Source organism: Buteo buteo, chromosome 11, assembly GCF_964188355.1.
Source record: "Buteo buteo chromosome 11, bButBut1.hap1.1, whole genome shotgun sequence".
Classification (NCBI taxonomy): domain Eukaryota; kingdom Metazoa; phylum Chordata; class Aves; order Accipitriformes; family Accipitridae; genus Buteo; species Buteo buteo.
The window spans coordinates 4,172,449-5,325,881 of NC_134181.1; the positions used below are offsets into that span (position 1 = coordinate 4,172,449).

Genomic DNA, 1,153,433 nt, shown 5'->3' on the forward strand with positions numbered 1-1,153,433 from the left:
GGTAACATTACATGGTCTCTCTAGTTCTTGTTCTTGCCATGTGGGCAAATAGCTCAGATCTGGAAGAGAACACTGCATTTCTGTTGCTAATTATGGGAGGGAGCTGAGCCTAGTAGACCTAGAGTTGGTTCAGAGCCTTTACCTCTGTCAAAAGTTGTTTTTGCGGTAAAGCTGCTTCCTGGAACCTCGGGGAAGATGTTAGATCCCCAAAACGGACCTTCCCCAATTACTGTTGGGAAAAGCAGTCTGTTTTGCTTGCAACCACAAGTCCAGGATCACTTCAGCTCTTGGTAACATCCTCCGTCAAGTCCTTGCGCTTTCCTGCACCTCAGGTCCCTCTCTTGGCTATATATCTTCCTTTGAACTTAGGCTGAGCCACAGAAAGAGAAAATGAACCTGTAACCTCATGGAGCCAAAGAGGAGATACTCTGCCACACACAATTTCTTACAACTTTCTCAAAACCTCTTAGCTATGTCCTTGTCTTGCCTTTTGAACTAATGTCCTACCTTAGGTCCTTATGTCTCCATCACACACTAAATGCCAAAGGACCTCTACCTCTTCATGTGAAGACTGTAGGCTTTTTTCTCTTTTCTAAAGCACTCTCCCTGCAAAAAAAAAAAAAAATAAAAAAAAAATTACAAGTCCAGAGCATTTCAGTAATCTTCACATGAAGGTCACTTGTAAGTGTATCAAAGCAGACCATTTTGTTTGCACAAGGCTTTAAGCATATGCTTAACCTTAAATGAGTAAGTCCCATAGAAGGAGGTCTCATATGCTTAAATTTACAGATGGGCGGTTGGGTTTTGCTGGTTTGGGATCTTGGACCACAAAGCACACAAAGGAGATCTGCCAGGCTTCAGATGAACCACAAGGGCAAATTTCATCTCCTTAGAAATGTGCAGCTGATTTGATACAGATTTTCTGGTGCACATATCAAAGAAAGAGTTGTGCACTGGGCTAGCATGTGTCTCCACGCGGGAAATAAAGGGAGAAAAATGGAACAAATGTAAGAAAACAATGAATGGGGTTTCAATCTATGAAAGATTCCCTACATTTGGTAAAGAGACTCTGCCTGTTTGCTAGTAGTGAGAACTGGGGAATGCAGGAGTTTTGTTGCTGTCCTGTGACTGCTTCAGACAAATCCCCCTAAACTGCTACAACTACCAGCCTGAGTAGTTTGCTGTCAACTTCTTTCACCTCCTTGGAGAAAATGGGTTCGTTTAGCCTTCTGGGAGAAATAGTTAGGCAGAAGTGATTCCAGATGGGAGAGGATAGGATGGCTTTTGTATTCATAACATCTGCATGGCATATATGGCATAGGACAATCCAAAGGGCTTAGGGAATTAGGTGACAAGTTGTGTGGCTCTCTGAGGTTGCTGTTGAAATCAAAGAGTAAATAAAAAAGCTGGCTTTGAGGCCTCTCATCCATTTGGAGCGTCTCTGCTGTAGGCATATGACATGCTGCATTGCTCCTTGCATAAAGGAGTCACAGACACACGCTCTCAGTAGCATAACTTCAGATGACATGGCCCAATCAGCAGGATGTTTCCATCAGCCTCTCTTCTTGTCCCAGAGGAGATAGGGTGTAACTTTGTGCCTACCTGGACCACTTAATCTAGGGAATAAAGTAAAACAGTGTTTGTGGGAGAATTTAAGTGGCAAAATGGAAAAGTGCTCAGAGCAAGAATGTGAAGATGCGGTGTTTCTGTGAGCTGTCATAAACCAGGATTCTCTATCCTTCCCCAGACAGGACCTTGATAGCAATCAATAACTAGAAAAATGAAGCCAATTGTTGGCAGCAGGATTTAATATCCCTTCGATATGGTACTTCATTTTATTTCTGTGTCTGGCTGTCATCTGCTGGGACAAGATCTGGGAGAAATGAAACAAAATCCAATTTTTGTTGAGTCTTCCACAGTAGAAGCAAGTCTGGTTTGCACCATGAGATGAGTTTGTACACTCCGCAGAATAACTGCTCTGTCCTCTGTTTGTCCCCTATCCCCAAATTCTTGGATTCCTCTAAAAGGTTAAATACAGTTCTGCTTTGACCTGGAAAACAAGATATGTCTAACGGATTTTTAAGGATTAACTTTTCCAAGGTGCATTATTTAACTCATTACTTCAGTGCTCAGCTGAACTGTCAGATTTGGTCTCTATTGTGACACTTGGAATAATCTCCAATTAGACACAACAGATTCTGCTGGGAAACCAGACATAAATCAGGTAGTGCTGAGCACTGAAGTTAAATGGGCAGACTAAGCAAAACATATGCTTAAGGGTCCCCTGCCACTCTGCATGACTAGACATGATGAGATTTGCTGGGAGGTATGTGATGTGGGCCAGCAGTGAAGTGTAGGTGTCAAATTCTTGGCACACTTGCCTCGCAATGCGAGGAGACACCAAGCAAATACCTCAGCTTTGTACAAAGGCAGGGACTGCCTTAAGGGCAAACACCAGCAGTGCCCAGCTTTCTGCTGGCTCCGTGGAAAAGAGCTGCCTCCTTCTGCAAAGTCACAACAATTTCCTTGCATTGGTGAGAGATTGGCATTATCAGTACTAGAGCAAGACGTGGCACAGAAGCATCTGCTTGTTCAAAGCAAAACAAGATCTGAGAATCTATAGTTCCTCTGCTCAGAAATGATACCGTGAGTTATTCTGGCTGCACAGGGGCTTCAAAGCAGTGCTTACTGCATGTAGGGAGGGATGAAGCATCCAAAATTGAGGCTGGTTTACAAAGCTGTGCAGGACCTTTTTGTTCCAAGTGTTTAATGGGACAATCCCTGCTTAATCCTAGACTCTGCTGTAATTTTCAGATTACCAGTTGAGACTGCCTATTCTGAGACTTCCAGGACTTCATGCTACAGGTTGGGGTTTTTTTTCTGTAATTTTGTATTCAGCCCTCATGTGAAATGCCACTGTAGGAATAAGTAACGGATTACTTGCCTTATAGCACTGGGCAATCCCAGCTGCCCTCCCACTCAGTCCTGCAGACCTGTACCTGGAGGTCTCTTCTCATGGCGCAAGTGAGCAACAGAGCAAGTAAGCGCACACTTATCCAACAACTGGTATTGGAGGTACAAGACTTATTCCTCTGACTAGTTTTAAACATGAGTCCTCACCTTAAAATAAGTATTATTTCCTAGTCTCAAAGAAGTCCTGCTACTGCAGACACTAATACTAATGAATGCCACTAGTCCTCATCAGTGTCAACAACAGCTTTACCTGGAATTGAGAAAGATGATAAACAGGTATTTTCATGTTTCATTTACAAACTCTTCTCTCCCCCCATCAGGAAAATGTATGTTTAGTAAATACCTCTGATGACATGAAGCACTTTTTATTGTTTGAGTTAAACGAATGTCATAGACTTAATTAGTTACACATTTCCCTAGGAGGAAATGGGAAGCCATTAAAACTACTGCATTAAAATATCCCTCAATTACTGCTTCTTTGCAGATGATTTCAATCTGGTTCATCTGCTGTTTCCTGTTGAGTCGTTTCAGCAGAGAGGTTTGAGGAGCAGCACAGGGTGAACTCCTGCACCAGAGAATTGCCATCTGCAAGTCCGGCTGTCCTGCCGCGCGTGCCCACATCTCCCTGGACTGGGAGCCCTTCCCCTCCTGGTCCTCCCCATATCACCCCTTCCAACAAGGACTGTCACTCCATGCTCCCTCCATCCCTTCTTGCCTCCTAGCTTGAGACCTATAATTCAGTATCTCAGTTCCCCAGTCCTAGGTAGTTCCCCAACTTGCCCCAGTCTGTACCATTCCTCTGCCTCCAGAGGGAAAACCGCACCTATTTCCAAAACACCAATCCTCTGGACACCTTGCGTGCCCACATCCCTGCAATTCTGGCCCTCTGGAGTGCTGGTGCTTTCCTGTCACCTACAACTCAACAGGTAGCATTCAGCCTGTCAACTTACAGTATCGTCTCCATAACAAGAGCATGCAAAGAATAGAAAAGGCATGAAGAAAGAGGATGAGCAGAGAGAAAGCCTTTTAATTTGTGCGAGTTCAAAGCAATATGCTCAGAGGATAATGAGTATGATGTACTGCTCAGTTCAGTTCAGGGCCATGTTGAAATAAGCTGATCCATTCAATTAATGAATATACTTAAAACAAGGAATAGAGGGATAAAAATCACTGAGGTGCAATTATTTCGACAGCTGTTGCAAATAAGGTATTGTAATTTCTCATGGAAGGATTGTGCTGAGCTAATTGTAATGTAGCAATTCCACAAACAGGCTCTTTTCGGGGACTCTTGTGCCTTGATTGTAAGGGCTGGAATTGGTCCTTCACTGTGACACTGTTCAGGGACTTCTGAGACCTCATCAAAAGCTGAAAAGTGTTGCATTATACCAGCATATATAAAATGGGGCAAGAACTACCATTGCAGTTTGGATTAGTGAGCTGAGACAGGATCTTAGCATCAGACTGTTTGCTTGACCTCCTGATCGTATTGCTGTCGGACACACAAAAGGTACGTCCAGGCAGACACAAACGTGGCCTACACCATCCCAGGGATGGTGGATGCTGTAGTACCTCCATGGTGTCATGGGCTGACAAATGAACAAGCACAAGGGCTTGTGTATCTTTTTAGTCAAAGGTGATCACTGAAATTCTTTAACTCTCTGCTACTGCAGATTGAAAACAGCATATCTGGAGAATCAAACTCTTCCTCAAAACAATTACCCATGATTTATGTCATCTCTAGCTTTTAATCTTTTTCATAAGTCAAAACACATATTTTTCTCTTTTTTTCCAGAGTACCCTAGATTGTTAGACAAAGTTCAGAATAAATCCTTAAATTCCCTGAAATCCACCTGTTCTGAGATTCTAGCTTTAACCTCCAAACCAGACTTGCTTTTTTGCAAGTATAAACTGTAAGCTTCTGCAGTGAGGGCCTAGAAGTCAGGGCTCAAACTTTCTTGAGAAATTTGGCATTTGGGGATGAATATAGAGGGAAGTGTTCATTTTGAGTGAGGTCTGATTTTGTTTGGAAATTAAAACTATTTACACAAGCTCTTTGCAGCTTAACAGCTATGGTTAAATCTCTTGTAACCCCACACAGCATTATCACACCTGTTTGAGTAAGGGACTGGAAGCTGCAAACTCACATTTTCTAATTTCAGAAACTTGTTTGCTTTCTTATTTGATAGCATCCTATCTTTTCTGATGCTTAATTTCTTCCACTTCCAGTTACAATTGACTTTTCCATTACTTCAGGACTATCAAATATTGCAAAAGATGAATGACGTAGAAATAGATGTTTGGTACTTTGTTAATACTACTCAGCAGTAACAATCCAAAAAGCATTCTAAAGACTTTAAAAGCCACTCAGAAAAATAGATAACATTCATTTAATTTATTTTAGTGATGCTGTTAGTGTCATCCTCAAATGTCATAGCATTTTCTCTTAAAAGCAATTGAGGATCTGACTGCAATTCTGTTAGCCATTTCGCTACAACTGTTGATTTAACTTGAAAGGATGAGTGTTTTTATTGTGCAGAAAATGTCACAATAGAAACAGCCTTGCTCCAAAATACAAGGACCCTCCACCTTCTGAAAGCATGGCATGGCACTGCATGCCATGGGACCGGCCTGGGGGGTCAGAGCCCCTTTCGAATTAGACTGAGAGATGTCTTTGCTGAGACATTTAAGAGTGTCTTAGTCATTTTTTAAGAATGCAACTGTTCCAATCAAAATAAAGAGGTTTTCTAAACGAAGATACTGCAATGTTCATGTGTATGATGCTTTCGTAACAGGAAGAAGATGTACAGTCTTTGCTGCTTGAATACAGTTGCCCACATAATGACTTGTGAAAACATCTTGATATGCAAACTGAGATTAAGGAGCTATCTGAAAACCCCTGCTTCCAAATGGCAATTGATACATAAAGCCCCATGGTGTGAGACTAGGTCCTCAGCAACATCTGGGTCCTTAACCACAACTCAGCTCTCCAGATTGGTTCCTGTTTTGCTGCCCTACTTGCTAGTGTAGACACTATGAGGTACCTGGGACACCATCTATTTTTCTGCCTTTTACAGCATTGATTCATGTCAGCTAAAAGCTTTGCACTGACTTTCACATCCCATTGACAACCTCTGATTCAGATTTGTTTCCACAGACATAAACTGCATGTTCTACAGAAGAAAATGGGACAGATGAAAGGCAATGGGATTTTTACTTTTGTCACATACTGATTCTTCTAAATATATACCTGATATTGATGTACTGCCATTTTTAATACTGAATATCCATCTGAGAATAGAAGACACTACACAGACATTACGAGACCTCTTAACATCAGCTGGATATATGAACTGCTTAAAACAAAGGACTTGTCCCAGAAGCTCACATGGCCTCCCCTACATTAAAAGAAAAAATCTATCAACATTTCAATGATAGACAGAAGCAGTACACACACAGTAGTTAAAGCTGCTGCATTAACACAATATCATAAAAAATTACTTAGGATAAATTTCTACAACAGCCTTTACCCTTCCTCACGAAGCAGTCACACTACAGCTGAAATGAAAGGACTGTTCTTCTGATGATCACGCAGTGATATTCCACAGCTGAGTGTTGCAGACATGGTCATGTTAAGCAATCTTTCTTCAGACATATAAACAGTTGGTACAAATGAAGGGGAATTACTGAACAGGTTTGTAATTAGCCAGACTAAGCACTACAGGTTAAGGGCACACATATTCCTTCAACTGATGATGTAAACAAGCACTCAATTATATTTAAAGCATAATCGGAAAAAAATCATGATGTACGCTGCATACAGGAAAAGCACTTCAGAAAGAGCTTGTATGAAACAAAATATTTACTAAGTCTTGAAGAAACCTACTTGTGGGAGATGTCTGACTTCCAGCATCACCAAGGAAATACCCTCTTACAAGCTTCTTGGAGCTGGTGGGGACTTTCCAAGAATATTCTTAAAGTTAGTCCTAGCCTAACATATCTGCTCTTCAAACTAATGCTCCTCTGCTTCTCCCAGGTTCCCTCATTGCCCTGTGCAGCCAGCAAGGAAACTCTGCCTCAGAACTTCACCTCTGAGTACAACATGGAAGCAGCTGGTAGGGACACATTGAAACCTGCATGCAAAAAACCAACAAAGGTGGCAAACATGCTGTGCTGCCATGAAAGAGACCTAATTATATGCTTTTTCATCTGCAATTCACCTTACAGATGAAACAAGAAGGTATCTAGTCCAAAAGTGCTGATGAAAGAGGAAGGTAAAACACAGCTAGAAGAATATCCTTCTTTGCAGTACTACCATGATAAAAGTGGAAAATCAAGAAACCAATTTGATACCCTCTGTACCTGCCCTACTAGCCTGACACATCATGTGAGCTGTCACTAATGGAAAATTCAGTTTATACCAATAGGCAGGCATTTGGGCACACATTTGTTAGCCCACACTGCAGTTTTAAAGCAAAGTTTTAGCAGCTTAGGGGACAGAGAAATAAAAAGAAGTGGAAAATATGTTGCTTTAGAAGCTGAGCATTTAGAGAACTGTTCGCAACAAAGTGCAGAAATAAACAACTTCTTGTAGATACTGCCCTCATGCTGCCTTTTAATTGAATTACATAGATCAAGAAGTGCTACAGGGAAGAGAAAAACAAACCAGTAAGGAATTTAAATGAGTTTTAGGAAGGAATTAGGAAAGTTGCAATCAAGCCAGGACACAGTTATAAATATCACAGATCTGAGTACAACAATATAATGGATTTTCACATATATTGCTTGCAACAGCTCTTACAGATGCCTGTGCAGCTCACCCTCCTCGAGCCAGACCCCACGTTCTTTACTCCTTTCTCATATGTTACGGATGTCATTACAGATCCCTCTTGCGTGAGCCCCCAGTCCTGTCATAACATCTGTATGTGTGGATAACACCTACATATGTAACTCCAGCCAGGATTGCCCAGGATGTCTGGCTTTTACATGAACCACTGAGACCTTCTCATTTGGGACCAATAATTCTTCTTATTAGACCTGAACACACATTCTTAAAAGACTCTCTCTTCAAAGAGGGCTGGCTGGCCCCAGGAATAAATCATTTGGTTATAAGCAGGCACTTCTGAACATTTTACCCATGGTGAAAGCACTATGCTATGTTTTCTAGTAAACTATTCACTGTTATGACAAACTTCATTAGTCTCAAGGTCAGCTCCCTCTCCCCATGCCTTTCCACCTTGCCTAGCTGTTTCATTCAACAGCTTCTTCTGCTTGTCACATTGAGTGTAATGATCTAAAAGACAAATAGCCACTTTACCTGCCCAGTGCCATGAGGCCTGAGCTTTAACTGGAGATCTCAGATCCTACCAGATAAGAAATAATTATAATTATCATCTTCAGAAGAGTCCAAAACCCAAAAAGCAAAATTTGAGTTCCACTGAAGTCAACGGGAGCTTTGCCAGAGACTTCAACACTGGCAGGATTTCATCCAACATTTCTTTAACATTAGATTTAATTAGTGGTCGGTAATGAGGCCCTCTTAAAATTCTCCACATCTGGGGAAAGAGAAACATGATTAGATTAGAGTGTACAGTTATAATTCACAAATTGGATTGTTAGAACTAGTTTTCCTCTGCTTTTTTTACCCTTCTTTGCCAGGAATAACACAATTAAACTCAGCGTCTCCACACATAATTCAGTCAGGAATGACTAAAGCAAGGTGGTGTTGAAGAAACCTGCTGCGGACTACTGAAATGGAGGCCTGATTTAGGGTTCCCATTTCAGATTTGATGAAAGTCAGATTACTTCACAGATGGTACTTTACAGAAGATTACAAATTAACCACAACTCATCCAAGAACATGTCTTCAGATGGAAAACAAATCAAGAGGAAATTAGTCAAAATGTAAACACCTCTTTTCTTCCATCAGGTTAACCAACACAGACCATTTTTCTTGCCAACAGTGTCCTCACCTGAATCAAATGAGGTTGTGCTCCTGGGAAATGAGCACCCCTCAGAAAAGCTGTGAGCACACCAGAAATGTGTCTCTGGTCTCAAGACAGGACCCACAGAAGCCAAAGTCGTGACACACACTCTGCAATACCCTGGCACACCACTGCCCAAATCATGGACTGGCTTAGCCCTAATAGCGAAGCTAGTTCAGCCTTATATTCATTTATCACAACATTGAATTCCCATTTGATTTACTGAGTCTGCCAGACCTCTCCTCTGAAGACCTCCAGGTATTAGAAACTGAATAAAGGACATCATCTCACTTATTTGCTGACACTGAGCTACAATAAAAATGTAAAAACACACGCCCACAAGCAGACTTTGCATTGGAGTTACAGCAGTGGTTGTTGCAGAAAAGGGATTCTGGTGAGAACCCACCTAGTGGGTTCGCAGGTCCATGCAGGGATGTCCATGCACTGGGGAAGGAATAAATAACAGTAGAGTGGGGTGGCGTGGCTGGTATGAAAGATGCTAATGGGATAAACTCAACAAGAAGGTTGCACGCATTCAAAGAAGAGGGAAAATGGTGACAAACTGAGGAAGTTCAGAAATCTGGCACGTAATTTTCATATTTCTTGGAAAGAAAATACAAACAAACAAGTTTGTTTATATTTGAGGATTCCATAAGAAGCTGTTTCTTTGATTTCCTAAGCAAGAATTTTCTTGGTCATGCCAAACTCCTCTAATATTCCAGGTCAGAGAAGAAAAAAACTGGAAGCTGAGCTCGACATAATACTGCGACATAAAAACAAAGTCAGACACTAGCTGTAATAATGTCTGGAAATGTGGATTTTATTTCCATTTGCTTTCCTGAGTAAGTGCTCCCTGGTTTTCATTAACACTTGGAAGAAATCATGCCGACTCCAAACCGATTAGAAGGGGAAGCCAGTAAATGTAACATGGATTATGGGATCATTGTCTGGATTAAGCTGACCAGACAATGGCTACAACCTTCACTTTCACAAAATACAATAGTTTCCATTTGTGAATGCAAACGAGTGAACAGCTCATTACATATAGTTACAGCTATATTATTTTATCCAGGACTATTTTTTCTTTCACTTCTTAGAGGATTACTACTTTTGCTTAGAATAATAAGCAGTAAAAATGAGCAGGCTGCAAACCCCAGTGATCTGGATGGATTTACCTCCAACCTGCTTCAAAACAGCTAATGTTCATGATCCCTGGTCACAAATGACAGTGATAACAAACCATGGCCAGAAGTCTACTGCGGTCCTGGGAAGGACCGACACTCACAGACTTCCATACCCACAGGATGCAGAAGGATGACTGTATAGGTAGTCTTCCTCATTGAAAATTCACATTAAGATTGTTTCTGCCCTTCAAACATCCTTTGCTATATCTGTGGGGGTGTGGAAAGGTGGTATTTGTTTCACTATACAGCCTAGAACGAGAAGTATTGAGTTTCTAACCTGCTTTTGCTCAGTTAAAACCAAAATGAGGAATGACATTCAGCATAACCATAAGATCAAATGTCATAAATAGCCCGGTGCCTTAATTCTGCCCTGAAGGTATCATATTTTCATCCTCATCAAGGTATAATTGTGCATATCCACCAATGTCACATCCACGGGGAAAAAAGTCGACTTTGCATTTTACACACAATCTGAGATGCTGTCAGTGATGCTAAAGAAAATTTCTGTCACTGTGTAGGCTATTTACCACAATCAGGCTTCCAAACAATGTACATCAGTCTGTTATTGGCAGCAGCTGAAATCTCACTAAAACCACAGAATAGTGGTTGACCTTGCATAAGCCTTTTTCTGCTTAGGAAGTACTTATCAAGAATAAGTTTGCAATGAAAAAGACTCATTTCAATTCTCCAAAACACTTCTGGAAATATGCAACCTTCAGAAATCAAAGTGATACTTTATGCTTTGAGACTGATGAGCAGCTAAGCAAATGTTATTCTAATATTTCATGTTGTTACTAGAAGGAGGCACTCTGGTACGCAGACTTCCTTGAATTCTTGACTGCAGTGGTAAATCTGGGGACTTGATCCTTAGATACACCACAAATCACATCAAACTGTTCAGGACAAATAGAAACATACTTCTGAGAAAGCTCCCCCATATATATATATATATATACACACACACATATATATATAAAGTTTCTTCCTGTATAAAACTGATACATATTCATAAACCTTAAACCATTCACTCGGGTAATGTTGAATATATAGCCTGTATGTATTACAGCCTTTCTCTTTCCCAGAACCTGGAACACCCCAAGGAGCTGTATATATAATTTTACTGATTTGATAATATTATATTATAGAAATGTATTCTGTCACTGTCTGGCCAGGCTGTGTGATCCAGAGGTAGTGAATCTCTGCAGAGCCTATTTCTGTTCCAAGCAGAGGAACAGAGCTGTTAAAAATTAAGTGCTGTCGGTGTACCAGCCTTTTTTCAGGATCCAGGTCTGAGAACAAAGATGTTTCCCTCCAGCAGCAGGGCAGCGGGTCTGAAACTTGAACAATTGCTTCATTTTCTACAGGCCTTTTTCACTCCAGTGTAAGAGCATGCCTCTCTTTCCAATTCTTTTTAACTCCTCGGAGAGAGCAATCACCTCTTCTAATGGAAGTAATGCCAAAACTCCTGGGAGCACAAGCACGGCCCAAAAGAATATAAATCCTTCTCCCACTTTCTCTCTTAATCTCCACTAAATCCTCTTACATTATGCTGAATTAGATAACAGGGAGGGCATTAATATTTCTGCAGATAAGAAATAAGCTGCCCTGAGTTAAACAGCCCCTATTATTTATATCCAATCCATGTGAGCAACGATCATGGTTTAGAAGATGCTGGCTTCCCTGGCTTTTTTTTTTCTTTTTTTTTTAGAATCCATTTGCATATTTCAAATAAACTTGTGAAGCTGGGGATAGGAGTTATTAGAGTAATGGGAAAAGCCTGATGGAACAAAGCTGATCCAGAACATGGATTGAGGAATATTATATAACTATAAAATGTTTCCCAAAAGCAAGTGAATAGTGCCCTGAATCTGCGGAGATGACATCACCACCTCCTAAGAACTTAATTCCCACAGATCCATTGTATCTTATTATTATTTACAGGGAAAGCAAAACAAAATTCATGTAGCAATTCAGCAGGAACTGTTGACAAAACAATTACCAAATAAACCACCTGAATCTGCATTTCTGAGGTACAGGTCTGCTTGTTCGGCAGTTAAATTAATAGCCAGTTGAAAGCTCAGTGCTCAAATGATTCAACAGAATATTCATTTGCCATCAGTAAACACATACAACAGGAGTTAGATGAGAAATTCCTTTTACCTATTGGAATTACCAAGACCTGGGCAAACTACCTGTAATAATTTATCTGATGAATGAAACTTTTTCTCCTTGGCAGAGACCACATGTTGTAATTTCTCTGAATGTCCTTATTATTTTTAATTGTTTGTTCTATCATTGTCTCAGCAAATGAAGGGAAATGGATTGTTAGGAAATAAGTACCTGTGGTTATTCAGTCTGTATGTTTAGTCACAAAAAAGTGCATATTCTTCTGTTCCTGAATAGAAATCTATTCCTCCCCTGCAATATTTGCTGTTTTCTTGCAAACCAGAACAGTTTTGCAAGTAAGCATAAAGAAGAAAGAGTAACAAGCAAAACAAGGGTTTCCCAGTCAGATTATTGCATAGTTTTATTTCTGTTCAGCTAGCCACTACACTGGGTAGTCCTGCTGACATGTTTAATTTCAAACTGTGACTTGCATCCACTACTCTCAGTCTACCTCACATATCCAGATTGTTCTTTCCCTCAGCCATCCTCATTGTCAAAGAAATGAACCTGCAAATTTCCTGTTATCCTGCAATTTCAATAAACTCAATATAAATCCAGCTGCAAAGATTTCACAGCATCAGGCAGGGAGATCATGTTAATAATTTACATCTACAGTGTTTAAGCCTTATAAATCTCTGCAGGACTGATTATGTGCTCAGCTCTGGCTTCAAACATTGCTATGCAAGGGAGCATCAAGTCAGACGAGCAGAGGAAAGGTGTCTTTCCTCTCCTCCTCCCAAACACTGCCCTCTCCCCTCCCTGGCCATATAATTGATTTTAGTCTGAGCCCTGGAGAAGCTTTTTGTGTGCCCAGGTGAAGAAATAGCCTGACAGACTGCTCCCTGTGTCTAATCCTGCAAATCAGGACCAATAATCGTCTTAACTGTTCAGCAGATCTATTTTTAATGAGTGCCACCCACTATCTGACTTTCGGCTCCTGGTTCCAGATGTGAAGCTATTGGCTGGTGGCTAATACTGGACTTTCACTGGGACCGTATAATCCGTCGGGATTATTCAGTGAGATGCTTCCCTTCTTCTTACATAACCAAGGGGACCTTTCTTATTTATCGTCAGAATCAAGTGTTTTCTAAATTCAGGCCAGAAAAGCTGTTCACTAAACTCACCCTCTGTACACTGGTATTTATCCATTTATAAATACAATATAGTGAACTTGGATAACTAGGCTCTTAATTTTAGGGCTTTCAGCTTTTCAGTAATTGTCACACTTAAATCTCAAATAATAATATATTTAACCTTTCACTAGATTCAATCATAGCCCAAACCTTATGTAATTCTTCAGGATATGATTCATAGTACAATTACATTGGATGACAACTGCATTTTGAAAGATACACACATAGACATTAATGTTGTCTGCCAGAATATCAATTTTCTTTGAAACATACAAACTCACACTGCCTTCCTTTGACTGAAGGAAGAAATCTGTCAATGTTTTTAAAGTTCAATATGAAATACCTCCGTTGCAACAAGAACTGAGTGGGAAGATTTTTCCTGTTCCCTGAAGAACTGTAAGATTTTGGAAATGTTTCATGTTGTGCATCAGGACAATCTATCAACACTTTGAAAATCATCAAGGAACAGAAATCAGATTTCCTGTCATCGGTTCTGTGCAGTCGAAAAGTTTCATTCCTGTAATTTGAAAACATTTTATTCCTATTTGAAGCATTTACATTTTTGAGCTTGAGATATTACCTAAAATATTGAAATGAAAAATTAATGCCTTCTAGAAAAACATCAATTTCCTTATTTTGAAAACTATTTTTAAAATCATTAAAAATTAAGCCAAGAAACTCCTTTAAAAATTTGTCATTTACCAAAAGAAAAATTCTATTAATTTCCAGGTAAGAATTTCTCAGTCCGTGGATTCAGTTACCTGTATGATAGTGTCCAAATTAAAATAGTCAACTTGGGTAAGAGGCAGAGAGAACTGCTATACCTTGTATTGTATATGCATTGTATTACCAGTGCAAAGTCCAGTGGAAAACAGGGAACAGTGGAGGGCAGCTGGCTGTGTTATCTCTTTAATGAAGTAGACATATGTTTCTACCCAGGAATCTTACAAAAATTAAATATTCCTCATGGTTTAATTAAGGAAACTACTGCTAGATGATTTTATTTTATGGAAACTGGAAGTTTACAGAGACAAAAGCTGTCCCTTTTTTGACTGTAATATTTTTGGCTTTTCCTGTTACTCTCTAAAATCTCAATCTAAAAAGGTGGGATCTTTTCTTTACAACCTTTCTAAAAGAAACTATTTTTTTAACACACACACACTCAATAGATAGTCAGAAGTGTAAGAACCAAGGGATCTCACAAACAAAAGCATTAATGAAATATATGTGTCTGGGTTTGACTTGTAATTGAAAACAGAAAGCATTTTGGTGATTTCTCGACTACACCTATACTCTGTCTTTCCTTCACACATTCCTTCCCATTCTGTCCTGCCAAGTATTTCTGCCGTGACCCGCACATCGCTGATGCCAGCCACAGAAAAGAGCCTGCAGAAGTTTGACACATGCCCTGCACATCCAGAGTCGCTGTGAAAGCTTCCTAACTCAGTCGGTGGGTTCAGCCAGCCAGCCGGGGGACACAGACAGAATGGGTGATTGCAAAAATGTGTTTCCTAGGAAACGAGAAAATCCTGAAAATGCAATATCGCTTGATGAAAACAGTTCATTCAGTGATTTAACTACTTCCTCTAGATTTAATTTGGTTTCAATGAGTTGTTTTTTTGTTTGTTTTTTTTTTTTTAATTTTGACTCTTTAGGTAGAATCCCCCCTCATTTTACTTTTATCCACATTCTTAAAACTACGTCACAGATCTTTCATAGGACTTGGGCAAAGATACAACAAAGGTTGCTGGCAGCACTGGAAACTGACCTTTGATCTCTTGACCTTCTAGACCAGTGCTTTAACCTTTCTTTAGGTGATTAACTTAAGATTTTTTTTTTTTTTCATAAATTCTGTGGTTTTGTTTGAAGGGTCAGGCTTTGTCATTATCATGTTTCAACGCAAGGACTGCAAGGGATTTCAAACCTATGGTGTGTACGTTCCAGCTACCACAAATTAGTCATCCACCTAAATGCAATGAGATTGCTCTCTGTGCTTTGTCCTTGATTGTCTCTGTATTACAGAGCTGGAGATTTTTTTAACTCAACTCGTGCATTTTAAAAAATATTTGGTTAATTTTGAAAGGTCAAGTAAAACGTTTTCCCATGCTTTGCATTTAATGTCATTTGAACAAAGGCCGAACAAACAATTATGAGATGCAGGAAGAGATTATGGGTATGCAATCAGTGCCTGCTTAGCAAGTCTGGCTTGGGAAGAGCTGGAAGCAGACGCCACGACTCTTGTTGTTACAGTGCTGTCTGAACGAGCTATCACATACAATATCCTTTGTTACTTTAGGACAATCCCCAGTGGACTGAATCACTACATCACTGTAATCTGATTTAAAATGAGAAATAGCCATAAACATCTGCTGCATCACCGTCCAGTTTGGCTTTACTAAACTGGGTGTATCGCAATGAAGAAGCCACCATCTGTTGCTGAGGTCTTGCCCTTTCCATCTTCTGTGCCTCTATTAACAACCTCTAAGAATAAGAAAATCCATAGAATGACTCGGAAGTAGAGCAGGACTGAGACCAGAGCTCAGGGGAAGATGTCACATTGCATGGTAGGTCAAAACATCCATGCAGTCACTCACAGCTACCCACATACTCCCGCATAAATCCATGAGTGTACTTGGAGAAGCTCTGGCTGTGGAGTCATCCCACAAACATCTGTGCTATTTGCTACACTTCCTCCTCCAAAGGATCGTGGCAATATGGGTCATATTTGGAGGAAGCTAATTGACTTTCCTGAGCTAAGAAGTGGATGAGAGAAGACTGACTGTGAATCCATACTATGAAATTGGAATAAAAGCAACCCCAGTTGCTGTATATATTGGTACGCTCATATAATCTTCTCGCTTATTTTTCTTCTGTGAAAGAACATAAACTCTAAGAGATCCATCAGCAGCTTTTTCTGGCTGCTTCCAGCTATGCTGTTATAAATATCATAGATCTGGAGAATGCACAGTATTTCCTGACCTTCCCAGTCAGGCTCCAACTCATGGAAACTCATGGGTGAGAGCAGCAAGTAGCAATATAGACCACTTTTGGTGTTATGGAAGACCCTTTGCTCTGACGGGCCAAAGATTTTCCCCAGCATTTTAGTTCAGCTTCAAACATTCATTCTGGATCCCAGAGTTTTCATTTTCCAGCAACTTTTGCCAATGATAGACCTCAAAAATTAATCAGGGGCATTACATTGTAAAAAGAAAAACAACCCAGAGAAACTCCTCCGCAAATTGTCTTCTAAAAAAACCTGTTATCTATACACTGAATTAAAAATAAAACACATGCATGATAGAAAAAAGAGAGGAAGGAATGAGTCGCCTTCACTGTTTGGCTTCTTGTGTATTGGCTGTGTTGTGCAGAATATATTATTGAACCCCCCCCAACATTTCACTTTCATGGACCTAAGGGCCTTAGGATTTCGGCAGACAGCTCTCACACAGTTGTTTCAGTCTTAAAATCTCTCTGCTAAGTAAATTTATGTAATCTAGTGACAGATTGGACTCTTACTGTGTAGACAGAAGAAATAATCAAGTGCAGGACAGAAAATCCCAGACACCCATATGACTTTACTGCCGATAAACCAGTCGGTTTCTTGAATTACACAGAACATGTCAACAAATAGCAATAATGTAGTGAACTATGGCACAGAACAGCTTGATCCCTGTTCTGACACAGTGTGTGGCTTGTCCAGCTCGGGTCTAATCTTTCATCTTTGTGGTCAGAGAAAAAGAAAATGTAAATTTGGCACAAGTCTTGTGGAAAGATTTGGGGGGGGGAACAGACATGTGTTTCATCTCTATTTCATCTCTCATTGTATATTTCTTTGGTAGTTAAGTGGGATCAGGTGTGGAAGGAAGACATTTTTCCTTCTAGTTTTTCAGAGGCTGATTGTTTCTAAAATAAGGTCTGTTTACATAAGTTCCAGCTCTCTGACCTGTGACACACAAGTTACCACATCCATAGCACAGGCAAGGCCAGCTCTGTGCCGGGAAAGGCTGCTGCAGCATCTTGATACCAAACTCCCTTCCCATTGAGGAAGTCATGGAGATGGGACTCTGCTCCCTGCTATATACTTTCTCTTAATTACGGTGAAACCCAGACCACAATGTTTATATGTTTCAAATGTCACCTTACAGAAATCCCTCCTGTGTTAGTTAGCACAGGCTCCCCAAATGCTGTGGAAGACATCTGTCTTGTGTAGAAGATTAAATACAGGAATGGTAATGTTGTGCAGTTCAACCTCCTTCTGACAGGGGGCCACCCCCAGAGAAGCTGCCTCTCTTCCCGATCATACATACAAGAACAGAATTGAAGCTGATCTTAGCAGACCGATCCGTGATGAACATTTCAGCCCAAGACCCTGAAGTCTTGACTTTGCTGAAGTAGGTAACAAAGCTCTCAAGAGCTTAATGAAGCCAAATCTCATCCCAGTTCACTGTTTTCCAAGTCTAGGGCTATAACCCTTGTCCATGATACTTGTAAACAAGAGACAGTTTCCCACAACTAAAACATTTAGCCATTAGAGCTAACAGACTGGACTTACCTAGGTAACTTTCCTCCTCTTCTAGATAAGTGTGTGAAATAACAGATGAGCAGATACTTCTGCTGTTCACATTTACAAACAAACTGGCATTCGTCATGTTGTCCGCCCCTGCCTTACAGTCACTGCTCTAAGTGAGAAAAGCATGTTCATCTAGTCCAAAGCCTCCAGCGTGTTTGGATGGATGGAAAGAAAGGGGTCAAAAAAAAAAAAAAAGCAACCAATCTTTGGTCCAAGGGTTTGGGACATGCTGATACAGGTGTGATCCTTAATGTCTTGTGACAAATCACGGGCTCCAGCTGTCCTCCAGGAGATGAGAGGGAAGTCAGTGCCTGTGCAGCAGGTACTTTGCACCTGATAGACACTGTTCCCTAAAGAAAGAAACTGAAAATGTTTTCTTCTGGCCACCACTGACTTTGTGTTAACATCTACCTTCCTCCCCATGTCCTGTCTGCTTTTTGGCTTTTATTTTGCAATGTTGCTGTGTTGAGCCTGGATGGCTGTAGGCTTTTGCTGCCTTAGGCAAACATTAGTAGATCTCACCCTTGTTTCTATCCAAACTAGTTTTTTAATACTTTTTAACTGGGTTATTTAGCATAATGTCACAGAACTACCTTTTCAGCTATGAAATAACAAATATTTTAACAGATTTTGTCTCCCTTGGCTTGTTTTTCATTCCCTGATCAGCACTGCCTTGCTCAGTGCCTTATGGAAAGGATGTTGCAGAAAGGTTACTGCATTCCTCAGACACTTTCAATGTTCTTTTTTTTTTGCTCTCATTTTTCTCCAACCCATGTGATTTTTTTTCCTCCTCTTCTTCTCATTTTACTTTGTTCCCTTTGATTTTCTGTCGTCTTTACCTTTCTCCTTTGTCTTGAGCTACAGGTGCCCTGTAATACCCCCAGTCCTTCCAGCTGCTTTTGTTTTTCAAATCCCTGCAGCTGCAGCCAGGAAAAAAGCAGGAGGGATGAGAGTCCTGCAGTCATGTGCTGGGAAGCAAGAGGGAAGCCAGGAGCCAGAGGTGGGCAATCTGACCGAGGACTGTGACGGACAACAGCCTTGAGAAATGAACACAGTGTGAACATAATTTGAAAACATAGCTAAAAATTATAACCAGAGAAACTGAGGGGGCTGAGGGTGAAAACTCCCATTTAATTTCAGTGCCTTCTGGACTCCTCACTCCTTTAAGATCCCTTCAAATTGAGTTAAATCTTGTGGTCCTCAGACAGGCAACTTTCCCGCTGACTGGTATTAAGTATCCTGCTCACACACGTCCTGAAGGACGCATCAGGGCCTGTTTCCACAATGAAGAAATGACTTATTCCAAACTGACACACCAGATGGACATACAGATCTCCAAAGATATTAATTCCAACACCCCTCCTCTGGTTTGTTTGAGGCGACTACAGTAATGAAAATAAATGCCTTGGGCCTGACAGAAAGCAGGCGTTTGATTACATTAACAGCTAGTTTTCCAGCCAAAAGTGGTAACAAATTAAATAGCCATCTGAGATGTTAAATAATAAACTCATGTACTCTGGCACAAATTGCCATCTGCGGCTTGTTCACTGAGGGTTCAGTCTTCAAAGGCACCGAGCGCCTTAGCCCAGATCCAGCAAAGCATGTGAGTGAGTGGTTAGTTTTAGACACATGTAGTAGCAACGAAGCCCAAGAAACAATGCCCATAATGAACATTAAGTCTGTACTAACTACTTCACTACAATAAAGCCGGATAATTCAACTGAATGTTTAATATATATGAACATTTAATGCATATGTGAACAACCACCTCCTTAAGTAAAGCAAGCGGTGAGTCACTTCAAATTTACACTATTAGAAATAATATCCTGCAGTAGATACAGATAGCCTGTATTACTTTACAACAGTTAATATTTAAACCTGAAGCAATAAAATTATGGTAATTCAGAGAAAAGATTGGACATGAACTTTTAACATGAGTATCTTAGCAGACCGCACAAGCGATGTTTCTTGTAAAGGGTGATTTCATATTTCTGTGGTTCACAAACTCCCGTGTAAACATTTGCTCTGCACAGCAATGTAGTTGCAGAAATGTCAGTTCTGAAACCTAAAATACTACAGGTTACTACCCAGGTGTTCAAGATCTCTCCATGGGAGGTAACTTTGTGTGAAAATGTTTCAGCTAAAGCCATTGCTGCTAAATAAAGGAAAACCCCAGAAATCACCAGCTCCACAGGTGTAAACTACCTGCCCAAGCTGCAAGTAGCATTTTTATTGCAGCATCATTGTATAGAATATATGCTTTAAGGTCTCACAGCAGCAATACACAAGATTAAGCCATGTAGCCGTATTTTCAATTTTATTTTCCACTCTTTGGTGCTTTCCCCTCTTTCTTTAAGTTTCAGGCCCAGCAAGTTGGTGGTTTTGAGAATTTTAGCCCATATTAAATAAAAAAATGAAAAAAAAAAATTAAACACTGAGACTTCATGGTTGCAATGAAAAGATTAAAAATGTAGCCTACATGTGCCTTTCAGAATCAAACAGGGGGTACAAGTAAGAGAAGATTTTTATTTTTTATAAACCAGTAAAGAGAATATCTTTATTTTTTATAAACCAGTAATAATATAGGAAGCTTAATTTGTGATTTAACAGCAGGTGTTGGCAATACTGTTAAGCACCTGCTCTATCCATATGAAATCCTGTTGGCTCATTTGACTTGCTCACTTAAATTTAAGTACATGAACAACTATGTTCCTAAACAAGAGCTGCTGGCAGGAAATTTCCCAACAAGACTGAATTTTAAGTTAATTGATCTCCAAACTTCTCCAACAAAATTCCCTGCTCTACTTGCCTACACAGTCAAATTGAAACAAATTCTGTATTAGAAAGAAAAGCAATTGTAGATGATTTTGATCATTGTTTCAAGCACTGAAGAGGGAATTGCAAACAACTTCCAATAGTTCCAATACTGAAAAAATGTTCTTTATATTGTTAATGTGTTCCTTCTACTTTTAAAATTGAGTGTGGTCTAGCTGAACTGCCTTGTGAGAGTGCAAACATGACATGGCACAGACATGCAAGGGGATAACAATTTTGTCCAGTAAGTGCCCATGGCAGATGCTCAATTCCCCAGGAAACTGTGATATCAAGTGGGACAAGGGACCACGCTGATTGCTCATTGCCTGAGTGTCCATGTGTGCTCCTGCAACACACTGTGTCTACTGAAGATGCAATTAATGAAGAGTTATTAGTCATCTTGCTGCTGTACCCACTTCTGTCGTCCTGACTTTGCACTTGCATTAAATAGCACCTTATTCTGAGGTCCCTCTTTCTGCTGTATTTCCAAATGAAGCACTGACTTGATGACTGTTGAGGAGTGTGTTTCATGGCAAGTCCACACCAGTTGCCTGCTCCTTCACTCCTCACCAAAGAAGATCTGCTTCTAGTTTCTGCGAGCAAAGATTTCCATATTTGCAAACATCCATTTCTGTTTGAGCCCAGGGACAGCTGACCCCAGCAGACTTGTGCAGAGGAAGGCTGGCAGCTGAATTACCATGTCATGCAACACATGAAATCTTCCTTTGACTACTGGGATGGGCCAAAGTCCCCTTGGCTCACTGATAAATCCACATGAAATATAGAACTGTCTTATGCGTCAGAACATCTTGGGAGTTCCTTTGTACCAATTAATACTATAATGCTAAAATATATTTATAGTACTTTCATTATAAAGGCTTTAACAACCTGACCTGTTTGTCTGTATATTACTCAGGTCGTTCAGTTTTATTTTACTAACTTTCTGCACTTATCGGTATCTTGATTGTCTTCTGCTACTTCATCATGTGCTTTATGGTGTCATTAAGAAAACAAACTAGTAAGACCTACTAACTTTGATGTCATCCCCTCTGGCTTTATATTTAATTTCCCTAGAATTAAATATAGTGTTTAATTTCTTTGAAATATTGAGAAGATGCCTTGAGGCAGACTATGGGACAAAAATTGTCTTTGTTATAAAAAAATACCACAGTGACTATGCTGCATGTTTATATCACCAGGCAGATAGATGATACCAGGAAATGCTGGTCCTGCAATTTCTCATGATCCCATGGGAAGGGCACTCAGCACAATTTAATTTTTTCTATGCTGTTGCATTTTTTTTAATAGATGGCCACCAGTTCCAGATGTCTATAAAAATTAGAGCATCTGAGTAATTCAGTACTCCCAAGTACTAGCACTGTGTAAGCAAAACAGATGGCCAGTCCTACAGCCTTGGACGTACATTCTCCTGACGTTTGAGATGGAAACTGCAGTGCAGGAAAAGTGAGGTATTGGGCTTTTTATTAGCTTTATCGGGTGACTGACATTTTGCTGGAAGACAGTCAGGCTATTTCTGGTTGCCATGTGTGCTGCTGCTCATACCTAAAATGGAGATGAAATTGTGGAAAGATGTGAAAACTGTCATGATGCAGCAGACAACAGAAGGATGAAAGTCACTGATCTAGACAGATTACGACAGAATCACATATTTTTAATTTAATATTGAAGGACATTTCTATCAGCATTGGCAACGAGTGGACACATTCCGCTCCATGACAAAAAAACCAATTGGCTCTACACAAAGAAGTGGTATTATACAAGTAGCAACAAATGATAGTAAATATATAAAAAGAGATATTATGGGCTTCTTCCATCTAAATGTCTAGATGAAAAGCTGTAGACAGGTATACATATAAAGAAATAGTATCTAGACTGGCAACCATTTGTCAAGGTTTTAGTGCCCTGGTACCTCTCATTAAATGCAGGCCTAGAGCCAAATTTTCTCCTAACTTTCATATTATTGAAATGAAAATGACAGAAGAATAAATTCAGCCCTGCCTTGGCTTTGTGATTTAGCATCTCTGATCAGTAACAAGTGATTCACAAAACCTTTCAACATCTCTGCAGAAAGAAAACCTAAAATTGTGGCTGCACTGGTTTATTCCATGATTCAGTAAATATGTCTCTATTTCCAACTTAGTTATATTACAAGAATAACCTATTCTCTGATGTATTACTAGAAGCACACACATTTGGATAATTTTCATATCCTAAACTTAACAAGAATCAGATAAAAAGTTGCTGCCATGATATTTGTATCTTTCTGTCCACACAGCAGGGCTCACTTGGGATCTTTGCAAAGATGCTGAGCTAGATGAGTAAAAGCACCTATCTCGTGAGGTGGCTCAATTTTGCAAGGCAGGTCTGTGTTTGTTATTGATCCTCCTTATTGCTGCCTTTCACCTTGTATTTAACTTATATCTTCAGCTCACTGAAGTATTTGCTTTCTCTGGGAAACCAGGTCATATTCTACATGTGAACTGGTCATACCATGTACTGCTGGAGGCAGTGCAATGTTTATATGTGGAAAGAATAATTTTTTTTTTCCTGAAAATAACAAAGGTATTGTGATATTTATCTTATTCCTCAAAAAATGTTGCATTGATAATATAAAGTACTGCAGCAGACTGACATAGTAACAGTAACTCCATATTAACATTCCTATCTGGCATGTTAGTCCCATTTCCTTTAATAATGTAACAGGACTAAAATTTGTGTTAAGTCACCTTGAGGCAGAGTGACATCTACACAAGTTATTTGCATGAAACTCTGGTTTCTAATTTTTGAAGTCTTCTGCTGGTTTTAACTCATATTCACTCTAAAAATTGTACACTTTAAATGAAAAGCTTTAGAAGTTAAATTCCTCTGCTCTATTTCCAGAAAGGATGACTGACTCAATTTGCCCCAGTGCTCACATTGAGTTGTGAGTTGTGTTGACATATGAAATGAATGAATGATGCTTTATGTCGTCTTCCATATACGATGCTTGGCAACAATATGCAGGTTAATGTTTTCAAGGCTGGGAAAGTGAGAAGTAAGAGTACCCCTGAGAATGCTTCCAGGTACAGTCACAACATACATTTGCAATAGGACCGGGGTCAATTAATTTTATAAAGACCATTTACAGTCCAGGCATTTTCCTGCCAGCTATTCTGTGTTCAAAAATTACTACATCTATTCCTAACCGCAATAATACATTATGCAAGCCAATCCCTGCTTTGCAGACTCAGCATATTACTGGGTTGCCTGAAGCATTGCAAACACTATGCAAACCCCTCAAGGGTTTGATCCTTTCCTAAGTCGGTACCAAAATTTCCATTATTTCTGAATGTGCAGGATAAAGCTCTAGTTTTGTGATTGTGGACCCCCAGTCAGAGTGCTATGCAAGCTGCTGCACAACACCACATGTTCTCATCTTTACAATCTGAACTATTTTGGTATCTGTAGCCCAGGGTTGTAAAGAACATTATAGCATGTCTCCTGAAATAAAGGGGAGAGCAATAAAGCTGACAGGAGAGCTGGAAAACATCACTCAGGAGAAAAGAGTGGAACTGGGAATGTTTAGTCCAGACACTGAAAGAAGTTATAACATCTCAAGGTGAAAGACAGCAATAAGGAGCATCAACAACAAACACAGTCCTGCCTTGCAAAGTTGAGCCACCTCATGAGATGGTAGCCTTAAGCTACCCAAGATGATTTTGTTGACTGCTCTTCTCTTTGCAGTTCTCCATATCCACTGGCGATGGGCAAGAAAGAGTGGGCTTGAATTGCAGAAGGGGGTTTGAAAACTAGAAAAAAACCAACTATCTGTCTGCTGTTAGAGAGAGTTCAGCACCAGCAGCACAGGAATGGATCAACATGGGATGTTCTCAATTTGCCATTATGGCAAGAGAGGGGGAATGGACAGCAGGGGATCAACTTAGGCAAGTATCTGTTAGAAATGGGATAGAAATGGTTTAAGACTGCTTTAGGATCAGGCTTATGTGGCCTCTAGAAATTCCTTCCCTCCCTACTTTTTATTACTTTGTGTTAAGTATAGATGAAAGATTTCTGCAGTCCCTCTAGGCATAGATGATTCTGCAACTGCTCAAAGGCAACAGTATTTCTCCCAAGAAAAGTCTCACCCAGCAACAGTGGACATAGAGGTTGTGTTAACTATTTCTGTGTTCCTCAAGGAAATAATTTATGTGAAGCGCAGCATTAAGTACCTCCTCCCTCGGTTTCGTAACAAAAATGGTTGTGGTAAAAGCAAACTGTTAGGTAGTCAGAGGTCTGTGGGACAGTCTGAACTGAAAATGCTTTACCATAAGACTTACCTCCTACTTATTCCAATCCACAAATAAACCTGATGTTTATAAACCTCCACAGTCACACTGTCCTCCATCCTAATGAAAACAACTACAGTACCTGCACATTTTTCCCCAGCATGTGTATTTTTTGCCAGTGTGTAGTTTATGATCTGCATACTTGCCAGACTGCTGGTGTTTCAAAATTTATCATCACATTCGTCTTGTTCTCTCCCTCTGAGGTACTCACATTAGGCTGAAATTATAATCTAGGTATTTTGTTTTGCTCTATTATGTCACTTATTTTAGAAAGATGTCCAAAGAAGGAGAGAAAAAAAAAAAGAAAAAATTTTTTTTTTTTATTTGGAGCACATCACTGGAGCAGACAATGTACTCTGGATCTACCTGCTTCATCCTTTCTGTTTTACAATTTCATTATTTACTCTTGATATAATGCATGAATAGACACAACAAAACCCAATGGGAGATGTATAGCAGTAAGAAAACTAACCACTGAGCAAACTTGCAGCGAGAGGAATGAATGCTTTGGGTGGCCACAAGCTAGTGGGATTGACACAAGACCAATGGAATCAGTTTTGTGACCCTGTTACACAGATCAGAATAGATGCTACAGACCCTTTTGGTTATAAAACTCTCCCTGGTATTCATGTACACACAGAGGTATAGAGACAGGTATTTCTCAGTTCTGTTAATGGAGCAAGCTGAAGTTTCTCAGCTGGTCCTTCAGAATAGACTTATTAAGCGCAGAGCAGTATGGATGCCTGAAATAGTACTAATCCTGAGAGACAGTCAATTACTCTGTATTGTAAGTACTTACATTCTAGTATGCTGCAAGAATACCATGTATTTGAGAGGAAAAGTGTTGGCTGAATCATGCTTTGCAGAAGCCTGTTGACAGGTAAGAGGGTGGCATAATCAGGTAACAGATGTAATTATACACCTCAGAGTACGCTGTAGTCACATGAATCCTTCATTCAAAAACTACAGTAAGTGTTGCCTGTGGATATACTGAACTGCAAATGAATGCCTGGGCACCCTTATAATTCCTCGTCATTGAAACAAATGCTTCTATATTTAATTATGGCAGAGAACTGTCAGAAGAACATGTCAGACACAGAGAAAGGTAAGGTTTTGTTTCTTTTTGCTTAATGAGCACTCTGTTGCCAGTGTCAGGTATACAGAAAACCGATCCAGAGATCAGCTCCACAGACAATATGGGTCAGCAGAAGTTAACAAGTAACCTGAAGATGGCTCACTGCCCTGTAAAGACAGGCTGTAACTGAGCAGTTTTAGTACTTAACAGTGCAGTCACAGGTTGTCTTGTTCCCTGCTTATACAGCTAGAGTTTGCTTGTACATCTGCTTTTCCTTTTTCCTTTACAGATCTTACCTTAAGCGGACAATGAGGGTTAAAAATGTAAGCCCTTCCCTGATTTCAAATGAAAATTAGCACTAAGAATTAAAACATATTCTTAAGTTATTGCAAAGGCTGAGTATTAAAGCTACCATGTAAATGGACTGCAGTGCTGCTCAGAACTCTGAATTCAGACCAGAAACTAGGTTTCATTATATCACTTACTGTAAAAGAGATATGACAGTTGTAGCAGTTTGATGAACTTGTCAAACAGAGTAATTTAATTAATTAACTTCTGACTTGCTCACTATTCTGCTGTTCCTGAGACTACTAGCATCATTAGAAATCTCTGAGCACTAGAAATCATAATAAATGCTCCAGTAAAGTTTACTTCTCTGAACACTTAGAAAACCCCACTTAAGAGGACGGCAGCTTGACTAATAGCCACACTTGGAACAACCACCTCTCTCTGAAGTATCTTATTATTGCAGTCCTTCTTGGATTGAACAACAGCTTTAGATAAGCAGAGATTATAAAATTTTCTAGTGGCCTACACAGCAATTAACTTGCTTCTAGCCCTCAAAATGATAATATACCAGATGACACTTTTTTTATTAAAGAAGTTATTGAATTTGTTTTAAAATTTAAAACCTGTGACCAATTTGTCCTGAGTCTTAAAGACAGACAGCTACAAAAGCTACACAATAAAAACCACTGGGAATGTTCTGAAATTCCTGAAAATGTTTTTTTGTTTTGATCAGTGCTGGATAACGTGGGCACAGCACCAGTCCTGGAGGTGCTGGCTCACACCTGCAGTGATCACAACATGCTCAGAGCATCTCCACAGAGGTCCCTGGTAAGGATGGGGCAAGAGGAGCACACCAAAAAGTGTCTCTTCAACCTAGTGAAGCCCTAGGCTACTGCTAACTGTGGTGGGAAGGGGGTCTGGAAGGTGAAATATCTTCTTCCACACATTTTGGGCAGCAGGGTGGGAAATGGCAGGAACACAGGTACAAAGTGAGACCATGCTCTGGTCAAGAAAACCCGTCCAAGAAGCACCACAAAGTCACTTCCAGTTTCTCAGTGGTCCTGAAGTCAATAAAAGTTTTCTGTTGGCTTTAGTGGGCTTATGCTTTAAAAAATACACATATTTGTAACACATTCACATACATAACATGTACATTGTCTCATAATCTTACACACTAAGGCTTGCATGACTAAAATTCCTTACAGTTAAACAAACATCACCTAGTAGTATAATCTCTAAAATGTTGTGATTATTTTGCTAAGCAAGTCTGTAGCTGCTAGACCCAGGCTCGTGACAGTCTGAGAGATGGGCAGAAGTACATGTTCCTTTTCATTCTTTTCAGACTCAAATATAATCCTGAAGATATTAAAATATTCATTATACTAAATATTTAAATTCTTCCACCCTGCTGGCCTGGATACTTCTACATTCACAAAAAAAAGAGAGAAAAAAAAGAGAGTTCTAACATATACAAAAAGCATATATAAAAAGCTAAACAGAAAAAAATGTGTGTTCAGCAAACAGAGATGAGTATTTGAGAAATAACGGCTTTAGTCGAACGGTGGTAAAGCATTCCCTGTGAAATAGAGATGAATATATTGCAAAGGCATGACAAGAAGAAATTACCTTTCTCACTGTTCAGTGGCACACAGAGAACCAAGGGTCAGGGTCAGGTCATTTTACAGACCTTAAGGGTTAGATTTAAAATTTAGACCCAGATTTGATTCTAGAGCTCTTCAAACTTCAGGGTCATAAAGTCACATGCCAGAGGCTTGCTGTATTTTATTAACAACACATACTTTTCTTTCTTGGAATATCCAAATGTGGGGACGGAAGGCATTAGTTAAACTCACAAACAGGCAACGGGCCAGTCACATTTGGGTTTGACTAGAGGGCAGACGTATTGAAAATATAAAGCTACAGATTCTAAGGTGAGATAGTTTCCTTTTTTTTTTTTTTTTTTTAACAACTTATTCACACAAAGTAGAGGGGGGAGAAAGATGTGAGACAAGGCATTAAAACCAGATGCTACTGGAGAACCCAGATACAGAAAGGCCTCCTTGATGGGAATTTCCAAGCCAGACACTGGTGACTGCCGTGTCCCATGAGCAGGCTTCAAACCTGGCTTCAGATAACTTGCAGGGTTTCAGACCGGGGATTACTTGCTTATGAAGGGAACTGGCCCTCTCTCAACCAAGAAGGATATTCTCAAGTCTTGATGGGTGACGCTTTAACAGGGAACACTTACTTTAAGAGATATGTTTTAAGAACCACCAGTTTGAGTCCAAAATCACCTCTTCTTTTTAGATACTTATTAACTGAGACATCCAGTTCGCCTCTCACACTTGAGTTTTACTGGTCAGCCTTTATGTTTTCCAGAAACATGTGAGCCAGAATTATCCACAAATCCATGAAAAGATGTTGATGTCGGTATGCTGAATATAGAAAACACATGAGCAAACATCTTCCAGATATGTTATTAAAACTAAAGTAGTAAAGTTTATCCAACTCTGAAAACACAAAGACACAAAAAAGCCAAGCAAATAAAAGGCTAGTTTAACCTTGGCAGTTTTACTTTCAAATGCAAACCCAAAGCAGTCAAAACAAATGGAGCATTTCCTTCATTTCCAGTCATGTGGCTGATGCTGAATTAATATATAGGTCGCATTTGAAAGTCTTTGCTCCAACATTAGGCTTTTGAATACAATTTTTTATTCCTTATTTCTTTCTCCCATTCTCTTTTTGATAATCCTGGGGTATATGAGGTACTTTAATGCTTTAGATCTTCAAGGTTTTATTCACCTTGATACAGCTGCAACCACAGCACCAGGTCATTTTATTGCCATACCAAAAATTTGTAGTATTACTCATTATGCTGCGATAAGCAACAAGAATTCAGAGCTCATAGGGAAGAATTAATCAAGAGTAAACCATTTTCCAGAATGGTTTAGAAATACAGTTCTTAGAATTTGAACTCACTGGGATCACATTGACCTGAGTTATGAAATTTCAGAGATCATTTCATTTTTAAGATTTTATATGGTTCTTGGTATTTTTATTACAAGCTTTTAAATCTAAATATTCAGCAATTTTAAAACTCATGTATTTTATGAAATGTTTAGAGTACAAAATTTATGCAACATTATAAAATGTATAAAATATGCATATTGACACAGTAACTTTGAATATGGTGATTTTTTTTTTCCTCTGCACAGCCCTGTGGTGCCATGTGCTTCACATTTGCACCCATATTGCATCAGAGCACCCATGCTCTCAGTGTGAGCAAAGAACTGCGGCAAGGAGGGAAGACTGACCTTTGTACCGGAGTGAACACTATTCATGCCTACATGAAGATTTTCGTTCTTTTGCTTAATTAGGTCTGCTGGAATTGATTTTGCTCTGACCAGTAGGGCGTAGGCAGGAAATCAGCTTTTGCCAAACAACAGACTGATCTTTGAAAAAGCTGATGGGATAAGTAGTATCCTGAAAAGCAACTCTGATTGTGGCAAGTGGCTGCACGTTCAGCTCTGACCCTACTGAAACATGATGGCAGGAACCTGAACCACAGGACATGGCTTTGTTTCTCAACACAGCTAATTAGTATAAACAACACCACAAAAAAAAACCCAGAGGGGCAAGAAGTGATTCTCACTTTTGCATTAAAAAAAGTGATTCCCACCCTTACACTTTGTGATGGGTTTGAACTGGATGGGTCATGTGCATGTTTTGAAGCCAGAAATGCTCTGCAGAGAGGCATGTGAAAGGCGCATCTCATTTCTGGGTCCCCATTGGACTTGGGCACGGGGTGAAGAAGCAGAAGCAAAGCACTGGGCTCCTCAGGAGACTTAAGAACTTAAGTAGCTACAGAGGGCAGCTACCTCCACACGGGGATGGAAACTGACTGTGGATTTTTAGGACTGTAATTCCATTATCTACCATCCACCCGCCCCAGTCTCATTTTCAGTATCAGTATCATCCTTTCTTACTCTGGCTCTGCCTGTTGCACAGACTGCAGGAGCACTTCCACTTTCCTTGATCCAGGTATTCCCTGTGGCTGCACTGTGATCCCACACTGCAGCAAGATATTGCAATGTGGGGGACTGCTCCTTGTGCCATGGCTCCTGAGGAAGGAAACCTGCATGGGCAGGAGGTACAACATGTACTACACAGGGTTTGTGGTCTGGAGAGTGAGGGGATGAGGATCCTGGAGTGCACCATAGACCACTCCAGTAGGCAAGGAAAGGTGCAACCTCTGCACCTCTATCCTCTACGGAAAAAATGGGAATAAGAGTTCCTTACTCCTCCTGAGATTGCAAAGGTACTTGCATTAAAGCTGGCGAGATACTCAGATCCTGTGATAACAGACCCATACTTAGACTGGAAAAATTTCATTTCTAGACAGCAATCTCTCTTTACTTCCTTTTCTAGCAAAGACAAGCTTTAGCTTTTACAGTCAGTTTGTTCACTAGGACTTTCTCCGCAATTTTCAAAACCTCTCCACGCTCTGCCCCAGAGATACTTAACACAGGAAAACACAAGGGGTGAGGAGCCGTGTTACACAACTCTCTTTCCTCACCTTTCATTAGACAAAATGCTTAATATGAGTACAATCTGCCAATGTCACCCACATGACAGTGCTCTGCATCTGTGTGGCCATATGATTGCTTAATCTGCCTGTTTCATAAGACAATTACTGAATGAGACATTAATATTAGCCATAAGCCGTAGCCTCACCAATTGCAGCGGCTGGTGTTTTGCTAGCGCATCTAAACTAGTCAAGTTCAGACATAATTTTGCAAGTAACTTTGAACTCTTCATTGAACATGGAAGTTGAAAGGACAAAATTAGGACTGACCTGAAATCTGCTGCTTGTGAGCTCCGAGTCCACAGTCAGTACAGCCCTTTTGATTGTTAGCACCAGAGAAGCTGGTGTGAATAATCCATCAGCCATTTAAATAACTTCCCCCTGATTTCTCCAGCTAATAAAAAAGCATTAATTCTCTCAAAATAATTGTATTGAAATATAAAAGTGTTGTGGAGTATGTTAAATCTCTTTACAGGAAATTATAACACTGAAATGTTATGCAGAAAATGATTTCTGCATTTTGCAAATCAGTCCTGCAGAAATGTTAAAGAAAAAACTCCCCATTCCTGTCTAGTAAGAGCCCAAAGATTTCTTAAAGGAGCCAAAGAAGTGATTTTGCCTCCTACATTTCTCAAAATCAGGTATGATTTGTCATTCATAATTTGTCACATGTCTATATCCTACAGTGGGTATGCATATATTTATTTATTTACACACATAAATATGTTCAACACAAGTAATAAGAATTAAGAAAATAAAGTTATGCAGCATTACACAGTAGAAGTAAACAACAATTCTTATAAAACATGCATGAAAGTGATCCATACAAAAATGGTTGTGAGGAAATGTTCTTTATACATCATCTTCTGCATATACACTGCATGAAAATAAAATGCTTTTGAAATGACATAAATATGACTATTTGTCATATTCCTCTCTCAGTAAATAACCGATCGTTGCCAATGCAGGAAAAAAATACTTTCATTCCTAACAATATGCTTCCTTCTACATTTTCTTTGGATGTATTTTGTGACTGCTACCAAACCCCAGTGCTACTCTCCTGCAAACCAAGCGGCCGTGACCCGACACCTCGCGATGCTGTTGCACTGACAGGGTGTGAAGGAAGAGCCAGCCTCAGGTTGCAGCACTGTTGGGGGCCACAAAGGCAGGCAGGAGGGACGCAAGGGCAAGGCAGGAGAGCAAGATCATCTGCTGGGCAAACAACACCAAACAGGCCGATTTCAAAACAAACACGATACCACTGAAGAGATGGGCTCTTTGATGACAGACTTCTACACCTCCTCTCCTGGAATGATTCTTTCCATGACTGAGTCACTACTTTGAATGATGATCTCTCACTGCTCATGACCCAAGAGAAGACCTTAATCGAACCACTGCTGTTTGATTAAACCATTAATAAGATATTTGAGAGCAGCAGGACTGTATATTAAAAGGAGGATAAACAGCCTTTGGGAAGAGAGGTATTTTCCTTCACAAAATGTCAGAGAACAGTTCCAGAAACTGAGCAAAACCAAGACTTGCCAATGAAGAAAACTAATCCTCTGTCACAAAACTCTACTGATTCCAAACAAAAATGACAAATTACAGCATAGAATGTTCTAACAGGTGTCTGAGGTGACCCCAAATTTCTGGCCTTCTCTCCTCTTGTTGTCTGCCAAAGAGACAAGAGCTAACTCTTGCCAGAGAAGGTACCTATCCACAGCTGGCATAACCCAAGTGTGGAGAGCTGCTGCGGCTCAGTGGCTGATTGCCTCCCAAACCCTTTGGAAATATTCCCACTTGGTTCCTGCTGGATAAATCACTGGATTCGGTCATTTTAGGAGCCCAACTTTCCCCCTCTGAAAGAGTAGGGTGTCTGTCATGGGTCAAATGACCCAGAACAACTTTAATAACAGGTAAGTAAGAAACAGCTTTTCCTTAAAACAGTAAGATTAGCAACAATGGAACCAAACTGCAAAAGGATGAAGCAATAAAAAAGATTGACAGTAGCATCCTCTTTAGATGCTATCAATGACAGCATTAAAGGCAGAGATACAGACAATAAAGGTTCAGTCACAAATGTGATGATTCCATTTGTTTTGCAATAACATTATTTTGCACGAGTGAACAATTTTTAAAAGAACATTAAATATACAATTTAATCAAAATGTGTCAATACAATAAATACATTTCAACATCCCTGGCCTGATTTTCTACTCTCTTAAATCTCTCTTAGCTAGTGTAATCCCATGGAATACAATAGCTTCGTTCTTGAGGGGATAAAATCAGATGCAGAAATGAAGTTACAACTGGAAATTATTCCAAAAAGTCACAACATAACTTGCTCCCCTGTGCAAGGTGTCAGACAAAGTCAGAAACTGGCAGAAATCATGTGTCTAAATTTCTGTCTAGGTAAGAAGACAAATGAATATGGAAAAATTAAAGGTCATGTTAATCAGCTATAGACAACACCATCTGAAATACTCCCAGATAGAAGTGACCAAGAAATTAATACCCAAAATCCAGAAATATCCAAGCAAAAAGTCATGGTTCACTATTCTTCAATATGTGCCTTCTTTTTACTTCCAGCATGGGCCAGACTCTGCAATTTCAAATACACGAGTGGACTTATTCATATAGGTAGTAAAGCATTGATGTCGCTCAAAAAACTAAATTCTAAATGCCAGGGAGTCAAAGGCACTGAAAGTTTATTCACTGAAGCAGGCTGAGAAAAAATAAAATATTTTTAATCCCCATCATTTCCATACCCAGCATGATTACAACACAAACATTGATCTGGCAGAACAATATGAAATAGAAGTTTTACAAGATCTTGCCTTTTACAAGATCTGTGAAACTGGCTTTCTTAAATGAAGAATGTATCATTCTGTAGCTAGTTTGCATGAGAGTTCAATCTCTGATCAGACTGCAGTTCATTTATTCATGCAGCATGAATTCCTTAAAATGAGCACATTACCTACCAGCATAAAGAAGGGAAAAATTCAGCAGTGAACACCAGTGTAAAAAACAAATACTGGTGTCACTAGCGTAAACCCAGTATTTCCTGCTCTGCTATGGAGAGAGTTTGATGTGGGAGAAGCAAAGTGCAACTTATACAATAACATAATTTTGGACTGCAGGATGAGTGCTGCTGCACCAAATTTTATCATGCATTTTTCTCTATATATCAAAAGCAAACTTCCCTAATACCTGATTGCTTTAGGTTGTTTGGATCAAACTCCCTGTATATTGCTTTAATTGGTTTATTGTAGTGCTGTCTTGGACAAGTTCAGAAGTACCGAGTCCCCCTCTTCTCATAAATTTTACAGAGTTTCCTCCAAAACTTATTTTCTTATTATTTCTTTGTTGAGGAGCTCCTAGAGTTTCCTAGTAGAAGTAGCCTCTTACGTACTAGGTCTTGTGCAGACACATACTGAGTGATAGATCATCTCCCAAAGGCTTTAGTTCTACGGAGAGAAGAAACATCATCAGTCTACCAAAGCACAAAGGGTCCGAACTTCATGTAGGTGCATGGCTGGGGGAGCAGCAGCCTCAGGAAGCAAAAAGAAGGTTAAGCCCAAACATGTTATTTGATATCCGCAGGTAACAAAGGAAAGATATGGCATAGATTAAGCACTGAAGGATTAAAATTAGGTTTCCCTGAACCCACCCAATAGGACAAATAAACAGCATAGCAGGTAACTGCTTTAAGAAGATGAAACTAGGGCAATAGCATCATGTACTCTCAAAGCTAATCTATCCACAAATGAATCCAGCTTTTTTTCCTCTTGTCTTTATTTGAAACAAATGCTACAAGGAACAGCAATAAAATCACCTTCCTGTCAATTATGTATTGAACTGCAAGGCAACTAACAGAGGAGGTTATGTTTTCTGCATAAAAATGATCGAACGTAATAAAAAAAACTTGCTTTGGAAATTTTTTTGAGTAATGTCATGAAAATATTAATAATAAGCCAACTGGCACTTTTGGGGGCTTTCTCATGAATGAAAATGAGTTAGTCATGAGACTGTATTTTTGAAGAGCCTACCTTCATACTAAAAGATGATATAACTCTTAGTAAAATCAAAAGGATGGATAGGTTTTATTTGCGTCTTTAAGTCAGCCTAAATAAACTTAACTGTAGCCAAGTACATCTAGAGAAAAGAAGGAAAACATTTGCTGATATTGTGACATGTCCCCCACAGCCTCGTCCTATTAAGGGCATGATAAAGACAGTCTTGAATTCAGGAACATGCAGGGCAGTGGGGCTGGGTGAGATGGTCACAAGCACTTTGCTATGCTAACAACACTAAACAGGCCATTAGTAAATCAGCATTCTGTATTCTGGGCATGCTCGGGATCACTAATTAAAAACTGATTTCAAAAACTTGAATTTAATGGGAATACAAGGAAATGGGAATGCTTTTATCTCCATATTGCTCCTCCAACCAAAAGAGTTTGCCCCTTATAACAACTTCACTCCAGCTTCCATACACTGGGAACATAAAATCAAAACACTTATTGAACAAACACTAAGTGTTGCACATAATTTTGTATTAGAGTTGTAAATGTAATAAAATTAAAATCTTTTTAAAACAAGGTATTTTGAAGACTACTTAATCTTTTATGAAGGTGTGTGGCTTCTGATTACATAACTGCAATCTGCTCTTATTACAAAGACACCCTAGGAGAAATACATGGTGTGAATCTAACAGGAAAAAACTTCAGAAAAGCAAAGAATTATCAGTGGAATTTATTATTAAAAGATGAAGTTCAAACATATAACCATTAGCCAGTTAAGTCCATTGTAAATAGATTCTGGAAGGGACTACAATTCAAAGGACTCATTAGCTTAACATCTGCTAATATCAGCCAAAGACTCTTCTACTGTCTCAAGTGAATTTAAAATAAAGATATGAATGATACTAACACTTCTTCTCTACAGACTTTTCCGCATATGATCTAAAGCTCAGCATTACTTTTTGTAATCTAAAACATTTAGTGTTGGCCTTGGCCTGAAAACATATGGTCCATCTTTTCTTGAACAAGTGCTAACAGATTTTTCTTGTCATGTCCATATGAACATTCTCTACTCACAATTAACAGGACAACACCCAGCATGACTGAAATGAACAGAATAATACTGGGACAGAGGTGAACAGGATTTGGCCCTTAAATTATATATATCAGGCAACTGGCCAGTTAATGACAATTATGGGAATTCACTCAAGAGTCAGTAAAACCAGAGACCTAATTTTCCCTTGAAAATGGTAAATGTTTCCATATGATACTGAAGTCCAAACAAACCCGCAGTGCCTGGCTTAGTCTGTTGCATCTATTTCAAGGGTGAGCTTTCTGAGACAACAACCATCTGTTTGTCCTGTGTTTTTACCAAACAAGAGGGTGTTCAAGTCTTTTTCTTGGATTCTTAAGCTCTGCTGAAACACCACTAATGACCAAGTAATAGCAGAAACAATCTTGTCTCAGATACCAGAGAGCCAGCATTGATTTCCAGACAATATCCATGTAACAAAACATTGGGGTTTTGCTGGAAATCAGAGCCATAATATAGCAAAAACATCAGAGAAAGTATATGGCAAGGTGGACGCGCTGCAGAGATCATTGTATTCCAATACCCTGAAACAATTCTTGCTTTGAGTTGGAATATAAATTATGAGACAATATCAGTTTATGTGAAAATAACAACACTTCTGTACCAGTAAAATAATTATCAACCCTACCAGAATGTGAATCTGGAATCTACTAGTCCTTCCAAAGCTCTGCAGCCAGCCAAAATATGTTGGAATACGAAGCTTCACAAAGCTGCTTCTTAAAATTAAGATGTCATCCTAAAACCAGGAGAACATGATACCACTTTTTTTTTTCCAATCAGCTTTAGTTTTTTCCTTCTCATATCACTGGTAATGAAGAACTTGCAGTCCCAGCTATGACCTCCGTGCCCTTGGGTCCCTTTTAGCTCTCATTCATCACCAAACTCTGCCTGAACTTAGTGACCAATTCTGTTGACAATGCACAAAAAGGGAGATGATTTAGCTGCTTTTCTGCTAGCAGGGTTGCTTCCCCAAAGCTGGAGAAGAGCAGCATCGTCAGTACCAGCAGCAGTTCTGCCTCTGAGTTCAAGTAGGGAATCGGAGGTGCTGAGTAAAGCAGCACAATTTTTTCCTTAGTCATTGTACAGAGTAGACTGTGCTTTCAACTGATGCCCTCTGCTAAACTTGTGTTTAGGTCACATCACCTCAAGTACTCTCCCTGTCCTTATCTGCTGATGTGTTTACAGATGAAAGAAGTAAGCATCTGCATTGCTTTTGCAATCTTTTGCAGTAGCATACAATCAGCAGGGCTCAGAGGAGAATACAAGCAATAATACACTACACTGTCACCTGATGAATAAAGATGGGCTATACTGCCTGGATCCATCAATGTGGACTGATACACTGAGATGACTCCTGAGAGGAAAACATGCTGGTGAAAGTTCCTCTGAAAAGGACAATTACTGCAGTAGTAGTACAAAATGGCAGCATGAACAAACCCCAGCAACAATCAGAGTGTGGAAGGTTATGAAAACTCATTAGGTATATGATTAGGAACCAGGCAGTTGAAGGAGCCCGTCAGGAATGATATGAGGGAAAGCTTACTGATACTTCTGCTGACTCTATTACTTTATGAGCTTATGACAATTTGGGTTGTTTCATTCTAATCAAAATCTTTTCCTATTTCTAATCCCTTCAGCAGATTAAATATTGCTAGAAGTAAAATCATCACCCACGCACAAAGCCTGGACTCATCCGTTGAGTTTAGTTATCTATTTGAGGTCATTAAAGTTGAAAGACAGTCCGTTTCAGCCAGCTATATACCCAGTAGAGAAGGACAAGCAACAGGAGAGAGTCAGCCTTTCTGAGATCTCTGTGACCCTCTAAGTTTCTTGTTTTCTGCTATCCAAATAAATAGTCTGGAATGAATACATTTCAAATTAGTCTCCTTTGTAAGCGAGATGGATCTATGCCAAGTGCTGCCATTTACTTAAGTCCTTCTACAAGGCTGTTAAAAAGGGAAGTTCTGAACAGCGACATCTTGGAGACAGAATTCATCCTGGGCACAGTCTGTGAAGAAAATGTATGCACTAATGTAAAATTACCAGGGACTTAAAGTTTCTGCAGCCCACGTCTAAACCAAGGAATTTTTACTGATGGTAAAAACACTTCAACTAAATATGATGACAATTTCTGCTTACCACAAGAAAAGGGGTGCATGGAGACATGTTTGTTGTGTTTTTTTCACATGAAATGGTTAAAATGAACTACAGGAATTCTGACTTCAATACATGAAGAAATATTACAGCCACAATGAACCTTCAAATTCTCTTTTGTCTCTCGCTTGCTGCCATACTTTTACGTGTAACACAACTGCCTGGTTATTTCCCAAGCAAGCAGTAAGAGACCAAGTGGTAATTAAGTTACCTCACTCAAACGTCAGGTGTATTTTGAGCCACAGTAATATCTCAGCATCTCACATACCTTCCATGTCCTGTTTAATTATCAAAGGAGCAATGAAAAGGAGCACGGGAATGAGGTGTACTTGAATATGAATTATTGAAAGGGACTAGGAAGAAAGCACTGCAGAAACAGGAGTATCTGTCATTTAAGCTCCATGTAAGAGGTTTTAAAGCACAAATGAGAGCAGTGAATGTGAAAATGCTTTGACTGGTATTTGTACTGCTTAATAGAGAGTAGGGGGTGTTTGAGTTCCCACACAACTTACCTCTCCACAGCATGGGGAGGTCCAATACTGGGGGAATCCCCAACAGTACCCAACACGTGCAGCTGGCTTCTACACGGCTACCTCCTCTCATCACAGCTTCAGGAGGCATCTCAGTGAAGGACTGGGGGATACTGGTATTTTCCAACACCTCCTCTCCATCTGACCGGCCCTTCCGGACCATTACTTTTACAGTTTACAGCAGTGCATCTTGCCCTTACTTGACCCAAGGGTAAAAATCATTCTCTCAAACAACATTCTCTCCTGCTTACATCAAGGGCTTGCACTCATCCAGCCCAACTGCTGGCTGCTAACACCTGGCAGGACAAAACTTCTGGGCAGACGAGCACCTTCGCTGGAAAAGCTCTCCTTCCTTCAGGAGCCTAAGTGACCTTTTTATTTAAGACATTTTCTATTGTCTAGCCCAAGCATTCAGACTGAAATTTTGTGTCTTAACCTAAATCATTCAAAGCAGTATTTCCTTTCGCTTCATGTTAACACCCATTCAATAACTGTGGATGGTTGTCATGTCACTGATAATATTTTAAGTTCTTTTTTTTTTTCCTTTGTTTCATAAGACAAAACTTTGTTGTCTTTAAATGACTTTGCCAACCCCACTCCTTTCAAATCTGCAAATCTTCTTCAAACAATGAAATCCAAAGCCACAGGAACTGAAAACTTAACACTACTTCCATTTAATCCATGATCCATAGCATCATCTTCTTAAATATCTCTACAAGCATCTTTTGATTAGTTTGGTGAATGGAATACATGAATGGAGTAATTATATGTTTTGCTTTTTGCTACCCAATCGTATTATAAAACTAAACAGCATTTCTGCTTTCCAGACACTTGCTTTTCATTGCATTCATCTCTCTTCCTACTTCAAGGCTGTTTTGCTTTCGATTAGTCCCCCATAGTGGACATATTAGTCTGTTTTTCCTCAGGTTCAGCCTAATTTTATTAATGCCTACCATTTTCTCTAATCTCTCTAGCTCCGTCTCTGTCTATCTATCCTGCCAGACATTTCCCTTGATTTTATCATTAATTAATGCATCTTTGTAGTGTTTACAACAAAAGCTGGGTTATAAATGTGATTCACATATCCATTTGTTGCCCAGCCACTGAGAGTCATACCTTTTCCGAATCAGTATGCTGATAATTTTAAAATTATAGTGAATGAAACACTTTCTGATTATTTTTCCCCTCCAGTCTTTCAGCACTCACAGCAGATAAGTCCTCCTGACTTTGTAGGATAGGAGGAGGTAGGGAATACAGATTGAGAACAGAGTGATCAGTTTGCAAAAGGTAATGGCCCAGAATGTCAGCTTCAGGCTGGGAAGCTCACAAGGGGCACTTACGCCTTCCTAATCCTTGGCCATTGCACGCCAAGCCAGGTCTCTAGTGTACCTTAAAGCAATCCCAAAGTTCCTCTACATGAAGGGCTGATGAAGCAGCCAGAGATCAGAGAAAAGTGGAAAATACTTACCTATTGACAGCAGGACAGGAACTTGAGCAATCCTATAGGTTTTGCAGTACTGAAGCTTTTCACCGCTGAAGCCTTGCAGCCCTGTATGCTGAAAGGGGTCTCTCCCTGGGCTGCTAATGTGAATTTCCAAACAGACGGGGGAAAAAGTTTGTAGGGAGGAAAGTGCAAACCAAGGGCTTACTTTTGAAAACAGCTCTGCAGCTCTGAATTCACTTTTGAAATATGAACCTGAAGAGTAGGTGTTGTCAGATGGACTGAAAGATGGGTCTGATGAAGGAGTTTGAGGGAAGAGCTTGGTTTCTCACCTGATGGTGGGCTTTTAAAAAGTGTTCAGTGTCGGCCTAATAAAGTTGTCCCCAAAGCAGATGTGGAACTCCCAGAACAAGCACGAGGAGGAAAAATTCTCTCCTTTCCTCTCAAAGGGAAAAGTGAAACAGCTATTCTGAGCCCAGTGGATGGGGATCTTCCCACGGGTTTGCAGAGACCATGATGCAAGCAGATAGTCTACTAGTTTCATACTAGTATGATCAAATTATAGTACCTTTGTGTTTTAGCCTGAATGAGGCTAACATTTCATTGATTAAAATAGATACAAATCTCAACGAGGAACTAGCTAAGTTATTAAGAAGACTTAAGGGTACTTTTTAACAGTTGGGTGGGACTATATGCACAACAACATCTTTTATGTATATTGCTTTTTAACACAAGGTCTCAAGACTTGGGAATAATTATAATTGGAATGATTCTTTTATTTTGATATTTAATGCATCATAAATGGAGAACTGGATTTGTATGGTAATTCGTTTGAACTATATGGTATTAGAAAAAACAAGATGAAGTAATCAATCTCAACAGTAACAACTATAGAAAAATTCTCAGACCTTCCTTCACTAGTTTTAAATGATTCGAGAAATAATTCCTAACAGGAGAGGGAAAAAAAATCAACAACATTCAGTATTCAAACCCACCTCACCTGCTTAGCAATTCACATTTTAATCTGGCAGTTCGTCACAGTAGCTAATGTAATTTTAACACTGTTTCTATTTGAAAACTGAAAGCATTGCTGTATTTTATTCTTAGGCTATGTAACTTTAGATAATCAGTCTTACTAGTAACTTATCCACCTATTAAAACAGTCTTTGCCAGCATAGTTGGTTGAAGATCAACTTTTTAATACCTCCTGTCCTTCTCCCCAAATGGGAGCTTGCTGTCATAGCTTAGTATCATAAGCAGCATTCTCCTTACAAGACCACGGTAGTTATATTTATTTGATTTATGACTAGGAAACCAAGGCACAGAGATATTAAGTGATATGCCTGGGATGACAAAGATTTTTACAACGGTGAGAGATAAACAAAGAACTTCTGGACTGTAACCACAATATTACCTTTTCTCTTTCAGTTTTGCTTCACCTGGTGGCAGATATTTTAGTGTGCACAGTATGTCAGGTGTGTGCCTATGTATACAGAGAGATACTCCCTACCCTGTGATCTCCATAATCAATGGTACTTACAGACATGTATACCCCGCATAAGCATTCTCCTCAGCACGCAACAACAGTTTTCATGCTACTTGAAACATCTGGTTAAGTGTTTCTTCAGTTTTTCTTCCTAGCAAATTCGCAACACCTTCTTCTGCCCATTTCCCTCTTCAAATTCTGCAATGGGTGTTGTTTTTCCCTAACGCATGGTGGCACAGATACAATTGCTCTGTTACCTATCAATGTGCAGATACCCTTCAGATAGCTTCTCTTTGAAGCAAAGCTTTCTCTTTCTTCATCGTGTCTCTTGTCACCAACTGTAGAAATGCATGAAAATGGAAAAAAAAACCCCAACCTTGGCACTCAAATGGCAGTCAAATATCATGTTTTAGAGGGTCTTCGGAAATTGTAGAAGTTATATCTGTATAGAGGTACCCAATGCTATATATTGGGTATTTGTGGTATGTTAGTGATTCTGAGGTGGATCACTGAAATGACTCTTTTAATATCAGTCATGAAAATGGTGTGATTCATAAATGCTTTGGACTTTTGACATGAAAAGCACTTGGTAAGAAAAATATTTATATGGTTTCCAATTTTTATCTCACCAAAGGTTTTACATTGTCGAGATGGTTTCAACTTTGATAGAAACATCAAAATGCACAGTCCAACTCTGCCTGCAGAGTAGAAGAGAAAATGGAAGTTTGCACTCTTGAAGGAAACTTCTCTTTACCAGCAACAGCATCATGCTGATTATCACCAGGGACTCTGTTTTAATTCCCTCAGTTGCTAGGCTCACAGTGAGGTCAAAAATGCAGACCAAATTTTTTTCTGATGTGCATGCAGTTAGACAGATGTCCCCTTTGGTTTGGAAAGGAAGGTTGCATGTGTTTCCCCTAAAAAGTTTTGGCACCTCCTAATGGACCAGTGCTCAGAGATGGTTGAAAAACTTCTTCCTGAAATGCTTAAGTTGTGTGTGGTGCTCAGAGTGAGACTGATCACCAGAACTGCAATCAGGAGGGAATTATTCTACAGATCAGGTTATGAAAGACTTGAGATTGTCTTCCACTAAAGCATGACTCTCACATTACCTGGGCATATCTCATTTAATCAGTCTCTTGCTCTGTGGAGAGATAATAGCACTCAGCTCTAAGCCGTGGCATTCAAGCTCTCTGTTTCCTCTGCCCATGACACACAACATTTTAATCCCCTAAACCCTTTGAAACCTAAGTGATTCAGCCCTTATGCAAAATTGATTTGGATTGACATAGAAATGTTTATCCATTTGAAATTAGTTTCCTTGGGTACTGTCCATTAACAGGTATAATTTTCTAGAAAGTCCAGAGGAAATGAGAACAGAAAAATTGGGGAAACTTATCTGAAGTTAAATCCTAGATTCAGTCTTCATGCATGGAGAAGAGTGAAAGGACACAGAAATTTGTGTGTTACATATCATGAACCTTATTTTACATTTACATAGCAAAGAAATGCTCTGAATAGTCCATTTGCTTTAGTGGCATTTTGCCTACTGAGAAGTGGCCCTATTTGGCTTTCATCAAACTCAACAGAGAAAAAAGAAACAACTTTTACAAAGACAGGAATGGAAATAAGGAATAAAACACTGCCAACAATATATGACTCAGTCTTCTAAGACAGTTTGTGGCACATCGGGAGCATGGATCACAACTGGGGTTTCTAAGGGCTGGGATGAACTAGCAATGTATTATAAAAGTGCTTAACAAATCAAGGGTACCCATTGCCTGATTTACCACATATTCCTGGGCAATTGCAGCATTATTCTACTGGAATCAATAATGCTGCAACTCGGAAAGACTTGAATAATGAAGAGGTGAATCTAGCCCTTTACTGTCAATTTAATTATCCATACAAACTAGGCATTTGGCAAGAAAGGGTATTTCTATTGCTCCATAAAGACAAATTATGAGGAAATAAACAGGAACATGAAGCTAACATTGTTGGACTGAATAAAATGTTGGCATAAATCCTGAAAGTTTACCTTGCAATATATAATGTCATAATTAAACTAAGAAAAGAAGGGCAAGCTATTCTTTATGCCCAACGAGTAATATAAGGATCTGAAAAGATGTGGAATTTCCATGTAACAAAACTATGTAAATCCAATTACCTCCAGAAGTGTTAACCACCTGTGAACACAATGGAAGCATTTAAACTAATTTTTGAGTGTTAAAATGCTCTTTTCAATCCCATGTCAATTATTTTGCAAATAAATGAAAAATTATTTATCGTAAGAGTTCACATGGCACAAACATAAAGAACGTGGGAGACGCCAGGACTATACATTGGCTGAGGCTTAGAAAAGAATTAGCCCTCACAGACAAAGGCCGTATACTCAATTGATAAAGAAACAGCATCCAATAATTTTGTGATGAAATTGCACCAACTGAAGATTCAGCACTGGGCTAATTTCTAAGCCAATGAATAAAGACAGTACAGGTTTTTAAAATTAATTTCTTTCATTCTTATTTTTTTCTCCTCTTTTTCAGTGCATTCATATTTCCTTAAATACTTATTTTGATTTACACTTTTGTTTTCTCTCTGACTTTAAAAGCCTGAAATGCGTCTTCTGTTATAGATGCCAGGCAAAGTAATTACCTTTGTATTATATTTAAGCATTACAAAAAGCCCAGTTGGGAAGGAAGGAAGATTGACAACAGTGCCTTTATTAAATTACATGCCTGCTCCCTGCAGAATGATTGGAAGACCTGCAAGCACATACAATTTGAATGTACAGTCTACCCCTTTGAGAGATTGCCCATTATATATAGACATCATTAGTCTTGAATGTATATACATACACATACATATATAATCAGAGTTTTGTCTTCAGCTCTTTTTTGCTGTTCTGACAGAGAAATACTGCCCGGTAAGTAGTGCATGATCAACCCAGAAATGCAGGACCAACCTAGTAGAGCCCAAGCCACCTTCCTTGGGTTTCTCAGCATAAGAACATCTCCATAGGGTCAGGGTCTGTGCAGCCCCCATGTACATCATCTATCAAAAATATAGGAAAAACCAGAACAGGGCAAGCATATACGTTGTGGTATTTCCACTAAAATATCTCCCTGCTGCCCAGCAATATGTGGGTTACTGATTTTCTGTGACAGATGTTGGATCTGCCTGGTGGACCTTCCTTGCATAAATTTGCTCACTCCTTTTCTGAATACCTTACACTTTTGGCCACCACGACATCATGTGCCAATAAGTTCTGCAGTTTTATTATGTGCTTGGTGAAAAAAGTGCTTGCTGGTTCTGTATATCAATGTTCTGTATATATCTGCTGCTTGATACAGGATTCTGGCATAGTTGCAGAGAACAAAATACAGATGAAATCACAGGTAAGCAAGCTATTAAAGCCAGTGACATTCACTGGCTTTCCCATTTCCTACAGCATTTAACTATTATCAATACCTTAATACTAGCCCTGCAAATGATTTCATTATTGAACTATCTAAGAAAAATCTGCTCACTGTAATGGATGTCTCTTACCAGATTCTCCTCTGCATGTCACAGGTACATGACGATAACTGCACTGTCACACCCACAAGGTTTCAAGCCAGCCTAGTAGATCTCTGCTGTGTGCATTTGAATTTGAGTTCAGTAAGAGTTACACTATCAATTACCATACAGCCTAGATGATTGAGGCTTTAACCTTAGTTTACATACGGCTAGGCTTAGTCCAGCTGAGAGAGCTGTACCACAGTGTGTAATTGCTATGTCCCTGGAGCCATCTGAGTAAGAACTACCTCTTCTGCTCAGCGTTCTTCTCAGCAGTGGCATGTTGCCCTTGTACAAAGGGGATGTGAGAGGCAAGTCTAAAACAAATTACAGTAGAATGGAAAAACAACAAAAGGGAGGAAACAATAGGAAGGAGACAGGAATGTCATTCATGTCAATAAATAAACGAAGCATATGGAAACTGCATTTAAGGCATAAAGGGCATGTAAAAGAAGTTGATGTGACCAGATGGCTAAGGAGCAAGGAGAGTGCAATACTAGGAACTGTAAGGGAAATAGAGAACAAGAAAAGAGAATAAAGATTATGAACTTCCTACTGAATAGGGCAAATCCAAAGGGAATTTAACAGGAAGACTAGAGCAGTAGTTATGAAAAACAAAAAAAAAGTGAAAAAAACATGTCAGCAGAGGTTCGACTTGAGCCAGGAAACATGCCTTTCCCACCTGGGGAGAGATTTCAATTTGTGGTGTCAGCTTTAATAGTTCTAGATACTCCACTACTAAGGAGGATCTCATACAGACATGGTAGTAGGGTCCAGAAGAACAGAAGGCAGAGACTGGCCAAAGTGGAAGGACAGCTTTGGGGGTAAGTTACACGTTTAAGATCCGCAGAGCTGGCTTCAGGGCCTGGCTTCCTCAGACACCATATAAAGTAGTTCTCTTTTCTGTACCTTCATATCCTGTTAATAAAATTGAGATAAAAATATTTCTATCCTTACTCTGTTTCATTTATGAAGACAGATGACTCTTAAGGACTGACTGACAGATACTTGTAAGGTTCTAGCTGGCAATGAGGTCCTGATGTAGCTACAGACACTGCCACAGATCCCCAAAAAGCAAATATTAGGGTGCCTCATACTGGAGGTGAAGTCTCAAATGTTAAAATATATGTATTTCTTGATAAATAAGTGTAACACTCAAATTACTTAATTATGTACAATATTTACTCATTGTTTTGGATTTACTCATCTTCCTGCCAGGTGGTTTCAGAAATATAACCTTTAGCAACACCACACAAGGGCTTCACAAGGTAAGTAGGAAATGCTAATTGGTTTTATCCTTTTGTGAAACAATCCATCCAAAGTTAATTAGAACAGGTTTGCTTTTTCTTTGCAAAAATAATCCATAAGAAAGACTGATAGGCAGAGCAAACTGCATCTTGCACAAAGGTGGTAGGATTTAAGTGATTTTGAGCTATGCTCCCAGAACTCAGTTGCCTTCAGGCATCTGTCTGGTCTTTCTCTGTGGATGGCATAATTAGAACTTGAGTGAAAACCCCAGTGGTGAAGTCTGATAAGAAGTTAATCTTCGGGGCTCCACGTGGGCCAAGAGAGATGTGCCAAAAAGTCCAATTAGCAAAGCTTCCCATCCTAGGCTGTGCCATAGCATTGCTCAGCACTGATAAACAGCTGCAGCATCCGCTTCCGAGGTGCGTCAGCTCAGCAGTGCACAAGTCCCACGAGGGACCCTTACACGGGCAAGTAGCACAGTGCAAGCAAAGGGTACCACCTGCACCTTGTACCCACGTGCAAATGGCAGAAAAGCAGCTCTGTGATCCAAGCTCACAAACACTTCTCCACACGACCTTCATACTCACGGTGGGACATGTAAATCCTACAGATTCACATACCTCTTTAGTAATAGGATTCAGGTTCAGTGCTTTCAGCCACGCTGGGTATGAACATAAGCTAAGGCATTTCTTGCTGCATTTGGGAGTACCACAGAGGGTACTTGTCAATAGGATCTGATCGTAGGTTTCTTGAACCCTCTGACTGAGGCCAAGCAAGCAGAATAGGGGTCAAATCCATGTCATCCCAATTTTAGACTGAGGCAGTCCAAGACCTGCTGGCAGTACAGAATCCACAAGCATTACAGCAAGCTCACCCCCACCACAGCCATGTATGAGACAAGTGAGAAAAGGAGTATGTTTGATTTCCCATCATCTGTAAAGAAGAAAGGAAAAAGTTCCTGGCTGTTGGAAGAGCACTGCAGATCTGGAAAAGAGAGTGCTCAGCACCTATTCTTTGCAAGCCAGAGACCCTTTCTTTTATGGGAGGAAAGCACTTCCCTAATAGCCAAAGGAATGGTGAGGTCCAGCATCCATGGACCCAACAAACTTCCCTCTCTGTCTAGGGATACTTAAGAGCAAATCCCAGTTTCAAGAGGGATGCAGGACATGGAAACTGCTCCTGAGGAATTTGACTGGTGTCTCCAGAGCAAGCAACTGTGGTATGACTACAACCGAAGGAGTTAATAGACATTGAAATTGTTTTATTAAGTAGGTTTGCCAGAATTTACTTATTATTAAACCTCATTAGTCGGAGACTGTCCTTGTACTCCATGTTCTTACCCAGTTGCTGCCTGCTGCCTGCTGAATAGACGGAGGGATGCTGGAGAGATTATTTCTAAGCCCTTCCCCCTTCCCTCTCCCCTCCTCTTCCAGGACCACACTGACAGTCCCAAGGGAAACAGAGGAGAGACAGGGAGAGGGCAGGATCCACCAGCTCTCACTCAGCATATTTCTCCAGGAAGCTCCAGGAGTCCAGAAGAGGAGCTGCCACTTTGGACACTGTCTCCTTTGCAAAGGATCTATTAGTACAACATATATTACATGAACACATATGAATATTTTCCCTTTCCAGGAAGGAAGGATAGAAAGAGAAAGAGGAAAGAGACTGCGATCTCCAGAGTGCTATAGTGATTTTTCATGTAATCAATACTGTAAAATATCCCCAGGTCTTTCTGCTGGATTGTAACTCAGAAGACAGCTGATCTGTTGCGGCATGTGTACTTCACCTGCGGGGAAGCCAGGCACAGGGCAGCAGCCCGTGGCATGGTGGTAAGTAACTTCGGGGAAGTTTCCTTGCAATTTTTGCAGTTCACTGACTTGGGGTAATAAGTGATGCCTTTGAATCTTTAGACATTATGAACAAAACCAGGGGTTTGCTCCTGAAAGGGGGAAGTGAAGTGGGGGCATCTTTCAACTGCTTTCCCCCCTGAGCCGGTAAAATACTTTGCTTTCTGTTTTCTCCAGGGTGGGCAAATGTTCCCTATATCTTCTCAGTAATTCACAGTGACATAAGACCGGGTTGATAAGAATAGTCGTCATTTACAGAGCACTTTACCTCTTAAGGCATTTTACAAACAGCTACTAGCTAATCCTCGCATTACCCCTGAGAGGCAGGCAAAACAGGCGTGCAGTGAAAGGAAGAGGAATTGCAATCTGAGCATTCAAGTTAAAGCAATTAGGAACTTTGCATCCAGCTGATGGCAGGTAATTGACCACTCTAACTCTAATAAGTATTAAGCAGCTTAGTTGAGTTAGCATGTATTTAAGGGTTTATAGAAATAAGAAAGCAAAGCGACAACCACCGGAAAATACAACGATAGAACGATGACCGAGATCTGCTCAGAGAAGAGACTGATCTGTTCACATTTGGATTTGCAGGCATCTGACCCTTTGCGATAATTATGAATGAGGCTTTAGCTCTCCTCTGTGTCTGTGTGTTGCCAGACAACCAATGAGGCTGCAAAGCAAATCGCATTTACAGGCTGCAGATTTCAGGAAGAAGCACAGAGGTGACTTTTACTTACAAAACAGTCACTCGTTAATTTTGTGATTTAGAAAAGTAGCCTGAAACACCTTTTCTCTTGCAATAACCTCTACTATGTTTTTTCCTCCTTCCTGTATCTTTTGGCTGACAGATAACCTTGCTCTGATGCCATTTCGGATGTCCCAGTGAGAACTTTTAGAGATGCCTATTCTCTCCAGAGGCAGTGACCAAGACTACAGTAACGTTAGCTACAATTCTTGTAATTCCTTGACTCACTTCTTTCCTGTCTCCGTTGAAACCCCTTCTGTCAAAGGGGTCCATTACCAGAGAGCCAGGAGGATTTACCATCCTGATCAAGTCTCTGCAGTCGATCTAAAGACAGAGATCATGATAAATGTTGGAGGCATCAAGTACCTGCTACCTTGGAGTACTTTAGATGAATTTCCCCTGACCAGACTGAGCAAACTTAAGTTTTGCAGCAGCTATGAAGAAATAATTCAGCTGTGTGATGATTACGATGAAGACACCCACGAGTTCTTCTTTGACAGGAACCCCAATGCTTTTGGGATGATTGTCAGCTTTCTAGCAGCAGGGAAGCTGATGCTCTTAAGCGACATGTGTGCCTTGTCTTTTCAGGAGGAGCTGAGATACTGGGGGATTGAGGAATCCAACCTGGAGAACTGCTGCTTTCGAAAACTATTTCAAAAACTGCAGGAGTTGGCCGAGGTACGCAAAGAAGAGGAGCTTTGGAGGAGCAAAGAAGCTACATGTGTCTTGGATGAGAAAACCAAATTTGGACAGTTTATGAACAGACTCAGAGATATGGTAGAAAATCCCCAGTCAGGACTCCCAGGCAAAGTCTTTGCTTGTCTCTCCATTCTCTTTGTGGCCACCACAGCTATAAGCCTTTGTGTTAGCACAATGCCAGACTTAAGAGCTGAAGAAGACAGGGTAAGTAAGTCCTTTTTAACTGGTCAAACTACAGAATTAAAAGAAATTTGTCTGTCTTGCTAGGCATACATCATCAAAAAGATAAAAAAGATACAGAAAAACCATAGTGATGAGGTTCAAAACTGTTGCTGGTAATGAAATGGTCTATAACAGAAAATGCAACAATGGCTTAAATTAGTTCTATCATTTTCAAAGTGATATTCAATTAAGAATAATGTGAACAAACTACTTTACTAATTGTTAGCTAAAATACAAGAAAGATGTTCTGGACAGAATAGATATTGGAGCTCTCTAATACAGCATTGTTTTTCCTTCTTAAGAAGCAGTTGCTACTCACTGTAAGTTATATTAACTTGTTAGCACCGAGACTCTCAAACTGACATTGTGGAGTTTTCTCTTCAACGTGCTTTACTCTCTAGTTACAAGCAATCTCTCATTTGGACACATCAGCTAAAGAAATATTTTCCTCTGACACCTTTACTTTTAAAATAGCCAGGTATCTTCCCTTGTGATAATGCAGTCAAATCTTCAAAGAGGAAGAAATATTCATTAGTTTTTATAATGCTATAATGTTACATTTCAATAGTTGCATAAAGATTAAAGGATGAGAGACAGATGAAGTATTTACACAGATACTGATACTTAAAAGCTGCGCTTCCAAAGATCATAATTCTAAGCTAACAGAATTCGGTGTTTGCCCATATATATATATGTACATATTGTAGGAGTAATGCCAAATACTAGCAGAACTACTAACTGCATTTCAACCTTTTTCAAGTAAGTAAGTCACCCACATTAATTCAGGGCAAATAAATCAAGCCTATATCACACATGAAGGATCTTCTCTATAACATTGTTGTGAATATTTCAGCATTATAAAGATTTGTTATCCTAATAATAAAACAGAGGAAAGCAACAATCCAAAGTTATTTCAGATGTAGTAATGCCCAAATTCATCAAATAACCCTGACTAATGTCTTTAATAAATCCTGCACTTTATTTGCAAACTGCCCTTCTGAAAGTGTTGAGGAAATCCAGGTCAAAAAAACTCCCTGCCCCAACCACTGCTATAAGATAAGACATTCCTCAGAGTATTGTATATTGACAAATAAAGTAATTTTTACATTTATAGCACAGCATGGCATGCACAATACAAAAATCTGTGTATATTTTATTGCTCAGGCAGTAAGTCACAGCAGCACAGTTGTGGTGAAGATATATCATGATATTGATGTCTCTGAATAAAACTAAGGACTGCACAGAAGGTTGAAATTTAAGATCATTCCTTGTTCCATTTAACCCCTTGAATATTAACTTACATTTGCATAGGAAGACTATTACCTTTCAGTAATAAGTCTGGTGCTTCTGCAGCCTTCCACAGCTATTACTTTTGGCAGGAAAAAACTGTAACACTGTTCCAATGCTTCTTCCAAGGAAGTGCTTTAAATATAGAACATCCTTCTTACAGCTAGATGTAAAAACATTACAAACTCTGCTGTAGCAAGTGCTTCCTACTAACTTTGTTAATGGAAGTAGCCCAATGCATTTTACCGTAATATCCCAACCACTGCAGAAAAAGCTTTTATAAATACTTTTCATGCAAAAGAACAAGCACATAATGTTTCAGAGCTCAGCTAGATGTTCTATGTTGTGTGTTTTAAAAATAATTAACCATATGTTAGAAAGGGAAGCATGTTGAGGGTTACAAGTATATCTGGTAGCTGCGGTGTAGCTGCTGTTCCTGGATTTCCTATAAAACACAGTCGACATTACTCCTTAAAGATTTGCGTATATATCACTACTTTAAAAACAAGCAAACTGGATTGAAACAAACTCAAAAGATGGAATGTTTAAAGTGCAGAGAGGATGAAGGATGAACTTGAGCAAAGGACCACATTTGTCCAAATATTTGGAAACTTTACATAATTTTCACTTACAGCACCAGTCTAATGCACTTTGTCATTGTGTCCCAGAAGCACAGGACAGAGTATTAAGAGTCCTATTATTTGAATCATTTAAAATTATGCTAGAGAAAACATAGAGCAATAGATGAGACAAAATACTCATGCCTTGTGGAAAAGCAGAGAATATGAAGTACTAAATAGTAGTTTTTCCATGGCTAGGGATGGAAAATTCCCTAAATTTCCATCCCTAAAGTCTTAGCCTGCAACACCTAAGATTTTCTTACTGGGATCCGAAAAGAGCATTTTAGCTAGAACTGGACAAATAAGTCAGAGAACTTAACTGACTAAAAATACTACTTCATGGTTGCGGCTGAGTCATACCCAGGCAAATTGCAACTCTACGTTGATTCATAACTCAAAATTGTTCACTGGCTGACCTCTGAAAGTGATTCCAAGATGGGGCCACATTTACCAGCAACCTGGGACAGGCATGCAGAATCTGAAATTTTGGATTTGGGGGCTGAACATAAAGATCACATGATATCTGTTTGCTGAGTGACAGAAAACAGTCAAATTCCTTCAATAAAGTTTCTGAACAACCTGTAATTCCACACCCGAATTCAAAGATGCCCCGTCCTGAGGTTTATTCATTTCTGAGTTAAAGCTTGGCAAAATGTCTATGGTAAATGTGCTTACAAGTACTGCAAGGATCCATTTTCCAATGTCACTAACACTGGAAATTGAATTTATCCATTCTGAAATACAAATAAAAAAGGCTTTACCTCTGCTGCATAGGTACCACCCTAGGGTCCTTTTTCTCATCATCACAGCCACATTAAGAGAGTGAGAACTGGCTGGACTCCAGCTCAAGGAGAAGGATCAGAGTCAAAAAAAAAAAAAAAAAAAGGAAAAATAATACAAGGTGACTTCCACTTCTCTCAGAGGCTTGGCTGATCCCACCCTGCAGGCACATGAAATCACTTGTCCTTTTAGCAGTTGCTAAACCAGGTCTGCTTAGAAGGGAGGATAGCTGCCCGGGCAGGCAGAAGAGCAAACAGGACTCCTCACCATTCGAGGGAAAGTGAAAACTCCAGTCTCTGGGAGAGGGATGGCAAGGAGCCAAGGCAAGAGCATCTGCATCAGGGAAGCCCAGTCACCCTGGCAACCAGAGGGGAGGGAAGGAGCCATCTCTATGGGCGGCAGAAAAGGGAGGGGAGGGCTAGCCTAAAGATAGCAATACAGCCAAAAGTAAAATAAAGAATGAGTTATTAAAATTGATACCATGCACACACTCTAGAATATGTCAAATCACATTTAGGAACCTCCTCGTTAGAGATACGGAAGAAAAACACAGATAGATGGGCAAACAATTCTGTAACTATGTATCACATAAGCACCTGCTGTGAATCCCAACCCAGAGCAAACAGCCCGGGGTGGAGGAGGCCAAAAGTTCAGGAAAACTCTAGAGCAGTAAATGTATAGCTCTAGTGATGTCAAGTTTAACTCTGACTATGAAACAGATATACAAAAGAATTTATCACACATGATGCTAAGGAAAGAGGACTCATTAGTAACCAATTATGTTATTTGGGCATAAAACAACTGAAATGTCACATCCTCCAATGGCAATACATCCTTATCTAGGATATTTGCATCTGTTCTTTATGGAGACCAAACTATCTTCAGTAAGGAAGCAAATGTGCTATCACCAAAATGTAGTAATCAAGGCACGTGTGTATGTTGAGATAGAAAAAAAGCATATTTGAGGTGAGGAACTCTGTTTATTATTGATCTGAACGGATAGCCGGAGAGTCCCAGTCCCACATAGGAGTTACCGTCAGGAGCCAAGAGGTATAACTGAAATAGTCACTGCTCAGCACATCTAACCCAAAGAAAAAAACATGATTACACCAGAGAACTACAGAATAAAACCACTGCAGAAGAGCTTGGACAGGGAGACTGCTTTGAAGCACTCTTGGGATTTTCCTTAGGAAGAGATATTTCTTTTAATGAGTCCCTAATTGGCATCCTCTAGAGAAATGACTCAGCAGAAAGGATAGAGCAAGGTCTTTTCTTCAGGAAGGCAAGCAAATTAAGGTTAGGAGGGGAAAGAAGAAAAAGAAACCCCAGACATTTCCATTCCCTGTCCCTCAGCACTGGTAACAACCAAATAATTTTCTCCCGGTGTAGACGGCTCCCAAAAATCACACTTAGGTGACATTGTAGGTAAGTGTGGTTTAAAAGAGAAGGAAATGTCTATTCTCTGTTCTCCCTCTCTTCTCTGGTGGTCAGCGAGTAGTCAGACCTTGTAACTACTATTTTTGTATTTGCTCTTAACTGACCTTGAGAAGCTTGCGATTGCTTTATGTATTGTATATAACCTAATGAAACATAACCAACATAAGCTGCAATCAGTATTGTCAGATCTAATGATTTTGTCTTGAAACTTAGAATCTTCATTTTTTTTAAAGCTGCCGTTCCTGGGGTCTTTTGATTATGTGAAAATCTAATTCCTTTTAAAAGAGTAAATTTTTAGGCTCTGGTTGCACTGAGAATCCAGAAAACATGCACGGAGGAAAAAAACCCAGTACCTAATATAGAGAACCATTTTGAAATTATTTTTTCATTCTACACTATTATTCTAGAGGTCCTGACATGTTTTTCAATGTTTGATGTTGCTGATGTTGTCTGTATGATACTAATACCAGCATATTTGGCTTGTACACTAGAGGAAACTGCTGAGAAACACATTTTCTTTAAAAGTGGAGTAAACTTACTTTACAGGGGAAAAAACAATTTATTGGTCTTACTGTGAAGAGAAAGAAAATCAAACAAGATATTTGTTTGATCAAGGTTACCATTGTCACAGCTGAATGTGTTAATTATAAAAATTCCCATTGACTTGTATCCACCCAGTTCAGAATGTGAAGATATGCTTGCAAGAGGTATATCCTCAGTATTGAAGCTATTAAATCCATTACAAAAGCATTAGAAAGTAAAGCTCCAACCCTGCCCATAACCAGCAGATAACACTAAATACCTCTACTGCACTTATTAAAGATGAACTGAAAGAACTTGGGAGTGACTGGAGATAATAATCCATATGGAGGGTGTCAATGAGAGGAGTGTAAACCTAGTTCTGCTGCTCACATAGTGTGCAAAGATAAGACTCTTCATCAAAGTGTAATTTGGCCAACCATTAGAAGCAATCACCTTTGGTAAATTGAATATGACAGCCAGATTTTGAGAGATGCTGCTGGCTACCATTTTTATAGCTTTTAAATAAGGGGGCCTAAATATTGATCAAAAAAGAATTTTCTAACTGATTATTAGCCAGGGCAAAATAATTCCTGCTGAAAAATATCTTTTTCAATGACTAGTACAGAGTACTACTAATGAAGTGGGGCACTATTGAGAATCTACCTGAAAAGCAGGGGTATTTCACAGTTACTTGGTGTTCAAACTTACCTTCCAACACAAGCATACATGACACAAAGCATGGTCCAGAATGACTTGCTCTATTGCAAAGGGATTAATGAAATCCTGACATTCAGAACCACTTCTAATGCTCATTCAAAAGTGTAAAACTATACAGGTGTATGTGTACATGCCTATCTATAAATATATTGGTATATACATATGACCTGCAATTACTTGGAACAAAATAAAGCTGGATGTGCATTAGTTTTATCCCATCTGCTCAGTACATTTTTCTGGGTTCTTATCAGGATGCTTACTGGGGACACTCACTCGCTCCTAAATTATCTAGTCATCTAGTACAATTCTGATTTCTTCTAATCATTTTGATCAGCGATGAAAGTATTGCAGCATTTTAAAGTAGGAAAATGTGCTGAAGCACCAAAAACCTCCCAGCCTGCTAGGTGTACTCAGCACAGTAGAATCCAGTGAATTGACTTGCTTCGTGGATTGGATGAGTTACACTAGTAACAATTGAAGAAAGATATAAAATAAGAAGGCGCAAAACAACAGAAAACAGAATATTTAAGCCTAGGATTGTGATATATAGAGAAATTATTGCTTTATGGGATCTGCCTGTTCTGAGGTTTGCATATCTGTTCAGTAACGTCAAAAGCTTTGACCTTGAAATTGCACCATTATGTTAAGACTCTGATTTCATAGTTCCACATTATAAGTAACTGTTTTCCAAGCATCCGCAAACGGAATTGCATATTTCAGCATTAAATCTAATATGTACAACATTGATGAAGTTCACATTACTTAAGCCCTGCTCTACATAACCAAAGAGGGGCACCAGCGGGGGGTGGACGCTGCTGAACATCTGTGTCTCAGCTTACGCTCGCTGCCACAGAAAACCATTTTCTTTAGAAAGTCTGGACACTCCAGTGACTAAATGGATTCTGCATGGTTTTCAAAAGCTGGCTCTGCCAGTACAAGGTCCGATGTTCAGAAAGCACAATTAGACATTATTAGTTTGCCTTATGTTCATCCAATTTTGGCTGTATCCCAACAGCACTAAGTCTCCTGGCTTTGCACACTATCCTGGGGGGACACCCAGCTGTTCTAGCTGCTCTGCAACGGGCAGTCAATCAACTGCTATTCAATGTGCCAGCACATGTGTTCCTCACTGGGAATCACGCTTTCTTTTCCCTTTTGCTGCTTTCAAGTTTGTAATACTTACAACAGGAAAAAAATCCTGTTCACTTTCCTCACTTGACTCATCTCAAGCACAGATGATTACCTAATAAATGCCTTCTTTGGGAAGATGGGTAATTCCTCTGAGGGAGGCACTCTATCTTTGGAAAACGCTATTTGAAATCAGTGCATCCTCCAAGTTTGTAGCAATAATGCAACAAGTATTAAAAATAAATAACAATCCAAATTTGGATGTGCTTTAGAAATTCCTCTTTAAATATGATGGAAATCTTTGAGGACTCCTCAGTCTACTGCTGCAGTCGAATTCACAATCTGGTATTTTAATTCTAAACAAATCTAATTGCTAATTTCATTGCAGCATCAGGGCTATGAACTGCATATTTTGTGTTTATTCCCACAGTGTCAGCATCTCCTATTAGCACTAGTATTTTCCTTATAACAGATTCAACGACATTTGGGACCCTGCTGTACACCCTGTACTACACAGGTACAATAACAAGTAGTTTCTGCTCCAAAGAACTTAGAACGCAGTGAGGAAAGAAGCAGAGAAGAAACTGTAACAGGGTAAATGATTTGACCAGCAGCAAAATTGGAAATTGAAGGATATCCTTCTAAGTCCCAGACCTTGTCATTTTGACTATATTGTTCTTCACAGTTACAAAATTAAGTCTGTTAAATTTCTTATTAGAAAAACAAGAAAAAGATAATACTTCCACATCTTTCTACTAACACAAACACTCTGGGGTCACCAATTGGTTTAAATCAAATTCAGATTCTTCAGACTGATTCTCACGGTGTTTGCAGAATAAGGACCCAAGCTAACAAGTTAACTGAAATATTTTAGTTACACTTCTACCCCAGAGGAGATAATTATGTGTTGGATACAGAGATAATAATTTCCTTCTATGTTCTTTCTACTGTCCACATTAATATAATCCCAATATTTGTTTAGTTGCCTCAAATATACTAGCTGTAGCAATTGTTTTCATGAGTCCAGGCTTCTTTCCCATAAAGCAAAGTGAGTGGGAAGTCGTTCTGTGATCAGAATACGCAGCACTCCTTTAACAAGCTCATCATTCTGTAAATCAGGTTACAGTCTCTTTCTCAGCAGGCTGTAAACCTTTTGATTTTATTGCATCAGTCTGTAACCATAAATCCAAGTACTGAAGTGATCCATAACATAGGGTTTTCAAATTCTCCCTAACCATGATGTGATTCAGCAGAACATGGTTTAATTATTCAAATAATAGCAGCAATGCGGTCACAGTGATTCAGCAGTACCTGCTGCACTGCAGCTGGATCCCACAGCTCCAGGTACGCAGGGAACATAGACTGGCACAATGCTTCCTAACTGAGTCATCGTTTTACAGCCAAAAGGGATTTCTCCCCTGCATCTGTTCATTTCCTGCTGCAGACTGGGATAAGAACAGCCAGGAGCCGGTTAGGTATCTCGGTTCCCTACGCTGAGGTCTTGGTCTGCCTCTGCTCCTGCCTAACCACTCTCTAGACTTGTAGCCTCAGCCTGCAGACCCACCGCCTTGGATTTGTGGGCAGGCAAGAGCAAGAGCCGAAGCTTGGTTTTGCACTGTCACGTTAGCTCGCATTTTTTTTCCAAAGAGGGAATTGCCCAGGAAGAAGCTGTAGACCAGGATGCGCTGCCCATGTATAAAACCCTGAGAAGCGCAAAAGGCTGGAAAACAGCACCCTGTCCAGAAAATGTCAACCTTGGGCTTAGAGAGGAAAATTCCTGTGAGTTTTGCTTCTAAATCCTCCACATAGAGGGCTGAATATTTTTTCTCTGAGTGGACCAAAAGTCCAGACTGCAAGAAGAGCAGTCGTGCTGAGATAAGCCTCTCTACTAAGTGTTGGATAGCACTGGCAGGCAGAAGGCAGGTCAATAGCCACCATACAGACTGATCCCATCTGCTACCACTTCAGTGGACATGGGCCTCTGCCCACAAAACACTGTCCAGATCAGAGGGAAGGATCTGAGCAGTAACTGGCTGTACTCGAACGTGCCAGACAAAATCTGGACCTGCCAGGGTAGGTTTAGCAGATGTGAATTGCGACCTTGCATCAGCCACGGAGCCAGGCATGTTTCTGGTGTGAGAGATGATGTTCTGGCAGCCTACCCTTTGACTGCAGAGTGCTAAGCAGGTCCGGGTCCTATGTTTAAAGAAAATCTCCTTTAGAATTCCAATAGGAGTCTGAATCAAGAAGAGTCAAGCATATGGCTTTGTGAGTTCCTTCCCTGCTTTGTTTTGAGACTGTTTAGTATGGGTGACTGAACACCAAACCAGCCTTTACTTGGAAGCAATCACTACTGCATCTAGGGTGGATCTAGCTGGGAAGAGGTTTCAGATCCTTTCTGTCCATCACTCATTTGTTTTATGATGATGAGCCAGCTGGTTTCCTTAAATTTACCCTGGGAATAACAGTGTTTGCTTACAGCGGTTCAGTCATGGCTTCTAGCTGTGTTCAAGGACTTTTATCAACTTGGCTTCACAAATAATATTAGTTGTTTTTCTCGTAAGTATGCTGTATAAGCAACGTATATACATATTGCTGATGTACATGTTGATTTCCACTCTAAAGCTTTGAAAATATTAATATCTGTAGGGATGACATGATTCTGACATAATCCATATACTGAACTAGCAGCACCTATTAGCAAAGTGTTCTACAAGCATTGGTGCAACTTTTGCCATTTGAAATAGATTATTTGACACAAGAAACACTTAAAATCACTAACATCATCATGAACAGTGTTAACTGGCAAGCATAGAAAGGAGATCATGAGAAATGCTGCAGGTTTGCTTGTCCTGCACCTCAGACTCCACCCTATTTATAGATTGTGTGAAATCCCAAATTACACACCACAGAAAACAGGTTCAGATTATTGCCAATGAAATTCCACTTAGAGTCAGTCACACCAAGGGCAGAAAGTTGGTACCTATCCAACTCCTATCCCAATACAGCTGCAATGCTGCACTTCTAATATAATGGGAATAACAGGATTTCTTTCCCCATTTTTCCTCAGATGAAGAGAAACTTTGCATGTGTCCCTCTGATGTTTTCAGGTAGTTTCAGTTCCCTTTTTTACACTCCAGAAATTGCTTCAAAAAGATCTGTTTTGGTTTTTTTTTGTTTTTAAGTATCAGTAACAAAACATGAAGAGTCCATGGCCACAATACAGAGTAGGTGGGGATCTGACACCCCTTTCCAGAAAAGTGCCAAACTTCACTAGCCTGTTGGTAAGTAGTCCACCACTACCTTGCCATCAAAATTGTGCCACTGATTTCCACAGTGCTCTGCAGAGGATTAGAAAGATCTGTTCTGGTTGATACTGGTGAGCGGACCAGAGGTAAAACCTGACACCCTTTCTGTCAATGTGCAACACAGCCTTCAGCTGCTAACAGGCCACACAGACTCAGGTTCAAATGTTCAGAATCCTCAGACAGTTTTGTAAGAGGAGCACACCAAAGTGTGTGATTTGCAAAACACAGATTATCACTCTGTTTTGTGTTTGCTTCAGCATTTATGGAAAAACACCTTACAATGGACTAAAGGGTAAATATCCACTGCAAAAGGTATTGGGGTGAATCTTTGGCAGAGGCAAATTAATTGGCAGATCAGGTAATGATTCAGAACAAGTTTTCCAGATCATATTTTAATTACAGTGTGTCTCAGAGTTCAACCAAGTGGGACACAAATTATTAGCACAGAGCACACCCTGAAGGCATAAGAATAGTTCCTTGTGTTCTCATCCACTTATCCAGAAATAATAAATTTTTTCCTTGTCTAGAAAATGTAACAAAGTGAGTTGCATCTGGATAGACAAGATATATATTCCACAGGGGAAATTCTGATTCAGTCTCTGTGGGCATCATTACAATTATTGATGCATGTAAAGATACTGTTTTCACTAGATGAGATTTATATCTCTTGTAAGATAGGTTAGTGCAGCATAACTCTGAGATCTGACTTTTTTTATTATCCTAGATATCATTACACTTTAACTAATGTTTCCTGGTAAACTAAGAGGGCGCTTGGTCAGCAAGTTTATCTTATTTGTCTTGTGAGTGGCACGTATCTCAAGTTCATTTAGTTTGAATTCACTGTTAGTGAGTAAGTTTCTTTTCTGTAAACTCACCTGTGCAATTGAGGTTTGAGATTTGGCTGCCATACACTACCCTGGCCAGTCCTGGCCTTAGAGGTGCTAAATTCCTGAACCTCAGATCCTTTTGAAAAAAGTTACTCCAAGAAAGCTGCAGTAACACCTTCCAGAGTCACACAATTTCTCACTATAGAAATATTACATTCTAAGCATTGTCCCTACATAGATCCAACTTGCTTATACTTTCTTAAAGAGTGCACAATAAAAAAGCAAAATTTATTGAATTCTTGATCATAAACTGGATATAAATTTGACAATATAACCTACAACTCACCCACACTTTAAAACTGCAGTCTCAGTCCCTTCCACCTCAAAAAGGAAAAAGGCCAGAGAAAGGCAACAAGGATGGAATGACTTCACACAAGGACTAAGGCAGGCAGAATTCCTCAGGATAGGAACGAGCTACAACAGCAGCTGCAACAGAGGTCTACAAAATTGCAAATGGCAGGAAATGAGTAAATGACAATCAAGTAGCCAGCGTCCCTTCCAGTGACAGAGCTTAGGGGTGTCAGATGAAACTACTGGGAACCTAGTTCAAAGCAAAGAGGTGAGTCTTCATGCAATAGGCAGCAGACAAAAGGATGGCCAAACTTTGTAGAAAAGCAATTCAGTTTTCTTACACAAACACCACCTTCAGCTCAGGAAGCTCTGGAGTGGAAAATAGAAGCCAGAAGATTTGCTTTGGGCATCTCTTTTCTCAGGGTGTTGGAATAGGGCACTGGGCTAACTGGACTCAGTACTGCTGTTCTTATATTTTATTATGAGTCTATTTTTTTATATCTAAAGAGAAGTTAATAGAAGTATCCTAAAATAAGGAATTTTCCTGTAACACTATAAACATTCCACCACATAAGAGAACGCAGAAAATGAGCCATTGCCTTGTACAGCAGAAGGCAATAATGAAAAGGAAGCCTTAATTGCTTCTTATCTCTGGTGGTACAGAAGTTTGAAGCAGCCACTTTGCTTCTTTCAGGTGGTTTATAAATTTAAGAAATCACTCAATATTTCAGGCATCAGGCTCAGTACATAACTTTTTACATACAAAATATTGTTTCCTTCACTGGTGAGCCAAATGCTTTTTCCATATGTAAGATCAATACCAGGCACTCATTTTATATCATATGTTGTAGATTTTCAGCTAGAGACAAGATCCATAAATCCTGATAAATTCTTGCATTGTTCAAAAGTAAATCTGCAGGATGAATAAAGTATAAAGAGTTAGATACTCACTCACCACTGGCTTTGTGATAACTGTTCTCCCGCCAGAGTTGATGATAGTTTGAGTACTGATTGACGCTATGGTAGTGTAAAACATATCAGAGAGTTTTGTTGAAAAAGCCCACCCAAAATATCTTACGGTCAGTTATAAATAAAACCTCATCTTCCCCTCATGTTCACAGTCAACACCATACTGGCTTGGAACTTTTATAGGCTCCACTACACCATGGCAGTTCAGGTGCAAAAATGCAGACAGAAGAAAAGTCAGTGACAAACTTGACTCAAAGATCTGAAAATAAAAGCTCAGAATTCTCCTCTAGTTAACAGCGAGGTCAAGAAAGGGAGTTGTTTGTTGTGTTTTGTGTTGACAGGCACTGATCACTAGAATTTCCAGAATGTGTTTGCTTTGTTCAGAAAGAGGAAATATATAGAAGCTGTTGTGGCACAGAAATTTCCTTTATTGGCCATTTCTGAAAAAAAAAACCTTTAATGGATCAGAGTATTTGGGCCACAATTTGGCAGTTCACTGAAAGTAACTAACATCTAACAGGAATTTGGTGACAGCAGGAAATTTGAAATCTACCACTGACACAGAGGCAATGGTATTTTGATAAGAACATAGTATTTGAATTCAGTATGTTATTCTGCCTGCTCTTTGGACAACAGTTGTAAGTGGAACATAAAGCACTCTGAGGTCTAATAATCATCAAAAATACTGGGAGAAACAGAAATTGGCTTTGGTACTTATTATTTCCTCTTTTTCCCTTTTAGTCTAATATTTGCTGCTTTTGAACAGGATGTTCAGAAGGATCACGAATCTTCAAAGAGACTAACATTAGAGAGGGATATTCCATATAAACCATATCACATATATTACATAATATATACAAATATTCCTAGTACATAAAACATTCACATACAAACTCACTGGATGAAATCTATCTCCCAGTGTGAAATCAATAATCGTGTTCTCATTAAATATCATAGAGCCAGGGTCTTACACTCTCTTTTCAGACACTGGTGACAGAGAAATAAAGACAGGCAGAGAAAGAGGCTTGGAAGTTTCTGGCAGATGTTTTATATGGACTGACTAAATCATGGTACATATAGACTATCTAATGGAGTGAAATGGCCCTGCTGTGAGATGGTAGCCCAGCTGCGTTATTTCTAGGGCTTGAGTTAGTCATCTCCATACAGAACTGCTGTGCTGCACAGGTAAATCAGTTCCCTCCCAGAGAAACGGGGCTGGTTTTGCTGCATGCCTTCACGTAGCGTAGGTATGTTTGGAGCAAACACAGAAAAAGAATTCTGTCTCTTCTGACAAAAATGAAGCACAGAATTCTCTGCATTAGTCACAGTGTCAGAGACTGTGATATTGTCACTCTTGTTTGCTGCAGCAGAAAAAGGGACTATGGTTTGAATCATATGCAAACATTTCTGCAATGTCTTTTGCAAAGTACATAAAAAAGACAAAGTGTGCTAACAGGGGAGCACTCCCCATCCTTTACATCCACAACTATGCACAAAGGAAAAATAAAATGCACAGTAACATTCCTGAAAAGTTTGATTTGAAGGATGCTCTTCTGTAAAATGAAATACACATATAGGAAGCTGACTGCACAAGTTGCTTTTTCTAAATATATATAACTTTCCATGGGGAATACTAAGGCAACTGAGGATGGTGAGAAGAAAAAAATCTCCCAACCAGTCCTTACAATGCTACACCTTGAAATTTCACACTCAATTCAAAAGACACCCCAGATCTCAATGGCTAAAACTTCCAGCAAAGAGAATTTCTTTTCTTGTATTTTCCAAGGAAGGAATAGTGAAAGCTACATGATGATCTGAGAGCAGTCACCTGTAAATGTATAATGGTAAATAAGTAACAGATGTACTGGAAATTCAGCCCAGTTAATAAAAAATAAAATAAATCTTGATGGGAACAATGAATAATTCACAGGCCACACCACTAGAATGACCACAGGCAGGTCTGTGCAGAGTCCAGGCTGCACTGTACAAATAATTTACAACTCAGAAAAAGTGAACACTGCATAACACAACTGCTGATTGCAAGCAATCTCATCGAGCCAAGTCAACAGCTCTGCAAACATCAATGCACTCTAGGCACTGGCATGGCAATGACTTCAAAAGGAGCTAAAACCTGATCCTGTGTGTGTAACTCTAGCAGGGCCAAGTCTTCATTACCTTTTGCAATATTTACTTTAAGAGATAAATTATGATCTTGAAAGTCTACTGTGCAGAAAGAGGAAAAATCCCCAAATGGTGCTACAGAGCTAAATTGTTCTGAGGGTTAGAGAGGGTAAAACTTATACATAAAGGATATGTTACCATTTTACCTGGGGAGCCTCAGAGAGCCAATGATATAAACACTGCCTGAACAACAAGACTTGTTACTCCCAAGAATAGCAGTAATTCTATCACAAGGGACACTCTAAAAAACCAACATCCCATTGCAATGCAGAGGGTATTGCAATGCAGAGGGTAACTGAACATTGGTAGCAAGTTTAATTAGTAGTTGGAGTTTGTGTTCCCTATGGTGTTTTTAATCAATATTGCTCGTGAAATTTGGCTGGGAATGGATAAGACTGTATGAGGAACTGTTCCTTGAAATTGCTTAATTTCACAGACAGGCCATCAGGAAAGATGCATACAGCAGCCCTGACTTTATTCTACAGAGGTTACAAAAAAGCCTTTCATGAAGCAAGGGTCTGCAGTTATTCCTGAATAACACATGGCCACTCTGCTCTCCCAAAAGGATGTTCTTTCTCTGCACAGATCCTCCATCATCCCTAATTCTGCTTGATCTTCTGCAGTTGTGAAAATCTCAGAGATGCAAATCCCTGTTCAGCCAGAATAAAAGGAGAAGACTCTTTAACCTTGCTAAGCCTTCAGGTACCAAAGTTGTAGCTGGAAAGAGCTATTTGCTAAATACTAATTTTCAAGCAGCTTAATAATCTAAAACGAAATTACCGCCTTCTACATTCAGGTTTTCCGGAACATACAGTGGCAACCCATATTCTGAGTCCAGCCTGGAATTTCAAAGGGTTGCGAGACCAGCCAATCCTGTCCTCTGATTCCCAGTTATAGCTAAGATTTCTCATCTTCACCAAAAATTCAAACCCCGTACACTTCATATGCCAGTGTTTTGATAATGTGCTCAGCAAAGAAAAGCACACAGGGCTACTTCAACGTCAGCCAAAGTCCATGAAAGACTCCAGTTCACTTGAACTGGTTTTGGATTAGAACTGCAAGCCAAATATTTGCACCGATGCAAGAACTTAATGTAAATAGCAGCATGCCACTGTGAAAATACCATACAAGTACCAGTTAGGTGGAATTCTTCAATAAACTTATTCACAATGCTTAAAAGCAAAAAAAACCCAGCATTAGTCCAATCACAAGACCAGGTTTCTTAAGAACCTATTAATTCTCTGTACAGGTACAGGAATGTATTTATCAATAGGATAGACAGGGTGTGTAAGAAAGCAGTGACACCAGTATTTAAAAATGATGTGTTCTGTTCAGGGGGAGATGTCCAGCTGCTAAGCAGTACATGCTGCTTTCACTGTTATTTCTTATCTTCTATGAGGCAAAAAATGGTGGCGGGACCTGGTTTGTTTTCTGCCAGCTGGAATACAGTAAGCAGACACTTGTGCATATGAAGGAGGCAGTATGTACACCTGTAACTGATGTGTCCATCTGTTAGCTCGCTCTTTGGATGGACGTAACGTAGTGGCTGCCCATCACTAAAGGACAAAGCTCAACGTAGTCTCTTGCTTACCCAAATAATTATGAGTCAGTTTACATTTGCCTCTTCGTTTCACTGGAATAGGCCAAAAGAAGTTTCATTTTTTAAGCTCAGCTCAGGAAAACAAAAAAATGTGAATCCAAGGTAGTTCAACTAAAGTAATCCCTTTGATAACAAACCTGAGAAAATGCTGCTTGTAGCAAGTGGCCTCAACACTGGGAGAGGATTCTTCATGGCAAGTTTCACCTACTGGGTGGATATTTATTTTCCTTTAGATTAAAACATTTGCAGGTACAGAAAGAAACAAGATTTATATATGGTATAACTGAGCCAAGGATCCAGATGACTTAATGAATATCTCTGAACCACTTTTAATTGCACCAGAGTACACAGCATTTGTGGAAGCACCATGCATTGAACAGCACCAGAAGTTTACAGCGACATTCAAACATTAATCTTTCTTTTGAAGATAAACTGATTTTTGTACAGGCTTATAAACCACTCAAGTTTAAATTAATTTCTATTTGAGATCAGAAAGTGGGACTTATTTGGGACTTACAGGCTGCATGCCAAGACTTTATACTGAGACGAGTTTCATTCATTTACACTGGAAGAAACAACATAATAAAAATAAGCAGGTAGCTATATCTGTTCATTCAGATATTTCACATGCTCATTATTGTCTATACCCCATTGAAAGATGTCTGCCATACGACTACCTGCTAGCTGGGATTTGTTTATTTCTGATACCAGTGACTCAAGCAGATACATATTGCTTCTTAGTGTTTTTGGATGCTGGTTCACAGACTGTTCTTTTATTTAATTCTCTTTTTGTTTTGTGTCAGGGCGAGTGTTCCCAGAAGTGCTATTACATCTTCGTCATAGAGACCATCTGTGTGGCTTGGTTTTCCCTGGAGTTCTGCCTCCGATTCATTCAGGCAAGGAGCAAGTGTCAGTTCTTCAAAGGACCCCTAAATATCATTGACTTTGTGGCTATTTCACCCTATTACGTTTCCCTCATCTTCTCAGAAGATGACTCAAACGAGGAGGATGACAGGCCAAGCAGCAACACATATTTGGAGAAGGTTGGTTTGGTGCTACGGGTTTTACGTGCCTTGAGGATCTTGTATGTAATGCGCCTTGCCCGACATTCCTTGGGCTTGCAGACTTTGGGCCTCACAGTTCGGAGATGCACACGGGAATTTGGCCTGCTTTTACTCTTCTTGTGCGTGGCTGTCACTCTGTTTTCTCCTTTGGTCTATCTTGCCGAGAATGAATCTGGGAAGGTGCTTGAATTTACAAGCATACCTGCTTCTTACTGGTGGGCTATCATTTCAATGACCACTGTGGGGTACGGAGATATGGTACCACGGAGCGTCCCAGGCCAGATGGTGGCTCTCAGCAGCATCCTCAGTGGGATTCTCATCATGTCTTTTCCTGCAACATCAATATTCCACACTTTCTCCCATTCCTACTCGGAGTTGAGAAAGGAACATGAACGACTACAGTCTCGGCTAAACGGAGTAAAAAATGCCAATCAGTCTGGTGAAAGTGACACCTTCAATGAGACAGACAGCTTGATCCTGGAGGATCAAGCATCACCAATCAAATACATTTACACAGGGAACTAAGCCTCGTTGTAAAGCATTCCCAAGAACAGGAATAGAAATATACACTTATGTACGTCAACATAACACACAAAGCCAAGCAACAACATAGGTTATGACACTATTCTTTTCTGCCAGCATAGGTATAATAAGCAGTCAAGCCAACACAGCAAGCTCCAACACATAATGGAACTGGAGGTTTTGAGAATGTCAAAAGTCAGAGTTTATTCAATAATATATATTAATTCTTCTCTATGACTAATAAGAAGAAACTTTGTCTCTGCCAGTCATGTATCTTGCTGAATACCTAATATTGAACAAGTAACAAACAAAACAGCTGCTTGTTATTTTATTTGCCTTTGAGTTCCCAATGATCTTGCAATTAATATCTTCAGCCAAGCATTAGAATGCATTCTTTCAGGGCTATGCACCAGTGTTGTTTATACAATGCTCATCTACCAGGCATACAGAAGAAGCCTCGATACAAATCTGAATTCTGTATCTAAAGCCACTACTAAGCTTAAAATAAAAGCACTGTATGTGAAAGCTTTTGAAGTTCGCCTGTAGCCAGACAATCAATCTATAAATAACAAATTGCACTGCTATTGTATAAAATACATAGTCTTTACAAGAGAATTTGCTTGAAACGCAGTTGCGGTCTGCAAACTGTAAACATTTCATACTAGATAGCAAAAATTTTCAAACTTCTTTTTCATATACTTATTTAAAATAATAATGAGGAATAAAAAAACCTAAGCTTATTGACCATACTAAAAAGAGTTGGTGTTATCTTTTTCACTGAATGGTGATGGCTCCTCTGGAAGAAAGATGAAAAATTATTGAAAGTTAGTTATTGAAAATGAGATGATAGCTCAGGAGTATCCAAAGGTACAAATAGTAAAGAATGAGGTGAATGATTGCCAAAGAGGCAGTGGGAGTAATTTCCTAATGCAAATGGAAGGTGTCCCTTTGGGGATATCCAAGTATACCCAGAAGAAAGTGATAGGACTACACAGAAGTCAACAATGCTACTTCATGGGAGAGTCTAGATGATCTTTTACAAGTTCTTTTACCTTTACCTGTGAATGCAGTTAGTGAAAACCAACACGAAGACATGAAGGCCAGCTCTGTGCAAACCCCTGTGTGTTGAGGGCCTGCGTCAGCTCATGTCAGGTCCTCAGTTTGTAAGCAGTCCTGCTGCTACCCACAGAACTTTGACACGCTGAACGTTGGGCATGTATTTAAGTACTGAGATGAATCAAGGCCTAAATTATTTTTTAATCAGATTTTCAGTGACCTTGTGATGGAGCAAAGCTCCGTGAAGGGACCATTCAGTTCCAGTTTTCAGCAGGCACCATTCTTGCCCAGTACGGTGCAGTTTGGAGCCCAGGGGGTACTTTCAGGCGTCGTGACCCGTCTCCCACGTGGACGTACAAACACAGTCACTTGCAGAGTTATGCAACTTCATGCAGGCATTCGGGAGTTTCGGGTTTTAGATACTATCCTCACTGCGCTGCATAGCTTAAGTACAGAAAAGCACAGTTGTTGGCACAATTTGGATCACGTGACCCAAATTAATCTCTTGGATTTATCTTGCTATTGACCCTATGATTTAAACCAGAGAAACTGTAGCGGATTACAGATGGGATGTTCCAACATAACCGGAAGAATTCGACACTAGATGACAGGCATTTATATTTGCCACATAAAGGGTGGAATTTCTGCTGGTTTATGCATAGATCTATCTGATTTTTTATTTTAATTTTTCGCAATTAGCATTTATTTTTTGCCAGCAATTCTCTACAGTAGGACTACTTAGATGGTACACCAGACAAAATCCAACCCCAAACTCGACCATGACCCAGACCTCTCCAGGGTCCTACACGTGGTAATGCCACCTGCATTTCTCTGGGAGAGTCTGTATTTCTTTACAGTTACTCCAGTTTCTTAGGAAAAACAATTGCACACTGCCACAATACCCAGCACAGTCCACTTCTGCCCCTCTGGCCTGCCAGAGCGAAAGACAGTGCTTGCTCCCTGCTGACTGATGCCTGCTAGAACACGTGTCCTGATGCAGAAAAGCCACATCTTTTAGAAGATATTTCTCCCCACAGACACATACTTTGGAAATACAAACAATTAGGTAGTGCAACTGATTTGCTGCTTCTAATTAACAGTCTTCTTGCAAGTTCAGGAGTTAGTTGAACAGGGTCCCACAGAAAATTAGCCCAGCCACATTGTTCTAAACATGTAGATAGCTGGAAAAATATTGCAGCTTTTACTGCCCAAGTACTTATAACACCAACAGGTTCTGTGATGTAGGCGGGGTTGTGGATGTAACATGCACCCAAATTCACAGCAGTCGAGACCTTGACTCACTCAAGCATTTAAGTTTGTGTAAGTTCTTCCAAAACACAATGCAAGAATGTGCTGAAACATGGAGGTAAAGCAAACAAACAAAAAAATCACCAATGTCCAAGAGTGCGGTAAGTGCTTGTACTTTCAGCAGAAGCAGGACCATAACATATATTTCTGTTTCTAACTTCATCTCCTCCTATAGCTGGGTCTGGGCTGCACCAGCTTTCATAGAAAATGTCCTTCATGATTCATTGTGTTACTAGGGAGGGAGAAAATATGTTGAGAGGAACATTTAGTTCCTGTGTAACTCAACTGAGTAACAAATTCAGAACACTCAGTTACAATTAGCAGATATTGTTGTTGCCAAGATCATATCATTTCATAACTAGACTTAATTAAAAGAGCATTTTAGGGGCCTGGCATCCAGCTTCTCTTAATTCAAAGCCTTTTCCCTGAATCTAAATCCTGGAAGCAGCAAAGGAACAGCACCCATTATCCAGAGAAAACGATGTTGTTCAGCCCTCACCAAGGCATTACATCTCTTTTTAAGCTTCTAATTGCTACTCTGATATAGCAACAACTCCTACTGTATAATGAAGGGACCCACAAAACTCCACACCATGCTGTTTTGTTTGGGGATGTTGATAGATATCCTGCTCTGCAAACCAGCTACGGACACCAGCCAGTATGACAGAGTCACATGAAAATGCAATACAGGACCCTTCCAATTACTGGTCTGACTTGGAACCAAAACACAGTGAATAGGTTTTGATCACGGGCTAAATGCAAATTTTCTATGATGTTGAAATTGCACTGAGGGGCTAAGACTTTTGCTTTGACCTAACTCTCATTTCTTCAGAGATTCTGCAGATTGTTTCAAATTCTCATGGCAGCCCTTTTACCTCCCAGCTATTCTCCAGCTGCTTCTCCTCTTTGATTTTCATCAGTTCCTCCGGTAGAGAAGCATCACATAAGATGGACATACTATTATTTCAGTAATGAACACCCATTAGTTTCATAGGCTCAGTATTTTATTATTTCAACATACTGTTATGTCTCCTGAAACTTGCCTTTCATGTGTCTTTGGCAATCTGAAGTTTCTATCCAGTCATTAGTATTCATAATATAATTAAAGTTACCAGGTTTATTATTTAAGTCACATAAATTCATTTGAGGGAAAAGTACATTATTTTAGGGGTAAATTGCAAAACAATTCCCTAAGCGTACTGGATATCCTATGCAAAAATTATAGCAGAATTATTTAAAACTTTTATTGGTCCATATTTTTTATTTCAAACATGCCCAAATAGTATTCTGCAGTTATTTTGAACAATTAAGCACATCTGCTGATAGAAATTACACTCAGCATGCCCCCTCTGATTTTATTCCTAATGAAAGATTTTTTCCCTTTTTTTTTGTTCAGAAAATTATTTTAATACATTGCAGTGATCTATAAATAATGATGAAAACCTGGAAGGTCAAGGAAATGAAAAGTACAGCACATTCCCTGAAGGAGCATTAGAAAGTTTTTACTTCTACAAGTAATAAATTATTAGCCACATGTTAAAGTTAAAACTGATAAAGTCTGATATAACACTCACTTTTCCTAAATGGAAACTGGTTTCAGCATGGTAAATAGCTAGATATTCTAGCACATTTTACTGAAAGTGTTAAATTCCTTCCTGTGAACTACTTTGCTTCTGTAGCAATGGCATGGCACAATACCTGGCAAAGCCCTAAGAAACGGGACAAGGTTTTGAATATATCAGGTGCTCACAGTGTGCACAATGGATTCTCTGCTGGCCTCTGACATGGGGCATTAAACTGGATTCTCCCAGCAGGTGAAGCACAGAGACTGAGCTGAATACTCCTTTTTCCTTGCAGGACACCAGCATTTAGCTAAACCAAGGTCTGCAGAACTCCCCGACTAGTTTGGGCAAACCGATTGTTGCATGTGGGGTGCAGATCTTATTAGGAAGCTTCAGTTCTTAATTTGCAATATTAGGATGAAACCTAACACTCTATTTTTTTTTTTCTGGATGACGAAAATGATAGTCATAATGAAAAGATGATGAAGAGAAAGAACTAAGGCATTTCCCTTCCCCCTGTGCTCCTGTCTGTACTATTTTACTTCTTATAGAAGCTAGTACTCAAAAACTTATTTTCCGCAAAGTTTAATGTTCTTGTAGTTCCTTTAAGCCAGTATCTGATCTCTGTGAAAAGCTCACACGGAGGGGGAAAAAAGCTAACCCAAAGCTACTTCACTTTAAGAGAGATCTGCATTCAGAATAGTACCAAGGAAACTCATGTAAAATCAAGGCCTGGATCATCAGCACCAAGTAGAAGTGCTTAAGGAACACCTTAGCTGAATATTACAGTAGATTCAGCAAGAGGGATAAAAATCCAACTCAAATTTCATTATTTCCATACTTGATTCCTGCCATAACTTCACCAGTTATAAAAATCATGCATATGTCTAAAAGGAAAGGGCTGTAGAAGGCTCTTCAGCTGTTTCTCTTCTGAAAGTTATAGTCTGTTATATCACCAGTAATAAGTACCATAACTAAGTAATAAAACATAATCATCCCGAAACAACACTTAAAATTTAAAATCTTAAATGAAAAGGTCTACTGCTTCATACCTGACAATTTTGTTTAAAAAAAATCCTTTAGGACTTAACGTATTAGTGTAGAACTCCATACATGCATATAATAAAGTCATAACATCTTCCAAAATTTCCTGATTGCCAGTTCTAGCATTCAGCCAAATATTAGTTACTCAGACACTAGCTATGACTCAACAGGTTTTATCTTGCCTTCTTCAAAATAATTTCATCAGCTTTCAAGAAACCGTGACTATTCTCAGCAAGAGCAAATGGAGTGATACAGAATTTTTCTTCTGCCTGAAGATAAAGCAGATAAGGTACAATTTATATTGACCTTGCAGGGCAATAAAGCCCTCACAACGCTTCTGTGAGAATCCAATGACGTTTCACTTCATTTCAGACAAACAGCATGATCATTTGCTGATGTTCCACCATTTGCCTTTAACTCCACATCCAGGTCCACATCACTTCCCACGCAGACAGGACGCAGACCAAGTACCTTCCTAGTTCCACAGCTTCTTTTGTTTTCACCTGCCCACTTTGGAACCCCACATCAGGAATTGTTCCTTTGCTATACAAAAAGCCAACCCATTAAAGAATTTTCTTATTAAAATTCATAACCTTAAAGGTACCGTGTGACAAATACTAAAGATAATTGGATTGCAGTCATGAACAGAAAATACTAATAAAACAAAGGACATGCTTTTATGTCCTTCAATCAACAGGTCTTGTACTGTCCTTTAAGTGTCTTACATCGTCTTTTAAGAAAATATCCATTAAAATTTTCTAATTAAAATTTCACTTGCAAATCACTGTTCTTGAAATATCCTCACCAGAACAACAAAGCAGGTAACAATCATAAAACTTTATGCCTTGGGGATCTACTTCTCCAAATTATTAAGTTTTCATTAGTCTGATGTTTTACTTTTACCTAGCTATCCTGAAGCTTTCCTAACTGCCTAGTTCCACACCAAATTAGTTAGAGCTGTTGTAACTCTGAGAGACTTTTATATGAGAATTTCACAAAAATAATCTCAGCTCAAAGACAACAAACACCAGGAAATATCAAAGCTTCAGAGGGACAAAAGATCTATGAGCTACTTGTGATTAAAGAAAAAAAAATTATTACACAGTTCAGCAAAGATACTGCAGGATTTAGTACAGTCATTTCCAGAGTTGATAAAGATAATGCTATCAGCTCATTAAGGTGTAAGTATGCATGCTTAAACAAATTAAACTAATTTCATACCAATACAAAGATACCTAAGGGAAATTGAAGGTCAAATAGATTTATGCCATAAGTGGTTCAGAGATTGTGAAATGTTCTAACAGAATTTAAAACTGCATTTTGTCTACAGAATTTTGCATTTCTGAATAAAACTGTAAGCAAGGGTCCATTCCTCAGAGTTATTACACAAGTGGCATTAAAAAAAACCCCAACCCAAACCAACAAAAACCACAGAAATGCATTTCAAGAGCAAGAATATTGGAGGGAACACTACACAGAACGAAAGATAAATCAGTTCCAAATTATTTCCCAAAAGAGCAAAATATGTCAGTAGAATAGGTTTGCTGGTCTTTAATCACTGTTTGTTGAAATAACAGCAAATTAAAGGCCCATTTTTGCAGGTTGGGATATTTGGGTGAGCTGCAAAGTGCCTCTGGCTTTGTGAAAGTTTATAGAGTTTGAATCACCCAGTATACTGAAAACTCTAAGTGCAACTAAATATTATGATAGTGAAATTTTATACTTGACTATACTTTATTTCATTGAAGTAACGTAGGTTCTGACTGGTTTTAGAAAAGACCTCTATGTTTCACTCTGCTTGCTTCTGTGTCTGAGCTTGGGATACCAAAGAAAAAAAGAAAAGCAGCCTAGATGTGGTGTAGATCAGTATCGCTCTTAAAATCCATAGATTTAATCCAACTTACCACAGCTGAGAATAAGGCTGTAAGTACTTCTGCATTGCTGCAATATGTTCACTGTCATTCTCGTCCTTCATCAAGTGATTCTGAAATGTAAAAAAATCAATCAGAAAGCTGAAGAGAAAGATCAACCTCCCTTTTACCACCAGCCATGATCAACACTCCAGGCTTCACAAGTTTTGTTGGACTGTGATCCCTGCAACCTGTTGACAAGAACTGCAAACCCAGACACAAACACAAGCCTTTGTATTTCCATTCTTAGCTATACTTCTACCACTGCCTGTTGTAGTTTTATATATATGTCAATCTTCCTAAAAACACTGACCGTGCACTCTCTGAAAAGGCTACACTGAAAGCTCCCAAACACCCGCATTTCCAAAAGGGAGGGAGTTTCATAAGACCTTCAAAGATTTCCAGTGTGGCTGATTCTGGGTAGGAAACTGGAAGAAAAGTGATGAAATTCTTGATTCACCCCATTTCCAATAGAGAGAAGAGGGGCCACCAAAGGGTCTCTAATATCAAGGAATATCCCAACCTGTAACCCACTATTAGACAATTGTGTTCCTGTGCATGGGAGAGAATACACTCCAATTATAACTACAAGGAGGTGCTGAGCCTGCTCCTTAAGGGCATGCTCATTTGAGAGAAAAGCTGGCATAGTCATAGCTGTTTGCTCAACTCTGGCTAAAAAGCAGCACTGAGGACTGCCAATATTTATGCGATTCTCTCATTTTATTCAGAGAGCAAGAACAACCAGCCAAAAATCTTAGGGCACCCTGAACATAACAAGACAGCAATAGCACTCATTTCTCCTAACTGCTTTTCTGCTGAATAATGAAGCTTGTATTAGTTTTGGAAGTTTTCCTCTTCCAAGACGTGGTGGGTAAGTCAAGTGGCTTTTAAGCTGAAGACTCTGCACAGAGCTTAACCCTGCCAAAATTTATGTATGGGAATTGTCCCAAGGAACTGCATTTGCAGACTGAGTCTCATGAGATAGCAGGGAAGCAGGTCTAGAGGAACAAGTCCTAATGGAGGTTTTTCCTCAGGGAACCTGTGGGTTTGCCTATAAGAAATTACTCCAATTTCCACAGCTCACTGGCTGCCACAGGTACAGTTTCCTCTTTCTTTCTTTCCTTCCATTCATGCCTTTTGTGCTGCATGGGGGCAATCCATTATTTATTCATGGGCTTTAGGAGGATCACTAAATACGCTGTGCCATGGCAGACAGTTTTTCAGCTAGCATGTCCCCAGCTGTGACCTGCAGTTGCACATCTGAGGAGTGAAGTGTATCTTTGTAACATTGCATTGGCCTCCCTCCCAATGCAGTCACTCGGTGTACTTCTACTGACTGAAGAAAATTATTGAAGAAGCATCTTATCAACATACGTGCCAAATGTCCAGATGAGTGTAACTAAATCTGCAGGAACATCGCTCTGGTGTTGAGCCAATATTAAGACATCAGTGTTCAGGATTTTCTCCCACTCTTCCAGTCCATCAAGGAAGTGAAGCGCATATGGACAGATGATGTGCTCGCTCTTCAGGGGCTGCGTTCCAGCTCTGTTCCAGCCAGATCTGAGCCTAAGACTAGGGGCCAAACAGGACCCCCACAGTCAAGTCACTGTGCTGGTCCCCTTCTTATTTAACATCTTCTCGATTTTGTTACTGCCTTCTGAGACAAACACTTTGTACTATCACAAGACAGCTTTAAGATATACTTCTAATACTGTTATACAAATTAGTAAGTTGAAAAAAGGAAAATGCTCCAGTGATTCAGCTCTTCTTGTCTCTGGGACCTCTCTCTCTTCAATGTATGAACTACCAAATCAGAATTCATTTAACCTGACACTGGTGGCTCACAGAGAGGCCTCCAGCCTACGAAACCCCACAGCAGACCATGAGTACCCTGCCTCTAAATGTTGCTTTCCAAGCCAAAACATCATCCCATTTATAATTAACAGTGATGATTTACATCATACAAAGACAATTCAGCATGATTAAGTCTCCGCCTGCCCCCAACTTTCTGATAGTTAAGACCCCACCTCAAAAACACTTTGTAAAGGCCCGACATCGAATCCTGGGCAGCCCTGGATGCTCTCCCAGAGGTCCTCACACCTTCTGTCTGACAGCCATCTAGTGGTACCTGCACTACTTAGCAAGGTAAAGGAGCAGCTAACTCAGTGCTCAGGCAGATGGGTCCTCCCTTTCCTGTTAGAGCTAGAAGCTGTTCTGGGAGGATGGAATTTATACTATACACTTCCGTCACTTTATTTATTTGCCATTATCCTATAAAAAATTACTGTGTATTTCTACACATTAAACTCATCACTAACAATGCTGTTAATGGCTGTCAACTTTTTATGCTTGCCAACTGCACTCTCCAATGCATCCTGCCTCTGAGGTGAGATGAGATAATGGGTAACAGGGCTAGCACTGCTGCTTCCTTCAAACAAATGCTGGTGCAAGACCTCCCTCCTTCTTGCAGCCAGGCCTCTCTTCCCCTCTACAGGGAAACTATGCACAAGGTATTCCTGCTTTCTTCCAGCCCAACAGATGATTGCTCCAGGACACATACAAGGTATACAAGTGGTTCAACCACGGACACAGACAGTGAAGATACCACTCTAGCCTCTCTAAAAGTCTTGCCGAAAGGTTTTCATTATGAAATGCACACAGGAGTGATTCTTACGGTTGCCTTTAGCTGCTGCATGCTCCTCCTCGGTGCCCCTCTTATTCCTCCCCTGCTTTCAAGCATGCATCTTGTGCAACTCAGAAGTTGTCAGATTCCCTCTGCAGACTAAGCTCCTTGCTACAGTAATTTCCAGTTGACTGAAAGGACTTCCTGCCCACCATAACAAATACAACCTGAGCTTTCCTAGTTTCTTCCTCAGTTACCGATTGCATCCTTTCATATTCTAAATGCTCAGATTTACACCACCTGGCCAGAATCACCTAGAGATCTTTGTCATGCTTTTGTCTTCACATATCCCCTTCTGTAATTGCCTCTTACTTGAGCCTCGGTCTGCACTGTCCCCAGCAGAAGCAATGAGAGCTAGAACAAATCTACAAGATATTTTGCATGACAAAGTAACAGAAACCCATGTAATGCTGAGCACATTTCTAAGCTCAGTAGACCGTTGCACTCATTCCTAACTATAGACATTGTTCACTAGTTTTGAGACTTTACAGGTGCTGCATTGCCTTGAGGTTCTGAGAACTGTGAAATTAACAGTAAAATATCTTGGGTAGCTTAGCATGAAGGCAAAAAGATTGCAAATTAACATTAAGTTTTATTCAGGTTTACCCAGAAGGCAGGAATGTATTCTGGTGTTAAGGGTAGAAAAAAAGGAAAAAGAAGATTTAAAAGAGTCAGCATGAGTATTCAGAGTCAGTTGTGATTATTCCATATATTACAAGCAACCCAAAGAAAACTTCCTGCCTCCAGTGTTTGCCTTTAGCTGTACACGTAGGGGTTAATTCATAGTAAATAGATTGATATAGTTCAGGGGAACATCTCATTGCCAAAAGCATGATTTGACCCCAGAATACAGTAGCTAGTCAAACTACTATCCAAGTGGCATCAGGCAGATTACTCAGCCTAGGGTACCTATGAGAAAGAAATGTCATAAACAGGATTTGAAGGAACCTGAGTTCTGGTCAGCTACAAAGATAAAGATATTGGCAGATCTCAGCATACTGGACTTCAAGCTTGCTCTTCCTCTACCTTCAATACATTCAAGGCCTAACTTAATTAAACCTCTCAGTTTATCTCAGTAGAGATGCCTTGTAGAGCACTTCCATGCAACACTTTCCTCCAGCACTCAGAAGGGATACATGAAACCCTACAACCAATAAATAATGCAAGAGAAACTAGTTCTAACTTTAAAGATTGACAGAGAACACCCCCCACCCCCGCTTATTTCCTCCAGCATAAATTCTCTACAGAAAAGAAGATACTTTTCCTTCTGTCTACCAGCATGCTGACCACCCAGCCCGAGGTGTCTCAACTTCCCATGCTGTTCCTAGCAATTTATAATGACCCCAGCTGGCCCTAATCCCCCAGCCTGATTAATTAACACAGAGATGTTTCTTCACTTGCTGTGGCTCTGTGTCTCTTTGTAAAGTCCTGCGAGCAACCAAAAGGAAGAAGAGAAAGAGAAAAGCTTTAACTGGCATTCCTCCAAACATATTTCTTTACATGGAAGATAATATCCTTAGGGAGGAAATATGACACAGTAAGTTTCCCAGGATGTAGTGCAGCAAAAGAATGTTGTGCTATTCACTCTCTGAAAAATTCACTTTCAGCGTTTTTGCCCCTGTTAAAAAAGGCAGTGGGTTTTGTCATAGACTTTATACTAGCTCCTTTCACAGTTCAGAGGTATCAATCACAGAGAGGTCTCAGGACTGGCCCTCCTTCACAATGAATTCACACCGAAAGAAGTAAATAGACTTGATTACTGATGTGTACCTTTCCAGAATGGAAGCTCCAACTAATAGCTCAGAAGCTACCTGGGAGCTCCTGGTGAAACAAATTACTTCTTTTTTTAATGAATCAGAGCAAGTCGACCAAATTACAGAAGTATTAAAAATCAGGCTAGTATTTTGTCATTTACAAATACAATGTGTGCAAGCATACAGAAAAGCAAACAAATTACTCCCTATCCCTCTGAAACTTGAAAGGTGGGTGGAAAGAAAACATAACAAAATGAATTGATCTTTAGACCTCAGTCTTTTCTCTGCAGATAAATCTCTGTTGAAATTAAACACAAGTAAACCAGATTAAAAAATCTAACCACAAAACCAAAAGAGCATTCAAATTAGTAATATAAGAGCAATAGGAAAATAGGGAATATTGAAAATGAATTTGCATCTTTATATTAGCAAAAGATTAAATGACATGTTTAAAAGATTTAAAAGATTTAAATTCCTTCATCATGTTTTTATATTACATTAAATTCATTTAATCTATAATGCTCATATTAAACAAACCTAAATGGTTTGGTTTTACACTGCGTAGTGTGATATCCAATGCTATTTGAAGTACAGTGTAAAATTCTTAAAACAATTAGTCTTGAACACAGTGGTTATTACTGTACTGTACTATGTTACACTGATAAACACCTACAAATGTGGTTCGATTGAACTGGAAGCCCAAACCCATGATTTTGATCATCCAGTCTGGCCTATAGACTTTTCCTTCACATTAAGCCACTGAAATGACTGAATTGAAGTCTGTCACAGGGTTACTTATCGCTAACTGTCTGTAGGTCCAGCAACATTGTATACTGAGTGTATTACCTGTAGAGAAAATTAAGATGTCTGCTCAAAAGATTTCACAGTCGATGCAAAAGGTAAAGGAGGGAGAGTGATTTATTATGAACATTTTCCATGTGTCTTAGTGGTTCCACATTTTTATGTAATGTTCTTATTTTCAGCCATCTATTTTTAAAACATCTCAGAAGGATGTGCTAGTAAGTGAGTCAGTGGGAAGACTTGAAGGAGGCAAATTAAAAAGAGAAAAATGAAGCACAGTGGACAAGGTTAAGAAGGCATGTCCACGCACAGGGAATTAGGCTGGAACACGTACAGTGTAGAAGAGCTGTCTCAGTGCCATAAAAGCATGTTTTGAAATGTGGCTTTAATTGTAGTCCTAAAGCTTGTCAGCACCAGGTCTCACTGATTTTCACTGTTCTACTGACTTATCTGTGATGTACTGTCAAGTCTGCATTTTGTGTGGCATGCACCCAACAATAAAAATGTCACTATTTGCCCTCCAACATGACAGCAGTAAACATGCAGTAAGGTTAACAGTAGAAGCAGTACGTTCATTAATACTATTTAACAAGTAGATTTTCCCTACTTCAAGAACAGTGCAAAATCATTAATTACGTTATTGACAACATGTGAAGATTCAAAACCTGGGCGAGTATGAGACAAGATTTTCCACAAATTCTAGTAGAAAACCAAAGCCAACTCCTGACTAAAAGTTACAAAGTTCAATTCCGACCCAATTCTCTACTTCTCTGACCGTTACATATTAATGTACTGAAAAAGCCCCTCAGCTGTTTAAGCTATCACATACTAGGCATGAAGCAGCACAGCAGGTCCATGAAGAGTAGCTTAAAGCGTACATCTCAGTCTGATCAGACATTTTGCTCTTGGCCTGGCAGTTTATAAACTTACTTCAAGTTATCTTTTTGCCAGCTTTTATGATTGCTGCTGTGGAACCTGGAGTCTTAGGATGATTTTTTTATGTGGAAAATGAGCTGAAAGTAGCAGATTAGGAATACGTATTTTTTGAACTAGCATAATACTGCTGACAGGTCTTTAAGAGAAATTGTTAATATGACATTTTTGTCTCAAACTGTCCTTTTTTAAAAAAAAAATTCCTCATATCAGCAACAAATATTAATGACATTTTGCAGATTTTTCTCTATTTACAGATTTTTTTTCCTTTTTACCAAACAGCTGTTTTTCTTCCCAAGACAATTAAAATTGTTGATTTATGTGAAGCTAGATCACATCTTTAGACATAAACACCACCTGTAATTAACAGGTTTTCTTTTCTTACTTTTATCCTGATGAAATGGAACGGTAGACCTTTGGTCTGCTCTCAGAGAGTACAAAATGAAACCCAGTAAGAACTGACCATTTATGATAAGGATGCCTGAAATAACTGAGAATACTGTGATTAGAGAGTTCACTGGAAAAAAAAAAAGAGGACAAAAACCCAAACAACCGACATTTCAATTTTTTTTCTGTAACAACAGAATTTTAACATAAACTTTTAGCTGGCAGCAGTAAAACATGAATTGTTTCTTAGGCTGAATTATCACTACATGTTTCATAAGGATTAAGTAGTATGTTGTTATTAGAGTAGTCAGTGATTCAGTATGCCAGAAGATTGGAAGATTAAACAAAAGCTAATCTCTAGAAAAGTAGGACACAATCCTTTGTTTCTTTTTCAGGAAAAAGAATTCACAGCTTGCAGGTTCTCAAAAGCTGGCTTGTCCCTTGCTGTCTCGGTAAGCCAAAGTTCTCAACAGCCATACTTTCCCACCCACCCCTCACAGAGGAATGCAGCTTCCAACAACTGTGTATTACAGAACATTAGGGATCAGGAAGCACCATTGTTGTTCATTTTATTGACAGCTTAGCACGAATAATAATGATTTTTTCTATAAATCAAGCAACTCTTTTGTTGTACTGGTGGTCAGAATTTGACACAACTTGAAAAGGCTGACAAGTCAGATTGCTGCAAAGTTTGAAGAGGTATTCAGCAAACCGCTGATAAACAAAATGCTGTGAAAAGTGTTTACATGTATTTTAAAGAAAACTGTTGGCAGATTCAACATTTATTTTAACTTGAATGCACAGTATAAAGCATATTTCAAGTTCTTGTCACTGACTTATCAGCTGTAGGATCCATCTTCTAAGAGAACAACGAGATCAGTTTGACATATCATGTTCTACCTAAAATCCCTTACTACAAGGGATTGTCACTTTCACATAACTGTAAGTGCTGCCAACCTTTAATTATTTTCAAAAGAGAATAACAATCAGAGTTTTGGATGCAAAACCTGAAATCAAATTATTCCAGGTTATAAGCAATGCCTCTTTATTCTTTTCTTGTGTTTCCATGACAGTCTGTAAATCTAATCCAAAGCAGATGCATGTTCAAGTCTTAGCTTTTGGCATTCTCTTTCTAAATGTAGAAACAATGTACTATTGACATATTGATGAAAAAGGTTATATCCAGTTCTTGACTAGGCAGTAATGTCACATTCTTCAAAAGAACAATGAAATAGATAAATGTTCATTTAGCATAATATTTAAATAATGTCAATTTTTTATATGAGAAAGATGGTGAATTTAGAGCCAATCTCCTAATACAATTCTACATCACGGTTGCCTTTTATACTTAAGTATTACATTTTCAGCAGCACCTTCACCCAAGTTCTCTGTTGGAAATATCAGTGGCATTCAGGACTGACAAACAGGTAAAAGAGAACAATGATAGATACTGTTCTTGGTAACATAAGACACAAACAGAGAGCAACTGATATGCCTCCTACACAATACTTAAGATTTTCAAAGGTGGCTGAGGTTCTGGACATTTTAAAGAGATTTTCAGTATTTAAGGGACCTTTGACAGCTATCAACAAAAAATCTGGAAGTTTAGCACTCAGCTCATGCAGAAAATTATGAAAATGGTCTAGAATAGCTTTGAAATGTCCAAATATCTTCAGTAGCTCTGGATAATATTTAGTATCATGCTGTATGACAGAGAAATGCCACATATCAAGTAGATCTCTTGTATACTTCTATTAAATATTCTCCTGCACTGGAAGAAACTTCCCATCCAAGTGCAGGAGATTGGCCAGGAATGGCAGTAGCACAGATATCGCAGCTCCTAGGAGGACTTATCCAGGGGAGAGTGAAGCTTTAAAACATTTGCAATTCATACCTGAATGATCTCTTACTTTCCCTCTGGGCTCCCTCTGCAGTCATGTTCTGCTGAGAGTCCCAATTAAACAGATGCAGCTGCTAAAATTAGTTATCTTAAGAGCGATGCATCGGTTCCTGCCTCTCCTTGGGATCAAAGGCACTTCAGTGGGAGCGACTCTCTGACAGCTGGAAAGGTCACCTAGGAAGTGTCTGCTCATCTGCTCTGGGGTCAGATCTTTCCCGTGGCAAGGTCTGGACCCAGCAGTTGGTAGCAGGCACTTTTTACCTTCAAGGAAGTTCTGACGCGGATGCAGTGATCTGCTAAGAAATTGGCAGCAGCAGGACCGGGGTCTTAGGTCTGCATAGTACATCCCCTTCAGTTGGGCTATGTAGGAAAATGTAAGAACCAACTTTGACTTTCTGAATTAATTAATTTTAATATTTCTTGTCAGTCTTGCAGCACACAACCGTCTATCCTTTGAGACTGAAGCTCAGCATAGACTGACAAGCCACAGATAGTGGTAATCTGCAGGAGAAAAATGTTAAGACTACTTATCAGAACTGAAGTACATGAAATATTCATCTCAACAGGATTAGGCAAATTACAACAAGCTTAAAAGTCCCTGTTCCTTTTACCTCTGTTTTGGTTTGCTCTCCATCTCCTACGTATCCCACTTATGGTACCTGACTTGCCTCGTACCTCTTCTCAAGAAACATGAACCAAATCAGTGTTCAGTGAACCCATGGGAGCCCTCTTACTGATTCATAGTTTCAAGTGAGGTCCATGTGTTAAGCATCATTGCATAAACATGTAAGAGTGTGAGCTAGCTTTAAACTCAGGATACTCAAGGCTAAGGACTAGTATGGAATGTTTATTAATCAGATCATATATTCACTTACTAGTTTGTTCTGTTTCCACAAGTTCCTCTACCAGTCCCTTATAATTAGAGTAACTATTCCTCAGTAATGAATAAAGTTTCTAGAGTTTCAGATCTCACAGTAAAAAATTAACTGTTATCAGTGTTACAATATTTAGCACCCGCTGCAAGTCACTCATGGCTAGTTATCAGCTCTTCTGTGGCTCCCTAATGATTTTCTTAGAGAGGGAGAGGCAAGGACGAACTATATTCGATCCACAGTGAGGTGATTTAGCTCATGCTGGCAGGCAGATCTGGCAAATGTTTCTCTTGAGTGACATTTCTGATGGACATTGCTACAGTGACACTTGCCAGAGCAGCATCTGTAAAAGAGTAAGGGATGAGCACATCTACACCCATGTTCTGCGCAGGCAAGCTGAAAAAAAGCTGTAAGGAAGAACTTAGCAGACGTTACTGTTTGCAAACAGCCACTTTGGAGGATTAATAGTTTCTGTAGCCTGAATAAAATGGCAGAGTTGGGTTTTTTCCCACTGGAAAATAACTTTCCTAACAGACCCAAAATCAGAAGGCAGAGGATCTATTCAATTTTACATGCATCATTCTAATTTCAGTGAATGTTCCACTTTGAAATCAAAGGTATGAACAGCATCATTTTCAGGGTATTTTGGCCAAAATGCATCTGCGTCTATTTGATAGGTAGGGCCTAGAGTCCTTCCACACAAAACATATCTCAAAAACCACAGTCAGAAATTTTTATTCACATTCAGAGGTATGTATTCCCAAAATAGTGTATGTGCATTGATTTGTGGAAAACCCAAGGAAATATCCATCATATCCTCAGCTGATGTAAACCAGCATTACTCTACTGAAATAAACAAAACCAGCTTCTAACAGAATCAGCTAATAATTTCTTAAATGAACTGTATGAGATTGCCTCTGTGCAGTTCATTTCTAAGGGACAAGAAAGATGAAACAATGATGTCTCATTTTTAACAGGCTACAAAATGAACCTGAAGCACCTATCAAAATTACTAAACAGCGATGACTTACAACTTGGCAGCTGACCTCATTCTGTGATTCAGGTATGGTTACCTGCCTGCTCAGTTACTTAAATTTTCATTGAATAATCATTTTGTTTGACACCAATTCCATTGTATTTTATTATTCTAGGCTAACCATTCACTTGAATAAAGAAGCTGAAAAATTGACTATTAAGGTCAAGACTTCTGGGGTGATGTAACAAAGCATTTTGTTAACTAAACACACCTCAAGACTTAGAGTTATGGTCACAATTCTTAGTTTTCCTGAGACAACTGGAAATTAAAAGAATGCAGAATCTGGAGAATTTTATGATCTTTTTACTAAACATAAATTAGACACAAAAAATAATTTTCTACATACTGATTTACAGTTACCTGAAAATTCAGCCTTGAAAACAGGGATAATTCTTTCAGAGACATACTAATTGTTCTTTCTCAAATCAGCTTGTTTCCCCATATATAAAACTGTTCCTTGGTGGACAGTTTTTTACACTGAAAACATTGCTGATTTGGAATCTACTTTTGTATCTCTATATAGTTTAATGCCGTAAGAAGTTTTTCTGTTTACATCCAAAGTTGTAGTGACTGGTTGGGATCTTAAAACATAGTAGGACAGCTATCCATCAGGAACACCTAGCATAGCCTGGAGAAGAGAAAAATATCATGGGCAAAACCAGTAACACAGCCCTCCCCCCAAAACCAAACGCAATCTTACACAACTAGTAGCTTTTAGAGTAGGTCTGACCAGTGAGAGAAATCCCACCAATAAGCCATATCCACATGGAAGGAAATGGTAAAGTTGGAGGATGCCTTGTCCAGTGCTCCCATTTAGCTAGGTAATTGGGGTCCCAAATTATCATCATTTCCACTAATATCTTGTATCCTTGGTATGAGAAAGGCTGAACTACTGTTTATGACTGTTACCCAGGGTGAGGTGCATTAATAAGGCTCAGAGTAAAAGGGCATTAGAAATCAAGAAACCTGACTTTTATTCTTTGCATTTGTCAGAGGTCTTAACAACAGGGTTATTCTGCACTCAGTCTACTAAATGGACATAGAAAGAATTACAGTTCCCTAGTTGTGAATGATTGATTACTCTCCTTGACTTCTAATTTTGCCTGAGTAAATATTTCAGGTTCTGGTCTTGAGGCTGTAAAATAAATCATAATATAATTATACCTTGCCAGTGTTTCAGAGGAAAAAAGTACATGATTTTATTATTTCTGCTAAGCAGTCTTATAATAACAGAAGCCTGAGGTTTACCAGCAAGACAAACAAACTTCTTCTATCCATGCATTTTGTTCCAGATTAAAATGGCTAAACCCAGAATTTAAAACTGACCTACTTCATTCTGGAAGTTGAGCAGGCTAGTGCTTATAGACACCAGGATCATGCAGCAGGACAAGCACTTGTACATTTGGAAGGCAGCTAGTTTCAAGCTATCAAATACATCAAGCCAAACAGTGTGCACTGAAGCATTGTATCTACTGTCAATGGATATAAATTGCTTTATTTTACATAATGAAAGTGCAATTTGTAAAGCCAGTGTTTTGAACTCAAGACAGTGAATTTATGTTGTAAGCTACCTGATTTTTGGCTGTCAAGCTAAAAACCTGTCTGGAGAGGATGGAAGTCAAAGGCTGAGATTCACTTAAATTCTAAAGCAAGATTGCCGTGACAGATTGGAAGTAAACTGTGTGACAGAACAGAAAAACACTTAATAGTATGTGATAATTCTGTATGTTTGTAGTTGGGAGTGTAATTTCCTTGCAACCTCATCACTGTCTAGCTCCAGAGATGCCTGTCTCTTCCCTTCCTTTTCTTAGGCACATAGGTAATAACTCTCCTCCAGTGCATAAATAGGAGTTGGCCTCAGTCAGCATGCAGAAGCAGAAAAGTGCAATTTGGAAAGGCTGAATTAGCTCCAACACTTTTGATTTACCCAAGCAAAAGCATGAAGACCGGATCCTGATTTCATCCTCAGATGCAAGAGGCAGACACTTCTTTTGGACACTTTCCTACCCATCCTCTTGCTAGAAAAACTGGGCCTTATTCAACAGCCATGATGGATAATAATCTAGCTGTTTGGGTTAATGCATACTCACTCAGACAGAACAGGACTCTACTTGGCAGTAACCATGACCCAGACCCATAACAGCACTTGATGTCACCAGTCATCTAAATTTACTGTGATAAATGGAGTATTTTAGTGGATCCCTAATGATTTCTATTACGAGAGTATAAAAGGCAGAGACCTGAAAAACCTAAACCACACATCTCATTGCTATCTGAATGATAATAGCTCTGCTGCCTGTTTGCCTAGCAGGCAGGGTGAGCTGCACAGAGTAGAACATGGCAAGCTCTCACTGCATTTCTTTTCTGTAACCTATTTTTATCAAGCAACACTTGATCTGGGACACATTCATGTTACACCTGGCATATTATCAGAAAGCAAAGGCAACTGCAGCTTAAAGAAGCTGGAGTCCATGCTTGCCCTGGACAGCAAGTAGTCTCTCAATATGGATTACTTTCAGCCTTCCAGTCTTTTAAATTTTCTTCTCTTTTGAAAAGTTCTGAATTATCTACCAGTATCTTTTTTAGCAATGGAAACTCATTTTAACCACTCTGCTTCCTAATCTCATTGTAATTGTAGCATTCAAGAATGAAAGGGTCTCAAATTACATTAAACTCATCAGAAGACGCTCTGGGAAATGCTATGTTTTAAACATCAGATAGCAACCTGAGCCATAAATTCAGAACAATGGACTAACTATATAAGGAAAAGAGAGTTAATTTAAAATTACCTGATTTAAAAAGACACTCAGCTATAGTCTTCCCATAATCACCAGACTAATTCTTCAAGGACTCAGCTCAGTTAAAGCATGTCATCTACCTAGTGTGATTCCTACTATACTTCATTTCTTGCTCATTTCAAAGATATGGGATTGTTAGACGAGCTCTGTGAGTTTTTTATTATCTACCATCAATGCTTCAAGAGGGGAAGGTATGCTAAAATTAAGGGTATGAAGCCCACATCCCTCACAATCACAAGAGATTGAATATCTCAGTTGATGCAAGGCAGGGGCACATCAGCATGATCATTGTGGGAGAGAAAGTGAACTCTTGCCTCTGTGCTGCAGGGAGTCTCATTTCTAGCTGCACTTAGAACTTATCAGAAGACATCACCTGGTGCTGGCAAGGTCAAGAAGATCATGCTGATCACGACAACAGACCTTGCTCTGCACTGGCATTAGCTCAATTGAAATGTCCTGGAAGGAACACAAAAGTTTAGGAAAAGCACAATCTCTCAAAAAAAAATAGGATCCAAATGTACTCAAAGCTCTAAAGCTCAAGTCTAATATCTGTTATACGAATATCTAAATTCATATATAAAATAATGTGTTTGGCCAAATCCAGACACCTGGTGAAAACACTTCAGAGTTTTGGCTTAGGTTGCATCCAGTTTGAAAATGTATATACTTAAAAATAACCTTTCACAAAAGTAAAGGAAAAAGAAGAAAATTCCCAACAATACTAATTTTGAATGCAATGAATTTCAAAGAACTACACAGTCATATACTGGGAGACTGAAATTTACTCACAGTGGGTTGAAAACAGAACCTAAGAAGGACATTGATGGAGCAGAGCTTCATGACAAGACCTTGCTTAAGGTTGAGTTTCTCTCTGCATGTTTAATTCACTGTAGTGCACTCCAAAAAATTCCTACTCATTCAAGGCTCTTAAAACTCAAATGATCTCTGAAACTGGTGGCTGGCCTCCATATTCAAATGATTTCCCAAATATCAATTCAATTCTCTCCTGTTTGCTTCAGAACTTCCTGTTTTGACAAAGACTGCCAGTTTCAGAGCACCAACAATGATGTAGTAGATTTTCATCATCTAAACCACAAATAGAATTGATCATGTGGTGGTCAGACTGCTACAGTCATGCTGGATTAGAAGACTGCTATGATTCACTATGGGTACCTATTCAATTAATTAAAAATTCTACACTATGTATCTACACAGATTTAAAGCTAAGTGGCCGTTGATGTGTGAATAGGTTTAACCTGAAGTTAACATTAAATAAAAAACAAAGGTAAATGACACAGCATTTGAATGGACAGTAATGCCAAGAAATAAAAGTTTACTACATGGAAAAGGAATTTTAGAACAAAATCTTTTATTAAAAAGCTATTGACTATTTGAGGATATTGAAAAAAGATTTCATACAAGCCACTGCTAGGTAATGTAATTTTGTAGAAGAGCCAGAGTGAATTGAAAGAGTTCATATAATGGTCAATGGAAGATTAAAATAATGAAATTTTGACCCCGCAAGATATTTTAAAGCATATGATTGGGATAAGGCAATCCCATTATCTGGTTCATCATCTGACATTATTGAGGAAAGTAGCCAAGAACATTTCAGAGAGTGGATTAGATGCTGTGAGTAAGGACCTCGGTGGCTGTGAAAAAAGACCAGGGTGTGGAAATCCATCCCTTAGCCTTTGCAGCAAGTCAGAAAGCTGAAAATAACATAGTTTGAGTGACACCGAAACTCTTGCATACATGGAAGGATGGGAAATAGATGAAGATCCCTAATGATTTCCTTAATCATTTCCTGAGAACTTGACATTCTATAAAAGCACTGGAACCCACGATGATGAGAATATCTCTCTAGCAACAACCATCAATAAAAGCATGTGGAATAAATAATAAATGCTAGATCCCATAAGCAATCAGACATTCAGAAGTATTCTTTTTCCCTTATGGGAACTATTAATACAATAAAAAATTCAAAATGGCATTACACAAACAGAATTTTGCAAACATGCCTGCTGCAGAGACCAATCCTATTGACTGTGGAGGATTCCCAAGGCGAGACACAAATGTATTCCTCCCAGATCAGTATTCAGGAACACTCTGGACCAAAAGTCTTCATACTAGATGAATCTGAGGCCCATGATACTGAGCACAAATTCTGCTATTGAATGAAGGCTCCTTCTAGAGAATATCCCATTGAAGAGAAAAATTTTGTCCCAAACTGATGACTTTATTGCGATTGAAAGCAGTCTTTTAATAACAAGAAAGATTTTTTATGACAACACATTTCTGGTTCACAACCCAGGCTACTCAAGTGCTAAAGGAAAATTACTTGTCGACTAATTCCTTCTTTACACTCAACATTTATGAGAGAAAACAGAATCATGATTCAAATACCGAGAAAAAGGAATTTCATGACAACCACCGGAACTATCTATGCTGCCTTGAAAGAGAAAGTCTGGGACATCACGTCATCCTTCTTGTTTTTCTTGCTAGTAAAGCACCAATGTTAACTCTACCACACTAGTCACTTCTATTTAGCTTTGTGTTTCAGATAAGAATTACCACCTCATTTATATATCTGTGACTAGCATTGACAAAATATCATCCTTTTCAATGCACATGCAAAGTCTGCAGCAAGCAGCATTGATCATTCCATTATCACTCTGTTATGCTTAATTTCCTCTTCATCTTTCAAGTCAAACTCCATCTCAGACTACATCAATAGTGGTGGCAACACACTGATTGATTACCCTTGCCTTTGGCAGGCATGCATGCTGCAGGTACATTGTAAGATTGCTTTTGTGTTACCCCAGCACAACCGAGCTCTCCTAAACTATTCAAAGAATCAAATTAACAAGTGCATTGCGATCTTTAAGCACTCTGACAGGACTTTGTAACAAGCAATTAACTGATGCAACCAGACAGTTTGACAAAGCACTAGAAATCTCTGCCAAGAGGAGGACTCTGCTGCAAGTATAAACCGGCTTCAACATCCACCCGGGCAGCTCCTTGCCTCAGTTCTGCCCTAGACAGTAACAGACAGGGCTCACGTGATTTTACCCATTCCTAGTCAGCCAAAGGAGACAGCATGACTGCACTATGGAAAAGCAGGGATAGTCATGCAGTATTCTCCACTCGGAATAAATGAAGGCAGAGCAGAAAATTGAATGCAAGAAACTTTGTGAAATGAAGCAACTCCTTCATCCTTCTAGAGCAAAGGAGCTTTTGGGAAGTAATGACCCTAGAGTTCCTTCTGAGAGTAGCAGTACTTTCCTGATGAAATCAATGGTTACCATTGGCTTTGATTTAAAGGATGAAAGAATCGCTTTTCCTCTTCCTTCTCCTTTTGAGAGCCAGCCAAACCACCAGCACTTGCCTCATCCATAGCCCAGCCAAAAGGTCCCATTGTCCTATGGCCCCAGAAGTTAAATTACTGAACACAGTGGATATTGGGATTATAAGAAATGCCAATTAAAAAAACCAAAACCTCATCAGTCCATCTTTTCTGATACCTGAAGATCCTTTGAACCTTTGGCATTTCCAAACATACCCAGGATGTTATCAGTAGCTTGATTTCATAGTTTATCAACAGAATATCTTGCAAACTGTCCTGCATACCAGAAGTCCATAGATAGGCAACCCTGCAAGCAGAACAGAAACTGAACAGCAGGTCAGCAACACAACCTGGTGACCCTTTCTTGTCTTGCTTTGTGAAGCTTTTGTCCCTTTACAGTTAGCTGTGCTAGCTAAGGCCCAAAGCAGAGGAAGTTTGCTTCCCGCAGAAGGACAGCTATTACCCATAGATGCTGCTTTCAAAGCTGTATTGTAATCTGCAAGCCAGTGGCAAATAAGGGAAACTGCTCTATTCCAAGATCAACCAACTCAAACAAGAATATTCCACAAGTTCCTTGCCACCAGAGCAGAACCCGCACTTGCAGACTGTAATGAAGAAATAAGTCCTCTTTAATCACCATCATTTTTAAACATTTTTAGAACATTTTAACCAATTTTCTTAGGACATCAGCACCTAGTAATTGCGGTATTACTCAGATTAGTACGTATAAAAACACAATGGGCAAATTGCTAACAGTATTTCATCCATCATTTACCACCCTAAGCGCATCTCTTCAGTGCCTGCCTTTTCTTTATTTGGCCTATCTCCACAGTATACGCTTAAGTTAACAAAGCATTTGAGAAAATTAATTAACAAGAGAACTTTTGCTCCATTTTTTCTGGCAAGATCAATTTAGTAATTTGCAGTAATAATTACAGGCGCTCTGAGTCTACTACTGTTTGTGTTCCCTAGATACTACTGGTGCAGATCTGAACAGAAGTGGTAACTAAACCAGGCAGCATACATTATTAACTCTAGTTAATGCACCGGTTTAATTTCAACAGTCTTTGATTATGGAAAGTGCAGTAAAATAACCACTATCTTTAGATGGAGTTTTATTCATGGCTGGCTGAATAATGAAATCACAATGTGCATAAATAACATGTTGACAAGTATTGATTCACAAGTATTTATCGCATTGTTTCTAGGATTGTTTTCCAGTTCCAATTTATTTTCAAAATGTGCCTCCTCTCAGTTTCCATCGTTCTCTCACTTATATGACTATGCATTACTGACCCTGCTCAAGTTATGTATTTTGACATCTGAAAGTAGTAAACTTATAGCAAATAACTTTAACTCTTCCCCTGGCAGTCATGCATGCACACACAATTTTTGAAACAATACATCACTTTAAGTTTTTGAGCTCATGTAGCTTTAGAACAGGGAAATGAAAGATGACCTCTTCATGTCCCTTTCAAGTTATGCTTCTAATGGATTTCTTCTATAGCTTAAGATACAGTAAAAGTGTTTCTAAGATAATGTAACCAAAACTATAAGAGTTGAATTTTACTGCCATGCAGTTAGGGTGCTGTTAAAGTTTAATTTCATTTCTTCTAAAACTTGCTGGTTGTTTCTTCCAAATGGGCTATGACTATGTGATCCTTTCAATAACTTTCTGCTTGGCATAGGCTTCACATTTTTGCATGGAGCTAGACAATACTACATTCATGCAACAGGAGATTATAGCAGTAGTCCTGCATATACTTTTATAGCTTGATATTGTGTATTGTTATGCATTTTACTGCATAAATAAGCACTCGCTACTGATTATCAAAGGAAATGTATGGAAATGTATTACATCGAAGAACTAAAAATAATCATGTACTATCAATGCAGTCTAAAAATAGGCAGTGTTTTGACACCCAAGAACAGATATGTTCTCTCACATGCACCAGGTGTAACTCTCATTTATCACAAGCTCTGAATGTCTTTACACAGTTTATAACAACATAAAGAAAGAACTAGTTCTTTTCAATATTAGCCACTCATATTACTGATATAAGGGGAAAACAGATCAAGATGTTAAAACCCAGTCTTCATCATATCTGGCAAAGAAATATCCCTATAACATATTCCTAGCACACGTCACAGATATAACAACACACTGAATCCAGCATGAAGAACACAGCTTCCCATAGGAAATGCTTACTTAGAAACAGAAACAGAAGAAATTTGGATCAGTGGACATTTTTTCACAGCCATGTTTAACCGCTTTCCCTGCACTGAGTTTTATTTATCTTAGCAGGGACATAAGTCCAATGTTAGGACCTATCCGCTGTTAAGTTCACATGAGGAGACCTTGTTGCATTATGATAAACAGAGACAGAACAGCACTGACACAATCTGAAACTAAGATAGAAATTGATGATGTGTGGTAGCATAAAAGACTAACAGGATCTTTAAATGTATGTGTGTGGGACTAATAAGTAGGAGTAAGAAAAGTTATTTTACAGCACAGCTGAGGCAGACTGGAGGACTGTGTGCAGTCTGGTAGCCACATTTGAAAAGGATATTGAAAAATCATGAAGAGATGGATGAGCTGTGTCTGGTACCCGGGGTTCTGTCTGACTGTTGCATGGCAACAAGGGGTGCATGCTTTTGGCCCAGCTCTGGTTCTCAAAGGAGCGCCTTTAAAGGGAACAGGTCTGCCAGCTGCAATCTTTCCTACAAACCCTCCTCCATCATCTGACTTAGTACATGGATTGTCACAGTCAGGCTCAGGAAAATGGTGAAAAGTTTTCATACCTCCTGCAGATAAAGGGAACGGGCCCAAAAAAGAGACAATCTAGGAATGTTATGCTGATATGAGATATTGCCTATAATTAAAGCAGATTTTTTTTTCTTTGAAGCACTTCATGTTGCCAGTTATGATGTGTGTGAAGAAGTACTTATTTTTCACCAGTGGGATTTCTAGTTTGTCTGTGATAACAATTTTCTGTATTTTTTTCTACTGGAGACACTTCAAGCTTTTCCTGAGGAAGAGTAGGGACTAAAACTAATGATGTTTTTTTCCCTAGTATTAGAAGAAAAAAAATACCCAGTCTCCTTTGTGCTATCAGTTTTTGCTGTATGGTAGAACAAACGATACATATGTGGGTTCCACACCACATTTACAACTTGGGGAAATCTAAATCTCAAGGCTTAAATTTTACAGTACCATTCTGACATTTTTTAAACACACAATCTTCCCTTCCTGTGGCAGGGTAACAAGAGTACACCCTCCACCCCATTCCTTACCCCCTGATTCTAAGGATGAAAAAATAAATCAGTCTTCCACACTGAGGCAACTGATATGGTTAGTGTCTAGTGCCAGCAGCTTGCAGACTCAAAAATCCAGTCAGACTCCAGAAGCTACGTGATTGCCCCCAAACAAGACATGTTTTACTAAAAAAAATGATGCTTATGTCCCCAGATGTATTGTGTCTTTCTGCCCCACTATCTATTGAACACGATCCATGTGAGCCTCAAATCCCACCAGGGTTACTGGAGAGATCCCTTTTACTTCAGTGGTTTCTGGTGTGGATTCTTGTGAGCAAACTGCCTCTTCCTTTTCCAATTCCTACTCATTCTCACCCCAACCTAATCTAAGCTGGCTAAAGGGTAGAGAGTGCACAACCATTAAATGATGAGGATCTTGCCTTCACTTTATTAATGCCTCCCTTAGGAGTGCTAAGCACAGACTGGGAGAAGATGATCACATTATCAGAAGCTCTATTCCTCAAAGAAACAAGTCTTGAGAGTTTGTTTACATCAGATGTAGTGACTGAATTTCACTTGACATGTCACAAGCATCCAGTGTGTTGGCCACAGAATAAAGTGAATAATTTAGCAGGGAACTGCTGTATGCCAAACAAACAGGTTGTAAAACAGTTCTGCACAAAATCTGGGGAACCAGCTGTCTAGATCTGAGGCACAAAATAGTATTTATTGCTTATGCATCATGCTGAATTGCTAACAACATGGCCCAAAATTAGGAAAAGGATGATGAACATGGAGGAGTTCTTTTTTGTTGTCCATTGTCAAAAACTCTTTTAGCACATGGACAATCACAAGGAACTGCAGGCATTACTTTTAAGGTTGCTAACAACTAAAGAAGTGTATACTAAAGCAGATATATTCATGTTGCAAACAGGAATATCATAGTCTACCTACAACAGATGAGACAACTGCACATTTTTGTGTGATGAGAGCAGTGGTACACAGTTTGGGCAGGAAATGAAGAAGTCATTCTAATGAGTAATTTGGGAAGCTAAATGTAGACCCATATTTGCCTGGACGTTGCAGTTAGAAAACCTTCCCTTTCCTATCATGATACCAAACAAACAAATGTTGGTTTAATTCATTCCTCAGTGGGTGGATTTTGCAAAAGAGCTCAGCATTAACCTAACTGTGATCGTGCCAGCATCAACAGGAATTCAACACCAGATTCAGCCAGAGTAGGAATTGGCTATCACTGCCCGAAGATGTCCAGTGTCATAGATTTACATGTTCTGCAAAGCCTTTATAATTACCCCATTATTCAGAGTGGCTGCACAACCATGTATTTGCCCCCTTTTCTGGTCTGACTTCTCTGCTGGCTTCCACAGTTGTCCATTTGTTTTCCAGGTGGCACCTCTGTCCGTTTACAAATGACGCCTTTCTCCTGGCTTTAAAGAGTTGGAATTGGAAGGAAACATTTCAAATTTCAATGAGAAAAAATTTCAACTGTCCTTAATTTTAGTGTCGGATATGTAGTTGTAAATTTGTGATTGATTTGCCAAACTTCTTTTAACTCAATAACAGAGGGAAAAAAACATCTTAGTGGAGCAGACACTGAGAATAATTACTGTTCTCCTCTACACATGAAGTATTTATAATTAAATATATCCAGCTTTGTCTATTCGAAGCAGCAGAAATGCCAATGAATTCTTTAAGAAATGTTAAAGGAAATGTAATCTTTTAAATTTTCAGCTAACTCTGGGTAGATTGTCAACATTCAAAAAGTAAGACATACTTAAACTTAACTGCGCTTCCAGAAGAAGGCAAGAAATAAAATAAAGGAACGTTTCATTATTGTGCATAAAAACCTAAAACTGGGAAATAAATAATTATGTTATCTTTGTGGAAAGAAATGAAGACTTCAGCAAAAAAGTTGTACATGGAGATATATTAAACAGAGAAAACATCTGTAATTCAAACAATGTATACTCATTAAAGCAGAGAAGCTCTTTTAATAGAATGCAAATATAATGAATGGAGTTAGAAGATATGAGAATAGCAGTATTGATTTCTCTCAGAAAACTCTAACAATTAACAATGATAGCAATTTTTCAGGAAAAAAAAGGTGAAGTAATCTTACCATGTAGTTACAGTCATTGTTCGGATATAGTTTACAGCACTCAAGCCTTACCAGTCATTGGATGGAAATTCCCCCCTTGCCCTACTGGAGTCTGTAACCTCCAAAGTGCTTTGTTTCCCATAACCCCACAAGAGTAAACCAACATAATTTGTGTCCCTTACTGAGGTTGCTATTATAACTTTGTCTTAATTTTTTGCTCTTCAAACTTTCCAGCTGAGACTAAATTTTATTCCCTCTTTTGTAGCCCAAACATCTCTGGGAGCACTTTTAGTATTTAAACCAGAAACTGGCCAACATTTAATTAGTGTCTGGCACACTCTATAACCTACAGTGTCTTCCCTGAGGAAACGACTGTAGTTTTGCAGGCTGTGTTTTTGTCACCTTCTGTGTGACACTGACCTAGCCCTGCAAAACAAACGTGCTTCAATCCTGCAATGTCCTGAGGTGCTCAGCACCTGCAATTCCACATGACAGCTGTGGATAATCAGTAATGTGCAGGATCAGCCTCTTAGTACACATTAATTTTTTTTGGCAAAGAAGTAGACAGGGCTAATTAACAGGATAAAAGACACAGGCTTATCTGTCTATGAGTTAAACCATAAAATAACTCCATTGTACTATACCCTTATGAACCTTCAAGTAATTCCCTGGCTTGATTGATTAGACTCGAAATGCAAAGACTGCAAAAACAGCATTCAGTTGTTCTGTTTGTTATAATTTCAATTTAAAGCTGCAAGTAAACTAGCTTGCCGCCCAAGTGCAATTCCAGTTCCTCTAGCTCAGAAAAACTCCTGCAAAACTAAATACGTTATTTAGCACTTACTGCCTATCCTTTGCTTAATTTGGGAGCATGAAGAGTGAGACCGCATGCTCAAAGTCATGTTCAAAATGGTTTGTCTACATCTTCAAAACCAACAAATAATTCTTCTCCCTGAAGTACAATCTACTAAACAGCTTGATCTGTCTCTGCTCTGAAGGTGCTTCATCAGGAAATTCCAGAATTCAAGACACAGGAAGATTACTTCCAGTGAACCCAGACACAAGTTTCATATCTCACTGGCTCCTTGCAAATCCTAAGTTAGGATGACAATGGCTACTCAAGTACCTCTGAAAGCAGCACATCAGTGACTTTAACAGAGGTAGTGATCTGTACTAAAAAACATCAAGAACAACCACCTGCACCACAGCCAGACCCAGCAAGGTACAAAACATTTTACTGGCATCTCTACCTGGAGAAGAAACCAAATCTCCATTAAGAACTTCTCTCTTTCTGCACTGCAAATCTGCTTGAATTTCAGCCAACATTACTACTAATTACTTGATGGAAAAATCCAATCATTTACATTTAATTAGCACAACAAAATTATTCCTCATATCTGGCATGCTTGCTCTTTTCGGGAACTGTAATGAGATGCCCTCTGGAATGCTTATAATTGAAGGAGAAAATGGACTTCAAGTTTCTAAAAATGAAGGTCTTCAGGCACTATAGGCCATAAATGTCAATGTATGTGAGAAGAAAATATTTCATTTTGGTGCATAGTCCACAATGCACATAGCTACGATGAAAGATTCATATCTCTACATTAACGTTTTACCTGTAAGGTACTGGCACGCACAGAGCTCATTCCCTTCCACTAAAGTTGGACTCCATGATTCTTTCACAGAAAAATCAGCTGGTATTTGGTGCTAAGGGGCAACAAATCAGGGATGGACCTGAAATTGGCATGAAAAGAGAGAGACTGTTATCTCTAGAACTGTCCAAAGAAGATCGACATTGCAATACTTTGTGTTAGCAGAGTATGGCCCTTCCTTTTCTCCTCATACTGCCTTAGCTGCAGCAGCACTGAGGCAAGGAGCAGCTCAGACAACTTCACACTAACGAAGACTTTCTCTTTTCAGTAGGAATTCCTCCTGGTCCTTTGGCACTCAACTGAAACAATTCCACAGCCCGGTTTTTCTGTCCTGTGCAGATGCCCATCAGAAATAATGGGATTCTGGATTCAGTGGTCCTTATGAAAATTTTATCAAGGCAGAGTTAGAATTGGAAGGTGCAGTTTTAAAGTAAAGTCTCTTTTTGAGGCCCACCTTTCCTTACATCTCTCATCTTGCAGTCTTTTCTCATGCTTAATTTAAAAAGTCACCATACATAAAATACCAAAATTCAAATAGCTTTATAAAGTTACTACACTTTTTTGCTCTTGTATAATCATACATTTCTCTTGGTGAATTTAATTATTGCATTTAATGGACTGCTACCAAATGAACCGTACACATGCTGATCACATAGATGATGTACATGTTTTTATAAATGTACTGATCATGGATTCTTTGACCAACATCTCCAAAGACTGAATCTACCAGAGGACAGATGGCCATGTGAAACAAAACATATCTTAGCAGTTTCTTTTAAGGCTCACCTGTCGACAATGAAAGTATCTATATTTAGTTGACTTTTCTCCTAGTAAAACGTCTGGGTTTGTACATATGACTTGTTCTTTTCCTTAGAGAACTATAGAGTCCACTAAAGGTAACAAACTATAATCTTATAATCTCTTTATTGTCCTTTTATAGGTCATTCCTTGAGCACAGTTCCGCTTGTCCTGGCCCTGGAGATGCCAGTGAGCAATACCATACATTACCATACATTACCATGCAGTTATTATTAGGCCACTGATATTGCCATGCATTGTCACACTTTGGTATTGTTTCTGATTGCTTTCTGCTGCTGAAAGCTTAGTAAATCTAAAGGAAGAACAGTGTAAAATCCTTCTCCTTCCAGAACCTCAGCAGGAGTTTTTGGCTTTGTGGTCATTGGCCATCAGCAAGCCTTTCCCTTTGGGAAAGTATAGATTAGAAAAGCTTTTCTCCTCTCAGTCACAGAGGGTTTAGTAGCAATGTTAAGGAAATAACATTCTGAGGTGCCTGTGTACAAGAATGAAGTGGGAGAGCGAGGAGGAATGAGACAGTGAAAGGGTAATGTATGAAATATGATAACATCCCTCATATCTCTGTCTCTTACCTTGTTCACCTTCCTCTGGCCCGATCTCCTAAAATGAAATCTGTCTACTCTTAATGAATCCCTGCTTGTCTTTCTTTTCTCTCATGTGGCCCAAAAGACCTGAAGCACCCAGGGAAGTACTCCTTGATCCATTCTGATGGCAAGTAACAGCAAACTAATGAAAGAATGAAAATACAAAATATAGGATAAATTACCAGAGGGGAATAACTACTGCAAAAATAACTTCATTTTGTAACAGGAGTTAACGTCATGTGAGAACTACTCATACAAAAGCTATTTGGTTTAATTGCTGAAGAATAATGTGAAAAAAGCACAGTGAATTGTTGCTGTTTTAATACAAATCACTCACATTTATTCTAGAGCTGGTTTTGCTGTTTCTATAATTTGTGCTTTATCCAGTTAAATATTCACATGAGTTGTGATACTGAACATTTACTTTTCCCTTGACAGTTATTTTCTAAGCACAGTTCTTTGTTTAATATGTTCTGGCCTCATGTATATTTGACAGCCTCTAAGGAGTGTTATTCCTCTGGAAGTAATAAATGAGTTCTATTTGTTATATTTTCTCAAGAATTTCTGCCACAAGCAACTCAGGCTGCAACTGAGATATTATATTCATTCTCAAGATTTCATCGTAAGTCTTTGGCTTGAATAAAAAACACGTATCTGTGATTTTACGTGCTGAGTATCTTAAGATCCATAAACTCAGCACACTCCAATGAGGCAAGAGTTGCAACAGTTTGAGTGCACAATCATTGTACGAATAACACTCAGAACTACCACAGTTATCTGAAAGTCATCAGGGAGCCCAAATAAGATCTGATACTCAAAGCAATTAAAGTATAGTTGCTATTTATTGCCTCACAGAATACACAGACATAATAATATCTTCTTTTCTAGACTGTTACCACTGAGCTAATGCACCAGAATTCTACTAGGTCCTCTGGAAGAGCTGCTATTTAAAAAAGCTGTAAATAGAGGACCGCAACTCTCTGAGGTCATTACAGAATCAACAACAGTGGTTTTGGTAAGAACAGGGTCTTTTGCAAAAACAACCATCTTTGAAAAAATTGCCTTTGGGAAATTTTATTCTGCCTTTTTAAACTTATATTTCATTAGATGCTTCCCAATCCCTGTGTTGTGATTACTGGGGAGAAAGCCTAACAACAAATATACAATTAATTCTGCAGCATTAACTACTTAAGGTGATTTTGGCATTAACTGGCACAAAAAATAAGATGTTAAATTGATAGACTTTTTTTCAAGTTGTTGAGCTCTAATCTTATGTCACCAAAGGAAACAGGAACTAAATCAGACCTAAAGACACCAGTACCAGAAATCTCTATCATGATTCCACAAAGGCAAAGTTCATTTCAAGTTCTCTGGAAAACTGAAGATGTGCCTTCTTTTGTACAAAGCCTGACCATGACTTACTGCTATATGAGGTCTAATCATTCTGCATTGGAACTACATATCCCTGCATTTTAAAGGAGTTTCATTAACTGTTTGTAGATTTATCATTGTAAATGCCCCTTGATTTTAAGGAAAACAACAGGCTCTTTGTAAATTTTAAAGGTCCTCCTCTGTATACTTTAAATTAAGACTTTGTAACTAAAAAGCTAGCAAGAGAATTCAGCCTTCTACAGCTCCATTCATTTTAGTAATCTCTGAACATTACTGTGAAAGGATCATTAATCCTACCAGTCCTCCTTGCATAGCATTTTCTTTCAGTCCAGTCTCAAAAAGGAGACAAAACCCTGCAAATTTTAAGTTAAGTCATTGTGTAACTATGCCAAAGTCAGTTATTGTTTAGCTATGCCATGCTTGGAAACAAATGAATAACAAAAATGTTTTATCCTGACATGAAAAAAAATTTCTAAAGTTATGAGAACAAGCATGCAGCCATTTGACACTTAGTGAAAACCTTAATGGCCTGAGGAATCATTTTGTTAGTCAGATCCGACTCCCTGCATAACAAGGACTGTTATACCAGTTTAGTAGACACACATTTTAAGTGATATGTCAAAACCTTCTAGGGCTCATCTGTACCCTAAAATGGAACATGGTATTGGGATGTTTGTGCTAGAAGAGGCACCAGCTGAATCTATGAAGTGCCTTATCTATATTTGCCACAATTGGTAACAGTATGGTCACAAAGTGGTGAAGTCAAATCAGTAATGTCTCAATCTCAAGGTCAAGCTGCAACAAAACCATCTACAAGAAAAAAAGCTGGTGAATCAGGCCAATCCATAATTTTTTCTTGTTAAATGATGGAGAACCAATAAAGGCACATGCATTGTCACTTGCTGAAACCTGGAGGACTGCTGCAGGGAGTAGGCTTTGGACCATATGTCTTCTCCTGGCAGGTAGCTAGACTGTGGGATGTAGCCCTGACACCCTGGTCAGGAGGCTAGGAGAGACAGAAATGGCCTCCAATAGCTTCACATATCAAGCAGTTTCCTGAGAGCTTCCCCCTTTTCTGCACTACCTAAGGACAGCAAATACTAAGAAGATAACGGGACACAGCAACTTAGTTTTACCAGAAGAACATGTAACAGAATAAAGATCACCCCCAGCTCGGAGCGAGAAGGCACAAGCATACACCTCAGACCTCTCCTGCTCTGTGCACATCTCTCCCTGCTGTGTTTGTATCTGCTAAACTCTTTGCAGAAAGCCACACCTGCCTGACCAAGCAACACACAGTGCACACGAGAGAGTCCACGTCAGTGAGCACCGTGTCGTCTCCCTGCACAGCCATATGTTCAAAAGCATGTCGGGGAAGACACGGTCCCCGGACAGACACTGCTATGCCGCATCCTTTGGGGTCTGGAGCAGCCGGGCAGCAGCCACAGCCCGACCCTGTAAGCACCGCTATCTGCCATGAGACTCACACCAGCGTTGGGGAGAGCCAAGAGATCTGCACTTTGACGTGCACCAAGAGACCAGATATGACAACCTTTCCAAAACAATAGTTTATCTGACTCAAAATAGCATTATAAAAACAACCACCTTCCGTAAACACATCAAACAAATAAATGGGAGTTAATTTCTTAGCATTTTTCAGAACTAGAAGCTGTATTTACTTTTCAACAAACAACAAAATTTCCCCACGCTGGCACTAAATAGTTTTTTTATTACTACTGCAGTGCTCCAACACGCACATTAATAATGCAAATGCCCCGCATCTCACATTCGTTACTAGTTATGGGATAAGGCAGAGTGTGTCAGCACATCGTATCAGCTTTCAGGCGAAATGAGACATTTGAGAATCATCTGGTGCTAATGGGAAACGTTCTTCATTTACAAATTCATATTCAATGTTTTTGTTAACTTCTGTTTAGATCTCATCCCAGTATACAATAACCAAGCTGTGTAAACATCGACTCATTTCACAAATGAAAACTACAAATGAGTAGTTTTGGTCTAAAAACCCTATAAATGTACACTTAGGAAATGCTTATCCTGTGTCCATCCCCAGCACAAAAATCCAGCCTATGAAGCTTTCAGTATCTTAAAGACCATGTCACTAATCTGCAGCAGACATTAATCTAATGCATGCAACTTTGTTATTTGTACTTTCTTTCATGAAGACAATATGCCACAATAATATACTCCCTTTAATCATCAATCCACTTATATAACGTTCCTGACTTCCAGCACTAATCTGTAATGCCGCCCTTCCTCCAGTGAGCCTCCCTCGGAAGCCAGATTACCTGCAAATGTCTGCTGGCTGGGTTTAACTGCTTACTCCCTTTTAAATTAAACGATAAAGAAGGGGAAGGCCTCTTCAGGCAGCACCGTTTCTCAGGCTAGAAAAATACATTTGTAATCTCCCCAACTCGCAAAGCTGTTTTTTAAGAGCATGAGCAAAACTATTAAATCTGTGCGTGAGGAAAGCCTTCATTCTGAGTGTAAGATTGCATGCAAGGGGGGGGGGGGGGGGGGGGAGAAAGGTGTTTCAACACCTTCCCATCCCACACAGCCGTGCCAGCGCTCCGTTTACATGAGACTTCACCTCCTACGCTGAGTTAGCACCCGCAGGGGAGGCCCACGAGGTCCTCACACCAACGACAGCCGTGATGGCGGTGGAGGGGGAACAGGCCAGAGGCCGGCTCGGCAGCCTCGGGGGGGATGAGTGGGAACCCGCACCCAGCCGAGGGACACCCTCCCTGCCACGGCGGTGGGTGCGGGCAGCCCGGTGACGGGGCTTTCCGTGGGTTTTCCGTGGGTTTTCCCGCCTTTCGCCCGGCGTTGCGCCGTCCCCACCCTCTCCCCTCAGGCCCCGGGGAGGGGACGGACTACATTTCCCAGAATGCTGCGGGGGGAACCCGCCTCTCCTCGCGAGGAAGCGTCGGCGGAAGTGGCGAGGCGCGGCCCGGAAGCGCCGCTGCCGTGGAGACGGGAACCGGGACCTGGACCCACCATGGCCGAGACCGACCCGAAGACCGTGCAGGATCTCACCGCCGTGGTGAGGCCGCCGGGACCGGGCCAACCGCCTCGGGGGTGGGGGGGGGGAAGCGGGGAGCGGGGCCGCAGAGCCGCCTCCCTGAGGAGAGGCCCCGGCGGGAAGGGGTAGAAGCCTCCGGCCTCGGCCCGTCGGCGGGCCCTGGCGTTACCTCCCGGGGCCCAGCTTGGGTAACCCGCGTCTGCCTGCTGTTGGAGCGGCTGCTGCGCTTGTGGTGTCGCCTGGCCCTTTTCCCCGGGTCGTCGTGTAAACTGGTTCCACTGTAGAGTTGTTTCTGCCGAGTCCCTGAGGGACGGCTCGGCTCAGAGCAGGCCTCCCTTGGGCAAGGAGGAGTTATTTGTGTCCCGGAGGGATATGCTGAAGAGCAAGGGTTCGGGAGTGCGGAGAGGAAGGCTGTTATTCTGATGGGGAAAGTGTCACTGTGTGATTAACATAGGACGCTGGAAGCAGCTGTTGTGGGTTTAGTCCTGGTTGTGCAATGCAGGTGTTTTCTAGATCTTAAAGTTGTTTACTGTGAGCTTTGGTTCTTCTGTGTGTACATTCATATAGATGTGAAAATGTGATACTTAAATATGGAATTATACTGCGGAGTTTGTGCAGGGTTGAGCTCAGCAGTGAAAGAAAACATTGTGATTACCTCATTACATGAGACTAAATACTGTAACAGCCTCTTTAATGAAAACAAAACAGACTTCTTTTTTTCCTTTCTATTAGGTGCAGACATTGCTTCAGCAAATGCAGGACAAATTTCAGACCATGTCTGACCAAATAATTGGAAGAAATATCCTTTCTTAAGGGCAGATAGGTGCTATACACTACAGAATCATAAGTATTTAAAAGTATATTTATCAATGGGATTTGTAAGATAAATTTAAAGTGACCAGAAGAGTTTGAGCAAAGCTGCAATAAAAAGCAAACAAACAAAAAATCCCAACCACTACTAGATTGCAGTCATAGTCCTTAACTCCAGTGAACTTGATGACATGAGCTGTCGCATAGATGACCTGGAGAAGAACATAGCAGACCTCATGACACAAGCGGGAGTGGAAGAATTGGAAGGCGAGAACAAGACCCCTGCTACTAACAAGAGTTAAAGTGAGACAATTGCTTGCTAGCCTTGAAACAAATCCTCAGGTCACTTGAAAATACCAACTTTAAAGTAAATGGACTTTTTCCTTTGATTTGTGAGGTAGTCTGAAATTCATGCAGAGCAGAACTCATATATATATATATAGTATTGTACTCTCTCTATATAGAATTATATATGGTGTTATAATACAAGAGGCCTTAAGAAGCTCTTCTCAGCGGGCTCCTACTAGCCTTTTCAGCAAGGATGTTTTCCTCATCAGTATTGGGAAGAAAGTTATTTTCTTCATGTCTAGGTAGCTTTGAGGAAGTGCAATAGCTGTATTCATCCTCTGGTTCTCTGAGTGTGATCTGAAATAATGACTGTCTTTGCAGCATGGGAAGGAGAAGAGATGGGAAAAAATACCAGCAGCAAACCGAGCTGTTCTCTTTTTTTTTTTCTCATCATATTTGAGTGTTCTGAAAAGGAGCGTAATCTCATGTACATTACCAAAATCAGCTCCGATTTCCATAGCTGGCAAGTTAGTGTGAGCACGGTGCCAATCTTCCATCTTCCGCTGCATCCTCTAGACTTCAGCTCCCACTAAGCTCCTAAAGATTGTAGACTTGCTGCTGTGCACAGGGGCTAATGAGTGAGCTACTGTAAATTCCTCCTGTGTAAGTTAGGAGCTTGCTGGGAGTATGTGACTCACATACTACTGCAAAGCAGCAGGTCCTGACTCGACAGTGTAAGACAACACTCAGACATGAGGCAGGGCGTATTCTAGGGCAATGCTCCCTGGAAAAAGAAATTTCTTATTGAAAGGTTAAATGTGATATATATTCTTCTTATGTAACTTCTTAATTGATAACCTGCCCCTATATTATACAAAAAAATTGGAGAAGTAGATGTTTCATCTACTTGGCAAGCGGCAGTTCAAAATCTAGTACAAAACCATGTAAATAAATTCAGGTGATCAGGTAGGACCACACACAGCGTTTACAACAATTGCTAAAGGCATTTCAGAAGATGGGGGCAATGCAAGAGTGCCAAAACTGTTACAGCATAAACAAGGTGTGTGTGTGTGGTGCTTAAGTATGATATGTAAGCACTAAGATTTCACTTAAGTTTGTATAGAGCTTGATTTTTGTAATCCATGGAAAGCAACTGGTAAGTTAAGTACAGGATGTATCACGTTAGATTCACGTTTTTTTCTCAGGTGACTAAGACAGACATGTCTCAGCCTCTCTTAGGCTTGAAATTCTGAGGTCACGTCTAGAGTGCTATGCAGCCTGTGTAATAGGCATGTGTGTTTGAAACAGGTATACATCTTGCTTGTTAAAGTACCTATTTTTTGTGATACTTTGACAGAAATACAAATTATTATGGGTGTCATTGCCCCCTGTGCCAGTTCCCTTAGCCTGAACCTCACAAATGAAAATTTCTGATGAGTATGATTCTCTTAATTCTTCTCAGTAACATTTTTTATTCTTATTATTTTTCCCCAACAGATTGCCAATAGCTTAAGATGAATCCTGGAAGACTTCTTTTTTTTTTTTTTTTTTTTTTTTCCTACAAGTCCTTGGAATTACAGAACAGCTTTTTGCAACTACTGTGTGTAAAAGCATTTTTATATTGTTACAGAGCTTGCATTCCTAATGTATATTGTATAGTTAGGGATAGATTAGTTTATATTTTGATTTGTGTACTGTAATTTCACTTTTTGAATTCTTGTTACGAGGATCAATTAGTTGTGTTATTAAAACACTGATCTTATGGTTCTCAACTACTGGGTGTATTTTTTTGTGAAGTCACTTTCTCTTTCTTATACTTTTTCTAGACGTTTCATTTTTGATAGCTAAACATCTAGTGACTCCCATTAAATCAATCTTAACTTGTCTAACGTAACTTTGTAGAGTGAAGCACAAAGTTGAAACTTTTCATTAATCTTAGCTCTGACCATCAGTCACTCAACTAGTTGAGGATTACGTGCAGTTTTCTCGTAAATGTAATAAGATGATTTTGGAAACGTAAGGCACTGAATATCAAAATCATATCCCCTACTCCTGGTATTACCTTACCTGTGTGTTCCTAGAACATAAACCAGTAAATAGAGATTTAACATTAGAGATGTTTGTACACAGTTGAGCAACCACTGCCATTAAAATCTGTTACATTTAGACAGACAAGGAACTATTAACTATGAAAAATCTCACTATGGGATTTAAGTTTTTTAACACTGTAAAACTCTACTTTGAAACTGCCGATGTGTCATTTAGCATCACCTTTGAACAATAATTATGATTAAAATAGCAACGCTGGACAGAACAGGGATGGAATTGTGGGAGTGTCTGTATGTGGTCTTTCAGTTTAAATCACCAGCTCGTTGTACAAAACAGTTTGCTAACAAAGCAATGTTATACTGAGTAACAAAAAAGGAGAGAATCCAGTTAGAATTGTAAAGCCTTTCTTCTCTTTGAATAACAACTAGCCGGAACTCTTCAAAATACTTGGTTTGGAGAGGTGTTTGTTTTTCTAATCACATCCACGTTTATGGCCCTGGAGTGTAATGGACTACGTTACAGTATTTGGGCAATGAAAAGTGTATTTAGAAGAGTCTGTACTATGTCATGTGTGAAGAAAAATGACCACTGTCGGATATTACTGACAATCGTTGCAATGCTCCTCAAACTTGAAATACAAGTTTAAGAAAGCACTAGTAGCAGTCAGCAGTTATATGTGGACCATACTTAAGACTGCTCTTTGAATGCCACCAAATTAGCACCTGTGTATTATGAAGGCAATATGACAGGTCATTTTTCAAAACTGAGGGGAAATTGTAATAAAGGCTTGTAATAATAGGGGAATTTTGTGAACATAGGAAATATACCAATACACCTTGTAATACTAGCCTTAGGCTCTTTGTAATGTCATTTAAAAAATCTAATAAAGTATTATGTGGTAACAAATAGTCAGGTCATATATATTAAAGCAAAATTTAGCATAAGTATATCATTATATGTGAGATTGTATTTAGTTATAAGTTATAGAAAGAGTTTAGCACAGCTGCGGCTTATAGAACATAGTCTAGATATACTAGAATATAGTCTGTATTATAAAAGGGTGAGCATGATTCATGCCCTGTAAAATCTGGATTTTACTAGGTAATTACAATATAGACCAAATTCATAGGAAAATATATTAAAGTGGAGGATCATTTTGTATGATGTTTATACAAGTATAAATTCTCATCTGGCCGCCTTCCGCCTGTGGGAGAAATGGTCATTCTTGAATTTGCTTGTGCTGTCCTATATACAGCAGTAGTAGGCCTGCTTTCCTGAAGTTTATTGTGTCAGAATAACTTACTGGAAAATTATTTCAGCTTTAAGAAGCAGATAGATTGTCCAAGTCATCGGAAAGATTGTAATCACTTTTCAGTAGAGATAGTCTTCCATCATAAATTTAACACTTAACTGATTTTGTAAAGTAATAATCCAATTCAAAACAAGCCTTTCAGACGGGAAGGTATTACTTGTAGCTCTTTAAACTCTGCATATTTTTGAGAAATATGTTTTATTCTTACTCAGAACCAGTGGTGGAGCTTCTACATATAACCAGCACATGCAAACCAAAGTACAATCCCTTCTGGCCATGTTTTCTTGAAGTGCAGTTAGTGTAATTGACAAAGAAAGCACAAGAGGACTGTTCTTAAGTGTTACTTTATATGGATTTGATAAGACTTTACAAAATAATAGTGCTTTTTTTTTTTCTGAATATGTTGGTTCACATCTTACCTGACAAATATTTGTCCCTTCCAGTGGGCTGCCTCAGTTGCAAAGAAGAAGATCAAGCTCTTGAATAGGGACTGTCTTCCTTATTAGAATATGAAGAAAGCTGTTGCATATATTCATTTAAATCAAACTACGTGCTCTGTTCTGTTCAGGACTGTCATTTGAGACTGCAGGTTGTGTTTTTTAGTTATTTAACTCTATGCTAAAGTCTGTTTAAGCACTTTCTACTCTTAAGAGAAATTTTCTGCTACCTGTCATCATGGTAACATACATTTGGATTTTATCGTTGATGTATTTACCTCCTACAGTGTATTTTCACAAACAGTTACAGATTAAATGCACCCTACTCTGGTTTCCTGGTACAAGCAGGTGTGGTGGATGCTGCATTTTCCAGTTTGCAATTCAAAGCTAGTGTTGACTTTGAGCAGACCTGTCTGCTCTGCCTGTGTGAGTGAGCACGGGTATCATCTGCTCACGTCTGCCTCCTGCCTACCTGCAAGCGGGGAAAGGGTTTCTGGTATGATAGGTGCTATCTCAGAGGAGGTGAGATGGAAAATGTGCTCTCTTGAACTTGCCGCTTCCTTCATTCTTTCCGGTCCTAGCCCAAGCAGCAACTAAGGGGACAGCAAAGCTACTTTCTGTAAGTGAGCGTGAGGTATGGAATTACACAGAGCAAGTAAAGAGTCTCTGGGTCCTGCATTTATGGGAAAAAGGAAGAACAGCTAAGGATGGAGAAGACAGAACCCCCCCCTGCTCCTGCTAAGTTCCTCAAGCTCTCCACTGTCTCTGCTCTCACCTTGCCACTTCTGCTCCAGATTTCCATTACCACCATCCTCTTCAACCCCTGCTTCTTTTCCACTCTGACTCTTCAGAGCTGTTACTGAGGAAAAAGCCACTGTTTCCAAACTGTTTCCAGGTAACTACTGAGTATAGACACTCACAAAAGATTTACATTGGGAACAGCAAATAGAATCATTTATTTTCTATGACAGGAATTATGAGTGACACCATGCAAGTCTTCAACCACAATTTTCATAGCCAAGCATTAATAACAGTATTGTTTTCTGAATGCTAGACTTAAGACCTAACAATCCAGAAACAAGCTGAAGATCTCTGGAGATCTTTGTGTGGCCTATGTATTTTACACTGGGCAACAGAAATAAATTTGAAACTCCTGTCTCATCTCTTCTAGTGTCTTAATTCCTATCTTTATAGCAGGAATGATACTCTGTCAGTAGAGAGGAACAGTGTCATAATAAATCCATGTTTTGAAACACTTAGGCCCACTGATGAGTGATCCAGAATTATGGTATGCTTAAGAGGATTTTTCATTTAATCTCTGCCCTAAAGACAACGTACGGTAAATAAGACTGCACACAGATAGCTCTTCAACTAATACCATCTGGTCCATGCACTAAATGAAGCTGGTTATAGGCCAGAGCAACCCACTAAACTATGACACTCGCTGTCTGCAAGAGCTAGTTTCCATGCCTTCCTTTCCCCGAGTTGAACCCAGGTCTCCCAGGTGCCCAGCAAGTGCCATCGCTGCATTGCTGCCTGCTTTGGGATGGAGCTCATGAGAAATTACTTGGACTTCATCTTGCAATTCTCGCGGTCACTTGTTGGCAGGGGAGACAGGGAACATTTGTGCATATTCATGTTATCTGGCCACCTCTCAACTTACTGTCTCAACACTCCCAGTAAAGTACCGTTGGTTCCTTTCCTTCGATGAGTGAGGCATGGGGAATTGGTTTGCCTGAGATTACTATAGAAATCAGTAAGAGACCTAACCCGCCTGTCTTCCAAACCCTGGGGGAGTGCTGAAGTCATTCAGGGGTTCTTCCTCCAAACTTGAAAGCTCATGAAATTAATTCCTTCATGCTGTAAATACATTTGACAGAGCGCCTTCAGAAAGAAAATAATGTTGATTCTGTATGGTTTTGCTGTGAAGCACCTGTAACCAAGGCCAGAGACGCTGTCCATCCTCTCGCTAAAATTACACCTGAGTCTGCAGTTTTTCTGGAGGTATTCACATGGAATTATTTAATGAAGCTCTTCACTTTTCCTCAAGATGGTAACTTTCTAGCGGAGAGTGCCTTCTAGTGGGCACGCTGTCACTAATAGAAGGAACACTACTTGGATTAATTATTTGGTTACCTTTAATGTACAAGTTCAGATGTTAGGACTTTAATGAGCCACATGCTGTTTTGAAATGCGGTTATTACACAAGACACTGAGGCTTTGTTTACAATTAAGAAAATTAATAGGATACACAAAGCCCTTCCTGAGCTTTAAGCCTTACTGTGTTTTGAAAAGACCTGATGCTCGCTGAGTTTTTTTTTTCTGACTCCAATGTGGAGTTAATGAAATTAGATCATTAGGAAAATAAAGCATGGGAATAGAAACTTTACGTCTTATAAATACTCTGAGATAAGAAAGATTAAACAGGAATTGTCTCTCTGAAAACTGCACATGTATTAATAGAAAGTGTTCTTTTATGTCATTTTGCTACAGACCTGACATTTTTATTTATGAGGCTTTTGTAGTCAGATACATATTTAAAAATTTCTTCAGTTTACAAAGCTGTAGAATATACAATCCTTGCTCAAAAGATTAAATCCTGTTTGAAATAGCACCTGGAGAAGTGATGGAATTAAGTGTTTTTCAAGTCTCAGATTCATAGGTGTTCATCTGACAAGCCTGGGTGGAAGACCTGTGACCCTGTTGTGCAAGCCCTCATACGGATATGGAAAATATCCTGAAAAGTGGAGGCAAAAGAGACAAGAAAAATTACTTAAGGCTTCACAGCACATCAGTGGCTGAGCCAGGCCTTCGATTTAAATCTTTCTTAAGCGACCTGCAAAAAACATTTGAGACAGACTAGTTAGCACTTGCCTGTCCCAAAACAGGTAGGCAGGCAGGTGTACTTGCAAAATAAGGATCTGCTCCTTCACATCTGAATTCCCTTAAGAGTTTAGATCAGAAAAAAACACGTGCTGCATAGTCTGCTTGTCTTCAGCAAAAGGTATCCCAAATTTTGATGCAGCATAGTGTTCTGTTATATGTCAGTGTCAAGTGGAGAAATGTTTGTCCAAATGCATCTCACAGGCATGTAGGAATGTCATCAGCTCAGGCTAGGTGGATTACTGACAAAGACCTGTCTGCTATTCTGCCAGCTGACACTCCCAGTTGCTTGGGCTCAAAGTAATTCACCTCCAGGGCACCTCAGTTTTTACTTACATTTCTTCTAGGTCCAATTTCTCCTTCTCTAAGAATATATGAATTTCCCAATGGATAAAAGTTTCTGATTCCCACACAGCTCTAATAAATATTTCACTTATTTCTGTTGCAGACACGTTATGTTTTGAAGACCAGATCCCTGGCTCTTTAAAGCATATTAGGGAAGCTTTTTGCATTTTAACCAGCACCACCACACTGGACGAAATCACTGAATTCACTGTTCTCTATCTACTGGCATAGAAATATCAGTTCCTTAGGAGCCACACAGGAAGGTTTCCAGGAAATTTTTGTTTGTTCATTTATTTTTGCATGCACTTTGAGAAGTCAGGAGGCCAAGGATATCCAGGACAGAAATTGTGTCGTCTGGGAAAATTAAAGCAACAGATAACACAGAGGAAAAAGAGACAAACTTTAAGACACGAGGTTAGCTGCTAGTTTCTAGGCATTTAAGACCCCATGTGTGAAGACTGTGTGTAATGAAGTGTCCACCATGGCCTGAGCTCTGACATATGACACATCACAGTGGCAATAACGAAAGAGCATTCGTTAGCTCCCCAAGAGGCTGCTCAACAGCAGAACAGCAATTCATTTAGTTTGCCAACTGCTATAAAACAGGAGAAGTTTTGTATCATACAACAGGTGCCCAATTCAGTTAAGACTGTAAGAGGCTGAACCTCAGGCAAATCCTCTCTTCAAAACATGTTCACTCTAAAAAGTATTCTTTAGAGCTAGAAGGCAATAAGAAAATCTCAAAGAGCACTGCAATAGCTAAATATCTAAGGCCCCAAAGTGCAAATGTTACTGATCTTTGCAAACAGATTGATTCTGCAAGGATTTTGTTCACTCCTTAAGTACCAGAAAGAAGACCCTTCACGGCTCATCACCAGATCTTTAAGGAAAAAGTATGCGAATTTCTTCCTGGCTCTACAGAGCAGTCAATTTTTAATGCAAATGACTGGTCATCAAAGATATAACAACCTGAGTGCTGGCTTGCCTAAATTCATGCTGAGAAATGCAAGTACAGGACCTCACTCATGTTATTATCTTAAAAAAAAATAACTAGTTCTAACAACTGAAAGAGTGATTGTTAATGAATGCTAATATGCTAAAAGGGGGGAAAACCCAAACAAAAACCTTACACTTTTTTTCAGTGAAGCCAGCCCTCCTGCTGTTGATGCACAAAACATATTATAAATCAGACCAAATCTTAAAAAAGTAATGGGACTGCAAATGTTAAAATTAATGACAAATGCAATCGACATTTATTAGAAGGGACATCACTGGGATCTCCAACAAATTAGGCAAAAAATTTAATCAGGTTCTTATCAGAGGGTTACAAATAGATGTGTCATTTTAATAAATTCGACAAGTGTACCGTGCAACTGAGAATTGGGTGCATCTTAAAAGACAATTAACCATAGATCCTTGAACAGGATTCACTGCTCTAGAAATTCTTTGCAAGTACTTTTTCCAAATTATTAGTGTTACCCTGTTGTATGAGAAGGTATAGAATTGTGCTCTTCTTCACAAGTAGCCCCAATTCTCATCTTTTTAACTGAACATTTTAATAAAAAATATATTCAGAACCAGTACAGAATCCATAACCGAGAGCTCTTGAATTCTTTGAATGTTGCCGGTGGCAGTGGAGGAGATGACTGGGGTACCTTTAATAATCTGGTTTTAAATATTCTTAATTTTATTTTTATACAAGGTCTTCACATTAGCATTTTTCTTCTTTCAGGTTAGAACCACTTCTAAATAAAAATCATGACAGCAGTTTAAGACTTTACTACAGAGCAACTGTGGAAGTGAATATGACCATAAAGTTTTAATTCCTTCACAGAGATTCCAGACACGATCAAGACCTTCCCCCTACATCCCCACTGAAGACACTCTTTGGGATTCAAGGTGATTGATGAGTTAGATTATTAGTGCCACTCATTAGCAAGAAATGTAGTAAATTGAAGCCCTTGAAGGAAAGGTCTGTTACTTGCACAAAAACCCTCTTGTTTAAATTCCATTTTGAGCACTTCTAAAACAACAGGCAACAGTAAACAATATTTAGCAGAATGACACCATCTGCCTTTTTTTTTTTTTTTTTTGCATCATCTTTCCAGTGTTTTAAGCAAGGATTTGGTTATAAATACTGACAATTGGCACTATAAATTATGATTTTCTGCTCTCTGAGTAGTGAAGAGCAAAAACAAATAAAGTGCAGATTTAAATCTCAGTTTTCACACATTATTGAGCTTGTGAGATGTGTTTCCAGATTAACCAGCTCCTGCCTCATGTTCATGGGAGGGGATATGGACACTGCTGAAGCACATTCACTGAGGTTTGTAGTTGGTTCTGCATTCGGTTGGGCCACCTGGAACTGGGGATAGGGTTCTGCTTCATGGAGATAACCACAAGATGAATGGCTGAAGGAGTGGAGCAAGACAAACCAGTCACCTTTGCATCTTTATTTGGGGGCCCTTTATGTCCCAGTGCTGTTCCTTCCAAGGCTCAGACTAGCAGAAGTGTCCTTTGCTTCCAAACACTGCAAAATTTATAGGAGCTCTGTGTTATTCCAGTGATACAAGACAACAAACAGAATGGAAATTTCTACCGTCTTTACACATTTGTAGCCTCATTGATCCAGAGCGTTTTAGGAAATCCTGCTTCGCCCCCCCGAAAGCACTGAACAAAATCACTGTTTCACACATCATACAAAATTAAAAACAAATTTATTGAACCTGAGGCGTATTTAAAAATCAGGAGGCTTTTCATGCCGTAAGTTATTTTAAAACATCTTTGAAACTACTCCATAGACTGAAGTTAAACAATTAAAATGCATAATCACATTTAAAAAGCAGCACCAAAAATGTAAGTCATTTTGTCACAGACACTGCTCCAGCATGGTTTGATTATTTAACGTTATGCTCTAAAACCAATTTATACCCTATACCCTTGATCTCTATTTCAATTTCAGGATGTTAATGCATGCACCATTGCTGTATTAGCTGATAGGGCAGAACAAATACTTCAGGAAAAGTCATGATTAGAATTTGAAATCTCTTTCAGCCATGTTTAATACCCAAATGTACTCACCTCGCTGGCTTTTCCTGCAGATTTTTCCCACTGCAACCCCCTGTTTTATGCCTGGAAAGAATGATTATTTAACATCAGTAACAGGTGAACGTAGAGCTCTACAGGGAGGACATAGGTGCAGTCACTCCTGCCATGAATGCTAAAATTATCAGGCATCAACTAAATCTCTACAAGCTGAAGTGTTACACAAACAGCCTGTCTCTCTGGGCAGGGAGAGCAAGCAGCCGCCATGTACCACGCTACAGAAATCTTAGGATCCAAATAGCTGAGACTGAAGGTGCCAGAGGCTATTTGCTCATTTTCCTCTTTGCATTACCTGCACCTCCAGTTTCTGCAAACTTTCCTCTATTCTTTGCACTGACTTTGTTTCACCGCGTACAACCCTGCAATGAGAAGATATTAGGGGGTTGGATCATGGAAGCACACCACATGTTTTGAAGCCTCTAACATGGCCCCGAGTTCCATTCATTCACTACTGACGGAAACAAGACGCTAGATAAACAAGGAGACAGAATCACTGTTGCAGGATAAATGATTTTGTATTCCGAGCACTAGCAAAGAAATGAGTGAAATTTGAGGGGAAGCTTATTTATAGGAATTTAGCCAGCAGGCAACGTTAACACAGGGGCTACCATCCCCTGTATTATTAATGCTTTGTTAATTGCATGCATACAGCCAGTAAAGTGATTCATTACCTTTTCTTGTTCAAGACATATTGTGGATAAATATAGTCCACTATTGGAATATGCATTCCCAAGCATCTCAGACTAACTGCTTGTCTAGCAGAAGGGTATACACCTGTGCTCTTTGCGGAAGGCACAGGGGGCAACTGGTCGCATCCTCCCCAAATTCCTCCAGGAAAGGAGGGATATTGCAGATGATTGCTCAAAAGGCACAGGGAGATAGAGGAGATGTAGGGCACGTGCATCTGTATCTCAAAAAAACCAGTTGGCATAGATCCAAGTCTTTGTCCCTTCAGATGAATGTGTAGATACGATTCAGTGCCAGTTACCCACAGGGCAGCTGCCATTTCAGGTAGCAGAGGGACTTGCACTGGAACTGGGATTTACAAGGCTGGTGCCTGCCTTGGAGAAGGCAGAAATGTAGTGCAATGCTTCATAGTGGCACAGCGAAGACTGTACCAACCTTTTCTAAGTCTGCAACAGGGCTGTCTCAAAAACCCTGCTAAATAAGCCTGGTTCCTATAAAAAGAAGTAGATAATTTGAAGGAGACAGCTTTGCCTGGAACTAAGTGAACATTTATTTTCACTGCATACTCCAAATTCACTCTTAAAGATCTGCCTGGTATTTGTGTAATGAATCTTCATTCTGAGGACAGAAATCTTTCATTTTTGGTATCACTTAGTCTTTTTCTTACTGCTTTACAGCTTGTCTCAGAAAAGGATGGAAATCTCTCCCTGTAGCAACCTCTTAAAAACCACGGAAACAAGTGGGTCATTCGTGATAGCAACACCCATACATTTTCCAAGGAAGGTTTACTAAGCAAAGGGACTGTGACACTTTGCAAAAAGTCCTGCAGTTTCTCTTGTGTGAGATAGGAAAGGATGGTGAAAGTAGAGAGTTGTCCTTCAAGTGCCCTTGCCTAAACAAAATGAACAGCTTGACTGCCTATCATTAGCAGGCAGAACACCTCTGCAGGAGGCACACGGCTTGAAACCCAGAGAATTCTGCATGATTACAGCTAAGTAACTCCACAAAAATCAAGCAGAAAGTTTTCCTGAGGGAATTAATCTATGAAAAAAATGTTTACACTAAGGTTAGCATGTATTAACTGAGTCTGAGTAGAAAAAATGTTATTTGGAGATAAACAGGGAGTTTCAGCTCTCAGAAGGAGAATGGGTCGAGGGCGCATGCTCTCACTGCAAGGACACAGATGATATATGCTTCACCTCAGGGTACTGCAAACAGTATCTCCAACTTCAAGGTGATGGGCAAACACACACTCACAGCATAGCATAAATATATAATTACGGGACATTTTCTTTAAAGATGGGAAAGGCTATATGCCATGCAATGCAAGTCTACTTGAAAACTGTCTGTTTCTGTTAAATAGGAAACTGGAACTGCTAACCGCAATTACACCATATCAAGGTTTTTCTAGCTCTGTTTTCTACAATTCTGTCTTTAGAATCAGAAAAAACTAGCAAGTACGTTGAGATATCAGCTATCTCCCAGTCTGCTCCAGAGCATAACTATGCTATGAAGTCTGACAGATTTAGTTTAACTGTTCTTACAGATGCTCCGTGATAGAAATTTTAGTGAGGTTTTGTGATTCTGGAGCACTCCCACTTGACCATCCTCTTAGGCCAGCCTCAAGGATGATGCTTAACCTGTAATTCTTTGGGCTTTGGATGATGTATGCCAAGGTGGAAGACCAGAAACAGTGAGAACAGGTCAAGCAGGTCAACTTTTTTAGGATAAACAAGGCTCTTGTACTTCTGTAGGAGGAGATCCTACAGGTTAAGCTTCATCACAAACTAAATACACACAGTATAATTCCTCAGAATTATTGCACAAATGTCACTAGAATTTTTATTTAACTAAGGAATTTGGATCCATGACTAAAAATCCTCTAATCTTCACCAAAATATCTATTGCTATTTAAACATCAGCCCATCTTACTTGTTACAATGACCGTTTGTTAAATCCTAGTCTTATGGTAATGATAACCTATTAGATTCCCACTGTTCTCTAGCGCATAGAACTGAATTGTCAACTGAGTGGCAAAAATCTTACTAACAGAGGAAATACTTCTATAGGTTCAATAGCAGAAATATGTTTTTTTCTGAGCAGACATCTTTGGACTGGTGCTACATTTCTTTTACAGAAGCTTATTACAGCTGAAGTTTTGCTGCAGCATGAAATTAGTCCAGGTTTCTGAGAGTCCATGTAAGCTGGCTGGCTCGAAAACACATAAATCTTCTACTTTAGCCATTGCTTTGACTTCACCACTTTTTCAGGTATAGTTCTTGGAACTTATTAGTTTCTGAAAAGATCACATCAGTGAGCAGACATGTAGGCCAGACCCAACCTAGCCCCTGAATTTTGGTGAGGTTCAGAGCCAAACTTCCTTGTCACCACAGCCTTTAGCAAGATAGTTCAACAACCTACGAATCTACAGTTGCTACACTGGAGTCAGAGCCTCATGATGGCAGCAAGAACAATCCCTTGATTTTTCCTGTACCAAAGAGCAGGAACAGATTTATTGCCTGAGGGGAAGGAGAGAAGCAGCACTAAAGCATTTACAACTGTCAAGCCTAGAGCCCCTGGGATAGAAAACCTCCCAGGTTATATGGAAAGAGCAAATCTCATCCATTTTCCCCTTTAGATGACAGGTGAGTGTAGCCTTTTAAAAACACCCAGGAAAGTATTATTTAATTCATTAGCTATAGAAAACCTCAGTGTTTGAGTTAAGAATCAATCTCCATTTACTGTAGGATTCTGGCCCACCAAGAAGATTTCATATTCCTTTCCTCTCTCGGAACAGCCATGTTCTGTGTATGTTTGTCAGTATAACTGGGAAGCTTTCGAGTAAGTGGCATATACAATAAACATTCACAAACAGCTAGGAGTGCAAGAGCTATACAACTGCAAAAGAGCCTAAAAGCTGATGGAAATATATGTGATTTGGATAAAGATTAGACATTTTCTATGAGACCTGTCAAATAGTCTTCAAAATGACACAAAACCATACAGGAAAGCGGTTGGAATAATGTGATTTCAAAATTGCTTGTGTGACTATTCTGTACTACTGATGCTAAGTTATTGTCCATTATTTATCGTCAGTGTATTCAGCTCTAGACAGAACATACAGGAGGACTCAGACCGAACTGAAGGAATGGAGAGTGCTGTCTTAAATGAATAGTCAGCAGAGAGCACTAGGATAAATCGATAAATGTACAAGATCATTCCACATTTCTGAGGAAGGTACAAACCTACATTGTCAGGCTGATTCAGTAGATGGCACTCTACTCTCTGTAATGAAGCCATGCTTCAGCACAGTGTTAAGGGAAGAATCAGGTTCTGGATGAGAAGTACAGCTGAGATCCTTACTCCTTGTAGTCATTAGATGATCAGATACCGTGGCAGTAAGTGCCACTGATAGGCCTTAACAGATGGCAGGATCCAGGGTGCTTTTCAACTCCAGGCTTGATAGCCCAATGACCCAGTTGTAGATTGGGTATTGACAATCTGCCTCCCCAAATTCCTGTGAAGTTAAAATTGGGCATAATGGCATTGTTAATTTTCTGTCCTGAACTCCTTGGTCATTTCAGTGCCACTTCCCAACCCAGCAGCGAATTGTATTCCAGGCTGCGCTGGATGATTTCTGGATGTGTAAGTGTAACACTTGGTAATCCACTAGGGATGAAGAGACGTCTCAGACAGTAAAGATATTTTTCTTAGGCTTAGGGGAGGCACTTTACAAGTTACACAATTAAGCAAATGAAGACATAGTCCTTCAGTTTTCCACAGCCACTCTCCTTCATGGTGTGCTTCTCTTTCTTTGCTAAGGGAAGTCATTCTCTGACCTCAGCCTAAAAGGATAGACAGACCCATTTCAATAGTAGCACCTTTTGTGCTTTGACCTCTTGTTGCAGTACGGGGTCAGACTGCAACCAAATTCCCCATGGTGTTAAAACTGGACAGAGTGGTGTCCTTTACTTCACGTCTTAAGTCACTGCTAATAGCAGTATTCCAACCCAGTATATAGGCTGCATATCAACTATGGATAAAACTATGTGGGTGTACATGTACAGCATTTTAGGGATATAATGGGGGTGGGAAGGTACTGCAAAATAGAACACAAGCAGTACAACAATCAGAAGGTATTTTACCATAAATTTGGTGACTGGAAAATGAAATGAGTCAGAAACTTAGCAATGAGATTGTGTTGGTGACCAGATCTGAAGCAGCATCTCTAGCCCACTTTGTCCTACAAAAATAGATATAGAAGATTTCAGACTTTTTTCCAAGCAAAGCAGAATCTGTAGCATCTCTGCGTTCTTCTGCAAAAATCCTATTCTCTTTTATTATTCCAGCACAAATCAGAAACCGCTCATTTCAATAAGGCAGAATCAGAATGGTGTAAGGAAGTAAATATTTCTGTTCCTGAGGGCTGGCACCATGAGTGAGGTGGGATGGATGGGTTCATTACTGATGTCCTCCACCTCCTCCCCTCAGCTCAGGTGACAGTTTGGAATTTTGAAGACCCATAACTCTAGGGATGGTGAGGCAGGGAATCTACAGATGAAAGCCACAGATCACACTGTTACTGCACTCTTGGATGAAAATAACAACCTTCTCTCTTCTTATATTCACTTGAATTTTAAACCCCATCTTGACAAACACAGGATAAGCACAATTTCTGATTACAGTGAAAGTCAAATTTTTGTTGTACTTTTATACCTGTGCTGTTTCACTCTTATAAGAGAATACGTGGTTGAGACAGATGATGTTCCACCCATCATGCTACTTCCATCTCCCCAGGCAAAAAGAGGAAAGATTCAGTGTTCTCCTGCTGAGAAGTCATCCCTGTCCCTCAGTGTTTTGGTGTTTCAGAACAAAAGAACCCCAAGCCTCCACCTTAGTTTTGAATAGTGATTTTTCAAAATGAACTCATTCTGCCATGATTCTTCTCATGACACTTTCAATGTTTCTTCCACATCAGCAACTTTCTAATAGTAGCAGAGAAGCAAAGAAGAGCTCCATAAAATAGTATTAAACAAGGAGGCTCATTGGTAATTAAAGTGGGAATGGAGATAAAGGAACACTGGGTAAAGCCTGCTGGAATGCCTCTTTGGGATATTTCAAAAAGTTTTTTGAAATAACATTTCTGTCTTTCTAGAGCTAATTATACATTTGCTGCACACTAAGCAGAAGGCTAAATTAATTGGAAGAACAAAGGTAATTTGTTGTGGGTTGGAACGAGGCCATGGATGCTTGTTTCCCTTGTGGGAGAAGAACTGATGACCTATCCTAGGTTTGTCATCAACAAAAGATGGGATGCAGGACCAGAACATGCATCCCACCCAGCCCATCGTGTAGCAGAACTACCCTCCAGCCTCCTCTTCAACCCTAGCTGTGCCAGCCACTGTGATTACTGACTGGGTAGCAGCAGGTGGAAAGTCCCTCTGCCTCTCCTTCCAGCCTCCCTCCATTCTTTCACCATCTGGCAGTAGACTGCTTCAGTAAGAGCTGCCAAATTCAACATGCCAATATTAATCACCAAAGTCACGATGGAGTATTTGTGAGGCCCATACTCACGTTCTGCCTGTCAAATAGATCATCTCCTTTGTGCTGGTTCTTCATAAACAGCTGGAGATTTTTAAACACCTTATTAAAATAGAATAGATCATCAGCAGCTGGAGCATTTCGAAGATGAATAGGCTTTATGCCAGTAAATATGGTACTTGCCAAAAAACAGGTGGCAACTATAACTACAACGCTCTGCAAGACTGCTGCCCTTCCTGCTGTATATATTGATTTGGACAGGCTTTACCATGTGGGACAGGTATTGAATACCTACCTCCTTTTCCCAGGTTGTCAAAACTTGCAAATATAAAACACGTATTCTCAACCTTCCAGAATGTCTGCTTAAATATGAAGCAATTCAGTAGTTCCTTTTTTCTGATGAGAAAAAAAAAAGTATGATCAAAAAAAATTTGCTGAACATTTGCAGAAAATCAATTTCTCTAAGGTACGAGAGAGCCTATATTGCCAAACCTGGAAGCTGTTCAAAAATATACATACATTTCAGTTTGAGGTATTAGTGCTTTTTTGGCAAAACATACACATGGACTCAGTGTCTTTAAACTCAATTTTATTCCCCCATGAGAAGGATTTAATTGGCTTCAAATAAGAAATCACTGTTTTACATAGTACAATCTTTCACTTAATACCCAAGAATCCATGTCATGTATTTAAATTACAAGTAAAATACTTACTAATGAACTAATGTTTTGCAAACACCCACAGAAATATTTGAACTTAACCACTTTCCTTTTAAACAGGACATGGTGTAGAGGGGGAGGTAGCTTGCTTGGGTAACCACAGTGTTGGCAAGAGAACAGGGCTGTTAAACAGAATTGTGGCCCTTCCTTTTACTCCTAGCATTTCCCTCTAATTCACTGTTTAACTTCGGGAAAGACACTTAACCTCTACACGCCTCAGTTCACCCGTCTGCAAAATAGCAGATAAGTCACCTAATTCACAGGGATGTTATGGAGATTAATTAACTAACGTCTGGAAAATGTCTCAAGATCCTTCTGTGAAAGGCATTATAAGGGCAAGGGATAGTAGTATAACCATATGCAAAAGGTTTTATCACTTGGCACAAGACAGTTTGGTTTTATCTTCTTTCCCTCTGCAACATTGCTGAGTATTTTTACAGGGACCATTGACTAACAGCAGACTCACGCAGCTTTGCAGAGTACCATTATCTTAAGTCAAAGGACATGTTGTTTCAACCTAAGTGAAATTGTATTTAGTCAGCTCCCGATACCGCTTCAAGATCCCCAATGAGATCAGAGCCCTGGGAAGCTAGGTGCTGTACACACAGTCCTTGAAAAACAGTCCTTGAATATGTAAGAAAGCTGCATCTATTTAACACAAGAGATCTTCTTAAGCTAATTTAATTGAACTGACAAATGCGCTATGTGGGCTGTCTTTAACAGCGGTGTATTTTCACGGCCAGCTCCAGGTAGAGGCAGAGCAGGCGGGTGCCTTGAGCAGCAGACTGCTGTGAGTAACAAAACGGCCATAGGCTTCTTGCCAACTTTGCCTGTGCCGGATCCAGGAAAAACCTGACTGGTTATTGCCGCTTCCTGACAAAAGAAGAGTTCAGATGGGCTGTGGTGTTAGTTACTGACCCCTCCTACCCCAAAAATCAGTGGCGGCAGGCTCCCACCGCTGCCCTTGCTTTTCATGTGCCGTTCTGAATATGCTGTGTCACTCCAACTGAAAGAACAGATTGCAGCTCTCTGACATGAGTTTGAGTCAACCAGTTGATGTGAAGTCAGACCTTACATTAATCCAACTTTGCAGTACCCACAGTCACTGCTCTTTGGTGCTTGCCACGTGAATAGGAAAATAAAAAGGCAGAGCAGAACAGGGGCAAAGTGGGGAAATGATATGCCTTTCAATAGCATAGTCAAAAATAATTCCCAGAATCCCTCGTGCCTAGTGTCCTAACTCCCAGATATAGCTGGTTCCCAACACGTATTAGTGATTTGTCTTGGTCTGCCTGCTTTTCCATCAACACTTTCTTGTATTATCTGATAGAGCTTTTACCCAGCGAACCTGAATTCCACCATGTCGTCTTCTCCACTGAGCTCTGCATGCAGCTTGACATGCTCCACTCCCCTTCACTTGTTACCTGCTCTAAGAGCCAATTTTAAAATAGAAAAGTATCTATCACAAGCATGTTGCTTTCAACTGTAGCACAGCACGTTGCACTACATTTTTATATTAGGAAGAGAACCAGGAAACTTTGTTTTAAAGCAGCTGTTTATCTTCCTGAGCTGTTCTGATTCAGTTTCCTCTTCGAACAGCAGACCTGGAAGGGCAAGGGAGTGGGGAGAAAGAAAGGTTTGGCCACAATTTAAAGTCATTTGTTCCTGTCAGAATTTATATGAGCTAAATCTCAAGCCTGGACAAGCCTTAATAACTATCATATTTAAAGTTCAGCTTTACAGGGGAAGACTGTGTGGCCCAAGGGGATAAGTAATAGAATATAGAATCGTTCACCTTTCGTATGCCCATTCATACCCAATCCAGCAAGGACAGGCTGGTGCTGGCCTTTCAGAGGCATACATGACATGAATTTAGCAGTCTCTAGCTAATCCCGTTGGACTAAACTACTGCTAATTGGTGTCCTTGCTGGATAAAGTCACTCAGTAGGTCACTGACAAAGTCAAAAGAGCTAGCTTTACTGCTAGTTCTGTGCTGGAGGGATGGGAATCCTCTACTTTCTGATGATAAACTGACCCACCCAAACAATTTTTCATGTTCCTATACCTACTTTATCTTTACAATCACACAAGGTTTGTTTCAAGAGAATGCACCCTATTAAGACAGTAGTCTAAAAATAAGAAAGAGCAATGTGTGGGCAGATGGGTTTTCTGTGGAGTGAGGAGCACTGTGGATAGTAAAGACAAGAAACAGAGCCAAAGATTCTTCTCCATTGAGGTGTCACAGGTCACAAGTGGAAACATCTTCACAGAAAACTTGGGAATGGCTTTAGCATATTTTTACCACTGCAGACTGCTAAGAAATGACTGATAGCAGAGCAAGGCAATAATCTGCCAATTACCTCCTCAGAAATTGGCCATTAACAAAGACTTGTCTCCCGTTATCAGCCTCTCCTAAGTTAAGAGCTTCTCTGCTCAAGATTACAATATTATATGTTCTTGTTCCAGAACAGAGGAGAGCTAACACAAGCAGTAGGCCTTTACCAGAAATATTTCTATTTTAGTTGATAGAGGCCAGTGCTTTCTGCGTGGAAGGTCCCAGAGTTGGTCCCTGCTGACCTGTTACTGTGAGGTTTATGATCAAGAGGCATGAACAATACTGCTAAGAAATCCCCCTTGCTGAAATCACTTCTGACCCTAAAGCAGAATTCAAAGCTGGCGTGTTCAGCAGTAACCTATTTCTTGTTAGTGGTTCAGTCACGCAAGATATCCACAGCAGCAGTCAGTGTTCCCTGTGGAACTTAATGGAAGAGGCAGTCAGCATAGACAGGTGTCTTTTCAAGAAGGGAGTGAGGTAGAGCAGAAGAGAGAACAAGAAAAGGGGGAAAAAGGTAGTTAGGAATAAGTTCAGTTGGGCTAATTCACGCGTAATCTAGTGTGAAGCTGTTCAGCCCAATAACCTTTTGTGGTATCTCTCTAGAGCAAGAAATCTCATTAAAAAATCTCATTTAAAACAAGATCTGAGAGAGAGACCAATCTGGTGAGAAAACAAGAGCAAGAGGATCCTCCCATAACAGCTGTAGCTAGAGAAGACATATTTTTCCAGCACTAGAAGCTGACAGCTTTCTCCAGCACTAGATTTGTTTTGGCAAAAGGACAAACACAAGGAAAAGGTCTCACATTCTGCGTCGAGTCTTTAACCCCTCTCCCCGTGTCCCTAGCTTCTGCAGGTCAGGCGGTACAGAAATAGATCAGGTGAATCCTGACAGCAGCTTCCACACGCAAGTTGACCTCACTGCACCACAATCGGGACACAGCCCCAGCCCAGAAATGCATAGGCTTGTTATTTCTTATTGATGACCAGAGAGGTCCCTGTTCTTCAGTGCTGCCAACCATTCTGGTCAAGGGATAGCAGGAAAGTCTGAGGTCTGCAGACCGCTGAACCTTGTTATTCATTACAGCCGTGAGACTGTCAGAGGGTATCAGTCACACAAAAACTTGCCCATTTTATTAGTCTGCTGATTGGAACCCTTACTTGAGGGGACCCCCTTTGTATGTCCCCATGTAATACGCTTCAGGTAGAAGCTGGGACCTTGTGAAGAGCTTTAATCTATAATGTGCTTACTATTAGTGCGAGTCCACAGTGAAGAATATGTGTGCATGAAAGATAACATAGGGGAAAAGAATATTTCCTTACTTTTTAAAATCAATCTCATCAGTTGTTTTGAATTTTGTAACGTGAAGCTGAGGCCAACTTACAATTGGTAACACCAGGTTCGCACAGAAGAGAGAAAGAAACAGCTCTAAAATTAGAAGACTAAATCTTGGATTTAAAAGCATCACAAATGTTGGTCTTGTAAACACCCTCATCAAGAGAAATACAAGTGTGCTTGCCATGTAATTGCATATTCAAAAATAATATGGAGAGAACATTTTGTAAAGAAATGCAAATTTGGCACTCATGAAAGGTCCTGTCTGGATGGCCTATAGAATGAAGCTGCTCTGCTGACTCACTAAGGAGATAGGGCAGTAAGGCAGGTCAGTCCCCCTTCAGTTCTGCTCACAATGGAACAAAATCAGTGCAAATAGCCCCTCATTTACACTCCGTGTTCCTGTAGTTCATTCCTCTTGCCCCAGAGGTTTCCAGCATTTCCTTACACCATAAAAGACAACAGATCTGTACGGATACAAGTTCACTGATGGTTCTTAGCCATATCGCCTCAAGAGATAGCTTGTCAATGAAAGACAGAAAACTACTTGCTGTCATAACTTCATTTCCTTAGACCTCCAGGCTACATGACATGCAGACAAAATCCTTGCTATGCCTCTCTTTTACTAGTAACTCCGTATTTTTCCAAATCCTTTTCACCCTGAAGAAAAATGAATACAGATAGGGAAAGATATTTCAAGATGAGGGAACAAAAGGGGCTAAAATAACCCCAATTTTCAAACACTTCATGGGTCTGGTGTAGGCTAAATCTACCTCCAAATAGCTCTAGGGTTTCTGGGACATTCAAGATCCAAATATGAACTTAAGTAACAGTCACTCCTGTCTCTTCAAACTGGAATACATTTCAACTATTATGAAACCAAGATGCCACTATTCCAATGATCTAAGCCCAGACACTCCTACAGTGGGTGCTTGACCTTCAGACCCAAATGTTGCAAATTTGAATTATCTTCAGTTTTCTCACACTTACATATAACGGTGATTAGGGGATGGATCTACAGAGCTGCTGCTAAGCACTGAACAGAGGCATACTAGGATGTTTCTCAGACAACTTTACTCTGCAGCTTCGGTGTCTCAAAAGGGCATTTGCTAAAATAAACCAAAACATCACAATTTTAAACCTCTGCTCATGGCTTCCACACAGGTCTAGGATCTGCACAGAGCTACCAGATGGTGTCATGTGCACTTACTGAGCTGCAACTCAGGGACCAGACCAAATTGGCTTAAAAAGCAATAGAAGAAAAACCCTGCATGTGGTGTAAATAATAGATTTGCAACTCTTGCAGCACATTCACATGCAGACATATTCTTCAGATAAAATCTGAATCTCTGCTATTATCAAAGGATATTGAGCAGTACATTATGGAGCTTAAAAATAGACCCAGAGAGTGTTTGTACCAGTTACTGTAACTTTAATCTGCAAGAAACTTTTTTACTGAGGCATAAATAGTGCCTGTCAAGAGCATAATACAAATCCCATCTGGTAAACCTTAGCGTTTAGATCCCTTTTGAATATATGACCTCATTTACAGTGTGTAAGACCCAAAGCGAGTCCTGATGAACAATGTGTTCCATGTTAAACTTGAGCACTATTCTTCCAGACTCATTCTAGTGAAATATTGGTTTATCAAGGGAAACTACAAAAAAGGGATGGATGCATTACATGCTCATTGACTTTATTCAGATACTTTGCTGGATACATTTTCAGTACGAGCGAGATGGAAGCAGGGTGGAAAGCAGTATGCTTTGAAAAGGCACTTTGAAAATACTTCAGTGGGCACTTTCTAATGAGATTCATGTGATAAGATCACTTGTAACGCTGTCTCTGCAGCTGTGTCAGCCAGAAGCGATAGGGAGTGATAACTGCAGCAATGGAGGTCTCCAAGTGTTTCCAGAAGGAATTCTCCATTTTATCGCTTCCCGTGTGATATTATGTGCTTGTAATAGTGCCCAAAGACTTCAAAGTAGCTGCCCCAAGGGTCTGCTGTGCTAAATTCTCTAGATTTACCTAGGAAGAGACACGCCCTGAAAAGCTCAAGTCTTATTTTGCCTTGCTAGAACAACACACAGTATCTGTCTTGGGAACGGTAACACAGGGTGAATAAAGATTTTACTGGTGTGAATAAGAGTTGACCATCTTTTTAAACAAAACAGCAAGGTTATATGTAGCTGAGAGAGTTTAGCAGAAACTACCACGATTAATCAGGGTACAAAGACGGGGCATTCTCCTGCCTCCAGTAGAGGTTAACACCATCCAATTATGACAGAGAGCATCCTGGGGAGTTCAGCCACCTCACCCTTAAGGCTTTTCCATTCAGACAAATAAAACCAGCTTCCCATTCTGCAATACAGACACTTGAAGCAAAATTTATGAGTGATGTTCAGCCAGGGTGTTTGCTTTGCACTAACAACCAATGTGCTTACATCCTAGCTCAGATCAAATGTAGTACAGAGTCTATGCACTCCCTCAGAGGATTAATCATCAGAACAGGGCTGGATGAGAACCTCAAAGGTCATTCAGTCTATCTTCCTGCCTAAGGCAGGCTCAGCTACACAAACTATTCTTGACAGACATTTCTCTAATCTGTTCCTGAAAGCCTCTAAGGATAAGGACTTCACCACCCCCAAGGAAATCTCTTCCATGCTTAACCACCCTTGCAATTCCAAAGTTTCTCCTAGTAAGTAAAATCTCCCCTGGTTTAAGTGACAAAACAGTGCAAAATGAGGTCAGAGAGACCTTCTTGTCTCCGTCTTGCACATTTCATTGCGATGATTTTTTCAGTTTGTTTTTTTTTTTTATGCTAGACCACATGGCCACGACGTATTTGATAGATCCCTGTATCTTGTCTGTCCAAGACATCAGCCAAGTGATAGGACTGTCATGACAAACTTCTTTCCAGTTGTGACTTTATCTTTCAGATTGTAATGGAACAATAGAAAAAAAGTATGAAGTAGTGCCTGTAAACAGAGTGCATCTATGAACTGAAATGAATTTGAATGTTCTCTTAATCCGATTGTTAATTGGGCCCTTTTCACTTTTAAAGAGTTCACTATGTTTCTGCCTGATTTTGCTGTGACACAGGCAGAAGAGAGCATTGATTCAAAAGAGATTCTTTCGGCAATCATGGTTATACACACTCAGTTTTTAAAGACAGGCTTTTTGTAAGGTTTTTCTTGACTTGAACCAGCATCAATTCCATCCACAAATCTCTCTCAAATCTCAAGTCAATGATATAATCTTATATTGGGCCAAAATGAGGGCCTTAAGACAATTTCTTCTTTGGATGTTCAGAGTATTTCAGAGGCACTTGCCACTTGGCCAAGATGTACAGATTTTAATGGTCAGAAAGCAGCCCAGAAGAATTAAATTAAGGCCAGAGCAACTAGATAAGAGCCCAGAAAAGGGAACTCACTGCAAGAATACACTGAGTAGCAGGACCATGCAGAGAAGTACCCGAAGCCAGCCAAGAAATGCAAGGAATTCTGAAGACCCTCCCCAGCTCTGCCACTAAGGAACAGGTCAGAAGGCCACGCCTGCAAAAGCAAGTGAAAACAGTCCAGAGGGAGATTTTGCATTTGCTAAATAGAAAATGACAGCGAGTCCCCCACCAGGCACAGGTTTACAAGCTTTCACTTCTCCTTAGCGCTCTTCCCCTTCAAGGAGAATTCAACTCAACCGCAGGACTCCCAGAACTGGAGCAGCAGGACATCCAGAAGATGGTGCTCTTGGGTAAAGCACAACTTCTGGACAACAGAAGTTTAAGATCCCCTTGGCTTTCATGGTATAGCAAGGATTCCTGCATATTTTGTTCTTAATTCACAGAGGAAGCCCGTGTAATAATCACTAAGCAGCAGAAAGGAAGGCGTAAGGAAGCAGACAGATTAATGGAAATAGCACCGTGCCATTGAGAAATGCCCCTCACCCCTTGCGAGTATATACACACAAACTATAAAATAGCAAAAATAAACAATTTTGTCCGCAGTTTGAACAAGATCTATTCAAGATCAAGAGACTACTTGGAGTCCTCCTCTAAAACCCAGAGCAGAAAATATGGCAGAAATTGTGTGGGGAAGGGAAACAAATAAAACATGGAGACCATGTCTAGCAATTCCCTCAGTCATCACATAATCTTTCCTGGGATACTCAACAGGGACTTGGGTGTGCAGAAAGCACCACCTCTGACTATTCCTCACAAAGGAGGACGGGTTACTCCCAAGGAACCAGGCAAGGAAGCAGCTGCATTATGAAGCCTCATGAGTCAGTATTATTTAGCCAGTGTTTCATTTTTAAATGCATCTATCAAATAAACAACATTTTCTCTCAAGGATCTCTAAGTATTTTACATAAGAAAATAAATATAATTATCTACATAACAGAGATTGAAATGGAATTATTTTCACGGCCAAGGAAATCTGTTTTCCTTCCCTTAGCAAAACAACTATTGTACTGTGGAGATGATGCATTAGAGTAAGCTATTGTGCCTTGTTCCTAGATTTCAACACAATATATGCACACTCCAGAAAGAAAAGAAAGTATATGTTTATGTATATAGATATCTGAAAGCTTGATTCGCAGGAGATCTAGCTGTGCTTGTATCTGAGGCATAGTGAAATCAAAAGCAGACAGAAGACTTAACGGATATTAAGGTAAGCTCCAAGTGACTGATTTCCAAGGCCAGAGACTGAATCTGTGACAGCGCCAAGGGTAGGGCACCTCTTGCATTCAGCTGAACCCTCACTGCCACCTTCTTCAAGCCCTTTGTTTTCAAACAGGCAACCACTTCAGCCAGCCTTATCGTTGGCATGCAATGAAGATCAGGCTGCCTTTTTGCTAGAATTGGGCCACCCAGTGAGATGCTGAAAGCAGAATTGCTCTTTCTATTGATCTAAAAAGAAGTGAATAACTCTATTTCTTTGGGTTTTGGGTTGGTTTTTTGGGGTTTTTTTGCATGTCGTTGGGGTTTGGGTTTTGGGGGGTTTGCTTTTTGTTTGTTTTTTTGTTGTTGTTTTTTTTTTTAAAGAATAACCTTGTACCTCAGTCCTGGGCTGGAAGAAAAAGACTTCACCAAAAAGAAATTAAGACCAGACCAGCAGGCTCAGAAACCTCTATTCCCTAAACTGAGAGTCAATTAGTTATAATCAATTAAATAAAATTAAGGAAAACAAAGTCACATGGGCCTGGGAAAGGAAAAATGATAAATGAACTACCATTGTAGTCACTTGGGGGGAAAAAATGTCACCATCAAGGAGAAAAAAAATGGAAGCAATTAAAAAAGTTAAAGACTTTCCTTATTGCAGGGAGACAAGGGAATGTGCCAAACCCCAAAGGTTTTCATCAAGACTTTTCAATTCATTTCATTTTTGTCTCCTTGATGGCAGTTTCTGGTGGGCTGTGGGAAGTACTTAAGCCATAGGGCCCAGAGCTTTGCAGAGTGCCCTACTTTGCAAACCCAAGCGTAGCTTCCATCGCTTGTGCTAACACAGGCCAGATGCTTACAGCTGACTTCAACCCAAATGTTTTGTCCCCATTACATTTTAAGATCCCCCTCCATGGGCAAAGAACAATCCTAGAGTCTACACAACTGTCAACTTGAGCATATGAATATCCACTGCCAAGAAAATAACTAATTAGACTCTATGACTGCTCTACTAGCTGCATTTAGCAGATTCCAGATACGACCCAGAGAGAAAATCTTTTAGATGAATCATGCAGATTACAGTAAAAACAAACTCAGAAAAGTCCAAACTGCCCAGGACATAGGGCATCTTCTTGATGATACCTTTGAAGCCTGCACTGTCTGGATTTGAGTCCAGACAAATCTGACAAGTCTAGTATTAATACATCTCACTTTTAACGTAGATGGAGCTTCCATGACACACTGCCAACAAGAATGTCAATGAATAGCAGCCTTGGTGGTAGGTTTCAAAATCAATATAATCAGCACAGTGTTCTATTCACAGCTTATAAATTGCTGTCACAGTGGCTAACTTCACAGTCTGATCAGTTCCAGAAGCCTTGTTAAAACTGTCCATGAAGTTTGCTGGACACAGTTTTGTCAAAAGGTATTCTGCCTGCAGCTTAACACAGGCATACTATTCAGTCTCTGCCCAGAAACTCCCCACATGGCAATAGCAGAGAGGCCACAGAAGAGAAAGAAAACATGCTGACAAAATTTCAAGAGATAAGGTAGATACTGAAGTGGTGTATTTGGAAACATAAGTTGTTTCCCCTACCCCCCAGAGAGGCATTCTTAAAGGCCGTGAATTTGGGAATCTTCAAACCAAAGCAAAAGGTAGAAAAATAAAGCAAATACTATGTAGTGTTTTCTACTCACCAGTTCACATTAACACCACAGACTTCCAGACATCTAAAAGGCACATGAAGACTGAAACAGGCTATTTTTCACCACAGGACAATCCTACGCCTCCCACAAGGCATATATCCTTTCAACGCAAATTCACATCATTATCAACCAACTAATTTAGTCTTTCACTGTCAGGTAATTAGGTGAAGATCTCACCACCCACTTTCAGTAAGCTCAAATATTACTTCAGGATTCCTGTGCTATGCATCTTGGATCTGAATTTCACAGTATTTCCTAATCTTTCAGTCACTACTCTAGAAGTATCTCATTTTTCAAACAATTTGAATAAATCAATTCTTGGCATAGCTCACTTGATTTCAGTTGAGTTATACCTTTCAGTTTCAAACTTGTCAACATAGTCTTAAAGTTTTGAAGAATAAAGTGCAGTTCTTCCCACAGACAATCCCTTAAGGCCATTATGTTTCATCATGACCCTTATTGGTGAAATGTCATTTATTAAAATATTTTTCCTCTACTGTATGCTTTATCCTGCTACTGTTAAGATCTTGAGAAATCAAACCACCACCAAAATAAGGTGGAAAAGTGTTATTGCAAATCTACAGAGAGGGAAGTAGACACAGACATTAAGTGATTTGCCTGAGACAGTTGAAGAAAACTGTATCAGGGCTGGGAAATGAAGTGATGCCCCTTGGCTCTTCTTTCAGTACTTTATTCTTGGGATCACTCTTATCTTTCTCAGCTTCAATAGCCTGGAAAGACAACATTTAAGTGCCTTGGGTGGTGTCATCTTCTTTCATTTAGCCCTGCAGCTCCTACAGCAATGACAAGCTCAGAAAGCATGAGTCACTTTCATGGACAAAGCAAGTTTTTGCTTTTTAACAAGAACACTTGCCTTAATAATAAGTTCAGTTTCTTTCTTCCCAAATTATTTCAGGAATTTTAAACCACAGAGATTAACCCATTATTCTTTGGATTTTCTCTTTTCTTCACAGTGTTGTTGTGAAACAGATTAAATCTGTTGTCAAACTCATGGTGCCAAAACACCAAATTGCTACAGCTATGTACTTTATTAGGTAACTTGGTATTTCTGCTGAAAGACATAGGCCATATAGGAAATATCTAGTATTAAACATATATATGTATAAAATATCAATATAGTTTAGATTCTTAGTATATTAATTTGGAACTGAACTGGTCTTTTCTTCATTTCTGTAGATAGAAATCCTTGGAGAAGTTCTATAGAAGTACAAAAGCAGCTTGCTGGAAAAAGGAATCACAGATCACTATCACCTGTCTGTCATCTTTCCTTCCCTAAAGGACTGTAAACATACAGAGTCCTTATTGGTGATATTCTACTCTAAATGCAGAAACATGTCCTCACTTTCTTTCTCCCTGCTGATTTGTTTACAGGCATCTCTCACCTGCAAGAGATGGACAAATACTACCCCTTTTGTACTTAACTAAGTGGAAAGATAGAAAATGTCTGCCATACAACCTGACTAGAAAGCTGAAAACCATACTTCCCATTTTCACCACTTTCATCTCACTTCTGCACTACCTCCTATGGGCCATCACATATCTACTGTGAATTTTCTTGTACACATCTGCCTGAACTTTCTCAATTTTTTTCTGGAATATTTTGCTGCATTCAGAATGGGAGTCACATGGGTGAACTTTGCTCAGATCCTTCTGCATCTATTATCTCATGTAACATCACGAACATTAGTGACAGACTCTACACACGCTTTAAACATCAGCTGTCACTGTTAAGAATACTAAATCAGATGAAAAACCAGATCTTGCTAGATTTTTACCACCTCTTTTCTATACTATCCCCCCACTTGCTCATAGATCTGTAGCAAGATAGTTATATTTAAAGATAAACCTCCACAATTTCTCCTATAATGACCCCCCCCCAAAAAACCCCAAACAACCAAACAACAACAAAAAAACCCCAAGTTCTCATTACTTCAAGCTGTATTGCTGCTCATTTTCAGTGTGCCAGAAATATCTGCTATTGAGGTCTGACAGGCCTGTTTTTATTATGGACAAAAAGACATCTACATTTCAGCCTTCCATTGCATCTATAGTCACTATACAGGTAGACTCAAAGGCCTCTTTCACAGAGGGACAGTATCTTTTCAACAGGAATGCAGGACATTTTCTTTCCTGCTGAGTATTACCAACCTTCCCGAGTTACTCATACCATCTAGCTACAGATAATTAACTTCAAGTGTACCATATTGAATGTTTGAAGCCAAACCCATGGCCTTCGGTAAGCAAACCTTCCGACCCCTGTCCCTGCAGGCAGTGACGGATGCTCCTTACGGAGTGATGCTAAGGATCAGGCTTTGCAGAGAGATGGAGCTGCAAACTGCTGTTTTTCCATCACATGGGGGCCAGACTTGTCAAAACATTCTCCTCTGTTTATGCTCACAGGAAAAGCTCATATACATCCTCCTACTCTCATCTAAGGCATCAACTTCAGCACTGTCTTTTAGTCACTACATGCTTGTAAGCCTGCATTCTTATAGTCTTACTTGCTTATAAAAAAAGAGAGGTACTAAGATATCTGCTTTTCCTACAGTGTACACCTCCAAGGAGGCTTTGAAGCATTCTCAGAAGGGATGCCAGAACTGGGCATGAGACGAAAATATTTGAAAGCTCAGTGGAACTGCCTTCTACCTCAAATGCTGGCTTGATTAACTTACTGGGAGCCCTTTCTCACCACTGACTTTGCAAAGAGTATGAAGACCTTCAGTGTCTCCTTAGGGTGAGATCCGGCTCCTCTACTCCACTCACCTGAGTTGGGTGTCAAGCCTAAGGTAGTCATCTGCACTGCCGTCAGCAAGGGACGCAGAGGAGCCTCCAGGGAGCAAGTCATACACTCTCTTAGCAGGGAATAATCACCTTCTGGGCAAGCCCGTCTTTCCATTTGCTTATAGAGAGCCAGCTTAAAGAAGACACCTATTTGAGGACAAGTGAAGTTAGCTGAATGACTCCACCCTTAACTTCACTTTCATAGAGCATCCTATATATAGTTAACACCTTTCTGCAGTGTGGACACATGATACTGTACACTGACACTGTATAAAGATCTGTTTTTCCAAGGGAGTAATTGAGGTAAAATAAAAATCCATGTTCTTTACCTGGCTTTTCCCACTGATTACGTATGTCACCCTGGGCAAGTCACTTTATTTCTCTTAGCTTAGTTTCTCCAGTGTTTCATATAAGTGGAAGTAATAAGAGAGCCTCACAACAGCAGTACCCAGTGTAAAATTAATATCTACAGAGAACATTCAATCCTCCCATGAAAAAGGCAAGATCAAGACAAGGCATCACTTACATGGATATTTTTAAAGAAGCAAAGGCATCTCATTCCATTTGACAGGTATCACAGATTCAGATGAAGTTACTGTGGATTCCAGCACAGTACTTTTCTATAATTATGTAAATTACTCTGGTTACAGCCACTGGATATATTCACATAAATGACCCTGATTTTTCAGAAACACTCCTCATTTTCAGGTGTAATTTTGCATGCACAATAAACTGTAGATTTCAGAGAAGCACTTTAAACATCTAAATATCAGACTGTGCCTACAAATTGTTTAGACAGACATTTTAATACTGTAATTTGTTAGTGCAATTACTTAAGTAGGGAAGACTGTGTGCAAGGAGGCAGTAAATAATTAAGACCACCAAACTACAGCCTAGGGCACCATTTTAAAATCTTTTATCTAATATCTAATTTGGCAAGTGGAGGGAAAAGGTGCTTAAGGAGAACACACATAGACAACCAGCACATAAGCCTCCCATTGCACCATACAATCTAGTTTCACTTATTGCTGAAGATAATTTTTGAATGCTCTGATTCTAAAGTTATCAAAATTGGCTATTGTAAGTAGTTGATGCTGCTTGGCGTTTCAAAGCCTCATCAAGTTTTTAAAAACACAGATGGCTGTTCTACAATAAAAAAGAATCTACCTGCAGTGATGCGTTTACACCAGAATAATCAGGCTGTAACAAGAGAAAGAACAAGCCATATATTCAATATGGAAAGTTACATTCATGAACTCTAGTGCTGTCAGTATAAACAGGTGCTATGCTGCAAGTGTAAAGCCTCATTAATGCATCATTTAATAAAATGTCCCATTTTCATATATTTCAGGTCTTTTTACATCTTCCATAAAGATTTGCTTTTCCAAGTTACTCATCTCAACCCAATGATGTGATAGATCTCAAATCTCAGAAATGGTTCTGACTACAGCAGTTGACAACATAAAACGCCATACAAAAGAAATACTAAAACCTTTATGTATGTGATTAAGGCTACTCAGAATGCTCCATCTATAGCCCCGAAAATAAAAAGCTTCTTGCTGCTTGAAAATGTTGCTCTGGCAGCATTTTAACTCAACAACATTGTAGGAAAAACAAGAGACAAAAAGCCTTCAACAATCCCCCTTGCAGAAAACCCATTAAACACAACAAATTTCACAATGTCAAATCAGTAGCTTGCAGCTTTTTCGCAGGCTCAGTATTTGTAGTGGGGAAACTGTCCAAGCCAACAGAGCATGGTATGAAAGGGACAGAAAAACCTTGCAGAATCAATGCGGGAGAAATCCTGGAGCCAAAGAAAATGAGAGGCAGTAGGGTGGAGATAAAATAACCGTTTGGAAAGTCAATTCTCTGTGGCCAGTGGAGAAATCCCTTTAGAGTCAGCAAGCTGACAAAACACTGTCTTCTCCACCAAGAGGAGGTGGGCAGTGTCGTCTCTGCCTGCGTATGGGCACACTAACAGACCTTCAGACTCAGAACATGAGGAGGAAAAAGATGACTGGGTTGCTCTGATGCTGTTTCTGGGAAGCAACTGATCTATCCCCCAAAAAGTGAATTGCGGCTTTAAAACCTTAATTTTTCCTCGCCTCGTCAGGTTAAATTAAGCTTCTGAACTGCTTCTGGATGTCTCAGCTTGAAAAGCTTATACCCTGTAAAGCTCAAGAACTCTGGATTTTGAGATGCAAGATCCCCAAGGATTTCAGGTCTTTAAACAGGAATTTTCCCAAGTCTTCACCTTCTGTATTTTCCACAAAATCTTTGTAGCAAGATGATCAGTAACTTTCTGTAAGTATATTTTGATTTTACAAGGCTTAGATTTAATCGCTTGGTAGAAAATTCAAACTTAAATCCTGCTTCCGGATCATCTCCATTTTCCTGTGGAGCTGCAATACCTGAACAGCTCTTCAGTTGTTTCTTGCTTTGTCTTTCTACATTCCCCTTGGTGGGCTAGGGCTCCACACAGGCCTGACGCATGGCAAAGTTGGACGTCTATAAATTCTCACTGCCATCATGCCTCTTTTCCCACCAAAATCAGAAGCAAAATTCCCCTGACTTCATGTAGGAGTTATACTAAAGACATCTTCAAATTCAGAGAAAGGCAAAAATGACCAATCCAAGGAAACTGAAATACTTCAGAGATAAGTTCAAAATGTAGTGCAATAAGCAGACACCTATCTTGGCAAGATAGTGTAGAAAGTCTATAGATGTAATTGGAGTAGCAGATATTTCTGTTGTATCTGCATAAAAATGCTCTTTAACTTGTTATCAACAGTAATTGTTTCTTTATGAGACTTCATAAATCTAAGTTACCTATACTGCCTTGTCTAGATTCACTGATGTCTGATAATGCTGCTGGACTTACGTTGCAGCCTTTTCCACCGTAAGGTTATCCACTTGGCTTCCTTCTCCCTGCTCAACTGCCTATTTTTGCAGAAGTGTTAACAGAAAATATCACTGATGCCACCATATCTCTATCAAGTTTCACTGAAAATAGCTAATAGGATCAAAAGTTATTAGAATAACAAAGAAGAGACAGTGAATTCATAAATCTTGTTCCTTTAAGAAACCAAAATAAAAGAAATAATATGCTGTATTAAATAAAAAAAATCCTGTACCAGAAATTGATTATTTCACCTGTTGATGATAATGATTGATGATAACATGTATTTTAAGAAGTGCCTTTCAGTCAATTTCCTTGTGGGGGTGGATTCTCATTGCTTAAAGTTACAATGTTAAGCTGTGGTGTCCCAATAATTAAGAGAGCAGCTCCTAATTTAATGAGCTAAGAATCTGTCATTGAAATGAGGATAAATAGATGGATCAAAAAGAAGGTATCTTTTGTTTAAACAGAGATCATGATCATCTAGCAGGTACAGTAGAAATATTCTGGCACTCATTACAGCTGGACACATATTTGTTTGAAGTCATGTTGCATAGCTCCCTCTAGGATACGAGAATTTTCCTTCTATTAACTCCTTGTGTGCTGCACTCTTATAAATAACCAGAGATTGATGTTTTAAACTTTCTTATAATAAAAATTGTGAAGACTTCTAAACACAAGCATATCATTAACTCATACCTTAATACTTAATTGAAGAGTCAGTTAAATAATGCTATATTAAGAGGGGGGGAAAAGCCAGAGAGTTATTTGCAAAGTATTCAGAGATCTTAAAGTGACATCTAAAGTGGTATTGCATTACTACAAATTTTGCTAGCCAAATCCACACCCACCATCTGATGAATGAAACTTACAGTAACATGGATAGTGTTGCTTAACCGTCACACTACCTAGTTGTTGTCACATTTTGTACAGTGTGCTTGTCATGTTTCTCTATCTTAAAGTATACTATTCCCTTTTATTCTCACATCTCAAGGTAAAAATAAACAGAATTCATCTACCACTCACATAACCTTTTCTTCTCTCTTAGATCAGGTGTCCTTGGAATGTTAGCATCTACTCACAGTAGCTAATGAAAATATCTTCAGGCAGTTTGTTGGGTTTGGGGATGAGGGGGTGGGGAAGGATGTTTGGGTTTTTTTGTTGGTGGTGGTGGTTTTTCTTTGGTTGGGTTTTTTAGCATCATTTATTTAGGGTTATCTGCTTGTCCTCAAAATAAGCCAGGAACATTCTACATTGAAGTTACCAACCTTTTCTTGATAATGATCCAGGACAAATTCCTGCACAGCTTTTCCATTTGCTTCCTTCATTTCATTAAACAAAAAAAAGGGGCATCTTTAACACAACTGAAGCCAGTCCATAGCTGGCTGTTCTATGTGTTCTAATGTCTAGGAGACTCAGAATCAAGGCACATCATGTTAACAAAACCTCATGAGAGAATCATTAGCCCCAAGGAGCCTGCCATATCAGAGGAAAAACATGCAGAGGAGGGGGGAGGTGGACACACTACAGAAAGATATAACATGCTTGAAGGAGAAAACAACACGATGCAAGAGCTTTAGGGTCCCTACAAATATTTCTGGGAAATTCTTTTTTTGCTAGACAATCCATGAACAGTTTGTATCTATATTCCACCTTGTAAGAATTGTTTCAGTCTTAAAGCACCAGAAATGTTTCACACCATTTCCTCTGCAGGGACTTTCTGTCATGTCACTACAGACTGAAAAGGAAAAGAGAGGCAAGTATGTGTTATGCAGAAACCATTACTTTAGGTAAAGTAGCAGTTCTGTTTTAGTGTGAACCATTCATATTTTTCAAATAGAAGAAAAGATGTTTCCTTAAAAATAAGGCTCTTAAAAACAGATAGCTGACATACACTTTGGTTCAGTGTGTGACATTTCTTGGCAAATAGAGATAATTTTTACCTTTTAGCTGAAGTATTTGGGGATGGGGGGAAGGCAATGAAGTGTCCTTAACCCTGATAAATCTTTCAAGTAACAGTAGCACAAGCAGAGCTGCAGACAGACTTCAGCACAAAGACGAGGCCCACAACCAGAACAATTCTTGCTAAAGTACAATCTTTGATAATGACTATTAAGAGCAAATAAAACAAACACAACAGGAAAGGTTAACACCTCCTTTGCTAGCATTTTCCTAAGGTTTATTCTTTTGTGCAAAATGCTTAAATCATGCTGAATGCTATTTTTACTTTAAATATAATCAGGGAGAATGAGAAACTAATATTCCCAAATTGCAATTATGAAAGAAAGTATGTAACGTTTTAGGTGCTTCATTTAGAGAACTCTCCAGGTTAATTACATGATTTTTCTAATGAAGATATTTCCATGAATACTTAGGATTGTTGCATTCATCTCATTTGGTAATGAATAGATTGATACGCAGATGATTTCAGCATTTCATTAAAATAGCTGCAGAATAAATGCTGAAATTCATTCAAGTGAATTGAGGATGCTAGTTCCAATTATGCTGCTTCCCAAGTTTAATTAATAAGTTGTATTGTTACAATTAATCATCGTCAGATGGTTACTAAAAGTGAGTTTTTATGATCTGAATGCTTTCTAAATGTGCACTGAGATACATCTATATCATTCAAGTCCACATGCAGTAAATCAAGCAATATTTACAATAATATCTAAGTACATGGTATAGCAGCCATGAAGCTGCTGTGAAACTCTTTATGTTGAACCTATGCTAACCTGCTTTTTGGAACAGCTTTATCTAGATGCCCACCTTAATGATGTCATTTACTGTAATAAGAAGTTGTGTGTAAAATAAGCAGGACTGGGGCCCCAGGATCATCTCCTGCCAGAGCAGGACCATAGAAAATGGAATGCAAAGTTTGAAAGATCAAGGGGTACAATAACTGAATGACCTTTGTATTAGGTTGCTGAGCTTGCCCATATACATGAATGAGCAAAGGAACAAAGACAGGCAGACAACCCCAGTATCTCATCAGAGCACAGGGAACACCTTGACCCTGCTCCCCCCTGGGCTATCAGAGGACAGTCAGGCCATGATCCACGTGTCTTACTCACTATGTCAATCAGCAGTAGAGATTCTCACTGGTCACAGGTAAGCAGGTGTCTGTTCAGTACACTTATGTGGCCATGCCCTGCACCTCATCACAGCAAACACTCCTGGCTTTTGTTCAGTTCCATTTCCATTTATCTTCCTGGGTGAGGGGCTCTCAGATCTGTGCTTACATGGAAGACTGAGTGTCAGCCACTAAGGATAGGGCCATGGGTAGTACAGGTCCATTTGCTTCAGATACCAGCAACTAGAAGGACTAGACCACATGCACATCGTGTGGGTGTGCATGTTGTGTGTGTATTTGCTACTGAGCATCAAGCTAGATCCGCAAATGGGATAAGAGGCTTGAGAGCCAAGTATTGGAGTCACCATAAGTCTTGGCTGGATACTGGAGAAAACAGGTGATCTAAGGGTAGCCAGTGACGTGCATTTGCACATCTGTGTGCGTTTCTCTCTCTGCATGGGGCAACAGGGAGATCAGAGGATCCAGGGGCTAGCTACTGGATAGACTGTCTAAGATCAAGTACTGAAGGGATCTATATCATACCTAGGTATATGTTTTCCACTAACAGGCTTTCATCCGCATCAGTGGTGCTGCTTGTGTTGATCAGGGGTGGCCAGCCAAGCCACATGCATGTGCATTTGCATGCATGTCTGGTGGGAAAACAGGCTCAGCATCACTCCTGGCTGGACCTGGCGACACAGAGCCCCTATTAGGCTACTGCATTTGGCAACTCCTAACACCAGTTATTTCAACAGGCCCTGCTCAAAACAGATCTAATTGTGTCTAGGGAAGCAGGCAAAACTTGTATGGATATGGATAGTATTTGTTAAAGGAAACCAGGAACTCTCTCCAACAGGTTTCTTTTCTATTATTTTCTCCATATGCATGAGGAAGTAGAGAATTTGCAAACTCCTCCCAGCATCTGCCAAGAGTCCTGGCTAATCAACCATGCACAGAGCCTGGCCATTTCCAGGCACCTCCACAACTGCTGCTTCTGGCCTTCTATCTTTCTTAAAACCAGCTCTTCTCACTGTTTCTTACCTGTCCAATTTCTCCCCTCCCTTTAATTTATGTCATAGCCATAAGAGTAGTGAAAGCACTTCAGAATACAGTTTACCATGATACCCATTACTTTTCTAGAACTGGAGCAGTAAAAGTTGTACTGTCACTCTCAGTTGAGGGCTTATTTCTAACTGTAAAACAAGTGACCTTCTTTTGACCTGCTAAGAAAGCATTTGGTTTTCTACTTTACCTGGTCATTCTACAGCTTTCAAACTCCCCATCCTTTATGGTGTATTAAAAGAAAACCTCCTTTTGACACTGCATCTGAAAATGAGTTTTAAGAACTTTTCGCTGATAATAAACCAAGGACCTGATCTAAGGGCCAGAGATGTCAATAGAAAGACTTCCATTTGCACATTTCAGTGGGCTTTAGATCACAACTTTGGTTTTTCATGTGTACTTTTGTCACAGTTCCACATAACTGAGGGACTTGCATTGTGAAGAAACAACAGTATCAAAATCAGAAGTAAAAATAAAATTTGTTGAATTTTTCTTATTTACGAGTTGAATCTCCAAGAGTATTACAATTGAAGGAGGTTATTTCAGATTCCCTTCCTTTTTTATTTCCAATTACAGTTAAGATATTAAATAACACCAAACTACAGGCTCTTCCCCAAAGATCAAAGATAAATTGCTTTCATTAGATTCTGATTGGTTGAATACAAAAACTGTGTAATGTTTACACATACCTTGATCTGCAAAGAACACCGAGGTTTCATTTCTGCACCAGAATGATACAGGGTTATCTAATAATGTTCCTTGAAACGATGTAGTGTGTTCTTCATTTCAAAACTGCCATAATTTGAGAGCTCCTGGTCCTGTAATTGCTTGAAGGATGATCTGTTAGCACTGTGTTGTTTTGACATGCTATTTATTTTGGAATGGACTTGGAAAAGCAAAGGTAACTTGAATAACTAAGCCAAAGATATTATCTAATAATGATTTTTGTTTGAAGGTTTAGGCCAAATTAATTTTAACACCACAGTGATTTATTTTGGGATGCCTTTGTGCTGCATGTAATCATATTATTACTATAAAAAATTATTTGGTGATGAAAAATATATCTATTTCTAATAAATCAAACTATCATTGGCAACTTTTCATTCTGGTCAGAAATTACTTATATATATAATTTAAATGTTCTTAATTCTTGCCTCAAAACTGACTATTGAAAAAGAAATGGAGACTACACAAGGGTTACTGCTTTCATAGTTGTGAAAATAAAAAAGTTACATAGGAAAAATATTGATTCTTTTATGCAAAACTTTAAAAAGGAGGAAGAGAAGAAAAAAATCCCTCCCACCCTTTCCCCAAGCTTGGCTGTGTATACACATTTTTATCTACCTTCTTGTTAAACTGCTCAAGAGGCTGAGATTTTTGGCCCATGTATCATGACTCCTGACAATACTTTGCAAACCATGATGTAATCATCATCTTAAGATCTCCACAGAAATGCTGCCTGGCTAACTGGTGTGCAAAACAAGATTTTTACTCTTGCAATCCTCACAATTCCCTTTGATCTCTTCTGGAATCCTCACATCAGACAAGTTAAAAGTGACCCAGCCAAAGTGAGGCTCTGCTGCATGACATGATACTCCAGTCCTTCATCGCTTCTACAGTCTTTTAGAAGTAAACGCTTGCTTTAAAGTTGTTAGCATATAATTTAGGCTCCCATTATCAGATTTACTACTGGAACAGACCAAATATGTATCTGGTTTTGATATTTAAACAGGTCTGCTAAAGGTCAAGCTACAATATTTTAGAACAACTTTAATATATTCCAAAGATCTGACTGTAAGAGAATTCCTTGGCTAAAGTATCCCTACCACGATTTCTAGATTTAAATGTTCATTTACAGGAGCTTCTGGATGAAGCATTAAGTAAGGGTTGAGGAGGCAGAAGACATTACACTTCAATAAGACCTCAGTTTAAACAACTATTCAGTCATAAAAAAAAATAAAAACAATAAGGACTTCATTTCTAAGAGGTATCTTTTAAGACAGTCAGGAAACAAGTGTTCTGCAGAATACACACCACACTTGGTCTTGCCTAGGCACTTTTTTAGATACACAAAGTATAGGTAGTTTGGCAACAAAGCAAGCTTGCTTTAAATATTTTTCACCGAGGAAGGGAACTTAACAGTACAAAGTTTGATGGTATTGCCTCATTCAAGAAATATAGCTTCTTCTCCCTAATAAGCAAGGGCAGTCCAGCAAACCCACCATTGACCAAGATGACTGGTCTTTAATAACCACTTCTCTACATTTTATACTAGGTATTGGTGACCTAAGATGCACAGTCAAGTTCCAGAAACATTCAATCAAGTCCAGGAAGAGTAGCACCTTGATCATACCAAAACGATATAAACTGAGAATTTACTTTCTACAGCAGTTCCTGCAGGTCATTTATGCTAAAATGCGTTCCAAACCATTAGTATAGTATATGAGAGGAGACCTACATTTCTGGGAAGCTCTATTATAAAAAATAATAATAAAAAGTGATCATTTTGTGATGGCTCTCCACATTAATTGGTTGATGTGGAAAAGGATGTGCAATCAAACCACATCACAGCACTATGATTTTTTAATTAAACAATAAATTAACAGTGTGGAGATCAATACTCAATTCCATTTGAAAATGCCAGATGGGTTTGAATTCAGAAAAGGTCACACACATTGTAGATTAGCTCTCCTGAAATAATTAGTAAAAGAAGATGCAGTCTAGCCTCTTAATTTGGAGCACATTTTGAAAAATGTGAGTAATTACTTATTTTCAGTATTAGGAAATTAATACAAAGATTATTGAAAGGCTGGAAATTTTACAACAGCTTGAAAAATGTGAACTGAGGGTTGCAAGATGGATGCTACGTTCAAAGGAAAAATGTAAAGCTAGCTGGGCAGAAGTGGGAGAGGGATGAGGTGTTTGCACTTTTGTTCTTTAAAAGAGCTATCCGGCATAGATGTGCAATTTCAAGCCCTATAGAATTTCTTCTTTTCAGAAATGAATAGCCAATATCAAGCTTATGTATTTAAGCAAAAGAATAGGCAAATAGAAAAATGGCAGGAAGGAAGCTAAATAAAATTATAAACAAATACCACCCATGGGATCTCAGGTGATCCGGCTACCTTATTTTTATAAATATTGAGATTGAAAAAGCAATTCTCCTAGATGCTACAGTGTTTGATATGCTATATTTTACTACATATATAATGGCTACAAGGAAAATCATACTACCAACATCAGTTTTCCCATCTACCTGCGTGAACAGCATTCTAACAAGGCTGAGATCCAAACTAAAGATAATTTGATCCAGAGACACCAAAAGCACCAGGGAAAACTTATACCAGATAAAAATTTACTCAGGTGTCTTCTGACCATCAAAACTGTGTGTGGCACTGTGCAGTTTGGACTGATTTTTTGATTGCTTGTGGACAGCTAAGCCCACCTCTTCCTGAAATAGGTCAAGCAATCCCAAGCCCTGCAGGAGTGCTCTTAGGGAGATTAGAATGAGCCACAGCAGTAGGCAGGTGCAGCACTCGGGTAGTGCTACAGGCGGGAAATAGATGAGCATCCATCCCATGACAGTCAAACCTACCTAGTGAGTTTTCCCTTATTCAACAGCCAGTTCAACATTATTGCTCTCTTCTTCAAAATCCTGAGCAAGTCAGCAAGTCACTCTTTTAAAGGGGGAAAAGGGGAGAGACCCAAACCATCTACCCCAAGTACCCAAGTTTGGATTCCAGTTCCCTGGAAGAGAGATAGGTTCCTATATTAGGCATTTCAGAGCATAAGCTTAACTTCAGAGTCCTGCTCTCTATTTATCATATTAGGAGATTAGTTTCTCTAAGCTTCTAATATATATTACTAAAATTAGGCAGTACTAATCTCTCTGCCTTTCCCCATTCTCCCAACTTTTCCCTGCTAAGGTCTCATATTACTTAAGCCTCATGGATTACAGACAAGAAAGAGGGTCTCATCCTAGTGAAAGGTTCCCTAGCATAACTGACAGAAAAAGAGATGCCTAATTATTTTAAGCAGCTGTATTAATGGGACTACACTCCAGGATACAGGCAGACTTCTGAAGCTCAAGCTAACCTGGGAGGACTTCAATTTACTCATATTAAGAACCTAGCTCAGAAATGCTGAACATAGATTAGCTTTGTTACTTGAGATTCCTTGTGTTATTGATGAAGAAGATACTATGTTCTTCAACAGAGCTTAATAAGGGTAATAAATGGAAATGGACTCCCTGTAGAGGATTTCTTGTGTCCCAGCAAGCTAGAACTTGCTTGAACCATTCTCTCAAAATGAGTATGAGCCTGCAATTGTCAGGAAACAGTCCCTGCAGATAATTAGAGAAGTATCAAGCTGGAATCACTCCTCAAAATGGGAATGACTAACTTAGCAATAACTCCATCATTAGTACCCTGGTAGCCGCAGGTCCTAATTACATCTAATATTTTGTAGTCTATTAAGTATCTGATGCAGTGTTGAAAGAAAAGTGCAAAGAAGGACACTGAAGCCAATGAGCAAACACACAAATGAAGCATGCATCTTTTATGAAAGCTTTTTTTCCTTCCCCTTTACAAAGCAAACTCTGTTCTACAACAGATTGGAAGATTGATTTCACACAGCAGCTGATGCCTTTTTTTTTTTTTCCCTCTTTTCTTTTCAAAAAGAAGTGCTATTTGACCAAGAAACAGGTGCCAGTCTAACACCTTTGGCAGAATAAGTACTCTTGCTCTCTCTTGTACCCTTTAATGGCCTGAAAAGAAAACACAACTCTCAGGTAGGAGAAAACTGGAAGGAAAATGCATGCACTCACCTAGAAGGAACACAGACTTCAGTCTAAAAAAATGTGTACTATAATTCCAGTTCTTTAATTTTTACTGATATAACTAGGGCTTGAAAGAAAACACATTTTTCCATGTGGCATCTTATCACAGTACCTGAAGGAGATGAAACCTTTCTTAAATGGAATTAGCATTTAGGAAAAACAGCAAAAATCCTTGCATTCAGGTTCTAACAAACTAGCAGAACTAGACACCTCTCTGTCAATTACAAAAAACACAGGCTTTTTCCCCTCACCTTCACTCTATTCAGTGGTATTTAATGGAAAAATCTGTGTTGGAAATTGCTGCACCTTTAAAGATAATTAAAAAACCGTAAGTAGCTGAGCAAACAGGAATGTTTGGGAAGGGGTAGAAGGAATCTCTGCACCTCACTCAGGCTAGTAACATCAGCACATGCCAAACAAGAATCTGAAATAGGGATATGTCAGATGATACATTTCAGCTCAAGCTCTTGAAAGGCCAGTTTTCCCTTAGAATTCTGTTTCTAGGTAACTGAATCCCTGTGACACACAGCTTTCCACATTCTCACAGAGGACACCGACGTGAGCAGCACAGAGACCACTGCTATCAATAGGTAATGCTATATCTTTATCTTTTTATAAAATGTCACAAAAATGTAACATTACATTGTCACCTATGACTGGGGGTAGAATAGAGCTGAGGCCGGGCTGCGTGTGTTCGAATGGTTGTGTGTGCGCTGCAGTAAACCATTACATTTCTGTAAAACCATTTCACAGGGCTGGAAGGCAGCAACCTCAAGACCTGCAAAAGCATTCTTGGTTGAGGTGAACTGTCCTGTCACAAGGATTAGCCTGAAAGTTGTGAATGCCTGGCAGACTTTGAGCTATTGCCATCTGCAGAATGAAGGGACTGATGAGAAGCATTTCAGAAGCTAGCAGTCACTTTGGTGATGCCAAAGTCTTGTAGTAGCAGCTTCCTAGAAGGGATGACAGTTCTTACAGCTACTCAAAAACAGACTAGCATAAGGACTGGCCCGTAAACGGCAGATAGGGCAAGTTAGAGGAGGTTAGCTAATTGTAGGTTTTAGTGGCTGACTGATACCACCCAATAGCGTGCAGAGAGCAGCATCAATTCGGCTATAACAGCAGAACTTGCTGCATCAAATCTGAGGCTGTCCCTGCAGCAAAGGGCCATGACAATCTCGTGTGAAAGGGAACTAAGCAGCTGAGCTGCTTCCTAGCAAGCTGATAGAGGAAGAAGACAACATTGCCAAGAAATTCCTTGTGAACCATGGAAGCAGACACAGACAGAGTGGAAGGGAGTGAGGATGAGTAACACGCAGCGGCTGCCAGTCTGACAGACGTGAAGCTCAGAGCAGGCCAGGACATTGGGAACGTGATAGTTCTCCAGCCTCCCTGTTCATGCTGCCGCTCACCCACTCCCCTTGGGTGCCTTTGAAGATTAATTCCAAGCCCAGCAGTGGTACTCATGCCAGATGCAATACCATTTTAGAAGCCCTCTTCCATGAGGCATCCTATGTTCTCCATAGAGGCCTCAGGACAGATGATATCAGTGGTTGATAAGCCTCACTTAAGAGCCCCCAAATATCATCATGAATTGAAATCCCATTCTGAATAAAATCCTTTGGAGGAGAACAGGAAGACGTATACAGACTATCTATATTTTTAAGACTTACAGCACACTACTTTTCTACTTTTTCTAAACCTTTTTAGCTTAAAATGAAAATAGCCAACAAAAAGAAGTACATTTCAACCAGGAGGAAGTGCCAGGAGGCATTACAGCATTTGATTGCCTTCATCTAAGCACCCTCAACGAGCTCTATAATTGTTCAACACAAGGCAGTTCCTGTCCTACTCTCAAGACAGTATCTCTTTTAATACTCATTTCTCAGAGAGATGCATCAAGGCACAAAGTAGTAAAATAGTAAGCCAAAGATCAAACTATTCAAGCACCGCTTGGACCAAATACCAGAGACCTACTTCCTGACAAGTAACAGAAGAATAAAGGTGGTAAGTTACATGAAATGTTTGAAACATACTAAAAGTGAATATTACTAGCAAAGAAGTAAGCTTGGGAAGAACCACCAATCCTTATGTCTTTCCTTCAAAATTATTCTTCATATGTGGATCTAGTTGAAAACTGATATACCAGGAAAAAAACCCTGTAAGCTTTTAATCTCAGTATAAAGACTCCATTGCAATCTATCCAAATTGTAGATTTCATAAGCTTGAGGTAAATGTTTGCTGAGAAATTATAATGCCTTTAAAAATGCATCAGAACTGGGTGAAAGAAATTCAATGATTTATTGATGAAAATTATGTCCATCAAAAAACAATTACTTTGCACTCAAGTCTACATAAAAACCCCAGGAAGCCATCCCTGTTTCTCACAATCAGGTGGTTAGATCTATTTTTAAATACAGACAATAAGGGGAATTGAATTTATCTTAAGGTTCTTGACATTCACTTTAAAGTTTTAAGGCTCTAGCAGTAACAAAATCTTAGCTTGTCTCATCAGTGATGCCCTCTATCTCCTATGAACTGCACCAAACATTTGGTTGTTGGAATACCAGATGATGGCTGGAAGAAAAGCTGAAAAGTAGGGTGGCACTTCAGCCCAAGTGGAATAGACAGATTGGCTGAAATAATAAAGCTGCTAAGCTAAATATGGCTTTGAAGAAGCTCTCAGCTTTAGTCTAGTCCTGCTATCAGTACTCACTGCTGCTGCATGTCCCTGAGAAGAGAGGCCTAGATGAAACACAGCACGGGATGGAGATATCTGACACAAAGGGAATTTGACAGTGAATGAGTTGACCGATCACTGTATTATTCAGCTCATAACGCTTAAATTTTTTCAGAGTCAACACAGACTGCGAAACATGCCTGCCATTTTGGTTAAGCACTGAGACAGCCAACTTCGGTGTCCTTCTGTGCTGCAGAAACCCTGCTGCTCTCCAGGCCATATTCCCAGTATGTGAACCAGTTCATTTACTGTTTTGTCCTGCAGCCCTCCCATTCCTGCAGGACAACACTAACACTACAATAAGATGACAAGTCTTTAGATGAGCAAGATTCCTCAAATAGCTGTGTATATATGAATTCTGTGTATTAACTGTACTTGTACCACCCAGCTTTAAAGTGACAGTTCAACATCTAGCTTTCAGAAATCTGTTACAATACACGTTGTTTTCTTCAGTTGGACCCAGGAGCTGCTGGGTACACAGATTTAAGAACAAACAAACAAAACAAAAAACCCAATGAGCAAGTCTACGGAATTAACTAAGAAAAAATTTACCTTTCATTTTATTCTTGCAGCAAGTTATAAAACTTAACAACTCAAACCCTTTTAAAACTACTAGAACAGTGAAAGGTACCTTTAAAGTGCTCTTGTAGTGAAAGCCTAGATTAGGTTCTAGAATTTTCAGCTCAGTCACAGCCTGTGAGACATGTTTCTACCTCTTCCGCTGTTTTATTGCTCAAGTTTGTATTTTTCCACGACAGATATCCCTGTTGTGGCCAGATTTCTGTCTGAATATTCCCATGATTCTGCTGCAAGGATGACAGAGATCTTGTGACACCTGTGGAAAACTAGCGTACCTCATGCATCACTAAGGAAAAAATGTTTCACTGCTGACATGGATTAGAACACTGATTCCCACCCACAAAACTACTGGGGAAGGGAAGAAAAGCTGCAGGAGGGGATCAAAAATCTTTGAATTAAAAGAAGACGTCTTCCACTTTCTGTTTGAAAATGTCACTTAGGAGAGCTTCAAAAATCTTGCTGAAGTCAAGACAGGATATCTATTGTTTTTCCTGTAGCCACAAGTGTTTTCTCTATCAAAGAAATAAACTAGATTTGTCAGGAACAAATTTCAAAACAATCTGTGTTGGTTCTTACTCATCTCTCTTTTCTACTTTCGCAATCGTTTGGTAACTTTTTCAGTACCTTTCTGGGAACTGGAACGAGGCTGAGTTCCTCTCCATTTCCCCTAGCCCTCTGAGTAATGTCCCCTTTTCTAGTGTTTCTAGCACCTCATCCATTCCAAACAACCAGTTCTCAGACAATCACTAGCACTGAATAAAAGCCATCTCAAATAACAGTTCTGTCATACCTGTCTTTAGGATTTCTAAATTATATAAATATTCTATAGCCTGTTCTTTGCCTGCTTTAGGTAGAGGAATTCTGGCAATCTCATTGTAAGTCACCTTCTTTGTGAAGGATGATGCAATATAAAAATGCATAAACAAGAAAGTTTATTTGTATCAGTTTATAAGCCTGCTTTTTTTTTCAGTAGCAAGCCAACATTTTCTTTGCTATTTCTAGTATTACTTATATACTTCTATGATAATCAAACTAATATTATGTATCTACCATATTTACAATGGACTATATCTTTCCAATTGCTATAGAAGTCAAAGTGACAGAATTAGAACAAGCTATTTACATCAAAGGCTTTAAATTGCTGACATCCTCCTCAGACTTTTGAGATACTAACACATTGCCATGCCCTTTTCTTCACACACTGATCCAGTTATACATGAAGCATGCATTGTCCCCTGCAATTATTTCACTCATAGGCAGAGTTTACTAACTTGGCAAATAGCACCAACATCCACGCTGCTTTAAAAGAAATTCAGAACAAAACCTTAGGAAGTTGATATCTATAAAAGGATAGTTGGGTGAGTGGTTTACTTTGTGTCTTCAAATTATCCAGTAAAGGGTTTGATGAACACAGATGCAGAAGCTACTGCTGAGATATATCTGGCCAGGGTTCAAGTTTGCTCTGTTTTGTTCTTCTAACTACAGGAACCAATGTGATAGTTAAATAAAGTTCCCAACAATAAACAACTACATTCTCAGTCCGGAGAGATTATTTATTGGAAAACAAACGTGAATTCAAAACGGTTTCAACTTCTCAAAGCCAATTCATATACTACCGTAACCATTAAATGCACAGAGTATAACAGATTTATTGTTTGTAATTTGTGTTTTCCAGCTCCGGGGTTTAATGTGATATTGTGTATGCATCACTATAAATGAAATGACCATTTTTTAACTCATGTGAACTCAGGGCATGGAAAGGTGCTGCTCTGGCAACTGCAGAAACCCTTTTTCTGTTTATGCTAACAAATACAATACTGAAAGCAACTCTCATTTCTCATGGGTTGACTATCCCTTCTCACTCCACCTTAAACAGTGGTTTAACACCAAAGCTGTCAGAGCTTTCCATTCTTTCCTTTTCTCCCATTAGAACTTAAATTCATGAAGATCAACAACTTTTCTTTTTAAAAATTTATACCAATTTCTTGAGTACTTCAACGCTGCAATGGAGTATCTGGCCAAAACATCCAATAACGCCACAGTTAAGGAGATAAATTCAACTCCCTGTTGGACCAGACTGAACCCAGAACCTCTGTCTTCCATATATCAATGGAAGGTCCAGACTATGGAGCTACAGAGTATTCAGATTTCTGTCTTTCTCAAAAAAAGAAGAGACACCTCATTTTGGTCAGAGCAGAACAGTTGTTTTTTTAAAAACACTTTTTACAAGAGAAGAAAGCTACTTCCTGCCCAGGAACAAAAGCAGCTGCCAGAGGCTAGTGTTCACACAACCATTTACAGCCAGCTTGCCTGTTCATAACCATGCTGGGTGCAGACCACATCAGCTACTACCAAACGTGGTGACGAGCCTCAGGCAACTGAATCAAGACCAACAAACTCATTTCAGATGGTCTAATCAGAGGTTAATGGCAACTTCACAGCCTTTCCAATGCATTCATCTGCAACTATAAATTAGTGATTCCAAGGATCAAGGATTCCAGTTGTACCCACATTTCTTCCACCTCTGGGCAGGGTTTACACAGGCAAAGCACAACATATGTCGCTGATACATATCATATGAAAAAATTGATGAGAGAAGGTGCAAGAGCAACATGTGAAGCTAGTCATATAACAGTATGTCACACACTTCATGTACAGAAAGGGAATTACTGCAACTTTGGTATTTATAAAAGGACTTTCCTTTCATGGTGATATCGGATCTTCTGTTTAGAAGTTGGGTTCTAGACAATATTAGCAGCATTTGATTCTTCTTAATCCTAAACCTCTGAAGTTGTAAAAAGTATATATATTTTAATCAGTATGTTAAGTTAGGGAGTATTTTCTGCTGAAACTATGGAATCATTCCACTAGCTTTCCTTATTCAGCTATACAGTGACTGCTATTACAGTAATGCCATTTTGTCAATTGCCCTTTCATCTTTTTTATTTTCTTAACATGGATCCATTTTTAAACCTATCATAGGTTTTATGACACACCACTTCAATGTGTCATTTATACTCTTCCCACTTGAGTTTCAGCCTTTGTCCAAGACTCCAAAGCTACATGATGGTCTGTTCAGTCTTAGAGCAAAGCAAAATAATCCCATTTCATTTCCACAGGAGCAATCCATTTTACTTTGAAATGTAAATAATTCTAAGTGTTAGAAAAATGTGAAAAAATTTCCTCACACAAATTTTCTATTTAATAGCTTACAAAAGAGAGTTTTGTCCCACTGCCACTGAACTTTAAAAATCCTGGTTTCAGCTCAGCAGAATGGATAACATGCATTTAAATCCTGCTGATCAATATGGGACTTACGTGCTTTGTCAGATCAAGATCTATGCAAATACAAAAAAGTTATTGGTACCTCCCTATGCTTCACATTAAAAAACCCCTGTAAGTCCAATCCACAGACAAGCATAAAGATAACTAGCACACCACAGACAACCCTAGAACATATATATATATATATGAAATCATTCACATGAGCCAGTATTTTGTGGATTGGTGTGGTTTTGTGTTATGCTGTAGCAACTGCAGGGCAAAGTCATTTATTTCATCACATAGCAACAAATGTGCTTACAGCTAGCTGCAATTATCCTTGGGGAGCAACAGAAGCCCCAACTGATCTCAATTAAACCAGCATCAATTCAGAAGAACCCTAATGAATCCAGGCTGTAAGTGGAGATGGCATTTAGTCATTTTGATACTGGTAGTGCATTAATAAAACTCAAACATTCTCTCAAGTTAATAATTTAATAAAATTCCAGAACAGTTTTTGACCAAAAAAGCTGATTTAAAACATATTTGTTCTTAAAACACAGTTTTAGTTGGAGCTAGAAAATCAACAGTTTAAGATGATTCCGACATGTTCCAAAAAGCCACTCAAGCGTAATGGTATTAATAAAACAAATGCTACTGTTATTCTGGAAACATCACAAAGTAGTTTTGGGAGCCTTTGTTTTCCCACAACATATTTTTGCTTTTAGTCCCAATCACTATTTACTGTCATTGGCACTCAGATATGGAAATACAAGCCTAGCAGAGATTATTTTACAGAAAAATCAGAACATGCACCACATTATTTACCCAGGTTGGCACCCAGTTCTGTGTTACATACATAATAAATTCAGAAAATGTCTTCACTATAAAGCAAGTTGAATGATCTTTAAAATCAAGTCAGATTATTGGCTGGAAAGGTTTTTGTTATTGCTCCTGTGAAGAGAAATACTGTAACATTTTATTGCTTTTTCAACAGCTGAAGAAGGTCCTGTTCCCTTTGCACTTTCTAGTGTATTATTTTTCAGATTTTATGAGGCATTTCATTATATGAATTATGGGTGGTAGATCTAACCTTGTTGCAATTTAAATTGACCAGTCATGGGTCAACATTTGCAAAAAACGCTGAGCATCTGAAGTTTATATAAATTTTTGAAGTGAGTTATAAAATAATAAAATTAGTCAAGAACAGCAGCATTTTTAAATTCAGGTTGAAAGAAAGATAAAGTGGAAAATATATCGGGATTGATGCTACTGTACCTAATAAAATTTTAATTTCTTCTCTCCACATGCATCACCTTTTGTTTAATTTTGAATCAATTGCTAAGTTCATGAAAAACTCAATGGATCTGCAACTACACTACCTGATCTGAAAAATGCTCAAAGCTTATTATATGTGGGGAAAAAAACCCCCAGCAAATCAGAAACTGTTCTGTATAACACCCCCATAAACAATACATTCATATTTTACATATCAAAAGTCAACTAAAAATGTTCCAGTACATGTTCAGAACTTATTTTGACAAAACTCTGACATTTTAGATCAAACCTCATATATTCATTTGTCTATCTATATGAGGATGTATCTACCACATCATTATAAATGGGGGTTACTCTAATGAAAAGCTCAGGGATTCCACCTTCCCACCCCTACTTGCTTCTCCCCAAGCAACCAACCACCACTATTACACAGATCCAATCTAAAAAGCCAGCTAAGATAGTGGGTATATTTCAATTATTTTGATAAGCTTTAGATCAGAATTGTGTATGCACATTCATACCAGAAAACACTTTTATTACAGGATTTATGAATGAGCACCATTCTATTTTTAGAGGAAGGCATGAGGTATGAAGGGAAGGCAGTCAAAAGATGGTTTCGAGAACCTTTAAAATAAGGTATTTTCCTACTACTGATCTCAATCAGTTCTTTTATTAATGATTATTAGATAATAAAAACAACTTGCTTGGCAGAGTTAAGGTATTAAATTAATTTTTTTTAATACACTATCATTAGTTGATTCAGCAGTAGGATCTCTTGGAAAAAATCCATTATATAAACTACTAAACTTGTTTCAGTGGCTACCCTGATACCAAATAAAAACCCATACTGAAACAATTAGTGCTTGTAAGCTCATTATACAATTCATAATAGAGAAGGTAAACTTTCTACAGACACCTACTGGGAGCCGTTAACAAGACAAGTACACCTCTAGGGGATAAATAAGAGAGGGTTTTTTCACCTTATTACCTCTGGCAAGGATGTGATGTAATCCTAATTCCCAGAAAGACAAATCCTCAGAATAGGAAAAACCAAATGCCATCCTAGCTGTTTCTGAGTATTCTTTTATTTACACCATAGATAATGAAAAAGCTAGAGACATTTGTCACATTAACCTATTACCCAGGCTAACTTTAATATGAAAGGAAATTATTTTTACAGCAGATGAAATAATTATTTCTCCTAGACTTTATTAATATTGAAATTAAGCATAAGGTCATAGGTTTTGTCTCTGCTCCCTGATTTCAGAACTGTCTAATCTCTACCCGAAAACAAAAGCAATCATTTCTGGCACACATCACACTCTACTATCACCCTGTCAACTTCAGCTTTCAAAGTTTTTTATGCAACACCAGGTCAAAAATTTGATAAGCTTTTCACCTCTAAAAGCCCAAATATTAGTTCTCAGTAAAGTGAGAATTGAGAAAGTATCTTCATTTTACAGGAGAGAACATTTATTAGTCACTATGATAATATAGAGAATCAATTCTCCAAAAAGCTGTTGACAGTAATGTTTCGAGTATAGCAGAAAATCACAACTTCCAGGATTATGCTCAGACCACCAAACACTTTTTCATGAAAAGTAAAAAAAAAAAGAGTTAATGTAATCTAATTCAGTAGCATGTCATTAATAACAACTAGTCTGTGATTTGGCACTGATATGACTCTTTTGCAGCTGTTGCTCTTACCAGGCAAATGACGCAATACTACTTAGAAAAATGTTCCATGAGAAACATGCCCTATAAATAAGTATTGCTCCTTCAAGTAATGCATCAAATTAATGCTCAGAACACTATGATGCCACCATCACTAAATAAATTTTCCTCTGAAATTTATTTTAATGTGCGTAGTAGAAGGTTAGCTAAAGAAAAACACCTACTTAAAATATAAAGCAATTATTAGGACAATAGCACAGATTTGTAGATTGGTGTGTTGGTTTTTTTTAATAAAACACTTTTTTTTTTATTAAAGCTTTATTCTTGCAGAAGTGTAAAAGCCCTGGAAAAACCTGGGGAGCTGAATACAGGAAATGTCTAATCATTTTTCAATATAGAATATTCTTAAACTGATTACTATGCTAAATCACAGTGGGTGGCTGAACATTTAACAATGTTGAGTCATTTGGATGCAAGTTTGTGAAATTACCTTTGAACTTTTCATAATCACACAAACAGGGAAGAAAAATACTCTAGACACAGGTCATCCGATTAGCATTGACTATTTTCTTCAGAAAAGATTTGTCTGGTTTCAGCACCATATTACAACTATAGTTCCTTCAGTCTGACTGTGCCACTGACTTGGAGCCACATTGGGAAACTGATCTGCCTTTAAATAATCCATTGTTCTGACTCCACAAAGCAGTAGGAGGCAGTGTTTTTATCCTGAACTTAGGATAAAATACCCCAATCATCCTACAGGATCCTTAAACTGGACTATCCATTCTGCCTGAGCCATCATGGATGTGGAGTGCTGATATTGATTTATAAACAGCTATGAGATCCAGCCGTATGTACCAACCATAGCTAATTCTAACAATAACCTAACATTTCAACTAATAATAGCCTAATTTCAAAAAATATGGAATTAAGTTTGGAAGTTACAATTCATTTTTATGACTGTCATCCATAAGCTAACTTCAGAAAGTTCAGGTTTTTTTTTTTACTTGATAAAAGCCAACAAAGTAACCATAGATTTATTTACACACATCACTTTGCATACAACAAACTAAAACATGGTTTGGGACCTTTGAATGAGAAGGCAGAACCATGGAAGAAGTTTACAGAACAGAGTGGGTTTTCATTTCCTCATTTTCCCCTGTATGCAGAAGAGAGTGCAATACACAGATGCAAAATGTGCACGAAAAAGCAGATTTAAACTGGCAGAGTAGTACTATGCAGCCAAACGAAAAATCTCGTCATTATTACAATGTGAGGCTCTGAACATCTGTACAGTGCAATATGATGCTCCTCAGTATCAGACAGTAGGAATATAGATACAATAAGGCTTGATAATCCACAGGGGCTAAGTAATTTGAAAGGTTTTCCCATTCCTTGGGGCAATAAGTGTAAAGTGGTGCTTCAGTACAGTTCAAAAACTACTGTTAGCATAAATAAAGCATCGGCACATTGAGGTGAAGGCAGATGGAAAATTCCATCATGTTTGAAGGGAGATGGGACAAAACAAAGAAAACTGCTTCCATCTTAAAGCTGGAAAAGTTTAACAGCTAGACCAGAAAAAAACCCACTGCTTAAATAAGAAAACTAGTTTTTATTTGCTCATTTGGAGCTCTCCTAGGCCAGCCATCTTGTAAAGAGCTGCCTTTCTTCTACAGATCTGTTGGAACACCGCCACAGAATTAGGAGGCTTAGATTTGTTGGGTCAGTTCTGTCTCCTGTTGTTTCTTCCATCATTCAAGGATGTCACACAGTACTTGGCGCTCAGGTTCTTTATAATCAAACCTCCTCTCAACAAGACCCCAAAATTTGGAAGGGACAAGGGAAAGAATGTCTCTATATGAAGGAAATAACATTTCTAAAAGGGAAGATAAAGCCAAACTACTTTCAGCATCAAGCATTAGGAATGCCAAAGCATTTGGGACCAAACCTCAATTACAAGATTTCATATAAATCTGAATCACAGGAAAAGCTTTCATCAGAATCTAAGTGACGTCTACTTCCTGGGAGATATATCCCTCAGAAAAGTTCTCCAAAGTGTAACTGGAGTGAGATCAAAGAGAGAAACTCTTTTCCTTAAAACTGGAAGAGTTACTTGCAGCAGAGGAGTCAAGGGTAAACATTAAATGAAGTTTGCTTCTTATCTGAGTAATATAGCTTTTAGCTATGTTCACTGCCAGGCCTGCAACACCAAACAGACAAGTTTAGGGGTAAATAAAAGTGAGTAAATGGCCACTTCCTAACCTCACCAAGTCTGTAGGAACAGTCTAGTATGTCACATTTCAAAGTCTTTCCAAATAAATACAAAATGGTTGAGCACCATGTGCTGACTGTGCTGAAATCCAGAATAAAGCATTAATAACTGCACTTCTTAGCTGTTGTCAAAAGAGCCAGGAAATTTTCTATAAGCGAACAGCTTTAAAAAGTGATTAATATGAAGCTGATCCAGGAATAAACACATCCCTTTGTCTTCCTCATCATAATTCTGGGGTGAAAAGTCCAAAAATTGCTAAGTCAAAACTTTGCCCATATTGAGTTTTCAGGAACTCATTTGCCCCATGTCTATCAGACTTGATATTGATTTAGTAGAATAACCAGTATTTCATTCAAAAAAGAGGCAGAACCAGTCCCTTTACAACTCTGAAACAATAAAGAATATCAAAGGTGAAAACCTCTACTTTGCTTCTGGTCTGTGAAAATAAGTTGGGATTGAATACCTACTGAATACTAACTTGCTCCAGGTAAGAAATCCAAAACAAATAAATACAAGTGGAATGTTATCCACAGCATAAGAATTTCAAGTAATTCATAAATCTGGGCATCAGCCCAGATATTAATTGCAAATAGCACAATTCAAGAGGAGAAACATTATGAAACATGCAAATATGTGAGTAGCAAATGTGTAATGAAGAACAGCCTTCAGAGTAGCTTATTGTGTCTCAGTGAAGCTACAGGCTGATAGAAACAAGTCCGCATTTGAGAAATGGACAACTTTTCACTTTAAAAAAGCCCCCAAGATCCTCCATTGAGATGAGAAAACAGTTTTCTTATTCCCCTTACTATGTGTTGAATGTCTCTGAAGTGTAGTGCTTGGAGTTCAGTGAGCTGCAGTTTCTCTCCCCAAATGCTGACACTGTGCAAATTTCTTTTAAAAACTCTCTCAGAAGTTTCTTTGCAAAAACCAGAAAATAGCAGCCACTTCTACTTTGAAATACATATTTTTATCCTTGGTAGAAGACCAGTAGGTTGACAAGCAAGACCTTGTTTTCACTATGCACACTTCCTTATTTTGCTTTTTGCTTGTTTAAAATGGTACCTCCAAAAGGACAAAGAGTATGTCTCAAATACAGATTAGGCATATTACAGCTGAATCAAAGTTAGCTCTTCTTTGCAGTGACTTTAGAGTTTAGCCCAAAATACGCTCCAGTGCTATTTGATTTTTATAACATCCTTTCCAGGATTTCTGAATTTAAGTCAAGTTCATCAAAAAGTGGGAAAACTTTCCATTCTTTTTACAAGACCTCACAACTCAAAACACATCAAAAGAAGCTGCGCTGTACACATGAAAAATTGGGAAGGGGGTTCTTATGTTCAGGTGATAGAGTCAAGCATTTAACTGTGTTTGGAAATAAACTGATAGTGGAGCATCACATCATTCAAGTACTAAACGATAATGCAAAAAGAAAGTGTTTATAAGTGAGTCCTCCAATTTTAAATCAGTAGTACAATATGTACTAACCTGGCAATGAACTCTGGTATTTATGGGTAATTGCTTTGTGAAAAAATCAAAGCATATTTGCATCGATCGCGGGTGCCGTATGGGGAGCACAATTCATTTCAAGAGATAACAGCAGCAAGTAGTTGGAAAGAAGAATTTTAGTCTGCTCCAGTGGAAAAAGAACAAATAACTATAAGTAGTAGAGTAATGCAGGAAGCAATTTGCAAATGCCTTTATGATAAAGTATTGCAAATTAATTCTTTCTATACTTACATTTGTAATGTCTGTTTAAAAATTTTCTAATAGATATTGGTTTGTCTGAAAATATTTATGAACCCTGAAGCTGCAAGAATGTTATTTCATTTGAAATACATTTTAAAAATGTGCTTTTCAACTTTCGCTTTTCTTTAAAGACTCGGCAAGCCAAAGTGTAAAACAGAGACCTTTTGAACTCAATTAAAAAAAAACAAACCACACAGAAAAGCCTGACACCATAAATGGGTAGTTTGGCCAAAATTCATAGTTTGGAATTTACCCACAGATGTTGACAATTAATTAGAAATATCAATTAATACTTCCAGATTTTCCCCTCCTTATGCATGAGAACATGTAAGACTTGCAAGATAAATGACTAAATTCATGATTATTTTATTATGCTACATGATCTTTATTCATCTCGCTCTAGCATAGGTAAAATCCTTAAAGTCCTTACAGAGGATACATTGCTTTAATGCTCTCACTGTTTGAAGAGATGCACCTTTGGGCAGCAGGAACAGAGCAAAGGAGACAATTTATGGAATTACGAGCAGCTTGACCCAAAATGACCATGGACACATTGCTCCCACAAACTGGAAACATAATTCTAAAGCCAGGTAGTAAGGTTCCCAGAGCTCTTTTCCCTCCTGCATAAACCAGCATTAAAATCTCTGTCAAACCCCTTATGCAGAGGGGTTCAGACCACCAGACATCAGAAGCTCTGCTAGTAAGAAAACTGGAGATTTGGGTGTCCTGGATAGAAAAAGTTTGCAAACCTTGACCAAATAACTCAAGTACATACAGTCTAAGTGTACTGTGTCCAAGCTTCTGCTTTATATCCAAATCACTGGCCTGAAATCCAGCAGGATTTCAGCAGTGCACAGACTTCCTCATGTTGGTAAAAAAAAAAATTGACCTTGTGCCTATGCATTAAGGCTATGCTGTGTGCTTTAAAACTAGCACATCTTAACTTGAGTAATCTTGACTTGGCAATCTCAGCATCCTCTAACACTTTCATTAGCCTGAAGAGTCACTTCAAACTCTGTATGCTAAAGACAGATGAATCTGTGTGGTGTCTTGGGGGTTGCACTAGATGACCTTTAAAGGTCCCTTCCAACCCAAACTATTCTATGATTCTATGATTCAAGAGTTTCTTTTTAAAATTACTAGAACAGCACATGCAAGTCTTGGAATGCTAGACAAGAATAGGAAATTGAGTACTCAATAAAAAGTGCTGTAGCAAGGCTGCTAGCATTCATGCTAAGTTCGTGCTGGAAAACATTCAGCTTTCTCAAGTGGAAAGTAACAGACTGCCCAGAGAAAAATAATACATCTTTTAGGTATTTTATTTGCAAATGCTGATAAGTGACTGATTAATCTAATATTAGGAAACAAGGTTTTCCTCTGTCTTGTGTTCCATATTTTGGTATTTGCTTTTACTCTACAGAAGGATTGCACATGATTGATTTATTTTTTTTCCTCTATCCTGAAGCCCACTGATGATGGTACAACAAAGTACTTCTGCAGACACTAGGTAGAATACTTCACCAAGTCAGTTTTCTACTGTCACAGCTGATGGGACATGTTTTACAGTTATATTAACTAAAATACTCCTTCAGAGGCCTTTGCCATTTGCAGACATTGACCCACCCATTAAGGCTACTCAAAGCATGAATACTGACTTGCCAGTTGCATACCAGTCAAGAAACAGCAGCATATCTTTTATTCCAATGCAATTACCATAAAAGTGGGGTTTTTTCCCCTAACAGTCTGAATGGTTTTGATTAAATGCTATTTACTAACTAAGCACTTTTTCACTGGATTGTGGCAGGTTTTCAGTGCTGCTACATCTGTGGAATGTTTTCAAGTTATTCTCTTAAGTAAACATAAGACTATAAAATGTAAATATAAACATAACAGTTCTATAACAGTAAAAGCATAATTTGAATAAATAGGGAAGCTAATGAAACACCATTACATGTAAAAGACTATCATCTCCCTCTATGCACTAAGCAGTGAACTTGCAACTGCAAATTCAGATGTAAAAGAATTCATTTGGCTCAACTCTTTTGGTTTTTATGAGAGTCACAAAAAATTTGTTCCCATACTTTAGCCATTAAAGCTACCTTGCAATTTTCTTATTGCTATTACCTTTTCAGCCTTGACTTACCAATTGAGAGCCAATATAGAAAGTGAACCATTTACCTGTAAACTAACAGGACAGTGGAAACAAGCAATCAGTAATCGGAACTGCAAAATTAGTACAAGGGTAGCAAAATATTTTTTAAGGTGAACAGTTAATAGGTTCTTCAGTATGGTCAAACATTATCTGTCATTGATGGGACTTTTTTTTCCAGAACATAAAACCAATGAAGTAGCAGTGTCTGACATAAAAAAAATAAAGCCACATATACATACTTTTTTTAATAAGCCATCATTTAGATCGAGGAGATCAATGCTCACTCTGATTTGAGTGCAACAGTTCCATTTGCCTATCCTTTAACATATAAAGACCATAAAGTTTGAGTCAAAGTTACTTTTGAACCTTCCTCCCTTAAATAAAAATTCAGCGTTCTCTACTTTAGCTCTAGTTGTCTAGTTACAAGCAAAGCTGAAAAGTGACATCTACAAACCTATACAGCATTATAAATTATACCTCTAATAATTCTGGTATTCTTCAGGCCTAAGATCAGTCTGGTCTAGGGTTTTGATACTTCTGTTTATGTTTTCCTAGATAGAAAACATTAATCCACACAGTGTAGTAAAAATGCATTGGAATATTCTCCTTACAGGAAATGATAAATATGTGAAGAGAGCATCAGAAGAACAAGACATCTCACTTTGTTACAAAACTTTCAGGATTCTGTGTTATCATGTTCTGATTGTGCTTAGAAGGCAAAGTGGTAGAAATCTACTCTTACGGGGACATTGGGGACTGTTTGGGCAGGGGGGGAGCCCAAACAGAAAACACTGCTACTTCCAGTTAGACAAAGCAATTTAAATCTGTAGAAATAATTAGACATGAAGTACTAAATATAACTATTTCTGCTATTGTTTTCATAGGTTTTATCACAGTGATAAATTTGGAGAGAGATAAGTGTACTCAAACAGGTTTTTTAAGTGTAACTGTGATTGTCAATTAAAGAAAAGATAATATTGTCAACAAAAGACAACTGAATCTTTTAAATGGCTCTTTGCATATGTTTACCTAGAGTGCTGAAGAATCTGAGACTAGATTTTCCTCATTTGGGTGCTTTACTGTTAAACCAAAATGTAAATTCTAATATGTACTTACCATTTCTTCTGTTGCTCTTTCTCTCACTTTCATTTCAAGACAGAACCATTCTCTACTAATCCCTTAGCTTCCTTTTTTACTGTTTTAGATAATTCCACTCTCCCTTTAAGTGCAGGCATACATACACACATAAGAAAACCTCAGGAAAGGAAAATGTATTGTGCTGCCTGAAGTCATCTATCACATAACAACCATAAAATGTATTGCTCTAAAAGGTAATAAATGAAGCTTTGCTTTACAAAGCAGCAGCGAAGAAAAACCAGGAGCTATAAACAGTGGAATCTTTGCTACCTCATTCTCTTTGCAGCCTTGATACATTAAGACAAATTTAAAGATACTGCTTTATTACTGACTTCTCAAACATGAAATGTTTGTGTGTAAAACAGGGAAAGGGCCTTAACTTTCTGAAAAGTAGAACAACAAATCAAAACCAAAAATGACCACCTTCTTTCTGCACCGAGACACTAAAATCTTTCCAAAACAAGAGAGCCTGGGCCTCTACTATCACAGAAGTTAAAATGCTCATACATGGTGCTGCAATGAAAATCTGAGTTCCCCAACTCAGACACCAGGATTTCAGGTTGCAGACCCAGAATTTGCAATTGCATTGAGGTTCTTGTACCCAACTGCAATCCCCTGGGTTCTCACAGGTACCCAAGAGCCATAAGACAGCCTATTAACAGATCAGGACCACCTTTTACCACTAATCTAAGAGGAGTGGCTGCTTCAGGGACAGGCAGATTTTTGGAGGCAGCAACCTACTCAGCCAGTGCAACTTCAGGATGTCTGGCCTTAGGAACTGATCCTATAGCTACTTAAGAAGCAGGTCAGGAATAGGCTGACTTTTAGACAGATTAAGGAAAAAGTACAATTTCCTCATCAAGCTGAGCAGAAATTAAAAACTTTCTCTCTTCTTTCTGGCTATTTTGTTAGGAAGAAAGTTTTGCCTGCCTCCACCTCAGTTATGACAGGAGGTTTCCATTCCAAATAAGTCATTGACTTCAACACATGTGTGTTGTCCTATCAAGTAAAACTATTCCTACCTGCTCTAAGAATTGTTAGGAATTGTCTCTTACTGAGAAGGTGCAAGTTAATGTGAGGTCAGTTAAGTAACCTTTCTCAAATCTATACTATGAACTAAACTCAAATGAAAGCACAGTTTACTGAAAGTATAATAAAGAATGAGCAGCGAATAATCTACTGATGGGTAGCGTAACACCATAGTCACAAATCATCAGCCACATGGTACAGTGAAATGCACAAAATAAGGAATAACCTACACACCAATAATGTACCCAATTAACTTAGACTAGGAACAGAAACTTGCATTATCGTTTGGCCTTAATGTTTATCTCCCATTGTTTTAGAATTAAGAAAAGTCAGTTTCAATGCACTAAACCATATTACTTCTTGAGAATTCACTTATTGTGTGGTTTTGCTTAGTGGTCCTACAGTTTCTCAAGAGAAACTTAATTAAACAATAGTGATAAACTGGCAGAGTTTTACAAGCTAACGAATGACTGCCTTTCTGGTGATTAAATGCAGGTGCCATTGGTTCTAAGAAGCATAATAATCGGAGAAAAAAATGTTTATTTTTTCATAAACTTCTGCCGATTCTTCATGAACACCACACCAGTACAGGGGATACTTACGTTCACTTTTAAGATTTCTGGGCACCTTTTGTGACAGCATACTTTCCTGAAGAGGCATATCAGAAATGAAGAAATTGTGTAGTCTCCAAGTCTCACCTGGGGCAGTTAGAGGCATTTCCCAGGTTGGTACTGATGTACAGTTTAGATTCTACAGAAAACAAACATATATTCTTAGCTTGGAAGACCCATCCTAGTAAGTCAGACTGTTCAGACATGTTTGCAAAAACCAGAAGTACACAGTCACAACTTTGCTTTTAGAGATGATCATAAGAATGCAAGGATATAATCTTTTCAAAAAGATTCACAGAGACTAACTGCAAAGAATAAGAGTGGGCCATTAAGTATTGATTACAAAGAGAATCTCTTTCAACTTTTGACTAAAAGGAATAAATTTCTTTTTGAAAAGGTCTGAATATTGGTTCAGAGGAAACAAACTGTAGCCAATGCAGTATGGCTCTTGGACGGACTTCCCATTAGTTGGAAAGCAAGGAGATCTGTAAGACTGGTAGCTATATTTTTTCATAGGAAAACAATTACTGTAACAGTTGTTTCTCCTCTTTTTATGCTTAGGTGACGAAAGTGGAGTATTTAGGTGGTTTTTTTCCTAACTTAATACCACTATTTCTACCCATTACATCTTCTCTTGTGAGATTACTATACTCGGGGCGGGGGGGGGGAGATTATAGCTCTCTTGGTCCAGTACTAAAGCACTTTATGTAAATTGAATACAAGACAGCTTTTGTATTAGGTATAGCACTTTCTACAAAATTAGAGCAATCATGAGGCAAGCCTTTTATAACTCACTTGACTTCATTTCCCTAGGTCTATCAGGGATATTATTATTTTTATTTGCTTTTTAATCTCCTGAATGTTATGATCATTGAAGCAACTGCTCTCAGAAACTCTTAGTAACCAGCCCTTTTGGAGAAAGGTCTTGTGAACATTGCAAATTATGCTAAATCAAGGGATAGTTTATTTCCTCCTATTCCAAACCTCCATAAGAAACATAACTGTATCTGCATTTCCAATACCTGCTCCTTTGCATTTTAAAGCCTAATGGGACTTAAGCTGGCAGTGGATACGTGATTTTTATGACTGAATCAGATCTGTCTTAAGAAAATTTCACTTTTCCCAGGAGACATCATCTAAGCTTCACCTGGAAAATGTTGTGCTTTATTCACATAGACTTCCCATTCTTTCCCCCGCCCCAATCAGAAGCGGTTCCTGACCTGAATCCTAGCAGACCAACCACCATTTACTGCCACTTCATCATTCCCTGATGATGTAATTTTTTCATAGAAGTATAATGAACTAAATGTAAGAACTGAAGAATAAACAGCTCATGATAGCTTAAACAGACTCAAATGACAGTTCTGAATATATGACCATCCTTTGACTCAAAAATAAATCATCAGTTAACTTTGATACTGGCTATTTGAAAACAAAAAGAATGGAAAAAAATTATTTTTTTTTTTTTAACTTGGTGATGATTTTGTTTAAAGAGGTTCACTCAGCTGTGCTTTTCTCCTGAAAGTCTTGAACTGGAGATTGTTCTTTTTGTGCAGCCATACTTAAGCTGAATCAACAGTCAATGATAAAATTGTATACACCAGTTCATATTTCCCCATCACTTCCATTAGCAGACTGTGCTTTTTCCAGTCAGAAGTAGTTCTACTTCAGTGTGACCTCATTTCAGCCGAAAACTAGGGAAATATATATATTTTTTTTTTATCCAAAGTACACATTAGAAACTTAAAAAATTGGAAATTCAACTGATGAATACAGTAGCTACTAACTTGAAGGTGCAGACTGGTGGCATTTTCACCCAATCTCCCCTGTCTTTTTATTATATGCAAAATAATTTGCAAAACAAAGAGCTCCATAGGATAGAAGATATGTGAAATAAAAAGGATTTTTTAACTAGCATTTTCTATGCTATATTTAGCTTCATCAAGTCTGAGGAAGTCTAATGTGAAGAAGACATCTTGATGAAACAGTATCAATGCACATTCTTCACTTGATCTATAACCAAACTCATTTAAAGTAAACCTGAAAGCGTTACAGCCATTTTGGTGCCTAACATGCTTGGCCACATAAGAGCTATTCCCTTGCTGGTGTGATTATCACTGCATTAATGGCAAGGATTACAGCAAGTACAGACAGAGAAGCTTTGTCAGTCATACATGAAAAGGGCACATGGGAGTTCTGAAGTCACTTAGCTTGGGTTTCCTTCACAATGCTTAATATCTTATTGTTGCATACACTTAATTCACTCCAGACATGCTAAATGTTCACTGGCAACAATTATGACAAACCTGGAAATCTATGTTTAAAAGTTTAACCTGATGACACAGCAAGATATGAGCTCATCCTTTTTATTAGGTCAAGAACAAGATATTTTCAGAGACTTTAATAATCAAAATATATGGTTTAGTATTAGGTTTAGGTTCAGTGATTTTAAAATATTAAGTACTGAAGTACATGGTATTAAACACCATGATAAAATGTTCAGACCTGAGGTTTAGAAGTGAGAAAGCCTCCAAAATGGTGATAAAAGACTAAAGACAGAAAAAGCAATGGCTTTCTAACACTGATGTCAGATGGATTTGCTAAGTGTTCTTCATCTCTCATCATTAGTTGTTCCAGCCACCCTTTTCATCTTTTCACTCTAGCCTTACTCTTGTTGTCCTGCATGCCTTGCTTTTTCCTTTCAACCTTATTCTGTTTAGCAATGTCACTTGATCTCTTCCTGCTTGACTTTTTTTTTTTTTAATACCTTTGCCCTTGTATACATCCAAGAAGCGAATTTCACCCCAAAATAGCACAAACACCTGAGGAGCCTATATGAGAGCGTAAGAGACTCTGGGTTTTAGCCCTGGTCAAAGCCCCCAACAATTTCCATTGTGAAACCAATTTTCATCCCAATTCTTCTCCAAATTTGCTACTTAGAGTTTCCTATAAAAGCTAATATGTCAGGCATTTTGAGTCAAGAGAAACATTTGATTTCCATATTATATTTTAAAATATATAGTATAAAAATTAACACACTTGGAAAAACCCTAGAAGTTCTCTTTCAGAAATGTTTTGACATTTATTGAAATGACTCATTTTGACTTCTCTTTCACAACTACATTTTACTGAAGTTGGTATGGACTTGTGGAAAGTTTCCATTTTGGCAAAACTACTTCCTTCTGAGGAAATGTTCTGTTGGAAAGGTTTCAAGTAGCGATAATTGCACTGTACATGCCACTTTCCCTTTGCTCCTCAAGCTACCTACTTGGAAACTGAATAGCCCCCAACCTCACTGAGGGTCCTAAATATCATGCTGATAAATAAATGACCATTTTATAACAATACAAGATTAATGGCCAATGAGATGCGTATGAAACCAGTTCAAGAGTGATGCTTTTACAGGAATGTGTATTAAAAGAGCCTACACAAAACTGGACTATAGTGGTAGAAAAACAGGCACTGTGCAAATCTAGAGTCATAAGTTCTTTCCCCAAAGTAACATCTGAAATAAAACTGCATGAAGGAACACATACATCCATAATTTTGCTGAAACACAGGATTCCCAGTTTCATCCTTGTATTTCAAATGAAAGCAATTAAAGTTCGAACTGCTTATTCAAGCTTAAATATGAGTGTTTGAAGCATTTAAAATTTTAAAAAAAGTACTTAACTAGAAGTAGTTTTAAAAACTGCTAAGCAAGTCCTGAGTTCCCATGTCTCTATAAGAATAGCTTATAGACAATATGCTGTCTTCATTATATGTTGTTGATAAATACCACAGATAAAATTAGCAAGGGAGCTAGCCTTTGCTTTAAAATAATAATATCATAGAACTACAATTTAAATAAACAAAAAGCCAGAGGTAATAGGTTGTTTGCTCTATTGTCTATTCTGAAAACAACAATTTTCCATTTTTAAATCAACAGTACCTCTTAATCTAATAGAAAAATGCCTCTGGATAAATGCATTTATCACATCACATAACATAAATATCATAGTCTGCAATGTACTGTAGTCTCTCTGAACTCTCAACTGCAAACACGTAGTAAATAGAAAACATTTTTACAGGAACTAATGCCTGTCATAGCAAGAAGGATTTTACACTAGATTTATATTTTTCAGAAAGTTCCTTTAATGCAATTGTGTAGAGAAGCTTCTTATTTTATATTGTTATTAAGATGCACTTAACTGGATGAGTCATGTCTTCCCTCAGACATGACATTAACAGCCTCAAAATTCTTCTCTTACTACAGAAACTAGCTTTGTAAGGCTGTTGCATGCTGCCTTCTCCCATTCTTTCAAAAGCCTAGAGAGAGCAAAAACCCCAAATCATAGTGCAACAGAAGAAGTATTAGTCAAAATAAGAGTTACAGCAGATACTTTTACAGCCCTCTTACTTCTTGGCTACAGTCAATGCCCTGAAGTCAATGTCTTGATTATCAAGACTTCTGACCTACACAGGGATTAGTGTGATGAGTCAGCTTGTGCTTCTACAACAGATGTGATGTTGCTCTGTACCAGGCCTTCTTTAGGACTTTGGCATCACTAATCATTATATGCCATTTACAAAAGCAACAGAAAAAAATGCACTAGGAACTTAAGTCCAGAATATTGCTTCGGTTTTGCTTCAAGTATTTTTCAATGTCCCACAGTTTCTTCAATCCTGTTTTGTATTTCCAGCTGCAATTCTAAAATAAATTAATCTTAGGATATCATCATAGTGCCACATATTTACAGTTGTCTTTCATAGCATTTGGATTTCCTCTCATGTGGTGCAGACTGCAGAAGGTACTAACCTCTTTTACTTACCTATGTGTATCTAATACATAGTCTGGACGTGATCTGAAAAGATTGATGGTGATTTCAGATTAATTTACGCATGACTTTCATCTCTGAAACAGCCCTTGGCCTCTTTTCTCTTTGCTCTCTTTGGACAAGGATGAAGTCAGAATCTCCTGTTTCTTCTTTGATTGGTTTTGAACTGGAACAATTTTAAGCTTTGACAAGAAGGGGGGGGGGGGGGGAAGATGTCCTTTAAAGTAATAATTCTGTACTTCATAAGGATCAAACTCTTAAGATTCCTGCCTGAAAAAGGGAGGAACACCACAGGAAAGAATTGAGGTAATGAACATTTCTGTCACTCACCTTAAACTCATTTTACTTCTACATTTTATTAGATGCTGCCTTGCTCTCCTCCTTAAACACAAATGACAGATTATATTAGATGCATAAATTATATGGATTATATTTCTGTCACCAGTAAATTAGCTGTTAAATTTAGTTTGCATGATGCTATTGACAGGGCCCTGATTTAAGAACCTTTTTTCTTTTTAGTCATTTTTCCCACCTTTTTGTCTTTCCTCTTTTGTCAAAATCTCCATCACATTTTGGAAGAACCCAGTAAAAGTTGCAAATACGTGTCACAGACTTAGAAGGACAGAGAGGCTATGTTTCTCTTAAAAAGGTGGGGAAAAGAAGGCTTGTAAATGAGCACATAAATTAAGTAAATATTACATAAGCATACTGGTCAATAAACGCAGCTCTCCATTCAGTTAAATGTTTTAGGAGACTTATTTTCTTACTTTTTGTCCAGAATTTTTCTAAGCCTAACAAGTGTTTCTGTTCCAAGTAGGACTCAGACAACTGATATATTTAAAGAATTGTTGAGATTTAAGCTTTTTCGTTGGCTCCTTAATTTGATTTTGTTTCCAGACCTCAGGAAACTAGGAAACCTTTTCTACAGATCATGGGCAGCTGAAAAGTTACAGCATGGTTCATTCAAGATCCGTAGTTGCAAAGTTCTGCCATGTTAAGCGCAAGCAAGTCTCAGCAGGATGCATTAGCTTCAGCAAAAGGTGTGATCCGGATTGATTTTTACTGGGGCTTGAACTTTCAAAGTTCAACAAATATGTACTCATTATCCCCCATGGTTAAATGTCACAAATGCAATAAGTATTTTTTTAGGAGACTTGGTGATTTGTATAACACTTCTCAATTTATTATGGTTCATGAAGTACTTTAAGAAGAACACAGCCAGAACATCCCACCCAGAATTACAGAAACATGGTTCTGTCATCATCCCCACCCAACTGGACAGCACAGCTATGCCTCAAGCTGCCATTTTAATAAGTTATCAGGAAGAAGACAAGCTCTCATCTGAAGAGGCATGCAATGCCAGATGTCTGGTAATGAGCAGTTTGCTCAAGTCCAGCAACCTGCAATAACACATGGTTCAAAAACTTACAGATTCAGCTCACTCTACATTCTGGTATTTTCACGCCAAATCCTCAAATCACCTCCCCTTTAATTAGATTGTTGTTGTGGAATCCCCAGGAAGTTATTGACATCATTGAGCTTTTCTGATCCTATTATACTTGTGAGCTAATAGAGTATCTATACACATAAAATTATAACCAAAAAGATAAGTCTGAAGATTAACAGTTTCTCCGGGGGTTCACTTTATCAAAAGTCTTAAGTATTTGATCACAGTAAATTCAAGCAATTGAGAAACAGGCATTGCACACAGCTCTTTCTTTACTTGCACAGAAATATTTATTCTTTCAGGACTGGTTCCTGCATTACTGCATAACCTTAAGACAACTGTGGTCTACAGGTTCCATGAATAAATAGATGTTTTAATGTCTCGTTGAACTCTGGCTCCAACATGCAATAATAATCTCAATCTACTTCATAAGAGGGCTACTACTAGAAACTGCCACGTATTGTCAAAAAGTTCACAGTGCTGGTGTTTCTGAACAACAAGAGTTACCAACTGGTCATTTCACTTCTGGGTGATATTTAGAACTATTTGTGTTGCCTCTGGTTTACCTAAGAAGGGAAATTCTGTGGCATGGCACAGCAGGAAAACAACCAAGGAATTCCCTTAGTAACACAACATACCAAAACTTGAACTTTACTTTCAGAATCATAATGAAGGATCTGTGCTCCAGGGCTCTTCTTGCAAGAAAGGGCAAAAATGCATTATGAAGCAGTTAACTAGAATAAACACTGGAGGTTGAAAAGGAGTCTGTTTTTAAAAGCTTTTAAATGGACATACCAAGAAATCTGTTCTAAAGGTTTGCTCAAGAAGTATTTATTACAAAAGGTTCAAAGGTTGGAACCTCAATGTGTTTTTAGCATGAAATAAGTGCAATAAATTTTAAAACAAAATAGCCCAAGTACTGTTGTTTTGTCAATGCTTCCACAGATATAAGTATTCTATAGACTACATGATATTTGGCATGCTCAACTGTATAACAGTCATCTCAACACTCTTCTAGCTTTTATGTTTCTTTTTTTATCAGGAGTTCTGCTTGAACTCTGAACCAGCCGATAGATTGTTTTGTGCCTGCACAGAAAAACAGGGGTAAAATAGGGCTCACAAGTGCTAATTAAGACTTTCCCCTCATTTAGCTTCCTGATCCTTTAACATGCTTTACAGTATAAATAGAAACCAACACACTGTAGTAACCACCCAAAGAATCACTGGCATTTAACCCCTGCAACACAACAACAACAGTCATCTTACTAGGGATATGTACCACTTTCAGGGTTTTGGATTTTTTTAGGGCTAGTCAGATTTTGTTTAGAGGCAGTTCATTAGCAGAATCAAATTATATTTGTCAGAGAGCTAACTAAAATTATCAAAACAGATGTATAGACAGACATTTCTTAAAACCCTCAAATTTCCACATTGACTTTAATCTTCTTACAGTAGCAATTTATATGAAGGTTAAAAATAAAGCATACATAAATATGTCTTTTGAGTCAGACTCAAGCTTTTGCATTCCCCATTTATGCAAACATGAATTCCAAGGGGCCTCACCTACCAGGAAGCTTTAAAGAATTTGGCCCCAACAGTTAATCTTAAATACCATAAATTAAAGAGGAAAGCCAAAAGAGAAGAAAAGATACATTTCTTTTCTTGTATGCCTACGTGGTTTACTGTTACTGTGGACCGAAGCAAGCTTACAAGAAAGTGTTTAAATTTACTAAAATTCATAAGAGACCACCCCCCACCCCCCTGTTACAAATTCTCATCTTTTAGGATTTAAAAAGTAAGTTCTAATCCTGGCTCTGCCAATAATCTTCTGGATGACCTTGAGCAAATCACTTCGCTTCTGTTCTTTCAGCCTAGCTGTAAAGCTGGATTAATTCTTACCCACTCATAGTGGTGTAAAATAAATGATTGTCATGCAGTATTCTGAAGCACTGCAACATGCAAGAGATAAGCAAGACATACGCTAGGCTTTGCATGAACTTTGCAAAGATAAGCTTAGAAACAACTATCTATGAAGTTTGAAGGGAAACTATCAATATTATTCAAAAAGGTTTTCATTTTACATTCCAAATGAAACTCAGCCTGAAACTCAGCCTATTTTTATTAAAAGCATTTAAGACAATACGTACATCTTTGATTTGTGTCAATAGGAATAATTAAAAAACCCCCTAATTACCTTTTTCCTTTTTTTTTCTTCCTTTCATGACATAAGGCTCTAGACTTAACTAGAAGCATGCATTGCTTCAGCCTTGTTTCAGTAGCATCCAAAAATCTTAACAAAACATTGACATAGCTCAGTTTTGCAAGACTGGTCATGCAAAATCTGACCACTATCTCATTGCACCTTGTAGCTTAGAAAGAGGCCAAATAGTGCAGGATGATGGCACAAATGCCTTCTAATCTCAGTCATTTTTCTAGCCAGTAACCAATTAATTTATATTTTGAAATACAGTTACACACTTGTTTTGCAAAATATTCCTATTAAATACAAAGCTATATTACCTAGTGTTCCCAATAAGAATTTTAATTAAACTGTCAGCTTTTTGAAGCCAGTTATCTAAAGCCTGTTCTTCTTACTGGTCTCTTATTACAGCTGGATTTTGTTTTCATTAGTTTCTTTCTTGTGGTGGCTTTATTCTGTGCTCTCATTACAGTGAAGATTCATAGATCAAAATGACACTTTTGCAGGAAACTCCCAATTCAGCCAACACCGTGTTTGCTTATAAAAGATACAAACCTGCTTATCAGGAACTTATTTCCTCTGCATAAATGAACACAGAAGAATCACAACGACCTACAGCAGTGAAATTATTAAGTGTCAATCGTTTGCATGGGCTGAGAAAAAACTGTTCCAAAGGATTACAGGGCCTCATCCTTCAAGTACTTATCCAGGGGAATAAAGTCCATGCCCAGACAGATGTTTGCAGGAATACAGCTTTTTACGACTTTAAGGTAATCATATTCTGGCTTAGCTATTTGTTTGTTTCTAATTAAGAAAGCAGTTGACACGTGTACCAGAAAACCAAACCCAAATTTCCTGCATGCACGGATTATATAGCTTGAAACAACAAGTTTATCTTCTCACATCTCAGCATGCAGAACTGCTCACATGCTAGAGATTCCGATTCCAATAATCAAGGAACTGTCATTTCATTAGAAGTCCTCTCTTAGCAAGACTTCATTCTCATTGACTGCATTTTAATATCTATTCTCTTAACACACTGATAGTATATCCATGGCAGGACACACTTAAGATAGTCGGGGGTACACCTGTGATAGTTTATTGAAGGAGATTAAAAAAACATTTGTAAGGTGAAGAACCTCAATAATCAGGCATCATAACAATTGCATCAAAAGGTCTTAAGACTAACACAGTCATGTTCCCAGATGAGTTAACAAGATCTCCTCAGTCCCTAAATTAATATATCATTTATTTAAAAGTTCTTTAATGTGATATTTTCTGTACAAGTCTTTGGGACTAATTGAACACAAGCTTCACATACTTCTTGAAAGTATTCTAAAATCTCAAGCAACAGTATCTCAAGGGAACAGAGCAAAGCCATCATCAGGATTGCTCTTCTGGCTGGCACTGAGCTGAGTTACAAGTTTACTGACCTTAGCAGCACGCACTCACTCCTCCTCTGCCAAGTGTTACTGTCCTCCCACATGTGCTGATAGAAGTGCTTGTGTAATTGCTTTCTACTCTAGTCATGTCAAGTGATCCTGCTTCCCCCCTCCCCTTTTTTTGTAAGAAGGATTTGCTATTAAAAGCGGACAACAGTTAGTTGAAATAGACTTTTTGAAAGCCACAAAATCCTAAAGCATTCTGTGGCTCTTCATTAAATATTCTCATGCCTAAGAAAAAAGGAACTACAACAATAACAAAAAGGATCAAATTAAAGATTCACTAGGTCTTCTGCTAAACAAGTAATTTTTAGAAGGTGGACATCCAGCAAGAATGAAACTAACAAAGTGAAGCATGGTAGATTGAATACAAGATAGGTATGAAAAAGCAAAGCTCTTGCATAAGAGCTCCATGAGTTTGTCTATGGGAATTGGACAAAAACTCCACGTTACTGACAATCACATACAAGCCCTTCACAGACTGCTTTGCTGGCATCCTCTATTCTGTCAAAATACGGTCCTAAATCTAAGGGGAAAGTCTTTGGGTGATGTGTTCAATGCAGCCTTTCTTCCCTCTCTAGTTAAACGCAATTGGTCTTAGTATTTCAATTGAAAGATATTCAAGACAGGCCCTATCTCCACATACACATATAAAGCAGTAGAATTACATTATTCAAGCTATTCATCCTGCACATGTTGTACAAGCTTTTGCTACCTTCAAACTGTAGAACAGGAAAATAACATATTTCCATCAGTTTCTGCTCACCAATTCAGTGGCCTTCCCCATCTGTACGTCCATTCTAGAAGAATGTTTCCTTTAAATTAAAAGTTTTATAGCACAGCTATCCATCAGCAAAGACTAGCTTGCCTGCAGCCCATTGCTGGTTTCCTATGAGTGGTAAAGAAAGCTCAAGCTTATAGCGATAAATATGCATTTATTCCCTAGCAAAGCCAAACAGTACTACATTTCAGTCAGTCACTAAGAGGAACAGCACTGAAAGACATCTGAGTCCATTCTCTCAACCTGAGAAGTTATATAATGCCTACATACACCAAAAAATGTGGGAAAAATGCAAATTCAGTCACAAACAAAAGAGGTCAAAATAAACAAATATAAGGATACCACACCATAGACTCACAGGATACCTACATGAGGTTAAGTATATACTTGTAGTCAGAAACAGACCTACTTTCAGAACTGCTGAGTTTATTTCTGTCCTATCCCAACATACTATTGTTAAAAATCAACTTAACTACATTTATCATGACCTGCTTATTACAAGGCCCTACATTTGATTATATAATCAGAAAAAGTTTGTTTCTCATCAATTTGTACATATTCTTCAGCAGGTCACATGCACAGAATTAGCTTTTCATGACAGAACACTTTTCACGACAGAACACTTTTCACGTAGGCATGCCTCAGGCGTGGCAATAACTGGAACAATTAATCCCTTAAAGAAGTGTCAGAGGGATATTTAGTGTGCTATTCATAATTATCAAGATGAGGTAATTAGTCTTCCCCCCCACCCCATATTTGCTGTTATTCTATAGAGCATAATAAACAAGAGATCATTTTAAGTGTGAAAAGGTTACAAACATGTATGAAGGAGCAACATTGGAGGCTTCATTATTGCAGAACATTGGAACAAGAAGGTGGTTTCAAAAGGCATCAAATGACAGGCTGGTAATAAAACATTATTGACTTGCTTCTTCAGAAAGCAAGCTGAACTCTGTTTTAGCAAATTAAATGACTGTGGACACAAGAGTAAGTCCTGTGTTAATTCTTGGCCCCGACCTGATGTTAGGCTCATGTGGGAACAGGAATCAGACAATATAGTAAAATGCCAAACTGGGATTTAAGTTTGCATTGGTTTTAGCTATCTATAGCTTAATTGTACTTTCAATTAATTGGCATTTCTAAAGCATTTCTGTTCACTTGGCATCAATGGCTCGAAAACTGTGAAAGTCACTAGAAATCTATGTATACTGTCAGTACACGTGGCCTCTTGCAAGCTGCTTAAACTAGCTCTTTTGTAAAAGTAGAACTTATTAATTTTCCATTTAAAGCTTATCTGTAGTAAGCTGCCGAAGACAATGACAGGTTTCTAGTGATCACTAGTGTCTAGCAATATTTCCACCTGAATTCAGTGTATTTTAAAATAAACATTTTCGGAAGAAGCCAGCTTTCATTTAACTTTATGGCACACAGTCATGCATTAATCCCTAAGCAATGTCCTAGAAGATCTCAAAAGTATGAAAAATGTATTTCTGACATACTATGTGTCTAACTGCTTTTATGGTGACTCTCCAGTGTAAGCATCATAAACCACTGAATACCTAACAAGTAATTTATAGCCAATAAATGTATGTGTTGACCTGCAGCACAAACTTACCTTTTGTCCAAGTTCGCTTGCCAAAGCACTGAAATAGTGCTCAAAATGGTTAAAAAAAATAAATAATTTAAATACAACTGGCTTTACAAGTACCATACAAGGAAACCTGTATTTTTCAGTTATATGAGTTTACTTTGAAGAAAAGAACATGGTTTTGGTTTTTTTTGTTCTTTAGATGTGTCCTTGGGCTTGAGTAAAAGCAGTCCGTGTGTCAGAGAGTTACTATAATACCCTCTTTTTTTTATATTAATGTATTTAATGGTGCCTAGCAGTGCAAAAAGAATAAAGAACAGTACACATGTGTGAATTGTTTATTTCTGTATGGCATCCAGACCATCTTAACACATTTCAGCCTGGGCCACCTCATATCTCAAGCACAGCTCTCCTTGAGGCCACTTTCCATAGTAACCATCATAAGCGTCAAGGAAAATGACATATCATAGTCCCACACTAAGTGAAAGAAATACTTCTGTTGTTGTTACCATGATCTGATATATTGCTAGAATGAGCATCAACACTAATAAAATATTTAACAGCCTAGATTTAACTTGGCTTGCTATAGGGTGCAATGAAGCTTTTGACTTGATTAAATATTCCACTTCAGTGTGGGATGCAGGTTTAGCATTTTTTAATTCTTCCCCAGAGCACCATGCCAGGTTTTCATATAATTAAGTGGGTACACTCCAGACTGTTTACAACTGGGATCCCTGATGAGACTACTGTCTGAAAACTTTATGTTCTTTTCAAAACTACATACAGGCTGTCAAGTTTCTTGATCGTTTCCCTTGTAGTGGCTGTTTCAGAAAAAGTTTTAAGCAATTTATGATTAAGGAAGCCAAATAGATGTGCTGCCCCCCCCCTTTTAATTTTTTTTATTATTTTTACTTTCTTACTTTATTCTCTGCTATGGGTTTATGGGTCTTAATTACAGGAAAAATTGAGAAAAAGCTGAAACAGAATTAGCTTAATGTGAGGCATAGAAATGACTCCATTTACAATATATTAATCTGTGGAATAATTAAAAAGCAAAGGAGAAACCTTTAGCTCATTTAAAAAAAGTGTGACTGACAAAGCTATAGGAAAAGAATTATATTTGATACATTAAAAACACACTAAATCTGAAATACTGTCATCAAATACCTGCGACTGCGAGGAAATAATCTAATAGCATATGAAACAGTTCTCATTTTTTTTTTTTTTTGCACAAATTTAATAAGATGGAACAGCTCCTTTATTTACAGGTCTTCATGCTTTACCAGTCTGCTACCGCCTGTCACATCTTGTTAGGATGCAAGTAAAAAAATCAAATGGGAAAGGGGTTTCAAATAAATACTTCATTAAGAAAAGCACAACAGTAGACAAGGTAGGAAGTTTGTATACAAAGCAAGTCCTACAGTTAGAAAATAAGACATTACTACCTACATTGTCTTTATTCAGTGACACAGATGACCCAACCAGCCAACATTAAGTGAATTTGTCTGCTCCTACACATCTCTTCCTTAGCATCCATGAGAAAATACAATAACCATGGAATAAATTGCACTTCAAGTTGCAGGTGATGAATTCACAGCCAAAGAAAGGAAAACAGAAGAAGAATGTAACAAACATTTCCAATAAGCAGTAACAAAACATCCATGAAAGAATTACAAGACTGAGCCTTCTTTCTTCTTTTGTTTCACACAAATAATTACACACCTTGAATGCCACTTCCAAAGATCTTTAGCAATTCCAGAGGTACACTGCTTCCTAACAAGGATCTTAAATTTCCATGTGCTGATCCCAGCCAGAATATCATGTAGGTAACAGATTCAGCTGATCTTCCTACAACCTATCTGTAGCGCAGACATTTGCTTAAGTATTTTGAAGATAAAAAGTACAATTCTAGTAATTATAAAAATGTCATACAATTAATTGTTAGTCTGCAACTTAATCTTTAAGTGTTTTCTTGTCCTGAATATTATACAAAGTATTACAGTTCATATTTTTTTAAATTCCTGTACTAATCTTTGTTAATCCATACAAATTCAACTTAAACTGGTGATAAAAGCTTTACTTTGAAGAAAACATCAAATAGTACAGCAATTAGTATGTAAAATAAGATTATTTCACTCTTTCAGCCTCTAGTTCTTATATTATTCATCACTCATAACCAGAGCATATAAGCACATTGATCCACGCACATCAAAGCTAGGTGACTCCAGGTACATGTAAATACTACATATGCAGGAATGAAGATCACTCAGTTATCAATGCAAACACCTAGCACACACCGTATTACCATGAATTCATAAAGTACACATTCAGCGTTACCTCATGATCAGTTACAAGCATGTGAATGTGCACATCTGCATTTAAAATCCTGCACCATAACTGCAGTGTAAAGCTCAGAAAAGTCATTAGCACCAGTCTCTAACCATTGTAAAAAGACCAAAAACACTATACACCCTCAGTACTACACTCAATTACAAGGGCAGAGATATAGCAGCACACCAAGAGACACAAAAATCACAGTTTCTTCCTAAGAGGTGAATTCCCCCCAAATCCTTTCAATTTCTAATTTTGTTATGCTGTAAATTGAGGTTGTGGCCTTGACTTATTTTTTCTATCCTTTGGAGATTTCACCAGCCACCAGTACAGTATTTGCAAAACGCCATCTGCAGCATCAGACAAGTCTCCCTAAGATTCTTCTCCCTCTTGTATAACTATATTTACTATCACGTTAAATGAAATACACCTCTGCACAGCAGAGGTTTTAATGTTCCAGTTTGTGGGTAATTTCTTTTGGGTCAGTAATCAATAGAAGTTTAAATGAAAACTATGAACTATACTCCAGCTGCATTTAGATCTCTAAGTAATGGCATAACAGCACTTTCATACATGTTAGTATAAAATTCAGAAAATATTCCTCCCCCAATACCCTTCTAAAACTGGACACAGACATCTAAATTTCAATTTCTGCTCACAAGCCTCAGGACTGTACATTAACTGCATCAGTTGCAGGCAGTGAGGCTTAAAAATTCAGGCCTAGGAATAAGGATTACATCATAGCCAAAAAGTCTGAAGGAGCTCCCTGCATCAAGTATGTATTACATTTGAGCCTTAGCCCTTGCAGTGATTGACACAGAAGTGCCTGGTTTTCACCATTATTTTAATGGCAACACAGTGCTCCTAAATATTGTTCACTGCAAAGCAGAGAGTGCAGGCCTTAAGGTAAAAATTGTTCTGGCAACTATGCAGCAGAAAGGGTACTAGGGACAAGCCACTGACATCTGCCTTTCTGAACTACTGTAGTGAGCTTCTCTGATGGGGAAAAATTGGCTCAAGCCTGGTAATAAAATTATTTGCAACTCTTGGAAGTAAGCACACTGAAGCGCTTTTTATCTCCAAGATGCATTTTATCAGTACATAAACTAGAACAAGATCCATTTTTGGCAGGGAAAATAAATCTACTAAGCAAGAATGATTTAAAGGTTTGGTAACAACTGCTTCAGTGCCCGCTGGGCCCTGGCTGATGGGTCCATACCTCCAGTACTGCTCAAGTTCAGCAACTTTCACTGGCTTCCTGACACAGCCTCCTCTGCAGCTTAGGGGAAGCTCTTCCCACCATCTGTGAGGCCTGACTGTGGCCTATTCATAATAATTATGAATGTTACATGAAGTATCTGCCCTGTGATCTGAAGGCATAAGGGGAATAAACGCTAGCTAGTTTGCTTGGGTTACACTGACAACAGACACCAGGATCTCTCTACAGTCAATGGAGAGAGATGAACACATTTAGCTACCTTCTGGAAGAACCTCTCTCCTCCCATCAACTATGGGAGCAAACCTAGTGACATCACCAGAAGAACAGAAGCTAATCTATATGTATTTCCCACTCACCAGTAATAGCTCCTTTCCAAACATAATTTTAACAGGCTAGATTAACTGGCTGACAAAGCATTGTTTTGGGTTTTTTTTTTGTTTTTGTTTTTTTTTTAATTCCACAGTCATACCAACCTTAAGAAACTAAACAAATAGTATGTAGTAAATGCACAGAAACAATAGAAATGGCCAAAATAAGCATCACTGTTTCCTCACTGGCGATTCATACATGCATAACAGTGGGAATAATGTGGAGACACCTCAATGGTAATCGAGCTTTTAGAGGCCTTTAGAGTTGGTGACAGATTAATAGGTTGGTATCATAAGTTTTGACATCCTTGCAATTTTGGTATTCTTAGTTTTATACACAAACTAAACACTGTAAACACTTCAATGCATCAGCTATAGCATTACACATGTGATTAGTCTGCTGGTAGCTTTGCAAAATAAGACCATGTGTGTATTTCCATGTCACAGAGCAAGCCAGTGTGCAACAAGAGAACCGAGTCCAAGCACCAGAACTATTCCAACAGATAATTTTCAAAAATAATTTCCTCAAGGAAACTCCAACAACATTAAAAATCAGGTCTTTTGAAGACAATAATATAAAAGCATTATTTTCATTGCCACTAGTATAAAAGCAAAAGATTTTAAAATACTTTGTTTCCTGAATATTAAGTTCCATGCTGGGTAAAGCAATTATCACATCTCTCAATTTCCCAATCCTTGCGTTATTTTAATAAAACTAATGAATGTTTTTAGCATACAAGAGACTGAATAAATTTGCATAGGATTATAACAGCCAGCCTACACTCATCCCTGTAGACTTAAATACTAACTGTAAAAGAAGTAACATTTACACAGTAAATAACTTTGTTGCATCCTGAACTCCTCCTCATCTGATCTCATAAATCCTTTAACTCAGCAAATGCCTGAAGCTGAATTGGAGGGGGCTAGAAAAAACACTCTAATCACAGAGAAAGAGAGAGCAAGAGAGAGACTGGTCATCCAGGACAAGGCCAAGGTCACTCATGGACAACATAACACTTTACACATAATCCAGTTACAAGAAATCAGGCCTCTACTTCAATAAAAAACTCGGATTGTCAGTGCTTCAGGTCGTTTATTCCCTTAAGTACTGCAGAGCTCAAACTCATTGGGCTGTATTGAGCTATTCATCTAATCTTTTATGATGAAGAAAAAAAAGAGAAAGCAATGAAAACTAGAAAGTTCACATAGTATGCTATACTGTTCACAATCTAAGTTAGAGCACAGGTCAGTTCAGCCCAACATCTATAACCCTGTCATGACAGATGAAAAAAAAGTTATACGTCCTCCCCTGAAGAATCACAAATATTTCATTAAATTTCTCATTCAACTTCTGTGACTAAGCACATAAATAAAATACAAATTACTTTTCGTATTCCCTCCGTATTTGAATCATGCAACTTCCCCTTCCTGACAACCTCTGTTCCTCTTCCTCCTTGCTCTGTTCCATTATGTTTAAAAATCTAATAATTTTTACTGCAAGCAGGAAACCAGGCAGATAGCTTCTTACTCTTACATACACAGCCTTATTTCTGCAGGCTAGGAGGTAATTTATTTAAGAACTTACTGCTTTGACATCCAAATTCATGCAAGTGTAAAAATCTGGCTCAGCAATCAAGGAGAAAAATTACAAACATCAGTTTAGAAATAACTATTATAAGGAAGAATTTGCTACTATACTGTATGATTTGTGCTATAAGCATAAAAGTTTCATGCAGAAAAGATTAGCTTCATATGCTGTCCTGTAGGATTCTGTCCATCTTACATTAAAGCCAGCCATAATTAAAAGTATCTGCTTAAATCTTTGGCCTCATTTTCCTCTAATGTGCCATCTGAGCCTTAACAAGAATTAATATCAAGGAACTGAATGAACTGTGTAAATACTAATAGTATTATCTAGAAACTGAATCATCAGTTAAGACTTCTTCAAGTGAGAAAAAGACAAAATGAGGAAAAAAGGAAAAGGCTATTTGTAAAGGGGGGGGAATGACACAACTTTGGCTAACATTCACCTTTTATTTTTCATACTAAAACATAAGTTTGAGTTTTGTTGCTGTTTCTCATGAGCTCAACATAAATAGGGGGGAAAAGAGCAGCTTGAAGCCTGTACGCTGCCAATCTCTGTGCTAATTATAAGGATTCTGTGGTAATAAGGGTGAAGTACCTTTACATATAAACCCATGTACTATATTCCACTTTTATTTACTATCAAACCCTGTAAGAGCAAAATCAAGCATTGGACAATAAAGCAAATCAGGTCAACGTTCATAAGAACATTGGCAACTTCCAACATTGTACTTAAGACTCATGAATGCAAATAAAAAAGTATCACGTTCATTTTAACTATACACTGAAATCTTAAAGACGTTTCTTAAAATCTCCAAGGCCATTTATTTTACTTTTTTAAAAAGGATAAAACATTTGAGTCTGAGAAATAGGCTTAGTCCACTGACAGTTATAAATAAAGCTGGTAGAAAAAGATATATAAACCAGAGTTTTATTACAAAAGTTCTGATTCTACAGACACCTAAATAAAAATCCTTAGCTTCATAACCATTATTTCAGAGAACTACTCAATATAGAAAGATTAATCACTTGAAACAAATATTACCATGATCTGATCTCAAAGACAGACACCTATTCTGTTCAGTGCTTCATCTCATTACCTAGCAAACAACCCACTGCAGGCAAATTAAACAAGCACTTGAAGATCTGAAGAATCAGGAACAAAACACTGAACCCAGCTAGCCTTACAACAGAGGTCTAACAAAATTGTTCACTTGAGAGCATAGAATTTATTCTATAGCCTTTGTGTGCAAGCCTCATGTGCTTATAGCCAGATAATTCTATAAAACAATATCATATTTATCTAAAATTAAGATTAAACACTGCCTACAACTCTGACAATTGAACATTGCTATCTAATTTTAAACAGCCATCTTTGGGAGTTGTAACAAAACAAGCCTCAGAATTGCCATATAGAATTGACTATCTGGAGGGTCTACATAATCGAAGAGCTAGTATGAAAGCTGAAAAGATCCTACTTTTCAACTAAGTAACTACAGCAGATTTTCTTTTTCCAATACCTTACGAGATTTATGAAATCTTCAAAATGGGATACTCTTTCATTTAAAGTGATTTTACAAACTCTTTTCCAAGCTATTACAAAACACATTTAGAGCTTGCAACACAGCTTACCGCTGCGCCATGACACTATAAGCACTGCTAATTCACCAACCTTGAAAGAAAAACAGGGGAAGAGGCCTTTTATCATCTCTCGGCTTTTTTTCCTAATATCAACCTGAAAAGGGCTGTTTTTCAATTAAACAAATAGGTCTTTTTAATAATTTCTAGTAGATATTAAAAAAATCCCTTTGGTTTGAGAACTATGCTTAAAAAAAAAAGAAAATTTGTGTATACACCCCATTATTACACACACACAAAAAAATCTTAGTCATGATATCTTTATGATAGGTGGGGAGTAATGTTTCCTTATAAATCTCCCTAGGATAAACACTGTGCAGGCACAAACATAGACTTTATTGGAAATGCATGGCTCCATCTTGTTTCCTTTGAAGTTAATTGAAGTTCTGCTACTCTTTTTAATAGTAGTACAATCTGTTCCTCATTTAAGATTCTTGTCCTACATATACTTACATGGCACTCTACACAGAAGTGCAAATACTAAAAAATCCCCAAACAAAACCCCAGCCACAGGACTATATTCACATCTGGCATAAATCAGTTTATCTTCATTACAGTGAAACTATTAAGCAGAGAATCCAGGACATGCATTTTATTTTTATTCACCATTTTAACTGACTAAAGGCGGGGGGGGGGAGAAGGATCAGATTGACTTTCCATCTTTTATATGCTTCTCTTTTTGCTTGGAGATAGAAGTTACAATTACTGAAGTGTAATTAGTATCTTTCAATCTTCAGTTTTCTGATAACATTCAGTTTTCAACAAGGCAAAAAAAAAAATAGACTTCATAAGAATATAAGAAATTAACTTCCAAAGTTTAGCAAGGTCTTCCTTATTTCAGGGAAAGTAAGTTCTTGGACCTGAATAACTTGCTTATCTGCCTTGGGAACGGTGCATAGGAAGCATCAGGCAGAAGCAAGTGGTGGCTGCTCCCTACAGGACAGGGAGCCAAGGAGAACATAGCCCCACCATACCTAAGCAAGGTGAGGAGAGCAGGCCCAGGCAGCAGCCAGGTTCAACCAAGAGTTCAGATCGACAAGCAGCTCTGTGATGTAAGGTCAAGCCAGGAACATGAGTCTGGATTGGGCCCAATAATAGAAACCAGAGCCAGACACAGCCCAGTAATTGGTAGGCATGTCCATAGTGGCAAGGCAGATACAAATTCAGGCCAGGAAGCAAGTCTACAGCTTAGGATCAGAGACACCCACAGCCAGGCACAGGCATGGCCATAGCTGAACTGGAGACTCACACTCCTACAGCACAGCTCAGGAAAGGACTGAAACCCTGCAGGCTGAGCTGAAATGGGGCTCCTGGGCCCATGGGAGGGTGTGAGAGAAGGCTCAGGTGAGGCTGGTTAGGGCCATTAAAGTCTATTAGTGCCCTCAGGTCCTGACAGAAAGAGATGTGTTTTCATTTTTCAAGCAGCAGCTGAAGCAGATAATAGTTTTCCCTAGGGGGAAAAAAAGAAGCAGTAGAAGATTTCAAAAGAAATGTCTTACTTTTCAAAGCCTTAGAACTTACACCACAATGTGTTTTTGTCGATGAACAATACAGGTGGCTAGTTTTTATGGCCTGTGGGTTATGCAAGAGAACTATGTTACTGTAAGAATCATAACCAAGGCCAATCTGAGAGGGCTGTCAAAATGAAAAGAATAGAAGCGATTTCTATGTAGGATTTTAAAAGGATTTGATCCTGAGAAATGCTGACCATTTCCTGAGAGGCCGTAAGCCTTCAACTTCCATCACCACTCTCACTGTACTAACATCTCAATCTTGGGCTTCTTGAAATTTCCATGAGTCTCTCAATCATATAGAAACTGAACAGGTGCATAAGGCTTTCTACTAATATTTTTGTAAATGCCTTAATGCTTTGATTTAATTCATTTACACAGAGTTACAGGAGTGTCTTAACACACTAAAGAGACATTGATGTGTCTTCCTGTGCATATCCATGTGCATAAGAGTATCTAGTTTTTTTGGCCCATGAATTGAAAACAGCTCTTTTGTCCTGATGGTTTCAGAAGCTAATGTGCACTAACCAAAACTGCCACAAAGACTAATTAGGCTTATGGAGACTTTTAGCACAATTTTTAGGCTTATGTTAACCAAATCTGCAGCCTGGGTTGTAAAGAAGTTTATTATATAATCATATATATATGACAAACTAATACAGCAGATTAAAGATCATTATTAAATATATAGAAGGAAAAGTTCAATTTCTAGCTACCCTTTATTGAAAAAAACCCAAGTCTGTCCACCTCTTGTTATGAGGCACTGCTAAAAATGTTTTATTTTGGTTTTCAAATGGAAAAAGTTGTACTTGGCTAATGGATACCCATTTAAAACTGCAGCATTGCTGTCTATAAACAGTGCATATACAAATATCATCATGTTATTTGGCGAAAATTCTTACTTACCCATTCCTCTGTCTCTGAAAATATTAGCTTGGGAATCTGACATAGACAGAAGCTTTCTTTGACAGCCTGTTTCCTGCAGAGGTGAAGCTGAAGGACTAACCAGGCAACTTTTGAGGGCTTTCACTTTTGCTGAAAACAAAGTTATAAAGCTGTTAAGGGAATTTGTGAAACTTAATTCATTGCCTGGGGTATTCAAATGTTTTTAAAAAGTATTTTTCATATATTGTAATGTTTCTGAGTCATGCTTTCTCTCTCTTGAGGGTATCTTAGCTTGTGATCCTCAGTTCCCCACGGCTACACTGCTCACATAGCTCTTCCCCCCCCCCCCCCGCCCCCTCCCCCGGGAAGCTCTAACATAGAGTAATTAGGCAGTGCTCTGTTTTTATGTTTGTCTCTTCACTGGTAGAGAGGGCTTGATTCCCTCCTCAATTCTTATTTTGAATGTCGAGAATCAAGAATTCCCTGTGCTTCTGAAGGTCAGGACAATTGGTGCTCAATTCTAATCTCACGGATATCAATCCAACCTATGTGTTTTGCTTGGTTTAATGGGCATGTAACCGTAGCAATGACACGGGATGTCAAAAGGAGGTAAATACGTCTTTGCAAGACTGAACTGGGAGCAGTATGTATAAGTTTAGCTGCATTCATGAATAGTCCCTACGCACTTCAGAGGACTTTGGGCTCACGACTGGAGTTTTTTGCTACAGGTCCCGAAGGGCACACTACTTCCAGCACTGTGTCCTCAAATTGCACAATCAAATTTGTGCGGTTCCCTGCACTTACTTCAGAGCAATGCCAGCAAGCCTGGCCTGGGTTTCTGGGGACTGTGCAGTAACCCCTGTACCCTCACTGCTCAGCCGCTCAAACTGACAGCTGGCTGGCTTCCAGGAGCCCAAACCTGCCGACCTCCTAAGACCATGGCGACAAACCTTTTTGGATGCCACTGCTATCTTTGACGCCATCCGAACTCTCTCAGAGCCACGGCCTAGACCACCCTCACCTCAGGCCTCTCCCTCAGGTGCAGGTGAGCTGTGAGGGGAAACAGTGGTGGGTAGGGGGAAAATGGGAGCGACAGGTGAGAAAGATACAGGGGCCAGCGGATTGTACAGTGAAGGCTAAGGGAAAGCGCACTCAGGGAACCACGAAGAAGCGTCGCGAACGCCTCCGGCCGCAGCGGCCACCCCGGCAGGAGGCACAGGAACCTTTTCGCTGCGCGCCACGCTCAAGATGGCGGCCGACACCCCCCACCCCTAACTCCGCCACACTCTCCTCGCTTTCGATAGGCGAGGAGCGCTGTCAGTCCGCGATGCCAGCCAATCAGCCCGCCCGCCGCGGCCCCGGAGGCGGTGCTGCGGCCTGGCCCCGGCGGAGGGTGTTGCGCGGCTGTCGCAAGAGGTGAGGGGCGGAATGAGCCGCCTGGGCCCGTGTCTGAGCCCGCGGCCGCTCCTGCGTGGGCCCTGGGCGGCGCCGCGGGGCTTGCGTCGCGTCTCGGTGGCGGCCGGCCTGCGCCGGGGCCCGGCGGGCTCCGGCACCGCCTCCGTGGCGGGCATGGAGGAGCTGCTGAGTCGCTCCGTACCGCCGCTGCCGCCCTACGAGACCAAGGAGAAAGCGCCTCCCCCGGCGGAGCTACGCGGCGCGGAGTTCGTGCGCTACTACCGCGCCCTGGGGGTCGGGCAGCCCAGGGCCGAGCTCCTCACCCGCTTGGCCCGCGATTTCGGCGTGGACCACGGCCGGGTGGCGGAGTTCAGCGCCAAGGTGCTGCAGGCCCGGGAGCAGCAGAGGGAGCTGGGGGCCCTGCTGCAGGCCGAGGACCGGCTCCGTTACTACCTCAACCCCCAGTACCGGGGTCTCTTCCAGCACCTGGGCCGCCTGGAGGGCGGGCTGCGCTTCCTGGTGGAGCTGAGGGGCGACCTGGTGGAGGGGCTGGCGACCAAGGCGGTGGACGGGCCTCATGTCAAGGTGAGGGCTGGGCTGGGGGTGGGTGGCTCCGAGGGGATGCGATTTGGGGCTTGCCACTCGTGGAGCCCCTCCACGTTGGGCTGGAGAGCGTCCCATGGACCCCATTCTCTGTGGGGGTCTCCACAGTGGCACACGAGTGAATCCCTTCCCACAGGCCGCGGCAGCAGCGGGAGATGGCTTTGCTGACAGCTCAGGAAGGGAGCGGCCCATGGTGTGAAGCAACGGGCTTTCCGCAGTGAAGTGGGAGAGGGAGGCTGGGCTGCGGGCTGCGAAGGGCAGGCGTTAGGGCAGCGGAGGAATTGCCACACTGACGCAGCGTGGCGTAACGCAGCCGATGTTGGGGCTGCCAAGCTGCGTCGGGAGCTCACTGCAGGAGTGACGTGTGGTGGTGTGACTCCTGAATCCAATATAGGGCCACAAGTGACGTAGCAGCCGTGTCGTGCTAATGATGAAGAGTATCAACAGGAGAAAGGAGTTGTCATGACTTAGCTCAGTCGTGTATAGAAAAGAGGTGACGTGGAACATCCCCAGTGGCTACATGGTGCAGCGAGGTGACGTGGTTGTGGAGGAAGGAATGATGTAGCAGATGATAGTGGCAGGAGGTGACAGGACTTCCTGGAAGGCAATGAAGAAAGATGGCAAGTTGGTCAGATGCGCTGACCATAACTTGTTTGTCGATGTTCAGATCCAAATTAAGGTTGACAAGAAGAGGATGTTTTGGTGTCAGTGCTGTCAGTTAACCAGGGTTATCACATAACTGAAGTAGCAACAGCCTTGGTAAGATTCTGTAGCGTTCGCTACATATCAAGGTGCCACGCTTAGATCACTGGTCGGCCCGGACCAGGGAAAGAGACAGATAACACACACAGTGTGAGCGCCAACTTCCCCCTTTTATTGCGCAGTTAATTCCTTTTATACTAACAAGCGGAGGCGGGATTACAGGTACATCACAAGGCTGCGACTAACCCTCTAACTTTCCGTGACATCGCGAGATCTTCCGAACGCCGAACCCTACAAGATTCCACATCCAGTTGGATCATCTTAAGTAAAAGCAGACTGAATTTGCAAAATTAGCAGGCTAGAAATGTGTAAAACAGCTGAATGTACATGCGTCAAATAATACAGTATGTTCAGAAACATACTAAACCCACTTGAAAGTGGGAAAATACTGTCTGCAAAACTAAAGCTTCAATAAAAGGGCTGTCGTAAGCATTCTGTTATGTCTTCTTAAAATATTTTTTTAAACGTTTGGGTTCATCATATGACTGGGCTTAGTTCTGCATATCTGTTCTTGTAGTCTTTTTTGCACTTGTTGATCAGTTTTATTTTTCAAATGTGACACATTCTAAAAATGTGAGTTGGTGATAAACAGCATATAAGCGAGGAAAGATTAAGCTTGAACTGGTTTGCATTGGTTTTTGTTTGTAACTGCATTGGCTGTAAGAATTTACTCTGGATACTGTTTCTTTTCAGTTTGGAGTTTCATTTAGGTCATGCTCACCTGTTTTCCACAGCAACCAAGACCTAGAACTATGTGCCATGACAGTATTCTTGCTAGCGTGTCTGTCTGGGAAAGGTGTTATGTCTTGCTTCTGAGATAAGTGTCTTGCTTGGCCTTTAAAATCTATTTGCTTCTGTTGCAAGTAAGCGTCAGAATACGAGCACCCAAGGGAGTACCAACCTGCAGGAAGTCTTGACAGTCTCTGCAATGGAGCTGATCACTAGCTGGTGCAAGTGGTTTGCGAGGAAGCGGTGTGAGGGCATGTGTATTTGATTTGATACCTTAAGCCATAGGTGTGAGATACTGTAGTACCTGTTCTAAGGCTAAATGTCAAGAACATAGAAAACTATATGGCAGAATATTCAGGTTATAGATTGGGGGGGGGGCAGGGGGTTTGTTAAAAGTTTTTTTTTCTTTTTAATAAAGAATTTGAGTCTTGAGTAGAGAACTGTTCTCATGATACAACATGTATTTTGGGATTGTGTAGTGGACAATTTCAGAATGGTTCTTTGCTGGTTTCCCTAACTGCAGGAAAGAGACGAAAAAAGGTATAGAAAAGCTCTGGAACTTGGGATGGATCTTAACACGCCAAGATTCACTATTACATATGATGAATTCTTGTCTGCTTGAATTCCTTAAGGTATTATTTTAAAACAAGAAGATGCAAATTACCAGGTGATTGTTTCTCCATTGGTTTCACTGTTCCTGAATCATTAACAAAATAGATGATGCGCTGCAAACTGGTGCAGTATTGTCTTCAGTTATTCCCAAATATACACACCTTCATAGTGCCCTCAGTTGTCTCTCATAAATCACCTCTTAAGTTGAATTGATGCTTAAAGTAAATGAAGAAATGCGAACGGCTAACTTAGTCTGATTTTATGTACTGTGTGACATGTGCCTAGTGGCACTGCACTCCAAAACATGTCTCATTATTAGGAAGATTCTGAAAGCTGAAGTTGCCAAACTATTTTAGCAGTGTCCATTAAATCAGAAGTCATAGTGCACTGGCTGTCAGGATCTAATGTAAGGCAAATTGGGTTTAAAAAGCCAACTTATAAGAAATTGAGAAGAATGGTGACTACCTTCCTGGAAGAATTCTGTAGATCTTGAACATAAACCCCGAACAGCGCATTGGAAATACTTAAAATGACAGATTGTGCAAAGAGAAGTAACATGCTGCAAATAAAGTTTAGTTTATATTTAAGTTAGTTATTAGAAGGCAGAATCATCACCTAGAGCAAGACAGAAAAATTATAGGTATCCTCAGTGATAAGTTGTTATGACATAGTAAATGTCTGTCTGTGGATGTGTGAAAGATGATGAATACTCTTGACACAAGTTTCTTGATAATCAGATGGCAAAAATTTAGTGGTAAACTGTATTTTTGAAGCTATGCAGCCTTTTTTTCCAAAGAGTCCACCAAAAATATGTGGAGGACATATGGTGAAGAGAAATTTTTCTTCATAATCTGTCCCAGAGGTGGGTTTTCTTTTCTATTAAATATATGAATCAATTATTACTATCTTAAGCCTCATGGATAATGTTAAGACAACCATTTCAAAAAAATGATACTGGCACATAATACGTTGTTTGAAAAGTTAAATTACAGTAAAGCTGGGCGTAATTCTTTTCCATGATGCTGTTTGAATTTTTTTCCTCTCTCTCTTACGTTCTTTTCATGTGTTCTGTTCCTTCCTTCCACCAAAGGACATGCACGTTTTTCACTGTCTTTATAAATGAGTTGAATTTCTGATGAGCTCTTGCAGTGCACAGAGTGAAATTTGCTGAGAATCTGTTTCCTGAGTGTACTTCTTCCTCTTCCTGTTCAGAACCCTCTCACCTGCAGTACTTCTTTTTCTGTGCCAGCATTTTCCTTTTGAGATTTTTTTATATTTTGCTTGCTTATTCAGTTTCAGGATTTGAAATACGGATTCTGGTGAAAAATTCACAACATTATTATTTCAGGTAGCAAATCATTCAACTATTGCTTTTAAAATATTCTTCATCTTTCCATATGATTTAGAAAAAGTCAGTGCAAGGTTCAAGTTGCTGGCAAAAGATAATGAAAAAGATAGCATTTTTGTCAGATTGATTTATAAATAAACCTGCTTCCATAATTAAGCAGTAGTTGGAGTGTTATCTGTAATCTTGTTGTTTTTATATTGGTCTACTAGAAAAAAAAGAAATACCATAATTGTTTTGGGTATTTTTCCCCTCATAGCAGCCACTTCTAAACACAGTAAGCACCTAAAGTTGGACTTTTCCTTGAATTGTTTTTTTTTCTTAAAGCTTTCTCACATATTTGAACACTGACCTTTGAATAATTGGGGAAAATGGTTTTAAATTTTAGTAGAGGAATTGGAAATGGTAGTATAGGTTTTAAGGGAGAATATTTTGTGTGTAGGCTGTACATGGCTTTTTGGGGAGGGGAAATATTTGTGGTGATAGATGTCTTACCTACATACCTCCACAGAAGGATGTATTTATTTCACCCAGTTGTACTGCCTTGAAAGAACTGTGGTCTCATTGATGAGGATCCATCAATGAGAATATCTGTTCACTCAGGTGAAACAGTGGCTATATGGAGAACCTGAATATCGAAACAGTTTACTTCAAAGAGCTAAGAAGCCCTTAACTAGAGAAACAAATGAAAGTTAAAGGTTTTTCTGTGAAAAAAGTGTTTGGTATTTACCTATCAAAAGTCTTGTATAGCCATTTTATTATTGTAGGTATGATTTAAATTCTAACATACGTAAAGACAAATGTGCAACAAGGATTTTATAACTTTTGTGTGTTTGTATCTGCACTGACAAGGAAATGTGGAAATAAAATTAAGTGGATCTTCCTGATGCTGGAGTGAAATTACAGAATGCATTATATGGCCTACTGGGATTTTGGTTTTGCCCAAACTGTCTAAAATATTTCTTAGACAGTCCTTAGTTTTTACTTTGCATTTTGAAAGACCTATTGAAACAGGAATTACCCACTGCTGTGTTGTAAATATAAAATATTTTTCTGTTTCCTCAAAACCTATCAACACAGAAGCAGCTTGGACTGTTAGATATTGGTTGATGAAGCATTTCTATTTTGTGTTTGTTCAACAGATTACAGTAAAATAACATATACAGGTGATTAAGTCACTTGAAAATGCTTGTGTACACTTATTGTCTAAATGGGCAAAAATGGGGGGGAGGGGGAGTGAAATAAAAATGTGGGGCTTTTTTAGGAATAAGACATAAACCAATATAAAATACAAGAGCCGGGGAAGTTTTCAGCACTACTATTACCACTGCACTAGTTACTATTAGCAATAAAAAATCAGAAAACCAATCCCCTTTTATTTGTGTCACTCTGTTGAATCCTGTTTTGCTGATGGGTATATTTTTCAGTATCTCACTAGGGGTATCCTGTATGTATATTTTGAAGCTAATTTGTAAAAAAAACAAACCAAAAACCCAAACCAAAAACAAAGACACCTTTAAACACTTGGCAATATCAGAGTAGGTCTATAAGTCAGTATGCCCAAATGAAGCATATCAGGTTAAAAACGTCAAACATTCCATAGCCATAGAAAAACTTGACTCTTGTGGAGCTGGCAGAGTACTCCTCTTGTAGCCCTGTCAGATATCTAACCAGCAACTAAGAATAACCGAGGCATCTGTTTGATATGCATGGAGTGTTACTTAATGCTGTTTCATATTATGTTTATCTGTACATACCTGCGTATGAATTTTCATTGTAAGGGGTATTTTATTTTTTAGTAGTTTGAGAGGGAAATTGAAATAGTTCCCTCATCGGAGAGGCAGTTTTTCTTAATAAAAAAAATTAATTTAAGTTTTTCATAAGAGTTTTCCCATTTGTTGCCCAATAAATAGGGACCTGATGTGAAGATGAAAAAGCCTGTAATTTGCTGTCCTGTAGCAGGAACATGGAATGAAAATAAAATAAAAATCACAATTTATTATACTCAGCTAATAGAAACTGAAGTATAGCTGGTAATTTTAAATACTAATTTGAGTATGTCTTGTTGCTAAAATTTAAAGTTGGGATGCTGAATAATAAATGTGTGCTTTTTTTTTTCTTTTTAATGAAATGTTGGAGATGTAATTTTATGACTAGAAAGGCCTCTGAAATGAAAGTAAGAATTGCCACTAAATTTACAAAATAAGAGAACCTAACTTTAGACTGTCATTGTTGAAGTCAAGCCTTTCAGAAACTTAGCGTATACTATGATATTAAACACAACTCAGAATTTTGCACAGATGACTCAAATCAAACACAGCTTTGGATAGTATAAAGTGTTTTATGTCTTTCTGCACTAAGAAATTTTGTCAACATACACAACTGCAGTTGGACTAGATTATTGTTGTAGGTCGCTTCCAGCTGGAACTATGCTAATTCTTTGGCCTGTATGCTGCCCTGTTGTATTATAAAGCATTATTATTTACGACTGACAGATTATTTGATTTGCGTTGTAATTTCCCATGAACAATATTTCTTTCTTCCAAAATCATTACTGAAAGCACATCTGCTCACTTTCTTCTTTGGTGACAATTGCACTGCTTTTATACAGCTGTATCTTGGACCTAAAGTAGCTCTATAAAGCGTTCTGCATCTTGAAAAGTAGCCTTCGGTTCAATTGGGCATCATTATGTCCCATCGTATGGAGGAGCGTGCTTGCTAAACCTGTAGGTGCTTCAAAGAAGCAAAATGCACGATTCCTATGTTTTCCACTTTTACCAGTTTCTGTGTAGTATCACTGGCTTTCTCCCAAGTCACTCGTTGCCATATGAGCCATGTTACTGCCAATAGATGCAGAGCAGTGTGTTCAAAATAATGAGTCGCAAGGAGTGCAGCCGTCAGCAGTTTTCCCTCCTAGCTGCTAGACTGTGGCTTGAAATGTTGTTCCAAAAAGCAGATGGATGACAAGAGAGCCATAGGAATCTGTTAGTTTGACCCCAGATCTGACAATTCTAGCTTATATTTCTGGTTTACAGTGTGCCCTTACAAAAGAAAAGAAAACAAACAATCCTGAAATATTTGGAGACTTTCACTACACCAAGGGATATTTGACCAAAATGATTTATGGTTATTTTCTAAAAACTTCAGAGCTGTGCAGAAAAGGATTCACAAGGGAAGTACCTTAAAGCCAGAATAAGCAAAACAGTCAGAATATACTTGTTTAGGACACTTAGACCTCTGCAGTCCAAGAGGAAAAATGTATTGGGGGAGGAAAAAAAAAAAAAAAAAAAGACCAATCTGTGTATGAGAGAGTACTTGAACTAAAATTCAGCTTTTCCCAATAAAACTGTTGCTGATGCAAGCCTTGTTGAGGTTGCAGGCCAGTACCTGCTCAGTTGTACTGCCCAGGAGTTGCAACTCCTGCATGACTTAGCTGTGCCAGAAAGAGCCCTTTTTGTAGCTGGGGTTATGCAGACAGTTCTGGGCTCTTTGGTACAGCTTGTTTTACCTGCTGCTTCCTCTTTAATCCACTAGCCCAGAAGCCTCAGCAAAACCAGTTTTGCCAGTATAGATTACAGTTACTCTAAATAACACTTGACTGATGTATTGTCAGAGTGCATCAAGTGTTGAGGTGCCCTGAACCAACGGTAATTATGCATTTTTCACAGTAATGTCCTGTTACAGAAATAGTCTGCTCTTTTGGGGTAGTAAGGCAGCACAGGTTTAACATATGTGTCTGGTAAGCCCCCCAAGTCGTCAAACTTGCTATAAATGCGCAGTAGATGCATTTATTAGGCAGGGGAAGGTGTATTGCTAATGTCCCTCTTAACTATCCTAGCTGCAAAGTTTTGACATACCTAATCTGGTCCTTTTTAATGTCATCTCTTATGTTACTTCTTCCCCCTGCCCCAGCTACTGTTGTGAGGATAGTGTTACCTTGAGACAGACAAGGCAGGAAAATTTTAGTCAAAGTATCAGTGAAAAATTGTGAAGACTGTCCATTCCTAGGGTGGATTTCATTTAATGTGATCCTTTATTTTTCTCAGTTCTTCAGTGGTACTTGTTTCAGATAGTCACATATGTGTATTTTTTTCAGAGGTTTCTGTTTATGCTGGTGCCATGCATTATGTGTCTTCCATTGTTTTCCAGTGGAGATTGCTTACCCTATAAATGTACTTAAGGTGGATTTTTTTATTATTATTATTTCAGTTTCATATTAATTTAAAACCTTTTTTTTTTACTAGCATATGCAGGCTTTATTCAGCCTTGTAGTACAAGTGCAGGTGCAAGTACAATTTGGCAGAAGACTTTCAGCAGTGTTTATTATATAACTGAAAGAGCTCTACTGAGAAAGACCAACAAAAAAATAATTTACAAATCTTGGGAGAGTTGACCTCACAGGAGAGTTCATGGATACTCCCTGTATTTGGAACGATGCAATTGACATTTTCAGTATTTGAAGTATATGTCAATTTATGCTTCAGTAAGTGAGCTGCTCTTATGTATTGGAGGATGCTACTGAAAAAATATAGAAAGATAGCATAAAATTTTCACACATGATGGAGATGTACATGAGTGGCTGTTTTCTTCTAGAACATTTCTATAGTAGCCATTTCTGCATAAACAAAGGTAGATGCCAAACAAAAACCTGCCTATGTATTTCACTAGCACAACTTAGTAAGTGTAGGAGTAGTTAGGAAAAATGGAAACTGAAGGAAAAATTAACTCTGCACTTTAGGTATGGAAAAGAGCCAGGATTTGTTATGAATTTACCTTGCAAACTCCATGACTGTGGTCATTACCATCAACTTTACCCTAGGAGTTGTTAGGGGAGGAGTTAATTTAATTCTAAATTTGGGTGGATTGGTGTAGATTGAAGTATCTGATCTCAGTTGGCTGCAAGCATAGTCAGAGTTTCAAAATTTTAGTTTTACTAGTATGGTGAATTAAAGAATAAAGCTGTCCTTTTTTTTCAATCTTGGAATACTTCTGGGAGTTACTTTGGCCAACAGGAACCTTCTTTGATGTGTGTCTCTTGACAAGTGCCTCTACAACTTTCATCTTTGTTAGGTTACAATAGGAAATATTTTTGCCTTTTTATGACAGTCCTGAGACTACATCTGACTTTTGGACAAATGTTTTAAGTAGTAAGTGTTTTCTGGATAGATTTATATCTTTTTTCTGTCGTTTTGCTTAAATGTAGCAAGCTAAAGTCCCTTGCAGCATAATTATTGTCTATTTTATGTACAGCAGTGGCTATTTAATACAGGTCTGAATAGAAGGTGGAGAGTTTTTGTTTTTAAATAAATGGTTATTAAGTTAGTTTCAGGTAAGCCTATGTTTCTGATCAAGCTGTTGCTAAGTTGGTGCTGGTATCACACTGTGACCCATGGATGAAGCAAATGTAAGAAAGAAAAATAAACTCTAGAATCCCTTTAAGGAATATTCATGCTGTGCTGAGTTCAAGAATACTTTCTAAACTCAAAGAATTTTAGACAGGAAAATCTTTAATAATATAGGCAGCAGGAAATTAGTAGGTAATATAAAATTCATTATTACAATGAGTGTTTCTGGAAGTATTTGATGTTGTAGCTGGCTTTAATTCTGTATTGTACTGTTCCAAATCTGTTGTGATTTTTGAGCTCTGTAGTCTTATGCTGCTGCTTTTGTTTTTCTGGCTCAAAATTTTCATACTTATAGAGAAGAAAAATTCTAGAAAGCCTATCTGCATCCTGTTGAAAGACACTAATTTTCTAATTTATCATCCTGACTGGGCATGTGCAGCTCCTGTGCCGAGTTGTACAATCCACGCTAAAGTCCAAACTGAAGCATTTTTGTAGTTTACTGAAGCTGAAACGTGCCTGTATGGGTTCCAGTCACCTTCAGTACATATGTTATGTGCCTTGGAGATCTGTCAAAAGTAGAAAGTTCCATGTGTTAATCATGGTGCAGAATGTACAGGAGTAAATAGCTGTTCTGTATCTTTCTCATAAAGAGCAATAGAAAAAATGTTTAATATAGTAGAGATGACTAATAAAATATGGTAAGGACCTGGATAATTTTAATTTGGTGAGTTGTTTTCTTATATTAATAAGCTAGTACTAATAGTCTTCCTAAGGCATGAACTGCTGAATCGTCAGAAGAGATTCAGATGTAGAAAACTATGGTGAAATTCAAGTCCTTATTTTCATCAAATTTCCCATAATTTTTTTCATGGTATTTAAGTCTGAGCACCTGTGCAGCAGTGGCCTTATTGTCAAGACTGCTCAAATACTTCTACTTATTGTCTGCTTTTCATCTACATTGTTTTGCATTATCTTCCATTTGCTTGTCTGCAGTTTACTATAGACAGTATCTTTAAACATTTTCATTGTTCTAGTCCTGTGTGAGGAAAGCTGTACTATTATGTGGTTAATCTTCTCAAACAGGTGCATTAGTTTCCTTGAACTTCCTAGTGTTGTAGTTTGAAATGATCAAGTTTATCTTTACTCACATTTGTATGTTCTACCTAGCATATTTAGCAGATAAGTCCATCTTTCTTCTGTTTGCAGGAAATGAATGGAGTTCTAAAGAACATGCTTTCAGAGTGGTTCTCGACAGGGTTCCTGAACTTGGAACGGGTCACTTGGCAATCACCTTGTGAAGTACTCCAGAAAATTAGTGAGTAAGTGCTCAGAGTTGCTAAGGCTAGTTGATGAAAAGGTGATGAAATGCTTATGACTGCACAGATCCACTATTTTCAAGATGCTTTTCAATACTGAACCATAGGCAAAGTATAATTAAAGAATAGTTGAATTTAACACACTAAAAAACACATTTTAAAACCTGAATTAAGTAAATGGTAAAGGGGATCATTTGTCCCATAATTTGACCCTTTAGCTCACATACTGCACTCGTAGACTGCTGTCTCTTCTCGGTTATCTTCCCACATTCCCAGAGGTGCTGCTGTTACTTTTGCTACAAACCCAGATTCTTGCAGCACTGCCTTCTTGCACTCCCTTTCCTCCTACAGGTGCTGCTGCTGCTGCTGCCTCCATCGCCATTGCCACCTTCTTCTCCCCTCAGTCTACACCAGCAGTGTGGGTGGGGAATAAGTATTTAAGTCTGATGCAGCATGGGGTGCCCAACACTCAAGAGCATGTTTTACTTCTAAGGTAGTGAGGCTCCCTTTCCTGGCTGGAACTGGTGAGATGCACAGAAGTCACTTGTAAACTATACGTGAAGAGAGCACCTTGGTTTTTTATAAACATTCCTTAAAGTCTACAACATTTATTTCTGAATTTCTGTCAAATTCAAAGTTCTAGTGATCAAGTTGGAAATGACTGAATCAAGGTTATGTTGTGTGGCATTTTGTCATATAAAAAGCTTGGGAAAAAAATCTCCAGAGAGTTCTGAAAGTACATAACTTAAATGTTGATAAGGCAAAGAAAAGAGATCTTGTACAAGCTAAATTTTCAAAATAAAAATAATGAGTAATATTTTACTTAATCTTCAAGGTATTTTGGCAAAGACACTAGACTTTCAATATGCAATAGAGGAAATGTATTTTGAATGATTGGTTGAAGACATGGTCATGTGAGTGCTAACAAACTGCTTTGTTGCTTGGGAAAACTAATTCCTTAGAGGTGTGTTCAGACTCATTCAATGACTTAGTCATCTGAATCGGATATCCGATACTGAACAGAAAATGCAAGTGAAATCTCAGATATGTAATAAGTATATCCCAAAGAAAACTAGAAAGAGCGGCTATGCAGTATGCCTTTACTATCTGCTTTGTCACAGTTTGTTGATGAATTTTATTTTTTTCACTTACAGCCTGATTCTCCTTTTTTGATTGGAGAGTTTTGTCACTGACACCAATGGGAAAAGTACTGTGCTTGTAGGGTTGGCAGCTGACCTCTATTTTTAAATGAAAAAAAAAATAATTTTACCCTTTTTATTTTCTCATTGAGTTCTGAAGCTGTGCATCCTGTTAGAAACTGGGTTGATATGAAGCGTCGAGTTGGGTCATACAGAAGATGCTACTTTTTTTCTCACTGTGCAATCCCAGGAGAACCGTTGATAGTCTTGCATGTTGCACTAACCAGTGATATCTCCAGCAGCATCCAGGTACAGTCACTGATGCATTTAGCACACAACAAAGTGCTCAAATTGCAGTGTACTTATTTTAAAATCTGTAATTCCTTATAATTTGGGAATATTTGTGTTTTTCATTTTTTTAAGAGATAAGAGAACTGGCACTTAAAGATTGCAGGGATATCTGTATATCACCTGTATTATGTAAGTTGAAATTCTGGGGTTTTGCTCAAGTGCAAGAAGAAAAAGAAAAGATAAGAAATATATAAGAAAAGATAGCAAATGTGATTAAAACTTCAAAGCTGTTGTGATTACTTCTGAAAATTGTAAACCCCGTTAAAATTATTTCCTGCACTTGCTAATGGATAAGCATCTCTTCTTTCTACTTTTTGATTAGATTTTTGTTATTTTTCACAGAGGGTAGTGAATAAAACAGTGGGGAAAAGTGTTAACACATTTGAAAGTTAAAAAGAAAGGCCACCTCCCCCATAATGGTGATAATAACTACTACTTTTTCTTTATTCTTATATTCCCAGGCCATAGTGAAAGAAGTGCCGCCTTTAGAAACAGAAGATACAGACAAAATTACAACAGCAATTTTCTACTCAATCAGTTTGACTCAGCAGGGCCTGCAAGGTGTGGAACTTGGGACTTACCTCATCAAGCGGGTTGTAAAAGAGCTACAGGTAGGTGTGGCAGGGTGTACTTAAGATGCTGTTTGGCAAATGTGCTCCCCTTACATTTCTGTTTTAGGTTCCATTTTGTGTCATTGCTCAAGGCAAGGAGCTGCTAGGTCTTCCCTTACACTCCTAGCTTCTTACCAGTTCAACCTTTGAAGATGTGCAAAAAGTTGGAAGACCATTTTCTGCTATTGGTTAATGGCTGCCAGATGTAGGTGGTATTACATAGTTGACATGTACTGCATGAATTATTTGTGTTTGCCTAATCATGTGTATAGGTTGCCTGAAAGTCAAATTAGTACAGTTGTATTGAAGCTACCTTTAATATAGCTGTATTTTGCAATGTAGTGTATAATCTAATTCACTACTGTCTCTCAGTTGAGTGGGTGGGGCATTGTTAATGCATGCTAACAGGCTCCCTTCCAGGCCCCTGATCAACATTTTCTCTCTTGAATGTACCTGGCTGTTCCTTTTTCAAAATCTTACGGCTGCTCCAGTAACAAAGATAATTCCTTTACATTAATTAATTTGTTTTCTTGTTTGTTATATTGAATTGCCACTGGTTATGTATGCAGTTTGCATGCTTGCCTTGAATATGTCAATTTAAAAAAAAAAATTCTTTGCCTGAGCATTTCCTGCAGTATAGTAAAGAAAATGTCTTTAACATTTGAAAGTCACAGGAATCAGTTGCTTTATGCAAGTCAGTTCTATGAATTTATATAATATCATTGCATGCTATGGGATTATTGTTGATAGTTTTAGGACTTCTTCTTGTAGAACCTTCTTCCAAGCAACTGGAAAAAGGAATGAAAATTAATTAATTTGTACATGGAGTGGTGTGAAAGAGACAGTCACATTCCTGTGTTGAGTACATTATTTTATTTAGTAGTCTTTGCTACTTAAATTATTAACAAAGCTCTCACTTAAAAGTAATGATCACTACTTGTGTTTATATTCATTGTTCCAACATCTGGATTAGTAACAATGGCTGGAAAATTGTCTGTGATTTAGAACTTCAGTTCTACTTGCAAAAATAACTTAAAATTGGATGCACCAAATTTCTTACTACTACAAAATGATTGATTAGTCAACTACTGAATCATAGCTGGCTGCCCTGAAGTTTTTTATTTTATTTTATTTTTAATGGATATTTTGGCTGAGTTTTGTTGCTTGTTGCTTTCGGAATGGCTTTTAGATTAATTGTCTAAAGTGCAGTAGTCCAGGTATAATTAGGCTGTGCCATCTGTCTGATCTTGACTGAGGGGAAATTGGAATAAATTCATGCAGTTATCTGCTTCCACATCTGAAAAATAATTTCTGGATAATTGAGTTGCTCTCATAAAATAATCCTATTGACAACATATTTGTCCATCACTAAATTGCTTACAACACTAGAAAAGTTATGAGTGAAGTTATAAAGGAAAATAGACATACCATACTTAGATAACCTATATGCAATTTCTAAAATTTGATGTGTCCAACAGAAGAATGTGTTTCTTATTTATACTTACAATAAAGTTTCTATGTTTCAATGTTGTAAAATCCAGCCCTTCAGTGTTCATCAAATACACGATGAATAGGAAACACTTGGCTGAGATGCCTTTAAATACATTCTAATAATAAAATTATTGCCTCAAGCTTAAATAACTTACTTGATATTGACAGCTAAGTGCTTTCCATACAGTGCCAAAGATGGAGGTCTTCCTCCCTACTTAAATTTCATACACTGCTGTAAGATGTTATGAAAAATGTGCTGTTATTAGTAAGGTTTTATATGGTGAATTGGACACGCGCTTACTTGACTATGGAGTTGTAGCAAAACCTGAACTGCCTCTGTATATTTATTCTATATCTATCTATATATATTAAAGGTACAACAACCTCCATGTATTGTCTACACCGTTCCTTTTCTTGTTGATAAACCTTGTTGGGGTACCATTGTAGGGCTAAAAAAGATGCAAAGGATAATCCAGGAGTGTTTATCCATGATGGATGTAGTTCTCGAATAGTTTTTCTTCCACTCTTTGATGTTGTTATTTCTTTTCTCTTCTTCCTGCTTTCTTCCCACTCCATCATGCTTTCTTCCTTTTCATTCCAAAGTATTGTTCTTGAATTTGTTGTCTTGAATTCTGCAAGAGCCATCTCCCATTACGTATTTTGCATCTGTGAAGTGACCCTGAATCATCATACTGTTGTTATCAGAATTATTTGATGCACTTCTGTAATGCCTGCTCATTCAGCTTTTGTTGTAAATGTTGTGACTTCTCTGGGGTCTTCATGTGTCAGTGGAGAGAAGCCCTGTGTATTTGTCATGGTCTAACCCTAGCCAGCAACTAAGTACCACACAGCCGCTCATTTGTTCCCCCTGGTTGGGATGGGGGAGGGAATCAGAAGAGTGGAAGTGAGAAAACTCATGGACTGAGATAAAGACAGTTTAATAGGTAAAGCAAAAGCTGCACACGCAAGCAAAGCAAAACAAGGAATTCATTCCCCACTTCGCATGGGCAGGCAGGTGTTCAGCCATCTCCAGGAAAGCAGGACTCCATCACACCTAACGGTTACTTGGGAAGACAAATGCCATCACTCTGAACATCCCCCCCTTCCTTCTTCTTCCCCCAGCTTTCTATGCTGAGCATGATGTCATATGGTCTGGAATATTCCTTGGGTCAGTTGGGGTCAGTTGTCCCGGCTGTGTCCCCTCCCAAATTCTTGTGCACCCCCAGCCTACTTGCTGGTGGCGTGGGGCGAGAAACAGAAAAGGCCTTGGCTCTGTGTGAGCACTGCTCAGCAGTAACTAAAACATCCCTGAATTATCAACACTGTTTGTAGCACAAATCCAAAATATAGCCCCTTACTAGCTACTGGGAAGAAAACTAACTCTATCCCAGCCAAAACCAGCACAGTATTTCAGCTTCAGAATACTTATACTGTGAAATTTCTACAAAGTTAGATTTTTCAGGGCAAAGGCAGGGCGTATGATGATGAGTAATACTCTTGGCAGCCTGTTTTACCCTGTTTTACCTGTCTCCCAAAATTCTGGAAGTCCTACTTCAGTGCATTAATTGTACATGTGTTCTCTTTCTCTCTGGTCAGGTGTAAGCAAAGGACTTCCCAAGGTTGTCTGTGTTCAGATTGGACATAATTCTTTGGAGCAGCATTATAGTCACTTACTTTAAAAGGGACAAATGGTATAGCAGTAGTGCTGAGTTGACTTGGTGACAGTAGCTGAAACAGTATAGCCTCAGCAAAAAAATCTTGGGTCAAAAATTACATCTCATTAAGCAGGCTTCCAGCAGCCTTCGTAAAAATGGATAGTTGAGATCTCTGATAGGAAGAGGATTTTTTTATACAACCTTTGTATGGCTGTGCAATAAATCTTTATTTAAAGTGCTGCTAAATCACCAAGTGTTCCAGGTTACATAAGTTGAGACTTGCTTCAACTTAACTGATAATAAAATGCTTTGGGAAGAGACCATTTGAAGGGGTTGAGGATTTTGTTTTTCATTATATTCGAATTGTTGATGATTAATACAGTTTTATAACTTGCCATTTGTTTGAGTTAACTTTTGTGGACATATGTTTGATCTGCAGAACACTGTTTGATTTGTATTCTCCCAAGGCACTGCAAACTCTTTAAAACTTTTTTTATCCTCTAGTAAAAATCCTTTATCTGAGTTTGCCTTAACTTAACCTGCTCTGACACTTCTACTTTTAAGTGCCATTGTAACCTCAAAACTGAATTCTCAGCTGTCATTCTTCATAAGGAAGACTCCAAATTGGACCTGTCATGAATGTGTATCATTAGATCAGAAAAAGACATGCACTAAGTTAGAAACAGGCTAATAGCCACTCTTTTTTTCCACCATTGAAGCCTTTATTTGGCAAGATTTTTAAAAACTGTACTGAAACATTGATCTAGCAGGTATCTACACTATAAAGTTATGTCTATAAATTCAGTTAGTACCAGATTCCTTAAAATCTCATTAATGGACAATTAAGACAGAGCTTAATTTTTTAGAAATCTTCTTGCTAATTTGCCTGAACTGATCACATGCACTGCTAGACATGAACATGTGTAGGGTAGCATTTCTCACCTTCAAAGAATGCCAAGTACAGATTCTTTCATGAATGTATTTCTTGCAAATGGGTTTTTATTAGGACTGTTAGGAAAACTGCAGCAGTAGAGGCTCTGGCGAAGATTACAACCCTCAATGTTAAGCACTGTTAGTTTGAGGCACTGCATAGAAGTTAATGGCCCCTGCTTTTGAGTCTTTTACTAATTTAAGCAGATGGAGGACGTATGAAGTTGAGTCACAGAAATGGGTCCTCAGTTTCATCTCTTTATATGTTAGCAGTTTTAATCCTTAATCTCTACCTAGACATTATGATTTGGCATTTGCCACAGGTATTGTAACATAATTGGGTAAAGGGGAGGGATGTAGTGGAGATCAGAATAGGACCTTAGGGGTGTAGCTTGTGTCGCATACAAAGGGCATTCTGGGAGAAAGTGTGCTGCTCTAAATAGGAGATTTTTCTTTTTTTGGTAGTTGCTTGACAAAAGTTTGCTACACAAATAATATAGAAGGGGTTTGTAAACAGGCTTCTATTTTATCTGAGCATATCCTGTTTGGATTATTTTGGGTAAGCAGTGGGATGAATTCATTAGTCCACTGATACCACTTTGGTCCCAGGTCTGCCTGTACAAATCTGAGAATAGGCTACCTATGTATTCTGTGTAGTCTCTTGGTTATATTAATGTATATAAAGCAGGGAGCAGACAACAGAAATAATCTCATGTATTTCTTAAATTTAAGCTTGTGTTGTTCCCAGAAATGAATTGCATTTTGAAACAATTTCAGACAACTAGTAAGAAAACAAAGAAACCCCAAATAGGGTGCTGGAAAAAAGCAGGCAGATGCATTTCTAGCAAGCTGGGAGGTGCTGGTGAATGCATAGACAGATAGATTTCTCATTAGACAGACATTTAATTCAGAATGTGTTTATAGCCACTCTAAATGGTCTGTAGCTCCACAGAAGGTACATCATAGCAATTCGGTCTGCAGATGACAGACACAGATAACTGTGGTGAAGCCTTTGAGAAAACTGCTTAGAATTTTATAGCCTGTGGCATTTGGGGGAGAAAACTGATAGCTACTATGTGACTCAATAGAATGCTTAACAATTGGTGGCAGATTTTAGCTTTCTGGTTGGGCTGTTGATAATTGCTACCTTAATTTGATCTAGGTGACCTGGGGAGATCATAATTTCCAAAACAGGCTTTGCTTTCATTGATGAAAAATGTGACCTTGTACTACAGCTTTCAGAGTGCAAGACAGTTTCAGAGGAGATATGGATAATAGGAGAAATCTGCACTCTTCTGCAATGAAAAAAACCACCAACCCCAAACCCTAAGAGACAACCAAACCCAGAAATCTACCCCAAAACAAAATGAGCAGCTGTTTCTTAATGGTGTATGGGTTTCTGACAAGAAAATAAACATTAATGGATCTCCACCAACAGCCTTAGAAACTAGCACATCAATTTAGCAGCAACATAAATGTGCACACTTTGCTGCATCTATTTATTTTTTTACAAGAAATGGCCGCCTCAGATAAGCTCCTAAACTCAAGCATTTATCAGATATGTAGTAGTCTGTACTGTAGTTTCAAAATGGGGTCACTTTCCCGTGTCTTATCTGTCCTAAGAAGTAAAAAATATGCACAATTTCCCATTTTGTATTTATTAATAGATTAGGAGCTACTAACTTGCTGATAAATTTCTTGCATTGGGCTTAGTGAACAGGTCACTCCTGAAAGTGAATGATAAACAAAGTGCACTCAACATCACAAGGAAGCAAAATGTCAGTTACTTAATTAGGAACTTTGCAGTGGTTATTATTAATACACAAATATGGGAAGAAGTCATTCATTCTCACTTCTGTCATTGTGGATGGTGCTTAGGTACCCTCTTGGCTTTGCAAGCTGGGAGATGAGATTGGAATTGTTAACCTAGGAAGCAACGGGCATGGCTCAGCTCCTGTGTGCAAAGCCCTGATTGTTAGCTCTGTTCAGTAGCAAAATAGTATTTTCAAACACTGTGCTTGCTTAACAGAGATGGTTTAGAAGACTTCCAGACTTGACTTTGTGGTAAGCAGCCTTTTCTTTTGGTCCAACCAGTTTTTCCTTTTACCAGAAAGAAGAGTTTCTGCTTCTCAAATTTCAGCATTATCTTCCTTCTTCCACTCTCAGGTTTTAGCCCCAAATATCTGTGAAGAATTCATGAAAGAGACCTAAGCAATATGTTTTCAAAGGCACTGTCTTATATAGGATGAGTAATACAGTTAGAAAAAAGGAAAACCTGTAAGGAATGTAGTCCTATCTCCAGGTCAAAAAGAAACACATCCTGTACTCTTTGAATCCCTACCTAGAGGAAAATAGCCTCTGACAACCTTTTCCTCTTTTTTTTTTTCCTTTCTCTTTTTTTTTTTTTTTTTTTTTTTTCTTTCTCTTCTTTTTCACCCCCGCTGCACAATAGTAACATCTGTAATCCCTCTAGGGGCACATCTAGGATTTCTCAATGATAGGTCATTAATTTGAAAACTTATACCGATTTTCCCTGTCTCTTGTGTTCTCTGTATTATGAACTAAAGAGGAACTTTAAAGCACAACAGGAATGAAGACCTAGAAGAATGAAACCCCATTTTGAAATCCAGTCTCTTTTGGGGGAAACTTGCTGCTGCTTAAGGATGCTGACGTGAAAAGGGTACTTCTCATTATAGATTACAGGTTTGTGTTTCTGTACCTTAAGGTTCGTTTGCAGGTCTGTCACATCATAGACAGTTGCTGAGTTGTCATCCATCATTATTATGTGGACAGGCAGAAGAGCACTGGGTCATTGAATCTTCAGAAGGGAGTTGTGGCCCTCCCTTCTGGGCAGAAATTCATCTAGCTGCAGTAAGAGCTGACATGCAAAAACTCAAATGACTTAACAGCAGACTGTCTCAGCAGCTAAGCTACAGCTGGTCACAGTAGAGTCACCACTGGTCAGCTTTCAGTGCACTGACGGAGAAATGAAGGTAGCAAGTGATGCTGCTCGTTCCCATCTTGACAAAACTGAAAGTTATCAGCTTTTTCTCCAGGAAGAAGTATCTTGAAGTATTTTTCCAGTGGCCTTTAAAAATTCACTTCTGTGCCACCTTTCTCCCTCCTCCTTCTCCAGGGGTTCTGTGGTTTTGTGCAAGTAGTGTTGTCTTTGGTGGGAGCTAGTGTTGAATCAAGGAAGTGTGGCTGACAAGGGGGCAACTGAGTATAACTCTACCACACTAATTAAGATCCTGCTGCTTTAAAGAAAAGTGGATTCCGCGTGCCATGATGAGATATACTCCTTGACTGAGAAACACTACAAGGAGGCAGATGAAAGGTGACCAAAGGAAGTTTAGTGAGTGCATTTGATTCTGTATTCAAATTTCAGAAGTTATTTTGAATTGATTTGTGGATAAATAGTCTTTATATCCATGGGCAAGTATTTAGCATGGCACTGGGAAGGAAAAGATTTCTGAAGTCTGTAGAGTTGCTTTGCTTTGTTCTCATTTTTGCCCTTTTTCTGCCCCCAAATATTTTTTTTTAATTTACTGTGGTCATTGCTCTCTTTTTCAAAAGCACAGGGGAAACTTTTATAAAAAGGCTGAACTGTCTACTCCAAGAAACATTCTTTTAATTAAAACATATTTTCTATATCCGTGCCTTTTGTAGCCATGGTCTGCAGTAGAAGCACAACCCTAATAAACTATTTTGTTTTATAAATGCTGTACTCTGTAAAATTGTACAAAGAGGTGCTAAGATAGCAGCAGAAATTGCCTTCCACAGACATCTCTTTCCGTAGATTTACAAAGAGTATTTTTTCTTTTATGAAATGCATATGCGATGAAATCTGATAGTTGTATTTCACAAATCTTGTTACAGACTTATGCTTCAGAATTACTCTTCAAATAAAATATCATCATGTCCTTTAGTGGAGACTTGAAAAAGTCATAGGAGATCAATGCTTTACTAGTATTGCACTACCTGACCATGGTAGCTATAGCAGTTGAGAATATGACATAGTCAGGATCTCCTGGGTGCTCTGATTACAAAAATGGTTGGTTTGTTCAGTAAGATACAGAAATGAGTGGTTTTATAAAATAAATTGTTTTTTTCTTTATCCAGTTCTCTAAGGAGATGAAATGGGGTGTTTCTTTGTAACTTGTTCTGCCTCTCTTGTCCCTGTCTGGTCCCAAAAGAATTCTTTGGCTTATGTATCTGTGTAACAGTCGAAAGAACTTCGGATGAGGGGAGCAAGTGAGGTTATCCAGTTTTTGCAGTTATAAGTCGCAAAACTGAAGAGGTGGTAGATTGGAGCTGGCTGGTGTATCGTAGTGCCAGAAGCCAGCAGAACAGCAGTAAGCTATTTGGGAAGCTCTGTGTGGGAAGGAAAAAGATGTTGTAAATAACCAGCTGAATATTATTCCAGTTATCAAAGTTATTAGAAATGGTGCTTGGCTCCAGTCTGTAACAGAGGTATGCCAGGCCTGCGTTCCCTGGCTTCTGCATCCTCCTGAAACAGAATGCAGATGGCAGCGTTGTGTGGAGCACAGCGGTACCTGAGGATGCAGCAGTGCAGGTGCAATTCAAACAACCTAGCAGCACGCGTTCCATTAACATTTGCTAGTGTAAGATAGTATCTGAGCCATGATGACTTTTTAATGGTTATCTCGGTAACACTCAAAGTAGAAAAAAATGCATTTTGTAGTCATTTAAAGGCAATTTTCTGTTGACATTAAGATGCTTCTGTAATGTTGATAAATGTCTTGATTCTCACCGCTTCTTCCTATATGAACAATAATTAAAACAACACTGTGGTGGTTTCAGTTCAGCTCAGTCTTCTCTCTGTTCCTTGCCCCCCTACTCCTTCAGCAGGGTTGACTGATGTAATTTTTGTTAATTCCAAGTGACAGTGAGTTTAACAGCCTTCCCTATTCTTCACATTGGCATGCCCCAAAACTAACACACGGTTTTCCTTATGTATGTTTTGGTTTATGTGATTACATAGTTAACAGTTTTTACTCATAAATTAGCAGGAGTAGAGAAGTTTTATTTTGTTAAAGCAAGTATTAAACTGTGTGATTAATTTTTTTTACTGCAAGTATGTATTTCTTATCTTGCTATTTTATCAATGTAGTTTATAGTTTGGGAATAGCATGGAAAGTAGCTAGCCTGTATTAAGAACCTCTTTTATAACTTCAGGAAATACTTCTGTCCACTAAAGTCTAGAAATCTTACCTCTCCTGATTTTACAATAGACTAAAATAATTAACTGCCCTTGATTTAAAAAAAAAAAAAAGTTACATATGAAAAATAAATTATATTTAAAAGGTTTTGAAAACTTGGATGTTTATTTTTTAAAAAAATTATTCCTCAGAATAACTTCTTTATGGCATGCGATTGTATTTTTTTATTTCTGCCTATAAAATGATATACCAGAACGTAGTGTTGGTAAGTACTGCGTAAGTAGTTTTATATATATTGTGTGTGTGGACTGTAATTCAGGGTTAAAATTTTCTTTGTGCTTCAAGTGCACCTATTACTGGCAGGGTGATTTTTTTATTTCTTTTTTTGTCTATGTGTATCAGTTAATTCTCAGAATCGCTGGTCTTTGCTTGACATCAAGTAAAGGGTATCAGTTGTTCTTTCACTCAAACTTCTCATTGTCAATCATGACAAAACTCATGAATTTTTTTTCTCTCCTTTTGTCTGCAGAAAGAACTTCCTCAGATAAAAGCTTTTTCTACTCTTTCACCTATCCCAGGATTCACAAAATGGCTTGTTGGTCTCCTCTCCTCACAAACAAAAGAACTGGAAAGAAATGAACTTTTTACAGAATCAGAATGGCAAGAAATCTCTGAGATCACAGGAGACTCTACTACTGAAACACTAAAGAAACTCTTAAATAACAATGAGTGGGTGAGATCAGAAAAATTAGTTGAAGTGTTTCATTTACCATTTATGAGACTCTGTGCCTGGTATTTGTATGGAGAGAAACATCGTGGCTATGCTCTTAATCCAGTAGCAAATTTTCATCTTCAGAATGGCTCTGTGATGTGGCGGATAAACTGGATGGCGGACACAAGCCCTCGGGGCATTGCTGCTTCTTGTGGCATGATGGTAAACTACCGATATTTCTTAGAGGATACAGCTAGCAATAGTGCAGCATACCTGGGGACTAAACAAATTAAAGCCTCAGAGCAGGTTCTTTCCTTGGTGTCTCAATTCCAGCAAAATAGCAAGCTTTAATAAAATATTACAAAAACTAAGAACAAGTGTTCCTCACCTATAAAGAGCTGTAATATTTTTCAGTGTCTCTATTTAAATGAGAATGTCCCTTGTAAAACAAATTTACTCAGCAAAATACAATGCAAAGTTATCTGGATTATCAGTTGTCTTGCTTACATTGCCATATATTCAAAACCTGATTGGCTGTGATTGAGTCACTGCGAGTTCTAGACATCTGTTTTGTGGAAATGGTTTGGAGGGATGTATTAAAGGGTGAGTAAACTTCTCTAAATCATTTACAACTCAGTGGTAACTTGAACGGAAAATGCTTGAGCTGTACCATTATTATATTATAGTAAATATATTATTATATTATAATAAACCTGTATAAACTTGGAAAGGAGCTGCTCTTCTTTGTCATAATACTACTGTAGATTGTTCAGTACCAAAGTACCTGGAAAGAAGTACTGAATGAAGGTAAATTTTTGGTCAAATATATTAGCAAAACAGTAATGTACAATTTTATTTCAATAATATCTGTCTTTTTCACCCTCAAAAACTCTCATGTAAAACCTCTTGGCATTTTCCTTTTTCAAACCCACTAAAAATGTCACTGAACCCTTGCTTTGCTGGAGCATGGAAAAGCCTTGCATTAATGTGGTTGAAAAATCAGGATCTCTCAGTGCAGCAGGTATGTAGTATTATATTTGCACTTTTGTCTGCTAAAATATAATAAGCAAAAAGGAAGTGTTCAAATAGGAGAGGGGAATAAGAGAGACTGATACTTAGGCATCAGTTGAGAAGTTTCCAAATATGTATATTATACTTTGGCTCTGGTAATTTTTTTAAGTTGATAAAGAGGTTTTTTAATAAAGAGGTAGGTGTGACCTGTCAATCAATAAAATATACTTTCTCAATAAATCATATCTTGTGTATTTGAGCATGTACCTTCCTTCATTTAACAGCCCTCCTTGATAACGGTATCACCACAGCAGAAGAACCATCTTAACGGAATTTCATGGTGTTTTGTAATTTCTGATGTATTCCGTGTCTGGCCAAATTCCAGTCCTGTTTCAAGAAGAGAATTATACAGAGGAATTGAAAGTGATAGAGGTCCTGCTTGTGTATGGAAGCAGAAGTGAAGAAAGCCCTAAGTGTCCAGTTAGCCTTTCTCCTAGAATGAAATTATGTAATTGGACACGCTTTTTTTGTATACATTATTAGAAGAAAATCTCATCCTCCAAGCTGGTAACCTGTTACGGAAATCTACTATACATATCTTCCAAGCAGAGAAAGGCTTGACTTAACTTCTTTTCATGGTAGATTTTGCAACACTGATGGTTAAAGGACAGGGTACGTTCACTGCCTGTTATTCCCTTGGGAGCAAACACATTTTTATACAGCAGCTGGTCATCAGTGGCAGTGATGCCACGTTAGCTGTGGCAAATCCCTGATGCCATGTTGCCTTCATTATGTTTTTTAAGAATAGTTCCAAAAAAAGGGCACCCTATTTAGTCAACAGTTTTCTCATACATCAACAGGTTAAAGTTAACTTACTGATTTTAATCAGATAAAATTAAAAAAAAAATAAAAATCCTATCATCGCCTTGCAAGGAAGATGCGTCCAGCAATTTTTCAGTGCCCAAAACCACTAAGGAAAAGTTGAGTTCCCCTTGAATTGTGGTGGTGGCATTCTGGTGCATCTGCCAGGGGCAATATGGTGTAAACCAAAATCTAAGTCGTTTGGGGTTGTGGTTTTTGTTTTGTTTTGTTTTTTTTTTGCACCTTCTCTGGATAGCTTGCTGAATGTTCACTAGGAAACGCTGTAGAAGTATAAAGAAACCTGAAGATTATTTGATTATACTTACTTTATTCTCAACTGTATTTGATTATACTTACTTTATTCTCAACTGAGGAGCTAAGGACTGAGGATTGGAAACTTCTAGTGAGAGACTTTGAACAACCAACTCCATCCTGGCCAACCTGAGGAAATAACTTCAGAGTGATTGTCAGTTTTTGCTTGTGGATCAGTAGTTACAGTAAGTATTCTGTACAACCACGTGTATGTATAGTCTATATAGTACTTCATATGGAAGGTTTTAAAATTGAAGTCTATGGTTCACACTCAAGAAATACTGAAAGATGATCACAGTTATGGAACAATTACATGTCCAGAGGAGACTTCAGGCTGGAAAGGAGACAGGGGTTGAAGGCAGCTGGCCAGTTGGAGTCAAATCTGTATAATCTTTTGGATTAATTAGCACATATCTTCTCCTGGCATGGCATTATTACATGAAGAACCTGGTTGCCACTTCTATTCCAAATGCCACATTTTTAAGGGTTTACAATAATTTCGTATGTTCGTTGTGCAACTTCTAGATCTAGAACATGAACATTAGGGAGTACACAGTGTGTGTGTGTGTGGGGGGTGTATATATATACATACACACACACTATATATATATATATAGCAACTTGGGTGAAAAGCTTACTAGAAAGTAGCTATCTACAGTTTAGAATATCAGACTGAACAAACCACTTGCACATTGCTTTCTCTTTTCTATGTAATGTGCGTTTTGCTAGTCATGTTTTTATACAGAGCCTTAGGGTGAACATACACACATGCTGTAGCAGTACAGAAATTTTCACCCTGCAAATTACTACAGAACACACTACTTCAGTGGTCAGAAGATGGCTTCATTCTCCTGTTTGGTTTTCTAAGCTTTGTGAACTCCTTTAGAATTCAGGTTCCAAGGTGAAATTTAGCTGCTTATGTAAGTACAAGCCATTCTTGGCTGGGAGGAATAGAGAAAGAGAACCCTCTCTGTTATGTTAAGCTCATCAAGTTTGAGGAAACCAGCTCACTTCAAATGAAAGAGTTCTGAAAATGCAATAATTTTGAAAGATGTTTTTATTTTGAAACAGGAGGAACTATGAGGGCAATTAAATGTGTATCCACCTGGCCATAGCACAAAGAGTTAACTCGTGCTTTATTGCAGATAGAAATACAACATAATCCTATATTCTTAACAGCTGGACTCAAAGGGTAAGTTTTTTCCACTTGTAGCCCCAAACAAATGTATGAGAATTGGTTCAGTGACAGGAAGTGATAGTGGCTTATAAGGAAGAAAACCAAAGCTGCTAGAACTCATTAACTCAATTATTTCCCTAGACCTCTGACTTCTTATATCTAATACAGACACCACAGATATATAGATCTGCCCTCAGCTTAAGGGAAGCAGGCATATATGGTTTTTTTCTCCCTACCAATCTTAAAATCGGGAAGATAGATATTGGGATTCGGGCATGTCAAACCAGCCATAGGATTTTCTCTCAAATTCAAACCTGTACCCTGTGGTGCCAGGACTGATGGCTCAGCTGCTTACCAATGTAGTTTAGCTGGCATGTCGTGAACAGGTCTACCTCTTCTGTCTCACCTCACACATATGCCACATTTCTCTAGACGTGGAATTACCAGTCACTCCTGCATTAGCAATCAGTTTAATTTACTCATATTCACAGGAACTGTTCAAACTGTTTGAGATGTGGGGCTGAGAGGCAGATTACAGGCAAAGATGTAGCAGCATCTTACTGGAGCTATTATGGATGAGTACATTTGTTATGTGACATCTGTTCCCCATCAGAACCCTAGCACCTGCAGAGTTTCTTCCTTTTCAACAGTTGTTATGGTTTTGTTTATTGGTTGTGTTTTGCTTTCTGAGGTCACTTCATCTGTTATATTGATAAGTTAGCAATGTGAGGCCAAAAATTCCTACAGTGAGTTCTGTATCAGAATCACAGTACAAAATTAAGTGCAAAAGGATCATTTGAAGATGAAGGTGGGACAGTCTGCTCATGAAAGCCATCAGCTGTTAAGTGCTGTTAGTTTTCTTTCATTGGTCATTGACTCTTAAGTGCCTAGTAGTGCCTGGATTTTCCAACGTGGTACTAATGAGTGATTTTAGCATGAACGATGCTGAAGAGAAAAAAATAAATATTCACCATCTGTACTACTTACTAGGGCAATAACTATGTTACTAGAGAAGGATCTTATTCTATCAAAGTGAGTCATCACAACTCAGAAAGAAGGGAGAACTGATTTCTTTTTCTCCCCCTCAGTGTGTAAAAATTGTTATGCCACTTCTGAAGAGCATGCACATAATGTTAAAGAAGAGGTAACTGCCTGTCCTTTAAGGAAGATGAAATAGTAAAAGTTCTCAAAGTCATTGTTTCCTGTTACTATAGTAATGTGTTTCAAACAATGTATTTTAAGATTAGTTTAGGGTATGTAATGCTGCACTGTGTTTCACTTTGAAGTGCCAAGGCTGAATCCTGAGTAAATTTTCCCTTCTGTGGATTGTTCTTTGGATAAAAAGCCAATAAATACTTTCCCATTTTTCTTAATGGCTTCTCAGGTGATTTTATTTCATAGCAAATACTGTTTTATTGCTAGCAATCGAGAAGTCTTGCAGCCATGTGTAGGTCATGTTACAAAGCGCGCTGCACTGCACAGTGGGCTCTGACCGGTCCTGCATGAAAGCTGTCGTCGTACATCACAACAGAAGCTGGCACAGCTTGTGTACATCAGCTCCATGCTACAGCCCTTCCCCTTACCATCCTAAATATTTGAAGCTTCTTAAATGTACCTCTTGGGAGTCAACTGTTTTGCAACTGTTATATTAGCAAAAGTATACCTATAGTTATTGGGCTTAAGCTGTCAGAAGCAATGATATTGATAGCTATAGAATAATACCCAAAGGTAAGTCTTATGGGTGGAAAACTGGCATCAATAAAAGGCCAATAACTTAAAATCTATCACTTCTTCCATTGTTTGGTTCTAAAATTTGAGTGCTTGTTTTTTAACTAGTGCTGCTGAAATGAACGTGACACTGTAGGTCATGATGTAACACTGAGGCAGTAAACAGCAGTACAAAATGTGAAGTATCTGGACCATTACATAGGACTATTGCCTGTAGGACTTTTAAATCAGAGTTTATTTCAGCCCTTAAAGCATTGGGAGGGTCAGGGACTGCTTTGTTTTCTACCATCATTTATTTTCTCGGCTGCCCTACTCCGTGCAGTCGGTAGCAAACAAAATATTCCTAAGTTATAGTGCCATTCATCCTTCATAGAAACACACCTGACTGCAACTCCTGCTAGAAACCCCTCCACAATGAAGTAATGTGATTGCCTAGTTAAAAGCACAGGTTTTGTCAGTAGGCTTTGCCAACAGCCCTGGCCCTTTGACCTCCAATCCTGACTTTTTCGGGACACCTTCCATTACCATGTGTCTAGAAAGAAAAAGCGGTGGCTCACTTCCTCAAGTAAGCAGTGGTAGCTGCTCTGCTGTTAGGTGCAGCATATAAAAGCATCACAGTTTCACAGCTGCATCCTGCTTTTGAAAGCAAATCAATAGAAATGATGTTACTTTGTCACTTATGCTTGTTTTATAATCAACTTACAGCATTTTTCTTGTCACAGGAGTAGGGCCTCTCTTTGTACAAGTTGTATGGAGTTGAGTAGGACCTGTGTTCTACGATGTGCCCTGGCTGGGTAATGAGACGCCAAAATATTGCTGGAATGGAGGATATTCAGTATATTTGCAGATGCTGACCCATCACAAAGTCCTTTTAAAAGAAAGGAGTAAGTGCTTCTTAGATCAGACAAACTTTACAGGTATGTCACTGTAGTTTATTGTAGTTATTGACTGTCATAACCTACAAAACACACCTCCTGTGGTCTCCTTGTGGAAGTGAGTACAAAGGACTATTAAACCGGATAGAGTAAGGTAATGGTAGTCTGATTCTTCAGCCTCTTAATAAGGAAAGTTCCCAAGGAAGGGAGAGATCAGGGTTATGGTCAGCATGCCAGGAGCAGTTTACACATTTTTAGCATTGTTTTCTTTAGAAAATAAGAAACAAGCAATCACATTTTTCAACAAATTTGATAGAACAGCAGATATCCCAAAGATACTCATTGCCAAACACAACAAAGATCAGATGGAAGAAAAAAGACTACGTTAATATCACTCAGAGGTGAAAGCCCCAAACGTTTCTCAAGGAAGTGTGCTGACCACTCGGATGTTGTATAGATGTTTGTCACCATTTAGTACGTCTCTTTAAAAGAGGACTCGTAAATGGACCTAAAGGGACGTCCTATGTCATAAGCCTGTTCAGATGTGTTCCTGTACTTATTCAAGTTACTGTCTGTTGATTGGTATTTTTCCACATGCAGCTGCTATAAATCTTCCATCAAGGCATCGATGATGTGGTACACAGGGTGCTAAGGCAAGCTCGTGCTTTGAAGCGTCACATGCAAGCTAGATGCTTATCGTTAGGGTACTAAGCATAGTGTAAGTGGGTTAGATTCAAGGCACTTTGTAGTCAGACTTATGTTTTGGTTTTTACTGAGGACACCCGAAACTTTAGGAAAAAATCACTTATTACCACATTATATCTAATAAATGAACGCATACTCATTCCTCTTAAAATAAATCTGTACCAGGACTGATAAGTACTTGGAGAATGCTGAGATACAGCAATATGTAATCTGACATGCTGGATAAGTTATTAAACCTTATACTCAGATTGTAGCTGAAAGCCCGAGGACAGCTTAACGTGGGACTCTGTCTTCCAGTCACTGATTTCAACAGTGGGTTATTATGGCAGTGCCTGGAAGCCATTACCCACCTGATAAGCCTTGCAGCAGAGGGTAGTTCACGCAACACATGTCAAACCCTGCTAAAGTTGTCATGGTTCACTGGCTTCTTTGGATTCAATACCAGCCCAGGCGACTCATTAGCTACTACTGGAAAGAGCTTGGGCCCGTTTCCTGAGATTCTCTTAATTCCCTCAGTGGTGCAGGCCTGGAAGAACAGCTTCTGGCATTTTAGCCAACTTTTCTCTTGTTATCAACACGTGTTAAAGTCTGGTATCAGCTCCAGATGCTTGCTGTCTGTGGAGACTGATTAAGGTGAGGCTCAGAAGTTCCCTTTTAATTTGGTTTGCTAAATGCTGGAATCTGCTGATCTTGTTTAAGTGCTACAGTTGTTGAAGTCAATGGGAGATTTGTTTTCTTAAGAAGTGTGGGATTTGGGTTGTATTGATTGTTTTGTCACAATGACAAATGTAAACTCAAGATCTATATGCTGCCAAGGTTATAATGAACGTGCAAATACAAATTTTTATTTTTTTTAAAGGAGTTGCATTCATTTTCCATGTAACTATTTCTGGAGAGCAGTAACTCCCAGCAGGATGCATTAGCTCACTGCAATAGCTCACCTATTGAAAAATAGAAAAAGGTTGTATTGCGTTTTTGTGTTATGTATAATAGTTATCAATATCCATCTCTTTCTCTTTATCATCTCTTAATTGTGGGTAGAATTGACAATTGTAATCTCTGAAAGGCAGCACCTGCAACTACTAGCTGAAAGAGATAAAACTAGGCAGGCATTGGGTCGGTAGGATTGTCAGGAAATAAAAGATACTCTGCTTCCATTTTTAAGAAATGGCAATCAGAAAAGCAATTTTTACTACAATTGTTTAAACTAATATTCCCCTTTCTTTGAAAGAATGGGAAGTACAAAAAAAATTAAGGCAACTCATTTTCTGAAACAGATATGAAAAGTTCTCCCCCAAATGTGATTTTTAAACCAGACAACTCATGAACCCAATTACTGAGGATTAGACTGGAATCATTTACTGAATCTTAACCGGAGTCAGAATTTGGGAGTGTTGGGGGGAGGGGTGGAGAAAGGGAAAGAATGAGAATTAAAATGACCTAGGTTGTTTCTGCTTAATTACAAAAAAAGGAAATGATGCAAGAACTGTAAATAGTGAAAAAATCATTAAGTTACTACAGTCTGTATCTAAGTATATACTTAGATAAACTTTATGTCCTAGAATGGTATTTAAAAAGCAATTTAAATATTTAAGATAAGTTTGCTTAAATTTTTTAAATAAATGTTGTTGTGTTTTTTTTCAAAGAATATTATCCTGACAAGATGGCCTTGAAAGTTCATATACTTACTGCAAGTAAAGCTCTCGTAACAAGTTATGTTAAAGCAAAGAGGATGGCTTTAGGGAAAGGGTAAAGTTTTAATTGGATTTTTGAATAGTCATCTTTTGAGTTCTAACCAAACTTCAGATAGTTCTATGTTTGAAATAGGTATTACACCCTAGATCTTTGATCTCGTACTCAAAATCTGAAGCTCTGTGCTTTATTTATGGCACACTACTCAAGCCTTTCTTTAACATGACAGTTGCAGATTTTGTCATGAGATGCACGTCACTGCGGTGCTTGATATGGTTGTTAGCTCTGCTGCAGTAGAAGCGGAGTAACTGCTACAGAGCCATGCCTGACAGAAGTATCCCACTAATTCTGAGAGCCCAACATGAGATGACTGCAACTTGCTTCTAGCTAGTACTTTTGTAGCACATTATTTGTGCAAAGTGGAGTTTCTGTTTGCTGACTGTAGTCTACACTGCTTGACAACTTCATGAACTGGGACTCAGCTGTCTCTTGCTTGACACCCAAAAATAATGGGAAGAAAACTCAACTGTGCCTGTGAAAGCCTGGATTGGGGCTAGTTCTTCAGAATCTTAGAGCAAATATGGGAAGAGGCCCCAGTAGACTTCAGCTCTGTGGGTGGACTGGAGCTCTCTGCTTCTCAGCTGCCCATTGACCCCCTTGCAGCACTGCTCTCCTTCCTGCTTTGCTTTGGTGAGCCTTCCCCTGCTTTTTTCTTTTGGTGACCAGCAGCAGAACGGGTGTCACAGGAGACGGTTTGCTTGCATCCAGTTGACAAGGCCAGTGCTGCACCCTGCTCTGGGCGCCAGGGGCACGGCTGTAGGAGAAATCCTTACTCAGACCCTGCAATCTCAAGCAATGGAGTGTGCTGGGTACAGCTAAATGCTTCAGAGAATTTAGCTGTCTGATTATTTTTCCCCTGAGCCTGTGCAAGCGAAGATTTTTGGAGGCTTAAAATCAGGACAGATTTGTCCGTCTTTCACAGGAACAAGGTGATCTCCCAGTTTCATCCCCAGAGCACTAGGTAGGGGAGAAAGTGCAAAAGCATCTCTGTGAAATAGCGGTAATATACACTTGAGCAAAATGATACCTATTCTTTGTAACACTGTTCTGAAAGAAACATCTAGGGCTTTTCTCCTTGCTGAAAATTTTTACCAACAAACAGTTACAGTGGTGTAAGAGTTGCACAGGAACTTTCAAGCTGAATGGACCAATTCAGCTTGGACACAGGCAAATAATGTACAGTATTTTTAAAATTATTATTTTAATAATAATTAAAATGGGCTAGCCTAATTAGGGACATCTGTCCACTGTTTCCATCCAACGTTTTCCCAGTCAGCCTGTGGAAGCATGCTTGACAGATACCTGGTGGAAAAACAAAGGTTATATTTGATTATAAGAAATTATTCTGTGAGTCAGAGCAGCATAGGTGTATTTCTCTGTTTTTCATTATGCATCTGATTAAGATAAGATCACTCAGAAAATTCATAAAAACAAAAAAGGCTATGGTTGTAGACTCCAGTTATACAGTTTGATCAGGAGCCTGTGAAATGTTAGGTGAGAAAGAGCATTAACAGAATGAATGATGTAGGAGTGAACGCTTTTAAAACAGAACAAGGTTGTTCTCACTTCTACATAGATTTATCATTTCTTTTCCGGAAGGAAATGTCTCTGAGGATTTGAGTATATTCAGGCTGAAACAAGTGGCTGAGAGAGGGAGTATTGAAAGAACAGGTTTTTGGTATAAAATACATTGAAGTAAGATATCATGTGAGCACTTTGCACTTCCCTGTAGTGCTCCCTTCTATGCTTAGGCCATTGTTAATGTAATGGGATTTATTAAGAGGAATTTATTTACAATGTTGGCACTTCTCTTGCTGTTTCTCCTCCCTCCCTAATGCAGTGTGTATATACTACCAGTATGTATTTGATAGGCTTTGATGCGTACATAATAGAAAAGTAGGAGGAAAGAAACCACTCATATTGTCTTGTTTGTAGAAAAGGTCTTAATGAGAATAACCCAGTGTTTGAGATGAAGACATGTTTGGGTCTGTTTCTTGAAGTAATCAAGCCATTTTCTTTCTTTAGCCCCTACTAAGCTCTAGGGTGGTTACAGGTTTATATGATGAAAAGAAATATTAGAAAAGAGAGTGAACAAAGTCTTCTCTATTAGCAAGTTCCACTTTTCCTCAGTGAGCTTATTTATTGGCATATCAGTGAGTATCATTTCCCATAGTAAAGCTTATAAAAGTGAATGAGAAAAGAACAATAATTAGATAATCTCTCTGACTTTTATAGGATTAAAAACTTCCTGCCCACAGATAGACAGCTGAAATACTGGCTCTGTTGAAATCAACATCGAAACTCCTAATGACTTTCATGTAGCCAATAGTGATTTGTCTGTCTGCTTGCTCATTCGGTCTATCTTGATTTATCTCAGGTTTGCTCTTCCTTTGTGTGCTTATTGCTCTTGATGCAGCCTATCAAGCCATGCAACCCCCTATGATAGCTCTGTGGAGATATATTTAATTTGATTTGCTGCTGTCCCCAGGAGTTTATTCTCTGTCAAACAGCTGCCTGTTGCAGTGAAACCTCAATATAGAAGAGCATAATGGTTTATGGATGGAGCATTTAACAACCACCACTGAATGACATATGTCTGAAAAATATGTTCAAAACATAGTCATGGCATATGTAAAGGCCATTGTTCTGAAACAGTTATAAGGATACATCTACAGATGCAACACAGGAGAGAATTACCTGACAAATGTATTCGAGAGTTTACAAACACCTCTGCTATTTGAATGTTTCCGTACTGTACATTTTAGTCCATTACTTCTGATCAGGTTCTTAATACAAGAATAAGGTAGCTTCAGTATTCATTCCTGTGCTTTGTTACTCTGCCATTCTTAATCTTTCTCCATCACTGCTTATTGCTCTCTCTTCCCTCTACCTCAAAGGAGAAAAAAAAGATTAAATAAATGTCTACTGAGGATGACTGAAAAAATCTATGTTAACAGGGAATTAACTGAGGTTGCTAAAGCAAAAAAGACACAGAAAGGCACATGATTTGCATGTGTTAATGGGAATAAGGAAACTAAAAAATAGAAAGTGCCTGTGCTCCATCACTGCCAGAGCAGTCATTTGTAGCTGCCCTGACACTGATCTACTGCCACTGGCTTTATGCCAGAGTACATCCAGTAAGTGAAGTCCTGCCCTTGGTGAAAGTGCTTTGATATTAATTTCAGTAGGGCTTGGATTTTATGGACTGATTTTAACAGTGATTCATTCCTACTGGTCCTATTTGTATGTTGCTTCTCACACACTCTCAGTATCATACAGATGAGCAGTAAAACTGAAACTGGAAACACTGGAATGTCATGTTAGAATGACATTTTCAACTGGGCCTAAAAATGTTACCTTAAACCCTAATGAACTTTCATGAGAGCTAGATGCCACATTCCCTAACAACTTGCCCTCCCGTCCTCTTTCGTCGAGGTGCTATCCACCCGCATTACTCCTCATCACTTCAGGCAGTTACTTCCCCCTAAGACCTTCCAGCTCAATGGCTGTCAGGAATATTCACGAGCATATTTCAGGGCTCTGAAGACCTCGCTGGCATTTAAGTTTGAGGCAAACCAGTTCATTGTGAGAAAAACGTATCGCAGATGGCATGTCAGAGGGGGTACCAACCTCTGGCAAGAGGATACCAGCATGCAGCTGGGGGTTCAGCTAATAACCTCTTCAGCCAGCACAGCTAGAACAGGGAAAAGTTGTGCGAACAAGCCCTTGGAATTGTCCTCTGAAAATCTTGACTCCATGGATCAAATCTTGACTTCACGTAGAGCAGAGGAGACGGTCTGTGTCTACTAGGATCCTTTTGAAATTAAGCGGAGTGTCACGTACATGGAGTCCAATTCAAGTTTGCCTTGCCTGATGGATTCCTACCAGTGTAGTTCTATCGCTATTTGGCCCCAAGTCCTTACTACTCCCCTCCAGCTGACTGACCACTTGGATTTCTGAAGTCTGTATTCATCCAGGTCCTTATATGCTGAGGAATTACCAATACAAAGCTTAGGTATTCACACATGTACAGGTCTGTTCGCTTTTAGGAGCATGCAAACAAAGTCAGGCTTGATTTCTAAATCCCACCATCATCTCACAGACTGTGCAGCCAGTACATTAAGTATGGTCCAAAAGTCCTCAGGAGCCACTACCAAAAGGACATTTTTCACAACTATCCTTCAGTGCCAGAGCCATGCTTTTGGGGCAGATATTTACTTAAATGTTTTTGGTGAATCCCAGTTCTTAAAAGTCCAGAATTCTAACAGATACTCTTAAAAAAAACCCAAAAAAACAACAAAACAACTGAGTTTATTTTTAAAGAGAAATCTTCTTTCTCAGATAACCCATGACAAGAGGTTTGTAGTTTTGTTGCCTGGTGAGTAAGTAATGCACTTAATGGCAGCTCCATGCTAATCATTGCATGAAAAAATTAGCCTGGAAAGTTATGGGGGTTTACAGAGATGTATCTCCAGTTTAGATTCTGTTAGTTTTCTTTATAGGAGTCATCAATATTTGTCCTCAAAGTGTTTTGGTTTTGGGGACTAACTACTAGTGTCTACCATCATAAGCACAAATTTGTCATCAGAATTTCATGGGGGTGAGGAAGATAAAAATCACGCTTCCTTGCATGCTGCCAATCAAGTGACTGACACTTACATTGCAGTCTCAGCTGAGCTCTTCACATGAAACTATGGCATATTACTGCAAACCTCCAGGGAATTGCCCTTTTTAAGGAGAAAAAAGAAAGGAAAAATGATATTTACCTTCTCTCACTAGGGTATGTCTGTACACAGCAAGAAAATTTCATAAGCTTGTTCTGTGAGTGACAGACTATCCTAGAGTGGTCGCACATGTTCTAGCAATAAGAGGCGCCCAGACATCTTGAGGGGAAAACCTGCAGAATAACTAGTCCAAGTAAATCAGAAAATAGTCATAATCAGTAATAAGATTAAAGTCCTGATCCAGAGCTTCTTTCCTAATTTCCATAGGAAATACTGTTACAACATTGTATCAACAGTGTAGCAAATACCCATGCCAGAACACAGGAGTAGATGAATAATTAATAACAACAACAACAACAATTTATTTAGTTATTTTTAATTTTTACAAAATTATTATTATTTTAAATGTATGTGGATGTCCCAGCTGTCAAGTCCCCCTCATGTCTCCTGGGGTCGTCTTAGGCTGGTGACCATGTGCAGGTTTCGAACATACCTTTTTTTAACTCTTTTGGAGCCCTGATAAGCTGCTAATCTGAGTGGCATGAACACAGGCTGTTCTGAGCCCTGCTGTGTGCTGCTCCCCGTGGTGCCTCCGCATCCAGATATTCCCATTTGTTCTCCATTCACACCAATATTCACCTTTCCTCTGCAGTTCTCTGGTTCTCCCCCAAGTCTCAAAGAGCCTGTCTTAGTTGAAATCCTCAAAAGATGTCTACAGATTGTTACGGAGTTTGTTGTCTCTGTGGAAGGCTTTACAATTCTCTCATATGCGCAGTTTTTTGCTGTGCACTGTCAAATACTGCACTGCTAGTCTTACACCTAGCTTTAGTAATTGTTTTATACAATATTTCTGACATTAAATCTTTTCTGTGTAAGAGTAATGGAGTATCGTCTTCTGGAAAATTATTGACTATATTTAATCAGTTTTATGGGATATATGTACCCCCCTGAATAACGAGACTGTGGTTTGTGTGTTTTCAGTTGTGTTTGGTGCCTTGGGTTTCAGGTGTTTTTCTGCTTCTCAGAGAGTACAGAAGCTTCAGGATATAGCAAAGGGGTCTTAGGAACATTTCAAAATAAGAACAAAGTTATCGATGAAGGAGAGTAAGCAAAAGGTGGTTGTAGGAGAAAACTGGATTAAAGTGAAACTTATCACAGGTCTCACTTCTGCTGGGTCAGTATCAGTCTGCCCTGGATCTTCTCGTGTCCTTGAAGTTTTTCTTGAGGAATTTGAAATGTTGTTTTTTCTGTGCTCAAACAAGAAATGTATTTATGTATTTTTAAACACGGTGTTGTTTTGTCTGAATGTATTGTTCTCTGAGTAGAACATTGCTGTGCATTTCAAATGGGCAAACAATCCAATTAGAGAAGCACAAGGAGGTCTGATAAATACTGCTTGAAGTGGAAAATGAAAAATGTCTGGAGGCACCAACAAAGCATATATTTTGAATGCTAACAAAAAAAACATTTAATGCTTTATGGTAAACCCATCCACATCTCTAAGATTCTGGAGAGGACATGAGTACATGTTCAGGTTTTGTATGTTTATTGCAGATTATTATAGGAGTGATCTGGGTTATATTTTGAAGCCTTTCTTATGAATACAGAAATGTGGAAGAATGTAATATGTTTAGTTTGTAAAAATACCAGCTATAGAGTGAAAATCAGAGGAACCTTTAGAGGAATTAGCACTACCTTTTCATTCAGTGGGACTTTTCCAGCTTACCCTGACTAGGATATAACTCAATATGTGTAAAAAACATATTAAGACACATGAAGATATGAAATAAAGCAGCATGAAGATTGTTTTTGCAATCCTTCTTTAAGTGGCTTGGGGTTACTCTTTTATAAGAAAAAGAATTTATCTTGAAATTTGTCCAAAGGGATGGGGAGCAGCTGAGCATGGAAATCATCAGAAGGGAACACGTAAAGCTAAAAATTCCAGACCTTCATTTTTCTTACTAACTTCACCCTCATGAGTCCAAGTAAGTCTGCTTCGCCACTTATTTCTATGCCATGACAGTACTTTATTGGTAGCTATATATACTAAAACACACACACTACCTGTTTGTAGGTTTTTTTGTCCAGTAGCGCCTGTAATTCTTTCTAATCTACTTATGGGATTTAACCAAAGTATTAACATGAGCCAGAAGGCATAACGTTGTTATTCTGTCATAGAATAACATAAATATGCGTTAATATCGGTAATGTCTATGCTTCATACTTCAGCTTTTCTATACTTTACCGTTTCCTTCCTTTCCATTCTTTGTTTTCACTTTGGAAGTATGTCAGTTCTCTCCATCTCTGTTTATTTATATGATCAATAATTCAACACGAGATATTTCCCAAACAAACCCCTGAAAGAGGTCTAGGTGAGACTAAACTAAAGAGTCAAGGGCTCTTTCAGAGTCTTCATTTTATCAGCTCCGGTGCAACAAGCTATGTAAGTGTGTGCTGAGCCTTAAGCCTATGAGTGGTCCTATTTCTTTGACTTAATTACTGATGTTCCCTGATTAATTAGGACTACAGGTTGTATTGACATTGTATCAAATTATATCAGACAAATTCAGCCTCCATTGTCTACGCTCCAAGCTGGGCAGATGTCAGCTAGCTCCATTTTGGAAACCGTGCAGGCGTATTAATGAAACGATAGGTTGAGGCTCATAAGCTTTGCTGATGAGCTAACTTGGGTACAAGGCTGGACCCATGTGTTTAAATGGTTTCATGGTCACCCTAGTATAGCATTAGGCTGCTGGCAAATTAGAAGGGTTCTAGACTGGTAGGAACTAAGGCTTCTGATCCATGCCTTTTTAAACCACATTCAGAGGCAGAAAATACATTTCTGCTTCATTTCAATACCTCTGCAAAGGATTTACTATTATCCTTGTTTGCAGTAGACAAACATAACCAAAGATTCTAAGGTTTGATTTGGCAATTGAGCTTATAAAATAACAAACATAATCCTTCCATCCGCCACTGAACAGCTGGTGCAAACTTATTAAATGGCAACCTCATTTTGCATTGACTTCTATTGGGCTTTTAGCTATTCTGCTCTCTGCATAGTGTGCTCACTCCACATGTTCATCTTGCTTTTCCGTTTTTCCACTAGCCTTTCCTCTATTTACTTATTATTTGCATTTCAGTACCTACTGTTTTGTATGATGCTTGATGCTTTGCTTCATGTAATATTACCTTTGTTCTAATGAGTGCTATCGCCCCAAATGCTGTCATCATCCTTGACTTCTCACTCTATGATATTTCTGAACTACTTTTCAAATCAACACTTTGTAACCTTTTCTAATTGCACTCCCTCCCCTTCCACTCTGTGTTTGAAAACTTCTCATATTCTCATTGTGGCACACCTCTTCATTGCTGTCTGTCTTCCCATCTGCTCGCTTTTCTTTGAGACCTCAACCTATTCCATCCACATTTTTATACAGATAATCTTTGTTAGTGTTATTGGTCCTCTGTGAACCAGCAGATATTTAGAGAGCCTTGGTGTTCAGCTTTCCCCAGATGAGATATAAGCAACACAGAATAACGTTATTTGGATATTTCACTTAAACTGTGCATAGGACCAGTAAGCTCCTGGGAAGAGATAGTCACACACAGAGTGTGTGCAATCACTTCAGTAATCAACCCAGATATGAATACCTGGCTCCCACGTGACAAAAGTTTAGCCTAACTTGGGGAAGAGTTTACCTCATACTGCATACTTTATCGTGCCCCATGCAATTTTAGCCATAATACTTACATTAATTTACTACTTGACTAAACAGTTCTTTCATATATTAGGATGAAATTAAAAGAAAGTGTAGAAGTGCTGTTTAATGGGTTTCCTGTAGCGGTGTAAGTGTGGGTGCAAGTGTCTCGCTAAATACATAAACATAGATAATCCTTGCTTTCTCTCTTCTTCTAGGCAACATTTTTTCCTTTATAACTCATCCCTGGAGAAAGGTTCATGAGTGAAAAATCATTGCTAACTTCATTTTTTGCCTTCACTGTGAATTTCTTTCCTGGAGCAATAATAAGAAATAATGGGTGTAATGCTTTCCTGCAGAACCCATAGTATGTAACAAATTGTCTTGTTTTATTTGTTGTTGCCATATTTAATTTATGTGTATTAATTTTTCTCCTTGGCTTATCTATTTTATTTTAAGTTCAGAGGGCCTTCTAAACTAGGGAAGCTAAGATTCAGGTTTCAAGTCTCCCACTTCCTTCCTGGATTAACTTCAGCAGTTCCTATTTTTTTCTGAGCAATCCCCAATAAGCAGTTATAGATGTCCAGCTTAATAAACAGATTGTAAAGCAAAATCAGAGGCAACAACTTAAACTGGCATAAGAAGAGAGGTGTTTTCTTGGTGTCCCCAAAAAGCAGACCAGCTGAGCCACAGAAATCAGTGTCTTGTTAGTCTTAATCCCTGTATGTCTCAGTTTACCTTTTGTAAAATGGTCGTAATATATAATTCACGAAGAAGGAATGTTCAGTCTATTTAAAGCTTGTGAAACATTGCACGGCTCTAAGTGGATTGCGTTTGATGGGTGCTAAGTTAAATGATGATATTATTTTCTGTCATTATGAGATGGTTCTGCTTAAAACAGATTTGGAAAAAATGGCTGGATGGGCAGATTCTTTTGTCATATCTAAGCAAAGTTAGCAAAGCCGAGGATAAAAAAATTTCCTCAGTTACATCATTGTGACCCTGTTTTCTTCATTAGTTCATTAGAAGAAGAGGCGTTTGTAAGTGTATATGGTATGAATAATAACCTAGTGTTCACTTTCTGGTCTGTAGGTCCAACTTATTTTGACAAGTGAAGAGCGTCATTAATTAAGGGTGGGAAAATGGAGATTAGAGAATCTTAAATCTGCACTGTCTGGGTCAGGCTTGCTGGGGCCTGGTCTGTGCAGATATTCTGTGTCCACTTGGACAGAAGCTTGGATGGACAGAGGGACAACGCCGACTACCCCATCCTTCTAAGTCTTTGAGAGTGGGTCCAGGTGGATAATGCAGTCACAGAACGCAATTCATCCTCATTCCGGGCTGAAGTGGCACTCAGGTGTGAGACTGATCCTTTGGGCTCTGTCTCAGTAGCACAGGAAACACCTCACTGGCCTTTATCTCCTGCTAGACACCCAAACCATTCCACCATGCTGCTGGGATCTAGGCTTACCTCTTGCCCAGTCTGGTAAATGTCGAAACACAGAGGAGATTTTTTATGTATGTTAAAGAAAACAGGGTTTGCGGGAATATAAATTATCCTTTGTGAGCTCTCTCAGAGCTCTTAAAAGAAAAAAAAAAGGTAAATAACATATTAAAATGTTGGTTTAAAAAAGTCTTTCCAGTATCTCTTTAGATCTGAAGAAAATATATCTGTTGTCATTTTCTTTTCTGCTCCTTTGGGTTTTTTGAAAATGTACAGCTGCTTACTCAACAGAGGTAATGAATTTGAGGACAGTTATTCTTGATTATGCTGCAAATAATTGAAGACCTTTCTTCCCATGGTATTCTTAAAGGTTCAGTTTTACAGAATCACTATAAATACAGAATCACTGCTTGGGCATTTCATCCAGCAAAAAGAACTCCCATTTCATAGACATATTAAGCAGCGAAATGTAGTTTTAGGAGCATAAGCATGGGAATGATGACTGCTGAGTTCTTTGGCTTACAGGGGCAGGTTGGCATGGGGGTGTTTGTTTCCTCAATTCTTTCAGGCTAATATGTGCTGAGTGATTTTTCAGAAATAATTGAATCTCTTTTGGCTCCTTTGCAAAATGGGTAGCATTCTGTTCTTACTCATATAAATGCTGTTTGATGGTACACTGAGATCCTGGAATGAAAGCTGCTACATAACTTCAAAACATTGTTGTTAAGCTAAAAGTGAAGCAGCATCATGAAGTATGGATTCAGCTACTAAAGCTGGAGGCTGAAAAAATACAAAGGAGTTTTACTCTGGTATTCTAGATCTAGATGAGTTGTTAGGGCCCTAGCAGTTTGTTCCAAACCAGACAATATTCCAGTGCCTCATCCCCAGCAGATCCCCAAGAAAGCAGGGCAGCAGTTTAAGCAGGAGAATTTGAGGTCTTCATCTGCAGCATAGTATTTAGTATAGATGGTAATTTATTTCTTTTTCTTTGGCTTTCATTCCAGATGGGAAAGTTTTGCCCAGCCAGCTCAGTTTGGCTTTCCAGGTAGTTCTCACATTGCATTCTTTTGATGGCGGTAAATTGTAGTGCAATTGTAGCTTACGCTATATGAGATTACTATTATATTTTGCAATCTTTTGATTTCTACATTTCTTCTCATAGCTGCAAACCAAAAAAAGACTGTATTTCTTTTCTTGGGAAGAATTAAACATGCATTTTACTGTATTGTTATTAAATGCCACTTCTGTTATTCCACTTGTACTAGGCAAAGAATGGACCCTTTTAAAAATAATAATAATAAAAACTAACTTACCCTTGCATCCAACCTATGGGTAATCTATCCTTTACCTTACCAAAAATATTTGTAATAATCTTTAAAAAATTTACACATCCCACCAGTATTCTCTTCTGAACCGAAGCTACACTTTTTTCTTGTCACCTATACATATTTAATACACTTTGGGACTTACAAAACAATATGTCTTAGGCCAACAAGCACACAGCTGTTCAAAGCAGGTTTTAAATTATGTTCTTGGCCTGTAGCTAACAGTACGCTTATAATATACAAAAGTAACAGTAAATAAAAGGTGAAGAAATAACCAGGAAATATAATCAAGAAAGAAGAAAATAATCTCCCTTAATAAAAAGGAGATTGCATTACATAGTCATGACTCCAAGTGCCATTAGGATGTTGGGTCTCCGTTATCTATAGTACCTGAAATATTTAATTTGCAGCTATGAACCATCTTTAACACACAAAAAGGCAGGGCTCATGCAAAAGTAACTTGGAAGTAGTCAAATGCCCCAACTTTCAGCCTCTCTTTATTGTCTGAGATATGATTGCTGTATTTTAGAATATATTTTTCACACTGTCAGATCCCTTATTGGCTTTGTTGTGCAACTTTAACTATGTCTTCTTTCCTCCTCCTTTTTTTTGGGTCTATAACAAATTCAGGGCTGGTGAGTTGCCATTAAGGGAAAGACTGCAGTGTCATAAAGAAAACCACTGTGAAGTCAGGGACTCTGTCATAAGATATTAATGACAAGGGTAGGTATAAAATCAGGAGATTCAAATCAATGAAGCCATCTTATAGGATGAATATTGGTACTGTATTTTCCAAGGATGTGTTATCAAGCCCTTCATTTGCACAGCCACGAAGAGCTGCATGCTTACTGAAGTGCTTCATTAAATTCCCACCTGTGGCATCAATATACATGTATTCATCGGCAAGATACAGCTCTGAACAGTAAAACATTCTCACGGGGACCTGGAATTTCTATTGTACTATGATATTCCAGATTTTACAAGCTTAAGTAAATTTGAAGTTAGACATCTTTTGCAGAACCGGTAAGGAACACGTGCATAGGAAATAAAGAATAAAATTTCATGCTGCAACACTGAGGCAGACTTACATGATTTGGTGCAACAACTGTGCTAGTTTGTCCTGAGGATCCACAGGCTGGCCTCTAAACTGACATAATATGCCTCATTTCTGTTGATGTCACTTGAATTACGATGGCTTACTCAAGCTGAGGATCTGATCCTGTAAGTTAGAGGAAAGATTATTCCCCTTTGGTGACTTAGAGCCAAAACAGAATAGAACTGTGACAGTGGGAAACTGAATTAGTCATAGGTGATAATTCAGGAGCACCGGCCTGAAGCTCTGCTCAGGGCACAAGAGGGGATTAGGCGAGATGCTCCCTAGTTCAGGGCATGAACATAAGTCTTTATGCAAGTTACGCTGCTGGGAAATAAAGCTATGCTAGCAATGTTGTATGCTTTTAACCTTCAGAACATTTATGTGAGAAAGCAGGAGGAATGAAAACGTGTAAATGTACCTGTCAGAAACCTTGATCAGTTGGGGAGGTTTATAATATGCTTGTAAAAATATACTATGGTCTATGGCTTTTATGTGGTAGTTCTTGGGATGGAATCACAATTTTTTAAATAACTGATACTTAAGTCATAGGAGAGCGAGTCATAAAGAAAATTGTACTGAGATATTTTTCTCATGTTAAAAGGCTTTGTAACTTTAACAAATGAAATGTTTCAGCCTCCATCAGGCAACCTCTTATTCTGTACATATTTATTCATATACTTAACCTTGGACTCTGTGAATTGTCCCATTAACGGCCCCCCGATGCCCTGCCTTAATATCCCCTAGTTAAACTGGGTAACAGCAAGGAACCCTGGAAAGAGATCAGGATGCTATTGCACTAAGTGCTGTACAGCCACACAATAAAAAAGACAGTCTCTGCCCCAAAAGTCTTGCAGGTAAAGCCAAGTGAAAACAGATGGATACAGAGAAGCAGGCTCAGAGAGAGTAGAGAAAGTGCCAAGGTGTTTTGGTCAGTCTGAAATGCAAAACTCTAGCCAGGCCTGACTTTTGGCAGGCTTAATGTTACTGAGGGCTTTAAAAGAAGACAAATAAGTTGTTTCAGAGGTACTCGAAGAGTACATGCCTTAAGGGTGAATCAGGGAGAGGATAAATGAAAGTTCCCTCTGGAAAACTTAAGCCAGTGGGATGAAAATTATGCATATCCACAAATCTTTGCAGGACTGGTGCCTATGTGTTCAGGGTGATTTTTCACACGTTTCTTGTTATGCATTTGGCTTGTACAGTCAAATCTTATATGCTTAGCTCTGTGGAGCAAAATAATTAAAGATTAATAAACAGATTCAGCACAAGCAAATTCTGATTTTGAATAGGCTGAGTTCTTCAGCTTGGAAAAATGTAAGAACAGATATATAGGAGCTATGTGTGAATAATATCCATAAGACTGGTATTGCTTAAAGGCAAATATAGCTTTCACTATTTATGACTCTTGGATGGTTGCTTTGGTTTTTTAAAAAAAATGGTATTTCCTTAATTTCTTTCTTTTTCTTCATATTCTCCCTATGCTTGGTTGAGGAATTGCCACCATTAATATTTCATAACCTCCAGAGGACGTGCTAAAAACATGGAAATGTAGAAACAAATCACCCTTTGGTATTCATACAATATTGCAGAGTGTAGTTCTCAAGGCTGTGCAAAGAAAGGATTAGACTTTACGGGGGAAAAAACCTAGCAGTAAAAATGTGTCTAGCAAAACACATTGAGAGTTTTTAAACAGTTTAAACAATTTTATCACATCCTGTAGTGACTTATTAACAGTGTCTTCAACCTTTATATATTCCAATAACAACCCGATGTCTTCATCTTATCTTATGGAACTATAATTGGCTGAATCCAGGTACCAGTGCCTGGAGGCCATACAGTCTTATAGACTTTAATGGCTCATTAGGTATTTATTCACTTTAACTTAAACAGCTCAGCCATTTGTGGAAAATGAGCCTTTAAAATAGAACTAGGTTTTTTTTTTACCTAAGTGTAGTGTATAACCTGAACTGCCACTGAATTTAAATTTCCAAATCTGCCAGTTTAATTTGGCCTTGCTGTCTTCCCTTTTCAAAATGGGTTATAGCTTTGTAATAACTTCTTATACTGAAGAAGTATGCTGATGGTACTTATATCTGCTTGAATTAAACAGAATGATTCCTTTAGTTAAAATACAAACCAACCCCCACTCAATGTGTGGTTAATGTATTTCAATAACTCATGCTGACAGGTGTCATCTCTACAGGCTATCTCTAGCCTTTAATCATCAGAAAGCAGAGACTGGAGGGGTCCTAATTAGTCTGAATTTTAGCCAGGGTGGTGGGTGGTTCTACTTCACTGTTCAAAATAGCACAAGCCTCAACACACACGGTGCACCTTGGGTTATGTCCAAAAAACATAAGCCTGTGAGAGAGAGCGACTGTAAAAGATGACCAAGGATGGGGAGAACGTGATGGTGAGTTGCCTTTAGTGGTTCCAGCTAAAGCCTGCACTTTGCCTGTTGGACAGTTGTCACACAACAGGCAAACCTCGTCTCCTCTTTTGCTTACGGATCTGGAAGGCCTGACACAGAGAAAAATGTGGTTCGTGGGCAGGATTTCACAGCTCTGTGCAGGAGACCACAGAAGGATGCTGGGCTCATGGCACTCCATGCCTGATGAACCACAGTCCTCTCTGTGAAAATGTAACTGTCGTACAGCAGGTAGGGGCGGGCTGGCTTGCTAAAACTGAACTCATCCCTATCCAGGAGTGGTTTGGGAGAACAACTCTGCTGGATACACGCTCTCTCTTTTCTCCCCATTCGTGCAGACTCTCTCTGCACACGGTGAAGGTGACTGAGAGTCAGATCCTTCCGTACTGTTTGGAGTCTCTGGGTTTTTCCTGAAAAAATATAGTTAGTTCAATGAAAATGTACCATAGCCATAATGTTGTTGAATGGGTTTGTTGCAAATTACTGTGCAAGGACACATGCTCCTGGGCTTAAAGAAAGTTCATTTCTGTAATGTGGTTAGCTTTATGTAGCAGTCACTGATTGTTTCTCTGTGCGTGCAAGTTTTGCTGAAGTAGACTCTTGTCCTTCACTGCCCAATGCTGCCATGCTAGGGGCAATGACAACATGGAAAAAGAGAATTATGGGAAGGACACCATTGAATTTATTGCTGCATTACGCTTTTTGGATCATCAGGGTCTCTGTAGGAAGGATGAGGAAGGCTACGGAGAGTTCTTGCCCCCTAAGATGTTGGCTCTGGTAGATTAGTGATAATGACACATGAAAATTCTGTTCTAGAGGCAAGCTACCCAATTTTCCATTCTAGTAGGTCTATTTCCTTCAGACACCTATATCATTAGGCTCAGGCTTCACAACCTAAGAGAAATTTTATGAATGCATAACATAATCATAACTGGAAGTTGCTTTTAAGCGGCCATTTTTTCATGTTTCCTTTGTTTGTTCATTTCCATCATTTATATGGTTTGAAAATTTCCATGTTTGCTCTATTTTGTTGAGAAAGATGCTATATATTTTGCTGGGGGAGGGCTTGGATTGGTTTTGTAAAGGGGAAAATATAAAGCTCTTAAAATGCTTAGGAATCAAAATGGTATCTTTAATATGAACAGATTGTGATGGACTATGCATGCTTCAGACTCATGCAGGCGTGGAGGTGGGGGCTAAAATACAGCATTGTCAGAGTTGTGGTCTAAGGAGCGAACAGGATGAAACCGAGGAAAAGCAGGTGTTGCTTGTTCCTCCCTCTAGAATTAAAGGAGCAGTAAAATACTGAAGGATTCTGTCTCTTCCAAAGCGATCATTAAGGTTAGTTAGTTACTTTAATTCACTTAGAGTGGTGCTTAAGGACAATTTGTTCCTGATTCCCCCCTGCCAGCTGAAGCAAATGGTTTTATTTCCTTTTCCTCCCTTTTACCTGGTGAGACCACAAAAGGCATTGTGAAGAGGGACTGGCCGGAGACAGGAGCCTGTTTACTCATGCCATGTCTGCTTTTCATTATCCCATGCCTGTTTTCTGCATGCTGAACAGTATCTACAACTTTTAACACCCAATTTAAATTGATTGCAAATAAGTGGCACAGGAATACATAAGCAGTGAACTCTCTTTCATGGCAGGGGAACAGCAGAGACGGTAGCTTGGTGACCCTTTCTTTTAAGCTTCTATAACCTCTGCTGCTCTGAGGCTGCCTCCATTGATCAGCACCTTTGACAAATGAGTCCATTATTGTCTATACGAACTGTTTCTATGAATCATTCTTGAAAAAGCAATATATCTACAAAATTATCCCCTGGACAGCTTTTAAGACAGTCCCTCTCCCCCAATAACATGGTTACACTTAGAAAAGGTGCCTTGATGTTTAATTACTGCAGATAACTGGGATGATGTCCGTTACCTATGCTCTTGAAAAGATAACAGTGCTAGCATCGTCAGGACTGAACGTAGCTATGATGCACAGAAAATGCTGCTATATCCTCTACCCTATCAGAAAGACTCTACCCCACGTCACACAGTGAAAAGAGGGGCCACAGTCCCTTAACCTCTTCTCTTTCCCTCCCAGTACATGCGTCCCAAGAAACATTATTAGGATAATGGTTCTTCTGGGGCAAGATAGTTACTACTAAATCAACATTACTTCCTAATGAATCGCAGTTTTCCGGGGAGCTCTTGAGCTGGGCCTAGCTCTGCTTAATTTAAAGTAGCTGTGTTGACATAATATATTTAGACTTCTGTAATGTGTTTGACTTAGTACTGCACAACATTCTGATTAAAAACAATTATCGCTATACAAAATCGGTGTTGTACATATTAAACGGCTCCCAAACTGTCTCGATGATACCTTGCGGAAGGGAGCTCTAAAGCAGGAATTGGCACTCAGGGGAAGTTTCCAGTTCCTCTGGGGTCTCGCCACGGGTTTGGCACAGAAACTCCAACAAAGGTCTGCCGGCGTAAATGAGGCAAAGGGCTGATTTCAGTAGCAAGGCGGGGTTGTGTGGTGGGTGGAAGTCGACCAACGTCTGCTTTCAATGTAGCAAGACCCAGGCTCGTCGTTTAGGCTACGCTTCCCCAGTAAGGGCTGCATAATAGAAGTGAATTAATCTGAGAAGCTGTGGAGGACATTGCGCCTACCCAACTGCTTGTGGCCGCTCAGAGTAACGCGGTAGCTGGGGAGGCTGACGCCTGACTATAGAGACAAGTAGGATGTGGCAGGTTGTACTGCCTTACTAATGGCAGAACTAACGTTCTGGCAGAGGAACACCATGTCAGCTTTTGGAAACTGCACCTCTTTTTTTTTTTTTTTTTTTTTTTTTTAAAGCTTCTGTACAGGGTGTCAGTGTGCGGGTGCTGGCAGCGGGGGCTGGAGGGGCTCTGTGAGGAGAGGTGGGGCTGCCCCGCCCTGGACAGAGCCGGTTCTGGCCGGTTCCAGCCGGTTCCGGGTGGTTCCAGGCGGTTCCGCAGCTGCCTCAGCACAGGGCACAGCTGAGCTCGTCAGCGAGGGTGGTGGTTCCTCTGTGGAAGCTCGTTTAAGAAAGGGGCAAAACTCTGCCTGGGGGTGAGGGGAAAAAAGTGTGAGAGAGAAGCGTGAACCCCGGGGGCGGAGGAGGAGGAGGAGGAGGAGGAGGAGGAAGAAGGGCCGCAGGCACCACAGCAGCAATTCCCTGCAGCCCCCGGAGGACCCCACACAGAGCAGGTGGGTTTGTCCTGAAGGAACCTGGAGAGGACTCAGGCTGGAGCAGGGGAAAGTGTGAGGAGGAGGGAACCTCCGAGAGCAGCCATTAGGTCCTGACCGTAACCCCCTGTTCCCAACCCCCGTGCCGCTCGGGGAGAGGAGGCAGAGGAGTTGGGGAGGAAGGCGTGAAGCTGAGCCTGGGGAAAAGCGGGAGGGAGGGAAGGTGTGGTTTTCATTTTGTCTTCTTCTCACCATCCAAATCTATTTTAATTGGCAATTAATTAAATTAGTTTTCCCCCAGTCAAATCTGCTTTGCCTGTGACGGTAATCGGTAAGCGATCTCCCTGTCTTTATCTTGACCCACAAGCTTTTGTGTCCGATTTTCTCTCCCAGTAGTGTTGAGGTGGGGGAGTGAGAGAGTGGCTGGGTGGGTGTCAGGATGCAGCCCAAGGTCAACCCACCACAACTTCCTTTCTGAAAGGGTTCAGAATACACATATAAGAATCTGATGTGGAAAACTCAAGGTAATCAATGTATTAATCTGGTTGAAATGAAGGTTTTGATGTACTTTGATTAAACCCTATGTGAGGGAACAGCTTGTATGAGGCACAGCAGACATTTCCTTAATTTAACAAGAAAAGTCAGGATAAGATCCAGTTAACTTTGCTTAAACTATAGTGACTTATTCAAATTGAAGATCTGACCTATAGGTCAGTGGAAAAATAATTGACCTGTGTTGACTTTGAGCCAAAATACAGTAACTTAGCAACTGAAAGCAGGATGGGACCCAGTGGCAGACAACTGGAGCCAGCAGAAATTCAGGTCAGACTTCAGGTGCTAAAATTTCACACAGAAAGTAACCAAACATTGGGATGATTTGCAGAGAGCTATAGAAGAGTTTTCATTATTTCATTTTATTATCTTTCTAAAAATCTGTTCTAACTCCTACCACAAAATGTGATCAGGATGCAGGAGTTACCAAGTGACATATTTTGACCTGGATTATACTGGAAGTCAAATAGATAAACGTAGTATTCTCTTCTGGTATAAAAATTCCATGAGGCTGAGTGAGATCACAGCCTGCAATGATAGCGTTTGCTGTCTCCTAGCACCACAAATGATTAGAAGCAGAATTATAGCACGGTGATTTCATGTCAGAGGACGATGCCTTATTACTGTTTGATTTACTTAGTAATGTAAGTACATGGAATCAGAGCAGGGGAAACTGCTTTAGAATTAATTTTTTCGTTAGCTCAGTTATTTTTGTTTTGTTCTATCTTTATGGTGACCTTCATCTGAGTGTAAGGAATCCTATAAAACAGGTATGTGACGGATTTCTTTAAGTTATGATTCACCCAAATATGGCATTAGTGAAACAGCAATCTGCCAAGGGGACAAAGGAGATTCAAAGGACTTGGCAACAAACTGATGATGTAAATTAACATAGAATGGATTCTTTTTGTAATTTCCATGAAGATGGTAATAGCTACTGTTGATTATTAGGTGGCCACTGTCAAGTCACATTCATGTACTCAAGTGGGAATTTATACCATTTAATTTTCCCAAGTATAAGGGAAATCTGGTCTAATTTAGGAATACAGGTTCTCTCTACAGTCCAATGGAAAGAATTAAGCCTCTCCAAAGATGATCATCCCATCATAAGATAAGTTCCTGAGACAGGTGGGCTAGCATAACTTCTAGAAATATCTGTATTACTACGTATCATTAGAAGTATTCTAAACAGGTGCCTAACTTTTAGGCTCCAACAGAAAAAATGTTCAGTGCTGACTTGAACAGCCCTGCCTCGCTACCTGTGGTTTCTTATTCCATGCTGCCCATTTAGTAGTGCCAGCTGTTCGTGGAGCTGTGACATGTATCACTGGGGAACTGTCCTACTCCCTGCTGCAAGGGCATGACAGGAGGATGGTGAGATGGTGGGAAGTAATTAGAGCAAGAAGACGAGTAGGCGGGAGTTGCTGCCCAGGAAATATTTAACTTTCCATTAAGGCTAAATCATTATTTTTCATGGGCACTTAAATTCACATAAAAATACGTTCTTTGTTATTGTATGGTTTCTGTCATATTAACCCCTGAGTACCCCACCCTCAAAGGTAACACTATTGTATTCTATGCAGCAATATGACATACCACATCTTCAGTGAATGCGTTGCCCTTGGGTACACCAGAGGTTAGTTGCGCAGTATTTCTGGATGTTTGATTACCATGTTGAGTTAATTAATGGGCTGTATGCGATCTCTATTAATTAGACCATGCACAAGCCTTGATAAAGTGTATGTCCTTATAGTACAGCATAATAGTTTCACAAATCCCCTACAAACTGTGGTTAATTACAAGCTCATCATGAGTTCAGGATTTAAGGGAAGGAAAAAAAAGACAAAATACTTTTTTTTTTAATGGTTGTAAAATGGTTCTAAGAAAAATCTTCCATGAAGAGAAAGTAAGGATGCTTTTTTGAAGATGAAATGATTTGGTGGAAAGAAACATTTTTTCTTTTAGACAGATAGCTTAACAGATTTCCTCTAACTGCATCATATGTGGGAGGAACAAGCTTAAGAAGGAAAAAAAGACAGGGGGGACACATTGCTTCAGTGGAAGGGAAGCAAGAGAGTAGCCTATAGTTACTGTTTCTTTAAATTTGGTAGTCAGCTCTGCTCAGCAGTGTAAATTCCCCTTTCGAAATGCTGTGAGAGCACACCTGCAATTCTCACATCACAAGTTCCCATCATAGAAAACCTTACTTCACTCCTACAATTAAGATTTCATCTTGGCTGTCCTTGGTTTCAACCCATTTGGCTGCTACACTCTCATGGCTGCTCAGAAGCAAAACCATAAGACCACGCTTGATAGCAGTGTACTGCCTACGCTCTCCAGGCAGAAGATCACGTATATATAGGTTTGGTAAGGCAGCTACTGCTTCTCTGCCAGCTCTAAAGGGTCAAATTCAAGAGTAAGTAAGCAAATTAAACAGAGCTAATTGACTGCCTGCAGTAGGCAATCAGTAGCTGCCGAGCGATTTGTATGTACAATTCTAATGCCCTATTGACACATTTCTGAAAATGCACCTTCAAAAAACCCCAACTAATTAACTTTTCACTGATAGTGTGTGTTCCTTTATTTTGCTGTACCTGCCATTTGAGCTGTAAAGCAGGATTATCAGTTCAATCTCCAGTGTGTGCCAATTTGGCTTTTGGATTTGTGTGCTCCCACAAAGTCCTTATGATTGGTGTGGGGTCCAAAGAGCAGCTTCCTAGCGAACATAATTATTTATGTTGCATCTATAGAAACTTCCACATTTTTTCTGTTTGTATTGATCCAAACCCTGCAGTTCTTTGCCCTTATTTTAGCACAGCTGCCCTTACAGTCTACAAGAGTTTAGGTTGAACGCAGAGAAGGACTTTGTCCCACTGAGTTCTGTAAAATTCTTAAAAAAAAAAGGGTAATACTAAATATAATAGTTAATATATTTATTATATGCACATATGTATGTTATATAGAATAATTAATAAAATTAGAATTGAAATTTGTTGAGCTATGTGGAACTTCCTGCATTTAAATTACAGTTTTGCTCTTTCCTCAGTTATCTGAAGAACAGAGTCCTTCTGCAACATTAATAATTGCATGTTTACACTGATTCACCGCAGCATCATTTGACCTCTTCAACTATTCCTCTGCATAGGATGAAGGCTTATTGCATGGAAACACCAATGCAATGGTAAACTCAAATATAAACTTTAAAATATTGTCAAAGCAGATTAGTGAGTATTTATTCAGTTATTGTCTATCCAAGTCATTTTGCAGGACATGAAAAGCAATCAGCTTCATTTTAGGAGTGCTGTTTCACTTACCAAGCACCTTGATTAAGACATGCAAATGCAACTCTGGCTGTCTTTCAAATGGTGGCTGATCATAACTCTTTTAATCTAAGACCTCATTTAAAATTACTACAGGAAATGTAATAGTTGCTGGAGAAAAAGTAGCATGTGCTACCCAGACAAAGCACTTGTCTGGGTAGACAAACAGCTTTCAAAAAGAAAAAGAGGAGAAACCCAGAAAGAAAAGCAGAAAAAAGGAAGAATAAGAAAAAAAAAAAAAACCACCTCAGTAGGAGCTGAGATTACTCTATATTTCTTATAACAAAGCAGGAAGAATGATTCTCAGCACTGTTGAATCAAACCATCATAAAAGAAGTTTTAGTGCATTGTAAAAGCAAGATAAACTTTTCCATTTCCTTGTAGCAACAAGCAACAGTCTTGCAACACAACAAATTTCTCTGGCTTTAACTTCCTTTTCTTAAACTTAAGTGGAGTGTGGCCAGCGGCAGGACATATACCTAAGTAAACTACCCGCTCACAAAAGACAGGGGACTTTATTCCTCTGTAAACCCAGCTGGAACACAGAGATTTCTTACTTTTTCCCGTGCTAGATAGGTGGCAACTAACAACAGAGATTTAGTATTCACCTGTACCTTGCAGCACAAGGAAGGACAGCGAAAAAGAGATGGATGTAAATGTTGAGGGGTTAATTTTGAGGCGGCTGAAAGCAGGTGAGGGAGGTGGAGAAGAAGAGCACACACCGGTAGATGGCTCTGTTAGACACCAGACTGTCCTGCAGCTCCTGCACCTCTCCCCACTGAACCTGCCTTTTGTCTCCAGCAAACCTTGTAGCACAAAACGAATGCACAGACCTTTGCCTTTTCATTTGGGCACCAGTGGCAAGCGTAGGTGTCTTTTTATTATTACTCGTCCCCCCCCCCCCGATCACAACATGTAATTATGAAACTACCATGACAACAGAAACTTTCACAGTTAAACCCTGGGACGCAGAATAAAACAGCCCTTGGTAAAGCTGCTAGGCTGAGTGAGGACTAATAGCTGATGTAGAGAGTTCTACTGAATTATTGGTTGCACATCTATTCAGATAAAATTTAACAAGGCCAATTAAAGCCTTTTGTTTAACGCAAGGTTACTTCACAAATGGTATTTCCAATTTCAGAATTTTTGTTGTTTTGTTTTTTGCAAAGAGCACAATATGGGATTGATGAGTCTTGTTATTTTGCCTATAAAGAGAGGTCTTAAATGCTTACAAATGCCTGCCAAGTGCAGCCATTCAGTTCTACACCACAGAACTAGATGAGTTTTGCTTGAGTTATAAAATGCATTAATTTAAGATTATACCCCTGTATGCTGTGGAACATATGTAGGTGCAGCACAAAGCTGACAATTTGTCAGGCCCTTCTCCAAGCCCTTTTCATGAAGAATGAGATCCCATTTGGATCAATTACAAGCAAATAGACATTATACACTCAAAATCATGCCTTTGTTGCTTAACAGTGCAAAATATTGTTGGTATAATTATTTTTGTGCAGTCCTCTTGCCCTGTGGCATCGATCCAAATGTGATTCCAACTCTACCTGGCTGTAACCCAAGACCACTCCACATAAGGCCCTCAGGGTCCTAATTCTCTCATTCAACTAACTATGACCAGTGTGTCTGTGTTTTTGATTCAACGTACAATGGTACGTGCAGGGAAATCCAAACATTTTTCTGGTTGTCAGTGGCCTTCTGCAAAAATTGCTACAAACCTCTTGTACAATACAAGTTCTTCATAGATTTCTCCTATGTATTTGATACACTTTTAAGTTCTATATTCCTGAATGTCTTTATGTGACACTATTTCTCTACTTTGGCCCCTGATATTTTTGGAGCCATTATATCATTCTGATTTTAAACTCCTGATACATCAGTTGCATTACACGCAAGCAGCCATGCATACAAATAAAGTAGGTTCCCAAACCACCTTTATTAACTGGGGCACCAAATCCATTTTGAGTAGCACAATTCAGAAGGGAGATGGAGCATATGACATATAAGCAGAGGGTGGGAGAACTGGGTTTGTTTACCCTGGAGAGGAGAAGGCTGAGGGAATTCCAGCCTTCCAATGCATAAAGGAGGGTTATAAACAAGTCAGAGTCGATTCTTCTCAGAAGTGTACAACAGAACAGCAAGACACAACAGTTACAAATTTTAACATGAAAATTTCCAACTAGATACGAGGAAAAAAACCTCTTCACAGTGAGGATTTTTAAGCACTGGGACAGGGGCCAAAAAAGTCAAAAAGAGAGGGGCCAACATTTCCATTTTGGACATTTTCAGAATTTGGCTGGACAAGGCCCTTGGCAGCCTTACACAACTCCAGACCAACCCTGCTTGGAGCAGAAGCTTGGATTAGATGACCTCCTGAGGTCCCTTCCATAGAATTTCTCCACAATTCCATGAACAACATCTCTCCTGGCTTGTTTTTTTCACTTCACTTCATAAGGAAGGGGTTCCTAATTGATTTTTCTAGAAGTTTGGGGTGAAGAAAGCTAGGAAAAAATTCCTTGAATTAGAAGGACTTGGAATTTTTGATGCTATTTAGATCTTTGGGAGGGAGGAGGAAAGGAGGCAAAATCTAGGTCTAGGGCTTAGAATAGCTCATTTTTCTACAAAGTGTGTTATCATTATAAAAAATTTTCTTTATGTCAGAGAAGCAATGATGTTTAACTGTGGCACTCATTCTCATGTCCTCATGTTGGACACAAGCTATTGAATGTGTTGTAGATACTTCCAGTCTAACAAGACTCCATTCTTGCTTCCTGGAATTCTCAAACCCTTATCCATACTTTTATGCCTTTAAAAATCGAGTGGAAAACAAGTCTGATGTCTTATGCTAGACCATACTACTGAGCTGAGGGGTACAGCTTTCTGTATCCTGAAGTCTGGTAACAGGTTCCTTCCATTCTTGTCCTAGCAAGATCAACTCTGGACCCCTCAGATGGTACAAACTGACAAATCAGTCTTTGACTAAAGCTAAGGCTAACAGACCCCTGATTCAGGGACGTCTGCTGTACTTTGGTGTGTGTAACAGATCCCACAGAGCTTCTCTGATGTTTTCTAAAGTGTTGGAGAGAGGTGGAGTTGGGCACTGTGGTTGTAGGAAAACCAGAGCTTTGGAGATTTATGCTTCAGTATACATCTTTAGAGGACACAGAGGAAGTACTTTTTACATTTACCTGCAACCTGTTACAGCAACATGGAGGATACTTTCTCTCTTATCAGACATTACAAACAGATAATCGAGTCCAAATTTCCTCAGAAATAACTTGCAAGAAACAGCTCTTCATGCTACATAACATAAACAATTGCTAAAATATGCAGATCAGGAAAACTAATGATGTGTAATACTATAATGTTTTAAATGTCTTCATTTAGTTTATAAGCACTCCCAAAAAAAGCCTCTTAAGGAGCCAAACATCAATAATGTGAGCCTGTGCTAGCTGAGTAATTACCTCTTGGTGCTGAATTCTTAAATATTAATTTGCTATATGCTATTCATCATGTGCAACACTGTAATCTGTGAAGGCAAGGCACAATCAAAGCTTCAAAGTAAAAGGAGACAGTAGCTTTTTCAGCCAAGGTTCAGAGTTGCCAGTTCTTCAGACTTGTGCCTCTCACACTTCTTGCCAGACATGCCTATGATGTAGTTTCCAGTGCCTGTTTTCATGGCAAATACACATCCTGAGATGTCATCATTACTTACTCTTCAAAGCACTACTGTAGCTTAGTTGCAGAAACCAGCTTGATGTAATGGTTGGTACGGAGAAGGTGTGAATGTCGGAGACTATTACAAGTTTACCAATTTGCTCCTAAATTACTGCAGCATTACTTTTATTTCCATGTGAGGTGGCCAAAGAAATACTCATGGCTTTATTTTTGCCCTTAGCAAAGAAGTGCAGTTCCTGTTGTTAGTGGGGTCAGTGAATATCTTTGCAGAACAACTTCTATGTAATCAAATCAGGGTATATTTGCATTGCAAAGTGCAGTGTAGTAAAGACACCCAAGCTAAGTTCAAATGAATGAGGTCAGATACTAAAGGCACTTCAGCTGCAGTAGTATACAACAACTAATTTACTCTGTCTTATAGACTGTAAGGAAAACCCCCAAGTATTTAACTTTGAATCCTGAAATGTCGTATTTAAAATGGATCTAACATTATATCTCATGCTTTTACACTAGGAAAACTTCACTTCTTGGACTTCAGCTCTTCCTTGTCCTATGAGAGAGGCGGTCTGTACCTAAAACAGGTAAACAGAGGGAAAACTGATGTATTTCATATGCCTTGAAAATAGATAAAATTGATTTGGAGAATTTTCTCCTAGGTTAGGCAGGCTGTATTGGTTGGGTAGGCAGTCTTTTCATGCAAAGCTATGTTCTGCTTCTATGGTTATGGTCATGCTGTGGTCATGCTGTGGTCGTGTTGTAGTCATACTTTATTATGGTTATGCTGTGGTCACTATTGCTAGCTGTAGCACCAGGTTAACATATTTCTGACTTGAAAGAGCGGGAAACTTCAGCACTGATGGAAGTCTCTAGTTCTACTATTAAGAAGATTGCTACAAGTACACCAGTGTGCCTAACAGACAATGCCAATAAACACTGGGGTGGAAAAAAAAATATTCTGCTTTTCCTACTTATTTGGTGTAGGATTCTTGATAAGTGACTTCAACCACTTGGGGCCTCCAGGGTCTAATTTAAGTGGCAAGTCTCCACAGACCCTGTGAAGTTACAATACTTAGTTGCAGAAATAGGAATAAAAATCACTCCTTTTTCATTGTGCTTCATGTTAAAATGTGTTCTTTTCACAGGAGAGATCCATCAGGGTGGGTGTTTTCCCTCATTTGGAAAGCAATGGACACCCAAAATTTGGCAGAGAGAATGTTGTCTCCTTTTTTCTCTTTCACAATGGTTTATCCAGTAGTAAAATAAGGATAATTCCACTTACACTCTCACAGGAGTGCTGTGGAGCACAGGAGTTTTCCAAGGTCCTTCATAAATTTCCTGCAGAGTTTTACACTGGGTCTATCAGCCAAGCCATAAATCCATGGGCGAGTATTATATGTTTGCAACTGTCTGAAAGGCTATGCCTCGCTTCCCCTTCTGGGTATTATGAAGTTGAGGGTGTTTTTAATCCTATGAGAGGACAAAACTCTAGGTAAAATATACTGGAAAAAAATATCTCTATATGGGTTCAGTTTTAACCTCTGTGGACTTTCAGCCAAAAATCAGAACATGTCTGTCCACATTTGCTTGTGCATTCCCTGTCTGCTCACGCTTCCTATCACAGCCGCCTTCAACCTGAGCCAGGGAGAGTATCCCAAGAGCATGTACGTGTGTGTGTGCTACACATACATACTCTTATTAGGGAGCAGCTAGTGGAGAAGTAATCATGTTCTAGTTCATCAGTTCTTCAAAGAGCAAAGTCTCTTGGGAACGAAGATTGCGAAGTGAGACAGGCTACTCAGACCTGAACTTTCACCGGCTGATCACAGAGAGACACACGATGTGCTCCTTGGGCTGATCCTTCAGGGAAGCACATTTTACAATCCTGCATTATGCAGTTTGGAAGTTGTTTACCTTTTTTAACATAAAATTCTTGAATGATACTTAATCACACCAAAGAGCTTTCTTTTCCTCAGACAAATTATGTATTTACATACAATTCTCTAATTGCTTACAACATGTTGTCTTCCAAATGTAACACCTGCTTGGGGATGCTGCTAATTTAGATATAACAAGATAAACAGTAGACTTCTGCATTTTATAAGGCAGGAGAAAAGTGATTTTAAAAATATAATTAATTAAGGTTACATAATAATAAGGATAAAAATAATGATTTTTTCATATTTCATAGCAGCTTCTATAGAAAGTGATTTATTTTTCTATTGATTAAGGGCATCTTTCTAGGAAAATTTGGCTTCAGTATATGACAGAAATGAAAAGAAAAATCATGCCTCCTATTTAAAAATTAGGATATTCTAAAGACACGCAGCTTTGCAGCAAAAAAGGGTATATTATTTGGCATATGCAAATCAAGGAGGAAGAACTCTTACTCTGAGAAATTGGCTGCAGTTCAGTGCAGGTGCATTACCTTTCTGCAGAGTGGCATCTGCACTTCAGAATCCTACTTCAGAGGTGAGATTTTGTCCTGGGCTTTGCAAAGGCACTGCGTAAAGTTGTTGATTTAGGGCTGGAAGGGTCTTTGCATCCTGCTTCAGTGCTCTTGTAGAAGCAGACATCTATGTCTTTGCTGAGTGACAGTATTGTGATGATTCCCTCAGCATGTGCTTGATTTCTGCGTCTGCCACTGTCATTTCACATCCTTGAGTCTTTCTATATAGCTGCCACTATGCCCACCAGAGCTAAGATGGAACATACTGAGTGTTCTCTGTCTCTTCTTTTTGCTTTCTTTCGCTTTCCCGGGTCTTACTGCAGAGATCTCTCCAAAACCTTTTTCTTCCATTTGTGGCCGCCTGCACAGTACAGTGGGGACTAAATTTTCTTTGACCATGGGGGCTTCAAAGGCAAGGTTAGGTAATTGTTGATAGGTAGAGCTGTGTCTGTCCTAGTGGAAGTCTTGCTGTTCATAGCTGCTTCCTTTATTGACAAAAATGAGTTTGTGTTACATTTAGTCTGCTTGCCTTGTTCTGCTCTGTGCGTCATAAACTAAAAGGTCTGTTTGGTTGTGGCTGCAAAAATGTTGGTTGAGATAGAGCACAGGGAAATGACCTGGGCTGAGAAAAGCATTTTGATTTTCACTAACCATGTCTTGAATATTGTCCGAGACCATTCATAGAAAATAATTGTATAGGGATTTTGTGTCGTTTTTTATTGCTGCCACTCAGTTTCATTTGCTGTTTTTTATTCCTCACTAGGACATAGCATTTCTTTTCTGAAGATCTAAAAGTGCTTCACAAATTACTGTTTTCTCAAACTTATATGCAGTTAAACATAGTTTGTTTCCTTTTAAAAAATGGAGGCAAAATAGGATGCCTCCTTTGTCCACTGTGTCCAGGCAGATGGGTTCTTGCCTACAAGCTTGGTTTTGGTTCATTCAGTGAGTTTCTGAGTTGCAGCAAGCCCAGTTCCCTATGGCTTCAGAAATGTTTTTCCTTTTTCTCTGTTGCCTGATTAACAGCTCTTCACATTCTTACCATGAGCCACAGGTTCTCAGCTATGCTGCAAATCTCCTGCCTACCACCCTTGAAACCCCAAAGAATTCTCAGCTGCCCATCAGAATCCAGCTATGTCCATTCCCTCCCATGCCCCATACTTCACCTGAGTTCTTTTTGAAAGAAATATAACACAACCTGATAACCAAACAAATCCATCACAGAAAGGGGTTTAACTGATCTTCGTGGACTTGCATATGAGTCCGAACCAGAACTCAGGTCCTGTCCATGCTTTTAGCATCTGGTTTCACTATGGAGCATTCCTGCTTCTGTAAAGATGGCTCTATTAATTTAGTGCAGTGCCTTTGATAACTGTGCTGTGACAAATTGTAACCATGCCACACAATGCAGTGCTCTCTGATTTCTGTGGCCTGAGAATATTTACAGAATTGTATAAATTCACTTCAGATTTTTTTTCCTGAGGAACATATTTCATTTTACATTTGAGTCTTACTAAATCCTAAATGAGCATATATGGAAGGGACGGGAGGGGGGTGTGAAATAATAGAACCTTTTCCTTCATACTTGAAGTCCATTCTGTCTTGCAAGCAAGCAAATAGCTTTGCCACCTGCAGCTGTTTGCAAGCCAAAATGAAATGAGCTGATGTCCTCTATCCTATTCCAAGCATACAGGTGTCCAGTGTATGAAAAGTGTTATTGCCATTGGCATCATTGTTAATTGTGTCAGTACAGAAACCAAATGGCTCTGTTTGGAAATTGCCCTTTACACTGAACTGGGGCATGCTGGCTGGCAGTATGGAAGAGCTTTGTCACAAGGCTGTACCTCGTTAGCAAGGAAACAGGATTTCAGTCTTTAATGTTTGTAGTCCAACACTGGCACCCAGAATATGATTCAAAGTTTGCTAAATCACTGTGGTCTCTTTAGTGAATGCAAAGACCTTTAAACAAGGTCTTGAAGTCCTTTTTAGAATGGATACAGAACTTAAATTGCAAGGTACACCAGACTTCCTCTATCCTCACCCATCTTCTTGTCTCTGATAGCACTGTTACCCACATTTTCTTAGAATCATAGAATGGTTTGTGTTGGAAGGGACCTTTAAAGGTCATCCAGTCCAACCCCCCTGCCATAAGCAGGGACATCTTCAACCAGATCGGGTTGCTCAGAGCTCAAACCAACCTGACGGTGAATGTTTCCAGGGATGGGGCATCTACCACCTCTCTGGGCAACCTGGGCCAGTGTTTTACCACCCTCATCATAAAAAATTTCTTCCTTACATCTAGGCAGCAGAACCTGTTGGAATTTTGCTGTGGCAAAAATGTAGTGCTGTGGAAACAAAATCTTTTCATGGGAATGTATTTGCTAGTTTTGACAGGAAGAATATCTCAAATCTAAGGTAGAATTTCATTAGTGTATTAGCCTAGTCACAAAAGGAAACAAGGCAGCAGTCGGGGCACTCCTTTGCCTGCTTCATCCATCAATCAGGATTCCTCTGATTGTGAGGGCAGGAGGTTACTGTATTGACAGAACACAAAGCTTTATTCATATGTGCTTAATTCATGAGCATATTCACATACCCAGACAACTTGCCTTGCCTCTCTTTCGTTGTACGCAAGAATCTAAGCATTTTCAAAATTTGAAACACTTTCAAAGGGCAATGAAACTGTTCCCCTCAGCATTCCTGCCCCCTGCCCCACCCCAAAAGTCTTGGACTTTTTTACTACTGTTATTATTTTTTTTGAAACCTAAGGGTAATTACTGATTTCAGCTCTGAAAGCCAGGTTTTTGAAGTCTTATTCTTGTAACTCTTCTAATACTGTTATTAAATCTGGTGAAATGTGATCATAATTTTAGCTTCTGTGTCAAAGTATTGGCTATTTTACTCTTATTATTGGCTTCTGAGCACCACTGGAGAGCCAATACAGACTCAGCTGAGAGTCAGCCGAGATCCCCTCCACCTGATTGTTGGTCCAGATCAGAGGTGAGCGTGAGAGAACTGGAAAGTAAAGTCTGTGCAACAGCAAGGGAGTCAACAAAATAAGAAAGCCTGGCTGAAGCCAGAGGGAAAAAATAACAGCGATGCAAATCAAAGCAGATAGGCAGGTGAAAAACACACACTGAGGCAGTGGAGTTAATAGGGACTCAGAAAAATCATGTTACCATTTGGTTGGAAACCCCATCAAATGTACTTGGCAGAAGAAATTTATTTAGATATAACTTCAGAAAATCCCACAAAGGATCCATTCTGACATGTGAATGCTTCGCATTATCTACGAACACACAGGTGGCTTTTGGATGCAACATGCTGCATAACAGATGCCTTTTCCTGTGTCTCAGGAGCCGCTCATTGTGCATTCATTTTGAGCCAAAACACTTTGACAATGCAAAAGATTTGAGAAAGGCTGCTTGGCTGATGCTTATGTTGTGAAGCGAGCATTTGAAACAGAAAATCTGGATTGTTTTCATTGGTCATTAGAGGATAGTTTAACTAGCTTACTGCTTACTGCTTTTATTCCCATAAAACTGCTTAAAATAATTGCGGAGACTGAACCATTGCAAAATAACCCTTGTTTATATGTATGTATATTGACATCACTGTCCAATTTGGTCTTTGGTACAAATTTCATTAGCACAGAATGCATAAACACAAGGCTGAAACAGCAGTCAATACTTCACTAATATGCCATAAAGTGCTATATCATACATTTACATAAATGATTAAAACTTCTGCTTTGCTAATGCATGCAAACTTGGTGCAGTGCAGATAACAATGCTATACACACAGCATTTATTAGCACTGTCTTTGGCATTACTAAAGTTCAGAGATAGGGCTCAAGAAACTGCAGAACCATGGAGCCACTAAGTAAGAACTCTTGCCTGCAATGAGGGAGTTCTACTCAAAGAAATGTAGTTGGGTTTTTTCCCTCTTAGGGATGACAGTGATTGTGAAAACAAGTCAACCCCCTTGTCAGCTGTTATCAGTTTCTGGGCTCTAAGACTGCTAGGTTTTAGTTACTTGTAACAATTCTTTTGGAAGAACACTTCTGTGGCTATTTCAGTGCTTTAAATGTGTAAGGGAATTGACTGTTGTGCTCCTGGTCCACAGAGAAGTCTGTAACTTAAACTTTCCCATCTATGATATGGAAATATTGTAGTGATTATTGTGGCCTCATGGTCCTATAGCTTGGGTGACACAGGTGGGAATAGATCACATGGGACATTATCAAATGTACCCAGAACTACAGTTCTTTGCATGTATTTCATCAGGATTTGCATTAGCTCCTCAAAAGAAAAGGAGTTTTTCCATCTGTGTGCAGGGTCCCCATCCCCCAAAATTCACAACCTCCCTCTGAAGTATTTGTAAACACTTCAATATTTTCATAGCTGTGCTACTGCTTGTCCAGTCTTTTGCAGAAATACATTCTTATTTCCCATTTCTGGAGTGATGTTTGCTTATTTTCTTTCAACTGTCCTGGCCTTCAGGAAATTGAGACAGAAGGGCTAAGACCCTCTGCAAGAGATTTTGTTTCACAGTGCTATGGTACTCTTTATTGCTGAATGATGAATACCAATTTAATTATACTTGGGAGCCCTGGTTGTGTTTTCTTTTGTTATGTCAGAAGTGTGGAAATTAGTTTCAGCTACTGTTAAAAAATTGCTACAATACTACTATAAAATACAGAATTTCCACTGTATCTGGCTTGTTCTACAGGCCTTCTAAATTGAACTCAATTAAGTTGCATGTCTCCTTTATTGTCAAAGATATAAAACTGCTACAGTCACATGTGGGATGTGGGAATGCATTAAATCAGGACATTTGTCACTATCTCTAAACCGTTTCCTAAGGTGCCCTTTGCTGAAACTCCTTTTGAATCAGTGCGAATGACTGCAGGTATAATAAATACATCTTCATCTATATTTAAGATATTTATTATGGAATGGAAGCAAGGGTATGCCATAAGATGAAGAAGAGTTTTGCCACTCTAGGACTTGTGAGCAGTGTTTGTGTGCATAGATGAATAAATGAGTATGATCACTATAAAATTTCTTCTGTAACACGGGTGGGGAACCTTCATATAGACACATTTTGCTTGAGTTTGGTCTTTCTGTAGAAATATTATAGACATATTCTTCTGGCTTCAGCTGGTGCATTTCCAGAGATTTCAGTGAAGCTTCATCACTTAAGATTGGTAGAAAATTTGACCTTGTTTTGGAGAAAACAAAATAAAGCAAAACATGGAAGAACCTAATGCAAAATTCCTTTAAGTTCTCAGGAAGTCTCAGTGACCTCCATGGGCACTTCATGAAGCACTAAAATTATTCATAATATCTGCTTTTGAGTAATTTTATCTCTGTTATTGCTGGTTCTTTCCCCACCCCCCTTAAACTTTACTAAGCAACAGTGGTATTGAAGTAATATTTCCTAAAATACGTGCTCTAGCTGACAAAATGTCAGCATACTGTTAAGCAAAAAAGAAGAAAAAGAAAATGTATTTATTTTTTCCTGAAGTGGAATGAGATGAAAAGCCCTATTGTCAGACACCTATCAGAGAAGGCAATTAAGAAGCAGCAGTATACTATTCACATTCAGAGCATAATTCAATAAATACATACTGCATATTCACATTCCACAACTAGTAATTACAAACAGATGCAATCAACAGGTCTTTTTCAACATTTTTACAAACCTATTTGAACTGTTAAGAAACCTCAAACAGGAGTTAATTCAAAAGTATGCCCACACCACACCCTCTCTGCTCAAATGTCTGTGCTTTTAGCACTCCCCCCCCCCCCCCCAAATAAATAAACAAACAAACAGAAATATGTGGGCAGGAAGGATTTATATAAGGAAAGAATTGAAAATTCAGTATTATTTCAATTCTAGGAGAGTAATAGATAGAGAAATAGAAATGTGTGGGCAGGAAGGATTTATATAAGGAGAATTGAAAATTCAGTATGATTTCAATTCTAGGAAAGTGCCCCAAATGTCAGCTTTTAAAACAGACTGGGCCTAGATTCTCAGTCCTCGTCGCTTCCCCTTGTGATATGTAAACTGCAGCACAGTGGTTGCCTTTAGGGAGGATGTAGTTACTCTGTGATGTAAAGGTGGCAAGTCAGAAGCAGTCCCTGCAGCTGAGGTGCTCTTTAGCCAAAATACCCAGGGGAAGAAAGTGTTGAGGAAGAAGATAGATACATGCAAAAGGAGGTTTCCTTCTTCTTCCTCTTGGGTGTAAAGATGTCATTCAGAAATGCCACCTTTGCTTGATGGGGGGGAGTGGCAATGCCTATTCAAAACTAAATATTATTTTCATACGTTTTAACAGCTGTTGAAACACAACTAACACTTGCAGTTCCACCCACAGGTTTTCTTCTGCACCCTTGGACGACATCAAACAAGAAACTGTGATTACCAGACATGGTGTTTGTCTCTCTGAGTGGTGTAGCAGTTTATGTCACAAGAGGTATAATCTAAAACATGGGGGAAGTTTTTGAATGAACAGCAAATATTTCTGTGAGTAAGCTCAGAGCATGACATTAATGGACTGTATATACTTCAAATAGATGACATGGTATGAAAATGCCCTGCACAATATCAACATAGTTATCACTTAATGTTCCAAATATAAAGCAATCATGTACCCTGTAATGCCATTCTGTTTTCCTGCCTCAAGAATAGGATATCATAGCATTGTCTATCAGCACGGTGAGCAGATCTCTCATGGACAGTGAGAAATCTCAGATCCCTCATTATGAGAAGAAGGTGAAAGATGTCCTGGTGACCCTGAGCACAGCGGGAGGGAATGATCTGGAGGGATTCAGATTTTGTTACAGTTTTCCATCACCTAGTTCTGAAAGTTTTTAACTTCCTTATTGTTTTCTTGGTTCCAAAAAGAGCAGGGAATTTTCCTCCCCTCTACGACTTCATTTGCTGCAGAACTGATAAAACTTTGTAGCTAATAAAAGAGAGGTCTATGGAACATAGATGGATAAGGCACTAGTAGAGCCATCAGGAGCTCTAACACTGATTTATGGGACAAGTGACCTGGGGCCACGTGCAGTAAACAGCTTGAGCATTGTTCACAATCTTTAAATTACATCCCCAAACTATACCAGCTGAATACTGTAATCACCAGGCTATGTTTTCTAGTGCTCCCATTTCTGGCTTAATGAATCTTGAATTCCTCTCTGCACAGGGGCCAGCTTTAACAGGACAGTTGGAGGGTAGTATTCATTTTGTGACAGTCTTTCCTCCTCTTGAATCTCCTCTTTCAGATTTCAGATCCTTTCCCAGTCCCTAGGATATAGCTGTTCTGGGAAAACTCATTGGACTAAATTTCTGAGAGAAATGGCTAGGGGAGAGCACACCAATACAATCAAAGGGATTGTTGGTGGACATCTAAGTTCTGCATCTGATCATGCTTAGTTGCAAGTGGGAGCTGTTCCTAGGACAGGGGCTGGAAATCTTTCACGGTAGCATGCAAGACTATCTTTTTATTTTTCCCAAATTATAGGTAAGGATGGTGTTAGAAACTTACAGGAGCTGGCACATAACGTATCTCAAAGGGATAAGCTACTACCAATCAAGTGATGGGCAGTATCATCACCCTCTCTGCAAGGCAGAAGCTGTCTTGTTGCCAGGTTTCACCGAATTAAAAATTTTGCTGAATGCTGTGTTTGTATTCATATGTGTAAATTTTTCAGCCTGAGCTAGGAGCAAGAAATACATTCCTCTTAAAAAAAAGATGATTCTGCATCATATGCTATGAAATATAATCTTTACGTAGTCAAGGAAATTTTGAGTATCGTATTACCTCTGGGAAGGATGGTCCTAAAGGACAGGGAGAGGGAGCATGAGTATGCTTTGTACTTAGGTACCTATATTCTGATTCAGCCTTATTTTATAATCTTCAATAATTGGATATAGTTTTTCTCCATGTCTTGGATGCTCATTTACCTTTGGAAAGGATTTTGTGATCAATGGGTAGAACATGTTTATTAAACACGAATTATCACTTTATTTAGTTGATGATTGAGCTGAGGGCCTCCTACAGGTTTATAGCAGAGCATAAACCAAGGCAAAGAGAAAGAAACAATCATTCAGCTGAATTAAAAATAAAAAGAGGCATGATTTACTCTAGCTGTATGAAATGCACGTAATTTTCATTATTTCTGGTAACAGAGAAAGAACACTTACTTTCTTCATATCTTTAAAATATACCAGTCCCAGGGTCTCCTGTAGCCTTCTTTACCCCAACCATCCCAAAGTGCTTTCCATATTGAGACAGTGCAGGGGAATCATTTTGCTGAGAGGAATTTCCCAATAAGACAGAAGGTGGCAATTGCTCATCGTGAGCAGGACTGTTCTGGAGCATGGGAGGCAGGTGGGATGGCCCTGAATCCCAGAGCTACCCAAGGGCAAAACTGGGCCTATTTTAAAAAAGGAACAGTTTGGGAGTTCTTTGATCTTCTCTAAAGAGACCGTTGCAGGTTTGATACTGATTTCTTTCTGGGTGATATTCACCAGACCAGCTAGAAGGATGAGAGAGCCTCCAGGGTGCCCGTGGTGATGGCACATGGTCTGACTTCAAAATGGAGCACCAGATCAGCTATATAGGAGGCAAAATTCCCACTGATTTGAATTGCGACAGGACAGGTCCCAAAGGCTTTTTATATAAAATGTTTCTGAAATGAGCATCAATCCTGTTCTCCTCACACTGGCTGTGTGGCCACTGAACCGTCAGCCTTTAATTTGCTGTAGCTCATCTTTTCTCGTCAGATCTGCACTTTCATCCAGCACACTGAAGTTTTCTCATTTCACTTTGTTTCCCTAAATGCAGCCAGTCATAAGCTCATTGATTCAGACATACTTTTTTAAGGAACCCCCTACCTATGCTGCTTCTGTATTCAGCTAGACACAAGGGTCAGTAGTTTTCCACACCACCATTTCTTTCTCATCTCTTGCTCTGCTTCTTCAAGCCTGGACCAATTTTTCATTAAGGAGAGCTCAGCAGTACAATGAACACATGTGGCAGCAAAAGCAGAATGGCTTTTTCCATTTCCTACTGCCATATGATTTTTTATTTTGAAATCTAAGCACAACATGCGGCATGCTGTTCTTCAACTCAATGAATTGGTAACTTGCTTCTCTGTATGTTGTCACTAGCAATCATGAACTGGGGAAAGGCAATCTTTCCCAGTACTGTTCCTTCCTAGGCAAGGGTAATAGCGGCTTTGCCTTCTAGATGAAAGATTATTCATAACCTGCTACTCAGACAGTCTCATATGGTGATTTTCTTTGGAGAATACAAAAAAGTTAAAATTTGCACCATCAGGATCCTGTCTAAACACTGCAGCTTATTTCATGCCTCTAAGTCAGAACTGCATTAATCAAAATACTTGCCATAGAATTTCTAACTACCGCTTTACTGGCTAATCTGGGTTGCTCCCTGAAATGTCCATGTGAGGGTTAAATGAAAGATTGAGCAAAAGGGCTTAATTTGTCTTTGCAGGTTTTATTTTTCCTTGTGTGAGGATGGTGAATGCTACATTCTTAATTGGGAACGTTTCTTTCAAGTAATCAAGTGCCTCATTTGCAATCAGAGGGACTGGAGTTTGAAGAGACTCTACAGGTATGGCCAGATGATCAGAAGCACTTGCATTCACAAGCAATGCTGCCCATCTGCTGAGGGTGGTAATTTTCAGCTAATGATTGGTTATGTCTTAACACACGCTAACTTGGTCTCTTGTGATCATCTGTCCACATTATTCCTCTTGCTGGAGGTCCAGTGTTGAAGGCTTAATTAAGTCCTAAGTCTCTTAAATATTAGGGAAGGAGTTCTGCTTCCTTCTACAGTCTTTCTACTTCACAGCCCACAGCGCTGTAGACAGAGAACAAGGCATCCTTAGTGCAAGTACGACACTGGGTTATGGTAAATGGCCATGTTCAAATTCTAGCATAAGAGGGAGACACATCAAGAGGTGATCTACAATGGAATGAAGCATAGAATTAATAGTATTGTGGAAATGCCGAGCTGTACCAGGCTAGGAGGAAGCCCACAGGCAGAGCCTGAAAATCTTAACAGGAAGAATAGTGATTTCAAAGCACCTCTCATGTACTTTGCTCAGGCCTCCTGGAGAATCCTCTTCCAGAAGTAGATGCTGCCATGGGAACAGAAAGAAAGAGCCCTTTAATATTCTGTGCATTAAGTAGACTTGCTATCAATATGCTTTTAGGATGGTAGCGTTTCTGAGTTTAATGATTAAAGATGCAAAAGTACGGTTTGGTTTTGTACTTCCCAATGAAAATTAGACCCTCCAGAGATTATGGATAAATGACTAGATATCCCAGAACATAATTTGAGCAAGTTCCAGACCACTGACCAGAAGAAAATTCAACTACTGAACACAAAGACATGTTTGCAGTCATGAACACTATCTGACAGGGTAACTAGATTATGTCAGATTTTGCTTACAGGCAGCTGAAAGTAAATAAACCTGAAAAATTACTTTACAGCGTATGACTGTAGGTGGTGAAAAATACCACTCATGAAGAATTATGATCCAAGCCAGAATTACCTTTATGTCCCTAATCTGCTCTCAAGGCTTCCTTTTTGTCTTTAAAATAAAAAAAAGCTACAACCTTAATATTTCTTACATGTCAGCTCAGACCCCCTTGGGTTAATGCATTCCGCAGTCTTGTTGTTTACTTCTCATTAAGCTAAATGTTTTATGCAAATCATCTGACATAAAGCCAGACGACCAATCTAGAAAGGCTGTAATTCCATCTGATGAGTTCATTCAACTGAAATCTGTACTTAATTTCCATAATTATACTACCCTATTCTCATAATGTGAACTGATTGCTGCAAAAACACAAAATAACTAAAATGCATTCAGATTTAAAATATGAAAATGATATGTCCCTTTGGGCACAAGAGTAATGTTTTACAAACAGTTTTTCTATGTTCTTTTTTTTCTCCCACAAAATATCTCTTTATTTAAGGCTGTGCCACCCTAATTTAAAGACTATTAAAATGATAAGAGCTATTTCTAATGCAGTTTTGTCTTGATAGTGAAAAAACATGGAAAAGAAGAAAGGAGGAGGGGAAAAGAAAAACCAGAAAAAAAACTACACCAGGGTATTAACAATTATATTAATGTATTATGCTCAGAAGCCTGAAGATTGCTATCTTCCTTGTCATGGAGCTTAAACTTAGAACAAACTGGCTGTGTTGTTGCTGACAAGTCTAAGTATCTTCTTAATTATAGAATCAGCCAAATTAAGTTACTACCGCACCAATCAGGCTGGAAAAGAGATAGTGTAGCTGCTTTTCACGTGGCTTGAAGAAGCTGACAAGGGTCTGAGCTTTCTTCTGGGAAACTCATGCCGTTCAAAACTCATGCCCGAACATCTTGTTTGGTTGCTCAGAACCAGAAAGGAAAGCTGTGCTGCTAGCTTTGAATTGGATTTATTGTGGTATTTAAAGGAATCTAGTCTAACAAACAGTGATATCTATTCAGCATGCTTCATCCAACAGGTTCCTAAAGTATTCCAAGGTTTGAGCTCAGTGTAACTCCCCTAAAAACTAAGTCACTGAGTAACCAGAAGGCCAGGCTTTTTATCTTTTTTTCTGTCTGGTTCTATAACCACAGTCGGCTTATTGAGAGCAACAGTTACAAAAAGTTGTACTTAAAAAAGTGGAGCAATACTCAGAAAACCTGGTTCAAAGGGCAGGGTGCAAAAGAGGCACTTAAAGCGGTTGAATAGCATTAACCAGATGGTGTTACCAACCTCTGATGGTGCACAGCCTTCACCATTAGCGATCCACGAACAGCCTGCAAAATTAAACTTGTGGCTGCTACCCATAGAGTAAAAGCAAACTAATTACTCCATCTCACACATGCTGTGTAGAAAGGTACTCTGATATTCAGAAATGTATGCTTCTGTTCAATACAAATCATTTTCTTATCTTTCCGTCTCCTGTGTAGAACTAAATCATTTTCTCCTTGGATTACTCAGAAAGGTAGTGGCTAGAGTCACTGACTCCCTCTCTCAGGTTCTGCCAGTTACCCATGTACTGTGTTGTCTTCCTTCTCCAGTGGCAACTGAGGGTCCTTGAGTATATCACAATTTGTGACTGCCCATTTGTCTGTCATCTAGGATTTGTGTTACCAAGTCAATTTTTTTTATCTAGGTAGACATCCTTGACTGGCAATGTCTCATTAGGAAGCAACGCTACAGCAATTCAGCTCTACTAATGATAATTGTAATACTGTGCTTTGAAACCCAGCCTCCTTCTCTGTGGGGGGAAAAGTGGAAATTGCAGCAGTCTTATTTCTATTATGTTTTTAATCACTCTTGTCTCAGATATTTCTTCTTCATCTAAACTTCTTTTGTGCGTGGTAGCTGGTTTTAGGATTTGCTTGAACTCTGTGTGCTCTTAATTTGCAAGGAGCTGAAAAATGTAGTTCAGTTTTTTGAAAACTTCTGGAGGCTTGAGTGTGAAGTAGACAGTTATATATGATGGATGGTGAAACCAGTTAAATATGCCACACCGCTGTGAGTCTGTGCAATAATATTGCTGCAGGAATTCTATAGGATGCAGATAATTCTGCTGTTACCATGATGACCTTTCTGGGGAAAAAAGAGAGAGAATCACATTATAGCTTTCTAATAAAAATAAGAAGTAATCCTGTTAAATTCAAGCTCATCCAGCTAAATCACTTTAGCTTTCTCATATCCCTAGTTTAAATATCCTCAGCCGCCTTTCTTGAAATGAGAAACACTTGCAGATAAACAGCATCAGCCATTGTTACGTGGGGAGATGGATGGCAACCCATCTGTCATCCTTGCCCAATGATGTTGAAATATGCAGACTTACATCCTTTGGTCAGAGAGAAGTTCATAGGGCACCTGCATTTGGGAAGTGATTAAAGAACTGGGGCAAACATGGTACTTCTGTGAAGTTGCCTGAGTCTCCATTTAATGATGTGTTCTAAGAAGATACGTGTAGTTCAACAGAGCTCCTTGCTGGGACACTTGCTGTTTATGCTTCAGAAGAAAGAGTGTCACTTACTTAATTGTCAGCATCACTTCCTGGAGCAACTGGTTATTCTGGAAGAATGAATTCTCGCTTATTCAATTAGTTTAATGGACTGGAAGTGTCTAAACCCAAATGCTCACTCCAGCTAACTGAAAAGCTTTCTGTACTGAATACAAAGGTTGTTCATAGCCTTACGGATTATTAAGTTTATACTTTTTAATCAGAACTCAGAAGAAAATATTGTTCCATAAGCCAAGTCTTATGAATTTTACAGTTGAGAGAAGTCCCTTTAAGAAACTAAATTGCATTTTACTTATATGCAGGAAAGGCTAATGAAGCCAATTTGAAAAAGGTGTCATTTGTTCTGAAAAGTGTCGGCCATTGTAGATTCCTTCATCTATTGGAGAGAATGACCTAATTTTACACAAGATGAGCCTAGTTCTGGATCCAGCAGTTTGGATTTGCATGCACTGAATGAATCTACTTTTACCAGGCTTATTTGCATGAAGCAATTTGGATGCAGTTTGGTCATAAAAAGACTCTTGTCTGTATTTCACTGGAGTTTTCTAAGTGGTAAAGCATAGCAATTACTTAATGAGGAATATAAGAATATTTTTTTAGTGTCTATGGCTCCCAGGAATTTACCTGGGATTGATCTCAGTATGTTACTGCAACAGTGTTCACCAATTCTCTCCTCCTTTCCTATTCCTGCCACTCAAAATTACATTAAAACAAATGGATCGGGTTTATATTACATAAAATTTCCATGGGTTGCAGCACTGATTTGCATACCAGTTGAGCAGACTTAACAATTAATAGTATTTTTATTGTAGTTATAAGTACTACCACTTTAATTGACTACACAAATATCACCACTTTTATTTTTATCTTGAATTCTCTTTTAATGAGATACCTGTGTGCATCACAGAACTTGTTGGTTTGTGCATCTGAGGAATGGAGTAAACTAACCTGCTGTGAGCACTCTATTGCCATTGCTATTCTCCTTCAAGTATCTTGTAACTTGTTTACAGCTACCTTTGTACACCGTTCTACAGGCTGTAACACAGGCACGCCCAAGGTTGTTTCGCTAGTACAACTTCTCAGCATATTGATACAAAATCTAGCAGATAGAGCATTATAGCTGCAGATGGCTGTTGCTGGAAATACCTTTTCCTTGTTCAGCCAATTTGCAAAGCGCCCAGTTAAAGTAATATCCAACAATTACTAACAGAAAATGTGGTTCTTAAGGCTTAGCTGCAGATCTTCTAAGTATCACACCTTGGGAGCAGAGGGAGTTGAAGAGTCATCAAGAAAATGACTCAGAAAAGGATTTTCAGAATGACTGTTCACTGCCTTCAAGACAGCAGTTCCCTAAGCAGAGCCTTCCCACTGAGGATGCCTTGAGCTATTCTCAACCCAGTATTAACCTACGATGATAAAAGACCCAAACCCAATTGGCTTATGGAGACATGCAAGCAAGTTACTTCATTTTCTTGGCCCCAATTCAGCAAAGCAGTTAAGCATGTGCTTCTGCCTCATTAGAGTCCAATGGTGCTTTAAACCCATCCCTTAAAAAGGAGTTTTAATGTTGTTTGCACCAGGTGGAACGAAAATAGTTTGGTTGAAATAAGCAACTAAAGAGAGACTTGAGGGATAGCAGGGGAACACTCTATATAGAGAAAACGTTTAGTATGAAAATAAGTATTTATGAACATGTGCAAATATTATTGCATTGTACATGAAGCACCTCTGGTAACAGCTTAATATTTTTCCAGGCTAAAGGGAAATGCAATAGTAGAATCCTCCCATTGCTAGAAGATCTTTCTGGGAGAATTGGATAAGGGTGCAGAAGGAGGGGGAAAATAGAGCTGCCTCTGGGGAAAGGAATTAAATTGAGGGGTGTAGATGAACATCTGCTTTGCAGACTCACACCAATTTTACAGACCCCCAAATTAATTGAAGCGATTCAGGGAAGCTTAAACTATTGGAAGGCTTTACTCTTGGTCTAAAAGTTTTCATTGAAATATCCTCCCTGAATACTGGATGAATAATTGGAGTTCATATACTGGCTACTAATTGAATGGCTAGTCAAAATCTATGACTGCAGCTCCTCCTAACAAAAAATATGTTCTGGAGTGTGATTCAACTCCCATTATCTACCATGTCCATAGATTCAGCCCTCCTAATCTTCAGAGAAACAATTGTGCAGAACAAATATTGACACATCGTGTACATGTTGCCATCCCCATTGCTCTGTTTTTTTGCATTCCATTTAAAAAATAAACTTGATTTTCATTTTTCTCTAAACCTCATATGATAATCCATGCATGTTTACTTTACAAAGAAGCTGTCTAATTAGTAGACTTCTAATTAAGTTCATATACAAAATGGTTATATTAGGTCAACATTTCAAGCAATAGGCTCTTTGGAGCTCCCAGAATTACCTGTGGCCCTCAGTGGCATCTCCATTTGCATGAAGCAAACAGGGTTTTAAAGTACTAAGTTCATGTGCCTTTGCCTAATAGATTTAATAACAAATCTTGCACTGTTGTTACAAGTTTAGCCCAAAGAATCGTGATCAGGTTAAGCTGCCCAAGATCCTTGGGATGGTTATGAGACATCAAGATCATCGCTGGGGTCTCAGTCTGGCTGTAACTGACCAAACTAACCCCATGCATATGATCTTGCAAGCTTATGTAGGTGAAGTTAAACATCTGCCCACAAGTCATAATCATGGATGCTCTCCTACTAGCTCAAGAATAAAATTAGAATTAGTAGTTATTTTTATACTACTAGTACAGCACAAAGAGCGATACCCTGAGTAGTACCTTTTCTCGGTAGAGCACAGCACCAAGTGGATATGGTAGATTAGGTCTTGAAAAAGCACTGTTGACACATCCTTGTGGTGCAATCCGTGTTAATACCTGATCTTGCCTATTCACCCTGCTTGAGTGAAATACCTTGCTAGCAGTTTCCTAGTGTCAGGACTTACTCAGTCTTCACTGCCTGGAGCTATACATTATGCTGCATTGTGCAGAGTAAAGAAATAAATCCGTTATCTACCTAGTCTCAGTGTTGACAGTATGGACATACGTAGTGAGTGCTGAATTTGGTTGTTAATCCTTCATATGCAATTAATTTCTCTTCCAAGTATATGTCCGGTTTCTCCTTGAGTCTATGTAAAATCCTGGCAACTGTAGCATCCTTTTGCAAATATTTTCCCAGATCTGCTACCTGTAGTGGTAGAAATTACCTCTTTTCAGTAGTTTTGAACATGCCCCCACCTTACTTCACTTGATGCCCCCACTCTTGCATGAATGAGATAGTGAACAGTTAATAAAATGTTACTCCCTCTCCATCCTTTCAGAATTTTGTACACTTCTCTCATACCCCACCAAATGATTCTTCTCCTAGGTTGAATAGTCCCAATTTACTCTATTATTGCTTTTATGGAGAGTTATTGCACAGCCTAGTTTCCACTTTCTGAAATTTTTCCACCGCTAGTATATTCCTTTTGAGATGAGAGAACCAGCCCTGTGCACAGTATTCAAGGTCTTTTTATAATGCCTCTTTATATGGTGGTGCATCTTATTGTGTCCTCCCTTTTCTCTAGGCCTGAGACGTTCAGGTCTCTTTGACCTCCCCTTCAATGGCTTTTAGACTAGCTTTGTGAGAGTTTGGCTTTATTGAGTAATCTTTTTGTTTCCTCCTTTTTTTCTTTGACTTTTATAGGCATCTCAAGAATATTCCAGAAATATGGTTATGTCTCTTTAAACAATTTGTCTGTATGCTTTTTGTGTTGTGTACCCTGTAACAAATAACTACAAATCAACAGGAACCATAAAATAATCACTTGTCCACCATTCAGAGAAGCCAGCAATTCACCTCTTCTTTGTGAATTGCTAAGGAGCACAGTTACTTGGAAACCAGCTGTGTCTCTGGAGATTTTCCTATTGTTTATATTCACTGAAGGCCAAAAAATTCATGAAAATATGAAACTTCTTTTGTTATCAGCCTGAGTCTTGGATCTCTTCCTCCTGCTAGTCAGTCCTTGTCATGGATGCAATCCAATGCCATCTAAATTCCAGCTCATCTAAATTTGCAACACCAGCAATGGCAGATGCATTGTGGGAACATCCACCTTCATCTTAATTGGTCGTTTCTGGAGATTTAGCTGCCAGGAGGGCCAACAGTTGTGCCCCAAAAGGTAAAACAAAAATGCATTACCCACTTTTCAGGAGTAGTCTCCAGATTACCTTTGTTATGGTTCTCTGTGATGCTTCATTCACTTTTTGTGAAAGAATGTTCACCTGTGAGACCGTAATGACCAGGTTATTAGAAGCCAGAAATATTTTACTTTGATTCTTTGGAGAGATGACAAGCTCCCTGCGTAATCGGAATGGCTTGAGCAATCAGCCTCAGCAGGAGCTTATTTTCTAGTTCTAGTCCATTTGTAATCCGTATAATATTTCACTGTACTTTCACTAAAGACATATGTTCACTTTTATATATATTTTATAGGGACTTTACATTATGGTTTCTTAGATGAGAGTCTTAATGTGAGATCATGCATACATTACCCACACACAAATAAATTATACATGTTCTATTAATTCTACTTTTTCTTCATCACCTATCATGTATGAACCGATATACCAAAAATATACATTAAATGGCTTGCAGTGCTGCCTGGGATATTCTCACTTTTCTGATACGTTACTTATTTCTATTTATTGGACTAGAATGAAGATTAAAATTGGAAAAGATATTTTCATAGTTTTTCTACTTGGGAAGAGAAATCAGAATGAACTGATTACTGCATCAATGGATACATAGATTTAGTGTTAGCTTGTAGGAGACAGTGGTTGGAATGAGAAATTATTTTGGTTGGTAGCTTACATTTATGATGGATTATAAAATACAGTGATTTACTATTTAATGCAGGGGGAAGAACTGTGGCATTCTTAAGCTTTGATTCAGGGAGGGAATAAAATATTCACAATTTCAGCACACAAGTGGCCCATGTTATTCTAAGAAAAGTCCTCATAAGTTGTAAGTCAGGCACCAGTCTTAGTTGTAGGTAAGCCTTTGTAGTAACCATGGTATCATTGACTTTTTAATAGCAGCTGCTGGAGTAAGGACAATCAGGAATTAAAGATGCTAAAGTGAATAATCTGTTGAATGACTGGATAATTAAGTACCCCTTTTCCGAACATAACCTTCTAGAGGACTTTGAAACATTAGAAGGACTTGCTGCAAAAAGGGGAACCGCAGAAAGAGCTTGTAGTTGTGATGAACAGCCTGTAGTAGTTCTCCCTGTAAACACAAATGAGAATCTTGTTTTTCCAATGCTTAGGTAAAAAAAAAAAAAAAAAAAAAGGTAGATGTCCATAGATTCCAGGTCAGCATTTCCTCCCAGAGCAATGCTCTCATACCAGTAGTTGTAGCCATCTATAAAATGTGACAAGTGCAGAATGACTGTCTCTTCCCAGTAAATGCATTTCAAGATGTTAATTAGAATTCATTAGTGAAGAGCAGTTACACTGCAAATATATATCCTCTCAGTGTGTGTTCTGGGGTTTGGATCAAGAACATTGAGGAAAATGGCATGATTTTGATGCCTGACTATTCTGCATACTGGACTGAAGGCTGGTAGAATACTTTTCATTTTCCACTTCCACCATCCCTCTTGAATACTTATTTAAGTTCTGAAAAGAACTTTCATTAAAATTGAGTTCAGTCCTTTTTCAGACTTCATTTCTTGTGAGTCTTCCACCAAGCAATTTTAATCAAAATAGCCAACCTAAGAGTAATTTTAACAGAAGGCACATTTGTAACTGTCAGTGTTCATTCCAGAAACCTTGATCTAAATGTTAAATTTTGGGAAACACAAATATACTACAAATTTTATGTATGCAGCTGAAACAATTTATATTCTTAATACTGAATATTTGTAAATGAGCACCCAGCCAATAACTATTCAAGTAAATTTATTGGCACTGAAATAATGTCAGAAACTTATGAGCTGTTCATGTACAATTCAGCAGAAAGAAAGAGGTGAAATAACTTATAACTGTAGCTTGAATTTTCTGTACCAAGACATTCTCTCTTGCTCCCTCTTTTCTCCTCTATCTTGTTCTCTCTCTCCCCCGCCTCCCTCCCCCATTAGTAGCAAAATGATGAATCCTTTTTGGAGAGATTTTCTCAATGCCAGGGTGCTGAATATGTGTGATAATATGCTGAGACATTACTAGTAAGAAACCAAGCTGACTCCTTAGATCTGATTCCTTAGTGTTGCAACCAAATTGGGTTGTGTGTCTGGTGTAAAGTAGCTTATTTTCACCCTCTCCCTCTAGAGATGTGTTAGATTATGATGGGAAGGGAAATCCAACTGAGAAGGGGCTTCCTCCAGGGAGGTGCTTCATGTTTGCCACTTCATTTTCAACATGGCTTAGAGAAATAGGACTGTGGTTTAGAAAAATATGGTGTGGTCAAACCTCTCCTTCAGGCCAGTTGCCTAGATAAGCTCTAGGTGGCGTGGAGCCAGCACGGTGCTGGCAGACTTAAAACCAGCCAAAGTTCAGGAAATTTCAAACACAACTTAAAGCCACCTTTACTCATCACCTCCTATGCTGCAGTGTATTTTTCTCAGCAACAGCTGAGGCTCACATTTCTTCATAAGTTACTTCCAATAAGAGACATTTTGATCTGAATTGATTGTCATCAGTTCCCAAAGCAGTCCTTGAAATAAAGGCCCTCCTCATGCATTCATTCATGGTTGGCAGCACCCACGCAAGCCCTAACAGCACTCCTCTCCTATTCATCTGCTCTGTGGCATGGCACTGTGGATCTAATCCAAATGCACTGCCACAATTGTTTTCAGGAATAAGCTCATACAATAGTTAAGTAAATAGGAAAAAATGCATTTCTAAGATGGGTTAAAATGCTGTAGATATAAAGTGCATTCCCTTCCTGTAATACCATTCAATAAGAAAACAGCCTTCCAATATATTCCATTGTACTGAATGCAGTACAATGTAGTCGTATACACTGCAGTCCTCATGCACCTACATCCTTTTCCCTGACCTCATTATCTGGATGGCAGCATTCTAGAATTAAATTTTCAGCCTTAGAGAAATAGACTGTACTTCTTACAGTGAGCATTCCTTTCCAGTAGAATTGTTGAACACCTTTTCTTTCTTTTTTTTGTGCAGTAGTAGCTACGATCAGTCTATTCACATCTGTTCATCCAATGGCCCTAATTTAAAAGGGCCCATCTCCTTGTCAGTAGATAGTATTCCCCTTAAATACTCAAGTCTTTTAAAAGAATAACTGTGTCAATAAGGCCCATAAAATAAACTGGTGTCAAATGCAACATGGAATCTAATGGCTTTATTCCAAGCTGCAGGGCAAGGTCATTCGCAGATGAGTGGATTAGTCACACCAAGGTGCAAGCAAACCTACATATTTTCTTAAATTTCTATAAAACCCATGCTTAAATCAATTTTTAAATACACCACTTTTTCCCCAAAGGGTGAAGATAGATGTCATTCAGCCCTGATGCGATTTTTGGATGTTCTACTTCCCCTATTTGTTAGCAAAAATAGAAAAGCAGATCAACTGTGAGTGGAGAAAAGCTATTGTGTTGCGTCCCTTTCGAAGGAAGCAAGCTGAAAGAAAGAAATGAATGGCACCTATGATAGTCTCCTATTGGACTCAAGTGTCTAAGAGCAAGGTTTGAATAGTGTCTGCAGGGAGAAGGATTCTTGTCTCCCCAGACTTTAGCCCTGCCTCTCCGCCAAAGAGAGAGCATCTGAGAGCAGTTAACATTTAACGCAGCAGGAGTGGAAGCTAGCTTCTTATAGCAGACAAGAAGATCTTTAATAGGAAAACCAGACTTTTCTGAGGAGAAGGTTGCAGAAGACCTTGTATAGTGTCTAAAGGTGAAGAAAAAGATACAGCTTTCGACGTTTATGCCAAAATAGGTGTTTGGTTGAAAAATTTATTCTTGGAAAAATATGGCATGATGGCACTAAACCATCACACTTGTTACATACTCCACTTTCAAGTACAGATATTGCAGATATTTTAAAAGAACATGGAAGTTAACATAGCCTTGGAAACTGGCATACTGCAAGAAGTCATGAGGCGAAGAAAAGTTGCCTGGTTTTGACTCATTTGCAGAGCGTTTGCAGAGGATGCAGTGTAATATCAAGAACACAGGTGCCAATCCCAGTGTAGGGTGACTGACTTCCTCTTCTTAATGTATCTATGGAAGCAGAAGAGGCATCCGAAATACCCAGGTATAACCCAAGAGGTTTTGGCTGCTAGAGCAGTGTCCACTACCTAAAGGGACCTATGTTTACAACCTTTGGAAAAAAGAAGATAGGCTGGATGGAAGTACCTTGTTAGTTAGATCTGACCTGTGACTGCACCTGGCCTATACTGATTTAAATTTTCCATCTCTAGTATGAAAGATCATGGATTTCTCCCATGCTGCTTTTTCTGAGGAGTGTTTTGCTAAAACACTCTCTGTAAAGAAACATCCAGACTGAATCTGAAAAAAATTATTTTAATTTTTTGGGCCTCTATTCCATTCTCTTATCTTCCTGTCTTTCACTCCACTAGATTAAAAAACTACAGGACATGGCATTTTTATCTTCTTCTTCGTCCTCAAGACACCTTTTTTTCTTTTTTATGATAAGCTAAATGGAGTGAGCTTTTAAGCACCTTATTGTAAAGCATCTATTTGAATGCAAGAATTTCTCTATCAGACTCTTGAGTGTTCAGTGAGGAGATAAAAATCACATTTCTGTTTCTACTCACATTGCCTCTGTTTATATAAAGATTTCATTAGTTCTTTTTGGTACAGCGTCATCCTGGAAACTCATCCATTCAGCTCCATATCCACTCTGAGCAGCGAATCTTTTCGGAGTAATTTCTTTCCAGGCTATAAATCCTTTGTATGATAGGCATGGCCAGCATTCCTTGTGTTTAGCTATGTCCAGTTGCATTTGGCTGTGTGTAAGTGTCCTTTGCTTGAATTCCCCCAATTTACCAAGCAGTTCTGTTCAGGTTTCTTACCAATTTTTCTCTCAAGCAATAGTTACAGCAGCCACCAATTTTCTCAATAGTGATTTTATATTTAATTCTGGATCACTGATGAAAAGATTGAATTCTAGTAAGCAGCGATGCACTAAAAGTCCATTTTTCCACGACAACTTTCCTTGAAAATAGGTTTGTAAAATCTGCCATATGGCTGGTTATTAATCCAATTAATGTTTAGCTTAAGAAGGTACAATGCTAAATTTAAACAGAATATTGTGCATTACAATACTCTAACATTACATTTATAGGAATATAAGTGCATTACCACCATAAACTGCACTTGTTATTTTACCAGGGTATGAAATTAGGTTAGTTTGGCAAAACTTTCTTCCACAGAACCATGGTGACTTGCAGTCCCTTTAAATTCTGTATCAGATTAGTTCCTTTTCAGATTTTTTTTTATTGTAAGCTAACAAGCCTTTGCTAAGCCATTTCACACTTTTACACATTTCCAAAATTTTTCAGTGGTTTACTTGAGAACAGTCCTAAGCCTGTTCTTATCGAACTCTTGAAAGATATCCATGCTTTCTGATCTTTGATTTTCTGATAGACTCTATTGAACATGCTCTTGGAAAGAATTTAATAATCCTTATAACTAGAAAGCACTTCCATGTTTCTTTCACTATGGCATAAAAAACTTACAAAAGTAGAATTTAGGTAGAAAGCCAGTCACTTGCTGTTGAACCCTGCTTGCACTTGTGGGTTTTGTTTTCTTTCTCTTTCAGGACCAACTAAAATGCAAATATAAGAATTTGTTTTGCTGAAAGAACCCTTCTGTCTCTCAGGCTTTCTTCCTGCATGTAAAATTCCACAATACTTGGTTTAGAAAGACTTTTGGGGTATGCTAATTTCAGTAAATTCAGTATATATGTAGTGTTTGAGCTGAAGTCAGCTGGGCACTGGGAATTTAAAAGAGAAGCCACAGGAACCAAACAGTTTGGGAAGGAGAAAAAAAAAAATCTCCTTTGAAAAGCAGAGTTCTTTTCCTGGTTTTCCCTGGATACATTTAATAAGAGGAAAAAGACTCTTGCAGTGACACCTAATTGCTTTTGTTCCTGTATATTACCTCTGCAAAACATTAAAAGTTGCAGATCTTTTTCTTGATTTGAGGACAGTTGTGAACCACTTTTCACTGGCAAAAAGACAAAGGATCACAGGCCCTGCTATGCAAAAAAAAAAAAATAAAAAAAAAAAATTCTGTATTTCCTGGCACAGTATTTTTTCATATTTCTGGACATATACTCATTTCATACATCATGTTACCTCCATCATCTGTAGGACTTGCACCACTGAGTCAAAAAATGCCCCATATTGGATGGTCGCCCTTCAGGTGACAAGATGTGGCAGAAGACGGACTCGCCAGGTGCAATAGTCATCTCATTTGAGCAAATTGATAAGAAAATACTCACAGTTCCCCTGATAACAGGGTGCATTTCTTCCTAAAGTTGAATATGATCTTGTTATTAAAGTCTTCTTTACACCTTGGTCTACGTGACAATTTTTTCAAGTTTTAATATTGGTCTAGAATTGAAAGGAAAACAATGTTTACTTTCTAATTGTCCTACTTATTTTTAGTTTGATCTCATTTATTTAGCATTAAAATGAAATCTTTCCAAAGCAACTGCTCCATAAACCAAAGTGACAGCACTTAACACTGCTCCAGCACATATGTCTGTCACTCAAATAGACAGCCGTCTGTAAACACATATAAGCAACTTCATTCTTCCATCAGAAACCTTGCTGTTCCCAAGTCAAAACAGAAACATGGGTAGAATATAATTGTTTTGAGAACTTGTTCCACAGTTTCTGTGCTGCGATACTGGCCTAATTTCACTGGGGAAGAATAGAAGTTTTATGGAGCTGGGAAAACCAGTGTTCAAAAATTACTTATAATTTATATGTGCCAAATGGTACTTCTGGCACCTTAATTATTCCTTGTTTCATTATCCCTGGATTCATGTTAGCAGACTGAATCATAGCTTTCACTTTTTCTCACTCTAAGATAATATAGGGAGAGGCAAAGCAGCTGCTGTTTGCAGCAGTATCTGTCACGGGGGAGACTCCTGAGCAGTGCCTAGGGGAGTCCTTTGAAGAAGGTCTGTATGATGTGCTGGTCTCTTTGAGGAGTTGTGGAATACTTTGAAAGTCAGTTTAATGATGCTCACTATTTTGTGGGAATGAATCACCTGAAATTCAGCAGCAATAATACCTATATTCATAATGATGTCATTCTGCAATATGTCTCAGAAAATGGACTACAGGCAAAAGACAAGGCATACAGGAACACTCTGCCAAAGCCAAGCAAAGAAAACACAGGACCATCACTTTTACCAGCCATTGCTTTTTTTTTCTGGTAGTGAGTGAGCATCATCCATGTGGGCTCAGAGTTCCTCTCTAGTTTGTAATCATATTCTGCGTACAGTGACTCTACATTTTACATATTTGGGAGGAGAGGGACACAGCCATTGCAATTACAAAATCATCAGCCTGATGTGATCTCTGTCCCATTTTTCTGACATGTCAGTGCTTTATGAGTCAAACCACAAGATTCGGTTTTAAAAGCCAGAGCCTGGGGTAGACACAACCACCATGTGCATAACAGGAATGGGAGCAAGACAAGATCTCAGTGTGTGGGTCCCTCATGGTGCCAAGGTACTTGCATCAAATCTTCCCCTTGCATTGGTCCAGGAACTCAGAATATAGTTCATTAGACTGGAATGACTGTGCTTTGGGAAAAAAAAAAAAGAAATTCATTTTGAAATTCAGAGTTAGTGAACAACTTTGTCAACCAGATTCTGTTCTGGTTCAACAAGATGTGTTAGGTATGCTCCAGGAACTGTGAAGTGTGGTTCTTTAGATCATCATGGCCTTGCCCAGCTTCCACATGTATTAGTCTGCTGTGCTGCTTTGTAGGTAGTTCAGTGAGAGTTTTCTAGAGACTCATTACATTTCTGTGGCACTATATAAAAAATTCCACTCCTGGCTGTCATAACTCAGCTCAATTTAAACTGAATAACACCTAACTATAGACAGAGTGGCATACTGTACTTAACCAGATCTGGCATTGCATGATGGCATTTGTAATGAATGCCTCTTTTCCTTCATCGCTCACTCCTAAATTCTTTCCTTCTCTAAACATTCTTTTTATTTGCAAAATTGAGTTGAAATGTCAGTGCTTCATGCTGACATGCTTCAGTTTCTGATGGATTCATTTCTTCTGTGCTTCTCTGTGTTTCTTTTCATTTGTTCTATATAAGAAAAAGGGAATAACTAAATTAGATTTCTAGGGTTACCATCTTGTGTGTAATTTATATTTTGAAGGACCTTACATAGTGCTAAATGGGAATAACTCTTTGTGCTGTTTGAAAAGGTTCTCTCATACAACTTTTTATGATTGTTTCCTTTGGTGGTTGTTGGGATTTCTTTGGCAATTACTTTTTCTTTTTTTCTAAAAAAGCACGTTAGCCAAATATACTAATTTTTGTTGAATACTTTCACTTTCCTGTCAATAAAACACATTCCACCTTTTTAAAAGGAGCCCAAAACCTAGTTAGAATAATGAGAAACAAGAAGAAGTCATTTTTTAAAAAGAAATTCTTAACTGCCTTACAGCATAGACATAGCTATGCAGTCTCATTTCAATAACGGTCCTTGAAACCATCCAATGAAAGGTGCTCTAAGAGGGCAGATTATAAAGAAGTTGCAGTTTGCAAGGCCATATTGACACCAAGTGTTAATTCACTGTGTGAAGAGTTGGGACCTCAGTAAAATGAGATGAAAGCCAGTCCTTATAATTTCCCTTGTACTTTCTTAGTTAGGTCCAGATTCTAGCATTTATTTTTCAATAGCATCTTATGCACATCTCGGAGTGTATTGCCAATATCATTCTTTCGCTATCAGAAATTATCCAGGCTTTCTTCTATCCACAATTTAGTTTCATGTTGCAGTTGCAGGAGGCACTGATTCTATGTGATTTACATAAGATGGTTTGGGGTTTTTTTTCCAGCCTGTACTCAAAATTCTCCCATTGTTAATCAATAGGTAATAGCAAGGACGAAGCATGCAAAGTATTCCTCAAGTTCCTTCAGTAGTCTTAAGTGATTCTGCCCTCCATTTTCATTAATGCATTTAAAAACTGTAAATTTTAGACATAATAGGTAGAAGAGAATATTTTCCTCATTTGCTCTGGTCTGTCACATACAAATGATTTATTTGTAGTTGGACAGTTCCATTTCTAAGAGGGTAAAAAATATCGATTACATTATGCATTTCCCTTTTAAGTAGAGGGACAATTTAGATTACAGAAATCCCCAAGACTTTGTATTATGGATGTGTGACCTGGTGAAGAAGATAAAATATGAACCAGACTTTTCCTGGAATGTGAGATGAGTCTGGAAGAACAGGTTTAAAACTGCTCAGAGATCTTGCAAGTACTCACTCTATACAATCCTCTATTTCCTCCTTCTGTGAAGGGCAATGGACCTATTTTTGGGAGCTGCTTAGCACTTGCAACCTTCTTTGTATTCCCTGGGTTTTGAAGCTGAAAGGTGAAATTCACCTATATACTGAAAGCCAGCACTTTTTTCATCCTATTTAATGGGGGAAAAAAGGAAGAAAAAAAAAAGTCAGATTAACTTTTCAGTAATGTGTATTAGAAATACCACAAGGAAATATGCTTCTTGGTATTAAGGTAGAAAGTTACAATTTAAAAATCTTTTTATGAGCTTTCCAGCCAAGCTGAGTATCCCCAAGATGTCTGCCTAGTTTATACACAGTTTAAACTTTTATAAACCGTAATTATAAGGATTTCATTTATATAATACCGTATACTCCCATCTCACTTTGCAGAGACCAAAGACAAGGCACCCTTGCTAATAAACTTACTGCCCAAACGAGCAGGTAACAAGGTTGGATGCAGCTTGTTGATGAAAGGTATTAGCAGTTTCTCCCATTGCATGACATTTTGCATGCACCTTTTTAAGGCTATGCCAGTTACAGGAATTACATTTCCCTTAATCCCCTGGATAGATTCAGGTCTGAATAACCCATAATATGTAGATGCTCCTGCAAACTGAATCCTGTCTTTCCTTGAAATTTGTCCTTCATTAGGCTATGTGCTGTTGTTATACCCAGCAACCAAGTAAACTGACACACAGCCAACTTGTCATGATTTTTAAATTATAATTACTCTCTTCTTGTGTTAACTGAGCCCTACAATCTTCACTCACATCAGTAGTCTTCCTCCTTGGACCCAGGAGCAGTGTCAAGCATTTCACTGTCCTAGCAGAAAAATGCTGGAGAATCTGACTTGTGCCTGCTAAAAAATGACACTTTCACTATTCTTTCCTACACAAGAAGAACACAAAGATGTGTCATTTTCATTTGCTGCTTAAATTACTTAAAATTTCATTTAGACAATTTAAAAAGGTGCAAAAATGTAATCAAGAGCTGCCAACCCAAACTAAATTATTCAGATTCTCGATTGGAAGGGGGATGTGAAAAAATAAGATTTGTTAATGTTTCTAGTTTGTGTTGTCTTGCTGTGGCAATTATACTTTCAAATATGATGTGCCTGGATACGCAAGGACTATGTGCATAACTGATTGATTAGAGAAACTGTGAATGTGCTACCTGTGCTGTGCTAATTTGAGGCAGACAGAAGGCTCCAGAATGGCCCCAGACTGGGGTTCTCATGGCATGTGCCTGGACCTAGGGGGAAGATCAGCTCTGACAGATTTGCATATATTTTTATTAGCTTATACTAGGGAGGTTGTGACAGGAAGGAAGTTCTTGCTGGTAGTAAACCAGTTGTACATCTTGAGACAATTTTTTAAATTTTATTTCATGACTTGTCATGAAGGTATGGGCTCTGCCTTGGACCTCTTTGCCTCTTGTCCTTCAAGCAAGCATACCAAGAACACCAAAAGGGCTTTACAAATTCTAGAGCTAGGTCTGATTAGAAGAGAGCCTAGACTCACGAGCTTTTAAAAACAGAGAAAAATTCCAAGTGAGACAGAGTAGCAATGTAAACAACTCTTCCCCCTCCATACATACCCTGTGGCTTTGCATCAGCTGCCATTCTTTTCAGGTTTGCTGTCAGCCCAGCAATCTCAAGTAGCTTCCTGGGCTGCCACAATCTCAATACACTTTCATACCGCGAGAATTTTTTCCTTTCCACTGCATCTAAAGCTTGTTTTGAGTCTCCTCTCTCCTTTTCTCAGACATCTGCTTTGGCATACATTGCAGGGTCCCTGCTGGCTGTAACTCTTATTCCCTGCCCACAACATCCTGCAGTGCCGTATATTGTTTCCGTGGGCATTATGGTTTCCTCTCAAAGAAGATGCAGTGGTCTCCCCATGCTGTATGCAGTAGCCATGACAAGGTAAAAAAGAAGGCCTTCTTTTCTGTGGTCCAACCACAAACCCTTTAAAAGAATATTGCACATAGTATAAGCAGTTGCTGTGAGCAGATGCATTAAATCATGACACAGTCTTCTGCGAGCCATGTTCAACGTCAAGATCAAAAGTTCATGTGTTACACAATCAAAAGGAAATGATGGGGTTTAGAGGACTTCCAGCACAGCAATTGAAATTTGGCTGAGTGGTCACCAATATTTTGAGATGCAGTTTGCCAGGAAGAGAAGGAAGAAAGAAAGGAAGAAGCTGTTTTTCTAATAAAGCTCCAGAAAAGGTGACACAGTGAAGTATGGCTTAGAAGTGGCCTTGCTTAGAAGTAGCTGGAAAAAGGTACTGTGTGGGGATGGTTTCTGTCTACCCTTCCACCTATTCTGAGGCTTTCACTCTCCTTCCCTTCACTGATGGGGAGCTGCACTTGCTTTCCTTTTCTCCATCATGCAATCACTGCATACATTTCTTTTCTCATGGGTGCCATTTCAGTGCCAGGCCTACCTCACATTTTGTTCTTAAAAAGGTGTATAAATCCTGGCTAAATATCACAGGTTACATCCCTCTCAAGCTTGGTGAGAATGTGAAACTGGAATACACGCTCTCACATTAAAAGTGTCTTCCTCTTCTTTTATATGTATTCCAGGATGCGTTGCAAGGAGCAGTCACGTGTGCTTCTGCCCAAACTAATCAACACATAGGGACAGAGTTTCTTGGATGCTGAGGGGAGCTAAACACCCAGCTCCTCCACAGTAATTTACCTATTTAACACCACTGCTACAGCTCAGGCTGTCTCCGTTTAGTCTTTTCATAATTGTTCCTCAGAATGTTCTTCCAAATGAATATCTCCTGTGGCTTGCATTGAAGACAAGTAACACCTGATTATTTGGCTTTCTATTTGTGAAGGGCCAAATTCAGCTGTTTTGCAAGTGGGTACAATTCTGGAGGTGTTGCTACAGTTCCATTCACTGTCACAAAAAGGAAATTTAGCCCATCATCTCTTTCCTTAGAGAGAAATCACATCCTGGCTTTTGTTCCTCCTTGATGGATTTATTTCCTTTCCTGCCATGTGTCCTGGCAGGTGAGAAGCAGGATTAGGTTATAATGAATACAAATGGATTTACATATTGAGGCTGCTGGACACAGATAGACTCTGCTTTTCCACCTGGCTTTTCAAGCTGCCAAAGGGACTGCAAATGCCGGTTCTGGTTTGTCTCACCACTTTGACCATCCATCCTGGAGGCAGCAGTCATTGAAGGGGTGATGCCACACTTTCAGCTGCCTTGGTTCTGCCAGAGAACTGTGGCTTGTCCCTTATCATTATTGTTAATGTCTGTTTGGGGGGATTTAGCATATCATTTTACACTGTGGTTTTTCCCTTCTCTCAAACTGTCAGGGATCCTCTTAATAGAAATGGAAAGTTAATTTCTGCTTCAGAAGTTGCTTTGAAATAGACAATATACTGCAGTCTGACTTTTGGTATAGCATCTTTCCTACATACTGACTCCACATCTCTTCAGTGATTTCAATATTACAAAAAACAATGGATAATATAGTTTATCCACCCCCCTTTCCTCCCTCCCCAAATCTCTTAAAAGTTAGAAAATAGCCTAAGGAGTTCATTCCTCATACCCACCATTTAGAATCATTATCATCAAATCTTTTACAGCCTGGACATTATCTCGTCTTAGCATCACTTACCAAGATGTAAACCACTGGGGGGTTAATAGTGTAGAAGAATGTCTTGCCTACCAGAGCTCATGGACAGACTAGTTAAATGACTCAGTTATATTCTCCGTAAAAAGAGATTTTCATGCATTACTCCCAGCACACTGAAACATGAATGTGTCTCACTGTCTACATCTTAAGGTGTCCTTGAGAAAGTTACCTATGACAGGAATGATTTGTTCTATGAGCTTCAAAAATTCACATCCAGGAAAAAAGACAGAAGCAATGGCAACAACGAATACACACTTGGTATTGAGACAGCAGATACAGTAAATGAGACTTATTTTCACATATGCACTATTTTCAAGTAGGTAAAGCTGAGAACTCAGAAATGGAGAGTTGCCCTTTCAGATATTACTATTTCTTTCTTAGCCCTTAGTACTTCAGTGGCTAGCCTCAGTTTCTCTGCCAGGTGGCAGCAACAGCAATTTTGCAATTTTTAAAGGTGAACTTGGAGATGGGTCCTTCACAAGACTCCTTAAGAGTACTTGATGGTATGTCCATAAGGAGCATCTTTACTGGTACTTCTCAGTACCCAGTACTTAGCTCGTTCTAACTAATTTAAAAGACCCAGAAACACTGTGATAGTTCCCAGCACTTTTCTTTCCTTGCAATGTAAGTGAGGATTTTTAAGGTGGCTGTTTATGTATAGGAGAGACAGAAGTGATGGGGAAAGCAAAAGGAACCAAACAAATCCCAGAATTCAAATTCTGCTTGATGTAAAATCATTGTGGATTGGGAAAGCAATATAAAAGGATGTCCTGAAATCAGAGCTGGCTTTTAGGCATGCAGAAATGAGGATATATTGTAGTATGCATTTCTAAAGTGAGACAAATGAAAGAGCAAATCAAATACTTGGCTGAATCATGGGGGAAATTCTGTAGTGTGCATGACTGTCATTGCACAATGGGTGGGCAGCCCTCAATCAAAGCAGTCAATTCCAGTCAATGCATTGGAAAGAATATTATGGCACTTGAAAAAAGAGGAACATGAGAGTAAAGCATTGACATTGTTGCCTTCAGCTTTAAAAGAATGAGTTATGAGGACTAGTTTAAAACCTTAACCTCAGAAAAAAAAGTTGAATAAGGGAATCTAATTAAAGAGCTCAAACTCTATAATGGTAGAGCTAATGTCAGCATTATTCATAACTCAATGCAGAAAATTTGACAAAAGAGCACAAATGGAATTTAAATTGAAATAAAGACACGAGGGAGCATCTTCTCTGTCTGAAAGTAATAAATGTTTGGAGCAAACTATCTGGCAAGGTTTAGGAGGTGATGACACCAAGGGCATTTTCAAGAAGCGCCTAAATTTTGCTCTGTGGAAACAAGGTATTAATATGGATGAGCTCAGATAAGCCAAATAGCCAATTCTCATTCTCATACATTTGCTGCCAGCACCAGCAGCTGCTTGATCTCTAATGAGCAGGAGATTGGCAATGGCAAATGGTGTCCTCTTTCAGGCTGATGGCATGAGTAAGACCCTATAAAGGATAAAGACATGTTTACCTTGGATTCATGTTTGATGGCTTCTTTACTGTAATCTTTATGAAAATGCTTTTCTTCCTGGGGATATACTCTTGTCATGTCCATATGTATGCCCCTGAAATATTTTACAGCCAAGGAAAAAAATTGTTAATTTCTTTCACTTGCCACACAGCTAAAATAAGCCATTTGTTGCTATTTGTTCATAAAATGTAATAAAAATGAAGAAGGAAAAGGGAGGACAATGGTTTGGAGTCAGCTTTACAAAAAGATATTTTAAAGATCAGATTTTACCTTTTGCTGGCCCTTACTATCACCTTTTCTCACACATCAGACTTCATCATTGATCCCAGATGAAATGCTGCTCATATTGGCATTTGAGCTGTCTCTTGAAATGCATACCTCTTTCATGGTTTAGTATTTCCCCGCTGTCTCTAGCCTGAATCCTGTTCTGGTTTTGGGTTTTTTTTCTTTTTTTTTCCCCAAACTCAGGCCACAGCTAAAATTTTATGAGTCTCACAGAGGAGTTTAATTCCATATAATGACATGATAGCAGTTGCTTTGACAGCTCTTTGAAGATTCAGTATAAACACATGTGTTCTGAAGGAATTGCACAGTTTCATTTTCATCCATAAATCCAGTGGAAAATAAAAATCTTTAATCAACCATCACTGGTCATTATGAGTTTCCAAGAGAAAAGGACTGTGTGGACCACAAGCAGATCTCCCTTGTATTTTAAGGTGCACATTGCTGCTTCTGGTTATACCTTGAGAAGATATTTCTGGTGACTCTGATGACTGTTTCTGGGTATAGAGTCCGAATTGTGTTCACTGAAAGTGTAAACCTATGTCTTTATGCAAATTTCTATAGAAATATTCCCAAAAGTCAGCTGTTGTTGGTATGAAGAAAGGCTATCTACTGATTAGCACAATGCAGCATGAAACAGGTTTTGGGGGTTCCATTCTTGATTTTGCCACCTAACTGTTTTGTAACTGTGGATTATTTATGGATTTAGGGACAAACGTCAAAGCCTGGTAAATTTACTTGATGTCTTTCAGTCTATTTCAGAAGGCTCTGAGAATGGGGCCTGTTTCCATTTGGTTGAATTGATCTTTTTTACACAGATCCAGATTAATCAAATTCTTTCTATAAACTTATTCTGGATTTCATTCAAAAGCATTAATTCAATGCCTTGAATTTCTCGTCTTTTTTTAAAGCACCCTTGCATGCTCCATTAAATATTAGACTGTCTAGAGGAAGTTTCATAAGAATCAACAAAATGCTTATTTGGGGGGAATTTAGGCATTTGCAATGGTAGTTTTTCTGACAAAAATTCACATACAAGTAGAATACACGTGGTTGTTTTCTCAGCTGCCATAAAAATCATCATTACATCCATCTCTGTGTGTATCAACATTATTTGTTTCAAATAGGCCAATTCTGAACCTATTTTCAAGTCCAGACTCATCTGACATCCATATTGTTTGCATGCAACACATGGACTACCATACTGCATGCACTTTATGACCAAGCTGCAGCCAGACTAACATGCTGCCACAAAGCAGAGTTGCTGCAGGCCACAGTGTCCTTGTGCTTAAGTCTTTCCATGAGCCCGTTCTTAATCTTCTAGTATAGAAACAGCCACGAATCTGTAGATACCAAATATATGATCTCCCACAACTCCTGTAAGAAATTAAGGTAGATTTTAATTGGGTCCTCAAGAAGCTGTATGTAATTGCACATCTTGTCGGTATCAGCTAAATTGCATTTATTATGGTGCTTTCAAATTATGTTCTACAGTTCTGCTCTTTTGGAGAAGTTCCCCACAGCCCTAAACACCAAGTTAAATTGTATCTTTGTCATCCAAGTCCTTAGAGGTTGTATGCAATTTCACTACTTTTATAAATGTGGTCCTTTATGAAATCCTTTAGATTGCTCAATAGAGTGGGAGACAAGATTGTGTAAGAAACAACTATTTTTTTAAAAATTGCTCTTTTAAAGTAATTAACTCCCTGCAAGCTGTCTTTGCTGGGCAGGCAAAATGTGTAGAAGTCTAGCTTTCAAAGAAAACAAATTAAGAACCTGTAGAAAATAAAATGTTGCTAACAGAAGCTCCAAACACAATAGAAGAACAACTTCTTATGACTGATTTCTACTTTTAACAGATTTCTGCTTTCAGTTTGCAAGAGTGGAACTGTCAGTTCAACTAGTGCAATACTTTCAATTTAATCACCTCAATTTATTCACATTGACCAGAAACAGAAGCACAGGGTTCTTTAATTAAATAATAGTCCCACAGAATGCAGGAAAAAAGTGAGATCCATAGGGGATTATTATTCCACCTTTCCTTCTTTCAATAAGGACTTTCAAAACCCTCGAGTCACTTATGGTCCTTTCCTATTAATGAAATGATTAATAGAACATCCTAATTACTCTTTAACAAGGCAAGCCATACTTCCCTCTGAGCCAAGGGGAAGAGCAAAGCAAGGATTATTCTAAAAAATTTGGTCAAACAACTGAGAGGTAAAGAGAGGAAGATTAAAACAAACAAACAAAAACCCCAAAACCCAAATTGCATTAAACTCAGGTATCAGATCCTTTAAACTGTTCCTTTGCAAATGCCACATGAAGGCAATGATTTCATGCAACCACTTGTATTTCTGCAGGTCAATATGAATTATATTGAGGAATTAAATTTTAGCATTTACTGGAAATTATGAAATTTCCCTGTTCTTTCACCTCCATTTTATTTGTTCATTTTCTTATTAAAGTCAGACTATATGACTACTCAAACCTGTGAGCAGTGAATTTGAGCTTTAAAATGATGTTCTGACAACCTTAGGGAACATTTACCTACCATATTGTAGAGCCAAAAGTTTGACCTCTAGAAGTTGTAAGAAGACGTAAGCTTGCTCTACCTCACCTACCAGAAGTTGTTACTGTATTAACATATCACTGAGTCCAAGCTAATAAACCTGCCACATGCTCAGGTATTAAATGTGCCTTTAGTCATGTCAAAGGGTTCCATACTCTGCAAATGCTTTCACTACAGCCAGTGGATCTAATTGCTACAGCTGTAAATCAGCCCAGCTTCAGGGCAGTCACTGGTACTCTGGCAATTTATATCAGCTGAGGCTTTGATTCATTATATCAGGAATCACAAGCTTGGTAACAGAGGGCTGTGTAAGAGTTCTTGCAAAGTACCTTTTGCTGCTTGAAGCCTGGAGATCTCCAAGCACAGTCCTGTCCATCCCATGGGTAGCGAAACTCATGCCATGCTACCATTAGCCTCCTCAGAGTTTATAGTGCGGTATCACCCTGTGCCGTGATCTTGCAATATTAGCTATGATGGGCTGTGCTGGATCAATTGTTGAAACTCAATACCAAGATTTTGAAAAGCACCTAACTCTCCTGAGTGCCTCAGAGACTAAGAGTAGAGTGTTCTGGGATATACAAGGTAGGACTGCACAGATCTGTAGATCCAAGAAAGTTATAGAGACACCTAGAAGCTGTGATGTGCTAGGCTGAGTGTAGAAATTAGGAGACTTAAGGAATCAGGCAAATTCTCTCACTGACTCGCTGTGTAATTTTGGGGCAAGTCACTTAACCCCTTCTACCTGCTTTTGTCATCCGTTGACTGGTAGTTAATAGCATTAAATAAAAAATTCTGGTACAAAGAGTATTATTTAAAATAACACAAGGGAAGAGCAAGTTAGCTCATGCATTTCATGTATTTTATTCCTGGGTGGTGCCCTACAAAAATATCATGTCTAATAGGCAGTCTGTCTCCAGCAGTCACAAATTACTACAGTTAGAATGGATTATAAATCTCAAGTAAAGCCTAGTCAATTCTACAAGTGATATATTTCTTTTATTACTGACCCTTTATTGCTTCTCTCTCTCACATACATCCATCTTTTTCTCTTGGGCAGAGGGGGTGTCATGCTGCATTAATATTCTTCTCAGCAGCATTTCTAGTCAGCCCCATTTTCTTTCCTTCTTGCATCAGGAAACTTGAATCTCTCTCTCGTTCTCTCTTTTTTTTTTCCTGCTAGTGCTTGCTTGGCTATGTAACAAAATATAGGGATATGAAAGGTATTTTAAAAAGGCAAGCTGGGAAATTCTGACATTTAGAAACCCCATCTTTTCCCAGAACACAACTATTAATTTACTATCACTATTTTTTAAGGGGGAGGGAGGGTATAGAAGGTCCAGTCATTTAATTTTGCATCAGAAAGACAAACCTTTTAAATTAGGGAACACTGATTTAATTGGTCTGGGTTGAAATTACAAGAATGAAATCATTTGCTGTTTCTAAATAAACATTCCTAGAAACATTTAATTCCCTGAAAAGTTTTCCTTTTCCAGTTTTCATCTTGACTCACCTTGGGGAAAAAGAGTTGAATCATGTCTAGGTGTTGCAGAGCAGTACCAGTGTCCAAGTCTATTAGCTGCTCATAGTGCTTGAAGGAGTGAGTTTCAAGGGAGCCGAGTATGAGTCCAAATCTAAGCATTGAAGATCTAGGATGTGATGGCCTTTCTGGTAGCTGTGGTCATGAACAATAAGCTCTGAGTCAGTTATGCATAGTTGTTTAACAGCCAGGTTGGACACTACACCTTCAAGCCTCAGCAATCAGAAAACTGCTAAATTAAATCCACTTAGACACTGAAAAAATGTGTGGAGTCCGATCTCTACCACATAGCAGAGAAATGGGATAGATAAAGCCCCTCATGCCAGGTGCAGGATGTCGAGGGACAATATAGACTCTTTATACTACACAAGAAAATTTCGAGCTGCTCATATTAACAGACAGGGAAGTTCTGCAGATCTCTAAGTCCACGCTATTTTGATGTCTCAATGTAAAAATCTCTTGAAACAAATATATGAAACATGCTACGCTGGAGAGAGACAAATCTCTCTTCCACCCTCAGGGACTGAATGCAACTTACAACTGCTGAGTGAATAATTAGTGGTAATTAGCACTAGAAATTGATGCCTTTGGAGATAGTCTGCCAAGTTTTTAAGCACTTTAATACTAATGGATTTTTTTTTTTCCCTGGGATAAATCTTTATAGAGGAAGCAAGTGCAAATTGATTTTTAAAGAGCCTGTCCAATGTTGAATTTATCTTACAAAAACATTGGGTTTAAAAACAATTACATTTACCTTCACTGTATTTTAATGCTTTTTCCAGGGGGTTCATTTCTCCTTAAATATTTTTGCTGTCACTTTTTGTCTAGTTTCTTGGAAAATGAGTAGATGGAGTACATTTGCATCTTTAGAAGGTGTTAGGATAAAATATGACACCATGTCAAGCTATTTAGTTCCTAAATCATTCTTCAGTTATGAAATACTATTCTGCTTTAGTGATAATGGCAATATAATGACACTTTGAATCCTAAGAGTAAAGTTCGCTGAGCAGAGTAGAAGCAAAGACCTAAGTGTTAAGAAAATTGTGCATGCAATTTCATGCCTTCTCTGTCCAAACAGTTGTTGACTGAACTCAGAATCCTTATTTTGATTTTTCAGATCCTTCCAGCTAAAATCAAGTAGTAAGAAAATAGGAGTTGGAACAAGGACTTGAAACCATCCCTCTAACTCATATAGCATATGGGATTTGGGCATTTCCATGTAACCAGAGCTTTAGAGTTAGCACGCTGACAGGTCAAGGAGTGGCAGATCAGGCTCTTATTGCACTGCTGGCTTTTTGCAGGGATAGGGATGCAGTTAGGTGCAGAGTCTGGTTCCAGTTGCTTACCTAATGAATTAGACTGAAAAGTCAAAGATAAATGCAATATCTTGATTTGCAGAAGTTTTGGGCACCTTGACTTCTCCCTGAAGTTTCTGAGAAAGATGTATGTTAAAGACCTCAAAACTCTCATCGGAGAAAGCTTAGAGGTTTTTGCAGGCACTTGAGATGAAAAACTCTAAAATAGCATAGAAAGAAAGCTGTCTTATTATATTATATGGTAGCCAGGAGTCAGAGCATTGAATCAGTGCAGTAGTTTCTTTGTTGTTATTACAAGCAATACACTGAGGGATTTCTGGAGAAATCAGAGCTGAAAGGAAGGTTTGAAACATATACATGCTAAATATTAAGTACATTAATTACTACAAAAGTGTGTAACTTTTATAACAGGTGGTATATGGATGCCAGGTTCAGTGAAGTAGTCTGCTGTAGTTTTTTTAATGCTGCTCAAATTGTGCAGACAACATACAAATCAAATTAATTTCCTGCAGCAAGAAAGAAGGACCAATTTTTATTTACAGGGGAAAATGGTTCTTTTTCACTGCCATCTTGAGACATCAGAATATTTGTTCATGGCAGTATAAATATGAGAGTTACAAAACGAACAAAGGCAGACAACAGCCTCTTTGCTACTCCCTCCCTTCCACTTTTAGAATAGACATATTTTCTTATAGGTCGTGATCCAAAACCAGCTCAAATCCATTAAATACCGCCAGTGATTTCCATAGCCTTTGGATAAAGCTCTCTTTGCAAATGACTGCTTACTCCACAAGAGTAGATAATTCTCTGACCCCAGAGGGGACCTGTGTGGACAGGTTGCATTTGCAATTGCTTTAATGACAAATTGAACTTTTGTTCATGAAGTGCATAAAAGGGAGACAACCCACAGAATTTACCTTGTGGACTATAGCAATGTTGGATTAAAATCTGTCACCAAAGTCCACAGACCATTCTTTACAACCTAGTTTCTAAGCCCACTGCATTTATAAATTGGAGTTTCTTTGGATAAACATGCGTTTTGGTGTTTGTTTTCTAGATGAATATATTGTGCACCACAGTCTGGGTTTCCATCCCAAATCACAAGCAGGTGGACCATAATGTGCCTGTGACAGAACAATGAGACAGGGCAAGTAGGTGAGGCATGGAGGAAATATAAATGATGTATAGCTGGCCCAGGCTGTGTGTCATCACTAGGCAAAGGCTAGCATCGGAAAATTCCATTCAGAACCCTCTGTGCACATTTTCACCCAGAAACACAAACATTTCTCAAGTGGAGAGGCCTTTGAAAGTCTTCAGATTTATAAAAAGGTTTAATTCTGACATACATTGAGATTCTGTATATTTTTAGTTCCTGAAACACCATAATCCTTTGTAAGAATGTGTGTAGTTTTGAGTTGTGTGTATACTTCAGAATAGCACTTGGGCAACTTAGGCAAATAATGCCTTCCTTTCCTGTCTTATTTATTTTCCCTCTTAAAACCTGTGTACAAACAGAAATGACTTGCTTTTACTGTGAATAAAAATTAATTAATGTAGAAGATGGTTTACCCAAATAATCCCTTCTTCAGACTGTACACAGATAGTAACAATACAAAGCCTCTGCATACATACCTTATTCATCTTTGCTGTTTATTATCAGGAGATATTTCAGACATACAGTTGTGAAGATGTGCGTTTACATTTGTTTGGGCCCAGGTTCTGTAAGTTGTTTAGTCTTGAACAAAACATTGAAGGAGACAAAGAGTGGATATTGAATTATTTTTGTTTATGCCAGCTAACACCAGAGGCTTTTGGGATCACAAATATGTTGTTTGTTGATATTAGGAAATTCACCACTTTATCAAAATTTTGAGTTTACAGTCTTCTTGAGAGTATCAGTTTTCCCTGTTTTCCAGTGAAAAATTGTACTGAGATCCAATACTCTTTGCTCACACCTTTCCTTCTGCCGCACCCCTCCTCCTTCCCCATTCAGTAATGCCCTTTGCTCTCCAGGTATATTAAGTACAGCATGATTTCTCTAGAGATTATTTTCTCCTTTTTTATTGCTTTTGACTCTTTATTACTGCTCATTAGAATGTTATTAACTTGGCCTCAGTTATGGCAATATTCAACACCTGCTTCATATAACAAGCACATTTCCTTTCCCTTCCCTAGTATTGCACACCTGGGCCTTGAATTATTCCCTTTGGCTGAGTTGAAAGAAGGAGCGTGTGAGAGTAGGTCCTTGATTTTTCTGAGGTAAGAGGCTTTTAATTTGTGGCTCAACATGGATCCTGTTATTATTGATTCTGCAGTATGTTTTTCATCCTGACTGTATGTAGTGACTGACACTGACAATTATTTTGGAAGAGCAGTGACATGAGTGGTATTTCAGTGGGAAAGAAAGAGGCAGGATTTAGTCTGTTTTTAACTGAACTAGATTGTTTGCTGAAAAATCTCCATGGTGAGAGCATAGACATGTACAGACCTGGCTGTGGCTTGACTGGAGTATGCAATGTACCAGAGGCCAGCAGTCCTCTGGAGCTCTAGCGATGTTTTACTTCCAGCACTGTTATCAGCAGGTCAGAAACAGAGGGTCACCAACTTTTTTTACTCAGAGAAGGCTAAGCAAAAGCCAGGCTTTCCCTCTTTATAAGTAATGTTTCTGAACCTGAGGCTATTAAATGCTAGTGAAGCAGAGACCTATAAGAGAAAAGAAAAAGCATGGAAGAAAGGGAAAGCATCAGATGAGATTATCCTCTGATAACGTATTTTATCTGAAAACTGAGGAAAGCTGCATTGTTTGGGACTGTATGGCAGAGAAATTCTTTCCCACCTCTCTGGTGATGGTTACAACTTACAAATAAAGGCCACAGGTGTTTTCTCTTCAGGGTTGATGTTTTTCCCTTTATTTAGTCTGGGTTTTTCAGTTTTCAAAAATGGAATGAAATCACAGCAATATCCCATGGAGGGGAGAGTGAGGGCAAGGAACAGGGACAGGATATAAATGTATCTATAGAATTTAAATTTTGTTTTTACCAAATCATGAAGTACCAGAGCTTCTGCACCTCATGCACTGATAATCCTGAACCAGGGCTGTGGGAATAGTCAGCATCTGCAAGGAAATAAGAAGCTATTGAAATTCTATTTTTACCAGTGTGAGACACAAGGCAATTGGAGAGTGAAGGTGTAATAAAGAATAAGTTTCATAGCCCCTTTTATCCATTAAAATTAGCCATTTACTTAAATAGATTTTGGATCAGGTCTGAACTCCAGTATGTAGGAAACTCATATGTCTTTCTTTTTCAAATACAGTTCTTATGTGCCAAAATTCTTTAAATCTGAAAAAAGCTGTACTTCTTCCCAGGCTTTCTGCTATTTTTTTTTAAAGAAAAAATTGAATCAAATTCAAATATGCAAATAATGAATTGCTAAATGTACGGTTTGATATTGTAAAAGTAGAAAAATAAATGAATTTGCCTACCTTCTAAAAGGGTCCTGTTGTCAAAAGAAAGTTTACCAGTTTACCAGTTCCTTGGTAAACTGGAAAAGTATCATTTGAAGTTACTGTAGTTTATCTGCTATGAATTAGGTTACCTTTAAGTAATTATAAGACTCTTAACTAATTAACTTTTTCTAATTGAAAAATTATTTTGAATTGAAAAATAAAGCATATTTTCTGGGAAATATAGCCACCAAACATGTATATTTTTTAGCATTCAGAGTAGAATTGTTGAGGTTTATTCAAGAAAAATTAGCAAAAAGTGATCATTGTCGGATGTCTTTGTGCCATTTTGTACCCAATTGCAGAATTTCTCTTAATAGTAAAAGGATATGAAATGTGATCTGTTTCTAAAATTGAAATAGGGAAAAATCCAGAGGTTCCAAAATGAAGTGCCACTGTGGAATGATTCAGGCAATCTGACTTCGCTTGCGTCAAGAATTCTGCGAAATGTTGAACTTAACGTCATCACTTCTTTTAAAGCCTTTACCAAGTAGGCAGAGTGCCTTTACAACAATCAGCAATACTGTATCTTGATATCCTTACAAAGACCTTAAGTAGAACCCATACATCTTTTGTGGTTATAACAAGCCTTTGAAATCAAGGGGATGCTCCTTTAGTTTGTCCCATTTTCAGAAGAGTTGAGTTTTCAGAACTCGGCTGAATCTACTGATGATTAGGTAACTCTGAAAATCAGCATCCTGGAAAAACTGCTATAAGGAGGAGGACTACCTAATCTCCTTTTGCTGATATATAGCTTGTTTTCTGGAAGGGGAGTTGATGGAGTTTACTGCTTGTCTGTTGATGTCATAGGAATGGAAACACCATGTGTTAAAATACATGATCTCTTTGCGTATATATGCATGTAAATATAGGAATTGATTGAAAGTAGTGAACATGTATACGTGGTATCCAGTAGACAGAATTGTAAATTTTATAGCAAGTTACCAGGCAGCTTTTAAACATTCCACTATTTGTGGATGCGTTCATTTTCTAGACACTGTAAGATGATAAAAAGATCAGGATTTTTCTTTATAGCCTCAACTCTTTGACCCAATCTGGCTGTATATCTCGATGTCTGCAAGTGTGCAAAGATTCAAGGCAGAATATTTTCATCCTAGGTCAACTTTCTCCAGTACCTAATGCATACAAAGGAGGCCTTTAGGAGATTTCACACACACTGGAGAGTGATATTGGAAAGTATATGCTTATGACAGCTCTAAATGTAACATTTGTCACTGAGAATCATTCCCAGCTGTACACTATTTTCTGTTGCATTTCAAAGGAAAGGAAGGAAAGGAAATTCTCAAATGACCAGCCCAAGATGGCACTAATGGTTTCCTCTCCCCTGAGTTTCATGAGAGCAACCGCTGTTGACATTACCTATGTAACTGTGTTAGCCATAAGTATTAATCAATATTTGTCCATCTGAACTAAAAAGGAATTAATAGCGGCCTTTAAAATAGAAATCTGTCTCCCATTAAATACCTTTTTTTATTTTATTTTTGTCATCCGCTGATAGTAATGGGTATTTAAGTACATGGTTTTCTTTGCTTTTCTTACCACCCATCTTTTGCCCCCATTCATTCACAATAACGTGATTAGTCGCAACAATAGCTGGAGTAACTGATTGTGCTGCTGGAATTGAGGCTATACCAATTCTTCTGTAATGAGCTTTTTTTTTTTTTTTTTCCTCAAGGCTATAAGTCGGCCATGAAATAGCTAAGAATGAGGCAGCAGAAGGTCACAATTCGAGAAAACTTTTTATTTTTAAAGAAAGATTGATACAATGGAATTGATTGTTTTGAAGTTAAAATGAGGCAACGGGCAGATTTTTGTTTGTTTCTTCTTTTGAATGAATTTTGTATCTCAGCCTAATAATGGCTTTTTTCTCCTCAGAAAAGAAAAAGTTACTTTTTCAGCCTGAAGTGCTGTAATGCAGATTACTTTAAAAATAAAATGGATGTCTGTGGAAGTAAATCTTTTCGGGAGTGATGAATGGAATTATAATGTGATATTATTAAAAAGTACATTTGGAAGCAGGAGAGATGTCTGTATTTAAACATAGTTACACAGCCAGCAATTTGGCAGGGCAAGGCTCTGAAACTCCAGAAGCCTTAGGAATGTGTTTTAGCTGACTCTTTCAGCATCTTTAGAAACCTCTGATTCCCATGCTCTCCCTTTAGAGAGGAAATGCAAAGTTTACTCATTTAGACCTTGGTAGAGCAGCCGCAGGTGTACAATGCTGGGTTGGTTTTGTACTTTCATGATGCAAGGGAGGTTACATGGTCTCTAAACCCTGGTCCTGATCAGTAGGGCTGGAGTGTGTGAGGTGGATTACTATTAGTGGTTACAGCCACATGTGGTGCTCTGTGGTATTACAGCCTTTGTCTTTTTGTCCATCTTTAAATGCAACTTTTGTAATGCTTTAGTGAAGCCTATAGCTGTAAAAGTTACCAGCTGTTTGCACCAGCTACGTATTCATGGGCAAGCAGAGGAATTGCAGGGGCAGAGCAAGCATGTTATGAGCTGGTCAGTTCTCAACAACGCATACTGAGAGGTTCGTGAAGGGAAGGTTAAGGATAATTGTGTGTCTCAGCATGGTTGAATCCTGCTCAGGTGCCCAGTAAAACAGGATTGATGATTTTTTACTCTCTTGAGCATGAACAAAATTCTTGAAGGAGTAAAAATATCAAAGGCAACTTTCGATTTGGAATCAGGCTTTTCTCCATGACTAAACTGGCCAACAATGTGATGATAATTAGACGAAGAATAAGTTGCACTTAAAAAATTGCTTGGTATTTCCTTTAGCAAAAGAACTTGTCATGGACACATTGTGAAAATAAAGGATCTAATCTGATAAGTATCATCTATTTTAGTCATAGGAAAAATACAGCAATTGGACAATAAAACACGTGTCCACACCATGAAATTTGCCTGAGTGGTACATGAAAGGCTGAATTTACCTAAATATTGGTTAAGAAAAAAGAAAGAACATTAAATTTGTGTTTTGTAATGCTTGCAGTCCAGGCTGAATAATAAACAGCTGTCATTCTAAAATACGTCTAGGACATGAGAGGCATATTTTATATCTATTCAGTTAGAATTGTATTAGCACTTTTAACTGTGTGCTTGGATCACATATTGACAGATGGATTTGTATTTGATTGGGAAAATTATTCCTGATTTTCATGAAGACACTTTCTGTACCTTATGTCATGTCACATCAGAGGAACAAAAGGACAACCAACTGACTGCTGTTTATTATTTTTGTATTGTTCTTGATGCATAACCCACTTCTTTTTTGGGGGAGTGTGTGAGATAAAGTGGTATGTATTATTTTTAATTGGTTTCAGTAATTAACGTATATCATAAAATCATCCTGTTTTTCCTTACTGTCCTATTATGAAATCCTAGTTTAGGGGAAGCCTTTGGGAGTGACGCTTACTGAAAGGAGATGGGAATTTTATCTAAGGCATCCTGAACTGAATATCTTGCCTAGAGATGCAGCAAGCCTCTCGCCTTCAATTTAAACACCAGTGAACATCTCCCAAGCCTGTCAGACCCAAAAACCCAAGTACTCCAGAGTGCTGGTTATATTCCACATTAGGCAATGCATGTACTATGGGGCTAATTACAAAATCTGCAGACTAAAGTGAATGACAGTTATGTGTCATGGGAAAGAGAAAAGAACATGACACATGCAAAAAATTAACTTAGAAAACCAAAAAGGGGGGTAAAATATGAAATAAAATATACTGGAAACATGACTGTTCAGAAATTTCCCAAAAATGAATCCTTTCTTCTTGCAAAAAGTGTTATCTGATTTTTTTTTTTTTTTTTACTCTTGGAAGATTTTTTCTGTGAGCCAGTTATCTGCCTTTTTTGAAATCCACATGAAAACTGTTTTCCACATATAAACTTTGACTATTAATACCATGATGTGAATCTGTGTTACCACTAATGACACATCCTAATGCAGAGATCAACTTCCAACTTAAGAAAATGGAGAAGTGATTTAGAGAGAGCTGAGCTACCCAGTACACTGAGCTTTGTGCCTCTGTGCTACCGAGGAGCTCCTGGTTTCTTAAGACCTATTGATTTAGACATTATTCTAAGTTGTGATGTGCTGGATATGTCCCACAAATGGGAATATTTTGCAGTCCCACTTAGTTTTATCACATCCAGGAGTGTTTTTTTTAGAAGGCCCAGCTGAAATATTTGAGATAAAAAGGATGGTTTGCTGTAAGTTGGAATACTGGTGATTTTCTGTTTTTCCTTGGAAAGGAAAGGACTTAGTACCTTTTAGGACAGCTGGTTTGTTGGCTGGTACATTGATGCCAAAATATAAAAGTAAATAACAATCTATCTATCTTCATTTTAAGATGCATTTTTGCTTTCTCACTTGTATTAGTTATGGTGTTTTCCCAAACAACAGGAGATCTCCAGAAGACCACATCCTTCTAACTACTGCCCCTGTGCCTGATGGTGTCTGAATTTCCTTGTTCTTATCTTGAGAATACTTACTTTCAAAGATCATTTTTTATATCAGAGATGGGTCATGCAGAAAGCCCTAATGATCTTTTCTGAGGTCAGACTTTAGTCCACCCCATCCTCTGCTTTGTGGGTATTCCGGACTATAGAAATGACTCTTCAGACTTCTGGGTGTTGAGAGCATCAGGTGACATACAGCTGATCCATTTTTCCATTCAGAAAACCTGTTTTGTCTATGCAGGGCCGTGTCCCGCGTGTTCCCCCCCCCCCAATAATTCAATGGGAAATAATTGGTTTTCTGCATAAAATACCTGCGTATTTCTGAAACAAGCAAAATACTTTACAGACCAGAAGGCTTTGCTAATCAGTGTGTAATGTGCAATATAAAAGCATTTGCCAGCTTTTGCTCCTGGAAAACCTGAAGGCAGACAGAATTATGCCATAACTATAGGGCCTGAACAATTTTCTTTATTTTTTTCTTTTTTAATATATTTTCCTTAAGTTTCACATTATACAGACATGCAGAACAAACCAGGGAAAATGGCTGGAAGCCTAAATCACCAATGGAGAGAAATATTAGTTCTATTTATTCTGTAAAAAAAAAAAAATAGATGAAGAAGGAACACCTTAAAGATTACATTGTTAACATCTTATTTTTCTCACTGTTCTTCTATTTCCCTTCTGATTCCACAAAGAAATCTGTTTATTGGTTTTGGGTTTTTTTTTTTTGGTTGGCTTTGGTTTTTAGCCTGGAATATATATCTGTACATAGCTTCACGTACTGTGTTCACACACAGACAAATCCCACCCCTCCTCCCAGGTACCATTTCTATATCCTTAACAGCATAGTTCATAAAATTAATTTCTACTCCTATATGTGTATTTTCTAATGCTATTTACTGCAGTGATCATAGTACAATAACGCTTTCCCAATAGAAATGTTTATGGCAAACCATATTATTGTTACAGAAACAATCACTCTGTTTTGATTTGTATGAAGAATTGACACATTTCCTGCAGACTTTATTTTCATTTCCCTTAGATATCATGAAAGTCAAATCAAATCAAATCACCCCCAATTTATTACAGCATTTAATACCAACACAGCAGCAACACCCGCTACTCACTTGTTTGAAACTGCTTTTTAAAAAGGCAGTAACGTCTCTCCCCCCACCCTCCGCCCCTTCCTCCTTTGAATAAAGCAGCAACCATAAAAGAAACAAGGATTCTAGTACAGGAGGCTGATTTGAACAGCTCCTTAGTCTGCTGCCTGAAAATTGGATCTCCAGCACATTGAAGGGAATTGGAGTCTTCCCAATGCCATTGTGTGCTCTGGGTCAGACCTGAATTTTCTGGAATATGCTGTCTCTGGCAAGCAGGCAGGCTAGATTTGCATGGGAGAGTTTCATTTACTGTGCCTTAACCATATTGTTTGTCAAGCTTAATATTTTTTCCTACATTTTGATATGTTTGAAGTGTTTATCAGACAAACTTACAAATTAAATTTTATCAGTCTTTCAAATGCCAAGACCTTTTGTGTTTTCTCTGCACATGTATACAGAATAAAATTACTGCAGCAAGCAATGCTGGGAGACTAGCCAGAATATAGCTCTGATTAATACTTTGAACCCATTCCTAGATTAAATATATATATATATGAAAACATTTAATAATAACCTTTTTCTGGGCTGAGATGATGTGCTTAGCATTTTACTCTCATCTGTTTGGGGGCTACTGGTTTGATTTCTGAGGTTAGTTTTTGAATGCTGCATTTCTCAAGCCACACAGATATGGACATTATTTTAGTTGATGAGCTGCAGGAAAATGTATTTGCAGCTGTACTAGAATGGTTATAGCAGTAACACAGGTTATTATTCACGTGGTCAGGTGTTGATGTGGTAAACATGACTATAAGTTACCGTGCAGTAATCCTTTTTGTCAATGCAGTTAGCTTGGAGACATTAAAGACTCCCTGCAAAAATAATACGTAGCATTTCACAGCAGCTAATCTAACTTGTGTGACTTGTATCAGCACTACAGCTCATCTTAGCTTGCTTTCTAGCTGAAATGCTTTGTTGTATTATGACTTTATAGTAAGGCAACCAAGAGAGGAAACCTCATGATCTGTATGTACTTTACGAACAGTATGTAGCTGGTTGAGGGAACTTGCTGGCACAGGAAATCACGTGTCATTGGATGGATTTAAACGGAAGATTATGTTAACATATGAGAACATCTTTATAGCAGAAAAGATAACATTTCATGTAGCATAGTTTAAGCAGGGAACCTGCAAGTACAGTGGATTACCGAGGTGAGCAAGTGTTGTCTCAACACAAGGTCAAGGTGGAGACACTTTCCATCTCTGCATCATGAATCAGAGGCCATTTTTAGAACTGGAATATTCGATGTGACAGACTGTTATCAGAATGACAGGGCAGCAAGGCCATCACTTGGAATATACTATTGCACAACAGGGTTTCTTTTATAAGATATTCTGGCTAAGCAGTGTTGTTATCCTTTAATAAAGCATGCTGATTAATGTCACATAGTAGGAATGTTAGTGCATAACTGTCTGTACATCCAGCTGTAACCCAGGTGACTTGGAGATGCCTAGTGCTGGCAGCATGCAAACTTTACAACTTCTATTCTGCAACTTTTGAAATGTTAAAATATTAGACAAATCCAACTAACACAAGGAGCTCACAGATTTAATATGAAACCTGAAACACTTGCAAGAAAGAAACCTTAACAATATTACTTCTTCACTGATAAGATCCCCAAATCCCTTTCAGTTGAAAAATTACAGAGGATTTAAAAGGCTTCATGCTCCAGGTTATAAATTGACAGTGAGCCAGTCACAGTGAGAAGTTCTGTCTTACAGGGACACTGAACCACTATTACTTCAAGCTTTCTAATTCTCTGCAACCTAAGTCTTGACAGATGACTGCAAAGAGAAGCCAGAAATGTCACTCGTTCCACCCCCTATCATGGTTTAGTTATTTACTTAAATGCTTCCTACACCATCCTCCCAGAGAGATGGCAGAATAATGAAAATGGAAAGGAAATCTGTCTTGAAAGCCCAGTGAGCTCCTCCTGAGAATCTTCTCCACTGAAGCGCAAGGGTGATTCCTAAGGGAGAAAACCCATCTGGTTGCTACATTGCTTGGGAAACCACAGAAAAGAGGGTGTTCTGCCTGCTGGGCTGGAGTAGCACAGGCTTTGGGATAGGCAGGCAGAGAGTATAGTCAATGCTATAGGCTGAAGTCAGTCTAAAACTCAGCAGCCACTAAAGGACACAGTCCCATTAAGAGTTTCTGGTGGACCTCTTCTGCCCATTAGAGCTTGTGCATTTATGTGGCGATGTCATTTCACTGAAAACCAACCCTGATCTGTTGTGGTGGTGGTTTTATGAGTGCTAGTGCCAGCAAAAGGGGGAAAACAAGAATGTATGGCTAGCAGCAGGGAACAGAAGATTTCTGCTGGGGGTTGCACAGATGGAGGTTAGGTTCCTTTGTGCAAGTGCACCCACTGACTACTCCGGCAGAATTGCCTTAGACAAGGTATTTTCTCCCAGTTGCTTAGACTGTGAATTGTGCCATTCAGTTACACTGCACAGAACCCAAAGGGCTTTGAGCTAACAATAAACAAATTTCATTGGCATTTTCATATTAATGGGCAAAATCTGTAGTAAAGGCAGAGGAAGTTTCTAGGAATAAATAGTTGCTGTAGCTAACTTTCATGCAAGTCTCCTTTTCAGCTCATTCATTTCAGGTCCCAACAGGTTTAATAACAGAGCAGGTCTCTTAAAAGAATTTTTGCAGATATGTAGACTTTTAAAATTCTTTTCAGGCCCTTTATTCCCTGAAATAACATCATCCCCCAACCAGATTAAATGAGTCCATCAGCTGCAGACCCTAAGCAAGAGCTCAGGTGGAGGTAAGCTGTAGTCATTACACTGAAATGAAAGCAGCTGTGCTGACTTGCACCAGCTGAGAATCTAGTGAGGTGCGTTGAAATGGTTTCTTTAATTTAAGCAGTATCTGGGATAGAAAAAAAATCACTTCCCTGGAGACAGCCTAGAAACTCATGCTAGCATCATTTCTCGCTGTAAGTGCAGGGAGCTATCCTATACTGCATCCCAGTTGCAGTCCCTAAAGCACAGCAAGATCTTCAGGCAAGGTCTCTGGTGTGTTGAGTCAACACATCAGAACTCATGGGTATCTTCAAGAAAGCATAACTTAATGATGCAAAACTTCTAAGTTCTGCTTTTATGAAAAAGGGAATGCTATTTTAATGAGTGCCTGTGTCTCATATACCTAGTTTCTGCCATGTTTTTTTTTTTTTTCTATTGATATTAGTTACACTCTAACTGCCTTCTTAAGCTCATTCTTATTGTAAGTCCATCAGGATGGTTTTATTCACAAATGTTTTGCATTTAGCTATTTTGTATGTATATAAAAAACAAACGTAGGCCTCCCCTAAGGAAAATAAGAGCATTATTTTGTCTAACATTTTTTTTCCACATGGTTTACTACCCACGTGCAACAGCTCAGCTGACTCATAGTTTCAACACTTTCATAAGGATTTTCAGCACAGCCCACATGTGTAAGTGCTTTCCAGACCTTAATCAAAGCCTCTTAAGAAGTGTTTTCCCCTAATGGAAAAGAGAAAACACATGGATCAGCCACCTGAAATCTATTAATTTTTTCTGGAGGGTAATGCTTCTGGAGTAGTTAACAGGCTGCATATAAGAAACGAGGTTATGGGTATTGTAGCAGGATGGAAGTACTACAAACCTAGAGTGAAATGCTTAGCTAGTAATTCTTCTCCTAAAGACATAATTTCTTTAAGAAGTGTCTGTGCTGTTCTTGGACTTAACACTTCTGTTTCCTGCTACTGGAGGAGGTATCAGATGAAAAAGCAGGTGTTTAGGGAATGGATTTCCTACCTAGCTCTCCGTTAGAGGTGAGTGAGATGCTAACTCATAACCTTTACAGATTGTCAGGTCTGTAGTTAATACCAAAATCAGAAAACTGAAATTGGGAGTGAGTGGCAAAATACAGATTAGCCCTTTAACTGTCTGGGTTTTTTTCTTCTCATTTCCCTCAGCTTTTTCTGATTTTTTTTTTTTTTTTTTGAACTTGGGAGTACAGAAGATAAAGTTATTTATGGATAATTCATGAACTAGAGACTGAATGTTTGGATTAAAGGTTTAAGATTTTTCTAAACAATTTAATGAAATGAGCAAATAATATATAGGTATTTTTCTTCCACATGCCAATCATTCTCAAACTGTGTTAGCATCTTAAGTTTTTTTTACATGTTAATGACATCTCATTATTCCATTAATGGTCTGCAGCAGGATTATCTGTATTTATTTTCTATTAGTGCTTATGCATCTTAGTATGCCTGAACAAGTATTGGAAAGTTAAACTTCATCTTTCCTTGGAAACATGGGAGAACTGAAGCTTCTTACAGACACTTTCTCAATATGCATATTTAAATGTTAAATTCTAATTTTTATTTGCTTTCTACTCCTGTAAGCTTTATTCTTTTAATTTTCCAATCACTTCAGAAGTTAGTGGGAATAAGAGCTGCCCTGGTATCTAACAGCAATCTCCAGGACAGAGTTTTTAAAGTGACATGAATGGTTACACCTCCACTAATGAGTAGAGCTCTGCTTGCTTATACTGGTTAAGAATCTGGCTCCACAGCTTCAGTGAAACTTTAAATATCTTGCAAGTCCTTAGAATCTGCTGAAGTAGGTTATCTTTATTAGTTACGTCTGTAGAATATTTCTATTAGGAAAAGGTGGAATAAAGTCACTAAGTTTGACTTAGGCAGTAAAAAATGTAGCATTTTTCAGTTCTCTTTTGCATTTATTGCTGAAGAAGGCTCTGGAATCCTAGCTTGGCAGCAGTGTGGTGTTTTCCCTTGTGATCTCCTGAAAGAGCCCTTTCCTGACTCAGTGCAAGATTTGACAAGATCAAAGAGCTTCTGGAATAGTTGTGTGGATTGAAGTCAGTGTAATCCATGTGAAAATATTTTTTAAGTTGTGAGTGAATATCTATTCAGAAGCAATTGTGCTAACACATCGGGCACGTGGAGGTATTGAATATATCAAGTGTGACCACTTCAACTTGGCAATACTAATTAATGCTTAAAGATCGTCACGCAAAGAAATCTGAGCCAGGCAGTGACCTGATCTGTCCTGTTGTCACTAAAGCAAAGTAACTTGTCACTTTAGAAAATAAGGGGCTGGTGGTTTTTCCAAGACTTTAAAGTAATAATGGAATATGACATTTGATAAATGGTTCCCCTGCACATTGTTTCTCTTTCTTTCATGCTTTTATCACTGTTACTTGCTGTCGTAGTTGTTTTTCCATTCCATAAGGATAAATCTTTTTGTGTAATACAAATTAAAACCTGTACAATAATTTAAACTTCTCTTAAGCAAGTGGAGACGTAGTCCAGAGAAAAGGTTTTTTCTCTTGGCTGTTTCTATGTTTGGAGGAGGGTACTACCTTTTGGTTTATGAGGAAATCTTCTGCTTGAGGCAGGAACTGAAGCCAGTGTTGGATGAGTTGTCTAGTCCAAAGCAGTGCATTTCAGTAGTAATTTCTTCATCTTTACTGATTACAAATTGTTTGTTGGATTAAATAAAAATTGCTGCTTTTGATATATGGAGTCTTGTATGGGTCGAGACTGCACTACTGGAAACTTCTCTCTTGTGTTGTATTGCAAGCATTGCAATAGGTAGAGAGACTTGCATTGGTTCACTACTGGTTTTGCCGGAAGTGGAGGAAAGGTGGGGTTCTACACTAAGAAGCTTTAGCTGTTAAGTAGGCTTTCACCTTGATTTGCAAAAGCCCAAGCCTGGTGATGTCCCTGTTTGTGCTGGATCCTATGTGCTAGGTCTTTGAAAGAATACTAATATATGTGGTCAAGATGAGCCATATGTCCCGCAGGTGAATTACATTATTGACCTTGAGCAAGAACACAGACTTTCAGGTAAAGGCTTCTTCAGTAAATTGTTCACATATGACTTATTTTTAGGCTTTTATAAAAATAGGTACATGACTGGTATGATTCAGTGGTACTGTTACAGGAAATCAGTAGAACACAATATTTTCAATTCCTTTAAAATATTTCTCAGATTGACCTTCTTTCCCTTCCCTGTGTTACACAGTACACTTCCTACAAGCTAACTAGATAGTAAATTTACTTTGGCCCAGCTGATTTGTGGTATTTCTACTTTGTGTGTTAGCTGTGAGGTTCCTGTGATGCCTTGGAAAAGCACACACCTTATTTCTTCTGTACATTTATCAAATTAAGCCTGACATGAAGTCATTGGGTTTGACAAAAGATTTATGGTGGTTTCAGTTGGCTTTGCATTAGCCCCATGATATTCTTTGATAAAGTGTTGAAAAGAATTGGTTAAAGAGACTTTTTTTTAAGGCCTTCTGTCCCATCAGGTTTGTAAACCAGTTCATAGAATATTTGCAGCCCAACCCATCTAACCTGTATTAAATTTATGAATGTAGTATAATACTTTATTGGCTTTCTTTCCAACTTCTGTAAAGCAAGTTCTATAGATTTTTTTTACCTATTGCTAGCCCTGCTCCCCATCTTGGCACTTGACTACATGAGTTGCTGTTCCCCAGCCTTCACTTTCCTGCTTCTGCTCACATTTGTCTCCAAAAATGGTTTGAAGCCTTGGAGAAATGCATTTAAAGTAGGATTTTGACCATAATGAAAAGGAACAAGAGGTTGTAGAGAGAGGGATGGAAATGAGACAAATATAACAGACGTGGAGAAGAATATGCTTGTTCATATTTAAGTCCTTAACCTTTGGTGACCCTTCTGAAGGAGTGGTCAGCATCATTGTTCTGAGAAAAGATTCACCATGATTCTGACTCTGACCTATGAGACCTTTAAAGCTGAAGTTTGTCTAAGAATAAAATCAGAGATATTAATATTAAACTTCTTTTTAAAGTGTAATCCAGGATGCTTTGACCTTTAGCTTAGAGTAGCCAGATTGGGCCAGTTAATAGGTGATTGTAATAATGCAGCAGCCGGGGAAAAAAAAAACCAAAAAACACCACCCCCCCATCACCAAAAACCACCACCCCAAAACCAAAAACCCACAAACCACCAACAAAAACCCCTAAACAAACCAAAAAAAACCCAAACACCTTTTGATCTTGAATGTAGACTTTGGGTGCAAAAGCTACCCATCAGTGAGCTCTTAATATTGACTGCAGTGCTTACAAAATTTCTGTGGTGTAAAACTACCTCTGTAACCCCATAGAACGTCAAGATTCAGTCTGATGGAGAAGTCATTCTTTCACTAGTGCTTGGGTTAAAGAAGGTCTAAATTTGCTTTCTCTATAAGAATGTCAGAGTTGGATCAAGGCAAGCTGATGTATTTTCTGGTGTCTGTCATATTTCTGATAATGTTTTGATCCAGTCTGTTGATAATTTACCTCCAAGTAAATACATCCTTCCCTGTAGCATTATATCATATCAGAAAATACTAGGGCTTGCATTTTCATGTGACCCTGACTTGTACCGTAGTTGTGTCCAGTATCTGATTAGGGGGATAGATAATTTGGTTTGGTGGTGACTAAGAGCTACCTCTCCATCATGAGGGTTGGGTGATGTTTTATTGGGTCTCGGTAGAAATTTTGACAGAATGGAAATAAATGTTACTGTGGAGGTGTTGGCTGTGCCAGAATTTACAATGCAAATCTAGTAGTCTAATTAGCCAACTGTTCTGCATGTCTAGTTTTTTCCCCAGTTTTGTTTCCTTCATCTGCCTACTTATCTATAGGTGTTTTGCTGCAGCATCAGGAACATGTCAAAAAAGAAGCTGCATCAAACCAAAACAAATTCTGCCATGAAAATTTGCAAAACTTTTGGTTTATGCTGAGTCAGATTATAAAGTTGTCTTCTGAATGTTGATTTCTTTACTTTCAAAATGATAGAACTGTAAACTGTGTCCTACAAGTGAGCACCTTCTGTATCTAACAATGGTTTCAAAGAGAGATGGCAAAATAGAAGTGCACGACAGAGCTACCTGAGGTGGTTCTTTGTGATACAGTAACAGAGCAGGAATAAATATGTAGTCAACATAGAAATTAAGAAAAATTATTTCCTGGGGAAAAAAAAAAAAAGTTGCCACTCTGTCACTACACCACACATGCATCAGCCAAGACACTGTTTTCAAGAATATCTAGAGGATCTAATGTTAGACTTGCCCCTCTCCCAGCTGAATTCATAAGGCAGACTTCCTTCCTCACAATCCCTGGATAGGAAAGCATACTAGAAAATATACAGGAAAATACCTGTAACTCTGTTCCCTTGGTGCAACATTTGAGTAACTTTTCTTGACTACAGTGGAAAACAATCTCAGATTTATTGTAGGTTTCAAAAGCACTCACCACATAGCTTTGCAGCATTCACCTTTTCAGTATCAGTAATCAGTTGCACCACAAATTTATTGGTCCATTTTACGTTTCTCTTTCTTTGGCTCTGTTTTACATTACCGCATTGCATTTACTGAGAAATGATTTTTACCCATCAGTTTGCAGAAGGTCCCACACAAGTTGTAAATAAAGAGCAGGCCATAGGGCACTGTGGAATAATTCTACCTTTACCTCCCGAGTAAGGAAGCCAACCTAATTAATGACTTCCTTCCAACTGGGGAGGTTCGGAATAGTAATTTGGATACTGGCAAACCAGGGATTTATTGTCAATTCAGAAGACCATGAGTGCCAACTCTGCAGTTCTCTACATCTCAACTTACAACTGGGATCAATACTGCACTTGCAGTTTCCACTTGTATATTTTATTTATGGAGCACATATTTTGAAACTTTTTTCCCCTGTTGTTTTTAAAGAGTTACTGCCACTACCTACTTTGATTTAGGCTAGCCAGAATTTATTTTGCTTTCTTTTGAAAGTGAGACAACAACTGCTAGTGATAACAGGATGCGTGTTTACACACTTTACTTGTGTGTAGCTAGAGGTAACAGTACATGTAAATCTGTCAATCTGTCAGTTTGAATTTCATTTAACATAATTTCTCCTTCAACCTCCCCTGGCAGTGCTATTGCCATGAACACATATCATGGCCAGCAGAATGGAATAAAGTCTTTGGTATGTGTGCTAATTATGCTTTGGATATATCTGGAAAATTCCACTGAGCTTTCTATGGGTAACTGCAATGAATGGTACAGAGGTATATTTAAGCCAAGGTCACAGATCTGAATATCCCTTTCCTCTGGAGCTGAGGTCAGCATCTCTGTTCAAATGCTCCAGCTCTTTCTGTGATGTGCTGACACTTACAGGTTATGCTTGATGTTATATTTACTGAGGAAGTATACGTTAAATGATCCCTAAAATGGGAAGCACTACTTCCAAATCCTCTATGTGCATTTTGTGTGTATGTGATATATATATATAGTGTACAGAGATATGCTTTGGGTAGACGCTGGAGGTATCTAGGTTCATGGTGCTCCTTTTGAGTTACAGATGCAGTATCACAGTAAAAAGATAACATAGTCTAATGGGCAAGGGGATGAGATAATGCTTTTTTTTTTTTAATGTCTAGCATAAAAATCCCTGGTTAACTATATATAAGCAATGGGAAAACCAGGGAATTTTAATATAGAAGCCAAATGATGTAAACTGTCTAGTCAAATAGCAGAATGACACTTTTATTCAAAGAGGGAAAATACTTTAAATTTTGTCTCACTTATATTACCTAGCTGTACTTTCTCAATAGTGTCACTGAAGCCTAAGTATGTGAGTAGGGATCAAGCTGGAATCATCTACCAGTTTGTCTTTATGGGGGCTCTTCTTCCTGTTTTGTGGGTAGAGGGTACTTTAGAGTCCATCTTTAATAGCTGTCACACACCAAGCAGTAAACCTTAGCATTCTGTCTGTCTGCTCAGCTGCCTTCGCTGATGGTTTGCCAATGTAAGATGAAAATTAAAGTGTGTACTGTATACAGAAAGATTAGATAACTCTATTCACTGTAACAACTTCTCAGGACAGATAAGGTTTGGCTGTAGTCTTCCAGTAAATCACAGAAGCCTATTCGCTCAGGAGCAGGAGTCCCAGCTACCAAACTCATTTCATATTTACTGCTGAACAGACACAAAAAAAGAATCAACGTAGGCTAGATTTCAAGCAGTAAGACAGAAATGAACCTGTAAACGACTCCATTATTTGTCCCCTTAAGTCTTCCATGAGAATCATTTGGAGGACCTAAAATTATTTAACAGTATCTCTGTTTTCCACTTCTCAACCTTAATTTAGCCTTAAAAAAAAAAAAAGGCAATTAAAAATTATCTAGTTAACCCTTTTGCAGAAGGGTTTCTTGCATTTTAAGTTAGTTGCATTACCATAGTGTATCTGTGTGGGGGCTTGTATTCCCTGGTTATTGTTCTCTATTAAAAACCTGTGGATTTTGAGGGGTTTTCTTGACCAGGCAAAGTGTAATAACAAGTGAACAAAATGGAAAGCAGGCAGTTTCCTTTTTCATCCTTTGCAGTTAATGCATTCACATTCTCTGGATTTCGTGCTTTACTCGTGACAATGACTGTTCAGGCTAGTCACAATATCCCTAGATCTCAGGCCTTCAAGAAAAACAGCTAGAAAATTTTAATTAAATCCCTCTTTTTACCACCAGACAAAATGGTCTGCCGCCCCCCCCCCCCCAAGTATTTTTTGTTTTCTGTTCTATAAACCACAGACTATCAGCTTAGCTGTTGCCTAAAAGCTAATGTGATGGAAGCCTGGCTATAGATTTGATATATTGCAGGAAGGCTGCATTCATGAATTGTGAATAAGAGCAACAATTTTTAAAATATATATTGTCAAAGCCGTTTTCTCTCCAATAACATTGCACATAAAATGTTACAAGTGTAATGGCTATTTTACTTGCAGTTAAAAAGTGCATGCAATTGTAATATATCAGCCGTTGTTAAAATGACATCTGGGAATATATGAGGGTTTTTTCTTGTCCTGTTTCAGACTTTATGACCGGTATTTCCTGTTAAAGGTATTAGGATTAAAGAATTATTAGAGACAGGACAGCACCTACATACGTGCATGTGTGTATAAATATATATACCTGTGAGTGTATATATCTATATTTGTTCTTGGCAGATCTTAGTACCTGTGTTTAATGTACATTACTGTCTATTGAATGACACAGTAATTTCTCTGTAGTTCAAATAATGGACTTTACTGTATACTTTCATTTGCATCTGTCAAATACTGAGTGACCATAGTTGGCCTATGGTTATCCTGAGTAGCTGTTTGTTTACAAATCTCATTGAATTAAATAGTTGATACTTGTTACTCCTCCAAAGATCACAAAACTGTAGGGATGATATTGATTCAACTCTTCCAGTAAAGTCAGTTGCAGTAAAATTAATTCTTCAACTGCACTTCAAAGGTATTCTAATACAGGTTGTTAAAAGCTCTAAAGATCTGACAAAGAAATTCAAAGTGACTTATAAAGAAGGATTTCTCAATTATAAGCAGACAGCATGCAATCCTTGATCAGTTGAGGACAAATGCAAAGCTTTCCTTTTGCTGAGGCCAGGATTTCATCCACAATATGGGATTTTTGAAAAGTTCTCGTCATAGATGTTTGAAGTCTTTAGTAGGAATACCAATGTTGAAAATCCCTCTTAATATGCTGTGCATATGGCACACACAGCATCATGTTCCTTCTACCCATCCTTGAATAAGTCATTGCTTAAAGTTAATGCCTTATTTCTACAGTTTCTTCTTGATCCTACATAGGAGTCTGTACTTGCAGAATACACACCAGCGTTTCTGAAAGGATCTATGTTAGCTACTTCTACTTTGGACCAAGGTTTTAGAAGGCAAATCCTTGAGAGTAGGAAAGTACATTTGTTCATTTAGAAATCTGTAAAGCTCCTCACTTTAGTTTTAGGACTAGTGTCTGACACTGAGAGATGTGGTCTGGGACTATTGGGTTACCTGGAAGATGTTTCTCCGAACTTTTCCTGCTTGACTGGCAATCCTGGACTAGCAAACACAGTTTCTTGCATAAGATGACTGCAACTCCTTTCCGTGATCTGGGATGGAAATGCAACTGAGCTTCCATAATCAACCTTATTTCAAACCCTAGAAATGAGAAAGCTAAAGCAAGAATCTGTTAGGGAAGTTAATATAGTTGAATATTCCTGCTTACTCTGAAGTGGCTGCTTTGTCCTTCTGCCTGCATTGCCTGAATGCTTTGATGCTGCAGCATGCACTTTATCAAGCTCTATTCTGAACTGATTACCTCATTAGGTTTAATGTTTGATTAGTGAGTCACTAAATACTATATAAGTCAGAACAGAAACTGTATCCAGTTCTCCTTTTTTTTCCCAGTAATAATCTAAAAACCACTCAGAGTACACATGATATACCTTTGTCATGGGCAGGACAGAGGGAATGATAGTTTCTAAAAATCAATACAAGCCAAATATTTTATAAGACAATATGTCATCCAGTATTTGTGGGCTGAAATTGCTAATCTAAGGACGTTGTTATTAAATTTCTAATACGATATTTGACAATAAGTTGTAAGTAGACCTTTACACTTTTAGTCTCTGGTGAGTGCCTTTTCTGGTTGTGTCAAACTGAAAAAGTCAACTTTCATAGGATTCAGTCCTAAGAGAGAAGTAGCAGAGTTTGACATAATACCGAGTCAGGGATATGCCTCAAGACAGTTTATCATTGACAGCATTCTTGAGGTTTAATTGTTCTTCACCCTCTTCTTCAGCGCCCCACCTTCCTGCCCCCCTCCCCCCTGAACTGGTTTTCCTCAAAATAGTTTAATACCAGCCATTTTAATATAATCATGCTGAAATGATGGAAAAATTGAGCAAAGCTATGATCAAAGTCCCGTGAGATTTTTTTTTTTCTCCCAAGCAGACTGTAGGCTACTTTTGATAATATAATTGCATGTGCTTCTGTCAAAAGGAGAAGTTGCTATTGTTTTGTGTGATGTTATTTTAATGGTGCCACTTAAAAATTAAATTCTGTTGCTGAAACAGTAGCTGTGAATAGTATTTCCTATGCTCCAATATGTCTACCAAAGATGTACCTCTTGGGAAGTGATCAGCAGTTAACCTTGAACAGTATGCTTGTTTAAACTGTAGATGGCAAGCTCAAGAAGAATGATCCACTAAATCCAAATGTAATAAAAACAAATGTGTGCTGATGCCAACTAATGTGCATGGTGGCATGTAACTGTATGCATATATATTGCGGATGGGTAAAGGTTCCTCTGCCCCTGCTTTCTGTGGTGAAGGAAAAGCAAGGAGCCTCTGACAGGATCAAAGGTGCCGTGTGCCTGATTTCATCTTGTTGAGCAGTAGTGGCATCTTGTGCTGGGCTATCTTTCACTAGCGGGGCAGCCCTTTAGAGCAGGGGAGAGATTAAACACTCTAACAAATGTGACTAATCCATAAGGTGAGAGAGAAGGGTATATGCCGTCCCATTATTCAAATGCTATTTCCTCTTCCTAAATAGCCACAGTGGCTTTTTCTGGATCATTTGCAGTTGCTTCACTGTCCACAGTGTTGTCCATTTCTGTCACTATGTTACAGTCGGTGCATGTTTCCCCAGAAGCAGTGCAACCAAAATTGTTTGTACCCACCCACTTGGTTTTCTTACTTCAGTGGGAATAGGAACAGCAAAATCTGTTTGCTAGTGGGTTGGATAGTGAGTCTCAGTATGAGCATTAATAAAACATGTGCAAAGTGCTAGCTCAGGTCACAGAAAACTCTGGCAATGAAAAGAGTATATTGCCTTGCTGTAGGGGTAGTTGCTGGCTTGGAGAGAAAATTCCATACAGTAATAAACATTCTGAAAAGTTGTTATTGTGTTACTCGCATAAAAGCGAAGCCTGCGAACAACTTTTGTTTGTCATTGCATTGAGAAAAAAAGAATAGAAGACTCTTGTTCCTGGGCAATTGGGAGGCAATAGGTAATTTGTGGAGGTGACAGAAGAGTTGATGCAGATGAAGCTATGCAGGAGGGGAGCAGGGAAGAAGCATGCCTCAAATTCACAAACAGCAGAGGATCTGAAGAAAAGTGTTATAGCTGGATGTGGCAGGATGTCTATTGGCTTTGTAATTCTGCATAGCAGTCTTTTTCTCTGACTACCCTCTAGCATTTTATACTGATTCTTCGGCTACCCTCAGAAATGTCTTGCTTATAGGATCAGTGCTCTCCAGCATTTAGTAATGAAGTAAAACCCCCAATCTGTGTATTTAACTATGTGTCCTAGAGCAGCTGAAGATAAATGTCAGAAGTTCAAAGGTTCCTATCAAAGGCTCAGTCATAGTGATGGCAATGGCAGATTCAGCAAGTATCACACCAGGCTGGTAAAGGGGGAAACCCAAAGCTATGGCTTTGCAGTATATCCTAAAATGAGGTGTGAGAGTTGTGAGGGAAGCAGAGAAAGAATCTTTGTTTAAAAGGAATTTGGCCTAAACCAGTGTTTTGCCACTGACTCAGTTTCACTTGGAAAAAAACACATTGAAGTGTCTTGAGAGTTATTCTTAGAGTTTTAGTTTGTTGTTAAAATAACAGTAAATCCCTTGCTGCTATGGTTGTAAGGAATATTTTCAAAAACTATATGACCAAAGCTGAGGCATTTTCTGAATGTCTGATGAGTATGAATGGCTTCATCTGTTTTGGTGAAAATACCAGGTAATAGTCAACTTCCCCCTGGTTTTAACTTTTTTAGTCTTTACAGAAAAGCATATACTGAGTCATCTTTGTAGTTACCTGAAATTTCTGAATTTTAAGAAAACATGAGGAATCGCAGCACTTTACAGTTTTACTATGAATACAACCTCATTTTGGTATGTGTTTGTCCTTCCTTTAGTCTGCTGTTTCTCCAAAGAGATTTTTCAAGTCTTATGAGATTGTCCAGTCTCACTCACTTGAAAAATTCCAGGTGTTCATGGAGTCTTATGTAGCATGCACTATCTTTTGTTAAACATCAGAGAATTTCCTGTGATTATGCTTTCATGCTGTTGCCTTGCATGGTCACAGGTCTCATCTTAAAGGTCAGGTATACTCCCTTGCTTCAGTCCTTTCCCCCAGTTGAAGCTCCGACTGCATGCTCATCTTTTTCTCATGAAAACTGTTGTTTATTTATTCCAGACCACTAAAAGATGAAAGCTATGGGTAAAAAAAGGAATAATTCAGTATCCTTGTTAATGTTGTGCTCATGGTGACAGAAGGTCCAGGCAATGGAGGCAGGGGGGTGAAATTGGTGATAATTTAATCCTCTCTTTTCATTGTAGGAAAGATGTTATAATTTTACAAGAACTGGCTTCATAAAAAGGAGGAAAAAGTTTGAGTAGGTGAGGGATGCAAAATTGCTCTACCTACCACCAGGAGGCAAAGCAGAGATGAGTAGGACATTTCCATGGGGAATCCTTCCAGCAGTAGCAAGTAATGCCAGAAAAAAATAGCCACAAAAAATTCAAAAGTAGGTTCTGGTCAAAAAGGAGTAAACACATACTTATGATTGAATGCATGTCTCCAGGAAGATGTGGTTGGGAAAGCATATGAATTGCAGATAAATACTAGAAGAGGATGTAAGGTATATAAGAAAATTGTGATGCTGAGCTAGTAGAAAAGATATTACTAAATATAACTGGGTACAAATATGATGCTGATGCTCTTACTTTACATATTTCATAGACATCACATGGGGAAATGACACACAGTGGGATAACTGCTGGGTATTTGACAGTCTTATGTTGCATCTTGCTTAAACAAAAAATCCTGTTACAGTCTGCAGGTAAAGGCTGTGCAAAGGGAGCAAGAATTGCAGGAGACATAGCTTGTAATTATGCACCTGGCCCATAAACAGCTGCTTCCTTAGGGGGAAAGAAGAGAGTCATAAACCCAAACTATCTTTCCTTTGGTCTTTTTAAGTTTTGGTGAGGCCTGAATCAAAACTTACTCTTGCTTCCCTATAAATCCCAATGACTTCAGTTTAGTATGCATAGGTGAAAGAGAGAGTAGGTCCACCAGTACTCCTGTTTGTCTTCTGTTCTCTCACTTCCCTCGGGTGGTAATTTCTAATATTTGGAACAACTGCTACTGCTTAACCTGTGCTGCTTTTGACAGATCTAGATGGCAGATAAGACAACTTCATCTTGATGGGGCCAGAGGAGCTTTAAAATCCACTGTAATAGCCCTCTGGGGTTGGCAGGAAAGATGCTCCGGGGCTTGGCGGCTGCGTGTGGTGACTGTGAAGGACATGGGTAGCTAACTGTTCTGTTTTGTCCTGGTTTCAGTCAAGTGGATGAAGTAGCTAGGGTTGGTAAGGAACTTTCTGAATCTATTCCGTTATGTCAGAGCCCTTCTGGACAGTAAAAGTGAAGTAGCAAGAGCAGGGAGGGTGGAGAACTGCCTTGCTCTGTGGGAGGAGAGGGCAGCGTGAAGATTAAAGAGCATCTTGAGACCCTTGTAGCTGTGCATGAGGCCCTGTGACAGATGAACAGTCTTAGGGCTGTCCAGCAGAAAGTAATGTTGGCTCTTGCAGGCTTTTGGGGGGGAGGACTTCCTTATTCTGAGGGACTTCTTGGAGGGATGCTAATTAATTGAAAGGTGAGTTTGCCAGCAATCCACCAAAGGAGCTGTTAATGTTGTTTGTAACTGATTAGGTCTATCTGTACTGTTTCTGCTCTCCCTATATGTTTGGGATTTTTCTGCTAGATTTCTGCAGGCTTCCTGAGCATTAAAGCAGCAGTTTGGTAGGGATATGTTATGGTGCCTGAGCTAGAGAGCAGCAAACTGGCAGCACCAATGTTCTTACTCCCTAGCTGAGGCTGCTGTACAGAGTAGGTGAAGTCAACAGTAATGTCATAAAAATATTACAAATGCACGTTTCTTGGAACCATTCTGTTGCCTTGATACTAACTTTTTTCTTGATCTAATGACAGGTGGCTGCACGGCAGCACTCAAATATTCATTTCGATATCTTCTTTCTCATGAAGACTTTTTTAACATCAAAGATTCTTTTTCTGATGCATGCTCAGATTCCAGATTACTACCTTAATCCTTTCCTTTATCATTCTTGAGTGCTAGGGAGTAACAGCCACTCTTAAGAGACTTGGCCACAAGGGACTGGGATTAATAGAGTCATATTGTTAGGAAGTTCTGCTGAGCTCTGGAGGCTGAATATTTCTCATAGTCCTTCTGGCACTGTGTGGCAAACACAACCTAAAGCAGGGGCTGTCTCTTAATTGAGATTAATTTTTATTTTTGTCACCTTCACTTGTTGCTTTTTTAACATTGGTAACTACAATGGAGCAAAGGCATTTCAAGATAAATTCTTCTTGAAGTTCCTTTAAGTTCTTGCTTGATGGGAAGTTTGGGCTCTGGGAAAAAGCCAGGGAGATGAGTGAAAGAATCTAAATTGGACTGAAAACACTGCTGATGAGAAAAGAGAGCTAAGAGCCTTTAATTAAGGAAAGGACTTATATTTTGAAAATTTATAATGACAGCTGAATAAGCAATTCTTTCATATCTACCTTAAGAAGCTGAGTGGTAAAGGAAGACACAGGTATTGTGTTGAACAGTGTCTTAATAGTACATGGTCTTTTAATATGAATGCTTCTGCGTTGTTAGTATTGTGATGTCACATTACAGCTTTCCACTCCAGAAAAACAGAACTTTTGGTGCCTGACAATGCAAATTGTATTCTCAAAAAAACCCAAAACAACTTTTAGGAGTAATCAGAAAGAAATATAATCCCAGACTTTTTTTCTTAACACCCCTCTAAATAACAAAACCAACCAACCAAAAGAAAACAAAGAAAAGGCTGGACAATATAAACAGAAAAGTACATCTAAGACACCTGCACTGGATATCTCTGCCTTATTTTTTCTATTGCCATAGGTTATGGTTTAAAAAAATCACCAAAATAAATTTGTGGAAAAAGACCAGTATTTTCACAGAAATTTCCATATGAGTGGACTGGTTTTCTTCAAAAATAATCTGATGGCTAACAAGATATTTTGACTGTCTTACTACCTGAAGTTAAGACTGTTTTATCAAGGCTGTTTTCTTGTTTGATTTTACTATTGATCTTTTTTTTATACAAAGTTTATAACTAACATGATGTTGCTCTTACATTAAACAGTAGCTGAATTTTTTGTGTGGATTACTGTGCAATCGGTGATGCAGGCTAATGCAGCTATATTCTGGTCCTGAAAAATGATGAGGTCAAGCAGCATGCAAGGGAATCCTTCTTTTAAAATTCTGAATTGCAATACTAACTGGTCAGGTCTGCAAAAGGATATAGAACAAGTACTGTTAAAGGTGGGGTTTTGGTTGCTTGTTTTCAGGACTCTACAAACTCTGCTGTAGAGATGTTTGCTTAAGGTCAGCTGGGGGAAGGGAAGGACAGGGAACAATATTTCAAATCTCTCTTGCATTGCAGGGAGCATTGATCAGAATACTGAGTGTGAACTTGATAATTTTGGTAGACTTCCGAATGGGACATTACACATTGAAAGGCTTTTCAGTCTCCTAGTTTGATGGATGACTGAGGAGTACTTGTATGAGACTGAGCACACTGGTAGTGCACAAAGATGAGGACAGACAAAGAGGAAGAAATTGTGTTCTTCAGTTTTTTTTCTTTTTGGAAAAAAAGAAAAAATCTAGTACTTCAGTTAAATTATATTTCAAATATTATTTTGAATTGGTCCTGGCTTTGGCAAGAAATACAGGCTACAGCTAACTGACACTTAAAATACAGATTGGTAAAAGTTTGGATGCTACAGGAGGAAGGATGATCCAACTTATTTTCTTATCCATTTTTCCAAAGCATCTACCATTTGCTGGTAATGGAAAGAGTTCCTGGATTATATGAATTTTCTAAGCAGCTATACAAGAGAAGACCCATCTCATAAAATTGAAAAAAAATATTATTTTTCTGCAACTTTTTTCTTTTGGGTGTGTGGGTGGGTTCATTTCATCCTCTTCCCCTTTTTCATTTTGATACATTGGAGGAGAAATAAAGGGCAAGGAAAATAACATAAATATTGAAAAATCAAACACTTCAAAGGCTTTCCATGGAAAAATAGTTCTTTTTCATCTTGCTGTAAGTAAGGGACTGAGCCGGTATGAAGCTGGCTGTTTCTTGCTTTACTCTGAATCCCTGTCATGGGATCAGGAGCTAATGGCTCTTCTTTACCTATTGAGATAGTGGCATATTCTATTTACTGTTGTCCCTTGTACAGCTAGGGCAGAAGGGAATGAGAGAGGATGGGATAATCTCTTGGAAGGCAGCGTTTAACACCTGTCTGGTAGGAGATAATTGCTGCATTCCTGGGGGATTAGTGCAGTGGAACTTTATTATAGTGTAGTGAAACTGTACCCAGCTATCTCTTACCAGATGGATGCCAGACTATTTTGTTGCAGAAGACACGGAGTACAGAATGAGAGATGCATGAATAAAGCATGTTTGTGCAGATGAAATGTGGTTTGTGCCATCCTCTCTGCTTCAAAATGGATAGAGATTTTTCTTGCTGCTGTCCTACTTCAGAACTGTTTGAGGAGCACTTGGGAATGACTAAAGCGATGTCTATATTGCAGTCAGAGGAGTGATTGTATAGGAGGCACAACTATCTGTCATCTAGCCTGCTGAGCAACAAAAGCAGTGTTTCATAGCAGTGTGGCTTTTGGATAGGTAGCCCAAAAAAGCAACCTCAATTAGAAGTCTGGGTCATTGTGCTTGTGTTGCTTTCCACTGAGCAAGCAAAGTTAAAGACAGCTTGGGAAACATTCACTGCTTCTCTGGCCAGTTCCTGCCGAAATCCTTGGGGATTTGTTGATACAGTGAGCTACGGGCCAGTGTACCTGATCCACTCGGGGAAAAATGACTATTCATCATCCATACCCAAAGTAATATCCTGGGGGTGTCTCTTACTTCTGCTATGTAGACATAGCTTGGCATTTTTCCACTGACTGTCCTACTTTTCAGTGGTACCTTTTAATGTCTATTGATCTTGTGGTTTACAAATAAAAATAATTATTTTCAAATGCATACCAGGAAACGGGAGCTTTCCTATAAGAAGGAAAGGCCCTTGACATCTGATGCTGCAAATTGGAGGGTGCTTGTGCATTTTCAGTAATTGTAGTTTGCTTATAGTTGGATCCTCAGCATGGAGTTCGAATTGTGTTAGATAATATACTAAGAAGCAAATAAAACATGCAAAAGAGAAAGGGAAAGAAGATGAAAATTTAGCAAAGGGAAATTCAGGAGTTGGCATATGCTCTGTAACCTACAAATATGCTCTGCTAGATGGTCTGAATGCCAGTTCCTTGCATCAGCAGGAAGTACAAGTTGATAGCTTCCTAATTCTGCTGTTCATTTGCTTTTTATTTAAGTCTGTTCTGCACATGGGTTATGAAATACTGTATTGCTTTTTCTGTAAGTCTGAATGTAGAATTGCATCACTTGCTACTACACAGCATACAGGGTATAAGTCTCCTGGGGAATTCTGAGCCCTTAGTCTGATTATTTAATCATACTGTGATATAAAGGAAAATATTTTGTAATTTTACTGTCTGCCCTGTAACATCTCCATGCTTTAAAATTGGGTGCCCCAAATGAGAAACTACTTTAGACCTTGCTTTGCAGTTCTCTTATTGTCATACTTAATGAACTTCACTATATATAACAGTCTGCGAACTGAAAGTTAGAGAGGTTTGTGATAGCAGCAGATTCCGGGGGAGAGGAAAAATTGTTTACTAGTTTTCTGAAGAATAAACCCAGAGCAACACAATACTTGGTGTGTAGCATTTTAATTTAGCAGTGAAACAAAACTCTGGTAAGGTTTACAATTTCCAGTGTAGCTGTGTGACTATTGTCAATATAGAGCACTAATAGTACTGTGCAAGAGTAGTTGTCTTTACCTGCTAAAAGAAACACAGGAATTAAACTTCTGTGTTAATTCATCCTGTGAGGAGCAAGGAGTTGGACTTGATGATCCTTACAGGTCCCTTCCAACTTGGTATATTCTATGGTGTTGACTGGCTAATTGCAATAGAAGATGACAGTCTAGTCTTGTGGACTTTGTCCTGAACTTGATCTGCTATTTATTTTTTATTATACACAGACTTGTACCATTTTGCAGTGATCCTTGTTGGATGAAGTTATGGCCTCTGAAACATAACGAAAAATCTGAACGCAAATCTCTTACTGTAATAACATCTCAAGTTGAAAAATCTTTAGATATTGGGTAATATGTATATATAATTTCTAATGCCATCTCAAATGAAACTGCAAATAATTGTTGAAAATGTCTCAAGAATAGTAATTCTAATTCATCTTCATCCTGGGATCTTTTGAAATTTGTCTTTTATCTTGCTGATGTGTCAGGAATTACCTCGTGTTTAGCAGGCAAGGTAAGTCATGACCCAACGTACTGTCATGGCCTGAAAACACCTGATGTTAGAATAAAGACTTAATCACGGTGGGGAGGCGAAAAATGAACTGTTTATGTTACAGTTGCTTTGCTGTCACACAGTGTGAATAGTGTTAATAGAGAGGGGACCATAACTATCAAAGGTGTTTTCAGCTAATGCATCCTACTTTGCATTTGTAATAGGCAAGGAATATGCAATAAAAAATGCTTATTGCATCATGACTAAATATAGCTTCTTTAAGTGCTTCAACTTAGTTTCTCATTATCACATGGGCATAAATGGAGAAAAGCCTTATGCCTTTATAAGCTTTGAATATGTTGGCTTTTTTTTTAAACACACCTATCATGTTGGAAACATTCAGCACTAGCACTAATTTTCCATGAAACCAAATGATCAGAAAATAGTGAATGATCTAGTAATCAGAATCAGCAAGTGGAGTTTAATTCATTTGCCTGTAGAGTGCTTGCCAACACTGTCATGTAGAGCTCACTGCTGTTCCAAGAGCCACTTGTGCTTATAATAATTAGAGTTCCAATGATCTGGAACTGCTTGATTCAGCTAAAGTTTTGGCAGGTGGTTGATACACTGAAGCATATTTAAACACTGTGCTAGCCTTGAAAAAGTCACTTCAAATTATTTGCATGCCTGTAATACTGTTACAGTCACGAAAAAAAAGGGGGGGGGGGATCTATCAGCTATGGATGTGTAGTTATCATCTTCTGTCACATAAAACACACCAATTTCTGATTTGGGGGGGATAAATGGATTGGGAAAGCTCAATTGATCAGTTGCATTAAAATTTTTACTATTATAAATTAAATTGTTCCTCTATTTATTTTGATATATGATAGCTCGTGCATTTAGCACTATCAGTAAGCCTTCATAACTGCAATAGTGCCTGATGAGCAGGTCTAGATGTGGAATTACCAGAAAAAGGATGAAATGTATATACTTCCTCTTCTAATACCAAAAAAGCCATGAAAAGCTTATAATAAATCGTCGATTTCTTTTTTGAACCTTCACAAATTTGTAAAGCCTTATTTATCAGGAAATGTCAAATTTGCCACCAGATGTCAGTTAAGACTTAAGGAGCTACTGTTTTCCTGGACTGCTAAACCCAAAGGTACTAATGAGAAAATTTAGTCTGTATCTGTTCCAAACAAATGCTAATGGAATTTTCAGAAGTATTTTTTTACCTGAATGTTAGAATATCTTTTAGATGAAGTCTAGGATAACACATTTTTTCACATGCTCACTGACCATTAGCTGACTATGCCACTGTGTCTGTGTGAGGCTCTCTCACACAAGCTTTGAGGATTTGCTTGATCTTCTACTTTTTTTTTTTTTTTTTTTTTTTTTGTGCTAGTTTGGGGAAAAGATGAATGCAGAGCTACTGCTCTGAATGTGTAGCTTGGAACCCATCGAAGTTTTACCTAGGGAAGTTAGATAGGCTCTGAGCATGATGAATTTCACATAGAGTCTAGGAGTTTAATACACATGAACTCACTATCTGCTCAAAGTTCCTGGAAGTTTGTGTTCAGATAATATTGTTTGGGCTCTTTGTGTTCAAATTCCATATTCCAGGGTTAATAAAATATTCCTTATATGGGAAACCATTGTGATGAGCTAAATGCAACTGTGTTTCTTTTAAGATAGAAATGTTAGTGCTCGTTATGGAGGAGTAGTTGGTATAAGATGTGGAAAGGGGAGGAAACAGTTGGAAAGGAGCTGAGATGAAATGAGGACTGATGGCTTTTTTACTGATCGCTTACTGACTCTTTTGACATGATCATAAACTTTCTTTTGTTATCACATGGAGTACCTGCATAAAAATGGCTGCTAACAACTATTGACTTAAGAATTGGGGTTTGCAGCCTTAAAGGATCTACCTCCTTCTTGTCAAATTATGTACACCATTCCCTGTGATCAATTCTACTACATCAAATCATGGTACTGTTTCATTTGCTGTCAGCAGCCTTTTGTGATATGTTGTTTATTTGTCGCATGTTCTCTGGGGGGAGAGAACTCCAAGTGCTTTGCGTTTCTCGTCTGATTCATTTGTTAGCAGCAGTAGATACTTGTTTAGGAGAAAGATAGGCAGAAAAGAAAATGAAATAAGCTGGCTTGTTTTATTTTAGGGAGTTTTTTGTATGTTGTTTTTTTGGTTGGATTTTTTGTTGTTGTTTTGGTTTAAGCTCTCAAAACTCAATACTAAGCCAATGTGAAAGCAACTCACATTACTATGTTTCCACCAAGGAAAAAAAAAAAAAATTACAGGCAGTTTTTCGTAACAAATGTTGAACTGCTGAAAGCCAAAAAGCAGTACAAATAAGAACTTGCTATGCAAAGATGCCTGTTTTGTTGCTTTTTGATATTTGAGTCATGACATAATGTCTGCTTTGTGAACTGGTACTGTCCACACTCATTTTATTAAGTTCCAGTAGGAATGTTTCTTGCGCCCATTAGCAATATATCTTTAGTAAAATCTGTCCTGATCTACTAATCACAACCTGTCACCTTGTAGAAGTCCTCACCACTGAAAACTTCATATTGCATTGTGCAGGTGACACTTGTTAAATACTAATTGGCAGCAGCATATAAACACCTTCTGGCCATGTGAGAAGTCTGCACCCAATTTTGCTGCAATGCAAAGCTTTGCGAAACAACATGTCTTGCTCCCGTCAATAACTAGGACAAGTCAAAGAGTAGATGTAGATCATAACAAGAGGTACTGCTTTTCATGAATTAACTGCATGGAAAAATTAAGTTCAGAAAAGAGCCCTGTGAATGACTCGGACTCTGGGACTCCAGTCCTAATGTTCAGTCTTTCATTTATGAGAAGACGTATGGGGAAGAGACACCTGACAGTAGCCAGTTTGTTAATCTTTGCTGGAAAAGGTATAATGAGATCCTGTGACTGGGGCTGGAAGTAGATAAAGTCAGACATATTTCAGAATGGATGACTTTCTAAAGGTTGTGTTAAAGCTCCAGCTTGGAGTAAATCAATTCAGTGTTTTAAGCAGTAATAACTGTGGTTCTGCGGTGGAGAAGCTCTAGGCTCCTGACAAATTCTCCATTGAGCTGCACTTCAGACTTTTCTCTGTAAACTGAGCATAGCATCATCTCTTGGATGTCAGGCTGTGGATTAACTGCTGAAGTTGGATACAGAAATGGCAATGCTGACTCTTTAGGAACCAGTTTTCCTTGGAAATTAATGCAGCCTCCTATGTGCAGCACGTTATTTGCCATATAAACTTAGATGCTCAAGTCAGTGGTGATGTAGGAGTTGCACTTTGCCAGACTCAGCAGTGATGCCGATCTCTATCTTTTCCCTTTTCCTCACTATGTCTTTCCTGCGTGTCTTTCTACTCAAATTTTTGCATTGTCGATGTTTTTCCCTTTGTCTAACCCTTTGTCCTAACCCTTCCCTCCCTCACTGGCCTGGATAATAGAGAGTTGACAGAGATGTGAAGTTAAGTACAGTAAAGGTCGTGAAGTACTTACACAGCTTCTATTGTGATAGTGTGTAAGTACCTGAGAGTGATAGATAGATAAGCACAGGCACAAGACCTCGTGACATACATACTTATTCTTGGTATCAGTAACATCTAAGCTTCATTCTTTACAAAGCCTGGTTGTATAACACAGTAGTTTCCTCAGTCTTTTATCCATTTTGACTCTAGTACTCTCTGAAAAAGAAGTCACTTATTCTCTGTCGGTGTCATACCCCCAAAGGAAGAAAATGTAAATCGTGTTTCAGTCTTTTCAGTAATAACATAGAAGTTGCCTAGTAAGACCCTGAAACGAAGTTTGAAAATGGATTCTTTGTAGATGTGTGCGATGATTTTTGTGCACATAAATGTCAGGTTCCACGTTACATGAACTGATTTGTGATTTTGCAAATAAAGCACCAATGGGCTTTCCAATGTGCAGAAAGAGGGCCGAAATCTCATCTTCTGCTATGATTCATCTCAGCCTTAATATTCAAATGTGAATGCATACAAACCATTTCATGCACTTAGTGCAACAAAATTGGAAATCAAATGTGCATATAGAAAGCTGCACATGCACAAATAGTCTGAACCAGATCTCTGAATATTCAGCCCTTAATGTGTAACATTTAATCACTAAATACTGAGTTTAAATAGAGCTCTTCTGATGATGAAATGATTAATAAAGTGGTCTGAAATGTAGTTCAGAGCCTCTCTCCAGGGAGTCTTGCTTTGCCAATTTTGGCAAGATGGTCTCCTACAGCAACAGAATCAGAAATGCCAATTGCAATTGAAGTCTTTAATTACATTTCCTGCTTTATTTCAAGGTAACAAGCATTTGGGTTTTTTTCCTCTTCTTTGAATTTTGGTAGTGCTGAAAATGTGTATAGGCTTCCCGTGAACCCTTGGCCTTCTGAAAATAATAATAACAGATGAATACAAAGAAAAAATAAGTCCCTTCCAGAAACAACTATAGTGTTTTGCAAGCCTTTTCAAAGTTCTGTCAGGCCTTGTCAGGCATGCTACAAGTTTACTGAAATATAATCTTCAAATTTCACTTCATGTTAAAGGAAGATTTGAGCAAGTAGAATGGTACAGCAGAGAAGAATAGTATGTGCATGGGCTCTTCAACCCTCACAGCATGATCCACGTCTGAAATCATAAATCATGAAGAAAGGGCAGGAGGAGACAAACAGCTAAGCCATTTCTTAGCAAGATAACTTCTTTAGTTCTTGTAAAAGGTTAATGCTACCATCATCCTTGTCGACACAGAGGAACACAGAAGGGCCACTGAAAGGATGGGTGATGTTACCAGGAACAGACCAGAAGAGTAGAGAAAATAACTAATACTGAGCATCAGGAAAACATTGCAGCCTGGTCACCAGATGCTGAGTGTACGCTGCTTGTAGTACTGCCTGCAGGTAGTATTCTGGCCTGGTATCTAGACTATGCTTTGACGCACTTAGTCATAATGTCATGTTTATGCCAAATCATTCTGATGAAGCGATTCGGGATTTGTGCAGCCCTGGAAAAAAAATAGTACAGTAAAAGGCAAGAGACATCTCCCCAAACTGTTTTTCCTTCTGTTGCCCATTTAAGCAATACATAATTAAATTAGTTTAGTTACAGTTGCTTTTTGCAGTGAAGTTTTTTGCACGTCTAACCATTATTTTTTTTTACTGTCCTAATGATTTAAAAAGATCAGCGGGGAAAAAATAAAGCAAGTTGTAGTTTTGACAGTGAGTAGACTTTCAATATTGAATGTCTTCTCCTCAGTGGACATCAGTTGGCTTGATGGACGTCAATGGTGCTTACACGTGGACCTGCTTGATAGATTGCAGCAAGGACCATACTAGCCTTTGCTTGGTATTAAAATCCTGCAAGTTGCATCCTTTTGTTTCCTTTGTGGAGAACTGAAGAGGAAGAAAGCAGAAATAAGCCTTTGTTCTGACCTTGCTTTCCCCTGTTTTCTTCTGGTGTATATGAGCTGCCACAGAATCTCTCTACTTCGGAGACATCTGTCATATCTTGTCTTCAGCAGTGGATTTGCTAGTGTTTGTAAGTAGTTGCTCTTCTCCTTCAGATCTGCTTCTGGTCATACTGTTTCCTCTGGAGATTAATACGATTCACTATGGGCGTTACCAAGTATAGACCACAATATCTGTAACTGGCTACTGTGATGATTAGCCTTTCAGATGGGTTTATTTCTACTTTTCCTGCTGAAATAAAGCAAGCGAGGCCGAGGCTTTGGCCTGAAGACCTACTGTTTGACACTCTTTGCATTTTATTTTTAAACACAGTTTATTATTATGCTAGATGTCATTCTGACAGATTGTTGGTACATAAAGCTAATGTATGTCTTCCTGAAGAACTCCTGTTAACTTTTGTATTCCAATTGGCCATGGCTCTCAAACTGAAGATGTGAATTGTTTCCTTAAGGAAATGCAATGAAAAGCATCACTTCTGTGAGGGTTTTGTTTGTTTGCAATAAAGCTGATGGCAATGTTTCTTATACATAGCAGGGTCAAATTCCTCCTTCATGTGTCTCCACCTCAGAGATGTTACAGCAGAATTCTCCTTCAGGCTGTGTTGTCAAAAGATCTCCTCTCCTATTGGAGAACCAAAGTTGCCCAATTTTCAGAATATATCAACACAGCAAGGACACTTTGGACACGAAGTATCTGTGGAAACATCTGGAGTTTCTAAAAGTTTGTTCACTTTTGAATCCATAAATCGTAGCTTATCTCTTTAGAAAATCTTGTCTTGGCAACAGTGCTGACTGTTAAAGTCCATGTTTGAACATCATAAAAATTAAGCTCTATTAACTTTAGTCTAATGAAGTCGATAACTGTTTTTTACATCAGAGATTCCTGTAAGTATATGCTCATTTTAAACATCTCATTTAGAAATATAAATTACGAATTTCAATAAACTATAAGTGTTCTTTTGCAGGATTCTCATAATGTAATGGTTTTGCTTTTAAAATAATTTTTCATTTCCAATTTACTGTTGTTCTATAATTTCTACTTTTCAAGAAACTATCTTTGAAGTTTAAACAATTTTTTAGGTAGAACGTAAACTTCTTGATTTTTAGATCATGGGGAGAAAAAGTGCAAATCTATTTTCAAAAGAAAAGTCTAACATGGAGGGAAAATTAATTTTTGAGTCCTTAACAGGCTTTTAAAACTCCTTTTAAACTCTACCATGTCTGAAAACAACTGTGAAAAATTACTTAGTGCCCCTTTAAGCATGAATTTGTATAACCAGTCTTCTAGCAGGTGATGTGGAGAATATGTTTTCTTCTGTGGACTTGAAATATAAAAACATTTCTATCCTTTTTTTGAGCAGGATTCTAGCTTTTTATTTATTTATTTTTTATGCATTGGTTTATGCCTTGGTTTTGGCTTCATTGAGATGCCAACTGCAGCAGAGGCCCTGGAGTGCTTTGTCTGTGTTTTGTTGGTGCTTGTTTTACAAAAACTGCCTCTTGCATGACAAAGATGATTTGGGTTAAGGCTATGGAAATTCTGTCCCTGGAGAGGTGGTCACTGGAGAAAGTCTTTCTTTATTCTAAGCATATGTGTTTGCTATACATGGCTTCATGTGGATAAACCACTTTACTGACTTTAACACTTCCCCTGAAAAACCCTCTTTGCATTCTCACCAGGGAAATAATTAGTGACTGCAGGGGGACATGGTAGTACCTGAAGTACTACATCCAGCAATATCTAAGTTGCTGCTTTCTCATCCTCGCTTTATTCTGCCAAAGGGTGATGCAGCACTTCAGTGTCAGAATAATCCTTGATGTGCCTTGCCGCTGCTGTTTCTTTTGCAGCTGTGAGAGGGAGTGTGGGGTGGTTGGAAAGCTAAAGCCCAGGCAGCACACAGCGTTGTCCATGCTGTGCTGTCAGTGGCTGGGTGCCCAGCAGGTGACTTGGCTGGGTTGACTGAATTTGTGTTAATGAAATCTTCTCCTTTCTCTCTTGTGCACACGTGCTACTCTTTTGTGTGTGGGAACATTGCTTACTGCCTCTTTAACATCTAATAAGGAATTTCTCATTTTCAAATGGGAATTTCCTTTGGAGGTGAATGAAAACATAGCTACTAGCTTCTTTCTTTCTTGATGATGCAGTAAAGAAATATTAATCAGACAGCAAGGGCTATTTTTATTTGCTCATGTTCTCCTTTCCCTAGAGTTTGTTGTGCCTCGCTTGTGCTGTATGGATAATTATTCTTCAAACTGAAATGAAAAACCAACTTTATTTAAGGAATTTTCTTCACGTGAACACAATACTCCATCCCAAGGCAACAGTTACAGATTCAGATGTAACTGTGACTTAATGGAAAAGGGAAAGAAAGAGGCTGTAGGTTGTAAGATAAACTTAGAGTGCTGGTTGCAAAAATGAATGTTTTATAGCTTTTTTCATAATTTTCCTAAATTCTTATATTCGTACTTAGCTTGAATGCTCACATGCTTTCTCTGTAATGTCTCTGGAACATACAGCCTTTCCTAACTATCCTTGCAGCTAATGCTCTCAAGAAAGTTTGTATATAAGCTGCAGCACCGTCCCTTTCTTTTCCCTTAGTGCTCATGCCTGAATCCATTCTTTTGCAAAGATTTCTTTCCTTATCTGTCCCTTGGACCATGTCACTGCTCTCTTTACATTCCTTCTTTGCCTCTTTCTTTATCACATCAAATCAAATCTCTCAGGTTCACTTTTAAAGCTATTTGCAGCCTCTCATTGACTTAACCCTTATCTCAAGGCTGGTATCAAAAGTCAGCTCCCCTATCTGATCACCCTTGGATGCCAGCCCTTATATCCTAGCTGTCAGATATTATGAGCAAACAACTTTGTGCTTTTCCCTCATCTCCCTCATCCTTGGGAAAAGATTCCTGTGCCTGCAGCAAAGCCACATCTTGGTTCTCTTTCCAATTCCTCTTTAAAACAAATCTCTCTTCTAAAACTCTATTTTGTTACAATGCCTTCAAAACTCCTGCGTGGTTAGCTGCTGCTGCTGAGACAGACCGTTGGCATGTGATGTGGGTTTAGTACTGGCTTGCTGTTTATTTCTGTTTCTATATCTGTCTAAATTCATCTGTTATCTCATGTATTAGATTCTTGGCATGGGCCATCTTTTTCTTTTGTGTCTGTATAGACTCTAATTGGCCCTAAGCTATACAGAAATGCAAATAATGTATGCATGTAATACAAACAAAGGTTTATCCTTTTCATGCTATCCTTAAACTCATGTTCCTTAAATATCTGTAACCTTAGAAGGTAAGGATGTTCTTTCCAGCATGAAATTTCTCATGTTTCTTATACAGAGATGTTGAATTTCACTGTTTCAAGTACTTAATTGCTTTTAGTTCCATTTGAAAACATGAGTAGAAAACATTTCATCCACACTGTGTTGGGAAGTTAAATCTGAGCAGCTTTTCTTGGTTTTGCTTTGTTTATTTTCAGGGTGTATAGAGGCAGACAGAAACTGTTAGACAAGTACAGGGGTGAGAAAAGCTACCTCCCTTTCACCATCACGGGCCATGCGGTTGCACACAAATAATGGAAATGATCTGGCTGAACACTGACCCAACGACAACAAAAAATAGCAAGTAAAATGAGCAATGGCCATGTAAGCTCTCTGCTGTGACTTGCCAGGAGGTCGTGTGACTGGCACAGGGATGGGGTGGAAGCAGAGCACCAGCCAGAAGGCAGGGGCTGGCTATCTCTCAGCACCAGCCAGCCCTTGGGTTACAGCTATCATGGATTGCAGCCGCAAACCACAATGCTAAAAATTAGAGAAAATGGGAACAGCGGAGGTACAACAAACAAAAATAGTGGGGTTATGATCTGGATGGTATATCCACCATTTCAGCATTCCCACAATGAAAACTAGCTGGAAATGTCCATCAGCATTTCATTATCACTTCTGTCTTTTTGACAGAGCAAGGTTACTTGAGAAAGAGCGATATTTCCAGAATTTGTACGTGTGCATGGTCATGGCCTAAGAACATGTTCAGTACAGTATGAGTTTTGATACCAAAACCAAAAAGATTGTACGAGCAGGACTGGGTTAATTTCAAATGGGAAACCGTTTTAACAGATGAGCAACAACACTTGTGGGAGCTTGAGAAGGTGAAAAGAAAGAATGTTTGAACGGAGGTTGTTGCAGTCTTTTTTATGGGAGAAACTGTTGTGGTTTTTTTTTTTATTTTGGTTGCATATGGAGGTCATCCAAAACAAATTATAAATTAATATTGAGTCTGTAAAAGTGTCTCAGTCTTGATAGGAAAAAGGTTGAGAACAGTTCTGAAAACTTGAGAAAAGTTTAGTTTGACGCTCTTTAAAAGTTTTATTCTTCTGAATAACAGCTCATGTAATACTTTTTTTTTTTTAATGAAACTGTAACAACTGGAAAACAAAATCAATTCATATTTCAAACTGAATAGTGTGAGTTTGGAACTGAATGGCTATGAGTTTGGAGGCTAATGGAAGTATAAGAAAAATTGTTTGGCCTTCATTAGGAGATGTTAAGAAGAACCTTTCTTCTGATCACAGTGGAACACTTCTGGGGAATTGTACAAAGCTGATACAAAACCAGCGCCTATCAGACCTCAGACTACTGCAAAGAAGAGGGAAATTAGGATGCCCCTATGTAACTTTAGACTTAGACTAGCTCTCAAAAGGTCATCCTGTCCATAGTCTTTCCCCATTAGGGTCAAGTATACTTTCAAGATCTGTCAGACTCTGCCTCTTCCAGAGGCAGATTGTTTCAGTACATTGGTTAGTCTGAGAGGGTATTTATTACCTCACGTGACTTTTCCTTTTTTTCAGTTTAATTCTACTACTTTGTCATAGACATGGATAGAACATTTCCCTCCCCAGCTTTTATATATTTAAAGATCACCATCAGTTTCCTCTTCTGTTTTTTTGGGTTTGTGGTGGTGGTGTTTTGTTTTTGGGTTTTGTTTGTTTGTTTGTTTTTCTTCTTCGGGCTTCACAGCCGCATTTGCCCTCTGAGGAAAGATGGGATGTATTTTTGAGACCTCTGAGCCTCATTGGAAGTTAGTATAGATGATTGTTCTGGTCTTCCTTCATCTTCTGAGCTTGTATAAGACTTCACTCCCTCTTTTCTACTCTGAAGACGTACACATACTTAATATGCAGCTTCACAGAAAACTTCTGTGTCTTTACTGAAATCTAAAGCTTTAATGAGGTAAAAAAAAAAAAAAATTAAAAAAGAGAGAAAAGAAAGTTTGATTTCCATATGCAAAATCAAGGACTCTTCCAAGTCCTGCAATCCTAGATGGAAAAGGATTTCATTGAGGAGAAGAGCTTCTGCAGCAGAGGGACAAATGGGTGATTGAATATTTAGTTAGGAATTCAATCACTGTATAGATTCTCAGTAGGCCTTAATTATACTCTTCCATGCATGATCCTGCAAGCCTTATGCAAGCAAATTTTCATTAAAGTTGAAGAGATTTTTTTATTGCTTGAGAATTACAAATTTAGTCTGTTGGCATGCATTGATTTGCTTGTTTAATTTTTGTGTGGTTTAGGTATATATCTAATACTTAACTTTTTTAAGCTCTGTGTTTCAAACACTGAGACCTGCCCAACTTCTATGAGGTAAATAAGGACAAAACTGTGCTTTTCAGAGCAGTGAGGTAGAAAGAATTAATATCTGGCTATTGCTGCTGATCATTAGACTTTGTGTCTTCAGAAAAAAAATGCTTGAAAGTATATGACTTTCTAGTTTTGCCAGAAAATTCCTCTCATAGAAGAAGGCAGTAAAGCAGATAGAGAAAAATAGTGGGCAAGATTCTGCATAGGTATAAAGGCAACAAAATCTTAACAGGAAGGTAAATCAGATTGCCGAGCTGGAACAGTATGTTGTATGATGTTGAAAAGTTCTTGCTGGTCTTCATACAGAAAGTATGAAGTAGTGGCAAATCTTGCTAAATATTCAACCTCATGGGGACCACAAGCCAAGGGCAGAAGTTTCCTGACATGAATATCTGCATGAAGCTAGTTGACAAGCCTTCCTTTGCATTCTTGTATAAGGCTGGGAAAAAGTATTTGGAAAATATCTTTTCAAAGATAGAATACTAGAACTCCTGAATATTCTGTATTTTAGCATAGCTTCATTCCTCCCCCACCCCCCCGCCCCCAATATAGAGGTGGCCTTATTTTCTGAAAATGCTGAGGAAAAAATTATAAAAATTCACTGTCTCTACTTTCCATACTGATGGAGGGGAATATTTTTGCTAATCTGTATACAAATAGGAAAGTTTAGCTTGTATGAGAGAGATGACATTTTTAGACTGAATTTTCAAATCTTCACTCTCAGTGAATTGGCTGTAGGATGGCAGGGTGTGCATTCAGGACTCGAGATGAAGTGTTGCGTTTGAGATGATTCTGTTTCTGCTTTCTGATTTGGATATTGCATTTGACAGTACAGGAGAAGCAGTAACAAATGATATTGAAGTTTGTGGTGGTCTGGTTAAAATTCACTGCCTGTGCTATGGAACGAGTTACACATCCTGTAGCATTTGCAATTGAAATAATTTGGAAATTATTCACATAAGTAATATCCAAATAATTTTGTATAATTGAATGTATTCAGTAAGGTTGTGATTAGAACTGGGTAATTTGCAAAGGATGAAGAACAGAAAGACGGATAAAGGTTTATCTGTGAGATGCGTGATCCTCTTACAGCATTCACTTCAGAGAAATGAACCTAAGGATGGGGCAAGGGAAGAAAAGTATCTGGTCAGGCAAAGTACATGTCTGGCTGCCCTTGAGTAACAAGCGTTGGTCAAATAACTCTGTGGCTCTGGCACCTTGATTCTGCATTGCTAGCCAGATATGGTTCTGCTTTTGTGCCAGCACTTGGAGCTTGTGAAGAACACTTTTATTCCCCCAAGTTTGTGAGGTGCCCCATCGCTTGCCTTACCTAAATATTGTCTGCTCCAAGGAAACCTGTTAGTTTAATTAGCATTGAATCAGCAACTGGTGTTTTTTTCTTGGGACTGGGACTTGAACCAATTAGAGCTAATTGCTATTCTGCCCTATGGAAGCAGAAACACTGCCTGTGAGTCCCTGGTTTATTAAATCAAGCTTCCAGATACTGTTTGATTAGGAGACATACATATGTTCGCTATCTACTAAGAGACATACTGTAAAGTTTGCTATCTCCTATATTTTTTTTTCCCCTTGGTTGTTAACTTCTGTTCATTGCATTGTTTTTCTTTTCTTGAAATAGATGTTTTCACAGGCATAAAAAAAATTAGACATTTAAAAAATGAAATACACCAATTATATATCTAGAGAGGGAACTGCTTGTTTGTTCACTGGTCCTGAGTTTGCAGTTTTTACTAATATTTTACAGCTTAATTCTACTGATTCATCCCCTCTGAGAACAAAAGTATCCTGTGAAGGAAAAAAAAATCTTCCTGTGTTTGTTTTTAATTGGTTGTAGGTTTAGATCTTTAAGGACAACAGAACAAGTATTTCTTATATACCAAGAAGAAAATACTTCTTTACCATTAGGTCAAACCTCAAAGGGCAGGATAAAAACTTGATGTTTCCTTGTGGTTTCTTTTCCCATTGTTTCTTACGTTACCTTTCTAATCTCTGGTAAGCTTTTTGTAGGGCCAACAGCTACCTCTATCACAAAATGACATGACATTTCCTAGGCTCTCATGAGAGCTTGTATGTAGAGATTTAAACCATGGCATGGGGCTTCAGGCACAAATGGGCATGCAAAATGGTACATAGAAACACCTGACTACTTTCAAATATCTTCAATATTGCTTAGGTCAGAACTGTTTGGTGCGCCACATAGAAAGTCACGGCTACTTAACCTGTATTTTAATATTTTACGCATTTTCATTTGGAATAAGTCAGAGTCTGTTATACATTCTCAAAAGATCCTACGTCTCCAGGTTGGGCAGCAAAAGACTTAACGGTATAAATTTCTTGCAAGATTCCCCTGTATTCAGTCACTGTAAGGTGTGTGTGCCTGTGCAATAGGAAAAAGGACATTTAGTCACCACTTGGGTTGGAGTAGAAGGGCAGCAGCAGCTGAGGGGGGAAATGGGAGGAGACAAGAGGTGAAGCCCTGTGGTGTTCAGGCTGGTGTATTCCCTCATGCCCAAAGCAGAGCAAGGTGCATCCTTCACGCACTATAATACAGCCTGCATGTATAGTAACTAACCTAGGAAGCCCAGCCTAGCAGGGGGCTGCTCACAGAAGTGGTTTTGGTTTAGTGCATCACTATAACTCAGTCTTTACAGTACCTTTCTGTTGTAACTACTACTTGAAAGGCACTGGAAATAGGTGTCTGATTTTTCTCACTGGTCTTTCTTGAGGGCTGTTTATTAATCCAACTCTTACTCTCAAACCTTGGGAGACATTAGGCTCTGACTGAAACCTTGTATTGTATTTACTCATTCCTCAGAAAAGGTCCTGATCGACTGTAAGATCAGGCTAGCTCTGACAGATCTGCTTTATTTATGGTTATAGTCATTGACAATTACTTTGGTAACTATAACTACAGACTAATTAGGAAGAAGCACTATTAAAATGCTAAATTGATAAGGGAACTAGAATTCTTTTAGCTTGTCAAATTGGTCCATTAAATCTGTGTGTGTTGTACCTGTAATTGCAAAGCTCCAATTATCATACACTTAGTGAAAGGAGTGATAAGGTTTTCTGGAGTGGGAAGTGATAAGAGATAAAAGTGAAAAGTTGCCTAATAATAAGTTTTACTAAAAGCTATCAATTGCAAATGTATACTTCTGATAAGAACCAGAAGCCAAGAATTTTAAATCCTGGTATCTCCAAGCAAACAAAATGAGGGAACGTAGAAGTTGGAAGGAAATGTCATCACCTCGTTCATACAGGTGTTTTAAACGATGTAGGATCCTCTAGTCTTCATGGCCTACTCATATTCCTCCTGGTAGGTGCTGTATTGGTGTCCATGCAGCACTGACATCAAGAGACCGTGGCCTTTGGAGAAGTTTAGTACTTAATGTTATCTAGGATAGAGTCGTCTTCTTCCGTAAAACCATTGGAGAATGAAGGATCTGACCGAAGGTGACGTACTTATTCCTTGCTGGGGATCGTTTTTGACTGTAATCATCCGTGGGAGACAGCTAGCTCATAGGGATGGTTATAGTTTGTTTTGAAAATGGTGCTGCCTTACAGGTTCTCTTGAAAGTCTTTGGGGTAAGATGGAGAGGAATGACCAAAATACAGGTATGAATTCAGGCACTGACGAAGGCTGGAGCTTATGTAGACAAGGGAATTAGAGGTGCTTCTATTTCTGCCATAATTCACAATGGTGGAAAGTTGAATAAAGGTATAGCCTGTCTCAGTACCTTTCTGTTGATCTGAATCTTTGAAGTAGGAGCTGGAGAGGTTTTTAGAAAGCCTGGAATCAATTTGTGAAGCGGTATAAAGGTGAAAGATTGTGTGAGGGACCCATAATTTTGGGAAATACATAAAAGGAGGGGAAGGGTGGCCTTAAGAGCAGGCAAGATAGAAAGGATTGTTGTTGTTAGGCAGAACTTACTTCACAGAAAAACAATACTGAACTGACTGCTATTTGTGAGAAGGGGGCAAGAAAAAGAATCATTATTTTCTGAGAACCCAAGAGGCTTTACCCATTTTAAAACCAATTCTGTGCAAAATAAAGGCAAGCGAGCATATGTATTCTAAATGGCACTTCAACCTCTCTCCAAAAAAAGTCATCAGTGTTAAAATAGGTGTCATTACTCCGTGGTGTTGCTTTCTTTCTTTTATTTTCTGTTGGCGGATTGAAAATGACAAGCCTGATTTCTAATTGGCTTTAGAGATATTGTTTGCGAAGTTTTGCATATAAAGGGAAGGAAGCTGAATTTTTCTGCTTGTGTCAAAAGAGAAAAAATGAGGAACTATACAGACAAGACAAGAAAAGGGTGATCATTTCTGCACTTAGAATGGCTTTGGAAATTTGACTTTAAATGAAAGAATGTTTTCTTTTGAATGGTTGAGATAAAACCATAAAAAGGTTTTGCCTCTGAGAAAATCAAAATGTTTGTTTCAAGTGAAGGAAGGCTGACAGTCAGGTGGTTAAAATTACACTTCTAATGATTTCTTAAGCTGAATTGTATTCATTCAACCAGTGGCAGTCATGCATGATACTGGGGGTTTATAGGCAGTTGGAAGGAGGAGCAGCGAGCTGGGGAAGAAGAGAGGAAAAACATGCAGTCAGATTCTTGTGTTTTCAAGATGTAAAAAGAAATCAGTGTACCATTTCTCCAAGTTTTGTTTTCAGAACCTTGTTCTGAAAGGGATTTATTTTTTTGGAAACTTTTAAATTTTGTAATAAGGCTTAAGAAGGAGGAAGAAAGCAACAGTGGCCTCATGCAGAAGGTGTAATAGATGGCAACAAATGAGTCTGCTGTGTCAGAGACGGAGGAATGTTCACGCTAACGTTGTCAATTACGGTAATTGCCTTAGACTTTGGTCCTGAAAACCATGTTTGTTAAAATGTAGGGTCTATCTATGAGCTGTAGAGCTGAGGATTTTAAGGGGACAGTCTCTCATCCAAGCTCTTCTGTATTTGAGCCCGTTGGTGTGCTGCCTGGGTCTCCTTGTGACTGCTTTCCCTCTTCAGTGTCAAATGCTGAGAGATGTAAAGCACTTTATCCATTTCCTGCAGAAACTGGTGCAAAGGAGAAAAAATACTTAGTTGAATTCACTCTGGAGTATGCATGTTTGAACTGGTACTGACCATCACTGCTGTGGTAGCAGATGTAAGCGGTTTGAGAGGAGATTTAACAAGACAATCACCATTTAGTTGTTTCAGGGTGATTTTTTGATTGGCACATCAGAACAGTCATTTAGAAAGTAATCTGGCTTCATAATAGGACTGCTTCAATAGCAGTGGTCCTAAAATTATAGTTCAGCTGTCTCAATATTTATCTCCCTGTTCTTGTAAACATATACCATCTTTTCAAAGGTTATTAGTAACAAAACAGATTAAGAATTATTAGATGATGAAAACAGTGAAACCTTAAACTTAATTATATTTCCTTAAATGGTGGGAAGATCTGGTCATGTTGTGATTTATGTTCGACAGACTGCTAACATCCTATCTGACAGGACAAAGGGGAAGGCAATTACTCAAATTTAAAAATTTTATGATACCTTTTCTGTATCTTGAAGCATAGCAAATGATTTTTAGGACAATCTAATATCAAATTAATAAATGAAGAACTTAGGCACTGACAGAAGGGATGGATGGGTGGTAAGAACTGGCTGAAGATTTTTGGCTGTGTGGACATGATCTGAAAGGACACACTTTCCAACCCCAAAGACTGTGTCCAGATCCATGCTCCCCAAGGAGCAAATTGGTATTGGAGAAAGGTACAAGCTATAGCTGTTCCAATATTGTCTTGATAGGAAGCTTTCCACATGAAATAAGCTTGCTGAACTTCAGTGTGAACAGAAATAACTAAGCAATATCCTTCTGCAAAGGAAAGCAGCAGCTTTCACTCTGGTTACATCAGGAATGTGCTAGCACTTTTCGTTTATGCAAGTATATATGCTGAAACAGCCCAAGTAATTTCTATGAGGTATTGTAAAATAAGATGTCTCGTTATTCCCTTCCTCACTGTGGCGCCTCAATGCCTCAAAAGTTTTTGGGATCTATGAATGCTGGCTACTCACCCACTTCTCGTTCATTGTGGAAAGCAGTTTGTTTATTTATGTGTTTATATGTTTGGAGATTCTGTGGGATAAAATACAAGAACTTCATAATAAAAATAATAATACCTGAGAGGCCACAAGTATCACTGGGGACTTTGATTTTTATTAGCTAACATTTATTAAGTGTGAATTAAAAACCAAGCACTGCATCAAACAAAAGTCTGCAGTGACACTTGCAACAAACACTTCTATGGGATAAACTAATCTGTCTTGGCCAATTTTAAAATTAAAAAAGCTTATGTTTAAATCCAGGCACTTTGTTTGTACTTTTTTGAACAATACTTTTTTTGCTTGGGAAGTGAAAGATGACTTTTGATCACGTAAAGAGGTTTCTTCAGGGAAATCAAACATTCTTGGAAGACTACAAAATCCTTTCTCTGAAGTGCAGCTGCAAAAGGAGAGCTTCAGACTCCTGTGTCATGTTAAATGTTCACAGCAGGAAGAGAGCCAGGTACTTGAACTGACATGATGGATTCCCCCTTCACCTGCTGCCTCTATCTCATTAAACTGCAGTGATTAAAGAGTTATCAAAATTTAATACTTCAAAATGACTGCACAAAAGCAACTTCTCCTTATGAGAAGCTGACTTTATATACTGTCACCCACATACACAGAATTTCTTCCACAAATTTCTTCCTCTCAACACCCCCTCCCTCCCTACACATTCAGTCCTTAAATTTATGAGGAAGTGGTGAAACCTTTAGCCAGCAAGAGCCACTCCTGAGAACAAATATGGGCTCTAAATTATTTGAGCCCATCAGGCATATTGGTTATTAAACCTCATCTGGTGCAAGAGGGCAGATGGATGTGCTGTGTCATTGCCAGCTGTATTAATTGCATGCTAAAGATTTTCAATTTTTTAGGTAGAAATATAGATTGGAATTATACCAGGATTATTCAGGTGACTCTGACAAGCTGTAGCTTGAGAGATGTATTGAAACAAATTAGGAGCAGCTTAGTTTGATCAGGCATTGAATGTTATCACCTTGCTGCTTTTTTTCTCCCTTCTGTGCAGACCATGCGCAGTTAAGATTAGTCCAACAGAATACAGACATCAGAATTTGGTGCTAAACCAACTAATTCTTAGCATTTTTCCACCAGTAGATCCCAGTGAAGTAGATCTGCCTCCACCCTCACTGCTCAAGAGGAAATGCTAAGAAGCCAAGTGACTTGCCCAAAGCCACTTGGAGAGAAGTGGTAGTGTTACATACAGAGTCTGTTTATCTTGAATCCCAACACATTGTAATGTTTACTAAGCTATGCTGCTTCCCCATATATAACCCACTGACATGAAAAAGTACCTTAAGAGAATGGTGCCTGGCCTGAGGATCAGTGCAGATCGTGCCAGCTAGTGGCATGGCCCCTGGACAATGTTGTTTGCTCATGCCAGTGAGGGCAGCTTGGAGCTCTCTCTGCATCAAGCTGCAGAAGCAAGGGGATGAAAATATGGGGGGGGGGAAAGCTTTGGAGCCTCCAATTCGTCAAGTCTGCCTGCAGCTGACATACTGTGAATTTTTTCCTGGATAGCAATAGAGCCTGTGAATTATGATCTAGCGTCTGGCAAAATTCAGCTATACAACATGGGTACTGATAAAGCTGAGAGTCACTGTAGGATGGGGTCCCTCAGTGCTGCTCCTTGTGCACTGCAGTTTCACCCTTTTGAGGTTGGATGCCTTCTGTGTTTAGTATATAGCGTTTTCATTAACTAAGTTCCTGGTGGCAAATAATAAAAGAACAACCTTTGTGTAAGAAGAGGAAAAACTTCCTGCAGAAATCCAAAAGTAAAAAATATTACAGTACTGCTCTTTTAGGCAGCAAAAGCATCAGTATTCAGCAATTCGCAATATTAGTAATGGATGTAAAATATTCAGGGAAATATTTTAAGGTGCAATTTAACAAGGTCTATGTTATATTGCAGGAATTACTGTAAAGGAGACCCATATTTAAATGAAGTTTTTAAAATTAGTGCTCTTCAAGCTACTAGCACCACAATATACTTATTTGTTTTGTGAGTGTGCTAGGAACCTCACTCAGGCAGTGGGGGTGGGGGGGAGGGATGTGCAAAGATCTCTGGCCTTAAAAGCTTGTAGCCTGCGTATAGGAAAAGAAACAACACATCAGTACAGGCAAACGATGGGGACAAGGGAACAAGGCAGCAGCGTGGGTTAGCCTGACAGACAGTGGTGTCAGTATGTGGCTGCTCAGCTACTTGCAAACTGTCTGAGGCATTACAGAGAGGAAACTCCAGAGAAAGGGTGGTAGTGCTACGCTTTCGTTTCAATCGGGGCTGATCCGGCTATCAGAAGTGATGTTAAATACAGTAAAGTCTGAACCATGTCAGTCATCTTAAAGTTGCATTAATGCCTGTATTAACTACTTGATATGGGTCTGCTTATACTCTAGTTTATACCCCAGTGTAACAAATCCAAATTTATATGCACATTTTCACACATGTACTAACTATATATTCTCACAGCTTAATTTTAAGGAGAAGGAAACAATTGCACAATACATTTTAGTTTCTTGAGCGTTGGGGGAAGGAAGGTTATTTAATAAAACTTAGTCAATCTGTGTTCCATCCTCCATCACAGACTTTGTTTAGCAACTCACTCTTATGTCAGACAAGGAGGATCATACCTCTGCTTTTATATAGGTCATTTACTTACTGAAAGGTTATGTTTAGTTCTTAATTTCCTTTTCAGTTTATTAGCATGTCCCCTTGGCTGCCTCTTTGTGTTACATATGCCAAAATGTTATGGCCAGAGCAAATAAAGGTTAATTTAGGAGGGGCAGTGACTGTTGCAGCACTGAGCTTGCGAGTCAAAAGTTCCTAATATAATTTTCAGAGCATAAGAGTGTGTGAAAGACAAAGTAGTTAACTATGATGCTGGTCAGGGATAGCACAAGAGAGCAATGGCTGGGGGATACCTCTAGGACATATGTATCATACAAAAGCTGGTGATATGGTTATTTTTTTTGACCTGGTGGAGATGGAAACCCTCCCCACCTTCATTACCATATGTCAGCTTACATTAGAAAGTGCAGATGATAGCAGAGACACAAACAGTGGGAATGGAGTTCATTCTATTATTCCTCTCATACAAATAACATGAGTCTAAACAGCTTGCACAAGTATTAATAAGCAGCGGAAGGCAAGAAACATTGGGGAAGCAATAGTTACATCTATAATAAGAATATAAGAGATGACAAGTTTATTTCCAGGCAAGGTCTACAACTGTTTTCAGGATCTGCTATCTCTGTGTCACATGGTGGTTTATTATTCTTCTTCTAATTGATTGAAATTATTTGTGGTGCAGGCTTAAGTGGCCACTAGGACAACATGCCCATCCCCTGGAGCTCATAGTCAAGGGGCCTGACCTTGTGTACACTCAGTCCAATTCAGTTCACTTGCTGCAACTGCAAAGATGAAGAGTTTGATTTGTTTATGCATAGACATCTTTAACACTACTCTGGAAGCATAGAGGACTTTGAACATGAATATAAAGGACCTTGTACACCACATTACACCAATATGCAGATTCTTTTACCCTTGAAGAAATGTAGCTAGTGACAGCTTGTGAAGCTTCTAAAGGCCAGCATTTTCTTCTATAGTATGAGTGAAAGATGATTACAAATGGCGGCCAAGATGGTTACCAAGAGGTTTGTGTGGATGTAATGCTCCAGTTGCTAAGTATGTTGCCTGCTTGTGTTGTAATTTGTTTTACTCTGACCCAAACTGAAGATGCTGCTGTTAACTGGATATCCCAATGATCTCAGAGCTGTTGACTCTAGATATGAGAGTTGTAGCTCTTCTGTGCAATAAGGAGCTGCACAGAAGCAGGAATGATAATGATGGCATGAATATGCAAGTAGCTCTCAATGCCAGCATCATCATCACAGATGTTCTTATACATCTGGGGTCCATGCACAATTCATTCATTTTGCACATGTTCCCACTCAACCAGCTACTCTGAATATTTTCACCCAATGGGGGATGGCTGATTGTTCAGCCTTTATGATATTTTCCTCAAGTTTACTCTAGTAACATCTGTGTACACTCATTACAGACCTGGCGCTTGTTCTGAGTCAGTACTAATTTTCTCTTCTGGTGACAGGCAATGCTCTCTTTTTCTATCCCATTGAACACGTAGAATAAAGCAACCAATGCCATCAGATACTGTCAGGCTACATTCATTCCACCGCAACCCTGAAGTGTTAAGTTGTCTTATCGCTTCTGTGATAAGCTGTGGAGCACTGGCAAAGCTGATGACAGCACCTATTCTACCAAGAGTACTAGGCTGTACTTGGGCTGGTGTTGCCCTCAAACTTGGTTGGCCAGTTGGACACAACGCAACGGTGTCAGAGCATTTTCTTAGCTCTGAGTGTGTGAGACGCTCCACCAATATACCAGTCAGAGTTTGCACCACTTCCTCCATTTCTAGCATAGCAAAAAAAGATGAAAACAGCCTGTTAGTCAAATGGTTACAGAACTCTTCTGGGCTGTCTGGTGGAATCAATCCCATTTTGGGTAAGGAAGGCCTAGAACCCTGTTTCCCTTTTTTGAGAGTCGATGAGTGATTTACCTGTAAGGTAGTTGTCCAAAAATTGTCTGCTGCTTCTACCATACTATATGGAGAAGTGAACATAATAGCTGTCTGCTCAGCGTGACCTTATCCTGCCCATGTTTAAGTTTTGAAGTACCTCCAATCACGTTATAGGAGCCTATGACATCTTGCAGTTGAGAAGTCAGGTGCCAAACAAACTGCGATGTTTGTAAGCTCTGCCAATGACTGTAAGTAAAAGATTTGCAGCATTTACTTGGATGGTTACTAAGGTACCTGTCTTCCTCTTGGGCAACATAGAAATAGTTTAAATGAAGGAGCTGAACAGCTTTGAGAATTCCCTATTCCTAGGAGCAGGATTGGGGTGAAGTTATTGAGTATATAGTGCAGTTTAGTTAACAAAATACATTTGTAGTAGTTCGGGTGTTTGGAAAGGAGATTGTTCTTGGCTTGCTTGTTAGTGGTGTGTGCTTTCCATGAGCAATAATTGAGATTAAACATTCTCTAGGGAAGTAAGTAATTTATTTTGTAGTAAACTGATATCTGTTGGTATTTTAATGTTGCTTACATTATTTATATGTAGATTTGCATCCATGAACTGGAAAATATAATCTTTTATTTTATAAGAAAAGTAATTTAATGTTAAAAATTTAATAAAATATTAATTACATATGAAAAGGCTTATGTAGCACAGAACACGTACTGTATATTATTAAAAATTGTTCATGCTGAATAAATTGCTTTGCAAAGGAAATGGGACTACATTAGTACAAAATAAAAGCAACGGAAGTTGGCTATTCTGTTTGGTAGATTGGCAGGTATGGTTAAGCAAGTTGCACATCTGGACGCGTCTCCTGTACCTGAACAGAGCAAAGCAGGAGAGAAATTGGTGTTTTGCAGCTACCTGTCCTTGTTTCTGAAAAGGATCTGCTGGCTAAAAGCTTCCCAACTGCAATGCATTGTATTACTGCAATACATAATAATTTTATGTCTTTTTTTTTTTCCTCTCCTGTTGGGAGATTTTGGGCTTCCACAGTGCAGTTTTCCAGTTCATCAGAACCCTAATGATTCAAGCAACAGTGTAATTGGGCGAAGAGTTGGATTAATGTTGTGACAATTAATTTAAGACTGTAATTCTTCTCAGGCAAAGGACAAGCTCGGTGGGCGTTGGGGAGAATGGTTAAATTGTGTTGGGGAGATCATTTTGTTTCATTGACAATACTAATATTCTCTATTAGCAACAGATTTCATTGCAAGCCATCAGCACATGATTACCCCTGGATTGTACATTAATTTCTGTGTTGAGTCTTGGCCTCACTTAATGTTTTATGTGCTGAACCAAATGACATCTGAAACAAGGAACTGCTTGCTTAGGTGGATAATCCCCTGGTAGTAAATGCAATACATCTGAAAGTTGTTTGAATAATGTGCATGCTCTCTCAGGCAGAAAAACCTACCTGACTTTCATATGGTTGAGAAAAGTCATGCCTTTTAACTTTGCATTGCTTTTGGTCAAGATGATTTATTCTGAGGAAATACTCTTACGTCATGCACTCTAACCTTTGCAAAGCTGCTTCCGTTACATGTTCATAGCCTCTTCTACAGGAATGGTAGTTCTCCTTCTAATGTGCTCTGTGGCTTTATAAACGGTAAGGTCACATCTTTGCAGGATTTGCGACAAAGATGAAAGTTCTCTCCAAGCCTCTTTCCTGAGAGCTAAATCCACCACAAAACCAGGGCTTTCAAGATTTTTCTAAGCTGAGAAATGTTGAGCACTCTGATAAAGATCATACATTTTTCATTGCAGCAATGGCAAAAAGACATATTTATTTAATTCACAGACATTCTGCATACATTTGGGACTGTCCTGCAAGTCCCATCACTTCTCTATAACCACTGTAATACTGAGCTAATTTAGAGTAGTTTTTGTTCTTCTTGGGTAAGCTACATGTTTCTGTGGGCTGGTTGTTGAGTGATTAATAATTAATACTGTGTACATTTCCTCTGAATATCTCAAAGCTAATGATTTTTGCAACGTCCGTGAGTGCTTTAAATTATCAACTGTCATTTAAAGCTTGTGCATACAAAGCAATTGTAAAAATTATGGAATGAGGCCCGAATGCTTGGGCTGTAGCTAACTATATTGTAATAACATCCTCCACCAAGTAATACAATAATGTACATATTCGGTATGTGTAGCAGTCATTGCGTGCCCATTCCTCATGTTTTCCTTATCTTTCAAAGGGCCTTTATGTCAAAGACCCTCTTCGGTGCATGCAGTGATGCATACATTTAAATTCACTGTAGTGAAATGATTTGCCTAGTATTTCTTTGTACACTTGATGGTAAAATCACAGTGCACTACTTAGTATGATTCAGGATGATTCCTGCTTCGTTGTCTCTCAAAACTATCGATATATTTCATCTATATTTCCTCCTTGTCTCTCTGAGCATCCAAGAACAGTGATGAATTCCACTCTTACGAATACTCTGTCATCTGGCAACACAAACACAAAAAATATAACTTTAACTACATAGAACATTATGAGTTTGAGGAGACTGCTGTTACATGTCACTAGCTGCCCACAAACTATGTGCAGGGCAGCTGTGATGGAAACAGCATATGCCCTTTTAGAGCTGAAGTTCAGCTTCAGTATGGCTATAACAATACTGAGTCACTGCAGACGGAAACAGGAATTCCTTCATTCTAATGTGTTCTCATGAACATATTAAATTAATATATACCTCTGAATCAAGATGTTCAGATATTTTCTCATAGGAATGCTATTGGGACTCTATGTGCCTGTCATAACATTGATCCAGGCAGTCTGCTCCAATGGATTTGTTAAACAGGTTTTTACATCAGGACATAAAATCAGGAATTTATGGCTTGCCATAAGGCATACAAAGTGAGATTTCAAATCCCTGTGGTGCACAGCGCATCAAGCATCAGGAATGTCACTATTCCTTGTAGCATCTATTACTCCAACCTGCTGCTAAAATGCAATTCTAGGCTGTGCTTCATGTATTTCAGGAGCTAGGATAAGACAGGAAGATGGATAAATTCCTGTGGGGTGATGGCACAGAGGTGGTAAAGCCTGTCATTCTCCAAAACTTTTTGTAATTTTATCTCTGAACATGACCCTTTCCAAAACCACTTTTGATAACTCTGACTGTTCAGATGCCCCAAACCAGGACAAATTAAGTAGAAGTGAAAAGTCAAAGCACACTTAACACATTATGAAAATCAAAGTGATGGATTTTATAAAGCACAACAGGTAAGTGACTGATTATCAGTCCGAAATGAACTTTTTCATGCCAACAAACTTCTGCAAGCTCCATTTGTATATAGCGCCTGATGTTAATTGCTGCTAGGAATACTACTTGGTCTCTCCTCCAGTACCTCTCTGCTGAAGGGTCCATTTCAGTTCTGAAGAGCATTTTTTGTCCCCTGTATAGCCATCAGCAGTTACCTAGCAAGCCCTTGCAGGGTTTCAAAAGCTTCCACCAAGACTTTACAATTTCCTTTCATCTACTCGTGATCTCTAATCCTAGTGTTCTCAGTGACTGTAGCAATTATCAGCAAAGAGACACGGAGTATGGTTGTGCTTTAACTGTCATATAAAAATACCCGAACTTTAAAACCAGCAATGTGCTGCACAGCAGGTAGTGTTAACACAAGCTTTCAACACAATAGGCACTTCTCCAGGTGGGTTGTAGTCTAAGTGAACCTTTTGTTCTCTTCAAAGAGGTAGAGAATCTAGTGGTAGCGATACTTCAGGGTTGACAGGCATAAACTTACTTGTGCAGATTTTAATTACATGTAATCTGTGTTTCTCTGTGAGTCAAAGCACCAAATCCACTTTCACATGTATTCAACGAGCCCTTGAGTTGACTCCTGTTTTGCTGGATGAATTTCAGCCTTGTTTCATTTTCATTTCATGCACCGGTGTACAAATTTCCTATCAGCTTCTTGCCAGAGTAATGCATGTGTTATGCTAGGAAACTGGATGTCAGGGTAGTAAAAAAAACAAAATACTTTTTCATTGGCTGGGCTTTGGGAATGGATAGGGAACTGTAAAGTCTGTTACATCCTGGCCTCCATTTCATACCCTTCTCATGTAAATAGTGACCGCAATCGAATAGTTACCTGCTGACTGCTTGATACCTGGTATGAGGAGGAATAATAGCACTTACTACACTGACAGTTGACAAGTCCTGTGCCTTTTACAGATATGATCATCACTGTCCTTGTAACCACTTATCAATACAAGATGCCAGGGATGCCAGTATATATAGTATGCTATGTATACTTATACAGTCAGACTGCTCGAGGAAATTGCTACTCAGTCTCTCTCCCATTGCATCCCATCTCAAGCTTTCAGTCTCCAGTTCTTCCACATGATCCAATGTAACTCTGGAATGGGGTGGTGGACAGCAATAGGGATGCTGGTTGGGTGCTGTCTGAGCCTCATCTAGCCTTCTGCTTCTCAGCCTTCTGGGCTCTTGCAGTAACAGAAATTTTCTTGCTTTCAAGATGCCCATCCCCTCCCTTCTACACTGACAACCCATCTTTCAAGTGGAGGAGAACAGACCTTGAATGGAGCGAGTGCTGGATTTTGTGCCATCTTCTTAAGTGAGTGATGGTCAGTGACTGCGACAGTTGGCTTCCTTTAGATCAGGGCTTCTATCCAAGTGTTAGCTGCCATCCTGCTGAACAGAGAGAGCAGGATCTACCCTCACTCCAGACTGGGAATACATTTTCCCTGCTATATTTATTCTTCCAACTGCATTCGCTAAAAAGGCACAAGGAATTGCAGCTTTGCCCTCTGAACTTTAGCTCCAACCTCCCACATTAATGGAGAACATGGATTAAAAATGTTTTGGGGTTTTTTTGGTGGGTTTTTTTTTTCACCATTATGTAACTTCTCTCTCCATCTTATTTATTTTGGCGTTGATAAAAACTCAGGAGAGGCTGCTGTATCACTGTGTTATTATTTGGCTCAGTTTCAAGAGAAACCTAGTTGATTGAGGTTTCTGTGCTAAAGGCAGCTGGTCTGCCCTGCTCAGAGGAATTTCAAAATAGCCTGCCAGCCTTTGTATGGGTCTATGCTCTGCCTCCCAGACTCCAAGGCCATATTCCAATTGCTCCTTCAGAAGGGCTGATTTAAGAATGAGGATAGGCATGCCAAAAAGGCATTTTTGGCAAAAGGCAAAAAGGCATCTTTTTTAGCTTGCTAGCTAAAATCAGCAGGTCTGATGCTGCTTTACTGCTTTCTGACTATGTGTCACAGAGTAGCTTGCTCCAAGAAGTATCAAATATTTCCTTGGTATAGCTAACAGGCTGTTTTGTACAACGCAGGGAATAAAGAGGACTGAGTTCAAGCAGGAATACAGGAGACAGAGAAGAGGGTAAGGTTACCAGTTAAGCTGAATCCTATCACCCTTGCCTATTCCTATAGTGTAAGCTACAACATATAGCCAGAATGCCCAAAGTCTAGGGCCATAAGCAACAACTAGTTATGCTACATGCTACTGGTTACTGTTGGCTGCTGCCTGCTGCATACTACTACTACTAGCTTTTGCAGTGCAACTCATCCTTTTTTTGTTGAACTGATGGTTTTGTATAACTTTTTTAATATTTATACCTTGAGATGGAGCAGGAGGGTAGCTGTAGGACAGAACTGACATAATGAAAGATCAATCAGAACTTTACTGAGCCGCATTTGAATGTCTAAGAGAGCTTGTGACGGATTGGTGGCTTTCATGTGTCTGGTGAAGCTGCATAAAATCAAAACTTTGTTCCAGATACCATCCATTTGAAAATGGGAATTCATCCACTTCTCAATCTGTTGGAGCAGTCACTTCAATGCTGCTTTCAGTAAACAGACAGGAGGAGAGAAAGAGAAACTCTGGGAAGTAATGTGCTGGCAGAGGCTGAGAGCCAACATTCCACACCTTATTCCTCAAATTGCTGTTTGCAAAAGTTTGGTCCAAGTAACTTCAACAGGTAGCCCTATGGGTAGAGAAATTAATGAAACCTGCTAACCTGCTTTCCCATGTATTTGCGTCGATGGTTCATTGATCTAGAACCACCACCCCCCCCTTTTTTTTTTACCCCCCTTTAAAGGTTGCAGTGTGGCCACACCCCTGATCAGACATCAGAGCCCACTTGGAGCAAATTCTTGGGGTGCTTTAAATGGTACTGTCAAGGTTTCGCTCTCATTGGAGGTGAGAGAAGCCTTAAGAGTGGATGACCTAGTGTCCAATAAAGGTCTGGCTCACAGTGCAGCATTTTTCTCAGTGGATAACCTATATAACCTCTCTCTTCTCTATGTGCTTCTTCTTTTCATAAAGCTTGCAGGAATTTTGTATCTTTGAGACCTTTCTCCCATCAAATTTGATTGAAACTTGATGGACAGGCTTAAAAGCTGTTTGGTGGAAGAAAGACAAAGTTGTACAGGCACTCGTATATCTTATTCTCTGATAAGATACCAGGCTAAAATCTATAAATCATAAAAAAGCCACCCTAACTTTTGCAAGTTAGTCTTTGTCACAAGGGGGAAGAAGGGATAAATTTATTTGTTTATTTTCTGGATAATGTTTCAGACATCATTATTCTTGGAACCCTGTAGTTTGCCACATCAAGTGAAGCATCAGTTTCTAGACACCCTGCTGACCACACAAGGAAGAATGCCAAGTCCTTCCCAAACCCAGGACCTTCACGCAGCAAACAGATGTGCTGCCTGCAGTTCTGAGCCACTGAGTATAAAGGTTGGATCAGTTTCTAGGAAATTAACATTATTTAGCTTTTAGCAGAGAAATCCCATCCCTGGTACTCTTTTAATAATTTTTCTAGTAGACTCTGTTTCATTTGAATACATTCCACAGTGTCACATCTAATTTTTGTATCTGTATAGAATCCATTGCAGAGGATCAAACAGCAGAGGCTGAAAAAGCAAACATGTGAGCATGGGTGATATGGCACAGAAGTGTAGTCTCCTTACTCCACTGGCTACTGCTCTGAGCACAACAAAGAAAATCACTTTCAAAATACAATACAATGATTGTCTGAAGCCTATTCAAACCAATGCAGGACAAACTTCAGAAGGGCCTGAGGTTCTGTTTGGCTCAGATAAGCTTCAGAAAGCATCCAACTGTTTTGATGATTATCAGAAACTCTTGCATCTGTCTGACTATGCTGGAAAACTTGTAAGAAGCTTCCAGCTTTCTTATGAGATTTTTGCTACTACCTGCTTTGGGCCAGATGCGCCTCTGGAAAGGCCTCAGTAGTAAAGAAGAATGGCGCACTAGAAAGAACTAAAATGAACAGAAGCATTCGGTCTCCAAGGAATATGGCCCTTCATTTTCTGATTCCAGCTGGGAAGAGATGATAGAAAACTATGTAGAAAGAGGAACAGCCATTGCCTTTTAGATCTCAGTAACAGCAATAATATCTCCACTCTTCCTTCTGGTTGCAAGACTCTTCATCTTTTTGGGTCAGTTGTATATCTCATGCAGACCAGAGCAGAGAGTACAATCTCTTCCTGCCATCTCTATAAATATAGGTGGAACAAAACACAGATGCTGGCTGGCATTCTTACAAAATACTGCAATATGAGTATGTGGCGTTAATTTAATTGCTCTCTGTTTCTTCCCTTGACTCTGGTCATCTTCATGAGATTCTTAGTCCCATGCAGCTGACTACTCTTGTGTTGATCCTGCCTTTTTGCTATTTACCACCACCCTTTAGAGGAATTGACAAGGTAGTAGAAGTCTAAGTGTTAGAAAGGAACATCCTTTTAAGAAAGTACACACAAATATCCTTATCTCATCATGAAGATTCTGAACATCAGGCAGCATTTGTCTGTGGGAATTGGACATACGCACATTCTTGAGTCAGTGGGAGAGAAAAAGTATTCTCCAAAGAAATTGTAAACATTTGAAAGTAGCTTTTATCTTTCAAGGCTTTTCTATTCACTGAATTCCAAAATAGTTCTTTCGTTAGTTAAGTTTGTTACTAGGCTTCCTAGCTTAGTGAAGTTAGATACTTAAGAAAAAAGGAAAACAGTGAGTTGTCCCTACTGTCTTTCACATGGCATCTCTGTGCTTTATGAAACAGTTCTGATGACTGGATTATCTTTATCTTGTATGTAGCACATCACGTGTGTGGTAATGTATTTTACAGCTGTAAGGCTACCACGGTAAGTCCTGGCCTTCTGCTGTACAACTTGGGTGTAAGACCTATCCAAATGCCTCATGCTGCTCTCTCTGAAGTTGATAACCACACTACCCTAGGAATTTTGGTGTTACACTGTGAAACTGGAAGTTTTACCAAAACTTGGCCTGCTCTGAATAATAACAGACCTTTGTTCCCCATTTCTGAAAGATCCACAAGATCTGAGTTGCGGATCCACAGGTGGCGAGAGTGTTCTTTTAAAACAAATGCATCTAAATGGGGAGTTTGGGATGCTGACTTCCTAAAAACCTTTAGAATAACTTGCTTTCTTAAATGGTTTGAAAAAAAATTGTGAGGATCCATTAACGTTAAAAACTTTATGCTAAAGCTCAAACATTTTGCTTTTTAAAAAAAACCCCAGTAGTTAGCATATTATATTATATGTGGTGAAGCTTTAAATAAGCCTAGATCTGAGAAAGAAGTTAGTTATATGTAGGTATGAAACTGAGATGGGTTTGCATTTGGGAGTTTCTCTAGCCTTGCTTGAGAAGGACCTGATTCTAGAGGCAGCATTTGCACTGTAGGCTGAAAAATGCATTTTGAGACGTAAATCCCTAAAACATAATGGACATCAGACCACAAAAACAGTACAAGAGCTATGTGAGTGAATTCTGAAGGAAGCACTCAATGGATAAACCCCTAGTTTTCATCAAAAGTCATTCATTATGGTTACTTTCATGTTTCCATTGTATCACTCCTTACTCCAGAAAGAAACCACTTCCATACTCACATCTAGGTTTGACTGCAGTGAAGTCAAGGTGGTTCTTTCTTTGAGCTGTCGAAATTGGGGTCCGGTTGCCTATATCCTGTTCTTCTGGTGCCAGCTGAACTGCAGCAAGGGCTATAAGTTTGCAAGCTCTCCTTGGTTGTCATCAGTTTAAAATTTTCAGTCTCTTTTTGCAAAGAAAAGACTGTAAGACTGTCAAGTATCTTTTAGATTCAAAATGATAAATTGTATTTCTTCTGGTTTTATTCTTTCTAAATCTGAAGGGCCCTTGGCCACAGCTTCATCCCGTCTTTCCCGCAAGACCCACTGATTAAGTCAGTGGGAATAGTCAGGGTTCAAAGAAAAAAATGCCATTTCTAGGTAAAAAAGAATGACTCGAGTAGGAGGATTCCATGTTAATGCTTTTCTATCACTATTTGAATATATTTTGGGTATGTGAATTTCTGTATCTTATTCTCTTTGGTGATCTGCAATAATATATTGCATTTTTTAAAAGAAGCTTTTTTGCCCTTTTTTTTTTTTAGATTATATGCTTGCTTCAGAGCTGTGGCTGAATTAATTCTTAATGTTATCAGGGTTAAAGCATCATCTTTATTTGAATGGCAAGGGAAAACCTCAGGGTTATTCTTTTTATATACAAAAAATATCTCCAGCAATAACATTCACCAGTGGTTTCCATGTTATCTGTGATACTTTAAGTAACTTTTGTGCAAAGGGATATGTTGCTATACCTCTAATTTTGTACCACACAATGGAATATTATTCCTTATTACTTCTATTGTCTGCATTGCATTACTGGAAGATGACAAACAGATCTGGTTTTCACTCTGTTATATTCTGGGCAAACACATGACAAGTCACTTGGAGACTTTACAGTGTAAAAGTGATAAGAGGTAGATTAATAAAGAGGAAGGCTAAGGTGAAGAATGGTAACATGAACGGACACATGCTTGTGAGTAATAATTGCATTTTTAGCATTGCTAATGCTAAAGCTGACTGTTTTTTATTTTTAGCAACTGTAATAGGGATTTCTGTAGAAGTTACAGTAATGCCATCCTCAAAAATTCAGTTAGGGATTTTCTGCTAGCTCGCTCACAAGGACTGTTTATTTTATTTTTTATTTTTAGCTCTGCAACACATCCTTTATCAACTCGGACTGGAATTAACTGCCAGAAATAAAAATTCTAATTTAGATTCTTAATTACCTGCCTTCAGGTATGCTCATGGATCATTGCAGATTTTCCTTAGCCTCTGATGATTGTGTCATAATTTTGGACTGGCAGTATGTTAAACAAGTGTATTCAGCCACAGAGGTTTACTGAAGCAGTTGCCTTGGGGACAGGTCCCCAAGCTGCCACCTATGTCTGTAACCTCAAAGGCACTTGAATTGTTGCAGATCTATGGACGAGAACAGATATGTGCCCGCATAAGAATTTAGTCAAGGGGATACCCTAATCATGATGCTTAAATGAAGAAGTGCTTTGTAGGTTTTGTTCTGTTAGTGCAGAAGAGAGGCTTTTTCATAACTAGCACGTCACCATGTTCAATTATATCAACTCACTAACCAGTTATGCCCATTCATAACTCTGCTGATAGGTAGATAACATTCTACGCTGCTGTCCCTCAAGGGAAAGCTGTTTAATCAGCCTGTCATTTGGGAGACAAATCCGGCTAATTTTGTCCATGCTGATAGCCTCCTTATCTTTAATGGGACAATTTGTGTTGATAATAATCTGGAAGTTTTTTCTGTTTCACCAAGAGAAAGATTGCAACAGCTATTCAGACCTTAGTCCATTTAGTTAACTACAGTAGTACAGTACGTTACAGTTTCTCTTTCATTTTACTGGCAAACTTCTGTTTGGATATATTTAATTTACACGCTAATTCTAGTAATTAATTTTCAGCAATCCAGCAAAACTCTTGAATTAAGAGGATCTTAAATATATTGCTGCAAGCTAGCTGGTAATGCTAGTCACCTGGCAACAAGAACAAATAGTGTGAGAGAAAGAACTGTGCTGGTGGTGGTGCAGCTGAAGAAAGGTCCTTTCTATAGACCAGTGAATTCTCTTTTTGTTTTTCCTAAGAACCAGTCAGATTTGGTGTGTGATGTTGGATGAAGGGTTTATGTGTATTTTATGTCTATTCAAATTTGGCAAAATATTTAATTGAGATACTGCTTTTTTTGGTTTGCTTTATCAAAACAAATCCAACAGATTTTTTTTCTTTCTGTTTTTTTTTTCTTTTTCTTTAGAGTTGACTCATTAGCTGGTATATCTCTGCTTCTACACTACTATGGTTTGTGCTGGCTCCAATAAGAGTATCTGAAAAGTAAAAGGTTGGGGTGCAGGTTTGCTTTGTTGAGAAATTGTATGAAGCTACAGTGAGATGGGTTACTGTATTTCCTTATATCTTACATACCCTGCAAGTGCTAAGTTTTATGGGGTAATCGGTGAAGAAGATGTTCCTGTTTCATAATTGCTGTATGGCACTTCATGAAACTGTAATAGGCTACACAGGATTTTTGTACTAATTTAGTGAAGTACCTTTTAAAACAAGACAGTTGATTAAACCATGTCAGTTTAAATGAAAGCTCATAATGAGGGTCCAAGGTTTAGGATGTACTATTGGATGGTTATTAAATATAATCCAGCCTTGTAGCCCAACCAGGAGTGAGGCAGCCCTGAGGAAATAATGCTCACAAGGACAGATTTCCTCCCAGTCTCTACAGAAAGTCAGCATCCAACGTGCCGAGATGGCTACCCATCATGCTGAACAGCACTCTCTGCTTTTGCTCTGACTCAGCTGTAAGATAACTACATGATGTCTGATTGAATTGTTGTCGGGGTGGGTGAGTTTAGTTTGGCACAGAATAGGAGCAGAGTGAGGTTGCGTGCTGTGCAATGACTATATGCATACCTCTAATCTCTTTGTTCAGCTGTTGTCTTTTTAAAAACTCTCTAGGACTGGAATTAGTGTACTGGGGAGCTGTTTATGATGAGGCTTCCTGACCTTGCTACAATACAGTAATTGTACAGAATAATATTTTACTTGCAAATGCTTCCCCATTGAATTACTTGGCTAAATTCAAATTAAGCCACTGTTCAGTGTGAACGAGAATGACAGAATTTAACCATCAGAGAAAAAAAAAAATCCACCACAATTTAAATTGTACTCCCTACCACTTCCCCACTTTTTTGCAGGAAAATCAGCTTCCCTTGTTGCCAAGAATAGCATGCTCTGTGATATTCCAGGTGAAACACGTACTGTATGAGTCAGCCTGAGTTTGCCTTTGAACGAAAAGGTTCATTAAAGTGTACAAAGTGGTGCTAAATTTCAAACAAAACCCAAGGAATGAAACAGGGCAAATCTTCAGTTTTGATGAGTTCCACTTTGAATTTTGGGTGCATCTATAGAGCCTTGGGTATAGGAAACCAGGCAAAAATGAAGGGTACCAGATTAATATGAATCCATTCTTTAATAAGCTTCCCTTAGAGAAGTAATCTTAAAGTAACGTCACCTAATTTAAAAGTTAATCCAAAGGCCATTGGAGTTGATTGGTGTTTTTTCCATTGACTTTAGCAGGCTGAAGTGTCTGAATGTCTCAGTTTAATCTGAAAATGTGCTTCAGTGAAGCAAGCCATGTCTGCTAATACATGCCAAGTAGCTTTTACCTTGTTAATATAATGAAATATTCAATTTGAACAATAGTTTTGTTTAATTGAGCAGTTATCTGATAATCTGCACTTGCTTAATGGGGTAAATGTGTGAGGCAGGTGCAAAAAACACCCTTCAGTAAATTAAACTAATACAACATTCAATGAACTAATGAGGTGCTGCGGGAGTTGCATTTCAACTAAAAATCTATGAGGATAGAAGCAACTTATGAAAGTTGTTTGTTAGTTTTTCCTGCTTTCGATGGAAGTGAGAATCAGTCAAACGCTCCTTAAACACATGACTGAGTTGGAAATGAAAGCTGAAAATATGTTTTAATGAAGATATAACACTTTCTCTTCCAACTGTATTTGGCAGTCCTACTTCTTAACAACCTGCCTGGCCTCACTTAGGTTCCACATAGAGCGACTTGGATTTTCTCATAACACTTTATGAAAGGGCCAACTGTAGAGAATGACCAACATATGTCTCAATTCCTACAGGCACAGTAGAGACTAGCTTTGTGTCTGAGAAAACCATTAGGTTTATAGACCTTAAGAATGAATAACTCCTGATATGCTTGCAATAAGCTAAGGGGGATCGATCTTTAATGGTTTTCCAGATACGTTGAGAGTTATTCAGCAATTTGAAACTCCAGAGGCTGTAGCTGAAGCAGCCAAGAACAGATTTGATTGTCAGCTTTGCGGAGGTCCAATGAGGATATAGATCATTTGTGAGAGTAGCATGTTACAAATGGGCTATTGAAGAGAAGCAAAGCAATAGAGACTAGATGTACCAAAGGGAGTGCCATCGGCAGGACTTCTGTGAACCTGGAACAAAGTTTTTTGAAGTTTTTGAGACTCTTTCCTATTAATTTAATGCATGTTAAACCAGCTGTCATCTCTCTTTCATGGTGGTCTAACAATGCATTAATGAATTGTAATTGCACCTCTTGAATTGCGATTACAGTAACGTTAGTTTATCACCAACGTCTATCTCTTTCTGCATCTTTCACAGGAACAGCCAAGGTGAGGCAGAATTTCTCTTGGGCCTTCTGTTTTCCTTATTTTGTAAAATGGGGAAAAATTCTTCCGTTTTGTTAAAATTTGTGACGTGTTGTTATATGTGCTAAAACATCACAGAGATCTAACAAACAGTAAACAGAATTAACAAAATTAACGACAATAAACCCCCTTCAAATAGGAAGGCCTTACTGAGAGAGAGGGACGGCCTAGTAGTATCGTAGAACTCAGGTTACTGATTTTGATTGCTCTGGTGTTTTGCTAGGGAACAGATCCCCAAATAGTAGTAAACTGATATTCCTGTCTGGTCTCGTCATCTTGGTATGCCTCTAGATATCAAGCCTGTAAGTTTTGATTACAGGTTTGTTCCCAAAATAAAGTAGAATTAATCTTTTACGGGGAATCTAATGAGGGGCTTTCCTCAGAAAGGTTACAAACGTCTTCTAAACCCTCAAAATGATAGGGGCATCATTCTTTACGAGAGTAATTACTAATCATGGGATTAATGAGTTAGGAATTTGCTGTTATTTTGTTAACCTGAATGCTTATACATGACATAGGATTATTCTTGACAGGCGAACCTGTAATTTAGCATATCACTTTCATTTTCTTGTTATAAAAATAATGCTTTATACCAGGAGGAAATTATTTGTCATACTGAATGTGTCAAAATATTTGGAAAGTTGCCCAGAACATGACTTAACCAAACACCATACAACATTAGTTTTAACGTAAATTACATTAGTTGCTCTACAAATTACAGTGATTTTATTTCCCATAGCTCTACTGGTTTGTCCCAAGGAGCATGTCAGCATGAAGATTGTGTTTTGATGATGCAGTAGACAAGCTGTACAGAGGTACACAAAAGCTGTGCTTTTGAAGAGGATCAGAATTTTGGCTGAAAATGGTTCCCACCCCATGTTGTGCATAAGCCTATCTCCAAACTCACTGAAATTAAAGGAGAAACTTCTGACTTTATATGGATTCAATGGCCACTAACTTTCTGAAAATAGCTCAAACCCCTACTTTTTTTCTGAAATCCAGGGCAGAACTCCCAAAGTCTTCGTTATGGCTATTGTTTTAGACTCTGGAGGTTTTTTTCAGCTTGCATGTAGAAACAAACTCAAGAATGAATGAGAAGTTCATGCAGTCATCAACATCTCACGGCATATGCTGTTCTGTTTAAAGATTCAGTGTTGCATTGTATTGTAGTCTTTTGTTATTTCTACAAGTGCAGCTATTTCTCTCACCAATTTTTTAATGTCAGATGGGCGTTTGTATTGTTATGCTTAGAATCAACATTTAGTCTTTCTTAATATGTTACATGACAAAAATAGTTTAAAATATCGATCAGTTTTGGCGTAGTCATTGTGGCAAAGTATTTTAGAGATACCTGCAAACAGTCTACGAAAATAGGTGTTTCAGAGGAAGCATAATTCTCTTTGATGAAGTGCTTATTTTAAAGCAAAGACGTTATCTGTATTGCAACCTTGTATGCTTTGGAGTTTTGCATAATTTCTAGCAATCTCAGTGTCTGAATTCTTCTCCATTACGTATTCTGCTGGTTAATTTATGAAGTGTGAGGAATAAAGCTGGTTAAAAATAAATTTACTTTGGTGATACTTAATCTTTTTCCACAATACGTGCTGTAATTAACATATTAATCTGTAACAAATGCTAAAAGTTTCTTCTTAATCGCTTTGCCATACATTTCATTTGACATTTCAGTTATAATTCACTGGCTTGCCCTATGAGTATAAAGCGACAAAAAAATTCAGTGAAATCAGACATATTCATACAAAGAATCTGATTTTTGTATAAGATTAATTTGATTTTTGTGAAAAGACTCTGTAGTTGGGAAGAATGTGACTTACATGCACAAAAATACCATTTGCTAAATGCCAAGAGGAGGGAACAGAATAAGAACTTGGAAATGATTATGTAACATTTTAGATACACTCTGAGCTATCTCAGTATAAGTTAAGTGAAAAGCATTACAGAGGCACGTTAAGTTGCATCTTTATGGGGAATAAAAAGCTTACAAATCACAAAACCTGCTACACTCTGGAAATGAATGTATAAATATGCTGGCATCATACCGTGCTGTGGGTCAAATTCCTCTCTCAGCACAACAGCCCTACTCAGTTTAACTTTGGGAATAGTTTGAAGAACTTTAATAAGATTGATTGAGTGATTTGTTTTGTTTCAGTGACAGCAATATTTGGGATTTTAGTTTTTCCTTTCAGCGTTGGGAATTAAATACGGCAGTACTGAGCTTAATCTGTGAGAGTTATAGAAGCAAGGTGATTACAAAAATGTCTCATTTAGTTTCATCAGTGTTGTGTTGTATCAGCTCTTCTCTCTAACGGCTGAGAGCATTTTGGTAGACAAATTATTATGGTTATTTTATTGTTTGTATTGGAGTAGTAACTTAATGTGCTAGTCATGGACAGTGTTCCACAGTGATAGACATAGCAATATAAGATCATGAGCTGGGCCCTGCCTCAAGTAGTTTATAATCTACTATAAAACAACAGTAGGAAAACTTATGTTAGAGTACTGAGGTGGTACTTATGGCATAACATTCCACATGTTATACCTAACTAAGCAAACTAATTAATCTATTTATTAGTTTTGAATCGATTTCCCCAAAGCCTCTATAGTAGATGTTCCAATTATCGCAGAAGCAAAACCCCTTTTTCCTCAGATTGCAGGAAGACTGTTTCATTAAATAGGAGCAACTGAGGGCTAAGGTACCAAATTCCCTATTGCTGTTTCTGCAGGAAAGTAAGTCCCAAACTCTGGATTCTTAAAATTACTGTTCATCTGTGATCGCATCCTGGTAGCCAGCAATTACATTTTCATCAGTAAATGATCCATAAGTAAAAGTTGTGATCCTGGGCTGGAGGAGTAGGGGTATGTAGGAAAAGAGTGTGGTTCCAGATCCTGTCAGACCATTGACCTGAGAATTGAAAATTACAGCACAATATGAATTAGTTCTGTTCGTGGCTCCTCTGTCATCCTTCTCTCCATTTCTCCTGCCTACTCAACTTCTCTTCATGTTGTATTTGTGTGTTTGAATTTTCCTCCCCAAATGAAGCCATTTGCATTTAAATTTGATAAACTTTGGAGTATTTCTGTATTTTATTAGCGCACTGATAACCCTTTTTTCCAAAGTGTTTATTAGTTACCTGTCTAACTTGGTGTCATTTTTACAGTTTATGCCCAGACAAGCCCTTTATGGCCCACTTAACGTATGAATGCACTTGGAGCAGGTTTATTCAGCTAATGTCCTCCCTTCTTACTGTAATTGAATGCTGGATGGGAAAATGCACATGGGCTGTCCGTAGCTCACCAGAAGAGTTCAGTGCTCTGTGTGTTCTCCTGAAACACTCTTCCCTGAGGAGCTCTACTTGTGGGCGCCTGGTGAAGGTGGCACCTGAATGCCAGACAGTGGCATATCTGGGTGGACATCAAGCAGTATCTGCAACATAAACCCTTCAACAACAGCTTCAATAATCTATGCTGCTGCGTAGGAATTATTAGTCAGAAGCCTTGCTAAATTTAAGATGTATGACATCTACCGCTCTATCCATTAGGCAAGTTACCTTGCCAGAGATGGAAACCAGACAAGCTTGACATGATAGGGTCTTGAAAAATGTCAGCCATTTCTTGTCAATTATTTATTCCCCAGGCACTGACAAATTAATTCTCTAATAATTTGTTCTAGTATTTTTCTGGGCACTGAAGTTAAACTAGCTTGTCTCCAGTTGTCTGTATCTTCCTTTCCACCTCTTTGTGAAGTTAGGTATGGTATTTGCCCTTCTCATTCTTCTGGGGCCTCCCCTCTTCTTTGAAAGCAAGCCTGCTTATGGGAACAGAGTTAATCATCCCATTTTGGCTTAGAGTTACTGCTGTGGCATGACTGGCATTTGATTCAGCACTTCTCTGATATTAGCATTTGAGAGCATACAGAAGAAACTGCTTGCTCTCTTTTCCTAGTTAGTATTCAAGGAATGACTGGAGCAGAATAGACAGAGATGTCCAGGCTTAGCAGGATTATAATTAGAAGAGAACAAAGAAACTGAGAACAAAGGTGAAAAATAAAAGGGAGGGGTGAGAAAGAAAAAAAGACCTACAGTGTCAAAGAGTAATAAGAAGTGGATCTCTTGATTTAAATCACTGATGTGTTTTTAGGTCACTTTTAGATTAAAGTCTTACTGTCTCTCCCCCTTTTTTTGTCTTAAACAGAAAAATGAAGCTTTACTGCGTGAAGTTGCTAAAAAATACTAACATTGGGATTTCCTTCTGCCAGGACATCAAGGTATGTTGCATATGCCTGTATATATGTGTATTTTATAAATAAATAAATATGTGTGTAAATGTATATACACTCACCAAAATATGATAGTTGCTTATGATAGTGCTAAGCATCCAACCTATGTAGCAATACATTTTACTTGGGATACTGGCTGTAGTTCATGGCAGTGACTGCACGTGAGATCTCAATGTTCCTGAATTGTAGTTTAGTTGCTGAAAGAAAAATTCATTGCAGCTTAGCACTGGACAGCTGGTACAACCCTTCTTTGGCAGTATGTTGTTACAAATCTCCAGTAATATTCTGGTTAGAAGATGGCTGCCAATGTACTCGGCATCAGACCAGAGACCAGAAAAACCTAGGTTTTTAAGTCCTCATCTCTTATGTAATATAACACTTTGTGATAAGTGATTTGGCTCTCTGTGCTTCTGAGGAAAAAAGTTATTCTGTAACTAGTGTATTTGTACCCAAATGCATTCTAGTGGATTCACCGCTGAAATTCTGCTTTGTTCTTACACTAAGAACACTAAACTGCTGGTTTGGATGGGGTTTGTTTTGATTTTTTTCTTTTTTGTTTAATGACCCATTTTCTAGACAAAATGAAGCAAATAGCTGCTTCCTATTTTCCAACCTGTTTCATGTGGGTGCAGTAGACAGACTCATTCTTTTAAAACATAGCTGTTGTGGTGGTTTGGGGTTTTTTTAATAGTTGTTAAGAATTCCAAGACCTTTGCTATTCTCCCTTTTTTCACTTACAGTACACTGCATTTATCAGTTGAAGGCCACTTGTTCACTATGGTTTAGAGGGAATATGCTGTATGTTTTCAAAAATCCCTATTAAAAAGAAAAAGGGTAACCTTCAAAAGGATTTTGGAAGAGGAGAGTAATGTATATATATAAATTATCCACTTATTCTCTCATCTGTGGTCTGCTATTGATTTCTGTTTGAATGCAGAAGGGGTAGATTTAGTTATGTCAGGTGTTTCTGTTCTTTACTTAATGACATCACATGATTTTACTGTAAGCAGTGTAGAGGACCATCTAAGAGCAATCTCCCAGATTTACTTTTGAAATATGCATCATACATCTTCCAACAGGAGATGCTCAAACAGCTTTGGAGACCTGCAATGCCTGAACTCCGCTCTGGCATTTGCATGATGCTTTTGGGTTATTGGCAGAGACGTTTTTGTCAGGCTAATAACATGCCCTTTTGTGTCTGGCAGGGATGAACCCCACTGAAAGAGCAGGACTGGTTATGGTGAAGTTTTAGGAAAGGTGGCTAATCTGAGATGAGCACAGGAAGGAAAGACATCATGCCAGAAGTCTGGATGTTTAGGAGTAAGTTAGCTGGTGGATAGAGCAGGGCATCAGGCGGAGTTGAAGGCAGGTCACAAGTCATAGAAATGAAGCCTCAAACAGCAGCCTCCCACTGGGGATTGGTAATAGGGTCTGCAAGAAGGGCTGTTCCTTTCTAGGTAGAGCAGGGCTGTAAAGTCAAAAATGCAAAGGTGGAAGCGTGTCACTTGCCACACAAAAGGGAGAGGCTGGAGGTGCTGCTGGGCCAAATCAGAGACTGATATCTAGTCCAAGGTGTGCTCTGCCTGCACAGCCGAGTGGCCCTTCCCCAGCAGCGGGGGCCCGCTGTCCAGGGCAGGGTGATGTTTGGGGCCTGAGCAGCGTGTTTGTTTGGGTTCCCTCTGCTCCTTGGGGTCCCAGAAAGAGCAGTTGTTTTGCATTCAACTTTCCTGAACCATCTGCATTTCTGCGCACTCCTGTCACACATCCTTTATTACTAAATTGTAGAGCCCTCCCTCATTTAACCGTTGTTCAGTACAGAAGACGATCTGTGCCTCTGTACTAGGTGCCCTTCTTTGTACATGTCTTATTCTGCTAAATCCCTCTGGTGAAAAACAAAGCAGGGAACCAACCTGCAAATCAAAGAGGAGAAGATAAAGGATTGATGACAGAATGTCACACTATGGGCATAGATATGAATTATGAGATTATGACCGTAAAGACAAAAATACCTGAAGGAATGAGGTCTGGTTATTGAATAATGGGGTAGTGCCAAAGGTTTTCATGTAGCTGGAGCAACTCGTACCCTTGGGGGGAAGTGCTATAGTGTCTCCTGGGTGGAGAGAGAAAATGAATAAAAATTCTAATGTGATCTGGTTCACAAAAAAAAAAAAAAAAAAAAGATGAAAGTTGCACATTACACAGAAATACAGTGAAAACTGGATGTCATTGAAAGTACGGAGAGGAGAAATATCATTATGTAACTCCTGGGAGGGAAAAACAAAAAGCCATTATCCTATTGGATGTGTTCAACAGCTGCTAAAATATATACCAGATGATCAGAGATGAGTATATTATAGTATTGCATATGCTTTCAGGTGCTGGTGATAGACTAGGGAATTTATGAAAAGGTTGCTCTATCATCAACAAAAAGAAGCTATAATAAAAAAGGCCAGAGAACTGAATGGACAAGCTTTTAAGGAAATTAAGGGCAAATTTATCAGCATATTTGTGTAATGAGTTTGGAGTGAGGGGAGAATAAAATGAAGTAACTGAAATCTGGAGCAGGGGGAGGATTTGTCAGCATGAAGGCATGGTCTGCCCTTTTACACGGTTATACTCTGCACAGTACCTGTATCACTAGGCAACATTATCATGGGGCTTCAGGCAAGTTAATTCTCATCACCCTCTTAATTCTCATCTCAAAGACATTGCAGAAAGCCTTCAGGCTGTTTGTGAGAACGTTTTTACTTTATTAGGAACTTGAACCAGGGGTGGCAGGATTCTCTGAAGTAGTGAATCTCGATATGAGGGTGCTCCGCAGGGATTGCTAAAAGGCAGCTCTCAAGTGGAATCAACAGTTTAAAAAACCCACCCGTCTATCTGACTATACCAAACTGGAGGATGCTGGACAAATGAAAAGCCAACATGTCACTATAAAAATCGGAGTTCTGAAGGCAGAGGAAGATGAAACGAACAAAATATTCTTGCAGGTGATGCAGCATTTGTATGTGGTCTTTGAAGGATATTTTTTAACACTGAGTAATATAAACATAGTTCTACGTTATCTCTTTGATGCATCTGGAAAGCATACACATGAAACTCAACAATTTGTCACACATATATTTATATTGAAGCAGGCCACAGATTTGTAGGTTGCTTAACGTAATAGAAGAAAGTGAAAATGTAGCAAGAGCAGAATTTTATAACAGAGAATTACATCAACAAAGAGTGTAGTTACTAGCAGAAAATAGGAAGTGTGTGGCATTTATAGGTGAAGACAAGTAAGTATCCAAGGTAATTTGAAAAAATACTGATGTGAGGATTGTAATATCTAATATATTTTTCTTAGAGAAAGCTCTTAAATGTGAAAAAACTGATGTCTGGGGCAATTTCATATCTAACATAAATTGCTATACCTCCAATGTTTCAGAAGAACTATGACATCCTATACCAGCTAAAGAATCTGTCTACATTTGTACTGAAAGTAGCATCTGAAAAGAAAAATAAGACATCCCGGTATTCAAACACAATGAAATCAAAGAACTGTTATGATCAAATATTTAGAAATTTAAACTTGTTGCATAAGTATAGCTCATTAAAACAGTGATTAAAAAACTCTTTCATAGACACTGTTGTAGGATCTGAAATTGATCTGATTTCCTAATTTTTCACAAATTTTTGTTAACTTTTATTACTTTAACCAAACACTTTTATCAGATTGCATTAAAAATGAAAAAAACCACCTTAATTACCCATTTTTTTTTCCCAGAAAAATGAAATTATAATCAATGTTATCAGTGACTGCAAAAATACACGCATACTCATGTATAAGCCCTAATGTCACTGTACTGTATTCTGCAATGTTAAAAATCTGGCAAAAGTTTCTGGCAGCACGGCAAAACTATCAAAGATGTTGCCATTTTCACAAAACATTCAGTATTCAAGGAAAAGCCGTTTATCATAGAAAACACATTGTATAACAAAGTTGCAACCTCTAATTAATACAGGAGATTTTCACTGTGCATTGAATCCCAAATTTGGAATTATCAGAGAGAAAGGTAATTAAGGATAAAGCTGCTGGAGATAAGTAACTCTTCAGCCATCTTCTGGGTGACATATGAAAGCGTCTAAAAACTACTGTGAGCAATTAATCTTCTATAACTCACATAATATGCAGATTAAGAACAGATCTAGTACTGAGCTAGGCAACACATCCTGAAGTTTTGAATCTGTACATATAGTCAGCACCACATTTCAAGTTTTGCCTTAGTGGGTCTTCCATAAAAGGTTAGTTCTGTAGACAAGAAAAATAACATATGCTGTTAAATTGTTTATTAGCACAAGAACTTCACACAGTGGAAGAAATGATTGTTTATTGAAACAAGACCTTCAAGGGACTCTTTAATTATAAAACAGCTTGGTATTTTAAAGAAAATGACACAGACAACACAAAGAACAATTTACTGTGGGTAGCAGGTTGAGTATAGCTTGGGGCCTATTAATCAGTCGTGCATAACAAGTATCCTATAAAGAAATTGGAATAAACATACAGAAAACACTGCTTCTGCAAGAGGATTCAAAGAAACATTGTTAGGTTTTAAAATGTACTTAACAGTTGCATCATATTACATTAAGGGAAGCAAAAGCAGTATCCGTCTCACAACAACAGATGAATAAAATGAAGACGTCAGTTCTCCGGCTTTCGAATGCTCTAACAGCAAAATAATTGCAAGTTTGGAAGAAATTTGAGTATGTTAGCTACGTAACATCACCAGCTGCAGGCATTGGTACTGAGACACCAAGCAAAGCTTTGAAGCAGATGGGTTTTTTGCTGGGCATCTCCGATTTCAAAGCCAGAGAGATAGGAACAGAGAATTTTGTCTTGAAGTTTTCTAGAAAGTAAACACAGACCATAGCTGTTATCTTAAAAACCATACACCTGTCAATATGCATAAATGCTTAGTGGAAAGAGGATGTTTCCCCATCAAAATTGCGCACAGTGATGTAACAAAAAGAAACATGGAGGATGGTGGAGTTTTCCAGGTGTGAGCTATTGGTGTGGATTATCTAAATTGCTGTTAGTGCAGGGCCCGACAAGGTTATTCAGCGGGCTGTGGTAAACTCTGTGGTCAGCCTGGCAGAAGCATGAGGTAACTCTTGCTACTTTTGGGAGACACCAGAGGAGCTTTCCTTTACTCCAGAACACTATACTGAAAAATCAAAGTCTTCTGAAAAGCATTATCTGCCTGATAATCTTGCCCAAACACAAGACATTGTGCTACACATTGAAAAAAGGGCAGTAAAATTTAGTGCTTTCTTTTTTTAGTGAAGGAGACAAACAGAACAGTGCGGAGGTATGATGACAAGCATATTATTGGACAGATTAGATTACACAAGGTAACTGGCATGAGGCCTCTCAAGATATTCAAGGAAATCAAGAGCTACAAATATTTCAGATGTTTTTCAATCTAGTTTTACAGCATTGATGTTGGTTTCTTTCGTCCCTTGAATTGTAGCTTAGCTATGATTATTTTTGTACCTCGCATGTAATTGTGTCTGGTTTGGCTGTGATAACACTTAGGTTTTCTTGCCCTTCTATCTTCCCGCTGGCTGAGTAGCAGGGCAGCTATTATTTAAGCCAGCAGAATTGGGGTCTGGTTCACTTGTGATTCCCAGTTAGGTAGATAATATTCCAATTAGTATCCTTAAGGGTATAGCGTTTGGTGGCCAACATTAACACAAGAGGTTAGATGGTACATTGGAGTCTCTCCACAAAGTATATAGACTACACTAAAGAGATTTCCCACATTGCAGTGGGTGGTAATGGATGTAGAAAGCAATGATCTAACATTTTGCAGTGGTAGGATGCATTTCTTCTGGAAATATTTTTGCTATAGCCATCAATAAGCTGGACAGCTAGTCTAATATAGTCAACAGTAAGAAATTGGCCACTGCAAAGGGCAGTTTGTCCTATCCTAAAATAAATTAGATGAAGTGACTCACACTGACTGCAAAGGAAGGCTAGATAATTAGCTCAGATTCAATTCTTGGGTTTTAGTTGTCTGAAGTTAAGTTGGGCTGAAAGCCTCTCAGATATTTTTCTGGAAGGGAACAGAGGCATAGAAAAGCTTCTAACAACAGCTGTCTGTTGATTATCCACGTTCACTGGAAAACAGTGCTAACACATTGAGCAAGTTGTGAGATTCTGTGGTTTAAGTGCTGGCAGGTAAATGCTAAAAATACCATTTCTGCCTGCAATTATACATCCTTCAATAAATCAAACCAGACTAATGCACACATCAACGTGTGTAAAATGTGTAACTGTAGGGGATAATAGCATGCATAGTAAGTTATGTGGCCAAATGTAGAAATAAGTAAGCAGTCATCTTGGTCCTTTCAGACGCAACAGTTGGTCCTTTTTCAAGGCCTTGCAGAATTTTGGAGGTAGCGACCAGTCTGCTGGCAGTGGTGCTTACCCTCTGTCAGGCTAGAATTTTAGCCACTCTTGTTTGCAACATCTCCAAATTAGATGCATTTTACCTCATTAATCACTGCTAGGAAATATCACATTTTATTCACCCTGAACCCAGAGTCTGATCCCCATCGTTAACTGCCATCTGCTACTTTGTGATAAAGTTATCCTCAGGCTTCCCCTATCTGAGTCAGGTAAGAATGTCAAAATGGCATTATTAAAATTGGAAAACTGTTTTGTCATTAGCATGCCTACAATAAGAGACTATGTAAAATTAGGTGGGTTAGACTGTTTGCAATCTGCAGTTTTGTTAGTCAGAGACTGCAGTGACAGACGCTCCTGACTTTCAGTCTTTTGCAGACCTGTTGCTGAGGCCAAATCCATGTCCAGAACTGCCAGGAAGGGTGACACTAGGCCTTGTAGTCTGAGATCTAGACAGACAAAACAAACCAAAGAGGCTGGTAGCACTGTGCTGTGTATCCTTGTAGCCTATTATATACGGTGTTATCATTGGTAGTGACAGATCATATGCCACATTGCTTCATTTAAGCCCAAGGAATTTTCTTGACTCCTCTTGCCTTAGCTGCAGAGCAGTTGGGTAGCTAAGACTAGTAGCAAAAAAAAAAAAAAGGTTATGTGGTTATTGCTTAATGATGGGTCTCGTTCACTAACCTTCATCCTTGCAGTTAGACTTGTTTCATTGAATTTTGCGATCTAATGCCTACCTACAGCATGTCTGGTAACGTTGAGTGATACATATGTGGCAAAAGCCAAGCAAAGAGCCTCCAGTGAGCAAAAAATTGTACTATAATGTGAAATTGCTGACCATCAGGAAAGAAAAATGTTGACAGGCAACAAAATAAAAATTACCATAAGTCAACCCCAAAGCAGCACCATCGACACTGATCTCCTGGCAGGAGCGTGGGGTGCTACCAACACGCCTCAACCCCAAATTCTTCCCTGAGGCATCCATGGCTAACAGCACCAGAAAACCATGGGTGGTGACCCGTCGGGGGGAGAAACCTCAAATAACAGGGACAGATATTAGGTATCATAGTCTCTATAGTACAGTTTTAATTGCATTATTAATTCTTTGTCCTTTAATCAAACAACTTGTTTTGTTGTGCAGGTGACATTTTAACTGGTCTAGTAATGTCTTTTGCTTGATTTTATTTGGAGTAGCAATAAATTCTTGCATTCTTGTATGAGCTGGTTTTCTTTTTTGCCTATAGAAAGTTTTTAATATAACAGCTAGGAGGGCCTTCCTGAGTCCTTTTTTTAATGTCTCCTGCTACTGCAAACATGTACCATCTCTTTTTAATAAGCTTGCACAATCTCACCTAGAAGTAGTTAGGGTTTATGAGGTTTTTCTGAGCATCTTAGTAAAGAGAGGTTGTTTTGTTTTTTGTTTTTTTGTTTTTTTTTTCCAAAATGTTCATTTGTAACCACGAGCTGTCTTATAACAGGAGTGGGATACAGCTTGTCCCTGAAAGGCCTGAGTATGTCCACCGAGCTTCTGAGGTCTCTCCTCAGTTGTCGGAAGTTAGGCACCAACATATGTGGCAGGATCAGGTCCCTGGGCAAGGTAAGTGAACACGTGTAGTGAGTCTACGCAGTGTTTTGAGGGTTTAGCATCGATGCTCTCTTGCAGCTATGACTCCTGAGAGTTACCGAAGATTAGATCTCATCTAGATATATAGCTCCAACACACTGAAACTTCCTTAATAAATTTTAGGATAGACTTTAGTGCGGAATTACAGTGTAGGTCTCCAGCCATTAAAAAATGAATTATCGTTACTGACGTAACTTAGCAGCAGAGCACCCTGACAGCAATGGCCTGAGCTAATTCCCCCAAAGATTAGTCTCTGTTCCTGGAAGATAAGTGCTCTAGCCTTGTTTCCTTATGTTGGATTTTTATATAGTACCTTGTGTAGCACTGCACCATTTTCATTTGCATGTACTGTACAGGACTGTATCGACAATATCAGAAAAGGTATTATATCACACCTAATTTGGAAAGACTTGGTGAAGGTTATCTCTGCCTGAAGCAAAGATACTACTAGGCTGAATATAAAGCTGTTAAAGTAATTTCTAATGAATAATGTATTAAACAATTTTACTTCCCCTCCCCCTCTCTGTGCATGAATTGTTTGAGATTTCTTTTAAGAAAAAAGGAACTATTTAATAATGAAACTAGAATAATGTTGAATACATAAGTTAGTTACAGGTGGCAGATCCATAGACAGACTTCAGTGCATTTAGATACTTTAAATACTTAAACTAATAGCTACTATTCTTTGCTGGTAAGTTTTGATTTTTAGGTCATTTATGAGTGAGATGTTACAGGCATCTGGCACTCCAGTTTCAAGCTATTTTGACTGGATGCCCAATCACCTGTTGTTATTTTTCCTCCCAAAATAGCTAAAGATGATTCATAGGATCTCATGTTTTGTACCCTTTACTTTTCAGCTTGAAGATGAAATTTAGTTTTTACCAACAAGCTGAAGTGCTCATTGCTCTGATAGTCATTCTCTTTTTATTATTTGTATTTTTAAAGCTGACAGAACCAAAACACAAAATGGGCAAGAGGTGAATTTTTTTCCAAAATATGACCCTTCGTGTATGATGATCTCTGTAACACTCAGCTACCTGTTTACAGGAAGATAAGTACAAGAGGTTCAAAGAGAGAAAATGTCTATGGAGAATATTTGTGAAAGTCCTCAAGAATGCGCTACCTTTGGAGAAATTCAGTGACATGTAGGAGTAGTCTCTAACGTTCCTGTTTTTATGGTAAGTCTTTTCTTTATCTTTTCATTATGCCATTTTACCATCAGTGATGATGTGGTCACCTGAGGTTTTCGTGTCCTGGCAAGTGACAGCTGTGGACTGACTGGTCAGCCAGATCTCTTTCATGCTTAGGTACAGGCTGAGCTGGGTGGCATTGAATCTGCAAGGCAACATGTTCCCTTTCCAGAATTCAGTTCTCTGGAAATGTTTTAGATTCTTTGAATTTCTTTTTGAGGAAAAAATAATAAAAAAGAGAGAAAAGAACTTCATCTGTGAAAAGGGAGAAGCTTATCTCTGCTCATTATTTTGTCAAGCTTGTTGAGATGTAACAACCTCATTGATAGCAAGTTGCTGTAATTTTCTTGAGGAAAGCCAGGAAGGTAACGGCCTTCAAAGAAGTAGGTAAATATATTTTTATGATATCTTCCAATTCTAGTAGTGTCAGCTTTGTTTCATTAGTGGCAGTTTCACAGCAGTCTTTCCTCCTTTACGTTGTTCTTTTTTTCTTTTTTTAAAAAAGCAAATTCAAAATTGCTAATGGCACCTCTCCTTGGATGTGTGTGGTATATTTCATAAAGATGAGGTAGATTCAATTAACATAATATGCAGACAAAGCCATAATGTTTGAGCCCCATGCACACAGGGGATGCATGCTAAAACTTCTGGCGTTTTTTTAATAAACAGAAAGGCGAATCATTTGTGCAGGGCTGATATCAAAAGAGAAGGACTTAATGCACAATTTAATTGAACATTTGTTCTTAACTTTACTCAGGGACATTTGACATGACATTCTTACCATATTTGGCAGGAAATCCCACTGATTTCACAGATGCAACCAGTTGCGTGTATCCAGAACTAGATGGTTTAGGGAGATAGTGGAAGATGATTGCATATTGTACAATCTCCCAGGCTCTCAGGGGCAATTAGAAATGCAAACCTGTTACCCTGGCAACTGCAAAATTTGACAGAACTTGAAACCTCTGATCTCTTTAGGTAAGACAGCATCATTTATAAATTTTCCTCGTTCATCTTACTATAGTTGTGATGTTGAATCGCATTAGATAGCTTCTTTTCTGCTGAAAAGACCTCATATTACTGTAGAGCTAATATATAAAAGCAATTGTACAGAATAGAGGTTCCAAAATTTCACTCCATGGACTACTGGTGAACTGTTGAGTGCCAATTGGCTGCAAGATGGCGGTTCACTCCTTGCGTTTCCAGCTGTTGATATGTCACCAAAAGGCAGCTAAACACATTGTATGTTCTCCTAATAGCTCCAGAGAAAAATAAAACCAATGGCAAACATCTAAACTGCTAATACCAAGCTTGTTCTCTCATAGGTTCTCTCTTCCCCATCCTCTCTTTTGTTGTGGTCACACACTCTCAATTTTATTGAATTTGGAGGCTTGGTTGCACTCGACCACAATAAAGTCATCTTTGCATAGCTGCGTATTTTTGTTGTAAAATTGGAAGTGGGGAATTCTGCCTTGGATGGAGCTGGATTCTCTCTGGAATTCAACACTGCTGAGATTAATACCAAAGAACCTGTTTTAGTTGTGGTGTCTTTATTTTTTCTTTAGGTTTATGGCAAGTTTAGAGACAGCAGCAGAAAAAAAGAGTCCCTAAAATGATTTTTGAGGACTAGAGAGAAATAAAGGTGATAAGTAACATGTAAAGATGACTGACAACGAACTCAGTTACTACATAGAAATAATTTAGTGGGGGAAAAGCACAGCAGGTACAAAAAGGTGCTTTTGCTAATAAAAGAGATAACAGGAACTAAGTTCTATTTAAACACAGAGAAATTGGCTGTAAAATAAAAAAATTTAACCATAAGACAACCACTGTGCATAGGGAAGCTCTAGGTTCCTTGCCTTTTTGAACCATTTAAGGAAATCTGAATTTCCTTTTTTGTGGATGGTTGATATTAGTTATTTAAGTCAATACAGGAGTGATATTACAGGGGTTTTCTTATAAAAAGATCTGACAAGATGAATTTATATTCAAAACCTTAGTATGAAAATGTACTTTGCTCTTCCTCTAATTTAAAAAAAAATAATTATAAAAATTATTCCCAGTTAATACTCAACATCGCTGTAATATTTTTATACAGTTGATTGGCCTACTTTAGAGTATATTTTTATGAGGCTGATATGGAAGAGTTCACTGAAAAAAATCGAAATGTTGGCATTTTTGCATATCCCTGAGCTTGAAAAGGGCCTGTGTTCTCTTTACTTCCTTGAAGCAGCTCCTGTATTAGGAAGCAGTTTCTTAAACATCAGCTAACCTCTGAGTATCCTAGGTGAGATTTGAGAAATGTCAGGATCATTCACCACCACTTAACTAGAGTCTATCTCAGATTGTTAGTCTTGGCTTACCCTCAAATAACTATTAAAAACTCAGCCAGCCATAAAACACTTATTCTCCTAATTAGTGTTTTGGATTCTACTCATCCTCTTTTCCTTTCAACTTTCAGCAAATTTGGCATTTGTGCCCAGCACTGGTTCATAACATTAGGAATAAATGCTTCTATGCAGAGAACTGCCCTATTGCCTGATTTTTCCTCCCTGATGGGGAAAGTATTGCCTCCAAACTAAGGCGCCAGTTACGTCATTGGCTCTGTGATACAGCTGCTGACTTCACTTACTCTTCTTAATAACTAGCGCTAACTAATGACTTGGCTGCTATTAAGCTCTGGCTGGCATTAAATGGCAAACTCAGTGAAACGGCTCCACATGCCTGCAGCTATCTAAACCCCTGTAATCTTAAAACTAGATTATACTTTTATCTTCAGAAAGAATTTTCATGTAATGACGTTTATTATTCTTGCAGATGTCAGTGAAAGAGCTGAAGGATTTCATCCCAGCTGCATCATGGTTTCATTTACTCTTTAGAAAAATACACTTTGGGGATTTAATCTAGTAGCTTTTTCCAGAAGCATCAAGCTTTCTTGTGTACAGATTCAGAGATGGAAAATTCTGTTTTAAGGTTTGGTTTTGGGTTTTTTTGGTTTTGTTTTTTTTTTCATTTGGGGTTCTGTGCTTGTGATATATCAGCTAATTAGTTTTTAGGCAAATTAATCTTCAAGTGACACTAGAAGGTGGGAAGTTAATTCTCACTCATTCCTTGTTTCTTTATGACTATCTAATTATTCATGAATGTTGTAGGGGTTATGTTCTAGAAAGGCAACTCAGCATGGGGTTAAGCAGTGCCCAAACAGAGGAAGAAGGGTAAAAAATTTACATATTTGACAGGCATACAGCTGCTTTGAGATTTTCATTTCTGTCCTGTTGGTGTTGTGAATTATTAATCAAACAATGATTACCTGTACAATCCTCTGAATTTCCAAAGAGCTTTATTAATATGAACTAAGACACCTGTCATGTGCTCAAGAGAAGTTATGATCTTGGAGCCAAATTTTTCCTTGCATTATGCTTATGCAACTTGCTTATGAATCAAGGAGTTCAGCGTGCAGGAAGAAGCATAATTTTGTTGTGAATTAAATAGGACAAGGAAAGACTTGTGATACAGGTTGGGATAAGGCCTTTTGAGAACAGAGGAAGAAATACTGGCTCAGGTGGTCATAAAGAATCTGTGCAACACAGAAAAAAAGTGAAAAGAAAATTCTGCAGGTACCATGGTTTAAAGGACAAAACTGAAAGTGGATAAAAATAAGAAGAAAAGAATTTAAAATAAAGTCTTGGGAAGAGCTAGGAGATATAGAAAAAGTTGGGGAAGAAATAAAGTAAATGAGGCAAAAAAATTGTAAAGTCTTACAAAAGTACAGTTGAATTTCAGGGATATCTAATACAAGAAGTAAACATTTCTGGAGGATAAGTGATGTCATCAGATCATGAAAAAAGGAAGATAGGCTTAGCTGAAATGTCTGAAGACTCTCTGGAAAGAAGAAAGATGAAGCCAGGCAGGTAGGATTGGGAAAGGTTTGCATTATTTTATCTTTTTAATTTGCAGTTGCTAGAGTTGTATTTGATCTGTGAGGAGTAGAGATGGTCAAATGTGTGCAGCGACTAGCAGAAATAAGGCCCACAACAACACAGGTTCAATATTTACAGTCAGAATGGGGAGGGGAGAAATGCCTCAATATAAAATAACATTTCCCCCAAAGGTAACAGTAAAATAACCTTACTAATTTAGGCAAAAATGTGTGATGTATTTGGTTTCTTTGAACTTTTCCAGAGAAATTTTTTACTTTTCTAAAACCAAAAAGTATATTTTAAATTCTGTTCCACTTCAACCCTGGAGTTCTTCAACACTGAAAGAGCAAATGTAAAAAATGTTTTCCCCTCTTTTCTTCCCTTTTGACCTTTTTGGAGAAGAAAAGGAATCTGTGGCCAGTGGTGAGACACCAAAGAGATGAGATGTGTAAGAAAGAGACACCAAAGTTAGCAAAAGGATCTAAAACTCAAAACCCAGCTTTTATCTGAATGCAAACCAGAACAGAGCAACATTTGAAACAGAGAAAACTCAGCAAGACAGATTAAAATGACAGATCTCTCGCCATTTTCATGCAGGGCCCTTGAGGTCTTTCTCAGTCCAATAAATTTGAGTGCATTTCTTGTTTGCAGCATGTTCTACTTTAAGTCCCTCCGGGACATGGCGCTTTCTTCTTTCCATCACTTCTAAAGCTTGACTCTGCATCTGCTCCCTACCAAGATCAACAGACTTGCGTTGCAGGTTTCTTGTTTTCTGCCTGTTTTTTCCACCTTTTACTCCAGAATCTGCATTGATTTCTGCACTTTCAGTTGCTTTACAAGACGTAACAACTTCTGTTTGTGCCAGAGGGTCTCACCTCGGCCCGGGCCACATGGATGTAAATACAAAGCCTTCCTTCCATCTGCCCCCACGGCAGCCTTTTTAGCAGAACATAGCATACAAACCAAACAGATGCTATCCATCTTAGAAACGTTTCCCCTTCCACTACCTCCCACTTCCGTCCTGCCCTCACTTTTTACGCTACTATGAAAGAAGTTAAAATATTTTGTTAAGGGGGGGGAAGGACCCTATTAATAAAACTTTCCATTCTTGCTTGGTCAAAAATCCACTGTTCATTAAATGATTTATACTGTGATAGTTTTGAAGCTGGTTTTAACTGTAAAGATACTGAAGAATAGCCATGTACTGATCACTGTAAAGAAGCAGATGAGTTTGCCCATCTCGGTTTCAAACAAAGGATGTAGGCATTAACAACATATTTGGCTGTTGGTTCAGAGAACAGAGGAGACAACTGGATTTTCAGTGATGACAGAATAAAAGTTGAGGATCCAGACACAGGAGATAGTATTAACTAAAATAGGTGAGGAGGTAATTAGCCTTCAAACTTGTCAATGTTTCTAAGAACTGTAGATAAGACTACAGAAACAAAACAATAAGTACTAGCTTTCTCTGTGTAATTTTATTACAATCCATCCCAGGTAGAATTTAGTTTTCAAATGGTGTATATCCAGCCAATTTCACTACATCCTCCTCCTCTTGTTAAAATCAAAGCAATATATCTTTCTCAAAAAAAAAAGCATAATATCTTGATGATTTCTTAAGAGATCTCTTTTCACAGTTATAGGTATGTTAGAAAGGAAATTGATGTATCTTCCTTTCTTCTTTGCGTGTTCTTGGTACCACAAGCTGTGCACAGCATGCTTTCAATTAATTTAAACTAACTTTCCATCTGCTCCAACAAATGTAGGATTTGAGTGAAAGACAGTATGATGGAGTGACATGAAATACGCTAATAGCAAACACTAATGTGAAAGCCAGTCTTCTGTGGAAAATGTAATATCCATAGTGCACTCTTTCTACTCTATATTAAAGGCTCACTTTAGTGAAAAATGATTATTGTTTTCAATATTTGCCTAATCAAGATGGGAAACGAAAGCTGTAGAGATGGAGATAGAGATTTACATTTTACAGAGCATGGTAATGTGAAGAACAGGATGTATCAGATCGATTCCTTTTTAATTGCCACTTTCATCAAGCTTTATGTTATAGAATTATTTCATTATGTTTCTACACTTAAAACAAAAGAACACAAATGTTGAATACAATTAGAACTTGGAAGGCTTTGGCTTTTTTATCAGTTTGATCAGAATACTGTGTATTTTGCAAATACTCTATTTTTCCCCAACAAATTAATGTTCCAACAAAGGTATTTAAATTACAAAAGCCAAGTCCATAGTGAACCAGCTACAATGGCTACATTCAAGTAATGAAACACACTAAATTATAGTAACTATATACAACAAAAGCCTCTTGCCACTAAATGTATGCACTTTACAGACATTGCTGTAGTCCTTTGTGTGGGGGTTTTGGTGGGGGGTTTTTGTGTTCTTGGGATTTTTTTGGGGGGGTCGGGTTTGTTTTTTGGGGTTTTTTTAGTATAAAGTAGAAACCTAACTGTGATTCTGGCACCAGCCTTTCAAGCAATAACCGTTTAAAGCCGTGTGGTAATTAAATTCTACCTGCAGCCCAATCTTGTTCCCAATTGAACCCTTGAGAATATGGTTATGGCCCTTTTCCCCAATTTAAATTAGCATGTGAATTTGCAAAGTGGAATTTATTTTGGACCCTGGTTCCTCGTCCCCATATTTCTTCTATTAAGTACTGTACTTTTAAGCCTGGTTTGACCACTTCAACTGATCAAATAAATGCAAATCAAAATTCTAGACTTGGTGAGATGCACAGGGAAGCCTGGTGGCAGCATTACTGTGAACAATAGCAAATAAAATATAATAAGCTTATTCTTGATAATTTGTACCTCAAACTCAATGCCACTTGCACTTAAAAGTAGAGTTCTGTAGAGGATAATTCTCCATAATCTTGTGCAGATCCATGGAAAGTGATGTCATATTTTCATGACAATTATATACCCGAGTCCAAACTTGCAAGACAGATACTTCTCAACTGCTGCAGTCTGTACTGCAGTCTATAGCTGCCACCTCTTTCTAGGTTAAAATTCCTCAAGCACTGACAGGTTTTTGGTTTGTGGGGATTTTTTTTGTTTGGTTGGTTTTTTTTAAGACACGCCTGGAAGGCCTTCATTCTTGGCAAGGCTTGAGCGAAAGCTGAATTGCAGGTGTCCTCATAACCTACCTGTAGATCAAACAGTATAAAAGTTACCCAGTGGATGTAGGAGAGGGTCCTTCAAAGTAAGAAAATAAACACTGCATTTCTTTCTTTCCCTGGGACTATATAAGCATTTAGCACCTAATGTCTAGCATTTCACAGCAGTGCGCCCTCATCACCAATTTATGGCAATTTGGGGGGAGACATCGCTTGCTGGAGCTGTTCCATTCCATTCTGCAGAAAATTAAAGATTTCCCAGGGCACGATATGTGAGTAGAAGCTGTTTAACTTCCTTTAGTTTCTTTTTAGTTTGCCACCAACAGACCCAACCAAAGAGAAGTCTGTTGATCGGATAGCTACTTTTCTTCACTGGATATGCTTTAGATGTAGCAATGGTTTCAAAGATAGAAAGATATGAGACAGGAAATGTTTATAATACTTTTGTCTGACCAGCTGAGACAGGTAAGTAAGAAAAAAATGGTCATTCTTTTGGACATACAGGAAAATCATTCTTCATTGATATTTAGCAAGGGTCCTGCATGTCCAAAAGCTTGTCTGTTTTCCCTATTATGTCATACGGTCTAATAAAAAGCATTAACTTTCCCTACAGACCTTTCCTCCCTACTATTCCACAGGACATTTATACACCTACAGCAGATAATGTCCTCAAGAATTTATATGCTCAACCTGAAACCCTGGTAAGAGATGTAATTAGACAGGCTTAATTAGAGCTAGCATGACAAAATATATGTCAGTAAACCTGCACAATTCTGCCCAGAAAGGCATTTTCAAAGGGCTCTGACTGCAGTGTTAGTCATGCTCATTTTTCAGGTAGCTTATACAACAGTATAATATTTAACCACCATTAAATGTTTTTCCAGTTGGGACTGTTTCATGCGTAACTCGGCCATTTAATCAATCTATCTCATTCATTGTTAGATTACAACTGGTGTGACTGCAGAGAAGTGAGGAGAAAGGAGAAAATGAGATGCTCCATTAGAAAACACCATCCGGAAGTGACAGATTAAGCTATTTGAAATGAAGGCAATCATGAATGATTTTGGGGATATTTTACTTTGCGCATAAATTGGATCATTGGCTGAAAAATAATCACTCGGTCCATCAAAGATATAACCCAGAAATGAGGTGGAGATAGAAGTTAACAGAGGATGAGTAATAGAGGTAAGAGATCAAGCATGCAGCAAGGCAGGGATGATAATACAAGTTATTTAACAGAGGAAACAATGGTAACTAATGGTAATTAGCAGTAAAGCAAGCACATTTTCCCCTCATAAATCTCGTGTTGGTGTCAGTGTGACTTGACTGAATGTAGATTCAGGAGAGAACATGGATCTGAAATGCTAAAAAGAAAGCAGGAAAGAATTATTAGAGTATCACTTGTTGGGGAAGGGGGGGAAGTCCAAGAAGATTAGGGGAAGGAAAATCAGAGAGGAATGTATCAGGAAAAATGTGCAGTCTACTGGTATATGTGTTTCTAGGTCTTTCCTGTGCCCAGCAGAATAAAAGTCCCTTATGAATGTAACTCTAAAGATCAAGCTATATATTTTTAGTCCATAGGGTCCAAATTACACATTGATAGTCATTATTGAAGGAAAGATGTCTCTGTTCTAGGACTAATTGCACTCCCAAATACAATCCCTTACATCTCTTACAAGACGAAAATCATGTCCTTAAAACTATTCCTGGTTTATTATATGTGTCAGCCAGAATTTGTTATCATGTTATACACAATGTGGTATCTGCAGACATTCACTGTAACATGTGGGTAAGCGTTAAGTTGACAGAGATGAAGCAGTATTTTATTAAAAAATCTCCCTCTTAGAAGTACAGGAAAAAAGATTTCTTCTCTCTCGCATATGAACATGTATGCCTGTACGTGCAACGGCTATACCTAAGGCCTAACATCAGCAGAGGAGAACTCTTCTAGATTATCCTCATGTTTCATAGCCATAACAGCTCCCTGCTGAACGTTGTTTCTAGCTGTGATGGAAGACAGACTTTACTTAAGTGCGGTTTCAGCATTTCTTGCATTGTTAATGCAATGATATAGTTTTTCTCTGGAATAGGAGAAAACATCCTGAGTAATAGCTCAGATGTTACTTTCAATTGTATTTTGGGGCATGATAAAGAATAACATATATTTATAATTTAGCCTGCCTGTTTATAAGGCAAATTACCTGGATCCATTATCTGGCTTTTCTGCTTGTTTCTTAGAAGCCTAATTTGAAATAAACCATACATATATGGTGTATATACATTTATATATGGGGGGTGTGTGCATACCTGTCAATTATTATTTGAGCAATCTCCATAAGTGGAAAATATTTTCAGACACAAATTATTCTGTGTAGCATAAAAGAGACAATAATTCAGCTATCAAGTATTCAATATTATTCACTCAGTCATGTGGTGGCAAATTATCTCTCTCACGTCCCCATCCTTAGGAATGCTCATTACTTGAAATAATTTTGTGTCCCAGTCCTGAAGGATAGGATTTAAGATTAAATACAGCTGTTTGTGACTAGAAAGACATGTCAATCTTGAAGCTTCTAGATTCAATTCAGAAGTTAAATTTGTCTAGTATTATCATAAAATGGAAATGCACCATCCTACTGTCAAAGTAGTTAAATATTCAGAAGTAAGACCATGGCTAATAGGACATTAATCATTAACCATTATTCAGAGACAGTTTGGATTAGGCTGGAGGAATTCTAAAAAGTATAAATGAGCTCTGAAAAAGCCAGCTGAGTTTGGGTGGCAAAGCTATCAAGTGGACAGGAAGAAAAAACTAATCTGTAGCTAGAGAAGACTTGCACAAGTGACAAACCCATGGACTATAATGAATGAACAACTCTCTGGCTGACTGATTTACTTGGCTGTTAATAAAGAGTTCTCTCTCTAGACTTGTCCACCGTTGCAGCACACCGCTGGTCTCCTGGGAGTCATTCATTGACAGACTTTGGTCTGTCCTTACGGGAGCAGGCTGGAGAGGCCACTGTATTTCAGCATAATTCCTTCTTCTGTTTGAGAATGCCTTCTTGAACGGCTTCTTACAGGGAGAGTACACTGCCTTACAAGATGATTGCAGGGGCTGCACGGATTTTGTGAAGGTATTGCACGGATTTTGTGAAGGTATATACAAAAGCATTCAAATCACAGACCTTGCGTCAGCTCCTGATGAGTGCGTGGAACTTCTCCAGAGTAGGAGAGAGTTGTTCTGCATTAATGCAATCCAGAAAATGTGTTCCTTCAGAGCTGCCATAGTGTATATAGGAATAAGAGCTGGGTTGGTTTTTTTTTAGGGCTGCACATCGTTCCTGGGCCACTAAATGAATATAGATGTCTTTTAGTTTTATAGTAGGCTATTGATAATACAAATTTATTTATAACGTAGGTAATGGTTTAAAACATGTAACACTCTAAATACTTTTAGATGTTAAGTTTTAGCTTCACAGACTAAAAATATTGACTATAATTATTAAATGTTTAAGGTATTCCACTCTTACAAGAAAGGCTTGTACTATTTACCTTTTTCTTTGTTCAGCTTAATTTCTTTCTTTTTTTTTTTTTTGTTAAAAAGCAAATCTTTCTTACATGATTATAATACCTTAGAGGCTTATATAAATTGTCATCTCAATTCACATTCAAGGAAAACAGAATTGAGGTTTTTCTAGAATCCTTTTAAAATGCTAAGTTATTTGTGTACTCCAGTTCTTCATATTCTCATTTTCGTCTTGGTTTGTGACGACTGGTTTTAAATTCATAAACAGGCTTCCAAGGCTCATGGTAGGTCTTAGATAAGGTGCAAAAATGATGCTAAAATATGCAGTGATAATTGAGTGTCGATTCAAGAACATGTTCCCCATTGAACAGGTGCCTGTTGTTTCCTGTGAACTTGAGGTTATTGTTAATACACTGTTAACAGGTTCCCAGGAGTTTCCATGCAGTTCATTTCACACTTGGACGTTGCAATATTTGCAACAATTCACGGAGTTCAGAAATGTCCAGGAGACTTTGGCAGGGACAGCCAAGCAAAATGCTAATAAGGAAAACAGAACAGAAGCCCGAGCCAGGATTCAACTGTTGCCAGACTCCATCAGCACTACACAATGTTGACATGAAGAAAAGAGTTCTTTCATCTCTTACAGCCATAAACCAAGGGGGATTTTATTTATTTATTAACAGAGAAATAACAGAATGAAATACAAGGGAAGGCTTGAAAGAAGCCCATTGTGTTAGGCCAGTGACATCTCTCTCAAATGAATGAGTATCTGTGAATGGGTTTTGCTTCATAACACAGCTATATAACATAATGATCCAACAGTCAGATCAGTGTTTGTCATCCTGCAGAGTAATTTACAATTCTACAAAGTGCAAGGAAAATACCAGTGAATCAAAGCTGATCTGATTTATAGTCTTATGCTTTGGTGTAAATGCACCAGTTGTATAAATGCATACAAGGTGTAAAGCAATAGAGAGTCAGCCAATTGGACTTCCAAAACCTTAGGTCAGTCAAACATCAGATGCTAAGAATGTCTCAGACCTATGCTTTTCTGCTGGTTGGAACAGTAAACAGTACCGTTGTGTTACCTAAAGAAAGACTGACCTCCAAAGGGCGGAAACCAGAGTAGGCTGGCTTGTGAAGTTCCCACCGAGATAGATATGTAACAAGACCCAGACTTCTAAGAAAACAGCTCATAAGCACCAACAGCACCATCAAATTTTAGTTTTGCTTTTAATCTGAAGCCCATCCTGCGTTTGGGTGCAAACAACTATTTTTAGCAAATCTCTGCAACAGGGCCCTCTGCTACTTAACTGTTTGTGCGATGCCAGTACTATCAAAAGTGAGTGGCAAGTTTTCATGGTCTTGACTCATGTGACCTCCTACTTCTAAACAGGTTAACTTTTGGATCGAGTGCTTAAAAAAAAAAAAAAGAGGCCAGTGGGCTTCTTCAATGGTGTTTCCTTAGAGATTTGGCACATCCTTCTTTCATCTCAATTACAAGAAAGGCAGCAAAGTACTTTTCATGGAAGTCTGGTTTATAACTGGTAAATGTCTTCTGACTCACATGAAATTGGACAGCTTGTAAGAACGGTTCTTGACACAGCAGCCTTTGGTGAGAACAAACTAACGGGGATCTCCCACAGGGAAAAAATGCTACATGACTGAGGAGCTAAGCAGGCTGAGAATTTTATGTTATTAAGTCGTAGGGTATTTCAAATTTATTTGCATAAAGGAAAGATGCAGAGTGCCAAGGGTGGGCCTCTATAGAAACAAAATAGAGTTGACTGTGTTATAGGGGGGTAAGTAATATATGAATCTATTCTCTCATTATGTTTTTTTTTTAAGAGTGTTTTTCCAGACTTTTGTGAAGACCAACATCAGAAAACATTTTTTCCCCCCAGATTTCCTTTGAAACTAAAATAAAAAAAAAGAACCCTGAGCAAAACCCTAAAGTAGCAGAAAATCCATCTGCTAGGCTAATGAAGATGACTGGTACAAGTCCGTGCTGCCTACTGTCCCCACTTCCATCTCTTTAAAGGTATTTGAATTGCCCCAATTCCCATATTAATTAGTCTGTAGTACAGTTTAATTGCATTGTACTATTTTTTCCCAATGAACTGAGCTTTTAATGAGTATTCACTCTTTAATAACCAATTAAAAAAAAAGCCTATTATTTTGTGTGTGATAATGAAACTCGTCACCTTAGCTGCTTATATTTATATATACACACAAATATTTTAATACTTTGATTTGAACAATAAATCTATTACTTCCATGTATCTATCTTTGCTATAAGTGAGTTATACCTTCACTAAATAACAGCATTTAAATGCACATACTGCCTCCCTCTCTTATTTAGCCTAAGCAGGACAAGAGACAAAAAAAGAGCTGTAGTAGCAAGAGGACTTTTGTTTAAATTTCAAGAACGAACGAAGTGAAGAAATCAAGCCTTGGATTGTGTCCACTCAACTTCAGAAGGCAGAGTTGTGTACAGCACACATTTTCATCGGCTTCAGGTACCCAGTGCCCATTTGCTACAGAACAAAGTACACAGTGCCAAGGAACAGAAATTAAGAGTGTGAGAAAGTACTGCAGCTCACAAGTTGTATAAATGATGACAGACAACTACAATTAAAAGTAGGTTTATCATGGAACTGATAAAAGAGTAAGTCCTGATGGCTCTTTAATAAGGTGCCAAGCTAGAGCATCAGTGCAAGAATGATGACTGGATGTCAATGGCACAGAAACCAGATGATGAGAACTGTCTTAATTTGAGTGAGAAAGAGGGGGGAAAAAACCAACCAACCAAAAAAAAAAAACCCCTTCCACATAATACTTGTTTTATTCGCTTGGGCGGGTGGTCCACTCATCTTGTACAAATGCCGACTGGCAGCCCAGCAGTACGTGGGGCCTGACATGCCCATCAGGACTGGCAAAAGGTATCATGTCTGGCAGGAGTCTGGGGCAGAGTCTGACAATTGCTCAGCTGCCACGTACCCCCAGGGCTACCTAACCTCCCCGGCCCTGGGTCCGGGTGGCTGAGGTGGTGTTCCCTCCTCTGGGAAGGGTTCAGCTCTCAGGCTGGTGACTGCCTGAGGTTCTGGCATGAGGTACCTCTGCACCCCGGCTCTTTGGTCATCATGCCGAGGTGGCTGCGCTTGCCAGGAGGGTAAGTCTCCAACTGGCTGTGCTGCTAGGATGGTTTTGAACTGTGCCCTCTGACTCTGTATTTCTGTTGTTCTATTGCAGTTCTCCCCCTATCACTGAAACGGAGTGAGAGGAGGGCGCTTTGAGGTCTGATGGGACCAAAGACATGAGAGAACACAGCTTGATGGGTACACATGGGTCAAAATCCTGCAGTCAGCTCTGCACTAAGCTCTGCAGCAGCTGCACTAAGCCCTTGGCAGGGCTGATGATATAGGGTTTTTGCCCAGCTCAAAGAATTTCTCTCTAAAGCCGTTACTGTTTCGACTTCTCTGTGCAGGATCCAAGAGCAAGCCATTTTTGTATGGATTAATGCAGGTTTTGCCATTAGTAACAATGGCAAAACTTGCCAGGCACCGTGACTGGGCTTTCCGACACTGATCTAGTTCTTACATGATGTAGCTAATAGTCACAGCTTCCACATGTAAATTTTATTGCGCCAAAAAAATTTAAATCTTTCCTTTCTACTTACTGTCTCGTAACGAGGGTTATTTGAATTACTACAATATATCGTTTCTACTTTGCTTTATCTGTGGGTTCTGTCACGTTCTTTACGATCCCCATATGAATTAAATATCCCCCATCTTGTTCTTTTTTTTTTTTTTTTTTTTTTTCTTCCTAGCAATCCAGTATATGAAAGGCTGAGTATCTGTTAATTGGGGCACCTGTTCTCTAGAGGTTTTGCTGGTTTTGCTCAATATGAAAGATGATGACAATTAAGTTACCTTGGAGATACAGGAAATGTTTCAGTGTGTATTAGCTCATGATGACTTTTAAAAAAAGAAATAGTTTATAGGTATATAATTATTTTATCAGCTGGGGGAAATTTCAGGTCTTAGGCTTCTGGCTTTTTAGTGATGCCGGTGAGAATTAGGTATTCAAATCCCACCAACGGCTAACTCCCTTGGTACTAGCCAAGTCAATAATACATGCTGTAACCCCAAGGCAGGTTATAATCCCTGTTTTATTATAATCCCTGTTTTACGGCTACTTGGAAGGTGTCTTACAGCACTGTTGCTTTGCTGCAGCTGATCAAATAGCACAAAGAATGAGACACAGCTGATGTGATTATTTATTTATTTATTTGTGTACAAAGAGGCACTATTTGATTTGCTGTCATTTCCAAGTGCAGGCTAGACTTGTTATCTTACCACTGAACCCAGCAGATCAGTTACAGCAGGGGTGAAGTTGGCAAGATAACAGGAATGGCAGAATTAGCCCAGTAACTTGTTCCCAAGTGGCTGCTGGCATGAAGCAAGGTAACAGGTGTAAACAACGATGGACACCTTCATAAAAGCTACAATTTAAAAAAACTGTTGGTGACGTGAAGATTTAATCCAGTCCATAAGCACTGTCTACTTATGTTCCATTATCCTTCTGTTAAAAAAATGTGGGGTCAGTTTGAAAAGACAACCCTGTGAGAGTTTTGTTTTGTTTTTTTGTTTTTTCTTTAAATGTATCACAAAAAGCTGTTTATGAACATCCCCCTTCCCAAATCAATTTCTCCACTATTGTAACTGTATTTCAGAAAACTGTTTGCAAGCAATTCATTAATTATATGTGTCCAGCTATATTTTACATTCTGATTTTTCAGTATGCCTTGCAGGAAAGAAGTAAACACTTTTGCTTTTCTTGTTTTGGACAGTTAATCATAAAAAGTACATCCAGCCACAGCAATGATGCTGAGTATCCCACAATTGTGTGTGGAAAACAGTAAGTTGCAAAATGAGTCATAAGTAATAAAATAATGTTGACGTGTACCAGACTGGAGTAACTTACTTGCTGCTATAACTGCAGGAGCAGCGAAAGGTCATCAGCCACGGGGAGGTGGATGAGTAGAGTCCGGCCAGAGGTGTGGTGGTTGAGGAAGAGCATCCCAATAGTTTTACAGCAGGAGCAATGACCCTTGCTTTGTTTCTGCAGGTAAGGAGGTTGTACTGAAGCCAGAAGGGACTGTTCTGATTTACTATTGCTGGAGAAAAAACGTAACTGGATTGAACTGTGCAAAGTTACCACGTAAGAGTAGACTGCAATCCAGAATGTGTGGTGTTAGATGAGACAGAAGAAGGTTGAAAGGGCAACAGAAAACTTCTACCTGACTAAAAACCATTCAGCGTTTTCTCTCTCTGTTAACATTTCCTTGCTTATGATTTAACTTTGTACTGTTTCAAACACCTCTTTTAAGGTACAAGGCACAGCATTAGTTTAGGACAATGTTCTCAACTGAGACGAAAGGAGGTGATGCTTTTTTGCTGTGGCTTTCAGGTAATGACCTTTTGCCCAATTACACCAGAAGTTTCACGTATGCTCTTTCATCCTCTACTTATTACGGACCACATTAAAAAGCCCCCTTTAGATTCAAAGTCTGATAAAGCATCAGCAACAGGAAAAAGCTGGAGGTGGGTCTCGGTGAAAGCAAGTTGCTGTGGCTTGTACTCAAATGTTTCCTTCAAGTGCTGCCCTCCCTCTCCCAGCTTTCTCTATTCTCAGATGTAGTAAAAGGCTATTTTCAGAGATATTCTATCTTTATGTGTCTCTGTCACTTTAGATAACTTCCTAGAAGATCTAAAAAAACAACTCACAGGAATGTCAGAAAGCCAACAGGCTCAAGCTTTGTGCTGGAAAAAGAATTCCCTGGTAAAAAGGCAATAATGCCATAGTGCTATGGTGCAAATTTGCTGCAGGATTTTCATTCTGCCTAGCCTATTCTTTTTTTCTGCCCTGGACTCTGGGCCAGAATTATTATTTTTTTTATTTATGTCACCTACTGGGCCCTTCTGCAATGTCTGGGAGCAGCTGGCAGCACAGGGAAAGCATACCCCACTTCCTTTCTCCTCATAATCACAGATTATGAGGGCTTAGTAAAAAAAGAAAATAGTATCTTACAAACCTGAATTCCAGCATGCTAAAGCGATAAGCCTTGTCAATGAAGTCTGCAGTTCCTGGTACAGAAGGGCATTAAAGCAGTGGAAACTTATTTGGGGTAGCCTGGCCCAGAGCAGTTTGAAGGCAAGAAGGGCTCTAAATTTTGGAGTAAGATTTTCTGAATCAGGGCAACAAGCAGACCACATCTGCGTACACATTTTAAGGAGGAGTTAAGCACAGGGAGGGAGTGCATCAGACCAACTACAGACTATGGCAGTACTAGCTGTTAAAAGCCATCTTGTAATTGGTCATGACGGCAGGGACAGAAACGCAGTCCTGTAGCATCCCACGGTGGTCCTTGCTGATTGACGTTTGTTCAGCCTGTTTCTGCGTCGTTCACAACGTTCACTTTTTGTGGCCGTCTGTTCTATATAAGCTGAACTGATGGCAGTAGGTGAGGAAGGTGGCCAGGTGAAGGAGAAAGGAAGTGCAACAAAAATCCATTAAAGCTCCTGCACCCAGTCCAGCCCAGGGACATCTGAGCCAGGTTTGGCTCAATGCAACTCTTTGTAAGGAAAGTGGGGCTTTAGAAGGTAAATCGTTGCTGCCACGTGAAGGGGTGCTAAATAATCTGCTACTGCTTTCTTGTGTGGTCAAACCTTATTTGCCTCTCTAACTTCCAGATTCTCATTCTATAACCATGGCACGGTGATGACGAAGGCTGCAATTTATCTCTTTTTACTTAGAGCAGCGTGGGAGTTTCTTGTGTTTAGCTCAGGCTATTCCAGCCCTTTGGCAGTCTCAAGGTCATTTTGTAGTCTTCTGCTCCTGCTGTATTGCATCAGGAAGGTCTACACCCAGACAAAAGGTAAAAGCCCATACATCCTTTATTTGAGCATTTCACAAATAAATTACAAGTTTCTTTGCAACCACGTCATAAATCAAAACGTTTATTTACACCTCAGAAACAGCAAGCAATTCAGCAACTAGGGCCCAAAGGAACGATTAAGTGGAAAAGTAGCTGAATTAAGTATCTTTAAAATCAAACAAAATATTTTCCTCCTTGCTTGAACTTTAGAAAAAGAACGAAAAATCATAAAAAAATATCTTGGTGGTAACTTAAAGAGACAGAGTCTGTTATGGGGCAAATGTGATTTTACAGGAGGGTTCTGTCTGAAATGGCAGTAACACCACAGCTTGTTTGTGCTGAATTCACCATCACAGTCCACCAGACGTGCTCTTATTCTACAATCCCAGGCAGCGTGTGTACATACGCATGTACATACACATACTCTGTCTTTAGGCTACATTCATTAACCCCAAGCCATCAAATACAGTCATTTGCTGATGCGGAGGAGGAGTGTAATGTTCAAAGGGTGGATGAAACTCCCAAAAAGCTGTCCCACTGAAAGCACAGTAATGCAGAATTCTGGCTATAAACCCTTCCTTTTCCACTACTGGTGACCTGCTGACACATAGACAACTAAAAATGAGTCAGTAGACAATTATGCATATCTTCAAATGATATAATTGCGTTAAGAGGGGACAGCTAAAGGTAGCATAAATACAGCATGAGAGTTGGGATAAGCCTGGATTTTAGTGTGTGGGGTTTTTGCCTTTTTTCTTCTATGTAAATCAGACTAGTTTGGCATACGTAACCCGTGCTGTCCCTTAACTCGTGTGTTCATCCATAATTCATGGAATTAAACTGCTTATTCCAAGTCCCCATGTTGTATTAGTCTCCCTCCACCTGCATATATTATATACATATATATTTATATGTGTATGTGTATATCTCTATATATCTACATATATACACACACATAGCAATTGTGCAACTAGTAACTTTCCACTGAGAGCGTATGAGTGTATCCATTTCATTTGGACAAATATAAATCAACTAGCATATCTTGATGTGAGGCAAGAGAACAGTGTAGTCAATGGGTTATGTGTTTTACACAGTAAATTAGTCAGCTATATCTGCTTTAAATAGAATAGTTATGATAATTACTAATGTATTTTGCATGTTAATTCTACAGATTCTAGATCACAGAGTTAATTGAAAGAAAATAATTGCTATTTTAGTTATTTTTCTTTTTGTTAGTGTTGGACAGTGTACCTCTCAGACAACAGAGTTTCTAGGGATGCAATAAAAGGAAGATAGGATCAGAGTTTTTTCCTTAGACTTGGTGTTCTCAAGCTGATGTGACTTTAATATGATTTATCTTGTGGTTGTTTTTTTTTTTTTTTAGTTAAGACATTATTAAATCCATTCGGAAAGAAACTTAGCATTTAGAAAAAGAGTGATGTAAAATTATTTGTGTACGAAATTCTGCTATGTTTCAAGTGGCTGAGTGTATTCGTAGCAATTGAGAAGAAAATTGGCAGCTTTCTCAGTATTTCAGACAGGAGGTCTTTGCAAAGGAAAGACCAATGATGTAAAAGTTGTTAATATAACAGATGTCTGTCTTTTTGTAGTGATAAAACCTTTAAGCTAGGGCCCTACAAACTGATTGTAAGTCCATAATTTAATAAATGAGGTTTGTATTATGGTAATCCTTAACTTAAATGACTATGCATGAGACCAGGACGAATTATTTGACTACAGGCCACAGCCATTTCAAATAAAGACTAAACCAAATTATGCTGGGTGCCTTAGAGACACGTTAAAGTGGTCAGCAAAGTCAGTCAGTCATCTGTGGGAGGCACCTAAGCTGTAGGTTTCTCTGTATGCCACAGAAGACAGACTTTTGATAACATATAAGCACTCAACAATCCTGTGACAAATATTGCTGCTTTACTGTTCACAGCAGACCAGTAAAAGCAAAATGTGGAGAGGTTTAGATGAAAAATTTCATCTAAATATGATTAACTGAATCTCAAACAATTCTAGTAATGGAGTTGCTTTTCGATTTACACCAGTGTAAACGTGATGAGAACAGGGCTCAGAAAGTGTATTAGCCAGTGTTCCACTCTTACCTAATTTTCCTCGGTACCCAGTAGGAAATTCAGCTCATTTCCCTTTGTTTTAATCTTCAGACCTACAGTTACTGAACGAAAAGTACATTAATAAATGCACAAAGGCATACTGTAAAAGCACACACATGAGGTGTACAGACAAGGGCTCAATTAGCAAGTACACCACAAATGAGACCTTGGTCTTGCTAATAAACTCCTCTCACTGATTGTTATACCTAATTTGTGTTTGTTTTAACAGCAGATACTTTTTTCAAGTGAAATGATTTTTGCACAAGAAGTTTTGTGCATGTCACAAAATGAAAATCAACAAGTTCACTGCCTTTCTGACTCTAGACAGCTTTATATATCTATAAACATAGACTGAAATAAACGGTTTGTAGTGACCAAAATAGCTAGGTAGAAGTAAGTGCTATGTTATAAAAACAGCAAGCTTGGCTGAACAAATGTTAAACATAATTAACTATTAAAAAACCGACAACCAATTTTGTAACTTCTCTACTTTTTTCATTATATTGTAGAAAAACTAACAAATGATTGTTGCTCCTTTGTTTCAGGAAATGGGCATCATTTTTTGAGCCAGAGCCGACAATCTTATTCAGGTGAGAAAACTCAGATTCTAATATGGTTCCTCACTTGTATAATGCTACAGAAGGTGCCACAATCTTGTGTTAAATGGGGTTTGTTCTCAGGTACAGAGAGGGAGAAACATTAACATGGCAGCTTCATCTTCTCTTTGCATGCTTAGGTGGGCCAGTGATTAGCTCCGTCTGAAGCCTAGAGACCCGCAGTAAAGGCTGGGAGGCTTTAATCTAGGTGTAGAAGTGAAGTGATAATGGTGAATAAAGGCCTTGATGTGTCTTGATTCAGAGTTTCAGCCATGATGCTGACCTCTCTACATGTCAAAAGGTTGCAGTATTATCCAAGATCTCTTGTCCTTGGGCACAAAGGGGTAGAAAGAGTCTTCCCATTGTTAGTGTAGTTCCAGGCAGAAAAGATTTTTCTTTGTTCCTCATTTTGGATGCCCTTGGAATGATCCACAAAGTCCTATGTGAGCCTTGGTTTAAAGGAGAAAAGGGTAGCTTTATCTGGTACGTGATAGAAATGACACTAATGTCAGTGGGTATCTTTCCACAGGTGGTTTTTGCTGGATAAAGAGAGGAAGAAAGAAAGTAGAAAAAGAGTATTTGTTGGGAAGGATATTATAATTTCTTTTATTCATGATAGAGGCTTTGTCGATCAAAGCATAGGGTGCGGTTTATCTTTGGGTGCGTTTGGATGTGTTCATTAAATATACATGTTGAAAATCCAGTGGTGTTATGCATTTGTTGATTTTTTTTTTTCCTTTTGAAAAATTTGCCTGAAAATTATATATATTTTTTTTTAAAAGACATGATTGTTGATGATAAAGCAGCAGCATAGGATTTTTACAAGGCATGGGCAGAGAAAGAGAACCAGAAGCATGCCCACGTTAATGTTTGAGATCAGGCACTTTCCTGCTGAAATGCCTGCAGCTGCCTAACAGCCCACTCCTGAAGCCCTTGCTCAACAGAAACTCCCACTCACCTCAAAGTACCACTTTGGTAATTGAAATACCTAGAGCGTGCTGCGAGAGAAAGAAGGGTAGTGGGAGATTTTACTTGGTCAGGACTGCAGGAGTTAATCTGGAAGAGAAAAATGGGTTCCTGTCTGAAGGCAGCTTGTATCTTACCAAGAAATCTACAACATTAGGAAAGTTCACGACACAAACTAATTTTTCCTCTGTTGCTGTTGTTATTACTCCTTTTGATTTAAAAAAAAAAAAAAAAAAAAAAAAGACCTGTTTCATATTTGGTACAATACAGGAAGTCAGAGAAAAGCTATTGTACAGCAATTTTTAACTACCAACACACATTTAATATCTAGTGTAGCATTATGGAAAACTAAATGTATGTTTGGACTTTTTAATGCTTCCAAAAAGCTTTACCATTGAAACATATATGTGGCGTGGAAGATATGCTCATAATCTCACTGTAGACATATAGACGTACGGTATGACTCATAAGTACTGTAAAAATGCTAACTAAAGAATGCAGCTGCAAAGTTCTATTGCATAAGGAAGCTTTCTTGTTTAAACTTTAAATAAGCAAGTTTATTAAAATATTCTAAGACACTTACCTTACCCTAGTTACTGGCAAGCTCTAATAAAAGCCACAGTCTGTCACTAGTATACTTTTGTGTTACTTTTATAAAAATTTGGTGTGAGCTTTGATGGATCATTTACAATTTATTAACAAGATGATCATCTTGAAACAGTTAGAAAGGGTTTTTTTTTTTAACCTTACATGCTCACAGAATAAAAAAGGATTGATATTGATATGTAACGAACACCCTTTTTTTCCATGTCTGCAAACAAGTGTGGTAAGTTTACACACACAAAGAAATGCTCTTGTTACTCTTAACTGGAAACTCTGTGTACATGTGTATGTATGTATATATATATTCAAAACTATATATATGTGTGTGTGTGAATATATTTATAGAACAGGGCATCTGTTTTCCTCCTTGCGCTTACGTATGTCATGACAACTGCAGAGAGGCTGAGAGAGAGACCAGTGCTTCCAAGAAATACTTTGCTTTTGCTGTTCTAATCAGCTTCTCCTGCGCAGACCTCTACCTACTTAACTGTGTCTGCAGAGCTGACGAAAGACTGAAATTTTGCAGACTGCCCCAGCAAATAGTTATCTGCAGGAACATAAAGGAAGCTGACTTGAGCCCCTCTGAAATCAGGCCCAGCGCTCCCACTGCTGGAAATGGTGACCCATGCAGTGTCGGTCGCAGCTGGCTGCTCCCGGCTTTCTCGCAAATCCGAGCTTTGCGGAACCTCCCGGCGCTGCTCCCGCTGAAATGGGGAGCCAAGCGCCGGGCTCCTGCTGGATCGTAAATTCCATTTGGGGCATAAGGAAAGCAGTTCAGATCAGAAACGAGCCGGGGGGACTTGCATTTCTTGTTTGCCGAACCTGAGGTACAAGAAGTGACGCCGCAGAGGCCCGGACCTGCTTTATTTGTGTCGACAAAGCGGCTGTTGTAGTGGTATGATTGCAATAGGCTCTCTCCTTCTGGCCACACTATAAACAGCAAATACAGTAGGTTTAGCCATGGTAGAATAGTTACAATTCATCTGTGGCTGTGTTATTCTGCTTTGTCCCTTGCCCACTCCAGATGAATATTTTATAAAAGCTAAACCTGTTGTATAACTCTTCTCTCTATATAAATATATATATATACATACACTCATACATATACAAATACTAACCCACAGACAAAATATTTTCTGAACAGTTGAATAGCAACAAGTCAACAGATAGAAAAAAATGGAGTCAATCTGTTTTCTGCTCCCCCAAGGTCCAGTTTAGATGTCGTGGTCTTTTGACATTCAGAGATAATTCGCATAAACCTTGCGTCTTGCAAGAGGAATCCATTAATAAACAGGAGTTAGGGTAGAGGCTGTCAAACACCAATGTATAGTTGGACAGATTAAGTGAGGTTGCAAATTAAACTGAATCTGGAGCAACTGAGGCCTAGTAGTGAAGAACAGTAACTGTAAACTGCAATCTTCAGATCTGACGTTTTCTTTTTTCTCGTTGCCATGGCAACTTGGTAGTACAGCTTCAAATGTCAGGAGCTCTTACAGACCTAAATGATGGGAAATGTGTGTCATTATTACTATGCAGATCACAGTATCTTTTAACTTTTTGGTTTTTTTCCTAATCAAATTACTGATTGAGTGCATGCACATTTGTCAGTAATTAAATATAAATTATCCAGGTTCAGAAGCAATTATTTGTGGAGACAGAAATCTCCAAGAGGAAACCCCAAAATGTCACCTAGGATATTCAGAGACCTTTGTAGTGCAATTCAGGAGGATGTAGTGCGGAGGTCTGAGCATAAATCTCGAGCCAGGACCTGACTGTCTCCATTTGACACCTTGATCATTTGTGTTAGTGCAAGAGTGCAAGTAAAATTCCAATGAGTCACTCCCTTGCGTGCACACACACTGACAAGCTAAGAGCAAACAAACAGTATCTTTTTAAAAATAACACATTTACAGTGCCTTATAGTTTGCGACTATACCAGGGAATAAAAGAGCTGGCATGTCATATTAATGTTGTTACAGAAACATAAATCTTATGCAGACTAACATCTAACTTTTTTTTTTTTTTTTAATATAAAATAAAAGTGAAGGTGGCACAACTTGACTGATTTTACCTGTTTTAGCCCTGCCTTCCTGGAGATGGCTGAACACCTGCCTGCCGATGGCAAGTAAGTGGTGAATGAATTCTTTATTTTGCTTTGCTTGTGTGTGCAGCTTTTGCTTTACCTATTAAACTGTCTTTATCTCAACCCATGAGTTTTTTCCCTTTTCCCCTTCTGATTCTCCTCCCCATCCTGCTGGGGGAGGGAGTGAGCGAGCAGCAGTGTGGTGCTCACCAGCCTACTGGGGTTAAGCCTCAACGATGCTTTGAAGGAGTCAAGCTCTCTACCCTGGGAGGAGAAAACTGCTGTATCAAAACCCCAAAATGCAAGTCGAACGTATGCATCAAAACTCACAAACACTCAGGAAATGTTTGTTTGATATATATTGCATTTGTACAGTTACATGATGCAATATATCAATAGTTTTGTCACAACCACAGATGCATGCAGCGTAAACAGTAACGTAATAGTCGTTAAGAGATGCTGGCTTGTGTTCTTTACTCACTTTTAATTATCTGCTTTTCTTTTGGGACAAATCAAGTTTAATATAACTATTGATAAGGCTCTTTCTTTTACTTTATCTGTTTCTTTCTTGTTATTATCTTGGTGTTATTTGAATTGACTTCAATATTAAACTCTTCCAGCTAGAGGCCTGTCCAGATGGGCTACGCAGCAAGGCAGGCACCCAGATAGCACGCAACAGCCCGACCTTCCCCCTGCAGCATGACCTCAGTTCTGTTAAACAAAGGTAAGTAAAGGCAATTAAGCAAGTGTAAGAAGCCATAGAGGGACCGATGGATGGGGCTTACCGAAGTGAGAAGTATCACTGAGATGTCCAAATAAGATAAAATCGGGAATTGCTTGCATATGGTTTCTTAGCATGCTGTTTAAAGAAAAGGGCTGGCCACAAAATTAGGATCCAGACTTACATATAGGAAAGTTGTGATCATGACTGCCAAAGTCTGGCTATAGCTGGATTAGGGATTCCAGCTAGGACTACATTCTCTTAAGCAACTTGATTTCCTGGGGCAGTGAAAAGCAAGAGTTCAGGACTCTGATCTCAGACCATCTGAAGAATAGCATTTCCAGATCACAATGAAGCTTAGTATCATTAAAGTGCATTTGTTCAGTCCTGACTCAAAGGAAACAAGCTTTTGAATTGGCAAAGCTACTCTGAATCTTGAGGAGATCCCTGGAGCTCTTCCTGCTAAGGACAGGCACTTGTATATGATGAATGAACAGCAGCTGTAGCACTGAATTTCTGTACAATCCATAGGCTAAAACTTCACCAGAGGAATCTGTCAGCACAAAATTTATAAATATCACACAAATTCAAGCAGTTAGTGACTCCTTCACAAACAGCTTGTAAATAAAGGGCTATATATGTTGATTTATGTGCAGACCTAGTAAAAAGCTTGTATATTTTACGTCATATTGACAGATATAATGAATGTTACTACCTTATCATACACCTTGCCTTTTCTGAGCAAACTATATGTTAAAACTAGTTAGTTCAGCTTTAATTATGAATATGCTTTTTCCTATGCTAGTTTTTATCTGTCGAAGGCTAGCTTCTCTCTCTCACAATATAAGCATGCTTTTTGATTCTCCCTGTTACCCCACCTGCCTCTTCAAGCACCCACCACAGCTCTTCTCCCTTTCATCTTAAAGGTCTACATTACCTGCCTAGACTTTCTTTCTACTGAAATTGCTTCTCAACTTCTGCAACCTATCACCTGCCTTTGACCCATTTAATCACATGGCTGGAAATCTGGTGCTTTCCTTGGCTCCCGTGACTCCTCCTGTCATTTTACTATGATTTCTCTAATCACTTGTCCAGCATGCCCTTCTGTCTCCTTCCCTCCATCCCAGGTTTCTGGGGAAACATTTTTTTTTCCCCCACTTTAATTTCTTCCCCTCCTCCATGACACCATTCATACATGTTCAGCAATCACTTCAGTGCTGACAGTTCAGAGATCTTATTCCCTTTACCTGCTTTTCCATTTAGACCGAAATGTCGACCTCTAGCTGTGATACCTTCTTCGATGTTTAGCTGACAGCTCTGCCCAGCTAAAACTGAGTTCTTAAATCTTTCCCGTAAAGCACTCCCTTCTGGTTCTTCCTTTGATTGCTCAGGACAGCACTATCATCCTGCCTCTCATTCAAGCCTAAAACCAGAAACAAACTGGAGAAGGTTTTTGTCATAGAATCTTCTTTCTAGGTCTGTATATTTAGGTTATGTCTTTAGAAGATTCTTTTTCACACATCATCCCAAAGGGCTTTTTCTAGCCATTCAAACAGCTAAATCTCCTGCCCAGGCTCTCCTCAGTTAACAGTTTTGCAACATCTTTTCACAGCCCTTGACAAATTCAAGCTACTGTGCTCATATCCTGCCAGTCTTTTGCTGTACGGAGCGTTTTCCTAGTCTGCCACTTTGACAAAACCTCTGTTACTCTGACTCCTTCATGGCCCCTTCCCTACTGCACATATTTTTCTGCATTATCTCTACGTGATCTGTTTTTCCTGTCATTCATAGCCCATGATGGCAGCTTTCATTCACATGTTTTCAAAGAAACCTGTTTGGGCTTTTTCCCAGGCTTTCCTATGTAATAGGAGGAGCTCCCTGCAAAGATCTGTAAAATGCTGTCTCCTTAACATCTGCTTTTGCTGACACATCTACAAAAATCTTGGCATTGGCAAAGGGTGCCAAGACTACTATGAATTCAGCTCAGCCCTTTCACCAGCCTCCACCAAAGTTGTGTTAAGAGAATGATCTTATTCCAAACATTGTTTGGAAGGATAGTATATACCCCTCTCCTCATTAATGATGACTTGACCCTTTTGTAGATTTCCAAAGGAGTAGTTTTTGGCTTTTAAAATCAGATTCAACATTCAAAATTATGTGCCGTAAAATTTCAGTAGATGATGATAATCTTTGGTAGTTCTAGTGAGAATACTCACGTTCGTATCTGTCTTTGTTCTTTCTGTTGCACACAAAGTTGATACAAAATCGCTTATGTCCAGTAGAGAAGTTAGTCTAACTTTTAGTTTCTATGGTTAGTATCAAAGTTTATTAGTTACAAATTTAATTTCTAAAAATACTCTGATATAGTCATATAAGGTGTTATTGGACAAGCATTCTGGCCAGTAACTCCCTTAATACAAAATCTACAGAAATCAAGAACAACCAAAGTATTGTGCAGAAAACTCAATGATGGATGTAAGCAGATCTGCTGCAATCAACGGAACTGCTCTATTATAAATTCTTCGGGGATCTGATAAGCATCTGGCCCATATTTAAAATCTCTCTGTTCTCCCAGCTGGATTTCCAATGTTCATTGTTGTTTTCTGTATAGGAATTGTAGTTTTCTTGTTTGCTTTTTTTTTCTTCTTTATTCTCCCCATAAAGAAGGACCAAATGAAAGTTCCAGAAACACACACACACTGCTAAATTATTAGGGTCTACTTCAGTCCCACCTCTAAACAGCTAACCTAAAGACTACTGACTTCTAGTGTTTATCCACTGACTTCATCAGGGTTGTGTTGATATATTGGGGTTTTTTTGGACCCATTCTTACGTATTTTATATCATGCATGATTTAAAGTTTGCAGCTGGCAACAGCACATAAAAGACGTTAGTATTTAAGGAATAATGTGAGCATAAAATGTGCACATAATGTGTGCAGGGAGCACATTTGCTGATCCATGCTAACTATCTCTTTTAGGAACTTAACGCCCTGGTAAGCCTGTGCCTGGCAGGTTTAGATCTGTACACTAATGATCATTATGCCTAGTAATTATTTTATTTTCTTTGTATTGGCTATTAAGAACAACACAGTCTATATAGCTGGTCGCAGCACTCAAGAATTGTTACACACCATGTGTTGTTCTAAAGGTGATTCCTGTCTGCCTACAATGAGTAATTTGCTGCATACGGTTCCAGGCACGAAAGCCACGAAGGCGGTGTGTGCATCCTTGTTCTTACGTGGTCACCCCCCACCTTTCCCTTAAGGTATCTATCTGGGGAATACAGAAGCAGCATAAAGCTAGCATAGCTATATATAACTTCTTTCTCCAGAAATCACTCTTACTGCACTCTCTAATGTGATCTTCATCATTTTTATCTCACAGTCCTCCTCTGCTCTACCTCTTCGCCACTTGAGAGATACATTCAGCCACATTCCTTTTAAGATAACAGTCAAATAGTGAGATAACAGTGAAATAGGCAGGGCTATTTTTAAGTGCTTGCTGTCTGAATTATTACCATTAAGGTTAATGGGTCTCAGATAAGAAAGCACAGCCCGTTATCATAAACAGATGGTGTCTGTTGGCATTAGTACTTTGGCGTTGGAAGATGATGTTTGCTTTTGCTGGTCAAGAAAACTGACAACCACTGTACATGTTTATCTGGGTCTAATGTACTAATAGTATAGAGTGTAATAACTCTATAGGAATATAGGTCTAAGTACGCAGTTTAGGGTAGGAAGATTCATGATGTAGAAACTTAAATGGAACAAAACCCCTGTTCTACTCCCACTAAAGTCTATTGATGTTGACTGTATTTGGAAGGTCGAGTTGTTGATGATGTTGGTGGCAAACTCCACAGGACAGATCTGAATTGTCATCTAGTCATGGGGGTTTGGATGCTGAATTGGTTCAGAAAAGGTGCAAGCCACCTAATACACACTAAATGTTTATAATATTGACTTCTTCAATTACTATAGCTACCTGTCTATTTCACAGTGGAGTAATTTAAGGCTTATTCCTTATGCTGATTTACATGATAGAAGAAAATGGAGAAAAAAAAAATTGCACGTAACTCTTTAAGACAAAGATTTCATAATGCCCTGTCCTAGGAAAAAGACAACTGATAGCAGTTAGCCTCATTTACTACGGTTCAGGTTGCCAAAAGCTTATATTCCAGCAGAACCCTTCTAATCAGCCAATAAACAGTCTTGTTTGCAAAATGACTTCTGATCTCAGAAAATGTTTTGGCATTTCCCAAGCGCTTTAGCTTTCCCTGTTGCAGCCTTAGCTTTCTCTGAACATATTTACTTATTAGTGACTCAATTCCCTGCTTATTTTAAAGAAACAGGTCTAAGCTGAGTAATTCAAAGCCTTTGAACGATGTGTTCCTTATGAGACCAAACTCACCCCCCATTACACAGACTGTGCTTCCTCTAGTGCAGTTAAAACCTCATAAAAATTAAAGGCATTTAAGTTTCATGCTGACCCTCTGTACAGGAATGAACTTTACCCAAGATGCATTCATCCTCTAATTCCCATTTAACACAGAGGAGAAAGTTAACACAGCTGGAGTTTGGAGTTCAACTCATGCATGCTCCATTTCTTTCAGATTTCTTTCAATTACCCTCTCATCAGAAATATTACATTAATCTTTGCATAATTAAAAGTCTACATGGCATCATGGACTTTTTCAAAACCTCAGTAATGTTAAAGAAGTAATATGAAAATGGTAGAAGAGATCAGAACCATGTTTCTGATTAGGCAGCTAATCAACATCCAGGTACTTCTTTCCTGGATTTACCATCTATAAAAGGACATTAATTAGATACACAGTTATTAGTTTGACCTTCACGCAGAACTTGGAAAAACATAAATGGTTTTCATGTACATCACTGGCTGATTTGTCATGGGTAAGCTTTCAACACCAAAAGCGTCACAGTCTTTGTACCATATGCCTATATTATAATATTTTGCACTTTTGTATAAAATAATCATTTAATAGCTATGCTCTTCTGTGACCTCTTCAGTGGTCCAAAGCACTGGCTGGGCTTTGCTGCAAGTGCCAAAATCTAGTGGTCAATGGTTTTTGACTACCCTGGTATTGTTTTCTCAAAAAAAGAAGGGAAACTTTTTGCCCCAAATCTCACTGAATTTGAAAGACTGAAACAGCTATTCCCAGACAGATGTGTGTCCTTATTCATGCAATTAATTAAGAAATTCAGTTTTAGCATCAGGAATAGCAGTAGGTATGCTTGTGACTAGAACAAATTAGTGATCTCACTGAACTTTAGTACATTGTGGAAAAGTTTATAAGGAAGAGAGAAGTAAATGACTTTATCCTGAAAATTTTCAGCTTATAACATCATGTATAATTTGTTTCCCATTTATGTGAGGAAATGATTTCAAAGTTCTTAATGATAGGAAAAACACAGCATGCATGAGTAGTCTGTTTGTGAAATGAGTGTCTCATAACTCTACTTGAAGCTCCAGTAGGGTCTCATATACCAATATCAATATTTAACTTCAGGAGCTAAAATGCCAGCGTGTACTATGTAATTGGCCAAAATTGGCAAGACAGTGGAGAAAGATGCCAGTCCAAACTAATCAGCTTACACAGGGGAATAAGTTGCTCAGGCTGAAGTCATTTTCAAAGGGTCTCTGTTTGACACTAGCAGATGATGTTTCCAAGAGTGTCTCTCACACTGCTAACTTATTTATTATAAGACTTTACTGGCAGATCTGAAACAGTGCTGATTAATGTCAAAGTGCTCTTATTCTTCTGACTCCTGGCAGGGGCTTTGCTCATCGCTGAATCCTTGTTTCTGCTTCACCTCTTCCTTGTCATGTACCCACATATACTCACTATGTCACGGGCTGGTTTTACAAAGTGCAAAACATACGTGCATATACGCAGCACCATCTGAGAGAAAAGTTCCTCGGATCAACTGAAAGACTAGCTGTGTCTGCTTAGAAATTCAGAAACATGTACTACCCAGTCCAGTGCGCTGCTACATTTATCAAATAAAGCATCTTCTAATAAAATTCCTGTTCACTAGGGATATGAAGTGTCTTACTGGGGGGTGGTGGTAGTTTCTAGGGTAAAGCAGCTAAGATGTCCTAGATTTTTATTTTTGTTTCAGTGATATGAATTTTAGCTGGATACTTTGCCAAAGCAATGTCACCTTCATTTGACCAATAGGAAATAAATGATTCCTTTCTATTCCAGTTTTTTCAAAACAATTGCAGAGGTGACTGCCTGCAATCTTGAGGTATATTTTCTCATGCTCTAATCTGATAAATTTAGCTGAATAGTTGAAAATATTCAGCAAGTGAAATGAATAAGTACAGTTTTGAAATAGTAGCATTGAACAAGTCTCCTAATTTTTCATATTTATGCTGAAAATTAAATGCATCAACTGTAACAGCTAGTCAACCTTTTAAAGCAATGTATAACTGCTTAAGCAGTCAGATCTCATCTTCCACAGCAGTACAGTATAGTTTACTATCAGTTTACAGCAAGTAAAACATGAACATAAGTAGTCCAGACACATTCAGATCTGTAGGTATACACTAATCCCAGCTTGAAATACTGAAAGAATCATCTGAAAAAAACTCTTATTAAGTAAGAATAAAAATGAGAAGCAAGTATTATGCTTAGAAGCCACAGAAAAGGAAAAAATTAAATTAGAAAATTGCCAGGTTTGGCTATGTTGGTATCAACCTATTTCAATATTTTTCAAGAAAAACTCAATAAGCATGACAGCTTACATAAATAATGACCGACAACGTATACAAATTAAGTGTATGGGTAAAGTAAGGCTTTAAGATGTAGTCTGAAATACTTCAAACATCAATGGCATTTTAAAGGACTTCATAACTATCAGCTGTCTAGTAGAGCAGCAAAAGCAACATCATCTAACCTTTAGGCACAACAAATCTCCCCCATTCATCTTTAATATCACATCTAAAGCCGAATAGCAAGCTGTCTGCATGGAGAGCACATTTTGAGGGGTTTGGATGCTACAGAGTGGGGAAAAACCCAAGGACAGAGACAGTTAAAAGAAACAAAAATCCCATGGTGTATAGCGGCCATTAATGACAGAAAAAATATTTGAACTGGTCATCTATTCAGTTCTAGTTTTTAGTTATAGTCCACTCCAGAACAATTCAGATGATAACTATCTGAAGTAATATATTTATGTGATTTTAAGAGGTTGTTCAGAAAAGAAATACAAAATATTATATATCAACAGTTACTGTTGAGAACTGTTGAGAAAATGAAAATATAAAATGTTCATTTGAATTCACAACACCGAATGGTCTATCAAACCAATCTCTTTAAATGTTCATTTCATGTCTACAGAATGACCATCAGGAACAATATTACAGCTCTTAGGGAAGGAGCTGTATTTGCTAGTAACGTTTTTTTCTCTTTTGCATTCCAAACACGCATCTTCTAAACTGTCGTATTTTTTCATGTCTATACTTCTGGAACATGTTTGGATGGTTTAAAATGTGCGTAAAATGCCATTTCCCACCTAATTGACTCAATAAAATGTAATGTCATTAAGTACATTTTAAATATGCTGATGTACAATTTGAGGGTATTTCTATTTGTCATGTCTATATGACTAGGTATATAAACATCCTGTCTCCAATTATGTACATACATATGGACTTCTGTGCCATTTCAAGCCCCATTAACTTTAGGTGGGCTCCCAAAGCCAACTGCACAACAAATTGCAGACTGAATACACCTGCAGAGAAATTAGAAGACTGGACACAGAGGTCTGTGTTAAAAGTGAGATTCAAATCAAGACTGTCTCAATTTGAATGCAATCGCTTAACCCCCAAACCATCCTTTCCTTACTAGAGTCTAATCAACCAAAATCTTTGAGGAGACAAATAACAATGGTATTTTTCTCATACACGCGTTCGAGAGAGCATCTATATTCACTGATGATTTAGCAGTAACAACAATAATGTTAATATGGACAAAAGCATCTGTAACAAAGGTAAGTATTAGAAGTAATAGTGGATGTTGCTGCTGTTGTTGTTATTGGTTTTAGGAAGTGAGATTTATATCACCGGAACTCACTAAATGTCAGTAATTTCCATTTACTTGGGTAGCATCATTTAGCTGCCACTTTAAGAACCCACATGCTATGTGCTCTAATGCAAGAATGTAACTTAAATTAGAATAGTGCAACCCCCCCCCACCCCCAACAGACCACCTTTCACAGCCAAACTCTCCCCATCTTGGTAGTTTTTGAAATTCTAGCCAATATTGATTTAATTAACCACCGCTCTGAAAAGTAGAAAATTGCTATAGAAGATTAAAATATGCTAAGACAACCTAAAGGGTAAAAAAACAAAACAAAACAAAAAGGTATTGTTTTTAGCAAATTCACCTATTGGGAATGGTTCCTCTGAAGCTTCCTCTTTGGAACTATATGGAACAGGGATGAACTTTTTATTTTTTTCTTGGGAAAACCAAAAATCCTACTGTAAAAACTAAAGAGTAGTTGAACCCTGAAAAAAATATACTATCTGATTGTCTAAAACTAAGCCAAGTAACTCACATAAAGGCTGAAAACTGTGAATCTGCAGGTAACAAATCTGTACTTGTAATGGAAAGAGCAATGACCTTAAAGGTCTTTTCCATTTGAAACCTGCTATGATTTGTTTTAGTCTTACGCCATTCAAGAATGCATTGCTTCAGTCTTCAGACATTTGATGTTCCTGCACAAATAACATGGGATATACAAGAGACACAGATGCTTCTGTTGCTTTGAAAAATGAACTAGGTGAAAGATAACACTGCAGTTTTAACTCGGGCTGTCTGTGTTCAGGCACATTCAAATCCACCAATTTAATATAATTTGAATTTTTGTAGTAGTTTAATACCAAACACATAATTTTCCAGGGAAAAAGAAAAGACATTTTGTCTATTGACCCTGTAGCTTCATTCCTCAAATCAGAAAAACATCATGGTGGGGGACAGCAGGTATTAAACCAGGAAAAGTTAGTGGAAATTAATAGGAAGTTAAATTCAAGGGTATCTCCAAGGCTTCTTTGCAATCGCAGTACAGACATCTGTGTGCGTCTCTGTTTTTCAACACACCTGAGGCCTTTCACCCTCAGTTTAACAAATTAATTTCAATGTAGAGACCTCCAGCTTATTTAATTTCTTCATAGCAGTATTTCCCCCCAGTCTTTTACCTTACTTTCTGTTCATAATAATGGAATAGTTTACTTATTGAAGCTCAAGTCAACTTACAACTTTGTAGTCCACTGGCCAGGTTAATAAAAAAAAAGTTTATCAATGTTTTACAGTCAAGTAAGATATAATTTTTTTTTTCCCAACATGAAATGTTTAAAGTCCAGTCTTTTTCTGACAAGGAAATTTAACTAAAATATTACTGCTAGTGTGACTGAGCTACTAATGGAATTGCTCTGAATTCTGCTTGTTCAGGATAACTACTGTGCCTTTGGTTCTTCTTTTAGTCCCTTGATTCAACACATTTGAATCTAACTTGGTTTTTTATGTTAGTAGAATATAAAAGGAAATATGAAATGCAATTATCATTGTATGATTATGCAATTAAGTTAAATAATTATTGTAAAAAGTCCAGAATTCAAATACTCCTTTAAATAATAATAATATAAATAATTTGTAATTGATATAAAGCCTAGTTCTGCCAGCTAAAGTAGTTCTTTCTCAGTCTCCCATAGGGCCTGGGGCAGGTTTTATTGCCAACTTCATTATGACAATATACACAAATTTGGTTTTATCTTGATCTTTTACTTTTTTAGCTTGTTTTGTTTTTTTCAGTCACCTGTATGTAACTTAGGAATTAAAAGTTCTTTGATGTATGCCTTTGATTTGGCTTGTTCTGACCAAGTTCCTTATGGAAACTTACTCTGCCATGTCATTGCCAGTGGGCAAAAAGAATGGCTTTACTGACCTCAGTATATCTTGAGAAGAGATTGCTGTTAAATGTTTGTTAAACATATATGTACAATAATTTGTTGTGAAATTGATGATACTTAAACAAAATTTTCAAGGATAGCTATTCTCCCTTTTAGGTATTGGTTCTCCCTTTTAGGTATTGTTCAACTGATACCTAAATGAAATACCAGCTACCAATTTGTAGGTTGCAATACAGGCTGCATTTTTTCCCTCTCTCTCCGTCCCTCATCGTTATGCAATGTTGTAGATAGTCTCTTACAAAAAATGTTCAGAATCCTTCCAGAGAGAACTTGTTTAAAATTCTAGTGTTGTTGAGCATATCACTTTGGTTATATTCATTCTGAACAGAGCTATTTTAGCTGTGTCAGTTCAAAACATGAGATGACTGAGACAATACAGCAGTAAGGGACAACATGGACAATCAACCCAGCACCAGACATGCTGCATGACACGCTTTCTCTTTCTCCCACTTTCTCTCTTCCTCAAGTAACTGATTTCTGTAGTCCTTCTCCCTGACGAGGAACACAGATCTATTTTTTGTTCTGTTCCTTTTCCTCAATCTGAATTACTAAATTCTAAATTATATCTGAACATTTTGGTCCTATCTTGTCTCCAGCAGTGGCTAGGAAAAGCTGGCAGAGGAGAAGATGCCACTACACTAGGTCTCATCTTGAACATGGTGGTGTCTGCATTAATGACAGATAAGAACCTTCTTTCCAATATTTGTTAGCATTAACTATTACAACTTTGGAAAGTCCCCTACCTGTCCACTATGCATCTTTCCAGCTTGACTTCAGCCGTTCCCGGTGGTAATGAGTTAGGTTAAGTACAAAATATGCAAAGATACTCCTTTTTTCAATCAACTCTATATTCACCATCTTTCAATTCCACCAAACACCTTACTGTTTTGTTGTGGAAAACCAGCAATATGCCCATATACATTGGCATGTTACATTTTCTATTTCTGGCTGACAAGAACTCCTAAATTTTTCTTGTTCCAAGTATATCTACCTTTCCAAAGGCTTCTGGGCAACTCTGTAGTCTGTATCTCATTATCCCTCAATATACTGAACACAGTAGGGCAGCTACAAAATAGGCGAAACTGCTGCTTTTTGCATGCATTACAGTTTTAATCAGGCTCTTCAGTTCTTTGCTCAGATACTTCAGAAATCTACCACATATGACTTCTTCCATGATTTGCAAAGGAGGCACATATTCTAAGTATAGATAATAATTGCACCATTTAAATGATAATACCAAGATGTTTTGTATGGGGAGGAGGTTCATGCAGGGCATTTTTACCACGAACAGCTCTTTCATAGGGCTATCTATCCTCACGCCAGATGTCAAATACAAAAAGAAATACTTTGGCATGAATAACAAAGTTCATTTGACTGAAGGATTTACCTCCTAGGAACAAGAACCTCATAAAACATAAACATTGGGAGCAAAGTGAGCCACGTAAGGGCTTTTGCAAAAATTAAACCCATAACTTGCCACTAGAAATGGGATATTTCATCTGTTCAATAAGCACTAAAGTTCTCTTTGTTTTTATGGCATCGTAATCTTTGATTACTCTGATAAATATTTGGACTATACAAAACATTGCAATGAAACTAATCGCAGTTATAAAAAAACTGTGTGAAAATGAATTGGGAATGCAATGATACCAGCACATTTTAGAGAAGTTCAAATACAGAACCACATTATTTTAACTGGCTGCCGGCCCCATTCTTTTATGTCTCCATATAGTCATTTATACCTGAGGAAAATGGTTATGAAAGTTGTTATGCTTGCTGGCTTTGCAGAAGCATGATTAGGTATCTGTACCAGACATGGAATACCAGCCACACTCTGTGTGACTGGGTGAACCCAAACCACACAACTGAGGAGTAGCAAACGTTAGCAAAAAACCACGGTCCTGTGTTGAGGATTAGGTCTCTCTATGCTGAAGTCTATTTGTGGAAATCATGCTCTCACTCACAACAACTGTGTATAAAACAGCCTCTATCCCAAGAGGGAGATCTTTCCTTCCCCTTCCTTTCAACTCACCCACTACTTCCCTTTGCTTTGGTTTTATTGCTCAGACAACAGACAGGAACATCATACTGCTGGCGGATTATGCGCATAGTAATCTTACTCCACGCTTTGTTTAAAATTACAACTCTCTCCATACTTATTACGGTACTCTGAATGAATGTAAGGTTGCAGGAAGGCTCTAGGCATGTCTCTATTGTTTCACAGTGTAAAAGGCTATTCAGTGCTATTTATTCTTTTACAGTAGGAGAGGGAATCCCTCTGCCATTCAGAGCACCACGCACCATTCAGATGCCAGGGGCCTATATTCTGCCCACAGCTGAGCTGGGGAAGATCTGTAGTCAAGAAGAGCAACTCAGGAAGAGCTTTCCAATACCTAGAACTGCTTTTCATAATTCAATGCGAGAAAAACGATTGGACTCCTTTTGGGGGCGAGAAAAAAGCAACATGATTACTTTCAAAAGCAAAAAAGCTTTTCTCTACCTCATTGTATTCTGAGCAGGTGCATTAATGTAAATAAAGTTCAAGTGCAAATCACGTCAGATAAGAAAGTAATTCCAGTGGTGAAAGTCATGCTTAGTATAGCACTAGCAACATTTATGAAGTGGTAACAAGAATATATTTGAATCAGTGGGCTGCATATTTATATCACTGATGCGATAGTGTCACGTACTGTCAAATATTTTTAACATATTACTTCTAACAGATGAAGTCTGCGTTTGGTTCCAGCAGACTAAACCCAGAATAACTGAACCAAAGCCAATGGACATACTTCAGATATCACTGATTGGAACAAAGAACGTGAATTTCCACTTAGCATTTATATAGTCCTTTTCATCTTCAAAGAGCATCACAAACATTAGCTAGTTCTAATTCTCTCACAATGACCTTCATGCTAGCCTTTTGGGATGAAAGTAATATACTATAAGAAAAAACTTGACAAGATGTGTAATCAAGCATACACCAAGCCTCAGATGTGTAAACTAGTCTCTGCCTTGACCTCTATCTCTGCCTCATGGTAGGTTTTATCTCATCAAGAATGTAAGGCCTTTCACCATGGCTCAAGTATTAATTCACCATACAATGTATTTTACTAACAGAAGATGACGGTAATAATCCTTGAATAACAGATTTACTATCAAAGTTATAGGATACAGCTATTCCTCTCTAACAGATAAGGAACAATAATACTGCATCAAAAAATTTGCTGGAAGCTGTCCCAGGACAAGCCAGGGACACATCTAGGTTAGATGGTGGGATTCCATGGCTTTGAATTCCTACTCTTCAGTCATACTCAGATGGTTTTTTTACTCATTCAAATTAGGAATTTTGTAAGTCTCTCTTAGAAAGCTTTCTCAGAAGCAGCAGAACCTTCCTTTATATATCAGGTCTCTCTGCCCTCCTACCCAGACTTGCAATTTCATTATCAATTCTGGGTGGCTCTAATCCCAGAATCTTGAATAAGTTCCTCACGTTCCAGTTGCTTGTGCACTTTATACAGAGGAATAGATTGAAGCAGACAGTACTCATTTTCATGGTGACCCAGAACAGCTATTGTTACAAGAACACCTTTAATCTCCTGTTTCTGTTTTTGAATTGAATTCAAGTGGGGAGAGATGAAAGAAAGCGTCTCACAAATCTGCTACTACAGCTGGTACTTCTTGGTTTATCATATGCTAGCTCTAATTCTCTTTGATCCTTCTTAAAATTATTGCTTCTATTTCTTAATTTGACAACCAGGCATTTGTTGCTATTTTTTGACTATGGAAAAAACCTCCCCTCCCTCTTTCTTCTAGCTACTTCCTCAGGAAAAAAGAACCCCAAACTTACTGCATTATGATATCAACGTATGAATTTAACTTCTCCCTTGGTAGGTTTTCTTATGCAGCGTACAAACGAGCAGCTAAATAATACTTCATTACTTAGAGTTCAGGAAAAGACTTACAAAATAAACTGAAGAGTGAAAGAAGGATAAGGGTCATGCTGATATGAAGGGCATCAGTTGCACTGCAGTCCATTTTGGATTTCTTGCAGGAACACACTTGTAATTTCAGTTCTGTGTTGTTAGTCAGAGGCGGTTTTCCAGAATCTGTCACTGAGATTGGGATGTTGTAATTGGCCTTTTTCAGGTTTTGAAGCAGGACAACCTGGGCATGAGTATCTGCAAAAGATAAGGTAAGAATTAGCCAAATAGCGGTGGTTTGGAAGGGAAGAGGAATCTGCAAACAATATTAGACGTGCCACAGTTACTCATGGAAATAAGAAAATGAGAACGCTCTAAGGAAAAGATTAAAGAATTGAACTGGAGGTAAGAAAAGGCATTATGGAAATTCTTTCATGGGCTGAGAGCTAATTGCGAACTTATTCCAAACCCCACCAAAAGAAAGACTTTTAAGAGCCCCTTTTATTTAAATACATGACTTGGTCTGCAAATTATTGGCAGAATTTGCTTGTGTAAACTAATATACTAATGAAATGCTAAGACAAGTCATCCACAAAGCAACACAAGAGGGAAGAATATAGCTATTTACCAAAGGAAAAAACCCTTCTTGCAAGGAATACAGAAAAAGCTGCTTAACTGCTTCCCCCGTTTGACTGAGAAGGCAGGGAAGGGAAGTAATGCCCCTTCAAATCCACAGATCTCCTCCACCTGAGCAACAGTGGGTCATAACACCTATTGGTACCCAGGTGAGTGTGCTAACTCTTTTAGGGGGTTTAACAGAGTGGTGGTTTGATGTTTGGAGAACAGCAAAGAAAATGACGACTCCATTTTGTCCTGCAGGCAGCTGCAGGCAGCTACAGGCACCACATCCATCTTTAGCTTTTCTAAGGGGAATATGAAATGAACTGCTAAAAGATTTGATAGTGACAGAGATAAATAATACATGCTAGAAAACAAATAGAAATAATCTACATTAAAAGGAAATGGAGTACTTTGTGCCCACAGTTTGCCATACGAACCTTCTGCAATTGCATAGCATGTGCTTTGTTCCTCTTACCAATAGTGTTTGGTCCCAGTGAATTTGGGTATTTTATTTGTGAAGAGTTCAAATACTTAAAATCAGGAAGTTTTTCAAGTAGGTTGCTAAAGCCCATGCAAAAGTTTCATGCTGTCCTATAGCAAAGCCTTGTGCATCTCATGCAAACAAATTCCATGTCATGAAATATAGTAAACTTTACAGAACTATAAGTCATTAGTAGCTTTTCTTTAATGCAAAGCTAAAAGAAAAAAGTTTGGTCAATGTAATAAGAAGAGGGAAAAAGTTCAGATTTCAGAGAAAATGCAAACAGAATATTAGTATGTCCCACCAGACAGCTGGTCCGAGCAAAACCAGCACAGTGTAAAGCAGCAGCAATGGGTCCATCCTGCAAGAATTTAATGCACAACTGCTCCTGAATTCACATAATGGACAGCCTCGGGGTGAGCGTACTGGGATCTAGAGGCGGGAGGACTCAATGCATAAGAAAAAAAAGTAATAGACTTACCGTTAAGTTTGGTGATTCTCCACAATTTTTCTGGGCCAGATTGCTTACTCAGTTCAAACTTGAATGGGTCTGTGTTGGGATGAAGGTCTTTGTCTGACGCTCCTAGTACCACTACCCTGAGATCTTTTGCATCGTCACAAACTTTGGCCAGTGTTGGATAAAGGGATGGGACATTGTCATTGACATCCTCCAAGGTGATGTGTAAAGTTCCTGTACCTGTAGCGGGAGGGTTACCTATATGAAAAAAACCAAACACATGTTTATTAAATCATACTTCCATAAACACTTGCTCTTATCTGTACATGCACGCTTGCAAGGGGAAATAATTTTTATAGTTCTTACCTCTGTTATATGAAAATTATTCCTTTAAAAAAACTGATGAGTCACTATTGTAAATTCATTGCTGTATTTTCAGAATGCAGCCTGTCTGATTCTATACAGTATGCATGATTATTCTAAGGAAACCTCTGGGAGAGGGATATTTTGAAGTTAAAATGAGATTAGGATATGAATAGATATCTGGAAAAGAATCTGTTCATAAACATATACTGAGAGAAACATAGTAGGAAACATCCCCTAGACAGACAACATGGTATTAAAAGAATCAAGAGCAAGACAAGTAAGAGGAAAAATGACAGCAGAGAGGAATCAATTTGTATAGTGGGTGCCCATAAACAGAACAGGACCAGATCATTCCTTAACAACCCTTAGGGCCACATTTAGTTATGTCAGCAGAAGTGAAACCTGTCAACGGGCAACTCTGGAAAATGAGATACAGAGCCACCCTGTGTTAGCGGTGGAGTTTCAAGCTTTCTCCAATTATTTGCCAGCCTGCCTGAGCCCTGACCTGAAAGAACCAGCTTCAGAGGTGAGGATGTTGTTTATTCACCGTGGTACCGCTACAAGCCTTTGCGCCAAGGCTGTGACTGACAAACCAGCCGTGGCGCGGGAAGTGTTTGTAATGGAGACGTCTGCCCACTGGGAGCCGGACTGAGACTAGCACCTCATTTCACAGAGGTCAGAGAGGAGCTGACAAGTGGTAATAATTTTCAGTCACTACAGATGTGTGCCATGGATGAGCCAGTAACCTACTGCTTTCAGTCTAAAGCTCAATATCTTAGTATAGATCCTTTTGCCATCCCATTTTAACCAATCTCAAAGTTTTCTAAATGCTCGTTACTTCCTTCGTTGCATCGTGTACTTAATAATTTCTCATTTGAAATGCTGTACTTCTGGGTTGTTCGTGTTACTCGTTTTTCTGGTTTAGTACACAAGATCTACGATCTCTGCACTTCCCTTAGCTATAAACCCTTAGCAGGTAGAAAGGATTCAAGAGGTTGCACTTAACCTGTAAAGCACTAGTGCAATGTGTCATGGTAGTTTTAAGTTTAGCACTGAAAGAGGTACACTTTAGCATAATTACCCTGCCTATAGCAGCCCAATAAACTATGGAATTATTGCTACACTGTGAGTGCATCCTAAGGGAGAAGTAAACACCCTGTGGTCTGGATCTGATAAACTACTAACTGTAGCAGAATGCAATTAGTCCTTTCAATAACAAATGTTACTAATGGTGACACTTCATCTGTTTCATGCACACATAAATGCGTAACAAAGGCAGAATTTTATTGGTTCTTTAGCATTCCCCCCCCCCCCCCCCCCCGTCTTGCACTTTGTCATCAGAAGGGTTAGGGTTGAGTTCTTTTTAATGAAAAAGAAATTATTTTTCACTTTTTATTGGACTAATTGAATTTGCAGAAAGACTCCAATACATTTTTTGTTCTTGATATATTATTAAGTAAAGTCATACGGCAGAATGGATGAAAAGACATTCGAGTATTTGAAATATGATCATAAAAGCCAGCCTTTCATGCACTTAATTAAACTGCTGTCTTTAATTTTGAATGCATTATTTCCACACTGGACTGATAATGTCTTATGCACTGCCCTTCTTATCTTTCTCTGAAGTCAGTAATATTAAAATCTGCCTTTTGAAATTAAGAAGCCAACAGCATTATGAATGTACTGTTATTTTGTCAAACGCAGACACGGTTGCATTTTCTCTGCCATGCAAATGTTTCACTCTCTTTGTACGGCTTATGGGCCAGTCAACTATTATGCACAAGCAGAGAGAAAGGAAATCGCTTCTGTCCATTTCAATGACTTATTCTCTGGTTGGTTTATTTATAATGTTTTAAACAAAATCTTTTGGTGATTTATGAAGACCTCCAAAAGAAAAGAAAGCAAATGTCAAGGTCATAAACTGAAGCTTGTTAACACACATGTCATTAAAAAATACATCAAAAAATGAATCAAGGGAAAATGGCCACAACATATCCATTGGAAATATATGACTTTCATAAAGTTGACAATATGATGCCTTTGAAATAATTCAGAATTCTCAGGATCTCCAGACAGCTTTGGTTTTGAAATGAAAGATTTCCATAGCATATTTTAATTCGGAAATAAAACTTCTCTTAATTTGTATTGTAAAACCTTGCAGCTGAAAGCAGAATTAATGCATAAACCAAGACATAAAGGGCTCTGTCCAACAACCCTTGGGAGCAGCTTTTCAAAAGAGCTCCACTCCCATTTTTGTCACTGAACTGGCCATTCCTCTGGAGGCTGAATACTTTAAACCTTTAGGTGCATTTAGAGCCATTTGGGATAGAGATAATTTCAAATTCCTGCTAAGGCTCCCACAAGCAGCATAGCTGTGAATATACTAGGACAAACTTATGAACGAAACAGCAGTACTCACGTGTGTAAAAGCTACTAAAACAGAGACTGAAGGATGGTTAATTTTATGTGGAAAGAAAGTGAAAGCTTGGTGTTGAATCCTGACTTTAATAGGGCAAGACTGAGAACCTTAACAAGTAATCTTCAATGAGACCAAAACGCAAGTAAGATCTTTCAAGTTAGTTAAGGTCTGTGGGACTGGAACTTTGATCAGCAACACTAAAAAAGTACAGGTTCATTTTAGAACATGCTGCAATTGGAAATGTGTGATACACTTATCTGAATTGGATCAGGACTGGTAATGTCTTCGTATCCTGGCGTTGGACTGCATACAAAGCTTCTAATAGCAGTCATCAGTTAGGCAATAGCTACTGCTGTTGTAAGATGCAACAAGTGAAAAATAGACTAACAAAAGTAGTTCTTAGTTCTGAGTTAGAGTGCCATAGAAAGATTAGGATGAGGTCTATTGTCTGGGAACAAGAACCTGTAATGCGAGGGACTGTTACCGGAAGATGTAGATGTTAAATTGGATTTTAGTGCTATCAGCATAAATGACAATGTTGCTACCTTTAGTTAAAAAAAAATACTTCCAAAAGAAATATTATAGAAATAGATATTTTGTATACTTCTGTATACTTGAATTTTAATGAAAAGCCATGCACAATCACATTAGAATTATTAGCATAAAGTCTTAAATTATAAACCCTCTGTAGGAACACACAGCCAAAAAACTTTAAAACTGGCATTCAGTTTTGGTCCAAAAAGTTCCTGTAGGAACAATGATGGGATTTAGACATCTAACTACTCAAATAAGACTGCCAATCAGGTAGTTAGTTTCTTAAAAGATACCAGTTATGCACAATGATGGCCATGGACTAAGATGACATTTCTCTTAAGTATCAAGACTTGCATAAAATGGCATATCTAACAAGCAATCATATGGTTGAATGGCTGATGATGCATTTAATCTGAGCATAATACTTTTATGGACATGAAGAGCCATTTCATGTTCCACTTTCTAGTTTTTCTACAGAAATGTGATGCTGTTGTGTACAGATTTCTAATATGGCTGAGCTGTGCTCCGTGAAATTAAAGACAGTATCTGCACTGCTTTGAAACTGAATTAAGACCTTCCTAATCAGTTCACATTGAAATACCAACAGCTTTCATTTATTTGACACTAGAGCAAAAATACAGGGTTAGGAATCATCACACAGCAGGTGAGATTTTCTGATATGTCTTACACAATAGGCCACCAAACACCCCTAAAAAGTCAGTGAAAGTTGAGAACTTAAGTTTTAGGGGTATCCAAAGAAAAACTCATAATGTGACTGAGGCTTGCCTACACAGCATCCTATTTCTTTGCATGATGTAAACACACCTGCGCTTCTATCTTGTCTTCTTACTGTTTGTTAGCATCATAAAAGACGGACAGAAGGATCCACGCTGCATGAATAAGTCCACAGTCACGTCTCAATGTCTCACCATACCTTGTGCAGGCATATCTACAGAAGCTTTAAAATAGTCAATGCAGATGCTAATAACAATGTAGCCTCAAATTATTAATATGGAAGTTGTTTTATTATGTTTTAACTCAAAGTCTGATTTTCATGGAGCATTTTGAGTTCATATATTTTTTTCACTTAATGCTAAGGAAGCCTTGGGGAATACAACGCTGGCTACACTGGTATCTGGGCTGTGTCAATCTGCTATTTTCACATTCAGTAGTGTTTTTCTCCACTAACTGAGCTCTGTCAACAACAGCAATAGTAGGAGAAACAATTTAGGCACTTCATTGTTGGAATGAAAACAGTTATCATGTTTAGACACTCTATTCTCTTCTAGGAGTACAGCTGAGCATAAGCCTAGTTAAAAGTAGCCATCCATCTACACTAAATTGCCCGTGTGTACTTACAGAAGCTGGTCAGAAACATTGTTCTAAACTGATAGAACATTTTCAAGATAGAAGAGTCATTTAAATGCGTCTCAAAGTGAAAAAAAAAGTCATGAAGATTTAATCCTTTTCTTCCAGCTTTCCCTTTCCAATTTGCAGCAAATCTCAAGAATAAGCTAAGTGACCGTCATTACATTTTCCAAGCATTCAAAAACATATTCAGATCTTAGAAAATGAACAGATTTGGACATTTGGGATTACAGTGAGTTTAGCTTGTCCTTGAAAATGAAGATGCATGTTCCTTAAAGCAGTGGAAAGGCCCTTAAAAACATATCCAAGCAAAACAATTGCTTGAACATTGCTGCTTAAAACATAAAATCATATTCATTGGTCAACACACTGCCCAAGATCAAAAAATTAAACTGATATTGTCCATCCTACCTTGAGCTTTCCGAGTTCTGAAATTTTTAAATCCCTTTTTGGAATAACTGAGGTGTATTTATTTTTTTATTCTTTTAGAATTGGGTACTTAAAATATTTTTATTTAAAGATTCAAAGGATATTATAAACTAAACAAATTGGATATAATAAGAATATTCATTCACGTAAATAAAATTTAATTCAATTTGTGAAAACCAACAGGAAAATCCTCAAGAAATATTTTCCCTTCTAGTTTGATTCTTTTTTTTAGTTCAACACCAAACTTGACTTGTTCTAGAATAGAACAAGTTGCACAAGGGAGAAAAGCATTATCAGACACAAAAAAGTACACTTCCACATGCTGTGTGAAAATGGGCTTTAAATAAATCAGATGTAAGTCAGTTTACTTGTAAATAATATATTTTTTTAGTGGCATGGCTAAGGAACAAAGCATTGATAATCAACTAACAAGAAAAATGCCAGACACGCAAATAGAAAAGTGTTAAGACTGGGAGGCAATGAGACTACGTGTTTTCACTTATATTTAGAAAGTTCACCTAATAGTATCTAAAGCTAAACATAGGAAATCATCTTTATTTAGAGCTCTAATGGTTTTTATCTTGGTCATTACAGCCAAGGAATATTTATGTAAATGCCTTTACATAACAAAATCTAATTAGAAACAAATATGAAAAATGGGCATTTAATTTGAACTGTTATATTTCGGTTGTTTTTTGTTTTTTTTTTGGTTTTTTTTTGTTTGTTTTTAAAGATTGTCAGAGACCTTGGATTCTGGCAATAGTTATCAAATTTCCAAAGAAGAAAAGTCAGCCATTCTAGAGAATCCAGCTGCCACACAGATCTAAGCCACAGTATTGCTGGAAGCCAGAACAGTTTTTAGGAAGAATGGAGCACGAACTGTCCCTTTTCACATGCTCATTATGAATGGTAAAAAGACTTCTGTAGTCATTTCTTCTTATTAAATTAAGCTCCCAGCACCATCAAATTAATACATATTATCTATGCCCTTCTATGCCATGATGCAGAAATTACAAGGCCATTTAATCCCTAGAGCAAGCAACAGGGTGTCCATTGCTATATAGATTCCCTTCTCAAGCTGACAGAGTGAAAATTAATTTCTTCTAAATTTTACTAGAATATTTATGGTTTACCATTTAGCAGCAGTTTTTAATCTACTTCCACTATCACTTACGTAACCCAGAAAGCTCAATTCCAACTTTTTTTCCTCGCTTCTACTTTTTTGCTGGCTAACAAAGTTACACAGATACAAAATGAGTGAGCAATTACAGTAAGAACAATTCTTCTTCATATTTGAGCAGGGAAAAAAAAAGCCTTTGAGAATGTGCATTTCTTAATTTCTGGCACAATTACCCTTCCTCTGAGCCATCATGAATAAAGCCTTATCTCTTAAACTTCTCTAACCTATGGCTGAATCATAGTCATATTAAGGTCAGTTTGGAACTGCAGTGATGACTACAGAATTTCCTTCATTTTATTCCCACGTAACTAACTGCAAAATGTAGGACCACCTAGGATCTCTCCTTGGATATGGATTTTTCACCAATTTCTCTATTTTCAGCTTTGTATTTGCCTGAAAGAGAATACAGCAAGAAAGGAGGAGAATAAAGAATGAAAAGAGCGTTGCAGAAGTTCCCAAATTGTTTGGAGGGAGCTATGCAGCCAGACTCTGCAGTACGTGGTTAGGCTAAGTAACATGTTGTCTCTTTAAATTACTATACTTCAAATATGGACTGTGAGAAATAATGCTTCATGCTTTCTAGCGATACTGCTAGGGAAATCTAAACACAAATATCTGTCTCCTCCCTCATGGTTCTTTTTTTCTCCCTCCATATGCTGTTTTTTGGATCAGAAAGTGTGTGCACACTAGGTGATTCGGCAGCAGGTACCCTCACCGCAGGCATAAATCCCATTCAGACAGGCATATTCTATTACATTTTGTAAGCTGAACTCTATTAATGGTTCAACCAAAGTAAATGGAACCAGTAGCGTGGGAAGATACCCAGATTTGAGTGTGCTGCTCAGAATCTGACATATTTGAAAACTGTTTTCATAAATGCCATATGCTGACATTTTGTATAAAAGAGGTCCCGAGTTTCCCATGAGATGAAATTTCCTATGCATTTTCTGTATGTATTGGCATACAGATATTTTTCAAAATTTAGAAAATAAATAGTCTTAAAAAGTTACAATCCTTCATTCATTCACTCAAATAATATATGCAGATCCTATTTTTGAGTAATTACATTTCAAAAGAGCACAGCTCTTTCAGCGTATCAAATTGCTACTGACATATGCCATCCATCTTAAATACTGTTTTCAGCATTCTAATTTCTTTTTCTAATCATGAGTCTGTGATGACAAATTAAAACAATATTTTGTGTGCAATTCATATTTTACTGAAATTTAAAATGGCAAGAAAAGGATGAGTATTCAATTTATTTTCTCTTCTCAATTAATACAGCAATTAAGATAAGGGGTATAAAACTGGCTTAATTGGGTTGCCATGGCAACTAATTGCTGGATTTCTTCAAAAATAGCATGTTTTAGGTGGAATCAATCTGTGGTAATTTAATTATGTACATCATGAAGCAAGAAGACAGGTTAGATACATGTAAGGAAAAGTTCTAATTGCAAATTGTTACACATCTCTTTGTTACTCCAGTTTTTTCTAGATGTTGTCTGTTACTGTTCATTACGCATAGTACAGAATGATAGTTTTTCTTTTTAATGATTAGGAGTATTGAGACTTGCACAATAAATGAGATTTGGAATTGCTTGGGCGTAGTTCAGCTGGTCCTTGGAAACAAGGAAAAAAGTGAAAATTAGACTTTGTCTCACTTCTTCCTCATTTTGCTTTGCATGTGCAACAGGGAAATTGAAATAGTGCCACTCAGTAAGCTTATTTATCTTTATGCAACTGGCTACAGTCATAGAAGCAATACCCAGGTTGATTTTTTTTTTTTTTTAAATTGGCCAGTGTAGCTCAAGGCAAACACTGAAATCACCCCAATCTAGAATCACACCTTTATATAGTCCTCCATATCTCTTAACCTTTACCTTGCTCAAATACACCTGCTCCATTAAATAGAGGTTACTGCTCCTGATGTTCATTTCCTGCAGCTCAGCCCCCCTTGTCGGACAACCTGCCTGCGACGGTGGATGGCTGCCACGCAAATGCTTATAACGTCGGACACCGGGGAGGGTGATGTCATGTAGGGAGCAAACCACTTTCAGAAAAGAAAACCAGTTGTTTTCACTCGCACAGTATTGCTGTAAGAAACAGTGCTTACTGTGATTTAGAGCATTTAAAGCTACGTCAGTTAAAATTTTGAACCCATAACTCCATCTCTGAGTATCTTTAACATCTGGAAGAGATGCCACCTTTTTAATGACATTTTTCCTCCTCTATGTTTAATGTAGTGGAAGTACTTACAGTCCTAATTTTTGTCTCGGTAGTTCCCTGGTGATGAGAAGAGCAGGGGAGGAAGGTGACACACTTACACTAGATGAGAGTATCTGTCTCAGCGAGAGAACATTGCTACCTGGCTTTGTGTGGGTGGTACTCCGCCAGGGTGGCATGAGAAAAGTGAAGTCAATAACTGCTTTTAACCAAATCAGCAAGACTGGGTATTAGTATTTCATCACTTGTCACCAGGAGCTGACAAACTTGAACAGCATAGGTGGTTTTTCCATGTATCAGCCAAACAAAGGTAACCAAAGTTTTTCTTCTCGAGATAGAAAAAGTTATGCAATGGGGACATTAACTAGGGTATCATGCCCCTCCGCAATGACATGAGTGATTATTGCATAACTAAGGTAAATTTGGATATATTTTATTATTCATCTCTCCTAAAGGAAAGGGAGAAACCAATTTTAGCTTTTTTAGATTTCACACATTTTCCAGATACTCTTTAGCTTCACCTCAAAAATATTCATGTTTTTCTCCTCCCTTACTTCTTCTAAATTATGACTCAAACTCTCAGAATACAGGGGAAAAAAGACCCTTCCTGGAGAGTTTTTAGCATGACTGACCTTATGAGAAAAACATACAGGTATTCTGCTTTACAGTAGTCATCCCAAATACTCCAGTGTATAGTAGAATCTGTAGGATGACACTACAACATGGTCATGCAGCAAATTTGAAAGGTCTATTCCAAGCAGATTTCTCAAACTCAAATGATTTCTTGTCTGTATTTAACATATGTGTGTTTTACAGATATATTCCAAATAATTGCACTGTATGCTGTTGATATGCATTGGTTTTAGTAATTAGAATGCTAAATTCAGGAAATAAAATGATCACGATTATTGGCACTTTTGTTATTTGAATGAAACCTCTGATGTTCCCCAAGTTTGCATACACCAGACTTTGTCCCATTATGAGCTCATTCTCTGATTAAACACAGTTCATGTCACTTTAACGTGTTAACTCTGCTTTATGGTATTTCCTACCAGTGTTTAATTCCTTCTTTAATAGACCGTGGACTCTATGTCCACACAAGTCTTTAATAAAAAGTTTTCAAATTCTAAAGACACTGTCTTGACGTTTACTGAAATCAAAAGTACAGAGACAATTAGGATATTCATTCAAAAAAGTCCTTTTAAAAGTGAAATTTCCCCTAATAGAAGGTCAAACTTTATAAATTTAATACTGTGTCCACCAAATTTGCTCTTACACATTGTTTCAATTCTATTTGGGAAGGTACAGGAGCTGTTTAGATTAGAAATAACATAATTCATACTTAACTACCTTCCTCTGCAGTTAATTTGATAATGCTGAAAAAATAATATCATAAAGTTCAAAAAGGATATCATAAACTAAATTGTTTCCTGAAGTGGAATGACTCCATTTTCTATGGTCCATTCACGGTTACTATCCTACTGGTAAAGAACAGTTTTGTGATTTACTGAAAAAAGATAAAGATGTGATGGATTTATATAAAGAACTACCAAGCATGAAGCTCCTGGTTTTCCTTCTGACAGAAATTTTCAACATTTTACAAATAAGAAAAATGCCCTGGCACTTGTCCCCAGCACTGAAGCGTAATAACAAGAAGCCAGTGCCTGCTGAATCCAATGACAGATTCTCTATTGACATCAGTGAAAGCGTATGAAAAAAGCATCACCGCGAGTTTTGTTTTCAGCTGTCTCCGCTCTCCACCCAAGAGAGCACATGAACCTAAGGTCATTTTAAAAAGAAGTGATCGTGGAATATGATGGGACAACAGTAGCTTTTCTGTAATTACATAAATTCTATATGCTATGAATACTAATAGAAGATATGATTGTTTACGGGTTTAGTGTATGTCTAAGGTCCTTTAGCAAGGTCTAAGGTCCAACTTTTTATTTGATTTGAGAACCTCACCTTATTATAAATACTGATAAAAATCAGCGCACAACTCACATACACCCTTCCACAGTAAGCATCATGTTTGCAATCCCTTATACTGACAATTAACAATGTTAACACTGCTGAAACTCCTGCTGGTGCTGTCAGAAACTGAACTTGGGGGAAGATGGGTTAGGTGGTGTTGACGTGGCCCCACAGACGCACAGACCTCTAACTGAGCTGGCCTGTCTAGGAAGCCTCGCAAGCACCGGTGTGGTGCTGGGCCTGGACTGAGGTGCTCTGCGCTATGGCTGGAGCTGTGCTGGGTACCAATTCACACTGCTCTACTGTGCAGTGGACATTACCTGAGCTCTTCCCTGTTCCTCGGTTAAGAAAAGGAAAGTGTATGGCAGCTCTGACTTCCTCAGCACATGTGCCAACACATCTCAGATTTGACTTAGAGATAAGATGATAGGCCAAAGGAAATAACAACCTACACTGAATGCTTGAAAAAGTATCTCTGATTAAGTATGGGGTTTTTTTCCCCTCTCCGTTTTCAGCCCAAGTCTGTTAGCCCAAGCAAATGACTTGCTCTATCAGAAATGCCTCTGAATTTTCAATTTACCAGCCTATCTCATTTGGCAATTCTTAATCCTGCCTTTGGCTGCCCTCTCATGAAGAAGTCCTAACCATATTCACTGGTATTAGATTGGCTACACTTATTAACCTGAAGAAAGAGATTTGCAGTTTGTGGACCGTGCTGTTTTAATAAGAATGCCCTGATTTTCTTTCCTTTTTAAGTAAACAGAACCTTCTTTTAAAGTCTTGAAAGAATTCTGCATTCATTTCATACTATTCCACTGAATCTGCTTGTCACCTAACATCATATTTGTTTTCAAGATGGACATTAGCTATGATGGCTAGAAAAATGAAGTGGGTTTCACAGCCTTGCTAGTTAGCATTATCAGTGGCCTGGAAATAAGTTGGGGAACCACTTCCAGGGATATTATCAGTCCCAGTCCTAACTGCAAGGGACAAGGCAGACCCCCAAACCTACCTGTTGAAATCAGTTCTAAAACTTCCTTGGCTGCTTTAGCCACAGGGTCTAGACTGAGACTTCAGACTGGCAGCACCTATGTGCAAAGATAGCTTTTTCCCCTCTGTGGATGGAAGCAATAAAACCGCAGGTGAACTGAAGCTTGCCTGTCTTCTGGCAGGCCTGCCCGAAGCGAAGCGATGCTCTCCAGCAGAGCCCGGCACCGCTCTCCTGGCCAGGCGCGACCAGAGGCGAGTACCGGCATGCGACCGAGGTTGAGGCTGGGGCTCCAGAGGAGCTCCTAGTCCTCTCCACTCCCACAAATTCCACTCAAACATATTTATATAGAGCAGCAGATAATTTTTCCAGTTACCAACCTGCCTCTAAGTTTAATGTGTTTCACAAGCTGTTTGGTAATTAATCCAGGGGTGATACAGACCACAAGGTTAATATCGGCTATTTAAGTTCCGCTATTTATTGCCACTTCCACATGTGGCTGAGCTACATACAGTGAAGTAGTACAATACTCCTGAATGATCATTATTAACACCTTAGCATGACAGTACTAAATGCACACATGTGGTTTCTAATTACTTCATTCAAAGAAGTCAATAATGTTGGAGTAGATTAGCTCCCATGCTAACAGTACTGCAGAATTACAAATAAACACAGTAACAGCCACTTGCATTAGATGCTCAGTACCTCAACTGAACAGGATTCCTTTTCTCTAACCCACATTAAATATCTTCTTTTGCTCTGCTGTTCAGCACACAGATGCCTTTCCCTTGTTTTTCCAGAATGGAAAAAAATCTGGGAGTTAAGAGGGGTCACCTAGGAGTGAGATTCTTGGCTTAGAATAGATGAGCAACGCGTGTTACTGCCCTAAGTACAACGTAAAGGTATACCCCCAAATCCACTTTCGTTCAGACTGGTTTCCACAGCTGGAAACATTCAGCTTCTTGTTCCATCTATTCTCTTTGAGGATATTTGACTCTACCTCTAAAACATATGCAACTTTATCCTTTTGATAATCCCTCAATAATATTATCCTGACTTTTTACTTTCATTGTAAGATGACATTTCCCAGTGTACCACATTTTAGGATGCATTTAAAAAAATCTTTATCCAATAGCAAATAAAAGACAGAAACAAGTTTAGTGCTACATTTTCCCATGGAAATTTCCTGAGAAAAATACATATATGAATATATAAGTAAATCATCATCTCAGCAGAATTTTTTTTCTTCTATACTTAAGGCAATATTTTCTTTTTCTGTCAGGCCCTGCAAATGTTCCCTGAGTCATGTGGTTACAAAAATGTAGAATTACCCTTCTAAAAAGAACATTTTACAATTCATCACCAGGACTAAACCAGCTGCAGCTATGAAAAAGTGTTAGCATATTAGCTGTTATATTACAGACAAATCTTTTATTTATTTTGTGCCTTTAGCTCTGGAGATTTGGAATGTTCAGGATTTTCTCTTTCTTTCTCTGCTCCAAAGTCACTCACTGAATTTTCACTAGACAGTTTAATTTTGATTATATTTGACAGAAGGAACTTTCATCCACACACTATGTAAAAAATATTGCATTTTAACAAGGGGGTTTACTTATGTTTTTATTGCCATTGTTTTGAATAGGATAGAATTCAGCATATCAGGGATGAGTTGTTATTAGTATTTAGGTGTCTTAGGCTTACTAACTGCTCAAATATTATGGAGAAATTACCAATGATAAAAGATGATTTATTACTTTCCAAGAATGTGCATAGACTATTTGCACCTACCATTAAGATCGCAGTGTAGGAATAAATGTGTGAGATGCAACCTTAAATCAAAGCTGTTCCAAGTTTGAAGCTTTAAGCTAATTCCCCTATTTTCTGTTTGTCGCAATGGTCTCTAATAGCTTTAGGTGGCCACCTCACAAATTGCTGAAGCATATGCTTAACTTTACACATGCACCTTTCTGAACAGAAGATTTCAAGCAGGAAAAAAGTCATATACTTTAATGAATATGATCCATAATAGTTACTCACCGCTATCTATTGCCAGAAAGAGAGCAGTGTATATGTTATTCTGAACATAAGGAGATTCCCGATCCAGGATAGCCGTGGTGCCAATGGTACCATTGGTAGGGTTTATTTCTAGCCAGCCTGCTGGATCCTTGTAAACCGAATACCTAAATAAAAAGATAGAAGTTGTTAAAAAATGATATATCTAGACGTAAACCAATGACATTACTACAAAAGAATATGTCTTTGCATTGACTGGCTTTCATGCGGTGAATCTCTTAATACTTAAAAACCACAATGTAAACCTTGTGCCTTCCCTTTGAGATAGTTCATTATGGTTAGGCTTATTTGACAGAGGGAGAAATAGAGAGAGGTTTGAGGCAATTTCTTTGGATACATAAGTCCCAAAGCTGAGTATGGAAATCAATATTTAAAACATTATGTAGGACTCATTTCCTGCTGCTGTGTTATGCAGCCAGAGCACCTGAACACTTTCAATTATTGCATTGTTGATGCAACGTTTCTGCATCAACACCACTATTTACAGACTTCATGAACCCTCTCAACAAGCCTCCTTTTTCCTGACTCAAAATTCTGGTAGGAGTGTTATATTTTTTTAGTTATTTTCTGATGGTTTTTCCTTTTTTTTTTCCTTACAATTAGTTAATTTGGGTGAGGTTGGAAATGTAATAAATTATAGGGTATGGTAGCAAAAAGAGAGTTAGACCATGGATTCATTAGGTCTAATGGGAGCTGGTTACATGTAGACCAGGTTTGCAAACTTTTGTTCTGCAGCCTGTGATCCATAGTTTCCTGCTTCTAATGATTTCAAACAGAGGCTCAGAATCTTGGAACAATTCAACCACACACATATTCTCTAAGTAAAGATTCAAAATGCTGTCTGTCAAGATCCCTCAATACAAAATTTGCTGTTGTGCTTTCTTTGCATTAATTAGCACAAATATTTAGACCTTGATACTGGAAATATTTAGGGAGATTGTGGAGTTTATGCACTAAGAAATACCCTATTTGACAGAAGTAATAAATATAAGAATGTTCACAATTAGGGCCTAATTCTATACTAAGTTAAATATATTAAGTAATATAACAACACAGAGCTGAATTAACTGGTACCAATTCCTTCTCAAATGAAATGCGTTAAATTTTAAACCAGAACTTCAATCATATAATCAATACTTACTATAATAACCCGCTTATCTTTTTTTTGTAGTGAATTGTTATAGGTCATAAACAGCCATACAATCTTCTATAGACATTCTAAATTATAAGTAATTGAATGAAACCTGTTATTGTTTAATGAGTATGCACCTAGCCAGTGCCTCACAGTGGCATTCATCTGAAAGGTGTCCTATGTGATAACGCTGCTAAAAATAATTTATCAGTGCAACTATTTCCTGAGGGAATAATCAAAAAAACCAGATTGTAAGTAAAATGAAATAAAAGGGCAGTTGCTAGAAGAGGAAAGAAGAAATTGCAAGCCAACAAAGAAAGACATGGTCTCATTGAATGCTTATTTCAGAAGCTCGCTTTGGTGTCTTGTGCCCTCGGGGAAGCAGAAAAATAACTTGTGGTTAGTCGCTAGATCCCTCTAGCAGACTGTTAAGGGATGTCCTTTATCATAGCTAACAACGAGGGGACAACGGGTGGCTGTTCTACCCAGCTGCCTCTGACCCCCCAAGTCCTTGGTTCAGACCTCTCAGTCCCACATAACTTGTGCTTTTTCCCTGTCCGGTTATTCTGATCAGGCAGAGTTTGAGAACTTTGGATTTTTGCTGGGATCTCAGAAAAGCTAGGCAGAGCCACAGCTCTAAGCTGTTAGATGTCCGAGATGGCCAACATTAGCATAATTCATTATTCATGCAGCAAATTTTATTGTGTTTGAGCAGTAGGTCTGATCATTGGCCAAAGGTAAAAGAAAAACAAAAGCAAGTAATATAGTGCATGGCTCAAGCTTAAATTCCGTCATTAAGACGGCACTGTAAAAAACATTGAATGAACTGAAGAATGGATCTCTTCTGTCCCTCACCCCAGGAACTTCCCCTCCAACATTTGAAATAATGCCATGGGAAGGTGTCATTAAGCAAAGATTTATTTTTTTTCCCCCCATGTAAATTAGGATTGAAACAGATTTGACTTATAATAGCCTTTGAATAATAAATTTTGGGTATGGACACCATACTGTTCAGCAGGAAGAAAACTTAATTGTTAAAAAGGGAAAAAGTTCTGGGCAAATTGGTTTCCTCGTGCATAAATGAGGCAGTGCACATACGGGTACCCAAGGCTGAGAAATACAGGACAGAAACACAGACATATTTTCGCAGCCCACAGATCAGATATCCATTATAACTGGATTAGCTGGAGGCAGAGCAAGACTTGAATTCATGCCTCAGAAAGCACAGGGCTCCAGAATTCCTGTGAATTTGCCACGTGACCCACAGGTACATTTAAATAAACTAGTCTATAGATTGACCTTATTACAAAAGAACAAGAGTCCAAGGAAAAAATACTGAGTTTTGTCTTTGAAAAACTAGATCACTTTTAGCAGAAAGCCTTCTCTTAATTAGTCAGAGAAATACCTCTCACCAAAAAAATCATCAGTTCCCTCAAAATTTCTTTGGGGTACGTCCAGGGGAAATGATATTATCCTACAGACAATGAACATGGCTAATTTCAGAGGTGGTAACAGATGACACTGTCCACGACTGCTGTTCTTTACCAAGACTTTGCTTCAGGCTTGAAAAATGCAACCTCCTCAGGGCTGCTGAACCAGATTGACTTTTCCATGGTACACAGGAACACACGGGTGTTCAGGCAGCCAGTTTCAGGATCAAAACTTCAATAGATACAGCCATGAAAAATTCCACAGTTTTATGAGCTATTACTATGTTAAAATAAAGGACAAATTTGGAAACCAGAACCTTTTGGAACTTATGAGAAAAAGGGTCAAATACTGAAAACACTTGGCTTATTCATGCTCCCACAAAAGTCACTCAGAGTTTCACCACCGCCTTCCCCAGGAGAAGAAATTATCACGTAGGAAATAGGTGGAAGAGAAACGAAGGCAAAAGCTAGCCCATAGTGAGACATTCCATCAACCCAACGTGTCCTTCCACTTAATAACCATTTAAACATTAATCAATACTTAAGCTTTATCTCCCGTAAAAATGATTTACTAGAATAGTAACAATGCAGATCATTATTTCATTTCACTTCTTTGTTTCTTTTTTTATTGTTGTTTTTATAACTTTGCAACAAAGGTATGCAGAAAAATATGAAACAAGGGCAGCCTAAACAATTCCTAGTCTATTGTTAAACTGCAAATTCTCAATTAACCCTGAAACAATTTAAGAAGATTCAACACTTCTAAAGTAATGAGAATTTAAAATGGATTGTATTATCTTCCCTGATTGCTCTACAAAGCACTGTTGGCTGTGCAAATAAAAAACTGAATTGTATAACCTGTGATTTGGCACAGGATATTGTAAAAGTAGTACTTTGTCTTTCCCACCACATTTTTTACTTATTGTAAGAGTATATTGCAGTACAGTTAAGATGATTGTTCTTTGTTCATTTTTTTGAGGGCTCTGCTAGCAAACGGTTTAGAATAGACTCATTAAGAAAAGCACTATAAAAAAAATAGAAGTACAGAATACAAAGCTTCACTTCCTACTTTTGACTTTAGTGGGATCTGCTGATTGCACAGCAGTTTTGAAAATCAGACTGTTTTTTTAGGTGGTTAAACATGAACTTATGTGCCTATGTGTACCTACTCAGTTTTGAAAATCATAAGCACATTGATATATCTGTATGGATGTATACAGGACTACGTTCTCTGGTGTGCCAATGACTGTTTATTTTGGGCTTATTCTACATTGCAGTAGTGAAATTTACTGCTGCTTTGTGGGGATTATTTATTTCATTGGGTTTTTTTAAATTTTAAACTGTGCCACCAGCTTACAGTTCCCAAGGGCTTATAGGACAACAAGGCACGGGCAAGTGGGTGTAAGCTATTGTGATTGTGACCTCCTTGCACTAGGTTCACGTCCTTGCACTATCTATAAGCCAGGTATTGCAAAGGAAATAGAAAAAACAATTCCCTTAGACTGGAAATCGTCTGCTGCAAAGTTTAAGTATACGCCTTAAATACAGATGTACAAACAGATGCAGAGAGGCTATAGATGCAGAACAAGAGAACACAAATCAAAATATGCACTTGGCCTATTTGGTGCAGAACTAAAATAAAGTAGCAAATATACAGAAATAGTTTAAAATTTACAAATGGCATCTTTCCCTTCCTGTAACAAAGGAAAATAATTCAGATAATACCTCCTGGGGTTGCTAGCAGACCTACGTGGTGCCAGTGGCTGGCAGCTTGATTAGCACAGAAGATCATTACACAGAACAGTGGTGATAACATGGACATAGAAATCTAATCAGAGCCACAACCTTGCACTAGCCACAAAAAGAATTTCACAGCCGACAGTGCAATAGCCCAGGGTGTCATAGGAGAGCAGCCAGGCATCTAGGCACAGAGTCAGATGCTGCTCTTGGCAAGGACTTCCAGAGCTTGGTAGCTGCCAGCCTTTTCCCATGTGGAGTCAAGGGGTCTCGGCTCTTATGCTTTAACAGAAAAAGAAGGAAGGCAAAATGAAGCGGTGCCAAATCTGTGCTGAATGACACATCTGCGCCCGTTTGCTGTGCAGCGCTGACAGGAGTTAAGGTGAGTGATCTGGATAGGCTTGTCAGGGTTGCGGTTCTCAGCCTTGCACGTCCGGAGACTGCTCAAGTCGTGTTGTACAGAGACTGTGTGACCAGAAAGATGCAACAGAAAAGAAGTGGTACAGTGGCATTGGCTCCATGAAAAGTCTGTCTGATTCTGCAGTTAGGCTTTGCTATGATAATGCATGACAGGGCGAGAGACTGTAGGCAGCAAGTTGACGCTGGGGTGGACTAGTGAGCAAGGCTGGTCTGGCTGAATTAGGACTTGGAGAACTGGACTTGGAGTCCCAGCTCTGTCACAAAGGAATTAGGGAAGCCTTTTAATGCATGCTATGCCCCCAGCTCAGCTTTAAAATGGTGAGGATGTATTTCTGCCTTGAAAAGCTGTTAAAAGGATAAAATCTGTAAATCATTGCAAAAGGACTGAGAACACATAGCAAAGCAATGAGGGACATCAAAAGTACTGAGACAGACAGAATAGAAAAGAATAATTTGTATAGCTTTCTAGAGATACAGGAGATATTTACTGACATTTTCCAACTGTATGGTTGCTCATTGCCTTATTTTTTTTTTAACTATGTTTGAAATAGACTTAAACCCTGATGAGTAAAAATTCATATTCTCTGTGATGCATACATACATATGTGTGTGTGTGTACACCTCCTGGTCTTGGGTGAAACTGAAAGTGTCAAAATATTGACAGTAACTATTTTCATAGTGTTTCAATCTGACTGGCAGGAGTCAGCATCAGAAATACAACAAAGTTTATTCATACATTAGATTTCCAAATCATATTTGTTGCTTTTATGGATCCTGGTCCCACTGACATAAGTGAAAAAACATCAGTTGAATAGACCCAATATTTCATCTAAGAAGTATAGCTACACATTTGTATTTTGAATGAAAAGCATTCACGTTATCCACATTTCTGAATCCATAGCAGTTTGCCTAAAATTAGGTAACATATTGAAGTTACCATATCTGTCTTGCACCTGCTGGGACTGCACCATATAATGGCAGTCTCTGAAATTTTTCTATGAGCTCTTCATGAACTATTCAAGTAAAATAATCAGTGGGGAAGGTAACTTTGTATTGTCTGTGCCTAAGAGCCCAGCGTGAGAACTCCCTTTTGCCTCTGAGTGAAAAAAATCTCTAAATACAGACGTACGTAATCTTTAAATCAAGCCAAGATGAATTTCATCTCATTATATCAAGTCCACCTGAAAAATCAAGAGCGACTACCTCTGGAAAAGATTCACAGGTATTTGGGAGAGACCGGTGTAGCAATTACAGCATAAATATCCGCGCCTATGCAAACAATGGTGGTTCTGAGGGAAAGACAAAAACTCTTCCCAAAATATAAGTGTAACATTAAAAATCTCGATTAAAACTTCATTGTGCTTCATATACTTTATGTATGGATGACATAATGTAGAGCTTTAGAGATCAACCTGCTTCCCATCATGCTCCATCTTTTCCACTGTGCTATCGTTACGTTTTGCCTGCACTAATTATGGCAGCATATGGCACCCGAAAGAGTAGGAAGGAAACCTTATTGCAATGCAGCAATTCTCCAGCTGAAATATACTCCAGACTCATTAATGATGTCACACCGCAATTTTTCTGCTATTTGACTATATGATAACAAAGGTATTCCTGCTCCCATACTGTTCTAGGTTATAAGCTTTGGGAGAGCAACTTACGTTTCACATAGGTATATTCACAGCCTTGCACAGTGGTCTCTAATTGCCAACCCATGCTGAATGCAAACAGTAATAGTAATACTCTAACATATACTACATCTAACGTTCTGTAACTATATTTGGTTTTGTAAAGATATTTTTAATGCAACCTCTAAGCTTTTTTTTTTTTTTTTTTAAAATGTTTGTGTCATTAAAGCCATTGGAAGAATGTCTTTGGAGCAGTTGTGGGCTGTCACTTTTTTCAGATATTGAAAAACAATGTTGATGAATAAAATGTATTAATTTCAAGGTTGCAAGTGAATATATAGGTTTGCTTTCTGTTTTATACCCAGATATAAAGCTACTGCCTAAAATCTGCTGCTGCAGCCCCTAAACACTATGTTGTACGGGTCAGTAACATGTAATCCGTGTTTAGTGTGACAAAGCATGTCCTAACAACAGAAAGGAGGCATTATTAGGGATCACTGAAGTCACCATATTAACAAAAAATTCTGGCAATGACATAGAGACGTTGCCAGTAAGACTAGTGTTTACCTTATCACATTAGCTTAAAGCATAGTACCAGTAGGCAGTTCTGTGGAAAACCAGTTATTCAAAAGGGCTTTTCTTTCCCATTTGGACACCCAAATACAGTTTTCTTTCTTCATGACCCTTGAAGAGCTCTGCAATTTCTACTGAGATCCATATGACAGGATGTTTTCACACCCTTCTGTATGAGGTAAACTGGTAGCTGGCTGTTCAATTTGGAAATGCCTGGATCAGAGCCTGCACGCGAGCATTACGCTGTTGCGCATCCATTTCAACAGCCAGCGATGGTCTGTAGTCCGACAAAGTGCCGATGCCCACCACTCACCTCCGGTGCAGTTGGCGCTGGTTTGCCCTCGCAGCTGCGTGCCTTCTTTGCAACTCCTTTTAAATGAGCGCATGCAGTTAGCACGGCAGCGTTGTCAGAACTATAAAATTACTATTACGGGCACAAGATCATGACAATTTCAACATAAGTCTGCTGTTGCTTAGAGTGTTCTGTTATGCAGGCATAACTGAGTAATAACTCAAAGCTAAGCCTTTTTTTCGTCATTTATTAGCAATTCAAATATCACTGCCTGAAATAACAAAAGTATGTCAACGGATAAACGGCTGCGTTAGGAGAGAGGGGCAAAAACTGGTCGGTACTGTTTTTCGTACATACGCAAGCTACGTTGCTGTTGGCAAGCGGGTATGCAACACTACCCTGGCGCTTGCTAAATCCCCTGTTCCACATTGCTTTCCACACACTGCTCTGTACCTGAGCATGTGGGCCTTGTGCTTCCTGAGGGAATGCATCAGGCAATTTCACTCTATTTATAGATGTAATGACTGCTCAGTGTGCTGTTTGCAATAGGTCTATGGTCTGCACACAGGAGACTTGGCTACTAGGTGATTCAGGTATACATGTGACATTTCAGGATCCAGAATAATAGTTTGGCAGTTTGGGGGAACTGGGAGTATTAAGTATTCATAACAGAGCTAATGAAGATCCCTGTTGAATAATGGCAATAGGTTTGACATCCAACGTATAGGACACTCATAAGATGATATAACAACACATGCAGTCCTACCAAGTCAGCCAGTTGAACTGGTTCTTTAGTTGTAGCGTTTTTCTTTTCACCCCTGTAATATGAATCAACAGAAAAAAAAATCCTGCATTAAGCTGAGTGCTGTCAATAACAGCCTGTTACTAGTACTAGCTAATTTAAAGCTACCCCAGATATCTATCCACCGTGCTGTGGACACAACCTAAAAAAGCATTTCCATTGCAGGTAAGGATTAAAAAGGAACTGGAGGATTTCATATCACAGGGAAAAGAGAAGCATAACTGCTTCATCACAGAATGTTATTGAGACAAAATGTAAGCATTTATTCATCAAAAAAGCTACAGGTTTTAAGAGAAATGGTAAAGAACAGTAAAGGCAACAGTACTGATAGCTCATGAAAGGGCTTTTCCAGATCTTTTCCGGTCACTTGTATAAGCGTACATGTTAATTACCGATCCTCAAGGCTTTCAGAAACTGTCTTCCCTATGTCTAACTTTTTGTGATTTCACAAAATGGTCACTGACAGTTTTAAAGACCTGTTTTGAATCTTAAACCTAACTACATCTGGCCAAAACCTTGGCGTACGCATATCCCTTGTAAACACGTTCTATTAACACAGGAGTTAAGAAGCCCCCAACAGTCTTCAAAAGACGCTCTTAAAAAGTCAGAAAGGAAATCTAAACTGTCATCTGTTTGTACCTTCCATTCCCCATATTTGACTTACACACTACAGTTGGCAAACTAAGCGTAGTTAGCCATCTTCTCACGTTAAATATATGACCATACAAAATGCATGGTTTTGAATTTGGATTGAAATGCCGTTACTAAAAGCGTGGCTATATGCTAAATGTGCAGTAGGCTATAAAATATCTCCTGCAGTGCTATCCTGCAGAGATTTGGACATGCTCAAATTACTTTGGCTAGATTCTTTAAAATAAAAGAATTTAAAATACATAAAGGAAATTTAACTGAAATATACTACTATTAGTCAGAATAAACATACCATTAACAAAATCTAAAACCTGAAATAAATCACATTTTCTGGTGACATTACTGAGAAAGGTATTAGGTCAGATGCATTTTTAAACTTACTGAAGATAGAGGATTTATGCAATAGCCATTTTTCAGCTTCATGGAACAGATTTATGGGCTTGCAGACTGTCTGTATTTTCACAGGCTGGAAATGTCAACTTAGAGTACAATTTAAAAAAATAAATTAAAATCCCCATCAGTGTTCTGCCACAAGTCACTCTGTGCATTTTTGGTCACCGAAAATTCATGTTTCTTTTTGATAAACTGGACATATTCCAGGGTGAATTCATCAGCTACGCACTAGTGCATAGCTTAGCTCTGCAGGTCGGGCATGACAATCTTTGTAGTAACTCACTGCAGCAGGTTGGGGGTTTTTTTCCTGGGTGATTCTGAAGTATCTTTCAAGCTTCTAGGAGTTTATGTACGAACATAAGCATGCACATACTTTATTCTAACCCTATCTGAATAGGCATCATACTTCTCTGGCTTTAATGCCAATCTGGCCCATGAAATAACGTAAAAATCCCCTCCCAAGTGTACGCGTATCTGTTAGGATGTACAGTGGGCAGGATATATACACTACTAAATTCAGTGGAGCCGCACAAGACTGATATACGTTGCTTTTTAAGGCTTAAGGTTTATACACATTCATGTTTTGGTCAGATGTTTGTTGTTAATATCAGTTTTCCATTGATTCGGTCTCAAGAAAAATTCATTCCAGCTTGTTCTAAAGCAATATGTACTTATAGAGATCAGAGCAGGAATGCTGTGGTACAACAGGGCTGAGCATACGACTGAAGAAGATCAGCAATTTTTACTAGAACTCCTCTGTGCTGTATAAACACAGAATATTCTCTTGAACAAGCTTCCATTTAAGCCGCCTTCTTTCAGCCACACTTTCAGTTTATGAGTAATATATAGATATTTACGGCAAGAAAAGGAGACTGCCCAATCCTTTGGAGGACAACTTGTCTCTGCTACAGCCTTTCCTGGTCAGTACCTGTTTTATATCAATAAGTCACAGGAAAGTCTGCTGAAAATGTAAACCAGATTTTTCAAAAATATTTCAGCTTTTTTTCTTTTTAGGATTGAAAGTGTACTTTTTTTGATACAACATATTTAAAAAGGCAGACAAAATAATAGAATGGAAACTCTAGACACTACTTGTTCTATACCAATATGCCATTATACTTAGAAACACTGTAACATTCTATTTCCAGTTTACAAAAGTAAAATTCCAATTTAAAATTATAATTAAAAAAAAATTCAGCTAGGAAAAAAAAAATTAAATCCCCTCCCCCTAAAGTATATTACCTACAAGCAATGAATCTTGGCAGGAACGTTTTTACTTAAACCCAAAACAAACAAACAAAAAGAACAAAAAACTTGCTGACTTCAATCTGTTTTGCAGTTAACCTGGTTGCAATGTAAATATTGTTTTATATGGGTGGGAGGAGATTATAATGCTGAGATATCTCTATTTGTGGAATTTTCTCTTGGCTTCACTCAGAGCCAAGCGCAGACCCAGCAGACAGAATTAAGTAGCATACCTCTCACAGAAATGGTTTTTGTCTCTTTCAAGTAAAAATGAAGCTTTGCCAATACAGGCAAATTGGAGCATGTGGGCCAGCATAAAAGGTCAAACGAGAGTGCTTCAGCTGCTCATCCTTACCGCTAAAGACAGATCGATATATACCCAACGGTGTCTCCTGCTACTCACTGCATCAGAGGGAGCACAGCGGAAATTAGGGGCAGTGTTATAAAAAGAAACGTCGGTGCTATTCTGCATCAGACTTAGAAGGCAAAGAGCTCCTTTGCTCAGCCACTGGTGACCAAGCATTTTTCAGGCTGGGGCTCTAATCTTGTAAATTTTAGCACTGGAAGTGGTTCCTGTGCCCTAAGGCCCTGAGTTTGCAGGGCTGCGGCCACACCACAGACGGTATTTGCTTCTGTTTCCATCTGCAGGGCGCTTTTGAAATTATGCACCCCACCTCACCATCTGAGCAAAAAGATTCATCATTTCAGCTTTATTTTGCTTGTCACATCAGTGATTTAGCAGGTTGGCTTTCATCGCAATTCTCTATCTACAATGATATGATCAAAACAGAATGAAAAATTAGATGAAATTCTATTTCTAGTCCCCTGCCACTGAAAAATATCAGATGAGAAAATAGTTGACAAATTAGTTATTTGTGTGGAGAAACAATAGGAGTAAAACCCTTGGTAAACATGAAGAAAATAAGAGGAGAGTCATTGCAACTAGAATAATTAAAAAGCCAAACACAAAACCTGCAGCAATTAATCAAATGAAAATACTAAAATTGTAATAATGAGGCAGTTAAATAAAATGTTATGAAAAGGAAAATATTTTTTGGTATTATTGTACAGTCTTTCAAACATTTCTTTGTACTAAGATTTAATTTTCTTTTTTTTTTTTTCCTTCAAGGCAAAAACATTCCAGAAGCTGAGGTGTAACAAAAAAAAAAAAAGCACAAACTCATTTATGTATTTTTTAATCAGAAGTGATTTGGGCTATGGTTAAATGAACCCAGAGGCTATAACTATCTGAATTATTCCTAAAGCTAGGGAATAATACACCATATCTGGGACTAACACACTAGTATAATCAGGTTGTTACTGTTAGAATAATTGTCGACACATGCAAATCAGTAAAAGTTTTTTCATTGTAGCAATTGTGCCTCAAAAGCTAATCAAGGTGAGATGAGCTGGAGGTTCTTTTATAAGCTTCCTAGAGAAGGTTTTGGCAGTAAAACTCTATCAAGTTTCTGCACATGCCAGTTCTTTGCAACTGTGCTTCCAGCAAAAGCAGCTTCTCCCCCTGCAAATCCCTTTGCTGCTTTCTCTTTCAAGCAGGGGTCCTGGTAGCTCTTGAAAAAATAGGAAATTTTTTATAAGAGCCCAGCAGATTCACTACTAAAATGTCACTGTTGAACACAGCCACGAAAGAACATGTTTCTACAGATTCAGTGCGAGTGTCTTTTTTTCTAAGGGATGGGCAAAAAAGAGGTGAGAAGTAGCTCACTACTGTGAAGCCTTAGTCTACCCGGATCAATACAAATCCTGTTGGACTGCGGATCCTACTGCCAGGAACCGGCTGATCTCAGCCAGGGATTACTTCTGCCAGCTGCCACAAAACCTCAGTTTTGCCCTGGCTAATACTAAAATCACAAAGAGAACCCCTCACGTGGAAGCACTCCCCCAAAAAAGCAGGGCAGGGGAGCTGCGAGTCTCCAGTCTCGGCTCCAGCGCAGGTTTGTGACCTGAGCCTGCGCGGTACGAACGTCGTCACGCGATCCAGGCCTGGCCCCTATTAACATCTATTAACTTTGGGACTCGCCTCAGAAGGAAGGAAGGGAATTAATGTTTCTGCAAATTAATTTCCAAAAGGAAACTGTAACAAATTGGTGAACATGCTGAATAATCATTTCAGCAGTTTATGTCCTGTGCCAATCTAAGGCCTTTGCAATATTGATGCCTTTCAAAGCAGAGGTTAGTGCAGCAGGTGTCCCCGCTGCACTACTTCAACTGTTTCCTTCACACTCATTCGCCTCTTTTGTTGCCTTTTTTTCATCAAAACTTTTCAAAGAATTACAGTGCAGTATAAATCTAGAAGACACTGGGACTAGGTTATCCCAGAGATGGGGAATTAACTCCTTGTCACTCTGAAAATTATTAAAAAGAAAGTCTAGAACTATCATAGGCCATTCCTCCTCTTGCCAGAGGAGCAAGAAATACCAAGGAGAACATTTTTTGAATTGGTTCCTGCAGATTTAGCAGAATGACTTTCTTTGATACGAAACATGCACAATTTTCCCATTAATTACCGATGTTCATGGGGAAGCGAAGAGTGTTCTCAAATGACACAAATGGAAAGAATGGTGTCTAAATCTGAACATACACATGTGGGATCTCTGGGACCACAGCTTCCAGCTATCCTGAAGGCATTCCAAATTATTAATAGCATGACTTTCCTCTCTGTTATCCCTTACTACATGTAGCAATTTTTACCTCTTCGCTGCTTAGTGAAACCGCTAGGAAAGAATGCTGAAACTATGAATTTCATATGAATTAAAACTGAAATGCTCCCTTGATTTATGTGGAGGAACTACACCGGAATTTGAAAGAGGGAAAAAATGTGACGTATTTTTGTCATACTTGCTAGTAAAGAAAATAATTACCTCTAGCAGAAGATTAAATTATGATCCTCAAGGTGAAAGATGATGCTTTTGTCAGTGTTTTTCTTTTTGTAAAGACTGCAACTTTTACTAGGGAAAAATGTGCCCAGTATTTATGAACTATAGGTTTGGGGTTTTTTTTAATTAATACCTGGAAAAAATAAGGGGCGGGGGGAAGAACTACAGCAGAAGTCAGGAAGTACATATTAGCCAAAACAGTGCAATTCCAAGTAAAGGAATCTTACGTATTGTTAGCAGAGTTGAAAGAGACTATAAACATTGCTGAATGGACAGTTACTTAAAAGTTAATGAGACCTTGAAAATGTAGCAGCTCAGTGAAATCTGTTCTACCACAGAAATCTGGATTACAGCCACAAAAAGCAAAAATATTAACCAGACAGACATTTTGTTAGAAAATAAGTTCCAGACCCATAAACCTCAACCTTGAAATCACCAGGCAACATTAAAGTTGTAAAAGAGATGCCATGAAGGAAATGTCTACTCAGTATGTCAAGTCAAGGTCAGAAAAAATAAAGTGAAAGGTTCTGAGCAATGAAGAACAAGAGGCTGAGTCTCTGTCTTGGATAAAGCAGGAAATACTCATCCCTTAAAAAGGAAAGTGAAGTATCTGCTATGAATATCATATAACTACAGTAAAGGACAGACCCGGTGATTCACAGAAAAGATACCACATCAATCATGTGGCAATTTTCTTATTCCTAAGTAACAAAAGTTTCATTATAAAGGCCAAATACTTCAAACAAAGTTACTTGAGACCTGAGTCCTAATTCCATGAAATTTTTCTTCAAGAAAAAAAAAAGTAATTAGGGCTTCCCTGGCTATATCAGGTATTTCAGCCAAAAAATTAGCATAAAAGTATATTTACTGTGATAAATCAGCATAAGTGTTTTCACTACCTTTTTTCTTAGCTTAGCAACAGAAGACAAAGAAAAAAGGGACTAGCATAAGAAAGGACAAAATTTAACACACAATAAATTGACCGTGCAATAAGGAGCAATTCAGAAAGGAAATCTGTGAAGAAGCTGATACTGCCAGAAAAGTAATCGAAGCAGTTTCCTGTGCTGACAGAGCTGGGGCATTCCTGAGTTGACTGAACTCGCACAGGACTTATTTCTAAGATTCAGCTATTTCTAAGGCGAGCGCCGTAACACAAGAGATGATAGGAGAGCAATAATGTTCTGCTGACTTCGAAAAACCTCTGAGTTTCTTGGCAGGTTGCAGTTAGGGGCCTGACAGGAAAAGCAGTCCCGTTCCTGCTCGTTCCCTCTCCTTTCCCCATCGAGCACGCAACGCTTTCCCCCCAGCTCTCTTTAAACTGCACGTATGTGACAGTTAGCATAAAATATGCAGCTGGGGCAGGTTTCCCTCTCCAGAAGCTCACTTTGGTGAGATACCGGTTGCTAATCCTATGATTATAAGAGTGTATTTTCACTTATTTAACAGGCGTAATTTTGAGTGGCAAAGATCCACGCTGGAACCCAGATTTCACAGAAGGAAAATACTGATCCTGGGAGTTGAGCTGAACCTCATCCAGGCAAAAAACCTGGCTTGAATCTTGTTTTTTCTCACATTAGAGCACTGCCTGAGCCATTATTTGTAGTCTCCGCTGAACGTGGAGCGCATCCCCAGAAGTGTATTTCACGTTACCAGTTCACGGTAACAACTGAATTAATAACTGACATCTCTTGGAGAGGATTTGTTCAAGAGGGAGAGCTGCGCGAACCGCAGCAGTCTGCAGCATCGCCCCTCGGCCTCTCCTGTCACCCTAGAGAGCCACGCGCTGCTATCGCTGCCACAGCCCGCGGGCTCCCATCGACCCAGGCCAGCCGCTCGTCCCCGTTCCGCCGACCTGAGCGTACACATGCACGCGTTGCCCGTTCCGTTTGTGTTTCTGTACCTCTGGGATGGCTGCCTGTGGGTAGAGCTTTATCAGCAAGGCCGGACGGTTTCGCTGACCCAGCTCCTGTACCCACCATGGCATCGATGCCGGTTCTAAACGCCACCACATCCCTGAAGCAGGGAGCTCGGCAGAAACAACGGCGGTGTGCTGGAAATTCAAGTTCCTGCTGGTGGATCGCACTGGGAGGGGGAGTTGGGGAATGAAAGGCTTATCCTGGCTCAAGCCCTTCATATGCACTTCCCAAACGCTACCTCTAGGGAGGAGATATTTGAAGCTCCAAATCTAGTCAAAGTATTTTAGAATGAAAGAGAATCAAATCGGAATGATTTTGGTCACAGTTGGGTGCCAACCGATGAGTGAGTTAGAAGTTAGTTAACTCCTTGTTCCCTATTTAATCTACTAAGCACCTATTATGAAGGCTGAATTCTCTAAAGGTCAGTGCAAGAGTAGGAAATAAGGATGTGGGTTTTTTAAAAGAAAAGAGTTAGACTTTTATTGCCTTCTTTTTAGTACCCTACATTTTCCTATATTTCCTCTAAATTTCTAGTGTTTCTTCATGAAAAATATTTTATCCACACACAAGTGCATGCAAATAAATTTGTCCAAGAAGGATTTCTCAAGGAAATTCTATGAGTTATTCACACAGATGAGAGAATTACTCTGTGCAGACATTACTTTTGGAAAATCAGAGGCACTTATGTAAAAACTTGCACTGAATTGATGTCCTAGTAAAAAACATATCCTTACAATTGCACAGCATCAGATCATGTTTTCAGTTGCATATTACAATACATAAACATGACAATGTTAATTTTGTGTCAATGTGTCTGTGAAAAATACATGCAAGGCTGTCTAATATTTGATTAATAATCTGATTTTATCCAGAAGAACTGGAAATTCTCATAGGGTTTTATAAATCAGTGAAGAGCCAACAAATTACTAACTTTGTTTCCATAGAAATAGAACTCAACTAATTCCATAAAACATGTCACTCTGGTATTATTATTGCAGCAATTAAGATGTTTTTCCTTTTAGTTCTTTAGTTTAGCTTTGTTTAAAAATAGCTGTATTTGTAGTAGCAAAATAGACTGTCTTGATGCTTTTGTATAGTTATGTAGCCCAGAGGAATTAACACCCACTGAGTAAAAATACTTGCCCACCTTCTAGCATTCAATAACAAAGAAGGAAAGGGTAGGTAAGAAATTCAGTGGCATGTGTGATAACGTGAGTATGTAACATTCAAGAAAAATTCACACTACAATCCAATCCGATAATATGAAGAAAAAGGCACATTTATTCCTGGCTAATAATACCACAAATTAAGTTTTCATTTTTTCCAGCTGATTTTGAATACACTATGCACTTCATGAGTGCAGTTCATACAGAAGAAACTTAATTAATTCTCTTTCTTTTTGTAATAATAGGCAATCTCTTATCTGAGGTTTATTTGACTGAGTACACTGAACTATACAAAAGACATGCAACCACTTTCTGTCCTAAATGTTGGACCTATGTGTGATATCATGTCACATCTTTTTCTTTATTTCAGGCCAGTTTCTTTTGTTTGCCTAACTCAGTACCTTTAGTGACCATGACAAATGAAAAGGGAAGTGTGATTTACCTTTCCCAATCTCTATGAATCAGATTCTCGGGCATTCAAGCTGTCCAAATGCACTTTAAAACCCATGGACTTCCCTCTTTCTTGTCTGGCCCTTATCACTTTTCAAGATTGTGTACAACCATGTCTTAGTTGTTTTATTTATAATGTCATCAAGTCTAGGTTGTTACATTTGTTACAGGTTGCTGTGCTGAATTTCTACCCTCCTTCCCCTCTCTCTGCCTTCAAGGGATGTTAGAAAAATGAAATACTACTTTTCACTTGTTGAACAAAAACATTAAAAGTCAGATTCCACACTCAGTTATATTTACTCAGGGGATATTCATTGTAACATCTCTCGTCTGACCGATGTTACTGCAAAACAAATCTGGTCCTGTACATGTAAATATTAATAGAGAATGCTGATGGAAATTAAAGTCTGCTAGATATTCTGAAAAGCGTGTCACAAGGTATAGCAGGATTGAGAAAATGGCCCTTTCATATATATTTCTAACATATAATATATGACCTATGAAAAAACCCTGTGTTTTCCAAAGAGATAGAAAATTAAAGGATATTCTTTACAGAGAAAATTATCCTTTATTTGCTGAAAGGCGAGTCCGTGCTGAACACTTATCAGTAATATTCCTTTGGAAGTTAGAAAGCATCTTTTTTTGTTAGGGTACATATCCTGTGTGCATCTGAATGCTTGCTCTGATATACTGCCTACCAGAAATCTACTCTATACAGCACAATTTTTGTATCATGTTCATCATCTTAATAGCCAAGCCCCTTTCAGATGTACATTAAGCAACATGACAAATGCGTGTCATTTAAGAAATCTGCTGGCCAATGATGGAAAATGTGAAGAAGTTAGAGGAAAAAGCTCCACATAAGTATTCGTTTATGACACAAAAAGAGCTTTTATTAGATGTTATGGGATTAAGTACTGAAAAGAGAGGAAATGGAAGAATTACAGTTGTTTGTTTAACCTTAATTTGCCACACTGACACTTGCTGATAAACTTTGTATCTAGGTCTTGCTTGACTGCAGTGTGGCACCAATGAGGCAAATACTTTACCAACATTCTTCCACTACTGGGTCATTTATAGTTTTATTTCCTGCTTGATACCTATCGCATTCAGTGCACACAATATATAATGCTCTGTAAATCAAAGGTATTTAATCTTCTCCTAAGCTTCTTATAACTATTATGTTCTCGTTACTCTATGCTATTTAACCCTGGATTGGATGCCCAAGAGTTAAACTTCTCATGCACTTTTCCCTTGTCATTAGGGATCTGAATGTTTTGCCAGCCACCTTCAATGTGTGTCCATAGTATCACTGTGGGATGAATTTTAATGTTTCAATTTGACAGACAAAAAAATGAAAAACTAAAAGTATCTGCTGGTTTTTTCCTGAAATAACAGAAGCTGAAATGAAAATCTCACCTAACGGCAAAAGAAGGACTCGTTCAAAGGATTACAGTTATACAATGATTAAAGCTATTATGGGCTTTTTCTTCTTTTTTTCCTTGTACTTAAAAACCTAAACTCTGTAACAGTTTCCATGAGTCAAACTAACTTAACACAACTGACAAGGAGATATGCAAAACTGAGACAGTGTTGTTTTCTTTCTCTACTAAAATGTGTTTTAAGCACTAGTTAATAACTTTAGAAGCTTCCAGGGCCAGAAGCAACTTTTGAGTGCTTCATTTTGAAGCTGCAAACCTTGTGCCCTACCAATACAAAAATTTCTTCGTTTAGCCCTGAAGCATTATCAGATAAACTCTGTGGCTGCATTTGGTTTTTTATGTATAAAATGCTACCAGTGACCCAGGGCTGAATCTCCAGAGAGATTGGGCCTTAGGCAGGTACAATTCTATTGGAAATTTCCCATTTGAAAGCAAAAAGAGGAAAAGTTATCCTGACAGGCCCATTAAAATAGGTAAATGTGTAAAAATTCTCCAGGGTTTGGACTATTCAATGAAATCTGGGTGAGACAGGTTAGTATCTCCAAGGCAATGCTATGCTAAGTACTGCCCAATGGAGCTGCCCCAAGGGATCACCTGGATACTAATTATCTAGCTATATGTAGAGTAGGCATGCATGTCTCTGTAGGCATATTTACCTAGAGCATAATGGTCATAAAATTAGGAAGAAGTCAGTCCCTAGCAATTCACATTTGAACCAAGAATGAATCTGCAGGCTTACTGCTGCTTAACAAAGTGCATAATTTCACTCTTACTCAGAAACTATTCTACAGAAATTGGCATCCTTATTACTAAGTTAATAGAAAAATCCCAATTGAACTCCACAAGACTTTTTTCCTATTATAGTAACATTGCAGAGCTCCATTTAGTAAAAATGAGTGCTTAAACCTTCTGACAATTTCTTTACTGAACTTAAATTCCACTCCAAGAATAACCGTCTGTGAGTCTGAAAGAAGATGGGCTTCTTTATGCCTTGAAATGCACAGACTAGGAATGTCTTGTGGTTGAGCAGTGGCTGTAAACATACGACAGAAGTTCTGTGTATTTGGGAGAGCTTCTGCTCCGAGATGAAATCCTACACCCAGTTTCAGTGGGAATTTTGCCACTGAACTTAGCGTGTCCATGGTTTATTCTGTCCTTATTTGGAGATGGCAAATTAATGAAATATAGCCACAATATTAGCACCTCATATCTTCATAGCAGGGCAAAAAGCTATGAAAGAATTACAGCATTTCCCTTTTCCAATCAGGACGTGAATGCCAGACACCCCCTGCTCTGGTGTCATCTGAGATCTATACCTGCTTTAAAGACGTAAGTGCTGAACTCCACAAGAACAACAAGAATGGCTTAATTATATACTTCCACTCAATGAGAGGATTCTGACCTAGATGCATTACCAGTCTTCCTGGAAAATGATTGAGTGCTTGGTTTTTCAGCTTTTGCCTTCGTATAAAATAACACCGGTCACTGGAGCTACAATCTTACATACTACCAGTCCAAATAAATTTCTGTCAAAGCACCGCTGAAAGTTGTAATTACAAACAGATGTGCACGCGCGATCTAACTTGGCTGAGTGGAACTCAAGAATTCAATGGCTTTAAAATATTAACAGAAATTCATGCCACCCCCTTCCCTGTCAACTTGCCTCCTCACACAGTGTCCTCAAACTTGATAGCTAACTTATTATAATCAAGATACTCTCTACTTCTTCCAGAGGCAAAATCCTGCCTTTTCTGAAACTAGAAGAGAACAGTAATGACAAAGTGAGTTATTGTCATGATGTGACTTCCACTGCAAGCATAACTTGTGACTGATATATCCTATTGTTATATTTCTCAAGAAGATCTGCAATATTGTTTAGTCAGTGACATGAAAAATGTGCCCTATAATTTCACAGTTCACAGCCTTTCATTCTGGGTGCTGACATGGTTGAAATCATAATGTGGCATAATATTGTTATGCAGGATAAAGACAGAGGGTCTAATTAAACTCCCCTTAAATGTTACATTCATCCTTATTAATCAAGAATTTGGGAGTCCTCAGGTAATATCAAGGGAAGTTAAAATTGGTTTCTATGGCTTATTTGATTACATGGAAAGACAGATTCTCAGTTCTATCATCTATAGCTTTTATATCAACATATTAAGTATGACTTGTGCCAACAGATGGAAAATTTTAGGAATATGATCTTCTGACAAGTATTGTCAGGAGTGATAAAGTCTGGCTTCAGGTAGCTGGGTTCCCTGCAAAACTGTGAATCACTGGATTGAGAATTCCTGGGACCCCTGCTTCAGGTAGTCTTTAATAATTTAATTCAGACACTTCTGCTATTTCAGAGACTAATCAAAGAGAAAGGGATTAATCTTTTTTTCTCAGGAAGGAGACACTGTTCTTCAGCAGAACTGCCTCATTCTGTCTGGGTGAAAATTTGCTTTCTGCTCTATCTTCTTTTCTACTAGGGGAGGATAAGGAAAAAATAGGTGCTACAGCTACCTGCTTATGTACATTAATCTTTCCCCCAAACCTTGGCAACTGCTAGGAGTAAAACAAGCAGTAAAACAAGACGTTAGCATAGATAAGACAAAGTAAGCATGGGAGTTCCCGCACCTCTCTGCAAGGCAAAAGCCGGCATAGCAAAGTTTAGCACCAACTGCTTAGATGGGATTGCCCTTAAGCACTAAAAATTAAGATATACAAAAGCAGACAAGGAGACAAGAGGCCTAACATCTGCCCCAACACAGAGACAGAGAACATCAGTAAGAAGAGGGCAAAAAGAAACAACGGGGGAAACTTAAAGGTGTTCACCATTAGGAAAAACACTAGAAGCAACTGAGAAATCAAGGACTCCTAGGGACTCTTCGAGGTGCTAAAAGGGAGGTGTTGACAGGTTGGCTGTAAATTAAGCAAGCCAGGAAATGCCTATGAGTAATAACAGCACTGAATAACAGATTTGGGCAAGCAGACTAGCAACATCTGTTCACTACTCTGAGGAAAAGAAGGTCTTGTAATAGTATAGGTCTGATATTGAGGCTGACAGAGTTGAAAGTGGCTTTCCTGAACGGTCAGCATTAGATACTGTCCACAGCTTTTTTAGGACCTGGCTTCCAGATTTGGCAGATGTTTTAATTCTCTCAGCACTGGGATTTTACTCCAGTCATTTATTCTCTTCAGTCTCATCTCAGTAGTTCCCACCAGAGACTTTTTTTTTTACCAGCTGCTTCCTCCATGTTAATTCAGACTCAGTGATATATCTGCACAGTGCTGGCCAGCTACAAATCATCTTCTGAACACGAAAAATGGGGCCTGATTTTACTCTTAAGCCATTATCACGCTTCCAGAGTTACATCAGTGTGGTCATGGGTATGAGAGGAGAATAAAGGAGGTACAGTACCACTCCAGAAACAATTTTCCTTCTTTCCCATCTTGCTGTAGGCCTAAAGAGTTTGCTGTATGGGGAAAGAGGGATTTGTTTACTCTCTTTAGTGAACAAAAAGTGGAAATCAGTTTGGTCAAACAATGACCAAACCCCCCAAAAGACAATGCATTTTTTCATTAATTTTTCCCTTCAGATATTAATATTATGATAGTAACATATATATATATATCACAGTGATTACGTACACAGACAGCATTACCACATTCAAGAAACAGTTTCAGTAAAAAGACTGTTGTGTAGAATACTGTTGAGCTAATGGTTGACTAGCGAGTACCTCCAGTTATAGGTGGTAGTTGTGTAGCATGAGGGAATTGGCCAAGTTCATTCTTTCAGAAGTGATTAAATCTCTCCTTTTCTGGCATTGCCTGCTGGATACACCAATACACTCGGCTCTCTGGAGTTCGGTTTCTGTGTTTCAAAATTTTGCAGGAAAGACAGAAGAGGAAAAACTTTTTGCTTCAAGCAGATTCCCTCACTACTTGGCTTTCCTTCTAACTTAAAAGAGAGAAAGGAAAAGAAAAACAATGTGCACTGTCCAATATACAGCAACTTCAGATCTAGAGATGCGCTACAAATTCCCAGTGGCTGGGTTCAGGCAGGCTGTAAATAAAACTGCAGAGCCAACTTGAGATGCTCTTGGGTGTAACTTACAGTGAAAAACTCTGGTGCTGCATGCTGAGAGCATGGCTCAGCCATTCATTTATAACAATACAACTATTCTTCTGTCTGCACAAGGAAAACAAATCTCCTGTTGTTAGGAATCAAAGACAAGTACTTCAGACTCTAGGAGACATAGTTAACAATGACTAAGTGTGTTACTTCATAAGCATTCACTCTTTAAGACTTTCTATCCCTCTCATTATACAATACCCCTGTAAGTGATTGTAGTGTAACCCAAAAAGCAAGTTTATTGACCTCCACCTGCAGCAAAAGTGCTTTAAAATGGCTTGATGTGCAACAAAGTATGCAAAATTGATTCCTTAAGTGTTTGTGAGGAATGTGATTTGAAGCCTTATCCTTGTTCAGAGGGGGTTCAAGATCTCTGAAAAAATCCTGGCAAGAGACATGAAAAAGGCTTTTTGAATTGTCTTTACAATTCATGGCTTATATATTCACTGCATGTAAGGGTGGTGACTGGCAGCAAAGAGAAATAACAGAATTAAACTTGCTTTTTTCCAGCGAATCCTCCTTAGTTTTCTCAAGTATTTGAGATTTGGAAGAAACTCACTGAACCATAAATCCCACTTCAGTGTAATCGCAGCACTACTTCACAGAATTTTAGGCAGTCATCTTTTTTTTGACAAAGAGTATGCAGATCGTGGTTGCCACCAGTAAGAGTTTGGAACATTTCCACTGACTTCCACCAACTCCAGAGACATCGACCCTAAAGTTATGATGATGTAATCTAAAGCAAAACATGGCCCAGCAGGGAAAGTTCCCATTCCCAGAGTCAATGGCCAGTCCATTGTCCAGTGGTTCTTGGTAAAATGACAAATAAACAAACACGATCGCTTTTAATTCAGTGTCAGGTTCAGCCTTATCATCCCCGTGGCCTGATGGTCAAGGATGAATCCTCATTAATAGATACACTTAATTTGCAGTATAGAAAAATGCATTTTATGTAAAGAGAAACAGAGTCTATCTACCTTTCAGATAGACCAGTAGCTGTTATTTGGAAATGATGATGATAATAAATATGACTTTGCCCCCATTTCCAGACTAGCAGAGCTGTCAGACCCACAGCCAGTACGATGGCAGTGCTCTAGCATTTGAATGTCCACACTGTGGGATAACAGGCAGATGGGTAGCTGGATCCATCACAGGCTATTCTAATCTGAAACGATTGATCTCAAATGGAGATTTACTGGTTTCATATTTGTGTAATGCCACTAACTTAATGATACGGGGATATAAGGAGACTGGAATCAAATAAAAGGATGCAAACTTCCAAGCAAGAAATTGGCTTTCAAATTTCTACAGTTGAGACTTCAGCACTAAGACAATATACCTATGCCTCCAAAAGCCACTTATACTATGCGGGGTCAGCTGGATTCAGGTGCAGATAAAATAAAATTACACACGCACATGCACACAAACATACATCTTATTTACGTATATTGCTTCAGATATTTTTGGCAGTCTTTCATATTCCCATGAAACTCGCTGCAGTTTGGGTTCTAAGTTTTCCAGCTTCAAATACTGCATTTTAATTCTACTTAATGAATTAGATATGCTTTAGAGCTATAATAAACTTTTCTTGTGAAGATATTTCTGAAGCATTTTGTCACATTGCTTACTGCGAATAAATACCACCATAATATATTTACATAAATAATTTAAAATCCAAGAGCACAGTAGGTAATAAAAATATATTGCCATGATAAGCCATGAAACCAGAGAACAATGTTGCTTTAATTAAAAATTACAAATACACTGCAGTAAACAACTTATTTACACGTAGTTAAAAGTCTAACTATTGAATATCCTGGACTTATTGAATCCAAAAAAGGGAAAAATACTGAAACCAATCTCTTCACACAGACAAATATTGAGGACCGTAACTGTGTTTAATTAAGATCTACTGTTAATAATGGATTTCAGAGAGTGAGGTGGTTCTTTTAATTTCCCAAGGTAGAAAATGTTATTAAATTTGGCCTTTAACTTCTCATTGACATGTACACTTGAAACTTCTGATTAAAATTTCAGAGGTTGGGAAGAAGCACCCAAAATTAAACTCTTAAATCTGGCACAAAAATAACAATGATCCCTGATTAAGAAATCAAATTTCAGAAACTTCATTACTGTTCTATTAATAAATTGTTGGGTTATAATTAAAATGGGGCCTGCTGGATTTCTTTCATTTTTTAATTCTAAAAAAGTTGGAAACTGTAGAGGGAATTAAATACTTAAAAAAAAAAAAAAGAAAAATAGGTTAATGAATCTAAGAAATGGAGATCCAACTTCAACAGCTTCCTTTTCTTTCTGGGAGTGATCACAGCCGAACAAATATCTTACACCCAAAGGTATGTGTTCAGGAAAAACCACTGGTTCTGTCTGCTCCTTCCTTTCTACAACATCCATAGTCCAAAGCTCACTACGTTCATTGCAGACTTTTCATAAAAAATCACAGATCTGGGTATAGTTGTGAAAGTTAGTGTTAACCTAGTTATAAACAGGTACAATTTAGAGTAAGATTAAACTTGATGACTACATTATTTAGCTGCTCAATATGAGCATTCGGTTCTTATTTCCAGGATGATGTTTCTACCTCTACCTTGAGTTTCTTTGAAACGTTAACAGCGGTAGATCAGAGAAGAGCTGACACCATGAAAGTTCACCGCTAATCGTGTGCAGACAAATAGCTAGAGCTCAAGGTACGTGCTTTTGAGTCTCATGAACACTTGGAGTCATATTTTTTTCAGTGTAATACATTTTTGCCAGCTTGTTTGAGCTTTTAAATGAAATTCTCAGCCTGCAAAAACACTTCAAGCTGAAGAATAAGAAAGAAAATTGCTTCGAAAGTACAGCTGTCTTCAGGAATTTTTACAAAGTAAGCTACGTTTTTCAAAAAGATAAGTAATTTGAATCTGATTCAGATATGCAACGTTCAAAGAATAAATTCAGCCTAGATGTGGACAATGGCACAAATGGTTTCTATACACTATTCATGGTTCTTGAAATGCATTTATGATGCTATATCTAGTAGAGTAACTAAATTTCCTGATTACAAATAATCATCAGCCCCTCCTACAAGATTTATATAGAAAACTATCTAAAAATATCCCTGCAGTTAGACATATCTCAGTTGTTATAGGTTGAAAATAAAAGAAAGTAACATTACTAATTCTCTGTTGTTCTTTTGTTTGTATCCGTCTGCACATTTTGAACAGATACATACTTCATTGGGGGTGATGTACATTGATCACACAGCACACACAATACAAATCTGGCATTCACTGCTTCTTGCGGACACAAAAGTTGCTTGTGGTCATTGATATTTAGTGTAGTATCTTGTTTAAAAGTCTGTATTGTGCCTGCTTGGCCTTTATTTTACCAGTATAATCAGAGTAAGGACTCTGATAATACTATTTATAGCAGCTTAGCCTGAGAACCATGTAGTTTGGTATGCATTCTCTACAAAAGTCCTGGACCTAGGCCCAAACTCTAAATACACACCTGCCTGTAGGAACTTATGAGAAAATGTTTCGGCCAGACCCAGACTAGTGAGTAGCTTTGGTCTTTATACATGCCATTTTACACTATCCTTAATTGCAGATGCTGTTCTCATAATACTAGTCTTCCTTTTTCACTGCTAGTAGCTATATGTTTCAATAATACCTGTCAGTGTTAAAAGCATCTTTTGAAAATGCTATTTTATACTTCCCTGTTATTTTAGCAAAAGGAGATACAGGTAGTCAGATTAACCTTTCTTGAATCATTCCACCATTTCCCAGATTTCCATTACCTTTGCATTATTTTCTTCTAACCTACACAGCCACTGCCTTTTACATAGTTTCCATATATGATCATGCTTCATTCCCAACCCAATCTAGCTTATTTCTGCTCTTCTTTTCTGCACAAGCAGGGTAAGAAAAGAAAAATCCTGCTTTCTGCTACAAACCTCCCAGGTTTTGGCCATGCAGATATGGTAAAACTTCTGGGAAAATTCTATTTAGATTATGAGCTAGTTATAGTTAAGATTTGAGAGTTCCTTTGCAGCAGCTGTGAGATGTGGTGGACTGCAAAAAGTCTTTATGTTACTTAACTGGTTACACACAAACCATAAAGCTAACTTACGGTTTTCAGTGACTCATTGGTACGTCCTATAATTTCCGTGTCAATATGGTTAGGAAAAATTCACCAAAATCAGTAGGTCAAGGGAAAAAATTCAGATAATAGTTTCTGGGTTGCTGGTTTTGATAACCAAATCCTTCTATTTTCTTGGCTTTTCTCTTTTAGCATCACAAAATCAACTGTTACATTAATTAATATGACTTTTCTTATCTCCCATGAAAATACACAAAGTTATGGAGAACTTCAATAATTTTGTTTCTTAAACTCAGTCCCAATCCCAAAGGGAATAAATATCTTTTCCCTACACAAGCCAGGTTCTGAATAATGCTGCTGAGGGTCATGTTGCTGTATCTGACAAGCAATAGAAACTCCATAGGTTTTCCAGCCATAGACATAAATTTGTGTGACCACAGTGAACGAAATAGGGAATCTTTGGAGCAAAAACAAAAATTCACAATAAAAATGCATTCTGTGAATACATACAATTAGAAAACAAGGGGAATGACCTATGCTAAGAATCATCCTTCAGATAAACTGATATTTCAATGGCAGAACTCAAAGGCATTTTTGATAGAGAAAACCTGAAAAATTTGTACTCCATTACCTAGGTGTTTTAGAGGTGATGCAGAGAATTGGAACTTTCAATTATCTGCCTTGCCTTTTTCCTCCTTCCTTGGAGATCAGCACGCTCACCTGCTTAAATTCACCCTCTCACCATTCGAATCCAAGGCTGTCACTGCAGTCCTTTGCAATGGCATGCTTACTAACATTTGTTACTGACAAGAGAACGTCTTCAAGATCAGTAGCTTGCTTTTTTTGTAGAACAGTATGTATGTCAAACCCTCCTTAAAAAGAGCGCAATCACTGCTAAACAAACCTGTGATAGTAAAGAAATCTACGTCTATGGTATAGATTGACAGCGCACATCGTTCAGGCAAAGCTTTGAAGTCATTCTCACAAAAGTGTTTATGCCCTTTTATATACATTGATATCTATGGGAAATTAGACTCACAAGTAAGAACAAAAACTTAAACACAGATGTAGATTTTAGTTGTAGTGCCTAACCTGCAATTCTCAAATGCTGAGAAAAGCTGTCTGGAAAGTCAATTTACTATTAGAATAGAAAGTGGTTGATCTTTCATTTTTCAACACATCTAAAACCAAAACACCAGATCAGGTGGATCAAAGTATAAGATGATGGCACCACTTAATACCTAGGTTTGCTCTTTGTGACATGGCACATGTGTGGGATTATATTATCATAGCGCAGGAATAATAATTTACTTCCTTCTCTCTAGGCAAGGCCAGGTCTTAGTTTACTGTAGCTTCAGTGTTTCACTGGGAAATATTTTTTCACCCCTTGAACGTGGATGTATGGTCATTATTTCACTAAGAGAAGTTATAAACAATCATAAACTGACTTAAACTGTATGTAAAGCAGATAAATTATTTCTATACACATTTTCAATTTTTACACGTTTTCTCTGGCTCTACATGAAAGAAGAGGAATAAACGAGCAGGTCAAAAGTAATTTTGAAACACTATGCAAAGCTATGTCTATTGCTTGTCGATTGTTCTACTGCAGTAATTTCATAGCCTGGAAAACTACTGCCCACAGTCCAATGCAGTTCTTTGTCTTCATCAGACTGAATCTCTTCATTGCAGGAAAAAGCAAATGGCCACTTCTTATTATGTAGAGCCCAGACTAATTTAATTCTGTACTGGCAGGCAAATTCTCAGGCACAAAAGACACACTCACTTTCTGATGGATGAAAATTAGAGGGTACTGCACTCACCTGATAGTCTGATGTTGCAGAGTATCTGGATCAGTGGCATTTACTGTTAACACAACACTGCCAATAGGGATGTTTTCTTGTTTTGTCACTGTCATTGGGTTTGGGTGGAAAACTGGGCCTTCATTCACATCCTCAACAGTGATCTGAACCGTCGCCGTGGAACTGGGGCCATAGGCTATGTCTGGAATCAACGGGTCTTCGTTTTCTACTTTGATCAGCAGCGTGTGAAACGCTGAAATCTCATAGTCTAAAGGCTGTAAAACATATCATAAAATCAGAGTGCAAGGCGCAAAGACAGTACCTAACACTTTTTCCTTGTACCCCACTGCAAACTTGCAGAAGATAGAATTAGCCAGAAAGGCACAATGGCATTCATTGCGTTTGATACTTGGTCAGAGTTTAGCATTAGGCACAATGGTAGTTATAAAATTCATTGAAGATAATGAACATAATGGAGTTAATGAAAGATGGAGATGTCCCTCTATCCAAGAGCATATACTTTTTTGCCACAGCTCATACATATAATTTAATTCTCATATATACATGCTTATTTATGATGTAACATGCATTTAGCTAACAAATCAGTCATACTTAATAGCTACTTATGATAAGTAACATAAGGCTAATTTCTCAACTCCTACTTGAAATCAAAAGCACCACCATGGAAATACGTGCCATTTGTCTTAAGAATTGAAAATGCCTCTTCTGAAGTCAATCAGAGAAAATTCTGGTACAGGCAGAAACCGGGGCTATTTTCTTTTTTTTTATTAAAGTGTGAGATATAGGATTATCTTCATACAAAGACAGGCAATAAATTTTTTCATGAGACTTTAGAAATGTGGGACCAGACACCTCTCCAGTTCAGTCTGAAGCCACGTCCCTTACTTCCCTGGTATTTGCATCTGTGTTCGCTAACCGAGAACAAAATGGGGCCCTTGAACTCTAATCGTACCCTCAGTCACAAACAAAACTTTGTTGTAAAGTCTCACTATTAATTGTGATGCTTTCTGCAAAACTAGCTGTTATTTAAGCACAATGGCAATGTAGTTAGCAACAGGCAGGTCCTTATGACTAAAGAAGTAAGGTTACTGAGACAGAAGAAGGGGTTATGCATGTTGTTTGGACAAGAGCTGGTAGCCATCTATATATTTTTGAGTAATTTATCCTTGCTGTGCCGCCTTTTATGCAGTAAATCCAGTGAGTGCACCTTACGGTACTAATACAGTACAACAGAAAATTGTTCTTACTTTGACAACAGAGAGCATTCCCTCGTTAGTCTGGGGATTGGTATGGATTTCAAAACTCTGCCCTGGATTTCCATTAATAATGGTGTAGACAGCTCTCCATGCTCCGGTCGCTGGGTCATCTCGGTCACCAACAGTTAAGTTTACTATTACACCTGTGACTCCCTCCTTTACTGTGGCTTGAAACTAGAAAAAAAAATGTAGAGGAAATTGTTACTATTTTCAATTAATGACCACACACACACATGCAATATCCAAGCCGACGTTAATTATTTACCACAACAGGAGAAAGATGTAATCCTTGACTGAAACTGAATGTTATAGGCTCTAAATAATACATTCTCACTTATGAAATATAAGGTAGCACATTACAGCTGCTCTCATTTAACAGATGGCAGATAAGCAGCGATGTGATAGGAATCAAGCTCTGGATGGTTCTGATCACAAGACGACGGTTCATCTCGTGTTACTGGAAAAGTGAATCCTGAAAGAATATGCATGTAGTGTTCCATAGGTGCATATGCTATCAGAAAAGGAACTATACTCATAGCTAAGCAGAAGAGGAAGCTGACTAGTATAGCCCATTCTTGCCCTCCAATGTACTGTTATTTACAAATAATGCAATTTTGCATTTCAGACTAGTATTTTCATAAATTACCCCACCCATATTAATTTTTCACTACACTGTCATAAATACATAAAACATTTTTCACAAAAAGTGTTCCCATACCATTTTTTGGAGGGGTTGCTCTAAAAGACTTAAAAATAATTGGACCTCATGCTACCACTTTGTCTGCATAACTAAAAGTCAGTGTTACTTTCTTTTTTCAGTGGAAGAATTTTTTATGACCTTGTGAAGTTTATTGCACTGCTGTACTATTCAGCTAGCCAAGCCCTATGAGAAAATTCTAATTTACTATCCAGACAAACAGTGTATAACATCATTCTTATTTATGTAGGAAAAACATTAAGCAAACCATTGAAAAAGCTTGTAAGGGTCAGACTTAATAATACTCCTCACCTTTCAAGTACTTGAGGCTGACGTGCTAAAAGCACCGTATATAAGAGTGATAAGATAATACCTGCTTTATAGGTGGATAAACCAGAATGATAACATACCTAATCCTGAGAAGTGCTGAACATCAGCAGTACCATTATAGATCATTAGGAAATCTTAGCATTTCTAGGGATTAAGCCTTCAAAAGTCCAAAATTACAAACTTTAATGACACAAATAGGGTTTGCCGTACGTGCACTGCTTAAAAGCTACATTGTCAGTGACAATATATCACTCAAGGGCAAAAATCCCTCAAGTGACTTCAAGACCTGAATAGACTAAATGTCTTTTGCTCTGTCTTATAGTCATAACACTACAGAAGATTTTGTGAGAATATTGAATCCAGAAAATGGCATTTTATTAATATATGGATTTCACAATCTGGACAAATAGTAGGTAAAATGGATTTCCTCATAGTAAAATACAGAGGAGACAACCATGTCTTTTCCAGTGTTCAGGTATCTTTTTTTCCATTTCATCCAATAGATTTGACTATGTTTCCAACCCCTTTTTCAATTTAGCTGTGTAATTTGAGTGAATGCATTCTGTTCAAGCTATCCAGCCTCAAACCTGATTTTATAAAAGGATGACATTAATGATTGGCTATTTCTATCTTCTTCGGTATATTTAACAAAGAATTTAAAGATTCCTTTGATTTTGATAGTTAATATGTAACAGGTTGTGATTGAGCTCTGTTTCAGACAGATCATTAAGCTCATTTGCAGTTTAATTAACTCCAAATGATAATATAACAATATTTTTGCTTGCTTTGAAACCAATCAAAAGAAAAGCTCTATTAAGAATCTTGGAAATAACAGAGGAATAATTACCAAGATTGTATTCCTTCCTGCTCAGCAAAATGCTGTCACTGGAAAGCACGCTTGGACATCTCTTACTCCAACTGAAAATAAGTGATTAGCCTGATTGATACTTTTGTATTATTTCATTTGTCTCAGCTTGAGCATGTATGGAATGAGACATCAGAACCATAAGAGCCTGAATTTTTCCAGCAAGTCTTCAGTACCAAACAATTCCTATTTAGCTATGTAAAAAGGTGACTAGACTTCAAGGAACCTAATCCTAAAGAATCTAACCCTTAGATTTGACTGGGCATCTGCTCCTAATTCATATTGATCCTTCTGAAAAATCTTTTCCTTAATCCACTAGTCTGATTCAATTAAGTGTTCAATACTCCCTGGATCACCTTGGGAACAGTAACACCTGTTAGGGTAAAATATGTAAAGATCTGGCTATTTTATTCAGATACATAATTGTGAAGCCAGTGAGACAAATTCATTACGCTTCCCCCACCAGTGCCAGACTATGATAGAAAAGGTTGCCATGATGTGCCAGCTAGTTCAAAAAATATTGCATGTCAGTTTAAGGATATCTAATTCAAGGATATCTCAGCTAGGGTTGGCTTTCTTCTGCATTCCTATTTTGTCCTTATTTAGGAAAGGCTCTCAGTAGCTTCAATTGCAGCGAGTTAGTAGTGCAGAAGGGGCACACAGACTTGCTGGGGGCATAAAACTGCAGAGCTTCTGACACCAGCACATCAAGGAAATGACGTCTACGGGCAAAGGCTGTGCCGAGCCAAATAATTCCAAGCATAGCGGTACACTCACTCCTAGCATTTTCTGCATTTTAGAAATGACCATATAAACACAGAGGATATTTGAAGCTGTCTAGAACATTGGACTAAAATCTGTTCAAGATGGATGAAAAGGCAGAATGATCAAATCACAGAAGTTGTCACATGGGTCTACTCTAAATTTATAATGTGAAAAGTATAATAAATCACAGATTTGTGATTGCAAAAGACAAACATCTACTGTGAAATAGAGAGGCCCAGAAAAATATAACATATATTATCTAGAAGGTGAACTCTTTTGCCTGTCAAGCCACCTCTATATAAAGAATAGACTTCCTAGTATTTGGAAAAATCTGTTATATTTATACTGGGCCTCTTTCAAAAACAGAAGTAAAGAAGGGAATTTAAAAACTATGAAAAGACAAAAATAGGAATTAGATTTGGAAATAGAGAAAAGATAACCACAGATTAATCATATTTCAAAATGAAAGGTTTGCATTCTCAAAGCACGGTGCTTAACTGGGAGAGTCTGATCCAATGCTCTAAAATAAAACCCCATAGTGGCTAACATAAATAATTGGATCACAAGTTAATTGATTTTACTCTTTTTAAATATCTGCACATCCCCTAAGCACCACTATAAATTAAGAATAAAATAGATGAGTTCAGTACTTTATTTAAACTGCTATCATCTAGACCCACATTAAAAAGAATAACTTGGAAGACAAATACCCTGGCCCAGAGTTGCATTTGGCTGGAAGGAGTTCATTTACTACTACTGAGTATTTGAAAACGTAAGGTTAACTTGCTCCGTGGAGTGATATGCCATATTGTCATTTATTGTGCTTATCATGCATACAGCCTAGAAATTTTGGTAATTCTGTCATATTTAGAGTTTTAGAAACATAGCAAAAAAAAAAAAAAAGACCTAATGCCCCTTTTTCTGCACCCTAAAGCTTATAAAAAAAATACAGAAAGACAGACAACAGACTGATAGCAACTTAGAAGGAAACAATGAGTGATCAGCAGCCAGCATTCTGTGCTTAATCATCAGGTTTTTGTAGGCAAATGAGACTTTTAATGGGGAACTGAAAGACATCAAGGAAATATAGTGATGGATGTAGATGAAGAGTTCCTCCAAGAGTGTGAGGGTAGCTTGTGAGGAAGCACAAACGGACTTGAAAAACTAATGAGTGAGCAATGTTTGCTGTCACGATGGACTGACGGGAGGTAGATATTGACCACTGGACATTCTTGTGAGAGATCACAAAGACGGTTCCACTAGGCATGGAGGTCCCTGTGAGTGGATATGTTTCTTAAAACAAAGCAGTCAGTAAAGGCATGGCAAGCAGATGAGCAACATTCACAATAGCTGTGTTAGAATACAGCCTATGTAACACCACCCAGGGTAGCTCTGAGCAGAAAAGAGAATCTCAGTTCAGCACTCAAACTCTAGTCCTCTCTTCCCTGGATCTTGCAAGCCTGCTCCAAACAATGTGCAAAGCTTGAGAAGATAAAATGAAAAATTAGGGTTCTAAGCTGGCAGGCATTTTGTCTTACCAAGTATAGGACATTCAAGATGGCAGGTATCTACTGAGAATAATTAGGCCTGCATCAAAGGCTAGTTAAAGGGAAAAGTCAAATGGGGAAACAAATTGAACCATAGCTTAATTGTAGCAGCTGTTTCCTGGCAGCGCCACGATATAAAGTAACACAGCCAAATCCTGCTCCACACTGAGCTCTGTGGCGAACTGGTGGGACACTACAGTGACAGCTCTCACTGAACGGCAAAATGGCTCTGTACTGTCTCAAGAAAAAACAATCTTATCAGATTTCTGCCATGGGGCAGATGCATGAAAAGATCACTTTGTAAAATGTTATCACCTGAGAATCCAGGCAGTAACCCCGTCTCAGCCTCAAAGAAAACTGGAAATGGTACCTAACCTGTATGAAAATTGGATTCTTACCTGACAGCCTTATTTAAAGCTTCTGTACTAAGTAAGATTTTATTTACTGGCTTCTCAGAGTACGGAGAAACAAATGAACTTAACTGCATCAGAATCACCTGAATGTCTACTGTCCAGCAACAGCATGAGCATGCAGTAATAACCTTAATACCTTTACGAAGCCACTGAAAAACTCTCTCAGAGTGGGGTACCAATATACTCAAATTAAAGAGCTGCCGCAAGCAGCAAACATGATCCAAGATAAACGTGTCTGGGGTTGGTGATCGCTACCCCATAGCTCATTAAGATTCTGCATGCTGTGATTCCCAGTCAAGAACAAACAAATTAAAACTGCATGTCAGTTTGCATTTATCAGAGCGATATTCCAGTTGAAGGTATTCTATGCTACTATCACGTGTTTGTTTCCTCATCTGTATATCGTAAATGATGAAAAATAATGGGATATATTAATTCACACACCTGTCTCAGAAATTCCCCAGGGAAACTGTATTATTGTATTTGTCCTCTTCCACTGAAGTCCACTGCTTTTGCAACCATATTTTGTCTATCTGCTTTCTTGAAAATATGAAGACAGGCTTATAAAATCTCTCGTAATCTGCTTGCTCTGTGTCTTTTACTTTGCACATTGTCATTCAGTATGTGTGCACCTGAGTGGCAAATATTTATTTGTTAAGGAAACAATGTCTTTTCCATGCCTCTGTATCTGGAATATCTCCAAGGACAAACGAATTTTTGGAGTCATCACAAAGGTCTGCATTCTCAAGCAATCGGGACTGAGAATCTCATAAATGTCAGTAATGGACATTTCTTGTGGGACACAAAGCCCAGTTTGCCAGCTGAGAATAAATCATGTTATCTGGCGCTTGGAGCTCATCAGACTTCACAAACTAGGCAGGCGAAGTACTAGGTGGAAATATTTAGCGTAACATCTGTGCATTGAGTAAAGTGAAACTGATGGTTCTTCAGTCACCTTTTATCTCGGTACAACGACCAAATGTGCTGGCCTGCTATGGGGGGGGCCCCAGCAGGCTGAAAAACAGGACCTGACCAACTACAGTTTATACCAAACTCTCCATATGAGCAATTTAATTGCCAATTTTGTGGTCAGGGCAAATTGTTACTTGGTATTACATTCTCCCTAATCTCGTCTACAGATTTTGAAGGTATTTTCCCTCTTAAAACTGAGCATAGCTTTTACTATATGGGCACAAATAGCTGCTGTATTTCACTACAGAGATAGCTGTATTAACGTAATGGATTAAGTTGATGTAAGCTGTACATGAAGCAACATATGAAGCACTTTGGAAGCCATTTAAATGAAAGACACTATGTAAATATAAAGCATTATCGTAGTATGACAAGGATTTGATGGTGTAAACTAGATGCAAAACACAAATTAATGCTATGAGTCACCTAAACAGTCTGTAGTAATTGTCATTGTCTTACTGCCATAATGCTGGCTCGTAGGCACTATATTATTTCTTAACTTAAAGTGTTTCTTTCAGCTTATTCTATATTTTTTTCTAAGTACCTAATATTCTTCCATCTCCCTGGTGAAATTACAGAAAGAATTCAATTGTAGCTTAAAAAAATCTTTCTGAATATATGAAATTGACCATAATAATTTTGGATGCATTTTCACTTTTTACTTTTGAATGACTTTCACAGGCTATGTATTGTAAATGCCCTGTGATCTTTCAAGGCACACACCAGGTACTTTACAAAATAAAAGTGCTGCTCAGTAACGAAAGATGGAATGAGTATTTTTGCCCACTATATGCTGCAGCCTGCAACAAATCCAAAAGATTAATTAGCTAAATGGAAGGCCAAAGATTAACTTCTGCTCTCTGTAACATAGCTATAATTTCTGTAGGCTCTATAAATCTGTGCCTTTTTACTGAAAAAACACAAAGATGCTTAATATCACTGATATCAATCACGAATGATCAAAAAAAGGCAAGTTTTGACATGACTATCTCGTTTTGGTGTCATCAGTCCGCTTGGAAAAAATACTTCTAAGGAATACTAGTAATGCAACAAAGAAATAAGAAAGCATTGATCAGGTTGTTTCCCCATGCTGCAGGTGCAAGTTCCTCTGTGAGCAGTTTTCCACTGTGATGAAGCCAAGCTACCTCTGGGATTCAGTGGGACCACTTCAAGAACTCTTTAGGTATTAGGATTCGTGATTGAGCAGGGCAGGGAGACTGCAAAACCGACAAGGTAAAATGGATGGATAGATAACCTGCTGAGTGCCGCAAGAGTTGCCTGTAAGGTTGCCAGAGTGGCAATGTGCAGAGTCCTTCCATCCCTCTTGCAGACACCATAAATCTTTGAAAACTTAGGAAGATCTACAGATTAAGATCCTCATAAGACTCACAAATGAATTTAAAGACCTTTTCTTTCTGCTTCTTTCCCACAGCAGTGCTGAAGCCCCATTCAGAGCTGATGTTGTATTCCTATCCTCTCATTTATGTGCTTGCAGAAAACTAAAAAGCCATTCAGGGACTGTAAATAAGTGATAGTGAAGGATACTTGAAAATAGCCACTTGTTTGGAACCGTTTTGAAGACTTTTGTTTACACTAGACTTTGACTCTTTCTCAGCCCAGCTCACGGCCTCACTGAGTGAAGGCAAAAAGATAATTCTAACATGTATTAATCATATGTTGAATGCCTGCTTCAAAGCCTGTTACCTCCAGGGCATACCTCAAATGTAGTATAGTTGTCTGAAGATTCAGAAGGAAGACAAACATACTCTCTTTTTTTCCAGAATATATAAATAATTTAGAAAAGATTAATTCTTTTTTCACTTTTCCATCCATAAATGCAAGGTGAATTCAATTACTTCCAGAATAAATCAAGTACACACAAATACAATGGATACTTCTAGAATGATAGTCGTATTGTAGAAAAACAAATACTCTTTCTCCAGGTGAGCAGAGGACAGTGAAAGGTCACTATAATATTTACTACACTTAAGGTACTTTTGAGAAAAACTCAAAGAAATAATGATGTTATTTTCTTATCTATCAAAAATTCTTTCCCCCCAGGTAGAACAAACCTTATGTTTAAAACAATAGCAACACAGAAAATGACGATCTGACCAAGCCTGAAAGAGGAAACTACACCTATTCACCTGTTACAACATCAGTGTTGCCTAGGGACCAGGGAGATATCTGCTTTTCACTTTTATGAGACCACTTGCACTGTATTCAACCAACCCTGCTACGTATTATTTCTTCCTCAGTGCACTTCCCATCAGGAGCAGTGTTAAGCCTATCTTCTTTCTAAGATGCTGGATGCCTTCTTTAAATAGAATGAACTTTAAATAGAATAGACTTAGCTGGATTTTTTTTTTTTCTTTTTCATCCACTGCATTTTAGGAGCAGAAAGTTTTACAGGCTTTTCCCCCCCATGAATCCACAAAGTTCTCACTTATGCTAATGACAGGCACAAGGGAAGGGAAGGATGCCTTGTTAAATGCTCCTCTTTCATTTTCAGCAGAGACTTTTTCATACCCCAACCAACTTTTCTGATGCTGAAGATTAACTTCTGAACAGATATGGTGGAGTTTACTGATACTACCTTACCAACAGAAAAATGTGTGGAAGCCACCTACTCATATTACAAAGAATTTACGCAAACTCTCCTATGCCACTAAGACTGCTTTACATGCCAGTCCCAGTTACAGGTGGGATGCATTTGCTCCATGGGTCAGAACCGTAAGCAACAAATTCCTCCTAGTAGTTCCCAGACAGTCACATTTTTGAGGTTTGTCTGGACAGGGAATGTGTCTAGAAAAGATTTCCTCTTTAATTGTTGAAGTCGCTGCCTGTACCATTTAGGTTTCTTAACAGCAGGACAGATGAATTCACTCTCTGAGCATCAGAGTGGTAGATAAAAGGGGAATTTTATCACAACAGAAAGATTGCTTTGATACCTTAACTGTAACATGCATATGCAGAGACCAGTTAATTTGCTAGAAAGTCTAGGAGATTTAGAGGAATGAAGGAGAAACTACTCTAGTGGGTTTGGTCTCCTCCCAGGTATAAATAAATGCAATGTGCCCTCTGTACTGATGGGGAGGGAGCTGGGTAGTGACAAGAGCTTCAGCAGATGAAAGCTACTAATGATTTTTAAATTATTGTCATGTTTACATTAGGAAGTAGAGAAGAGATTTTGTGACTTCTCTTTAGGAAGGTAACTTCCAGGATTTCTTTTCATAAGTGTATAAAGACTGTATTTTAGTGCTATACAAAAGCAAACTAATGGAAGAAGTTAAAAAAAAAAAAAAAGAATGCTTTATTCTAAATAGGTCAAAGAACAAAAATTTCCTAGATAAAATTCTAGAGGGATCTTGTTCATCTATATAACTACTACTACAGTTACAAATGAATGTTCTATGAAATCCTAATTTCATGATTTATTACATTTTTATTAACTCAAGTCTGTTCACTCCCCTATTCTATTATTTGAGGTCTTAGCAATGAATAAGATTTTCCTGAATACTTTACCAAACATATGCTTAGAACTGACATGAGCTATGACTGTGCACAGATTTGATGAAAAAATAAAAAGCCAAGAAATCCATTCTGACAAGCAAGGGTTTATACATGTCTTGGTGTGGAAAAAGAAAAAATAAAAAGCCCTTTAAGATGATGCTCTTATTACTCAGGAAATCATTACCTAAAATGATGTAGCCTGTTCTGGAGGTGATTTTTCTGTGTGTTTCTCCTGCCTTACATGAACACCTAACAGAAAATGCATTCAGTTTTCTTCAATGCACATAGTCTAATTTAAATGAGTTCTGTAATGCTGTTGGCTATTTTAAGCATTTTGGATAGTCATCTCCAGTGACTCAGCATCAACGTTGTCAACTTGAAGTTGAGCACAATTTTCTGAAAAAGCACCAATTCTAGGTTTAAAGAACCTAAGAGATAAGATTATTATTAACTTCATTGGCAAGCAGCTCCAATAGTTATTTGTTCTCTGTTTAAAATTATGATGGTGATTACCTCTTAACTGTATATAAATAAGGAAATAATAAATTAGTCTATGAAGCTCTTGCATACAGACACCAACTTCATAGCGACTGTCACAATGTTGTGGAACCCAGCTAGTTCAACATCAGGTTTAAAATGTAGGTTAAATACAATTTGATTATGAAATGGTAGATGGAACTGAGTCACAATTTAGCAGTATTTCCAAATAAGAGAGCACTCTCTAAGGAAATAACAGATTAACGTAGGGCTTTTCAAATCCTTTACACGTTTTTCAGAACATCATGAAAACACTCTGTTTTGGTACCTTAATATTGCAAGACTGAACCATATTCTTACCAGGTTAAGAAGCCAACAAAAGAAGCCAACAAGTCTTTGCAGAGAGGTGGAAATTACAATGTCAATGAGACTTTCTCCATGGCAGAATATTTGGGCTCTTTGATCAAAAGAAGCATATGCATCCAAATGAGAAATCTTGCTTTTTCTGCCCTGAGAGGACATTGTTTCCAAAGACAATAGTTATTCACCGTGCCAGTTTACAGCTGATCACGACCCATGCTGCCAACAACAGATGTTTTGACAGTGGTTAAGCTTCTTCGCATGGTCTTTGGTGAGCAGTGCCTAGCAGCACCATTGGAAGCATTCAAAGCAACTTGTATCTCTAGAATATTTTAGCAATGAATTTCATCAATTCCCCAAACTTCTGGCATTTTAGGTTGTGCCAACTGATGGGGATGAGATGCCCTAGATTTACAAGCCGCTCCAGCTGAGAGCTGTCTGAATTTAGACCAGTTTGAAAACTCTTTTTTGGAAGCAGATAAGAACTCTGCAAGGTTTCACACTGTTCCAGTGGAGGCAGGAGGTACAGATGGAAGTTTACAGGCAGTATTATCTGCAGCGATACAGAATTTGTCTGAATTTAAAAAATGAAATCTCTAGCCAGCATTTTGTTTTCTGTGGAAAACTGGGTGGGGAAAGGAGAATTTGGCCTCAACAGTCCATATGTCAATTCGTCCGAACACAGTTAAGTCTTCCAAGTCTGCCAACAAAGTGATGAAGTCTACTGCATGTACTTTCTACTACTGGATATATATGATTTTTTTTCCTCAAATTATCTAGCCTACATCCTCTTTGCACAACATTCACTGAGCATAAACATTACTGCTATATCAAAAAGTTATGATACAAGAAGAATCATTTAGAAATCATAGACATAGGTGAACTTTCATGATTAATAGTCGCTTTCCTTTTCTGTTTTCCTCCCATAGCAGAAAAATCTTTATCATATCCTGAACATCCAGTTAAGCACAGAGCTCTCATTACCCTGACAGGGAACAACAAGGTCCTGGGGTCTCCAACCCTATTAGCACAGAAAAATTCTTCTCCCAAGGTCAAGAAGAAAGAATAACAGAAATAAATGCAACCTAATGACTACGTGGTGATCTGAGCCTCCCCATATAGCACTGTGATGGAAGCTTTCAAAAGGCAGTTTGAGAGGAGTTCACTTGCAGCTGGGGTGGTCTGCTTTGAAAACACATGAGATTTAAGCATATATTGAGACATACAGTGCTGAACAGTGATTGAACATGCAGCAACAAATGTATGGTTTGGCACTGCACAGAAGTGGCAAAGGTCAGGAAAAAGCAAAGCTACGCTAAATAGATTTATTGCTTTCTGCTTTCAGGATACACATGGTCTCCATCTCCCACTACCCAGCTCCTTTTGCCAACGCTTGTTTCATCTTTTCTTGAAAGAAAAATATTTGTGATAAATGAAAATGAAACATTCCTTCATCCTGGTCACAGCTAATGCTACGGTATGCTTGGAAATCCTTGAGCAGCAGCTTAAGTCCTCCAATTCCAAGCAGGCCAAATTTCAAGTGCAAATAAAGGCAACTCCCAGGAAATACAGGTGACACCAATAAGATAAAGAAGCATTTGGTATTATCATTAGTTTATATCAAAAAAGCTTTTCCACAGGGTTGAATGCTTATTAAATCAGCACATGTATGAAGAAAATTAGTTTGTTAGGCAGCTGTGCTATTCCTCTCTCTTAAGATTGCCTCCCCCTCTTCTGTAGCAAATCTCTACATAATATGCCAATACATCTGCATCAAAATTGCCACACTGAACTCTTCCTAAGGAGAGTAAGCAAGTACACCAGCAATTAATTGGATCCTAACACACATTACTAGATAGAGATTTTTCAACTGAGCTTGCCAGTTCTAGGGGAAATCATCTAAAGGGACAATAAATACCACTTTATTTCTATACACAGCATTATGATATACTGTAAGCAGCCACCCTTTCTCCCCTTGGAAGGGAGAAAAATGCTGCGCTTGCAGGTAGCTTGAAACATACTATTTCTTGCTTCTGAGTAAGCTCACAATTAGAGTAGAAACATGAAGAACAATTTCAGCGGAGCTGTAAACTCCAACAGGAAGGAAAAAATCTATTTGAGGTTAGAACAAAATCTTTTTTAATCTGGCTAATACTGCTTTTGTGCTGATGCTGATCATTATATTTATTACTAAACAGCAGGACGTTCCAAAGCGTTGACACCTAACTTCACTTACTAGAAAAGCAATCACTTTCAGGTATTCAGCTTGATGATTAATATGTAGATACCTAATTTTTAGTGAATTAAACCATGTTGTATCAATTTGGTGGTCTTCAGGATTTATAATCAAACCCTGATGACATCTGATTAATGCCCACATAGGCTCCCTGAACCTTACAATATTCTTGTTCCTTGGGAGCTCAGATCACAGCAGGCTGATTACCCCCCTGATTATCCTGAGTAACTGGGGTCAGAGGTTAGCTAGTACCACAGAACACATTTAATTCAATCAGTTCAGTTAGTGAAGCAGTTGGGGAAAAAAAATTATTGCAATTGCTGTAACACTGCATTAGAAAATTTGCTCAGGATTTCTGTGCTCCAACTGATGAGCATTTTTGCTTAATTCTAATTTAATATTCTGCTGGGGTTTGCAACTTCAATTACTTGTGATATTTTCACTCATAAAGTCAGGGGCATTGAGCTTGGAGGGGGAAAGGAAAACCAGAGGAAGAACTGCCTGTATTAACCTGTATAATAACCTTTTCTCACAGACACACACACACACACACACACACACACTTTCTTAGCTCGGTTGTGGTTTTCCTGGTTACACACTTCAGCCATGGCTCAGAAAAGTCCTCTTAGTTCTCTCCATTTGTCCCTTTTGCCACTGCCAGATTTTGGCTCTTCTTTTACTTTTGGTAGATTTCTAATATTGTTTAGCTGAGTACCACTTCATTTGTCTTACAAGCAAAGAGACTTTGATCGCTTATGATACAGCACAGTCCTACATTCAGACAGCCCAGCACCCTTGTGTACGCTCGGATGGAGTTTGGGCAAGCTCGTTAAAGATAACGGCACTGTACTTCAGTCACCTGAAGCACCAAGTACTGTGTCTGGGATGAAATATAAAAAAGGACCTCTTCCTACTCCCTGAAAGCCTCAAGGCACTTCTCACGTGAATACAAACGCCCAGCAGCTCAGTTTGACTCCTGCTGGTTAGGTTTGCATCCTACATAACAATCCCGAGTCTGCTGATACACGGCTACTCTTTGGTGGGAGTCCTGAGGCTACGGCCACAGCCACTGCCTCTGCCTCCTGACCCAAGATGGGTTGGTTACCACAGTTTCAGTGGACTAATGATGATGGAGAACTTTCACGGCACTTCAAAAGGAGTCAGTGCACATCACCAGTCAAGACGTGGGGCCGCAGCTGCACAGTCTACACCAGCCACAATAATGTAAACTGCTTTCTGCTACCTATGGGCCCCAAGTGCTGTCCCAATCGTTCAGTGCTAACAGCAGCCTAGAAAACACAGAATGATACAGTAACTGTGTATCTCTGTACTATGGTATTGCCACTGCTAGTAACACACCATGTTTGGAGTTTGCAAGGCCTCAAACCTCAGGATGGAGGTTTGCCAGGCTTGCTCTGCTTGAACTTTCCTTGCCCTGCCTGCAGCTTTGTTTCACTTGGTTTCGCTGTAACAGTATTTAGCTAATTAATTTTTACTCTTTTATGTTGGGACGGTACTACCAAAGTTTCATAACTCTCACACAGTGATGTAGTACAGAGAAATAAGGGCCTTGTATAACAAAAGATGTTTTGAGCAGTGGTGACACGGGACACAATACGGCGAAGTACAGTCACGGGATAACGAGATATGAAGCACAGACTTGGCACTGGACACCCCGTGGCTATAAACAACTCACTAATGTTTAGTGAAAGAAATGCAGACCTGGAGCTGGATGAAACTGATTTTAGAGGCAACAAAGAAAAAGTATCTAACAAACGTAAAAGTCATCATATATAGTAAATTTGGATGTAGCCTGGAGCTTCAGACCAATGAAGAGAAACATGTAAAAGCATGTTAGCAAATACATAAAAATGACCCCAAATGATCCTAAAGGGAGGAAGAAGAAATGACCAACACGAGCATCACGCTTGTCCTGGCAAAGGACTCCAGGTGCTGACAACTTCCCATAATGTTCCTACCACAAACACTGGAATGAAACCACCAACTTTATGACCCAGAGGAACCAGGAAATGTTGAGAATAACAGCAGGAAAAGGGTAGAAGCCAAGAAGGATGTGTACAACAATTTTATAACTGTCATAGTATCATAATTGAATTTTTTTCTGAATAGAAGAATTATTATTTTTTTCTGCAGTAATTCAATCTGGATTAATAGTGATTCTTGGATTAGGATGGACTTGGATTAGTTTTCAATTTTACTAATAACAAATTCTTGGCTTTGTATGTATGGTAGGCTTCCTCTTTGCCCATCAATAAGATTTTTGAGTGTAGCAATACAACACCAAGGTTAGCCATTATTTGCAATGCTTCTTTAGAAATTAAGGCAACTTTCCTGAGTAGGATTCTTTATTAAAGGAAACGAAGTCTTACACCTCCATTTTCCCTGCAAGCAGCAGAAAGTTGCAATTTAATCTTCTGCTTGCCCACGGAGAGGATCCATTTTCCATGTTCCTTTGGGGTTCTTTGGAATGAAAAATACTATATGGTTATAAAACATTCTCTTAATGAAACTCACTCTGAACTAACTCTGGAATTGATGAAACTCCTCCTAAGCCCCTGTGTACATTTGCCCACGGCACAAAGTCTGACACAGCTGTCAGATTCCCTTACCTTAAGAGAAACCCAAAATAGGAACTGCAGGATAATTGCATGTCAGAAGTTAGGTGTATTAGCAGAGAGATGTGGAGAAGATCACAGTGTGCCTAAATGGGACATACAGCTCCCCATCCAGTGCTTATAGACTCTCATTTGTGTATGAAATATCCTCAGCTTGTTCTATAACAAAACCCAAAACAAATAAAAACACCCAAATGATATCATCAAATGCTCCATATTAAACACAAGCCCACATGTATAGAAGAAAACAAACAGCGGCAAAACCCCATCATATCAAAACGCTCAAAATATATACACTCTTCTCCTCCTGTGGCGAGGGTGAAAAAAGAAGAAACCATATATAGCAGATGTTAGTTTTGTCACTTACTCTGCTACTGGAAAAGAATCGTGGACAATAAAGGCAATTTAATGTTGCGAAAACAGCAAAACTGTGTTGAGATGTGTAAAAAGTAGTACTGTGTGCAAGACAGAAGCAGGAATTCTCCCATCTGCTCAGCACTGGGGAGCCCCAGCTGCATTATAGCACCCGATTCCTGCCCACAGTGTGGAAGGCAAAGAGCAATTGGAGCGGCAGATGTCTAAAGCTCATGGTCTTGAACAAATCTGCATAGCAAATGCACACAGGACCGTTGTAGAGAAAAGGATTGTCTTTGCGTCACCTTCATAGTCGACAAGGCCAAGAAGTGATGGGCTTCAGTGGAGGCAAGGGAAGTTCTCATCAGAGATGAGGCAAAACTTGCTACTAGCAGGGTAGCCGAAGTACTGTAGTAGATTGCTGGGAGATCACAGAGACTGTATCTTCAAAGCTCTTGAAGGAAAAATAAGCAAATACTGGAAATTATACAAATAGGAGGGAGGGACTTGAGGATATCTTGAGAACTCCTCCCCTGCAGGTTTCATGGTAAGCCCAAATCCAAGAGTCTATGCAGAACAGAAAGGGGAACTAAACACTTTTGCATAGTTTTCTAACATTTTTAAGGTCCATGGTGCTCATCAACTTCCATGAAGCTCACTGGATTGCCAAAAAAAATAAAAATAATTCTGTGCCCAAAAACAAGTGATAGGAAGAATCTTCCTAACTGAGATTCCAGTCTCAAATGTCCCATCATACAAGACTCTTCATTACACTGGATTTGGTGCTGACAGCTAGAATATGGGGTGTAACTGCAAAATCACATTTGCCCTCCCTACTGCAGATAAAAGATGAAAATTATGCCTCTGGCATTTGCTTTCCTAGCTGGTCATATTCTCTTTTGGCAACAAAAACGTAAGGAAAGAGGAGAGGAAAATAATTATCATCTCAGCTTGGGGAAGGATTAAAAGGGAACAAGAACGGCAGAACTAGATATCCAAATTTAATGGTTTTGAGACTGTCTGCAACATGGCCACTGTAAAAAAATACCTGCTCCAGTTACAACTCCTCCATTCTTACTAGTGAATTAACAACCCTTTCCTAGTAGTCCCACAGGGGCAAACTGCTCCTGCCACTGCAGAGAAGGTTTCTGAAGAAAAATCATGCTTTTTTACAAATCTCAACCATTACTTCATCATTTTCCTGAATTGCCTGGCAAAGAGGTATTTAACAGCCTGCATTTAAATTCCGGAGCAGCTATGAAATGAAGAAAGCAGATTGATTCACATTCTGTTTCACTACTCTCTTCGCCAAAGTGATTTTTATCAGAGAAAAAAAAAAACAACTAAAAAACCACAATCTGAGCCTGAGAATTCTGTTGTCAACTTCAAACCATTGAAAATTTTTACAGCTTGCTTACAATACAAACCCTTAGAAAAAGGGTTTACAGAAGAAATGCTGCCAGAACGCCTAGGGCATATTATCCACTCATTCCTCACATGGAATTAGAGCAAAATATCACCCTTACATTGCCCACAAACCTTGCCAACAAATAAGAATGGCGATAGGCTGAGCGCGCACTGTCTGGGATTTTTATACTCATTTTTTTCCATGGCAACGTGTCTGTTTCATGCGCTTTTAAGCCTCCATAATTTTATTCCATCTAATCTCGGCATTGTCTTGTTTTGTTTGTTTATCACTTCCAGGGAGCACCTGCCATGCTCCTAGGCTGCTGCAAGACAAATAAACACATCTTCAGGAGTGGTTGAGGCCAGCAGACGTGTTCCTTAGCTGCAAGTTTCACTACAATTACAGCCAACCTTCTCACCTCTCCCACTCACCAGTCATTATTTGTCCCTTCTTTGGTTTTTCCCAACTTGTTGCAAAGAAATTGCATAGCCTCCACTAGCATCGTAAATGCCAACCAAAAAGATTAAAAGCAGCTGTGTGCCACCTCATTCTGTCAGAGAGAACAGATAGTGTCCTCAGAGTCCACCTGCCAATCTTCAACATAGATGGCAAGGGAGTTTTCCAATCGGATCCTGGGTGTTCCAGTGCCTAGGTTTTGCTGAATAGCCTTGAAAAGATGGGATTTAAATTGTATTGAGGATATTAGTCTAAAGTGAATGAAGTGGAGAGTATACTTCTCGTTTATATCCCCAGAGTGATAAATGTGAGAGCGTAATTTTTTTTTTTTCTAAGGCAAAGAAAATGGGAAACCAACACGGATTTCAGACACATGAGAAATAGCTTATGAATTTAGATGATAGTTCAGCAGAAATAAATTGTACATCTGTTCATTCATTTTAATAAAGCAGGGAAATGACACACTGCTGGAGCCCTTTGAGAACGCTGGTATTTTTAAATTATGATCCTGTAATAGTAGCGTTAACATTTGTAATGCTGCCCATACTTTATGAATTTAAGAAAAATAAATTTATGGAATAAGTGAGCTTCACCCTATAGTCTGGGCTCTGGACGTTTAAAAGTAAATAAGGTGCTTCCTGAATACTTACAAATTAGTCCAGGAAAGACTTTACAATACCTTTACTATGTAACACAGACAACCCTCTGTGTGTTGACAAACCATGCTTATTATTTCTGAATAAATAATTCAGATGTGCAACATGTAGCTGAATGCATTTATTTCTGCTGACTAGTACCTAGCGTTTGCATTTATAGGCAGCTACAGTCTAGTACTTCCCTTTAAAGCAGTCCTTTAAAGAAACAAACTAGAGGCTTTTCTTGGCTGTACATATACATGGAAACACGTACTACCTTCTGCTGAATTCAGGCAGGAATATTACCTTTCTCTTGCATCTCCCGTAACACAAAAATGAGAAATGGAAAAAGTTATGAGCTGAATACAATTGCTTCATTGCTTCTATTTTACCATTATTTACAAAGACGACATACAAATTTAAGAAATAAACAAGTGAGACTGCTGGGGATGTCACATTTTAAAAGCTTATGTTTTGATTTTCCAAACTGATCACCATAGGAAATAATAAATTAAGAATTCAATAATAGCTGTCATGTTTCCTTTAAAAGCACAATTAGTAAGATCATTAAAATTCCCTTTTAATCGATTGCATTAAAGCAATTACTACTTAAGAGAATCTAAAACTGATTATTTGCTCACATACTGCCTCATTGATCAACTGAGATAATCCTCATTCAAGAAAAGGGAAAACAGGCAAACCTGACATCCTTGAAAAGTGGTGAAGTTCAGCTGAAATCAGATGTCAGAATCTGAAACCTCTTTTTGTAATCCACCCTACACTGTTTCCCACTAACATGCCAAATGAGGCAAGAGTGCATGCTTAAATATTTAAACTTCCTAAAAGAAAGACTTCACAGAGGCTATGCTGGAACCCAATAATGCTAAAAGAGGTACCTTACTGCTAACATCTATATCTCTATCTACCAGCATGCGGGTGTGTTCCTGTGCTCTGTATTGCTCGCTCCAGTTCCAGCAGGCAGTCCAAAAACAATCTCAACAGGCAGTCTAGGTAAACAAGACTTATTGTACTTTGGTTCTCTCATGAATACAGAATAACCGAAGAAAAGAAATACCTCTGGGACACAGAAGAACCCTAGGCGAACACTTACCATTGACAGAAACGGTACAGATTTATTGATTGGAACTGCATTTTAATCATATGGCTGGAGGAAAGAAAACAGTTCCTAGAGACTGCCAGTCAGCCCCAGCATGGGGCATGATAAAACTGTTTCTGCCGTTAATATCAGGCAGTGGCTACGTTAGAGTAAAAGGACATTAAAGAGTTCAACATCTGCAGGCAAAGTTGAATTTATTTACTCATGGCTTCAATTATTATTTAAGATGGAAAACTTGAAAAGGTCAGAGCTACTAACTTAGAAAGCATGCCCTTCATTGTCTTCAAACATACACTTTTTTCTTAGCTTAGTTCAACACTGAATCAATTAATCAGGTACAATGTTCTCTGTTTTCAAATGCTAGTTGTGTTATTTTCAAGTAGACAAGTAAAACCAAACCAAATTTCAGTTTTGTTTTAATCCATATTAGAAAATGCAATTTTAGGACAATAAAACCTCTGGTGCTCTGTATAGGTAGGCAAACATCTGTGGGCCTGTGTTTCTATGTATATAGATACGCATATGTATAAAATCCAGATTTACATTATAGTCTAATCCTGCAATCACATCTCCATGGAGCACTCTGGATGGGAGCCGTAGCTTGGATACAAGCAGCTAAGAATATCAATACTATAGATAAATCTTTTTCCTTGATATTATTTCAGCAAAAGACAACTGTTGGTTTAGATTTAAGCTTATTTAGCAGGATTGATTTTTCTTATGTATCTTTTGAAAGTTTCTCACATAACTCCTTAGATTTTTCAAACTTTTTTTGAACTAAAAGATTGCTTTCAACCCTTTAAACTTGTTGAGGACAGCAGCACTCTCCGTACCATCAGTCTTCTAAATGAAGAAAAATCATTGATCTAAGAACATCTGACAGTACTACATAACGTATGGGCACTGCTGGCCTCAGTGACTGAAGGCGGTCAAAACAAATGAGCTGAGGAGGAAGATGTAAAGCATAAAAAAAAATAATGAGATGATGTGTGGAAGCAGACAGTGATGGTACTCGATTTATAGAAGGCAGGCAAAGAGCGTACATGGACTTTTGTGAGCCATAAGCAAACAGTCAGTTTAAGTCGTGAAAACAGAAAGCTGGTTCCCAAGGGAAGCAGGCAGTGAGGGGGTGAAGAAGAGTTCACTGGGGGACAGCATCAAGGAATGGAAAAAGGAAGATCTTCCAGAAATAATACCGAAGGAGCCAAATTGTGGGGACAGATAGAGGATCATAAGATGACAAAGGTCAGAAACAGAGCTTTTTATGAAATACTAGAAGAGTTTTCCATATAAGAAGACAGTGGGGAAAGTGATGAAAATAAGAACAGAGAGGGGACATCAGACTCAGCAAAAAGGAGTCAGTGGATACATCACTGAAATTAGTCTTGGTAGATCTGGAGCAGGAACTCGACACAGGAGCAGAGAGGCATTCAAGGGATGCTAGACCTTCAGGGTCCGAGTCAAATGGCAGACTCAAGGAGTTTGGAGAGGAAGGAAAAATGAAAGTTAATTATTAAAATTCAGAAAAGGCTCCTTACAGGCTGCTGACTAAATAGTAGGCTTGAAAGGGAGAAAACCTAAAAGATAAGAGTTTTCTCTTTAGTTGGTTGGTTTGGGGGGGGGGGGGGTTGTTTTGGTTTTAAAAAAGAGAATGATGAAGCAGGCAGAAGGGATTTTGAAGGATGATGCAAAAAGACAGTGATAAATTTCAGCACCGGGCAAATTAAATATCAAGAAGACTAGACAAGTAAGTAGCTGGAAGAAATCTTCCACAATATGCAGAGAAGTGAACAAAAAGATCTTTGTAAAAGCTGCATCAAGCTAAGTGGAAGAGAAGAACAGGAGTTAGAACACAAACTCAAAAGGACCGGCCATAGAGCAACAGTGTCGGAGGGAAACATAGGGCCAGGTAACCGACTGGGATTCAGGGTTTTTTCATAATGGGGTCAAAGTCTAGAATGGGAAAGTGAGGATAACGTCAATACTGTGTAGTGTTGGGATTATACTTCTTGTGACATATGGTCTGAGAACACAGGGAAAAACATTTCTAAAAACAAATAAATATTAAGTGACTGTTAGACAGCCGGCTGGAGAAAGGGCTACCCTTTAAGCAAATAAGCATCTGGGACTCTAAGGCAAACAAGTCCTGGAAATAAGCCAAAGTAGAAAGTACAAGGGTATGAATAAATTACACTCCTGAACCATTTTCCTCAACAGAGACTATAACTGCAAAGAGTTCTGTACAAAACCCCTAATCTGTTTTTTTCTTAAACGTATCAACACCGTTTTCATTCCAGTAAGTTCAAGAGATGATCAGCCCTATAGAATTTTATTGCTTTCCAAATGAGTCTCTTTCATAGGCACTTACTAACAATTTTACTTGAATAAATGTACAGCTCCTTTTAGCATGTTGATTTTTATCGGTTCACTATTTTAATGTTTCAGAGCAGAAGGAAAAAAGATATTTTGTCTAAATAATCCTGGCATTTTGATTCGTATGCACAGATGGTTAGCAAATTTTGTAGTAGCCAAATCAGTTTTAGTGTTGCTGACAAAAATCTTAAAATCTCACTTGTGAGTGAAGAAATTGATAAACTGATCACAAAACTCATTCCACTCTAGTGGAATGACCTAAGCAGTCGTATAACTATTATTTTTGTATGAATACACTTCAGCTTTATAAATCCCTTCTGCACATATAAACTGCAACTATGATACCAGCTCACACATATTGTGTAATTGCTGTTAAATAGGGTTTTGTCTGGTGCAAATTGAATACGTTAAGATCTATAGTCTGTTATCTTGTTTAATCCTACTTTAAAAATAGAACTCCTACAGATGCTAGAGGCATATTAACAGTGTGGGTTTCTTAACTCATGGGATTAAAGTGATATTTTGCTACACATCTAACAATTCCTCTATTTATTACTCCTCAAATCAGCTGTGCTGTATCAGACAAGGAGATTTAGAGTTCTTGGTATTTCTGTTAAGATTCCACATGTGAGGAACTGTAACCCTTTATGTACATAAAATAAAAGTCACTTAAAGGTACAGAAAATTTGTGCTGGCTGCACCACGAAGATAATACCTGGTCATCTATTCCCCACTACCTGCCCACCAATTTTCATACTGTCTAGGCTGAATGAGATAATGAGGATTTAGGAGCCACTCTGCAATGAATAGCATGTATGGAAACCACAGTGTTTCCACATAGAGTTTAGGATTCCAGTCAACTGGATGTTACATAGTCAAATGGGGTCTCCTAATACAGAATCCAAAAGTTAATTTGAGGAAAGAGATTGATGCATTCTTTCATATCTTGATCTGAAAATAATTGTGTGAAGTTTCTTTGAAGTCTCGGTGTCACCTGCCTGCACTCAATGTTGAAGGTGGAACTCCTTGGACAGTTAACAAGGTACGACATGCCATAAACCACTCTTGGAGAAGAGTGAAATGAAAGGAAATTTCCATGGAGCGCTCGAGCAGCACATTCAGAGGAAAAAAAAAATTAATTTCTCAGGCAAGAGACTCCAATTTTAAAATTTATGTTAAAATTGAAATCTCTAGAAAGCAGTCCTAATTTGATGTGAAGGCAACTGCAAAATTCCAGCTGGAGAGAAAAGTTTAATTGGAAAATCACATAGCCATTCCTAGCAATGACTGCTAATAATTATGTTTATACAGCTTCCCTGAATAAGTGGTCCAAGACTAGGTCTGGAGACATTACATTATCTTTGTTTAGCTTGTGCTTCTCTCAAGAGCCTTTGTTTGAGCCTTCCATGCTCTTTAATTTCTCCTATCTGGTTACTTACCCAAACGTATTTGTGCTAGATGTAGTCAAAACTCTTACTGCTACTGTTTGCTTTGTAATTCAGACCTTAATATCTATGGTAAAGTTCACACTTCATAGACCACATTGAGGAAGTGTATTAACCTTCACTTCTTGTAGAAGAGAGCAATAAATTGTGGGTTTATGGCTTTTTTGTTGCTCGCAGTGTTTGGATATTTGCTGTTAGCAGAAGCAGATGGAAGAAGTCTTCAGAGGATAGTCAGCACTGGAATGGTTTTGTGGTGAGAATTTACCAGCTGTAGTGAGAATTGCTGTTATTACCACCGAGTTGCTGCTGACCTTCCAAGCATAACCAAAGGGTTACAAAAGGCAAGGACTCGCACAGAAGCTTTCATCAGGACTGCTCAGATCAGCTGATCATAACAAATCAAGGAAGCTAAACAAAGGGCAGGAAAGGAACACAGAAAATGAGGAGGGAAAAAAAAAAAAGAAAAGAAAAGGACTGGCAAAACCACAAGTTTACTATGTGAGCTGACTTGGAGAGCAAGAATGCTGGGAAAAAATCAGATCTGGAGAAGCAGTGAAGTGCCTTTGTGTTCCTCCCCAATTTCAGAGTGTTTGAATGATCATTTCTATTCATAGAACCTTTCCTGTACTTATACAAGTGTTTCTCAGCTGCTTTCAGATTATAAAGCAGGCACTCTGTTGTTTTATGTACCACTGAAATGTGTTTATCTGGAGATTAAATAGACAACTTCATGTATTTCATGACCTTGGTGGAGAGAAACAAAGCAATGAACTCACCCCTCACAAGAAAGATAAATGTAGAAGTCTGCTGCCTACCGCTATGCAGTGTATCCAGCTCTAATTATGTGATAAGTGGATGGACTCAGTGTTAAACATATTTTGCAAAAGTTCTTGAACAAAGTGCTTACACTGGTTATGCAGATAGCTTGCTGAATGCCACATGAATACAAATTATTATGCACACAGTATGAATCTGGATGCGTACAGGAAACACTGGTCTTCCAAACCCTGGTTTTTGCTGAACAGTCCTCTATTTCAGTCAATGTACAGAATAAGCACATTTGCTTTTCTTTCTCTCTAAAATTATTCTATTCTTGTAATGCTATAGCAGAGTATGTGTTTTTAAGGTCATTGGTAATTCAATCCCGAGTGGTGCTGAACATTTGTCATCACATGAGAAACCTCAAACTAGATAATTTTGTTAAGAACTGACACACCACAGTGAAGAAGAAGAAAAAAAATAACAAAAAGGTGATTTCATTATCCAGATAGCCAGACTGTTTAAGTAAGTCTTCCAGATGTCCTTAGTTTGGTACCACCACAACACAACCCAGAAATATTAACAAACATTCTTCTTGATCACAGGCATTTTTCTAAGTTATTTCAAAGTGGTTAAGTTTAGAAGATAGATAGACATTTGGGATCCTGGTTGCACTGAGAGTCAAAGCAATCTATGCTCCTAAACCCAGCTTTTTAAACGCCAGTGGGAATGAAATGTCCTTACACCTATTTTTTAAAGTCAAATAAGCTCTTCTTTTTTTATCTTTGACATCTAAAATTATTGCCCGGGGGGTGGGGGGGAGGTCTAAATGCCTATGTTATTTAGATACTTAGATTCCTAAAGTGCTTATGTGATTTTGAAAATCCGTTCTGCAGCTCATGACAACTAAGAAAGCTCTGAATGCCTTGGACTTTAACACAACTGAGAGTAGTGACCAATTATTAACTGTGAAGAAGTAGCAGAGTTAATACAACTTTACTGAAAATTTCAAATATTGTGTCATTTTTGCAGTGAGAACAGAATGGTCACAGCCTTCATTCAGAAATTAAAATATTTATCACTATTTAGATGTTTGTTTCCTTTCACATGGATTTAATAAATAGCTTTTCATCTGACTGATACTCTCTAAATTAAAATAGATACTTTGCAAATGGATTCTAGCAGAAACACATATACATCTACATCTTTGCCTCAGATAAACATGAAAGAACACAACTCAGTTATGGGACAACTTGATCTCTTCTGTTTTCACCAAAACTGCTCGGTTAATATTTGTGGGGAAAACCATGAGTATCACAGGCTTAACACTGGAGTTATTTATTTCAAGAAATAGACAATATATCCTGAGTTGCAAAGTTGTCTTCTTCATGCAAGGTCCTGATTATACAAGAATAAAAAAGATATTAAGGGCATCATCTGTCCTCCATATCTATGAGGATAACAGAAGATGTAATGATTTTAAGTTCTAGCAAAGGAATTTCAGATCAGGCTATGCAGAAATTTTCATTGTTAAGATTTGTTCAGGAACAGACTGAGGAGCCTTTTGATTTTCGATCTCTGAATGTTTTAAGAACAGGTGAGACAGATATCTTACAAGGATGACATAGGAATAGCAATCCTGCCTTGATCCCGTTTCCTCTATTTTCCATGACCAGAGAAATTATCTCTAAATTCTGCCTTTCGCATGTGACAAATATACCAGGTAATGTCTTTCATTTGTTTTCAAGGAAGCTTTTGGGCACCTGGAACTTCAGATATGTCAAGTGTGTTAGTGAACTGCTACCAGAGTATGAAGTGGAAGTAAAGCTGAGTGAAAAAGTCAGTGCAAATGTTTACCTAGCGTAGGGGTTTCTGAAGGGTAAGATATGCTTCAGGAGCCTTGCTAGCTGTATTTACAGCTCTAGAAAAAACCAAGGATGTCCAAAGAGCTCATCTCTGGTGATCCCTAGCCATCATGAAGCTGTATCTATATGCCAAAGTTTACTAACAGCTGTAGAGGCTTTGTCCTGCTCTGTTGAGTTTCTGTACGAATTCTGCTTTCTCTGCATGTAAGTTGTCTCACAGTCCAAGAATGGGAGCCAAATGGAAATTCCAATATGCATTTTGTTCATGTGATTTTGCTAAAATGGTTTTATCCATTCCAGAAAACTATTTCTCGTGACGAAGCAGTACTGGAGACAGTTTGCTCCAATTTGAACAGGCTGCTACAATTTAAGACTGGTTCCCATAATATTTAGGCTGTAGTACAGCTCTATTTCTTAACTATTAGCCTGGCAATGGCTTCTTCTCATCTGTCCAGATCTGCTTATTGCTGCTTAAGTACCTCAGCTCAGTCGTCTGGCCTTCCAATATCCAGCGTGAGAGAATGGTACTTGAAATGAGAAAAAGCCAACTCGGCTTGTTCTCACCAGCTTGCTGAGCCACGCTGGCAGCTCCTGCTGGTCTTTTGCCTCTGTTCAGTCTGATTTACACACTGACTTCCCTCCCAACAGGAACGTGGAAGAGGGCTGGTACCCTGGCCGTGCTCCTGAACCGCGTTAGTCAAAGGACAGCACTCTTTTGCTCGGTGTTGTGCACAACTATGGTCCTCACTAGCGATTTCTCCGAGTCAGATGTAAGGGTCTAGAGAAGGGAGTTGCAAGGGAACTCATTTACCATTGACAGAATTGTTAGTGTCCAAAGGTAGGGTCCAGCTCACTGGCAAGACCCACTGAGAAAGGAATAAGGTTAATTAGGAGCCCCAAAGGGCAACATTTTCCTTGTAAGACAAGATAAGAAGGACCGGGGTTGACTTTCAGATCACAGAAAAAGGGGAGGTGAGATTTGTTGCTGTTTTTAAACGTGCAAACTGAATGGACAGATCTAGTCTCTGTTGATAAGGTGTGTCTGGCATGGAAAATAACAATATCACATCTAAGAGAGAAATTTTTGTAAAAGCAGTATGGAAGAGAGAGCCAGGAGGAACCTTAAAAGTGCTTTTAGCTCAGTATTTGGTCCTCAATGTGATTTAGCCAATACCAAGAATCAAGACAGGGACTCTCAAAGCTACAAGTATGTTTCTCAAAAGCCTGAGCTGAAAAATAAATCTCTCCAGATGGTGTTCTGAAAGTCTCATATCCTCTTTGAACCACGAGCAGACGAAGATACATATTGTACTCCAGGGGCTGTTTTACCCCAGTGGGTAGCACAACTGAATCAGAATACAGTGCTGGAAGTCATCATAAATCATGGTGACAAGCAACCTATTCACTTACAGGTCTCTATAGGAATTGATGAATCATTTATTAAAGCACACGTTAGTCATTTATTACTCTTTTATAAACCATTTTTCAGTAGGTATTCAAAATGTGAGCAAATCATATTTTTCACTTAGGACTCACAGCACTAGTATATCTCAAATTTCACTGTGGTGATGTTTTGTCGAATTACACAAATTTTATTCTGTTCACAGGAGGCAAGCTTCTTTGTTTAACTTGAAAATTCATTTCTAGGAACATATATTCAAAAAATCTAAACTAGGAAAAATATTTTCCTAAATCTTACTCTCCCTGGTGTGACAGAATTCTTTCTATTTTACATTGCTTTGTCCCAGAAATGGATGAAATTGAAGGTGAGGATGGAAGTGACAGAAAAAGGAATCATCTCAAGAATGAGACTGTTCCCTGGCCAAATGAAGTCTCTTTCTTATGTGCAAGTGAGAGCACTCTGACAAGTCCCACTACTTTTCAGTGCACAACTAGGGATGTGCTGCTGTCCCAAACCTGTGGTGAAGGACAGATGTGAGAACTAGGTGGACTGTAGAAAAATCATCCCCTTAAGTGACATCCCTGCATTCTTCTCTCAAGTGCCTGACAGCATTTACTAAGGAAAGATAATATATCCGATATTAAGAAAAAATAATATATTACTAAAGAAGAGCAATGAAAGATTCTTCCTTGGGAACAGATATTTTAAAAAATCAGGGCAGAAGCCAGAAGAGGGAGGCAAACATACTGAGTGCAAAACCATCTTTGAGCATATACTGTGCATTCAGGAATGCCATAAGACCAGAAGTAGGATTTGGTGGAGAATTTTTTTGGAGGAGGAAGAATAGACAGGAAGGGGTCAAATACCTATCACTGTCATGTTGAAACAATGTTTTTTCCTCCACTGGGTCTTAGGGAAGATCTGGGCAGAACCATGCCTACAGGAACAGATAGAAGTATTTGCCAGCTTGTGGCTTCCAGCAGATGCAACATTGCTAATTTTTCATCACACTTCAACCACAGTGACATTAACTATAGACTAAAGTCACTGTTTTGCAGGCGTACAACACTGCAGTAGTCTGTCACCAATTGTTAAAGTGACACAAGAAAATACTTCTTATTTTTCTTAATGTGCTAGGTATAAAAACAATACTCAGTACCATTAGCATTCACTCAGTCTAACTCATTCCCACACAGTTTGAATATCCTGCAGTACACAGACTAGGTATCAGATTTTCCAGAATGATCAATTCCTGCTCCTTGCTTTGCTTCATTTCTTACTTTCACGTAAGTAATCTCTTGCTGCTGAACAAAATTTGAGCCTAAGGCCTTAACTTGCTGGAAAGGAAACGCCAAATTGCTCTTTGTGATACAAAATACATGGTGTATTCAGTAATAATTCACAAAATTAATTTAAAAATTCTTTCATATTATAGAAATAGGGTTGTAAATTCTAAAGAGAGGCCACTAACTTTACAAGTATCTCTATTTTCATTCTCTATAATTTAAATCTGGCACAATATCCCAGCCATTGTGACCTTTTAAAAGGTAGACCTTGTTACCTCACCTAGGATTTTTGGAGATCTCTTAAAACATTGCTCTTTTAGGCATTAAAGATGAAATTATTTAAACCCCTGGAGGGAACAGGGTACTGTTTGCACGTCTGAAGGGATTTTTGCACTGCTTGGAGCCTATTATGAACAGTAAGGGTAAGTATATATGTGAAATAGAACAAGGCAGATATTTCGGAGGTGTGTAGAGTGATGGGGCAGTAACAAAATAATTAACTGGGCTGAATTCCACAAAGCAGTGTCTCATACATTAACCCATCAAAGTACCTGACACATACTTATAACCTCAAGGGCTTAAACTATTCTGAAGTTAATGGAAGTGCTGTGTTGGATCACAGCCAGGTTGCTCAGCTTCTTCTGTGATTATGCCCTGACACACCATCAATGATTTTTTCCCTGAGCACAAAGGCCACAACTGCATCAGAATGGCATGGGTGTGGTAAGCAGGGGAAAAAAATAGCAGGTGGAAGAACAGATTCACTACCTCTTCCAGCAAGATCTACATAAACCCAGTAGAGCCGACTGCAAAACTGTGTACAGCAACAAAAGAGCACTTAGACTTTTCTGAAGATATCAAATAAAGCCCGTTAATGAGCATTTTGAATAGGCGTGTAAGGACCTGACCTCCAAGGAATACATATAGAGTAAATAGGAGAACACAGAAGTGTATCATTGCTTAGGGGTACATCCATAAACTTGTTTCTGAAGGAAAAAAAAAGGAAGAGATTGGTCAAGTGTCAAAAGATAAAACTCATCTTCAATGGACAGAGACATGCTCACACATGGCTAAGATTGCCTTGCACTGAGGAATCAAAGAAATATCTGTTAACACATGTAAGACTTCTTGGAAACAGAAATACATAGAAATATAAAATTTTTCCACTTTGGAGAAAGCTATGAAAAAATCATTAAACTTCTGTCTGGGCATTAATATTACTGAAATCACATACAACTTTATTTTTATATATATATATATATATATATATATATATATATATATATATAAAACAATGCATTCTACATTCTACAAAACACCATTTAGTGCTGTCCTGGTTTTGGCTGGGATAGAGTTAATTGTCTTCCTAGTCCCTAATATAGTCCTGTGTTTTGGATTTAGTATGAGAAGAATGTTGATAACACGCTGATGTTTTAGTTGTTGCTAAGCAGTGCTTATCCCAAGTCAAGGATTTTTCAGTTTCCCATGCTCTGCCAGCAAGGACATGCGCAAGAAGCTGGGAGGGGACACAGCCAGGACAGCCGACCCAACCTAGCCAAAGGGATATTCCATACCATAGGATGTCATGCTCAGTATATAAACTGGGGGGAGCTGGTCAGGAGCCCTGGGATGGCTGCTCAGGGACCAACTGGGCATCAGTCAGTGGGTAGAATGGGTGATGAGCAATTGCACTGTGCATCACTTGTCTTTTCTTGGGTTTTATTTCTCTCTTTTTTTTTTTGTTACCTTCCTTTTTATTACAATTTTTGTTATTATTTTATTTTAGTTATTAAACTGTTCTTATCTCAACCCACAAGTTTTACTTTTTTTTCCGATTCTCCTGCCCATCCTACCAGGGGGTGGGGGGAAGGAGTGAGTGAGCGAGCGGCTGCGTGGTGCTTAGCTGTTGTCTGAGGTTAAACCATGACAAGTGCACAGTCTGGGGTACCCAGTGTTGTACCTATACAGCATCCAGACTTTTGAACAAATCCAGCTCTCACAAATTCATTGGCTTTTACTGTGTCAGATCAGGAATGAATTTGGCCCCTGTGGTTATAGATGAAGAGAACACGTTGAAAAGTTAGCTTAACTGAGCTACATCAACAACATACAACAAGTAAAGGCAGAGCTATTTTAGGTAGAAATTATACTGTCAGAAGAAAACATAGGCCAGTAAATAAGCATTTGTTTTATAAAAGGGAAAAATGCATTGAAAAAAGTATCTTTAAAGAGAAGGAAGGTAGCTGGGAAAACATGTCAATACCATAAGAACCCAATCCTAAAGCAGCCAATCTCAAAGAAAATAAAAGAGGTACTCTGAAATCAAACCTTCAGGTTTACTGAATTTGAGCTTTCTACTTCAAAAGTTATCTTGTAGAATATGTCTCTTTCTTTCAAGCCCTACTCCAATCAATAGTATTGCAGCATGTGGTATGTGACTGGTATTTAAATACAATAACTAAGTAGTTTAAGCAGTAAGCCAAATAAAGTGGCATTAGCTCTATTAATAGCCACTGTCCCTCCTCTTACACTACTTATTTTTAATAGAGCATATGTTTCTAAAGGGGCCTGACACCATATGTCTAAAGACTGATTTTTCCTGCCTTATTCATGGAATAAGAATATCACTTAGCAAGGCAGAGAGAAGATTTCTGAGGTCATTAACTTCTCTAAATAGCAAAAGGTTCAAAACCATGCCACAATGTACTATAAAAAGAGAGATGTCTCTACAGGAAAATTTGTATGTCATATAAAGTGCAAGAAAAACCTGCAAGACCAGCCTTTTCAACAAAAGCTACATAACGTTGTCTCTTCACACCTGCTATTTTATTTCTATACTGAAACCACCAGACTTCCAAGGGTACAGAGTACCTTTCACTATCACTGGCTGAACTGAATTTATAAACATTTCTGAATTTCCACACAAATAGAGACTAACAGTACATTTGGGGCTAAGCAGGCACCCAAGTTTTTTTAACATGCTTGCCTAAATTACCAAACCATTAAGTCAAACAGGACTTATAATTACAGAAAGATTTTTTTTTTTAAAAAAAGAAAGCTCAAAGTTTGGAAATTCAAGTAGGTAGGACTCAATGACATGAATTGCTATCAGTATTGATTAATACAATCACTTCCTATTTCTAAATACACTGACTTGTCCTTTTACATTGTTATGTTCCAGAGGGCTAAAAAAATACAATGTTTTAAATATATTTTAACTATTGATTGTCGGGAAACAGCTTTCAGAGTATTAAAAGCCTGATCTAAAGGGTAATTCTAAGGGAATTAATAGTTTGATCAAAGCCACTTAGTTATCACTTATGTACGTGAAAGGTTTGGAACAGGCTCTCCATGGTACTTTTTAGGTGACTGAAATGCTCTTGCCAAAGCATTTTACTCAAGTAATTATAGCTATTGCCACCGATTAGTGAAAAATAATATTCCTGTTAGCAAAATTGTCATTGTTTCTTATTCTTCTTCACTTTTCTTCAAAAAAACACCTCCATCCTTTTTCAATCTGGTATCCAGTTTGCATTTATAAAAGAAATAATTATTCAAGTAAAATTGCAGTAATTTGTTTCAAAATAATCTGTTGTCAAATTGCTAAAATTAGGCCAGAAAAAAAATTTTTAAAAAAGGTAAAAACATACCTTAAGGAGAAAACCAAGACTTTTATAGCAATAGGCTTTCTTTTTCTTCTTCTAAAATTACCTTAAAATCAACATCCCTCATGCTTACTTCGCATCTTTCGGGAATATTCCTTAAACTCTGCAGAGCCTCAGGAAACTTTTACAGCAAAAAGCAAACTAGCTGTTATTAGGTAAAACTTTTGACACTCTCTAATTGTCTCCAGACACCAGTGGCAAAAATAAAAAAAAATTTTTAAAAAATCAGACTAATAATAAATGTAGGGGGGGAAGGGAGCAGTGTGAGAAGGGCAGGATATTTAGTAGATGCTTTGCCTGAAACCAGAAACTTTGCTGTAGCACTATTACACTCTCCTGCAGGCAGTGAATATCTTTTGGTTTGGGTTGGGGATTTTTCGACTTTTCAGCCTTCTTCAGTGGAATTCAACTTGCAGGGAAAAAAACCTTTCCTTGCAAAATCCACCTGCAGGTTAAATTTAAAGCTTTTAGGACTAGAGCTTTCATTACAGAACTCTCAAGCCAGGACAAAACATGTTGCTTTCATCCATGTTGCTGACCATCAAAAGCCCTAAGCTAGAACATAGGCAAGAGGGAATTCTCTATTTTCCCCCATAGGAGCAAAAGGAGAAAGTTACCCCTAGCAAACTTATTTTACAGGTTTTCATCCTGCTAGCAAACCTCTGAATGATATCTCTCAACACAAATGTTTACCTTGTGGATGCATTTTGTTTTGGAAATGATGCATACAAATTTATTAACGTAAAAGAAGAAAAGAGCAGCTCCAGGAAAGTCTGTCACATTGAGCTAAAAAGATGCCTTTAAGTATTTTCTTCCATTAAGGAACATTTTCATATTTAGAAACAAGTTAATTACAATTACATGTACCATTTTGTAGAAGACAGATGGCAAACTCTTACCTCCTTCTTGGTAAATTCTGGTGGATGGTCATTTTTGTCATCAATAAGAATAGTGGCAGTTGCTGTGCCAGTTAGTCCCACATCAAGACCACCCATATCCTTAGCTTCTATAACTAGCTCATATTTTGGGGTTTCCATAGTCTGAAAAAAATAACAGAAAAGGAAAGGTTTAAAAAAAGAAAAGACAACAGATTACATACTACTTTTGATTCACATTAAAATAGTAAATTTAAAAAAAATCTAAACATTAATTTGGCCTAATAAAACACAGCATAGAAAGAGATCTGTTATCAGTGTTTTACCAAAACAGAAGCACAGCTTTCTATAAGCTTCAGCTGCTACAATGGAAACCTCATTTGGAATACAAGTGAATATTGGTAAACAGTACATAATCTACCCTGTTATTTAAGGAGATTAGGAAAGAAATTAAAATATACCTGCTCTTTAAGAGTAAGCTCTCACTTCAGTGCACCAATATTTAGCAGCTTGCTTCATCAGTGTTATGATGGGTACATAATTAAATACTAATGTCACAATCTACATATAAATTCACTTTATTTTATTAAATCACATTCATTCTGTGTATTAGCATTTAGAATGGTAATCTAAGTTTGCTTCACTGTAAGAAACAAGAAAGCAGTTTCTAAAATGGGCAACGAATGCCAGTTATTGCACAAAGCAAAAGTGTATAGTAACATTAATGATTTACATCTATAATGTCCGATTCCTGTGTCATGATTACTTACCTGCCAGCCTACCTATTGTGGAACCGGACAGCATAGGTCCATAGCAAAACCTACCCTTAATTTCCCTCCCCCGAAAGACAGTCATAACTTGGAAAAAAAATTGTGGCCACCATTCTGCAGTGGGAATACGACAGCATTTCTAATTCACCTCTCTTGCATCAGGCATGAAAGCACATCTGTTTGCAAGCTGGACAACAGGGTAGTAATACATCCCATCAAAGGCAGCTATTATCAGCATCAGAACCTGCTCCCATGGAATTTGTAGAGAATTTTGACACGGATTTCACTGGAGACAAGACTGGGCACCTAATTAAAATGAATATTTTCCCCATTTGTCTGGCTGCCTTATATGGAACCATCTGCCCGAAGACCATATGTGCTGCATCATCAATGGAGGACACAGATGGGAAAGTGCTGCAGTCACCTTTAAAACTATATGGTAAGAATATCATGTATGCTCAGGAATGTTTTTTCAAACCTTCCTTGAAAAGTAAGTCTGGATCTCAGGGGCAAAGTGACATAACAATGCCTGAAAAGGTGGCTCAGACCAGCTCTATCAGCCAACTGCGATTACAAGAATGAAGGCTACACATCTTTGACATCACTCATCCTATGTCCTTTATCTAACACTTTTCCAGAGAATTAACATGGAGGGAGACAACTGGTGTTACACAACTTCATACAGCAACACAGTGATCTCTGTTTACCACCCATGCGCTGCCTTATAAAGCAGAATCAAGGAAGTTGAAGTAGGGCTTGTCCCATAGCAGAGAACATAAAATCATAGAATAGTTTGTGTTGGAAGGGACCTTTAAAGGTCATCAAGTCCAACCCCCCTGCCACGAGCAGGGACATCTTCAACCAGACCAGGTTGCTCAGAGCTCCATCCAACCTGACCCTGAATGTTTCCAGGGATGCGGCATCTACCTGGGCAACCTGCTCCAGCGGTTCACCACCCTCATTGTAAAAAATGTCTTCCTTATCCAGTCTGAATCTCCCCTCTTTTAGTTTAAAACCATTAGCCCTTGTCCTATCGCAACACGCTCTATTAAAAGTTAATCTTAAGCCCCCTTTAGGTACTGAAAGGCTGCAATAAGGTCTTCCCTGGAGCCTTCTCTTCTCCGGGCTGAATAACCCCAACTCCCTCAGCTTTTCCTTATAGGAGAGGTGTTCCATCCCTTTGACCATTTTTGTGGCCCTCCTCTGGACCCGCCCCAACAGGTCCATGTCTTTCCTGTACTGGGGACCCCAGAAGTGGATGCAGTACTCCAGAGGTGGAGTAGAGGGGCAGAATCCCCTCCCTGGACCTGCTGGTCACGCTTCTTTTGATGCAGCCCAGGATACGGTTGGCTTTCTGGGCTGCGAGTGCACATTGCCGGCTCACGTCCAGTTTTTCATCCACCAGTACTCCCAAGTCCTTCTCTGCAGGCCTGCTGCCAATCCATTCATGCCCCAGCCTGTATCTCGCCATGTAAAATTTTAAATTGCTTATTTCTCATCTCTAGCTTAGCAAAGCAACCTCTCGGGTCACACAATCTTCTATGTTGCTAAGTGATTTGAAAGCGTTTACTATACAGTGCATTTTCGCATTGTGCATTTTCCTGGGTACATCACAACACCTTTCTTGGAGCACGTGCAAGAAGGAGATCCCAATTCCTTAGTACTTAGCTCTTGAAGCATTTTTAGGCCATGAGAGAAGCAACCATATCAGTTGCTCATCAGAAGCAATATATTTGCATGCAAAATCAATGAGTCAAGCCAGAAGATATATTTAGTTCTAAAAAACATATGGACTACTAGAAAATCAGATGCCACTGCCACATAGGGAATCCTAAGAAATGTATTTCCTTAAGTCTTACAACATTATTTCATGAAATTCATCTCAGAAGGCAGCAAACCAAGAACAGTATTTCGATTTATAACATCATATAAATATACGCAAAGAAATATTACTGACATGTCTCCAACAAAAATTCAGATTACAGAGTGGAACAAAATTCACAGTTTTCATATACTTATTTTTTTAAATTTATTTGATGTATTCAAACCTGAATGCAGCTTCTCTCCCCTCCCCTAGATGCAACTTTTTCATTATTTTGATTAGGAAGTTGTTATTCTTGTATGGAAAACTTGCAAAGCCATTTATCACTTCATGTTTATAAGCCTCTTTGCTCAGAAAGAGGCCCATTTTTACTTACAAATTGGCCTTTTTTCCTTTGAAAACTGTCCCATTTTCTATTGAAAGCAAGCCCATTTATGCTAGAAATTGTGTCTACTGCAGCAGAAATTTCTGTGACAAGAGTCCAATGTTTAAGCTCACAACGGAATGTGAAAACATTGAATTTTGAGTAGTATTTCATATCATTATGAATACTTCACACTTTCCTGCTATGCAGCACTTTCTACATCTAGTTCTGTCACCAAATATTTGCTTTGTTAGAGAAAGCAACTCCTAACAGATCCAAACCCGAGAGCAGAGGCATGTTCCCATCAGATGCTCTCTTTACACTAGGAGATTGCATGTAAAGAACTTTTTTGCATTTCTCATACTCCTGGCCCAGTTAATTCAGGCACTAGCAGCAATTATTTGTGTCTGTGTGATTTATCACACTACCGGTAAATCCTGGGACACGGGAGTGGGGATCTGTGGCCGGAGCATGGGTCCCTGTGCTCTTCCTAAGCCCGTTCCTCAGCTGACGAGGCTGGGGAGGGCCAGGGTCTGGGCTGGGGACATCCCCCTGGATCTGCCAGTGCCAGCTATCGTGGCAATTCCTCATCTTTTCCCTCTTGGCAGGGCTCAGGCCTTTTACCCCAGTGCAGTCTCTCCCTGCGTTTGCTCCCATCTTGTGAGAAACGGCTGTTCCTGGAGGAGGACGGTGAAGGAGAAAAGCAGCCTTTCTTCACCTTCTCCATCCCTGCTACACCGGGCAGGTTTGGGATAAATGCAGCCCCCACTCTTGGTAGCATTTTGGGACCCCACAGTTGCTCAGACTGGTGTCCCACCGTGACATTGCCTGTCACTAAACCCAGGCCCCCCGCTTCTGGAAGCAGTGACCTAGCCCCTGAAGCATACTCTCGCAAAACCAATCCAATTAATACCGTTTGGATAGCGAGCTGCTAGCAATATAAATATGCAACGAGTCTCAACAAAGTGGATCTACAGCTAAAAAGGATAATAGATGATTTTAATAAATGAACATTAAGTCGCTGTTTGTGCGGCTTATTATTTATCAACTGTGACTTTGTGGAGTGTAACACTGTTGAGAGGGTTTGTATAATTACAGCAGGAGAACCATTCCTTTCCCCATAAATTTTCACTCCAGTCATTTAGCCACGGCAGGGGTGACACTGGCAAATTGTTTGGTTTGCCAAGGAGGTGAACTGTGTCTTGAGTGTTTTTCTTTGAAGGTCCACCCACTGCCGTTCTCACCAGTGTTAACATTCCTATCAGATTTCACTCCCCTGCCGCCTCGACATAACTGGTTCAGCACTAGTAAGCAACGAGAGGCCAGAATGGCACTTTTTCAGATTTCAGATTCCTGACAAAGCCAGCAGGATCTAATCACAACAGAGGGAAATAAAACAGTTTGGTGTAGATACACACAGGTGGAACAAACCAAGTGATTACTTTTAGGTGGTGCTGAATGAAACCAGATAATGATGGTTTTCTGCTGAGTTTTGATCTTTTAATATTTCCTACACATACAATAAAAAACTATCAGTGACTTAAGAGAAGCAAGCCATGGCTAGTATTTCACAACACCAGCAGTAACAGCCCAAGTCTTGGTATAAGCTATCACTTGCAGGCTGTAAGGCATTCACAGGCCATTTAAATTCAGCTGGGATTGACAGCATCCTCAGTACAGTAGGACTCAAAAAGTAACATGGAAACAAGTGGAACTACTTGCATGATTACAAGAAAGGCTTAGAAGCCTTAGGTGGACATGTTTGAAAATACCAGTGGTCAACTCCTGAATTTCCACTTATGTACATGGACTCTCAGAGCCTTGGTATTGCTAGAACAACAACAAATCCCCTCTCTGAAACTTCAGACGCCCAAAGCTTTTAGAAGCGTGACCAATGTGTCTCCCCTTGTTTATTTATCTGGTAAGGAAGTGCAGTCACTCAGGAAGCTGAGGTTTTCACCGCAGCCTGGCTTTTTTCCCCATCTATCTTTAGGCATCCGAATTAAGTGTCTGCTCTTTGGAGCATCACTGCCATGAAGTCAAAGGAGAGAAGCCATTTCTGTATTTGTCTGCACTGATGATCTCAAGAGATCAGTGCTCCTTAGTGCACATACCTTGGTGCGTGACTAAAGCTGGTTTAAGATCTTAATGACTTGATAAAGATCGCAAAAAGTAGCACCAAAGTGAGGAACAGAAATCCCATTCTGGCACTGTATTAAAGAAGTGTATCCGAGCAGTGAGTGATTAATTGTTTATCTAGATTCAATGGCCCTGGTAACTTTACCTTTGGTTGTGGGAGGAGGGAGGGGAAAATTTACTTTTACTTAACTTCTGAAGTTCAAAAATTTCAGTCAGACTTTTTATTTGAATATAAAGAAAAACAGAACAAGTAAAGCAGATTCACAAGAAAGAAGAGCATGAGAAAACTCCTGTAACAAAAACCTCTTTTTGCCATTGATACCTGAAGCAGTTATGACTAAATCTAATCTATAAAGTTGGCATATAGATTGCACACGTATGAAAAGCACTTCATTCTGGCTGAAAATTGAACTCCTGATCACTGTTAGTGTCAGTCAGATACAATGTACAATGGGAAACCTATTTACTAAAATCATGCTTTCTGTTTTTTCCAATATAACTATCTAGTTATTTTCAGGAGATAATAAATTTTCTGGAAGGACACACTATGGGGTATTTGTGACACTGAAGCTAAACTAAGAAGAATTTGGATCAAGGCCTAATCTTCTTTGTAACATGTGTAGATGGACTGGGTTCAGAATTTTAGGCTGCTTTAGTCTTTTAGTTAATCTGTAATTCAAAGATGTTTAAACAGGAGTTCAACATATTTTCTTGTCAATCTTTACAACACTGTTTTTACCACCAGTATTTAAACTATACGTAGGGGGGCTGCAAAAGAATAATTTTGGCAAATGTCATTTTTCCCTTTTGCATTTATTCACATAATCAGCTTGCTACCCAACTCAGTATATTTTGTAGCTTCTCTTTTAGTGAATTTTAGGATCCTGCTAAGGATTTCAGGCTGTGAAACCCTGCCTCCCATCGGCACCCAGCTAAACGCTGCAGATAGGCACCGAAATCTGGAAAAAACCAGGACTCTTCAGTGTTTCCTCCCGGCTGGGTGTCCCCCCTGAAGTGTCTTTAGCCAGGTCTTCACCCAGTGCTCTGCAATCATTGTAAAACACCTGTGAATTGCATGTCCAGAAAAGGGCACACTTAGTATCACAACACCCAAGCCTTTGTTTGGTGCTTCAGTGCTTCATCTAAAAAAAACCCCAAAACTGGGGAGAATAGAAACTCCCGAATATGTACTCAGTTGCTAAGATCAAAACAAACACTGTTTGGGAAGCAAATGCTGTACAGAACGGTCAAAACTCTTGCAAGGGTTTTAAGTATCCTTTTAGGCTATCTTAATATTTGTTACCAATAGAGAGTTTTTTTACTGTTTCATGGATATTAGTATTTTCTACAACAATGCACCCATGTCTCAACACTTCTATTTATAATTCTGTTTATAAACTATGTATTCATGCATAATACTATATCAATAGTGTGCTACAATATCATAATTGTTACTAATTCCTTTCTAATATAAAGCTAACCAAAAAGAAAAATTGGGATTTAAATAATTTCAGTTCATGTTAAATAAATGCTTGTGTTCATTTAAGATGATAATTGCATACAGTATGCACTGAATATGTCCTATTAAGACATAATCAATGTTCTTGTTGAGTAACAATATCAACAGTCAATCTAACATTGTTCCAGAGCAGGCTGTCAGGATTTTGACAAATGTAGAATAAAAAAAGTGAAGCAGTGTGACTATTAACAGCTCTAACAGACATAATGCTTTTATAATTATAATATCAGCATTTATTTTAAATGCCAATTGGTGCTGTGTAAAAAGGGCAATATACACAGAGCCTTTGCATTCAGAGCTTGAATTACAGTTTGATGAATACAAAAACCCAAACAATTTTGTAACGTAAATCCTCTTTAGCTCACCAATTTCCAATTTTTTGTATCATAAAGGAAGGTCTACAGTTTAATCACTGTAATAATGTACTTCTGTTATGAAGAAAATCAATATCTATTTACTACCCACAGGAGACATATAGTTCATAAGTATATCTGGAAGCAAAAGGAAGACTAAATTTTCTCCTTCAGCAGTTGCTGTTAAAAAAGGAAAGAAATTGCTCCAAAGTGCTTATTACAAATAGCTTTCCTGGCCAGAGATATTTTTTTCCTATCAAGAGGAAATCTGTAATTATTTAATATATAGGATGTATAGGATCAAGACTTTAATTCTTCATAATGCTGACATAACTATAGGGCTGATATACATGCATATGTTTGTTATATTTTACATGGAAATACAGGAACTGTATGTGCATGTTTCCAATATTTTGTGTAAAATCAGTTTTGATTGATATGCAAATTAGGATTTAGAGTTGCCATTGAATTCGTATCATTTTGGAGAATTCTGCCAACCATGATGGGGAGACAAGCTTTCCTTCGAGAAATATTAGAAATCTGCAGAGAAAAACTATTTGTTTACTGCTCACTCACTGTACAGACGTGCATCTCGGCTCTTCTATATAAGCACCACAATATTTGTGCAGACATTAACTTCATTTAAGGGAGCGTCCTTACATTGAGAATGTTATTAATAAGGAATTTCTCCTTGGGTAGAGATCACCAATTTCTAGGACAGGACAGTGATTGAAGCTCCATTTAGTCTGAGATATTTCCATTTAAATTATTATTGTTAGTTAGGCTTTTACCAAAATCAAGCCCTGGGAAGAGAGCAAATATTCAGTACTCTAAAGAAAATCCTTAATTATCATAAAAGATATAACACCATTGAAGTTAGTACCCCTACACTGGTTTTTAACAGCCAAAGATATTTCCCTGAGTATAATTTGTTTGGAACAGCATGGCATGTTGATCTGCAACAGCTACTCACTAGATGCTCATGGTTTGGGAAAAGAAACATTTTCCATGTCCGCTGTGCTAGAAGTATAAAGTACTATAATAAATTTGAATAGCAATGGAGAATAAGAATCACAATGTCCCAAGGAAAATACTTGCTGTCAAATGTCATTAAATCAAACTTTTTTTTTTTTTTTTTTTTTAAACACAAGCTATGTTTCAGCTTTCCTTCTGGACAAATGTATGTAATTTCTTTTTTTTTCAGGAAAAAAATTCAGTTGTTCCTCATAATTAAATAGTACTGCAGAAACCTTTCATTCCAGTGTGAAAGCATCAATTATTATGTAACTTCTCTTGCTGATTTTAGAACATTTAATCACTCTATTATTATTACATACTCGGAGGTGTCAGAAATACAACTACCACACTCATCTCACATAAACCTTCTGTCAACAGCAGACAATAGCTATAGTGAGCGTCTACTCCCCAGTCCTAGGTCTGAAGAAAGAGAACGACATTATAGTCTATATGCAGCTATAGGTCCTGATATATGCAAACGTTCCCTTTGCATTTACATGTCACTAAGACTGTCGTTACTGCTATGCCCTTCCAAAGATCGTCCTGAGTTTAAAGAACACGTATAATCATGCTTGCTAGATCTGAGTTCCTCCAAGCGCTGTGTTATATGGTAGTCCAGCTCGCTACCTCAAAGCTCACTGGAGTTTGCAAACCCTTCCTGCAGTCACAGACATACCCTTTAGGAGGTGAAGCGTGTAATTCAGAAGGATGTGGGTTTGGAGGCTAAGGCAGCTGTAAGCTCTTTTGGGAATAGATACACACAAACATAACTTGGCCATGAAGCCTGCCCAGGTTGGAGCATCCTGTCCATTATCCATAATTCTCCACAGCTCTGACTTTTCACAAAGTGACATGCTGCCCTGACACATCTTCCCATGTGCTGCATATTCCTAATGTCAGTATTTCCTCTTTCATGGTGCTTGCATCAAAAAGAACCCTCAACCCTTCTTGTACACGAGGTGCTTAGTATTCTGCCAGCCTGGTCCTTTAACATAGTACCAAAACATTGCTGAAACCATGGCGCTACATCTATTCCTTATTGACTATATAGCTACCAGTGTTTATATTCCGATTTTTGATGCTGGATAGAAAACACTGTATGTTATTCACATTAATTAATTGCACCCAGATAAAAACTATTGATGGAGCAGGTGGCAAACAGTTTCCCTGGTGCTTAACACTTTCCAAGCCTTAACACATTGAACACTGTAACAACACTAATAAGCAAATCCTTCCAAGGACTTTTTCATTAAAATCAGAGCACATGATCAGAAATGTTAACAGTCTGATTGATGGGTGTAGGAGCCACCATTCTGCCCGGTCCCGATTAATACACTTGTAAGGGAATACTGAAACTACCATACGTTCTGCCAATTTATGCTTATTTTTACAATGGTAACAGTTTGAACAGAGCATATCAGAAGAGCTTTGTCCCAGAATAAATAAAAGGCTGCATCAGCCCACCCTGCTGAGTGAGAGAAGGTAAGATTCAGTTCTCCTGCCTGAACAGGACATTCAACTTGGTTGTCTCGACTGCTTCAGAAAGTACTAAACCTCAAGCTAGCTGTCAGGAGCACACAAGATAAGAACTCCCTTCTGGATTACAGATATTTCTTTCAGCAAAGATTTTTTTTTTTTTCAAATCACTATGTTTCTGTAACAAATGTTCATTTCAACAAATCAATATATTTCCATAAAAACTGTTCTGTAATACCCAATCGTCTCTCTTTGCAGTGTTAATTATATATTTCATTTTAACAGTCACAATTTGCAATTCAAATAATCTGCAGACCAAAAGATATTTGCGGAAAAAATATTCAAATAATTTTCAGCCATTAACATATTAGAGTTGTACAATCTGTTTGCAGACAATTTGTGAAGAGAAAGAAGGGCAAAGTTGTTCTAATAAATTATTAGTTGCAAATTATCGAATCATTCTTAGTCCCTGCAGTACGTAGAAATGAGTCTATTTAAATCCAAAAACATAAATGGAGAAACAACTTTCTCCAACACAGTAACCTACCACGGTTATCAGTAGAGACAGCTTTCCAAATATCTCTGTATTAAAATACCTCTGCCAAGAGAATTCCCTAAGTAAATGAAGGGTGTAAAGGTCACACAATAAGGATCAGTACACCAAGATGAGTGAAGGTGTTCTCCTGTAACTTTAAGAGAGAAAAAAATCATAAGCAACCCCCAAAGTATTCAAGCCTGAAAAGATCCTCAGCCCAGCATAAATCAGCACAGACCCACTGACTTTAAATGGGCTACCCAAGTTTATTTACACATTTATTAAGCTATAACTTACCATGTTTATGAATGAGCATGCATCTATGCTTTCATGCTACAATGTAAGATGCTTCTGTCTCTTGTAAAACTGTAGGGGTTCCCATAAATTTGCATTTAAAACAAAGCAGAACCAAGTGCCAAAGGCTGCCTTCCAAATCATCATGGCATCAAGAGCATGAGAGCCCAAAACCCACGCTTTGGAAGAAAGTTCCCAAATTCTTCAAAACAGGAGGATGAAGATAATATTTCCTGCCTTGTTGCAGGTATAATCACATTAGAATTAGGAAAACCTTGTTCATCAGTAATCGCAAGAGGGTGTCTGTGCCTGCGCTTGTACAACACAGGCTCTGGAAACTAATGAGAAGTTCTAGGCATTTAACCCAGTGGGGAGGGGGATCAATCCACAGTATTAATATTTCATACAAAAGCAGTAACATGCAGCTGGTCAGCACTCCCCTCTCTTTACTGGAAACAGATTGCTTTCCTAAATTGTGTGGACAGCAGCCAATGGCAGTTATCAGTGATCTCATTGATAAATGCTCATTATACCTGCAGCCCTGAAACGGAATCCTTCACTGAGCAAAGAAACAAAAGGCTCCGTCAACCATGCTTATCTCTGCTTGAATTTGCTCCTCCTTGAGTCTGAATCAGGCTCAACAAGCCCTGAAGTGTTTTCTGCAGGCTTTGGAGGAGGATACTGAACAGTTCCAAAAGGTAAACATGGCTTTTCATGAAAGTGTGTGTCCCAGAAAAGGCATCTCCAGAGCAGAGGAGAAAAAAGAAAAAAAAAAAAAAAAAGCTGAGTTTTATCTTCTTAAGCTGCCAAGAAGTGGGTCTGAACAAGGCAGAGGGAAAACCTGACGCAGTTCAACCCAAGCTTATTCCCAACACCTCTCTTTCCTCACAAAATCAGCTCTGAACAAGCAACAAACCAAGACCATAGCTTAAATCCTGGACACTGTAGGCCTCTCTACTCCCAGACTGCACTTATTAGCACACATTTTTGAAGGATTGCAGGAAACAAAATGAAACCTAATGCTGATTATTTTATTATCTGCCACCATCAAGCAATCTATCATCTTACCAGAGCTGAATTTAGATTGATCAAGTTTATACCACTGAGACCTGACTGGATGCCAATGCAACACTTCTACTAATCGACCTCGTCATTCCAAGACATCACAGAGCCATACAGTGCCTTTCTTCACCTTTTCATCAAACATCAAATCCTAGATGGACGTTCAGGCATGTCAAATGCATTTAAATGCATCCAGCTGACAGTAGCAGTCCCAGAGAAAGCTGCTTGACCACAGGCCCGCGCAGGACTTGCATATACTGTTGCTTCCTTGCTGATCAGGAAAGTCCTTTTGAAGTTAACTTTCCCGCTGTTTACGCTTACTAAGCTCCAGTTTGCATCACTGAGAGTGTGGCAACTGGATTTCTTTCAGCTGAAATTCAACTGGAGAATGTGCTTTGGGTGCCACCCAATTCTTTCCAGCCATCAGCGTGATTCAGTCTGGGGGACCAGACCAGAGGTGTCTGAAGTGAAAAATTGCAGTGTACGACATGGATGTCAGGTCCTCAGCCTGAACTATTTTGCTCTACAGATCTGCTTCTACTGGTCTACTCTACCTACTAATCCAGAAATAGCCTTGCAGTCCACAATAAGCGAGTCAGCTGTAGAGTTTACAGTCTCTAATTAGTGACAGCAACCTCTTACCACAGCCCAGGCAAGGATACAACAGCAGGGACAAGAACCAATAGAAGCCCCAAAGTCCCAAAGGCGCAAGACCAGGATGAACCATGTGATAAACCATCTGACAGTACTCGATGCAAAGGCTTTTCAAGTAGGTGCTTCATCCTTACCCCCAAACAGCATCTCTAGATCTACAAAAGCTTAGCATTATTCCTGTGCCCAGTTTATTCTGAAGAATGTGAACAAGGCCATTTGTTCGCCGAGGTCTGTGACTGATCACTGGGAAACAGGTTTCTCGAGGATCTTTGCACAGCAGCTGAAAATGAAAGTTTTCCTTGAGTTTCAATTTATAATCATCTAAACCAATATTCTCTGCCTAGGTAATAAAAGATAATAAGTTTTATGATACCTCCCTAATGCCAAGTCTTTACATAATCTGTTATCAGATGAATCAAAATGAAGCTTACTGGGTTAACGTCAGAAATCACATTCTCACAAATTAGGTGCACTTAGATTATATTTCCCTCCATAAACATTCCAATTCCCACAACGGAAAGCAATGTTATAAAGGTCAGGACGGAAATTGTGTTTCTGCTGTGTAATCTGCTTTGCAAATTTGTACTGGTGGTCAAAATGCCCAGAAAACTCAATTACTGACTTGCTATGACAACCAAACATCAGAAGGCCTAGGCAGACAGAGGTTATTTCTAAAATTAGTACCCTAATGCAAAAAGCATATTCTATGTCTCCAGATGTACAACCTTTGCCTGATGTTTATATTGTTAAATATTAATGGAAGCACTGTCTATTATTTCAGGCATGTTATCAGGAACATAATATTCTAGTTAAACAGGTGCATTCGAAGTTGGAGTTGGAGGGGAAAAAGACCCTCCATGTCCGTTTGAACCACTTACCGTTTAAACTTGGTACTCTGATCAAAATAGTCACCAAATGTTACTTTTAATCACTATTATAATTTTTCCTGTAATTTTTTATGCAAATCTTATTTTAGAGTTTAGTGTTCTATTGCCAGTAATAATTCCAGGTAGCTTTTGAAATAAAGGACCCTGCTGAGAGTGTAATGAATCAGTAAATGATACTAGCTTTGCTCATGGACAAAAACAATTCTAGTGGCTGCATTTATACTCTCATTGGGTTATACCCGCAGAATATAAATTGATCTAATTCTAAATCATCCAAGGGAAAATGATGTAAAATGGATTTCAATTACACGATTGCTGTTTTACCAAAAAGCTTATCACACTATGGGGTGAAAAATCAACGCCTCCATAGGATTTACTTTCTGATAAAAGAAGTAACAATGGAATTTTCCATTTAAAAATTTCTCCAGTCAATTTCATTCTTTTCTTACTTAATCCGACATATCTTTTTATCAGCTTCCTTTCATGATAAAAAATAATTAAATGCCTTATTTGGAGTTCCTATACTTTCTGCTTTGGTTAATAAGTTCTATTTTTGCTAAACTTTCATAATCCTACTCAAATCTTCTAAGAGCATCCGCCAACAAAACAGCTCCCTCCTCCCCACCCCCCTAAAGTCAGGCTTCATTTTCTTGCAACCAAACCAAGATTTCTAGGTCATTTTCACTTTTAGACTTAGTCTGTCACTGCCTTGTGCAGATTTTGCACTGTAGTACAGTTGCTTTTAGTGAACAATGAGGGACGTTAACCTGCTACAGGTTGCTCCTCTTATAAGTTTATGTCTCTGCACTAGAACTGTACACAGCTTCTTTCTGTAAATCAGTCTTCCAAAGATTTTTAAATTCACTATAAAAGAAAGAATAATTCATTTGTTTTATTAGCAGTACCAAGATAGAATCTACTAATAATACGAACATAGTGTGGTGACCTAGAAGAAAACCAATAGAAAATAAACATAAAAAAGTAAGTGTGGGAAGATCATGCATGAAGAATAATTTTCCTTTCAAGGATTTTGGAAGATTCAATAAATGCATAGCTCTTTGGATAAATAGAAAATCTCACAAAAAGGCATAATCATCAGAACGCTGGCAGATACTTGACATAAAATATAGGACACATTGCTCACATAATAAGAAATAATACTGAGGTATAAACTTCTCTTCTGTACAATCCAGCAGCTGTATGTTCTTTTCAAGGTTTAGCAGCATAGTTTTCTGGCCCAAAATCTTGCTCAAGACTTTGTCTCAGTGAAATAAATTTTGCTTTATAGGAAATACATTATATTTTTATTCATTGCAACGCCATAGTATTTGTTAAAAAAATTGCCTGAAGTAATAGCATTCTCAAAAAGTATTTGGCTAATTTTGTCTGCTTTCCCCTATGAAGCATCACCATAAAGTATTTATGTTGGGTTCCTGAGGATCTGTTATCCTGGTCTTCCTGTTCAAGGAAATACTCTGCCACCAGAAGGTCTGAGATGTGGCAGATCTGGGAGGCTTATGATCATCTGCAGCAAGAGATCAGCAAAGTTAATGGGAAAGTTCTCTGCACCTTCAACAGGTTTGAGTGAAGCATTCTTATGGGAAGCAGACTGTACAACTATCTTCTCAGGTGGAAACACTCAGTGATGCAGTCTTCATTTTAATCATATGATCATTTTAATCATATGATCACTTTAATCAGGACAGTGCACTAGCAAAGGTCCAAAGAAATCTTCCGCGCTCTGCTTTAATAATGAAATGTCAGTTAACGTTTTATAATATTGCCTTGTTGTAACTGTTTTATATCATATATGAAGTAACTTAGTAAAATGTATAGAACTAGTACAAACGAAGTTATAGTGAGCTAAGACTGCACAGTATATTTTGTAGTAAGTATGGTACCAAAATATCCTTCATTCACGCTACTCAATGCCAAACATTTCTGGGGGCCTGTTGCTCTACAAAGCGGTTTTATAGACAACTTTTTTCAGGAGAATTCCCAAAACACATTGCAAAGAAAAAAGAATAATTGCTAATTTTCAGAGTTAAGACAGACAGAAAGATAAGAGTTAATGACTGAGAGAAATCCAGTGTTTTGTATTAAGGAAGGACAAACTGCAATTAAGTGCGTAACATCTGTCACCATGGAGAAACAGAGGGGAGGTGAATACGTGAGGTAGGATATGAGTGGATGTGGGGGTGAGCAGAGGTCAGGGAACTGTGATGGAGCGAGTCTGTAAAGAGTTTTGAAACCTTGAAGTCCAATTTCCAGGCAGTTCTTGTAGACTAAAAGCAGTAAACCCAACAATGGGAAGAATGGTATGAGAGGCACTGCTAGCAGGAAGAGAAGTGGGAGGGAAGAATACTTGAGTCCCTTGAAGAACTGGGAAGAGACATCCATAACATTATTAAACAAACTTTTCAAACCTAGAAAGTAGCCAAGTAGCACGGATGTCTGAAGGGACCCACGCATCCTTGCATTCCCCACCATGGCATTTTAGCATAGCTCATATAGCAGAAGACAGATACAGAACTATAGTACAGACAAATTCTGGCTGTGGCCCAAATGCTTTGATAAGCAAGTTTGCCCACAAGCAAGGCAAGAGCTTTTAATAGCATGAAACAAACTGGGTCAAAATCCTCTCAGTGCAGTGCATCTTAGACACACATAAATAAATATAATTTTGTATTACTGTCTGACATCTCATAAAGATTTGCGATTATGCCAAATAAATGACTGAGGCACCTTTTCAACTCTCTACAGATTAGAATTTTCTGTGTCTAGAATGTGTCCCAGGGGAATGTTTGAAACTCACAATTCGTATTTCAGGATGTCCTTCAACAGCGGTTGGACCAACAAAACATTTGATACTGACCTCCCTCAGATCAAGATCTAATTCCTGACATTTCTCCAAGTCAGAGATTATGTGTCATTTTGGAATGCCCTGCAACCTTTACCAAATCTAAGAAACTCTTATGCACATAAATAATTTATATGCACATATCTCCTACTGAAACTAACAAATGAGTCAGAGTTGCAGGATCAGGTTCATGTCCCGGAACTACTTCAAAACATTTTTGTAAAAAGGAAATCAAAGTGGGCACGGCAACTGTAAATCTAATGGGATTTAAATATAATTAATATTGAATACTAAAAATTAGGGTGTATAATCATAATGACAATTCAAGCTTAAGAAGAGTAGCACAGTAATGAAAGCATTAAGAGCAATACCCTTTCTCTTTCTCTCTCAATGGAAGTGTTTGAAACTATGATTTAATACAAATCCACTATTTGAAATGAGATTAACAAATATTAGTCTCGTTAGAAATTTTAATATTATTTGGATAAACTTTATTGAGAGAGGAAGAAAAGGAACAGAGAAATTTCAAATTCACAAGAAAAGTGCAGAATAGAATTAAATTTTCTGCTGCCTTAAAAGCCTATTGAGGTCACTTTAAGTTAAACAGATTTCTAGAGGTAGAAAATGCTGAGTTAACATTACAATAAACAGAACTGATTGGAAGGGAGCCTACAAGTAAAACAATTAGCTTAATAAACAGATGGAGAAGACACTTTCAAAATTATTGCCTTTGTCAAACATTCAGCATCTTAAACCTGGTAAGACCCTGTTTATCGAAGCAGGAATACAATTACTGGGGAAAATGTAAAATAAAATTTATACTAGATATGCGTGAACTTATTAAAGCAGAACTATGGTACACAAAGGGAAGTAAAGCAGAATAAAAAAAAATATCAGCATCTATATTTCTCTTTCTGGAAATTCAAAGGCTGACAACGGATTAGCAAGGCAAAATGCAGTTATTTCCCAGTATTCTCCCTCTCCCTGAGCTTTGCCTTCTCTGCATCTATCCCTGTTTCAAAAATATTTCAGGCACTGAATGAGAAACTTGCACATTCAGCTGTGTTTCCTGTCAGGAAGGATATCACGAAGGGAGACAAAATCGAGCAAGGTTATCTCTCCATGGGAGTGAAACTGTCTGCATTTCTTCAGGCTTGACGAGAAAATGCTGAATGAAATGCCTGACTCTCAACTAATAATGATATATACAACATGTTTAAAAACTGTCTGTAAGGTCTGAGTGTGCCCTGGAGCATGGTGTGTCCCAGGATGGATGTGTTACACTTTGTTGGGACTTAGAAATGCGATGAACTCGGCTATTAAGATCAAGAAAAAGAAAATCTTTCCTTAATAAACAGTTAGGTCGGCTGTTTGCACAATCCCAGTGCCTCAGGGTGCGGACCACGAGAACAGTGCCATAGGACCTCACTCACACTGCGGCCAGAAGATTGCTCTGGCTGAGTCTAGTCTGGAGGCATACTAAAACATATAAAGTGCCAGTGGAGCTTTGCCTGGGACAAGTTACGTTATTTGCTTAAATATGTTTTTCTGAAGTCGGACCTACAAGAGGGTGTCAGAGGATAATGAGTTCAGACTCCACTGATTTCCCTGGACCTAAGGTTTTGCCCTGATGTAGGACAGGGTAGGTAAAATGGATTTATAATACCCACAGAGTTTATCAGATGCATTCTCTTTTTCGGTGTATTCTGATTCCAGGTGGTGAAGAACAGCACCAAACAGAACCCATTTTAGTAGGCATTCAGATCGTTCATCATCTTGAGTAGACCACTGAGCCATACCCACACAGAGATAACTAACTCCTCATTATTTAGTCCATGGTGCATAATTCACAATGGAAATTTTCCCTTACAATACATAGGAGAGGAGCACTTTAAAGGAAAATACTACAGCACAAAGAAAGGAAAATATACAGTTTTTAAGGTGATTTCCAAATAATAGCAAATCATAGAGTATTTTTTGATCAGTCCTGGAAGAATGAAGGGTTATGTTCAGTTTAATCAATATTTTTGAGATATGATTCCACAGAATCTAAGCATTTTAACCAGAATTTTATACAGCTGAGACATTCCTCCATCAATATTCAAACTAGACAGTTGATCATATCTGTTAGATGGCATATAACTTTTTCCAAAACAGCCCTACGTTAAAAGGGCATCAAATTCTGCCCTTGAAGTTTATTTACAGATGCCCTGTTTACCAGAGGTCAATATATTTGGTCCTGACAGCGTCCAGAATAGCACTGGACAATTATTGTGAAGAAAAATATATCTCTTCACCTGCAGGGATTAAAAGAAATACTACGGTATCTTTGACTTCAATGTAACTGGTAGCATTTTTGGCAGCAATCCCAGAAACAATTGGCTACTAATAAAGGCACCTCTGAATATAACGCTCTCTTCAAGGGAAACTATTGCAGCGTGCGGTGAGGACTCAGCCAGGATGGCTTCAATTCCACTTGGGAAGCTAAATCCAGCAGGCACCTACTTCTACCTTCTCACGTATGCACTGTTGGTAGAAATTGCTCATGGGCTGCTAGTGTAAGGTATCCAGCACCTTGTAAATTCATTCACTCATTTCCCCACATGTACAAGTTACCAGGAAATGCAATTTGCTCATGATTATAAAATGAGTTCTCTTGATTACAGGCTAAAAAGGAACAGGAGAAAGCCTATAAAGAAATCCACGCTTACAGTGAACTGTACTTCAATAACTCCCATGTAGGCAGCTGTACGGGTTCACGTCAATGAACATATTTAAGAAATAACCAGTATTAGTTAATTAACTCTAAAAAGAGAGCAAGGGTTTCATCCTTACAAGTGCCTTTTTTAACAGGACTTCTTTATCCAAGCCTTGAACTAAAGTAAGGATTCCACTATTAAACAACATACTATTTAAATCTATGACAGAGCAATACGCTACTTTTACTGTGCATAGCCTTCGATTTAGCATGCAGCGTAATAACCGGAAGTAATGAAATGTGTCTTTACATGACAATCCTGATGTCCACCACAAACATCCATGAACTGGCTCCAGCAACACCCCATAGACAGGTTAATTGAAACAATGATAAATGACATGACTGAGGTCGTGCTGAGAATCACTCATGGACTTAGAAGTAGATTGAGAGAGTTCCAGTTCTTAGTCCGTAACTCTAACCACTTCCTCTCTCTTGGTTGTAAATGAAAAAGATTAAGACTCCTTTCTTATTTTTATAATGACTTGCACAATTTCCTTGCTTCAGATGGCTGAGGTACACATCCCTCATGTTACTCCCTTGACTTACTTACTGACCAGCTTGCCTGTCTGGCTGAAAATCTGAACTCTGGAACTCTGAACCACAAATATAACATTATGATAAAAGAAAACAGCATGCGTCCTCCTAATTTCTGCTGGTCATGGTTTCTGCAATTCAATGGTTTTCTTTTTTGAATATTATAATCTTTACTGAGTGTTTCAGTAAAATCAAAGTTTAATTGCTTTAGGAGGCAGCAGGAATGGCAGGGTTTCAGATCAGGTCAGCTGCTGACTGCTTGTTACTGAGTGACTCTAATTGGTATATTTGCCTCAGATTTTTAAAGGCAATAAGCTTTGGGGATATTTGCATAGCTAGTTTGGTTTAGGTATATCCTTGCTTATTAGATCTTCTAGGGAATCAACATTCATATGCTCATTTTCCTGAGACTAACTTTAAATTCTCTAAGCCTTTGGGAAGTAGTTTGTTTCTACCATTTAATTGCTATCTTTTATTTGATGTGACAGGGCTCTCTGATGATCACATAAAGTTTGATATATAAGTGTTCAGAGATGGATGGAACATTTTTTTTGATCTGTTGTTTTTACCTGGAGGATAATGCCTGAGCTTCACTGTACTGGGAGGGAACACCCCCCCCCCCAAAAAAAAAAAAAAAAAAAAAAAAACCAAAAATTGAAAAATTGAAAGAAAATTAAAAATTGAAAGAAACCGAAATTCTTTGGCCACTTGCCCTAAATTTCTCAATGGCCAAGTGACACATTACTATTTTCTAAAGAAGTAATAAAAATACTCTAATACTAAAGAGATCATCACACACGCTTGAAAAATATTGTGTGTGTGTCAACCTTTGAAGGCCTAAGGAAAGATCTCTGTTATTCATGCCATTGCAAGCTCTGCATAACTTCCAATTCTTTATACAGAAAGCTTAATGGCCATGGATTATTTGCCTCATTGGTTATGGTGCTAGGAAATAAAACAATGGAAAATATTCATTATAATGGTCTTCTATATTGAACTTCCACTTGGTTGAAGTATTAAAACAAGCAGCAAGGAAAATTAAATCTCAGAAAAAAATGGCAGGAGCATTTACGAATGCAAAAGACAAACTAAAGGCTCTATTTCTCTTGGTTTGCAGTGGTTATACTGTGAGTGCTCTTCACTGTCGGCTTAATCCTCTATCTACGCAACAGCTTTTCATTCACTTCCATGACTAGGTGGCAGCCTAATAACAGAAATTGGGGGCATGTGGGAGGTAGGCTCAAAAAAAAGAAAAAAAACACACCAAATGATTGGAGAAAATAAAAAAGGGACTCATTGTCGTAATCAGTATTTCAAGAAGAATGACACTGGGTTGCACATTATATTTTTTCATGTGTACTTACAGAATTACAATATATGTTTTACTACTAAAATTACTGGTTTATGATTAGGTTAACTTCCGTCCAGCAGTTTGTGTTGGCAAATTTGAAGGCATTAATGATCAGAAAGTTCAAACCACTCTGACTAAAGAGTAATCTCAGAAAAAAATATTAATGGAACAAAAGCTGTGTCTTAGGCCTATTATGTTGCAAATTTAGCTTTAATCTCTTTGGCAGTTAGCATAGATTATGAAAGACAACACAAGGGCAAAATTAAATGGCAAGCCTTGATTTGGAAACACTTGAAACAATGTCTCTGATGGATTTCTTCCTAGGATATTCACAGGATCTTCAGAAAGCAGACAGACCAGATCTTCTGGGGGCAGGGGGAGCACCTAGCCTTTTCCATTTCATACAGCTATATATGCCAACCACAGCCAGAGAGACATGATTACTCTTTCCTTTTGGGTAAGGCTGGTGGAAGTATAACAATTTCCCACTTTTTGCCACTGGTTTATCCCGGTAGGAAATTGTGCCAAGTTCTGCACTCTGACTGTCAACCGATGACCAGCTGCTAAGCAAGGCAGTCACCTCTCTGCCACATACATCTGCCCGGATGAAGGGGTAAAATGTTATCTTGTGCGTGTTAGATGTGTGGACAAAGATCTGGTAAAAAACCCACCACCAACAAATATAGGAGAATCCTTATTGCTATGCTCACTTTTGCAACTACAAGTCAAAACCAGTGCAGTGGGTACCAACACCATTTTGCAGTAAGTTTCTAAATGGTATCGTTATAAAATCAGCGCAAAAGGCTTCTTTATCAATATATAGTCTTCAGTTCGGTACAGTCACATATTTGAAATGAGGTAATTTCATTAACCAGTTAGAGCCATCTTACGGGCATGATGAGTTTTGCTTTCTTAAAAACACAGGCAAAAGGCAGGACAGTGCTCTTTTTGTCTTATCCCCAAAGAACAATAAAATCGAGGCTCTAATCCTCTAAAACAAGAAGCAAATTTTAAAGGCAAAAGTCACTTCACTCTGCAAACCTGTCACCTGCACTGTTATGTTACCAAAAATGCTTCTACCACCTACTCAGGCCTCAGAGTGATACACACAGTAATTTTTATTCATATCTGCAATTTGTCTAGGCACTACTTTTATCTTGTTCCAATAGAAATCAGTGTAAAGCTGCATCTCATCCACCCATAAAAGGATTACAAACAGTCACAGTCTTAGATACCATGGCTTCCCATTCGAAATGAAGAAGGTGAAAGTATCAACTCCCCTACATGTCAAAAAGTAGTGTGTTAAAGCCAGGAGTGTTTGAATGTCACAAAAAGAAAAAAGAGGGATCTCTCAAGAGCAACACACATGCCTTTCTTGTGGCCTGCAAGACCTTTATTCAGAACTAATCAGCCACTTGTAGACTTGAAAATGGGGCAAGCTTTCATATAGATAGGAAGAATCAAGCGTCACTAAGCAAAATGAAACAAGAGCAGATTCCCAGTAGCAATCAGCCCTGATGCTGGACCGACAACGTGCAAAAACCATGTGAGAAGTCCATATCCTGAAATAGTTGGCTCATTACTGCTTTTTGACCATCCTTGCTCTGCAAGCACAAATTATACAATAGGCATTAACCAGCAAGATTTAGTTTCAGTATCTCAGCTGGTATGATCTTGCACAGCCTAAAAGGAAGCATTGAAATCGCACTACGCCAGAGGAGGATCCAGCCCTCCTGTTCCCGTCTTCGGGAGCTGCTGTTCCTTCAGGAGGCAGGAATAGCAGCTCCAATAACACCACCAGATCCAATAATCAGAGTCCTCTCTGTGAGGACAAGAGCAGGCACTTGGCAGCAAGTTGTTTATAACCATTTCAAGCACCGGGGTTTATTTATGACAACTGTGGTAAATGAACTCTTTAAAAACTAGTCCACTGTGGCAGCAAACTTGCACATCTGTTTTATTACCTCCTTCAGTCTTTTCTACGTTAGTAGAGGTTTTCTTTTTTTCACTTGTACTATGTAGATTAGGTAATAAAGCCAAGCCTAAACTCCAATATAGGAAATTAAGATACATAATTTTTAGAAACATCTGCAATATATTGACAAAACCAATATCAACGTATCATTTAAAACAGTACAGAAATATTAATTTATGGTATTATTTTATTATGAATAAAAATGGTAGGTTTATCAGTTGATTATAGTTTGCTGTGTGGAATGAATAGTCTCAAACAGGCAGAATGATCCCTAAAAACCTGAAATTATGCTTAACTAAACAACTAAGTACAGGCTTTTAATGAATGCGTGTGAAAACTGTACATTAGATATAGCTGGATATTCACAGTTTATTAGCCAAATATTCACCAATTACTTTTTTTGCACCTAACGGCTAGTGCTTTCTTCTGTCAATAAGGCATGGCTGTAATTCAGAAATACTGCCGTAGGTCAACACTGAACTGAATCCTCATCACTCAGTATAACTGATAAATAAGTCCATTGAAAATATAATACCTTAAGCCCTGGTTAGTACATTTGACGACCACCTCATTAATAGTACAGCAAATATGCTTCAGGGATTTACGGTGGCAAGAACCAATGATTACATCCTTTTTTTAGATTTAAGGGTGGCAAGAAAGTGCCATCAGAGATCTAGGAAGAGTGATAGGGATTTAGTCTTGCTTGCTTCTTCCGGAGGATAAGGTTACTTCTTTCCCAGCACTTTTACATTCCATCTTTAAAATAAATTAATATTTTTAAAGGCCAAACTTGTGTTTTCATTTTTCACTTTGACAGCTCCTGAAACGCAGATAGATTTTGTATCATATAGAATACTTCCCCCATGTTAGTCTAGTCTTCTTTTGTTCTAGTGCCATACAACAAACCACTGACTTTTCAAATGACCCTGCAAAAACGCAAGATCAGAAAACAAAGCTATGCCAGCTGGACAGGAACATCACTTTCTCATCTTGAGGAAGCTGCTTTTTGTTCTTTTTTTTTATTCCTTTCCGGCAGTCCTTTTTAATCTATTCTAGCAAGAGGTTTAACAACTTGGGATCCTTTTGCAAAATCCTGCTGAAATTTATAATAGTGAAAATTCTTAGCGCTTCTGTTCAGAGGTGACACATGAAAACAAGCTGCTTGCTTCACCTAAGTCCTTTCACTTTTTCCTATTTGGTAGTTGTTTCTGAAGGTATTGCTGTGCCAAAAGGAAACACCAAACACTGAGATTTAAGTACAAATAAAATTAGCTGAATCTGGCACAATCTGCAAATACAGATTCCAGGAAATGAACCTATCATATAAGTCAAAACGGGTAGCCTTGTTTTGTAGGTGCCTATTACCTCAAAGATAACAAGTGTCATTATGTGCATCAGCCCAGAGAAGCTTGAAAATACCGCCCACATAATAGCTTTGATATTTTGAAGAGACCACCATTATTTTATTTGCCATTGAAAAGGATATCTTGTTTTCAGTTTGTAAAAGATCATGCAGTTTTAAAAGCATTTTTGCCTTCCAACTGCCTGGATGACCCTCGTGTGCCCAGGGGAAGCTTTAAGAACTGATGAAAGATAACACAACCCTGTTGAGGTATTCCACTTGTTTTTCTAGAGCTGTAGGTAAGGATTCTGCTTCCCAAAAGATCAAAAATTTGTTTATAAGAAACTTGTTTATATAGTGCATACCAAAGTGCAATAGATGCGACAGGTTTATCTAATACATACGTTAAAGCATTAGCACAAGTGTGCTGACTATGCAGAACATACAATTTCTTGGTCTAGAAACTTGCTCTAAGTACCGTAATTTTGATTTTAAATTAGCTATTAAATTATAATATGTGGTTTACTAAACAGTAATTAAAATTTAATTTTTATTAATGCTGTGAATATTAATCCATCCCAGGTTCGTTTGTTTTATATAATTCTTATACAGCATGCATTACTGCTCTTCTAAAATATTTTTGTGTAACATTTCCTCCAAGAAGGACTGGAAAAGGCCCCTGTATGTAACCAACAGTTCTCAGTGTGATTTATTTTTGAGAAACTAACACCATATGGGCTCTAACAGCATACACTATAATGGTATTGGGCACCAGCTTATTTTTCTGTGCTGTTTTGTAGACACTGAGGACATGAGGTGAATGTAAAACCTGACTGTAAGGTATCAAAGTGATGGAGTATTAGTCAGTAAAAGAGAAAACTTCTCAAACTGATGATTGACTAGGGATGTGTTTTCCTACAGATATTTTACATTGTATAATGAAGCCATAATATGAGCATACATTATCCTGTGTCTTCATTAGAAATTTAAACAAGCTGTAACAACACAAAGTATAGGCCACAATGTGCACAGCAGAGCTCAGTGGGTGTTTTATTATCATCTTAAATAGAAGCAGAATTGGACTTGACACTGCAAACTTTGATTCACCTGCATCAGGACAACTGTATGACACTAATTCTGACATTAAGTAACTCTCAGAATATAAATTAGTAGTGGAACAGTATTTTCCAACTCTTTCAATTTATTCTAAAGCAACAGGCATGTCATGACGAGATAGAAATTAATTAAAAAATTCCAAAAATATCAGGCCAGTATCTGATGTATCAATTGCAAAGTCATTCAGTCACATTCTGTAGCTAAAAGGCTAGAATTTTATATTGCCAGATTAAACAGAAAACACAAATCAATTGCTGTAAGATGCAACACGGAAAAAATTATGTAGCAGCAGGAGAAAAATGAAGCACAAAGTATTTAAATGTTTCCCCAGGTCACAGAGCAAATTTGTGTCAGCAGATGATTCTAGTATCCTCACTCCCAGGACAAAGCTATAATTGCAAATCTATGCTTCTTGGAATAGCTTCTGATTCCTAATACAAAACAGCTTTTTATTTAGCAAAGACATTCAGTCCTTTACCCTACCTTACATGGAGATTAAAATGAGGCATGGATATTGGCAGCCTAGGTTTATATTTGGGAATAGGAGGATGAGGAGGAAAAGAGCTTTTTAAGGTAACATATATTTACTCTAGTGAACACACAGCTCAGATACTAACTTGAAACTACAAACAAAACAAAGGAAAAGTCTCTTTTAGCAATGGGCACCTTTTCAACTGCTGTTGAACGTTGTGCTTGGAAACACAGAATTACAATAGAGGTGACCCAGGTAGAATTCAGCAGGGAAGACTGACATGATGCACAGACGTCAAGGTTGAAACTCTCTTGATACATGTCTGTAACTTTACAACTTTAACACAGGAAAATAAATAAATCGAACAGGATTGCCTCTCTCATGGACTTCTTGTGTAGATAACCTGCACATATATGGGCAGACCTGTCTGTTGCCATCGAAGTATAGTAGACACTTTTGGTTTTTTTTTTTTTAATTTCCTTTTTTATTCCTCCTGCAGGAACACTTGGGTAATGAGGGGCTATTTGGCTTAGACTAATAACAGTCTTTTCGACAAGTGATCTCATACTTTGGCAGTGACAATAAGTGAACGGGCAGTTCCAGATATATTAACAATTTTTGAGACTGGAACTGATTGAAAAGTCTGTCTACCCTGACTTCTATGACAGGCCAGATGACGTTCCCAGTTCATGCAAAGCTGAGTGCTTCGGATTGTATTTGCTTTTCAAGTTCTTCAATTCTGTCAACTGTCATCACATAATGTGCAACAGGCACTCTGTTTTCTTCTTGAGGAAAAAAAATCCCACATTTGTATAAAACTCAAGCATTAAGAGTTAAAGAGATTCACAAAATAGACTGAACTATAACTGAAAATATCAAACTTAAGTCCCTTATGCTTTAAAAATAACATTCCCTTTCATATTTGTGCATCTGAATTTTAAAAACCTGCCACCTCATTCCATCAATCTCCTTCCCCTATTTTCTCACCTTCTACCTGAACTCGGTAATAACTGTCACTGTCTCCTCTGATAACAAATTCCTCTGATTTACTTTCTCTTAATTCATTTACTTTTAAAAAGGGCACAATAAACAATAAAGGCCACCTAAAGACCAAAACCGAGGATAATGAAAATTCAGTCACCAGCAGTGCAAACTGCAGTCTATCACTGACCTAATGATGAAAGGCTGTTTAAATGTGGTAAACCTCTTGTTAGGAGCTAAAGTTAAGATTAAATAAATATAAAGTCTGCCTCATTTAGGTCATTTGGTCTATCATTTAGTTTAAGTTATGAGCGAAATAAATTAAACATTTAATGATGTATGCTGTCAGGGATTCCTTATACGTTATATATAACCATGCACTCCTCACGCTGCAAACACAAGTCTTAACCCTGCACTCATCAGATTAGTCCATATTTCGCATTAACTTTCAGGGGAAGAAGCTCAGATTCAGTTTCAGTAACATCTGCATACAGGCAAAGCGCTTTGCTTGACAGTATAGTACAGCCAGTGGCTTCCACAGCAGCACCTTTTGCACCACTACAAAAGGATGATTTTTTTATATACCATCTCAGTTACAAACACTTTGCAGTAGAACTGGACATCAAACTACCACTAAACTGCATTGGCTTACAGAGCCTTCAAGGCAGAACCTGACACTGATTATTGATCCTGGCCTGAATATTGTTCCTGTCTCTGCTGGCACTGTTGCTATTTTTGGAAAGAGCTGCTTTTCCGCTCGAAGACCTCCCGATGAGTCTGATTCACCAAAACACCCTGAGGCACACCTAACAACAACGGAGCCCAGCACAAAAAGCCATCCCAGAGTGTGCTATTATGTGGCAAAGGGCAGCAGAGGAAGAGATGTTGGTTGGTGTCCTAAGGACTAGGGCCATTAATACAGCCCTCCATTGGAGCTAATCAGCCCTGCCTGTCAGCAGAGCTAATTAGTGGCACTCCACCAATGTGTTGATGTAGCTATGCTGTTTCCAGTCCCAGCACTAACTTGCTCGTTGCTAGCTCAAAGCTGCATGATGCTTCGGCTGAATCTCCACTACTCTGTGTTCCCCCTAAGTTGTCTATTTGACTAGAATATAACTGTCAACTCACAGAAATCAAACCATTTTTTTTTCTTTTCTTTTCTCTCTCTTGCCTTTCTAAATATTTTTGGCCCAGTGAGGCTTTACAAAAGGTAACTAAACAAGCTGATTTTAAGTGGACAAAAATGTACTCAAGAAAAATAAAAGCAGCACCACTAGCAGCTTCTCAAAACCCACATACAACCACAGGCTAGAAATTCATCTCCTGAGGCTACTGTGTAATGCAACCTTATCTCAGGCTGTCCTGACTTACTAAGCTTCCCAGCAGAAGTCAACTTCAGCTTACTATTTTAGATCATTCCACCAACACACTTCCCGCTCTGCCACTGCTCCTGCTGTGTAGCTGTGACTCAATTAGGAAGTGCCACTTACCATTACTGGTGTCTTAGTGGCTCTCCAAATTAGCTGCAGCTGCATTAGGCAGTATCTAATGTCAGGGACTGTCAGTCACTACTTTATTGCTTCATGGATTCAGGATTTCTTGTTGGTAAAAGTCACCTGCTGCAATATACTTCAAACAAATAAAAATATGCTTGAACTAAGAAACAGGAAAAAGACGTAGAAAAATAGGGAGTAAGTTAATATTTTTCCCTCCTACCAGCAGATACCAATCTACCATGGTCAGATTAGCTTCCATTCTTGACTGTTGTTTATTATCACTTTGCTACTTAAACAGGGGGAAAAAACCATCCCTGTAATATAAAGCATGGATGGAAAAACTGGCTGCTACAAGGATAAGAAGACTGACTGATGTCAATGCCCGTATATACATGGGGCATCCAGAACTTGTGAGAAATTATAACACCTCCAGGAAGAGAAGGGTAGTCAAAGCAAGAAATACCTTTTCTCCCTTTCTGGTTTATGCCCCTATTAGTTGGAAGAAGTTGGTAAGAAAAAAGCTAATCCTTTGTTTTCTAAGAGTTCTCTTTTAAGAACAAGACCTGGGACTAAGGGCAAAGAGCCACAGGGCTCTCTTAAAAATGCATAATAAAGAAAAAAAAAAAAAAAAAGCAGACATTACAGAGAGGTTTGAGCACTTGTGCAAATACACAAAAGTTCTCAGAATTACCAAAAGCACAAGACGAACACTGTGCAACCTTCCATGCAGTTTACCTGCTATAATTCTGTGCTTACAAGCCGCCATTCTGTAGATCATCGCTAAGATCTCTCAAAAGACAAACTATAAGCTTTCCCTTGGTGCTACAAGGTACTGGCTTCCTACCATAAAAAATTCTGTCAGACTGGAAGGCAATTACACATAAATTATTTTAGTGGAACACAAGCCAAACCTGAAGTCTGACATTCAGGAAAGTGTGTGGGGGAGATCACAGGGGGGACAGGACTTAAAACTAGTGCATTAACTTACTGAACTTTCTACCGCTTACTCTTACGTCCCTCTCTATTTAAATGATTTTCTATTGAATTGCTCAGCAGTGCCTCCCCATTATGGTCTGAATATGTATAGACACAGCAGGTGGTTTAAAAATAGCTGCAAGTGTCTCTGAAAAAAATATGTAGAATGTATTACGTTGTTTAGGGAGAATTTTAATGACACCTACAGCAATTTACAGTTGACAAATTTTTATGTTTCAGTGGTGCAGAAATACCCAAAATGAATTATCTTGTTTATCGCTGGGAAAAGGACAGTAATGAAACATGCTAATCTGGGAAAGCAAAATTAAATTCCAGTCAAGGCAGTATTCAAACAGGTGCCATTCGAATTACATTTGTTACACCTTGGAATAACATTCTCCAATATTAAAGGCAGAAAGGTATCACAGGTTCATCCAAATAGATTTAAGTAAGCTCTGCACAAGACTACTGCTGCAAAAAGCCTGGATGCATGCTTCAGACTGCCTGCATTGCATCTCAGTAGGCTTTGCACATTACATGGTAAAAGGAATTTTCTCCATGGGATATCAAGGAATAGCTGTGACCCCAAATAAAAAGCCACACATTCCCCAAACTAGATCCTCTACTTAAATTGGTTTCCTACAAATATATATCATAATAATAATGACCTCCTCCTAAAATACATTTTATGACATAAAAAAAAAAGCCTCTTCTACAATAATTTATATTCTCACAGTAGTCTTAATGCTGTTTTGGAGTATTTCTGTATGTACTTCTAATGCTACCATTTGCTAGCAGTAAATTATAAAGACTATTTTACTTCTAAGCTCTTTGATTAGGAACTCACAGGTTTAATTCCAAGGAATTGTAGTACTAAACTGTCTTATGAGAAAGTGATGTGTCACTCTGTTGAGACACATTTATTGCTTTGGATCCACAGTCCCTCCTGTGGCCACCAATCATCGTTTCTAATTATCACTTCAAATCATACAAAGTATATCCCCTGCTATGCACAGAAGACAGGTGGGTGAGTGGAGATGTATTATAAAAACAGGCCTCCAGGGAATGAGAATCACACTATGCTATTTTTCTTGGTTTTCAAAAAGTAGTGCTGTTAGTTACAGCCCCTCTTCTAGAATAACTTAAAAGCTTTAGGGCCATCGCTATGACATGACTAACCACCTACCAGCAAGAGGTGGTTGTTAACCACAGAAAGAAGAAAGTATGTGTTCCAAAGTAGTAAAAAAAGTAGAAGAGCGCCAATTACTACAGGATGACATACATGACAAAATGCCTCCAGGACAACACAGTTTTATATCTATAAAGTAATCCTGAAAAAATGTTGAGAGTATAACAGCTCACATAACACCTTTGGAGTCTGAAATGAGGATCTCTGTATCTAAAGGACAGAGCAGAATTCACTGTTTGGCACAAGACTAAACATATTTGACAAAGCCAAGCTAGGAAATTAGGAAATACAAGATAACTCTAGCTAAGAAACAAGCAGAAGCTTCTTCTGTATCAGGATGTATTACTGTCTACTATAATCCAATTTATTAACTCTCATTTAGTATGGAGACCAGGGTCTTATGCTTTCTCCTGGCCACATGAGGCAATACTCGGTGTATTTGGGAAGGTGTTTCAGTATCCTCTTTCAACACCCTCTTCAGCCTCCCCTAAAATCAGGCCTTCCAGGATGCTACAACTATTGTCCACCACACCGAGAAAGTACAGGGTTTCACTTGGATCTGTATTTCCCATTGGCTTTGCTTCTCCTATATGCTTATCATAATTTCTCAAAGGAAGGATTAAGGAGTTTTTCCATCATATTCATACAATGATGTGATATATCGGGGTCCTGGTTCAAGACTGAGATTCCTACACGCTAGTAGTAATAACAGTAAAGCAGTCCCAAACGTGGAAGAATGACCTATGACAAGGTCCAGGTAAAACACGGCAATAACAACTGCAATAAAAGCACCATTTAGATACGCCTCTCAGCCATGATGGAGATTTAGACTGGCCAACATGATTTGCCTTTGCTAGTCATCAGTTAAAAGAGAGTGCCTTCTGAAGGTGTCTCCTATTGCTCAGCTGGAGACATTAGCTTGACTAATGAAGCTATGCTGCTGGGTTTGAGCCCTTTAGGAAGACGCATTTGAATACAGCACAGCTGGCTAGGATGGAGCAGCTAAGCTCCCTGCAGTAGTATGTCTGGAAAGGTTTCTTAGTTTAATAGTGGTGAATAGTGCACAGAGCTGACATGAATTAAATCTTACATTGCTCTTATTTAATTTATTAATTTGTATATAAAGCCTCATCACAAAAGTGCTAGAAAGTTTTTTGCCTGAAATGCTATAGTAGTGCAATACAAGAAAAGCTGCATGGATCTTTTATGTAATCAAAGCTATTCTCCTACCTACACCGAAAAGGGCAAGCAAGCCATTTCTCAGCAAAGACACAGGAGGATGTATAAAGAACTGTCTCAGCTGTAGACATGATAACAACAATATTACAGGTCAATAGTATGCTATATCTTCAACAGACAGTTACAAAACCAGTCTTTTAATCTACGAGTTTAATACTAAAGAGAAAAGGGAGGCAGATGATGAGCAGGAAAAAATGAACAAATAGTATTCTCCTTTTTATAGGTCAGGGATGGAGACAGGATAAGAAACTAAGGTTATTTCAATATTTCTTTGAAAATCCTTCCTAGTCCCAGTTCCTCCACCCTTTTTTAAGGATAGAATTAAAACCCCAAGACCTTCTGGGTGGGAAGCAAAAAAAAAAGGCAAAAGAGGAAAAGCATGCTGTTTCAGAGAGAGTTTCTACTGGACCCTCAAGGGGAAAATCACCAAACAAAGTCCAGGAGTCTAATCTGGAAAGCAAACTGAATCCATCAAAATGAATTTGGATAGGGGATGGATATGGTTCAGAGAAGCAGGTGCTCTTTGCACCAAGGATGCACCATCTTTACCCAAGGATGTGACAGGCTCCCAAGTCAGCCAAGCATCGAGGTAGTGACAAAGTCATCAATCTCTGGACTGTATCATATTAGAATACTAACTGTAGTGGCTAGGATGTGTGGTGGGTGGGTAGTTAGAGGCTTTTCATTTTTAAAAGCGAAAATTCAGCTTTTGTGGGGGAAACTAAAGCTAAAAAAAGCTCAAAAACAGAAGTTCTACCCCTGAGCGCTCTTGGTGGGGATCAATTTTCACTCTCCCTCCAGCAACTTTCACTGCCTTCTCAATCTGTAACAAACTCACACAGACCTCCTAGGAATTCTCTTTCTCTCCATAATCACTGAGGCTTGGCTGGAGATCCGCTCCCTGCTCCTTTTGGGTGTCTCCTGTTGTTTCCTGTGCAAGAGGCTCTCGGCTTGCTGTCTTTCTCTTATGCCTGCACTGCTCATACCTCTGTTCCCACATGAACACACTTTGTTGTTCTCCCCAGAGGAAGAAAAAAACCTCCTGTCACTGCTCTCCTCCTGCAGCTGCATTTCTCCACCTCTCATTCCCTGGATCACAACGTGCAGAAAACAAGACAAGGCAATCAGACAGCATCCCTTCCAGCTGCCAACCTACCTCATTAACAAATCAGACTGTTCCCACCCAAGAATAAGCAAATACAGCAGAAATACCTCCTGTCCCAAGGGGTTACTATGAAGAACCTTAAGAATGCTGCAACAAGGAACAAAGAATGAGAGAAAAGAGCAAAAAAAGTCAGTGTTGGGGTGAAAAGCAAAGTGTGTTAAAGCTGATCAGCAGTCATGAAGCCACCAGTGATCTTTCCGAGTTCTTTTCAAGTACAGCTTAATGTGCTGATCACGTTTACTTTCACCATGTGGTGGCAGGAAATAAGTATTCCATTCATTTCAAGAAACATTTTTCCATTTTTACTACAGGAAACTACCAGGTCCTCCAAAGTATAAGACACAATCTTTTTTCCCATTATAACCAGTTTGTAGGTTTATTATTAAACAGACTTTTGATCAGAAAACACTGGTCTTTCAAGACCATCATTTTTAATTGGAAAGCACCAGTTTCAATGAAAAGTATCAAGAAAAAATTTCAACACCAATATGGTCTCATTAAACACAGACTGCGGTTCAAGTCCTCGTATGGAAGGTACAGAGAGAGCTTACCAGGTGAATATTTTAACCATGTGACTGTTGACTGTTATGCTGATTCAGATAATCATTGAAAACTAAATAGGACAGGAAAGGAGGTGTGCTCTGTCCTAGCCTAATTAAACTTTTCCTAACATTTCTAATCTAAAATTTCTTCTTTTTTCCCCAATTAAACTTCTGTCTTTAAAGCTTCCAGTAAGGTTCACAAGCTTAAAAGCTGTCGTAGGAACCCCTGCATTCTGATGAGGTTCTTGAAATCTCACACCCTATAACACATAAGAGTCCAACATAAATCACACATTAAGTCACTATACTGCCAGATGGAAACCATTTGTATAGTGCTTGGAAGACAAGGACCTTCATTTCATTTGAGCATTGCTTCTTATTAGTTACAGGTCATTCAGTCACAAGATGTTTCTAACACCTAACACAAACCAATTATGACAGCACATTCTGTGCAAGGATGAAAGTGTTACAGTCTCGCTGAGTGGCAAGCATTGCTAAAGGGGCTCTGATTAATATGCAATTCAGCCTGATTTGGTTTGTGCATAGCAGAGCAGCCCTTGTTTCGGCGTGCTGAAAGTAGGATGCAGAATCTCCTGAGCAGTTCTTATTTTTGAAAGAGACACAAGTGTGCAGCACTCCTGAAAGGGAGAACACAGACGGACTCTATTCCGTTTGATGTGCTGTCTTATGTCTGTTTTTACTGCATTTAAAAATTCCATTTCATTATGTTCATAAAAGCTGAATCTATCACACTGCTGAGTCTAACAGCTGGGTTGCATATAGATATTGATACCCACAGGCAAAACTCTTTTATAGGACATCTCGTGGGATCAGATAGAAAAGCTCCAAATGTTTCAACTAAGCAGTAGTTGGGATGACAAATAAATATTTGAGACATACAGACATGTACTCAGACTTTCCACTTTTGATTTCTAAATAAAGTCTATAAAATATGTAGCTATGCCTAGAATCAAATGCCTTGTACCACACACACTGAAACTTATTACCTGTCCTTTACAGCAATACCATCATCTGTTTAAGCAGACAACTTAATCTACATCTGTATCCGAGATACAGAAGATTAGGCTTAATATTTATTACCCCTCCTAACCCACATCTAAAGCAACCACAACTGTTGATGCCTACTGCACAAGGAACTGTTTGTGTGGGATTTCTAACCCAGCTAAAGCAGGAGCTAAAATTGCACAAAAAGCATTCTCCTGTGAGTTTTCAAGCCCAGTTTCCTAGTTATGGAAACGCATTTTCAAAATGGTGGCCCAACTTCTGCAGGTGCAATTTTTACTGTCAGACAAATGGAAAATATACTCAAAAGTATATAGCTTTTCATTGCAGTTGACTTATTGCATTGCCTAAGTACAAAGCTGAACTGTAACAGTATAAAATAATGCAAGAAGTCACTAATTTCTTCCCATATTAATCACAACGTTCCACATCTGTAAGTCATTTAAAAAAGATGAACATTCACAGGGTCTGATTTAGAAAAAATGTGTAAGTATATCTATGTTCAGTTTTACTTGTGTAATTTTTCTTTTATTTTAACAGTGATTTAAGTAAATTTTATTAATTCAAATTTCCTAGCTGATTTTGGCCTAGACATTCAATATTTCCATGCTCCACCCTTCATCTTCACCATCTATGAAACTGGTGTAATAATAATTACTTTTGCTCTCAGAGGCACTGAAAGGTATTCTCACTGTGGGGCAAGCAGCTGGGAAGTCTTGAATGAGAGGGGCCACAAACAGAATTAATTTGGAAGCAGACAGTCACCAATGTTGAAAGGTAGTTGCGATTTCAGCTTAGCTGCTCTTTTTGCCCTTTTCTGTTAGCTTTAGTGGTTATTTCTTTCATAATGGATTGCTGCAGCAAAAGACTGGAAATGAGTAATAAGAGTAATTTGCTGTTTTCATTGCAAGACAACACAAGTTATATTTTCAGTGTCTAACAAAGAGTATTGCAGGGAGAGCACATGCAGAGATCTGGCCATAAGCGAATCCAAGGGAAGGTTAAAGGAAAATGCCAAGCCTACAAGTAGCTCACTCATTCAAAAAGAGACAAGCAGCAAAGTTCAAAACCTTGTGAGGGTGAGGGCAGGGGAAAGCGTGACTCCAGGCGATGCGATTGCATGGTGAGGGCACCGAGGAGGTCACGGCTGGAGCAGAGGGGAAAATGACTGTACATACAAGGCTAACAAGGTTGGGTAAGGCCCCAGAGAGGGTCTAAACAACTGGGACTATTTTCAATTAAGTGCTGTTGCAGAGCACTGGAAGTTGATGAAAGTGTCACCGTCCTGCCTCCCTCGCAGTAATCAAAAAGTCAGATTTCCCTTCCCAGTCAGATCCCAATCTGGTTTCAAGATGCATTTTTAACCTGTGTAAATTTAGGCTGCATTTCAGCTGCCACATCCCTGGCAGTTCAGTTACCACTGAAAGACACTCAGAAAACGCAAAACCCACCAGGACAGCACGGCATAAACACTCCTTTGAACACCAACATAGTTACAGCTGACACCAATGGAAGCACCGTACAGCTTTCAGGGGAAAGAATCAACTGGATTGGGCACGTAACTGAGACCTCATACCAGAAAGTGGAACTGAACGTAGTATTTTTTAGCATTATCGTCCTCAACCATCCAGAGCTTACACTGCTGTGGGGTCCCTGTTTAGAGGCTTTTTTTTCTCCCCCACCCCCTTTAGTGGCCGAATACCTGCAAGTGTGTTATTTCTCACATTTCAGCTCAAGAACAGTAGCCCAGACTTATTTCTGTTGTTACTCACTCTACTCTCCTGATCCTTAACCTCTATGCTTGGGTGTTTAAAAACAGCGGCAGAATGAATCTGTGCTTTTTGTTGAGCTCACATCTAGGAATAGGAGCCACTTCACAAACCAAATGTTTTGGCACGCTTGTAACTAATGATGTGACAGTTATTTTAATTTTGTATAAAATTTTGCCTGTTGCAATTAAGTACCTTTAAAATATACAGCTAATGACACAAGTATTACTGATGAAAAGAATATGCACAACTTTAGCTCAATTAAAGCATTTTTACATTGTTAATACATTAAAAATCAGTATTAATGAATAAGATATAACGTATCTAGATGAAAGTCAAATATTCTGATTCAGGCCCAGGCATCAGTTTAAAGCAAATGAGCAGTGTCTAATGTGATGAAATGTGTGCTTCGTACAGCTAGTGACTGACTCTGTCTTCCACTTGAAATGCCTCTGTAATGTAGGGTCAGCACAGACAATGGTCATGCAAGAAAGGTGAGCAGCATCTTATTACTAGCATTTGTGGTTCTAGGTCATGCAAATTGTTTCAAGGACATTAAAACTATTTCTAGACTAATGTATGAGAAAGTCAAAACACCCTTTGGAAAACTCTATGTTCATCATAAAATCTATCTTTAACTCATTTTCGTTCACTGTGAAACATTTCAAACTTCATTCTTGTGTTAAAAATATTACAAAACTGGATTAATTTAACAACAGTTGAAAGATGTCGTCCATAAAAGCCTCTACATGGTCCAAACATACATTTTGTAAATATTTTACTGAGCAGCTTAAATTGAGGTTACGCTGAAGTAATATTGGAAGTCAGACCCTCAAATGGTAAACTGGTTTTATACATTTACTAAATACCGGTAGGTAAAACAAGTACCTGTAAGTAAAACAAGTGCTATGATCATATCGTTGTATGAATAAAGTAGATTTTTTCTGTTCACAGGCTAGATTTTTATTCCATTGCACTAGTGTAAATCCAATTTAAATGGTGTTAAAAGACTTAAAATGTTTAAAGCGCATGTGAAAACATGAATTATGTAAAATACCCCCTAGATGGAGCAAGTTAGCAAGGGCCACGCACACACAGGCACAGGCATGCAACTGTGCTGCCACACTCAGCTTCACAAACAATTACTTCATAACCAAATTTTAATGAAGGACAATCATTTTGCAGTCCTTAAGCACATGACTGATCATATTTAGTGTTGGTCATCTAGAAAAACCGTCAGTACATTTCTGTGCTGAAAATGGGATACAGATTCTTAACTCAACAGGTCTACAATCTTTGCATAAAATAAGCTCCAAACCAACATGGGGTTTTTAACTCATTAGCACTGTGGTGTTAGCTTTCCCAAATGCTCTTTTACTACAAAGCTCCAAGATGAATGAAGGTTCAAACAGATGCCCAGGTATCACCTTCAGTTGTAACATTTAAAAGTTCTTAGGACAGATTATCATTTTCAACATCGATAGTGCTTAGCTCTAGGGAAACAAAAAAAAAATAATCATGGCTGTAAGGAAAGCAATTAGATTTATTTGTCAATTATAAAAATAGGTTTAGGAGCCACCAGGGAATATAAATTCTTAATGCCCCATAAAACTCTGCTAATAACTATAGATACCCATGATTTTGACCTTTCTATTATTTAGACTTATTTTTCCTTCTGTTTATATGGCCTGATAAAATTAATGATGCTTCACCCTATAGCTAAACTTCCCATGCTTAAAATGACTTCTAAAAATGATTTTGCCTCCTGTGTTTTGTTTGTTGTACAGACCAAAGTTAACAAGAAATCAAACGGCCCAGTTAAAATCAGGCCATGCAGAAAAGTTTTTGGAAGGTAGGAAGTATCTGGGACAGATCAAGAATTCTCTTTTTTTAATGCAGTTAAATAAAATCCCTTCATAAGCATACCCATCTAACATTCTCGAAGAAGTAGAAGGTTTATATGAAAAGCCTCGTGAGAATTTACAAGCTTGTAAAGCATTTCTTCTTAACTTGCCTCTGGTTTTTTTTCAAAAAAATACTACAAATACAGCATACAGTCTCAGATGGCAAAAGGCTTAAAAATAGTAGCTGAGTATTTTCATGAAATGGGTATTGTTTTCCAACATTTAAGTTCAGGGAATGAGCCTTTCTGACATGCTAATTAACAGAATGAAATAAGAAAAGCAGCAGTTTCCATGGGGCGGAATATTTATTTCTGAAATGAAGGATATACAGTAACCCATAAAGAAGTACGATAGCAAATATGAATCAGCAGAACACTGGATATGAGAAAACCATTTTATATAAGAATCCACCTACACATGCCCTGGTTGTGAATGCTAAGAGCCATGAACTAACACCTAAAATCTGCTTCTCCGTTCCTCTGCCCAAGACCCATTAACTTCAGCAACCACGTGCACGGAAACCCTGTCACCTGCACTCACGCGGCATCACGCTGCCTGCGCCTGAGGCTCTCAGTCAGCAAATGGAACAACTGATTACAAGCCTACTATAAATTTAATGCAAATAACCTCTGCTGAATGCCAACATCCTTCTTCCTCTGGAAAGCTGTAACCTACGCCTTGTCTTCACCAGAGAGAGAAAAATGGGGTTTTGACTTGTTTTAATTATTAGAACAAATGGGGCAAAATTTTACTCATGACAAGCACTTGTGGTTTTCACCTAGGTCAGGAGTGTAAGAACAGGCTCTGCCACCACCTTTAACTAGGTATGCTCAAAACTTGCTTCTGCAAAACTTAAAGCTTTTTTCTTCTAAATTCTTCTCTTGTATTACCTACATGGGGATAACAGCACACCAGCTTGTCCTCCATTAATGCCCTAGAAAACTAGGTGTATTCCTTACATAACGAGTTCTTTGTTCAGTGTAAGAATTATTCAGACTACACTGTCCAATATTTACACATTTCACCCCTTTGTTTCAGTCTTGTTTCACAAATCTGGAATCTGACTAAAATTTCAGGTACACATGTGTATTCTATACTGTAATAACACTAATCTTACACTATGCATTTGTTTGCATAACTACCACCATCTTGAGTCCAGGCTTATACAGCCAGCTAAAAACTTGGATTTGGGATTTCACTATAATTGACTTAATGGTTAGTTGTCTTGAATACATTTTCTTATTTTACCTTAAAACACCCTGATGTGTTTTACACATTATCTTAATCTTACTGATTTAGTAAATTTGAAGGAATACTCTTGTGTAACTACTGCATGAGCACACCTGATTTCCAGTATTTGCAACATTCAAAACACATTTGCAACGACCAAAACTATTCCTTTTGTAAATAACGGGGCTTTCTGAACTTGAGCAGCAATTATGATGAGCAGCATATATACAGCATAAACAAACATAATAGAAGTGTATAATTATATAAAATATGATCTAGAATCTGTGCATATTGTTAAATAATAGGGATCACTTTCATTGTGCATACTGTGTTTTAATTTAAGGTCACACAACCACAATGGCTCAAGTCTAGGAAGAATATAAACCCTGAATCTAGGACGAAAATAAACCTGTTCTGACAGTCAAATTACATTTCAGTCTAAGATTCACAGTTCAAGACCTCAGTCCAAAATAAGACTTTCCCTGTGCACAACAGTCCTTTTGTATATGTTCCACAGAAAATGACATTACTATCTTCCATATAAGAGCAACTCTTCATCCACTCAAATAGCTCTTCCCAGTACCTGAGGATACCGAATTGCTCATTAACGTATAATAAGGGACTTGCAGACTGCTCCTACAGCGGTGGGATCTCTATAAGGGGACGCAGGTCGAAAGTACTCTTACCTGTGTGTTTAAGGCTGTAACGTAATATAGTCATACCCTCCATATATGTTGTTTACAAAGAAATTGCATACAAAGAAATAGTAACAAAAAAGAAGGTTCTGATCTGTCAGGGCCTGGATCCATTTGATCTAAACCTATGTGCTCTTTAACAAATTTCCATTTTGTTGACGAAGCAAAAATTTGAAAGGCTTCAGCTGGGAGTAAAATAAACACACTTTACTCATGAAAGTTGTCTTTAAGCCTGTGATCTAAGTGCTCAGTCTGCTTTTTCTAGGTAAACGTTTTTCAAATCTTTTCTATTATTTCCTTATCTGCTAACATGTGTGTAAAAGGAACAGGTCAAGTGAACTCCAGGCTACCAAAGTGGGGCATCTTCAGATGAAACACCTATTTGAATTTGTGAGAACCTATCATTCTGCATATCAATAGCTGATTAGCTAAGAAAATGGATTTTCCTGTGATTAAAGGGGATGTAATAAAATGTATTGCTGTCTTCCTCTTTCTATTAGCTCATTTGCTACCCTTCATATCCTTTGTATTTGTAATGCATGTCTTTAAGGAACATTTTCATGTAAATGATGTTTTAAAAATATTACTTCCCCTCTGCTGATACCTGGAATATTGATAGGATCACTCTATTGCCGTTTCCTTTTCATGAGATAGCTAAGATTAAACCAATGCAATTGAATCTGACACTCTGATTGTCTAAGATGAGGTTCTTGAATCTTTCTTTCACCAACTATGTGGGAAACAGTCCAATTTCAAAGGTGTTGCGCATTCCCACCTCTTGGCAAAGTCAGTACTTTTGAATCTCTGAGCCGTTTTTTTTCAATAATTAAATATGGAGGAAAACATCTAATTTTACCCATCTGGATTGGAAATTTTGCCTCCAGTCTCTAGTGTTCAGCATCCTATTGCCACATTGTCTCACCCACGTGAGGTATATATTCGCTATATCCATCGAGTTTCACTTTGATTGGGTTAACTTCCTCTTTGCTAGGGTGGGAAAAATGACCACCAAGCAAGGGCTTTACACGGGCCAGAGATTTTGTGTAGCTTCTGGAAGAATGTGTCTTTGGCTTACTGTCAGGCTTGGACATGCCCGCTGTGGTGATCAAACTACCAGCCCACTCTTACAACAATAGCTGAAGGAATATTCAATGCTATTAAATAAATTAAGTACATTTTAACACAAAAATTGAAGAATTTAATTTTTTTTTCAATAAAAACATCAGAGGCTTCCCAGCAGGGCTATCTTCTCTTGAAGCTTAAACTATGAATGTCAATACAAATCTTTGCAGGGTGCCTTGGAACTAGAACCTCTTTGAGGATAAAGAAACACAATATTCTCTCCATCAGTGAATAGGGTCAGCATGCAGCAAAGCACTTGCCAAAAGGTTTCTGTTTCCACTGAATCACTCATTATGTCCCATACATTTTTAGAAGCTTGAAGTATTATTTATCTGCTGGTTTTGTTTATATAACTCGGGCAAATACCTATTCCAGGCACTAGCCTTACCAGGTTTTTACTTTCCATTAATATCACCATCACTTTTTTCACTATACTGGGAGCTGGTTTGCCGATAATAAGAGGAGGTGTGGAAAGAATTCCTTAATACAAGCCTCACAAATATTTATATTGAAAAAAATCATGCCTAGACTTCAGAAAAGCTTGCACCTTGATTAAGTTCAAAGTCTGGGACTAAAACCAAAGTATTTGCTAGTGTCCATTTAGAGTGAGCAGATATGAACAAGTGTAGTAAGTCTATGAACAAATCTAGAAACATGATTTTTGAGCTAACTGCCTGGAGCAATTTCTGAAGCAATTTTCTACAGTGAAGAAGCTTGGATGACTCACAAAATCTAAAACAATGTGGATAAAATAACATTTAAACCCCTTTCTTGTTTCTATTCTTCTGCCATGCTTATATAGGTTGATTTGCATTTTTTTGTGAAGCACTCAATTTATATCTTTTAGAAGACTTCAAAAGTCTGATGCTATCTAGAGAGAGAGAGGGAAGTTTGTGCTAACTTTAAATAGCACCTTATTGTATGAACATCTGGATATTCAGAAATGAACTGTTCTTCACAAAAGTCATCAGGGTTCTTCAGAAATAGCGCGGATGCTTTTCACCTGTTTACTTTTCCATTACATCCACTGATATTCCCCATACATCTGAGTAATGCTGCTATCTACTGATACATTTATGTCATACATTCCTTAAAATGACTTATGTTAATAGGTCTTTTAAAATATATATTCCTTTTTGATTACTTGTTCTATGTTTTTGAAACCTTAAACACAAAGTTATGCATGAAGATTCAAAACAAAGTCTTTTTAATTCCATGCTGTAAAAATTGTCCATTTACTTCAAAATACATCTTTAAGAAACACTTCTAAATGTGCGAAATGAAAGATTTTTGAACCCTGAAAATGATATTTTCTGACTGGTACATTGTTCATGAATGGCTTTTTGTTGTTGTTAAAGCACAAACATAGAAGTTGTTGTTCTTTCCCTGTGCTACTTCAAAGTAAACTTGTGAACATACATTTAGAAGGTAATTTCATAGTTTAATCTTTGATAGAAAACGTTCCTGGATATTTTTCTTTATCCAGTTTCATTCCATTACTCAAAAATATAATACACGCAAGTGAAGTAGCCAAAATTCCAACTCAACAGATTATTTTTTGTGCTTCATTGTCTTCTACAAATTTCCCTATCCCTGTTTCTTTTCTCTGACTGTTTTCCCCATAGTTTTGCTCTGATGTATTCCAGCGTGGTAAGTTGACCTATGTTTTATTGTTGCAGTAATACATTTCTAACTCCTCTTGGATCCTTTATATTTTTTCTTTACCCTCACTGATGTTGAAAACTTTTAAAAATACATTATTTTCTTAAATATATGTTGTTCATTGAAAGAGAGAAATTCATCAGAAGGTGAGAGCCACTGAAAAGATATTATTTATCAGACTAGAACTTTAGAATAAAAAGGAAAATAAATAGAAGCAGATGAGAAAATAGCTTTAAGATAAATAGTTTGAAGCCAATCTTTTTTATTCTGTCATCATCCATCCTGTTATTATTTCAAGACATAAATTTCTAATGTACCAGCTACAACAATATTCTGTTGCCAAACACACAAGGATTAGCAAAGGAATAAATCAGGGTGCCACCAGCGCAGGAGTCTGGTCCTCCCAAGGAGACAATAATACATATGAAAGTGTTTCCAGAGATGGATTACCCAGGAAAAGGTAGACGTTAGACAGGCTGTTTGAGTTTTTTCCTACTGCGGGAAAGGACTGAACAAAGAGATAAATCTTAGTTGTGCTTTTCTTGGCCAGTATCTACCAACATCAGCATGCAACTTACTGTAGAATTTTGGAAAAGCAGAAATGGATGGCTCTGCATTAGCTAGGTCCCAGCCTAGCAACTTGAAAAGAGTACTCAACAGCAAAAAAAATGGAATAGGAACAGCAACTAGACATGCTGCTCTTAATTCATGTTACTTAAGAACCAGATAGATGCAGACAGTAGCAAGAGAAGTGTTCATGAATCTTTTACAAGTAGACAAAACCCAAAGCCATGAATTATGCGACTGGTTGAGGCTCTTCGGAGATGAAGCATTGTCTTTTATCTGGCAAGGATGTTGTTATTCTTTTCTGCTACGACAGAGATTGCTATTAGATAATATAATCCGTGTACCACAGAAATAAAATCTTCGTGCTCTTCAGGGTTTGATCTACACTGAGCTAAAAGCCGAAAGGAAGAAGAAACTCCTAGAACTATTTTCAACTGAATTCACGTGACTGAGATTTGGAATGCACATAATTGTACCTCTCCAGATGTTTGCACAATAGTACAAAAGCCACACAGCTGTATTCCAGAGAGAGGAAATGACCATGGAAAAACAGAATTTGTCCTGGGGTCTTTTTTCCCCCCAACTTTTCCCATGCTGGTTTTTTGCAGTAGTTGGTGAAAGTAGTCACTTACTCCCCATGTCTGTGAGGAGAGGGCTCACACCACCTAATGTTTTTAAGCATAGTCTGGCTTGCCATGTATCAGTGGAGAGAACCAAGCATTTGTAATGGACTATGCAACATGCCTAATATCCAAACTGCCCTTTCCTCACTGAGTGTACAGGAGCACATCTTGCTCAAGAGCCTAAATGAGGTACTGTGAATCCCTTCACAAATTCTTGAACAACTTGTATTTGCTACTTGTTTTTCCTCCACTCATTATTTTCTCCTAGAATTCTTACAAGAGCAAATATTCATTTCTTAACCTTTACCTCCTATATGCAACAGATTCCCTTTTGCCTACAAGTCTTAAATCAGCCATCATATCTTTGAGTGGTTACCGTTATGCCCATATATGAATAGGAAATATATATGCAAAATGTTACAACACACTTTTTCAGTTTTCCCCAATATTTATAACTGAGTGAAGAATATGTTTAAAATGATATAAAATATTCTAGTATGTTTTCCACAGTGCATTGTATGATTTGTTTTAAAGATACTGTCTATTATTTTCTGAGATGGGCTGTACAGAAAATAGGAAAGTGTTTCAAAAGTTACCTTTCTCACTAGTATTTATTGAAACTTAGAATATTCTGTTTGATCCATTACATTTATCAGTAATAGTCTGAATTATACTATATAATTTATCTTCCCTGGATAGGACTGGAAAAGACAGGCTTTGCTGCAACTAAAGCACAAGGCATCTTCTGCTTATCCGTTTCCTCAAAATGTCATCTAAATTCTTAATTTATATTCCAAAATCTGTGTCAGTTTTCTGTCTTCCATCTTAATGAAACAAAAATTACATACTTCTTTCCATCATTTCAGGGATGAAAAAAAGAAAAACGTATCTTGCTTTATCTATCGGAAATGAATATCCTCAGTTTAATTTAAATCCCATCTCTTCAAGTAGGAGTAACTTACCAAGTCGCTAGGATCAAATCATCAAACCCCTTTGCCTCCCCAAAATAACATTGACATGTCAGATCATGTAATCAAATCCTCTTTGCTTCATATGGAGGCTGATAAACTAAATATGATATATGAACTAGAGGGAAAAAATAACAAGCTGATACACTGATGCTAGTGGAAAGTGCCTAACAAGACAGGAATTTCTATTAAAACTTTTTGAACCCGGGTATTCGTTATTCTGCTCCTTTCACCTGGAAGGAGACAAGACCTGCTTTACAGCTGAAAAGAAATTCCGCTCATTTACACAGCCTTAAATCTTGATTTTGTTTTTTAAAGATTACTTGCTCCCTCAAATCAAGTTGTGAGCCACCAGTTTTGTGGCTGCTTTAGTAAAAGCTTGGTTTAATTGTATCTAAACCTTTGCATGTGATGTGATTGGCCTTTCATACTAAGATATGACAGCCACAACACAATCATATGAAATTTCGTGCCCCATTTTCCAATTAAAGGCAAGCCAGTTATAAAATGTCTTTCATAGAACATTCAATGCAAAAAAAAAAGAAAAATGTATATATACATATATGTACTTATATAGATTTACATCTATCTAAATCTACACGTACTTAAGCAGTTCACAATTACTAGTTCAAGGATCCCTGTCAGCCAATAAATCTTGAGTCCTCCCTATTTCCAGTGTACCCAAAGAATTGAATTTTAAAGAATCCCTGTTACCTGAAGACAGTTCTTAGGAAAAACTCACCCACCCCTTCACAAATTAGGCAAGATGGAAAATCTACTGCAGGCCTGAGGCTATTGCTAGTGGAATTTTCTACTATATAAGAAACAAATTCCTTTTCTTATTCTCTGGGGAAGAAGGGCCATGTTGGCGGTGATGACATAGTGCTGAGGGCATTTTGCAGAAGGTGGAAAGTGCCCTCAGCTATGTCATTCTCTACTTGGGAGGAAATAATGCACTTTACAGAGCCAGAGCCATGTACAGTGAATTCAGAGAGGCAGTGCAATCTGAGATCTGAGATCCATTACAACTGCTGCCCAGTGAGGTAAAAGTGTTTTGCCAGCCTTATCTGCAGTTCTGCTGCTGGATGAAATGGAGTGTAACTCTTGAAGCTTTCTTCAGGTTGTTTGTTTGTTTGTTTTGGGGGTGGGGGACATTGAAAATTTTGGTGCAGCATTGTTAAATATTGGGTTTCTAAATAAGCTTCCAGACATTACACACGCTTGAAAGAAGGACCAATTTATATCACTAAAAACTATGTACATAAGTGACAGTAAGTTGTGGAGCTAGAGGTGGGGATTACCAAAAGCAGCTGAGCTAAGGAATGGCTCACCACAGCTGAAAAAGAAAGGCTTTACTCTTCCTGTCCCTCTGCTCGGCCACATGGTTCCATCCCAGTGACAGTCTGGGTTGGCACCAGGCTTGTCTCTGAGTCGATTCAACTCAGCAGCTCAGCAAGTTTCACTTGCTGGGTCAGCCTCTTGCTAGGTCAGTAAACTAGACACATGGATGGAGACACCTAGCATGAAAGATGGGAGTAGGAAAGCATTCCTCTTGAAGCATAAGGCTGCCACCACACAAGTGTCTGGGGAGAAGTCACGTTACCCTTTTGTAATTGGGACCCGACTGATCAGCACGCCCTGCCTCACCACTAGCTCTTGCTGCAAGCACAGCCAGACCCAAATGAACTCAGAACAGTTTGTAAAACTTTCTGATTGAACTTAGACTTTCCCAGTTCTCGTAGAAAAAACAGGCTTGAAAAAATAATCTATTTTGAAGTGCTGGAATTTTCTAACTGAACTACACTGCTCGCTTCTCTGAACCTCTTACAAGCATCTCTTTAACCACATTGCTAAAAGCAACGTTTTTGCCTATTGTTATCTGAAAGTGCTACCTTTAAAAGTGGAGTGACGACCATGTACAGAACCTGGTGATTATTTTTCCTTTAAGGCAGGAACATGATGCCTTAATGTTACAATTAGGCTATGGTGAGAAGTCAAGAGTCCAGCAAAAAGCCCTGCTATCTCTAATTCCCCTGCTCAGCTGCACAGCTGCCTTGGACCTGCTGCAAATTCTGCCGCAAAAATCAATGGAGACAACTTTCCAGTTACCTCAAGAAAGCCTAAATCAGACCTTTATTACCATCAGCACAGATTTTACTGTCTTTCTCTTGTATTCTCAAACATTTAATCACATTAGTGGAAAGCTCTGGACTTCCACATATTAGAGATACACTTTTGACAAATTCCCCTGAAAAACCCTCTCATTTCAGCACTTACCACCTATCACTCATGGTTCATTTTAAAGGCAAAAATCCTCTAGGGAAACTGTGATCTCCCTTCCGTTCGTCTCTTCCGTAAGTTTTGTATTTTATCAAGGATACATTAATGAAAGTACACAGAGATGATTCAGAATTTTCTAAGACAAGAGCAATTAGGGTAAAGAAAGATAATGCAGTCAACAGGATTTCTGTCACTTCTCACGGATGAAAGAGCATTGCATGAAAACATCGCAGCAACATTCTTCCTTAAGTCAATCTTTCTGCCAAAGATTTTCATGCATGCAGTAAAGTACCAATGCTAAGGTAAATGTCAAAGTAGCAACTGCTTCAATCTTGTAATTTTTCTAATAAACCCACATATTCTTGTTACTGCTATGCAGACCTTTTTCCTCTCTAATGTGCGACTTCCACTGAATTGTTACCTTGATAGCTATTTAGAGTTGCATTCCTGTACCTTCTGGTGCTTCACTGTCTGGTGACGGCTGAATCAGGTGTCAAAAAAGCATTATGCCAAACCAGAGATAATTCAGAAATGAGATAATAAGCCAAACACTTACATTCGATCCCTTGTAGGCTAGGTCACTCTGTTTCAGCCCAGAACGCCACCATCTGTGATGGCCGTGGCATGACGACCATTGTCACAGAGGATATTTAGATTAAGTTATAAATAGGAAAATCTCCTATTGTAAGCAGTCTGAAAGCTGAAAATGAAAGCATATTGGAAGAAAATTTAATTAGGATGTTTTAGTTCATCAAAGGACTGTGGAATGAGTGTGAATGAACTTCCAGGGCTACAGAGACTTGTAACCTCTCATAAGAATATGGCTCCATAAATTTCCTTCAACATTTTTAAAGGAAATTCAGCTGTAAAAAAAAAATTGTGATAAACCTAAATTGAGCCGAAGCAGCATATCTAATTTTTACAGTCTAGTAACCGCTAATATCAAATATTCATTTCTCCCAACAAGCAGGTAACTATAGCAACAAACACAACATTGCTGTATGCAAAGATGCTGAGGAACAAAAAAAAAAAAAAAAAAAAAAAAAAGGTTAAAATCTTTACGTTTATCTCAGGTTTTTTAATTTTTTAACCTTCTTTAGAATTACCAGTACAGCTGTCAACTATTTAAAATATCTGCAAATCATTAATTTAGTAAAATATTATGGAGACACTGAACAGCTTCTATACACACACACTAGAAGAATCCCATTCCTCTCTGAAAACTGCAATCAAAAATAATTTCCAATTAAAATACTTTCTGACAAGAAGAAGAAAATTAATTTAAATTTTAGCTCTAGGACGAAAGGAGAACGAGCAACGTCATGTTTCATTTTCTTCAGCCTGTCACTTCAATTCTCTTTTGAGGAGGACTTATTTTCAGATGATATAATTACAATCCTGAAACGGCAGTTTTAAATATACATGACAGATGTTTACTAAATTGAAATACATTTGCAATAAAATTTACTTCCCCTCCTCTTCACTCCAGAAGCAAAGGCCAGATTCTAGGGCCTCTTTTCTGTTGTAGTCTCTTAAAGCTGAAATATTTTCATGAACGACAGTGAAATTATCCCCCATTTCAAAGAGTGTAACTCTCCTCCCCTACCAGCACTACCATGCATTTCATCTGTAGCGTATACAGTGCGCGGCCTGCCTAAGTGTACTTTCAAACTTTATGCAAGGCAACATCCTAGTATAAATGCTACAAAGAAAAATTAAGGTGGCAAGGATATTCAATTCTTACACTGAAAATAACATCTCATCTAGGGCAGGTTGTGGTCCAGTATTCTAAAAACCATTAAATGAGCAGTGTCAGGCAACATGGGCTGAAGTAATCATACGCTGCATGTCAAAAAACTAAAGTCAACATTCATAAATACTGCTCCATGGTACCATCAACCTACAAGGCAGAATTCATATTTTAGATGGAGGTATCTATTTAAAGATAGTAGTATAATATGGCAGAAACTTAAAGTGTTTACAAATCACTTTTCTGAGTGAGCAATATCTTCCCTTAAGAGTGATTTATATATGGTCTTGAAGGAGTCAACTTATACTCATTCTGCAGGGAGAATGATGCTTTATGGATTTCCTCTCAAGGAAATTGAGTTTGCCTTCAAAAAAAAATAAAAAAAATCCATGACACAAACCAGATCAAATTAAAGATGTCAAAAGCAAACTGTAAAAAGTCATCAGCAAAAACTGAATTATTTGCATAAAAGGCAGCATTCTGATCACTGACAGAGAATTCAGTGATCTTCCAGAAAGGAAAAATCAATCATTTAGGGAACTTTCATAGCCATATCAAAAAAGTATATAACATATATAAAGAAAAGGCTAGCCTTTCTGTGGTAAATTGAACTTTAATTCTACAGTAATGAACCACAGGATTGAATGACTTCATTTATGCTTTAGATTTTGAGCTTCTGAAATGTTTATATATACATAATAAGGATGTAATATCCAACATTTACAACTAAAAAAAGATTCAAAGGCTGTCACTAGTCTCTCTGGGATGTTCCAGCTATATTTTAATTACAATTTCAATTTTTGCACTTTGCCCAATATATAAAAATTGAAAACAAATAGGCTAAAAGTTACATGAATGTATTACAAGTGAAACACTAGTGGATTCTCTAGGCCAAAAGAGAAGCAGAAGAGAATGTGATTAAGATGACTTTATATTTATACATGCTTAATTCAACAATTTATGCATCTCCAGGTCTCTTCAAAGGGATATTTCTTCAGGATATTTCTGTGTATTTACCTGTGTTTATCTGTTCCAAGAACTAAAAGGTATAATTCAATCAAATATACCAACATTATTCACACTCTGCCTTCTCAGATTGCCTTTTAATTGATTTACTGAGTATATAAACAGAAAACTAAAAACTAGTTATTCATGTAGCCTAAGAGGGGTTTGTTTGGGTTTTTTTTAAACCTTGAATAGAGTTTTATATAACTTAATGGTACAGACTGAGGACTATGGGGTGTTAACACAACTAAATACAGAAATGCTACCTAATGCTTTACAGAAGCCAAAAGAATACAATGACACTGAGAGTAAAAGCTGAACCCACCCTCCCAACACACATTTTAATTCATGTTATTGTAATTAGATACTCCAGCACAAAGGATAGGTACAATTAGACAGAATTTGGAGAGAAAGAATTTTCTCTTTGATGGTATTAAGATAAAATCTCCTACAAAACAGCATATTTTAAATAATTTTTGCTACATACACTCTAAAAATAGAAAGTCATTAGAAAACAAGAAAGATAAAAGAAAGTGAAAATAAATGAGAGAGATGAACCTGTTATCTGATTGGCATTTGGGGAATCAAAAGTAATATCGCATTGATGCCAGAGGAATTATCCCACAATAACAGCTCTGGGAAATCTGAATTATGCTAGTGGAACACTAAAAATAACCATATATGTATTTGACAATACCATTTTATGTTGAAGAAAGAAGGGCTAAGCAATCTGGACCCACAGTTTTATAGCTAGATTCTTTTTTCCTTTTTGGTATTAAACATTAATCCAAGGGTTTCATTTTCTTTGTTTTCTCTTGAGAAAATGACTAGTGTGTAATCCTAATTTCTGGCACTAGGTAATTCTCTCCCTTGCCAAGGTGTTAACAGAGCATACAGATGAATATATGTTTGGTGAATTTCCAACAATATTAAGGCTATGTGTTCATTACACTCACAAGTACATAAGTATATATTTGATACTGCTCTTGACTAAAGGTAGAGTTGTTGACCACTCAGTTTCCAGAGCTTTATTGTATTTTGAGAAAAGAAAGAATAGTGATTGATTTTCATATTAAAGCACACAAAACTTTCTATCCTGAAGTATATCTGGGGGAACTCTTGTAGAGTCCCAAGTACTCTGAGCTGCAACTCTGCTGTAGCTAAGCAATTGTTCCTGTAGTGACTTTGAAGTAATTCCATTTACTTTTCAGCACTAACTCTACATGAGTCACGCTGGTTGTAAACTGGCTACTTCCAGATGTTTTCCTTTTTGCTCTCTTAAGCACTGAGCATTCTGAAAGTACTGATACTTGATGCAAAAATCAAAATTTTACGATAGAAAACTCAAAAAGTTTTTTCAAGGATTAACTGCAATACATCCTTACTACTTCTATAACAAGGAGTTAATCTTATCCAGACAGCAAAATCTGTTTGGAAACTTGGGTTATTTGCAAGAAAAAGAGGATGTATTGGGATTAATCAATAGAGACTTACTTCAACCTTTTATAGTCATATTCCTTGGCCCTAAGAAAGGATTGAAAAACATGGGTAGTGAGAATTTTTCAGATTTTTCTCACCTTTTGGCCCTTCCAATCCTCCTTCTCCTGAACTGAAACCATTGCCTCAGGTATCTACAAAATGCATGGTATGTCTCCAACCTGGAATTTCAAAGTTTTACTATTTTCCATTGTAGCTGAACTTTAGTGACCATTGGGCCCTTCATACTAGCAGAATGTGCAAGCATTTAGTAATTAACCAGCTCTCCCTGCAAAATCTGCCACTTGAAGGTATTTTGTTATGAGTACACCACTTCTTTTCCCCTCTCAGTCATTTGTCACAGTGGGATTTTAACATCAAACATCCATAGACCTAATATTCCTTTCAATTTTTTTACAAAATGAAACTCTAGCCAAAAAAAGATAACATTTGACTTATCAGCCTCTATTCAAAGTATATGGGCAGCTGATACCGTGCTTTGTGTCACTCTTAGTAAGTGTCTTGAAGATGACATTTTTTTAAATCTCTCTTCAATACATCAGTGTCAGAGAAACTCGTGATGTTTAGATGAGTGACACGTCTAGAGGATCAGCAAAATACCTGCCACAGGAGCTAGTGATACCAAAATCCTAAGAGAGAGACAATATAAATATTTCTCAGTGCAGCTACAGAGAACTGCAAGTTCGAAAAATCATATTCACATCTTCTTGTGGAAAATACAGAGCTTTTCCAGAAAGTGAGCTATTATAGAAGTATATATTTTAAAATGCTTAGAGTCATCAATAGTTGAGAATCACGTGGTTTTCATATTATGGTGGATAACGTACTAGAGGAACGAAGAGCCAGTAACCTATCTAAGAAATAAATCCAAGATCCTCATGAAGAGCTGGCAATGCTCTATTTCTTCTCTCAGTATCAGAAGGAAACACAGAGAAAGCAAGTGGAAAAAGATTCCTTTGAGAAATGGCTTGGGATTTCATGTGGTTCAGCCACACAGAGGGGGGAAACAGGTCCTTGCAGAACCTCTGCCTGTTAAGTGGTCATTATTTATCCCACCTGCGATCTACAGTTTAAAAAGCTTAAGAAGTATGTATAGCAATTATCCCGGTTTATATTGGATGAAATTGTAAAGGAGCACGCACACATAGATGTCACCAGCAGAGCTGGCAGGATGATAATCTGGAGTCTGCAATGGCTAGGGGTTTCTACCTACAAAGTTGTTGTCGACAAACCAGAGTTTAGGACTGGGAAGGAAAACCTGCTGTGGGCTCAACCATCCACACACAGGAGCTGCTGCGAGAATTTGAAGGGAGCTCCAGCAGCCCCTGGGGTTTTGCAGCTTGTCATGCTCAGTGCAGAGTGGGAAAGGTAAATGCAAGACACAGAGTGTAAGCAGTAGCTTATTCAGTGAGCCTGTCATTTACAAAGAAAGCAAATGTGTTTGTGCACCCAGTGGTTTTATTTTTTCCAGAGGTAGGATTGTTACACGTTGTGCTTAGTGTTTTGAAGAAAAGCCATTCAGTGATTTATCTGCCTTGTGATCTTGATATTATATTCACTCTCCAGAAAGAGTCAGCAACATTGTGCTGAAATGGTTGCCTGTGAGGTTCCTGATGCAATATGTTCACCCTGCACAGATTTTTATAGAAAAGAAAATCTGGTCCCTATTATTGTCAGATTATTTTTTTTTTTTAAACAAAATCTATCAAATTATGTGTTGAATTAAATGAAAGTAGAAACTGATATAACAACATAATGAAAGATTTGCAGAAATTCTGCCACTACAGCTTGATGTAGATCAGACCTTTTTTTTTTTTTTTTAAATGAATAATTTTTCTAATGTTCTGGCAATGGGAATCTTTACTATTCCTAACCTGTATGATACTACTTATATTTTGACATATAATTTTTACTTTCATTTACCTCTTTTGCACAGCCTCTTTCAAGATTTAAGAATGGGTTAATGAGCTTTCTCATCAAAAAAATAATAGGAATCAAATGGTACATCTAGCAAAGTAAGCTTCTTTCTCACTGCAGCCATTTAAGCCCAAATGCTGGGAAGTTCATCGTAAACAACTTCAAATATGAGTTTACATCTCACTAACAAGCACCTTCCATCTCTCTGTCCATTTGTTCATAAGCTAGCGTTATAAATGGGAGATTTCTTCTCCTCATTTTCTACTTTTCTACTATTTGAGATACAATGGACTATGGAATAATCTCTGAGAAGAGACCAAAGACCCACCACTTTTTTTCACTGGCTGAAGACCCACTGCTCCTCACATTTACAGACATCAGAAACCAGAGTATAAGGAACGCATTAATCAAGGGAAAAGGATGAATGCCTTGTTTATCTTGTATTTTAAGCAGAAAAGAAATAGGAGCTATTGCCATATCTGTCACTAAAAAACCCCAAACTGTAGAAATTGTGGTCCAGCTATGGAACTTATTATATTGCAAAACAAGTTCAAGGTGTGCAAGTGGGAATTTTGTCAGAGAAGACAAGACAAAATGATACAATTATTTCAACTCAGAGCTGATATGCTCCAAGGTATACGTTTTCCCACAATCACTGTAAATATGAATATTTTAGAGGTTAATATGAAGATCAAATGTGGAATGCATTTGCTGCAAAGATTAATATCTTTTCATTAAAAATGAGAGTGCACTGTTGGTTCAGCATTTGCATTTAGATCAAGTAATAAGTATATTGACTGCTTAAGACACATATCTCCAAAATGGAAAATAGGGATAAAGAGGGTAGTGTCTATATGTAGAAATGGACAAGCTTTTTCTATTTCCTCCTGCTACCCCTTCAGAGAACTTAAGCCCTATCAACAAGAACACTGTGATTTACTTATCACAGCAGAACCGGTTGCATACTGTAAAGAACATTTATGCAAGCATTCATTCCTTTTTGCGAACAGTGTATTGGTGAACACGTATCGGTGGGCTGCTGTTGACTTGAAAAATTGCTAGCCACTGTACAGACATTCATCACCGTATGGACAGGAATGGGTATTTGCTAGTTGTTATACGCTGCTTTTTGTTGCAGTTGTTTATAGCTTAGAGCTATCCCGTTAAGCGGGAGGCTCAGCCAGCTATTACGTTATTACAAACGGTCCACATAAACATGAGCAGGATGGGCTAATGTAACTCCAGGTTTCTCATCATTTATGGCATGAGGCTTTCAGCTCCATGTTTCCAAGTAATAAAGAGAGGGACAGGTATATATGATTCAAACAATGGTAGATTGATGCACCAAGATTGGTTCAAATGGTTACAGAATATAGCACTTGCTTACTGAAATGGTGGCATGGCTTGCGCAGGCACATGGAGCGTCAGTCTCAGTGGAGAACACGCATTTTATTTAACTGAATCTAGCCCAGGGTTTCTCAGAATCACAGAATACTTGAATTGCGTTTCTTGAGGTGTTTAGAAACATATGTGACAGCATATAGTCCAGTATGTAGCAGATACCTCGAACTGCTTGTTAACTTTAATTCAAATTAAGCACAGCAGTTCCTATCAAAAGCAAAAGCATATTACTCCTCAAACTGTGAGAAGTAAAGTAAATATTTCACTTAAGCAACTGTGGTGGCAGCTTTCTTATAGTACTTTAGTCACATAAAATTTATACAAATCATAGAGCTGCTTTCCTGCAGAGCAGAGGAGTCTGTAACACTAGCAAAACAGCATTGTGGGTAAGCAGAAAAACTGATTACTGATCCATAAAGGAAATTTAAGAGTTGATTCTACAAGAGTACAAGCATTTTCTCCTCCTATGCACATGAGGAACATTATTTTTCTTTCACTGCAGGGAAGTGTCACTTTGAAGTGGACTTTCCATCCCCAAACCACAAAATTCAGGACATTTCCTCAAGGTTTCTTTCCTCTTTTTTTCTTCTTCTCTCTCCCCCCCCTTCCCCCCCCCCCCCTTTTTTTTTTTCTTCTCTTTTCCTGTTGTGCTCTATTTCAGGTCATTTAGACCATACACTTTGATGGAGGGCATCCTTCTCCTCTGAATTTATGAATTAAAATGTATTCTCCAATGGATAGCTGGAGGTATAATTTGCCCCCTAACACTCTTCAATCTTTATTGCTGACACATTCAAGGATGCCTAACTCCCACAAGAAAAAAAACCACATTAATCTTCAAAAATACGTCCTTACCTGCCTTCTGAAAATGAAAATGGATGTTCTTTGAGAAATTATCTGAGTTTTGCTTTAAACCCTGAGGATCACACACTTTTGGAAACAATTTTGAATCTGGAAAATTTATAAATAAAAATACACTGGTATATAAATACAAATCCTGCATAGTGCTAAGTATTTCCTTGGAGGCATGAAGCACTCAACTTCCGTCAGCAGATGTCAATAGAAATCAAAAGCACTCAGCAGCTTGCTGGATATAATCTGGGGGATTCCTACATATGCTTCTTCTGCATACTGGAGAGAATGGCTTTTTTGCTTAATGCTTTTGTAGGCAATACTATACTATGGAAGGAGCTCCAAAGCAGACACTATCACGCATCCCTGTTTAATCAAACACACATTCAATTATTACCAAATCTAAAAAAGTACAATAGCTAGGTTGGGGATCTCAAAGTGGACAGGCAACTCAAAGGAAAGACCTAAGATGACTTTTCTGTTTCTAGACAGCGCAAGAAAGAAAACAACTCTAAAGAGAGAGCCATGCCTTACACATTGCACATTCCTTCTGCTGCCTTATGCACAGAAGAGCTTTGGAATAGCCTTTGAAGGAGAGGTCACTTAACACAGCAGGGAGCATTCCCATCTCCATACTCTCAATTTAGCAAGACACCTAATAAATGCCAGTCACAGAAATTTTGAAGGCTTGTAGGAATTTAACAAATTTGTCTTCATTTTAAGCTGATCCTGTGTAGCTAAAAGAACAAGCAGACACACAATTGAGGTTCACCAGAGACAAGTTAATTCTTTCCTTTTTCCTTTCTTTTAAATTTTTTTTTTATTTTGACAGCATCTACTTAGAATTTACTTTTAATTCTAAAGTATTACCAGAAGAAAAAAAAGTTTTACTTGTTTTTCATCTCCTTAAAATTAACCTAGATGTTTACTTATGCATGCTAAGATTCTCCCACTTATATTCAATTGGATATAAAACCTGAGCTCTCTAGATGGCCAAACTTTATTTTACTTTAGGGCAAATGCCTGTATTTTGACTCTTTGCACTGAAACAAGAATTTCTGAGCCTATGCCATAGCAACTTTTCAGAAAATGCTGAAACATGGAAAAATAATACAGACTGTACAGTATGTGCAAAACCTGCCAGATGCTTTGTATCACCACGTCTCAGTATCTCCCACTGGGCAACAGCCCCAGTCTCCTGTTCCCTCTGATGCACGAACATGAAGTGATACCTAAAATTATTAAAAAAAAAAAAAAAAGACCAAACCCAAAACAATAACCCAAACTATTCATATTTTATTAATTTGTCATAAATGAAATGGAAAGTTTCCCAAAAGCATCAAGATCCAAGTAGTGGTAAAACTTACTAAAAGAGATGGAAAATATGAGTAATTTTAATCAGTGTTTTAATATGCTTTAAAAGAGTTCATATCAACCTCCGGTGCATATACATATGATTAATGAGAAATAGTTTTCTCCCTTCTCCATATCCATCCTAGAGAATTTTTACTTTAATTTAGCTTTTTAATTGGTGTCTAGGGCTAATACAGTTTTAAATAGTACACCTACAAGGAACAACTAAGAATAATCCACTTTTGACTGGTACTCCCTTTTAAGATTCAAATAGAAAATAAATAGAGCTAGCAAAAGACAGAAAAATCACAGGCAATTGACCCAAATTAAGGTAAAATCTAGGAGAAGCCGCTAGTTTGAATTGGCAGTCAGGAATAATCAGATTCACCAGGACCAAGTTGTGCACTTTCTGGAGCTGTGGAATTCCCCAGCAGAAATGTACCTTCCTCCCCGCCCCCCCATATATATACTGCGTGTACCTTCGTGAGCTACACCTGGTTACCTGCAAATACTGCTGACTCAAATGCCAGTCATCAAAACAGATCCGCTGAGTTGTTCCACATTCATTCTTTTCTCCAAGCAATGGAAAACATTACAGAAAAACTTGCTGTTCTCTATGCACCTCTACTATAATACATTCTCCACTGAGATGCCAACAATGAAGGGTAAGAACTGAGGAGCTAAAAGCATTCCTCTCTCCTGTTCACAAATACTCTTTCATGCGGTCTTTGTCCAACCACCATTCAATGCCTCTATCTACATTTTTTGTCCTCTGATGTGACACAGCTACTAGCAAGGTTTTCAGGGGAAAGATTGTTTCTTTGTCCCATGTTTCTACAATGCACTTCATAGAAGATTGTGATAAATGGCCAAAACATTTAAGATCTACAAAGGTTCACTAGAGAAAATATAATAACAATAAGGCACTAATATCAGCTGATATCCTACAGAGGAGTGGCAAACAGTACTCCCTCCTGCCCACCACCTTTCCAGCATCCTGAAAGTCATTTCTTCAAGCCTGGTGATATGCAGGTACCTTATTCCCTAAGCAGTAGCTACACAGACATTTCCTTCTCCACATGTTACTCCTGTCCCTCTCCACCCGAGGCAGACAATTCTTTTACAATAATTCAATTTCACGAGCAACATAGAAATACATAAGAGTCATTTATATAGTATCAAGATTATGTTGGGACCCAGAGTTGTTCAGAAGAGGATGATTAGGCTGCTTGTCCCCAAAAGCTGCTATTACGGTTAAAAATAGAAGTTATGCATCTTTGACCATGAATGGCTAACTCCACAGATCTAAAAAAAGGGAGGCATGAGTACCAGTTTCTAAAGAAGACATACATAAGCAGGGAGGAGGACAAGAGGCTGAACCCACCAAGATGACAGAGAGCACAACACAGAGCACCTTGTGAAGAAATGGAAAACATAGTTTTTCCCAAGCCTTTCACCTGACAAGATAATATTAGACTTGACTTTATCTGCAGATAATGCTTGTTATTAGCGTTAAAATTTTACACAGCCCTACATTTGGCTCATAAAACATACAGCATTTGCAGCAACACCAAAAATTACTTTGCAGTTTCAACAAGACTGCAGCTTGCCATGTCACCTTCAAAGTCAAGGTATTGAATCGACTATTATTAAAAATCATGAGGAATTCAGATCTTGCTTTCAGGATATACTACCCAGCCATAATACCCATTCGATTGAGACCACACTTCTTGTATGGAGATAGCATCATTATTTCATGAATCACCAGTGACCTTTGGAAGATACTAGGAAAAAGCAGGCATGTTCATTCCCTTCCATTGATTTTCTAATTTTGAGTAAATCGGTTTTATCTGGGGAATGGTTATCTATTAGGAATAAAAACACCTAAACTGACTTCAGAAAACAGTATAAAGCTTTTGAACTGAAACAATGAATTTAGAAGGGAAACTTGAGGCAAAAATGTAGTGATTATAAGAATTTTAACTTGGGCGTGATTCTGTGGCCAGCCACACAAGTATGAAAAAATTGGAATCTCTTGAAACTGAAAAGACAGAACTACAGGCCCAGACCTTAGTTTAACTGGAATATGTGTCTGGTTTACCCAGTCAATGTCTAATGTTGGAAAAGCCTGCAGAAGGACTACTCACCTAAAATGGGAAGTGGTATGGGCATAATTTTCATCTGGTTAAAATGAGAAATAATGTTCTGAATATTGAGACCACTGGCCAGTCCTGAATCTAACCAACTTAGAAGACAAGTTCAGTATATCAACACATACCTGAAACAGCCTGCAGAAAAATTACTTGGTCATCTGCAGGATGCACACAGGTCTACGTAATCGAAGAAAATGGTGATTTATAGAGTAACTGTTTAGGGTCATCATTGTATTGGTGCCCAGATCTCTCATATTCTGATAACTAAACCTTTGTCTTAACAGATTGGTTCTACTTTATTATCTTCTGAACATAAAATGATCATACCTAAGGTTACTTTGCTATCAGTTTACACTCTCATAATGTTAATGATCTATAATACACATAGATTTTGGCATTATGGTAATTCACCTTAAAACCACATGCAGTCTACCTGCCCCTTTACTATTCCTTTTTTGTATTTTCATTTTTTGCCTATGGGGTACCAAGTTAATTAGTCCAGTAAGTCCACTTAATAAAAAGAAAATTCTAGAAAATTATTTAAAGCACCAGACTGTAACAACCTCATAGCAAGGTATATGCACAATTCAGTTTGGGTTTTTTTCACTTCCAAATGGTCAGTTGGCAACTCTAAGTTGAATTCAACTTATTCCTGAGATCTTTGCTCTCACCATCTAACACTAAATATCTTGCCCAGAAATTATGTATTACTAGATTTATAAATATTGATCAGAGTATATAACTTCTTATGCCCAAATAAGAAATAAACAAAAATCTTAGAAGACTCCTCAAAGTTGAAAATCTGAATCCCCACCCCTGCAATACTCTGAACCTCTTTTTACATTACAGAAGATTATAGACACAAACACTAAAATGTCAGGCTGGCGATAGGAAAATGTTCACTTACCTCACGATCCAACAGTGTAGGTGACACCACTGTAACAATATCTCCCTTTTCTGGGTCAATATAGAACATATTTGGAGATGGTTTGGTAGGCGTCTGTTTGAGGATGTTATACCGCAGGAGAGCATTGTCTGTGCTAGAGTCGTCAGCGTCAAATGCTGTCATACGCATCACAGTCGTTCCTAAGGGAAAGGTGGACAGACAACAGAATGCAGTTAGCAAGAACGTGTAAAATTATGCTGCCTTCACACGTGAGAACCAGGTGGGTACAATACATAATTATCTCATCAAGACCGCTAAGTAGTTTCACCTGATACTTGGTTTGTACTTGTATTTGCATTATTTTTACTTGCTACTGAGCCAAAAACAAAAGACTAGTGTATCTGGTTTGCAGCAGACATACGACTCTAGCATAAGTTTCCCGTATTTGAATGCTTTGTTCCCATCCATATTAATTACATTTCACTAAATGAACTACGCAGGTATCTTTTTCACTTTAAATTCTACAGGTAGAAAGTCTTCAGGATATTATCATGAACATGACAATTCTGAAATAAAAGAAAGATCTCTATTTTCACTTTAAAGTCTTGCACAGTTTCAGAGTTGGTTAGACATTATAATTTCTGTCAATAAGAAATTTTGTAATGATTAAAGCCTACATTATTCTAGTGTCAATTTGTACAAATTTATGGGCTTATTACATCAGCCTCAATTAAAAAAAAACAACAACACACTCCATTGCCAGGCTATCCTTTGAGCGATGAAGGTTTTTTTAACATGAAAATCCTACAGCATACAGTTCTGCTAGAGAGTGCAATAAGGTAAACACTTTTGACTGCACAGATTCCTAAAGGATGTACAGAGGAAAAACCTCACTCCTCTTTTACCTCACACTTAATACAGGGAGGACCGAGATGCTGCTAATTCTCTACTTAGCTAGTGGAACACATACTCCTGCAGCACAGGATCCAGTCTTTTCCTCTCCCTTAGATGGGCACACCAGAGGCTGACATAGCCTACAAAATTCTGTCATAGCATTTTTATTTGCTTTGTACGGTACATTGAGAACTCAAGAAAGGAAGTAATACGGCACCTGGGCTGAACCGTGAGATATTCAGCACTAGACCATTACAGTTCCTTAGTCAGTTCATTTATGGGTATAAATGTAAGCATTATTTTTTAAAAAATCTACTAAAAATAATACCACAGAAAACTAAAGTATTTCTGGTAATATTGACCTGAAGAAAGAATAAAATCCTACCAAATAACAAGTCATGATCAAATCAACAAACTAGTTTCAATGGTGGATCAAAGTTAAGTAACAAATTAAAGCAAAGGATATTAGCAAACTTTATACAAATAAGAAATCTAGGAAGGTATCCATTCTTTTGCCTAAACAATCCCAACTAAAACAATTTATCGGATTCCATCAATTATCAATTCTATACTTTACATTACGTAGCTTAGCACTGAAACCATATTATCTAATGCATGAATCACAATGTCAAAGTTAGTTATAATTCTTTGTTAGAGATTAATTCTTATGTGGTGGCTAACCCTTTCTTTTCCCCCCATAGGCTTTCAGTGGGCAAGTATTATTTTCAAATATGATAATAAAAAATATTTCAAATACAACATTTTCATTTCTTAACAGGTCTGTAGGACCGAATGATCTGTTCTTAGCATCCACACAGCCTTTCGTGGCAAAATAACTATAAGTGATTGAAACCTGGTACAGACAAGGCCTAAAACATTGCATTGGAAGTGCCTGAAGAACAGAAATACCTATCATTGATGTACAATGATAAACAGAGAGTTTATATTCTTTGTGAAGGTCTTGAAGCGCAGCTCACTTAAAACATAAATAAAAACGAAATATTGTGGTAAAAGTAAAAACAAACCCAGCTTCATTTATAGCTTGACATAACAACTGCCTGGTTCACTGTTAAACAAACAGAACTGGCTTGTTTAGATATGTTTCTTTTTTTCTTTTGCTGTACTTCCCAGACTACAAAGTATTGCCTCTTGTTGTGGTGACCTTGAATATAAGCTCTCAAAGGTTTTGCTTCATTGATACTTCAGGCAGAGTGACCCCCATGAGAAAAATAACAGAGATCTGACAGCATGTTGGTTTTATTCACCAGTGATTAAAGGTCAGACAGCTCAAGAAGAAGCTTACCACTGGATATCATGCCATGTTTTCCAATACTACACGATGATGCTAGCCCTGATATTTTCACCTACTTTGTTTGGGACTTTGTCAGGAGAAAAAAGAAAAAAAGAGCAGCTTTCTGTTTTGAAGAATGAAGATTCACCCTCTTTTCACAAGTACAACACATTGTGCTATTTTTTAGATGTTTATCGTCGTTCAAGAATATTATTTATAATCATGTTAGATAACGTGTTTCATTAAGGTCTCCTAAGTCACAAGATTTCAGTGAAATAAGTAAGAATTAAGGCAAATCTTCAAGGGATCATACAGAGTGCCCAAGTACAAGTGAAATCCAATGGGTTTTGGTACACAACTCTTGCCTGAAGAATGCAATTTAATAAGATTCTATACTCAAGTACATTATACTATGTTTTAATGAATATACTGTTGTTACCATTATTCATCTATTAGAGGAATTGATGCTCAGCAGAGATTTAGAAACTGATTAAAACATATACTCAGGTAGAAATCCTATTTATACAGTTGTCCTAGACAGTTCTACTCTCATATTTCTGATGATAAGAATGTGGAAGGCACTTGTAGATTTTAAGATCTGATGTAAATCCCCAAATCTCTAGTTACTCTGGCATAAAACTGGCTTAATACAATGGCTGAATCTGATTCTGATTTGCCAGCTGCAGTTTTTTAACCTTTCAACTCACTGGACATTATCTTGTTCTGTGCAATCATTCCTCTGGTGCATAAAGATAAGAAATTCCAGCAACTCAGAAGAGCAGAGTTTTACATTCATTTTGCATAGAGATGCTAGCTCCAGGAGGAAAACTGTAGACAATTAGATCCATTTTTTCCCTATGTTGCTTCTGTCAAAAGTTTTGAGATACTGGTTTCTCAGTACCATCAAAGTGGCATTTACGTTTAAGTAAAAGTTATTCTATTCTCACAAGTTCACGTAACAGATGTAAAAATGCACATAAAATTTGGGGTTGTCTTTAGATATCATTATGCATTAGTACAGTCTATATACGGTTGTACCTGTTTCCTGTTCATGAACATCAACACAGAAAACTACGCCTCTTCAAGCATCACCTATATGCTTGCATCACTACAACAACCAGAGGAGCTGCTGAATGCTGCAGCTGAAAAGAAGCCCTTGCACTGGTTTGAAAGTTGGTGCCAGGCTTCTGCAGCCGTGCTGAGAATGGCTTGTCCTCAGAAAGATACCCTTTACGCTCTTGTGCTCACAAGCAGGGTTAAAAACTAACCATAGTTCAATGCTGTGCATTCATTTCGAAGCACAGTGGTACCTACTCTATATTCTATTCCATTAAAACAAAACAAACAAAACCCGCCACATACGCAAAAAGCTAGAATGGGCTAGCATTTGTGGGTGATGCCTCAAAAATCGCAACAGCTTTAAACCAGCAGCTAAAATAGATTCCAAGGACCTTTTGGAGAAGTCCTATAGCTATATTTCCAGGGAAGAAATTTCCTATCCTAGTTGAGGTGTTCACAGAGAGAACACACATGACCACAGGTTTGGGATTGGACCACCACAAAAGATGAATTTTATAGAGATCTCCTTCCTAAAAATACAGTGACACAATTTTATTTTAAAAGGCTCTACAGCATACATCCAGTCCAAAAAGAGTTTAATTCAAGATGCACACTTCCTCAGTATTACTCCTTCATCATAAAGTTTTATTCTTCATAAAAGATTCATTTCCCCAGACCCATAAACTGACTACTTCTAATTCAGTGTCATTTTATAAATACTTCCATTCCTGGCGTCAATCAAATGCAGCTGGCTTTCAAACCACAAAACAACAGCTTGCTACATTATCATGTTAAACAATATATATTAACTTATCAAGCTGAGGAAGAAATGTCTGCAAAATCAGCAACTTTATAGTTCTGCCGATGATGCACAGATACTCATTGAGGCAGTCTCTCTCAGTAAAGGTATAGTTATGCCTTGATGTATTTCAATATTCATGGTTTATTTGTCACACCTCTGGGCAGTTTCACTATTACCGTAATCACTCAAAACCTCTACTTGCACCTCGCAGAGTTCCTCATTGATCAGACATATATCCTGCTAGCCAGGTCATTGCTCCAGAGGCTGCAGCTATCAATCTGTTGATTGCCCATTTGGCTTTAAGTTGGCTTGAAAATATTGGCAAAAAACTCCCCTTAGGCATTAAGAAATAAAACACAATGCTTGCACAATTTTGTGGTGATTGGAGCAGATGGTTTCTTGGGAAAAAGCTATTTGGCATTTTGTTATTTACTTCTTAATAACCTTTCTATTTCCTTCCTTCTTTGTTTTCCTTTTTTTTTTTTTTTTTTGGTGCCTTTTTCTCTGTCAAGATGCCAAGAGAACATCGGGAACAGTTCAGCTGATGGATGAGATTACTACTAATTCCCTATCCCTTCTATTTATTTATTTATTTATTGTATTCAGGTGCCAGGTTTACAAAAAAGGACTGGAATATAATGGAAGTGAGGCCTACTTACAGCTTGATGAAATATGAACAATTGTCTTAAGCCTGCAGCCTTAAAAGACAACTCTGATTTTGAATACTAACATTAAAATATTATCCCAGTTTAAGGACTGAACAGTTTTAACTTTGAGAGCTACAGTTATCAGAAACTTCACAGTGGAGTTTTCTCATGTTATTTTCACTCTTTTTGTGAGTCTCCGCTGTACGTTGAGCATGTTAAATGTTTTCTACCTGTGCTATAGAAAGGGAAGGGTCTCCTTGCCTAATTAACATGACTATATTGCTGAGTTTTATTTCCAGCTTCTCAAGTTTAGATGTACCTCCGTACACTGATAATAATCAGTTGCACAAAATGGTATACTTTCAAAAAGTAAAGCTATTTTAACCCAAGAAGGAGAACAAAAAAGAAAAATGGAATAAAAAAGTCATGAGGGTTACCTATATCTCTAGAGCACATTACATTTATTACTACAGAAAAAAAAAGACACCAACTTCCAGAAAACGGAGCAAAGGAGGATACCCTCCTGACTACTATAATCATCATAACTAATTACATGTTTGACTGTCTTTTTGTACTTTAAAGACAATAAGCCCCAGGGAAGCAAAACAAATATAAAAAGAAAGGTCTATTATGGTTCCAATCAAGTGCATTTGAATTGCAACTACAGTTATTAACTTATGTGTGTTATTAAAAACTTGAAGGCCTTGCTCAATAGAGAAGACATTTAGTAAGAATTAATGAGTTCAGGCTTTGAGTATGTCTTATATTTGTATAGGGCAATAATTTTCTACCCTGCAGGACTTTTTCACATTGTCTCTTTAGATGTCTGGCAAATTCAGGACATGTGTATACTTTTTAAGCTAGAGTTTAGATGGCATCACTGATGAGTATACTGGGCATGCCAACATATTGCAGTCAGCAGGAGTGGAGAGATGCACTGCTGAACTATCAATTGTGGAATGAATAATAAACAAACCTCTATTGATACACAAAAGAAACTTCAGTAATGTTAAGCAGAGATGAAGAACTATTAAGAATTGCTACTATCTATAGAGACTTAACGCAGTCAGAAAGCATATAAATTGAGTAAGAAATAATAGGACACTCCTAGTTGACTATTATGACAAAACAGTAAAGATGTATGGGCAGGTTAACCTTTAGCACTATTAGTATTTAACCTTTTTTCTCATGAGTAACACAGCTGTTTTGGTAAAATAAATTATTCACTCCTGGGATATTTTGAGAATGAGTTATATACAGTACTGTCCCTAGCCATACTCATGTTGGGTAGCGTGTCACATGACTGAAACCAATGTTGAGTTTTGAGGTATCTGCTGTTCCAGGTGAGACCTTGATAAATGAAATGTCAGTAAATGAACTTGCATTAGTTGAAGTTAAGCAGCATGGATGCTACTTTTGTATATTGTGCTTTGTCTCTAGTGCCATGAATGGTTCTTTCTTTAGGGTAAAATTGTTGGGTGAAAACACTGAAAATTGTTAGCCCCACCGAGGATTCCCAAATCATGCATATATTATCAGTACATACCAGGTTATGGGATTTTGTAGTAGCATATGTAATACTGAAACTTATGCTCTACTTTGTGCAGATACAAGAAATTATAAAGCATATAAGAGCAGCATTATTTATCCTTTCATAATACTAAAATCCCCATCACGGATCTTGTGTTGTACAAAATATGACGCTCGTGGTCCCCGATTGGGATAACTTACATTTTAGACACTGTGCAGCCTTCCCTCACAAAAAAAATTGCTTGTAGTCTTTGCATTTGTCTGACAGACTACAGATAGCATGAAATAGGCCATTCCATGAGGAGTAAAATCAATGAAGTCTCATTTCCTATCTCGTATTGTCCAAAGGTTCATCTCCTGGATGGATAAGATGATGTCTTAGAGGGGCTAAAGTCAGTCATTCCCTTAGCAAGACCATTAAAAGGATCTTTTTTGCCTGTTTTGTTTTCATGAGACTTATATGAATTTAAGATACTCCTTCAGACAACTTTATCCCTATGAGAAAATTGGTGGAAACTGAGTGATGAGTTCAAAAGTTTTGAGGGACTGACTGCCAGAAAGACGGGTAGAAACACATGATAAAAGCTAACTTATTCAGATGGCTTCTTATTTTTATGTGCCAGTTTCTTTTTATCATGTATCTATATTCAAACTCAAAACCAAAAACTATTCCCAAGCAGTCAGTCTATCAATGGAAAGCAATAGGCTGGTTTTTCTCTATGCCAAGTGTACTACTTATTAAGATTTCCCCTCATCTGAACATATACAGGTATAGAACCAACAACAGAAACCTTGATATGCAATGACATAGCTATTAAAGGCTTTTATGTAAGAGGAACAGGGCTGGTTGGTGGAAATGTTCTCCTCTATTTCAGAGTACATGTCAAACTCCTCAACTTTTAAAAAGATATTAACTTCTCACATTCACATTTCACAGGGTTCCTGAGAAAGAAAGTGCTGTGATGTGTTCCTGAACCAAGTTTGCCCTTTCTTAAATGTGAAACCAAACCTCCAGATAACAGGAACAAGGAAAATAGGAGAGGAATAGTGACTCCTCTGCTGCTGTTAGAAGCTCCTCACCAAATTCTACCTATGACAACTCCATCTTCCCTTAAACAGTTCCCCCAGTGCTACTCAACATCATTGTTACCCCTTCAGGAAAGAAGTCTTCCTCATTCAGACATGGGTAAGTCATCACACTTTCTGTGTTCACTTACAGCCTCTTCAGAGGGACTGGGAATTACAAATTTATTGAAAGATGACTTAGAACAATAGAGCTGTAGATGAAAAAAAAAAATGTCCTTCCTCCGGATATGAACAGGCTGCAGATTTAAGCAAACCAGCAAAGATTTTTTTCTTAACTAGGATTCTGCTTAAGTTCTGGATCTGTGGTAAAAAAGTTGTGCTCTCATGTCTGCTTCCCTTTTGACCAGTGAAGTCTATTAAGAAAAGGCATGAATTACTTCTTGGATCATGACCATAAGCTATAAAAAGTCCCACTGTTCTAATATTCTAACTGCCAATTCATAACATAATCTTATATGTCAGATAACATAATTCATAAAGCAATATATAACACATTGTCTTGAAGTAAATGGTTTAATGTAAATGATGATATGCATTGAACACCGCACAGCAGGCGAATATGACAGAACAGTGATTTATGTGTGAAAGAACAGCTATTCAACATACAAAGAGTAAGATTCAGCCCTAGGCACACTCAGAAAACACAGAGGCCCCACATTCTCTCTGGAGTTTGGCTAGCACTAGAAGTCAATCAGAAAAATTACAGGAAATAAAGACTAGATGAGACATTAAAACATTGTTAAATTCACCTCCCTAAAAACAATGCAGAACCATTCTTGAAAAGATACAGAACACTAGCTGCTTTTCTGAAAACCTAAGTGGAGAAATTTCCACAATCCCTATATAACTTACCACCATGACAAGTACATTTGGCAAACACCTTCCAGAAAGCTCGCTCAAATCCTGAGAAGAGATAGGTCAATGCCTAAAATAGCCAGGTAAACTCTAGACCATCACTGCACCAGTGGAGATGGAGGATGCTAAACTCTTTCCTCACCTTTTATAAAACTACCAGAGGTAAAAAGTCCAAGACTTAACACCTCTTGGCTAGTGGGACTTGCTCATTTGCTCAGCCCTTTGATCTGAGCCGTTTGACAGCTGAAACATTTTGTCAGAGATGCTTACAACTCACATGATTCACCATGCTGTTTTCCCAGTTCCCATGTAAAATTGGAATTGCCTGCAATCATTCAAATTTGATTTCAGACGTATACAAGCTGTTTAAATGCAGATGCAAACTTTATAGTCAAGAACAGCCAAGCAGAGAGCTTACTAAAAATATACATTCTGCACTTATCTCTGTTTTATAATCCAAATGTTTTCTTTTAGCTTTTCTCTACCTTTTCTTTAATAGTTTCCCATTCTTCTACTCTTCCCTGTTTATCTGGCCACAGCAATACAAATTGCTAATAGACAGCAATTTTTAAAGTAATACGAGTATATAAAGCCTGATGTAAATTTCATATCCAGAAATACCCATGAGAAATTACCTTTTGAATGTGGTAGAAAGCTTCCCCTAAACCTCAAGACAGAAGATAAACCAGACAAAATTAGATTAATCATTTAACTTTCTCCCCCCAAAAAAGAAGTTAATATCCAGATTCTCCTAGCCTCTAAGCAGGGAGGCATTCTCAATCAAGATAAATGAAGAAAAGAAAATAGATGTTTCAGAGACTTCACTTAGGTTAGTAAAAAAGGATTGTCAATTATTTGCATTCTGAACGTCTGGGAGAGAACTGGCCATCTTTCACTTCAAAGCCACTTTCACCTTGTCTCCATCCAGCCCTGTCAAGAAGAGTTAGTATTCTGAATATTTACAGGAACAGCAACAAGAACAAGTATAGACTCTTCTCTTAGCCCTTATTAAACAAAACATAGCTGGGAACCAAGTCCACATTCAGCTATCCATCAAGCCATGAAAGCCTCTGAATTTGGAGACCTGGCAGCACTTACCAGCCCTTGGACCCAGGTAAATATCCTGGCCGTATTCTAGCCCACAACTCTTTCACAGCACCATTGCCCTTTGGAAGGGAAACTTGGGTGCAGTGGTAGAGAGGAAGCAGCAGTGTGTTTTAAGTGGTCCACCAGTATGGACTACTGGAGACCCTGGAATGTGAGGGCATACCTTAGCTGAGAAAGAATCAAGGTAGCACTTCGGACTGCCTTTTTTTTTTTTTTTTTTTAAATGTAGAAATCCCATGCCAATAACATCTCCAACATAGAGATGTTTGTCAGTCATATTGTCTTTTTAAGCTAGGACTGTCTGTAAGACAGGAGCGAAACTAGTTAAATAAAATTCATGGAAATGAAAGACATCAATGCCAAATGTAGGTTTTAAATCAGTGGTATATTAAAATCTAATAACACTTTGAGAATGAAAAGGAAATGAGAAGAATATTTTTCCTTTCACTCCAACAACAAATTATTTCAAAATGAAAAAAAAAAAAAGCAATGTAATGTATTGACAGTAAGTGTCTATTTTTTAAAACACCGTAAAAATACAGTCTGTGTGGAATGGGTAATAAAAAACCCAAGCTCTGTGTGCTTACTCTGCATTAGGACCTGTTCAAGAACAACAACAAAATGCAGAGAATTTTCTAAGAAGGTAATGTTTTTAAAGGTTTCAATAGTCTTTTTATCAGGGCCACACTTCATAGATGGAAGATCTCATTCTTTAAATTACCTACTTTTGAAAAAGAATTGACTGGCTTCTTAAAAATATCTTATAAGAAAGGCAGCAATTATACTCCCCTGTTGCAGCAGGCCTTAATCAAAAACACGTCATTACAGAAATTACTTTAGACTATTCTTCTATGTCCAAGCAGGGTACACTGGCATATTTCCTGATTAAAAGGTAATAATATTACATTTTAATAAGATCTCTTAGTGCAAGCTCAATCTTCCCTGATTGGAAATGCTTTTTGAGACAGTGGGCCAGAATTTCTGTTGATCTAAATCAGCACAGCACTACTAAAGCAAAGATTTATATTAGGTGAGGCTATGGAATACAGGAATGACCTTGAAGGCCTATATTAGGTATACACAGCATTATGTTGCCTTTATTCCCTTTTTACCTTCCTAATTTCTCACTTCAGTATATGTGAAATGAAAGAGAAAAGCAAAACAATGATCTGTGCGTTTTTTGTGCCTCTTCTGTATTAGAACCTTTTCCTTGTTGCTACCAGCAACTTATATAAGTATCAATTTTTTCATATGGATATAGGATAACGACAATATACACTGTATCAGTAACTGCACCTTACAAGCCCTCATCTTTATTCTGTGCCTCTTTAAGTAATATGAACTGGTTGTGCATAAATCTCACGTTACAAAGTGGGGATATAATTGAAACACCGATCCTTGTTATCCATGATTCTGTCACTGTGATTCTCATCATCTACATCAAAATTAATCCATAGAAGCCAAGGGTGCTTCAATATTATAAAAGTAGCGCTAATGAAAGAAGAATCAGACCTCATAATGAGGAGTTAAATCTTCTTACATAGTTTCTAGCTTCATCTGTAGGAACCAGAGCACACACTTATCCTAATGTATCATTTCATCTTTGTATTGATTTCATAGTCAAGTCCTAGCCATTTGATCTATTAAACATCTGAAAGTTTTTATCTGAGGGATAAGTGTTTCCATCTTAATACAGGATCTTTTTAGGTGAGTTTTGTTTTTCTTTCCTCCCTCCTGCAGATGAACTGCTGGATAAATTATTTGGTTGGTCTCCCAGCATCTGCTCTGTTGAAGTCATTAAAATTCATCCTGCCCAGACTATATTTCATAATGAACTTCTTCACTGCTAGACCCAATAAATGAATTAGGCAACTACTGCCTGTTCTTCGTCCAGAGAACGGCATTAAGTCCATTGCACTTTTCTAGATAAATCACATCAAAGATGCAGTAATTCCTGTTAAAACTACAAAGAGAAGTGGAACATTTGATTGTAAGGTCTCAAACTTAGTCTTGAACAAATCCTTATAGATGGTCACAAGGCATGTCTTGGGAAGATACCCTTTCCCTCCAAAAGGATTCATTCTTCCCCCATACATTCCTCTGAACCAAGTTTAATAGCTTCCCACAGTAAAGGAGACCACAGTGAGGAAGGATAAACACAATCGGTTATTCTGGAAACCTACACTTTGAATTGGTTAGCCTTTAAATCAAGTCCATAGCCTGAACACATTCCCTAGTAGCATTCTAGAATAATAAAAGATGTAACAGTTTTCAGCCATTTCCCCATCTTGAGATTGAAATATCTGCATAGAGAAATCTTTGCAGCCCTACTCAAAATCTTTTTTTTTGGTTAAATTATATTTTAAAGCCACTGATACCTGAATTTAATAAATGATTCAGGTGCTGAAAGAGTATGCTTTATGATTTTAAAGCAGGTCTTTGAAACTATCTTATAAATCACAGGTTTCAAAAACTCTATCCGTATATGTAACAAGAATACAGTTTAGAGTGTGTGGTATACATTTTCAGTAGGGCCCTTGATATTCTTTCCTGAATTAAGTCATTAATTAAGTCACTAAGTTCAGCAAGCTTGGGGTTAGACAGTGTGATTAATTTTACTCAGTTACAAGCATTTTAGGCTCAGATATCTAGTCTTTTAAGTTTCTTACTAGTCACTGGGAAGGGACTGGCAATTTTGGATGCACTTCATCCCATTCTAAGCTAAATATTTAAGAAAGGTGAGATGAAACATCTTTAGAAGTGATTCATTCCGGAGGAAATCTAACTCAGAAAAGATATCAAACTCCCAGGTGCTTAAAATAGGTGATACCACTCCTATAATTCTGCCCATCTGTACAGACGTGGAAAAGAGGGTTAGGTTAAAAAGCTTCTCCTGTGCTTTTGTTCTAGTATCACACGCTCCAAAAGACTTTCTCTTTTCTGCTTCATGACTACTTACAGCTGAAGGGAAAGCACGCTTGTGGGAAGTGCATTAGAAGCCTGCCCCAGCTCTGTGCTGGACAGCTTTACAGTCTGCACTGACACTTGACCCTTGAAAAGTGGAGGTCTGCAAGGATTAACAGCAGGCCATGATATCACTGTTCTTACTCTCTTAGAATTAATGCATCATGTTAGGAAAGGACCTTAAGCAGCAAATCAAGTTGTTTTAACTTTGTGTGTAATTGATTTAATATTGAAAGGGCTACATTATGTCCCTGCAGAGAAAATATGGGTATGGAAAAGGCTCTGTATGTCATAAAACATCTAAATATTGACTGTGGAACTCCTTAATGTAAAATTAATAATTAAGCACAGAACAGCTCACGATAGATCACTGTCAGCAGTTGGAAACTTAGAGATCATAAAGATTTGTAGAGCTGTGTGCAAATATAGTGTCATTAAGTCACGGGCGTGTTCAAGTATATTTATACACAGGCATATATTCTTTCTTAGGCCCAAAGAAAACAAGCATCAGTCGGTGCTATATTGTGTCAAGAAGGAAGACCCAGATTTTAAATGGTAATGCACTTCTACCTTTCCACCAAGTACTTCTACACAGCCCTCAACTTGAACACACTTAAAATTCAAGAAGGTCACATGGCTTGCAGTGAACTGATTTCAACTACTAAAACCTCCTAATTCACTGAGCCCTTTTCCCTTAACGTCTCTCCATCACGTCTGGGTTAGCTGAGGCCAAAAGTGGGTTTGTTCCTCCACTCTCCAAGCTGGCTGGCAGGGATCTAAATAAAGTCCAGAAGCTGTAAACCATATCTGAAGAGTGCTGATAGGTTCTCATTCTGCCATGGCTTTCGTTGCTCTCTGGTTTTGAAGCTGAGCTTCTCGTCTTACAGAGAACTTCATACGAACCGGGCAACGTGGTCTTTGGTGTGGAGGTGGCTCAAGTGTGGGGCAGCTTGGAGTGCAAATGGATGAAGCTGTATCTGTCTTTGGGTATCCATTTTGACTATTTTTTTCTTATTTTCCCATACTGTGGTCCTTTCTGGGCTGAAGGCCACCAGAAATGGGCATAGCATTATACAGCCAACTAGTTCAGTCACCTCTGTACCCGTTCTTGCACAAAGTAGAAGATCATTTTCTGTCCCCAAAAAACCATCTGATTTCAGTTAGGACAATTTTTGTAGGCAAGGATATCAAATATCCACTAGTAGTTCAGTCCTATTGTATTCAATGGCATACATCAGATGTATAAAGAATAACAACTTTTTACTTTTCAAATTCAGGACTTCAATGAAATACTGCCTCTTGGGGTAAAGGTGGGTCTGGCCTTTGTAAAGGATGTATTGAATGGAGCCATAACAGGTGAATGTCCATTCCACCCACCTTCTTTCCTTTTTAGAAGTAAATGAAAAAACAAATGGGACCTGGGAGCAGACAGAATTGGCCCTGTCTTGGGTTCCCTGTTGACTTTCGCCCTCACAATTTCCAGTGTTGAAAATGTCAATAGCAATATACCACCATGTTTAAAGGCAATCTATAAATACAGTTTGTCAAATACATGCATAAATCTTCGCCCTGCTTCAGCTCTTTTACAATTTTGAGTGGACCCCTGGTGCAAGATATATGGAAGAATGACAATTCCAAAAAATATCAACCTTCAGGATACAACCTCTAAGCGTTTGAGTGGATTTCTTCCATGGAAAACTTTAGTCAGAAAAAACAAATAAGAAATATTTTATTTTATACTCCTTTTTCTCCTGTGATTTATTCATTTGTTTTTCCACTAACTTATATGAAATCCTACTCTATGGCTGTGAGCTGTAAATCTCCCTGCTAGTCAACAAAGTCAAGGTCAGTACTGAGTCATAGTTTTTGTCTCCATGGTGTCTGCTAATATCTTTCCCTGACACTACCATACGCTTCACAATTGGATGAGATCATCAGTATGTTATTACACATGATATTTATATAAACTCAAGGGAAGAGGACCACAGAGTCCCTACTACAGCTATACTGTAAATTCCTTGACTTTTGGCAAGACCAGTGACTTCCAACGCCCCCCCAAAAAAATTAACACCTGCTAAAGAAAAAAAACAAAACAAAACAAACCTGAAACCAAAAACACAACAACAAAAAAAAACCCCCAAACTTATCAACTTTGATGTCTTTAAATTATAATTATTTTATGTCTGTTTATCTACAGAAAAATACCTATGACAGTTATAAGTGAGCCACAATGATTTTTATCTATGGATTACATGTCAAATTTGAAAAACTGTAGCTTAAATCATACATTCATGACAGATCTTGAAAGTCTAAGAGGAGATAGCTATTCCAATGAAATGTACCAATATCAAATGAAGTTATTCTGTATTTTTCTTACATTACCAGAAACATGCATTAGATAGCTGCAGACTCTTTTGTTCAGGGAATTCACTTAGCTTTTTATTCAAATGCACTACTTTAAAGAGAGAACAGTGTGTAATTTCATTCACTTGCATGCCACTTATGAAATAACCCATTGATACTAATCCCAGCAGCATTCTGTTAAGCATATTGTACTTTCTATGCCTATAACAACCAGAACTGATAATGATCTTCTTTGCACTAAATATATCTGTTGACACAGTGCAACTAAGAATTAAACCAAATGGGTAATTTGCTAAAGCAAATAGAAGGCAGCGTATTTTACAAGTTTCCAAGTTACATGGTAATGACGCAGAATACCAACAAAAGTTTAAAAAATAAAGAACAGTTATGTATACCCATGCAAGCATTGACTTTTAAAGGTACACAACTGATGACAAATTGGTTATGTTGTCAAAAGCACAGAAATACAGGTGCTAATACCTCAGCTTTTTGCATGGTGCTAAGAGTGTAATGTTCTCAAAGAAATTTAGCTCTGAAAATATCAGACATGTGATTTCTTCCATATATATTTTCTGAATTCTTCAGACTATTCCTGGTTAATAAAACTCCATTTATATTAAAATATACATAAATACTTGCCCCAAATAGAATATATTTAATAATACATATTAAGACTTTGTAGAGTAACACTTACTTCTCTATATTGAATACCAGGGATATTTTCTGTCCTTGAAGCGATCGTTGTTTGAGTCTAAGTTTCACTTGAAACTTCTAGATGCATTCAGATCTCTTGTTAAAAAAATCCCAGAATGAAAAATCTCCTCTAATGTTCCACATAGTTTTTGCATTTAATAAATAAGCAACTTGTGCATTACGTTACTGCCTTCATAGAATGCCATTCTTTCAGTTTCATGTGCCGTGAAACATTGTAGTCTACTAACCAGTGTTTTATTTGCTGGAATCAAAAACAGCAGCAAAAAATAAAATGGGAGTCTATACACTTCCTTCAGTGAAAGTGGAGGCTCCCAGAAACTGGTCCTATGCAAACTGCACTGTAGGCTGATTTCCTTCCACTTAGCTCCAACTTTGTCATGAATTGTTAAGTGTCCTTTAGACTTTCAGTTCATGAAGAAAGCTGCTTTTGTTCATGAAAAGTGACAATTAAAAAATGGTTATTTTGCTGGCAAGCAATAATGCTAGAGGATTTCTATCATTTACACTGACGCCTTGCATACAAAGATAACACAAAGCAGTTGCTAGCTGAATAACTAAGCCGCCTATATCTGACTGGAATAGGTTCATCCTGGTGTGTGGTTCACACAGTCTGAGCCCAAATTCTCTTTTTCCCCCTACCCTTGGCTGGGAATCTGCTGGTGGTAGTGGGGCAGGAAATAAGATAGTTTTGTTAGAAGCAACATTCACACCTGGGTTCTGTACTAAATAAAATGAAAAGTGCTGCCATTCTCTGTTTAGACTTTGTCCATAAATCAATTCTTTCTATTGCAAAATTAGTAGGTAGCAGAAGCTGCAGAAAAGCGCTGCTGAAGTTTTTATTCCAATTTAGCACTCTTAGCAGCAGTTCATAATATCATTCAGTTGTATCCCACTTGCAAAATGACCCAGTTACACTCATTTCAGAGGGGTTTTATCACATTTACCTGTAGAAAATAAATTGATAAATGTTCTGTTGGCATATCAGTTATGGAATCTGCTGCGTATACTACTTGAGCTCCACATATAGCCACTTCCTGCTGCTTTCAAAACAATAATATTCCTGTGTACAGGACAAAAGTTATATCATGAATAATTCAATGTAATTGAATGTACTCTTACAGTTTGTTTCAAAAAATCTTCTCTATAAACTAATGCTTTGTTCACCAATTGCCAAGGTCTGGGCACTGGAAAAAAATGCCCCTGAGCTGTTCTATGCAGGACATCAAGAAGGCATCGCTACTTCGGGATTTGAATGGAAAAGCTATAAAGTGGCAGTGGTACAGTAGTTGGAAGGCAATTAGCAAGAAGTAGTTAAAATTTTTCTTTCGCTATTTGTGTGCATGTTTCTAAAGCAGTGAGATCTATGTATAAATCTACAAATTAGATTATAAATTAAGCATGCTACAGATGTTTATAAACCATAATTAAAATCAACCCACTGACCCTCAATTAAACATTTATGAAAGATTTATTCAAAACTGGTTAACCATTTATAAGGCATTTCTATAGAAACAGAGTATAAGTGATGACTTTCAATTTTCCAGGCAAACTTTACAAAGTACTTTCATTTTATCTTCTGTCCTAGTTACTGCATGTGGAGACACCGCAATTCTGGATATGTGGTAATTTCTTGCAAGTTTGGACTTTGCGATATTGGAATGACACTATGAATAATAGCACAGGAGCATTACAGGCTCATAAAAGCAAATGAATGCTTTAAGAACTGACAGTACATATATTTTTAAAACTGCAATCTGTTTAAATGTACTGCTCTGAAGCAAAGATGTATTTTAATATATGTATAATTATAACTGCCTGTGTGTTTTTGTTTGACATAGTTTCATTTTGAATAGTACTATTTAAATATGTAAGGTAGCTAATTTTATCTATTATATACACACATATACTCAGTATCACATATACACAATAGATGTATAGATATAGGAAAAAGTAATAAATAGACTTTAATGAAGTTCCTTTTAGTTTATATCAGTGCAAATGAATTTCAAACTTGGTTTCTTTTAATTGATGTTTTCATCTGCTGAATTATCCACGTTGATTTGGCTTGACTCAAATAACAAAAGAACCCCTCATGAAATAAGAAGCCTAGCGTCATCTCTTAGCTGCTGTAGCCAATGGCCCTCCCGTATACTTTGCTTCCTGCGCATCTCTAAGCTGCTCAGCAGCTAACTCATCCCAGAAACTCATAGAGCCCCACAGCAGAATGTACCTCCCCAGTGCTCATTCTTCCTACAAAGTGCAATATGCTTCCTTTGCTGTTCTTTACACTTCAGACACTCATTTATTTAGTATTCTATCATCAATAACAGCAAATATAACTGCCCAGTGATGGAAAAAGCAGTTGCAGAATTTGAAGGTAACGCTGTAAGATCTCCTTTCATGCTCTTTTGATGCATGCTGATAGCGCTCTGGACATGGTGGGGTAACGACATCACCCATGGCATACATAATCCTCAACTATTCTGCTGAATGCCAGCTCCAAATTACTTTTTTGTTTATTCTTTCTGATGCAGACTTTGGGAACAAGACCGGGACCTCAAATTAATTTCACACTGGTTACCAGTAAGGCATCAAAGCTTTTCACTATTGACACATTGAACTATTGATATGGTTTTGCACCAGTGAGCTTAAAGATGGAAGATTACACCATCCATCACATTTCTGAGAAGTTCAGGTCCTTATGATCTTGTTTTCTGAAGTAGAAGTATTATCTTCACCCAAAGGCACTGGTCAAGACCTGAACTCTTACCTCATCAGCCAACTATGGTGTCTAAAATTACATATGCTTTTTAAAAGTAATCAATGGAGATATAGCATTCATATAGTTCGTGTTTTGCTACATGCATCAAAAGCCATTAGTATTAATGAAAAATAATATATGTTGAGAAATACACCATAATTATTATACAGGAGGAACAAAATATCATTTCTGCTCCTGCTCTGAAAAGACTTTCATTAAAATCCCTGGAAACTGAAAAGTGACATTACAATAAACATATCTGTTATTGAAAAAGTCTGTATTTTTGCAACTCTACTGTATGAAACTGGTTATATTGATTCTTTACAAGGTTTATTCAATTAGAATATTTGAAAAATATACAAATGTGTAAGGCAAACTGCCATAAATAATTACCAAATTTAAGACATTGACTTTTCTCTTCAGAGGCACCTTAGAAAGTATCACAAGTAAAATTTCCATTTAATGTTTCAATTCCCAAACATAGTAACAGAGAAGTAATTACAGAATACTAACCAGTGCTAGAATTTAAAGAGAGATAAAAAAATTCTGATTTCCCCAATTTGTTTCATGTAGGTAAACATACAAAACCTAAACAAAAGAAGATTTAAAGATTCCTCTCCCTCTGTAAGAAAACAGCTTCATTTGCATAATCTCCTACAAGTCTAATTTTCGTTTATGATATTTTGGAATGTTTTCCTGATCAGTGAATTCCCTACAGCAATACAAAAAGTTCTACACTCAGTAATGAAACACTTTTTTAAACCACAAAATGAGGACTTGCAGTACAAATATCCCTGGCATCCTGCCGTAAGATAAAACTACTTAATTCCTTCCTTTAAACAGAATCTCTATAATCAGTAACAGATTTATCCTTTTGTAATAGAGCAAGTGAGAGTTTTCATGAGAGGGGGATACTTGTGCTTACAACTAACCAACTTAAAAAGTTGTTTAGACTGGCTGAAACCATGAAAGCAACTCATTTGCAATCTCTATGCTTCCTGTCCTTAATGGAACAGACAAAAGGACTTGGGACAGAAATCAAAGACAAGACAAAGGTGGCCAGTTAATTTCATCCCGAGCAGCAGTGTATGTGAAGCACGACCCCAGCAACTACTTCACTAACTTGTGCTGCTAACAAAGTCTATTACCCATCTGGCTCCAGTGGTAGATTCTTGCGTAGTGTTGTGATGTTCAGGCTTAGGCAATTCATAAGGGGGCACGGCATCAGACCTGATGCTAGAAGATGACTTAAGATTTGCCCATTATCCTTCCCTCCTCCATACTAGATATTATTTACTCACTGACAAGGGAGGGAATCATGCGGAAAAGGGCTATTTGAAGGGCCCTAGAGTTATGATAGAAGTGAGTGACCTCTGAGTCTACCAAGAATCCTTGTGATGGCAGTGTCACAGGAAAAGATGCTGACACGGAGATGTCATTCAGATTCAGTACCCTAACAGCTTCAGCGTTGCCCTTAAAGAAAGACTGTCAGTAAGGCAAGTGCAATTAGTACAGCAAGAAGAGCTCTTATAATTATGCCCAAGCCCTCCTATGTTAGAGTCAGAGGGTACTACAGAAATATGCTTAAGAGAGATGAAACTAAATGGAAATATGAGCAGGCAAACTTAAAAGGACAGTCTAGGAAATCTATTACTGTTGATTCTGAAAACCAAAATTATTTATCTTTGCATAATTTTCAGAGGCTGTTTCATCACTCAGAAAATGAGTGAATGAAAAGCTGTTGATGGTGATCAATTCAAGGGGCATGCACAGAGTCATACTGCTTTATAAACCGCTGCACTTTAATGTACTGCACAACTGGTTAGTGCTCTCTTATTGTACTGCTGGAGAGTTACATAAAATGAAAAATGTTTATTTTGCTATGTACAACCTATGCAGAGTAAGCCAGAGGTTTTAGAAGGAAATACAGACCTCTTGAAATATATCAGCACAAGACCACCATAAAATAAAACTGTCATCATTTTTCCTGCCCTTGGATATACTGAAGGAGTATTGCTTTGGCAGGTTTGAACCTTCTTCAAATATTAAGTAACCATAGAATTTTAAGCTCCTAAATTTAAATGCACATTAGCAAGCAAGCTGGTTCCCAAGTACTGTCCACATAAATATTTCCAGGATAGTGGCACTTCTCCTGTTAGGTATAAGTCTCTCCCTGAATGGAGGATGACTTAGGAGAGGTGCTGACATAGGATCAAGTTGTTTGAAAGATAGGCTATATTTTACTATACATACAATCCTATTAATGCAGAAGAATTATTAAATAAATGTTACCACTGCTGACAGCAGTAATATTAACATGATGAGCAGATCATTATTTATTTAGTTTCCACATTTCCAATTTGTTCTATTTATTTCACAACTACACAGGCTTGAAAAGACTTCTTAAAATGAATCATAGAAATGAGAGCATCAGAAAACCAATTAGATCATCAAGTTCAAGTCTATATCATTATGCTGTTACTTTCTTGTTCTCTCCAGGTTACGTATGTGGGAACATTAGCATTTTCTTTCAAAGGCATTTCCAATAAACTTTTTTTGCTGACATTAAGTCTAGATTTTCCTTTCCTTCCTTCTATCCCTCCACAGCAAGCAGCAGTGACCAATAGGTAGTACATTTATAAATAGTCTGAGACTCACTAGAAATGTGGCAGCCCCACAGCACAGTATAGATTATGCTTTATTCTCAGCTTCTACTTGAAACCATAAACAATGTTTCTTTTTCTCTGTACTGTTCTTTTTCAGATCAATGATTTTCAGCTGCATTTTAATTACAAAACCATAAAACAATCTATTCTCCTTATGTATACACAATGCAAGCTGCTCCAAGAAACTTGTGTAAGAAATGAGGCTCATTCTGAACATATCAACTGAAAAAGCTGATTCAGCTTTTCTTCCAAACGCAGAAGAAATGGACGTGAATCTCATTTATATGAAACTAATGCTAAAGGTCTTTCAGGAATGAAGGCGGAGATGAAGATGCAGTATGTCTTTGCATTTCCCCAGTCAAAGGAACAAGCAAAACTTACCAAAAGCAAGCTCCATGCAGGCAGGTGCCCCGCTGGCTGCTCTTGTGGCATTCCACAATCTCTGTGTTGCCTGCTTATATGATTAAAACATTCCTTGCACAGATAGTAACAGTGATAGCTATTCCAGAGAGGAGTCTTTGGCTGTTAAATTCAATTAAGAACTCTGAACCCAAGACCAGGTAACTCATCTACAGTATGTGTAGGATCTGAAATTCCCATTGAATTCCAAAGCAAACAAAAGAACTTTCTTTGCAGAAAAATGGTATTGTTTTTAACTGACTGAATAACTTGAAGAAAACAGGAAAGCTTTGGGGCACATATCTCTTACTTCAAGGGTACCTTTCAAGAGGGCTTGGTGCCCCAAAGGTAGTCTGCTGTTTCCAATTCTGTTGGACGCATGAAAAAAATATTTTCCCGTACAAGCATATGCTGCTTACACTCTTAGATCGTCACAACCACAGACTACTACTGTACAAAAGAGGTTTATACTGACATCTTTAGCCAGACATGTCCTGTCCTTCAACCGTAAGCCAGGCACAATATATCATCTATGGTCATTCAGTCCTATCATCAAATCTCAGTAGTAAAATAATTTCTGAATGTTTCTGGTTCATGTTAAACAATTGCATGCTCGTGCTGCAGGGAAGATAGGACGGGCAGCCCAAATCCAGCCAGAAAAGAGTCTTTGACTGCAAGACAGTTCCTACCCAGCTTGTGATCGAGGCAGTTCCCTCTCAGCATGAGTCCTCCAGTCATGCAGCAGCATGAAAGGAGAGGCTAATACTCTGCCAACCAGTAGGTCGTGCCAAATTGTTGGTCTTCATTTCCCCTATGCAGCGAAAATTTTGGTATACACATAAGCATCACACTGCACAGAACTCTGTAGAGTTTCTGTGGATAAAACCACTGAAGTTAAATTTTGCTGTAAATATATAACACAAGCTGATGGAAATAATTGACTGGCTACTCCTTTTTGTACTCTTCCTGTTTAGCTCTTTTCTCAAGACTCATTTAATGGGGAAATTTAACTGCATCTGCATGAAAAATCACAGAGTTTAGGGCAGAAATAAATATTTTACTAATGTCAGTCTTTTTTGTTTGTAAATTTAAGAGGACTAGTACTGTGTGTTTCAGAGAGGAAATCTACAGAATGCCATATGTGATAAATTTCTGAAGATCAAAATTGACTAATCTTTTTTGTTACATTTCCTACTTTGTCCTTGGAAAAACTGCCTCTATAATAAAACATATATAGTTTTTCTGAGGCTGATTAACTAGCTTGTTTCCAGTAAAATTACTTTGCCTTGAGAGGAACATTAAGATTTCTTTAATGCAATCTTCATCCATTACCATTGATTATGGCTTCATTAAATATGAAAATGAGGATTTACTCTGTGCAACAGATATCACTTTGTGCATAAGCGAGTAAAGATTTTCCTCTGCATGCTTCACTCAGAGAGAAGCGTGAGCAAATATTTTATTTATGTACTATTTTGAAGGAAGAAGTTGCCTGTGGCAAAAAACAAAACACAACTCACTGGCAAAATACTCTTCTCTGGCAAGGATGGAGCAACAATATGAAAGTCTGGGGCACAAACCACTCACAACCTAGCCACCCCCTGTGGCACCAAGAGGTTAAGTTCAATAAATATTCATTAGTGAGATAAGTTGATGAATCACACAAATCCTTACTTGTGACTGAATCAATAAATTTACGAAAAGGCTGGTTGAAGACAAAAAGATATTTCAGTCAGTGCAAAGCTAACTGTCCAGTGAGTTTGATAATAAGAATAGATCTCTGGCAGGTGCAATGGCTTCATCTAAAACATGCATAAAATAGCCATAATTTAAGGGAAAACAGCAGAGGAATTACATATTAATGTGCTAATAGCACTTGAGCAGCACTAAAGATTTTTTAATTATCTTTCTTGCCAAATCTTTTCTGGAAATGTCTAATTTAATTCTGTCTTTGACAAAAAAGAAGGATTTTAAGAATATTCTAGTACTGAGAAAACATCAGCGGTTTAATTAATACACTGCTCTAAAAATCAGTATTTAGTACATGAAGCTTTGAAATGTTAAATTCCAGGTATATAGGCAACAGTTCTGCCTTGCTATCTGTGTTGCCAAGCATCAGGTGAGCAGGTCTTGTACTGTCTTCTCTAAACCAGTTCACTCCCATGGTGTAATGAGATATTTTGAAGATCACATTCAAATTCTACCTCTACAACTTTTGCACGCATTGTAAGTAGACAAATTCACCAAATATGTGCTGTAAAGGGTATTCCCAGTTTCCACATTTATCAAGGAGATTTTTCAAAAGGGCTGATCTGTAACCTCAGGGATCAATTTGGACAAAAGCACATCAGATCAATAAAGTAAGGAAGAAAAAGCAAAGCAAGAGAGGAAATAGAGAGAAATAGGAAGGCAATACTTTTAAGAGGCAATGCATACAACCCCTTGCAAACAAGGGCTATACTCCCGAGTAGACAATCTCACTCTTGGCTTCCCTCTAAATCAGTAAAAAGTGCATTTTTAATACTCATGCAGCTTGTTATCTTCGCATCAAAGTGCCAGACACTGATTTCTCTCTTAGGGCCAAACACATTTCCATTGGTACACATTCAACTGTTCTCAGCAGCTTGTTACGGGGAAATACACTAAAATAAATTAGAAAATGTGCCTACCTCTTACAAGAATAATCCTTTACATGATACAACACTGACATAAACACCAACATTTGAGCAAAGACACTCAGTCACTGTACTGCAAAGACTTCAGCTCTCCCCAGCAGGGAGGCCAATTTCTTCATGCTTTGATCCAAGCCTAACCAAACCCCATGGAAATATTTCCATAGAGATCAGTGAGATCTAGCTGAGTCCATAGGAAGCAGTGATACCAGAGTATTGTGTCCCGTGTCATGCATTTGTAATTAATATTCACAAATTCCCGGTGAGGGAAGTAAATTCACCCATGATGCATGTCCCTGCTGCAGGTAGTCCAGCAATCGCTCAAAGGTGACTCAGTGGGAGGTAGATTGTAAATAAGAGTTTTGTCTCAATTTAAATGTTATGTATTTTGTCCTGGGCTCTTTACAGGACTTGCTAGCATAGGCAGAGTACATTTCAGTTTACCTCTAATGTAAAAAGCTAAAATTTTGCCCTCAGTACCTTATGGCATGAAGAAACTATAGAAACTTGAAAGCATAGAGCAAGTAGTTAATTTCTAATATAAGTGCTATAATTTCAACGCCATATAATAAACTGTGCTTGAAAGAAAGTGAAATCATTCTGTCAAAAAGAATACAGATTGTCAATCAACAGCATTTCTTTGAAAACAGACTAGCATAAATAAGCATAGCAAAAAAAGCATTCCATCAAGAGGACTGTCTGTGATTAAAAATCTTACAATGGTATCTTTTAAATTCCTTTAAATTCAGAAAAAGAGGGACCCTAGAGAACACTGAATACAAACACCAGCAGGCAAAATGTACTCACATATTCTCAAAGCTTTAGACTAGTCCAGCTCTACCGTTTTCAAAGGAATTACAATAAGAGTGAAGAAAGACTGTAAGAATCAAGCTCCAGAGCACTGTGTAAAGATTTAAGAAGTGATAATCAGAAGCCCTCCATCTATAATTGTGCATGGGAAACACTTCTCTTTGTTAGCTATTTGACATCTAAACCACATGGAAGGCCGCTATTCTTTTTCCTTAAAGTATTCCACTAGAAAGGTGAAAAACAGACACAAAAAAGTAGAGAGAATTTTTCTTGTGGTAAGCTTATACTCTCTTAGAGCGGTCTCTGTTTTCTGTATAACTTTTGATCAGTACAAAGTAAGAGCCAAATAATCAACAGCTTACAACAGCATCAATATTAAAGTCAGAGCAGGGCACGCCTGCATTTACTACAGTGGAAACAGAACCCTAATGAGAGACATGAAACATTAAAATGTGCTACCTAAAACACACAATAAAAACAAAAGAAATTTCATCACAAAAGTGAAATGCCAAATAAGTTATCAATTTCCTGAACTATCCAAAATTCTGCTTTTGCTGTATCAAAGAATTAGACAGATACAGAATGAGGAATGGATTTACTGGGTTCATTGATGTAAGATTATCTCTTTGTATTTCTTATGCGGATTCACAAAAGCTAGTTTCTTTGAATATAGTGTAAACTTGGCAAAACATACAACCACATTCTTAATTTATAATAGCTTTAGTGGAGCATTGAAAAGCAGCTGCTTAAGTATTTATTTGTTTATGATGATTTTTAATACTTTTTGTTTATTACCATCAGGGATATCCTTTTACAACTTGCTCGTATCTACCATGAATCAACAATGATTAGCATTAAAAGCTGTACAATATTTATCACACCAATGTGTTGACTGCCTAAGGGAAGAAGCTAAAGAAAATAACGATTTCAATCTTAAGAGCAGATAACACAAGATTTAAATATATTTGGCCAAATATTTTTTCTCCATAAAGGTTCACTTCTATGAAGTTCTCTTCATAGTGACTATGATCAGAGCAGCTCTTATCTGACAAATAACGACAGAACAAATGTAAAAATGATAGTCCTGAGCTAAATATAGCATTGAAATGGGAACAAAGGGATCTTTGCAACTCTGCTAAACATCCAGTGTGACCTCAAAAAAAGTATAATCTTTTTCATTATTGATATGGTTCCCTATTTGTAAAATATGGTCAACACATATGAGGACAATAGAGATGGTAGGCTGTAAACCAGCATGTAGACTTAATTAAGTAATTTTTAAAAATACTTTTGATAATCAACTCAAAAGGTAAATAAACTAAAAATAACTACAGATCCGCACTTTGAATAATATGGCAAAAAATGCACGTAGTTGCATAGTATCCAGTATAATTGGCTGAATTATTTAAAAGATTTTTTTTTTCTAATGAAATAGTCAGACATCTGAAGGAGGAAGTAACAATACTTTGACTTGCAAATTGGCCCATCTGAAATAATTTCAAAGAGCTGAATTTTCACACCATACTGAAATCTTCCCTTAGAAAGGCAAACTCTCTAAAGCATATTGTACTGGGGCTCCCAACTTCACTGCTTTTGCAAGCATGCCCAGTTCTAAAAGTGGTCAGTGGGACTAGTTCTATACAGTAAGACTTTACAGGAAGAATTTTCACTGACATCAAATGAGGTTCCCAGGACGGTGTGTTAATATGAACGAGGCTTTGGTTACAAAACCTATTAAAGATGAAGACAGTCAAGAACATATTTTCCTTTAATGTCACATTTTATTTTGAGGTTCTTCTGATTTTTCTAAGGTAGTATACTTCAATAACCACGTAAACTCTACAAGCTTTTCCTTAAAGCTTTTCAAATACCACTTAGAAATTCTATCAATGTATTTACATTTATTGTATACCAAAAATAAAACCTGTTTATACTATGAAGATAGAGGTAGATGAAAATGACCTGAGGGAGATCCTGTATTAACTGTCAGAAATCAAGACCTGATTCAGAAATACAACTATAGTAAACCTAAACGCTCTTTGTAATAAACACACTGAAAGCGTAAATAGCTTATACATAAGCATGAGATAACTTTAACACTTACTTTACCAAAAGAACCCAAGACCAAAATAAAATAAATGTACATGCATTTTAAAGATCACAGTCTGAGAGTATCTCTTATCTCCACTTCTTCAGCTAAAGCAGGAGAAATAACAGCAATGAACAAGTACACATTAAGTGTATCATAACTTATCATCAACTGAAAGAAACCACAAAGGTTTCAAGAAAATTTACTGATCAGCTGGAGACTTGAGAGATCAAGGTAACAATGAATTTTAAGTGAAAACAACATAGTTGGATTTGAGCTTCATTTTCTCATTTGCACTTCAATAAAAGTACAGTTTTCTTAAGAATACTTTTTCTTAACAAAGGAAAAAAAAGGTATGTCCAGTTATATAATCCTGCTAGATGCTGCATTCTTAATGAAATATTGAGATGCTCAGGACTATACCTCAGATGTCAGTAACTGGTAGTCTGAAATAGCGCTAACAGTAAGTACATAAAAAGGAGCATTTAAACATGCAGTCACCATTGAAGTGACCATGACACATCACTTCTTCAAAATTAGAAGTCTCCAAATGTGGGAAAACACCTCTTTTGGCAGGTTTAGTTTGACTGAAAGAGCAGTCAGATAACGTGGTGGAAGCTGGGTGCCATGACCACCAAAGCTTCCAAAATCAAAGGTATAATTCAAATGTTTCAGTGTTACCAGCCACTCTTTCATAAGAGATTTTAGCCAGTTTCCTGTAGAATACCTATCTCTGATCAGAAAAGCCACGAACAATTACCATATCAATCAAGTGTAATAAACCACATTTTTTATGAAGTCTCAAGATCTCTCTTCAAAACACTTAGCTTGTGCCTGTTCACCTCTTGTACTTTGTGTTTCTCACCTGACCAAAGAGCAGCTAAGTGAACACAACACTGATAGAAAGTCCATATCCTTTCTCAGCTTTAATTAGGGTCCACTACTGAAAACTGTCACTCATGTTGATCTGTTATCTTCAAACCTCCATGGTGAATGCTTTGTTTCTGGTGCTCTCCTCCTGGGCACAAATCCCCCAAGATTATCCCCAACTATCAGAAAAGGAACCCACAGAAAGGAAAACCATTTTGTATTAAAGCAGCTTGAGAAACCAATGGAGAAAAAAGAGAAGGAGTTATTGGAATGACTAATAGCACAGCAGGTGTTATATTAAAAAAGGTGTAGTATAAAATGAGATAATAAAAAACAGGTTAGTAGAAATTCATCCCCAGTGAATCATAATTTTAAAATATTTGTAGAAACAAATGGAATTACAATATAAAATTCCAATTATTTAGAATTGAGGTGAGTATCTTCCTGCCTTACATATTTACCAAAGAACTATAGAGACGCTGAAAAAGCTTTTTAAAAATATAAAGTAATGAGAAAATTATTTTTCTCATAATAAAATCCTTGACAAACAAGTTATAACTGCATATCAAAAAAACCACCTATTAAAACTTCCTAACTGGCAAAACTTCATGCAAATGCACTGAAAGCTAACCTTGTAAGAGGTATAGAAAATCCCATTGCTGCTAGGAGATTCCAGTTAGAAATTTGTGCAGAAAAGCTAGTAATGAGAAAGTGTTGACTTCATGCTTTGTTCTTAACAGTTCGCACACTCTCACATACCGACTAACATTAGAACACATAGTTTCATGTTTCTTTTATTTTTATGGGAGTAAACATTTTGTGGCAGCTTTTTCACTATTTCATACGACTGGAAGTTTATTTGCGGTATTGCTGAATTTTGAATTGATAGCAAAACTTACATTGCTAGACACAACCTACATTTGGGAATGAAACTTTCTTAATTCTTTTGAGTTATTGGTTGTTGCAGAAGATCACAATATCAGGAAGCAAAAGTTCATTTATCCTAGTACAGTAAGAAATGGAGAAAAAGCCTTTTTCTTTTTGGTATGTACTATCTGTATCTTCCTCTCAAAGGCTGCAAGTATTTGTTGTGAAACCTATCCTAGAGTTCAAGGCTGCTAATTAAGGTGTGAATAGTTAAGTAGCTCAAATCAGTAACAGTTCTTACAGCCTTTTTGCAGCCTTTCACTCTACTATAACAGGTTCTCCTGTGTCCTCTTTAAAACAGTTATCAATTGGTCAACACAGAGTCAAAATTTCCAATTTGCTGCCATCTTCCATGGCTTCTTGCCATCAGCGATTAGCACATTATTCTTAAAATGACGGTTCCCTATTACTCTTTATACAATCCATGTGATTGTCAGCTGGCTAAATGTGATGAAGAATTTATTTCTGAATGCATTGCTTGCATGCAATCATTTACGTTATTGGCATATCACCTGGCTATATGTCATTTAAAAATGGCAGGTGTGAATGGCTGTAATTTATTAATTCTTTCTGCAACTCAGCTGTCAAAATATCAACCTAAAATTATATTGTTAAAAATAAAAAATATATATCCAATAAGAAAGAATTACTTTTTTTCCGTAAGGACTAGAGACAGCAACCACATTTAGCCTTAAACAATTTATCCAGTCTTAAAATTGTTGTTGAAGTGGCACTAAGAAAGCCCTAGGAAAGCATGAAGTAAAACATCAGTCTCAAGACAATGATTTTATCCAGTGAACTCCATATATCAGTCTGTTTCTCTATTGCACCAGGTAACAGCTGCTGAGTCAGAGAGGGACCTAAAGAATATAGCATCGGTCCCCACTCACACATCCACAAAGTTCTGCTGTTGGAGTGCTATAGAAGCAGGGCTCTTAACTCATTTGGCAAGTACTGTAAAAATGATTAAAGATCACAGGAAAATGTCAAGAAGGAATGTCTCTTGGCAAAGCATCTAACGTAAACTCAACATAACCCTAAGAGTCATCTTGAAATGCCAGAGAAAGATCTGGATATGAATCCTTTGTTTGAGATCCATGTCTCTATTTTGGCACAGTGGCTACATCCCAGCTTAGTAATGACCGAATTAATATAATCAAATCGTAGCCATGGAAAAGTTAAACATACAGTCTAACATAATAACCCATACTCCTGTTAAAGTCAAGGAGAGCGAGACTCCCTTTCATCGTGTAGTTCATCTGCTGCCCTAAAACCTCTTTGAGGATAATGAGTAGTCCTCAAGAGCAGATAGTAACTAATTTTTTATTTAGCTGGAATTCAGGGACATTAGTGTCATAATAATTCTGTTCTGAGTCAGGTTTCCACCATCCACAATGCCAGGCAAGCCCGACCTTCACACCACCTGCCCTCGCTTAATTTGATCCCCATGCCTAGGGCCGACCATCCTGATTCCCTCTAATCGCTTGCTAGATCACCTCTATTTCTCTCTCACATAACAATGAAGTCAATCTTGTGAGGTGCAAGGCAACCTCAGCAAAAAGCTGAGCTCCTTTCCTTCCACAGAGTGAAATGGATGCACTTCAGCATCTTGAAGGATCTCAGCCTTCCGAGGAAAATGAGAAAATTGGAGGAAAATAAATTGCTGGGATTTGAGACCATAAAGCCTCCTCAGTGGCAAAAGCAATGAAAAGATGTCACTCAACAGCAGGACATGGCTTTAGACTTTGCTGATAATTTAGATATCAGTGAACTTTGTCTGTTTACAAATCCTAAAAGAAATAGACACTAAATTCCATTAGCAATCTGGCAGCTTGAGGTTTAGTTTCAATTGAGAAAAAACCCCAAAATTAAAACAAACAGGGGAAAAAAAGGGGGGGGTGGGGGAACACCCCACCCCCAAAATACAACCCCTAAGGACAAAAGCCCTGAAATTGTGATCAAAATTTAAACCCAGAAATCAGACTGCTCCTTAACGAGATCTGCATATACAGCACCAAAGGACTGATTTATTAAGGGACCTGTGTCTTGTTGAAGGTGTGGCCCATAGCTAGATCTTCTAAACGGAATAAAAAGATCTCTTCCTAACCCTGCAGCGTCCTTCAGCTGTGTCTGTCTTATTGTTTTGATATATCACAATTACTTAGAAAGGTAGCAGAGGCTGTGCCAAAACCAAAATAACATCTGTACAGTAAGTCGTGAAAGTGATACGCCAAAAGCCACACAAACCTCCAGTACTCACAGAAAGAAAGCACAGCATAAGACAAGCTGCAAAACCTTCGCAGAAATCAGTCAGCACTGGGTTCTGCAGGAATACTGAAGGAAAGAAATGAAACTACACTTGGTCTCTACTCAAAGAATGAAAGTGAGATTCAAACTGTTTGGCAAATGGTATTCTGTGTGAAAAAAAGCACCAGAAGCTAACAATCTTACTACAAGGGGGAGAAAAAAGCAATGACTCATTTTTATATAAACAGTCATTCTGCACTTAAAATTTATCTTTGCATACATTATATAAAGCTACATATGCATCTTCCACTCCAAAAAGACTTGATCTTTCCACAATCATCCACTGTGATTGCTGGAAGTTTTTACTCCCATTCTTAATACCTGGAGCAGGGCGTTGTCACTAACTGATGCCTGCAACTACTTCTTGTAGCATCAGATAAACGTGGATTTGTTCTTGAAAGTTCTACTTCAGAAGGTGAGTTTTACCTCTACTGCAAGCACACTGCGTGAAGGGTTTGCACTAAGCTCACAGGGTAAAATAGCTCCTATTGTATATAAGGGGTTCATATCCCTGCCTAGTAATCTTACCCAAACTAGGTAAAGGCATAAGATTCCCTAAAATCAATAAGAGATGCATCTGAGAAAACAGTACGGACATTTGTATATTGTACATATTTTATTACTATACTCAACTCACATTGCTTTACTTGTTTGTCAGGACATCATTAGCATCAAGTTCTGAATATTATAATTAAAACTGGTTCAGAGAGTGATAGCTCTCCCTGAAGAAGAAATCTGAAAGCAATTCATAATCAGAAAGCCAGAGTCCATAAGCACGTATAATGAGGCATAGAAAGTTTCAATGCCATAGCTGCTACAAACTTTGCAGCAAAGTTTTAACTAGTTTGCACGCAGCAAGCTGTTGTGAGCTTGATTAAAATATAAGTGAAGTGCAAGTTTGCCATCTCTTTGAGTTGTCTTTTCAATGATTATACTGTGCAACCAATTCTCCAAAGAAAACATAAGTTGTTTAGACAAGGTTGCTGCTTCAAGAGACATTAATGTTGTCCAAAAAGTTTACTAAGTCAATCACAGATATCTCGTGATCAACAGGCTAATGAAATCTGGAGCAAAACATAGCTTAGACCACACAAAGGACCACTGAGATACACAGGTACAGGATTTAACCAGCTGACTTCAAGTGAGAGTCAAAACATCAGTGTTAGAGCAGATGTGTTTTTTCCCTTGCTAAACTAACACAGAACGCAAATAGAGAAAGAACTATTAAAATAGCTTTTATTATTTGACCACACTATTTTAAGGTATGTTAAATGCATGACTTGGGAAGAAAGCTGTTACAGTAAAACTGAAATAGTTTAGCAGTAATTTCAGAATCTCAAATCATGCATCCTAAGCAGACCGTGGAAAATTATCATTGTACTATTAAAAATAAAACATGCTCCAAAATTATTTGAGCGCTATGGATGAAATGCAGCTTTCAAAATAAACATACATCCTGAAATGATATCCTTAAATCTGAAAAGCTGTAAAAAGCTCTGACAATCCTTGATATTAAAGGTGTTTCTTGTGAGTCTAGATGATTTTGTGATTTATCTTTATTTTCCTACTGTAGTTCCAAGTCCAATCTAAAATTTCATGCCAAAATATTAAGTAATTAAGAAATGATTACACCACACTGCTGCTGAATTTCTCTGTCCTTCAGATAACTGCTAATTTAGCACCAAAAAGAGCACTGGTCCTAAAGGCTGTGGTTTTATCTTGATTTACAAAGTCTTGGAAGGAAAGTACAGTATGGTGCTGTGACAGAGCATGATGGTTCACTGTTTTTCCCTGCTACTAACACTGAACAAAGAACATTTCTATAGGATCGGAAATAAGGGCAAAATATTTTAGGAGCTGTGCTTCCATCAAACAACATCTATGCACTCTCCTTGGCATAAATGGTAACTCACATTATAACTTGGCAATCAGGGTATTACAGCTGTAGTTTGCAGAAAAAATAGACTCTTCCAGTGCTGGAGGAATACAAGAGGAAGGCACTCCACGGCTGGACTGCTGATGGTGTTGGGGGAGAAAAGGCTTGTAATACCTGCTGCTCTGAGCTGAACTGAGAGAACATTCCAAACAGGGAATGGACCATAGTTCTCTCTCGTTTCTATCAAAACCAGCTAAATAATGGATCCAGCCTGCTGTTGGAGACAATGTGGACTCAAAGCATGGACCTGGAGCACTCTACTAGCTCTAATGAATATGATCCATGGAGTGAGTGATATTGCTTTGGAAAAAAAACTTGTTATGATCATAAATTTTCGGTAAGTTCTCTACTGTAGCATTTGGCAATTGCCTAAGTGTTTGAATTACTCCCCAATTAACGAGTTTGCAGGGAACTACCAGCCAGTATTTTCTGTCATTTAATAGTTTCTCCTCTTAGTCCCTTTCTTTTTTTCATACTCTCCAACATACAGTTGTGTTTGTTATACGTTTAACTTGATATGTATCATTTTAACTTTTATTTAATTGCTTTTTGACTCTCAGTTACCACAGTGCCCTTTTTCATGTAATAACAGACAGCAAGGAATGACAGAAAAACTGAATTTTCAAGGGTTACTGCAATTTTTTTCTCTTGTAAATCTATTCCTTATGATAAAAGAAGCAGTATACATCTGTTCTGCAATAGAGAACTCATTATCTTTTCGGGCTTCTATTAGCTACAAGCTGTGCAACATATCTTTTTTTAAAAAGGATGGTCATTTGCAAGTGAAGTAGGGGATCTGTTGTATACATCCAGCAAGAGATTTCCTTTGTCATTTATACAGTTGGAATGTAACCCTAAAGTTAAGAAATTAAGGAAAACCAAGAAACATAATGAAACTTTAAAGCTTGTTGACTAAGTGGAATATGTTGCAAGAATACTGGAAAAAGACTAGCATATCCTTTTGAATACATACTTTCCAAGGGAGGGAAAAACCCCAAAACCAAAATAAACTAGCATGGTTGGGTCAATTCCTATGAGCATGGAAATCACGTACCATCACAGCAGCAATCTACCAAACTCCACTGGCAATGTATAGTGCTATGCCAGCAGTCCAGAAGGTAAAGCATTTCTTCTACTTTATGAGACATCTTAACAACTCAAAGACTATATCAGATTAATAAATGCATTTGGCATCCAAGATCCTCTGCAGAAAATAAAAGCAGAGAATGTACTACATTTAAATATATATGTTAAAAAAGCAACAAAACCCAAACAGCTAAAAAGCTTATAGAAAGCTTTAGTTGTCTGCAATTCACTAGCTACCATCAAGAAAAAAGGGTTAATGAGACACAGGAATTAAAAGTATGTTTGTATAGGGGAATCCCATAACCATAAATGTATAGACATCCCTCTTTTTTGCTATTCTTTTTCATTTCTCACTTATAGTTTAACTGAGGCATTAAAAAACATATAAAGTTTTAAGACTAGGGCTTTTCAGTATATTTAATGTACTGGAATGATGTCACCTTCAGTAGTTCTTGAATATCATTAGTAGGTGTCTCCCAGCCTCTCTAGAGGTCTATTTCACAAGATGTTTTAATTATTCCTAAACTATTCTTAACAGAAATTAGCACATCAAAGCAATGAGAAACCAATGAGAAAAAATTCCCTTTGTAGAAGTCCTCAAGTTCATGTATTGAGCCTGTGCGATTATAAAAGGTACCATTTCTGTAAAAGTGTTGTAAAAAGAGGACATAGAGAGAGAGTGATAAAGTAATTTTTTTCCCTAGCTCCTAAAAATTCAATTAAATGAAAGATTTCTTCAAAACTCTCAATGTTTTACAGATTGGTTGCTGCAATGTAGTTTTTCAAAGTACATACTTATTCAAAAGCAACATCAAACTGGCTTGTTAGCTTAATCCAGCTTCTCTTCAAGTCAATGGTTAAGCTACCAAAAAAAAAAAAAAAAAAAAAAAAGAAAAAGTCTCACTTAGGAAGTCCTAAGAAGCAGCCTGAATTTGGTTCTCTCAGTGCCTGGCTCTGTTCTTTATAGTAATGGGCCAGATCCATCCCCACTCATAATTAGTGTCATCAGGTTTGAATTCAATCTTTAACAAGACCTTTGTCCACACCACAGCAGAAGAACTTGGACCCCCGGTATATTGATTTTTAAACGAATTCCAGGACGAGTTAACATATTTAAAACTAAGAAATGAGAAATAGTCAATTATAATCAACCATTTGATAATTCCATTCCATAAAATAGAGCTCCCAATAACTCCTCTTATCCAATGCCATAGCTGAAAGTCTTGTTAACGGAGATCTCAAGGAAAAGGAGTTCCAGATCATTGGGCATTTTATGTCACTTTAATGTTTAGGGAGGCAGCTGAGGAAATATATTAGCTTATGCTTATGTTCCTGTATTCATAATAGACAGAGTTTATGAAGGACCAAGTTTCTTTTCTAATAGATGCCTGCAATATTATTTCCATGGTATAACATATAATTAAATTCAAATATTCATTCTATTACGCATTTTAACTTTAGGTTGAATCAACTACAGAGGTACATTTGCTGGCTTGTTTTGCCAAGCTAACTGTCTGCAGGAAAGATTAACAGGGGAGACAGGCTGTGAAACAGCTTCATTCCGGGACTTGTGGATTTTAAGATTAGATTGGTGATTTCTTTTTATGCAAAATGTAAACATATTTGCAATTATTTCTGAGAAAGCCAAGTACCCATAAGTTATGATTAATATGACATGCTACTATATGGAGACATATAGTTGCATTTTTCTTTTTACTTGACACTCAAATTAGTCTATGGTAAAAATTGTCACTAATCATGTCATCTGAATGAACTGAGATTAGCAGGACTGGTAAATGACTGCATCCTTACTCACACTCTTTTGAAAGAAAAAAACCCAAATGGTTAAACCATAATGTTTTTCCTCTCATGAGAAGGAACTGGAGTTTGATGGCTGATGGCTATTTAGCAATCATCATTGCTTTTAAGTCTGACATACACATTAATGAAAGAAATTTGTGTGTTTAGAATTACTTTTACTCCGTGGCTCTTGACTGAGACTGATAGATAAAAATGACAGCAGTACCAACAACAAAATAATATCATCATATAATGGACTTGTAGGAAGATTTGTTATTGTCTGCTGTTAAATTCACTAACTTAAAGTTGAGCCATCTCTCCAGAGAAGACTGCATTAAGTTCCACCTTCCCAATTCGTGCAAACTCTCACAGCCCAGTGTGCAACAAAGTTGGGAAGGCCACCCAGCTGCTTCCTGGGTAGGACAGAACATCAGATGTGACAATGCCTGGGACAACACAGACCACAACAAGGACAACTCCTACAAGTGCACTTTCTCTTGAGTAGCGAAGGGAAAAAAATAATCTATGCTGGTTAGACTATGGGGTTTTCACCTACCAACTTTTGCTAGCACCATAATAAATGCACTTAGAATAACAATCAGAATTACAGTATCAAACCCCACAAGCATTGCAAAGCTACGTTTAAAATTCCATCCTGGGACAGTAATTGTAACCTCACAGAAAAACTCATAGTGAGGGCTCTTCAGGGAAGAAATGTCCTTTAAGTTTCCTTCCATTCCATTTCCCATTATTCAGTGCTGGATTAGTGTTAAAGACGATCAAGACTGCTTTCAAAACTAGTAATGCTGCAAAATAATAAGAAAGAAAATCTGTTTCTTTTTAAGTCTCTTGGACCTGATAGTCCTTCTATCTGGAGTAGCCAGATGAGAACGCCCTTCCGGAAAGCCCTTTCATCTTATCTTCCTGAAAATGAACTTCCCTGGCCAAGCGTCACCAGAGGATTCTGCTGCAGCAGTGCTGCATAGAGAGAGAACAAGGCTTTGCCAGGGCAATCTTGGGTCTCCTGTCTACAAGATCAGATATTTCTTCCATCCCCTATAACTTCTTGGGGTTTTTTTCCATTTAATAGCCTATCCAACCACAGCTACTCTCTTTTATTCCAGACTTAGACTTCTGTAGAATCAAAAAGACAATAGCCTTTGGAAAGCAAATTGAAGAGGACAGGCAGAGCAGATTAAGTCACAAATGTTAAGTTAGAGAACTTTAAGAATCTTGGTTTGAATTTTATGTGAGTGTAAAGGACAGCATTAACAACGTAATTTTTTTAAGAGGCTGATCCAGAAACAGTGCCAAACTGCCCTCAGATTACTAATTATCATCACAAAATTTTTTCACACTGGCAATGATAGTGCAAAGTTATCAAAGAACTCCTGAATTTAAGCTAGCCACCAACATCCAAACCAAAATTATCTTTATTTTAAGATAGTACACCAGCATGCAGTGTATGCCAACCCTTGCTACTTTATCTCTGTCCACTTTCCAATTTCTACTGCATGTCTGAATCTTTCCCAAATATCCAGTATCCATCAGATCCATACTCTGGCTCCTTCTTCAGCCTCCTCTGCTTCCCCCAGCTTTAGATCTTTGCTTACCTCTTTAGAGTTTTACAAAATGGAAACTGTTTGGACAGTCCTGGACCTACAAATTACACTGTGAGTTAAGAAACTGTTACACTGCATTGCTTTCAATATTCTACTGGGTTACAATTCTGGCTGAAAATGAATGAATGAATAGGTATCACGTTAACAGTTCCTTGAGCTTTCTTGTTGGAAGAAATTGGGACAGCTAATTTTATAGGGTACTTTGCCTTGTTGCCCATAGAACTCCCAAATAACCAAGTATACAAGGAGAAGCCTGTTACTCAATATAAATTAATTACATTATCAACTCAGTTGTTATTGAGTGCTTTTATTGTGCCACCTCTAGAGAACTGTTATTTGTAAAAAGGTATTGTTGACAGAGAAGACAACTTGGGTTAGTACTTAAGTTACATTTCCAGTCTGCTATGAACTCACCTGTAGCAAATAACAGAAAAAGGTTTGTAAAAAGCAAGAACTGTGTGCTTAACTTAAAGCAAATGAATAATGTGTACCACTGGCTTTAGGAGGGCTATAGCCCCTAATGCTAAGCAGTAAACTCAACTAATGTTAAACAGTAAAAGAAAGTTGTTTGGTTTGGTTTTTTTTTTTTCCAAAATCCACTCTCAGTCCCTGGTTTATTCACTGTTCATCCTCTTTCCCTTCACATCACCTGCCTTTTGCAATAAATGAGATGTGTCCTACAGGACACAATTTGCAACCACATAAACAGAAAAGGAAATGACGTAATGTGTATATGGAATGAAGACAGCTAACGCTGAACAACCAACCTTCATCGTGGCATTTCCTAGCTTTTCTTTTGAACTGTGATAATAAAAACCTTCAATACCTAATTCAGAAAGACTTTGTGAGATTAATTAATATATGCAAAAGAAACAGAACAGACTCGAACCTTTCTAATTTCACGGTATATAAAACAGAAGTAATACAGATGATTATCTCACAGGAAGAAAATCAAGACCTGTTCTGCAAAAATGTTAGTAATTCTGCAATATTTCTACTAGAGACATACGTATTGAAGGTTACAACACCAAGAAAAATAGAAGCTACATGCTCATCTGGAAACTGGATCTCTATGCTGTGTTATATATTCCGCTTATTTTCTTAGTATTTACCATTTCTTTTAATTTTCTTTCACCTTCCTTTGCTCTGCATAACAGGTGGGTATAATGTCAACAACAATAAAAAAAATGGAGTAAAATCACCATTTTCGATGTACTGCATTTGACATATTGGGATACTCATATAAAGGTAATCTTACAGAAAGAGAAACCTTAATTTTGACTTTTAGCTTTTCATTGCAGAATTGGGTGATTTTTTTTTTTATGGTAGAACATTCATGTCTTTTACCATAGTTTTGTATTTAAAGTAAAAGAAGAATATCTGTCAAAACCAAACTTAAACTGAAAGTATACACAAGTTTACAGTAAGTGGAAAAAAGATCAAATCAAAACCAAATCTAATCTGCTTGAAGACAGACTGTTAAGTACATGCAATTACAGAATGTTTTTTCATTGGTGAAACAAAAAAAGAGTAGTCACAATTATAAGATCAATTATCTTAATGACATGAAAGAATTCAAAGAAATTTATAGGTGAATAGAAATATTTCTCACAGTTGAGCCAACACTGGCTTTTTTCCCATTTAAACTTAAAAAAATATTTTATACATGTAACATTCTAAACCCAAACATGTCATTCAACATCAAAACAAAAATATTTGTTTCTCTTTTTTCCCTGTTTTAAGTTAAAATTAATCCTCAAATTTGATAAAAAAAAAATGTGCAAAGTTTGTGTGCCAAAACTGCAAATTTGAGATCCTGTCTGCTGTATACACAGATAGTGCGTCATGACTGATCACAGCTTCCAGTAAACAAGCAAATAAGTGAGCAAACCAAAGATGAATGAAGAGCAAATAGAGAGAATTTGAACTTTTACTTTCCATTTCTTTGTTTCACTTTTCTGTAGCCCAATATGATCGTTACTAGAATTAGGTATCTACGATGTAGTAGCACATTATTTAAAAGTCTGCATAACCAACTGAATGCTTACCCTTACTAAACGTGTATGACTGACATCCATACGGTGAAAACCAATTTCACGACAAACGTTGATTTGACTTAAGGAGTTGCCTGCTTTTAGCCCGATGACATTCAGCTTAAAGACATTTAGTTATCTAGGGTGACACTTAGTTCTTTGATGACTAGACATTTAACGTAGTTTTCACGGATCCCACTAGCTCACTAGGGGATTAATCACCCTTTAGGGACACCTACTTCTTCCCACTAACTCTAGAGGGAAGTAGAGGACCAAGCTATAATACACATCTCATTCATTAGATGAATCCTCTCACTTCACAGCTACGTCTATTTTTCTGCCTTATTTTGAAGCTGGTTGCAGAGGTATGTTGATGCATGACCCAGGCTCTTCCACATTTTAAATTCTTGCGCTTTTTTTTTTGTGGATATTAACTGTACTTGGAAGTGTGATGCAATTTTTTAAACATTTTTAAGATTGAAATTTAGAGGTTTGAGTTTGACAGCAAAGCTACCAATGTATTCACCAGAAGCAGTATTTCACCTTGGAGTAAAAGAAATTTTTAAAGAAAAATAAACCCCAAACATCTCTGAGCAGCCTTTATATCTCAACATTGCTTCTATTAAAACAATAATGTGTGCCAACATGATCATTTGTGTTTTGGTTACTATTTAAAAAAAACAGAAAGCATTAGTAACTCATATAATAGCACATATAAAGTATTACATCTTTCTCCAATAATTAAAGGGAATTATTAATTCCCTGTATCTTTTTGCAAAATTCTGCATGCCTCATATATTAAAAATTATAAAGATAATACTAGATTCAACATTATCCAGCATTTAACAAACAATTTACGTAATGTAAATATTAATGTAGCCTTTAGTATTTTAGGACTAAGGAATTCTGAATGCTATGCATTTCATTACTTCTAATATTGCAGTTAGTTACTTACTGCATGATACTAGGGAGATTCTCAGCTGGGTTGATAGTATGTATTAGTAAAATAAAATATAACATGAACTTTTTAAAACTCTGAACATTCTTCTAGAACTACTTAAGTATCCCCTCAATGATCCTTTTTCTATAGACCTTATTTTCATTGTTAAAAGATTTGGGACTATTCATTGCAGCTCTCCCAGCTGCGTTTTGGTTTATAAATCTCAAGGGTTTATGACTTCTGTCCATAGGGTAACATGATTGATAGCAGAGAAACAATGAAACTTTTTTTCCCCCCCTGTACTGAGCACTGCTTTTTAGACAGAAATAGCAATGGTAAAGCATGAATTTAATATGGAAGTATTCTCTTGAAGACTGCAGTGTTAAATATTTTTCTTTCCAGTGTTGGGTTCATAAAGTTATTCATAACAGAAAACTGTATTTGAAGCAAATACAACACACTGACTTCTTTCAGCTTTGAAATACACAATTTTCAAAAAAAAAATCAGTATATGTGCATGGGTGTCAAAAAAGAAAATGAGGTTTTAGTGTCAATCTCATTAGCTTCCATCACCGTACTGGCATTTTCCATTCCTAGCATGGCCTTGAGGCAGTTTTTCTGTCCCTATGTGAACCCTTGCTTCAGACACAGCTGACCATCCTGCCAAACAGTTGCACATGATGTGTGAACTCTTAGGCACCAAGAGAAACTGCAGCATCTAAAAGGTTTCACACTGGTTTCTTGCATTTCCCTAATGAACACAAAGAACATGCCCAAGAAATTTCATGACTGAGCCTTACACAGTTAACTTTATGATTTGTCTAGTATGTGAAATCGTCAGGCAGCGTTACTTATCACACTTAGCTTTGTATATCCAGAGATGACCTCAAAACCAGGAGATTAAAATGAATTAATAAACAGGAGTATTAAAATCAATTTAATTCTTTAGTCTCTTGGGCAAATTAGGGTTGTATTTTTAAGCTTTTCCCTGCAACTTAGAAGCGTGGAAAGTTTTTATTCTGATGTATTCTCTTCCTTATAGAACTAAACTTATAAGAAAAATATGGATTAACTTGCAGCTCTCTATTATATCATAAATTTTGGCAATATTTGTGTTTCCTGACAGTGCACTGAATTTCCGAGATGACTAAATAGGAAGTAATGAATAACAACTGAAAAACAGTCATCTTAGAACATAAGGGAGGAGGTTATGGTTGCTTCATCTCACCGCAAAGTAGAAACTTCAGAGCTCATTTAATCTTTTAAAAGGAAACTGCTCCAGGAGTTTAAATAGCGCATAGGCTTTTTGCTGACCTGTGGCAGAAGGATAGATTTCATCAATGAAAAGCATCTGCCTCCCAACTCTATTAACTGGAGCAAACTGTTAACAACTTTTATGAGCAAAGGAGCCCATGAGTATGGTCAAATCAAACATTCATTCAGAATGTGAATAATAATAATAATAATAATAAATAATAATAATAATAGTAAGAAACCTTCTGGCATTTGTATGGCCTTTATTCCATCCAAATAAGCTATATTCTATCTAAAATCAAGTCTGCCTTTTAGAAACTATTCAGGGAATCTGATTTAAACTGTTTCTATGTCCTGAAGGAGTTCTCCATGACAGTCTTTACAATGATCTAACTACAAAGTTGGCCCTGCTTTGAGAGAGGGGCTGGACCAGACAACCTCCAGAGGTCCTTCGTCCTTCATTTTTCTGTGACTATGGACGAAACCATCTTTTACAATTATTCATTCCAAATGACACGTCACAGCTTGACCTCACTTACAAACTCCTCCCTGAGTGCTTTTCCAATCTACACCAGCAAGTGCTTGTTCTCAAATATATACTACTTCACTATATAATGTACATATAAAGTAGTCAATATTTTCTCATTAACAGAAAATATACTCCAAACTCCAGTGCAGTCAAATTTCCCTACCTGCTTTCTATTAAACCTACACACAGCCAGTGCTCCTGCTGTCAAGCATCTCTGTTAACATCCCAAATAGTAAATGAATTTGTGTGGCCTATAAAGAAGTAAATTCCATGCTTCATAATAATTTTAAAAACTGATGCAGATAATGCAGAGTTACTTCTCTAACTGTGAAAGGAATCTTCAAAATTTGGAATACAAGCCATTTTATGTAACTATAATAAATATTAAATCTCAACCACACAGAGGGAATTTATGAATTAAGATGTAAATATATATATACATACTCCAGGTACATGATGAATACATACGAGCATCATCATTCACCTTTTAAAGCCTACAAAAAACATCTCCATAGCAACTTGCAGTTGCCAACTGTGGCAGTCTTTTTGAACCATGAAAAAAATTAATTAGCAAGCAAGAGTTTATGTTCTTGAAAATTAACTCAAAAAGTCAAAAGTAGGGAGTAATAAGTTCTGTATCCTATGCCAGTGGTCTCCCAGATTGGTCTGAAAAGCTCAAGTGATATGCTTAAAAGTAAAATTATAAAGCTATAGGTGCTTAGCATACTTCAGAAAAATTAGGAACCAGTATCTCAGACCACCTTTCATGGGACCCACTCCCAATGGTGATTTGCAATAAAAAAACCCGCATATGTGTATACACGAGTAAGAATGCATTTCAAAAAGTGCCATCTACCAACACATAGAAATATACATTGCTTGGCAGCTTATGGGCAATAAAATTCTTACCATGTCATAGATATTACCGATAAAGTTACAATTTTCATCAAAGCTGGGACTGTCAAAGCCGCTTAATATATCCAAGTTGCTCACTCGCAAAATTCATTACACATATTTAAAAAACAGCCCCAATTTGTAGCCTTTAAGAAATTAAACAAACCTAAAGTTAAAAAAAAGATCTTCTGGGTTTTGCAGTTTAACACACAAGAAAATACACAGCATATGCAATGCAAAAGAGTTTAACAGCGCTGCAAGGCAAAATTGTTTCAATTCCTGACTTACACACATTTAAGCCTCTGCCCTTATAACTCAGAAAAACTTTGCGACTGTTCCTCAGCAAGGACCATGACAGAAGCAATGCAGGGTCAGAGAGCTGAGGAAACATGCGGCTCTGGTAGATATAAGGCATCCCAGATTTGCTACAGCCAAGGGAAGAAAAGATACTACACAGAGGTCAGAAAGAAGCCACAAAACAAAGTCTGCTTGGAACTGTACAAACATAGCAACCATAAGAAGCCCCATCAAATCCTCTCAGCAATCAATCATTACAAGCATTTAAGTAATAGTCTCTCCACAGCTGCGGTGAGTGGAGAGTGCTTACTTTTTCAGTTTTTTGTTTTTTATTGCCCCCGGGGAAAAAAAAAAATCAGCAAAAATAATACAACATTTTTTTCCAGTTTTCTTTCCTTCAGCAGCTATTTTCAACTGGAAATTTTTTCAGTTGCAATTTTTGACCGGGACTCTCATTTTTTAAAAACATCTCCACCTTTGCACTATAAAGCAATCATATCCTTGGGAAAGATGTTAATTTTTTAGCTACTGGGTAAGAGCAAATGCCAACTAAATGGCAGAAGTTGTACCAAGTCTGCAGGGGATCTGTAAATGCATCTATGGATGAATCCTAAATGGATCCACGGACTAAATCCTGCCATTTGCCCTGAAGTTATTTAGAAGTAAACCAACCAGTTCTAGTTCTCTTAGAAATTTGACATAAATTAGAATTTGGGGGATACAGCATGCAGAGTTGGAAAGCAAGCGCAATTCTCCGCTGGCACATTACCTTCAGTTTACAGTTGTCTTTGGCCCAGGATTACAAAGAATGAAACACAAAAGCTTATAATTAATTTGCACACCTTTAAACCAAAAGTGAGCAGAAATGAGGATTCCCCACCCCGGAAAAGCTTTGTACCCCTTCCTTTCATGCACTAATAAAAATAAAGACAACAGTCTCAGCTGCAAAGTGACATATTCCACCAGGAAAACTGTCAAGGAGAGGAGACTTTAAGGACATCCAATGGCAATCACAACAACTACGTCTGCTGCCAAGACTCTATCAAGCAGCCATGTTCTGCTATCTCTTGTACTCTGAAGACCTGTCAGATCAGTCAGGGGAAAAAAAGTGTGCTTTAGTGCAGACTTAAGAAAACAAAATAAACTGAGCAAACATCTGTGAACAAAACTGCAAAAAGTTTTAATGGAGCACAAGTCCTTGCTTCTTAGCATCAAGCCATTAAAATTCCTGGCAGCAGCACACACTCTCCTGGCTTGCCAATGGCCCACTTTCATGCAGCCTATTTTTGTTTAGAAAAAAACTTCAGAAAATCCTGAATATTAAATCTTTCTTGAAGCTATAATGATCATGGAGATTAGCTCTGATCAGCAGTTTTAGGCCATATGTAAATTTGGTATCCCTAGGCAGAGTAGCAAACCATGAAATACCCTTCTTTTTCCCTTTGGCTAGCAGTAATAAGGAGACTGCTCTACAGACCCTCATTAAATATTGGTCCACACCATCTACTTAGCATTCAACAGGTTGTAATTCCTGGACCATGCCAGGGACTAGCCTACAGCTAAGGTATACCAGATTTGCAAGAGAAAACATAATTTAAGCATTGAAATCAGCTACAATAACAAAGAAACCTTTACCTCATTCAGTTTCTCTTAATTAACACTTTACGTTTTCCACTTCTTTGGCTGCCGCAGTCCAAGCAAATTTAGTAGTATTTAAGCAGCTTCACCACTACCCATAGACATGCTTATGAAAATGCTAAAATACATGAGTTAAGGAAGATATTTTTCCTCTACTCTAGCACACGTTGTTTAAAACCCTCAGGACAGGCCAAAGTAATACAAGGATGTACCAGTCACGAGAAAATATAACACCACTTTTTATGCAACATTATATTTAATATAGAGCCGTGGTGGGAATGAACAAACTCCCTGTTACAGCCCGTGCAGTACAGCATATCTCCCTGGATGAGGTCTGAGAAAACAATCCTTGCCTTTAACAGAAAATTTGATTTAGTTTCATTTAGGAAAGAGATTTCTACATTCAGCAGCAAATCATAGAGAATAAAGGTTCCTCAACAAATGGCTCCCAAACCGTAGTGCTTTGCAGGAGGTGGTAGAATCAGCGGCTCTGAATGGCTCCGTGCAGGGGCTTCTTTGAGCATAGTATGGACTTACCTGGTCACACTGGTCTGAAGTGTGTGCTGATAATACTGTAACTGATTTTTTTAATCTATATAGTGATTGAGGAAAACATTCTGAATTTTTATGTCCTTCCCCTACACTTTCCAGTTATGAGTAACTACTTGTAAAGGAACTGACAGACAAATTGTAATCTAGAAACCAGGAAGAGGGGAAAACTAACACATTTGCTTGCTTGCTTCCAAAAGGGTTCTTCAGTTTGAAGAAAAGAAGAAGAAAAAAAAAAAAGATAAAAAAGAGAAATGAGTTAAAACTTTATTCAATAGCAATGAAGCCTGAAGCTGATAATTTCAACCTTCTTGGATACAACTGTAGCAATGAGAAAATAAGAGCCTGAAGGATGGATAAACCATACTATCTTAACTAGCAAAAGCAAACTTTCAAAATATGAAATCAGAAAGGAAAAGCTATACTATTAACTTTTTCCCTGGCTAAGAAAATATGTTCAAATGTTCAATTCTTTAGTTCTTATTTAGTAAGCCTGCAGCATATACCAAGCCTGCTGAAAGTGTAACCTCCCAAAATTAAACTGCCAAATAAGCAAGATTACAATGAGCCCAAGAGGCATGTCTATCTTTTTGTCTTACAATTATTCTGAGTACTGTAGGTTTTTGTTAAAAGAAACTATGACAAAGTCCAGCTTAAAATCAAGAAGGCAAAACTGTTTAAATTAAAAACCAAGAAGTTTGCAAAACAATGCTTGCAAGTGTGTCCAAACAGTAATATATGCAATTTCATGATCCATTACACTGTCTGTTAAAAAATGCTAATGTGCCTCTACTGATTTTGTTTTCCATAGCTGTGACCCTTCTCTGCTACAGTTGGAAACAGAGCTCCTATGCCAAGTCCTGGCCAACCAGATATCTGGGGATCACTTATCCCATCCGCTCAAAAAGTTGACATAACAAGAACAGTATTGCTCATCGCATCTTTGTTAAATCTATCATAAATTTTGCTTCCTAAACTAAATTTTTTTTCACTAACATTGTTTAGCTTGCTCCTACACAGCAGTGATGATAGGCAGTGCAAAATCCATAGACATTTCAGTATCTCAGTATATGTCCCTTAACGTAATTACATTCTTTTAGTGTCATTTATATTTTTGGTTGATACGACTATTTATTCAATGTCTGGCCACTCTTTGATTACAAGAAATTCTCATAGTGGTTTTATGGTATGAGCTTTCTCTCCAATAGAATTTGTCTGAGTAGTCCTCAAACTTATTCATATAACTATTCCAGAATTTGTCAGATGAAAACCTTAAACCGCTTTTATTTACTTGCTGCTGGGTACTAGCGTTGTTATATCTGAGTGTAAGGTAGATCCTGGATACCAAATATCTAGATACCATTTTTCTGGCTTAAAACAATGAACTGATGTTTCTTAGTGGAAGAATCCAAAGCAAGTTCAACTGAAACAGATCAGCAGGATGCTTCCTCATCTTACATTCACCCTGGCTTCACTCCAGGGCTTGATCAAAACCAGCCCAATCCTGCAAACGTTTACAATCCTTCTGACTGTAGCACTTAAATAGCCTGTGGGAGTAAGAACCTATTCTTGCATATAGAAAGGAACTCTATATTGTTTAACAGTTTGATTTGCTATTATATGCTACTGCATAAGTTTTATTTTAATATCATGCAACTGCTGTGATTGCATTTTTATAATTGGTGCTCTACCCCAGAGGAGAACTTTTTGAAGAGTAAAAAATGCTACCTAGGTGCTGAATCAGAGAATTTACTGAGAGCACTTCGGGTAGTAGTACTTAGCTACGAAGCTTCCCAGCAAAGGTGCTGCAGGTGCTAAAGAATTCAAACTGCAAGATCAATGATGTTAATTAATGGTTCATGCAACATAACATAAAAGAAAATTAAAGTAGTGAATTAAATTTTGAAAGAAAAGTCCTGGACGGAATCCAGCTGAAATGCTGATGCCCTTCTGAAATTTGTGCGTATTCTACCAACAGATTCAGACCTACATTATCTCCATATTCTGAATCAGAGGTGTGGTGATGTAGCAAGAATGATTTTTGCTATGCTAAATAGTAAGGGTTGCAAATTTCATCTCCAAAGTCTCAGATTTGGAGTACATGGGGTTTTACCTATAACAAGCTTGCATGAATTTCACTGACATTCATACACCCATTGATTTCACAACATGCTAATCTCAGGTGACACAACGAATTGTCATTTAACAGGAAAACACAAAGAGATCTTTCATTAACACTCCCTTTAACTTAAATGTTTCAGATACCTTCCAAACTTCTCAGATACACCACAGGAGCACAGGTTTGATGGCAAGAAATGACAGATGAAAAACTTTTAAATAACTACCTCTTTAGAAATTAAAAACTGCTTTAAAGAAAGATACCATATTTATAATTGCCATTGGTAAAAGAGAATAATGATTCAACAGGATTTTTTTAATCAAGCATCATGGAATTCAGATTGTAAAAACATACAGAGACACTGGCAATGTTTTCAAAGCCCAAAGGAGTTGTATGTCACTATAGATGAGAGACTACAGCTTGGAGCAACAAAAAGAAAAGTAAAAAAGGTTTGACCAACTGATTTTGCAGTTGGAGGTTTTCTTGGTTGTTTTGTTTTGGGTTTTTTCTTTTGCCCCTGCTCAATCTGGGAAAAACATGTATCTTGATATTGCAGAGGGAGGCAAGTGTAATCTGTCCTTTTAAAGCCTAAAGCAGCGAGGCCAAGAAATACTGTTTGCCTGTGTACTTAAAATTACACCCTCAAGTAGGCTGGAAGAAAATTCATAATGCAAATTCATTGAAGGAGTAATCATATGACCCCATGGACAAACCCTGCAGTGTACCACAAATTATTTCATTAATTAAAGTAGCTCTGTCTTAAGGAGTATCTCTCAATTTCAAAACCATGTTAAAAATAAATTTCCCCACCAACATTCCAAACAATGCTTCTGACAATTAAAATGAAAAGATATTAAAAGTAGAATGTGCTCTTTACTTTTAAAGTAAACATCATATTCTGCTTTCCTCTTAGAGATTCCACAAAGGAAACTGATAAATTTCACCCAGTAGTGTCCATCTCGTTTCTTTGCGGTACTACATGCACTGTCATAATGTTTGCATGGCAAATATTGCTACAGAAGCTTATTTTATTCAAAACTGCATTTTTTTATAACATTTCTATTTCTAAAACAATTTTTAAATGTTTCTACTACTCTTAAGATCATATTTCACCAACACTAAACTTTAGAATAGAACATTCTGTATAAGCATACTGTGAAAGAGCAGATTTGGAGCTGGGACAGAACTGTCCAAGAAAACATACATTAACTTCACCAACATAATTATTCGCACAAACCTACAGTACTATTCATTGTTAAAGTACACATAGTTTGTAAGCCTAATAAGTAAGGATTGTGGAAAAATCAGTTAAAATGTTTTAACCAAATTATTTTCTAATTTTAGTTTTAAATCAACATTTATTTTGCTTTCATAGTGTTGATTTGTTGTACAAAACTGAAAACCTGAAACTGAAGTTATAGTTTCCATCTGAAAATTACAATATCCCTCAAGTTTTGGTTTTCCTTTTTACTGGAAAACCATCAAGAAAATATTTTCCATTCATTTTTGTCTACATTGCTGGGAGACAAAGAGGCAGTCCAACTACTTCTAACACAATACAATCAACAGAATTTTTTTCCAAACTTGAACTACAGAAAATCTAGTCCCAAACCCCCGATATTGCAGTTTGATGAAAGTCAGAGGTGCCTCTACTAATGCTGTGAAAACTGAGATGCCTAACCTTCCAGGCCACAAACTGCGAGAAATCATGTTGTCCCTGAATGACAGCATTCCCATTTTCTACATGAAGAATGTATGCACTGCAAGTAAATGAAAAGAATATTCTCGTTCCTGTCAGAAAACATAAGATCCTGGCTCCACGGTTTTTGTTCTCAACTATTCACCTGTAAAAGAAGGCAGGCCATTCATTTGTACTGATACTAGATTAAGGTGGTGATGATAATAATAAAGGCTTTATTTGATAAACAGCCATGAAAATTAGTGATAGGGAAACATCTATATTCAAATATTTCATTAGCTATATGAGAACAGTGAGATTATCAGTCATAATTATTTTTACTCTTATTAGCTACAAACCATCACTGCTGAAAAGAATTTGGAAGTTGATTTGGTGTTATGAACTAAAAGGGAGTCGATACCTATTTCTGAAAGCTATTTGGAAAGTAGGCGCTACACCTTGGTGTACTGACATGGCCAGTTAGTTGAAAACTTGAGAAGTGAGAGAATATTGTAGCAACACTTATGCATCAGTGTGTATCATACATTGTCTTTGACTGACTGACTATGGTGGCATATGCAATTCCAGGTAATAAAGGCATTTATACTTTTGGTCAATAATAGGGAAGGAGTCGACAATTCTGGAATCAGATTCAGACACAACCGTGGTAGCAGGTCACCCAAAACAAGAGCTGAAATACTTAAGGAAGGAACAGTTATATTTATCACAGTGCTGCCAGGTAAGTTCATACATTTGAAGACTACATTAACCATTCCCTAACTCTTACTTTTCTTACACTGTGACTTGACCTACAGTGGTTTAGAGATATAAAGGTAATAAGAATCAAAACAAATATTCTTAGCAGAAAAACATGAAGAAAACTTATTAGAGCTATTATGGTACCAAAATATGTAGTTCTGTTGCACTTCCCTTACTACTGAAACATTTTGAAAGATTAGGTGAATTTCTCCAGAATTTTTATGTAGAGAAAGTCAGAATAACAATTCATAATGTTAAAAGTCAACCACAGAAAACAGCTGCACTTTGACTTTTTCTTATCAGTTGCTTTGAAATTACTTTAAAGTTGAATTAATTGAGATTAATTCCATTTTCTTCAAGGACAATTTTGCTTTTACTGTAATTGAAAAACAGAGCCAAATTTCAAACTCTCAAAATATTTTTCCAATAGACCGTCATTATCTGTTATCCCAGTCATTCATAATTAGAAAACAGACACAAATATCTATTATGCAGCGGCTTCAGATGTTTTATTTCTGGCATCTGTTTAACATGTTTTTAATTCTGGCATCTGTTTAATATATACATTTGGTGTTCAATAGAATCTCCTCTGCAGCAGCAGTTGCTACAAGTGAATGGTTTCTAAATTCTACCACGCTATCTTTTGCACATTTTTCCTTTTTTTTTTTTTTTTTTAAGAAAAAGTATTCCTGAAAAACGTTGGAAACCACTGGTGAATGTATTCAGAATTAGAACACAGTGCACCTATCCAACTGGTTCTCAGCTACTTCAAGTGAATATAATTGTGTTTTTTAGCCATGAGACACCTTCAGAGTAATCCTCTGTGTTTTGGCCAACACAGTGGTCATCATGTATTAAACCTTGGAGAAGTTACAGTGCTTCTTAAAACAGCAAAGGGAATTAAAACTCATGTTCTTGACTGGTAAGTGATCCTTAAAGGTTTTGTTGTTGCTGTTATTGGTTTTGTTTGTTTGTTTGTTTTCCCCTTCTAGGTTTAGAGTTTTATAAAATAGTCTTAGAACCATGTAAAAACTGTAGGCTATCCTTTTGATAACAATTGCAGTAATGATAACCATGTTTTAGTGCTGTATGCTTAAATCATAATACTGATGAGCTATATTTGTATTCCAAAAAATCACTGTCTTGAATATGTTTCTGTTAATATTTTCTCAGATCCACATTTAAAAGACATTTCTACTGGGAGTTTCCAACATATACCTGCAGAAGATGGATGGAAGGTAAGAAAACCATACCACTCTGAGATTTCACCTTCAAACTATCACATCTCTCATGTGTGATTCTAACTCAGTCATGCCATCTTTGCATATCTTGTATACAAGCTGACAGCAACTTTTTTTCCCCCCTGCAAGAAGCCCAATAATAGGCTTTTTAACTTTACCAGAATATTCTTGGGGTACAAATGTGTCATTTAAAAAAAAAAAAAAAAAAGTCTTTCTTGTTTTCAAGCATGTTAGTGGTGCTCACTAGCAGGCTTCATTTCTAAAAAGAAATGTAATTTCCCATCTATTTTTGGTGGACAGCCATGGAAAACTGCTACACAGAAATAAGCTTTAACTTAGTGCAACTATACATGCAAATGAATAGCTGCATGCAAAGGTAGACATTTTCTGTACTTAAAAGACATAATCTGAATGAAGAAGACAAGGATTTACTTTTTCTAGAAGTTTTGCTCAACATACGTAAGCCAAGTGAGCTATTTTGAATATTTCTATACAGAAAAAAACCCTTATCATACTATAAAAAAAATAGATTACCTATCATTATTTCTTCCGTTTACTTTTTACTGTTCAGTCATTTTCACTAAGGTTTTCTTTCCTATTGCAATTGCTTTCGGTCTTTCAAATGTAATGCACAACTACCCTTTGACTTCACGGGAGTAGAGACTGCAATTTAAACCCCAAGCACTATATTTAATGGTGGGAAAAGGAAGACTGTGAAGGCATGAAATAAAAGGAGAAATGGGAGAAAAAAGCAAAGAAAACATGAACCCACAGTTTAAAAATAACATTTCTCTTCTCTTTCTCTTTGTTTTTAAAGATGCTATCTATGAGATGATATCTTTCAAACAATATTGGGAAAAATAATTAACCTGCAAGGGAATAAACAAACCTGCCATTCTGCAATGATGAGGTTTTTATTCAGCTACATATCTCTTTCACAATAAAGGTAGTATGGATTTGTCTATTGACTGATCCTGGCTTTGCATACTAAGGCAAACAAATCCTGCCTGCCCTGACAATTTATAGGCTTTTTTCTGCTTAGCACTTGGAGTAGTGGCCACACCATAGCATTACTGTCAGAGGAAATGATGTCCCATTGTTATAATACCTGGTAGCACAACTCCAGGATTTACATCCAGTTGAGTGTGAGGACAAGGAAGGGGGTGTAGGGCTTCAACTACTGTATCTACTGCCATCAGTCTCCAAATCATATAATAAATTTATGGCACATGATTGCAGGTTGTGAGGATTTATCACCCTTTTCATGCACTTTAAAGGGCTTGAATGAAATACAGCAGCGTGGATGCTGACAGTCCGCTGACTTAAAGCACAACTCGCCACATAGCCTGCAGGGTTGCTGACCTGCAAATAGGCGATGGGAAGGCAATATCCAGAAATGGTAATTTAGAAGTATATCAATACAAACTGAGGTTTTATACCACTAATAAAGCCTATCAAGGGGGCTGCAGCATCCTCCTCCTCTGCAGTATGGCACACAGTGATGCATGTTTTCCTGGCACTACAGTATCTTTCAATTAATTGATTATATGGATGAGGTTGCCTCATGTGTCCAAACTACCTGAACTCTTAAAGCTCATCCCTCTCTTTTCTGAGAGGACAGAAGTGGATGCATAAAACAGGTGCAAAAGCCCAGGAGCAAAAGCCACTAGTAAATTTATTAATGCATAAATTTCCCTTTGCAAAGAATTACATACCAAATTACACAGACTCACTTGAGACCTTGTTTTTCAGTAGCCAGCAAGGACTCCAATATTTTTTTTTTTTAAATTGATTTGTTCTTTAATTAAGAAACATGCTTATTTTTATTTAATGAACTTGGGCTATAATGTAAAAAGAGACAAAAGAGCTAACCATCATCGTTTTCCCTGTTCTGTGCATGGAGGTATGAATACTACATGAAATGCCCAGGGCAGAGAGACCATACTGCTTTTATAACCTTTAACATTATGCATTAATGCTGATCCGGCCATAAGACTAATTTTTGGTATATCATTGTGTGTAACTACAGAAAAGCAGATGAAAGCTCATTTTAGCAGGAGGCACAGTGAGCAAACAAATCAGTTGTGCAGTAAGAAGAAGAAAGTGAAAGGGAATTTTCTGTCTGGGGATGAAGAAGAGGGTGGCTCATCATTTCTAGTCCTCACAAACAGGCCAGTAATTCTGACCTGTGCACCTAAGCTGATCTGGAGCCTTTTCTGAGTCTAACCTATTTCAGCTGAAAATCAAGAATAATTGAACCCTGGAGTGAACTGCAGACTTCTGCTTCCAGACGCTCATATCACATACTCAGTTTGAGTGAACTGCTAATTGCTACACATAGGATTATTTTAATTTGCTCAAAATGTACTGGTTTAACCATACTTGCATGGCTGGGCACCTGCTAATTACTGGATAATACTCTAATAGGTTATTCATCTCAACTTCTTCCAAAAACCACAGACAGATTAGCTGGATGTACATCTTTGTGATAATACAATACGTTATTAATAAATACATATCTTTTCTTTTCATCATGTACATACACAGGAACTAGAACATATCAGGATCCCTACGCCCTACTAAAGGATCAGATAAGTATTTCCATGTCTGTATATGTTCACCTCTGTAATTTATATATATCATATATATGTAATATATATATGCATAAAAATATACAGATATACATACACACAATACCAGTATACATATACAGCTATATTTTATCCCACACAGATTTGAAAACAAATTCCTACTGGGATATACAAAGCAGCTGTACATAATCAGCCAACTGGCTTCTGCTTGGCTTCTGTTTGAAATTACAATATTGACATTGCAGATGTCTCTACCTAGTTCACATCCATTACATTTGCAGGGTAGATTACAAAAAACTTCAAGGCAGCAAGCACATTTTTGCTGAAATGCAGATGATTAATTGCAAGAAAAGATTGCTGAAAGCTTGCCATCAACAATTTTTAAAGTATGCACAAACTACACACATTCATACACGGAGAACATAAAAAGTGCTCTGCTGAGTTATACCCAAAGCCTAGCATCCCATCTCCAGCAGTGGAGGACTAGGGAAAAGGTATGTGAAAAAGGCTTGTTTTTCCAAGGATAGACTTTTCAGTATTCTTTAGCTTCCTTTAACGCAGGGGCTTCCTAGGCCACAGTCAAGTACTATTATGCTGAATAACCATAAGTCACCTATGAATTTTTCTCCCTGGATTTATCAGATTCCTTGGACCAATTTATACTTTTGTTTTCCACAACAGCTCACAGCAATAAGTTTCATAATTAAACATGTAACATTTGACATTTCAAACCTCCTCTAAAATCAAAGTATTGCTTCGAGAGACATTGCTCTGAATCAAAAAAGCTCAGGCTCAAACATTTAATTTTGAGATAGTTTTGAGGTGGATTTATGGAGACATTTCAGCTTTGTAGTTCAGATCTATATATACTTCTAAGTTTTCTACTGCTGATTTTTAAAAATATGAATATTTTAATATGAAATAATGAGCACACTCATTACATACCTTTAGCAGCCAACAGGCAGAAAGTGAAAATGAATTGATAGGTTTTCAAAAACTGCTAAAGCACCATCCACAAGAGAGGTTGTAATAAGCACTTAAATTTTCAGCAATTCTTTTAGTCAGAGCTCTGGTTTACACACAGGATATAAAGCTAAACCATATCTTTACAAGTTGCTTGTTTGTTTTTAAACAAAAAGAAAAAATAAAAAAAATCAGGATGAAATCTTCTTTTGCTTAGCTTGAGAGAAAAAAAAAATTAATATGGATCATACCAGTATAATAAATACAAGATGGGAGAAATACATTCCTCAGGGTTAGCAGATCATGCCCACCCAACTGGGACCAAGACAGGGTCTAGCAGGCAGTCTATTAAGGATTTAATTTATGATGTAGTGAGAGTCCTATAATTAAAATTCACAACCAAGTGCAATATTTTACTTTCTAGTATTAAAAATGCATCAGTATTCCCATATCATACGAAGCATTTCTACAATGCATGTATGCAAGCTGCCATCATAGGAAAAGTAAATCTTTGTTTCTTATTTTCCTTGCCCAGCGGTAATATTAATTGTTTTAAAGCTGAATATCCCAAAGAGTTCATCATAATTACCTTATTACAAGAAATGTCAAAAAACATTCATAAGTACTTTGTTTTCCTTATACATTGTAAGCAGAAAACCGTTTCTGCTACTGTCCTGAACTCATTTTTTTCATTGTTTTAAGACCATCATTAGTGTCAGCAGTATTTCAGTCATGTGCCTTTACTTAAAAGTACACTTTGAGACCCATCAAAATGTACCTCTCTGCTTCGATTACATTTTTCTGCAATTCTTATCCAAACATTCCACATTTTATTCTCATTATGGTCATGAACTCTATCTACACTCAAACTGGTTTTCAAGTATTTGCCCCAGACTACTTTGATTAGGAAGCATTTTGCTTGGTGAAATAGTTTTACACAGTGGTTGCATTCCACTAAAGCAATCGCAGATTTTCTGTGTGGAAGTCCCAAAAGCTTTGTAAATCTCCCCATCGTACTTTGAGTAAAACTCAGCACAGTAAGAATCATCAGCACAATAAATGTATGCAACCCACATCCTACTTCAGACCTAGACCATCAAACGGACACTTAGTGCTTGCTCTAAAGGGGTGTTGATGTTGACACCATTTTTGGTTTTCATGCTATTTAGGATTTGATATCCTGAATGACCCCTCCAATTTAATCTTCCAGGAACTGTATTCTTATTTTTAAAATATGTGCAATGCATTAAAAAAACCATGAACACCCGTATGTAAATGCAGAACACAGTAACTTCTGAGACAGAAAAGATTGAAGAATCATCTTAACATTGATGCAGGCAGAATCAGAAGCCACTGGGAAGTTTCAGATGCTACTTTTACCTAGATAAAACCAAACTATATCTTTTCTTATCTCTTCTGATGGTTCTTTGTGATTTTTTTTTTAATTTTATTTTTTTTATTTTAATCCTTTGGTTAAAAGAAAACTCCTAAAAGCACCCTTGTATTTTCCTCCATGTTATTGGATTTAGAGGTCAAAAGGAAGAAGTAGGCCTAGAGAGTTCACCAGAGTCAATGCAATTTTATTCATTTTACAGATTTGGTCACCTTCTTATTCCATAAACTAGCAGGGATTACAACTAACAAAACAAAGCAAAAATAAAGCACAGTCCAGAAAATACTACCATAATATTTGAAATGTATCAAAGATGACAACAAGTGCATATCAGACCGAGATGCCTTATCTATCCTTGCCACTTTGCTAGGCCAGCCTGCCCACAGTTTACCTTTCCTGGTATATTTTAATTCTCATCTATCATATCCAATCTCATTTCTATTAATTCATGTACTAATCTTCTTGTTGTCGTTAGGTTAAGTATAAAACAACCCCCTGTCCTGGCAGGTTGGTCTTGATAAGAAGCCGCCATCTTTAGAACCAGTTTTCATTTCTCTGAATCATAGCCATGCACTATTATACAATGCACAGCTATCAATAATACTTAGTGCTTCAGACCCTTCCTCATGCTTTATCTATTTTTACAAATTATTATTTTATGATACTGAACAACCCTGTAGGCTACTCTTCTTAATTCCTTCTGTTTCCTCTCTAAATGTCTTCAAATGTCCTTTTATTTCTAGCAATTATTTATAGACATTTATCAGTCCTGGTTCGGGGTTGCTTGGCTGGAATGCAATGTATTCAGGCTATTGTGCATCATGGAAAACAAGTTCCTTTTTTTAAATGCAATTTTCAAGCAATTTTCCCAACCACTGCAGTTAAGATTTTACCCCACTGGGCTTGCAGCACATTGTTACAAGTCACATAATGTCAAATGTGCTTAAAATAATTTCTGTTAAATGCCTCCAGCAAGTGAAATGAAATGGTTGCCAAGTTCATTTAACCAGCCTTCACTTTCCAACCTTCAAAGAGTGAGACACCCAAATGTTTCTGCCTACCTATGTAAACCACGAGATTACAGTCACTCCCATTAATGTACTCAGGTAAGTCCGCAGCAGGACACAGATCCTAAACCCTAGAGTTGGCAGCTGGATAGATCAGAAATCTGTAGGAAATAAACTGGGTCATAACTTAGAAAACAAAACCGTGAGAAATCAGCAGTACAGTTAACACAAAACCCATTACAGTCAGTAGAAAAACTGCCATAGGTGTCACTGAATCAGGCTCAACTATCATTTTTCTGGTGTGTATATATGCTGACTTTAGTCTCATACAGAAATTAGAGACTTTATAAATAAAAAACATGCAAACTATTTCTCTACTGGTCTTTTTTTTTTTTTTTTTGATATAAATAGCCTCCAAATTTGCAGTTTGTCCAGGAAAAGACCTCCTAATAGAAATCTGAAAACATCTGTGGTCACCTTCACACACACACAAAAGGTGAATAGCCTTAGTAATACAGAAAATGTTATTAAAACATCACCAAAACATATCCTCACTGGGACTATGAACAAGAGATTCCTTAATTAGTCATAGACGGATTAAATAAATACAACAATTACACACTATCTCCATGTTTTCTTTTGTTTTCTTCTACTTGTTCCTATCTCCAATGGCAGACAAAAGAGGGTCCTTAAAAGGGGCTTGGCACATCATTTCACTGTAATTTCTGTGTGTTTCCCCAATTAAGGAACTAAACCTTCAAATCATTAAGGAAAAAAGTAATTTTGGAAAGCAATAAAAAGCTGGAACATGTGCCTTACAGCAACATCAAGGAAGCCCAAGATAAACATTCACTTAAATATTAAAATTAAGATTTATATATTTAAATTTGTGATGCTGTCCTCAAGATTTATTTATTAGTAAACCTCTGATATTTCTGATGAATAATAGACAATGTGCAAGTGCAATGTTAGAGTCAATAAATAAGTGGAAAGTCACTAGAAAATTCCATTGGGTTTGTGACTACTAAAATTATGGCCCCACAGGAAAACACACAGGAACACAGCTATGAATGATTTAAAGCAAGATAATATCATCTGAATCCCTTAACAAGGCCTCAAAATCCTTCAGGCAAGCTTCACAGTCCAGTATAACTATATCTTTCTCTACATAATTATACATCTCTCATCATTGAATTACTGGAATCCACGGACATTTACACTTTGACCCAGTGATCATGAAGACAGATCCAAGATACCTATCAGACCATTTTTTATTTTTCAGCAGAAGACTATTTCACTGGAGGGGTTTGATTCAGAGCTTGAATGAAGACTAAGGTGGTTGTGGTAGGGAACAAGGTTGTGCATATAATGCAAAACCTTTCTTTTGGAACTTCAAAAAAGAAATACAACAATACAGTTTTAATACAAAAAGAAGGAATCAGGAATCATACATACAAACACACGCACATAAAGTTTTCTATCCAGCTGTGCAGTGCAACTATTGATTGGGAGCAGCAAGACAGCAAAACCTGATGAATAATTTCAAGATATATGCCATAAAATTTGAAGAACTATGGAAAACAGATGTAAACAATGTGAAATCTTGGTTGACTGGAAGCCATCTGCATAGAGAACTATGACAGATTCTAGCTAACATTGATTCTACAGGTTCACTTTTGCACAAAATAATTTTGCAAGTATTGGTGTTCTTGACACCAGGAAAAATGAGGTTATGAAGTTTAATGGGATGAATACCTGGGGGAAAGAGGGAAAGGATAAGAAAAAGAAAAGTTGAGAAAAATTATTCAAACTTTGATTAACAGGTAAGACAATCAAAATGCCAAATGCTACATGGATAAATACCAAAGTGCAGCAAGAGAAAATGGATGAAAACAATTACAGAAGAATTCACTGGAAGTTGGACTGAAAAACACATCCACTGAATCAGAAGCACAAACTTGAATATATGTAGTCAAAAAAATGAAAAGCAAGGATAGTTTATAGATGAGGAAAAATAGGGAACTGCCAGTTAAAAAAAAATAAAAATCCTTGCAGAGAAAAGAAACTTGGTATAGCGTTTGAGTAAAGAACATATAGCAGATAACAGTTAAATATTGTCCCATAGCCTGGAATTAACAAAGCTAAACATTAGAATAAATATTTTGGGGGAAGGGCATGTGGTACATAAGAAGTGTAAACTTCTGCTTGGATGGAGAGAGTCAAGGCCACTGAAAGATTTGCATGAACTTGCAGCTCATATCCAGAGTTCATATACTACCAGCAGGATTAAACTTAAACACTGCAGAGTTTGAGCTGTTTGACACCACTTTCTTTTACTGAAATACTGGATTTATGGGCTTTGAATCTACTAAACCTACACCATCCTACTCAGTGGTCTAGGAATGTGTATCTAAATGGGCATGACAAGTAGATGCGGTAGTTTAAATGAAAATGTAATAAAGTAGGTCCCTTAAGCCGATCAGACAGTCACACTGCTACATACTATTGACTGTGCAAAGGAATCTCTGACTTTTGTTAGCAATATATTCTTAGTTAATTATGAAACTGGTTACAACAAAGGGGGAATGGGAAGTGGGGCAGTCTAAGGAAGTTTCTTTTGAATTCTGAATAAACGATCAATATCTGAAATAATTTAAGAATGCACTAGAGACCTACAACAGGAAAAGAGTGTTCCACTTGCAGCCATACTCACAAATATGAAACACATTTCTCATGTGAATGAAAAGATTGTCAATTGGTTCATTACATGCTTGTCACAAGGTAAACGAACATTTACCTGAAAACTCCTTTTAATCTGATGAAGGAGCAGCTCATAATGCATTTCATGCCTACAGCTTTTCAAACAATAGCAACTATATGTAAAAATGCAAAACTCACTAAAAAGGTTACATGATTTCTAGAAACTACATAAATAATAAAATAAGGACAAAGAATAACTTCTAGTCCTATCAATATGTAATACAAGGAAGCGAAAGGTAATGTCTATCCTTGTTCAGAGTAAACAAAGCACATGTCACCACATTAAGCTTCAATGAATATTAAATATTCATAAAAATATACTTGATTCCAGCTCTCATCTCAAAATATTTCAGTATGCCTATACAGCCAAAACCTTATGTCTGTACTCACAGCTTCAACTGTATAAGGAGGATAAGGCCTTGTGTTCAATGATGTATAGAAAGATGTACAAATATATAACGCACAACTCTGATCTCAGTTAAATCACTGTCACTCCACTGATATTAATAGGAGCTTCTACTGTTTTAGATTTCTTTCACCAAGATCCAGGTTAACTCCATAACATAATCTGATCATACAATTACCACTTACAAATGCAGTGGAGATACCTCTCAAGTGGAATGCAGCAAATGTTTAATAACTCACAACAAAATTGCACAACAGCTGATGACAACAGTTGAAGAAAACTAATTCAGCCTTCACCTGCGGAAAAGTTTAGCTAGGATGGTTGTACCCAAATTGAAATTTGGAACAATATCTTATTCTTACAGAATTTCATCATCAAAGTCAACAGTGAATTTAATCAGAACATTTTCATTACTAACTTTAATTCTCAAAGTGTGTTTTTATTTTGCTGCAATTGTTGTATCTGCATTTACACAAGTAACATTGTTCAGTATTTCAATCTGCCCTACAAGATTAGCATATTCATAATGCACTTTCCATTTATTCCTATTATTTACCTAGCCTTATGCTATATAAAGATATAAAAATGAGCCTTCCAGCAGCTAATCTTACAGGCAAAAAGGTGGAATTCCAACTCTGAGCAGAAACTGTACATGTTATTTGGTCTGAATCTTAATCATATCCTAGGGGTTGTCTTTGTTGATTCCAGGTATGAATAAAAAAGTGTAAACCTAAATCGAAGCTTTCATTCCAAACTATGTTATTTTACTTTTTCTTTTTTCTTTTTAACTGCAGAGACTTGACTGTTTTTCAGAAATCATTACCTGCTGTCCTAAAGGGCTGCTCCCACATATTTATGCAGGGGAAGGATTCAGTGAGCCACAAAATTTTTTCTTTCAGCAAGAAAAGTTGTACAATGTGATAATAATGCAGTTATCAACACAGAATTTGTTCAGACATTACTTATAGAGATACAACTGGCATGGACTTACCTGTAGGGGATCCCTCCATGACATGACCAACGTAGGGTCCTTCTTTGAACATTGGCCTGTTATCATTTTGATCAATAACAGAAATATCTAGGCGGACTGGACCATCAATGGTTTTTCCACTTATATCTGTGACCTCAACTTCAAGCTGTATGAACAAAAAGAGAGGAGTAAACTCATTAGCTCACTATCACAGTGAGCAAACTGTAAGAAAAAAATAGCTCAGATCAGCGTTGCTGCAAACAGACTCTGCCAAGGATACCACTTGCAGCCCATTCTTTTGGACTAGGCTCAGAGCAGATTTTCAATCCAAGCAAAAGAGACAGACAGATGTACATTCAAATGAAGATACCCCTCGGCAGCTTGAAAATGCCATATTTTCTGAAGAATGAAATGTCTAGAGTATAAGAAAAAAAGACCTTCTGTAAATCTGATACTAAACTTTTGAAGATTTGGTTAGAATTTGTTCCTTTACTTTTTTCAAGCACATTTAAATTGGACACATATAGAACTATCATAATATTATTGACATATCTCCTAATGCTCAGTTAAAAGCCTTTTTTTTTTTTTTCCAAAAAATAAAGGCAAGAATGCATTAGACATATTAAATACATTTTCTCAATGATGATGGCATGAAATTATGTTAGGCAATTTTGACAGTTCTCCAGCTTTTCTAATAAGGTACGGAAGGACAGAACAACATATGCAGTCTTATATAAGCAGGTATATATACATATGCACGCTCACATCCCAGTGTATGAAAGCACCTGTTAGACATAAAGCCGACATATGCAGCTGAAGATTTGTTTGGACTTCCTTTACTTCCCCAAACTGGAAAGATCATACTGTATATCTCAGTCCTCCAATCCACTTGCAATGGAAAGTCACGAGTTACCAAAACTTAATCAGTCATTAGGGCAAACGATGCCAAAACTTTTCAGATAATGGAAAAGGTCAATTTACATTGCAACTGCATGTTATACCTGCAGTTCTCTCCCCTCACCAAGATATCAGTAAAATACAGCAATAAACATATTGGAGACACAGCTATCATTTTCACCTACCCTACCCATCCCGGGACTCCACTCTTTAATGGAGTTAAGCCAGCCAGAAAATGAAACTGAGCACAGACATTAATATCACTCTCCTCCAGTTTTTCCCCAAGAAAGTGGTAACAGAAGGGGCTGGAAGTCTCTCAGCATTTTGTTTATTCTGTTAATTTATTCTTCATTGCCATGTCTTATACCTATAAGTTATTTAAAAGTTAGTGATAAATCCTGCTGGGAAAGAATTAGGTCAGAATTCTAATTCCTTATTAAAATGGATGGCTTATTATCACATCTCTCTGTACTTTGTTATGCTTATAAATACATTCCACTGTTATAATTCAATGTACTAGGTGTGAGTAGGAGTATTTGTTATCAGTAAACTATCTACTCACATACACGATTTGTAAATAGTGTCACAGTCCATTTTAACATCTACTCACTGCTTATCCTCACTTGTTTAGCACTTGCTCTTGCAAGCCTTTCCCAAGCCTTATTTTTTACTATATATAGAGAAAGATAAGATATATAGCTTAACAGCTTAAAAGCAGACAAATACTCTGATGCGAAGACAACTGATTCATGTGCCATTGGCACAGCTGAAGCTTTATGGGGGCACATGCCCCAGGGCTTGTTTAACTCTGTACTCTAAAGTCAACATAGTAATCTTAGGATTGCATATGATGTGATGGGGACTAGGAAGGAAAATGCAGTCTTATTACTGAACTACAATAAAGCTAGATACAGTTTTAGATACAGTTGGAAACTGCTGACAAAAAGAATCACAGAATAGTTTGGGTTGGAAGGGACCTTTAAAGGTCATCAAGTCCAACCCCCTTGCCACGAGCAGGGACATCTCCAACCAGATCGGGTTGCTCAGAGCTCCATCCAACCTGACCCTGAATGTTTCCAGGGATGGGGCATCTACCACCTCTCTGGGCAACCTGCTCCACCGTTTCACCACCCTCATCGTAAAAAATGTCTTCCTTATATCTAGTCTGAATCTCCCCTCTTTTAGTTTAAAACCATTACCCCTTGTCCTATCACAACAGGCCCTGCTAAAAAGTTAGTCCCCATCTTTCTTATCAGTCCCCCTTAAGCGCTGGAAGGCTGCAATAAGGTCTCCCTGGAGCCTTCTCTTCTCCAGGCTGAACAACCCCAACTCTCTCAGCCTTTCCTCATTGGAGAGGTGCTCCAGCCCTCTGATCATTTTTGTCGCCCTCCTCTGGACCCGCTCCAACAGGTCCATGTCTTTCCTGTGCTGAGGGCTCCAGAGCTGGACTCTTTATCTTAGTAAATGTTGACTCATCAAAAGTATGTTAATTGCTTTGGGAAATGGAAGAATAGCAATATTTCTCTGTGAAATTCCAGCAAATTCATTTTCAAATTCAAGATAATTTTTTCTTAATCTATCTCTCAATATTAAGTGACTATATTGCTCACTGGAAAGAACAAAGGTTTTGCTAAATTTAAAAAAACTACTTCAGCTGCTTTATCAAAATTGTAAGTCGTCTAAAGCAAAGGCTGATGTAACACTAGGGGTTTTTTTCCCAGACTTGCACAAATTAAGGAAGAGAATAGGAGATTCTTATTAATGTCTGAAATAGATTTCCTTTATCATTGCCAAGTCCACTGCATCTGAGACCAAGTGGTCAAAAAAGTAGGCATGACAGGTCTGTAGGAACAGTTACACAATCTCTGCTTCATTTTATTAAGACGACAGAGGACTTTATTTTATTAGTCTTTGTACAATAATTTCCAGGCTTGTCCTAAGCATTATGGGTTAACTCACCAGCTCCTTTTAAACCCACTCTTCTACAATGTTTTAAAAATAAAAGCCTGCAGCACCGAAATTATGACCATTTATCTTTACACAACTAGTATATGAAAGAAACTGTCTTATATCTTTTCTTGCCCAACCAAAAAAACCCCACCAAAAAAATCCATAAAGCCCCACTGCCCACAAAACAAAAAAAACAACCAAGCTAAGAATCAACAAAACAGCAAAAAAAGTATAATGTTACTTAAAAAACTGAATGCATGCGAGAGAAAGCATTCAAGTAAAAGAGAGTATTGGCACAAAAAACACATTACTTTGAACAGGCTGTAAATAAAAACAGGTGGAAAATTAGATTGTGCCTAACTATCAGAAGAGTGAGACTTCAGTCTTTCAATAAAGAAGAAAGGCAGGAAAACCTATCTGGTTTTAATGTAAAACTTGACGGATGTATGAAAGATACTGCATTCATTCTTTTGATAGCAAGAGATTGTAATTGAACATTCAGAAAGTATCAAAGTTCCTACCTGATTATAACAACATAGCTCTAAGAAAAAGCAGTGAGCATAAAGACAGATTTGGACAAATTGACCAAAAAAAAATAATCTTCAGAGCTGTGTAGCTATTTATTATGTGAAAACCTGGTAAGATTGACTATGCTTTCAATGTTGCAACTTAAAAGTTATGGAATTATGCTCGTAATGATGAAGTTATGTTCATCATAATCTAACCAATCATATTTTCAGGAACACTTGAGGCTAATTCCTAATTTCATTTTTGACAAAAGTATACATGCAAACTACGAAGGATAATCAAGGGTTTATGAGAACTGTTACACTTCATAACACAAGTCTCCATGATAGGATACAAGGCAGACTTTGGCTATTGCTTCTAATACAGCTGAGAAACACTGATAAAATTAAGCACACCAATAAAACAGGGAAAAGCAATATAAAACTGAAAACGGCAGGCAGTAATAGATTTTAGCCTGTTTGTCTAGACTAACTCTTGTTCAATACTCTCTCTTCTCAAAAGGGAACTTCTTGACATCCCATCCAAATTCCCTCACCATATCTGCAGTGAGGATCTTTCCTGTCACCCCAAATATAATGATATTACAAGAAGTTTAGTAAGCTTATTCAAAGCTGCACAAACCTGTTTTAAGCACTCTGCTTTATTTTATACAGTCTTGATTCCCTTCCACCCTGCAGTCAGCAACAACATTTACAGGAAAAGATAACCGGTCTCATTCTTACCATTACTTAAAGAAATTTCAAAGGTTTCTCTTCAGAGAACGGTTGTTTTCATTCAATTATTGTGTTTGGTGAAACGATTCGGGATAGCCACCTTCCTTCTCTGCATATAAATGTCTATTTTTACTTTGCAGCCAGCCAGCCAGCCAATTGCCCCCACAAAATTACATCATAAATTTAAAGTTTTTTCAGAAGTAAATCTGGAATATCATTTAGTCATTAATTACCTACGAAGACTAATACAGGTTCTTTAGTCATTAACTGCCTTCTAATTTTAATTTCCAATTTGTTGCTGATAAGAATGTTTCTGAGCCCAGCAGTGATACTGGTGGAACCTTTGAGAAACCATGTATAAGAAAGGGCAAAATGCTGCATGGGTGGTTTGTCTTCATCTCCACCCATGAGCTTTTCATCCCGTTGTTCCAACCCCCCCACGGCAGGAAAAGCAGAGAAGTAAAATGTGACCAAGACAGAGGAAAGCTGCGTCGTCCTGGAACTGGGGTACACTCAAATGTCTGAAAGGAGCACTGTACCATTACAAAAAACTGCTACACCACCACCTGCCCCGATCGCAGTTATTTTGGGGCATCTATAGGTACAGACCACTGCTGGCTTGCTTTATTCCTAGCTTGATTAGAATTATTATTGTGAACACTTGTTAGGTTTATTTATCATCAATTTTTGAGTGCGGATTGACAGTAAAGAAAGGCAACGGACTTACAGATCTTTCATGTAGGCAATTTCCTGGTAAGAAAAAAAAACATTTGGCCATCTCTGGGTCATTAAAAGCAGTAAAGAAATTCCCTGTATAGTAAAGGTTTTAGTAAAAATTTGATGCAATTACCTAAAACAACTCAGAGAAGACAATAATTCAGACTCACAGAAATAAATTAAATTTTCCTGGTTTAAGAATGTGAATAAAACATTAGCTAATTTTTATATGGCACAAGAAGAGGTGGAGGGAGAGGATATAAACCCAAAATACACTGTTTCTAATAGGTATACATAATTCTATCTCAAACTACTTGATGACAGGGTATCGATTACCTCAGCAAGGTTGTACAGATGATGGCAAAAAATGGCACCATTACCTGCAATGGGAGAATTTAGCCTCACATTCAGAGTTAGAGTCTAGGTGGGAAGGGATTAATTAGCCATTCCAAATACTCCTATGAACATCTTACAGAGGTTTTATCCTGCTAGTGCATCCACTTCAAAAATTAGATTCTGATTCCTTAAAAAGTTATACAATTTATTACTCTATTGGTTTCTTATCTAGCAATAGTCATGTAACCTTTTATTAATGTGTCATTTCACAACACTTTCACAAGCGAAATATAAGTAGTTTCCATCTGAAAGGATCGTTGCAGTATGAAGACAGCAAACGTCTCCTTTCAGTTAATGTTCAGTACATGGACTTTTGAAAGCCTAAAGCACTACCTTGGTGATTACAGGTATCGTTGTATTCTTCTGTACATTTCATACCTATGAAGACTAGAGGTGAAGCAGCAGTGTCTTGGCTTTTATTTTAAGAATGGTGTCTATCTTTATTAGACGTGTTTTATCTCTAACACGTTTTGTTGGAAAAACACTATTGGAAGAAAACGTAGAGCATTAGAGAGTTTCCTGAATGCAGACTTTCTTTTACCATAAGCTGTAAAACATTTTACATACTATGCAACTGCTATAGGTCTTCTGATTCATTCTTCTCCTAACAAGGATCTATACAATGTCTGGAAAGCCATTAGATTTAGAAATGAAAAGATTATTTTGAATTCCTACTGGATCTTTGTAATCATCAGCTTATCATGAGGAAGTCCTCACTCCAAGTGTTCCTAAACTCTGTCCTACTTCTTTTCTTCGCAAAATGTAATTTTTTTTTTTCAAACAACCTTCAAATGCTAGTTATCTCATGCCTTTCTTCAGAAAGGAATCATTTGAAAAGTGATGCAATTCATAGAAAAGCACGACATAGCGATCCAGTCTTGCTATGGGCTTATGTAAAACCAGGCAATGTTTTAGGCAATATTCCTAGTTAAAATAACCAAAATGTAGTTCATTAAAATAACCAGAAAGTTTCATACTATTACTACAGTACAGATGGCTAGTCCTAGCATAAATATATATAAGCCTGCCATACTACACAAAAAGCACCGAAGTTCCTATGACAGAAAATACAGACTTAATTCCAAACCAGTAATCTCTATAAAGCCTTTAAAGAATTTCAGGACTCTATAGATTTCACTAAGAAAACTAATTAAACCAGGAACTGAACCTTCTGTGAATGCTTAAATTTTTCTCTGTAAACCATGGTAAGTTGGGCAACACATAGACTGTAAGTGTATATGGTCTACAACTGAAGAAAGCAACACTGTAGGAATTAACAGTGGGCAAAGATACCAAACCAAACATTCAAATGATTTCATTCTTTTAGCCATTTTTTTAACCTTGGTTAACAAAAGAAGACTAGAGATCAAAACCAATATACCAAAAAAGCATTTTCTTTCACAACAAGCGTAGGGGATCCTTCTGCATATACAATATATGACTTAAATACTGCTCACTTTAGTCCATTCTCCAAATTAAGCATCAGGTTTTATAACATCAGATGATTTCTATGGTTGTGCTGTTATCCAATTCTACTCAGCAAGTTTGAACCACTGAAATCCAAATTAAAAAGGGAAAGCTAAATTAAAAAATAAGGCTTATATGTGAGTGGGACATTCCCCAAGCTAGCTTTAAGTAGTACTCACCTAGGTAGCAGCATATATTTTGCAATGGCCCAAAGTACAAATGTTCTGCACCCCAAATTAGGTGAAAGACTGAAGAGCTTTAGCAAAGACCTCACTAAAATAAAGGTTTGCACTGACCTATCTTTACAATCCTAGAATTACCCTGCAGTTATTTCATAGTTCCTATTTTCTTAGCACAACTACCTCTTAACTGTATGCATTAATTGAACAAAAATTTCAAAACCCCTAAGATTTCTGTCTCCCAAAAGAATGACAAAGGATGAATTCTTCATTAGGTAAGAGTCACTTTGTCGCCTTTGATCACCTCAAGTGCAAGGCTTTGTAGACACATTAATAGAAGTTATGTGAAAAGGAAGAGGAATTTAATATTATAAACAAAGATGTTCTTTTCTCACTAGTTTTAAAGGTAGTAGTCTTAATATTTTTAATCATTAGTCACATAAGTAGACTGAAAGGTCAACGTCAACGTCATAATATTAATATTCTGGTTTGTGAAGTGAAACATCGCAAGTTCTTCCAAGCAAGTAGCAAGGAATAAATATTTAACTGGTACTTTTTATATGATTTAACTTTTTTAAATTTCCTGGAAATTAAGCCTAATTAAGCAAAAAAACCCAGTAACAGTATGAATGTATAATTACTGATCCTACTAGACTTGGAAGAAAGGAGGATTTAATTTATGCACTCACACTAGTACAGACCTCTTCACTGGGTTAGTAAGAGGAAAACAAGCTGGAGTGACTGGTCTGATGCTTGGTAACAAGACCATACATCAAAAGAAGAGCAAGAGAAAATGTGTTTAATGAAACTAATTGTGCTGTAATTTATGTTTGAAGCTAAATGTCATTGGACAGCAAAACTGGGGTATTTTGGGGAATGGGAGAGAGTCAAGGAGTGGAGAGAGAAGCCATAAGAGCAAAGTAATAGAAAAAGATAATGTGAGGAAAGAGGGAATGATGATGAATAGCCTTAACCTTTCCTAGAAGGCCTTGGCTAAGCTGAGTCAAATTCAGTAATACTCTACAGAACCGACCTGACTGTTGTCCCATGGTCTAACAGGAGGCTGTCCAGTAGCGCTCTGGTGGCAGGAGGTGTCTCGTGCCCACCTAATGCAGTTCTGACTGGTCCCTGCAACTGCATCCTTCCCAGCTGCAGCTGCCATGACATCATTCCTAAATAGACCTGTCAAGTCTAACAACTCTATTCTTTCTTTTTGAGAGAAAGAAGTACAAACTGCATAGGAACATTTACCTTTTCAAAGCTGAATTTTCATTTGAAACTGTCAAGAGAGGTGTTTATCTATATGTGGCTATAAGTCGTAACAAGATTCCATGTTATTTCAAATGTTTTTTCTTTAAACAAAACCAGCTCACGTCAGGAAGGTTGCCTTAATTAAATTACAACTCTCTGTATATTTTCCACATTAATTTTTGTGCAGTAAATCTTTCTATTGTGAATATCTACTGTTCATCCTTCCTTTGAACTGGGAAGTGCAAGAAAATTTTCTTTGCCAGTTCACATTGACTAAGCGCCAACCTCCAAAAGCACATTGCACCTGCACCTCTTGTTGGCTTGAGATAACATCAGAAATTGTCCATCTCTCTGAAAAACCTGGCACTGGCAATCCAGAAAAGCCATTACATCTTGGGGGAAGGATCTCCCTCAGTGTGAGTATAAAAACAAATCTTAAATGATTAAACTAGTGATAACACTACCTGGAGTTTTCCAGGTTCTTTATCCTGTACTGGCAGTACTACAGTCTGTCTTCTAGCATCATCATGCCTCTTGATTTGCAGTTCACTTTACAGAACATGCCTAGAAGATGCCATCAGTGAAATACGCTCATTGCTGCAAAATGAAGCAAAAATACTATACATTTAATATTTTTTATTTTAATATATTAAATTCCTCCATAGCACTAAACTAAACAATTATGAATTCACTATCTAATTGAATGTATATACTGTAATGCTATTAGTGTCACAGTGAACGTATTTTCTTCCACAGCTGTGTGTCTCTGAATCACAATATTTGCTAAAAAGGCGCTGTTTTCCTGAAGAACTTAAGTCCTGAAAATTTTTCTCTGCTGTGAGTATGAAATGGTCCTTTTCCTGTGAACAAGATCACAGAGCAGGAAAACAGAAAAAATTATAGAGAATGATGGCATAAGCCTCAGAGAAAAGAATACATTAAATACATACTCATAGAAAGCCTATACCAAAATGAACTCTGCCTTTTCTGCAGGACAAGGGTAAATCTAATTTCAAAAATTATTTTAAGGTTTTCAACTCATTAAAAAAACCAAAATAAATAATTTGGGATTTTTTAGAAGCTTTCTTGTGTCAACAGAAAAAATAAACCTGCAAAATAGGTAACTTAATCTCATCTTTTTTACCACTTATTCCTGAGGGTAGTTTTTAAACATTAAAAACTAAGCTGGTCATCAAGTTGTAAATGGTATTTTCAGTTATTTGTGTCAGTTTGGAGCAGACAAGATTTACTCTTGTACGTTCTTGTGACTATTATTTTAAGATTTCATATTTTTAAGATTTAAATATTTATAAGAAGTAATTCTTTGCACATGCCAGATTCAGATACTCACAGAATATTTAGTTTTATATATAAAATCAAACACTAGTAACTAGCAATTTTTCTAAGCTTCAAGTCCATCTTATGCCCTAGATCCACCCCTCATAAAATCCAGTCCCTCTGATAAATGTCACTGTCTGGGGACACTATACTCCGAACAATCAGGTTGCACAGGAGAAAAGTGGGTTTAACCGGTTAGTTATACGAAAGTCACAGCGAACAAAGGAATTGGGAGCAGAGAATGGAAGACACTTGCGTTATGACAAAACTCTCTCTTCTGTTGTGCAGGAAACCTCCGCCACACTGCACGCAGCAGGGCACGTCAGGGTGGGCAGGCGATAGGTGCTCCGAGGTCCTGCCACCCTGGCAGAGCTTCCCCGTGGGCGCTGGGCGCACGTGCAACTGCTGCTGCACCTGCGGACTATGGAAACGCGAGCAATATAAGGACTTTCAAAAAGGCTCAAAATCACCACTCCTATTTTAGAGGTGGACATAAAGGAGGCATGAGGTACTCAAACTGATCGTAACGATCCCGATTAATTATGATAGAACTCGTGGAACCAACTGACACAATATAGCAGACTGTTTCAAATGAAAATCCATTACATAAATAAGATGGGCAAAAGATGGGAGAAAAAACAGAGATGAAATGACTTCACCAAAGCTGTACACCAGACAAATTTTAAATCAAGCTTGAATCTAGGTTTTTTGATCTCCCAATACAAGACTGATAGCTAAATTCCAGCTCTTGCTGAGCAAGTGATGTAAAATTAGATTTACAAAGGTTATGAAGCTACCAACATGCACACAGTGTGATTTTTCAAAGTGCCTTACAAGACTGGATAATATATCCTATTAAAATCAAAACACCTTCAAAAGAGCTTTGAAAACCTGATTGTCCTCAGCATCTCATTTTTCCCCCCATTAAGCACTATTCTACAGCTGTAGACACACAAAACCACAACTGAAAATAATTTTCTGCATCCTTACAACAGAAAGCTGCATATTTCTAAGGCTCTTTCATACGGCTACAAAAATAGAATTAAAATTACTTCTGAAGCATGCTTCCTGTTAAATATTATCTATGAGTTTTGAAATTAGAATGCCCATTCCAAAAATAACCTCAGTGAAGAAATGAGAAGTAAAGGACATCCCTCAAATCTGTGGAGCAATACAGCTCTTCAGATGAAGCCACGTGTACTTCACACAGACCAAAAGTATTACGCATGATCATATAAGTACTAATTAAAATCTTCCATATCACAAGAGAACACATGTTGTGCCCCTCAGAAAGAGAGGGGGAGTTGGGGAGAGAAAGAAGATATCAGGATTCACCAAAGCAATCAAGACTAATCACCACCAAAAAAATTAAATTAAAGAAAATCAAAAAGAGAGGAAGTAGGACTGAAATAAAGAAGACATAAGCTGTGCCAGAATTCTTAGGCTCTATGCTGCACCACAAAAAGCAACAGACACTTACAAAAGAAAAAATGAAAAATGGCTTTGCACTTTTAAATAGCTCCTAGCAGTATTCAAGCACTGCTCACGGTTCTTACTGCTTGAAAATAACTCCAAATGGCATGTAGGAAGTGGCAAGTTTAACAAATTTCATCTCACAGAAGGATTCAAGAAGCAACAGGGTCAGAGAGAGCCCATAACTAATCAGACCAACAACAAAAATCCAAGATCTAAAAATGCATCAGTGACAAGAAAACTGACTTATTTAGGCATAAGAAATAAAGGTCAGTGTAAATGTCAGGTATATATCACACACATGCATATTTTCCTTTGTTATTATTGCTTAACATATCTGTTCCTACAAATGAGTAGGAAAAGGTCTTAGAAGTCAAGGATCACTCAAGCTTATACCAGTCTAGTACAGCTGTAACCAACCAGGTTTCTCTATTTTAAAGCAACAAAACAAGCGATTACAAGAGCACTTGTACAGAGGACACTACAAGCCGGACTGGAGGGCATGCAGCATACTGCTGCCTTGCTGCCCAAGTTTCTGGCTCTGTAAGCATTCCTGGGATGACATCTCATCCTCTTTACACTGTCACTTTTCGAGCAATGAGCTGCAGCCAGGAGTCTTTCAAAGCCCCATCCAAGATGGGAGTAAGCATGCTTGGGATCTAAGTGTTGATAAAGAGAAATAGTTGATAATCTGGAAGCCAGCTTTTCCTAGTGGACTTTCTGAGAAATTTGTTTATTCTGTTAATAATTGCTTTCCTCTTCAAAATCTGAAACAATATCAGCATAATTTATATACTGTATTTGCCATACCCTCATAAGATGCAGTTCTGTTGTCCTTTTAAATTTCACCTTTTTAAAGGTTAGTCTGTAAAAGTCAGATAGAGAACTAGATGAGATTTATTTGTATCTGCTTTATAGGATTTAGATGACCGTACCGCAAACCATAAGGGCTGCCTGTTAAGAAACCCATTCAAACTGCAGAGCTGCCAACCCCCCATCGCTGAGAGTCTTTGCTGTGAAGCATTGTGTTATGGTACAAAACATCCGTCATTCCCTTTTCCCAGCACATAGCATGCCATGATGATAAAATTCTTGTGTCCTGTTAATGTACCTAGACAGTCACTTTCAGATTTATTTATTTATTTATTTTTCTGCTGCTGCTAAACCTAATTCTAACTTCTTTCTCAATCTCTGGCAGCCTCTCATGTACTCAGTGCACCTGTATTACTAACCAGAAGCTGCCTGTTTGACCACAGAGCTGAACTACCTTCCATGGAGCACCCCCTGCTTCCTCAACATATTCTTCTCCAGTAAAGGTTTTACACTTTGTTGACTCTGTTTGCCAAGCCAAAGATAACGTATTTCAATGCTGATGATAAAAGGTTTGGGTGCTGGAAATGCCATCTACATGATTCGCTACCTACTGTGTGTTTGGTTATATATGTCGGTAAAAGCGAGTTTATCAATCTTCCTCAAAATTGTCATAAAAGGTTGTAAACTGTTAGATTAGGAAGGCTGAATTTTGACATCTGATTGGCTAAATATATCATGGAAGTATTCACAGTTACCACTTTGCTTTCATTTCCCTCCTGTATTCTTTGCCTGGCCTTAGCAGTTACAATGATATACGAGCACTGGAGGTAACAAAGCACTGTTTATCTTTTCCTGTTACTCTGAACTAAATGAGTTTTTGCTGATTTTGTCTACAGTCAGCTTTATTGAATTTTACATTATGCCTGGTTGTTTTTTTCCAAAAGGATGTCTATGGCAAATACTTTTATAATTCAGACAACTGATCTTCCTGGTAACAACATCTAAATGGATTAGCACATCCCAGATCGCAAACATTTAGCAGCTTCTCTGTTTCAGTGTAACAGCGTAGTTGGTTTTTCTACTTTGAAAACAATGGCAAGGTATATATTTCCTACGTAGATAAAAGGAAATATCTGAATGCTTTCTGTGTAATTGTAGTGGAAAAAGTCTGCACACACGTATAGAATGGAAAGATATGCCAAGAGCAGCCTGATCTCAAATAAAATGTTGTTTCTAATTACCTGTTTTCTCTCTCTAAAACTAATCTTTGTAACTCTTAACATGTTGGACCATCTCTCTACATTAATTGTCAATAAAGAAAGATTTAGTCAATGAGCCTCAAATTAGCTAAATTAACACAGTAATAGTCTCTTCTGAGTAGTCAAACAGTTCTAATGTGGCTCCCAAAGGATTAACAAGGGTCTGCTACATAGTGACACATCAAAAGACAGAATTTATTTCATTTTCTTTTATTTTTATTGCTTACATTTAGCCCAGAAACTTTCTGAAATGCTTCATTGGTCTTCAGCTCTGATGAGAGCATTACCTGTTAAAACTATTAATCTTAAGGTATAATTAGCAGTTCTAGTGTCTCTCACTGGATATTTTTTTCTTTTCTTTTTTTTTTGAGATATCAGTCAGCTCTAAATTACCACATTAAGCATGTTACTAAAGAGATCTCCTCAGTATACTATATGGTCCATCACCACTTTCCCTTAATTCTGAACTCTCACTTGATATTTTACAACATACAACAGCAGCAGTTCCTGTGCTTCTTTTTCATAAAGTTAGATCTCAAACCACATCTACAGACTTCTGACTTACTGATTTTTCACTATCTTTCAGGACTTTATCTGTGCTACATTTCTACACCTATTTTGTTTCTGGAGATAAAGCAGACCTCTCTTTTTCTCTCCCTCATGCTTCTGCTAAACTGCAAATTATGACAACCCCATGTGAGCAATTTCCTGATTGCCAAGACTCACAATGTAACTGTCATCTCTTGTCTTTTTTTTTTACCCTTTTCAAAGCCTTTGATAATTTACAAGTTGTAACAAAAATGATTTTGAGTCCAAAAATACAACTAAACCATTTTTTTTTTTTCAAGGAAAATTATTATGTTGCAGATCTCTACTTTTTCACTGCTTGCATCAAGTTGTATCGGTTGCATCAACTGGAAAAAAAAATGCACAGAAAAAGTAAACTTTATGTATTTGGCAACAAAGGAAAAATTGGAAACTCAAAGTTATTGCAGCAAAAATAAAGTCTGGATATAGTCAGTCACAAAATGCATTAAATGTCACTTGCACCAAAAATTGCAAATGAAAAAGGCCTTTTTGAACTCCAACAGTCATCGAGACTCTTCTTCATGCACCTGCAAAATAAATGATCATAAAAGGAATAACTTCCAGAACTCATCACAGCAAGCTGTTGCAGTAAAATTTGCTTCTCCCATTGCAAAGCTGTAACTGAAAAAATGAGAAAAACATCTTTGTAATCACAGAGATAATCACTAACAGAACACCAGGAGTGAATTAAAGTCATAACAGAAATAAAATATGCCCTATTACAAACTAATAGTAATTAAAGAAAGGCAACTGTAACTTCAAACAGGTTTACCATGATAAGACTGAAAATTTAACATACAGTAGAAACAAATAGGCAAAGCAGGGGAAATCTTGCATCGTTTTGACCTGTTAAAATCTCCTGAGGCATAGCATTTTTTTTCAAACCTTAAATGACCTAGAACAGAAAGTCCTTGAACAGACCCTCTGAAGTTTATGCTCCAAAGCATCACAGTGACTTCCTGAATAGACTAGACTATTCAACCTTCACGTATCTAGTCCCAAAGTGGCATTGCACTCACAAGTAATGGAAATTCATCCTGTGGTATTTTACTCCATTATACTTCCCTTGAGCCTAGCTGTGTCAATTAAGGGACTTCACATCACAGTACAGATCCTTTCTAAAAATAATAGGCCTGCATATATTAAAATCTGAACTTTCATTAAGAAATAGGGAGGTATTGTAATAATGCAGTATGATTTTCATGAAATTTATTTAATTACAGCTTGAAGTGTCACTATTGTTACCAACGTAATTCCTAGTAGCCCCAGTGATTACAAAGAGTATCTTGTTGCACAGGTTCCTGCCTAAAAAGAGAAAAACAAGATTGCACCTAGTTTTATTCTTCACCAAATTCTGGTGTCATCCGTGACTAGGTCTAGTCCTGTCTCCGTTCCATTGCTCCTGTCTCCTCCTAGTTTTTAAGTTGATATATGCAGCGCGCATAAAGATTGGACTTTACAGTTCAGTAAAATAACAATTAGTTGCAAATTGCATAAAAGTTCTTCTTCACTCAGTTCTGCTATATCACCAAAAAGTGTTGTTCTCCTTCAACTTGGCAAGGTCACTTTTCATCAATATATTGCTGGTTCAAATATAAGATAATTTCTTTTATTTGGAGTAACCTATTTATAAATCCATCACTATTAAGTAACTTGCTAGCTCAATGCAAAACACATACAGAAGCTCAGTCCAGTCGATACAAAGAGTTTGATTTTTGAGCTCAAATCAGTAGCAATCCATCAACCATAGAGAGCCTATCAAAAAGATTAAAACTATTCTGTTTATAACTGAGGTGTCTTACAGAACTAAAGGTTTGTTACTATGACACCAAGTAAATTCTATGGTATCTGAGCAACAAAAAGCACCTAAAACTGTATAGCAACCATATATATAAGTAGTACAGTACCTTAAGAAATATGGAAGCAACAAACAATAGATCACTGTAATATGATCACTTGCCATATAAAAATTGTTCCGTGAACACAGATGCTGAAGACACAAATGAAAAAAAATGTTGCATGAACTGATATCATAGAGCTAAGTTTATCATTTGGGAGAAACCCCTTCATAACGAATGCAGAGTCAGCTGCAAAAAGCCAACTTAAAATCATTAGGTCTACTTAGGAAAGCAGAAAGATACCCAAATATTTTCTCAGATGTAAAGTAGACCAAGAATAATTATTTTAGAGGCTCTGTGTTGGTTTCATTTTATATCAAAGGAGGCAGTGAAAATGAAAGGAAACATACTAAAATCTCTAGTAGGCTGTAAATTTTTCTGTATGTTGAATGTTTTACAAATATGATTGTGTCTCACCTTCTTTCAAAACCAGGGCTGCAGGATCACATAACTGTTCAATAGATGGCACTCTATGTTCTTCTACAAATAGCTTATATGCACCATTAAATGGAGACAGCTGAGAGAGAGAGAGATGAGTGGACTGAGTTTAGTCACCTGCCCTAATTTTACTACAGACACCACTTAAAAAGAATTACTCTTTATCAGAAGATAAATGAGCTTCACACTAGAGCAATTCAAAGAAAGTGGAAGTTTTAACCACAGAAAACATGCCTGACAGAAACGCATTTTAAGTAATCAGACCTTCACCTTTCTCACTAAAAGGTCAAAAAATAAGCATGTCTGTGGATTGCCTCTTCAGCAAGGAACCAAAATTGTACAACAGCAACATTTTCCTGCAGAAAAAAAAGGACATTCAGAGATAGATGCACGGTCTGTTTAGTAGAATGTTGGGAAAAACCTTATAAAAATGCATACTAAACACAATATTCATAGCTCATCAAATCCTGACATGTTCTGGAATATGCTAGTAACAAACTATGTCGCTTCAACTGGGTTTGACAGCAGGTAAATTATATTGTGTAAGAGTTTAACTAAAATGAAGTTGCTCACCAAAAATATCTTGATGTAGATAGGGTTTTCAACTTTAGAAAAGTGTTCTATTACTAATGAAACAAGAGAGAAGAAAAGGGACATTGAGATTATTTTTCTGCTTTATGTTCTGCTTTACCTAGCAGATCAGAGAGAACAGAACTGAATAAACGTATGAAAACTTTTTTTTTTAACCTTCTGTCTGAAGAGGTTCATTTTCAGAACCACATTTCTCTTTTAAAATTATCCATCAAATGCTGTGATTAAACACATTTCCGCTTTCAGCTTTTGAATACAGTGTTGAATAGCCATGCTAACTGATCACTCACATAACATTGCTGGTACACTCTGACTCGACCTCCCTTACAAACATTTACAGGGCTGGAATAAGTAATTTCCAGCTCAAAGCTTCATAGCAGCATATAGTAGTATGATTATCCTTCCAACAGCGTGAGTACTATTTTAATCTAGAAATATTCATATCAATACCAAATTTCTTAAACTCATATTATTAGAAAACAGATGCATGAACAGCCACTACTGCCATCACAGCAAACCTTGTGGTCGCTGTACAAATAAGTGTTTGATTTGCTGTATTTCAAGATTCACATCATACAGCTAGTATGGGCTTCTTTATACTGTTTAATACTTGTTTAATAATATTTAGTAAGTAATAGATGTAGTTAGAGAATTTAATAGAAACAACCCAGTAACCTAGAAATGGGCTTACAGTGAAACCTGTAACGCAAAAACCTATTTGCAGTTGCCAACAGTTGTGAAGGCCCAATTTTTACCCAAAAATGGTTTTATCAGCGATTTTGTTGCTGAAGTGTCTTAAACCTTCAGTCTTTTCTGGAAGAATGCAAACTATTTTTCTGTGATCTTGTTTTTATATCTGCTCTAGTTTTGTAAGCTGATCACAAGAAATAAGATTAGTGAATGATATCATACTTGGTCAGCCTGCAGGTATGGAGCTAATTTTTTTTTAGAAAAGTCCTTCCCACAGAGAGAAACTTAGTATCAGTGTTCATTTTTGTCAAGTCACACGGCATACATGGCTGTTTTCCTTCCTGTCATAATGAAACTGTTATTTGTATAAGTAAGTTAACATCTGAAGATCAAAAGGCCAAATAAAAAATGTATCATAATACAAGAATGAAAAATATAGGGGAATTCTCCATTTACCAAGGTGACAATCAATACAATAGCCTAAGAAATATTTTTCTAATTATCATCCAACCTTCACATCACCTATTCTGTGACTTCAAAGAAATTTCACTGTTCTCTTACCAAGACAGGTTTCTGTACATACATGTTCCCTCAAGTAAATTTTACTCCAAATCTGTGTATAATTATCAGTAACATTTCTTAGACTTATTTTTTGTTCCTTCCACCAACAACCACAAAAGCTCATTTACCTTATGCAGAATGTAATTAGTAGGTATCGTATTTATTTGACAGTTTTCTCATTTTCTCAATTCTGTGTAATTTGACAGGGACCATTACAGATCCGTAACTAGTCTTTGAGAATGACTTTCACAAGGTTAGTTCACTTATTAATTGACCCTTGGTAATGGTAATTTAAGAAGCATATTAATCTCATCTGTCAGTTCTAACACATACTAGATGTATAAAATAATTTGTCTTTTGCAAGGAGCCTTGCAACAGAAATGAAGTGTCTAAATTTTTAATTAATATGCATTTTCTTTCAACAAATGAGATTGGAGTGGAAGGAGACTTCTTTTCAGTGGTTTTCTTTATTCTGCTTTAAAGCTTCTGCATTTTATTATTATGAAGATAAACAGTATTTCACCAGTCAATAAAGCCTATGATCTAAATAATCTTCTACAAAGGACGTTCTGGTATTCTCAACACAGATCCCTGAAACTTAAAAATGTGTGAACAAAGCATTCAGAACTTCGACAGCAGTGTCTTATTATTACATTTTCAGATTAAAGGTTTCTGGAATTCAAGGAGATTTAATTCACTAAGAATATTAAACAAAAGATTACTATTCAGAAATTGAAAAACTTCAACCAGTATCAGATGCTTGAAGTTGTAATCTTTTTAAATCTGGTTTTCTAATGCATCATAGGTTGAGCAGAGCCTGCAGTTTATGTCTAAAAAAGAGGTATACAAAATTCTTAATCCAAAGTACTAGTAAGGGCCATGTGTAAGTTCTCCTCCTTTACTCCATTCCTTGACTAAATAACAGGACCAGTTACCAGCACGGGGAAGAGACAGAGCTGTGTAAAGAAGCAGTTGTGCCCTTAGTTTGCGATCATCTGTACTTCATACACACAGCTCCCCGCATAAACACTCCAAAAGGACGTCAGCATTTACTGATGAATGCGCGCAGTTCTCATTAAGGTTAGCACAGGTTTGAGGTGGAACAGAAATCCTCTGGTCTGTATTTAAAAGCAGAGGAGTCAAGAGAGTACAAGGTAAAAGCTGAGGTCCTCCTCCACCCCCCTTCTACTTTTCCTTTTGTGTTCAAAGAATGAAGAGACCTTCTGAAAGGTAACTTCACAAAGAATAGACCCTTATGCTGTTAACCCAGGGAGGCTATACTAAGAAAGTAGATCAGGCCAATATTTCTGCATTAGCCTACAACCTCTTACAGACTCGGCTATCTTTTACTTCATGCTGGCAGCAGACTTCTACTGTTAACATATGGCAACAATGCAAAATCCTACTAGCTCTACAGGGTATAAAGCCCTTACTAGCATCAGAGATTCTACTATATAGACACCTTGCAAAATTAACCATGCAGAACAGACTGCCATACAATGATTACAGTGGGTCCACAGCACACTCGTGGAGGGCCTTCAGGAAAAGGAAAGTCTGGAGACTGCTGAGGGTGGGTAACTGCCCTGGACGACTGCATTCAGCCCTCCGGATGAGGGTGGGAGACCAAATGCTACGGGAATCCATCTCACAGTGCTTGTGTTTTCTACCACAGAAAGCTCCTGTGGATTAGGAATGGGAAGTAAATGTAGAGAACGCTATACTAATTCCTCATATCTCTCCACATGTGACTTATTCCCCACTAATAACAAATATCTGTTATTTAGATTAATCCAGCCCTAAAGTGGAGTAACAGATATAAGACAAAAATGCTACCAACCGTATTGACAAATGCTACCTTGCTTAAACTCCCACAAGTTCCACGTGCATTCAGATCAGGCCAACAACTTAAGAAGTAACTGTTCATGAAATGAAACAAATATCTTGTATAAATGCATTATAGAAGATACAAGCAGTAATACGATGATCCCCTGTTTGCTGAAGCTTATCCCACTGGAATATTCAAGCTACTAATAACTTTGATGATTAAAAACTAAAGGCAGCTAGACCAAAACCATGCCTTTGTCTTTACAGAATTTTACAGGTATGTGAATATCCATTTCCTCATAGCCTTCATGCCGGATTTTGTTGGCATGTATTTCAGATACTTAAAAAAATGGTAACCATCTTATTTATTGGCTGTAACGTCAGTGTCTCCCCCGCTGTTATAGTCTACCATGTAAACAGGTATTCAAGCAATTTTTTAAAAACACAAATTACCCACTTGACAGACTACAGTGTCTCCTTCAGAATCATTAATGTCAATCATGTGAGTACAAGTTTTAAGTGCTGTTGAAATGCATGCTACTTAAACAATTGATCGTCGTATGGAACCACTTCAAGCTTAATACAGCCCATGAGCATACCCAGTATTAGCAACTCAGTTACTACAATAGAGTAAGAACTTACTATAAAAAAAAAAGCCTGCTTTTTCACTCACTATTAATACAAGTAACTCAGTTTCTTAATTTTTAACCTTCTGACTTTTGAAAAGCTGTGATTTTTAAGATCACAGATGTTAGTGTACACAAGGAATGATCCTTCAAGAAAGGATATGGACCCTGTATGCAGATGTCAGAAGTCAGGGAAATTACATCAGACTGTAAAATTGGTAATAAAATTATCTCGTCTTACTGCTTGTGATTCCTAGAATTCAGTGACATCATGCATTGATTTTTGCCAGCTGAATACGTGCATTTCATTTGAGGATCTGAATCTAAAATGATTCTGAAGACTTGCTAGTGTCAAAGAACTCTGTACAGAGACAACAAGCTTTCCACTCTGTCACAGTGTATGCTCCTACCGGTTTATAATACAGCAGCAAAGATCAGAGATGACCTGGACCGAGTATTGCACTTTGCCACCGTTATTACAAGATTGGCTAACTACATTGTAATCAGCAACAACTCTGTTGCTGAAAGAGTTATTGACAGCTGGAGACTCCCGACTGTTATTCACTGTTTTCAATAGCAAGCAGAGAAACTAACCAAATTCCAAATTGTCAAACCAAACACATTCTTAAAGCTTTACTTTAGAACTTCTCAGTCCCTAACTTCCATCCAAAATCTTCACCTAAGTTACTCTAGATCAATGTCTGCAACAAAGAAATGAAAAATTGACAAGTGAAAGGAAATGAGGACTCTTGGACTTTCCGTGAAAACACTTCCATATATTGCAAGGTTTCCGAGTAACAAAACCCCATATTTTGCTGTTTGTTCATTTTTATACTCTGTTGTGGCCTATTTTCTGATGATCACTTGTCTTCTATATTTGACAGGAAACCCGTATGTCCAAATGACTTTCTTCACTTCCTATTAGGGAGAACAGCAAAAATATTCTCACACACACACATAAAAAGAACATAAACAGCAATACATTAAGTGTTTAATTTCTGGTTTGGATAAAGTATGAACCTTTTAATACCAGAAGCAAAATCTCTTTCTTGAAAATAGGCTGCTTCTGAAACTCAGAAGAGATGAATGCCCTATTTAATACTTTTTAAAAAGCTGAATTACTTCATGGGTGGTCATCATCTTGGCAGTTCTCACATAATTGTAGGAAAACTTCACACACAGTTTTGCAGACCTATGGGGATTTTATTGCATTTTATGGAACACTTCAATAATATGAAAGGAATCCATGTTTGCAAACTAGTATTTATCTTTAATAAGAGAACGAATAATTATTCACAGTGGTGTGATAAATGGTGTTAGAATCCAAGCAACGGGAGCACAGCGATCAGGATGGGCCAACAGGAGACCCATGGAGCCAAAAGCGAGCGATGAGGACCTGACATCCGTGCTCTGCACCTCTTGCACTAGCTCCCCTCTGATGAAGAGCTCCAGTATGATAAGTGTGCTCCCAAGCATAACTTTCAGTTTGCTTTCATTCAAAAGGAGTCCAGATCATACCTCCAAGCCTACTGCACAATCTGAAGCAAAACCTAGTAAGAGGGGACAACTGAAGGATTCATTTCAAAAGGTCCCTCCCAATCTAAAACCGAAAGCTAATGTAGAGGCACCCTCAGATCAACTTCGCAGTCCAACCTACTTAGCCACTCTGCAACCTGTGCGCTTCAAAGTCTCGTGCAACTTGTCACCAGATGTACCTTCAAAATCAATTCAGTTCTGGATGATGCCTATTACTGACCTTGTTTACTTATATTAAAAACACACTTATGGTATGAAACATTTGCATCCTGTCTGAACAGCAGGTATGCAGGAACCCTCATACATAAAGTTGTTTGTCCTTCATGGAGATGAAACTGCAGTCGAAAATAGGCTGTTATGTAGAGAGGGCTTAATTTATGCCTCCCTATATGAGATGGAATGAAAGCAGCCCACAGAAGAATTTGAATATTGAGCTTTATCTGTGTGCAAGTCAGAATTCAAGCTTTTAATGTTCATTTTGCTTTCCTGTTTTTCAAATTGTCCAGGAGAAAAAAAAGTAATAATTGAGCACTTTTTCATATGAAATATGCAATCTGAATAGCCATTAGCTGACAAAAAAAAAAAAAAAGAAAGAGGAAAAAGCAGGTAACACAACCGTGTAAATCTTTGATGAGAATGGAAGCTTCAGGAAGGTGTAAAAGTCAGCATGGAATATACCTAGATTAAATGGAATACTCAATTATGCTGTTTGAAAATGAAGTGGGCATAAATTTGATATGTCTGCCGCTGCAAACCTGTAGGTTGCTTGGTAATGGACATTGACAAATAAGTCTAAAAATCATTGAAATCTTTTCCACAGGTTGCAGGATAAGGCTGATTCAAGATAGCTGTGTAATGACGAGTTTAAGAGCAGTTTTCCCTTTTATAGGAAGATGGGAATGCTATGCAGATATGCAGAGATAAAACACGAATAGGGCAGAGGATAGGATAAGCAGGGGGAAGGGACAGATTTGTAAAAACCCAACCATGACTTTCTAATGAGCCAAGCCAATTTTGTAAACTAAGCTTTAAAATGTAAATTGCCCTCATTCCTTCAGTAAACTGTCAGCACAGAATTTAAAAATGTGAAAGGCAACATTTCTAAAGGCTGCTGACTAAAATCTATGCTCTCTATTTTCACATTATTTCACTTTATTGCTGCTTATTATTTCTATTATGGTAATAGTGGGAATAAATCAGGATCCTTACTGGGATGAGCAGCATATAAACTAAACTACATGGTTAGAGACAGGCCCTGCTCCAATAAGCTTGAAATCTAAATTTAAAGATACCCTTGTGACTGCAAGGAAGACATCACAGTGCTATTATTTCAAATTAAAATACAATCTCTGTGCCTAATTTTGTAGTAATGTCTCAGAAACAACCAATGCTGCACTGCCTGGACACTGTGCCATGATCTAAGCTGAGAGGAACGAATGGTAAAGTCTTAATACTATCAACTAAGTCCTTTGTAAAACTCATGGATAGGTTTTTCTAGACCTTGATAGATCCTTACTTAAGTATTTCAACATCCACATAGGAAGCACTAAAGGCCAGTTAGCCAAAAGTGAACCATCCACGTAATAAGAGAGACATACTTACAGGTCATCAGTTATTGAAAGAGCTGAAGAGAACTTGGAAGTAGCATCACTCTACCATGGCTTCAGAAAGCCAAAGCTAGCACAAAGCTCAAAATCCAAAGATTACTTCACCTAGAAAAATGTCTGTGAGGTTAGCTGTAAATGCACCAGTGGCCAGACATCACAAAAGCAAAGCAATAATTAAAGGCACAGGATGATAGCAGCACAAGAACAAATAATTAAACACAAGTACATTTAGGATGAACATACTGGGAAATTTCCAGTCAGAGCAATGAGAGTCTGGATGAGTTTTTCAATGGGAATTTGAGTGTACAAAAATCAGATTGAAGATGGAGCTGGATCAGTTCATGCAATGAATTGTAATGACATAGATCATCATGTTTGAGACCCTTTCCAGTTCCTTTTCTAAGACTCATGATCAATCTGGTGGTGTTCTCACTCTTTCTGTACTTCCCCTTCCCTTTAGCAGAGAGGTGCTAAAACACAGCAAAATGCGAAGTGACATTGTTTTCCTTTCCATTAATAAAAATATGATGGTTTTATTCATGTTACATTTGAAGAAAAAAAAAAACCCACACTATTTTTCAACACATTCTGGCCACTGTGGCCAATGACTTTCTGCAGTCTGCTCTAGACACCTCTGCTCTTTTTACCACTGTCAATCTTCGTGAATTTCTGCTCTATCGCTGTGAATGGCTAGATTTTGCAAATGTAGAGAACTTGTTAAAAGTGATAATGGTTGCTAAAATACAAATGTCGTAAGTCTTCTCAAAATTAAGGAAAATGAATAGCTAAGACAACAAACTGACAATTGTACTCACTGAAAGCAGTAACGAATCTGGCTTGGACTGCAGTAAAGCCAGGATTTCACCTTGTGTATGCAATCTGAAAACACTCAGTTTGCCATATTTTGCTTGTACCATATGGAACGTAAATATAAAAACTTCACTCCCACTCCAGAGCAATCAGCCTTGACTACAGCCACACCTAACATCTTTGCACAAACAGATGGCAAGTGCCTTAATATTTCATGGCACTGCCCCTCATAATTACAGGTTTTGCACAAATAAACAAAACACACATTACACAGCAATTTGCATCTTGCAATAAAATAAATCAGTGGTAACATTTAACAGAAGTTTAGAAGATAGAACAGAAGAGCAGAAAATAAGGAATTAATTTTAATATTTTTACCATTTTTATAATTATAATTATTACTGTAGTAACTATGACTAATGCACTGCTTGCTAACTGTTGGTAGTTGACCCCTTTATTTAGCACTCTCACTTCATTAGGGTCATTTAAATACTAGGTAACAATCCATTTGTACTATCCACCATATCAAGTATTATTATCTGACTAGTGAAGAGTAGTTAATTACAAAAAGTTATTAGATAGTACTTCCAATGAACAAGATAAATATTTAAGGCATATATGTACGTTTGGCAAACCAAGCTTAAGCAAAGCTAAAGGTCTATCCAAATAGTCGCAAGTAATTCGACAATAAAACAGTAAATCACTTACTGATTCTGATAACTTCTCCCTTTCAGCTGACTTAAAAGACATTAAGCAATTTTCCTATCAAAAGCTGTTTTTCTGTAGTTTTAAGATTTTGACAGGAATTGAGGAAATGAAACTCAAGATGAAGTATCACATTTGTATCTGAACATTAATTATGTATGGGTTCATCTCCCTCGGCTACAAATTACATGTTCAGAATATAATCCAAAGAACATAAAGGCCAAGGGAAGTCTCCCTTATTCCTTTTGTATTATTTTGCTACACTATTTGCTAATCTAAATTCCATTGTAAACATGGGAACATGCCTAGTAATATGCTGAATATAGTCTTGCCACATGAACAAGCAGCCACAGGAACCACACAGGGTTCCCGAGGTAAGAACTGAAGAATTTTATCATCTATGCTATTGCCATTTGGACCTGCAAAAGTCAATTAACCTAAACAGCCATTTCACATCATTTCATATATCCTTCTGTTCTATAGAAAACCCATATGGAAGGACACTTTATATGACTTAGGTTTAATTTCCTAAAGCTCTTTACATAGGCTCAGCATATTCTGATCTGTGATGAATGCCATTGATTTTAAAAGAGTATATTCAAGCAGTAAGGAACACTGCAGAAAGAGCAAAATCTGGATCCAGGATGGAAATTTCTACACAGGGAGAGCTACAAGACTGGGCTAATTTATCTTTTTCGGTGGTTTTTCCCCACGTTGCCTTTCCGTTACTAGCCACAGAGCAAAAACAGGAGTCCATGAAACTGCAACTTGTCAGAAAGTGCTCAACTACCTTTGAAGTTCTTTAGTACCAGTAGCACTCAAAGCTATTGTTACAATATGACACATGCACACATTTTCTTTTCAGAGTGAAAGAAAGTGGGTCTCTCTAAAACAAGCTGTAAGTAATTACTTCTTGGGGTTCTATTTGTAAAAAACATCTGTTTTATAGTCAGGTCACATTTATTCCACATATGTTTTTGTGTGCAATTCAAGTTGATTTATTTTATTCACTAAGTGGGAAAAGAGTATTTTTTTCCTAGTGAAGACCAGTATTTTGCTGGGGTCAGATGAGTGCTCCTTTACTCTCCTAAATTTAAAAAAAAAAAAAAAAAAAAATCGCTGAGAGAAATTTGGTGTCATAATACCTTTGTTTCCTCTGTGAGCTACCTGCTAATTGAAGCACTATGGTTCACAAGCACATGCACATGTTTCACCCCTATTCAATGGCTCACGTCAGGATCACCAGCTACCGAGCTCTTGTTGCTAAGAAACAGTACCCAGTTATATTTGAAATATATATTATGAAAAGGTGTTGCTTTTCTTTGTGAAATAAATATATTGCCAGTCTGACAGCCATGGAAACAGGCTGAGCAGTATGTAGTGTTTCTTTCAGTGTTTCACAATATAGCCAACCATGCTACCTGATTAAAACATTTAAAAATGTGAAATGCCTGTTTAGCTGTTGTCAGTATGCTAAAACAGCTAAAAAAGTGTATTGTGCCAATTCGATTCAGCCTTTATTGTAAAAGAGCTTTGTTTACATTAAGCTAGAAATTGAAACATGGAATTGATAAACACAAATAGTATACACACATATGTGTATCTCATCTCTGTGTCTACGTGTGTATATCCACACATACGTATATGTGGTATCAGTAAGATGTGCTACTGCTGTTCTGGAGCAGACTTATACCCATGATACTGTCCTCACAGAAGAAAATTATTTCAACAGGACCATGCTGTTGCTCCTAAAGACGAAGGATTTAAATGCTACGTTCACACCTTCCTCTCCACTCAAGCAGACCCCTTTAAACTTTATTAGTAAATAAAGTGTGCGTAACTCCAGATGACTATTAGAGAAAAAGCAAAAGCATGGTTTGTTGAAAGACATTATTTTCTCCTAGGTATAAATAAGCAAATAAATGAATACATAAATTCGTAATATCTTAGAAGTGCTTCTCTTGACCCTAAGATTTTAAGACTATTTTGCATTTCATGCTTTAATAAGATTATTTTTTGCAAGCACATTAATAGTAGTCATAAAAGCACACATATTAGGAAGGGTTAATTAATCTTAAAGAGAGACATAAGATGCATCTCTTTTTAACAATGCATTAAATTACCACTCATTGAAATACAATTTAAAAAGAGACTATCACCTTTTCAGTTCCATTGAATCCCACTATTTTTTTTTTTTCAAAAGTATTCATCATCTTAGTGATTATCAAATCTCTTGTCCCTAAAAGTTAGGAGTTCAACAATCATAATTTACCAGATTGTGGATTTCTCCTAAGGTATTAGCATTTCTAAGAAGCGTTTTCCAATGGAAAGTTATTCAGCATGTTACCACCTCTAATTCAGTAATTCTGGTAATTCAGAAGATAAAACTGCAAGATCCTGATATGCTTGGTGTTAACTGCACTAGTCCTACACCCAACATACTCAATTCAATTTTCAGTTCATAGGAAGGCTGCTTTGTATTATATAGTAACAGTGCAATAAGGTCTGTCAAAGAGTTGCATATATTTACTTGTTTAAATCAGGAACATTCATTGGCACTGTATAATAGAACATCTGTGATTCTCTTCAAATAATGGGAGTTTAAACAAATTGATGTTCTGAAGAACAATAATGGTAGTGGAAAACTTGAGTGAGGATTTGCTGACATAAGCAAATTTTAACAGAAATAAACAACTTTTCAGTTGATGCAAAGAGTCATCCTGACTTCCTTACTCTTTTCTCATGAAACTCTGGTTCTGATTCTGTCTTGCATCAATGACCTTTTAGAGCACTTTTACAATTTGAGATAAGATGTGAAATAAAAGTGGTCATGACAATAATTTAGACCTAATTTAGGAATACTTAACATTACCCTTTCATGTGAAGGGGCTTTGTTTTAAGTTATGGTGTATATTTAATTCCTTGCTGATATGATACAAGGCCACAAAAAAATATTCTGCAAATTCTTATTTAATTAAAACCTCACAAATTTCCATTCTAAAACATGTATGTGTTCATACAAATATATATGTATGTATTTTTTTTTAATGCAAGGATGTAAAGGTGATCATCAAAATAACTGTTTAAAAAAAATTAAGTAAATCCCACTCAAAAAGGCAAAGAATTCAACGCTTTCAAATCAGGTGATGCAACCAATGACTAAAATGATTTGTTATTTCAAAATTTGATCATTGTTGTATAACTTTTTATTTATTCAAATAAGATTACACAAGGTGAAAAAGCAGAACCCACAGAAAATTCCCAGGTTGCTTTCTGCTCAAAACTTAAAAAAAAATATTAGGACGTGAATAAAGTCCCAATAGCAGAACTGATTCTAGATCCTGTAAATAGAGCTTTTATGGTTTTTAGACAGACAAAATTTGAAATAAAACTATTCCTCTAAAAGTACAATATAATTTTAAGCTTTAAAAACAAATTTCAAGAAATACTTCACTTGAAATGTCTACTTTGAAGTAAAGTATTTGAATTTCAAAGTCAGACACCTGGAAAAAAGTAAACCCACAATTTTCCATAGAAAATTTATCTTTTGGATACCAATCTCTTAAAAAAATCCAAATATTAACACCTGATCTTGTCTGAGCTTTCCTTCAACCACTAGATAAGACATAACTAGGCATTTCTGGGGCAGTAGTTGATAAGTAAATGTTATTAATATTGTCAACAATCTTGAACATGCCATAAATGCTCTCTTAGGTAGTTGCTGATAACTCAACCAGAGTGGGGTGACTCATGTCATGAAAGAATCATCAACTTCAAATGATTCCATCTAGAACAACAAAAATAATTCAAACAACAAAAATCAGTTAACCAGATTACAAATAATTTGGTGCTGTTAGATGAGGAGTATCTGATTCAAGGTTAAACTTTTACTTTAAATATTTAAGTGAATCAAATATTGACTACAGAAATACTTATGTTGAGTTGAAAAAGAGAAGAATCTTCTACTTTCTGTTGGGTTAACTCTCCTTTAACATCCCTCTCGTCACAAACACACACTACTACATTTTTTTTTTTCAAATTCTCCTTTCTTCAATTCTCCAATTCACCCATTAATAATACATCATGTGACTAGAACTATCAATTTCTTCACCTTATAAAGTGTGTATATAATTCTAGCTGTTTACTCCTCAATATACTAAGAAATAATGTAAAGAAATACATTAACTCTTCTAAATCAGTCTGGCTTGTCAGATGTTGGGAAACCTCAAAACAAAACCTAACCCTTACAGGTAATAACACCACCGCCGCCACTTTGGCTCCTGGGGGGTGGTACAGATGATATTTAGTGAGAAGAGATGAAAACTTTACAGTTTTAAACCTGGAGATTCTTTTCAGTGGGCATAAAATGACTTTAAATAGATAAAAGTGAAATGGTCTTAAATGGTAGCTTCCCCCCCTCCCCCCATTGGATAGGACAGATCACAAAGTTGAAATGTCACCAACCGTTGGACATAGTGGAATCAGGGTATTAGTTCACATCATTGCTTACTCCAAGCCACGACCTGGGGACCTAATTCTCCCTTTCAATGACAAAGTCTCCTCTGATTCAACAGAACAGGTGCAAACCTCAAGGAAAACGATGACATGGCACTGAAGCAACAGCAGCATAGTGGGAAGGATTTTAGGTAGGGCATGAATATAGAGAAAAGAGAGTAATACCAAATGTATCCCATGGCTTTCCCTAAAGAAGTCTGGACACAATGACTTAAGGGATAAAGAAAAAAAGTAAATATATAGTACTTCCTGGGACAATTTTGCACTTAACAGGAATCATTCTGTTCTTCATATTTTTTTTTATGACTCTGTTATCCATCTACCTATCTATGTGGTTTCTAACACCAAAGGAATTGGCTTCCTACAGTGCCAACAGCTCATTCAAACTGTTCTACCCTCAAGATCATTCCCAACATAGAAGTGGGATACCAGAGACAAAAAGATGAGGTTGCTTGCTAAAAATCCAATAAGAAAGTAGAAACAGAACAACATAAAACTTACAGCCTTGTAGTTTATCATAACTACAAAATAGAATTATGTCCCTCTACAGCCTGTCATACGTAAAAATACATGAATTGCAAAATACCCATTTTAAACTGTGGTCATTAAGTAGCTTACAATCTCAGAATAATACTATAAATGACTTGTCTCAACTTCTTATCTCTGTCCATTTTATAAGGATACACAGATTTCTTATGCCAATGACTCAATCCACACTTTAAACTTTGATTCTCTTTTCTTAAGGTACAAGCACCCTTCCTAAAATATCTCAAAGTTTCTTTAATCACTCTTTATTTACATTTGAACCAAATTCCCTTCCAATAAAAGATATCCAGCATGCAGCTTCAACGAAAGCTCAGCATGTTAATGAGGTTACTTAATGAGCTTAAAACTGTTAGCTTTGGTACAAAGGATAAGACTAGCTGAGATGTGTCTCAGCACACGTACCAAATAAGTGATTTCATATCACAGTACAGTTTATTTTCAAGATGGAAAAAAAAATATTATACATTACAACAGAAAGAGATCTCACCAGGACTTCTAAACAAGAACACAACAAAAAAAAAATCCCCATGCTGAAAGAATAAACTGATTACTGTCAAAGTCTATGTTCTTATAAGCTACAAAGTTATAATCTGGGATTTCAATAGTGGTTGAAACATTGGGACTTCAGTCCTCAGCCACCTTACAGGCTGCAGGCAAAACAAATGTGATGCCTTAGTATAAGACTTGCCATTGTAATACTCTGCTATAAAGATAAAACATAAATATGGAGCTGCAATAGATGTAGGTGATAAAACAGTGCAGAGATAGTAGCTTTCTCCTGGAGAAGATTTGGGAATTTTGAAATTTTTTTGACTGGAAATGAAAACCAAAACTTAATTTCAATTCTATGAAAGATAATTAAAATAAATTATTAAGGAAATTGCTTAGTTTGCTTTAAGACACACAAAAAAAGGATTTTTTTTTAAGTTTGGAAGAAGGAGCTGAACTGGATCTTTGGAGCCTTTTGACCCTTGGCTCCAAAACATCAATCAGGATGAACTTAATCCTGAAATCAAAAACATATGTGCACTTTCTGAACAAGATCACGTTTCAGACAGTGATCCACGGTGAATTTTAAAAGTTTAGACTTTCATTTAAACTTGCCCTTAAGAAGGCACCAATACATCTTCTCTTCAAAGAATATCTGATGTTCTGCAGACAATACTGCTACAGTGACATCAATTGTCAGCAATAGATTAGTTTTGCAATGTGCGTGGGACAAATGTCCCAGTTCAGTTTCCCTTGACACATTCTATTAACGCTATGGTATTAATTCAGTGGTAAAGTTGTTGGTCAGGACACTCAGAAAAAAAACTACAGAAACTACCTCCTACCTTCAAGAGGTAAATGTCTAGACTTCAGTCTATTAATGACATTGAAATTTAGTTCCCCAAGGATGAAAAGCTGGGCCACAAGAAAAGCTGTAGGGTTTTCTTAGAAGGGTTTTATTGGGCAGGGTAGGGGGGTGGGGTTTTTTGGTTTGTAAATATTTAACCAACAAGAGGAAAGACTATTCAGCTAAGTTACTACCCATTCCTACTTCAAGACTCACTGAGGACCATTTTTCCTTAGCCTGTTTGGACTAAAACAAAGGCTTTTTGAACCCAGGAAGTATTTTATTTTTGGAATAAATTCCAACACATAGAATAGAAGCAGAAGACACCAATATTTTTAACTTGTCAGCATTGGGAAATAATGTTGCCATCACCTGGGTTTACTCCATCAATTTGCATAGAGAGAGACTCCTGCAAAGACTTCTTGCTAGTGGCAGAAGAATCTAAGTGGTAGAAGTGTCTAAGAATCATGGATAATAATTTTCTTCTGGCAATTATAGAGACAAGGAGAAACACTGTTCTCCAGCTAAATGCAAAACAATGCAAGCTCACTCTTTATACATATATTTTTCTACTAAAAAGGACTTCCAAGGGGAAGCTTTATTTTTAAGCACACCTCACCAAATCCATAAACTACACCATTCCAGTGGAATTCAGAAGAAAACCAATGGTAACCATTGCCAGGTTTGACATGACTATGGAAAACTAACATAACGTATACTCTAAAAAATTCTTTCATCTCTCCTTTATTGCTTCTGCTTTGAGACCACGGACAAAGAAAGCAGCTAAGTTCAGCTCAAACATTAATATTTGTATTACTAAATACCTTATAAAGGACTTGGAATGGGTGGGACAAAAAAAGAACAATCCAAATCAATTTCAAAAAGATAATTTTGTCTTCATGCTGCTGTATATTTCTTCTGAGTGAATAATAATACACAAGATTGCAAGGAGAGGTTTGCTGTGGCTGAGACTACAACTAAGTATGCAAAAAGCAGACAAATAAGAACAAAAAGACTGCTTCCTAAGCCACAGGATCCTGATGGTTGGCTGTCACAGCAGGAGCCACTCCGCGTTACTAAGACTATTAGTCTCTCTCACAATCCGAGACATAAATGATCCATAAGAGAATTCCTTGCCTTTCTACCCAATTAAAAAAAAAAGTTACTACTTCTGTTAAAGTTTCTGAGAAAGGAAGGTAGGTCTAGGGGAGCTGAAAAGCATCAGGACTTCTCAGAGTCCCAAAGTGTGGCAAAAAGGAAACTTTTACTGCTTGGCGGAAGCAGATGGCAAAACACGAGAACTTCTTAGCAACTGCTTCTTATACCACACTGCTTCATCAGATGTGAGTCGAGAAATTGGCTCATTCTCTTGAAGTTCACTGAAGATCTTCCCATACGGGATTTATTGGCAGCTTGGATATTACTTCAAGCTTGTTGTAAACCACCTGGTTTAATCTTAACATCAAAGAGCTGGGGATTTAATTTATGAAACTTTTTAAAGTTTTTCTGAGCCCATAGCAGCTAAGTATATTTCACATCCCATCTGCTTTCATTCTTGTTTCCTCCTCACAAGAAACTATTCTTGTAACAATCACACTTGGGCAGAAGTTGAAGCCGGGAAATGCAATAAATGAATATTCTGGAAAATACAGAAATGAGGAGCATGGTTGTATCTATTTCACTGCAAAAGCCCAAGAGAATTACACACAAAAAATTTTTTCTACAAAAATACCATAGAATTGTTTTATAACCATAAAAAAAAAGAAAAATACTTGATCAAGTAGTTCTGAGGGTGAGGGAAGAAAGAGAAAAAAACCAAATACCTGTTAATACAGCTAGTTTAGAATAGCAGAATTCCACTTCAAGCATTATCAAGTATTTCCACTTTTTCATTAATAAAAGCAGAACAGTATATTTCGTTACATGTTATATTTTTTTGGTGGTCCATTATGCCATCTTTTTGACAGCTACTTCCATTTATAGTGTTGTACAAAGTCATGTTAATATTCTACAATATTGTAATGAATGAAAAAGCAGCAAACACTTTCCTTTATTTAATAAGAGATCTTCTATTTTCAACAGCATTCAGAACCTCTGGAGATACCCTTCTTTCTAGTCAGATTCCTTGATATTTTTCTGGAAATGGCTCGTTAAAGACATGCATTTTCTATAATGATTCATTATTTAAGTCAAAGCTGAACGAAATTTTAGAGTAGACAGAGAAATTCTAGAACATGCCCTATACTGTAACTGTCCTACTTTGGCATGAAATTGAATCAGCCTTTTCTGCCTTTAGTATCTTAGGTATTTTTTCCCCTCACAGGTATATAAACAAAAGCATTAATAATTAATTCTTCCCCACAAGATTGGATGTTAAGCTATACAGTATAATCAATCTTAGTATAATTTCAAATCTACGGACTTTAAAGCATCACAAGAATTCTTCTATTATCAGTATCATTTTCCTTAGGTCTCCCACAAGCTTCACAATGTGATCACAACATTTCCATTTCAATGGTCTCTACTGGGTTCCACCACTGCTGCTCCTAACACAAAATATTTGCAGCATTAATTTTACTGCCACTGACAGAAATTTCTCTTTTCTTAGGTGTTTTTTTCTATTAACTACTGATCTCCTTACTTAAATTCCCAAAATACAATCCTTCAAACCCCTAATGATCATAAAATATTTCAGCTTCAATTGTTTATTGGGCTTTAACTAAAAGCTATCTCACACATCCATATATTCTAAGAAATCAAAATTGGACTTCTTATATTTCAGACAGTTTTGCCGATATTAGAGATGCTTACAAATACTTAGCGGAAAGCTCCATCTGTCTTCCACAGTAGCTGATCTGTTTCTACTGCAGCTTAGCTGCTTGTATATACTGGTCCTAATCAACCCATATATACTTTATTTGTTTACAAACAGCATATAAAAAAAAGACACAGTTTTCACTGGCTGTCCCCTCAAATGAGATTACAATCTAAAAGAAAGCCTGTATTATTCCCAAGAGATTGTTTACATGCAGGGGCTTGTGGAAGTTAGTCATTCTACACACACCCAAAGCACAATTTTAAATACAAGGAGAGTCACAGAGTATAAATTAGAATGGGCTTTAATCAAAGCCTAATGCAGATGGAATGAAACTGAGCCTCTCACCTTCAAATGAGGCTTTTAAAAACATATCTATTACCATATAGACATCAACTCATTCTATAGAGAAGGTCAGTTGTTTCATTACCCCACGTGTTGAATCCAGCATCATCAAGAGATTTGAAGTAAAACTGCCCTACTTTTTCTTTGAATTGAGCATACAGAAAATACTTGGAGCCTGACAACGACAAAAGCTATCCTTTATTAGATGTACCTATGACCCAGTAAAACATCTCTCTAAAGAAAGAAAAAAAACCCAACCCAAACAAAACCAGATCTGCTGGTTGTGATAAATTAAACAAAATTATTTGAATGCAAATCTACTCCCTGCCTACCGTTTCCAGTTTTAGTACTCTGTCCTGGTTTTGGCTGGAATAGAGTTGATCTTCTTTCTAGTAGCTGGTACAGTGTTATGTTTTGGATTCAGTATGAGAAGACTGTTGATAACACACTGATGTTTTCAGTTGCTGCTAAGTAGTGTTTATACCAAGTCAAGGATTTTTCAGCTTCTCATGCCCAGCCAGCAAGAAGGCTGGAGGGGCACAAGGAGTTGGGAGGGGACACAGCCAGGACAGCCGACCCAAACTGGCCGAAGGGGTATTCCAGACCATGTGACATCATGCCCAGTATATAACTGGGGGGGGAGTTGGCCGGGGTGGGGGGTATCACTGCTTGTGAACTAACTGGGCATCCGTTGGCGAGTGGTGAGCAATAGCATTGTGCATCAATTGTTTTGTACATTCCAATTCTTATATTATTAGTATTATTATTTTCTCCCCCCCCCAATTCTCTCCCCATCCCACTGTGGGGGAGGAGCGAGTGAGCGGCTGCGTGGTGCTTAGTTGCTGGCTGGCGTTAAACCACGACATACCCAGAGAAGGAGAACCTCATTGTACATTTTAGCTATGACAGCTTTTTCGCCTTGGTCTTTAGTCAGTTCTTTGGGTCAGTTTTTAATGTTAAGCAAAATCATACAATGAAAGGACTTCTCAGCTTTAGGCAAATCTGCAAGTGTATTTGTTACCAGGTTTTGGGTTTTTTTTCTGTTGCTTATTTTAGCTTATTGCCCTGCTGTGTGATAGTGTCTAAAGAAACAGTATCTGTCACTGGTGTTTTGTGAAAATTAAAATTCCTGATACCATGCTAATCAATTTCCACAGGGAAAACTGTTTACTTCAGCAAAAAGATTAATGAAAAATATTGCAAAAGACAAAATTCTGTTAGGCAGCTGCAATGCCAAATTTCCTCTCATTGGAATTGTTTTAAGTGACTATGTGATCTGTTACAGAAACATTCTGCCTTTTTCAGGCTATTCAGCTTAACAGAATAAAGGATTGAGGAAACTGCTGGCCCACAATAGATAAAGATAATGGAAGAAAGTGTTAGCCTACTTAAAACTGATGAAAAGCAGTAATTTTTACTGCATTACTTTCTCAGCACAAGGAGCCTTTTCAAATACAGCATTATTTGTTCATCTCTATATTTAGAATAACGCTTACCAGTCTTGCGTTAACCTGGTCATACCAAAATGCCGGATTTGTACATGGAACCATAGTTCTTGGAAACAAGCATTTCATATCATTGCATTTGTTGTATTTGGACAGTTCTAAACAAGCCATATGAAGGAAAAAATACATGAGGAAACGAAGAAAATGCTAAGCAGCCCATTTATACTCCCATATATATGCAACAACTTCACTATGTTGTAGAAAAGAACCATCTAGAAAACTTCTGGGACATGGAACAACGTGACAATTTTTATTATCTTTAATGCAAAGTTCTTTATGCTTTTTAAGGTGAAAGAATATGTTTTTAGTATTTAAGTAATAAAAGTCAGACCTTTCTTCTATCTAAAGCTATAAACCCTTTTAATCACAAAGCTAGACAACTTGCCACTTTATTGCTTGACAAAGTAACTCATTGCTTTCCCATTGAATGCAAAGATCCTATGTTTTAACCACAAATACATGTTTGTGGCTCCATATGTTTATCAAAGTGTGGATGCTAAATTTCAAACTAGTCCTCGATCAGATTTAAAAGCATTCTGGATCAAAGGGTAAAATAAGGGAGTTGTTACATTTCATGTCAGTCAAATGTGAAAACTTTGGAAATTCTGTTACAGACTGTATGGATAAGGGGAAGTTTAGACTAATTTCCAGACACAATAAAGAGAAATATTTCATTTTTAAAAGGTACTAGATCACATATATATGCCTCCTGCTCAGCCTGAGGTCAACACCATTTATCTTTCCCTAGATACCCATCATTCCTGTTAATGTCAGAGAGAGTTTGGGCATGATCAGGGAGAAGAAAACAGTGTGATGGCTGCTAGTAAGTAACCACAAAACTAAATTTAAGAGGGACCTGAGTTCAGGTATCACACCACAGTATCCCCTGTAGTCAGTCAGTTTTAAAGGTCTTGTATTAGAATACAGTATCAATGAAAAACTCAGTGCAAGAAATACAAAAACACAGGAAGATTTATTGAATTAGAAGCTGACTGTATGACATCAGAGGTTCCCGAGTGTTTCACGTTTCATAAAAATGCACTAAGCAATAAATAACAAAACTAGCATCTGAAAACAGAAGTTCAGCAGTGGGAGCAGTGGAGAGCCCAAACAACTGATTTTTTGTTGAACACTCAGTACCAGACTGATGCCATCCTTTCTGCAGTAAGGATGACTCATGAGCAAGTGGCTATCCTCTTAGTTGAAGCTTTCTGTAATATCCCATTGACAGTGCTAGAATAATAAAGTCAGAGTGCTTGTCCTTGAAACAATCCTGAAACAATCTTTGTCACTCAGTAGGATAAAATGCTTGTAATGATCCAATATATGAGCTAGGAAAGCACAAAAGTTATATAATCTTTTCTCCAAATACCAACATTTACATCTGGCTTCTTCTGAAAACACACTTTGCTGGCCTTCCTTAAGAAACACATTTGTAATTTCTAACATCTTACAAAAAGGTTTTAAAAGCAACATGACACAAACCTGTATTAAGTCTTCTGTGTAAGTTTTCCTCTGAACTAAAAACTATACATTTTTTTTGAGAGTTCCTCTTAATAAATATTGAAAAATGTATTAGAATATAGGACTTCGATCAGTGGACTCCAATATATATTTTTATCTTCTGCATGTATTAAAGAAGCACCACCGGTGTTCTGCACCTCGCACCACTCAGAGCACAATACTAGCGTAAGCCTCAACACAAGGCGCAGGTCTGGTGTGTTTCCAAAAGAAGTGCTCAAGTGAGAAGCAAAGCCGGGTGTTAGCTAAACAACTCGTAAGAGCTGAAGATAAGTAAGTGTTGACCAAGGGGAGAGCAATAGCCAGGAAAGACAAACTTGTCCAAAGTTTCAATGTAGGAATAGCTTGAATTTAATCCAATGGGAAGAAATACGTGGGTAAAACACTGGTAGCATGGTACAAGTACCTAGTAGTAGAGATAATGGCTTCATTTACAATGAACAGGAGGTACAATGCATTTGTGCTGCAGAAAAGGTGGAACAGGTGTTAAGACTGAGGGATATAGTATGCAAGAAGCAAATCAGCTTGTAGTTTACTAATAGAGGAAGATCTGAAAGGCTTGGACATTGCAAGAGTATGTGGAGCAAGCAGAAAAGATGACAGTATTGGGGTGATTGACAGGAGGATGGGTGGGTTGCCTATATTGACAGAAAAGGGGGAAGATGCAAAGATTATTTCTGAATTGGCAGCGAGGCATCCAGGAGGACATGTCAAACAGAAAGGTTTTGATATAAAACTTCATCAAGAGAGAGGTCAGGATAGAAATGGAGCTGTCAGCATATATACAGTGCAGACAAGGGGTGCAGAGACAGAAGGAGGTGGAGATAGCCCAGGGGAAATCCCACAGAAAGGAGATTCATTGGAAGAGATGCTGACAGGACAGCCAGAAACAAGACAATTAGAAAAAGATGGATTCATGAAAGACGAGGAAACTGAGATTTCCTTATCAAAGTATGATGGACAATGTCAAAAATAGCATGCTTCTCTTAGGGTGAACTAGAATTTTCTTCTATTTTACTAGCACTCTTGTTAAGTCAACCTTTTCCTTAGCCAGGTGGTTGGGAACATCACATGTGACATTTACATTGTGATATAATGAACCACCCTAAACTTTGACAAGCTTTTTAAAACTAAACACATTTCTACATGCCTAATCAGAACAAAAACTTTCAGTGATGTGAAAACAATTACAGTACATTTCTAAAGTGCCAATATGAGGCACAGTAATTGAAAGCACCATTTAAATAACAATAATATGGATATGAAACATGTACCCATGGTTTATAACAACATGATGTGCTCTATACCATTAACTTTTAATTAACTCCAATTTTGCCACAATTAAACTCAATTAGAGCAGAATGTCTGACATTGCAATTAGCTGTATATAAACACCCCAGTTGGTGTCACATTGAATTAATGTCTCCTGATGGTGGACTCTCTTTCCAAGGATAATGGATTTACCACCATCAGACTGTTAATTGGACCTGGCACCTCATGTGTTGTATGTATTTAAGACATAACACCAGAACTTAGTTTCCTGAACAACTGTGCTTGTCAGAGCTACACAGATTTCAAATGCAACTAGCCAAATTCTTTACTGCACTGTAAATTCTGTAATCATTCCCATATAGAAAAGCTCTTAATTTGAACATCCCATTTTTTACATCAGAAATTTTACATTCACTTCTCTACTCACTTGCTTGTCAACAATTGAAATTATTATAGAGCAAAAAATACCATAACATATGTAGAAAACCATGTCTATTAGCAAGCACCACATTTAATGCAATAAATCATTGCTTGTTAGCAGAGTTTATTTTGAATTATCTATTTCTTCTGTGTTTTTTCATATTAGAAGTTCAATCTTGTGAACAGTCCTACTGAAATTATTGGGGTTTGACTTAATATAAGACAGTCTCAAGGAGAAGCAGTTAGACAATGACTAATCTTAGTTCAGTATCAGAATGTCAATGCAATTATGCTACCCCAAATATAGATATTAAGACAACACCACCTATTGCTTCATTGCCAACCTCACCACTGTTGATCAATGCGTACATGACTTAAACCACTTGGCGTTAGTCATAGAGTAAGTCAGCATTTACTGCTAGCAAGTGCACTAGTATCCAACTTTAAGCAGAAAATATGTGAGATTAAGGTGACAGTTAGCATAAGTAAAGAAAGAAAATTCATCCTAACACCTTTAAGAAAATGGTTATTTAAATCCTCTGAATTCCCAAACAACTGTTAGAAAAAAGTTACAACCAAATCTAACACAACAGACAAGTGAAACAGAAATACTGGCTTCACAAGGGAAAAAATGAGCATTCACTTCCCTGCATATTTAACCCTAAGAGACCTGTAGAAAAAAAATTACACAAAGTCATATAAAATACAGAAAATTGGAAGATAATCTACCACATCTTTTAAAGACCTAAATCTTGTTTTAAGAGATTTTTTAGTATTAAAAAATCTAACACTGAGTCAAATCAATGGGCAGTAGAGTTACTTAAATACTAAGTGTTTTGGGGGTTTTGTGATACATTTCAGCTCCAATTTGTAAAGAACGTCTGGCTTCCTTTCCTACAATCCTAATTCCTCCATTTCACTCCTGTTTAGGATAAAGCAAGTAGCCTGTGCAGAAGCTGGTAAATTTTCCATGCTACTCACATAGGACAAGTTTTTTGTTATGAAAAGGAAAACATTCTCATTAATAAGAAGCTTTAATAAGTCTAGCTCAAAATGATGCTTATAAGCTTCATGCGTATGTCCTGGCGTTCTTTGTGAAAAGATAAAAGAAAATTGACTTTGTGGATATGACTTACCATAATTATATGCTTCTCAAAAGTTTTGGGATTCAGAGCAGAATGCATAATTGCTTCAAATCCTACCTTTTACATTTGTCATAAAATACCATAATTTATGGTGCTGAATAGCAAAAATTAAAATTGAGTAGCTAATATCAGCACATTAGCTTCTCACATAATCTGAATGACAGTATCAACAGGAGCAAAGGATCCTTCAACATAGGTGCAGCTTTGAGTCACTACTGATGCTACGTGAGGAGTAGCATCTACTAAATCACTAAAACCACTTCTTTGGGGATTAGAATGCACTCTTGATGTCTGCAGCGTAAGGTGATTAAAATGTGCATATCTTGCAAGAGCTGCTGAGATCATAAGGTCAGGTTCTGTGGTCATTTCCAATAGCATTGGACAATCACATATACAGACTGAAAACGGAGGAAATCGAATAAGCGATGAAAATGTGTTCAGGAAGACATTAATGAATATTCTAACAAAGCCCAGAACAAAACGTAATGAAGGAAGAAGGGAGGAAACCTTATAATAGGGTAGAAAATACTGCCAGTATTAGGAATAAAGCTGCTCATAAAATTCTTGGCATTTTATCTGTAATTGGGGAAGGTTCTGGTTAAGTCTCAAACGCACATGTATATGTCTGAAGTATGCCCTGAGACTGCTACAGCAAAGCATACACTGCAAATATTAATTGCAATTTAATATACAATGCTCACACTGTCATTTTAAATACTTTGAGCAGAATCTATTGGAAAAAAAGTCATTATATGCTACTGATGACATTTATTTGTAATTATTTTCACTGAATCGCATCTTCAGTATTTTCAAAAATCAATGGCATTTCCTCTGTAAGCTGAAAAACTGCAAAAAATACATCACATCTTTTTTGCTTACTAATTGTTACTATTCTAAGAGTTTGATTTACAAACAGGAAAATAAGGTGACTGAAAACAGTTTTTATTCAGAATACAAACCTTTGTCAAAAGCCTGTAATCTGACTGCTATGCTTTGGAGAGATGCCTTGAAGCCTAAGAGATACAATTTTGACTTTAATAACAACTTTAATTCAGAATTCAACTAATCAATTCACTAATCCCACTCACTAGAATTTAGGGGACAACTTTCTTTTCATATTTCATCATGGGTAGATCAGCCAAGAGTTGACATGGGAAATTATTTATGTGTTTGCATCTACAAGTTCAAAGCATGTGGTAGAGGTTGTAAGCACAGCATTGATCAAAGCTACCAATAAGCAAACGGAATGAAATTAAATGCATACCCTCAATCCATTTAAAGCATTTTCTTTAATAAATACATTGCAAATAGGTTTAACAGGGACTGAATATCTGTATCATTAGATGACTTAATACCTTAAAATGAATAGTAAATGTTAATTTTGCGATTTAAAATCTGACAAAATGCAGTGTATTTTTCAAATTGATGTATTGTTATTATATTAAAGGTTACAAACGCAGTTACAGTCTCCTACTTCTGTACTGCCACATATGTGTTCTGCAAAGCTGAATGACAAGCAAATTACGTGTTTGGAGAATCAGTTTGCTGGCTCTTAAAGCCCATAAACATAGCAGATTGTGCTTTAATTTGCTGGTTTCATGTACAGCAGATCCACGATTCAATAAGGTCAGTGTCATTAGATATACCCTGCAGAGCATAGCAAACACACAGTACACATTTTCCCATCCCAAGATTTGAACTTAGAAACACTTTAGGCCTGACAAGCACCAAAATTGCTGTTTTTTCTCCAAGTCTCTCTTGGAAGCTCTAGATTTCTGACTGAGACAAAGATTGCAGCCCTCTCTGAGGAAAACTGCAGTTGCTGGGAATAAGACCTTCAGACCTGCGAATCCCAAGACTGTTGAATGAAACTCAGGCTCTCTGTATACAGTGGGGGATAACTGTCGCACTGACCATGGGGAAACTAGAAGCTCATATGAAATGGTTAGCCAGTAGGGTATTCTTCCATATCAAATGTTTTCTTTCCTCTTTAGAGGGGAAAATGTAAAATACAGTAAAGTTGCAAAGCATTTAGGGAATAGATGTTATTTTTAGAACAATTTCTTTACTCTCTTTTTGTCCTTTCCACTAGGTTTCCCTAGCAGTAAGGAAAAAAAAAAAAAAGGGGGAAGTTTTTTTACAAATTGTTTTCAATAACAAGAAAAATTGGTAGTTTAAAACTGTCATGATTTTCCTCCCTCTTAGTAATTTCTAAGTAGTAAATCATAATCCTGTTATGATTACTCTATTAAATCTTCTAAAACTAACAGAAATATAACAGCAGTACATTGCTTTATTTGTTCCAAACCACAAATAAAATCTGTAATCTCTATTCATATCACCTGTGTATTATGTACACACAATACATTTAAGGAATACATATAATAACAGAGCCTTAAATAGATAATAGGTATTTTCAATGCACTGCATTCAGATATCTGAATTATCATGAGGTAAAATAAATATTAAGAATAATGTCAGAGCAGAGTTTGGGAAGAATTCTGCAAAGATGAACTATCTCTATTTTGCAAATTTAAACTGCAAGTACAACTGCATAGCAGGGTGCATTATATAACACATGTGCTAATGACGAAAATGAGAAGAAATTATAATCACTATTTCTCCAAGCCTCTTGTGCACGTAACCATTTCAGATAGAGGTTTTCTGGCTCCATGTCACCTTCTACAGTATTTTACCCCTGTGCTTTCCCACTCAGAAGCCTTCAGTCCCAACTGGATTGTTTTATGATCCTCTACATTTTAGTGTTGGACTTCAGGAGAGATGGAAGCAGAACATTTACCAGCCCCTGCTCCTGCTGCCAGCAGCCTAACAAGTTTAGACAAGATGTTTCGTATATGACAGAAATGCTCTCAGATAAAAGATGTCCTTATAGGGTAACTTCAAAAGGATCAGGATTACAGTTAACATACCCGTCCTTGCAAACTTTTAGTCACACACCTGCACAATGAGTTTTGCCAGTAGCCACTGAGACCTGTTCTATCCTCTAAAGAAAAATTACAAACAGAGCACCTCAAAATAAAAAGATCCATCATGCGAGTTTAAACATATGGTGTTTTACATGAACTGATAGAAACAAAATATCTGTTGAAAAATCTTAAACTAAAGTCACATCTCTTGTTAATGAGCTACTAGAAATTAAAAATAAATCAAGACATTCACATAAATATAGCTTCATTTTAAGGAATGAGTCTAATTAAGAAATAATTAGTAATGACCTGAATAAACCAGGACAAATACAGCAAGACTTTTATCATTAACATGTTAACAAAATGATGCCAAGAAAAATTTCCATAATATTAGAAGTCTCTTCACACAACACTCTCTAAATATTTATAACTGTAGTCCCCTACACGTCTCTCACTCATTTGCTATCATGCATTGAAAAAGATCTAAAGAAGGAAAAACGCAAACCCAGAAGAATCACTGGTTTCCATTAACGTCTCTGCCACAAAAGACTAATAAAGGCAAAAACAGAGATTCTCACAGCTCTGCTTGCAAAGTGTAGCATTAACAACTCTTACATTTTTATGAGTTTCATTACAGTTCGTGGTTTTCTTGAAGTTCCACCTATCCAGTCCTGTCATATTTTCATTTTAAAGAGATAAATATATTACTGCCAAAAAGAACTCGAAAGTTCAGATGATGTGGATCAAAAAAAGCCCAGAAGTCAGATTAAAAGGAACTTAATGCATCACTCAAACTCTCATGCAAGTTTTGGGGCTCTGACATACTCTAAATTCTTGGGACAGGTAACATTTCAGATGGTGAGAGTAGGATGCCTAAGGTTCAGCTTGACTGAAGTCTCCACAAATAACTTGGAAATACTGTAATTAAGAAATAATGACAGTGCACTAGCAATTTCATGCTGTCAAGTATGGAAACAGGATTTCCATCTGACTGCAATAGAAGCGAGATTTGAGTGGAACAAAGTAGTTGTATATAAACATTAGGATATGCTAAGGTTTATGATATCATACAGTTATGTTTATGCACTGACACATACTTTGGGACGTATTTGTAGGTATTTAATCATAGTATAGCAGAAAAGCAACCTGTACGCACACATATATGCAACAGACTGAAGAGCAGCTGTATTATTTTGAAGTGAATTGGTATATGAATTAGTCTTTTATTGTCGGTAAATGTTATTAGTCAGAACTATATTCACAAAACATGCATTTTCTTACATTGTATTTCTTGTAAACACTACAGAGTTCACCTATGATACAAGAAGAAAATGGATTCTATGTATGCTCATGCAGCATCAGTCAATTTGTTAACTTAGGGCTAGCTGCAGGGCCAAATTATGCTGCTAGCTATACCCATGGCCCACTACTCAAGAACAGTTAATTGACATCAGTGTGGTAACAGAGAGACAGTTGATATATTTCAGGGTCGGGGGGAGATGACCCACAAAGGGTTCTTATCTCATTTCCAAAGATCAAAATATAAGATGTTACTATCACCCGCCCACAACCGGTCGTCTGCCTCATCTGTGGGCCTGGGAAATAGGCGAATCCTGCAGTGGACTCAAAACATAGGTGTCAAAAAGCTTTGAAGATGACGCAGGCAAGTGGATCCTGGACTCCAATTTTTTATTATTTTTTTTTATTTTTTTTTACAGCACACAGTTATTTTTTTATCATTTCCATAATGGAGACTTCATGGTCCATACTGCCATTTTTCCTCAAAGTCTCTTGCAGACATGGAAAAAATACATAACAAAGAACATGCCATAGTAGTGGCCCAATGAAACATTTGCATCATATTTACAGCTCCTAAACCTCGATGCAAGAAAGAGCAGATGCAGAAAGATTGGATTTTGAAGATAACCTAACTGCACATTCAACTGGACCATGATATTTAAATAATGAGATTTGTTGAAGCCTAATTCCCTCTAATGATGTTAGAGAAACATGCATAATGGAACATAGAATGCACGGAGCGGATCATTGAAGCATGCTTATTTCTTAATTTTATACAAATTCTTTTCACACATTTTGCAAAAATATCATGTCACTCCACGTTAATTAAAACTTACTTTTGCATAAAAATTACAAACCTGTTTAGTATTTTTGCCACAAACACAGGCATATACAACTTTAAAATTATGGCCCATTATCCTACAATAATTTTACAGAGTTCAAGTATTAAAACCACAGTTCTGAAGTGACAGAACTAATTCTTATATCAGGTGTCCTATGATAGAGGTCCCTTTTTGAGGCTGAGCATTTTTGAGCAGACCACAAATCCAGTGTTGGCAGAATTAAGTATTAGAATTATTTTTAATAAACTAAATGCTAGGAATTTCCAGCCAATCACATACTTCTTAAATTAATATCCATAATTTGATGGAAGAGAGATACAGTCTAAAAAGCATTAAAATGGAAACAAAACTCAATTTTCCACCAGAATTTCTTAGCATCACATATTAACTATCTAGGCTGTTTCACAAAACTTGAAGAAAAGGTAGGGTCATGCAGTAAGTAATCCAAAGTCAAGGGTTTCCAGAACACAGATTTCTAAAGGGATTTACTTATGAACACTGAGGATTAGAATGGATAAAGCAGTACAGCTTTTGCAAAGACAGTGGAAGGGTTCTATACAATAACAAAAAAAAAATTATGCTTAGATGATGGTTATGCATACCCTTAGCAAAACTATTTATAAAGAGCATAAAACAGGTCAGTATGTCTGAAGAAGGAAATGCAGAGAGGTTAGTAAAAGTGTAAGTGAATGACATAAAACTTCAAGAAAGACAGGGGGAGTAGAAAGGTTATGGAATGAAGTTAAAAGCACAAGGGAAAAAACGAAGCAAGAAGGTGGAAAATGAAAAGAAGATTGCAGGAGAGGATAAGACAGGTAATAAGATTTTCTTCAGGTACATAAAGAACAAGAGGTCAGAAAGGAGATGGCAGGTCCTCTAACTGCAGACAGGAAATTATTAACAAAAAAATATAATTAATTCATTGCCTTTGTTCTCAAAAAAAAAAAGTTATTATTATGGACCTTACCTCAGTTTTCATTAAAAAAAAAGAAGCTATAGATTGTTATGGACCCACATTTCCAAGATGAAGAAATAGCTGTAGAAATCAAGGTTTTCCAGCAATTAGAACATTAAGATTCTGAATTTTGACCAAATATCTAAAGACGACAGACTTCTTTCTTTATTGGAAGGAACAAGAGATATGGAGATTTGACCAACCAAATTTCAACAATTTCTGTATTATGTTCTGAATGTTACTAATGGACTAGGAAAAGCTTAAAGTAGTGCTGCAAAATAACAAGGCCAGACCTTCAAGACTTTGAGTTGAGCCACAAGAAAAGCACTCTATTTCAAAAATAGACACTGCAATATTTTTGCATGCTTAGCGAAGGATCAAGAAGCTCAGAACTTGTGCACTTTTTCCAGAAAAAAAACAAACTAAACAAAAAATATATACCTAATAAAAGGCAAAATAGGACCATCCTTGCCATTCATAAAGACAAAATTGGTAGTTTCTACTTAATCTATGGTTAGTTGGCAGAATGCTAATGTATCAAAATGGATTCAAAGAACAGTTTTTGAGCAGAAAAAGATTTCCTAACCAAGTCGTTTGACTTGCACCAACTAAAAAACCTCCGATGTTCCCACCTTTCCTCTAAACTTCTAAGCTGCACCTTTGCATACATAAGCATAATCAGGCACATCTGTGGACACAGCAGGCAAAAATGTGACAAATCGTACAGAAGTGGGATACACAAAGTAATAGTAGTACAGACCTAAGCTGTAGGACCTCCCCTCCATTCAGACCTGACATGCCCTTGCTGGAGCAGCAACAACCCAGTCTCTGTGAAACTGCTGTCATGGCCATCACTGCATAAAGCTTGGAACAATTACAAACATTTGCAAGGCAAGACTCTTCCTTTTCACTGTAGGAAAACATAAGGGCTGGGGAAAGGGCAAATGTCTTCCTAGGTATTTATGCTGCACCTGGAACAGTGAGCCTTCAGCAAGATATTTTGAGGGTTGCTATAATACAAATAGACAAGGAAACTAAACAAACAAACTGATCATCCTGAAGAGTGAAGAAGTATCATGATGACATTTAAATGCCTTAAAATGCAATTAATATGTAATAGCAAAAGTTGTTTCACAGACTATTAACATAATATGACAAAAATGTTATTAGTCTCCTCTTGTTTTACTGAACACATCATTATTCTTTCCAGGAGTGGTGTTTGATTAGAAAATAATAATAATAAAAAACAAACAAACAAAACAACCTTGAAACAAAATTTTGTGTTATTTGTTACTGTCTCAGTAAACTCCAATTTTTCTTTATTTCTTACTGCTGTGCATTTCCACCTCCCACTCTTCAATGAGAAAATACTAATTCTGCCTGGTGTTTGGAGTCTGCATTATTTTTAGCATGGAAATCCAAGCCCACTACCTTGTCTTGACAGTTATAGGTTATAAACAAATCTTTGCTGATTTTTCCCTTTAATGAAACTTCACTCTGTTCCTCCTACAAATGACACAACAGTGCTGTTGAACAGCAGGAATGTCAAAGCCATGCAAGCAGTTAGATCTAAGAATAAAGCATATGCCCTCCAACAAAACTAACTGTTGACTTTTGTATGCTTTTCACATAAATGATATGAGGATGCTAGTGGATTCTGAAATGAATCACAGTACCCTGCTGGTATCTCATAACATTAAGATCTACAGTATGTATTGAATAGACTATTTACAGTAAAAATGAACAAGAGATGCTAAATTAGAGAGTTTATATAAAATAGATATCTCGTTCCCCCAAGACAGAATAGGAGAATATACATAAAAATAACATGAATTTTAACTTCATTTCCTGTCAGGTTTTCTTTTTATCCCATAAACCAACCTTGGGGGAGAGAGAGAGATTTTCCAGGAGCTGGAAATCCCATTTATATCCCAGCTGTGCAAGCAATTATTTAAATCGTACTTTTAAGAAATGTGACTCTACATAAAATTTATATGCTCAAATATTTGATTTATGCACACAGTTATGGTGACCACCTTGTTTTTGACCTTGGTAAACAATCAATGCCAAAAAGTTCCCCATGAATTCAGGAGTCTGCCCATACAGATTTCATCGAAGGATCTAGACCTTTGCTTCTGCTGGGTTCGTTCCTGTTGTCACATTTCTGCTTCCAGGTTTGACAAAATATCTGTTAATACTTAATCTTGCCATTTCCTAATCTCAATTAAAAAATATTAAAGAAATCCAAATTATCTTTTAAGAAACAAAACCTGGTTTTCTCCAATTTATGACACACTAAAAAAAAAATGCCTTCTAAATCCATTTGTTACAGAACAGGAAGCAACAATATTTTGAGTAATCCATCACTCTTAGTTTTTAGAAAAAAAGTGGGTTTTTTAGGTTGACAGATTCATTTATTCCCTCTTTCCCCACACAAGTAAAAGCAGTGCTAAGTCGTGAACACACATGTCAGAACCAAAGTTCGGTACCAAACCGGTATTGACAGAGCAAAGAACCAGTTCCCATAGGATTCAGAGTCCTCTGTGGCATAATGCTATTTTATCAACAGAGTGCTTTATTGGAGATTACAGACACCAAAAATCACTTGTTAATGAGAGACAGAGACACATACAGAGTCTTGTATCAAGCACCTTCAATTCATTCAAGGCATCTCAGCCAGGCTACGCTGAGAAGTTGCACTGGAATAAAGGCGTTGCTGAGGGATGAGATTTGTGTAACCAATGGAGCTCTCTATCAGTAATAGAACTTGCATGGTCGCATGCACGCTACGTCAACCTAACACACCATCAATGGTAGTGAAACTTCACTACTCCAAAGCTTTTGGCCGCAGTGAAAGTTTCAGAAAGGAGCGTAATGATAGAGTAATGTTAACCCCAGAGCAGACTATCTGAACTTCCTGCAGTTTGCACCTTCAAGACTTATTGAAGTAGAAGAGATTCAGATATAAAAGTAGAGTTGATTTCTTCTTCCTATATGAAAATGCCTATATTGGAATAATACCAGTATAAATGAGTTCTGATGCTAAGCATGATGCTGTGCTAACGTAGGTTTATAGAAATTATAGTCTGTGACTATTATACAAACAGGAGTGCAACTGCTGAGACATAAGTCTCAGTGCTAGGTTAAGATTATAATGCCTACCTCAGGATATGGAGCAGCCTGCAGTTCCTTCACACGCAGCAATGACAGAGAGAATTCAATTTTTTTTCAAGAGGCTGCCCATGGTTTTTTTGAGATGCTACCTATAGCAATTCATTATTTTTAGCATTCACAGTGATGAATTTTCCTCTCTTCCATAGGCATTATCATCAGCTTGCTTACTGAACAGTCTGTGTAGGGATAGCTAAATTTCAAGTAATGCTGCCAGGCAACAACCTAATGGCACTTTCTCAGTCAGTGTTCATTTCTCTCTCTGTAGTCAAAATATGAAATTAATTCAAAACAGTCCTCTCCGAATTTACCTGGTGCCCCAACACGTGAACACATTAATGAATATATATGTAAACATATGAAAATAAAGCAAAAACCATAGAAAATCTCGTGCACCCTCTACATATACATGTGTAACGCAAGCTACAGAGATCTTTTTCGCTGCCAGAATTTTCAGCTGTATGTCAGTTGATCTAACTACAGCTCATTTATACCAGTAAGTTTCTGGCTCATTAATAATCATATGCAATAGCTGCACAAAACTTTTTTTTTCTCACCCAGTGATATTTTTTTTCTTTTCTCCTTGCTAAATAATCAGAATTCCTCCCTGAAAGTTCGTACTCTGCCATTATTCCAAGCTTTTTTGATGTAACAGTCATGGTTTGGAAGCACCAGTATTTTAACAGGTTTTCTCTGTGTATTACTGATGTTTTAACTAAATCAAGCACAATATACTGAAATTTGCATCTCTACAAGACCAAACCCCTCCTCCCATCAAACGCCGAGTGCCACCTTTTTTTCAGGGTATTAGTGGGAGATGACTGAGGTCTGACATTCCCCTTCAACAGGTTTCAGCTCAAGACAGAGCAGATCACTTACACTTCAGACAATTCTGCCAGTTCAGATAACCAAGATTAAATTACAGTTTAGACCAGTCTTGAAGTTAGAAGCAAGTTCGTGTTTTATCCTTCTCAAAGAGAAGCAGGCTTCCGTGCTGCCTATATATCTCCGCACTGCATATTGCAGAAATTCAAGATCAGAGTATGATAAATCATTCTGAAAAGGATGTGGCTGCACTAAAATGGACTTACACAGAAGACAAATTCATTCTTCTGTACAGGATATATTACAGCTGTTCATGTCTAGTTTTTTGCTACAGTAATACTTGCAGTACCTGCAAAAATGCATTCAAGTACTTAAAAGTCTCTCTCACATACTCCTTGGCACATGACCAAGCTAGGTCCCCCCACGATTGTGAAGCATTTCCATTATTTGTTGCATATTAAACACAGAAATAGAATCCATTAAGACTCCAGCATCACCCTAAATGTTTGGCTCAGTCACAGAAACAAGAGTTTCACGTAACCTAAACTGAAGCAGTTCACAGTAGATTTGGTTGCTGTTGATTGGTCTGAATTCTTTACCCTGTTCTCAGTCTACTTGTTATCCAACATATAGAAACAATACCACACAAAGCAAATACTCCTAATTTGCTTTTTAGTCCTGTTAATGTAAGTTTTCTAAATATCTCAGTCTGTCACTACCAGTTGCAAGGCATCCTTTCACAGAAGTGTGATCTGTCATTATAAAAAAAGCTGAAAGCTGATTTCACACCTCTGCTTGTTAAGTATTTTCTAAAGCAAATTAAGCTCCTTACTTAAAAAATAATTAAAACTAACTCTTCATTAACAGTTCAAATTGCCTAGGTAAATTTGGTCACAGCTCTAATTTGCACACTGTCGCTGAATAGTTTTATCAAGCTTCTTCATTTCATGCTTGCAAAGGATCACTTTCTGATTATTTCTCTTCCACACGTATTTACACTTGGCATGAATGAAACGGGAGTTATGAAGTTGGCAGTTATGAAATAGCCCATCAACAATGGCAACATCCTTTAAAATCTTGAGACCCAACTGGAAGCCCCCCATTGACCGGTTGGCACTTTGCCACTGATGCTTAAGAGGTTACAGAACTGGATTTTACTGCTGCAGGGATTACATGCAGTGATAAGTGACGGGAAACAAGTTTATACAACTTCAGGTTTTGTCCTGTACCTAAGGAATGCCTAACCAAAATCTCATGCATTAACTGTAAAAAGTTAATGGATAATTGCTCCCATTTTTTCTGAGCCTATCTAGCTTTGAGCAAAGAACAAAAAAAGAGTTCTAACTGAGCAACTTTTGTCATCTTGGTCATGGTAATCAACATATGCAACTCTTCCTGCTTTTAGTTGCATGAAAGCATTTCTGCCTATGAACACATTATCTATGTAAACGTAAGGTTTTGAAAATGAGCTCAGTGTTTTTAATTAACAGATTACCCCATAACCACTGTTTCTCAGCCAATCTTCGCTGGCCCTCTATTTGAACCTTTGTTTCCCAATTCACCAGTCTTTTATCAACACTTGGCACAACATGACTTCCAACTTCACTGGAATCCTTTAGTTCTGTTATTGCAGGTCTTTTTAGAAGCGTTTGATTGTTTTGCTAAAAGATATAACTGAAAAGTCACTAATAATTCTGCTCTGCTGGAATCAGAAAAGACTACAGATCTGAAGTGAACTCAGAATTGCAGAGATTAGCAGCAATTTTTGGATGGTGGGTACCTCACTGATTTGGACTAGAAAAGCCATCTTAAGTCTCCCCACCAAGTTCCTTCATCTGTTTTTACACATCTGCACTTTTCAATACTAAATAAATAAATGATTTGCCATTGTCTGAAATTTCCAACTAGTCTTATTTATTCAAATCTTGAGAGAAAACAAAAAGCATTATTTTTGAGAGTATATTTGTGCAACTGAACACCTTGTGCTCCCACTAAACAGGGGCTGTAGGCTACCTGCTTATCTCACCAACCCAGAAGCAATTCAATTATATGCCCATATTCTGCTTAAGCCCCTTCTTCAGAGCATCATTTAGTAGTTTCATCAACAGGCTGTAGCAAGCCCCCAAATGAAACCATTCAGTGCAAATCCACTGGTTTACTCTGACCCAGGGAATTCCTATCAGGTTGCTCTTCATCAAACCTCTTTGGAAGAAAAAAGGAATTACTACACACTTTTCTAAAACAGTCTGTCTTTGCTGGGCTTAATAACATCCTTACATCCTCTTGCTCTTCTTTATAAACAGCTTTCACTTAAAACCAAAGCTGATTGACATTCTCTGACCTTTAAGGAGGCACCCCACAAAGTTACAGGTACAAACACACCAGAAGCATCTACCTTTTCCCATTGGCAAACATGATTTCATTAGCATAGTTCCAAACACATTAGAAAAAAAATAATTACTAATGGCTAATTTCAATGTAGTGGCTTTTGGACTTTTGCTGTCTTACCTAGCCTCCTCTGGCACAGTTTCATTTTCTTACTAGAAACCATCATATTTTCAAATGTGTAGGTGATGAGGTCAGAATTACTATGGCAATTAATCACCTCGACATTAATATTTTGGTGGAATTTCACATACTTGGCCATTTTGGAACAATTTAATGGATTTCATAAAAAATAAACTCATAAATCAATCAGATAAGTCTGTTTCAGGGGGGTTGGCTATCATTAATGTAGCTGCCTTACATACCTCTTGCCAGCTTGAGTTTCTTTTGCTAACAAACAAAATCTAAACTCATTTGAAAACACAACCGACATGCAAATGGGCTGCACCAAATAGACTGGCAGGCCCTGACCCTCAGATTGATTTTTTTTTTCACTCTCTCATAAATATTTTCTATCTTTTACTAAAAATAAAATATTTAAAAATAAACAGTAGAAAGAGGAGATTAACTCAGACAATCGACAGTTGTCTGAATAGAATTCAGTACTCCTCTAATGTAATCATGTTTCTCTTGTAATGAATATACAGAAAAACTCCTGCAGGTTTTTCACTATTCCTCCAGGAGAAAGAGGGCGGCAAAAAGCAGAATTTCAAACATTCAATGAAAGAAACTTCAACAAATTTTTATAATAGGTTAAATATTCTTAGCTAATTTAAAACATTTTGAGGTACACGGATAGTAAAAGCTGCAAAGTTCTATGAAATACTGTGATCACTAAAGCTCTATTTTGTGCCCTATTAACATTTTTTTTAATTCTCATCCCTTGAGTATATATGCACTAAGCATCGGAAATAAATCAGTGCTCATGCACAGCAGCCTTCTGTGTAGCTGGAAGGATTCAAACAGATTTCATCTTTTTTCCTTGCTCTACCACTGATTATATACTTGATAGTATGATGGCTTGCAAAGAACTTGTATTTTTTCATGGAGATCTATTCTTTCTTTGTTTGCCCTTTGCGTTGAACTTTTTCTTACAGGACATCAATACTGGGTAGGGGGGCTCAAACAGATAAGCAGAAAACAAAAACACTTTTGAGATAAATTTAAGGGTCTTTCGGGTAATTCATCTTTCAGTGTACCAAGGAAATCAGGGAGAAAAATCCTGCTGCCTTCCTGACACCATGATACATCTTTATTGAAAAACAATGGGCTGGATTCAAAGACAGATAATCAAGTTGAGGGTTCTCCTACAGAACTTTTCAACTACATTTTGCACAACAGGATGCCAGCGAGCATGCTGAGCAGAGTGTTATATAACAGGTTAGAAAGCACTACAGCCTATTAGGATATACATTCACATTGCTCTGGATAATCTACTACACTGCACTATTTGTATGTAACTTGCATTGCTTTGAAAAGGCTCCTCTAGGGAAATGTTTTCGTCTTAATTTAAGTGTATACTTTTGCCAGATCAGATAGGAGGGCCATTTGTGGTTTGCTGCATTAGGTTGAAAAGACTACTATGGTTTTTCATTAAAAGAAAAAAAAAAAATTAAAAAAAAAAATCAAGGTTTATACTGAACCCATTAAGGTAGAAAGCCACTGATAAAATAAGAAACAGCTGGTAAATGAAGACATGGAACAGTGTTAAAAAGAGTAACTGCAATGTTTTTCTTTAAGAAGGATATCACAAATGTCTACCATAATGTAACTACCATAAATCCTATGTGAGTGGTTAACATACACTGCACCGTAGACCCGGATGAGAAATAGATGTTTAAGTGTTGAAAACCAACATATGGTAAGTTTTAGCGGTGCTGTTTGAGCAAGTATGACTAGTCATCTAACTGCCAAACTCTTCCAGAGGAGGAAAGAAACAGCACTGAAAGTACAAGTATGAATTACTACACAGCGGAAGACAAAATGAAGAGGTCAGGGATAGAAGTCAGAACTGTCACCAGAGCCTGTGCCCCTCATGGGCTGGAGTATCGCACGCTCCCTGTTGCATGAGGATACAGAGGTTAGTCCCCCATGCTGTGGTAGAAGTGACAACATGCAAATGTACTAACCATTTAGCATTTTGAATTCTGCTGCTTATCTGTATTGAAGTGGCCAGACACAATTTATCTGACTGCACATTTCAAGAGCTAGATAGAAAACATGAATTGACAGGTCCTGTATTTATACTGTGCATTTCAGGACATTGTGGTGCAGTTACTTTGCAGATTTCAGAGATCATTTGTTAGAATTTCAGTGGGGAGAAACGTATCATTTATTGAAAAGGAAAGGAATTTTCAGTAAAATCTTTGTAGGAGACATACCTCTGACAGAGATGTATCTGCTAACATTTTCATATTAACAGTATCTTCTTTATTTCTATTAAAAGATATCCATTACTAAAAATGGAGTTGAATAGAATATCCCATTGACAGCTTGACAATAAAAAAGAAAAAGTATAACCACGTAGTACCTTAGTGGCAACTTCCTGAAAAGATCTCCTTTTGTCCAAACATAATTTTGTATTCACAAATCAAATGCACACACAATGTTCAGACAGTATTTCTACTAAAGATAAATGACAAATTACATGCAGAAAGCAGAGTAGAGTTCCGACTGCATGTAAAAATAAACCATTTACCATTTCCAAAGGACAAATGCTTCTTCTGGAAATTTTATAGGACAGTGGCCGCAATTTAGTCTTCAATAACTGCAGCCCTTTCAAAAGCAAATACACATTCAAAAACTATATATTACAAACATAGAGACAGAGATCCTATCGCTATGAGTACTCACTTCATAATTGGCAATTGCTTCTCTATCAAGGGTTCTGGTCACGGAGACTTCCCCACTGATCTCATTGATTCTAAAAATTCCTTTGGGGTCTTGATCTACTCCCTTACCAGAGAGTCGAAACTTTGCTCCCTCTGTCCCTTCACGGCTGATGACCTACATGGCAGAAAACAAGAAGTTACAGGTCATATTATAAAAACTTCTAAAATCATTCTATTTCAATCTTTTACCTAATGTCATGGTATATTCCCTGCCAATAATACTTAACTATAAAATATGGTTTGTGGTAATATATAACTGTAAAATATGGTTTCAATCATTCAGAAAACTCTGTGAGATTCTTGTGTAAAACCCTGGAAAACCTACTCATGTCCTTAGACAGTTCCTATCTTATCTTCACTGTCTTCTATTTCACTACTTAAAGTTTCTATTATTCCATTGCTACTGTATTCGCTCTATGTCTACAATTTGACATTTTATTTAATTCTGTATCTTTTTTGCAGTTAAATTGATAAAACAGCTACAAACTTACAACAAAAAAAAAAGAAAGAAAAAAGACATATTCCACTGAATAGCATAAAGCATACTTATTTCACAACAACCCTTACAATACCAGATAGCCATCACACATTACTTTCCGATTAGTCAGTCCTTTTTATTAGTCATCATAAAGTCATTACAAAATAGACTACTTTCAGGTTGTTTTTTTCCCCACATTCCCTTCTACAGTCCTCCTTTCCCAGGATTTTAAACCAAGGGAAAAATCTCCTCATGAAAACATCTGGATATTCTGCCCAGAACTCTGCTTAGTCACACTGTTGGAATTCCTCCACTTTCCAAATTTATATTTATATATATACACACATGTGTATATGGAAACTCCTTGTTACTATCGCTACCTTATTTCCCCATAAGAAAAAAATCCCTAAAAATCCAATTTCAAGGCTGTCTCACATTAGTGACAGTAGCATATGTAAACTTGCAGAGCTACACAATGTTTGTTATAAGCTACATGCTTTGCAAATTTGTATTTGTACACCAGAATCTGGAAGGATTATAAATTAATCTTGCCCTTTAAGGCTGATAATCTTGCCAAACCATTCCTTCCCTCTGCTGTTTCACATTCTTTTGTTTCAAGCAATTTTATATCGTTAATATTTCCGCAGAAACATTAAGTCAAATATTTATATGCTGGTCTGAATTACAGCTCAGGAAGAGGAAGGGAAAAAGTGGCCTTAGAAATCTGGACCTGTTCCCATTTTGGGATAATAAATATGCAGGGTGTTTAATAATGTCCCTGAGGAAATACATGTTTGTTGCTCTGTTGCTGTGGGTTCAGCAACGCTGGTTTACAGATTACTGGGCAGTGAGATTTTGACTAAACTCCATAATCATTATTCTTTTATTTTAATTGAGAAAAAATTGCCACAAGTTATGAAATAGGAAATCAGCATTTTGAGAGATAAAGTTTCAATTCTCAAACCCTTTGGGGAAGGGAGAAATTTCAAAGTAAAAACCTGTTTCAGCTATTTTTTCTTCCTCCTTCCGAGTCAGAAACCCTAATGGATGAAGTTTTCTTCTCATGTTTTTTTGAGTATGTCATGCCAAAACACAGAGGCAGGCAATAGTGCAGGTGACAAAAGGGCAAAGTAACTTTGTAACTTCAGGTTTTGTGATGAAACTGAAACTTAATGGTTCCTACTGAAAATTTACCTGCTGTTCAATTCATTTTTTGACCAATCTCTGGTATTTATTACATCAAGCCTAAAAATATGTGTTTTTCTTAACATAAAGCTATGCTTACAATTTTGCAGTGTCATGACCATTGCTCACTTTTGTAGGGAAAAGATGAATTGACTGTTTTTTACCCTGATTTCTGAGACTTATTACAAAATAAGTGCACCTTCCCATCCAATACAAGAACAATGGTTTGAAAGGCCTGAAGTCAGCCACAGGCCAGCACAAAAAATCTAATTCAGAGATGTCTACACAACAGCCATCTCCACCATAGCCATCAAACATTACCTAACCATTTATGACAAATTTAAGGTGTACTATAGGTGCAATGCCCTAGTTGTAAGAAGCCACAGAAAGAAAGCAAAACAAATCATGGTCTGTGCAAGGGAATTTATCAGAAAAATATACAGATCTTTCTCCACACTAGATGGAAAGGGAGGAGTGTAATAATAGTAATAATAAGGGACCCTGCAAACCTGACTGGAGGGAAAATTTCCTCTCAACTCCAAATCTGGCAAAGATCTTAACCTTGAGTTTGATGGCAAGACATCCCAAAGTGGTACCGGAAAGATTTGTACTCCTTGGAGCTACGACGCATCTCATATCTCATCCCCAATTTAGCTGTAAACCATTCTTCAGCATATAATGTATAGGACCAACAGAGTTACCAGACAGCAGAGTTTTTTTCGAAATGACTGAATGTGTCCATTCAGCTTTTTTAAAGCTTCAGGAAGCAGTCACATTCACGGTGCAAGTATGTGCAGACCCTTCTCTCCCATCTATTTATCCATCTATGCATCTAGTTATTGCACAACGACTTATGCTTGATCTAGTAAGAAGCAGCACAGGTTAGAGATGCTCCGCATACCACTGCATCATTTGTTCAAGAACAAGGGTGGTCACCCAAAAAGCAATTTTCCGAAGTACTGTTCTTTAAAATGTTTAATTAGCCACAAGAGGGAGCTACAGACTCCCAGGAATGTAAGGAAGTCCATTAACATCTCCTAATTAAGATGCTTATATAATGGCTGCATAGTTCAGAGAAAGTGCATTTCCTAGTTCACACTAAGCTCAGTACAATGAAAAGTTTAATAAAAATCAGGCTTAATTTGCCATATGGTTTGGTGCTTCAACAAGAGCCAGGAAGAAAGAACAGGAGGGTTGTCTGACATCTCCTCTGGCAAAACTGCTATTCTGAATACTGTCATAAACACAGCACTGTTCATATGAAAATTTCCTAGCTTACAATGTATTTATACAACTAAGCTTTCCCAGTTTACTGGCTGAGAAAAAACAAGGCCAGATTATTTCTGCTGGAATGTTTACTTTGGGATGCTGTTTTTACATTTCTGAAATACATAAATTACTTTCCCACAGTTCCTACTACCTGAAGACCAGACAGAAACACTTATTTCCATAATTTGTTCATGGCTTTAGGAACTTCAGTGCAGGTTCTAATATTGAAAATGTCTGTTCTACATGACAGTGTTGCATATAAAGACTCTTCATTCTAAGGAAACGGTCCAGTTAAGGTAGCGCACGTAGACTCAAGCCCCTACCTCCTGAGAATGTGGATAAAGTAGGCATACTTTATCTGGCCTCCCAATTTCTACATATTTTCCCTTGTTCTGATCTCACAATTCAGAAGGGCCTTGACATTGTATGGGCAGATAGCATAGACAAAATAGATGCCAGCTGAGCATCCCACACTAATATAGACTCTTGAAGGCTATTTTCTCACCCAGAACCCAAAGGACAGTATTAGGTATACACTTAGACATTACTCACTTCCCCACAACTGATAACACTTTCGCATGTCAAGGGTACATCAGAGAATAAATGTGTTGAAAACTGAAGTGATCCATACTAGCCTCATCAGGACCACATATCTAGCACCCAAGACAAACCAGTACTTTTTTTTTCTTTTTTTTTTTTTTCCAAAAGAAAGAGACTGTACAATTCTTCTCAACTAAGACACACTTTCAAGAAAACAGAATGTTACTTAGCTGACAGGATCTGCTTTTTGCTGAACCATGGCCAAAACATATTTACCAAGTGCTAATTTTTCAGCTGACATTATGTATCCCTTCCAGCTAAACTCATTTCGGCAATGTGATCCCCCTGTTGTTACGGGTTTATCGCAAAAGTGAATCAGTGTTCTCAAGAGAAGAAAAATAGAAGTACAGAAAAACCACACTACCCCCAGAGAGAGACTTTACAGTTCTGCAACCCCAGCAAATCTGTCCTTAACAGCACCATCCTAGTTTAAGTTTACCAGTTTCATTCTTCACAAGAAGTGTTTGCCTCAACCACTTGCATAATTTCTTAGTTCTTGACGCTATCTGAATTAGAGATGCATCATAGTAGTTTCACTTTTTAATTAGAAAACAAATCCCTCCCTCAAACAGGAATATTTGGTTCATACCCCAGTATTTTTCATTTCAGAGCATTACACTGTCTCTCATCTTTTTTTTTTTTTTCTTTTTTTTTGGGGGGTGGGGGGTGTTTGGTTTTGGTGTTTCCTCCCTCTCCTAGGAAGCAAATTTATCCATGGAATATTTAGAGGTGAACTATTTTTTCCTTTAAGCACTATGCTCCACAAAAGCAAAACAATGGTTTAGGCCCATTGTTTAGATATCATATAAATATTTAAACAGACACTTCCTGTCCTGCCATACTGAAAATCATTCTTTACAGTCAGAGGCTCCATCTGCTCTCTACTGACTCAAATAATCTTTCAACCAAAACAAATGCAAAACATTCCCATCATTATTCAAAAGCACTAACCAAGAGAAACTGTTACATTACTATAAGCTAAACATACAAAAACTGTGCTTAGAAAGCAATTTATATAATTTGCCGAGTTTAATAACTTATTAAATCTATTGGTTCTCAATACCTCTATCTTCATTAATTAAATACTAGATGAACTAGTTAAGCAAAGGAACCAAATTCTGCTCCTTGACAAAGGGAGATATGTTGGCCAAATCTGACCTTTGCTTTCTCTCTAACTAGGACTTCAGAAGTCATTCAATATATGGGTGATAGCCAAGAACATCCAGGTGATTTATTCACATAAGTAATGGTAACAGTCACTTAGAGAAGCTTTATAATGTCCATGTCCTTTGTTCATGACAATTAGGGATAAAAACGACACGCTATATATGACAGTATATATTTTAGGTAACACTTTTTTCTTTTTCACATAGTGAGCCTTGCTATTAGCTTCATTATATTACTGTATTGGCTCTGTGTGGCAAGGTTTTGGTAGCAGGGGGGTTATAGGGCTGGCTTCTGTGAGAAACTGCTGGAAGCTTCCCCTGCATCTCACAGAGCCAATACCAGCCGGCTCTAAGACAGACCCACCGCCAGCCAAGGCCAAGCCAATCAGTGATAGTGGTAACACCTCTGTGATAACATTTTTAAGAAGGAAAAAAGTTGCGGGAGAGACAGAAATGGCAGACAGCGAAAGGAGTGAGAACATGTAAGAGAAACAACTCTGCAGACACCAACGTCAGTGAAGGAGGGGGAGGAGATGCGCTGGAGCAGATTCCCCTGCAGCTTGTGGTGAACACCATGGTGAGGCAGGCTGTCCCCCTGCAGCCCAAGGAGGTCCACGGTGGAGCAGATCTCCACCTGCAGCCTGGGGAGGACCCCACAGTGGAACGGGTGGGTGCCCAAAGGAAGCTGTGACCCCCTGGGAAGGCTGCGCTGGAGCAGGCTCCCAGCAGGACCTGCAGCCCTCTGGATAGAGGAACCCACGCGGGAGCAAGTTTTCTGGCAGGACTTGTGACCCCATGGGGGACCCACGCTGGAGCAGTTCGTGAAGAACTGCAGCCCATGGGAAGGACCCACGCTGGGGAAGTTTGTGGAAAACTGTCTCCTGTGGGAGGGACCCCACGCTGAAGCAGGGGAAGAGTGTGAGGAGTCCTGCCCCTGAGGAGGATGAAGCAGCAGAAATAATGTGTGATGAACTGACCATAAACCCCATTCCCCGTCCCCCTGCACTGCTGGAGTGGGGCATAGGTAGAGAATCTGGGAGTGAAGTTGTACCCAGGAAGAAGGGAGGGGTGGAGGGAAGCTGTTCTGAGATTTGGTTTTATTTCTCATTACCCTGCTCTGGTTGATTGGTAATAAATTGAGTTAATTTTCCCCAAGCTGAGTCTGTTTTGCCCATGACAGTAATTGGCGAGTGATCTCTCCCTGTCCTTATCTCCACCCACAAGACCTTTGTTATATTTTTTCTCCCCTGTCCAGCTGAGGAGGGGGGAGTGATAGAACGGCTTTGGTGGGCACCTGGCATCCAGCCAGGGTCAACCCACCACACACCTGGACAAATGCCCATTCAGTATGTTATCCAAAACACAAGCTAAGTTAATATATAGTCAAATATGAACAATATTTGCAAAATTGAAGTAAACAACAGAACAAAACCTCAGCAATTAAAGATGCTTATGCAATACAATAATGCAGGCAATATCACGGTCCTACATTTCAGAATATTTCCAGATAAGTTTTCAATCTCCAGTCTATGTATGAGGTTTTCAAAGCTGTATAAATCTCCTAGACCATGTGCTTTCACTGCAAAGCTTAAACCAGCTAGTCAATCAATCACTCAAATTCTAATATTTGTGCTTTCACCGGAACAGCACTACAGAAACCACAAGCACAGAATGAAAAGGGGTATGTGCCCAGCAATAGGAATATACAACACTGACCCAACCTCCTGTGACAGCTGAGGTAAAGGAACACAAAGTCAAGGTGAAGAGTTTGGTTTCTGGGTGAACCAAAGCTGGCGAAAACTATATTTAGTACAGCAGACATTGCTTCTGGGTCATCAATTACAAATATTTTGCTTGATGTTATTGACAGTCCTTATAAGAATACACATGTATATATTTCCCAGAGAAAGAAGAATGTATACGGACAACAGACTTAACTCAGCAAAGAAACCCATAATTCGGCTATTTTAAACTTTAAAAATCTATTTTCTATGTCAGATCCCCAAGATTCAGTTTTAACTGGGTGAAACACATGACTGGAAAGAGTTTGAATTTTGCACTTTTAACATACACACTAAGAACTCAGTGGCCACTGGGCAGAACTACTATTACAGGATTAGCCATTACTTCTTATTTGCATTCTTTTGCATTGGTTGTCTTAAGACTTATGAATTACAGAAAAACATTCCTCAAACAGGAACACACGTATTATTACAATAGTGCATCTGTAAACTGAAGCCTTTGTAATAGCTGTATAAAATTTTTGAAATATTGACTACTGGGTCTACTAATATCTTGAATGTGGAAACTTTTATGCCAGCTGTCAGAGATGTAACATGAGAATGAAAAAAATGAGGAGTTGAAAATTAATTATGAAAATGAAAAATCATACACTGATATTTTCAAGAGGGGTTTTTTTTAGCATCTTAACTGTGAGCTTTGTCATGGAAAACATTTCAGGAAGTGCCAAATTCAGGAACAACATCATGAGAATTAAAGCACATAGTTTTAGCATATTTTTGATGCACGTTTGCAAGGCTGATTAAGGGCTGCAAATGGTACAAATGTTCCTTGCCTGAAGCAATCTAAACAAAACTGCATGAATACTCTTATCAGGTATCATATTCAGAACTTTACGTACTTGAAGGAAATAGAACTTGTATTGCTTCAAATGCGGATGGTATATTTAAGTATTTTGTTGGACTGGGGCTCTGCTTCCTATAGAAGTTACTATACCAACCATTACACCAGTGCAAATACAATGTTTTAGTAACTATAATAAAAACAACTCTAAATCCAAAAATTGCCAAGGTTAATAAATTCCATAGACAAATATTGCAACAAAAGAACTTTATGTATAAAAATGACACAATATATTATAACCCAGTGAGGTTGTTTCACCACCAGTGCTCATTTTTTGAGGTCTTTTTAGAATAATCAACACAAATAGGATATCTGATATTCAACAACAACAAAAAATTCTTCTCAACATAATGGCTTTTTACCACAATTATGCATAAACTCTTACAAAATTCAGATGAGCTTTGTGGTAGGATGCACAGGTGTCCAAATGAAACAAAATGAATTTATGCATGTGGAAGCTCTGAGCACCAGTGGATCCCTTCAGTCTGAGGTTCATTATCTTAGCTGCACACAGATGCAACAATTCCCCTTGAAGAATCAGTTGCAGCACCAGAGCCTGCAGGCTTCATCTACAATTGCACCAAATTTGAGGGTTTAACCAATATAAATAGCGAAGGGTGAGCCTTTGCTCATAGATCGAAGTAAAGTAATGCAATGAACACATCAAGATGTGCATTACCTTTTGTAACAGGAAATCCTTCAGCTTCCTTTTACTCGTGATTTATTAAGAGCCAGAAGATTTATTAAGAGCCAGAAGATTCATTACAAATATTTTTCACTTCCCCTTTTCCTAAGTAATAGTTGATTTCCCATATATACCTGTAAACTCTGGATTCAGTACACAGCAATTTCCTCCTAGCAAGAGCACAGAATTTATAAACACAGTTTTTTGTAATCTCAAAGGAAAATGACCTAGAAGTATTACTTGTCACAGAAGGCCTGGGTATTTCACTGGCTGATTTGTCTTTTCAGTAGCCATTTAATCACCATATTTTAATTGCTGCTTAAGTTACTAACTTGAAACAAACCCTGTTAGTTGAAGAAATTTGAGGACCACTGCCTTTTGAATGACAGCTAGATGGAGTAGCTTAAAAGCTATGGTTAGTTGTTAGGAAAAATCTGAACGTGAATGACAATATTAAATGAAGAACAACTCAAAACATGTCCTTAAAAAAGAAAAAAAAAAGATTATTTGGATTTATAGAGGTGCTTTATTGCAAACTTGCCACTGATCTAAAAAGGCAGAAATGCAGAGACAACTTTCAACACTTAATGTTCTCTAATTGCAGAAATTCAGTACGTAGGAGAGAATACATAATGTGTAATCACATGTAGCTCAATATACAACAAGTGGGAGAAAAGAGGAGAACAGAGCCAATTTACAGTACCTTTTCCCAGGTATTTCACAGTCCTATCTATTCCAAATAAGATCAACGTCTTAATTTATTACTCAAGGCCACTTTTCCAGCATCCAAGAAAGCATAAGGCACCTGATCTAGCACCAGACTGGAAGCAACACAGCAGCATCTCAGCTGCACTGTGCCCAGGCTAAAATAATCTGCTGCTAAGGTCTAGAGAAGTCTGCCCTGGGTTGTCTGGGGAATATAAAAAATGTAGTTGCTTTGTCTCCCTGCAGCTACAATTACTGCCCACGGGATTTAGCTACAAATGTTATCTTTAGATCCATGCATGCAGCAAAGAAAGAAATCAAGATCTGGATTAAGCAGGAATTTCCAGCCGGGTAGAGTAATTGGAATTGCAGAGTGAGACATTGAAGTTGCAGACCCAACCTGGGGAACTGAATAGGAGTAGTAAAACGAGAAAAATGGAGCTGGTAAGAATGATTCACCTAAAACCATTCTTGAAAATTAAGATTCAGTTTAATTTGAAGAAATTTATTGGAAGATTGTGTCTAGTTTTATTTTTGCTTTAACTAGCAACCTGCCAAGTCTTGACTTTTGAAAATATTTTGCAGTTAAAATTAACCTAGAGGAATAAGTACTCTATCAAAAGTATTTAAAAACTTTAATTGAAGATATTAAAAAAGAAATATCATGATGAAAGGCATTTTTTTAAATTTGGTTCCATTACGTGAAGTCAATGAAATACTTCTGGATACTTTAAGAACCTGCTTAGCACCCAATTCCCATTTGTAGCAAACAACCCACAGATCTAATTATAGATTTTCCTCAGTCACTAGTTCCCTAGGAAACAAATCCATGGCTCATGTCTTGTGTATGGAAGGTCATTGTAGGAAGATAAATATTTTTCTGTGTATAGAAACTTATCTAGAGGTCACAGGTCTGCATCTCAGCAGATGTTGGCACTTCTGTCAAGGACAGATGGCAGCTATATTTGACAGCTATCTTAGATATTTAGAACTTTAAACATTTTAATCTGATGAAGTACTTAATACTTCTATTAGTAACAACACTCTATGATGCTTTACGCTGTAAACAAAGGATTTAATTTTCATTCTCTAAACTAAATTCAGTTTTTAACAATGTGTCTACCTCACTTTTCATCTTAAATGGTTAACCATCAGAGGTCCATTCAAAACAGCTCTAAGTAGCTATAACTTATTAGAAATGATAGGCAGAAATTTAACTTGAAGTCATGAATGGCAAATATAATTTGTGTTTTCTGATATTGGCCCTTAAAGTTAACAATGTAATCACAAACCAGATCAACAATTTTACCTCCATGCACGTAACTGCAATAGCCTTGAAAAGAAAAAGAGTACAATTGAATAATTATATATTGTAAAACAATATAATAAGTGTTACTCCTGATTTCATTCTAATTGGTTGCTGAAAAAATAGACAAAATATAGCTAATTGGAAACTCAGATACATGTGAATACATAACTTGAACGGGGTGAATTAGAATGAATTCAAGGGTGGCAGAGGGAAGCTTTGTCAGAGTTGTCCTTCTCATTTGTAACACAAAACCACTATTCAGCTCTAGCCTGACCCATCCACAATGACAGCTTAAAAGGTATGCAATTAGGCAACAATCCTACTCACGCTTAGTATAATATTCAGCCTGACTTAAGATCAAATAAAGGATTTAAGCTAAGTCAGAGTGCCTTTAATTTGTGGGAAGCCTACATTGTCAGCATATCTTGAGGAACATGCAGCAACTCAGGAAGACTGACCCCCAAGCCCTAGCCCAAGTCTTGAGCCCAAGTCTTGTTCCACTTGTCTCCATTGAAAGGCAACCATCCAGATCCTAGCCCACAACTAATACCACAAATCTGGACTGCTTTCCTCCCTACATCACTGGATGGGTACAGAAATGGATGCAAAAATACTTGATTCTCAGAAATGTTTTTGGCTCCTTACTTTGTTCTGTTAAATCTACATTCTTTTCCCATGTGCTTTTTTTTTTTCTTAAATTCTCTCCATCTTTCTTCCTTTCTTCCATCTTTTGCAGGCACTACCAATTGTGCTACATTGCCTTTGTTTCTGTAGCACTAATGGATTGAATTCTCATTAGCTAGAGGTGAAAAAAAAATAATCCACATGGTTGGTGAAATTGCTACCACTAGAGAGCATTTCAAATCTCTTAATGACTCCTAGTCTCAAATCGGTATTTCTTTGCTGAGTGAGATGTTACTGAGTTTATTGCAGAGTGTCACAGCCGTGATTACCTAGCCAGGGAACATTTATAGGAATCTGGGATCTCCACACACATCACGTTCACTCGAAAACCAGGATGTGCAAGTTTTCATGACAGCAAAGCAGCTACTTCACTCACCAAGGCTCAGGCAGCCCCAGGCAACATTTGCTCCACTTTTCTGGGAACTTCACCCCTTCATGCTCTCTTCTATTTCCAAAGGACTTACTAGCTTTCTTTAGTTGTTAATTTCCAGATGCAGCTGATAAGCATTTTAACACCACCATTCTTTGACTAGCCTATTTTTGATAATAAAAGCATTAATTGAAAATGTTTCTGTTAGTGTCCTAGCTTCAGCTGGGATAGAGTTAATTTTCTTCCTAGTGGCTGGTTTAGTGTGTTTTGGATTTAGTGTGAGAATAATGTTGATAACACATTGATGTTTTAGTTGTTGCTAAGTAGAGCTTATCCTAAGTCAAGGATTTTTGAGTTTCCCATGCTCTGCCAGCAAGGAGATGTGCAAGAACCTGGGAGGTAGCATAGCTGGTATAGCTGACCCAAACTAGCTAAAGGGATATTCCATACCATAGAACATCATGCTCAGTATATAAACTGGTATATATAGTATATATAGGAGTTGGCCAGGAGGGGCAGATCGCTGCTCGGGCATCAGTCAGTGGGTGGTGAGTAATTGCATTGTGCATCCTTGGTTTTTCTTGGTGGTTTTTTTATCATTATTATTTCATTATATTCCTTTTCATTACTATTATTATTATTATATTTTTTTATTATTATTGTTTGTATTACATTTTATTTTACTTTAGTTATTAAATCATTCTTATCTCAACCCACGAGTTCTACTTTTTCTCCAATCCTCCTCCCCATCCCACTGGGAGAGGGGGAGTCAGCGAGCAGCTGCATGGTGCCTAGTTGCTGGCTGGGCTTAAACCAATTCCGTAAGTGACTTTGCCTCCCTTAACAAAGCTTCAGATTCCAAGTTTATCCAGACGTGGGGTTCTGAAATAATTTGGTTTTGTCAGTGATAGCATCACCAACAAACCATGTGAAACATGCCTTCAGTCTTCTAATATGATCTTTTCAAAAAATAGTTTGCTCTTTTTCTCTTCGTCCTTCTTTTCCCCCATTTTCCCCAAAGATAAAGCTTTAAAATCCATAGCATATTTCACGAATATCACCTTACAGTTAAAAAGCTAGCACTAACTTGGATTCACTTTCTCACTTTAAAAAGGTCAGGTTTTAACCTTACTGAATGATTGAGGCTTGCTAGAATTAGAAATGTAATGTATCAAAGTACATGTTCCAATGTGCAAACATCTTGATACAGTTGCAATTAGTGACAGTTATATAAGTCTCTTAGAAGCTTTCAGGTGACTATATAATTGCAATACAGTCTTACATGTATATCATTTCATGGAATCATGATGGGGAATTATGGAATCAATCAAGATGAAATTAGATGAAAAGAACACACAATTTCCAAACTAGTCATTGTCAAAATGCAGAACTTAAAACTTGGATTTAAATTTCTAAAAGCTGGAAGATCTCTGGAGTAATGGAACAATTAAGCTTCAACAATACATACAGTACACTGTTGTCCAGCATGTCAGTTATTGTCTTACAGGTATATTAGTACTGTCTTCAAGATTCAGAATTAAAATTTATCTAAATTTAATATTCATTCACTGTGCTACAAAACTGTACACTTACATTTTCAGTTAATAACAGTACCTGAAACAGCCTGCCAAGACAAGATCTGTATTTGACAAGACTGGACTAAGAGGAACTCTTTAAACATAATAAAAGTGGAAGTATAAGGCTCTGTAATAACTTTAAAGAAAAAAAAAAAAAGAAAAAAAAAAAGAAACAGCTATACATTGTGAAAAGCTGCCTAGCACGAAGCCAGAAAGGCAACTCTAGCCTGGGAATTAGATACCCAGAAAAAACTACTGTATCTAAGTAACCTGTCCTACCACCACAGGTCTGCACAAATGACTTTCCCAAATCTTTTAAGATTGAAACAAAAATGCTAATAAGATTGAATGAGATTGAAAAAAATACAACTCTGAAATAATGGTGAAAAATAAGCATTGTTTATAACCTGCACTCTTGTATAGCTGAGTCTGACATCCTATTCAAATTCTTCAGTGCTGAACTTTCTACTACCTAGCTGAGAGTTTTGAGCTATCATAGGACATGAAACCATTAGTACACACCACTCTGTTTTATCAAACATCTCTTAAGTAATTTTGTCAATGGTTAGAAAATATATGTTTTAACAAACAGACATAACAGGAGTTATTTTTGCTGCATTTACAGACATACAAAAACCAGTAAGTCCTAAACCTGTGAAAGGAATATTGAAATTCAAAAAACAGATACCCATGGACACTCTTTAAGGTTATTTTCCCCCTCTCTTTCTTTTCCTTTACCTACTTTGTGTTACTGCAGTGCATTTTGAAGTTAGTTTCAGCAAACAGTTTCAATTTGACATTACAGGACACACTGTGACCATCCTCAACTCCAAGTCCGTTAGAGTCAATAGAAAATCTCCCGTAACTTCTGTTTATTCAGGCCCTCATTGCTTAGGCTGTGTTTGGAGATCTAACACAAAGACAACGTGGCAGTAGCTAGTGATAATGTTATATACTCAAAAGAAATTTATAACTACATTTTGATAAATTTGACTACTGCTAATTCGAAACAAAAGCAGTCTATCGTAACTAAATTATAGAATTAATGACTTTAACAACCTAAAAATAGGTAGTTTCAAAAATATTACATTAAGCTATTATATTAGGACAAAACCCATTCACACTAACATTGAAAAGAGTTGTACATATTTAAAAGCCTCAGATGAGGTATCTACCAGACTGATTTTAGCTTGGTTTGTGCAAAGCCAGTAATCAGTTCACAAAATTGAATCATTACTCAAGTAGGTAGAAAAATTGAAGGGTGAATCTCCGATTCTAACATTTCACTAGAGGTTTTGCCATTTATTCCATGGGAGTTTTATTTCTACCTAACAGTTTTCAATACAAGTATGTTGTATCTCAAGATACAACATGCTAAACACACAGTAATTTAAGGTGTTTGTAGAGCCCCAGAAAATGGAACGTCTGTTCTTTCCAAGGTACTTGACAAAAATTCTTTTGAGTATACTTTTAAAACCTACTGCTAAATTTCTAAAAACCCACAAATTAATCAAATGTAATCACAAGTTGCTGGTAGCTATCATGAAATCAATATGGCTCTTTTTCCTGGTGCCTACCAAGAACTTACTCTATCTCCATGTATACACCATAAAAAGGTCTTCACCTGTTTGTAGCTTTTATAAGGGCTCTCTCCAACAAAATCATAGAAAAATAAAGCATTAATCATGTTTATTTGCATCAAGATGCCTCGGTATACCTAATTCTGAACTTGCAAAACTATTTAATTCAATTTTGCAACAACACCAATTACCCAAACTTAATTTGTGCAGAAAATAGTCACTGTAGCTTAGTGTGATAATTCATTCAAATTTTCTCATTTCCTTCCTCAAAAAACTAGAAGCTGAGCCATAAAATTTAACTATGCATAACATCTACATTTTCTGACTCAGCAAGCCAAAAGTTGTCTTCATTCCAAGTGAGGGTGTCTTTGTTTTAGTCTTTTCTCCTATTGACACAGATATTTATCTAAATATGTATGCATAAACATATGTACGTATGTACCAAAGTTGGCATCCATATATTAAGACAGAGTTTAATGTATGTGCATGCAAACATTAATGTGCTTTCAGAAGTTTCACTTCAGTCTACATTACTGAGCAAAAGAAATATCAGACGCCTAAAGGCTTGCAGGTAACAAGTCAAATACATGCTTATCATTCGCAGTTCCTGATACAAATCCCTACTTCAGTTCACTGCACATCGAAACTTGCAGCACTGCTGGAACAAATGCTTTACTAAGGAAGTAAAGCACAAAGCAGTAATAACAGACACCTCAGTTTCCCAGAGCTTTTGCACTGTGGAAAGAAGCCAAATTTGTAACAGAAAATAGAGGTGCTATTAACTATCCTTTTAACATAGGGAGATCTATTATAACGACAGTACTTATCAAGTATTATCTTAAGTATCCCAGTTGCCACTGATTTTCTCTACTGGCAAACAAACATTAACCTGATTTAATCTAATGACTCATTTCGAAAAAGAACTTCATATGTTTCCAAAAATCTCCTACAGAAATCATCTAAAACACTGAGGTGGTTTCAAGGATATTGGAAAGAATGGCACAACTGCTTGGTTTTAGCTCTAACAGATGATCATAAGATTATAAAGAAGGTTTATTGATATCTCTTTGAGAATAAATATCAAATAATCCACAGAAGTGAACACAGAATGTTGACTTTGTTGAGTGATTAATTACACTGTATTTAAAGTTTTATGTAATCAACTTGATTAAGAAGCCTTATGCAAGAATTTAGCCAAATCAGTATGCTGTTGCCCATCACAAGCAAAAAATGCCTTTACGTCAGGTGACACAGATTCTTCAAAATGTCTTCCCAATTTTCAAAGTGCATTGATAAAGACCTTTCCCTCAACTTCCACTATGTTACAAATAAAACTACTATATAATAATATGAAGCTATAATTCTCACAGTAAGCATTGCCTACTTTAGCAAAAGACTCCAACAAGAAAAAAATTAAATCTACAAACTCATGATTTAGTAAAGGCTTGAGTAATAGCTTCTTTTCCTTAAAGATTACACATGGTAACCTTTGGATGTTTTAACCAATAATTATTAGAGACGGGCTTAAATAGTAAGTGCTCTGTCTAGATATGAAACATTCCCAAAGATTAAGATGACCTTTATAGGAAGCTCTAGATTGAACCCAGAAATATACTACCTATACTGTATTCTTTTTAGAAATTGCTACCTAACAGGCTTTACTGTTATCATGTACATCACCATTACCAAAAAAAAAAAAAAAAAAAAAAAAGATTTAGCTTCAAAAACATTTTTCTTGCTCACTTATCTCTTTATCCCATATACAACTGGGCTTTTCTATTTTCTGTGAAACCTAGTCCATAGCTTATGTATTTTCATAACAAATATACCTTCAGAAAAACCCAATATTTCATGACATCTAAGCCTGGAGGAAAAATAATTTCATATCATAATACATTAATATAACAATTACATTTTCATGGTCCCATCACCAGCTATTAAGAATGAAAATTTTAACATTCAAGAACCCATAGAATACAAACAACCAGAAATTCTGTTCCTGAAGTTGAATGAAATTTACTTTTTAGAAGAACAAACTGGAGGGTAAATACACACAAGGTCCTATAATTAAAAGTTTGATTTTGCCCAACAGAAGCCAAGAAAACATTGTAGGCAAAAGAAATAAATTGAATCTTTTCCTTTTTTTTTTTTTAAAGCAACAGTACATATTATAAACTTGCTAATTAGTATACGCCTGTGCATTTATCAATTATCAATACATAAATCTTAATTACAGTCATTATACAACTAAAACATCACTTTTTTTTTTTTCCAAAAGAAACAAACAAATAAAACATTTCCAGGTTTCTAATCCAGTTGTGACTAAATACAAGATTTTTTTTCCCCTATCTGTGGCAGCATTATCTTTTCTAACTGAAAAATCAGATGATTTCCAGTCTCATACAATTACTTACCATAACATTTTTCTATGTCAAAAAATACAATTTAAAGCTAATGGTAATATTTTGTGAAAGTTTAAGCTGTTAAATTACTAAACTGTTACATACATAAGTTTGGTGGGTAATGGCTATGTATTCTATATCTTGCAGTACATAAATGTAGCTATTAGTGTGGAAAAAAATCAATTTAACACTTTAGTTGAGATGGAAGAGAAAACGAATAAAGACATTCAAGAAGCAAAAGTCTTCATACTGAATAAACCAGAGGAAAAAAAAAAAGAAAAAAAGTGGGATACTTTATACAAAAGTATTCTAAATGTTTGAAAGAAATTCACTCTCTTGTAGAAATGAGGTCTTGCTTCTAGATGAGCTGAGGAGTCAAGGAGGTTCTGTTGCATCTACCAGAATGAGCTAAAGCAATTTCAAACCTGTTTAGTACAGATGAATCTGATACAGCCTGGCTCTGCTACTCTAAGAGACACATCAGGATCCAACAGAAAAAGCTGAGGTCTGGTAATGTCTGGCACAATGGGGCCTCAGAGACCGATTCATACCCAGAGTTATATGGATGCCAGAGCAAGCCTTTGAGTGGCTCCCATCTGCACACGTGGCTTTCCACTCCCCATTGATCAGAAACATGAAGCTGATGTTAGTCTTGAAGATTGTCTGCTCCGAGCCAATGGGCTTTTTGGTGGTTCCCTTAATTCATTGATATCAGGGTTTTATCCTATGACACTTAACAAACATGTAATCCATCCTATAATGATGGAATTAAAATAGAAATCAAATAGGATCATAGGTGTCTAATACCATTTTAAACTGGCAAAATGTAAATAACCAACCACTACCTGCTCCACCTGTACTGTACAGAGAGAAGATTCAGCTATATTGTGCACTTACTGTAAGTAGCCACAACTATTCTGTACCTTGGTTTTATACCTTGTTCAAAACAGTCAATACTGAAGCCTTGGATTAACAGCCATAACAAGGCACTGGCTCACTGCTAATACAGAGAAAAGAGAACACACCTCTAAAAAGGAAAACTTAATTTCACAGCTGTTTCCACTTCATACCAACCACTTCTTAGTGATACTAACTGACATTATGAAGTGATAATCTATAATCACCTACGGCCATATTTGACTTCAACTACATAGGTGTAAATCCAAAATATACCTAGTTCTCAGACATTTCTTCAAGTCAGTGTTAACAAATAGCACAATCCATACTTCATCACCTTATATAGATTCAGATTATTACTCTAGTTACACGATTTAGAACTAATGAAAAGACTTAACCACTATTTCTTATGTAATTACATGCTATCTCCCTCTATTTAACTGCAATTATAGAATGACTAAAAAAATCTAATGATAACAAATATAAAGCATGTTACTTATAATAGTGCACCTGTTTTAATCTTACTACATATTGATATAGGAACATTCATATTGCACTTTCAGGGAAAAATGGCTGGACTTATCCAGAATATTAGTGAGTCTCATATGAAAACAGAATTGAAATATTTGGAGATCCTCTGAATAATATGCTGACACATACAATGATGAAAGCAGAAGAGCGTGCTCATCTTCACAAAGAATTCAGCAAAATACTTCAAATGTATGTGGTTTTCTCTTCTAATTTAAGGGAAATGGAGGTCTGAAACAGTAGGGATAATTAACGAGGTAAAACAAACCTTTAGATTAATGAAGCAAGTTGGTTTTCCCAGGATCAGTCTTTGTTGTTTAATTTTTACTGAAAACTAAGGCTGCAGGCATATGATCAAAATTCTCAAATAAAAATAAAAAATTAATTAATGGTATTAGTAACTATTTATTTTTTTGAAATTAGTCAACAACACTTCATGCGGTTAGAAAAATAATTTAACAAGATCTACTAATTTTATTAATAACACAAATCACCTTAATATGTATGTTACTATGGCTACACTTATTGTTTCTAGAATACAGAAAAATCTTAAAACAGTCCCAGGATTACAAGCTAATATGAAAAGCAGAGATGGTTTTGAAATTGATATTTAGAAAGAACAGTCAAGTCTTTTAAATTACAAATCATTAATTTCAGTTTCAGCCAAAGAAATCAATAGGCAAGAAAACAGAACCCTTGTCAATTAGGACTACTTCTCTAGATCTATCACGTTGGCATATCTTAGAAATCTTCAACTGACAACACAGTATATCAGCTTTAAACTAAATCTACAGAGCAGTGCAACAATTTAAACATGACAAAAATTTAAACCCACGAAACCCTCAATTTATATGGTTAAGACTAGTGATATACTCCCATTACAACCACAGGTCTGAGGAGCAATCTGTCATTTGATTGCACTATTGTCTTTTTACATTCTTGATATTTCGCTCCAAAACAAAGGAACCATAAGCATCTTATAGCACAACATGTCTGTCTACCACACACTATCAAAAACATTGCTAGTGTACAATGGTACTTAGTGGATCTCAGACATATTCTGTACATTTAAATTCTGTTACCTATCACAGGATTATTTTTTACTGAAATCTAGATATTACAGTTTTCTCACTCCTAACACACAGCATCCTTGCCTCTCACTTCCTTGAGTAAAAGGAAATACATATATCTAGAAAATAAATATTAGAAAATTTAGTTGCTAAACTTAGCCCTTCTCCAGTGCCTTGTAGAGGAAGAAGTAGACCTGAAGCTTTAAATCACCCAAATTAAAAAGCCCAACTTCAAATGACCCTAACCTCCAGGGACAACTTCTGCACAGTTAACACATTAGGACAATTTTACCTGAAAACAGCGTATATGTCAGCCCTTTATCACAGGTGTGAATAGCAGTAAGGAACCAAATTAAATTACAGTAACCCTTTAAAAAAGAAGATGGCACTTTTCTCCAAATGAAGTCCCACTAAAGACAAGGGACTTCTTTCTGAGCAACTCTAGGAACTACACAATATTCAGGAACATCCAGAACTTCTCCAGAGGCTTTTGGGGGGTCTACTCAGGGACTTGTGCTCAGTGCAAGACAGAGTAGCTCCTATTGACCACTGTATTTTTGTACCTATTTCAATAATCAGACATTATAATATTTCCTTTTATATTACAGGAGAGCGGGAGGCACCCAAATGCTCCTAAGTATCAGAAGAACTAACCTTTTAACTCCACTTTCTAACCATGGATTACACATCGTCATGCTGCAGGAAATGAGGCACCTAAAAACCCCTGAAAATGTGGGCCTTAAGTAACTTAAATCTCACTGCTTTCAGAAATAGCTTTTTATTTCTAACATTGCCTACATGCTTTTGAAATGCAGGATGACTCTATAAATAATAAAGCAATCTCTGAATACAAATAATGAGTCAGACACTCCTCACCCTTTCTCTCTACTTTCCAGATACATTTGCATGATATAAATTGTATTTAGAAGAACAAATGTTAAACTTGAGATGGTTTGTGGGAACACAGAGCTGCAAAGGAATTATATGCGCAGCCACCCTGAGATCCTTTCGCAGTTTGTTATCTTTGCAAAGAGCAGGAAAAATAACATGCAATTCAAAGATGAACCATGCACAGCAAATTACACAAGGATTGTCATGGATCAGTCCCAGGATAAATCTGCCCCTACATCCTACCTGTAATGATGACTGATACTGTCCCGTACTAGCATCAGACCCCAGACAATCAGGTGTAATAGCAAGAAGTATACCCTTTACTTTTGGCCCCTACATCTTGTGACAATGTGTAGAGTATCACAGTGCTCAACAAAAATATTATTTTTCTTTCAATCCACCACCTGGTAGTCAATGGAAGTTCCTTAGTTCTTCAGTAGGACAAACAGTGGATAATTGTTCCCTATGTTTCCTCCATGTGATCAACAATTTTCTAGAGCACTATCATATCCATCCTTAGTTGTTTCTTTTCCAAATACAGATTTTCTCTTTAAACTCTCCATTTCTTACCTCTGATTATCTACACTGGCCTTCTCTGAAGCTTCTCTAAGTCTACTGTGTCCTTTTTAAAACGGCATGACAAGAACACAAAATTGAACTTTCTATTTGACATCTGGTAACTGTTAAGGGTTGAGTTGACTTTTTTCAGAGACCAATCCACAATGGTTCCAGAACTGCTCCTGAATTTTATACATGATTAATTTGCAGTTATGAACAAACTCAATCATTCAATACTGTTAAATTCTTCTGCAACACCATAATCTTTTCATTATTTGTCATTCTCTTGAATCATTTTGGATGATCTGCAAACTCTTGTCACCTCACTCTCTCCTTTTTCAGATAATTTTCTATTGTGTTAAACATCACAAATCACTGTATAGATCCTTGAAAATATCCATCAGTAAAACATTCCCTACGAAAACCTATTTCCATACCAATGTTTCAATCTCTTTTAGCCAAAAGAAGGCATTCCTTCTGAGTAGAGAAATCCAAGTATGGTTTATTGATCAGATTTATCTACACCTTTGACTCCTCCATAGATCTTAATGCATTTATGAGATATGAGTTGCCTTCTAAAGAGCCATGTTGACTATTCACTTCATGATCATCCAAAAGTGTATCTATTCCAGTGACTGTTACGGCTTGGCTTTGACCGATTCACCTGGTGTGGGATTCAATGGGCTGTAGTTCCTAATGCTTTTCAAGGCTTCCTAGGGTCATTTTTAAAAAGGATGGGCAGTATATGACACTCACATTCCACTGCAAGTGAAGCCAATGCTTGTGAGTAGTTACACACCACAGTTAGGAGTTCAGCAGTTCCCTGTTTGAGCTGTCTTCAAACTTGGTCTTTGCTATTTTATAATATTCGTTCTTCTGGTTTGCTCTGCACCCATTTCTTTTGACACTTCAGTTTGAGATGCTCCTTCAGACTCCTGTCCCCTTCCTTCATCGAGAACACCTGCAGTCCCTTGCAGGGAACACGGTAGTTTCCGAAATACTTGAAAAACTTTTACTGGTGGTTTATAGTTTACTCTTCCATTTCGACAAGACTTTCACTTTTTAAGGGAGATTGGGGATTTCTGAACCTCCAATGGAAGTAAAACTGTTTATGTTAACTGTTTGTCAGCTATTTGCTTGTCACACAGATTTACAGAACCCAAAATCTCCTGACAGTAAATTCATGACTGAAACCAATGGCAGATCCTGCTACTAAATTATTTGCAATGAGATAATTTCCCTAGCTCTTCAACACAATAATTCTTTACCTTGAAAGCTACTGTATAAGGGTCCGCATGGTTCATTACACAAGCAGCAGGGAGTCCCTCCTTGAGAAAATGAAGGACAAAAAATGGCAACCTAGCTCTTGTCCTTGATTTAAAAAGCTGATGGGAAAATTTCAGTGTAATTCTAAAAAATTAATTAACTCTGACAGTCTAATAAGAATTTTAGAAAATTGTTCTTTTGAAAAGCATGTGAAGAAAAAATTATTTTTTGTTCTTACCTGTGCTGTAAGTAAAAAATATGGCACTAGAATGCATTGTACCTGTCTTCATCTGCTATAAATTATATACATATAGGTGTACACATAAGTTATGACCAGTGAACATGTGCTTAATTTGTTCCCAGAATTAAAAGGCTGTTCAGGATGGGAAAGTTTTCACCATAATGCAATGTGGTCGAAGCTTATTTTCTTGTAAACAAGAAAAAGAACTGGAGGTTACATTCAGCAGCTAGCATGTTCAGAGCTCATAGCAGGTGACTGTAAACTACATCTGTACCTGTTTACCTGAAGAGTTTGAAATCACCAATCTTTGTGGAATCTTGGGGAAAAAAAAATACAATCAATTTTCTGCTACTTAAAGAACATCCTTCATCAGTCACCCCCTAAAGAACACAACATGCCTGTTTTTTTTTAAGATTTCTCATTAACAGATGATTACACTTTTTTCCAAAGCATTATTGACTGTATCATGATTATGTTTGGGGTTTTTTTTTAAAGACATAATTTATTAAATAATAGTTACTTTAAGATTCTTACAAGAAAATAAATTAATAAAATTCAGTAATGGTACTATATGACTTTTAAAAAAAATTAATCCATGTATAATAGATTCTATTAATACAAATTAATTTTTGTGTTCCAGTGACCCTTAACAAATTCAGACTAGAAAGCCCAACAGCACAGCAATAATGGATGAAGTTGATTTATTATGTTTTCCTATTTACACAATTTCAGCATGCTCTGTATTGTTCATTAATTTTTATTGGTGATAAAATTCATATAGATCCTTATAGTTTTTCCCTTACATAATTAGCAAGTTTCCCATTGCAGACATTGTACTTTGAATACGCCTGATTTAAGCATTATTCCAACCTTACAAGGTACAATAACTAATTCAGTAACATTTAAGGGCTTGTTTGTCAAGTAGGAAAGAATCTGTTGAGGAAAAGCTGTTATGCTAAACACCTGCTTCTTTAGTCTGGTCTCTTAAAAAAAATAAATAGCATTTAAGTGATTATGCTGTCTGATCCATTTTAAGCCTATTGTCTAGTTTCAACCAAATTTGACCAAAACCAATCCAAGATACAAAATTCTCCTACTAACACCTGCAAAGACAGAAAGGTTGGAAGTTTCCATTTTGCACATGTATATTCATTGCCCAGTCAGGTTAGCCGTAGCTCCAGGATGTGCTCCCTCTTATCCCACTTTGAAATTCCAGAAAGTAGTAAATAAACCTAGTGGTGCTGAAGGCACTGTGGAATGATTTAGGGTCATTGTGCTTGAGGTGTTATCACAGATAGGAGGACCTGGGTTTGTTGCAGGAAATTAATATTTGTAGGAAACTAGCCTTCATCACTTCAATTGCTCATGAAAATACTTGCAATATTTTGTAAATCAGGTTTAAACACAAATTCCTCTTGAATTAATACAGCCCCTGAATTCAAGTTGTAGCCACACTCAGCTACATCCACATTTCCTGGTTTGTTTGGGTTTTTTTTGCAATTAACCTGATATATAACCTGATATATACATGATCAGCTTAGTTCGTGCTTCCTTCAAGCACCCTTTTTTCTCCCTACAGTCTCCCAAGATGGTTGGCCTGATCAAAAGTCCTTTCCCACTTTAATGGGAGAATTTCTGTTAGCTTCAATGTGCTTAAGGTCAGACATCGTTGTACAATGATACAGTGAAATGCTTTAGTATGTGCTTAACAAACAGACGGCCACTCCATGGAAGTGCTGAGCGATGAGGACAAGCTTATAAAGACTGTTATATCTCAGCTTAAACTGCAACTCAAGCTAAATAAAAATGCTAAAATAATGTGTGGGCAAAAATGTGCAAATATGTTAACAATCATTTCAATTCTTAGATAGCATTTGTATAAATATTTATTCCATGTTATTCACCTGTTCTTCAGAAATATGAGACAAATAGTAACACGGCAGGAAAATAAGATACGGAAGAACAACAGTACAACTGATACTTGTTGACATAAGAGCAAATGAAATTGGGAGACTTTCCAATAGAAGCAATATGTACTCACAGCAGCATCTTACAGATTAAAATGGGAGAAAAAGCACATACAAAGTCAATAGCATCAACCACAAAGAGAATACATGAAAATCTGGGTATGTGTGTACAAGCCTGTACTCATTTATTGTTATGCATCTCTGAGTATGTATATGTATATACATACAGTATGGAGGGCATGATTCCCGTATTTAAATTCCAAATATATAAATTCCAATAATTAGCATGACTTCATACAGCCTCAGAAAATTTAAATAATATGATGGCCAAACCAAAAAAATCAATGCTTTTGAGCTCCTGGCCAAACTCAAACACAAAAAGGAAGCATACAGAGGGTGTAAGTAAGGATAGGTAACCTGGGAGGGCTACAGAGACATTGTCCAAGCATCCAGGGATGAAGGAAGGGAAAACTAAAGCCCAAATTGAATTGAATCTGGCTAGGGATCTCAAAGACAATAAGAAGGGACTCCATAAGGACACAGATGACAAAAAGAAGACTAGAGAAAATGTGGACCCATTGCTGAATGAGTTGGGGGACTAGGTTACACAGGACATGGAAAAGACCGAGGTACTGAATGCCACCTTTGCCTCAGTCTTTACTAGCAAGACTGGCTTTCAGGAATCCCAGAGACCAAAGGGAAAAATCTAGAGCAAGGAAGATGTACCCTTAGTGGAAGAGAATCAGGTCGAGGAATACTTAAGTAAACTGGACATACATAAGTCCATGGGCCCTGATGGGGTGCACCCACAAGTGTTGCGGGAGCTGGTAAATGTCACTGCAAGGCCACATTTGATATCTTTGGTGGATCATGGCAAACAGGAGAAGTGTCCAAAGACTGGAGAAAAGCAAATGTCACTAATATCTTCAAGAAGGGCAAGGAGGAGGACCCAGGGAACTACAGGCCAGACAGCCTCACCTCAATCCCTGGGAAGGTTATGGAGCAGCTAATCTTGGAAACCAGTTTCAGGCACATTAACGACAAGAAATCATCAGGAGTAGTCAGCATGGATTCACCAAAGGGAAATCATACTTGACCAACTTGATAAACTTCCACGATTAAATGACTCGCCTGGTAGATGAGAAGAAAGCAGTGGATACTGTCTACCTGGACTTCAGTAAGGCCTTTGACGCTGTGTCCCATAAGACCCTCATAGGGAAGCTCTTGATGTACGGACTGGATGAACAGACAGTGAAGTAGATTGAAAACTGGCTGAACAGTTGGACCCAAAGGTTGGTGATCAGTGGCACAAAATCTAGTAGGAGGCCGGTAACTATCAGTGTACCCCATGGGCCAATAATACTATGGCCACTCTTGTTTAACATAATCATTAATGATCTGGATGATGAGGCAGAGTGTACCCTCAGCAAGTTTACTGATGACACAAAACTGGGAGGAGTGGCTGATACATCAGAGGATCATACTGCCAGAGGGACCTCAACCGGCTGGAGAAACGGGCTCTGTGGAACCTCATGAAGTTCAACAAGGGGAACTACAAAGTCCTGCACCTGGGGAGGAACAACCCCATGCACCAATATATGCTGGGGGCCACCCAACTGGAAAGGTCCTTTGAAGAAAAGGACCCAGGGGTCCTGGTGGACACCAAGTTGAATATGAGCCAGCAATGTGCCCTTGCTGCAAAGGCAGCTAAAGGGTATCCTGGGCTGCATTAGGCAAAGTATTGCCAGCAGGTCAAGGGAGACAATCTTTCCCCTCTACTCAGCTCTGGTGACGCCACACCTGGAAGTACTGTGTCCAGTTCTGGGCTCTTCAGTACAAGAGAGGCATGGACATTCAGTAGACCAATGAAGGACCACAAGATGATTAAGGGACTGGAGCATCTCTTCTATGAGGAAAGGCTAAGACAGCTGGGATTGTTTAGCCTGGAGCCACACTCAGGGTGGATCTCATGAATGCATATAAATACCCAAAGGAAGGGAGCAAAGCTCACTGAATCAGGCTGTTTTCAGTGGTGCCCAGTGATGGGACAAGAGGCAACGGACACAAACTGAAATACAGAAGGTTCCATCTGAACATCAGGAAATCCTTTTTTAGTGTGACTGTGACTGAGCACTGGAACAGGTTGCCCAGAGAGGTTGTGGATTCTCCCACCTTGGAGATACTGAAAAGCCATCTGGACACAGTCCTGGGCAACTGGCTCTAGGAGGCCCTGCTTGAACAGTGGGCTTGGACAAGATGACACCCAAAAATCCCTTCCAACCTCAACCATTATGTGATTCTGCCCTGTAGGCTACAAATGACTTAATCCACTTCTGAATTTGACAAACAGGGTTGCAAACTACGTGGTAAAGGTGATTAACCAGAAATGTTAAAAAAAGAAAGTTTCTTTTAAAGGTGTCGTGGTTTAACCCCAGCCAGCAACTAAGCACCACGCAGCCGCTCACTCACTCCCCCCCCATCCAGTGGGATGGGGGAGAAAATCAGGAAAAGAAGTAAAACTCCTGGGTTGAGATAAGAACGGTTTAATAGAACAGAAAAGAAGAAACTAATAATGATAATGATAACACTAATAAAATGACAACAGTAAGTAATAAAAGGATTGAAATGTACAAATGATGCACAGGGCAATTGCTCACCACCCGCCGACCGACACCCAGCCAGTCCCCGAGCGGCCAAATCACTGCCCCCCCCCTTCCCAGTTCCTAAACTAGATGGGACGTCACATGGTATGGAATACACCATTGGCCAGTTTGGGTCAGGTGCCCTGGCTGGGCATGAGAAGCTGAAAAATCCCCGACCATAGTCTAAACACTACTGAGCAACAACTGAAAACATCAGTGTTATCAACATTCTTCACATACTGAACTCAAAACATAGCACTGTACCAGCTACTAGGAAGACAGTTAACTCCATCCCGGCTGAAACCAGGACAAAAGGGCAGCTGGGAAAGAGCAACAGATGTTTTGGAAAGGACAAGGAAAAATTTTTATTGAATTAAAACACAGCTGCCATTAGAGATATTAATATCATACTCCCTCACCTACCTTATTGATCTGCTACTATACATCACTCTAAAATGCAAGAGAAAAAATTTCACAAGAAGAATCATCCATGTATGATAAAAACCAAGAGCAAAACACAAAAAGGTTAAAATTAGTTCATAATCATTGAAGAGATCCAGCAGTTAGTCAGAAGGAAGAAAATTACTATTGTTCCCTGAGTGACAGCTATTTACTCCACCTTACAGATGAGCCATATATACACATACCATTTGTCCTTCTGGAAATACTCTGCCAACCATCCTTTCTTAATACCACTTTAACAAGCCAGAGCTACTAATATCAAATTTGTCACCAGTCCAGTCTGCAAAATGCCTTTAATAAAGTCTTTCAGTAATGGAAGTACCAAGGTTGACAGTATGACAGTATTTATTTGGTAAATTGGCAGGGATAAGTTATTTTTCTTCCTAAAATGTCATTCATTTGGGTATTGCTTTATATTACACTACACACTTGCTAACAACTGACTTTGCATAATAGGAAACCAAATGAATAATTTGGAATGAACCAGGAAAGCGCTTGGGTGGAGAAGGTATAGTATTCAGATAACAAACAGATCACATCCAAAGCAGTATGAATCAATTCATAACTATCAAATAAATATCTTAATTGATTTAAAGGAAGTTCTATGGTCCTCTTCTCTCCACTGACTTCTGTATTCTGCAGATCTCATCTTCTTACTAGTAACATATTAACACAGCACACTGCTTAGTAATGCTGAATAATTCTGTTGCATTTGTCATCCTACTTAAAGTGTTACTGTAAGTAGATTTGTAGGAAAAAATTTTACAAATCAAAGGTACCAAGCAAACAGAAATCCTGGATCCAAATATCCTGTTTTACCAATCTGAGATTGCAGAATTAGGCCCTACATCTTGCTAAGGTTAAAATTTGGACCTGCTAAGAATGCAAAGATCAAGGTTTTGCTCAAAAATATATATTCAATAAGAAAACAGGTTTTTCAAGCTGGCAGGATTGAGTGGTTATTTCAAACAACTGAATTAAACCAAGACAGAGAAAAGCCACAGTGGATAACAAAAAACTTTCCATTAGTCAATTCAGGATATAGAATCATCTTGGAAGATTGTAAAGATGAGTTAACAAAAAATCAGTATGGTTTCATGAAAACCACAGAGAATCGAGTTACGGAATGGCAATTAAATCACTATTATTCTTCATCACTAGAAGGGGCTTTCTGGCTGCTGCTGCTGATGGCAGTCTCCATTCATCGTATGTTCAGTAAGACCAGGTACAGAATCACACTCCACATGATTCTTAAAACATGAGCGTGGGGGTTTATTTGGGTCAAGGAAGCTGGAACAGGCCTGGAGTTTTGGGGAGATTCTTTGAGTTTGTTTTTGCAAAGATGACTATATTAACCATTTAAGAAAAAAAAAATTATGGAAGGGCATCTAACATCAGGCATCATTAGATGAAATAGCTTTTGGATCTAAAAATAATCCAAATGTTTTCCTTAAACTTGAGTCTAAAATTCAATTAGTGTGTCAATGAAAAATTAGTTGCCAAGGTTTTATTTCATCTTAGTTACTTTTCATCAGTAATTTACTGGCAGGGACAGACTTTTTTTACCTCTACCTTCATCTGCAACACAGTTTAAGATGTCAACTTCCAAGATCAAAGTTAACACAAACAATGTGACAGTTAAACTGTAGTATATTTTGCTGAACAGCTTCAGAGCATAAAATCTCTTCTGTTTGGTGCTCTCCATAAGGTCATTAGCATGATTTATTATGAAGCAGAAAATTAGGTACTGGATATTTCAATATTGGGCAGAAACTTTAATTCCATCGTTGCCATAGAACTGCTTTATCTCCAACAAACTTGTAACCATAGTAACTAGATTAGAAAGTATTCGTCAAATGTTTAAAAATTCTTTTATTCTTATTAACGACACCGAACACTGAAAAAATGGTAAATTCTTATTATTTTCCAGTTTTCCAAGGCATCTGCTGCTCAAGTATGATTCTTCTGAAAGATCTTAAGTAAACTGGAGTATTTTAACAAGGCTTTCCATTAAAATTCGCTTAGCTTAAAGAGAACAAATGTATCCTGTTGGAATTGTTTATGTGACTATCAGTGTTTTTTACAAAAGGTAAGTTTGAGGAGAGACCTCTCAGAAAAAGAGATAAATGTGAAGTGCTGTTTTCACTTAATGGTTTGTTAGGACATCAAATACATATCCTTTAATGAAAATTAATATGCTTTAGTTTAATAATTCATGTACTTGCATTGAAAGGCCTTTAATTTAATGGAGTGCTGTTCATTTCATTACATTCATTGCTGAGGTAGGTTGGTATTTTTCCATGAAGGTCAAAAGTGTGCCATCCCTTCATGCAAGCCATGAATTTGATCAGATGTTAAACTCTGACATCTCCAACAGTCCGTTCAGGTCCAACTCGGCAGGGTATTACACATTTTCAAGAACACTGGAATAGCAGGAAACCTCTAGGTGTCTGTTCTTACACGATCAGAAGCAGCTGTATCATGCAGCTGTGATCGTATATTTATCAAACTTTGTATTCCCTCCTCAGTACTTCTGTGGAAATTAATTCCTCTTCTCTGGGGACTAGAAACTTTTCTTCTAAGCTTACGCCAAAATTTATATCCATTAGTTATTACACCAGTGTATTCCTTTCGCTTAAATCATTACACTCACTCTGGATTTACAGAAAACATTTACTGTGCTAGGCTGAACAAATGGAGCTCATATATATTTCTGCCCAATCTTACTGTACTAGTACCATAATTTGATTTTTCTCTAATCCCAATCTTTTTTCTTGCTGGATTAGAAAGAGCTTTATTTATTAAGACTGTCTTTATTGCCCAAGTGCTATTCATCAATAAGACTCCTTCCCCCCCACACCCCTTTTCTGTACATCTTTCTACCACACTTTGTTTGCTGCTTGTTTACATATCCTCATCTGTGGATGTGTCTTTTCCTGCATAGAATGATAGACACATACTTTAGCAGAATGCTGTCCATATATGCCATCAGATTTTGATGCAAGAAACCAGAATTCCTTGTACCTGAGTAATTCCACCTACTCTCTGAAAAAGGTCCTCACCCTGCAATGCTTCCCAGGAGCCAATCATTCCAACACCTCCCTGATGACACCACTTTTTCAGCTGCCACTGAAATATTCTTGCCTTCTGGACAAGTCAGGATTCTTGCTGATGACCGCCTCCTTTTTTCTGAACATACTCTTTGGAACAGCATGACCGTTACAGTCAATGTGGTGATAATTTGAAAACAACCAAATGGACATTAAAAAATAATTTAAAAAAATCCAGTGGATTTTTCCTGTAGACCTCAGACCCACTTCTAGTTTCATAATAAGAAACACATTCTCTTGCTTCTGCATCATTTTCAGTAACTGACATGAAGATTCAGACCAAGAACTGAGATTCAGACCTTTACCAGCTGAGAAGCTGGTAAGGAGTGACACAGATCTCTCTCATGGTGTTGGAAAGGCTTTTAGGTATAGCTCCTCTGTTCTGTGCATCATTGTGTTCTCTGTTAGCACACACCATTATCTTCCACACTTGGACACCCATCCTAGCTAGGTCCTTTTCCTCCTCCACTTCTCTTTAGACTCTCGCTCCCCACCCCCTCATCTTCTGCCTAATTTTCCAGTAGAACAAAGGCACTTCTTAATTCAGCTTTTATTTCACTGTTGTTCTTGTTCCTCTGTTGTCTTTCACATATCCTCCTCTAATCTACAATCCTTCTCTCTAGGTTCTCTTCACAGGTTGGTGGATCACAATCATTTCTCTTGATACTTCTGTAACCTTTTCAAAATTTTGCCTGAAGTTTGGCTTTTTTTTCCAGCTGCATCTTTAGTACTTAATGCTTCTCTTCTGCGAAGCATATAATTTATCATATATAAATAGCCTCAATCAGATAGCCACTCAAAAATAATAAGCTTCCAGCAGCTTTTCCATCCAGTTATCTTCAGTTTCTTCCCCTCTTCAGTTTTTTTTCTATTGCTACATTAACAGACAAGCTGTGTTTTCTGTTTGCCTTAAATTCACAGCTCAGAGGAGGAAAAAATCCACCTCCTCCTTAAAGATTTCTACCCTGTTTGCTAGCCTGCACCACTTTTACTCCTGAGCTTTTGTTTAGGTCAGTCCTGCCATCTAATTGTAATTTGGCAGCTAACTGTCCATCAGCCCAGATCAGAGGCAGGGAGTATATATACAGTATCTGATGCAAAATATCTGAACAAACACCCTCTCCTTCCAACAGGACAAAACAGCCAAGTAACAAAGAAAAAATTCTCTTACCAGCAAAAAATAAGGTTTTGCTTTTTCTTCATTCAGTAGCTTCCTACAAAGTCTCCTGTGTACCTCTCTGTCTTCTGGCCTTCACTGAGCATAAAAAGTCCTGCCAATTTTTACCAGGCCAGATCTTATGTGTCAACAATTGAAATATTCATTCTTACAAAGGACAATTCTTTTAAATTAAATACTAGAATCATGGATTCATCATATGTCCATCAATAAAATCCATATCAAAACCTTTCACAGCCAATATTAAAATACTCTAACTTTGCAGATGTCCTTCTCTCCTAATGCCTGGAAGAAGAGCTGGAACTTGTTGGCCATCTTTACAATTTCCTTCCTGCACTTTGAGCTCTGCATCAGTGTAAGGATTAAACTTCAAAAAGTACCATCATGCAGTTGTTCACCACAGTTAAGGTGTGTCTGGAGATTGTCATCAAATAGGTGCATAGAACCACCACTCTTAAATTAGTCTTAGCAAATGTTTCCATAGTGTAGTGGTGAATAATCTATCACCATAATTACAAGATAATCCTGCATCCCACTGTTTTGTACTTCATTTGACTTGATGTGGACAAATAAACCAGAAAAGTAACATATGGAGAGAGACTAAAAATTGAATATCATATCCCTGTGCTATATCAGCAAGAGCTAAACAAAACACATCAATAACAGTCAACAGTTGTAGCCTGGGCCATCTGGTCACAAAGGCCCATATTACCAAGATTGTATTAAAATATTTTAATCTCAATATTTTCCCTCAGGAATGAAGGATAATATGCAAAAGCTTAAATTCTGCTATAAGGTGAGATTCCTCCACCTACAAGCACAGCACATCTATGATAGTTATTTAATTACGAGATACCCTAATGAAGGGTGTGCAAATGGCAAGGCAATAACCTAATTCCTAAGTGGGTATGCTGGAAAGCCAGTAAAAACACAGAGAACAGCCTCTAGATATGTATTTCCTTGTTAGGCTAAATACTAATTCGAATTTTTGTAATTAATTAAAACAAACCATTTTTTCACTTGTCCAGTGCAATTTCTCCTTCCTGATTTGTATTACCAAACTTTAATGAATGAAGTCCCCTAAAATCCCCATGGTTTTTTTGTTTATGCTATTGTTTCCTAATTGTGAAATAAAACCTAAGTAATTGTTCTCCTCTGCTCTCCTATTTTTGCACATCTGCCTTGCTCCCAGCTAAGCGCTAATAAACAGTTCAACTGTTGGTGGCTGCTGCAATCACTTCCAAACAACCTTGTCCATTTCCAGGCAAAACAGAATGGGCTGGAAAGCAAGAGGCAGTCGGGACAGATGAATAAACTACACCAGTAATCTGCTAGAGCAGGTGAAAGAAAGGGAAAATAACACACTCAAGGTGCAACTGGAAACCTAACTTTTATGTGGACATCCAAACCAGACCACATGAAGGTATCAAACAGAACTAGTCATGTCTGAAGTTATCGCTATCCTATACTTCACTCAGTCAGGGAAGCTTCACATTCCTGATGAGCAGAAAATGTAACATTGCAGTAACAAAGATGAAAGCAAAACAAAAGTTGGAATTATTTTTCACACTGGAAAACGTGTGGTTATTCACACACACACATTATTGTATTGGAATTCCTTGTTCCTAAATTATTTTATTGCTATGTCTGAATAAAATCTAAACTGCCCCGCAGTTCAATCTCACAGAGATTTGACTGGGAATGCCCATTACAGAGGAGCTCAGAAGGACACTGCTCACAGTGTTGGGCAGACAGGGCGAGTCCGTGCAAGCCTCCACAGCATGAGAAACTCTGCTGTTCCCATCACAGCAAACCTACACGAGTCCTCAGCCCTGACTGCTGGCAGTTACATGACAGAAGTTTGATCCAGAATCTGCTTTCCTTTCTTCTTCTGTCTCATTTTTAAGATTCTATTATAACATGCAAATTATCCATTCTCTGTATGTTTTCTCTCTTCCCCAAAACACTTTAGAAACCACTAAATAACCAGCTACTAAGTACATCTGCAATGTCCATTCACAATGATTACAATAGACCAGAGATGGCAAAATTTAAGTTCAAGAGAAATTCATACACATCAGAAGTTGTAACTCATCAGTCCATGCAGTGTCCTCTTGAGGCTTCTGAAGATAAGCCCCAAAATATTGTGGAAAAGAAAATAAATGTGTTTCTTGTGCCTCACAGAAGTGGGCAACTAAATAAAATTTTGCAAAATTATGAAGCTACATACAGTTCACAATAAACATCTAAAGTTAAATGAGACAGATGATCAACAACAACTACAGTTTGTGCAGGATCTGAAACAAGTACATGAATTGGGTGTCTAAGGCTCTCTAGATTAGTACAGACTATTCTATTTCTGAAGACTTCATGGACTATCTTATGAAGATCTGTGACATGTCAAAAAGACCTTAAAAGAACTGCTTTTATTTTCAGCATTGACTCCTACTGATTTTTTTTTAGTTAGGGAACAATAGACTCTCTTCCATACCGTCACTATGTCTAAGGCTTCAAACCTTTTTATTTATGCTTTGTTAAGCATTCAGTTGCAAATTACTGCAGTTGACCTAGAATATTTCATTCCATTATTTTAAATATCTCTAAAAATTTTGTCTCACTTGACACATATACACTCTACATTATTACTTGCAATACACTATTGCCAAAATACTCATGTCTAGATACCTAAATTAGAAATATACTGAAAAAAGATTATATTTAAAGACTTTTAAAACTGATGACAGCTCAAAGTATTTCAAGATGCTGATCATTTGCAGTTCCTATAATTTAAACATTAGTTAAAGATAGGTATCTTAGAGCCTTTGAAAAACAGATCACCGGATGCTTTTGCACTCCTGTGTTTGTACATCATCTAATGCACTTGTGATCCCTGACTAGCATTTCAGGAACAATAACAAATCAAGATGACAAAATGCTAGGAAAATGTACAAATAGGACCCAATTCACCTCAGTCTGCTTAAGTAGCCTCAGTTACCAGGACTGGCATTCTAAACTTCCAATAAAAATTCTTAATGAAAGCACTTCTAGAGAGCAACTCAGACTACCTCAGATCCAAAAATTCAGTGTTCACAAGCAGTAGGGGTGGAATGGGGCAGGAATAAATAAATCAATAACAAAAAAAAGAAAGGCTATAGATCTGCATATAAATAACCTTTTTAATTCTCTGACTGCTTTAAAGATGGCACAACAGAAGTCTTAAAAATTAACTATCCCTAACATATTAACCAACAATATTTACTTCAGTTATTGATCGTTAATTCTCAGACACTGAAACATGAAGGAAAAATCAGAAATGTCTTTAGAAAGTTTAGGACACATTAAAAAATATTTCAGAAAGATAGAAAAACTTACATAACTTTACAAGATCAGTACAAATTATTGATAGGGAAAGGGGAGAAATTAAATCTTCAGAGATTATTCGTTTTACTGATAGGAAACCAAACTTTCCTAATTATTAAAGTAACCGATTAGGTGCCAGCTGGCTAAATGACACATCAATTGTACAGTAAAATTCTGCCCTCGGGCTGCGCATTTAGGTCCAGCGATCATATCTGTGAGAATTAGGAATAGTCTCCGCAGCTGGGTAGGCCATCACACCATTAACACACCTACTAAAGTCAGAGCAATACATAGGAGTCCCTGTTTCAAAACTGCCAACATGCAAAATATATTCATGTATTTACAACTTCTGATGCCTAAATGGTCATTTGAATGATTATTGATATTTTAGTTTTAATGATTTTGTATATACAAGCTGTATATCTGAAGTTCTGGAAAAGTGGCTCTTAACTCTTGTCTATCTGGTTGCCTGCAGACACAAGAAAAACTTTCCACTTCTTTGTCAGACCTTTGCAAATAACAAAAAAATAAAACTGAAAAAATCTTCAAAGACTTATTTCGTCTTTGGACGCAAGAAATTAATTAAGGAATGAACAAAAGACATTTTTACATGTAATACCTTATGAATTCCTTCTAGGTCTTGAGAATAGAAACAATATAAGCCACACTATGCAGGAGGCTATTCATCATAACATTCCTGGCCTAGATTTCAGCCCCAGTCTAACACACAGATACACAGGTAGGCAGCAACCTCTACTGAAGGTAGCAGATACATGAAAACATACGTCGCCGATTAATGCTTTTTACCAGAATGTATGCTGTTAAAGTCTGCCATGAATACAAAGCCATTTTCATCTGTCTACATACTATAGACAGAAAAACAATCTTATCTATTCAGTTTTATGTTTCTTAATTTTTTCTGAGATATTACTACCAACATGACAGGTATTACAAAATTTTAAGAGAAATAGATCAATTATTTAATATCAAAATCTAATACAGTTCTTTCTTGACTTACTTTGCCAACAGATCTGGGGAACGGTGGTCTTTGATTTTCAGGAATTAATATTGGAGTTGCCAAAATAGCCCTTTTTTGTCTTGGAATTCCAAGGTTGCCTTCTATCTTTAAGATTTCCTAAAAAAGAAAAAGACCGATTACAAAGATTTTCAAAACAACATTCAGTTGTTATTTCCATTCCCTGCATCTTTAGACAAAATTAACATGAACTACCAGAATCTAAGTTTTGTATTATACGTTTTCCAGAAATTAGTGATAACATATCAAACTATTTAAATCTGTCAGGTTACTGGACTTTTTTGTGTTCCTGTAGACTGATTTTAAACCTAAGCAAGTATGTCTACCATCCTAACCTGATGACTGCTTAAATCATAAATCTTAAACAAGGTCTGGGTTACCTCAAATACTTGCATGAGACCTGTAAAAAGCCACACTTTAAATGTCTTACATAATTTTCACCTCTCAAATTGCATTTATATTCGGTCGCTTCTCAGTGCAGGCTTTTTAATCAGAACGTACAGATGAATTTGCTGAGACTGTCCCCAGCTAATGAACTCTTAATAAACACCAAAAGCTTGTAACTTAAAAATAGACACCAAAACCCAGGTGTAACTTACAACATCAGCTAGTAGGTTGTTTTTTTTTATTGGGTGTTTTAGGTTGTTTGTTTGGGTTTGTTGTGGGGTTTTTTTTGGTTTTTTTTTTCCTTAGAGAAAACTTCATGCTGCTATATCAGAAAGAACAAAAGTAGAAACAGTTTATACACCAGCCTTACTTTTCCTGCTGCATATTCTGGAGTATTTAGTTCTAGCTGAGCTTCAGGCAACTCAGCACTTTATGAGCTACAGCAAACTCTTCACAGTGGCCTCTGGCCCCTAGAAAACTGTCTGTCACACCTTTGCCTTCCTTCCCCATCTGCTCTCTGATCCTCTGTGTTCTCTCTGCATGAGCTGCAGTTTCCCAGAGACCACCCTCTTCCTTTTGCTTCCTCCTATGGTCTCTGCAACTCTCTTCTCCAAGCACAGTTACTACCAAGGTCAAAAACAGCCTCTCCCCACCTCCCAAAGCTCCACCTTGATCCAGGCCCCTTTTTGAAAACAAAACAAACAAAAAAACCACAAAAAAACCCAAACCAAAATAACGCACAAATTTGTACTGTGTTGGGAACTGTGAAACTGAGAAAGATTTAGATCATTACTATTCATTCAAGTTGTTGTGACAGTTTTACAAAAGAAATCATAGGTTGAAAATAAAATTCTAATTCCAATAAGGTAGTTACATCCTACAGATGACACCTTTATCTGCTCTCTTAATGCAGAAACTCCAAAACCCTAAGTTTCCCAGTTCTGGAATCCATGTTGTTGTTTTAATAGCTGCTGCTTTATTATATAAGGAGTTTTCTTGGTGGCACAATCTGGTTATCCATCAGTCAAGAACTCCACAGGCTGCTCCTGCTGCCATCTGTAGAGGTGCCTCCCATCTAATGAGTCTATCATCACCAAAACACTGCTCCACCTCTGCTAACTTTAGCATCACTTTTCAAATTTGACAACAAACAGCAGCAAGGGAAACTCAAGTCTTCAACAGTTAGCTTTAGTCACAATAAAGTCAAAGAGCAGCGGGAACCACGCAGAGAATCCCTTCTCACAATTTTGCCAGTTTTCTTAACTTTTTGAGGCTCACCCTGATACAGCGTTCCCATCTCTCCCAAAGGCTTTGCCACTTCTCTCTAATCTTTCAGTCTGCAGGACACTTGGGTCCCTATTTTTGTCTTTCAATTCCTCTCCCAAAAGAATTTTCCTTAATAAAAATTCATGAGAAAGTTCAAGATAAAAACATCTGAAGTGTCAAATAAAAAGGAAAGAGCTGAATTCTGTCCAAAGGCAAATGCACAGAGCAGTAAGCTTTCAAAATCACTTACTCTGTAAACACAGCAGACAGTTTGGCTGGCATGTGTCTGTGACATTTCTAAGGAGAGTAAAAGTGACTACCAGTATGTCTAAAAGGAAATATCAGTTCTTTAGCTCAGCAGCAGCAGTGCTCAACTGATCACAATTTTCACTTGGGCTAACTCCTATCTTCATGGTTGCCCTTCAGCTCATGAAAACGTAAGGAAGAACTCCCAGATGCAGGCTCTCTGGGAATGAGCAAGACATTTATTCAGATTTACATCTCTTTGTATCACAGAATCATTGAATGGTTTGGGTTGGAAGGGACCTTTAAAGGTCATCTAGTCCAACCCCCCTGCAACAAGCACAGACAACTAGATCAGGTTGCTCAGAGCCCCATCCAACCTTGAATGTTTCATATTTCTTTCTATGCTAGTTTGAGAAGTAAAAGAAATTTTCAGATTGTTCAATATCTAGATCTCCCAACTTTGGTACTCATAGATCCATAAGCAATTAACTAATCACTTTCTCATGACAGGTTATCCTTACACTTTCCCAGAAGGTCCACACATGGAAGAAGCAGCCAAATTATATTCAATGAGTCAACATTGCAGTCATTAATACAAAACTATGAAATTCTAAAGGAAAGCAGGAGGGCGGTAAGACTTAAGGCCTTCAAGTCCAGATTTCCAAGCAGGACTTTGGAACAAAAAAAGGAAGAAATAGTATTATTGGTTATTTCTAAGCACAATTAGTCTGCTGCATGGATAAGAAAGCTTCTGCAAATTGGGCAAATGTAAGCACTTCTCTGAGTATGCTTCACACTGTTTATTCTTCAAATCTCAGTGTTGGTTTTTAAATAGTGATTTCTTCATGATTATTTCTCTCTTTCTAATCATCCCCTGGTGTCTAACAGCAACATGACTGATTAAATGAGTAGCCAAAAGCATCACTATGGAATGCAGGTAAACAGAAGGGAAGAAAAGGTCAAGAGTACTTCACCAACACGTTTAATAATTCATTGCTGTTTGTGGTTATCATAATGATTTCCCCATTTGTAAAGAAATGGGAAAAAGAAAGAACATCTTGCTTAATGCCAAGCAGCTGCAACTGACAGTTTGATCCTCAACCAGTATATAAGACAGAAACCAAGGAATCTGAAATTATATGTGCACTTAGCACCTGATTCAACAGTTAAAACACTCAAAAGATTCTCATTCATGGGTGGATATACTGCATATATAATAGTTTTTACTGAATTCACCTATTTAATTTCTTGAAGCAACTCACAAGGGATATGAAATCACTCCAGATAGAGTTGGTACTTTTACTCCAAATTTTCTTGTAATATCAAGCTAACATTATAACAGGAGCCTTCTTTTGCCCCTTGACATAAGTGAAGCCCACAAAGGAGTTTTCCATCATCGTTGCTGGAACCAGCTGATCAAAGAGTACAGTACCTACCATGTCTTTGTAGCAGCCATGACTCCAGACAAGTATTTATGTGCCAGAAGTCTGGAGAGCTTAGAATGGCATTTTCCAAATGTGTGGTGTTCAACCAGCATCCAGAAAGCCAATGGCTATGACTACCATCTGCTTCTCCCATGCCTGCTGCTTTGTACAACAAAAAGAAACCTAAAGTGTATGTCCAGAAACATCCATCCACAAGCAAAATTTTAAATATATATGTATTATAATAAATATATGTCTTCCTAAGAAAAGTGCACCAAAAATAAAAATTCTGGTTTTCTGAGTGGTTTTGGCATTTGTTTGTTTTAAACCAAGATGGTAGGACAGAAGTCCCACCACGTTCTTTATTTTTATTATTTAACTGCGATATCACATTTGTGATCACTATCTTTCAGCTGCTGGTTTTCAGTGGATTATGTCATCAGAATCCACCTATCATTTCAATGTCCACCATTCATAACCAGCTTTTACACCCTATTTTTTACTTCATTAAATTCCCTTTCTAGACGTGGAATTGGTACAGCAATAGTTCAGCACCCGATATGCTGATTCACTGGCAACAAAGCTTGATTCCCTATTCACATTAAGCAAGCAACAAACACAGCCTCCTCATTTTTCCAGCATTTAGGTTAGGCTTTTATTGAAAGATACCAGCCTGCCCAAACTATGACGCTACGCAAATTGCAATTTTCCTAGATCCCTTGAGAACTCTCCACTCTGTTTTGTTTTTCTTTCTTTTTACCAGGGGTTCTTCGGAGCATTGCAGTACTTGAATATTTGAATGAATGGCCTAGTCACTATCCAGTAGCAGGCACCATTACTCTTGGCAAAGAAAATTTCATTAGAACTTGCCATGGGAATAAGGTGGCTGAATACTGATATCGATTTGTCACAATAAGGGTTGGAAACATCACTGAAGTGGCAATCTGCAATCCACTATGGTGACCAGAAGAGTGGTTGAGTTTCTTGCCATTTAGTTGTTTTATATACTAAGCTTGATGGTATAAAATGAGGTCAGTCCCAAACACAAAAAAAAATAAACAAAATTAATTGGATGCTTGTTGCAAGCAAAATTCCTCTGAAGTAGCAAATGGGATGTGGTATTATGTGGTATATCAGTCTTCCTACAAAATAACATGACTAGATAAGACTGAAAAACTAAAACTGCATGCAGATCAACTTAAGAAGAAATAATCTTTATATAATTCTCAGCTGAAATTTCACAAGTAGTTGCTTTATGTGTGTTATTTCTATCCTCAGAATATTGTTATTACCAGCAGTATTAATAGTTAATGATTTCTAAAACATGTGCCAAAGCAGAAAAATATTTCTCATGCTGTTAATAATATGAAAACCTAAGAAATGTGCTGGAACTTCCTTTGTAAGTTAAAGAACAACTGTTGAAACAAATAATTAACTAAATGAATAAAGTTAAGAATTGCAAAGGTCAATGGCATACACACAAACATCTGCTCAAAAGTAGTCTGTCCTCAATGCCTGTAAATGTCACCCTAAGAATCGCATTGTATGCTTCAGAAGAGCAAACCCAGCTAAAATCTAGCATGCTAAGGGGAATCAGTTATGTCAGAGCATATAAGCTTCCAGGCTTCTGAAGCATGGTCAGATATAACATCTGGGTAATGGAAATTGCTGGTGGAACTTGATTTAATTACGCTGGGTGTTTCTACTATTATAACTGTTACATAAATAGAGAGGCAAATCCTTACACTGCTTAACCAGCATACCTGTTAACTTCATAGATACTTGGTAATCTTAGACTACAGCTTTGCTACTGTGCCACTCATCTAGCTGTGCTATATGTATTTTTATAGGATAGAGGTTCCTTTCATCTTTAGAAGAGTCAAGAACATATTAGGAAAAATTTCATTCTTGTTCAAGTCATTCCGTCATGTATAAATCATAACTACTTTAATGCTAATTTATTCTAAAGTGTTTTTGTAATGCATTATGTGACAAAATGTCAACTCTCGTGGAGACAAATATGAACTTTTGCTTTGTGAAATGATACTTTCCATTATTGCCCTGAACCTCTGCAGTATCTTTTCTGATGGAAAAGTCCTGTTTCTATTTAAGTATAAGTTTCGTTTATCTTCACACCTGTCTTATTACGTGTCAGGGAAAAGTTTTTCTATGATAATGGACTAAATGCCATTAACTTTTCTTTTGTACACATTAACCATGGGAGTTACCAGTTCTGAGAATAATATAGAAATGACAACCAAGTGCCTTTTCTTTTTTTAATTAACATTTCAGACTTTTCTTATCATCATTTAGTGAGCGTTGTTTTCATTTTGAACCATATGTGAATCACCCCCTTTCAGGAAATCTCGTATTGGTTCCGCACTGCTCATTAAATATAATGAGGTATCCCTTATACACAAACAACCAAATATGCTCCGACTGACTGCATCTGTCAAACAGCATTGCAAATATGGGCTTAAGGAAAAATACAATGGCTGACCTTATGCCTCTATCTTCACTAGGATACACTAACAACACATCACTTAACACCATTAAAAATACCCTTCTCCCCATCTCCACTGTGCTTACATTGGTTGCAAAGCAAACAAAACCAGACTGCTTTTACAACATGCCAGAAAAAAAATTCAAAATTGTTAAAGATGTCCCAAAACCTTCAGCACCTTAAGTAAACGTAGCATAAATAAGGAAAGCACTTGCTGATGAAATTGCCAAGGCATATGAGCCTTAAGAATAGTGTCCTATAATAAAAATTTACCCTGAAAACAGGTTTTTTTTGCTTTGGTTTTCTTTCTGCTTTTAATGAAAGCATCTCCCATTGGGTTAGATACCAAACCGATATTGAAATTAGACACATAGTGGAGTTCTGAAACAATTAAAAACTTTCACAGATCTGATCCTTTTGAGACTTAACCAAAGCCACATGGAAAATTCATTGCACAGCATGGACACAAAGCCTTAACTTCTTACTCTTAATATTCCTACTGAGTCCACTCCTTTATTCACTTCTATTGGAGGAACTCAAAATGTGAGAGCTTCCCTTTAACCCCCAGCAAGCTTCACACATACTGAAAACATCCTGATCTCCAGAGTGAGAAGGAGAAAGAACACACAGAACACATATCTCAATTCTAGGGCATGATAAATGAATCAAAGATGAAACTTTTTTGGTGGGGCAGTAACCTATATAAAGCCACAAAATCTGTGGATCAGTAGCAGACAACTGACAACTCCAAACATGGAATAACACAAGCAGCCATGAACAAGCTGTTCCATGTTTCACTTCTGGGATATAACGACAATTTCTAATAAAGAAATGTATTTCTTATGTAAAACAAACCCTTTAAATAAATAGCAGAAGTTGTCCTACCTTGGAAAAACAGCTTTCTATGCCTTGCTGCAGGGCAACCAGCTATAAGTATAGGGAAGAAAACTAACACATTTTATATCCATGTTCTGGATGGCTCAAGTGCTATGGAATTCATTGCATTATAACAGTGCTGCACAAAAGCAATTTCATGATATCCTAAAGCAATAATACTGTAAGTTAAAGTCATGTATACTGTTTAATAGATATAGCAGCTGCAGTCCCAGTCCCATGTCTGAATGGATGCATAAAACGCACTTCTTCCTACCTCCTACAAGGCTCCAAACTGTGATTGCAATTAAAACCTTCTCAGTCCTGCTCCCCAACCATTTTTTAAAGGTCTATTGCCACATATTCCTTGTTATCCCTCAACTTCATCATCATCTTCATTCCCTCAACAAAACAACCCCTCATCTAATTCTAAACAATTATTATTTGCCTTGCTATTCTTTACTAAATTCCGCATGATCCTTCTGTTCTTCCTGTGCACCTCCTGCATTCTCAAGTAACACCTCACTTTCTCTTGCTCCAGGTCTCAGTGTAATTCTGCAAGTCCTGTTTTTCTTTGTAAAACATTCATTTCTTAACATTCATTTTGAATTTGTTTCTCTTGAACACTGATGCTACAACTCAACCCAAACAGAAGTCATCTCAAATTTGCATTTTTTTCCAGAAATACCTTTTTTTTTTTTTTTTTTAATATGTTTATGCTTTTTTATGAGCAACATCTGTCTTGGCATTACCACTCCAAAGCTTCCCTATTTCACCCATCTTTATCAGATAGCCCATTCCATTCCCACACCAAAAGCACAGCCAGTGTCAAAATTTCTGAAATCCTGGTAGATTTAGGAACACTTCTGGTACAGGTGCTTCGACTCATTCAAGACAAGAAAAGTAACAGCAGTTCCTCACAATGCCATATTTTAACCCCTGGCTTTCTCATTAGAAGCTAACATGACATTCATGAAGTACTGCAGCAAATAGATTTGTATATGCCACAGATCTGTCTAGAGCTGGTGAAATCCCACCATAACACATCCAGGACCCTGTTCTCTCCTCCCCTGCCATTTTCCCAATGCACAGCCACCCAAGCCAATTCAAGGAAACTATAAATTCTGTCAAATCACAACAGTGGCATTTTAAACTCAGTGTGCATGGTGTAAGCAGCAATTCAAGGAGGAGGAAAGCAGAAAGAGAAGACCCTTGTTAAGCTACCAGCAGACCCATGGATTCCAAGGCTTCCAGGTCATTGTTTCTCACTTCAAATAAAAGCAGATCTTTATTTAAAATGAGAAGTAATTCATGTCATGTTGGACAGATACACACATTAAATGTTATCCATTCCTTCTCTCACAATATAGCACTCATCCTGATTGTCCGGAAAAACACCTTATTTTCCCATGCCATAAAATTCACAGAGCCGGGAGGGACTGGGGAAAAATGAGGAATTCAGCCTTTGGCCTGAGATTTCACAAAACTCAGTTAAAAAAAAAAGTCACAATGCAGACACTCACTGTATGTCCTACAACCCCACCCTGTACATCTTGGCAACCTGAGCTGTGCATGTGCAATCAGTTGGGCACACCCAGATGAATCATACTCTGCACAGCACAGATTACATATAGGAGACCTGGTCATGGGTATTGCAAAAAAGTTGCCAGTTACCTCATGCTGAAAAACAAGACCCTTTTTATTGAGACTCTGAGAAGTCTGTTTCTTGCTGCAGTAAATCAAGGACAGTTAACTGGGAGGAAGTTTCAATACTTCTCTTTTCATTAGAACTGGTACACCCTTGCATGTAATATAATGTTGCAGTCATGTGCCTGTACCACTTCCTTCCTCCTTTCCATTAGATCAGAGCTGTTTTGACTCCTAGCAAAAACAATATGTTACATAAGACCGCAAAGCAGGAATGCATCATATTTAGAACATAGACCTGCACAACAAAAACATCTGGATATATTCTATTAGACTTGACTATGCATGCATAGTGCTCTACAGCGCTGGCATTCTTGTGCTTTCCTATACAGGAGCTGCTAGACTGACAAATGAAGTGGTAGTCTGTGATGAAGACAAAATGCCCACTTAGATCTAGGCTATGGCAAAACTCCTCATTCACCAAGCTAGATTTGAAATTTGGTCAAAAGAGCTGAAATGTTAGTGCATTAATCCACTTCACCGCTTGGTCCAGCTACTCGGAACAAATTAACAGGCATTAACTGAATCCAAAGAGCTGAAATCATAGTGTATTAATCCACTCACAACTTGGGCTGTCTTTTTACTCTTCAATACAGACAAATTAACTGACAGTAACTGCCTGATACCAGAAGCTTAATTCTATTCTGTGATACAAATAAAAAGACGGTGTTGCACTGTCTTGTGAACAGCTTCTTATTACTGAGTAGTACTCGACTTTGTACTGGACTTTGACTGCATTTGTCAAAGATGAAAATACAAGACCTGAACATGCCCTGTATTATTTGTTCCCACCATAGTGACCCAATTAAATTCACAGGACAATGCCCCATTAGTTCCAAACCTTTCATTAGTCTGGACAGTCTTAAAGACCCACATAGTATTACTGAAGAAGAGAGTATGCAGGTGAAGTTCTGAGTGAGATGAGAGGTATCTAAAAATTCACATGGCAATAAAACAACTTTTTAAAAACTATGACTATCAAGACAAAAAAAAAAGTAATTCACTCAAATTTTACTTCTAGATCTAACTTCTATAAAACTTGTAAAATACACTAGTTAGAAATAGCAACATTGTTTTGCTTTTGCCAGATCCAGTCTGGGGTGGGAAATCAAAGCTCAGCTTTTTTGCAGAACATTTCCAAAAGAAAAGTGAAACATGCAAGACGGAGACCCAGACATAGGGTTGAAGATCTCAGTGGATTCTCAGATTTCTCCTTAATCACATGCTGGCAATTAAGTCTAATTCAGGAAAATCAAAGAGTGTACCTGTCAGGAATCAGGAGCAAATTAATTGCTATACAGGAACAGATCAATGATTCATGAGCAGTATCATCAAGCTGCTAACAATATTAATTGCCACAAACTTCAGGAAAAAGAGCCTAAAATGGCAGGAATTATAGTTTACAATAGTTTGAAGGGGGTTTTTTCCTGGATTATAACTGCTGAAACTGAAGTCAAGTACAGCTTTACAATACATGAAATGTGACATGGATAGTTCAGTACTGTATACCATTAAAATTCATATGTTTGGATCTGAGCATTTTGCCCTAACAACCTGCAGCCTTAGTAGCATAGAAATATTTGTATTCCCTACTTCACACCTGTTGACTTTTAACTGAGTGTCTCCATGGGATGAGAACAGTCACCACCTACACAAACACCAAGTAAAGAGGTTTTATTAAAGTTTCCTGGCCAAGAGAAGACAGATCCAACCTTACTCCCAGCCTGCATCCCATCTGTTCGGCAACTCCACTGCTACTCCTACAGCCTTGTTTTTGTAACACTGGCCATGGGCTACCTACTCCAGGTTTCCGGTCAGTGGGAAGCAGCATCCAAGATTAATAAAAAGAAATAATAGTCTCAAAACTGTCAGAGCAGGTTTGGAGTACTCCATAGCTCCTTACTGACTACAATGGAGAGACTGAATAGGGACAGATAGTCCAGTGGTCAAAGCATTCACAGGAGATAGAGAAGATACAGAGTCCTTATTGTTCTAATATAATTGCCTCCAGAGACTTTCTAGCAAACGACATTATTTTAGCACTTACACCCCACAGATCTAAAAAGTCTACTCAAGTCTCTTGATTTCTAATCCAGTGTCTTTCTGAGAAAGAAGTAATGTGTTCAAATGCATTCAAAAACCTGAGCTCCGACCAAAACAGAGTATCATCCACCCCTTAGTTTCCACTTTACTTTTTTGTTCGTATTTCATATTTGTTCAGTTCTGATGGATGAGTTTTATTTTTATCTATACGCATTGTCTTGCTCCCAAAGTCACTGAAGTCATTAAAGTCAGACCTGGGATGTCTGCTGCCTTTACTGACACATTGGAATTTAAACAGGAGAATTCTAGAATTAAAAACCTGAGTTCTCACAGCTTGAGCTAAATCAGCAAAATCTCTCTTCTGCTCATAATTATCCATCATGCAGCTAGCCCCAGAAGAATCTCGACTGGACTGTATTTAAATGGCATTATGAATTCGAAAGATGAATTCTTCAATTCTCGTAGCACATGCCAAGTACAAATGTTCTGCTTCAAAATGTGACCAAAGACCCATTGCGTATATCAGATTATTCACAGCATGTTGCTTCTATGAAGTGCAGAATTTCCAAGGAATATAAGAAAATTAATTCTACTCTGCGTTATTCAACTTTCTTTTTACCATTCTATTTGGTATCTGAATGTAGCACTGCAACAAAATCGACCTATCAGCTTAGTGCTTAAGGTTCTGGTTGCTATTGCCTGACCATTTCAGAGTGAAGCACTGTGTCAGTTTCTTAGCTTAAAATAGCTTTATTTTGCTGAATTTATCTCATAGAGACAGGTTAATAAATTGCAGCATTCATAATTTGATACATTTTTGGCTCTGTTTCAGTTTACAAACTGTCCATTAACAGACCTTGAAATCTGTGAACAAATACATTATCTACCATTATAAGCAAGTTTCTCAGATGAGTAATTTTTGATCTTCAGATTGCTCAGGCAGTTGCTTAGAAACATTTGTCTGTATTAGTTACACAAGTCATGTGGTATTATTTTTCTTTTCAGATTGGATGGCTTCTGTGAATAAGCAACAGAGCATGAAATGCAAATTTCATGATATAAAATTCAAAACTTGCTTTTGGCAAGGATTTGATTTATTACATTTACAGCACAAGATGAAAACAAAAAGGTTATCTCTGTGATCTGAATGACTTGACAGGGTAAGTAATGCCTGTGCCACTTGGAGAACTATTGGCATAAATTGCAAAATCAAACAACAACAACAAAAAATTTAAAAAAGGAATTGCATGGAATCAGTGGAGAGCGTGGCCTAGGGAGCTTATTTGGCTGAAAAGATCATTCACAGAAACATAAGATGATAAATAGGATGGAAGTTTGGAATAATCTTGCTACGGAATGAAACAGAACCTGTGCAATAATTCATTTTACTAGTTATCTAGATAGAAATTATGGGTTTCATTTCTACTGATAAGTACTTTGCAGGGATTAGTACTTTCCTAGATTAAAGCATAGGTAGTTAGGTCAGAAAAAAAATCATGGAGATTCAAGTAAATTATTATTTGCCTTTTTCAGAGTTTTGAGCAAGCAAAGAAAGAGAAGCAAACAGTCTTGTTCATATTGATAGTAACAACCATGTCTCATTCAATAATTTTTAAAAAGTATTCACTAGTATTTCATTGTAGATTATATAAAAATACAGTAGAATCTTTTTTCTGCTGATGCTATCAGTATGAGAAACACTGAAACTCACACCATTTTGCTTCTTTTAACTTTGTAAAAGAATGACTTGAATTTGCCTAAGTGTTTCTCAACTGACAGTAGTGATTTTTCTTCTCTATTGGATGCAATAATTTATAGCAGAAAAATCATTGGTTCAAAACTAAACATAGAATTTTACTAGAAAAAGGTACTTTCAGTTGAAGAGAACCAAATATGGTAAAACTATGTTGCTGAGCATGCTCTCAGACTATGATCCAGGCTACTTCTACAAACTATAAAGCCTACATTCAAAATATAGCCAAAGTCATGACGACCAAACCAAACAAACCCTGAAGGAGGAAATACTGTTAAAACAATGGAGAGAAACTTAAAAAACAAATATCAAAAAAACAAAAAAAAACCCAAACCACCCCACACAAAAACCCCACAGTACTCCCCCCCCCCCCCCCCCCCCCGTAAATATTTAAACCCAGGCTGCAAGGACTGATCAACAATAAAACCATTTGCAAAGACAAAAATATATCTGAGTTTTTGCTGAATTGTAATGTCACATTGGAATATAAAGGCATTGGGTCTGATTTTTAGTGACACTTGTGATAGCCAACAGAGATGCATCTCATGCCACTACTAATTAGGTAAAGTCTCTGACTAACTTCTCTGGTACTCCCTTTTCAAGTCAGCAGCAATGCTAGAAACTAGTGCCAGTGGGTCCCAAATGACAGCAAGTGTGCCTAGCAGCTGAAGCCTGACTTCAGTGCAAAATATTTGTGCCACCTATGATTTAAAACAGGCTTAGTTTTCGGTGGACTATGACTAACCCATGATTAAGATAAAATCCTTCTGCTAGCAGAAACAGCATTGAGCGAATGTGAAATATGTATGCACAGTCCTTGCTTACTGTTTAACAGCCTATCTCATAAATCTTAGTAAAGGCATTCCACAAAACCAGCCAGAAGTAGTGTCACACTCTGAGCACTTCTTTCAATATTCAGTCAAATGCCAAAGTGTTATGAAGTATTAAAACACTGAATATTAATTTGATTTTTAAAAAGTATAAATTTTTATTTTTTAGCAAAACCAAAGTCTTCAATAAACCTGAATTTCTTCACTGCATGCTTTCAATGTTTGTATAAAAACTTACACATTTCTTAAATACCAAAGAATCACTTTTTTTTCCTCCCTCTTTTCTCTATCATGCATCTCAGTCAGATTGTGCTCATCCACTTTAAATACTATGTTACTCCCTTCATAGCTGCATACAGAAACTTGGTTTAAGGAATATGAGCTTATAAATTGCCATCCTTTGCCTGTCTTTTAAATAAGGCAGGAAAAAAAAAAAAACCACCAACATCCTGAGCTAAGATTAAAAGCTGCATTCATATTAAAGAATGGTGTCTTTTTACCATTGAAACTGAAGCTGTAGATTTTTCTGTGCTGATAAAGTACTACAGTGGGCAAAGAACTTTCTCATAATGAACACTGCTGTAAAACAATTTATCTACAAGAAAGGAAACAAGTTTGCATAATCCATTTATGGTTGATTCAGCTTTAGAGGAATTTGTTATATAAATATTTCTTGCCCTGGGGATTTTTTTTGCCAAAATAACTAATGAAAGTGTTTGAGCAACTTAACACTGATAATTAATACGATTTTGCAGTATCGCAATGGACAAGAACATCTTCCCACGTACATTAACCATTTAACGAGAGAAAAGGAAAAAACTTATAGACTCCAAGAGCAAAATACATCAGAAAGTGGAAAATGAATTAACTTAGCACTTGCAAAAATGTTAAGTAGGTGACGTGTTTTAACTGATCATCAAAAGGTTTTTTTATAGTACTTTCTAAAAAAACATTCCATAGCTCAGTAATTATCACTTTAAAAATCTTAATTAATAGTTCATCAATTGTTCAACTGACATTTCTAATATTCTGCTATCATGCTAGAATGTTTCAATAAACATAATCAAGTACCATTATGTTGTTATATACTTAGCTAGCAATCACAAGTTATGTTTTAAGTTTAGGTGTCAATACTAAATCATCAAGAAGGATTATCACAGGTAAGTCTCTCACAATCTCATCAATAATGCCTTGCCAACTACAATTCTGTAGAGACTTAAAATTTACAGTGAACCTTACCTGCTTTTGTGGTCACATAATTATTTTTATTATGCTTTGTGGCAATGTTGGCTGCCAGAAAAGGTTGTCCTAAAATCCCAGTGTGACAAAAATCAATTTTCAGATGCAAATGAGGGTGCCATAGGTGACATTTTTCATACCCAATAAATTGCCTGTCTGTGGCTTTGAACTAATGGACACATAAACAAGAGAGACTGGTGCCAAGGTATTGCATTATAATCTTAGCAAAGTTTTATGACACTCAAGCTACAGACTGCAAAGAGAAACTAAAACAGAGAGAGGGGGCATGAACAATTTGAGGAAACCTGTAAGAACAGATATAGCTATTTTTTTCTTTTTTTACATTCTTTTCCTTTATTTTTTCTGTGCTCCAATCTCTGATCTATCTACTTCCCCCCCCACACTTTTTTTTTTTTTTTAATTTCAGTGGTCTTCATAACCCCTTCTGTCTGCCACAACTTCTACCTCATTATTATTATCCCCCTGTCCTCTTTGTCCCTTACCTGTCTTCCCAGTTTCTCTCCTAGAAAATTTGTACAAACAGGATTCCTTCCTGTTAGTATTTTTTAATTCTGGCAACATTGTTTCCATTTATTTCCACCTCCTTGAGGTGATAGGCATTCCCTGGCAGTGAAATTATTCAAAGCCACCTCTCTGTAGCTGACTCTGCAAAACCAGTGTGAAGAGCCACTAAGGAAGACCTCAAAACTTTGGCATGTACTTCCAAAGCAAGATGTCCAGAGGACAGCATGGAAACACAGTTTATCAGTGCTGTTAGGAATCTTTACAGCAGTTAAGTACAGGGAAGACCTCAGATTAAAGCTGCTGATTGGAACATCTGGGTAATGAAGCAGAACCAGCAGGCAGGCATCTCAGTAGTGTCTCACCAACATCTCAGGGAGCCATGTCCCTCCTCAGCACTGGGTCCACATAAGACTTCAGTTGAAGTCTGCAATGTCAGACCGCTTTGTTTACTACACAGATACAGGGATTTCAACCAGATCACTCTCAGACAGGTCTTTTTTTCTTTTTTTTTTTCTTTCTTTTTCTCTGAATCACAAGCACTTCAATTTTTTTTTTATTAAATAATGAAGGGATATAGATTAGTTCTGAGTTACTAAATCTGTGTACTTACACCACAACTACATTTAAACTTTCTGAGAAAATATGAGAAATATACTGGAAATAGCATTACCTTTAAAAACAACAAAGATTTTAAGTGACTCCACTGCTCATGTCAGATATGGCTACACTTCAAAAACATGAGGAGGTCTGCATTTGCACAAAACAAATAGCAGGGTTTTTATAGGCTTGCCTGAAGCTTGTCTTGAATAATCACAAACTTCTTGAGCCTGTAAATTTAGGTTAGAAGTCCTGAGAGATATGTACACTTGCAATACAAATAGAAACATGATAAAAACAATATTTTTATGCGATGTTGATTGTATTGTTTCCAACTATAGCTAAAATGAAAGATATGATTACATAATAGCTTTTCAAACCCCTTCAAAAGATTTAAGTAAAGCTCAAATCTTAAGCTGTTGAAACTTTAATCTTGAAATAAAGATCAATCTTTTTGTTATTTCACCTTTTTCTCACGTTAGGAAAATATGAACAGTACTAAAATGACAAAGAAATGAATCCTGCATCAGACTTATCCACATGCATATCCAATTGCAAGACTGGGATAATAATTTGGGAAAAAAATTTAAGACACACCCTTTTCAACCTTTCATCTTGGCATCCTCAATAAATAACAGAATCGCTGCTGGTGCTCCTTAGTTGTGTTTTGAGTTCTGTTTGGTTTGAGGTAGGAGGGAGAAAAAGGTATTTTCTTCTGCTGCGCAGGTAGCTCCCTCCTCCTGAAAAATCAGAGCTCTCTCTAAAGTCAGTAAACCTTGACTTTGCCTGTCAGCATCATCAGCACGACAGGGAAGCAGAACAGGCTTCTAATACTGTGCAGGCATAACTTTGAAAATACAGTTTTAAACTTCTGTTTATGCCACTTGTCTGGTTGGCCAAATACCACTAGTGTATTCCTCAGAGGCAACAGTTTATTCCCATTGCCAGAGCAACGCCTGGCAAGGCGTGCACGTGGAATTCAGGGCAGTGTGCCACAACCATCTCCACCCAGTTTTTCTGAAAAGAGAAATCATGATGGAAAGTATGAAACATACTGTTCCCTGCCTTTTAAGGTTACCACAGAAATTCACTTCGCAAGCTAGCTAATATATACAGCTTTTCTTTCTTCCATGACTCCATTTCTGCATGGTCTTGTAACCCATGCAAATATTTGGAAAGCAAGTCTTTAATTCCAAAAGCCCACAAGTTACTTTGGTGGCCAAATTCCCTGATCAGATTAACTATCTGTATCACTGCTGGAAATGCAAAAAGGGCCTAGTAGAAAATGCCCAGGTGGTGGAGAATTACTTTCTAGTAAATCTACACCACAGAAGAGTACCATGGTCTGTTCATCCTCTACAAGCACAGCAAGTACTTCAGGGTTGCACACACTATATATTGGCATCGGTTAATGTAGAGCTCAATTTTACCCTGTTTTACAGTTCTTCCTTTCTGGAAGCAGCTTCAAATTGTATGGACAAAAAAACCTACCCACAAGACTAAGAAATAGACCCTAGGATTTTCAGCTTTTTCTGATGCTGAACTAGATTTGACCAGATCAGAACTCCCAGCAGCAGAAGACACCAGCCAAAAGATCAATTGCAACAGATTCACCAGTTTATCTGCGTTAAACAACAGCAAAACAGAAACTGGAATAATATATATATTAAAAAAAACATCCAAAACACAAAGGAAAAAAATCCTAGATACCAGATATATTCATTGACAGTATATCAGGAGCAAAAGATTAACAAACAACTTTAGTGAAAAATCTGCTGAGAGGTAGCTCTACAGTTCTGATCTCCACTACTACTGTCTAAAGCTATTAATTTATACAAGAAGTTAATTTAAAAATAGAAGATATAATGCAGCATAGTTTTATGAACCCTTACTAAATGTAGAGCCCTAGGGCTCAGTGTACTTTCATTTTAAGTAATTGTATTCCACATGTAAATATTAAAGACTTAAATATACTGGGATAAATGAATTTAGACTTGCTAAAAGGTTTCTATAAATAGCCCAATATTATGTCACTTCTCCAGATAGTCTGCTTTGTTGACAGTTATTATAAGAACAGAGCATTCTGGTTTCCCTGTAGTGAACATGAAACAGTCACCTAAGGAAAACCTTTCATAATTAGAACAAGGCAGGTACTAAACCTATCCCTTGGCTTATCTATGTATTTGTAGCTGGAGTTCATTAACTTGTCAGCATTGATTCCTTTCAAATAGGAAAGCAAAATGAAAAAATGACATGCAAATCAGTATCAACTGTTAAGTCATGTTCTCATTTAGCACAGTGTCAGTTATGAAACATTGAGAATTAAAAAGAAACTTTCTGGTGAAAAAACATGCTTAGTATGCCATTTTTTCAATAACAGAGTTACTACAGTGAATTAAGCTAGTTGTCCCATGATGAAAGTTAGAGCATGTTAAAAGTTAAAGAAAATCTTCTAAACCCTATTTTTATTTTCAGGTATTTTTAAAAATGACATTAAGCTTAATAAATGTGAAAAGCATTTAAGAATATATAATTCATGCTCATTAGGTGGCACAAAAGCTGTGCGGCACATCTATATCTATCTATCTATCGACATCTACTAAAAGGACTTTCCCATAATTCAGCATTGCACAAGTCCACAGACATAATTTTGGAAAATACATTTCACACATATGAATTGCACTATTATCAGAAAGGACTACAAATTATTCTTCATGGACATGTGAAATGATAATAATGAAGTGTCAAAGGCCAGAGGAAATCTGTTGGAGGTGAGCATAAGGTAAAGGCAAAGATCTGTTTGTATATCCTGATAGATGCTGAATTGCTTATTAACTTTCTAGAGAGAAACAGTCAAAGTCAGCAAGCTCTACCTGGTACACTGCAGGCCACATCAAGACCTCCAAGATGCCACTGCATGTGCCCCCTGAAGTTGAACTCAGATGTAACCCACCAAGCAGATGACTTGGAATAGAGTTAAATCATACAACCAAGCGTAACAGTCTTAATTTCAAAATTGCTAGGTCTCCACCAGCAAAAGGTTAAAAGTCCCCATTACCCTGTATCTGAATACCTTACCTTTAATATACTTATTGAGCATCTCCATTTTATACACAGAAATCTGAGGCGGAGAGGTATTAAAGCAAAGATTGTCAGCATTATAATACTTTTTCCTTTTGTCCAGCCTCTGTTTTGTCTGGAAGCTCTTTAGGCAGATGCTATCTTTTACTATATGTGTGAACAAGGTCTCAAAAGCCACAATCTTTGTCAGTGCTTCTATACTACTACAGTAAAATGAAGGAGAAATAATGCAAATGCAGAATGTTTTTGCTCTCCCCCTTGATCCTCCTTAACACATACCCTTACACTGGAAACCAGTCTTATCTTCCTATTGTCTAGAGTCAAGATTAATTTCCCTCACCTTATTTTCTTATTTTATAGTTTTAATCAAATCACTTATCTAATTCACAATTGTTCTGAAACACATTTTCAATTAATAAAATGATCCTAAATACAGCCTAATGCACTGAGTGCCAACGAAAAGAAAAGACACGATAATTACTAGCAGTGACAAGCAATTGGAAAGCCATTAAACAAACCCAAAACTTCTCCCCCCGCCAACCCTCTAACTATCCCATATTTTTGTACCACTAGAAGATACAGTAATTATGTCCCTCAAGTAAATTAGCTACTTTTCTGTTTAGTAGACAAATATTAAAGGAACTCTTTCCCTTTTATACTTCTAACATATTTCCCATATTTTTCCTCTAATTGAATTAAATATGACATGTTAAAGCAGAAAACATTCCATTTGGGACACAGACGATTGAACTTTTCTGGCAGATGTTAAATTTATTAAACATAGGACTGAACAGAATCTGCCTTATGGTATTTACAAATTTGAGATATAATTTTAAAGTAATTATAGTCAATACACAAAATCTGGGATTAAAAGCCACTGCATAAGTGTGAAACTTCTGAGATCCTCTAAAGAGCTACTTGATCAAAAAAGCATTAATTCTGCAGTGATTCAGCTGAAGGCACAAACAACATTAAAAATAACAGAAGATTTTTTTTTTCCCCTGTTTTACAGACACAAAATATAATTGGGATACTGCAACTGCCCACTAACATTATGCACAATTAAGATTATATATATCAACTTGATGCTAATAGTATCCAATAGAAAGGACTATACCATATGATAGTCTCACTAATACATTCAGTTTTCCTGGCAATTAAACAACATGGAAGCACTAACAATTAACATCAAGGTCACCCTCAAATAAATTTTTATTTGGACACTCCTCACAGCAGATTTATGAGTAGATTCAAAGCTCATTAAAGTGAGTGGAACGACTCCTGTTGACTTAATGGAGATTGTATTTGGTGTACTGCTTTCTGTGTTTTCCTATGACAGATTAATTACACGGTTTTGTGAATAATCATGCCTAAAATCAACCCTGTAACTTAAAGCTTCAAGCCTTACCTCACATATACATGTAACTGTCAGCAATGAGTTTGAGTGTTATAGATATGAGCCAAATTCAGAGCCAAATCTTCCCCAACTTTGACTTTTAATCTTTAAACTGAAGTCTTAACATCCCCTCCCCTTAATTCCTCCTTAATTCCTGATTTGAGGGTCAATATAAAGCATAACATGCTTTTTTGACTTTAATGACCACATCAGCTTCAAAAGGATGGCTGTTGGGAATTTGGGGGGGAAGAGAGCAAGCCACATAAGGACAACAAAATACAGCAGCACAGAGAAAATAAAGTTGTCTGCAGATAAAGTCAGGAAGTTACTTAACCTGCCCTGCACAGCTACATAAGCGATAAGGACACACAATTTGTACTATCCATAGTTCTTTTGACATAGATGGGAGAAATCTTTCCCCTACACTAATTCGCATGGGAATAGAATAACCAAAAAGGACAAGAAATAGGTAGAACTTTGCGTCATATTAAGTTGATCACACAGAAGAGTTGACAATTTTTCGCTTGACCTGCTACTGAAACAATTCACCTCTGTCGAATACCAGAAGAGGGGCAAACAAATAAAAATTGCTCAGTAACAAATTGCAGGCATTATTGAAACAGAGTGGATGGAACAACCAATTGTATTAATTTTGAGGTTATGATTTTAATTAAGTAGCAGGCATATGACTTTTTTGAAAAAATGTCACATATTGTTCCTCTTTTTTATTGAAGAAACCCAACCTATACATATTCCTATATTTTCTCAACACAAAACTACAAGGCATGCATTGAAAAGAACACATTTGAAAGTCTCTCTTACAAGATATCCCACACTAATATATTAGCAATGTTTCTACAGACATAGCTGGACATGAAATACATGTGAACAGTTCCAGTGAACCTCTCAGTACGGAGGTTCAGTTTTAGATATAATTAATGACAGTAAATGAATGAGTCTATAACTGATAAGATGACTGTTGACTGAGCCAATACCAAAACAACTAACGAAATCCCCATTTCCTAAATCAGGAATTCAGTCTAAGTGTTTTTATTTCTAGCAGGCAATTCTGCTGCAAAGGGCTGGTAGGATTAATGCATACTAAATCAAATACAGACTACTAGAGTAATAATCACCTTAATCTAAGGCACAAGTTTATGGTTTGCAGCAAGAACAGAAGATCTAGTCTGAATATTCTTGTCGCCAGATGCTGCCATGCTGGAGCACAATGACTGAGTACACCTGGTCCCGCCAGGCATTTTGTCTACCAACATATTCTTTCAGCAGTCATGAATTCCCTATCAAAAAGAAGTGGCTGACTTTTTATTTCATCTTCAGGGAAAAGAAAAAAAGTCACAGGTATGAAAATATTCTTCCTGTGCAGAGAAGAAATTGCAAAGTGTGCTATTTGTCAGCCAATCAGGAATTTTGAATTTACTGCAATTCTTGTTTCCGAGTTCAACAATATCCAAATCAAAATGATGTGCCTCGTGAGAGCACTCAAGTGCCCTATTTCATAGGGGCTGACATGCTATTTTATCACCACACTGCTGTGCTTGAAGGAAACCCTCTGCATTTTGATACAGCTTTTTAAACAATTAGTAGTGCAAACATGAACAGCTTTCTTACTAGCATTTTTGACCTCCCCAAAAATGAAAAGTCAGGTGATACTAATGTGTACTAATGTCAGTGCATGTATAAAGTTTTCAACACCTCCTACGATAGTCCAGTACTTCACAGGATCATACACTTGAAATCCCTATACAAAAAATTTCTGTGACAATATCTGAAAATGAAAGTTTGGTACAGTCTTCCAGATTTTAAAAAACTTGTACTGTCACCTTTCTTCCAGGTGATTAGAGGATAAATCTTTGTACAGCACAGCAGTGTTCAATACCGTAAAAAAAGCCAGAGAGCAAAAAAAACCCAAAAAACCCACAAACGTTCAACATATTAACATACAGCATCAAATAGGATCTAGAATAACCCAAAACAAACAAATTGGATTTTCTTTTTTTTTTTTAATAGCTTGTAGATTATCATCAAGTCTGCAAAGCATCTAAATCTTCATCTGATGGATATATTTTGCATGCTTGTTCTAGTAACTCTGAAAAGACATTGAGCATCAGGAGGATATGAAAATGCTTAACTCTATGTTGTTTCTTATTAGCAAAGTTCTTAAAGTTCCAGAAAATCTTGTCATTTATACTCGTATGATATGCTTTGTCTGAAGGCAAAGTTCACACATACACAAAAAACAAAGACTCCAAATTTCCATTTGTGAATACACAGGTCACGTCACAACATGCTTGACAGAGGCCATTTAAAAAAAAAACAAACAAAAAACCCACTACAATTCATCCATACTGCCTTGACATTAAATGTAGAACAGGGTGTTTGGCTACATAAAATATTCAGTAGTTCTCCAGTGTGATTATTACCATTATAGAGACAAATGTACTTTAAATAAAGTTAAGCATTTAACCCATTTCTGATTGATGATGCAAAAAAGGACTCTCTTAAGCAGCAGAAGCTACAGTATTGTACTAAGATCATACATACAATTTAGTCCACAAGAAGGCTGGTACACCAAGAGCTAGATCCAGCTCTCATTTTAAAAGGATTATAGTCTATTCCTTATCTTAAAAAGCTGCATATACTAGATCCATGATTCATTTATCTCAAAACCACATGGTAATTCTAGAGATAGCAAAGAAATGAAAGACAAAAGTATTTAAAGAGAATTTCCTGCTGAGTTCAAATATATGCCAAATGGTTCAACAAGTATTGAACACCATCAACCACAAGGGTGTTTGCTGACTTGCAGGTAAATAAAGTGTATCTCTTCATAGTAGTTTGAACAGTTGCTGACTAAATGACTTTGTGTTGTTAGAACTTGAATCAAACCAGCTACCAGAACAATTACTGAAAATATTTTAATAAATCTATTCTTACTCACCGGGAAACTTTTTGTTTACTGCTACCACCAAACTACAGTCACAGTGAGGTTGTTAAGAAACTAGATGCAAACTTCAGTCTCTCCTTTCCTACTAGTACATCTGTTTTCCAGTTACCTTAAACAAGCTTCTATCTTTTCCATAGTAATGAAGGACACTGAGGAATTTTAGTGGTGCCAAAACTATTAGCAGCAGCTAATTACCGTACATAGCAGGACTACTGGCCAGTTCAAATCGACCTGCTGCCCCCCTCCACTCTCTTCCTGTGTAATCACTATCCCTAGGTGCCCTCTCAGTAAGAGGGGGAGATAGATAACCAACTAGTAAAACTATTTTTTCTAAGACGGATCAACTGCTTAATGCAAAGGTTATTCAGTTTGATTTGGTGTTGAAATAAGTAGTGAGGAGCTGGATGATTAATAACTCCAACATGACTGTAAATGTTAGCAGAGTTGTTTATTATGGAGATACCAAATTATATTAAGCTTTAACTCTGTCATTCTTATGCTGAATATTTCTTCAACTTGCCTATTTCCTCTAGGTACTGAAGAAAACTAGCTGTAAAATAAGATGCAAAGGAATGTTCTTAAAAGCAACAGAATTGGTATGATCAACAAATAAGGAATTTTTAGGTCCAGAAGGAGCCATCTGTCCTTGCAGTGGCAGAATCAATTCTTGGGGGAGGACAAATGTAGATTTTTATCCTGTGATGCTCCATTAAATGCTTAAGATGTGTGCTGAGATAGGTGTTACTGTAATAACCATAATAAATGTTCCTTCAGGTTTGTGAAAACCAGCATGGAACTATTGGGGCAATCATTAGGGATGATTATTGATGTCTCTGATGGAGAGAAATGACTAAACTCTTACTCAGGAAATCATCTTTTCATGTGAATAATTTCTCCTATTACAGCTCTCTCTCAAATCCACCCTGTTTCTGGAAGCTGATGGAAAAAGCTTATAGGGGGGAAACATGAGCAATATTTTGTTTTTCTGACACAAAAAAGAACCTTGAGTTTAGTTTTGAACACAACTTAGTTTGATCTCCTCTTGGAACTGTTTCTGTTCCTTAATAAATCTGAGGTATCACTGGTGAAACCGGGGTACTTGTCATACACTGACTGCACCATTCCTGCATGCCAGATGAGAGAACAACCATGGAAGAAATGGACAATTTTTTCTTCTGTACTAGAAGTCTCACAGGTTCTTCTGGTTTCTGTAATATCTCTTGTTCATTATGGATTTGAGGACATTAAGGATGTCATGGCAATTTTAATATCATATAGAAATCACCAAGCCTTTTTCCCAACTCCCTTATTTAAAAAAAATCACTCCGTTCCTATCCTGATGTGAAAAAGTATTATGAAATAAGTATCAACAATAAAGATATCTATGCAAATACCTCTTTTTACAGATGTGTATATATACATATAGACATGCACACACATATATTCTGTGTACTTAATAGTTACACTTTAAGGATCTTACAGGATGAAAGCCACTTTATAAATGAAAGATATTACATATCCTAAGAGACATCTACTTATCCTTTATGATCTTGTTTAATGTTCTACTAAATCATGCTTAGCCTGTTGCTTTCCCACTTATATCCTCATTTACTACAATGAATTTTAAATTTAAACCTTTTCCAAACGGTTCTTTTAAATGTCCCCCACACCTCTGGCACAAATTTCCTCACAACTTCATCAGACTCTGGAGATTAACACATAGGATTGGCATAGTTTTCTCTGTGTCAGAATACTTTTAGGCTGGACTCAGAACAATAACAATTTGAAAAAAAAATATATGTCAGTGCATGATGGTTTATCACTCATCCACAAAATTTAGTGGATTTTTTTTTTTAATGGATAAAGGACAGTCAGCATCCCAGATCATAAAAAGAAGCTAATTCAGTTCAAAATGTCTTCACACAACTCATCTACCATTCAAACTCTCATAAAAATATTTTAGGGGCAAGAGGTAAATAGGTATTTTCTTGGCACTCTGTGCCAGGGTGAATTTTAGTTCAGATAAAAGACTTCAGCAATCTTTGAATAATCTCTCTCACAAAGATTTATGGAAGCTTTGCCATTAAATTTTATGGATTAAGGATAAGACCTAAGTGTGTTTTAAAAGAAAATAGAATAAAATTGGTTGCATTCCAGAACTGCATTTGGTTCTAAGCTTCCACAAAAATCTTAAGTTTGCACCAGAAGCACACCAAGCAATAATGAAAGTGTCCTGTGGATGATACCTGTTACTGCAGGGAAAACCGAGAAGTCTAAATACAGTTCAGGGCTTGAAGGAATTATGATTTTTATACATTTTCTAAAAAAATGTGTTCATTTAAAAGTATTTTTGCCTGTCATTTTTCATTAGTCTGTTAATAATTTGGAATAAGTAACAAGGTTTGGTTTGCATTTGTTTCAAAAATCACCTCATTTCACCTTTGAATCACTGTTAAATGTATTCTATACTTGTCTTAGCTCTACTTGCTACCAAAAAGCACAAAGTCCCTTTTCCTGGATAAATACATCCCTAGCTCACATAAAATCTGAATGTAGATTACTCATAGAGAAAAGCACTGAACATTCATGGAAGCTAACACCTTCTTGTTTCACAGTCAATTATTCATGTTTCCAGTCTATAAGACCATTTTTCTCTCCTTAAATAACCAAGTACTTCTCATTTACATGCTGAAGTTGTGCACTGAGGGAAATAGAAGAAAAGCTAGCCCACACGTTTGATCTAAGCATTTATACATACAGTGAATAAACTTACAAGACACACTTTGCCCAAAAAAGGAACATTAAATTAATGAAAACCACCAGTGGCTCATGTTCTTTATAGTATTTACTCTGGTATTCAACACAATATGTAATTGTTGCTATGGCAACTGCCACATCTCTTGGCACCATAATAATTCCTAGATAAATGGATCTTTGTCAGAGCAAACTCCAAAGCCAGTGTATATGAAACCTGCATTTCTTTGGTGGTGGGAATCTGCAGAGTTAAGTTGGAAGTATAAATTCAGTCCAGGCCTGAGGGAAAGCACAAGCCTATCAATAGAGGTGAGGCTCTGCTGCAGAGCTGAGTAAAAGCAGGGAGCATGGCTATATGTGAAAAATCATAACCGCTGTGTACTGCCATGGGACTTGCAGGGTCACTCAGAAACAGTCCAGCAAAGAGGTACGGGAGTCATGTCCGTACAGCACTGTCAGACAAAACTCCTGCTTTGAGGGTTTGATCTAAAGTCTGCTGGAATCTGATTATTTCAGCAGGTTCTGGATCAGGCTGAAGGATAAAAAGGGAAAATAGGTGACTAGAATTTCTATGGAAAATAGCTTATTTCAGTGGTTAAGGGGATTTCTTATTTAAAAGGAGCTTTTTGTTGTTCCCCCAACAGCAAGTGGTGTGCACAGAGGATTTTTATAAAAATATAGCCAAAAAGGCAGCTAAATGATACTACAGAATGACCCATTGATGAGAACAAGCTCTTGCTTTCATTGACATTAATTAAGATGTATTCTGTGAAACCTGCAATGTAGCATTGCAGATTTCAGAAAAAAAAAAATTGCATCCTTTCACTGGTGATTAAAGCAGGAAAAAGTAACTTACCAAAATATCATCAACATACAGGTATTAAGTTCTAAAATCACTTATACCTCAGCTTTTTATGCACGAATTCCAAGTCAATAGGTGTTTGCAGTGTGATAACGAACGCAAGTAAAAGAAGTAATAACAAGTTAATCATTTAACAGCTAGTAGAACGTTACTATGTTAAGCTTTCTGCCAAACTGAACGCAAAAGTGAAAAGATTAATTTTCTTTTGTTTGCTCTTTAAGAAAACCCATCTTTATATGCCTGAAGAACATCTTCATATCCAAAGGCAAAATATCTCCACAGCTTTTCTGAAAATGGTATTCTATAAACCGTTTTGATCAGTGTAATAACTCAGAAGTGTATCGCAGATATTGATGTACCTCTGTGACTTACTCTATTTTGTGCCTTAAAATCAAATGCAAAACATGGCATTTTATTTATGCAGTGCATTACTTTTTGCAGCAACTGCTATATGCAAAATCTAATAATATGAAACTCTTCTTGCCTGTTTGTCAATATCTCATATGAGAGTCCATCTTCATACTTTTGCACAGTCATTCTCAGCCTATTAGGAACTCTATTCTAAACTGAAAAAATGCTAATATACGTTAATGAGAATGATTGCTTGCTATATCAGAGAGACTGGTTCTTGATCTTATTTTCCAAATAAATTATTGAACTGCCAGTTGACTAAACTCAACTATTCGCTTCCTTGCGTGAATATTTTTTCTGTGAGAGAATCCTGATTCATAGTAAGAGTATTGATCCTTTATCATCTGTTTTAAGGCAGAAAGCCATACATATAGGATTTAAGGCTCTAGGCAGTTTTTATCTCATATCAATAAAATTTGCAATCTCTATCCTGCAGGGATAAAGTAGAGAGTAAGACACAAACAAGAAATGCTAACATTTAAATCCAAGGAGCTTAGTTTCATTATTTCTGTTTGATACTTTAGGAAACAGAGGCACAGGCGTAAAGCAACTTGCACAAACACATACGTCCAGGCAGTGACTTAGTCGGAAACAGAATTCAGGTCTGCAAGGTAGCTGGGGAAGTTTTTGGCCCAGCTGCCTGTCCTGTCCCCGCTATAATAAACACAGCAGGATACCGATATCGGGAAAAGCAATGGTTTGACAAAGGGTAAAGTAGAAGCAGCATATATGACTAGCCCTCTAGCTGTTACAAAGGGGACTGGACAGAGTAGCAGGACTAGAGCAACTTCATTTCCTTCAATCTGAGCTACTGCTGGAAATTATTTTAAACTTTCATTGTCTACAACATGCTGTCTCAGGGTGTGCTCCTCCCTCTTATCTCTTCTTTTCTTTCTCTTATTCCTTTTCCATCTAGTGCCTGAAAAGTGTCCTGAGGGTTTGACAATTTTATATTTAATCATTTCATCCTTCTGTACAGAAGACCGCTGAGCACCATACAGTGAAGTTACCACCAGTCTGGAATTTCTGAATACCTGCGTGCCCTCTTATCTGCTTTGGTGCCAGACTCTTGATATCTCACTCCCCCCGTCCTGTGTCTGTGATGCTGTTAACAAGTAAAAGTTCTAAATAACTCCCTTTACTGGGAGGGGGGGAGCTGCATTTTGGGGGAAAAAAAAAAAAAGCAGAGAAAGATTGTTTCCCAAGGTTTTCTTTTAGCTCCCAGTGTACTAAGAGTATATTCATTAAAACCAGCATTAGATTACAGAGGGGGAGAAGGACTAGCAGACAACCATTTTATTTAGGCTTGGAGGACACAGTTCAATTCCCAGCTTGTTGCCTTTTGCAACTTACAGTCTGTTATGAGACTCTACAAAAGATTGGCTATACTTTCTGCCTTCCACAAAACCACTCAAATAAATCCACTAATGTCTGGTCAAATGCTCAGAGCTGATGGAAATTCCAACTTTCAGTTGTCCTACTATTTCCATAAAAAAAAGCAGGGACCAAGAATTGGATAAGACATGAATTAAAAAAAATAATTATTGCAACTCATCAGCTCAGTCAGTTTTTTCCCAACTAGGGCTTGCAAGTGATTTATTTTTCCATCAGGGATCTGAACCATCGCAATTCTGTGAATTATTCAGAATGAACCCAAAGTTCATTGTGGGAATCCCGGGTAAATCAAAACATTTCCTTGTCTTTTTTTAATATCAGCAAGCACTCAAGTCCTGACTGTGTAAAAGGGTATTAAATGAACATTGGGCAAAGCAGAGCACAAGCACAGATGTGTGTGTCTCACCAGCACTACCCCATGGTCAATGCAAATGAACTTCATTTCTTTCCTTGAGTGCTCTGACTACCTGAGGGTACAAGTGTGTACGCACATATAACTTATTAAAAAGATGACACACAGCAATATTACACCTTCCATAGGCCCATAGCAACTCTTCTGTGCACCCGTATTCCACACGCCTCTCAAAAACAACAGCAGCTTTTTTGAGAATACTCCCCTCTGTCAAGACAGACAGAAACCAATATATCTAGCAAAAATCATAGGTGGAAAGGGGCACTAATAGCAGCTTGTAGAAAGCAATCTAACTAAATCTGATGGACAGATTTTTGCTCTCAATAGCAGGTATGCATCTCTGTAGGTATAGACATTCATGGGTTTTAGGGCATTTTGCAAAAACATCCAGACATCTGGAAAAGCAGCAGTGCTGTACCTGCTTTTCTGTCACCAGACCCTGCAAAAGATTCTGCGATCAGAGAGCAACAGCCAAGTTGGCTGATGAAGTTGAGGAACCATCTATCTTCTCATACTGTAGTCATGGCCACCCTTTGATAGAAAGCTGCAGGCTCTGCAGATCTAATAGGCTTCTGGCAGAAGATTATGAAAACATGCCCTTCGGACTCAAAAAGAAGAGTTAAATAGTAAGCGGTATTCTAACAGCCACTGACTATGCTATGGCCATGAAGTTAATTTCAGTTAATCACACAGGACTGATCAGTGTGGCTAGCTGGAATCTTCCCGCCTCTTCACCATGAAAGAACCACACCCCTCCACCACTAGAATACCAAAAGCTTTTCTGCACACTCCAGATTGCACCTCTAAATATTTTCAATATTCATCTAAAGAATGATTGGTAGCAATCAGAAAGTTTTAGGAATTATGCTATCTCTTCCTAGGCTCAGACTGCCAGTCAGCACATTAGAGATCATTGTTGTCAGTCATTTCCAAACATGTTGGGAATCTGCAATTAGAAACGTTAACAATGGGATTTCACAGATGTAGGTTACATGCTTTCAGGCAGTTGCTGGCAGTGGGGAAATACTTAAGAACTACTTATCCCCTAATTAAACAAGGTACTGTACTCTAAGTACTGAATGCTTCGCAGTGTTCTAGCATGTGCTCATCTTAACCCTACAGAATTATGCTGAATTACAAAGGCTCCATCTGAGCATTTCTTAGCCAAGACTCCTTGCATAAACAGATGGAGCAGTTCTGCTGTTTCCACGCTGACACATTTAGACTGCAAAAGTACAGGATTAAGTTCAAATTTATCATAAAATCACTTTAGATAGGACGCTGTAATCTTTATATCCTTCTCAAGTATGACAAACAGACAAGACTGTCTGCGTTGTGTTTAAAATAGGCAAACAATAGCTGAAACGGTTGGTAAAAAAATATTGATTTAACAGCTACAGAGTGCTGGCTGAGGCCAGAGTAGGACAGCCAGCCCCAAAGATCTTTATATTCCCTTGAAGAAGGGGATGATCCTCACTAGATGGATTTCCCAGGACACATTAATGCATCATGTAACTCCCAATAGCACTGCAGACACCAAGGATCACCATACTAAAAGGGTAATCTTCTAGTTATGAGCTGAATATCAAAATCCATAAAGAAATGATGAATGCAGGTAGAGACGATGCAGTGATATTGCTTTGAGGAGTCACCTATATGGGAAGACTGGCAAGTGGCAGAATGCGCCAGATTTGGACTGGTTTTCTCTCTCTGATGCAACACGAAGAGATTGGAACAGAATCCAGGAGTGGGGCCAAATTGGACTTGGCTTTTGAATATAGTCTGGTAATAGATTTCAACATTAGGCATCAATTAATATTGCTGGAACATTTTGAGGGGAGACTACCCAGAACCCAAGTAGGACATAAAGAGAAAAGGTCACCAACAAAGCTACGCCGTAGTCTGCGAAAATACACATCTGTTAATTCCTACTCATGACAGAAGATTTCCCCTAGATTGTAACTTCCATAGAATATCTCCCCTCCAAGACATTGAAGGGCTGCTTCTCTAAGAAAACCAGAATAAAACTTCAGAATATGATTCTCAGAGAGTGAGATCTTTACACATAAACCAATCCCCTGAAGCTTAACTCCAGACCTCCTGTCAGAGATGTCTCAAACTCCTCTGTGGTTTCAGTAACTTTGAACTGGAGAATGAGAATCCCCGTTTTGAAACTGCTCCTAAGATTTCAAAACCCGGAGTGAAAACAAAATCATTTGAACATTCTTGTGAATGCACAAGAAGGAGCATGCCTTGCTAGTTTGAGACACAGGACATCCAAGTGCCCAGCTCCTGCAAGTGTAGCTTTCCAACTCTGAATTTGGCAGTGCATGGTCCTAAATCCACATCTCCACCATGTAAGAGACTCTCTCAAGTATGACATTGTTAAAATTTAAATTTGTGAAGAAACAGCATATTTAAATAACATTAAATTCCTTTTAAGTGTTCTGATCAGCTCTCTGCAGTTACACATTCTGGTACTTCCTCTCCTGCTGGCAATCTATATTCACATTGTGTGCTGCTTAAAGTGCAGATCAAAACCTTTCCTCAGCCATGGACTTTCAGAAGTTTGTTCAATCTTTCTCCTAAAACTAATTTATTTTTTTTTTTTAGTGGAAGACTTAAGTTATACTAAGCTACTGTTGGAAATATAATGAGAATGCTAGCACCCCAAAGTCTAAATACCAAAACAAGACAATAGATGAGTCATTTTTATCAAAACTTCTTTATACTTCCTTGAAATTATAGGTCTTTAAAGGTACCAGGCTTAATTGCCTAGTAAGCCACTGTCTTGCCTGCCTCTCTCCTAAATGCCATGACACAGAAGTGAAGGCTATCTCACATTTCCTTTTGTTACTTTTATGGGTGTGAAGTAAACAATCAATTTGTGAAGCAATTTTCCCCCATAGTATGTGGTTAGTATTACACTGAAATTCAGAAGTGGAAAAGAAAGAACAGTGTCCACTTCAGTGGACAGAGTGGAACAAAAATCACTAGTGTATAGAGACAGAGTGTAAATATGTGTTGCTGTTTGTGTGCAAATGTTTATATAGTTTAACACATAGCAATATCAGATAAGCAGACCTATATGAAAATTAAAATTCCACAGCATAGAATTCATTCTCACCTACTTAGGCTTGGAATGAATGTGAAGGGTCTGTAAATTCCAAATTACATATTTAGACTATGATTTTCCATTTTCAGTTATGGCCAAACTGTGGTTATCTGGCATAATGTACACCAGAAGAACCAGTCAATTTTGATACTTGGGCTCTTTCATTTGAATCTATTCTCTATGAACGTTCAGCATTTACACCTGAAGATGTAATACATCTTCCAAAACCTGGAAAATTTGTATTTTAAGTTAAACTAAGTGCTAAAAAGTTAGAGCAGTATCTGAATTGAAGACTGATTTTCACCTCTGCTAACATTAAAACTGCTTACAGTCCTACATGGCACATGTAAATATCTAGCAGCATCTTCTTGGCACTTTGTTCTAGTCTTCTGTATTTATCTTACCTTTAATGCACCATGTTTTTCATTTGCTCCAACAATCAAAATTTCTGCCATATCCTCAGCATGCTCAGACCTCGCGTGGACAAACAAGGCTCTGCCAGCTTCTGATATATTCTTTAGTGCAACTAAAGACCCATCACGTTCCACCTTAAAGTCTGGGTTAGAAACTTCGAAGTTCAATTTGTTATTCCCCTTGCAGTCATCAAATTCCACTGGGGGGACAAAAAAAGAAAAAAGAAAAAACACAATTATAAGTATCCACTTTGGAAGATAGACTTCAAACATCTTTATGTTATTGGCTTGTCTACAGATCTCAGGAAGAAATCTCTCCCAACGTAAGGGGAAAAACTTTCAAAGAAGCTTTATATTTGCGTGACTTTAATTCATAGACAAATCTTAGGAATATGCACTTTCGGAAGGATGAAGAGATTTTGACCATACTAATTGGGGAAGTAGGGGATACACAAAATACTTTGGACGCGAACATTTTGTGATCACTCAAATCAAATGCACAAAATACACACCTAGTTCTACAAATGGGGCAGTAGCAGTAGAGACCTTGTTATCTTCCTCATCGTAACCTGGGATCTCTAAAGGCTCTTCTGCTGACAAAGTGGTTTCAGATATCTAGTAAATCTTTATGCTTGGAATTCGTTGTTTACAGAATACTCAACCTCATAGTCTACTTCAAAAGTGTTACACAACAGAAAAACCAAACTATAACATTTTTCTTACTACCTACCAGGATCGTGATATAGCGCACAAGCTGCACTATCAGTATAGCTAAGGATTATGAGAACTTTTAATTAAACAGTAGCTGTTAATAATCCTGTTTCACTTTACATGAAAGATTTAAAATATTTAGGAAGGCTGACAAATAGAAAACTGTCTCTAAAGTACAAAGGATTGAGACTTTGCCTCAAGTTCCTTCTCTGAGTCCAGTAGATACACTTTGCACAAATACTGGAAAAAAACACTAGTGATGTAACTACCAGCTATATGATTAAGAGGTCTTCACCACAAACTTGTAATTGCTAAGTAAACTTTTCAGGTTTTGACATCTCTGAACAATATATTTGCATGTGAAGGGGTTTTTTTTGCAGACAATCTGTTCTATATTCCCTACCTGCTCCTTGAGCTGCTATAGACTTTTCACTTATCTGTATGCTCTCGCTATTTTGATTTTATATTTCAGTTCTATTGGATCTTTAAAAACTGCATTACACTTTCAGAAATTAATAAACAGGGATACAGATCACAGAAGATCAAAGAATGGAGTTTTACTGAAAATAAAGCACTTTGCATAATTGTTTAAATTCACACTACAGACTTATTTTATTGGGTCATTTTTTTAAAAGAAAAAAAAAATCCCAAGTTCTCTCATAACCTGGCCAATACCTAAGCTTTTCCTGACTATGTAATCTCTGTAACTGGTCTTAAAGCACAGACAATCTCATAGTGGATGGCCACAAAACAGTCCTGGGAAGTTACACAGAAATCCTCTTCATCAAATTTTGCATCTCTTTCCAGACATACCAACTTGAAGACAGGGCTGCCAGAGGACCTTGTGGAGGTCCTTCCTCTCTGGGCATTCACTGGGATTGTATCCCAAAGTAAAACCACCACAGGGAAAAAGAACTGTTGCTTGTTCCAGAATTAGAATACAACTTCATTTTATGACAAATATTGATGAGAAAGTTTAAATTAATTAACCAAATGAAAAATTATCGAATGCCCAAACTTCAGAATAAAGCAAAGACTATGAGACGTGGGACACTATTTGCCACATCAACAGTGGTAGGTTGACCTTGGGCTGCATCCTGACACCCACCCAGCCACTCTCTCACTCCCCCACCTCAACACTACTGGGAGAGAAAATCGGACACAAAAGCTTGTGGGTCAAGATAAAGACAGGGAGATCGCTTACCGATTACCGTCACAGGCAAAGCAGATTTGACTGGGGGAAAACTAATTTAATTAATTGCCAATTAAAATAGATTTGGATGGTGAGAAGAAGACAAAATGAAAACCACACCTTCCCTCCCTCCCGCTTTTCCCCAGGCTCAGCTTCACGCCTTCCTCCCCAACTCCTCTGCCTCCTCTCCCCGAGCGGCACGGGGGTTGGGAACAGGGGGTTACGGTCAGGACCTAATGGCTGCTCTCGGAGGTTCCCTCCTCCTCACACTTTCCCCTGCTCCAGCCTGAGTCCTCTCCAGGTTCCTTCAGGACAAACCCACCTGCTCTGTGTGGGGTCCTCCGGGGGCTGCAGGGAATTGCTGCTGTGGTGCCTGCAGCCCTTCCTCCTCCTCCTCCTCCTCCTCCTCCTCCGCCCCCGGGGTTCACGCTTCTCTCTCACACTTTTTTCCCCTCACCCCCAGGCAGAGTTTTGCCCCTTTCTTAAACGAGCTTCCACAGAGGAACCACCACCCTCGCTGACGAGCTCAGCTGTGCCCTGTGCTGAGGCAGCTGCGGAACCGCCTGGAACCACCCGGAACCGGCTGGAACCGGCCAGAACCGGCTCTGTCCAGGGCGGGGCAGCCCCACCTCTCCTCACAGAGCCCCTCCAGCCCCCGCTGCCAGCACCCGCACACCCTGTACATCGACAAAGGCATTAGGAGCCTGAGGTGGGATTTTAAAAGAATGAAGTTGCGATTCTGTGAATTTGTGCCTGACTATCCTCTCACTGAGACGAGTCCAAACTCCATAGTCACCAGAGTCTCTTGCATAAAAATTATCCCAGCACCTGTAGGATCTCCTTCTGCACAAGTTTTAGTCTTGCTTACATATTTTTAACTAAAAGCTGCTCCCATTTCCTCTGTTTTACTTGAAGGCAAGTGAACTATCCTTGGATTCACACTGGGATAACAGACAAGAATTTCATCACCCCATTTTCCATCCCTTTGAATTTTGCAGAAAGCAAGGAGGATTTATAAATTAAAAAAGGAAACAAAAAGCTCTTCCCCTCAGATACTCCAATCCCTCCAGACAAACCTATCTCAGTCTGCCATGTCACAGAGCCCTGCTTGCAGAGTCTTACACTGCAGTAGAATCAGGAGGGAAAAACAACACAGAATTTGGGAGCCGTAGCAGTTTAAAACAATTTCGCAGTGCTCAGACTGTGCTGGTGTCCATGCTGCTCTCCAAGGCTAGGAACCACTAGGAGAAAGGGTCTTGTGCTAATGGTAGGATTTTGATGGAAGTCTCTCTGTTAGCAAGGCCTCCCTGGTGTAAAACCACCTGTTGCAATTTATGTTGGTGATCTGACAGGCATTTTAACAGATTCACTGCAATCTCCTAAAGCTATCAAGCCACAAAAAAGACAAAATTTTCCTGTCACCACAAATGTGAGAAGTTGAAATTCTCTATTGTGATCACTGTACACATCGCAGCCTTGATGAATTATGAGAAGATTCTCTTTTAACGTATTCTTTTCCTCTCTTAAAACAAAACACACACCCCACACACACCCCCAAAAAAAAAACCCACAACCAAACCAAACCAATGAAACAGGGTCTTAGGAAGGTACCTTGTTATACTGAATAAATATGTACTTCTCATATTCAAAAACTTCTGGTAATCTACTCTCTATTAATAGCTTACAACTGGAACAATTTGGCATCACTGTCTGAGAAATTGTCAGGAGTAAAAGATGAAAAAAAATTAAAAGAAAAGCCTAACAAAACTATGATAAATAATCACTTGAAAACAAACAAAGTTCAGAGCTATAGCATCACCCAGCCAAACACTACAGGTCACATTCAAAAAGACTCCACACTGTGTTGTGCTTCAAGAAGAGGGAAGAAGCTGGCTGGGAGTACACTTCTCCCACCTTGCTGCTCAGCACTCACAAACCTTGAGATTCCTGCATTGCTGCTGCGTGCATTGCAGAAATTCAAAGGCCACATGCAGATTTGACACATGGAATCAGGAGAAGTACTTGGATCTATATTCCCTTGGAGGTACGAATTTGACACTTTAAGACCTTTTATATTTTGCCCATCTATTGACCTTGCTTTATGAAACCCTGCAACTTTTACTAAGAAGGGCAGAAGCAGAGTTCTTTGAAAGTGGGAAACTGTTTTCTTACCATATCTCATCCAAAAGCACTGATGCTTTCAATTCCCAATTCTACCACAGAAACAAGAGTATTTGATGAGGTTAATAGCAAGGAGAGGGAAAGAAAATGAAAAGGCTCTGAGAAGTACTGATATGTAGGAGAGAAGTTAGAAGCGGGTGGAAGCAGATGTAGTGATCATAAGGATAGAGAGCATCGAAGATTACTTGGACCAAGGGCCAACAGAGGTGAAACTGAAGCCAATTGTTAAGAGACCTGAAGAGAACTGTAGCCTTAGATAAAATCCCTAGTCTGAAGTTAGGGGCAAATGTGAGCTTTATCAGAATGATGATGTTTCCTGGACTGGGATGACCAGGGAACGTCACACGAGATTGCATTGCATTCCCAGTCGTTCTCACGATGCCCCTCACTGGGAACATTTCTTCCTTAAAACTCATGTGGCTTCTGGGGAAAAGCCATTGCAGATACCCAAAATTTGCAGTACTTGAGCTGCCTGTACCAGGCTCTAGTAGCAGCTACATAGCCTACGGAGCTGGCCTCGGCCACACTTTCCTGCCCTGCCAGGCACTCAGGAGAGGTCTGAGGAGTTTCAGCTTCATCAGTTTACTCAGATTTCCCACCTGTGGCACTACACCTATCTCTTAAACCTACACATTGTTGATGATCTAAAAAAACACAGCCTGTTAAATATAGGGCAAATAGGATTTTTAGTTCTTATTCTCTGGTGAAGAAAACTTGCTTTGTACACAAAGCCTGTGTACAAATCTCTACGTATAATCTATAATGAGTGATTAATGAATTACTCCTCATGTCCTCCAAGTACTAACCAGTATAACAAGAAACTAGACAGGGCTTTGTGGATATCAGTTGTAGGAAGGTTCAGATGGATATTGAAGAAGCTTTCCAGCTAACCGTGAAAAGAGGGTGCTGAGGACATGCTGAATACCTACCATTGCAAGGTTTTAACACGAGGTTAATCAAATACCAGCTTAATCCCAAATCCCTCAAAACCAATCTCAGTACCTGATCCTGCTTCAAACTGAGAGGATGGACTAGCTGGCACCTGAAAGTCTTTTCCACACATAAAAGTTCTAGATTCAATTACTTTCCCTGTCCTTTCAGGTAATGTAAAAGTCTACCTATGTGGAGTTCATTCAAGAAAAGAAAAACTACAAAAACGCAGTGAACCAACCACTGTGTCTTACTACGCAGCTTACTCATCTAGCTGAGTCCTGGATACTGAACTCTCTCCCAAGACTGAAGGAAATTTGGGCATGGGACTGAGAACTTCTGAGTAAAAAATGAGCAAGCACACACAAGAAAACAAAAAACAGCTCAGCTTCTCAGTGGAACAATCTAAATGATCAAAAGTGCCAGGTTTCAAGAAGAAGGTATGGATGTCTCTTTTCAGAAATAAAACATCCCATTACAAAGAGTTCTTCCAATAAGATCTTTTCAGATTAATATTTAAACAATCCCCAGGTACCGAAAAAATAAAAGCAGTTACCAAAATCTGTCAATTGGATGGATAGCGCATGCTCCAGGGAGTCTGCCAAGGTTCATGGAAAGAAGAGACCAAACCATCTGGCAGTCTGCCTAAAATGAAAAAGTGGTCTCCCAACATATAACGCTTCACTGCTTGGCAATCATGATGACGTATGATCATTATGATGTACAATGGTGTTTACGATACTCATGCATTCGTCGCAGATAAGAGGTGTGAGGAAAGCCATGAGGTGGATAACTGACATTATTCATACTACCCAGCTGTGTTATAACAGATTGGACAAATGACAGCCTGATGAGAGTGGCCACACACACTACAACCTCCCATGTCCTCCTGCACACTCACTTAGTGTTAGAGCTCAAGGAGTTTAACTAGATTGTGAGGTCTTCAGAGCAGAGGCCACCCGTTCTCTCTGTATCTGTACAGCACTTGCAACAAAATGATTCACATTTGGTGCTCAAGGTGCTACAGCAGTGCAAAAAAATAACAGTAACTCTTCAGCTATAGCCCTAAACTAAAATTTTGACAATGCTACACCAGACATGACTAGTGATTGTGTCTTGTTGTCAAGAACTCAAAGGGCAATTAAAACAGTGATCCAATATTTATTTACATGAAGGTGGAATTCTTCATTGATTGATGCATATACAACTCTTTCGATGTTCCTAGTCATGCTCCAGCTGCCAAATGAGCATCTTTATTGTGCTTAATATGCCACATGGTATGAGACAGGCTTCAAAACTCCTTGCAAGCAAAATGAAAATACCGCCAAGCGTCTCCCAATGAAAACCAACATGCACGTCACTCATCACCCTCTGTTCATTTCTCAGCCTCCTATGTTAGACTTTTACTCGTTTCTGTAGGACAGCTTATTCACATGGGAATTGTACAGAATATTTCTGTCCACCAAGCAATATTTATTAGTAGTAATACCTGCATGAATCCCAAGGCTTTAATTGCTGACTTTGAGCTTATCGTCATCAAAAGACCTGTTGAAAAAATGATTCTTGCGCAAGATCCCAAGTCCATTACTTTAATGATGGGAAACTGAAGTTGTGGTTGGAAATATTACCCTTTATAGATCTCAGCAAAAAATCTCAAGTTCCTGGGATTCATCATTTCAGTGCACCCCATTCTCACTTTATGATATACCACATACGTGAGGTTTCTATACAACTGTGATATTTATGATAATGAACCACAGATGTTTTAAAAAATACCATTTTAAAACATTGAAAGGTTAGCAGTTGGATTTCTCATAAACTATGTAAAAAGAAAACAACCTGAAAAAGATTTCTCATATTCAAAAGCATATATTAGGCTGATCTATTCCTCTTCCAAAGTATTTTTTTCCAAGTTTAATTCTCAGAAGTTTAATTTGTTTTGAACAGAAATATGGAATCCCTAATTTTCTCTCTGACGAAATCTCAACAGAGTTATTCTGAATAATTAAATATACATATTTATCTATAAGCACACAAAACCTTACTCTCTATGTTTCTATGTACAGGTATTCGTATTTTTATGTTAGCTAATGATAGCTAGCAACAAAATGGCTCCTCAGTGAGTAAATTTCACATTGAAAATGCACGCCAAACACACACACAGGCAGACTTAATTACTCTATCAATAAAGGTTAGGATCCTTTTTGTAAATACAACCTAGCCTTGTTCATACTAGTGGGTATTATAGCATCAAGCAAATATTATCCTGTGCATTTTTTCTTACCCTTTTTAACAAATAACTTTAGATCATAGTGAAGCCACAAGTTGGAAGCTATACCTGTGAGTGGTCTAGAGATGCAAGAAAAGTACGTTACATTACAGCTGCACAAAGGCAACTTAAGGTCCCAGCCCAGCAGGGATTCCTCAGCTCTGCTAAAACATCCTCCCTGCTCAACGATGTTAGCAAAATAGAGAAGTTAGACAGAAACTGGCAAAGCTAAGCTTCATTAACTACAAAGAGAGGAAAGTGATGGTTAAAGCAAACAGAAATGCTTCTGAGTGCTGCTGTTGTATATAAAAATTCATAAAATACCATGACCTAGCAAAGCTCTTGCTAGCAATAAACGTTGACGCTGACTGAAAACAGCAGGCAAGTAACTAAGGAGATGGTAACAGGCCACCACATGAGAGCATTTGTTGCACTGCTGAATGCCTGACTGTGGTACAGGGTGTCAGCAGCAGCCCAACACAAACTAATAGAAATGCAGAGCGTTATGAGTCTTGAAGAGATGAATTATCCCATCAATGTGGAGAGGATGAAATCTACCTTGAACCAACACATCTGGACAACCTAAATCTATCCAAGAACAAAAGAGGAAACTGTTACAACAGCTAATAACAAAGGCAGCTCAGAAACAAAAGAAATCCTGCTTTTCAAGCCAACAATATTGTCAATTAGGAGAAAGAGCTTCTCTCCCTTCCTTTGAGATGCCTTCAAAACCATCTCTGGAACATGGGTTCTGGCAGGGAGCCCACAGTGTGTTTACTGTTTTTTCTGCAAGAATACCTGAAGAGCAGAAGGAAAAAGAATAGAAAGAGAACAATGCTGCCCCGTGACTCTTTTGGAGGCAGACTAAAGTCCAGACAAGACACTGTCAACAGTTAAGTCAGACAGTTCCTTAAGATATGAGTTTATCATTATTTCATATCTAAAAGTGCTCTAGAAATAATGGATTTGTGGCTTAGAAGAGCTACAAGCATGACTAAAATATTCCTTTACACAAATAAATCTTATTGAACATTTAAGAAAATGAACGAAATTAATTTTATGAAAATCCTTTTTGAAGGTTTTTTAATCAGTTCAATGTTAAATTCTAGCTCTGCAGCAGAATTGTTACAGAATTTTTTTTTTAAAATCTGACAAGCAAGTTATTATCTCCCACTGCATGTTTATGATTCTCTTGTATCTATGTAATTTCTTTATGTGCCCCTGAAGTAAATTATAATGACGACTTATTTAGCATCCAGATAGTCAAAAACTGAGGAAACATGAGCAACAGTACAATGTTCATCAAAAAATAACAAGGATTGTTTAATACAAACAAATACACATCTATATTTGACTTCTTTGGAAGAATAAGTACTAAATAACAGACTTTATCCTTGCACACAGTTATAATGTCAACAAAACCAAACTGATTACCTAAACTAGCAAACATCCCCATGCAGTTTGTGTGTGATTAGCAGATTTGTGCATAGCCCTCTTAAAATGCAAAAATTAGGCCAACGGTTCATCCAGTGGGCACTAGGGTGTATGCATCTGCCCTTCAGAGAATACCCTTTCCACAGTACAAGTGGTGCCTATTAATAGTCACAGTTTTTTTCTGTGCTGTCAAAATGCATAGCAAGAATATATCACAGGTAAGAGAGAAGCTTCCCGTAGATCAAGATGAGGGATTTCACCCAGAACCCACCTGCAGCCAATAAAAGATGCAACATTTTCACTGGAAGGATCACACTGGTCCCCCTCCTGCATTACCTGGCTGCCACCAATAGTCCCAGCAGAGCTGGAAAAATTGCTAACAATTTGAAATTCTGTAGTGCAATTCACCTGAGCCATAAGCGATACTAGACTGAAGACTCCCTCTGCCTTTGTGTAATGGGGATGATGTGCAATTCCAGAATGAGTGAATCCCTCCCCACTGAAGAGCCACATTAGTGATGCTCTGCTCTCTCTCCTCGCCTTCTGCCGTACCCAACACTGTACTCTGGCATCTTTTCACATCTCACCAAGCTCTGCCTCTCTTCTCCTAGCACATGACAGCACTACTTGGCTAGAGATGAGTATTGCATCAGGTGCCCTGAACTAGAGCTGAACAACCCTGCCCTAAAACCAGAAGCATCACAACTTGTATTAGCCCTGCAGCACTGGGGCTGCTCTTTGGGATTCCAGTGAGTATTTTCACAGAGCACAGAGTACTAGGTGAGCAAAATAGCTCCGTCAGCACCAGACTCAAGGATTCCTGCCTTTTTCAGCACAGATATGTCACTGCAGCTTCTTGCCTTTTTCCACCATGCTCCCTCTTTCCTTTCTCCTAGAAAGGAAGATCCCTCAATGGCATCTCATGTTCTTCAGCAAATTTATTCTACCAACAGGGCTCCATCAGCAGTCTCTGGCTGCTTGAAATTACAGGAAAATACAAACACTACGATCAAGACTGAAGGCATTCCCTCCTCCCCCCAGCAGAATTCACCAGCTCACATTACATGATACCTTCACACATCATTTTGCTGCCCATTGTCTCATTTAGGGCAAAAATCTAATCAAGTGGAAGGAGTTGTAATGAGTTGTTCTCAGCTGGAAGTTATCTTGACTTATTCATTACAATGTAGACACATTATTGACTGATCTCCTGGGTCAGCTGCTGCATTACAAGGCATGGTAATACTATAGCTTCTGCTCTAAGCCCTAGAGAAAAATTACTGTTTCAACAAAAAATATGATGTCAGTGAGTATGTCTGAAGAAAAATACAAAAATCAAAACTTAAGATGTTATATCACAGTCATTGATCTTCTGAGCACAACACATAGTTCAATCTAAATGGACCTCGTGTCTCTTTGTAAATGCAGAAGACACAAACTGATACTACATTTGTGGAGCTACAGTCTCAAAGGAACTGTCACATCTGTGGAGAAATATGACATTTCACTATTAAAACTGCATTGATTCTGAACCGTCCAAATGATCCCAAACCCAGAAGCAATATGTAGAAAAGCCTCTTTTTAACTCTGTTAGTTTCAGTGAAAGGGTTTCCCATTACAATGCAAATGATCAATATTATTCCATTTTAGCAGATTTACATAACATTTTGCCAAGAACCCCAGGAGAACATAAGATGAAATTAACTTTAGATTCTTACAAAATCTTCACTGGCTGAGTGTGAGATACAAGCAGACAGAATCAAAGACATTCAAATGTATTCAATATGTTGTGGCTCTGCAAATTGCTGCGAGAAGTTTGTCAATATGAAATTAATTGTATCTTATCGTGGAGGAAGATGGGACAGAAGTGTGAGTTTGTACAAGAATCCCCAGTGGAATACAATGGGTATTTTCCTTTGAATGCTGGCTGAATAAAGCATTAAGAGGCAATATACTGCTGACCATGAATTTTCCTGGCTTCTGCACAAGCACACATCTGATCTTTGAGCAGTCACCTTAAGTGCTACCCAAACCAAATTTCTTGATATATGTAATTTATTGAAAACTAATCAGTTGAGGTTGTATTCAGGAGAAGAAACAGTGTCCCAGGAGATTTAACTATGTAAATAAATTGCTGCCAGCAGATGTCAAAAAGTAACAACAAGCAATCACTCACAGGAAATAACTACAGTGCAGCCAGCACAGAAAGTACCTTATTTATGTCAGTATGTGTTTAAAATGTCTCCAAAGCCACAAATTTATTTAGTAAGGGTTTTCAGTTAACTAGACAATTAGCCACAGGTCATGAGTATTTTTTCCCTCAAGTTCACAATTAAAACTGTTTGTCTTCAAGGTCGGTTTGTTATAATTACAGTGATCTGTCATTTCTTAATGTGATCTGTCATAACTTCTTGTTTCCTTTTTTCTATTTTTTTTTCTTATTTTTAATGGCACAAGCTTCCATCAACGGTCAAGTAAGCCTATTTTTCTACAAGTCTTAATTTAACTGAAATTATGATATACTATTAGATGAACAGAAGATTCACTAAATCATGCACACATTTACATTTGTCTGAAGTTTGGGCCATTGGTAAGAAAGCTTACTAAATGACAGAAATGAAGTATTGGGCCTCACTGGAGGAATGGATGCTTTGTCCACTCCTTCAGTGGGAAGTACAAATAACTCAGTGATTTGATGGTGAAGAAGAAATTACTACTCTAAAAAAATATCTTTTGTCCTACACCAAATCCATGGCAGCCACTCATACCCTTATACCCTTGCTTTTTTTTCCAGAGATGGAAGAAAAAAATATTGCTTAATATATCTCTCTTGCTCTAGCAGTACATCAAGACAAGAAGTCAAAGTGGACAAGCTTTTCATTAAATGAGCTATCAGCACAAAGTGCTTTTTACACATTACCCACAGATACTGTGCAGAGGCAATGTTGCCTCCATCTTCTGTATCTTGGGTCCTGGTTTCACCTTCTGTGTGAAATTACAACTAATCTGTAATTCAACAGTGAGTTGCATAGGCTGCTTCCTAACCTCAACACTCTGATAAGAAGCAAAACTATTAGTCAGTACATACTAGGAAAAGTTAAAAAAAAAAAAAGATGACCAAACATGGATATCTACATACAGCTGCCCTTTTTCTGGATTCATAATCATTATAAAAGTCTTTCCTGATGTACAATAATGTTTTCTTAAAAGGCATCCCCAGGAATAAAGCTTTCAGCTTGTGCCATGTGCAACTAATTTCCAAATAGCACTCAGTGGTAGGAGTTTGTTTCAGAAATAGAGAATGACGCATCGTTTACAATACATAAAAGGAAATGAGAGTGAGTAATAAATCCACTGTGTAATATTTTCCTTTCAAAATGGATACTGTAGGTTGCTGGCCTATTTCCCCAGCTGCTGAATGAGTAATACCATGCCTGAAAATCTGTTCAAACCATTTATTCAGTGGATTGTTCAAACTTCCCAGTGAAAAACTGAAGCAAAGTTCCTCCTGTTTCCAGGGGAATTCTTTTGCCTTCTCATATTCTCCATCAATGAATGTGACTGAGAAATAACAATTTCTCTTAGTGCTTTTTACCAAGTTCTCTCAAGTGAGTTCCCTCAACCTTTTTTTAAGAGTCACCAGTAGAAAGCTGATTTTTCCAGAGATCTCTGATAAATGCACAAAAAAAAAGACCTACACTCCTTTTCAGTCCTCAGTCTAAGAATTGGGTTATTAAAATACAGCCCTTGGACACGGTTTATGAATAGCTTTTCAGAATGCCTTCAAAAAAACCTAAATTGCATTTAAATTTTCAAAATTAGTTGGTAGTTAAGCTTTTGTTTTACTCAAGTATCAAGTCAATTCTAACACAGAGATCATTCTATAAACCATGGAAAATCAACCACTCAATTGAAGACTGCCAAAATACAAAACTTGAGATTAACGAACAAAGCCACCTCTCAAAACTCTGCTGGATTTTAAACTTGCTCAACTTATCGTCATCTCTTTCAAACAATATCAGCACTTGACTAACAGAACCAAATAACCTTGGTTTGAATTTTGACTCTACACTAAGATCAGACAAGTAGCACTGCTGAGAACAATGTAATTAAAATTGCACCATGTAATCTTGCTCTGCACAGTCATTCCCAGAACAGTTTCTATTCACATCAAACAGAGTCTTTTATACTTTAAAGAAAGACAAGCTTTGGCATCTTCCACAAAAGAACTGACCTGAGGGAAAGTATATTCTGTCAGTCAGGATCATTTATAAGCAACCTGAAATTTGTTTACATAGATAAACCAAGGAAAGAACATCAGGCTACTGAAGTTTCTGCCTCTTTTTAATAACTAAGAAACAATGGGGGGGGGGGGGGGGGAAACAAACAGCCAAAAACAGGTAACATGCACAGCCCTATAGTGACTATTGGACAAGCCAGGTGACACTGCTATTCAGGTTTCCTACTTAAACAGGTGGCATTGCTACACATGCTCACATTTAAACAAGCAGAATTGCATATGAAGCAAATGACAAGGAAAAGTTGTGTCAACTACTTAACACAATCTACATTTCAAATATACACTATGACTGGTAGTACCGTTTGGCTGCTTGCTGGTTTCCAAAGGTGGATATCCACTTCCATTTAGCACCGTGTACGTAATGCTACCAGCCTATAGCTTGCATCAATGCAACCACAAGCTAAGGTCGAGATCAATGCGGTGTTTGATTCTAAGCCTTTCTGTCAGCTTCAGGAATACAGATCAGGCTGATAACTGACAGTTTCTGCAGAAAGCTGTGACCAACAAATAGAATTTTTCCTTATATTAAACCCCATAGTCAACAAAAGGGTGCAATGAAAAGCTACCTGAGCCAACATGCCAGGTATGAACAGCCACAACAGGGACTCTTTGTAGAAAAAAGCATTACACAAAAAATGAAAACAGAGCATCTCTAGTGTGGAGATTAAGGACACCAGTATACCCCTAGTGAATACTAGTTCTTTAAAGTAATATAGTTTTATATTATTTCTTACCTTTCTTATAAATGTCGTATTTATTTTCATACAGTGATCACACTGGAGAGAGATCAGACAAGGTGCTGGCCTACCACACAGTAATTACAATACTAACTTGGTAATCAATATATAACTAAAATTTTATTACCAAGTACTCTCTTAGATTTAATAAATTACAGTTATCCCTAAAACTATGTGAATTCCATGTACCATCATAGCTGCCAACACAACAAAATTTGCCAGTCATTCAGTGGCAGTTCTATATCCACTCAATTAATTTATTTTTTAAAATTCTAATTTTTTTTTTTCCAAGTCAAATAGATGAGAAAAGCGTGATTTCTCAGCTTCCCTTCTCTTTCCTTAAACTTGGTATAGGTACCATCAATCGCAAATGCTGTGATGACTGTACTGAGGATTAGTGATATACATTTCCTACACTATCACCTGACTTTGCAGTATTAGAATGCAGAAACCTTAGCATATCTGTTTCAATAACTGTCTGTCTTCTTTCACATTAAAATAACCATAATGATTACAACGCTTATGAAGTTTAAAGAGGTAAGACAATAATCAGTCAATCTTTACTTTGCTTCTGGTTATAAACCCATTAAATAAAAAAAAAAACAACAAAAACAACAACACTAAATCCGTGCATTTTTCCAGCTCATGTCCCCTTCCAAAGCATTAGTCTCTTGTGACAAATAAAGCACCATCCTTCTGTACACCGATACACCTCATTTGTGTTGCACTTTGCTAATGGTTACAATCATGACAAACAGAATTAATTTGGTAAATGTGATTTGCCAAAAAAGTTTTCAAGTGACACAATGTTATATATTTATACACATGGCTGCTTAGCAACTTTGTAGTAGTTCTATCCAGGAATTGAGGCGTAAATAAAGAATTATGCTATATCAGAGAGCGCATGAGACATTTATAGATTTAGGAACAGAAAGGTTATCAGAATTCATCACCTAGCAACAAATATAATATCATCAGCTCCCCTGTCTAGCAAGCATCTAGCAAGAAATATATTATAAACTCCGCTGACTAGTGAGTTAACTTGGTAGTTTGAAGTTTAAATGAACTCTACAGCTAATTAAACTTAGCTCAGTGCTTCTGTAGGCTGTATGTTTGCATTTTAGCACATGCTTTATTCTGGAATAAACAGTTGCCATTCACTCATCACCAGATGGGTCACATTCCAAAGCTGACAGATTCCGAGGAAATGAGAATACAGAAATGCCATACGCTTTCTTACGGTTCTCAAGAAAATGAGAATGATTACATAATGCTTGTAAATACAATGCACAGAAGCAATTCTGAGAACACGCTGAGAGCCCTGCAGACTCTGAGAATATGATCAAACTGTAGTGACAACATGGTTTCCACAATGCAACTTTGGTGATGATTCCAGTACAAAAGATTGGTTTTACAACTCCACACTTGTCTGAAACATTTCAAAGTGATGGATGCAATTATTCACTAGAATCATTTAACAATAGACTAGAACTTGCATCAATGAATATTAACTAAAAATACAATTAGTTTTCAAGTACCAAAGGCTTTGTGTATTCAGCCTGCTAGACAACTTTCATTCCCTCCCTCCCTTTCTCTCTCCCCTCGCTGTTTTGCATAAATACTCTATGATTATAAACTCCCGCTGTCTTGAAACTGATGATACATATTATTGCATAAGCAATGCCTGCTATTGTATTTCAATGTAGAGTGATATAGGTGCAGAGTTACCATCATACTTTAAAGTTGCTCATCTTGTATTATTTTAGGAAAGCAAATTCTTAATCATCACCTCCGAGACCTTTGTTTTGCAAACCTCTATTAAAATTTCCTTGCAAAGCTGAAGGCTAAACAAAACCCAATTTCAATACAACCCTGATAGATGTCCATTAATGTTTTGAAGTTCTGCCAGAGTCAAGTCTAGAATGAGTGCGTTCTTCATCATGGAAGCTTTCATAGAAGTCTAAATTACAGAGCTGGATCCTGAATTGTCATAAACAGCACAGCCTTACTATCCATTTCCTACACATAGAACAATTATCTTACATGTGTCCCAGTCCCAACATATGAGAATATTTCCTTGCAGAAGGAATCAGAGCCCAGCAGCCCCGGCTTAGTGAAATTTGGTTACATGACCAATCACGACAAGCAATCAAGAAATAAAATATAAACTCTTGACGTTCACCCACATCTTTGCCTGTCTTTGCAGACCAAGCCTTTACACTGTTTGTGTACTCACTCTCTAGGCTACTCTGCATGGCTCTCATCTTCAGAGCACCAAGGATGAATGTGCTCCGTTCTTCAAGGAAGTGTTTCTCTTACAGCGATTTACAATTTACATGCCTGCCTTCCATCAGCTCTTCTGCTGACACTATTTTCCCACAGAAAGCTCCTATACAGTAACTGACAATAAATTGTACCGCTCAACTTAGTTACCTTTCCAAGGTTGCTTCCCGACTCTACATTCCTCCTCCAGCTTTCCAAACCACCATAGGAGTAAACGCTATTTTACTATTGCATTCACTTGCTGTTCCAGAAGGAGACTGCATTTTTCCCTTTTTTTCTTTTAAAGTATCTGGAATACCTTCCTTTATAGTTGTGGAAAATAAGCCAACTTTCATCCCAACTTAAAATACTGGGAGTTCCAGCTTCTGTAACTGTAAATTGCTCATTTGAGGTCAACACAACCAGTCAGTTCCAGAGCAAGGGCAAGAACTCCGGCTGGCTCTCTCCACTGCAGGGACCTGCCAACTGGCCATAGGTCTGTAGGGCACTACTCATAAATAATGGTCTGAATCAGCACACTATGTGAAGTTGCACGTACCCCAGAAGAACACCAGGCATTTTGACATAATTATCAATGCTTGCTTGGGAAGAAATCTGGAACTGCAAGGATAGTTGATCAGCACTCTTAAAATAGGCACAGAAAGGTAACTACCACCTGAAAGCACCATTTGACAATAGACAGTGTTACAAAGACTGCCACTCTCAGAAACAGCAAAGCTTTTCATAGGCAGAGGCATGTTAAATTTATTTCATTGTCTCCTTGTACAGAAGCTGTCAGTTTTTTATTTGCATTGAAATGGGTTTTGGCTACTAGTACTGAAAAGTCATTTGTTCAAAAATGCATACTATGACCTACAGAAATCAGGCACAGCCACAGAAACTACCTGAGAAAGTTCATCTCAAGGGCAAGCACATATATAAATGTTGAAAATGTTAGGCAGAGATGCTCAAATTGGTATTTAGGATTAAATAAGGATATTTAAAAATTCAGTAGTACCAACATGAGCACCCAAATGTTGAATATGGAGAATAACTAGGCACTAATATTTGGAAACTCGACCTAGTGCTTTTCATTGTTAATAGGAATGGAATAAAATGCACCAAAGCAGCTTCAAACACCATAGCTCTATTCCCATTCCCAGCTAGGCTTTATTTATACAACATGGACCAGACTCTTAAACAGGCAGACACCAGTTCTCCTCCAGTTAATAGAAATGATACAACATGGAATAACATCAGCAGGAAAAAATCAAGAACCGGCAATTAGATTCCATAATGTGATAAAACATTATGGTTAAGAGACAAATGGAAAAGGAATTCACATATTCAAAAGTAGAGCGTTACTGGTTGTTTGAGTGAATTCTTTAATTCCTAGGCCATAGGACAGATGGAGGTTTCATTAATGTTGAGAATGTTTGATTCTATACGACAGAAACAGTGCATCCAAAATGAGTGCTCCTATTGCTGAGCTCCTGGAGAAAGATAACACTAGCACTATACTTTTGGTAAAAGCAACCCAACTTTTTTTTTTTTTTTTTTTTTTTTTTTAATTCTGCCTCCACCAGCTATTCCAAACACGATTTTTCACTCTAGGTCAAACAAAATAATCTCTTATTATTAAGAGGATTTTTATTTTTAATTTAAGCAAGTGGAAAAAAAAACCCAAACACCACACAAAAAAGAATACGCAGGTTTTCAAATTCAAAAGGATTTCTGGGCCACAAAGCAATTGTTCTCACAGGCCCGTAAGGTGCATTATGAGACATTATCCCAATGAACTAATGTGAAATATTACTGAAGAGTTATGTCAGAAACAGAATTTTAGTATTTTAAAATAAACAATGAGATTAAATAGATTTACACAAAATACAAAACCATCAGTGCCCCAGTAAAAACAACACCACATTCCAACCAGTAAAACTATTTAGTGTTCTTTATCTTGTTTGAAGTACTGTGTGAGGCAAACCAGATAAACAATTCTTCTATTACCTTTTACACAAACCCAATATCCATTCTATGTGGAAACAAATACTAGTGCTGTGTAAATTAATTTCTCGCTTATTAAAATAATATCACATTCCCAAAGGTACAGAAGGGAATTAGGGATTTCTCTTTTCACGTGTTACCTCCTCCATAAATCTTAAAACTTTATACATAATTAATTAAAAACAGATGCAGTGTATAACTCATCATTATATATATCAGCTAACATTTCTCATTAAGGCTACAGATTTTGCAAATGCAGCTGCTGCATGGCAAATAAGGTCTTTTTATATGCACTTCTCAAAACAACCTATGTTACAGGTTTGTATTGTTTTGTTGGTGATTTGTTGGTTGTTTTTTTTTTCCCCTGGCAGATATGTACACTTCTATTCCTTTAAGACAGCATTTACCTGAGAAGCAGGAGTTCAAATCCAGCATTTTAAGAAAGCCCAAAAAAAGACACTTCTTAGAAAACATCAGAGGAGAGCAAATAATTCAGAATAATCATTTATTTATTGGATTTGCCATTTATTTTTCCATTCACCACCGACTGCTAAATTCTTAACATGTAAATTATTCATGAATTTCTGCCAATGCTTCTTCCATTTAAATTACTATGAAAATGTAGTTGCAATTATTCAGATTTCAACATTGGCTCTGTCAGTTTTTTGGAGCCCTGGTTCTGTTCCATGATTGGCTGCAACTTGCCAATTTGGAATACGTTTCAAGCATTACACTTGAGTACACAGTTCAAAATTTACTTTGTCAGTTCTATACTTGCAATTTGTGCTCTGAATATAATGTTTTCTGACATTTCCATACTGACAAAAGTGCTAGTGTAGACACAGCTATATCTTGGTTCAATGGACGTTTCAGTGGCATTATTTCAGTTATTTTCAGTGCCAAAGCCATTACCAAAATACATAAGACAGACAGACGAGTTCTTTCACATTAACTGCCTCTGTGTTTTCTACTATTTATAAAGGTGCTGCCTGTGCCTGAGCCAGTAGGGCTCTTGCTAACAATCCCAGCTGGTTGCTGTTCAAACCGTCCTTAAACTGGATACCCAGCACTTGAGGGAGTAACACAACAGATCACATCACAAGAGTCCAAAAGAGAAGGGATAGCACGTAACAGTCCTTCTAAACAGTAGGTTCAGACCTTGGCTCATCAGTTGATTCCCTCCCCCCAGGAGGGAGTACTCTGTCATATAGAGCTGTTAATCACTTTAGATAAAGCATCCTGGCATCCCATCAGGCCAGAAATCCCTGTTCTTCTCCAGCACCTGAAACTCATGCGTGTGCACAGTGGGAAGCCCTCCCTACTGCCCCTACAAATCTTCTCTGCCAAAAAAGAGGTGGTGAAACTTAAGGACACAGAGACGGTTTGCTACCAAATCAAAAACAGAGCTCCCTTAATGTATGGTGAGTCCTAAGCCTTCTTGTTCTTCAGTTCCCTTGTTGTGTTTTGTTTCTGGGTTTTCTGCCAAGTGTTTCACTGCACCTGCTTCAAACTCAAGTGGAAGGATGAATGTAAAAGGTTTTTCACCTTGATATTGGCATTACTGAAGATCATCACATTTTCATCTCTAAACCTACCTGTGGCTCCACATTTGCACCTGTATTATTGAAACACTGTTTTATACCCCGTGTGTCTCATGCACACCAGCAGTCAAATGACCTGACTACCATGTGGTTAAACACAGATCAGTAGGAGGGACAAGCAGAAAAAAAAAAACAGAGCTACAGAAAACATTGCAAGTTGCAAAATGGTAATTCACCATTCTTTCAAACTTTCAACAGTTTACTTTTTCCCATCACTTTTTCAGAAGATGTGTCTTGGAAGAGGAAGATTATAATTGAATCTCCCAGTGTTAGCAGTAATGCATTTTACATTAGAGAGCCTGATCTTGCTTCACAAGATTGAACAATGTTTGCAAGCCAGTAAAGCCACACTTCTTACTGTAATACATTCCTCTTTCCTCAAAACAGTAAGCTCCAGCAGTGATGGAGAAGGCACTCGATTGAAAAGTTCCAAATAAGAAAGTATCATCATGTGAAATAAGGATAGATTATGTACTACATTCAGACTGTTTGAGAAGTGAAGTTTACATAAGAAATGCACCTTCATAATGGTTCAGATAAAAACAGTCAAGAAATAGTAATATAATCTAAAATTAAATCTAATGTAATCTAAATAGTCAACCTAAAATTACATTAGTAATTGTAACTGGGATTTATAAACAAAACAGTTTTTAAGAGGATATATTTTGTATAAGTTTTTCTTTGAAGTCCCTGGGCAGCACATCAAAGAAGGGAATATAGCATGCTTTTTCTCTAGGGATGATTCTTAAAAAAATCATCCTGCCACAGAACAGGGACCCATAAAAACTGTATTGGAGACACATTTTGTCACTTCTCTCAGCAGAACAAATGCACATAGGCAGGTTCTGTCTATTGCCTTCAATGAAGATTTGATCAAATCACAGCTGCCTGACAGTTAGCTTTTGGTACAAAGAACAGCATACATGCTACCGAGCTGGGGAATTAGTCATTTCTCTTCAAACACACACACAGGAACAGGGTATGTTGCTCAGACAATTACCCAGTGAGCCTTCTTACTGGGACCATTTGGAGTAGGTGGAGATTCTCTAATCACTGCATCCTGATTTTTAGTGGAAAGGCTTGACCCATAATGTATGAAGGCAAAACAGAGGAAGAAACGTGCGTTTCTTGCAACTTCTTTCAGCAGCACCAAGCTTTTATTTTTTATTTTCAAACAAGTATTTCAACATACTTGAAGGATCAACCTGAATGCTTTTGCAGCCGAGACACTAGATAGAGGAGCAGAAATAAATCAGTTAAATTAAAAAAAAAAAAAAAAAAAGAATTCTAGATGGTGCACTGCAAAATTTTGTGCAAGCCACCGATGCTGCAGAAAATTGATTTTCCCACAGGTTCTGCAGCTTTGCACTGCCTTTTGAAGTACAGAAGCTAGATATATTTTGCTACGTATATTTCTCTGAACTAGAGCCCGTAACGGTTTTATATTTTGCTGAACATTTTCCAGCTGATTAATGTTATGTTTACCAAACTATAAATATGGGATGATGCCTCCTTGAAGAAGTAATTTAACTTTCCTCCTCTATTTTTGTAAATTGTTTTTGCTGTATTTCTAAATAAATGGTGTAAACATAAAACTAAAAATAGATCCCCACATTATATTTTATATACAGATTTTCTTTTTAATAATAAGCAGTATCAAAGTAGCTGTAACCATCCTATGTACAAACATGACTCTGTTATTAACCGTACACCATGTGCTGAAGTTTAATACATTAACTGGTTATTCAATAAAATACAAAATTATTGTTTCATTAATCAGATGACATCATAAGAGGTTTTTTAAGTAGAGTCTAAGTTTAGCAGCTTCTTCATGTCCTTTCTAGGAAACCTCTTTGCTGTCATAAACACAGCCTGGCTTTTTTGTTTACTTGTTGGCTTCAGAGAGGAGATTCAAGACATATGGTTCTTTGTGTGGCTTTTTCTGTTAAACTGATTATTTCTGCTTTTACTTCCTCACATGAAGAGGATACTAATTCTTGCCTGCTGTAAGTTCTTTTGTACCCACTGACAGAGCTGATTAATAGACTTGAGCTCAGATCCCTAATGTCAAAGGGGTTTTTGCATTGGTCTCAGAAGGTTTTGATTAGACTGTAATTAGAAAATATTCTCTTGAATTCATATGTAACCTTACCAACATACCAGTCTTCACAAAAATATTTTTCCTTCTCACCTTTCTTCATATTCACAATTATATATTGGTAGTGCCCACAGTTGCTGGAGAAAACGGGGATATTTTCAGTACCCGGTGCAAGACACATATAGTAGGCGACATTTCCCCCTTGTCCACAATGTCATATAGATTCCTCAGCGCTTTGTGAAGCACTGGAAATGCCATTCTTCAAACTTAGACTACATCATCCCAGTGTAAGGAAATGTCTTTGCTAATGATTTTACTGATTCAAACAAGGGCTTCTTTCCAAAACTCATTACATAACAACTAATTTCTCATATCTCATTTTGACTTTTTTTTTTTACAGAGCCTAGTGCTTTTCCCCTGTGCTAAGCATTCCATATTTTGTGTAGCGTACAGATTATAAACAATGCTAAAATTAATTTGTATCTCATGCATTCAGCTTCACCCTGACTTAATCATTCTGCTGTGTGTTTACTTAGATAAATGCCTGACAATGTTATTGACACTTCAAAGAAAATAAGCCATTTTCTTTATGCACGTACATCAGCACCGCTTACATTCACCCCCCCGCCCAAAAAAAAAACCAACCAAAAAGCAGAGGGATAAGATCAAAAATAATCCTGGCTTAATCCAAATTCCATTCCCCCAAATTTGCAAGCATTGTAGTGCAAATATTTCACTAAAATATACTATTCTGTCCTCCAAACAGCAAGGAGCCATGAACAACACACTGATTAGTCAGGCCCTGTTCTGAATGGCATTAAAATGATTTGTTTTTCTCGCACCTCTCAACTATCTCTCATTTGAGAGTGTCATTCATTTTAGTCCTAGAATAAACTCCATTCCAAATACACTGATGACTCCTGACACTTATTGGTGAAAACAAATTATTTCCATCAGAAATAAAGAATCTAGCAAGGTAATAGAAAATAATACTTTTTTTTCCACTGAATGAATTGATTTTCCTGCATCAACACATTTAGATCTTATATTGGACTTAGCAGGGTAAAGAAAATATTCATGTTTCTATAAAACTAATAAGGCAATGTTTCCTTACCTGCCTTACCTAAAGCTCCATAATATAATTGGAAAAAAAAACCCTAAAATAAAATTCAAGATTTTTGTTTTCTTTTAATATCAGACTACAAACACTTCACAGAATCATGTTATGTTTATTTTGAAAATCTGGAATAAAAGTGTTTTGTTTCACTCTTTTTTGGTTGCACAGTTTCATTTCAGTCTCCAATTCATTTCAACAAGCTCTTTGGGGTCCTAGATATAGCTTTCATAAACTTATCCAATACTGGTGTTACTCAGAATCTGTTAAATATGCAAACAAAATGTTTTGTCATTAGAACTATTAAATGTTTTGCTGTGTTTTCACTGATGTTTCTACTTCAACATTTTTCCATTATTATTTCACAGCTTTGAATTTTTGTCCAGATCTAAAATAAATTAGTTTGATGTTGTTTGGGGTTTTTTGGAGGGGTTGTTGTTTTTACAAAACATGCAAATTTCTATCAGAAAAAGATTTTTTCAATACCAGATTCAGTTTGTATTATGGCTTCTTAGAGTACTGCAAGGCTGTAACAGTGTGAAACATGAAGAATAAGCACTGACGTGTGCAGAAAATGTGACAAAAATTAATGTTACACAACAAAGCAGTTTCTTAGCCTTTAAATCTGACATCCATAATAGCACCGACAACATTATAAAAGCTAACTTTGTAATACAACTCAGGTTGACATCTTAGGTAAAGAAAATAAATGATTATTTTGCTAATGCTGATGTATAGACATACATTCTTCTGGCCATTAACAAATACATTCACTAAATAGTACTACTGGCTTCCCTAAAAAAATTAGGGGCACTGCAGCTATGTCCATTTACGTATTTGTTGTGATACTGAAGGCATTAGCAATAAAACTGGGGGAACTCAAAATCAGAGTTTATCATATTTGCTTCTGCAGTTTCACGCATTTGCCTTAGTGGGACCTGACCTACTGTTCCTAAATTATGCATTACACTTTCTGCAATGTTACACAGAGTATTATTTCAGTTGGTAGGAGTAAGATCCCAGGAACCACACCCAGATTCACAAGAACATCTGCAAAGATGTTAGATCCAGATTTAACATCTAACCTTTCATGCAAAGACTACAGTGAAGCTATCTCATTCCAGATTTTCAGTATCACTCACTAGTTCTAGGGATCCAGAGAAGGGCATCAGAGGTGAAATTCTCTCAGCTTAACCCAGTGAGTTAGTGAAACTGGGATTTCTCTCTCGTTATCGCAGCTTGCTCTTTCAAAACAAGTGGCTGCTATCGAAGCAGTTGCAGCCCTATCTCCAGTAGGCATATTTTTTCCCATTAACAGATGCTTACAATTACACATAAATACTTCCTTCACATGAAGGAACTCCATTTCCTTTGATATTTGCTTAAAAATGCTTTGTGATTTAAAGATGAAAAATTGGTACAAACACAGAGTTGTCAGCAGCCATCCCAACTTGACTATACATCCCACCTACATTGCGCATTTGATTGCAGCAAGGCTTTGCATAACATCAAGATCTGCATCTATGGTGAACACTTAAGGAATATGTTATTAATATGTGCTTTTCAGGTCAGATTCTGCTCACTTTATTTAGCTAAGTAGTCATTTTGAAAAAACCTTGTCAATATTAGGAGCATGATTTTGAACTACGCTTTTATAACAGCTTGTTGGAAATTGTAGGTGGAAGTCCCATCGGCAGAGCATTAAGCACACTTCTAAGATAATATGTAAACCACTTAACCAATAATGAATATCAATAATCGCAAGAAGTTTCTAAAACATTTTTCCATCTTCCTGTGTTTGGATCACTTTGAAATTTCTTCTGCATAAACATTTAGATGTATAATTTTTAAAGCTAGCTTACACTAGTTATTCTATGTTCTGCCACTAAGTAGTTATGTTACCTCATATAACTTTGCAGGAAAAAAATATTCAATAGAGATGATGCCAAATAGGGAGTGTTTCTGCAAATATCTCCTTTATCATAAATATTAACAATGTAGGCTCTGCTTGAAAGTTTTCCCCACGCTTATTAAATATTTAATAAATTTTGAGTGAAGAGTTTGTGATGTTCCCATGAATCTGTGGTCAGAAAGACTGGCAGTCACATCTTGCTTGTCTGGTGTCTCCATGACTCTAACCCAGTCACCACTATCTGAATGCATAAATATGAGTCACGTTACACGCTTTGATTACCAATTGCAAAAAGTCATAGTTATCTTTCCCCAGTCTGAGCGCTTTTACAAAATACACGTCCTCCACGGTTCTTCTGGCACTCACTGGAAAAACTTGAGCCAACTGATAAGGTCTTGTGTAAAGTCCTAATATATTTAAGTAATACTAAAGCAGTTATGCACGCACTCCCCTCAGTCACAGGTACAGATGTATATTTGCGTACCTAATAGATCATCTGTGTATTTACCTACCATAATTACTTGTGTACTTTTGAGAATTGCATGTACTTAGGAGTGTGTGAAGTTCTGAAAACCTGGGCCTTTTTTGTTTTTAACTAAGAGACCTTCTTTTCTCTCCCCTAGTTTAATGGTAGTGTTGCATATAAACAAGTAGGACTTCAGTTAAGGCTTAAAGTTATTTATCTGCCAAGAATGCTGCTGTGTTTAATTTGGAGAGTTAAAAAACACACACACACATTTATGTAACACTTTCAACAGTTGATCAGGTGTTATTAAAACCTAGGAAACAGACCCAATTTGGATTTTAAGGACCAGGTAAAAAGATTTATACAAATCCACCTAATTAATGATAACTAAAGAAAATACCTTGTATTAATTTCTATCTCAGATCACAAAAGAAGCAGCAAACACTTATGGACTTTTATCACAGATTCTGCAAAACGGAAGCAAAACAAAAAATCCCAACCTCTGAGCTGTCAATTAGCTATTGTGCTCTTCCATTGTGAACTTTTCTGTAAGTTACGCATTAAGAAAGTGTAAGTGATAGCTTCATGACTATATTTTCTATCAACTTGATGGCTGTTTTCAACAGTGTTGTTAACTTGAACTTGCATTTAATAAAGTCTCCTTTCTATATTATCGGGAACAGCACATTATAAGTCCATCTTTGTTTAGCACCTTTCTTTCCTTGCTGACTGTTCTTCACTGATAGTTTAAGCTTTATCAGCTAATACTTGCTTTTTTGTGTTCCTGATACCTAGTAAGCTGACTGAAGAATCATGGCTGGTGACTGTAGAAAATACTCCCCCAAAGCAACATGATTTTGGTCTCAGCAGCAGAAGTGTGCTTCAAAATTCAAAACCAGCTTGCCACACATGGAATAAAGCTAAGTATCTCAATAACTGTGCTGAAAAGTACAAGAGATTTATTTGTCATGCAGCATTCAACAAAACACTCCTAATGCTCCATATAGTCAGCAAGTCACCCATCCACAGCTTCATTCTTCCAGAAAGAGGCAATCCTTGCAAAGAAGGAAAGAAAAGCAAAGCTCTCATCAAAGTACCTCCAATGGGACCGAGAGCACAGCACTTCAATACATACAAAAATGGATCAGCCTGCTCAGCAAACTTTTTCACTGACCATCCTTCAAGGAAAGTTTGAAAGTGAATTCATGGGCTCTTCCACTCCTCCAGCCCTCTGAGACATGAAAGGAGGGCTGTTAAAGGCTGCCTCGGTAACTGCTATCTGCCATGCTTGTTTTTATTCTGATGGAAAATTTTGTGTAAAGGGGAAGAATGTCTTGGCAAATCCCAATGAATGGAAAACAAAGGAGACTTTTGAGGAATAACTCTTTTCCAGTGAGGCACAGGGCACACAAAACTTTATCCAGCACCGCATACTTTATCACAAATGAAGAAAAAAACCTACGAGTTCAGAAACAAGACATTTTACGTGTTAAGAACACTTTATATATGTTATAGCATCATTTCACTGATTCTGCTACTATCAAGGTCACACGTATGTGAAATTCCTGAGTAACACCAAGGCCGTTTTTCCCTTGAACTATTATCACAACTGAACAATAAATTATTCAATGCAGTTTTCAACAATGTCTAAAAAGACATTATAACTTTCCTTCTGTTCCTTATAGACTGTGAATAACGGTTTAAAGACACAGGAGAACAGAACTTTGAGAGTTAATTTATGCAAAAGAGAGGAAAAAGAGAGAAACGTAAGGATTATGAAAACAGAAGCTAAGTCAAAGGAATAAAATCAGAAGCTCATAATGAATTATAGTATCAGGCTTGAGCACTCACAAACCTTCCCCTCAGCACCAGCTATAGACTACAAAATAGCAGGATAGTTTTGAAGTGATAGGAGCTATTAGAAGAAAGAATAGGAAATAAAATAAACTTTTACCCCTTGAGAAATAACCTTAGGGTCAAATCCTCCTGTCCTTTGTAAGGCAAATCCTTCTCTTAACATCAAGGAAATGAAGGTTAGGATTCTCAGCTCCTCTCTTCCTCCAGCCTACAAAATGATACAACTAGGAAAATAAATCCCTCCATCTGACTTTCATAATCTTGGAGGAAGAACAATTCTATCTTTTAGGAATTCATGATGGGAAAGAATGCAAGGCCATGCATTATAAAGTAGAGCAAGAAAACAAAATCAAATATTTGAACAGTTAATTTCATTCTGCCCCAAGCAATTATTCCATAAAATATATTGCTATAGAAGAGCATAAAATGTCAACATTCTTCTGCAAAAAGTAGTGCAAAACGTCTATAAATAAGCCCGTAACAACAGGTGTCTTTATTAGCATTATTATTTTTGCTGTAGATATTTAAGTTTAAAGTGTACTGACTAGAAGATGCTGCCAAACGAAGCGAGGAGGTAGTGAGGAAGCTCATAAATGTAGTCTTTTGTGCATTTTTTAGTAGGGAAAAGCTGCTCTTTAGTTTTAGAAAACAGTTGCCTTGGTGACCAACTCACCTTTGAAAGAGAACTATAAACATATAATGGCCTGTTTTGTGCCATTTCATCAATTGGACTCTTCCCATTGGCTTTGTTATTGGGCTCCACATTGGATTCACTAACAAAAGCATATCCCTTCAGTACAGTAATCAGCACACAAGTGTAGGAAGAGATCAAGATTTTAATTAACTGTAGAATTACACAATTTCAACTGATTTCATTTGCCAGTTCCTTGTACATTCACTTCTGCAAACTACCTAGTCCTACCTGCATCTGGAGATCACAGACTTCTCACCATCCAGTGCTTTCATCTGCTAGATACACCTGACCAAATGAATTTTTGCTCAGTAGCTTTTTAACTAGCCTTACACTAATGTACCAACAGACATCTTGTACTTGGGTGAGTCCCCTGGAAGTTCGGCAAGAGTCAATATTTCCCTAGACCTGAACCAGAAAAGGTGAGAGAGCCTCTAACTGTGCATCTTGAAGGTACTGTAACGTGAGGCTAAAAGCACGAGTCATGGTTTTCTCTCTGAAAATTTAGTTATCAGTTTTGACCAAATTAGTCACTATCACACACAATTTAAGACATGCTTTTGTGAAACAGGCAGAAAGACACACATTTAAAAACTTCCTCCCACCACCCCGTCACTTATATTAGCTTGTAATTCTACTGCCTTCTATCAAAGCCCTCCTCATTCACAGTAAATATATAAAGTGACTTGAAATAGAAGAGAGTGGGGGTTTGTTTGTTTAAGTCTATGGGACAACACAGTTGTACCATCTTAACAAAAGGACGGAAAGGAAGGATACAGTGGGTGTTGTTGATTCTGCCTGGAGACAGAGGACTAAAGCAAGAGAACAGCTGGAGGAGCTGTTTTCCCCCCCCAGCTTCCTACCTAGCATTTTCCATTAAATTAAGGTCTTTATACCTATGTGAGATTAAAAACAAAACCCTCTTGAGCACAAAACCCAACAAAAAAAACCCTATCATTTCCATCAATGTTTCTCTCCTTGAATGCTTCATTTCACCAAGCAAAATTGACCCTATCTGCCCAGACTTTTCCTTTTTTTAAGCCTTGAAATTATTTTACATCTAAACAAGAAAAAAAAAAAAAGGTCATTGTCTCGGTGCAAGAAACTCTAACAATCAAAAGGCTGGTCTGTTTGTATGATCAACCACAAAGCTTACAGTAACATGAAATCTTATCTTATTTCTCTAGCTTAGTCTAAAGAACCAATACAAAAGTATATCTGTTCTCAACTTTTACTTCTTATTTAATAAACCTTTAAGTTAATGCAAACAATTCAATTTAATTCCAAGTAGATTTCCTTTCAAAATACTTCAGGTTTTGTTTGGGTGGGTTTGTTTGGGGTTTTTTTCCCATTTCAAGAACAACTTTCACATAAATAAGAAAGCAGATTTATAACCACATGAGCATCCAGAAGGGTAAAAAGCACTATTCACAGTAAATTTTGGTGTTAAGGAGCAGAACAACTAGTGTTTTAAGGAGTTGCATGTAATACTGTGATGGTCGTCTACTCTTGGCTACTAGATAGCGCCAAGGACAAAGTTTTGAGGTACTTCTCAGACTTGAACCATCTTTCATTTTGGATTCCAGAACAACTATTCCAAACAAACTCATTAAAACCGCTTAGATTCTGGCAAAGCAAGTGTAAGTACATGCCATTCAGGTCTATAAAATCTCTAGAGTAGAACCAAATTAAAAGAAAACAGTGCAAGTAATTTAAAAGAAAAAGACTAATTTAACTCTCCCTCTTTCAAAAAGAAGTCCACAGCTTCAGCTGAAGTTAGGTATAACTGTAGTATCTGTAGTCTTCTGAAGAAAGATCTCTAATAACTAGGATTTAGAAGTACAGGACTAGATTCCGTAAGAATAGTTACACATGCAGCACAGCTACATTGAGGTACTGCATCAGCTCTGTAACCTAGTCCACAAGTCATCAGAAACCCTGCAAAAGTTAACAAGTAAATGACTTAAAATGCTTCAGAACCCCAACCAAATCCCACCCTGTAGCTCAAAAAAAAAAAAAAAAAGAATTGCTGGAATTGATATGATAATACTTGAATGCAGCCATTACCCCATTCAGTATTTTGCAAAGTACAGTTCCCAGGGCTGCAATCCTAAAACAGACAGTGCTAAGCAGAAAGAGCATTGAAGGTATTCTATTAAAATGAGATTGCTCCAGTGGCCAGTCTTTAAAGCCTCCCACGTTTATATTAGACAAAATACAGCTAGCTCAATGTTTTAGAGATATTTAAATTTAAACCAGGATATGCCTGAACTACACCACTTGGTGAGGCAAAGTATTTCTTCTACAAGAGAGTGTATCAAGGCAGTTAATCTTTGAAATCCTGATAATCGCTTATACATTTGCTAGATACTTCAGGACCTTTTAAAACTAAAGGCAAAATATAGGTACAAGAAATTCTGTACAGACCTACGCTCCAAGATGATGACACAATGATTCACAAAGTTCCATTAAGCATGTTCTCTGCCCTGCTCACCCTATAAGGTCCTAAATAATGGACGTCGTATAAAACAGTCTAGATTAATAGCTTTTTCAGTAAAGAAATTACTTTATATCCATAGTTAGGTTGGGAACCAAGTGACAAAAGAGATGTTATACGTCAGGAAGCATTCTCACCCCTTGCTTCAAGCCTGACTAACACCTCATCTACACAGTGATGCAAGTGTTGCAGCTGACAGCAATTTCTTTAAAAAGCAGTCTATTAGCATGGATTCAATGATGCCTGAACATTATACTTTCCCCATAAATTTTACATAGCTGCTGTACCATTTAACTGTACAAGTTTAAAACAAAGAAAGCAAAAGCAATACAAAAGCTTCAAAGGCTTTGCTCATTTTCTGGTCATACTTTCAAAACCCTTTGAAGTTATCATGGCCTTTACCTATACCTTCCTGCAAAAAGAACTATATATCAGGTATAGCTTCCAAGGTAACTGTGGAATATCCTTGCTAACCTTTCATCGAGGCACATTCACCAAGGAGCAGCTCTTACCTTACTCTCACTGACGTTCTTTGGGGACTTCGGATAACACAAGTGAGAAAGTTCCTTGGCAAAGGTATACAGGACGACCCACAAGCTGGGAGTGGAGCTCTGCAGGGCCATGTTCTTTGGAGCTCCATAGGGGTAACGGGACCTGGGGCAAGAGGTCACCTGCTGGTGGGACAAGTGGAACAACTACTGCTTTCACCAGACAAACCCCTTCTGCCAGCCAGCATGAAACAATGCTAGATTTCACCACTACTGACCCGTGTGTTGAGTTACAGATTTCATCAAGAACTTCAATTTCTTTAATGTTTTGTGCAACCAAACAGGACTTTCCCCAATCTGCATAAATGCAGAAAAAAAACAAACACCTAGTTTTACAAATTACACATGGAAGTGGTTACAACATCAGAAGATACACAAGAGGAACACATTACTGCAATCAAATCAAGAACGTATTAGGAAAATCATTGCCTATGGTAACGTTGTACCTTCAGCATCCACAACCTATGTCTAACAGCCTCTCCGTAGCAGAGAGCCCACCACAGCTTCCAAACCTTCCTGCAACTCTGAAGGAAGACCCAGGCGCAACAGCAGCTTGCTGCAACTCCATCACAGCGAGCCGAAGCAGCGTGACTGAGGAACAATGGTTAACGCAGCTGTTCAGCAGTTGGCCCTTTTATCACTAGCCAGGGAACACTAAAAACACCACAACTGAGACCAGAGCATGAAGCATCTTTACTATAACACAAACAACCTGTCCTGGTAGGCATTAATCAGACCATACAAGTATAGAGAGCTGATTAGACTAACAATTCCTCTCTAAGGCTCCATGATTAAAGCAGAATGAAAATACATATACAGTCAAAGACACACAAGAGGATACTGAATACAATGTAGGTGTCAGCACTGTTAAGACTATATTTTGTAGCAGCCATAACAGCCAGTTATTGAGCTGCTTTTTAACACTGGGCAGTTGCGTGATACAAACATAAGGCTTTAAAGCCCCCTAAGTATTTCATATGAGGCTTAAAGGAAACTGTATAGACCTCATATGTGTTATCAGTGAAGCCATATTCAAACTGATTTCCTGCCAATACACCCAAGAACAGCCTTGTTCTGAGAATGTAGTAAATACTATTTTCTGAAAGTAAAGTGATCTTCTGGTGTTTACCTCTATTAAATGGAGCTTCAACCAGCACTTGTTCCCTTCTCATCCAGTTGACCCAGCTGAATTTCCCTAGAGATCTCTCTCATCTAGGAACTGTTAATTTGTGATTCTGAGAATTAATAAGTCACAAAGCAAACATCAGCTCACAAGATGCTTTCAACCACTGTCTCCCATTTGGCAGATGTTAAAACGCATCTCAAATAGTGAAAACTTCACGAAACTGTTGGCTTGTATAGCTCCAATTTTGTGTTACAATTTTTTTGCTGCATCTCCCATAACTGTTAACATAGGCATAATAATAGAGCATTCTGTACAGATGGAGAATATTACCTTGGTATTACTTAGCACTATGTATTGTTCTGGTTTATTCTGCAGTGGAGAGAAAAGAAAAAAAAAGAAAAAAAAAGGAAATCACACCCTGGTCTATCGTTTTTTCTGGTTGATCCCATTTTCCTATTTGGTTCTTGTGCTCTAGCAAACTGTCCAAATGACAGAACAGCCAGAAGGAGGTGAAAAACCACAGTAGCATTTAAGTTCCATAAGTGCCTTTGCATATAATGTGATGATATTCTTGCCTCATCAAATTCAGGATGCATGCATACTTTTCTCGTGCTTCTACATATTGTAATGGATGTAAATCTCATCCCATGGACAGAGCCTTTGTTCTTTTCTAGCTTCCTTCTGACGGTCTCCTGTTATATCTCTCTGACCTCTTCCAAAAACATTTATTCCAAAGCCTCATTTCCCCACAGTTGGAGCCACTCTCATCCTGCACTGCTTTTCCTCTCTCTTGCATTAAGCACTCTTTCCCCTACACCAAATCTTTTTTAAAAATTTCCTTTTCTCAGCTCCCTTTAAAGTATTCTCTCCTGCTGTTACTAGCCAAATGACAGACTTTAAAATTCATTCACCACTGAATATCTTTAAATTACAATAACCTGTAATTTCTATTGTGTTGCGTTTCCCTTGTACCACTTAATTCCAGAATGTGTTCTGGGATACAGCCAATGCATTAGGTAAGTGGAACTCGAAACAGCAAATATATGGTTTGGAATTTTGTGTTTGCATTGAAATATGTATATGTGAGATATAGATAACGGATGTTGCGGTATTGTCATCTTCAACTAATACAATATTAGCAAAAAGATAAGTACATGAACATGAGTTTTTTAACATACATAAGCCAATGAAATATCACTGTATAAAAGTCATTTTAGGTATTTTAGAAACTAGAATAAGTTTGCAAAACATGACATCTTTTCCTGTTTTTGTTATGATGCGGGAAATATACCATTTCATGGGGAGTAGAAATTAAATTAGCCTTACTATCATGTACAAGTTGTGCCTATTTCAAGTGTTTTTCTCTCACTGGCTTTGATTGTATAATCCTAGCAAAAATAATTATTTTCTTAAAAATGCCTGGTTTGTGCTTTAAACTATTGTAGGGCTCATTTTCAAATGGGGAAGACAAGTTTGTGACCAAATTATCTGTTTAAAAGTTTCCTGATTGGCCTACAATTTAGAAAAAGCCCTGGCTCTTTTTCTGCTCTTAAATATAATTTCTTCTCAATTCAGAAGAAACAAATTATCAGAATGCAAGAGAATTGACGACATCAACATGTAATATATTAACTTTCAGGCAAGTGTAACCTGACTGAAAATGAAAATGGCAGGTTTTGTGTGCAGCTCTGCTCTGCAGACTTTGGGCATAGAAGTTTTTATCTGTCAAAATGTGCGTGACAGGAGAAGCTCAAAGAATCAACATCAAAATCACCTAAGATTTGGAGTAAACAGATGATCTATCTTTCTAGAGAAACACAAGTTTTTCAAGAAGACATTAACTTGTTCATGTTTATGTTGTTCCCATATACCCGAATATTTCTTCAGAAATCCTCAGAATTTTGATGCAAGCTTCAAGTACATCCAAGTGGAAACTGTATTTGACCAGGAAGAAACTCAGTCTTACTGGACCTCAGCTAATCATCCAACACTGAGGATCAAGGTCTGCTTCCTATTAAATTCTTGAAATCTGTGTGTTTCTGCATGGTATTAAGTACAAGAAGCTCCCAGTGAGAAGCCTCAAGATCCTTTAGAATACACAGCTCGAATGTATCCGTGTAAATTTAACTTAATTCACCTTATTGACACATGAGAAAGTTTACACAGGATTTCAGAACTGTTCTCAAAAGATTAAATCCTACCTGGTTTTTCCTAGTAAATGGCATATATTAGTTGATCTTGTTTATTTTAGATTAACCTAATCAAACCAATCCATGTGAAAGAAAACCATCACTAGCTGTCTTATTTCATCTTGGTCATAAATTCAATACCTGGAGCAGGTTCTCAACAGTAAACTCAATGGACTCAAAGCAGTTCCACATGCAAAGAACTATGTCAATGGACATTTTCTAAAATGTTTTTCTTAGGAGGGACACAGTGATCACCTGTAAAGGCTAGGATTTTATCAGTGGTCCAATGAATGCCATATTTAAGGCCAATTAACAGAAAAAAAATGTTTCTTAGTACACATTTTATTTAAAACAGTTTTGCAAATGATAAATCATCTTCTGTCCTATACAGACCACATCACACCTACATGAATTTTAAATTTGCAAAATAAGTGTAGTGCATGTAGATACATAAGTATTCTATAGTTTGCTAAATCTAACTGAAAAAACCTAGCCTAAACTTCTATTTGAAAATGTGATATATTGCAGCACATCTGAAAGACCTTTAATGATTCTATTATAACTGTGCTTTTACCATGTCCTATCAAGCAACCAAGAAGCAACAAAAACATGCTACAAAACTTCAAGTTTAACTCTTGCAAATGGAGGTGGAGATGCACTCCAACACATTTATGTAAATACAGCATCACTAATGCTATGAGTAAGTGGGAAAAAATGCAAAGGAAATCTATTTTGGTATATAGATTTAGAACTAAAAATCATTTGTGTTTTAAAATCATGTCAGTGAGGTCGGCTGTGCCATTGATTTTTTTAGCAGAAGTCTCCATTTAATTCAACAGGGGAGTACTGCTTGAAAGTAGGGCCAGCTGAAGTAAATCAGAACAACACTGATTATAATAGACATATCCTGATTTACTTCAGCTGAAAATTTGGCTTTTAAAAGCTGATGGAAGTCATTTGTATGTGCTACAGAAGTATAATGTAGAACAGAAACAAATTCTGAGATTGCATTATTCAAATGTCAGCTGGTAAACCATTGCTGTAGAAGCGAATTTGCTTCTAAGCTAAATTAACAACAAATGGAAGTTGCCTTTTCAAAAAACTTTACATAAAGCTGCCACTGTGGTTGCTTGCTTACATGTTGATTTTATCTGACATGATTTTACCAGTCTGTTTGTGATCAGAACTGCAGAGGAACATATGTTCAGTTTCCTATTTCAACTTTATCTGCTGCTAATACAGTGATGAAAAAAATTATGATTCAAGTACCTTTACCAGAATTTAGCTGAAGCAGAATAAACTAGGCTTAATTTAGATCTTGTTTAGTAAGAAAAATAAGTAACACGCATATTTTTTGATAATAAATAAGTGCTTTGTTTGGTCTCAATGCAAAAGAATATGTGCATTGAAGGAAAAAATAATGAAAATGACAAACAACGACTACACTGCATGTGTCACACACTGTAGTTGAATCCTGCAATGGACATTTTCCCATTACATTCAGTTCATCCTGAAGAGGTTCTGTCCCGCACAGACTCCACTTTAGCTTTCTGCTTGTATGACCATTTTACTTCCAGGAAGATATTGATAAAATGAAGTAGTCAGTGAGGAGCAAAAGAATGAGTAAAGGATTGCAAGGCATGCCTTGTAATGACAGACTCAAGAAGAGCAATCAGTTTAGCTAATAGAGTTTGCCAGAGAAATGTTTACAGGTTAACTTGATCACAAGCTGTAAGCAAGCAATACAGGGAGTACAATGGACACTCCACTTTCCTTTAGAAGGCAAAATAAAGGAAGATGCTATGTGCAAAGGTTGAAATTTAATTGCTTCTCAGGTCTCCAATACTGGTAATATTTTTTTAATTATTTTTTTTCTCTTAACAGAAATGCTTAGGGTCAAACGAGGACCAGTTCAGGGAAATCGCCCGATCTGTGAATACTGGGGGTAAAGGTAAGTGATCTTAGGGGTCCTCTATGGATATGCAATTTTTGAGTTTCCTCCAGAGTAAGATGTTAATTAGTAAAAAACAGAAACATGTTTGTTGACCTCACAATGTAATGAAAGACATTAACTTCTAATTATAAATTAGAAATACTAGTCTCATTAAAACATGAGAGGTAAGCAGAGTTACACACACTCACACACACAAAAAAAAAAAAAATCTATTTCCTTCACCTTAACACTTATTTAAACAAAGGCAAAAGTGCTTTTATCAATATACATTTTATTTTAAAACACAACAAAACATGAAGTTTAAGATTAACCCAAACCTGAAATTTCCACTTTAACATAATTTTATCTTATCTTCCAAGGAGTATGTTGATGTAACAAGAGAATTTGCTCTCCCCAGGCAAAATGTAAAATAGGAATTAAATGGCTTGTCAAGAACTATAACAGCAATGTTGGTCCATTTGATAAAAGTTTGGTAAGAACTCTCTCATGTGAAAAACGCACTTTAAAATGAACCTTCATAAAAACTTCCTAGCATCACGTTCCACAGTTTATTGCAGGTCCACCCCACCCCCCAATAATATTTCACTGAGTCTTCACTGAAATCTCAAATATAATAGCCAGATACTTATTCTCTGATCACCATTCAAACTCACCATTCATAAACCCCTACCACTTCACTGAAACAAGAATGAACGTTATTTCTTAGCAGGGTTTGATAAACTGAACAGTTGAGTACCATGGTCTTGGAAAATGAATGGTTTCTACTTTGAAGCAAAAAAGACTTTGATAGATTGATCAAGACAAAACCTTTAATCTCTAATCAAGAATCTAATTCCTTGCATGAGTCTAGTAGTCAAGCTCACCCGTTTTTATGACCTTCAGCAATAGCTGTCTTGTTTTTTACATTGCAGGGGGAGTACAACAGACATTTATCTTCAGCAACTCACAGAAGTTCAGGGCATCTCAAAAGACAGAAGGTGAAGCACAAAACCAGTTGTAAGTTTACTGCTACAGTAAAGATGTGAATCTCACTGGAATTAAATATCTGCTACTAAACCATCTAATGAGTGTTCTGATTTCGTAGCTTAATGGAATTTTCAGACTGGTTGTAAAGAAAGGTACAGGGTAAGCTTCTTGCCAAGAACTCACCTTTGCTTCAGAGTGAAGGCAGTGGCAGAAACAACTAATTTCAATCAGGGTAAAAAAACATGATGGTATTTGCAAAATCATACTAACACTCTCAGCAAAAGCTTGTATCATAATACACTTTAAGTCACAAGATTCTGTATATTAAAGCTAAGATACAGAGAAAAAAGAAATGTGTTTATTATCTACAGCAATTTTAACATACTTGATATACTTACATTCATCTTCTAAAAGTGCATTTTCCAAACTTATTAAGTTATGCTATACTTTGATTTAGCATTTTCTGTCTCAATAAATAAAGTGGGGGAACATATTTAGTAAGCACAATCCATGCTGTCCAGAAACATGTAAGATACCTTCTCATATACTGATGAATTACACAAGGACAACAACAATTCTGCCAGAGACTGATCAGTCTTCAAGAAAATTCCCATATTGAAAAGGTCAACATCTTACAGAAAACTATATATAACCCAAATAAGTGCCTAATCCATATCAGTTTTTAATATCACAATCAACTCAATTCCAGCAGATGACTTTATAGCCACATGAGAAAAGAACTTGGGTACAAAGGGAAATCCAAGTTTATAAAGTATATAGGCAGAGCTTTTTCCTTTTGTTTTTTAAAGGCAGTCGATATATGTGAAAGGAAAATTGAATTTAGAATTAATATTAGCATTATTTTGGAAAATTAATTATATTAGAAAATATTGTAATTTTCTACTTCTCCGGGGAAACCTCACAACTGTCCCAACAGCTTTTTACAACACTTTTTAAATGCATTCTGTGACATTACAACACACAGTTTGAAAGAGATAGTGGAGTCTTTTCTAGGCTAAACAGTTTTACAGTATATTATACAACGATTAGAACTGATTGGCAGTTAATTATGGAGTGTTACTGATTGATTATTGATTCACCATTGGGAGATTGCACATCTCTCTTTCTTATTTTAATGTTACATTTCACCCTTGAACAAGGTTATCAGCACTACCTAATCTCATATCTCAGACACAAAAATAGATTTTAATTAAAATTAACTAGTCAATATAATGTTATATTGAAAAAATTCAACAGCAGCACATCCCTGCTTCTTTTATATTCTTATTCAGAGGTGATTCAGATATCTATTGAGATAACAGATTTTTCTGAGCTTCTGAATCAGAAAGATAAAAATCAAGTGGAAAAAAGCAATTAACACTATTCATGGTTTTGCTATTTTATTTGATTTTGTCCATCTATTACCATGACTTCGCTGTATCCAGCATCTAGAGCTCTTTAACAGGATATTTACCCACATGCATAATTTAAAACATATTGACAAAAAGTCCAAACAATTGGTGAATAGGGACTTGGACTTTAAATTAATCTGGGAAGGGATCAAATCTGCTTCTACTTTTATTTGGAACACAAAGCATGGTCTTTGCTTCGGTATATCTACATTATTGTCATGTAAATAATAAGTATTGATTGTCTGAACAGAGGCCGCAGAAACACAAATACATATGCAGTTAAGTGAAAATGATAACATTCTTGAACCATTCCACTAAAACCATGATCCCTTGCTATTTATCTAGCTAAATAGATAAAGGGTAACACAATTTAAGGTGAGCTAATTATCTCCTGCGCATTCATGGCATATCAGATGCACAATATGCATCTTTAGTCACCCTAAAATTACTTTATTTATTGAGAACAACAATTATAGCACTAAACCAAATTATATTCAAGAAGTGTCCTTTACACTAGGGTGATGTACAAGTGACACTGGTAGCTAGAGGTCCGCTCCCATTCCTTCTGTGCTGTGTATAACAAAATCCAGTTTTCAGAGCTGAGCATAAGGACCAAATGCCACCTGGTTTGGAGGTGGTGTTGATGAGGAGATATGGGGAAAAGCTACAAAAGGTAATACCCTTCCCTTAGGAAAAGGCTGTGCAATTTTAAACCTATCATCAAATTTGCATCACTTAAAAAAAAAAAAGAGAGGAAAAGGAACATCTTGCCCTTACGTAGAAGGCTGATTTCCTCTGTCAGAGCATGGTCACCTGATAATAGGCAATTTGTTCAGTACTTTCATATGGAGAATCCTGCAAGTAAATACTGAACTATTGCACCTTATTTCTGCATATGTAACAAGTGTAATTATCAAATATTCATTTAAATAAATTAGAAAACAAAAAGCCTTCTTTCTCATTAGGAAATTCCTCATAAATGGAGGAAAAATGATAACAAATCATTTTAACCAAATTATCCTCCAGCATAAAATGAACTAGCTCTATTGTTGCAACTAAAAAGTTCTCAGAGTATAAACCTGTCCAGAAATGAGGGATATGTCTTAGACTCATTGAAGTATCATGTGCTACTTGCAAAAATGATATTTAGCAAGTGAAGTGCTAGATTTGAACCTGGACCTCTAAGAGGCTATCAAGTATTATTTGCCCAATTTAATAGAATGCTCAAATCCACATATTATGTAAGTACCCTAATAATCCTTCTGAAGTCAAAGGATCTATCCATGCATTGAATATTTAACATCAAGTGAGGCACTCAAGTACATATTTAACATTAAATTCATGGGTCCTCACAGAATCTCATTAGCTCAGTTATTTAGGTAAATTGAATGGTGGTTTAAGCACTCATTCCAAGCCAAGTATCCAGCCTTCCAATTTTATTGTCCCAATCTTTTACAGACACTAATTTATGAAAACAGATGTAAAATTATGCTTGGTTTGGTTTGTTGTCCATACTATCATCGTTAGTTGACTTTTCAAACAATATCATGTTTTCTCTTATTTAAAAAGTAGTACTTCTGGCATGTCATGATTCCACTCACTTTTACTTACTCAATTACAAACCCTACTTCCTTTGCAATTTTCTATTGGATTTCATCATCTACTCATAATAATAAACCATATTAACTAGGTCATCATCATATACTGCTTTAATTAAAATTGTGCATTCTCTAGGATCACTACAGTTAGTTAAAAAATTATTTCAAGACTGACTTTGGCAAAAAAAGGGTGGATGCTAGATCAAATGAAATTTGACACAAGTCAAAATAATACCGATCCTACGTGTGGAGGCCACTAATCACTTTCTCTTAATGATATATCCTAAGATCACTTTTTAGTAATACTTTTTCTCTCTCCGGTCTTTCAAAATAAAATCTACATTTTGATTAAAAAAAATTGCCTTCACTCTTCCTCAAAGTTTTCCACGCCTTTGATCTTTGAAGAGCCCCGAAATAATGATTTGTTTTGTCTAGAAATACTTCTTCCCCAAGGATAGAGTGTAAATTTATTTTTCTGACTATAATATATTCAATAACACAAATAAAAGTCAAAAATAGATGTAACTTCTGTACATGTCGTTTTTGAAAGTTTAACACCTAAGACCCAAAATATGCATCTTAATCCAAGATGAAAGAGCAATTGCTATCAAGAGAAAGACAACAATTTACCAAACAATTACTTGACAATAGTATCTGAAACGTTGCAGTAAGGGCCTGACTGAAAAACCTCTGAAGTCAAAGGGAATATCTTCCATTATTCCAAGCAGAATTTGGGCTAGGTTTTTGCTTTGTTTTCCAAAGAATCCTGCTTAGGCATGACTTGTAATGATGAACAATACATACAAATAAAATACTCTCATAATACAGCTGCTCAGTGTGTTTGGGGTTGCAGGGAATAGTGTCCTGACTTCAACCAACATAGGGGCAAAACACACACGCCACGACACGGCAAAGGGAGAGATTATATGCATTTAGGCAATAGTTACAGGACTATCACACTCTTGACGCAGGAAGACAGCAATCATCCTTTTTATAGCTCTGACGTGGTGGCATCTGGAATATTGCACTCCCCTGCACAAAAATATTGACAAGTCACTGAAGTGAAATACAAATAATCAAGGGGCTAGAAATATCGATCTAAGGTAATGATTGAGAGTGCCAAACATAACAAGCATGGCTAAGAGAAAACAAAAGGTGGGATCTGATAACTCTGTACAAACATTAGGAAAGGGCAGCTTTCAGAAGGAGAAAAGAATTGTTTAAAAAAGAAAGAAATTATTTAAAAGAGAAAGAAGTATTTAGGGTCTTTCACAGCAGAAAGAGCAGCAGTAATGGGGAAAAAAGTGGGGTGGCACCCTCATCTCATTCCTTTCAAAGACAGTTGTACTCCTCTGATTAGCAGAAGTTTGTGCACAGAGAATGCAGGGGAAAACTCGCGGTAGCTAACAAATAACCGACTCAGAACTGACTGGGCCATGCATAGAGCTGCCCTTGTTTGCAAAAACCACTTGACTTTGTAATCAGGCTGAAAACTCTTCTAGGCAGGGCACGGCGTAGTGGAGTTTATCTTAACTGATGTTCTGGTTATAAATAATGCACTGAGCTAGTTAACAACAAACTTAACTGGCTGGAAAGCTTTAGGCTGGCAGCGTGTAACTGCAGCGGAGTTTTGGCTGTATACAAGTGCAAACTCCAACAGAGCAGAGCTGTAACATTAGGGATCTAGCGTGGAGAAAGTCTAATTTGGAGACTTTTTGAAATCTATATGAACATCTGTTTTATTACTGTACTAGCAATCTGTAAACCCTCCAGTTGTGCAAATTCCCTTGCAGCAAGAACATTAGTGGAAGAAAAGCAATAACAAAAAGAGTTTACCAAATAGCCTTCTTCAAGGAAACCAATGTGCTTCTTCGTATTTCTAAACTAGGAATGGAGTATAAGTTATGAAATCATGGCAATATTAAATAGTATGAAGTAAATTCTCCAGTATTCATCTAAGAGATACATTTTAAGTTACTAAAAAAGAAAAAGGTTAGTATGAACTGAACATGAGCAATGCTAATACAATAAACACCACTAGAATCACAACACAGAAAACTGCTGTTTTCCTGTTGCACTCCAAAACTTCGTTGTGTTTCTGTGAATATCGACTTATTTCCAAGCTTGTTTTTAGCTACATATAGTGACAGATGGGCTTTAGGCCTGAGTTCTGGGAGTTAAGTTAGGGAAAGAACTTGTCAGATAGAACATTTATACTTTTTCTAGATTCTGAAATATTTCAGAACTTGTTTCTTTTCAAATCATAAGAATAAAGTATGACCAAAGAACTCCTGGAGCTCAGGGGGGAAAAAGTATTTTTAAAATGTATTTATAAAAACTCAAATTCCTTGAATTTGACAGGAATTTTGTGCTCTGGGTGTCACAAGACCAAGTCATAGGTCTACTTAAAAAAAAAAACTATGAAGATTGCAAATTCCACATGGACAAGAAAACATCATACATGTAGGTTGTTCATTGTCCAAAGAGAATAATTTTCAAATAGATCAAAAATGGAACTGTGAGTTTTTAGGCTGAGTTGAGTTTAAGTGACTGAGAACAATGAAAACCCAATGTCACAGCTCCAGGTGAGACATAGACCATTCTTGTTTGAGATTCATCCTCCTGCATAATCTAATGCTGGGGGGGGGAGTCAGACTAAAGCAGAAACTTCAGTCAATATACAGATTTTGCCTTTGAGGTGACTAATCCTGATTTAAAGCAATACAAATGATAATCCCATATGTCCTTCATACGCTACCCAAATCCTTGCAGGCCTCCTGGGACACATGACTCTACTCAAAAGCCCTACAGGCATATATCAAGTTTATTTGTGCCCTCAATAAGGAAATGAAAAAAATAGAAAACAGTAAGACCTATAAATCCTCTATATCCCCTCAAAATCAGCCCTATATTTCCACAAGACCCAGTAAATGGCATGAGTACACTAGCATAATTCACCTCACTGCCACTTATTTACATAAAATCCAGCTCACGTTATGTTTTTAGTGTAATGATTAAATACAGAAAAAGGGGGAAAAAAAATAATCCTTCCAATCCAAACAAGTGCTTTCTGCAACCTGAACATGGTCTTCAGCCAAGGCAAAGAATAAAGGGCCCAAATGAACAGAAAGCGTCCAACCTTGACTCCTCAGCCACGTGCTATTCTCATAGGCTTGGTGTGTTTCCTATTACGAGCTCAATATATTACCTGTAATACATAAACCCTATGTACTTCATCTTGAAAGCTTATTTTCTTGAAGTATGAGGTTTAGTTCTAAAAAAGGACTGTGTTTAATTGTATGACAATGGAAGGATTTGAAGCAAAGCTCTGAATAATGGAACTTTATCCTCCTGCAAACAAGAGAGCTGACACAATGTATTCAATATTATAAATCCTGCTGTGCTGCCAAAGTTATAATACGGCATTCTTAGAGGAGAGCCTAATGATGGGGGAAAATACTTTTTTTTTTTTTCCTTACATGAATTCATAAATTTTCTCAGAATCACATCTAAACAGAAAGGTACTACCTGCAGGAAAATAAATTAACATAAAGCTGTTATGTTGGTTTTGGGGGTTTTTTTTGTAACCTGTTAAAGATTACGCCTTCTTCCTGAATATTGCATTAAATGTAGGTATTATAGCAGAGCTTTTAACACAAGCAGTCTGAAATGTATGGAAAACAACTTTGGTGAAAGAGATTTGTGTCAGCCTCCTATCGAATTTGTTGAGAAACCTCAAAATAAGTTCATATCTGGTTAATTCTGAGGTCTACAAAGAGATAATGTTACTTCTGTTGGGTAGTTTTGAGGATTAAGATGTATCTGCCAGGAATAACCCCAGAGCATTAGGAAAACATCCCTTTCTAGACATGAGAGAGGGTTTTTTTGACCAGGGTGGGGGAGAATTGTACAAAGGCCTTTGGACACCAACCAGTGGAACAACTGAGCAAGGAGCAAGTGCTCCAGAGCAACAGAAAATAAACTTTTTCCCCATCATTTTTACTTTGTAGTACACAAACTGTCCCCTTTTTTTGGTCATCCAGTAGGAAAGAAACATGAGGATTTGCAATATATTCAATATTCACTAGATACAGGAATATTTGTAAGTCCCTCAACTTCATTTTTCAGTTTAATTATGCACAAAAGATGTTTATTGACTAATATACTTCTCTGTTACGAGCAATTAATTAATGTGAATATTCCAGCTAGGGCTCAGCATGCACAAAAACATAACTGTGCATTGACATGCAAAGAAAATAAATATTTCAGGTAGCTCCATGTGGAAGCTGAAGCTAACTTTGGCTTTATCTTATATTATTATTGTTAGGCCATATAATTGAATGACCAACATTTTGTTTCCAGAGAAAACAAAATTCCTGAGAGCATGAGGCTTTCAAAACCATGGTCTGCATGTTGCACAGCAATCCTCCATTCGTCACTGAAAGCTACACAGAAAGATATCTTATGCAGCGGCAGGTGTTGGATACTGTATACTAAGATAACGAGTACTACTTTAACAGGCTCACCACTCTGTATTGGCGAAAAAAAAGTGAGGATTGTCATTGCTTCCGTGAGATTTAATAAGCATATTATCCTTTGCTCTAATAATAATAATGAATTAAATCATGGTTAGATAACGAATTGCTTCCTTCTAGGTCTAAGGGATAAATCATACTTGATCACAACATTTCCAATGCCATAGATATTTACATCCAAGCTTCCATGGGTCAAAAGACCGAAGGCTGCAGAACTGCACATAGCTGGAGTACTTGTTTCACGGTGAGGAATTTGCTTTTTGTTCGTGCCTTCATTTAAAAACACCTACTCCAACCCATAATAGAGATTTTAGTGGTTAATTCTGGCTTAGGAAGAGCTAAACCTTTCACACTCAACCAAAGCTAAAAATAGATCCCTCGCAAGCTGGGTTTATTGGAAGTTAATTCTGAACTCAGCACGTATTGAAATGCTCTCTCCAAAAAGGCCATCTGTTCCCTCTGGCTTCATTGGAGCTGCCCAAACACTAAGCCATGTGGGATGTGGCCCGTGGTCAGCGAGGTTAGACTTGCTGCCAAAGTACAGTAAGAAACTTTTACAAAGTCCAATGCTGACAGGCACAGGAAATCCCTTTTCATTTAGTGATCTTCCAAACAAGTTTGGGGAGAGCTCATATTTGAAGTAATAACTATGAAAACAATAACTTGCACTTTTTTAGTGCATCTTTTCGGAGATGAATGTCTGCAAGACATCACATTAAGGGAACTGTGACACAAAGCACCAGCGTTATTCTTGTTACCCAGTTCTGAGCTGTCACCTTATTCTTCACTTTACAGACTTTACCTGGACTTTTGCCATTTTTTTTCAAGGGGAACAGGATTAGAGTCTTAGAAACACAATTACTAATGAAACCCTGTGTAAGAATTATCCAAGACCTCTAAAATGAGAAGTCAAGCACCACGGTTATAAGCCAGCACAATGCCACCACTTTATAACAGCTAGGGATATGCCTTACAAACCAACTGTTTTAGTAGGGATTCGGGGGTGGGGGGGCTGCAGAATGTGAAATGAGTTCATTGCTGTGAAAAGGAAACAATAATTAAAGCAGTGACTAATTCTATCCTGAACCTTTGTATGGGCAGAAATAAAAATACTGAATAAAAAGCAAAAAATATTTTAAGAAAACATTCTAATCCTGATTCTTTTGAGACTCATAGCCTTAAAATAGTATTTCTGCAGCAGTGACAAAAATAATTTTCAATAATTATTAAAAAAATCATGATTCTGAATAATTTGCTAAGGCAGATTAACAGAAGAGTGTAACTTCATAAATACTGGTAGAGTTTGCATCCCAGAGCAATATGTTTCACTTATACCCTCTGAACAGGATCAGGGGTTTTTCTTCTACCAGCTGGCATATACAGCTTCTCTATGAAAAAGGACTGGAATAGGGTGGTAAATATTGCGTGTTTGAGGTATTTTGCAATAGACACATTAACGTTTTATTAGTTCCATGACACATCAGACTATTAACTTAATTCTATAATTATATGGTTTAAAACACATGGGTAAACAAAAACTACAATCATTTAATAAATACATGCCCTGTTATTATTCTGAAACACCAAGTCTAACGTGCATTTGACTCCTAAATGAAAAAACTTTTATCAATTATATTAGGTATTAAAGTAAGCAGCAGCATCAGGAGTATCAAAGGATTTAATTAAATCATAACCAGTTCGATAAACTGTTTTTTACACTATCACAAAGTATTCGTGTCTGATAAATTTAACTTTGACATTTTAGATAAATGCAGAGATAAAAAAATGGAAACCCCATTTTGTATAAAACCACCTTTTACCTAATCTCACTTCATGAACTGATACGGGAGACAAAAAAAAAGCACCCATCTATCATTTACTTCTTTAGAATGGTGTCTAAATTGGAGATCTGGAATTGAATGTCTGTGGACAGACACTTGTGAAATGTTGCCAGTGAGAGATAAGGAAATAGGGTATACTTTACAAACGAGTTTGTGAGAAGCTGAGGGGAACTTCTGAAGCACAGATGTAATAAAGGTGAAGGCCCCAGTAGAGTACATCTCAAACAGCCACGTTCCATATGCTAATCTTGTTGTAAAGAATTGCTCTAATTAAAATAAATAAATAAATATACACAAAACCCAGAATTCTAAAGCTCAAAACATGTTTCTTTGTCATTAGATATAGTCCATTGAGAAATACTGAATGCTTCTGTAGCATATTCAAGAAGAAAGCCCTCAATAACAAAATTATGCTCTGAAGAAGCCTTGTAAGCATGTCTGTCTCAAAGAGATCAATCCCACAAAATCTACTGCTTTGTGGACCTGAAGTAGAAGAGTTTTCTAGCATCAAAAGCTTTTCTTCCTGAAGCCTTCCAGTTTTGTCTTAGCTTTCTCATTTCTAGCGGACGAGAGATGGTGATAGATAGTAGGGAGCAGCATAAGAAAAACACCACATTACCTGGCAGCTGTAAACAGTTGAATCAGGAGCTGCCTTTATATTTATCTTCATATTGCATCCAGCACACAGAAGCGTTAGCCTATTTCTATGTATTACCATATACTACACCAAATCATAATCTAGGTCACTAGGGTGTAATAAATACAGATGGTACAAGAGATGGATAAACTTTTGTGATTAGTCAGCTCTTTACAAAGGTAATGAAGGTAACTGAACTGAAAACAACTGTTCCTAGATCTACTTGAGCAGGAATCTTGCTCCCTCTGCTTCAGAGCTCAAGACTAGCTTGTAAAGCCAAAAGCTTATCTGTTTCTTCTAATTATATCAATTATTATAATATACTTCTACCTGAAAATGCCATCCTACTAATATTCCAAAAGCACCATGGCTATAAAATAATATTTGTCATAAAACTTCTGAAAGATACGTAACCAATATGATTTAATGGAAGCAGGACTCAGATTAAATTAGAACATTTGTATGTAAAAGCAACTATTTCTATAAGATCTGGCTTTAAACATCCACATACCTTTCAGAACTATTTTGAACTGATAACACAGTCACAACTTTTGTGACCAGAAGGTGGTCAAAAGTGCGCAATGCTTTGAGAATAGTCCCCACTAATGGAGATAGTTGCATGAACCGGGTTTGTTTACGTGGATTAATAAAACGTTGCAAATTTAACGTGGAAACTTAGCTTGGTAGCATAATGTTGTGCCTCATTACAGCAAAGCTCACTTTGTCCCGGCATCTATCATTTAAATTCTTAAGTATTAACACTGATGCTGCATCAAAAATAAAATCAAACCCTATCAAATCTAGCTTCTTTCACATTAACCACTTCTAAAAGAATATCTGATTACATTAAAAAAAATCCCACATTTTAAAACTTCAGTTGTTCTATTGTAGCAGGTTTGAAACGTTTATAAACTCAGCTTGTGTGTGTTCTAATCCCAGTGGCTGGCATAACAACGGCCTGAGGATCTTAGGCTGTCGGGAACAACAAATTGCCAACAAGAAACACATCCTGTAAAACACTGCCTGGGTAGTTTATTTAAATTTGAATCTGTATCTCTGTTGTTGGCACATAGCATTAGTCATGACTTAAACCATTAGTAACAGAATGCTCTCTCCCACCTAACACACAATGCAATAACAAATGCGACTACCATATCAGCAGGCAGCAGGCTTTTTATCAGTTTATTTTAAAATGCTAGTTATTTGTAAAAATAAAATAAAATCACAAAACCCAAATAGAGTGTGTAGCAATTTTCAACTGGTTATCTAGCTCACAGAGCAACTACAGAAATCAGAGTATTAAAGGTTGTGGTGTGCCTGTTGCATTGATTTTCATGCCAGCATGCTTGGCATGGTGCAAGAGCATCAGTACATGATAAACTACAATGTATTTCATAGTGGGATGGTTTGCATTAAAAAGGGAAAACAATGGAGGCTTGCTGGGTGTAGGCCATGGCATGCAATTTTTACTGTCTTGGGGGCAGCATGATTTATTGTACACTAGCAGACACCAGTTTATATCTAGCTCTACCAGCTGTGTTTAATAACCTTAACTCTCCCTTTTGGCAAGAAAAAAGCACCCACAAGCCAGTGGTACAGTCAGCAGGGCATTACTGTGTTCATACCTATAAGAAACCGATGCAACCCAGCTTGAAACACTAGGAGAATCCACTCTCCTAATACGACTTGAATAAACAACCAAAAAAAAAAAAAAAGGCACAAAAATGAAGACATTTTCCACTCAATTCAGGCTTATAAAAAACCTCCAACAGGGACTGAGTCAGCTTACGGTCACTCCACAGTCAGTGGATGGATGGGTCACCCCCAGAAATGGTGACTATGCAGATCTCAGGAAGGTTAAAATCACCCTCTGATGGTACCCGTCTTCTCTCCATTGATAACACAGTCACTTACTAGTATCATGGTACATCTGACTTTTGTATCTCAAATAAGTGCTAGAGAAAGGTGGGATGAATCTATGCATGTGTACACTTATTTTGTTCGCTCTTTATTTCCTCAGTGCCAATGGCTAAAGTCTAGCCATGCTTCCAGGTGCAGAAACTAAGCAGAGAGAGAACTAGCAGCACCTGGGAAGCTTAGGTCTCAACTAGAAGACATTTAGCAGACTTCTAAAAAGATATAGCTTCTCATGATTTATCACAATTTTAGTGACTGTGATGTAATATCTTACAAAAGGATACAACATAACATCTGGCAAGGTAGCCTACCACAGACAGTAGGGCTGATCATGAAAGAGCATTAATATGAAACTATGGCAAGCTGCAACATAGAGTTGGATTTAAACCACAACTTTCAATTTCATCAAAGGCTGAACATAAACTGCATTTTTAACATCTTTTGCTCCTTTTAAGCAAGTACTCCAGAGTTTGGTGCTTGGGCAGTAACAAGACAACCAACTGATTTGAGGATTCATAACAATTCTCCATTCAGAATGTCATGACCACCTACGTTCATGGATGTCACAAAAATAAACGTTTCAAAGAAAACTTGTTACTCTTCCATCCAAAGAGAAAGCTAAAATTTAGAGAAGTTTGAGTTTATATTTTTCCTCCTTTCACTCAGTCTTTTTCCTGCATTTGGAATGCATTTCTCCTAATCCAATTACCTCCATCTCTGGCTTACAAGACTGCTAACCACAGTATACATGCTTCTTTGACACTGTAGGCTTGCATGTTTGTCAGGTTTTTTACCATCCCTGAACAAAACTACTTAGCTCACAAACTCCTTCTCCCTTTCTCTCCCTGAGTCCAGTTTTGGTTTAATGTTCTCTTTTGAACCAGGCCTTAGCCTTGCAAAAAGCAAACCCTTGTAGCCCAAGTGCAACCATGAATACGGCTCTTCTACAATAAATAGTTTCTCTGCTCTTTTCTCAAGGATTCCAGCTGTCATGCTTTTGTCTCTTCTGCTTACATCTTTTGATAAACACCTTTGATTTAGAAAAATCCACTCAGAAAAGATAATAACATACCAGAAAAACTAAAAGGCATAATACTGTACAAATCATCCACGAGGATAGAATTTGGCCAGTTGTTTGTGAGCAGTTTGGTTATTGCGTGGAGATTCATTAAGTTTTACCTATACTCAAATGTTTACAAGCAAAACAAATTAAAATAGAGACAGAATTAAGATATTAAAACTTTAATTATTTGGGACTGAGAAAAGCAGATATTTGAAGCTTAAAGTATTTTATAAATTAAGAGTTAATAAAGAATAACAATTTTCCCCTAAAGTGCAATAGTCTGTTGAAAGATAACAAGCAAAGGAGAATTAGAAAACAAATAACAAATAAATTGATCACAGCAGACCTGTTAATTTGGAATGGACTCAAATACATAGATAAATACACATTTATTTTCAGTATGAAATTTCTTTTAAGTGTCCCGAGACTTTTATTAATCACTCTGCAGGAAATATATATGTCCCCTAAGGTCTTTCATGTACTTCCTACTATGTTTATTAGAGAATAATTACCAGCTGCCTTTTACTGGCTTACATTTGCAGCTTTGAAGAAACTTACACTTTCATATAATATCAAAATGAAAACTGCAACTGTGTCTTCCAAAAGCAGTTGTTATAATTGCTTCAGAAACCTTGATCAATTTAAAATACGTAGCTCTGCTTTGAACTAGTAAGAGTCAGGCTAAGCAGAAATATTAAAAGTGTGGTTCAAATATCCAGTAAAGGTGAGAGACAGAGAAACCAGAAAAAAAATGCAAAAAGTAAAATCTTTAACTCCATGAAAATGGGATTAAAGAATGAATCTTAAAATAAACATAAAAAGAAAAGACATTAAGCTCCTAATCCAACACAAGTGAGCTGAAAAACATGTTGTACTACGTTCGTAATCATCTGTTTTGACAAAAACGTGCTGTGGTGACTGTTTAATATGCACAGTGCATATTCAAATCCTTTTTGCAAATAAAAAAGTAAATCTGTGAATATAATTGCCTTAAGTATACACTGGAAACAACAATTAAGGATAAAAAAAACAAACAAGGTAGGAATCACTGTTAAAACAAAGATACACCAATCTGAAACTTATGAGCTTGGTTCTCAACTTTACAATTTTTCCAGAGCAGTTCTGCTAGCCCCCACCATAAATATTTTATAAATACCTGTCCTGCAAAGGTCTATACGCATCACATACTGTTTAATGAACCTTCATATTCTTTATGTATCATTGCAGGCTGAACTCTTTCCTCCAGAAAGCTGACTACTCCCCTCTGGTACTCTGAAATACAGGACATTTCCCATTTAAGTCTCAGAAGTTTTCCAACTTTGCTTACCCTGGAGAATCACTTGGGCTTTTTTAATAACCATGCTTTATCTATGCACTGGCCTTGGAATGATTTTGCCATGCATTCCTAAGAGATCATGTTTCTCAAGCCTGATAATTCTGCATACAAGTGCTGCTGGGCTCTCTCTGCAATCACAACCCAGAAGCCAGCTGGCAGCAAATCAGTATTTGAACCAGTGGCCTGGTTGCAGATAGGGCAGCTGGAAGTTTGGCATCTTTTTGCGATACACGGTCATTTGAATGTTTGGGATATGACAAAACATTTGTCATCATCATCCTCCTTTACCAGAAACCTCTTTCAATTACTGCATGTTAGAGCTGCTTTTCTTCCTTCTATGGCAAAATAAGATTCTGAGCCCTGACAAGTTCACCCAGAACTGGGCATTTCAATCTCTCCTGTGCTTGATGGCTGGATTCCCATGTTTCTGTCACATTTGTCTTACTTTAGCTTGGTCCTATAGAATTCCTCTATAGGAATTAGCCATCACTGGTTTTATCTGTTCCCCAAACTGCTGAGACGGTACCCCTGAATCTGTTAGCCGTTCTAATGATTTGAGGTACTCCAGGCAATATTGTTTCTTTGACTCCTTCTTTCCCTTCAGAGACAAAAGGAAAGAGCATGCTATTTGCATCACCTTCCTTTCCAGGTCTGGATGAGTGCATGATCTAGCAGTAGTTCCACTGCTTTTGCAGTTTATCAGTTGTCTTGCAATCCAATAACCTCAAAGATCCGTAAGTCAGCACACAGCTTGCTTGGTTTCCTTCTACGCGTTGTTTTATTTGCACGTTCAACCCATCCCTTCTCGGCAGTGGATTGTGCTGGACTGATTTCTGTAACTATGCCTGACATGCTGCATGGGCAGAAGGCTCCCTGTTTCTAACACAGAATGATTTATCCAGAAAATTAGTCAAAAAGGTACTGCATTTCACCCTGATTTCTCAGTGCTTCCATAGTCTGTTCTCCTTCTGGAGTCCCCATGTAGATTGCTCCACTGGTACGTATATGCCTTCTTTCTCAGTAATCCAGGTGAAAGTCTAAAGCACTCATCAGAACACATTTCAACACGTGCTGGAAAAACTACAAAGAGACAAATGACACGCCAAGAAAGGTAACTGTAGGAGGACAGTACATGTCTTACTGGTCCAGTCAGGAGCAAATCATTCAGAATCTGTTTCAAAAGCAATTTCAAAGATATACTACGTCTCTCAATTAGTACATGTTGCAGTGTTTCCTTTTATTATATTCCATTCCACTCCACTCCCCAGGTAAATCAGTCATATGAGGGATAGTCTCTCTAGACAAACTACCATTAGAAGTACGACTTGGAATAAGCAGTCAAAACGATGTTATTCACCCTCCAACTATTCCATTGCAAAAAGATGCCTTTCAGTTGACTGTGCAATGTCAGATTGCCTCACTTGAATTGCAGAGGAGAAATTATATATGACCTTTATCCTTATCCTCAGTCTTCTCTATCCTGGAGCTTTTTAATACAATTTAGCACAATTATTTAGAATGATTTCACAGCAATATGAAGGCAACATTTTTTCTACAACCTTCTAAAAGGTGTCTAAGATATGAATTGATTTCATGGATGCTAATTTCGCTGAGCTCTCAAAAGAAAACATAACTAAGAAAGTTCCACTGACAAATAGGATGCATCTGTGCAATTACAGAACATTTTTACAGGGGAAAAAAGCTGAGTTTTCATGTAAACTTACCTTTGGCATTTTGCACCTTTATTGGAAGAATTTACTCTTTGTTTAATATACAGAATTTTCTAGCATTTTGGAATCATACTTTATTGAAAGAGAAGAATTTAACAACCAACACTTTTGGGGCAGACATGACGTGATGCCTCATACAAAGAAAATAAGCTGGTTTTACCTGAGCCTGGATCTTTAAGTACAGAAGCCTCTAGAAGGCTATATCCACACTGCCCAACAAAGCAAGTCAAACACACACTATTTACTATTTTATTTATTTTACAAAGTCCTCTACCTCTGCCAAATCAAAACCAGCTTTCACCCAAATAAAAACATTTCTTAACAATAAGTAATACTGTGTTACTGAATTTCAGCTGTCCTCCTACACGAGTTGAACTGTACACTGCAGAAGATCTGTTTTTACAGAAAGAAAATGAGCATTTTTTTTTCTGCTGCATATAAAAATACCTGTTTTCCTTTTTGAGTTGAAGAGTGTTTTGCTCTTTTTGGTTTGGGGTTTGTTTTTTAAGATAAAATAAAATCAAACTCAGTAAAAGTTTGTCTGTCTTGTCAAAGACAGACAACAACTGAGGAAAAATGTCTCAGATGTGACAAGTTAAGAAAACTATTAAGTTGAACACAAATGCTTAGGCAACCTTAACTGTACCTACACTTATTTTTCCACCTAAGTCCATTAAGGTACATTAACTTTAATAATTACAAGCTATAATCATAAAGAGTTTAGGAATAATTTACTGAATTGTTTGCTGACAAAACCTCAAATGTTGATGTTTGGTTTGTGGTTTTTTTTTGGGGGGGGGGTGTTTGGCAGGGGCTGTTTGTTTTTAAACCAATCCTATTCACAAACTTCGGGGGGCAGGTATCGTGATCTGAAATTTAGAAATGTACAATTCAGGATTCTCATAAGTGTGATCAACATCCCAGTATACAAGGAAGGCAGAGGAAAGTAATTCACTCTTCTCCAGAAGAAACTAATTCTTGAAAGGTTCACAGTATACATAAAAATAAAATTTCCTAATATACAGTAATAACTTCTGTAACCAGGTGAGTATTTTAAATGATGATAAATAATTAAATAATTGAGTAGGTGCACAAGAGAGACAGTATTGATAGAAAAAAACTCCTCTGGACTAAAAAGACATCTATGAGCTTCTGCTTAGTGTAATTTTTCCTCCCTCAAAATGGCCAGCACTCTCAACATTAGGCTTTAGAATAGAACTCGAGTTTAGCCTGACAGATTACAACAACTCTTCTTCAAAATAAAAGAAAAATGGATAAAAACATTCTTAGAGGCTTTGAAATTTTATAACATGTTCCATGACTTCCAACAATGTCAGCAGTTCTTCCCTACGTATTTTGAAATAAAGTGCCAATTTAGACTGGAAAGTCTTACAAAATCTTTGTCTTCAATTTAGCTGACCTTGAGTCTGTATCTTCACACCCGCAGACACCCAGCATTACCACAGATGGCAAACATCTAGCAGAAGTCATAAAACAAATGGACATTTTGAAACTTGATTTAGTTCTTCTAAGCTTCAAAGGGAGATTAAAAAAAAATACCTAACATTTTTCTAGTCAATTTGCAAACATGTTCCAAACAGGCTTTTTGATAAAAAAAAGTCAAACCAGCAATAGCAGTTTATCTTGTATTTAGATTTCTAAAAGTTATCAGAAGACAGTTGTACACCCTGAATTAACCAAGAACGCACAGATACAAACAATGTAGTCATCCACAAAAGATTACTTTCATTTACAAAGATTACAAATTAAACACTAGCTTAGAGACTGATACTGCTGACTTTATACAGTGTAATAATAGAGAAATCTCCAGGAAAAGATTGACTTTTGAGAAATTCAGAAGAGACCCATGAAAGGGTAAAGGACACTGAAACTTTGTCCACTTGTAATTATTAAACAAGTAGTTTTTGTCAGTATATTCAGCTTATTGACAGATGAAGAATTACAGAGTGTTTAACTGTGTTCATTATATTGGTTCTATACTGTCGCTGATTCCAATTGAGTAGTCTTAACCTTACAAATACTGATCAGTTTAAAAAAATTGCTACAAGCATTGAAACTTATTCATTACACAGGTAAGGACCTGCTGTGCATGCACTGTAGCCCAGGCAAGCTAAGTTAACTAGTTCTTCAGTAAGGCCACTCACACGCAAAATATTCTTGCCAGGCAGAGATCAACTGCCTTACACATCTACAGTAGCTCAGACTGTCGAGAGCACAAATATTATTGCTTGTCACATTAGAAACCTGCCAGACATGCCTGGCATGTGCTGGCATTGCCATACTCGCTCAGATGAACTGCCAGGCACACAGACAATAGCTTGGACGTAAAACGTTGCTAATAAAACTGGTAAATTTGGTCTCACTACCAGCCCAATGAGATCTAAACGATGCCAGGATGCTTCATTTGTATTTTAGAATTAAGAGTTCACTGAGGAGTCTCGGGAGGTCTGAGGGCTGTGAATTTGAAAAGGGCTCTGGAGAACAGAGTCATTTCAAATTAGGTCTCCTCCAGGCAGGCTGAGCTGGAAGAGAGATTGGGAGCCTTTTTTAAGGAGCAGCCCGAGAAAGGGGCCCCATTCTCAAAGGAGCCAATTCAACATCTCCTGCTGACAAAGCACTGCTGCTAATTAGTGTGTGTTGGGAGGGAGGAACAAGTAATATTTTAAGCATGACTTTGGTCTAAGTCTTCAAACACAGAACGAGTCCTATTCAGGTATACTCAGCAATATATTTCACACAATGTTGTCCATTACTCATTATTTAATGTTTTCCTCTGCAGAGTCTGGTGGATTTTAATAGACAGTCAACAAGAATGGCAATTAAAGTGAAACAAAGTATGCAGTGATCGGTACACATTACAAAATGCTGTCTTTGATCCTCCAGGTTGAAAGGCCTTCTGGAAAACCTTAACCTTGGGAGGAGATAAACACAATGTTTTAGAACCTTTTGACTTATTGGATGTCAGCCTCGAAACTTTTTTTAGTCAGTTTTTAATGATTCTTTATGTAAGTAGTAGTACCAAAGTAAAAGCTGACTGACAAGCTACCAGCAAGCTGTTTATATAGCGGGAAAACAAGGAAAATTATAACAGCCTGAGACATTTATTTAACTCCCTATGCAAACACAACATAATCTCACATTACCTACACTGTCTCAGAGCCACCTTGCAAACAGTGTGGCAATGAAAGACGTGCTGCTCACAGTTAGCAAGTCCGCCTTCTCGCTGGCTCTACACAGAGCATCCCACCACACGCACACCAAGGCATAGGAAATTACTGTCAGCCTCCGCAAGTGCAGAATAATATGCATCTGTTCCTTATTTTAATCACCACACAGAGTCTAACCTGGCACTGAGATTCACTGGGATCAAACCTCAAAATTAGCATTAGGAGAAGCAGTCGTATCAAACACCTAAAATCTTCCCCCCCCGCCCCGCAAAGTACACTAAAATAGTTCACAGTTATGTCATCTCCATGCCAAGTAGCATAGCGTTCTTGTCAAATATAGCTTCTTAAAGCTCACAAATGTTTTAGACTAGGTCTGTTTCTCTGCACCCACTCTAGTAGGAGACAGATAGCCAAATAGAAGGAAGATTCTTGTTTTATTCTGCAGAGATAAGAAAAATGAAAAAAAAAAATTATCCAAATGAATAAACTGGTAGAAAAGGCATCAGAACAATGGGCCTAGGAATTAAGCCCTACTACTCCAGCAAATATCTAGAGCATGACTGGAATCTACTCGGTACCTGCAGGTATTTAATATTCTTCTTTAGCCTTCCCATCATAGCCCCCAAATAACTCGCAAACATGAGTTCAATCACATAACATGCTTGCAAAGGAAGAAAGAGCTCTGATTCCACATTTATGTGATGGACAGAGAGATGAATACCTAGGCACAGATCATCAAAAGTACTTTAACACCTTTTGAGGATCTTGGCTCAAATGACCTGCCCACATGAAATCTGTGACTGCTGGGGAATAAACAGAAGCCTCCTTAGTTCTGAGCAAGTACCTGGTCTCTAGATTGGTATTTGTTCCTCGTTTCCTAATGCTCTGACCATGAGGAGTTTGGACAAGGACCCTGCTTGTCTTCCTCTGAAGTTCTGCTCATTTTTGCTATTGAACAGTAGCTTTTGGTCATCGGGATTTTGATCCAACTCATCAAAACTCAGTAGGACTTGACTTCCCAAAATGTTACCCTGTATTTGATCTATCTCTATGCTTTATAATTTCAAGAAGAGCATGACTCAGTATGGGAAAAGAGAAGAATGTACCTATCAGAACAGCAATATCAGACAAAAGCAAAACACATTATTTTCACTCCATTTCTCCCACTGTTTAATAGCTCGACTTTTGTATACCAGCGTTCCACAGTTATAATATGAAGACAGCTACAGCATAATGTGTTTTCTTTTAAAAGGTCATCATTATATTAGCAGTATTTGATGCATTATGACCACAGCACACATTTTTTTAGAGATAAGAGCGTGTCTAACATTTTTCTATAATTTATTAGCATCAAGAAAGTCTATTTAATTTTTGCTTTCAGAAGAACATCTGCAAATGATTGGCATAACTCAAGGAACCTTTGCAGCTGCAGCTTCCTCTAAGAGTAGAGCAGAAAGCCATGTTTGTCAATATGCCTGAGTAGGATTAAAAAAGAACAAAGAAACAAAAAATAAAAAAACCCCAAACTACAAAACAGTTAATTATTGGAAGTAAATGTTTCATGATCTGTGTATGGCACCCGGAGCTGAATAGATCATTAGCTAAACTTCCAGTCAGCATTCCATATAAGCATATGTTTTTCTCATAAGTGCTCGCATAAGTTTGCAGGCAGTCTCAGTGACTTAACTGGAAGTACTTATGTACATTGTGCAATAAGCAAGGCCAAGGAAAAGCAGTGATTTTTCTAGGGTCTTAACTTCATAATCATATGCATTTCCACAGGCCTATGCATTTTTTCCAGCTCTTACTGCTCTTAAGTTTTCCCTCCATATTGAATCCTCAGTAGAAAACCACTACATTAGGCAAACGCTGTTAAGAGCTACACCCAAACTCATCATGCCATTTAGTACAGCTCCTTCTATTTTCTGTTTGCACTTCCCTGCTGCAGCCTAATTGCATATATTCTCAGACCTAGTTTGAGAGCATGCATGGGTCAAGGATCACGTACGGTAGACAGTTTGCATGCAGCCACCTGGGTTTTGAGAATAAGAGAATTTAACAGTATGGATACAGGCAGTTCAGTGCCAACTGCCCCTAGTGCCATTGAGCAGTCCCAGGCATGTTCAATTTACTATTATAGATGTAGCTGTAGTGCATTAATGAGCAACACGGACAAGACTTTGTGAATTCCTGTCTCCTACCCTCACAATGTACACACTGTGCTGCATGAATGCTGCCTGTAAATTAGCTGACAGCTGAAGATCAATACACAGAGAAACGAGCTAAATAAAAGCAAGTCCAAGTAGAAAACACAGCAAAGATCTTGAGGGAGCCCATAAAAGAGCAGGACAACAGATATTGACAGCGAGTTCAGATCTGACCATAACTATTCAGGCCAATTTTAGTATGATGGGCTCAAAGTGGCTATCTGGGTGTAAAGGTCCCTTCAGCACTGAGTTCCCAGCTTTGCAGCAACACCCTGTGCACAAGACAAAGGGCCCCCAAACAACCCTGAGAAACATCCCAACTCAAAAGTCCCAAGCCTTGAATGCTCTATTCGTGTGTATCTTTCAATAATATATTGAATTATTTTAATATTTTCAACATTTTATAAACTACTGCAAAAGCCACGAAAATGTACTAATCTCTATTTATTTCCAGCAGTGATCTACTAAGATTCTCACTAACTGAAAACAGATGTAGGAAGATATTTCCTGCCTCAGAGGTCATATTACTTCTAGCAGTTAGAATTATTTACCAGCTACAGGATGCTTCTGTGTGGTGTAAATAGGATGCAATTTCAATAATGGACCTCCTCTCTCTATTCCCCCCAAAGAGGCTGTTCTGAGTTAGGTTCTGCATCTCGTTTAATTTTAGAACAAGAGAGACATGCTGTTTGCTGAAACCTTCTGGTCAGATCTGTTTGTTTGCTTACTTCTGGTCTGTAGGTGGGCTGGTGCTTGGAGCATTTGAGCTCAAGGAAGCAGATGGGTGGCAGGGACCTCTCTTTCCCCGCTGTACTAATTTCTGAAGACTGAAATAAATATAAAAGAAAAAAAGTGCAGCTTATGAAAGGTGTTCAAGCACATGAAACGAGTTCAGAAGCCTCCTAGGGGTAGAATCTTCCTGAACAGAGAAGCTACAGCAAACTAAAGGAGCAATATTAATTAAATACATCTTAGTATCTTCTGGAAGACACTTAAGAGGAACCTGGCTTTTCCTGGAATTCTCAAAATGTGGCCATGGATAGAGACTGGGTAAGGAGTGACAAATGCTGAAATTTCTTTCATAGGAAAGAGTTAAAAAAAAAAAAAGTAATTTTCATGGATATAGCACATAAGGCATATATTAAGAAAGAAATGCTTTCCACTGAGCTTTGTTACAGTGGGAGTCATACGCCTCCCAGAAAACACGATTCCTCTAGAATAAAATCAGGAGAGCCGACACAAGGTGCTGAATTTCATCCTAAAAAGCCCAGTGTCTTCCTCACTGATCCTATTTTTCATAACCATCATTACAATATTAATTACTGGTATCGATTGTGATCTAAGCTCACTTTTCATTGCTATATAGTCTGTATGTGGCTGCTGAATCATATTCTTATGAAAAATCTAATACCAACTACTGATTTTGGCATTTTGATTACTGGGCATCCCACTCCAAAGTATCTTCAGATACGCATAGTATTGAGTGCTATATAACTCTCTCCCCCTATGCTGAAAAAATTTTTGTGTCTACCTAAGAAACCTTTCCCAAACTACCCCAAAACTGAAACAATCGAGTTCATTAGTGAGTCCACATTAGTGAAAAATAGCGCTGGACTGTTGGGACTCAAAACCCCTGCTCCAGGCCAGCAGAGGTGCACGAGTGACCAGCCTGCATCCAGGCTGTTGTCTGCTCACAAAAGCAACAGGCAGAAATGCAGCTATACATGAAGTTGAAATGCAGCAATAGGTTTTCAAATCACAGAGTGGGGTTAAAGGAACTAAATACATTATATGTGAAATGAGTAAATAAATGCCAAGAAATAGAATTAAGAGGAGCATTAATCAGGAGAGGTTTGAGCATGGCACATGTATGGACCAGTTCATAGGAATCTTGCTAATTACCTTTCAAAGGCCACTTTATCCTATTAAGATTATCCTCAGGAGGCTCAAGACTTCGGGGGCGTTGGGGAAGACTGAAAAACCTACCTACATTTATCATGTTTAGAAACAAACAGAAATGGATTTTTATTTATCTTATGAAGCAAAACCTCTGTTATCTTTCTCCCCTGGTATTTAATCCTTTCTTTTTTTTCCTAGCAATATAAATAATGAGACACACCAATTAAGCTGAGGGTAACCTTCTAAGCAGTGAGAGATAAATACCACGACACCAACTTTAGTAAGCAGTACATGTAATTTCTCTTGTGCACAAGAGTTGATGCAGATTACATGACAGTTTTAGACTTACTGCTGTGACCAAGCAAGGTATAAATTATGACAGGTCCACATGGATTACAGATGATTTGAAGCAAATCAAAGGCATTAACTTTAATAAGGTACTTTGTCTCTCTTAAATGCCACTCTTGCTTTCTGTAACAGAGCCACTAAAAATCAATGATCAGAGACCTCTGCACGCAACAGAGCTGTTAACCTCTGGAACTTCAGCCAAAGGAGCCCGTGCAACCAGAGCCACAAACCCATCTTCCAGATTCCTCCTCCATAATACATAGCATCTGCAACAGCTCCATCAACAAAATTTACAATTAAAAAAGTGTAATTTTTACTTTTAAAGTCAACTCTACAAGTGTCTCCCTGAAAGCTACAGCCAGGGATTGCAGTACCCTACAGATTACTAGACATAGCAGGACCGCATGCATAGCAGAGCTAAAATAGAAGACCATGAAAAAGATTGAAAATTGAATCAAAATGCTTGTTATACTTTCAATAACATGGCGATAGTTCAATCTGAGTCTCAGCCGGCTCTCAGTAAAGTCAATGAGAGTTGTTTCATTGAAATTAAACGATGTATGATTAGGTCTTCACAGGATTACATGTAATAGTATATTCAAAATTGTCAAGAATTTCGAGTTGACATCTAAAAACCTATTTTCCATCTGGAATTCTGCAATGAAGCTACTGTAAAAAAAAGAATCGATACATAATTCAGTATAGTAGAAAGATTATTATAAAGGGTTATTAAATATAGCTCAGAGATTGTGGATAAAAAGAATGAAATCCCTCATTACTTCAATCACGCTGTACTGACTTATACCAAAAACACTGTTGCAGGCTACAAAAAACCTGTTCCAGATTTCACAATGGAACCTCTAACACAGTAAAAGCAATAACAGCATTATTTTGCAAAAGAGAGGTAAGGGGGGAGGGAAGCTCCTAAATCTCAAGAGAAATTTTGATTTTGTCCACTGACATTAACTTAAAATTCAGTTTTTCATTAAGCATGCCAGGAGAAGGCAAGAAAGTGTTTAACTTAGTTTGCCAATTTTACTGTCAGGCTAGCACTGATAACGGATAATATCCATCACAATTCTTTGTCTTCCCAACTGGCTGGCAGAAATATCTGAGTAAGTGCTGACCCACACACCTCAACACCTCCCTGTCAAAGTTAATCTGAAATTGATTTTGCTTTCTAAAGGTAGAACAGAACTGCATGAAGTCAGCTACAAATGGCATTCACAGATCAGTGTTCAGCACTTTTTATAATTCCTGTAAGATTTCATGAGTAGACTACAGGAGTTTTCTACCAAACCTTTGGAAGCTTCAGATCAAAATAATCAATTATATTTCTATCTTTCTTCAGCAGAAAAAGATTAATATATATTTTCCCCCATTTTATTTCAGTTCCTGTAATCCTTCTAATTAGATTGGTTTGGGGTTTTTTTTTAGCACAAAATTGGGAGAGAAGTACACAGAACAGTATTTGCATTCTTTACTGAGCATCAGACTCTGCAGACTTCAGTTTTGACAGTAGAAGAACTGGCAAACACCATTGCTAGTTTCAGCATGGCAGAAAAGGAGCGGTAAGATCAGGTTAATTTATTAGAAGCGAATGAGATACTGCTATTTAAAATTTCTTCTTTAAAGATAATTTGTTCATCCTTTTTTCATTCCCTTGTTTCAAGGGAAGATTTTGCCATTGTTTTCCCATCTGAAGCCTCTGAAATAAATCTAGCTGAGGAAGTACATGCTTGCTAAATCCACTGATCTCATGGAAATCAACCATTATCTCTTCAAGTTCAGGTCTTAAGCTTTGTTCCAAAAAAATAAGTGAAACATCAACCATTTATGTCTCCTGCTGGCATGCAAGACAGCAGGCCCAGGTAACACAGCTACATAATCTCCTTTGCTTTTGATAACACTGCTCTTAATAGAGTAAGCCAGATGGCAAATAAATCAGAGCATGGCTTTCCTATAATCTATTCATGAACAAGAAGCAGATGATGCACAAAGGGAGAGATGTTCTGGATCCTTCAAGGGCATCCATGTTGCTTTTCTCATTTCATAGCAACATCTAAGTTATTAATTTCTCTGCAAAATTTCTGTTGTCATTTATCATTAATAATGATCACTTTAGGGCATTCCAGAGAGGAAATGCAGTCTTGTGTTCTATGGAAATCAATTTACTGACACCATTTGAGCTCTGCAAATAATTTATTTTTGGTTCAGCTGCCAAGCAGAAGGTGTTGAGAGAAAGGGTTCCACCAGAATCAAATTCAAAAGAAAAATAATTTTCTTGCCAAAATGAAAAAGAAAAAAAAAAGTTTTTCAATGCAACAGAAAGCATTTCTCTTGACAAACACAAAGGTTGGATTCCTAACAAACGTAGGAAAGATAAGTAAGGTTCCAGAATTACAAAGTTATAAGGTGGAAGAGGAAGAGCCATGATGTTCTTCATGTACCCAGTGGCTCCAGTATTCCACCAGGATCTGAAAGGCTCCAGTTCAGCTGCTCTGCTTGCTCAAAGCTACTGGAACCTGTACTATCCCCCCTACTTTTCTAAAAAGTCTCCTAAAGAGCAAAGTTGTGTCAGCCTCTTTTGTTGGAGCCATTTCAGTTGTACCCAATTAATCATTGCAGGAAAAAAGAAAAAAAGCAAATCACAGGAATGATACTCTAGCATGTGGCTTGAAAATCCACAGAACAAGGCACTTTTTCCTCTGCTTCCTGCTGAAACTGATGTTTAAATGTTTCTATATACTTTGAAATCATAATATCAAAATATTCTCCTGCACACATCACAAGCAAGTTCCAGTTCCAGCTCCCTGAACACTTATTAAAATACCTATAAAAATACTTATTTTAAAATCACTAATGTTTCTCATGGTTTTAATTTAATTTTTTTTTAAAGCATTAAAAAAGTATAAGCACTCAGGTGAGCAGGGACCAAAACAACAACCTTCGCTCATGTGGAAATGGGCAAACTACCAGGCTATGGAGTCACTCATTTAATCCACACATAATTAATCCCTTTAAAGTATAACATTTTCAACAGAAGGAAGAGGCAACAGAAGGGTAAAGTGGGGGCATGCGTGCATAGATAAAAGATTTCCCTTTCCTGGGTATATGGCGCACGTAGATCCAAGTAAAACTCTGCTCCTCAGGAAAGCCTAGATGAGAAAACTGTGGCCCATAAGATCTCAGACTACCACAAAAACTCTTTGAAGACTGTCACAGATAGATGAAATGACAGGAAGAAGAAAAGCAGAGGTTTTCTGTCTGCTGTGTTGTATTTGCCTGAATCTTGCTTTGAGGGCTCTATTCAGTTTTTGTTGGCGGGGGGGGGCGGTGGGGGTGTGGGGGTGGGTGTTTGTTTTGGTAGGGTTTTGGTTGATTTTTGGTTGGGGGGGGGGGGGGGCTGGTGTTGGTTTTGTTGTGGTGGGGTTTTGTTTGGTTGGTTTTTTTAAACAACCCAGAAAGGCAGGCAGTACCATTCTTGCTTCTACATTGCACTACCCAACTACCCAGTTGGATCCCAACTACCCAGTTGGATCCCAACTACCCAGTTGGATCCCAACTACCCAGTTGGATCCCAACTACCCAGTTGGATCCCAACTACCCAGTTGGATCCCATCTGCAGCTGGCTCAGTGTGTACCTTCTGGGTACCTTCTAACCTCCTTTTGGTCTAAATAGGCTCTTTAATTGATCTTTGTGGGCACTATCTATTTCTGTTGTCTTGATGGAAATAAGCACTCAAGATTTCATCCTGAGTGAAACTAGCTCTCTCCCACCATTCCTAAACTGGCAATACTTAATTAAACTCATGCAGATACTTTCACAGAGGACAAACTAAAAGCAGGGACTGCTACTGGGTTTTCTAAACCCCCAGCTCTAGCAGGAAGACTATATTATAGACCTGGCATTAGAGACCAGTATAAATAATAAAGCTAGACAGAAAACAGTTCTATGACCTTTACCTGTAATCTACCATTTCCAATCTGGTCGCATTAAGCCTGGCCTTTAATCTTCCTTAACAAAAATTTTTATCTTCATTAAACTTTTAAATCTGTCAGTCCTCATGGGGGCAGTTCCAGATGTTCTAGCAAGGGCTATTCCCTACCCCAACGTTCCTCAGCAGCAGCTTCTCTTCCTGAGGCTCTCACCTACGTACCGCAGGCAGCAGGGGTCCGGCACCAGCCTTCTATTTTCAGTGCTCATCCCTATCCAGAGGGATATGGATATGTGTTATGTTATGTTTAAGAGATCATTAAGAGAACATAAAAAAGGACCAGTCTAGATTTGTTTGCTCAGTTACCTAAAATCCAGTAGCACTCACAGGTAGGAAGAATGAGAGTTTAGGCACAGAGTTCTGCTGGAAAATCAAACTTCAGCAGAAACAGCGCTCATCTGTGGAAGTTGAACTTCTTGCCGTATTTATGGTTCTGAGCACAATCACGCCAAATCACCTGTTTCAGCACAGAAAACACACACGCTAGGAAACTTGTATGACTTTTCTTTTGCATGGCTGCATAGGTAACAGTCACCTTATGGTTCTGCCACTGTCAAGCCTTTCCCAAAGGGCAAATATTTTGCCTAAGCAGAAACCTGTGCTGAAGCTAATAGAATTTAGGCCTATGGTACACTGAAGTCAAATTTCTATATAGAGTATGGAGGGAACTTAAATTAAGGTGTTGCTTAAATACCATGCTAAATCAGGATCAAAAGCATAGCTATGGTGCCAGAAAGAGTTAAGTCAAACGTGTCCAGCACTCATTCATCGTACAAGTAATTTCATTTCAATTAATTATCAGCACTAACTGTAGTTAGTATCATACAATTCTGGGAAATGATGCTGACTTATAAAAACAGTAGTAAGTAGTCAATGCCTAATATTTCCAGAAGCATTAAGATTAATAGATTTATTATGTAAGTGTTAAAGCTTCTATATTTCAGCTTCTTCTAACTTTATTGGAGAAGCTATTAAAGACAGCGTCTCAAAGAATAAAAGTGCCAGAAGTAATATCATTTTTAATAAAGTTTCTTATTTTGATTTACAGTTGACAGCAGCTGCTATTCTATTACACCAAAAAGCTTCTGCCTACCTGTGTAAGATATGGTGTTTCTTCTGAGAAATGTCAGATCTTACAGAACACTTAGAGCATTGCATTTTCTTATTAATCAGAAGAGTGAACTGATCAGCTCCATTATTAAAGATAATTTTAGACTATTTCCTATGTCACAAACCTAACTTTTAAAAATTTAAATGAAATGAGCTCTTTGGTTGCAAATTACACTGTATAACTCCCACAATACTGCTTTCATTTCTCTAGAAAAATATTGTAATATCACTATTTCCTATTTTCTTCTATGTCACACTTGAGTTGTTTCTCCACAAATACAAGCCAGGCTGAATATCACTATTACCTAGAACAGCCAAGATTAAAAACAAAGAAAAACATCCAAAAAACCCCCAAAGCAATAGTAACTAGACAACCAAGCACAGATTCTTAGGCAACTGAGTTCATGACCTTTCTTTCAGCCACAGTGAATCCCTGGGAAGCTCCCTGACCACAATACTTAATAGCTGCCTTCCTACACCCTGCATCATTTGTTTGCATCCAGGATCACGTTTGAACACAAACCCGTACAGAAGAATTAAACTCCCTTATGCTTCTGTCAGGCTTGCCTGGCCTTCAGGTCTAAGGAAACTTCTTGGTCAACAGGGATGTGGCTGAGCATTGCACACTGAAAGAGAGGAGCCATTCTGCTGTAAATATTTAATCCCCTCCCTCCTCAAGCATCAAGACAGCAGAAGAAGCCTCTCCTTGAATGCAAGCAGAACAATTATTAGAATTGTGCTGTTCCCCACAGCAATACAAACATAGCCCTCCATGTGTAACAGTTCTTCAAGACAACTTTTAACCTTAAATGGGCCTGTGAACCATTAAGATGCTGAAAGTTTGAGTCCTGAAATGTTCCATTCCCAGAAACTGATAGACACTCTTACTCTTTATTTCTCTTCTCCAGTATATCTGGCATATAGCATTATCCATCACAGAAATAGGTGCATCTTACTAACAGCAGCTATCCATAATATAACGTGTCATGAAACATAACATCAGGAGTACAATTAAAGAACAATAGACTTAGGCAGTTAATGCTTCACCTGTCCAGCAAACTAAAGGTGACATAGGCAATGAAAACAAAAACATTTTAGGTCCCTTAATAGCAACTTATAACCTTGGCATTCAAACATTTTCAAATTTGATTTTTATTATGGGGCATAAAACCCAATTTGTTTAAAGGATCCTTATGTTTACAGCTTCAATTCAGTTTCACAAAAAAAAAAAGGGTAAAACTGATTAAGATATGCTTTGACTGATATTAAGGACAATGGAAGACATGGAGCACACTCTTAATCACCTTTCCATGATGACCGAACTACAAAATAGCGTGAGCTGCCACACCACAACTTAGGGACTATTTTAGCCAGAATTAACCCAAAATGCATTCATATTTGTGACCATTTATGGCACTGTATACAGCTGGGAGCCAGTACTGTTACCCATTTCATGTTCCAATAGTGCTGTTGCATTGACATTCCCACGCAACTCTGGCATAGACTGTCTTTCTCCATTCCTCCTTTTCAGCCCCACCTCATTCTTTTGTGACACTCAGCAGAAAAAAAGGAGCACTTGGCCCAGGGTGCAATTCACAACAGCTGACTGTCATGAATACTTCCCCCTCCAGGGAATACAGCAAGAGAGAAGAGACAGAAGAGTAACAAGAAGAGATTCACAGGGAACAAGCAAGCACCTGAAGTTTCCCGATTTGACTCTTCTGGGGAAAGAAACAGGCTCTGTTTTTTTATACATCAACATTTCCCTCGTGGTTTGTGTGGTATCCTTTATTCTAAGCCTCGCAGGAAGACTGCTTTCCCTGAGGCATGATAAAACCACAAAAAGATTCTTCTGCCAGCTATGCAGCATTTTTGTATGAGGACCAGAAGATGGATACAGGGAACCAAACACATCAGCTTCACTTTGATGTCCACACTAGTGCATTTCTTATGTTTTTTCCAAAAGTAAAAGTATTACATGCACACTTTACTTTCATAATTCCTTGAATTCTGCCTCACGCTGTATTTATTCTTCAAAGTTGAAGTTATATTTTTGTATAGGTTGGTGTTAATGTTTTATAAAGGTCAAATTATAGTGGTCGCCCTACTGTTTTATTGTAGGAGTTGAGAGCTGGCACTGTAATTAAAATTCCAGCTAAATAAAGTCTGCAGGAATCCTACTTGTAACCAGGCAATTTGGTTTTCTAGCAAACCAGAGCACATTTTCTGTTGCCACTATTTCACTGCCACACGAAATAAGGTAAAACCCACGTGCCTGAATGCATTTACACAAACAACGTTTCTTATCAGTATGGTTAGTAAAGAATGTAAGTTTATTCTAGTCAGAGTATAATATAAATAAAATTTTAAAATGCACCCATTTTCTACAACCTGCTTTACAGTATTTTGGCAGAAATTGCAAGACAGGATAACTCAGTTTATACATAAACCTAGGTCTAGCCAAAGTGTTCACAACACTGTTGATAAGGGAACAAGAGATTTTGGCAATTTACCCTCCGGTAAAAGAAACCTGAATCCTTGACTGCAGAATGGTCCCGTGCATAAATTAAATTATCGTTTATTTCAGTCTAACCTGCATTTAAGTTCTAGCACTTGCTAGCAAGTGTTTCAAAGGTATCATAGATACGCCAAAGCTGGCTACAATTTCAGCATTGAATTTCTCTTCTGCTATCGGCTACCTGTAAACTGCTCCAGGACTGTCTCTATTTTGTTGCCTTCTTTAAAGGCCCCTCAGTTCTGCTTCAGTTTTCTCCACAGCCAAGACAGAGAAGGTTGCACTGATTTTTTTTTAATTTATTTATTTTTTAAAAGAAAGAACACAAGTCAAAGCTAGTATTGAAAGTAGAGCTCCTGTCTGAAAAGCAACATCCCAGATCACTATAGGAATCATCTTTTAGGCCTTCCCAGGGCTTCCAATTTTACTTTCACCTTGTTTGAAAAGAAGTCTTTGGTAAAGGTATTTCAAATTTTTGTTAAAGATAACCCCTTTCAGGCAGGCTTTCTTTACCCAATTTCTTATTTCAGCAAATCCTACCACTCACCAGGGTTGATATTTTTTCAGGGATAAAAAAAAAAACAAACCCACACACACAAAAAAAAACCCCGCACAACAAAAAACTACAACACAAACTTTTTCATTAGCATTCATGTCACAGAACACAACATACACTTACTCCACTATCTACAGCTTCACTTGTCTGACCAAGAAGCAGCAGTGGGTACAAGGCATAAAAATATGCACAAAGTCATCCCAAAATGACCAGGGTTTTCAGAATCAATCCATAAAAAGTTACTTTTACTTTCCCTTCTCTAGAGGAGAGTTTGGGTGGATAAGCTGAACAGAGACATAAGACAAAAATCAGGAACACTAGCCTCCAGCTAGAAAAAAAAAGCACTCAGTCTAATAAATTTCTGAAAGACTTCATGAGTTCACTGCTAGTGTTACTTATTCTCAAAGTGAGACTGAGAGATCACATGCCACAAGAAAGCTATGTAAAAAGGAGATGTGTCCATTAAAGCAGACAATAGCTTATGCATACAGATTGCTCTGTCCAGGAAAGACTGCTTAAAAAAAAGCAAAGTAGAAAAAAAACCTGCAAGTTGAAGCATGAGCATAACAACATTAGAAAAATTATAATTTGATTTGGATTAGCAGAGAGAAATCCTAAAAGCTAAGAATTAATTGTGAACTACACCTACAATTATTTTCAAGAATACTTGCATGCTTTAAAGATATCATTAATTTAAATGAGATTCTATGTTTAAAGGAAGATTTAACCTCACATACTCCCATTAATTCTTGCTAAACGTCCACACTGCACTTTTCCATTACATTTCAAAGGTTGGCTAGCCATGATTCTTTTGAATGGTGCTTTCCTAAGATTCTTGAATTAAAAGTTCTGTCAGAAATGCGGTCTGTGAAAATAGAAAGCTATGTACTACAGAAATGCATTAACATCTCAGCATGTAGTAATTTGTCTTGCATCTGTTTGTCAGAAATGAACTGCAGCTTCCTCCTGACAAAGCTGGGCTGATGCTGTAGCCTCTTCAGCATGACCCCAGCTCTATAAACTATAACCAGAAATCATATGCCCCTACCCCTCATTTCCTCAGGAAAATAACCCTGTTAAATTTTGTCAACCATAAGCAATTAGCATCAGACTATTTACTTGCTGAGTTTGTCCAAAGCTAAGCTACCTACATTTTCCTAAAAGACAGATTTTGGCCCTCCAACATGTTTATACACCTGCAGAGAATGGGGCTGCCTCTTGGCCTGCATTGTTAAACAGCTAGGGAAGAATAGCTTAGTTAATCTGATTTTTTGTTTTAGAATTGCCAACTGGAAACGAGCAGAGAAGTCTTCCATTGAAGCACCTGGGGACATTATTAATACAAGGTTTGCACTGTACTGAGCAAGAGACCTATCCTGCTAATACTGAGCAGTTGGTCATTGATTTAGACTATCAGAAGAACAGCTGGCATGCTTCAGCCAACCAAAGCCTATAAGAATTTCAAAAAAGTATTCTCTACAAAACATTATGGCTCTTGGAAAGTCTCCAGAAACAAATCAAATCTCAAACCAAGTAATCTGCTCCTTTTATCTTCCTAAATCCAGACCAACCCATTAACAGAGCATTCACTGTCACTGCAAAGATCCTCACCCAATTTTTATTTTTTTTTAAACCAGAGTTGCATGGCTTTTCTCAACAGACAAGATACTTTCTGAGTTTAGATCTTCATTTCCTCTACCTTAGAATTATAATGTCAAGAGAGGGTTTCACCAACACATATAGCTTTCCCTCCATTACTCTACAAGAGCTGATTACCTCCCTCAGAGATTTTGACTTAGCCCTGAAGATGTTTTTCAGAGACTAATTGTTTAGCCTAATGTCCTACCTTTTCAAAAAACTAGTTTCATTAAATGTATATGCATTTAAGAAAAAAAAAAAACAAATCAAAGTCTATGTTAAAATCATTTCCCCTCAGGTGCTGTTAATAAGCTGACACAACACTGTTTGGAAGGCAACTCTCTGACCACCTGGCACTCAACCATTTTTTCATTTTGTTTTGCTTTAATCATGTGTGAAAGCAATTTAACAGATGATATATATGATATGATATTCTGTTATGTTACAACATCAAACTGCATACACCTATTCAGAGACACATCTGAGATGTTCTATATTGCTTAATTGCAATACATACACATACAACTTTCTTCCTTTGTGTAAGAGTTAGGCATCAAGCTTCAATTGAAAAGCAGTACCTTACATATGTAAGTGCAAAAGGATCTTCTCTTTGAAGCTCCTCCTTGCTCTGCCTCCATGAAACCATTGTAAAGTTCCCCACTTTAAAAATTACTTCCACAATGTTGCAACCATTTTGCACACCCCCAGATATTTCCTGGAATTTTAGTAACATGAGTTTGGCTTCCTACAGCCATTTAAATAGGAATAGTGTGATTAAGAGATGTCCCTAACATCTGGCATCAAATCCTGACCAATATTTCTGTTCACATGGCATAACAGAGTCTCAGATACCCGGTCTTAATCATGTATCCAAGCGTCAGAAATGAAGCTCTGGTGTACAAGTTCTATACGTGGGTACATGCACATTAAGATATATTTTAGAGAATAAAAAGCATTCTGCTATCTGGGTAGAAAAGTTGAGATGCATTACTGTAGAACCTGCTACCACATGCCAAATACAGGAACCAAGTAATTTTTCAACATTTTCTAAAGGAGTACATTTCTTAACATAGCGAGTGATTTATGTGAAATAAAAGTAGTTTTAAGAAGTTTGTAGAATTCAAAATGCATTAAAGACTTTTTATTTTGAAAAGCCACAACTAAGTTTCAACAAGATGCGCTACATATATGTATACTGAATAGGCGGAAAAAAAAATCCATAGTTATCTAGCTATTACTCAAAAGTCTAGACAGTTATCCCTGCAAGAAATTACTAAGCCAAAAATCTTAACTCACTTTGCAAGCTACAACTACCACCTGTAGTTCCAATTACCTAAAATCTGCAATATTCAGCACGAAAAGTCAACACTAGCATATAAACCTCATGTTATAAACTCTGTAGAAGGTTTGGCATATTATAGTGGTTTGAATTAGGCTGCCATGTTGGCTCTATGCAAGCTGCAGAAAAAGTGAAGCAGGGGGAGATGAATCAAGTTTGTCTGATAACACACACTGTATGGATCAGAATAATGAAGAGAGTAGGAGCAGTAATGTTGATAGCATGAAGAAGTCACAGAAAGAGGCCATCTGTACAGTCAAATGGCATAGTAATCAGCGGGAAGAATGGATGTGATAAATCACAAATCTCACATGGCATCATTTCATAATCAATAGGAAATGTTTTGATGTGAGCATGATTGGCACTGTGATCCATGTACACACATGATACTGTAGTAGTAGGAATAGTGTTCTCTGATCTTTCCACAGGCTTTATTCAGTTTGAACAAAGGAAATCTTGTTGGAAGCTACGGCTTTGCTAACAACAGAAGAACTGCCTTTAAGCATTAATGATAAGCAGACTAATATATTTCCCATCACATGAGTAAACAAAGATTTTCAATATGGTTGAACAGAGTAGTCTTTGTTAAAATCCACAGAATAAAAAAAAAGTACCCAAATGTGGACAGACAAAGCCCTGATCTTGAAGCAGCCCAAGCTCTGAAACATGTAATCGATCACGTAAGAGACAGAAGAGGTCAGCCATTAATTAACATCCAAATTAATGCTTTTCAAGTAAGGGCCAAAACTTCCTTTGTTTTGACATTTAAATCACTGGCAATGCATTCCCCAGTTTAGTATGCACAACGCATCACCTAACGCCTTTATGTTAATTGCCTCAATTTTTCAAGTGCACTATTTGATTCATTGACAATTAAAAATACCCCCAAAAGCCAAGACTCATGTATGTTAAGTCTAAACATGATTAATGTAACACAATTACATTTCCACATTTGATGAGTCTGATTAGGAACTTTCTATCAGCTTAGCGTGTTGGAACATTGTCACTACCAGTGACCTGTCAGCATTGCCAAAGACAAGCTTTCTGACGGGGAAGCATTTCATGGCCACAAATGTTCCAGAAAGGTGTAAAACCTGTAATTAAACACTGTCAATTATCACTTTACCAAGAATGTAGCAATCTTTATGATCTTCTCTATTTGATTGCAGAAGATAGTCCTAGGTCTAAACTAAAAAAAGCTATAAAGAAGAATCCAGTAACACAATTGCTTGTTAAAACAATTATGTGGACAGACCCTCTAGTAATTCCAGAAAGTGACTCTATGAATCCTCTCCTACTCCCTCAAGGAAACATCTGGTTTAAGAAAACTGCACTCAGAGAAAAGAACTGGGCAGACAAAAAGTAGGAGAGCAATGCCTGATTTTGTTTGTGGTCACAGAAAACAGAAGGAGATAAAAGGGTCCGATGAGAAGAAAAGAAAGTCAAAATTAGGAAAAATCAATTACAAAATTAGGAAAATAAAATCATCCACATCTGGAGGTTGCTGTTTAGTGAGATGCAATAGTAAATAAGAAAAGGAGTTCAGCCTAAGCACAATGAGATAAAAGCTAAGAAATAGCAACAGAATTCCAGTGAAACTAGCAGGAAGGAAGGTATGCATACACAACTGGACTCATGTAATTGTTATGGCCAACTTATAAGAATTGGTACAAATCAGAAGCAAGATAAAATTCTGTACCCTCAGTTTAGGCTGCTCCTCCTTCTTCCTCTCAGTAAATGTAAAATATAATTAACATTGCCATATGTAGAAGCAATAAATACATAAGAACCAGCCATAACCTATATTTAATTACAAGGGAGATACTAGCAATGAAATGTACAGTAGGTCCTTGTTTAAATTGAAAAATAAAAAAAGAAAAAGACTGTTTTATTGCACTTGAGAATTAAGGAGCTCCTTGGCTTATCGAGGACTACAAAAACAATCACTGCTATAGGCCTGCTTTGCATATTCGGTCTATTAATTTACATAGCCCTAGTAAGCCTCACGTTGCAATGCAACTGCTAAATTACACCACTCTTGGGTAATGGGTATAAAAAGATGCAAGAGCATGCAAAGTGTATTCAAACAGACAATTAAAAATATCAATTCTGTTGACAGCTAAAATGAAGAAACTGTGCAGAGGTTTAAAGCTGCTGCATGAAGGACATACCATTTATGAGTGATTGAATTAACTAGAATCATGCATCGACAGTCTGCCTTTGTCGAACATTACATATTAGGCCAATTTAGTGTCTGCTTATTAAAATAATTTAATTCCGAAGATTGTTTCCAGGCATTTCTAAATCTCCTGCTGCTCTTCCCTCCTCCTCATACTAATGATGTTGTCTTAATTATTGTGCTAGTTTCATACCAGTGCAATTTGCTGGGTCACCACAGAGCAGTCCTGTCAACTTTGGCTTAACCAACTCATCCTTTAGGTATTTGGGAGAACAAGCACAAATCAGCAGGAGATCTGGCCAGACACACTACAGTCTCAAAGTTGCAAAGCAGCCAAAGAATACAAAAAAGGTTATTTTTATTCAACTTAACACTAACTTGTTAATATTGCTTTTCTTTACATAGATCTTCAACTTTGTATGCTTATTAAATCTATTATACTTCCTATATCCTAAGAATTTCTACTTTTAACCACCTAGGAATGATGTGTTCGTCAACTTTAAAGTAAGAATTTCAAGGAAAACTAAATTGCCTAAAGAAATCGGAATAGCACTACTACTTATGATCTAAGTTTCTTCTGAAAATACAACTCGGACTAAGTAACTTATCAAAACACTTAGACTAAAAATGTTATCCTATGGGTTTATTTTAGCACCCTGAATGACTTCAGTTTAAGAGAGTCATTTCAATAGATTCTGGCAACTAATTCTGACATTTCATTTTGAAAAGTTAGTGCTATTTTAAAACAAGGGTGCACAGATTATACCTTCATCCAAACATGCATAACAGTGAAAAATATATCACATGTAGTAGTAATATCTGGAGAGAACTGAGAACAGAAATGGGTGCATTTAATGAGTAATATTGCTTTGCATTTCTTGGTTTCACCAAACTGTCACTATATATCACATTGTAGGATCTAGATATCATACATAGATGCCAAGCACTACTGTCTCATGCTGCGTACCTAGGAGAACCCTGGTTCAACAGCAAGCAACAAAGCATGACAAAGAAACTAGTAATACGTATCACGTGTAAATTGCTGGTGTGTTTGGAAGTTATGAAAATGGCAGCACTTAATATCTTCTTTAAGCCTTCAAAATCATTGACCATTGGGTAAGGTACTACCTTAGTTTGACAGTCTTGAAGTCCCAAAGCCACAGAACTGAGCAAACAAGTTATAAGACTTGCTCACTAAAGTATTTGAATGAACTAACACCAGGACATTTTTTTTACAGTTAAATCTCCTTCAGCTTAATACTTTGAATATGCAGTACCAGATTGGATTTTATAATGTGACACCTGGTCATTGGAAATATTACTGAATATCCCAGTTGTACAACACACAATTGTAACAATTTGCTACCACTGATGATCACAAGCTTCTTCCAGCCTCCTCTGAATTTCATGTGAAGACTTGGACTTGCACCTGCTCTGAATGAACTTCTAAGATATAAACTTCTAAATCTGAGTTGCAGAGATGAATTAATAGTGAAATGTTGATAGGCAAGCCCTGATTTCCAAGATTATAGGAAAGACCATAAAAAAACGCAGAGTAAATTTTCCTCTTAAAAAAAGTGGATGATTCTAAGTTTTCACAATATTCATTTTGTGCTAAATGATTATATATAGTATTTTGCCATCTCTAATACATGGAACAGAGTAAAGCCTCTAGAGATACAGGATTAATACAGGGGAACCCAGACAGAATCATGGCAATATTTCAAATCCTATGTACAAAAAAAAAAGCTTTCTGATAAATGGCAGGAGTGGTATGAATACGTAAGCAATTCTGATTTTTGCACCATAGTAATATATGAAAATAACATACGTTTCAGAACTGGCTGGTCCTCTGTGAATTCAAATGGCTGTTCAATATAAAAAACCTTTTGCTGGAATCCAGGGACACATTCTAAATCTTCTGCACATGCGAGCAGCAGAACCTGAGGAAAAAAGGGAAATGGACTTTTAACATCCACTCATTCATCCATCATGTTGGCTTCTGGGAATGATACTGGGTTTAGGGTCAGCGCTCATAAAACAAAACATTGGGATCCATGCTCATAAAACAAAAATATCCATCACATCACGCTTCTCCTTCAAATCTTGCTAAATAATTTTTTTATGTAAGGTTTTTGCTTTTATGTATGTGGGCTAGCATAGAAGTTACAAAATAGTAGCTGTCAGGGTTAAGTTCAGTTCAGATTATCAATAAAGGATATTATTGGTCTTCATGAAAACATAGGATGTAATGTTGCTCCTAAAAATCACAGGTGAATACAGCTAGGCTTAAATACATGCTTAAATTAAGCACTTTTAAGGTGATTTAAATAATTGATAAATTAGGGTCTGCAAACCTAGTTTCACAAAGTTGATCACCAAGTTACAGAAGGAATTCTTTATTCAAGGGTGAAGTTTCACATCACAGATATTTCCTTTATAAAAGAACTTCTTTGCTAACAAATGTAAACTGTTGCCTTCCCCCCTGCCCCCCCAAGCCACAGTTTGTCCATTTTCCCTGTAACCAAAAGCTTATTTACACCAAGGGAAGACTGAAAATGAAATGTGTGCATCATAGTGGAGGTGGATCTGAAGGTTAAAGTTGAATACAGTTTACGTCACCAACGTTCCCTGTCACCACGGGAATACCTTAGCAAAGGAGGAAGCTTAAAAGCAAAATAAAATTGACTTGAAATAGGTACAATGCTAATCTCAGTCTCTGAATGTTTGTGTTCTATCCCTGAATAGAGACAACAGCCCGAAAGGCTATTTTTCTTGGCAGATTTTAAATGAGAGCATGGGGGTAAGAATGTCCAAGAAAGAGGCAGCAAGAAAAAAAAAAATGTCTAAAAAGTTTAAAAGCTTAAAGAACAGTTAAAGTGAGACAAAAGGAGGCAAGTTCAAGAGTAGGAAAAGCCAAATCTGTATTTTTCAACCTATATACATGTAACCACATTTTCAAAAGTATCTTCTGCTTCAGAACCTCCAAAGGTGTTTTTCAAAACCTGGTTTTCAGCTGGTATACAGAGTACTCTTATCTCAAAGTTACTATGGCCAATCTGCTGTTTGTTGGACAGCCAAAGGAAAAAAAATGTCAAAGAGAGGGCACACATAGTGACCAAGAAGAAGATGGTCAAACACAGTGGTTCTGAATGACCAATGCTCTAAAATTCAAGTGGTCCTGCAAAAATGGGTCTATTTACTCAAGGCATCCTCAACACATGATTACAATTTTACAAATAAATCTCTTCAGCTGTAAAGTGAGGACAATTTCTGCCCTATACCACACAGGTGAACACCGAGGGCTCCTTTCTCCTTCACCAGCTCAGGTAACAAACTGCACTCTCACTTCTCCCAACCCAACAGCAGGATCTCACATCTCTCAGTTCTACCTCCACCACATTATCACCTAGGTATGCCAATCCTGATCCTAGAGAGATGTCCTGCAAAATTTTAACATCCGCATGTTTCCCTCTTAACCACCACTTACAGGCCATTTGCTAAATCAGTGCAATACATTATCTGCTCTCTTCCTTCATGCACTTCACACTCACTATAAGTTTTATGTGATCCCATTTATAAAAACCAAAGGCAGCAATATCGCACCTGGTCTGCACTAGTTCTTATTGAAGCCAACTGCTGGATCATTTGTTTCATGTCACTGACATTCGCTATAAAAGCTTGGCTAGAAGTGCCAGCAGGCTGTGAGAAACAGTCAGAGTATTTCATGACAGTTAAGGTGGTGGTAGTCAAATGCAGCAGGTGGACACCTTTGCCTTCCATCCCAACCTGCTCTATGTTTGTCCTTTTGAAGGGTTAACCAAGAGAGAAAGGCTTCAAGTAATACGCCAAGCAAGGCGCAATACACTTGACTACTCTTCACTTCTATATATTGACATAACTGCTGCCTTTCTTACAAAAGTTTAAAAACACAGTGCCTAATCCCTCATTCGATTATTGATATATTGATTTTATTGGAGATTCTGGACTCCAGAGGTTGAGAATTGGACACGTTACCTTCAGTCTTCCAGTATGAGACATCTGCAAACATGAACCGACACATTCAGAGCCTGCCCTCAAAATTGTGCATAAAACTTGATTACTGATTATAAAGGGAGCCTTACATGCATTTAAATGGTCACATGCACAGAAAGACACACATGCATTTTCTGCACACAGTTTCAGTGTGCACAGGTGCATTTTTAAAGTACCTGTTTTTCTGACTCATGATGTTACTGAATTAATATGCATAAAAATGCAATCACAGCAGAAGGAAAATTCTTCTGATCCCAACATGCAAGCAACAACTGAAGCAAGGTTATATAACAAGTCTACACCTGAAAAATAGCCCAAGCAATATATGCTGAAAATTTAACTACAAACAAGTCTTTCCCCTAAAGGATTAACACAGCAAGTAAGAGGTAAATCATGTTCTGCTATCCCAGCTGCTGGCATCTTAAAGTTGAAACTCTTGTCTTAGAGCTATAAATAAAAAGCCTGCTTTGAACATCATCTATGTCAGTACTTAGAGAAGGGAATATGTCTACTTTATCAGATTTGCAACAGTGTAAGTTGACTTTGAAATCTGGGCAATCTAAATAGGTCACGAGTTAACTTCTCTAAGCCTGGTACAGAAGCCTCACATAATACAGATGTAGCAAATAGAAAATGACCTTTACTCCCTTTGAAATAATTACAAGACTCAGGCTTGGCCTTGCTGTGAAATGGAACATTTTATTCTACTTGTGCAATTCCAGGCACTTTCTTCTTCTCAACATGTCAGACAAGATGTTAAATTTGTCACCACACCAAGAGTTTTTAATTAATTGTCTTCTAAAAGTACAATTATTCTTTTAATTTATTTTTCTCATGAAGAAACTTCTTTTGTTGAACTAAATGTCTATCTCATTAAAATAATTTTTGTTGAGGTTCTTCACTTTGGGGGAAAAAAGTCTTTAAACACACCTTGAAAAAGTAAGCCAAGCAGATATATATTGAAGGCAAAGAGAATATTGTTCAAAGCAGAATACACTCTGAATTTAAGCACCAGGTAGATATCATATTTTTAGATATAATAAAAGGGCTTATGGGCTGATAGCTGTTTAAAGAGAGACTTCAGGTAAATACACTGAAAATAAAGTTTAATTGTCACATATGTAGAATTCAGAATATATAAATATTGTTCACACATCTAGTCAAGTCAGTACTGGGCAATTAGTACAAAAGGATCTTTCAGCCACTACTAAGAAAAGAGCCACGTTCTTGAAAGACTATGACAATTATGCAGCAAACATCGTTTGCTCATGAAAATCTAAAGGGATAGAAGTCTGAAAAGCAAGCCAGGGAGTCGTGACTACTCAGACCTACAGATCCTGTGTTCACTGACAAGCAGAATCAAACTTTTTCATAACCTACTGTTTTTCAGAAATGCATAGAGTGAAGACCATTTTTAATATCCTGACAATTTGTCTTTCTGAATTTATTCCCAGTCACTATAAGGAAATGTCACTAGCTCAGATAAGTCCTGTGCTAGTTTGGTCACTGGGCTGGAACTACTGATGAGGTATCGAGCCTATGAAACACCTTTTTTTTGTTGTTGTTAATAAAACAGCGCACACATGCTGGTGACCTTGACCAACCCCAACATTTGTACTGAGAGCTACTCACATAGAACACGGATTGGAAAGCAAAAGAGGATGGCAATTTTATATCGTACTGCCAAGGAAATTAATAAAGCCCCTGATGTTAAAGTACCTTTGGGTATTACCACATCTCAAAAACCAGAGTTCTTCTACCATCTCTGCTGGTGACTGAAAGTTAGTCTCTGAAATGAGCTTCCAAAGAATTTCAAAATCTTTACATCCTTTTTAACTCACCCAATTTCAGCACATGAAGCAACTCCATTCAGGTTTGATTGGCCACATCCTCACTCTGGAAATGAGTTTTCTCACCTTTTACTGTAAACACTCTCATATCTTCATTAGCCCTACCTGTATGAGATCAACTATCACAAAAATGCAAGCTTCAGAATATTAATTGCATTTCACACACATTCTTATGGTGTGAAAGTCATCCTTGTGCAAGGCTTTATTTAATTAGAGATGAAAATGGTGCAGACACCTGTGAAAACCATCTGCCCAGACATGAATTTTGCACACAATAAATGCTAACAAATCTCATTTGAGGGCAATGTTCTGTAGGACTACATTCTTCCTATGACTTCAGGAGAGTAATTTGAAACACAAACAAACCAACATAACCCCCCCCCCCAAAGAAGAGCTAAAACATAAATCACACTCATTTTTAGTAATAATCTCAAAAGTTCAAAAATTATGAGTCACTGAGAAACGAGGGGTTTGGTTGGGTTTTTTTGTTTGTTTGGAGATGGGGGTGGGGCGTGGGGCTTGGAAGTATGGTTTGGGGGTTTCTTTCTTATTTGACTCATTTACTTGGAAGTCAGTACTGAAAATTTATGCTTCCAAGCTTCTGGAAACATGAGAACTAGAAATTTGCTTTTTGCATATGAAAACTTCAGATTTTCATATAAAATACGGTGATCCTAAAAGCTGAGAACCGAGAGGAAAAAAAGTAATCAGAATAATGAGAACTGCCAACACTGAATTAAATTGCACATGACAAAATATTTTTATCATGCAGATCAAGATCTTTGAATCTTAAAACCCTTTCTATCTTCAGGTGCTGCAACACTAGATCCACAAAAAATGGATAGGGAGGAAGCCATCAGAGAAGAAAAACAAGTAATAAGCAGTACACAGTTACAACAATTTGCAGAGAGGTGATGAAATCTTGCCTTCACTGAAGCCAGTAAGAACTATTCATTGATTTTAGGTTTTTCCTCAAGATTTAAATGAGTTATTTAAATGAAATTAACAGAGGGATACTTAAGCAGAATAAAGACAGCACTGCTTTAAGTAAGGTTCTGCTTCTGCATTATGCAGACTCCAATTAGAGTGTCAGCGAATCCTAAGCCAATTTTGTCATCAAATCACATACAGACTGGACACGAAGTTCTCCTTGTCTTCTGTATTTTTTTTTAACATCAATTGGAACAGAAAAAAACCTCAAAAGCCTGAATAAATTATCCTCTGATTGGCATAATTAACAAGGGTATTTTAACATTGCATAAAGGTATGTTGAATTATTTATCTCTGAAAGTGACTAAAATTAAATAAAACACACAGTTCTTTTGCATTAATTTCATTTCCAGAGCACTATAATTTGGGGAATTTTTTATTCAATATTTTCATTTTGGAGGGAAAGTTTTCACTATTTTAGGCTTTAATGTCTCTTCTTTTTTATCAGGAAAGAGGTTCAGAAAAAGAGTATTTACAATCTCTACAGCTCTACCTCTAAATCTGATAGTGAATTCCAGTCATTTTTGTAAGAAATGCTATTAAGATTTGGCACTAAGATTCTTCAAGGATGACAAATATTCTTTTAAAAGGGCCTACATATCCATTTACTGCATAGCTCTGTCCTAAAAGTGAAAGTCACACTTGGAGTACTGAAGAGTGGGCTATGAAAATGCAAATTAGAATGACTTTATTGGCTCAAATGAATTCAGTTCTCCTGTCACTAAGCGGTGTGACTGCAGTAGGCATCCATTAACTGGAAACAAAATATGACAAACTCTTTTGTGGGACTATCTAGCACAGGAGCTTTCTTTTTATGAGCACTTTCCTTGTGAATGTATGTTGATTATAAGAATTTTATCACATATTCAGTAAAAAGTGTGCATCTTCCATGACACTGGGAATGTTAAGTTATTCAAGAAGCAATTTGCCAGCACTAGTGTCTGAACAGACAGCTACTTTCCTTCTGAAATTCAGGATGTCTGGAAGAGGCACTACCAGTTTGTTAAGTTATGACCCCAAGGTCAGTTCAGAGCCCAAAGCGACTCTAGAGTCCACACTGCTTAGGGCAAAGAAGGATAATATGAGAAGCGTACTAGAAAGCATGGGAGCACTTCCACAGCACAACCATTTGAAGCCAGAGTTGTGATGATTCTTCTCGCCCCAGGCACTGACCTGCCTGGAAACCAGTCACTTCTGCTCTTCTTCCAGTCCCATCAGCTCCCTGAATGAAGTCACAGGGTAGCTCTGCAAAAACCAGTACTCACAGAATAGTGTAGCTATTAAAACATGGTCAGATGCAGGACCATCACAGTCTGCATCAGTCTGATTAAGCTGCCGTGAAACTGAACTCCAAAATTAAGGTTTCTTTAATAAACTCTTACTAACGCATATCTTCCATGCATCAGAACTTGAGCTAGCTCAGCGTTCCCTTGACTTGGGAACCCAGAAAAGCCTTATATAGGTCTCAAAGGAACCACCTCTGGTGTCACAAGCAGGCAAAACATGCAGTCTCCTGGCCTGATCACTTGGTCCTGATCATAAATAATTCTTCCTGCATTCCACAATTCTGGACCCTTATTCTGATGGTCATTTCATAGCTTTCAGAATAAATTTGTTCATGGTCAATTTACAGCCATTTATTCTTGTACAAGTCTTGTCTCATAACTTAATTAACCTTTCTCCTCTCTAAGTCTTCAATTTATTAGGCTAGACAAACCAAACTCTTTCAATCTCCTTCCGTAAGGATATATTCCTTTGATCATCTCAGTAACCTTTCATTGTGCCTGCTTAAGTTTGCACATGTGCAAAATACACAAAGAATTCCAGATAAGCATTCTCCAGGGCCTGGTAAGTGATATTAATATTTCCTTAAGCCCAAAATCTGTTGCCTAACGCTTCCTAAATTCCACTTTTTTTTTTTTTAAAGTCTTGTCATACTGATGGATCACAATCATTCTAAAATTAACTAACGCACAAAGAGCTGAAAAATTTGACATCAGTGGAGATACTGCCTCCATTTAGCTACAACAATGTTAAGCAGCTTTTGCAAACAGAGTCAGGATTAATCTTTATCAAATACAAACACAGATGCAAACCCTCATGCATTGCTAAATCTATGCCCTTTCTGACCAGATGGGAACCCACTCTGCTCACAAGTGGCAGACATCTTACAGCACAGGGCCCAAGCTTAACCTTTCCACTCAATAGAGCTTATTAGCTGACACTCAGGATTTGCCAACAGACAGCAGCTTCCAGGCTCAAGATGGCTTGTACCCATATGGCTCAGAGTGCAGGATCTGAACATTGTTCAGATTTTTGTAATCCAGACAATAACGATCCTCTTGGTTCATTAATCACAGAATGATTTGGGTTGGAAGGGACCTTAAAAATGACCTAGTTCCAACCCCCTGCCATGGGCAGGGACACCTTCTGCTAGACCAGGTTGCTCAAAGCCCCATCTGACCTGGCCTTGAACACCTCCAGGGATGGGGCATCCACAACCTCTCTGGGCAACCTGTGCCAGGGCCTCACCACCCTCACAGTGAAGAACTTCTTTCTTATACCTAATCTAAATCAACCCTCTTTCAGTTTAAAACCATTACCCCTTGTCCTGTCACTACACTCCCTGATAAAGAGTCCCTCCCCATCTTTCCGGGAGGCCCCCTTTAGGTACTGGAAGGATGCTCTAAGGTCTCCCTTCTCTTCTCCAGGCTAAACAACCCCAACTTTCTCAGCCTGTCTTCATCAGAGAGGTGCTCCAGCCCTCTGATCATCTTCGTGGCCCTCCTCTGGACTCACTCCAACAGGTCCACATCCTTCTTAATTTGGGGGCCCCAGAACTGAGCACAGTCCTGCAGGTGGGGTCTCACCAGAGCAGAGTAAAGGGGGAGAATCCTCTCCCTCAACCTGCTGGTCACGGCAGTATTTTAATGATTAATAACAGAGGCCAAAGTGTGTTACATGTGCTCAAAGTAAGTAATATTTTAAACCACTCAACTATTTAACAAGTAAATACCTACCTGTCATGATTAATAACACTATTTAACAAACAAGATATGTCAGACAAAAGGACCGGTTGGGCTCCAAGGTTGTTTGGAGTTTTTTGTTTATTTTTAGGCATTATGAAAAAAGTAATCATATTTTGCTGAAACTCATACGCCACTAGAATGAGATTACAACTGGTTAGCCTATTAAGAGAAGCTGTACAATAAATTCATTTTACAGGGCACAGAATAATGCAAATGAGCCATTCAATAGCACCCCTGTACTAGTGAAAGAGGCATAAAGAAGAAACATTGAAAATCACAGTTCTGATCTGGTTATGCTGCAAGGTGTGGAGTTACCGAAAGCTAAACTGCATTACAACAATAACCTCTTCAAAGATCAGCTTATACCAAACATTTCGGTTATTTATCACCTAATGAAATAAACAGGTTGATCCTATTTTCCAGCAGTAGTGACTTCATGAAACACTTAGGTAAATAAAAATATGGATCTCTGGTTTTCTAAAAAAAGGAAATAAATCAAGAATTGCTTAAAAACTTATTTATTACCCTTCACATGCAGTTGCATGGGGCAAAGTCATTATTCCACACAGGAAAACACTGATGTGACAAAAGCCATTAGAGAAAAAATTAAAATCATATTTCTCACAGCAGATAGCGGGCTTTGGAAAGGACGCCTGGAAACTATAAGGAATATGATACATGTTTAATTTCCCAACAGTGTGATCATTATCAAAAAAAGTACAACCTTCCACCTATAGTTTTCTTGATATTCCACAAAGTTATAGTATAAAGCAATTATTACTGCACCACAAAACTGAACTTAGTGCAACACTGAACATCTGCCTTTTGCACTGGCAAGCTAAAATCAAAAATGAGCTTACTGAAAACAATCTTTCAAAAAGCATAGGTTTGAGTATTAAACACATACACAGTGCTATCACCTTGAAATGTTACAAAAACAGGAACCAGCCCCCAGAACTCAGAAGTATAAGGACAAGTAAAAATGTCTGTTTCTCAACTTCAGGAAAACATTTGTTGAACATTTTTCTGACCTTCTCCTAAACAGTCACGAATGCAAGATTTTTAAAAAATGAATACAAGTAAATCCCTCAATTCCAGCAAAGGTATTAGAGGGGGAAAAAAAGTCTAACATCCAAAGACTCATAATAAAAATTGAGAAATTGCTGCAAGGCAAGAAAGCCCAATGCAAACCTGTCTACCAATTTTGACATGCTTTTATTTGACTTTAACTGTGTATTGGCTTTGTGTGGTGGGATTTTGATAGCAAAGGAGGTGGCTACAGGGGTGGCTCCTGTGAGAAGTTGCTAGAAGCTTCTACAGCTCCAATTCAGACCTGCCTCTGGCCAAGGCTGAGCCCATCAGCAACAGTAGTAGTGCCTCTGCAATAACATATTTAAGAAGGGAAAAAGCCTGCAGCAGAGAGGAGAGTAGAATGTGAGAGAAATCCCTATGCAGACACCAAGGTCAGCAAAGGAGGAGGAGGAGCGCTGAAGGAAGGGATGTCCCTACAGTCCATGGTGAGACAGCAGGCTGTCCCCCGGAGCCTGTGGAGGTCCGCAGTGGAGCACATCTCCACCTGCAGCCCATGGAGGACCCCACACCAGAGCAGTTGGATGCCCCCGAAGATGGCTGTGACTCCATGGGAAAGCCCACACTGGAGCGGTCTGTGCCTGAAGGACTGCGGCCCGTGGAAGGGGCCCATGCTGGAGCAGTTCACGGAGAACTGTCTCCCGTGGGAGGGACCCCACGCTGGAGCAGGTGAAGAGTGTTGAGGAGTCCTCCCCTGAGGAGGAAGGAGCAGCAGAGACAACACATGATGAACTGACCCCGACCCCCATTCCCCATCCCCCTGCGCTGCTGGGGGGGAGGAGGGAGAGAAATCCAGGAGTGGAGCTGTGCCCAGGGTGGGGGAAGATGTTTTAAGATTTGGTTTTTACTTCTTATTACCCTGTTTTGATTGGTAACAAGTTAAATTGATTAGGGTTTTTCTTCCTCCAAGTCGAGTCTGTTTTGCCCATGACCATAACTGGCAAGTGATCCCTCCCTGTCCTCGTCTTGACCCACAAGCTTCTCATTATATTTTCTCCTGCCTATCCCACAGGGCAGAGGAGTGAGCAAGTGGCCTCCTGGTGCTTTGTTGCCAGCTGGGCTTAAACCACGACAAACAGGAAGAGGATAATATGTTCTGTAGAACAAGCTATAGATTATTTTTTTGTGCAAAGTTATCTGCACATCACATGTTTTTGTTTTGTTTTTTTCAAAAGAAAAAAATTTACAAATTGTACTGAGCAATAGTAGTATGATAGTATTAAAATAAATAGTTCTGAAGACTGGCTTTCTATTGATTTCTGTTTAAAAAACCAAGCTCACAAGTGGATTCTTTTAGTAAGGACAAGGCCTGTTAATCACATCAATCTTTCTTTCAGTGGGTAATGTCAACTTCCCATTTTCATGAAACTGCTATGAACTTGAGACTTACAGCTCAGCCTACCAACTATAACTGAAACTACCCAGTGGTTTCAAGTGTTACAAGAGGGAATCATGAAAAACATGGTTAAGCAGTAAGAGAATAAGGCTTATACAATCTCAGAAAACCAGACCAAAAAACTATGGAAGTGATACATGGTGGCATACAGTACTACTTCTGCTTGTCCTATTTAGTAGTTCCTGGAAATAGAGGTATAAGCCAGTTTTCATTCCAGTTGGTAAAGTTTAGGGTCATAAATAATTTCAGGATGTAAAACAAGTCTAAGAAATCTATTTTTAACTAAGATGACAGAATATTGTTACATCATGCACATAATATGCCTATAGGAGAGGGAACTGAGCTTAGAAATCAGCAAAGTATCAAACAAAATACAAACCAGAAACTGCTCACCTATATGCTGACTTTTGCACACAGGATAGAGAAGAGCCTTAAAACATAGTGTAGTGAATAAATAGATAGTCCACCAAAAAAAAAAAGGAGGTAATTTAAGCCTTTGTTAAATACATGTATAACTAAGTTGTTTTAACAGGGACTGTTTGATAGATACAGAGCAGTTACAGTATAATTTAACATTATTTTAGCCTAGAATTCAATTCCAAAACTGATTATTAAAATTACTTGCACACTTTTATATTTCCTTGTTCAATGCTGGTTTTCAAGTGATTTTACTTTCTCTTACTAAAGAGCATTAACTGTACCTTATTAGTAGTAGGCTAGTTACCATATATATTTTTAATTCATTTAACTAATACGACCCAAGTTGTTGTATCACTGCTCATATTACCAGTCAAGAGCTTGTGCATTTATTTCAAATAGGCAGTAATTTTCAAGCTCCTAGAGTGATCCAGAAATAAATAGAAAAAAAAAAAAAGACAGGTCTTTTTGGCAGTGCCAGCTGCAACTTGAGGAGTATTTTTAATGAATTGCAAGAACACAGTCAAAAATTTAAAAGAACTTGTACTAACTCTTCTGAGTTTAGAGGAAGCATGCCCCAGGGGAAAGACAGCAAGTAGTTGAACACTTTTGAGCACATCACAATAAAGCAAAATCTCTAAAGCTTACAGACTCCCTTGTGTTAACAGTGACATTACATCAGGAATGACCTTTCCAAAGAAATAAAACCCATTAATGCTAGGAACATGATAACTACTAAAGATCAACATTTAGTAGCCAAAGTGTGTGTATGTGGCGGGGATATGGGGGGCAGAATCAGTCTGGTAAATTAATTAGAACACAAATAATATGAAACCAAGACCTTGGTCTATAACCCTTTCTCTTATAATTGCTTGCCATTTAAAAGCTGAATGAAATCTTTTACATAAAAGACACAGCTATTGACCCCACACGTATTAGTCAAAGAAAATCCTGCTATGTTGAGAATGAGATCTCATGAGTACTAGAAAATGCCTTAGTTACACCCTATTGAATACCTATTTCTTACTTCCTTACAATAGAACTTTCTTTCAACCATCAAGGAATGATACTGCTGGGAAGTATTGCAAGTTAATCATTAAATATTTCAGGGCTTTTTTCCAGTTGTTTGTAGAAACAATCACCAGAGTTATCTGTATCCATGAGAACATAATGATTTTTTTTTTTTTCTTTACATGACAGGAAAGCTGTCAGCCCTGAGGCATAAAGACATACGTATGGTTGTACCCCACAAACTCCATGATGAAACCTCTACAAAAAAACCCAAACATTTGTCTTTGAAATCCATAGTTTAAATCAGGTTAGGTTTCTGTGGTGGTTAGGAAACTCAATGTGTTATTGCAGCCTCCCCACTTAACACTGTGAAGAGCACTTTCAGTGTATTTATTAGTTCTATAATTATCTGTATTTACCAAGGCTATCCTCTGATCCACATGAGACTCAACAGGCAACAGACACAAGCAATAAACATATGAAAATTTGTGAAAAATGTGAATCTCTGCCTTGGATCTTGCAACCTGTATCTGCATCTAAACATTAATATTACCACTATAGTTGAAAGAGGTCAGAGGCACATCTTTAAAATTCCTGGACAGAAAGCATGTAAGGACATACTTTTGCATCTGTCTAGACTGACCAGGTAAAAAGGTCTAACATAATTCAGATTTGGGGGATCTGAAGAAGTCTATTTTTTATCCAAGAGACAGGCTAGACAAAATCTAGCATTTAAGCTGTTTTCTTTATGATGTTATATTTTATTTTTGTCTGAGCTGACAGCTCAGCAAAAGTGCTGAGAATGCGTACACCAGGATATATGCATTTGATCATGGAATGTCCTACCATTACTATTTGTAAGAGGGGTTAATTTATTTTTTTGGAAGTTTATATAATCAGATTTTTTGGTTAATTTTGACAAAAGTAAAAGCTGCTTGAGTTGTACGTAAAAAAATTAGAAATCTTAAAGAAAAAAATTAAAGTATCCAATAATTTAAAGGCCCTTTTCCTTGTACACAGCAATTTAAATTTACTGGAGCACTTTTTTTTTAAGTGCTTCAGCCTGGAAGTGATCGGGGTTCTGTGCTTGCACAGTATAAAGCAATTTGAAATTATTCAACTGCTTCAATTTTTTATAGGTACTTTTATTTGAAAATGATTGGGGTTCTAATCATGCTCAACATTGAACAATTTTGAATTATTTAAATGCCTTTTTTTAATCAATGCTTCATGTTTGGGACTGAATTCTAGGAGGTTATAGTACATTATCAGGCAGTTTAAATTATACAAGAATTTTATACTTTACAAAATCTTTCATCTCCTAAATAAGAAACAGTTTGCAAGGCTGAAAGCATAAAGCATTAAATTTCAAAATAAATCAGCATTATACAAAATCAGAAGCCTAGTTTTTCTTTTTTAAATATTGTAAAAGAACCTTTTCCATAATCAAATTCCCATGTCTTACTACATACTATAAAGCATGAGCATTTCAGAAGCTACATATACTTCGGTAAATTCAAATAAATTATTTCAAAGAAGGAGAACAAATTCTAAAATGTTTCTGAGTCTATAAAAAATAAGGATTTATTCCCACAGCATTTGACTTATCAAACTTCATGTTGAGCAAGCATTCAAGTCCTCTGTAGCATGGATACAGTGTGCTTAACAGCTTCTGGTTCAAGTTCATTGTAAACATTAAGTATATCAAGTAGGAAATTCAGGTTGGACTTCAGGGGACATCGTTCCCAATTTAGACAGGAGTGATACACAGAAACCTAGGGGGGGGGTAAATTTGATTATTGGAGTTATCTTTCTCAATAGTCAAGAACATGCTCTGCTCTTAAGCATTTCCATATGAAAGGAGAAGAAATTAAGGTGTGACATTTGAAAACAGCACTGGACATGTACAGATGGAGAACTGAGAAATACAGCTGGCAGGTCACATTACTAGTGAATCCTCCACTTTATTCTTACCCGGTATCGTTCATTAATACTCTACCAATATGCTTACATTTACTACAAAAAGTCCAATGCAAGTATTTTGTACTTTCCACCGAGATAGTCAACAAATATGAATGCAATCTAACCTCTGTTTTAAACTGTGACATTCTGGAAAGAAAAAATTAGTGACTAATTTCTTCAAAAGGCTTGTCTTCATATTTCACCTTTTTCTTTTTAACACAAATGACATAGAAGAAATAGGATAATTTGTCACCAAGAATAACAACCCAGTGTTCCTCTGCACATTCATTTGAAAAGACAGTAGCTAGTCCTTAAAGATATTGGCATGCCTTACTAATCATAAGCTTTTAATTCTGTCTCTCCAATTTCAATTAGTAAGTAAACACTAACATCCTCAGTTGCACTACATAGAGCTCCCCTTTATCCAGTTAATCATGTTCACTGCAGCTATTCCCTAGGCTGAGGTTTCAGAGTTCCTAGCTTCTGTAAATCCTCCGTATTACATCTTTTGATTCAGAAACAAAAATGCCGACATATCTTATCATTCAAAAACATGTGTCCTGGGTTCAGGAATCACTGTGTTTTCCTCCCTCCCAACAGTCAGCTGCTGTGCTCCATGTACAGAATTAAGTTGCAAAGCATTGCTAAACTCATCTGAAATATTTTAAGTTAAACCTCATATTATAGCAATTAAAGAAGCTGTGAGAAACCATAATTAGACTAAGTGTCCAACAAATATTAATCAGTAAAGTAGTATTCTATTATTAAGAAGCAGCCATTCACAGTAGGAGTTTCTCTTGTGAGAAACAAGATTAGGAACTGAGCCAAAAGCAGACCAGAAGGCACAGCAAATTGGGTTATTTGGTGCCTCATTTTAATTTATGAATGCTTTCACCTGTATTTCACTTATTTTGTATTGCCATTTTAGCAGAGAACACGTAAGCAGGCTCCAGCCTGCGATCCTAGATGCGTTGGTTAGTCCCAGTGTTCCCAGTCACTGTGATAAGGATTTCCCTTCCTCGATCCTAATCCAAGCCAAGAGGCAAATTTGGACCACACACCATGGGCAAACCACTTAACCTCCCTATGCTCCCCCATCTGTAAGTGAAAACAATACAATTAACATCCATAGCAGGGAGGCTCTGTGATTTACTTAAGTGTTTTGAAGAGATTTGAAATCTTGAATAAGTACTGTATAAATGCTGACAAATAATTCCTGTTTGAGGCACCATCAGTAACCATTTTGAGCATACAAGAAATAAGATCATGTCAGAAGCAAAGTTTCTAAAATACTAGGCCTGTTTTAGCTTCTTATTTTCTTGTTACACCCTCTCCCTTCATATCAGTTAAAATCTAATTAATGATAGCAGTCTTGTAACAAGTCTCCTTTTCTGAGATCAATTTTAGAGCTTTCCTCCTTTAAGTCTATTTCTCTGCAGTGAGAAAATACTGAGTGACTCAGACTAGAATCTAATAAGAAGTGTCAAGGATTTAATGTAAGAGACTTATTTTTTAGTAAAGTATTATTTCTAAGTTACCCTATTAAATACAGATAAACAACAACACGGTGCAAAACCACAAATTTATTTGGTGGAGGAATCTCTAATGCGATGACTTATAGGAAAACAAGTATCAATCAAATATCTGTTCTTTCCACTTCTGAGTTATTTTACATAGATTCTGATAAAGCAATAAACTGTGCTAATAGTCAAGTTTTCCACTGCTGCCCAGAAGAATTTTTTTTAAACAGCATGTTAAATCATACATTGTTACCTGAGCTGTTACAAAATAGATATAGCTTAGATGAATTCTCAATTTAAAATCTATATGCTATATCTGTAATACACCAGTAACTTCCTTATATATTAATGGTCTTACGTGTATTCATCACCCCTAAAGACATGCTTTCTTTAAAGGACAGAAGGAAAAAATATCTAAAAAATGCAAGATTTAAAATTTTGGAACTCCAGATTGTATTGTTTTCTAATTAGACTAAATATGTGTAATTTATGTAGAGATACTCAAGGCAAAAATCCAGGCATTATGATCTTTTCAGCACTGTTGAAAATTATAACCAAGCCCAATTTTTACTTCTGTAATTTCTAGCACCTATAGAAGGTTCTTTATTACTGAGGAAGCAGCAAGCAAACCAAGCCTACCATCCACAGTTTCCAGAAGAATTGCCTTTTATACATGATGAAATGCAACTCATCAATTAAAAGAATCATTCCAGTAAGTTCATGTATACAACCATGTTACCTTTTCCCTTTTGCACTCGTTAGTGCCTTGACAACAGCAAAGGCTTCATTAGTAACTAACATAAAATCAATCTTAATATACAAAATTGAGCAATAAAACCCTTGCAAGAGGTTTATGCTCAATGTGATACTGGGTTCCAAATCCACACAGGACATAATTTAAAAATTCAAATTTAAAGTTGTGATGTACATTGTAAGAGACAAAAGAAATTTTGAAAAACAAAGCTATAATGCAAATGAGACTGTTATGTTGCTTCTGCCAGCAATAAAATTACAATCCCTTATTGTATCCACTGGCCACAGAAGTGAAAGACAAGTAGCAACAGGAACAAATATTATATGGAGCAGATGGAGAATGAGAGTGTTTGATCAGATGTCAGGGAAACCACTATTTTATTACTTTTATTTAAATAAATTAAACAAACCAAAAACCCACAACTGATATCCAGAAAAAAAACGGCACAGTAGATTTGGCAATAGGTATCTACTAGTAGAAAAGTTCCTAAAAAGCAAGAGGTTGCTGCTGTAATTTATTCCCATGTAGTGAGGCAAGAAGGCACTTGTAGGGTTGTTTAGGGTTTGGGTTTTGGGGGGTTTTTTGTTGTTGGTTTTTTTTGGGTTTTTTGTTTTTTTTTTTTTTTTTTTAATCACCCGGTAAAGAGCTAGAGGAAGAACTCGGTGAAATCGATTAGCCCAAGGGGGAAGCACACCACAACAGAAAGGACTTGAAGGAGAAATAGGAGTTGGGAGAGGGGGAGGACAAAAATCTCATGCTTGCTCTGAAAGCTCACAGATGATGTTACACAACAGTGTTGTGTGTCTGATGGTTCTATATTCGGCACCCCCAAATAGCTCATAGACAACATGCTTTTGTATCCAACGTAAACACATCAGTGTTTTTTGGCATTCACTTTGTTTCACTAACATAGTTCATATTGTTTCCATGCTCACCAAAAACTGTTAAAAGAGAGTAAAGAAGGAATAATTGTTCTTTTTTTCATAGCTTGCTCCAGTCAGCTTAGAGGATGGAGAATTCTCCTGCCAACCTGCAAGGGCAAAATCCTAACCCCTCATGAAAGTGTCATCTGTGACAGAGCCAGAATCCCATCCCACTCATTTTTACTTAAACTCCATGGCTTTTCACTTGGCAATTTACTTCTGTCATTAGCTAGCTTCTATGTCCTAGATTTGGTTTCTCTTTTTTTTGGCTTTCATTTCTGCTCCCTTATCCTACATCCCAGAGGCTGCCAGGATTATTGGACAGTTGAAAGGGGCACATGTGCATGAATTCCCTTCACAGCTATGACAAAGACGAGAGCATCCATTTCGAAGTAGTGTTCAGTTGCCAGCTATAAAAACGCAGGTGGTCTGTGTGCTTAGAGCAAGTAGCTACAGGGAGGATTTCATACAAATACATACATTACCACATTTAACTCAAGTTTCCACTGCAAATTGCACTACAGCTGACAGACTACAACAAGACTAATATACTTTATAACCTTTACCTCCACAATATTAACTCATTCTAAAACTTAGTGCAGTAACACATTAAGACTTGAAGAGCTAGAAATTCTTAGCTTAGTTAACTCATTAGTAGACACCCATTTTTAACTAAGTTGAAGGATAAATGAAGCAAGAAATCAGTAAGTTGAAAGGTCTGTCTTCAGTTAAGATAAAGGAAAATTTTGTCAGGGAAAAAATTTCTATTCATCTTTCTGCCTGTGAAAAGCCTAGGGAAAAAACAATAAAGTCAATATCTTTAAGGTAGGTCAATATTAAAGCACTGTGATGGGAGAGCAGAAGACCATCTGAGACTAGCAAAGATTAAACTGGGACCAGAAATTACATTAAACTGCTTTTTTTCCCCCCAGAGCCAAGCGTGGCGATAAGACTTCACAAAGCAGAAATGAAATAAAACTATCCAATTCTGTTAATATTAATGAAATTTGTTGTCATCTGTTATGCATAACTTAGATAAAATATTCTATAAAAATAATTGAAATGTCATTTTTTTGCCTCCCCTGGGCAATATTACTGGTTTAGGAGGGTACACTGGAACAGTAGAAAAACAACAAAACTTTTTTTTAAGTTTAGAATTGTGGGGTGGTGGGAGGGGAAATGTTCTGGAAGTGTTGAATCATTTTGGTTTACCATTTTTGAGAAAAAACGAGCAGTTAAAAGCCTCCCAAATCAGAGTGTTTCATTTTCAGTTTAAGACCCAGATTGTATGGTTTCATTCACGTTAGCTCAACATTATACTTCAACTGCTGCTGTACAGTCTGGAAGCCAGCAATTTTGTCTCTCTTGTCCTGTGTGATAGGATCTCTATCTGAATGACAACTCTAGATACATTTCTGCCATTCAACCATACAAGAAAATTGGGTCCACAAATGAGGTACCTAAGCTGTAGCCTTAGTGGCCACATACCTTACCAAGGAAACACAAATCACTATTAAACTGGCACAAAAGAAAGGGTTTCTGTTCACTAATCTTTCAAAACTGAAGTGCATCAACTAGAAATGACAGAGTCTAAAATATATTCCATTTCTGATTTCCAAGTGGAAGAGGAAAAAGGTAGAATTATTTACAAGATATCAGAGAGAAGTTTCAGATAAAATATTTTGAGTTGCCTGTATGGCTTGACTTCACTGGCTCGCTGAACCACCAGTTCTTACTTATTTTTGTCATTGTTTAGAATCATTTCAGTATGCCATTATAGTGGCAATTAAACACCTTCATTAGTTCAGCATAGCATTTTATAGACATACCAAGCTGGCACAAGCAACAATACAAGATGTTAGTGAGGCATCCCAACACAGGCTGAACAACTATGGTAGGCAGAAGGATGAAACTTTAGCCCACAAGGAAAATTGCACAAATGTGACAGATTTGTTTCTAGTGACCAAACTACACCTTTCTTAAGTAATGTAGACAAAGTCCAGCACTGCCTAGTCATGGACACACCTTTCCAACCCCCAGCCAAGGTTGTAAAACTGGTAATATTTTTTCCTACAGCATAATCTAAAACAAAGCAAAGAAATAAATGTTTGGAGAAGAAACGGTAACATTAAGGAGTAAAGGCGGGCATTTCCAAATCAGAACTACATTTTGAAGTAGTTCAAGTATCAACCAAGCTGCCTACATATAACTTTCTAAAGTATTGAAAACCAGACTTGTCACCTTTGCCTAGTTTCAATGTACTGAATCACATGATAGTTTTGGAATGGCTACTAATGAAAAAGACCCCTTTAAAAATTTTTTATTTGAACTTTAGATCTACAGATGAGGAGTGAGTAAAGCTACAATAGCATCTCCAATTTACCTGATCTAGTTTCTATATAGCTATATTATAAGCTACGCTTTCATTACGTTTAAGTGAATGCTCACCAAAGCAGATTCTGGCAAACAGGAATAATGCATGAACTCTAAAGGTATTGCAGGATGCCTTCCTTCTCTATTATCCTCCTTAGTTTGTATTCCCCATTATATTTAGGGTCCCCCGTTGTGCCATAAAGAACAGCGAATCTATCTTGAGCATAAATTAATGTGAAGCTATTGCAGCAGTTTCTTGCTTCCCCTATGAATTCTTTCTACAACACAGCTGTTTCAAACATGCAGTAATTATTTTGCTGTTACCTACTACTAGAAGAAAGGAAGCTTGATAGCAATGAATTGAACTTGCCCTTTGTCCCCTTTCATTGTATCTACCTACAGCAGACGGCACCAAAATGCAACTCAGTTAAACACAGCCCTCTTGTCATAATATAAACAGAAGTTCTCCTCACTGCAGAAGCAGGAAAGTTTTGCCACAACACTCCTTGTTGCATTTGACAAGTTTATTCAAAAACAAATATTTCAGTGGGGAGGTCTGTCATTCTAATCCTGTTCTTTATGCGAGAGCAGCTAGTGCAATTACAGCTACCTGAATAGAAGGGCTCTTGCTTCCAGATGTTCCATTGTGCCTTGCAGACAACTGCTATAAGACAGGTATTATGAGTATTTTTTCCATCATTAGCTTCCTCTTAACACAGGCTTTACAGCTTCCTTGTTGATTCCTGTAATTGTGATAGTCATAGTAGAAGCCAGTGTAATGCTATCCTTCTATAGGTCTGCCATAATAGCAACAGAAAGAGAGCAATTGTACTGAACAAGGTGGTAAACTGAAGTTACTCCTGAGCTATTGAAAGACTGTTTAAAAGATAAAAAAAGAAGAAAAAAAAATTGAGTCAATGAGTCAAGGCTTGAAGAAAATCTTAGACTGTTCGTACTTCCAGGACACAAACCTCAAATTACAGTACCACTGATTAGCTATACTTGCACTGATTGGAGATACAGCAAACCTGCAAGAAGACCTCTGCAGGGGACACCAGGACACCGAGAAAGACAAGGAGCTACAGGAGCCAAAGTCAGCATGAATATTACAGCCAACTGAGGAAAAGACCTGGAAAGAGGCTCTACTAACTTTCGGCAGCAGCCTAAGAAGGTATACAAGCACCTCCATTACCTGCCAGGTTGCAGTAAGGTTAAGTGAAAGAAAATACACACAAAAAACCCTACTAACAAACCAGGCATTAGCTTCTCCTGTTGCATGTATTAACATTGGCTAACCAATAAGCTGGTTTTATTTCATTAATAATGTATTAGTGTCTATAATCAGCATAATGTGTTTGGGTTTTTTTTCCATCCTGCCTCTACAAGTACTAATAGAATAAGCCTTGTCATGAAACTGTTGAAGTTTTTCTTAATCCCATTGAAAAATAGCAAACAAATGCAAATAAAGCCATGCAGGAAGAAGAATAGTAAAGAACAAGGGTGTTTAAGTCTACATGTAGAAATCCTTTCAACAGATTGAGATTTGCATTTGTCTTTGCTTCTTAATATCAATTTACATTATTTGACATGTTGTTTATTGTCCAATAGCAACATGTTTTCTTCCCCCTACCTGTCATTTGCCATGTATAAGCAGTATTTATCTAGATATTAGGGTTCTTTAACCATGAGCTTCTGCTAGGAAAAGAGCAGCTTTCCTTATAATATGTAACTAATAAGCTGCTCCACTCAACTGCCAAGCATTTGCAGTTCTCTCTAAAGTCAGCGGAGGCTGTTGGTGCTCAGTTTTTTTCCATGGTTAAAACACACATAGATTGGAGAATAAGCATGGCCCCAAAACAAGTCTACCATCCATACCAACCACATTGTGCTTTGCCCAGAGCAACTGTGAGTAAAGACACTTGCAATGCAAGTAATGCAGTTACTGAGTGTGATAATCCAGAATTTCATTCTACATACAGTTACTCAGACATGAGCAATCACTATTTAACAACCTCACAAATGTGTTTTCTAGTTGCCAAAACCTTGTGGAAAACAATCTGTTCTACTGATTTTCTCCTTCAGAATAGAAGAAGTGTTATAAAGATAAAAATCAAAATCTGATCCAACTGGATCAGGAGTCAATGATTTTTAGGAAGTGGCATCACTACAACTTATCCAATTCAACAGCAGCAATGTATTTCCTAAGTGCAGAGATGCATTCATACACCACAAATGGCTCACACTCACTGAGATGGAAAGAAATGGTAGCGTCTCAACTTACATAGGGAATGATTATTATTCTCTAGGCCATTGAAAAAAATAATCTTATTTTGAAGTACTGTAAGCAATCCCCTTTTTCTCTGAAAGAAAAAAGTAATTGCTTCTGATTTGCTCGTTATCAAAGCATGATGATGCATCCTTTTCTTCTGTACCAATTCATTTACTAGACATACATAGCCATTCAGATACGCCACTTCTCATCCATATACTATTTTCTTTGCCTAGTGTTTTGGAAAAAAGGCTATAGCACAAAGGAAAGTGGGCAAAAATGCAAAGCTGCGTAGTGATGCTAAATAGCAATAGAGATGTTCTTCCAGAGACTTGACTGCAGACTGCACTCTCCCTTGTTAAACATACTAACTAATGTGAGCAAATTAACCACCTGGTCTATACTCAAATTCCTTTTCAAACATCAATTCTCTTGCAATTCCTTCCCCTGTTAATCTAGTGTTGAAATAAGAGAAAGATCTGTACAACCTTAGAATTTAAATTGTTATTAGACGGTAATGTGATGCTACATCTACACGAAGTATATTGTTTTTCTACCTGCAGAAAAATAGGAGGACTAGCTTGTAATTAAGGCACTGTACTCTAACTTAGAAAAGATGGTCAAGTTTCTAGCATTTATCATCAAATGTCTTTCAGAGAGGCTGGCAGACTTCTGACTGACATCCTTGAGGTTTGGCTCGGGTCCTTCACAACTTTGAGGAAATGTGGCTAACAGCTGCCTTCTCTGCCTGCCTCATCCCCATCTCCTTTATTTACTCAGTAATTTGGGGGGACAGATTATCAGTTACGACTCTTGGCAGCACATAGCCTCATGCTTCCCAATCTCAGTCAAGCAAGACATAAGAAATCCTTGAGGCCATGTCTAGATTTTCTCCCTTTTCTACAGCACAGAGCACAGCTCCCATTATAATAAATCATTCCCTGAAATGGTAACTGACAGAGTAAAAACACTTTGAATAGTAGCATATTTACACCAGATGTGAACATAGGTCACCAGAAAGATGTTCAGATTAAAACAGATGGAGAATCAATGAGGCAGAGAGCTATAGGAAAGCACTTCTGCATGGCAGAAGCAGCAAAGGCGGCTGTGACTTGACTCTGGAAAGGGAGAGACTCTGAGGGAATAAGGGGAGAAAGCTGCCAAGGTCCCTATGATCTTCCTTTTTCTACACTTACACAGGATCTTTCAGTTCAAAAAGTAGCTTAAGAACAGTTCCAAAACTTACGGAAATCAATGGGAAGCTGTCCAGAAACTATAGTGGGGTTTGGATCAGACAAACAATGAAATATTTCCTCATAATAAAAAAGATCACATTTATAAAGATCATGAAGTGAGACCAATAAGTATCCTAACATCTGTCATAGTGTTTGCCAGGGGAGAACGGTACATACATAACATAGGCTATTCAATTTTACACCAATGCACAAAGGGAAAGTTTTCATGATACCTTCTACATAGAGGGGGGAAAAAAGTATAAATGGATAGAAAAAGGATAAAATATTGTAGAATCTGACAATAGAAAAATAAAACAGAAACAAAAGCAGAGTATCTTAAAATGAGTCATAGATGATATGCTGAAAAGACTATTTAATATAGACATTAATTTTTTATACTTGTATGCACATTCATTTCCTATAGAAAATATTTCTTTCTATCTCATGTTTCATCCCAGCAAGTCAGGGCCTACAGAAAAAAAAGATTGTATAATCATGTTCTTTCTCTGATACTTTGAAAACTTCATTGAATAAGTGACATTGGTTCGCATCCTTCCTTTTCGTCTTTGCTGTTCTGTTTTACTTACCTACTCCCTAAATCAACAGTAGATGGTTCAAAATGCCTACTTCATCATGGAACAGGTTTTAATATTGTTGGTACAATTTTACAAGAGACAGGAAGGGTGCAGTGTATGAGAGCTAGATGACCTGATTAATACTTTTTATATCTAGAATATATTTGCACACTGGTGTTGCTTAGGCACACCGATGATCCAGGCCATATTAGCCCTTGAAATTATCATCTTTTACAGAGCATTTATGCCAAAGCAACATTAACCATATCTGACTTCATCCAAAGTCCAGTAACATTAATGGAAATCTCTCCTTGGATCAGATCACTAGTTTCCAGGGCACAGATAAGAAACCTGGGTATTCTTCCCGTTGCCAGCACATTCACATGCAACAATTTTATTCTTAAGAGTCCCTTAAGCTCTCTTCTGTCCCAAACCTCTCAAGTTTCTTTTCATAGCCTTAAAACAGGTTTTGAGAGAAAGTCTCTACTTATTTCCATGCACTAGCAGCATGATAATAGTTTACACAAAGAGAAACCATAGCATTCAAGGAATAAAGCAATGATGCCAGAGATGTGTTTGCTACTATATTCAGTGTTTAAAAAAAAAAAAAAATGCACTTACTAGCTTTTTGACTTTTAAATGATGTGGCTCAGTAAGGGTTCCCCAAGTGTGGGGACAGGCTGACAGAAGTAGAGAATAATCATTTGCAAGAAAAGTCTTTGAAACAAGGTACTGTACTCAACTGAATAAAGAAACACCAGCAGCTCCGCAGGCAATATTTTTCACTTCTATAAAGAACAAAGTTATAGGACTTTTTCATTTAGAGGGCTTTAAAAAAATAAGCAAGCAATAGATGCCATCTTTACTTAGGTTCTAAATATTTTCTTCCCACCCACCCCACCTTTCTGCTAACTCCTTTCAACACTCCCTGTTATGAAAATGTTCTATACCGATGTAATTTGATGATAACTTCCTTCATTTCCTCACTGCCTTAAAAATGTTCCCTAGACAGACACAGCAATCACATTACGAAGATATCCAGTTGCCCAAAGCTTTCTTTTTCACTTAGAGCATACCTACCCATCTATCCACTACCAGAGATGACAATCTGCTGAGCTGAAATGGAGTGAGCACACACATTAAATAGCAACCATCAAATACATACATCCTTTTTTATGCTACTATACTTGTTACCAAGATACTTTAGCCAGGCTTGTTCACTAATTCACAACTTCTCCTCCTGTTGCCCACCTGCTATACAGCAAGGGATTTTCCTTTTCCTAGCTCACTTTCATAAGACCATTTCAATATAAAGTCTACCTACGTGGCAAACAAAAGCCATCTGTCAAAGGGAAGAGCTGACTTTGCTAGCAGAGATTTCAGTCCCATGTATCGGGCACTGCTGCAATCCCATTGCGCTACCTCTGTCTTTAAGAGAAGCTAGGAAATGTAGATGAAAGAATTCATCAGACTGGTAACTTCACTCCTGAGGCAGCCTCCCCAGCCTTTCAAAAGAGAATCCCATCCAACAGCGCTTCTTCTGTACTTTGGATTCATGATCACAATAAGACAACATAATAGGTAGGTGGGAATTGGGTAGTGCTAAAGAGGAACTCCTTGAAGGGCTGTGATAAATGAGAAAGAGCAAAAGAAGGTATACTTAGAAGTCCTGTTGCTTCTGCAAACTCTGTGGCAAGTCACTAGAGTATTACAGCTGAAAACCCAAGTTTCAGAGTGCATTTTTAACTTCCCTCCCCCAACATTGCTATATAGGGGGCTCTTCAATAGACTGAAGTCCTATGTGACATAAGGCTTGTGGCTTCCGAGACTACTTTGGATCCCTTTAAATATTATGGTGATACTATCACTGGGAATATTTCCAAAGAAGCATTTATAAATCTTAGAATTCTACAGTTCTCAAGGTGACATAGATTTCAAAGTAAAAAAGAAACACAATGATCATCCAGGTCCAAATTACTACAAAACAAAAGACATATTTTTCCTCAGTAATTCCTTCTCTGCTTTAATGACTTCAGCTGCATGCCAAGGATGAGAAGGTGTTTTTACTCATTGAGACAGCCTACTTAGGGACTTAATTTCAGCAAGGGATGTAGAGGTATTAGATGAGAGTCCTTGTGTGATGGAAAACCTAAATATGAAGGGGAGTCAGTGTCAGAGTAGTGAAACTCCCAACAGCTGCTAAAATATTAACACCTTCTTCTCACCCACTGGAAGATGAGACATACCTGCCTCAGCCCAGAGGAGCTTTCCATGGTGTGGGATTCAGGTAATGGCCCACAATAAATCAAAGTAGTCCATGTGATAATTTTAACAGTAAACCTATACTACATTGAGTTGCTGATATAACAATACCAACGGAGGAAGTAATAGAGCCCATAGTGGATGATATCTATTATTATTTCTTCTTACACAACGTGCATGAACATATGCATGCCAAAACCTAACTTCTATTTTCTTATCTGCAGAGTGGGTAGAAATCAAGGGTCTGGTAGAAGAATCTGCTTGGAAGAGAGCCAATAATACAGAAATGGGAGAATCCTTCCTGAAATACAAAGCTGACCAATTAGTTTTCAACTTAGTAACGTTTTATCAGAAAAGGCAGTTTTACAAAGAATAAAACGTTTCAAGGGCATGTATTTCTATTCAAACCTGATTTCAGTGATGCCAAAAGAAATTAATGATGTTCTGACCTGCATAATATTGAATTACATAATGGCAAAGTATTTCGTATTTAAAAATCAAAATACAGTGTTTCAGTAATGAGAAAATACAGCACTTCAACAATTCCAGAGGATTTTTTGTTTGCTTTTGCATTTAAGTTCTGTAGTAATTTTAACTGAGAAAAATTCAGAACACAGTTTTCTCAAAGTGCTTTCCTTTCCCTCAGAATATCAGTTCTGCTTCCCAGCCAGTACTAATCCAATGCGCTTAACTGAAATTTTGTTTCACTCAATCTCAAAAATCCCAACCCAGATGCTCCAAACTTGACTGTCTCCTAGGGGTGTCATCTATAATCGTAACCTTGAGAAGAAACATGCATTCCTTCTGTTAATTCAATAAGCAGGGGAAGGTTCCTCAGCTTGTAGCATCATGGACAGCAAAACAAACCTTGGTTATAAACCTCACTAATACTTTCTAAATGTACACACCTGTACCTGAATTGCTTTTCATGCTCGCTACACAGCTCTCCGGCATATTTACTTTTGATTTGCAAAAGCAGCCACTCCATTCCTCTAAAGACACTGGGACTTTTGTAATCAACCGTAAGCGGAGGCATGCTGATAAATCCTCCCATCATTTAAATACATTTATACAACTATAGCTTATTCCCCCAAATTAACTAGAGTTTTCAACACTGACTGCATTGGTTTCTACTCAATGGAGCTTCATGGATTAAAAAAAAGCTAAATGCAGATCAGCCTGCTTTGAATAGGCAATGCTAGAATGCACAGGTATAGTTTAATCCTACAGGGCTGTACCTGCCCCAGGAGAGAGATGTTGTGCTGATATAGCCAAACCGGCACAACTTTTGTTGTATTGGCAAGGCATTAAATGAAAGCAGAATTAGGCCAAGAATTAACACTTCTGAAAAAAGTCCACTTATCACTCTTAAGGTGGGAGCCCAAACAATAGCACTCAAAGTTAATACAAGGCAACAATAGAAAATGGCAGCACGCATCACCCAGCCTTCACTGCAGTACACAGGGAAGCGTATAATCAAATGAGAAGCAGCACAATGCACATGCAATCACACACATCTTGAAGGCAGGAGAACTACTCCATCCCTCCTGCCACTGCAGTTGTGGAAATTGTAGGCTCACCTCCTTCCTACAAGAGTTCACCTGAACTCTTAATTGAAATACACGGGTGTCCTGGTTTCAGCTGGGATAGAGTTAATTGTCTTCCTAGTAACTGGCACAGTGCTATGTTTTGAGTTCAGTACAAGAAAAATGTTGACAACACTGATGTTTTCAGTTGTTGCTAAGTAGTGTTTAGTCTCAAGTCGAGGATTTTTCAGCTTCTCATGCCCAGCCAGCGAGAAGACTGGAGGGGCACAAGAAGTTAGGAGGGGACACAGCCAGGGCAGCCGACCCAAACTGGCCAAAGGGGTATTCCAGACCATGTGAAGTCACATCTAGTATATAAACTGGGGGGAGTGGGAGCAGGGAAATCACCGCTCAGGGACTAACTGGGCATCGATCAGCAGGTGGTGAGCAATTGCACTGTACATCATTTGTATATTCCAATCCTTTTATTATTACTGTTGTCATTTGATTAGTGTTAGCTTTATCATTATTAGTTTCCTCTTTTCTGTTCTATTAAACTGTCTTTATCTCAACGCACGAGTTTTACTTCTTTTCCCAAGTTTCTCCCCCATCCCACTGGGTCGGGGGGAGTGAGTGAGGAGCTGTGTGGTGCTTAGTTGCTGGCTGGGGTTAAACCACAACAATAGGACATCAGAAGTGATGCATGTATCTTCTTTGACACCATTTCACTAATTTGATACAGACTGACACCTGGGTGCCACATCTGAAAATCGGCATGATTTCTCTCAATCCTTAATTGTCATGCAGCATATAATGCACCTTACTCTGATATTCCTGGCAGGAGACAACATATTAGCTATGAAATTTGTAGGCTTGTGCCAAATTTACAAATACAGGCAGCAAAACTTATGGAAGGGGCAGACAGGGCTAGGAAAATGAGGAGTAATTTAATGCAAGTGTTCTGTAGTGCTCCCCAGGCTCCATGATTAGGGATGTCAAAAATTTAAGTGCTCCTTCTGGTTAATATTATGGAGAACTGATTATTACTCACTGTATATAAGGTTTTCTAAAATGATTGTATTTTTCATAAGAAAGACTCATTATTTTGTTCACTAAAGTGTATTTTGCATTGTGCTCAATAATTTCCCCCCCCAAAGTGGAAGCTAATTGTTAAGTTCTGATTTTAACCATTATTTCCTTTTACTTAACTTATTTTTACTCCCTGGTGTGGTAGATAATGGTATATGTTTTTTAAAAAAATAGAGAGGGGGAAAAAAATACATTTGCTAATGCAAGTAGGCATAACTTACGTTGAGGGCTAGACTTTCAAATGCATACCATCTAATTTTCTCAGAGAAGTTTTTAAAAACCCCATTTAGAGATTGCTTTTGAAGGTGAAAGTATCCATGTGTACAAGGTGAGTGCAAGTTGTATTTATATATTTGCCCATACTTCCAAATGCTAAAAAGTATGTTTGTACAGGTCACTTTGATTCATTGAGCTGGATACACCTTACAGACACATTTACATAACAGAAATAATCTTGATTAATTACTGAAGATTTCTGGATTAACAGCTATGCTCTCATGCACAGCTGAATAGTTCATTAGAGAATTTAACCTAACTGCAATATGTCTAAAGAAGAATACATTGAGAAAGAACTGTAATGAGATAAGCATAGTCAGCAGTCACCTGTTAAAACAAATGAAGCAGACTTTTACTTACTTTTTTTTTTTTTCAAGGAGGGGTTGAAGGGGAGAGGTAGTTTCTTGAATCAATATAGAAAAATCTGCTAGTGAAAATTCCTCATCCTATTCCTAGTGAGTAAAGACTTAAGTGGTAGCATCCAAGAGCTAATTCTCCACAGAAATAATAATCTGCCATCTTCAAAAACAAAGATTTTCATGGAAATATAGTCTGAATGTCTTCAGAAAGGTCTTCGGTGTAATTTTGATGTCCAAGCTGTGTTCAACATTTGGTAGAAGCTGCATTCCTGAAATAGAGATCAGTCTCGCACAGTGGTAAAGTGATGCAACTCTACAGATAAACCATTGTGGTAAAACTCTGAAGAGATCCAGTATGAAATGATTTGGATGCTTCCTGTAACATACCACTGTTTTTCAGTACCTAATCTTTGCATGTGCTAATCTCAGTATTGAGCTAATGTCAAGCAGCAGTTTGATATTCAATTATCCATTAGTTGTGCACAATTTCACATCCAAGAATGTGATTCACCCATGTTAGACTTCTGATCCACAGAGAGGTGTTTCTTTAATATGACTATTCAGACCTATTTTAGGACGGTATATCAGGTAAAGATTAACCACACTACAAAAAATACCTAATCTTCTTCACCGACTTAAAATAACCAGGAGAACTAGGTCAGATACAGACATACACAGTCAAAGTCTAAAATAAGAGGAGATGTATGTAATGGAGCACCCAAAGAAGGGTTGTTTATGAGAATCTGGTTATCTTTCTTTCTACATACATGAATATACTTGTCTGATCCAACTGCTCCCGTAGTTGATAAAAAGACACCTTCTTTCATTGTAGGGAAATCTGATTCCTCAGTTCCTATTACAGCCACAAAACTATCTTCAACTGCTTTTAAAAGGTATATATTTTTAGCCTTCCTTATTTACTGAAAACAGTCATAACAAAACTCGACTGGTTTCTTTATTTCTAACAACAACCTAGTTGAGACAGTCACTGCTGGAAAGCTGACGGAATGAAAGTGTTCATTAATCACCAGCGCATAAGTGCATAGGAGATGCAAGTCTGTATTTTGGTTGAGAAAGGGGTAATTTACAGTTGCCCACATTCCTCAGAATCAATCCAAATTCTGTAAGAGAGGCATAGCAAATCAGTCTATAATCAAACGTTCTCTAATAAGATTAAAACTTTAAGTCAATCCACAGGCAATGGGAGGTTTGCTTGTTACCCAAACTCTAGAACTGAATGTTAAATTAAGGATATGGTATTTGCTACATAAAGACAGTCTCTGTTATTGGAATTCAAAGCACAACTGATTAGGCACTTACTCGAAGTGATTTATCCTACCCCTGTCTCCACTGGCATTGCAAAAATGCCTGCTGTGGACATCAGGTGTGTTACTCTGCTTTACATATTAATCTGATTCTAGAGCTGTGCATTAAACACTGTTCTCAAGATTTACTAAAATTCTCCAGAATTTCAAAGTTCCTAAGATTCCAACCAAAGAAACTAATATATACAGATATACCCAAACTCAAGACTGTTACTATACCCCACAGAAAAGTAACAAACCAGAGGATAAACACAGTCACCTAGCTACGGAGTTTGGCACTTTTGTTTTCACGTGTTAGTTTCAGATTTTTTTCAGCCTGCAATAGTCACACATACAGGTTTGGCAAAATATATGTGTACTTTCTTAATACATTTTGCTGATTAAGGTTTGGTGTAAGAATACACTTGAATGCTTCAGCCAACAACTTCAGCCCAAGTGGGACTAATAGGAACCAGCTACCTATCTCTCCCAAATAAAACAACAAAACTTCCAGAATCTTGACTCTCTTGTTACTGCGTTGTTTCCTTATAAGAGGAGTTATGTAAGTAGCTCATTTTGTAACTAAAGCAGAAAGCCATTTACTGCAAGAGCCTGCATGAATTTTTTTTCCTGCGCTGTTTTTAATCAAACTGAGAACATGTCCATCATTTGTGAAAGTCTTAGAATTTACTGAATCACTGGTTATTAAGCAGCAGTAAACAACATTAAAAAGGTTCATATGTGCAGCATCTTCTGTAGCTGAAAGTTTTTCCTTGCATCAGAAACCCAGGAAGAAATTCTGCTGACACGTGTGCAGAGCTGGCAGGATCCACAGAGCCACCTGCATTCTGCTGTCCTCTTAGTGATGTGCCAGTGGCTCTTGCCTATACTCCCAGAAACTTAAAAAAAATCAGGAATCCCAAGTGTCAATGAAAAGAGGCAGGGGGAAGTTTTTCTTTATTCTCCATGCAGCACTTCACCTGATAACAGAAGGCTCATTCCACCCAGGTGTAGAATATGCAGTGGTTATTTATTTGCACAAATGAATCTTGGCAAATTACGTACATCTACTTTTGCGGAATCTCCTGAGATCACAAAATCACACAACTGGGGGGGGTGTCAACCCCACCAAATTTGAACGCTCAGAGATCATGTTTCTTGCACATACTACCCAGCTGTCTAAACTGATACTTGCATAAATAGGAGGTACTACAGCGGTTCACAGCAAGGACCACTATGCCTTAGGACAATACTGGTGCATGCTAGGCTTGGGTAACCCAAGTGCTAGCATGTCTAACACAGAGAAGCATAGTTTCCCAGCTGGAAAGGCTCTGCAGAAGTCATTGATTTTATGGCTTTAAACCACCACTTAATCTGACTTTATATCTCTCTTCTATGCCAACAATAAGCTGTAGTTTCTTATGTTTGGATGCTCATCTGTTGTCATTTGTCTGGTCAATAAAAGCGGAAAAGATAAGAAAGGGTAACACAAAATTTTGACAAACATCTGGCAGTTAGAGGTACTAAGCTGCAATACAAAAGATGCAGCTGAAAAGATCAAATAAAAATAAAGACTAAAAATAATAAGTGAAAATAAATAAAAACTAGCCTTTTTCTATGACACCAGCTCTGGAGCAGAGAATCACCAAAAAGTAAAAAAAAATTAAAATATCAACCTATTAGACCCAGAACACCTACACTTCATTCGGCTGGATTTACAAACATGCATCATTCTGACTCAAGACCCAAAAGAACAGAAAACTTTCTTGGTTAGTGGTAAAGATGTTCAGAATGTTGTTTTACATTTCATTTTTGCTTCATCGACTTCTCAGGCCTCAGGGGACTCAACTGAATTGCATAAGCATAGAAAATGAGTTATCCACCCTGCAATGTCCACATCGCATATAAATGCACATTCTTCCAACCATTTTTGACTGGTGTCTGGATAAGCCCATTCAAGAAAAGAATATTCAGGTAAAACAGCATAAACACCTCTAAGGTTAGCAACCCCCTGCAAAAGCATCAGTGTGTCTAAACACACCTACTCTCCTATATATATAAAAGTCTCAAACTAATCAATTTTCATATCTGTACCATATAAAGTAATAAGGTTGCTTTACATCTTTTGCACTGGTGCAGGCAGTTAGAAAGCAAAGTCAGATCTTTACAGGAACTGATCAAAAAAGGACTGTGATTTCCGAACCAAACCAAGCAGTCAAAATACATGGTCTCTGCTCGGCTGACAAAACTATAACATCCACATTTGTGTCCAAATAGAACCTATCGTAATGTAATCATTAATCAGTCTGATTTAGAATAACGTTTGCAACAACTGATTACCACCGCACATAACCATTTATCCTTTGAAATCTGAAAATGCTTCCCCTACCATTCAAGACAATGCAACTAATTCTGCCAGTATGCTGGGGCTGGGCAGAAATGCCAGTGACTCATCTCAAAATGATGGAGTCTTGCCTAAAATAAATAGCGCATACTTTCAGTATATTCAAAGGCTAAAAGCCACCGTTCGTCTCCAAACACCCATGACAGACATCTGTACCCAGTTACACTGTGACCTGTGACTTTAACATCATTGCTCCTGAATCATGTGCTGCAAGTATACAGAGTTTTGTTGCTGTCATTATCAGATCAAGTTTCCATACGTTGACATTCAAGGTAAGAGAAAGAGCTTCACACCACAAAATAGCAGGAACTACGGAAGTAACTGTCATATATGTAAAACAGAGTTAGACTCATACTTGGTGAGTGTCATTTGAAATAACTGATCAGGCTTGGTAAAAGGTTGAAGACAAATTTTTGTTTATTCCTTCACGATGTATACGAATTAACTGTTGTTGTTCAGTTCACACCTCACTAGGAGGTTTCCATTTGGGGATATCCCATTTAACATGGGGAAAAAAACCAGCCCTGACAAATCCAAAGTGAACATCTGAACTGAGAGGAGAAGGGGAAGAAAGCAGCAGAGCAGATGGGGAGAATTAGAGAATTTTTTTTCTGTGAGGGTGCCTGTTCCAGATACAGGTAGAATTGGGACAGGCATAGGCAACAGCTCAGCACACACAGCAGGGCACCAACACTAACACAATGGCAAATGACATACTCTTAGACCCTGTGAGCATCTTTGTGCTTTTATCTCATTACTGTCACACCAGCAGGCAGCAGAGCTGCCAGCAGCAGAGGCTAATCTCCCTCACAGTTTGTTCCCACTGGATTGAGAAGGGGCCAAAATGTGACAGGGCATTGAAGAGGTAGAAGGCAAAACAGAAGTCGAAAGGACTGCAAGAAGTTCAATCCAGGGGTAACAGGACAATATTTATATACAGCTGCCCACTAGCTACAACCTTTTTCCTGTCACAAGCATCCTGCCTAAAAGAAGATACGTAAATAGATAATGGGTGAAGGACAGACATTAGAAGAAACAGAATTAATCCGTGTTTGGGAAGAAGAGGCTCTGCCCATCTAATCTTTCTGCTTTTCCAGAGCATAAGGAACAAGGGACATTTCTCTTGCACTGTTGATTGCTAAACAGTTTGTTAAAAGGAAAAGTTTTAAATAATTCTGTAACTGGGCATAATTCCACCTAATTGAAAACCGAACATTTCACTGTTAGCGTCATTGAAGGATTGAGCCAAACTACTTTCATATGAACAAATTGTTTTGTCTGCCTTAACATACAGCCTGGCATGTAAGTGGCAACACAGAAGCAATGTTGGAAGACATCATAACAAAGTGCCTACACAGCACTGCTCAGCAACTGCAGTGTCCCTATTTGTCTCTAGAATTAGATACACTTTCCTCCAGACTTGTCTAACCACTTGATTGGTGTTTTGGCACTCCAAAACAGTAAATGAAAACCTTTCCCCATTGAATTTAAATAACGCTGAAGTTGCAATAGGAGACAATGAAGCCAACACTCAACATTAATAGTGGAATTCATTCCTCATTACTACAGGCTGGTTTCAAAGGAGAAGAGAATATTTTTATCAAAACATTCTCATTACTTTTCAAAGTGTTCCATCTTCCATAGGGATCCAGAGTTACTTATGCTTTTACATAAAATACCTAGTTACTTATACTTTTGCACTCACTCTAACTCAAATCTAAAATAAAGATCTGTGGGAGGGTCGCTGCCACAGGAAGCTTGCAGCATAGCTCTATCTTTTGGGGAACAGAAGAAAGTTTTAGTTGGGGGCAGAGGGAAAGGTTGGTTTTTATTAGGGGAGGGGAAAAAAACCCAAACAAACATGTTGAGGACCACGTGGTGGTTCCTTTCAGAGAAATTCTAAGAGGGCCTTTTAACATGTTAACAGCAGACCCCACCTCCAAAATACCTGTATCCATACCACTGGGGAAAAAAAAAAAAAAAAAAAAAATCAGTGGAGATCCTTATCACCAGTCTCTGCAAGGACCCCATGAGAAAAATCCCAATACAGCTGACTATAAGCAACTAACTTGGAAAGCCCTCTAAGGAGGTGTTCTAGCTGCTCAGCATCACATTTAGCATGATAGGGTCTCAGGGAAAGATTAAGACACAACCACAGTGTAATTAAATAATTATCTTAAAAGCTCAAGAGCCTTCATTCATCTTACTTCAGAAAAAGGCCACCTTTTACCAAAACAAATCCCCAGTAAAAAAGGGGAAGCAAAAGACTGTCAAAGATGCCATATAGCAGAGAGCTAATGAGAAAGTGAATGAAAAAGGAATTTTCTTGTAGAATGACAAGTACATTTGAGAAGCACGAAAATGTCTTCACTGAGTAAATTCCCACTGAATAGGCAGCGTAGCATCCTGAAGAGCTACTTATGAGCCACATGCATAAAGCTGGGACTCAATCGAAGTTTATTTATTGGCTGGTCCTATGTTGCTACATTGCTTTCCTGAAGTCCTGCTGCTGAATTCTTTAACAAAAAGCTAAAAATCCATTAATTTTTATCCTGTTGCTCCTTCCCATTCAATTGATTACCCAGTTACAAGCAGGAATGCTACGGTGTTGAGAAAAGGCAAAAGGGAAAGGTGGGGTTGAAAGTGAAAGACCATACAGTCTTCAAACCAAGGCATACACCACACCTTTCTGGTTTGGAAGGCAAGGTCTAGATCACTCTCCCCAAAATAAAATATAGCACATTTCCAAGCTACAAAGACACAGAACCTGAGTAACAGAATCTGTGTATGCAGTCTTGTGGTCACACTTTGATCAGGAAGACCATTCTTACGTGGTACACACATGATTTGCAGGACAAAATCTGGCCTTTTTCCTACATACCTGGCTGGTTCATGAAAAAAGTGCAAGTGATCATTTTTTTTTCTGTCTCCCATTTTAGAGACTTCTTTTGGAAACTAGTATTCTTCTGTTACTAGGAAAAATAAAATCAAAGCCTCTCCTTAGATTCTGAATTAAAACTAAATAGATCACTCTATAGCTGTAAGTATTGATTTAATAAAACTGAAGCCACAGATTTACTGGTAAGAAAACAATCACTTTCTATAAGGAAAAAGTAAACTCCTAAAAAATGGGGCAGGGTGGGCACGTGCAATGTGTGTGTCTATGTTCTATAGCAATTAACTCTGATGAAGAATTACATATTAGCAGCTGTACTGCCAAAGTGATGAAAGAAATCAAAGCAATACAAACATACATAAATACAAGAGAATCCTAATATTTAGTAAGAAATATACACATATCACATTTCAATTATTATCAGTAATAAAAATGAGATTCAGCTATGTAAAAGTCTAATTACATTCTTAATCAAATTAAGAGATATTTAAAAAGGTTACTGGAATACCTTTGAAGTTATGTCAGGAAGAAGAAATAGCATAAGCCCTTTGGTATCACTCTTGGATAAACACCAAAAAAAATTAATACTTTTAGTCAAGAAATAACCTTCCTTTAAGGCCACACTAACATCAAGCAAAAATATAGCCTGTGCTTCTCTTTACACAGACCATCATGAAGGGTTAAATTCTGCCCCCAAACTTTTCCCAAGCAACTAAAGTTTGGGCTCAAAGGTGAAATTAGATGCAGAATTTGTTCCTGCAGTGCAGTCATTTGCTCAATTACCAGCTCAGCAGTAATGCCTCTATGCCACCAACAGACATCAGTGCGCCTTTGTTTTAAGCAGAACAAACATCCAAGGAGACATGCTCCTTGCCCTCAGGAGTTTAAAGTTCTGAAAGACAAGAGACAAGGGACAGAAGAATGACAGGATCACAACTAAGAGCTGTTCCTCCTCCACACATCATCTTTGCAAGTCTATAAAGGTTCAGAAGGCTTAAGTAATTTTGTATTAAGGAAAAAAGTAAACAAAGAACAGCAATTTAAATAAGTTCATAATAAAAGCAGGACACAGCTATATTGCACCTGCAGCTTCTGCATGGATCCATATTGGTCATTAACTGTCAGCATTCAAACACCTGTGACAGCTCAGACATTGCCTAAGTTATTTTCAGAGCTGGTGCAGTCTAAAGAGCATTTTAAATCATTCTTTCACACCACATTTCCTGACTCAATGGCACAGGTGAAAAGAAACCATCTGTCTCTGTCTTTTTTGCATAACCTCATCTGCATGCCATTAATACAATTAATATTATATAGGCATTTATATCAAAGTATTTCCGGTTCTTCTAGCTAGCTACACTCCAATTCATAGACTGCAAGATAATTTCAAACATAAGCGAACCTAAGGTCACTTTAGAAACCAACTAAATGGGGGGGGGGAAAACCAAAACGACATGTTTGTTGTGAAGTGACAGGTCACCTGAATCCTAACAAGATTATATCTACAGCCAGTTACATTTTTTTGTCTGAATATAAGAATCAAATCATTCAAGGGAACATTATAACACTAATGAAAAAAAGATACTATTGAGAATGAAGCCGGTTCTTTTTAATCACGTTTCTACTTTTGGTAGCACCACACATTGAGAGGCAATTAAGTGGCTATAATGTTGTTAGGATTTTTGTTTTGTTTTTGCAATAACACACTTTGCTTCAGAAGCAAATCCAATAAGCCACCTGAAATTATCATTGAAATTGCGTTCGTAACAGTTACTTAAAACTACAGAAACATAATAGTTTCACTAACATCATTTATTTTTTTTGACATCTAGAGGGAACCTTTATTTTCTGCACTTGCACAAGGAGATTGATGTTAGCCTCTGATTAATTCAGAGCATCAGGTTCTCACCCATGCTTGTTAAATGTGCTGCTTCATACACTAGAAAGCAACTCCCCATAAACCTATACTATCCCTTTTCCCCATGATTTTTATGTTGATTTAGCAACAAATATGAGACCAATTTATTGCCTGGGCCACATATACCTACAATACACAGTAGAAATGAGCTGTGATATGTCCCACAGTCCTGGTCTCCTCAGTGTCCTTATCAGGTCTCCTGGAGTGTATAACAGCTCCTATCGAACTCATGTGCCAAAACTTCTTTAAGGAGGAATCCCAAACACACAGAGGGAAGCACAGAGCAGGATTACACCAGGCACCCTCTGGGAACGCAGCTGCCAGGCAGCACCAGATGACTGTACATGCCATAGGGTATAGGCTTAACCAGAATTCATTCAGTTTGTTGCACGTCAGATGTTTTTTTGGTACTTGCAAACTTTCATCTGCGGTTAACAGGTAATCGCCTCCTTCAAGTACTAAATGGACCAGGGACCAGTCACAGGTTAGCTTTCAAACATCAATGGATTTAGTCCAACAAGGCTAAAACCAAGCCTCGCCATTCCATTTAACTTCCTTCACTTCTGTCTTTATAGCCCTCCCTGACACCACCATGATGCTAAAAAATACAACCCAACCCAGAGATCACCAGTGTACTGAAACTATTACCTGTTCCAATTAGTGAATTTAATTCCTTTTTATTTTCCTTCTCTGCATTCCTTACCTTACAGTTACACCGAAAGCTGTTTTGAGAAAGGATCATCTCATTCCATTTGAGCACTATGGTTTTAGCCCATTCAATAACACACACAGCCCATGACACGTAGCAGGCATCAACCTAGCAAACAGCTTCTGCTGCGCAACTGCTTATCTCACGAACAGGGAAAACATCTCACCAGAACAGAACTGAGACTCGCAGCTGACGCGGCAATCAGTGATTCCATGATGAGAGCTTATATCAACCTCAAACCTTTTTCCACTATCAGTTATTTGTAAAAAATTTACTTTTTCCCTAATCACTTTTACAGAACAAACATTCCTTTCGTATTTCCGACAACTATACTCACTTTGGGGAGGGTTTCAGGGTTTTGATGGTCATCCTTCATCATTTTTAACATAAAAATATTAACCGGAGATGAGCAAGAGGAAAACAGCTAACATTTTGCCATCATAACAACTTGCTCAGGGACATGCACTCAGACAAGTTGCAGAAGCATCAGCCACTGCATAGAACTGGAGGCATGGCAGAGCACAGACAAGTTCACAGCTATGCTGGAGCCATTCACGTTTAATGTGGAAGGGTGACAAAATGGAGTGCATAAAGCAGTGTTAGTATTAGCCAATGGCAAATGTATTGCCAGAGATGCGATAATTTTGCAAGCCATTGAGCTACAAGTAGCTTTTTAAAAATTACTATTCTACTGAGAGAATTGCTCAGCTCAGTGAAATTGCCAAAAAAGTTCTAGTTTAAGAAATAAAGTCATATTACTTTTTAGATCACATTTAAATTGCTCTAAAGTGAATAACCTACTAAGGAAGAAAGAACAGTATATGCTGGTCTTAGTGGAACCTGCTGTCAGTTGAAACACCACCTGTGCTACAGTGATAAGCCATTAAGAAGAGAGAACATATCTGCTTGCTGTTTAACCTGACAAATTAATTGAGAAGGTCTATAGTGGACATACCAATACATCGAGTCAGACTAGTTGCTTTATCAGCAACACTACATCCCTCTCATATCAGCTATTTCCAATTGTGAAGGGGTAGAGCCAGGTGAACTGTTTGACTAGGATCCAGGCCACTGCCTGCACTACCCTCATTTCAATAAGGCTGAAAAAGATTAACTGGGTGGATGACATAAGCATGGGCAAGTTCTGTAACCTTCAGAGACAGCAGTTATTAGAGGGGCTTACAAATCAGGGCATGCTATCACTGTAGGAGAGTCAGGAGTAAGAGCTGCACAGTCCCAGCCCCAAACTCCTGAGCTGGACTCAGTTTGGGACATTAGGAATTATCATTTGGAGTCTATTAAAGAACATCTTATAATCACATTTACCATTGGCAGACATTTTTAGCCTTCATAGTTAGCCCAACAACTAAAAAAAATGGCATGTATTAAGGAATCATATTTTAGGTGAAACAAGGTTAAATCTGGTGACAAAAAGTAAGAGAAAGAGCAATTTCCCTTTCATGAACAGTAGATAACATTTAGAGGCAATCAATTTAACTCTGAGCCCTCAAAATCTTGCTCAAGTAACTGTGGTTGGGATAGGAAGTGTCCTTCTGCACATCAGGCTGAAAAGTTCAAATCAGTCTTCTGATGAATAAACTAATCTCTTCAGATATCAGTGGTTTTTATTGATGTTCATTCCACTTTTTTCCACTGTTTGGACTTAAAGGTAATCAGAGTTCATCTTCCTGACTTTCTCACGAGGACTTTTTCCCCAAAAGCTGTTTGTTGTCCTGCCTTTGTTTACACTAATGGCCCTGGCTTTGTCCAACGTACTGAAAAATAACATATAAAGGAGTCTTTGCGTAACCGAGGGTTGAATGCTTGGAAAAGGATGACATGTGCAGCTGGACTGCTAGAGAGAGAAATCTGAAAGGAGGCAGACTTGATGGCCAGCATGTCTACAGTTAATTACATCGCCTAAGGCCAAGATATCCCATCTTCCCATCATTCAGTCTCCCACATAGAAATTTATTCATTTATTTTAAACATAAATCTACTATTCAAGTCGGTCAGGAATACTTGAGTTATAAATGCTGTGAAGTAGCAACTCTGTGTTAAGACTGTCTAGGCACAGAAGAAGAATTAAGACTGTCATCTGAGGTAGAGCTGAAGGAGTTCTCTAAATGCAAATCAATTACAACAACTGCGAGAAGAAATAAGTCTTCAGTCTGCTTGATTTCCTTTTCCTGAATGTTAGGATGACCTATATATAAATGCGTCCAGCAAAGTGGGTACTGTATCCTTGAGGGACATTTTGCCTCTGTCCCAGATCTTTGAGATTACATTTAGCACTCCAGAATAGCTCACAAAGGCATGCACTACTGACTACAAACTGCAAGGCATTCTCTCTTCATTAGCAACGTGATCCTCTCCAGATAGTCAGAGGGGACTATGTTAGTGCACATAGCAATGATCATTTCAGCTAATTAATTTTAGCTTAGATGCTAAAGCTGACAATTTCTAAAGTTGTGCATCTGTGAGTTGGGATGCACTTCCCCAGCAGAGATTCATTTATTCTGAGAAGGCTTAACCCAAAGAGTAAATATCTATTACTTCACTCCCCCTCCCTCCACTAGTACTGTTAAGAGGCATTAAGGTATCACATCACCCATCTCTAGACCCACGGTTATCTCTTGGGTAGTCCCTTGCAATACAGCATCTCCCATCTCCTTACCAAACCTATCAACAGCATGCCTGCAGCCATTCTGAGTCAACAAGGATTATTTTTTTATGTTTTTTTTTTTAGCTCAGGATCAGCCTGCTTAGATGGGATAATTTAAAAACTCATTCGTTATTTTGTGTTTTACTTATCCATGTGAAACATTTCAATCAGCAAGCTAAGTTTTAATGGAAAAGGAAGAGATGGTTCATATCCACGCAGAGTTGTATATGTTACTGCTCTATGTATTTTTCCATTGTTCCTGTAAGAGAGCTAGGGATAAAAATAAGTAATTTGTAACATTAAAATTGATTATAAATTTCATATCCACATAACTGAAAAGTGCTGAATTGTGGCCAGTTCACTACCAGAAGAAAACGTACCTTCCAATACTACAGAGCTCAACCCAATTATTCTTTGTTGGAAGACCAAGCTAAGCAACTGCTTCTATAGCAAGTACTTTCTGACAGTGTTGTTTAGCTATACATTACACTTCTCACTACAAACACTAGTTCTACAAGGCTCCCTCTAGCCACCTTTTTGCCGTGGAGATTCTCTGGCTTTTCCAGGATTTCTCTGCATGCTGCTATAGGAGGTATCTCCCCTTCCAAAGGCCCTTTTGCAGCCTTCTTTTATTTTATAACTCACTTGAAACATTTGGGGATACATTTATTTTTTAATTCTAAGACTGATACAGAAAAAAGGAAATGCTATGTTGACTTATGAAGTTGCAGTCAAAATGATTACAGCTATATGTCCTGTCTCCAAAATACTTTAAAAAGCATCAAAAATTGTGGTGGCTTTGGCTGGGATAGAGTTAGTTTTCTTCACAGTAGCTAGTAATGGGGCTATATTTTGGATTTGTGCTAGAAACAGTGTTGATAATTCAGGGATGTTTTAGTTACGGCTGAGCAGTGCTCACACAGAGCCAAGGCCTTTTCTGCTACTCAGCCCACCCCACCAGTGAGTAGGCTGGGGGGGCACAAGAAGTTGGGAGGGGACACAGCCGGGACAGCTGACCCCAACTGACCCAAGGGATATTCCAGACCATATGACGTCATGTTCAGCATAGAAAGCTGGGGGAAGAAGGAAGGTGATGGCATTTGTCTTCCCAAGTAACCGTTAACACATGATGGAGCCCTGCTTTCCTGGAGATGGCTGAACACCTGCCTCCCCATGGGAAGTGGTGAATGAATTCTTTATTTTGCTTTGCTTGTGTGTACAGCTTTTTCTTTACCTTTAAACTGTCTTGATCTCAACCCATGAGTTCTCACATCTTACTCTTCCAAACATTATTCTGCCATGGGGAGAGTGAGCAAACAGCTGTATGGTGCTTAGTTGCCAGCTGAGGTTAAACCATGACAAAGACACACATTTTTTTAATATTGTGGCTGTTCCCTGCTCCAGAGCCTTGGTCAACTTCAGTCTTCATCTCAAGCTTAATGCAACTAACTCAGATACTTTGAGGTAGCAATTCAACAAAACACACAAGATGCTCACATTTAGACTACAGCCCTTCTCAGATTAACAGAAGGCAAGGAAAGTGACATGCATAACTATTCAGAATCAGTAGGGAATAGGTTAAAGATTAATTCAGTAGATAACTCACTTGTTTGATACATATCCCACCTTCACCATCAATATTTAAATAAAATGGATTACTGCATGTGAAGGTAACAGATAAAATACACTGCCCTGTAAAAGGAAAGTTCTGATCTATAACCATATCTCAGCCTGTTGAAAAACCCACAAGACAAACCAATCACTTACAATTTTAAATGACACCCTCACTACCAAGTAACTTCCTGACCATGACAAAAGATCCACAACCTCAGGTTTATTACAGCTTTCTCCAGGAATCATCCTGTGATGCAAAATAGAGACAATTTTTACACTGCTGAGGCACATTTAGATGCCTTATTTGTGCATGGAATAACCGTGATTGCATTTGTAATTTGGGTAATTGTGCATGCACAACTGGCCAGCTGCATGCAGAATCACCCAATTTGCACATGTTGCCTTAATTGCCACTTGAATTACAACATTTTACAGTTATGTGCATGCAAATATGAGCAGAAAAAGACTCATTTGATAAACAAAGCACTTTGCACTGGTTTTCAGTCCTTCCTAATCAGTCAGAGTACTTGAGGCTGTTTCTGCTGACACTTGAAAAAGTAGATGTATCCTGAATTTGGTAGTGAAGAATGATCTCCCAACCTTGTGTAAGCATGGTTAAGTATTGGAAAACAGAGTAATGCAACATTGCTAGAACTTCAAAGCAAGTCACTTGTCACAGTAGGTAGAGGTAGACCTCTAACAAATATCACTTGCAGCCACTCTGGATGCTGAATATTCACCGATAATGAAAGTAAGTATGTTTATTCCTTTGTAGTTCTATGGAATTTCATCCACTGGTCTCCAAGTAAAACAAATACTAGAGGTCAAAACAATGAAGAAGCACCCAGGAATACCACAGAAGTGAAGTTACTCTAGTTTGCTAAAGTTGTCTGGTTTGGTGGATCTCCATTGTGCTGAAGACTAAACAAGCAGAGCTGGATCTCCTGCTACAGCAAAGAGGTTTGCAACTCAAGAGAAAGATGTGAAGAGTCTTGAGCTTAGCACTTTGAGGCTGTGCCAGTAACATGCAGACTCAATGAGCTACAGTACCCTTAAGACCACCTGTTAAGAGGCATTTCATCAGGATTCACTTCATCTAGCAAAATTAGCTCTAAGATATACTGCACCTGGAATAGGAAATACCAGAATTCAAAAAGATTTCCTGCACAGAACAGAAATGGCCACAAGGAATTAAAGAGAAAAAAAAAGATAATAAAATCAGGCATATGACCTGGTCTTTACAATGGAAATAAGCTATTTCATTGGCTAAACTACCAAAAAGTCAAGAAATTACTATAGTAGCCAATTATTCAATCAGCAACTGTGAAGAAATAAGAAAGGAAAGAGTAAGTGAAGAACTATTGATCAGTATTCCAAACTAGATTAACAAATATACTCCAGGGATTACTTCTTATGCCAATAGCTGCAAAGCAACCTTAAAGCAATAATCATGGACGACCTTGCTGTAATGCAAGATTAAAAGAGTTGGGTTCAGAGGTTCTTCCCTGCCAAGAACTTCAAGTATTAATAAATAACAAAGCTTCTGTTTATCGAGTCATTCATGACTAAGTCATATATATACCTAAGAACAGAATATACAAATATGGCTTTTAGCATGTTGTACATGAGAATTAGTCAAATTTGTTAGGGAAAAACTATAGTTAAACACAAATTTGAGGTAGTAACCACATGTCATAGTAATCTTCAGTCATCTTCTCTGTGCTATAAAATATTAAAATAAAATATAAAATATATCCTGTATTCCATTACTATACCCAACTTGAATTGTACAAACACCTAAGTAGTCACATTTTGAGTATTTGAAAGACTTTTATATACAAGAGATAACACTGGTTTATTTGATGGGGCTTGTTTAAAAGCACTATCTGTCAAGCATCAAAACAGCTTTGTAAACCTCCCCAAGTTGTCATTCTCCACAGTTCATCTTGCATTCATCTATACTATGTGATGAGGCTGATGAGGTCTATTTCTTCAAATACAAAAGTATGACTGGACAGAAGCACCCTGGAGATTACACCGTCCTATCTTCGATAAAGTCACACTTTCTCTTTCATGAAGCAGTCATCTTCGCTGCTTAGAAAAAAGTAAGCCTTCCTGTTTCCAATTTGTTGAAAGACAAATATAGAAAAAAGCTATCAGCATAAGATGATGCTCAGTCTTGGGAGCATGGAGTGACTAAGATAGTTCCCCACCTTGCCAAAGCAGAAAGATTACAGCAGCAGAGCCATTTTTTGCAAAGGCATCTTCACATCAAACGTAGGGAGTGGATACTCTTGCCCATCTCCATGCACTGCACACCTCTGCTTTACATCAGATTCACAGAAGCCTGTGTACAAAGGGCTCTACTTTTGTCACATCGCTTAAAAAAATACTACCTGATGCAGCGTTAAATGCTGACTTCCACCATACTGGAAGTGCAAGAACTGAACTTTCTAGACTTCCTGGACTGTGTGGTTCTCCATGTAGACATTCTCATCCCCGATTGCTTTGCTAAGATGAAAATGTATCTTCCCCTCCCAAAATTCAAGCTCTGAATTGTTTCTATGCATTTTTAGCTTCCAACCCTACATTTGGGATCAGATTTCTTTATTTTTTTTACTCATCTGAAAAAATAAGTTACTTTCCAATAAACAGTATTGAATTTATTTAGAAAATGCATTTCAAGTATCAGTACAGGTAGAGCAAGAAACAATGCTGGAAACAAGAGTCACATTCTGAAGTTAGTTCCAGCCAGACCATCTGTCTCCATAACACATGGTTAATAATGTTTAAATTTATGAGGATCATCTAGTTTTTCATTCAGGTCTTTCTTTTTCCACATAGGCTAAGTCTCTGCAGAATCTGGAAGTCTTCTCAATTTATGAATTTATTCTCATAATATTTCATTGCAGCTAGGAAGTAGATTTGACACTTTGTTTAAAAGAGAAGGAAAAAAGGGAAAACAGGAACACAGATCTTCATGGCCTAGTCTAGACTGACAGAGGAAGTCCTACCAGATGTGATATATTTCTGTCACAAGTAACAGTCTAAATAAACTTGGATTGTCAACCCAATAACCTCAAAGCAGACTATTCCCTAAAAAAAAGCTCTTCACTCTGTGGCAAATGATACAAAGACTGTCTTCACAGAACTAGTCTTACCTCTCACTTGGTTACATCTCTCCTAAATCATTCATATTACTTTAATGCTGCTTACCACCGTAATTACAATAGCAAACCTGCACTCCCTTCTGCATATGCTTTCCAGGAAAACATGAGGCACATAATAAGTGCTAATTGATAAGCTAGTGAGGTCAGATACACGAAAGCTGTCATTGCTAATTCACACCTAGTAACGCAAGTTCTCAACACACTAAGGAAAGAAGGATGAAACTTTGATTTCCTCAATACCATTGGACATAAACTACACTTTCCTACACTTTACAAGCAATTAATAGACACTGACAGATTTAAGCAAGTATAAAGATATTACACAGTATAAGAATTTTAAAATAATCATTTTATAGAGCCATATAGTTTAGTCCCCATGAGACACATAATTCTATCTTTATTCCTTATGTATTACACACAGGTAGTTGAAGAACAAAGTTTCAGGCTCTAGCAGTCATCTACCAAAAAATATGGGATACTCAGCCAAACACATATTATTCAATTCTAAACAAAAAATGTTTCGTACTTAAAACTTCCCACATGAAAAAAAATTAAACCAAGATTCCATACACTTGAAATAATCTCATCCAAACTGTGGTTTCTTCCCGTCTCTTGTATTTCTCAGGTTTTGTTTAGCTTTGTTTTAAACACGAGTTTTTTCCTGCTGAGTCATGGTACATAGATGCATTTCATTAGTGTTACTAATAGCCATCTGAACAAATAACCCTCTTTATTGTTTGGTAAAGCTAGGGCCCAATAGGGACACAGCAAGTTTCAGCCCATGATAGGGTTGGGTGTGTATCTCCGAAGGTTATAGCTATACTCTTCAGCTTCTTGAATAAAAATACTTAAGTCAGTTGCAGTTCCAGGAAGCTTAGTAAATTCCTTGTGGCATGGGTAAAAAAAACATAGACAAAGATTGTTTCTTTTTAAATGTACAAATCTTAGTTTAAAATTATAAACTACATTCTAGATATCTATGCAGACAAGGAGTAAGGGAGCAAGGATTCTTGATAAAACAAAGTGAGCTTGTCAAACACACTACTTGCCATATTGCATCCTACTACTGTGGGGGTGAAGCACAAAATCTCCCACGTTTTTATATTCAAGCACATCTATAGATAAAGGGAGAACTATCAAACTACAATTTATGAATAAGAAGAATCCAGCAGTACCAAATGGAATTCTTCATCAATCATGGCAAATGGGTGAGGAAAATAATAATTTGACCAAAACCCAAAGTATCTCAATTATATCAGTCACAGAACTAAAGCTCCTGTAAACTCCAGAATGCCACTATTCATAACCCCAATACTCCCTTCTTATAAAGTGCAGAGACCTCTACAAATTTTCAACTATTCCAAAGAATTGCAGTAAGAAACAAAAAGGCCCTTTAGTTGAAAAACAACATTTAGATGGGGACAGACCCTTTATTTCCTTGAGTTTCAATGCTTCCAAAGTGAGATAACCCACCAGTGCACACTGCAGACCTCCAAAACACTCACCACCTCTGGTGATGTGCATCAGTCCAGGTTAATGTCAGCAGGATGCCGACCACCCTTCCTCTAGGATATCGCACCATTTTATACAAAAAAGCACTGTAAAAAAAAAGTTATTCTGCTCTTCAGGAGGTCTTCATTTAAAGCCATAAAATATACATGCATATTTTTGAATTATCTATGAGTGAAAAAGGATTTCATAAGTGTACTTTCTAATTTCTGTTTTTAGAAAACCACTACAAAACCTAGGTACATATAAGTTTCCTACTACGACTTTCCACAATTTGGCTTTCACTGCTAAAACTTACTGTGCTGCTACAAATCTGACACCCACAGGAATAAAAATCTAAATTAAATATTAGGCATTTTTACCAACGTGATTTAGAAGTGCACTAACAATTTCTTAAAAGGAAGGCTTTATCCTGTATAGAATATGAGCCACTTTCGATTATGCTGTACAATTGCTGTCCACCAAGTTTGCAATTACTAGCTTTACACATGGTGAGGAGGGGACACGCATGTAACTGTCACTTAGAATTTATTACAATGTCCTGAAATTAAGTCAATCAATTTATTTTTAATGGACTCCTAAAAGAATTTTTAAGTACATTCCTTAGACTTATTGTAGTTCACCAACACTTTCTTTCAACATATGATGGATAGTTTCCATTTTAAAATATGACATTTGTTGTAATATAGTTTAAATTACTTTTCTTCCTGGAGCATGTGTTATTCAGAGTTACCATTATGCAGTAAGAAATTGTACATTATGTTGCTGCTTTATCTCCTTTTATGGCTCATGTTACAGTTGCATCCATTCAGGTACAATTACATTGGGGGAAAATGATTTAACATTTATATTAAGAACAGTCCTGTTCAGCAAATTTATTTTAGCTTTCAGTTAATTACTAAAGAGTAGTGAGAATAACCCAAGCCAGCTACAGTATGTAGACTTTTTAATTAAGTAAATAAAACATATTTGCCCCAATACATGTACTCACAGTAAAACAGATTCATGGCACTGTATTTATAGGCAAAGTTATAGTAACCTTCGTGTATTACATAACTTAATTGTAACATAGGTTAAAGAAATTTTTCCCTAAAGGCTTAGCTTTTAGTATTAGTTTACTTTGTGTCTCAATTCTCTCAAGTTTCATCAAGGAGAGTTTCACAAGCTGCGTTTTGTTGGAAAAAAATAATCATGGTATATGTATGTAAGTAATATATGAATAAAGAGCACCAAGTTTCTCAGATCCTAGGCACCGTATATCATATAGGACCCCAAATAGCATAATTAATATCTGTTCAGAATTAAATTGTTTCTCTCTTCTGCTTCCAATGTAAATCCAAGGCATTCCCCCCCATAAGTTATTATATCTATGGATACAAACAATAAAAAGTTATGCTGTAAATTAGAATCTGTTTTGTTCCCATTGCCAGTAAGACAGTGAAACAATATTTTTATATATACAGAGTGTAACCTGTTGGATAAGTACAAAGACATTTTAATCAGGATATAATAGGTATTCTTATTCTGTTCATTAAGATAAAGAAGTGTTTGGCAGGCAAATGTTTCATTAGGTTGTAATTTGCTTTGATATGCAAATTAAGATGTAATTAGTTTTGAATTTCTGAAGAGGTAAAAAATACATCTAGCACACAGCCTCATGTGCTGAACAATGAAAGTTCAAGTAGCTACCTTTCTTCCCCCCCAAATTAAACCTCCAAAACCCTACTTCATCCTCTCGTATATACTCTTAAAACCAAGAGCCTTCCACACCTTTCCCTCAGATGTTTTAGGTTCTTAAAAATTTACTTAAAAACATAGTTACCTAGGAGGATATCTGTCAAAGTTGCAATTTTTTTTCCTGCTTCAACTCTATTCTGCAATATTAGAAACGGTGAGACATAATGAAAAGCTGTTGTAAATAAACATGGCTACAATATCAGTAGGACAGCTATATCAATTTACACCAGCTGTGAACCTGATGTACATACTGTGAAAAGAGCTTGAGGTTAAGTAGGGTTGTGTATTTGAAATGAGAGAATTAAGCATAAGACACAGAGGTATTGAGTTATTAACAAGCAGCTAAGGAAAACACCATTAATTCTATACTTGCCTTGTTAAAAATACGAGTTAAAGTATGGAGTTAAAATTTAAAATAATCTATTTGGCTCAGCTCACTACAACAGATCAGTAGAAATTAGCATGCTAAACTATGAAACAAGCCAAAACAGTACAGGTCTTGGGAGTTTCTGCACATGTTAAATTGTCACACTTGACATCAAGTGCTCAGTCCATGGCAATGTCAGGAACTAAAAATAGAGCTTGATCCAGTGATAACATCACCCAACAGCAGCAGTACCACATAGCAACCCCTCCTTGTAGCAACACTTACAGAGACTAAGCAGTGCTGTTTGATAAATCAGTCTCTTTGGCACTCTGGTGGGTCAGGAGAGCCACAATCAAATCCCTGGCAATGTTTCTCAGTACAAATATGCCTAAGGATTGGAAGTCACCCTGGAGTCTGCCAGGCTGCACACGTTCCATACAACAGCTGCTTATCCCTCTAATACATCACAAATTACAAGCAGCCACTTAGCTACAATTAGGGCCTGTTAGCGTTCCATCTTTTGAAAGACATTTTGGTAGAATAAACTAACTTTTTCTGTTCATCTAGCCAGAAGCTTGGAAACACGATCGCTATGAAAGGTTAAAATATTTGAGTTCAAGATCTCCAGTATCTTCTATAGTGAGCCAAACAGTGATTGAACTGTTACCAGTTTCATCAATATTGTTGAGGGTTTCCTGATTTTAAGAAAACCCATATATTTTGTTAGTGTTTTACAAAAGTATCATTAAGAAAGTTTAAAATTTTAATGTAAGAACTTTGTCAAAAAGAAGTTGGGAGGGAATACTCCTTTTTACTTTTTTTATTCAGGTCTGCATCAATTAATGAGTGTCTCAATCATTTCAGTGTCTCAATGCATTAATTTTCAACAATGGATGGGAAAAAGAAAATAACTAAAAAGTTGGCTATAATGCCAGTAGAAACATAGCACAAACCCTCCAAATTTTATATAAGATACATATTACTAGATGGATTTATTTTCATACCAAGCCAGACTGAAAGTCATCTAAAATACTTTACACAGAGAAACCAAGAGTTTGACCAGCTCCATCCTTATTATTTGTGGAAGTGAGGAGACTGACTGCGTTTCTTCTGTCCTCAGAAAGGTTTACATAACTGAATAACATGGTGGAATGAATGTATAACTCTGTATTCTCATTCAAATACTCCTAGCCAGTGTAAAGGTTGCTGATGCTGTCCTGCTAAGCCATCTATGTGCCACTCCAGCAAAGCAATCATTTTACTTCAGCATGAGTTGTCTCTGCAGGACTTTTGGGCATTTACAGTAACACACTTGCTATTTGTTAAGGTCGGCAACAGTATTAAAAAGTTAAGCCTGTACATCAGATGAGCTCTGTCAGGCTGTCAGATGACAGACATGCATTTGTGATTTTTGACTCAGAGGACTTTAACATTGCCCTTGCTCAAACAGGTTGATTGGACGGCACCACGAGCGGAATGCAATTAACAAGAACAACATAGTTTACCACATAACCACCAGTGGCATTAGCATGTATTTAATCAACTTTATCCACTGTTCCTACTTCATGATCTGTTAAAACAGGGAACTTCAGAGATCACAAAAATAGCCCAAGCTAGATAGAAAACATCCAGAAATCCAGAGGAAGTGAGGAGGGACACAACAAGGAGGAACCCTCCCAGAGGCCAGGCTTCTGCTCAGGTTTTACTGCTAGGATAGATCTGTTGATCTTTCAAGAGTTAGGAAGGGAGTAGAAAATTATTTAGTAGTGAAACAGCAAGTCTGAATTTGAAAAAGGTGAAGAAGGGTGATAAAAGAGGGTATTAGCCCATAAGATTGAGAAGTGTCTGTTAATTCTAGATGAGAAATTTGGCTTAACCTACTCAGAAAGAGTAATTGCAAGCATGCAGGAACACCAGTTCAGACTGTGCATTCCAAGATGTTTGAGATGTGTATGTGCTTAGCCCATCATGACTGCAGTTTAGTTCTTGGCTGATGCATTAACATTTACAAGTTTCTTGCATTCACTTCCACCTGAAAAGCAGAACATGCCATAAGTCTGCCTAGTATACTTGTATACTTTCACATGACAGCTTCAAACAGATGTCACTGGAGAGTAACAAAAATGTTCTTTGGATGTAATCAGTACAATAATGGCTTTCAAATGCATTAGTGGCACTTACAGATCATCTACAGCTTTTTGTCTTTAAGATAAATCATTCTTCAGAATACATGCATCTTTTATCCCACAAGTATAAAGTGTTGAGATCTATCGTACTAAGAATTTACTATATACTTGCAAACAAGAGTACAACATTCCAAAAACAAGAGTTTACAGGGATCTTTCATCCTGACACTACATACTGCATAGCATAGCATTTAGTTCCCTCTGTCTTTATTTTCACTATCTGAAATAGGAAGATGACATGGATTTAATGAATTTACATACTTTTTTTTCAAGACACAACCCAAGAGAAGGCAGCTGAAATTGAAAAACTTCAAGTTTTGGCAATGGAAATTAGGAGACATTCACAGGAGATAAGGAATGATTGATACTGATCTACCAAGATTTACAAGTGTGATTTGTCATGTTCTGAACGGGTCTGATTTTATGCCTGTCAAACTCAAGAGAAATACTCCCCTGAACTCCACTATGCTTAGGTGCAAGCCCTTAATCTATAATCTTAACAAGATCTACAGGCTAGAATTTCAAGCTAGAAGTGCTTGACTGGAAATGGGATCACAGTTTGAGTGAGTTGCTCCCCAGCTTTCCAAAATATACAGTGGCTAGACCATCAGTGCAGTCTTTAGAAAGACATTGAATATTGATTTAAAGATAAGCTGTATTTCAGTCACAAGATCTTTGAGACAGCCATTCAGATCTGTAGACATATGACAGAGGGTCCCCAACTGCAACAGTTCATTCTACTCTGAAAACCCCTTGAGGCCAGGACTAAAATAAAAGATTGATTGAACTTCTTAGCTGTTACACAAGAAAAAAAATCAAATCAGCATTGTCATTAGGTGTTTGGTTTGGTGTAAGGGAGCACAGATGAATCTCTCATTTGCAAGGGGAAGAACTGCATGAAACCAGTGGGCAGGTACTAGTAGCGTGCATGCAGGATGACATCCGAGGTGTTAACTTTCGTTTGCTTAAAACAAACAGCACCAAAGCCCTATCACAGTGACATCTTAGAAGCTATGCCAACAGTCTAGAATAAAAATAAAATTGTTTCTTCTGTGGCACTTTCCCTTTGATAATCTTCAAGTGCATTGCAAACATGAATTAATCAGTTCTTAAATCACTTGGAGCACAAAAAGATGGCTTCAACTGTCTTACAGACAGTGGAAACAAGATAAAAGTTATGACTGTGCTGTAGAAGTCATAAGCAGCTAATGTAACACTATATTATCCCATGTTTGAATGGAAGAGCTTTGTGATAGTCTACAAGAAATTAAGGAACAACATATTAAAGGATGCCGTTTAAAAGGTCATTCTGCATTAGCCTACATCTTGTATTTATTATCAGCCTAATTCTGCTACAACAGAAACATTTAGGAGCTTTATTATAGGCTTACACAGTTGCACAGGAAGACCAGTAATGCATGCTTTCTGCAATGTCACCCTCAGTCTTTTGCTCAAGTTTATCATAAACTGCTGTATGGAGATTCTCATTCTCTGGTGACTAGTTTTATTATCATTTCAAAGTACCCATACAACAGTAAGGCTTTACAACAGTATAGCTTTAAACTAATTTCTGTAGAGCAAGTGATCTACTTAACTATGTGATGAATTCTTAGTTTCATAGCAATAATGTCAGTAGCAATAATGTTATTTTTTGCTGTGTTACCTTGGCAAACAAGTTTTAGCTTTAATGCAGCTGGTCAAGCCCATGAACTTTTTTCATACACAGAATCATTTTAGTACGTATTCACAAAAAGGTATGTCAAACATTTAATTGATAACAATTTAGCTTTCCTTTTAAGAGTTTTTGTAAGAGAAGCAGTACTGCAGACAGTTGTAGACCAAGTCTTGAAGTGTAATTCAGACAACCACGATTTGTGATATGAAACTGCACAATTTAAGTTGCAGATGTGATCCACTTAGCATAGCAATGTTAACTGCTGTTAAGAGAATTTTAAAAAAATTTTGCAATATTAGCTTTCAATAACCCCACATATAATATTCGTATTGGTACATTCTTATTACTAAACTTCTTTTGAATATGTACACTAAACCATGAATTTATACTTTTTTTTAAAGTCAAGTTTCTCATTTCTACTGAAAATATGCATCTTAATTGTTTTTGTTGTTCATAATAATAGGAGGCATAAAGCTTCGCTTTATATAATAAGCGGAAAAGGCACATCTAAAAAGGAGAAGCATACAAATTTAATAGCGTGCTCTAATTTACTTTAAACTTGCAGCACAACATAATTCTAAAGGAAAACAGATCCCAATGAGTTTTCAAGCATCCTCAGTCAGCAGGTGAGTATGGGCAGATGTGATAGTTTCTACCTCATCCCCTGAGGTCTTTAAAGGAAGGATCAATGTCTTTATAAAAAATCTAGACGAGACAGCAACTTGACACCAAGATGAAAATATGGAACTCCCAGGGTCATTTAACCAGAAGTTTGCCTCCATGCAATTGTTCGCAGAAAATCCTTTACATACACAACTTTAACGCCTCACCATCAGTCTCCCATGAGTGTACATTAGAAAGTGTTTCAGCTGGTTGCTGGGACAACAGAAAGATGCAACAAGCCCCTCTTTATTCTTTTATAGGCTGCTATGAAAAAAGGTTTATAAATATCATTGACCTGAAAGTTTTAACTACATGCAAACCGATGAACTGAAATTTTAACTGTAGTCACCTTGACAAAATGGAAAAATATGTATATGCAAGTCATATGATCCTAGTAGTTACTATGTTCTCTGCTCACACAGTATTAATATATAATGAAAAGAATGTTCTGCCTTATTGATCTTCAGACCACAGCTAAGAACTCTAATGCTTAAGGCATACCAAAGATGTTTCACTCTTTTCCTCATTCTCTTTTTTTTTTGTTACATTATGCTAACCCCTGCAAAGTGTTTTTTATTACTTGATATGTTGTTGGGCTTCTCACCTTGAAATTGTTGACAGGAGAATAGAATGCTCTGTGTTGTATTTTTAATCTCTATTCAAATATACATCTTGCTGTTTTTCACCCTGTCACGTTAATCCCTTGGAAGTATCATAAAATAACAGCGAGGTATAAAACTGTAGAACCGCTCAGTATGGGACAGAGCTCAAACGTGCTGAGCATCTGCACAGAAGGTTTGTCTCTCCCTCAGAATGGGGAAAGAATTCCTTTGGGCTTTTTGTTTGTCATCTTAAACTGAAAGCTGTCTCAAGGATAAGGTAACTTGAATTAGAAAGCCTTGCAAATGAAGCAGCCTGCCTTTGTGCTTTCTAGGATCAAGTGGTGTTTTTTGTTTGCTTGCTTTTATTTTGTTTCTTTACTCACTTCACAGCTATTGCTCGCTAGGATTTTAATTATAAGCTGTACAGAGTCTAATATTCCTTTTTCTCCCCTTTTGCTACCTCTCTGTCATGTTCTGAAATGTTCATAACCATCTTATTACAAAAGATACTACAAAAAAGCCTTTGAAAGTGCTGGCACATAGAACAGATTATATCACAGGGCAGCAATCAGCTGTTCTATTCCCACAAGCATACATTCAGAAGATCAAAGGAAGCATTAAGATTGTGATCCCTCCATGGATCCATAGAAAGGAGCAGATGAAGGTCACTCTTTCACGAAAGATGTACAGGACACTACCACCCTAATTCATTCAAATCACATATACAATTCACTGTCAGGACCTCCTTGCTGCAAAGCAAGGAGATTCTTCTAAGATTTGAGGGGCATTGTGCCTTTTGATACACCAGGTTTGAAGGGCAACTAAAGTAACTCCTGTAGAAGAAAAGTAATTGCTTAGGTTTCCACAGCCACTTTTGCCCTTTTATAAAATACAGAGAATATGCTTAGATGTTTCAAAGACATATTAATCAAGGTTTCAGAAACTAGAAATCAGGAAACACAGAAAGATACTTTAGATTCTTGTTTAAGATTGTTCACCACTGATACTACATTATTTATTTATTTTTGTTCATGTTATTTTAAGCTAGATGCAATCTATGCCAAAAATACAACCTGTAACTTCAAAACAATATACGTTAAAAGGGACTCTTGAAATTGTAATGAACTTCCCCTCTCTCTTCCTGACACTCTACCGCAGTCAGGTTCACAGGAAAAAGGGAACAAGCCACAGATTTCTCTGCCACATAACAGCCATGGCAGAGAACCAGATTAAGCAGCCATATGACAAAAAAAAAAAAGTCCTCTTCTAGAAATATCAGAATTCCTGTCACACAGTATCAGCCTTGACCTGAGGCTTTGTGACAATGAGATGTCATACATCACCTGGACTTAAATTCCACTGGAACAGTTTCCTATTGACTAACATGAAAGCTTCAGTAAAACCAGTTTTAACACAATACTAATTTCAACGTCCTTTGAATCAGGACCTAGATTTTTGTAATGGTTGAATGAATCCTGGAGCCATTGTCTCCATTTGAAGCTGATGCTAACAAAAGAAGTTGAACTATTCGAACAGATTCTCTACTTGATTTTCACTACAGGCAGTCACTCTGTTCCTCTCCAAGGAAGAGCAGTAGGATAAAATTGAAATTGAATTAATAGCAGGTATTATGTGCTAATGCCATCATACTGATATTAACTGGACACTGAGTATAGGAATACATTTTATGTTAGGTTTTAATCCATTCCCATGAGACATTTTAATGCTTCATTCTGTCATTTGCTGGCATAATATTTGCATGTATTCACATTCAGTATAATACAGTCAAACACTGAAATCTATAGAGAACTTGACAGTCTAAGGGTTAAAAAAAATAATTAAGGTACAAGCATTAAACTTCTATTTCTTGCATTTAAGTTTTTCTACAGGAGATAATTAGCTGAGTTTCTGGAATAAAAGAATGTTAGTGTTTCTACTGACACTTAACAATTGGCTCACAACATGAAAAATGATAGGCCGAGTTTGGCTCAATTTGGCTTCAATTCCTCAGTGAGCCAAGCTTTTTTCTATGGCATCTAAGTTCAGGGAAGAAATGTTTTGGAGTACATGTTTTGAGTGAACCCACAGGCAAGATCATGGGGATGCTCCAGGTAGGTTATACCCATCTGATTAACCATTCATATCTATCACATAACATGCCCTTTGAATGATTTACAGCTGTTAAAACTCATCCTTTCTGTGCAAATATGCTGATTTGATTAAGGTTTTGTCAGAAAAACATTCCTCAGCTGTACATCTTGAGCAGGTACAGATAGGCACGCTCCCAGGCAGCCAACAAATCAATGGTCAGAGCAGACCAGTTAAAGCACTTCTAGTTTTCTTTTCCTACTGGCTATTCAAGACTGCCTATATTGATGGTTTAAGAAACAAATCCAAAGAGCTTTATAAGAATTTGGGGTCATAACAGTATGCTAAAGGAAAACCATTAAAAACTCAAGCATTTTCATGAGAAAATTATTTCCATGAAAACACGTTAAGAGTATTTTGACCTGAACTTTACAACTTGTGATCAAGTGCTTTTGCTGAATCTTGTGAGAAGTTACACTTCCCACTGCTAACCGTTATAAGATCTTAAAATACGCTTGTTTTATTTAACCCTTCAGGTTAAACATGCATCACGAACACAGAAGTTAAAGATTAGGACTCCATTTAAACCTGCCATCTCTTCTGTTTAGTAAATAAAATATTCATTGCTGTCTTAGTTATAACTATGTTCCCATTCCCATGCAGGTAAAAATATTTATGGTTTTACAAATATGTTGCACTGTCAGTTCTGTTCATTACTATATCAAGCATGGACAATGCATTAAGATTGTATAGGATGAACACCTACAGAAATTTAAAAAGACAAATTCAGGCAATACAACAGAATTCAAGTTGCATTCAGAATGGCATTTAGAAGGCTCAGTTCCCCACCCCAGATAAATATTTCAGTTACCAAAGGACCTATGATCTTCCTAAAGCTGGAATCTTACTTTGAAATGCTGGTGGTCAGTCAAGAACAAGCTTTGTTCTAATTGTCCATTAAAATTACTACTTCTATTTTGTTACAGTAGAGATATTGTAAGAGAACCTTTAATTCCAGATAGCCAGTCTGAATGATCTGAGGAATATTTTCTGTTGAAAGCATGCCCTAGTGAATTGTCATTCACTTATGTTCTTCTGTTCTCAAGCTTTAATGTCACTTTGCAGTTGTCTTATACCCATAGTCTCTTTTGGAGAAAACAGAAAAAATGGATGAAAATAACACTAGAGCAAAGAATGTGCATTCAGGAGGTTATGGAAGAGTTTTAGGAGGAAAACAAGAGTTGCTAGACTGGTTTTCATTGCCACAAGAGTCAGAGAGGCTTATTTACTTATCCCAGTATGTACCTGAAGCAGGAAAAAAGTGTAACAGTTCTTTGCTCATCTTCTATGATGCAAACCAGCTTTGGTCGTCTATTTGGTGAGAGTGATTTGCTTTTTAAGTGTGGTTTCCATTGTCCTTTTATTTTAGCACTCTGCAAAGATACAGTAGTTTCTGAGGAGACAGACACGGGGTACACTCCAGTAGAATACCAGGTTAGGACTATGCTATGCAATGGTGCTACTGTGTCTTCTCACAGCAAGAAAGGTTTGTTGTCCACAGTTTCCACATTTCCAAAACCTTCTGGGCATTTCAGATTCTTCCTAATTTAAGTAAGGAAGCCTCAGTTTCCTATCTAGAAAGACCTAATTACATTTTGAGTGTTCATCACTAAAAATAGCTGGCAGCTTTTAACATGAGTCCAATTCAGTCAATTTTAGGAAGTTTTTTTCACCCTCCCATTCTCACCACCCAAACCTAAGGCAACTCAGCTAGCCGACAAAGCAAAGCAAACGCTATTTCCATAGGACCAGGAGCAAACTAGGAATGAAATGAAGTATTCATAATTATTTTTCCTCTATTTCACACGCAGCTGCTTCAAAGCTTCTGAGCAGTGTAGGCTGATCTGAATCTTGGCATCCCAAAGATGGATTATCAACCTACCTGGAATAACAAGCCTGGAAAAGAGCTCTGCAGAGCTGCAGTTTCAAACCTTGCTCCAGGCAGGGGAAGAGGGGGCCAGAGAAAGAAGGAACCAGTCCCTACAAAACGAGGTGGCACTGCACATGTCCCTGCCTGCCTCTCAGGGGTAGTAGCTGTGAGAGCCACTAGCAGCTCTGCAGAAAGCAGATCAGGCTCTTCAGAGAGCTCAGGAACCCTGTTCTCACCTGCCCTAGCTCAAAGCAGGAGCAGAGTCTGAGTCATCCCTTTGCAGAGTCTTTTTTCCACCACAGTCCTCTAACATCACAGTCAATTGCCTACTTATTCTCAAGGATAGCTCCAATTCTGGCCCTAAGCAGAGGGTCACACCTTATGCAGGAGGGACTGCGAAGAAACTATCCAAACCTGGAGACAAAGTGTTTGGAAAAAGATATCCTTGTTCATCTATTTCATTAAAGGTGTTTCTCACTCTTCAGAATTATTTTGTACTCAATGATGCATCTTTTAAATTACAGCAGCAATGGACATTAATTCTTGCAGCTCTATAAAACAAGATTTGTCTGTGTGTGTCCCCAGACTGATTTGTACAATAGTGTGTAAAAAGCTCTTCAGAATGAACATGGGTGCCTGTAGTGCAAAAGGCAACTCAAAAAGTGAGCCTTGAATTGGTATTCAGACTTACTGTAGAAAGCGTTGCCAGGAATAGACAAAACAGCATCTATGCTAAGAATACATAATACAAAGAATATTACATAAAAAAGACTTTTAAAATAAAATTCAGTTTAACCATTTCTGACTGAAAAGAATGAAAACTACAAAGTTTTCTGGAATTATAGGGAAAGAACACATTCCAGGTAGTTATAGCTTTTTGTCAGTTGCAATCCTAGGTAAATTTACTGTAGTATAGAACTAACATACTCTATTCCTGTCCTTCAACCAAAAGCTTAGAGCTTTTTGTGTCATATACCATGTGTGATGAAGGCACATATTGTTAGCTTCAAGTGATCAAATAAGTTTAACAAAACAAGTTTTCTATTGTCAGAATGTGCTCTTACAGTCATCGTAAACTTGAGATTTTTGCTTAACTGCTGAAGGAATACAAAGAATAGAGAAACTAGCAACACACCATGAAGAGGGAAATTAGGAAACCTAAAGGGGTGCCACAATGCATAGGGATCTAAAAAATGTACTGATGTACAGGAAATTCATAGGACTAACTCCCATTAGCACTAATTGAATTTACGCATTCCAACTCCCATTAGCATTAGTACAAGTCATCCCCTGACTCTGGAAGGCAAGTAGACCCTATGAAGTGGAGAGCAGAAATAAAACTTGAGGCAGAGACAACAGTGAGAAAACTGAAAGCCTATCTCAAACTCCAAATTAATCTGCTGAACAAAAGCAGAAAATGAGAACAAGAGAGGGCGCAAACAGAAGTTTCACGTTAGCACATAAAATCTCAACTACTTTTTCCTACTCAACTGTTTGACAAGCTTTGAAATAGGCTGGGTAACTACAAACATGAGAATCAATGAAAATGTAGCCAAAGAGAAAATACACCACTATGTTGTCTTTTTCAAGAGGCATCTAAACACTTCTGATCTACTCGTACTCCAAAAAGAAAGGACTGTGGATGTATGTTTTGATTTTCAAAAGCACCACAGTGATACATGCACAAACTGCATTATATTTTAAATTGCTGAATACCATAAGCATGTGAAATTTCTGATTGCTCTAAACTGAGTACAGGTACAGGCAGGTCAAAGCTATACATTTCTCTGAAGTTCACCTTTGTTATTTTTAATAAGGCTAAGCCTGGAGAGCTGTTCTTACGCTTATTTCCCTTCACACCTGCCCTGGTTTCAGCTGGGATAGAGTTAATTTTCTTTCTAGTAGCTGGTATACTGTTATGGTTTGGATTCAGTATGAGAAGAACATTGATAAGACTGATGTTTTCAGTTGTTGCCAAGTAGTGTTTATACCAAGTCAAGGATTTTTCAGCTTCTCATGCCCAGCCAGCAAGAAGGCTGGAGGGGCACAAGGAGTTGGGAGGGGACACAGCCAGGGCAGCCGACCCAAACTGGCCAAAGGGGTATTCCAGACCATGTGACATCATGCCCAGTATATAAACTGGGGGGAGCTGGCCAGGGTGGGGGGAGCTGGGGCAGATCACTGCTTGGGAACTAAATGGGCATTGGTCAGCAAGTGGTGAGCAATTGCATTGTGCATCACTTGGTTAGTATATTCCAATTCTTTCATTATTATTATTATAGTCATTTTATTATTATCATTATTATTTTCTTCTTTTCCATCCTATTAAACTGTCTTTATCTCAACCCATGAGTTTTACTTTTTTTCCCCCAATTCTCTCCCCCATCCCACTTGGGGCACAGGAGAGTGAGCAAGCAGCTGTGTGGTGCTTAGCTGCTGGCTGGGGTTAAACCATGACAACACCCAAGAAATATTAGCACCATGAGTAACAGTGACCAGAACAAATAAAACTCTGCTAATTTAAAATTAGAGTAAGTCAGCAAAAGAAACCCTGTGTGTCTGTAAAACTCCAGTATCTGTCATTACTGATGACTCAGCAGAATATGTATGCTTTCACTGTAAAGCCCTAAGATTTTGCAAGTTAGTCCATACGGAGGCTTTACAGAAACAGTTTCACATTACCTATTACAAACAGGGATAAAGAGAAGCAGGTAAGAGACCACACAATAGCAAAGATGCTGGTAGAATTTGTTTATAACAGCTATAAACTACATGGGGAAAACATTTGCCCTTCTACATCAGCAAAAGACAATTTTCAAGCAAGATAATGTAGGTGTCATAATAAATCACACGGTGCTATTCACATATTAATCATTTCACAGAACATGCCCTAGCATTCTGCTTTGCCTGTTGTAATGGTAGGAATAACCTTCTGAGGGTGACTGTGCCTTTCTTTGCAAGAGATTCAGTAGACTACCAAATTGACAAACATTTTGCTCTATGTACTGATGGTCACGGTATGATAACTGCTGAATATACACTTTAATAACGTGCCCAAAGCAGAGCATAGGTGGTAACAATGGCCAGATCTAAAGCAATTCCTAGCTTGTTGAAAATATGAAAGTAATTTTTGCATTCAGCCCTTGGGAATGGTGATCAGGATGCTCTACCACCTTTCAGAGAAAGGTGGATCCCATTTAGAATTTGATAATATGGCTGTTGCAGTTGCTACTGGACTTCAGTATTTCAGTTCAAGTGACATACTCATGGTTTTGAAGAGAAAACCTACTCAAGGTTCATTTCCCAATGCTAGAAGAAAAATTTCACATGTGATGCCTATGCGCTAATCATAACAGAAATAGCTTTAGGTTTACCGCTTTTGGCACATTCCCTCTGGCTTTACATGACATCTTTATGCAAGATTTCAGTGAGATTTCCAGAAGACTGTACATGCTAATGGGAAAAGGGCCAGTATTCTGCATGCGTAAAACTCAATTCCTGCAAGCACATAACTGCCTAGGCCCAAAGAAACAGCTTGCTTTCTGTGTTGGGGGAATCTGCCCAGTGCAACAGCACATGGGAAGATATGTTATAAAACCTGCCATCCCCTTCTCACACTCTTTCCTCCTTGACCACACATTAATAAAAGTCTTATTTGAGCGCTAGGGATACTTCTTCATTTCTCAAGTCTGTTCCACTGACAACACCTTCAGTTTATATTTTAACAAAACATCCACTCCTGTTAGGCAATAGACATCTTCTGCAAGGTGTTCAGGGTCTACCAAAGGCACAAGCAACTATACATCACGAGCCTTTCCAAAAGCATGTTCTTAATTGCACACTTAGTGACTGGTAAAAATACAGATTTGAGGCATAAACAAGCAGCTGCTTCATCTATCTGGAACACATTAGATTACAGCTATCAGAGAAGTCATCTGCCCCACAAATCCTTATGAAGAAAGCACAAAACTACAAGTACAAGCTAATAAGTACCACCAAAGTCCACAGACAAGAAACATCAGAAGAGGTTATGAATGGAAAAATTTTGGCCATATTTCAGTAACTGCTGTTCAAATAGAACTGTTCTGTCTCACAAGCTGAATCCAAGGGGCTTTTCCTTCAGGTCCATAGTAATGAACTTTGTACGCTTTAGCAAGAATGCATTTAATTGAAGATCGGCAGAGAGAAGTCTCTAGGATAAAGATTCACATACAACCAATTAGCTAAGTTAATATAATAAAAAATTAATATTGAAGAGGGAAAAATTAATAGTCACCATGTCTCAGGTGAGTGGCCCGCTATGATGCCAAAATGGCTCTAACTCTTAACCTTACCACAGCAGTCTAATCCTCAGCAAGACTGCACAGATCATGTTTCCTGGCTTTTAAACAGGGTCCAGATTAGCATAGCATCAGTATGTGGTCCAGGTATGATGAAATATGCACACAGAGAGAACCAAGCTAAAATGTCTGAGAGCAATTGCTTATCTCTATTTTTAAAATAAATTTGTTAATGCTGTAGTGAATTCCACAGCTAGGTACTGATAATTTGGACATAATCTACCTCAGGCAATAGCAGGGCAGAGAACTGACCTGCTCCATCCCACTCAACCCCAATTAGGTATTGTGCAAAGATACCTCCTCGTATCTGCTGAAATAAGGATACATTCATTTTTGCAGTGTTTGCTATAAAACCAGTGGGGAGGGTAGAATCAAGTCCTGATGCCAAGGGACAATTCAAAACAGATCCTGAAAATCAGAAAAGTGGAAAGATGCAAATAAGTAGTTTGATTAAATGTTCAGTGAGTAACTGTAGAAGGACAAGAACAGGAAAAAGCTCATTTGTTTCCATATTAGATGAAGGGGAAAAAATTAATAATCTGTTGTCATCAGAATAAGTATCGTACAGACAAAGGAACTGTACTTGCATGGGCTAAAGCACACTAGTCTTTCCACAGAAAGGATCCATTTATCATATCTAATCCAATTTTTGCTTCTGACAAAGACAGTCAAGAGGGCACTGTCAAGGTATTTTGGCACAATGATTGATATATCCTGACAGCAGCTGCTCAACATGGAAGATCTGGCCACCTAGAATACAAGAATTTAGCTTTCCTACCAGCTGCCACACGCTTCGTTCTCATATGCTAGAGCTTTGCATTAGTGTAAATAAGCCAATCTGTTGTTAACCTGACAGAGTCAAGTGCCTCCTTTTTACTTAAGTTTCACAGGAAATATTGTCAGGTTGGAAGCAATAAGGACATCCTAGAGTTCCTGTTGAGGGCGAAAGTCAAGGCTGGTCAGGGTTTAAGACACTGGAAGCAGAGCATTGCTTTGATCAAACTGTAAGTTACGCATCTTTCTTCCATGCATAAAGTGCCTGTTCACCATGTAAGCATCAATCCTTAGCAATAAATATTAAAGATTTATGTACAAGAATACTGACCAAATCCCAAATGCCTCATTCCAGCAAAATCCTATTGACTTTTTGGTCAGCATTTAACAGAACACTAGAAGAAAGGCACTTATGGGCTTTTTTAGATGAATGCACAGGCAGCCTGGAATGAATCCTGTATGAACATTTCATTAACAAATTTTCATTCAGTTCATAAATATACATAAATATTTGGGGCTCATTCTTTGCCACTTAGAGTCTGATCTAAAGTCCTCTAAAGTCAATACAGAGATTTCCATTAACTTCTCTGGAAGCTGGGCCTGCCACCTAAGCTGAAAGAATAATGAAAATGAAAATAAATTATGTGCACTGAATATTTTTAAGATATGATAAAATTAACAGGGAAAAATGTTATTCTGTCAGCTCTAATCTTTATCTTCAACTATGTACATTTTTTCCTTGGGAAATCTCTAATGCTAGTTACAATCTGTATTTATTTATTTTTTTTTTTAATTCAAATCCACTGGTTCCCATTACACATTACAAGGTTGCAAATGAAACAGGCTGTTTGCTGCAAGGTCCTGTACATTTTGTTGATACGCTCTTCTTGATATGTCAATCAAGAAGTTAGCACTGAATAAATTCAGCTCTATTGGAAAAACAGCTTAAGTGCACTTAAAGGCTAAGGGTAGTAAAATAAACAGTCTGCTAATCTTCCAAATGCAAATAAAGGCTCAATATCCAAAACAGCCTATATCTTCAGGCAATTATATGGCAAATGCATGCACAGGCCTTTGAAGTGCCAACACTTATGACATTTTATTTGCATAATAAATCTCTCAAACTTTTCTTTGCAGAGACTACAATAAAGCATGACGTACAGCTGTATGATTTGTAGTCTAGCGCCCCGACAATTCTATACTTTTACTCATCTTGTAGCCCACTCGGCATTCATTTATTCCAGCTCTACTTCATTTTCCTGGAGCTTCAGAATGGCATCCATAAGACTTACCCATAGCTGAAACACTGCTGCTCCCAACTTGTGAGTTATGAAATCTGTCACATTTTACAAGCAGTTAGACAAAACATTTCAATTTCAATCATCCAATACAGCAGTCAAGGAACCAGTCAACTACTTCAGTTGTAAGCAAGTATTAAAAAGACTAATCCTGGTGGGTTTGTGTACATACATACAAATGTATTACCCAACCTATTAAAAGATACAAATCATACCACTTCAAAAGTTGTAAGTGGTATTACCCATAAGTTATATTTGGCTAAATCAAGCTCGCTTTATTAAAGTCTTCTTTCCACGAGGAAGGTGGGCTTTAATTAAATGAACAGAAAAGCCTTTCCAAATCATCTCTAGTACTTTCAATTATTTCAAATTTGTTATATGACAAGTTTTCCTTTTAATTATTTTTTTAGATAACAAAAATAGATGTTTGCCATGGTTGATGATTTATGGGATTGCAGCTAAAATAAAAATGTCACAGTTAATTTGGTCTGGTGTAACCTTAACTCTTTCATAACCACCTAATGAAAATATAACCACTATGCAAAGAATATTATGCACACCACACTGAAGACAACAGAAAGACTATAAGTGATTCAGTTAGTCTTTTTATAAACACATACCAAATTGACTCATGCTGTGTGTATACTGAGTGACTCCATTGTTTTGAGTCAGAAGCTGTCACAGAGCAAGGTTTGACATGGTCTGTCAGTTCCTGCTGTGGAAGAAGCTGAATGTCTCCCTGATGATTATGAAAAACTTCACTTCATAGTATTGCTGGACTCCTTAAAGAAGTATCTTATTTTTAAATTGCTACATGACTGTGATGGGTTGACCCTGGCTGAACGCCAGGTGCCCACCAAAGCCGTTCTATCACTCCCCCATCCTCAGCTGGGCAGGGGAGAGAAAAATATAACAAAAACTTGCGGGTCGAGATAAGGACAGGAGAGATCATTCACTAATTACCATCACAGGCAAAACAGACTCAGCTTAGGGAAAATTAGCTCAATTTATTACAAATCAGACAGAGTAAGGTAATGAGAAATAAAACGAAATCTCAGAACACCTTCCCACCACCCCTCCCTTCTTCCCGGGCACAACTTCACTCCCGGATTTCTCCACCAAGCCCCCCCCAGCAGCACAAGGGGGACAGGGATGGGGTTTACGGTCATCACACGTTATTTTCTGCCGCTTCACCTCCTCAGGGTGAGGGCTGATCACACTCTTCCCCCGCTCCAGCGTGGGGTCCCACCCACGGGGTCAGTCCTCCATGAACTTCTCCAACGTGGGCCATTCCCACGGGCTGCAGCTCTTCACGAACTGCTCCAGCATGGGTCCTTTCCACGACGTGCAGTCCTTCAGGAGCACACTGCTCCAGCGCGGGTCCCCCAACGGGGTCACAAGTCCTGCCAGAAAACCTGCTCCACAGGCTCCTCTCTCCGCAGATCCGCAGGTCCTGCCAGGAATCTGCTCCAGCACGGGGTTCCCACGGGGTCACAGCCTCCTTCAGGAACCCACCTGCTCCGGCGTGGGGTCCTCCCCGGGCTGCAGGTGGAGATCTGCTCCACCGTGGACCTCCCTGGACTGCAGGGGGACAGCCTGCCTCACCAGGGTCTTCACCACGGGCTGCAGGGGAATCTTCGCTCCGGCGCCTGGAGCATCTCCTCCCCCTCCTTCTTCACTGACCTTGGTGTCCGCAGGCTTGTTTCTCTTACATGTTCTCACTCCTCTCTCCGGCGGCCGTTTCTCACTCTCCCAACTTTTTTTTCCTTCTTAAAAATGTTATCACAGAGGCGTTACCACTATCACTGATTGACTCGGCCTTGGCCGGCAGCGGGTCCGTCTCAGAGCCGGCTGGTATGGGCTCGCTCTCTCTCGAACACAGGGGAAGCTTCCAGCAGCTTCTTACAGAAGCCACCCCTGTAACCCCCCCCGCTACCAAAACCTTGCCACATAAAACCAATACAATGACTATCTCATCATGTCTCAATTCCATAAGAAATACAAAAGCACTATGTAGCTGACACAAACTTCTTCTGGGGAGTAAAAAGAAACTATTACTTTAATTAATTCCATTCAATCTGGGTAAATTGCAACTGAAGAACTTCCTATCATTTCATACCAATGGTGCTTTTTCACTTCAGTTATGTTGGTATTGAATGCAGATGTAGGAACAATACTTGCATTTTATAGTAGCAGAAGTTGAAATTTCATTTTCATGCCAAGAAGGGGAAGCCTTTTTTCAGTATACAACCAGGTGGCCTGCATATATCAGAGTAGGATGGAAATAATGGTGTCAAGAGTAAGCAAGGAAAGAAAAAAGGGGAAAACCAGACTTATCCTCTCTGAAAACAGACAATTAGAATAGAAAAAGAAGATAAAGTAGAAAAGAGCTTTCAACTTTTGATTGTCTTTCAAAAGGAGCATATTGGAAGTTTCCCAAATCTTCATCCTGATTTTTTTTTTTTTTTTAAAAAGATCAGGCTTAGTTGCTTTGAGGTCACTCTTCACAAGTCCTGCTAAACTCTTAGCACAGCTAAAATTGGGCAGCCTTAATCAAAAGGTTTCCATTTTACCTCATCTCACAAAACTCATCAAGTCCCACCAGCATCAGTGGAGATAGTAACTTACACAAAGAAAGAATGGGGTCCAATATTCCCTAAACACTTCATTTATCTAATTAGGACAGATCTAAAAATCCTAGAATTCTTTTCCTTGAATTGCTATTTCAGAAATCCCCAGCTGCCTCTCCCATCTGCTCACACAGAGCAAGGGAATTTGATTTTTCTGTTTGTAAGATCTCTTATGGACTGTTTGGTAAGGAATTCTCTTTGTTAGAGAGTTTCTTTGCTTGGTTCATGCTTAGCTGCTTCACCATTTGTCAAATAACCCTTTAGCCTGTTCCATACATTTTCACTACTTGCTTAGTTTATCCAAGCACATTCTGACCATCTCCTTTCAATATGCTGGGCAAAATATTATCCTACTGCTAGTAAGACATTTGTGAAACATATCGTAGTGGATTCTCAGATAGGATAAACCTCTTGTAAGTTTACAGAGAGCTTCCCACCAGCTGCTTACAAAAAATAATAAAAAAATTAAAACAGGGCATCTGTTAGGCACACAAAATTCAAATATTTCCTGGATAACTCTGCAATAGTTTGGGGTTTCTGGGGGGGGGGGGGGGGTGGTGTGGGGGGGTGTTTTTTACAGTAGCTGTAGCATCATGACAACCAGAGGAATGATTCTGCACATATGTGTTCCCCTGTTTTCACTGATTCTTGAACATCATCACCTGATGCTGCCCATGTGGTAGGACCAGGATTTAGGGAAAGTCACATACATTCATCTCTGGTTTTACACACTCTTCCTACATGAAACACTGGATCCAGATAAATTTCTTCATCTTCTCATCTAGATTTGTACTCCATATTATGAAAACTGACAGTCAAAACTTCCCTCATGAGTTAATATAAACTACCACAAACTGCTGGGACTAGCATCACAGCTACTACAAGCAGCAAGGAAGACAACAGTCTCCATTCTTACTCACAGCTTTCCCTTACCAACACAAGTATGTTCATGACAGGGAAAGGTCAATTTGCCCAACATTTCATTATGAGAATATAGGAAGTCAGCAAATAGGAAAGTGCTGACCTTCCCAAAATAAGCAGATAGATGAAAAGAGAATGTCTCAGGTTCTCCCACACTCCATTCCCTATGTTACCACCAGGAGTTGGCTCCTAAACCTCACTGCAAAGTTAGAGGAGCTCACCACTTCTTGCTGTTCCCTTCTCCCTAGAGGCTTCGAGTTTTACATTTCCAGATTCAACATGGCACACTTGTATTTATGGATTCCAGGAGAAAGATTTACAGCTTAAAACTACAGATGATTACAGCAGGAAGAAATATAACAGTGGTTTCAAATGAATTGCACAGATTTAGGATTAAAAATTAACAAAACCTGACAGACATCTTTCCAAGCTGTAGAAAAGTTTGGCAATACATATATAAAGTTTTAAGAAGAAACAAATTACGGTTTCTACAGAGCATGAAGTTATTAGAGGAGTAATATTAGATAATGGGATGGACTACAAGCTGCTTGAATGGGGAACAGACAGGCCAGACTAATATGCCTAGCACTGAAGAAGAAAACTTCTCAGATAACTAGATCAAAAGATGCTTCTGTCAATGCTTTCAACAGTCATGTTAGTCTGAGAATGACTGCTGATCTTCCTCTACCCTTCAGATTCCCTTTCCCTCATTAAAAGAAATCTTAGATATAAAGAAATATTTTTCAGAGGGCAAAACTGCCAAGAACATACAGCAAGTGATCGGTGCCATGCACAGAGACAAGGAAGAAGCAGAAAGTAAACTTGTTACAATAACAGATTTTACAAAATTAAATGACAAAAATAGGGACTAATCTTGCACTATGCTGATTCCAACTGGTCACATCTGTTAGAACCTATATTGAAATTAATCATTCACATGTAACACTGCATGTAAAACCCAGGAAAAAGAACAGATATTTCTCAAGGAATTTGAACAAGTTTCCTGTGGATATGCCCAGCCTAAAGTGGAAGCATTTTGTAATCATATGGAAGTCTGGAATAATTTCCACTTCTCTATCATAGCCAAGCCCTGAAGCTAATGGATTTGTAATTCTCTTATTTAGAAGTGTCATAGCTGGATGTTTCCAGGTAGCTTTATTTGTAGAAGCCGTTTACTATAAAACACCATAAATAGTTAACTAATTTGAGAGCAACTATTACCCTGTCACCCAACCTAGTAACAGCAACATCCCAGATGTTTTGTTTTTACAGTTAAGGTTATAAAACAGTAATAGCGAGCTGTTATATAGAGTTTCAGCAGTGCATTGCTAGAGCTTAATGTGATTTACAAGAGATCTCAGTATCATTTTCCACATCTTGAGATGTGGAATATGAGGTAACAGAGCCTGCAAGCAAACACCAGAGGCAGTCACCCCTAAACTCCTAGGGCAAACCCTATACCAGGTTATATCAACTTCTAAAGACAGTTTAACAAAACTGCTAATTAAAAGCAAGTACAAGAATGCCATTTCCCTTTAAAGCTTTTAAAGAAAACATCTCAAAACTTTAACAACAGGGAGCACTGCCTGTACTTTTTTTTATTCAGACTTCAGTTTTTAAACCAGCCGATGCTTATACCAGCAACATCTTGCTCCATCTCAGTCAAGCAAGCAAAACAGAAAACGGCAACCTATCCTCCCTAGCTACCATACCCCCTTACTTTTCCATCCATGACAAGCAAAATTATACCAGCTTGACTGCCATAGACTCACTGTAGCATACACTGACATTCACACCTGGTATCCAGCATTCAATTAGTCATTCATAGATGCTGAATTTGTGGCAGCAAGGTCAAAAGCCAAGTTTGAGCAGGTATTAGTTGATTTGGCATGTGAACAAATACTGAGCAAAGATGCCAAGAAACCATTGAGATAAATTGTCAAATGAGCAGTTAAACAAGGGAAAAAAAGCCTATTAAAGTTCTTGCTGGTGGGAGCACAGCAGAACCAAGTATTCCTAGTGTGAGCATCAGAAGCAAGCCTGTAAAAGGATTTGCAAAGCATGTGGTTTGTCAACATTTGTTAATAGATGCCATCCTGTTACCACACGCAGAGGCACACACTTGTGGCTATGCTGTGAGGAGCTTATGCCCTGCACTCAGCAGAAGAATTCACCTGTACCTCAAGGTGCCCAGAGCTTGTACTGGGGGACGGCGGTCACCACTTCTGCTGGAGTAAGTAAAAGCAGAGAGGGCTCTTTCCTCTATTCGCAGTGTGCCAGCTAGCAAACCGAGTAGATATGGAAGAGGTCAGCTGCACGGTATTACTCTCTGTATTGTAAGGAAGCATCCGAAGAAACCCTTGACTGAGATGCCTCTCAATCTGTATTCATTCTAGCATTAGCCCCTTCTTACTGTATACTTTTTCACAATTATCAATGTTATTTGTACTGCATACATCCTCTCCTCACTCCTCTTTCCTACATTCTCATCTCTTTCACACCAGTTCCTGACTATTCAGACAACTTTTGTCCAAATGTACATCTAGCACAACACCAGGAATTTAAAGTGCATCCTTTTCCCTTGTCAGTGGGACAAGTTTCGAGAAGCACTTCTCCTCAAGAACCTATTCTAACCAAGTAATCAAGAGAAGATGGTTCAAAGATTGCAAGACCCGGAACAGGGCTATGACAGGTCTCCCAGCATTGCAGAATGCTCTAAAGGCTCAATAAAATAAATAAGTCTACAGATTGTATAATCACTGATTTTTTTTTTTTATCATCTAGCATCTGGCTGCACAGTAGAGGAGACACCACCGTCACTACTGCTAAAGTCTGAAGTCCAGTCCAATTTGTTTCTGCAGAGCATGTATACATGGTATATTTAGTTGTTTTCACAAGTGTGAAGTGACTGAACCAAGCATGGGATGACTGGAACCACCTTTTTGCTTGGCAATTTTAGTGTTTGCTTAGCCACAGGTACTGTTTCCAGCTATGTCTCACCATTACTGTGCACATGCCTGAATACACTGTTGTTATCATCCTCTATAAGAACAAACTGCATTGCAGCCTACAAACCTTGCCTAACTACTGCATTAAGTGGGCAAAAGCTGTTGCATTCCCACTGTACCAAAGCAGTCGCATAGTAAACCGGGGGGGGGGGGGGGGGGGAGATCTGTTAACAGATGGAAAACAAGGAGTAGATCACATGCCAAATCAAGCTAAGAGGTCACATTCATTTATGTATATTGAATCAACTTAGGACCTTCTTAGCGCTCTCACAAGACCAATACAGCAACTGCCATGACCAACTGGGTATTATGATACATTACACTATTCCCTAAACACTTTGTTTTCCCTCCTTTCACACACACCTTCTGATACAGGTTTGCATCTGGTATCAAAGCTCCCTACAGCATCTGCCAGCACTCACCACCCCAAGGGTCCTGTGCCTTTGACCCAGCCCATTATTTTCCAGGTGGTAGCATTAGTTTTCCTCCTGCTGGTATAACAGACATCTTGCTAGAGGAAGACAGACCAATAAAGACTTAAGATGGAAGAGGCTTTTGGACTAATAGAAAAATCTTGCATTTTGTATGGCAAGAAGCAGACATTTGAATATCAAAATTTAATCAGTATAAATTAAGATTATTCTGAGAAAGCAAGACCTTTTCATAAGCCAGGTTCTAAAGCATATTGTTGCCCTGTTCTTCCACTGCAGAAAGGATGTTGGAAGCATAACTGCACTAAGGATGGTGGTGATCACATTTTGCTTAACAGCTCTCTGCATAAACATAGCAACTCACCTAAGCACTAGAAGCTGCCAAATCATGATGCTGATCACAAACTTTTAAGCTGATGACCCAAGCCAAACAGCAATAAGACTGCTGCCACAATTGCAGACCTCTACAAGCTCACTCATAGCTTGCATTTCATTTGCTTATTTCAGCAGTTCTTTCCTAGCAAGAACCATCTGAACACTCTGAAAGATTTCATAGGAGTTCCCATAGAAGTTATCCTTACAAAGACACAAACTTTTGTTTTGTAAGAAAAGCTCTCCAGCAAAGAACAAACAGCAGTTGTCTCCACTTTCCTTGTTCACAAAGCATATTGTCACTTCTGAACAACAAATCTGGATCTGATTGTTAATAAATAACTACAGTTTATAGCAGACAAGCTGCGGAATTCTATGTCATTTTGCCACTTGAGAGAGTTATTTATATGATGTCTTCACTTGGCCTGTATTCATTTAAAGTTACAAGCTAATGGAGGCTGACAGCACTAAAGCAGTCTGACCTCAAGTATATCAGCCAGAGATGCATTCTATGTCATACAACAGAATAAAGGGTCGTACCTTTAAATGCCATAGTATAACATGTAAGTGGCAAAAAACCCTCACGCCACATTTTTACACCAGATTTAAGCAGGCTTTTGATATAACAGTTTATCTGAGCCATGAGAGATGACACAAGGTCTGACAAGAAAACATTGGAAAAAGTATATGTAGTGAAATCATGAAAATGTATAGGACATTTTTGGTAATGATTGTAACAAGGATAAAAAAGTTGCTTGGTATCTCCTTAGACAGTTCAGATGCCTACAAAACATCGTAAACCAATTAGCTAGACTCTTACTTCTTTTCTATTCATCAACTGTATCATTCCAGTTAGGTATTTGCCTAGTTCTCACAAAAAGGGAAACAAAGTGCAGAGAGATCTTCTAGCAACATTCTCATCCAGCTTAACCAGTCTCTTGGCTCTTGCAGTAGAGCGCAATTCCCTCTCTTTCACAATTCACATGCAGAGAGGGGCACTCTAAAGCTCCCAGCGAAGGAGTTCAGAGGTCCATCTCCACAGCTCCATTTCCCCTTTTCATGCTCATAGGGCCTTCAAGTACATAAATAAGAAAAGACTGTATCAGATTATTCATGCTACAGAACTTGTCAAAATGAGGCACACAGCATCATGAATGACACTGTCAGAAGAAAGAAGCAGGCTCCTAATTTAGATGCTTTCATTTGCCTACTGAAGGCTTTCTGATGGTAATTGAGCCTAGGTATCTTGCTTAGGCTCTTAAATCTGGATGGCATGAATAAATCTTCTCCTATCTCGCTTTCAAAGCTGCCTTTTATTCACTAATTGGTAAGTGCCAGAAGGGAGCAAAACAGGAAACGCCATTAGCAAATCTGCCTGTGAATTAATACAAGAAGTGTCATGAGCATGTTCAAGAGATTCAGGTGCAGAGTCAATATCATGAATGTTTCATACTAAGCTTACTCAGATTGATCTAATGCATCAACAAGCTCTCTGGAATTTGCATTAATGTTTGTTATTTTTACAGATAGTGGTAGGGTTCCCTGGGTCAGGGCCTGTCCACACACAAATTCAGAAGCAAAAAAAAAAAATAAAAATCCACATGCCTCAGGCATCCAGGCTAGGATACAACAAATAATTCAGAGAGGAATGTAAGATAGTACTGATTAGTGTTACTTGCCAATGACTCCACGGAACAGTTACTGATTCATTACACCAGAGAAGAATTTTAAAGAACAGTTGAATGAGGACAATAAAGCGGTCTTGCAAATGTTTGCAGATAGCTCCTCCCAGGTCACAGTAGCAGCATGGGAGAAAGCATTAGCACTGGTAGAAGAGATAACTGGCATTTCAATAAATAGGAACAGAGATTGTAAAGGGCCATAGAAGTGCCCATATTCAGTGAAGATTGATGCTGCCCCTCCTAAAAAAAAAAAACAGAAAATAAAAGTGTACAAAGTCACTTACGTTATTCAATCAAAATCTCTTCAAAATTCACTTATGCTTGCAGCAACAGGCAACTATCAAGGGCTGCTAAGAAGCTGAAAAGGCTGTGTTACACTCATAACAGTACTTGCATTTTGCTCTCCTCATCGATATCTTGCCTTTTCCTCTCAATGAGGAATACAAGAACTGTTTTAAAAAGATAAGCAATATACTCAGTCTCTGATACAGAATCTCTAGATTCTGCTGCAATGCAAGAAAAGAAGATAACCAAATACTGGAATTATAAAAATCTCCACACCTGACTTAGTAATATTAAAATTTTTATTTAACAAAGCCACTGAACCTCATCAGAACACAGACAGCACAATCCAAGCCCAACTCGCTTGCTACAACCAACATCAAGAAATTTAGAATTTGTTTAATAATGAGATCAAACAGGTCCCCTTCCCTGTTGTACTTCAACATTGAAAGGACTTTTTTCTTTCAAAAAATAAATATCATGACAAATATCAGCACAGTAGAGTGTCCTCCACAATACCAACCCACTTACTGGAGGCACAGATGCAGCAAAATAGGAAGCCTGTATCAGCTTGCTAGGAACAGAAAGTCAAATTCAAAGCCTATCAACTGTAAATTGCTATTACATCATGACACAAGCTACCAACAGCACTTGGGAAATTACTGAAGTTGCAGTTGGTACATTTTGTCATCAAAAAGCCAGAATGAATTATAGGGAATGAAAGACATAAGCAGAAATGCTGACAGTATTAGAAGTTTTTCCTCCTGTTTATCAGATATCAAAAACCTACTTTCAGTTTGCAGTTCTACCAGGGAACCATTTCCCTTGCAATATATAGGTTTTATTCCTCCCATTTGTAAAAGGTACAGTAAGACCACAAGCCAATTTCAGTTCGTAAGATAAACATGTCCATAAGGCAAAAGGAGAGCATTTTGCAAGTAGAGTATTACAGATAATGAGATCAGCACAGAGTCACAGAATACTCGAGGCTGGAAGAGGCCTCTGGAGGTCAGCTAGTCCAGCCTCCTGCTCAAAGCTTCAAAGTCAGACCACATTGTTCAGGGCCTCCTCCAGCTGAGTTTTGAAGTCTCCAAAAATCTCCTCCTCCCTCTCTAACACAGAAGTACTGTAATACCTTCACCAAAGCTCTCCAGAACAAACTGAATTAAAACATTACAAGGAGAGTTTTGCTTGCTTTCACTAAAATAGATTAGAAAAGCAGCCATAAAATGTTCTGCATATGATGACATTTGGCATGCATGTTCTACACAAAATAAATCTCTGCCATCTTAACCAGCCTCTCTTGCAGGTTTAAGATTAAATAACAGAAGGTGAAGCAACTGTTGTCTTTTATGGGCTTACTGGCTACAAGGAACTGAAAAGGTCAGATTTTCAGATTCACAACCCCAGAACCCAGGAGCCCCAGAGATGTCTATGGCCTCTATTCCCTACAGAGGGAGCATCAGGCACAACTGCAGTCCAGAAGACCCAACACAAAAAAGAGGAAATAAAAAAAGCCTGCACAGTGTGCAAATATTTAGAGGCAGCTGGTGCTATGCAAAAGCTCTTAGCTCTACCAGCTAGCTCCCATTAACAGTACCCTGGCACATTTGGGAATTAACACAGGGCACAAACCATTTCTAACAGGCATTTCGCATGCAGAGGAAGACAATTTAATAGTATAGACAGAAAACAGCAAGGTAGTTGGCTAGTACTAGATCAGTCCTAAGCATGTATGAGAACAGCTAATGTCACCTTAAGAGCTGTAGGATGAAGTTCCCTCTATTTGAGACACTGAAGACTTAATTTTGTCCTTTCATTGTGACCCCACTCCTCATTCAGGGCATGAGTTTTTTCAAGTGACAGAGGAAGATGACAAGGTAATGTTTTGCATACTCTTCATTTTCTTGTCTAGTGCCAAGAGCATTCACTCACTTCATCCTCCATCCAAAGACAACTCAAATCCATACTTTCCTGTTTCATAGGAGAGGAACCTAATTTGTAAATACAGACTGAAAACTCTCCTGTTTAAGCTGCAGTAGCTGTAACCTGGTGATGATTTGTTGCATTTGCTGTTTCAAAGAGCATCATATTTGAGACAGCAACAGCTACGGTTTAGTTGCAAGGGAATACACTGTACACACAATCAAGCCAAGATCCTGTCAGCACTTCGAAATGAATGTAAGTATCCTGTGTATGCACATACAAGAACTTATTTCATAAACAACTTAAAAACTGCAGGATTTAGGTCACGGTTTGTGGTACACTTCCAAGCCTTTAGAATAAGATTACATACAAAGTTATTATGAAATTAATTAAGATTAATTAGATGAAGAATTGAAAACGCCATAATTTTATTTTTTAGGTAACACTTATGGTGAAACCCTGACATTACCAAGGCCAAGGGAGTTTTACAATCAGCCCACTGGGAGCCAGAACATCATCCGCAATGAATTATAATACAAAATTACTGATATTTAGCATCCTCCAGCATGACACTATGATTATAAAATTATTTAAATTTGAACATCAATACCACATAATGTTTTTAAAATCAACTTATATGTAAAGCACCTAAATCATCCATTAAAAGTTTCATTTCACTATAACAGAAAATAAGGATTTTTTTCTGGTTAAATGTGCCTAGAATGAATCAAAAATTGTGCCTACATAGCCAGATCTACTTGTTCTGCAACACATATATTCAGATTCATGGTAGGCACAGATCAAGATGCCGGATGGGTGACTTTTAATCACTGCTGGAAATAAACAAACATCAAAAGAAAACCAATGCCCCAGACAGAAATAAACTTCATTGTGCTCATGTTCTTAAAGAGTCCTCTTGTGTCCTTACTAGGAAGTGAAAAGGAAAAACAGACAGCCAGTATCACAGTTAACCATTTGCCCTCATCAGGGATCTTTATCATAAATACAAAGTGAGAAAATCATTCATGTGTCAAATATCAAGGTTATTATATCCTTGAAGTGATATCATTCTGTACAGGCCATTTAAACACAACTGGATAAATGGAATGCTAGAATACTGGTGCCCTAAATAGAATTCACACCCCAGAGGAATCAGGAAGGGACATCAAAAAAAAAAAAAAAAAAGGAAGAGTTGCTAGTGCCACATGTACTTTTTCTGGTGCTCTGCAATATTCTGAGATCTTAACCTGCTTCCGAATAAACCCACTGAATCCAGAATGACCAAAATCTGCTACAGGTAACACTAAAGTCAGATTATTTGGCTAACATTCCTATAAACTGTTCCTTTTAAATCTTGCCACTGTAAGAAGTGGAGACATGCCACATGAACAGCTACTTGATTGTGCACATTCAGTTCTACCATACACCACATTCCCATTGCTAGGGGTGTCTGAAATACACTTGACAAGCGATACTCATATGAAAAAAAAAGTTAAATTCCCCACATTGATAAAAGCCTCCGCAGGTGCATCTGATGCTACATGATCTTCCCATCCTCAGTGAACAAATATATCTGATGCCCTGGGACAGAGAGAGAAAGCCCGAAACATGGAACTTCAGAATGGGCATCTGGGTGGTATTACAGGTTGCAGTACAAACTGCAGCAGTCCAAAGGCAAATTATCGGTCTACTCTCCCGTCCATGTGACAATGCAGCCTACACATTTCCTTTGAATCCCAAGTTAGAACAAGACAGTAAAAGCAGCAAGTGAACTGCAGAAGGGAAAACCACCACTGTCTCCTTATTTTTACTTTGTTTTCAGTTTTGTTTGTGGGGTTATCATTTGGGGTTGTTTTTTTCCTCCTAGTGCTGAAGGGACAGTAATGCAATTATATGTATATCAACACAGTCAAAGCACTGGGTAATCTCCCCTATAAAAGCAGGGATTGAAAAAAACAATATGAAAAGTTTGTGATCTGTTAAAATTGTGTTAGTAGAATGCACTTCAGTACCACAGCACAGTGATATTTAAGGACTAGAACTCACTTCACTTCTGAAGTTTTTTTTCTTTTATTTCAGTAGAAAAAAAAAAATTATAAACACACCACCATTCCTATTCCAGATTTTAGGCAATCCTCTGTCCCATTTGCTGTTGTTTTGAACAATATCTTGTTTTCCACCCCCTCCTTCTTCTGACCAGACCGATTTCCTAGTGCCCCTCCTCCAAAACTAGTACTTCCAGGAAAATTAACTGTGACAACTATGGATAAAATCATGTTTTGTTTATATTTCAGGTACTAAACAGCTGCTACTAGATATTGCTACCAGATGTTGCAGAATTATATGCAACATTATGCCCAATTTTAACTTTTACAAAATTACAAGCTAATAAAAGATGACATTGCTGTAGTCAAATGATTTATTAAAGGAAAAGCCATTAAGTTCCTTTTAAGCTTCACACCCTACTATCCCAAATAACTCGTCATTATATACATCAGTGAACAGATGCAAACGTCTGTACCATTTTGAGATTTCAGTACTATCCCATATACCAATTATATATCCAGATGCCTTTTGCTTTAACAGCCTCATGCACATCTGTCCACCTTAACCTGAACGCATCATGACTGTTCATTTCATGGTTAAACTACTTGCAAGATGACACAAGTCTAGGTTTCACACAGTTCACATAAGGATCATCTTTTTCTGCCACACAAATGAGCTTGTACACAGCTAAGGTGACATTTTACATATTGAAAACACTTGGAATCTAAACACTGGGATTATTGAGTAACAGAACATACAAAAATTTGCTGTGTTACATTCAATTTCTTTTAGACACCTCACTTTCCAAATAATTTAAAAAGCTGGAACATTTGTTGTGGGATTTGGGGGGGCTGGAGGTGTTAAATGAAGTCTTATACCCTGCTGATAATCAAAGTACAGGCTTTATTTTGTGCAAGCTCCCCAATTAAAGTCACCGAGCAGCATGCAATAGCCAATGTAGCTAACAGCCTTTCCCATCCTCAAGCACAATAAACATAAGTAACATCAAACAGGAGTGACAGCCAGTAATTATAGAACAGAAAACTGTCGTGGATTCTTATGTACTAATGAAGCCAGGCACAAATATAGTAAATCTGAATAGCTCCTTTCAATCTTCTAACAGGAAAATACACACATTAACTGGTCCACAGAGTACTTTAAAAGTTTGTATAAATCCATGTCTAGGCAAGCAAATAAAATATTCCACCTAATTCTACCCTTGCATGTAGCAGCAGCAGGTCCTCACCAAGTAAAGCAAATTACAACAACTTAAAGCTTGTAACAGAGCCCATTAGAGTTGAAGGCACTGTGAAAAGGTCCTCGAACCATGTTCTAAATCAGGAGCAAGTTCACTTAAGTCAGTGAAATCCCCCTGGGATAACATGGGGAAAAAGAAATACAAGTGCAGAGTGGCTCCAGCTTAATTTCAGCAGTTAAACAGCTTATACTGAAGACAAGAATATATATGTATTCCTTCATGAACTTATTCTACCATAAGTACATCATTCAGAGAAAAAACGAGCAAACACTAGAAAAGAAAAGAAAAGGTGAAATAGTGAGGGAGATCAGCCAGAAATGATTGTTTATAACTTTAGATATCAAACCCTCGGTTAATGTATACTAGTCTAGCTCCACTGAGGTTGCAGTAGCCACACAATTTACACAGCTGAGCATCTGGCTCTAAGTATTTAACTGTTCAAAATTCTAGTGTGCATCCTTGCGTAGCAGAGCTTCTCCGACTAATCACACTAGAGGTAACCACATCTTAAGTGTGCAGTTCTAAATTGAGTAATATTACCATTAATAACAGTGCCTAATTAAGACATCTATAATGTTTTTAATGAGAAAAATTGAAAGTCCTTCTGGAATTTTTCCAGTCAAATTAATTCCGAGGACTTTAGACATTATTACAAGTAATGTTACAGGAATGAAAATTAAGTCTAAATTAGGACATGTCACTGTATTTAAAAGCAAGAGAAAAAAGGAAACACATTCCATTTCTTCCATTATACACAATTCTCTGCTACAACATCACACCACAGGGGAAAATAAAAACACCATTTTGTAGTCTGCTCTAAGTTGCTCTGCATATAGTTATACCTGATGCATCTCCAAGGTCTGCACATATTTTGACACTTTGCTTTCAGGCTCTTTCTAAACATCACATCGGTATTCTCTTGTGAACAAGTATTTCCAGAATCTTAAATTGACAACTCCTATGGCTTATACAAGCCCAAATTCTTTTGGCTATAGCTCACATGAGTTTTGCTTGTCCAAATAAGAAATCCCTCTGAGGTGCACATTTAGTCAGGAAGCACTTGTGGTTCAAGATGAGCAGATCCAGCCTGCTAAAACCGTACAGGAAGGAAAGAATCCACATGGTCCCAAACAATGCTCTTTTAGAATAACCACCAGACATTTGAAAGGTTATCAAACCTGGCAAGTCTTTATTTGTACTTCTCATAGACCAGTCCTTCAAACTACTCCATGCACATTTCTGGTCCACAGTTGTTGTTTCTTTATCACTGCTTTCATTGTACAAATTTAGCAAGCATAAAACCACAAGTCTGCTATGCAGCTGGACTAAGGTTACTTTGAAGATATAAAGATACTCAATCCTTGCTCTTCAAAACAGCGTATTTGAGCATTTGCTTTCATACCAGTAACATGAGTTTGAGTGTGTTCAAAAACACACACAGGTTCAAAACATAAAAGCCAGAGTCATAACTCTGTTCTGACTGGATTTTATATGAGCATCTCAAACTCCATTTAGAGGAACTTGAAGTGAAGCCCAAATTGAGCCCTTTTCCCACCCCACCCCCCAAAGTTCAGAAGCTTCAATTTTAAAGCATGAATATTAGTTAAGAGAATAAGTTACAAACCAAGTATTTCCTTTGGGAGTAAAAAAAGCCCTTGTAGCCTGACAAAACCCACAAAGCTTACCTTTGCTTTTGCCTATGTTGGGTATACGATCCTACATATACTCATACATACCTTCGTGTGTATATATACAAACACCATGTGTATATGCATACGCATAGCATTCTCCTGATTGCAGTACCTAAAGTCTTCACATTTCATCTCCCCTCTCTACCACAAAATGCTTCTTTCTCCAGATCTTTCAGATTCCAAAAAACCAAATTTCAATTCAGCAGTTTGCTGTGTCTTAATAAAGAGAAAAATGACAGTGTGTTTCAGGCAGGTCAGCTAATTAGGTGGTTTGTCCTTGAGTGCAGAGATTGCACAAAAGACTTTTTGAATGCATTTTACTGACACTGAAAATGTTGTCAGTGCTTAGATAATATTTCGGATGGGCTCACAGTTTACAATGATTAGTTATGAGAATAGCAAGAACATTCAGACATATGTATGTTCCCTAAAAGCTCAGGGAGGTTTAGCCTCTTTCAAATCATAGTTTTGTTTACAAAATCCTAGCTTAATTGAATTGTAAGGACTCCTCAAGAGAAAGAAAATCCGATTTTTATCTTCTGTTAATGCCATAAATATTAAAAGCAGAAAATAAACAAAATGCTTAACTGTTACTGATACTTGACAGATACACATCTTGGATTTTTAGAAAGAACATAACAATCATTGCTCCCAAGTATGATGACAAAGTTTAAAATCAAACATTTATTTTCAAGGTCTTGCAATTCAAATCCTGCATGCCACCTAAAATACAGAAGTCCAAGAAAAAAGTGCCAGTACTGAATATACACACATGGTTGCCATAAATGCAAATTCATATTGAAATTGTATCACTTATATTGGCTAATATTACTTTGTTTCCTTCCAAGTGTTTCACATACAGAAGTCTGATGAAATATTGCTCAAATAACTAATTCTTCACTATTAGGTTTAACTTCTAGTTTGAATTGTGCTATAAAGAAACAAAAAAAACCATTTGTAGTAGTCAGCTGCAAATTACTTGATGTAAGACTTCTAGCTAATATTCCACTGAGGATACTAAGGATTGTTATATTGTATTTCTGGGCTGCACAGGATACTACACATAGAAAGGCGACCACCAACTTGGTCACGTGGGGAAGTTTGGGCAGATAACACTTCTCACCTCCTTCCTCAGACCATCTCAGAGTAAGACTGCAAACCATGGGAAAGAGTAACTTACATGGCAGTTTGAGCCATCTGAGAAGACTTTAGTGTCTGCACCAATACTTCACTAAAAGAGTTGTTGACTGAGCTCAGAAGTACGTAGATGAACACATTATTCCAATGAAGGAGAAAACTGTAGTAATTTGTTCTTTCATGCAGAAGCAGAGAAGTATTCCTAGTAGACCACCTCTACTCTTTTCTTTGATCACAGCTAACTACAGACAGCACACAGAGAGAATAGGAACCTAATTCTTTCAACAAGTTTAAAGCATGACAGAAACATGGATCCACGATCGTCACACATGCTACTGACTTGTTTGACATTGCATCTCTAAGAATACCTACAATTTCATTTCCTAATTCCCTGAATGCCTTTGCACATTAACGCCTATCAGGATGACAAAGGAGGATGAACTTGAAACGAAGGACAGCCTAACAACTTCCTTAAGTCTGTGCAAGATGGGGTTTAACTAGCAATGGTGAAGAGCAACTGAGACGACATCTGCCAGGACTCACATGGATCCTCATATAAAATATATTTTTTTAAGTGTCCGATTATCATGATTTAGAGGGCAGAGGGAATGAGGTATAGTAAATATAGGAGGAATAAGAACTTAAGAGAAATCTTTTCTGCTTTTATTCTCAGATTTGTAAGCATACAACATGCTTTAAATGCTCACATGCTAGATTAAAGTTGCCAAGCAAAGAAAATGAGAGTACTCCTGAAGAAAAAAAATTCAGATGGGGAAAAAAAAGAAAATATTCTTAAAATGATCCATTGATCCTAATCTTATTTTAATTTTAGTAAAGCATTGATGTTCAATAATCTGAAATACATCATTGACAAGAACAAAATGACAACAGTCAAGCCTCCCCTTCGAGTGAAGTCATTCTTTTAACCGCAGTTCCCCAAGAGCACTAAAAATACATCTTCGTTGTCACAAGACGACTTCAACATATCTTTAAGACAAGGATTAAATGCTGGCAGTTAGATGCACTGCAGGAATAGAGGGACAGATTTTTCATTAAGACACAAACTAGTGACTGTAAAATTTTAGTTCTAATAAATAGAAAGAGTGCAAGACCCTTTCCAGGATTCCTCCCCAACAAAGTATGTTGCTCTGCATTCTCAGGACCAGGGACAATGTGTACTGATGGGTAATTTGGGGCTCCTGACCTGTGATTGCATCCTACTTGTTAAAGACTTCCTATAGGACTTTGCATAAGCTACTGTCTTGCTTTGTGCTTTAGTTTTCCCTGCTCTTAAGTGATATTACCATCTAACTTTTCACAGAAGTCAGGAAAATAAAAATTAGAGATATAGTAGCATACAGAAAAAGTGAGGTCCCTTCATTATGTAACATTATTCATAGCCCCCAGTAATGCAATTCTGCCTTGAAAGATACATCCACCAGGTGTTCTTAACTATAATAAATAACTGTAAAAGGCAATTGAGAAGAGACACTCTGAATATAGGTCATCTGTCTTTCCCTTGTATTTGCATTGCTCTCCAGTTAAGGGCTTGGCTTCATGCAAATCCCATGCAGCTCTATTCACAAGTGGCAAGCGCCCCAACTTTAGCCAAATCACAAGAAACAAGTGTCCAGCATCTCTTGAAACTTGGCTTATCTGCCCCAGAGCTATGCTTTTAGTTATATCCTCAAAAGGACACAAAAGCTCATGGCTTAATTTCTCACTCTTCTAAATGCTAGCATCTTTTGACTAAGAACTTGTTGTTCTAGGGTTTTGGGGTTTTGTTTGTTTGTCTTTTAGTTGGGGGTTTTGGGGGGGGGGGGGGTGTCATTTATCAGTTTCTGCCACTCTGGAGCCAACATACCAAAATCCCTTACTGATTGGCCTGCAGCAGTCCATAAAAATTTTACAGTAAATCTTGCAGCTAGAGACATACTGCTAGTACCTTGTTGGATGCACTAGACAGCAAAAAGAAATAAACAGCTAGCGTAAGAAAGAGTATTAACTCAGTCCCACAGAGCATTTAGAGACTTTTTATTTTTGGTTTCACTTGGTTCATAAAGCAATTAAACTTTGGAAGTTCTCTGCAAAGCAGAGTTATTGTTCCCTGCCAGAAGACCCAGCTCTAGAGCAATTGGTCAGGGAGATAGAAACTCCAGAAACCCTGGAGACCTGACTCTGGACAGCCTGTCCGACAGTAACTGACCCCTCTCAAAGAAAACAGAGTTGCTTCTTTATGTTAGCATACTTTTTTTTTTTAATAGTACACTAGAGAAATCTCACTATTATGTTTCAAAGCCCTTTACAGATAGGGAAAATGAGGCAGAGGCACACTCATTAGATGTTAGAAGCTCTGGATAGCAGAAGCTCATCTTTCTAATTACTGTACACACACAGGACACAGTCATGGGTCCCCACACTGATGCTGCAACTCCCAGATCTTGACACTAGTCAGTTAGCAGACAGAATATATTAAGACACCTGGTTTCCAATACACTTCCTTTATGTATTACTAGCACAACGCAGCATTAAACATGTCAGGTACTACTCTTGGTAGCAAATAAAAGGTTAATGCTTTCCAAAGTGCAGTTACCCACAAGACCATTCTGACATTTCAGAAGTCAAGAGGAACTATTATTAGCTGTGTCTAATAATATTGCAAGTTCCCACCCATGGAATCTGTGTGCAATCCTCCATTGAATTGGCAGCCTTTGGCAGTATCACTGCCACATGATTTGAACCAGGCAAGTCTCAAACACTGCCATAGCACTGTGTAGCCAGCTTGAAAATATCTTCACTGCTCTAGGGAGATGAGTGATCCCTTTGGAATTGGTTTTTGGAACTGTAAACTAATGAATCACTAACAGCTTTAAAGTAGACAAAATGTATTGCAACAGAGCACGTAGTGCCGCACAACTGAAGGAAATCTGTTTACAGTGCTTCAACAGACACTTGAAATCAAGAAGCTGAAGAAGGATGAGGCTGTTAAGAGAGAAGCAAAGCTCCAAGTGCTGTGAGCACGGTTATTCCTACCAGGGCCAGCAGCTATTCCCTGGTGCCAGGGGTGGGCTCTGACCCCCAGGCATGCTGGCCAAGCACAGCAAGGCAAGCCACAGCTCAAGGGAGGGTGTCCACATGGAAACAGGGCAAGGGACAGCAAGAAATAACACTCCTCTGGGCCTGTTAGCAAATGTGCTTCAGTGCTAAGTACAGAGATCAGAAATTCCTTCTGTCATTGAGACACATTCACTGCCTACATCACCACAGCTGCCTGGTGACCTTGTCAGTAAGATTTACACTATATTTGGTAGTGGGACAAGGTTGACACCAAACTTTGTGTTCAAGTCAAAGGTCAGCCTTATGCATGTGACTGGTGGAAAAAGACACTGCTTTACAGTTCAGATTTTTAATGAAGCAGCACAGTCTGAAGAGAGAAGCTAAAAAAAAAAAAAAAGAATCAAAGTCCACAAAGACTTTGCTGGACAAGGGGAAGGCCAAAGCTCAAAACCCTCCTCAACCTAAGGATGCTCAAAGCCACAGCTATTGCTTAAGAAAGCTCCGTGCCCTACTTTTGTCCAGCCAAAGCTAGGCTGTTACACAAATAAGATGCCTTGGGCCAGAAGGAGACCAAGCAAAAAAAGGAGCATAACTTCAAATGGAACAGTTAAAACCTTGTGTGGGAAAGATGGTAAGTTTGATGTACTAGTACTGCTTATCCAGAGACTAATTACATATTTTACAGCAAAGAGTTACTAAATAAGACAGAATACCAAAGAATCCCTTCCTTGAAGGATGTTCTCTACCCATAAAACTGCAGTCACACTTTCTTGTCTCCCTCTCTTTTCAGGCTCCATGAGTACTACACACCTTCCAGTCCAGCAGTCTTGCTTCAGCAAGAAACCTTGCCAATAGCACTAAAAAACCCAGAGATTTACAGGTGCCAAGGTAGCTAGTTGATCAAATAGGTCACCGATTCACAACAAACATACGGAAGAAGGACAAATTAAAAGACACAGCAATTATTATTTAAACAAATTGCTCAAGATTTGCTATTAATGAAATTCATATTAGCCACAGCCACAGGAGGCAACTACATAGTGAACCAGGAAATCAAGTGGGATGTGAAAGGAAAAATATTCCTCCCTGCTGCACTGGACTTTACCAGCATGTGACAAGCAGCAGGGTAGTACAAATAAATCAAGGAGGAGCTCTTGTTTACAGTTAAGCAGCTTCAGACCCCAAAAACATCCAAATTTCAGTGCACCAACTGCAAAGTAGTTTTAGAAATACCAAAAATAGTTGTAGCAATACCAGATCAGAGTCCTACCCCAGGTGCTGCATAGCCTTCCCTAAAGAAGCTTAAGAGAAAAGTTTACCCCGATCACCGCATTCAAAGCCTATCCCTACCCCCAGAGCTTGGCACAAAATTCTGTGCACCATGTACATCTCTAGCTTGTAAGTCGAGAGAGATGTACTGCATGTACTTCCTACACTTTTAAAGCAAAGGAATGCAGTCACAAATCAACAACAGTTTTACAAGGAAAATGAGGGAAGATCTTCAGTTCCCATCATATTTGGAGCCATATTCAGAGCTACACATATTCCCCAAGAGCAGTCATGACATGGGGAGTAGTAGCGTAACAGGCCTGGCATGTCCCTGACTCAGACACGCTGCTATTTAAAAACCCCAGCCCTTCTCAGAGGGGTTAACCCAGGGCAAGACTGAACCCTGCAGGGAGCACACTGAAGCCCTAACTGAACAGGAGTATTTACACCACAAAGCGCCCATGGAATTACTCGCTTTTTAAAGTTGCTCACAGCAGTACTAAGAGGTGGCTGCATCCAAGCTAACTAAGGCTGTAGCTAGCTGAGGATTTTGGCAGAAACTTTCCACAGGTACCCAAGCCTTACTTCTGTATTGGTACTGCTGATTTAAAGTGACAGTTGCAATGATACTTTACACTTGAAATAGACTCCTGCCCATCAGGCAAGTGAACCAAGACCAGCATGCCAATTACACAAGCACAGCTTATCAAACAGTAAAGATTTGGGGATGCAGCAGACCTGAACTACAGGCCAATCCCCAAACTGGAGAAAACAAAGTTGACCTGTACCTCTACTCCAGCATCAGGCCAACTCACACACTGTCCTGAGAAGAGCAGGTATAAACAGTGGATCTCAGGTCTAGAAGCCTCTGTTCTACCCGGGCTCCGAAGGCAGAAATAAGAATGCTAGTCTGCTTGCAGTCATTACACATGTACAAGGAAAAAACTGCAAAGTAACTATTTTTCCATTTTTGTTTTCTTTTCAATGCTTTGAAAGGTCAAATGTATTTACATTCTGCTGTGTTCTCTTTACCAGTGCTTTAACTCAAGCACTGCCAGATAAATCACAAGTCGTGCAAACACCCCAGAAATACGGTATCAGAAGTAGATCCATTGTGCATGAATTGTATGTTCAGTTTTCAGGGGAGGGTTGTTTCCTTTTTAAGCACAGAAGAACCTGCAGAAAACTAACAGCTAGTTTGCAAATGTGCCTGAAGTCAGGTTCTCTGCCCTTTAATCTTTGCACTTCATCTGGCCTCTAAGAGACATCAGAAAAGAAGAGAAAGGGGATAAGTCTGTCAAATTATATATAAGCAAAAGTGGTAGGGGGAGGGAAATCACACAATATCTGACAAAACTTTGGAGAAGTTGTCTTTCATAACAGCTGCCCCATAATACTCATTTCAGCAAGACATTACCCAGCTTTTCCTGGTATCTGGCTTGCTTCATGTTTATTGCTAGAAGGCCATAAGAGTTGTACTTCCCCTCCCAAGCTCTCTGGCCCTTTCCTACCTGTTGTGGTTTAACCCCAGCCAGCAACTAAGCACCACGCAGCCGCTCACTCACTCCCCCCCCCATCCAGTGGGATGGGGGAGAAAATCAGGAAAAGAAGTAAAACTCCTGGGTTGAGATAAGAACGGTTTAATAGAACAGAAAAGAAGAAACTAATAATGATAATGATAACACTAATAAAATGACAACAGTAGTAATAAAAGGATTGAAATGTACAAATGATGCGCAGGGCAATTGCTCACCACCCGCCGACCGACACCCAGCCAGTCCCCGAGCGGCGAATCCCTGTCCCCCCCTTCCCAGTTCCTAAACTAGATGGGACATCACATGGTATGGAATACACCGTTGGCCAGTTTGGGTCAGGTGCCCTGGCTGGGCATGAGAAGCTGAAAAATCCTTGACTATAGTCTAAACACTACTGAGCAACAACTGAAAACATCAGTGTTATCAACATTCTTCACATACTGAACTCAAAACATAGCACTGTACCAGCTACTAGGAAGACAGTTAACTCCGTCCCAGCTGAAACCAGGACACTACCTTTCCATTTTCTCTGGGACATACTCACTTCCATCAGTATGCAGTTAAAAAGTATGCTTGTGTTACACAGAGGACATGTGGGAAACATCCTTTCTGATATACATAAAATCCTTTCAGACAGTTAAAGAAGTGACATGCAAACAGTTTCAAAAGAAACTGCAATGTGTTTTCCTGCAGCGAAGGTTGGCTTGGCCTCACACCTTATACCCAGTTTGTCCTCTGTTCTCTCCTTTTCCATTCCCTCCCCAGCCAACTAGTTAATTAGAGGAAGGTATCTCCTAAGTTTTATTTCATCTGTGTGGTAACAAGCCTCACAAAGCATCAGTATAAATGTATTTAATGATCACGAACACAACAATGTCAAAGCAGCAGAGATAAATATTGTCCATTAAGACATACAGCAAATGATAATAAAAAAGTCACACCAAAACACAAAATGTAGAAGAGAGGAGAGTTCTGTGGCCGGGCAGTTAACGAGTGCTGGAAACAGTTTTACAAAGGATTAAATTTCCTGCCTCTTGTAAACCAGCATGCTGATACACAAATGTGCATAAAACAGAGTAGAGTACTGCTGTTTCCTGTGCCAACAACTTCAGATCCATATATGAGCAAGGCTCTGGATATGGGTGTCAGCCTAAACTATCAGGTAAGATGGCACCTAAATGAAGATGTGGAAATCAAGACTAGATGCTGCACTCCATTCCTGTATACACCTGTTAACTATATCACAAATATAAAATGCTGCTTTCCAAATCCTAACAGCTGCAAAAAGTTACAGGACATTGAATACCACTTTGTTTTTCTCCCCCACCCCCAGTTTCATTTTTCCTTCCATTTTTGTGTGTTAAGGTTTGATCTTTCCTGTATTCCTCAGTCAGCCAAGGAAAGGGACAAGAAATTCAGCAGCTATACCAGCATGTTTATTACTAAATAACTATCCCAGCACTTCTGGCTCTAAGAGATCACCAACTTAAAACCATTAATGGGGCAGCTAAATGCAATTCTCTTTTGCACATGTGCAGATAGAACTAGACTGCCTTAGGGGACTGAGGGAGAAAGGAGCAGAATAATACAAACATACCGAGAAATGCACAAGATTTGGGCCAGATACACAAGTACTAAGAGTACAATGCTTATAGTTGCCTACCACATTAGCTAGAGGTTACAATTTAACACTGCGCCAACTCTAGGCAATCTGCAGATTACATAGGTCCTGGTTATTATCACTAGGTAAAACGCTAAAGGAAAGTGACTCCTTAAGTGTGTCCAGTTTTCCTCATGCTGCAGGAAAATCCCCATCATCTTCTTATCTATCACCAAAAGACAGACCTCTATCAGCACCAAAAACAGGTATGGACTTCCCAAAAGGGCCTGTTTAAGCCCTTCTAAGAGAAGTTAAACCACAGTAGCAAGAAGTATTCACCCTTTCCCCCAATACTAGAAGTTCTGGAAGAAAGTTCGAGTAGAAAAAACTAAAAGCACTCAGACTACCTGATTTTTTTTGAGCAGATGAAGTAGAACAGAGAAAAAAAGTAATTTGAACAAGGAAATTACAGGAATACTGATGCTTCCAGTCAGCCTGGAGGTAAGGCAGGGAGAACCACTCATGCTGTGCATGATTGCTTTTTCTTTCTTCATATCCCAGGTAGACTCCAAAAACAGAGAGCATGCAGAAATCAAAAGTCAAGAACAAGCTGGAAAAACGATTTTGTTCAGGTACAACATGAGTTATGGCAGACAACCAAGTCAGTTTCTGTTTTAGCCAAGCTCCTTCAGCCAACGCATAATCAACATTTAGCTCCCATGCACAGCAAGAAACAGGTTCTATGCTTGTGTCCCTTTGACTCATGAAGGAACAAAAGCTTTGAAAACTGTATTCTTGGGAAGCAAGTGTAAGAAGATTGAATCCTCATTTCAGAGGGACATAGCCATACAGGAAGAGGCAGCTGTTCCACAAAGTCAGAGATTAGCTTTCAATAGTCCATACAAGTCTACAGATTTTCATGTTTCAGGCTTGTAACAAATGGTCCATCCATGTATCATTGTCCCCCCAGGAGTTCAAACATTTAGGTGCATCTCACTAACAACAACACTTTAGGACAGCACCATCACACTTCCAGAAACCGGACCTAGGAGTAGAACAGCCATGACCAGGCAGCGCACCTCCTACTAGAGAAACCCAAGCTTTTGGTAGCTCTGGCTCCTCCAATCTGAAGAAAGGAAGGAAGATGGGAACCTTTATCAGTGAACAGACAGTGGGGGAAATATTCTGCTATCGAGACTACATCTCACATTGCAGTAGAAACATCCAGCACCTCTCCTATACCCAAGCACTGGAAGCATAGTTGGTTGTACATTATCTGCCCGTCTTCTACACAAAACTGGTTTGGTCTCAAATGCTGTAAGTATATATAGCACTGCCAGCCTCATCCTCTGCTCCAACTGATCATTTTGCCAGCAGCCATCACATCAACACCAGTTATAAGCAAGTACACTCCTTTTTCCTCTTATGCACAAGAAAACTCTTTGCAGTTATGATTAGCTAAACATTTTCTCTTCTTAGTTTCCTCTATATGCAAAATACTAGCTGTAGAGAGATAGGCAGTTCTTTGGCAAATCATAACCAATTATATTCTTGAAAGTTGAGTGGCATTATTAAAATAGTACTACATACACCAGCAGCTTCTGATTGGCCTAAAGACTGAATTTATTCTGGGCTCCCTCCAATCAGAATTAATCTTTCTATAGTACAATGAACTGTCACTACTGAATCAACACCAGCAGCAAAAGTGACAGCAGCCTACATCATTACTCAGCTAAGATAATAGAACTAAAGTCATTGAAACAGGCAGATGTTGGAGGCTGTCTCCCATTTCAGAATAATGTTCCTGTCGTAACTCAGCACTTATTTTAGGGAAGCAAGGATAAATTCATTACCATTTGCAGGGTGCTCAGATATAATAGTAATAGAAGCCATGTAAGCCTCCCAGTATGTACACAGTGGAAATGCACATGGCATTGATACTAACCATCCTTCACCTAGATAATGCAAAGCAGGGCAATGCAATCAATCCATGTCTGCTGGAGACCTGCTCCCATATTAGTACAAGTGTTTTGCTATGGTAAACTCAGAAAACTGAAGTTGAGACACATGCAAGATCAGAAGTAATTGCCACAAGATACAAGTTTCATGATTTATTCCCAGCATCCTTACTTTATTTCCAAAGGTAATCCTTACCCTGTATCCAAAACTATCATCTAAAGAGCTGCTGTTTTGTCAGATTGCAATAATCAGTATCTTCACTGCACAAAAAGCTATACTTCTGCATTGATAACTGAACTGCATAGATACAACAATTATGGAAAACTACTGATGACATTTAAAAGTGGAGGTTGTATTCTTCTTTATCATTTTTAAATAAGATCTTTTAATTAAAAGCATTAGAGGAAAATAACAATTCCAAGAACAGAAGCAAATGTCAGATCCTTATCTATTTCTGAACAGAAGCATAAGGAGGTGCAAAAAGGTGTACTTCCCATTACTGCTAGACTTTAACAACCATCCTTACATCTTTGTCCCACTGAATGTCTCCTGCAATGATATTGACACATATTAAGGAAAGGTGATCAAATATGGGCCTAACTACTTTAGTGTTCAGGTCAGAGCTGTATATCAGTAAATTGATAGAATTATCTATATCCATAAATCAAGATTTATAGAGTTGAGAGTCCAGTTAGTTCAATCAGATCATGAATTATGAAAGCAAAAGACATTTTGGAAGAGAATAAAACCACTTAGCCTGACACAGAATACAACCTTGACATAGCAGGCTAATACAAATGCCCAGAAATCAAAACTGATTTTTACGTATTGTTCTATTTTAGTTCCATTCTCATTTATCTTTACCCACAGGTTTTTCATTTTGCATTTCACCTGAATAAGGATGGTAGATAATATCCATGACTTCCTGGCACTTACAAGACTGGTTATCTTATCATGGCAGAAGGTCAAACTGAACACCTTTTAATTTGGCCAGTTATCTAACTGTCCTGAACAGCTCAAACCTGCAGCTGAGATATCCATTCCTGCTGTGTAGCACAGTTGGAGTTGCTCAGCTTCCTCTGACAGAGCTCTGAAACAATGGGTTTAACAGGGAAGGAAATGCCCATTCGATTCTAATGGCTAATTCCATCTCCTTTCACTTCGACAGCAAAGTACCAGATGCTCTGGATTTCCTGCTTTGTCAAATGTAGAGCAGTGCTATGTTCAGCTCTCACATTTTGATATAGTTGTTGTCTGATAAAACCTGGTTCCTCAGGGAAAACAGGGCCATCTCTAGAGAAATGTATAAATACACCTTATTTGGCAGTAGAGGAACTCAAAGCCAGCAAGTTTGTCTGTGGGAAAATGCAAGACCTTGGGAACACTGTTTCCAGCGTTTTCTCTGTTCCCAAGCAGTTACCAACAGTTGGTTCAAAGTTAAGATGTAACAGAGTCTTCAAAGACCATCTTACATCAAGAAAACTAAAATAGGCTGGGCAAGGGGCAACTTTACATGATTTCCCCCCTGCCTCTGTCCTTGTATGCCATCTATACAAGCTATGGATCATACTCCCAATTCATGCATGCTGGGATAGCTCCCTAGTGGATCCAGACAAATTTACAGCAGCTTAGAATTTCTACCTTTATACAGTGACTCCACAGACAGCTGGCAGCTTTTATTTTACTTTTACACATTCAAAATCCCCTATGTTTGGCTCCAAGACTCTTCTTTAAAGACAGTTTGCACAGAAACCCTTCTTGCAATTCCAAGTTATGCCAAGACAATGAAAAGAAATAGATTAAGTGTTCTATAAAGTAGATGAGCCGATTATCAGCGTGATAAGTGTGTTGTAACATGGTTTTTTGCTCCATAGCAATTCAAACAAAACTCAATGTGGTAACAGTTTTATGGATTGATTTGAAGCAATATGAGAAGTTATTAATCCTCTTTCTACCTCTGCCACAGATGTGTTACTGTCCATGTGGCAGACAACCATTAATGTATAGAATCAGTACTCTCTCAGCTGTGTTTCTAGCCAAGCTTGCCAGCTTTGCCCCAGAGCAGATAAAGAGCACTCACACTCAACATAGCTCAGGGGAGGAAAAAGGGGTAACCTTCAACAGTAGTCTTCCGCACACAGGTAGTCATAGCTGAGAAAAGCTTACAGGTATGGATATTTGCAAGTGAGCATCTTTTATCCTAAATCTGAGTTGTGTGTTTATATATTTCTTTGCATACAGCCGCATTAACAGTGCTGTGACAGCTTAACAGCCTAGAACCCATGGTTTTCAGCATTCTGAGTCCTTGTTACACACAAGTACAAGGTCCATCTGCCCTGATTACTCATTTGCCAAAAACTTTCTCAAACTTTTAAAAACCCACTTTCTATCTATGCTCCTATTAAACACAGCCTTCATACACACAAGAATTATTTGCTCTTCATTACATACCAAACTGCAAAGTCCTAGGGAATTAAATATTAGCTTTTAGAAATATATACATTGCCGTTACCAATAATGAATTAAACATTAGTTGTTCACAGCAAGAGAACAAAAGAGTTTATAGATAGCTATTATTAGTTTTTTTAAAAAATTATAGTTTGGGGAGTAGAACCTTTAATAAATTGAGTCTGAGGAACCTTAGGCAATAGAAACTTATTAATTTCAGAGAACTGCATATGGGTGCCCAATTTTTGGGACACTTCAAAAGCTTGAAGGTAGATGTTCAGCTCCCTAAAAACAAGGCCCATAACAATACCAAATTAGACATCCATACATGGATATTCATAGATATCAGAAGTTATTTAAACACTTTAATCAGCTTTTCCAAGTGGTTAGAGATACTGCTAACTGCTATGTGCTGAAAAGATTCACCCCACCCCACTCTTAATAGCTCATATTTATTTTAGCTTGTTCTTAGAACTGTTTTAAACAGCTCTATCAAACCAAATCTTAAATTCCTCCTTTTTTCTTTAGCCAAGAAAATTAATGGTGCAAAACAGCAGAATATTGGATAAGTTAGTAGTGGAATGAGTTTCCTTCATACAAAGCAGTAAGGCTTTTAAAGAATTGGATTCTTCCGTTTGACAGAGAATACAGTCCATATCACAACACTAGAAATAAAAAAGTAGTGGGCAAATTTCCAAGACCTTTGCATAATGAAACAGTGGTTAATAAAGCAAGCCTTATTTTTCACTCCTCTTTGGCATTTAATATCCTACTGATTTGTATATACTAACATTGTGCTAGCTGCAGGACACATGAAGTGACAAAAAAACCACAGTCTCCCATCTGGGCTGATCCCATCCATCTGGTGATTAGGGCAGGGCACAGCACAACCATATGGCCATGATCAAGAACCCACTAATATCATCCACAGTTAACTGGGAAGAGCTATAGCCCACTTAGTCTCCTAAGGATGATAAATCCCTCTCATTCTGTCTCTCCTCCCCAGTGGACATGGTAGATTTGTCTTTTTGCCTGCACAGATGAAGTTTTGCTGGTTAGAATACTAGCAATACACAAAAAAGAATTTTGTGCTTGTACCTGTCAAAGGCAGAATGAAGACATTAATTCCACAAAACAATTAAAAAACCCACTAACCTCACATTTCTGCCTCAAGTCCCAAATGAAGCCCCCCTCCTCACGAAAGGCTTATGCTGGCATAGAATTCTGAAAACTAAGGCCAAAAACCTGACACAGCACCTTGGTACAGCCCAGCAGCTGAAGATTAGAGATAGGACTCCAGCAGTGATGCAGGAAGAATATAACAGCCCTGTTATCTAGCTTGCCCTTGCATATTAATAAAATGGGAAGAGCCTACTCACCTAACAACAAACAGGAAGAAAATGCAAGGCAGAACTTCTTGTCTTCTTGAACAGGCACCACTGTTGCTATCTAGATAGTTCTAATAGTTCCTGTTGCACTGGTCTGTTGAGATACCTTTTAGAAATACTAGTTTCTTAGCTGACAAGTCACTAAAAATCAAGTCAATAACCCCCAACAGATCACAGCACAAAGATATTACAAGTGCTAGAATAACCTTTTTCAATTTTTGGTCTTCAGAAACAGAAACCAGGTCCCAACATATTGCCTGAGCTACACCTTAAATTGCAAGGTAGAGTCTCAAGTGAGTTTAATTGTAACACCATAACTCTAGGAGCATTTCCATGACTAGGTTCCACTCATCTATTGCAACAAATCCCCCTTGCTTAGCAATAAGGAGTGTGGTCAGGTCCTATGTAAGAATATCTTTAAATTATTACAGCTGTTATCTAAAGTCATACTAATTCACCAGGGCCAACCTTCCCTCCAAGGCAATATTTGACAAATAGCACAGCATGACTGCTGGAATGGCTCTGTGTTTTGGGAGACACCATCTTTTGAATGAGATATGTAAGCGGAATACCTTTTTGACTACATAAGCAAAAACAATGGCCTGAAACTGTCAGGAGTAAGTGTCAGCCTACTCACAAAACACTCTTCAGTACAAATAATTATATATAATAATTGGCAATTGAGTTTCTCTAACATTTTTAAAGCATTTTTACAACTCTGATATAGCACAAGAGACATAGGACTTCTCTAGAACTCTCAAATAATAAGCAGTCTTAAGCAAAATAAGACCTACAGCAATACGATACAACTGGGAAATGCTTGGTCAGAATTTGAGCATAATCGTTAATGTTATATCAACAGACTTTGTGTGAGCAAGATTTTTCTTTTTTCCTGAAGCTGATAAATTTCTTTTGCATTTAGTACATGGGTACTGACTTTCAAGCTGTGCATGGAGCCCTCTTCTGGAGAATTTGAAAAAATAAAAGCTTAAGAATGCAGCAGCATGGGCTATGCGTTTGAGCAAAGTGTTTTAGGACTAATTTTCTCGAATCACTATAATGACAAGCTTATAAAATCTGTACATTTTTCCAATTGACTTAGTTGCAACCCAGTGGAACATGACAGTTACTGTTAAAGCTATCAAAAAGACATTTTTTTCTCATCTCATAAGCTTTATTTACAAATTTTATGTTGATTCATCTGTCTGCATGAAATGCATAACATAAAAAGAAAGCCTGTAAACACTTTTGTTTTAAAACAAATATTTTGCATATAGGCCCTAGAACATATCCTTTGGGAAAAAGGTAAAAAACACTCTGATCTGATAGATTTAAAAATCTGTATGTATTTACTGCATACTGTACACTGTATAACGAACTGCACAAGCTACCAGAGTACACTTTGTTTTTATTGTCAGCTTCAGATCAATAAAGCTGTATATTATAGATATGCTTTGTAGTTTTAAAGGTGATCCTGAATTAAAGGATTACTTGAAACATCTTCCTCAGCTACTCCAGCTAATGTTCTGTTTTCTTCTTGGTGAAAACAGGACAAACAGTTGGTAGTAGTGTAGACTAAATCTTTGCAAAACAAAAAAATCATTTATCATGCACCTGTTTACCACAATTTTTACAAACGTACTTAATAGGCTGCTTTGTTGAGATGAAAAAGTGATTCCCCATCCTCATCCTCTTAATGCCTCAAAAGGCAATTCTTTTATATTTAACAAGAACAGTTGAATTGGACGCAGACCAAGAAAACTCAAACTCAAAGTTAGTACTATTTTAGAAGTGATCTTTTAATAAAACACACATTTATGTTCTTATGAAGGTTAAGAATTCCTCAAACTTTTTTCTATGCTGTAAACTTTGCTATCATTACTTTGAAATTAAGTTATTCCTATCTTCTACTTCCACAGAAAGTATTGCATTACTAGATTGCTATTGCTTAGAAATCATTTTATCAAAATTGAGCTTTGCTGGTTCCACTAGGCATCATTGCTACTGCTAATACAATGCTCATATAAGGGAGGGAAAAAAGAAAACTTACAAAAAAAATCCCAAAATGTGTTACAACCACTACACAGCCAGATGGCTGCATTTGTTTAATATGTTGTTTCTCACATTCTTCTGTTTACTTTTCCTGTCACATGAAAGTTGTGCATGTGGTGTCAAAGAAAAGCCAAACAGCATTTCAGTAATTCCTTTTTCTTTCCCCAGCATGCTATCACCTTCAGTTAATATTTTAACCTACCGAGACTCAACCACCTTATACCTGAAGACAGAATTACATACACTTCCTTATTATAGTCTAATTCATTCCCAAATTCATTAACTCTTAGACACGATCTCCAAGTTTACTTCATAGATGTATTAAATCACCAGGTAGAGACATTGCCAGATAAAGCTACATGTGCCAATAAAGAAGGTACAGTTTAACCACTTAAATACAAAGAAAAGCTAAAGCACCACAAGCTCAGCCCTGCAGTATACTAGAACTCATCTCAGTCCAGCAAGAGAAAAAACTCTGAAGTATTGCTGAAAGTTATCAATAAAGTTCAGTTTTCAAAATCAGGTGTTCTGCACCTTGTAACATTTTAAGTAGACACTGATGTTAAAAAAAAAGCCCGCTATGTGGTTTAATAGGCCTTAGAAGTCTGTCCTTCTCTATCATATACATACTGCTTTTCCTACAACAGACCACTAAAGAAAATCCAAACTCAAGCTGATTAATTCAATACTGCGCTAGAGAAGATGGACAAAAAAAAAAAGGGCTGAAAGCACAGAAAAAGCCAAGCAAACTGCACTCCAGATGGCAGGTCTCAAACCCAAGGTGAAGGAGCACAGCTCAGTATATCCACAGGTTAACTTTACACTGTCTGTGCCCTCTCCCCCCTAGCCAGCCCCTCTGCTCCCTGAGCATTGCCTCCCACTGGCAGCTTTGCCAGCCCAGCTGCCTGCCCAGACTGGATCTCAGCCCACTTTGACAACTTCTACCCCCCCAGGAGCCCTTTGGGTATCCCCAGCCCACCAGAGCCATTCAGCCCCCCCAAGAGCAGCAGCTTGCCCACTGGCCAGCCCTTCTACACAGTCCACAGAGCCTCAGCCGGAGCTGTTAGGGAGGCCCTGCAAGAAACTGCATATATGACCAGCACACGCTACTCTGGCTCCTCAAACTCATCCTTCACCAGTACATTCAGGCACCACACCTATGGCCCAAAGCAGCTGCTTTCATTTGTTACAGTCCCCGAAGCAGGATTGTTATCCTGAACCCACCCAAATGCCTATGTGCTTGCTCACATGAGTGCCCAGTCAATGAGTCTCCCACTGTCCCATAACTTCAGCCACCCACATTCATGCTTTTTTACTCCTCATCAGGACCCAAATATCTTAGCCTTGATCCACAGCATATATGCATTCAGTTCACCCTGCTGCTTCCTGTGTACGCACTCTTGGTGTACCTCCTCTCAGCAGTAAAGCTCCCCCAACAGTGATCCCTCACCATTTTGCTCCTTATCATCCTATTTTGAAAAAGCAGACTAAATGCCTGCTGGAGATTGCAGTTACACAAACACGAGTGCACAGACTCAGCGTCCCGAGCACTAGTTCAATGCTCTAAAACCCAGCAACCCCCTAAGGGTTAACAAAACCACTCGAGATCGCAAGTCAAAAAGGAATTAACTTTTATCTCCACTCAGCGCACAGGATGCCAGTGCCACTGTCACTAAACGCAAGAGTTTACAGAGCTCCTAAGACAAAAGAAGGAAGGATGCATTCGAGCTGGACAACAACAAAGGATTTTCAAACCTCCCCAGAGCTTCCAAAAAGTGAGCCCTGTAACAGCAGCAAGAGGAAAAGAGAGCAACCAGAAGGTATCGAGAAGTCAAAGCCCAGAGAGTCCCTTTGCTTTGACAGACAGCAGCAGCAGGGCTTTAGCAGCTCCGTGTTTTTAAGGCTGGGTGTTTTTTCCTCTGCTTTCTGGCAGAGGGGGATCTATTACATTTAATAAGAGAAAGGCTACATAGCAAGTCACTAACAGAGTATTACACATCTATCAAGAGAGTACGAGAAAGGGAACCTTTTGCAAGGTCTGATTTTATTTTTCCTCCATATTCCCCCTCCTCTTTTTTTTTTTTTAAAAAAGGCAATAAATAACATGAACTGCCTATAAGCCTACTACCCAGCAAAAGCCACAGAGGAAAGAGGCAAATCAAAGTTGCAGCATTTGATATGACAGAAAATACTGCTGCTGCAGCTGCAACCGAGACACTTGAAAGATTTCCCCCCACCACCCTTTCTGAAGGGAAACCAAAAAATGCTATATATCACACAGCAAATTTGTTGTAATTGTAAATCAAGGAACTATGAGATTCTACATTCCTAGCAACTGGCTTACAGCAGAGATCTTGCATCTTTCAACAGTAATTCAAGCAACATATAATTACTCAGAAATCAGACCTGAATTACAAATACTTTCAAATCCAAATGCACAAGAGAAGGCAGATGAAAGAAAGCAAGGAAAAAACCACACATTTCTTACCTGGGACAGCAGAAAGGACAGAGTAAGTTGAGTTTTGTGCTGCATTTTGCCAGACTAGAAGGTACCAGAGGCTTTTTCATTCATGCACTCGGCTGCACTGAGCATATTTTCACTGTGAAACAGCCTTTGAGAAGAGACTCTGCCTTGAGAGCCAGCCAACTTCCCAAATAGATCAGCAGCATCATCACTAAAGCATTGGATAGAGTCTGATGACCAGAACCAATGGCTTTACAAGGATGATTTCTTCACAAAGCATCCCCATTTTGCATCACACATATTGGGCAAGCACCTCTCACAAACACAGCACCTTTAGAAAGCATTTTGCTTTGGTGTATTTGTGTGTTTAGTTTCAGTCTAACAAATCATGCCTTACAGATCTCAATAGTATTTTCCCTTTTAGAGAATGGAATTGCACAGAGAGAAATAAGAGCAACTCTGAGCACCGCTGCAAAGAGATTCTCTTTATTAAAATGTTAATAAGGTATGCTTTATTTTCAATAAATCAAAAAAATGACCACTGCAGTTTTAGTTACTTCCAAGCCTTAGAAGAACACAGTAAAATTCTTCAGTGCAGCAGAAATACAGATTATATTTTGTGTTTTCCCCTCAATCTCACAAATCACAACGAAGACAGATCAATTCTAGCCTGCAGAAAAAAATCCATCATAAGGCAATAGATTTTATTAACTGCTCAAGTAATGGCAGAACTGGCTTTTGATTCAATGAATTTGAATCTAGGACAAAGTTTCAAAGGCGCATGCCCTTCAATTACAAAAACTTTTCCTGTTTGGAAGAGGGGACCTGATGTTTCAAGAACCTGCTTTCTCCAGATTGGTTATGTTGCAACCCAGCAAGTAACACCAGGCAGATGGATCAAAGATTAAAAATTAATTTCCCTATCTGCATTTCCAGCTCCACCTCTCTTGCCACTCCCCATTAGCACAACAGTCCAGTCCTTTTTTGACTTGTCTTCTTGCAGTCACCAGGGTTACTTAGCAGTCCCCTTTCCCCATTTTCAGTAGGGTCAAAAGTCTCCTCAGCTCTCATGACTGACACTTTTCCCTTGCTTGCTCAACCAGCAGAGCCAGCTGCCACCACTTTCTGCTCTGCCCCACCACAGGTGACTGCTGCACCAGTGAAGATGAGCAGGAACACGGGGAGCAGAAGGCAGGTAGGCAGATTCGAAGGGATATGTATTCAAAGGAGCTGCCAACCACTTTGAATTCCTTAGCATCAGTAGGAGCTTCCTGCTGTGAATAACATTGTTTGACAGCTTCCCCAACCACTGCTAGTCTCCTGCTCACAGCTCAAGTATTCCTTTACTTACACACTGGACCAAAACTGAGGGAAAACACTGTCCTTCCAAGTCTAAGCCCTCACATGGAGCAACAACTCCGCTCCAGTACCTCCATCACACCTGAGTATAAATTAATACTCAAGATGGATCAGAATTCAAACCAAACCCAGCAGGAACTACCAGTAGGAGTTACAATGCTCTATATAACTGCAAAAGTTTCATCACTTACACATATATACTTATAAAAAAACAGGTAAGTTACTTTCTTTTTCACCCTTTTTCTCCAGGCAGAAAGCCAGTTTAAGCAGGGTAAAAAAAAAATATTTTAATCCTAAAGAGCTCTAAGATAAGCAAGTGACCATCTCCCATTGCTATTTCAGGGTCCCAGCTTTCCACCAAGTGCAAGTCCCAGCATCAAGAGAAGCACCTCAGAAGTTTATAAACAAGGCGGGGGGGGATGTTTATAGGGCATAGCCTGCAGACAACAGCACCAGCTGTACCACAGTATGCACAGCCTTTGTATGGGAGTACTGGGATTTGGACAGTCTTTTAAACCCCACAAATGAAGGCCAAACAGCTGGGCAAGTTACCAGACCAACCAGAAGTAGGTGGTGGCTGAAAAAAACAAAGGCATAACAGCATCCTGTTTCACAGGAAAGGGACTCATTGGAGAAAAAAAAAAAACCAAAAAACACACAACCAACAAAAACCCCAAGTTAAAAAAAAAAAAAAAAACACAAGTCATGGGGCAGATGATTCACTCCAAGACAATGCTTGCAGTAACATGAGATTTGAGCCAACATGTACAGTTAGTTTCTGCACAAAACACAGCATGGCTCTGCAGCCACCCCACAAAAGGCACAGAGAGGAGGAACAAGGAGTTTGGGGTCTTCCCTATGCCACCACAGGCACAAGCAGTAGGGCTGGGCCTCCTGCCATGGTCTCCCTCCTCACCACAGAGGAGCCAGCCACCACAGCAAGGCCCAGAGCAGGGTTTTCCCCCCAGAGAGACCCAGCCCAGACCTCCAGCCCTTCACAGCCAAAGGGAGCCACCTACCACAGCCCTTTGCCTCCAGAAACAGCAACAACCCTCTAATAATGATGTGAAAAAAACACTGTTTCAGGAAAAAAAAACCACACTAACCTTTTTCCCTCCAGTCCCACACAGCAAGTCCCTCCTGCTACAGCCTGTCCTTCTCGCCTTAACCTTCTGCTTTCAGCTGCTTCTATTTGTGCCCTGGAGGGGTAATTAACCACTCCTGGAGCGGTAATTAACAGCTCCCGGGGTTAACCGTTCGCAGGTTGCTACCAAGCCCAGGCCCAACATGGAGCACCACTACGAGGTCAGCTTCGTCCTTCCCCAGCACTCCCCCACGCAGGGTCTAGCTGCCCTTGGGAAAAGGCCTTTTTAGCGTTGCTCAGGTGAGGTAAAATCCAGCACACGGCAGCCGTGGGTGCTGAGGGGGGGTTCACTGGGGCTGTGGGAGGTGGGCAGCTGCTGTAAATCAGCCCCTGAGGCCCAGGACGAGGGCTTGGCCCCTTGCAGGTGGGCTCCCAGCTAGGCTGTATCTTCTGGGGTCGGGAACAGTCTTCTCTGCTAATTAGATTATTAATGAAAAGCTGTTAGGTTATTAATTAGAAATTAAGAGCTGGTTCCTCAGTTCTTCTCAGCCTTAGGTGACAGGAGGAGGTTCAAACTCTGTAAAATATCTCTGAGGAGCAGGCCGGGAGGCAAAGCTCCAGGTGACGGAGGACGGTTGCTCTCTAATCCTCCCCTTGAAGCAATTTTGCTTCACAAATGAAACGTGGAGTTGTGAGGCCATGGAGTGACAGCAACAGAATTAACGGCCTCAGGTTTAGAGCATGGTTTGAGGAGAAGCTCCAGGGTTCAGGCCTTCCCTTTTGGAGCAAGCTGAGCTTCTCTTAGACACTGCCTGCTGATGGAAGATGTGTAGTAAGTTCAGGCAATGGCCTTGGTTTGTGAGCAAAGAAAGCTCCTGCTGAGACCTTTTCTACATCCAAGCCTACGTTAACTGATGGATGTAACATTATCTGCAGCCTTTAGATGCAAGATGCCATCATTTTCACTTATAAAATCTTGAGCAACTTCACACCTCAACTGACTCTCTCTCCATGACATACTCTGGCAGTAGAGGCCAATGCTGAGCTGAGGCTACTATGAACAGTATTAATTGTCTGCAACACATAAGGTGTTGTCAGAGACACTCCCATTAACAGACAAGGGAGTGACTGTATGCTGCCAGAAATGCCTCCTGACCTTCGGAAGATTCGCCCTGACTATTTTGTAAAAGCTGAGGATTAGCTGCTATGAATCTATCAGAACAAGGGAAGTTTAATTTCACATTAAAGTGAGTCACGTAAGAAACCTGGATGTGAGAGAGAAGGACTTATTTCCCCTGCCAGAGTACTGGCAATCTATATACTACTGGCTGCTACGCCACACTGTGGTTTCTGACTCCTTCAAGCCTGGAAAAAGGTTTTAGCACAAGGCAGCAACTGGGGGGGGTGTAAGCTTGAGTGGCATGTCTCTAGGACAGAAGGAACAAAAAGGGCACACCCCCAATATGGGAGCATAATACAGTCCAAGACAATTCAAACCTCATTAGATCAGCATCTGCCCTTAAAGGACAGGCATAGTTTAATTTCTTTTAGGGCAGATGGGCCAAGTACATAGTAAAACAGAAATTCAGTCAAGGAAACTAAATCAAAGAGTAAGCTTAGCTGCAGCATATTTGATATTGCCCTTGTTATTAGGAAAAAACATGCTGGTTAGGGCTTTTTGAAATCCTACTGGGTTCACTCCAAGAACGACCAGAGTACAGGAGAAAGTGATTGTGACCTGCTGTGTCCATCAGGTTTGGCATGTCACCCTCCTGTAATGCCTGCAGAGCCACCACCGCTTCCTGAGGATAAGAAGTTGTAGTAAATGTACCTGTCTAGAGCTGGAATCCATAGCAAAAGTGAAATCCCCTCTTCCTGCCTGAGGTTCTCCAGCAGGAAGAAATGAAGCAACTGGCTGCAGTAATGTTTTATTCTGGAGGATGGAGATTTGGAAGTCTGCAACTGAGTTGATTTAGTGAAGAGTTAAGGAATGTGTTTCCAGGCACTGTGGTTTTCTGCTTGGCAGTTCTGCCAAAATAGGTTCGGGTAGGGATTCTCAGTCTTAGCGCAGCTGAAGTTTCTTTAAGAAAGATTCACAAAAACACCAAAAGAAGAGTTTGCAGTTTGAAAGGAGCCCACAGCTTTTCATTATGTACCCAACCCAGTACCTCCATAATACCTCAAACTCCTACCAGTATTTCTTACACTAGGGGCTTATTGGCAACAGAAAGTTTGGCATTAGTGCAGCTTTCTCTAAAACCTGTGGGACTGCTGAATGCTTTGTCTACTGTTTCTCTACATCCCAGCCCAAGCTCTAGGATAGTAAATGGGGTTTGTTTTTTTACTCGCTAACAGGCAAGTCACAGGCAACTGGAACAAACTGATACTTCAGTGGAAAGAAATAGGGTGTGTTTCGATTGTCAGAAGAGGACTAAAAACGGTGAGTCAAACAGGAATCTTACATGTTAGGAAAACCCCTAAGAGACCATCACACCCTTTTCTCTCCAAATAATAATAATCCTTGTTTATCATGACCACAGCAGCCATTTCTTCAATTCTTAAAGCAAAAAACCCTATTACTTTTTGGTTTTGCATTCCTGAGCCCTTTAAGCATAAACAAAATGTATGTTCCACTTCTAAAATTCAGCTATTATAAAGCATTCTAGAGTGACGATTTGCAATGCTGTACATCTAATCTTCTAATCCTTACTTGGACCAGAAGCAAGCTGTTCCTTAATTCAACCTTCATCTGAACTAAGCCGGGGAAGGAGTGAGAAGAGCCTTAGGTATGTAGTGGGTGGGGTGCTCCATCCACAGCATCTGCTTCAAACAAGTTTGTTTCTATCCCCTTCTCCCAGTGGGCCCCTGTGTGGAAGGGGCTCCTGCTCTTCAGCTGACCTCCAGCATCTAACTTTTCTGGAGTGGTAGCAGGTATTTTCGCATATCTGTTATGGACTTGTGCCTTTCAGCTGAATCATAGCAATTGAGTTTGCACTGTGAGCTTGCCCCAACTGCGAAGATCCCAGGCACTTTGATTTAGCAGTAGTCTGCAGTAATTCAATCACTTGCAATCCTACACGTACCCTTGGGCAGGTAGTTAAATTCGCACCCTCTATTTACCCACTTTTCAGTAATACAAGGTTACCTCACATGCATTAGCATATTTATCTTCCCCAAAGCATAGGGATATAGCAAAATATTCCTGCAATGTTACAGAAGGAGGAAAAGTGAGGCACAGGATGCAAAAGGACCTGATTAAGATCATAAAGGTGGTCAAGCATAGACCTAAATGCCTTAGGCACTGGCCCTTCCGTCTATTGAAAGAACTCATCAGCCTTCCTGGGGGACCTGGGAGCTTCCTCTGTTATTGTGCAAAACCAAAGCTGAAATGCAGTTTAAATTAAAAAGTCTTCATTGGCTGGGCTATCTGTTTCCGTTCCTCACATGTGCCTCTCCCTCCTCGTTTTAACACCACTACTGCTTTGCCCTCCCCCCATATGTATGATTGTATCTGGCCTAAATACAGGTGTTCTGGAAGCAGTTACAGCTCTGTTGGAGCAGAATATGATGCATGGTAGCTCATTAGTGGTTTGCCCATATCAAGGGAATGACTCCTTGTTTCCCTTCTGACCTCACCTATTGTCTAGGAAATGAATGGATCTAGGACTGAGAAAATTTGTTTTGGCAATGGGATGTGTATTTTCCAAGGCTCTGTTATACTGAATTCTGCCCAGAAATACATATCAGAATAATTAACCAAATAAATGCACAAAAGAGCTTATCACTCCCTATTTTGGTAGCAACTATACAAAGTCAAAGTCATTATTTAAAAATTCAGCGTGCAAGTTTATTAGAAAAGTTACTCTTTTATACATTAAAAAAAAAAAATCCACAGGAAATGGGAGAAAAAGCAAGTTATCACTGTCAGAAGTTCTTCAAGACATATCCAAACTCAAGATATTCATCATGAGTTATGGGAAAGTTAATACTGCAGGAATAAATTAACCACAGAATTTTAATGGCTTTATTGTGTGACAGTTTCTAAAGCCCATCCAAATACCAGCTAGGAAATTCAAATGTGAGAGATATGCTCTTAATTCCCACAGTTATGGATTTTTTTAAAAATCCCTTCTTATGATATAAGGGTCATTTAAAATATTCTACCATGAATATACAGCTTACTTATGGGTAGCACATTTCACCATTCTTACCCAGCCAGAAGCCAGCTTAATCTTTCATCTTTTCACAGAGGAACAGCAGATGCATAAGTATATTTTAAGGGGAATAAAATAGTTGAAAGAGAGAGGGAGAATGTGTCAGTGTTTGAATATCTCTGTGCACAGGACTTCAGCTGACACATAGGCCCAGAGCTGTTAAACCTCCTGACTTTGGACATAGCCACTTGCACTGTATGTGTGAAGAGAGTGGTACACTGCTCTGTTTCGTGTTATTTTCAGCTACTGTTTGCCCTGGTCAGTGCAGCTCTGTATTTCACATATCATTATCATAAAGACATGGTTGCAAAGCCCCTCCACCAGAATCACAATTGTATCTGCCCTGGGCATGGCAGCAACCAAACTGTCTTGGGTTAAAAATGGGGTCAGATACTAGGGGGTTGTGTCCTAACAGCTGCTCCAGCAAGAAGACATGGTTGTAGGAAAAGAGACCTGAGCAAAACCTCCCTTATAAAATGAGAAGGCATATTTATGACCTGACTTGGAAGAACAGGCTGGGCAGCCTGAGCTCTGTAATGGGGGCAAGCTTAGGGTGAGGTAAGAGATATCCTTGTCCCGCTGAACTCAAAATGCCATAGATTTCAGCAGCATCAAGATTTCACCCTCCATCCTTAAACTTTCTTTCCCATTTATATTCACAACCTTTTCTCTATGCAACTGTCATGGCTTTTAGGCAGATAAATATCTTACATGCTTCTCAGGGGTGTCATACGCTATTTAGTGTTTTCCCTCTGGTATCAGCACCTGTTAAGCCTGGAAATAAAGTGATTAGTCTTACATGTTTGGCTTCAAAAATTGATTTTAGGATACATCTCCTTATCTTTGCCAGATTTGCCAACTCAAAATAATGATATCCTCTTCAATGATAAGTTCTCTCAGTCTTGAAAAGTAGGAATTACCTTGGGAAATTTTATGGATTTCCCTTTCCCATGGAATTTTCTATACCTATCAAACCATTTGTGACAAAGCTGTCTGATATTACATAGCCTTAGAGGAAATTTGTCTCTGCAGATCTAGACATGACTTAAGAAAAAAAGGCCTTGTGATGCAGAGGAGAAAAATTAATGTGTGAAAATTGAATGTCCTTTAAATAACCAGAAAGCTATTTTGTTTGTTTGTTTAAGTCTGAAAATAACCTGGTACTTTAATCAACATAAATAGGCTTGATGATCAGGTTGGATGAAAAGTAGCACTATACTACTATGCAATTATTTTAGACCTAAGCTAGTGGCATCTCAAAGAGCAGCTAAAACCAGCTAGGTTCAGTTTTAATAGGTTATTAATTACCTTTAAATTAGCTGAGTATTCTGTTGTACCGATGTATGCAAGTATTTCTAGAGACAATTATTAGCGAGCATATTGAAATGCTCCTCAAAAATATACGTCCATACAGAACTCAACCTAAACCACAGGATCCTTTCTGCCCTCCTGCATCCAGAAGGTGCATTGTGCCTGATGCATCAAAGTTTCGGCTCCTTAAGGAGATATACCTCTCAAACAAACCACTCTGTATATACCAAAACCCTCTGATTCTTACACTGCTTCTTTACATGCCTTTGAAATATTGTATATTATGCATGAATTCTCGGTTCATCATGTATCTTGAGATCTCTTTGTATTTCATTGTTTGTCTTCAATTTTGTATCTTTCTTATGTAAAATTCATTAAGCCTTTGTAAATATGAGGAAAAAACCTGTTCCTTTTGCTTTCTCCCTTGGGATTCTAGAAGGTTACCTTGCCTCATGCTCATCTGTAATATCTCTCTTGGGCTTAGTTTTTAATGCACACAGTACTCCAAGAAAGAGACAGTCTGGGGTGTTTTACTAGGCTTAGCCTCGAAGTGAAACAAATACTATCTTTTGAATTGATGGAATTAGATCCTCTAGCACTAGAATAAAATATTCTCATATTATCTTGCCTCGGTCAGGTTGTGACCACAAAATTATCTGTTTTTTCCTGAGTGGCCCTCTCAGAGAAGGTAAAAACAGATTGCAGTGGGTCATTCTGGGGCTCTGAGGCATCACATAGCTCTTGTACTGAGGTCCCTTGTCAGCTGCTCATGTGATAGAGTGTGGGTTGGAAATTTGCTTTCGTTGATGCAGGAAGAAAGCACTTAACTTGGAGCAATGGAATGCTGTGAGAATGACCCACATCTGGGTATTTAACTCCTTATTTTTTCCCATGTTTTAAATCAAAATAGGACTCCAGTAAATCTAAGAAACCCTACTGGCCATGCTTGATAAACACTAGTGCTGCATATTCTTGTTCATGCCATACAGCCAGTATCAGCAGGTTGTCAGTCTCCTGGGAGCTGCAATCAACTAGTATATATTAGAGCAGCTTTGGGCATGTTCTGCTTTAAGCTGAACCCAGCACAGACAAGGCAGTAGATCAAAGAAGCCACAGTCAGCTCCACAATACCTTTTTTTCCTTACGCTGCGGTTAACAACATCAGATCAGGAAATCCCCTGAGCTGCAAATAGTTGGAAGCTGGAAAAGCACTCAGGGGAAAGATTATACGAGAGTGGCTTATTCCTGCTCTTTCTTAGGCATCTGTTTATGGCCAGAGTTGCTGTTGGTCTCCTCTGAGATGCAAGTGTAGATGCATTCCTAAAAAAACTGTAAAAGAATGTCTAAGAAGGTGAAGGGGCAGAGCAAAAGGAAGTGAGGTGCTGGGGCGATTGGGGTAGTGGTACCTGTATAGCAATGGTGATGGTGGCAGAGGTTGTCATCTCAGATGAGAAGGTAGGATCAACCCCTGCAGGTAGCAGTCCCTCCCCATGGAAGAGCAGGAGGTAGATAGGCTGACCTTTCTTACTCTGCTGGTGGTCGTCATTTTGCTCTTTTCCTTTTTTTTTTTTTAATCAGGGAAAGGGTCTTTTTGTCACCTCCCATTAGTGCAGCTAACACTGGTAGCTTGCTGCACAGGGCGGGAAATGAAAGGGTCTGCGCAGCTGCAGGGCAGGGACTGTGCCTTGCCAACAGAAAGCCATGTTCCTGCCAGGATGCTGTTAGCACAAGTAATGCAGGTGAGATGGATGGAGCCAGTACAGCTGTTCTTGTGTTAGGTACTGAACAGATCTTAGGAAAAAAACCCCAAGAAATAAGAATTATTCTGCAGTACTAGAAGTATTCTATCAAAATAGAGGTATTTTGTAAGAAGCAATTTTTTCCTTGTTTAGAGAATAAAAGAAACATTTTTTCTGACAGCAGTTTAAATCTGGTGAAACTAAAACCATTTTCTGAGAGATTCCTCACAGTAATCAAAGTCTGGTTCCAAAAAATGGCCAACATGAGATCCTAAAACCCACGTACCACATCCTGGTACATCCAGCTTCAGCCTTAGGGAAAGCAGCTTCTATGCACCACAGTTTGGGGATGCAGTCAAAGGTATTAAGATGCTGAGAGAGGCCAGTTTTCCACCTTTCAGCAGGTCTCAAAAAGACTCAATAGCATCAAGGCAACAAGAGCTTTTATTAGAGAGCTCAGGTGAAAGTGTCTCAAGTACAGTCCTGGAATGTCCTGGGTGGGTGGCACAGCGTGGGGACAGTTCCTGGGTCTCTTCCTGAGGTTTAAACTACTCTGGGAGCAAAGGGAGTGAGCTGATGGCAAGTCTGTTCCACCCTTCCTGGGAGCCCAGCACAGGCAGGGTGCTGCAAGAAGGACATTTCATAATAAAACATATAGCTTAAGGTATTGGCTCCGTGCCTGAAACCCAGCCTACTCAAGAGAGATGCTAAGATTTTGTGCCATGGCAAAGGACAAATTATTTTTTCAATTTTTTTGTGTCTTTTTATATCTTATTTGTATTTCTTCGCTTTAAGTAAAGAGAGATTAAAATAAAACTCCACACTAGAACGTACAAACTAAAATACTGCTTTATTTTTGGAAGAGAGATTGCAGGAATGCTGACTCAGTGCTTCCCTGATTTCACTCACTTTGAGACCAGAATTTAAGTAGTTAAGTGAGATACACTGAAATGAAGGGGCACAGATGAGTTTGCTAGCCAGTGGGTAGAAGGTGCACCTGGGATAGGAAAGGCGATTCAGTGGAAGCAATTAAGGTAATTAACTCTTTCAGTCTATTGAACCCTGAAAGCCAGAGATATAAAGTAATAGCAATCAAATGTTATTAAACATACCAAGTGTCTTAACAGATAATCATATACAATCAAGCCTCAATAATAAGAAATAGAGTTTACTTATGATTAGATCCAAGTCAAAACAGGTGCAAAAGGAGCTAGTAAACTCAGCAAAAAAACCCCTTCAGGATACCTACTTATGTCAGGATCTAATGGAGTTTTCTGAGTAAGTTGACTAAAAAGTGATAAAAGCTGGTATCTGAAGTAAGCAATCAGATAGTATGCTCCTTGGGAAATATCATAATATATCCATATAACACCATTTCAAAGCATGCAGTTATAATGTTGCCAGGGTGCCGTCAGCCTTAAAGTAGAAAACAATAGTTGTTGAAGAACTTCCTGAAAAACAGCTTTTAAGCCTGGAAAGCTGAGAAGAGATAGGTTTAATCATAGATCAAGTTAAGAAGGAAGAAAATAATGAAACAGAATTCCAGTGTAGACAGAATGCTGTTTCAACATTTAAAAACAGTTGCAAAGAATAGCTGCAGACAATGTTTTGACTTCATTCAAAAGATGTCAGCACATAAATTAGGAACCCTAGTCTACCATGACAGGATATTGGATCACTAATACAGAAAAGGAAAATAGTTTTAATACTCTCTGCTTAATAAACAGGAGTGAATAAAGGGGTATTTGTTGATCAGTAACTTTCAGGCAACTTTAGATAGGTGTTGTCTTGGTGCAGGTATGCAGCCAGCTAACATGGGAGTTGATCTGGGTTTTTTGTAGCTTTGAGCTGAAGTGGAAGAGAGAAAGCTATGCACTGACCAAGGCAGTAGTGAAAGTAGAACTGAACCCAGGCTCCTTAGAGCCTGTTTTCCAACTGCTTTAAAAAAAAGGTATAATTGCTCCCTACAAATTCTGCCTCACTGTGAACTCTTTTGCACAGTGTCATTACTTGGATGATGATGCAAAAACAGAAACAGGAAAATATGTAATATTGTTCTCTTTCAACCAAAGCCTTCAGTTCTCACCTACTATTGCTGGTGTATTGGACAGATTTCAAATACTGGGGCTGGGGAGTCAATTTTCCAATGGAGTATTGGATTAAGCTGCCAACTCCATGTAAGCTAATGTGATGGTGTCCAGAACCATCGTCGTCTTCAGCCATCCCTTCCCAGTGTAATCCAAACCTGCAGCAGAAAGCAACCTGGCTTCAGACTGCCTGCCGCTGCTTTTATGTAAAACACTTGCGGACCGTAAACCTCATAACAAGAATAGACAAAACTGACTTGTACACTGAGGAAAAAGCCCTGGAGGTCTAACTGTGCCTGCTGGTGACACTTGCCCTAACTGGATACTGCGTTTCTATTGATTAACCACAGAGGAGTAAGGAGGCATAGTGCTAATACATCCTGAGAGCATTGATTAAAGAAATCAATGCTGTCACATATTTATGCCAGATATTTTTTCTTGGCATACCTCTTATTTTATGGTTCTGTGGTTACACGAAAGCCTGGTGAGACATTGCTGCTTCAAACACCCACTGCTGAACACGAATTTTGCCTCAGTTCTTGTGGTTTCATGGGTTTTAGCACCAGTGAGTTCAGTCAAGCTTAGCTCCTTGCTCTTCCAGTTTGTAGGGAATTTATCCCAAACCATTTCTTCCACACCAAGAAATATATTAACCTTAGTCAGCAAGTAAGATGCTGTCAGAGACGACAGGTTGCCTTGTTCCTTACTCTTTGCTACGAAACAAGCAGCATGAAAACACATTTAGGCTGATACATTTTTCAGGCCTTTTACAATATGTACACAGCTGCTTCAGCTGACAGAACTATCCAAGTGTTATAAAGCATCTAAACATCTTATCTTTATCTCCATCCTGGACTAGCAGGCAAAAATATTTTTATTCCCCACCAGAGAACTCCAGCAGGTGCTATTTGTCTACAGTTATGTCTTCTACAGAAGTTCTTCTTACTTTCTGAATTTGCTTTAGGCAATTCATAACGTCAGCATAAATGGTCAATTCATAGCGTTGACCATTACTCGTGTGAGTAATGCAGATGACCTGGTTTCACAGAATATTTTGTTTCCTTTTACACAGAAGCTAAAGGGCTCATGGATTTCATACCTATGAATATAATTCTTCATCAGGGAAGTTCAGGCAAGAGACAAGCTTTACTAGTGATTTTGGTAGGAACTGCACCATGGCTGACACTTTGCATTTCATGAGAGGAGATTCCCTTGATATCCAGAGGAACAGAACCAGACAGACAATGTACAATAGCACCATCTGGTGACTCCCAATAATCTTAACTGTTGCCCCCAATTCCCAAAGACAGGATCCATTACAGAAATAAACAAAAATAAGAATATACATATTCATAAAAAGGAGCAGGATTCAGTAAGAAATTATTTTAAGTTAAAGAGCCAGTCACCTCCATATGTGTGCAATTTTCATATTGCATGAAGGGGTAACAGCAAAGGAGGTGGTTCATAAAGGATTTGAGGAGTCTATTTTTACTTAAATACTGTGTGATTTTCCATCCCTATTCTAGCAGATTCCAACATTTAACAAAATATGCAAAAATCGACCCAAGCCCCAAGAAAAACATACTTGGCTAGTATTTAATAACCAAGTATTCTGCACCTATGCGTTTCAACGTAATTGGATCATGTTTGTGCTTTCATTGTAACTTATTGGGCTGAAGATTGTTTCCTGTAGATGAATCTGCAGCCTCTGGGTGGAAGGGGAAGATCTGGGAACACAGTTTTGTGGGGTCTCTGAGAGACAGTGATGCAATCATAAATAATTGTGAAATAATTACAGAACTATTTCCTTCTGAGTATCACCAGGAAGGATATCCTTAATGGGTTTAATAGATCTTCCAAATTTTTTAGTTTCATTTATTTCCTTGCTGGCCTAGCCCAATCTATAGGCTGAATTTTGTAAACACTGAAAACCTAGTTATCCGCTGTGAATGGAGGGTGCATGTGATTGGAGACAACATCTAGGCAATAAGCTGATGCTTGGGTAACAGTCTATCTTCTGAAATGGGAAAGACTGAAAGGTTTTTTGTAGAGCACAGGAGAAACACGAAAAAGTCAAGGAGCTTCTTTGCATAGTTATGTGGTTGGTTATCATTTTAAAAAGAGTTGCAGGAGAAATATTGAAGAAAAAGGTTCATCTTGCTGTGACTGCAGCTGTGTTTATCTTTTTCTAACAAAAATCTGGAATAGTTGAGCACAATAAAAATTTCTGCAGAGCTAAAGCCAAAGGAGAAGGCTTGGGAATTTAAGTAGCAGTCCTGGAGCTGATGAGAAGTCACTGGAGAGTGAAGCCAGTAATTACAGGGTCATTGTAAGTCTCATGGGTCTGAATGATACCCTTAATGCATTTTTCTGCTGCACATGGATCCCAAAAGATTTCCATTTCTCCATTCAAGTCAGCTTGGACGTGAGTTTGATGCTGTGCCCTGAATCCTTCACTGACAGCACTGCATGATTTTATGTTGTCTAGAAACAGTTTCTTGAGGTATTCTTTTCTGTATTCAGTCTTGTTGAAAGATGCATATGAAGGGACAATCTTGCTGCAGAAGATTTTCCATTTAGGTATGTCTCAAAACTGTAAAGAAACCATTTTGAGCTGTCTTCTGTGGTTAAGAATAAATTATTGTCCTTTTGATTTATTTTATATGTACCTAGTATTGCAATGACCTGCAGCCTGCAGGAGCTGAGACTTTTGCTATAACATAACATGCACCACTTTCATTTATTCATGAAGACTGAACAATCTGCTCTTCTGCTATATGTATACATATTTTTTTTTAATAAGGATATAAATTGGAAATGTCCAGAGCAGGGATAGGAAACTATTGACTGAATGCCAAACATCTTTCCAAATCAAAACAAATAAGAACTAATAATCCTTGTTGTGCTTGTCAGCTGTAGCCAAGTTAATGATATGATGATAAAAATAAACAAGCTGTTTCACAAATTGGCTGTAGCACACTGTGGAACTTATAATGCTCCACTTGTGATTGGCCTTTCCTGCTGATTTTTCCATTTCTTGGGCAACAGAACTTCTTCCATGTTGTTTGCCATCTGAAATACAAATTCCAGAGACTGACTGTGGCTTAGTGTGCTCTGTATGACTGATAGAGGTGTATGTGTGTGAAAGAAGCTTTGCACATCATTACATCCTCGGAGGGTTTGAGCCATCCAAATCTTTTGGGCTGTGCCAGTTCCCTCTTTTGCAGAAAAAGGCAGACAGAAAATGCTTGTGCAGATGGAGAAGATTTCTTCAAGGAGACAGAACTTTGGTTTTGTTCTGTAATGTCATCCTCAGGTGAGCTCTTGACTTCTTGTCTGGGATCCATGAAACATCATTTTGAATACAGAGAGCCATTTCAGGATGATTTATTGCATCAAAACAATCGGCACAAGCAGAGGAATATATTCTGGTTACCACTTTTTTCTGGTCCCATGTGTGCTCCTAGCCCTCATGTTCCTTTGCTAAATACACAGGGGAATAAGTATGTAGGTGTAAATATGTATTATTTATTTGTTAAGCTGAGGGTGAGGTCTGACACGTAGATGATTTGCAGCATTTCCCACATCTTACTATAGGGAATGCATGCAATGAGAGAATAAGCATTATTTAGTTCTCTTTAACAAAATATAAGATTTTAGGAGAAAGTACAGTAAGTACTTGTAAATACAAAGCACCAGTCCCTCATATTGCCTACCTCCCCCAAGACACATTCACAGTGTCACATTAGCACCCAGAGCATCGGGATGTTGGAATAGAGATTCATAGCCAGCAAATTACTGCTCCTCACATACAGCGTACAAGACAGGCCTGGCAGTGCTGCAGTCGTTATTTCTGCTGCCATTTTTATCTTTTTTTCTGCTAGAAGTCTTTTGCAAATCCCCTCCTGAATCAGCTTGCATGTTTAGATAGTTAAATACTTAAACAGACACAGGATACGGTTCCCAAGAGAGTTTTGTTCCCTCCACTTGTGAACATCATCATTGTATTTTCTGTCATTTTTAAGTAGCATATTGATGTCCTTGGAAATCCTAACCATGTTTATGATTGGAAGGAGAAGCAACCTCACTGCTTTGAACATCAGGACAGAAAGCTGTGCCTGGTAAGACACTCGTATGGAAAACTCTAATAAGCTCCTGCATCAACATGTAGCTGCTCTGCTGCATGGGCTGCACAGTGCCCTCAGATGTGCACAGGCATGTCAAATGCCTTGTTCCAATGATTCATGGAAGGTGTTAACATCTACTGCGTCTTGCAGTGAGTGCTAATGTAACCCCTTATATTTCTATAATCACTTAACTCCAGAGCAGTTCTTAATGTTTTAGTATAATTCTTCTCATCAATTCAGACCTGCTTTTCAGATGTTCTTTCTTTATGTCCCACTTTCTGAACTTAGTAACTAGGTTGGGAGTTAAGGAAATTCCTGTTTGCATGGGGAGAGGACTGCTTAGGAATTCAGCCTCTTACAATTAAAAATAGGGCCCTCAATTAATATATGTTCCAGCTCATTTTAGTTTTGCAGTCTTCAAATTGTAAATTATTTTTGTGAGAAGTTTTCTAAAGAACAGAATTTTAAATGTTGGGAAAAAGAGTAAAGAAGCAGAGATCAATTTATTCTTGGTATAGTTTTCTTGTCATGTCCTAAACCCTTAAAAATGAGGGTTTCAGTGTGGTCAGAGATAGAAACATACCGCGCACTGAATTTTGCAGGCTTATAAGCCATTCACTGAAAGTCAAAAGTTTATTGTGCAATTTAAAGTTGTTTCCTCTAAAGTATTATTAGCATTTGACGGACACTGATAGATGTTACTAAAACATCTTTGAAAGGCAAAGGCATAATTCAGCCAACAGTTCCACTGATTTTGCTTTCTGATATATCCCCTCATAAAAATAATATCCCTTTGATGGATTTTTTCCAGAATAAAGTGCTGTATCTGAAAAAGAGAAGCAAAATATTTCCTGCAGTATTTTCTCATTGATGAAGAGCTTGCAAGAAGGAAAAAGTCACTGCACTGGGATGCAGTGAAATAATTAATACCTAAGACACAATAGGGCCGAAATAATGGACGGGCTCTGCCTGAAATACCCAGTGCCATGACACAGATTGCTTTCCTCATATAAACAGGAAAATTTGTGAGTTGCTTCTTGGGGAAATCCCTAGCTGTTTTAAAATTGTTTCTTACTAATGAAAAGCTATTAAGTAAAAAAATTGGTCTCTCTTTTTCCTTTGTGTAGCATCACTTTCTAACTCTCAGTTCTGCTAATGACTTTGGGCAGCTAAAGTTTTGTATGAGGCTGTTCTAAAACTACTTTTGCATGAGCATTTCCCCTAGCTCCAATCCCTGCCCTCTTTCTCTTGAATTATTTAGTAGTGCAGATAACTTATTGGCATGAATCTGTCACCTTTGTCAAGAGTTTATCTACCTCTTTTCTATGATAATCCCCCATGACTAGCTAATCTTTCCTTTTGACTCACGTTCTACAAACCTTTGAACCCTTATTTTTTTGTTGTTGCTTCAGCACTATCAATTCAATATCTGCTGAGTGTCTTATATTTCAAACACCAAAATTGCTCATAAAATGTTAATGGTGTCTATCTTATTTCCCCATAATGCTAAAATAACTGTAATGTTCTGTGGGCTTGTCTACCCCAAGAAACTAGTGCACAGTAAAGCAAGGTTTGAATTTATAGCTCCTCACTTCTCACATAGACATTTTAAGCGCACACTGAGTAGCGGATGACTTCTTCCACTATTAACCGTGGAGTAAGCCACCGTGAACTTAAATGTGCATGGGGCTTTAGAAACTAGTAACTAGGGCAGAGAAAATCCATAACAGCTCTCTACCTCCTGTAGTAGACAAGTCCTATATTCTTAAGCAGCTTCTTCCCTGTCTCTAAGAAGGATTTTCTTGTGGTTATAGTAGCATGGAAGAGAGTTTTGTTCAAGTACTCCATGCACCTCTTGTTGGGTAGACATCAAATACCTTAATATAGGCTGGTTGAAAATTTTCTTTCAAATTAGTGTTCCTTTAAATTGGATGCTTGGTTTGCAGAGAACTAATGTGCATATTAATGAATTCATGCTTGTGCTTCCTTTGAAAAGGCTTTTCCTGGGAGGGCCGTAAAGGAAAAGACATGCAAGAATATTTTCATTGTTTTTTGTTGTAAACCAAAACACTGAGGTTTTTCACTGCAACTCAAAATTTCCCATGAGAATTGTGAAAAATTTAAATATTTTTCATTTTCAGCTGTATTTTTAATTAAAAGGTCACATTTTACAAACGGCTCAAGCTTTACCATCTCTATGCCTCAGTTCTCTGTCTGTCATTTGGGATTATAATTCTTTTCTGCCTTTTTGTTTCTCCTGTCTATTTAGATTATAAAATGTCTCTTACTGTATGTTGATACAGTGCCTAGCAGAATGGGATCCTGAACTTGGCTGGTATATGAAGTTGCTACTATAATGCAAATCAATATTAATAAATGAGCATCAACCTACTTTCCTTTTCACCTTTTACATTTCACATGTTTCAGTCAATATGGTCTTGAAATTATTGCTGGATGTTCTCTACTCTTATAAATAACACAGTATTTTACTATATCATCTACAATCATCTTTAAGCCCCCACCATGATCAATGTCTCCTAAGAGTATAGCCTGATAATTATTTTCTGTCCCCTGCTGCATTACCTTATACTTCCCTACTGGAAAGTATATCACACATTCACTTGCACATAAGCCTAATTAATTTCATCGAATTATTTTTAATTTGTTGGCTTTGTTCCATCACATTTGTTGCCCTTCTTCCCTGATACCAATAAATTTGTTCTCTTTTCAAAATACACCTGCTGCCAAGTTTACATATGTAATATAAAAAGTAGTCCCTAAATCATCTTTGATGGGACCAATCCTATTGCCTCACTTACCCTTTTGAAACATTGCCTGCGACTTATTTCTTGTCACTCAGGAGCCTTTTTTGGAGCAAAATGAATAGAGTTTTCCCCACTTACCAGGTACACTGACATTGTGGATTAACCTTTTGTGTGGTATGGCTTTTAAATTTGCATAATTTATATCATCTACTTCACCTCTGTCTGCTAATTCGCTAACGTACTCAGCAATGTCACACACATCCCTCACGGAAGCACGGGGGGAGAATTGCCGTGCACGCTGAGTTCAGCTAGACATCCCCGTGACTGTCCTGTGGGGCAGCCCTTAATTCCACCTGGAGGTAGCAAATGATAAGAACATCACTGCACCTCATTACTAGAGAAAGCAAAAAAATAAATCCAGAATAGGGATACAAAATATTTAGGGAAAGGTTTGTTTTCCTTTCTTTTCAGAGGGAGCAGAAAAGGGAGGATTGACAATGCTGTGATGGATTAAATGAAAGCAAGCAAGACATGGCACAAACCATGCTCCAAAGTTAAGCAGACTTTCAAATGGAGTATTTTAAAGATAATTTGAGAGGAATCTCATCATTGCAGTAGCTGCACATTTGTCAAGATGCCACTGCAGATTGACCTTCCCATGCTGCCTAAGAGATCTGAACCAGAAGGGCCTGATATCTCATGAGGTCAGCAGATATCTCGGGTAGCTCTTGAGACTGACAGGCCTTTTTTGCATCCATATAATTAAGCTGGAGCGTCTTTATTCTTTGGTGCTATCAAGTCTGGCTTTCTGAGCTTCTTCCAACAGAAATACAGGGTTTTCACAGGGGGAAACTGGAACAAAGATAGGTGGTAATCTTTTGAAAAGAGAGAATCAATTAATAAACTCTCCTGGATTTGTTCCAGGTCTAGCTTTGTGGTAGTATCTTTGGAAGCACTGCCATCTACAAGCAGTCAGGACTCCCCAGACAGCACAAGATTGTTCAGCGTGTAAATTATAGACTTCAGCTTTGAAAGTATAAATGATGGTCAGGAACAAGAGGACAGATACAGAGTGAAAATCATTCCAACTTCAAAGTTAACTCAGTACGATATTGCTTCATTACGGTGCAGCAAATCAGCAAAGAGATCTGATTAATCCTTGATGTAACTTCCTTGACATGCCCTGGTTGTTAAAACATACTGTCTTTCTTTAGCACCTTCATGCTGTTTCAACAATAAACATTTGAACAGCTACCACAGCACATGGACATCAGGAAAGCTGAGCGATCTATATTACCAGCTCATCCTTAGAAAGCAATGAGTCAAGATGACAAAATGTCCTGACACACTAGGAAAATGCACTTACCTAATCAGTTCATCACCCTTTATTAATAAACTGATATGGTGCTAGCCTATAACACAGAAGGCAACATTTGGTCTGAATTTAGTGATTGATAACTTTTTAATGGCAACCATTAAAATGCAACTAGCTAGGTGTACTTGTTCCTGCCTGGAACAACAGGGGAGACAGGGTAGGATCTATTCTGTTTTATCTGATAGTGTTGTGAAATCTCTAAAAGCTAATACAAGGAAAACACCTGCACAGAAGTTTCCAAGATCAGAGCAAAATCTGCATGTGCAGTAAATACAAATCACAAATGACATAAATATTCTGATAGATTAGTAGACAAGTGGACAGGCTCATCAATCACCCCTATATAAGAACTGATATGTGTGTAGCTATAGCTATATAGTTATACATAAAGAATGCATTAAATGTACAGTTTAATTCCTATAAATCTGGAAGAGTAGTCAAGTATGAGGGGTAATTGCAGTCTACTGAGCTATAGCCCCTGCAGCTAGTCACAAAAGCACAGAGCTGATTTTTTCTCAGAAACGCTTTCTGGGGTTGTAAAATATATTTTGTTTAATACAGCGATGGTGGAGCTTGGGGTCATGGGGAGAGTGAATAGCGGGCTTTGCAATGAACCTTAAAAAGAAGTGTTCTTAGAGCTTCATCTTTGTACGTCCTGCCACACAGATCGGTGTTTCCCCTCTATGCATTTCAACCCTAGATGTCAAACTGAAGCAGGAACACATGCAGCCATGTGCACACACACATACACAAAAACCAGCTCACACTAAAAATCCCTTGTAACACTGTTTATCCCTCTTAATAATCTCTCCTCTTTGTGAAAAGTCTCACTTTGGGATAATCTCATTATGGGGTATCTCCTTGACAGTTTAATCTTCTCAGTTACCTCCTGAAGATTTTGTCATCTTTTAATCTGGAATACAATCGGATAACATCTACAGATCAATATCTTCTTTGTAGTCATGTTCCAAAGGCTATGAGAGCTGTTGTCCCATGCAGTTCAAATGCCTCATTAAAGATTTCTCAAACTGTAAAACCCTTCCAGAGATATCATGCCTTCATTTGCTATACATTCAGTATAATGTTCCTTAATTCACTCATGTTTTAAAGTCTGTTACAGTGACTGTTGCTTCCTTAAAGCCAATATATTTCCTTAAAATAAACTTAACAGCTCCTACACATTTTCAACAAGTAGTATATTAATTTGAACAAGCTTTAAGTGAATTATATCAGAACATTTCTTATGATGCACTGTCATATTTACTGCACATTTCAACACGAATATGGTATCTTCTCATTTGTTAGCTTTATGTCTCTTGTGACAGTAAATTAAAATGATCCGTTGAACTCTGATTTTCTCTTTTTGCATTCACTTTTTAACATAATTACTTTCCAACATTTTATTGACTTTTTTTCTGTAGTAGGATGATTCACATTTATTAAGATCTTTGAAATTATATGAAGAAAAAAATGTAAGGTTACCTGTTGAACATTCTTTATTTTGTGCATATTGTTAATCATTAACAAGATTTCTGATGCATTCACAGAAGTTTGAATGTGTTTCTTTTCTAAACAGCACTGATAAGGGGATTATAAAGGCCAAGAGATTCATAACACTTACCATTGCCAAATGTGGGGGTTTTTTATATTGATGAATTCTGCTCACCAAGAACCAGTGAATAAATGAACTAGACATTTCCTTCTGGGGGCAAATATCCTGATGACAAAAAGAAAGAATGGGTAATGTTAGGAAGACATATGTAAAAAGCTAGCCAAAGGTATATGAAGAAGTAACACTAACACTGAATGAGTGTTTCACTCACAAAGGAGAAAAAAATAATGATTTGCCATTTCACTCTTTTGTAAGCTTCAGTGATTAAGAGTCTGAAAATATACCCGGTCTCAATTTACACAGCAAGGTGTTTATTAGTTTGTCAGATCTCACATAGGCAGAAGCTAATTTGCTCATAGGGTATGCTGTAATTATATCACTGAATAGTTGTTTTAAAGGATCTAGTTTTAATTTCTTCCTCTTTGATATAGTCATTTAATTACAACACCGTGCGATTGATTAATTGCGATTACAATATTTTCTTTCCGAGAATTCACCTACAAAGTACAGTAGGGTATTAGAGAGTGCAAGGGAAAGAGCTGCGGGATTTAGTTTATGGGGCCAACAGAATATATACCTGTTTTCCTTAGGTAGAAATACAGCATGTGCTACACTGGTGAGATGATTCTGTGTTCAGTTCCCCCCTTCCATCTCTATTTAATACAGGGGCGGGGGGAATCTCTAATGTCTCTGTATGCCCACTTGTCAAAGTTCTCTTAATGGCCCTGATCCACAACTCACTAAATTCAATGAAAAGATTTCTCTTGACTTCAGAAGCCTTTGGACTTGGCTGGTTACGAGTTCATCTTTCTTTCTGATCTGCAAGTTACCTCAAACCTTTGAGGGCAATACAGGTAGTCGTAATAATTGAATCAGCATGGACTCCTCACGGCTGCTCACCACTTGGGTTACGCCGACTCTGCCCAGAAGAGCTCATGGAAATCAGAACCTGTCAAATGATGCCCAAATTGCCTTGCTACCTTTGTCTCAATAATTTTTCCAATAAACACAAAGGTTAGAGACAGGCTAATAGCTGGTGAGACAATCAGTGTCAACAGAAAGCTTCTTCAGTGAGAGTCTAAATAGCAGTTAACTAAGCACAAGAGAGACAAAAGGATAGAGGTGTTGCAATGCTAACACAAAACCTGGCTTTTGGGGACCCTCAAGAATCTACACAGCCTTGTATTAGGTCAGAGGCCGCCAGTAATAAGAGCAGGTTAGCTTGTGTGCAGCTCTGTATTAATGCAACATTTCCTATCACCCTAGAGGTGGCAGTGGGGTCCTGAACTGCACTCCAAGCCCTCAAGAGACCATGCCATAAGCCCAACCACACGAGGCTCTTTTTGGTTGTGGATTTCCCCCAAAGGAGGGGGACTGCAGAGCCAGAGTAACTCCAGGTCACACCTATGGGGTTATGTTGAGGGGGAGATACAGCTCTCTGTCCTCTCCTCCTATGCATCTATACCAGTGCACCTAAGGAGACAGGTAGGATGATGGGGAGCTGCAGTCTCGAACCCAAACACATCAATTCTGCCAGAGTCCCTTTTAGGTCTCAATATCCTTTTGAGGATCTTGGCCTTCAAGCATTAGTTTCTCAAGCAATTTACTACAATGATCAGTGAAACAATATAGGAGTGGTCTTTAACTCACCATGAAGAGGCTGAGCTTTAAATCTAATGAAATTTAATTACAGCATTAACATTGTACAGGTACTGATTTCAATTCAGTAGGCCAGAGTCATAGGGAGCATCTCAAGAATTAACTCTGTCCTAACTTACCCTGCTTTATATGGTGGATTTTCTCCATAGACAAGAGGGAAATATTCTAGTACTAAATTCACAGTTAAGATGCTGCTTTGACATATCCCTGAATAGTGCACTCAGCAGAGTTCAAACAGCCTGACATTCAAAATTAATACTATAAAGATGGCCCTAAAAACGTCTGGAGTTCTAAAGTAGTGGGCCATTAACTTTTACGGTGTCGACCTATTCACTCTTACATCAGTTTAATTAGTGTACAACATAAGACATAAGAGTAAATATCACATGGACAAGCACAATAATCATTGTTGGCTTCAAACAGATAAACTTTTTGATGAGCTGCAAAGCATTAAAAAAGCCACCTACACATTGCCCACACATACCCATGGCAACAAATATACATCAACATAAAGCAGAAAAAAGCTGCAACCTATCAAAGTTTTAATATTCATCATCTGAGGCTAGCGTGATTGCATTTGCATGCCTTTGCTGCCTTTTTCCCCCCCCAGGGATGAAATGAGGGAAAAAAAGTGTAAAAACGTAAGAGAAAGTGCTTTGAAGCTTCCAAACAGTTTTGATCATATGTCCAAAATGAATCAATGGTTACTTAGTGCAAGTCTGTGTTATAGGATGTTGCCTATGCCCTCTGAAAATAAATCAAGATGGACATTAATCAATATGTGCATGTGCACAGAAAAGCAACTGGTGGCATTACAGCCCTGCCTGTTAGCTTCTTGGACAAGTGATCTGCCACGAAATGGACAACAAGTGTCATAAGTTCAATGCAATTAAGAATCTTTTTTTACTCTCTTGAAAGAGGAAGGTCTTTGCTATTCGCATATCTATTATTTTTCAGTGGTAAAACAAAACATCTGATAAATGATTACTCTAAATTGCTCTAAAACATAGCATACATTCCTTTTCATACATGTGTATTGACATTCTTTTCCTGGCATGGGCTTAAATCCACTTCTTTGATGCAGTGAGTTTTATATTTTCTTCTGCTTTTTCCATTCTATTTACCTGGCATTTACCCAACAGTCTGGACATTCTCTTCAAATTGTTTTTACAGCAGCGGAAAGGGGCTCAAACTTCCAAGAAGCCCAACCCTCCCTGCAAAACACCAAATGATTTCTGCTCAGTGAGATGAGAACATCCAATATCCTGCAGAACCTGTCTGTGTGAATGGGTCTCAGGGCAACATCCAAAGGGTTATGAGCTTCTCTTGTTCTGTGATTTTTCTTTTGTAATAGGTTGTGAAATGGGTCCTGACATTGTTTCAGCTGTGACATTGTAGCTTGAATTGGAACCACTGGCCTATGAGATTCTTCATTAATGTCAGTTCCACAACATCCTTTCCTACTCTTCTCTGCAAAATTTTATGAACTCGACCACCCTATCTCAGAGAAGACACAATGTGTAGATATAGGCAGTAAAAGTGATTAGCAGTCTGGAGAGGCTTCCATTTAAAGGGAGGCAGAAAAAGAATAGACTGTTTAACCTGGAGGCAAGAGAAACCCCATGGAAAGGACAGAGGGAGACAAGTAAATTCAGTGAGATTGGAAGAAACGCATCTGTTACTAATATTTATCCTCTCACTTAATGAAGTCACAATCAATTGATCTGAAAGGCAACAAATTAAAAGCTGATGAAAAATAAAAGAAAACACAGCATGATCCATAGTGGCACTAACCAAAATGAAATATCATTGAGGACAAAAACTAAATTCAATCCAAAACCAGATTAGATATGCAAATAATGGGAAAGTGGATGGTTACACTACAGAGAAACACAATTGATTTTATTCATATCAAGTAAAAATTACTGTGATATAGGTCATAAGTCAACTGCCACTAATAAGGTTTAGAAGAATTTTCCCTAGGATCATTTTCCTCTGGACTAGGCAGACTAAAGAGCCAATAACTCCTGTGTTCTTCCAGCAATTACAGACACGCTTTTCACTGTAGATATATAGTTATGTTGGAGGGTGGAACAAAGTTTGCATATATACTCAATATACAAGACAATGTCTGGGAACAAATAGCTCTGTGCACAGTGGAACCAAGAAAGCTTCGTGCAACTGTCTTAAATCAGAGCTGCTGTGTAAATTCTCTTTTAATACCACTTTTCTCATCAAATACAAAAGGATTTTTTCCTTCTGTTTCTCCGAAAAGCTAAACATCCCAGGAAAAATATTCTTGTTCACTGATCGCACGTGGTAACCCTTATCTCAGTGGGAATATTAATAGTCTCTCTATTCTCCCTGTTTACCTATAGAAAACTTACCGGACCTTAACACCTATCAGATTTAGCCAATGGATATAAAATGGATATAAAAACATTTAAAAGAGACCTACACATCAAAATGCACACAGAGTGTAATTGCATAAGCATTAAAATGAGAAACCAGGACAGAAACATTAATATGGGAAGGGCACTCCAGCCCAGCCACTTACCTCCCCCACAGTCCCCGAAAAAAAAAAAAGCATTCAGGAACAGCAGATTGCAGAGAGCAATCACGCCAGCCACAGGTTGGCAATCACATCTTCTCCAAACAGCAATCATGGCTCCTACTGATGGACAACAACATGTGAGAAACTGTCATTTTGATATTTAAAATCTGTGGTGTGTAAAACACTGACTGTCAGTCTCAGCTGGTGGGATCTGAGTTACTGGAGGAGGAACTACAGAAATTACTGGATCTGAAATGGACCCTACAAGTCAAAATGTTTATTTTTTGCAACTTTTCAACATTATTTGTCTGTGCTGCAGACTGTATAGCTCATTTATTTACCTGACACTGTACTTCAGTGAAAAACATTTAGTCTTAGGACTTCAGAATTGTTTTTTTTCTCCCAAGCTCTTCTTACCAGGTATTTCTTAACTGTGTAGGGTCAAAAAGGTGTATTCTTGCCTTCAGCTCTAAGAGCTGAAAGCAAAGCTGTCTAAGGCCACTTGTCAGGAGAGAAAGACTATGTTAGCACCATCTTTCCCGTCCTCTGCCTATATATAGTACGGCTATAATGGTGGTAATGTGATCGGTGATGCTGAAGAGGGATTAAGGTCTTGACCTAGTCAAACTTTATGGTTTCCCAGCTGGCAGTGAGAAATTACTTCCTGGGTTCCCAGTGCCAAAGAATGACTTAACTGGAGGAATTGGATTTTTTTTTTTCTTTTTCTTTAATATAGACAGAAGGAGGGAGCCCTGATGTTTTTATGAGAAGAACAGAACAGCAAAAATCTTAATGGATTGTCCAGCACAAAATGTCCATGGGATGAATGAGGCCCTTAAAACATCATGGCTCAGGCTGAAATATTGCCAGGCTTTTGAGTAGTTTCAAGACTTTGCTTTCAATTTGAACTTTAAATCAATTGTCCCATTCATTTCAAAATCGAATTCAAAGCATGGGGGATACTGTAACCTTTTGACTTCAGGTATGTTTATAAGGGAGGAGAAGGGAATTATATGAAATTTATTTTTAAAGCACAACTTTTAAATTAATAGACATCTTGAGAGACCAAAACCTGCCCACACAATGACACACCTAGTAGGGTTTCCTTCTGAGCAAAACTGGGGTGCACTGCTAGTACTGAGAAGCAAGTTTCTTTCTTGTCCAGAAACCAGTAAGTTTTCTGTGTTCTACTGTACGCTACGCCAAAGAAACTAAACTGATGCTTATACAGAGAATGGGAAAGAAAGGCAGAGAAGCTGTCATGAAACAAAACACCAATGTTAAAATACAGGTGGGGCCAACATCCAAAGATGCAGCACCTTGTTGCAACAGACCAAATTCTGTTTTCTTCATCATCTAAGAGAAGTGTCTGAGAACTGACCTGATATGTCTAATGATGGAGGAGCTACAATCATTACGTGAATTGATAAAAACCTGATTCAGCAATTAACAGATTTAGAATAGGCTGATGGAAAGATCATAAAATGAGGAAAGGTGTTTCTTGTTAAGTGACACCGACTTATTCCAGTTGGAGCTTCTCCATTAATGTCCACAAGCTTTGGAACAGGACCTAAGTGTGTTTCTGCATAGTCCTCTCTGAAGCAGGTATCAAGCCATCTGTCTCAAGGGATATCATTTGCCATATTTCATTGCAAAGACTTTAGTCAATTTGAAGCCAAAAGATTTTCTTGGATAAGCAACATCTAGGAGAACTCAGAGAACCTGCACTTTTTCTCTGATTTTAGTGTTGGTTAACGGTGATGCAACAAAGCTTATGGTAGGCTCAGCACTACTTTAAGTTATGCTGCATCAGCACAACCACCATGGTCTAGGATACCTGGCTAGATGCTTTCGTCCTTCATCGTGCCATGTGTAACCAGCTGTAGGTAATGCAAAGCAAAACCAGCCTTTGCCTTCTCTGCCAGGGCAAGCATATCTGAGACACATGCCAGTCGTGCTACGGAGCCACAGCTGAAACTTCTGCAAAACTGCCAACTACAACAGTTGTTGCTCTTGTTTGTATGTTATTGCTGCTGACTAAGTCAGTGTCCTTTAGCTGTCACGAACCTGAACTGATTTGTCTCTCCTTTAGGGAAATAAGTAAGCTTTCTAACTGTATTTTCATGCTACTATCAAAAAAAATTTGGCTGGGTGGCTTTTCAGGACCATTATTTGGTTTTTTGTTTTATTTCTTGGAGATCTACTGACAAAGCCCTTTCCTGAGCAGAGCACTGGTTAGTAATGCACAAGTTTCAAGCAAATGTTCAATGTTTCAATGATGAAGAGCATTGCTGCTATTTGAAGGAAAGCTGATCTGGAGTAGAGACCCATCTGTTCCTTAATAAAGTTTAGAGGCAATATTCCATTTCTACCTGGAAGGCAAGCCTAGAGACAGACAATAATCATGTTTGATGAGATATTTAGATAACTGTCAGAGACTCCTGCTTCTTACAATCAGCAGTATCAGCTACTGCTATTCCTTGTGCTTTAGTGGTTTGGACTTGTGACAGAAAATTCATCTCTGGGAGGATACATCTGTGAGTGCCACAGCATATAAGATTGATCAACTTCTGCTATTGCTTTGCTGTGTTCATTTCTTTTTCTGGATATATATAGTCAGTGAGATAGGAGGTCAATTTTTCCCTTTTTTCTAGACCACTGATTACTTCCTGCTTTTAAGGCATAAAAAGATGATGGTAATTTACAAAGACATTGGACACTATCCAGAATTTGTATCGGAGAAGATGGTGGAGTGCTTCCATGCATCCATTCAAGCATCTAGAAGAAAAGCGGGCTGCCTACTCTGCAGAGTGTTCTGCATAGTAAATCTGAATTTTCAGGTCCTAAATAAATATGAAGTTCATTCCACTGAATGACAGGAATGGAAAAGTAATCACTGCAAGAAAGGGAAAAGATAAAATTCTGTCGCTCTATGGTGCCTTTCACGAGAGGATTTTACTCATGTTAATGAGGCCTTGTAACATAATAGTGATATTGAATTTCTTATGGAGGATGAATTCAGGCTTCCCAGAGATGTGTGGCATAAAGTCATAGTGCTGAGGGCAAAAGTGGAGCTTGGGTAACAGTTTGGCAGTCCAGAGTTGTGGTCTTTTAAACTAGCCATTAAATTATCTTGATTTAAGGGAAGAAAAAGAGCAGCTTCCTGAGGCTCTATCGCACTGCTGTGCATGCCAGCCTCCCCTCTGCAATGAGGATTATGCAAAATTATCCAATGTGGGGAAGGGACCACATCTGTTTAACCTCACTCTAATAAATCTTCTGAAGGGGCTCAGAAGTTTGGGCTGCACCTGGTTTAGGGTCTGTGCTCTGTGGTACGTGAGGAACGGTCAGCACCATCCGTAACAGTTACCAGAATTAACGCATACAAGAAACAAGTGCTGCGCTGCTTGGGGTGAGGCTGTGTGAGGTCCTTCTAGTACAAAAGCAATGCCAAAAGGAAAGGAGTAATCACAGGCAACGTGTCCCAGCGCTCCTGAGAGCTCCAGTCCTTTGCATTCCTGTGAGCTGGGCTGATCGGTTTTCAGCAACGTCTTCATTACAAGAAGGTATATTAACAGTTTATTTGATTTTCCCTTTTCCAGCACACTGTTAGCTGAGGGACACTGCAAAATGTGATTGCTCATGCCAGTATCTCTTTTGCCTGCGGATTTCATTCACACAATTTCATTCTTCTCTTCCTCCTCCTCCTCCCCAGCTGACAAAGCCAGGACACCCTCACTGCACTTCACAAACAGTATGAGCCTAATTATAGATTTTTTCAGGCTGGATCTTAGCAAGTTTAAGTGGAAGAGAAAATATTTAGTTTCTACAAATTAATGAGGACAACAGAGCACACATCCTTTGTATGTCAATTAGCAACATATGGTGTAAGGCTTGCAAAACAATCAAATGATCAAACAATAAAGAAATGAAAGAATGTAGCAGTTTCTCCCTCTCTTATTAGCTAAATATAACATGTGATACTTGTTTTAGAGATTTTCCAAGCAGATTGTGGAACACCTGCAAGCACATAGGTATTGTTTTATTGGGGTAAGCAGCAGGTAGATTTTCTATATACACCATTATGTCTAATTTCTTTTAAACAGTTAGAATTGTATTTAGAAAAAAATAAAGACGTCAGCTTGCAATTTTTAAAAAAAAATGATAGGAGAGACAGTGGAACAGATTTCTTAAAACCTTTTCACCTTCTTTTGGTTTTTTTGTGCACCAACCAAGCACTGGGTTCTTTATATACACAGGAGCAGCAAAGGGAAATAGGAAGGAGTCAGGGTAGGCGTCTTGCGTGTTGCAGCCCCTGTGGGGCTACTCCTGCAAGCAAGCTCTCCATCCGAGGCAACATGCATCTCTTTCCTATTCTCACTTCTGAACCTGGCTCATGAGCCCAAAAGAGGCAAACTTTTTCGTTAACACTTCTGACAACCTGGCCATTTATTTAAATGTGAAATATAAATTAGGACGTGTATTGAAATCTGGCTCTAAAGCCTTGCACAGCTTTGTTATATGAAACCTTTATTAGTCTCACACTATGAGCTATCTGTAGAAAAATCTCCCTATTACTACAGATGGCTATGCTCTTTGTAGATAATATATGTACATCCTCAGATCCTGATTTTCTAAGGTTATAAATCCAATACTCTGAAGCACAGTAGCAAATCTAGTACTTGAAAACACACTTTACTGTTGATGATGATGAAAAATGGTATTCGCTGGTTTCAGCAGCAAAACTGCTTCTTAATCCACTTTACCTAGATGCCTAAATTGTAAAGTGAGTTTATTTGCCTGCAGAAATACATGCGGTGTGATGCCAAGGGACTGAACAGAAGGACAGATGGGGGTTACTGGTCCATGGAGATCAGGAGGAACAAAAGAAACCTGGAGTATAAAAGAAGGATATGGGTGAAAATGGCCTTCTTCAGCTGTGACAGTTCATGGCATGGGGGTAAATGATGGGAAGGTATCACCATGTAGTGCACAAAACCATTCCGACAAGAAAGGGAAAATTGGTGGGGTTGGGTACCAGACAGATCATAATGGAAGTTTTACATCTAAACTTTCACAGGTCTTAAAAGTAAAGAAAAAGGTAGGAGGGAGGAGCATCATTGCAATAACTAAAGCTAAAGATGGCTAATTTCCCCCCACAAACCCCAGAACTGTGTATCTCACCATGCGTCTCTTCTCAAGCCATCTCGACATCCCACTGGTCCCTGATCTGTCCTTCAACTGAATCCCATTCGGCAGGGGCAAGAGAGGAGTTCAGAGGAACCCAGGGTATTCCCAAGAAGTACATGAGAGGGAAGGGAAGCAGAAGAGTGTAGGAAAACAATAGAACAACTTAGCATCCTGGAAAAGTGTCAGATTATACAAATAATAAAGTGATAAACCAACTGTTGTTCTTTGGGGTCAGTCATGAGAAGCTGTGGGCTGAAGATTAGATTACCTGGAGTGGCAAATACTAATAACTTCAGTTATGGCTTCTGTAAAATGAGCCAGGACATTATCTCCTCTCTTTTCATATTGCACGGACAGATTCTGAGGTGGGGCAGAGCAAGTGCAAGAAGGGAAAAAGACCCAGCCACGGAGCTATAATATGGTACAGGCCTTAAATTACAGAGGAGGTAGGCAATGTGGCAACCAGAGGAATGGCACGGCAAGGAGAGACAGAGGAGAGGAGGTGGTGGTGCCACGCAGCCGCTGCTGTGGGCTCCAGGTTCAGTCTCAGCACAGACAGGGAAGTTCAGCATCTGTGATCTGAAGAGATGTCAGGAACAAGGGAAACATGACCAGTGACGCTGTGCCTCTGTGGCAAAAGTGAGCTATGTTTCCGATGCAAAGATATCCATCATAGAATAACTTCTTAGGGGAGAGAAAGCCAGCTAGCTTTCTCAGCTGCTCAAGGTCAAGTCCAGATAGGGAATATAATGCTGTCCTTGACTATACTGTAAAGGAAAAATTACTTTGGTGCCTTGTCACAGAGTTCAGCCATTTCCAATAAGTAATCATAGTGTAAAATCATGCCTGGTTTGTGTAGTGAGGAGTGAGCCCAAGTGGATTTTTGGGGCCTATCCATTGAAAACTAAGTTGAAAACAACTCGTTTATATCACCCACCAATTAGCTATTTAATTATAATAGCTTTCACTCTCCATGTACAGAGCTGGATTTGAACCAGTGATCAAAGAATCTATAACTCATACCAATAACATAAAGCAAATATTCTGGATTGTTTTAACTCATACAAGAGATTAAAAATTCCTCTTTAAGCTTTGTGATTTCTTCTTTCTTTCTTGTAGACTCAGAAATAAAAAATTCTTTTCCTCTTTGTTGTACCGTGAAATCTCCCTTTTCTAATGAGTATATGAACCAGTCATTTCTCTCTTAATAGGCCACTTACTGAATTTGATGGAGGAGATAATTAAATGTGACAGATATTCGCATACATCTATCTTAAAACTAGCACTCAAAGATTATAAAAGCCATAACATTCTCTTAATGAAATATAGCTGAACATGAGAAAAACACATTACAATGTATCTGAAAACAATTGCAAAACTTAGAGATAAACACTGTTAACACTTGATAAGCCTTTACAGTGTTGGTATGTACAGCAGACATAACAGTAGCAAACAAAAAACCCTTTTTGAAGTAGATGAAAGCTGGAGATAAATTTGTTTGGCATCCAAACAAGAAAGAATAAGTTTATAGGTCCAAGAGAATATATGCATTATAACTACTGAAGCAAGAGAGAGGCTTTTTATAACTTGGAAAGAAAATGCCAAGGAAAATTCATTTAAATAACACTTTCGAAACCTCAGTGCTGAATTTCAGTGGCAGTCAGAGTCAGGCTTCATGTTCCTGGGTGGTATTAAAAGGCTGGGCTGCACAGTGAAATACGTTGGGAAATCAACTGGATCAATAGCTCCCAGAATTTTCTCCATTCAATCTCAGTCCTGCTCTATTCACCCAGCTGGGTTCTTGGCACTTACACTTAGCCCATTTAACTAAGGGACAAGGAGATGTTATGGAAGGTGGAGAACTAATTATAAAAGCATTCAGAAGCCATGAAAATGGGATGATTCTTAGGGCTTATGAGCTGACAGATACAATCAAGTGTGCTGCCAGAAAATCACTGGTGTGCAGCTGCGACCCAAAACCAGTGCAATGGGAAGAGAGCACCAGGGAAGGGTGATGCTCCCACTTCTCACTTGGGACAGCACTGGTGCCACATGAATCCAGGTTCTTGTTGAGTAGCAGCTCTGGAAAAGTTTAAGCAGTTAAACCCTTACAGGTGGAAGATACCAGAAAAGAAAATAATAATTAAAAAAAAAAATCTTTGAAAAAAAACAGTAAAAGTGGTGTGAAGAGGAAGGCTTCCTTACCAGGAGTGAAAATGTTGAGAACCGAAGAACCCCCACCCGCCTAGATTTGACTTTGTAGCATCCCATGATGCTAAGCAGGTCTAATTTAGTCTGTTTGTAGTCTTTATTATGATGAACAGCTAAAACAATTCAGAGCTTGATGAGTTTTTGTGTCTTTCTTCTGAAAGTGGGAAACACTCCTGAGTCTGAAGCTGCTCAGTTTAGGCATCATTCCCTGGATGGGTGAGGATGACAGATGCCTGTGAGACACAACAAGTGAAAGTGTGGGAATAACTAAAGCAGAGAAAGGGCAAAGGCAATAGCTATTTATTGTGGCTGGGCACTTTACGCTGACTTTAAAAGAATGGTAGTGTTATTGATGATTATTTATATTTCTGCAGTATTTCCTATCTATCTGCCTGTCTTGACTGCCATTCAGAGTTCCCTACTTTCTCCTGGGACCTACTGTGGGGAAGATGGGCGAGCAGGCAAGGGCACGTGGTAACCTTGCTATGAGGTCTCAGACATGGAAAACAGGGACTTTGGGCAATAGTGATCCATATGTGTCAACGGTATTTCAGCTGGATAGGGTGATGCTGTGGGCTCATCTGAGACTCCTCTCCAAGGCTGATGATGGGTTTCCAATTTAAATTTTATGCTCTTTGAAAAGTACATGCTTGCCTTCCTGTGGGGAAGGAACTGGTTTAAGTATTGCTAAGACTGCTGTCTTGTCCGACTGCATTTCATGTTGCTGTGGTTTGACTGCCTGAATTCAGAAACCATACCAGGACCCAAATGATCTGAAGGGGAATAACCTCCTTTTCCTGCTTAGGGACAATTCTCTCTCAGATATCTGCAGAATCACTGCCCATTCCTTAAATGTATTTACAAGGGATCCCTTGTTTACGCAGTGTTTAGACTTTCAATTCTCCTCAGGGTAAAAAAATCCATACCATTTCAGGGCTGCAAAACCTGTTTCTAGCCCAGGTAAACTCTCCTGTTCCTCCTCTACCTCTAAGGATGTTGCTTCTTTTAGGAACCTCGCTTGGGTTAAATGGTTTGATGAGCAGCTTCTGATGGAGAAAAGTACTTATCCCATGGTTTTGCATCAAGAGCTGAATACAAGGTTCTGAGGCAACGGTTGAGCTCTGTCATGCAAGTGGTTGGTACATGCCCTCTCAGATGATTACTGCCATTAGAACCCAAACCTCGGCCTCATAAACAGAAATAGGTATTACAGAGCGGAGCTATGCCTGGCGGTTGCAGGCCTTGTTCCAGGAGCAGAGTTTGCAGAGCTGAGCGAGGTGCCTGAATTCCCTCTGGGGTGAATGAAGAGGATTAAGTGCCTCAGAATGAGATTCAAAGCAGGCAGTGAGCAAAGCAGGGAACACTTAAGCCTGCCTTAGGAAATACTAAAGAGAGGGGTGTATTTGAAATCCTCCATATATCCTGGGTTTAGCATTGACCCACATCCATGAGATAGGAGATGCTGTGAAAATGGGATTCAGAGCCCATAACCCCTTTCCAGAATTAATTTGTCACTTTGAGTAAAAGATTTCTGCTTGCTGTTGATGCCAAGGTCAGAAGCCAGATGGAGCGGGAAGTGGAGGCAGTAACCACAGCCACCTTTTATAGTAGCTTAATAGCTAAAAAACATGCCTGGGAAGCTGAAAACCTGTGTCTGAGTTCCTCCTCAGGTCTGAAGAGGCAAAGCCACATCTTTCCATTTCCAGGAGGGTACACAGTAACCTCGGGGCCACTTTCCTTTTCTCCTTTTGGAGTAACAGTACAGCAAAGATTCACGTGGCCAAAAGTGGAGGAGGAAAACAAGGCAAGGGATGGCAAATAGAAATGAGCATCGTGATCCCTTCTTCAGTGACCTGCAAAGCGAGGAGCCTTAGCTGCTTGTAAGGACATGTGGCTTTATGGTTCAGTCCCCTCTGTCATGTAAGGAGGGATACAGCAGGTCTAATGGTAAGAGGAAACTGTGCTTTGATCATGAAGAAAATTTATTTCAGGCCACATGAGAGGAGAGAGGCTATGGGGAGAGAGGGAGAAGGTGGTGGAGAGGAGCCAGACATGGCAGCTGCAGGCACCTTGAAAGTGCTCTCATTACCAAGTTCTCATCTTGCACTAGGAAAACCTTTGGATGGAACACTTAAAACAGCAGCCTCTAGCTATTAGCTGAAGATTTTATTAATTTCCATGTATGTGCCCTAGCAGAAGGTTGCATTTCTTTCTGTCTATCTCCTTCAGCCCCAGTGTCCTCCAGCCCTTTCCCTATATTCTGTGTTAGCAACGCTTCCCAACATTCTTTAGGGAATATAATCCACACACTTCTCCTCCTTGTGTCTATCTCATTAATGGGAAAATTCAGCAGGACCCATGGCAGGCATGATTTTTAGTCTCCCACCTCCTCTCATGACTGCCTTTAGTCAGACAAATCAGTGCCACTTCAAAGCTTCCCACTTTCTCCAGCATCCAGAACACCTTATACTGGCTTCTTTATAGACACTGAGGTAAGCAAGATCAGCTGCATTTCCTCTCCTTACTTAATCTGTTGCTTTTGGGGCTTTGTTTTGGAACAAAATATCAGGATAGTTTGGCATGAGCTATTTTTAGTAAATCTTAGTTGCATTTTCTGTTTTCCACTCACCAAAATGGTTTTTTTTCCACCATGATTAGCTCTGAACCTCATACAGAGGCTGTACCCGTAATGGGGAACCTTTCTGGTATGCTGTGACAAATACATATAATTTTTAAGCATAGTCATTCTTTCTCCCTGGTGTTATCCCAAATCACTCTGCATGCCAAACTTGACTGAAGAACCAACGGTTTGCCATGCTGGCTTAAATAAAAATGCTTACTGTTGCCCCCATGATATTTTATTTCCTATTCTCCAGTCACATGGGTCTTGTACCAGTTTGAGCAGTTTATTGCCGGACCTGCAGTTTGTTTTGCCAGTTCCCTCAGAAGTCTGGGATAGAAATTATCTAGTCCCCTCCCCTGGATGCATTAAGCTTTTTTCTTTAAAGGAATCTTAAAAATGCAAACAAACAGCAATGGGCAAAAATAAAGCTTTTTGGTCTTCTTGAGTGAAGGGATTTTTTTCCTTTCAACATACTGATATGAGGAGGTTAATGTGTCACTATAAAAGAAATGTGGCACTCTGCTGTTCTCTCACAGAATACATTACTTAAATTCTCACTATGAATTTACATCTTTTTTCCTGAAATGTAGTTTGGCACTTAGTAAGAAATGAATCTTAAATATTTTGAAAGTATAATTTAACATCTCAGCAAAACCCTGAATTGTGAATTGTGCTTTATAGAAACTTTAGGGGCTAGCTGAAGCTGACTTTAAAAAGAATAGAGAATTACATCTTTAGGTGGTCCTTTAGCTGCAGAGGAGCCTCCTACAGTTTTTAGATACCTTGTTTATCCAATTGTATACTTGGGATATACTCTTTATAGTTTTCTTTTGGGGTGATTTCTATTTTGAATGACTTCTCATTCTTTGTTTAAATAGTATATATACATATACATATATACATGTAAAAAGTTCTATGCTACCAAAACTTAATTTTTAACTAAGCCACAGCAAAAAATCCAGAAGAAAACCCAACATGATACTCTAGAAAAACAGAGAGAGATGTATGATTTATAATTGTTCATGTATATGATTTATAATTTCTGAAGTCCCATCTAAACCACACAGGTGAACTCTATAAGACTTGAGACAGAACTGGTGTTGAACTTAGCGTTCTCTGCTTCTCCTATCCAATTTGTTAGGAATAATCTGCCCTTCTGCTTACATCAATTTTACGTCAGTGTAAATTGATGCTCACATCAATCGATTCTGTTTTACATGGATTTAAGTCAGAAATTAGGGATACTCTGAGTATACAGGTGAGAAGTCCAAAACATTCACAGGGGCAAAAAAGTAGTTTTACTCTGTATAGAGCCATTACTGGATGTCCTCAAGCCATTGTTCACGTGCACAAAAAAATTCCCCTGCAAAACCACTCATTCGTCTTTTATTTCTTTTTACAGTGAAATAATATCAGCTTGTCCTAGGGCTTGACGGCTTCTGATGGACTTAAATGCAGTGAAAAAGTACAGCTCTTGCGAGCACTTCAGGATCCCAGAGAAGTGGGCGCACTGGGGCACATTGAACTTGGCAGGCTTACCTGAATAGAGTGCTCTCCCGCACTTGGTACTTGCTTGATGGTTGGTGCTTGGCATTAAATGTGATCATTATGTTTCCTCCTGAAGGCCTGATCCAATACCCATTAAGTCAATGGAAATCTTTCTTCCAGCCTCAGTGAATGTCGTTTCAGTTCTTGGAGATGTGCCTATTTTAAACTCTGGTTTTGATAGTGTATTGAGCATGCACTGGAAGGGGTTGTATTTTAGAAACCTTCCCTCTGGACTAATTCATTGGTTTACGTTGCAATTCATTAACATCTTAACAGTCATCCAGGTCTTGTTTGCAAACAAGAAAAAAAAGACCTGAAAACTTACAAGAATGCTCATTTTGTAAGACTGAAGTCGATGTGTGCATGTAACTCCTGGTAATGGTGTTGGCTCATACCAATGTGCATTTCCCCTTAAACCCAGTTAGAATATGTTACAGAGATTAATGACACATTATACAAAGGATCCTATTTTTTTTCATTATTGTCAATATCATCTTGTTATGGGAAATGGTGAATAGGATCATCTGACTGGCCTACACTGTAGCTTCTTTTATTCAATAAGATAGCCTCCTCTTGTTTTTCTTTTCCTGTTATAAAAATGAATAAATCTTGAATGCCTCCTTTACCGAAGCTCCATCTATTTTCATCTTTTTCCTTTTTTTGGCATTTCCCTGGATTCTGTATATTTTTGTGGTTTCTTTTTTTGAAACAAGAATGCCCAAATTAAGCACATGGCATATACAAGGTTACTGAGAGTCTTGTACTTCTCTTTCATAGTCTTGCCCCTGGGTTGGTCTGTGTATGCTGACTCAGGAAGTTTTCCTTTCACAGGATGCCTGCACCTCTATTTATTTCTTCTAATCAGGCTGAGTCAAGCTTATGCTCCCTTCTGCTGGAACTCTCTCCTCTCTAAAATTGCTTTGGCTGAGGCTTTATTAGGTTTTTAGATCTATGCTGCTCGCCCTCTTGTTCAAATCTACTTTGGGGCTTTTGTTTTTTATGCTTGTCTCCCATCAGTCCTTTTAAAATGAGTGTCAGAGCTATGTGATTTATTTTTATTCTTGCCATCAGTTTCTGCTAAGAGAATGACCTATTCGAGAGCATGTTCCTTTGCTTGACTTTCTTTTCTTTCCCACCATAAGAAATAAATGCTTACAAGAAAGTTTGGGGATTTGACACTAGGAGCAAGAGGGAAGTAGGGGATCCAAGAGACCCCAGATCAGAAGAGGAGACACATCCAAAAGAATTGCATTTCAGCTGCAGACTGATTTCTGAGGCTCCTATTTTGCAGCTAAAGAAACAAAAGAAAAGCTGGGGGTGGAGGGAAGGGAAGGGCGTGGAGAGAAATGAGAGCATTGTAGAGGGCAATAAAAGTCTTTGTGTTTGGGATACAGTTTTCAGTGTAATTTAAATGATAATCAGAAGCAAGATGCAATGGGAAAAAGCAGACAATGAGAATACAGCAAAACAAAAGACTGACCAGGCCAAATGTGAAAAGACATGAATATGTTCTTTTAAAAATCAAAGGCAGAGATGGTGTAAGCTTGGAAAAGCCCTTCCTCTGGCCATTCTGGTAGTTCAAAGAAGTTTTGTTCAAAATCAGAACAAAACCAATGAGCATATGAGAATTCCTATCAGAAGGAAAATCCTGGAGAAATTAATTTGGATAAATCAAACTGTGTTAGCTTGATGATCCAGCGCACTGGGGAGCAGCCGGCTGCCCAGCTGTAGGAAGCAATCTGGGCTGGCAGGGGAGGGATGGACCTCGAAGTCTGACAGCCCTGGACTAAGTCAAGACACCCAGGATTTGGAGGCTCGAAATTTCAGGCTCCTTCGGGGCCTGTGTTACAGGTATTCTTCTGCAGATGAGGCCTCCAGGCTGCCAGGTGAGCTGCTCCCACATTGCCGAACTGGGCACATCGGCACATCAGCAGTCAGCCAAAATCCAGCAGACAGGAACCAAACCCCCATGCATTTATATGAAACCTGGTTCATTTTGGCAAATGGACATTTTCTGATGGGGAAAAAAAATGGTCTGATTAATTTCCAACCAAAATCTTTCCTTGTCCTATTTTATTTCATTCTGACCAGAGTACTGCTGCAGCAGAAAACAGGAATGTGAGAAAGGATGTGGTGATATGAGACGCTGCTCCTCACTGTCTCCAGACTGTGACAATTATTTAACTGCATTTTCTTATGCCATGAAAAGATAATGAGTTAAATTTTATGAATTTGAGCTCAAAACATCAAGTAGTAGAGAATTAGTTTATTGCAAACCCAGGACTCAGACATGTCAGTCCTCCCTAGCTAACTTTAGCAAGCTGTGTGCACCTGTGATCCGGAAGAATTTTATTTTACTAAAGGGGCAGTTGTCAAAGATGGGAGCTTAATTTGACTCTCTATCTGCATGAGCAAATGTCTGTGCATGGTCTTTGATATCCATATGCAAGTTGTAACTATTCACATGCAAGAAATCTGAGTAAAATTCTCCAAAATACTAACAAATTACAGCTGTAATTCAGTTTATCATGTCCAGGCTATGGGCAGCTTTGATGATTTCTCTATTGATACTGGTGGAAGTACTCACTAGCTGAGTACTCACCAATGTGAGCTGAGGTTATGCACTCAGCCTAATAGAAAGCAAGCATATCAAAAAGCTGTTTTCCTTCCGAGAGTTTAATTTTGATGTCCTGGATGTCCTGCCTTCTGAAGCACATCAGAGCATGTTGAGAAACAGCAAAGGGAGAAGTACAGAACCCAGGTAGACAGCAATACGCTGGACTGCTGTTTTCATATGCAGTGCCTGAGCCAAATCTGGCCACCTGCATTTTGCTCAGCATTTTGGCTTGTGAATAGAGAATATTTGCAGCTGGGTAATTAAATCTATTTGTACTTATCTGCATATGCATATTTTTCAGGTAGAAGTTAAGAATCCATCTTGCAGAATGTAAACTTTGATGTATAGAGGAGATAGCAGTAGTTATTAAAATAAACATTATTTCCATATCAAAATGAGGTTTTCTTCCAAGTTTTCACTTGGATTTTTGAAATTTTTTAATGGAAATTTGACCTCAGATATTTTCAGTAAAAGCATAAGCAACCAGTGGCTAGAAGGAAACACATCTCTTAAATGTGTACGTGCAGACACATGGCAACTTATCACCCATCTAGTGTTCCCACGGTACTGGGGTCTTAACACTTGGGAACAGATAAACTGTGATGTTCCCTTGACATTCTCTTTTGAACCCTTAGCCAATTACATTTTTTCTTTCTTTCTTTTTTTCTTTTTTTTTGGTAAATGTAATGGACATGAAATTTAGACAGTACTCACAACTGCACAACTACAAAGAAGCTATTCTGTAAAGTGACTCTAAGATGTGTAGTACATAGGAAATCAGCTACAATGATCTAATGAAATGAAAATCTGTAAATCTATTAAACTGCGAACAACAGAAAACTCAGCACTGGGCAGCTGTTTGCATGAGCTGTTATATAAAAGTATCTCTGTTCATGGGCATCATTCTCAAATGGGAAACAGACTTGTTAGCAATGCAGGAAATTCAATTCTGAAACTAGTCACGGTATATTATACAATATATAACGACAGCAGCAAGCAGAAGAGCCATTTTATCCCATGTTTTGACAGAGTTTTAATTCACAGTTGATTTATAACATGATCATGAAGACCTGAAAGTCCATGCACTGGGTTTTAGCCTGGGGAGAACTTTACTTCTAATACTTTACATTAAATATAGTTTATTGTTGGCCCATTCTAAAGGTATAGAGCACCAAGGACAAAATAAAACAAAAGTTGGTGTCTTTTGGCAGTTTTGTGGCAGTTCTGAGCATCTTCTGAGCAGGGATCACAAATTACATCCTGCTGACAAGCTGAACTATTGTAAAATATAAACAAAGTGAGGGAAGTTTTGGGGTTGGCGTTGTCTTTCTTTGTTTTTCAAGGATTTTTTTTTTAAGGATTTACAGTTTAAACCCATGAGTAGTGCTTATGCTTCTTTTGAAGCTTGAAATGTGTCAGCTGAACACAGGCAATAATTTATAAAGCAATCTCACCACCTCTGTACTTCTCCACCCCTTTCTCCCCAAGATCCCAGATGTTGGCATCACCTTGGTGCAGTCCTTGGTGCCTCTCAGGCTGCCCCGGCCCCACTCAGAGCACCATGTGGATGATTAGAAATACCGTGAGGATATCATATAAGCACATAGAGCATCCAGGAAGCCCCCAGAAATTAGACCCTGCTGAGTGGGTCCTCTACACACCTCATTAATGTCTCTCCTTTCTTTATCCCACCAGCCCTATAGCAGTGCGCTGGCTATGGGCTGCCCTCCTGCTACCCTTTGGCTCTTGAGAGTCACCTCCTGTCACCAGCTGGAGCACGATGACAGTTCCTTGCTCAGGAGCTGGAATTGCAAACAAATCTTTTCACAGATGCTTCTCCTGATGTCTGGGAGGAGCTCAATATCTGGTCCATGGAGCACACAGAATAACCCGTGTATCTGCCAGAAAGGCATCAGATGCCATCTCAGATGTGTAGCTTCCAGCTGGAAACAGGCTGGTTACAGGGAGGGCAAGATAACTGATGACTGTTTTCATGCAGGTAATCTGGGAAAAGTGACTGAAGCAGTATTGTCCATCACGTGCCCTGCTTTACTACACTCCCTTTACTGTCTTATTAGAAGCAAAAACTTCTAGGAGTTAAAACCCTCCAGTACGTCAACGCCATTTACATCCCTGGTGATCCACGGGGCTCTGATTTTTATATTTATGACCAACTGTTTAAAGTCCATTGCTGTTTTCTTTTTAGTGCCTGACCGTGGCTTGATTGCTCATTACTGAGGCAATCACTTAGTTCTTTGCATTCAGTGAGCAACACAGGTTAGAGGGTGAAGAGATTCCTTTTGGCATTTACCCCTTGTGAAGTTTCTCCACGTTAAATACTTGATTCTAAAGTAAATTTAGAATCTTCATTCTTTTGCCTCTGCAAATAAGAGCTCTACAGATTTTTTCCATTAATTACTATTTTTCATTTTTAGATGTGGATCTAAATATTTAGAATGTTGCTTATGAAACCCCAAGGAATGAATATGGATGGATGACTAATCCTAGTGAACATGCAATTTGCAGCATAGGAGTTGTATCAGCAAATGCAAGTTAGGCAGCCTCTTAGTACCTGTGCCAGAAAAACGTTGCCGTTGTACCCTCCAGGCATGGTGGTGAGCAAATAGTAGTCACAGATCCAAAAAGCTGACACAGGCGCTTCAGCAGTATGGAAAGGCTCAGGATTTGAAAGGTTTGCCAATGCCCTGTGAAAAGCGTCAGCTCACCCCACAGGTTGTACCCTTCGTGTAAGGTGTAATGGGAGCTGCAGGGAAGACCCCAAGCACTGAATTTTAGCTGTTTGCCTCTTGCTATACCCACATTTTCTTCTAGCCTTTTACCACTGATCTAGAGGTGCATCCATTTATCAACTGTGGGAGAGGATTTGGTTTTAAACCCCAACATAGTGGTCACAACAGCATAGCTAGTAAGGAGGGGAAAGCTACTATTATTTGTGGAGCCCCGACTCCAAGCTGCAGCTCCGCCTTGGTCTGTTCTAGGATTGCCAGAGCTACCCACAGCCAAATGGTAAAAGATGGGACCCCTGCTGCTCCCCGACAAGTAACCAGGGGATGAAAGGCAGCATTGCCCCTTTCTCTGCAATAGCCTTCAGCTGGAGCACACTGCAGAAAACCAGGGATCCATCTGCCTCTCCCACCAGCATTCAGGAGTCAAGGCAGGTAAGAGGGCGAGATGTCCCAATCCGAGAATATTTCTGCATTTCACATGAAATCAGCTGAAATAAGAAGCTACATCTGAGGCAGGAACAGGAGTCTGGCAGCCTGGAGGAGGGGGAGAGCATCATAGGTTTGGTCCTTAGCTGCATGACCAAAAAGTGGCTTCTCACTTTTGCTTATGTTTCACTCCTGAAAGCTGCGTAGAAGGATTTAGAGCTGCCTGAGTAGCCTGTGATATTCTCACTGTAGCTTGAAATTCATCTAAATATTGATTCTTTCAGAGGAGGTTTGATGGAGAAAGGCAGTATCTTGGACCAGAGTATTTGCACTAAAACCCTTGAAGATCAATGAGCCAGAGTCATCAGACAATTCCAGTTGCTTTTGGGGACTGCATTTATCTTACAAGCCAACCTTAAAATTTGGATTTTGTACTTTATTCAAAGCCCAGATGCACCCAGTCTTTATGTATTTCTTCCTGCTTGTAAAGTCTCTTCATAGCTTTTATTGCCACTGTAATAATAAAGCTAGCTTTTTAATATGCACAGTAGGACAGCCAAAGCTGTATGTATTAAGCAAACGTTTTGGATCAAGTCAGTTTTGCATAAAACAGATACTGACAATTCCAAATGGAAACATCTCTCCTGCAGCAGCTCCCAGGAGTTAGGAAACTACATGTAAATGCTGCCATATTGCATAACGCAGAGGAGGCTTGTAACCCGGGGAAAATGCTTCTGTGGTGATGTTCCTGTCCATGTTGCAACAAGTCTTTTTCTCTAACTTAAAATGGTGGTTTGCAAACTGTCACGATGTGTATACACACAGCACAGGGCTACGTGATTTTTTTTCCCCTCTGCTCAGCTGCTCTGTTGGATCAAGGCTTTAGGGCAAATATAAGAAATTATTAGCCTACACAGGCATATGATGCATTTATGTGTATGTTTACATATATAAATACACATATATACACACATACAGATATTTCAGTTGGATTCAATGCCCATAATTCACATTTATAAGCTGTGAGGAGCTCCCTAAGCTGGTCACAAGTTTGAGGGTATCTGCCTGCTTGTGAGCATGCAGCAGTCACCAAAAGACCCTCAACTGTTGGAGCAAAAAAATTCAGAAGGATCCAGCATGGAAACGAGAGCCGTTTGTAAACCCCTCTCCCCTCTGCATCCTCCAGAAGCGGGACCTATCCTCCAGGTTTCTCTCACTGCAGCCAGTTTTGGTGCCATTGGGGCTGGATCAGATCTACCACTTAAGGGAAAGGTGTGTGATTGATTGCTGCAGCCTGTGCGGCTGCTCTCAGCGGTGTCCCCAGCTTTGTCCCCAGCTGTACCTCAGCCCCTTGTTGGCTCTGGCCACCTCCTATACTCACAGCTTCCCCTGCCCCAGCACATATTGCTGCTCTCCCAGGGAAGCAGTTTTCCTCCCTCTGACCAAGGTAGGACACGCAGCCTTCCTCTCTCCAATTAGTCACATCCTTCTTTTGGAGGAAAATTTGTAATGCTCGGTCTGATGTTGGCAAACCAGTTCAGAGGTAATGATGGCTACGCGAGGGTGCTGGGATGGGAGGTGCTACGAGGGTCTGGCTTTTCTCCTTTCTTGATGGCAATGACTGTGCTTCGGTCTGTTTTCTACAATAAATACATAGCCCTTGTGTTCCTTATGCTGCTGCTGCTTTAATTTTGTATTCCTTCTGGAGTAATGCAGTCCCAAAGGTTTTGAAAGCTTAAGCCTGAACTATCAATATCAGTGCTACATGTAATCAGAAAAAGGAGGAGGTAGATGGGAAGAGCAGTTATGCTGGCTTTCAGACGTGGTTTTGTGAGCTCAGACTTTCAGTAGAGTTTCTCTGGATTTATGTTGGTGTAATTAAGAATGGTATGTGGTCCACTGTGGTAAGCAGGCTAGGAAGACGTGACCCATTAAAAGAGGCTCCTGAATTTCTACTGTGCAATTTTGGCTGTGTTTTATTTATTTGCTGTTATCTTGCAACCATTCTTTTTTGTGTTTTCTTTGTTTTCTCCCTGCAGCTTGTTTATTTGCCAACACTTGGGAATTTTGCTTTTACAAAGTGTTTACAGTGTTTGCTTTAAGGCACATATTTAAGTATCTGAAACACTTTGGGTTTTTAATGTTTGAGGTAAATATAGTATTACTCTGCCATGTACAACTTCTAAATATCTACAGTATAAGCATTTCAAAGTACTCAGAGCTGAAGTCCCATTCCCCCAAATGTGGTGTTTTCAATACAGGTAGATTAGGATTAAGTATAAAATGTCTGCATAAATGAACATGGGGAAGTGAAAATTCCCTTCTCCCAAGGCAGCAGCTTAAGTCTGTCCAGATTTCATTAATGCCCAGGTGGGCTGTGTTCAGGTACTGTGCCACTTAGCTGTGGTGGGTATTTGTTGGGTATGGTGTGAGCAAGAGGCTCAGGAGACTTGGACTAAATTCTTCTCTCTGCTACAATCTGCTTTAATTCTGTGTGCCTCTGTTCAGCTGAAAGGACTTCACCCTTCCTCATGAGAGTTGAGATAAATGCGCCGAAAACTGTGAAAGTCTGAAATAGTAGGTAGCAGGGCTGTGTCGGCAGAGGTGTGTTCTGTTCTGCTAATCGTCTGCCACTGAACTCTGCGGAGAGGAGGGAGGCTTTATGCTGAACGAGTGTGACAGGGTCATGTAGGACTTCATGCACCTCAGGAGCAAAGTTTCAGAAAAGAGTTTCAGGGGGTTTTATCAACAGTCTCTGCAGCTGAAATTCAAACAAAATTGTTTAAAGAGCTCCAACAGTGCCATACAGATGACCATCTTGGGGGACCAGGGTGGTTGTTAGCCTATCACCAGTGTAAGCTTATTGACCACAAAGTTGTGTAGACAATAAGCACAGAAAATGTAAGCGTGAAACTGAAAAACCTTTGGAAAATGTCTTTGTGAACATGTAGGTTCTCAGAGGATGTTTTCCCACCTCTCTATCGATCTGTTGATGTAAGTCACAATGACCATCCTGCTCAGAAGAAAAAGATTACTTCCCTCGGAACACATATTTGATAAAGATTGTAATCATTGCTCCTTAACAGCAGCAAAATCCATCCTCAGCTTCGGTGTATGCAGTAAATCTGGAAGTCTTGTATGGGAAGAGTGCGTCGTTAGTTAATTGTTGTTGTCTGGCTTCTTCGGATATTATCTATATGTCAAACTTTATTTTGCTTAAGGGCCCCAGTTTGCCTTTTAGGCAGAATTTGACATAGGCAGGAGCAGAGGGCGCTCAGCATCTCAGAGGAGACAGCAGCCTTCAAAGAGGCAGTCGTTATGGTGGGAGATGCTGAACCACAGCCTGCTTTTCCCATACTGCTCCTTACCAGGCTGCCACTGTATTTATAGCAGCAGTCTGTATTATGTGGTTGTTGCATTCTGCTGAGAATTACTTCAGCAGAGGAATGAGCCTCTGCCCCCGATGGGCATCAGCGCTCTGTTCCGGCTCACGTCGCGGCTCCAGGAGGGCGAGAACACAATTGCAAAACCATCCGGGCTTCATTATTTATTAAAGCTGGGAAAAACAAGTTACCCAAGTCATAAATACGTGGGTAACATCGGTTAATCCTGCAAAGGCAGTGCTCTTATCACAAAAAGTTCAAGTACAAATAAATTGTTTCTGAGACAAAGAACACATTTACAAATGTGACTGAAGCTGCTGGCAGTATTAAGATGAAGATGCAGTGGGGTTTAGATCATGAAGTAAGTGGTACTGAGAATAGTCCTGAAATAGGCACTGTTATTATTAGTGCTAAGTATGCTTATCAAAAGTAACATGCCACAGATTTAACATAATGGCGTGAATAAGAACCAGAACAAAGTGTATGTTGCTTGGTAGTGACATATTACATGTAATGAGTTGAACACATCTTTTGCACTGCAGTTGTGCAATTGCTTGCCTGATTTGGGGGATTGTTTTCCCAGCTCCTGTTTGGAAATTATGATCTTCTTGAAACTGGGAGTTTGTATTCCCTTCTGTAGATGGTTGTGCTGAACTAAGTCTGTTTTGCTTCTGTGCAGGCATATTATTAAGATCATTGGTGTAAGAGCGGAAATTAAGATTACTCAAAACCAGGATTGTGTTCTAAAATTAATGTACTGCTCTTCTAATGACTGTATGCAGCGGGCATATGTTCGTATATCGCCTTCCTGTTACAGTCACTGTAATCGCTGTTTGATGAATTATCACCTGTCTACTACATGCTGCAAGACAGTGAGAAACACAAGTTTGTATAAATTCGAGCTTAATTGCTTCTTATGCTGGTGGGCTTATTTTATTTTATTTCTAAGGGAAGAGGGTCTGGAAAGGGTCTGGTAGGCAGGTTTTTGAAAAAAACCTAATCTGCATCTCTTCTTTTAGATCACACTTTAATCCCTTTGACTGTTATGATTACAGCAGACTTCAGAAGGTTTTCCACCAATTACAGTCTTATTTCTCGATGTCATCGGTAGAGCTTAGAAGGGTGCTTTTTTGTCTTCCTCTCTCCCCACGATAAAGCAGCCGCACAGAAAGCAGATGGTGCAGAGTCAATCCAGTGGAAATTAATGGAGTCAGGCTATCCACACAAATCTTTGCAAAGAAAAAGGAGAGATTCTTTTTTTTCAGTGAGTTGCGTACAAGATGTATGTTGTTTGTAAAGGAATTTAGTTCACGTAAGGGATAAAAAGCTGTAACCAGTGAAGAGGAAAGCCTGCTTTTTAAATCAAAACTCAAATGTAAGTACACAGGAGCAGCCACGGTGTCTCAGTGGAAGCCTCCACATTTGTAGTTGAAGGATGGAGTAATATTTCTATTCTGGCAGAGTTCTGTTTAAACCATAACTATGCATGCAATGATACTACACACAGCCAAGTTTCACGTGCAGATTAGTAACGGATTTATAACTGGACTGGACTTGTTTGAACCCACGTGTGGCAAGGACCACATAAACCTCTAAAATGCAAATAGTCCTTAAAAAACTGATCAAAATTGTGCAACTGCATGAATAGGCATTTGTACATTGATGTTTATAGTCTGTGTCCATAAAAATCTGCTTGCACAGGGGAGCAAATTTACAAAGGTCTTTGATGTCTACCAGGAGTTTCAAAAACACTTAAGCAATTAAGCTCTGAATACCTTTACGACTGGTACAAATTAAGTGACTAACTTATGCAGGTGCTTTTGTGAATCCCACTAGGCTCATATATGCATAAATAGGTGCCTAAACAATGTTTATATGTTTGCTCCATGGTCCTTAAACCTTCTGGTGGCATATTTTGTTCCTTCCTCTGAGTAATAGAATTGTCTTCTTGCGGTGAGTAATCCACTTGTCAGGAGCTAATGCCACGTCTTGCAGGTGGGGTCGTGGCTGGTGTGGAGCCAAGTGAGCTAATTCTCCTTCTTCTGTTGCTGCCGCTTGGAAGAAGTCCAAAAGCGCTTTGCACGTACAGAGGGAACAAGCACGTTTGCTGGAGCACACCTGTGTTTGGCACCAGGGAATAGTAGCCCGGGTTTCTAAGAATGGTTCATTAAATCCGCGATTGTAGAGCGTGGTAGATGTGTACTAGCCAGCTTGGTTAACGTGGGGCTGTGTCAGGAAAAGTGCTGGGTGGATGTGTTAGAGACTTCTTTCTGAAAGAATGTGTCACAGTCTGGATGTATTAAATATATCTGTGTTGGGGCTGGAGTCTTACACTGTTGTGATAAGACAAAATGACAAGTGTACTCTAAGCAACAATCTTACATATTTTCAGCAAAATATAAAAGCTTTTTTCTTTTTTACTCACAATAATCAGGGAGTTAGAAGAAGAAAAGGCAGATGTAGCATAATGAGGGTGAAAAAGCATTTCAAGAGGAATATCAGAAGATACTGATTAGCCATGAAATGTCGCAGGTTATGTACAAACAGAAAAAGCTGCCTCAGGATTGCAGCAGGATCCTGCTGCCAAAGGTGTAAGGTCTTTACAAACAAAGCATCAGGAAACCTAACGCAGCCCTCACTTCTGGAATGACAGAGAGAAACACTGGAGGCCACAAGGCAGCAATCAGGGATTCATATTTTCTGCCTCTTTGACACAAGTGGCATTACATGGTGCGTGGCCTTTATTTGTGTTACATTTGGGCTTATGCACTGACATTTTTGTTTCAGCAAAAGGCACATCTAGTTAAGCATTGCCATTTCACGTGTGAGTGTTGGCTGCAGAGGAGGGAGAAAAGGAAAACTTTCTAAAAGTAAGCCTGTTAGCTGAAAAGGGAAAACTACTACCAGCTGACATTAGGGTGAAGTTTTACAATTGTCAGCCAAACCATCAGGTGTTTTACCCATATGCTTTCCTGCTTGAAACATTTTATTCTCTTCTACTTCAATACTCAAACAGCCTTCAGGGATTTATAGCATTTACTTAAAAACAGCAAACATTTTCAATTATTTCCACATTGTTCAGGGACCATAATTTACTTAATGCTATGAACAATCGCATTTCTCAGGGACTGCTGTGAAATGTCACCTCTGAAGGATGGCTCCCTTGTTGGTAGCAGTGAAAGCCCCATTTGTAGTTTTCATTTTTTATTTTGATTTAATTTTCAGACAATTCAACTTTCACACCATGCATGAGTGACTAAATTCATTTCACTTGTCAGGAGAGAAAAATTTTCATAATTAAAATCTAAAACAAGGGTGGCCTTTTGCTTGCCGACCACATATTTCACATCTGTTTTATTTTCTTCTCTCATGGTTGGCTTTTGTTCTGGCCATAGTCTGGGGTTGCATTTTGAGGGGTGTTTTTTTCATTATCAGTGGGCGACCTTCCGTAATTTTTCTGAACTTTGGAAGAACTTCGGAAGAACTTCAGTGAACCTGCCAGACGAGCTGTGGATGAAAATCCTCCCTGTCTACATGGAGACAACCCACTCTTGTTTTTCAGGCTACTGCAATACAAGTTGATATCCCATGTAATTGAGCTTTTTGTATGCGGGAATTCCCCCAGGAGTACCCTGGTGTGAAAAGCTGTGTGAACTTGCTTGTTGCTCTGTCTAAAACCAGGCATGTTCCCACCAGGTGGTCCTGACGCATTTATCTCATCCCTCTTTGGTTGATCTCCTGTAGCTACGAGTGACCATCGGTTGTGCAGGAGGTCTCTGTCTGTTGTGCACATCTGTCCCCTAATTTTGAGCTATTGAGTTGTTTTGCGCAAGCTGGGAGTCAGCTATCTCATGGGAATAATCTGAATTTCTTTCCTGTGATGTGGACGGTCACCACGCATTGAAGCTGAAGGTGAAGAATCCCATTCCCACTAACCATCTAGTGAGTAAAGCCTAATTTAGTTATGGTTTGAACTGGCTTTAGGTCCAAGGCCAGTGCAAGGCAGTGGACAAAGCTGATAGCAAAGTGGTTGTAGCTCCACTACCTGCTTTGCCCATGGAAAGCTGGGTTGGCTGCCTGCCTGTGTGCCTGGACCAAGCAGGCAAATTTCTGGCTGTTGGGGAGAGTCTGTCATCTCAAAACACACCTGGAAAAAGCACACTAAGTTCTTCTCCCAACAGCCAGGCTTGTTTTCATCAAGAATCCATGCACTATTTTCTAAAGGCACTTGCCACTAAAACCTTATGCAAATAATTATTACAGCTAAGCCATGGTCGTAATTTCCATTTCACTAAGGTCAGTTGCGTTACGTTTTTAGGATTAGTTGCTGGTGGTATAAATGGCTTATGTTCCTCTTTGAGGGTGCTGGTTTTAAATTAAATATAGAGCTGGGTTGTATGCATCTGCTTGAGGCTTGCAAGCTGCTAATGTGCTCTCTTTAATCAAATTCCATTACCTTTCGTAAGATGCAAAGGATTAACCCTTAAGTGACTCTAGGGACGCTGTTCAGTTAAAGTTGCACTGATAAAGTCAGTGCTACACAGTATTTATGTTCTCCTATTGAGATAAATAGTCCCTGGGAAGTGCTGAACTGAGCAAGCCAACAAGCATAGAATTTCAGAGGTTAATTGCATTCACAGTCTTTTCCAAACATGGCTTTAAAAGGATTATTTCTCCACCTTTTTTTTTTTTTTTTTTTGTAAGCTGGTTAAATTTTTTCTAAATGCTATATACATCCTTCATACAACCTGGTAATGTTTTCCCTGCTGCCAGGAACATGCTTTTTAAAGATATGGAAACACAGATGCGCATGCACTTATGTTAACAAAAGTTTATCTTTCAGTTAGCCAAGGTAGAAAAAAGTGAGAAAATCAGACGTTTCAGTTGCTACAAAAAAGTGAAGGAGAAACGAGATTTAATTTTAAGCTGTGTAGAGTGAATACTGGAAATGAATTGTATTTTTAATTAAGTTTGTCAGCATGTTATGCATGGCTGAAGCTTAAGGAAATATTATGGAAGTGTGGAAATCTAGGGCTAGAGGAGATAGTATTTTATCTGGGACATTCTCGAGGAGAATCATGCTACGTGTGAAAGATCAACCACTCTGCAGCGAATCTGAGTTATCAAAATAATGGTCTAAAAAGAGATCTCCCCACCAACCTTTCCTCACTAATATCCATTGGCTTCTGAACTGGGGGGGCTGCTGTAATAAAACCAAAGGTTTCTTGATGCAGAAAAGGTATTATTTATTTAGCACAAGTATAGTTGCAAATTTACTAATAAACTTACAAATTTAACCAACATAACGGATTTACCCCTGCTAGTAGTAAACTAAATGTTTCAGTACTAGGAAGGAAATGAAAAACCTACTATTGTACCTTCCTCAGCCTTGGAGAAGTTCCAGTCCATGTCCCCAAAGAAAGCTCCCAGTACAGCGGGCTATGAGCTAGGCTGGGCAAAGGGCAGCTGCTACCCTGCTTTTGGGTGCTGAATGGCTGCTTGTCCTTCCTGACCCAAAAAGGTCACATTTTTACCGAGCTCTAATTTAAGGATGTTTGTTTACACGCTCTAAACTTGAGCATGTTATTTCACCTTTGTGCATGAACAAATGGAAATGTCCGTGTTGATCTTGGTAAATCTGCTTAAGCGTTGATTCTTCTCCATCAAAGGGAATTGAAGCAAATTGTTGTGCTTACAAGTATCTTTTTACCACTTTTTCAAGGAGTTTCTCACTTGTTCTTAAGCTCTGGGGAGGAGGGTAATCTTTCTTTAATCATGATTTTTTTTTTTTTTTTCCTTCCTCTGCAGAAATGAGCAAATAGGGTCCTGTGTGTGTGTCCCTCATATCATCTCATCCAAGTAATCCTCAGAGGTTGGGGTGGATGGAAGTGTGCTCTGGGTCACCTTTGGGACACAAGTCTCAGGTGTAACTAATCCTGTTGGAGTGGGACAGGAGATGGGGAGGTCAGGAGGTCTTGTTGCCCCCCCCTTGCTGGGAAGGGGCTTCCATGTCAGAGAGCTTTGCTTTGGCAACACCGGTTCCTTTGTCAAACGTGCATATGTCCAACCTGAAAAGGGGTGGAATTCTGGTGCTCCTGCAACCCAGGGAGGTTTGCTGTAGTTTCTCCCCAGGAGGAGGATTTCATCTGAGATTTTTACTGCCACTGAGAATTGACAGAATCCTGCAGTCTCAATTTATTTGATGCGAGTCAGCTTGCAAACTCTTATTTATTTGCCGTGCAGCATCCTCAATATGCCACAGGAATCATTAACCTACGTAAATTAACTGCATCCTCAAAATGTATAAACAAGCTAATTTTAAGCATCCTCTAGATCTGAGCGAAATGTATCTTGTGTGCTAAAACATTGAAAATTAGAATACATGATGGTGAGAAGAATAGTGTTTAACACTGTGTGCTTTTAATCTTCAAAGAGCTTAACAAACACTTGTTGATTAATAATTTAATAAGTGATGTATATTGAAATGTAAATAGTGTAAATACAAGCCTCTCTTTATATTTTGATTTGGCTTCCATGACTAAGGATTTTTTTCCAGATAATGTTGGTGTAAAATTAATTGAGCAGGTAAACGAGCTTGTCCGTTCACTTAGCTTTTGAAACTCCAATTTGAAAAGGTATTGCAGTAATATAAAATCTTGACGTATTTCAAATTAAAGAATTCCATTTACTTTCTTTTAAATTTCTGCATTGAATGGCCAATAAATAAGATGGCTGATAAGTAAACAATTGTTAGAAAAGTCCTGTGCTGTACTGTCACACTGGCTGTCATGCTAAATTGCATTTCCAAATGACACATCTTCCATTTGATACTTACAGAAGAAATTAGGCAGAAAAGCACCTCATATTCCTAAATACTTTTAGCCAGTGGGCTTTACAAGGTTAAATAGACAACATACATGATCTTTGAAGTAGCAAATAGTGCTACTAAAAATACATTAATATGCACATTAGCAAAAATTTGACAGGCACTCGTGGCAGTTGTTGGAGGCAACTAACAAGGGATATTTCACAGGGCTAGCCAGACTTCCATGAGGTTCGCTTTGTTAATTATTTGTTACTCAGAGTGCAGTGATAAAAGCATGCTAATATGCCATAGACATCTTTTCTTTCCCCTTGCCTAATTAAGGGCAAACTCATCTTTTGGGCAAGACAATACAGTGGCGTGTCTTCAAAAACGTTCTTTTAACTTTCTTTTCTTTTCACTGTGTTTCTGATTCTCCTATAATTATTATCAGGGAAGGAGCAATCCGCTAACTGCAGCTAGGTGAATAGCATTAGCTGTCAAATTAGTAAATATTATCTGTCTTTGCAAGAGCCAGCAAAAATACAGCAGTATGGTGAGAATCCTAAGTGAATGTCTAGGAAATAGATCTCCATCTGCTACAAGTTGTTATTGGACCACTGGCCTCCTTGGCCTCTGGAAACTTGTACCAGCAACAGATTTGCCCACTGATTACGTGGACCAAGCACGCAGTGAGTGCTCCTGCATCATCATCCTTTTGTAAAATCTAGCTATTTATATAGAGCTCTTATGATTGACAGTTTTAGCTTAAGGCTGGGCTGGTATGTTGTGGCTCCTGTGTAAGCAGACTGGATGCTTGCTAAGGTTAGAAGTTTCTCTAAGCTCTGCTTCTGTTCAGCAAAAGCACTTCAACATATGCTCAGCTTTAAGCCTGAGGATAATGACATTCCTGTCCAGCAAAGCACTTAAGCAAATGCTTAAATTTTAGGGTAACAGCAGCCTTGCATTAAGTAGATGCTTGCCTTTAAAGAGGCAAGCTAATATTCTTTGTCAATATCTTTTTAGCTACTCATAGATCACCCAACTCCTGCATTTCACTTGCAAGCAGGATTGGTACCGTTTCAACCTTTTGCAAGATCCCCAAAGATTTATACCATTGCTGTCCTTCCCATGAGATTTCCTTGAAAAAATAGTCTAGAGGTGGCTCCCCATGAGGGTCTAGAATTGAATATGAGGATTGTGCAGATGTGAGGCAAAAGGCTTCTATTTCCAGTGTGTGTTTAGGACTTGCAGTTTTACCAGTCCTGAAGCAGTACGTAATGGTTCGCACTGGATCAGCATAATCTACCTCTAAGCTGTCTCCTCCTTAATCAGGCTGATGCTCAGGACACTTGGGGATATTCTTGTTTCTCCGGTTCTTTGTACAACATTTCCATCCACCCTCAAGCATCCCCAGATGAATATTTTTAGTATGCAGAAGGAAACTTCAATCACTGAAATCCCTGGGGCGTTTCGAATGCTCTCAAAGTTAGATTTTGCAGCGTCAGAAGTGGTTGCGCTGCTCTTATCTACATAAGTGCTATGGCTGTTGAAAAGTAGTGCCGCTGCCCATTTCTCAGATGTGCTCTCCCTCTTCACCGTCTTACCAAGAAGGTGTCAAAAGTTCTCTGTTGCATTTGCTCTGCAGCACCATCCCCGTAGAGATCTTGACTTCTGTATTTGACCATCATATTGCTTGGGAAGGTGGGAACAGGCTTCTTAGTCTGTGCATCTCTCGCAAGTCTTTCGGGAGCATGGCGTTACCTCCCCCTTTTCATATCAGCTCAGCCTCTGCTCTTCTCATTAAACACTGCATCACCACGTCTTCACTTAAGAACATAATAGCTCTTTTAAGCTGTTCTGTTTCTCTCTCCTTCAGAATTACACAGTTAAATCCATTTGGCTTCTTGTCAGTTCACTCTCCCTGAATACTGAATTTTATTTTTTTTTTTCCCCTTTAAATAGATAGTCACTATGGAGCACCATTAACAATTTCAGCATTGCTTAAGCCTAAAAAATAAATAAAAATGAGAGCAAAGTGATTCATGATTGTGCTCCTGCACAACAGGCCACAACGTTCTACGTAATCAGCCTCTTTCAATATGTACGAAAAATTTATTTCCATTGTGTCTTAAAAATAGCACCTCGTTGAACCAAATTGAGACAGTAAAATTATTATAAATGGAAAGATGATATTAAATGTATGGAAACCACCTTCACAGGCTATTCAGGTACCAAGGAGAGAAAAATAAGAGGAACAATGGAGTATTGATGAAGAAATTATTACTAATGGCTTGAAAATTTAACAGTCCCCAGGTAGAGCTTGGCTTGAAATAGGGAAGTGTCGATGTGTGGCTTGGAGTGAGTTGAGTGTGGATTGGATGTGCACACAAAGGACTAGAAGTGCTGGGTTTGTGCCAACTTCTATCACCAACCTGCTGTCTGAGTTTAGCAGACTTTTGCCTCATTTTTCCCTGGTGCAAGGAGATGAGACGCAGAACCCTGGGTTCAGGGGGATGATGCTTAATCAATTTATGCTGGTATTAGCGAATTTGCAGCATAGCGTGCAAAAACCTCAGAGCCTTAAGTGTGTTTTTCTTGAAATAAGCTGCTGTTTGCACCCACCTTTCTGTGTTGGTGGACAGCTAAGGTGGAGCACCCAAAAAGTCTTCAGCAGAGCAAGGAGAGAAACTTGTATCACAACATGTCCCAGTGTTATACTATTCTGCCTCCCATCATGTCTGCTGTTTTAGCAAGGGAAAAGGGTTTCAAAGAGGAAAGTCTGCATTTGCTGAAAATGGTAGACTGGTTGTTTGAGCCATTCCTTGCCCCTACCCATGTAATCAGAGCTGGATTTCTTCTCTCTTTGAAGCTGACTAATGTAGTTTATCATATAAAACCCATTTACTCAGGCTATATGCAGGAGGAAGAAGGGTGAACTTCCCCATAATGCTTATGAAACACTTTGATATCTTAGCCTGGAAGGCACCATAGAAATGCAATGGATTATTATTAATGAATTAACTAAATGATTAATTTAGTTAAAAGCTAAATTATTTAATTATTCATTAAATTAGCCCCAAACGTGATAGCAGCAATGAGACAAGCACTCAGTCTGCAAAGCAGTAACACAACTTGCATTAAAAAGTTGTTTTCTCCATTATTTAATGAATTAAAGCTTTGGTTATAAACAAGTCATCCAACAGCCTTTTCAGTCATGGTACGACTGATGCCTCTCTGGTGTGTCGTTACAGATGATAGCAGTGTGAGACTGGAGACAAGATGAGGTCGTTCCTAATGAAGAAGAACTTAACCTTTTTGGTAGTGGGATGTCTAAAACTAATTAATCCTATTCTTAGAAACTCTAACTGAGGTGAATAAAGATACATCGTTTAACAGAAACTTCCCTCAGGAGAACAATTGGGGGTTTACCAAAATTGCAGAGGTATTCCAGAACTTAAGCAAATTTTCTAAGTAAGACCACGTGTGTGAGAGAGAGAAAGTGAGGCCAGATTCATTTCTGATACGTGGCTTCACTGAAATCGATTAAACTCACCCAAAAGGAATTTTGGCTTGCTTATTTTACAGCTAAGCCAGCCTTCTAGCATGTCCCTCTTCAAACAAAACTATTTGAAAGCAAAAACGAAGGTGGGGTATTTCTTACCACGTTCTGGTTTACCTTCTCTGCAATAAGAGAAACTTTTGAAATAATCGCTTGCCAAACAAACGGCTTGAGCGTGTGTGTAGGCTGGACTGCACAGTAGATCCAGCAGTGAGGTGAGGCTGTAGTGCATTCAGAGCCTGGTGAGACCATAATTTGAATACATAGGGCAGACCTCTGCAGAGGAAAAAAAGCCTCTGCAGGAGTTGTTGAACCTAAGTTCAAGGACAGGTGTTCAGATAATAGCTGTATGTGCACTGGATGTGGTGAGAAATAATTTCTCTGGTCCATCCAGGGTTTATGGATTTTATTTGTTAGTGGAACTGCTATAGTACGTTCCTGAGTTTTTCCCCAAAATAAGAGCTGAAAGAATGTGACTGTAAAAGGAGCATTTCTGTGATGGTAGGCACTCATCCAAGACGTGGGAGATCAGAGTTGAAGCCAGGCTTGGGCTGAGCTACCGTGTGCTCATTCAGCTGCCTCTCCACGTGGAGCGGTCCCAGCAGAGAGACTGGAGAAGCTCAGCTACAGGGCAGTGGCAGGGAAACACCTCTGGATGTGGGAGAAGGGCTTTCTGCTTCCAAGAACATAGGAGCGTGTATTTCCCTCTTCTCAGGCGTGAGGTCCAATTAGTTGTTTACCTCTTTCTCTCAAGATACTTCATCCTGGAGGTTAAAGACCTTCCCCGACAAGCATTTTGATGAATTTGCTGTAAGAAGTGTTTTCTTTTCTGGCATACTAGTGTTTCTGAACAGAAAGATGCTCCATCAAAAATCCTCAGCCAGCTTTAGCGAGCACTTAGTGGAACTGATGTACCTACATCCTTAAACTTCCAGAGCGCCTCTGGTCTGTCCTTAAGCACTGCCCTTTCTTCCTGGAGACTGCAAGGACTGGCCCAGGAGGACATCTCAGGTTGACCTGGACAGTTAGAAACGTCAAGGCAGCCACTGCTGGTAGGGAAACATATCCTCAGCCTCTTTGCAATGCAGTGAAGTTTCTTTTCTGCTCAGCCCTGTGTTCCTTTTCCTTTCCAATTCTCTTTTGCAGACACATGAATGCTAACTGACACTGCCATTATCATCTTACAAGGCAGAAGTCAAGCTGCATTTGGGAAGAGCTATTTAGCCAGTTCCGTGAAGTCTCACAATTTAGATCATCTATCAACCACTGCAGTCTAGGCCTTGATTCTGCATCATCCCAGACATACAATTAAATCTATCATCCTAACTTGTCCTGTTGAAGTCTGCTGGCAGGCAGAAGGCTTAAGTTATGTATGTCCTTGAAAGATTAGACCCCTTTTTCTTCTCTAGCACTTCAAATAGAATAGTTGCAAGCCAATTTTGTGTAAAGTTCGCTGTACCTCCACCTGCAGAGCAGCTGTGGGCAAAGGGCCCTGTGGTTTATGACTATTAATAATTCTAGCCTGTGCTACAAAAATATATGAGAAACTTCAGCAATTTTTTTAGCTCAGTACTTGAATTCTAGAATTAGACTTTGAGACATCTTGTTTCACACATACTGCAGAGGCGGAGAATGGAGACAAGTTGTCATGCATGAATGAAGATGCTGGGAATTAGATGAAAGAGATTTTCCCACCTCCTAATAAAAGTCAAAAGTGACTCATCTGAAATAGAGGAGATTAACAGTGGCCAATAATTTGAGTACTGCTTTGCTAATGTTTGATGTTGGATATTCTTATGAGAAACATGACCCAAGAAAATCTGTGTGAAGCACCCGCAAGCCAGAGACCTGATGGCTTCATTTGAGAGCCATTTTTAGGGCAAAATTTTGGAACAGAAGTCTCTCTGCTCTTTTCTTCCTCGAATCCACAGTTCCTTAAATCTGAAAAAGCTTTTAGAAGGAATTTTTGGTCTGTTCCTAAAACAAGAGTTGACAGGTTTCAGAACCACTATTTCATGAAATAAAGAAAAATGGTCTCAGGTTAGTGGCCATTAACATGTCAGCTAGATAAATCAGATGTCTTCTACCCTGGATCTTAATAACAATAATAATAAAAAAAATCCACTTGGGACAATGAAAAGTAGGAAAATAATCACCAGTAGACCTTTATTTCCCCCAGCTTCCAGGGGGGAACTATGAAAATGTTAATTCATAGAGGCACTTAAAAAGGTATTGCTTAAATTTATCTATATCATGAATTCTGGCGGACAAAAAGTTACTTTAAACTAATTTACACTATCCATCATGAAATATCTCTTCAAATGAAAAGATTTAGATTTTAACGTAAGACAGTAAACTCCCAAGGACTTTCGGACGCTGAACAATGAGATCAACCATCCTCTTGAGAAGCTGGTGTGATCTACAGCCTCCAGAGGCTCTGTATCTCGCTATTGCTGCAGGGAGATCTTTCAAGACCTGTGTGCTTGACGACATACAGATCTCAAATGCTGACTAGGGTTCAGCCTGGATTCTTACTACCTGTAACTTCTAGCTGTGCAACCAGGTGGGAGGGGATTTTCCTCTGAAGTAATTCTTGCAAACAGGAATTTGGCTTGGTAGCAACAGGAGTTGACTTGGGACCAGCAGACAGGCAGATTCTGCAAAGGTTGTATTAATGTGTTGTGGAAGAAAATGATCTGTTTCTTTTCCATTTCAAGAGGGAAGAGGCTGTAAGGTTTGTGGTTTTGAGGCTGCAGCAGGGTAGGTTTCCAGGCTTATTTAGGCACAATTGTCAGCGAAGCTCCAGTGAAGAAAGCGATGACTTTAAAACAAATATTGCCTAAACCACTGTCTTTCAGTAGATCAAAAGGAGAGCACATGTGGCAGTGGGGTCTCTTCCCTCGTTTTGTGTGAAGATAAATTATGTGCTGGAGAATTCCTGTTCTGAAGCCTTTTAAACAGGATTCCTGCAAAAGAGTCACAGCACCTTTTCCCTGTGAATCTCTATTCAGCTCATCTTACCATTGAGCTACTTTACAAATGGGAAAAGAAATCCTCCAGCTTTGTTTCAAGTTAGGGATCTTTAGACACATAGGCTTCAGTCTCTTTTAATGGGAGAGAGCTAGGAGAGGTGACATAATCATATATTAATGACACAATAAGCTACTTACTATCCTCTCTGACACTGGAACTTGGCTCTGGGGAGGCAGTCAAAGCATCGTCTATTTGAAGGAGCAAAGGTGAGGCATTGCACTGGTGTTTCTATGAATATTTCATAGCTTTGAGCAGTAACCTGTCTATTCCCCTTACAGATGCCTACTTATGTTTTAAACAAAATGCAGAGCGTAGCTATAAGCAGATGTATGTTTGTTTAAATTTCCCTTTGTACATCAGTAAGTTGACTGAAATTGCATGGGCAGAGTGTGAAAAACCATTGTACGGTGTAGAGGAAGAAGGGAGGAAAAGAGACCTTGAGGGTTTAACAGCAATTTTCTCATATTCCTTTCAAAAAAGAAAAGCACATAATCAAAAAACTGATAACAAACCTCATCTGCTGCCTATGCCTTGCACCTGGGGTGCGCTTGTTGTGGCCGTGGGACTGGTCCTGCGATGTCCCACTGCAGGACGCACGGCTGCCGTGTGGTGCTGGAGGAGAAGAGGTGTCCTCATGTGCTGTTTTTGGTACACAAACAAGCAGCTTTGCCTTTGACATGGTGGAATCAATGGTAACATGTATGTCTGTAACAGTGATTGCCCCTTCTGTGACTCTTGCTGTTTCATTTACTCAGCAGATTCAAGGCCAAGCTGTTTCTTTGGAAGGTATTACTAGAATAAAATTCCAAAGTCTTTCTCCATAGCATTTTATGTCTCGTATACTGGTGGTAAACTCTAGCAGAGTTCCCCAGAATTATCATTGATGGTGGCTTATGGATCAACTTTAAATTTTGTTTCCTGGCATTTTCTGGACTTCTTCACAGTATAAAGTACTGGTGGCTCTGCAATAAAAAGTGAAAATTGCGTGTAGTTTTTTGGTGTTAAGGTAATGACAACTTTCAGCAATTTTTTTATTTCACAAACTTTCACAGCTAACAACCTTCAAAAGTAACAACATCCCAGTATATTTTTCTATGTGCTTGTACTGCAAGAGGAAAGTAGGTAGCTCAGAGGACTAGCATCTAAATGCCATGTGTAGTAATTTGACACACAACTGCCATTAACAATAATGGGAATTGTATGTCTGATGAACCATCATGAAGAGGAAAGAAAATTCAGCCCTGGGGGTTTACTGTGCAGCGTTCAAAAGTGCAGGGCAAAATATGGAGACAAGTAAAGACTAAAAAGCTTGTTTCTCCTTTCGTGCCCATAAAGAACAGCTTTTTTTAAGTCTCATGAATAATCCACATCCCTGTTTTGTTGTTTGGGTTTTTTTAATGGATACAGTAAAATAAAGAACTTCTAAGCCTGACTGTTTAAGTTCAGACTTTGAACCCAGCTGCCTGTAACCAGGTGATTAAGAACCCAACTTGCTCTCAACTTCAGGGCTAGGCACTTACAGGGTCAAGAGCTTTGCTCACTGGCTCACTTCCCTCTTGAAATAAGCAGGCTAAGCTGTGTAAATGGCATGAAGGCCCAGGAAAGCCTTGGCTGTGCTTCTCTCCCTGGTGTTATTTGATGATGAGCTACCTCAGCATCGGAGCTGATTTTAAAAATAAAATAAAAACACAGTTTTCATCTGAGTTCTTCCAGCTATTTTTAATTATTCATTTCTTGAAATCACAAACATAAAAATGTTCTGGGATAATTTTGATGTTTGTTTAGTCTCTTTTCATGGAATTTTTTTGTTTGTTTTTTTTCAAAAAGAATATTCGGTTTCCTAACCAAATCTGGTTGGGACACAGCCTGCAATATTTGTCCCACACATATCTGAACGAGGGGGCAATGAGTTTCCTATGAGAAGTGATCTCACGGGGGAAACGAGACACTGCCTTGTGCAGAAGGACAAAATCTGGGCCAAAGCAATTCATTAGATTTCTAAAACTAAATGGACTACTGGATCAACTTCTCTGACTTGCCATGTGGCACAGCCTGTAGAAGTTCAGCCTATTCTTGTTTACTGACCCAAAAGGCCATTGCATGGTGAAATTTTTTTCCTCATTGATGTTTTTACTGAAGGCACAGTCTTCCTCTGAAAAGGCAAGAGATCAACTTCTCTTTGTGTTCTGGGCTCTGTCCATCCATGTCAGCAACAAAATATATTTTCCCTTCTTATTGCTTCATCAATGATGGAAACCAGGTACGAGTACAGGGTAAGTGTTGGACCTTAGCTTTAGCACACATGTTCTCTTTCTTGTACGCACAAGCTCAAATGAGGTATGTTTGTAGGAGTTCGCTAAAAAATGGTGAATCAGTGATTTAGGAGCCAAATTTGACTTAGAATTCCTTTACTATTTGTGAGTAAGAGTGAAAAGAGAGGAAAAAGAATGGGAGTGAAAGCAATGTGAGCTTCAGATCCAAAGTGGAGTCTGCAGATCTGGCACACAAAGATGCTTTTGAGTTGGACGCAGGGCACCTCTGATATTGAGGTTTGAGAGAAATAATACTGGTCTCCTGTGTGTCACTTCTATCTTCGTGTTTCCTACTAAGTTGAAGTTCACCTTCCCTGAAGGGGTTTTTTTTTTTTTCCCTGCAAGCTTTCATTTCTTGTCTTGCCACTACCTGGAAAAGTAAGTTACATGGAAGATAAGCTAAAGGATTGTTCTTGGGTATAAGGTTTTTTTACAGTTTGTTGTACTTCCTCACCGTGTCCCTTTGAAGGCATCTCTGCAGTGTGACATTTTAGAAGGAATAGAAGAGCAGCCACAGGATGCTGGCAGGAGAAGGGATTTGGTTCGTTTAAATTCCTTCTGTGGGTAATTTTTTTTTCTTTTTTTTTTTTTTTTTCCTGGAGAGTGGAATTGCCTCCTGAAGTGGGAAAAGGTCCATCATTTCAAACATTTAAGAACAGTGAAGAAAGCATTAAAAATGAATGATCTGGCTCAGCACTAAGGGTTTTTGTTGGGTTAGAGGCAGAGTATGGACAAAGTGGCATAATAGCTTTTTTCAGCTGTGGTTTTCATGGTCCTAAAATACACTTCACTTAAATAATTCATTGCCCTGTGTTCCCAGTAAGCTCCCACCTGTCCCTTTCACAGCATGCACTTGTACTGTATTAATAAGTGACGTTACATTTGTTAAGTCATTTTACCACCAACTCTCTCTTCTTTTTTTTTTTTTTTTGTATTTTTTGTGACCGAAGAAGTCCTGTGGAAAATATCTTGCTTAATCTTTTATGCATGTCCCAGTGTTATAGCCACACCAAACAATAGAAGAATGAATATTTTTTAGCAGTATAAATGCAGAATCATGCACTTGGTGATATACCCAATTTAATTGTGGAATGTTGGAGTCTGCACGCAAATGACACAATTACAGCTTATGCAATTAAGAAGTCATTTTTCCATACAAGTTCCTCACTTGCATGCACAGTGGTCCATGTGAGGTATTATAGACAGTTGTTTATGCTCTGGCTAGAACAAATAGAGTTTAGGTGTTAATATTCGAGATCTGCATTTATTTCTTACCTTTTTTTTATTGCTACTTTCTGATTGACAGCTATTCAAAAAGTGTTTCTCTGGGCTATGTTTGTTTGTATTTTCTGGATAAAAGTGTATACTGTATCTATTAAGACCTTGTGTTGTCTGTCACTTTCATTTTATTCAATCATGTACCTGTCGTTTTTGCTAAAACATGACTCCCATTTTTATGTGAGCTGTTTTTTATCTTTCTTCCAACATCCCTTGAAAGTTAACTTTTCTGAAATCATAGACTGTATCTTCAGAACCAGCCCTTAAATCTCTTCCAGCAATCAACTGCAGGTGCAATTTTGTGAGTACAACCAATTGCAGGAGGAAATTATAGAACTTAAAGATCAAGCATCTCCCTGATTTGTAAGCACAAATAGCAAGTATAAATGAAGTCGATGGGAACTGTAAGTGCTCAGAGCTTCTTGGTGTAAGGCTGTTGTTTGCACCCACAAATTAGACGATAAGAAATCAAATCCTACTATTCGCAGTGTCAGTTGATTGCAGGATTGATGTGGGAGCCTGAGATGAAGTCCCTCAAAAAATGTGACCCTTGAAGCTTACTTGTGCTTTTCCAATAACCGCAGGCTTTGTCAGGCACTGTTGGCTAATCTGTCCGATTTGGCATCTCCAGTGGTGGATGGTATCCCTTGCTTCATATTTTAAAAAATGCAGAAACAAAATGTAAGGCTGTGGGGGTGCAGAGGAGTTGTTAGCAGGAAGCTAAGGGATGACTTTATGGGATTCAGCCCCATACATGCCGTTGCCCTACGGTAAATATCAGCTATAAGAGTTAGCTCACAGGTCCTGGGACAAGAAACAGGCAAGAAACTGGCCCTGTCCCATTCCCCTTCCTTTCCTTAGCATGCTAGGGTCTCTGGATTACACATTCCTCAGGCAAAGGCTGTCTCCCACTACATCGCTGTACATTTATGGTCCCCATCGCTGTGTGGCCAGGTGCCGACAAGAAATCGCAGTGGATAAATTGCTGCATAATCCCTGTGCCTTCTTGTGCGCTTCTTAAAAAATAAGTGTGAAATGTTTTATGTAGTGCCACTCTTGGGTTATAGGTTAAACTCAAATCCAGCCATATTTTCTGTATTGTTTGAGCCTCTTACACTTTGGACTAAAAGGTAATCTCTTACTACTGGCTATCCAGAATTTTATATCTATATATATCTCAGGGGTTTCCTAACATACACTTAGTAGTTTGAACTCAACCATAATTACACCCTTATTATCTCCATAAGCTTTACTTATCTCATTATCAACTCCTTCCTATGTTGGAGGTCAGTAGTGTATCCCTTTTATTAGCCATTTAATCCTTTTACCCAGTAGCTCTATTCTCATTGATTCACTTATTATATTTCTCCGCAGCTAATATTTCTGACATTTCAGACTAACCTCTCCCCTTGCCTTTTACTCTGTCCAAAGTAATCTCTACCCCTATAGATTCTGAGTTCATTACCGCCTGCTTTAGGAGTACTGGAGGTCGCCATTAAAATCTTTATGATTTTGCCTTTAGAGCTGTACACTGTCACATCACTGCAGTTTGCTGGGACTGCATGTCCTTAGCGCAGGGTGTCACTGGGGGAGACTATCATAATGCGTATTATTTGCAAAGAGATAGGTAAAGACTGCCGTGGTGATGACAATAAATAAAAGGAATCCATTCCCCTAACAGTAGGAAGACTACTCTGAAATTACCATTCTTATAACACAGTATTTTTGCTCATTTATTTTATATCGGATATCTTTGCTGCTGGATACTATGGTTTTTTAGAAATAGCATTTATTGATTTTACTCTCCCTTTGAGACATAATTAACATTTTGGAGGCTTTGTTTTCTTATTCCCTTTCTGTCATATTGTCGTTCACACGTAATCCCTTTCAATGTGAATTCTTGTTTATATTTCTTACCGGGGTTGTCCCTGCAGACAGGAACTTCCGTGGGGAAAAGAGAGAGTTTCATTTTGAAAAATCTTCCAAATACATTCCAAAATAAATTATTTCCTGCACGCTAACTTGAAGTATCATTAAATTATGATTATTTTTTTAATGACCCTCCTTTTTTTAATAAGGTGGCAGTTACTTAGGCATTCTGAGTATACTTCATCTCTTGGCAGTCTTAGCATACAGCTGAAAAAGCATGCTAAGTCTAGCAAGGATAATTACACCAGCTGTGACCTTTTTGAACACCTATTTGGACCGAAGCAGTTTTCAGTCACTTCTGATTGACTTGGAGCTTACTTGAATTTGCTTTCTGCAAACTTCAAATATTACCTTCCTGGTGCTGCTGCTAAACTTGGTAGTATGTGCGTGTGCGTGTCAGGAGAGGTTTTATCATTTGATATTGGTTCCTCTTTATCATTTCTGGTGGCTTGGGGGAAGTTTTATAGCGAATTGGGCCACGTGTTCATCACCGCTTTGGGCTCAGGTGGCCGTAACAGGCTGTGAAAGGTGTCGCCAGAGGTGGGCGCTGGGTTCCTGCCCTTGGGCCAAGAAGCGATGGAGTCAACTTTTGGTGCTTCAGCAGCTCAGCGATTCCTGTTTGAATGCTGTGTGCTGATGACTCAGCTCTTACGACAATAAAGGGAAGATGAAAATGAATAGAGATGACAAATTACTGGCTTGGCCATTGGAAAGTGCTCTTTTTTTTGTTTGTTTGTTTGTTTAAATTGGGACGTTACTGGTGTTGCTGAGAGTCTTCTTGGATCCAGAGTGGAGTTTTGGATCAACTTAATGGTTTTTACATCTGTAATGCTACATGTTTGCCTCTCATTTATTATTACAGGACAGCTGCTCAATTAAGGTAGCTTCAGTCAAGAATGAATGTCCTGCAATGTATTTAACAGAATTTTTACTTCTGCTTTAGAGGTACACGCCTAGTCTGCATGCTGGATAGTACGATCATTTAATGTAGCATTATTATTAATTAAATCTAGTGAGCGAGAGATCAGTGCCGACTTACCAGAAAGTGCAGGAGAACAATTTTTAGTTATTTATGAGTACTTCTTTTTTATAATTCTTATGCTCACAAGAGATACAGTTATATTTTATTATTTTCACCTTTAGAGTTCCTTCCTTGCACTAGATAACCTTTTTTGGCTTCTGTGCTACAGGGCAGGCAGAGTTGGCAGCATTCTTTTACTGGAGTTGGTTGCTTTCCACCAAACAATTTCACCGTTGACCCAACAATATGCTTGTTTATATCAGAAGGGTACTCCTACTGTGAAATCCATGTAATTCTCATAGTGGAGCCACATAACTTTAGGCTGCTGAAAAGATTCTGGGCTTCAAAGGGCTCTGTAGCCTCTCGGTAGCCCTCCTAGAAAGCTCCCGTTGAGCCCACACCATGGTTTCCATCACTGTCGCTCTTGCGTTGAATAGAGGTGGGGTTTGTGGGAATGAGTTTCTTCCAAAAAAAGGTAAGCAGGGGTAATCCTGTTGTTGGGTAAACTATACCTCAGAGGATTAAAGAGGTGACACTTGTATCCTCTCTCTGATCGTTCACCTCTGGTTAAGACTAGAGAGAGGGCTATATTACTCCGAATGCACCAGTTTTATGTCGTGCCTAACTGGGACTGGGCAAGTGAGCTGCTTGCCTTCAGAAGTCCATTTTGGGGACATTCGTGACCACCAAACGGACTCTTGTAACATCTGTATGGCTTGGATACATCAGGAAACAGTGCAGCCTAAACAGACCAGACTTACAGAGTAAGGCAATTGCTGCTGAGGACCCACCATCCACACAGTACTAATTTCAAGGGGTTTTGCTCCCAGATAGCTCTAATCTGGCCCTGTTGACTGCGTGTCTATTAGTGCTGGAAGTACACTGCGTGCACATCTTCCACGGTCACTTCATCCTCACGTTTACATCCTCGGGGACCGCTCTGTGATGTAAACCAAATCAGTGGGGATGATCGAGAGGTGTAGTCCTACACTGCACTGCTGATCTGCAATAAAACATAGAGGCACCCTCTATATTTTGCAGCAGGAACAAAGCTTAGATAGTGCTTTTAAATCAACCCACAGTCTATACGCATCAGTCTCGCCTAAAACCTTCTCTCTGTCTCAGATAAGTCAATTGTGTTCGGATCCAACTCATCTAATACCAGGGCCACCTGTCTCCTGTTAAGCCTTGCTGATATTTTTTTGTCTCCGAGTTCCCTGGCTGTGAGCTTGGCCAGAGCTCGTTCTGCCGCTCAGCGGGGGCTTGAGGTGGAGTCTGCGATCCAATTACCGAGGCCTTGTCTCCGAACAGCGCTTAAGTGGTTGCTGAAGGATGGTTCATCTTAAATCATTCTTTCTGTCAGCTTTTTTGCTCTACACCACACTCTTGTTTGTTTAAACCAGTATAGTCACATATAAAACGTTGACAGCACATGCTCACCATACTGGTAATAAAGAGGGCATGCTTTCAACAGCTTGTCCTCTTCAGCAATCCTTATTTTTGTGTATTGCTGTTTCCACTGAAGTCTTGCAGGTAGGGGTTTTGCTCGCAGGGAGACATAAGGCTGAACGTTCCTGTAAATCCCACCTTAACTATGCATTTGGCATAATCGTGTTGTTTTAAAAGATGGTTAAAGCAAGTAGATGGGATGTAATATCCCATTAGCTAATAATGCATGCTCCGCTGAGCTGGATTCATTTTCCACGCAGGTTATATACAGTGCTATAGATATTGTGGCCAAATTCTTCCCTGGTCCTACCATTTTAACACAGAGATGGACTTTGCTGGATCCCATATGTGAAAGTGGGACATGAAGACACAGCAATGCCCAGAAGATGTGTAACCTCTGCAGCAGCCACGCAGCTGTAGGCAGTTTGACCCAGCAAATGCTACACATAAAATAGTAGCACGGTAAAGGCTCCAAGCAAAACTGCTTTTCCCATTTAAGCAAAACAAATGCCCAGCATGAAGCAAATTACTTCAGGAACATGGATGCAGGCAGGTTTGTCCCCAAGAGACTGCAGTACAAAGGCCAAATGCTGCATTGATTTAGAGGACCTGGAAACAAAGGTGAGTGGGTTTTTTGGTTGGTTTGGGGGGGTGGTTGTGGTTTTTTTTTTCCTTTTAGGAGCATTTTAAGCATCTGTACTGAGTCATGAGCGTGACCCAATGTGTGGCATGTTTCAAGGTCCCTAAACCCTGATGGGTCTCTGACCCATCTCCTGCCGAGAAGATACAGAGAAGAAAGCCCAAAAACTTCAGCACTGGCTTCCACATACAAAGCTTTAAAACACTGCTGAAACTTAGAAAGTAAGCTGTACATTTCTCCCCTACATAATCTCACCTGCACAGTCTCTGCTGCAGGGCTGTCACAAGGTGAGTGCCAGGAGCGGCATCACCCTGCACCCAGATGATGTGGTGGGAGCTTGAGAGTTTCCTAAATGTTAGTGTTGTGAGACATAATATCCTGAAAAATCTTTCTTGCAAATATATCTTGGGATGTACTCCCAAGAGTTGCACTGGTTTTTTTCCCTTGGAGAGAATCCAAGGCTCATTCTTTTAGGCTATAAATTCTTCAGTGCAAGGATTTTTGTTTTCTTTTATGTCTCAAATGCAACTCGTGCCACTGTACACTCAGTCCAAGCCAAGTAATATATTACCATATGAAAACATCATTTACATTCAATCATGGTTCCTCTTATTCTCTCTCAGAAAACTCAGAGAACTGAAAACCAGATAGGGGTAAATCACACAATACTGACTATCTCAAGTCCACCAGCTATAGAGTAGCTGAAACCCAGCACTCTGCTCTGTGACACCCCACCTACCTACAATTCATGATCCTTCAGTGGTACAAAAGTGCTACAGAGTTGGCCCGTATCAGAGTTAGAGTTTAGCTGGGGTATATGGCCCCATGTGAAAAAAATCAAGGCAAAACCACACAGAACATCCCCTGAGGGAAAAAATACAGTGAGGAAATTTCTAAGGTACAAGACCTGATGATCTTGTGAATTCCTGTAGTCTGCATAGTATTAGGGATCATTAAAATGAAAACACTCTGCCATTACAGCCAGGAAAGGAATCTATACCACTTATATGATAATACTATGAAGCTACATAGAAGTTCATGAAATATGGATGTGCTTATATGCAACGTACTCTAACTTAAATTTGTAATGCTAAGTAACTACCTGCAAAACACACATTCATTTAAAAACATTCAAGTGGTGAAGGTTTAATTTGATTTACCATAGGTTAGCACTTTATTATTTTCCTGTTATTGTGGCATTGTGTTGTGCTTGTTATGCAGAAATTCTGGCATTGAGTCTTCTAATATTTATATTGATAGATGGGCGGTCACTGAGGTTCAGCTCTGGGTCATTTTCTGCTTCTCCCTTTTCTTGACAGGTATCTCTTGTGTTATATTCCTGCTTAAATCTTGGATTCTCTACTTTAGAAACCCCAACTAAATTATGCATGCATATTCTATATTTGAACATGCACCACACATGCTGATTATGTGGGATTATTGCTATTTGATAATTATATTTTTACCATTTAATGATTTTGCACGTTCCTAGATGTCAACAGCCACGTATACAACTCAGTGTCTAAATACACAGAAAATTAATTTCTCTTGCAAAGAGTTTACAAACTAAGGCTACACACATGTTTAGCTTTGCATACTGTAGACTTCGGTGAAACTGTTTCCAACATGTGAAGGTTAGCATGGGTATAAACCTTTATGGGTCTGCAGCCTAGAGACTAAACGAAAGAAGGAGGTGATCGTAATGAGAGAATAAAAAAAATACACCCTGAACTCACAGAGGTTTAGGGCAAAGATTAAGAAACTCTGGATTTATCATTTTAATATGAGTTTATATGGCTGAATTATGGCTTCAGGTTGCAACTGTTGTGAATTGTCAAGTAAGCATACAAATTCACTGAAACAACCCAGAGTAAAATGTACTTTATTAGAAAATGAACTGTAGGAGATTTAATAAAAATAATGGTGCCTTAGCTATAAAAGACTTCTCTATTGCTCGTTGGTACTATATAATTGCTTTAAAGTGTCATGTTTTTGGAAAGGAATGAAATACTATTTGAACGATCAAGAGACAACCGGACAGATCCTGCTGTGTCGGTGGACCCGACCCAAGGCACGCCAAGCACTGCTGCTGGCATCCCCACTTTTTGGCTCACTTCCCTCGGCAGCAGAAGCTGCAGCTCTAGGATGAATTTGCATTCCAGCCCCTGCTTAGTTAAACGGCCCGACATTATAAATGTTTAACACCAAATGCTGCTTGTCCACCTGCACGTCCTGAGTACCGGGTGTTACGCAGGCTGAAAGGTCAGTCTTGTGGAGAATCGATGCATTCTTAGGAACTCAACTTCTGTACTATTTCAAGATATTTCCCCCAGCACGGGTTCCCTGAAGCGCAGCTTGCAGTCGTTGGGCTGCCCCGTGGATTTGGGGAGGCTCGAAAAAGTTATGGCAAAGTCTCTGGCTCTTCCAGTTGCCCAGGGGATTTGGTGCATGGGGAGTTGGGACTAGATGGACCACGTGGGATGCTCAGCCTTGCTTTTGCTAATGCTTCTTTTCATTGCCGATAGGTGACACATCAAAGCTTTCAAATGTTGTATCTCATTCTCGGTGGGGAGATTTTGTTGGGGAGTGTCTGTTGGAGGACTAAACCCAAATCTCCTGTTGCTCCACCAGAACCCTGGGGCCAAGCCTTGCCTGGCAGAGGGTGGTGTGTAATTGCACAGCCAAGAACCAACAAGGGCAAATCAAAAGATAAACTCTGTTTCTGCAGTTGGATTCATTTATAAACACTTTTTTCTTTTCTTGGAGCATTTAGGACAAGTCTCTAACAGTCTATTTTTTCTTTGGTTTATTTTTTGAAGTCTGTTTCTCCCCAGGAAGTTGAATGGATGAGCAAGAGTTTGATATTATCTGCCCCTTGCTGTGGAAAATGTCAAAGGCATGCCATGACAAATGCCACTGCTCTCCTGTTTCATAGGCAGAAGCATCAGCTGCCAGTCACACACAAACTGGTGGTGTATATTACCAGGGAAGTAAAGCTGGCTTTTACCCAAATCCGCATTTGTGGAAGAAAAAATGCCTGTGCATTCCTTTGTGGCAGAAATGAAAACCAAGATCAATGACTTACTCTTTTTAAGTCTTATGTGCAAGGTAAAACTACTCTTTCACTCTGTGATAATGTCAAGTGGAGAGAAATATACACCTAGAGAGGTCATGGTCAGTTCAGGAAAAATATGTTAAAGAATAAATCGCCTGCCTTTTGTCTCTGTGTGTGGCGGTAGGGGGTGGTCTTTTTTTGTAAAGAAAAAGAAATTAAATGGATGATTACCGTATCTGGATTAAATATAATGAACATGAGAAATGATGGGAAATTTTATCTGTTTATTTCTAGTCAATGTGATATTTCTACTCTTTGCTTCCTGGCTGTTCCAGCTCTTTGGTGAAGGCAAACTGCTAGTGGCTTGCTTGACACATTGATTTAAATGTTGTCGGCTGCATTTTGCAGCACAGCCCCATAGGTTTCCTAGTATTTACGGCAGTGTGAGGGCGAGAGACATTCATGGAGCCACTATGGAGAAACTGGAAACCAGAGGACACTGTGCTCTGGGAGGGTAGGAGGGGAATTTCCCGGCTCACATACCTGCCAGGAGATGAGTGCAGTTGCCCTACAGGTTATGAATGGTAGTTTCTTATCAGGAAAATCAAGAAGCCATCCTGAAGGTGCTAACTGGGTGAGAACCAGATCCATTTCCAGATCTTCCAGACCTTTAATCACAGCAAAGAGTTGGTGGAGAACCACAAGGTGCACCTCCTTGCTCCAGAGCCAAGGCCAGGGAAGAGTCAGCCGCTGCCTTTGCCCTCTGCATTAGAGATGACCACGGCATAGGGCATGGAGCTGCCTTGGGCAACGTTTGCCACCTGGAACGGCCCCGTCAGAAATGGTGGGAGGTAGCGAGGATGCTGCTGGACCCTGCTGATCCCACACATGCACAGCACGTGCAGCTCGAGGTGGCAGCTGCTCCAAAAGCTCCCTAAGCGCTGACTTGCCCACCACTGGCTATTCTTTTAGTTCATGAAGAATGGGGAAAGATGAGAACGAATGAGGTAAAAATGTTTTGAATAAGTAGGTAACAGTAACCGGTAATCCTGCACCTTCAGTCCCTCACGAAGTAACGTAAGAAATGTTGAGATGATAAAATTTGTAAGTACCTTGAAACCCATATAAAGGGTAGAAGACCTAAATTATGATAGCTTTTACAAGTCTCTGATTCAGAGCCTGCATTTCTAATTTTTGCCACCTTTTGGCTTCACTACCTGGTAGGGCAACTGCAAAATAACTCATAATACTGACTCCAGAGGTACAGCGGACTTTCTAATGTTCTGCAGTAACTTTCTGTATGGACATTTCTTCTGTACTGAGCACCTTTTTTAAATCGGTCTGTTTCCAGGGTGAACTAAGAAAGTCAGAAGCTAATTCAGAAAAAAAATAAAATCAAAGCTTGGAATATCCACAGCTGAGGATTTTCCCAGGAACAGCTTTTCTGCTTTGACTTCATATCTGTCCATAATCTGAATTTACTGTCCCATGGAAACAAGCACTGTTTCTGAATAAGAGTTTCCATATTAAGTCATATTGTGTGATAAGTATTCCAAGTCCTTTTTCCTTTATAGATAAACCCTGATCTTGCCTTTAGTTTGCCTATCCCTGTGTTTAATTTAGACTTTTAAGTAATTTATTAAAATTACCATTGGGCAAGATCTCCCTTCTTGGTCCTGGCACACAGCACAATATTCCAGTTTGGGGATCCTAACTGCTGCTAATATATATATAATAGGTAATAGGTGGCTGAAATGAACACTTTGCTTTCTGCATGTAGATCTGTTCTTCCAGCCTTGTGCACCCAAGGTTGAAATTTGGATCCCTTAGAGAGGAGGTTTGCCAAACCATTGTTAGCTTGATTGCCTCTTTATTAAAATTACGAAAGTGGCCATTAGAGGAAAGGCAGTACTTATAATCCATCTACATTTTATAACAGGCCGGCTCTAGAGCCTCACAAAATCCTACTTGGAAAAGAAGTGCAAAGGAAGCTGGCTGTGAGCATGATCACACGGAGTCTGTACTGGCTGAAGGACAAACAGTGGTGTATCAATTTGGAGAGAAATAGTCATTAGGGGTACTTTGGGGATTGCTGTTAAGCCTCGTTTTATTTAATGACTGAAAGATGTGGTAAACAGCAGGTTAATGCAAGGTTTTTCTTAATTGTGAAGGGTTGCATCACTCTGGGGGAAAAAAAGAATAAATGGAGGAAAAAAAAGGGTAGGAGGGAGAAGCCTGGCCAACATAATAAAATTCAGGTTGTCATACTATGCAGTTAAAACAACTGCAAAAGAAATAATCTAAGAGGTAGATAATCAGCTGGGGGAGGAAAAAAGATTTAGGAAGCCATAATGACTTCAGGCAATTGTGGAAAGCAAAATGAGAATAATGTTGCCGTGCGGAGCAGGAGCACAGAAAAGGCACCCCAGTTTTAGTGCTCTATGTGTAAGTGTCACAGGTAGATGTGTCTTTAATGCCGCAGAGGAGGGCACGGTTAAAATATTGAGGACATTTTGTCCTGAAGGCTGGAATTTTCATAAATGTACTGTACTTGCCAAAACCTGCTTCCAGTGAGGATCCCGGGAGTTTTGCCATTGATTTCAATGGGAATAGATTTGGGCCATTGCTGAGTCCTTTCTAAAATTGACCCTTAAAATATAAAAGACACTGACAAGTTAATTTGGCCTCAGAGGTAAACAGCCAGAATGATTAGAGTGATTCATTTAAAAGACAATATTAAGATAATTGACTACATGTTGGCTGTGCGGATGTTTGGCTAGATAATTGCCTAAGCATCAGTTATCTGTGGGTAGCACCAAAAACTGCGGTGCTAAACATGGATCAGGAAGGTCTAAGGGGGGAACATCTGGAGTGAAAAAAACACTAAGCGAAATAAAGGTTGAAATTCACAGTCCTTTCCCAGGATGAAGGTCAGCCAAGGACTGGTTCTTCAGAAAGAAAAGCTAGGTTTTAAAATACAGTGAACACAGCACATGAGATTATAATATGGCAGTGTCTAAGTGGACTCTTTCTTTTCTAGTCTCAATTATTCCATAGAAACTAATTGGATATATATTTGTGAATGGGAGTTAGAATGTATTTTGGTTGACTAACAGCAAGCATTTCTCATCCCAGATGCAAAGCAATAATTTCACTTTTTCTTGCATCTTTCTGAGTGTTTACACTTCTCTAAATCCCTGTTGTTCTTCTGCCATGATAGGGATATGTGAAGACACTAGAGGCTCAGTTTCTTTTATGAATTGGTGACATTTAGGGACAGGAATGTGCAAAGACACTCCCAAGTCTGCGAAGAGCAGTCGGTTGGTAGCTCTGCGTTACCGTTCACGGGTGGAGAATATTGGGCTGATCTCTCTTTGACACATTTCCTCTAAAGAGATAATATACTTCATGGAAAATAACTAGGTATGATTTGTCAGCACACCTGGAAACAACTCTCTGTTTAGGAGAATCTGAATGCAGGTGTTTAATTTAGCTTTCGTTTGGGGTCCGCTAATGGACACATTGTTAAATATGGCATTTTACATTTCACTGCAAACCACGCTGTACTGCTGAAAACTTTTCAGGGCTGATTGCCATTAATGCCGACCGGTATGAAAGGGCTCTGCAGAAAACGATGCTCTTCCTGACGTCAGATGAATGGTGGAAGAGTATGTCAGGTATTGCTTCCATCAAACCCATCATGCAGAAGTTATCTGAGGACATCAGGGGGTAAATTCCTGGGTTTCATTAAGAACCAAACTAGGGTGGTGTGGTACTGAAACATTGAAAATTGTTAAATCCCAGTCAAGGGGAATTTCAGATATCTTGCTCCTCAGATATCTACTTTTGGTTTATTATATATCCTTATTTGATGTTACATATTTCATACCCTCACCCCAACCCAAATATAGTGAAATTTGCAATGCAAAAAAGGTCACTGTGTTACTACAAATGAAAAAATCGCTACTGCATTTGTTAGCCTTAATCTATGATGTCGCCTGCAAAATATTTTATTCATAAATGTGTATCTGCAAATCTAAAGGTAGCATCCACATAAAATATAATAATAAACAGCTATACAGAAATATTGGAGGATAAAGAGGTGAAATAAATCTTTTCACTGATATTCTGAATTAAAAAAACATTTTTCAATCAGCTCTTATAAATAAATGTCTTGGCAGTGAGGTGAGCAACAGATTTAATGGGCTTGATGTATTTCAGGGGAGATGCAGCAAGTTTGGGTATGCGGAAGGAGGCATCTGACTATAATTCAGTATTGCCATCCTCAAGCACTCAAAGATTTTGATTTCACTCTAAAAAAAAAAAAATAAAAAATTGCAACTGAACTCTTTTTAAAAAGAACAAAAAGAAGTAGATGATGTTATTTACCTAATGGGTTTTGACACTTCAGGGTTACATTCAACACCACCTACCATCTTTCTGTGATACTAGCCAAATGCCAATATCTCTTCCTAATTCTTATGTTCTTTCCTAATTTTTCTCAGTATTGGACAGTGGAGAGGAAAAAAGCTCAAATATTGTCAGATGTATGCTATCGCCAGAAAACTGACAAAATGGAAGACTGATAGGAAAATGTGAAAACTGCAACTAGGGAAAAAATCATTCACAAACCATGAAAGACAGAGCAGGGGCAGACCGCAGGCTATGGAGACATTGACACAGGGACTGGTTTGTGCCGTTTGGGAATGGAGGGATTTATGTGCTCTGGGTGAAATCCCTACTGTGTCTGGGTCACGGAGGACTAGAGCTACGGTGCCAACACTGTGTCACCACTGTGCGTTGGTCTAGAAGGCGAATGGCAAATGCACAATGATTTTTACAAGCGTTTTGGTGCAGCACTATAGTAGTACGTACTTCTCTTGGTAAGAATTGGTGTCTAAATACCACAAGAGATTTCTGTTCTTTGCAGTCTTTGAGTAATGTTTAGCACTTACTTGTGCAAAAGTTACACTTTATTATAAGTTCTAAGCATTTGGAAATTAGTTAAACCTATAGAGTAGATTTTAAAATTAATATAACTCTAAACAGTTTTCTCTGAACTATTAAAAATCATGCATTTCTGTGCAGTAATAAAATCGTAAACTGGCAAGATTAAGCTATAATCCCATGACTTCAAGAGCAAAGACTTCACGAAAAAGCTTCAGCGATCACAAGGCTCAAAATAAAGTCCCAGAAGCTGAACAAAGAGGTTGGGCAGCACTAGTTAGAGGTAATAATCTTTTCTTTTCAATTAAACTCACCCTAAATCTTTAAAAGTGTGATCCCATGTAAATTTGTGAGCAGTGGCAAGATCCCTCAGTGCACATTCTTCACGTTCCAGGATGACTACAAGTTAGGAGATAGCATTAGCCTAGGGCCAACCCAAGCTAATAATACCCTTCTGGGGGCCAAATATGGATTTATACTCATGGAATTGCTTATATCCTGTATAGGAGATGTCTTACGTGCTGTGTGGTCAAAGCAGAACTCCACTGTATACTCCTGTGATATTCTGTGTATGTACCTATATGTATAGATAAATACACGAACAGTGATGGAATCGATATGAACAGTCAGTGAAACATTTTAAAAATAATAAAACAGTTTAAATATGGCTCAAAAATATTTTTGAGAGATTCCAGTGCTGATGTACGAGAAGCAGCTCCCCCGTCTCCTCCCCTACCCCATTCCCACCAGAAACCTTTAAAATGCAATGCATTTATTCCAAAATCAAATTTACAGCTTGCTAAACTTTTTTTCTGTTGTTGTTCAGAATGCACCCGGAGAATGAATTTATCAGAAATAATTAATGTTTTTATAGCCGACACTGATTGCTGCAGCATCACATTTCAGCACTGGTGTATATAATTGCAAATCATTTCCTAGAGGTGTCATGCAAAAGCAGAAGATGCCTTTTGGAGTAGTGTAGTGCCTATGGAATATAAGATTAATGCTTGTATAGTACAAGAATACATGTAAAGACTCACTATCTTTTCTTTTTTTTTTTTCCTTTTTAACCTTGTTGATGTCATGAATATCAATTTACATCTTTTTTTTTTTTTTTTGAGATAATTTAACACTCCATTTAGTCATCCTTGGTAATGCAAATCATATCAATTCTGCTGCCAGACTACAAGGTGATCTCCATTGTATCCCTTGGAAATGAGAGATCCATTTTTCTTCATTTATTTTTATTAAAAGAAAAATCTTCCTTTTTAAGCCTTTTGATAAGAAACAATTGAGAATTCCAGGAATTTCAATCAGGGAGCAAAGTTGTAACCATCCAAAACTATTACCCTTTACTCCCCAGTTTTTTCTGTCTGCCTCCTCTCCCTCCTTCCCTCTCAGCCTATTTGCATAACGTGATTAAGAGAGCAGTAACAATTACAGCAGCACCCGAGGAACGTTGTGGATTCCTTGTAAGAAGCAGCGATGCTGCCCTGTGCCTTTTCAGTGTCTTGGTAAACTCCCAGGTCTACCTGAAATGTTCTTAAGTCTCCTTCTCGGGGTACTGGGGGTCACACGTGGGCAGCCCTCTCCCACCCCCCGTGGAGCTGCCTGGTCTCTTGGATCATCATCAAAACCGACAAAGGCGTCGATCTGCTCCAAGGCAACGTGGTCCCCTCAGTCTTTCATTCTTCTGAACCGCGGTTCATGCTAATACAAAGCCATAAGGTATTAAACACTGTAAGGGAAACATTTTTTCAAATAGAAATCAATGGAAAAGGGTTAAGAAGCTATGCAGAGCATTTGTTCTTTTAGTTTGGTTGTTTTTATAATTTTTTAATCATACGCTTTTTCATACTTGTGATTCTTGCTGATGACATTAGTTGCAGATATTTTGTGTGCTTGTGTGTATTCAGTTCATGCCTCAGGCTTGCCCTACAATTAAAAGCTACTGAGGCACATAATATCTTAGAATGAGGAAATTCAATATGGAGTTTCAATATTGTATTATATCTCTGTTAATCAGGATCAGTTAATTCAATAATCACCATCGCTCAAAGCCTCTGCGGTCCTTTCCAGCCTCACAGCAGCTCCACAAGATGGGAGGTGCCGGGGCAGGGTTTGCTAATCAAAGCGCCAGAATAAACTCCTCCTGCCCTATAGAGCTGCAGTGGGACAGCAGCACATGTTGATTAGTGCCTTCCCGTCCTCCTGAGTATATACCTGTTCCTACTAAAGGTGCAAAAAATATATTTTCTGTTTATTTTTATTTTCATTGCATAAATACAAAAATTGGAGCTGAATACGTGGTGTAAATGAGGAAAGACCTCATCGACCTTTACAGCACACATCTGATAAAAATATATTCAATGTTTCAAAGGGGGGAAGACATCATATCCATGAGAAAGTAGGGTTTTTTCCTACTGTATATGTCCATGTGCCAGAAGAACCACAAAACCATTTGACTGTGCCTTCAAGCCAAATATAGATGATGGGTTTTTTTCTTCTAAAAAAGATTATCTAGTTCACTTGATCTGGGATGAGCTTGCACCCAGATACAGGTTAAGGACCGACACACGTGGCACCTGATAACATACTGGTATTTCTGCCTGGCACACAACACAGGTTGCCACAAAGCGGAGAGGTGCTGCAAGCACGAAACCAAACACATCAAATCCAGAAGGAAAATAGAGCACATCAGAGCTGAGCAACAAACTGCATACAAAACTCATTCTCCTGCCTCTGCAGGAAGGCTGGGAGGAGACGAGCTCCTGGGGACCATCCAAAAACTCTTCCATCCCGCAGCGCCTGGTCAGGTGGCGTCGGGGATGCAGGCTGGGCTGCGTCAGGCGGCGGCGACCACCCGGGGCTCTTGAGCGACGCACTGGGGCTGTAGGGACGAGGAGGAGGAAAGCAAGGCCAAAGACCTATTGCATAAAGCATAGTGGGTTCTTGGCTTCTTATGGTGAATACTGGGGGTTTTTTAACGCAAACAAGTCAATGATTTCTTTTTTCAATTTATTTTTGGTAGGTGTTTTGTATTCTTTAGCAATTCACTGGTTGAGCACTATTGCATAAAGACAGGTCAGTTGAGTCTGCTGAATGAAATGCTTACAATGGGAAATTGGCTTTCCTGGAGAATGAATATCCTTTGATTCCCGTGCGAGCATCTTACTGAGAAATTCATTGTGAAGAGCTGTACATCCAATTGTTTCCCTTTGAAGTGAAGTGAAGTTTTATGGGGACTTAGACACAGAAGCCCCTATCTGCATTAGAAATGGAGTGTGCAGAGAGAGGGGGCAGCTGCCATCTCCCCCCGCCTGTGAGTCAATATTGCCTGTGTCTAAAGGAGAATGCCTTGCCAGGGCTTCACGTGAAAGCACTATGTGGAAAACCATCCATTTCTTAATAAAAAAATAAGTCTAATTGCATACTGAGTTATTAGCAGAAATCACTTTCTTGGGCCATTTCTGGAGGGTTAATTTGAGGACACCTTTGTCACAATCTTCGGCAGAAAGCTTTTGCTTTTAGAGAGTAATGACATTGGTGAATTCTGATTTTGCTAAGGAGGAAATGGCTGAAAAATTTTCACTCTAGAGGAAAACACACCAAAAATATACTTTTAAAATTCTTGTTTCCATGGTTTAAAAGCTGTCATTATTTTAAATGCTTAATGGTAACTCAGTATCTGTATTGGTGACTGCTCACTTCTGTTTACCCTGCAAATTTATCGTATTAGTATACATGTGTGAGCGTGTGCATTTATGTATGTTTAAAATACATATGGTATGGAAAAAATATATATTTATCCATTAGAAGTCACTTGTTCTTCTGTCTTTTCAAATGTCTTGCTGCCAGCTGCCTGTATCAAAGGAAGAGAACAGCTGAAACATTACAGCAGTCTAATTTTATGTCTGTTTATCAGGCACTGCTGCTTTGCTGTATATTTTCTAAAAGAGTTTATTGTCCACTAGGGCTCTTTTAAAGGGAGTCTTGGATACTGGGGACCTTAAAAGTGATGAAACTTAAATGCAAATCCATTTACCTTTTCTTCCATGCAGTATATTCTACTACCTGCACTCAGAAATGCAGAAGATAACTGTTATGGTACCCTATTTTTTAATCCAATGTTGACTCTCTTGTGCTAACTTTCTTATATTTACTGTTTCCAAATAAGATGCAAATCGCAGGATACAGAAGTCACCTGAAGGCAGTTGGTTGTTCCAGGTAGAGTAGGATTTAACATGCTTGGTCAGTGCTGTGCTGGTAATTTTACTTTCATTTCATCTTTGCTAGAGGGCTTATTCCTGAATAATGGCGATGTCCCTGGGTTTGAAAACATAGCTAGAGGAGAGGAGGTGCTGATAGGGAAAAGTGAAGATGGGTGTGAAATACCATGGGAAAAATATTTCTTCTTCAGACCAGCAGAGTAACAAATGTGTTTCTGGTCTGTCTTTTGACTCTTCATGACTAATCTCTACAATTAGAAATAAATGCTGCATCCTCGAGAAGAGATTCAATCCTTGATTCAGAAATGCCTTTAACAGTCTGTGCTTAGCCCTAAGCATGTGCTTAGCTCCAAGCTTGCCCTCACTGCTGCTGGGATCATGGCAAGCCACCTTCTGAAGTGTTTTGACTGATGGCAGAAATAATCATTCTGTGATGCTCAGTTTTGTTGGGAAAAAACTTCTACCCGTCTGAGGAATTTACATAATCAATTCCTAGGGCCATCTTTTCAGTTCTAACAACATTAATTAGGAAAAAGCACATCGATAGCAAAGCTTATCTCTGTTCATGGTGCTTGGTGGGGCCATTTGCACAGAGGGTGCTCTTTCGGCTCAGGCAGGGTGAGCAGGTAGATAGCCACATCTGTTCAGCTCTTTTTAGGTGCGTTGTGCAAATGGTTTTCCATCTCTCGTGTCACCTCCGTGGTGCTTTTAATAACCAGCCTCACCACAGGCAACCTTTTTGCACGGTCATGGGAACGTGCTGAGGCAAGCAAAACACTGTATATCTACCCGAAGTGCTATTCTTTTCATACCAGGTAGCTGCAAGTGTAGAGCTGATGCTTCATAAAATTCTGACGTCCTGGAAGGGGAGTCCTAGATCTGTTTTATACGCTGCAGTAAAGGTGATCTTTGGAAACTGTTTGTTGAATAACTCCGCAGTCTGCTGTACATCATTTTTATTGATGATAAGGAAGATGTCATCAGTATGGCTGGCCTTGGAGAGGAAGGTGGCGAGACATTGAGTTGGCTGAAAACATTGTATTCTGCGTTAAAGACTTCAGTGGCTATTGTAGAAAGAAAATGTTCCCTCTGGTACTCCTGGGTGTACTGGCTGCAAAGTTTATCAACATCCCCAGGGCTGTACAGGCCAGTGGCACATAACTCTGCAACTTCCAGGAGGTCCTTTGCTCTTGTATTAGGGCTTCCTATTTTTCAGTGCCATTTGGTGGTAGTTTGCTGTGAATTACTGACTTCTGTTAGGAGTCCAGCCATGGGGATGGACATGTGCAGGTCTTTAACCTTCAAGCTCAGAACTGCGCCCCTGCCTGCTAAATATGGTTAGGGTGTTTTTATGATAGCTGCAAATTGTAGACTATTAGGGGAGAATGATTGGTTTTACGAGCGAAGCAGGATCTCTCTCGTCTACTGCATGTGCTGGATCATAAAGGGGTCACCTATCTCATGTGGGATTTACGTGGGCAACTGCCCTCTATGCTACTGAGAGCAGAAAACCATTACAGGATATTATGAAAAGTAGTTTACAGATTAAATTGTAAAGCATACACTGCTACTAAGCAAGAGTACTTTGCAAATTGCCTCTCTTCTAAATCACTTTGTGTCCATTGAAATCACACAAAACTATTAAAAACAAATCATTGTCAAGGCAAATGCCTTCTTTCCCCTTCAGATGGGTCTTTAAACTTCTTTATAGCGCTTTTTCTCCTGGAGTTTTCCACCTTCAGAAGAGAAGTATTCTTTTAGCCCTGGGCATAAGGGATATACAAACATACCAGATTTGGCATGTTTCTATAGATCTCTGGTGTTACAACCTCAGTACCAAGACTTGAACACAGCTGTTTTATGCTTGTGAAAGGAATCATAAAACAAGATCATCTGCAACTAGGAAAATAAGGACTTAATGATTCCACAGATCACCATTCTGTCTTATTATTTAGTACCTGGGCTCATAACTGCAATTCCTGTCTTTCCCAGACTGTTTCATATGTTCTGTACTTTTAAATCCTGTAAGTTTTCTCCCTTTAGATATGCAATAGAGGCGTCCCTGAGACCGGAGCCTTTTAGAAGCTCCTGTTAGAGGGCAGCTGCCATAACCTCACTTCTAACACATCTCAGCTATTTTCATCTTTTCCTTTGGGTAACTCTGGAAAGAGAGCGTACTTGAATCTTGAGAGCCCACAGCATTTGTCATACCTGCATTTCATTTAATACCTAGTACTTTCTCGAGACATTCGCTTTCAGAGGCGTTTGCCTCCTATTTGTAGTTTTGATGGATTTTCAGCTTTTCCCATCCATTACTGAAAATGGGAATTAACCTTGAGTTTGAAGATTCATAGTCTGGTCATTACAATATCCACAGCTTAGAGATCAGTCTTGTGTGAGCAGGTGAATGCAACCACTTGCATCCCAATTCATGGCAGCATTTTCCTGTACCTGTTGCCACTGGCTACAAAAATAGTTTGATTGACATGTGCCCTATACGTCTTTTCCTTCCAATGTAAGGACTGAATTGAGGGTACCTTTCATGAGATTTGGGGTTTCTTGGTCCCATCTGTTTTGTGACACTGGCTCGTCTTTCCTTGGATGTTGGCTGTACGATGGCCATGAGTAAATGGTGAACCACGGTTAGAAAACATGGTGCCCTTCCAGATCTGTCCATAGAGTGAGCTGCAGCACTGTACAAAAATACATCTTCTAACTTTTCTCCTTAACGCCCTGCCCAAAGAAGCCTGGTATTTCTTCCCGCTCCCACCCTGGCTGCTGATGCCCACCATGTCAGAAAATCAGAGAGGATGAAGGAAACTTCTGCTGTCGGTATTCAAAACTTCTAAAATCCGGAGAAGCAGCAATTACCACTCGGGTGGGACAACCAGGGATTTCTTGAGATCCAGCATGTGAGAGCCCTGGCTAGATAGCAGTCTCCAAAACCAGGAGTTATTCCCCGTGGTGGGAAGAGAGGATGTCCTATGTCGGTGTAGCAGGAGCCTCCTCCAAGCTGCTGATGGACCTGCTGCGCTCGAAGAGACACAGACTGGGCAGAGCTGCCACAGAAGGCTGCCCACTGCTGTCAGCAGTGATTAAAAGAATTAAAAAGGTGGAAACTTATGGCAGTGCTTAGTAAGTCCCAGGTTATTTGCTGGGTGTATTAGGAGACCTGTGTGTCAGATTTTATATCGGTGCGTGCACCAGAAGCATATTTAATGTGCTGCACACAAAGCGGTGATATTCTGTATTTAATAAATGTGTGTGCGTGTGAGTATTGATGTATGGCAGTCGGTGGTGCGAGGAGCAGCCTTTTTTTTGCAAATGAGGCCACCTGTTCCTCCTTCCCTGATTTGACAGGTTTTAGTCTCTTCACTGCAAGTGGGCGGACAGTTGGATTTGATTTACTGGATACTCTCATCTAGTGCGATTGCAGCGTAATTATATCGATAATCAGCTCCGTTTGTGGTCAAAATGTTCTCCGTCATGCACACACTGACACACATATATATCCCAGATCGTAACACGTTTAGAAAATGTGTCCTGCTTTTTGTTCAGAATGGTTAGGTTACGTGATAAATATAGATTGATTTTTAAGAGTTCATAGCTGTTACTCAATCGACCAAGTGTGTGTGGTACACGATAAAATTTACAGTTACGCTTTGTAGGTATTTCATCAGGTAAGACTGGTCCTTGTTAGAGAAGTGCAAAAAATTGGATAATTGATTTTATTTTTTTTTTCTTATTTTGATTTGCAGGTTCACCTGGAAAATGGGAAGGAGACTAAAAAAGTGGAGGGTGGGGGTCATGCTACACAGGCAAAGAATATACATTTTTCCACCAAAGAGACTGATCAAAAATCATTTTGGAGAACATAGTTTTTCACTCGTCTGGAAAATAAAAGGTCTATTTGTTTAGGCTTTGGCTGGTTTTGTTATTTTTGAGCTTCAAAAATGTATGAAGGCGGATATAATTAGAAACACCATTTCATTTTTAATAAGTAGTGTTGAAAAGATTTTTTTAAAGATTTTTTTTTTTCTAAGTTAGGATTGGTTTTTGTTTTCATTATTTTTAAACGGTTGCTATGTTTGCACACTCATGGATTATCAACTGACCGAGTATATCACCATGGGAAAAATTGTTCCAAGCACTTAGTCTAGCTTTAAAACACACGTAACAGTTTGCCATCAATGTCCATGCGATGTGTGTCTTTTAAAGTATATTTAAATACAACACAAGTGCTTGATGCATTGGAAATTGTGAGGAATCTGGAACGGGTGTGTGCTGGATTGGTTATACCCTTAACATAAGCAAAAAAGCAGACGCACGAATGTGCACTGGGATGCAAAGCTGAGCAGCCGGTGAGGCATGGAGTGTTACCCCGCAGTCAGTGACACCATGAACTAGCATTTAGCATTTTTTCTGCACTTCTTTTCACGCCACTTCAGCTGCTCCAAAAAAGTAGCTTGTGGCTGAAGGTGAGGATGAGTGGTGGCTCCCATAGAAGCCTCTAGGCAGGGATAACCCGGCCCCATCCCCACCGGAGGCGCCCCCTCTCATCCTGCAGGCACAGCTGTCAGCGATGGAGGCAGCAAATTTCCTACCTTCTCCATGTGCTTAGCTTTGGGCTAACACCTTTGAACCTCCAGCAACGCTCGTACAAAACTTTTCTGCTGAATTATTTTATTTTTTTTTACCAAAAAAGCCATTCTTGTTGAACGTTTGAATAGTCAAAGCAGGGCACCCCCACTGCCCACGCGGGGCCTGCTATGGATAAACAGGCAGTGGCAGGACTGTAGGTCCCATCCCGTCCCACTTGCATGAAGTTAAATAGACCCTCTCCAACTTGCACATGTATTGTAACTTCATCAGGACTGACGGTTTCTCAGTGATTATATTTCTTTTCCTATCCAGCTGCTACAAAAGCTTATTACTACAAAGTATCCCTTGCAATGTTTTAGGATGACCAAGCTGTGCGGAGCCAAGTGGCCAGAGGTTACCCCAGTGCTTGGTGTGATGCACCCCAGTCTGCGAGAGCAGGACAGACCAGCGGTCGTTTCGTTTTTGACGGCACCAAAAAAGGCAATCTCTCAACCTTAATTAATTGTTGTAGCAAAGGCTCCCTCTGCCTTCAGCTCTGCAGTTCTCTCTGTAAGGAAGCGCCAGGCAGCAGGGGAGGGGATGTCTTTCTCACCAAGAAAGTCTTTGTGAGCCTCTTCGGCTCGCTCCCACAGCCTGGCAGATCTGGAGCCAAGGCAAGTTACGATTGCCTTGATTTTGGGGGGCCTGAAATGCATGGCCCGAGGTAAAAATGAGCAGAAGGAAGTAGCAAGGAACAACGTTGCTGGTTTTAGTGGCTGGCCAAAGCCAGGGTGGCAGAAGATGCTCCAGAGAAGGTTGTGGCTTTGCCCTGTCCTGTATTGGGCAAGGTGTGGAAAATCAGTCCTGGGCAAATTCCCTGCACAGTGCCTCGGGTTTGAAAGTATTTAGTGCAGAAAATAAATCCCAGCTAGCTGGAGTTTATACTGTCTTTCTACTCTCTTCTCCCAACCCTCATCCTTCCTGCTTCATGGGCGATATCCCAAAATATCTCCCTTGGTGAGGTGATGGCATCGATGTTTGTGACACTTCTGAGGCTTGTGACATCACCACCCAGAACATTTCCAGTAAAGGAGGCAGGACTAGGTTGGTTTGCCAAAGTGGAAAATTTAATTTTATTGTTGACTACACTGAAACCTGGATGTTATAGAGTTCAACTTTTGCCTTTGTGTTCTTCCTCTTGAAGGTGATTGTATGTTGTGCATCGCAGTCCATCAGCAAACACCACTAACAATAACAAATCTGACATCTGTAATTAATGTTCTTACTGGTGCCGTCCTGTATGCGATCACACATTGCGTAGGGCAGAGGAATAATTCATCAGAGCAGTTGGGAAAAGCTAGTTTCTTTATTTACACACTGGAGGGAGAGGGTAGAAAGGAAACTTGGCAGAGAGGAATACTTAGTATCTTGCTCAGAAGTGATCTTAGAGATGACACATGTCATTAATAAAATAAAAACCCATTTCTTATCGATTTTTCTGGCAGTTGTGTATTCTCAAATAGGCCAAGCAAAAATTATAATATTTGTTTTGTTCTGTGAACAGAAAGGTTAAAAAAAAATTCATTTCAGCTCAGAAAGAAACACAAAAGAATTCTTCCCCTATCCACATGGAAAATTTCTTGAGATCTTAAAAGCATCTTTAAATAAAATGCATTGTGAAAGACAGCAGTTCAAATAAGCTCAACTCTTTTTACATATAAAAAGCTAGAAACTATTTGCAGAGACAGATTTGTCTGACTTGAAGTCACATTTTTGGTGGTGAGGGGACCAAAATTCATCAGAGTCTCATTATAAGTCAAGTCTTCAATTAGTCTTTTGTTATCCTAAAAATAATGGCAAACTAGGAAGGCAGGAGGGTATTCAGTGTGTGCATGCATGTGTGTGTATTTATGTGGGTATTTAATAGGGGTGGGTCTTTATCTTTAAAATTCCTATTTGAGTAGAGATTTAACTAGACCTTTGGCTTCTTCATGCTATGAAAAAGGAGTGTGTTAGCATTTTATTGGTGAAACGTGTGCATTCAAAGCAGAGCATGGCATTTAAAGTCCCTTGGGAGCCTTGTTTGATCACTTTCTCCCTGATAATGTTTGTGTTGCTTTTGTGTGGCTCTCTTGTTGTTGTTTCCTTGCTTTAACTGTGATTTTATCTACTCGCCAAACAAATCGTTTTATCTCTTTTTATGAACCTGTGCCAGAGAATTTATTTATTAAGATAATTGGTCCACAGAAAGGAAGAGCAGGAGATTTCCCCTCTGGATAATTGAACTTTAGTTAAACTTAAATGAAATTATGGAAAGGAACAGGCTTCCTTCTGTTTTTTCTTCCATGTGAGCTGGAGGTGGCCATCAATTCTTGCCCCCTCCAGCCTTGCTGCTGCATGTGTCATCCTTCCTCATGCCACCCAACCGATGCAGTGTAGGGCACACCTCCGGGAACAAGCGAGTGTCTGCAACGGGTGGAAGTGGATGGACCCTGGGGATGGTTAAACTACAAAAGTAGACCAGATCCATGGTCCATGCTGTTTCATTTGATTTTAGCAGCAATAAATGAATGACTAAAAGTGTTTGCTTCACTTCTCCTCAAGAAGGGTAACTGTAGCCCATCCACCTCACCTACAGAGATTCATCCATCATTGATGACTTCTGCTGGATTTGACCAATTGTATCCAAGATTCAAATTGTGTGGCCTTGGAGAGGTGCAGTTTTTTAAAATAAGGGCAGATTCTTCCAGTTTTTCCTAGGTTGTCTCACTTAGAATCAGTCTTTCTGCACCTGAGACTCTCTGGCATTGATGTCCACGTGATATAGTCCAGCCTGAAACAAGAACTCAAGGCAAACCCTACTTCTAGCTTCAACACTTAGCTTCTAACATACAGCTAGAAGTGCCTTTCATTCCAACCTTCCCCCTCTCCTTCCTGGTAGCTATTGTGGCTGTTTTGATCCTCTCTAAGAAGAGTCTGCCTCACATGCAGTACCACGTGAAGTGTAATATCTAAGCACAATAGGATCAGCTAAGAAAAGAGCTGCAGAACTTAACTGTTTTCCTGTCACTTGTTTTAGAGTGTTATATTGTTACTGTTGTGCCATGTGTAAAGCAAATCAGAAGAACAGACTGTTGGAAACTTTTTCTTGGTAGTATTCTTCCAGCCGTAACACAGCAAACAAATTGCCAAAAGCAATATCCATGCTCTGAACTTAATATTAAAGAGGAGGTTATTTTTAGAAGTTTTACCTAGAAAGTGCAAACTTTAGCAGCACAGTGGTGCACTAGTGAATTGACTGTGTACTTTGGAAAGCCCTTTTTGTGGGAAGTGCAGATGAACGTGTCCTTGCTGAACCTCTGTGCTCGGCCAAAGCCTCTGCAGCTGGAGTCGGGCAGCAATGAGCAGCTCTGTTCCGCTTACAAATCATGTATGGTTTTAAAGAAACTGTGGACTTTCTGAAGACAACATATGGGGATGTTATCCTGTCTGGTGATCATGCTAATTTTTCCATTTGCATTGGTTTTTGACTCAATGCTTGCCAGCATTCCCCAAGCAGCGGTGCCAGGCACTGACTGGCACAAGGCTGCCCCGGGGACCGCGACACGGGTGGTGATGTGATGCTTCTCTCAGCAAAGCCCAGATGGAGCAACCTGAATTTTCCCCAAGGCATGGACAGCCCAACGAGCCACAGCAGCAGCAGTGCAGGGGGAACCCAGGCCACAGCACCTCCGTGTGTCCTTAGCTCAGGCTGTATTCAGAAGTCCATGTATAAATGGTATAAACCTTCATTTTGGGTTCTGCAGCTGGGATGCAGCTAGGGGAAGCAAGTTGGGATTTGGGGGAAAGCACTAGCAATAAGGAGGTAGCAAAGCTAGGGTTATGGTCCATGTGTTTCTGTAATGCCCATCAGCACAACAGTCAGCAAACTGATAAGTAGCTCGGGAGAAAAACAAGAAACATCAAAGAGCGTCTGAACATACAGGATCCACTTCTTCCCACTGTAGCAGCCGGTCTAATAGAAGCTGATACCTCTGCTTCCACCTTTGTCTCTCTAGCAAGAAAACATGGGTGTTTAGCTGTGCTGAAATGCTGTGTCCTCATCTTGCTTCAGCGGCAGCCGCTGTTGCGTGACGTTGGCCTTTGCAGGCTGAATGCCAGTGAAAACCAGTCTGGCATTTAGCAGATGTTGGGTCCAAAAACTCTAAGCGCTGCTGACTACTTCAGAATTTAAGTTTGTCTTCGCAGCCATACTGATGGAGCCAGCGCTGACCGAGCAATCTTCCCTAGCAAGAAATAGATTGTACAAAAGAAAAGAAAAAGTTCTTTACTGATAAATTAAACCAGATTTCCAAGTGATTTTGGCAAAAGATATCTAAGGATTTTTGTACGTTGCTGTTACATCAGTTAGAGGGTGTAATTTTTTATTTTTTTTAATTTTCTTTTTTTTCTTTCACGCTCATGTGTCAGAGCTGGTCTAGCAAAAATTCAAATACACACCAAGCTTAAGAATGCAAGTCGTATTTTACTATTACTGCTCAGACTGGGAGTATGGCATGTACAAGAGCACTTCACTTCCATGTGTAGCAGATGAAATGAAGCACCCATTTACTTTTCATGCACAGAAATGGTAATAGCAGCTGGAGAAAGGAGACAAAAATTTATTTTGAACACCAGTCATTGCGGCATGGTTATAGCAGGGTTAGGACTGGTCCATGGCTATGTTGCAGCCAGCAGGTTTTTAGAGTGGCATTTTTGCCTCTCTGCCTGCCTAAGGATTGTCTGTAGGTTTGTGAAATGCATCTGTATCAAAAAATGGTCTTGGGACAGGTCCTCAAGCCTGTAATGCCTTCCCTCTAACACACTAGTGTTCCCATCTTGGGTTACACAAGCTGTGCTCTCCCACTCACTATCTGGAACCAGTTCAGGGTTAAATTGTTAATCCTGACTGTCCATCAGGTTTCTCTTCTTTGTTTTTACAGTAAGATATCAGCGTATATTTGAATTGAACCGTGTGACTATTTGCACTGAAATAAAATAATAATAAAATTTAAAAACCTGTTTTCAGGCCCAAAAGTAAAGCTTATGCTTTATTGCCATATCCGATCCCAACCTGAGTGCTGGCGTCTGAGGCATATAGCAAAAGGTTTTAATGGAGCCATAAGCTTAATCTTAACTATTTAGCACTCTTAATAAGAGTCAGACTTTGAGTTTCTTGTTCAGTCCAGAGTCAGGCAAAGCTGTCCCTGAGCTCTGCTGGAGCTCGGTCAAAACATCAGGATCTTGCTTATAAGGGTTTTTCCTTTTTTCTCCCTCTCATCTGCCCGCTGTAACGCACCGTCCCGGCACGCTCACCCATCTTCACAATCCCTTCTCAGCTCACACTGCTGCTAGGAAGCTCATCAGCTTTAACCCACCCCTTCAGATTGAGGAGAAAAAGAGAGAAAAAAAGGAAAGGAGGCAAGGCAGAGCTATATATCAAATCATCTTTGGGAGCCCTGGGGTGTTTGTCTCCTTGTACGGAAGGTGCTTTGGGCAGGGACTCGGTCTCCCTCCCTGGTCTACCCTACCGGGCACGCTCGCAGCAAGGAAAAATACAAATTCCAGATGGCATCCTGTCTCCGGAGAGACTTCCAAGGCTGTGTTGCTAAACGAGCTGCAGCCTTAACCCCTAGCAAAGGGGCTCGTTCCAGACAGGCGGCGGGAGAAGGCTCAGAGCGATCCAACTTTAAATGGCAATGCTGCTAAAGCAGCCGCTCTGTGCACCAACTCAAGTAATGTGCACTCAAAAAATGCATCAAATAGGTAAAAAATAGACTTTGGTGACTTCATGCTTTTATTTGAGGAAGGTGAGAGGGAATTAAAAATCATTACAAGGCAAAACTCAATTCAACTTATAAACAAATCGAGGGGGAAAGGTAACTGAACAGAGACTTTATTCAAAAGTTGCAGGAATCTGAACAGCAGGCGAGGTCCCCAGGCTGCTGCAGAGACGTGGATGACCTTGGCCAAGACTCTTTGCTTTTGCTGGGCTTATGTTTTACCTGGACTGTCTTAGGTATTCAGGCTGCAACCTCTTCCCAGCTGGGACTGTCACTGTGGATTCACATGGTGCCAAGCAGGAAAGGTCCTGAGTCGTTCTGCATTTCTGGGCACTTGGTAGAAAATAACTAATAAGGTCTGGCGTTAAGGCATGAAGATCAGGTATTACAGTTGATGCAAAAAGAAAATACAGCCTGCACAGAATATTTCTACTTAGAATTTCTATTTTATTTATTTTTCACATCTGCAAGGAGCCCTAAGCCACAGCTGAAAAAGTCACTTCTGTGAAAAAAAATGAAATAGCTATTTTTACAGCACACAGTTGTTCTGGACAGGATATGAAGAATATTGCATCTGATTGAAAGTATAACAGCAGCAGAGGTGGGCAGGATGTAATTACTCAAATTGTAGTTTGGCCAGGACACCAAAAATATCTAGTATAAAATGCCACCATGTTGTCAATTCTTTTCAGTGTCCAGGACATATATCTAACAGCTCCTCCAGAGATGGCACCTCCCCCAGCACAGTTAATTCTCCATCGAAGGACAAGTATAATCAACTCAATTGCTTAGCCTGTTTTGTGCAATACTTTCTGTTTTGCTTAACCACCTCCTTTTCTGAAGCTGTCTAAACCCAAGCCTATTATCTTGCAAAAGCTGCCCAAAACAGTGTGGCTGCAGGGATCCGTGACATCCTTAAATTTGTGTAACAGATATGGGTTTTAAATCCTCACTTGTTCCATGGGATGGAAACATGCTCTTTGGATGGATTAGCCAAAAAAGGTGAGCAGTAGTGATGTGCATGCATTAATTTTATGAAGTGCCTTGTGGGCACTGGCCATGCTGGGACAGAGGAACTCATGTCTTTGGGGGTTAGTTAGGACATCTTGCTTCAGTCAAAGAACCGGTTCCGAAGCCATGAACTGTAATCAGAGCAGGATAAGTGAAGGAAATCACCAAGGAAAAAAAAAAAGGAAGGTAGTAAATTTCAGATTTTTACAGCCATTGCACATCCCTTTCATCACACAGAACCTGCAGGGGTAACCTATGGTGGGTCCAAAGCCCTTCTCATCTCTCCCTGAATCACAGGCTGGTTGCTCCTCCTTTTCTCCCTTAGAGAATGGAAGGGCTTCTGCAATAAAAAATTATTCCTAGAACTTTGTAGGCTGGTTTTCATGCATATAGTCTTTAGATAGCTCATTCTCACTGATTTCTACTTCTGATGGGTATTATTCATGTAAACAGACTCTCTTTAAGAGAGTAAGGGTTTGCAAGAGTAAGTTGACAAACCCTTTTGTGGGGGGAAAAAAAATATATATATTTTTTTCCTTACTAGAAGTAATTTGTGGCTCTATATTTGAAAGCTGCTTTTTACTGGATATAAAATTACTGTAATCCCAAAATGGTCTCTAAAGTGCCAGAAAGTTGTATTTAAAATGTATGTTAATCTTTACATGGCATATGGCCTTCTTGTTTCCTGCTTTTACAATTCCTTTCACTTCTAAGAATTGTTTTTTATTTACACCTCTGTGAAAACAGAATCAATTCCCCCATACACACTGTTGCATATTCTTTGGAGAGAATATATTGATTGAAAAACCTTCTACTAGTCTTATTAATCTTAAGCAGTATTGACTATGTACGGTTGTATGTACCAGTTATACATGTGGAAAGCTCACAAAATAACAATATCAATAATGTTCTGCAACAGAAACAATCATTTTATAAATAATGAATGTGCCATATTGAATTCTACAGGTATTTGGGGCACTTTTTAAATTTTACAGGCCCTGTGTCCAGCTTTGTTGACACCAATATAAATAAAAAATAAATCCGTTGCATTCAATGCAGTCACATTTGTGCAAGAGCCAATATGAGAGAGTCTTAGAGCAGTCATTTGTCAAACAAGAAAGTAGGACATGGCATAAGTACCATCTGTGGAGAGTGATTCATAAGACAAGAATGCAGCATAATCAGTTAAATAAATACTACCCTTGTGTTTTGTAGTCTAAATGGACCTTACTCCAGCACAAATCATAGTGCAAGGTCAAAGCAATTGCAGGGACACGTGGAATTTGTTATTCCAATTCCTAGAACTATGAGGAATTAACTCCGCTTTAAACTGGAGAAGAGCCAGAGACCTGCAACTGTTTCTTTCCACCTAGAGTGGGATCTTAATTTCTGCCTGGAGGGACACGACTCGAGAAGCTGGAGCAGGTCTTAACAAATCAACTGACCTGAAGATGTGAGTTTTTGAGAGAAGACATCTAGCAGCTCGTGCCAACCTGTACCTTAGCCATGCTGGGTCACCACGGGGTCCGGGTGAGCACACAACCAGCGTGGAGAGGTTGGCTCCCTTTGTACGGCTAACCGGATAATTCCCCGTGACATCGGATGAACGGTGATGGTGTATAAAGGTTTCTATGTAAGAGCAGCTTAAACCCAGCCCGAGCTCTCGGGGCGTAGGCAGGTTTGTTAGGTACATGGATTTGCTGGTGCTTTTGGGAAGCTGCAGGAGTGTCTGAGGTCCGCAGCATACATGTTCGGTCAGGGTGATGAGACGTGGGCAAACATAAAAGCAGCGCTCAAATGTCATCTGGCAAATGAAGAGGGTGACTTGTGGGCAAAAATATTTCACCCGTGTCCTCTTTTTTTCCTCTCAGACTTGGATTTTACAGAGTTTGCTTTGTGTGTCCTCTGTTTAGGAGGAGGAGCCTGTGCTTTTCATAATTTTGACTCCATCGGAGTCGTGATATTCTTCAAAGCCAGAACAAAGACTATCATAATAAATAGTTTAGCAATGAGTAAGCCATTTAAACAGTTACTTTAAAAGGTATGAGATTGTTACGTTGAAAGACACCACGTTTTATTTTTTCTTTGCTGTACTATTGTTATTTGAATCATCATAGGTCCTAAAGGCTACTAGCAAGATTAGTATTTAGTATCACCAAACTCTAGTGAAACAAAGATCCTGCTCAAAAGGGGTCTGAAATGTCAAGTGATGGAAATGAGAAAAGAATTAGAAGGAAAAAGGTGACGTGACTTGTCCCACAGTTACACCGTGAGCAGGCAGCAGACCGAGGAATAGACCTCAGGTCCTGTGGCTGATAGCAGTGATTTTTCTTCCAGATTACATGGCCTCTCAGTTATCTTTTCTGCTCAGATCTCTTTCTTCACCCTTTAGCTATTGTCACCCTCAAACCCAGCACCGTTTTGGTCTGCAGTGGACTTGCGCCAGCAGGAAAGCGCCCTTTAGTAACCAAGTGTCAGATGGATATCTGAAGACTGGGTGCTTTGGTTTAGCACCCCCGAGCTTTAAATTCTTCTTTCAACAGTGCTTGGGATAGGGTGTGCCACTTTGGACCAACTCCCTCATCATTTTGATCTGGTTAATCATGGCTAAAATGACTCAGGCGCATACGTGCAAACAGGGCTGGGACCCAAGGAGTATGTGTCTCCCTCTGACTTTCTAGAACTTCTTGTTCTTGCTTGTTCCAATAATAAAAAAGGAAAAGCCTTTCTTTGGTGGCATTTTGGCATTTCTGCTGCTGTGAATCATTGAGAGGTATGTAACAACTAGAGGAAACTTTTCAAAACTTGTTGGCACGGGAAGGAGGCAAATGTTTATTTTAATCCAGCTTGCTTACATTTTCTCCTCTCTTTTACAATTCCATTCGTAAAAGGGAATGCAAATTACTGACATAATCTTAAACATGCAAAGAAGATGAGCTTTTAGAAACTGTATGGAATATACAATTCTAAATCTCTACAAAAGTGCAAAACATTAAACTCAACCAAATTCTAGTATTTGGGCACTGTCTGAAGGACAAAGGATGCTAAAAACATTACAAATGCACTAGCTTAATTTTTCAGTTTGTGATGGATTAGCTTTAACATGCATTTTAATTTGTAGTTGGATTTTATCAGCTGTAGACAAAGTTTGATAATCTCTTCTTGTTTAATTAGCACAATCCTCTTAGGAGGGAGAAATGCACAGACAATAATAATTTACGTTCTATGACAATTTCATACTGACAACCTGAAATATCTTCTTTCTTTAAAACATACCTACGTGTGGTTCTTTTAAACATCTTTATCCTACCTTCTCTGTTTGGCGTGCGTGCATGTGTGTACATGTAAGGGTAAAAAAAAAAGAGAGGGAGCTTACACTATAAAATGTTTCCTCTGCGTAAAGAGCCAAGAGAACGTGTAAATAGACTGCATAAATAACAGCCGGCTCCTTAGAAACCAAGAGGCACACTCCTATAGAGGCTCAGCTCCGTTATGCTGCTTGGAATGTGAATTGACTCATTAACACTGAAGCTTTACTCCGGCTTTTTTTTTTTTTTTTTTTTTCAGATGAGGTCTGAATCTGGCCCTTTGTTTCCATGTAGAGCTAAGCATTTGTTGTTTTTCTGGAGACTTGAATCCTTTCTCTGAGACGGAGGCATTGGTATTTTCTCCTGCTATAAAGCAAAGAAACTTTCTCGCCTTTGTTAAAGTTTCACCCGATAGATCCCCCCTTTTCACGCTGACACTGGGCTGGTTTGACGTGCTGGGCACAGGACCCTTCGCCTGCAGGAATAAGGGGCTGCTCACGGAGGTCCATGGGAATGCTTTCGCCAGGACCTGGGGGAGACGAGTTAGCACTGAACCAGTAACCTGTCCGTCTGTTTTGGGGTTAAGCCTACCTCACCAGGTTCACAAGGTGCCTCTAGAAATGCGGGTTCTTGTAGGGGAAGAGAATGCACTGAACCAGCCCACCCCGAGAGGTGTTGGTGAGCAACCCCTCTGCAGCTCAGATGCTCAGGCAGCCTGGGGTAGAGCTCCCCAGCACCCCCAGAGCATGCTGGAGAGCAGAAGAGATGCCCTGACCTCTCTTCTCCATGCCAGCAAAATCTTGCCGAGGCAAGGGGCAACTATCTGGTAGCTGTACTGTCCCATTCGGCTCGACCGCCCAGCTAACGCAGCCGTCTCCGCTCACCGCAATCAGGCTTTGCCCTTCCACTGGGCAGAGCTCTTTGAGTTTCACGGCGCACAAGGCCAGTAGGAGCAAGGTTGAGTTTGCTTTATATCATATACGTACATGTTCATATAACCATAGAAACCTGACATAAATATTTTAGTGCATATTTTACACTGCAAGGTTTTTTAGGTCAGACTTTAAAAGGACTGAATATATTTTTTTCACTTATGCCTTTTTTTTGACTCTGTTTTTAAAAATCAAAATCTTCCTCTCTGATTCCAGCAAGCCCTAATGGCAAATTAATGCTGTTGTAATAACTTGGGCTGTGCCTTTGGAAGGCATCAGAATATTCTTTTATTGCAGCTGTATCCAAAAAGGTCTCTCCAGTCCCCAGCCCTTTGTGAGGCTGTTTTCCCATCCTTCCCTGCCAGTTTCCAGGCTGGAACAGATGAGCGTTGCTACATCACCACTGATGGCTGGAACAGCACTGTCAGAGGTATCGTTTTCAGGCACGGTTTCAGTATGCTTGCTCTAACCTTTAGGGAAAGCAACAGTGCCCTGACATTTATGTTGGTTTATATCCCCTGCAATCCCTTTTCAATTAAAACTCATTTCTATAGGGCTCCCTCTGAGTATCCCGCAGCCATTTATGACAAATCCTTGATGAACCAGCGCTGAATGGACCGGATTGTGCTTTCACCTGGCTTCCAGGCAGCCCTGAACATCAGGAATCTCCTTGATTTGACCCTCTCTGGATGTCTTATTTTGGTCATGAAAATCCCAGAGCTGCCTTAGAAAACTGTGGTGTTTCAGAGAGAGGCTATGTGGGAACATTGAAGACTTCAGCGATGCAAAGCAAGAGGGCTGCTATCCATGTTGATGAGACCGGTGGTGTTCTCCGTGGGGAGCTTGGCTCTTAATGATGTGTAAGAGTGGCTGCTGGATTGGGGAGAGGCTTGAGAGCAGCCAGCCACGGAGATGACTCCATCGTCTGTCTTGCAGCGGGCTGCCCTGCGTCATTGTGAGCTGCTATATTGGAAATACGGTGAAGAAATGCACTTAATTAATGAGCTGTTAAAGCCTGGTTCCCCTATATTATCTGGTTCATACTGATGCCTCTACCTTTTGTTCCCCAGAATTTTACCTTTGAAGTAGCTTCTTTGAAAACACATATTTTGCACGCTTAGGCTCAGTGGACTAGGATCACACTTCTTAAATTCCTCACATGTCCTGATTATTCTTCTCAAAATAAATATATGCAGATATTGTTGCATTTCCTTGCTTAATCTCAGCAGGCAACTTCACTTTAAAGTATATTCAGGTAATTACTACCCAGCCCTTCCCACGGCAGCTTTTCTGACATAGGACACAGCTTCCAGCATGACAATACCCAGATCAAAGAGCGCTCGAGTATTGTTTTATCTTTTGTACTAATGCTGCATCGGGCCGATGTGTGAAGGAAGATCTCAGCCCGTGTTCAGAGACCCCAAAACAGACCATAATTCAGCATTTGAAGCGGTCATTTATTGCTGCCTATGGGTGATTGGGTGGCCAAGGAAAGGGTCTCCCAACAGGAATCTCAGCTGAAGGGGCTAAAGCTTAGGATAGAGGATTGCAGTAAAATATAAATGATAGCGAGTGTACTCGTTGGGGTGGGGGGGGCATATACCAAACAAAAGAGTTTGTCCTCTTTTTTTCATTCATCTCTATTCTGCTGATTTCCTGGTTTGTGCAGGGTATTTGCAATATTGACTTGTTAAGACTCCCTGGGCTGTTTTTAGGCACGTTGCTGCTGGTTTACCTGTTTTGCTGCTGGCTATAGTAGGCAAAAGGAGTTAAGTGCTTTATTTATAGAGGCAGTGTGAACCTGTGTGCAAGCTAGGTAGAAAATCCAAGAATTCTGCTTGCAGTAAATCACATCCTGCCTTTGCCTATCAGTAAATATTTTTACTATTATTATTGTTATTAAAATGTTAAGACTATCAAGCAGTGTTTTGCAGTGCAAGCATTAGGAGGCACAGCTGAGCTTGTCTGACTTGATCCAGCAGAGGCAATGCATGCATACTAATGATTTCATTGCCTTATTTGTCTCCTGATATATTTTAAAAGGTAAGTTAACGTTCTTCTACCCGGTCTTTAATGAATACCTTACATCCTGCATTAGGAACTCACTCATTTTCCTAAAATATTGCCAGCATCGGTCAAAAGGAAGTTAGAAATTTGCCAGTGCAGGAAACAGTAGTCTTCAGAGCTGAGGATTACTTTGATAAGGGGAATTCTTCCTTTTTCACACCTATGCTTGCAGCTAGGATAGTGTTTATATCCAGAAGATGAGCTCTATTTTAAAACATTTCTGGAATAATTAAGAATTCAAACAAAAATAGTTGCATACATCCTTTTTTTTTTAATCAATACATATATAGGAGGCTACGTCTTTTACCAGTGTAAATAAAGAGAATGATTGATGCTCCATTGATATTTAGGGGCTGTCTTAAATGCGGTGCTATCTTTTTCTCAATATAACAACTTTTCAGAGAGAGTTTTTATTTTACGCAACAAAAATGTTTTTTCTGCTTTGCCTTGTGCACCCTGCCATCTCCACAGGCACTGTAACCACATTCCCCCACCAATAACAGCCAGCTGCAGCTCTCAGACACAGCTGTGAGAGTACCCAATCTACACAGTTCATAATAATGATTTCTCTTTTCGTGGATGGTAAAACATAAGGAAACACCAGATGGGGTGTTTTCCCCGCTCCCGGTGTAAGTTTCTGGAGCTTGGGGGTCCTTTGAATCTGCTCTGGCAGTGGCCATCACCAGATGAAGCTAAGAGCCCTCCAGATGTGAGATCCTGTAGCACATCTCCTCCAAGAAGTTGCTCTTTCCTGTCACTCTCACGGTCTTACCACAGTTATGGTCCTTTTCATGCTGTGGTCCACATCTTGTGCCACGAGCAGGTTAGTCTCTGTGCCAGCTACTAAATGCTGGACTACTTTATATGCACTGATGCACCCCTGGGCTGTCAAATCACAGCCATTGCCTAGATAAATAGGGGATGCATGTTTTTAGCAGAAAAGTCTTGCCCTGTCTGTCTTTGCTTTCACATCCCCACTCAGAAAATGAAGATAAGAATCCTCAATTCCCTCCTGAGAGAAGAATAAAAAGGTGTTTGTTTATGTGTGTCGAGTACCAGGAAACATAGAATGGCAAATGTTTATTTTAATGTTGCTCTGGAGGAAGGGAGTGGACTTGAGATGGTGACAAGAGGAAAGTCTGGCTAATGAATGACAAAGTCCAGGTCTCTGTCAGTCACTGCTGCTCCACAGTAAGTTTTATTGCTCTTTTATTTCATGTGCCAGTAATCCAAGCGTCGCAAGCCCAGAGTAAGAGGTGGCCCATGTCTGACAAAGCTTTGAGTTTAACTGAGCAAGAGATGAAAAAGCCAAGGAGAAAAAGAAGGCAGAGGCAGGCCAGGTGGACCAGCACGCCGCAGCGTGACGGGAGGGGCAAAGCCCACGTCTCCTGCGCTCTTCCCCGCTGCTCTCTGCATTGGACCAGGCTCTTCCCCCAGAAACACATCGTGCAAGTGAAGCGATGGCCAGAGACACGTGGTGCAGGATGGTCCTTGTCAACGCGTTGAGGGTGATGCATAAAGCGGACAACTACATGCGACGGGGTGTAGCAAAACCCCACTGCAAGGGCTTGGATTTTTATCTAAGGATTTTTTTCTTGGATTTCTGGTAGGAATGCAGCCCAAGCAGCACCTGCATAAGGGTGTGCTGTGGGAATGCCCTCCCGCAGCCTCCTGGTCCACCAGCCACCGGGGAGGGGGTCTGCCATCGACACTGCTGTGCTACTGCATCGTCCCGGCTGCTGAACCATTCTTAGGACTTTGGATCACCAAAGCCCTTTGGTGCCAATGAGAGTTTCCACGCAGGTTTTAACTGGCGCTATATCCAGCCCTCACTGGATAATTTCTTTGACTAATTTAGTCATTTAACATTTTCAAATTAAGAATAATTTAAAAAAAAAAAAAAGGTGAAGGAGGAGGAAAAAAAATGGTTGGTTGTCTACTACCAATTTTAGAGTGTAATATTTCTGACAGTATGTGTAAGTTTCTCCATGGATAAAAGATCTCATGATTTATTGAGCCATTTATTAATTAGAAGATTACAGCAAGACTGCTTCCCAGTAGCAAAAAAAATAGACTTAGAGTTAATTATAAATGCTGTAAAAGGGTATAAGAAGATTCATAATCCAGTTCACCCTTTCTTCCTGCTTCAAGTTATCCACAAAAACACTTAAAATGTGTTGAACTAAACCTGCTAAATCCTCTTCAGCAAAAAGACCTTAAACTTAGGTAGATGCCGTTATGCCCATTCTTAGCCAGGTCAGGTCTAAATGTATACAAGACAATTTCAGCATTAAAACCTGTCTGCATCTTAGTTATTCTCCTCCTCCTTTGTTGGAACTGAGCTGTGCACCTCGTGGAGGACTTTGTGTTCCACTGTCTGCAGAAGTTCTTCTGTCCATTCCCTGTGACGTCTACTCTGTGATTTACATCTCTTTGCTCTTTAAGGACCGGCTCCCTCCCCCTAAAGCACTGCTAGAAGACTACAGTTCCTGATACCTGTCCTTCCAACATCTTCACTTTTGTGAAACAAGAAAATCTGATTCTTATATTTTGCTAAGAGTTTTGTTCCTATTTCCCATAGGATTTTTTTTTTTGTCAGCTTAATAGCCACAAGCTCTCTCTTTGCGCTTGATAATCCCTTTGATCTTCTTCACTCATTGCTCAGCAGAGTGCCATAAGGATGTTACTACCTTTAATCTTTTTTGCCATTGATCAGTAATATTCCCATCTGCTGCTTCTCTGTGATTCCTTTGCTGAAATTGGCACTACATCCTCTCTATGTTTTCATGGAGGAAGTGTCATAACATGGGTAGTGCTTCAGGAGAAGATCACAGTTGTTGGAATGAGCAAAGAGTTTGACGAGAAAGGTTAGGACCAGGAACAGTAAATTTATCGGATGTTTTACATATGTGTACTGTAGTATTTTTTCTAAATAGGGAAAAAAATTTACATTTAATCCCAATTTCTGGTCTTTCAAGCTGTCTCTGCTGCCTTTCTCTTCAAGGTATGAAGAAGGAATTCTATAAACTCTATGACCTCCCATTTCTAGTGTCTCTCAGTGGTTTGTGGATGGAATTATATCCTTTTACTAGGCAAATATGATATTTCCAAGAGTGAATCATAACAAATTCAACTCGAGATCTTAAAACACCTAGCACTCCTTCCGCTTCTTGAAGTAGGTCATTGCCAAGAGCAGACTAGCTGATGATGTCACTAGTGATAACAGGGGATGCAAAGTAAAACCTAACCTTCTTTCACAGTAATTTTGTCTAACAGCAATAGTAATAATTAAAAAAAAATAAAACGCTGTGAAGAAAGTGAGGCCAGCATGACTCAGAGATTCACAAAAGGTAGGCACTGGATCAAGTAGGAATATTTTACATATGTTCGTTATTCTGGATATAATTACACTTCACTGCAAATGTTCTTCACCTGCCACATTTTGTACATAGATTTTTAATTGTCTAGATTGTGAGGCGGGAGAGGAAGAATACAGATTTGGTTTTGCCCATTATATGTGGCGAAACTGTAATTCAAATATGAATCAGAATTTTGAGTGCTCCAAGGAGCGAACCACAATTACAGACTTTTATGAAACTAAGATTGTAATGCATCAGTGGGACAAATGACTTTCTGTTAATCTGTTAATCATTTTAAAAGGCCAGAGTTTGGGGTGGTAGATTCAGCTCACACTTTGTTACAAAGGTGTGCTCTGCTCTGCCACAGGTAAGGAGATGGAAAAGGGGGATCTCCAAGACCCCATTTTTTCTAAGCCCTCCCAGGTGGAAGGTGGTTGTGTTGGGCCGGGGGAGGTCAGATGAGCTTTGCTGTACGTTTATTCTGGTAGTGCCATCTCCATCCGCTATGGCCGGAGATAGTGCCATCTGACAAGCTTATATCTTTTTTTCTTTCTTTTTTAGTTGATTAAATAAATTAAATAAAGGACTTTCTGCTTGTTTGAATTCTAAGCAAGCAAGAGATGTTGCTGCTCCACTTACATGACTGAAGGTCTTGCATTCCCAGAGGAAGGAGTCTCTTTCTCACAGCCCTGTGTTCAGACTTATTTTATAACCAGAAGCGAAGCCAAGTTCCTCTACTAGACCAGAGGCTGCCGGTGCTGAAGTGTCAGGGTTTGTGATGTATAGCAGAGTGTCACCTGTACAGAGAGAAATTCTCCTCCCCACTCCCTCTGTATTTATGCCTTGTATCTGTGAGATATTGCATATTTTCTTTGCCAAGGTCTTGATTGCCTGAGAAAAGAGTAATGGGCATAAGGGAAAATTCCAGTCTGGCTTCACCCTGGAATCTGGAAGGTGGCTATTTCAAAACCTCCACCCAGGCTGTGCATGAGAGAACTGAACATAGGGCTTAATTCACTACATAAATTCACCTCTTAATCCCATACGGTGCAATTCTGTGAAGCTGTGAAGCCACCTTAGTCTTTCTGACCCTCTCCCCGGTATAATTACTACTGCTGTCCCTTGTGTCACTCTCAGACCTAACAGCCCCTCCTCAGATTGGGGTCTCCGTACCACAGACACTGGTCATGGGCTGTTCATGCCCTGAAGACGTCTATAAGTGAGACAGATCTAGCATAAAGGGAAAGGGGAGGGGATTTGCCAAGGTCACACAACTCAAAAGCAGCAAAACTAGAAACCTGCTGATAGCCACTGTAGCACCCTCACTGCTGGTTTACCTAATAGTTCTGTATTTTCACATAATATTGCATAATATCAAATGCCCAATTGCATAAAAATGGGAGAAGGTAGATGAGAACTGGTTATAGGCACCTGAAATGTGTTTGCCATGAAGCATCAGTGGAGCAGAGCCAGAAATGGTTGCGAGGAACCAGAAAAGCAAACCAAGGGGGACCAACATCCTTCCATCCTGCTAAATTTTGTTTAACATCTTCTGATCTCACGGCTCATCTTCACTGGTCTGGGGCACTGCAAGGAGTTATGACTGGTGGTATTTTAGGGACCACATATCAGGGGGCTTATCAGGAAGGGGCTGGAGGAAGAGGTGGTGCAAGGGCAACTCTGATTTTCTAGATGTTCCTCAGTTTGGGGAAAATTGTGTGTTTTAAGGGAATTGGAGAGCCCATCTGGGACCCAAAGACTACAGTCACATATTTACGGGCTAAAGCCAGGCTGCCAGAGGGACTGGCTGTCCATCTGCAGCCCCATTTGATCGCTGTCAGTCCTGTGGGGACCCGCTGTGCTCCCCAGTGCCTGCTACCCACCCTGGCAGGCATCCCCGCTGCAGGCGAGAGCACGATCAGCTGTTTCGCAAAGCTGGAGGGTTCACTTTTAGCATCATTTGCTGTTTCTTGAATTATTTATTGCAATTATGCTGCTGATCCACAGAAGCATTGCTGCTGTGCATCATATCCAGATGTCTGCAAATGCACTCCCAGGGCCAGATCCTAATTTTAGCTGCCTCTGCAAAATACTCTTCTCTGGACTGAGGCCCTATTTCTGTTCCTGTTGAACTCTACAGCTAAGCAGACTGCTGGCTTGCGGAGCTAAATACTGTGCCTCTGAAAGAAACGGATCAGTGAATGGCCCAGATTTTACCTGTGCAAGATGATAATAAGACAGGCTTCCTCTGCATCATTTAAAAATACAGGTGGAAGCATGGAGACCTCTTGCACGGTCAAGAAGAAGAGAGTTGGAGCCAGGGCAGAGTAAGGGTGAAGACCATTTGCACTAAGGACATTGCAACTGTGCAGCTCTACCCCATCCTTCCCCTGTGCATGGCAAAGCCCCGAGGCTGCAAATCCTGATCAAGCCTTTGGTAGCACGTGGGAGCTGCAAATGGGGTTCCGGAGCTTTAGTAAAGTCAGAGCAGTGATATTCATAAAAACTAACCTGTCGTCAGGAGGTACTGTAATCCAACCTGCAGGTCCTCATCTAAATGAATTACTAAGCGTATGCAATAAGATGCATCTATTTAGCAACAAATATAAGTTGTTTATCAGGAACTTGGTGTCAGGATTGCTTTTGCTTTGTTTAATGACACCCCAGGCCAGCCTGGGAGATGGAGCTGTCTCCCATTAGCTGAAAGCATCTCCCCAGGGAAAATGACCACCCAACATATGCCAGAGTTGGGGGTTTATTTATTTGGGCAGTTCTGAGTTGTTCATATACTGGTTTTGTTAGGATTTTTAGGCTGAAGTTTATTTCCCTGTTCTTCTGATCAATCGGCTCATAGGCCAATCTGAACAGTGGGTAGGAAAAGAGTAAATATCAGAAAATCCATGTGAGATGGGGAACCAGTACTGCTTCCCTCTTTGCTTGCCAAATTAAGCAACTGATGTGTTATGAAGCTGTGCATGTAAAAGCACACTAGGTTGTCCCAGCATGAGGGAGTTTTTGCAGTGGTCTCACATCTCTATTTATTGCTGGTGTTATTATTGACACCGGTAGTAAGTTTATGTATACCACACCTCCTGGCTGAGTATTTGGGGCATGGTGCAACTTGTTTTCAGAGAGGTCCAGGAGGCTTAACAACATGGGATTCAAATCCATGCTGCTTGTAAAAGGTATAGTTATTGTATGGTGTGTTTATTAAGAATAAAAGTCATGGTGGTTAGCTTTCTGGCTGAACTGCTGTGAGAAACGGGATGCTTCCACCATCTCTCAGTGGGCTTTCCCATCCCAGACAGCAATACTCTAATTAACTTTTGTCAAGTGGTTCATTGAATCTAGCAAAATGGAGTGACCCAGAGGTACCTACAGATCTGTCAGCTGCAACCTGAAAAATGACTTTCTATTCTCCACAAGGAAAGGGGGAAAATAACCACGTGCTAATGATCAGTTCTCTAAATGTGGTGTGTCCTGGGACAACAGATGTACACGAACTGAAGGGCCACTTGGGGGAATGGAGGAAAAACCAAAAGTGGCAGGATACGTAAATGAAAGGACCAAGGGGGAGGAAGAAAAAAAGGAAAATCTTTCCCAAATTGCATGGCTCAGTAAGGAACATTTATACAAAGGGTGGTAATAGCATTTCTCTTAAGATGGAAAATAACGATGAACTACTGGGACTGAAATATTTAGTGTCCATTTGAGGAAGAGTTAAAAAGCAGCAGTACAGCTTTCCTGGAGTCTGCATGCATGTGTAAAATCAAAAGCCTGAATCGTAAATTCTTATCTCCCTCATTTTTCCCGTCTCTCACATTCATAGATTTTAATACAAGAAGAGACTATTACGATCATTTTTTCTGACTTGGAGCAGCATCTGAAAGGAGCTTATTTCCATACAAGGGTCCTGCTGTGCCTTTCCCATCCCTATGGTTTTCTCCCCACACTCGGATTTTACATTTCTCTGGTGTCTCGCAGCCCACCGCACCCCTCCAATGGCACTGCTGTATTCCCATTGCGGTCTGCCTGCGTACACAAAATTGCAAGATTGGCACTTTGATTGCAAGCTTGTTGGGACAGGAGGCATGTCTTCTGTTCCACGAACTGCCTAGCACATTTTTAGCACAGTAATGATAATAATCACGCTTCTTAAATATATTCTCTAGGCATAAAATTACTTTGTTGCCTAAAGTACATCTTAGCTGCTTCAATCCACACTTTAGGTCTTGAAGACCCTACAAGAAGCCCAGGGGGGTAGTTTTCATCCTTAAAGGTGCTGGAAATACTCAAGACTTATCCAACACTAAACCCACAGCAGGAGCCAGAAACTTGGCATTTCTCTGCTGAGACTCAACCCCATAAATGTCCTCAGAGCCTCCCCTTTTGGGTCCAAACACACCCCAACATCTGTTATTGCTTCCCTTCACTGCATTCCTACATGCTTTTCTATAATACAGCACCTCTCCGGTATGAAAGAGGTAAGATTTTAGCTCCCCTCTGTTTGAACCCCAAATCTTCTGTTTTCCAGGGAAGAGCAAGGTCTCCATCAGCCCTGTTTCCATGCAGTGGAAGCCTTCCACATCCTTGCACGCAAATTCATTTTTGGTATTGGTAGTCTTCCAGCTGTTTATACATGCATATATATGTGTATATCTATTGAAAAAAACCTACATTTCTTTGTATCTGTGTGTATACAAAACATAGATTCCTTTCAGCTCTTAATCTTGTTATTAGTTCCACAAAATACACCCACAACAGCATATGTAAAGCTGCGTGTAATTTTACAGTGCTGAATGCTTTTGACTTCATTTCAAGAAGGGTATCTTCACCATGATGTGGAAGTTCATGAGATCATAAAAACTCACTTCTAAAATTGTGCCAGACAGTGAAACTACCAACTACTCCCTTCACACATGCAATTTTAATGATGGGTTTTATAAGGTAAATTTGAACATAAATGCTTGCTTACATTTTAAATGTAAAGACATGTAAAACAAAAGATAGCCAATTAATTTCTTAACTTACAAACTCCAGGGGTAGATTTGGAAAGTCCCACTTTTGAGGCTGCCTAACAATTTGAGCTGCCGTTGACATAATGTATTTTTTGCTACATATTGTATTTTCTGGTGATAACATAATAGGCATAAATTTGATCCACTGTAAATGTAACGCTGAAGATAGAATTTAAAATTGTTGGCTGTTCAGGAGGCTGCACACGATATTTTATTGCTGGACAGTATTTCACGTAAAGCTTAGAACAAGTCTTTTTGACTGTAGATGCTTTTTTTGTTTAATTTAAGTCTTTGAACAGTATTTCAAGAATCATTGTTGACTTTTAAACTATATTGCCTTGTGGAATCATAATATTAATTTATACAGACTGTAAACCTGTGTCATTTCCAAATTTGCAATTCACCATCCAGCTCTGCTTGAATAAATCATACACTTTTCTAAATGTAAAAATGCTTTTTGCTGTCAATGCTCCATTGCAACTTCTTGTTTCACCTGGTTATTTCTCAGGGTGGATTTTTGCTCCTGCCATAATTATTTCTAATTGAATGTGATTAGCTGCTACGCTGTTTTGCACAAAAGCGGCTGCCCGTCAGTACAACTTTTAAATGTTTCATCGGCGATCTGGACAATGAGGCTGCATTTGACGTATCAGCGCAACAGAGGCTTGAGGATTTGTGCACCCCTGAATCATGGGGCAACACAAATGTGATCCCGCTCAGACGTGCGAAGACGATCCCACCTGGTCTTCACCACTGTTGGAGTGAGACCCGTGAGCCCATCCCTTGGGGCTGGGAACGCTGTTGCCTTTCCAAACTGCGAGTTCCCTGCTCTTCCTTGTGCATATTTCCTATATTTGTGGGAGTTGGCCAGAGTTTGTTGCTAGAAACTGAAGGTTTTCTCTTTTAGATAACCTGTCTTCGGATGATTTCCAAGCAGTTCAGGTGCCCTCAAGTATGCAGGAATGGATGCATGGTGGTGACAAAATGCAGCTCCCCCTCCCCGTGCAGGCACTGCCATTGTCAACTTTAAGTTCAGCCAGATCACACTTGTCTAATGCCACAAGTATGAGCCTGAGAAGAAGGAACAAAGGCTCTGAAGGTGCTTTATCAGGCTCCTGCTCCCTCCGCATGGACGGGCAACGCAGCACCTCGTGCTCTGCCCTGCCAGGCACTGGCTCTGTTAGATCCACGGTCCAAAGCCAGGACCGGTGGAGGAAAATGAAGTACTAATGCTGCATTATCAAACTGCTGGCTTTGTTTTTCCCCGTGTAGAACTGGAATTCTTCAGGGGCAGAAGGCTCAGCATTTCTAGCAGGGTTTCCGGAGGTGCCCCGCAGGCTGTTCTGTCTCTTGGGATGTGACCTCTGCCAGCCCGGCTGGAGAGCCACGGACCACTGAGCTCTGCTGGAGCAGGAGGGTTTGAACTGCTCCGCTTCCAAAATTTGCCCTTCTTTCATCCGTTGCTTTGTGGGGTGTTCTCATGCTGTTTTGGAGAGCTGGAGCATTATCCATGTGCTGCCAGCAGCCTCTGTGCCCGCGGTATGTAAATTTGTCGTCTCCAGAACTGTTTCTACGTGAAGCTGTGGCTCAGGCCTATTATCATTATTTAATGTCACTTTCGCAGCAGCGTAATAGGAAAGGTTTTTACAAAATATATTATCATTCTGAACTTTGTTGTTAGCAAGACAAAGCAGAAATAACAGTATGCTGGGTTCAGCCATCAATATAGAGGGTATATCATCAATCAAATCCATAAAGCTTTTAAGCTGTCTTATTTTAAATTAAGGTTTACAATGCATTACAATGGGATTTTTAAAACTGTGTACACATTTTATCAGCTCCTCGTGACTCTGTAAATGCTTTCTGATTAGTATGTCTGAATACAGCAGACTTGATTCAAAGCTGACGTTTACAATTAATTCTATTTATTTTGCAGGACATTACCTCTATTGTAGGGGGGACTCAGGGCTCTGTTGTCATTTCTTGTCGAAGGCAAAATTAAATTTGAGCCAACTTTGACATTCACTGAAATCTAACAAGACGGCAAAACTGACGAATTAAAAGTTTGCCATTATAGGAAGACTTTGGACAGGATGTGGCATTGTGGTAGTGAAAGTGAACTATGTAAAAAGGGGCAATATTTATAAGTGAATTCATGTCTAGTATATCTGTCATCCATTACAATAGTGCCTACATGTCTCAAACAGTGTCATGGCTGCGCAGTGTTAAATGCCATTTGGGTACATCAGGGAGACATTAATGTGCTGTAAAGATCTTGCATTCATATAGACAACACAGAAAAGGATGGAAAGGGAAACAGATGTGAAACGACTTGTCTGCAGTCAGACAGCCATTCAGCAGGAGAACTGTGATTACAACCAAGTCTCCTCATTTACAGTCTGGTGCTCTGAATTCAACCAGCCGAAATCCCCATTCTTTCCTTTCTCATACCTGCGCGCCCTGGCTGACAGCTGTGTAAGAGAAGCCCTGCTTAATTTGTAAGAGTAGATGCATCATTGTCAGTGGCAGGAGAGGCTTCATCTGCAGTGGGAGAATGTCCCACCTAATCCTGCTCCTGCACCGCTAAGCATCTGGTCCGGAGCTAGGTGTTTAAAATGGTGGGAGGTAGGTTTGATATGTAAGAATAGTTTGGTGTCTAGCCCTAGGCTTCTCCAGTAAATCTGCCAAGAAGGCAGTTCACTTGCAAAGTTTAGTGATCCACACAGAGACAAAGAATGGAGAGATGAATTGGGATATAGAGGCTGTAGATGCAAACATAGGTGGCAAGGAAATTCGATTTGGTGCTTGAAAATGGCTTGCTTCTTCCCTTTTCCATTCAGCAATTTGACACCCCATTGGCAAGCATCTTTTGGATTCAGCAGAAGGGCTGCGGACAGACAGGAGTGGAGGAGTAGAGAGGAATACACGGAGGGGTGAGGATGGAAGAAGGCCTCAACGTGGAGAAGGTGAGCGTACACGAACAGGTGAGGTGAGCAAAGTCCTGATGGGAATGGAGTGGGTCAGCAGTTTCAGGTTGAATCATAACTGTATTGCCAGTTGTGACAGCTCTCTGAAATCTTGGTTGGCACTGTTAGACTAAAAAGAATAAGCTTCTAAGTTTCAGATTCAACCCACATTATATTAATGGTTATTTGAGTCATGCCCACAATCTGTGCAAACGCAGAAGAAATCAGAGACATAGATCAAAAGCTCAGATCAAACCTAAATATTCTCTTCACAATGTTAATAAAGGTTGCGGTCAAGGCAGGAGCTGGCTTTTAACTGTAACTATACAAGACTGACAACTAAATGAACGGGAAATGAAAAGCCAGTTTAATTGTTGCCTGTTGTTATTGTCAAAATGACCGGCTAATTAAATATTTATTGTTTACTGGTTTCAAGCATACATTTGGCATGTTGGGATACTGTGTAATCAGTAGATCATACATTTCCCCAGAACAAAATAGTAGCCTCACAAAAGCCTGTTGTGAGGATTAGCCGGCTAATGGGCTTGACTCACCCCCCTGAGCACCAAGGGTGCAATTTGCAATCGAGGTTTTGAGTTCCCAGCTGGAAGTGCTTCATGCTCCCATTGCATCTCCCAGCGGGGGGGTGCAGCTCTGCGCCTCCCGCCTGGGCTCTCTCGGAGCCCTGCCAGCAAAAGCTGCCCATGAGAAGCAGTGATTTAGTACAGCTGGCTCCGTCCTCCTCTCCCTTTCCTGCCCTCACCTCCTGTCTGGCCACGTCCAACTCCTGTGCTTGACGGCTCATCAGCCGCCCTGAGGAATGAGGTTGTCCTCCGCTCCCCTTCCTAAAGGGAAGCTTCCCAGCGAGCAGGGACATCTGAGAGTCCAGAAATCGGGATGCTTTCTGCTTGGGCTACAAATTATTTGTCCGCTGCCGAGTCTTAGATGAATGGTGGTCCTTTGGGGTACAACGGCGACATGCAAGAAATGAGGATAATGCAAAGACTTGCAAAGGTGCACAAAGGCTTAAGATGTTCCTTGTGCTCCCAGCTGCAACCGCAACTTCCCAGGAATGGTATTTTAGGGTGGGGGAAAAAGAACATCTGCACCACACCATGGCCCAAATGGATGGCAGTGGTCGGGTGTCGAACCTGAGAGATGCTCCTGTGAGCCCCTCGATGGATGCCACGCTGCCAGCAGCTCTGGGGAGGGGGAAATCACGCGCACAGATTGCACAGCAAAAACCCACTTCATGACAAGGCTCTCGACAGAGCCTTTTCTTCTGATTTCCACCCCGGGGTGACAAGGCTGGGTCTCAGCAGACTGTCAGCCTCGCTTGCACCTGCCTAACGGCAAGGAGGGAAGGGGCAGCAGGGCAAAGGGAGAGCCAGACCACCCGCTTTCAGCCGGCAAATGTTGCAGGGGAAGATTGCCAAGCTGTGAGCAAGGAAGGCTCAGGAATGCTCGCGGGCCTGGAGACATCTTTATTAGGAAGGAGGAGGAGAATCCAGGCAAGCAAAGCCAGAAGGAAGGAGGGAAAGTTTGTAAAAATGAGAGCGGGCGCATTGCAGGGAGCTTCACTCAGAGCTATGCCCAGTAACAATCAGTCCTTTTTAGTAACAAAATAAAAACAAAAAAAGGCAAAAGCTGGCATTTGCAATTTCTCAATTAAAATGTAATTTACACCCTGTGCTGTCTCTCAGATAAAAGCATGCTTTGTTCACCCAAGTGTGAAACAATATTTACAGAAACATTTTGTGGCTTAATATGCTGCTCTGACGTTACAGCCGTCTGCACGTGTACGGACACGCACACCAGCTCTCTTGGCCAAAGGCAGCTCCCCTTCCGCGGCTCAAGGCTGGTATCTGGGGACTGTTAGGAGTGGAATTTCTCCAGAGCTGAGCTGGGCTGCCCAGGGCTCCCTTTGTGGCCAAGGAATAAAAACATACTGCTATAAAGTGCCACCCATCAAAGCCTGTGCTAGCTGGGTAGGCTGAGACCTTCCCTAGGAGCCATCCCTTCCTACAGCAGCTTCTGGGCCACAGCAGAGGGTGTTTACCCCTGCCAGCACCTGCTTTGGGGGGATTTTTTCTGAGTGCATAGGGAGCCTTGACCATGAAATGGAGTTTTACTGGGCTGGTGGGACTGAACGGGGCTGGGAGCAGGGATGCTCTTGTAGGAGGAGTTGAACTGGTGAAGGATGCTTTCCTCTCCAGCAGCTACTCAGAGATGAGAGATGTGCGGAGAAGGCGTTGCACTTTGCTACATCATTTCTGATCTTTTTGATTTGCTTGTGAAGGCTATCGCCTTCCTACTCTGTCAATCCCAGATTGCTCTGAAGCGCTTTTGGCATAAATAGGATTGGAACAGCTTTCTGGTACTTACCTTTTTGGTATGAGGCCTTGGCATGAGGTCTTTCAATGCAAGGATTTAATTTCCTGTACAGAATCACATACTCAACGCAATACCTTCATTAGAAGATTCTGGTTATATCAACCCTCTTATTTTTTTTCCAAGCTACCTAGAATGCATTCAAGGGCAATGAATATGCAGTTGGTGTTCAGGAAAAAACCTGCGTGAAAGTTAATGGAAATCTTATAACAAGCACCCCACTTCCATTAATTGATTCCCTAATCCAGTGAAGCATTAGTCATATAATTAATTTCAAGCATTCGATCTCTACAATCAAAATTGCTGGCTCTGATCCGAAGCCAATCAAACCATCAGCAGCCTTGCCATTGATTTCCATGGATGAGATCCAAAGGAACTATGCACATGTTAAAATTAAACACGTCCTTAACTGACTTGCTGGGGGCCATATTTAGACCTCCTTAAATCACCTGTGCCAAACAGGGTCCTACAAATACTTATAACAAAAATGAGAACAAAAATGTAGCGACCTCCCCAAAAATGATGCCTATCCCTGAACATATAAACTTACCCAATGTATCGTTGTGTCTTCCTGGGGTTTGGCTCATGTCCCTAATCCACCTGTTAAATCAGAAAACTCTAGCCACGATGACATAGGCTGTCTCAGACTGAGAAATATTTGGGACTAAAACCTTCCCTTAGCACCTGACCTGGTCATGGGACGTCAACCACCTCTCCTTAGCACAGTGACAAAGTGACCACATGGCAGTGAATGTCTGCAAAATCAACCCCAAAAAAGTGTCCCTGGGGGATTCGGAGGGATTTGGGGGTGTTTTGGTACAGCAGAGCCTGCTGGCATAATACTTCTGTCTGGTACGCCTGTTAAAATCTTGCCCTAAATTTGTTATCAGAATTTAGGAACTCGAGATTGAACCCATCTCTTCTTATTTCTAAGTAGTTAACCTGTAGTTACTCTAAGACCTTTGCTAGGAGTACTTGCATCCATCTTAGTCTGGGTCCAGGGGACAGCAGGGTTTCCTCAGGACCTGCAGCAGGGAATTCAGTCCTGACCCAGAATATCTCTACCTCCTCGAGAGCCCAGTGTTGCAACAGCTGCCTAAAAGGCTATTCTAGGCTAGAAAAACCTCAAATCAGGCAATTAAACTGGCAAAATACTTCCAGTTGTGAAGAAATCTAGTAATTCCTGGGTTGGGGGCTTTTAGTGCTTTTTTCCCCCTAATTATCATCATTATTATTATTATTATTATTATTATTATTATTATTATTATTACAGATTAGCTCTACACACTCTTACCTTATTTGCAAGCCAAAGAATTATAGATAGTAATTGGATAATCTCTCAATTATCCCCAGTGACTTAATTATCATCATTAACTGTATTTATTTCACTAGTTTGGAGGATTTCTTTTGGGGGTTTCATTCTCCAGACCTATTAGTTTGACTGATAATGGGGCACACTGGCAATAGCAAGGCAGAATTACACAATTATTTAAAAAGTGATGGATCATATATTACAAAACACAAGCAAAAAGAAAACCCCGTTCTATTTTAGGTATCTGTCTAAAATCAGAACTTTCAGCTCAGAACTGGATTATGTAAATTATGAAATTTCATCCCTATTGCATTGAGTTTCTGAATGTACAGTGAAAATTGTTGTGTTATGCTACAACAAGAAATGACTACTGTAAATTGAAAGTCAATGCAAACAGCAAACATAATGCCTTAAGGAGAGAGTGTCATGATCTGAAATTTCAGAGGCAATGCAACTTCTTTGTCTGACTGGTGCACTTCTATTTGAGCATAATTAAAAATCCCTGGAAGTGAAACTAATTCCTGCGGCTTTATAGTGGGAGAGGGATCGCCTGACTAATGAAAAAGATCTCATCCACGTAGTCTCCATAGTGATGTCAAGTACGGGTGGACTTTGAGCCTCAACTTGCTGTTGTTGAACTACAGAAGATGGCTTGGTCTTGGTATCCAGCACTGCTAGCTTTAATATTTAGGAATACACATGATAGCTGGTCCAGTACTGGGAAGCAATAGATGACATTTCTTATTTCTTTCCACCCCAATTTTCTGTGTGTATGTGGTTTGGGTTTTTTTTTCCCAAGAGCCTGAAGCAGAAAAATATAACTGTTGGAAATTGCTTTACATTAGTTGATTATCTCTGGCTAAGTTGAGAGCATTTGGCCTTGCTTATTGGAAACAATTTAACATGAGAACCCCATGGAGGGCGGTAATTTACAGGGTATAGTCTCAACTGGGGTACGTACATATTGCAAGGCAAAGGGCAGGGGAACTGCCAAACATATTTAGATAAATCTTTGAACTACAGCTTATTATTCTAGGCCATGTCTTGTTTCAGTAGACCAAGTGTTGTTAAAATCACCAACATGGTCCTATTAGAAGCAAAAATCATTTGATGCTGTCTGTCCAGAGCCATGAAACTTAAATCTTCAATGTAACCTCTAAGTTCATTTAAACATGCTGTATACACATACATATTTGCATAGTTTATGTGAGGTGCTCTGTTGTAGGTGGAGGGTTGCTTTTTTTTCCTTCCCAAATTCTCCAGGTTATTACCTCATACTCCTTTAGGCTAAACTACCCTGTCAGTCATCACACCGTCATCTCCCGTCTTCAGACGTCAGAGCTTTGTGGTACCTTTGGTGTCCGTCTGGCAAAGCCCCAGCTCGTTACTAGCACTTGCTACTTGATGCAGCTTTTGATTACCTGAAGGATTATCCTGAGTTCTGATTGTTATTTTTTTTAATTACAATCGGTGAATTGCAATATTGTTTCAGTAACCAGATATTCATTTTATACATAAATATTGGCTTTTTGGTCTGACGTGGCAGGAGCATACTCACACCTCTGCCGATAACTTCCTCATATGTAAGTAATTGGTTTTCTCAAGGTTATTTATTTAGATGACTGTTTGATACCAGACTGCAATTTTGTTGTCTTCAATACACGTAAAACTAGTTTTTCTCTATTAATTGTCCCCTGAACTTTATTCTTTCACTCACATTAGAGCCAAAAGACCAAGACCAGTCATAGATCAAATGCCAATATCAGGTGTAAATCCATGTAAGCCAATGGATTATACAAGCAGAGAATCTGGGTCCGTATATATCAGAGAAAGAGAGAAATAAATCTTACCTGCGCTGAGAGACTGCATTAGCTTATTGTGCTTGTAAGACTTTGAAAAACCTAATATAGATTCCTGTAGTGGATGAGCACAGAGGGCTCCATCATTTCCTACTTGTGTTTGGCAAGCCCTACAACTACAAAGTCGAGCTGCTTTGTGCTTTTAGTTTTCTGCCTTGTTAAGACTAGGCAGTGAGTTTGCTCACATGGAAAAGTTAACTAGTTAAACTGGATTTCAGCTCGCACCGAAGGGAGCTCAAGTGAAAGCAGCCCAATTTCATGTAGAGCGGTGATGTTAAAATTTAATGTGGTTTAGCTAGGACGCTTTTAAATCACATCTCTCTTTAACCCAGATACCTTTCCTGAGTGTCCCCCGAATAGCTAAAGCACAAATTTAGCCAAGATTTGCTGTATTTTCACAAGGTGTGGGAAACAAGGTGGAATTTAGTCTGGGGGCACTAGGAAGGTGCCCACCCATGCAGGATCTCATCCCTTTGGCTCATTTCAATGTTTCCAGAACAAATTTTTCCCCAAAGGCAGACCTGGAGATATCTCTGCTCAGTCTCGTGACACCGAGTTTCTCGCTCAGACCTGGAGCAATTTGATAAGGTGAGAAGCTCAGCTCTCAGTTAAGATACTTCAAGCTTTCCTCGTTGCGGAGAAAAGCCTGAAGGCATGAAGTGGGGATATCTGGGAGGCTCAAAAGCCAAATAGCAAAATAAACCTCTTGCCTCCAATATTAACACTTCAAGCCTTTTCTTACAATCCCGAGGAATGCAGGCGGTACCATAATTTGGGGAGACCTCAGCGCTTGTGATTAACTGTGCTGCTCATCCTGGAGCAGGAGCCGCTGAATCCCATGAGGTTTAGTGGTCTCAGTGGGAAATCAGAGGTACAAATGAGTAGGAACAAGGGTAGCATATTCTAGCCATTTCCTTGCTGTTGCTGTTACATGGGGTTACAGCACCGAAGGATTGTATTTAAATCCCCCAAAAGGTTTTCAATTTTAAAAAAATAAAAATATTCAGGTTTTGTAAAGTTCACCCTTCAGTGTAATCTTCCAGTGATTTAGAAATGTAATTATAAAGCCAATTGACAGTGCCCTTTAAAATATGTCATGTAGGAAAATTAATTTTAGGATTTCTTTCCTTTTTTTTTTCTTTTCTTAGCTTCACTGTCACATCTTGGGCTAGAGAGAAGCATTTGAAGGTCCAGTGGACCCTTCTCATAGGGACAGGGAATAGTGGGGCAATAATACGCAATCCCATCACGTTCTTCTCTCTTCCACCTCATTTTCACATTTTTCTGTATCACAGGCCAGATGTTCTTTCTTCTCAGGACTTTCAGCCAGCGTCGAACACGGAATGGGACTAACCTGCTTAATTTTTCAAAAACCTTAGACAGCGTCTAGATGACAGTACATAAACAGTTTGGGATGAGAGCATGCTCACGGTCGAGCCAGGGAGGTGGAGCGGGATGGAGCCAGCAGGGAAGCTCAGGTGTCCTTCACGCACCTCCCTGCGTGTGGACAGGACCTCTTTAGCCTCGCCTGGTTTCCACGACCTAAGCACAGCCTGAATTAAGTTGCCGCAACGCGAGTTGCACAAATACAGACTAATATAATTTGTCACAATTAGGGGCTGATTGGATGTTTTCATTCAGGGTGATCCAGGCCAAACTGTTACAAATGACCTCTTAGCCTTGGAGCATAAAACAGATTTGCTAAATCGAGGGTGAGACTGGAAGGGAGACGACGGGAGCGGCCGTCTCTCATGGCCACGGACCTCTGTTGCACAGCACCTGCGAGGGCAGCGCAAGCGGGACTTGCAAACGCTTGAAAGCGGGGAAACCATCCGGCGCGTACAATTTGGGAACATTCCTAACTTAGGAGGAGTATTTTAATCTCTCTGAGTTATTTTCATCTCTGTGAAAGCATAATCCATGCACCTCGTGCTTGGCATTCATTTCCATTTGGCTGGAAAGATGGGAAGGGAGGGGAAATGGGAATTTTGTCTGCAGCAAGGTCAGAGGCAGCAGCGCGTGCGTGTCGGGCAGAGGGGGGGGGTCTCGCCGAAAGCGGGGGACAGTCACTCGCAGCCTGTGGGAGCTGCCCAGTTTGGGGCTTGGGAGGAGAAAAGGGCTTTAGGCTGGGCTCCTCCAGCCTCTGCCGGGAAATCATTCCACTTTGCAGGGAATCCTGCTATAAATACTAAAAAATGCTCACCGGGTCATGGGTGGGAATAGTCACCTCCACCCTGGGAATTGCCCTAACGCACCTTTCCCCTTCAAAGCTCCCATGCAGAAAATAGAACCCAGCCCTTGGTTTCCAGCTGGGAAGCTGGTGGAAGAGCTGCCAATCCCCAAAACGCGAGTCCGTGCCGCAACCAGCATCTGAGGCCCTCAAAGCTCATCAGAGGCCAGTGAGGGACTGGAGTTGGAGGCAGGGTGAGGTGCTACTGAATGTAAATAAAAGTTCGAGGCTGTCAGCTTGGCTTGCTTTTTCAGTGGCCGGAGCACAAAGCATCCGCTTCACCTTGGCACTCTGCATCACTCATGAAACAAGTGCTGATAATGATGGGATGACCGCTCTGCTTTCCTCCACGTGCAAGCAGTTGGTGGTAATGATGTTCATTATGCATTCAATAGGCTATTTTACAATATGAAGTCATTTAGAAAAGGATAATTAGTCCACAGTTTGCTTTTCATTTTATTTAATTTTCTTTACTTCTGTTTGGAAAAAAAAAAAAAGGAAAAAACAAAAAGTATGTAGGGATTGTGTTATTTTTGCAGCAAGCAAAATGGAGCTGTTTGATTACCCTCACAAGAGATATCGTGAAAATGGTGCCCCATTTTTTGCTGAATGATTTCTTGCAATTGAGCATCCAAAAGAGCATTTCAATCTCAATGTATGCTCTGCTATTGTATCAAATTAAGAAGAGCAGGCACGGGGGGCTGCTCAGTGAAGAATCCTCTTTTCCATTAATTTGGATGTGTTAAGTGCACTTTCAGAAGCCAAAAATATTCTTGTAAAAACACGATTGCACAATGGGATTTCTTTCTAGGGCTTCAGTCATCTATCTACCAGCATTCATCATTGCTAAAATTAAAGCGGGGGTGAAAGAGCAACATCTCCAATTAACAGAGGCACATCACTTATCTGTTTGTTTTGATTGGGTCTGTTAGTTTGATCCTGTGGGGCAGGCATCCTACCGACCTACCAGACCAGAGGAATTGGGGCTCGGAATCCTTCCTTGCATTTCCAAATTCCTTTTGCTTTTCTTACAACAGCCCAAAACAAAGCAGTCCCTGTTAAAAAGGCATTCAGGCACAAACTGATTTTTCAGCCTACGAAATGGCAATCGTTACACTCCAGGATGATATAAATATATTAATTTATATATTGGCAGCTGCAGCGCAATGAATTCATAGCTCAGGGAAGATGGTTCCCAATGGTTTCCAGAAGCTGAGGAAGAAGCTTGGTAGGGGCACCCTTGTTGCTTCAAGCGAGGAAGCCCTGTTGTCATGTCCCCGGAGATGTCTCCACTCACCGCATGGCTCCAGCCTCCATCTGGAGCCAGAGAAACCCCCTGGATCGGGTCCCTCACCCCAACTGAGCTTAAGGTCTAGTTAAGGGGAGCTACCGCACCCTGGTTTTGGGTGATGCGCCGCACGGCCAGGCAGCGTAGCCAACTGAAGTCAAAAGGTTTCCTGTGTCTGTCAAAGGGAAATGAAATTCATAGGTTTGGGGGAAAATACGTGGAACTGCACTGGTGCATGGAGGCACTTTTAGGTGACTGACCTATTTATTGAGAGCTCAAGTACGATTTTAGGTAAGTAGTCCCTTGAGTCTCTGGCCAACCGCTATACTAGGAATTTCCTAAAGGTGATGTCTCCTGTACAGTTAGAGTCAATAAGGCATGAAAGAAATAAGATCTGAAACAGGGTAATGTATGAAATATGAATTGCACAGCAGCCTTGGATTACAGCAAGTGCAACTGAAATGCCTGGTGCTCCCCTTTACTTTTATTTCTATTAATATTCCTCAAGCAACAGCAAAGATCGATTTGAAGCAGAGAGCACAGAGAGTCATGGGAGCTTCATTAGCATGCAAATCTGAGTGAATTCATTAGCCCTGCAACTGATGCTGATGCTCCTGGAAACTAGTAAAAGAGTAAAGTCTGCAGAAGTAAATCAGGCCGTGCTAATGAGCCTGTTAATAAAGCTTTTGTAAGCCTTTTCCAGAGCCAAAGTGACAAAGCACACTGTCAACGTTAAACCTCTGGTACTGTGCCTTAGATGAGGGACTCATATTTATTTCCCTTTTTTTTTTTTTTTTGGTGCTGGGGAAGAAAGCAGAGAACCGTAGCAAAGGTAGAGAATGAGACAAAGGCAGTTACAATATTTCCTCATCAGAGATAAAAGTATTGTGTGGTAGCAGAAAAGAGACAGAATGACAAATGCAACTGTGCAAATAAGATCCATTTGACTGAAATTATATTTAGAAAAAAAACAGGAGACCAAATTTTTCATAATGGGGCTTTCACCTTCTGGCTGTATGTTCTCCTTTTCCCTTTACCTTATTAGGCACAAGTTCAGGATTGCGGGGTTTTTTTCTTTTTTTTCATCTCCTCCTAAAGTTGCAGAAATGTTTATGGCACTGATGCGGTGCCTGGCTCGCTGGGGGCTACTGCAGCCCACGCACCTCCTCACCACGTGGGATGGCTTGTGGTGAAGGGGAAACATGCGACTGGTCAGACTGGGGCTCTGACCCCTTTATTATAGGGCCTGGGAAGACCCGTACCAGGGCAGTCTCTGGTCCTGGCCCCTCACCGGTGGGATACGCTGGTCTGGGGCAAATCTGGTGGGCTCTGGCAGATGCAGCCCCCCCCAGTCAGGGGCTCTGTGGTGCAGGGAAGGGCTCTGCTGGGGGCAATTTGGCCCAGCTGGGTCCGTGGCTGCTGGTGCAGAAGGGTGAGGGACCTGGTAGGACGCGTGTTAGGAGCAGCAAGTGGTCTCCAGAAGGTGCTCTGATTTCTTCTGGTAGAGGCTGAGGAGGGGAGCACACTGTATTTAACAGATGGAAAACTGCATTTCAGTCCATACAGCCTTAAAGTGGAGCCATTCTCTGCACACATATTGCCATTTTTGGACCCCCATGGTCACAGGTAGGAGGGTGGGTACCTAGGAGACTGGGTGATGTCTAGTCTGAAGATCAAAGCTTAATCTTAGTACTGAAGAATTTCCTCCTTTACCTTCCATTTTGCCACCGTTTCAGGTGTCGCAAAGTTAGAGATCTCCTTTCCCTGCTCTCGCACCAAGGCTTTAAGTTTTCCAGGTGGGAAATAAACCTCAGTGCCCAATCCGCAAGCCCTGCCCAGATCGGCCGCGCACCCGCACTGACGAGCCGTGATGTTGCTCGTCCCCCTCAACCTTGCGTCTGCTTCACGTGGCAGCAGCAGCCACGACAAATGAAAAGGCTGCAGGGTTCACTGGGCTCCAAGGCAGGGATAAGGGGGAAGCCAGTTAGAAATCTATTTGGTTTCTTTTTGCAGCAACCTCTTTGTGTAAAAGAGCTTGATGCAGGGGGAAACTGATTACTGCTTTCTCATCAAGTGGAAAAAGAAGTGCTTTATACACAGGCTGATGGAAAACTACTGGAATGCTTTTCAGTTTCCCTCTCTAACCTTTAGTGCTTTCTGGTGCCTTAAAGGGAACGAAACGCTGGACTGGAAAAAGGGGGAAAATATATCAAAATATTTTTGGAGATAATGGCAAGTAATACAATAGACAATGCAGCTGGGCAACAAAAAGAGAGGCAAGGGGAAGGCATCAAAAATACTATCAGAGAGTGGAAGGAAAGAAAGAAGACAGGGAGAAAAGGTAAAAGCAAGGAAATGAAGAAAAAAGCCACTTGTATAATGGGGTGGCAAAGGACAAAGAGGAGATGAAGGGAAGGCAGAGTGAGAGCAGTGCGAGAAAAATGAAGAGGCACCCGGTGAATGACGGAGCAGAGTCACGGGCAGGCACAAGCAGGGAGGAGAAATGGAGTGGAAATGAAGCAAAGGGAAGTGTGGAGTGGCGGTGATGTTGCTGACCTGTTTTTCTTTCAGCTGCAGAGCGACGGCAAGCGTTAATGTTAATAATGCTACTGCTTCGTTACCCTAGGGGAGAGGGAGCCGTGGCTAGCTGGTGTCAGGGATGTCGTTTGGTCAGCGCTATGGGTTGACCTACGCTGAGCCTTCTTCACAGCCTCCTTGGACTAAAAGGGGAGGGAAAGCACTGAGAAGTAAACGGTGCCAAGGTCTGGGCTAAGACCCATCAGTCTGACAACCCACCTATAGATTGCACTTTTTCCTCTGGTGCTGGTAACCTCCCCACCTGCCAGAGGACATTTGGCTCACTGCCCTTCACCTCCGGCTAGTTGAATTTAGTCTGATATAATATCAGAGGTCTCCCTGCCCTGTTTTCATACACAAGTTCACCCAGGTAGCTCATCCTGCCTATAATCTCACAAGCACAGTGTCATAATGCTTATGCTCAGCTGCATTTCTCATAGCCTGCTGCATATTTACATTGCGCAGTGATCGCAGCACTCAACATGCCACACTTTAGGTGCAATCGCACTGGCGCCTTACATACCAACTGCACCATCTGTTTTGATTCCTCTTTCTTTTGTATTACATCCCAGCATCGCGTTTTCTTTTCTTTTTTTTTTTTTTTCTGCAGCTGCAAAAGCTTTGGGAGCATTCCTATAATAACTCCCATACAGCTTGGTTTAGCAGATATTTGGGCTCTTTCATTCTTCTTAGCTGCCGAATTACATTTGGTTATCAACATGCATTATATCTGCTGTCAATTAGCTGTTATCTAACACCGTGAAATGACTTAACTCCTTCAGCCTGTTCGGAGATCTGTCCGCTACCAGCACACCGCACAGCTTGTATCAGCTTGCAAAGATCCAGGCAATTTTGTCACACTTATTTTTTTACTAGTGCTCATTACAGCTAAAGGTCAGTTGTGTTTCCATTGTAAGCCTAGGGATAATGGCATGATCCAGCAAACTCCTTCTTGTGTAAAGTTAACAGGACTATTTGCATAAAAATCCTTACTCAGGGACTAATTTGCAGGATCGCACCTTTAAAACCTTAGCCTCAGGAGCAAGGCAAAAGCTGGAACCTGGAACAGCAATCTTCCAAAGCCATATTTTATCAGAGAAAATGATCAAAATTTAATGAGGAGAAAAAGGTACTTAATGGCTGTAGATAGTGTAATTTCACCCATAAAAATGGGATCATCTTGTGAGGCATCTTGCTGCGGCCTTTCGGATCAACGGTACCGCTGGCAGCAGCCTCAGCGGCAGCAGGGTAAAACCCTACAAGGTGTCCGGCAAAAGTCCTAACCCACTGCAAAACGCGTATGGTGGGGCTGTAACTTTTAGCCAGACGGACGACTTGGATGAGTGACTGGGGCTTTGTCCTCCGCAAAAATCTGTGCTTGGCCGCAAAGTCGTTGCACGACCACCTTGTAAGTAAGCACAGCAAAACCCGGCGGCAAGGCGGGATGGTCTTGCTACCGTGGCCGAAGCTGCTCGCATCTCAGGAGGGTTTTCATCTGCTCTCACAGCAAATGTTTCAAGTGTTTCACCAGCTCAGTTGTTTATAATGCTGGAGACTCCCTGAGGCTCAAAGCTAGCCTTGAAAATCTGTTTACATTTTTAAATACATGCCAAAGCGTAAGCCCTGGGACAATTAAGAGAAGTTAGGTAGGCAAAGCAACCAAAATAGAATCAAAAAAGACCTTCAGTAAGCCTTGGGTGGATATCTCTGCAATATATTCTTCAACAGCCCACGTAACAAATGCTAGCCTTCATATCCCAGGTCACATCTAAGAAAGGCAGCGAATGGGTTTGGCCATTGGTGAGCAAATATTAGTCCTGGACAAAGGCAATGCTTTATTTTCACAGTGTACCAAAATTAGAGAACCCCCTAGTGCTAAATAATTTTGTTCTGCCTCACTGTGAAAATTCCCGGTGTTCAATAGCCCTCCGCAAGTTCTCATTTTATCCCTGTAGTGCAGTGCTCCTGTGGTTATATGTCAGCTGCAGTAGTGGTAAACATGTACACACTACTCATTTAAGAGCTTTTAAAAGACTTCTTACTGTGCCCAGAAATTACACCTGTGCTTTCTTACTTACCCATGCTGTTGTCTTTGTTTCTCAGGCTATATTAAGCCTTTTTTTTTTTCCCCTCTCTCTGAAAGAGTGGGAAAGTATAAGCACCTTTAAGTCGTGGCTTTCTCTCTGGCAAACATGTTGTGCAGAGGGACAGAGACAGTTAATCTGAAGAAAAGGAAAATATATGGGTACGTTACAGTAGGGATGGCAGAAGATGTCTGCCCCTCCTGAAGACACTTGACTTTTCAGGAGCTCCGTGGTGTTAGCTGAAATCCCTGGCAGCTGCAGTGCTTGACTTCCCCGAGACGGGGACCTGTGATATTCTGACTGTGTTTTCTATGTCTAGAAATGATGAAGAGAGACAGAGCACGTAGTACCCGGAGGAGCTGCGTCAGCGGAGGGGAAGGTAGATGCAAGGGTGCAATGAGGCATTGGCTTCTAATAAGCTTTTCCACTGTAGGAGAATCTTTCAATATTAAAGATGATTTGATAGAAACAAGAATAAAAGGAGATGTAGTAAGTAACGTAAAATACCATATCTAGAAACAAGAATAAGAGGAGATGTAGCAAGCAACATAAAATACCATCTCTAAAAGACTGTTTGTTCTGTTACCATTATACTGCTAAAAAAGGGGAATTGAAATTGAGGTCCTGGTAACGTCAGTGGTCAAATTCTACATCGGGCTCATATGCCCAATATTTTATGTGGGAACTTTCACTCAAACAAGAAGACCAGAAAACCCAAAGAAACAAAAACAGGAATCAACTTCAACTGCTTAAATATCTCCGATAACACAACGGTGGTTTGGATGGTGTGAAGTTGATCTGTGAAGCCCTCCGATGCAGGATATGACTAAGAAAAATAACTCAAAGACTTTTGAAATAAAGGGCTGGTATAGGACATGTTTGGTACCTCCTCTCTGCTAGTGACAGAAGTGCTAAGAGTGAACCTTCACTGAATTTATCTGATCCAGCCCACCCCAGTGACTCTCCTGTAAGAGTCCCAGCATGTACGTGGCAGTGGTGGCTGCTGTCAGGTCCGGACCCAAGTCTCAGCAGGCTGCCACCTTCCACAGCTTTTCATGTGGTTTTTTATGGGGCCAGGCCCAACTTTTTCCCAACACATGCCCAATTTGCAATGCCAACATTGGTTTTTACTGTTAAATAGCTGCTGATGCACCTCTGCTGACAGCTTAGTCTTCATGTTTTATCCAATACATTTTAAAAAAATAAAGCTCTTGCTCTGTATTTCACAAATACTAGAACCAAGCCGCGGAGGCATCTGCATTAATTATGTTTAAATCTTAAGAAATGCTTTCTGAACTTCCCCCTTGATTCATTGCAGCTCTTGAACCTCTGGCTGACCATGTCGGGAGTGATCAGCATGTCTCCTCTCGAGCTCAGATCCTGCCTCTCTGCTCTGCAAGTGAAATTATCTCTGTATGTCTGTACCCACAAAGTGCATTTGTGCTTCCAACTTCCACAGAGCACCAGACATTTAGCTGCACTAGTGCTCCTATTAACGCCTGCGATTAGCACTGACAAAAGTGCTGTTCTCCCCACTCCCTGAAACCACCCTTCCTTGATTGTTTTTTTTAGAAAATCCCAGTGCAGTGTAATATCTCCCTGGTAGTCATGTTTCAACAGAACAGCAAAGTTAGTGAGGCGTGACAGTGCTCTTTTTTCTAAACCTATACTGAACATCCTTAATCAAGTTTTGCTTTTTTAAAAATAATGGGTCTAATTCTCTTTTGGCTTACAGTATATTCATGCTTGTGTAATTCCATCAGGCTGTATCCTGTAAACTGGCAGAGCTCTTTCGACTTCATTTAAACCCAGGAAGATTGGTAATAGCTGAAGATTTGGGCTGCTGATTTCCAAGCTATTCCTGATTTATGCCAGTTCAAAAGGATAATGGGTTCAAGGCTTTTTTCTTTTTTTTTTTTTTGCCATTAGATCCACACTCTTTACCTCATTTACATCAAACAATACACAAAGTACACCCAAGCAACTGCTTTTTTCCTGAGGTCTTGATCCTTCTCCATTCCTGCTGACCCTGCTATAAAGCTCACACAACCAGGAGCTCCTGAAAATATCCACCAATCTCCCTAAATGCACTCAGAAAGATCAGGCCAAACTATCAGGGAAAGTTGCCTTGTACCACTACATACATCGCATTTTTCTGTGTTGTCTAAATTAGGTGTTGTCCTCCCATATGCAGACATATGATGACATATTGCCATGGCTAGACTATGCTGTCTCCAGAGATCTCCCAGGAGGAAAGCTAATGGATTCTTCGGTGTGTCTCTGCCACAACCCAACAGAGACGACATGTCCTCAGCCATTGCGCTTAGCAGGTCCTGCAGAGAAGCCGTCTTTTGTTCTCTCTCCCTTCTTTCATTCCTGTGTTCAGTAGCCATACGCCTGCTGGTAGTGGCCAGCATCCACAGCTCTGGGGATAGCAACAGGCAGGTAACAAAAGTCAAGAGGACGGAGAAAGCATATTTCTTCTTGGTGGTGTCAGATTTGTCTTTGGTGAGATCCTGGCCAATTTGAAATTCAAGAAAGATGTGAACCAAGAAAGAAATGTGCTGAAGGGCTGCTGGTTGCAAGTCCCTTCCCATGATCAGAGAGCACATATTTATACTGGCAGTACTGTGGCTTGCCTGATATTAGACTGACGTTTAAATTAGGTACAGACTTGGCGATAACTCAGATTGCACCTGGGACTTCTGAGTGCAGCACAGGGCAAATAAATAATGATGTCTGTAGCAGTAGATAGAGATGCTGTTACTAACTTTGATACAGAATGTGAAACACTGGGTGAAACATCACACAGGCTGACAGATTAGAGATTTCATAGGCTTCTGGTACAAGAATAAAGAAAATAAAACTTAAAATTAACTTTCTTTGATAAAGGTAGCCATGGAAGAGGCTTCCAAACACCTGTAAAACCACTACATGCTTCCCACTGGCGACTGCACCCAGCACTTCAATGTAGAAACATGAACCGTAGCAACTGAGCTGTAGTTCTTCTATAAACTTTTGGTAAGCTTGGGTTTTTATGGATCTGGAACACTACAGAATATAGAGCATGCAAGGTTTTTCAGAGGGAAGGTGCCTAATTGTTGGGTTTGCACTGACTCACTGCATTCAGAGATATAACTTGTGTTCTATATTGTACCATACTGGCCATACGTACCTGCAAAAAGAGTCAGACTTGTTAATTCAGTTCTGAGCTATCAGTTGCTCAGTCCTTCCTCATCTCCTTTCCCAAGAAGCGCCTCTCTGTAAGGACAGAACGGGGAGAGCCACGGTGAGGCAGGTACCAGAAAACTAGAGGAGTGTTTGCACAAGTTTCCACGACATGTTACACTGTATAAAATACTAAGATGCCTGCCAATACCCGTTTGGGACTTCCACATAATGATCTCCCATAGAGGGAATCACTTCAGTACTCTGGCAGTCTCAAAGTTGTAAAGTCAGTTGCCCACAAAATGCTTCATTCCTCCCAATTGCTTTGATGTCTTCATCGTTCCAAGCCTCCAGGAACAGGACAGGTCTCGCAGATTCAATTAAAACACACTCAGCTTTCTGGAGTGCTTCATTTCTGTTTTGTGTTTGGGGCTCGGCTGCACAAGTCAGAAGAATTTGGTATCATCTTTTTTGGAGGACAAACCCCCGCATTTCAAATGTTTCTCTTCCTGTAGGATTATTGTCATCATTTATCATCCTGTATATGCAGTACATTTGATGGTATGAATCCTTGCTCCTGACCCCACCAATGACATTAATAGAGAGAACACCACACTTATGTGCAATTGTTTCCTCTCAACTGCTGCTCAGCTTTTGATAGCGATTCAGATGAGTAAATCAGCACAATTTTATGGAGTTCTGCCTGTTGTGACTCACTGATTTTTCCAGCACTTATGATACCAATGTTTTTGTCCCCCCAGCAAGAAGCCTTTCCCAGCTTCACTCCAACGCTGGAGAAAGCAGCTGAGTCCCTGCTGACACTGAACAAGTCCCCCACCCTGCCATGCCCACCACGTACAAGAGAGGTAAGGTGTGGGGTAAGGACTCAATAATTATTATTAAATTATTATAATAGTACTAATTATTAAAAGCTAATGCAGTGTCATCCCTCCATCCTCTTCCCAAAGCTTTGGTTTCCCCATGATGTAAAGAAATGGGATTGGATGTTGTTTTCAATTTTGATGTGTTTTCTAACCTACATAAGAGCAGGACTAACCATGACTATAAGCTCATGACCATTTTTTTGTTAGCTTCAGCCTGATTCAGATACCACAACCTGAGATGTAAATCAACTCTGAGATACACTGGAATAAAGCTGGCTTATCTTAGAGGGAAAAAACAGGCTCAGTTTGGTCTAAACTACCCTCCTGCTTGCTGAAGCGCCCATCGGTACTCCTCTCCAGGAGGGCAAGGATTCTCCAGGGCATTAGCTGTTTTCTGTTCTGGATAAGACATTGTCCTGGTTTCAGCTGGAATAGAGTTAATTGTCTTCCTAGTAGCTGGTACAGTGCTATGTTTTTGAGTTCAGTATGAGAAGAATGTTGACAACAGACTGATGTTTTCAGTTGTTGCTAAGTAGTGTTTATACCAAGTCAAGGATTTTTCAGCTTCTCATGCCCAGCCAGCAAGAAGGCTGGAGGGGCACAAGGAGTTGGGAGGGGACACAGCCAGGACAGCCGACCCAAACTGGCCAAAGGGGTATTCCAGACCATGTGATGTCATGCCCAGTATATAAACTGGGGGGAGTGGGGGTGGGGAGTTCACCACACAGGGACTAACTGGGCGTTGGTTAGTGAGTGGTGAGCAATTGCATTGTTCATCACTTGTTTTGTATATTCCAATCCTTTTATTATTACTGTTGTCATTTGATTAGTGTTAGCATTATCATTATTAGTTTCTTCTTTTCTGTTCTATTAAACCATTCTTATCTCAACCCACAAGTTTTACTTTTTTTTTCCCGATTCTGTCCCCCATCCCAGTGGGTGGGAGCGAAGCCAGTGAGCGGCTGCATGGTGCTTAGTTGCTGGTTGGGATTAAACCGCGACAGATATATTTGCTGAAACTTGCTGCATGTTCGGAGGCCTCCTTCAAGATGCTGGTTTGTGAAATCAAGTGTAGGACAGTGCCCTCCCTCTCCCCACAGTACGTTATGGTTGAACTCATAGAAATAAAACAGTTCTTGAAAAACACTTGGTGAATCTGCATAATTAAAAATCTTTCCTGCTGGGGGTTAATGATTTGGGTAGATTAACTTGATAATGTAATGTAAAATGTCGAAATCAAGAGTGTGCATCCGGAAATACTGGTGCAGCTTTGCAATGGGAGACAATTTTAAGTAAATAACCAGAAAAAGTATTTTGCAATTAAATTAAAGATGTTTCCAAACTACTGTACTTTGCTATAAAAAACCATCATCTTGAAAAGTCAAGTTTCATTTATTTTAATTAGCACTGTCATGAAGTATTCCGTTCGGCAAACACTGACTAACAAGCCCTTTTCCAGACACCAATTTGAAACGTGTGCATCAGAAAAATGATCACAGATCCTTCATGTGGTATTTTCTGGGCCCAGTTCTCAGGTAGTCGAGATCAGCTTCACTCCACCAAAGTCAGTGTGGCATCCTGATTTACATCAGGTGAAAACGGAGGCTTTAATCTCCCTGATAAGCCCTTCAGGAGGTGACGCAAAGTCTACCAATATCAGTCGGTAGATTCCTGTTGCCTTCAGAGAAATTCAGGTTCAAAGCTGTGTGCACTGGGATGAATGTCTGGTCCCTTTCACTGTTCTCACACTCGAGTTATTTAACTGGAGAGGCATCAGTATCAAATTGATGGAAAGCCAAAGTGATCTTGATCCTCCTTTGAGACTTATTGTTGAATTGCATTATATATAAGCAGAGAAGCTTTTTTATTATTAATGGGATAGAAAATCAGAACCATCAAGGAAAAAGATGTAAGTCCTATTAAGATGGATGAGTTGGAATTAAGTCCATGGATTCATAACAAGATTGCTCTCTGTGACTCCTGTAAAAGTGCATTGTCCTCTCAAGGAAAGACCTCACCGGGGTGGAAAAATGCTGGGGGAAATGCCGTGAGCTTCTCCTGGGGCAGCTGCCCAGCCTGGTGGGCAGCTCTGCAGGCAGTGCCCGCACGTGTCCAGGCACGAGGCTGCTTTGGGAGACGGTCTGCTCCAGGGTGGTAAATCTGGGGCTGCCACCCCAGGAGCTGACCTTCCTTAGGATCTCTTGCTTAAATCCCTTTCTCTGTCATCCAACTTGTTTTCACATCTGCCAAGTATTGCGACTCATTCTGCATGTCCAATGAGGGGATTATTTCGCAGGCTTAAATCTCACTACTAAAAAAAGAAAGTTACACTGAAAAATACTTGTTGTCTACACAGGGAGGCTAGCAAGGAATAAACTGAAGTGAGTGTGAAGGGCACTGTCAATTCTGTAGAAATGCCTCTTATTTCACATGGCTAGTGTCACGTCCAGCTTGCTCAAAGCAGCCTTTGTGCAGCACAAGGTATCCTCCAGGGAGCGAGTGAGGAGCAGCTATTCGGGGCTGCCCCCTTATTTAGGTAAGCCCACGTATATAAAATCTGAGTATTCCCTTTTAATTTCATCCTGTTGCTCATAGCTAAAACCCCTTGTTCCGCCTTAATTTATCCCTTCTCTCTGGTAACACCCTTCAAATACTTGTAGACTCTTCCCCCTTCCATTTAGCCACGCTTTAATCTTACCTCTTTATTCATTCATCATAAATCAATCTCTCCTGCCCCCTAATCAGTGCCGTGCAGCAGCTCTGCCGGGAGCTCCCTCCAGCCCGTGTGCCACTAACGAGCAGGACCGAGTGCCGGGAGCCTCACGGGTGGCACAGCATCATGCCAGGGGGGATCCTTAACACCCGACCCTGAGGTGTCATGTTTTCCACATGTTGCCCCCACCTGCCCCCCTGCCACCTCCTAATGCAAAATCGAGGTCTGTTTTCCTCCTGCTGGCAGCCCTACATATCTTATCCCCATTACTATAATTCTGGGAGGAATGACTTTGTCCAGATAATAATAATTTTCGTTTCCCCATTCAGAATCTTCTCTTCTCTTCTACCTGTGTATAACTGATTGGGTGATAAGGACATTCCCTCTTTCCTTCTTACCTTATAATAAGCACCAGCAAATCTCTGCTGGTTTTGAACTCGGCAAGTGTGCATTCTGCGCCTTCAAGTGGATCCTAATCCAAACATTATATGGCTGAAAGCATTCAAGTGCTTAAAGGATCCACAGCTTTTCTCCCCACTCCCCAGGGGTAATACGCACAAACCTACCTGGCAGCAGGTCCCTCCCCAAACCTTTGCAGCAGCAGCATGACCTCTGAACAGTCTCCATCTACGCAGACTCCCGCATCTGATTTCCTCTCCACTGTTAATCTGTGATCTTCATAAAAATGACTACTGTTGGGTTGTCTTTCACTATGTTATTCCCATGCTGAATGCTTCTAACACTCTCAGCAACTTTCATCTTGGCACCCCAGAGTCAGCTCTGTAGCGCCTTTACTTTGAATTATACCGGTCTACAAAATCCTCCCTTGAAGAATATCTTTATCTTTCTTAGTGTTTGCGTTCAGTACAGGTGATGGCCGAGCTGGTCCCTGGCTGGTGTGTCTTTGGGCACTCAGGAGCAAGCTGAGTGCTAGGTTTGGAGCCAAGAGGAAAGTTGGCCCCCAGACCAGGGTGGCAGGGGTTTGTTCTGGTTTATTTTCTTTCCTACTCCTTAAGAAAACAGTGTAATCTCTTTCTGATGTTGCATGGTCTTAGCATCCGGACAAGTGAGCTTTCCTGCCCTGTCTGTGGTACTTTACAGTTGTGTTTTTCCATCTTTCACTGCAAGTCTGCATTTCTTACATGGTCAGGGGAACGCTCAGCTGGAGGTACAGGGTATACGTTGCATGGACTCCTCTGAAGTGAACACTGAGCTCACGATCACCTGTGGTGGTGGCAAGCTGGACTGGATGATTGCTCTGATCTCTCCTACTCTTGTGTTTCTACCCTTTCACAGTTTGTTTCGCTTACGTTTCACCATCCCTGGGCTATTCTGAGCATCTTTTGTTCTGGACCTGACCTTCCCCTTGAATATCTCCTGCCAGTGACTGCAACTACCTATGACTTCTCCTTTCTCATCACGACGCAGCTTCCAGTCATTTACAAACACAGCACTATTTCTGTTCTCCATCTCCTCCTCATCTGTCAGGAACCTTTGACACCTTTGCTTACCATGTATGTCTGCTCTTTTACCAAGAAACCTGCTCTTTTACTCTTCCCCTTGGCTCTCCTGGAGTGACTGCCCGCTCCTCCGAGGCAATGGAGCACGGGGCTTTGCCTGCTCCCTGCCTGGTGTCCCCCAGGCAAACCACCCTGTTTTCCCATCTCATCCCAGTTTTCAAGGCAGCCCAGCCAGTGCAATTAGCTCGCTCCCTAGTTCATCTCACATTCAGTTTGGTTTAATGGAGTGAAATTCAGATGAAGTCAGAAACAATTACTGCAGCTGATGTCTCCCAGTTTCTCACACAAATCTGGAAAACATACTGGTTCAAATACTCGTATCTTACACTTAAAATGAGCTGTTTCTCAGTACATTAGTAATTCTGCTGCTTTCAATGCCCAAATAGCACAAGATGATTTTATTTTTCTTCCTCAGCATGATGGACTGAATTATTCACAGCAATGTCAGAGATCAGAGGGAGAAGGAGAAGGCTGAAACAAGCAGGGGAGCAGAGCCATGGCAGTGGGAAGGAGGCTTGGCGATAAAGGAAATTGGTGAGATGACAGTGAGATGAGCTGCAATCTAAGCCCTCCTCCTACCTTGTGTTTTTATACATACTCTCAAAACATATTTCAGGGCTTGAGAGTGTTTTCTCCTTTCTGAAGATCTATTTTGTCATTACGTTAGCTGACAGCCGTTCTGGAGAATGAAACACTTTGGTTAGCCTCAAACACCTTGCTAAGTTCTCCTTAGATTGAAGCACAGTGATGTTTTATTACAGCTGACACCAATCAAGGCAAATAGACAAAAGTGAGAATTTTGGTTTGGGACCTATGAAACAAAGGGAATAAGTGAAGTGAATTTGGACTCACAGTTCAAAGGAAGGGGTAAGTCAGTCCCAGGAAAAGGTTTATCTTATCAACACCTCGTGCTTTGGGAGGAATGGGCTGTTTTACAAGGCATTCTGCAGCCTCTGCAAAGCTGTTGTGGCAGGATGAGTGCTTGGTACCGTCTCTGTTCCTGAAAATTCGTGACGCAGCCAAGGTCATGGGAAACTGGTGTGAGGGGGGAAAAAAAGAAAAAGAAGCCATGACCTTGTCCATCATAAAAGACTGAGCATTTACGAGTCTGGTCCCAAAAGGTTTATTATGTGTTTGTTCTGAGGTGGCACTTATGGTTCACAGCAAGTCATTACTCCCCTGTACTAACTAGTATCCAACGAGAGAGAGCTGTCACAACGATGCTATCCAAAGATAAGAGCAAGCCCTGTCCTTTCAGCGGCTCCGATCCCAGCCCCTACCACTCTAAATCACGTCTGAATATCCTGGTGGGACATTAAGCAAAAGAAAACATTATGAGGCATCGGGGATTGATGTTGATGGATAGCCAGAACGGGGTCATGACACACCAGTCCTCAGCCATTAAGGTGTCACCGGGCAGGGGAATTTTAAAGCAAGATGAGATGGGTTGGAGGCTGAACTTGGTTAGACGGTGGTGAAGCCCCTGCCATCAGGGGAGCTCCCCTGGGTTGGCATCGGTGGGAACGGCGCAGGATCCGGCCCCCCCGCGCTGACGGGGAGATGGAATGGGGCTGGAGCAAACATCTACGCTGGCTTGCTCATGTGAAGAAAGGCGAGAAATTCTTGCAACAAAATGTGGAACTGTTTGAAATTCACAGTTTGTCATGGCCCATTGTGAATTCAAGAACAGGCCTTCTTTCAAAGGAGATTTCTGCGATGACATATTAAGGAAAAACAGGCCACTTTCTAATAAAAATGGCCAGCAAGCAGGCCTGCTCCTGAGTGAGGCTTTGATAATACGAGCCCATTTTCCATGGCTTTGGCATTAAAAATACAGACAAGTGCACTCTGTCCAAAGTTTGTGCAGAAAACAGACTTGTCAAAGCTGTGAATGAAGAGAAATAGGAGGCACCTGGAGAAAAGCATTTCTATCCCTTCTTAGGAGAACACTACCTAAACATCTGTTTAATATTGATTGTGTGTTTAAGATATGGAAGGAACTTACCCATATATCCATGCACCGGGGAGGAAAAGTCCTGAGGACTCCACCTAGGTCGCAGCAGGATTCATTGCTCTGATTTAGTATTAAGCCCATTTGTTTGTGCCAATGAATTACAGCACCTTTCTTTTTCACTCCTGTGGCATTAATAGCAGCAAAACCAAGTCGCCTACAAATCCCCACACCTTGTATATCCAAACAAACCCGCGTCCTAGGCATTGCTCTGCTAGGGTGATTTGGGTACAGAGATTTGTTTGAAAGAAAGGATAAAGCCAAATCTCGCTTTGTTTTCCTGCTGCCCTAAATTTCACCCCGCCTTTGAATAGCTTTGCCTCAGCGCTTTAAACTTTGCATAACTCTTAAAAATAACGAGAAAACAACCACCAACAGGGAAAAAAAAAAAAAAAAAAAAAAAAGAGCAGTTTTCTTGTCCCCAAGCCAGGAGCAGCCCTTGCTGCTGCTGGTGCTGAGCCCCCCCGGCAGCCTGGGGGGCAAGGGCAGCAGAAAGCCCAGGGACAGGGACACTGCTCCAGGCCCTTGTGTGACTTAACAGTGACATCCAGCGGTCACCGAGGTCCTTCTGACATCGGCTTGACCCGGAAAACTCTCAGTCCCTTTTCTTATTTAAATACAGGGATATTTGTGCATCAGCAGTAGCTGACCTGGGTGCCAGCTGTTCCCTCTTGCTCGGGATGCCCTAATGCAAACTCAGCTGCCTTCTGAGTGACAGCTACATTAGAGTGTGCCTTCGACTTTTGTTTTAAACCTCAGAGTAGAAAGATTATTTTATGATTTTCCTGGGTTTCCTCAATTTTATAACCCCCGTGTGTTTGCAGCATCATTAATATTATTCATAATTAAGCCCCTATAAATGTAAAAATAAATCAAAACTATTAAACATTAAATCACAGAAGCTTTTCCTTCTAGTAGTTATTACACTAAACACAAAAATAAGCAGTTTTCATCTCAAGTTTAACATTACAGGCATATTTTTACATGATAATTTGGTTTTCAAAAAAAGTCTAACTGTGAAGTTTAATGATACCACATGAAGCAGCTTGTCAGTTCATATTTATATTCAAATCTGAGCTTTCACAGTTCCCAGTGTGTTTCTTTAGTATTTTGTTGAAGATATTCTCGCAGCCTTTCTCAAAACTGTCTCTAGGAAAAGCAGCATGAAAACCTGCAAAGAAACAAAAAGCTTCCTACACTTCTGGCTCGGGGTTTGGATGCTTGAGGAGGAGACTTTTATTTCCTACATGCACACGAGGCTGATGCTCGAAGGCTCAAACGTTGGGTTGCCGCAACGCAGCCCTTCTGGCGATGCTTGTCTTCTCCTATGAGCAACGGGTGGTTGCGCCAAAGTCCTGGAGGAGTCTCCAGGGGTTAAAAATATAGAAATCTGAAGCACAGAAAGCTGCAACCACCACAGCATCGCTCAATCCGCCCACGGCGGTCATGGACCAGTTTTGGGGCTCCACTCTGCCCTTTCTGTCCCACAGCCAGGCCGGCTATGCATATCCAGGAGAAGAGGTATTTGGCTCATGGTTTCTGAGTGCCGCTCTCGGCGCCGAGACGGATGCAGCCTGCCAAGCACAGCTTCGACCTCCCGGGTTACAGGACCTGCTTTACCACAGGTAGCAAAACCTGAGCCATTATTCATTATCTGTTGCTATACAGTAAAATATAGGGGTCACTTCCCTGCTGACAGGGGTTTGCGAGAGAAGGTCTTACTCTTGCCCTCATCCTAGGTGAGGACACATCACCGAGCCCGGCCTGGCTGCTTTATTTAAAGGAAGATTTTGGTCTGCAGTTCCCACAAAAGCCACGTGCACTCTGAACGAGTCTCCTGTTGCTCCCCAAATCCCTTCTCCTCCTCAGCTGGTGTGGCAAAGAAAAGAGCAGAGTGGAAGGAGAGGATGTGCCTGAAATCACAGGCGCATCCCAACACACGGCTGCGCAAGATGCTCATGAGGGTCGGGAAGGAAAAACTTGGGGCTGAACCCTGCCTCTCGTAAGTGGAACCTCCTACCGCTTTGCGCTAGAAATTCAGTGCGAAACCCTCGGCTTGTCGGAGAGCTCGGATGCCTCCTCAACCCGCCCCGCTCTCAGAGAAGGTCACCCCATGTCACACGCGGCGCAAGCAACAGCCCCACTGTCAGGAGCCAGAAGATGTATTTCTTTTTAATGTAAGATGTGGAGGGTCTAAAATGACTGCAGCTGCCGTTGCGTTAAAAAATATATGTCTGCTGCCTTCGGGTTTTTGACATGAGATGTTCCTTTCAGTCTCTCCTTAGCTGACAGCTGCATTTCATGGTCTCATGTCCACTCCAGGAACAAAAGCAACCTTTTCATCCCAGCAAACCAGGGTGAATGACCTCTTTTGCAGCACCTCCCGATTCATGAGTGTTCATTTGTCCTGGTTTTCCTCTTCTCTCTCAGCTACACTGCAGGAGCCGGGGGACAAGGTGACCGGAGCTTGGGTCCATCCCTCTGTGTGACCTTGGCGGAGTCACTTTGCTCCCTCCCGTGCTTTGCTGTGTAACGCAGGGGTGGGAGTCGCAGGGATGGAGGAGGTGAAGTGATGGGCCCTGTCCACGGGGGTCTCGGCAGAGATCCCCCCACGTCCCCCCCATCCCCTCGTGTCTGCCCACCACGGGGCTGCGTGAGCCAAGCACCGCATCCCGCGGCCCCGACTGCAGGAGGCACGTGCTAATTCCTGATCGGCTTTTAATGATCCCAAACCCCTCTACTGACTCAGGCGACAGCTAAATTTATCCCAAGGTTAGGGTGACTCTGCTGTAGTGAAATCTATTTAAAGTCGAAGCAAGCGCTTCGGAATAACAAGTTGTTATACAACTCCAGAGACCAGGCAGCTTCCCATTCTTTTTTTAACGTAAAAGGTAACATATTTCCGTATTTTGTATGTGCTAATTGTTGGGAACACTGTCAGATGGTTCGGGAAATTGAAAATGACAACATCAACCTGTTCAATCCATTAAAATCTCTCCAGGATCGTAAGGGACATTGTCAGCCAAGTAATGCTGGCATCCCTGTGGTAAAGCCATCTTGCTTCTTATTAATGACTGGCTTTACAAATGAGCAGATTTTCTTAGCGTGCACCACTCCATCACGTTATCCAGGAGGGACATGGGCACAATGTAAGGAAACCCAGAGGTTAAAAGAGAAGACTTTCACCCCAATGCAGACTTAATGAAGAGAATGGATGAATAAAATTTAAATAGGTCCCAGGCCACACAGCCAAGGTAAAAAGTTGGGAATAGCTTTCTCCTTGTCCAAGGACCACTGCAGGAGTTTAGAGGGAATCTGGTGCAGATTCTGGACCAGTCTTTTATAAGAGAGAAGTGGTACCATTTTGAAAAACTCCCGAGTCCCATCTTCAGGAGAAGCTAAGGAAAACAGCAACCCAAACCCACTGTAATTCAGCTCTGGATAGTCATTTGGGGGAGTCAGGTGTTTAATACCTTGACCCGGACCTTAGCTCCTTTGTGCAGAAACACAAGCCGGCTCCAGTCCAAGCAGCAGTAGAGATAAGTTAGTGCAGTGCTATGCCCAAGCCAATATACCACAGTATTTATTTCCACTACTATTTATTACCTTGGCTGTAGTATTTCCCAAAAGCAGAAAGCAGCTGTGTATAACTTCCACACCAGAATTTCCAACTAGCCGTGACCGAAGGCAGAGAAAACTTGCATCTGTTTTCATCCATCCTGATAGACACATTCAAAATCATTTTGCTTTTGAAAATGTTGCCATAAAGCTGTTAATTCATTGTAGCCGTGAGCCTTTCAACCCATGCACAAGCTGAATGTGAGGATCCTGGTATCTTACCCAGCTCATTGTGAGCAGGGTCCGCTCCCTCTCAAAGGACAGTAGCACCGGCTTTGCTGGAGACTGTCATAAAAACAAACAATAGCTCATTGTCCTAATACTGTCGGATCTCTAAAATAGTAATTTTTTTTTTTTACTTTCCTAGTATTTTCTGCACTCTCTTTGTCTCTGCGACGTTCTCACGGGTATAAAAATCTACTGGGATGGATCGCAGATGGAGAGACAGCATTAATTTAAAACAGTGATGGAATAATGGCTCCAACACAAGGGAGAAACACAGGGCTGTTATTTAAGTTAAGAGCAAAATTCCCATTGTTTTGTGTTTTAGGGCTGTGGAACATGTTCCAGGAATAGCACTTTTTCTCCTTCAGTATCCCCAGCTGCTTCACGGTAGCGTCTCACAAACCAAGCTGTTGTTCTGGGAATGTCGCAGACTATTAGTATTTCTTTATCTTTCATTTATGCCATCTTGTTTGCTCTCCTGGGCTGCTCTAAAGCAGGCTGACATTGCCAAAGAGATTTACTGCGTGTACTTTGTATAAACTTTAATTAGGTCTCCATTCATGTCTCTCACCTGACACTTACATAAGAAATCACTCATAAAGTACTAGCACAGTACAGAAATCAATACATGTCTTAAACGCACAGTGACTTTCAGGCTGAAATTAAGTGCCTTCACTTACTCAGGTTGCGTCCACCTCTGCTTCATGGCATGGAGACATATGGATTTGCTCGGAGGGCTGTACTGCAGCCAGGCTCAACATCTTTTGGTCAAGTGGAGGCAGGAGTTGCCCCAAGCGCGAGGGTCTCAGCACAGCCGGGACGCTCTATTTCCCATCTCCGCTCATTTTGACACACGGCAGCTACAGCCAAGGAGGTGTACAGAAATTAAAGCTTTAAAAAGGAATTGTTTCTTTTTGTCACTTCAGTTTCATTTTATTAGACTTCCTGACAGCTTCAAGCTTCAGACATCAGTGGCAATGGTGGCTGAAACATAGTACTATTATATTATTGTCACTTCAAATTTTGTTCGTGTTTCTAATAGAAATCTAAATGATTAGGTGTTTAACTTTCATGCTCCATCAACGTGAGGCAGAAAAAAATACAACTGCTTACATTAAGGTCTAGCACTCTGGAAATGGTGTTTTTCGAGAGGGGATTTTCTTTCAACTGTTGGGTTATACGACTTTATTTGTCCCTCCCTGGCTGAGAGGGGCCTCCCATTCACTGGGCAGATTACCTCCAGAGAGGGAAGGATAGATTATTATTTTGTTTAGGGGTGAATACTCAGCTTGTGGCAGCACTGTAGCTGTTTGCCCTTGCATCCCAGCCAAGACCATTGCTGTCAGCAAGGCTAAGCTGTAAGCGTGCCTCTGAGTGAGTTTACATCCTAAAGCCTGCTTTGTTACTCATCCTGCAGGTTTGTGAGTACAGAATCTATAAGAAAAGGGGCTTCTCATACTTAACCCCCAAGTTACATGGAGGAGAGCCCATTGCAGTCTTTATTTCCAGGCAACGGGGAGACAGAGGTGAGAACCTTGCGGTTGCCTGGGCTGCTTCACTTCTGCAGAAACAGGGTGCCACCAAGTGTGCAAGACACACACATATCTACAGAGAAAACCAGCATCTGAAGTGTCGTCACCTCCAGAAAAATAATTTCTTCCATATGACATTCATATGGAAAATTTTTACTAAATCCTGAAAAAAGATACGGCCTATCTAAACACGTGCTTGCAAAAATACAGGACTGTACATGACAGCTGCAGGGGTTTTTTTCTTCTTCAATAACAAATGCATAGTAGAACTCTATTTACTCTTTTTTTTTGTTTGGTTTTAAAAAGAAGATTAACTGGGTGTCTGCATCTGAACATGCTAAGGAGGCATCATCAGTCATTTACTGAGTTTTCCTTCATACTCTTCATTTCATTTTCATGTGTCCTTTTCTTCATGGCTGTGACATTCAACTCCAGAGCTGTTTGTCCTTCTGCTTCCTGGCACCTTGGTAGAGTCACCTACAACTTTCACTGCAAAAGTTTCCTTTTGAGAAGGGGGAAAACTTCATCAGGGGCAACAATTTTGACAACTGGGGACTTCATGGAGACTTACAGCACAGCCCATTTATGGTGGTGGCTAAATTGGAGTTGGAAGCCTAACTTTTCGCTCCCATTTGGACTTCCTTGCCTTGGACTAAAAACCAAAACTCGTTTTTGGCTTCAATGAATGGTCCCACAGGCTGTTTTCCCCTTCTCAGAAACAACAGGCTATAAAACCTTTCCACCGAGCAGCACTATTTCATTTAATCTGAAATAATCACACTGTAATTAACAGGATTGCTCCCAATACAACATGCTGTGTGATACAAGCAGCAGCACTGTTTTAAAGAGCAGAAATGAAAGGCTACAATTCCTGTATCTGGACATTCAAAATCTACCTTCAAAGCCTCAACATCAGGGTCAACTTTGGAAGTGTAAATCTTCAAATCTGGAGAACTTTGGGGGGATTCTTCCAGTTCAGAGGAAAGAAATCCGTCTGCACACAAGCACATCCAGTAGGTAATCTCATGGTGGAAATTAATTTGTAGGCAGTGTAATAGTTCCATTAATATGATTAATGCCAGGTACAGCTCTATAGATTATTGAAAAGACAAAGCGCCTGATCCATGCAATTAGAATGAGATACCTGCATTAATTAGGATGCTCACCTGACAGTAATGGTTACATCAAACAGCTCAAGGAACTCAATCTCCTCCTCTGGTCTCATAATTCTTCCTGGTTTGTGCTGTCAATAGCTTTATCAGATTTCTTATATCATACATATTCAGGAAGAATAATAGTGTTGTTCTGACATGCAAGTGTAAAATCCTTTCATTCTCCGTCTTGGTTCTGATCTAAGTGATAATCAAATATTCTGCATCAGTTTTTGAGTTGGCTTATTTGAATTATGGAAAAATCCAGAGGTCTGGTTGGTGTGAAATAGGGCAGTGTTGACTCACCTTGTTCGGACCCCAGCCACTTTTCCCCTTCAGATGAAAGCAGAAACCGCCGCGGCAGATTTCATCACGGTGTCTGCACATTACCCTCCATTAAGTAAATGGAGGAGGTCAAATACCAACCAAGGCAGGACATAACATACTTCCATAATCTGGAAATTCTCCGAAATATTATAAACCAAAACCAAATAACACACTGTTCAAGCAGAGAATGCAGCTCAGGCCCACAGTGTGCGGATGCTTAGGGCTTTATCTCTGCAGCGGGGCTCCCTGCCTGCCCCACAGCAGCCCCGTGTTCCCCAGCTTTGTGCAAGGGCCGTGCAAATTTCTGGATCCTGACGATGCCGAGCCCGACGCATGAGTATGGATGAAGCCGCTGGCAGCCGGTCAGCGTTACCTTGCTTGTACACCTCCTTGCATGTCCCCTTTTTTCCAGGGAGTTTACAATCACGCATGAGTCTTTGCTTGCCCTATTCTGCGGCGTTACTGGGAGGGTTTCTATCGTGCAGTGAGTTAAGCACCAGAGTGCCACATCACCCTAATAACCATCCTTGGGAAAGGAAATCACTCTGTTCTGCTCTGTTGTACTCATTCCCAATTACAAGCCAAGTATCTCAGTCATGAATGTCAAAACAGATACTATCTGGTTAAATGATACAAGATAGGAGCAGTTAAGTCATAAGCTGTCATGCACCCAGAAGTGATTGACAGGAAAGCTGTCTCCTGATGGTATGGGCAAATTAGCTTAATACTTAAGGTGAAGTGATGCCTGCTTAGCAGAGCCCCTGTTGTTCCACATTAGACGTAATGCTGGCAGCGTTACTGTTACCACACACTATTTGGGGGGGTTTTTTTAGAAAGATTACCATGCTTTTGTATCTTTCTAAAAATGTGTTGGGCCCTCGAACCTGCTGTGATTAATTTTCAAAAACCAAAGCTACAATTTAGACTAAAGAAATGCTCCGGTTTTTATCTCTGCATCACATGAACCATGTTGTGTTCAAAAGCACTGGTCCCCTTTGGGGGACTGGTACCCTGGGTTCCCTTGAACGGCACGACCTATAAACGGTGCGACGCTCCTTTGATTTCTGTCTGCACAGTTTTGGCCATCGCTAGTTATGCCCAGCTGTGAAATTAATGTGTCATTCTTGTTATGTCAGAATTACTGGCATGCTGTTCTGCTTGTTTTGCTGAGCTACAGGAGCTGCTGGGCAGCGCTGGATGCTCTCCAACAGAGACGAAAGGAGGTATCGGGTGAGCTAGAACTGGGGAATCTGTGCTTGAGATTTTGCCACCGAAGCTCTCAGAGTCACTTGCTTCGTTTTGCCAGGCGCCAAAATCATTTCTGCCTCATCCTCTATTGTGAAGGTATTTGCTGAGAGCTTACAGATGAGAGGGAATGGCCAGGTCAGCCAAAAATCAGTTTACCCACACGGTCACCCCAAGCCCTGACCTGTCCTAAGAGGGTGCTGAGCCCGTCTTTTTTCCCTCTACCCATCAAGCCGTTGAGCAGGAAGGTGGCTGAGGGCTGACACAGGTCTGTGCTCCGAACAAGGGGCTCCATCCACACCCTGCATGTGGGTCACAAGCACGTGCCGCAGAAATAGATGACTGTAATAGCACAGCAGCATGAAGAAGGCATCCCTGTGATGGATGGGGAGATGCAAATTTCCGCTGCTATAATGACTTCTAGAATAAGAGTAGAAAAAATAACTAAAACCACCCCAAACCAGAGTAGCTGGGTGTTGAGTCCTTCATTCAGCTTTGAAACCCCTACAATCAGCTATGCTGAGAAGCGTCCTCCTTCCAGCCCACGTACCTGCGGTTTGTAATGCCCCCCCCTGGAAATTCAGAAAGTGTTTACTGAGTGGAGGCAAAATTGTAAAGATCTCCGGGTGGTTTTCTGCCTAATTAGAAAAAAAAATCTTACAAAACAATCAGGGGGGCTGTCAGCACATTTTACAAACCCGAACTGCCATTTCTTGTGTTTTTATGCCCAAGCATTTACAACATATTGGAGTCACAAATCTGAACCCCTTGTGTATCTAATGCACAATGGGCCAATAAGGCTGGAGTATCAATTCTAATTCCAGATACACTGAATTTTGTAGAGACCTTGCTCTAACCTAGCTTTATGAGAGTTAAATCCTGCCATGGATATTTCCAGATCAGCAAGCATTTGGGGGCAATTAGCACCTTTCGGACGGAAAGTGAAATTTGGCCTTTTGCTGAGAGTGCTTTCCCTCAGGCACGCGGGTACCCCAGTAAGTGCCTCAGCAAAGGGGGTTGCTGGAAGGAGCATGAACTTCTTTATCCTGCTCTTCAACCACATTTTCATGATACTTGGACACTCCAAGCCATCGCAGAAGCTTCCCACGTCAGTGCAGGCATGCACCAGGGACCTGCGGTACAAGCTCAGGTGTCTGCGATGCTCAAACTTCTACGTTTCTCCAAGATATGTTTGAACTCTGTCCATGATGTTTGTCGAACAGCGAGGTATTTGGATAGCATTCGAGTTTGCTATGTTTGAAATGTTCTCACTCTGCATAAATTTGTCAGGACTGAAGATTATATTAAACATAAACTCGCACAGGGAAATCATGCAGCCAGCCTTCCCTCCCCCATGCACACTCGAATAGACTTGCTAAGTGCACAGACAAGGAACCCTTTCAGCCCAGGTTCATGATTCAGTGAACCAACCCTGAAATGCAGTTCCAGTCCCAAAAGTGAGATATGCTCTCATTTTACTCTCATATCTGCAGAGTTTTACTTCTTTATTTTTTTCTTTTTCTACCCCAGTGTTTTGCCCTGATGGGGCTTGTTCTTCATTGCAAAGAATTATATACTTGATAAAAGAAAATCTGGGGGCAGCCTGAAAGATATCTTAGGAAGTCCTGAATGTTGCCAGAAGGCCTGAGGAGGAACAATTTAGCTGGCAGATAAATTGTTGTAATAAGAAGTGACCTGACATTTCTTTCGTGTTTGACCATGTTGCACAGTGAAAATTGACAAAATCCTATTCCAATTGAAAATATTTTCTCCTGGTTGTGTAGCTGGTTAATCCTTTAAAAGACTCAGATTTTCCATCCCATAGCAGAAGAGCTCAGCTGTAGCTGTGTGCTCGTTATTCCCAGCTGGCTGGCGTTATTATTCAGCTGTCTCATTCCGGGCAATAGTTCTAGTTCACCTTAAACCAGTTACACTAAAAACATCTTCGAGAACAGCAGTGGCACCATTTTCTGGGCAGTTGAGGACTCGAAAGCATGAAAGCCAAATAGGCAGACGGAGTCAATCTGCAAAAGTCAGCTCAAAATCAATAAGATGATACATTTCAGGTGAGAAGATGCTGAATAGTTATTTTAAAATGCCTTGGGATTAGACAAAATGTACTTCCCATCCCATTCATCTATAATAAGTTGTTGGCGCTTTCTGCATGATTGAATTTCATTTCACATCTATGTTGTATATTAAGGTTCACCTGCACTTGTATTTTTATTTTATTTTTTTTAGTCCACAGACTATTTTGGAAAGTCTTGCATTTTTTTTAAATAAAACCGTATCAGCACAGACAGCAACTGGAGCAAATAGTTCTCTGGGATGTGCCTCCTGTTAACGAGCTTTGCTTGTGAAGAGAATTGTCCTTTTGGCTGAAATGCACTATGTGAGAGGGAAGCCAGAGAAGTTTGCTGAGGGATGTAAGTGGTCTGCAATCCTGACAGCTCACCTGAGGGTGCAGGAGGGAGCTTCAGCTAGTGCCATCACTGGATACTCCAGCAATGTGTGGGCACCTGCGCAAAACAGCATTATTTGAGGGGTAAAAAATAATACAAGCTCACTCCCACGGTAACTTAATTAGCTCCAAGATTAATGATTGATGAAGAAAAGGTTAACAAGGTAAGTAGAGAGAAAATGCACGGACTTCTTTATTCAATTTCCTTCCAGTTTGTTTGGGCAGTCTATGCACACTGGAGGCAAGGAGACTGAATTTAAGGGTTGTTTTTTTTTTCCTTTGGCTTTGCCAGACCTTGAATTGAACCTGGTGTATTTAAGATGTCCTTTAAGAACTAAGTGCAATAGCGTGAATGAGAAGGGCTGCCGCAGCGGTCCACGCTTGGAGGGCTTAGTGTCAGAGCATCACGAGGATAACGACAGGCTTCGTGTCCTCCAGAAAGCGCACGGACTGTGCGTGAAGTCCCTGCAATTTCCACGCCTCGTCCTCCCCACCCAGCACGTGGGGCCGACTGCTCTCGTCTGAACTCAAGAGATGGGGAGAGCTCCGGTTGCATCTCACGCTGCGTGCACAACCGCATATTTGCAATCCAAACACCTTCGTATTTTCCCAACTCTCTGCTCGTTGGGGTGCAAACCTGATTTCCTTGTTTACCATCAGCTTTTAAGTTTCCCGCAACAAAAGTCAGCCCATGCTGGGAAAACCTCTACCTCTGTTAGTCCCACGCTTTTCCAGGGGCACCCTCTGCTGCAAATAAATCTGTCAGTCTCTGAGGTTACTAATAATTTCAATACATGATTAGTATAATGATGGGGAGAAAAAAAAGTAGCATAAAGATATACATTTTGCCTCCAGTAATTCCTCCATCTGTTGATAGGCCTAGCAGGGTGTGATGCTCAGCCTCTACAGATTTCAAATTAAAGGTTTGCCAAGATACTTAACTGAGTTAAAGGCAAATCAAATACAGCAGCTTTAGTAAATTACAGCAACCGCCCCATTGTTTGACTTCCACCGTCTCTATTTCAAGCCTTCCGATTCTTAAGCAAAGAAAGATTCAGCTTAGTATTTTAACCGTATGAGATTCAGAGCACCAGTTACGGGTGGGACAACTGGTCTTTTGAGGTCAGAGGGACTACGCTGCGGCTTGTTGATGCCCAGAATACTCTCACATAATCAGTTAGGTGTCTTCAAGGACTTTTTAATCAGCACTTGGATCCTAGTTATCGAAAGCACTTACAAAACTTTTTTTGAATCTTCCAATTAATATGAGTAAATAGTAACAATGTATTTTTTTACATTAATTAATATAGGGATGGTATAAGTTGTCCAAGAGTGATAAAGAGAAAGTAATACCTTTTCCTACACAGTTAACGAGTCGTGAAATGGCATATGGATGAATTAGCAGTCACAAACATACAGGTAGGTGAGCAATTTCCTAAATGCAATATTGATTTTAAAGATTAGCAACATTTTCAGAGCTTGTGTATGGCCAAGAGTTTTCGGCAGATGTCCAAATACCTAGCTGTGTAGCTAGAATGAAGACTTAAATAAGAATCTGAGTTGAAATAAATGTCCTATTTCTTACTCTCTAATCTTGTTTGAAGCTCTGGGAGTCCTGCCGTTCTCAACACCAGTTGGTAGTCAACAAGCAAATAAAGCCTATGTTGGATTAGTGGATTTTATTCCCCCCTTAGGACCTGAACATTTTTTCTTTTCTTTAATGTTCAGACTGAAACACTTACTGCATAATAACAACAACCTGAGTCAGATGCAAGATGCATAACTGTGAAAAATATGTTCATTGCTTCCCATGCAGCCTGCCAGTTTGGGAAAGAGAGCCTGGCTTACGTTCAAGGTTTGGGGATTGTATCATAATTTTGAATGGAGCCCAGGATGTATCTGAAATGGGAAAGTCAAAGAGCCAGGGGGCTTTCTAATATTAAAAGCGCTACTGGAATAATATGAAATGGACAAAGAAAAAATCAATCAGATGAAAGCTGTAATTAGTCCATGTGTGCTCCTTGCAAGAAGGACCATGCTGTACGCTTGGTGTACACAGTACTGAGCCGGTGCCAGCTCTGCTCGCTTTCCTCGTGCTGCCTCACTTGGGAGCCCATCAGAGAGGACCGCAGGGGCTGGCTTCCTTGTTCTAGAGGAATAGAATTGGTGCAATCAAGCCTATAGCCAATCCTTTGCTTTAATCTTCTCTCTTTTGAATGACAGACCTCCAACTTGGATCAGTACGACCAAAGACATTGGTTTGGTTTTACTTAGGAGACAGCTGACAGGAGAAAACACTTCATTTCTAGGCTCATCTTGATGGCAAGCAATATGCAATTCTGAAATATATGTCCCTTCATTCATTTATATAGGAAATAATTACAGATGTATACAACCATATAATGGAGACATGCAGAGATCAGCACATATTAATGCAAACTGTGTCTTTATTCTGACATAGGAAGAAAGTTCATCTAAGCTCCACTTCCCCTTCATCTTGATTCTACCTGTGCCCAAAAGCCTGTGTCCCAGACAGAGTGCAGACGGGCAAGAATTGCTGATGTTTTCCAGATGTAAACTCACAGTCCCCAGCGGTCTGTCATCACATTTAGGGATGGAGCCAGTCAACACAGGCTCTTGACTGAAAGGCTGGCAAGCTCAGAGTCTTCTCTTAGGGGTTTCTTTCTGTGGGTCTTGCTTACTGATTGAGTGTTTTCTGGACTTTCCGTGTTTTTTCTTGATGAGGAAAGACCTTCAGTGACTTTTCCTACTGGTTGTGAAAAGCCAAAATTCAGCTGTTTGTGCTAATATGGCATCACAACTTCTTTGGCAACTGTCATCATAGAAAACCTTGACACTGGTTTTGGTGAGCTCAATAAAAATAAAAATGGAATGAATTCTTGAAGGGTAAGTCTGTAGGAATGCATTTCCCTCTCTGGCTATAGCAATGACCTTACAGCACTGCAGATTGCCATTCAGGCAGAGCACCTCTTTTTTCACACGACACAAGAATCTCACATTCTCACTTCTTCTGTGAGAGCCGAACGTCAATTTATTATCCAGGAGCTGGTATGTGAGCCCGCAGCCTGCACGCAGGCACCTCACTTTAGCATTGGTACCTGTTTCAGTATTGCACAAGTTGGAGATGCCAAGGTCCCTCCGTGACATGTCACCGTTCCCAAGAATGCTGGCCCCGGGTACCACCACCCCTGCAGTCCTGCTGGGATGGGAACAACATCTCTCTCATGGTTTCGTACCCTGGAGCCAGTGCCAAATCTCATCCTACTAAAGGAGTAAGGATTTCCTTCAGCTATGTTTGAAGCAAGAAATGAAGTCTGAGCCCTGGCTGTTCTCTGACCAGGCTCTGGTCCCTACCAGTAGTCAGAGGTTCAGATCTTCAATATTGCCTTCACTCAGTGATCCTGTTTGTATGGTTTGTGCTACTTTGCTCCTCTGGTTTGTGTATCTTCCCAGTGGTCTCCTAGCTAGATATTGAGACCATTTATGATAGAAGCCAGGCAAGTTTGGCACAATAAGCTACCTATTTTTAATTTTTCCCAAGACAACTAACCCTATTCCATATGCACCGCCTGCTGACACCTCCTCTCTTTTTTTCTCTTTGTTAAACCATCTTGAACAGCATCTGTCTCATTCCAAGAAAGCTGTGAAGCAGCCTCTTCCCTGGGTAACACTTCTTTGGTCTGGCTCAACTTCTAGAAGTTATTTTGATATCCTGCATGTGCTAATTCTCCACTTGCAGGAAAAGACTCTGATAAATGAAGAGTTTTAAGCTTATATATTTTACCTTACACATACAGTACCCAAAAAGGATGGTTGGCCAGCTCTTTCTGCTGGTGTACAGTAGCAACCTGTTGAGCCATGGTAAATTAATTGTGTTTCTAACTGCTCAATTTGGTGCTTCAACTGCCTTTGAAGGTGCTGTCTTCCTTCTTTGCATAGCCTTGTATCTTGTTTCATCAATGTGTAAGTGAACTTTTCCTGAGGACTTTCAGGTCTCCACATGAACACTGGGCATCTTGAAAGTCCCAGTGAAACAGCTATGCATAGACGAGATGCCCTATCAGTCAAGGCCAGGCCCTTTTCCACATTTTAGAGATGATGAAATGAAGGCATCTCCTTAATTTGGCTCATGAAAGAGATGTTCTGCTTCCATTTTCTCCTGCTTTCACCAAAGAGAGGGGTTGAGCTTGGTATCACACAGCAGTCTATTCACCTATTCCATTGTCTATGTGGAGAAAATGGTCAAAAGGGGGAAAACGTAGAAAAGATAATCCACGGAGGACTTTCTGCTCTCCCATAGGCAGTGGAATAGCTTACAGCGACAACAAGAAACAGATTCACTCCTCATCTTTACCACTAGCAGGAGGGAACACAGAAAGTTTCCCAAATTTTGTTATCTTTTCTGCAAAGCTGTTTTGAGAGTCTCTGCCCTCCATGGGGCCACCGAAGGAACAAAGCCAGAAGCCACAGATCAGAGAGGTCCAAACCCATGTTCCCCACGGAGTCTTGGGTTTGATCCCTGGTTTAATTCTGAGGATACATCAGCTGAGATATCTAAGACGCTCTCCAGTTTTCTTCCTGCATGCTGTCACTTGGGGATTGTCTGAATGTCATCTAAACCCATGAAACTGCAGCTGTGTCACCTACGCAATGGGACTGAAGTGCTCCTGATGACCTACCTGCCTGTTATATTTTCCATGGGACTGGTTTATTTTACCTCAGTTATTCCAGCTGTGCAAATTTTTCACCATTATGCTCCTTTTCTTCCTCACTTTTGATGGGTCAGCAGCACTTCAACATGGTAATGCTGGCCTGTCACCGAGTTTACAAAGTGCTGCAGTCAGCAGGTTGCTCCAGCAGAAACCTCTTCTGCTCCCCACCGAGCAGCACTGCCCAAAGCTTGATCCAGCCTTTGAATATCAGAGATATGAGAATCCTAAGGCTGGATGCTAGCCCAAGTTCCCTCAATAACCGCCCAGCATGAGCCCAGATGAGCTGTCAAGCTGGCTGATGATACTGTTTTAAATTCACGATAATACATTTTTCTAATTTAATCTCTAAAATGGAAGTGCACATTTCAGCTCATGATTTCTAACTTATCTTCTATTTCCTTTCAGCTTTTCAATGTTTCTGAAATGCCTTATGCTACAGGCAAAACACAGTGATTATGATGGGGCTTCTCTTTTAGCAGCTGCCACTGTGCAATGTCACACATGGAGAAAATGGAAAGTCGACTCTGCCCAGTTGTGTCAAGCATTTGAAAAGAAGAGAGGAAAAAAAAAAGCATGGTAAAAAGCAGGTGGCAACTGTTGCTGTTGAATCCTGCTTTAAGGAAGAGTACAGGAGGGATTTTTTTAAGCGTTTATACATGGTGAAGCTCTACAAGGTAAGTAATCTAATAAAAATCAGCCCATCAAAAATGCATGATATGTTAGGCACAATGATTAATTGAGCTTTGGCTTTACGGCATCAAGACAAATGCATGTGTGTATCTTCAAGAAGGAAGGGGAAGATAGGAAGAAATTAATTTCCATAATGTGTCTGAAAGAAATGTGGCCAAAACCTTGTTTATACCAACGTAGCAAAGTCCACCCCCTCCACAATAGGAATGACATTTTTTTCTGGTCCAAGTGGCGAGTGGCACACTGGAATTTCAATTCTGAAATTAAAGTGAGTACGTGTACCCCCCCCCACTCGCACATTGTAGCCTTCCGAAAATACTACTGATGTATGTTTGCTGATCCCATCTTCATCATTAACACCCAGACAGACAATTGCAATTAGTATGAGAGCTGGGGGGCTTAATGATGATGTAAAGTGTATCGTGCAGCACTGTGGGATGCAAGGTTTTCTGTTCAAGTGTGTCCTCTGCCTACAGCTGCAGAAGATACTGTACTTGTATCCAAACTGGGAAAAATGCAGCAAGACATATAGTTACTTGTTGCCTTCAAATAACAGCTGTTCTGAAGCAGCGCATCTCTCTGCTTTTTTGCTATCAAGAGACATTGCACTCTGAGAGGGCAACCTCGATTAGAAGCAGCTTGTTGTGACAGCCCAGGGAGAAGTCTACATCGGATCAAAAACCCTCTTTGTCTTTGGAGAAGAAGGTTCTCCCTCTCTTTTTCAAGGTAACCTTCTCTGAACTGTCACTTTGTGCTCTCACCTCCATTTCGGATAAAACCGTTCCCCCTTAGTGAGAAACTGAGCCCTGCAGGTGAACGGCCAGGAAAGAGGGACTCATCAAACCCAGTAGCTGCGAGTGACTCTCTTCTTGCAACAACAATTTTGCTGCTGATAGGGGGCATTGATTTTCAACGGATTCATTACCCTCAACCTGTTTGGGAGTGGGGAGCTGGAATTTCTTGGTCTAATTACGTGGCCAGACGTTTGACATTTCTCTGCTGTGAAAGAAGGGGCAGGGAATATCACGTAAGAAAAAGTTGCCAGAGAAAGCAAAGCCAGGGAGAAGCTCGAAACACAGGTTCTCCTTGGGGCTGCGTGTTCGAGCTGGGCACTGCAGTCGGTCACCACGCAGACTCGGATGGCACCGAACCATGGGCGAGGGCTGCTGGCTCCGCTCGTGGCCAGGAGGGTGGGAGCCAGGCTGGCACACCTGCAAACGACGCCGGCGTAAGAGGCAGCCTGGCAAGCCCTGCTCCACTGAATCCCTGGCTTTCCAGCTCGCTCCCGTCCTCCGCAAGGGCACCTACTGCCTGGCAGAGCCGGGATGCAGCTGCTTTTTGCAGTCATGTCTCTATCTCTTGGCCGCCGCTCTCCCAGAGCCATGGCAGACCCTGCCTCTTCGGTCCTTTGAGCCCATAAACGCCGCTGGCTCAAAGGCAACAGCACCGAGAGGCAAATTTCAACCCAGCACAGCTGCGCTCTTTGCCCACGCGACCCATTCTGGAGGAGCGAGAGGCGGCGTGTACTCCCAAAACATCACATTGTGCGGATTTTTTTTTTTCCCCTGTAATCCTTTATCACAACAGCTTGGACGTTTCCAGTTGGGGGATTGGAAAAAAAAAACTTTCCCCACAGCGATAGCGGGAGGACGGATCCCGCAGGATGGCCGTCTGCCACCCCCGGCCCGCGGCGCTGAACGCGGCAGAGCCGAGCCGTGCCGTGCGTCGTGCCGGGGCTCGGTGGGAATTCAACCCGGCGGACTCCATCTCCTCTCCCTTGCTTTAACCGCTGTGGGAGCTGAAGTTCAAATCTGTGCCATGCACTTTGAAAATGTGAGAGATTAATTTAGTCCCTCGAAATATTCCTGCCTCCCAAAGTACACAGAGTGAGCACAGCTCTCATTTAGTGCTCATGCTCTGTGAAGAGGTTTTCATGCTCGCTGCGGGGATGCGGGGATTGTTTTTATTCCGAGCAAGAAAGAAAGGTGCAACTGATGTAGAGCCAACAAAAGATGCGATGAAGATGTAGTGCTGGGGAGGGAGGGGGATGGAGAAGCACTCGTAGTGTGGCTTTCAATTAGGTGCCCTATTTTGTTCACAGGGGTGGGGAGACATTTTAATCTGAACTGTTTTGTAGGCAGACGGTGATTGCACAGGACCAGCGCCTTCTGCGAGGATGCTCATATCTCTGCACGAGATTGAAAGAGAGAGGTACTTTCAAACAAACGTTAAATAATGAAAGCAGCCACACATGCCTATTAACGGCTGACGGAGCACCGTCACATCTGCTTTACTGACAGATAGCTGCACTTTCAACTTCGTTTCACAATACAGGAGATGTTCATCACGTGCGTGGCTCAGCCGTTCCCCCGGACTCCTCTTATATTAGCAAGACCTGGATCCGAGGCTGGTTTGCCATTAGCAGGTAGTTTTCAGAGATTTAGAGTGGATTTGGCCTAGAGGGTGGGATTTAAGAGTCTGTTCTCACAAACTTGGTAGAAATCCTAATAGCACGTTTCCCCATAGACTTCATGTATTTTCTGAGTTGTGGAAGACAGCTCTTGAGACGTCCAAATTTATTCCTTATGCGCTCTATTCCCAGTTTCTTTAATACAGTATTTCTTTGGATTAAATTTCTACCATGGGATGTCCATGGACACTGCGGTTGAACCGTTTGTTGGGATATACTATGGGCTTTGTCACTCACATTGCTTTGGCAGCGCATCTCCTTCTGGATCACAGAGGTCTAACAGAGCAATTTACCCCCACCAGATGCCACGAGGAAAGGCTTCAGGATGAGGAACTGTTAAAAGCAGCTATTTGGGCACGGCTGAGAGCTCCAGCCCAGCAGGGGAGAAGGTCAAGCAGCTGCTGGAGGGAACTGGAAGGGCTGGTGGGGTGACAGGCACTGGGAAGTGGCCGTTCAGCAAAACCAAGCCCCGATTCCAGTCTCTGCACCCAGCGCCGTGGCAGGGTCAGGGCAGCCTGTTGCTCTCTGAGATTTCTTTTTTTTTTCTGGAGAAAAAGCTTTGCCTTGAAGGAAGTCACTTCAGCTCTGCCTTTAGGCCTTCTTGGGTGATGGGAACGGTCCAACTGTGTTATGTAAAAATATGGAAATGACAAGTAGCTCATAACCTCCAATGATGAAAAGCAATTGAAACTTGCAGAATTTGCAAGTGGTGTCCCAAGTGAAGCGGCAGGTATCCCGGTATGTTATACAATCCTCTGTGTTTCCTCACAAGATAAATTATAGCATTAATTCACCCTGTGAATTTAACTTGTCCTTAATTTCTCTTTGCTTCAGGTTCCTGGCTGTAAAAGGTTATACGTTAGGAAATGTAATCATAAGGATAACTCATGAAATTCACAATTTAGGGGAGGTTGCGGAACCTCCATCTCTGAGGGACTGATGAGGAAGGTTTTCAGCATCGCTGATCCTGCCCTGGTGCACAGGGGTGGAGGAGTCGTCATCTTGAATTCTTTTTCTACCCTATTTTTCTCGGTGGCCAACCATGCACCAGCCTGAGAGGGGACTTCCGAGGAATACGTAATATGTATTTAAAGAGCACCAGGAGATTCTCAGTAAAGAGAATATGTCCCAGGAGCCGTTATATTTTTCTCATCCAATTCTTGGATTTGACCTACCGCATGTCATTGGAGCTTGTTCTTTCCTTGCAAACAGCAGAGGAAAAGGCAGAGAGAGTAGCGGCAGGTGGGGGAGCAGAACTGGATCAACTGAGAGGCAGACACTCCTCCGGCAGAGCCCGCTGCTTCTCGTACCCGACATTTATATTGGTTCCACTGCAACACCGCACTCCAAGGATGATATTGACCATTCCTAACTTTAAATGCCTACAGTGATTTGTCTCTACCCAAAGTTGCTCAGATGAGTTATACCTTAGAAGAAAACCCTTCTCCCTGTTAACTGTGGAGGGACTATAGCCAAGGACTCTGCGATAAAGCACTGGAAGACACACTACGTCAGGCAGGATGAGTCCCTGCTGCCCAGTTCTGCCTGGGAACACTCTGCCTATATGGTAAGTTCCACTGAATAAAATTAGGTTTTCGCAAGGCATAGCCTCATGGCAAAACCATCTAACTTTAAGGATGCTCAAACCACTTTGGAGCAGCAGAACTCGTAAAAACTAGTTACCAGTGTCATGCTGTCTTCAAATTGAGCCCTGGCATGAATTTTCTGATGCCTAATGAGAGCTAAACTAACACTGCAATGGTTTTGCCAGCAGGCTTGTATAAAACCTGCAGAAACTAAATACCTCTAAGACTGTTCCCGCCCCCCCCCAGCCTAATTTGACTGAAGTCAGCCCCTAGGTTCAAAATGTGCACAAGTACACAAAGCACAGTGGTGTTGGTTTGATTTCTGGTAAGACCAAACTGAAATGAGATTCTGACTCTGCTGAAGTCAATCATGTCTCTGTGTCCAGGAGTTTCCTCAGAGCAAACCTGAAATTATTTCTTTCCAACAAGGGGATGTTGCCAGCTGAGCTCTTTGAAAATGCAGATACTTCCCCGTCATGCTTTATTTTCCCATTATCCTGAGTGCTCATAAACCTATTGCCTTAATTTTAATAAGATTTCATAGAGTTCGGCATAAATACCTTCTATCCATCACCGTATTAGAAGAAAGAGAAACAATAATAACTTAATTATCTCATATGCAGAAACTAATTATAATTCTCTGGATTCATAATCAATACTTTAAAGCTGTTCTATCTCAGAGAACAGTTTGTCAATATTTTATATACTGTTAATAATTCATGGGTTTATTACATAATCAAACAGGAATCTAACTGCAGAAGGCCTCAGCACAAGAGGAAACAGCACAGGAAAAAACGAAGTGGAAGAATGCAAAACCTCGGGGTATTAAGTGATGGGGAGATCGACAGCTGCTCATACCCCCATCGTGCCACCAGCCTGCTACTCCCCTCCGATCTGCGAGGGTAAGGCTGCGTTCATAAGACAGAAGAGTCGGTTAGAGGAAAATAATATGCCAAAAATCCACATTGAAAGAAGCAGTCAGAAGGGAGACCGACATTTTTCAAGCGTGATGTCAAAATTTAGTATTTCCACTTGGACTGTGCATCTGAGAGTGGAGGAGAGAAGGGATGAGGAGTGCCCCTTTTGAGAGGAAACCAGCATTGTAACGGCTCAGGTGTATCATCAGCTCTGTCCTAAAAATGCAGAGACACATAAATCACAGTCTCCTTTCTTAATATCCCTACGGTCTTAAGTCAAACACTTGTCCCTCGTTACCGCAATGCCACAAGTGTTGACTCCATTGTCCATATGGCTGAACCCAAGTAACCCAGGATGACGCAGTGTATGAATAACCCCTGCAGTGATCATCTCAGGAGATACAAAAACTGCCTAAAACCAACGGGACACACAGAAGCATAGCCTCTATGACGTGAAAAAAAAGTGATAGATGATTTATGATGATCTAATTGGCATTTGAAAGAGCTCATCGAAACCTTTTGAAGAGGAGAGAAACCAAGGGAAATGTAGAAAAAGAGTGCTCCTCAGGTCAGCCTGACATTTGTTGTCCCATGCGTGGGAAAACACTTTTGCTGAAAATAAGATGTTACAGTCATGAGGACTTGGAAGCAAAATGGGGAAACTGTTGGCTGTGATCCTGACAATTAGGGACAGCTGCCTCTGCTAGTGTGCTAGCACGTGTGTCGTAGGAGAACGTCCAGCCCACAGCAGAGACGCAGTTCTTCTGGACCCTGCACAGAGATGTGATAAAACATGACTTCTGCCTTCAAAAGTGTAGAGTCTAAGCAGGTGCAGCAGTGAAATCAAGGCTTAGCATCGCTTCCTTACCAAAAAGAAACCCAGCAGTGCAGCAGCGAGCGCTCTCATTGGCACAGGGAGTGTGCAACTCTCACCTTCTGCGAACCCATCCTCTCTGTCAGTTTGTTTTACTTTAATGAGTGCAGAATGGGTGTATTGGATTGGCATGGCAAGGTTTTGGTAATGGGGTGGATGCCACAGGGGTGGCTTCTGTGAGAAGCTGCTAGAAGCTTCCCCTGTGTCCAAGAGAGCCACTGCCAGCCAGCTCCAAGACGGACCCGCTGCTGGCCAAGCTGAGCCCATCAGCGACAGTGGTAGCACCTCTGGGATAACAGGTTTAAGAAGGGGGAAAAAACCTTGTTGGGGCACAGAAACAGCAGCCAGAGAGAGGAGTGAGAACATGTGAGAGAAACAGCCCTGCAGACCCCCAGGTCAGTGAAGAAGGAGGGGCAGGAGGCGCTCCAGGTGCCAGAGCAGAGATTCCCCTGCAACCCGTGGGGAAGACCATGGTGAGGCAGGCTGTCCCCCTGCAGCCCATGGAGGTCCACGGTGGAGCAGATCTCCACCTGCAGCCCATGGAGGAACCCACGCCAGAGCAGGGGGATGCCTGAAGGAGGCTGTGACCCCGTGGGAAGCCCGCACTGGAACAGGGTCCTGGCAGGACTTGTGACCCCACCGGGGACCCATGCTGGAGCAGTCTGTGCCTGAAGGACTGCAGCCCATGGAAGGACCCACGTTGGAGAAGGTCATGGAGGACTGTCTCCCATGGGAGGGACCCCACGTTGGAGCAGGGGAAGAGTGTGAGGAGTCCTGCCCCTGAGGAGGAAGGAGCGGCAGAGACAAGGTGTGATGAACTGACCCCAACCCCCATTCCTCAACCCCCTGCCCTGCTGGGGGGGGAGGAGGGAGAGAAAACCTGGAGTGAAGCTGTGACTGGCAAGAAGGGAGGGGTGGGGGGAAGGTGTTTTAAGATTTAGTTTTTATTTCTCATTATCCTACGCTGATTTGATTAGTAATAAATTAAACTAATTTCCCCAAGTTGAGCCTGTTTTGCCCGTGACGGTAATTGGTGAGTGATCTCTCCCTGTCCTTATCTCGACCCACGAGCCTTTTGTTTTATTTTCTCTCCCTTGTCCAGCTGAGGAAGGGAGCGATAGAGCAGCTTTGGTGGGCACCTGGCATCCAGCCAGGGTCAACCCACCACAGTGGAAGTGCTCTCTATTTTTTTTCTCTCCTAGCATTTGTATTGCACTTCATTAGGAGCAGGTTTGATATGTCTGTAGTAGTCCTGGACAGAGTAGTTCTCACTGCATACTTGTCATTTTTTTTTTGATTACGTTATTCTTTTTATATCATTATCAACTTTTTATAAGTGTCTATAAAATAGGTGCAGGATAGTAAAAGTCTTCAGAGTAAGTAAATGGACATTGTGCTAAATGAGTTATGTCTTTGATGCTATTATCTCTAAATCAGCATAGATTATTCAGGCTAGGGGCTTTTAGAATCATAAGTGGCTGAGATCATTTCTCAGTTCATCATCCTATTACCCGTAATGAGAAAATACTTCTAAATATGAAGATTACTCTTCCAAAAGATCCCTTGTGAACAACTCCCCAGGCATTAACAATATTTATTAACTCTTTTCTTTCTGCATGGAAGGGACTGAGAGAAACTCAAAGTCCTCAAGGATTATCCTGAAACATTCAGCAACTCTGAATTTGCTATCACTCTCCTGGGACCCCTTTGGCTCTGCACTCCCATCTCTAACAGCATTTTCTGAGTTTCCACCTCTGCGGCTGTTTTTCTGCAGTATGTAAATTCAGCTGCTGGTGCTGAACCTGGAATGCGATAAAGCCTTTTAAAAGTTCATTTCATTATTTTTGAGTGGCTCTGTTTATGCTGGTTTTAAGTTTCCATTTCATCAAGCATAAGTTTTAGTGTTTCTCCACCCGATGATTTCTACCTGCAAGCTTGACAAAATGACAAGTCCGCTTCCCTGCCCAAAGTGGGTAAGACCCTCAGCATACCCGTGATGAAGCTTCCCTGTCATTCCTTTATTTTTTCACACCATCACTGACTCATTTCCTTATTGTATGGGTAGAATTACCAGTTTTACTTATTGGGCTGCACATTTCTAAGAACCCATTTAATGCACAGTTTCATGAGACAGTTTTCATGGAATATAAACTTCATATTCCAGCTCTAGAGTAAAGGATTTCTTTTACCTTCCACTGAGTAACACACAGGTCTGTGAAAAAAAAATCTTCTTTTTCTGCTGGGCAAGGTGAGATTTCAACATACCATCACCTATGAGCGTATCCCATCTGAGGAATGCTGCTGCTCTTGCTGAGTTCAGTCCCACTGTATTTCCAGGGAAGAAGTTCAGGTGTGTGATTAAAGAGCTGATTAGGTGTCAAAAGCCTCCATACAGTCCTTCTGCATGTCCCTTGTAACACCACTTTACATCACCTTCTGCTAACTGCGTTATATAATTCCCCTATAATGTCCATTTACTCAGGTAGTAAAAGTCAAACCAGCTACAATAGGTCAACTTCTGGCTTACCTATGAATGATTGGGCACGCAGGGGAGGCTTCACAAAAACTTACGCGCTGTAAGTATGGTCTTCTCCACCTTTTCTTCTTTATTGCAAAAATTCCCATGCTTAGGTTTGCCAAATCAGTGCCGTATTTTCATTTGTGTAAAACCATTCTTCTGTAAATCACGCACATAATATCTTTTACAACAGCGGATGAAGCAAATGCAAATGTGGGTTTTGCTCTAGGTTAACTGGTACACTTTGCATGTTATACAAAGAGCAACTGCTACTTCCAACTTCTGCTCTGCTTTGCTATTGTTTTCTTATTCTCTTTTCACAAAAAACTACCTGCACTGGTCTAATTATTTACTGTAATTTGTGTGGGGGTGAGGGTTTTTTCAGAGATCTATATCTGCAAACAGCACATGATGTTTGCAAATGTTTTATTTCAGAATTGTTTGAAAGGCTTTATGGGCAAACGCCAGCCTGGTTGTTGACAAGCAGCAATTTTGTAGCAGTTTGTGACAGACTTTTTTTGTATCATCACAAAAGTTGAAAGAGTCTCTTGTTAACACCATGTCACACCAGAAGCCTGAGGTTTACTTGCTGTAATCATTTACTCGTATAAAACTTGGGTAGCAAGAATTTAAAAAAAAACAAGGAACGCTGAGACCTAGTGTGAAGGGTGAATTATTTTACAATTGCTTCCTGCGTGATCTTTACACTTTCATCTGCAGTATTTCATGTTGGCTGCTGGCAGAGGCAACACACTGGATTAGAAGGACCTCACATCCAAGCCAGCATGACAGTCAACTGATCCACATTCATAAAAAATAGATACCAGCTATTTGTCCAGTCTTTCATCATGAGATAATTTTCCATTATTCTCTACATGTAGCTCTGTAATTACAACTAGAGTACACTGTAAATGTCAAAATTTAGAAAAACATCACTGGAACAATCGGTGTCTCCCAGAAGATCTGTTCCCCCGTAGTTCTGCACACACATGTACATGTGATGATGAGAGGTTTATACATTACAAAATACAGTTTTAAATTAAATGTGGGGGTTTTAACACATCTGTTTTACTTCATGCTGTCTTGTTGAACCGAGTCTTTGAAATTCTTTTTTTTTTTTTTTTTTTTTTGCTTAGGCAGGGATGGATAAAGCAACAGAGCCACGTATCTCAGCTTCCTTGACAGAGGGTCAGAGCTCAAGCCATACCCATGATACCCTAAGTGCTGTTGCTATTATTAACCACTGTGGGAGCAGAAACAACCACACTGACTTTGCATTAGCCAGAACAGCTAATGAAGTAATGCTGTGCTATGAAGCCATGCTCATTTAAATAGTTAATGCCATGGCATGTGCCTCAGGTCCCATGGCTTTAAGCAGCTGAAAGCCCTTGGTGAGCCCCACAGCTGCTGTGCTTTTGACTAAACTGCTCTTCTTTTCAGGGTCTTTAAAAACTTGCCTTAGTGGTGAGCTTTGCTCTAATGAAATGCAGTTGCAGTGCGGAGGGCAGCGGGTCAGAGGCATGGGGTGGTTGGGGGAAAATGTGCAGCCGGGTGAGATCCAAGACAAACCCTGGAGCTTTGCTCAGCACCAAGTTGGTCCTTGCAGGGACGTGTCTGAGCAGCTAACTCATCGGCTGGAGGTTCCAAAGGGGCTTTCCGGAGTGCCAGATCAGACCTGAAACAAATTGTGCCACTGCATGAATGTTATTTCAGTGAGTATTGTGCGTTGCGTAGGATACCAGAGCTTGGCTTTTTCTTCTTGTGTAAAAAAGCACCTTCCTAAATTGTAAAAGTCCCTTTTTTAATGCTGTACAGGCATATTAGATGACAGTTGCCATAGAGGACATCACTGGGTGGGACTGAACAGAATAGAGTCCTGTTACAACACTTCAAAGGATCCTTTCAAACACATTAAACTAGTCTCAAGATTATTTTTTTTTCTGAAGCACATTAGTGTTGGTTTCTGAATTTATTGTGATATATAAATCAGCCAATTTCTGCTGCATTTAAAAGCCAGCACTATTTCACTTTTCCTGTGTCTTGAAGCCCCCCATAAAGCACACTAATTTTTCTTAAAATAAAAAAAAAGCCTATCTGTTTTCCACAAGAAATGTATTTTATAATTTCAGAATGTCTTGTTTAATGATCATTACCTAGCCATTTAAAATAAAGTATTTCAGGAAAGATGTCTTCATCCTAAAGAAGATTTTAAATTGATTTTTCTATTTTTCATTGTTTAAGATTCAGTTCAAGAAAAGCAAAGACTGCTTTTCAGTACAAACAAGCTCCCAACATGTGCTGCGAAAGTCTGTACTTGTCATTCTTTCAGTGGGAATAGCTGTTTTAGAAATGTTTGCATATTATCGAAATTAGGTTCCAAAATGAGCTGCAGTATCTATAAAAAAAGGGGATAATATTATTTTAGAGAAACTAATTGGAAACTTGTTTTTGGCTAAAATAGTTATTATTTCCATTATGACAAGCTGGAAGCAGATGAAATTCACCTTTATCTTCCCTAGCCTGGTGTCTCTCACTATTTATTCAAACTGAAATTAAAACCTGACAAAATCCCAGTGAGGCATTTCGCACCAGTTAAAGATTATTCTTCTGGAACAGACCTTTTGTTCAACAATTTCATTATGTTGTTACAAACGTATTTATTATAAAAGGGTGATACATGAATCAAAAGCTATCTGTTCTTACGTATCTCCCCCCAATAACAACAACAAAAGCTTAAGATTGTACTTTTCCCAGGAAACTAAAGTTTTAAGAAAAAATTACCATCATTCTTCATACAGTAGAGAGGGCGTGCTACGGTGCAAGGAAAACTGCTGTGGTCTGCGAGGTTTTGGCATCAACTGGACCTTTGCTAGCCCTATGCAAGGGCAGAGTCTGGCCAGCACATGCAAAAGAAGAGCAGAAAATAAGGCAGAAAACTCTGGTTGCTTTATGCTGCCTTTATTCTGCCATGCCAACCTGTAGCTCTGTGCCCAGGGAAAACCAGAGCATCCTCCTTAGATTTGCATGGGAGAAGGAAAGGGGGGAATTTTGAGCCTGCACATCGCATGGTTAAAACCAGCACAAAATAGCAGCTGGTTGTAACATTTGCCGAGGGCTACGCACACAGGTGTTATCCTTGGATGAATTTAAAGCTTTGAGTCCGTTCCCCCTAGGAGAAGTGGCCAGCCTTAGGCCAATACAAAGCAAAACGAATCGGTGGAGTGCGCAGCACAGCAGTGGCATTGGGCAAGCATCGCTTGCATATGGAAGCAATGGGGTGAAAAATTGTTTCCTGCTCTAATAACTAAAGGATATTAAGAGGCATAGGTTCACAGGGGTGCGGGCTACTTTTCATATTTAGGAGAAATTTTCCCGAAGTGTAAAATGATAATTGCATGAGGAAAGGGTGGTTAATAATTTTCCCTGTTAATTCAAACGCACAAAAGTTAATTGCAGTTTGGCAGTCTGAGATATACAAATTAGGAGAGTTTAATTCTGCTAATCCTCACTTTAAGTTGCAGGGTATTGAATATAAATATGATCATCTCACAAAGGGATGAATCCTGCTTCCACTGAAGCCAGTAGAAGCTTTGCCATTGACTTCAGAAGGAGCTGGGTTCAGTCCCAGTTGCCTGCGTTAGCTGTGCATGTGTGAGTGAACTGGCTCAGAGAAAGGGAGACTAACATGATTTTTCTCAGAATCTGGGCCAAAAATTCCTCAGAGATTCTGAAAAACTTTGGAAAACTTCCCCAGCCCCACTATTCAATTCATGCAGCTATTTTTGTCTACCCACATGCCCTGCAGGAGAGGTTGAGTTTTCTGTGGCTTTCCATTTCCCACTTCATTGTCTGACTGATTAAATAACCAATGCCAAAAATCCCTAAAAAATAAAGGGCTGTAATACAAACTGCGCCATTTCACATTCAACAGCCTGCAACGGTCTGTCTGTTTTACCAAACTCTCCTCCCTTCCCTGTACGCTGTTGTCACCACTTGTCTTACACATCTCACTTGAGACCGTGTTAGATTTTAGCCCCTTCCTCGTGTGGGTAAACCCAGGGAGATCAGAAGCCAAGCAAGCTTGCTGCCAGAGGCTGGATATTCTGCTTTGACGTAGGTGAAAATTTTGCTGTTGGCTTCAGTGGGTGTAGGATGAGGCTACGCGTTACGGTGGAGGAAGGCTGCAGTTTCGACCTCTGCCTCTGAGCTAGTATGTGCTTTGGGGCTAACTGTTGTCTTTGAACACCTCTAAAATGATGATAAAGCTATTTATCCATCTTTGTAAAGTATCTGCATACCTGTATAGCTGAGAAGTGTAATTTAAGGTTGATCAAGTGAGCAGGACTTAATCTATTATGGTGCAATATATCTGGGCCAAGCACCTTGCCATCATCTAATTTGAATTCATGTGTACAAATGACATGAGATAAATAGTACAAAGATCAGTCCAATCAGAAATGGATATTGCTTGAAAATACTCATTTGGCTTGAAATATTGCAAGAAAATCAAGCCAGGACCTCCGCAGAACTGAATAAGAACATAAGTCACCCAACACATCTGATAGGAGCCAAACCTCCTCATCTTGAGTTCAGTTATCGCTGACATTTCAGCTATTATTCATCAATTTAGGAGGAAAAGCTGAACCCAGATCATTTGCAAAACCTGTATGGTATTTCCAAAGGCTTCTCCTGCCTTCCTGGTGATGATTATTATATGCTTTTCTAATTAAACAGATTAATTTACATCTCCCATCATGAGAGGATACGAGTACCAGTGCAGATTTATCTCTCTGGATTGCTTCCCTCAGTCACTGCTCATAGCTGTGAGGCTGCAGCAGTATTTTCTCCTTGGACCTTCAAAAATGCAGAAGCAGATGCTCTGTGATTCCATAATTTTGATGTCACAAGAAATGTCATTAAAACTACTGCAGTCTTTTAATAAGCTCCTTCTTGGGAGAATGGATTTTCAGCCTCTTCGCATCAGCGCTTGGCAGAGTAACTACAGCGAAGCTTTGTGCCAGTGTCCCCGTTACAAAATCCGTTTCTCAAGGGTTTATAATTACAACATGCCTATAAAAATTTACTTTAGTCTGAAACCCAGGATATAGTTTCTCAGACAGGGAGGAAATATTGCTGGCTGAACTTGGTTTAAATCAATTTTGAGTTTCAAGAATCCAAAAATAATAAGGTTTGTGAGTTTTATATGCTTTTTCTGTGGTTGTATAACAGAAAGAAATCACTTTCTAGAATAAAGTGTCATGTTTGTTTATAAAGCAGAGCGGGAGAAAAAAATAACACAGATAAAAGTTCAGACTTTTTATAGTGGCTACTGAAAATTCTAAGAAAATAATTTTCTCAAAGAATTTCCCTACAGTGTCCTCACACACAAGCCTTGCCCTGAATAGATATGATAATGCATATTGCAGGAACTCAGCGGGGTTCTGGTTCATATACTTGAACTGGAGAGCTATTTTAAGCAGCTGGAGAAATAAGGGATGGTAGCTTCTACATCAGATTTTGTTCACTGAGGCTGCTTCAATGAAGATTAGTCTGCTCCGTCCCTGTAGCCAGGACAGAAGAGTCGTCGATGGGCAAAGATGCAAAAAGCCACATTGCTGAGGCACCCTGCCACTGTGCTCAAACTTATTTACATTATACTTGTGGCTAGTCACAGGACAGAGGTGTGTTAAGTCAAAACTGTCTTACAGTTAGCTAAGTGCAACAGGCATTTTCCCATTTTCCTCATTTCCACATTATGGCAGTGAGAAGGAAGACAGAATGTGCCCTTATATGGATTGCTAATAAAAACATCAATAACTGGACCGCACACAACTGAGAGTTCCCATTTATATTGGCATTGCCAAACGTCTTGCAATATTTAGCCTTTGGCTTTTATCAATAAAGAAAATAATGCTGCTGCTAAACTGAAATATTGATGACACAAGCAAAGCCCAGCAAATAGAGGCAGAAAAAAGGACAGAAAACAAACCCTATAAATCTTATTTTTAATTTCATTTGGAATTCACAATCAAGTCAGTTTTATCCAATTAAGCATTATTCAGTCTGTCTTTGTCAGCTCTTCCCTATTAGACAAAATGTTCCACTTCTCAATATTCTACTTCTGTATCAAATTGACAGGGTCATTTTTCACATGGCAAGCTGGGATTAGGGTGATATTAAACCATTTTGCATACAACAACCAAAAGCATGCTGCAACAAAAAAACTAGCTCTTTTCTTTTGTTGGTGTCATTAAGGATGCCCTTCCTACCGATTTTGGTGGGTTCCTGAATACCTACAGTTTTGCTAGCCCCATGGCATACTGATACGATACTGCAGGTTTGGAAATTATGTTTGGACCCATAACTGTAACACTCTATTTTTCCCATGAGCAGCTTTTGGCATAAAGAAGGAAGACGTAGTTAGTCTTAGGGTAACCTTAGAGCCCACTAACAGCCAGTACAGGTGTACCCGCAAAGTCTTGCAGAAATACACATTTGCCACGGGTGAGCTTCTCCCTTCCAATTCAAGGGAAGGAGGGGAAGTATTTTCAATTACTTCAGTTAAATTATTAATTTTATGCCTAGCACTATGTCTTCTTTAAAGTCAACCTATATAAGGAGAATTACCTCTTTTGGGGTGTGTTATTTCCACCTTGCAATGTATCAGGTATTTCACTCTCACAAAATTATTAAATAAATGATTTTTAAAAAAACTCTTATCAAGGAACACGGTTATAAATGCATTTTGTTCTTTCTTCAACTTCAGGCTTTTAGTATTACTGATCCAGATCCCATATGTAAAGAAAATATATTGAGTACGTGCGTGGGCATAAGAGGAAGTAGGTATATTTTCCACAACTGGCTGAAATCCAAATGTATTCCTAAATCCTAGAGAAATTCTGCCTGTGAGTCATGCTGGTAGTGCAGTGTAGGAGTGTGTAACCGTATGGGAAAAGGTGGGCTCTAATGAAGAGCATATAGCGCTATGCAGAGAGACTTGGTAATAAACTTGATTATGATGGTTTACACCAATCTAATGGTTGCCCAGGACTTTAAAAGCTTCATTTCTATAGCAGTCCTGAAAATCCTAGAGGAGATGTTGAACATAAGGCAGATGTTTGGCTAATATAGTCTCAGCTTTCTGGTTTTGTACTGTGTTTGGTTTCCTAACTAGCCCTGCAACTCAGTTCAGTCATGGCTCTAGGAAGAGGTGCTCTCTGGCACTAAAAGCCATCAGAGAGCAGATTTTACTGTAAATTTGGACTGAAACCATCAGGGCTTTACCATGCAACGATGGTTTCTGCAACCATGCAGAAAAAAAGACACGGGAGCAACGCCACCAAACTAATCACTTGGTATAGTCCCATGGCATGATGCAATTGATATACCATGAAACTTCACTGTTTATCTACCACCTCTTTTCAATCTTTTCTTTTTAAATGTCATGGAAAGCTAAGCAGTCTGATTTTTCTAAGCAAGCTTTTAAAAATACATTTTTCTTCCCTAATAGGAAATTCCTCATGATCACTTCTGTGCTTCCTTTCTTCTGTTTAGTTGGCAAAACAAAACAGATATTCACCTATATTAAAACAGTGCTATGCAATGGCCCGTCGCAGGAGAATTCAGGAAGAAAATTAGAAAAACAACGTGTGAGAAGGGTAACCAGATAAGAGATATGCTTCCCAAATGTGAAAAAGGAAAAGTGAGATTCTCACTGGCCTTTTTCCCAGGGCAGCCCTAAGCCTACAGCTTTTCCCATTGTTTTACATTATTACTCCATTGCTTTTATACTCCTTTTAGACCCTGCAGCTTCTTAGCTGGTACTGCAAAAGGTCAAGGAGGTTCATCCACTCATCTCTCCTCTGTTGTACAAGACTTTCAGACAGGGATTTTTTTCCTTTCTCATCCTCATGTAGCTTTGTAATGATACGCTAACTTGGAACCCATAAATCCAGTTACTTTCAAATATGTTGCAGATAGGCATCGGGACTTTAAGGGACATATTAAAAAAATAAATGGGGTTTTTTTTCTGGGTTTGTCCAGGAGCATCTAGGAGTCATAAAACTTTATGTTAAATACCAGCCTCACTTTCCACAATATTGCAGTGATGAAGAACTAGCTCGAAATTGATTTATTGATCCCTAAAAAGACAGATATATAAGGTTATTAAAGTTAACACTTCAATATGTGCAAAATCTATTATTTGATCTTGTTAACATTCATGTGTTGGTTAACAGTGGCTATAAAAAGGACAAGGCAGACACCTCCCTTCTGAAACAACTGCTCATGGACAAGAATTCAGCACTATGCCTCTTCTTGGTAAGTATCCACATCCAGGCTGGAGTCACTGAGAAGCATCATTTGACGTTTAGTTCCCTCAAAAAGTAAGCCATATAATTAGTCCACATTCCAAAATTTGTACTCAGTTTTTCCAACTTTGGTGTCTATAGTCGTACCAGAATCTTGCATATGTGTCTGAATGATTTGGCTAATTCTTCGTCCTATGCAGTTACTTGCAAGAAGTGAATGTTCACTGTGTTTGAAAACCAGCCATGAGTCAAAGTATGAATTTAAGGACTGTTAAGTGTGCAGCTGTACGTATTCAGAGAAAAGCATTTTGTTTTACACATGTAAACAAAATACTTTTTCAGTCAGAGAAAGCAAGGTTCTTGTGGTCCTTCATTTTGAATCCATTAGAGTTTTCAATAATTCATTCACATGCAGAGTTTCTGTCGCAGTGGGTTTGCGTTTTTCAGATCACCTCAATTTTTCTAATGAGTTGCTAATGAGAGGTCAATTACTTATGGAAATTAGAAAAACATTCATTGAGGAACTGTGCTGAGGTAAAGTGTGCTACCTCATAATGTTATGATATAAATCATTACAGCTTTAATGAATATTTTGCTCTTTTTCATGTTACAGCTTATTTCCCACCCTATAAAATGGCCTCAGATGATTTTGAAATGAACACGAGCAACTCTCCTAAAAATGTTATCATATTGTATTTACAATAATTGCAAAAGAATACCTTATTTTTTGCTTTTGTCATTAAAAGTTTGCTCATGCATCAACATCTTGCTGTGAAATCTTCAGCTGATTAAAACAGCGGCGTTAGGAACACCAGATTTGCCATGCTGAATCAGAGCACTAATCTGTCATCTACCCTGGCTCCGTTTCCAGCAGTCACCTTTCGTTTGGCACTATGGGGGGGGGAAATGGACATCCTGTAAAGCACCTGGCCGGCTGGATTTTATCTAAACTGGTGCTTGCAACGGGTCCTCCTGACCCCTCTTTCAGGTAATCAGCACTAGCAGCACTGCAAAAAAACAGCCAGAGCCTGCAGCACTTCATCCTGACCCCAGTGTTGGTGAACTCTACCCCCATTTTTTATTGAAAGACCTTCAGGAATTGGTGGCAGGTAAGAAGTTTAAATGTTCGTTTCACAATTTGCCTTCTTCCCTGGCACCTATTTTGCACTTTTTGAAGGTCTTGAATGAATGGTATAGAAACCGAGGAAAAGAGGCAAAAGGAATTCAAGGGACCAAGATGGATAGCAGGTTAGTTGCACTATCATGCAATTAAATTTAGAGGCCAGGGATATAATTCACTGCTGAAATTCAGCTTTGTGCTGTCATAAGTTATTATTTCAGAGCAGAAGCTGAAATGGCCAGAGAGGGGGAAGTGTACAAGCAGAAGTATAATTGGACTTCAGTATTTCATATTGATACTCTGAGACTCCCACTGCTAAGCACTGTTTCAGAGTCTGACCAGGGTAACACTGCAGTGAACAAACGTAAGATCTCCCATATTCAGACCATTAGATTATTCCATTTCCCCTGCAGGCGCAGTAAATCAAAAGCAAAAGACACCCTGTTATGTGCTACAAGACAGTTTTGTTGGCCTTTCTTTCCAAACACATTCTGAACACACATGTTTTTTATGTGAGTCTCGTTCACTTTAGCTTTACTGTCTCGAAAACAGATTTAAATTGGGGGAGAAGGAAAGAAAAAAAAAATCAGACCTTGAAACCAAGCAGCTATCCTCACAGAAGGAATGTGGCAGCTGGTTAAATAAAAAAATGCATTATCACATGGACATGATTTTCTCACTTTCCAAAGAATGACCAGGTCTTTGTCCCTTTTAACCAGGCCCAGTATGGATTTAGGTGAAAATTTGCAGTTATTGACTTAGGTGTGTTCAGAGCCCATCATTTGGGTGCAAAGAAATCCATTGTGCATATTAAGGGATAAATCAGTTGATCTGAAGTACAGTTCTGCCACTTACTCTTAATATCACCTTGAGTAGCACTCACATTTATGTCTCTAATTCCCCCTCCCTTCCCTTCTCCTTGGAAAGATAAACATGTTAACAGCAATGAGGTGTCCGACTACTAATCAAAAGCAATATAATACTGCACAGATCAGCTCCATGATGGAATAAAGAAGTGAGTGTGAATCTAAGTACCTTCTCCTCATATCATAGCCTCTACATTGTTTTCAGGAGCATTTTTGTCAGGCAGTGATGAAAGGCTGAGAACAAAGTGAGTAAAATCTCCTTTTACTGCTTAAAAATTCTCAGCTGGTTTGCTATATCAAAAAGCTGTCTCTTTAAACAAATCACACGGTTAAAAATGCCAAGTTATAATTCAGCAACTAACTCAGAAAATGACAATTTAATCAATCAGAACCAACCCTCCTGAAAAAGAAAAAAAAAAAAAAAAAAAATCTTCAAGCTTTCATGCAATGTGAGTGGTTGAAACTATAAAAAGGTTCAATCACTGTAGAACAAGCCTGCAGCATCAATGTTTATTAAAGTCAGGGGAGCCATTTATTGACCTGGGAAATAGCAAAGCACCAGCAGCACTGCTGGATTGCATTTTTATAGTTAACAAACGGAAGGTGATATTTTCCTTTTCTCTTTTAATTGTGATTCCATCAAATCCAAAAAGTTAAAAGCCTCTTGATTTTTAAAGGAAAGCAAAGAGAAGGATGCTCCACACCGTTCTTCAGTAATTCTCTTGCTCTGACTCCTAGCACTGGGATATATCAAATCATTGCAACACAGGATCAAATTTTTGGGCTTACCTGCATGCCAGCAGAATGACAGACCGGTGTGTGTTCCCCCCGCCACTTTAGGTGACGGCAGAAGATAGGGAGCGACCATTATGAAGTTGGTTCTTTCTGTAATCAAAAAGGAATTACTGTATTTATTCACATAAAGGTCACCCTGCCACCGGGACAGCCAAAAGCACTCAGAATGAATTGTCTTCTCCAAAACTGACAACAGGCACTTTCTCCAAAGACACACCTTGGTTCTTCTGGAGATTTTGTAACTCTGTTTTTCTACAAGCACATTTTTAAGGCACACCTTTTCACGCTGTATAAATTGGGAACCACACAAGGCTGTTAAAAGGAAAGCATCAGCAACGTGAACTGTGCTTATGGATCTGTGTTACCCAAATTACAGGAGTTTGGCTTCTGCTTCGTTCTTTCTACGTCGTTCCCGACCACGGGAAACCTTGGGGTCAACCGAGGAACATGGGGCAGGGATTTAAAATACTCTGCGTGTGTCAGCTGCCAGCTAAACCAGTGCCAATGCCAGAAAAGGGGACTTCAAAAGCTAAGAGGATGAGTCAGTGCAGTCTGAGCTGACATGCCACATGCTGAAGCCAAGAGCTGTAGCTAACCCATATCCTCCGTGGATTAGGTACAAAGCAGGCTGAGCAACGCACACGGGCCAGCGGGTTATACATGCATGCATCAAAGGGTAATGAATATTGTAACAAATCCCCCGTCACCTAGGACCTCAGCAGTTGTCAATACACTGCATGCATTAGTGGCTCAGACCTTGGTGGGAGCAAGGGAGATAAAAAACAGAGTCCTCCACTTCAAAACCGTGCCTTTCTACCACTTAAGAGAATTTCACACTATTTCTGTATGGAGCATAGGGTACAAAACTGCCTTTCTGATCCCACCCAGTCGTACACAGCACTTCACACCTTCCTTTCAGGTTTGCAAACAGACCTCAGGCAGCTCTACTTCTCATTTTCTTCTCCTCATTCATAGAGAAAAACACATAATATCCTCACTTAAAACATAGTGGGGGAGTTTGACACAAATTAATGACTCACCTGTCATACTATAAGAATTTTGATATTTGCAGGGGAAAAAAAAAGGCTTCAGGTATTTTGAGAGCTGTAAAAAACTGCTTCAGAATTCAAAGACAGCTCACAAAAAATCAAGTCAACTGATAGGTTGGTGTAAGGTTTGAGATACCCCTTTTGTGCTAAAATCACAATACTATGAGAATATGAATAAATAAAAGGTTAGGGAAAAAGTAACCCACGAGTTCCCTCAAATTAGATTCCCATTGGCATGAAATTAGTTCACAGCTGTCACTTGTGTTGCTCCAAGAGAGACTACTTCTTAAATAATGTTAATGACAACTTTGATTTGACTGCTGTAATTACAAGAGGGAGAAGGGACCGCATTTCGTAGGAAGAAAAATCTTTTATCTGCTTGTTTAATGTACAATCTTTGATGAGATGGAGCTCCTTTCCCCTGAGTTATTTCCCTGAGCATTTTTGTTTTGAAAAAGAAATGGATTTCCAGGTTGAAAGCGGAGCTGCCGTGCAGCTGTCGGAGCTGTGGGAGAGGTGTTTAATTGTCATTTACAATGACCCTTCATTCTTCTCTAAACAGAGCATCTCTCCTACCTCGTCTCCTCACCCTCGCTCCATCTCAGAAGCAGGCATATTCACAGGGCTGGATTCTTCGCTGAGCTACCTCCACCACCACCAGTAAATCATAAAAATTTCTCCTATAATCAATGGAGTGTCTTCAGATTTACCAGACAGTATAATCTGGTCCACGAGACAGCTGATTGTTATCTATAACCTCCCCATCCAATTCAAGCAATGGGAGATGTAATCCAAAAATTTCCTTCGGACTTTTTTACTGCCAAAATACATCAAATTCTCTGGCAGCCTTTTTACAATCTCCACTTTTCTAAATAAACATCGCAGAGCCTGTAGTGCCTTTACTGCAAAACACTTCTCCCTGCCTCTATCGAAGCGGGTTGTTAGCTGATGTGCCGACACACAAGACAAACAGTGGCAGCAGCTCCGTGCAAGCCCACGGTGCAGCACCAAGACATGGGGTGCAATGGGGCTCAGGCTGAGGATCCTGAGCTCTCGCTTACCAGGGAGCACCAGGAATAATCCTCGTGGTTAGATGAGTTGAAAACCCCTTGCGCGGTCCCCCTCCCAGTTAGACACCGCATGGCGTTGTAAATTATTAGAGTCAGTTCCCAAAGATTAAAGGGTTGGCGGCATCAGTGCTCCTTTACATCAAAGGTGTCAGGCAGCTGGTATGCGCAGGGACTGTATGCAAAAAAGGCTGCAAGCACAGTCTGCTGAAGGAGGGGGCTGCAGGAATTGATGAGCCAGGTTGCTCCACGGGCAGGGCAGGGGGGACGGGAACAGCTCTCGCAAAGGGCACCAAGCAAAGCCAGGCACTGCCATAGCTCAGCAGCTGGAGAAGTGCTGATGGGCACGCAGCAATGTATTTAGAAGGAATCATTCGAAGTACGTTCCTGGACTGTAAATTAACTGAAACTGCTCAGAAAAAGCCCTGAGTGACATTGAAGGCCATGCAATTAAGCGCAGGGCTTTGAATTGCAATGATCAACAAAAAGCAAACACATTATTAGAATGCACAGCAAATAGAAAATAACACCAAAAATGGTGAGATTATGGCTGCATCATATTAAGTAACAGCTTTCCCCTATTGGTTTCTTTACTAGGATTCAAACATATTCATTCTCTGATGAGCATTCATATTCACAAAACTGCAAATTTCTTACCAGCCTTCTTTTGTTGGGAAGGGTTGATAGCTGTTAATGAGAAAGGGAACAGAGAAGGAGCTAAACACGATGGGGCCAAACGAAGTGGGATAGCTCCCACACTCTACAAAGAGACTTTCTCGCTGGGGCCTTGAATTTCAGAGCAGCTTCAATTCATTTACAGAGCCTGGAAATGAAGGTGCCTTGCCTATATGAAAATAAAATATTTCCATGCAGTGTTATGACTTTGCCTTAAAGTGGTTGTGGCTCCGTGTCTCATTCACGTTTGTGGCCATTTTAACTCACTGAGCTTAACTGTATAATAAGGATGCCTAGATGTGGAAAATTCTTCCTCCTTCTTTCCCACTGCAATCAGGTGCCCTTCATTATACATTTTTGTGGACTCTATTAGCGCATAAATCTTTACAGAGTTCTTCAAGCTTTGACCTACATCTTGCATATACGGGAACTTTTCTCCCTAGATTGTCTTTTGGAGCACACCAGTTCATTAAAGTTTTGAACACTGAACTCTCACTCTTATTGCTTTATTGCCTGGTTTATGTGCCCAATGTTGAAACAGGTGTCAGAAATCTGATTTATGAGGATATATACAGAAATTGTGGTACATGCTTGTGACTGAGAGTCAGCTGACATTTTCACATCAGGATTTCCTCCTCGGCTACCAGGGCCCAGCCTGGCAGCCCAAAGACAGCACTGCCAAGATTGAATTCAAAGATCGTGATTCGGGACTAAAAAAGCGTTGAAGCTTTTTGTAATATCTGGATTTATGCGCTTTCCAGTTTTAATCCCATTTGACCGTTTTGTGGTTGGGGTTTTTTTTTTTGCAAGTCAGTGCTGATTTTAAAAAATGAAAGCTAAACAGGTCAAGCAGTCTCCAAATGCCAATATGAGATAGATTTTACACTCCCTTTCCTTCCCCCTTCGAAAGATCAGAAAACTACGGATGAAACCGTAAGCCGGCAGCACTACAGAACACCCAAGCGCTGATAAGTCATCTCCGGTTCCCCTACTAATTTCCCACTTCATACCCAGTCGGATTTCCCTCCTGCCCACACCCCCCACCTCCCTCAGCCCCCATCACCGGCTCTGTCGAGGAAAGTTGTTTTTAACGTTGTTTTCGCACCCCCCCACCCCCCGCCTTTACTCCGGGCTGTGGGCAGGGGCCTGTCCTTGCGGCCGCGCCCCGGACGCGGAGGGTGGAGCCGCGCCGCCGCCACCGCCTCCTCCCGCTCCTCCTCCGGCGCTGTGCGGCCTGGGCTGCTACGCGAGCGCGGGGATCGAGCGCGGCCTGCGGGCAGCGCCGGCCGCCATGGCCGGGGAGGTGAAGACGAAGCTGTCCAAGAACCTGCTGCGCATGAAGGTGAAGCGGGGGGGCGGCGGGAAGGAGCGGAGAGGGGTGCCTGAGGCCCGGTCCGCGGTGGGGTGAGGAGAGGGCGGCCCGGCCCGGCCCGGCCCGGCCCGGGAGCGGTGGCCCCGCTGGTGCCGGGGAGCTGCCCGCCGCGGAGCCCGGAGCCGTGAGGCGGCCCCGGGGGCGGGAGGATGGGGCTTTGGGCCACGCCGGCCCCCGACGCGTGTGGAGCGGCCGGGGAGGGACCGAGCCGTGCTGTGGAGCGGCGGGGCGGCTGCCGGGTGAAGCGGGCCACGGCGGGAGCCCCTGGCCTGGCTTGGGGGCATTTTGCCTCTCCGCCCTCGTCTGACACACGGGCGTGAGTGACCGTCTCCTGCGTCCCGTAAGGCTCGTTTTAAAATAGGTGTCTGCGTATCTTCAGCGTCGCTTGCCCTTTCACTCAGGCCTGCAGCTCTCTGGGCTGCTCCTCTCCAACTCGGCCGGCAAGAGGCGATTTCGGGGAGCTGCCACCGAATACCGGGCTGCTTAAACGCTGGCGAGAGGTCTCAGAGGGTTATAAACTGGAGGGTGTGATCCAGGTTTCTTGCTTTTCTTTACGGTGTCCATTTCTTTGTCTGTTTACATTAATGGCTAATAAAACACCCCACCTGAGTGGCAGTGTTAACCGCCTTTCCCAACTCGTAAATGCTTGCATTTGTAACTTGGCTGTTAGTAACATCATGACGTGCCTGTTACCTTGGAATTGTGAATCTTATGTCAAGACCCATGTGAAATTAGTCTCAGCTTAACTGGCTAATGGATTCTGCTTCACATCGTGTACTACAACACCTAATTTGGTAGAGTACATTCTCCTGTGATTGATGGTTCTTTATTGCTCGAAAACAACCAGTACCAGTTGAGTTCCCATTACTTTTTTTTTAAATGTTAATATCCATTAAATTTTTATAACTGATTATGACGGGGCCTTTGTGGCTTCTTGCTTGTGGTGTTTTATTTAACCATTTTTTCCCCCACATATTTACATGGGACTATATTTCAGACACTGGCTGAAAGGAGTTTAGCTGACTTCAGTTCAATCTTTCACGCAAAGCGTACTCTGCTACAGTAAGATGGTGGAATATTTACCCCAATTAACAGATGTTGCTAACGAAAGACTGAAACTCATGGATAGAGGGAACGGAACACATCTTGCCTCGCTCTCAAAAGGGGGTAGATGTTGAGCTTAGTTAGCCAGCAGTGTATGACAGAGTAAGACTCTCATAACCTGCATTGCAACATCATTATTTTTTCTTATTTTTATGTAATACTCTCTTTTACAGTGAAATTTCTGCTCCTGTTGTTTGCCAGTTTATTAACCCCCTGGAGATTTCAAAAGCCAGTTTTTACATTTTCTTCCTTGGAAGGCTGTGGAGAACCAGCCTATGAATGTGCTGCCTTGACATTTGCAGATTTACAGTCCGGGCAGTAGTAACCAACCAGCTTTGAAGAGATGAGTAGGTTTTGAAAAGGTCATGCACAGATCTTGAATTTAGCACTTTCCTTCTGCAGATCATCTTGTTTATAAATGTTTTAATTAATCCTTCAGCAGCTGCCTCTGCAGGTACTGATAAGATGCATTATCACAATTCAGCAGGCGGGTGAAGTGGCACCCAAAGGTGACACGGGGTCAGTGGTAGCGTTTTGAAGACCATTTGTGCCAAGTACTGAGCCACGTGTGCTCACCGCTTGATGTCAAAGGATGGCTCATGCTTTTAGATCTTGCATCATTTGATCCAGGTCCCATTGCTTGGGGAAACTAAGCCAAATAACCACTCAGCTACTGACTTGCTCTGTGTCTACTACAATGGGTATATTTTTAATTCATCCATGTGTGTTTACATTTTAGATAAATGCGATCACATATTTTTTATCTAGTTATTCCTGTAGTCATCTTCAGGAACAAAAATCTGTAAAATGTAATGTGAAATGATTATTTAATTGGATGCTTGTAGCAGAATTTCTCCTGTTGAGATTTCTGACTGGCTAACCAATTTCCTTGAGCAATATGGTTTTCCACATGATAGATTCACTTATTTTCCTGTAGAAGATACTGTAATTTTAATTGGAAAGCTTTGACATATTTTGGAGCGACTCAGAAAACAAAAAGTCAATTTTTCTTTCATTAAAGATCTTGTACAATGGATGCAAATAGAAATATAAATGGAAAATGAGACACTAGCACTATATTGGCTTTTACTTTGGAGTTTGGTTTGGTTTGCTTGGGCGTTTTGTAAAGACTGAAGAGCTGTGGGGGGTGTTTGTAATACACGTAGTACGCATCTGTGTTACCTATATGTTTTAAATAAGCTCAGTAATGCAGGTTTTTTTGTTGGAGGGAAGTGTTTTGTGATGCCTTCTTGGGCTTTATCCCAACCAAGCCCATTTTAGCTGGGACCTAAACTATGTCCAGGTTTAGTGTTCCCCAGTGGCACGTTACCTGTCAGCCTGCAGGCTTATCTAAACACATAAATGATGCTGCTCTAAATGAGAAGGGTAAAATTAGTTGATAGAAAATTCCTCTGCAGTGTTGCACACTGTCCTGGTTTCAGCTGGGATAGAGTTGATTGTCTTCCTAGTAGCTGGTACAGTGCTATGTTTTTGAGTTCAGTATGAGAAGAATGTTGACCACAGACTGAAGTTTTCAGTTGTTGCTAAGTAGTGTTTAGTCTCAAGTCAAGGATTTTTCAGTTTCTCATGCGCAGCCATTGAGAAAGCTGGAGGGGCACAAGAAGTTGGCACAGGACAGAGCCAGGGCAGCTGACCCAAACTGGCCAAAGGGGTATTCCATACCATGGGACATCACATCTAGTATATAAACTGGGGGGAGTGGGGCAGGGGATCGCCGCTCGGGGACTAACTGGTGTCGAGCGGCGGGTGGTGAGTAATTGCACTGCACATCATTTGTACATTCCAATCCTTTTATTATTACTGTTGTCATTTTATTAGTGTTATCATTATCATTATTAGTTTCCTCTTTTCTGTTCTATTAAACCATTCTTATCTCAACCCATGAGTTTTACTTCTTTTCCTGATTTTTTTCCCCCATCCCACTGGGTGGGGGGGTGTGAGTGAGCGGCTGCGTGGTGCTTAGTTGCTTTGTACACATACAGGTATGCTTTGATAGCCACAAAGCAGTTTTTGTACTGGAGTGCATATAAACTGTACTGGTAGACTTGCCTGTAGCTGGGAATTACATTGGTATAAATGTACACCTCTGACAGATACAGTTATTCGAACACTTTCTGTAGACCCTAAGGGAGGTCCCAGCTCCTGGGGGTGTGAGAATATTATGATTATTACCATAAAGTTGTAAAGAGTTGTTTTTTCCAGCATGTTTGTTTAACATTGTTGATACTTAAATTGTCACTCAGTTCAGGCACCTGACTTGAGACAAGTGGAAATAAAAGGGATGTTTCACATATCTCAGGTCTGTAGTTTTGCACTGTCAGCAATTTTTCATAGACTGTGACAGATGTCCTCTTTTACTCCCAGCTGTGAGAGAGGTTACTCTTTCTACCTGCCTGTTCCTATCCTCTGCCAAAGATTATCACAACAAAGGAAGCAATTTACAGGAATGTCCTTGTATTAGGCAAAAATAGCAGCCTTACACTAAACTAGGTTATTGGTCGTAACTAATTTGGCAGATTGTTCCTGCAGTGAGTTAACAGGTGCTTACCCATGCTGCTTGACTGGTACTTTGGTGGGTCATCAATGAGAAGTTAAGAGCTGGTAACACCTTCCTTTAGCATAGCTGGACACAGAAGACTTCTTTTTGTAGCCTCAGTTACTTTTTTCTACTTCCAAAGGCAGGTTCCAGGCTTCAGAGCTACAAACGCAAGCCAGTTCATTAAATTAAATCTGAGAAAAGAAGAGGATGGTTGAAAGTATAGATGTTTCAAAAAATGGCCAACCTGGTATGACCTAGCTCTAGCTCAGAGCTCCAATGCTGTTTGTATGGGTGGTGATGGTTTCTGATACGCAGCAATAACTCTTAACACCGTTATGTTCTCTCTGGCCTTTGTTGAAACATTAGAAAAATCTTAGCAAAGTTATGGAGTTGTAACATCTTGGGTCCATCAAAACTAACCAGGAAAGGTCTGTTTCTTTGTGTGTAAGTACAGATGTGGCTGACTGTTGACTTCCAGTAGATAGCTGTGATCAGCAGTTATTTACTTTTCTATTACCTGTTTGCCCAAACTTAGACCAAACCCAGAGAAAAATCATAAAGAGCATTTACTTTTTATCAACTGCTAAATGTTACGTAATGGATAATTGTCATCATGCAGTTACTGCATGTTCAGAACGTACTCATGATGCAAAAAACTAAAGTTGTGTGTTTATGTGTCTTTCTTTTTAGTTCATGCAAAGGGGTTTGGATTCACAAACTAAAAAACAGCTAGAAGAGGAAGAAAAGAAGATAATTAGTGAAGAACACTGGTATCTTGATTTACCAGATCTAAAGGAGAAAGAGTAAGCTTGTACCCTTTTGTACTTTTTATCATCAGTGGATTGTTGTGGAGTGGGAATAGAATGTACATATTTTTTTCCTATAAAAGAAGTATTACTAATAACCAATTAACAGAAGCAAAAATAATGACAGAGTGGCATTACGGCTTTTTTATTATTTATTTTCAGGGACATTGTCAAGGTTGCCTAGTGCAGTTTAACCTACTTTCATTTCTTGTGTGTGTTGTTTTCTTTCACTCACACATTCTTCTAGGTGCGTGTGATTAGTTTTTCAGGCAGGGACCAGTTCATTCATTGCTGTTTTTTCCCTTCATTTGAAAAAAGAAGTTTGAAACCTTGTGTTAGTAAATTCACCTTCAGTCACACAGTTAGGTCCACTCAGGACAGCTCTGTCTTTTTGAGTCCAGTTCGCTTCAAATCCTGTTTTTGAAGTAGGAGAGAGAACTGCAAAAATAAAGGAAGGCTTAGCTAATAAGAAATAAAATGTCCATTCCTGCTATTTAGAAAGGTGCTTTAAATAGCAGGAGAACTACTTTTAAAATTACTTGATTTTTGTCCTTTCAAAAGAGGATGAAAATTCCATTGAGGGAGAACATACATAGTTTTTAAAAAGCTGGGATCCAAGGAATTAGCTGTAGTTGAATAAAGTCATTGATAAACTATTTTCCATTACTGTTGTTGGGTATGACAAAAAGGTATTTGAGCTTCAGTTGCAGCAAGGAAGGTTCAAGGTGGACATTAGGAGAATTTTTCTAACAATAAGGCTATTGAAGCACTGGAATAGATTGCCTAAGGAGACACTGGATTCTTCATCATTGGAAGTCTTTTCAGGACAGGTTAGATGGGCCTCTGCTGTTCATGGTACATGTTTAATTGATCCTGCCTTGAGGTAGGAAAATGAGCTTGATCTCTTCAGCCTGACTTCTTATGACTGTAGGAGTTTGTTTTACGTGGAAGATGAAGAGGATGAGGGAAGAGGTGCATACGTGTGCAGGGAAAAGAAGGATGGAACAATTCGCGGAAGTACTTTTATCTAACACGTGTCTTGTGAACACCTCAGGGTCATGTTTCTTTTCTCGCTCCATGCTCATTAAAAGAGGAAAAAAGGAGGGAGAAGGTGGAAATCTTTCTCTGCTGAACAGAGAATTAGACAGTGTTTTGTATCCTGACAGACTCAACTAATGCCAGGTGTAACATCACAATGAAAAATTAATTAGAAGTTTTTGCTGGTATAGTAATGCCACCTGGAGAGTGATATTTATGTGGTATTTTTATTCTGGCAAAAGCATTAATGTAGGTGGAATCCTACCAGTAAAGAGGTTTTTTTGTCAGGAGAGTTAATTTTGCTTGTGGAACTGGCACAGCTTTACTGGCAAAAAGTATCCCTTTGCACTCCAAGCTCCTTGTATTGAAAGATTTATCAGAGCAATTAAGCTTCAGAAAGTAGTTGATGGTTTAAAATACACTGTGGTTTTGTTTATTTGTGTGGGGGGAAGACAGCAGATGCTTTTTGCATTTGTTTAATTTGATTATTTTATAGCGCACCGTTTGACAAAGTGCTGGGTTTGGGTTTCATGCAGGAGCTTTATAATAGAAGAGAGGAGCTTTATGCCATGTGAGGATCTACTGTATGGCAGAATGTCCTTCAAAGGATTCAATCCAGAAATTGAGGTACCATTTAAATGTTCTGTTTTGAGGTGGTCTCACATTAGGATTGAAGCCCTTGGGGATGGGGATTTGAGTGTTGACGCTGCATGCTGTTTGGCCTTTGCAGCACCTTCCATAAATCCTCCCACGTACAGGAAGTCTGTGATTCAAACCAAAATGTTGGTCAGTGCAGCATCTGGTAAATAGAAGTTTTTCATCATGTTGTGTTGATGGTCAGTAATTGCACGACTCCTGCAGGTTGTCCCTTGCTGAAGTATGGAAACTGTCCCACATGCTGCTCACCAAAATGATAGCTCACTTTTCCTCCTGCCATTTAATTTAGAGTCCAATCCTATAAACATTCAACCCTATTTATGCAACACTTACTTGTGTAAGTAAGGGCTTCAAGTTCCAAAGTAAAAATTCTGGGCAAGAGAGTCTAATTTCCTTCTGGCATGTTTCATGCTGATAGAACTACACTGAGATAGTAATACAAATGTTACCACTGAACTGAAGCAGGAGGATGAAGGTGTAAAGACTAAGAGATATGCAAAAGGCTATACAAGGTAATTTACTAGGGGATTCTTCTAGTTATTTTGAACTTGCTCTCACTGTGACTTGGCATATTATTCCTTCATGTTTTTTGCTAGTAGGTTATTGTAAATCTTGCAGATACTTTTCCTTCTTAACAAAACCATTTCAAGGACTATGTGCTAACATCACAATGAAAAATTAATTATGATCTAATTCTCTCATCTCCTGAAGATGTCTGGTGTGCTCTTGAGGATGTTTGAATAGTACAATTCACTGAAAACCCTGTCTCTGTGTTGCCCTTTTCCCAAAGGCAATCTCTAAGCTCAGCTTAGCAACAGGCAGGCATGTTGCCTTTTCTTCATGAGTTTTTGTGACAATATACTCTAGCTTGACCAGGAACAGCAAATAATTATTAAATTTGGTTCTTACCTTTTATGTGTTTCTCCTACCAGTGAATTTCAGCATAGTTGCCATTGTGTCAGGCTTACATATTTAAGCTACTTCTTATTTCATTTTCAGAAGTTAATGATCCAAATGAACTCTAGGTGCAAGGAAGAAGAAATTGAAGTGGATGATAAAATGGAGGCTGATGTGTCAGATGAAGAAATGGCCAGAAGGTGAGTTATATTTTACAACATAATCAATATTAGCTAGGAATATGGTATGTTACTGGATTATGTGTGGGAAAGTAAACACAAAAAGCAAACAAACAAAATAAATGAAGAAAAAAACCCAACAGATACAGTACTTTACTGAACTGACTTTCCAGGAATTCTGGTGTGTATTCAGTGGAATCTCCATCACTTTTTGGGATAAAATATCTTTAAGGGTTTTCTGCCCTTTGATATCCAGGTATTCCATGCTAATTCCCTCCTTGTTCCAAATTGCTGACAAACCCAAACTATCAGAATAAATAATATTGTAATGAGTGATCATGTAGTACTTGTGCTTCTTAAGCTTCTGATGACCAGCTTTTTTACACCGCTTAAATTGTTAATTAGATTTATGATTTGCTCCGTTGAAGTTTTCTCTGATTTTAGTAAAAGCTGTAAATTTTTTGCTATCTTTACAGATATGAAACATTAGTGGGAACAATAGGGAAGAAATTCTTGAGAAAGAGAGACCAGCGTGTACTCCAGGATGAAGATGAAGATGGGAATAGTAACACAAGACCTAGCAAAAAAGCTAAGAAAAAGTTCTTAAAACCTCAGGATTAATGTCAACTACACAACTGGAGCTAATAGAAATGTTATCTACCAAATATAGTATCACGAACTGGAGATTGTTTGGAGTTCTTGCTGTTTAATGCAAAGAACAGATTTGTAAATCTGAGTCTGTTCTCACTGAAATTTCTACCATCCACGTGACAAACATTTTTCAAAGTGGATGTGTATATAATGGATGTCATACATCCTTTCCCCTCTCAGCAGCTTTTAATGTGTGGGGCACTAATCCCATCAGTCTTTTTAAATGTTGTGCATAACTAGATTGAGTGTAATATGCAATCGAGAGCAACATTGTTTACAATTTATGTTAACATCTGAAAGAAGTATTTGGAGTAAAGACGAACTTTGTCCAATCCAGTAAGGCAGTTCCACTTTCACTGCTTTTTTTTATTATGAAAGTGAAAACTTTTGCTATCTTCAAACTGAAAAAAGTCGGCAGAAACATGTTTGGGGTTCTTTGGGTTTTTTTTTTTTTTACTGTGCTAAAAATAAGTTGGGAAAAGAATAGATAAAATCTATTTTGTTGAATTTTATTTTTTATAAAGCTCATTTAAAAATAGAGGGGTTTGTAGTAAAACTTTTTTTTTATAGAGCAAGCCAAATATTTGGCAACGTTTACAGTTTGACACTTGAGCAGATTGTGAGTCTTAATTTCTGTCTTCCAAAAGAAGTTTGCTAATCTTGCCTCTTTTTCAGAAAAAAAAAAAAATCCAATCTTACGGTTATCTAGGTCTTGTCATAGAAGTATAATAACGGCTTCAGAAACCTATTTGAACGCTGAATAAAACCTGATTTTCTCATGTGGTTAATGATTGCGGTTTAGCTAATTTGATGTAAAAAATGTTGCTTACTACAATGTGATACAAGAAGTGATCCTGGTTTGTGCTGGCCACAGATGTCCCCAGATATTAGTTGACTGCACTGATTTTTTCTGTATAGTGTGCAGTGAAGGCATCTGAAGTAATGTTAGGACGGAAATGTGCTCTTTGGTCAGTCAGTGCTCTGGGCCCATTGAAAAATGTCAGTTGTCATGTCTAAAACCGTAGCAGTTCTCTGTGTCCTGTCTTTCAACAAGAAATATTTCTTTCTATTACTTCATGTCCCCAGCTAGATGTCTAAGTTATTCATCCTTAATGCTGACTTTCTGGAGAAAGAGAAATTTGTTAAATTTAAGCAAGTAGTGGCCATTCTGTCATGGACACAAGAGGCTTTTTTTTTTTTTTTTTCTTTAACAACTGGGTGAAGCAAGACATGAAACTCAATTATATAAAGAAAGAGGCTGTGCGTCTGCTGTGTTTTGCGTGTGATATATGAACTATAATCCATATATCAAGAGCACCTCATTAGATATTCAAGATGGATCACACATGGAAAGAGAAATATACTTTTAAGCTAGTAAGGGGACCTCATACAGGTGGAAAGTCAGTGATTCATGATCTGAGATAGTTTTTCAGAGCTAATTAAATGCTACTGGTTCAATTACTTAAAACCTGATCATATATTATTGCTAGCTGAAAAGAAGTTAATGATGGCAAGACATTTTTCTTCCCATGGAAGATGTGACCTGAGCTAAGAAATGATTTATTATTGGTCATCACAAGAAAAACTCAGAATATATCCCATTATTCTTTCTTGCTTATTAGTAGAAAAAAGATTCTCCTCTATATGAACACATTTTGTCAATGGAGAGAGAATTTCTGCATAGCTATGCTGGATAGTTGATGGGGGGAAGTGTGTTCTAGTGAACCACCAGCAACCAGGAGATGTCACTGCAATTGCACACCCTGAGAGACAGTAAAATGGAGAAGGTTCTGGTGGTGTCATGTAAAGGAGCTTTTGGGTAATTTTGATAACAGTTAGTGGCTCAGATGAACTCTGCGTGAAGTCTTTCTTTGCCAATGCTCTATGCAGAGAGCTCTCTTGCATTGCAGAGTTCTCTTCAGTCCAATGGGGGGTAATTTTGCGTAGTTAAAGGGTGTTCTGCCATACGCTGGTCCTTAATTTTATGTCATTTCCTGACGGATGGCTGGAAATGTGGGTAAGAGCGTGAGTGAACTCTAAACACCTTCCTAGAAAATCCATGATTCTGGAATCTGGGAGGGGGGAGGAGAGGGGAAGGGGTGGTTCTTCTGTTTCCTAAACATGCCCAACACCAGCTGTGAAGAAATGATAGATTTTGGTTTATTATCTTCAAAGCTGGTTGCTCTGCTGTTCATGTTAGGTGGTGGCTAGGTGAGCTATTGAAATGCTATAGTAAGACCAGCTACTAAATTTTAGCACAATCTCTTATTCATGGGGAGTTTGTAAAATGCACGTTTAAAAGCACCATTCGTAGTGCATTATCATTAGCAAGACAAAACTAAAAATTAGCCCTACGTGACTTTTTAAATGCACTTTAAGTGCCCAGAATTACAAGCAGGCATTTTATGATGGGATCTTCTGAATACCCATCTATATTTCCAGCCTTATAAATACATATACATATATATATAAAAGAGAGAGAGATGCATGTATGTATTTTAAGTCTGGCTCTAGCTTCCTAGCCAGGGTAGAAACATTCTGCTGTATAAGAAATCTGTGCTTGAACTGCTCTTTCACAGAGATGCAAGTGTAGCAGTGAAATATTCATAATGCAAACCTATATTAATTCAAGCTTTCTTGGCTCTGACAGTCTCAAATGCAGATACATTTTCATGTGTAACTTCCTAAGCTGCAGAACTTTCCCACGTGGTCACATTTCTAAATTAAAAGCATTTCTTCTTTGAGAACAAAAGCAAGTTGGGATAGGTAGTAAGCATTTTTGTTGAAGAAAATGTCTACTTGCAGAATGTGATTGGTAAAGAGTTAGCAGACACCAGAAGTGGTTGTGCCTGTTACGCTAAGGTACCTATTAAAGCAAACAAAGCAAAGTGTACGTTGTTTGTGCTCACTGACAGCTCACAGTGTTAAGTTTAAGAAGTCCCTTGTCAGGTGAAGTTTTGTCCCTCCCTTTGACAGGCTGTTTATTTCTGTAATAACTGCTGATGTTGGAAACATGTAAGTATCTAATATCTTTCTTGCTGATGTTTCTTGTTTTGTTATTTTTATTCTGCTTAGTATTGGATCTTAAAATGTCCAGGACCAGAGTCCAACTGAAGTGAGCCATCCCATATCCTCCCTTTAGTAATGCATGAGCTGATTAAACTTTGATTCTTTGGGGAGGGGGGAGGATGTTCAGTGGTGCCATGGAGTTTGAACTGTGTTTCTTCTGTTATGTGTCTTGTTTTCTAATAAGACACTCCATTATACAATTCTACAGTCGCGGATGGCTGTCGTTGCCATTGGGCATTGAGTGTGTGTATAATGGGCAGCTGGGCTGGGATTCTGGGACTTAATCCAGCATTCAGACTTAAAAAGAAATTCTCTTGTCTTTCTGTTAATTGGAATACCATACTTCTAAATTGTATATGGAATTAGACAAGTCCTGGGTGGGGGGTTATATGGTTTTTTTCTGCTTCATTTCAACAACAGTCAACGACAAAAACTGCACAATAGCTTAGGCTCTCATTAAACTTTTCTGAGAGAGTGTTAATAAAGCATAGTGGTGGGTGAAGGATGTCAAACATCCAGTTTCTCTTCTGCATGTGAATCCAAGTTTCTCTGAGAGCTGATGCTTTAAGGACTCAGTTTTCTTTTCTTTTGTGTCTGGGAGAGCATCTGCCTGCTACATAATGCCTTGCTAATGGAACCCCAGCATGAGACCTCTGGGTTTGTTTGGGTTTGTTTGTTTTTACACCATTCTCACCTCAAACCTTTGAGACATTTTGGGTCTGGCGTTCACACCTCAATAACCTGCTCTCGTCAGCTTTTGGGGAGCTTCAGCTAAACTGTGAAACTGTTCCTCAGCTGTACGTGTTGACATTTCTTCGCGTGATCTGATGTTGCACAGTGAGGACCTGGTTATAATTGTCACATTGAGAGGAAAAATCCCACTCGGAGAGTAGTTATCAACAGATGGAGTCAGAGGGAGGGTTGAAGCTTTAGTCATTGGCAGCCCCGTAGATCTTTAGTAAGAACTGAACAGTAGAAGGGGGTATCTGAGTTGAGTCCCATCATTGCAGGCACAGTTAAAAATACCAATATGAGTCTGTAGACTTCTGCCCAAGAAACCCTTGCATACCGTAACCTGAGTAATTACCTGGGAGCAACAGCAGGAACATCTCTAGAGGAGGCAAAATCACCAGTCTGTTAATAGCTGTGCTCTAGAGAAGAGGCAGCAGCACCGGAAAACAACTAGTTCATTGCATAGAGAAATATGGTTTGGTGACCTGGGTGAATGCAGATGGGAATTTCTTTCAGCTAGAATGGAGGTGGTGAGTGTTTTAAAGCTCATAATGTTCCTTGGGGTCTCGGGAAACACCTCAGTTTGATCAGTCATTTAGAAAGGAGTAAAAAACCTTAATGGGACCTTAGTGTGAGAGAATAATATGAACACAAATTAGAGAACAAAAGTCCTTAGTTCCATTATTTATAGAAAAAAACTCTGTTCCCACCTCAGTAAGATCTTTCAAGCCTCCTGCTTGGCCCTTGGTTCCTTGTCCCTGTGCAGGTACACGTGCATCCCGGTCACCAGCTACCACCACAGCCGGTCGGCAGGGAAGAGCCGGCTCGCACCGTGGCCACCCCAGAGCTGTTGGCTGCTGAGCCCAGCAGAGGAGGTGACTACTGGGCCTCCTCTTCGGTGATCGTCCTCTTCCTCAGCCTACAAGCTCTTTGTCCAGGAACCTGTAGGAACTTACCGTCTCCAACACTGCTGTCAAATTTGTTCGATATTGGCCGGTTTGCTTCAAAATGTTTGTGGTGGGGAGGGTTGGCCAGCAGATCGATAGCATGATTGAACAGACCTCGTTTACCTTGCAAATGGTGTGTGCAGGAGTCATGCATTTGGGGTGGAGGTTGTATTTCCAGCAACTCTTTATGTTTTTATTTTCCTTTATTTATTTTCAGGTATACATTTACAGCATTTATGAGATTTATGGTCAGATGATGTCTCTGAGCAAAAAGACACACTATCAGTGAGAGGAATCAACATTTGCCCAATACTCAGGATTGGGGAGAAAAGGTGTTTTTCAGTGTTACTGCTATTTTTTTCAATGCATTTGAGAATGTTTCCCCTTTCTCAGTAGTTTCCTTGTTTGGGCTTTTTGAAAAAAAAAAAAGTAAAATTAAAAAAATGGGGAAACGTGATTGTGAAATAATTCTAAAGAAAGGGTTTCCTTCAGATTTGACTGGCTCCTTGATTTTTTCACTTTGATACAGATGAATGAACTCACTTGTGACACTAAAGCTCCTGTGCTAAGTGGTACTCATTCAGGACAGCCATATGGACTCCCATATCTGCTATATACAAAGAGGGCAATATTAAGGGTATAGTGGGATTAGCTTCATTGTTCTACCTTTGTTATACTTGCAATGCTAAAAATATAAAATTTCCACCCCTTTTGAGATACAAGTAAATCTAAGCCAGTTGTGACATTTAAGCACCATTCACCCTTTATAGGATGATTACTTATCAGAAGCAAAGCTTGTAGGTATCTCCTTAGAGCCCATCAGCCACAGTAATGGTGCAATATATACAACTTGCTTCACCAGAAAATAACGTACATACCAAAAATTACTTTGGGCAGTTTACTGCCGCAATGACAAAAGGGATGCACATGATGATAATTTTCATTTTGTACTATGTTTTGTCTAAGGATGACAGTGGGAGAATTATGCCTCCTAATGCTCCTTTCAAAGGTGACATTGTTTTACTTACATTAAAGGTAGAGAAATGAGATGAGCTGCAAGTGGTTAGATCTTGTGAAAAATGAAGTTCTAAATGTTCACTTCATTGTCTAAATGTTCATATGTGACTTTTCTCCCTATAATAACCATAGAAAATGTGTTGGCAGCATATCACAATTAATAATCCATACTCCTATTTATGTGCTATAGGCACTCCAAAATTTCCCAGACATATTTATTACCCAAGTTTATAACCAGATTCAAATCAGATCCTACATTTGTGCCAAAAATTGAACTGCAGTCATCTCACAGCAAATAATTCTACCTGACAGAAGAGTCTTAAATTCCTGATTTCTCCCAGAGCGAATTTCACTTTAATCTGGTATTAATGTACTTTTCCTTCAATCGCCTGCAAGAGAATCCCATAATCTTACAGTAGTGATTGTGCAGACAGTGGAAGGTACTGTACATATGTAGCATTATTGTAGGTTTTTCTTGTCATCTAGATTGTATAAAATCCTTTGACATTAATTGGGACAAGTTTTCTATCTAGGGTTACGTTGAATTTCTCTTTGAGTGTTTTTTCCACCTCTTCATCTTCGAGAGTTATGAATTCCACCAGATCCATATTTTCCTTGTAGTTGTATGTGGTCTCAGTGAGTGTCCACCCAATTAGCGCTCGAAAGCCATCAGTGGTCTGGAGGGTGCAGATGGACTTCTTTGTAAAGAGGGAGTCTGGAGATGTCTGAAGGTACGTGCACTGGAAACGGAACTCTTCCACTGTCCGTGGCTCCAGATTGAACATATAAACTTTCCGACACTCTTTTTTCTCCAGAAGATCAGAATTAGAGAAATTTTGATTGGGAATGTATTGTTTCCGTCTCATTTTCTCAAGGTACCAGATGGCATTTTTTTCCGTGAAGCGAAAGACACCGGGAGCCTGGGGCTGGTCTTTCCCCGACACAAGCTCCATCGGTTGCCACATCTGATAGGATACACCAAAGCCTCCATCAACAATATAGGCTTTGCCATCAATAACTACCTTTACAAGGAGGTGGGTCATGATGGTAGCATACGCGTTTTGATGTGGATTGAACACATACGCTCCCAGAAAGCTGGTGTCGTACCCCAGGTGTTTCAGGACCCAACCCAACAGCTGGTTGTTTTCCATGCACCAGCCACCCCTCTTCCTCCGCACGATTTTGTTATAAACGTGCTCGAACTCCAAAGTAATTTTCTCCCCGCAGTGGATGCTGAGGTTTTCGAAGGGAACAGCACGGATGTGGTGCTGGAATATATCGGTTAAGGTTTCCAAATCTTGTTTTTCAAGGGAACCTTTATAGCCAGTTCTTGCAAAATACTCTTCAAGGTTCATGTCACCTGTAAAGGAAGGAATTGCATTTGGGTTTTGTTTTGTTTCTTTACATCAATGATTTATGATGGTGTGAAAAACTGCCCAGGCTGCTGCTAGCAAAGATGCTTTAATCTACTGAACCTCATCAGAACAGTTTTTGAAGGTAACAAGTATTAATATCAAATGGTTCCCCGAGCAAAGAAGAGCAGTGCACGTGAGGGTTTGCTTTTTGTCTTAGAGTGATCCCTATGGCAAACAGCTGATGCAATTTCAGCTTGATATGCGGTGGCTGGGAAACGGGGATTTGCTCTATTTGCATTGTAACAGTGGGGTTAAGAAGAAATGTAAGATCACGCTAGGGAGTGTTCAGGAGCGTTCGTGAAAACCAGTCTAAATCCACTGTTCAGTGAAAGGAGTGTCGGTGGGGGAAGCAATGTCGTCTGCCAGTTGGAAGGAAGATAATTTGAGCCAGGATTCACATGTTCTTTTCATGAGTCTGCCACCGATCTACGTGACGGTAAATGAATTGCTCATGCGGTACACGTCCCTCTTTCGCCACTTAGAAAAAGTGAAAATGATACTCCCTGCACATTTTGTAAAGTGTCAAGTTTTATTCAGATAATTATGACTGAAAAAAACCTCTGACCTTTGCAAGAGTTGCAGACCACTGAGTCTCTTGTCTGCTCTGAGTGTTGCACAAACTCGTTTTGGTGTTGGAATAATGAATCTGAATGGAGGCGAGTGACCTAAAAGACAACGACCAGATCTCTACTCCCTGCTGTACCCCGCATCTTGCAGGGTGCCCTGAAAATGGACAGGGGCTGCTTTACATCTCTCTAGTCCTGGCCTTTCTCAAAACTTACTTTATTCCTTCCAGAGGAGGCATAACTGAGAATTACTGAAGCCTCCGGTAATGCATCCCTGGTCTGTCTGGCCGCCAACAGTGCCCACCTCCTGGCCTGCCTTGGCAGGACTTCTCATGAACAAGATTGCTGGATAAGGAACTACTTGACTTATTTTCTGCCTTCTAGTACCGTGGAAAGCCACGCACAGTCATCTGGCTTTCGCAATGGCCCATCACAGTCTGCTGGCCACCATTACGAGCTGGATGCTCATAGGTATCCCATAGATACTGTTTGTAAAATACACTGTAGATCGTCTGCTTGGGTATGGAGCTGGGCACAAAATGTTTTGAAGGCTTGAACCTTTGCAAAGAAAGCATTAAGGGTTTGAGCAGCCTAAGGTTACTACAAATATTTAGCTTCTTGACAACCCACAAAGCTACTCGGAAATCTTTTGTGCATACAGTAAGCTGAGGTTTAGACACTTAATATTAGCGACTCAGGAAGACTACTGCATTCAGATAAATTCAGTGGTGAACCGTTGAATGTTTACTGCAAACTAGAATTTCTCAAGATGATTTTCAGTGACAGATTCATGATGTGCATATGCATGGTATAGAAGCAGCTGTCCAAAGTGAATGGAGAGCCCCGTCAAAAACTGCGTGTTATCTTCTACGGAAAGAAATTTAACTTCCAGTGATATCTAAGTGTATTGTTGGAGGATATTCTCAATGTAATATTTGTTAAGTATAACATAAGACTTATGGGACTTTTGATTTGCAGAATCCAAGTCTATCTGATCCTACCTGCTCAAATTGTAAATGCTAAATAGATCACACCAGCATAAAGCTGGTTCTCGAGTTTCTATTATTTGTAGTTTCTCTCTGCAGCTCCATAATATGATTGATCAGCGTTAGATCTCGACTGTAGGAGATGAAAGCTACCGTTCTTTTGAATTGCGAGCAGATGAGATGAAAAGCTAGATACTGAACAGGTAGTTCCACAAATGTGGCTATGATTTATGCAGAGAAAAATATCAGCAGAAGAACTTTAAAGAACTATTTCTAAACACGCAAATGAAGGTGCTCATATAAAAATATTCTTTATCAGGACTATACACACTATCAGAAATTCCACTGTTAAAATACATTATCAGTCTACCTTTATCATAATACATCAGCACACGGACTTTCTGAGATATGCAAACCACAGTTTGTAATTTCTTTTTTTTTTTTTAAAGGACTGTAATTTTATTCCCATAAAGCAGAATCTATTGATTATTAGATTGCTCTTTTGCTTCCTTTACATTTGCTAAACCATGACAGCAATATATTTAAATAAAGTTAAAAATCTAACAGAATAACTTCCAACGCAAGGTTGTAGTTCTAAATTTTTATCTACTATTGTATCTAAACAAAAGCATCTCTCTCACAGTCAAGTGGATCTTCTCCTGAAGAGCTAAAGATAGAAGAATTGAAATTGCATTATCACTGTTTTGCCCTCTTTAAGAGCCCATATTTAGCAGGTGATATTTTAGCTCTATATCCGTACATTTTTATAACATCTTTCTTAAAGAGAATATTCCTTATGTTATTGCCATGACCTTTACCATCATAAAGAAACCAGGGGTTTTTTTTCTTGTTTGGAGGGGGTTTTTGAGAAAATAAACTTACCTCTTAAAAAAGCCTTATTTATTTATTGATGTATTCAGCTTCTGGGTTTTTATTACTGGGGCAGCAGTCAGTAAAGCCAGGAGTGGATACAAATTGTGAGGGCTGTCTTCCTCTCTAAGCTCCACTGGCCCTCACTCCTGAATCTTAAATGCCGAGAAAGGGCAGAGTCCACTCAAAATGAATGCACATTTTTGGACTTCACTGATCCATGAGCAAATTAAACTTTGTTTCTTCTCTATTAGTAGATGTTTATGTTTTCCCCTGGTTAAGACCAGACTGAACTTGTTTTCCATGTAAAATAATTACAGTAGAAAGTTGCAAACAGCTCTGTAACTTTTTTTAAATGAAATTATTGTTATCTTGCAAGCCAGCACTTTGCGATGGAGGATAGTCATCTGTTTCCTTGTGGGTACATCAAATTGCCAAGGTATTGCAGGCTGCGCGTTCCCGTGCTCCACAGAAGCACAAAATGACCTTTCTTTGCCCACAAAGGAACTTTTTCAATCTGTTTGAAGCTTCAACTGCAGCGGGTAGTTATTCTGGAGATGCCACACCTAACGAATACAATGACAAATATGTATTGGCACAATGTTGTGTGTGAGAACAAAGTAATGCATTTCCTCTCTAAAACTTGGCCTTCTGCATCTTCACTGTGTTGCAGGGCTGTTTATTACATTCTGTCCCTGTCGAGCATGTCTCCTCTTCATCTGACAGAGGTGGAAACTTGGAGGTCCCTTTCGAGAAGGCAAAGAGCCATTAGACTGCATCTGAGAAAGCACATGAGTTTTAAGCACTTCAGGTACCCCGTGAGTCTGTGGTTGACTAATACAGGGGTCAAAGTCTTTTCCTTGGGCGAGGACGGGTGCTCTCCTGTCGCCCTCCTTCCTGACACACCCTGTACAGCACCTGCCACGGGTATCATAAAGTGAAAAGGCTGTTGAGTTACGTGTAACGATGTGAAACCACACCAGTGGCGTGCCCCAACTTCCCAGCGTTTTCTTTCGCATCTGCAGTTTTACCTATTTAAGGTAGCTGTTGTGCAGAATACTGTTTGTAATTAATATGAAGAGTTTTGTCTATAATACTGTCACGTCCACTTGACATCACGGGAAGGTTAGGTCCCAGAAGTTTAGATTATAGTTTGCAAAGGTTGATCTAACTTTGATTGTTTCCATTTTTTAATACCAAAAGCCTGATTTTTAAGAACTGTTGAATTGTCTCAGCTTCTATTGATTTTGTTCGATTTCAAAGACACAGAAAAATCAGACTCAGAAAAATTGGACACTCAAAATTAGAGAGCTTTTGGGCTTTTTAAGTGCCCTTGCATAAATAGCTCACTTTAAGTCAATTTCTGGTAAGGAAATAGGACTCAAGTCTTTCAACTTATTTCATCATAAGCTAATCAGCACCTAACAGTGGCTTGTTTTGAGAAAGTCTTAACCTTTCTCTTTTTTTATGAGGTCTTTGAAAGCCAAATTCAGCTCAACTTTCTATTTCAGACTGTTAAAGGAAGTGAATAATTTTTCAAACTCTGTTGAGAAGGCTGGAAATAATACCTAAAAAGGTTAGAGGTCTTTTGTGTAAAATGGTAACACAGCTTCTCCTTCTGTATCATTTTGGTCTCCTTTGCCACAAAATATATCTGAAATAAAATCAGATCCAGAGAGGTGGAACAAAATGTTATGGAGTCAAAAAGCAATTTCCATATGAGCAAATTAGAGGTAGTAAGATGTCTCAGTTTCTAAAGAAGGAGAAGCTCAAGAAAAAATATGCAATTGATATGTGCATTTAATTGGCAATGTACCTGAATTTACCAAGCTTAGTTCATCTGACTAGCTCAGCTTTAGAATCAGATTAATGTTATTAATGTTAATTGTAGAACTTTTTATATTGCATATTTAAAGACCATCTAGCACAGCGTTAGAATTAGATTGTATCCACTAAATTAGGTGGCAAGCCACGAACGTTTACTGGTACAAGTTTGTTCTCCAGCACTATATTGAATTTGTCTTTCAGTGTTTTCTCAACCTCTTCATCTGTAAGAGTTGTGATCTGCACCAGGTCCATGTCCTCCATGTAGTTATACTTCATCTCAGTGAAGGTCCATCCAACTAAGGCATAAAGCCCTTCAGTGGTTTGGAGAGTGCAGATCGACTTCTTCCTAAGTATGTTATCTGGAGACACTTGTAGGTATGCGTTTAGCTCCTGGAAGTCATTTATATGTCGCGGCTTGAGAGTGAATGTATATATTTTTCTGATATTCCCCAGTTCTGGAGTATCAGTGAAAGGGACACTTTGCTGCTCGGGAATATAATGCTTCCTTTTCACTTTCTCAAAGTACCAGGTGCCGTTGTCTTCCATGAAGCGGAAGATGCCAGGGGTCTGGGCTTGATCCTTCCCAGAAATCAACATCAATGGCTGCCACGCCTGGTAGGCACCGCCAAAAGCCGCATCTACTATGTAGGAATTTCCCTTGATCACCACCTTCAGTAGGATATGATTTATCTCAGAAGTGTATGTCTTCGTGGCAGGTTCATAACTGTTTCCTCCAAGAATACAGATGTCGTACCCTAATTCTTGCAAGGCCCAAAACAGAAGGTAGTTGCTTTCCAGGCACCATCCACCACGTTTCTTTCTCACAATCTTATTGTAAATAGATTGTAAATCCAGTTCGATGGTCTCCCCACAATGCATGCTGAGGTTTTCAAAAGGAATTGCCTGGATGTGATGCTGGAAGATGACTGTTAAGGTTTGTAAGTCTGCATCCTGATGGGACTCATGGTAAGAAATTCTTGCTAAATAGTCTTGAATGTTCATTTTGCCTGTGTGAGCAGAAAAATAGCCAGTTACTGTTGTGCGGCTCTCAAGGGGTTTACTCCTATTTCTGTAGCACAGGTTAACCAGCCTGCAAATGTAGCCTAGGCCATTTCATTGAGGATTTGAAAGAAACCTGTGCCCTTGATAGGAGATGAATGCAGGCTAGACCTGCCTGTGTCATCTCAATTTCTTAAAAAAGAGACGAGGATAGGAGCAGGTGACAGTAATGCTTTCTCTCTCTCAGATGTTGCCTTCAAGCCAGGTGGATGTCTTTCCTATGGGAAGACACGGCACATGGCACAACAGAGTCTCTGGCCCTGGATGAGGGTCCCACATGACAAAAAATTTATAAAACTGACAAACAGGTTTGCAGAAAAGCTGCTACACCATACCGGCATAAAATTCAAAGCAATTTCTTACTGTTTCTTTTACCGTAACAGGTAAGCAATTCTTTATTTATCCCACGGGTAATTTAACTGGAAGGTTTTACATTCATGGCTTTAGTTAACTGGGATTAACATCTCAGTGTGCCACCATTTTAGACAAGCATCTATGTGAAGTAGATTGTTGTTTTCTTAATCACTTTAGTTTCCCTGTGGAGTTCAGACAGAGCTTTGACCCTGGCTGTTAAAAGGAAGGAACTTAATTTTTCTAACCTAAGGGTCAGAGAAATTTATAATTACTAAGGATACATTCACGGCATATTCAGCGGCTTTTGGTTTCTTTTACCATCTTTTACAAAACAAAGGCCTTAGTTTCAGCTCAAATTATTGGATCTATTTTGTGTGTTCATGTCTCTGATCCCTTTTCCTTTCATTAGCTGAAAGAGACCACCATTGGTACTGGCTGCGTGGCCAAGATGCAAAAGGTTCCCTGTAACACTTCTAATCCACTGACTCATCTGGTATCTGCAAGGATTTCTTTTGCTTTTAATTTAGATTTAATTTGGCTTTTTTCCAAGGATGTTTGTTTTCCAGAACAATTCACAATCTGCTAAGGACTGTATTAATTTCCAAAAGGTCTCAGGTTTTCTTGCTCCTTGAAATCAGTCGCACGTTCCCTGGGAGGATTTTCCAAAAATCATTTGTTGTAGATGAGACGGGAGAGATTACCTTCCCGTGACTATTCTCAGCTTTGGTCCAACTGCTCCCCTAGAAGCAGCCAGCAGTTTGACCCGATATCCATGCCAGCACTCAAGTGAATGCTGGGAGCTTTTGAAAATCCCACCTAAAATATGTAGGTGGAAATAGCCCCACCCCAGCAGGTGAGCACATCAGATGACCCAATCTCTAGACTTTAACCCCAGTTTTGATGCCAGCAGCACAACTCACTTGACTTAGTTGTGTTGCTCCTGATCTGCACTGGTACCAGGATTCAGACTGGCTGATGCAAAAACACAGGAAAATGTAATAAAATAGAGGACTATCCCAATAAGGGAATAAGAAATAAACATTTTCACTTCAAAAGGACCCAAAGAGGCTACATGAAAAAACAGTAATGTGTCTTTGATACTGCATTTTATGGGTTTTTTCCATCCCTTTTTTAGGACAAGGGCATTCATCTCTGGCAGGATCTCCTTGGAAACGCTGGTTGTAGAAAGCCATTCCCTCCCCAACAGACAGCACACGTGTACACTGGCAAGCTCATCCTGTGGTCCTCTGCCTCATTTTAATTTCTATTCCCACTTTTAGCCATTTTGCATAGCCAGATCGAAGCAGCACCTTTTCCCTGTGATGGTGTCAAGCTGAATCTCTGTGACCAGGAGAGGCCCAAGCGAGTCCATTAATTAGCCTGGTGGATCTGATATGCTTGAAATTTGCTTTCAAGGAAAAAAACAATCATTCCCTGCTCTGGGTCAGCAGCAGAAGACCTGATGCCCTCCCTATAACCTGTCTCCTGGGTCTGGGTGTCCCCATCGCCCCAGGAAGACTACAGCATATACCCAGCTCCCCTCTTCCAGCCATGAGCAACCTCCCCATCGAGAGCTTCCATGGGATGCTGGCAAGGAGGCTTCAGGAAAACATGTTTTTGGAAATTCGCAGCCCGTGCCTCAGTTTCCCCAGCTGCGCGTTCCCTGCCCTCATCAATTTAAAGTCTGTATAGTAAAGACAGCCTCGTGGTGGCTGACAAAACGGGCTCTGATCTCAATGAATACTTAGAGAGGCTTAAGTATAATAAAGCTGTGGTACAAAATCACCGGCCTTAGGGAGCGTTCATGTAAACCGGTGTTTACTCCCTCGCCTTCCCAGAGGCAGCTTTGCTTCTTGGCCCAACCATTCCCACCATGCTAGCGATGGGGCTGCAGCAGCAAGCAAGCCCTCACCCCAGGGGACAGTTTGCATTCTAAAACTGAGTTGCCAAGTATCTCAAGCCTCAGTCGGGACCTCAGCCTTGTTTACTTTTGCTCCTGCGGCAGCCGAGCTTCATTCAGCGTTTGTGCAGCTTGGTGGGTAGTTGTCGTGGTTTAACCCCAGGCAGCAACTAGGCACCACACAGCCGCTCGCTCACTGCCCCCCATCCAGTGGGATGGGGGATAGAATTGGAAGAGAAAAGGTAAAACTCATGGGTTGAGGTCAGAACAGTTTAGTAGAACAGAAAGGAAGAAGTTAATAATGATAGTAGTAACAATAATAAAATGGCAATAATAATAAAAGGATTGGAATATACAAAACAAGTGATACACAATGCAATTGCTCACCACTCACTGACCGATGCCCAGTTAGCTCCCGAGCAGCGATCCCCCCAGACCAACTCCCCCGCAATAATATACTGGGCATGATGTCACATGGTCTGGAATATCCCCTTGGCCAGTTTGGGTCAGCTGCCCTGGCTGTGTCCCCTCCCAACTCCTTGTGCCCCTCCAGCCTTCTTGCTGGCTGGGCATGAGAAGCTGAAAAATCCTTGACTTGGTATAAACACTACTTGGCAACAACTGAAAACATCAGTCTGTTGTCAACATTCTTCTCATACTGAATCCAAGACATAACAGTATACCAGCTACTAGAAAGAAGATTAACTCTATCCCAGCTGAAACGAGGACAGTGGTGAAATTCAGACGTTGGTTCTGCCTGTCTGCAAGCATCCCTGGGGATCACTGTGTCCTTTCATAATTAGGCTGAATATTAGGAACCGTTCTTCTCTGCTAAAATTCATGAGAGGCTTCCAAGGTTGGATCCTCTTGCACGTGCCTACACCATTTGTTTGATTTTAAGCTACACTGCGAGGCAGTAGCTGGGGTTTTTATACACTCTGGCTCAGCATAAAAGGGTTAGTTTAAATCTCGAGCGCTTGATCTTTGTACTTGGACAACGTCCTTGCAATGCAACGTGTGCTGTCGGCCCCAGGGTCGCTGTAATTTATACTTTGCTAATATGCCTGCAGTGCTAAGCACATGGTATGCGGACCCACAGGGGTGGGCTTTTCCAAACAGGCTGACCCGCAGCTGCAGGATGAATTTAAAGGTCAGACACTTGGGTGCTTGCTTACCTCTCAGCCAGCGAGCTCAGGCTTTCCACCCTAGTTTGCTCCGAAGTTCCCAGCAAGCGTTGTACTGGGAACTGCTGCTCTTAAAGGTCCAGGCTGCCTTTACTGCCTGGCAGGGACAGCGTTATCCTCCAGCAGAACAGGAAAAGAGGGGAGAGAATTTCTTTTTTTTATAATATTTTATATTCTGTTGGTTTTATTGGTTTATTTGTACTGACATATGCGTAGAAAGCCCTGTCACGCAATTCGTTGTGTTAGGTGCTGTACAGAGAGCCTGAAAGAGATCCAGTCCTCAAATTTCTTACCATATTGAGTAGATTTTAACCTCCTGCGTTACTGATTGAGAACTGAAGCCCTCCAGGAGTGCAAAGGAGAAATACGGTATGGGTATCTCGAGCAACTTTTGTAAGTGGTTATAACCCCATCCTCAACCCCGCAGGTCACCCAGGTGCTTCAGTCTCTGGGGCACCTTCACGGCTGCACCCATGCTGAAGCAGCAAAGCAATAGTGCAAATTTTGATACAGATTTTACATTCTTGACACTCGTGTGGCCTGGATCCCTGTAGGAAGTGACTTATGGTAGATAGTAATCCAAGCCAAGAAGCCACTGATTTATTGGGGGGAGATGACAACTGTTGAATGAATCACATCGCACTGAGCTATTCTTTGTGGCTGATACCAGACCCCCAAAGCAACAAGGTCAGATTTGCCAAGTCATTTAGCTGTTTAAATCCCCTTAGGTTCAAAGAGGAGCCCTGTCCTTTGGCAACGAGTTTGCTGCTCCCAGAGAGCACTGCGCTCCCCGAGCCTGCTATGCCTTTAAGGATTTGCCTCCAAAGTTAGTGATAAGGAAAAAGCAAACTAGTGCAAACTGAGATGAAGAGACTCTTTTTTTTTTCCCCCTTCTAACAGAGAGCTTCATTCGATTGCTCAGCAATAAAATCTGCTTTCGTGGGTGGGCTGAGCAGGAGGTCCAGAAGTGCTGAGCTGTGCCACAAAGCAGGCAGCAGCCGGAGCGGCGGACGGGGCACACGCTCGAGGAGATGAGTAAAGCTGAAAGGAAAGTGGTTTTTCCTATTATTGTTTGCCCTTCACATGCTGAATCTGTGGAGCAATGGACATAATGCCCTACTCGTCCCCTGAGCCTATGAAACAGCCCAAAGCACAAGAAACATCCAGGCTCGGGGAGAGGAACGGGTGCAGACTTTTCTAGGTGTTTCCCATGTCTGTTCCCACAACTGATGGAGCTTCTTGGCTCTGCATGGACCTTGTCCTGCCCCACACCTCTGCGAGACCTGGCTGGGCTTTTACCTCCATCCCGATGCTTTGCCCCAGCTGCCAGGCTGCTGCAAGGATAAAGCCACCGAGTTTTGCTCCTTTAGCTCTTCCACTAACGCGGGGACCAAAGAAGGATACAGCTTGCAAACAAGCCAGATCCTGGGACAGTTTCTTCTGACAATCTGTGTTGCAAGCTGCTGGTCCATGCTGGAAGAAGCCCCTTTTCCTTCTGCAATCCACTACAGGGTCAGTGATTAACATTTCATTTCCCTATGGGATGGGGGAGCCCCATGCGCTATAAGGGACTATTACACACATGCAGCCAAGCGCATATGGATGCATTTGACTCTGGGAAGATGGGCATTTGGGGAACTCAGTGTCTTTATGAAATATGTTGTGAATGTGCAGAATAGCTTTTCTTAACTGCTAGTTATAGAAAGCTGCACATATCACATAACAAATAAAAAGGGGTCAGTGAGTTACTATATTTTTAAAAGCATTAGCTGCAAAATACTAGCACATACAAATAATCAAGACAACTGCAGTGATTAATGAAATGTTTTACTTTGGGGATACACTTTGTAATTGGGGGGGAAACCAGCTGAATAGTTTTACTTCACAATTCTTGATTTTTTTATTTAATTGTTATTCACTTATATAATTTACTTAATTGTGAGTGCATAGTTGTAATGCTTCCAAGATTTGTACATAAAGGAACATCAAGCATCTTCTCAGAGGGCAAACTGATCACATTTGAGTAATTTCTCATACTAAGGATCTTAGCCTTTAGGTATCTGATTAAGATTCATCGTTTCTCCTTATATCAATATAATTAGTATCACTGCAAACACATCCTCAGCAGAACAGAAATGTTTCAGAAAAATGATTCTGCGCATGTATTTGAGTTCAGCCACAATAATTAATGTGCAGTAACACTCAGAGTAGAGTCTTACGAGAGGAGCATGTATTCCCAGCAGTCTGCTGCTGGGTGGTAGCAAACAAAATGCACAGGAGATGCTTTCAGTTCAAAGAAATCCTGCTTTTTGATTATGGCCCTGAGAGAACAGGAGTCATGTAAACTCTGGACCAAGACAGAATTGTCTACTAATATTTCTCATCATCAGTTTTAGGCCATAAATAGCCCATCCATAAGTATTCTCACGGGCTGGCACAGGCATGGGACTGTCCGACTGTCGCACGGGAGGGTGTTGTGAATGCAAGAGCAAAAAGGACAGGCTTATGGCTTAACTGGAGCAAACTCAGCGATGGATGTCTTTGTTTTTCTGGCTATTAAAGTCCAAAAATAATATGGAATTCATTTAAGAGGTGGGTACGATTTTCCCCGGGTGGCAGCACAAAGTAATAGAGACATACAGCTCCATCGCTCTACCCTGCTACTCTGGGTGTATTTAGAAAAGCTTTTAAGAGATGAAAGGAGTAGGGAATGGGCAGAGTCTGCTTCCAGCTAAGCACAAAGAGAAGGGTAGTGATTTGATTGAGCTAGGAAGAAATTATTTGTACCCAAACCAAAGAGAGATGCAGAGGCAGTTGTGAAAATCAATTTCTTTTTCCAGATTCATACTAATATGTTCTGCCTTACACTGGTATAGACGGCAAGAGAAAGCTTAACCTTTAGGTGTTTGTCAGAAATAGGGGGAAGGATTGCATGTAATGCCACTGGATTAAATTATATATAATTCAGGCAAAGAGTTCAGATGGATGTGGCCTGCTTCTATTGATGGGTACAAGTTTGTTGTCTAGTGTTATACTGAATTTCTCTTTCAGTGTTTTCTCTATTTCTTCATCTGCAAGGATTCTGATTTCCACCAGATCCATATTATCCTTATAATTGTACTTCATCTCGGTGAATTTCCACCCCACCAGAGCCCGGATGCCGTTGGTGGTCTGCAGGCTGCAGATAGACTTGGACACGAAGAGCGAGGCCTCCTTCGTCTGCAGACGGGTGTTGCAGGCTCGGAACTCTTCGATGTCCCGTGGCTGAAGGGTAAAGAGATAAACTGGACGGCAACCTTCTTCTTCCAAGTTATGGGAAGCGGAGACGCTTTGGTCAGGAGCGTACTGCTTCCTTTTCACCTTCTCGAGGTACCAGACCCCGCTCTTCTCCAGGAAGCGAAAGACCCCGGGAGCCTGCGGCTGGTCCGTCCCAGAAATCAGCTCCATCGGCTGCCACATCTGGTAGGCCATCCCAAAGGCACCATCCACGATGTAGGATTTGTCACCAAGCACCACTTTCAGCAGCAGATGATCCATTTCGGGTGCATACATGTCATACTCTGGGACATAAACTTTTGCTCCCAGAAGGGTGACATCGTAGCCAACAGTTTTCAGGGCCCAAGATAAAAGTTGGTTGTTTTCCATGCACCAGCCCCCGCGTTTCTTCCTCACTATCTTGTTGTAAGCCGCTTCCAGGTCTAGCTCAACGCATTCCCCGCAGTGGATGCTGAGATTTTCGAAAGGGACTGCTCGGATGTGGTGCTGCAATATATCCGTCAAGGTAGCCAGGTCCAGCCTATCGTAGGAGCCCTGGTAAGAAGTTCTGGCAAAATATTCCTTGATGTCCATGCCGCCTCTGAGAGAAGGGTGGAAAAAAATAATAGATTGTGTAAGAAGTGACGGAAGGATCTTCCCCATCCCTTATAACAGGGTGCTCATCAGTATGGGCAGCCTGCTCAGAAGAGGAGCAGGATTTGACTAACGGCCCTACCAAAGGCAGCTGAGCGTGAGTATTAGCACCAAGGGAAGCCAATGGGACACTGCTGATGAGCACAAATGTTATTTTTAATTGTTTCTTTACAGCTGTGATGAGAGGCTCCAGCCGTGCTAAGCACATTTCAGTAGAGAGTTCCTGCCCGGCAAAGCTACAAATCTCCATAGGAAGGCAGAAAAACAGTACCAGCACTGTTTCCCTGTTAGAAATTATAGGAACTGAGACTCTCCAGATCTGAACCACATTACTTGCGGTTTGACTCAGCAAAGCGGAAGCAGAAAACAAACCTCCCACTCTTGCGGAGCAATCCAGAGCCTCCTCTGAAACCAATTCTGAAATAAATATGCCCTGCCGTGGTATTTCCTCTATTATTTAGGCAGCCTGGCACAAGCTGGCCTCACCTGCTCCTGCTCTCCATGCTGGCAGTAGCAGATGTGACCTGGAGCGCAGAAAGATTTTTTTTTTAAGGGCAGAAAAGGCCGTGGGAGTTTTTTTGCTGCAGCTGCTGTGAGCCGCCTCCCCGCAGCACAGCTTAGCTTTCCAGCTCTGCTGATCACAGCCCTACGCCAGCAGCAGGAGAAAACTAAAGTTTGGGCCAAAACTACAAGTTTCAGGAGATTTCACATTCTCTGGCAGCATTTTGGGGGATGCATTTGCTTCTTCAACTTAGTCTCCCCAGCAGCGGGTGGCTACCCGTGAGTAAGGGACCGGGTATCACCCCCCGTCCACGGCAGAAGGGCTCAGCCGGAGGCTGCGTTTCACAAACACTGGGGTGGAAAGCAGCTCGAGCCCTCGCAGCCCTTGATGGTAAGGAAACAAGAAAGGGATTTTGATGTAGCCAAGTACTTTTGTTATTCCTGCGCAGGCACTGCGGAATTTCAGACATCTCTGAGTACGGAGCAATGTTGCTCAGATTGCTGACCCGAGAGGTCCCAAAATGTTCTCAAGTTCCTGTATATGATTCTTAAGGTAAAATCATAAGCAAAGTCCTAACTGTTCCTACAGGGTTAAATTCTCAATTTGATGAAAAACAGCACAGCCCAAATTGTATGGGAACTTTGGAAAGATACTTTCAGTATATAAACAAAGGAATGAAAATGAAAAATTTCCATCTGGCACAATATCCTGGCAGAAGCAGAGGGTGACCCAGTGTGGTGGTTTAACCCCCGCTAGCAACTAAGCACCACGCAGCCGCTCTATCACTCCCCCTCCTCCACTGGACATGGGAGAGAAAATATAACAAAAGGCTCGTGGGTCGAGATAAGGACAAGGAGAGATCACTCAACCAATTACCGTCGCGGGCAAAACAGACTCGACTTGGGGAAAACTAACTTACTTTATTACCAATCAGACCAGAGCAGGGTAATGAGAAATAAAACCAAATCTTAAAACACCTTCCCTCCACCCCTCCCTTCCTCTTGGGTTTAACTTTACTCCTGATTTTCTCTCCCTCTTCCCCCCACAGCGGCGCAGGGGGATGGGGAATGGGGGTTGGGGTCAGTTCATCACACGTTGTCTCTGCCGCTCCTTCCTCCTCAGGGGAGGACTCCTCACATTCTTCCCCTGATCCAGCGTGGGGTCCCTCCCGTGGGAGACAGTCCTCCGTGAACTTCTCCAGCGTGAGTCCTTTCTGCGAGCTGCAGTCATTCAGGAACAGACCGCTCCAGCACAGGTTTCCCATGGAGTCACGGCCATCTTTGGGGGCATCCAACTGCTCCGGCGTGGGTCCCTTCCACGGGCTGCAGTCCTTCAGGAGCACACTGCTCCAGCGTGGGTCCTCCGTGGGGTCACAAGTCCTGCCAGAAAACCTGCTCCCGCGTGGGCTCCTGTCTCCAGAGGGCTGCAGGTACTGCCGAGTGCCAGCTCCAGCGTGGGCTTCCCACGGGGTCACAGCCTCCTTCGGGCACCCACCCGCTCCACTGTGGGGTCCTCCCCGGGCTGCAGGTGGAGATCTGCTCCACCGTGGACCTCCATGGTCTACAGGGGAATCTCTGCTCCGGCACCTGGAGCACCTCCTCCTCCCCTTCTTCACCGACCTGGGGGTCTGCAAAGTTGTTTCTCTTACATCTTCTCACTCCTCTCTCTGGCTGCGGTTTCTGTGCCCCAGCAACTTTTTTTCCATCTTAAATCTGTTCTTCCAGAGGCGCTACCACCGTCACTGATGGGCTCAGCCTTGGCCAGCGGTGGGTCCGTCTTGGAGCCGGCTGGCATTGGCTCTGTCAGACATAGGAGAAGCTTCTAGCAGTTTCTTGCAGAAGCCACTCCTGTAACACACCCCACCCACCCCCCCAAAAAAACCTTGCCACACAAGCCCAATACACCCGGGTTGGCTACCCACATTTCCTAGGTTAGAAGCGTAACAGAAATCTGTAACTATTGCATCATGGCCACTGCCACATCTCTGACATCCAGCAAGCAAGCCTGAATGATCCACCATCAGGTTAAGACCATCTGATGATTATTTGGGAGATTCTATTTGTTCAGCTTTCGGCTCATTCCCAAACTTTTCCCCAAAGCCCCAGAACTACAACTCTATTCATTTTTGAAAACTTGGCAGAAACATAGTTCTTGCCATGTGAACTTTAAACCGGCGTCACCAGCTGTTTTTCCCTTTCTTTCTCCCTTTCTTTCACTTTATCACAGCAGCCAAAACACTCACAGTAACTTTTACTTAAAGGGAAAACCTTGGTGTGGGGTTTTCCTGTCTGTCTGTCCATCTCTTGTGGGAGTTTATAAGGCTCTTTCAAGTGTGGTATCTGAAATAAGTCAGACAGCACGAATGCCCCATCTGCTTGAGATTGCTGAGTAAATAAACCAGTGTATCTATTACACCGAGCAGCTGAGCATTCATTCCCCGCTCTGTCATTACACCATTTTTTTGCCGTGTTTTGTGTTCAAAGAGATTTAACTTCCTGGTTAGGGTGCGCTCTGCTACCAAGATTCAGGGTTTAAAAAAAAAAAAGGCTTACCTGGAAAATCAGTTCAACCACCAGTGTTTCTCGGTGTCTTGGGGGGGGTGTGTTTAGGCTAAAGCCAGTGGTGTGGCTGGCTGGCTCTCCTTCACCTAGCACAGACAGGGCTCGAGGGCTGCTCTCCAGCTCCTTTTCAGGGGAACGTCTTTTCTCTTGACTTGCTTTCACCCGAGTCTGTCAGATTGCAAAAGCTGGAAGAAAAAAAAAAAAAAAAAAAAACACACAAATAAACCAGAAGGGTGGAGCACGAGAGCTGTAGTGAGCAAGCAAAATCAACAGTACTGCTTCAACACACATGCAAAACCTGGTCGTTATTAGAGCAGAGGCTGCTTCTCATTTGCATTTGTTTCGTGCTTTTTGCAATGGCTAGCTTGGGCTCTGACAAAAAGGATATTCTTTTGTTTCAGTAGCTAGCTGAATGCACTCGGGTATATATATATATATTTATTTTTCCTAGGTATTAGGTAAGTATTTGTTTGGAAATGTGTGGAAGAAGTCTTGCATGCATTCAATCTGAGAAGGTTTTTGCACTGTTTCTGAAAAGCACCAAGATTTTGGCACAGTTATTTGCACCTGCAGCCCCTTGCCACAATCAGCGCACACAAGAACTTCAGTGCTGCCTTTGCTCAATTTGCTCTCTCTGATTTACGTGCTTTTTTTTAATTACAGTAAATTTCATAGAATGTAAGAAAGCACTGGGACAGCAGTGTGTCTTCTTTGGTCTTTGCCCACAAGTAGCACCTGAGGATGTTTTGGTGGTGAAGATGCTATTGGCAAAGTGGTGACTATGGAGTGCTAACACATAGGGAGCTCCATCCTTCCAGTGTGTTTCATACTGCTTTTGTATATACAAATTTTGCTTGCATTTTGCCAAGCTAAGTCTTATTAATTCTCTCATATATACAGCTGGATTCTTTCCTGCTTGTTCCCCAAGAGTAGTTCCAGTCCTTCACATTTAGTGTCAACCGCAAGATTCATTTGAACACTGATTTATTGGAATAATTAGCAAAGACAATAAATCAGACCAGACAGAGATGTCTGTGGTAACCCATTACACAGCTCCACTCCCGTATCAAAATTTGGCTCTTTATCATCCCATCAGTGGCCAATGTTTGACCCCACAAGTGAGAACCGATGCCCAAGCCAAGAGGCGCTGAAGGGAATGGCTTACCTGTCCTCATCAGGCTTCTCTGGGCAGAGCCAATTTGGTACAAAGAGAAAGCTCATATTCCTGGGTGAATCTTGCTCTATGTGGAATAATCCCTTCTCTTCCCACAGGGAAGCTGTGTTGTCTTTTTGACAAAGAGAAGCCAAAAGCTGAGCAGGCAGACCTACAGTCCTGGTGGGAACTGTACTGAAAAGAAGCCCAAGGACCCGTCGCTGTGGGATGTGTGAGCAGACCCAGCCCTGCTCCTTGCCCAGAGTCAATTGGAACCAGAGATGGTGCCAGAAGTGGGCACTTGCCGTGCTCCCTGGGGCTAACATGTGAAGTTGTTGGGCATCTGTTCCAGCTAACTTTGGGGTCCCGTTAAGACACAAGTGTTTTCTAACCAAGTAGGAGCAAAACCCATTTCTCCTGGTCCTTTGATACTCAGCTTTTCTCAACTCCTCTCCCTATAACGTAGCTCTGATATTGAACATTTTCTTCCTGTGTCTTTCAAACTCTCATCCCAACTCACTATCCTATGCCATCATTCCTGCTTCACTCCTTTTTCTTCCCATCCTGCACATTTTCCTCCTCAAGCCATTAAAACCATGAGGTGTCATTCTCCCGAGGTGTGCCCAAGGCCATCAGAGGGCAAAGCTCACTCAATGAGCACTAGAGGTAAGAAAAGGCTGATCTTGATCCAGGAGCCTTGCCAGAGTCCGTTTGCATTTCAGCTTTGTGCCAGATCATTGAGGCTAATTTCAGGTTTGGTGGGGCAATAAACTGCAATCACGGCTGCTGGGTACTGCGGCCATGACGTGCCTGCATCCGTCCCAAAAGATAACGAAGGGCAAAGCCCAACTTGGGCTGGCTGGCTTGCGGGAAGCATGACCACAAGGTGAAGGTGCAAATGGGAAACTCCGTGGCGAGGTTATTGCTGTCCACCTCGACACTGTAACGCAGTTTCCCAACCTTGGCAGGAGCTGAAGCTGGTTGAGCTTTTTCCAGAAGACCCTCAATGTAATTGCACTCACTTTTATTTATTTACAAATTTAAGCTGCCGGCAGCATTTAATTTATTACTGAAAGCCTTCTCTCATCCTAACTCTCCTGAGAGGCTGCATCAAATATCCATTCCTCCCTGCTTTAACAGAGTATTATATGCTGCAATATGTGCCTGGTGAAATAAAAGCATAGGGTGCCCTGTTTGGGGTAATAGTCAAGTGTCTGCTCCCCGTTAAACAGCTCCCCTCTATAATGACCTCTGTCATGGGCTGTATAACAAAGCAAGGCCTATTCTATTCTATTCTATTCTATTTTCTGGATGCTTAATATACAAACTATATGGTATTCTACTTAACTATCTGGTTTTGGTGGGAAGGAGAGAAGAGAGTCTTTTAAAGTAATGAAACAATCAAGGTGTTTTAAAAGGAATTAACATAAAATCATAAATTCTTACACAAGGTCAGATTCTCCCACCCTGCAGAGCTCTGAGTCACCGGAAAAGGAAATTCTGCACACCCTGAGTGGAGTGGCTGGCTCTAGCCTTTCATTTCCGAAGGGAATTTAATAGATGTAGACTGCCCTAATGCAAGACTTGTAAATAATATTCACGGCCTATAAACATATTCATAATGGCAGAACTCCCTCATGCTTTATATTCATTGCCTTCCTTATGTAATTACAGGTTTCAAATACCTGTGGCTACATATCTTTCTGGATTTGTATCCGCAGCATCCATCACATGCAGTTTTGGTGGTGTCCACCCCACTGGCCAAAGGATGAGCCTGCAACTACGGCAGCAACTTTTGCCCATGGGACTACAGAAGGGAGTAGCTGTGCTGGACATTGCATGACTTTTTCTCGGTGAGGAAGAGACCAAATCTCAATTTTAGTGTTTCTACTATCTAAGGCATCTTTCTGAGGGCTGGTGAGTGTCAAAAATTATCTCCTCTGCTTATCCTTACCCTACCAATATGAGGTTTTTCACCCAAGCTAACTCCAAGGGTGTTAATGCAGACTTAGGAGACCACGTTGGTTTGCAGGGCCTTCCAGTCCTGAGGGTTTCAGCGTAAATCTCTTACATGTAAGTGGTCGTAATTCAGTTAAATTCCATTACAAGGGGAACAATCAGCTTTTCTACATGAATGGCTTTATCTCATAGAGGGTTTGAAGCAAAAAAAAGAAACCATTTTAAGTAACTGCTTTGATGAAAAACATGCTCGTACATCTGGCTGTTATTTTCCCATGAATCCTGACAGCTGCGGTGGGACACGTCAGGCTGGGATCCTCGTTGAAGTGTGGTCACGGTGCCGTGGGGACACCCTATAGCTCCTTCTGCCACCCCGGCGCGAGGCTCCAAGGCGCGCGTTAGGAAGGAGAAGTTGTCTGTGCTGTTACTGCCTCCGCCTTGTGGGCCACCTCTCCTGGAGATGCCAGCAGCGTCGTCAAACTACGAAAATGTTGAGGAGAAAGTCCTGCAGGTCGGAAAGCGGAGAGTCGCGCCGGTTTCTCTGAACGTGCCGGTAGCTGGGTCTGCGAGGGCTGGCGAGCAGCTGGGGGGGCTCTGAGCCGTGGTGGCAGTGGCTTTGCTGGCATCTGGAGATGAGGAGGGGTGGAGAGCACTGATGAGGAAGACGAAGAAGACAAGGAGAGCGAGATGGTGTGTACGCACAAACGCTGCTTGTCCTGGTAGCTGGAGAAGGGGCTGGAGGAGAAGCCAGCAGCCTGGTTAACAGTCTGGGAGCTTTCCGTATCCGACTGCCCACCTTGCCCAGGGCTGCCGCAGCCAGTGAACCAGTTACCAAACATTTTGGGTAACAGCTCTTTGGCCAGCTTTGCCCCATCCCCATGGGCAGGCAAGGAGGGAGGTCTCCCTGTCCTGGGCAGGGAAGGGAGCTCATGCAAAGGGTCGGCAGACCCCAGCCCTTTCCGTGCTGAGTATTTGGAGCAATGCACATCTGCAAGACACAGCTGCAATTCGCACTCCTTTCTTCCGCGTCTGATTTTTCTCCCTCCCCAGCTCCCACAAGCGCTGCCCAAAACGACTCTTATCGGACCGGAGGGAAGACGGCACCAGCGGGGTCACATGTAAGTGGTTGCAAACAAGAAATTTGGCTCAGCAGACACAGGATCAGAAACAACTCTCCTCCCCAGAGGCAAAGCCAGTGGCTCCGTCCCCAGCCCGGGGTACCTCTGGCTGCAGCCACCCCCCAGCAGCCGTGGGGCTGTCCCCGGTCAGGGCACCCTCCTGGAGAGCTGGAGGTGGCTGCATGATCCGTCCCGGCCACAAATACCAGCAAATGTTGGGGGTTTTTTTCCCTCCTTCCTGAAAGTTCAAACCACCGTATTATCATGCAACGCCACTGCTTCCTGCAACGGTTGGCACAGCGGGTCCACCCCACCGCGGGGCACAGGACTTTGGCTCCCTCCCAGAATCATCCGGGAGGTAGGGATTGCCTCTCAGCAGCCTCCCAGGGAGCTCAGACACCCAGCATTTGCTTGTGCCTGGGATTTTTACTTTTGCAGCTTAACTCTGCAAGAAGTGCGCAACCTCCCTCCCTCGCTCTGCACCTGACCATTGCACACACTGCCGCAAAAATATTCCGGCGCTTCCCAAATCGGTATGTAATGTGCACCCAGAGCACCTTTGGAGACCCAGGACATTAATCTTTCCCTCTTCATTTCAATGTCCTATCTAGAAATTGGGTAGATTCTGTTTTACTGGCTTTTTGTGCGGATAAATGCTCCCATGATCAACCAGTTAATAATTGCCATCACGTTACGCTGTCATTGCCGAAGGGAAGTACGACAGTGTAATATGTAAGGGGGTATCGTCATTGCTGGCTGGACCCTGAGACAGTTTCACTTCACGCTTTCTAATGAGAGCTGTCCATCACACTGTCAAAAGCCTACTTTGGACATTTTCCAAATGGGAAAATTTGGAAATTTGGAAAAATTTGGGGCTGAAATGCTGTTACAGAGGTACAGCTGGGCAAAGTGGGCATCCATGGTAGAGCCCACAAACAAAGCAGATGGTCTATGGGGAAATACTCAGTTGCTAAAGACCAATTTATAATTCTCCTTAATTTCACCACATTTTCACCGTTGTCGCTAGCTGCTTGGTAATTGCAGGGCAATGCATTTTTCCTGTGTGGGGACAGAAAGGCCTCATTTGAAAATAAAGATTTTATGTTGTTCAAGTCCAAAAGTGAACATAAGACATTCTGTTAAAATTAATTAGCTGACCATCTGCAAAAATTCTGTACAGTTCCTAAACAAATACATAAAATAGTTTATGACCTGGGCACATGTAATTCCACCCATTCAAGTGTGACCTGCCTGCACAAAGACGATTCGCAAGTCAACAGTCTCTATCTTTACCAGATACATAAATGGCTGGGTATTCAAACTTGTCTACGATATGCAAAAAAATACTGCTGCAAGATATTTTAAGAGGAAAATATTCCCAGCAAATCAACAGGAACACTGACTAAAGAAGAGTTATAGATGTGTATGAATACAGGGGGGAGAAATGAGAGTTCATGCAGCCCTCTGAAATTCCTTTGGTGAGCTCACATTTGGGATAGCAGAGAGGTAAAACTGGTGAAACGCTTGCAATATTTCTATGACTGGGATACGAAGCAACAGCAAGAACACCTCAAAGGGAAATATTCCTTAATTTTCCTAAATGGAAAATATCTTGGCTTTATAATTCATACGTTCTCCACATATTGCTGGACAATTTATGTATTTATATATATACACATATATATTAGCTCTAAAAAACAAATATCTTTGTACCTGTGCCTAAATGCAGCAGCAGTCACCATTTATGAGCAGTGAAACTCCCAAGCCCCATCCTCAGCAGGGTTACATTGTCCTTATTGCACCAAAGCCACGGAGCAATGCTACCGGCACTCACCTGGCTTCGAGCCTGCTCCTCCAAAAAGCTCCTCCAAAACCAAACTGTTGTTTCAGTGAAAAGGCTCTCATGGGCTTCAGTAGGAACTTGGATCAGCCCGAATTCAGGCAATCAACCTGGAAACATGCAGAGTGGGAATAATTACATGAGTTCTGTCATTCCCATTACTCAGATTATTTTTTTTCTGGAGGTAGGTGGGAGGGAAACCTTTTATCTCAGTGAAGAGTAGGAAACAGCGTTACAGTGACAGCAAAGAAAAAAAACAACTGCGCCTTCGGGAAACACATATTCATTACAATGCACTAACACGCATCACAGAAATAATATATGTTTGCGATGACAGTGTATTCCCTCCACCCCATTGCTGAATCAGAAGTGCAATTGGGGAAAAGAAAGGAGACATGTTCTGGATTCAAAATGCTCCCCCAGACTTACCTTTATTGGGGTTTTTTGGCCGTGTCGAGGAGAGTCTGGAAGTTGTGGGAGGATTCAGACGCAACGCAACAGTTGCGCGCACTCTTCATTGATTCTTGGCAGTAAATAGCCCCGCCACAAACATTATCAGTGTCAGGCATGTCCACGGAGCTGGGTGTTTACAGAGTGAAAGGTTTTTCGTGGCATAAAAGCCAAAGGCAGTAGAGCAAGGTTTACTGTGGCAAGCTGGACTCTGGAGCTCTTGGCTTTCCTCCCTGCTACGCACTCGTGGGGGACACTGGTGCGACTTCTAAGTGGCACTGCAGGGACTCGTGGACATGTAAAGAACCTTTTCACATGTTTCTTCCACCTCCCCATGCACCCACGGCTGGTATATACAGCACAAGGTAATGTGCACCACATATAGGTGTATGGAAAAGAAGAGAGAGACAAAGTATTCACACCTGCAACAGGAGGGGAGCAAACGGAGCTGGGAGAAATCGCCCGTGGTTTTGCCGACTGATACCCTGCGTGCTGCTGTACCCGAGGAGGGACGGATGGAGGAACGCAGCCCTCCGGGGGTTTGGGAGGGACTGAAAGCTGGCAAGCAGGTTTTAGAGACGGTCGGTGCAGGGAGAGCAGTGGGGAAAGACATTCACTATCGACGTGGTAAATTGTCATAGCGGGTGGGATCTAAAATCACATCCACTTCTGCCTTGCTCGGCTGGGAACTGAGTGAATCTTGTAAAAAAATTTTTCAAGTTACTGAATCTAATCGTCTTCCACGAATCAAGCTATGCCAAGCAGCAGCCCTTTCCTAAAAACCAGCTCCACACCTGCTGTGCTGCCCCACAGCTGATATCCACAATATTATTTTTTTTTTTTCCAGCAAGGACCAGTTTGATCCTTGATCATTTGAACTGCTGAATGGCCTTTGCTGTGGGATGATGAACCTGATTAAAGTGACATCGACCCTATGCATTTTCATCCCATAAGGTAAAAGGCAATTAATTTCCATGCAATGGCAATGGTAGCTTCTTTTCCTCATCACACCATTGCAAATTGATGCTACATCCAGGTCAGTGTTTCCTCTCAGGCAGATGCTGAAGATGCTGTCATGCTGGAAGATTGTCATCCGCCTTTCCAAACCTTTATTTAATAGGAGCTGTGGTATGAAATTCTGGTGAAATAGTCTTTGAAAAGTAACCACCTGCTTTTTAAGCAGCTGGAGGCACATCTCTGCTGCTCCCCTATTTAAAATAAATAGACCTATCATGGAGAAAAGCCTACGGTTCAGCCGCACACCGTGAAGTCCCACTGAGACCAAACCCAACGCTAAATTTGTAGATTCACACTAATGTTACTTTTAATTGCTTTCTTGGCAGTTATGCTCAGAGCCTGCTCCTCGCGTTTCATCGCAGCTCCAGCCCCGCGCAGCTCGCGATTCCCCCCAGGCCAGCGCAAATGCAGACAAATATAACGTTGACAAACACAGTCTTGTCACTGGGGCTGAAGACCAGGACCCTGAACCCTGGCAGGCGATGGAGGAAAGTGCCTTCAACTCAGGATAGCTTTCTGCTAAAATACCGGAGCTGTGCAAACCCTTTGGGAAATTTCCCAGACTTAGCGGCCGGCCGGGCGAGCAAGGCGGCTGCAGTGCTCTTTTTCCTCCCATTTCCAGCTTTCATGAGAGGCACCCCAGCCCTGCAGGGAAGATGGGGTGAGCAGGTCTGTAAACCCTTCAGCGAGCAAACCCTGTCCCTTTCATCACCCATGAAAGCGCTAAGCAACCTCACCAAAAGCAATCACCGGTCCTCCCTCAGCTGCCTTTTGCCAGGTCCTTACCCACTTTGCAATTATTCTTCTAATTCCTGCCTATGCCAGTGTAGCTAATCATTTTCCAAATAGTATTTATCAAAAGCTTTACTGAAATGCAGCACCTGAAGTCCCACTACACATTTCTTCCTTCTAGAAGATCGAATTCATAGAAACCCAGTAGTTAATTTGGGCTACGATTTTTAATAAACTTCCGTTCCGTCACTATTGCTCACAACAGTCAGAGGCCTCCATAGCATCTGATGTGCTTGAATCTCTCTTCCTTATGCAAGTATCTGAGACATATTCTCCAGTGGCATCTGAAATCAGTCAGTGGGAATGTATATTCTGCTTTCAGCTAATAATTGAGAGACTAAACCTGCCTGGCTGCTAGGGACTCAAGGGAAGGTCTTGGAAATTGGCTGGGAGCTTCCTTCTCAACTTTTATCGAAGCAGCTCCTGAATGTTTCATCATAAGAAAATTTGACTGCATATTTATATGGCCACAAAGATACCCGGTTTAAAACCGCAAAATCAATTCACCAATTGCATCAGTTATCTCTGTTTTTACTCCAGCTAACGCAGCTGATTCGGTTTTTCTCACTTTGCACAATGAGGATATGAATAGGCAATGCCCTGCCCCTTCCTCATCAGAGAAAGTTTCTCTTAATCATTTGCTCAGTAACACACCATTTGCTCATACCTAAGGCTTCAGCTACAGCAGGAGCAGGGTACTTCAGCAGGACAGCAAAATTTAAGCCAAGCCTGACCAAGTGAGCATGACTGTGGTCAGACTGCCCATTTGATACTCAAAACCAGAAGAAAAATGCTTTGCTTTTTTTTTTTTAATTATGTCATCAGTCAATCAGTAACCTGGAGTAGGAAACACTCAATCTAACCATCACAAAACCACTGAGTTCCTACTGTTGCCAAATGCAAACCCAAATCCTGCTTTGATTCAAGATGCAAACCCGAATTGTAGCTTTGATGCCCAATTGGTGTTCTCTCTTTATTTAATTTTCCTTCAGTATTGGTCCGGCACTCAGGCAGAGCTGCTGCAGCACCACGTATTCCTACCATGGAATAGGGTTCATTTTGCTTTTCTCTCCCTGGGGACTAGCACGTACTTTTTGAAGCTGCACATCATTTTATTAGTTCTATTCCCAGTCTCCAAAATGTCAATGTTCTTTTATATAAATGTGCTGCAATTCAGTACCATCAGCAAACTCTGCTGAAACAGTGAGAAATACAGACCTAGCAAAGATCCCTGCGGAAACCCACCCACGGCCCTTTCCCCAACGCCGCCACTTAGCTCTGCGTCATCCCCGCAGCACTTTAATTCACATAATCTACCCTCATTTGTAACCCACCTCACTCCCTGTCCTCGGTTAATGAGCTGATTTTGTGCGTTATGTGTTTAAAATGCTGTCTAACAATAAATGTTTTATTTTTTCACTGGTAGCACCTTTGTGAAATATTTATGATCACTAGACGTCACTGTAATTTTACTCTGTCTCCAGCCCTACTGAACCAATGTGATTCCTGGGCTCTAGTAAGCTCCCTTTAAAATCCTTTTGAAGAATTTATTAGTGATCAGAAAAATACCCAGCTGCTATCCTGATGGAGGGTTTCCTAGGGTGGGAAGGGAGAACCAGCCTCGCTCCGGGCTTTGGCTGAATTTTTAGGGGCAGTTGTTAGGCTGTGGCAGTGTGAATAATGCAAAACCATGCAACTTTGGAGCCAAGCACTCACACGCACGTGTGTGTGTGTGTGTGTGTACATATCATGCGTGGCTGCACACACAGGTTTCTGCTCGACACATGAAAGTCCTGTTAATTTTATGCTGAGTTATTAAATCCCTCCGGTGCATGGATGCAGCAAAATGTGTGTGCAGACACGCACTGCCCTGGGCTGTGCACGGTTCACTGGGGCTGGCACACCTGTAAGACCACTGTTCGACTGCAAATTTCCCTGTACCTTTAATGACCAAATGTCCTTAATTTTTTTTTGTTTTTCTTTAATAATGCCCCCACTTCTCTCCCAAACACACCGCCCAAATTCCTTCACTGTCATCTGAGAACTCCCATCTCCTTCCTTTTCATCTCATCATCCCATTCCTACTGTAACTTCAGTTAATCACACAGGTTTTAGGACTCAGAAATCTCTATAGAAGTAGCTTGCCTCTTTCACTTGCCTTAAAAGATTTTGCAGAATATATTTCTTCAAGGCCAGCTCCCTATTTATTCCCAATCCACACTCCCTATTTCCTGAATTGTTGATTTCTCCATTGTACTCAGCCTTTGGGATATGACAATTTAAATATTATAGACCACACTCCTGCATAGGCACACATGGGATTTTTATTTTTTTAATTGGAAAAAATTCACCGCTGAAACGCCTGCTTAAAAATCATTTGTCTCCGTCCGACGACATTATCCAGATCAGCAGAATATGTCTTCACTCTGTACTCCGGGTCCCGCTGGGGAATATGCCAAAAGCAGGTCTTTCAAGAAAAATCTGTTATCGGGTGTGCAGCGTGGAGGCTCCTAACGCAGCACTGGCAGCTGAGCCCGAGGAACCGAAGCTCTTTGCTGGCATCTTTTGGCGAGCAAGGAGAAAGGACCGAGGGCCACTGCTATCTCCATGCCCCTGCAGTGGCAAGGGATGGATGGCAGAGCCTGGCCACATCCAAGGGAGCTTCGCAACCGGGGAAAATAAGATTTGCTGGAAAAAAGTTCCACGGAGCCACGACGGTACAAGGGATGCTGCGGTGATGTGCGCTGGGTAGAAGCTAGTTGCAATGTCCGCAGCAGCAGATTTCCATTTGAATTAGTCCGCGTTGACTTCGTAGGGGTCTCGTCTGGCGGCAGCGGGTTTTTAAAGGCTGGTGGGTGCCTGCCGCTCCTGCGAGCGGTAGCAAGAGATGGGCTCTCTGGGCAGGGGGTAACGCCACAAATGAAAGGCACCTTCAGGCTTGCTACTTTCACCCAAATTATACAGCCTGTCCACCTCTATAAATGCCAACATCTTGGCTGCTTTAATATGTTCCATTCTGGTATCAACACCATCTCGCTTTTGATGAGCCTTTCTATTCAGGATTCATTAAAAAGAGCCTAAATAAGCAATAAGGCTTCTGGACAAGCGTTTTATTTTTCTGTGGAGCCACCAGAGGAGCTTTGCTGGTTCCCATGAGGTCAAATGCCTTTCATCTTCTGTGCCAGCCATGACCTAAAAAGTCCTAAATTTCCTTTGAATTCTGTTGATTAGTTGAAGCAATACAGTCCTCTCTTTAGAAACTGTCCTCCACACCTTGCCCAACAGGACACACCACATTTTGCCTGATGAGTAACAGCTACACAGAAATCAGAAGCTAAAGAGACTTTTAAAAGTTTTGCCGCTGAATTTAGACAAATGTTAGGGCTATGCTACTAATCCTAAAAAATGACTGGGAACCTTGTTAGTACAACCACATCTCCGTCAGATTAGTGGCAAGTGGACGGAAGTATCTCCTTGTTAATTGGAGACGCATGAGTCCTGGTTTAAAGCTGATATAGAGTCACCGGTGCTTTGCCTGGGGCAGGAGGAGTGGGTTTGGGGTGTTTGGGGTGCAGTACCCCAGCTTTGCGTGCACCCACTTGTCAAGCTTGGTGCCCCAAGAGCTGATGTCCATGATGGACACTTGCAATCACGCCAGCTCTCTCGTTGGGTTCCTCTGCCAGGAACAGCACTGAAAGCTCTTTTGTCAAGATAACTGGCAGAAAAGGTAAGGAGGAACAGAGAAACCAAAGGACTAAAGCAACTAACTAATGAAAATGACAGCCTGGTTCTATTTTTGTATATATAGCAGACTTTTCTTAAAGCATTGCATGCATTTTCTTATTTGTTTTGAAACGTTATGAATTACCTAGGAGCCTGATTGTGCATACATAAAAAGGGTTGAAACAGTGCAATTACAGGTGTGACAACTTTAAGCCCCATTTAAACGTGGGCAACTCCCTATACATACAATAGCTCTCCAGGTCATTGACTTATTTCAACGTAATTCAACTCAATCAGGAACACTTTCAACAAAACCCAACATGAACTATTGTCAATCCAAAGTGAGGGATTTCATATCAAGTTAGCACACATCTCATTTCATCAGTTGACAAACAGATTAATATTACACAGAAAACAGCTTAAAATAAGACTAAAGTTATGTGGAACACCCTTACATAAACATTACTGTAAATCATATTTTTAAACAGATTTAATCTTTGTTTACCCAGAAATACCCCAGAAGAGTAATTTGAACAATACAGGGCTATGAATTCATAGCACAGATTAGTTAAAGCAGATGGTGAGCCTGTGTGGATGCGCTCCGTCAGAGAAAATGTGGCCATAATTGGATTTATTTTAATTCACTTATACTTTGACTGCAGGAGAAACGCTGGTAAAGTTCCTCATGCAGACAAGCCCTGAGGTTAGAGCTTTCAGGGAGCTGCTAGTTTCCTTGCTCTCAACTCTATTTTGAAAATTGGACTTAAATGCAAAAATAACATTAGGTGCTTATAAATGAAAGTGAATCCCCGGTCTTAAAACCTTTATTCATGGTCAGATCTTGCCTCCTTAATTCACTCTGACTACCACTTTATGCAAGCGGCCCTGAATGAAATGATACTTCCCATAAATAACATCTCACTTATCAAAGTGTTTTGCACAGACTAGGCTAATGCTGGGCGCGGGAGGGCATATCACTCACCTCCAGCAGTTTCAATTTTCACATGCTTTGCAGCAGAGGAAGGGGACGAGTTCCCGTTGGGAGGTGCCATCCCTGGCACGCGGTGCGGAGCCGGAGGAAGGCAGGTGACAGTCTTCTCCAGCCGCATCTTCTGCTGCTCCCTTGGATGTCCTGCATTCCCACCTCCGCAGCCTGCCTCCCTTCAGGGATTTTCTTTTCCCCTCTTGATTTGTAGGCTTCTTGTATACCTGGATGGTACCTAATCATCGCTTTTAACCTGGGTTCTTGTTAAAAAGAAGGCAGCTTGTTTTTTCCTCCTAGAAGGATGCTGGTGGTCTGAGTCCTGACTTGCCGGAGGATGTATGCAGCGGCTGTGAGCGCTGTGCCCCAGCCAGAAAGGGGGAAGGGGTTCACTTCTCTCTCTACTGAGCTGTAATGGGTGTAAATATATCCAGTAAGTACAGACATATTGCTGTGTAAACACATAATAAATGCAGCTCTCATTTCCTTTTGAATTATAGGTAATAGGCCACCCGCATTACTAGCTGGACTACATGTTACATTGACCGGCCACGCTGAAACCTGCCAACCGCAGCCTCCCAAGCCTCAGTTTCCCTTATAATTTCCCAAACGGTCTCGCTTTCAAACCGCCCCAGCAAATCGTGAGCGCGGGATACGGGCAAGCTGCTGACCAGCTCAGCGACCCGCAGCCAAGCCGGCCGGGTGGCCACGGGAGCACGTGGAGATGTGCAGAGGCAGATGGTGCATGGGAGGGAACGACCTGCCTGTAGGTACACCTCTGATATCCATTTATATCACCACATTTAATTCATGCTAGCTCTTTTTTGTTTGTGCTTATTCTGTGTTTTAATCTGAGAAATACTGGCTGGGGGAAGCAGTGCCCAGTTAACAAAGCTGAAGTATGGAGAGCACACCATCAGAAAAACAGTGCTGGCATGCATGCCAGCTTTGTCCCCAGATTTATTTTTTTTTACAATTTTTTTTCGTCACCACAAAAATCAAAGTATTTTTCCCCATTCAAGGCACGGAGTGGAGAGCAATGGGAAAAGACCAACCCGGCATCTGTGCTCAGCCTTACGGCATGGGTAGCCCTTCCTTGAGCCTGCCCTGGGGGAAACAGCTGCCAAGAGCCCTCCAATACACAGACATGGCTCCCTTTCTGCATTTCTTTTTTTTCAAACACTTCCTCAGACATACTTATCTATGTACTTCTCATATATATTGGCAGTAGCCTGTTCTTGCAGGCTGCACAACCTATGCTTAAACTCAAATCACATCAATGTTTCCTCTCTAAGTACCAGTTCTACTTGGCATGAAAGCAGTCTATATTCTAGCACCCCACACCAAACCTTCCAGCTTCACAGAATATTTCTTTTTGTATTTGCTAATTAACACGTAATGCCATATTAGTTTCCTTGCAATTGGCTTTTCAGAATATTTCTGTAATTGCCCTAAATTTCTCTCACTAGACATCTGCAAACTAATCTTGTGTTACGTTTCAGCAAACAGCTGGTCCATGGGTGCTGGTGAGTGCATCACCCATGGAGAGTGGGGCGGTGGGCCACGGGGGGCTGTCCTAAAGGAAAGCAGGATTTGGGGGACAAAAGGCCTCTTTGGTGACATTACCTGGTTTTGGTGTCTCCAAAGCATCCCGGGTGCTGGGTATGACCAGGAACATGGGAATGGCAGGGGAACATGACGGGACTGCTTGGACAGCTGCATTATCCAAAGAAATTCCAGCAACACTGCCCTTGAGCAAGATGGGGGGTCTCTAAATTCAGGTTGTGTAAGTCTGTTGATCTTGAAAGGCTCAATATTTCCATCTCTGGTTTGTGCACAGCATGCTTAAACGTCCGGAGCGAAGGTATTCTTACCTCTAATACCACTGTGAATTCCAGCAGCCACTAGATGTCACCACGATTTTACTTGCTTTCCAGTCTGTACCCACCCGGGGACCATAAGAACACGGGAAAATAATTAATCGTTAATAATAAAAAAATATTCACCTATTATAATGAACACAGAGCTCAAAGAAGGGGGAAAAGTGACCCAGACTCGTGCTTTTGTGTGTGTAATTTCTGAGAGTATTTAGACAGAGCACCTGTACACATGGATACGACTTACTTTTAACTTGTCTCTTGATGGCAGGAGGATAGTTTGATATCATAACGCTCGAGTTTGTCCAGCTAGGCATCAGGCTAAAACTTACTTTCGTTAATGCATTTATCAGACCCCTATTTAATTCTCCAACCTTGCTAGCTTTAAAGTTACGCCCCTACTTGGTAATCCTGCCCAGAGAGAAGCGGCTAATGGAGAGCAGCATCACGTGGGCAGTAAAGCGGACAAAGAAAGATTTGGGGATGAGATGAACCAAACAGCTCCACACGCAAACAAAACAGCAAAGCCAATTCTGGGAATACATCTGTCTCCAAAATGTGTGAAGCTGTAGGAAAACAAAAGGCTCCAGTGATCAGTGCAGCTGACACATTCATTTTCTTTAACTTTCACCGGTTAATTATTAACCTGTAACCATGCCATTCATAATCTGGAGGATAAAGATTAGAAATTGTGTTCATAATCCCATGAGGCTCCGCTTTATCTCTCACCTCACAGGCACCAAGTCACGTAAACACAGCCCCAGGCCAAGGTGGGATTTTGGCAGCCCACCGCAGGCTCGGTGAGCGCTGGAGCCTGACCGCAGTGTCCCACCTTCTACATCTGTGCCAGCGTAAAAAGCAGGAAACTTCCCCACATACATGTTCAAACGCGTGATGCACAAAGCAAGTCATATGTGCAAATCCTACCAGGTATGTGCTGCAGCTTCCCCATCGTGCAAATCGGAATTGTGCTCCCGATCGTGCAAATCAATCTTTGCTTTTGGTGATTCTCTCTCTCTCTAACCCAAAGGAACCGGTGCTAGTTCGTGTGTCTGTCCATTAGACATTGAACTTAAGGTCTGGCTTTTAAGATATTTAGATTTTGAATTGAGCAGACTTCTTTGCTTTCTCTTAAAATCCCTGGTCTCCCACTGTTGGATATTTTTTAACACAGATATTTTCAGAGTCCTACCCCACTGGCCGAATACTAGCACAAGCCCTAATGCTTGCCCATTCCTCTTTGGCTGTTAAATTCTCCATCCAGCTCATCTCTTTAATCAGACCACCCTTGTCCTGTTGTTCTGCTTCTTTGGATCCAAGAAGATGTTTGTGCAAGTTCATCCCCCTCACTTACACAAAAGCCCAGCAACATAAAAGTCCTTCAAAAAGAACGGAGGTCAATACCTCATTTCCTAAATCATGCAGTAATTCAGCAGATCCCTGTGAGACTGTTTGGCTCTGGATAAGCCCTGAATGGCATAAATTACTGTAAATAGGGGTTCCTCTCTGAATACATTTCCTTCAAGATTTCCATAGACAACCCTCAGCAGGACGAAAGGGTCCATCCCCCCGTCGGTCCCAGTTACATCCCATTTCTCTGCTCAGAGCTAAAGGCATATACCCCACAGCAATAACTACTCGAGACACCTATGTCTGCTTAAAGGATCATTCTGGGTCTCCTACAGCACATATTCGTTCAATCTGAAGTCCTCTTTCTTCCAAGAAAAGTCAAACAAAACAGACTTTACAGCTCGCTCTGAAGACAGCTTTTTAAATTAAGTCTGGGGTTATTTTCGGTTTTGCTTCATGACACATAATATATTTAATACAAAAGAAAATACGCCTGGCTCAGAACTTCAGCCAAAGATGACAAGTCCAAAATTATCTCAACTTAGAAATATTACTACCCAGGTTATTAGTCTTAGGTTTGGTTTAGGATCACTTCTTCCAGCAGTGCTGCTACACTCAGAATTAATTGCAGCTTGTGTATTTTCTGTAGAGAAGAAGGTGAAACAGAGTATGCATTTTATCACTACTTCTTGTACAAATATAAAAAGAGCAAAGCTTGCTTATTTTAATATCTTTCATGCAAGTATATCTGTAACTTTGTCACTTTGTAGCCTGCTACTTGTTACGAAGTTGATGTAGGTTATCTTTCATTTTGCAGTTTTCCTTAGGAAGTAAGTATCCCTCTTTTAGGATTAAGAAATTCATTTAAATTTCAAATTACCTTTTTTGACAAAATATCTTCAGTTTGCTCTGATAGTAAAACATGTATAATACCCAGCGGGACTGGCCAGATCTCACTGCCATAAGACAGATGAAAAGAAGTGCATATCTATCTTTCATGCCTCATTTCCTGGAATCCTCGCTTCTCTTTTCTTGCTTCCCACACCACCCTGCTGGACATATAAAAGATCTCCCTGACAGGGAGGGAAGGTGATCCTATACCCTGTGCCTTCCCACCCAGAGACACAGCTCCCACCTGTGATAACCCCTCACAGAAACAGTCACAAGGTCTCTGCTCAGACATCGGATGTTGCTCAAAATCCTCAGATTTGGGCACTGAGGTTTGCTTGGGGCGGGGCGGGTTGACCAAGCAGATATATTATTCCAGGTCTAAGGTTTCTTCAGAGGTAGAAAAAAAACCCTACCATTTTATTCCTTATCTAACAAGAGGTGATGGATCCTCCCTATATGTTGATCACACTGTCGGGTGAGAGCGACCACTATCGGGGTAACCTCTGCCTCAAGCCGTGACACTACCAGCATCACCAGAAGCCCCAGGAGATGGGTCACCTCAGCAATCTGCTATGAACTCTGATTCACAACCCACACTTCAAATAAAAAATACAACTGCAAGGGCCACCGGTGGGTAATTCCTTCACCCGGTTCCTTCAGCCTAGTGTCTCAGTGCCAGGTGGATGATAAAAGCATTTGGGGGCCAAACTTCCCCAAAATTCCCAGTCCCTTTAACAGTTTGCCCCTGCTAAAGCAAGAGCCAAAGTGAGTGATGGATGCTGGGGAGGTAGCTGGTGTAGAAGACCTACCACTGCCATGAATAATGCAATGGAGCAAGGGCATCTTGCTATTTCTCAGCCATGTTAGTTTAATACCACTTAGTTAACTTGTCTATTTGCATTAAGCCCAACACTTTGGATGCCCTGATGTATTTTGTGATACTTACTTGCTGCTGCTTTTGATGGTCCTATTTGTGATTCAGCAAATAGTACCTCAGTAATCAATATTCTGTCTAGGTGGACATTTTATTTATCTACAGAGCCACCATATGAATTCAGTTGGTTTACTGGAGGTCAAACACTTTTCATCTTCTCCATGAGCCAAAGAAAATTGAAAGATTTAAACTCCCTTTGAATTCCTTTGATTAACTCAGGGAAAATATCTCACTTTTTTTTTTAAAGTCAGAAGCAGAATTGTCTTCACTATAAATCTACCTCATTTTGACACATTGATCTCTCCATAATGGGTAACATCAAATGTTGAGGCATAAACTGGAAGATGAAGGAAGCTGTAGAAGAGTTATGAATGGTGCTGTTATCAATTACCATCCATACATACACACCTCCTTTGGGTCAGATTTAAAAAAAAAAAAACACACATAGAATTGATAAGAGCTGTATAATTAGCTGTGAGGGAACAAGGGCTGGGATCCACACATTTGGGAATTGCACCCTTGTGGCACAAAGCACCCACACTGTATCAGTAAATAGTACATCAATGTTACGTACTTACATCAGCATCATCCCCCCAGTTGGACCAAATTCAGACCATACAAGTGCGTGCAATCCCACAGCTTTCGTCACGCTGTATTAAAAAGCAAGAAGAAACCCATTATGTTTGAGACACATGGAGGAAAACAGAAGCTGAAGACCAGATTTCAGCTCCTTCGCACCTCCCTTGCACAATTCTGCAGTGCCCCAGCTTGCAGGGCTGACAGGGACAGAGAAACCCAATGACTAAACCAAATGAATAATGAAAATAACATCCTGGATCTCTCGCATATGCTTTTTCTCCTGGCTTCTATGATTATTTTTTTTTAATTTGTAAGGTTTTAGAGTAAAATTTGTAAGATTGCTTAAATGATCCAAGCTTTTTCACATAAAAGTTGCATCATTTTAAATAAAAGCATGACTTAGAACCCATTCAGTTAAACAGGGAAATCCCTATACAGACACACATATCAGTTTTGGTGACTTGATCCTAGTTACTGCACTTGATCTGGAACTGGTTTAAGATTAATTAAAATAAGCCACTGCTTCTATACACTGCAACTTGCATTCATTTAACTAAATTAATGTGAAAAGTGGAGTCAGGTTAAGAAGTGCAGATTCTTCATGTCGGCAGGACTTAAAGGCGATTCTCAGTGTGATTCAGACACTACTGCCCAGGGTCACAGAAACTTCAAATACACTTAGCTTAATCAGCTTATACTTTATGCAAGCAAGAACTGACTTCTTCCAGTACAGTCATGGCCTGAGCACCTGGACAAATCATCCAGCAGTTTGCCTTGGATGGTTTTCAGAGATTCAGGTCTGAGACTACGAGAGTCGCAGGGATGCAGGATGCGAAGGGACAGCAAGAGCTGCTGGGGTCCCCCCCCCGCACTGCGGCAGATTTAAGTAGACTATGCCTGCACCGTACAGAGGAAGAATTAAAGAAATCTTTCACATTGCAACACTAAATCCCAGGTTTGGCACGCAGAGCCGGTGAGCTGCCTCACCCCCGTATCTCCCACCCCATCAGCCCCAGCTGCTGCCGCGCCAGCTCCCCGTCGGCTCACCGCTCGCCTCCGGTCATCTCAGACAAAAAAAGTTCGTTATCCCTCCTCAGCTGTCTCCCTTGAGGACTAAACAAACCCTGTTCTAGCCACAGTTTCTGATAAGGGATTTTTTTTTAGAAAGCTTGAATTATTTTTGTTGCTTTTCCTCTGGGGTCCCTTCTCCCCCTCGGTGAACCTCCTCGTTCATGATGTGCAACAAAACTGGACACATCTTTGCCTCTAAATCACTGCAGTGCTTGGACCATTGCTCACTGCTCTTTCTTTGTAAATAGCCTTTCAGTTTTAATACATCCACCTTGTTGCAAATTTTTTTAGCCTGTATTTCCTCTACTAGTTTAAAGGAATGTCACAGGCACAGCGTCAAAAGTCCTGTGAAGACACAAAGATCAACATATACTGCAGCTCCATCTTAGAAATAAATTAGATTGACCTGAAATTAGTTGTTCTCAAAAATCTGTTTAGTAATGTATTTTCCCGTAGACATTTATATATTTTTCAGTAAGGCTTTCCAGTAACATACTTGGTACCAAAGAGAGAGAAAGAAGGAATACATGGGAATAAAAGTCATGCAGGTGAACCAATGGAGCCGGCAGCTGAAGGGTGAGGAAACCATGCTGGACAACCCTCTGTGGTTCCCTATGCGGTTTCAACGGCGTTCTTCAGTTCTTGCTTCATTCAGACACGAGAGATGCTTTTATGCACCTTGGGAGTATTTTTCTAGAGCGCTGACATGTGTTTCAACCTTTGTCTCAAACAGACAGGTAGGTGCATGCACATCCCCGAAACACCGTTCCACAGTGCTCGACCTTTGGGTTCCTTTCTACTGCCTCCTCATTCAAACTTTCTTATGCTTCATTAGCATCACTAAATATTTACGCAAGGCAGCAGTGCTTTTGGCTGTGGTTAATTGGCAGTTACGCATTCGCGGTATCTGTCAGGGTGTTTGTTTTTGTTCCTGCGCAGCTGGCTGAGCGAGCACCCACGCCGGTGGAGAACGAACCATTTCCTCACGGCCATGGCAAACAGTTTTTATAACAAATTACACCTAAGCAAATAAGGGTGTTGGATCCTTATCGGGCTTCCCCTCAGTGGGAAAGCAAAATCAGTTCTTGGCTTTCATGTCTCCGTTGCAACACTGTGTGACCCTGCTGCCCGTGCAAACATCTCTGGTTCACGTAGCGGTGATGGAGAGGGGTCTCGCCGGAGCACAGAAGTTGTAGATATGAAATGCATTTGTCAGCACCGCAGCAGTAACAGGAGGTTGCCACAAGGTCAAGATAAGGGTCCAAAACTGGTGTAACAAGCCGGCAGCGAGCAGCAAGGGAGGCCGCTGCAGCCAGCAGGAGCTGTTGCGGCCGTGCAGGATGTGGCCCCCGGCTCTCTGTGAATGGCCCCGCTTCACAGGGCTGGTTTATGTCCTTAGAAAACTTGAGCGAATGAGTCTCCATTTCCAACCAACTGCCAGGTAATAACAATTTCTTTACTACCAACCATCTGACACAGAGGTGCTTGGCAGCGCCATACAAGAATACCAGGGCTTTTCCTTCTGTCAGACCCCAAGCTAAAAAAAGACAATCTGCCTCAATCCAATTTGGCCATGAAAATGCTTGTGAGGCATTCACAGCAGCCCTGGCCTGCGAGCGATTTGGCTCTGAAGACCTTCAATAGTGTTTCTGGCCACCTGATTTTCTGCAACTGGGATAAGATGACTGGCTGGCAATCAAGGAGGGGAAAAGCTAGAGAGGGTTGAAGCAACTTGTGGGTAGTGATGAGTCTCGTCTGAGCGAGCAGAACAAGGTGACCTTCATCTTAGTAGCCTGAATGACATTCAGACAATGTTTGTTTGGTTGTTTTAAGGGATGATCCTTCACCATGTTGAAATAGTCTTCCACCGAACCCTTAAAAAACACCTCCTGGTGAGCTGACTCATGGCTCCATGAATCATCAGACATTCAATCAATCATCGACTTTTGTTTTTTTGTAAAGTAGCTATTGATGTTGTATGTTATTAGTTTCTTGGCACCTTCTACTAGGCTTTCATCAAAGCAAAATGCTGATGCAATTAGCAAAGGATATCAATTTATGCAGCAATTCACATTATCCCTCAAAGCTTCATTAGCCTCAGAAGCTAAGGCACTGGAGAGAAAATTTGGGGAAGTGCTCTGTTACCTTCTGCAGCTCAGCCCATCTGCGCTGCCGCAGCGCTTCCGAATTACGTTGGCCTTCGTGGCCGGGAAAGGGAGATTTGGCAGCATAGGGAGAGGACAAGGACTGCCTCCATCCACCCCAGGTCAGCCTGAGGACCCACTCCCACATTTTGTATGGGTCAAAGCTATTGTGTGGGACTGAGTGTGTTTCGACAGCCAGAGACATTATTTGCAAGGAAAAAAATAAAAATAAAATTCACGTTTCCTGTCCCAGAGACACCCTGGAGCTCCTGCAGGGCAGGTGATGTTCTGCTGCCGTGGCGGTGCGCCCTGACCGGTTTGTGCTTCTCCTCTTGTTCCCTACAAACACTCCTGAGGTCAACAAGGCGTAATTGCCCCATTATTTCACAGAAAAGCCACTGACATCAGCAGGAAGCAGCTGCTGGTGGGATGGAAACCTCACTTAGTGGTCCTTTTGCTGGGAAGGTAATTTGGTCTTTACAACTCTGAACACAATCATGTCTTTATACCTGTTTCACTGCATTTACCAGCAAATATTTGGTCTCCGAGTTTTTTGTGTAATTTTTTCTTTTTCTTTCAGCTGAATAATTTTTATTATGTTGATCCACATTGTCATCTACCTCTCCGTAATGCTGAATACAAGCCTTGCTCTTGACTGCACAACACAATGAGAGCCTTCAGGTCACAGCTTTTAGAACACTTGATATCGTTTTTTCTTTCTGGAAAGAACAAATAATGTAAATTTCTCTGTTAGCGTAGAGGAAAAATGAAAAGGAAAGGGCTATCTGAGGCATGTCAAACAGACTGGTATTGGGCTTGGGTGATTCTAAATCCATTGACTAGTTTGCACAGCTTGACACAAAAATTAACTCATCTCCCAATTAGCTGAATAATTAAAGTGCGTCATCAGATTTCCAGTTACATCCTGTAGACAGATTTACTGGGGCAGCCATGGCCAGGTGAAACAATATTTTCCTTTTTCCTGCACATCAAGGCTGGTGCCGGTTTGTACAAAACACAAGTACTGCCCCAGTGCCGTACCTGGAGGCTAAGGCTCGGGCTGGGAACAGCTCGGGCTGCGGCTTGCGGCAGAGTAGGCTCCATCTCTAGACATCTTCACACCAGGAGCGGTGAATGTGTTTTAGTCACGCACAAATTGTTTGGCTCAACAAAAAGGAACTGATGAATGCCGCTGCCAGCAGGACACATTACACTATTTAGTGATCTGTAGCAAGCTTAAGTATCTATGGATTTATAGAAAATTACAAAAAGTGACAGAATTGAAGGGACTCGTTCATGTCTGGTATGAATGCAACACTGGAGCATACCGGAGAGAGATTTGGCTGAATGCGTTCTTGTACAAATCCAGTCCCAAAGACCATCAGCAGCTCCCCTACCCCGCAGGGATCCCGAGCCCAGCAGCAAAATGCATTTGCGCGAGGTTGGCTGGCGCTCTGTAAGCACCTCTGTCCTTCTGAGTTAGGATCATTTGCATTTTAGACGAACGACTATAGAGCTGGCGGTAAGAAAGAGCGCAAACACTGGAAACGGGTTACAGCCCTCTTCTCCAGCTGCGTTCTGCTGGAGCTGCCACCCACATGGCCAAAAGCAGGTAACGTTAGTCATTTGAAGAACCCCTTATCGAAGGGATGGGGATGGCAAGCGCACTCCTTTGAGAAGGTGTCGTCTCACGTCACGGTTTGCAGGAGCAGGAGGAACTTCTCATGCCTTGCTGGGATGGTACATCCAATTCCCAGATGGCAAAAGCTGTAACAGCCCTGAGCAGAAGAAATTGTACAGCTGAGAATAACTTTGGTTTTTTACGCCCTCTTTGCCGAGCGGGCTTCCCTTTCAACAGATCCTAGACAAGCAAAAAGAAAATGGTATATATGTTCCTACATGGAGATGTCTGATATGTCCCACTAAAACAATAAACCTGTTCTGAGGCAAATCCTACCTCTTATTATTCTTAATTATTCTCTTTCACATCCTTTCATCTCATTTTAAACTGTCTTGCAATTTTGCAATACGAAAGAGGTTAAAAAAATTAAAATGCAATTAATTGTGCTATATTACTTGTCTACAACAGCACAAATTAGTCTTTTTCTTTTTTTTTTTAGCATCTTGGAAAATAGCAGGAATTAGCAGAGGTTTTTTTCAAGTGAACCACTCCATTTAAATTGGCCACATTATCCAGCTTCCTTCTGGCTTCATGCTTGAAAATGCAGGCAAGCCCAACTGCTAAAAGAACAGTGTTATTGCTACGCTGGAGGTGAGAACAGTCTGGTGGTAGAGACGTTGGCATGGGACTTTGAAGAAGTGCACCCAGTTCCAGCTCGCATGACAGGCATATGATGTGAGCTCAGGTACATCTCGTACAGCCAAACTTTTAGGAGTCACGTGGTGATGATGTAGATCAGCACCCTTGGGACTCGTGGGCAGGAACTGGGCATCTGCCGCTGTGAGGAGCTGAATTGCAGGCTCCCAGGTCACATCATTAACATATTTCAAAATTTTGGCATGCACAGACCTTTAAATTAATTGGATCTTAAATTGAATTAGAAGACCAGGTAGGAAGAGCCTGGTGTGCCCCAGTGCAAACCACGAAGCCTGGGATTCAAAGTCCCAGAAAGAAAATAGATCCCACGCTCAGCACCTTGCAGGGGAAATGCTGGACCTGCTATTCACTTTTCTGAAACTCAAAGCCAGGATAGGAGACATAGCTTAGCTCTGCCAGGAATTCTAGGAGCTTTCCTATTTCTGGTTTTTCTAAGTAGGTGTTTCAGCAGTGTCTACTGGCACCCAAAATTTATGCCTAATTCACTCTCCTGATCCAGCTGAGGGCCTCTGGCTGCGATAAAGCAAAGATTACTTTGCTCTAAAGTCCAAGACACTTCCTCAAACTAGTAACTAGGCTGGCTTTGCAGGAATTACTATGTCTGGTAAGATTATCTTGGTGCTATCTCCAGTTCTCCCTTCCCTTTGCACCCTGCCCATTCAATCCATGGCAGGATCCTGTACATCCAGACGCAGAAGGGCCGAGCCTCTCCTGCTGCCATCTGGGAAGTAACTTCAGGAAAAGCCCGTATCGTTCGTTAGCACGCAGATGGCCAGCCATCCATCGCTGACCACCATATGGCTGTCTTCACAGACATCCATCACTTTTGGCCAACCACAATTTTACCTTGCGGAGGGCGAGAGGTATTTCTGCAGGACGAAGAGGACACCAGGCACTGCAAGGAGGCAATCATGCTGTAAATTCTACCCTTTCTGCCTTTTCAGCTGTATTGTCATGACAGATGGCAGATTGTGACACAACTATAGCGTCTCCCGCTTAACTGCCGAACAACTTGCCCTTCTGGCTGCATAAACTCCATCATCATACAAGCCCTCGGTGGCAGCTGCTGCAAAATCATAGAATATTAAGAGGCTGTCATTCATATTTCCCTGAGTCTCTGCAGAATTGATAAAAATTGTATTTCTGGATAAGATTTGAAAGAATAAAAGTCAGTCATCTAATTAAGAAGCACGGCCAGGCAGTCACATAGATAAAGAAGAAGCAAAAGAAGTTTCAAGGTGAAAAATTGCATCTGCCTAGATGGACCTAAGAGAGGGGTGCAAGGGCTCTGGAGAGAGAGAGATGCACTTTAATTAATGCTGTCTGATGGGGACCTCTACGCAGATACAGCCTGAGGGGTATTATGGGCACAAAGAAAGAAACCAAGAGCCCGCTGTCAGGAAAGGATTAGGTGAGAAGGAGGAGAGAGCTTCTCCAGTTTAACCTTAGTGTCAGAAAGCTGAGACAGTTTTTCTCATTCCTTCATGTTTTGGTTTTGTTTAATTCATACCTATGTTATCTGTTCAGACTTTATGAACAAAGAGTTAAGCCCTGCAGAGGGGCTGACAGGCTTCAAAGCTTTTGTGCTTCCCAGGTGAACATTAGATGACCACAAGAAAAGAGGCTGCTGGTGTTGGGGTTTGGCTTCCTCCCCTTAAAATGTTTTTTGCTTCGAATAAACAAACGAGGAGCCCTGACAAGACTCTGGACAGCCAGCTGCATGCGCATGAAACTGCAGTGGTTCTCATGCCTGGGAAGATTTCATAATTTCTTCTGAACTGTGCATGAAATATTATTTCATTTGCAAAGTCAAGCCCTGTATTTTTTTCCCCTTGGCTTTTGTTGTTTGTAAGGATCTAGATTTTAATCAGAACATCCTGTGAATCCCATTCTAAGTATTTCTGGCAATAAGTATTTAATTAGGATGAGAATATCGGTTGCCTCAGCTCAGTGAGTTTAGCTAAAGGAGAGGAGGCTGTGTGACTGCAAGGAGGCTGAATGGTTGGCACTTCTCTCTTTCCTTAGCCCAGGAAGAAAATTTGCAGTTAATTTCTGTTCAAACTAATTAAGGCTTTAATTTGGGACAGCGTGTACCGTGCACCTGATTGCAAACTACCTCCATAGTTCATTCAGATTGGCTCCCACTGTTTTTGTCACTATTTTTTTTGAAGACAAAAAGAAGCCCAGACTTGCTCATTGCAAACAGCTTCCTACAGACCTAGGCAGGCGGTGAGAACTACCTGCTGCAGGTCTAATGCTGTAATACCAGCAACTAGACACATGGCCAGTCCCAAAAATGCATATGAGGGCAACGATGCTGTTTTTATAAAGACAACAAAATCTTTCTACAAAATGCATGACCTCGAAGCTGCCAAGTCAGAGACCTTCCTCTGCTTTCTAGAGCCATAAGATTATTGCACCAGTAAGAACCAGTCTGGTCTGGGAGCTGGGTGCAGTTCAGTATTAGCAAGTTAAGCCCTGGGTACGTCCCTGCCCATGTGGGTCGTGCTCACCAGGCCAAGGCCATCTCCTGGCACCTTGGAAAGGCGACGTTAGGTTTGATGGCAGATGTCCTGCAGCTAACTCTGCATTTACTGCGCCTGGTGTTCAGGATGCCTCATTAGCTCGCTCCTGCTGGCTCCTCGCAACGCACCAGGACGCATTCCCTTGCTTCTCATCATTTTCACCTCCGTCATTCAGAGATGGGAACCGTTTCGCCTGTCCCTCTCGGCAGCGCACATCAAGGTGATGCATCCTCAAAACACCGGTCTCCCCAGATGCAGCTCAGCCATGGAAATCCCTGCTTTTCTTCAAATTCCCCAGGTGGTTACCTCCACTTCACTCCAGCCTGATTTTCCTCTTCATCTACCTATACAACAGAATAACAGCTAAATCATCTGCTTGTCTCCCTGTTAAATCTCACAACAATTAGATCGTTGGAGTTAAAGAGACCATAGCTCAACTGCAGAGGAGATATTTATGTTGGGTAAAACTAGCGTGACTTCTAGCGATTCTTGGGATTATATTTTTCAGTATGTTGCATCTTTCCTCACAGCCCAAAGCATCTCTGTATGCGAGAGGATTCGTTGCTAAAATTCAGGTGTAAATATTTAGCAAAGTGTAGTAAATTGTCTAGTTAATAAGCTGGCAAATTGCTGCTGGCTCTGATTGCTGTCTAAACAGTTAACTGCGGGGTCGCAGCCGAGCAGGCAGCAGCACGTTTTGCTGTCCGAAGGGGTATTTTTACCAACGAGTGGTGGCCAGCAAGGTCCTACCCCCAGGTCTCTGTGAGCACCAGCACAGAGGTGCCAGCAACGTTCCTCCATGTGTCCAAACAAGAGACGGGTTGTGCACCAGCAACACCTACTTTTCACTTTTACCACCGGTTTCCAAGTTATACTGCAATCTCCGAATAAATCGGATCAGGGAGAAAGCGGAGCTTCGGCTGGTTTAGGTTGGAGGTGGGTAGAAAGCTGCTCATGGGAAAAATCAGCAACCAGCTCTGCTGCCTAAAGGGAATTGGGTTGTCAAAGTCACCCCTGACACAAGCGGAGCACAAACAGCTCGACGGTACGGCGGGGTCACGGGAGAAACAAACTGCTGCCACTGCTGCTTCCCAAAGGACACCAGCAGTATTTGGCATGGAGAGATTTCTGTGATGCTGAAACAGCTTGTGTGACAACCCATGGGGAATCCCAGTTCATTAGTGTAAAAATTAAGACACTTGACTTAAATGCTTCAGTATTGAAAACCTAATTACTGCACCAGGAATTTGTGACGTGTAGAAACATCCATTAAGAACCAGGAATAACCCAGGCTACAACAAGGCTCCAAAAGGTTCAAGAAACCAAGCCTGAAGAGCTTTCCTTTCTCTACGGAAGCATTTGCTTTATCTCTAGGGGGTCCTGCAATAGCGACATGCGCTGGACGCCGCCCTCGGCCGTGCTGGTGCAGATGCCCAGGGACCCCGCAGGCATTGCTGGTGCTCTGGGAGCGTTCCTGCCAAGCTGCGTGTGTGCCAGTGACATACTGACGGCTGAAATCTAACTGCCCGTTCCCCGTAGGAGAGCCAACATTTATCTTCACTCCCGGTGACTCCACTCCTAGAGATAAATACGCTCAGGAGCTGTCAGACGGAGGCAGCTGTAAGATAGCTCTGATGTGCAAGTGTTGTCCTGCTTGAGCAAACAGTAGTAGTGTCACTCTGGAAAGAAAAAGGCCTGCGTGGGCATATCACACGTTCAGGTAGGACCCTGCCAGGTACCTCACAGCTGCCACAAGCTGTAGCAGAGCCAGGATCAGCCTTACAGCGGCTGTCTTTTCGCGTTAGCCATGGCAATACTGCTTCCGCTAAGATGTATTGCCGCACGCCAAACAGCAAAGGAGCAAGGACTTTTCAAGACCAGTCCATATCAAGACCAAGCAGAGGCTCTGGGGAACCAGTTTCCATGGTGGCATATGTGATGGCAGGAATATGAGACCATGAGACCTCAATAGAGGGGCAACCACAGGCAAACCCTATTTCATCAGCCAGTTTTCCCTCCTTACCTAGAGACACACACTTCCAGAACAGAGTGTCCTCTCGAGCTGATCAAGCACTATAGAGTAAGAAGAGAAAATGAAAAACAATGCCTGCTTTCAGTGGATACCAGGAGGTTGTGCAAATGCTTACATGGAAGATTAACTCTTCCAGAGGCATCTGGCACTTCTAAGCCAATTCCCTCAAAATGGTTGGGACTGAATAGTTTCTGCAGGCACTGGGTATTTTTATTGCAGTAAGATACACAAAAGGTCGCAAGGGCTGCCTCTCAGCTCACACAGTCAGGAAACAACCCTGTAATCTTTTCCTCATAGACAGAAAGACTCACCTCTTAAGTCGTTAATCTCCTAAAAGACAGATAGTGGGGTGCTGACACCACATATTGCAATTAAAAGTCTCAGATAACTCTAGGGTGAAAGCCCACATTTCCTCCCTTCCTCACAGAGGAAATCTCTGACGCTTAGCAATGCTTTCAAGAGACTTCAAACCAAAGAAACAAACAAACAAAACCAAAAAATCCACTTCAGGCAGCCTCCTGCCCCGTGATGCAGACTCCCCACTGCTGCATCTCAGCACCGGCGAGGACACAACCTCTCCCAGCCCAGGAGCTCCCTTTATCTCCACAGCACAAAGCCAGTTTGCTAGATTTTTAGCTTTAAGCTCTACCTGGTACGTAGCACATCCGTCACATTGCCCTCGTTCATGCTTCGGCACCCTTTGCTGACGCCCAAATTCAGCTGACACCACTGGATTTGGGCTGCTGTGCCTCTACCCCTTGGACGCAGCCACCCATTACGGTGTATGTGGGTCTGCCAGCACATCCCAGTTGCTTCTCCACACCAAACCAGTAGGCTGCGCAGAATAATTTATCTTCTTGTTTTTAACATCTATCCTTTTTTTTATTATTACTATAAGCCCTTCCCTATCCTTAAGAACACTTGAAAAATGCAGGGGGAGCAATGGCGTGGCCCAAAGGCATGTTTTTGGGTCACTGCTGGTGAGTGGGTGCCTTTTGGGGGATGTTTCTGTGGTTTGGTTTTTTTGTTTTAAGAACAGTGCTTCCCACTCTAACATCTAAGGCAACACATTTGCAACCGTAGTGGCGACATTTGGGGTGAAGGGATATAAATGGCGCTATATTATTGCATAAACATGTAATTCAAATGAGACTATGAAACAGCCAGCTCCCAATATGAACTTTTAACACAATTCTACATGATAAAACATTTTCAAAAATGCTAAGTTTTTAAGCCTCTTATTCCCTTAATTCGTCTATGCCAAGCATGCTACATGATTACGTTGCCGTATATACATTGAAACACAGTAATTGTATCTTGTTTGCTCTGTTTTCCCCCATTCATCTTTTTAATTAAATTAGCCCTTTAGGATTTTGTCCTTCAGGCAGTGAATTGAGTTTGTTTGAGAAATTAAAGGCATTAAGATGCTTTCCGAGATACGCAGAAGCCATAACAGTGATTTCTAACCCTTTTTCTGAAAAGGTAGGATTCGCCCACAGAGCAGAGGAATAAATCACCCTCGGGCCGCTCTCAGATGCACATCATCTTCTCCATCTTGTTTGCTTTGTTCGCTGTCATACACGCTTCAGAGGTTTCCACATACGCTGGTGGATTGGTGTCAGCGCTTGTTGCTGACAGTGCATGCCCACGGGAAACCCAGGACAGACAACGACGCCTACTCTCACAGATTGCTGCTATGGAAATTACTACGGCTAAAGGGCAATAAATTTTATTTTCTTTTCCATTATGAAACAAAGTACAGTGTGATATTCTCTCCCCCAAAGAAAGAGAGCAAAGAAGTCAGCACTGCCAGACTTGTGCAGGCTTAGTGTGGGAGCGCTGACGCTCGTTGTCCCACTGCCAACATCTTCTCCCCAATCCCAGGGACACGGAGTTAAAAGACCTGCTTCTCCCATTACCACCCAAAGCCACGAGAGCAGGTCAAGCTTGGAGCACCCACCCCTGTCCTCGCCACAACACCCCATCTCGGAACAGGTCACCCCCATCCCAGGGTTTGGTGGGATGGGATGCTACAAAACCAAGTAACACGAGTAAGGCTTCAGAGTAAGTAATTTTATCACAGTTCACAGTCTCTTAAATAGCACTTTTTAAAGTCGGATGTTGAAGGAGGTGGTGGAGGAGGTGTGGAAGACAGCTGGTAGGTTACCATGACCAAGAGCATGACTTGCCAGCAGAGCTGAATCTGCTCAAACCCATTCCCTGAGCACCATCGCGCTTCCTTCCTTGGCCTCCTTCGCTGGCTGCCATTTATACCAACGGCTGTCATTTTGTTTTCTTTAGATCTTTCATTCTCACACCCCTTGATCTTTGCTTCATCTTTCAGCTCTTATTTTGAAGTTTGAAACCTGTCCTTTTATACCACAAGGGCAAAGTCCCAAATCCATCTGGGCTGGGCGGAAACATGGCTGGAATGTGAAACTCTCGGAAGAAAAATAGTCTAATTAAGAGGTCACTTCTGAAAGGCTCTGTGGAAAGAGCTACAAAACTCTGCACCTTCCAGAGCAATCCTGATTTATCAGACTAGTAGCAAAGGCTGAGCTGGCTCCACTAGGATTTGAAAGCCATCCTTTGACCACTGAGCCGTCCTTACTTTTCTCACTCATGGCAGTTGGCAAGATGCAAATTCTTAGCTCACAGGATTAGTTTCCAGCTTGTTCAGCGCTCTTTCCAAAGCTAAAGGCAACAAGATGAACAGGGGTATAAACTTGGATTGTTTAACCTACGTATTCCAGGCATTAAACGTGTGGAGACTGTTTATATCACCGTAATTACTTTCATACAGGTTATTAAAGCCAGATTCATTAGTCTAGGTTACAATGACCTATACAACATGCTTAAAACCCATTTATCCTATTAAAGAGATTTAAAACTCACCTCCTTTCATGAGATGTCAGTGATTCTTGATTTATGATTTGGTCATGCTTTAAAAATAAAAGCAATTACCTCTTTTACTATGGTAAAAGCCCACTGCCTCAAGGTTGCCACAATCCATCTATAATTGAACAGCAACAGCTCTGATGTTCAGCTTGGATGACAAAAGCATTGGCTATTGAAATACTGCCTGCGATGGTGTCTGCATACCAGGGAGTGCTACACCAGCTGACAAGTTTCAGCAGGAACTATTGCACCTCAGGCATCTCGGGATCCAATGTACTGGGTGTTTCCTGGCAGTGGCAGTACCTTCCATTTATGTATCCTAACGCCTTTAAGAAACGAAGGAAAAAAAAAAAAATACAGACACCCTCCTGTTAATTTTCCTACAAGAGCCAAGATCTTTTTATCTGAATGCTTTTCCTTTGAAGCCTGCCTGAATTTTATTTCAAAGGAATTTTGTTTGAGCATTCCTAGAAATATGACGACTCCGTGATGCACAATATGCTTAGGTGTTGCATCATTTGGGGAATCCAGCTAGTTTCCAAAACATAGACATAAAAAGGCTAAACCAGGCAACATTTTGTCCCAGAAAGGATCCCAGAACCAATCTCTTTAGGAAAAATGACAAAACTCGTGTATTTGTCCCAAACTTGCTGTAAATATTATTGGTGCACAGATGGGTGCTGATGGCCAGATGTGTACTCTGTGATTCAAGGAAATGAAATATGACCCATTTTAGTTGTATCTGTGCAACGCTGTGCCCAGACTAGTTAATTTACAGCAAAGCCAGTGTTTTGACATCACTGAGATCTGAAAGTTCCCTGCAAGCATCCTCTTGATACAAAGAATACATACAAAAATCACAATGACTTTTCTTACGTAACTATAAACAACAACAACAAAATCTCATACATGCCAGGGCATGCACTTATAGGAACATGGAATTTACTTCCTCTCTTCTCAGGACAGCAGGCACTTAAACTGGCAAAATCTGGAGATTCTCTAATATTCTTTTAAATCTTAACAGTAAGAAGTCATTTTAACCGTCACAAAGTTGAACTTTAAATACTTCAGTTCAGAAATTACTATGCTTCTCTTCATGTTCATTAAATTAGAAAAAGCAACTATTCCCTTTCTCCCCATCCCTGTTTTTGGCCTCTACTAGTGAAAAATGGGCTTTAAGATTACTGTATGTATTTGATGCTATATTGATGGCTTTGGCTTGAACAGCAAAGCTGTGCATAAACATTACCAAGGCAGCCAGCATAAAACGGCCTGACACAGAAAGGGCTGCTCAGCCTCCTACAACGCTTGAAAGCAGCTTTAGGATTAATCCCTGTCCCCACATGAGTCCATAACCCTCAGTGACCCAGCTCTCCCCTCTCTCCTACGCCACCAGTTTTATCCAAAACTCGCTGTCAGAGCCCTCTTTTGAACACACTTTAAACTTTCCCAGCCCTTTTCCTTACCTCCAGCCACATGGACAGTCCCACACGTTAACACTTCTTGAAATGCAGAGATGATCCTTCGACAGGTGGCCAACAAAACTTCCCCACCATGGCCAGCCAGCGACATAACCACAAAATATTTTACTTCCCTTCCCCAGTTCGCAGTGCTAGAAGCATGCATTAGCTATGGTTGTCATCAGGGGCCCCATAAAGAGGGCAAATGGATCCAGAATAAAAAAAAAGTTGTAAAAACAAATGACTTTATAACTCACCTTTTGTCTCACCAAAGCTACATATCTTAAAATCAATTGTTCACATGAACTAAGAACAGATGTCAGCCAGAGCAATAAACGCAGAGTAGGAGAGTGGGAGCCCCAGGACACCAGCCAGGGATTTGCTTGGTAAAAAGCATCCAACCGCATTTACTTCTTGGTCACAACCTGCATTCCAGAGGCTGGATCGGAGGGATGTGTAAAAAAATCTACTCTTTAATCATGATTTCTGCAGCTTATAACCCCTTTTAAGCTATACACGTGTGGTTTTAATATAGACACACTTGATTAGTGTGGGGCATTAAGGGACATTTTAGAGTATTATTTATTAGCCCTTTTTTAGGGCTACAGCCAATTCCTTCAATTCCTCAGCTGTTTTTCTTCATGCCATATGCTTTTTGTTAGAAATGTTATCTTTGAAAATAGACCCAAATCATGGTGGTTAGTTTGGGTTTTTTAACACAATGGTTTCCACTGCTAGAATTAAACATCCTCTCTTCCCACCCCTAAAATAGCTTTGAATCAGATCAGTGTTTACAGTAAGCAAAGGAGCATAACACCTAGACACTGGTCCTTGAGAGCACAAGCTAGCATCAGCGTTATCATCCACATGGGTGCCTTGGCCACAAACACCCACGATTTATTTTGCAGTTCTCCTAGCCTCACAGTTTGGATTACTTGCAATGCAAGCCATTAGTATTAGAAGTAAATTTCTTTTGCTACAGCCCATTAAATGATACACAATTTGATAAAGTGTTACAACAGAATTGTCTTTAAAACACAAAGTAAGATCCCTGTAGGAACAAAATAATGCCAGTCTTTGATACCACACTTATTTGAGACTTGCTAAAATATCTTTGTAGTTAGGTGATGTAAAATGACTATTTAGAACACAAATTTCCTGCAAAATAAAAGTTAAAAAAAAAAAAAAATGAATCTTCCATGTAGATGCCTAGTTTAATATGTCCGCAATGTGCAAAATAATACTCCCATTAAGAAAGTGAAGGGGAGAAAAAAAATACATTCTATAACCACAGACAAATAACAAAACAACAATTAAAGATTGTTAAGAAGATTACTATGCAAAAGAGCTAACTGGCTGCTAAGAGGAATTTTGGTTGTATGATGTATTACGCGCCTAAGGGCAAAATTCCAGCCCACCTAAGTTACACCTAAATTGGGTGTGAAGTGAAAAAACAACCACCTCCATCCAAGATGGAGATGAGCTGACAGGCAGCAAGTTCCCTCACCCTGAAGATAGCCAAAATTCAGAGGTTGCCACCCAGTGCGCCCCTCGGCTCTGCACCCACCTTTCCTTTCAGCTCGTGAGCTGCCTTTGAGCCATTTGGGATCACGTCCTGCCCAAAACAAGGCACCGACTGCCATTTTGCCCTGGAGAAGGTCCCCACCACCTTCCTCCTTGGTGCTCCCCTACTATGGGAAGAAGGCCAGCCCAGGAAAGGAAGGGCTGTAGCACCGGTCCCCAAAAGCACAAAGGGTCAGATGAGACAGAAGAAGAGTCACAACGATCCAGTTACTAAATGTATTTTTTTTTTTATTATGCACTTTTGCTGACAAAAAATAAAATTTGGGGAAATAGATTAAGGAAGAAATGGGCAGAGAGATTGAAATAATCCCAGATTTTCTGAGTGAAAAACAATTTTGGCCAGACTTTCTCAAAGGGAAGCAAAAGTCTGTAATCAGGGGACTGATATAAACCCGCAAGGAGATAAGCCTCAGCAGCAAAAGCAGTAATCATGACAAAATGTACAGGACAGGAGGATTTCCACACTGCTGCACAAACTAAAATGGTGGGCCAAGTCTGCTGAGCATCCTTTGTGCATTTACAGGAGTCTTGCATTGATGTAAAAAGTTGCAGGAGATGGAAGAAATACTACAGATGCAAATCAAATTGTGATTTTGTTCAGCTGACTGTAAGAGTACATCGCGTGAGTAGGATTATGACAGAAGACTAGCAGTTGCTCAGAAAGGAAAGGAAAAAAGTACATCTACGTTTAAAGCCCAGAATGTAATGATTTTTAATTTTTCATCATGGGAAAAGAAATGCCTCTTGTCAAAGCGAGGCACAGGACAGATGGCCAAACCAGGGAACACAGGAGGATGAGGCTTTCTTTCAAAATATCACAGCCTTTCAAGCCCGAGGATGAGACAGGCAATGCAAAAAGGGAGTAGGATAGGAAAAATATAGGTGAGTCTGCCCAACCTCTTGGCATTGATGGGAGTTTGATGGTATAGGGCACAGGGACAACCAGCAGCAGGGAGGGCATCCCGTGTTCCTAGAATGAATTTAGGCAAGGGGAGCGACCAAAATCTATCAGAAGGTGGACACTGGACTCCAGTAAAGCCAGCTTGAAGACTGACTGATCTTAGAGGAGTGAGCACAAACTCTCCCCAAAGCAGAGGGAGGCACAGGAAGGTGTCAGGAGAAATGGGCAAAAACGCGAGTACTTCATAAACCCAGAACCAAGTAAGGAATTGTACAAAAAGCAGAAGTGAGATCAGAGTTTACTAATAATTAGAGAAGCACAGGCATACACAGGCAATACACAGAATGACCAAGACAGCCATATCACATTAGCAGCTGATATACTCACTATTACTTTTTCTAATATTATAGGAAGGAGACTGTTTTCTTCTTCGTGAAGGTCTTGAGCTGTCTTTGTTCCCCCAACTAACTTATGTTGCTTAGTCTAGCAAAGAGGACACATTATAGAAATCACAACTATACTTCACAAAACTCAGGGGTAAAAAAGGTCAATCATTTCTCAGGTCCAACAGCAACAGAACCAAAAAGAACCCCAAACATTAGGCGGAAGCTGCAGTAAGAAAGATTTGCATTAGACATTTCTAAATCCCTCCAATGATAGGAATATATGCAACTCCTTATAATGTTTAAGGAGGTTGTTGACTCTCAAGGATTTTTTTGGTTTGTTTCTTTCTAAAAATCAGGTTATACATCTGTCTGTGTGTTGGTGGTGCCTTTTGAAGCAGACAAGAACTGTATAACTTCATGAGATACATTACACAGAAGGCAGGATACAAAGACATCAGGAAAACATTGAAATTCTTAAAAAAATGCCCCATCTGGGTATAGCTTTCTATTTTTGTTTATCCGCTGCTTTTCCTGAACATTACTCTTAACGCAAAGATTTACCTCTGTTTGCAAGGCGGTGTAAATGCAATTTAATAAAGACAGTACAATAAATAGCAGTGTCTTAAAATAGAGTTTTTCCCAGTTATCAAGTAAGACAAACACTGCTGGATACCTTAGAGATTCTTGCTTTTAGCTTCTGATGCTCTCAGCACCCTTGGGACAGACTCCGTATTCATCATCTTACTAACGAAAAAGTCATAGAACCAGAGAGGAAGGTAGCAGAAGACCCAGGGGAACATGTAAGCCCCTTTGCCAGGGGTGTACACGCCCTGCGGTCTCTTGGCCAGCAAAGCGTGCAGGATAGCGCTCAGCACGGGCGAGAGGTCGGCCTCGCAGTACGCGGGCATGCGCAGGAGGTAGTCCTTCAGCCCCAGGAGGTAGTCCTCACCGTAGTCTTGCCTTGTGTCTGCTGGGAGGTTCTCCATCATCTCCTTTTCTTGCTTCTCCCACACGTTGGATGTGCCTTGTATACCTGCAGGAGCGACATCACAGGATAGCAAGTGGTTTGGGGGCTGAATGAAAAGAATTCATCTATAATTAATAGTCAATGAGTTGTTCTCCACCACCGGCCTGAGTCACGGCTGTTCTAAACTGGGCCACTGAAGAACAGACAAAACAACTGGTTAGCTGCGAGTGCTTTTACCTGGAAGAGAAGGGAAAGCACAAAGCACAGACTACACAAAAAGCGTGGGGTTCATGCACCATTTGGTTACCAGCTCTACCTAAAAAGGCTCCCACAGCCAAGTCAGCATTTTTTCCTCCCCCCCTGCCTCCTTGCCATTCTGTCCTTATTCATTTTGTGACTGTTTCTAATCAGTATTTACTAATTGATATGAGCGACTGAGGAAAGACAGGAAAACTAGGATGAACAGGATTCACTTGGGCTGGCCAAGTGCTAAGCTCATCTTTCGCGAGTGACATTGGTATTTCAATAACTAGTTTCATGAAGGATAAGGCTTGTATTAGACCAGATTAAAAAAAAAAAAAATCTATTCCCCCCCCCATCTGCATCAAGTACACATGAAAGCAGTGGCTTTTCGAATGCATTTATTGCCTAACTCTCATGAATTAAGCACTACAAATAAAGAAAAATCTTTAAATAAATATTTAAATCTCAAATACCGGGACTTGTTTTCATGCATGAAGTTTACATCCAGCAGTCTGATGACAGCTAAGCAGGGACCTGAAGGTAAAACCTCAGGCAGGTACCGCTGACCACCCAGGTGCTGCCAGAGCCCAGTGCCCCGCAGCGCCCTTCCCCAGGAGGGGAGGCATTCAAGGGAGCGGGTTTTTATGAAAAAAGACCATTTTGCTTTTCATCGGCATAAAAATCATCTCCATTAAGTCACCAGGACTTGCTGAGTAGGCAGCAATGGGATTTGACGTTGTCCTCGGGTAGCTGCCAGGCGTGCCCACAGAGGGGGGGACCTGCGTGACACCCACCCTGCTCCCGGGTGGGCACGGGGTGCAGCGAGGGTGCGTGGAGAGGGAGACGAGTCTGAAACCCGGACGGGCTCTGCAGAAAGCGCTCAGAGCAGCAGCAGAAGGTTTGGAACAGAAAGCAGCAGGAGCGCAGCGGAGGGAAGGAGCGGAGAGGAAAGATCAGAGACTACGTAGAGTCATATTGACAGCAAGCAAGCGGGATGGCAGGTATTGCTGCAGATACTTTGATGGAAGACTGAGCAATAAAGAGAGCTCTGATGTTGAGAAAGGACTGACAGCGAGTCCTGAAGCTCTCACGCAGGACAAGCAAGCTGTAACACTCAAAGGCACCGCGACGCTGGGTTTGTTAACTTCAACCAAGCTCGAGCAAAGGCAAGGCACCCACCGCCTGAACCCTGCCCGGCCTCAAAGCGAAGGGAGAGCTCTGCCCAGGAGGATGGCTACACTCGCGAGGCAGAGGCAGGCGGCGTGCAGAACTAGAGGGAACATCCCTCGCACAAAACGCCAATCTTCATTTCCATAACCAACGTGAAGAATGGGGGGAAAAAAGTCCGACTGCTGAGAATCACTCAGGGCTCTGCTTGAGGATGCTGGACTAGAGGGAAAGAGGCGAGGCAGAAAGAACTACCTGAAATGTCAAATACCAACCTGTTCGGAAGCCTGACGGATGAATTGCAGCAACTTTAACTCCCCATTTGGAAAGCTCTTGCCTCATTACTCCAGAAAACATGGACAGAGCTGCTTTTGATGCACCGTATGCAGCACACCTCGGTAGTGGAATGCCTCCTGCAGGAGCAATATAAACATGATAAAGCTCGGCAGTGGCTTTTTCCAGCCTTTATTTTCGTGATTTAGAAGGAAGATTATAGCGCAACCAAAATTATGCGGCTCTCACTGAGGTTAAAGACAAGTCAGTGAGGGAATAATTTCTTTCTAGAGGTTAAAAAAAAGTGAAAGTTGTAAATTAGCAGTTGCTTATAGCAGTTACGCTCAGTAACACTTGATAAGACACCTTGTGTGGCAGAAAAAATAAACTGTATTGCATTTAAAGGTAAAAACTGCTGAAAATTATGATTGTTAGTTTCAGAAACACAGATAATGTTTTAGTTCATATAAATAGTGAAGCAACAGTTTAACACCGCTGTTCTTGTCACCATAACACGAATTTGAAGCTCCTACTATAAACCACAGTTACAACAGGGTAAGTAATCTCAATTCTAGCTTTATAAAGCCAACTTATCTTCCAGTTCTCTCCAGCTAGTTTCAGCAAGACCAGAGGCAACAGGGCAAGAGTGGAGAAAACCTCTGTGGAGAAACCAAAGCTGGAATCACAGCCCCCAGGTGACAGGACTCCCTGAGACCCATCACAGAAGCAGATCCCCTGCCTATACTTATATCCCATCTTCTCCAATCCCAGAAGCAGTTGTTCAGATGGAGAAGATAGAAAACAGTCAGTATTTTAGATTAATTTAAAATAAATCCATATGTTTACAAAACAAAAGCTTCCAGAAGATAATATCTTCCAAATACAGAGCTTTCCTCTGTTCCAAAAAGTGGCAGACTGTCACTTCTTCAGCTTTAGAAAAATCCAAAGACACTTTGATGTGAGCATCTTCCCCTTCTTCAGCCCCCCCACTTTCTCCACAAGGTTGGTGTTATCACCCCACAGAGTATCGCTGCCAGATTTAGGGGTGATCAGAGCCACCATGGGCTGTGCTGGCACAGCAGAGAGGAGAGAACAGAATGGGCAACCCTTCTCCTTGGGGCACATCACTCCTTCTCCTGCCTGCATGGGCAGCTGGGCACATCCTCCGGTATGGCCTCCATTTCAAACATTTTATATTTATCTCCGTGTATTTGAATCTCTAAAAGCAAATACTTTGATACAGGGGAATTTTCAGGTAAGCCACTGGTGCCATTTATTGGGTTTGTACTGTAATGACCAAGGTGTCACAGGCGCTTCTTACACCGAGTCATTCCTTTGAAGAAGTCAGGCCAGTTAAATGTTAATTATTCTTCTGTATGCATCTGAATAAGTTCGAATTTCAATTGATTTGAGCCAATTGAATCACATACATTTTTCTCTGAGGTCAGGCTAACCTCGAGTCCAGTTAAATTAGCTCTACAGAGACAGGAATAGATTCAGCACAATGAGTCCTTGCTAACTTTTCTGCTAATGTTTTACCAAAGGACCCTCAGACCCTGCATTAAGAGGAAGCTATTTACTCAAACTGGTCCGCATGCAAGAACATCTGTGCGAACAGCTACAGTTTAAGCAAGGTCATTATCGAGTCCCGTAAGGGCAAATTACCACAGGGAAGCTCTCCATTTATCCCTGCAATGCAGCTTGGGGATTCATGCCAAGAATTAAGACATCTGCCCCAAAACACCAAAAGCGCAAGCTTCACTTGGGTGCTCAGAGAAAACAGAGGTCTGTCCTCTGGCTCTGTGCTTGCAAGGGCTGGTGAGCAGAGCAGCACCAGAAAGGTCTTTCTGATCATTCAGTCCTGATTTCTTTAAGTGTCAGCAACAAGCCATAAACACAGGTGTGCAGATACAAAACCTACTCGGGATTATAAAAAGAAAACAGAAGATGACTATGTCAAAGCTAGGCTGAAGCCACATCCTCAACATAAGCTGTGAACGCAAGGTAACACCTTCACAAGCCACCCCAGCAAGACAGCAGGATTTGGGTGGACACCAGCTGCACAGAAGGGTCCAAGCAGACAGGGCAAAGGAAAATTTGGGAAGCAGACGATATGGTAAATCCTTAAGAGGTCTTAAACCAAAACACTTTCTGGCACTGTGACATCTTGCTTCTAGCAGGTCTCATTTTCAAAGGAGCATTCTTGCTCCTCAGCTGTTGGCTACCAGATACTGTATTACTTCGGTTCCTACATCTTAGCATCTCAGCTGTCCTCCTAGAATAGAAGCTCATGTTATAAAGACATATATATAGTAAGCACAGGATCCAATTTATGGGACAAAACTGGAAAGCATATTATATGCTGTTAATAATTTTTTTTAAAGTTATTTTATTTTTGAAAAAGTACCACTTTGCTAATAAGTTAGGCTAAAGTATTTTTAAGAAGATATCTAAAATATTTTTTAAAAAATATAAACTCACACTCTCTTCAGGTCCCAGGTTATAAGCAGACCATGCTCTAGGACTGTGCACTCAGGAAAGAACCGTAGGATGCAGCAAAAAATAAAATTGGCTTCTGCTCTTGAAGAATTAAATGTTACTCTTCAGCAGGTGTTTTATCATTGTGCTTTCTCACCCTAACTACAGCACTTGAGCCCTACGAGGGTGGAGAGGTGGAGCTGCCCAAGTGAAATATCCAGCATTTATTACAGACTGTTAAAAAATGGCAAGTGTCATGAACTTACCCAAAAAGATATTTATGCTCCAATTTTAACCCACAGTACTACGAAAAGGTTGAAACTTGAGGTGTAACCAGCCCAAATGGAAGAGAGCCTGTCTCTGCGAAAGGCAGACAGCTTTGGGGCATCTCCACAGTGTGGTTCAATGACACACAAACTGAGGTGGTCACAGACTTCTGCTGGAACATGTTATAAAAACATCTGTGATTTACCACCCATCTTTCTGGAAGCTCACAAAGCTATCACTCCCAGCATCTATAACACAAGATCTGAATTTTACTGTCTTTTACATAACATATTTTTAGCCAGATTAAACTCTTCTTCTTTAAGGGCTGTTTTCTGGAAATAGTTTCCCAAAAAAAAGCAAAACCTGCACTTATTACCTAAATATTGATTCCCTAGGTGTATTGACAAGCAAGACCAACCGACACCTTCCTCGGAATTTTTGCCAAGGAAGTTAGGCGTTTTTTCTGTTGCACCAGAAACGTATTTGGTGCTTTAGTTCGACTCACCTGCCATGCTGGACACGTTAACCAGCCTCCCCTTGGATTTCCGAAGTAATGGTAAGAAGGTCTTGGACACCTCTACAGCGCCAAAGAAATTCACCTCCATGCACTGCCTGTACATGCTCATGGGCAGCAGCTCGCCGCCGGCAGGGAAGCCCAGGATGCCCGCGTTGTTCACAACTCCCCAGAGCCCTGGGAAGAGGAGAAAGCACATGGCTGCTATACAGTGGGAAATCAACTCCATAAAGATTAAACTGATGAGCTGGATGGTGCCTCCAGATCAAAGCGGAGGTGATCTGCAGCGACAGATACGCAGTACCCACTCCATGAACAGCCTTCAGCATTTTTCATATGTCCCAGAAAGCAGGAGTCATCAATATAAATACCCTGATTGCCCACAGACTGTGGTGTGGAAATAACCTACACACAGAAGCCACAATGCAGCCGACAGTTAAGACATGCACCTTGTAAGCAGCCACATTAGTACTCCCATTAGAATAGAAAAAAAGCTGTACCTGTATTTTGCACCTTCTCTGAGACTTTTAGATAGGCTTCCTTGACTTGGGTGGCATTGGTTATATCCAGCTGCAGGACAGAGAGTCTCCGAGAACAGGTTTTTCTCAGTTCCTCAGCTCCAGGTCCATCCTTATGCAAAACCCCAGCAAACACAACAAAACCTAAGCTGTCCAGGTATTTAGCCAGTGCATGTCCAAACCCAGTGTCGCTTCCTGAAAGCATCAAAAAGACAACTGAAAAGCGGGTCTGTTTTAAAATATCATTAAAAAAAATAGAGAGGCATGCATTGGATATACATGCAAATCTAACCAAAAAGATGATGAAATAAAGTCACTGAAATATATATGACAGTAGGCAGAAAGGTTCAGATCTGAAGGTTCGAGGAGCTGGACCTTTGCATGTTCCACAAAGATTGATAGACCATGTCCTCTTGGCTCAGAGCTGATGGCATCAGCTCATGCTCTACCACTGACAGATTCTAAGACTTACTTCGTACATACAGAGGAAATAAAACCCTAGACTGGGTTCATACAGATATTCAGACTGAAACCTGATAACAAAAGTAGCTAGGAAAAAAAAAGAAAAAGAGAAAAACCACAAATATTTTAATTTGAAATCTCAGGCGGACAAAGCAATTTTATGGCATTGGAAATCAAATTGTTGGTTTCTGCTTCTTAATTCAAAGAAGTAGCATTATTTTATTCAAGCACCTACCATCCAGATCCTTCTGATAAACACTTTTTTGTCACAGGCTGCAACCAAGCCAAAGCTAAGCAACTGTTTACCTGCAAAGGAGTTCAATGCTTTCAAACCCTAAGAAAGCTTCAGGCATTTTTAGGCTAAGCCAGATAGTACCAGCTATTTAATTCATGCAAACTTACATCAGAATTTCTTTTATCCACTGTGTCCTCTTCCAGACTTACTCCCCATGAAGCAATGAACTACCAAATGCAGGAAGCACTATTAGAGCAAATACACAACAACGATCGCTGCGATCACAACTGTGCAGTTCTTCCCACCAGGTAACAATGATGAATATTTAACAAATAATTTGATTGAATCTCAGGTGTCTCCCTTTGACACAGTATTTAGCTGCCGCTATCTTAAGACACTTTTAAGTGTTTTCTCTCCTGGTGTCTTTTTTAATTCCAGTTTCCATTCTTCCCATCTACAGAGAAACTTCTTAGCAAGGGAAGAAACATCTCACCCATCTGCCCACCAAGACTCCGAATGAAGGAACACAGGGCTCTGCTAGAGACAGGGAAGGAGCTTATAGGGACTGTGCTGCAGGAGTTTTGCAAAGGACAATATCAGGAGGAAAATGAGGAGTTTAAGAAATTAATGCAGTTTTCACACTGGAAAGCAGAGATACATCAGCATGTCCCACAATATTGCACCGCACCCTCCAGCGTATTGCAGCAAAGAACGCTCCTGGATGCTGATGTGCACAGAGATCTGTGGAGCTACCCCAGGGCTTGGTTATCTCCTGCAACAGCAATTTATTACATAAATTCTCAGCTTCCAAACCCACCTGCATGGCTGGAAACCTGAATGTGGGACAAAGGACTGGAACTCCTGCCGGTTTTTTTGCTGTCTCCTCATCCATGAATGAGCTGCAATACTCCTTACTTAACCCTACCAGAAAGTCATAAGGGTTAATCTGGGATTTTGGCACACCAAGGCGGATATTAACATAGTTATTCACAGGCCTGCTCCTGCACTCAAAATCCATAGTCAATAGAACTTGACTGCCAAAAAGACTCATCTTAATCATGCTAGATCTTCATTTCCGGGTTCTGTCTTTTAACCAGGGCTTTAGTCATGAAAGGTGAAAAAAATTAATTTCAGGTGACCTGAAAGAAACACATACTAAATGCCCGGATCAATCAGTGCAAGATGTTGAAAAGAATTACTCATGCACTACTTAATCTTAAAAAAAAAAAAAAAAAGGCAGCAGCTTTTTGGCATTTTTAAAGTCTGCAGTTTGTTGAGGATGCACCAGAGCACCACATATATCACACTTTATTTCTCACAGCCCTGGCCCGAAAGAGAAGAGGACAACAACCTTGCATTCTTGGAATTCCCTAGAGAGACATGAAAAGGCCTGCATATATCCCAAAGACATGACAGATTTCTGGGTTTCAGGGTGGGGTGTCTTTCCTTCTTTTTCTTTTAGTGAAAAACCCTATTTTTGGATCAAATCCTTCCCCTTTCATTCTTCCCAGCAAGTACACAGCCACAGAGCTACACACTAAGTTTTACAACGCAGCTTTAACTTGGGAAGGGGCAGAGTGCTCAACAACTAGGGATGGGTGTAGCAACCCTGAGAAGGAAATAAAAAGCAGTGTTTATCTGTGCCTGCCGCTGGGTTTGTCCCCAGCTTTTATCAAAACAACCCTGATTTGACTTTCAGACCTGGCACTGAAGTCCAGAGAAACTCTACCCTTCAACTCAAAATTCAAACAGTAATTAGGTCTCCATAGGGAAGAATTCCACCCCCCGCCCTTTGCTTCTATGTCAAAAAAAAAAAAAAAAGCAATTTGTGAATGATAAGAAGATATATTATAAGAAATGCAGTCACTACGGACTGTAACTGAATTGTTACTGAGAATTTGTCATCAACTCACACTGAGCATCAGAAACGCCAAGTCACACATCAAGAACGAAAAGACCAAGTTAACTGGAGAAATTCATGCAGCTGCACACAGAATAACAGAATTTTACAATTCCTGCTACTTTGGATCTTCACGGTAATTGAATTTGTAGGGAAGCTGGCTATTGGGTCTACCAAACTAAAGTGTTGGCATGCCCATGAGCTTCTGTTTAAGGACACTGAGGATACTCACTCCCAGCAAGACGTTCAATAAGAAATGTTTCACCAGTGACTTTAAGACTGCTCATATGCCCACAGTTATTCATGTGAAAAAGCATTTTGACAACTGGGCACAGTTTTCCCCTGTCATGGTACTCCGGTGAAGTGCCAGCTTAAATAATTAATGCACAGCAGCACCCATACAAGGGACATCCAAAGGGGACCAGATCAATATTTGACAAAACCCAGGGAGAGAAGCACAGATTACTCCACCCTCTGGCCAAGGGCAGCTGTCTCACAAGTGATATGTGGCAGCTGCCCAGAGCACAGCAGCATTCCTCAACCTTGTGGGGCTAAAAGGAGGGGGAGTGTTTAAAAAAAGATAAAAAAAAAAAAAATATTAAAAAAATCACCATTTCCCATGAAGTGCCTGCCTCAGGTCTTGTCTAAATAGGAGAAAATGACACCAAAATTGATTTAAAGGCACCTTGCACATGCCCACAGACACACATCCTACAGTTGGTATGGGGAGAAGAACTACAATCAGAGCAATTTAACCAAGAAATGCGTTAAGTAAAACTTTTGTTTCAGTTGATGGAGGGTTTGATTGATTACATACCAGTCTGGACTCACATAAAGACCAAGAAGAGCCTCCTCTGATGCATCAGCTGTCAGAGGTGTCCAAACTTGCATTTCTTCAGGACAGTTGCAACACAGGTACAAAGAAAGCACATTTGCTCGCTGAAATATGCCTAAACGTTCTTCGCTCCCCTGTATTGCTCTAATTCAAATTCTCTAGAGCAGGTAAGCTCTGAGAGAGTGCTTTTTCCTGAAGAACTGCAGTCTTGTAAAAAGCAAGAATATGCCCAAGTGAAAGCGCAACCCCTGTCTGCAGGGGTGGGAAAGGAGTGCTCCCTATTCCCCCCCTGCCTCATATCTATCTTCATCTGATACACCTGCAGGGAGAAAGCCAGCTGGCAGATAAACCCTGAGGGGAGAACTTGCTGCTCATCTTGTCCTCTCTTAACATTTGTATTTAACCCCCATATTAATGCTTGCTAGGCAAATCTAAATTATTTCCAGGTGTCCCTATAAAACAAAATGAAATTCTGCAAGAAATAGCTATATAAACCAAAGCAACTTAATGTAGCTTTCCAGAGGGGAAAAATAGAAGATAAAACAAAAAGGAGCAAGTTAACAGCGCAAGAAGCAGTTGGCAGGCTCTCTGGTTTAAAGGTTTGATTAAGACAAATAAACAACATTTAAAGTTTTAGAAGAAACAGGAGAAAAGCCATAAAACTACAAAAATGCCATCCCTGCAAACTAAAAGTGGGTATCGAGTAGGTCAGAGTGTTAACAGAGACTGAATTCCTTAGCTCTGAACTTTCACTGCTAGTGAAGGAAATTTCTCACTCCCAAATGATTTCATACATTGTTTCAAAGAGATGGCACCAAACCAGTGTCTTGAAACATATGCATGATATACACAGCGTGCACCGTGTAAACGCATACACCAAAAGATAACCGTACGACCGTAACCAGTGCGATAAATTCAAGTAAACAAAAGTAATGTATGAAGGTAGTGTTCTGACGGCTTCCAGAAATTAATGTCTCTCCTAAAAAATTAGACCATCCTAAGTATTCTTATGCTTTTTGCATCAGTTAATTTCACAAGTATGTCTAAAAAGCTACTTGTAAAGATTAAATGAGACACTAAAAAATAACAGCATCTATTAAGATGCTTTTCTACTTAATTTCAGAACACTTATTTACCTGGAAAAAAACATCTCCGGCAAAGCAAATAAAACGAGCAAAAAAAAAAAGGAAACCTTACAAGCATGCATTTCATACATACCTCACCCGAGGACACAAAGTTTTCCAGCCCACTTGTAAGAAAAGCCGGGTGGGTTTTTTTTTTTCGCTTCCCGGAGCGCATCTGTGGCACCTTACCTGTGATGAGCACGGCTTTGTCGCCCACGGGCAGCAGCGCCCTGCTGCCCAGGTACACGGAGGAGACGAGGCACGTGCCGCAAAAAACCACTAGCCCCTCGGCAGCCCCCAGCGTGGCCACGCACAGCAGCCCCAGTAAGACGGGCAGGAGCCTCCAGACCAGCACATTTGCTTTCTCCACCGGGCTCCTCTTAGCCATGCAGAGCAGGGTCACCCCAAAAAGCACGGTGACGCCCGCGCAGAACCATCCGAAGGGGCTGCTGGCGAGAGCATCCATCGGCAGGGGCGAGGAGCAGGCACACGCACCCCAGCACCGGCCGGGTAAAAGCAGGTATTGCTAAATGCAGCCCGGGTTATATAGGAGCAGGGGGTGGGGCAGAGAAAGGGGACTCTGTTTAAAGGTTTGCCATAATCTCACTTACCTTTGACATCAGCAAGAAGTAGGAGCTTTCCTTTTCTTACCTTTTATTACTCCTGCCTGACAGCTCCACCCTCTGAACAATAAGCTGGCTGGATAATGATTGACAGCACTGGGAATGGACACGATGTAGCAAGCACTTGCTTCAGGAAAAAATTAACCTCTATATGTTTTATATGTTTAAAATACATTTTCCTGGCCAGTGAAAAAAGAACAGCTTCCTTTATGGAAATAGTTTGAATTTCCTGCCTAAAAACTTAGGGTGTAGATTCAGTGGAACTGATTTTTGATGGGCAGTGACAAAAATGAGTCAGGACAGGGTTATTTACTCTCTGTGAGGTCAGTGTTGGGCTTTATCACACACAGGCCACCCTCCTCTTTCAACAAAAAGCCCAAAACGACCTTCCCTGCTTTCGTGCACACCTTTGGCTATTTACCCACTCCACATTCTGCAAATACCTATGGTAAATTGACTTTCAAGGGGCTCGGGGAGGCTGGGAAGGGGTGATTGCTGGTTTGCTATTAAGGGCACTTTGTTGAGTGAACACATGTAACACACCTGAGACTGAATCTTCAGTTGACCTGAGTGACGACATTCACCTTAGCTTTGACAGCAATCACTGGTTCAATACCCAGAGCAAGTTGGGGAAAAAAATGTAATCCATTAAATATACTTGAGAGATTTAACACCTGCTGTGTTGTACTCCAAAAGCTATTAATCAATAGGAAAATTTTAAAATCCACCCAGCTAAAAGGATTGAAATACAACTTAGGCGTATTTAACCCTGTTTAAAAATCCCTACTAACTGGTTTGAGAGATGAGCCCAAGTTATCAGACAACCTAACATGATGCTAACATGATACTACGGTTTTCTGAAAGAAAATGTAGTGCTGACCTATTTTATTTTAGACAC

General features: G+C 39.0%; 9 protein-coding genes across 16 annotated transcripts; 4 read left to right on the forward strand and 5 right to left on the reverse strand.

Moving 5' to 3' along the window:
- The first annotated feature begins 49,391 nt into the window (after positions 1-49,391).
- Positions 49,392-67,475, forward strand: KCNG4 (potassium voltage-gated channel modifier subfamily G member 4). The gene is made up of 2 exons (XM_075039929.1): positions 49,392-50,141; positions 66,690-67,475. The coding sequence occupies exons 1-2, from the start codon at positions 49,392-49,394 to the stop codon at positions 67,473-67,475; spliced, it is 1,536 nt and encodes a 511-aa protein (XP_074896030.1).
- A 36,150-nt stretch (positions 67,476-103,625) lies between these two features.
- On the forward strand, positions 103,626-106,596 carry HSBP1 (heat shock factor binding protein 1). The gene is made up of 4 exons (XM_075039930.1): positions 103,626-103,747; positions 104,459-104,525; positions 104,720-104,839; positions 106,322-106,596. The coding sequence occupies exons 1-3, from the start codon at positions 103,703-103,705 to the stop codon at positions 104,836-104,838; spliced, it is 231 nt and encodes a 76-aa protein (XP_074896031.1). The 5' UTR covers positions 103,626-103,702; the 3' UTR covers position 104,839; positions 106,322-106,596.
- An 81,613-nt stretch (positions 106,597-188,209) lies between these two features.
- Positions 188,210-212,341, forward strand: MLYCD (malonyl-CoA decarboxylase). The gene is given in 6 exon segments (XM_075039931.1): positions 188,210-188,308; positions 188,311-188,877; positions 198,895-199,007; positions 200,296-200,452; positions 200,956-201,105; positions 210,894-212,341. Coding segments are annotated over 6 exon segments (1,605 nt in total). The 5' UTR covers positions 188,210-188,224; the 3' UTR covers positions 211,428-212,341.
- Positions 212,342-382,021: 169,680 nt separating this feature from the next.
- On the reverse strand, positions 382,022-900,735 carry CDH13 (cadherin 13). Of its 4 annotated transcripts, none has more exons than XM_075039933.1 (14): positions 900,571-900,735; positions 800,433-800,544; positions 724,505-724,713; positions 692,299-692,415; positions 656,421-656,573; positions 600,910-601,054; positions 539,631-539,809; positions 480,090-480,230; positions 447,606-447,788; positions 446,359-446,612; positions 418,102-418,244; positions 404,608-404,841; positions 403,067-403,282; positions 382,022-387,803 (listed from the first exon to the last, which is right to left on the reverse strand). In XM_075039933.1, the coding sequence occupies exons 1-14, from the start codon at positions 900,613-900,615 to the stop codon at positions 387,796-387,798; spliced, it is 2,139 nt and encodes a 712-aa protein (XP_074896034.1). In that variant the 5' UTR covers positions 900,616-900,735; the 3' UTR covers positions 382,022-387,795. The 4 variants fall into 4 exon arrangements, with proteins under 4 accessions (XP_074896034.1, XP_074896035.1, XP_074896033.1 ...); XM_075039934.1 differs by lacking the exon at positions 900,571-900,735 and adding an exon at positions 836,929-837,026; XM_075039932.1 differs by lacking the exon at positions 382,022-387,803 and having other exon boundaries at positions 403,044-403,282.
- A 173,211-nt stretch (positions 900,736-1,073,946) lies between these two features.
- MPHOSPH6 (M-phase phosphoprotein 6) lies at positions 1,073,947-1,082,060 on the forward strand. Its single transcript, XM_075039936.1, has 5 exons — positions 1,073,947-1,074,105; positions 1,078,490-1,078,602; positions 1,080,180-1,080,270; positions 1,081,300-1,081,397; positions 1,081,853-1,082,060. Exons 1-5 carry the CDS (start codon positions 1,074,055-1,074,057, stop codon positions 1,081,995-1,081,997), a joined length of 498 nt encoding a protein of 165 aa, XP_074896037.1. The 5' UTR covers positions 1,073,947-1,074,054; the 3' UTR covers positions 1,081,998-1,082,060.
- Positions 1,082,061-1,086,852: 4,792 nt separating this feature from the next.
- On the reverse strand, positions 1,086,853-1,104,993 carry LOC142036603 (arylamine N-acetyltransferase, pineal gland isozyme NAT-10). Of its 2 annotated transcripts, none has more exons than XM_075039944.1 (2): positions 1,104,917-1,104,993; positions 1,086,853-1,089,152 (listed from the first exon to the last, which is right to left on the reverse strand). In XM_075039944.1, the coding sequence occupies exon 2, from the start codon at positions 1,089,145-1,089,147 to the stop codon at positions 1,088,275-1,088,277; it is 873 nt and encodes a 290-aa protein (XP_074896045.1). In that variant the 5' UTR covers positions 1,089,148-1,089,152; positions 1,104,917-1,104,993; the 3' UTR covers positions 1,086,853-1,088,274. The 2 variants fall into 2 exon arrangements, with proteins under 2 accessions (XP_074896045.1, XP_074896044.1); XM_075039943.1 differs by lacking the exon at positions 1,104,917-1,104,993 and adding an exon at positions 1,091,642-1,091,873.
- LOC142036602 (arylamine N-acetyltransferase, liver isozyme-like) lies at positions 1,093,546-1,105,003 on the reverse strand. 2 transcript variants are annotated; one of them, XM_075039940.1, is made up of 2 exons: positions 1,104,917-1,105,003; positions 1,093,546-1,094,463 (listed from the first exon to the last, which is right to left on the reverse strand). In XM_075039940.1, the coding sequence occupies exon 2, from the start codon at positions 1,094,456-1,094,458 to the stop codon at positions 1,093,568-1,093,570; it is 891 nt and encodes a 296-aa protein (XP_074896041.1). In that variant the 5' UTR covers positions 1,094,459-1,094,463; positions 1,104,917-1,105,003; the 3' UTR covers positions 1,093,546-1,093,567. The 2 variants fall into 2 exon arrangements, with proteins under 2 accessions (XP_074896041.1, XP_074896043.1); XM_075039942.1 differs by lacking the exon at positions 1,104,917-1,105,003 and adding an exon at positions 1,097,945-1,097,990.
- Positions 1,100,916-1,105,105, reverse strand: LOC142036601 (arylamine N-acetyltransferase, pineal gland isozyme NAT-3-like). Of its 3 annotated transcripts, XM_075039938.1 has the most exons (3): positions 1,104,917-1,105,105; positions 1,103,502-1,104,163; positions 1,100,916-1,101,809 (listed from the first exon to the last, which is right to left on the reverse strand). In XM_075039938.1, exon 3 carries the CDS (start codon positions 1,101,800-1,101,802, stop codon positions 1,100,918-1,100,920), a length of 885 nt encoding a protein of 294 aa, XP_074896039.1. In that variant the 5' UTR covers positions 1,101,803-1,101,809; positions 1,103,502-1,104,163; positions 1,104,917-1,105,105; the 3' UTR covers positions 1,100,916-1,100,917. The 3 variants fall into 3 exon arrangements, with proteins under 3 accessions (XP_074896039.1, XP_074896038.1, XP_074896040.1); XM_075039937.1 differs by lacking the exon at positions 1,103,502-1,104,163 and having other exon boundaries at positions 1,104,917-1,105,102; XM_075039939.1 differs by lacking the exons at positions 1,103,502-1,104,163; positions 1,104,917-1,105,105 and adding an exon at positions 1,103,377-1,103,387.
- Positions 1,105,106-1,140,841: 35,736 nt separating this feature from the next.
- On the reverse strand, positions 1,140,842-1,152,378 carry HSD17B2 (hydroxysteroid 17-beta dehydrogenase 2). The gene is made up of 5 exons (XM_075039367.1): positions 1,152,102-1,152,378; positions 1,147,339-1,147,551; positions 1,146,830-1,147,015; positions 1,143,582-1,143,719; positions 1,140,842-1,141,962 (listed from the first exon to the last, which is right to left on the reverse strand). The coding sequence occupies exons 1-5, from the start codon at positions 1,152,376-1,152,378 to the stop codon at positions 1,141,604-1,141,606; spliced, it is 1,173 nt and encodes a 390-aa protein (XP_074895468.1). The 3' UTR covers positions 1,140,842-1,141,603.
- Positions 1,152,379-1,153,433: the final 1,055 nt, after the last annotated feature.

Coding starts and splice junctions, on each gene's coding strand:
- CDH13 (XM_075039932.1), bottom strand. CDS start 900,615: ATGCAGCACAAAACTCAACTTACTCTGTCCTTTCTGCTGTCCCAG. Junction 724,714..800,432: donor GGACCAGCCAGTTCTGAAAC/GTATGTTATTTT, acceptor TTGTCCCCCCAG/TGGAATTTGATGACTGCAAG. Junction 692,416..724,504: donor AAAAACATGGTGCATTAAAG/GTAAGATAAATA, acceptor TTTCTTTTTTAG/GAAATCTTAAAGATAGAAGG.
- MPHOSPH6 (XM_075039936.1), top strand. CDS start 1,074,055: ATGGCCGGGGAGGTGAAGACGAAGCTGTCCAAGAACCTGCTGCGCATG. Junction 1,080,271..1,081,299: donor GATTCAATCCAGAAATTGAG/GTACCATTTAAA, acceptor TTTCATTTTCAG/AAGTTAATGATCCAAATGAA. Junction 1,081,398..1,081,852: donor GATGAAGAAATGGCCAGAAG/GTGAGTTATATT, acceptor CTATCTTTACAG/ATATGAAACATTAGTGGGAA.
- KCNG4 (XM_075039929.1), top strand. CDS start 49,392: ATGCCTATTCTCTCCAGAGGCAGTGACCAAGACTACAGTAACGTTAGC. Junction 50,142..66,689: donor TAAGAGCTGAAGAAGACAGG/GTAAGTAAGTCC, acceptor GTTTTGTGTCAG/GGCGAGTGTTCCCAGAAGTG.
- LOC142036602 (XM_075039940.1), bottom strand. CDS start 1,094,458: ATGAACATTCAAGACTATTTAGCAAGAATTTCTTACCATGAGTCCCAT.
- HSD17B2 (XM_075039367.1), bottom strand. CDS start 1,152,378: ATGGATGCTCTCGCCAGCAGCCCCTTCGGATGGTTCTGCGCGGGCGTC. Junction 1,147,016..1,147,338: donor AGAGAAGGTGCAAAATACAG/GTACAGCTTTTT, acceptor TCCTCTTCCCAG/GGCTCTGGGGAGTTGTGAAC. Junction 1,141,963..1,143,581: donor TCCGTCAGGCTTCCGAACAG/GTTGGTATTTGA, acceptor TCGCTCCTGCAG/GTATACAAGGCACATCCAAC.
- LOC142036603 (XM_075039944.1), bottom strand. CDS start 1,089,147: ATGAACCTTGAAGAGTATTTTGCAAGAACTGGCTATAAAGGTTCCCTT.
- HSBP1 (XM_075039930.1), top strand. CDS start 103,703: ATGGCCGAGACCGACCCGAAGACCGTGCAGGATCTCACCGCCGTG. Junction 103,748..104,458: donor TGCAGGATCTCACCGCCGTG/GTGAGGCCGCCG, acceptor CCTTTCTATTAG/GTGCAGACATTGCTTCAGCA. Junction 104,526..104,719: donor TGACCAAATAATTGGAAGAA/ATATCCTTTCTT, acceptor ACTCCAGTGAAC/TTGATGACATGAGCTGTCGC.
- LOC142036601 (XM_075039938.1), bottom strand. CDS start 1,101,802: ATGGACATCAAGGAATATTTTGCCAGAACTTCTTACCAGGGCTCCTAC.